The sequence below is a fragment of the Schistocerca serialis genome, chromosome 4 (genome assembly GCF_023864345.2).
Source record: "Schistocerca serialis cubense isolate TAMUIC-IGC-003099 chromosome 4, iqSchSeri2.2, whole genome shotgun sequence".
NCBI classification, from domain to species: Eukaryota; Metazoa; Arthropoda; class Insecta; order Orthoptera; family Acrididae; genus Schistocerca; species Schistocerca serialis.
The window spans coordinates 661843089-662912777 of NC_064641.1; the positions used below are offsets into that span (position 1 = coordinate 661843089).

The 1069689-nt window shown below is 42.3% G+C and overlaps 4 protein-coding genes and 1 pseudogene across 4 annotated transcripts; 3 read left to right on the forward strand and 2 right to left on the reverse strand.

Moving 5' to 3' along the window:
* Positions 1 to 1116: 1116 nt before the first annotated feature.
* LOC126474673 (uncharacterized) lies at positions 1117 to 73212 on the reverse strand. Its single transcript, XM_050102152.1, has 5 exons — positions 73144 to 73212; positions 34678 to 35537; positions 14224 to 14323; positions 1248 to 1349; positions 1117 to 1131 (listed from the first exon to the last, which is right to left on the reverse strand). Exons 1-5 carry the CDS (start codon positions 73210 to 73212, stop codon positions 1117 to 1119), a joined length of 1146 nt encoding a protein of 381 aa, XP_049958109.1.
* A 21967-nt stretch (positions 73213 to 95179) lies between these two features.
* LOC126473131 (vacuolar ATPase assembly integral membrane protein VMA21 homolog) lies at positions 95180 to 100471 on the forward strand. The gene is made up of 3 exons (XM_050099986.1): positions 95180 to 95405; positions 95828 to 95933; positions 100329 to 100471. The coding sequence occupies exons 1-3, from the start codon at positions 95385 to 95387 to the stop codon at positions 100469 to 100471; spliced, it is 270 nt and encodes an 89-aa protein (XP_049955943.1). The 5' UTR covers positions 95180 to 95384.
* Positions 100472 to 160950: 60479 nt separating this feature from the next.
* On the forward strand, positions 160951 to 356280 carry LOC126473133 (WD repeat-containing protein 75). Its single transcript, XM_050099988.1, has 15 exons — positions 160951 to 161098; positions 180709 to 180910; positions 186269 to 186453; positions 186545 to 186661; positions 192970 to 193157; positions 199031 to 199189; positions 199531 to 199742; positions 208525 to 208709; positions 208791 to 208948; positions 225601 to 225787; positions 238638 to 238816; positions 241650 to 241810; positions 251063 to 251260; positions 341024 to 341109; positions 355301 to 356280. The coding sequence occupies exons 1-15, from the start codon at positions 161004 to 161006 to the stop codon at positions 355569 to 355571; spliced, it is 2583 nt and encodes an 860-aa protein (XP_049955945.1). The 5' UTR covers positions 160951 to 161003; the 3' UTR covers positions 355572 to 356280.
* A 56-nt stretch (positions 356281 to 356336) lies between these two features.
* On the reverse strand, positions 356337 to 803599 carry LOC126473132 (integrin alpha-PS2-like). Its single transcript, XM_050099987.1, has 20 exons — positions 803199 to 803599; positions 619887 to 620014; positions 531319 to 531413; positions 445652 to 445778; positions 429304 to 429365; positions 425934 to 425982; positions 421213 to 421388; positions 415585 to 415794; positions 415181 to 415283; positions 409968 to 410202; positions 404417 to 404583; positions 397543 to 397691; positions 397256 to 397455; positions 396580 to 396826; positions 387665 to 387834; positions 371146 to 371321; positions 370959 to 371050; positions 362692 to 364002; positions 358335 to 358565; positions 356337 to 356934 (listed from the first exon to the last, which is right to left on the reverse strand). Exons 1-20 carry the CDS (start codon positions 803411 to 803413, stop codon positions 356860 to 356862), a joined length of 4218 nt encoding a protein of 1405 aa, XP_049955944.1. The 5' UTR covers positions 803414 to 803599; the 3' UTR covers positions 356337 to 356859.
* A 206039-nt stretch (positions 803600 to 1009638) lies between these two features.
* LOC126475882 (5S ribosomal RNA) lies at positions 1009639 to 1009756 on the forward strand (annotated as a pseudogene).
* The last annotated feature ends 59933 nt before the right edge of the window (positions 1009757 to 1069689 follow it).

The following is a 1069689-nucleotide window of genomic DNA, read 5'->3' on the forward strand; positions in this document are numbered from 1 at the left end:
CTAAAAGATGGTTTTACAATGTGAGCCAGCTCAAATGGCAAAACCAAACCCCAAAAATGATTTCCAAACCAGGTTCCAAGCAACAGAACCATGGGAAAGGACTGACATTGATAATGCTGGATCATTATGGAAAGTATCCCGCTTCATACTCATAGTTACAAAATACATTTGACATGACAACAACTACAGAAGCCACAATAAAGACACTCCAAAAAATCTTTGTTGTGGAAGGATTTTCCAAGACCATAGTTTCTAACAATAGGACACAATTTGTATCAAAGCAATTCGAAGATTTCTGTGGCAGGAATGGCATAGAACAATTAACGGCAGCTCCATTTGAGACTGATTCAAATGGTGAAGCAAGAATATTTGTCAGAACATTCAAAGAATCCATGAAAAATGTTAACTGGGTCGCGACAAACAAGCAACATTCTCTCCAGAAAATGGTGATACCTTATTGCACAACTCCAAATCTCGTACCTGGAAAATCACATGCTGATCTACTTCATGGACGTCAGGCAACGATCACATTGTCACAAATGCATCAAAAGAGGGTGCAAATCCAAAGATGAGTTCAGTTCGAAATTGGTGATAAAGTATCCAAATTAGTGATCAAATGTATACCAAAAATTTCTCAAACAGCTTGTCAATCGGATCACCATGGATCATAGGCAGTGTAATGAAACAACTGGGAATATATACTGCACATTGTGAAAATGCCTTATGGAATTGTCAAAAGACATCAGATCCAATTCAGAAAATACAGCATCTTGGAGAATAGTGGGCAACACAGAACTGAAGAACAGCATTTAATCGACTGACCCTTGTATCAGCTTTAGCACAGGATGATAATCAGCGCCAGGGTAATACTTCGGGAACTGAACAAAAAAATTACACATACTGCAGGAGACATAAAGGAACTTATAATATCAACGTGGATTTGCTAAAATGTGGTGTGCTACAGCCTATCGTCGAATTAACTCAGGAGCAGATGTTATATTGCACAATTTTCTACACCTCAATAGAATTTCTGTACAGATACAGAAATGACCAGATTGTTGGTTTTGTGTTCAGTTTTTATTTAGTTACAGTCACATATAATATGATTTTATAGACTTACTGTTTGACATTCTGTGATAAATAAAGATGTGTATTACTACACCAACTGTATTAAGAATTACCACTAACGTGGCCGCTAAACCAAAAAACATGTCAAATTACAAAAATATAAAGTTATTTGGGCCTACCTGTTCCTTTATGCTATGAGCGGCCCAACAGTAGAAAAAGATTTTCATTGTAGGGAACGGTAGATAAAGTATGTATTTTAGCGCTGAAGACAAATCCGGAATCTGTTGAAGAAGTAAAATGACTTTCTTAGTAAACAAAGATGAACAATTATAAAATTCGTGGTCTGTCTAATCATTATCGCTAAAACTACTGTAACAGAGGCCGCTCGATATCACAGAAAGGTCAAACTTGTGTGTTTCTAGCTTTCATAAATGTCTCAGAACGTAACATAATACCTAAAACTACTTACAACATGCCACTTTCATTCTTTTGAGTTTTTGTTGGTTGGCAAAACTAGTTGCTTAAGGTTTCGAGAATCATATTGATATATAATCCTCGCATTATTAATTGACAGAGTGGCACTCGACAGCAATGTCTGCACTTTGCCATATGTTTTATTTTACTCTGAATTCAAAAGAAAATTAAAATATTCATCAGCCTCAGTTTCTACAGATTATCTAAGTATTTCGATTAGACGATTGGTAAGTTCTATTGGTTACAGGGGCAAGTAGCATACTCATTGTAAAGGTGCATTACAAATAACCTGTAAACATGATGTATTTACAAATCTGCTTTCTTTGAAAGATACCAACTTAACCATGTAAATATTAAGCTAAAACAATGGCAGTTTGGTGCAACCGAGAAAGCAGCAACATTTCTTAAAGCAGCAGCTTTCTTTCTACACAGTCCAGTCACATTAATGAGACCACTGCCTGTGTTTCACGTCAGTGTGCAACAACCACTCACAGACAAGCAGGTGACAGTGCTAGCAGTATTAAAGCTTATTGAGGGGATCAGTACAGTTCTTGTTGTAATGCGTAAGTGGAGTGGTTTTTCTAACGCCCAAAAGGGCTTTTGAACCAAGGGTGGAAGCATTTTCGAAACAGCTAAGTTCGTAAACTGTTCGCATGCCGCCGTGGCTAAAGTATAGCGTGCATGGCAAAATGGTGGAAGGAAATAAGACTGGGTTTAACGTTCCGTCAACAACAACGTCATTAGAGACGAATGACAAGCTCGGATTGTGTTAAAGATGGGGAAGGAAATCGGCCATGTCCTTGGCAAAAAGGTGCTACCCAAAAACGGCACTGATGCAACTGTGGTGCACAATGGACCATAAATGTCAGGGCTGAACAATGGCTGTGGAGAGGTGACAGGCAAATAGTCGAGAAGCTGTTAAGCAGCGGACTGTCCAAATGAACCAAAGGACTATCAACTGTATCTCCTCAATGCAGCAGGCACCTGGTTCACGCACCCATGCTGACTACCATTCATCAGCGACAAAAACTGAATGTCCACTGAGTGGCGACAGGTGGTCTTTTCAGATGAACCATGTTTTATGCTCCATGAGACAGATTGCCATTGGCGTGTATGGCGTGAAACGTCTGAAAGCAAACACCCTTCAACAATCGAGGGACCATTCTAATGTGGGGAATGTTTTCGTTGCATTTCCTGGGTGATCTCGTCATTCTGGAAGGTATGAAGGATAAACACATCTATGCATCTGTCCTTGGGGACCATATCCGCCCCTACATACAGTTTGTTTTTCCTCAGCATGGTGGCATGCACCAACAGAAGAAGCAATGTGTCACACAGCTTGCAGTGTTAAGTGCATGGTTCGAAGAGCACTGGGATGAGTTTAACGTGTTCCCACGGCTGATTTAGACCCAATCGAGAGTTGTGGGATAACTTTCATCGGGCTTTTGGCACCATGGATCAACCGAGAAACCTAACACAGCTGTCCATGGTATTAGGGTCAGTATGGCTCCAATTTCTTATTGGTACCTTCCCAGAACCTCACTTCACATCTTGCAGCAGTCCAGGCTCCAAAAGGTGCTTATCCAGGCTTTTGACTGGTTGTCCCAGTAATGTGAGTGGACAGTGTAATTTGCTTGGTTAAATTTAGCTGACGTATGAAACAGCAGAGGATAAAAAAATACAAAAATAAGGCCTAGTAGAAATCCTTGAACATCACAGGAGATATTGAATTTAATCGACGAAAGACGAAAATTTAAAAAAAAGAAAATGTAGCAAATGAAGCAAGCGAGAGGGAATGCATCCATCTGAAAAATGAGATTGACAGTAAGTTCAAAATGGCTAGAAAACAAATATGTCTATAGAACAATGTTTAACCAGCCGGAGTGGGCGAGCGGTTCTAGGCACTTCAGTCTGGAACCACGGGACCTCTACGGTCGCGGGTTCGAATCCTGCCTCGGGCGTGGATGTGAGTGATGTCCTTAGGTTAGTTAGGTTTAAGTAGTTCTAAGTTCTAAGGGACTGATGACCTCAGATGTTAAGTCCCATAGTGCTCAGAGCCGTTTGAACCATTTTTGAACAATGTTTAACAAGGGGAGGCCTACAGGAAAATTAAAGATGTCTTTGGAGAAAAGGGAAGCAGATTTATGAATATCAAGAGCTCAGATGGAAAACCAGTACTAAGCAAGGTCCAAAGTTGGAAGGAATACATAGAGTCGCTATACAAGGGACATGAACCTAAAGGCAATATTATAGAAAAGGAAAGAAGCAGATGATAATGGGATGGGGGATATGACACTGTGAGATGTTGACAAAGCACCGAAAGACCTAAGCTGAAACAAAGCCCTGAAGTAGATGACATTTCCTCATAAATGCTGATACTCTTAGGAATGTCAGGCACTACAAAACTATCCTATTTGGTGTGCAAGATACACTGTCCAGTCATGTTAATGTGAGCACCTATCAAAAGCCTGAATATGGTCCCCAGTGATAGATGTATACTTGTGTTAATCCATTGCGCCTTCCAGAATGACGAGATTACTTAGGGAATGCCAAGAAAACATTGCGCAGCCCATAATACTCCCTCCCCCATTTTGGATCCTTCTGACAACTGTTGCAGGGTGTTTGCTTTCAGTTGTTTCAGGTCATATATGCCAACAGCCATCTGTCAGATGGACCACAAAACGCGATTCATTTAAAAAGGCCACCTGTCACCACGCAGTGGACATCCAGTAGCGGTACAGACGTGCAAATTCCAGCCTTTCTCGCCACTGAACAACAGTCAGGATGGGTGCATGTAGGACGTGCCTGCTGCAGAAACGATTTCTGAACCATCTTTCAGGAGACACTGTTGGTAGCCACTTGGTTCACTTGGCAGGTCAATATCTCAACAATTGCAAGTCTATTTGGCCATACACGTCTCCACAGCCTTCATCCACCCCAGTCATGTGTGGCCTGTAATGTCTTGATAGTGTCATTTTGCCATTAATGGTATACTTTAACCAAAGTGGCCCTGAAACAGTTTAAAAATTTAGCCATTTCGGAAATGCTTCCACCCATGGCTCAAAAGCCAATGATGAAACCCTTTTGGATGTCAGACAAATCACTACGTTTCAGCATTATGAGAAAGACTGTACTGTCTTCCGAACCCCCTCACATGCTTCATACACCCTCCATTGCTTGTGCTGCCACCTGCCATCTGTGAGTGGTTATTGCACACTGGTGTCGAACATGGATGTTGATCATATTAATGTGACTGGACATTGTATTTTAGAATGGGGAAATACCCTCAGACTTCAACAGGAGCATAATAATTCCAATTCTAAAGAAAACGGGTACCAACAAGTACGAATATTACCGACCTATTAGTTTAATAAGCGCCGGTTTCAAAATGATGACACAAATTAGCTACGGAAGAATGGAAAAACTGATAAAAGCCGATCTCAGGGATGATGAGTTTCTTCCATCGACTCCCCCTCCCAGATGTTGTCCTCTCTCCTTCCATTTATCCCTCCTATCAACTCTGATGCTCACCTCCCCCTCCCTCCCTCTATCATTTTCCCAGGCTCCCTCCCACCCCTTTACATCCTGCTTCCTGCTTTTTCCCTGCTCTCTTTGACTCCATTTTCTCCTCTGAGTGCTTTTACTTTCCCCTCCACTGCCTTCCTCACTCCTTCTCAAGTCTGCCCTGCCCCCCTTATCTGTGTCCTCTCCCTCCATCGACCTTCTTTTTCGCTTTTACTCTCCTCCCCCCTTTCTCCCCCTCATTTGTCTGGGTCCTCCCCACGCCCCCCCCCCCCCCCCCCACCCGCCCCCATCTGCCTTCGGGTCTACTCTATAGTGCAGTGTTTATATGAGATGTGAGGGTACAGTGTTGTACATCTCCTTTTTACTTGTTGCGAACAGACACCATAGTGTCGCTAGGTGTGTTTTTTAACTCTAGTGAACAGAAAGCAGACTGTCGCTGTGTTTTTAAATTGTGCCTATCTAATTGGTTCAAATGGTTCAAATGGCTCTGAGCACTATGGGACTTAACATCTGAGGTCATCAGTCCCCTAGAACTTAGAACTACTTAAACCTAACTAACCTAAGCATATCACACACATCCATGCACGAGGCAGGATTCGAACCTACAACCGCCTATTTAATTACTAAGTGTTTTAATCAGCATCACCTACCCACTATTTTTATATTTTCAGTTCACAACTTTTCGCCATGTCACAGTTTTAAACAGTCACCGTTTGATAGCCTGTTTTATTGTTTCGTTATCGCCTCATTATGTTTTTAACTCTTCTGTATACTCCAGAACGCCATATTATGCTGCTGCCAGCCCGCCCCCCCTCCCCCCCTCTCCCTCTGGGGAGAATCGAAATTCAATAAAGAAAAAAAATGATAAATTTAGGTTTCAGAGAAATGTTGGAAAACAGGAGTCAATACTGACCCTACATCTTCTCTTAGATGATAGGTTAAAGAGGTCCAACATAACGTTTTATTTATTTATTTAGTGGAATAGGAAAGGAAATGCCTACTAGTGGCATGGGGTACCTTCTGCCACACACCGTACGATGGTTTCTGGAGTAAACATATAGATGTAAATGTAAATTTAGTCTGCCTATTAATAAGACAAAAGACAGAACTCCTGCTGCTGATTTTCTCTCAGTAAAAATCTTCATACTAGCTCCTCATTTTTTCATTGCTGTCACTTCGAGAGATGACTGTAATAGTAGAACAAGGGCGGCGTCCTCCCACTCTCCATTGTTTCCAAATGTATTCAAGATGGCGGATCCAAGATGGCGGCGATAGATATGGCAATATCACAATGACATCATGGTGGGAAATTCAAATTTTGGCAGGAAGATAGTCTAATTGGGCTACTTCCACTAACCTAACCCCCTCCCATCCCCTCCCTTCCCCTCCCGCAGAAAATGGTGGGATTTTCAAATTCCAGCAGGACAATGCAACACACCACAGCTACCTCCACTAACCTAAGCAAATGGCGGGAAACTAGGTCACTTGGGCTACCTCTACAAATCTAAGTCATCCAACCACCACCTCTTCCTAGGAATTAGCTGGGAAAGGACTCAGCCTGTGCTGGGCTGCTGGATAGGATGGACATAAGTCTTTATTTTGCATGCAGTGTTTATTTAAACAATTTCAGGCAGTAGCTCCATCCAGTGTGTTCACCATGAGGTCTGGAGTGCAACTGAACTAGTACACAGTACCGCCTCCGGAGGGCACTGCCGTCCCTCCCGTAACATAATCCAAGATGGCGGTCTGGGGTGGGAGGGAAATGGCAGGAAAATGACTCAGCCTGTGCTGGGCTGCTGGAGAGAGGAAGTGGTGTACTTGATTTATTTTGGAACAATTAATTTAGGGACGCATTTCACATAGTTTATTTGATATACTGATACAAAACGCTCACCCTAGGGTCCTTAGGGTCTCAGTAAATAGTCTACAGACCTGCACACTACTCGTAAATCACCGAAATAATGAAGTACACTGATGTACAGACATGCAAACAACTCGTAAATTACCGAAATAATGCATGTAAAACGCTCTGCAGACACGCTTGCTAATTGTAAACTGTCGAAATAATGCATCGCACAGCCTACAGACCTTAAAACTACTGGTAAATCACTGAAATAATGCAGTACACTGATGTACAGATCCGAAAACAACTCTTAAACTGTCGAAATAATGCATTGCACAGTCTGCACCCCTGCTCACAAAATAATGCAACAGACACGAAAACAACTCATAAATCCTCAAAAAATAATGCATGTTTAATACTATGCAAACACGGTCACAACACTCAAGCAGCCGAAAATAATGCAGTACAAATACACTCATTGCAAGTAAAATCACCTTACAAGGGAACCTCCCCATCGCACCCCCCTCAGATTTAGTTATAAGTTGGCACAGTGGATAGGCCTTGAGAAACTGAACACAGATCAATCGAGAAAACAGGAAGAAGTTGTGTGGAACTATGAAAAAATAAGTAAAATATACAAACTGAGTAGTCCATGCGCAAGATAGGCAACATCTAGGACAATGTGAGCTAAGGAGCGCTGTGGTCCTGTGGTTAGCGTGAGCAGCTGTGGAACGAGAGGTCCTTGGATCAAGTCTTCCCTAAAGTGAAAAGTTTACTTTCTTTATTTTTCGCAAAGTTATGATCTGTCCGTTCGTTCATTGACGTCTCTGTTCACTGTAATAAGTTTTGTGTCTGTGTTTTGCGACCGCATCGCAAAACCGTGCGATTGTTATTGAAGTCGCAAGCTATATTTGCTGGATTCATATTGCCCACGGAATACATCTCACGTATTTAATTCACTCTCGTCCAAAGTAGCGAACAGTCAACTGCCAGCCAGGGAGCCTCGTTGGAAGGAATACTCTCTCTTCCGTGCGCTATAGTCAACTGACGTCGTGTGTTTCGATGTTTGTTTAGGTGTAGCGTCCCCATACCACGGCGCAGTTACCTCGCATCGGACGGACGGACGGACTGACAGATAATAATTGTCTGAAAATAAAAAATTAAAATTTTCAACGACTTGAACCAAGGACCTCTCGTTCCGCAGCTGCTCACGCTAACACGGGACCACGACGCTCCTTAGCTCAGCCTGTTCTTCATATTGGCTATCTTGCGCATGGACTACTCAGTTTGTATATTTTGGTTCAAATGGTTCAAATGGCTCTGAGCACTATGGGACTTAACATCTATGGTCATCAGTCCCCTAGAACTTAGAACTACTTAAACCTAACTAACGTAAGGACAGCACACAACACCCAGCCATCACGAGGCAGAGAAAATCCCTGACCCCGCCGGGAATCGAACCCGGGAACCCGAGCGTGGGAAGCGAGAACGCTACCGCACGAACACGAGATGCGGGCTGTATATTTTGCTTTTTTTTTTTTTTTCATAGTTCCACACAACTTCTTCCTGTTTTCTCGATTGATCTGTGTTCAGTTTTTCAAGGCCTATCCACTGTGCCAACTTATAACCAAATTTGAGGGGGGTGCGATGGGGAGGTTCCCTTGTTAGAACTATCGTCAGCCACGACATACCAGTGAACTGCACCCCTACAGAACTCCAAGGTGCGCACGCCGAGCGGTGCGCTCATGTCAGTCCTATATGTGAGACGCCTCTAGCCCGCGGACGCATGTTGACATTTGCTGGCGTAATACCTCTCTACCTGTAGATACTGATGTCACTGGTCGCGCTATAGAAATCGGTTCCAATGCTTCCAAGAATAGCACAGGGTGCATTTTTCCTAGCCATCCTAACGGAACATGCAAGCTGCGTCTAGCCATGCAAGCATTCTTACCTGCTCAGCGTGGCGGACACATCACAACAGCGGTACCGACTGGCCGCCATGTCATCCTCAGCCAACAGGCATCACTGGATGCAGATATGGTGGGGCATACAGTCAGCACACCGCTCTCCCAGCCGTATGTCAGTTTCCGAGACTGGAGCCGCTACTTCTCAATGAAGTAGCTCCTCAGTTTTGCCTCACAAGGGCTGAGAGCATCCCGCTTGCCAACAGCACTCAGCAGAAAGAATGGACACCTATCCAAGTGCTAGCCCAGCCCAACAGTGCTTAACTTCGGTGATATGATGGAAACTGGTGTTACCACTGTAGCAAGGCCGTTGGCTATGCATGAGACTGCTTATGAAAAAAAAAATGAAACAAAACACAAGATGCCTCTCCTGTGAGTGATAGTCTGTGGGATATGGTCCTCCTACAGTACAGGGACAAAACCTCAAAGGTCTGTCAAGCAGCTTTGATCACTGACCACCTGCTCAAATGGATCAGTATGTGTATATTTAATGGGATCACCACATATTCTCGATGCCAACACACAGACGGTATTTTTGTCGATATATTGGAAGAGAGAGATGCAATAAAATCTTATAAATTTCTCTATCACATGACATTAGTTAAGTTTTTATAGTTCATAGTTTTACTCCATTGGATGTCATAAAGATAATGAGGAGAGAGAGAGGAAATGACTCTGTGCAGTCAATGAAGACAATGACACCATTACACTGTCGTATTTATAGCGTAGTAATCATTGGAATACGATAAAGGAGATTAGGGCACGCACAGGGAGCAAATTTATTAGACAGTCATTCGATATCAGTGAACTGTATCGTTATACTTCTGAATTTAGTTGTGCAGTCCACATATACTCTACATGATTGTGAATTTCCTCCTGTATGTTAGTGTGCTATTTTTCTCATTGTGTTAGCTCTATACCTAGTCAGTGACAGGAAGAGGACTAGACAGCCTTCTAACTATGGAACACTGTTGGGGGGAATTGATGGAATTTTGAGAGAATTTGCAAGTGTCTGCCACTTGGTGAGGGATATCTCTTACTCATCGAAGTCAGGTGGGTTCTAGCTACATGTCGAAGACTGGTTCAAAATGGTTCAAATGGCTCTGAGCACTATGGGACTTAACATCTATGGTCATCAGTCCCCTAGAACTTAGAACTACTTAAACCTAACTAACCTAAGGACATCACACAACACCCAGCCATCACGAGGCGGAGAAAATCCCTGACCCCGCCGGGGATCGAACCCGGGAACCCGGGCGGGGGAAGCGAGAACGCTACCGCACGACCACGAGATGCGGGCTCGAAGACTGGAAGATACGTGAGCATGAAGCAGGTAAGTGATACTCTGACAAAAGGTGGGTTGAGGGGAGACCTCAAAACCGCTTCTTCTAAGTGTTGCGGCAGACATATTACACCTCCTCACATATGTCTCATGAAGAGGCTGCAAAAACAAAATAAGGGGCTACTATAAAGATTTTTATCGAGAGACAATCAGCAGCAGAAGTCCCGTCTTTTCTTTCTCGATAATAAGAGACAGCATTATTCAGTGAGTTTTGTGTGCCTATAAATGGATAGAGCCACATACTAATAGGCAGACTAAATTTACATTTACATCTATATCCGTACTTCGCAAGCCATCATACAGTGTATTTCCTATTCCACTCGCAAATATACCAAGGGAAAAAGAGTGCCTGTATGGCTCCCTATGAGTGCTAATATCTCGTATCTCTATCTTCATGGCGGTTATGCGAAATGTATGTGGGTGGCGATTGGATCTTTCTGTGGTCAGCATTAAATATCTGTTCTCTTAATTTTATCCTAGTGTTCCTAGAAAAGAACATCGTCTTCCCTCCAAAGATTTCCATTTGGATTACCTGGCGAGTGTAATCCGACTGCTGGGAAAAAATTACACACCATGCAAAGAGACTCTCATGATCAATCTAATTAATTAGCCTATCAAATTGATATCAATGACGTGCCGCCGAGTGGGTGGAAGTATGGGCTATAGTACCACAGATACCCATAATTCAGGAGTTGGAGTGGTAACAAGACGTTTTCTCGTTGCAACTAGATCTTTTAACGAAGCTTCTGTCTCCCACCTACACAGGGAGAAATGACCATCGTAATAAAATCACCTATATTACCGAATTTATAATGTGATATGTAGTATAAACCCAATATTTACAATTTCTCTCTCCTGTTACTTTCAGAGACTTCATATGTGATGAAGCATTTGGTTTCGAAAGTGAGGAAACATCCTGTGTGAGAGATAGAGCATGCTCTTAGCACTCCGCCATGAGACAAAAATGAGTTAAATATTCTACATTTTGTGTAGGAAATTCGAGGTATATGGATGACAACATCCCTACCTCAGATTGGGTAATGTGGGGGGAATCTATGTTGGGGTGGAAGTGCAATTAGAATTACATGTCCAAGCCATGTCTGCTCGTCTCGCATTGCACTGCGACCGGTGGCATGAGTGGGCGTGTGCATTCAGTCAACCAGAAGCCAGTGATAGCCAGTTAATTACAAAGAATGCTCCGACCTGTCGACTCTTGCCTGCAGTTATGAGGACAAGTACAGACGGCGGTATCGTTTAGGTAGGTGAATAGCAAACTAGCCAGTATGCTGGGTGAGCGGAGACAGAAGTACACGCTTGTGCTGTATCAGAAGATTCAATATGACGTGTGTTTGCACTGAATGATTATTCTCCCCATGTACATTGATTGGTTCACTGGATGCTGGTCGTGGTGATAATATGAGCGTTCAGTATGGCGGGTGCATGTATGCCAGGAGACAGGTGTCCAGCTGCTGGTGTGGCCAGCACAGATGCAGGTCTCTCCTGGCCAACGTGGGGGTGGCTACCCAGCACTTGGCAGATGGCACATACTTCATAATGTTGAGTATGTGCGATCACAAGGGTTTTTTCACCAGTGTAAGGTAAAAACATTGTGATGGAGGAGGGTGCTTGTGTTGTCAAATGTCGGTGCATGCACGACCTAGGATATATTTAGCGCTATGTTCCATTATTTGTGGCGAAAATTTCATTACTTGATTTGCAAGATATTTGCATGTGATTCTCACCTACAGTTTCACCGCAGTTCCCTTTCTTGTGCCTACAGTTTTTTGACCTGCTTCTATTTTAACACTTTTTAAGGATGCCCGTTCCTTCTCAATTGCACTACCTAAGGTGATAATCATTTTTCGCACGATCTACAGCCACAGAGAACTTCGATTACTCACGACCATTTCTCAATAAGTCAGTATCGGTCTGCCACTTTCTTGTACGTTGATTGTACCTGGCGATTTCTTTAAACTTGAGCCTACTCATCATAATTACAATTGGTTTGATTGCAAAAGTCCGTAGCGCTATTCCATAATATTAATAAACGCAACAAATACACGTAGGAGGGAATTTAGTCGTCAACATTATATTCTCCTTCACTATTTACAACAGTCTGCCATCGCTAGGGTAACTTTTCAACTCCACGACTGCAGAAATCATATGGTTTTGAGGCAGGGAACTCGTCAAGTCACATTCGATGCGCATTTTCATCTGGAAAGGAAGTCCCTTGAAGGTTTTTCACTGGAGCGTGGAAAAGGTGAAAATCTAAGGGAGGAGATGAGGTGAATAAAGTGGGTGCGGAATGACTTCCCAACCCAACTCCTGTACAGTGTTTTTTGTCAGTTTATCAGAATGTAGCGGTGCTTTATTATGGAGTAGCACCACTATACGCAGTCTTTCTGATCGTATTTCTTGGATTGCATCTGCATGACGTCATAGTTGTTTACAATAAATGTCAGCAGTGATGGCTACACCTTGGGGAAGCAATTCGCAGTACACCACACCATCGCTGTCCCACAACATCCAAAACATTATCTTTTGTGGACGCGCACAATGCTTTGTACGGGGATTTGCTGCCTTTCTTGAGCTCAGCCATCCCTTTTTCACCTTGTTATCATAAAGACACAATTTTTCGGCGTCAGTAATGATACAGGATAGGAATGATTGGTGCTGTTCATTCGCCAATTGATGATGACGAAACAGAGATGGACATATGGCCACCCGCCGATTTTTGTAATTTTGGCTTAGGTTAGATCTTGCGGTGCTCATACACCTGATTTTTCATCCTTTCCCACTGCATGCAAATGCACCACGATGGTGGAATGATCATAGGCCATCACATTTGCCAGTTATCGGGTACCGTGACGTGGATCATTGTGGATTAATGTGTTTAAACGACCTTCATCAAACACCGAAAGTCTTCCTGAATGTGAGAGTCACTAATGTCTAAACGATCCTCCTTAAAACGGGAAACCATTTTGTTCCCATGCTCTGTTCAATAAGATTATCCTCATACATGGCGCAAATGTTTCTGGCTACCACCGCTGATCTCGGCCCTCTATTGACCTCAAACAGATGAATATACCGGAAATGTTCCCATGTCTCCACTTGGCACTCCATTTTCTTGGGTCCACAGCTGCACTCGCCTGTCTCCAAATGACAAAATGACAATATGCCAACTCAAAAGGCAACAGTCAACTACAAATAAAAAAGACAATCGAGAAAAAAAGCATAGCACACCGGAATACCAACATGCAAAACAGAAACGCTACGACCTCATGCACCAACCTAACAAAATGTGATCTGTTTTTGGGTTCGCCCTAAAATCCAATATCTGATGTCGGAATGCTTTTCTCGTGGTGACGTGCCCGTAGCTGACCTCTCCCGTAAATCTGGATGGTGACTAATCCTGGGTCTTTTGCCAATGGAGAGATTGTCATAACACTTTCTCAGTTATAGACCACAGCATCTTTGGATATACATTAAGTGTCTTGCGGTAGTTTTCTTTACATTCTAAGTCCTCATGTTGTTGATCGTTGCTGATTTTTCTGCCTTTAGGGACAGTTTACAAACTGAAGAGTAAGAAACTTCTTCCGATCCTTCACCCACTTTTGACAAGCTTATTGAAGGAATGAGGATGACACGATATGCCGGAAATCTTCGGTCTCACTGTCGATGATTTTGTTATCCAAAACCGAAACAATATGTGTGATCGAAAACTGGTGCCAGCACCTTTTCGATTAGTATTGAAAGATTCTAGCCCTCGACCATTGTACATATACTATTTGAAAAATACTCGAAAATCTGTGAATCTATATTAATTTAAATTTTCCCCAGTTCCTCCTGCAGATAGATTTTCTTCCGCTTTCAGAAATGTCGCTGGTCTCTAAACTTTAGTAAAGCATCTTTCATTACTTAGTAGGAAGTAATTATGCGTTATTGTGTAACTCTTTTGTATTTCCTTTTTAATGTTACGGGGTTATAGCTAAAATAATTGAGCTTACTTTAGTCTGCTGGTACAATGCCATACAAAGATTGAGCATTGAGAAGGAAAGCTGTATAAGCACCATGATGTTCATAGCCTTCTCCAGTCTTTGTAGAAACCTGAAATCAAAGAGCATTGGTTAGTTTTCCAATTCGCCAAAGTATGAAGCACTGATATCGGAATTTAAAAAATTGGAACTTTATCAAAATGCCAAGCAGATACTTTTGGAAAAGGAGAACTTTGGGAAAATAGTTAAATGAATGAATGAGTGTTCCATTGCAACATATTCTAATAAATAATTCTTGAGATAAGCTTCGCTCATAATAATTAGACTTTGCACTAACGTACTTGTGGTCTCCAGGGACAGAGACAATGATGTGTGAGAGGGTACCCAAAACAAACCGAACTGTTTTTTTAAACTTACTAATTAACTTTTTAAGCACAAACTCCCTCAATGTTCTTTCCACTTGCACTAACACACTTGTCCAATCTTTTATTCCATTTTTCAAAACATTGTTTAAATTCATCTCTCGTGATGCTTGACAGCGTCTCCGTCGTTTTTTTCTTCACCTCAACAACGTCAGCAAAATGCTTTCCTTTCATGTTCCTTTTCATTCTATGAGCAACAAAAAGTTGGGCGGTGCAACGTCTGGTGAGTATAGGAGGTGACAGACAGAGGTCATACCGTTTTTGGTCAAGAAATGTTGTGCAGACAAGACTGTGTGAGCAAGGGCATTGTCATGATGAAAAAAATCAATCCTCAATTGCCACAAATCAGTTCGCTTCTACCGTACGTGTTTGCGAAATCTTTTCAAAACTTCCAAATAGAACGCCAGGTTAACTGTCTGACCTGCGGAACAAACCCTGAACAGGCACCTACTCTCACATCGAAAAAACAAATCAAAATTTTTAAACGTTTGATATCACCTGACAAGCTATCTTGGGACGAGGCGAACTTGAAGTCTTCCATTGGCTTGGTTGTTGCTTTGATTCAGTATCGTAAGCATAGCACCAAGTTTCGTCACCTGTGATAATTTTTGAGAAAAAGTGTGGATTACTTCAGGAGTCTTCTTTCAAAGCATAGCATAGCATACTTCCACACGACTTTGCTTTTGTTCAACTGTCAGCAGTCATGGCACGAATTGGCAGCTACCCTTTTCATTCCAAAACCTTCTGTCCCCAATCGCTGCGCTGAACTCCAAGTTCCTGCTGACAACTCCAGAATTTCTTGAATGGTCCGTTGTCGATCTTCCTTGATAACTGCGCTAAAGTTTGTAAAATTTGCATGTGTTCGGGCTATGATAGGACAACCAGAAAGAGGTGTGTCAGCAACTAACATTTCACCATTTCTGAAGCGGGAAAGCCACTCAGACACTTGAGTTTTCCCCATAGCATCGTCCTCGTACGCCGTTTTTAACTTTTATAAGAGTTTCTGCTCCACTTTTTCGGAGCAAAAAGCAGAATTTCATCGTCACACATTGTTCCTGAAAATCAGCCATTGCAAAAACGACAATCAGACAAAACAGTTGTCACTATGAACTGTGCCGAAACTCGTCCTGACCTTCAGCAGTGGCACTCGGCTTACCGATTCTGGAATGCTTGCTCTATACACTCTTAGTGACAAAATGCAGCACTACATCCAAAAGCCCTGCCCACAAAAAAATAGTTCGGTGTCTTTTCGGTACCCCCTCGAATATATGGTGCTGACATGTTTCACCAAACCTCATCCAGTGACCTTTTTCACTTTCAAAGTAAAATAAATTAACACAGTCACGAAATCATTTTGCACTGATGTGTCAGTGTGTAAGTTATCACAAAACTCTTCTTTGTACTGTCAGTTCACTATCTGGCATAGTCTTAGTATCAGTTACATTTCTCTTGTTTTACCTAATTATATAATTAATTTACCTCATACAGATACAAACGCGTTATCAAACTGTTTAAGCGTGCTGCGCGCTAAAATTATGTGCTTGCCCGTATCTTATATGGTTGTTGTGGGACTATCTACGCAAACCAAGTTGGCACTCGGCGTGGTGGCTGAGGGGAGCGACCATAAGTGTGTCAGTTTGGTTTGCGCTGGTGTTTTAAAAAGGTGCATCCAGTTTTGCAATACTATATCTGCCACATATATGGCAACAGAACCTTGGTGTGCATTCTAACATATATAGAGGGCTACAAAATTTTTGTTCCCAATACAACCATCGGAATTGCAATAGTATATTGTTTACGTGCGTCACGTACAACCTTGGGGTACTTTCTACAATTACGTTTAGGATCACCGATTTCATTTACCTTTGACAAATGTTGACTCTGCCCACCACAGGACGCACGACAAACACCAAATCGATGGTCAAACTCATGAGCATGACTGAAGTTATCCGCATTCGTTACTGTTGCTATGGTTCGTCGCATTTAAACCATACTTTGGCTGCGGAGGCACATAGATGGAGCTTTTCAAACACCCTCTCCCCTTCCTTTCCAAAGAAAAAGTCTCCTACCTTCATAGAATGTTGAGTCGATAACTATTAACGTTTGAAATAAGATAAGTTTTGTGTTTTTGTGTACATCCTTTCAAATTCTTGAAGCACTATATATTTTCTCAAACTTAACGTATCAGTTACGTAAAAAATGACAGTTTTAGAATCATCCCTTGTCTTTGGCAAATTTCTGCGTATGCTCATGGACACTGTACATTTCTAAACACCGCTTGTTCCACAGAACTTCAATTGCTACTAAGAGAAGTGCCTTGCAACGTCAATGCCACAAGTGTCTGTGGTAGAGCCATGTTCCTTTGCATGTGACTCAACAGTGCAGTCATCTCCCATGCTACTCGCTTATGTACCCTATACATGTATGAGAGTAAAACACATTAACATGCTACACGAAGAAGCATCTCGACTTACACAATAATGTATTATGTCAACATCACCTAATTACTGCAACACAGTTTACTGCCACCTTCAGACCTGCCGAAATCGTTAAACCGGATATTTGAAGTAATCAGGGAATCTTGACACAACAAATTATTGTATACACATTTATAAGGTCGCCTACTTTCGTCTGTCTTTACGTCAGTTTTTGAAAAAAGCGTGTCGACATTCACGAATACGTATTTACATAGCTTTGAGACATTAAAGCAATTCACTCAGCCCCAAGCTGGTGCACAGACCTCTCGATCCGAACAGACCCAAAGGGCACCGACCGACCGCCGTGTCATCCTCACAAGGGAACATCCCCATCGCACCCCCCTCAGATTTAGTTATAAGTTGGCACAGTGGATAGGCCTTGAAAAACTGAACACAGATCGATCGAGAAAACAGGAAGAAGTTGTGTGGAACTGTGAAAAAATAAGCAAAATATACAAACTGGGTCGTCCATGTGTAATATAGGCAATATTAAGGGCAGTCTAAGACGAGGAGCACCGTGGTCCCGTGGTTAGTGTGAACATCTGCAGAACGAGAGGTCTTCAGTTCAAGTCTTCCCTCGACCGAAAACTTTAACTTTTTATTTTCAGTTTATGTGAAAAACTCTTATGTTTTCATCACTTTTTTTGGAGTGATTATTACATCCACAAGAAAATCTAAATCGGGCAAGGTAGAAGAATCTTTTCATCCATTCGCCAAGTGTACTAGTTAGGTGGGTCGACAACATATTCCTGTCATGTGACGCACATGCTGTCACCAGTGTCGTATACAAAACATCAGACGTGTTTTCCTGTGGAGGAATCGGTTGACCTATGACCTTGTGATCAAATGTTTTCGGTTCCCATTGGAGAGGCACGTCCTTTCGTCAACTAATCACACGGTTTTGCGGTGCGGTCGCAAAACACAGACACTAAACTTATTACAGTGAACAGAGACGTCCATTAACGAACGGACAGATCATAACTTTGCGAAAATAAAGAAAGCAAAATTTTCAATCGTGTGCAGATTTGAACCAAGGACCTCTCGTTCCGCAGCTGTTCACGCTAACCACGGGACCACGGCGCTCCTCGCCTCATATTGCCCTTGATATTGCATATCTTACGCATGGACGACCCAGTTTGTATATTTTGCTTATTTTTTCATAGTTCCACACAACTTCTTCCTGTTTTCTCGATTGATCTGTGTTCAGTTTTTCAAGGCCTATCCACTGTGCCAATTTATAACTAAATCTGAGGGGGGTGCCATGGGGAGGTTCCCTTGTCAGTGATAGGTGTCACTGTATGTGGATACGAGGGGCATGTGGTCAGCACACCGCTCTCCTGGCCGTTGTCAGCTTTCGTGACCGCAGCTGTTACGTCTCAAGCAAATGGCTTCTCAATTGGCCTCACAACGGCTGAGGGCATCCGCTTGGCAACAGCGCTCGCCAGACCCGAATGGTCACCCATCCAAGTGCTAGCCCAGCCCGACAGGGCTTAACTTCGGTCATCTGACGGGAACCGGTGTTACTACTGCGGCAAGACCGTTGCTTGGTGCACAGGTGACAAAGCTTTACTCCGAAATGTGCATTAACCTAAAAAAAAAAAAAAAACATTGACTTGTTGCGCCATAATTTCGATAACGTGTTACACAACTGTGTGAAATCGCCATGTGATGGTCCAAGAATTATGTAAAGAAGGTTTTGTATTATGGCATTTACAGATACCTAAGGCGCATTGCACAATGGAGCAAAATAGCTAGTACATGTATTAATGCGTCTTTATTCTTACAAGGGCTGAATATTAGTAAACGACAAAGAAATGTAGGTGAATTAACTGAAACTCATAAAAAGTAGAACCATAGCAGAGACTATTTCTCATACCTAAGGAATGAAACGGTTACGTTCGCATTTCCTGAAGGGAAACGAAGAACAGCCTCTGAACTAGGCAAAGTGTCGCAGTTCTGAAGAAGATTCATTATTTGGATGCATGGAGGCCAATCCCCATTTTCATTTTTGTCCCCCTCAGGTATTGGCTCCCACTAGTTTGTGAGCGTCCTCTCCCTCTTCCAGGCTAATGATGTTAATCTTCTCTACGCTATGTAGCTAGGTATTGTACTTAAAATCTAAGACAATAAGTCTGCCCTTATAATCAGCATCCTTAACAATCCTTCTTATATACCGCAAATTTTCTTTGTCCCAAGAACTTTTTCTCCTCTGCTGCTCCTTTCAGTTTTAAGTTACCTACTGTTGAATATCTTAATAGGTCCCATTCATCTATTGTAACGTTACAGAGCGAGTGGTCAGCACACTGGAGTCACATTAGGGAGGATGATGGATCAAATCCGTGTCCATCCATCAGGATTTAGATTTTCAATGATTTCCCTAAGTCCCTGAAGGCGAACGCCAGGATTATTCCTTTGAAAAGGGTACGACCAATTGCCTTCCGAATCCTTTCGTCATCTGAGTTTGTGTTCCATCTCTAATGGCCACAATGTCGACGGGACGTTAAACTCTAATCATCACTTTTGCTCTGTTGATAAGGGTTTTTCCCTCTCCTACTCTTTCTATAATCTCTGTATTTCATACTTTATCTAATCACTAATCTGTCAACATTGTTTGGCCGGACCACATTTCACATACGTCTCATTTATTCTTCTCTGTTTTTCGCACAGTCCGTGTTTATTTCGCGTACATATCTGCGATGCAAATCCTTAGTTTCGGCACTCCTTTCTCAATTGAATTTCAGTAACTGCATTTCAATACTGACAACAGTAGATCTCTTTCACTGAAGAAAACTTTCTTCACTTGTGTCAGTATCCTTCTGATGTCTCCCTAGCTTCGATCGATATACTGCCTTTTCTTGATCCCTCTCTCTACTACTAAACGCGTGTTCACAATTGTTCCCGCGGTACTTTAATGGCCTCTGAAACGTACTGATCATCAGAAAAAAGGCTGTTCACAGTGACTTAGGAAAACGGCCTTCAATTATGCCACCTTTTCTGTTACATAAATCTCAGGCCGCCATTGTTTTTTCTGGAGAATATTTGATTTATTTGTGCAATAAATAATAATTTTGCCATGTGATGCAATAACAGTGCGCTTTTAGAAGGTGCAAATGCAATTTCTTATCAAGTCTCAACAAAAAGTAAATCTTCTTCTTTAGAATTTTAAAATATTATCGTTGCTTTCTGTCTTTACATATGCGAAACCAAAAACTGTTGCCAATTTTTAAGATGCTTTAGTATATGCTCTCAAAATGAGAAATAAATTATGCTACTTCAATTTATTAGTTTGATTGTCTCCAGATAGGTAATACACAGCTGTCTTTTATTTTAATCAGAGACTCATATGTATAATTTTCAACAGGTAACGATTACTGTGAACACTGCCGAATTATCAGTTGAATGATTCATTATTGCAAAATACTGACACAAATTATTTACAGAAGACGGAAAAATCTGGTATAAGCCGACCTCGGGGAAGGGCACGATGCTTCCCAGAGAAATGTAGGACCAGCGAAGCACTACTAACCCTACGACTTATCTTCGAAGACAGTTCGAAGAAAGGTAACCTGCGTTTATAGCATTTGTAGATTTGTAGAAAGCTTTTGATAATGTTGCGAGGAATACTCTATTTCAGATTCTGAAGGAAGCAACCATAAAATACAGGGAGCCAAATGTAATCTACAAAACTAGTATAGAAACCGGTCTGCAGTTATAAGGGTCGAAGGACATGAAAGGACAACAGTAGCTGCGAAGAGAGTAAGACAGGGTTTTAGCCTGTCTCCAGTTTTATTCAGTCTTCCACGGTTTTATTCATTCTGTACGTTGAGCAACAAGTAAAGGAAAACAAGGAGAAACCCGGGTTCCCGGGTTCGATTCCCGGCGGGGTCAGGGATTTTCTCTGCCTCGTGATGACTGGGTGTTGTGTGCTGTCCTTAGGTTAGTTAGGTTTAAGTAGTTCTAAGTTCTAGGGGACTGATGACCATAGATGTTAAGTCCCATAGTGCTCAGAGCCAAAACAAGGAGAAACTTGAAAGGTTTGAGGTTTGCCGACGACATTCTAATTTGTCGGAAATGGAAAAAGAACTTGGAACGGCACTTGAATAGGATGAATAGGAGTTTTAAAAGAGACTAAGATTAGTAATAATAAATGTAAAACAACGTTAATAGAATATAGTCAGATCAAATAAATCTACTCTGAGAGTATCAGGTTAGAAAGTCAGACAGTAAAAGTAACTGACAAGTTTTACTGTTTGGGTAGCTAAATAAGATTATAGCAGAAGTGGAGGGGACGTATAACTCAGACTGGCAACAGCAAGAAAAACGTTTCTGAAAAAGAGGAAATTATTAACATCGAATTTCAACTGAAATGTTAGGACGTATTTTCGGTAGGTTTTTTTTATCTGTAGCACAGCGTTGACCAAAAGTGAAACGTGGACAATAACAGTTCAGAAAAAGAAATGACGGAAGCTTCTGAAATGTGCTGTTACAGGAGAATGTTGAAGATCAGATGGTTAAATCGAACAGCTAAGGAGGAGCCACTGAGACGAACTGGGGAAGGAAGAAATTAATAGCACACCTCGAATAAAAGAAGAGATTGTTTGATTTTGTTAATTTTGTGCACTTTACGTTATAACAGATACACCATAATGATGATGATGACGTAATCATCAAAGAGCTCAGTGGATGAAATAGAAAGAAATATGCAGAGTGTTCGTTTTAACTCGAGACAAATAAATATCTCGGAAACGACACATGTACGAAAAGAATGTTCTAGGTTAGATGTTAATGTCAAAAAAGGGGACATCTGTCTGTGCTACAACTGGCCACCCCTGATCGCCGCTTCTGCGTGGGCGGGGTCAGCTTTGTATTATCGATAGGAGGAGGAATTCCGTCTTATGCAAGACTGTCAGAACATAAAATAACTCACTGAAGATAGCACAAAAAGTGCTCAAACATGTCTGGCTAAAACGAAACTGAAAAGGTGTCTTGCATAAGACGGAATTCCTCGTCCTATTTTCATAGCAAGCACGGACATAAGAAGAACTGCAACACCATAAGATGATTATTTGTATTTTCAACAGGGAACCTCTATTGTTATTGCATATTCGGATCCTACGCAAAAAAAAAGAAAAGAAAAATGCGCACGGTTTACTCAAACCATTGTTTTCCATTCGTCGTAGATAGCGCTGTACTCGACAAATATCAAATTTGCCTGTTTTTGCAATTAAAAACAGACGCATTTGATTTGACATTTCATTTACGCTTTAAATGTAAACCTTTGTGTCCGGCACATTCTCCACAAGAGCCAGGGAAGAACTGAATCGCGATTTCAGTGGTCACTGGATCGGTAGAGATGGTCCGCTAACTTGATGTCGACGGATTTGTTCTTGTAGAGTCATCTGAAGGACATAGACTATGTGGAAGTACCAGCCTCTTGACAGAAAATGGAAGAATGTGTCGTAAATGCTTGCACAAACATTCTACCAGGCATGCTTTAGGTTGTGTACATGCATTCTACGCCCAAGTTAATAGCTGTATCGAAATGGAAGGTCGTGAGTTTGAGCATTTTTTGTGAATCACAATTAAAGCGAGAGGAAATGGCACTCACCGATATTAAGCACTCCAGTGGTGAGACGCACCCAATGGTGGAAACACGTTGAAGATGAACCTCGCTCAGGGAGACCTTCAACTTCAAAACCCGACAAAACCGTCAAACGTGCGCGCGCTCTTGTGAGATCGGACCGACGTTTAACAATAAGGATATGGGTGACCTGTTAAACTTAAACGCTTTCACCGTACATCAAATTTTGACCGAAATTCTGCACATGCGAGAGGTTTGTGCCAAATGGTGCCGAAAAACATCACAACTGACCAAGACGCTCGAATAAACGTGTGCATTGATGTTCTTGAGAGGACTGACAATGACCCAGTTGTTTGATCACAGGTGAAGAATCCTAGGTTTTTGAGGACTATCCAGAGACAAAGCGACAATGTGAGGAGTAGCACACTGAGACAACAACTAGACCGAAAAAAGTTCGAATGAGCAAATCAAATATCAAAACAATGCTGATTTGCTTTTTTGACACTAGGAATATCGCGCATAAGGAACTTGATCCTCCAGAACAAACTGGCAACCAAAGTGTTTTACAAAGAGGTCCTTGAAAGTCTCAGGAAAAGGATTAATTGGGTGAGACTGGACTTGACAGACAAGTGGATGCTGCATCATGACAACGCCCCATGTCTCACGCCGACACCCATCAAGGAATTTTTTTTTACCTCAAAAGGCAAGCCTGTCGTTCCACAGCCTCCCTCCCCCTATTCATCTGATATGAGTCCTTGTGACCTTTTTCTTTTCCTAAAACTGAAATATATCTTAAAAGGACGTCATTTTGGGACTCTGAAGAACACTCAAAAGAATGTGGCCGAGTTTCAGCCTTGCAGTGCTGCTACCAAGACGGGGAACAACTACTCCGCCGGAGTTTAGCTGCCCAAGGGACCTACTTTGAAGGGTACAGTATTGTTAGTTGAAGAAAATAAAAACTGTGGTGATTGTTATCTGCCAGAGTCTCAGTTCTTTTCTCATACACTTCGTAATTTATTCAACACCCGATACGTGGCAATCGCCGTAGGGTGCAAGGGCAGCTGCATTGGAACGAGCCCAGCGAAATTTATTTGTCTGTTCCACTCTCACGGCTCCTGAAGTCCACAAACGTCAAGAGATATTGTGTTGTCAAACACACAAAAATACCAGAAATACCAGAAAATTTTATGCTTAATTTTCATCACCCATTTTATTTTCTCACAGAGTTTGCAAGTTATCTCTCGTAATTTTGTTATGTGTCATACGCAAGCCTGCCTTACATGCTGAAAGTGCGAGCTAAATGTGTGACACATAAATGACTACGATCCGTATCTCAATACATATTACGGATTTTGACCAGATTTCAACAACATATTTTATTTGATTCAATCAGAGTAAACTGCACAAATTAGTTTTCACGCATAAGTATGTGATGATACATTGAAATGTAAACTAAATGGAAAGGTAATTCTCTACGCTAACGACACAACTCAGTAGCGTGTAGTGACTCGATAAGGGACCGGGAAAGGAGTGCCAGTGACGAAACGCTAATAGCTGAAGGATGTTTCACAGAAAATAACCCATAGCTAAAAAGGAAAACAACATGCAGAAAATTTCGAAAAAGCAGCGCTAACAACACAAATAATTTTATTCTTAATGTTATGGATGCAGTGAACTGAAATAATCTCAAGAACAGCTGTTGACAAACTTCCGACATGAGAAAACGGTAGTGACGATATCAGTTCAAAGATAATTTCAAAGATATTTTTGATGAAGAAAATGTCCTATACAGTGGACGTAGCAATCCTGCTTAAATGTACGTGAGCTTATCCTCCTATATACACTGGGGTGACAAACGTCACGGGATAGCGATATTAACGTATAAGGATGTCGGTAGTATCGCGTACACAAGGTATAAAAGGGCAGTTCATTGCTTGAGCTCTCACCTGAATTTAGGTGATTCATGTGAAAAGATTCCGACGTGGTTGTGGCCACAAGACGGGAGTTATCAGACTTTGAAAGCGGAATGGTAGTTGGAGCTGCACGCATGGAACATTCCATTTCGGAAATCGTTCGGAAATTCAATATTCCGAGATCCACAGTGTTAAGAGTGTATCGAGAATAACAAATATCAGACATTACCTCACACCAAGGACAACGCAGCGTCCGACGGCCTTTACTTAACAACCGAGAGCAGCGGCGTTTGCATAGAGTTATCAGTGCTAACAGACAAGCCACACTGCGTGAAATAACGTACGGCGAACTTATCCGTTAGGATAGTACGGCGAAATTTGGCATTAATGGGCCATGGTAGTAGACGACGGAGGCCAGTACCTTTGGTAACAGTACGACATTGCCGGAACCCCCTTTCGTGGGCTCTTGACCATATCGGTTGGACCCCAGACGACTGGAAAACCCTTGCCTGGTCAGACGAGTTCCCATTTCAGTTGGTGCGAACTGATGGTAGGGTTCGAGTGTGACGCAGACCCCACGAAGCCATGGGGCAAAGTTGTCAACAATCGTGTGATAGCTCTCGTAGCAGCAGCAGATCATCAGAGGATTATGAGTAGACAAAGTTTCTCCGTTTTCTTTAGCTTCAACTCATATATTTTGCGTGTTCCTATGTATTTATCAGGCCTTCTTTAGTATGGACAGGAACTGTGATTGCTGTGTTCAGAGGAGAGTGAAGCTGGTGACCCTTCGTTCACAATTCCAGGCAGTGTTGAGTTGGGTCATGCAGCTTGAGGCGCCACTGTGGGGGAGCCTGACAAGGCGATCTGAGGGATGTCCAGCATGACCCACGTGTCCCCCAATCAGTCCACTATTACGACTGCCGTGGGTACTTCCCACACTGAGATTGATCTCTCACCCTTGCTCGAGTAGGAGGTTATTCCAAGGTATGGCCAGCAACAAAAGATTTCCCAAGGGGCCGATTAAAGGACCTCCCTGGTTCGTCTGACGAACAGGTTTCGGGTGCTATTTGTGGCTAACAAAGTCTTTGAGCCAGATGAAGTCGCTCGCCTTGTGCCAGAGGAATCCTCTCAGCCTTCAAGAGTTGAGCATTCACAGAGAGTGAGCTTACTGCAGTTGGGGGCCCCAACGTTAGGAGCATAATCGGGCCCCTTAGGGACATGACTGCAAAGGCGGGAAAGTAATCCAGTGTGCACTCTGTGTGCTTACCAGGAGGAGTCATTCGAGATACAGCACGGGTGCCCCTGACTACTATGAAGAGCACAAGGTATAGCCAGCTGCAGATGTTGGCTCATGTTGGTACTGACAACGTGTGTTGCTTTAAATTGTAAGAGATTCTCGCTGTTTTCGGGTGGCTATGTGAAGTAGTGAAGACTGCCAGTCTTGCTTGTAAGATGAAGGCAGAGCTCACAACCTGTAGCATCGTTGACATAGCCTAGTGGAGGGTCTGAATCGGTCACTCAGACGGTTCTGCAGTCGTATAGAATGCTGATTCGTCAACTTCTGTCATAGGGTGGACGTTTCCGGAATCCGCTAAATAGATGAAGAGTCCACTACACGCAGGAAGCGGCTACAGGGGTCATGGGGGCTGTGTGGGGGGATTGGGCGGTTTTATTTCAATTTAGAGGGCCTCTGGAAAGTGCAGAGAGGGCTTCAGTTTCAGAGCGTGCAGGACAAACACAGGAAGAGGGTAGACGTAGGAATAATCAATATTAAAAAAAGGCGTCCAAAAAGTTTTGCACAGTCGTCTCTAATTTCTTTAATTTTTTGCAGAAGGAGAATTAAATGGTTTGTGAACATACTTGGAACATTTAGCTATAAGTTGGTATATAAAAGTATTTTCTTTTACTTACAGGTGAGCCTTAATGGACCGTGAAGTAGATGTCAGGTTGCAACAACGGTCGGTGATGGAGTTCATCTTCAAGACCGGTGATGACTCTGCCACATCTATTCACAGGAAGTTGCTACCTGTTTATGGGGAGTACACAGTGGATCGCAGCAGTATCCAGCGATGGTTGCAGAGGTTTAAAGAAGGTGATTTCTCTCTACTGGACTATCCACGATGCGGTAGACCACCGACGGCAGTGAGCGGTGTGAATAAGGAGACCATTGATCAAATCATCCAAAATGACAGACATGTGACGAGACGACAGCTTGCTGAAATGACTCGTTTGTCATTGGGTAGTGTGGTATCGCTGGTACAGTTACTAGGGTACAGAAAAATCTGTGCACGTTGGGTGCCTTAATTATTGTCAAGAGAAATGAAAACAATGAGGAAGACTGTGTGCGAGAGTCTCATGAAGACCTTTACTGAAGAGTGGAAACAGTGTTTTGATGGCGTCATTACCCAGGATGAAACATGGTTGTTTTTGTCTGAACCTAAAAGCAAAACCCAATTCATGGAGTGGCGTCATCCGGGTTCCCCTCGGAAGAAGAAACCAAGACTTTCACGAACAGCAGGCCGAAAGGTGATGGCCTCCTTCTTCTGGGATCAGTGTGGTATCATTTTCATTGATTTTTTGGAACCTGGCTCCACAATTAACAGGGACCATTACTGTTTGTCCTTGGACAAGCTGCTACGTGCTATCAAGACCCACTGACCACAGCTTCAGGGTCAGCTCATCAGACTACACCATGACAATGCCAAACCCCATACAGCCCTTATGACGCAGGAGAAAATCAGGAATATGGGTTGGAAAACTGTTCCTCATCCTCCTTACAGTCCGGACTTTGCTCCGTCTGAGTTTTGCCTATTTGATCGTCTGAAGGCCCACTTGCTCGGTAAGGCATTTAATAGTGAGAAAGACTTTATTTACTGCGTCAAGCGATGGTGTAAAAAGCAATGGCCAGAATTTTACCAAATTGCATTTATATCATGGAAAGAGCTTTGGGCCAGATGCGTCACGCCTGATGGAAGCTACATTGAGTAGGCTCAATATATAGCTAAATGTTCCAAGTATGTTCACAAAAAATTTCATTCTCCTCCTCAAAAAAATTAAAAAACTAGAGACGACTGAGCAAAACTTTTTGAACGCCCTTTGTAGTTGTCAAATGCCGTAGCCGTGTTGAAAAGAACCAGGGCTCCAAGCACTAGTAGAAAGCACTGCATCTCAAATCGTTACAGGTGCATAAAGCTGGCCAAAATCGGAAGTAAGTTCAGCCGAAAATTTTGCAAACGACCTAACCATGTTCAGAAAGGGTAGATTAAATGCAGTTGGTGATAGAGTTTTTGCTGTCAGAAGCAGTTTACCCTGTAGTGAAATTGAAGTACTGTAGATTGTTTCTGTGAGTTTGTATGGGCAGATATTATATTTGACAACCGACATAAATTAATGATTGGTTCCTTTTACCGACGCCGACCCCTACTCCGATGGTATAGTTGCTGAACAGTTCAAAGAAAACTTGAGTGTCATTTCAGATAGGTACCCTACTCATAAAATTATAACTAGCGGTGAGTTCAAACTACCCTTGGTATGTTGGCGAGGATTCAAGTTTAAATTCAGTGGTAAGCATAAAACGTCGTCCAAAATGGTACTGCATAGCTTCTCAAAAAATTATTTTGAACAACTAGTTCAGGAGCCCACTCGAAGTGTAAATGATTTCGAAAACATGCTTGACTTCTTAGCAACAAATAATCCTAACCAAATCGGGAGCACTGTGACAGCTGCAGGGATTAGTGACCTCCACGTTGTTGTAGCTAGACTAAATACCGTAACATCCAACTCCAGCAAAAAACGCAAACTACATCTATTTAAAAAATCAGACTAAACTTCGCTTGACACCCTTCTAAGAGACAACCTGCACTCCTTCCATTATGACTACGTAAGCATAGTCCAGATGTGGTTTAAATTCAAAGAAATGATGGTAAACAGATGGTAGTTGAGAGATATATACCAAATAAATTAATAATAAATGCTACTGATTCCCCGCGGTACACGAAACAGGTCAGAATACTATTGCAGAAGCAATGAATAAAGCATGCCAAATTTAAAAGAACGCAGAATCTCCAACAATGGCGAAATTTTACAGAAGCTCGAAATTTACCGCGAACTTCAGTGCGAGATGCTTTTAATAGTTTCCACAACGAAACTCTGCCTTGGAATCTGGCAGAAAAACGAGAGTTTTGGTCGTATGTAAAGTACACCCCAATGGCAAAACACAGCCTGTACCTTCACTGCGCGACAACAACAATGATGTTATTGATGACGCTGTCACTAAAGCAGAGTTACTAAACACGGTTTTCCTAAATTCCTTCACAAAGAAGACAAAGTAAAATACAAGGGGAGGTTTTTATAGTCCAACGCCTGGGAACAAGTATCACGAAATGGCGAAGGAATTGGATGTTCGCGTGCTGCTTTCGTGACGTCGTCTATGGAATGTGACTGAAGTGCGCTGCAACCGAGAATAGGAGACAGGGTATTGGACGTCCGTGGCTAATCATAGATTGTCGTGCTCGGGTGCTTGCCTGAACTGTAAAGCAGGATAGGCGGCGATCTATGGCAGATCTGACGATAGAGTACGACGCTGGTGCAGACACAAGCGATTCGGAGCACTCCGTTCAGCACACATAGTTGAACATGGCGACCCCTGCTTACGTTCTCATTTTGACTCAGCGACGTCACCAATTACAGTTTCAGTGGATATGATAGTGAGATAACAGCTCTCATTGAAAAAGTGAAATTAATTTTTATTAAATTAATGAAAGGTATTTCACCGTTAAGACCAAATTATAAAAGAATATTACTATTATCAATGCAATAATGTAGCTACGTAGGTGATTGTACCGTCTCTCTTCGTAGCTTTATTTGTACTGGGCAATATTTATGCATTACTTTTCGATAAGCTATGTGTTTGGTACATGCTGGGAGTGTATTTATATAAGAAGCGAACTTTCGCAAAGCATTAATTCAGTCTGTTTTTACTTACGTAGAGCATTTCATTGCAAACGGCATATAAAACTAGCCGTTCATATGAAAGTGCGAAAACCCATACGAAAAATAATCGACACGCTAAATTAAGGAGAGAGGGACGACATAATATCTAATACTACTCTGCATGTAATGTACTTGCTGTAACTTCCCCCCATGAACCATGGACCTTGCCGTTGGTGGGGAGGCTTGCGTGCCTCAGCGATACAGATGGCCGTACCGTAGGTGCAGCCACAACGGAGGGGTATCTGTTGAGAGGCCAGACAAACATGTGGTTCCTGAAGAGGGGCAGCAGCCTTTTCAGTAGTTGCAGGGGCAACAGTCTGGATGATTGACTGATCTGGCCTTGTAACATTAACCAAAACGGCCTTGCTGTGCTGGTACTGCGAACGGCTGAAAGCAAGGGGAAACTACAGCCGTAATTTTTCCCGAGGACATGCAGCTTTACTGTATGATTAAATGATGATGGCGTCCTCTTGGGTAAAATATTCAGGAGGTAAAATAGTCCCCCATTCGGATCTCCGGGCGGGGACTACTCAAGAGGACGTCGTTATCAGGAGAAAGAAAACTGGCATTCTACGGATCGGAGCGTGGAATGTCAGATCCCTTAATCGGCCAGGTAGGTTAGAAAATTTAAAAAGGGAAATGGATAGGTTAAAGTTAGATATAGTGGGAATTAGTGAAGTTCGGTGGCAGGAGGAACAAGACTTTTGGTCAGGTGATTACGGGGTTATAAATACAAAATCAAATAAGGGTAATGCAGGAGTAGGTTTAATAATGAATAAAAAAATAGGAGTGCGGGTTAGCTACTACAAACAGCATAGTGAACGCATTATTGTGGCCAAGATAGACACAAAGCCCATGCCTACTACAGTAGTACAAGTTTATATGCCAACTAGCTCTGCAGATGATGAAGAAATTGATGAAATTTATGACGAGATAAAAGAAATTATTCAGGTAGTGAAGGGAGACGAAAATTTAATAGTCATGGGTGACTGGAATTCGTCAGTAGGAAAAGGGAGAGAAGGAAACATAGTAGGTGAATATGGATTGGGGGGAAGAAATGAAAGAGGAAGCCGCATTGTAGAATTTTGCACAGAGCATAACTTAATAATAGCTAACACTTGGTTCAAGAATCATGAAAGAAGGTTGTATACCTGGAAGAATCCTGGAGATACTAAAAGGTATCAGATAGATTATATAATGGTAAGACAGAGATTTAGGAACCAGGTTTTAAATTGTAAGACATTTCCAGGAGCAGATGTGGATTCTGACCACAATCTATTGGTTATGAACTGCAGATTGAAACTGAAGAAACTGCAAAAAGGCGGGAATTTAAGGAGATGGGACTTAGATAAACTGAAAGAACCAGAGATTGTACACAGTTTCAGGGAGAGCATAAGGGAGCAATTGACAGGAATGGGGGAAAGAAATACAGTAGAAGAAGAATGGGTAGCTCTGAGGGATGAAGTAGTGAAGGCAGCAGAGGATCAAGTAGGTAAAAAGATGAGGGCTAATTGAAATCAGTGGGTAACAGAAGAAATATTGAATTTAATTGATGAAAGGAGAAAATATAAAAATGCAGTAAATGAAGCAGGCAAAAAGGAATACAAACGTCTCAAAAATGAGAGTGACAGGAAGTGCAGAGTGGCTAAGCAGGGATGGCTAGAGTACAAATGTAAGGATGTAGAGGCTTGTCTCACTAGGGGTAAGATAGATACTGCCTACAGGAAAATTAAAGAGGCCTTTGGAGAGAAGAGAACCACTTGTATGAATATCAAGAGCTCAGATGGCAACCCAGTTCTAAGCAAAGAAAGGAAGGCAGACAGGTGGAAGGAGTGTATAGAGGGTTTATACAAGGGCGATGTACTTGAGGACAATATTATGGAAATGGAAGAGGATGTAGATGAAGATGAAATGGGAGATAAGATACTGCGTGAAGAGTTTGACAGAGCACTGAAAGACCTGAGTCGAAACAAGGCCCCGGGAGTAGACAACATTCCATTAGAACTACTGATAGCCTTGGGAGAGCCAGTCATGACAAAACTCTACCATCTGATGAGCAAGATGTATGACACAGGCGAAATACCCTCAGACTTCAAGAAGAATATAATAATTCCAATCCCAAAGAAAGCAGGTGTTGACAGATGTGAAAATTACAAAACTATCAGTTTAATAAGTCACAGCTGCAAAATACTAACGCGAATTCTTTACAGACGAATGGAAAAACTGGTAGAAGCGGACCTCGGGGAGGATCAGTTTGGATTCCGTCGAAATGTTGGAACACGTGAGGCAATACTAACCATACGACTTATCTTAGAAGAAAGATTAAGAAAAGGCAAACCTACGTTTCTAGCATTTGTAGACTTAGAGAAAGCTTTTGACAACGTTAACTGGAATACTCTCTTTCAAATTCTGAAGGTGGCAGGGGTAAAATACAGGGAGCGAAAGGCTATTTACAATTTGTACAGAAACCAGATGGCAGTTATAAGAGTCGAGGGGCATGAAAGGGAAACAGTGGTTGGGAAAGGTGTGAGACAGGGTTGTAGCCTTTCCCCGATGTTATTCAATCTGTATATTGAGCAAGCAGTAAGGGAAACAAAAGAAAAATTCGGAGTAGGTATTAAAATTCATGGAGAAGAAGTAGAAACTTTGAGGTTTGCCGATGACATTGTAATTCTGTCAGAGACAGCAAAGGACTTGGAAGAGCAGTTGAACGGAATGGACAGTGTCTTGAAAGGAGGATATAAGATGAACATCAACAAAAGCAAAACGAGGATAATGGAATGTAGTCAAATTAAATCGGGTGATGCTGAGGGGATTAGATTAGGAAATGAGACACTTAAAGTAGTAAAGGAGTTTTGCTATTTGGGGAGCAAAATAACTGATGATGGTCGAAGTAGAGAGGATATAAAATGTAGACTGGCAATGGCAAGGAAATCGTTTCTGAAGAAGAGAAATTTGTTAACATCGAGTATAGATTTAAGTGTCAGGAAGTCGTTTCTGAAAGTATTTGTATGGAGTGTAGCAATGTATGGAAGTGAAACATGGACGATAACCAGTTTGGACAAGAAGAGAATAGAAGCTTTCGAAATGTTGTGCTACAGAAGAATGCTGAAGATAAGGTAGGTAGATCACGTAACTAATGAGGAGGTATTGAATAGGATTGGGGAGAAGAGAAGTTTGTGGCACAGCTTGACTAGAAGAAGGGATCGGTTGGTAGGACATGTTTTGAGGCATCAAGGGATCACAAATTTAGCATTGGAGGGCAGCGTGGAGGGTAAAAATCGTAGAGGGAGACCAAGAGATGAATACACTAAGCAGATTCAGGTGGATGTAGGTTGCAGTAGGTACTGGGAGATGAAGAAGCTTGCACAGGATAGAGTAGCATGGAGAGCTGCATCAAGCCAGTCTCAGGACTGAAGACCACAACAACAACAACCATATGATTATTATGTCCAAATAGAGAAATATGTTCTTGTTTCTACGGGATGTTCAAAAAGTCTCTCCGCAGTGCCGTATGATGGTTAGCCGCTCGTGCCGTATGATTGTTCGCCTGCCTGGGTTACTTCACTTCAAGTGGATTCTCCCAACATTCCACTGTTTCGTTTATCTTAGCCAGCGTCAGTAGTATCGTTGGTGTGTGTCATAGAGTAATATTTACTCTATGGTGTGTAGTTAGGTGTTGACGTGAAGGTTTAAGTTTATTTCCTTTGTTCGTTTGTTTCATTTTTGTCACTGTTAAAATGCTAACCATTGAATAACGGGTGTTTTTTGTCAAACAAGTGTTCAAAGCTGGCGGTAAATACACAGTTTCAGTTCGTCAAACATTTAATTCAGTTTTCCCGGAGACAACACTCCCACTTTGCGGTCCTGTGCGAGATTTGATTAACAAATTTCGAAGTACGGGTTCAGTGACAGATGCACCGAGAAGTGGTCGTCCTAGCGTTTTGTCTGAGGATAAACTACTCGATATTTCCGATAAAATGTCCATGAGTCCGGACAAGTCAGTAAGAAAACTCGTCCAGGAAATCGATGTTAGTGTCGGAACGGCCCACACAGCTGTAAGGAAAAAATTAGAACTGTTCCCATACAAAGCGACAGTCGTGCAAGAGCTGAAAAATACTAATCATGGCAAGAGACTGCATTATTGTCAATGGTTCAAAAATTTCGTTCAACATAGTGGAAGGTATATTCTTAATGAAACGTTTGAGGCGTGGTTTCATTTATCCGGGTACATGAACTCGCAAAATTATCGTATGTGGAGTACTGCAAATCCATTGTGTATTCATGAGGAACCACTTCATTCTGTGAAAATAGGAGTTCGGATTGCAATTTCTAGACTTCGGATTGTGGGTCCCATATTTTTCAACGAAACAGTAAATGCACAACGACACTGCAGTGATATTCTGTACCCATTCATAGGAGAACTTGTGTTAAGTGAAATACTGAACGGTTATTTTCAACAAGATGGTGTAACCGCGCATACAGCTCGCGTTTCAATGTCACTGCTTGCTGATGTTTTTGGTGATCGCATAATTTCACAGGGACTTTGGCCTCCACGATCTCCTGACCCAACACCACCTGACTTTTTCTTCTGGGGTGCAGCGAAAGCGACTGTCTATAAAAAACCGTCCAAATTCCATCGATGAATTGAAAACTGCAATATACACTTTCACTGCTTCTGTTACAGAAGAAATGTTACAGCTTGTGTTTGGAAAGATGATTAGACGAATTGAATTGTGTATTCAACAACAGGGGGGACACTTTCAACATTTAATGTGAAAATTTGTAAGTAAAAATGAATTTCAATAAATTAATAACTAGTATTTCACTGAGTTTCATTTCGGTATATTCACTGCGGCATACGGCATGCGCGGCTAAGAATCATACGGCACTGTGGAGAGACTTTTAGAACACCCCGTACCTTTGTACATCACGAAAAATGTAGCTCTTGTATATACAATGGAAGACATTCATACAATCTAAATTGTGCATGAATGAATAAATGAAATGAATTAAATAAACTGAAAAATTTCAGGGGAAAACTGAGGGAACAAGCAAAATCAAAGAGACTTGGTACTTACTCTATGATTTTTTGATAGCACACAATGCACGAACGCAACTCCGCTGTCCAATCTGAGTTGTTTCCAACATCCATTCCGCGTGTTTCCTGCTCCAGACCAGAAAATCGCTGCACCGTGAAGTCTGTATAGGGAAGGTGCCCAAGAGATGCGATGCGCTCCGACACAACTTTGAGGAGAGCTTCGGTGTGTACCATCGAAGACACAAAGAAGCAGTCGAGACCATCCACGACCATAATCAGTGAAAGCGGAACGAAACTCTGAATGGCGTACACGGCGATGTAGAGTAAGAGAGGCTCCTTGTAATATTTTCCTGGTAGCGGTATCAAGGGCAGTAACCTTTCGGAAGGGCAAAGTATCAAAGGGAATGGCAACCACACGAAAACTAGCCCATAAATGTACCCTGTAAGCACGAGCGTCAAGAAATTGGCTTTCTTGTGTGCTGCTTCCAGCATCACCAACAGTTCTTGGCCTTTGCTTACAGTTAAGTACTGACGTTGGGCGGACATGAGTTCGTCCAAGCTGCGTACGATCTCGTAATATTCGTGCCGTTTCAGGTAGAAGATGGCCGCTTTGAGGACGCCACAGACCACCTCGAAGGTGTGCAGCAAGGTGAGCGTAACGTCGTTGATGTCGCCCTCCGCAGAGAATATGCTGACCATGCACATGGCGATGTAGGCGAAGCTGCACATCTGGATGAAGGCGCTGTAAGCCAGGTAGAGTGGACCCCTGGACTTGGACCAGAGGCCCCCCAGGAACAGGCAGCGCACATTCAGCTTGAGAGCGCTGCTCGTTGTCTCCGGGTCCTTCCACAGCGTCAGCCAACCACCTTCAGGCACTCGAGCGACGCCTTCATTGCGTTTCTGGAACACCAGAAACGTACGGTGCATACCACATGTTATCTCAGGGGGGGATTCAAAGGAGGGTGCGGGTGTCGTGATCCATCCCAAACTTATCTAAGAGCGTTATACACTGCCTGACAAAAGAAGTAAAGCACCAATCAAACATGGTGAGATGTCAATTTAATTTCATACAGCTATATATAATTGTCGAGTATGTAAATAACTGGAGTCTCAGTGCACTGCAACAGACAGAATTTCCACGAGAGTGGAGTACTTGTTGTTACTGTTGTTATAAGCCCTGGTGGGGAATATAAGTGGTGCGAATAGCGTCAGATGATGAGTGACCACTGTGAAGGACACAGAGATGCCATATATATATATATATATATATATATATATATATATATATATATATATATATATATAAAAAAGAAGGGTTATTAGTACCCAACAGAGTTTGAGAAGGGCTTCATTATGAATCTCCTTTTGATCAGCTGGTTGATCTTGTAACATCCAGATTTGTTGGGGATTCAGATGTGACAGTGCCCTGATGTTGGACCACATGGGAAAGAGAGGATACACATACTCATCAAGGCTCCGGTCGACCGTGTCTGAATACCACAAAGGAGCATCACCATATTAGGCACTAAATACACCACAAACTCTTCACATCTGCATCTGCCATCCAGGAACAAGCAATGGACTGCTCGCAACATTCTCTGCCATCCTGAATCATAGGTTGTAGGCTACCAGCAAGCAGACTGGGGAATCACCCTGCTTGTGTAGACTGCCGTTAACGCCGCAAACACAAACAGCTGCATTTGGAGTTGTGTCATGGCTCGGAAACATGGACTGCTGATGAATGGCATTTCATTGTTTTCAACGACGAATCGCTTTTCAGCTCTAACCCAGATAACCGAGTATGGTGGCAACATGGGGAGAGGTCCTACTCTTCCAATGTTTTGGCACGGCAGAGCAGTTTACTCCATACTCCATGATACACAGAGCCATCAAATATGATTTCAAGTCACGGTTTGTAGTGACTGATGGTTCAAATGGCTCTAAGCACTATCGGACTTAACATCTGAGGTCATCGTCCCCTACACTTAGAACTACTTAAACCTAAGTAACCTAGGGACATCACACACATGCATGCCCGAGCCAGGCTTCGAACCTGCGACCATAGCAGCAGCGCGCTTCCGGACTGAAACGCCTAGAACCGCTCGGCCACAGCAGCCGGCTTGTAGTGACTGAGGGAACGCTGATGGCGCAATAGTACATCACGGACATCCTGCAACCTAATGTGTTATTTCTCATGCAAGGGTATCGTAATGCCATTTTTCAACAGGACAATGCTTGTCCACACACGAAACGTGTTTCTGTGAACTGTCTGTGTGATGTTGAGGTACTCCTGTGTGCAGCAAGATCATCAGATCTGTCACTGATAGAACATGTCGGACCAGCTGGGACGTCGTCTCCAGTGTTAGTATCCCGGATATCAAGGACCAGTTACAACAGTTGTGGACCAGCTTGCCCCAGCAGAGGATACAAAGGCTTGATGACACCATTCCAACCGAATCAGGGCGTGCACCCATGCCGAGTGGGTGCAAAGTCATACTAACAATTAGGCTCATACTGCCAAGTACTTGGTAAATTTGACTCGATTGTGTAATTACCGAAATAACATCACATACCCTCTCACCCCGTTGAAGTTCCATTTCTTTTCCTCCTCTCCTCCTGGCTGCTTAACATCTTTTGTCGGGCAGAATATTTGCAGATATATTAATTTTCAAAATTTTCTAGCTTTAGGAGAATAAAGTACCATGAAGAGTTTCGAAAGTGGCAAGAAATTCTAAAAAAAATTTACAGTTTTCTTTCGCATTCGCTACTTTTTAGATGCGTGAACTGGTCTGCGGCCTGACTGGCTGCGGAAAACATTCCAGCCAGGGAAATGGACACCTTCACAAAAAAAAAAAAAAAAAAAAGTGTGTGAAATCTTATGGGACTTAACTGCTAAGCTCATAAGTCCCTAAGCTTACACAACACTTAACCTAAATTATCTTAAGGACAAACACACACACCCATGCCCGAAAGTGGACTCGAACCTCTGCCGGGATCAGTAGCACAGTCCATAACTGCAGCGTCCTAGACCGCTCGGCTAATCCCGCGCGGTTCGCACCCTCACAGGCCAACAATAAATCTGACACGGTTCACGAGTCCATAGGCCGTACCAGCAATCCAGAGGAACCTGAAGGAAGGCAAGACAGGAGGACAAGGATGTTCCACAGAGAAAACAAATAAAAGGAAGAATGCCTTTTCTGAACGAGGGTGCAGACGGCAGAAAGATACAGCATTCCCCCCGTTTATATGTTCGCATAGCGGCAGTCTGTAGAGCTGGTTCACAATCTTAGAGATAAGTGAAAAACTGATAATGGTGAGTGTACATTTCGATTTTATTCCGTATACGTTATAAAACTGTAAAAGTGGGACATTTTGTTCTTATTATCGTTCTTAAAACAATTCTATGACACAGGTTCTTCTCAAATGTTTGGATGATTCGTTTCACCTGATGTATTTATCTGAATCGAAATTTCTTGTAAGTTACATTGAAGCAATGAACTTAGCACTGATGTAAACAAATTACACTGACAGCATAGAAAAGATTCCAACACCAAGAATGGGTTCTACAAGATAAACAAAAGTTGGCAGGCGTGTCTCTACATCTGAAAGATGACGACCATTTAGGTTTCGCTCCACTGGTATAAGAGTGGTGTTAGTAGCGCCACGATGAGGATCCAAATCAGGTATGCTTTAAATAAGTGCTGTAAAGGTCGTGAGCGTTAATTACCTTTGAGACTGGACGTAGTGAGAAGATGTTGGTCAGGAATGCCTTTAAGACGACGAATACATCCCACCCAACAGCTCACTTAGTTCGAACTAGGTCATGTAATAAGACTACGAGAGATTGAATGTTCCTTCCGCGATACCGCAGAAAGATTTGGCTGGAAAGTAGGCACTATACAGAATTGCCGACAGCTGTGGTCACAGGAAGGCACAGTCGCAAGAATACCCGGCTCCAGACGGACACCATCTTGTTCGACGTATGTCTGTGGCGCGTCGTCCTGCGTCTGTAGCAGCAATTCGAGCGGCAGTTGGCACCTCAGTGACACAACGAACTGTTACAAATCGGTTTCTTCAAGGATAGCTCCGAGCAAGATGCCCCGTTAGGTGCATTCCACCGACCCCAAACCACCTCCGTTTGTGACTTATTGGAGGGCAGAGTGGAGGTCTGCTGTGTTTTCTGATAAAGACGGTTCGGCGTTGGTATCAATGATGGCCGTGTGTCGGTAATAAGGAGGCCAGGTGAGCGCCTGCAAACAACCTGTCTGGCGCTTAGACGCACTGGACCAACACCTGCAGTTACGTTCTAGGGTGCGATTTTGTATAATACCAGGAGTACCTTCGTGGTTATCCCACGCACCCTGACTGCATATCTGTACGTTATTCTGGTGATTCAACGTGTTGTGCTGCCATTCAAGAACAGCACTGCAGGGGATGTCTTACAACAGGATAACGCTTACCCAAATACGCTGTTGTAATCCAACATGCTCTACAGGGTGTCGGCACGTTTGCTTGGCCCGTTCGGCCACAAGCTCTGTCCCCAATCTAGGACACGTGGGGCATCATCGGACGGCGACTCCAGCGTCATCCACAACCAGCATTAACCGTCCCTGTATGTACCGACCAAGTGCAACAGGTATGGAACTCCATCACACAAACTCGTATCCGACACCCACACGATGTGATCATGCAAGTTTGCATGCTTGCATTCAACATTCTGGCAGTTACACCAGATATTAATGTACCAACATTTGACGTTTGCAATTGCTTTTCTCGCGTTTACATTTACCTGTGAACTTGCAACGTTAACCACTTGAATATGTTACCTAGACAGGTTTATTCCTGAAATTTCATTATTCTACATTAATTATTTCTTGGTGTTAGGATCTTTTCCATCAGGGCATATAAGAACTTTTAATTCAACAATTATAATATGCTGTTGTTATTTGTAAAATCACAGGCTCATGGAGCTCATTAAATGTGAGGATAACGGAAAGTTACAGTGGAGGGTGGGGATGTAACGAACTGTAATCTCCCCGCATACCCCCCCCCCCCCCCCACCCCACACACACACACTCTCTCTCTCTTGGGTCGGACCGGACCCTAGATCATCGCCTTACTTCTACTTCCTTACTTGGACAACATTAGCAAAACACATCAAACTCAAAATTTAGAGTTAAGTTGTCAATGTTCTACTAAATACACTGCCTGACAAACAGAGTGAGAAGCACCCAGAATACATAGTCGGATGATGTTAATGTAATTTCGTATACCTAGACATCAGGGCGTATCTAAATGAATATAGCTGCAATACTTTGTGACTGCTGGGACTGCCACCAGAGTGCATTAGTGTTGTTCGTGTTTAGTGCTGTTACCTGGCCTGTTATATAAGGGTCGTGAACAGCGTCAGATGTTGAGTGATCACTGTGAAAACACAGAGATGCTGCGGATTCGTGTGAGACAGCGTTATCAGCTCCTGAAAGGGTCTGAAAGAGGCGTTATTGTGGACCTTTATTTCGCCAGTGGGTCGAATCGGGCAGTATTCAGATTTGTGAGGCATTCGAACGTGACAGCGGCTCGATGAGAGACTGTGTAAGAACATGAGGGCAGACGTATTCGTCATCGCGGTTCTGACCACCACAAGGGAGGATCACCATACTGCGCATCAAGCACACCGTACCTCCTTCATATCTGTGTAATGAACTCCCTGCAACATTCTTTCATCCCACACCAATTGTCGGAGACTGGCAACAGCTGGACAAGAGAATTACCGTCCCACACATTGGCTGCTCTTTACATCACAACACAAATGGCTGCGTTTGGAGTTGTTACGTGGCCGAGAAGTATGGCCTGCTGACGAATGACATTGCATTGTATTCAGCAATGAATCGCAATGCAGCACTACTCCGGAAATCCGCCTCGGTAGCTGTGCGGTCAGTGCGGGAGATTGCTAAGTGAAGGTGCCTGGATTCAATTCCCGGCTGGGTCTGAGATTTTCTCCGCTCCGGGGCTGAATGATGTGTTGTGCTTACGTTTGTATCGTTATAATTGACATTACACTATTGAGATAGCTGGACGTGCATGGCCCGAGAGCCAAAAAATTGAAAAACAAAAGCTACACCACTCCGGGTTGTCGTTGGCGAGTATCTCTCCGACATGGAGAGAGGTCTCATTCTTCCCATGTTTTGAAGAGGAGGCACAAAAATGTTACTCTTGGCATCACGGTGTGGGGAGCCATCGAGTATAATTTCAGGTTACAGCTGGTAGTGATTGAGGGAACAGGATGGTAGGCCACGGACTTCCTGATTCCTCGTGAGTCACTTCTCATGTGAACAGTACCGTGATGCCATTTTTCAACAGGATGATGTTCATCCACACATGAAACGTATATCTAAGATCTGTCTGTATGATATGGAGATATTCCTGTATCCAGCAAAATCCCCAGGTCTGTCCCTGCGAGAACATGTGTAGGGACAGCACGGACTTCAGCTCCGTGCCATTACCAACATCCAGGATATCAAGGCCAGTTACAACATTTGTGGGCTTGTTCGCCTCAGGAGAGGATACAACCACTTCATAATGGCTTTCCTACCAGTCTTCAAGAAGGGTCGTCGAGCAGATGCGCAAAACTATAGATCTATATCTCTGACGTCGATCTGTTGTAGAATTTTAGAACATGTTTTTTGCTCGCGTATCATGCCGTTTTTGGAAACCCAGAATCTACTCTGTAGGAATCTACATGGATTCCGGAAACAGCGATCGTGTGAGACCCAACTCGCTTTATTTGTTCATGAGACCCAGAAAATATTAGATACAGGCTCCCAGGTAGATGCTATTTTCCTTGACATCCGGAAGGCGTTCGATACAGTTCCGCGCTATCGCCTGATAAACAAAGTAAGACCCTACGGAATATCAGACCAGCTGTGTGGCTGGATTGAAGAGCTTTTAGCAAACAGAACACAGCATGTTGTTATCAATGGAGAGACGTCTACAGACGTTAAAGTAACCTCTGGCGTGCCACAGGGGAGTGTTATGGGACCATTGCTTTTCACAATATATATAAATGACCTAGTAGATAGTATAGGAAGTTCCATGCGGCTTTTCGCGGATGATGCTGTAGTATACAGAGAAGTTGCAGCATTAGAAAATTGTAGCGAAATGCAGGAAGATCTGCAATAGATAGGCACTTGGTGCAGGGAGTGGCAACTGACCCTTAACATAGACAAATGTAATGTATTGCGAATACATAGAAAGAAGGATCCTTTATTGTATGATTATATGGTAGCGGAACAAACACTGGTAGCAGTTACTTCTGTAAAATATCTGGGAGTATGCGTGCGGGACGATTTGAAGTGGAATGATCATATAAAATTAATTGTTGGTAAGGCGGGTACCAGGTTGAGATTCATTGGGAGAGTGCTTAGAAAATGTAGTCCATCAACAAAGGAGGTGACTTACAATACACTCGTTCGACCTATACTTGAGTATTGCTCATCAGTGTGGGATCCGTATCAGATCGGGTTGACGGAGGAGATAGAGAAGATCCAAAGAAGAGCGGCGCCTTTCGTCACAGGGTTATTTGGTAACCGTGATAGCATTACGGAGATGTTTAGCAAACTCATGTGGCAGACTCTGCAAGAGAGGCGCTCTGCATCGCGGTGTAGCTTTCTCGCCAGGTTTCGAGAGGGTGCGTTTCTGGATGAGGTATCGAATATATTGCTTCCCCCTACTTATACCTCCCGAGGAGATCACGAATGTAAAATTAGAGAGATTCGAGCGCGCACGGAGGCTTTCAGACAGTCGTTCTTCCCGCGAACCATACGCGACTGGAATAGAAAAGGGAGGTAATGACAGTGGCACGTAAAGTGCCCTCCGCCACACACCGTTGGGTGGCTTCCGGAGTATAAATGTAGATGTAGATTTGAACATCCCTGTATTTAGCCCAAAGGGGGTGCAACGCCTTACTGATAAGCGGATTCACACAGCCAAGTTCTCTGTACATTTGACTCGATTTTGTAATCACTGAAATAATATCCCAAACATTCTCGACCCATCATGTTTCATTTCAGTTCCTCCTCTCCTTGTGGCTGCCTATTTTTTCAGGCAGTGTACATTATGATAGTGTACCTTGAACCAAGGTAAATTTATTTCTAACTAGGCGGTAGTTGTTGTTATACATACTGATACACCACTACCTATCTACAAATTTGGCGTTTAATAGTGTCACTCAAATGGCTTCAAGATGACCATACTCAACGCCATGCAGGATGACAATGGCTCCTCGCGACTATCGCACAAGAGTACAGACGTACTGATCACTCGGCCAAGTAGGATAGTACAACCGCGTCACATACCTTGTGACAGGAAACAGGCTTGTTCTTAACAAGTATCGAGGCGGACAGTGGGATGACGCCAGGAGCATCAGGAACTGTCTGTGGTGTCACCGCCAGACACCACACTTGCTAGGTGGTAGCCTTTAAAGCGGCCGCGGTCCGTTAGTATACGTCGGACCCATGTGTCGCCACTATCAGTGATTGCAGACCGAGCACAGCCACACGGCAGGTCTAGAGAGACGTCCTAGCACTCGCCCCAGTTGTACAGCCGACTTTGCTAGCGATGGTTCACTGACAAATTACGTTCTCATTCGCCGAGACGATAGTTAGCATAGCCTTCAGCTACGTCATTTGCTACGACCTAGCAAGACGCCATTATCATTTGCTATTTATCTTGTGATGCATGTACCGTCAGACCGATGTTCACCAATTATGGATTAAAGTTAAGTATTCCAGAAGCTACGTACTTTTTTTACTAGACTCAACTCCTTTAACTGTTCCAGACCTCATGCCAGCCTGCGTGAGCTTAAACGCGTGCCTTTCGGCTATCTCATAGTGGCTTGGCTGTCTTGCCAAGTCACAACAGTAATTATCGCATGTCAACGAAGCTTCGTAGGTATGCTAACGCGTTAATGAGGAGCGAATTTACGCTAAAAAAGAAAGTGGTTCCAATTTTGGCCACCACGTGGAAATTTGGCGCTGTTTGTATGACGGTACGACATTCACGCTGCCTTTTTACAAGCCACAACGCGAGTAAACAGTATGGTTATCGAGAAGAGAGACAGCGCGCTGTTAAAGAAACTGTTTTATGTGAACGTCAGCAGTTACAGTGATGTATCCAGAGAGAATCGTCTACCGAAAGGTCTGAGGAGAGGTCCGATTTCATTAAATGGTTTAAAGACGATGATAATGAAATTCGAAAACACGGGTAAGCCTGATGTGGAACATGGAAGAGGAAGGCGTCATATCCGGGTGGAAGCTATTAACGAAGTAACTGATCATGCAGCATTTCTCCAGGTGCTAACGCAGTGTCGCGAGAACTGTCCATCCCATGATCAACACTACGGAAAGTTTAGCGGTCTATATTACACTGTTACCCGTACAAGATACGGAAGTGTAGTGACTGAAAACTCATGATCTGCAGGAACGTTCTATATTTGCTCTTCGGTTTCTGGCATGGATCGAAGTTGATGACATGTGGCCAGGCAATATTCTATGGAGCGACGAGGCACATTTTACAGTAGAGGGTGCAGTGAATACACAGAAATGCCGAATTTGGAGTAATGTTAAACAACGTGTTGTAGTCAAAGAGCCACTGCACTCGCCATATGTGACTCTGTGGTGTGGATTCTCCAGTACCTTTACTCTCGGTCTGTTCTTCTTTGAAGAGAATATACGCAGAGGGCCTGTCAGTTGTACCGTGACAACTGCACGTTATCGAGACCTCCTTGTAAAACGTGATTCGAGCATTGGAAGAGCATAGTTGTGTAGAACCACTGTTTTCAAGCAAGATAGTTAATAATAAATTCAACATTATCCCTTTATGACTTGTTTGACTTTTTCTGCTCATGTCCCGTTCCTAATCCGTTACATATGGAAACATTTCTATACGCCTTTTTTGCAGTCACAACGCCAGATTTGTGGTCGGTGGCCAGAACTGACACTAATTGTTTTCCGGCATAAATCGATTCCGCATTAATGGATTAGCATATCTACTAAGTCTGACTGCCATAGGATAATTACAGCCCACACAAACACCCGGCACGTTGTCAACAATAAGAAACGGTACAAGAATTACCGTCCATGTTAAGTAAAATTTAAGTGTCTATGAAGAAAGAGAGACTAGGGTTTGACGCCTCATCAATAACGGCGTGATTAGAGTCGAAGCATAAGCTCTCAGCAGACAACGACAGGAAGGCAAATCGGTTGTGTCGTTAACAAAGGAATAATCGGTTTTGAGAAAACTGTGGAGAAACTAAATCAGGAGGAGTGGACGGGTATTTGAGACCTGGCACTCCTAATTAAATGAAACATCTTTGAAGTCGTAGCTTTTTTTACAAGAATGCTAAATTTATAGGGTGGCTGCAATTAAACTTCTGTTACTTGACCCAGTGTAGAAGGAAAACTATTTGCTGTTTAGTTACCCAGCTTTATAGGAATCATGTCCAGGCTATGCACTATAGGATTTGCGTCTTTAGTAGTGTTAGTGCCCTGCCTTGCCGTTAGGCGCCGGTTCTGGTGCGGCGGCGTAGGGTCGAAACACAAGCATCAGCGTGCATTTTCCAACTGGTAAAGACGTTTTATAATAACAGCAGCAACAGTGTTGCTCTTCACTAGTATCGACGCTTTAGAAGCATACAGTTATGTCTTCTTTCTGCGCAGGAGTAGAAGAACGTAATTTGGAATATCGAATTTACTGGTTATTTCGGAATTGTTCTTGGGAGAGGCCAACAACCAACTACACCACAAATTGGTGAAGAAGTTACTGTTGCCACCAGTCCCTCCTTCCGGCTCCTTGATTTCTGCCTTACCATCTGCGCCCGTCCTGTCCTCCTCTCCCCCACCCTCACCTACTCGGCCTCATCATTAACCGTCACCTCACCTGGATCCCTCTATCCAATCCAAAGCCCAAACTCGCCTCCGACTCCTCAAACTCCTCTCTGGCTGGACATGAGGGTTGAATCCCACTACCATCCTCCACACCTACAAATCCTTTATCCGTCCTATCCTCTGTTATGCCAGTCCCGCCTGGATTCCCCCCCCCCCCCCCCAAATTCTATAAGTCCCTCCAGATCTTCGAGCTCCATGCACTCCGCCTCGCCTTCCACATATGCCTCCCGTCCCCCACGCGGATCCTATATGACCTGATTCCTTTCCCCCATCTGCTCCTTTTCCTCAAACATATCCACGTCCTCTACACCTCCTGCCGCCTTGATCCCCGTCATCCCCTGGTTTCTCCTCTCCTCTCCAACTCCCACCCTCTGCCTCACCTTCACCATTGTGGCCCCCCTACCCTCCACCTCTACACCCTTCATCTCCTTTCCCAAGGTGGCTTCCATTGATTCCCTCTCCCAGATGATGCCCTCTCTCCCTCCATTTATCCCTCCTATCAACTCTGATCCCCATCTCCCTCTCCCTTCCTCTGTCCTTTTCCCACACTCCCTCTCCCCCCCTTCCATCCTGGTTTTCCCTGCCTACCCTCTCTCTCTGCCTCCCTTCTCCCCCCCCCCCCCCCGAGTCCTTTTTGCTCTCCCCTCCACTGCCTTTCCCATTCCTTCTGGCATCCACCCACCCCCTTTTTCTACGTCCCCTCCCTCCATCAGCTCCCCTCTTCTCTCCTTTCCTTTCCTCCCCCCTTTTTTCCCTTATCGGTCCAGGTCCTCAACCCCCCCCCCCCAACTGCCACCGTATAGTGCTGTTTTAAGTGAGTGTTCAGTGTATTGCATCCCCTGTCAGTGTTGCGAACAGCCACCATACTGTCGCTAGTTGTGGTTTTTTTTAATCTCGTGCAAACAGAAACGAGACTCTCGCCGTGTTTTTTAATTGTGCCTGTCTATTTACTATGTGTTTTAATCTGCATCGCCGACCTTTTTTTTTATATTTTTCTTCGTATCTTTTTCTGTATGTTTCAGTTTTTAACAGTCACCGTTCTATCGCTTGCTTTTGTTTTGTTTTTCGTGTCTCCTAATTCTGCTTTTTAACTTTTCTGTAGGCTGCAGAGCGACGTATTGTGCTGCTGCCAGCCCGACCCCTCTTGGGGGAAGGGGGGGGGGGGGAATCGAGATCCAATAAAGAAAAAAAAAACAACTGTTGCCATGCCTGAGAATGCTGGACGCAATGTGCGATTTTCAAGTAGCGCACGAGCTGTATTACGATAGCTGAAAATTCCGTGGTGCACCTTTGTTTCGGGCAACAGCAGAGCAATCTGTAGCGAGGTTCCAGGCTGTCGTGGAGACAGATAGTCTCCACACTGAGCAATGTTTGTAACCTGGAACGTAAACGTGGTGCGCAGTTAACAAATATTACCCCCTTGTGTGGAAATTAAAACGTGTTTCTTTCAACTCTATATTCGGTATTTCTCTTCACATCCCTACAAATGTTTTCACAAAGCTTCGTTGTCCGACGATAACTCGTTTTTCACGGGGAACCTTTCATGAATCGAAAGCTTAGTCTGTGCGGCTAACGGTCGGTCGACAGGGCTTAATTTTCCCACTGACGTGCCCGTCGACGAATGTACTCAGAAAAATCACAAATAGATTGTCTTGACGATGCTTAATATACATCGTCTGTCACAACCTCAAGCGCAAAACAATTATTTAAACAACAAAACACTTCTGTTTGCAATTGTTTTGTGTAAAAGCCATGTGATCCAACGGCGTATGTCCGAAGTACAGTTGTTTTACTGTTGATTTAGAGTTTTTATCAATTTTTGTCGTTTGTTACACAATGATCAGTTACTGTTTGTCGACTGGAAACTGTCAGAGAACAATACGGAGCCACGGCAACCTTAGAACGTAACGTTTCATGGACATGGCTATTATTAGAGACGGAACACTAGTTCGGCCGGTGTGGCCGAGCGGTTCTAGGCGCTTCAGTCCGGAACCGCGCGACCACTACTGTCGCAGGTTCGAATCCTGCCTCGGGGATGGATGTGTGTGATGTCCTTAGGTTAGAAGGTTTAAGTAGTTCTAAGTTCTAGGGGACTGATGACCTCAGATGTTAAGTCCCATAGTGCTCAAAGCCATTTGAACCATTTTTTTTAACGAAACACTAGCTCAGTTGGATAAAGATGAAGAAGCAACTCGCCCGTGACCTTCTGAAAAGAATTGTCTCGTCATTTACCTAAAGATCTGAAGTGTTTTCGGAAAACAGCACCTAAATCTGGATCTCCTGCCGTGCAAGAGCTCATTATCTTAGCCGTAGTCCCATTTCGCCTGGTTTCAATGAACAATGAATAATCGTAGCATGTATCGACAATAGAGGTTACCTGCACACATGTCATCGTTTAAAAGAAAGTGATTTCACGATTAAAAAATTGCATCCTTTGTGGACTGTTCTTCTCAGTGTTCTGATCTGCCTGTTATTTTCGATTTTGTTAGTGATATACCATACCACTTTTGACTAGCAGAAATCTGTTGTTAACAGATGATACTAAGCTTTTTTCTTATTAATGGACGCAATGAAGCTAGGTTACATTTAAATATCTTTAAAAGCAGAAGAAGCAGACAGATCACTTAGAAACATCTGATAAACGAGGAAAAAAATGTTCATGAGTCACAGGGTTATAACAACAAGATACAGAGGCAATATAATATATGAAATGTATTCGCAGTTGCGAATTTGGACAAATATCATGTGCACAATGGAGTGACGGCAATGAAATTTGTGGCGGACCGGGACTCGAACCTGGATTTCCCGCTTTTCGAGAGCGGTCGCCTTACCATACTTTTTTTTTAATCTCATTTTGTTCGTTTTTGGTCATTACATTTGCTCTGGGCGGGCGTCCCATGACGCTTGTTAACTTTCATAGTTGATCCATTCTCTCAGTTTTTTTTTTTTATTTTTTTATTACAGAGAGCAATTTTGCTTCTGACCGAACACGCTGAGCCACCGTGCCGGCAGCCTTTAGTCTATCCAGCCACTGCTCGGACCCGAGCCAAACTTCCACATGCCATCAATCATGTGACTACAACCTGTACTCGTACATCCATTGTGTATACTCCTGTACAGGGGAAATGTCCAAAGCAACATCGCATCGTTATTCGGAACAATACAGGCACTGCGATATCGAAGGAATATAATGTTTGAAAGAGGAAGCATCAGCACTGAAATAAACACCTTATGTACGAGTAAAATTTCAAGGACTATGGTGAGGCGATAATAAGATGGAAAATATATGTTGAACTATTGAAAGTTGAAGCGATCTGTCGTATTAAAGTAGTGCGCTGGACCGAGCCTTCAACGCAGAACTTTGCCTTTTATGTGGGTTTTTTTTTTTTATCTTTCTTACCTTTCACACGTTAATCATGTAGCTAAATGGACTTTGAGTGCATGAAAGTTTCTAAATATATTCCATGCCATGGCAAAGCTTGTGTGTACATGCTTCCGACACTGAAGGCATGTTGTTTCCAAACGCTTAAAATTAGTGCTTTTGAATTGTGCATGGCTGAGAGTACATGACAGCTTTCGCGTTGGGTACAGGTACGACCTCTCATCTATCCATGAATAAATTTAAAGATTAGTTGCCTTGCCTCTCAACTGAATTTAGTATTACGTTTTCTCTCAACAATTAAGACCATCAACATCTCCTATCTGCATGAACCCCTTGCAGTTTCTGAACTGCATATAGCGAGTTATTTCGAATTATAATGACGGTCAGTTAGCTGGAAACCATTCATTAACATGAAAACATTCTCCATAACTCTACAAAAGACTGACGCCAGCGATATAGGTCTTTATTTCATTGCTAGAAACTGGAATGTCGCGTGCCTTATTCCGCTCTCCCACTGCCTTTTTAGTAACGACCATGACTGCAACATACAGTGTGGGAACGCATAGTGTAAATTACACAGAAATAATTCTCGCACAGATCTCGTTCTCCTCCGTACCAATAGTTCATCAAACAGTATGACGTAATATCTGGTAATATTCAAAATATCGAATGAGAGTAAAGTAAATACTATACACACGTAGCGCTCTAGCAATAGGCTGTGTTACTAAAATAATTATGACGAGATAAAGAAAGTTTTTTGAAGCGTTTTTGGCTAGTTAGGAATTCTGACAACTATCATTAATTGGGTAACAACCAAGGTGGTAAAAGACATTACTCTTCACGGACAAAGTAACTTCATAAGATGGAAGTTAGACCAGAATTCCTTCGATTCCGAGGAATAAAGGCTGTACCCGGCTGCTGAACAGCAAATGTAGGCAAATGCACTACACACCGTCGGGCTTTCCATTCTTCCTGATGTCGTCTTCTCGTTCTCTGGTCGAGCTGTTAGACACTAGTGTCGTGGGAGGTACGTTCTCAGCACTTCTCCCAACGAATCAGCATTTGTCGTAATCTCTGCGTGTCATTAACGTCGCTGTGTAAGTCCTCAGATGCCAGAAATCACGCGCAGCTGAAATGAATTATTAATCCCACGCAGTTGAAAGCGACAAATAGAACTCTAATAACAACTAAGAATCGACACGAGGCAATTAGCGGACGATAGTACAAAAAATCCACAGAAGGAGCTTCTCATTTTTCATTTAACATTAAATAAGGGAGACGTACATGGGCAGGACACCGCTTTAAACGCGACCTAGATTTTCAGGGCATCACCTCTTTGCATGGAGGTAATAGTGAATAATTGATGTTTAATCAATAGCAGTTACGGCAATGTCTACGAAATATGCGGACAACTATCATCAAAAGGCAAGTGACTTCAAAGACTGTATGTACTTCCTCGGAAACTATTACGAAATGAAGCATGAACTGTCACCTGTATATTCACTCTGCACCAACATGAAAAGCGTTGCTCCTTTCCTCATAACTTGAAAGAAACGAAATATTTAACAGAATATCGGGTGATCTGTTTGGGGTACAGTTTCATCTAGTTTAACATTTTTGAAGTTGTAGAGCCACTACGTGTGAATTCATTCTCCTGCACTGCATTTGACGTCCATCTTTTCTGCAGTCCTGAAACTGATATGGTGGTCATGCAGAAGTAAGCCATCTCTAAGACGGTTCATAAAAGTAAGTTATTTCATATTCAAACGCCATATTAACTGATGTGCGCAATGATTTTCTCAGAAATCAACTCTGAAGCTGACGCAAGGGATGGAAATGATGTTAATTTTTTAAATACGTACCAGGGATCATTAAACACGTAATTACCAGTAGTAGTCGTGATTTCAGTGTCGTATTTATTGTTCCTTCACACCATATTCGAAGCCTGTGCCACACTTACTACTGAACTGCTGCTACTCCCGTGCAATGTACATCTTCCAACAAGATACGTGACGCTCACGACACTTGTCCGCCCTAATCGATGGCCAACCGCGAATGGTCGTTGCACTCTCTGACAACACCCAGCAATTAGTTGTTTACATTGTTTAACACAGCCACAGTATATTAACTGTTAGGTTCAACTGCCTCACGTTTAATTTGCAACAACCAGTGTATTATTTTAGAGAGGAGGTGACAACGGGACCACAAAAACTTAAGCAAAATACCACGCAGCACTCCTGGCACCCCTCATTCAAAACTGGAGTTTCCATTAATGTACTTTCAGCTAGGGATGACGGTTACATCTACATCATACTCCGCAAGCCATCTAATAGTGTGTGGCGGAGGCTACTTTTATACCATTAACTGAGCCTTATAAGCCTGTTCCACTCGTGAATAGAGCGTGGGCGGAATGATTGTCGGTAAGCCTCTGTACTGGCTCTAATTTCTCGAATTTTCTCCTCGTGGCCGTTAAGCAAGACGTATGTATGTGTGTGTATTTGGGGGGGGAGAGGGGAGGGGGGAAGTAATATGTTGTCCGACTCTTCCCGGAAAATGCTCACTCGGAATTTCAGTAGTAAATCCCTCCGTGATGCACAACGCCATTCCTGTAACTTCTGCCAATGGAGTTTGTTGAGCATCTCCGTAACGCTCTCGCGGCGGGTAAACGATTCCGTGACGAAACGCCCCGCTCTTCGTTGGATCTTCCCTATCTCTTCTATGAGTCCTACCTGGTAAGGATCACAGACAGAGGAACAGTACTCAAGAATCGGTCGAACGAGCACCTTATAAGCTACTTACTTCGTGAATGAATTACATTTCTTTAAGATTCTTCCTATGAATCTGAGTCAGGCATCTGCTTTTGCCACTATTTGTATTATGTGGTCATTCCACTTAAGGTCATTCTACATAGTTACTCCTAGACATTTTGCGGTGGATTCCGGTTTCCAGCAGTTTGTCATCAACAGTGTAGCCGCACAGTAGTGGATTTCTTTTCCAATGTATGCGTAATATATTACATTTATTTACTTTCCGGATCGACTACCAGAACCTGCACCATCCATCAATTCTCTGACGGTCATTCTGCAAATCGCACTATCTTTTGGTTTTGCTTCTTTGTTATACGCAGCCGCACCATTTGTGACCAGTCTTAAAGAGCATGTTCTGATACTAGATAAGCTCGTTTTTTTTCTGATACTAGATAAGCCCCTTTTTTTTGTTTTTTTTATTACTAAACGCCAGTGCGAGACGGTGTCAAATGCCTACATGATGTCAGTGTAACAACCTGAGCGCCGTTGTCTACGGCACTGTTAAAATGGCTCAAATGGCACTGAGCACTATTGAACTTAACATCTGAGGTCATCAGTCCCATAGACTTAGAACTACGTAAACCTAACTAACCTAAGGACATCACACACATCCATGCCCGAGGCAGGATTCGAACTTGCGACCGTAGCAACAGCGCGGTTCCGGATTAAAGCTCCCAGAACCGCTCGGCCACAGCGGCCGGCTCTCTACGGCGCTGTGGATCACATGGAGGAGCAGAGTGAGATGAGTTCCACAGGATCTCTGTTTGCGGAATCCATGTTGATTTTCATAGAGGAGATTTTCGCTCTCGAAAAACGTCATAATTCTTGAGCATAAAATACGTTCCATAATTCTACAACTGATTGACGTCAACGATATAGATCTACAATTGTGTACATCTGTCCTAAGGCCCTTCTTAAGAAAGGGAATGACCTGCGCTTTCTTCGAGTCGCTAGGCATCCTTCGTTGCTCCAGCGATCAACGAGAAGTTACTGCTAGAAGATGAGAAAATTCTTTCGCATAATCTTTGTAGAATGTTACCGGTATCCCATCTGGTCCTGACGCCTTTCCTCTACTAAGCGATTGTAGTATTTCTATTCTGCAATCGGTTATCTCAATATCTGACATACAGTAGCGGGGACTTATGACCTCAGATGTTAAGTTCCATAGTGCCCAGAGCCATTTGAACCATTTGGTAGCGGGGACCCATTCCTAGTGCCTTCCAAACTTTCATGCCCATATCTAATCTCCCTTGCATGAGCCGTTTCGCTATGACGGATGCTGCTGGTTTCTGTTGCAGGCTTGGAAAGTGGAGAATAGTTGTAGGTTGCATGCAGTGCAGTTGTTCCTCCAGGTTCTTGTCTAAGGCAGTGTGGGATCTATAAGGAAATCGATTACATCGTCCTTTCTGGAAGAAGTCCTTAAAAGTGTGCACCACCTGCTCCACCTCGACATTTAATTGAGGATGAAATGAAACTTTGGAGAGATGGTGTATGGTGTGTTGAGTGCAAAAGTGCACAAAGGGTACAGAGGTGAAATGGGGGTCTGTTATCAGCCACGTTTGCCTTTGGGTGACCTTTAGTCGTGAACAACTGCGCAAGCGCTTAAACGTCACTTGTGTCAATATGGAATGAATGAGTCTTGGTGACATATGAAATCGTTGAGAAAGAGGCCACGGCGATTACCCTAATAGAGCTGCGCAAAGTACCCACAAAGTCTACAAGAACTTGGTCCCAAGTGAGGTGTGGCGCTCGATTCTGTCGCCAGTGGTCCGGTTTGCGACTCTTGCATGCAGAACTGGGTGGCTGGTGGTATGCGGAAAGTCGGAGAGAGGGCGCGAGTGGTACGTCGGCAACGAGTGAGGCCACAGGATATAGAGGGGGTGCCGCTCTGTGAGAAGGAGAGGCAGGGAGGAGCGACAACCTTCAGGTGCTGATTTCCGTCCAGAACTTCTCGGCAACCCATGTGGTCAATTCCACGCGCATGTTTATATGTAAAGGACAACGTCCTGCACTGCTATTGGAGCTTATGGACAAGAATTCTACCATTTGTTGATGCATAATAAGCCGCCCCTTAACACAGTCAATGTTTTTTTTTTATTTTATTTGGCCTTTGAGTGTGTACTCAATTTAGCCATCGGTAACACATAGTGACAATGTACACATAATTGAATAAACAAATACAGAAATGTATATTTACAAGAATAAAAAGCTTAACTGTTACAGTTATGTACATAATGTTTTAAAAATTGAATTGAATTGAATTGGAAAATAATTAAGTGTCTTGGCTTACAATTCACACCACTTCTGAAATATCTTCATCAGCAAGACATATTTATAATTTATGTACACCGTTAAAACCTACAGATTGTAACCAGTACTCTTGATGAAGTTAACTATCACTTTATATAGACGAACGTCTTTAGTACACAAAAGGGAAGAAGCTGATTGAGGTAGATGGTAGCCCATACTCAGCAATGTCTTCAGAAAGACCAACCGTTCACGGTCAAATTTGGGGCACATAAATAAGATGTGGTTGACATCAGCTTCCGACTCAGGATCACACTCGCATGCTGGTGAACTGTAAACGTTGATCCGATGTAGATGTTGTGGGAAAGACACATGATTGAAGCGGAGTCTTATGATGGTAGAAATCGTGGATCGGTCCAGATGTGTCCTCATGAACCACGGCTGTGAAGGAATCCGAGGTTGTAGCACTGCGTAATAACCGCCTTTTGTCTGTTGAGAAACGTTCCACATTTCCTGCCATTGTTGTCTTGTGTGATCCTTGACTTCATGTAAGTAGTCTGTATAAGGAAGGTGCAGATCCAGGACGGTGCCTAAGGTTGCCGCTTGTTTGTCTAATGCACCAACTTCATCATTATAGAGGATACCAGAGTGGGAAGGAACCCACAACAAATGGATCGTCCGGCCCGTGCGTGTGCTGCGAATATATTCAGATATCACATCCAAGATATAACTGTTGGTTGTTTTGTTCCATCGACTATACTGAATGTTTTTAAGAACGCTTTGCGAGTCAGATACTATCAATATCTTGGGGAAGGAAGTGCTAGAGACAAACTTAAGTGCTTCCAAAACTGCCACTGTCTCCGCCGTAAAAATAGAAGTGCTCGTAGGCAGTTTGAAGGTTTTGCGGATCTGGATCTGAGGGCAGAAAAAAGCGCATCCTGTACACTCTTCTTGCGGAATTTTGGAGCCATCGGTATACACACAGAGAAAACCCGGCCATTGTGCTTGAACAAGACGATTGAAGCCAACGTCGACATTAGTACTGTCCAGCCAGGTCGTACTTAAATAATGGACTGGGATCTGGGAACAGAGCATTTGAAAATCATATTCAAAAACAGGTAGATGCGATGAACGCCGTATAGAATGTATGACAGGTGACCAAGTCTCAAAGCTGGCACAAACGGCTGGCACTTTATTCCTTCTGTGGGATGCAATCCACAGTCGATAAATGTAGTCTCTACTTTGATAGACGGAACTGTCCATAATGGCCATGCCTTGAATGTAGAATTTGTCCGATAACATTTGGCGCCTAATGCTCAAGGGCATCTCCCCTGCTTCTATTAAAAGGGCGTTGGTGGGCGTCGATCCCATGGCTGCAAGACAGGTACGAATGGCTCTATATTGAAGAGTATCTAATTTGGAGAGATGAATCTTTGCCGCAGTGTGGTAGAATTGACAGCCATAGTCTAATCGAGATCGAATTATCCCTCGGTACATGGTGAGTAAAACACTCTGGTGCGCTCCCCACCAGACACGAGTGAGTGATCTGATTACATTTAAACCTTCTTCACACTTGGTAACGGTGGATCGGATGTGGGGCGCCCAGCTTAACCGAGAGTCAAAAATCATCCCCAGAAATCGAGCGTGAGATTTTATTTGGAAGGTGTACTTGCCACAGGTAATGTTTAGATTAGATTAGATTTACTTTCATTCCAATTGATCCGTAGTGAGGAGGTCCTCCAGGATGTGGAACATGTCAGAAAAACAACAATACATGACAAATATTTAAACTAAAACAAATAAGCTAATGTACCATTCCACAGGTCCCAAGTGGAATGATCGTCATTTTTTAATGAGCACTAAGAGTCATTTTACAAATACTATTGCACTGAATTTAAAATAAAAAAGTTTTATATTTATTTATAAGGTAAGAAACATGTAATACAACTACTGTAATACTTATTTACAATGAACACATTACTGCACTGAAATGGTGCAGAAGTTAGATTATACTTACACACACACACACACACACACACACACACACACACACACACACACAAATTTTCAGTGAACACATTACTGCACTGAAATTGTGCAGAAGTTATGTTGTACTTATATACAAATCAGTTGGTTTTCCTCAGAAATTCATCAATGGAGTAGAAGGAGTTGGCCACCAATAAATCCTTTAGGCTTCTCTTAAACTGAATTTCATTGGTTGTTAAGCTTTTTATGGCTGCTGGCAAGTTATTGAAAATGTGTGTTCCTGAATAATGCACACCTTTTTGTACAAGACTAAGTGACTTTAAATCCTTGTGAAGATTATTCTTATTTCTAGTATTGATTCCATGAATTGAGCTGTTGGTTTGAAAAAGTGATATATTTTTAATGACAAATTTCATTAAGGAATAAATATATTGGGAAGCTGTAGTTAGTATCCCTAGTTCCCTAAACAGGCTTCTGCAGGATGTTCTTGAGTTCACACCACATATAATTCTTACTGCACGTTTTTGTGCCCGGAAAACTTTAGCTTGGCTTGATGAATTACCCCAGAAAATAATCCCATATGACATTATGGAATGAAAGTAAGCATAGTACGCCAGCTTTTTCATTTTTATATCCCCTATGTCTGACAAAATTCGCATTGCAAACAGAGATTTGTTAAGACGCTTCAGCAGTTCTGTGGTGTGCTCCTCCCAGTTGAATTTATTATCAAGCTGTAATCCCAAGAATTTAACACCGTCCACTTCTTTTATCTTCTTGTCATCATATGTTAGACATATACTCTTGGGACACCCCTTACAAGTTCTGAACTGCATGTAGTGTGTTTTTTCAAAGTTTAGTGACAAAGAATTGGCTAGGAACCAGTGATTAATGTCTACAAATATTTTATTGGCTGATCTTTCTAAGACTACACTTGATTTGCTATTTATTGCAATGTTTGTATCATCAGCAAACAAAACAAACTTGGCATCTGGTAATGTTACTGATGAAAGGTCATTGATATACACAAGAAAAAGTAAGGGCCCCAAAATGGAACCTTGTGGGACCCCACATGTAATTAGTTCCCAGTTGGATGATGCCTGATAGCTTGATACATGTCTCTTTCCTAATAACACCCTTTGTTTCCTGCCAGAGATATAAGATTTGAACCATTTTGCAGCATTTCCTGTTACACTATAATATTCTAGTTTACTTAAAAGGATATTGTGATTTACACAGTCAAATGCCTTTGACAGATCACAAAATATACCAGTTGCCTGCAATTTTTTGTCTAATGAATTAAGTACATTTTCACTGTAAGTGTAGATAGCCTTCTCAATATCAGAACCTTTTAGAAATCCAAACTGTGACTTTGACAGTATGTTATTTGAGATAAGATGGTTATAAAGACGACTGTACATTGCTTTTTCGAAAATTTTTGAGAATGCTGGCAACAGTGAAATTGGACGGAAATTTGATGCTATTTCTTTATCTCCCTTCTTAAACAGTGGCTTAACTTCAGCATATTTCAGCCATTCGGGAAATATTCCACTGATAAACGACTGGTTACACAGATAGCTTAATATGTTACTTAGCTCAGAATCACATTCTTTAATTAACTTTGTTGATATTTCATCATACCCACTAGATGTTTTTGATTTTAAAGATTTTATGATGGACATTATTTCTGTTGGGGTAGTGAGGGTCAAATTCATATTATGGAAGTTACTTGAAATGTCTGGTCTAAGGTAATCCATAGCAGCATCTACCGAACCTGACAACCCCATCTTTTCAGTAACAGTTATAAAATGTTTGTTAAAAAGTTCTGCAACACTATACACATCTGTCACCAATGCATCATTTACTCTTAATGCTATTTGTTCCTCTTCATGTCTGGCTCTACCGGTCTCCTCCTTCACTATATCCCATATTGTCTTTATTTTGTTATCTGATATGACTATCTTTTCCTTGTAATATATTTGCTTTGACATCCGTATTACAGTCTTTAATATTTTGCAGTATTTCTTATAATGTGCTATAGCATCAACATTGGAAATGTTTCGGATTGACAGATACAGTTTTCTTTTTGTTTTACAAGATACCCCTATTCCTCGAGTAATCCATGGCTTCTTTGTAGACTTTGCTCTAACCTTGGTAAGTTTTGGGGGAAAGCAGTGTTCAAATAAGGTAAGCACTTTATTAGCAAAAATGTTATATTTTTCATTCATGCCATGAGCACTGTAAACATCAGTCCAGTGAATGTCTCTGAGGAGTGTCCTAAAATAATCAATTTTTGGCTTACTGATTACCCTCTTGAGCTCAGATTTAACAGATTTTATATCCTGTTCAGTATTAACATTTAACAGAAGGAACTGCATGTCATGGTCTGAGAGGCCATTGACTATTGGTTTTGTAATATAATTTTGTTCATTTGACTTTTCTATAAAGATATTATCAATGGCTGTTTGTGAGCAAGTGGTTATCCTAGTGGGGAACTTTACTGTGGGAATTAAGTTGAATGATAGTGTTACTAACTCAAATAGGTTCTTATTGGGAGAGTCTTTAAGGAAATCTACATTGAAATCACCAGCAACCACTATTTCTTTGTTTTTGGTTGTTAAATGGGCCAGTACAGCTTCAAGGTGGTTTACAAACAGATTAAAGTTACCTGCAGGTGCTCGATATACACTTAATATTATGAAAGATTTTTTGTGAAAATCTAATTCTGTTGCACATGCTTCCATATGCTGTTCTAGGCAAAATTTATGAATGTCTATGTTCTTAAATTTATGACAGTTCCTGATGAATGTGGCAACTCCTCCTTTCTCCATTTCTGATCTACAATAGTGAGATGCTAACCTAAACCCTGTAACACTTAAAAGTTCTATACCAGTGGTCACATGATGTTCAGAGAGGCAGATTATGTCAGCTGGGTTTGAAGACTCTAATTCATCTATGCAGATAGTTAATTCATTAATTTTATTTCTCAGTCCTCGAATATTTTGATGCAATAAAGATAGCTGACATTTCACATTGACTGACTTAAAATTGGATGGAGTTAAAATATCTGCTGACAGTGATCTTCAGTGCGAGCTGTCGTCGACTTGGAGAAGGGAACGACTGCTGATTTCTCAGCCGACATCTCCATCCCATTGATAGAGAGCCACTCATCGATGTGTGTGATGGTTGTGGTTAATGCCGTTTTGGCCCGAAGATATGAAGCAGCAGTAGAATAAACACATATATCATCAACATACTGTAGGATTTTTGTGAGGGGAGTAATTATGCGTTCTAGGTCGTGCGTATATAGAGTATACAGGAGAGGACTTAAAACTGCACCTTGCGGCAAGCCCGGGGAGACATAAAAAGGTCCGATCATGGTGCCTTTGAAACGGACGTAGATCGTTCTTTGAGTAATCAGGGTCTGATACCGTAGGTCATCCGTGAAGGAATTCCGAATCCTGCCAGCTTGTCCAAGAGTATCGGTATTTGTACGTGATCATATGCACCCTTAACGTCAAGAAAAGCTGCCACTACTGTCTCTTTCGTTTGAAAGGCTGACGTGATATCCATATTAAGCAAAAACAGGTTATCCATGGTCCCTTTGCCTTTTCTGAAGCCGTATTGGCTCCGAGGCAACAAATTACTTTTTTCAAGCCACCATTCTAGTCTCCTTTTTACCATTCGTTCCAGTGTTTTTGCAACAAACGACGACAAGGCAATAGGTCTATAATTAGTACCGATATTTGGATCTTTACCACTTTTGAGAATTGGAATTATTACTTGCGTCTACCATGTTGATATGAGGTCTGTCTTCATCCAGTACTGATTAAAAATGTTCAAGAGAAAGTCTTTCGCTTCTATAGGCAGGTGTGCAAGCATAGAGTAGTGTATATGATCAATGCCAGGGCAACTGTCGCTCGATACTTTAATACTTTCGTTGAGTTCTTCTTTAGAGAAAGGACGAAGGAGAACATGATAGCGGTCTTCTTCAGCAGGGAACCGTGGGAGGAGCGATTGTAGCTATGAATTCCTCTAACCAGGCCGTGGTAGCAGGAGGGGAGGAAGACAGTCTTCTTGTTCTAAAAGCTTTTATTTTATGCCAGATGCTTGCCATACTGGTTTCATTATTTATGGACAGGCAAAATTGTTTCCAACTGTCCTTCTTGGTTTTCTTCAGGAATTTGTTAACTCGCACGTTCACTTTTTGCACAGCCAAGAAGTTGTCCAATGAAGGATTCTGACGATAGGTTTTCAAGGCGAGCCGTCGCTTCGCAACTTCCCGAGAGCATTCAGAATTCCACCAAGGAGGAGAACGGTGCTTCATTACTGTAAACTCTTTTTTCTTAGGGATGCTGATGCCAGCTGCGATGTTCATAGCATTGAGTAAAACTGGGTAGGCATCTTCGTCCCGTAAGTCACGTCTCGTATTTGCGAGTGCCCGACGAACCGTTTCCTTATAAGAGGCCCAATTGGCTTCCTTGATTTTCCACGTACTATTAGAGTAACAGATGTGCGAAGTATCGACGTTGATGTTAATGTGAAACTCTATTGGGAGATGATCCAAAACAGTGTCATATGTGATTGTCAAAATGTTATATAGTTGTGACTGTTAGACAGTTAGCCTAATACTCTACCTTGAGTTTGGTGGCCGTTATTGATGTTCCGGGAACAACAGTAAAAGCCTGAGTTGTGGCTGAGTTCTCAGTTTCTTGTACCTTAATTTCAAAGCCATACCTAATATGTATAGACAATGGTTGTGCGGATCAATGTAGGAATATCACTCTCAGTTCCCTTAAGTGGAACTGGTTTGTTCCCCATTTGTAGTCGTTCATCCTTGTGTTTAAGATTGGTTGGTTGGTTGTTTTGGGGAAGGAGACCAGACAGCGAGGTCATCGGTCTCTTCGGATTAGGGAAGGATGGGGAAGACAGTCGGCCGTGCCCTTTGAAAGGAACCATCCCGGCATTTGCCTGGAGCGATTTAGGGAAATCACGGAAAACCTAAATCAGGATGGCCGGACGCGGGATTGAACCGTCGTCCTCCCGAATGCGAGCCCAGTGTCTATGTGTTTAAGAATTTTAGTCTGTTGCAATTCAGTCAAACCGTGGGCCTGTGTCAACTCCCCAGTTGTGCAAGAACTTAGGGCAGGTTTCTGCTGCCCTGGTCGGCCATGGGTCTGGCGCCGCTCTCTTAGCGATCGACCGACCGACGTGCCGGTGTTAGAAAAGGCCGAACCATCTCATGTCGGTCTGCTGACGTTTCGAGGCCGGTGCTGTCAGACAATAACAATTTTATTGTATGTATCTCAATTTCTTAAACGCACCTAGCTTTATTCTGATGGCTGTTAACATTCAAGTTCGGAGCTTAATTCGTACTAACCTGTTATTTAATTACTCATTAGTTGAGCGCTGTGGTGCGTTTTGATCTTAAATACCTTGTAACCTGAACTGCTATCAATTAAAGACTCAGTGAGCGCGATGACGCATACTTCTTAGCTACAGTTGTTAACTGGGAGGTTATTAACAAAGTTTGGTAACCGTCATGCGAGCATTTTTCTAAAACTGGAGATATTATTCAAGTTGTTTTTAAAAGATAAATTATTATTGACAGATGGTTTAGTAAGCGCTAGGTGCATGTTTTCTTAGATCTAAAATTTAATGAAATTGTCAAGAGCATCTGTCTCATTGAGTGTTGTGATTTATTTTTTTAACTACAAATTGTTTACAGTGTAATCAGTATTTCATTCGAGTATTGGATACAGGAAGAAATTTGCTTAATTGTGTCCATGCACTCACTGATTAAACTTGTAAAAATGAACTGTCACCATGCAAACTGTGAATTACCTCGGTGCTGCTGGGCTAACCCTCCCACTCCGCAGCCTTGTGACCTGTCCCTGTGATCGTCATTTCGCGAAGTACCAGCAGGTTGGGGCTAGGAAAAAAATCTTTTCGAAGCAACGGCTGCTGGGGCCACAATCGGGAAATGAGCAGGCGAGTACCTCGAACTGTTTTCAATGGCCAGCAAGTGAGCATGACGACGGGCCAAGGTTTTCATTTGCCTCCCCCCCCCCCCCCCCCCCCAGTGACCCACGTAAAGCAGGACGAAAATGCAAGGACGGAGTGAGGGTGGGATTGCCACTCGGAGAAACTCATTCTCCTTAGTGAGTAGGAAGACACCATTCTGAGCTGAAAACCAAGGTTTCAATGGAAAGTAACATCGTAATGTTAGATCCGATCTTGTAGGGAAATTGTCTGGTCAATCTGACTTCACCCACTTCAAATCTTGGTGCATCATGTTGTCCTTTCGCGATTCTCTTACAATATTGAATGCCATGACTGGAAAATCATTTAAAGGGCAATGATCCTCTGAGAGGACGAGGAAGCACACGACCTCCTGCATCAAGGTCAACTGGAAGATGGGAAAGAGTGCAGAGGTTCGTATGCTGACCTGTTGGTTTTGCATGCACTGGAAGGCCACCACTGCGAGTGTTCTTCCGTTTTGTCAGGAAACTATGAGTGAGGGCCGAATAAACAGCGCAAAGACTTCTGATCGGTCAATAAGTGGAATTACATACCACAGAAGTGCGTGTGAAATTTGCACAGGACCTCTTTCTCTATCTGGATATATTGTTTGGAGCATTATTTAACCTATCAGTGATGAAAGCTATTTTCCCCTACCCATTGCGAAAGGCTGGCGCTGGTACCACGCTAGGAAGTGTCTGTGGCAAGAGTCAAGGGAACTCATATGAATATGGCATTAAACAAGGTGCTACTTGCAGAAACTTTGAAATAAGGGTCCGTTCAGTAATTCGTCGACATTTTAGTTTTTCTTTGAACTATATATAAAGGATCAGGATATGTAATTACCTAAAACCCAGGCTCTGCTGATTAAGTATATGTGCATATCATATTCATGTGCTAATATTTCGTTCTTACAGACTTCCATTAACGAATCAGAAATATATTTCTATTTTGTATATAATTAACCACAGATTAATTTCTTCCAGAATGATATAGAATCTAAAATGTTTCTTAAGAAGTTATTATTCAGTAAATATAATTGTTCCGTCTAGGAGAAATTCATTTCAAAGCTTTTGAGCATATTAGTTCAGACTGCCCTGATAAGTCACATTTTGAGGTTTATTTAATTCACTCCATTGATGGGTAGTTTTATTTTGGGATAGGTAATTCGGAATCTTGTGTGGCGCACACTTGCTATAAGCTAAGCTACCTGGTACTAGAGCGTGAGAGACGGTTCAAGTTCTTGTATGATATCTTCTACTCCAATTACCAAACTTTCCCTGTTTCTATTGAAAAATTGAAAGTCTTGGTGAACTTGTGCTGCACTGAATTCACTAATTCATCTGCATTAATCCTTTCACCTACATAATATGTTAACTCGAATAATTCTATGTGAAAGAAATGTAATTGAGATGGGTTAATGTAGTGGAAGTGATGGTTACTGTATAACACAATGAACTCCACATGGAGGTGTTGTTGATATGTAAAGAGACAGTGAGTAAGTCAATAAAACAATAGCTGCCTGGGAACTGTTGTGAAAATAATATCTGTTTTGAGAGGAATGACAAACCAATCTCCAGTGTACTGTGCAGGAATCCAGCTTGACCATGAACTGCATAGACAATATGGTTGCCACGCCAGTGAACATTTGTGCACCTAACATACTACTTACAGGGATGAATCTGTGTATGTATGGGGACTATATATGACTGTGAAGTGTACATCATGCAGTTCATCATCTCGCACGACTTGAAAGTGCAGTACCATAAAATTCCCTAGAAGCAATATCAGCTTTCAGATTCAGTTTACTATATCGTAAATTACCCAGTTAAAATCAGTCGAACTCATTACAGTTGTGCCATGATTTATTTAGATAATTGGTTTGTACCAACCATTTTCATTTCAGTATTAATTTTTTTGCCTCAGAGAGTTTACATGAAAATGTTTCATATTTTCACCATCTGCACAGGCATGGCAATGTACCAAGTTCTTTGTACCATTAATCCCAATGACCATCCTTGTGCCAGTTATCCCACTCCTTGGCTAGGATCCTTTGGATGGCAATGGCCAGCGCCCCAAGATTCATGACCTCCATCCTCTGGCATGTAGCACTCATCGTGCCAATGTCAGCAGCATTTACATCCACGAGTTTTCATATTGTAAACTATTTTAAATAAAGTCCAGCTCTACTATGAACAACATCCAATATATTTATCAATGACTCTTAGCAGTCAGCATAATCAAATTTACCGAGTGGAAAACCTTACTTACATATGCAGCCAGTACTCAAAAAACATTTAGTTCCAATTAACACTTTTTGTCAGTTATCAATCTCGTCCAATGGCTACAATTTCGATTTTTAAAACAAAGAACATTAATCTCTGAACATTTGAATAGTGTTTACTATGTGCAAATCCCATAAGTTGAGCTGAACAAATATTATTATGTATTGAGTTCCACAAATTAGACGGAACAGATGCATACTTACTAATCAATCTAATCAAACAACCATTTACTGCTGTCTACATAAACTTGATACGTCATTCACTAACAAATTTCTTTCAAAAGCCAAACCAAACGATGATAACAGTAACAAATATGTGATAATGTAATTTCAATTGATGGTTTATCAACGTTTTAACTTCTTTCCTGAAACTATGTCTCTGGAAATCTTGGTTGTAGCAGTTTCGTCACATGCTTCCATGGTTTCTGAATGGAACTTCACCCAGATGGGGAAACTCAACAATAATGTACTAGCGGTCTGATGGAAAGGATAGTATGTTAATCAAGGTAGCCATTAATAATTATAACCAAAAGCCAGAATCCCAATAAATCACCTGCAAGCTTCTACTTGAGCAACAAAATAGAGTCTTTAAATTATTTTGTAAGAACTAAACTTTGAGCCTGAGTTGCTTGTTATATAATTCTACAAGGTCTTCATGAATTTTCAGAGGTTGTAGAAATGAACATTAATCTTTGAGTACCAATTGTGATAAAACTTTTTATTTGTGATTAATCTCAAGTTGATATGCAGATGTACTTCCAATCTTTATGAGAAAAAACTTTAGCTGAGTTTTGTGCATATGTTTAAGAATTAATAGTGTTCCAATGAAAACTTATCACTACAGGTGCTGAAAGTAGTTAAATTAACTGCATCAGATTTTTGCCTCCAGGAGGCCATTGTGCTGCCCCATTCCCTCCCATCAGCGGATTTCAAACTGTCAAATGTCGATTGTCTACAGCGTCAAAGATTAACAGTGTAGTGCAGTAAATCAGGTGGGGAGTTCTCCTTGGAATAGCAACATAATTATTCTTAGGAAATGTGTATACATGCAGAAAGCAATGACTGTATCTACTTTGTAACTAGCTTTACAATTGATCGTTGTAGAAGCGCCATATTGTAAACGTGACTTACGTTATGCAAAAACAAAACGAGGTGGCGCAGTAGTTAGCACACTGGACTCACATTCAAGAGGATGACAGTATAAATGAATTAGGTCCTGTGACTCTGCCATGCCTGCTACAGAAATGATGCCTACACCAGAATACGTTAAACTAAACTATGGAACTTTATTTTTGCGTGCGGCGCTAAAATACAGAGCTCACGATTCTAGTAATGTGCAACAGTCTAGTCAGTGTCAGTGAGATCCTCATTGCTAGCATTACTAAACACATATCAAAGGAACAGACACACTAGAGAAAGAGAGATAAAAAGCATAGAATAATTAACATACAAAAGGTAAGAAAAACAAGGAATAAATGATCCGCACTTCGCGCGAATAAACCCAGCGCCTCTGGCGGCGCGCACGGAACTACTGATACAACTGCGCACACGGAACTACTGCTGCAATCGCGCGCGCGCACACACACACACATACACACACATGGTAGGTGGCTGCGGGTCGCTACATCAGCCTCTCGGTGGGAGCGGAGCGCCATCCAGAAAATGCGCCGGGACGTACATCTCGTGGAGCGGTGTATTGCAGGAGCTGCTGGCGTAGTCGGTGCGAGTGACCAGGTCGTGTCTGTTGCTTGGGTCGGCGCTGTAACAGGCAGTGGTTCAGACATTAGTTGTCTGTTCGATGGGGCGGCTCGTGAAAACATAGGCCAGCTTTACTCTGTCGATAGTGATAGTGGTATGTTTCCCGTTCAGGAGAATGTCCAGTGTGCAGTCTCCTCTACTGACAGCCTGGTGTGGACCCATGTAGGGCGGTTGGAGAGCCGGTTTGGTGCCATCGCTATATTGCATAACGTGAGAACACAAACTGAGGTCCTTGTGCACGAACGTTGGGGCCGGTGCCAGGCCTGGATGGCTGTGGGGGGTGTATCTTCTGGATGTACTCTCTGAGACGCCCAACGAGCATAGAAGGATCCACTTCTTGTCTTGGAGATGTTTCTATGGAATCACAGGGTAGTCTCAGCGTTTTCCCATATACCAGCTCGGCCAAGGAACCACCCAGGTCGGGTGTGCATGTGTTTCGGAGTCTGGTTAGGACAATTGGTAAAGCCTCAGTCCACCCAGTCGCATGGCACATCAGGGCTGCTTTTAGGGTGGGATACCATCGTTCCACCATTCCATTGATTTCCAGGTGGTAACTGGTTGTCTGAAGATGGTTCTTGCTCCAAAGTACTGACAGTTTTGCAAAAAATTAGGACTCGAATTGTCTGCCTATGTTATTGTAAAGTGGACCAGGCAGCCAAACGGCGATATCCAATGTGACACGAAGGCATGCGCCAATATTTCGGCTGAAGATGCTATTTATTGGTACTGCTTCCGGGCAACGAATAAATCTGTCGACGATGGTAAGCAGATAGTATTGGCTGTTTGAAGGGGGCAGTGGACCAACAATGTCAACATGAACATGTGTGAATCGCACTGTGATGTCAGGGAAATTACCTACTGGTGCATGTGCGTGTCTGCCGACTTTACTGCGTTGGCATTGGAGGAAACACTTAGTCCACTCTCTACAATCCTTCTTTGCTCCCAGCCACACGAAGCGATCTAGAACAAGACGGGGCATATATCTCTTACATGGGTGGCTCAGGCCGTGTAGGAATTGGATTGCTTGCCATCGGAAATTCGCAACCAGGTATGGACGTGGCTTGGCCATGGACACATCACAATACAGTTGCACGCTGGCGCCAGGAATGTCTACGGTTTGTAGTTGTAATGAAGTCCGCACATCTTATAACAGGTCTTGCAGCTCTTGGTCTGACGTCTGTGGTTCTGCGAGTGCTGTGTAGTCCAGTGTAGAGAAGCTGCCAACGCAAGAGAGACAGTTTGGCACGATGTTGTCGATCCAGGAAATGTGTTGAATGTTTGTGGTGAATTGGGCAACGTATAGCAGTTGTCCTGTTGACAGAACATCTTGCAACTGAGCATTATAGCAGAGGTTGAAAATACCGCTTCAGTTGTAAATTACTTTATTTTCACACGACCGGTTTTGGACTGTTATAAGCCCATCCTCACGTGTTGTAGCTGTGCTGTGGTCCCCGAGCGTCGCATGCACCACGCGCTCGAGGCCCACAGCACAGCTACGACACTTGAGGATGAACTTCTAACAGTCCGAAATCGGTCGTGTGAAAATAAACTAATTTACTACTGAAGCGGTATTTTCAACCTCTGTATAGCAGTTGATTGCGCTGTCTCGGCGAGCAGTTCAGATTATTTTCCCGGAAGGCGAATTTCAGCGGTTTTTGGGCTGTAAATATTGTGAAGACGCGAGCCTTGACATGGAGATGAAAGTATTTGACAGCCTCGTACATCACCAGCAGTTCACAGTCGTACATAGTCCATTTCTTTAGCGAGGTGGTCAGCCTTTGAGAGCAGAGAGCTAGTGGCTGCCAGACCTCATCAACGCGTCGTTGAAGCACGCTGACTGTCGCTGTCTGGCTCGCATCTATACCACAGCCAACAGTACATTCGGTTCAGAATGTGCCAGCAATGCTGCATCCACCTTCGTTTGCTTTGTTTTCCCAAATGCCGCGATCATGTCGTCCGTCCAGGTAATTATCGAATTGTCTTTAGCCTTCGGGCCCGCCAGTGCGGCTGTCAGCGACTCTTGAACTTAAGCTGCATGCGGCAGATGCTGCCGATAAAAGTTCAGCATGCCTAGGTAGCGTCTTAATTCCTTGCATGTGGCCGGCCAGGGCAGCTGGCAGATAAATTCTATTTTGTCCGGCAATGGTGGGGAGTCTGAAGGAGTAATGAGATGGCCTATGAAGTCAACTTGCGACTGTCCGTAGATACACTTTGCCACGTTCAGCACAGTTCCATAATCAGTCGTTGAAAAACCTCGACGAGATGCTGGCGACGTTCTTCTGGAGAGACTGAGAAGAACAATACATCGTCCAGGCAAGCGAAACAGAGTGACAGGCCTCGCAGCACTGAACCGACGAACCTTTGCAACATTTGCACCGCATTCTGGACGCCGAAAGTCATAAATTTGTTTTCAAATAAGCCAAATGGCGTAATAATGGCTCTCTTCGGTATATCTTCGTCAGTAGCCGGAATCTGTGTGTAGGCGTTGGCGCAATCTATACTCCGCACGTCGAGAGAAGACCTCTAACGGCTGGCAGCGCAGTTGCCAGCATTCGACACGAACGGGCAGCGAACCAGCGGCGGGGGGAGCAGGGTGACAGACCTTCCCGACCAACCCTTCGGCCCACGGCAACACTCGGCTCCTTCAGAACCTAACAATGCTCCGTCATTCATTGGAGCATTCCTGTAGAGGCAGCATTCTGCTGATCGATATATTCCTTGATGGAATATTTTTTCACATGCACTACCAGTGTTTGTCACCTTACACAAACACACACATGAATATTTTCTTTAATGATGTTGCAACCATTTGACTGCAACACCTTTAATTTTATTGTTATACGGTTCAGATTTCGCTGTATTTCATACCAGTCTTATATCTTTTGACATATAAATAAATTACTGTACTTGAAAATGGCCTATGACCGAGCTCTGGATCGTAAAACAATAACATAACAATTAATTACCGTCAAACAACGGTAACATCATTACAAAAATTACCATGACTATAGCTCCAGCCCAAATAAAAATTACACACAATCAGACTTTCAACATTAACAAGGTATAACAAATTGCACAAATGTTACAAGTAAAATACCGAATAAGGACGTTACCTCTATTTTTCGTGCGGGAGAATGGAAACCCCAAGATCATCGTCAACTGATTGGTCATCTCTCTTCACGACCACATAGTCTTTGGTATCTTCACTGCTGCTGTCCTAAGCGTCTGATAAAGAAATTGCACTATTATGAACGGATTCTTCTCTTACACGTACTTCTGTGTTTGACTTTGTAATCTCTTCACACATGTTGTTCACGACGTTCTTCCAATTTCCTGGCGTTATTCGTGTGACAGTCTCATTTACCAGTCTCTCTGTGTCTCACAGAATAAAAAGTTTTGTTTCGCTCCGCAACATCTACTTTTATTTGAGCCCAGATGAGCTCAGTTGCGTTTTAATGGCAGTGGTACGGTGGATGATGTATAACTTCGTGGCCGTGGTTCTTTCCTAATGTATCAATCACATAATGCGTCTCCTGTGGCTTGTATCGTTTCGCTAATTCCAGAAGTTCCGCTTTCCGCACATTCTGTTCAAAGCCTATTTTATTATCTTTCAACCAGCTGACTATTTCGTCTCTCCTTGCAGTAGCCGTTGGTGGCTTACTGAATTCTATAGAATGGTATGGCGCATTGTCCATTACAAAAACACTACCAGAACTGACGTTTGGTAGTAAACGAGTAACGAACCAGTCTTTGAATGTATCTGCATTCATCTCCTCGTGGTAGTCAACAGTTTTTTTTTCTTTTTACTGAAACATCATCATAGCACCGAGCACAAAACCGTTCATAGAGCCAGCAAGGACTACAAGTAATCGCCCTCGCTTACCAGTTGGCACACTCATAGTTACGCGGGGCGTGTCGTCTGTTCATGCGACGGAACGTGCATAACGCACATTGACCTATGTTTCGTCAATCCATATTACTTTTTCTGGGCTCACTGCTGGTAACTCGCGCAGGAAACGACATCTCCATGCTTACCTTTCCATTAATACCTTTCGTCCTGAAAACTTTTTACAACGGAAGCCAATTTTTTTCAAAACAATGGAGAGACATGTCGTTCTGCCTGTGAACAAACCACTGTCCGACAATGATGCCATCAACTTTTTAAGTGTCGGATACTCCTTCCTACTGTAGTACTCGTATTATGCGTTTCCTGACAGCAGTTTCCTCAAAGTTGTCTGTTTCAGTCACACGAGACGATGTCTTCCTTGACTTTCAAGGCATCACAATAACAGGACTCGCAGCTGAATTGGCAGCCTCTTTATCCTTTGTGACTCTCTTCACTGTCGCTGTAGAGATGTTCAATGCTTCTGCCACTTTGTCAACCACGGTACTCACAGATATCAAAGTCTCTTTCCCTTTCAAAGTAAACAAGCAGTCTGTATACAATGTCGCTTGCTTGGGATTTCAGCATAATTACTTTCCCGAAAGCCCTCTTCTCTGCACTACTGGCAGTCATTTTCCACTTATACACACTTTTCCACTTACACACATGACTTGAAACTCACAGAAGTAGCGGGATGCACACGTATACACACAAACCTGAACGTAGCATGTGGCGCAACTGACAGAAAGGAGTGGTCGCCCGGCACTACAGCAACACGGGGACCTTGCCACGGTAACGTAAACGAAAGCTCACGATCTGATTGGCCGTCATGGATGCGCGAAGCACATGCGCTAAAGCCACGTCAACTGTCAGAGCTCTTCTCTCGCCGTATGGAGTATAGTACAGTACACACACAAGCGTCGCTCAACGGAACAGAAGTATTGGGCACCTGTCAGATAGTGTATGGGCATACAGTGCTCTGTGATGCCCGCAAGGCCGCCACACTCCACTCTTTTTGGGTACGAGGTATGAAAATAAAGACCAGTGGCTGTCACACGGACACATGATGCCCTCTTTGGTAATTTCCAAGAATGATTACCTATCGAAGTCGCGGGGACCAAACGACACATAGCGAACGAGCGACTGTAAATCGATCGTGTTAGTCTCATGGCGGGCGTTATGAGTATGTTTACGGTGGTTACTACAGGAACGACAAAAGAAGAGTGTTAAAAAAATACTTGTAATTGCAAAGGACACGACACCTTATTCGTCGTCTGTGTTATCGTCATGTGAAAGTCCATGTGATGTGTACGCTACAGGGACAATTCCCTTTCTCCTATAGCCTGGGTAAACTCTGTCAATATCACGCAAGAATATCGGCAGAGTGTCACATGCGTTAACTTTTCCCTGCAAACCCAAGTTTTGGAAATAGAGGTACTGAAACGAGTGCATTTCGTCTCTTTGTCCTGGGCACTCTTCTCTTTTAATGGAAGACTTCATAGATTTCCGTAGCCACTCAATATTCTGTGTGTGGACACTGGAGCCATCCGAAGACACGAACTCCACAGAGTGGTTCACGAATTCGTGGTCGAATCCTTCAACTTTCAGAGTCTTGTACGACTGAAACCCTTCTGTAATGACTTTAGTACCAAGCAGTATGAAGTGCTTTATCAGATCCACTAAAGTGACGTTGTCTCTGGACAATACTCTCACAACGAAACACTTCTGGAACTCTCTTTCTATTCCACCGAATACCCAAATGTGACCAATTTCACTTTTTGAAGGTCTTCCTCTCTGGTTCTTCCGTCTAGCTATATGAGATTCGTCCACTTCCACAACTTTACTCGCTCCACCAATTCGTGCACCGCCGCTTATCACTACCACATAACAGACTTCTCGACAAAACCCGAAATAGTCACACACGTTATTTGCAGATAACTCAGTTTCTGATGTTGTTGCTTGCAACGTGTAGTCTCTAATCTAGCACGGTAGAAGAATTACGCTTGTCTGGATGGATAACTTGGAAGAGTCGAACCACGTATTCTTCCTGATACTCGTTCGTTTTCCGGACTGTCCGCAATGAAACTGAAACGATATTTCAGCATCGAAACCCCTCTTACGAAGTTTTACACACTTTGCAGCACCACAGTCAACACAGTCCCTCCTTTCGTCGTCCGGTAGAGCTCCATATTTGCGGTAAAAGTCAAACAACTTTCTACGCTGGATATGCATGGAATTAGATTTTTACGTGTGAGAGAATCCGCCGAAGAAACGCCAGGAATACCAAACATCACACTCACTATCCACAGAAATCGTCTGAGTTTCCCAGGCAAGTCACAAGTAATTAGCGGAGAAAAGAGCAAGTAAACGAACGACGGAAAACAGATAAAAATGACGATCACAAATAACTGATCATAACGCCCGCCATGAGCCTCTCATGATCGATTTACAATCGCACACTCGATATGTATCGTTTGGACCCCGCGACTTCGATAGGTACTCATTCTTGGAAATTATGCCCCCTTTGATCATGTTATCAAACTCGGTCTTGGCTGTCTTCAAACGGTTCGGCGTCAGTCGTCACGATCGGCAGGAGATCGGCGGCCTCTCAGTTGTCATAATATAGTGCACAGTGTTGTGCCTGACCTCCTTCGGTATGCCTGGTGGCTTTGTTAATGCTGGGAAGTGCTTCAGTAACGCGGGTTACCCATCGTCAGAGGCGGTAATCAGCGGGACAGACTGAGTGGATGTCTGGCGCCGGGAACCCGCGGCAGTGGTCTGGTCTACAAGGTGGGTGTCGGTCGTAACTGGCACGAATTTATAGCGCGCCAAGAAATCCGCTCCTGTTATTGACTCTGCCACATCTGCCACAGTGAAATTCCAAAGGAACGCGCATCGGAGGCGAAGATCCATCTCTATTCTGTGCAAGCCGTACATTGCAATAGACGAGTTATTCGCGGCCGCCAGGCAGAACGACGTAAGCAGTTGGCACTGATGTAGCAGCGTACCTGGGTAAATACAGAAGTCGGAGCCAGTATAAATCAAGTCCTCACAGCCGTTGTGTCGATCGCTGACGAATAGGCGCTGTGATGTTGGCCGGCAATAGGACGAAGGGGCTATGTTCAGTTGCCGCTGGCATTTGGGAACGTGCACGGTTTGGTGCAGCGGTGCGCATGCTCCTCGAAACGCCGGCGGTACCTGCACGCATCCTTCTGTGAAACAGGTGACGACGCAGGCGAGCGGGATGCGGCCCTGCTGCAGGAGCATCTCGTGTATCTTGGCCGGCTACGATCTCCACCGACGCTGCAACGTGCTACCAGCTGGCTAATCTGTTGCGTCAGTTGATCGACCTTCGCCACTAATGCATTGTACTCAACTCACGCTACTGTGGTGGCTGAACTCGCACACTGTGCGGCTGACACCATAATAGATGCGGGTGAGACGGCATCCAGCACCTTCCAGAATGAGATTTTCACTCTGCAGCGGAGTGTGCGCTGATATGAAACTTCCTGGCAGATTAAAACTGTGTGCACGACCGAGATTCGAACTCGGGACCTTTGCCTTTCGCGGGCAAGTGCTCTACCATCTGAGCTACCGAAGCACGACTCACGCCCGGCCTCACAGCTTTACTTCTGCCAGTATCTCGTCTCCTACCTTCCAAATTTTACAGAAGCTCTCCTGCGAACCTTGCAGAACTAGCACTCCTGAAAGAAAGGATATTGCGGAGACATGGCTTAGCCACAGCCTGGGGGATGTTTCCAGAATGAGATTTTCACTCTGCAGCGGAGTGTGCGCTTCCTGGCAGATTAAAACTTTGCGCCCGACCGAGACTCGAACTCGGGACCTTTGCCTTTCGCGGGCAAGTGCTCTACCATCTGAGCTACCGAAGCACGACTCACGCCCGGCCTCACAGCTTTACTTCTGGAAACATCCCCCAGGCTGTGGCTAAGCCATGTCTCCGCAATATCCTTTCTTTCAGGAGTGCTAGTTCTGCAAGGTTCGCAGGAGAGCTTCTGTAAAGTTTGGAAGGTAGGAGACGAGATACTGGCAGAAGTAAAGCTGTGAGGCCGGGCGTGAGTCGTGCTTCGGTAGCTCAGATGGTAGAGCACTTGCCCGCGAAAGGCAAAGGTCCCGATTTCGAGTCTCGGTCGGGCACACAGTTTTAATCTGCCAGGAAGTTTCATCCAGCACCTTGTTGGCCAATTCTGCCATGGCGTGTAACGACATCTCTGACTGCTTTGCGATAATCGCCTTGATAGATTGAGGTATGTGACTGCTCCAGATTGTATGCAGCAGATGATGAGGTACAGTACCAGCATCAATTTCACTCCTATGATGCCTCAGATACTGTGACGGTCTTCGGTCTCCAATATCTTCTTGAGTTAGTACCTGATGGAAGCGCTCTTCTTGTAATGCAGAAACACGGCGGATCAGTTCCGTCTTTAGGACAATGATATCTTGCACTTCTGTCGCATATTGCTTCTCCAATTGGCTCACCACCAATGCAAAATTACATGGGTCTGCAATAACGCCTGCATAAAAAAAAATTTGCCTCTACCTGGGCAAACCACAGCACCGGATTTCGTGGCCAGAAAGGCAGTAGCCTCACGGCTAGTCTACAGCCGGGTTAACAGCTGCTTGATTCTCATTCATTCTTTACTGGTGTTACATATGTGCAGGCAGGCCAGATCACATTGGGGTCACCACTTTAGCTCCAGTGTAAATGAATTAGGTCCTGGAATTCTACCATGAACCATCAGGGTAGCCAAGAGCCCTAATGCGCTACTTCCTGGACTTGGGTAGGTGCGCTGGCCTCGGATCGAATCAGCCTGGCGGATTAACGACGAGGGCCGGCCTGCCGGCCAGCCTGGATGTGGTTTTTAGGCGGTTTTCTGCATCCCGCTAGGTGAATACTGGGTTTGTCTCAATGTTCTGCCTCAACTACATGGTTCACAGATATTTTCAGCCATTCGCACTATTTCATGGTTTACACTAGACGCAAACAGCTGGGTTGGTTCAAATGGCTCTGAGAACTATGGGACTCAACTGCTGAGGTCATTAGTCCCCTAGAACTTAGAACTAGTTAAACCTAACTAACCTAAGGACATCACAAACATCCATGCCCGAGGCAGGATTCGAACCTGCGACCGTAGCGGTCTTGCGGTTCCAGACTGCAGCGCCTTTAACCGCACGGCCACTTCGGCCGGCCACAAACAGCTGGGGTACACTACTTACGTCGTGGGGGGTTTGGGGTGGTGGCAGGAAGGGCATCCAGCCACCTTCTGCAACTGATACTGCCAAATCTGTAATAACACAGCCGACCCTGTGTGGCGTGGGACAAGGCCCAAAGAAAGAAAGTAAGAAAGAAAATTCTGTCACGCCTGCTACAGAAATGATGTGTAGACCAGAATATGTTAAACTAAACGATGGAACTTCATTTTTGTGTGCGGCCCTATAACACAGAGATCACGATTCTAGTAACGTACAATAGTCTAGTCGAGGTCAGTGCGATCCTCATTGCTAGCATTACTAAACATATATGAAAGAAACACATACACTAGAGAAAGAGAGATAAAAAACATAGAATAATAAACATATGAAAGGTAACAAAAACAGGGAATAGATGATCTGTGCTTCCCACAATTAAACTCAGCACCTCTGGTGGCGCGCACAGAACTACTGGCGCACGTGCGAAAATTTGACACTCACCCACTAACACACACACACTTCAGGCAGCTGTGGGTCACTACACCGTATCCGCCCGCCCTGATTTATGCTTTCCATGGTTTCCCTATATCGCTTCAGGAAACGTCAGGATGGTTCCTTTGAAAGGGCACAGCCGATATCCTTACCCATCCTTCCCCAATCTGATGCGACTGATGACCTCACTGTTTGGTCCTTCCCCTCAAATCAAATAACCAACCAACCATTACAGGAAAAAGAATTAAGGGACTAATGAAAGCAATGTCAGGGATCTGTGCTTGAATTATTGAAGAATATGTCAATACATATTAGAAAAATGAGTGAATGTGTCCATGCATGTGAGTGTGTGTGTGTGTGTGTGTGTGTGTGTGTTATATGTTCTGCATCTCCTAAGCCACTGGACTGATTTCAGACAAACTTCATACACATGTACCTTACTGTCAGGCAACAATTTCTGTGGGGGTAAGAACCACCTTCCTATCAAAGTGGGTGGGAAGGGGGGGGGATGAAGTATAGCTCATCAGACATCAGTTCCCAGATTTTATTGGTCCAATATTTGAGAGTAGGAGAACATAGCCACTTGCAACAAATTTCAAACATAATTTCAGACCTTTACCATTTTTTTTCTCGCAGACAACCCCTACAAATGATGAAGGCAAGAGCGTTTATCACTTACTACTTTTCTGCTGTTCATGCAGTAAAAGTAACACGAGACATAACGTTATAATTTATTACTTCTTTACTACTAACTGTATTCGTGGCGCATTTTACAAATAGTTTGAAGATACACCACTAAATGTAAGTGCAAAATTATATCATTGTATGATATATAGATCAGGAGATAAACAGGGAGATGTGTGAAAAACTACCGCATTGTGCATGGCATTCAAATTTATTACTTCTTTGCTGCTAACTCCATTCACAACACAGTTTGCAGGGAGTATCCACGTATGCCGCAGAATGTACCTACAAAATTATACCATTGTGCGACATATAGTTAAATAGATATGACACAATAAACATTAAGCACAAGGCCAGACGCTGCGTCGTACAGCCACAGACGCACAGCTACAAATAAATACTTGGGCAACGTGGGGTTTCCCCTATAGATGTTATTACAAAAGGTATATGCCTATGTTAATTAACAACACTCTGTATCCCTGAATATTTCACAGTAGCTTGTGTTAAGACTGCAAGGTTCGAAGGATGGTGGATGTAGGTAGAACCTTCAGCATTTTATTAATTCCATTTGGAAGCATAATTCTTTCATTCAGATCTTCTTTTCATTACAATACTACAACGATCGACAGCTTTCATCCACCTTCTGTTGAATATTGTACACTCAATGCAGATATTGCTTGTTATCTTAAGTACAAGAAAAGCGCCTTTCGTCATTGCACAGTTCTACAAGATTAATTTTAGGAAAGCATTTTTTAGCAACCAAAAAAATGGAACTGGAGAACTCAGGTAAGAACTAAATGCATACAAGGACTGCTCATTGAAAACACATGAGCTTAGCTTTCAGAGATCACAAATTCATACATGGTTCTTGTTAAGGTACACTCAACAGATTTGTTTTGATGTGTGCTAGGCTCTCTTAATTGATTTTTAATGTATTCATTTCAATAAATACATATTAGTTCTAAATTAAGCTTCTTATACCTACTTAGTATATAACAGTAGGTTACGAACTCACTTAAATCCTGCTTGGTGTGTGGAAATAAAATAAACAGTATCTAATCTCCTACCTTTCAAACTTCACAAAAGTTCACCTGCAAAGCTTGTGGAACTAGCACTCCTGGAAGAAGCGATGTTGTGGAGAAATGGCTTAGCTGCAGCCTGGGGGATCTTCCCAGAATGAATTTTTCGCTCTGCAGCGGAGTGTGTGCTGATATGAAACTTACTGGAAGATTAAAACTGTGTGCAAGATCGATGCTCTAGCTTGAGACACTTGCCTTTCATGGATAAATGCTCTACTGACTGAGTTACCCAAACCCAACTCCCAGCACGTCCTCACAGTTTTATTTCTACCCATACAAGATAGCCTACCTTCTAAACTCCACCTAAGATCTTTTGCGTAACTTTTGGGACTAGCACTCCTGGAAGAAATGATATTGTGGAGACGTGACTTAGCCACAGTCTGAAGGATGTTTCCAGGATGAGCATTTCACTCTCTAGCAGAGTGTGCACTGATATGTTTGGGCCACGAGTCGTGCTTGGGCAACTCAGTCGTTAGAGTACTAGCCCAACAAAGACAAACATCCTGTGTATGGTTCTCGATCCGGCATACAGTTTAGATCTGCCAGGAAGTTTCATATCAGCACATTCACTGTGGAAACATCCCCCAAAATTGTGGCTGGGCTATGACCCCACAATACCCTTTGTTCCAGAAGTGGTAGTCCTGTAAGTTACATGGATTGAACTTCTGTGAAGTTTAGAGGGTAGAAGATGAGTTAATGGTGGAAATAAAGCTGGAGGATGGGGTCATGGGTCAGGCTTGAGTAGCTCAGTAAGTAGAGCACTTGCCTGTGAAAGGCAGAGCTCTCGAATTCAAGTCTCGATCCAGCACTCAGTTTTCATCTTCCAGAAAGTTTTATATGAGTATGCACTCTACAGCAGCGCGAAAAATTCATTCTGGAATTATTCTTTAAGTTCATTCTAGGAATCACAAGTATGGTCTCTTATCTTATTCCCATGGCCTCTATGTGAGATATGTCAGGGTGGCAGTAGAATTATCACACGATCTACCTCAAATGCTCATCCCCTAAAAAAAAACCAAAAGAGTTTTGTGACAACTACAGTGTCTTTTTCCCATGAAATCCCATTTACTGCAGACGTGTGAAACCATATGCATATGCATATGTCCAAACAATTGTCACACTGAATTGTTACCAGATAAATGGTCGCAAATCCTGGCTTTTTTTTTGTCACCTGTAATTATTTCTGATTTTATATATGGTATGTGATTCAACTGGTGACACCCCTCATATTAATGTTCACTGGTATGTGTTTTATGATCAGATAGTGTACACAGATTGTAGATCCCACATTGCACTACAAGCAACTAGTAGTAAAGCAAGTTCATGCACACACTGCCTAAGTTTTGTGATTATAGATTATTTTGTTAAGTGTTATATACACTCCTGGAAATGGAAAAAAGAACACATTGACACCGGTGTGTCAGACCCACCATACTTGCTCCGGACACTGCGAGAGGGCTGTACAAGCAATGATCACACGCACGGCACAGCGGACACACCAGGAACCGCGGTGTTGGCCGTCGAATGGCGCTAGCTGCGCAGCATTTGTGCACCGCCGCCGTCAGTGTCAGCCAGTTTGCCGTGGCATACGGAGCTCCATCGCAGTCTTTAACACTGGTAGCATGCCGCGACAGCGTGGACGTGAACCGTATGTGCAGTTGACGGACTTTGAGCGAGGGCCTCAACACGTGGGGCGTGAGGTCTCCACAGTACATCGATGTTGTCGCCAGTGGTCGGCGGAAGGTGCACGTGCCCGTCGACCTGGGACCGGACCGCAGCGACGCACGGATGCACGCCAAGACCGTAGGATCCTACGCAGTGCCGTAGGGGACCGCACCGCCACTTCCCAGCAAATTAGGGACACTGTTGCTCCTGGGGTATCGGCGAGGACCATTCGCAACCGTCTCCATGAAGCTGGGCTACGGTCCTGCACACCGTTAGGCCGTCTTCCGCTCACGCCCCGACATCGTGCAGCCCGCCTCCAGTGGTGTCGCGACAGGCGTGAATGGAGGGACGAATGGAGACGTGTCGTCTTCAGCGATGAGAGTCGCTTCTGCCTTGGTGCCAATGATGGTCGTATGCGTGTTTGGCGCCGTGCAGGTGAGCGCCACAATCAGGACTGCATACGACCGAGGCACACAGGGCCAACACCCGGCGTCATGGTGTGGGGAGCGATCTCCTACACTGGCCGTACACCACTGGTGATCGTCGAGGGGACACTGAATAGTGCACGGTACATCCAAACCGTCATCGAACCCATCGTTCTACCATTCCTAGACCGGCAAGGGAACTTGCTGTTCCAACAGGACAATGCACGTCCGCATGTATCCCGTGCCACCCAACGTGCTCTAGAAGGTGTAAGTCAACTACCCTGGCCAGCAAGATCTCCGGATCTGTCCCCCATTGAGCATGTTTGGGACTGGATGAAGCGTCGTCTCACGCGGTCTGCACGTCCAGCACGAACGCTGGTCCAACTGAGGCGCCAGGTGGAAATGGCATGGCAAGCCGTTCCGCAGGACTACATCCAGCATCTCTACGATCGTCTCCATGGGAGAATAGCAGCCTGCATTGCTGCGAAAGGTGGATATACACTGTACTAGTGCCGACATTGTGCATGCTCTGTTGCCTGTGTCTATGTGCCTGTGGTTCTGTAAGTGTGATCATGTGATGTATCTGACCCCAGGAATGTGTCAATAAAGTTTCCCCTTCCTGGGACAATGAATTCACGGTGTTCTTATTTCAATTTCCAGGAGTGTAATTGTTGAAGTATAAGAGTCCTTTTAGATGCTGTCTCTGGTAGGAGGCCCACGGTCTGGAAAGACACCTCTTATCCGCTCCTGGGTGTAAAGTGGTGAGAAATTTGTTCATGCACATATACAGTATGTGATCAAAAATATCCGGACACCAGACTGAAAATGATTAACAAGTTCGTGACGCCCTCCATCGGTAATGCTGGAATCGAATATGGTGTTGGCCCACCCTTAAGCTTGATGACAGCTTCCACTCTCGCAGGCATACGTTCAATCAGGTGCCGAAAGGTTTCATAGGGAGTGGCAGCCCATTCTCCACGGAGTGCTGCACTGAAGAGATTTATCGATGTCGGTCAGTGAGGCCTGGCACGAAGTCGAGGTTCGAAAACATCCCAAAGGTGTTCTGTAGGATTCAGGTCAGGACTCTGTGCTGGCCAGTCCATTACAGGGACGTTATTGTCTTGTGACCACTCCGCCACCGGCCGTGCATTATCAACAGGTGCTTGATCGTGTTGAAAGATGCAGTCCCCATCCCGGAATTGCTCTTCAACAGTGGAAAGCAAGAAGGTGATTGAAACATCAATGTAGGCCTGCACTGTGATAGTGGCAGGCGAAACAACAAGGAGTGCAAGCCCCCTCCATGAAAAACGCAACCAAACCATAGCACCACCACCTCCGAATTTTACTGTTGACACTAAACATATGGCAGATGACGTTCACCAGGCATTCGCCATACTCACACCCCGCCATCGGATCGCCACATTGTGTACCGTGATTCGTCACTCCACACAACCTTTTTTCCACTGTTCAGTCGGCCAATGTTTGTGCTCCTTACATCAAGCGATGCATCGTTTGACATTTACCAGCGTGATGTGTGGCTTACGAGCAGCTGGTCAATCATGAAATCCAAGTTTTCTCACCTACCACCTAACTGTAATAGTACTTGCAGTAGATCCTGATGCAGTTTGGTATTCCTGTGTGATTGTCTGGATAGATATCTGCCTATTACACATTATGACCCTCTTCAACTGTCGGCAGTCTCTGTCAGTGAACAAACGAGGTCGGCCTGTACGCTTTTGTGCTGTACGTGTCCCTTCACGTTTCCACTTCACTATCACATCGGAAACAGTGGACCTAGGGATCTTTAGGAGTGTCGAAACATCGCGTACAGACGTATGACACAAGTGACACCCAATAACCTGAAACTTCCTGGCAGATTAAAACTGTGTGCCGGACCGAGACTCGAACTCGGGACCTTTGCCTTTCGCAGGCAAGTGCTCTACCAACTGAGCTACCCAAGCACGACTCATGCCTCGTCCTCACAGCTTTACTTCTGCCAGTACCTCGTCTCCTACCTTCCAAACTTTACAGAAGCTCTCCTGCGAAGCTTGCAAAACTAGGACTCCTGAAAGAAAGGGTATTGCGGAGACATGGCTTTGCCACAGCCTGGGGGATGTTTCCAGAATGAGATTTCCACTCTGCAGCGGAGTGTGCGCTGATATGAAACTTCCTGGCAGATTAAAACCGTGTGCCAGACCGAGCCTTTAGCGAGCAAGTGCTCTACGAACTGAGCTACCCAAGCACGACTCACGCGCCGTCCTCACAGCTTTACTTCTGCCAGTACCTCGTCTCCTACCTTCCAAACTTATTCCTTTCAGGAGTGCTAGTTCTGCAAGGTTGCAGGAGAGCTTCTATAAAGTTTCGAAGGTAGGAGACGAGGTACTGGCAGAAGTAAAGCTGTGAGGACGGGGCGTGAGTCGTGCTTGGTAGCTCAGTTGGTAGAGCACTTGCCCGCGAAAGGCAAAGGTCCCGATTTCGAGTCTCGGTCGGGCACACAGTTTTAATCTGCCAGGAAGTTTCATATCAGCGCACACTCTGCTGCAGAGTGAAAATCTCATTCTGGACCCAATCACCTGACCACATTCGAAGTCTGTGAGTTCTGCGGACCGCGCCATTCTGTTCTCTCACGATATCTAATGACTACTGAGGTCGCTGATATTGAGTACGTGGCAGTAGGTGGCAGCACAATGCATCTACTGTGAAAAACATGTGTTTTTGGGGGGTCCGGATACTTTTGATCACATTGTGTACATCCATCCATCCCTCTCGTCTTGCACAGTGCTGTTGGCTTCACTTTTCAAGGCCTTCCACATTTCAACTTTAAGCTGGCTGAGGTTGTGGCTGCTGGATGCCACTATAGTAGTCTTAACAAGCACAGTGTGGTGGTGGGCAGTATAAAAAGGCGGCAGTCGGTGCTGTAGCCTGACAACACTCGGTCACCATGGAAATCATCGCCTGCAGCTATATAATACAGAGTATTCCAGACAGCATGATTTAGCATGGGGGGAGGGGGGCACTCCACAATCCAATGTTTGTTTAAATAATAAAGACATAATTGTTCCAATCCTATCCCAGCAGTGGTGGTAACAGCACATGTGATCTGGCAGCTGGTTGGCAGAATTTGTTTGAACTTAGATGAAAAAGGGTGGGGGAATTACACTCAGAGCCATGGGACATAAGTGTAACATGTTATTTATGCAACTCCACAGTGTGATTTAGTTACGTCTTGTGTGGGACACTGTTTTTTTTTAAATGTAATACAGGCATTTATATATCTGGAGAAATATTTCTACTTAGACTTTTTTTAACTTCCAGCGATTTTTACATGTCTAGTTGTAAGGATATGCTTCAGGACTCATCTTGGGCAGGTATGTTTTGAGAATGGCATCCATTTTAGTCATAAATTATGCTGCAGATGACACATTGGAAATCACCCTGTGGCCATATTGCATCATAAATTATAGTCATTAACATAAGGGAACATAAATATAGAGGCAGCCATGTTTTCATAGTGGCATACAAACTGGATCATAAATTGTACTAATTAAGATAAGGTGAAGTACACAGATCACCACCTGCTGGCCAAATTTGGAATATACATCGTCGTTATAAAGAGAAGGATGATATAAATACATAGGCAGCTGTTTTTTTAAAGGCAGATAATAAAATATCACCATGAAGATGATTGGAAAATACACACATCGAAAACGTTTTGCTCACCTCAGTTCCGAGAGTTCCAGAACCTGTACAGAAAACTGTAATACAGATGAACATAAACAACATTTCCGCCCTTTTTATTGCTCATAAAAACCACGCATTGCATGTTGTACCACTATACAGCGAGACTTTCAGAGGTGGTGGTCCAGATTGCTCTACAGTACCTCTAATACCCAGTAGCATGTCCTCTTGCGTTGATACATGTCTGTATTCGTCGTGGCATACTATCCACAGGTTCATTAAGGCACTGTTGATCCAGATTGTCCCACTCCTCAATGGCGATTCGGCGTAGAGCCCACAGAGTGGTTGGTGGGTCATATTGTCCATAAACAGCCCTTTTCAATCTATCCAAGACATGTTCGATAGGCTTCATGTCTGGAGAACATGCTGGCCACTCTAGTCGAGTGATGTCGTTATCCTGAAGGAAGTCACTGACAAGATGTGTACGATAGGGGCGCGAATTGTCTTCCATGAAGACGAATGCCTCGCCAATGTGCTGCCGATATGGTTGCACTATCGGTCAGAGGATGGCATTCACATATCGTACAGCTGTCACAGCGCATTCCATGACCACCAGCGGTGTACGTTGGCCCGAAATAATGCCACCCCAAAACAGCAGGGAATCTACGACTTGCTGCACTCGCTGGACAGTGTGTCTAAGGTGTTCATCCTGACTGGGTTGCCGCCAAACACGTCTCCGACCATTGTCTGCTTGAAGGCATATGTGAAACTCATCAGTGAAGAGAATGTGATGCCAACACTGAGTGGTCCATTCGACATGTTGATGGGCCCATCTGTGGCTCGCTGCGTGATGCTGTGTTTGAAAAGATGGACCTCGCCATGGACGACAGGAGTGAAATTGCGCATCATACAGCCTATTGCACACAGTTTGAGTCGTAACACGACGTCCTACGGCTTCACGAAAAGCATTATTCAACATGGTGGCGTTGCTGTCAGGGTTCCTCCGAGCCATAATCCATAGGTAGCGGTCATCCACTGCAGTAGCAGCCCTTGGGCGGCCTGAGCGAAGCATCGCATCGACGGTTCATGTCTCTCTGTGTCTCCTCCATGCCCGAATAACATCGCTTCAGTTCACTCCGAGATGCCTGGACACTTCCCTTGTCGAGAGCCATTCCAGGCACAAAGTAACAATGCAGACGCGATCGAACCGCGGTATTGACCATCTAGGCATGGTTGAAATACAGACAACACGACCCGTGGAATTCCTGGTGGAATGACTGGAAGTGATCAGTTGTCGGTCCCCCTCCGTCTTATAGGCGCTGCTCATGCATGGTTGTTTACATCTTTGGGCGTGTTTAGTGACGTCCTTGAACAGTCAAAGGGACTGTGTCTGTGATACAATATCCACAGTCAACGTCTATCTTCAAGAGTTCTGGGAAACGGTGTGATGCAAAACTTTTTTGATTTGTTTAAATCAAACCTAAATAAACATAGAAAATCTGGTAACAATACTGTTACGCCACAGCCAATAGAATAACATCACATCCCTCATTTTTTTATTTTCTGCCATTTATGCTCCTCCAAATTGGCGTAGTAAAATGGGCCTTTGGGGAGGATGAGGAGGGGGAGGAGAGGGCTTGGAACTGTTCTAACTAGGCATCTTAATAACTTACTAAAATTCATCTCGTTGATGGCGGGATAACAGTGTCTTCATCGACAAATAGCAGCCAAAAGCAAGCTTTATTATGTGTGCTTGTTCGAATATTTTGTCGGTCTGGAGTTCTGATCTTCCACAGTCTATGATTGCTTGTGATGCCTAGAAGAAGTACCATCCAAAAATAACATCATGACTACTTTCTGTAAACGCGACAAACGATGTATTTGTGACCTTCAGCACAGTTGCTTTCGTATTAGAGAACATGGTCGCCTTTAGCAGGAGGTTATAAGCGTTTCACTTCACAGAAAAAGAAGCCCAGGCTGACTGTCCATCAATAATGCCATCGATAAGATTTCTTGCCATCTCAGTAAGTATTGTCCATAGAGGATTTTCATCTGTGGCAGCATCAACTCGATAGATGGCCTTCTTGCTCCATTTTCCTAAATTTGGAAGTTAGGTAAGTGGCTGGTAACTCTGAATGCCGGTAGGAGATGACTACAGAGTGTTGGCGAGTGACCTCATGCAGGGTATGGAGATAACCTTTTGCCCAGAGGTCGACTATAATCGTCTGCAGTTGACTGATGTGAATGGGACGTATTACCTTGGACACAAAAGCCTCCAATGGGTCTGTCATCAAGTTTGGCTTAGTTAATTTAATCTTGCCTTAGTCACTAGAAATTCTCTTATTTTTACTTCTGACAATTTTTCCTGTACAGAATCCTCAAATCTGTGATACGAGAAATAAGGTAAAAGGCTTGGAAAACAGATTTTGTAGAGTAACAAGACGTAGTGTAAGTTTTCAGGACACTTTAACTCGAATTACTTACCTTTTGGAATGGATACACAGTATCTAGTCAAATTTGAACATCCTAATAGGACTGTTGTGACTGATGACGTCTTGTGGCGTTAACGGTAGTCGAATACCCATCAACTTTCTCTGTAGTGGCACTCGTTGTGTCCAGGATGTCCAAAATGTTAACAGATTGGCGCGCTGTCCTCCATCTCTTCAAGATGGATTCGACAGGTGTTGTACATTGGTGCCAAAGGTCGATACACCTGTTCCTCAACATTTTTTACTATCTCCTTGCACTCCATCTGGCTGCTACTTATCATGATTGATGTACTCAAGATATGGCTGCCACAATACTTACCTGGTAAGTTTCTTTTTGCAGATATTGGTAGTCGGCATTTAGGTTGCTTGTAACAGCAACTTTGCATTGATGTTGGTTTCATTACTTCCATGCCACATCCTGACCGTTTGTAGTCGGTCGACAGATTGAATTATTTTTGTCTATGTGCACATAATTGTTTATGGATTTAGTCCTGTTTTTCGGTCAGGCCCTGTGGTACCCCAACTGGTACAGTTGAAAATCCGACCTGTAAACAATCCTTTGGGTTTTAGTGTTTGCAGAGGCAATGTCTGCATAAACTTATTTGACATTCGATGTGGTGGCTGATGATAGCAATTGTAGTGGGAAATACCTTTACAACCACTCCCATTAGCCACTGTGCTAAGTGTCAATTTAGTTTCCATGGACAGTAATTTCTATTACCTGTCTGCTGTTATGGAGATATCAATAAATCAATTTTTTTCACCATGTCTCCTTTACCAGTAGCTTCAAATTTGTCTAGTAAGATGTCATGTTGGACAGCATCAAATGCTTTGATAAGTCCAAGTTTATTTTTATTATGCTGTTGTTCCTGGTAATCCCATTATGATACTTTCAATGGACTGGGTAACAGCCGACTCTCTACACCCTCCTTTGTGGAAACCATGTCAGTTTACAGACAAGAGATTGGATTTTTCAAGGTTTTTTATAATTCAATATTTCATGACTGTCACTGTTACTTTTGAAAAATACAGATGCCAAAGCTATTGCTCTAAAGTTTACCACTTCATATATACTGCCCCTGTTATACGATGGTTTTTATTTGCTAAGTTTTTAATCTTTGTGGAAACTCTACTTCTGATAACGATGTATTTATCATATATGAGAGAAGTTCTCATGACACTACACATTTGCTTACCATTGTTTTTATTATCCTTAAAATTTCTAATTTATTTGTGGGACATAGCAATCTTGAATTAACATCTTGTTCTTGTGGAACTGAGGTTCTACTGATCCTAAAGCAGTTTTTACTTAGGTTGACTGTAGTATTTATGAAGTAGTCATTTAAGTAATTTTCCAGAGTAAGATTTCTGAGTAAGAGACTGTGATCATCTTTTAAAAAAGATTTGTCACAAAAAGAAAGGAGATAAATAAAGAAAGAAAGATTAAGATGGCATAGAATCACAAAATCCACTACAATAACATGAGTTAGCTTTGCGAAGATAGGTCTCCCGAAAAAGCTTCCCAGCGGCGTTATGTGATAGTCCATTGACAGGCAGTGTAAATGCCCCCATAAGAAGTGCAATGTGGAATATTTTGACATGACGTGTCGTCACAGCACATGTGAATTGGCCTTAATATTCTTAAGGCCTCACCACACGCAACGATCTGTCTGCAGAGATATCTGCACAAATGCCTGTGCACACCATAAATTGCTGCAAATCTGGTGCATTCACAGAGAAAAAGTTTTCGCCTACTGCCCACCCACCGTCTGTCGAACTAGGGCCCAGTTGTACAGTCTCTGGATAAATCCAGGGATATCTAACTGAGGAATAGGCTAACCACAGGTTAACTTGGAGTGCACGTTGTATGACGCCACTTTATCGTCCAGTTAGTTATTCACAGAATGGCGTTCCCGTCCAGTTAAGTTAGTAACAACTGAAAAGCATACTGGGTATTTTCGCATACATCTTTTCTTATTTACTTAGTCATCTTCTGCAGAAATAGTGTGTCTGATATGAGCGATGAGCGTTCCAAATACCAAAACTATTCCCTTGAGGATATTTTGAGAGTGGCAAATACTGTAAATGTGTTCAAGAGTGTAGTAGAAAATCCGAAAACAGCTGGGACTTCATTTAATGAAAATCTTACTGCAAAACATTTAACTGATTTTGTAGGCTTCTTCTACATGTTACAATATGATGATCTGTCTTGAAATTAGATAAACGATCAGATATTTGTTGTTTAAGCAGTAAGAGATCTTTCTAGATTTCCAAGTAAGCATGGAAAAATATGTAATGGTTTCCATTTACAGACAACTTTACATACATCAACAGAGAGCTAAAACAGTCATACTTTTTTTTTCAAGAAAGAAACACGTAAATATTATGCCCATATGAGATAGCAGAGACTACAGACTGGTGGTGCCCCATACGTGAAATTTAAGTTCCAACTTGTGTACAATGAAACACAAGATTTGATTAAGTTGTCTACAAAAGGACGCCACAGTCAGCTCAATTCAGAGCCTACATTTCTAGACACGATAGTATTCCAACAAATTTAGCTGTATGGTACATGATGAATTATAAGTAGGCAAATAATACAGAACCAATTGTTAAGTGTGGTCCGCTTTGGGAAATAGTTGGTCTTTTCACTCTCCAACAAACTGTGACAACAGAAACATCACGGCGATTGATTTGGCTGACAATTCTGAGAGATATTACTAGCTGGTTTGCTGTCTTTTCCACATCTTAGAATGATTAATTCATTACAGCTGCAATGGGTGTTCTGTAGAAACTACCTTTGCTAACTCACTGACCACTATTTGCGCATCCAGTTCTGCTTTTTTGGGGTATATATAAATCGTCTTCCGATGAAGATGTGATTATTACACATGTAGAATACGATGCCAAAATTTACAACAAACAACCATTACCTTTTTCTTAATCCTAGTGTAGAAATGTAGCTGTGGTACATATCAAACTGGAGGCTGTTGTTACTGTAACTCAACCCAAATATTTGAGGAACAGTAACTATTTCATATATAATTTTGGTTTGTGCAATCATCTCTAGCAGCTACATGTAATGTGGGAGGGTAGGGGAAGTAACTGAAGGTGTGACACCTTCACTACGTTCTCCCTTCTTTTCTAGTCATCTCAGCTTAGAAATGTGAATTTTGTTTTCAAAATAAAAATACCTGTTCTCAAATTTGGAGTAATTATCAGAGCTGCAGATGCTGTAGCTTCAAAAGTAGTATGACAAGAACCAGGAAGGGATGAATAACTGTATTTGGTAAAAAAAAGACCATAAGCTCAAAATGAAGATCAGAAAATAAAAACTGAAACAAATTATTTCAGAACAAAAACATATTAATCTATATACATTTGTTGATTTTATTTTCATTTAATTATGTCAGAGAACTGAAATAATTAACAAAACTGTCTCTTGTACATGTTGTTCAGTGTCATACACATCCTTTTAATAATTCTGTTGTCTCTCCTCTTGCCCATCCAAATCAAGTCCCCAGTCAAAAGGAGTAAATCACCAGAGGCAAAATATTTGAGTGTCAGTAGTAGCTGGTTCATTGGTGGACCAGAGCCATTTCTGAAAGAAAGAAAATAACGACAGGAGACAATTTGAGTGACAATTCAAGAGAAATTTTAAAACGTAACTTGGCAGCTACTCTTTCCACTGACATGGCTCTGTGTGTTCAATAACTAAACATTTCTGTTAGCTAAATTACAGGTACCTACATTCTTATAACACACAGACAACAATTACTTTATGATAAATATGGATGCGGATATGTGGACATTACTAATAACTGAGAACAACAGCTATATCCTATATCTTACTTTAAAAACTGACTTTCCTCTCGACTTTACTACTGTGTTAAATTTAGCTTGAATAAGCACAAACAATTTACGTATTTATGGGAATAATGCTAGGTGCTGGACAATTTTGTTGCTCTGAAGCATTCACTAAAAGAAGCAAAGTGTTGTTCCAAAGGGAGATAAGAGTGAATAATATTTTCTGTTATAGGTGTGGCTAAGTGAACTCAGGACATTAGTGCACTATCAAACTTTTTGTTACATTACACATTCATAATGAGCCATCATTTTCAGAAAAAATGGCACTTCACACAAGTACAATATAAGATATTTCAATTTAAGTTATCTTCAGCCAGCTACAATTTGACATAAATAACTTGATATTCAAGGCAAGTTAAAAACATAGCATACCAAGCACATCTTCCACATGCTACAGCTACACAGATTCAATAACTAGATTCCTGTTCCGCCCTCATAACATATATATACAGCTATTTTTTGTGACAGTGTGGGAGGACTTATGTGGATAATACTTATAACTGAGAAATACATCAGCTATGCTCTGTAGCTCGGGAAGCATAACATTAAAAAATGCTACTTTCCTGTTAATCGTATCTTGAGTAAGCACAAATAGTTCACAGAGTGAAGTGAATAGTGGTAGATAGGAGACAATGTTGTTGCTATGGAGCAATAACTTTCTGCTTTTCACTAAAAAGCGGAAAGTCGTTCTCACACTGCTGTGGTGTTTACATAACGAGTCATTCCCAACAGCAAACAGAGTGGAACAAAATTTTCTGCTACTGACATACTGTGACTGAATGAAATTGGGACATTACTGTTGTATCAAATCGTTTTGCGACATGAAAAATCATAAGGTTTTTGCCTAAAACAGAAGAAACTGTTAATTTAGCAATAACTGAGGTAGTTTTTTCAATTTAGTTACGTATATTATGTCACTGGCTGCTAAATAGAACGAAACAGTCCTTTCCACTACTGCAGCAGTTGTAACACACACCAGGTAAATCTATTTTGGCACAAATCGTCATTTTACTGTGCCTGCTTTACACAAATAACATAATGGAATTCACAAAGAACTGAAATCGAATGCATGTTACTATAGTCCTATTTTATAAACAGAGTAATAGTCTTACCTGTCCATCATTCAGCCCAGCTTCTCAGATACAGTGCAAGATTGAAAAGACGAAATATGGCTTCCTTTGATAAACAAACCTAGAATCCGCATCTTACTGTCTTCTTCTTCATTCTCATCAAGAGTACATCCAAAATCTCATCACTGCTCTCTGCTTCCGTCACTATTCCTGCCATCATGGAAACGATTCCCCGGTTAAGCTCGTTAACTGGCCAGAAATCGCTGGTTAAGCCATATCCAGTTTATTCTCCAGTTATGCGTTCTTCTGGATTCGTAAAACGCATTTCTCACGTATTTCCGAGAATAGAGTTTAACTGCTTGCTAATCGAAGATTGTAAAACTGGCTCAAGGAAAGAAAGTTCAACGTCACACCCTTATGTTCTCACGCCATCACAGTTTGAAGCCAAGTTACCACAGGCATCAATTTTTTACACATGCATGCCCCCACCACCACTCGCGTAAGTCAACTTACTTGTGGAAACATACTATCTGCACACTAAGTAAATAAATACTTTCCAAACTGACAAAATGTTCTAAAACTGTGGGATAGGAATGTCATTCTAGAGTTCAGTAAATCATTATAATCACTTAATTGTAACAGAGAAACAAACCATTGCTTGTAGTGGTGAAATAGATTGAAAAGTATTGAAACTGATAGTGTGAGCTGGCTGAGATTCGTATTACTGCAGAACAGTCAATAATATAAAGGCATTTTTTATTTCAGTATAATGATAAAATTTTGCTTTTATTTGATTGTAAATATTACCAGGAAATGGAAATTTATTTATGGTTTTAGGGATTTAGAACTCCTCTTCACCCTCATTAAAATTCTGTGTAAATATAACACTGTTTGTATTGGCGCTATAATTGAGTAATGACTGTATTGCACAGTACTATAGTGTTTGGTTGCAAATTTATACTGTTAAAACAAAAGTATATTTACAGCACTTGTGACCCATTAGAATCGTGACTAAATCTGAAAATTAAAAAAAGGCTGAACTGTTGGGAGAAAAACCTTTACTTTCCGATGTACATTAAGCGTCCTGTAGATAACATAAAAATTTAGAAATAATTCCCTTCAGAATACAATATGTATATTGCAGTGACTCCAGTTTCCAGATATTTCAATAATTTAATGCTAGCTGGAACAGCATCCGGCACTTGCATCAGACTTTTGTACAGAGTGAGAAATATGTGTCAAAAGATTTCAGAATTGATTTTACTCACTTGAAAATCATTTTCGAACGAAACATCGTTCTCATCAGATAACACTCCTATTAGTGTATTTGATGTTTCCAAGCGATTCCTGCGAGATTCCTATTTCCACATCCAACATGTGTGGGTCGGTTTTTTTCGTAAACATCACTATAAGCTCTTCACCTGAAAGCTGCACAGCTCCAGTACATATAATTCCACTTCACAGTCACATAATTGGCGTTTCCAACTCAGGTGTGTGGAAAGGCTAATGTGCATGTCATGGTAGTGGTGTGGGAATGCACTTGTAAGAAATTCATGTCTGTGGGAACCCAACTTAATTCATTGTTCAGAAATTCGTAAGGAAGGAAATTCCATTATGATCTTTGATTACAACTTGTTTTGCAAAAAACAATGCAAACAAAATGGAAGAAACACAAGGTACAGTCAGACTGGTCCAGATAGTGTCTACTTAAGCAAAGGCAGTTTTTGTACATAAATTTACTTCGCATGTTGCAGAGCAAACCTGACGACTGTCGCAGTTATTTGTGGATGTATTTGGAAGCAAATAATTACTTTTTGAAGTTCATAACTCTTTTACATAATATCGACAGCATCTTGTATGAGGAGAGCAATTTTTCCACATGAGTGGCTGGCAGTAATATTAAGATACCTGGCAATAGCAAGAAGCAACAAGGATCTAGAAATTCTCCCTTTCCCTTCCACAAGTAACGATCTGTTTGACCAAATGTCTACGCACATCATGTCTGTACAGATGATGGTTGCATGTAGACAGAAGATTTGTGCAGGTGTGAGAGGTAAGAAAAACTGGAAGTTGGTTTGTTGAACAAAACTGCTCAAATCTGTGGACGCTAACGAGTTTAAATTTAGGTACGTCCACACAATGCCTCATTCTGCATGCACAATCGCAGATACACTGGAATAAAGCACACATCCAAAATTTGTGGAAAGAAGGTAAGTACACATGTGCACTCTTGTGTCCACACGTTGCCTAATTGCACAGTCTGTTATGGATTCCCTTTTGTGCTTGACAAGTCATGCCACATTTATTGTGATGAAAAGGCGACAATAAATGAAAAAGCAAAAGTGACTGTAAGTAAAGAAGTGTCTAAATAACATAGATACGAGAAATACCAAGTGGCAACAATGTTTTTTTGCAAAATTCAGGATGAGGTCACAGTAAGATTTTAAATTTTCTACTTGGAAAACTACAGTGACGAGGAATGTTTGTGCTTTTTATCAGATGACAGGTAGCTGAGGACGGTGTGTGTTTGATTGTGTAGTATGTTGAGGCTATGCTGTGAAGCGAATTATGGGCAATAAAGTCTGTTGACTCCAAAGGAAGCATTTATAGATGATAAATGACGAAGAAGAAGGTTGTCTGCATTGTCCCTTCAGATGATTATTTGAATGAAAATTCGAGATCTATTGCACTGAACATCAAGTAATTTATAAAATGTATTCGATCATATTTTTGTAAAGAATAAGCTACTGTAAGTTTAGAAGTAGAAAAACTGAGAAGAATAAGACAGAAATCTATGAAAAGTGTATTCCTATATGAAAACTGTGGACGAATATTAATGCTGTGGCGACTTAAAAGGAGAACAACTGGGGAGCCTGACATTTGAACAAAGGAAGTGATGGGGTATATTTAGCACCTCAAAAAACTAAGAAAAATTGAAGTGAAGTACACATGTAATGCAAAAAATACTAAATTGAAAAAGACAAACTACATTCTAGTTGATTCCGCCATCTATGAAATTTCCAAATTTGTCGAGAGCGACGATACTAACCACATATCATCTTTCGTGATTAAAGATGTGTAAACAAACTCAATACAAATGACGCACTGAAAGTTAACCTTCACATATCAACTAAGATCTTCATTTCAATATTTACCAGTTACAAGAATAATCACTGAAATGCTTTGTTTTGAAATGAGGAATAAGTAGTTCAAACTGGTGTGTAAGTCGCCATTTACTAGCTAACGAACTTATAGTTACCAGACTTATCGCTGCACTTTACCAAGTAGAAAATCTAAAATCTCACTGTGACCTCCTTTGAAATTTGCAGACAAAATCTTCTTATCACTTTATTTTTCTCGTACCTCTGTTATTTAGATACTTCTCTACCTACAGCAGTTTTTGTGTTTACTTTTCCTGTCGCGTTTTCATCACAAAAAACGCAGCAGAAGCTCCCAAGCAAAGAAGCTTCCACAATGAAGCAACGTGTGGACACGAGAACGCCCATGCGTTCGTCCCACAAATTTTTGTGAATGACGTTTGGTTCCCGTGCGTCTTTGCGCACGACGAAAGAGGCATCGTATGGACATACCTAAGGATGGCCACCGAAGGCGGGAAGGAATGCGCTTGTTCGGCCTCCTTTTCGAGGAAATTACGCTTCCACAAATATGCATGGGTAGTTGCGCTGTTGAAAATTTATGCGCATGCACAAAGTTGAATAGAAAAATGGCATCGTGTGTACGCATATAAAAAAACTTTTTGGGGCACCAACTACATTTGCATAGACAAATCGTAGCGTATGAACCGGAGACCACTGCAGATCTCGCGTGTGAACGTATCTGAGGAAACTGTTGTTTCAGTCTTGTGTTTCTCCTCCATGTGTACAGTGACTTACAGGTGCGAATTTGTGAAATCCTCCATCAGGACAGCGAACATAGCTTTGTGTATGTGGGGTATAATTTCACTCAATGTTTGTTCCGAAACTGCAGTATAATTTTTTAGATCAATGGTGAAAAGTCTTCTTCTTTCTGTTGCCAGGAGTCTCCAGCCACTCATATGGAAGAATTGCTCTCCTCAAATAAGTCTTGTTCCAGGCTATGCGTGGAATTGTGAGCTTCAAAAGATAATTATGCTCACAAATACATAAGCAAGTAACTATGCCAGTTATCAGTTTCGCGTTGCAACTCGCAAAGAAAATTTGTGTGCGAAAATTGTCTTCGCTTAAGCAGCCAACGTCTAAATAACTATGATTGATCTTTCTGTTTACTGCGTCTTTTATTTCAGTATAGTTTGCGATCACAGACCATAACAGAATTTCCTCTATTACGATTCTGTATAAATGAATTAAACTTTAATGTTGCGAGAGCATAGCCACTTGCCGCTGAAATATCTTTTGTAGACCGACAGATGGCGGGTGAGAAGTAGATACTAGATTGGACCAAGTGAGTGTGGACCGACGAGGTGTATTTTATCGTATGAACGCACTGTATTTGCAACGCTTATTTGCGTGCTCAGACATTTGCGCATTTATCTGCGCAGATAGATCGTGGCCTGTGGACGGGCTATTCTTGGAAGGTAGTTGAGGTCTCTGCCGGTGCGCAAACAAAAGTGACAATAGCATCATTGCAGTCGATCATCGCTTGTGTATGTATATTCAAAGCAGCAGATAAACACTGGTTACTTGGTTAGTAAAGACATGTGACTGGCATAGGTGCAGCTGATAAAGCGTGTGAAGCCGTCGGGCATTATTTTCCTATATTCGTGTGTGCACTAACTGTGGTGACATGATTAACAGGATACCAAAAGTAAGTGCGTGTGGAAGTGATTGTATTGAAGATATTTGTGATGATAGTAATTTAGCTTTCTGCTTGTTCCGTAGACCATATCTGCTGACAACACTTTATGAATTGTTGTGTGTTAATAAGCTCACAATTCTAATATATAAACTCAGAGAGTATTCCTCTACATGCGGTCTGTTCCATTATTGGCTTTTGCGGTAATGTTATTCAACATGTAGATTTAGTAACCGGAAATCTACGGAAATTCTTTTGTGGAGTGGTAGTGGTTCTCAAGCAGAAAAAATTTTAATTTCCTCTTAGCAAGTTTCATTATTTTCCGGTACACTTCATTTATAAATGAAGTGGTCAGTGTTTTTTGTTTTTCTTTTAATGTTATCTATATGGCTTAGTCAACATCCCAGAATATTGAGTTTCATGCTTATTTGTAGGGTTCGTCGGACATCGACATAATTAGGACAGTATTTATGTACTGTTTCGGCGTGATGATATTACCCGTGGCGACATTTTTTGGTGTTAAGTATGTGATTTTTAACGGTAAGTGGAAGAGGTGAATCATATATTTCATTTATAATTTTGCTGTTTTCCTCATGCAATTTTATAATCACTGCAATCGAGCCGATTATCATGACGTAGCCATGTAATGCCTATTTAATTAATATTATACATTAGCATGTCACGGCTACAACATGCCACTACAGCGTCGTCCCGAACAATATAGTTGGTTTTCCTGCGAGGAAAAAGTTGTGAAGACTTATCACTTCAAGACCTGTATTCAGAAGGACTGTAATGAAAGTACAGTGAAGACTGAATAGTTACATGTAGTGTATGCAATGTAAACCCATTGGAATGGTGGGAATTTGTTTTCTTTGATTTGATTCATGAAGTTCGTAAGCCCGTGGATAACAATAGGCATATAATGTGTGGCCTAGTATTTATGAATGAGGTATACATTTAGAGAAGAGAGTTGTTTGAACTGTCATTTGTCACAAAGGATGCTCCTTCTCTGTGTCATAGGGGTGATACCAAAGTGATTCTTACTGAAGGACACAATTGTGAATCAGATTCATTGCAGAACACTTTATTCAGCCACTAACCCAAACTTGCACAAAGCTTGATAGGTGGAATGGGCCACAAGATCTCCATACCTCTGTCCTGCTAAGCCCATATGAAATGCTTTCAGTGGAAGCCTAGCATTCATTTCACTTAGGTAAAATATTTGGTTCCCTAAAAACAGTGTTATCAGTACCAGTCATAATCATTTAAACCCTTGTTAACACTATGCACTTGGGAGTGTCACTGTGTTGGTAACAAAATCTGAACTGCAAAATTTGTCAGTGTTCAGAGAAAAAACTGAAGGGTGTTAGTTTCTTGTACTTATCAACAGAACTTATTTAAAAAATGACTTCCATAGAATATGAATGTTTAATACACTGATTGGGTGTAGCAGCAATTATTAGTTAATTTGAAAAAGGAGGCATTTGTGCCCTGTCTGATGCTTTGTACGTTTACTTTCATTTCCACTCGTGGAAATTTTTTTTTTTTTCCCTCCTCTTCGTTTTTGATAAAATTTGGCAAGATGATACAAAATTGTGATTCTTTAGCTTTTCTTCGTTTACTGCATGATGAAATAGTTCATAGGTGAACAACCAGGTGTAAGTGTTCAATGGGCACAATATTTCAGCAGCCAACAGCATTGACATCATCAAGTGCACTGATAAACTGATAACTTAGGAACTGACATGACACTTTCTCCCCTCCTTCTCCTCTTCCTGTACATCTACATAGATACTCAGCAAGCAACGGTACGGTGTGTGGCGGAGGGCACCCTGTACCACTACTTGTCATTTCCTTTGCTGTCGGTACTCGCAAATAGAGTGAGGGAAAAACAACTGTCTGGATGCCTCCTTATGAGCCCTAATTTCTCGTATCTTATCTTCATGGACATGATGCACAATGTATGTTGGAGACAGTAGAAGCATTCAGCAGTCAACTTCTATTGCCGGTTCTCTAAATTTTCTCAGTTGTGTTTCTTAGAAAGAACATTGCCTTCCTTCCAGGGATTCCCAAAGCATCTTTCTACCACTTACGCGTTGTTCGAACGCACCAGTAACAAATCTAGCCATCCCCCTGTAAATTACTTCGATGTCTTCCTTCAATCCTACCCGATATGGATCCCAAACACTCAAGCGATACTCGAAAATAGGTCGCACCAGCAACCTTTAGTCTCCTTTACAGGTGACCCACTCTTCCTTAAAATTCTCCCAGTAAACCGAAGTCAACCATTCACCTTCCGTACCGCAGTTCTCACATAGTCTTTTCACTTTACTGCTTTGCAACGTTATGCCCAGATATTTAAATGACTGGATTGTGTCAAATGGGACACTAGTAATACTGGCAGATTAAAACTGTGTGCCCGACCGAGAGTCGAACTTGGGACCTTTGCCTTTCGCAGAAGTAAAGCTGTGAGTACCGGGCGTGAGTCATGCTTCGGTAGCTCAGATGGTAGAGCACTTGCCCACGAAAGGCAAAGGTCCCGAGTTCGAGTCTCGGTCGGGCACACAGTTTTAATCTGCCAGGAAGTTTCAAATCAGCGCACACTCCGCTGCAGAGTGAAAATCTCATTCTGGACTAGTAATACCATCTCCAAACATTACTCAGCAGGTTAAATTTGCCTCCAACATTACATTATTTACATTATTGACCGTAGACTTTGTTTGAATGGCTCTTTGACTGTCACAACAGAATTGGGTGGCCAGTAAAACATCGAACAATTAACTTGATTTCATCTACACGTGCTACAAGCAACCAGATGACTTCACTGTCACACTCAACTTGGACCTCAACAGAGACAATATTTTTGTGAACTGCATGGACACTCCTCCTCATGTGGCCTCTCATCTGTCTTTCCTATATATGTTCCATGACTGGCTAAATATCTCAGAGCTTTCCTCTTCAGATTTGAACCTGCTCTTGGTTCAGAGAATAATTTGAATGTGAGAACTTTCCTCCTCCTCCCCCCGTCCCTCCCCCCCTCCAGTTTGATGTGCTGTGGTGTCGGAGATCTCCATCAGACATCTCTCCTCCCCCTATCAAGTTGAATCATCCTAGGTTCATGCCCAGGTATGCACATCTGCTGTTCCTGTGCCTGCCATGAAGTCAGTTAGTTCACTGTGCGATATCTCTATCTTCTTCATTGTGTGGCAGATTGAAGGAAGGGATGGAAGAAACAGAAGTTCTGCGATGGCCCCTAAGCGGCCAGTTCATCAGAGCACCTGATGATGGCAACATGGTCACTTGCTGAAATATCGTGCTGTTGGACACTGACATCCGTCTGTTCAACGATGACCTATTTCGTTTGGTAAAAAATAGTGAAGTGAATTTCGTTTCCCCTTCCGAAATAAAGCTTCAACTTTATACAAACATTATGAATTATTGTGTTGGGCTGTATATTAAATTGATAAATGAAATCATTTGTGTAGGTGATAATTTGTTTATGTAAGTTTTACACACAACAGTGTTTGAAATCTTGTGTTTTCAGTACAAAGTTAGTGTTATTTATATGCCAGGTCTGTAAATGTCACAAGGCACACAATCCTTAGGGTACTTAAAAATCAGTTTCAGACAACTGTTAGCAATTATAGTAGTATCTGTGTGTCAAAAATTTTTTGTATTGTTCCTGTATTACTGTGTGACCAGTTTCAAAAGCACGTTTCTCATATTTGAATGCACATTGTTAGAAATGAGAAAAAGTAGCCTTGAGACCAATAATAGAGTATTTAAGTAAATGAGCTAACTATGGAGGAATATATGTAACATTTGTCATCTATGTGAGTATGTATCCAATATGGTATTCATGAAACTGATATACTGTAATTACATTTTTTTAAAAGTAGGGAATTAGGGAAGCGTATGGTGGAAACGCCAACTTCCAGTGTATATGAATGGCGACAATGTTGCCAATACATACATGTGCCAGCAAATGCAAACAGAAATAAAAATTGCACAAGAACCTCTCACTCCAACAATAAAATTAGACTAACAGAACAACTGTGGGAAATAGGGGGTGTAGGGTGGGGACAAGCTAAATATATAATAATACAAAACACTGCACCATCCCAAAACAAATATTATACAAGACATAAAGCTACAGCCACAAAACCAACAGGTGTACACTTCACTTGACTCGTATAGCTCAAATGAGGTCCAAAATACCAAAAACCAAAATCTGCAGTTCCAAAAAGTGGAATCGGACATTTTACTTGACATACATAGTTCAAGCACAACTCTAGATACCTACTGGCAACCCACAAACCACTACATAACTCACAGAACACCACTGAAACCAAAACCCAAACAGCAAAAACAAAAGTTGATTCAATCAATTAAAACACAACCGAAATACCATGAATATAAAACAGACAAAACTTCACAATTTGTCAAAACATAAACAAAGAGAGAAAAAAAACTGTATAACAACTCCCTGATAACAAAGCAAACCCTTCCAAATCCACGTTATAGCACTAACTGCTCAAATCCAAGTAAACCTACATTATCACAGTGATAGCCAAGACTTAAATGAACCCAGTAACACACCTTAAACTCAACTCATCAGCATCCAAGACAATAGAGCACCATCAAGTACAACAACATGGCATCAACAAAGACGTACAAACTCAAAAACACCACACAACAGTGACGTCACACAGCACACCATTCCATCATGGGTCAAAGAAGACAGGTGGAATCAGACACTTCCAATGACCCCAAAGTAGACCTTCAAATTAAAAGTTTAATTCTTTGCAACAGAAACAACATTGCTGAATGTATGTTTTCCACACTGTGTATGTAACAATACAATGTAAAACACTGATATGATGATTATGATAATAGACATAAATTATGCATCCAGTGATATTTATCTCCTTTCAGGTATCCTGTCTGATGACTCTATCAAGGCTAATGTGTATTCAGCGATAACTGCAGTAATAGTACTGCACATTTCATTGGTGTTTTTCATAATTAAAGCGTATTCAGAGACTGAACCTCCTAAGCCTGTTACCAAACGGGATTAAAGGTGATGCCCATTTTTTGTCAATCTTCTGATTCATGTAGAAATTTAAATTATTCATCAAAATTTAATAGTTGAAGGCTTTATCAGTATTTATTTGGTGACAATTGTGTGATTTTCTTACTTGCTGTGTGAATAATTTATGTAATGATTCTTTATTGTCTCTCTAGTTGTGAAGATAATGTAAGATGAGAAAGTGGTAAAATGCATTTTTATATATAGTGCAATATAAACACAATTTGTGATTTGAATAATCATTCCTCTGATGTAATAATTTTTGTTATGAATCAACCTGACTTACATTTTTCAGGTATATCTTTTTCTTACAAGTAATTTATCAGTTCACAATTTTTTATTAGAAGAAAGAAAACTTTACAAAAGTTGTAAATGGGATAAGATGTACTGGTGGGTGAAGACAAAACCATACATTACTTCCTTTTTTCCTTCTGGGAGCCCTCTACTTTTAAACTTGTTAGGTTTTTAATTCTGTGGAATGATTCTGTAAAACTAATTCTGTGCTGAATATAATAGAAGGAAACATTCCACGTGGGAAAAAATATATCTAAAAAACAAAGATGATGTGACTTACCAAACGAAAGCGCTGGCACGTCGATAGACACACAAACATACACACAAAATTCTAGCTTTCGCAACCAACGGTTGCCTCGTCAGGAAAGAGGGAAGGAAAGGGAAAGACAAAAGGATTTGGGTTTTAAGGGAGAGGGTAAGGAGTCATTCCAATCCCAGGAGCGGAAAGACTTTCCTTAGAGGGAAAAAGGACGAGTATACACTCGCTCGCTCGCTCGCTCGCGCGCGCGCGCACACACACACACACACACACACACACACACACACACACACACACACACACACACATCCCTCCACACATATACAGACACATATACAGAGGGCCTCTGTATATGTCTGCTTGTGTCTGTATATGTGTGGATGGATATGTGTGTGTGTGCGCGAGTGTATACCCGTCCCTTTTCCCCCTAAGGTAAGTCTTTCCGCTCCCGGGATTGGAATGACTCCTTACCCTCTCCCTTAAAACCCAAATCCTTTCGTCTTTCCCTCTCCTTCCCTCTTTCCTGACGAGGCAACCGTTGGTTGCGAAAGCTAGAATTTTGTGTGTATGTTTGTGTTTTTTTGTGTGTCTATCGACGTGCCAGTGCTTTCGTTTGGTAAGTCACATCATCTTTGTTTTTTAGATATAATTCTGTGCTGAGATTCATTGCTGATAATAGGATAACATGCTTGTTGAGGTGTCTTTTGCACAGACAAAAATATGGCAATCTCATTGAGGCTGCTGTTTCTAGAATCATTCATTCAAACATGATTAGTTTATGCTTAATGTGCTAATTATTCTGCAATATGAATGCCAGGCTAGTTACTACAAGCCATTTAATATATGCTACAGTGTGCATACAGTCCTGAAATAATGAATGACAGGAAACTGATATGGTAATTTAAGGTAACAGGGAGTGAAACATCATCAGCAAGCATGGACATGTATTGGATCATTGTAATACATAAATAACCATAAAAAGAGTTAAAAACCTTTTACAGTGAGTAATTTATTGACTTAGTGAAAAGAGTTTTGAATGTGTAACATTAAGCCCACATTATACAGCATTACAACTGGAAGACGTGTATCAAAAGATGCCATATTTTATGCACTATAAGATGCACTTTCTTCTTCGAAAAATTGCCTCAAAAATTCAGGTGTATCTTATACTTGAAATTAATATAAAAATGTCCAGAGTTTCATTTACAATTCCCACCAGTCTTAAAAATGGCTGTATGTTCTAAGCCGCAGGAAAACACACTCTATCTGGCAACATTGGATTCAACTGGCAGCAGCAGTGCACTGATGAGAGGAACATGAGTTCCAGGGATTCACAAGCTTGGTAACACTGTCTCCCTCCCACCCTGCCATCACAAACCCAGATCACTGTCTAGCCTAGGTGTCAATGCAGTCTAAGGCGCCAGTGAACTTGAATTGAAAGTGATTTGTGTTATTGGTAACAGTAGAATATTTTTGTTAGTAGCTAATTTCATAATGGAAAACAATAAAAGGTATTCATGTGATGAAAGCTATAAATTAGAAGTAAAAGCATATGCAGAACAACATGGAAACAGGGCAGCTGAGCAGTATTCTGGCCCCCTGGCCAATAGAAAAAGCCATTCGCAATTGGCGGACTAATAAAGAAGAAGGGGGGAAAAAATTAAGACCAAATGTGTAAATACAGGATTGAATGCAAAATGGCCAAAATTAAGAGATGAAATATGGAAATGGATTCAGGGACACTGTCAAAGTGGCATTAGAATTAGTACAAAAATGACTCAAGTACATAGTGTAAAGTAGCACTACAGTGCAGCTTCGAAAGAAAGCCAGTGTGGAACTAAACCAAATAGTGCATATGGATGAAATTCCTCTGACGTTTGATTTGCCGAGTGAAAGAACTGTTGCTATGAAAGGTGCTAAAACTGTAACTATAAAAACAAGTGGACATGAAAAAAGACACTACACTTTTTTCCTTTCATGTTGTGCTGACGGTTCTAAACTTAATCCAATTATCATTTTCAAGTGCAAAACAGTGCCAAAACCTGAAATACTACCAGTTGTTGTTGATGTACAAGACAAGGGCTAGATGGACGAGGCTGCTATGAAATAGTGGATTAACAGTGTGTGAGAAGTAGTAATTGTGCTTTATTGAAGAAGAGTTGTCATCTTGTTTGGTAGTCATTTGAAAAATGCTGTGGAAGAGAAACTGTGACAGGTAAATACAGAGCTTGCGGTTATTCCAGGAGGGCTTACTTCACAATTGCAACCTCTCGATGTCTCTATAAATAAACCATTTAAAATGTATATGACAGAGGAACGGAACAAATGGATGATAGATGAAACCCAACATTAATTCACACTGAAGGGAGCTGTAAAATGACCTACAATCAAACAAGTGTGTCACTGGATAAAACAGTCATGGTCTATAGTGATAGAAGTTATTGCCTAGTTACAAACCCTGTGTTCTCCCGTCTGGCACCTATAGCCCTGTTCTTGTTACCCCTCACTCCATGAAGGACATGGTCACAGCCATGCGACCTACAATTCAACTCTGAGGTTGTGAAATAGCCCAGTGTCAAGGTAGCATGCATCCCCCCATCCAGCTCTGCAACAAGCCATCAAACTCTCTAGCCACTAGCTACACAACCTGTAGTTCAGAAAGGACAGGAGGAGTACTTCTGTGGAGGCTTCCTCTGTGCCTCCAGCCAAACACCACCAGAGTCTTCTTCCAACTGAAAAGCCTCGAAGAGATCCACCAAAGGCAAATGGTCTTCTCCTTTGGTGACTCGAAGATCCTCTTTGATGGAGTCACCGCGTGATACCTTAGCCCGGCTGGCCTCCGTGTCACCGATGCACATCACCAACTGTTTTTCAGCATTGGACTCAAGAAAGCCGATGCTTCTATGGACCCCATGGAGCAGGATCCTCCTGCTTCTGTGCCCTGTAGTAGTGACTCTCCACAGGGTATCACTCGCCAGCCACCGAGATGACACCCCTACATCTCATCATCATGACTCTCCTCCAATGGAACGTTCATGGCCTTCGGTTCCACAAAGAGGATTTATGACTGCTTTTAGCATCGCAGCGTCCCCTTGTACTCTGTCTTCAAGAAACGAAATTGTGCCTTCATGACTGCATTGAGCTTTCACATTTCTTACCGGGTCATTTTGACCTTCCCCCTGAGGATGGCATTCCATCTCATGGGGGCGTCATGCTGCTCAAAAGGGGCCGACATTCATATTTAACCCATCTCCCTGACTATCCATATTCAAGCTGTTGCAGTTCGCCTTTTCCTTCCGCACCTGACTTTTTCCCTATGTTTATGTTCCTCCATCATTTGATGTCGCCATGGCAGACTTCCTTCAGCTTATTGGGCAGGTACCTCCCCTATTTTTGCTAATCGGTGACTTTAATGTGTGACATCCCCTGTGGCATTCTCACAGGACCTGTCAGAGAGGTGCACTCTTGGCTAACCTTCTTACCCAGCTTAACCTCTACTACCTTAACACAGTGCACCCACTTTCCTTTCTGACACCTACTCCCATTTGGACCTATCCTTCTGCACTGCCCAGCTTGCCCATTGTCTTGAGTGGTATGTTCTTTCTGACACCTACTTGAGTGACTGTTTCCTTTGTGCTATCCGTTGGCTGACTCCTCCCCCATCTACGTCCACATCCAAATGGCAGCTTACTGAGGCTGACTGGCAGCTTTACTCCTCCCTGGCAACCTTCGAAGAACAAGATTTCCCCAGTTGTGATAACCAGGTGGAATATCTCACAAATGTTACCAGGTAGGATTGACGGAGGACATCGAAAAAGTGCAAAGGAGGGCAGCTCGTTTCATGTTATCGCGCCATAGGGGTGAGAGTGTCACTTATACGATACACAAGCTGGGGTGGCAGTCACTGAAACAAAGGTGGTTTTCTTTGCAGTGAGATCTATTTACAAAATTTCAATGGCCAACTTTCTCTTCCGAATGTGAAAATACGAGGGTCACTCCGAAAGAAATGCACACTATTTTTGTAAAAATACAGTTTTCATTCTGCAAATGTGAAAGTTTTACAGTGTGTAGATTCATCCTGTTTTACAGTGTGTAGATTCATCCTTCCCACTTGTTTTCAAACTTAGTTCAACCTGTTCTCGTGAGTGGCGCCATCACAGCATGTCTTCAAGATGGTTGCTACGCTTGATGTTTGCCAGAAGCAACGTGCTGTCATAGAATTCCTGTGCTGTGAAAACGAGACAGTGGGAAGCATCCACAAGGGTTCTCAGGATGTTGACATTCGCTCACAAAGAAACAAGAAAAACAGTATGCAGCAAACTTTTGGAACAGTGCGAGAATGGTGGAGATGAATTTCTTGGAAGAATTGTGACAGGTGATGAAACATGGCTCCATCATTTTTCACCAGAGATGAAGAGACAATCAATGGAGTGGCATCATGCAAACTCGCCCAAGAAAAAAAAAAAATTCAAAACCTCACCTTCTGCTGGAAAAGTTATGGCTACAGTGTTTTTCCATCCCGAAGGACTCTTGTTTGTGGACATAATACTAAGTGGAACCACCATAAATTCTGATGCATATGTGACGACACTGAAAAAACTTCAAGCTCGACTGAGTTGTGTTCGACCACATCGGCAAAACAGGATGTTTTGCTGTTGCACGACAATGCACGGCCATATGTCAGCCAAAAAACTATGGAAACGATCACAGAACTTGGATGGACAATGCCTTACAATCCTGACCTGGCTCCATGTGACTATCGTCTCTTTGGGAAACTGAAAGACTCTCTTGATGGAACAAGGTTTGAAGATGATGACTCCTTTGTGCACGCTGCCAAACAGTGGCTCCAACAAGTTGGTCCAGAATTTTACCTTGCGGGTATACAGGTGCTGGTTCCAAGATGGCGTAAGGCAGTTGAGAGGGATGGAAATTATGTGGATAAATGAAAATATTGCTCCTAAAGAATGTATCTACACACTGTAAAACTTTCAAAAATGTAGAATAAAAGATGGATTTAAAAAAAAAAAAAATAGTGTGCATTTCTTTTGGAGTGACCCTCATATTTTGTTGACACCCTTCTACATAGGGAGAAATCATCATCATAATAAAATTAGAGAAATCAGGGCTCGAACGGAAAGATTTAGGTGATCCTTTTTCCCATGCGCCATTCAAGAGTGGAATGGTAGGGAAGTAGTATGAAAATGGTTTGATGAACCCTCTGCCAGGCACTTAAGTGTGAATTTCAGAGTAACCATGTAGATGTACTGCTGCAGAATGTTCCATTCCTTGCATGTCCACTTTACCACGTCGTGTCCCAGTCCCTTGGTGGACTGAGGCATGCCACGATGCAATTTGTGCACGGAGACATGCTCTCCACATTTTTAACAGTCATCCTATGACGGCAAACTGCACTCATAAACAGATGCATTCAAATTGTTGTCGCGTTTTTCAGGATTGCAGAAGGGCTAGCTGGATTTTATGCAGTAGTTCTTTTAGCAGTTCCACCCTTTCCTCTGTTGTGTGGGCCAGCCTCTGACAGCTCTCTGGGACCAAGTTCAATTGCCCAATTTCCAACCTGTGATAGTAGCAGATGATGTCATCGTGGACCCTATTACTATCTCCAACACCATGGGCTGCCATTTTGCGGATATTTCGAGCTCTTTCCACTATCACCCTGCCTTCCTTCTTCGGAAACAAGTGGAGGAGGCTTGGGCGATACCCTTCTTTCCTCCGAAACTTGAGGCTACAATGCCACCTTTATTATGAGGGAGCTAGATCATGCTCTCAGTTCATCCTGATCCTCCACCTCAGGGCCAAACGCCGTCCACTTTCATATGTTTCTCTTGCAGGCAAACACTTCCTGCTTAACGCATACAACCGAATCTGGGCAGATGGCACATTTCCCGGACATTGGTGTGAAGCCACCGACATAACCATACCTAAGCCCAGTAAGGATAGAAACCTTCCTTTCAGCTACCGTCCCATCCCTCTTACCAGCTGCGTTTGCAAGGTGATGGAACGTATGATTCGTGCCCGGCTGGTATGGTGGCTCTAGTCTTGCAGTTTACTGGCGAATGCACAATGTGGATTTAGAGTGCGGCATTCACCAGTTGACCATCATGTTACTTTGTCCACCCATGTCATGAATGGTTTTCTGTGGAAATTCCAGACTCTGACCGTGTATTTCAATGTGGAGAAGGCATACAACACCTGCTGGAGGACTGGTATCCTCTGTACTCTTTACATGTGGGGCTTCCGTGACCGCCTGTCCTGTTTCCTTCAGGAATTTTTAAAAGACAGAGTTTTCAAGTTGCACGTGGGTTCTGCCTTGTCGGACACCTTTATTAATATCGGCTTCCGGCAAACTGCTGAGTATTGACGGCCGAGCTCTTTGCCCTGTATCAGGCCACAGAGTACATCTGGCAACACAGTCTCATCAATTGTGTCATCTGCTGAGGCCCACTCAAAGTCTATGTGCACTGTACACCGCCCATCGCTTAGTGCAGCGGGTCCAGGAAAACTGTCACTTGCTCACTCTCGATACAGCCAGTATGATGTTTCTGTGGGATCCTGGCTATGTCAATCTGCCAGGAAACGAGGCAGCTGATGCTGCTGCCAAGGCTGCAGTCCTTGTACCTCAGCCCTTTAGTGTCTATATTCCCTCCGATGATCTCTATGTTGCCATGTGTCAGGAGATGGTGTCCCTTTGGCAATGCCAATGGTCCTCCTGTCACGGGAATAAGCTCAGGATTAAGCCTCTCCCAGTGGCTTGGACAACCTCCTCTCAGCCCTACCACCGGGAGGAGGTCATTTTAACTAGAATGCGTATTGGGCACTGCCTTTTTAGCCATCGTCATTTGGTATGTGGCACTAACCCACCACTTTGTACACATTGTGCCCAAGTATTAACTGTCTGTCACTTACTGATGGAATGCCCATTTTTTAACTGTTTACATTCCCGCTTGGGTTTGCCATGTGAGTTATCAGTCGTTTTAGCAAATGACGCACGGGCTGTTGACCACGTTTTACTTTTTATCCGCCAAAGCAATGTGGTGAAGGCCATTTAATTTTTAGTTTCGGGCCTCTGTTCTGTATGGTGTTTTTTTGCCCTTTCTCCATGTCTGTTTTTAGGTGTCTTCTCTTATGTCAATTGGGACGGATGTATAGTCATTTTTTAACTCGTCTCTGTCTTCATGGTCTATAGTTTCGATTTGGGTGCATATGACCCCAGTTGTTTTTTGCATCCTAAAGCAAAACAAACCAAACCTCAGTGTCTCTGTGAAGAAATATATTAAAGTGCATATGAAAGAGAAATGGAACAACAAATGGATGATGGGTGAAGCCCAACATGAATTTGTGCCAAAAGGAGATTCAAAACAACCTAAAAAACAAATAAGTGTGTCAGTGGATAAAATAGACGTGGCCTAGAGTGAGAAAAGACATTATTGTTAAATCTTTCAAGAAGTGTGACATAAGTAATCCTCTTAATGACAGTGAAAACCATCTTATATATGAAAAGGACAGCAATGACAATGAGGAAGAAGAGGAAGAAAAAGAAGAAGAAAGTTCAGATGGTGGTTTTCAGGGGTTTTAAAGGCCAGTTTGGTTTTATAAACTATGCATTTTTTTAGTCTTCTTTGCATTGCAATAATAAAAATGGTAAAAAAGTATTGCTTAAAAATTAAGGTGTGTCTTATAGTCCGTAAAATATGGCAGGTGTGCTTGCCTCCAGGGTGTGTTGACCACACACTGTGCAGAAGAGTTGCATCTTGGGACAGTAAAGTGAGGAGCAGCTTCAGCCTCCATCAGGTACTGTAGAGAGTGTTTGGCTGAATGGCAGTTAGTGGCCGTATGCTGATCTTGTGGCAGTGAAGTAAGGAGCAGTAGAAAAGGAAGCAGTGCTTGCATGCTGCTAGCACCTTGCCAACTTTAGTGTCAAGTAGTAGATGCAGTGCCACTGTATTTGTCAATATTAGTACTTCAAGCTTACTGTTTAAGTGCATAATCACTGTACAAATTACAAAATTTGGGTTGGTTTGTTAGTGGGAGGAGACCAGACAGCGAGGTCATCGGTCTCATCAGATTAGGGAAGGATGAGGAAGGAAGTCGGCCATACCCTTTCAAAGGAACCATCCCGGCATTTGCCTAGTGTGATTTAGGGAAATCACGAAAACCTAAATCAGGATGGCCGGACACGGAATTGAACCGTCGTCCTCCTGAATGCGAGTCCAGTGTGCTAGCCACTGCGCCACCTCGCTCGGTCCACAAAATTTGGCATGCTGCTTTACATACTCAGCAAATAAAATCATTAAACCAACACATCACCCATTTTGGAGAGTTGGACTTAGTACGGGATACTCACAGAATGCTGAAGATCAAGAGCTATAGTTTTAGTGGAGATGAAGCAGCAGTGGCAGACAGAACTGATGTTTCAGCACATCTAAAGTTTGTGTGGGTGTCGTAAGAAACTCGTATCTTCATGAAGATCGATGTGAAAGCATCCGAAACCAGTAACTGGTAGTGTTTAATAAAGCTTTTCAAAGCATGAAACAGTGCATGCTTACTGCATGCATCATTCTTAACTGTTATTACCTCAGACTTGCTGTTCAACTGACTCAGATTGTGTTAATTTATGAGAATGCCGATTGCTGTGCAGTGTGATACAAACACTACAGGACAAATGTATTTTGCTAGCATTGCCAGCCAGTGTTAACAGGCAAATTGTATTTTACTCCTCAAAAGAGGTGCTTGTAAAACTGGTATTGCACCAACATTTATTAACAAAAATACGATGATATGGGATCAGACGTAATTTGATAATGGAATTAGGATTTCTTGCATCCTCCCCACCATCATTTTATCATGGCAGTAGAGTTGCCGACAGAAGTACAAGTAACTTTAGTGCACCAGGGAAGTAAGTGTTTTGGAACTAGAGATGGGCAAAACCCTTCTTTTCAGAGATCAGATTGGAACTGCTCATTCACTGCAATGAACTAGCTCTTTTTCATGACTAACCACTCATCATTCACTCACAAAGATACGTAGAAGAAAGTCACCTTGCCTCTTTAATTCAGGCCATTATACCTATAGAAAGAGAAATAATAAGTTTATGTCCCTAGTAGTTTTGAAATTTAAATCATCTGCATTTCATCTGCTGTAAAAATTAAAAATATTACAACAGAATCCTAAATACTTTTATCAAGTGCAAAGATTTTAAAAATAAGACTATTTCTTGTTAGTTTTCATATTTTCATTGCAGATAAAATATAAAATAAGAAGTGTAGCATAATTTTAAGTAATTTATATGCCTGAGATAAATATTCATCTAGTTTGATAATCCCAGTACATGACTTCCTTGGAGTTGAGAACACATTCCAGACAGTTGTTAATATCTTACCCACAACTGCAAAGGGATCTAATCTGTTTATACCTTCAGGGAAAACAGAAGTTACGACTTTCAGGGGTCAGAAGCCAACTCCCAGCAAAATAATAATAAATGATCAGAAAATGGAATGTATAAACTCATTCAGTCTCTTAGGAAATATTATCTCATTTGTGACGGAAATGTGTAGAACCTTCACAATTAAAGTAAGAAAGGAAAATCTAACCAAGTTCTACAAAATGGTGTCAAAACCAACTATGACAAAAAGCTTTCATAAGCAGATGAAGGCATACAGGAACAACTGAATGAACTATGCCAAAACAATGGAAAGCTGATAGAAGACCTGAATTATTGATAAATTATAACACAGTTTGCATAAGATCCGTAGGAAGATGGAGAAAAGGGTGGAAAGATCAATAATTTCAACCAAGAGGGTGTAACAGGCAAGTGCCTAACACTTGCAGGTAAAAGACGATGACATCTTATGTAAAAAATATTAAAATTTTTTAAGTAACTGACCTGATATAAGAATTGATCTGAAAGCATTTATCTGATCAGGTTGAATAAATACAAACAGTATACAGTGCCCTATCATATGTGTAAAAATAATTAAGTGAATACATACAGTTATTATGATAAAGAATAACATCCGGTAAAACCAAACATAGCTGGAGAGGCACTGAGTCAAGGAAGAAAAGTACAAGCTAAATCAGTGGGTTGGCTAACAGCACAGAGAGCAGAATGACTCCAGAGTTGCTTTTTAATACACTCTGTGCAATCGGCTGGTGAATGGAATTGCCCAACATGTGGTTTCACCTGGTGTTAGAGATCACCCAGCACGCAACATCGACTGGTGATCAGGATCTGACCGACCAAGAGGGAGCGGTTGCTAAATGATCCACTCCATGCAAGTGGTGCCTGATGACAGCTGTGCTCATGTGACTTACATGATCGACAACATATTCTGAACATCATGGTAAGTCAAAAGATAAGACGTAACAACTCATTGTATAAGGGGCATTCAAAAAGAAACCAGCTGAAGGCATAATTAAAGAAACCAGTACCCCTGTGTTAGAAGTATTGACCCTGGCTGTTGAGACACTTGTCTCACTGTGACACAATGTGGTGAATGGCTGTCTCATAAAATTCCTGGGGCTGTGATGTTAACCAGTTCCGAACACACAGCTGGACATTGTCGTCCGAGGTGAATAGTTTGCCCCTCAGAGCCTTTTAAAGGGAACCAAAAATGAGATAATCACAGGGAGAGAGGTCCTGACTGTATGGAGGGTGGCCAGGAACCTGCGACTGTGTTGCCATATGAGGCTTTACATTGTCATGGAGCAGAATGACCCCGCAGGTGAGATAGCCTGGTCATTTTGATTTGATCGCTTGGCGAAGGGTGGTCAGAGTATGCGAGTAGTGCTGGGCGTTCACTGTTGTCTTATGCTGTAAGAAGTGAATCAGAAGTGGGCCATCTTGGTCGAAGAAGAATGTCAGCATAACCTTTTCTGCACTCATGTGGATGGCCTTGGCTTTTTTTTGGTGGTTGTGACCCTGGATGCTTCCACTAGAGACTTTTGTCGTTTTTATTCTGGTTTGAAGTGATGACACCATGACGCATCTCCAGCCACCATTTGTGCCAGGAACACATTCCCTTCCCGAGCATAGTGCTGCAGATGAGCAAGACAGTGGGCCATTCGACACGCTTCCGGGTGTGCTTGAAGACTTTGGGACACCCATTGGGCACAAACTTTGTGCATGTGCAGTCATTCCTTCATGATGGTGTGAACACTTCCAACGTTCAATCCGACCAAGGCGGATATGGCTTACACTGTCACTCAGCGGTCCTGGGTGATGAGTGCATCCACCAGCTGGACGATGTCATTGGTAGTGCAGTATGGTGCTCCAGACCGTGCATCATCGGCTAACGTCACCCATCCTTCCCTGAAGTGCTAGTGCCACACCTTGACCCTTGCAAGGGACATGCAGTGTTTGCCGTACACTTGTGACATTCGTTGATGTATGTCTGTTCCTCCTACCCCTTCCGCTGTCAGAAAACGAGTAACACCTCCTTACTAGTCTTCTGACTCCTCTGTCACTGTTGGCAATGCGCCTGGCAGCGTTGGACGATTGATGCATGCTGCTGCTAGCTCTGTATAGTCATGTGACGTGAATGTGTGCCCTCTAGCAACAGGCTGTGAACTTCCACTCTCTGGTCAGAACCACACCTCATTACATATGCTACGATGTTACCCTCCTGTCACCGGTTTGTGCATTCCAGACTACATCTACATTTATACTCCGCAAGCCACCCAACGGTGTGTGGCGGAGGGCACTTTACGTGCCACTGTCATTACCTCCCTTTCCTGTTCCAGTCGCGTATGGTTCGCGGGAAGAACGACTGTCTGAAAGCCTCCGTGCATGCTCTAACCTCTCTAATTTTACATTGGTGATCTCCTCGGGAGGTATAAGTAGGGGGAAGCAATATATTCGATACCTCATCCAGAAACGCACCCTCTCGAAACCTGGCGAGCAATCTACACCGCGATGCAGAGCGCCTCTCTTGCAGAGTCTGCCACTTGAGTTTATTAAACATCTCCGTAACGCTATCACGGTTACCAAATAACCCTGTGACGAAACGCGCCGCTCTTCTTTGGATCTTCTCTATCTCCTCCGTCAAACTGATCTGGTACGGATCCCACACTGATGAGCAATACTCAAGTATAGGTCGAACGAGTGTTTTGTAAGCCACCTCCTTTGTTGATGGACTACATTTTCTAAGCACTCTCCCAATGAATCTCAACCTGGTACCCGCCTTACCAACAATTAATTTTATATGATCATTCCACTTCAAATCGTTCCGCACGCATACTCCCAGATATTTTACAGAAGTAACTGCTACCAGTGTTTGTTCCGCTATCATATAATCATACAATAAAGGATCCTTCTTTCTATGTATTCTCCGGCTCGTTTCTTTATGAATGCCCCTTATATAGTACGTAAACACTTATTTGGCGTCTGAAATTTGAGATTTTCTTTTCAGATCAAAAGCTGAAGTACAGAGTGTAAATGGTAACTGTTTACTCCCCCCTCCCCCTCCCGCCCCCAATACTCATTTCTCATGAGTCAGAATTTCTACTATGTAGTTCATGGCCTTCCCACCTACCACTGTACAAAAACATGTAACTAGGTGAATTATTTTCCATATTCAACGCTTTCTGGTCTTCATTGATGGAGAAAGTTTCTCATTTATTTTTAAAACTTGCTTTTGTAAGTTTCAAGTTGGTATTTGAGAAGTGTGTAAAATTTATTTTGGTATCAAAATATGTAAATCTCAGTCCAGAGTAACAGAACTATGTGTCAATTTGTTTTTGAATGGAAATATGTGAAGCTCTCACTAGTTGATGCGAAACCCAGACTAGTTTGTGCATCAAACAATTTGTCTGCAAGAGAACAAACCATTTTGAGTGAATTTTATGTGTGCCACCTGATTGCAAAACAAAATGACTCAGATTAAAAGGTTGGCCCTTGAATATTGCTTAACTTTATCTTTAGTCTTGCAAACAATCACTGCACCAGAACTGTTATTGCAATTATACAGCAAATGAACATAAATTTTACACATCTGATTTCATGATAAAACTGCTTGAAAATTCACGAGATAGCACTTTACTGACTTTTACTGGTATTAAGCCTCTGAATTGATATATTATTTTCACAAATACACTCTGACAGTCACTGTGCCTTACAGTGGACATGAACTTTGATGGCATTTAAATTTGTTGGCTTATCTATGTATGCGGAATTATCTTCTGCTCTGCAACTTCTTGATATTAGAAATAATCATGTGACTCTCAAAAATCAAATTTAATTTGCTGTGCTTGCAATGTGCAATGCAAGATCGTGTCTTACCACTTTCATAAAATGCTTCTCAGTACACAACTTGCGATGTGCGATGCAAGTGTGCAGACGTTCTTGAAAGTGAATGAAAATGAGGAACTAATCTTAATGACTGGTAAATGAGAAGAAGACCCCTAGTTTAACCATGCTTCATTTTTTTTTATTTTTTTTTTCCGATTTTGGCCGTCTAGGGACCGCGTTAAACAACTATTTTTCAATGTACATTTCTTCTATTGCGCTCCTCCTCTTTTCTCTTCTGCCAATATGTCTTCATCCTCTCTCTGTGCTGCTCCCTTCGGTCTTCTGTCCACACTGATCCTCCAGTTCTTCTCTTCTTCACTTCAAATCCTTCAAAATGTTGAATTTTGTCTCTCATTAAGTCTCTGTTGGTTATATCATCTTCTCCTATACCCATCTCCTTTAAGTCTGCTTTGACTTCTTTGAACCAGGTAATTTGGGTTCTGGGGTTTTTGTCAAAAAACATGAATATTTTCTTTGTCAGCCTTTCATCATTCATTCTTTTCAAATGGGCGTAAAAGCTTACTCCTCTCTTCCTCATAGTATCTCCCACTTTCTCAATTTTGTCATACACTTCTCTATTACTTCTAAGCTTCCAAGTCCCATTCTCAAACCTCGGCCCAAGTACTCTTCTAATGATTTTTCGCTCCTTTTTTGCTATAGCTTCCATTTCCTTGTTAGTGTTCATTGCTAAACATTCAGATCCATACAGACACTCTGGCTTAATCACAGTGTTGTAGTGCCTTATTTTTGCGTTAATTGATACTGACTTCTTGTTGTACACATTCTTTGTTAGCTGGAATGCCATTTCCATTTTTCTTGTTCTTGTTTTATTTCCTTCTTTATCTGAAGCATTGGGCTGGATGATTTCCCCTAAATATTTGAAATTAGAAACCACCTTTATCTGGCCATCCTTTGTAATCATATTGTTCGGTGCCTCTTTTACATTGGTTAGGTACTCTGTCTTTTCAAAGGAGATTTTCAGTCCTGCTTTTTCTGCTGTTTCATTCAGAATATTGATCTGTTCGACTGCTTCTTCCAAACTTCCTGCCAGAATCGCTAAGTCATCAGCAAAAGCGAGGCAATCTACTTCTAATCCATTCTTTATTCTCCCTAATCTGATTTTTTTGTATTCCTTCTTCAGTCGTTTTCTTCCTCCACTCTCTAATAACTTTTTCTAACACACAGTTGAATAGGGTAGGTGACAACCCATCTCCTTGTCTTAATCCTGTTCTGATTTTGAATGGTCTGGATACCTCACCACGGAACTTTACTTTTGCATAGGTATCCGTAAGTGTTTCTTTGACGATTGCGACTGTTTTCTTGTCTGCTCCAAACTCACTAAGGATATTAACCAAGGTTGTTCTGTCAACGGAGTCATATGCCTTCTTGAAGTCAACAAACGTGATAAAGATGTCTTTTCCTCTTAATCGTCTACATTTAATAATTAACTTCAAGTTTAAAATTTGCTCCACACAAGATCTTCCCTTCCTAAAGCCTGCTTGGTATTAACCAATTTTTTGATCAAGTTGTTTCTCCAATCTGTTTTGTAGGGCCTTAGATAGAATTTTATACGTTACCGGAAGTAAAGATATCCCTCTGTAGTTATTTGCATCGGTTTTATCCTCTTTCTTGAAGATGGGGTGGATTAATGCAGTTTTCCATTCTTCCGGTATACGTTCCGTTCTCCAAATCTCATTGATTATTCCCAGTAGTTTTTCTTGAGTTGTATTATCCACACTTTTCCACATTTCTGCAATTACCATGTCTTCCCCTGGTGCTTTATTGTTCTTAAGGTTTTTAATGATTTCTCTGATTTCTATGAGGCATGGGGGTTCAGAATTATTGTTTACTGTGTTTGGGCTGGTAATTTTTCAATAGGTTCCTGACAGTTGAGGAGTTGTTCAAAATATTTTGCTAATATTTCACAATTTTCTTCATTATTCATTGCCAGTTTTCCACTGGTATCTTTAAAACACAGATTTGGTGCTACATATTTTTGTAGTTTCTGTCTGAATGTGCTGTAAAAGGATCTGTTATTGTTTCTCTTAAAATCTTTATCCATTTGTGTAAGTTGGTTCTTTTCAAATAGTCTTTTTACTGATCTAATGAGTTTTGGTGTAGAAGATCTTTGCTGTTTGAACTCCAGGTAGTCCTTATCACTTTTGGTTGAGTGCCATTTCTTCCATGCCTTCATCCTTTGTTCTATTGCTTCCTCACATGTCTCATCCCACCATTCGTGTTTCTTTCTCTTTTTCATTTTTGCGACTTCTTGAGCAGATCTTATTATTCCTTCTTTTATATCTTCCCATTTATCCGAACATATAACTATGTTTTGACAGAATTCTTCTCTTTTCTCTTTCAAGATGTTTGCGTCTATCTTTTGAGTTTTCCTGTTTTGTATTTGTTTCTTTCTTTGTGGTATGAAATTTAATTTGATTGTCGATAAGTAATGGTCAGTTACAATGTTTGCCCCTTTCCGAACTCTCACATTCGTTATTTCTTTTTGATTATAGTGTGTGATGGCTATGTGATCTATCTGGAACTCTCCAATACTTGTGTTTGGTGATTTCCACGTTTTCTGTTTCTTAGGAGGTTTTTTGAAATTTGTAGACATTAATTTTAAGTTATGACCCTTGCATAGTTCTATTAATCTTTCTCCATTTCTGTTTGTCCTTTTGTGAGCCGGGTAGTTTCCTACTGTTTTTTTGTATTTTTTTTCTTGGCCTATTTGTGCATTGAAGTCCCCAAACAGTATTTTCACATTTGATGTTGGGATTTTAGAAAGTTCATGGTCTAGAGATTCCCAATATGTATCTACTTTCTGAGGGTTTTTCTTATTGTCATTGTTGATGGGTGCGTGGCAATTAATAAGTGTATAGGTTTTATTTAGGGCGCGGAATGTGAGAAAAGACAAGCGTTCATTAGATGACTGGAAGTCGGTTATTGAGTTTACCCAGTTTGATTTCACGATGAAGCCTGTTCCAAGGTGGGGAAGGCCTCTTCCACATGGGTTCCAGCCTTTCTTTCCTTTAAATATCCTGTATCCTTCATAATCCATTAAATCTTCATCTGTAAATCTGGTTTCCTGCAGCGCACATATTTGGATTTTATATACCTTCAAGACTTCGGTGAGCTGCTTCAGTTTTCCCGGCTTCAAGAGCGAGTTAATATTTAGGGTTCCAAAGAAATGTACGTTGTTTTTCTTCAGTTTAGAGGATTTTGAATTCCTTGAACGACATGGTGCTTCAGGCTCTCCAGAATCCTTAGGCCTGATTGCGCTGCTGTTAGCGGCGGAGGATTGGTTACCTCCTGGAGTAGTTCTATCTAGAGAAATTGACATCATGCATAGTTGTTTGAAATTCAGGGGGGAGATGGCTTTTTGGGCCATTCCGAGGTTAAAACTGATATAGGTGGTACTGGGGAAATCAAATACCCAGGGCGGACCAAAAACTAACGAAATGTAGCGTCTGAACTCCTAGAGGAGCTGCTACAAACAGCGTCTGTTCTCCATGTTAGGAGCGGCTGAACACGCACTCTGGAACTTACAATCCCAGTTTTAACCTCGGAATGGCCCAAAAAGCCATCTCCCCCCTGAATTTCAAACAACTATGCATGCTTCATTAAGTTATGACAACAATACACCTGTTCATAAAGTTCTCACACCTAGAAAAGTTAGCAAAAATATTTTTTAACAACTCTCCTGTGTACAATTGGTTTCATGGCACTTGTTTCAACTAGAAGACAAAACTGTATGCCACATTATAAAACTTCTGTGGCAAACTTCAAACATGTGCAATGTTTTAATAGTAACACAGTTACCTCGACAATTACAAATATAAAAAATTGTAGTACCTTTTATCTTTCTTCTAATAATATAATCTCTTTTTCTTAGTATCTTTCTTAAAAACATATTATTTACAAAAGCCTTTTTAAATAATGCTGCCTCCACTACATGGCAGGCCAGCTTCCATCCTTTTCCAACCAATTACATTACCAGACTATGCAACACACACTGGCTCTGCTACTTCCTGACACACTCTGACCAACATATCTGGTCTCAAACACAGTGTTACAAGGGATATGATTATATAGATATTACAGAGGTTGAGTACATCTATCAGACTCACAGCTTCACTCTCATTTAGGGTCAAACCCTACTAAAATTGCCATAACAAATGGGGCAGCCCCCTTTCAACTGGGCTATTACATCACAGGATTAGTCGCGTATTTTATTAACATTTAAACTTTCCTTTGAGAGTAATGAAAGGAAAGAAAGACTTTTGCAAATGTTATGCAGAAACTGATTACATTTACAGTTCAGTCTAAACTTATATCCTTACTAGCACATAAGTTTCACAGTAAGAAGGTACCACGAAAACAAAACGATTAAATTGTTAATTTTATGATGTCAGAAGTTCACAAAACTGTGAGGTAAAATTTATACAAATCTCCATTTTACAATTTGAAAGTGCGCAACTAAGCTGGTGGTGTACTAGCACAGTCAGTGAAGACAAAGGTCAAATAAGGGAAATAATATGTCAAGTTGCATGGTTTTGTACAGTGGCAGGAGGAAATGCCCTCAACAACATACTAGAAACACTGACTGCTGAGGGATGGTGGTACATTTGAAAGTAACTATTGTAAGTTTTTCTTGAATGACATGAAACATGCACCCTCTAGAAAAAAGTATCCCAATACAAAATTAAACTATATTAAATTTCCATAAAAAAGGTCCTATTCATTTTTTCTCTAGGCCTAATAGTTTGCAAAAACAGAGCGGGAGAATATTGAAAATCCTGCATGATGTGCATGTGCTGTGCCTTAGGTAATTTTTGTATGTCAATTTGAGGTCATTTCCCAGCTTGATAGACCACAGGGTGTCCTATATGAAATTGTTGCTTCTCAACTTCCTCTACACCACTGTAAATGGTTATCGTTTACACCCATTATAAGATGCAAAGTGTTTCCTGTGTTAAAGCAGTCTTCTGAAAACCATACGTGCACATGCTCTATTGTGCATTTCTCTCTCTCTCTCTCTCTCTCTCTCTCTCTCTCTCTCTCTCTCTCTCTCTCTCTCTCCCCCCCCCCCCCTCCCCCTTTCCCTATCCCTTTTTCCCTTACTTGGAAAATGTTTCCTTCATCATCAGACATGGGGCACTGTTGTAGTGTCCTCTCACGGAACCTTTGTTCTGCTCACAAATGTCTCCAGAGACACTTCAGATCAGAGGAGCTAATGCTCCTTTTTTCCGAGTCATTGATCACTCACTCCTTAGAAGGATTAGCTCTTTGAAGCAGTTCACGAATGATCTTGATAAGATTTCAAAGTAATGCAAAGATTGGCAACTTGTTTTAAATGTAAAACTGTGCATTTCACAGTATATGATTAAAACAGCCAGGAGTCAGAGTTCAACTCATTCAAATACCTGGGTGAAATGAAATGCCTTGTGGCAGACCTGATTACCTAGTGCAAGGGGATGCCACTTCAGTGACTTGCGCGTCAATGAGGATGAAATGATGATGATTACGACGACGACAACACAAACACCTATTCACTGAGCAGAGAAAATCTCCAACCCACTCAGGAATTGAACCCGGTCCCCCCAGCATGACAAGCCAGCACTCTGTCCACTCAGCTGTGGTAGCGGACAATACCTGGGTGTAACAGATTGACAGGATACGAAATGGAATGGGCAAGTAGGCTCAACAGTAGGTAAATCAGATGACAAAATAAGGTACCTCGGCAGGATACTGAGAAATTGCTGCTAGTCTACAAAGAAGACTGCTGTTTTCAGTTCACTTGTGTGTCCCATTTTAGCATACTGCTCAACTGTGTGGAACCTACAGCAGGCAGGATTAACTACAAAGAGGGGTGGCTCAAATGATGACAGGTTTCTTTTAGTCACAGAAGTGTTAAAATCACCTGATTAGAAATAAATTATACTGCAAAGGCCTACTTAAAGTTTCAAAAATTGATATTAAGTGAAGAATGTAGAGATGTTTTCAGCCTGCTGTGTATTGTTCTGATGGAGACTGTGAAGATGAGATTAAGCTAATTACAGCACACGCAGAAGCTTGTAAGCAGTCATTCTTCCTGCACTTTATACATGACTCGAATACATCTGGTACCTTACTAAGCAGCATGTGCTTCAGTGTTTTTCAGAGCATAAATGTAGATTTAGAAAATACACTGGAAAAATATTATAAAAAGCAAATTTAAGAGACTGTGATTCTCCAGTTTCTCCCAGCGTAATTCACAACGAATTAGTTCACAGGCAAACAGCCAGGTGTCAGTGTCCAATGGACACAATATTTTGACAGCTGACAAAATTGTCATCAGGTGTGCTGATAAACTGACTGTGAAGGGGTCAGCAAGGCACTATTTTATCTCTTCCTCCCCCTCCCTTCCACCAATCTGTCACTCTGTCTACCAACCATGCTCATCACTTCCTCTTCCTGCCAGCACATTACTCCATACCCAGTTCACACCCAGGGACACCTCCATGTGCCACTTCAACTGTCGCACTCCCAATCTCTGAAATAAGTTCCTTGTGGGATCCCTCTCCCTCTCCCGCTCCCCCTCCCCCTCCCTTTCTTCTCCATACTGAATGCGGGTTCCTAGGCCTTATTAAGGATGAAACCACTATTGTGCTTGATCAGTGGTTCCCTTATATAAATATTGCTATGATGACACAGTCCTATCAGTTCATCAGCAAACCTGGTAATGGCAGCTTGGCCATTTGCCGAAGTATTGTGCCCAGTGGACACTGACACCCACCCATTCATCAGTGAAATAATTCATCAGTCACAAATCTGAGTGGAAGTTAGGATCCAGACTGCTTCCAAGTTTTTGTTTGAAACAAGTAATTTCTTGATTTGCATTACCATATACTTGTCTTCTCATTAGCAATGAGAAGGGTAGACTGCTACTCACCCCATAGAGGTGGTGTAGAGTTGTAGGTGGCACAATAAAAAATACTGTAATATGTTTAATTTTTCAAACAAACAAAAATCCTTGTTCCAAAATGGAAACATACTTTCAAAACTCGCGTACTCCTGACCACTGTCTTTGGGTGATGGGACCTGACTGCAGATTAAAACTACATCTGGCATGAGCAGCAACCTCCTGAAGTGGGTAGTGAGGATTAGAAGGTGGCATGGAGAGTGGATAGCAGGGTTTAGAAGAAGGCATGGGGTGGGAAGGGATGGCAGGGTAGGAGTGAGGGAAGGTGCTGTGTTGCCTGTAGGAGTGTGCAGGGACATAATGATGGGATCAGGATGGGCTGCTAGGTGCAGTTGGAAGGCTGTGCTGGAGTGGGAGCAGGAGAGAGAGAGGGAAAGACTAGTAGGTGCATCAGTGGGATAGAAGGCATGTGGAGTATTGGAAGGGGATCAGGGAAAGGGTATAGGCATTCCATGGAACAGAAGGCATATGGAGTTTTGGAGGGAGACCAAGGAAAGGGGATAGGTATTCCATCCTGGGCTTTCCATTGTCTGTTTAAGATGGAAACATACATTTTGTGGTGGTCAAAGTCTTTGTGAAAGTGATGATAAAATATGCACTTGGTTTTGTGTTCAGTGTTATTGTAGGTACCAACATCAAGGTATGATTCACTTTTGCTACTTCACTCAACAAATAACCTAAACAGGTAACAATAAAATCAGAAAACTACTTTGTCAAGTGCAGATCATTGCGTCTATAGTTGGAGTGACGAACGATGGAGATAGAGTTTAGGCTTGTTCTGCATACCTACGTCACGTATTCTCCAGCAGCCAGTGAGCGTTTAGCATGTTCTGAGCATTCTGCTGTGAATGCCATGGCTAATACGAGCATTGAACATGATCAGAGCAAGTTGTTTAGTGAGTTTTGATTCAATTTGTTGCGAGTTGTCATCGCTGATTGTGGTGGTAAGTGATATACACTCCTGGAAATGGAAAAAAGAACACATTGACACCGGTGTGTCAGACCCACCATACTTGCTCCGGACACTGCGAGAGGGCTGTACAAGCAATGATCACACGCACGGCACAGCGGACACACCAGGAACCGCGGTGTTGGCCGTCGAATGGCGCTAGCTGCGCAGCATTTGTGCACCGCCGCCGTCAGTGTCAGCCAGTTTGCCGTGGCATACGGAGCTCCATCGCAGTCTTTCACACTGGTAGCATGCCGCGACAGCGTGGACGTGAACCGTATGTGCAGTTGACGGACTTTGAGCGAGGGCGTATAGTGGGCATGCGGGAGGCCGGGTGGACGTACCGCTGAATTGCACAACACGTGGGGCGTGAGGTCTCCACAGTACATCGATGTTGTCGCCAGTGGTCGGCGGAAGGTGCACGTGCCCGTCGACCTGGGACCGGACCGCAGCGACGCACGGATGCACGCCAAGACTGTAGGATCCTACGCAGTGCCGTAGGGGACCGCACCGCCACTTCCCAGCAAATTAGGGACACTGTTGCTCCTGGGGTATCGGCGAGGACCATTCGCAACCGTCTCCATGAAGCTGGGCTACGGTCCCGCACACCGTTAGGCCGTCTTCCGCTCACGCCCCAACATCGTGCAGCCCGCCTCCAGTGGTGTCGTGACAGGCGTGAATGGAGGGACGAATGGAGACGTGTCGTCTTCAGCGATGAGAGTCGCTTCTGCCTTGGTGCCAATGATGGTCGTATGCGTGTTTGGCGCCGTGCAGGTGAGCGCCACAATCAGGACTGCATACGACCGAGGCACACAGGGCCAACACCCGGCATCATGGTGTGGGGAGCGATCTCCTACACTGGCCGTACACCACTGGTGATCGTCGAGGGGACACTGAATAGTGCACAGTACATCCAAACCGTCATCGAACCCATCGTTCTACCATTCCTAGACCGGCAAGGGAACTTGCTGTTCCAACAGGACAATGCACGTCCGCATGTATCCCGTGCCACCCAACGTGCTCTAGAAAGTGTAAGTCAATTACCCTGGCCAGCAAGATCTCCGGAGCTGTCCCCCATTGAGCATGTTTGGGACTGGATGAAGCGTCGTCTCACGCGGTCTGCACGTCCAGCACGAACGCTGGTCCAACTGAGGCGCCAGGTGGAAATGGCATGGCAAGCCGTTCCACAGGACTACATCCAGCATCTCTACGATCGTCTCCATGGGAGAATAGCAGCCTGCATTGCTGCGAAAGGTGGATATACACTGTACTAGTGCCGACATTGTGCATGCTCTGTTGCCTGTGTCTATGTGCCTGTGGTTCTGTCAGTGCGATCATGTGATGTATCTGACCCCTGGAATGTGTCAATAAAGTTTCCCCTTCCTGGGACAATGAATTCACGGTGTTCTTATTTCAATTTCCAGGAGTGTAGTTTGCATAAGCAAGCGAGAGACATAATTTGCAGGACATATGCTTTCTTAAAGTGGAAAGCACATGCACGCACGTACCGCAACTGTCACTTGGAATTGTCAACAAGGCAATTCGTATCCGTGCCTCGTCATGCGCGAACCATTGTCATTCGTGGATCGGACTATAGTAACTATAAAGTATTTCATTTTATCTGTCGTAGCTACCTAGTTATGTCATACCATGCTACATGGACCCAACAAAATACTTCCCATGCATCATTTTTATAGCCTGAATGTGGGAAAACTATGTGACAATCCCGAACACTTCCTATCTTTGCGTACGATTGCTAAAGTGCGTAGCAGTTTGTGATTTTTTGGTGTTGTAGTGATCTTAATTTTTGCTCCTTTTTTGGTGCTTCGTGCTGTTGTATGATCTTGGTAACGGTGTTTGTGCTTTTTCCATATAGATGCTAAAGTCCCACAGAATCATTACAGCAAATGCTCTATATTCGAAATTTTCAGTGTGATTCTCAGATTCTTGAAACATTTATCGAAATAATTGTGTATTTTGTAGTGCAACATTCAGTGTCAGCAGTAACTTAAGACATATTAATATGAAACATGTAAGTAATGCTGTTGTGGAGGTCATGTTCAATATTTGTGGTTATGCCACTTGCAGACATGAAAATTTCAGGCAAGATAACCGCAAACATCAAAATGTCTGTGAAGGCATGACTATTACAAATTGTCTGTAGTTATCACAGATTTATCACCTTAATTGCAGTGTTACAGAAAGTTACTAAAAGCTATGGATAGAGATTTTAAAACTCAGTGTTTAGAAAAAGAATCAGGAAAGGCACTGTTTACATTCCAATAATTATATGCTACTATAATGTTTTACAAATGGTAATGATTCCTTTCCTGAGTACAAGTAAACCTCTCTTTGCTTCAGACAATGGAAAAAGTAACTGAACAGTGGGAATCTGTGGTAAAATTTTTCATTGAGAAAGCTTAAAGTATAAACAGCTCTCACTTAAGTAGAGTACACTCCATTCTAAATGATCCAGTTACTAAACCATGTCTTCTTTTCTTGCATTATACTCTTCCATTATTTACAAAAGCAAATGTATTCCTTCAGAAAGAAGAGCCAGTAACTTGTAAGTTACCTAGCACCCTAAATATCTTATTTAAAGATTTGGTTATGAGATTTATCAAACCTTCTGCAGTATGTGGTTCTTGTTGTCTGCTGGAATCGAAATTTCGAAAAATATAAAAAAAAGGAGATAAAGATATTATTATTGCTGTAAACACTAGAAGCTACTATTCGTCATACCAAGTTTGAAAAGTGTGTTGTAAAATTTTATGAAGATATCAGAAGTTTTTTCATCAACTCATGTAGTTGCACCAAAGAAAAACTTGGACATTATGGATATTGGATTTACGACAGTATATCTTTTACATCAGTTGTGAAGTTCAGTGAGCTCTTTCCCAATGTCCTGAGTGAAAAATATGTGTAAAAAAAAAAAAAAAATTAGAATTGGAGTTTTTAGTATACCAGTTTGATGACTTTCGAAGAGTAGAAGAAATGAAAGCTGATATCGGTTGGCGCAAAATACCTGCTGTCTGTGATGCATCAGGTATTAAAAAGTATCCATTGCTGAGCAAGCTTATGATTGCATTAGTGCTTTTTCATTGCAGTAATACTACCTGTGAGAGAGTTTTCAGTATTGTTTTCCTAACACTACTGAATTTCAATCTTGTATGAATATAGAAACTTCAAGTGCTATGATGATCAGTAAAACGAGCCATTTGTCTTCAGGAAGAGCATGTCACCAAAGTAATTTCACAGTAAATACCGCTCAAGAAAAAATTATCTTCAGTCACCAATGAAAATTAGTATTGTATTTAATAATACAAGTGGATTGTTTCCATGCTTCGTTTTCATTAATAATTTGAGAGATACGTGTGTTGATTTTGCAGTATATGAAAATTACATAAATGTTGCTAAAACAACCTTGAATGTACTTAACTAATTTTTAGCATTTTCCACTTCACCTGAGTTTTTCATTTACAATTGTTTTCATTCCTGAAAAATCTTTATTTAGGGTCGGAAAGTGTCTAAAACAGTGTTGAAGACGTAAATAAGCTTTTCCATATTTGCCACGTGATTACCTATAGCCTTTCCTCAAGGGTGGCAGCTATGTGAAGATTGTGTCCACTATGTAAATATAAATGTGCAGTGTATCAACATTACTCTGTTCATACCAGGATTCCGATAGTTCATGAAATTTTTGTATTCTCCAATGAAGACAAACTTGACTCGCTGAATCATATCGTATGCAGATTGGAACACGACAGTAGAGTTGCAGATAGCAGACTCGAATCACACTTTCTGCAGCCATAATAATGTTTACAAACACAGAGGAACAAACAGGTCTTTTACTTGATGGAGAAATACACCCATGATAGAGGCAGGTGACTATTCAGATTTGGCACAACTTTAAAATATAGAAAGGTCTCGATCGCATGATTCTTTATTAAGCATTAAGCATTTCATCATCAGACTGAAGCTGTGGAATGAAGTGTACAAGAAAATTAACAATAGCAAATACATATGCAATAGCATATGTATGCATCTAAATATTATAACCACTATTTCAGCATTAAGTTTGCCGAGGCATCAGTCCCCCCTCCCCCTACCCCCCTTCATATTTTCAAGTGGGTTTTGATCTTCCTCTTGTGGAAGTATTTTTAACAGTCACAAATGATGCTTTGGGAGATCCCCTTAAGTCAAATGTATTTGTTCGATATGGCAGAGGTATTTCACAGCACCTGATCAAATGTCGTGGAGCTATCGAAACACAAATTATAATGTTCTTGGCAAACTGAATGTGCTTGGAGGAAAAATTTCTCCAAGATCGAATATTACGAGGAGTGACAACTTGATGAAAGCCAGGACTGCTGAGCCAAATGCATCTCTACTACCTGTGATATGAGCGGACTGCCAACTGCCATTTCAGTCATCCGCTCCAAAGAGAATCTGTGGGAGGCTGAAACTGGTGCTCACTGTATTGTTCTGAAACACAGGTGTGCAGGAGCAGGTGGCAGTGAACTTTGGGTGGCCAGGGTGGCTAATGAGGCAACTTGACTCCTCCAAGACTCCAGTAGTACAGTGTAATATGGCAAAATGTTCCACAGTACTTGCTCTAATTTGTCACTCGTTTACTTGCATTATTTCATACACTGTATATTCGACAGCCAGTGAGATTTGCCATCACAAACCTGTGGCTTGGATGGACTGTGTGTTCTTGGTACCAGCTTAGTTCATCTGTCAAACTAGTTCTCACAGTTACAGTGTCATCAAATTTCTGTGCTAACACACATCAAATAGAATTGCCCATATTTAAAATCACTTCACCTGTAATGTGTACTACCACACACACACACACACACACACACACACACACACACACTCACTTCTATTGTGGAAGCATAAAAATGCTACAATTAGAAGAATTCTAGGGAAACATAATTCGGTTGTGAAGGAGCTAGCTTACAGAACTTTAAATTGACCAGTTCTTGATTGCTGGGTGTAATAAGTAGAATTCATAGATGTAAATATGAACAAGAAAAAGCGCAATGGAGTTAGTTAAAAATTAGTTTACACAACATTGTAATGGAGGTGTTAATCCAACTCCAATGGCATATCCAAGAGGAATTTACTCTTAAAATTGTGAGAGTGTTCAGTCTAAGAACAGTCAAGGAACATATTATGTACCCCCTCATACATGTTTCTCCTTGACTGTTGTTATAAAACTGGAGAAAATCAGGCTTATCCAGAGGATTGCAGTCAGTCATTCTTAAAGTGACTCTCTTTTAATGGAGCAAATGGTAGTGGCTCATGAAGTTCCCATTACCAAATACCTTGTGGAGTATAGAATGTATATATTTACACCTGTCAGACTTGTTCAGAGTAAAGCTGCCAAAATCATTACTCCAACAAAGGAAACTGGTTGTCGTAAAGGTAATTATATATATTTGAATGTGGGGTAACATCCAATAGGATTTCTGAAATTATGAAATATTCACCACACTTCAGATTTATCTGTTTCACAGTCTAAGATCATCTCATTAAATATTTTGTGTTCTGATGGCATTGGGAGTGTTTACTTACATTTGAGGATAGATGTGAGAATAGAGTGCAGACCAAAGACTGAAAAGCTCACTTCATTGTCATGGCATAATGCTGTTTGCCTCTTAATTTTATTATTATTTTTGAAGGAAAACAACAACCAGTTTCAGTTGTAACTTAACAACTTAATAAATCTATCAATCAAATCAAACAAAGAAAATCCTGGATGGAATAATGTCTGCGACTCAACATCTCCACTATATGGTGAGTAGCAATCTATCCTGTTCATAATTATCATTTATCTATCAAATCAAGTGTTGTGGGAGCCTCATTAGAATTTCAAGCAGTGCTGGATTTTGTCCAGTGCATCGTGTAACGGACAGACCAGAAGACCTTGCACATATGACAAGGATTGTTACATGATATTATTCATATAGATAGGCAGAAGCTATCATTCCTTCGTCATCTGATGTGCTAGAGAACAGAGGATAGATAAGATAAGTGATGTGTACTCCACTTCTGCTTCCCGTGGGAAATAGTTTCATCATTTGCAACACATGACAGATTACTGGGACCCAATAAGAAGCATCACAGTGTGAATTACTGAAGAAATAATCCTCTAGCTTTTCTAATGTGGAAAACCAGTAAATGTGATAACATGTGGGGAAAAGTAAAGCGTGAAGGATTAAATGAGCCCCAAAAGGTACTGTATTTCTCTTCACTGACCCCGTTGGAGAGGAGGATGACACATCCATTTTTCATCACAGAAAAGTTATCTGGCTGAAATTATTGATGTATTTTGTTGACAACTAGACTGTTTTACAGTTATCAGTATACTTTTATCAGTGCTTCAAGTGTATCTTGTCTTAGTTCAATAAATATGTTACACAGACACCATTACAACATTGAGTATGGATCCTCAGTGGCTGTCTGCCCGTGCAGCTGGAGTGACATGAAATAATTTGAAAGTTTGATTTAGTCTTTTTAAGAAACAAGCGAAATAAATGTCCAATCAGAGCCCCTTTTCCATAGGTAAAACTTATAAAAGAGGGTGATAACTGTTTCTCTTCAGAAGCCGTAGACCCCATCAGAGTGCCACACACTTTGAAGTTGAGGTTGGTCTTACAGAGATTGTCCCATCCTTGAAACCTAAGGAGCTAAGCAAGTAGTTTGTGGCACTCGACATTACATTGTCATGCCTTGTGGTTGCCGAGAGATTCCTGAACTGACAAGTACTAGATAAGATTTATATTTCGTGCTTGAATTTTTGGTTTAATACTATCGGGTATTTTTACAGAAATTGCACTTGAAATTAGCAAATTTGTCTAAAACTTGGGTGTGACAATGCTTTCAATCAAATTTTTATTGTTAATATGGTGCTCTTGTTTAATTCATATTACCTGAGTTCCACTGTTCCACATGAGTTTTGTATGTTTCACTTCCAGTTTATGTGAATAAAATTCCATTTCAACGAGCTTTCATGTCTTACAATGTTTCCTGTGTTAACGACTCAATTGTACAAACAGTAACCTGTCATAGGGCGTCTGTGTACAGTTGTCGTTATAGTAAATATATCTCTCCCTGTCCCTCTGCCTCTGTGTGAATGTGTGTGTGTGTGTGGGGGGGGGGGGGGGGCAATTTGTCTCAATAAATTTAAAGGGATGGAAGGGAGGCTGCTCAGTAAAACAGAGTATGTGGGCAGTCCCAGCGCCATGAGGTTCATATAATAAGAGAAGTTGGGCAAAACAACAGTGCTTGGACAGGCAGATTAGAAGTCAAGAGTAAGAAGTATGAAAAGCTAGAAAACAAACAAAGGGGCGTTACGGACTGCTCTGCCCACTTTGATTTTCTGCATTCTTACAAGATTTGAATATCAGTGCCTGGAGCTCAATTTCCTAATGGAGTATGACGCAAGTCTCAAAAGAATTTTAAAAAAATCGTCATTTGAAGTTGCTAAATGTAAGGAATTTCAAAATAGCAAACATACAAGGGGTAGTCAAATGAAAATGTGACGGATAACAAATAGTAAGCAAACAGTTTGTTATTTCAATTTAAAAAGTATTTGTTATTTCAGTTTAAAAAGTATTTGTTATTTCAGTTTAAAAAGTATTTGTTATTTCAAAAGTGATCACCATAACTGTTAATACATCTATCCCACTGAGTCAAGAGAGTCGGTGCCTGCACCTCTTTATCAGAACTGTATTGATGGCCATGAATGTCTCTTCGAGACTCCAAATATGTGGAAATCGAACAGGGAGAGATCAGGTGGCCCACAAGTTGCCAAGGCTGTTTCAAGTATGCTGCAGAAGTTTTGCTGGAAAGTCCTGACATGTCTTCCAGATAATCCCAATCTCTCCCCATGTGACTTCCACATTTTTGGAGCCCTGAAGAAAGACATTTGTGGTCATAGATATGCTTGAGGCAAAAAGGTACACTCCTGGGTACAATCATGGTTCTGTAGACAACCCTAAACATTTATCCATGAAGGCATTGACCATCTTATCTAGCAATGTGACAAATGTTTTAACAGTTATGGCAATTACATTTGAAATAATGAAAAGTTTACATGCTTTCTTACATCTGTCTCATTTCATTTGGCTGCCCCTTGTAAGTGTCTGTTGTGTGATGTGTAGCATGAAGTCCTAGGTAAAGTCCCTGGCCCAAATCTCAGCCCAATAAATTTTCTTACTTAAATTCCTCATTTATTAATAGATGAAAATTTCATCAACAAATATTGAATCGTAATTTTTAAATAAAAATAACAGTTTTTATTTTTAGTTGCTGGTTGTATGAAAATAAACTATAAGACAGGTGTGAATTTATTAAATGAAAAAATTATATACATCACTAATGCTATTTAATCTGTAGAAATAAAAAAAGTATTTTATTTTGTATTTGATGTTTCACATTTGTTTACTGAATTTTAATTTATTGTGAATACTTCAGGCTATCAGTAATTGCAAAACTGCTATTTTTTATATAATATTCAATATTTGTTATTTACCGTTTCCATTTGTCATTAAATGTGGAATTTAAATAAAAACACAATAAAAGTTACTGTTAGCGGAATTTGAACCAGCAATATTATATACTAGACTTTTACACGATGCAGTCAGCTGGCAAACGTTATGTTAATCAAATTGAAATTTTTTGTACGTAGCAGTGCTCAGAAATCCTCTAAGATTCAAAGTTTATTTTTTTTCACATTTCTTTTTTTTAATTTTTACGATTGGGAGTAGTGCTTTGGGAAATTGGTGTCCAAACACTGACCTTCAAACCCTATAAACCTTAAGGAAATCGAAGGAGGCCAGAATATAAGGTCCTTGTAAGTAAAGTAATTTTTTTTTGAATGTAGTTAATCATTCTAGTAATAATATGAAAAAGGATAAAATGGGTAAAATGCAGGTAAGGCAGTTGGGTAGTATTAGATAAGATAATGCGAGGCATGTTCAGAAAGTAATGTACTATGACCACGAAAGATGGTGGTTTTTTGTTTATTGTGGGTTGGCAACACTGTGTGGTAGAGGGAGGACTCCATGACCAGACCAAGCATCACAGAAACAAAACAAACTCATATTGAAGTGTCCAGTTGTGTGAAAGTTCCCAGTATGAAATCTCGCCAAGTATGAGCCATGTGCTGTGATCCACTTTCTACTCATAGAAGGAATAACTTCTGCCCAAATTTTTCATGAATCAGAGTGGTCTATGGCAAAGGTGCTATGAACAGAATGAGTGTTTAAGTGTTGTAGGTAGTTTGGCAAAGGCAGAGCAAATGTTCATGATGAGCAGAGGGGTGGAAGACATTCCATTTTGACTGTTGAGTTGGTGCAAAAAATGAAGGCGACTGTTTGCAAAGACCACAGATTGACAATGGAGAAAATTTCTGCAAGGTTTCCACATTTCTTCACAAGTCTCTTATACAAAATCCACGAAGAAACTCTGGGATACTGGAAACTGTGTGCAAGATGGATCCCAAAACAGCTGACAACATCACATTAAAAATTGGGTCAGTAGCACCTGTGAGATTCTTGAGCGACCTTAACTTGGAAGGTGAGGATTTTCTGAGTTCTTGTGTAACTGGAGATGAAACTTGGGTGGCTCATTACATGCCTGAAACAAAAAGACCATCATCACAGTGGTGTCACACTATTTACCATCTGCCAAAATATTCAAAACCACAGTTTTGGGTAAAATAATCATGGCCTCATAGTTTTGGGACAGAAAAGGTGTCATTTTGGTCAAATTTCTGCCTCGGGGAGACAATCAATGAACAACAATATTGTGAGATCCTAAAAATCTCGAAAGGAGCATTCAAAACAAAAGTAGGGGAATGCTGGTGAGAGGACTGTGCTTGGTGCAAGACAACGTTCGTCCTCACACAGCCTTTGCCACCAAGGCGCTCCAGGACTTCTTTGGGTGGGGCATTCTGAACCATCCCCTGTATTCCTCTCACTTGGTGCCTTCAGATTATCATCTTCTCTCCTCTCTGAAGGCACTCAATGGAACTGAGTTTTCATTCGTTGAGCAGGTGCACAAAGAGGCTCTGAAGTGGGAGTAGGAGCTAACAGAGTTCTTTGAGGAGGACATAAAGAACTTTGTGCTAAAACTTGCCACATGCATTGAACAGGCTGGTGATTATATGGAAAAATAGTCTGCAAGCATTTTGACAATACTCTGTAATTTTTATTTATTTATTTTATTTTATTTTTTTTCGTTTCAACAGTACTGTGTGTTTTTTGGAAAAATATAGCAATCTAGTACACATACTTTCTGAAAACGCCTCACATTGCTTCAAGGATTGTGTAATTTTATCTTGTGGAACAGACCATACCTCACTTAAAGAGAAGTTGATGTCTTTGCAACAGTGTGCGATTTGCAGGGGGGGTTGGGGGGGGGGGGGATTTCCCCCCTCTGCATCAGACCATCCCCTCTTCTGGTTTTAATTCATGCACCCCAACCTGGGATGTTTATTTCCCATGCATTGTAGTAAAATTTTACATATAATTTAAATCTGTGGAGCCGAACACTGAAAGTTTTTAATAAGTCTTACTATTAATATGTTTCAGTTTTCTATCATCAGAATAAGTACAGCTTTTCACAAATGTGCCTCTACTTTTTGGAGTCCCCTTGTATACCTGTATGTATATGATTTTGTAAATAAGCTTTACCTATAATGTACTTTTAAAGATATAACAAGGGATGGCTTTTCTGATAGTGCATAAGCGTGAATAGTGAGTTTCGGCATTAACATCTATTTATAAACAGCTGTTTAACCATGCGTAATGCCACAGTCCAAGCTAGTAGCATATATAATTCTACTAACCCCCTAAGACATCCCCCCCCCCCCCCCACTGGTTAAAAGCACAAATCGCACTCTGCTTTGCAAATACATCAGATGTGATGAAATATGTTTCACAAACCTGGATGCAAGCATAGAAATTTAAATTTCTTTGATTATGTTAGAAATTTAAATTTTTTTGATTGTGTGATTCAGTACAGTGATGTCAGATATATATTAAGTGATACTTAACTGTCAGTGGTTGGCAGTGGTGTAAAAAAAAAAAAAAGTAGGCAGTTCAAGTGAACCTCCTACCTACAGGATAGAAAAAAGATTTGAAGTCAAGTGCTACTAAATTTGTGGATTCAGTTTCTATGTTTCTGTACTCTTTTGTTATCTTGCTGGTATATTTTCCAAACTATTTCAAGTGTAATTGTTGAATCAAAATAAACTGCAGTGTTTTATCTTCTGTTGCAGGTATCTTCATTGTGTGGATAAAATGAGGAAGCAGGTGCCCATCAGATGATTGGTGATATGATGATAGATGTTTTGCAAGCAATAAAATGTAACTGAGTGGGCATGTGTCATGCTGAACTACATCAGTTTCCATCAACACATTTGAAGTGTTGTGGGTCAGTAAAAACTGTCATGGAACAGTTGTGAGTACCCACTCTTGGAACTTTTAGAGCAAGGGTTTTATGCCTTAAAAAGGAAGGAGATAATGAATAGAAAGTTTTACACACATAGTGATTATTGGAACATCCTGAGCAACTAATTGGACTTTCATAATTTTCTTATAATACCACAGTTTCATTTTAACAACTACTCTGTGACATTGTACACATTTATTTAAGTTGTGTAAGAGAATACTGTGGCTTTTATACTGGCAAATAGTGATTCCTGTTTTCAATTACTGGCACTGTTCTTTGTGCTGCATTGTGTTCCACAACCTGGGGTCCCACACATAGGTCTTAAAAAAGACTATCAAATATGACAATTCTCAAATGTTAATTGTTCAGTTTAGTAGTTCCATACTTAGGATCTGTGAAAATTCATTTATCTGGTGCCTTAATGCTGGATGAGGACTTGCACAGAATAACTATACTCATAACATTCTAATATCAACTTACTAACCAGTCTGCCATTTAGTACTTCAGACATAGCAAATTATTAGGGACACACCAAACTCTGGCTCATTTTGTCTGTTTATTTTGTTTTGGAAAACATCAGTAATGGTACCAACATGTATATTATTCAATTACAGTGTTAGTTCAGTATTTTAGTAGGTGAATATTAACTAATACTGGTTGTACAGAACATTGCAGTGCAGTAAATTTTATTGAATTTTTTTTCCAGTGTAATCTTGTAGTATGTGTAGGATAATATTTCAGTCGCCATACCATGGTCACATGATCTTGAGATGTAAGAATAAAAACAATTTCAATGTCAGTACATTAACATAATATCATTTTGGTGGCAGGATTGCTTACAATGAGCAGTATTAGCTGTACAAAATTTTAATTTTTTCGTGGAGCATTGGAACCAGGGTTTTCTGGAGACTTGTATTTTCATAAGTTTTGGTAATGTTCCAAGGGGAAGGATTTGTTTATGTAGCCTTTGTGCTTCTCTTGTAAAAAAATTGTAGAACTAAAAATATCATTATAATGGCAGTAGTAACCATTGCAATAGAAGAAAGTAACAGAACAGACGTTACATAGGAGTGGACTCCATTTTTTTCCTGTCAGACTTAAGATAAGAACTACCGTGTCGTAAGTGTTTGCAGATTAACCCATATCAGAGGTGTAAATGCAGGAGATAAGTTCAGTTTACCACACTGCAAATGCAATACTTATTTACTGTAGAAACAGTTTAAATACTTTCTTGGCCACATCGGCATTGCTGGCTTTCTAGCCAATTAGTCTCTCTTTGTGATGGTTTTATTTTGTAGTGATGAGTATGTGGTGAGGGGTCACTAGTTTGCAAGAAATGTAGCAGTTTTAATATTTAGATGCTTAAGATATTTAAAATGTGCATTCTACTGTAATATCAGCTCAACTTTACCATAAATTTATTACTTTGCTTTGTTTGTTACTCTTATCCAAAGACCATTGTTCAGAGAAAACAGTGAACACTCAAGAAAAATAACAAGTGTACTGTATTACATTCGCCATCTTATTTTTACCTAAAATTTAGATGAGGGCTTGAGCATTACACAAGTAAAATTAGTGTGCCCTGTATGTTATAGTAATTTTGTATGGTGTTCAGCCTGCTTGTTGGGTAAGTGCATGTTGCACTGCTTCAGATATCTCTTACGGCTATGTTTCTTTTCTGGATTTTGATGAGCATGTGAAATAGTAGCACACAGGGAATTCTGTGAGAAGTCATAAACCACTGATTTTGCATTGTTTAGTGTGCACTCACATTGGCTGAGAAAATTTAATCCATCCTTTCTGGTAGCATTTCGCAGAATTTGTGAAGCCACTATGTAAAAATGACTTTTGTTTATTTATATTGCTATACTATTTTTCTATTGTCATTAAAATTAGTAAAAAAACTCCAGTATTACCAGTAATTGTATTTTTTGTTTGCATGAAACACCACACATTGTTCAAAATATTTTCACAGCAATTAACAAATTACAGTGTAATAAATTTCTAAGATTGTAGAAGTAGAATGTTAGTTTGCCTAATTTTATTTTTTGCATGCATGTACTCAGAAGGTTGTTCATGAATGCACATCATTACTGTGACGAACTGCATTGGGAATTTAGCGATTTATTTCCTCCTTTAGCATGCACTCATTGGTGCAACGAATCCAGATGTGAAGGATCTGCTCTTGAATTTGAAAGTTCTTCTGGTCTGATTGCTTGGCATCAGTGGGCATTGAATAAACTGTGTAAAATGTTCAGAGAATGATTGAATAGTGTAACTGCCATTAGATTTAGTGCACGTTAAGAATTGGATCAGGAATTATATGTAATATAATTCTTGACAGTATTCATCTCGAGAAATATTGCAAATGTCTAGTCCACATGCTGAATTCTCTGCTTCTGAAACTGTGTGTACAGGCACTCAAAACATTTATTTCTATGAGGTTAAAATCAATATTAAACATTGTAACTCATTACAAAGGGACTTCACAGCTGTCTCCTACGAACAGGTGATAAGCACAGGCCTACAAGTACCGAACCTCCTCTCCTCCATCATTACAGGAGAGTTAGGGAGTGGGGAGCTGCGTGAAGATATGTCTCGGGCTTATTCATTTTGCAACAAGAAGTGTGCAAGTTACTGTAAATGAGTTTTCACTGCTTTAAATTAAACAGACTAAAAATGAAATGTTGCCACATTATTACATTATTAAGTAGGTACATATTTCTAATGATCCTTAATCATACCTTATACATGTATTGATTTTAATGAACTCTCACACTCCCTCTTCTTGCTCTTTTTCCCTTTTAGAAGAGGAGCCATTAGTGTAACATGCATGTTATTGTTCCCCATTGTTGAAAACAGTTGTTCACAGACACAGGTGGAATGCAACATTGATATTATGCCTCCAGCCATCTTGTATAATCAGAGAAATCTGTCCTTATATTCCCTGTAGCACTACAGTCAGTTACTGCAAGTTGCAGATCAACTTCAAGTTGTAGATCAAAGCAAATGTCACCAATCTTCACTGAATATGAAGAGAAAAACAGAGGAAAATAACTGTGTAGTGCTGCGACATTGTTAAATCAACACTGGAAATCTTAACTAGAATAGGTGGTTAGCGTTTGAAATCTGTTAAACCCAGAGTCCTTCGGTGAAGACAATTTTGGAAAATGACCTGCATGTACTTTGCCAGTTGATTCTTCCCAAAGTGCCAATTTCATTTTGAATGCATGTATACGGCCAAGGAAATGTTATCAACAGATCCTTATCCTGAAGTGTTAAGTCATTCGGGTAGCTGATTTTATTGGTAAAGAATGCAAGGTCTCTTTTGCATGAAGACTGGTCCAGTTCAGGAACACACACATTACTAACGTCAGCAAACATAACTGGCTCATCTGTATCTTCTCTAAATGGTGCTGTTTCATGCACCCTTATGTTAGTTGTAGGAACTACACTTATTAAATTTTTCAAAGTGACTTTGTTTGCACATAAATTCTCCTGGTGAGTCATGCTTAGAAACCCTCTGATTTCACTAGATATTGGAAGCTCTTTTTCATTTTCTCATACAGTTGCACTAAGCGTCATGATTTATTTACTAAATGGCTGGTACTCTGTCTCCAGGCACAGAAACTAATAAATCTCATGATAAACCTGTATTTTCTACACTTCCTTCTGTGCTGCTAAGAATGTTCATTGCATCTAACAAGTCCAGCAGCTCTTTTTGACCTCAAGTTCACTGTTTACGCATCTGATAAAAATGGCTAGCTGTGCTATAACCAATTTTGTACAAAGATTTATGAGCTAAATGTGAATGTAGTCTGCCATATCATATATGCAGTGTGTGATTGTCATGTTTGACAATGGGACCTTGTGAAACTGTAGATTCTTCCCAGGCAGGTTGAAATGCAAAGACATTGCTGGTGTTACACAATGCATACCTAGCCCTTGTTGCGTTAACAGTTGGCTATATAGTTATCTCACTGTATGCTATATTTGTCATCATCCTGTGATTGCATTCCAGGTTTTTTGGAAATACTGTATAGGAACATCAGGAGATGGAAGTGCTTAATTTGTTGTGGAGTCATGTCACACAAACTGCTCTATTGAGAAATGGTACTTTGTAAAATAAATGTGTTACACAAGACATTATCCATCATGTGTTGGAAGTATTTTGCAGCATATACTGACAGCTTAATGTTGTCAGTAATGTGTGTAAGTGCATAATGGATTCTAGGCAGCCAATGACAGTACATGATTGAAGGTTAAATACTTTCACTACCTCACTAGGAATACATCCAGTTGTGTTGCATTACATGTCTCATTGTCAACAGGCCACTTATGACATATCATTGTTTTTGTGAAGGGATTTGGTGTTATAAGAAGATTGGACATGGTATAATGTTCTTGAGTGTACTATGTGACTGTTGGGAGAGCAGTGTCAAGAAACTGGAAAATTCAAAGAAAAAAGATTAGGGTATGATGTCCTGGTGATGAAGTCATTATATGGAGCACAGGCTTGTATTGGAGAAGGACAGGTAAGAAAATCGGCTGTTCCATTTCTAAAGAACCAACACTGCATAGATCCTAAGTGAATCACAGAAAACCTAAATCTGAATCTGGAGAATGCAGTAGGTGCTGTAGATGTGCGTGAACTGGACTTTAGGGTAATGACATCATCACAGTAAACTGTACTTGTGAAGATATTACAATCTTTTTTTTTCCTTTTTCTTCAATGCAATGCTGCTGAAACAGTGCTGTGTTTTCTAGGTCAGCAGATAGTTCAATGCTGACAGAGGCAGACCAAGCAACAAAGCAAATGTGCAGCCATCAAGAAATGGATTTTTGATGAAATTCAATAATACTAAATGTTTTTTGACAAAGACTGTGTCTGTTGTAACCAACAAAAATAAATAAAAATGTCCAACAAATCAATATTTTCCTCTAGAAATTGCTTCATCACAACTGCAAGCAAGCTGGCTTTTGACCACTGCATCTTTGACAAGTGCCTTAGTCCCAAAAAAAGGGGGGGGGGCAATTTATTACCAATCCCATAGATTTCCTTCCTTGCAATAATAATAATAATAATAATAATAATAATAATAATAATAATTACAATTACATGTGCTTCTTTCTATCCCTCCCACACACACAAAAATAATGATGTACACATACAATAGTGCCACAGATACAGGTAAGTCCAGACTGTCACAGTCAGGAAAAAGTTCCTAAATGCCTCTCTTTTTTGGCAGAAGACCTTCTTAAATTTAGTGAAAAGTCTCTTCAAAATTCATCATTTTGCTTTGTACATAGAGGTTCTCAATGGGAAGTAATTTCACTATAGATTCTGATCATCTGCCTAAGTACTAGTTGATAATGAAAGCTCAGAAAATTGAACGACAGTCTCCCTTTTGATCTTATGACAGTAGTTTGAATATTCGCACGAAACCTTGTACTGTATACAACACACAACAATGGGTTCAGTATGAATTTGAATGCTCAGCTAGATTTTACTGGTAACGTAAGGCTTTTTGACATGTCAAGTTCTTGGCACAGTTTTCTGAAATTGTCATGTAGTGAATGTGTCCTGCACTTTCATTGTTAGCTGGTGGGAAGAGTGCAGAAACACATGCCAGTATCAGCTGTGCACTTCATAGTTCTATACTTCATCATCATCATTTAAGACTGATTATGCCTTTCAGTGTTCAGTCTGGAGCATAGTCCTCCTTATAAAATTCCTCCGTGATCCCCTATTCAGTGCTAACATTGGTGCCTCTTTTGATGTTAAGCCTATTACTTCAATACTTCAAAATCATTCTTAACCGAATCCAGGTACCTTCTCCTTGGTCTACCCCAACTCCTCCTACCCTCTACTGCTGGACCCATGAATCTCTTGGGTAACCTTGCTTCTCCCATGCGTGTAACATGACCCCACCATCTAAGCCTGTTCGCCCTGACTGCTACATCTATAGAGTTCATTCCCAGTTTTTTTTTTTTTTTTATTTTCTCATTGTGCACACCCTCCTGCCATTGTTCCCCTCTACTAAAGTGCGCGTCATTTATGTTGGCGGCAGAGTTTGGGTTGGTTCTGCGCATCTGACGTCACAAAACACAGTCAGCCAATGAACAGAGAACGACGTTGCCATATCTCGACTGCAGTGCAGAGCATGGACGAGTGTCTTCAGTTTTAGAAACGTTCAGTCATAAATAAAGTAATAGAACAAAAGCAATGTCTTGATAGCAGGCATTCTTTTAGAGAAAGTTTGGAAAAAGCATTCTTTATACCAATTGCTTCATATTCTATTAATTAACTAAACCAAACAAGCAATAGGACTCCTAATTCAGGCGATAGCAAGGAAAGGTGTTTGTATCACTATCACGAACATCTTTTTCGCAATAAAGAACAGCGGTAATTGTTTATTTCCTATTGTACTTCGACGAAGCGTGAGTAATTCGTAGTCGTACCAACAGTGTTTGTCAGTATTTTGCGTGACGTGTTGTACTCCTCATGGCGTTATGTAGTCAGAAGAGGTGCGTTAGCGTAACGGTTCAGGTGTTGGGCTGCTACGTGAAAGGTTAAGAGTTCAAACCTTGTGCGATGCTTAATATTTTCATTATTTAAAAACAATATCGAAGTGCCTTACTTCACGAATTATAATCGTTTGAATGCAATTTTTTGAAATTTCTAGTGCTTTGTCTCTTCATTAAACCTTTCCTGCTGCAGACACGTGCTCGCCGCATTCTGCGCTGTGCGCGATTTTGTCATCACTGCACTGCTCGCCTGTGTAGACACATGGTGTTCCCACTGCTTTGACACACTTATCATTCAATTCCACAAAAACTATTTGGCCCAAAAATTTGATTTTTACACGTCTTCTTGACTGATACCTTCCCCCCATAAATGACTTAATTTTGTTTTGATGTTCAACGCAGTTATTGTGCAGCATTAAATATAGTAAACCATTGCACGAAATTTTGAAGAGTTTGCAAAGGTACAAGATCATAGAGTATACTTTCCGTATGGTCGATTTTAGTTGCCACAATGTTGAGAATGAAATGTGGACAAGATACCTAAATTTCATATAAAATTTACTGTATAACAATAGCTCATTTAAGTACCACATAGGTGTCGTATGTAATATTGAGAAATATTCCGTCTTTCGCGACTGTAATAAAAGTATTATTTACACCGGACGCTCACTGCATTAGCTTTGCTACACCTCGCTTCCAGTTCTTTCACTATGTTGCCATCCTGTGAGAATATGCATTCTAAGTACTTGAAACCGTCCACCTGTTCTAACTTTGTTCCTCCAATTTGGCACTCAATCCGTTTATATCTCTTTTCCACTGACATGACTTTTGTTTTGGAGATGCTAATCTTCATACCATAGTCCTTACATTTCTGATCTAGCTCTGAAATATTACTTTGCAAACTTTCAATAGAATCTGCCATCACAACTAAGTCATCCGCATATGCGAGACTGCTTATTTTGTGTTCACCTATCTTAGTCTCACCCAGCCAGTTTATTGTTTTCAACATATGATCCATAAATAATATGAACAATAGTGGAGACAGGTTGCAGCCTTGTCTTATCCCTGAAACTACTCTGAACCATGGACTCAATTTACCGTCAACTCTAACTGCTGCCTGACTATCTATGTAAAGACCTTTAATTGCTTGCAAAAGTTTGCCTCCTATTCTGTAATCACGTAGAACAGACAATAACTTCCTCCTAGGAACCCGGTCATATGCCTTTTCTAGATCTATAAAACATAGATAAAATTCCCTATTCCACTCGTAACACTTCTCCATTATTTGCCATAAGCTAAAGATCTGGTCCTGACAACCTCTAAGGGGCCTAAACCCACACCGATTTTCATCCAATTTGTCCTCAACTAATACTTGCACTTTCCTTTCAACAATACCTGAGAAGATTTTACCCACAACGCTGATCAAAGAGATACCTCTGTAGTTTTTACAATCTTTTCTGTTTCCATGTTTAAAGATTGGTGTGATGACTGCTTTCATCCAGACTGATGGAACTTGTCCCGACTCCCACGCCATTTCAATTATCCTGTGTAGCCATTTAATACCTGACATTCCACTGTATTTGATGAGTTCAGACTTAATTTCAGACACCCCGGCCGCTTTATTGCACTGCAATCTATTGACCATTTTCTCCACTTCCTCAAATGTGATCCTATTTCCATCATCATTCCTGTCCCATTGTACATCAAAATCTGAAACATTACTGATCGTATTTTCACCTACATTGAGCAACTCTTCAAAATATTCCCTCCATCTGCCCAAGGCATCAACAGGATTCACCAGCAGTTTTCATGACCTGTCCAAAATACTTGTCATTTCCTTCTTACCTCCCTTTCGAAGACTGCTAATTACACTCCAGAATGGTTTTCCAGCAGCTTGACCCATAGTCTCCAACCTGTTTCCAAAGTCTTCCCAAGATTTCTTCTTGGATGCTGCAATTATCTGTTTGGCTTTGTTTCTTTCTTCAACATAACTTTCTCTGTCTACCTGAGTTCTAGTATGTAGCCATTTTTGATACGCCTTCTTTTTCCTTTTACAGGCTGCCTTGACTGTGTCATTCCACCAAGCTGTTTGCTTCATCCTACTTTTATCCACTACTGTTCCAAGACATTCTTTAGCCACTTTTAGTACTGTGTCCCTGTACCTTGTCCATTCCTTTTCCAATGACTGTAACTGACTACATTCAACTAACTGGTACCTTTCTGAGATCGCTGTTATGTACTTGTGTCCGATTTCCTTATCCTGAAGTTTCTCCACTCTTATCCTCCTACATATGGACCTGACCTCCTGCACTTTCGGCTTCACAATCCCAATTTCACTGCAGATTAAATAATGATCAGTGTCATCAAAGAATCCCCTGAATACACGTGTCCCCCTCGCAGCCTTCCTGAATTCCTGATCTGTTATTATATAGTCAATGACAGATCTGGTTCCCCTGCCTTCCCAAGTATACCGGTGAATGTTCTTATGTTTAAAAAAGAAGTTTGTGATTACTAAGCCCATACTGGCACAGAAATCCAAGAGTTGTTTCCCGTCCCTATTGGCCTCCATATCCTCTCCAAATTTACCCATAACCTTTTCATACCCTTCTGTTCAATTTCCAATCCCAGCATTAAACTCACCCATGAGCAGAACACTGTCCTTGTCCTTTACTCTAACAACTACATCACTGAGTGCGTCATAAAAACTATCCATCTTATCTTGATCTGTCCCTTCACAATGCGAATATACTGACACAATCCTAATTTTCTTGCTAGACACTGTCAAATCTATCCACATCAGTCGTTCGTTTACGTACCTTATTGCAACTACGCTGGGTTCCATTTCTTTCCTGATGAAAAGCCCTACACCCCACTGTGCTATTCCTGCTTTGACTCCTGACAGGTAGACCTTGCATTCTCCGACTTCCTCTTCTTTCTCACCCCTTACCCGAATGTCACTAACAGCTAAAACGTCCAACCCCATCTTACTTGCAGCCTCTGCCAGCTCTACCTTCTTCCCAGAGTAGCCCCCATTGATATTATAGCTCCCCATCTCGTTACCATTCTTTTGCCGAGTCGTATCTTAGGAGTCCCTGGTTTGTCAATTAGAGGTGGGACTCCGTCACCTCCAAAGGTCCGAGGCATTTTGCTCTGATTGTTGCCAGCATCATATTTATAGTACCAGGGAAGCAGGTTGCTATACTTCACTTTAATATAATTATATAGACTCTCCCCCTCATCATAAAGGTGTTTCTGAACATCAGAGTCCTCTTCATTGGGCTTCAGTAATTGTTTCTCATCTTTTATCACAGTTTAGTGTTCTCTGTGTACAGCGGTCATTTTATAAAAAGGCTTACTGCCCTAATTTGCTAATGGCATCAGCTGGTGTATGAATGTACTCTTATCAATCCCCATTCACTTTGATGCCACTTTCCTGACCACAGTCTGTTTTCCTCAAATTCTGCTTTGAAGTATCACCTTCTGAATGATACTCAGAATTCAAATGTCACAATCATTTGTTTCCTTGCTTTTCTTCCAGTTCAGTGTGTGTTTTCAAGTCTACTATAGTCCTATGCTGTGTCCACATTTCTGCCTACTTATAATTCCTTCAAAATCGTGTTGATTGTTAAAGGAGACAAGTTATCAAAGGTCCCTGTGTTTGCTCAGTGTAAAAAAATGTCCTTGTGTAATTGTGCCCTGTTCCTATAAGGAGTTCCCACGTCTGTAGCAGATTGCTCTATACTGCTAACCTCTTAAGCTCTTGTTGTGTGGATGTTGGAACCTGTACACCTCTTCCACTGAGAGTTAAAGGACAGAATAAAAGTATGTGTTTGATACAGTGAAATTACAGCTAACTCTCATATAGCTTCCAATACCTGATCAAGCCTCTTGCATTTGGGCAGCAACAGTTCCAATCTGAGTCTTTAAGCAGAGTCTCACTCACTGAGTAAACATTCTGCTGTCATGCCCAATGGTGGACACTGAAGTATGCTCAGAAGACTGATGGTATTGATCAGCATCAATTTCCAGACCATCTTGATTGCCAAACTTTTAGCCAGACAGGACTGGCAGAATTTCCTGTGTGAAACAGTAAAAGTAATATGTCAACATTCAGCTCTACGTATTTGGTGCTCGCGAGGCTTGCTATGTGTTACAAAGTATTAATTACTACTATTCACATTATGCAATATATCTAACACACTGTGATTGGTTACTGTATTTTGTGGACTATAAAATGCACTTTTTTCTTCAAAAAAATTATCTCCAAAATTCAGGTGTCTTATACTTGAAATTAATGTCAAATGTTCAGTGTTTGATTTAAAATTTCTGCCAGTCTTACAAATGGCCATATATTTGATGCCACGGGAAACATGTCTCTATCTGGCAATATTGGATTCAACTGACAGCAGCAGTGCAACGTTGCAATGAAAATGAGTTGTGGTGATTCACAACCTTGCTAACAAAGTCTTCCTCCCGCCCCGCCATCACAAACCCAGGACACTGCCTAGCCTATGATGCATCACTGCAGTCTATAGTGCCAGTGAACTTAAACTGAAAGTGATTAGTGTTATAGGTAACAGTACAGTATTTTTCTTAGTAGCTAGTTTCATAATGGAAAAAAGTAAAAGGTATTCATATGATGCAGCCTATAAATTTAAAGTAATAGCTTATGCAGAAAAATGTGGAAACAGAGTAGCTGAGCGGCATTTCGACCTTCCACCAACAGAAGAAAGCATTCGTGACTGGCAGGATAGTAAATAAGAACTGAAAAAATTGAGGAAGACTAAATGTGCAAATGGAGGAAGGAAAGCAAAAGAGCCAATGCTACAAGATGGCGTACTGAAATGAAATGCATTCAGGGACACCATCAAGATAGTACTGGAATTAGTACAAAAATGATGCAAATACCAGGGTGTATACGTGGACGAGGAAAAAGAAATCCCGGATTTTTCCCGGTTAAAAATACACTTTCTCCTGGATGAAAATACACTTTTTCCGTGTTAAGTAACAGTATACTTTTCCTCGGAACTGTAAAACTTATCAATCCTTTCAATGATTATGGTTTTATACACTGGCGTAGAATTTCTCGGCACGTTAGAAAACTAAACTCGGGGGGAAAAAACACATTTTGAAAAGATGTCTGATGTGCAGCAACATGTACACTGCATATTTCGTATTACCAAGGTATAAATTCGAATTCCACCAAAAACGGCATGTTACTTTCCGAAGGATTGAGATTGAGATTGCGTTACGCTTTTGTAAGCCGGTCGTAGCTCATGTCAAGCGATCTCGCCAACCGATGACGGCGGATATTCAGAGTATAGGACATGTGATGTAGTCAGCCAATAGCACATCACTGCTAAGTAGCGCAAACACACAAATAGGGAAAGGTAATGGTTTAAATTAATATACATAGTGTTGCTAAAAGAAAAGAAAAGCTTTCACGTACCCTATAATATTGGCCTCTAAAATTAATAAGCTGCAAAAGAAGCTGGGCTTTCACACGTAATGGTGATCCTTTTGCGCGTGTTACACTTTTAAGATACACCACTGAAATGTGCCAGTAAATTTTTTAACAACGTCATAAATGTCTGATCTTTTGGGCTCGAAAATATTCTAAATGGTCGTTCTCAAAGATTTGAATTTTGAATGACAGTCAAACGCTCAGTGATTTAAGAAATTCATCGGACATTCAAAATCGGGTGATGCTGAGGGTATTAGATTAGGAAATTAGAGGGTATTAGATTAGGAAATGAGACACTTAAAGTAGTAAAGGAGTTTTGCTATTTAGGGAGTAAAATAACTGATGATGGTTGAAGTAGAGAGGATATAAAATGTAGACTGGCAATGGCAAGGAAATCGTTTCTGAAGAAGAGAAATTTGTTAACATAGAGTATAGATTTAAGTGTCAGGAAGTCGTTTCTGAAAGTATTTGTATGGAGTGTAGCCATGTATGGAAGTGAAACATGGACGATAACCAGTTTGGACAAGAAGAGAATAGAAGCTTTTGAAATGTGGTGCTACAGAAGAAAGCTGAAGATTAGATGGGTAGATAACATAACTAATGAGGAAGTATTGAATAGGGTTGGGGAGAAGAGAAGTTTGTGGCACAACTTGACTAGAAGAAGGGATAGGTTGGTAGGACATGTTTTGAGGCATCAAGGGATAACAAATTTAGCATTGGAGGGCAGCGTGGAGGGTAAAAATCGTAGAGGGAGACCAAGAGATCAATACACTAAGCAGATTCAGAAGGATGTAGGTTGCAGTGGGTACTGGGAGATGAAGAGGCTTGCACAGGATAGAGTAGCATGGAGAGCTGCATCAAACCAGTCTCAGGACTGAAGACCACAACAACAACAACATCGGACATTCGCGCACAGAGTTCATCTTGTGTAAAAGGAAATTTACTTGAAAGCAACGCTTTTCAAACAACCATTCTGAATATTTTCCCGAGACCTGTTAGAAATAGATTCGTTTCAGCAGTTGCGCCGGATGACAGGCGTCTTCGTGCTTGCGCAGCTACGATGACACAGGAAGCCCGTACGTTCGTACGTGTAAAAACAAAAATAGATCATACATTATGTCATAAAAGAAACAAGACGTTAGAGGATACTCCAAGAGCCTGGGAATTTTGTGAACCCTACTAAAATGCATAATTCGGCTTAAAGTGCACATTCGTATGTCCAATTCAGATGTACCAGTACCGCATTATCTCATGATTGGTTCTTTATTATGGCATAATGCCATACGTGCTAGACGATGGAAACGTGAACTTGAAATGAAATGTAGCGAACAGTTGAAACTAGGCAATAATGTGGAATTAAACACTCCGTTTCAAATAAATTGACTGACTCGGCAGAAAATATTAAGTCAAATTTCTTTAACAAACCGACGAAGATAACTTCATTGTTCTGCAAGGCGATTAACGCTTGACTGTCAGAAAGGTAGAAACAAAATAAAATCTGAAACTAATAACCTATTTTAGCCTTCCGTATTTATGAGTGTGTATTATAATTCGCTTGATAGCTCCCGACCACAGAAATCCGTTTTGTTTTCATTTTACGTGAGAGCAATAAACGAAGAGGGAACAGCAAAATCACTTAACGTAAACACGGGTCACGTGGAGGCTACCACCTCCCCACTACAACCTAGACTGCTCTGTACATCAGGTCCGGATCTACGATACTTCCGAACCGGGCCAATATTAGACAGTGGCGCTCCCCATCCCTCGAGCGTTTGAGGTAGGACGCCAAAAATTTAAAAAATTGATTTTTCAAAAATATCTTCATATTGTAGCGCGCTTCTTTCTTAAGTGTCTGATACATAAAACATAAATGATCGAGACAACGTAAGACATGTTATTTGGTCTTAAGTGTGCCGAAGTGCAGTGCCACGCCTCTGCACACAGTATTCTTCCATCGCACGTCTCTCTATTTCGCTCTGTGGAATTCAAACGTGTAATATTTTTTAATGGGTGCCATCAAACTACGTTCAGGCCACTGGAAATTAAAATGTCCTGTGGTGCCTCTCCTGCTCCCAGTCGGCCGGTTTGACATCCTGCCCCGCTTTAAAAAAGCTGGCAATTAATAGTGGATGGGATTATTTGGAAAATTTGCAGTCTTTACTGCCTACTAGCTAATAACTTGCTGTTCTGTGTGACATAAAATTACATATAGGATACATAAAACGAGTAAAGACAAGAGACAAGCAAGACAGTACACATTATTTCAATCCTCAAGCCCTAGCTTTTTCTTTCTTTTTTTTTTTTTTTTCTTCTCTGTAATCTTGCCACAGCTTTATGTGGCGTACTTTCCTTTCTGGGAAAGAATCTATTATGCTATCAAAGTTCGGCAACGTTGTGCTACATTACGAAACGAAATGTCGTTGTCTAATACCAGAAAAGCTATTAATACAAATAGTACCCAAGACTGGTGTGGTTTTTCGATCAGATTACGTGTATTTTGTCACTGTGTGCTAGATAAAACGAAATAGATCTGCCTAATATTGCAGCAGTTGTTATACACACCAAATAAACGAAACTGTTTTGGCACAAATGGTCATTTTTATAACACGACAGAATATAATGCACGAAGTACTAATATTAGGCCTACTACAAGCAAAAAGTTTTATGTTAGGAAATAATTTCACATTTCATTCATACTCTAACTTCTGAAGCATGAGATCGAAAAGTGGTAGTACGTAATTTTTATATAAATTTGTAATCGTCACATACTTACCTGAGGCCCCGTTTCTTCTCCTTCCTCGTTCTAACAAACAATCTTGTCATCACTAATTCTGTAACTATTCCTGCCAGTGTCAACATTTATTCTCTGGGTAACTTCACTAACCCTGCCACAATCACCGGTTTGGTTATCCCGCATTTGTTCTCCGATTAGGCGTTATTAAGTGCTCGTACAACGCGTTCTCCGCGGTAGTCCCAGAATAGAACTTTAGCGGTTGCTAGCCGGGGACTGTAGTGTACCGGTCTGGCCAAAAATTTTCTGTCAAAATTTCATTTTTTGGATACACCGAGGAGCCAACACGTAATCTGATTCCTGTTAGTCGTTTATTTCCACTCTGGTAGCCAGAATCTATGGAATTCGCTAGTAATTATAACAACGCTGATGATTTGCAAACCCAGTCAACCACATAAACAGCGACTGTCATTCACCCTTTCGGCTTTATTCGCTCAGCTCGTAAAGACCCGTCCCCTTTTGTCTGCAGAAAAGCATTTTTCTAGATGCGACGGGGATTCCCCTGACAGAGACATCACATACACTATGCACGCATTCAAAAATAAATTTACGATTCATTCAGAAATCAACTTAGAATTTGGTGAAAGAAGTTCAAAAACCAACAGGGATGCGTTCAAAATCATACGAGTAATCGATAGACTAACGTGCGCTGGATACAAGGCGCTTTGTGAAACAAGGTCTTTTTCTCAATATTATGAATTTGGTGCGCCCCTCCCTGAAACTGCCGGCTGGGACAGATAGTTACCCCGGTTTGCCCCCGCTCCCTACTTTCGGGCCTGTTGCGCATACGTGAATCTGCCAGCTTAGGTGCACCAGTAAGATTTTTCCGGATAGCATCTGGCTGCTTGCTGTAGCCAAAAGCGGGAGAAGGTACTCATACGCGACTCAACTGCACGTGCGCATAAACTCGCCCGCAACCGCTGAAACAGTTGTGACGTCACGCTCATCGGAGGCAATTTGTTGTTATAAAAGATTGCATAGTCTTCCTAAAGCCTTGACGCATTTCGCTGTTGGCAGACGCTTGTATGAGCACTGTGTTTTGTTCCTGCATATGGCGCATTTCCTTTTGCAACTTAGGTTTTATTTTCGTTTTTTCTCTCGTTCGTGTTTTGTTGCTGCAGTATTATTCTGGATTAGCGAGATACAGTATTATTCTTTGTTAGAGTATTGGTTCTTACTAGTCAAAGTTATAAAAATGTAACCAAAAACTAAAACAATGAAAACTTCCCGTAATTCTAAAAAATTCCCGGGTTTTTCCCGGACCTCCCGGTTGTCCCGGGTCGTATACACCCTGAAATACAGGCTCATAAGATAGCGCTACAGTGGAACGTAACCGACTGGAGTTGGTTGTTGCTACAGGTTTATGAAGCATCGTGGACTTAGCATACGAACCAAAACCAAAATATCTCAGAAAATGCCGTAATAGTATGAAATGAAAAAATTGTCTTTCCATTGCTTTATTATTCAACATCTAAAGAAAACAAGTGTGGAACTTAGGCAAATAGCAAATATGGAGGAAAACGTCTTTGACATTTGATTGGCTGAGTAACAGAACTGTTGCCTGAAAAGTGATAAAACTGTAATTATAAAAACAAGTAGACAGGGGAAAAATTCACTGCACTGTTTTCTTTTCATGTTGTGCTGATGGAACTAAATCCAATGATTATTTTCAAATGCAAAACCTTCTGAAATACCACCAGGTGGTGCTGTCCATGTACTAGCCAAGGGCTGGATGGAGGATGCTGGTATGACATCATAGATTAGCCGAATGTGGGAAGTGTTTTATTGAAGAAGGGTTCTCTTTAGTAGTCATTTGAAAAATTCTGTGGAAGAGAAATTGAGACGGAAATACAGAGCTTGCTGTTATTCCGGTAGGACTGACTTCACATTGCAAGCTCTTAATGTCTCGATAAATAAGCCATTTAAAGTGTATTTGACAGGAGAATGGAACAAATGGATGATGGATGAAACCCAACATTAATTCACGCTGAAGGGAGCTGTAAAATGACCTATAATAAAACAAGTGTGTCACTGGATAAAACAAGCACGGTCTAGAGAGAGAGAGAAGACATTATTGTTAAATCTTTCAAGAAGTGTGGCATAAGTAATGATCTTGATGGCAGTGAAGACAGTCATATATATGAAGAGGACAATGAAGAAGAAGAAGAGGAGGAGGAGGAGGAAGAAGGAGAAATTTCAGATGATAATTTCCAGGGATTTTAAAGATCCGTTCAGTTTATTTTTAGTCTGGCTTTGTAATCTAATGATGAAAAAGGTAAAAATATTATCTTTTAGAAAACTGCTTAAAAATTAGGGTGCATCTTCTAGTCCACAGCATCTTATAGCTCGTAAAATATGATAGCAGTATGAATACAGGCAGAGTTCAACAACTAAATCGACTAATAAAGGAAGAAAAACTGCTGTTACACTATATTTCAGAACACTGTTTACACCACATTAGTGTGAATCATAGTCCTGAAAAATGTTGCCTCTTTCCTTGCAACATTTTATATTACCTTGATTGGTAGGGAGTTTTAGTGTGTAAGAGCATGGCAGATGCAGTGCATGTGATATAAAACAACTATCATAGTAGTGTAATCTTTTTGGTAGTAAATGCAGTTTTTTAAAATTGTGTTTACACTTTGAATATTGTTGCAGGCTACCCTCTTCACTGATAAAGGTAGAGTTTGCTTCCATTCCTTTCTTGTCAGTAACATTAGATAGAAAATTCTTTAATTTGAATGATAATTACTTTCATAATGAATATAAGATGCCACTAAGTGAAGCGGTTCACTGCTCTCCACCCAATGCATTTAAATTTTTATGTACAAACTCAAAACTTTGTCAATAATGTAAGAATTTCAAACTAATTGATTTCCTTGGCAGTACCATTTGTGAATGTGTCTTTATTCAGTTGTCAGGAAACTGCATGTTGACAAAGAATCCACGGAGTAACAAGACTTAACCTAAGAGCAATAAATTGGAATACATAATCTCGCCTAATTAGCTCAATTGGGCATAAATCGTGTATGAAGAAGGTACTTGGCCCTGTTCTCACAATGTCCAGTAAACTGTTGAAGCGAACATTACCAACAGTTTCATTTTACGATGTCCAGTTGAAGAGACATCTGTCCATAAACTATCCAATAACTAGCAGTTATGTTTACTGTAACGTCTTCTTCCAGTATACTCTTAATGGAGGTATAATTTAAGGTTTGGTGCCAAACATAAAAAATAATTACGGTTAGTTCTTCCAAAGTCACTCTCAAGATATCGATGCCTGTCATATCACTATACACACAAGGAGGTCAAAGTAGTGAAAATAAGAACAAAATATTATGAAACTTTTAAAAAAATCAGGAATTCGTTAAGTGGTTCACCGAACAAAACCAACAGTTTTCTTACTCAGTGGTCTTATGTGTGATCAGATTCAGCATAAAACATGAAGGTACATTCTTGTTTTGTATTATGATTTTAACTGTTCTTCTTGGCTGTTCTATAACATTTCTTTAGAATGTTAATGAATACTATTTAAATCTAAGACTGTGCATTTCATTTCCTTGTCACGAATAATGTTGTATCACCACTGAACCAACTGCTTCTAACCAAATGACTTTTGGCTCTAGAAAGCATGCCAGTTGCACTTGCTGATTTCATAGGGGCCACGGCAACTGCTTCTCCAATAATAAAAACAGAAACCACTGCTATTGTATGATTGGTAAATTACCACATGAAACTTCCAGAATTAAAGATTAAATGAAAAATACTAAATTAAACTTCTGTCACACTGAAAAATTTTATAAAGTTTTGGGTACATTAGATTGTACCAATGTAAGAACTCAGTCACCTGGAGACAACCATCCCAAAACATTTAGGAACAGAAGAAGTTATTTGTCTATAAATATACAAGTAGTGGTCAATGGGGTTCATTGCATCTGCAGAGCTCATCTATGATTCGAGATCAACATTGGCAGATTATCGCAACGAAATGAACAGTGAAAATTACATAAAATGGTTGCAAGAGCACCTAATACCAAATATTCCAGGTGGAAGTATTGTGGTGTTAGACAATGCACCCTATCATGGTGTTCACAAAAATAAAGGGCCCAACATAACTTCTCGTAAAGCAGATATACAGTCGTGCGGATTTAACATGCAATGAGCCCTTGGAAGTTGTGAAAGTTACAAACCCGAGCCAGGAATATACAGTAGATAGAGTACTAAAAGAATCCGGGAAAGGACTTAGTGTTACACCTTCCACCCTACAATTGTGATCTGAACCCCATCGAACTTATCTGGAATTTGAGGAAACAGAAAGTTTTATCGAACAATATCAGCGGCGTTACCCTTTCCCAACTTAAACAAATTATTATGGCTGCAATACAGAGCATTATGAAAGGTGACTGGAAGAAGGTGTGCCATGAAGGGAAACTATTATGGTCGAATATTAACACAGAGACGCACCAATGGACGAAGCTACTGAGAGCACATTTACCAAACATCAACCAGACAGTGACAGTGAAATGTCGTTGCTTGGTTCTGAGGATATATCGGACAAGGCAGGTTCAGACTCAACAGACAGCAGCTTCGGATTCAGCAACAGCTCTATCGAGTCAGTAGATGAGGCAGAATTGTGTGCAGGAGAGCTAGTTGTTCAGCAGTTACATATATGTATTAAAGGCTGCTGAAAACAATGTATTAACTTTTTTCACAATGCCAAATTTTTTGTTCCTGTCTTTCTTTTTTCATTTGGAATCCTTGTGTACATGATTTTAATTATTCTGATTTATCTATGAGAGAATAATGTGTTTCTATTGGTTATGGAATCCAGTCAAAAATGGTTTTTCCCTACAAGGTGTAATAATACATTCATCACAGTCATTTCTATAAAGATTTGAAAATAAAAGAAATCTTAGAGCACCTGGCAAGATTTGGACCCACAATCTCCTGCAGAGTAAACAGATTTGTTTTCCACAGCACTACTTCAGCTGACAGTGTGTGCTCTCTATTTTAAAGCTCTAGATTCTCGTGCGAAATCCCGAAACTTTTTTTCCGTCCGTTACTTGCAAATGTAGACTGGCAATGGCAAGGAAAGCGTTTCTGCAGAAGAGAAATTTGTTAAATCGAGTATAGATATATGTGTCAGGAAGTCGTTTCTGAAAGTATTTGTATGGAGTGTAGCCATGTATGGAAGTGAAACGTGGACGATAAATAGTTTGGACAAGAAGAGAATAGAAGCTTTCGTTATGTGGTGCTACAGAAGAACGCTGAAGATCAGGTGGTACATCACGTAATTAATGAGGAGATATTGAATAGAATTGGAGAGAAGAGAAATTTGTGGTACAACGTGACTAGAAGAAGGGATCGGCTGGTAGGGCATATTCTGAGACATCAAGGGATCACCAATTTCGTACTGGAGGGCAGCTTGGAGGGTAAAAATCGTAGAGGGAGACCAAGAGATGAATACACTAAACAGATTCAGAAGGATGTAGGTTGCAGTAGGTACTGGGAGATGAAGAAGCTTGTACATGATAGAGTAGCATGGAGAGCTGCATCAAACCAGTCTCAGGACTGAAGACCACAACAACAACAACTTGCAAATGAGGGCACACTAAGGTGAATCGCTCCAAGATGTGATACCTGGCACCCTAGCTTACACCACTGTATATATGGTTTCAGAAGTCGATTCAGCAGGAAATGTCGAGAAAGGCAGGTATATGTGCATAGTACAAGGAATATGGAACAAATTTCTCGATTATGTCAGTAGTTAACATCAAACATTCATCTCTGAGACTGAAAATGTTTATTACATACGAAAGTACTGCACAATAGGGTTTAGGCATGCAAGGGCGCCTATACCCTGGGGCAAATGGGTCTGTGCCCTCTCCCTCTCCACCTAACTCTTAAGGGAAAGGAAAGAATATAGTTTAGTCAGGTGATTTTCTGTCAAGAAAATGATTTACAAGTCGGAATTACGCAGGTTTTAACGTGGTGGGAACTGGAACTTTTTATGCCAACTTGCAAGTCGGAGTTCGTCTTTCAATTATAAAAAATACTCCATACCCCCAGCTCTTGACACCCCCCCCCCCCCCACCAACCCCCCTCCCCCCGGCAAACTATCGTATGGGTGGCCTTGGGCAATCACAATATTATAGATGATGAAAATTCATTGTGGATCAACAGCTGTTTTAGAAAGTTTCTCTGAAAGCAGAGAGATTCACTACAAATTTAAATGTAGTCAAGCACTCCATGCTTCCCAGTCATGGCACGTACCACTGTCTTTTAACTTGGTGTCTGTAACCTTTGACCAAGCAAACGGAATAGCTGTTTAGCATTTATCCATCCTCTGCACCTGTAATTGTATAAATCGAAATAATCAGAAACCAGTAGCTGTTGCCGCAGACTGATGCAAAAAGCAATAGAGAAGCTGAACTGACATAATGGAGGCCACTGCTCCAGCGCCAGAGCCGGCTAATTACTCCAGCCTCAGAACAGCTTCCAGGAATGCAATGTACTCAGCACAGTGAAGTGTGCGGCCAGACTGTCGCAGTAGTGTCCTGGATTACCACATGTCCGATTCTGGCACTGTGCTGCTTCCTTGACTTACGTCAGAAAGAATGATGTCCTGTCGTAACAGGTGAGACGAGTAGCCATAAATACCACTCATAAATACCACTATGCAGTGACATCGTCTGCAGCCATCTCCGAGAGGTACTCCATGACAATCATCGATCTGATGTGGGCCATCAATCTACTGTTACTAGGAGCCATCTCCACCAGCTGCGGTACTATAGGTGCACCTAGTCCTGATGGCGCTGGGAGCTGAACTGGTGCAATTCGGCTGGGGGCCATGTTCTGGCTAACTTCTGCCATCTTCAGGGTGCCTACCGGAGGTCAGTCGTTTGCTCCTGGGTCTGACACACTGCCAAGCCACCACCTGCCCTGTGTATGTGCGCTCTGTTACTACAGGCGTGGGTCTATTGCTGCATCCTATATTGAGATCCTCAGTTCACCTGCACACACAGATACCTCTTGAACTGTGATGCACATTTATATCATGCAGCGTAACCGATTGATTGCGGAATGTGTCATCACTATGTGCCAGATTCCTACCTGGACCTAATGTGGCGACACACTCGCCAAGGCACTGGCAACGAAACTTCATCAATGACGCTGCCTAACCGGTGTGCTATCTTTGTATACTGGCAGTCCCCTGAGGCCAAGTGTTGAGATAAGCACACATCATCATGCAGGACTAGCTTGTGTCCCTGGGTGCTGACCACAGTAAGACATTTTGACTGCTCTACTGTAGGCTTTGAGTAAAAGAACTATCGTTTCTCATTGCTCTTATAGCTTGACGACGCTCATCCACCTATTAGTTGACAGATAACGACGAAAAGAATAGGTACCTCGTGCAGGAAGTGCAACAGAGAGCATTAGACACATTTCTAAGGGGACTGCCACCTGATGGGTCAAGAAGGATACATATAAAATTTCCGTAGTATCTGTCTGGCACCATAGGCGTAGCTACAGTACGGGATAAAATGGATGTGGTAATGTGGGTCTGTGGCAAAAGAAATGTCTTTTCTGCAGACGTGAACTGCTGTCGTTGTGGATGTTCGGGTCACATACGGAATGATTGTCTCCACCTACAATGTAAAGGGTGTGGGAAAGTTAAGGCACTGAGGGCGAGGTTGTGGAGGGAAACTGCATAATGGAAAAGGAAGGAATGTAAATAATCAACTGTTAAACGGCAACAGGAGCTCCAAGACTGCCGAGCGGCCCTTTCAGTAAGTTTTAATGCTACAAAAACGTATGTAGAGGCGGAATTTTGCTTGATTGCCGTAATAGACTGAATAGACTCTATGGTACAAGGACTTTTATTAGAGACAGGTGCTGGCTTTGTGATAAGTCTGGATTTCGTGGGAAAGCGCCAGTTAAACCCTCAATGGTATAAGTATGTGGAATGGGGAACAATGATGTAAGATCACTGTTCAGTGATGTTAAATTTTCAGGTTGGATCTGTGTGATAGTGACGTACTGGTAAATGGCACGACTTGTGATATCTCTGGACCGACTTTTCATCTTTCAGCTACCATAACGTGACCTACGATATTAAACAAAACATATCTTCTGATTTATTGACCTGAAAAACCTCTAAACGTACTACCAGTCCAAAACCTGACCTACCTCAACAGTACCTTAGAATTGAACATCGTTAGCTCTCTGGTCAAGTTCATAGACCAGCTGCAATAGAGTCAGGATGGCTAGTGTGTCAATTTATCCCATTGTAAGTTCGTGAAGACAAGCGAGGTTTATTGGTGGGGCAACAGGTACTTAGATGGTGTTTGGTTTGTGAGGCCTCAATGGCACGGTCATCAGTGCCTGTACAAAGTCCCAATTTTTACACAGTCCAATGTTACCACTGTCACGAATGATGATGAAATGATGAGGACAACACAAACACCCAGTCCCCGCACAGAGAAAATCCCCATCCTGGCCGGGAATCGAACCCAGGGCCCCGTGATCCAGAGGCAGCAACACTAGCCACTAGACCACGAGCTGCGAGCACAGGCACTTGGAGCCAGGTGGACTATTATCATCAAGCCATAAGAGGAAGGTAAACCAATAGTTCATTTATTCATGACACACAGCACACCAGTTGAAATACTGTTTTGCTGCAGTCAGCACCCAGATACACAGGCCTGATGATGATCTGTGCTTAGCTCAGCACATGATCTCAGGGGTAGCCAGCACACAGAGTTGCCACACAATGCGGAAGCAGCAGCAACAAAGTTAAGCTGTCGACGCCTTGGCGAGTGTGACCGAGCGAGGTGGCGCAGTGGTTAGACACTGGACTCGCATTCGGGAGGACGACGGTTCAATCCCGCGTCCGGCCATCCTGATTTAGGTTTTCCGTGATTTCCCTAAATCACTCCAGGCAAATGCCGGGATGGTTCCTCTGAAAGGGCACGGCCGACTTCCTTCCCCATCCTTCCCTAATCCGATGAGACCGATGACCACGCTGTCTGGTCTCCTTCCCCAAAACCAACCAACCTTGGCGAGTGTAGCATTCCATCGGGCCAAGAGAAGAGACTGACTTCATGATTGGTTCTGTTGTCAGTCAGTCACATCGTAGGGTGAAAAAGTGCATCTCAATGAACGAGGCACCTGAGTACATGGAGGCAAACCAAGGACCCCGGTGTAGGGTGCAATAACAGGGGCCTGCAGAGATGAACCTGAATAATGGAGTTTTTATGCACGGGGATAGCAGTGGCTTGGTAGCCCTTAACTTTTGTGATCTGATGGGAACCGGTATTAACTTAATAATGTATTCTCAAAACCTTGTAGAAACGTGTAGGTGAAAAACAATTAGATATGGCAAGACGCGAAAGTGTTGTATAGCTACACTACAGTCTGTATCTCAACACACTTAACTCTCGAACGGGCGCGCCGTTTTTCGTAACACGAGCAGGCGACCGAGCGAGATGGCGCACTGGTTAGCGCACTGGACTCGCATTCGGGAGGACGACTGTTGTAACCCGCGTCTGGCGAACCTGATTTAGGTTTTCCGTGATTTCTCCAAAATCCGTTCAGGCAAATGCTGGCATGGTTCCTTTGAAAGGGCACGGCCGACTATCTTCCCCAATCCGATGGCGACCGATGACCTCGCTGTTTGGTCCCCTCCCCCAAATCAACCAACGAACGAGTGGGAGCACAACGCACTCTGTACACATGTAAGGAATAGTTTCTTCATGGTACCAAGGTAAACACGTATGAGCAAAATCACAGTTTAATCTTAATTTAGTTAAGCAACAATAAAAGAAACTGATATTACATGAGCTACATCACTGTTTAATAAAACAATAATAAAATAAACTTTCATTTTATCACTCTTTTTACCACGTACAAGTGTTGCCCCACGTAATGACCACGCAAACCATTAAACAGCGCTTATGCATCGGATCCCTGCCAGCGGGTTATTTGGTAACTAATTGTCTCGTAAATAACTGCTTCATTGTGGAGTTGTGCTGCTAGATGGGACGCTGGGTCATTTTCTCGCATTTGTCATATTTTTTCCTCACTTAGCTAGCCTTTTATTTAATATTACTGCTGCTTACTTGGACGTACAACACAACTTATCACTGTCTTAGTTGAAGCAATAATGAAGGAATAGGTATGGGCTCACAATGGAATAGTGCAAGACAACGTTATTTGCTATTGGCGAACTCCACGTAGGCGCGCCCGTTCGAGGGTTAATCACTACACCACTATAAAATGGCAATTTCAGCAGACGAATTAAAAAAGCAGCTCATTTATCTAATTCCAATGAATAAATGCTGTTTCAAAGGATTGAGTATCTCTCGAAAACGCTTCGGTATTGGTAAAATTTGTTGTAAAAAAGTTACGAAATTGGCGTTGAAGATGTATTTCAATTGAAGAAAGTGTCAATCTGCTGCTCGCGCGCTATCTGTAGAGACAAATTTCAGGGGAAATGGACTGCTGTCTTACAGTAACCTCAAAGCTAATTTAATTTCTTCAGAAATGGAGGAAAATCTGTTGTTGAAAATGATTTAAACAGTGGCTGCTAAAGCAAAGGCAGTTTTTGTACACACGTACTTCACAAGTTGCAGGATGAACTCGATGGCTTGAGTAATTATTTCAGGATGGATTTAGAAACGTTTAATTATCTTTTGACACTCATAACTCCCAGTATAATACGGAAAAACACTTGTATGGGGAGAGAAATTTCTCCACATAAGCGGTGACGTTAAAATTCCTGGAAATAGTAATTACAACGATCTAGAATTTGCCACTGCAATTTCGAAACAAGCATTGCGTGAAATCATACGCAACATACGTGATCTGCCGGCCGGAGTGGCCGTGCGGGTCTAGGCGCTACTGTCTGGAGCCGAGCGACCGGTCCGGTCGCAGGTTCGAATCCTGCCTCAGGCATGGATGTGTGTGATGTCCTTAGGTTAGTTAGGTTTAATTAGTTCTAAGTTCTAGGCGACTGATGACCTCAGAAGTTAAGTCGCATAGTGCTCAGAGCCAAGCCATACGTGATCTATTTATGCCTTCCCGAAGGATGCTTTCGTTAAGGAAAGTAAAGTACTGTATAGTACCTCAATTCTGACAAGTTACAGATCACATTTTTACAGTTTTAGATGTGTTCGAAACCAGTATTTTTTTAGAAGCTATATATGTGGCAATGAGCTGTAGTTCACTTTGTTGTTAAGTCGAGATTTTCAAGCTGGCCCATGTGGGCGAGCGGTTCTAGGCGCTTCAGTCTGGAACGGCGCGACCGCTACGGTCGCAGGTTCCAATCCTGCCTCGGGCATGGATGTGTGTGATGTTCTTAGGTTAGTAGGTTTAAGTAATGCTAAGTTCTAGGGAACTGATGACCTCAGATGTAAAGTCCCATAGTGCTCAGAGCCACACACACATGAGATTTTCAATTCCCTGCCTGAAGTCTACCAGCAACTTTTGCACCAGAAAATAAAATTCCATTCTGAACTCTAGGCAGGGATTCATTGTGTATCTGGAAAGTTTTACTTGTAGTATTCTAGCAGTGAATTCTACAGTTTACCTCTTATTAATTCTTGTTATGAATCACATATTACATTAAGAAATAAAAAGTTGAAATAATGCCTATGTCCGTGAAGGCACTGCTCAAAGATCCACTATCAGCTTAACACAATATTCTGATTGCTCTCTTCCTAACAACAAATAGAGGCTGCTTTGTTTTGCTACGCTGTTACGACTCACATTAGATTACGAGTAGGACCATACCTGTACCAAGTGAAAGTTTCCTAATAATCCCCCAGCACCAAATCGAATAGGTTTGGTTACTTTGTTTGGCTGTTTGCGGTAAATAGTATGCAACGATTCATTTTATTATATACCTTTTTCCTGTTTGCCGTGGGGCTAGCCGTTCGTAATTCCTATGTTAAAGGACAATCAGCAACTGCCTTCTTCTCCCTAACGCTTTATTCTCTGCTTCTGATTTTCCGTAAGCATGAATGACTCCAACACAATACGGTAAATTCGGCAATGAACAATCAACAACACTGACGTTTATCTGCCATTTTAAAATTCAATCTGTACACACAAATGAGAAACAACCAGATACGTTTTATCACCAGACTTGCGGCGATTTCCTGTCCACACGCTCCAAGCAATTTATGCAGATATGATTTGAACCCACACATTTGAACAATTTCGCTCACATCTTCAACTCCATGCATCTCATCTCTGCGCGAATCTCCTGTTCACACGCATCGTTCTGCCTGCGCATTTGTGATGTGAGGATATTCGCGCAAACAGTTTGTTGCGTGTGGACGTGCCTGTAGATAACCGCTTTTCTGCTCATCCCAGAGACAACACACTGCTAATGTACCCAAAGATTGCTGTAGTCACACGTTTTTGTTTGCATCGTTACATCTTTGGTATGTTTACAAACTTATAACACGTGGTTAGTATTGTTGTGGGTGAGAATCGACATGGGCACCATGGAAAAAGAATGTGAATTAATTGTGAGTCGGAAAGGTGGTGGTAGTGTAATCGATCGCCAGCCCGTATTTTCGAAAGATGGACGGTAAGAAATTTGTATGTTTGTTTGATAGGTTACTCGTAACATACCCTGTGCCATCAGTCCTTCGAATGTAACATCGACGGTTTCATACCGAAATTAGATATGTCTCAATCAGTTATCAAGCAGTGTTCACATGCCGCTATAAAGTTATGTATTGGATATGGAACAAATATTGCCAGCGTAGCATGTTGTTGTTGTTGTTGTTTTTGTTGTGGTCTTCAGTCCTGAGACTGGTTTGATGCAGCTCTCCATGCTACTCTATCCTGTGCAAGCTTCTTCATCTCCCAGTACCTACTGCAACCTACATCCTTCTGAATCTGCTTAGTGTATTCATCTCTTGGTCTGTCTCTACGATTTTTACCCTCCACGGTGCCCTCCAATGCTAAATTTGTGATCCCTTGATGCCTCAAAACATGTCCTACCAACCGATCCCTTCTTCTAGTCAAGTTGTGCCACAAACTTCTCTTCTCCCCAATCCTATTCAATACTTCCTCATTAGTTACGTGATCTACCCACCTTATCTTCAGCATTCTTCTGTAGCACCACATTTCGAAAGCTTCTATTCTCTTCTTGTCCAAACTAGTTATCGTCCATGTTTCACATCCATACATGGCTACACTCCATACAAATACTTTCAGAAACGACTTCCTGACACTTAAATCTATACTTGATGTTAACAAATTTCTCTTCTTGAGAAACGCTTTCCTTGCCATTGCCAGTCTACATTTTATATCCTCTCTACTTCGACCATCATCAGTTATTTTACTCCCTAAATAGCAAAACTCCTTTACTACTTTAAGTGTCTCATTTCCTAATCTAATTCCCTCAGCATCACCCGACTTAATTTGATTACATTCCATTATCCTCGTTTTGCTTTTGTTGATGTTCATCTTATATCCTCCTTTCAAGACACTGTCCATTCCTCTGACAGAATTACAATGTCATTGGCGAACCTAAAAGTTTTTACTTCTTGTCCATGAATTTTAATACCTACTCCGAATTTTTCTTTTGTTTCCTTTACTGCTTGCTCAATATACAGATTGAACAACATCGGGGAGAGGCGTAGCATATAGATGTCGATATACAGCAAAGATCAGCCTGTCACCACAACCATGGAAGATAGCTTTCACTATCATACGCTGAGCTACGTTCCGCCCTGTCTTTGCAGAAATTATTGAAATCCTTTTACACGTAGTAGTTGTTACTTTATTAGTGTTCTGTATGCATGAAACTGGCACATCGATCAGAGTGAATGGAATTTATAAATTATGATTCATGTTTGTGATGTCATGATATTCTTGTCGGCCTATTTCCTGCTTACTATTGGAATGTGAAAGGAACGCACACGTTATTATTGTTTCCAGAATGAGTTTTGCACTCTGTATGACAGTGCGCGCTGTTTTGAAATTTCGTGGTGGATTAAACTGTGCTGCACCAGGGTTGGAATCTCGGTCAGGCATACAATTTTAATTTGACAGGAAGTTTCAGTATTGTTGTTGTATTATCATATTTTTCACAATACACATTATAATACTGGGTAGGCCTATAACAAGTCTACTTCAGGTTACTTTCAGCTTCCTGGGAAGTATATTTGGTGACGAAGTGATAAATGTGATTTTTGCAGAAGAATGGGTTGTTATGAACAGCACTATGTTGTATTTTGCAGTTGTTGCTACATTCTAGTCAGAGCAAGTTATGTGGTATAGGCACCAATGACACAGGGATGGTATCAGTTAACATTCCACATTTGTTTTGTGAAATGAAGAAACCACACAACTGTTGATGAATCAATAATCTTTTTTGCATACACATCCAATTTCAGAACACTCGAAATTCCATCATCTGGCGTAAAGCTCTAGTAATGAAAATACTTTGTTACAAGACAATGAGAGTAGATCCTCAAGTTGTTTTAGTGTTCCAAAACCGATCGTCGATCATGTATGCAATAAAAGATTGTTGATTCAGCAACTGTTATGTGCTCTCTTATATTTACAAAATGGACTTACACAGTTGCAGCTGCTCTACAAGAAGAATTCTGTGCATTCCACATTTGACTGACCTTGATGCTCAGATAATTAAAAAGTCTAAAATTTACATTTATTCGGAGCTACTTCCTCATTATTGTTAACATCACTTGGGACTAAGACATCCATTAAGACACATGATCTTTTCCATGGTTGACATTCAATGATCTTAGCTGCTGCCATTCATTCAGTGTGTATTTGTTAATTGTAGAGGATGGTCTTACACCCAGCTGAAAGAACAGCTTTAGGGTTGTATTCTCAGAGAGTACTCCACAAAATCAACATCATCACCTGAGTGGTTTTCATGATAATCTTTTTGTAGTTCAACCAGATACATTCCAACGACTATTAGAGTCCTCATTCTTTCTCTTTTAAGCCATAGATGCTCCTGCCCTCTGCCATATTTGAAGTACTCCAGCTGTCTTGCATATTGACCATGCAGAGATTTCTGTCTCAAGGATTGTTTTATCTTGTTCTGAGTCTTACCATTAGTGTTAAATTCCAGAAGTGAGTAGTACCTCTTTCATCCCCTTATAGTTCTCTTGCAACCATCTTAGCCAGGTTCCATGAACCATCTCAGATTGTATTATTTGACACATCAGCAGACCATCATATGCTCAGTCACATGCCTGCTGAATCCAACGACATTATAATGAGCTGCATCCATTTGTCTCAGACCTCACCCTCCTCCCTCAAGTATTAAGTACAGTGTATTGATGTGAGCTTTGGGGGCAGAATACCATCCCTGGTAAACAACTTCCATGCCTTGTGGTGTTCAGGTAATAAAGTGCCTGATGGAAAGAATGATGCACCCAGAAGGGGAAAAGCAAACAAAATGAAACTTCATGGATTGTGAGGGTAGGCCTGTGTCATGTAATTTGCATGATTACGGTGTAGAATCAGATTTACAAACAGCTTGGCATTATGAGCACCTATCAGTATGACATTGCAACCCCCTGGCCTGGATGCGTGGGCTGATTCTGTTCAGTTGTGAAGGGCGTAATAAAGCTGTGTATTCTCTCTTGAGACAAGCTGGCCCAGATCTATTGTAACTGGCCTTTGATATCCTGGATACTGGCACAGGGAAGGATTTCACATTTGAACTGGTGCCATACATGAGGACGGATTTGGGGATCTTACTGGTCACAGGAATATCTCGACATCACACAAACAGTATGCCATGTATGAAAGAGCATTGTCATGCTAAAGCAGGGTACCACAATTAATTTGCGTGGGAGATTACGCACGAGGACGTAAGATGTCCTTGACATTCCAGTGTGCTGTCAGAGTTCTCTGAATCGCTTCTAGCCATGACCTCAAGTTGTAACTGTCTGTTCCCCACACCACGACGCCAGGAGTAACACTGCTATGCCTGTTCCAAACATTGGCAGAATGAGAGCTCTCCCCAGGTTGCTGCAATACACACCAACAATTTAAATCCACGGCAGTGCAGAAAAATGTGTTTCCATTCATCAGTGGTCCAAGCTGGCCAGTCATGGAACTATTCCAGACCCACACAGCTGTTTGTGTTGTGAGGTTTACGGTAGCCTACATATGTGATGGCAATTCCCTAGTGTGGCTGCTGAGAGTCTTCGACCAGCGACGTGCGATGACATAAAAATTGTTGCCATAAATTGTATAATCTATTGTTTCCATTGTTCCATGCTAGGCTTAGGCCTTTAGAACTAAAACTGTTTTGGAGTGCTTTTTATGGGGTCCATAACTTAATAATAGCCAGTTGTATCATACACTACCACATTATTATTAATTGTGTTGTATTTGTATAATAATTTATCCCCCCCCCCTCTCCCTGCAGGTCCAGGGGTAAGAATAGGCCTGCCGTATTCCTGCCTGTGGTAAGAGGCGACTAAAAGGAGTCTCCAACATTTCGGCTTTTCTGTGATGGTCCCCTCTCGTCTATGACCTCCACATTTCTGTTGATAGTGCATGCCATTTGGTGATGAACGCCTTACATGGTGTTTTTTGTTTGTCCATCATGCACCAAGCTCTTGCATGCTCCTTCTTGTTGTGTCGTGGGCTTTGCACCCAACATCTTATAGGCTGTACTGTCCTTCGTGCCCACTATAATTCTGGACCATTTCGACACCCGAAATCCAGTGTGGTAGCCAGTCCATCACAGTGGGGTTGTCATGTACCCTCTTGGTGGTTGCCCTCTGACAACACAGGGATCACACTGCTGATGCCTGAGCTGAGACCTCCCTGCGTATGCCAATTAGTAGGTGCCCATACTTCTGGGGCACCGGGACACCCGGCGATGGCCATCCTGCCAGGTGGCCCTTGCTGAGGCTGGGTGGCGCTTGTGGACAGAGCCCCTGGTTGGAGTGGGTGGCATCAGGGCAGATGACCTGCAATGAAACAGGTTAAATCGAATCTAGTTGGTATTCGCTCGGCCCCAGCAGTCTTCAAGTGTGTCAGAAATGGTTTTGATGCTGTGATGTATTATTCCCGATTGTTCCCCTCCCTGGGGAGGACTGTAGGGTGACCAGGTCTCAAGTGTCGTATTTGCCTCAGTACCTAGTTTACGGCAGGACTGATGTAGAGACCTTTCAGGCAACAAAGCCCCAGTTTTTCATAGACCACCTTGAAGATAGGTTTGGGGAAGTGGTAGTATTATCTAAAATGCATAGTGGGATGATTTTGATCCAAGTGGCCTCCCCAACCCAGTTGTGGGCATTGCTCACCTGTGAAATGCTGGGTAATATCCCTGTGTCGATTACTCCACATAAAAGTCTTAACTTGGGCCACAGTCTTATTTTCCATTGTGACCTCCTTTGCAGTTGGATAAGGAGCTACGCACCAACTTGGAGTGACGGGGTGTCCACTTCATCTGGCGTGTGCATAGAGGACCCAAAGATAACAGGGTTGCTAAAGATGCCTTCATCTTGGCTTTTGAGGGTGACTCGTTACCTGAAAAGGTCAAGGTGATGGTTTACTGTTGCGACGTGAAACCTTACGTCCCTCCTCCTATGCAGTGCTTCAAGTGCTGGACATTTGGCCACATGTCATCTCGCTGTAACTCCAGTGCCACCTGCAGGGATTGTGGTATTCCTCTGCACTCGGGCGCTCCTCCCACTTGCCACTTGTGTTAACTGTGGGAAGCGCCACTCCCCCTGCTTGCCTGACTGCCCTGTTTTCCATAAGGAGTGGTGAATAATGGAAATCAAAACCCTAGACAGGCTCACCTATTACGATGCAAAGAGAAAATACGAACGCGTTCATCCTGTTCCAATGGCTGCATCCTATGCTGAAACTGCAACTTCGTTGCCCCCGTTGGCAATGGATGTCCCTGCCATTGTCAAACCTCCAGCGGGCCCTCAGGGCCACTCTGACTCTTCCCCCGTGTCGGTGATGGGGGCACTGTTTCTTCCGTTGCTCCCAAGGTACTTCCCTTTGGAGACCAACACCCCCCCCCCCCCCAAATTGACAGGGATATAGGAACCCCCACTCCCACCCGAGGTACACCAGCTTCCTCCAGCTTCTGTCACGCTAAAGGGTCCCTTGGAAGTCTTATCTTCTAAGGCATCCTTCAGCGTGACATCTGACATCAGTCAGTGGCTCAAGGAGCCACGAGCGGCAGACCGAAGAATTTCCCGTTCTTCGTCTGTCCCTGACCCTCCTCCAGAGGCTCCCTCTCAGGTTGCTCCTAAGGAACAACAGATGGAGGGGCAGACAAAGAAGAAGAAGAAAAAACCCTGTGTTGGAAGGGAAAGGTTCAGGTTCCCTCTGTGCCACCTGTTACAACCACCTCTCTGTTTGAGGACGATTTGCAGATTTTGGCGTCCCCCAACGACCTCGATCTCGTCTCTACCTCAGATGCAATGGTTCTCTATTCTGGCTCTCCTTTGGTGGCGGTAGATGACCCAGTGGCGTAAAATGCCTCGTTGGTCCCTTCACGCCGTTTTCGACTGCGGACGATGTCATTCGCCAGTGGAACTGCAGCAGTTTCTTCCACCACCTTACTGAGCTCCGACAACTTTTCAGCCTTCACTCTTTCTTCTGCATTGCTCTCCAGTAAACGTGGCTTCCGGCATTGCGAGTCCCCGCCCTCTGTGGCTATCGGGGTTATTATAAGAATCGGACAGCTTATGAGAGGGTATCTGGTGGAGTCTATGTCTACGTCCTTAACTCTCTTTACAGCGAGTGTGTCCCTCTTCAAACACCGTTAGAGGCTGTTGCTGTTTGGGTGTGAACGCCTCAGGCTGTTACTGTGTGCAGTCTCTATCTTCCGCCGGATGGTGATGTCCCGCAGCATGTATTGGCTGCACTGATAGCCCAACTGCTCCCACCTTTTCTGTTACTGGGTGACTTTAACGCCCATAACCCTTTGTGGGGTGGCTTGGTGGCAACAAGCCGTGGAACTGTCATTAAGCAAGTGTTGGCACAGCTCGACCTTTCTCTTTTAAATAATGGTGCCTCCACACATTTCAGTGTGGCGCATGGCACATACTCAGCCATCAACCTTTCAGTCTGCAGCCCTGGCCTTCTACCGTTTGTCCGATGGAGTGTGCATGACGACTTGTGCGGTAGCGACCACTTGCTGATCTTTCTGTCACTACCACGTGTCACTCTTCTGCGTGCCTCCCCAGATGGGCTTTGACTAAGGGTGACTGGGACTCATTCGCCTCCATTGCCACTATTGAGCCTCTTTCTCATGATGCCATTGATGTGGTGGTTCACATGATAACCACTGGCATCATATCTGCAGCAGAATCTGCATTTCCCTCTTCTTCCGGGTACCCTCGGTGGAGGACTGTGCTTTGGTGGTTGCCGGAGAATGCTGCGGCGATTAGAGATCGCTGGCGGGTCCTTCAACGTCGTAAGTGGCACCCATCACTGGAACACATCCTTACCTTTAAGTGGCTTCATGCCCGTACTCGATGACTTATTCGCCAACGGAAGCAGGAGTGCTGTGAAAGGTATGTCTCCACCATTGGTATCCGTACCTCTCCATTGCAGGTTTGGGCCAGGATTAGGTGACTCTATGGATATCAGACCCCCATCAGCATACCTGGGCTTTCCCTGAATGAAGCAGACTGTACTGACTCCGACACGATTGCGGAACTCTTAGCAGAGCATTATGCTCATAGTTCTGCTTCTATGAATTACCCGCTGGCCTTCCGCTCCCTGAAAGAGCAGTTGGAATGTCAGAGCCTTTCATTCCATATGCGCCACCCCTAATCATACAATGCGCCATTAAGTGAGTGGTAATTCCAAAGTGCGCTTGCCCTGATACGGCTCCCGGGCCGGATCACATCCACTATCAGATGCTCTAACACCTCTCGGTGCACTGCCAGCGACGACACCTAGACCTTTTCAATCATATCTGGGTTGAGGGTGAGTTCTCATCTCAGTGGCGGAAAAGCATTATCATACCAGTGTTGAAGCCTGGCAAGAACCCACTGGAGGTGGACAGCTACCGCCCCATTAGCCTCACCAACGTTCTGTGCAAGTTGGTGGAGTGTATGGTGAGCCAGAGGGTGAGTTGGCTCCTTGAGTCTTGGGGCCATCTGACACTGTCTCAGGGTGGGTTCCGTAAGGGTCGCTCTGCCACCGATAATCTTGTCTGCCTGGAGTCTGTCATCTGTACGGGCTTTGCCCACCATCAGCATCTGGTTGCCATCTTTTTTTGACATGTAGAAGCCATACATTACCACATGGCGACATCACATCCTCACCATGCTTCATGGGTGGGGTCTTAGGGGCCAAAGACTACTGGCCGCTTATGCTGCACATGTTTGTAGCTTTCCTGGGCATCCAAATTACCGTATCCTGTTCCCCAATTCGGTCGTCCATCATCCCGAACAGTGGCCCTGGTGAGGGTGTCCGATTGCGGTTCACGTCCAGTCTCTTCTGTCTGGGCTTGAGGTTTTCCCTCTCCCACCTCTTTTCTGGGCCCATATGTGTCTATCCCCATGTTGTGTGTCCCGCCCATGTCTTCAGCTGGATTTGGCACAAGCCCAAAAGATTCAGTCCTTCCTGAGGCCCTCCACTGATGCTTTCTTTCCATCCTTGCCACGTTTCCCGGCTCTGCTGTACTCTATACTGACGATTTGATGGTTGCTAGTCGAGCTGGGTATGCTTTTACTCTTGGGAACAATCTGAACAATGCTCATTGCTGAATGGCTGCAGTGTTTTCACTGCAGACCTTGTTGCCATTTCTCGCGTCCTAGAGTATATCCACTCCTGCTTAGGTGAGTCCTTCATTATCTGTAGTGATTCCCTGGCTGGTTTACGAGCTATCAACCAGTGTTTTCCTCACTCTCATCTGGTGATGGCTATCCAGGAGTCCCTCCATACTATTCCCTGTTGTGCCCGCTCCGTGGTCCTTGTGTGGACCCCGGGTCATGTCGGCATCCCAGGTAATGAACGTGTTGACATGTTGACAAACAGGCTATCAGCGTACCTGCCCTGGAGATTGGCCTTTCGGAGTGTGATCTCCAGTCAGTTTTGCGGCAGAAGGTTCTTGGCACCTGGGGTGATGAATTGCGCACACTGCCTTCACCCAACAAACTTTGAATCGTCAAGGAGACTCCCGGTGTGTGGCACTCCTCCTTGCAGGCCTCTCGCAAGGACTCCATTGTCCTCTGCCGGCTATGTATTGGCCACACCTGGCTGATGCACGGTTATTTATTGCACCGCAAGGACCCACCTGTCTGTTGCTGTGGTTCAGCGTTGACAGTGGTCCACATTTTGTTGGACTGTCCGCTTTTAACTGCGCTCAGACAGACGTTTGCACTGCCTGATACACTCCCTGCACTTTTAACAGATGACACTGCAATGGCAAGCTTCATTTTGAGTTTTATTAGAGCTGGGGGCTTTTATCACTCGATCTGACGGTTTGTCTCTCTTTTTTATGTTGAATCTGGCCTTTGGCCTACGGTTTTAGATTGGAGTTTTTAGTGTGTCTCTTGGTGGTTGGCTTTTCCTTTTTTTTTCCATGGTCGGCCAACCACTGTAACACTCTGTGTGTTTTTAATTCCTCTTTTCTGGTCTTTGTCTATGTCTGTCTTGTTCTGTGTTGTCCCATGTCATCTCTGTTGCTTGTTTTTGTTCCATGTGGGTGTTTCAGGATCGATGGCCTTTGTAGTCTGATCCCTTCAACCCCCACAAACAAACCAACCAACCAACTTATAATTTATCCCTTTATTTGTAACTCAAGTACTGTTGTATGTAGAATGTTCATTTGGCAGTTTATGGATTACACAGTAACATGTGTAAAAATAGTGGTGTAGACAAGTAATCGCGAATGTAAAACAAGCAATAAATGTCATATAATTCATATCTCTAAATTAATACTGTGGCAGCAAGACACTGTAGACACTGAACATTGCAGAATCTGTGATTTACGTCAGAAGCTACAGTTATTCAATGCTTGATTGTTCTCAGTATTCATGAGCCGCAGTGGTCTGTTCGTATTATTTCTTAGACGTCTAAAAACTATCACTTGATAAATATGTAATTATGAAATATCCGATAAGAAATGCAGTGGGACTGGTGATTTATTACTGGTTAGGTCTTATTCTGGTAGGATGGAGCCTGCCACAGAAAAGTGTTGTAGGACCAATACTGTTGAAAATATGTAATTTAAAGTATTACTATAAGAGACATCAACAGTGTAAAACTTGTGCAAAATAATAGTTTGAGATACACTTCATGTCCAAATCTCTTTTGTTTCACCTGAAACTTTAATCTTAAATACACTGAATAGACAGCATTTACATCACTACAGCTAGGAAGAATATCATGTGTAAGTGTACAATAATTTTGATGGCTAATGGTTAATAACTGCAGTAGTGTAATTTTGCATTAATGATCTTTACCCCAACCAGGGCTTCAGAGTGCAGATTCTCTGTTGCTTTATCACCAACCAACAAATCTTCTGAAACATAAGCTAAATTTAATTTCATATAGAATAAAATAGTGTGAGAAATTTCCTTTTCCATAAACTTCTGACCTAGGCTTTTGTTGTTGCTTAAATACAGCAGTGTGTTTCCTTACGCTTAATGACGCATTGCAGATTAAATCAAATGCCATTTCACATTATTCTTGATAATGCAAGTGTGAATGTCTCTTCTCAATTGATTCTAGCTATGGAGTTTTTTTAATATCATGTGTCCCCTCTCCCCCATGGAATTTCACTATTGAAGCTGGTTTCTTTCTGTTATGAAAGGCACGAAATAAAGAGTAGATGCATATCACAGATAATTCAGAGCACTATACATTTTATGATCATCATCGTCTCTGGCTTATAGTAAATGTGAAAAATACCTACTTATATCCTATAGATTGAAAGCTGTGTTTTAGCTTCTCCTAGGACTGAAATGTCAACTTTTGAGTTCATACTTTGGTAACTCGGAGGGGCCAATTGAACCTGTCGACACCAGATGTTGTTGTGTGTGATGTTGTACATGTACAAACAGAAAGAAAACAAAAACCTGACAACAATTTTGTGTCTCTTTATTATATTTTGGAATGTGGATCATGTATGACAGACTGATCTGTAGCATAATCCAGGGTATAGGTTAGATTGAGATGGGACTGTGTGATTGTGAGTTGACAAAGCAAAGAAGAGTGAATACGAAATCTTAGTTGTAGTGAAATACTGAACAATAGCATAGCCTGTGATCTGGGTTAGGTTGAAGGTTGACCATTTGATAATGAGTTGTCAAAGCAACATTGAAGGTTTCAATTAATATCACAAAGTTAATGTCAATTGAACCTGATAATGTCAGATTCCACTCCTCATAGGTTGGGTGTACTACTTGTTGGTGTAAATAGGAGACAGATAAACAAATAAGCATGGCGAGGGGGGGGGGGCAGTTCTCTTGTCCAGTCAACAACTGAAATGATGGGAAGGTGCTACTTGTGTACACTGACATGATGTTAAACCTGAAGCTTCCTGCCTTCCTTATTTGTGTACACAAATTACAAATATTTGAATGGTTTGTATTGGTTGCAAACCTTCCCCAGGAACTTATGTCACGTTGACAGAACTGTTGAACATTGGTCTGGCGAAGATAAATGATGGGATATTTATGTGTTAAGAGTATGCTGCTGGAAGTGTAGAGGAACGAAATAAGTCTCAGTGTTAGCATACACTTTGCCAATAAGTGTTGTCAACTCTGTTTGTCAGCATTTCCTGGTTGCTTCAATATTATGAAAAAGATAAGAGTACCACCCACTGTTAACATTACACACTGAGTTGCAGACATACACTATAAAGAGACTGTTACATGTAAGCTTTTGGCCAAAGCCTTCTACAGAAAAGGAAAATACACACACACCTTCTCACAAGCAAGTCACACACAAATATGACGTCTGTCCCTGCCAATTCCGGCCAGAATTCAACAGAAACGTGTCAAACTGGAGCAACAATCTGGAATGTGGTGTAAACTGGGAGGGATACCAGGGTATAGGTGGGGCAAGAGGAATCAGCACTGCCTGGCAGAGCATGCAGGGACTAGAAGTGCCAGGCCTCTAGTCACTGCAAGCTCTGCCAGGCAGCACTGATTGCTCTTCCCCACCCATACCCTGGTATCCCTCCCAGTTCCCCACCCCATTCCAGATTGTTGCTCTCATTTGACACATTTCTGTGCGAATGTGTTTGCATTTCTCTTTTTTGAAGATAACTTTGGATAAAAGCTTGTATGTAACAGTCATTTTGTCATGCCTCTCTGCAACTTAAAAGTTTGTCTAACTTTGACTTGTTGCTACGATGTTATGAAAAAGATAAGAGTGCTTTCCTCTGTAAACAGAACCCATTGAGTTGCAGACAGGCACAATGAAGAGGCCGTTACATATAAACTTTCGGCCAAAACCTTCTTCAGAAAAGAAAATCACACACACATTCACACAAGCAAGCACCACCCTCCCCTCTTCATAGACACAGATATGGCTGCTATCTCTACTCTTTACGGTGAGTAGCAATCTATCCTTTTCATAATATTGTTGATATTTCTGAATTGCTAGACAGTGTTGACAAATGGGGTGTTAGAATCTTCTGTGCATATGTATATGAAGTATTTCATGAAACATTTAAGCACAAGTGACCTGTTCTGCATCATAGCGAGAGTTTGCACCTATGATACATTGAACATGCAAATAACTGAACTAACTCTGGTGAGTAATAAAATGTACATTACCTTGTGAATGTTGCAGTTCTTCTTTCTGCATTTGCTAAGAAAATTGGAGAGGAATTCCACCATATGCAAGACCCTTTGTAGTTTTGTTTTCACCCAGACGTGATTCAGCACTTTTTTTACTACCTTCAGTGGGTTTATTTGCTTATTTTTCTCCTGAAAAAATTGTTACTTGTTAACCTTTAAGGAAACTTTTGGTACAAAACATTTACATTTGTGAAATAAGTGATGGACAAATAAATCATTTACTTATTTGTTTATTATTTTTATTATTATTTATTGTTGTCAAATATTTTTACATTGGTTTGCATGCAGTACAGACTTAAGTTGAGGCATTCTCTGGTAATTTACAATATGTCTAAAGTTTCTGGTTTTATAGTACACTGGGAAATAGAGTGTATGTACTCGTTTGTTTGAGCTGTTGATTAGCTATTGGCCATCGCTGCTGACCATAGCATGGTTAAAGCAGGCACAGCATACACGGGACAAAAACATTGTCTTATATGTCAATGGACTGAACGTCAACAGTGTCATAACTAGTACCACAGCATCTATTTCTCAGGCAGGTGTCTTTAGTCAAGGAGCATTCTGATGATAGCTCATTGATGTATAACCAGCTGACATGGCTGGAAACCCAAAAAGATTTTATTCAGTCACATCACGTAGAGACAACTCATTCATACAATGCTGGAGTAGTACATTGGTGACATTCTCCCTGAAACATAATTGCATGGGATTGTCAATATTCTCCATTCTTTGAAAACTGTCTTTGTTGCTGCGTTAGGTGGAAATGAAACTGGTTTCCACATTTGTTTTTCTCATAACTTTAGTGGTGCATAAGTAAGGAGAAGGCTGCATTATGCCTTGTGTGTAGAGTTATGGAGAAGACTTTGCAGTATCACCAGTGTGCTCTTTGTCTTTGTTCCCGTGCCCCACACTCCATGGCCTTTTAACTGCCAAAACTAGGCTGAGTCTCACCATTGGTCACTGTTTGTGCTTCTGACTCTCCTTGGAAAAATTCATAGCTTTGGAAAACTCTCATTGTTTCTTAATGTAATATTTGTCATGATTGCCTTATGTATCTTTGCCATATGTGAACTAACATGAAAAATGATTACTGTTATGTGGGTGGCATCTGTTCGTTTGGACATTCATGATTCCATGGTATGAGATGGAAGACAAATACTGTCACACTATTATGAAAAGGAAAGTTGCTACTCACAATAAAGCTTTCGCCATCAAGGCATTCGTAAAAAATGTTCCCCCCCCCCCCCCCCCCCCCCCCCCACACACACACACTCACGACTGCCGTATCTGACAACTGAAGCCACACTGCCACTGCTGCTGCCATACTGACAGTGTGGCTTTAGTTGCCAGAGACTGCAGTCATGTGTTAGTGAGTTGTGTGGGTGGGTGTGTCATTTAGTTTTGAAGAAGGCTTTGCTGGCCCAAAGCTTACTCGTGACAATCTTTTTGTTGTGCATATCTGTGACTCAACATCTTTCCTGTGTGGTTAGTAGCAACTTTCCTTTTCATAATATTGTTACATTCCATCCCGTATTTTCCATTGTTTGAAATACTGACGTCAGCTGCATGAAGGTATTGGAATAATTCATTAGTGACATGTGAAAATTTGTGCCAGACCAGGACATGAACCTGGATTTTTCACTTTATGAGAATTTGTAGTTGACATGAAGTGTGCTCAGATATCCAAAGTGGTTAAGGTAATCACTCACTTAAAGCAGAAAATTCAGGTTTGAGCCCCAGTCTGCCACAAATTTTCACTTGTGGCCATTAAATTTTTTCTGTGCCCTCATGCGGCTGACATTGGTATTTCTCTTTCATCATGAAAAATGATGCTGAATGTTCCGTGCACACTCAGAAGTGCGTTCTACAAACAGTCACAGCAGAATGATGCCGATTGGTTGTAGCGTTATGTGGTACAGTGCGCCTTGTTACTGCACATCACCTGCCACCTTACACCTTACATTTATACCACTATAATAATCTCTTATGTTTGGCTCCTAGAGAGGAATGCCGTACAAAATGACTGAGTTGACAGCAGAATGCACATTTCTCATTGTTACTATCTGACACCTTTGACTGAGCGCTCTAAATAGCAGAGTCTACATTTTTGCTCAACATTTTCTCTCAGTGGCTATTCAGCTGTGTTGTGCTGTCTATCCACAGTCCAAAAAATGTAGAGAAGGTGAGCATTTCAAGAACACTGCTGACACTTCTCACAAAATTGCATGCTGAGTCACGCCATCATCTAGCACGAAAGAACACTGTATTGTACATTGACATTCCAACCTCTGGTCAACATTCCAGGAAAATGGATACAGTAATAAAAGCCTACTATTAGCTGTAAGGATACTGCAAATACTAAGCACATAAGTGGTGAGAGAACAAGTCTGTGTTACTCACTCACCTTAAGTGGCAGATGTCAGCAAGTTTGTAGACAAGGCACTGTGACATTAATGCAGTATTTAAGAGTAACCACAGGATTTGAGATCTGTTGAAATCCCAACGGATTCTGTAGATGCTCCCCATATTGCAGGCATTTACTAAAATTCATACAGTTATGGCAGTTGATGAAATTGGGAACTTGATGTGTAAATGTTGCACGTGACTGGGACAAAACAGCACATCAGCAATAGCTGAGCACCACCTGGAGTGTGGCTGACCCATCAAGTCTGTGTAGTTGCCCTGCTGCCACAGACACTGCAGCAGAAAATAAGACATATTATTAAAATAATTAAAGTCCTAATGGCATGAACAGATAGAATGGCTACAAATTGCCAATGGCCTGGTTGTTATCAGTCACAGTTCATGAAGCTGTGTGAAGTTCCTCAAGGCCCTGGTACAACAATATAGTTGAGCAGCTACTAGAGAACCACCATCTGGCATCAGCATCTTGATCCAAAAAACAGCAAGCCCTGGATGCAAACTGCCATTTCGCTGTTTCCTGCCAATCGTCTGCTAGAGTAGAACAGACTTCTACTGGTGGCTTAATATTTACATGAAATCTTTGTTATTTTTCAAAGGAAATTGTTACTTACATCTATAACAAAAGAGGGTTATTTACAGTGCATTTCTGTTTGTCATCCAGATTTACAGTGAACTCTGTTACTTGGCGTGCAGCTAACTGGAAATTTCAATCACTGAATCTAAATAATTAGATAATTTGTAAACATGACTAATGTAATTTTTTTGAAATTATCATTTGAATTGAAAGGGAATCCCAGTTTCCTGCTTCATTGAAGCACTTCGGAGTTCAAACTAATCTTCAGATTGAGGAGTTTTTTATGTTAGATGGGAGCCTGGTGAAGACCTTGGCACCAGAATACGTAAGTCGATTCTGAACCTTGCGCATAGAGGCAAAAAATTATTTTTTTTGTCTTGTACTGTGATTGTGCAGGCTTCAATTCAGCTGAAATTTATTGTTATTATTGTTGTTTTCTTCATTCTTGATACTAGTTTGATACAGCAGTCTATGCTAGTCTATCTGGTGCAAATATCTTCATTATTGCATAACTGCTACAATGTACGGCAATTTGTAACTGCTTGATGTGTTGAGCTGTGTTCTCCCTTTACAATTTTTACCTTCCATTACCAAATTGATGATTCGTTGGTGCCTCAGGATGTGTCCTATCAACCAATCCCTTCTTTCAACCAGGTTGTGCCATATATGTATTTTTTCCACAATTTGGTCTTGTATCTTCTCATTAGTTATTCAGTCTACCTCTCTTATTTTTCCTGATGATGATATCACCCTGAGTAGTCCCTGCCTTGAGATCTGAACGGCTTACAGTTTTACCCCTGGAATAATTTACCATCATTATGCCATACAGTAGAACTGCATGGCCTCAGGAGAAATAAAAGCTTTTGTTTCCCCTTGGTTTCAGCCATTCACTAAACCAGCATAAGACAGTCATGTTGACTGTATGTTACAAGGACAGATTAAGCATTCATCCAGGCTGTTGCCTCTGCAACTGTGTACAATACTGATGCCTGTCTTCAGATATCACAGATTTGCCTGGCCTTTGCACAGAAACCCGTCCTTTTGTGCTTACGGGTACTGTACAGCTTGCTGTATTATTGAGGCTCGGAAGTCATCCCACCTCATCAAGGTCTATGGCATATAAGGGTGATTTTTATTATCAGCAACAAATAATGATAAGGAATGAGTTTACAGCAGCTTGAGTGTAATAGTTTTAAGACCCTTAAAGAGGTCATGCAAGATATTTGATTAGTGTTTGATTATCTGCTTTACATAATATTCTGGCTGCTTGCGTCTGCTGAATAAGAACTTTATTAGCTTCACACACATTGCCCCAAAAGATATTCCACGCGACAACTGGGAATGAAAATGTACAAAATAAGCCAATACCTGTATATCTATGTCATGATGATAGGAGATACTTAAAACCCAAAGCATACCAAGCTGTACTTCACATTTATTTTATCTCGTGTGTTGAATCCATTTAACTTATTATCGAACTGGACTACAAGAAAAGTTACTCAGAATGTTTCTCTTAGTGTATGACCATTGATGTCTGCTTCTGACACTAACAGGTCATTTTTGCTTGTTTGAAATTGCATAATACGAGTCATTAGGAGATTAAAGACTTAAACTGTGACCAAGTAGTAGACTGTATCTGGCAAGTTCAGTTTGGGCCCTTTATTTGTAGCTTATGTCACCAGCAAACATTACACGTTTTCAGCCATCATATCAGTTCAGTACACCATTGGGGAAGAACAAGGATATACCAGACATAATAATGGGAGACTTCAACAGTCACAATGTGGTCTGGGGATGTACACAAACTAACAAAGATGGGGAACTAGTGGAACAGTGGGCTGAAAACAACAAGCTCCATTTGATCCACGATTCAAAACAGCCTCCATCATTCAACAGCGGCAGATGGAAAAGAGGCTATAATCCAGATCTATGTTTCACTAGCAATACTCTTGTAAGCATAATCCAAAAACTCGTATTGAATTCCATCCTAAAGTCCCAGCACCGGCCAGTACTCTGCAAAATCAACCCAGTGATACAACCAACAAAGTTTCCAGTTCGAAACAGATTTAATTTCCAAAAAGCTAACTGGGAAGCTTTCTCTAAAGGAGTAGACAACAAACTTTCATTTCTTCAACCTCTACCAGTAAACTACACCAGTTTGTTAAAGCTTTAAAATACTGTGCATGGCAGAGTATACCAAGAGGATGTAGAAAATCACATTCCAGGCTACTGCGGAGAGACAAAAGAGAAATACGAAACGTATTGTGATCTCTATGACGCCAACCCTTTTTCCCCCAGAAACAATGGAGGTGAGCAAAGAAGTCGTAACAACAATGATTGAAAATAGAAGACAGAAGTGGCAACACACTGTATAATATGACCCACGGTAGTCGGAAAGCATGGAGGCTGCTCAAAAAGCTAGATGGTATATTGCAGGTCAGGTACACCAGGCTTTGTTGGTGTTATAGCAAACCAAATAGCCTCCCAGTTGCTGAAAAACGGTAAAGCGGAACACAGACTGAAGAAAGGGCATATGAGAAAACTAAATGCTTCCCAAGAAGAAAATAATGAAACACTCGATCTCACATTTATATTATCAGAACCGAACGAAGCAATCAAAAGTTTAAAGATTGGTTAGGCCGCAGGCATAGATGATATTAAAAATGAACAGCTGATACATCTTGGTGTTTGCTCTAAATTGTGGCTGTTGGAGTTTGTGAACTGCTGTTGGGCAACTCGACGAATCCCTAAAATCTGCAGGCAGGCAAAAATAATTGCAATTCTTAAGCCTGGTAAGGACCTAGAAGATCCTAAGAGTTATCGGTTGATCTCTCTGTTGTGTACAACTTGCAAATCTAAACAGATTCAAAGGGCTGTTTGAGGGCAAGACTAGCTACAGGGGTGGTGTTTATAGATTTGGCGGCAGCATATGATACGATCAACCTCAGAAATCTCATTGCGAAAGAGCAAAAAATAATAAAAAGCCCTCAGTTAACTGCTGTAAGCAAATCATTTATATTTAACAGAAGATATTTTGTTGAATTCCAGGGTAACAAGAGCAGATGGTGACTACAAAAAAATGGGCTTCCCCAGGGCAGTGTTCTTGTCACCATGTTATTCAATATTTATACAAATGACCAGCCTATTAGTCCCTGGTCAAGATCTTTCATTTATGCTGATGATAGGGCAATAGCAGTTCAGGCATCAAAGTATAAGGATATTGAGGAAATACTAGCTGAGACCCTGGAAAATCTCACCAACTGTTACAATAAAAATCAGTTGAAACCCAATCCAAGTAAGACCCAGACTTGCTTATTCCATCTTAACAACAGAGAGGCAAAGCGAGAACTGAATGTTTGGTGGAATGACACAAGATTAACACACTGCCCTTTCCCAGTGTACTTGGGAGTTACTCTTGATAGGACACTGTCATTCAAGCGGCACATTGAGGGGAGCAGGGCAAAAGTCCAGCCACGGAATAACTTACTTGGCAAGATAACAACATCAAAATGGGGAGCTAATCCAAAAGTTTTATGCACCACCGCAATGGCACTCTAGTTACTCTGCTGCTGAGTTTGAAAGTCCTATTTGGGAGCAGTCATGCCACACAAACAAACTGGACACTGTCATGAACCAGACGTGTAGACATATTACTGGCTGTCTTAAGCCAACAAGAGTAGAACACCTATACTCCTTATGAGCAATTGCTCTGCCAAATGTCTGACGTTCAATGCAGAGCAGAACTGAATGAACAAAACAGGTTCAAGATCAATGTCATCTGCTACATGGGTCCCAAATGGTACCAAAGTGCCTTACGTCAAGAAGTATTTTCTCCACTCAGCCGAACAACTCACAGATTTACCAAAAACTTCTAGAAAGAGACTGTGGCATGAACAACGAGAATATCCCCACGATTCTGAGGAAGTGCTGGCACCAGGTGTGGAACTTGAGTGGCAGATAGGGAAATCCCTGAACAGGCTCCATTCAGGAATTGGCAGATGTAACTAAAATCTGCACAAGTGGGGAATTAGTGAAAGTGCTTTATGTCTGTGTGGGAACATCCATACCATGAACCACCTCTTTCAATGTCCGCTAGTAAACCATCCAAGAGCATGCGCGGCACAAGACCTGATGACATGCAGCGAAGTAGCAAGGGCATATGTGGACTTCTGGAAGAATGAGATATGAAGCGAAGACTGTATAATATTTTATTATACTGTATATAATGTTCCATGTATTTTATTTTATAAATTGGCATTGTAATATTGTAAATTTTATAGAGGACAAATTATAGAGAAGTTGTTTCTATTGCTCCCACTACCCCAATACATAAGAGGCAATTCAAAGCCCTCTATGAATTTTTATTGTTGCTTTTTTATGTTAATTTTTTGGTTGCTGTTGCAGGATACTCTTTGTTGTCTGGGGGCCAGTCATCCGCTCATATAGTGTTCAGACGGGTGAACTGATTGACAGCTACGAAGGATTGAAGTCAAGAGCAGTTGGTGTTGTGTTGAATCCAGACAATTCTGATCATATTGTTGCCTGTTCACAAACAGGTGAATTAATTGAATGGAACTGGAGGACTGCTGAACAAAAGCGAAAACTGGTGAGTGAAGAGAAGTCTGTGTGAGCATCACATGCTAGTGTTAAGGTTAATTTGACTAGCAGTGTTGATTCCTCTTAACTTCGAGCTATGTTTATTTATTTATTTTTATTCCAGTAATTGTTATTTTTGTTTATATAACCTGACTTTTATCAAGATGCTGTGCTTTTTATTGTCTCACTTACTTTTGCTGATGTACTAGTGGGACACATCCTCGATTTCAGAACAATAAATGTAAAATTTCTGGCTGGGAGAGGAAGACCAAAGCCAGTTTTAATCAGAATGGCAATTGTGAAGGAAAGTTTCATCCCCCTTAACACCTCTGTTCAGTATGTCTTCATTTTCGTGTGGACAGTGTCAGATGTATGTGAAAAGTTCTTGTGCATAACTTCGGATATTATTGTATAAACTGCACAATAATTCCCTGAGGAAGCTGCTCATCACCTTCAGGTGTGACTGTGTCTAACTGCTATGGCTTTTTGTTAGAGTGGGGCTATAACATCACTGCAGGAGATGTTGACATTTAGAACCTCCTGTTAGAGAAGCAAGTCATGGACTCCAAGTGCATGTCATCAGAAAGCCACAGACCACAGCGAATCTGCATGAGCAAGGTGTTGGTTCTCAGCTTAGCTATTCTGACTTTAATTTCCCATCAGTATTATCCCTCAGAATTCGTTTGTCTGTAGCTGATGTTTCTTTAGTGCCACCAGTGCTGGTTCCAGTGCTTTGCTGAGCTGAAAGCCTGTATTACTGTTAATGAAGTTGGTGGTTTTACATATTTCAGCTGCTTCTTTAGTGACAGACTCCCAATATGTGGAGGTGGACAAGAGGATCTCAGTCTCCCTGTAATTAATGCTGTCTCTAATATCAAATTGGTTGGGTGTGACACCTGCATTTATCGCACCTCTCTTTTGTGGTGCAATATGTCTGACCAGTGTACAATTTTCAACACTGACAAGAGATCTAATATATTCCAAGTCTTCTTAGTCTTAGGTCATCTTTTATAGAACCCAGTACTGTCTGTGCCTGCACTGCTGGATGGAATAGACATTTTATGTGGTGTTTCATGAAGCACCTGGCAGTCTTGAAAGGAACACAGCCAGTATAAGGCCGGAAAACCAGTATACTGGAGTTCTCTATTTCTACATGCTATGTCTCTACATGCTATGTCTCTACAAGCTGTGTCTCTTAAAGCTTGGAGCACTTGTCTCTCCTTAGTGATGGTTGGGTGCGGGCATCACTGATGAGAGAAAAGTGTTCTGATATCTAAGAGCAGACACAGAAACAGTAATTTAACTGCTAACATGGGTAATGCCACTGCTTGCCTGCCTGCAGATCTTATCTTGGCAAGATGATGGATTTAATCCAGGATTCAGCATATTGTCAATCCAGAATGATCCAATGGAAGCAACACAATGAGAGACATCTTCTCTCAAAAGCAACAAGTTTCCTGACCTTCAGAAAAAGAGTTTCATACCACAAGACCAGATTCACCAAAACTTTGTGGCCCACCAAAGAAACGTAAAGCAGGAGTTTTGCTTTCCGCCATTGTGAGCTGTATAGGAGCCCTAAAATACTTCTTAACAAAACATCTGGCTTCTCATTTAAGCTCTAAAGTTGTGAACATCGTATTTTGAAATCCAGAAGATTTTATACAGCAACTTGAGAACTTATATATTGAACCAACCGGCATTTTAGTGAGTTTCCATGTGGTTTTCTTGCTCACACAAGTTCCTCTGGTGAGTTCATTGCAACTTGTAGGAGCTTATCTGCAAGAGCAAATCCAACATCTTTTCAAATATATGTGTACTTTGACTTACTTTTATTTAGTGACAAATATTTCGAGCAAACTGATGATGTTGCTACGAGTTTCTCTTTCAAAGTAGCTAACCTTTTTATGGGAGACTTCAGGACAAAGCACTACGGTCATCAGTTTTGAAACCTAAATGTTTTTGGAGATACGTGTACTATACTTTTGTGGCACAGACATGAGGGGCAGCAATACTTCCTTCATTTTTAGAATGCTTTAACTCCCTTCCTCAAAGCATCTTCTTCATCACGGAAGTGGGAAACATTGGAGATCACCCATTTCTGGATACCATGCTTCACAAAAAAGGTGATGGCTGTCTGGGTCATGAAGTGTTTCATAAACCAATACACACCAACCTGTTTTTACAAGATATGAGCTTTCATCACTCATCCCAACTCAAAAGTATGTTATGGAACCTCGTTCATAGGTCTCAAGTTATCCAGATGTGGAGAACTCGCCAGCATCACTTGGACACCTCTGTTCAGGTACTCTGATAAACAGATTCACAATACATTTTGACCAGCATACATTAGATCTCAAAAACAGCCAGAAGAAACTTAGAAATCCACTGGAATTGTTTTCCTGCCTTGTGCTGGCAGTGAGTTCTTTAAGATCAGCAGGTTGTTCAAGAAACAGTGTGTGAACTCTGTCTTCCACCCTGTGGCTCAAGTGCATGATAACCTAAATCTAAGGAGACCAGTAATACTTGACTTACTTTGTCATTGTGGAAAATCATACATTGGTCAAATGTGTCACACTTTTAAAGACTAAGTCAGGCAGAAAAACCTGCTGTTGCTGAACACTGTCTTGATAAGGAGCATGTAATGATTTAAAGAGAGCCTCATACTGGAACTCTGTCACCATAGAAGCAGCGAAAATATGTATAGCTAACAACTTCATTAACAGAGGCTCCTATTTCCAACTCTGCAAAGCATGGGAACTAGCACTGCTGGCACTAAGGAATCGTCGGCTGCAGACAAATGAATTCAGTGATGTAACACCAGATGGGGAACCAAAGGCAGAACAGTAAAGCCTGACACCAACAGTATGCCTGTGCCATTCACTGAGGCTGCAATTTGAGGTCAAACTTTCCTGCACCACACATGCGGAGTCTGTGATTCACATCTCCGACAGAGGACATTGGGTGTCTCTGTCTCCTGTGATGGCATTATAACCTTGCCTCTTGGCACCTGCACTTTTTTTTAGTGAATCAGTGTCCAAATTAGCCATCCACAACAGCTAGCCACAGTTGCAACCCCCATTGGGAAAGCCTCAAGCAGCACAGTGTCAGATGTCTTTGAAAGGCAAGTCCACTTTCCCCCACCCCAGATTTTTGGATATTTGACAGCTTTACATTTTACAGGCATGCTATCACTCATTCTGTGGGTGTTAGGTAAAAATCATGTGAAGTCTGTCAGTGGTTCTATGAAGTTGTGCTTTACTTGTTTTGGATTAGTTTAATTATATTTCTTTGCCCATTTTTATACTTAATTATTTTTGTTTGACCTGTCAGAATAGTAGTTACTTATAAATGTACCTGAGGTTGAAAGCATAACTATTTATTATTGGTGTGAGAAATTTGTCCATAAACAACTTCCATGGTCACCACATAGTGCAAGAGAGAACTGAAACCAGTGGAACTACTATCTTCCCACAGACTTGCAGGATGCTGACCAATAACAATGTACTAGCTGGACTTGACTATGACTTTTAAATTTCTATGTACTAGGGAATTATCATTTTTATTCTGTTTCAAATTCAGTAGTGTTATTACCTGCCTCTGACATTTTGTGCTCTCTGTCAAAGATTTTTTTCCCTCTCGCTTTCTCATCTTCATCAAATTTACAAGGTCAACTATAATTTACTTACAAGTGAGGATGAGGATCTTCATAAGGATCAGACATTAAAGAGGAAGACTAACTGGAAGGCTGATAACAACTCAGTACATAATGCAATTCTTCACCATTTGGTTTATCTGCAAATGTTTGTTTCCCAGAGTTATGTTGTGTGTTTTCTCTCTAATGCTACCCTTACTTTTCTTTTAGTTCTTGGGTTTTCTCTCCAAAAATGATTAAAATTTGCACACAAGTTCCCATCTTCACCTTTGTTTTTGTCACTCATTTTCTTTTTTTTTCTAAATTAATTGTATTTTTTCAGACCTTTCATTTCCATTCCATAGTGGTGTGTTTTGAGAACTGTTTATAATTTTCCATTCATTGTGTTTATCTCACGCCTTCCATTGCAGCACTTTATTATTCCAACCTCCATTCTAGTTTCATTTTCCTATTTTGTCAAGTTGCTCTTCCTGTTGTAACCTGTGTAGTCACTGTCTGTCTCCATGGAAATGCATGATTGTGATCATCTGAAATATCATGCTTTTTGTTGTAATGCAGATATATGCTTAGTTCTCATCTCTGTTGTTAACCCAGACTCTTTCTCATGTATCCCTATAAGGTCACCTTGTACACTTTCCATTAATGTGGTCAGTCTGGTCCAAAATTTCTCAGATGTTCCCAGTTTGTCCATTTCACAATGTACAAGACTCTTATGTACTACTCATGGCAATCATTGTATACTTGCTGGTTACAAAATCTCTTCTCTCAAGGTCATGTTTAAGCATATTTAATTTGGATTCAGAACTACACTTATTCAAATCGATATCAGGCAATCTAGATTTAAATTTTCTGTAATTTCTCTAAACTGCCCAAGGCGTGTGCTTTTTCCTTTATTTATATTGGATTTTTCTGTGATCAGCCAGTACTTGCTGGTAACTATTAATGTTTTGGTGGCGTCAGATAATCAACTGCTTCAGTTGTAAATAGCTTTATTAGTTCAGCCACCTAATTGGTACTATTTTTCCTGCAAGGAAACTTAACATTGTTATGCTTATTTTATTTTTAACCAGCTTGCTGCTGTTGGTTCATTTGTGGCTTTATTATTTGTAAAATTTTGTATTTTACACCATTTTTAACAGGTGATTGGGCACTCCCACTATTTATGCCCAAGTACATTGATTTTACCTTATTGTATACTGTGACCATGTATGTGTAACCATCTTCTACTCAGTTATGTATTTATGTTGTTTGGTGATATTCTTTTAGTATTTGTCTCCATTTTTCTTCGGGCAGTGAATCCCACTATTATTATAACAAGAAGTCTTAGGGCTTATACAGTTTTTTATTGTAGCTTCTTCACTTTCCCTTTTGCAATCTTTTAGTCTGAAGCTGTCATATAACTGCCTGAAACTGCCGTGATCTGAACCAATAAAAGTATTTACAGCTGAAGTGGTTGATTATCCAACTCCACTATGACACTCAGTTGTGGATGTCCTTCAAACCAAATCTTAGTCATTTTGTGTTCACTATGAAGAAATGACGAAATCTTGAGCAACACTGGAAAGTACACTGCTTACTGATACATGGCTTTTATAAAACTGTAGTGTTCATGTCATTATATATTTATGGTTGTTAGTATTATTGTGAAATTTATTTTTATGCTGTTGTACAAGAACTTTAGTTCAGTTGAACTAATAATTATTTTTGTCCCCGTAGCAACTGGATTTAAATTATAAGAACAACAAACCCAAGTTGATTGTGAATTTTTATGTTGCAAGAACAATAGAAAGGAAGATTAAAGTGTTCTTAGTATGGGGGTATGAAAAGGAGAAAAATGCAATTGTTGACATTTTTAATTTTACAACAGGCAAGATCTCAAAAACAAACTTTGGACAGTGCAGGTAACTTTTTGATTATTGTCTTCTGTACTAATATATGTTTCCATTCCATTAACTGTTGTCTGTATTGGTTATTTTTAAAAATATTTTCTAGAGTTGACAGCCATTCGCACAGCACTGCTATCGGAGGAAGCAATACGGGTATCTGTATTGCTGGCATAAAACAGAATGAGCTATTTGTAATTTCTTCAGAAGATGGTCACCAAATGAGGTCGGTAACATAATTTTCTACCACCATTCTAAAGTAATTATGACTTCATTAAAATTATGGGAATATTGCTGCACAACTTCAGATAATTCTAATAGACATTCATTCATGGACAAAATATCTTTCTGCACCATCCAGAAGGTTGTATTTTTGAGAGTGAATATTTATGTAGTAGCTATAAAAAAATCACAATTCCAACAGACTTTAATTATGATGGATGTTTAAATGTAGTCATTCGAGTGTAATAAGTGATTACTGAACTCTTAGTTTTGTACTGACACCTATACTAATGTATAACTGTAGTTTCTTTTGATGCAGAACTTGCCCAATGAAACTTCCAGCCACAATTCATTCCAGCTTCAATACTGATAAAACAGTAAACTTTTTGTACAAATGAATGGTGCTCTAGGCAGTAAAATGACAAAAAGTGACACTGAAATGATGCTTTCCTAGCATAAACTCCTTTCAGTAATCCCTTGATGTGTACAGCTTTCTCAGTTGTTTGTGTTCTTCAGATGTCGACTGGGCTGCTTATGATGCAATAATGTGAATATACGCAGTTTGACTTGCGTGTAATAATAGATGCTCTGTGGGTACATTTTTTCATTTCTTGAATGGAGCCAGTTGTGGGTATCCACCAGATTTTCGGTCTTATCATGACATTTGCTAAGCTATTATTGGTTTTCCTTGCATGTACAGTGTTAAATTTTCTTAGACTGAAAATTTATCTCCAGTTCAGCAGCATTGATGATCCCTTTTATGCAAAATACTTTAATGACTAAGGTAGGGTTTATGATTGTAGTAGAGAATTTAAAGTGATTTTACAAATTCAAGTAACAAGTAAACCAATTTAATGTTAACCAGCACAAGAAGCTGTATTCTTCTACTGCAAAATTGCAACAGGATGACCCATAATGATAGGCAAATTGGAAATGACTCAGTCAGATGCTGATGGTCTACACTAGCTTCAGGAGCCAAGCTGTTTGCAGTACTTGATCACCTGTCGAAAATGTGTGTGGCAGGAAATTCACACTTCAAACATGACAGTAGAAGTGATGGCACATTTGTTCCATTTAGTTGAAATGAAGGTGGCCACAGAAGTACTTTATATTTCACATTGTGTATTAGTTCTGCATAGTATTATAAAAACATCAAAGTTTATTGTTTATTTGTTGGTAGATGAGAGACAATACTTCTGATCATATTAGATAGGTAATGAGTTGAGGGAAAATGAAACTGCATTTAAGAAAGTATTATGAAAGCAAGAGTAACCCAGTGGAAAAAATGGGCAAGAAGCTCTGGTGAAATATTCTGGTGAAGCTCTCTCATATCCAGATAATATTAGTGAGGCTAATTCTGTGCATAACAGTAAAATGAAAGAAGCTAAGAAGGACAAGGTTGAGGTGGTGTAATGGTGGGTGGGGAAGAAGGAAGGGCACTAAAATGTAGTGAAGAGTGAAGTTTTTTGAATGACTTTCTTCTGCATTTTATCTTTTAATAAGAGTATACTGATAGTACTTAAGGTTAAGTCAGAATCACATTCTTGCATGGTGGTGAAGGAAGTCTTGGTCCTCTTATGTCTCTTTGTTTTCACCATCCTAATGTGAAAACTATGTATCAGCTTACATCAGTTACCTTATTTATTGAATATTGACATAATTGATAGTGAAAATTATGGGATGTAATATGCATAAAAAGTTGGCAGCAGCTTTTTGTGATACAGTCATTGTCTGATGGAATATTATATTATTAGTTATAGTTTTAAAAAAATCCTTCTATCTGTTAAACACATAGACAAAAATCAGCGTCATTATTTACACCAAAGGTCACACACAACTTAAAATGTAACATCACAGATAGCGATTACTTATGCATACCTCAAACTATCACCAATGGCTGTGAGAAAGTACATGGTTTGCCTTCTGTTATCAAACAGTTCCACCAGAATGAAAACTGGAGAGGAAGTGGTTAATTGCTGGCAGTTGCTAAATCAAGTATTGGTGGGTTTCATGTATCACACGTACAATCACTTCAGTTTGTCACATGTTTTAAGACATTGGAGTCCTCATACTATATAATGGGATTCATTGAATGTGAAGAAGTTGTAAAACCCATGATGTAACTTCTATCTTCCACAGATTTATTTTTTGTTTTTTCTCCGTTATGTGCCAATGTGGCCATATCAGTTGAACCACTGCAAGCCTCTTATTTGCCTTTTGTAATATTTTGCTGTGCACCTGCTTTCTTTGATCGGGCCTTTTCTCTGTGGAGATTGCTGAACTTTCCAAATGTTGATCTTCCTGTAAAAGCTCTGTTTTCACCAAATCTGCACTGATTCTTCTTTATTTCTAAACTACAGTTACTGTTGTCTTCTGTGTTTCTGGTAAATCGGCCAACTTGGAGTGTTCAAAGTCACTCCTCCTTCTCCTCCTCCTCCTCCTCCTCCCCATCATCATCATCATCATCATCACCACCACCACCACAACCACCACCACCACCACCACCACCACCATGGATTTTACTCATATTAGCTCTTATTTTAAGAATATTTGACATGATTTTGTTTAAAGCCTTCAATACTTTGACATTTCCAAATTATTGGAAAGGGCGAATTCAGTAAGGCCATTCATCTGTTTAGCATACCGTATTTACTCGAATCTAAGCCGCACTCGAATCTAAGCCACACCTGAAAAATGAGACTCGAAATCAAGGGAAAAAAATTTTCCCGAATCTAAACTGCACCTGAAATTTGAGACTCGAAATTCATGGGGCCACACCTTCAAATCAAAACAAAGTTGGTCCAGTATAATATGAGACACAATTTAGGTCGAATGAATGATGATACAGCTACAGTAGTTTGGTTCGAGTCGTAAGCTCAGCAGTTAAGCTTTACCAGGTAGCCATTGCTACGCGTCAGGCGCTCCGTCCGTATTTATACGGGTACCTTTCCTTTTTCACGGGATTCGTCTGGTTTGAATTGATTGCTCATTTTTCTTTGATCTGATAAGTGCCGTTCTCTTTGTTACAGGTGTTTACGTCACTCTAAGCTGAAAATGCATTACTGTACTGTGTCATGCATTGTTTGTCGCTTTCTGATAATGAGTGTTTACGGCCTGTCGCCGCTCACCGCATCGCATGACTTGCTTTTGTGCACGGTACTACCGCTTAAAAAAGAGAGAGAGAGAGAGAGAGAGAGAGAGAGAGAGAGAGAGAGAGAGAGAGAGAGAGAGAGAGAGAGGGATCGTCTCATTAGCGAAACAATGGCAAGAGACTGCTATTTGTTGTTACTTATGCTGCTGCTTTCTTTGATAATGATCGACAAGAACCAAATAATAGACTGCGTATGATAGAAGATGTTCTGAATGAGAGTTTAGCGAAAATTTTTCTCAGTTTGAAAATCTTTGCAGACACCTCTTTAGTACATTACATTCTGCACAGAAATTAGAGTCATCTTAGATTTAAAAATCCAGTCAATTGTCGTGCTTCATTTCTGACTCTGTCACTATTAGGCATAAGAATAATACGAATATAAACATGACATGATATGTGTATTCTTCCGCGTTTGCTGCTGTCTCACTCTAGTTTCGTGGTTTATTAGGCAGACAGGATTTAAATGAGATAGCTGCAAACACAAAAGAATACATGACAAAATGTTTATATTCATATTATTCTTATGGTGAAGCGAATACTGCATGTGATTCACAATTCATAAAAGTTCCTATTAGCAGCCATCTCTTCTCACAGGTAGGAAAAAATTCAGAACGTAGAGATTTCCCATATTGACAAACATCCCAAACAGTCTTGTCAATCGGATTTTCGTAGTACATTGAAATGCTGCTACATTCGAAGATGAACAATACAAAATTTGTATTTACTTCGTTGGATAATGTATGAAAATGCAGTGGTCGGAACTCGGGGCGGAGAAAAAAAGCTCGTCTTCCAACTTTTTTTAAAATTTATTTACTGATGCAGAGGTTTTGGTGCCAGTATTTATCTTTGTGCCTGCAAAGCATGCCTGTGTAGCGCTACATATATTCGACAGCAGAAGTTAGTTGTGGCGGCACCTACCACCATTTTTCAGAACTTCCACTTACTTTGCACTCGATTCTAAGCCGCAGGTGGTTTTTTGGATTACAGAAACTGGAAAAAAGTGTGGCTTAGATTCGAGTAAATACGGTATACAGTTTCACACAAGGTATTGTGCACACTGACATACTTATTGCCTCTGAATTTTTCTTTTGCCCCAAACCACCCTATTCTTGGCATTTTTATCTCACAGAAAACACAAGTTTTGTTAGCAGCACAATCTGGTGAACAATGAATTAACAAACAGTTTGAAAACCTAGGTGAAACGTAAGAACCATTGCGTAAAATAATAAAAGAAAGGTGCATATCTCATGCGCACAAGCACAAAAACTGAATGGGACAGTTGCATTACCAGCTGCTGCAGAAACGTTTATTACATCTACATGATATATTATATCAACACCAAACAATGGCCAACATATGCAGAAAAGATTGGAAAGCTACCTCCAATTTCTCCCAGATCTCTCTAACTATAGGCATGTGTAACTGACTCCAATTATAAAATCAACTGTGACCTTACATTGACTCCCTTTTTTTAATTAGTTTCACTATCACCTACACATTCCCAACATTCTTCATGTTAAGTAAACATTTGTCCTGAGAACTTACAGCTTGTGTAATTATCACACCCTGTGACCTTCTCACCAGGAAATGAGTCTTGCTTGGAGTTTTTCATCCTCTTGGAAAATACAGGAAAATAAGTAGTTACAATTCAGGTCCATGATTGCTGAAGTAATGTTGTCAACATCAACATAAAAAGACAGTAGTTTAGAGCCTTTTCACTGAATCTTTAATCACATATTGCAATTAGTAACCACAATGCAACTACTACCACAAAGGGATTTTGTATGGTTATTTGCAATTAAAAATAAATAAAAAGAACTTTCTAACTGTCAGATGTGACAGCAGCAAAATGGGCAACATCATTTGCAGTAAAGGTCATGCACAACTCAGAACATAACTTCAATAGGTTAAGGAGGAACACGTCACCATATGGTTGAAGCATTTAGTTGTTGATAAGCACATAACCATGACTGAGACATTGCTTAAATTTGGAAGAATCCTTCTTCAGAGTTTTAAAGCACACATATATACATGCACCTACACCTCTAGCTGACTTCATTGTGCAGCACTTCAGCTTGGCTGGGGTGGTGAAGTGGGCATGAGGAGAAAGGGGAAGGAGCAGGAGGAAAGTCTAGGTAGGGTGGAAGGGAGAGCCAGTAGTCACATGGGATAGACACAGGGGAACTGTGTGCAGCACACAGTGAAATGGAGGAGTGGATGGGGATAGTTAATAAGCAGGGGAAGAGAGAGACTAGAGAGTAAGGTGTGAAAGCAGAATGAGTGAAATTATGATTGTGGCAGGGTGGGTGTGGGACAGAGGCTAGTGGAGGTTGAGGCCAGGAGGATTATGGGATTGCAGATGTGTAACAGGAACAGTTCCCACCAGTGTAACTGAGAGGAGCTAATGTGGGTGGAAAGGATCCAGATGGCACAAGATGTGAAGCAATCATTGCAATAGAGCATGGAGTGCCCAATAGCATCATCTGTCATTAGGTAGTCAAATCTATTCTTGGCCTCAGTTTGGCAATTGCTACTGATTTGTGTGGGCAGCTATTTGGTGGACTTGTTTGTACTAATTCCTGTGTGCAAATTTCAGCAGATCTGGTATACAACATGACTGCTTTCACAAGTGACAGTACCACTGATAGGACAGAACAAGTCTCTGGCAGTGGTGAACTAAGATTTTGTGGTTAGGTGTATCATACAGGTCTTGTAACTGAGTCTTCCACAGGTATCACGCATGTGGCAAGGGTTTGGGAGTGTGTCTATGTAGGGTTGGACTATGATGTTATGTACATTGGGTAGACAGTGAAATAACATTTTGGGAGGTGGTAAGGATTGTGGGTAGCATGTACCTCATTTCTGGACATGTTCATAAGTATTGGAAACCCTGGTGAAAAAACTGTTAAGTTGTCCTGCTCCAAGATGATATTGAATGATGAAGGGGATGCTCCTCTGCAATTGTTTCCTGGGCCTGGTTAGATGACTAGTAGCATGTATGAATAAGAGACAGGAAACCTGTTTACAGACTAGGTAACGGGGGTAATGAACTTTTGATGCTCACTGCCTTTACACCTACCTGTATTATCAATTTGTATGCTATACATAATATTAAATAATGTTTCATTGCTCATATCTTTATTGCATTGTCATATTTGCAGACAATTCCTTGGTGGACAACGTTGGTTCACATGTGTTGCATGCCATCCAACAGAGGCGTGTGTTGCAACTGGTGACAATTCGGGTCGTTTGCTCATATGGAGGGGTTTCAATCCAGGATCCAAACCAGTTTATGGAGTGTATCACTGGCATACACTACCTGTAAGAGATGTAAGATTTTCAAGTGCAGGTATGTTTCACACTATTACCTTGTAATAACAGATTTCTTCATTTGTATTTTATCAGATTCTTGCATTGCCATAAAAGAATGCCTTCTCAGATATGTTTATTTTTCCTTATTCTTTTTGTTTCGTGTTACCTAAGATTTATTTTCTCATACTTAATAGGTAATTTTATTTCATCTTTTCACTCTACATCAGAAAGGAAAATACTGTGGATGATTGTAAATAAAATATAGTCAGATCATCATTACATGTGCCTGCCTGGCTAGCCACTCAGTCTAACACGCTGCTTCCCAAGCAGGAAGGTGTGCTGGTCCCCAGCACGAATCCGCTTGGCAGATTAGTGTCGAGGTCCGGTGCACTGGCCAGCCTGTGGATGGTTTTTTTAGGCGATTTTCCATCTACCTTACCGAATGCGGGCCGGTTCCCCTTATTCCGCCTCAGTTACACTGTGTCAGTGATTGCTGCGCAAACACCGTTTCCAGATACATGTACACCATAATTATTCTACCACGCTAACATTTGGGGTTACATTCGTGTGGTATGAGACGTTCCCAGGGGTGGGGAGGGTGGGGGGGGGGGGGGGAGTCTGCTTGGGCCAAACTACACAATAACCCTGGGTTCAGTGTGGGGCGGCCGTGGGGTGGGTGGACTGCTGTGGCCTGTTGTGGGGTTGTGAACCATTGAGGGTTGCGGCAGGAAGAAGCCTCTGTCGTTTCTAGGTCCCCAATTTAATACATACATACATACATAATTACATGTATTTAGAAAGTGCATTTGTCAGAATTAATGTGTTATTTTTCCCATTACGCTATTTAAAAAGCGATGTACTTAAACTTTCACCAATTTTGAGTGTAACTTAAGATGTGTACAGTAGTTCCATAAGTGCTCAATACAGGATCAGCTCACTATACTATGTGTCAATGAAAATAACCAGTCTTGAAAGTCTCTTCGGGTTTGCTGCCGGATCCTAAAATCAACTTGACTTGATATTTCGGCGATCCAACTGTTCGCCATCTTCAGGAAATGCTGCTTCTGCTGATGAGTCCCGCTGAGAACTGACGCAAGATTGCAATTCGACGTCCTATATAGGCCACCGTTCAGTACACGCATGCGCATGTGCCGCCCATCATGGTTTCTGGCTTCCAAAACAGGGAGGTGGCGCCGCCCTTAGTGAAACACTGCTGGCAACGATATATCGCAATCAAGGCCGCACCGAAGAACGTTCAGTTTTGATGCGAGATAGTACAGGATTCCACGTTTTGCTAAGAGGAAACCCATTGTCTCTCTTGATTAAATTATCAGCCTACCTAATTTCAATCGCCTCTTTATAGACACTATTCCAAAAACCGGAAATGTTGGCAATCACAACAGTTTCCTCAAATTTCATTTTGTGTCCCTCATTTAGGCAGTGTTCTGCTACAGCTGATTTTTCCGGCTGTTGTAGCCTCGTGTGACGGCGATGTTCCACACACCTGTCATTCACTGTGCGAATAGAACGGCCAACGTAAGCTTTCCCACATTGACACGGGATTTTGTACACCCGGGGTTTCCTAAGTCCCAAATCATCCTTCACAGAGCCGAGCAGAGCCCTAATCTTAGAAGGTGGATGGAACACACTCTTAATGTTAAAATTCCTTAAAATTCGTCCAATCTTAAACGATAAGCCTCCAGCATAAGGAAGAAAGGCCACAGATCTATGTCCCTCTTCGTACACCTCCGGAGATGGTCCAAATTCCATAGCCCGACGAATCTGTTTCTCGGTGTATCCATTTTCCTTAAAAACAGTCATCAAATGCTCAAGTTCTTGGGTTAAGCTGCCTGCGTCAGAAATGGCATATGCTCTCCGCACCAAAGTCCTAAGGATGCCACTATGTTGGTGTGGTGGATGACAACTCTTAGGGTGCAGATACCAATCTGTGTGTGTCGGCTTTCGGTGAACACTGTGTCCCAAAGTTCCATCTGATTTTTTATAAACCATTACGTCTAAAAATGGAAGCATCCATCATTTTCAACCTCCATAGTAAATTTGATACGGGTATGAAGACAGTTGAAGTGGTCCAAAAATCTGTTAAGAGCATCACGTCCATGCGGCCATACGAAGAAGGTATCGTCCACGTATCTCCAAAAGCACGTTGGTTGCAAAGCTGAAGTCCTCAGTGCCATGGCCTTGAAGTCCTCCATAAATAAATTGGCGACTATGGGTGACAAAGGACTACCCATAGCCACTCCGTCATTCTGTTCAAAAATGTTACCGTTAAATAAAAAATAAAAAATATGTGGAGGCCAGCACATGACGACAAAGCTTCACCAGCTCTTCATCCAGTTTTTCACTGATCAAACTAAGGGACTCTTCCAGAGGAACTCGTGTAAATAGGGATACCACATTGAAACTCACTAACAGATCTGAAGGACTCAACTTCAAAGATCCCAATCGCCGAATAAAATCCACCGAACTGGATATATGGTGTCCACATTTGCCAACAAGTGGACTGAGAGCAGATGATAAATGCTTTGCCAGGTTATAAGTCGGTGCACCCAAATTACTAACAATAGGGCATAGAGGAACCCCTTCCTTATGCAACTTAGGCAGACCATACAACCTAGGCGGAACGGCAGCACCAGGATGAAGTTTCTTACGTAAATCATATGAAAACGAACTCTTTTTTCAACAGTGAAAGTGTCTTACGTTTGATCCTTTCTGTGGAGTCATTAGATAGTCTTCTGTACGCCGGGTCGTTGAGAAGTAAATCCATTTTTAGGACATAATCATCCCGCGTCATTACAACCATGGCATTCCCCTTGTCAGCTAGTAAAACTGCTACTTCGTCATCATTCTTAAAGGAACGAATGGCTGCTCTCTCTGCGGAAGAGATGTTATCCCGCGGTGGTCGAGCCCGACGTAATGTGTGCAACACTTCTTGCCTTATTTCCTCTGCTTGATCCTCGGGTAGGCTGTGTACTGCTTGTTCTACAGAGCATGTGAACTCTGTGATAGGAAGTCTCTTGGGAGTGGGCGAAAAATTTAAACCTTTCTCCAATATCGATACTGTGGGCCCATCCAACGCCTTGTTAGAGAGATTAATCACAGTACGCCGACGTTTATCCACTTCTGCTGCTGTAGAACGAGAAAGAAGCCGTTCAGATTTTGAGGATTGTCTGGTAATGGCATTACTATGTGTCCAATCTGATAGGAAAATGGATAAACCGAGAAACAGATTCGTCGGGCTATGGAATTTGGACCATCTCCGGCGGTGTACGAAGAGGAACATAGATCTGTTGCCTTTCTTCCTTATGCTGGAGGCTTATCGTTTAAGATTGGACAAATTTTAAGGAACTTTAACATTAAGAGTGTGTTCCGTCCACCTTCTAAGATTAGGGCTCTGCTCGGCTCTGTGAAGGATGATTTGGGACTTGGGAAACCCGGGGTGTACAAAATCCCGTGTCAATGTGGGAAAGCTTACGTTGGCCGTTCTATTCGCACAGTGAATGACAGGTGTGTGGAACATCGCCGTCACACGAGGCTACAACAGCCGGAAAAATCAGCCATAGCAGAACACTGCTTAAATGAGGGACACAAAATGAAATTTGAGGAAACTGTTGTGATTGCCAACATTTCTGGTTTTTGGAATAGTGTGTATAAAGAGGTGATTGAAATTAGGTTGGCTGATAATTTAATCAAGAGAGACAATGGGTTTCCTCTTAGCAAAACGTGGAATCCTGTATTATCTTGCATCAAAACTGAACGTTCTTTGGTGCGGCCTTGATTGCGATATATCGTTGCCAGCAGTGTTTCACTAAGGGCGGCGCCACCTCCCTGTTTTGGAAGCCAGAAACCGTGATGGGTGGCGCATGCGCATGTGTGTACTGAACGGTGGCCTATATAGGATGTTGAATTGCAATCTTGCGTCAGTTCTCAGCGGGACTCATCAGCAGAAGCAGCATTTCCTGAAGATAGTGAACAGTTGGATCGCTGAAATATCGAGTCAAGCTGATCTTAGGATCTGGCAGCAAACCCGAAGAGACTTTCAAGACTTATTATGCTGGGAAAGCCTACGTAATCACAAAATAACCAGTGCTTCAAAATGTGAAAATATGGATAGGTAAAAAGATCTGCTCACCGAGCAGTGGTAGGAGAAAACATGCATTAATGGTATGTGGAAGAGCACAAGTTTTTGAAGCCATGGGTCCTTCTTCTGGCAGAAGGGTTGAAGGGAAAGGAAGAGGGATCAAGGATAAGGACTGGCGAGGTTTAGGAAATGGGAAGAGTTACGGAAGAGTCACCCAGAACCACAAGTCAGGGGAGATTTACTGGATGGGATAAGATAGAATAACCCTGTGGTGGGAGTGGAGCAGGATGTGCTGTGCTGTGATGTGCAGTTCTGTCTTGTGTTTATCCTGTCCTCTCAGGGACAGGGCTACCTGTGAAGGCAGTCATGTCATAGACAAGATCTGCCATAATTTCTGCACAGCACTTTATGGGGGTTTGGCCACTGCCAAACTGTAACCAAGAACTGTTAACCACCCCATGGCAGATCATACTTCTGAGCAAAACTTGCTCAGTTGTAATGAATGCTTCACAACCTATAGCATCAGGATCCTTTCCCCCAAAACCCCAGCTCCTCTGTATTTTATGGATGAGAACTGTCCTTGCAGCCCATCCTTACATCCTTCAGTCCCTTAATCCTCCTGGTCTGTAACTGTGCTAGCTCCTGCATCATACCCACTCCCACCTCTGCATCATGACCTTAATTTCACTCAACCTGCATCCATTCTCTCCTCTTCATAGTCTCCCTCTTCCTCTGGTGCATCTCCTGCTCCTAATCCACTCCTCCACATCTATGTGTGGTGCTCACAACTTCCTCTGCCTGTGGCCAAAACGAGCACACCTGCGCCCCATTCATATTCCATGTGTCTGTTGCTTCTCCCTCCCACCCATTAGCCATCCTTCTCCAATCTTGCATCCAACTCTCTGCCAACTTCCTCCCCTCGCCCAGCTCATTGACACGAGCCCTCTACCCAGTCAAGCTGCAGTGCTGCTGGGTCGCCATGGACATGGGTGTAAGGGTACTCTATCTCTGACGAAGGAATTGTCCGAAATTAGCAAAGTTATGAGACATTTTATGTGTCTATCTACAACTCAGCAATTCAGCTATTCGTTGAGTTGTTACATTTGCTATTTAAATTACTGTATTCATATACCTCCAAGACTTTTCATTGCCTATTCCTATCGAGTTTGGATTTTAAAATTGCCTATCATGAAAGCCTTACTCAAATTTTATAACCTGACAGTGAGATATGGTGCTATGTCTATAATGTTGAAATGTAACTTTAGTTGCTCCTGTGTATGTCAGAGTTTTAACAGTGAGTCATAGAAGGGATTAAATATTAAAATTGTATTATCAGACTCTTTTTTTCCATTAGGATTTTACTGACAATAATCCCTTCAAACAGTGTTTGAAGGGAGAAGTTGAATAATGCTAGTTACAAAAAATTAATGAAAAAAGTACTTCACCGTGAGAGGCATCTTCAATTGTTTGTTTCCTTCTGGCTGTGAGTATTTTTGTGTCACTATAGAAGAGAGAAAAAACATAAATGGTACTTCATGATTTAATTTTCTTTTATTTATTTGATGTTTCCCAATATGCATAAGAGGACAAATGTTTAGTTAAAATGCTTTTGTAATAATTGCTATTTTGAAACCTTTGCAATTATTTTATTCTGAGATTAGGACAGTTTGTCATAGCAAAAGGTTACATTTTCATAGTTTCAAATATGATATTGGAATGTTACATGTATTCTATTGATTTAGTCTTTCATAGCTCATAATATTCCAGATTTTTCTGTTTGTAATTAGCAATATATCTCTTTTATTTTGCAGGAACATATGTCTACACTGGAGGTGGTGAGGGAGTTTTAGTGAAGTGGTCCCTAGATGCCTCACAGCAGCGCAGTTTCTTGCCACGATTACCAGCCTCTATCGCCCACATTTCATTATCTTCAGATAACAGATGTATAGGCATTTCAACAGATGATAATGGTAAAACATTGCAGAGTTGTCAGAATTTATTTACCCTGCTTTGAATTAAAAAGGTTTTATACACAAGAATAAGCTACACACATTTGAATGTTGACTGAATATTTAATTTTGAGGTTTCATGTCATTTATAGATGTACAACTCTACAATTTTGTTCACTATTTTGCTAAGGATTCTTTGAAAAACAATTTAAAGGCCACTTCCGCAAATTCCACATTTAGTACCAAGAAGTTGAATAATAGAATGTGATTGAGCTTCTTACAAAATTTTACGTAAAAATATACTGCAAATGTTTCAATTCTAAAACTGAAATTCAAATTTTGTTATTTCTTTCATTTTCCAGCAATTCAAATAATTGATCCCCAGTTCAAACATTTATCTGTCGTTCAACATTTTACATGGGGAGTTAGGCCTGTGGCTACTGCTCCTGGAAGGCCCGGACCTCTCTTCCCAGCCAGGTTAACAAGGGATCCTCGCACGCAGTCCTTGGTACTTAATGGACGCACAGGACACATACAGTTTTTCTCAGTGCACTCAAAAACACTGCTATACAATGTATGTATGCAAATTATAAATGCAAAATTATTATAATTACTAACCGTATATAACAAGTATACATCTTTTGATACAGCATATTTCGTACATATATAATTTAATAAAACTATTGAGCAAAATTTGTAGTTAATGACACATTTTGAAAAAAGTATTAGCACCTTCAATGCAGAATATAGTTATGTCAGGCAGTTATCAGATTTTGTCTGTCTGCAGATTATGCTAATGTCATAAGTGTTTTGTACAATGTAAATAGTAATGGAAAAACACAGAAACAACTTGCTACTGTGTGTATTTCAAATACTAAAAGTAATGAAACCATTAACAGTGCTACCTTCTTTGTACATTCAATGTATTAAATTTAATGTTTGAGAAGCTTTTTATAGGCAAATGTATGATAGAGCTGAATTCTTCTGCATTTATCAGCAAGGAATCAGGTTTAGCTAGACTGTGCTAAATGGAGAGCTAGTTGAAGGCCCAAGTGACACATGCCGCCAAGCTCAGAGATGCCATATCTGCTAAATTCCTGTGTAGGACATATCACAATTAGTGGTGGCTGTTTGGGTCGCCAGGCTGAGAGGGGAGCCAGAGATGCCCAAATAGAAGATCTATATGCACTGTATATCACAATTAGTAACGGAAACTGACATAGGTGAAAGTGTACAATGGAAAAGAGGGGGGCAAGCCAAGTGATAAGTTGCTTGTATATAAAAATGTTCTCGAACAGGTCCTGGCTAAATGCGTTCCCAAGACACTTCTTAGCACAGCTGGCAGTAGCCTATTTACAGCAAAGTATATCTCTGAATAATTAGAAAAGAACATACTTTGTATCTTTATCCCTAGTGAAATTGATTCCTGTAGCGGTAGCTAGAGCATAGTTATAATGACGACGATGATGATGATGATGATGATTCACAAAAATGTTAATCATTCACAGTGCATTGATTAAATGAAATATAAAGGTCTTTTTCAGATGAGATTTTAGGAATAGCTTGAAAGAATCTTTTCCTACCACTAAAGGAATTTTACTTACTCATGTAAGGTACGGTTTATGTTTGTTATGGAGCCTGTGTGAGAGTGTATAAAATACAAACTGGTAGTTGCAAGATTAGCATTTCTGAAAAAGAGAAATTTTGTAACATCATATATATATTTAAGGCCGAATATTTTTAGCATGGTGCAGCAGAGTCAGGAACTGAAAAACGTAATTATATATAAATTTCAGCCTCCAGTTGCATAAGCAAAGAAACTTTACCTAGGTTTCAGCTATAATAATGTAGCCTTCTTTAGAAATGCCACAATATAAAATTAAAACATGCCAGATGTTGGCTTTATCAAACTTAAATTGTCAGTAACGTGGACAATAAACAGTTCAGACAAGAAAAAAATAACAATTTTGAAAGGTGATGCTACAGAAGAATACTAAGAATTGGATTGAGTAGATCAGGTAACTAATGAAGAGGTACTGAATCTAATTAAAGGGAAAAAAACTTAAGGCACAACTGGACTAAAACAAGGTGATGTTAGGTGATGTTAGGCAGTGAATGTGTGTGTTCTGGGAGGGGTGAGTAAAAGTTGTAGAGGAGATCAAGGCTTGACTACTATAAGTGGCTTCAAATGTATTTAGGTTGTGGGGATTGTCCAGAGATGAAAAGGTTTGCACAGGATAGACTATCATGGAGAATTTCCTTAAGCCAGTCTTTGAATAGAAGATCACATGTGATTGTAAGAAATTAGACATTTACTTTTGTTGACAGAAACTCAACGAAGGATTATGTTCCCATTACAGCATAAATATATAGTGTGTTAACAAAAATTTTTACGTGTTGTTCACTATATTTGTATGAATATGTATTGGAAATGATCTGTGAGGAGACAGTCATTACATTTCAGTATTAGACACAGGATGAGAGAAAGGCAGAGCATATCTTACAGAATAATAAAACGTGGCAAGCTGTGCCATGAGACTATGGTAACATACTGAGTAAAGGGGAATCTGTATGTAACTAGGTGATTATTGGAATCAGCTGAGACTCCCAAGGGAATGGTCCAATCTGACCTGTAGGAAACCACCCTGAAATTTTTTATACAGGTAGAATACAATGAAAGAAACACTCTGGCAAAAATTTAGCTGCTAAGATGCACTGCAAGTATTTTTTAAAAAAATGTTGAAGTTACTTTTTTTATTTGCATGAAGAACCACTTATGAGAGCAGTCTGTACAGCCCTTTGTGCCTAGCACACGATTGGCAATGACAAGACAGCATAGCACTGTGTAGTTCTAAAATCAGGAGTGACGCAATCGAATTTGAAGCAGCTAAACCATACCATAAATGTCACTTATCATTAATGTTTTGAATAGGAGGCATCATTAATGTTTTGAATAGGAGGCAGTTTGTACCAACAGCTAAACTGTTGCATACGTAACTCTTGCAAAGGTGACTGGCATAGGAAAATAAATCAAGGCAGTATTTGATCTTACCTTACAGAAGACTTCCATTAATAGTGACTTTAAATTATTGAAATGAAATATTTCTTACCCACCTATAATTTTATAACAGTTCCTGTAGCGTAGTTCTTTTGATAATTTTTGAATAATGTATATTTTAGTATTAATTTTATGCCTTGTTCATTCTCCATAGTCATCGCAGTAAAGTGAAATGTCATTTGAATGATGAAAGCAAACATTTTCCGTAAACTATGCACATTTGACGAAAGAAAAATTAATGCTTTCAGGTACATCACAGTAATAATTACTGGTTTTGTTTAGACAAATTGCAGTGGAGTAAGAAATTATCCTGGCCATTGCTATACTCGTTGTGTTACATACCAAGCGTACTTAAAGCAGTTAATAAAATGCGCTGATGCAAACTGTTAATTCGCAAATGCTGAAGTTTAAGAATACTATTCTCCTGCTAGACCTCAGATGTCATGGAGCTGTTGAAAATTATATTGCCTGAGAATTTCCTGAAAAATTCTTTCCACAGACAAAAAAATTCTTTATTGAGAATAACATTGGTTGATCCAGGGGGAATCTGAATTACATCAACAGTTTTTCATAGTCCTCCTGAAAGATAGAGTTAGCATTGTTCCAGGCCAGGTGTCCAACAAAAGCAGTTAATTAATTTCTACAACTAGTTAGAAACCATTTTGAATGAAATGTTACAAATTATTCTTTCCTATTTTTCCAGAGTTGGTAGGTTGATTATAAGATTTTTGTCTCTAAAAAGTCCCTGAAGACTGATGTAAAGTTGCAGAAACAATAATCCATTCATATGTGTCACTGTCATTGTTGTATATGAATGTATCATAGCATTAATCAGTAGCAAAACAGACCCTGTCCTCCTTCACTTCAAAATGATAAAGTGCAGTTTGCTTGCAATTCTTTCAAGAAACCTGACTGACCAGCGTTAGACACAGCAGATTAGGGATACAGCAAGCTTCGTCTTCATATAAGCTATGAATTAATGACATCTCCTCTATACTTTTATAAATTATGTTGTTTTGTGACTTCCTGTACTGTATGATTTCTTGAATCTACTTAACCAGGTCAAAAAAGACTTGAAATAGACAGTGTTCATCTCAATTGCAATTCATAGGGCCCAGTCTCGTAGGTCTCCATGAGTAATGGTGCATTGCCCCTCATGAGCAACTTCACGTGGTTCACATCTCTAGAAAACATCTCTAAAGTACTGTTATTCATCCTATTTATTCAAGTTTAAGGGTTTATGTTGGTTATTAACCAGACTCCGTCATGCTTCCCTTAAAACTCCATGTTAATTGTAAAATGCGCAATAGAATTCCTATCTTGAAGCGTCCTAACATTGAATCATAAGGTGGGAAATTGTAATAATCCCAATATATAACTATCCATTAAATCAATTGAATAAATTGAGGAACTGGAAGGAACTATGTGCCCCTTTAAATAAAAATACAAATGAAACATAAACTGATTGTTTATTACATTAAACAATTGCAAAGTGTTGACATCAACATTATACAAAAAACAAAGTTAATTGATGATGACAACTCACAAGTGGAGGTATGACTACCGTATCCTAGCTACACATTAAATCATTTATCCAATACAGCCCAACGATTGATTTGGAGACTCTAGTGGTCGACTAAATGCCACATCAAACGATATTAAGGTATGAATCGGGTTTAGTGGAGCTGTGGCAACAGTATGCTTGTTGTCTAAACGTTAACCCCCATCTAGTGAGCTGTGCTGCTGCGTTGTGTCATCAATCTGCTGTGATGGTTAGTCAGAGGACTTTGATCATAGTAGGGAATCAGATTCTCGCTCATCAGGACTCGGGCTCCTCTAAGCACTACCATGTCTTGAAGCAGTGACCTGTTTCCATCAACCTTTAAACTAAGGATGTCCCTTTTTCTTCCACCAGCTCCCGATTCAGCAGTTTGCGTCAATCTGGCCACATAAGCTAATCAGCTAAAATGTTGCTCTTTTTCATCAATAGCATGTCAGTGCTACATATAACAAATCCACTGACTGGAAAGTTGTCAGTCATGGTCCAATCAGAGCACATGTTTCTCACTAGTTTGTCCTAGAAATTACTGTCTGACATCAGCCAGCGATGGGCGGATCACAGCAATGTCAAACATTTCTGAATTTCCTGAGGCCAAACTAACATGACGTGCCCTCTGCGAGATCTCCGTTCTCACCATGGTTTGCCCCAACATTCCACGACTTGCACTTTTCTGCCATAAATTGTTGTGTCCCAGCAAGCACTTGAGACTGTTGTGTTAGGCCATCTCAAGAAGTGAGCCGTGCCAGAGGCTGCTGACCCTGAGTTAGTGAAAAGGACTGATAGATTCTGTTGTGAGCTTCTGTCGGTGTCCACTTGACATGCCCAAGATAGCACAAAGCTTTAAGTGCCCACAACACACCTGCCGCATTCAGAGCAATGTGTGGGCTGTGCATTCACAGACTGGAAATATTAGCCCCTGTGCCAATGTACACTGAAATTTTATAAAATACACTTTCCTGTGATAAATCAGCTTAATGAGACTTAAAGTAGATGCAACTAAAGTGTCCTGCCTATTACCAGTCATGAGAAGGGTCAGATAAATTTAGTATAAATGGAAGGAGGCAAGCCAGATGGCTTGTAACCTTACAAAGTAACACTGTTTTTGCACACTGCTTAACATTAAGTGCTAAACAGAAAGAATATTAATTCAGTTGTATCTCCATTGTCAACTCTGATGCTGCCTCAGAAGCAACTGACAATTATGATAGATATTAAATGAGTTGTAAATTTGAGTGAACAGTAACTATAGACAATTGTTTCAGAGAAACTATCAACGAAAACTGAAATTCACTTTACAAACTATGATTGCGCTGAGTTGGGTTATCTCTTTACTGATGCATTCTAAACCAAGGATATGCACCTGCCATCAGAGGTGTGCATCAAGCCTGCACAACCTGCCATGGACCGCAGCCATGACTGCCGGGTGAGCCTCGACTTACAGTGCCTGGTCAGCCGGGCGAGCTGCGCAGGGGTCCACCGGGCTGAGCGGTGCCCTGCCAGAACCCGAGTCCACCCAGGCATCAGTGCAGCTAGGCTGCTTGTCAAGTCATGTTCCTGGCAGGCACCACACTGTTGCGGGCACAGAACGAAATCTTTGCGGCCTGTGTGCAGGCAGTTTTTCACTTTGCACAGTATTTACCGAAACCGTACTTATCCTCTGGTGTTACATTAAAATAACTGATGGCTGTAACATCAGGAACAAGATGGATGTTTAAATCTCCACCATTGCCTGTAATTTTTAAATCAACTTATTGCTACGTATGTGTAAAAATCTATAACAAAATCTCGCCTTTATCCCCTACATTGGGCCCCCATCAGCAAAAATTGCAAGAATAATGGGGAAAAACAACATTAAACCAATTTTTCAACCACCTCCAAAAACGAAAGTGTTACTGGGCTCGGTGGAGCACAAATTGCAGCTACAAGTTCCTGGTATATATAGTATACAGTGCGAATGTGGGCTCCAGTAGATTGGTCAAACACAACGCTGCATTTCTGCATTTCGGAACGCTGCCAGGAACACATTAGAAGCGTACGGCTGGGGCACAAGGACAAATCGGCCGTGGCAGAACATAGCCTCAATGAGGGACACACCTTCCAATGTGAAGAAACGAAAATGCTTTGCCAAGTCAGTGGCTTCTGGGAGAGCATCATCAAGGAATCAATCTTGTCAACAGGGACGATGGCTACCATTTAAGTTCGGTGTGGAACGCTGCAATAGCAGCTATAAGCCAGGACCATGCTCAGCTGCTAATGCTTCATGATTCTAAGCTAGACTAACGCAGCAGATGGCCGGTGTCGCCCGGGCGCCACACAGTTGGATAGAACAGTGTAGAAGGAATAGTTGTTGTATATAATGTGACAACAGTTCTCTAGGACTTTTTCACATTTGCCCCCGGACTGGTAATGAATGTAACCTTCAAGAGATGGGTTATAAATATCCCTAATTTGCTTATGTTAGTTACAGTTTCATCCCGTACATTTGTAGCACTTTTATCCAACAAACAGGAACTCTGCAACAAACAGGGTTCAATTTTCACACTGCAGCTCTGACGATACTGAATGTGTAAAAAAAGAGTAAAATAATGCCTTTCATTGTACACGTCTGTCCATGTGCCAGTTGTACATGTGCACGTACCATCTTCCCATATCCTGCACCACTTGGTGGACAACAGCCACCCAGTATTTGTCTGCTATTTCTTTTTCATGGTGAGAAATTGTTGTAGGGTGAGGAAGCACATCTCTTCCACTTGCAGCAGAATACTACGCTTATATTTCTGGCAATGTTTGTGCAAGAAGTAGAAAGCCATTTCCTGCCCCTTTGATGAATGGTCACACATCTCTTGTGCACATTGTTACACACTTCTCCAGGACAATGTATTTAGCTATGCCGGAAGGTTGCCACTACTGTTGATCTGACTATTAGGAGAAGCTTTGCAGTTATTCAAGTGTTGCAACAGGGTCCACAAGTTTTCCTACACGTGACGGCAAGCTCCACTTACTTTCAGTATGACGAAGGATTAGACCACTGACCACATAGAAAACTTATAAAATTGTACTGCAAAAGACCTTGTTTGTGGAAAATCACCAACAAATGTTACATGAAGAATATAAAAAGTTAGGTGTATGAAGAGATTGTTGAAACATTTCCAGACAATTTAAAACTGTGGACCACAGTGTAAGGAAAACTTAACTACAACAGATCAAGTTTCATAAAAGAGCACAGAAAGTTAGAGGCTTTAGACGGAAGTGGAAAAAAGATGTATAAAACAATAAAAAGTTGCTTGTACTATGTTCATTACTGCATTACACATTACTGTGTTGCATTCATTATTTTACATTATGAGTTCCTTTTCTTCACAAAGGCTCCAAGAACAGCATTTTCATAGCATATAAAACCTTCATGATTCTCAGAGGTGTGCAGACGATTCAGAAAGCTATTCTGCTCACGTGTGACCCACCATTCCTGCCTCCCCAGCACTGTCTGTTTCCCTATTGCACCGAGTCCTGTTGACACCGAGGCTCAGCTGGGTACCTGAACAAGCCATGGGCCTCGACGGTGCATCATGGCTCGCGCGCTCTGTTCCTGGTACAGCTGAGCTTGACAGCCCGTGGTGCAGGCAGCAATACGGAGTGGTCAGCCACCTCCGGGCTTGTTGAGAGCTATAAATTTGGCAATTTTACACTTTTTTTAGATACTTGTATTGCATCTTAGCAACTTATGTTTTGATATGGTCTTTCTTTCGGTATATTCTTATAGATAAAAAAATTCAGGGAATGTGTAAAAAAGTCGGATTGGGCCAATCTCTTGTAATACTTTTGTTCACTATTCACAAACATTCAACAAGACGTTGCAAAGTTGAATACTAATTACATATATTTGCTGTTTAACACCAGCAAATTTTTGTGCATATTCCTAACTCCCAGGCTCGCGCGCTCTGTTCCTGGTACAGCTGAGCTTGACAGCCCGTGGTGCAGGCAGCAATACGGAGTGGTCAGCCACCTCCGGGCTTGTTGAGAGCTATAAATTTGGCAATTTTACACTTTTTTTAGATACTTGTATTGCATCTTAGCAACTTATGTTTTGATATGGTCTTTCTTTCGGTATATTCTTATAGATAAAAAAATTCAGGGAATGTGTAAAAAAGTCGGATTGGGCCAATCTCTTGTAATACTTTTGTTCACTATTCACAAACATTCAACAAGACGTTGCAAAGTTGAATACTAATTACATATATTTGCTGTTTAACACCAGCAAATTTTTGTGCATATTCCTAACTCCCAGAAATTATGCTTACCACATTTTCTGCTCAGATAGTGTTGCATACTTCACCCCCCCCCCCCCCCCCCCCCCCCTGCACCCATCTGGATTTTATGTTAATGATTTAAGGCACTAACTTTGTGTCACTGAACTCTTTCTTTCATATCTTTGAAAATGCTATGTGCAGTTTTGACTCAAAAGAAATGTTTATAATTGATATTTATCTTGGAGATATCTTCAGTGGACCATATATGACTTTGTTGGCTACAGCTGCATGTACATACTTACGCAGAAAGACGACCTGTGAAATGCACTTCATTCTATGTGTGTATGAACAGCTGTAGTCTGGGACCTCCAAACAGCTTTATTTTTGCGTTTGATGAGATTTATTTGTAGCATTCCAGTCATTCTGTTAAATTTACATTATTTCAATGTTGCAAATTATCTCATCTGTCCTAATCTCAAAATATTTGTAGCTTGATGTTACAGGACAGAACTATCTAACTCAGGAACGAGGTGAAGTTATAGTTAACACAGAAGTAATTAAGGTTGCCTTCAGTTCTGCTGGAGATTGGCTTGCAACAGTGGAGCAGAGAGACGACAATGAAATCAGCCCTGAGTTGCGCCTAAAATTCTGGATTTATGACAGCACTAAGCAGACGTAAGTTGAGCTTAGTCTTTACAGATCAGTTGTCTGCTATTTATGAGTTGCAGTAATCACCTATATGTGTCTTATTTTCAGGTATTCATTGAACACTGCAATAGAACTGCCTCATAAGAGTACTGTCTATGCCTTAGAATTCCAACCATCTGCAATCTCTAACCACTTGTTGGCTGTTACTACTGGTGATGACCAAAAGTTTCGAATTTGGGGACTTACAGAAAATTCAAGCTTATACAGTAAGTTATTTACAGCAGCTGAGTATTGCATGATTGATAGCGTTTTAGGTCCTCAAATGCATTTAAGAAAACTAAAATAAATTTTTTGTAAAATGAACAACTAAAAGCAATTTTCACATTTGTTTAGGAAGATTGCAGTTGTATGCTTATTATATAACATTAATTTAACCTGTTCTCTGTATTAAAATTAATATAATGTAAGTTAATAAACATTTGTAGTGGAAAATGTTATTGTTAATTCTAATGCTATGTAAAATATGAGGGGGTGGTGGTGACTGGATATCAGTAGATGAACAGTTTACTACAGGTGTGTTCTTCTGCTCCAGTGAATAGGAAATGAAACAGAGGCTGCAAAAAACTATGAAGAATTTGCCAAAATCAACTGTATTATTGAACAGGGTGGTCAAGTTGGCCCTTGGATGCAGTTTTGTAGTGATCATTCTCCTGAATGTGTAGAATCATACTCATGTCGAACTCTGTCTATTGGGTACAGTAAAATTAGGGGCTGGTGAGGCTGTTACTGCAGGATGGAATAGCAAGTGTTAGACAGATGTGTGGCACAGGTTTTGAAACCGTGATTTTTCATGCTAAAGATATGTTCCGTATAAGACAAGTATTGTAAAGACTCCATTGTGACAAGAAAATGAATTGCCCTGCCACTGGGTACATGCCACGTAACTTTCTGAAATGTTATGAAGCATAGCCCTTTCATAGCCAAATGTAAGTTAGGAAGTATGATGACCCAAATATCGCTGAAGTAGATATGCAGATAATTGTATCCATTAACACCCTGTATGTGCCTGCTCTTTTTGTAAGTCATACTATATTCAGTGGGGAATGTCAGCTACGTGCCTCTTTCTTTGACCCTCTTAAACTATCAGGAAATAATTTCTAAGGTATTCTAAGCAAAACACAATAGTGAAGGAAACAAAGAAGAATCAGAAGTAACAAATCTCATTGAGACAGACTTGCCTAATGTGCAACTGAATGTCAAGCACATATTAATAGTTTTAGTGGTCCAAAGTGAGTAGTGGCACTACGGTTAGAGATGGTGGACCAGTGGGTTGTGGAGGTGATGGTGCTGACCAGGGTTGGGTAGAAAAATTATGCTGAAAGATATAACATCTCTTATTCAATCTTGAGCTACAACGTTAAAGTGCGGCAACACCTCCGGATATGCCTTTGGCAAGTGCTTGGTCTACCAGAGGTGCCATTGATGTGAAAAGGTCACGGTGGCGGGTTGCCCATTTGACTTCTGTGTCCTGCTTTTCTGACACTGTTTACCCCACTCGGCAGCATGTGCCTGACTTAGCACAATGTGGCCCTGAGTGAGTAGTGCTGATGACACAAATGTCTGCTGAATTCTCATAAGCGTCCACCACTACCAGGTTAGAAGCTCGTCCTTGTGCAGATGGATGGTGGCAGTACTGCCCTGGCTGCAAACCACTGCCCTCCAAAACAGGAATTTGGTTGCTACTGTGGATCCTGGGAATGGCTCGTCCATAGGTGTGGCCTTAGAAACCTGTATTGGTATAGTGAAAGTGGATACCCAGACCAAAATTGGCTGCTGGGTGGCCCATAACATGAGGGAGACTTGCATGGATCCGATGTCATAGGGGATGCTGCTATAATCAGGGGTATTTATTATGATTAATGGCACACTTGTTGTGTCAATACATAGCTTCCAGTCATATATGGATCAACACCTTTGTGTCGCATTGGTGTGAAAATACTCTGCAGGCCGGTTTGTAGTTGCAATGCCTTTGTGCAATGTCACCACAATGGTGCGGCTCAGCCCTCCCACCTTATGGTGTACAAATAGGTTCGCTTTTGAAATTATGAAATTACGTACCAGTGCCTCTGCGTGTGCCTCCTTGCCTCACATACTGTTGCAATGAAGCTGTGTCTCAGGCGGTAATGCCCAAAATTAGTGACAACATTCCAGTAGCTTAGCAACAGCAAATGTTTATCGCACTTATCCTTTCGAACAATCCAGCTTAACATTGCCTGTTTAAACTGGTGTGCTTCTTAATGCTTCCAGTAGTAACAGACAACTGACACTGTCATTCGAATGTTTTGTTCTACGAAAATATTTTAAGTTTCTTAAAAAGGAAAAAATAATTAAGTGGCAAGGCTCACCAAAATAATTCAGTCCACATATATTATCAAGCGTTGGGTAACACCAGTATTTATTAACAGTGTTAATAACAGGCAAAGGAAGAATTACTTTTCATGTTGCAACCCATTTGCACAGACACGTTCATTGCAAATAGAGAGAAACCTTGCTTTTATGCTTTTCATGGGACTTCAAAAAATGTTGTAAATTGTACGAAAATGTAAATAGTGGAAGACTGTTTTTGAAGCACTTACACAAGTTTTACATTTCGTGAATACCTTGGTAATTCATACTTTTTGAAGAAAAATGCAGAATTATAGTTCTTTTCAGTTTCTTCTTGTCGATGGTGATGTCTTCATTAAAAATTTAGCAGAAGTCTGGAAGTGTTTACAAGACCTGGACATATGTTTCAGACAGTATGTAACATCAAACAGTTGTCAAGAAGTATACCTAACTTTAAATCATAAAACTTGCTGCATCGGATGCTAAAAATATTTTTTATAAGAAAATTCACTACTGTTTGTAAAAAGTGAAACACTCAGAAGCAGTGGTCTGCAGCATACCATGATTAGAGCAAGTGTAGAACAGCAGAATCATAACAAGTTACATAAAAGGCAGGGAGTGGCATGCAGGTAAGCCCAACAGCACCCTATTTTGTGTGACTGGACAGGTCAATGTTACACAGTGCTTAGTCAGTGTTGAACCATCATATGAAATGAAAAAGTATAATCAAGTGCCACTATGCCTCACTGACAACACAGGGTGGAATATCGGCAGGAGAGTGTGTTTGAACGGGGCAGAATGATTGATCTGCAGGAGGTGGGTCTGTCATTTCATGACATTGCAGCTTGCAAAGGCACGCTGCTTCACCAGTGAGATGTATGTGGACCCAGTGGAGGGAAGAAGGCCATACACAGCACTGACAAGGTACTGGATAACGCAGTGTGACCATAGTGCGAGATTACCACCATCTTGTCTGCTTGGCCGTAACGGTCAGAACAGCTTTGTCCATAGTGTTGGTGTGAAGTTGGAGCACCACAGCAGGTGCGGGCAAGCCTGTGTCAACGATTTGATGCTTTCTTCTGCGGGCTGGCTGCCGTTGCTTCTTCTTCAAGTGACCAGAACACACCAGTGTCAAACACTGCAATGGGCATATGAACACCGACACTTACCTACTGAGTGGAAAAATGTAGTGTCTTCGGACGAGTCCCACTTCAACTTGTCTTACAGTTATGGAAACATACATGTTCAACACTGCCATGCTGAACACAGTTGGGTAGACTGTATTGCTGAGTGGCATAGTGGACAAATGACAAGAGTGATTATTTGAGGTACCATTGCCTGTAACTCACAATCTTGCCTCCTGCATCTTGAGGGCAATCTGTGATGATTTGAGGTGCAATTCCCTATCACTCGCCATCTCTCCTCCTACATCTTGAGGGCAATGTGAACAGCTACCTTTACATCAGGGAGGTTTTACAGCCCAAGGCACTGCCCCTCCTGCAGGCCGTTCCACATGCCACATTTCAGCAGAATAACACCCTGCCGCACATGATGAGCAGTGTTCAAGCCTTAGCCTTTTTCAAAGAATGATGGGTATCACTGCTTCCCTGACATGCTTGTTCACCTGACATAATGTCCATTGAACATGTCTGGGCTGTAGTTGGTCATCATCTTGTTCATTCAGGTCCTCCTGCAGGGACAGTTGATGCTTTGTGGACGTGCCTGCAAACCATGTGGCAGAGTATTCCTCATCAGCAAATTCAGGCGCTGTTTGATTCCATACCACAACCTCTAGTGACTGCGATTGCAGCACATGGTGGCACTACACCTGTACTGAATTTTTAGTCACAGTTCATGTACAGGTCTGTAATGCTAATCATTTGTTTAGTGTCATGTCCCTAACCAGTGGAATGAATTTCAGTGTGATCACATCTCTTGGTCTTGGTTTTCACTTCTTCTGAACAGTAGTGTATGTAAAATACAAAATAGCAGCTGACAATACGTGATGTTGGTGGATTAGATAAGGTGGCAGACACAGTGACAGAATATATTCTGCAAACATCATCATGAAGTTAAATATACATGTGTACATAGATATGTGGATGCTCTGGCATAATGAAATACAAGGGGTCATTAAAAAGTTTATGTAGCGTATATGCAATGTAGCATGACTGATACGGGTGTATAAGCACTGATATGTAGGGAAAGGATAAGTGTGGCAATTGTGTATTTCTGACATACGCGGTAACTGTCGAAATGTGAACTATGGCAACATTATTACCAAATGTATCCATGCAGGACAACATGCTGTTATTCTCTTCCTGGGTGCCGAATTACAAACACCATTAGACATCCATCAGAAGATGATGAGTATGTATGGGGGCAGCATGTCTGTCAAAAACGACCATTCCAGAATGGTGCAACATGCTGCTGCTTTATGATAATGCACGTCCCCATATTGCAAATGTCGTAATGCAGAAGTTATGCTAACTCAAGTGGGAGACACTTGAGCACCTGCACTGTAGTCCCATGTGATTATCATACCTTTGGCCCCCTTAAGAAAGGCTGTGGAGGATTGACAATTCCAATTGGATGAGGATTTGTAGCTGGCAGTTACGGACTTCTTTATGCTGTAGGATGTGGTGTTTTACCAAATGGCTATCTTCAACTTGGCTCAGTGGGATGACTGGCCTCAAAGCTTATGGCGGTTTTGCCCGTTTGGCATATCAGCCTTCGAACAGAAACTTTTTGATTACCCCTTGTATGATTCTGTAGGACATGATAACGAGTGAAATGAATAGTTAAGTTGTAACTGGGCTGTCAGGTTCCACACTAAAAAAGACCTCAGAAATTGGGATGTATTAAAAAAAAGTGCCAAAAATGTGTGGCGGCTATGACTGTATTTGAATTGTTTAGGCTTCGCTATTGTTTCCCGATGTAACCAGCATTTCAGAAATTGCAACATGTTCTGAAAATCTGTATACCATACGTCACTGGGTTATATTTCCCTGCAAATCAGAGTGAATACTTTTTTTAATGAAATATTTGCCAACAATTCCCATGTAGTTCAAATTTTTGAAGTCGATAACTCGTGCACCATCAACAGTTTTCTAAGCATTGTTATTGTTGGGTTGGCATTTTTAGGAGACAAAGCACTAGCGGTGCAAATTGTTCCAACTTTTAATGACTTCTACTGATTCGGAACTGTGGAGCCTAGAACTCGAGTCAGTTTATTGTGTAATGTTTGTAAACACTACTAGAAAGCCAACAATAACACTGTTTCATTACATCTAAATATCAGGAAATTTATAATTATGATAACACAAAAGCATGGGGAATTTACCATTCTCAGTGTAGAGTTTTCAAAGGGACCTATAAAAAATGTTCTAAACAGTGAAAAATGTTAATTCTGGGAATATCAAAGCGGACTTATACTGCTGTGATGTATGTACTTTTTGTCACATTTGACTGCATTTGTAACAAAATACTGGCATAATTACCATTCATCACACACAGGATGTAATTTTTTACTGAAGATTGTGCCCAAAAAATATGTTACTGCTATGTTTGGCTATACTTGAGTAATCAAATTGACAGTCAGTTTGGTAGTGGACGAACGACAGACCTGAGCTGAGATAGAGGCAAATACAGACTGATGCAGTCCTCATCAAAGTATCAGAGTTGCTGAGAGTACCACTTTTGTTCCATCTCTCTCTCTCTCTCTCTCTCTCTCTCTCTCTCTCTCTCTCTCTCTCTCTCTCTGTCCCCCCCCTCTCCTTCTTTCTCTCTCTCCCCTTCTTTCTCTCTCTCCCCCCTCCCCCCCTCCTTCTGTAAATATTCAACAATCCCAATCATAAGCACTAACTTACAGAGATTTTTCGTAATACACTGGTGCACTTAATGTCGTTTACAGTCTAAGGAAAGATATCAGTACACAGTTAACTCAGGTAAAACACAAACATTTTGTTAATTAAGGAACAACTTATTTTTCATTGATTGTCACAGATGTGATAGTGCTTGGTTGTTTGATACTTGGTGATTGAATTGTTTAAAGTATGAAGCAGCCAAATAGCATCTGTGATGTGAGGCAATGCTGGTGTGACAAGTCCACCCCAATGTTTCGTATGAATAGGTACACTGTTCAGAGTCAATAAACTTTGAAGACAGTCCTATATTATACAGTTGTCCAGTAAACACTGTTAAATGTGTAGGCTTGTTGTACAACAAGAACTATTCCACTCGCCAGCCCGACAGCAGTGCTGTAAGCTGACTGGACAACACTAACTAAATATAAACACTTGAGGCGCACCGTAGTATCGGATACACAATGATAGCAAGGCGATTGCTGGTATACTAGAATTGCTTGTCTGCAGTGGCCGTTCTTATCTCAAGGCTGTGGGGCGGTGGCACATGGGAACTCCAAGGGTTATGGCCTGAGGCATGCTTGGATTGGCCCCGCCATAGATGCTGCACTGGCTTGCAGCATCTTTGCAGTGGTTGACCTCTTGCTTTGAGTTTTGGTATTTGACAACACAACACTTAATATTAACAGTATTAGGAAAGAGTAGATTGCTACTCAGCTAAAGATGATACATAGAGTTGTTGACTGGCACAATGATAAGACTGTTATACACTTAGCTTGTATTCAAAGCCTTCTTCAGTATAGAAAACACATGCACACTCATTCAGACAAGCAAGCACATGACATGCACACATGGTTGGCATCTCTGGCAGCTCAGATCAGAATATGTTCCAGTCTGAGCTGCTGGAGATGGCAGGCATGTGTGGGAGATGTGATTGCATGTGTTACGTGTATAAGTATTTTCTTTTTTGAAGAAGGCTTTGGCCAAAAGCTAAATGTATTACAGTCTTTTCATTGTGTGTGTCTGCAACTCAACGTGTCATCTTTTACAGCGACCAGCGATCTATTCTTTTCCTAATATTGTTGATATTCCAACCTGGAATTTCCATTGTTTGATTTTTCGCTTAAAATTAAAAGTTCTTTGACTGAAGCATTTGGCATTTGGTAGACAGCTGTCTTTCACCATGGATTCTCCAGAGGCTCATTACGCCACATGGGTACTGCTGGGAACATCATAGCAGTTTCAGCTTCCACCAGTTACATAGGAAATTGGGTTGCTACCTCCATTTGCCTTTAACATAAATGAGAGAGAAAACATATATTAATAAATGATTCTTTATAAACTTGAGAAATAAAAGATATGTTAATATTATTACTAAAATTTATTTTAACAGAGAGTGAATATGATCTATCACTTCTTGGGCAACACACATACTATGTGAACTGGATGTTTGATTGCACAGGCAGTGAAAAGGCATGAGGGTGATTGTGTCTGAAGCACCAACTCACTGTCATGTTTAGTGGTTCTTTACTGGAATGGCTTAGGAGTGAGCAAGGATCTTACATGGGTTGGGTTTGTGTCAGAATATAAACTTTTAAGGGGAGGGAAAGTGAGTGAAAAAGATATTCCTTATTTCAGAGGATGATGTGATTAAAAATTTAATCGACTTTAATGATTGATGATGAGTAGTTTTGATTCTTCTTCCTACCACCATTATGAGATAAGTTTCTAGGTGATCTACAGTAATTGCTTGGATCATGTCTCTCACCTGATCTCAACTGCCACCAATCTCTCTTGTAGTATCTTCTGCAATTCCTATTTCCTTTCATTCCTTTTTTCACATTTCTTGTTTTTTTTCATATTTTCTGTTTCTGTCTGTGCTTGTGTGTTTCCTACCACTGCTTCAGTTTCCCCGATCTCTGCTTCTACTTCCATATATCTGACTCGTCAGCCTTCTCCCTCCCCCCCCCCCCCCCCTTTCATGCCCACTCATACCCCCTTCACCCTCCCCTATCTCTCTCAATTCCAGTCTTCAGAGTTTCAAGTCTCATCCATGTCTGGAATCACCATTAATTTTCCTATGATTTTGGTGCCTTTCACTTCAAATCTATTAATTTCCTATCTAATATGCTATTATTAACGTTTCCTCCAAATCTGTTGTCTTCTTTCTGGTTGAAATCTTGGTTCTGAAAGCCTTTTTTGTCATCTTCTGTTAATTTGTATTGGTCCCATGCTGTTTGAGAAGTGCAAATGCATCTCTCTCACTATAATTGATGATGATCCATTGATGAAGCTCAAGGCAAGAAAATAACAGTTTACTGAGTAACAAATGCTCTCTCTGGTCATGATGCACAGTTAGTTAGGGTAAATAACATAGCACCTTACATTGTGGACACTCCTCGGTGGAGCTCAGTTAGAATAGTTAATGTCTCCAGGATAAATGTTTTTAAGAACAGTTTACAGGACATGACATGGGATGTAATTTACAATGAAACAAATCTAACATAAAATTTAATCTATTCTGTGGTAAATTCGTATCATTATTTGAAAACAGCTTTCCGCATAAGCTAATCAGAGAGGACACTAAACAGGCATGTAAAAAACCATAGATCACTTGAGGGATTAAAATATTTTGTGAAAGGAAAGGGAAATATATCTTTTGTTAAGAACAGCAAGGGATCCTGCATTAGTTGCACACTACAAAATCTACTCAAAATTACTAAGAAAGGTTATTAAAAAATCAGAGAACGTGCATGTATTGTAAGAAATTGGCACTTCCAGCAACAGACTTAAGGCTAAATTGAATTTAGTGAAACTAGAGAGGCAGCAAATGCATTTAATAATCATTTCTTAAATATAGTGGATTGCATAGAGGCAAACAGTTCAATAGCAAAATCATGGCATTGTGTGGAAAATGTAACTTACATAAAATTATTTCATATGAATGTATCATCAACTTCTCCTTCTGAAATTAAGAAAATTACACTTTCTCTAAAAAATAAAAGCTCATCTGGCTTTGGTGGTGTTTGCAATAGAGTATTAAAAATTTGTTCCGATGTAATAACTCCAGTCCTATATGAAATATGTATTTGGTTGGTTGGTTGTGTGGGGGCAGGGGGGGGGGGGGGGTTGAAGAGAAGAGGGACCAGAGAAATATGCCTTTGTTAAAGATAAGAGAGATGTCAGTAACTACTGATCTGTTTCACTTCTGACATCATTCCCAAACTTTTTGAGAAGGTGATGTATTCTAGAAGAGAATCTCACCGTAGCAATAATAGTATCCTTAGCTAATCGCAGTTTGGGTTTCAGAAGGGTTGCTCTACTGATAATGCCATATACATGTACGCTTACCAGATTTTGCAAGCATTAAATAATAAAATAGCGCCAGTTGGATTTTCTGCGACCATTCCAAGGCATTTGACTATGTGGATCATAGTATTCTCCTAGATAAATAGACATTTTGTAGGATTGATGGTATATCCAACCAATTAATAATTTCATATCTAACCAAAAGAATGCAAAAAGTTGTACTTAATAATTCAAGAAATGTAGCACAGAGACATAATTCTGACTGGGGAGAAATCACGTGGGGTTCCCTAAGGTTCAGTCATAGGTCCACTACTGTTCCTCATATATGAGGCGTCCAGAAGCCAAATGCAGTGAGTGCACTATAACATTTTTTTCAGGAAACGCAAAAACTTCTTACTTACTTCATATGGCAGATATTTGAAATTCCTTTTCATCATAGATTTATGCTTAATTAAGGAGTATATTTTTGACAATCCCTGAAACATTCAGCTTTTATTTTGCTAGTTATTACCTAAAATAATTTGGATTCACCGAGTTTTGCCTCTGTTCCCAGGGATCTACAGAGTTATGCTTCTGTAGATATCGATGTGCATATATTATCGTTAACTAAAAAAAGACACCTTAATACTGTTACAAAAGATTTAATGACTAAAACTGAATGTGATTACAATGTATGTGACATTAAACAATAGTTTGAAAGTAGTTAATACAAAGTATGTTACATTAAACAATAGTTTGAAAGTAGTTAATATGTCATAAGCTTTCAAGTCCTGACCCGTCCCCTCTAAATTACACTGGCAACTCATTGTCCTCTGGATGAATTTCAAAGTCTGAACCTTCATCTGCATTGTTCCCAGCCATCTGACAATGGATTACATTCTTGTAGAAAGCAAGATTTTCGTTTTCTTCCCAAATTTGCCCGAAGTGCTTATTGAGAACGAAATCAATATCCCTCACTTTAGCTTCCTTTAAGGCTCTTCCAATTCTGATAACGTTTGGCTCCATGGATGAGTAGGCTTTGCCTCGTCTGCATATCCCTCTTCCTTCACCAGCATCCATTCTATAAGACACTTCACCTCTTACTAGTGCGCTTCTTTGTTTAGTTCTGGTGATCACAACCCATTTTACAGGGGCAAATCTGAAGTGCCATTGACTAGGTGGCTTAGCTTAATGACATCAGCAACTGAATCCTTCCAACACAGATTGTTGACATCTACTCCTAATTGCAAAACTATTCCGTGATCCTCAAACACTTTATTGTAATCACTCGATAATTTTGACTTTAGACCTGAGAACCTTTTCTATTTCACCAAAAATTCTGTCGGGTGGTAGAAACAAATGTCCAACCATTGGATAGAATATCTTAACTCGTTTCATGTTGACAGGAGCTTCTTGTGTTAGCCAATAGCACAGCATACCCAACATCGTCTGGTTTTTTGTTTTGCCCTCCACAACTGTCTGAAATCAGATGGATGGCATGGATGTCAGTTAGGCCTGTAGATGTTAACCTCTGATGTACACAAGGTTCAATTTCGTTGGATCCCTTTACAAAGTCTTTTTCTTTCCATATGTATATAAAAGTGTTCTCCTTGTTTTGCCATGAACGAGATGGTCCTTGACAGATTGTAAAATTGTATGCGTACATTTGACATGTATAATAAGCACTTTGATCTTGCAGTTTAGGCAGTGGAAGGTTTTTCTGGCAGTCAAATGTCAGGGTTATTTCACCGTTGTCCTCAACTTTCAGTATATCATAAAAAGCATTTGCCTTAGCTTTGTGTAAAGCAAGGTGTGTTGTTTCTTCACCTCATCTCCAGTTGTTCGGGTCAATGGCTTCATTTGTTGTTCTAAACTGATGCACACTGAGCAACAGTCGGTTGCTGGGGAAGCGAAGCTGATATTATAATCAGATACAAAAAAAGATCTGAAAAACTCTTACGTAACTTTATCCACAGTATTCTCTGGATCCGCATTAAACATTTTCCAAAGCTTTGCAATCGATAATTCACTGGACGTGAAGAGTCTGCTGATGTTCTTTTCTTTTTTTCCCCACAGCAGTAGTGTGATTGTACTGGTTTCAGCTTCTCAATAAACTCCTTAACCGCATCCTGTTTTCCTTGATAAATATTTGCCATTTGGTCTCCTCCTCATCTTTCAATTGGAGCTTCTCCTGTCTGTAAGTACCGTCTATAGACTCTTTGTATTCTCACTGTTGATATGCCAAGAACGCTAGTAAACATCTTTTGGCACACACACAATTGCTGAGTTTGATTTACCACTTTCAGATGGGGCAAATAGAATCAGATTGAAGTATTTATGTTTTTCCAAGAATCTGCTGCTTCAATCCGACACCTCCTTGGATATTCGACTGATGTGTGTATAATTACAAACTGGTCCTGTTTAATTTTGTCTCCAACTTTATAAAAGGCCTGATGTGATCTCCTTATATTCTGCATTGGTACTCTTGCACACTGATATACTGATGAAGGTGCATGCTTGCACTGGGGATTAACTGGAAACCCACTTGCAGAATATATACCAAAGAACAGTACTAATAAGGAGAAAGTTAGGATAATGTACTAAAAAAAATCATTTACTGTACTACGTTTCCTAAACAAATGATTATAAAATCAATAATGCACTGTTCATTCAAGGAAATCGTTCCTGACTACAGCCATTTGAAATGAGCGTAATTTATATTAACATAAACCTAAAGCATCACAGTGTAACTTACTGTTTACAGAAATATTGGTAATGAAGTTCTTATTATTTTCATGCAGTGAAGTAGCACAAAATACTAGGGTTGAGGAGTAAATCTTTCCTCATGCATTTTGCTTTGTTCCTCTTCCGGTCAGAAGGATTGCCGATTTTTTACGGCCTTTTCCTTTTGGAACTGATTGTACAAGTCTTCCATCAGTAACATCCTTGATTATGGAGGGAATGATAAAGCACTCTTTGTATTTTATCCATCAAAAATATCACAAACACTCTCCATCCACTCACAAACAAGCCAAGCTAGAAAAACGCGTCAATATGGCTAGGTAACAGTTGATGTGCTGCTGTTTTTTGTTTCACATTAGTTTGCAGTAGGTACAACTTGACAAATTGCCACCCACTGGCTCAGAAGTAAAGTTTTTGTAGTAGTAAGCTGGGAAGGCTGTATTATTCCGACAAAATACATAATGTGTACAAAGCGAGTTTTGCATCTTCAAACCTTTTTAATAATGGTGCATGCTAAGGATACACCAAGTTCTGCTTCTTTATCATACAATGGATTCACTCAGTTTTGCTTTGCAACCAGAAGTGGAAAGACAGAGTTTTGCATCTGCAGACGGTTTTCGAGGCACATTTTAGGGCAGAAAAAAAAGGTGTTTTGTTCATGTTTTAAGAGTGTAATCAATAGATGGCAGCACAGAGAACAAAATGATGGTACCAACTCATTTTCGAGAAAAAGTGGATTTACAACAGTTTGCATCTGGACGCCTTGTATGTAAATGTTCTTCTGTCAAGTATACGATAAACAGAATTAGTTCATTTTGCATGTGACATTAGTACTGTAATTAATCCAAGCATACATACAGAAACAGAACAAATGGTAAACAAAGTTTCTAAAAGTATCATTGACTGGTTTTCTGCAAATGGTCTCACCATCAATTTTAAAAAGGCATGACATATTCAGTTATGCACATCTGGAGGTATCATACCAATGATAAATGTAACACATGGTGAGGAAATAATCAAATCAAGGTCACAAGGACTTCAGTCCGAGGTGTACGGTGGATGGTACAGTACTTCCCAGTCCCATCGACCGAACAGAGCAGCCACAGCTTGTGCTGTATACAACATCATCATAATCGTACACGAGATTCACCATAACTTTAGACCGTTCCATTCGTACCATCACCAGAACAGGCTCTGCTGACGATATACTACATCTTCCACGTTGCTGGCAATGGGTTCCACACAATGCTGGTGACTACTTTAAAGGAAAGTTACAGGTGCAAACATGTAACTCTTTTGTATCGGTTGTGAATAAAAGGTTGCCACTATTTATGTTCCAACCCTTGTATGAGACTGTCAAACAGACCTACAAATTGATGGAATGTTCCAATGAAAATATTGAGAGTTGCATGGATATCTGTTCATTGGCAAGACTAATCCCTGAAGAAGTTACTTTACTGAGAGAATTTTGTGAAGTGATGAGTCCACTGGCACAGGCTCTGAAATTACTACAAGGTGAACATAACGTAACTGCTTGGAAACAAAAGCTGAATAATGTATTCACTAAGCTGACACTGCGCAGGCCTAAGCTTGATGCAGTTCTTCTGGGATTGCTAATGAGGCTTGAATGCACATTTGAAAATAAATACCTATTTCTGTCTGCATGCTTCCACCCAAAATTCAGACCACATGCCTTTGCAGCCAATGGTCATGTGCTGGAAACCATTCTGCAAGCAACAGCTGTAAGGGAGACTCTCAGGTAAGAAGCAGCAGCTCTTGAGAAGTAGGAGCAAGAATTTTTTCTGCTTTGAGAGACAAAATACACTTACAGGAACTTGAACAATTTTCACTAGATTCTTCAAAAAATATACAGATGATTAGTACGTTTCCTGCAGTCAAGACAATCTTTGTTATGTTCAGAAGAATTGCAGTAACGTGACTTTGGGCATGTGCCATACTCTATTGGACAATAATTGACTGGGTATGTTACCAAATTATGCCTTTCACAAATTAAGTACATGACAAAACATCATTACAGCCTCAATCTTTTACATAAAAAGAACCGAAATGTCCAACACTTATCAAAAACAAAGTGGAACAGTCATTCATCCTGTCATCATGGGTGCTTTTCATTAGACTTTGAGAGCTTCAGTATCTTGTATACCCTCCATGAGTGTTTGTCACTGCCTTATATGAATGTGATATGCTCTGTGTAGGTCTACGGAGACCACCCTATGGTATCCAGTCCCATTCTTCAGTGAGAGTTCTGGGAGAGTCTGTGATGGAACAGGATGATCACAAACACGTATGTTGAACATGTCCCACATATGCAAGATGGGGTTTAGGTCAGGACTCACTGCCACCCATTCCATTACGTCCATCTCCAAGCGTTGCAAGACATCGCTTCTGATGCCTGCCATATGGTCTCTGGCATTAGAAGGAATTCAGGGCCACCATCGTATGCAGCGGCCACCATGACAGGATCTGTTCGAAGTACTGCCTGGCAGAAAGGCGACCATGGATGATGACAAGATCTGTATGGCTGTTAACAGTGAAGACTTATCACAACATCATTTAACCTTGGGAACCTGTCGATTTATTAAACAATATTTGGCAGGTACCATTTACTATGGGTCACCACACATGAACATGGATATCTCCTTGTGTCAGAGAACATCTGGACTCGTCTGTGTATAATACATTTCACCAGTGACAAAGTTACCAGTGGTAATGGGAATGGGAGAACTGAAGGTGAGGTCCAAGATGTTGTCATATCAAGAGGCGTACTCAAACAGGACATCAGGTTCTTACAGTCTCATAACCTGTTCATTATAGTCTGATCGGATACAGCAACTCCAGTGGACCTTCTGAGATCGTCTTGCAGTATTGTGGCAGTATCTGTACAAGCTGCAATGCAGAGATGGCCAGGTATTAGGCTTCATGTGAGATGGTAATACGCTGGCGACTTTATCCATCTCACCTTGTGTACTGACCTGTCTCCTGAAATGTGTTCACGACCTATGGGTGACACATGGAAAGGCATTGGAATTTGCACCAACATGACCAAAATCTACCTTTTTTGAATCAGACTGCCCTTGCAACTTGCACAGCATTAAGATGTTGCATTGCATGTCCTTGATTGAATACATTGTCTACAAATGCAACTGCCATCTGTGTATCTCAGTAGAATATACTGGGACACTGGTACTCATGTCTTTCCAGGGGTCACCTGGCACTGTAATGCATAAAAAAGCCAATTGATGACAAATAATTTTAATTGTTGCCTAATTGAAAGTGAAGATCTCAAACCATGTGATAAGACCGCAGGTACTGCTTGTATCAGAATAGATTCAATGTACTGGACATTGATGCACATGCTCCACAAGTTCTTTTGAAAACTGGATAATAAAGGCATACCAACTGGTGCAGCTGTAGAGAGAGATTTTGGTACAGGGGGCATTGTGTTGAAGACAATAAGAGGCAAATTAAGAGATGAAAAATTTGAAAAACAACTTTACTTAATCTGAGATTCATTGAGATAGAAGAAGCTGTAGACAATATATTTAATTACTGAGTGACTGATAGCTGGATCTGATACAGTTAGTTTTGATGTATAGTAACTTTAAGTCTAATTTAGTTACTTTTCCTGGGAAGTAACTGTATCTGTAACCAAGTTTCTCTCAATAAGTAACTTTCCCAACACTGCTCATTTGGGATTATGTATAATACTGACAGTCCACCACCTGTTCTCCAGAAATCCATTTCTAACAATTCCAACTTTTGTGCATGTTATTTATTTGTTTTACATTTTACTGATACGTGTAATAATACACATAGTGTTGTATTTAGGTAGGTCTTTTCCTTTTTCTGTCTGTATGTTTATTTTGACCTGGAAATTTAGTTAGGGATAGAAATGCCTTGTTTTGTCTGATTTGTCAAACTTTCAATTTCAGTTTTACTTTGCTGAGTGCTGATCTTTCATTGTTGTCATTCACCCTTTTTTGAATTTTTACACCAATTATTTATGAAGCAGCCTGTACATATACTTTCAACAGATTATTGACTGTATTTCAATTGTTTGGTATATGTGCAAATGGGGGCAGTACACTCTGCTGTGATTCCTGTACATATATTACCTGTTTATATGGGTTGCACAGTTGATGCTATGCAGCTGAAATGAAATGTGTAGTGAAAAATAAAGGAAAATATTCATGTATTCCAAACTACACTATGCCAAACATACAGAATATTCACTTCCAGAAATTAGCTTAATTGTATGTTTTGTACTCCACAGTTATTGAAGTCTTTACTAATAACAAGAGGAAAGAGAGTAATAAAAAAGGATCAAAGAACCTGTGTAAGGAATTGTTCCAGGAACGATTGTAGTCCCATAATGAATAACAACACTAGAAATTATACGTGTGCGTGGTATCTGGAAGACTAACACTTCCTGTAGAGAGACACTTCTAACAGCATAAATTTGATTATGTTATTGATCACACACATCTTGTGTAATATGTTGTGCTGTTAAGTGATGTTTCATTTCATCTATTTTTCATTTTGTATGTCAATAATCAGTACTCTTTTTGCTTATTCATCTACTGAAGGTTTTAAGTTCTATTCTCTATGTTTCATTCTAGGTAAGGGAGTGACATGGATCTGTGAGAGTGTTGGCTTTTACCAGAATTTGCCAGCAGGAGCTGTAAGTTTCTCCACTGACAGCTCTTTGTTGGCAGTCGCTTTTGGATGTTGTGTAACAGTCTGGATTCCTGAAACTAATGAGCTCCAATGTAGCCTTACTCATACTACAAATGACAAAACCATTAGGTAATCTTTGATTCATGTTATTCAGTAGTGTAGTACCTAATGCTGTATATAGCATATCACATTACAGTCAAACATAAAAATGAAACAGTGGAAATTCCAGGTTGGAATATCAACAAGGCAATGAAAAGATAGTTTGCTACTTATTGTAAAGATGACACGTCGAGATGCAGACAGGCACAACTAAGAGACTCTTACATATTCATTCATTCATTCATTCATTCATTCATTCATTCATACAAGCAAGCACAGCTCATACTCACATGACTGCCCTCTCCAGTTCCAGTCCAAGCTGCCTGAGATGGCGTTCATTTGTGCGTGAGGTGTGCTTGCTTTGTGTGTGTGTGTGTGTGTGTGTGTGTGTGTGTGTGTGTGTGTGTGTGTGTGTCCGTCCCTTTTCTGATGAAGACTTTGACCAAAAGCTAATTTGTAAGTGTCTTTAGTTGTGTCTGCCTGCAATGTAAAATGTAAAAATGAGTCTTACAGTTTGTGTGAAAGAATAATGTCACTTATTTACTGAAAGAAGAACAGACACAGTAGGGTTGTTGGCCATGCAAATTGAAAACTGTATTTGCATAACTTCTAGCATTTATATTTCTTACACAGTTCCTTCGTCTGTAAATCTTAAAAGTCAAGCTGTTTCAGAATTTTATGTCTGAGTGTATTAGATTCCATATTCTATTATCTTTATGCAGAGAATTAGTAGACAATAACCTGCTTGATATTTTAGTTTTGTATGTAATCCGATGAACCATGGATCTTGCCGTTGGTGAGGAGGCTTGCGTGCCTCAGCAATACAGATAGTCATACGTAGGTGCAACCATAATGGAGGGGTATCTGTTGAGAGGCCAGACAAACGTGTGGTTCCTGAAGAGGGGCAGCAGCCTTTTCAGTAGTTGCAGAGACAACAATCAACCAAAACAGCCTTGCTGTGCTGGTACTGCGAACAGCTGAAAACAAGAGGAAACTACAGCCGCAATTTTTCCCAAGGGCATGAGGCTCTACTGTATGGTTAAATGATGATGGCATCCACTTGGGTAAAATATTCCGGAGGTAAAATAGTCCCCCCTTTGGATCTCCGGGCAGGGACTACTCAGGCGGATGTCATCATCAGAACAAACAAAATTGGTATTCTGTGGATAGGAGTGTGGAATGTAAGATCCTTTAATCGGTCAAGAAAGTTACAAAATTTAAAAAGGGAAATGGATACATAAAAGTTAGATGTAATGGGAATTAGTGAAATTCAGTGGCAGGAGTTACAGGATTTTTGGTCAGGCGAATAGAGTGCTATAAATACAAAATAAATTAGGGGTAATGCTGGAGTAGGTTTAGTAATGAATAAAAAAAATAGGAAAGCGGATAAGCTACAATGGACAGTACAGTGAACACGTTATTGTAGCCAATTTAGACATGAAGCCCACACCCACCGCAGTAGTACAAGTTTATGTGCCAACTAGTTCCACAGATGATGAAGAGATTGAAGAAATGTATGATGAGATAAAAAAAAAAGAATTATTCAGATAGTTAAGGGAGATGGAAATTTGATAGTCATGGGGACTGGAATTCGATAGTAGGAAAAGGAAAAGTAGTAGGTGAATATGGACTGGGGAAAGGAATAAGCCCCTGGCAGAATTTTGCACAGAACATAATTTATTCATAGACACCAGAAGATTTCAGATTGATTATATAGTGGTAAGACAGAGATTTTGGAACTAGGTTTTAAATTGTAAAACATTTCCAGTGGCAGGTGTGGATGCTGACCACAATTTATTGGTTATGATTGGTTAGATCAGACTGAAGAAAATGCAGAAATGTAGAAATTTAAGGAGATGGGACCTGGTTAAACTGAAAGAACAAGAGGTTGTAGAAAATTTCAGAGGGAGCATTAGGGAACATTTAACAGGGACAGGGGAAAGGAATACAGTATAGAAGAATGAGTAGCTTTGAGAGATGAAATAGTGAAGGCAGCACAGGATCAAGTAGGTCAAAAGACAAGGGCTAGTAGAAATCCATGGGTAACACAAGAGATATTAAATTTAACTGATGAAAGGAGAAAATATAAAAATGCAGTAAATGAAGCAGGTGAAAGAGAATGCAAATGTTTAAAAAATGATATAACAGGAAGTACAAAATGGCTAAGCAGGATTGGCTAGAGGACAAATGTAAGGATGTAGAAATATATCATTAGGGGTAAGAAAGATGCCACCTACAGGAAAACTAAAGAGACCTATGGAGAAAAGAGAAGCAGCTGTATGAATATCAAGAGCTCAGATGGAAAACCAGTCCTAAACAAAGAAGGGAAACAGAAAGGTGGAAGGAGTGTATAGAGGGTCTGGACAAGAGTATGTAGATGAAGATGGAGTGGGACATATGGCACTGCTTGAAGAATTTGACAGAGCTCTGAAAGACTTAAGTTGAAACAAGGCCCTGGGAGTAGACAGCATTCCATTGGAACTACTGATAGCCTTGGTAGAGCCAGCCATGTCAGAACTCATCCATCTGGTGAGCAAGAGGCAGAATTCCATCAAACTTCAAGAAGAATATAATAGTTCCAATTCCAAAGAGAGCAGGTGCTGACAGGTGTGGAAATTACCGAACTATCAGTTTAATAGTCATGGTTACAAAATACTAACATGAATTCTTTACAGAAGAATGGAAAAACAGGTAGAAGCTGTCCTCGGGGAAGACCAGTTTGGATTCTGGAGAAATGTAGGAACACGCGAGGCAATACTGACCCTATGATTTCTCATAGAGGGCAGGTTAAGGAAAGGCAAACCTACATTTATAGTATTTGTAGACTTAGAGAATGCTTTTGATATTGTTGATTCGAATACTCTCTTTCAAATTCTGAAGGTGGCAGGTGTAAAACACAGGGGACAAAAGGCAATTTACAAATTGTACAGAAACCGGGTGGCAGTTAGACAAGTCAAGGGGCATGAAAGGGAAGCAGCGGTTGAGAAGGGAATGAGACAGGGTTGTAGCCTATCCCCAACATTATTAAATCTGTATACTGAGCAAGCAGTAAAGGAGACAAAAGAAAAATTTGGAGTAGGAATTAAAAAGTCCAGAGAGAAGAAATAAAAACCTTGAGGTTTGCAAATGAAATTTTAATTCTGTCAGAGACAGCAAAGAACTTGGAAGAGCAGTTGAACAGAGTGGACAGTGTCTTGAAAGGAGAATACAAGATGAAAATAAACAAAACCAAAATAAGGATAATGGAATGTAGTTGAACTAAATCCGGCGATGCTGAGGGAATTAGATTAGGAAATGAGACACTTAGAGTAGTGGATGAGTTTTGCTATTTAGACAGCAAAATAACTGATGATGGTCAAAGTAGAGAGGATATAAAATGTTGACTGCCAATGGCAAGAAAGCATTTCTGAAGAAGAGAAATTTGTTAACATCGAGTATAGATTTAAGTGTCAGAAAGTATTTCCTGAAAGTATTTGTATGGAGTGTAGCCATGTATGGCAGTGAAACATGGACGGTAAACAGAAGAGAATAGAAGCTTTTGAAATGTGGTGCTACAGAAGATTGTTGATGATAAGGCCAGTATTACACTATCAAATATCTTTGTCAAAGATATTTGATGGTGTAATAGGGAACTTTGTTAAATGTCGTCCAATATTTGATCCAATCTAGGGCCTCGCTGTAGATTTGATCAAAGAAGTCGCTTGTCTTCTGTTCACTGCAATGTGACATGTTACCACATGGAGTGCTAGCATCGCTGCATTCTGTTGTCTGTAGAGTTTTTATAAACAGTACCGGTAAATACAATTGGTGTGTGCCGACAACTACAAAATTAATAGAGATGTATGAAGCTGATGAGGCACTTTACAACGTGAGGCACGCTGAATACAAAAATAGATTACGAAGATTGGAGACCTGAGCTGACCTAACCTAACCTAACCTAACCCTCTCCTGTAATGTGTTGCAGTGAGCCTGTCTTCTGCAGATGTAGCAGTTCTTAAGTAAATATTGTTCTTTGTGATATGAGGATACACTTCATTGAGCACATACAGAAATGTATGCTCATCCATTCTTAAGTAATTGATGTACGACTTGACGTCCGCCACTATAAGCTCACGTAACAAGTTTTGTTGAATGCTTTTATCGTGTCGTCGTAAAACCCACGGCTTCACCCAGGTATGTTTCCTTTTTTTTCCCCGCTTCTCTTCCGCATGTGGACACAGTGCAATTGAGGTACATGCAACTGCTGCGGTTAATAACAAGTTGTTGTTGTCAGCCATCTTGAACTTTGATGAAATATGATGACAGCATAATACCCCTGCTAGCGCTACGTCAAAGATGTTTGTCAAATATATTTGACGGAATATTTGATCACATCTTTGACAAAGAAATTAGATAGTGTAATACCGGCCTGAGATAGGTAGATCATGTAACTAATTAGGAGGTACTGAATAGAATTTGGCAGAAGAGAAATTAGTGGCACAACCTTGTGTTGGGAGGGCGGGGGGTTAAAAATTGAAGAGAGAAACCAAGAGATGAATAAAGAAAGCAGATTCAAAAGGATGTAGGTTGCAGTAGTTACTCGAAGGTGAAGAGGCTTGCACAGGATACAGTAGCATGGAGAGCTGCATCAAACCAGTTTTTGGATGGAAGACAGCGACTTATAATCTTATTTTAGCTTTATTGTTTCATCAGTGTATATCCTGACATTGTAGATGGACATATGTCAACTTTGGGTATACTGTTGCTGCTGTCCTCGGTTGATGGACATAATATTTTTTCAGTAACATTTTTAAAGTTGTTCACTGATTTGATATTGCATGTGTATTATAATAAGTTTTTCATTATTTTGATAGTTGTAGACACTCAAATTTGAAAGCTGGTTCTTTACTCACAGATATTTTTCCAAGACTGTCAAAATAATAAAAAAATTATTGTAATATACAATAAACATCAAATAATTGAACAGTTTTAAAATTTGACTGAAAAACTATTACATACAACGACTATGGGAGCAGTAATAGTTTACTTATAGTTAACATATGTCCATCTACAACATCAGGACATGTGCTGATGAAGGCTGTAAAGCCGAGACAAGCTTATACACAAAAATAAAATATGGAGCAGTATACTGTCTAGTAATTCTCTGCATAATGTCCTATTGTGACATAATATATGCTGCAGGTCACATAATAAAGAAACTTATAGAAATTTTATTACTTTCGTTGTGACCTAAACTTGTTGCCACTCATTTTATGTCTTTAAGATAAATTTCATTCTTTGATGATCATCAATGTATTCAGAATAATTAAATAAACAGCAGTATTGATATTGGTAAGTAGTAGTAGTAGTAGTAGTAGGAGGAGGAGGAGGAGGAGGAGGAGGAGGAGGTGTACAATACATAACTATAATCTGTTTAAAATAATTTGTTACTTGACACTGCATTCTTCCAATCTGATTTCCTCCGATCAGAACTCTCCCCGTCACAATGCAGCAATTTCCCCCATTGCTACTGTGCTCCCAACAGTGATGAATAGTGCATTGTATACTACATGGGTGCTCTGTTTCAGATGTTTTGAATTATAACTTACTGTTTGCTATATTTCAGTTACTATTTTTGGTGTCTTTATCATGTCTGTTGAAATACAAAATAAAAGAGGGCAGACTCAAGCTTCAGGATCCAAACACAATAGCAAAGAAAGGCAGACAAGGAATTGCTTTTAAAGGATAATCATGACAATTCCTGTGTGAATACTTTCAAAAATAAGAGATCGGCAAACTTATCATACCAGCCACATCAGCAAAGCTAGAATGGGTACGGGGTGAATGACAGTTAGTGTGGTATTGGCAGTGAAAATACATGGAAGAGAACACTGAAACAGGGCTTGCAAACCATGATAGGCAAAGTAAGAAGAGAAATGTTTAGAAACACCTAATTGTTCTGGATCCTTTGACACAAGATGCAATTCAGTGTAGCATTGAATGTTGTTATCATCTTGGAATGCATCATACTGTAGATAATCCTCTTACCACACTGTGTGAGTCCAATCTTTTTAAGGGCAGTAAATCATCATTAAGATGTGTCCTCAAGACTTTTGGTTTCAAATGCAGAATAATTTCAGGTCATAAAATGTTGACAGAGTGAGCAGATACAAATTTGGTGATCTGGATTCCTGCGAGAAGTGAAAGATTTCAATTTTGAAATCATGATTTGGATCAGTGAAATATGGGTAACAGGTGGTCATACTTTAACAAAATATTGGAGTGATAACATGGGAGTATGAATTACCACTCTGCCCCCCCCCCCCCCCTCTACCTCCTTCCTTTCACAATGGTGGTAAATATATATATTTTTTTTTTTACGTGTTAGTATGTGCCATCATGTTGTTTCTGGCTGTCAGTTTCTTGTACGATAAAATATTATGGCCAAGTACTATCAAGAAATTAATCATAATATATTTATTTAATTGGTTTGAAAATTCTTTGTTTTCAAATTTGGAAAATCTGCCGATAATTATAGTAATTCTTCATGCCAGTGGTTATTAAAAGCAACCTGAAACATCTTTGTTTGCAATAAATGTGAATACAGATGCAAATTGTGCCTCAGCGTGTGGAAATACAAATTTAGATGTTCCATAATAAATTGTATCCAGATGAACTGTTTTATCAGAGATAGTTTGAAATTGTGTTATTTTGTACATATAAAAATTCAAAAAGTAAACTATTTTTGATTATAGGTATTCATCTGGTGAAGCCCAGATTGAAAAGAGAATGTATGCAAAAACGTGTTTGAAAAGTAGAGTGTACCAATGTGCGAATTCAGCAATGTATCAAAGTGCGTACACTTGTAAGTTATGCTTTGAAACAATGTCCACTGTGGGTGGTTGAAAGCTCTCTATAAGATACATGCCACATATGACAATGTAGGGCACAGCTGTGGAATCTAGCTTCTTGTAATAAAGAATGCATATGTATGTTTGCAAGCTAAAATTGGTGTTATGCAGATACTTTAACATGACAGGTTTAGGTGGGGGATGTTCTGAACTATGGTTGTGTAAGATACCAGTACTGATACATCGTGAGCTACCTTGTTTATGATGCTGCTACCTCATCAAACAATTGTGCGATAGCCGCTACCAAAAGCTTAATGCATTCCACTTTGCTTTGGGTTGTGTGTTGCTCATTGCTTTATTTTCTTATTGTGTAATTAGTGAAGAGAGTAACCCTGGTTCATCATGGTGTTAGAGAATGACTCTCACAACAGTAGAAGGGACTGCCAATCTGTATGACTGTGTGTCAATTCTGTTTTCACAGAAACATAGAACTTGTGTGTAGGCTGGCTGCACTGCTAAAGGGAGATGGAGCCTGTTCCCCTGCACCATTCCTCTGCCGTTCGGCAATCTAAATTCTTGTTTGTTTGTGGTGATGGTGCATGTCTGGAAAACAAAACTGGTCAAAGTATTTCAACCACACTGAGAATCTTCCTGACCACACTGAGAATCTTCCTGTAAAGTGTGAATAGGTGTATTATCAGTTCCATTTCTACTCTTAAATATCTTTCCAGAGCTATGTTGCTTTTTCAAGTATGGATCGCATGGCTATGAATCCCCATGAAATGTTTTTTGCAAAAGCAAACATTCACTCAAAAAGCTCTTACTATAGAGGGTAAAACTATTTCTTCATTGTTATCATTACTTTATTATTGTTATTGTTATTATTATTATTATTATTATTATTATTATTATTATTATTATTGTCATCATCACCATCACCACCACCATCATCATCATCATCATGATAATTTCAGCTCCAATCACCTTCTCTGTCTCTTTTTATGATCAATTTTGTGTTCAGGCATGTAGTGTGGCAAACTTTTAAATTTATGTTTATAATAAAAAAAACCTACTTCACCCAAAATAGGGGCTACATTTTTCAGGTCCCTAGCTAATAAGGATAAGGTTTCAATCTATCTTTCTTGAAAGAAAAACAATGTTTGGTAGTTACCATTGATCTCATACTGAAAAAAGTGCTTACTAGAACTTCTCACTTTATAAGTCACAGTCCCGGATGTATGAGGTCTGTTCAGAAAATTCTGGAACTTAGCCCCAAAATTTTTTACACTTACCTTTTACTTATTGTGAATGGTCTCCTTTTAAATACTCTCCTCCACATTTGATACATCACTCCCAACACTGTTTCCAGAAGCAGCCTTGGCATGCTTCTTCCTGGATTGCGCAAAGTGCCGCCTGCGAATTTGTTTTATCTTGTCTATTTTTGCAAATATTTGTCCTTTAAATGGGGTTTTCAACTTTGGAAATTAAAAAAAAAAAAAAGGTCCTAAGTGGCCAAGTCTGGAGAGTACAGAGGATAGGCAGACAGTGATTTTGTTTTTGTGCACAATAATCACTCATCCACAGGAATGAATGTGCGGGTGCATTATTGTGGTGCAAGAGCCGTGAATTATCTATCCACATTTTATCTCTCCACATTTTATCTCTCTCACATTTTCTTGCAGGTGTTGGAACACGCCCTGATAGTACCATCAATTAACAGTTTGTCCCTGTGGCATGAACTTATGATGAACCAATCCTTCAAAGTCAAAGAAAACTATCGGCATGGCTTTGACATTTGATGTGATCTGACTAGTTTTTCTTGGTCTTGGAGAACCGTTCCTGACCCATTTTGGAGGTTGAACCTTAGTCTCAACTTCGTGACCGTAGACCCATGCCTCATCACCAGCAATGATTCTTTTAAGGAACATCTTGTTCTCATTTGCGAGATCCAAAAGCTCTCCACAGATTGCTTTGCAAAGGTCTTTCTGATCTTGACTCGTGAGCCTTGGGATGAACTTGGTGGCAACATGATGCAGTCCACAATGCTGTGTCAGGATTTCATGGCATGATCGAACTGAAATGTTACATTCTTCTGTAATCTCGTGGATAATCAGTCTTCGGATGGCATGCATAATTTCATTGATGTTCCTGACGAGCATCGTTGGTAGATGTCGTGAATGAGGGTCATCTTTAACTTCTGTCTGGCCATTTTTAAACTGTGTGAACAATTCATAATGCTGAGTATGGCTTAAGCACTCATCACTGTAGGATTCCTGCATCATTTGGTGTGTCTCTGTAAAGGTTTTTGGGAGTTTCATGTATAATTTAATGCAGATGCATTGCTTCTCTAACTGTCATCTCGAAATTCACATACTGTGTGATGCAACTCTCTCCTGAATACAGCACTGAACAATGACAAACAGACATACAACAATGAAACTTCTGCCAATTACACATTAAACAGAGGCATTTTTAGGGATGCCAATCGCATTTTGCTTCAACACACCATTAATGCAAAATTATGAATGTTCCATATTTTTTGAACAGACCTCTTATGTTGTAGATAAGGTAGCTATCTTAAGTCCAGTAATGCCAGCATTGCTCCAGAAAAAAATCTGACGAGTGCTAGTAGATCTTGAACTCTGTTGATTCTTCCCCAACTTAATTACGTATACAGATAATAATAATAATAATAATTTTGTGTGTCTCTATGGCTTGGCACAAGTGTTTCTATTAGACACCACCTTGATGAGTTGCGTGCTCCTATCCTACCCTGTTTATCCAACTGGGGAAAGGGGACCCACAGTTTAATGTGGAATCTAAACCACTTGTTGTTTCACACAATTGCTCACATTGTTGAGATACAAAGGCTAGGTTAAAATGCAGCCTGAAAAACTGTGGTGCATATGAGGTTTGACTCCATGATCTCTCAGTACTTAGGCACATGCTTAACCACTAGACCACTGCGTGTATATTGAGTTGGTGCGTACATTCATAGTGTTTTTCCATAAGTTTAATAAAAACAACAGATACACATAACAGAGACTTTAGTTATCAGTAATTCATCAGTAGTATATTCTCCTTCGTTATTTGCAGTAATCTTCCAATGCTGGGGTAGCTTTTCAATTCCGTGACTGTAGAAATAATTTATTTTTTAAGCGAAGAACTCATCAAGCCATGTTTGGATCTCATTTTCATCCAGAAAGAAACTTCCTTGAAGATTGTTTGATAGAGAGCAGGAAAGGTGAAAATCTGAGGCCACAATATCAGGTGAATAACACTGGTGCGGAATGACTTCCAACCCAACTCCTGTATAGTGTTTTTTGTCAGTCTAACAGAATGCGGGCAGGTGTTATTGTTTAGTAGCACCATTTCATGCACTCTTTGGGTTGTCTTTCTTGGATTGCATCTGCAAGATGTCTCAGTTGACAATGAATGTCAGCAGTGATGGTTACACCTTGTGAAAGCAATTTGTAGTATACCACACCATCTCTGTTTTACCAGATGCATAACATTATCTATTGTGGATGCAAGCAGGTCTTTGTACGGGCAGTTGCTGCTTTGTTTTGGGTCAAATATCCCTTTTTTTTCTTCTTATGTTAGCATAAAGACACCATTTCTTGTCACCAGTAATGGCACAGGATAGGAATGGCCATGTTATTCACAAGCCAACCAGAGAACAACCAGAGATGCACATATGGCCATCCACTGATTTTTATAATTGTGGTTTAGATAATGTGGTACCCATACTCACAATTTTTGAACTTTTCCCATTGCATGCAAATGATGCATGAGGGTGGAATGACCATAATTCATCACATTTGCCAGTTCTTGAGTACACTGATGTGGATCTTTATGGATTAATGTGTCTAAATAATCATCATCAAACTCCGAAGGTCTTCCTGAACGGAGAGAGTCACAAATGTCAAAGCAACGCTTCTTAAAATGAGATAAACCATTTCCTTGCTGTGCTCTGTACAATGGCTTTATCACCATACACAACACAAATGTTTTTGGCTGCCTTCGCTGCTGTCACCCCTCTATTGAACTGACAGAAGAATATATTAGAAATGTTCTGATTTCCCCCACTTGGCATACCATTTCGTAGTATCCACAGCCCCACCATTATCTCAAAATGGCAATATGTAAACTTAAATAGTAACAGCGAACTACAAAAAATATGAAAATCAATAAATAAACCCATAGCAACTGGAATACCAGCTTGCAAAACAAAAATAGTAGGAACTTATTCACCAACCCAATATATAGATTTCTGTGGGAAGTGAGTTTGCATTTATCAAAATAAGTGACATAAATAAGTGTGTATATAGATTTCTTTGACAAATGAGTTTGTGAGCATCAAAATATGTGACATAAATAGATGTATCTGTTGATTACACTGATTTAGAAGCTTAACATTTTTACACTGCCACGGACTGTAGACTTTAGCATCTGATATTAATTTCAACTGGGTGCCATTAGTTGTTTCTGTGTAAAAGGGGCCTGAATAGTCAGACAGACAGACAGGTGAACAGCAAATGGCAAAAATATTTTTTTGTGGTTTTCAGATTCTTTCCTTTATTTGTACTGTGTAGCAGTTCTTGTTGCCAAATTTCATGATTCTAGGTCAAGGAGAAGTAACCTGTAGATTTTGAGGAGTGAGTTTGTGAGAACCAAAATATATGACATAAATGGCTGTATCTCTTCATTATATTGACTTACAAGCTTAAATTTTTTACACTCCCAAGACTGTAGACCCCAGTATGTGATATAAAATTCAACTTGATATCTCTACTTGTTCCTGAGAAAAAGAGGTCTTAACTGTCATACAGACAGACAACAAAGTGATCCTATAAGAGTTATGTTTTTACCATTTGTGGTACAGACCCAAAAAATATAAGTAACATTACTTTTGAAGTGAAGCACTGCATCTGTCACCCATAACCATGCAGGAGTTTCAAGCAGTGGTAATGCTGTCATGCCACATGACAAACATTAATAACAAGCAGTTTTAATTAGAGTATATCTAATACAACATAGGGTGATAGCAGTTTTCCCCTTTTTTCCAAAGTAGGTTTTCCTGCAAATCTCATTATAATCGTTTGCAGTCCATGCAAGCTCAGTTTAAATATAGCAGCTTATGTCTGTCTGTGTTAATTTATTCCTCTTCCCTGAGGGTTTTCCTTCAGGATATGGTGTGTGGAACATGATGTACATGTGTTAGTTGGGGGGGGGGGGAGTGCATGTACATGTGTTTGTGTGCTTGTGTGTGTGCATAGGAGGGAGTCATCACAGTTGAACACTAAAACTGGAAAGAAATATAAAGATGCGGATGAAAATGAAAGATTCTGAATGGCAGAAAGGGACTGAAATACATCAATTTAAAGAAATAGAGAATTTTTGTGTGTGTAGGTGTAGGGGTTAGAAATGTAGATAAAGAAAAACAGTTATCAGAAAGAAAGTCATAAAATGTTAACAAAACCCAGAGAGTAGAGAGGGAACTATGGAAGAGAACTCAGAGTTCGCGGAGAGGGTTAAGAGGTGGAAAGTGATCCAAGTCCGTGCTTCTCTCATTTCTGTTTGGACCGTAGTTCTTCCTCAGTGTTTTATTTTCACCTGCATCTTGTCATTTCTTTCTAGCTATGTCCTTTTTAGTTCTCATCATTGTCCTGTTGGTGCTTGCAGCTTGGTACTGGTACTAATAGTGGTTATTGCAGTCCAGTCTTTAAGATGCTTTTGAAACCTTGTCTTACTGAATTAGAATTCTGAGCTAATTTTCCTGCTCCGAACACCTCTTTAGCTTTCCTTTCCTGTGTGATATTTGTCAGCTTATCCTGTTTGATGAGGGAGCTGTTTTAAAGGTAAAAACTGAAAATTTAACTTTGTTATTACGGTTGTGTGTCCATTAACACTACACTGTTTGTATTCGTGTTGGTAAACTGTTAAACAGACAGCCCTCCATGCCACTTTTAATGCACTATAATTCGTAATATTTATAGTTGCTGGTAATAATTTTTGTTCGTTTTTAATTTGTTGTATTAAACTCCCAGTCAGGTAAACTTTGGGCAACAGGACTGTGTCCATCTCATTGTTAGTGCTTCTCCATGTGGAATATATGTGTGGAACGTAATAACGTTATCATTGATGTGGATGGTGCCTTTCAAGCTCAGCATTCTGGCTGCTGATCCAAAATCAAATTTGATGGCTGCTGTGTCTGCTGAAAATGAATGTAAGTAATTACATACTTATCTTCATAAATTTTTGTTAAGTTCTTAAAGTTACTATGCATTATAGACTGTGAATACAAAGAATTGTTCATCTTTGGCAAAAGTTTTATACTATTTAAGTAGTAGTGTTTCAGTATCTTCCGTAAAAATAAAATTCTGACTGCATGTGTGCGTTAAGGTAGACTCTTTACTGGCAAAAAATTCATAGTGTGATGGAGGACACGGAGAGCTGGTTTTGGGTGATGAGCTGGGCCATGAAAGAGAGAGTGGATGAGATAGGAAGGAATAGAGTGGAATAGAGGTGAAAGACAATTTTCCCAAATGATAGGGATGTGCAGAGGTAGGAAAGGCAGCCCAAAAGAGGGGGATTTTGGGGTAGATGAAAGTCATCTGTGCCCTGTTGGGTAGCAATGTGGTCTGCGGCTCGCCCAGTTGGAGGTTCGAGTCCTCCCTTGGGCGTGGGTGTGTGTTTTGTCCTTAGCGTAAGTTAGGTCAAGTTAGACTGAGTTGTGTGTAAGCCTAGGGGCCGATGATCTCAGCAGTTTGGTCCCATAGAACTTGCCACAAATTTCCAAAGTCATCTGTTATCGACCGTCACCCGTAGTGAGATGATGTGGGCATGGAAGGAATTTAGTGCAATATTTAACAAACTGAAGGGTTTGGTGCATTGCTGTCTGGAAGAGCCTGCTCTGCCGCCGGCCTCATCCGGCCCCCAACTATGGTGACCCCAGCCATGACAGCAGACAACCATGAGAATATGGAAATGTGAGTGCTCTGCCCACATCTCCCTTTGCTGCCGATGCTCAGCAATGGAAAGTGTGTCATCAAAGGCCTCACTGAAGTGAAATGACAGGAGGGGCATTGCATATGCCATCATCATGCAGGGTCACCAGGCAAGACTGCAGCAGTGCAGAGATTGGCAGCTCAAAAAGTTTCAGCTCAATAAAGAGCTACAAGAATGCTGCAGTTTTCAAGCACCTGAAAATGGTGACTGGAGGAAGAAACCGACTGCTAGGAATCCACACGCTAACAAGGTGTGCAATCAGAAAGTAGTGGTTGACAAACGAGGGTGATCTCCATTCGTTGCCAGTCATGAATGTCGGTCACAAGCACCGGGCAAAGAGAGTCATGCATTGTCACAGCTCAGCAGCCTTGGAGGTGCCTTTGTCGTCCTGGAGGAGGAAGGAGATTACTCTGGCACAGCAGCAACCATCACAAAGGACTATCTTGGCCACAGCTCCATTGGCCTACAATCTGCAACAATGAAGGAACTGAGGCCACCACCAGTCATCTTCTGAATAAAAGACAAATATCATAGTGGACCAAATCAGACTTAAATGTGAAATCATCAAGAAAAGGCATTGTGCAAATTAATCTCTGCAACTGTGATGATTACTGCAGCATGACGAGTGGAGTGGCTGCAATCCACTGGCCGTTCTACAGTTATGACATGGAACTGGACAATTTAATCAGTGTTTTATTTCACGGCTTCTCGTGGATGACTCAGCTTGATCACTTGCTTGAAGAGCTTGAGAACCTCGGGTTTGGGGTGTGCACCATGGAGTGTATGAGAGTCCCAGACTTTGAGGAGGGTAGGCCCCTTCTGCTGATTGTCAGTATGGATGATACTGTAAATTGAATGTTGTTCAACATTGCCAGATGTTGGAGATTCTGGTCACAGTAGAAAACTGTAAACCATGATGTGAATCGCCACAACGTGTCAAATGTCAGGGCATCAGGTTTGTGGTATGCCACTGCTCGATAACTGACATCTGCATGAAGCGTGCTGGTGGCCGTCTGAGCTAGCAATGCTGTCTGCACACCAGCCAGGGGTAATATGCCTGCAGTGTGACAAAGTATGCCATCCAAGATCTGCACCCAGGTACACCTGAACAAAATTGCCAGAACGTACCTGCCACAGCTGCCAGCCACTGACACAGCAGCCGTGGCTACCCTACACTCCAGAAGATGGTGCGCATGTGCCACAGAGCGCACTTTGCAGATGCTGGTGAGCAACCTGCATGACCTGGACATGTGGGGCACACAGCAGTGTAAGCAAACTATACCCCCACTGTGCATAAGAAGACCAGGTGGGTTGCTGACACCGTGAAGGCGGTGATGCTGTAGCTGCTGACCATAACATCTTGGCAGTGCATTCCAAAGGCTATGCTGATGCCATGAGAAGTAGCAACATTGGCAGCCTGGTCATCAAGCTCAATTCATATTTGATAACATGATGCAGCAGATGACTGCTTTTATGAAGATAGCTGTAGAAGCATCCAAGCAGTCAGTTGGTCAAGTGAAGGTAGCACATTCAGCTGCTCTGCATACCCATGTGCACAACAGTGCGAGTGGTCAGCTCACTGACCACCACCATGTCACTGCGCTGGTGCAAGATTATGATCCACACCTGAAAAGGGTCTACCAGAGGGCAATCAGAAAGACGAGTCCATGCCACTATACACATTGCATGGGACGCACAGATCCTCAGAGTTCTAGCAGTCCACTGACCCTGGAGACATAAAGGTAGACAGAAGGCAAGATAGGGCAACAGAGTTAACTTGTTTTAGTCATTAATTTGTATTTATACTGCATGTGATGTAGTGTTTATTTATTTGCTTTATCTTTCTGCACCATGGTTGGTTACACAAGACAAAAAGAATTTAATTTGAGATACAGTAGATGTGATTTGAACAGCTGACATAAGTGATGGGATCTGAAGTTTGTGTGGGTGAGGGGGCAGGGGGTGGGGGTGGGGGTGGAGATTGTTGTGGGGCTGTCTGCTATGTAAATGATTAAGTTGTTTTTTCAGTGACAATGCCCTTCTTCTTTCAGTGGTTATATTCCGACCAAACTGCCCACAGCCGATGTTCAGAAAACCAGCTTTGGTTGATTCTGAGATTGTGGCAGCTGCATTTGTTCCACACGCAAGCTATCACACTTCTCTGGTGTCATGGCAACAAACTTCTCAGCTATATTTCTTGGATTCGAATCAAGTAAGTTTTAGTCATATAACATAAATAAGTCTATCCAAAGCACACTGTTAGGAGTGTTACCTATAACTCAAACTTTATAAATAGATGTTGTTATAGTAGTAGAAAAGATACAAATGGAATAAACATCGTGAAAAGCTTCATGTCTAAAAGTAGTAGCAAGCGGTATGTTGCTGTTTCAAGAATATGATTTCAAAGGGCTGCAGCTATGTATTCTTAAAAGAAAGAAAGAACTGGGAGACAAGAGTGAAAGAACAAAATGTCATCTGCTTGTTGAATTGCAGTAAGGGAATGGGATTAGAATATGTGACACCTGTGAGCCTGTCCTGGCACAAGCAGGCTAAGTTGCATGTGACACATGACAAAGTGTAGTGGTGGTTAGTTATTGGAGGAGGGGAAGGGGGGGGGGGATGCATTAGCAAAATATGGAATCAGAGGATACAAAACTGCAAGCTTGTGAAGCAGCCAATGAAGTTCAGCATGTTGAGCAGAACGGAGGGTTCTGTTGCTGAATGGCAAAATTTGCCTTTGGCCACAACTGTTCAGTTGAATGAATTCCCACTGCCAAGCTCTGGCTTGCACTCCGCCATGTAATTTCCTGCTGCATTTTTCTTGTGCAGTACCTCAGTGTTTTTCCTTACACCCTTGTACTGTCATATCTTGTGTTTCTTTGTCCTTTTCCATGTTTGACACATTATCACTTACCTTCATAATGTTTTCCTCTCCAATTATAACTCTCTAGTGTCATTTCCAATCTCGCTTCCCCCCTCTGTAGCTACACTCCATTTTTAATTGTTCCTTTCCCTGAATATCTACATCAATTCAGAAAACTATCCCTCTCCATAGCTAAAATCTAGCCTCACATCCTGTTCCTGAAATGTTACCTAACCTATGGAATTCTCCTCCCCTTTCCCCCCTCAATTGTATAGTCATAAAAATTCCCATCTCTGGATTCCTCCCTTTCTGTCACAGCAACTTCTAAGATTTTGCCATTCCCTGTTCCTTCAGAGCCTTGTATGAAAAAATAATTTCTATGAACAAGTACCCCTGAACTACATATGTTCCCACCATAAGATATGCTTATTATGCAATTCTATTTCTCTACACACATCCCTCAAATTGAAATCCTTGCTATCCAGTAACTGGAAGAAAATGCAAACACGACCTTCAGAAGTTATCCAGTTTATTGTCATGCTACTCCCATTGTAGATTACCTCTGTCATACACTACCCATTGTAAACCCTACACCTACCCCCCCCCCCCCCTCCCCAGTGAAACAGCTCCCCCCACCCCCCACCCCCACAACTGCAAACTTCTGAAAGTTCCCTTATGTTTCCTTACAGACCTTTTCCGACCTGCTGCATCCTAAACTCTCCCTCGATAACCTACGAAATACAGAACTCCAAACACACTGGTTGTTAATCCATCCACCGAGAACCTCAAACCTAAATAAGTGTCGGTCCTTTTCATAGATCTCGTCAGAAACACCACATCCAAATTAAATCGATCAAAGATCGAATCTCCTTCTTGTGATCCTTTAGTAGAAGCAGTTATTTGCCATCAACCCCTTGAACCAAACCAACTACAACCATTGAATCTTACCTCTCTCTGTTCATACCGTCTTACAAAGTAAACCTTTCCCTATGCTACACATCCATCCCCTGGTTACCATCCAGGAATTTCTCATCTCCAACATGGCCTCAACTTTATTTTCTGGGTCAGTTCTCACCTCTGTGAAGGAAGTAGCAGCTGTCCAAAGTCTTAAGACCCCGTTTTGATGATTTTCTTTGAACTTGGGCCAATAGCTGCTGATAATTTTTTTTTTTAGTGATACCATTCTACTTGAAACTGTCAAATTTCGTTGTTTTTTTTTTCTGTAGTATCATACAGCTTTGGCCTTAAGTAATTTTTAAGTACCTAGATACAACTGTTGATATTACGATCGTCAAAAACCTCCAATGGCAGATATTGTCATATTGGTATCTTGCACATATTGTATACGTTGTATGTCAGCCATTTTCTTCTGAATGCAGATATTGTACAGTTAGCTCCATTGATATGGCAGCATGTCAGGAGGTTGAAATCGCACACAGCAAACTCCCAATTATCAGGTTGTGGATTATACTGTTTGTGGATTAGCTATGCATCGTTTGGCAGTTTTTGATAAAATGAAGCATAAAGTATTCTGTTATAATTAGAACCAGTAATCTGGTCAGAGCTGCCAGTGGTAGCGGTCGTGTGTACGTGAGGTGTGGTCACTTTTGTGAATATATATATATATAAAAATGAGGTGACTTACTGAACGAAAGCACTGGCAGGTCGATAGACACACAAACAAACACAAACATACACACAAAATTCAAGCTTTCGCAACAAACTGTTGCCTCATCAGGAAAGAGGGAAGGAGAGGGGAAGACGAAAGGAATATAATTTTTCCCACGTGGAATGTTTCCTTCTATTATATATATATAAAAACAAAGATGATGTGACTTACCAAACGAAAGTGCTGGCAGGTCGATAGACACACAAACAAACACAAACATACACACAAAATTCAAGCTTTCACAACCAACGGTTGCTTCATCAGGAAAGAGGGAAGGAGAGGGAAAGACGAAAGGATGTGGGTTTTAAGGGAGAGGGCAAGGAGTCATTCCAATCCTGGAAGCGGAAAGACTTACCTTAGGGGGAAAAAAGGACAGGTATACATTCGCACACACACACATATCCATCCACACATACACAGACACCAGCAGACATTTGTAAAGGCAAAGAGTTTGGGCAGAGATGTCAGTCGAGGTGGAAGTACAGAGGCAAAGATGTTGAAAGACAGGTGAGGTATGAGCGGCGGCAACTTGAAATTAGCGGAGGTTGAGGCCTGGCGGATAACGAGAGGAGAGGATATACTGAAGGGCAAGTTCCCATCTCCGGAGTTCTGACAGGTTGGTGTTAGTGGGAAGTATCCAGATAACCCGGACGGTGTAACACTGTGCCAAGATGTGCTGGCTGTGCACCAAGGCATGTTTAGCCACAGGGTGATACTCATTACCAACAAACACTGTCTGCCTGTGTCCATTCATGCGAATGGACAGTTTGTTGCTGGTCATTCCCACATAGAAAGCTCCACAGTGTAGGCAGGTCAGTTGGTAAATCACGTGGGTACTTTCACACACGGCTCTGCCTTTAATCGTGTACACCTTCCGGGTTACAGGACTGGAGTAGGTGGTGGTGGGAGGGTGCATGGGACAGGTTTTACACGGGGGGCGGTTACAAGGGTAGGAGCCAGAGGGTAGGGAAGGTGGTTTGGGGATTTTATAGGGATGAACTAAGAGGTTACGAAGGTTAGGTGGATGGCGGAAAGACACTCTTGGTGGAGTGGGGAGGATTTCATGAAGGATGGATCTCATTTCAGGGCAGGATTTGAGGAAGTCGTATCCCTGCTGAAGAGCCACATTCAGAGTCTGATCCAGTCCCGGAAAGTATCCTGTGACAAGTGGGGCACTTTTGTGGTTCTTCTGTGGGAGGTTCTGGGTTTGAGGGGATGAGGAAGTGGCTCTGGTTATTTGCTTCTGTACCAGGTCAGGAGGGTAGTTGCGGGATGCGAAAGCTGTTTTCAGGTTGTTGGTGTAATGGTTCAGGGATTCCGGACTGGAGCAGATTCGTTTGCTACGAAGACCTAGGCTGTAGGGAAGGGACCGTTTGATGTGGAATGGGTGGCAACTGTCATAATGGAGGTACTGTTGCTTGTTGGTGGGTTTGATGTGGACGGACGTGTGAAGCTGGCCATTGGACAGATGGAGGCCAACGTCAAGGAAAGTGGCATGGGATTTGGAGTACGACCAGGTGAATCTGATGGAACCAAAGGAGTTGCGGTTGGAGAGGAAATTCTGGAGTTCTTCTTCACTGTGAGTCCAGATCATGAAGATGTCATCAGTAAATCTGTACCAAACTTTGGGTTTGCAGGCCTGGGTAACCAAGAAGGCTTCCTCTAAGCGACCCATGAATAGGTTGGCGTACGAGGGGGCCATCCTGGTACCCATGGCTGTTCCCTTTAATTGTTGGTATGTCTGGCCTTCAAAAGTGAAGAAGTTGTGGGTCAGGATGAAGCTGGCTAAGGTAATGAGGAAAGAGGTTTTAGGGAGGGTGGCAGGTGATCTGCGTGAAAGGAAGTGCTCCATCGCAGCGAGGCCCTGGATGTGCGGAATATTTGTGTATAAGGAAGTGGCATCAATGGTTACAAGGATGGTTTCCGGGGGTAACAGATTGGGTAAGGATTCCAGGCATTCGAGAAAGTGGAGAGGGAAGTGAATAGATAACATTTTGAACTGGAACACATGTCCAGAATGTACTGCTTCTGTGCTACAACCATTTGAAAACGTGTTGGTATTGTGACCACTTTTACAAGTAATTTATTAGGTATGACCCAGTACATCACTTGTTTTACAGTTCCACTCATTAACAGCTAAAGAAATTTCCCGTTTAATTGTTGATGAATTCTCTTCAACGTGATGCATTACGGCCTCTTCCAATTCGGGTGTGCAGTGTGTCCTTGGAGCACCACGATCACACCTGCTGACAGTGAAGGTACCCTTTCTTGAAGCCATTGCATAATTGTGGCAAAAAGAATATGCGATGGAGTCAGACATTGTGGAGCACAATCTTGATAAAGACGACAAGCAGCTCTTCCATTATTGTGAGCTTTGTCATTCAGGAGGATCATGTTGGTGTATTCTGCAAACATGTACTCTCATCCATGTTGCTCTGACACTCACAGAATGTGAATGAGGCTCGAATCAGGTCAGAGATGTAGAACAGACATCAGCCAATCCAAAGTAACCACCCCCGCCACGACTTCATTGTTGCATACCCATCTAGCAAACATGTTTTTGAATGGCTGTAGACGTTTCCAGACAAGGGTTCCTATTCAAAATATTTTGTACTCATTCCCTTCTACAAGTCCAAGAAGTTCGTAACAGCAATTTCCAAACACCATGTCTGTGTGCCTAGTATTTTTCCTAGTAGCTAAAGGTCTCCAATCCATTTTTTTGTGGCAAATAATGCCTGAGTAATGAAATGTGCTTTCAAAAGTGACATGTAGCATGTTTTACAAATGCAGTAAACTGCAATTTTCACTGAAAACATGTATATTTTGGATTATCCATATTTTTTGATTATCTGTGTAGTCTCTAGTCAGCAAGCAACTAGACTTAAGAGAAAAATATTTCTGTGATCTTTTTGAAGACCTACTATAGAACGTTACTGCTTTTAGTTCCTTTTTATTCTTTTGCTTTTTATGGAATGTCTTCATGATTGTAATAAACTTTCTGCACTTTATTCTAAACTCTTAGACACTTAGGTTTATAACTTTTACTCATGAGTATCTTAATGGTCCCAGTTTGTGGGCAGTGCCTTATTTCATGCAATATGATGATTGTGTCCCATGATAACTAAAGAATGTCATCTTACTTCAGTTCATATTTATTCACCTTTTATTTCTCCAAATAATAGTTATAACTTCATCCTTATTTCTATTTTATGGACTTCTCATGACTGTAAACAACTATAGCCACAGTAGTGTTTAACTTTTGACTACATATGCATTTGTTTTACATTTACGACTATTTGGATGGGCCCAGGATTTATTATATCATAGTATTGTAACCTATATTCCTGTACATCTGGCATTTTGTATGCCTGTATTGTGGAATGACTTTAAACAACTATGTTCACAGTTTTTTAATCTTGTTTTCTTATGCTCATTGTTTTATGTCCTTGATGACCTTGATGGGTCAATGAGATTTTTTGCCATAATTCTTTTGATGTAATTTAATTTTTTCCTTTTTGATGCTTTAGGTATCATACTTTCCAAGTTATCTTGTTAGTTACTTGGTTAATGTCATCTGGCAGATTTGACATATACCACGACAGCCGTCTTACTTGGATGCCAATAGTTGGTAACAAGTAGTCACTGTTGCAGCTTTGAAATTGGGTCCTGTGAAATGTGCACATCATCACCTCCATGCCGCTTTGATGATAAATAACGGCATCAGTCAAGCAGTATTTTCACTGGCATTTCGATCTAAGAGCACTACGCAGTAACTTGCATGCATTTCTACAGCGCCAGTACTTTTTTTACATCCAGCCGCTATTACAGCTGTCAGATCCTCTCCTGCTGGATGGCACATATTGATATAACCATGCCATCTCCATGGGAACCTTCAGTGTTGCCTAGCTGCCATCTTTGCTGCTGTACAATCTATGAGCTTATGAAAAATCCCCACAAATGGCTATTGATGTTCTCGTAACAAATTATATTTCGTTATCTCTTGTATATATATTTTTATCACAGACTGACGTAATGCTGTTTATAGCAGTTACTTTATATAATATAAGGCACCTAGTACTACTTCTGTTGTTAGCTTTCATGTGACCATTTTGTATATACCTCATTGTAACAACCGTTTGATGTCCTGTATGCCTGATTGGTCATTGGTGATGTAAGTCAGTGTGCAGTGGCTGGAGCATCACGTATTTAAGCAACAGCTACATTGCTCTCCTTAGCACTTACTGTTCCCAGAGTCGTAGTGGCTGTTCCATTCACAGCCACCGTCTACCATGATGGGTATAATTTCTTCTTTTATTATTTGTTATGCAAGATGCATTTTATATATTATAACTTTCCTCTAATTCTATCAAATCTACGTACTACAGTGTGAGGTCTGATGGTGGTCTAAAACAGACCAAAACAAAAGGTTCTTGTGGTTGTGACTGTCATGTTCATTTTTAAGTAATAAAAAACGACGATGCTCCAAAAGAAATATTCTCAAAAATTATGGAACTTTTCATTATATCCTGGAATGGAGAACTTCCTCCCACAATCCATCCTGCCTCTCACAGGGTGATAACCTGCTGCCTGCCCAGTCCTCCTAGCCAAACCTACTCCCACCCTCTTAAAGCATATGTTGTATCTCTGTGGAAATCACAAGATCTCTCCTATTTACCCAATTAGCACATTTTATTCCTCTCCTGTCACAGACATATACTACCCAGTCAGAGCCAGTGCCCTGTGTGAAAGCAGTTATTTCATGTACCGATTCAGCTTCTGCACAGCGATTTGTGTTGGCATGAATACCAATCATCTGTCCATTGAAATAAATGGCTACAGCCAAACTGTGGCCAAGAATAAAGTTGTTGACTGCTCAGTGGTAGAACATGCTGTTGAGTACAACATGCTTGACTATTATGGCTGACTCACGACATGTTTCAACTGGCCCCCAAGCCTCCTTCCAAAACTAATTTCTCTGCTCCTCATGCATTCCATTTCACTCCATAAACATTAACATATACTTTTGTGTCTGCAGAATCATTCTTCCTTTGCTACTTTTTGTTAGAAAAATCACCTTACATTCATATATTGGTGAAAATATAACATTTATCATCAATATAACCACTGTTCAATAAACAAAGAAAGGCAAAGCTGTCATTAGCCCAAAGTTTGGTTTGAATATCAGAGCTTTATCATCTGTGGTTATAAATGGAGATGCTATTAACTCACACTTCCTTTATCTGCACAAGAAACGCATTCAGGAAATATAGTAAATTATCACTGCATTGTGCACATACTGCTCAGGCGAGGGAAAGGTTTAGATTCTCCTCTCATGTGACTGGACTGCCTTGAGGGAGCAAGTAGTGGAGGGAATTAGGTCCATCCTGCATCTGACTGTTACAGGGAAAGGAGTGAGGCACGTAGTCTGTTGTTTACCCAAAGACTTAACACTTTCATTGAGTCTTACTAGGAGGCCCATGGATAAGCGAACAGTGAACTTCAGTATATATTATTATCTTCCTTGGACTTATAACTGTGTTCTCCAGCCAGCTATAATGAGGCGAGGGTGAGAACCTAAAACTATATGAAATCCAAACTGAAAGGCAACATAGATTTTTTTCTCATTTATAAAATATTGCTAGAACTGAATATATTGCTAAATATTGCTGAATAGATTGCTAAATAAGAGAGCAAATTTTTGGACTGTGCGGGTTCCAAATTTCGAACATTTATCTTCTTAAGCAGTGATCCACACTTTGATAAACTATGGATGGTGAAATCTTCTGCATTCTCTCAGACTAAAAACCGTTCTGAGGCACAAATCAGTGTGAGATCACTGGCGGATGTGAAGCACTAAATCAATGCTCATGGACAGAAGAAATTTATAATTTTGCTACTGGTCTTTACAATTTAAAAATGATCAGATCTCTGTGACTGAATGAATTTAACGTTTAGGGAGTGAATATTCATAGTATCTACAAATGAAGAAATATTTGAAAAACAGTGGTGATGTGAGATGTAGCTGATGAAGAAATAATTGCTTTGGAGTTGGAGCACGCAGTAAGCTGATGTTCTATGCATGACCTCATGCAATTCTGATGGCAGATTTGACAAATTTAATACTGTGTAAATCTCCACATTTAAATTGTAGTAAATCTGTTTCAGGAGAGATAATAGGACTAATATTCTAACAAGATTTTCACTAATAACTTGCTATTATTGTATGATTGCATTCTGGATGTAAAGAGGCAGTCATCATAGACACTAATAAAGTAGTGTTGATAAACAGAAAAGATTGTGCCATGTCAGTTTCAGAATGAAAATGATATTTATTTCACTATTAACTCTAATTATCTGGAGCACCATGAACTTCAAGCACGCAGGCCATTTGCTACTGTAATTTTCCAAGTGAAAGGTCTTTTGGAAGTTTTGTGGTCTAATATGAAACAGTTGTAAAAACAGAACGACTGCCTTGCAGTCAATAAATTAATACTTCATAACTTTGTGTTTATGATGGTGGTGAGTAGAACTTTTATGTGTTACTATCAGTGCACTTAATATCTAAAGAGAGTCTCATCTGATGAGTGAAACTAGTATAATACCCATTGTATGGCTGTTTATCTAATGTTAAAGAAAGACATTCATTAGATCCACATAACAAAAATAAGTTAGAGCTGCAAACTTGACAGAGATTTAAAAAAGAGAAATGTTGACTCTGCAGTGGGTCACTTAATTCCACTGACGTAAGTTCATATGTTAAAATATGTTCTGCTGTTAATTGGATTAGTAACTGCTCTGTAACACTTAAGATTGTTTTTGTAGATAGGGTTGATGACGGTGTATTACACACAGTTGGGCATTAAAGAAACCTTTTGATAGAAAATAATAAATGGCGTAGAAGTAAAGGACATTGATCTGAAGTAATTTTACAGGAACTACTTGTACTGGAAGAGGAAGGTGCCAATAAGTACATTGACTCGGTGGCATTAGAGACGGTGCCATCATCTCTGAAACTTCCTCAGACACCATTCAGTGCTCTTATAGCAGAACAGACAAAATCATCTGTTTTGGATCCACTTGCAGAGACTCATCTACAGTTAGGAATTCCTGGTGATAAGGCAATACGAGAAGTAAGTAACAACAACATTATTTTAATTTTTTGTAATTCGATATTTATTAGATATCATTTAGCAGAGATACAAAAGAGGGGGGATGTAAATAACATAAGCAAAACTTTAAATTATATATGATTTTTGGTCTGCATAATTGCATCTGTGCACTCACAAAATTTTACTCGAAATTGAAACTTCATTTCTAATATTGCTTTACATTGCAACCCTGACCATTCAGTCTCAGAACTTACAGCACTAATAATAGTATGAAAAACAAATATAAATACTGAAAGATTGATGTTCTGCAGTGTGCTTTATCAAGTATAAAATACGTAGAAAATTTTAAGATATTGACTTATAAAAATACTACCTCTATACACTTTTTCTTTGGTAAGAATCTTGGTAAAATATAATACAAAATAAAGAACAACATGTAAAACTTGTCTGGTAATAATGATACACTATTACAGACAAAATCATTATAAGTTATAAATCAAACATTCAGTATATAACTAACTTTGTCTTAGAAATATCAACTGCTTTCTGTACAAGTTGAACCTAGAAAATAAAATTAATATTTCATGTAGTGCAGGCAGGAAGGAAATGTCCAGTGTTTTCGTCTTTGGAAGACATGCTGGTATATATATCCTGAAAAATAAGAAATATTTGTAAATAACTTTTCCAATTGGTAATAGACTTGTTTTATTGTATAACAATAACAATCTTTATGACCATTGGTCAACCTCTTTTATTTTGTGGTTCATTAGAGAGCTGGGTATAAGTTAGTTTCTCCAATTGGAGAAAACAATGTTGCAAATACTTAAAGCTTATGCAACCAGTCAAAATGTTGAAATGTTGAGTAACATACTAATCAGTATGACTGGTTGCGGGTATTATACATAATTTTCATGAGAACACAGCCATGTAAAATAACACTGCCATTGTGGCAAGCTTTTCATAAAGGTTCTTCTTTCTGCAAGCTCTGCCATTCTTCTGAATTAATCAAAAGTGTGTCTCACATGACATGAACGTCCTTATATTTCAAAGTGAATTCATAACATCAAGACAAGTGTTTTCCTAATTGAAATTGCACAAAAGTGTGTATTATGCCTTTTTTATGTACCAAATTGCTGAAGAAATTTAAGATCTTGTTCAACAGAAAAATGTACTTTTCTAAAAAGACGTTTGATTGTTGTTGTTGTTGTTGTTGTTGTTGTTATGGTCTTCAGACCTGAGACTGGTTTGATGCAGCTCTTCATGCTACTCTATCCTGTGCAAGCTTCTTCATCTCCCAGTACCTACTGCAACCTACATTCTTTTGAATCTGCTTAGTGTATTCATCTCTTGGTCTCCATCTACGATTTTTACCCTCCACACAGCCCTCCAATACGTTTGATTGTTATTGAAAACAAAACTAGAGAGGGATGACATTCTCCAATGTGAAGTCCAGGATTATGCTACTCACAACATAGAGGAGGCACTGAGTCGCAGACAGGTACAGTGAAAATACTGCTAAACATTGAAGGTTTCAGACAAAAAATCCTTCTTTGGAAGTAGAAAATACACACACACACACACACACACACACACACACACACACACACTGCAGCTCACACACAAATGGACACAGTCTCCAGCTGCTGTGGCCATTTGTGTGTGAGTTGTGCTTGCGTGTGTGTGTGTGTGTGTCTTTTCTATTTATGAAGAAGAACCTTTTTTTCAAAAATTGCAGATGTTTAGCAATCTTTTCATTGTGTCTGTAGCCTTCTCTGTGTGTCACGTAGCAATCTATCCTTTTCATAATATTGTTGTTATTCTTCAGTGTGAAGTTCCCACATAAATATCCAGGTAATGAACTGTTGAAATAAAACTTAAGGCTAAAGCTATGTGCACACCCAGCCATTGTCATGAAGACACCATAAAATAATTTCTAAAATAGCAGTTTTTGTGCAGACTTCGACTTCATAGCATATTTGCAGCTAGTTTGCAAAAAGCTTCAGTGCAAAGATAAACAAGCAATATATTAGTGTACTACAGTTTCCAAAATCTATTGAATGCCATTAATAAGAATACAGCTATGGAAAATCTGCAATGGACATATGAATGGGTGTAAGAATTGTATGTGTATTTGTGTGTGTGCTTCTCATCTGTTGAAGAACTTTGCTCAGAAGCTCTTTGCTAACAATCTACTCTTAAATTTGTGTATCCTTTGTCTACTCTTAAATTTGCATATCCTTTGCTGAGTGCCCCTCTGTACAGTGAATAGCACTCTATCGTAATTCATATTATTAATACGCATACTTTGTGCTATATACTAAATCTTCTTGAGTATATTTGTGGATAAAAAAGCTGTGAATATTAAGCATGCACCAAAGTGCCCGACTGTATTTTATCTGTATGAACAGATGTACTCTGCAAGCTCTGTATGGCTCTTTAGGCACTCTAATCTCTTTTCTGTTGGTCTCTTGTACCCTACGTGAGATACACAAGTTTTGCAGCAGATTTGTTGCACAATATGTTTTGATACGAGTTCTCTCAATTTACCCAGCATGGTTTTGCAAGAATAACATTGGCTTCCTCTCACAGATTCTCACTTAACTTCGCTGTGTGTGTCTCTCTTACATTTTTATTTGAGCTATACTCACCTGTTATGGTCCTAGGAGTCTGCCTTTCAATTCATTCAATGTCTTGTACGTTGCTCATCTATTGTACAAAACTGTGTTTTGATATCTTGATCTTTTATGAAATCCCAGGGTTGTCCAAATTGTATATCACAGCTTGTACACTATGTGATCGAAAGTATCCAGACAACCACCAAAGACAAACATTTTTCATGTTAGGTTCATTGTGCTGCCACCTACTGCCAGGTATTCCATATCAGCAACCTCAGTAGTCATTAGACATCATGAGAGAGCAGAACGGGGCACTCCGCGGAACTCACGGACTTTGAATGTGGTCAGGTGATTGGGTGTCACTTGTGTCATACATCCGTACGCAATATTTCCACACTCCTAAACATCCCTAGGTCCACTATTTCCATTGTGATATTGAAGTGGAAGCATGAAGGGACATGTACAGAACAAAAGTGTACAGGTCGACCTTGTCTGTTGATTGACAGAGACCGCCGATAGTTGAAGAGGGTCATAATGTGTAATAGGCAGACATCTATCCAGACTATCACACTGTAATACCAAACTGCATCAGGATCTGCTCCAAGTAGTATGATAGTTAGGTGGGAGGTGAGAAAACTTGGATTTCATGGTCGAACGACTGCTCATAAGCCACGCATCATGCCGGTAAATGCCAAACGATGCCTCACTTGGTGGAAGGAGCATAAACATTGGATGATTGAACAGTGGAAAAATGTTGCGTGGAATGACAAATCACAATACACAATGTGGCGATCCGATGCCAGGGTATGGGTATGGTGAACACCCGGTGAACGTCATCTGCTAGCGTGTGTAGTGCCAACAGTGAAATTCAAAGGCGGTGGTGTTACATTGTGGTTCTGTTTTTCATGGAAGGGGCTTGCACCCCTTGTTGTTTTGCATGGCACTTTCACAGCACAGGCCTACATGATGTTTTAAGCACCTTCTTGCTTCCCACTGTTGAAGAGTAATTCGGGTATCATGATTGCATCGATCGAGGACCTGTTCATAATGCACAGCCTGTGGTGGAGTTGTTACACGACAGGTGGAGTGGTTCCACGACAATAACATCCCTGTAATGGAGTGGCCTGCACAGTGTCCTGACGTGAAACCTATACAACAGCTTTGGGATGTTTTGAAACACCGACTCTGTGCCAGGCCTCACCGACTGACATTGATACCTCTCCTCAGTGCAGCACTCTGCAAAAAATGGGCTGCCATTCCCAAAGAAACCTCCCGATACCTGATTGAACATAAGCTTGTGAGATTAGAAGCTGTCATCAAGGCTAAGGGTGGGTCAACATCATATTGAATTCCTACGAACTTGTATGTAATTTTCAGCCAGGTGCCATACTTTTGATCACATAGTGTATGTACAGCTAAGCTGGGTTATGTCTTGATGTGAATTTTCATGTTCATTGAAGCTACTCACAATAAGCAACACGGCCCCTCCCGGTACCAGTTGTGGAATTTTAGGTTATTTGGGCATGAAAGTTTAAAAGGGACCTGGCAAATTTATAGAGGAAATGAGTTTTGCAGTTTCAGACTCATAAACCTGTACAAAAAAATAATCATCTAAGAATAAGAACCATGTAAAGGGTGCTTATCAGTTAACAAATTACAGGTCTCAGGGCTGTGTTACAGATATATTTTTAAGGCAAATTTATTTGTGGTTAGAACTGACTGTGATCAGAGTTATAATAAATGAAGTTTGAGGCTGTTTAATCAGATGACTTTGGAAAAAAATTCTAAGTGATCTGCATGTCACACATTCTTTAGAATGAAAAACCACATGACACTGATACTGACAAGGATGATCCTGCAAAAGCTACAGGCAGGATTTTTTGAAGAAAGTCTTTTGGAAGAAAGTATAATGTTTAACAACAGTTGCCTATTGTGACTACAGTATATCGTGTTCTGGATTGTTTAAATGATCAAAATATTTAACCCCGGAAACTTGCATAATATGATGTGAAATAGGGGTGTTCTCCAACCAGAGACAAATATGAAATCCAAAAGAATTGTATTTCATTACTATGTTGTTACGAAATTTCACTGTGTGACTCATAGTGCATAACAATGTAAACTGACTGCTGTGTCATTCTGTGCCCATAGTACTGTACATCACCATGAAGTGGCATGTAATTAGTTGACTGCTCTCCTAGATGTTGATGTCCACTTTTCAAAATTGAGGCCTCTGCATCTACATATATATCTATACTCCGGAAATCACTGTGAGGCACATGCCAGAGGTATCTTCTTCATGGAGTTGCTTCGTTTGTTAGAATTTGTGTCTGCACAGTTTCTCATTTTCCTGATGTTGAGGTAGCTTGAAAGTCAGACACAACCTGTGCTATGACATGCGTTTTTAGGAGTTATTGCCATTTGACCCCCCCTACCCCTCCCCAGATTTTATATGTTTCTGGCACATTACAAAAAATACAAGTTTTTGTTAAATTACTCTTCTTACATTCCCACTTACTTCTCTAGAGCTGCTATTTTTAATTGCAGCTGTAGGGGAATGACCTTTGGATACAAAGCTGGAGATTATTTCAGATACCTAAAACTTTTCGCATTTGCTGTATAGCATTGGATATATTTAGCAGTATTCCAAAGTAGTGGATAAGAAGAATGTGAATTGGCTGTAGTACACTATACCCAGTACATATCATTGTGATTCCTCATGAATTAATCATCTTTGTATAATTTCACCTCTAAAAGTAAGAAAAAAGAAATTAAAATATTATGAAAAGTGTAATAGAGCAATACAGACTCCCTCTAAGAAACATCTTTATGAAAGCATGGAATGCCAGCAGATGAAATAGAGCTCAAACATTTGCCATAGTACTGTCGTTTGTGTTATTTTTCTATTTTGTGAAGCTGATCGCAGGGGCAAGAAACCTACTAGAGGTTTGCATATTCATTGACTGTAACCTACAATGAAATCTAGAAACACGGGGAAATAAAAACATCTGTGTGCATAGTTAATCTACGTGTAAGGAAGGTACCCTCAACACCTGTTTCCATGCAACCACTGTTGTCACATTCTTACGCTATTCCTCAGATAACAGGAACTGAATGCCGTTGAGCAGACAGTGTATTTATTTCAGCACCCTCTCTCCCATCTTTGAGATCCAGTAATACTGTAGTGGGATAGCATTTACATGACCGGGCACTGAAACCATATCAGTGATGGGTGTTTGGCATCCATATTTTTAAAGTCATTCTTCTTGTACTGTGGCAGCATTGCAAATGATTCTGTGATAACAGTATGCATTTACAGACCTATCTTAAGGGACAGGCAGTTACAAAAGAAGGCGGAACTGATGTTCCTCTTAGGTCACCATATAATTTGCTCTGCAGTGTAGAGTGCACGAGTTGCATGAATATGCCTCTGCATACTCTTATTTATTTATTGAAGCAATATTGCAGATAACTATTAATGCTTCACTTTATTTACTTCTTGTGCCCTGTATCTTAGATTTGCCATTTTTAGTAAATCCCTTTAAATATTTTTCTCTTTCCTTGCAACTTCACTATAAGACAAGACAGTAACAAAAGAAATAATTTGTACCTGTAGTTAATGTTTGCGTCCAGCCCTGTAATTCCGACAGCGCTTTACTAGGTCGAACCTCCTGTACCTCAAACAGTGCCACTGCGGAATTTGTCGCATTATTTCAATAGCCTGCAGGGAGACAAACAAAAACAATTTTTCAGTTGAAGAACATTAAACATTGTAGTCGGAAGTAATTTTAAAAAGTGTCACATTAATGCTAACCAATATGACAAACAGTTGGTCATTAACTTGTTTTGCAGATTTAATACATATGTTAATGACCTAAAACTATACATATGGCATATGCAGAGTGACATATGGAATATAAACTAATGTTTATATTCCAGGACAAACTGTAAGTAAATAAACATCAAATTGCATAAGGCATGTCATCTCAGCAGTCATTATCTTCAGCACTTAAGTAATTAAAATGAAATATTGATCTCCCGATCTATGTAACTGACTTCATTCAGTGTCTTTTGGTATGTTTGCCATCAAAACAATATTGACTCAAAGAAAAAGACGTGTTGCCTGCATGGTGTGTGCCTTACTTCAGTTCAACATTCTGATAATGAGCATGTTGAAATGTGTAACATAATGTATAATAAATTAATTGTGAGATTAAGACTTTATCATAGTTGTTTAATGTCCAAATAAAAAAAATAACACCAAAACATTACTTATATACTCAGTCTTCAGTTGAATATTGTCATTCAGGCTGCTTAGGGAGCTCAGTTTAATTGTAAACTTGAGAGGACCTTTCCCTCAATAATAATTTATAACTGCTACAGATAGCTAGAGTAGATGAAGGCTGGTAGTAGGTGAACATTATGATCTGCTACAGTTCTTTGTGAGCACTTTTATTCCCACATACATACTCAGCATACCACTGTGAAGAGCATTGCAAGATACCATGTTTGGTTTTCTTCCCATTCCAATCTCATATGGAGTGCAAGAAGAATGATTGCTTGAATGCCTCTGTACATGCTGTAATTAGTCTAATCTTGACTTCACAGTATCTATGGAAGCAATACTTTGGATGGATGGATTACATAGTATCTGTAGATTCTTCAAACAATACTGGTTCTTGAAATTTTGTAAGCAGTTTTTTGTGGGATGATTGGCACCATTCTTAAAGTGTCTGCCTGTTAAAATTTTTCAACATCTCTGTGACATTTTCCCACGAGTCAAACAAGCCTGTGACCAATCTATTAAATTTCGGGCATGATGTAGAGGTGCTACTTCTTCCACTGATGTTTCTGCTGCATATTCTCCAGCCATCCTCAGAGTGAGTCAAAAGGCAGATGACAAGGTGCCTGGCATGGCGTTATATGCTCCACCGTGGCGGTACTGCACATACGGGTTGCAGATGCTGGCTGGCAGCAAAGAGGTACCGTTACACACGCCACCTGTGGTGAAAGCATTAAGATGAGGAAGAGATGGTTTTATGGGTCTACAGTTTGGACAAACTATGACTATGACACCTGAGAACACGGCTATTGAACTCTTTTAGTTTCTTATTGAAGTGCCAGAACTCAGAACTATGGAATGGTTCCAAAATTTGCAAGATTGCCTAACTTTGTCAAGAACCCTGCAGTAAGCAGAATTTTACATAGGGCTGGCTCTGCTATTATTAAAGAAAGGATTTGTTTTATTTGTCAGAAGTAGGACAGTGGTTCTTAACACCTGTATTGTTTGCATTTGAAGATAGCAGCTGGTTTTTCTCATGACTTGTGGAACTGGATTGATGGCACGACATGGACTGTTTCTACCTGGGTTCGTTAAGTGGCTGCAACTAGACATATTGCCAAATATAGCTGATTAGACCAGCATCATCACATGGACTCTCTTGTTTGATGTCCCATTATAAAACTGATGGATGAGGATCTGGATGAAACTACATTTTCTGTTGTAAGTAAGGGTCTAAATTTTGCCCCCACTGTAAAAACCTTGCCGATATTGTCTTTCATCTGTGCCACTGAAGAACCTTTCCGACTGCTATCACCAAGCGAGGTGGCAGAGTGGTTAGCACACTTGACTCTTATTAAGGAGGATGACAGTTCAAACCCACGTCTGGCTATCCCCATTTAGATTTCCCTTGATTTCCATAAGTTGCTTCAGGCAAATGCCAGGATGGTTCCTTTAAAAGGGCGCAGCTGATTTCCCTCCCCATCCATCCCTAACCTAAGTTTGTGCTCCATCTTAATGACCTCATTGTCAATGGGACGTTAAACTCTAATCTCCTCCTCTTCCTCCTCCTCATCCTCCAACCACTAACACAGCATTCAGCTGGAGAAATTAGATGTGAAAGCTTTATGAAACATTGTCCACAAAGAAATAATATTTGTAAGGAAGAGAGATTTACGACACAAAAGTTGTGTGAGAATACTGGCAAGGTTGTCCTGCATGCGGATAAAGGTAATATTACTGTTCTATTGCCTCAGGTAGTCTATAAGGAAAAGATATATGGCCTACTAAATTCTGGTGCATACAGGAAGGTTAACAAAGTGACAATAAGGACTGCTGCCTTACTTAATGCTTCATCGTTACCAGAGGAAGTTATGAAACGTTGAAAAGTGCAAAACGTGGTACCACCTTGATTTTATAGGCTTCCCAAAGTTTATGAGATGGATAAGGATGAGCTGTAGACGATTTGTCTATGCAACCAATAAAGAGCACCATTGGTTCACCTATGTATCTTTCTGCCAAATATTTAGCTTCATTATTAAAGTCATTGGTAGGAAAATTTAGTCACCACATTCATAATTCTATGGATTTTATTCAGAGACTTAGCAACCTCACACTGAATAGTACATATGTGCTAGTTAGTTTTAACATGGAATCATTATTTACTAAGATACCTTAAGAGGATTCTTTGTCTCTTATAGGCCAACGTATTGACAAATACATCACGGCTGTGTTTGAGTGTGTACTCCTATCATCTTATTTTCCGCTTCGAGGACTAGGCACTGGGCTCAGCAGGTTTTAAACCAGCGGTCTTCTGTAGGTACAGGATGACACATTTATAGTATGGTCTCACGGGAAGGATGAATTACATCGATTTCTTGAGCATCTAAACTGTATGCTCATTAGTATAAATTTTCTATGAAAATAAAAAAAAAAGTTGGCTGACTCCCTTTCTTGGATTTTTCCGTTTGTCGTAAAGTTGATGGCACATTGGGACATGCTGTATATCATAAACCAATGCATACGAATCTATATTTACATGTAGTAGCTGCCATCACCCTTCACAAACTGTAGGTATCCTTAAGACCTTAGTGCACATGACACATTGTATATCTGATAATGATAATTTTCAGGAAGAGCTCACACACCTCAAGAGCATTTTAATGTGGGTGGATATTCCGAGTGGCAAAATTCGTAGAGTATTCAATGTGAATCCTACAATGCAAATACGTAATCCAGAAGAAGAAAGTAATGTCTTTAGATCAAGGTTGGTTTTGGCTTAGGTGGGTGCTCTTTCCTTAAAGATAAGCTGTATTCTCGAGAAACGCCATGTTAAGGTGATCTTATGGCTTCCTACCAAGGCTGCAGTCTTACTCGGTTCTGTGAAGAATGATTTATTCCTCAACAAGTGTGTGTATGAGTACATGCGGAAATCGTAATAAGTCACATATGGGTCAGACAACACTCACCATTCACAGAAGCTCAAAATCTAGTATTGGCTTCAATAAAAGATGTTTATAATAGTCTCCACAACGAAACTTTGTTTTGAAACCTGGCAGATAATCCAAAGAGATTCTGGTCATATGTGAAGAATACTAGCGCAAGATGCAATCAATGCCTTCTCTGCACAACAGCAATGGAAATACTATCAACGGCAGTGCTGCCAAAGTAGAGTTACTAAACACAGCCTTCCGAAATTCCTTTGTCAAAGAATTTGAATCAAGAACACTTGCAAACATGAGTAACACAGAAATAGACATCTTTGGAGCAGTGAAGCAACTTAAATCACTTAACAAAGTCAAGTCTTCCACTCCAGACTGTACACCAGTTAAGTTACTTTCAGAGTATGCTGATACAATAGCTCTGTACTAAAAAATCATATACAACCATTTGCTCGATGAAAGATCTATACCGAAAGAGTGGAAAGTAGTATGGGTCACACCAATATTCAAGAAAGGTAGTAGCAGTAATCTACTAAATTACAGGCCAATATCATTAATGTCAATATGTAGCAGGATTTTGGAACATATATTGTATTCGAACATTACGCATTACCTTGAAGAGAACGATCTATTGATACACACAGTCAACATGAATTTAGAAAACATTGTCTTTATGAAACACAACTAGCTCTTTACTCACACAAAATGTTGAGTGTTATTGACAAGGAATTTCAAATTGATTCCATCTTTCTAGATTTCCAGAAGACTTTCGACACTGTACCGTACAAGCGGCTTGTAGTGAAATTGCGTGCTTATGGAATATTGTCTCAGTTATGTGACTAGATGCGCGATTTCCTGTCAGGGAGGTTACAGTTCATTGTAATTGATGGAAAGTCATCGAGTGAAACAGAAGTGATTTCTGGCATTCCCCAAGATAGTATTATAAGGCCTTTGCTGTTCCTTATCTATATAAATGATTTGGTAGATAATCTGAACAGCCGTCTTAGGTTGTTTGCAGATGATGCTCTCGTTTATTGACTAGTAAAGTCATCAGAATATCAAAACAAATTGCAAAACGGTTTAGAAGAGAGATGGTATGGTGCAAAAATTGGTAATTCACCGTAAATAACAAAAAGTGTGAGTTCATTACATGAGTGTAGAAAGGAATCCAGCATACTTCAGCTGCATGCTAGATCAGTCAAATCTAAAGGCTGTAAATTAAATTAAATACCGAGGACTTACAATTATGAACAACTTAAATTGGAAGAAACACACAGAAAATATTTTCGTGGAGGGTAACCAAAGACTGTGTTATTGGCAGGACACTCAGAAAATGTAACAGATCTACTAAAGAGATTGCCTACACTATGCTTGACCGTCCTCTTTTAGAATACTGCTGCGCAGTGTGAGATTCTTACCAGATGGGACTGATGGAGTACATCGAGGAAGTTCAAAGGAGAGCAGCACATCTTGTATTGTTGCAAAATAGGGGAGGGAGAGTCACTGAAATGATACAGGATATGGGGTGGACATCATTAAAACAAAAGCATTTTTTGCTGTGGTGGAATTTTCTCATGAAATTTCAATCACCAACTTTCTTCTCTGAATGCGAAAATATTTTGTTGACACCGACCTATATAGGGTGAAATGATTGTCATAACAAAATAAGGGAAATCGGAGCTTGCACGGAAAGATATAGGTGTTCATTTTTTCTGCGAGCTGTACGAGATTGGAATAATAGAGAATTATTGTGGAGGTGGTTTGATGAACCCTCTGCAAGGCACTTAAATGTGATTTGTAGAGTACATGTAGATGTAGAGGTGCGTGGAACACCAAAGATATACATGCTTAGCACAGCCAGACAAGTTGGCTGTGACAGAACATTGTGTAGATATGGGTCATTTGATGAACTACACTGACTTGAAGATTTTAACATCCATCTCTTCCTTCTGGGATTGCATTTTCAAGTAAGCCATAGAAATTAGATTAATTTAAATAGAGATGAATGTTTTAATTTGGATAAGACATGGGATCTGGCTGTTGGTTTAATTAAATTGCAGAGAAGTAGCCAAGGTGTTACCACCATCAAATATACATTGATAAGTGAATTGAATGTCTGAACACTTTCATCATGGGTGGTGCATGTGTAAGTTTACCTGTTTTCTGTGTCTGTGACACACATGGGCAGTACTGTCGCGGTGTGGCATATAAGGCCACGCTTAGCATATTGTCATCAGTCTAGTGACTCACTCTGAAGATGGTCAGATGATATGCAGCTGAAATATCAGTTGAAGAAGTAGCACTTGCGTGGCTCCATGCCTGAAATTTAATGTATTATTATGTTGCAAGAAGTTAAAAATGTTCATCAAAGCCTGTGACCATTTGTGCTGCCCTTCTTTGTATGTGTTCAATATCCCATGCTAGCCCCATTTGGTATGGGTCCCTCACACTAGAGCTATATTCCAAGATGGGATGTGTAAGTGATCTCTAAGTAGTTTCCTATTTAGACTGACTACATTTTCCCAGTATTCTGCTAGTGACCCGAAGTCTGCCTCCTACTTTACCTATGACTGAACCTAAGTGGTCATTCCATTTTGTATCCCTACAAATTATTACACCCATGTATTTTTATAAGTTTAATGCCTCCAATTGTGCCTCATTGATGTTGTCATTTTCATGAAGTGCACAATTTCATATTTCTGTGCATTTAAAACAAGTCACCAATATTGGCACGACTTTGCAATTTTATCAAGGTCTGACTTGATATCTGTGCAGCAGAGAAAATTTCAAACTTTTTAGGTCTCATGTTTTCATGCGTAATCAAGGGATGACACTTTCAGTATCCTAAATACTGCTCCAGACAGTAATCAGAAAGTGATAACTGAAACATATGCATAAGTTGTCTTTACAGTTTATACAATAGCATACTGGTTGTCTCCATGCATACCATGTGCTCACAGTGAGAGAAAATAATGCTTGAGAATGGGTGTGGGAAACATCAGATTCATCATCAATCATCACTAGCCATTTGACGTACAATGCTGGATGAAGGGCAAACTTATCTTCTCTCTTGGAATCCAGCAAAGAACCTACTTCCTTCATCTACCATCTAGTACCTGACTACATGCTCCACCCACCTTCACTTCAATTTCATTACAGTCATATTTATGTCTTTCAAACCAGTCTGTTCCCTGATCCATTTATTTGTTTTTCCATCTCTCCTAGTAATTCCCAACATACATATCCCATTATACACTGAGCTTACCTTGGGTTTTGAACAGTTTTCACATTAAAAAGTCCATGTTTCACTGCCATTTGTTAAAACTGGTGACACACATGGACTGTTACATCAGAGACTTAGTGAGGAAGATTATTTAGCTTACCTATAGCACTCCAGACCATTTTTACTCTTCTGTTTCTTTCTTTTCATAGTCATTCAGTTATTGTCCTCAATTGACATTAGTTCAGAAACTTTTCAGCTGAATCTTGTACTATTTTCTGTGGTATATTGACTATACATTATTTAATTGTATTGCAGTTGATTATTCATTATTGGGAAATGCTTCAGAAAAGGGGAATTTGAAGGCTGACTGTGGGAAGAATAAAGAAAATGTATTAAAAAAAGTAAAATTAGAGAAGAGAGACTGGTGCAAACAGAAAAATGGGCTAAAGCAAGGAGTGCACTAATCCCTCTACTTTTCTTCACTGTTATGGCTGAGATAATGACAGGGATGGCAGCAAGAATAGAAAATGAAAATATGAAAGCAGTGGTGTTTGCAGATAATTTAATGATGTGGGGAAATGGAGGAGGAGAGGTACAAGAAAGGCTAAATGTATTGGATAAAGTTGTGGGACAGTATGGATTGAAATTTAAAGCAAAGAAGTGTGCAGTGATTGTCACAACAAGGAATAAGATGAGAGTTACAATGGATGTAAGTTCTGTGTTAGAGGGCAAGTACTAAAGAAAGTGAGAAGTTTCCAGTATGTGGAGAGCACAATAGAAAACAGCAACAGGAATGATAAGGAGTTAAATGAAAGGGGAAGGCAGCCACATGGATTCCTGCAGAATGTATGAAGCCTGGTATGGAGGAAGTGTGTACCACTAAAAAGTAAGCAAAAGATCATACCAATCATATTGTGCTCAAGCACTCGTGCATGCATCAGATATATGGGTAATAAAGAAAAGGCATGTGAGCAGCATACACAAATATGAGACGAGAAGCAAGTAAGACTGACTAGAACTGATAGAGTAAGGAATGAGGCAAAGAGAGAAATAGTGAAAGAGAAGCCCATGCAAGAGATCATGGGAAAGACAAAAATTAAGAAGGTATGAGCATGTTAAGAGAATGGGAGTTGGCTGGATATTGATACAGGCTCATGAAATGACAGTAGGAGACACGAGATCTATAGGGAGACCAAGAGACAGGGTGAACTGTTGGAGTGGAGAAATGTGTGATGAAGAGAGGAAAAGACTGGTACAGAGTGGAGAGAGAAATATGGTGGGAAGACAGAAAAAGATGGAGAAGCTTATGTTCTAAACAGACCCAGCCAGGGGCTGGAAACTGTAGATGATGACGACGGTGACGATGATTATTATTATTATTATTATTGATTATCAGCCCTGCTTTCAGACAGTGGTTGATATCAACTCTGCTTCCAAACTTTCTTTGTTAAGTTCTTCCATTAGTTGTTGAGATTTACCTACATTTGAGGCAGACAGCTATACTATTTCATCTCCAGAAATAAAGTTGGTTCCATTAACATGCATTCTTCTTTTTCACCTGATAAGAGATCTCTGTTCTGAATTTCTCACTGTTTCGATGAAGTCTGAAGGAAGCTGCAGCAGTGACTTATATTTCTTAATGCCCTGTTCCATATGGGCTGTTACTACAGATTTTGTTGGAATTGAGTTGTCATCTCTCTCAAAATGTATGAATCTGCTGTAATTTATACTGATTGCTCCCTTCTATAATTTCATTCATGACATGCAAACTGTTTGTTGTGTTATATCTACCAGTAAAGCCAGCTTTTCCATTTACGTCACTAAAATATAATGTTTTTCTTTGCAATAGGTAATAGTTTTAGTGAATATCTTGTACATTACAGACAGACATATGTCTCTAGTTTCTTATGTCTTGTATGTGTCTCTTCTTGTGAAGTAGAACAATTACTACATTATTCCAGTTCTGGGATATTGTCTTCCTCCACAAAATATTCTGCTAACAAGAATGGATTTTTTCACTCTGCATCGGATTGTTTGCTGATATGAAACCTCCTGACAGATTAAAACTGTGTGCCAGGTCGGGGCTGAACCCAGGACCTTCGCCTTTCATGGGCAAGTTTGGAAGGTATGAGATGATGTACTGTCAGAAGTAAAGCTACGAAGGTGAGTCATGAGCTGTGCCCCAGTTGGTAGAGCACTTGCCTGCGAAAGGCAAAGGTCCCTGGCTTCGAGTCCCAGTCTGAACACAGTTTTAATCTGCCTGGAAGTTTCATTGTGTTGGCAATTTCCAGTTTTTTTCTATCAATTTCTTGTTCTTGTTCTTCTTCTTAGTGTTTATCCTACACTATCAGGATCCACTTGTTGACACATCTGCCTCCACTTGGGCCTGTCAGGGGCATCTTCATAGGTGGCATTGATGAATTCCATATTATTCTTGATATGATCCATCCATTGTGTCTTGGGCCTGTCAAGAGGTCACCAGACATTTATGTCCAGGTGCATAGCTGTTCTTACTATCGAGTCTGTTTCACTGCGTGTGATGTGTCCACTCCATCTTAACCTGCTTACCCATAGTTTGTCTGAGATTGTTACAACTCCAGGTTGCCATCGAATGTTAACGTTTGATGCATGGTCAAATCGGGTAAGTCCAAGGGACCACGATAGCATTATCATGTAGTGTATTCATATGGCTAGGAATATTGTGTAAAATTGATTAATAGCATCTAGATTTTGTGAATATAAACAAAAAACTGCCTAACCAGAAAATATTTCATAAAATTGCTTTTGTAAGCTGTATCGGTGGTTCATTCGGTGTAATTATACATAAACCTGGTAAGGTAGTTAGGTTGGTGGGGAAGGATACATGGCAAAAGGTCACATGGCAAAATATTCGCAGTGGATATAAGGTCTCTCTTGGATGGCCGTGGCCTTACTTGTCAACCAGCCAATGTGTACAGAGAGCTCCACTGTATCTTGACAATGGTCCTGCACTACAAGGTGTTCTCATGGCATGTGATTTGACTTCATTGTTACCTGCTGTCAGCATTTGATGGCCAACAGAATTGCCTGTCTGCCTAAAATGGCTCCATATTTAGCAATTATATACAACCACTCGCTCACAGAAAGTTCCGTATCTATAGACCGGAAAATTGCTCAAGTCACACTAATACCCAAAGAGGGAAATAGGAGTAATCTGCTGAAGTACAGGCCCATATAACTAATGTCGATTTGCAGTAGGGTTTTGAAACATATAATGTATTTGAACATTATGAATTACCTTGAAGAAAATCATTTATTGACACATAGTCAGCACGTATTCAGGAAACATCATTTTTGTGAAACACAACTAGCTCTTTATACTCATGAAGTAATGAGTGCTATCAACAGGGGGTGTCAAATTGATTCCAGACTTTTAGATTCCAGAAGGCTTTTGACACCATTCCTCACAATTGTCTTCTAACCAAAGTGCGTGTCTACGGAATATCGCCGACTGGATTCGTGATTTCCTGTCAGAAAGGTCACAGTTCGTAGTAATAGACAGAAAGTCATCGAGTAAAACAGAAGTAATATCCAGTGCTCCCTGAAGATGTGTTATAGGCCATCTATTGTTTCTGATCTATATTAACGACACAGGAGACAATCTGAGTAATGCTCTTAGATTGTTTGCAGATGATGCTGTCATTTACCTGGGGGAAGTCATCAGATGACCAAAATTAACTGCAAAATGATTTAGATAAGATCTCTGTGTGGTGTGAAAAGTGGAAATTGACCCTGAAGAGAGGAAAGTGTGAAGTTATTCACATGAGTACTAAAAGAAATCTGCTAAATTTTGATTATGTGATAAGTCACACAACTCTGAAGGCTGTAAATCCAACTAAATACGTAGGGATTACAATTGCAAGTAATGTAAATTGGAACGATTACATAGATAATGTTGTGGGTAGAGCAAATCAAAGACTGTGTTTCATTGGCAGAACACTTAGAAGGTGCAACAGATCTATTAAAGAGACTGCTTACACCACACTTGTCCACCCTATTCTGGAGTATTGCTGTGCGGTGTGGGATCCGCATCAGGTAGGACTGACGGAGGACATCAAAAAAGTTCAAAGAAGGGCAGCTCATTTTGTATTATCGTGAAATATGGGAGATAGTGCCACAGACATGATATGTGAATTGGAGTGGCAATCATTAAAACAAAGGCCTTTTTGTTGCGATGGGATCTTCTCATAAAATTTCATTCACCAGTTTTCTCCTCCAATTGCGAAAACATTCTGTTGGAACCTATCTGCTTAGGGGGAAATGCGAGGAATCTTGAATTTTTGAATGTGATCCTGAGACAAAGTGGAGAGTAGCACACTGAGACATCACCTCAACCGAAAAACGCTGGAAGAAGCAAATCAGAGATCAGAACAGTGCCGATTTGCTTTTGTGACAGTAGGAGTATTGTACGTAAAGAATGTATTCCTCCAGGACAAACTATCAACCAAGTTTCCACAAAGCAAATATGTCTTTGAAAGGCGCAGGAAAAGGGTGAACTGCATGGGACCGGACATTTCAGACAAGTGAATGCTGCATCATGACCCATGCCCCATGAGACACGGCCACTTCCATCACGGAATTTTTGACATTGGAAGACATACCTATTGTTCCATAGCCCCCTACTCACCTGATCTGAGTCCTTGTGACACTTTTCTTTTCGCGAAATTGAAAAACGTATTAAAAGTGCGTCATTTTACGCTCTGGAGAACATTCACGAGAATGTGACTGACATGTTAAAGGCTTTGCCAGTTAAAGCGTTTCAGTGCTGGTGCCAAGACGGGAAACGACGACTACACCGATGTATAGCTGCCCAAGGGAACTACTTTGAAGGGGACAATATTATTGTCTGAAAAAAAAATTAAAAAGTTTGTTAGATAAAAATCAGTCTCATTACTTTTCTCACACTTCCTTTACGTATTTAAAAGCATTGTAGAGAAAGTCGACTGTAAAAATGCTACAGGTGATACAAACTAGCACTGAAAGAAAATAGGTTGTGAAGACAGTGCGTGTGTAATAGCGGAAAGCAGTATTTTTATCAACAAATATCCGACTCACAGTGTGTATTGTACACACTCTAGCAAACTCGAACCTTGGTACAAGAGCGACCATATGATAATTAGACGGGGAGGAGCCAAGACGCGGGGCATGTGGAGTATTTTTAATATTTTCGAAGACGAATGGCCACTTTAAGTACCCATAAAAAAAGTTCCGACCCCGTTATAAACCGACTTTTTAAGCACTTTCTTGGAAGAACAACATCTGGCAACACTATACTTGTCTTTCCTTGGTACAAGTTTCAGCTGTGCTTGTTTTGTATTATCCTTGCAGGTGGCGGAATGATAGCTGGAAGTAGGTAAGGTAGTTGCAGTAGACGGAACTCATTAATGCGAAGTCGCAGCGGTGACTGCATCATTAGTGCGCGTGACGTCAAACGGGGTCGCGTAGTGCGAGCCAGCTGATTATCGTGGCAATCGATAAATTTCAAAGGGAGCACCGGGCGACACGCTATAAATAACAATAGGCACTGTGGCCCGCCACAGACGAAGTCGGACGATTCCAGGCCAGCTTGTTTCACCCTCACGGTGCTACAGGACGGGTCTAGGCGCGTGTGATGTACGTATATAGGGTCGACTGGAGATGAGATACATTAATCAGGCATTGGGAAATATCTCTTCTTTGTAGCAATTTCTCTCGGCAAAAGTTTATACCGCTTTATTCACGTATTTATTAAGCGGTATTCAACGTGACATATCTGTTGATTGCAGCGGCGGAAAGTAGAAGTAAGTCTGCTTTTCTCCCTGATTATTGGGAATGGCTGTTGGTAACCAATATTCAGATAATGTGCTCGTGTTCAATGCTACGTTTTGCAACTAGACAGAACATTAACGTGTGAGTGCATTGTTGTTTTGAAATAGCTGCATTTTTCTTAGGAACTGTTATTTACAACGTGTGGCGAAACATACAGCTAATTCTACATATGTTTGTATGACGGCCAATGGTCCCTTCAGCGCAATACACACCAAGCCCGAACTCTTACGGGAATCGGCGAGATGCTGCGAGTAACGAGGCTAATGAGCAGGGGCACTACATCTGTAATGTTTGGTATAAGTTGACCGTTTGGAACTGACGGGAGGCGTGCGGTTTAGGTGATCAATGTAACCGGATGGCGTATTGATCAGCGGATCTGCCTGGCAAGCAGGGGACCCGGGTTTGAATCCCGGTCTGGCACAGATTTTCGGCCTGCCCCAATGATACAAATCAGTTCCCACTGGCAGCTAACGTCTGTAGTTCCTTTGTGTCTTGATTCACTAAATTTACGTATAAAGTTAATTTTTTAATGACATTGTGTACTTAACGAGGTAGGTACCATATTCCTTTATTAATGAGTCAGTAAGCAGTTTTTTTCTGTTTGTATTGTAGTTGCTCTCGGCACAAATTAATATAAACCGAATGTTATTTTTTATCATTAGTATATATGTTGTTTGAAACAGTGGAGAGCTGGAAATAACTGTTTTTTTTCCCTGATCTTAAAAATATGCTGCTGCTGCATAGTAATTTAGAGATCAAGTGCTGGTGTTTAGTAAACTAGACCAAAAAAAAAAAGTGTGGCTGATTGTTATTTTCAAACGTCTGGATTCTTGCGAGAAACTATTAAACGTTGCTCTTAAATATATTGTGATAGATTAAATTTGCCGTTATCGGTAGTAAAGACATTATTAGAAGCCAATTAATCGTAACAGAACTGTCTCTCCGTGTCAAATTAAGAATCGCGTTTCCTGAATAATTTAAAGATGTTATCCATTTTTAAATGTGTCCTTTCCTCAGAAAAAGCTTGACGGCGACCAGTCAGGGTGTATTACTGTGTGCCAATCATGCACTGTCTACTCAACCAGTAACATTGTATGCGGTCGGAAGAAGTTCTGACATTACAGACAGACCTCAGATCAGACGCTGGCTATGTGTAGCTTTCATCGGATTGTTTTTATGTGGAACTAAGAACCGTTGGGTATCACCCGCGATGCAGAAGCTACACGTCTCATCAAGCCAATGCTGCTCAGTGTTTATACAAGGCTTTAACTGAGGGTAATCGCCGCAAGTCGTAGACTTGTTACGAATTTTAGTCCGAGACGCCTATCGGTATGACTGCAGACGAAACGCGGTCTCGTATTCCGTTTCTGGATCAAAAATTGCATGGCTGTGGTTACCGATTCCTCGAAAAGACGACGCAACCACGGATACGTCGTGCAACTTTCGGTTGTGTGGGCGTTTTTTGAACCGAGACGCCAGTCTCATCCGCTTCCGATAGCTTCCGCAGCGCATTTGAGTACTTTTTTTTAGATTTTAAATTACATATTTTTGATTGCTCATGTGCTTAACTGAAGAAGTGTCAAACATTATTGATGATTCCGGAATGAGATTTTCACTCTGCAGCGGAGTGTGCGCTGTTATGAAACTTCCTGGCAGATTAAAACTGTGTGCCGGGCCGAGACTCGAACTCGAACTCAGTTGGTAGAGCTCTTGCCCGCGAAAGGTCCCGAGTTCGAGTCTCGCCCGGTACACAGTTTTAATCTGCCTGGAAGTTTCGTAACAGCGCACACTCCTCTGCAGAGTGAAAATCTCATTCTGGAAACATCTCCCAGGCTGTGGCTAAGCCATGTCTCCGCAATATCCTTTCTGTCAGGAGTGCTAGTTCGCAGTAGAGCTTCTGTAAAGTTTGGAAGGTAGGAGACGAGGTACTGGCAGAAGTAAATCTGTGAGGATGGGGCGTGAGTCGTGCTTGGATAGCTCAATTGGTAGAGCTCTTGCCCGCGAAAGGCAAAGGTCCCGAGGTCGAGTCTCGGTCCGGCACACAGTTTTAATCTGCCAGGAAGTTTCATTATTGATGATTATCATGCGGTGGTTTGTCTTTGGAGTGGGGGAGGGGGGTGGAGGAGGGGGCATGATGACTTTTGTCAAGGAAAATTGCAGTCACATTCGTATCACTTGCTTCAAGCCGCAGTGTGACAGTTATAGGTACTGAACAACGAAAAAATTTACATAACTTAAAAAGATTCATTTAACCGGGAACGGAAAAAATACATGCGAGTGGCACTTATTCTAAAAAGCCCAGTTTGATTGCTAAATGAGTACTTTAAGTGAGCAAGTATTGGCCGGAATGAACACTTTAGTTTATTTCGTGTAAACTGTTTACGCCTACAGCAGCTGTTCAAGGTGACAGCTCACACTGTCAGTGCATGCATTACAGCGCCACATAAAATTTGCTGCAATCTCTCAAATATTCTCGAGGTCTGTTTTGTAGGGACAGGTAGCAAACAGTTACTCTTCAGTTCCTGTTCGTATGCCATTGAAATCAGCTGTTTACAAATACGTACTTCATCTCCTAGATGACGATCAGTTTGGCTTTAGGAAAGATAATGGCACCAGATAAGCAGTTCTGACGTTGTGGTTGGTAATGGAAGTCAGACTCAAGAAAAATCGAGACAAGTTTATTGGATTTGTCGATCTGGAAAAAGCGTTCGGCAGTGTAAAGTGGTGCAAGATGTTAGAAATTCTGAGAAAAATAGAAGTAAGCTATAAGGAAAGACGGTAATAGACAATATGTGCAAGGATCAGGAGGGAACAATAAGACTGGAAAACCATGAACTAGGTGCTCACATTAAAACGGGGTGTTGGGAAGGGATGTAGTCTTTCGTCCATACTGTTCAATCTGGAACCGGCCGCGGTGGCCGAGCGGTTCTGCGCGCTTCAGTCTGGAAGCACGCGGCTGCTGCGGTCACCGGTTCGAATCCTGCCTCGGGCATGGATGTGTGTGATGTCTGTAGGTTAGTTAGGTCTAAGTAGTTCTAAGTCTAGGGGACTGATGACCTCAGATGTTAAGTCCCATAGTGCTTAGAGACATTTGAACCATTTTCAATCTGGACATTGGAGAAGCACCGATGGAAATCCCCAAGAAATGTTCAGGGGTGGGATAAACTTCAGGGAGAAAGGATATCAGTGGCAAGATTCCCTGTTGACATTGCTATCCTCAGTTAAAGTGAAGAAGAGTTACAGGATGTGTTGAATGGAATGAACAGTCTAACGAGTACAGAAAATGGATTGAGAATAAGTCGAAGAAAGACGAAAGTAATGAGAAGTAACAGGAATGAGAACAGCGAGAAACTTGGCATCAGAATTGGGAATCACGAGGTAGACGAAGTTAAGGAATTCTGCTACCTAGGCAGCAAAATACCCCGCGGCAGATGGAGCAAGCAGGACATAAAAAGCAGACTAGTATTGGCAAAAAGGGCATTCCTGGCGTTGAGGAAAAAAATTCTGAGAATGTATATTTAAAGCACAGCATTATATGGCAGTAAGCATGGAATGGGGGAAACCCGGAACAGAAGAGAATCGAACCCTTTGAGATGTGGTGCTGCAGAATAAGGTTTAAAATTCGGTGGACTTGTAAGGAATGAGAAAGTTCTCTACAGAATTGGCTAGGAGAGGAACACATGGAGAACACTGACAAGAAGAAGGGACGGGATTATAGGACGTCTGTGAAGACGTCAGAGAATAACTTCTGTGGTACTAGAGGGAGCTGTAGAGGGTAAAAACTGTACAGGACGTCAGAAATTGGAATACATACAGCAAACAATTGACGCCGCAGGTTGCAGTTGCTACTGCTACTCCGTGAGGTGGAAAGGTTGACACAGGAGAGGAATTCTTGGCGGGCCACATCAGACGTGTCAGAAGACTAAATGATTAAAAAAAAGACCATTTACGCGTTGCTCATTCAAGACATCGTACCATCCGAAGTATCCAACTGTTGGCTGCTTATCTCAAAAAGTTGGGGGGCTGTGAAGACACAGTTCTTGGCCACATATGTTGTTTGTCAAACCTACCCTTATTATTACATAGCATGGGGCTAGATGACACGGTTTATGGAGGTACTTTCGTCAGATTGTGGCGCAGTTGCTACTTTTAGGAAGAGAGCTATGTGGTTGTACAGGGTTTCGCCTTTTCGCGGGCCAAGCACGTATTTGCGCGGGCAGGGCAGACAGGAAGAGACAGAAGTGCCTTCTCGGCAGCTGATGACTTCTCTTACATCTAGTCTCTCTCTCCAAGCTCCATGGGAGCGTGTTCCAGGATGTTAAAATCACAGCACTCGCGGCAAAACCTGTAGTAAGAGGACATGTAAATACCATATACGTAGGATAATAACAACAACATTCATGATTAGTCACTTTTCAGTATATTTACCATCTTTGTCCACAGTTACTTTTTCCAGCCTGAATCAAGAGCATGTATATCTGCGTGGTAAAAATCACAGTCCTGCTTCCTCAGTCATCGGAAAAAAGAATTTTTAGAGGCCTCAGAATCTTCAAAGCGATTTCCCCGATGAGCTTCTTTGTGTGGGCCGAACAGATAGAAGGCTGATGGTGCAAGGTCAGGACTAAATGTTGGATGGGAAAAAAGCCAACCATTTTTTGCTGTTTCGGTAGTGGTGAAGTGACTGGTTCGGTAGTCTTGCATTATTGGAGAAAAGAACAGCATACGCAGTAGCTTATGTTGAGCATCCTGTATTCAAAAAATCAACCAGCTTTACACCCCCTGCATCCCAAAACACTATCGCCATAACCTTCCCAGCTGAAAGCTCTGTTTTGAATTATTTCTTTGTGGGTGTTTTGTGTGATGCCATTCCATCGTCTGATTCTTGGACTCAGGTTCGTACAAGTGAACCCAAATCTCGTCTCCCCCCTCCGCAATGAAGCGCTGCAAGAGATCGAATGCAATTGTTTTCCTTGCCTCATTATTCTGGTCGGTCAACACTTTCGGTACCCATAGTGCAAAAATCTTGAAGTAATCCAGTTTTTCAATAATGACCATCACGTTGCCTTCACACTGGGATAACTGGCGACACAGTTCATCTGTTGTTACCCGGCGTTGGTCAGGGATAGTTTCGTCGATACGGTGGATGTTGTGTGACGTCACTGTGGTCGCTGGTCCGCCGCTGCGCGCTGCGTCAGCCAGCTCTGCTTGCCATTCAGCTTCGCTACAGCGAAAAATCCATCGTCTAACGGTGCTGATTTCTACCTTAGTATCTCCAGACATCTACATCTACATCTACATCCGCACTCCATCGTTGTTTGGGAACCTGAAACCCAAGAATGGCTGCAAATGGTCTCCAAGGAGCGCAACATAATCATTTCCAGTTAATGATCCAGTCAATGATCGGTTCATTTGGATCGGAGGACCCAGTACATTCCATGCAACCACAGCTCACACGATTATGGAGCCACCAACAGCTTGCACAGTGTCTTCTTGACAGGTTGGATCTAGGGCTACGTAGGGTCTGCGCCACACTCGAGCCCTACCATCAGTTCTTCCCAGCTGAAAGCGGGACTCATCTGACCAGCCACAATTTCCCTGTCATTTACATCTACATCCATACTCCGCAAGCCACCTGACGGTGTGTGGCGGAGGGTACCTTGAGTATATCTATCGGTTCTCCCTTCTATTCCAATCTCGTATTGTTCGTGAAAAGAAAGATTGTCGGTATGCCTCTGTGTGGGCTCTAACTCTCTGATTTTATCCTCATGGTCCCTTCGCGAGATATACGTAGGAGGGAGCAATATACTGCTTGACTCCTCGGTGAAGGTATGTTCTCGAAACTTCAACAAAAGCCCGTACCGAGCTACTGAGCGTCTCCCCTGCAGAGACTTCCACTGCAGTTTATCTATCATCTCCGTAACGCTTTCGCGATTACTAAATGATCCTGTAACGAAGCGCGCTGCTCTCCGTTGGATCTTCTCTCTCTCTCTTCTACCAACGCTATCTGGTATGGATCCCACACCGCTGAGCAGTATTCAAGCAGTGGACGAACAAGTGTACTGCAACCTACTTCCTTTGTTTTCGGACCGCGTTTCCTTGTGATTCTTCCAATGAATCTCTGTCTGGAATCTGCTTTACTGACGATTAATTTTATATGGTCATTCCATTTTAAATCACTCCTAATGCCTACTCCAAGATAATTTATGGAATTAACTGCTCCCAGTTGCTGACCTGCTATATTGTAGCTAAATGATGAAGGATCTTTCTTTCTATGTATTGGCAGCACATTACACTCGTCTACATTGAGGTTCAGTTGCCATTCCCTGCACCATGCGTCAGTTCGTTGCAGATCCTCCTGCATTTCAGTACAATTTTCCATTGTTGCAATCCCTCGATATACTACAGCATCATCCGCAAAAAGCGCCAGTGAATTTCCGATGTTATGCACAAGGTCATTGATATATGTTGTGAATAGCAACGGTCCTGCGGCACACCTGAAATCACTCTTACTTCGGTAGACTTCTCTCCGTTGAGAATGACATGCTGCGTTCTGTTATTTAGGAACTCTTCAATCCAATCACACAATTGGTGTGATAGTCCATATGCTCTTACTTTGTTTATTAAACGACTTTGGGGAACTGTATCAAGCGCCTTGCGGAAGTCAAGAAACACTGCATCTACCTAGGAACCCATTTCTATGGCCGTCTGAGTCTCGTGGAGGAATAGCGCGAGCTGGGTTTCACACGATCGTCCTTTTTCGAAGCCCATGCTACAGAGTCGATTTCTAGTCTCCAGAAAAGTCATTATACTCGAACGTTATAGGTGTTCCAAAATTCTACAACTGATCGACGTTAGAGAGAGAGATAGGTCTATAGTTCTGCACATCTGTTCGACATCCCTTCTTGAAAACGGGGATGACCTGTGCCCTTTTCCAATCTTTTCGAACGCTACGCTTTTCTAGAGACCTGCAAGAAGGGGGGAAATTCCCTTCGCGTACTCTGTGTAAAATCGAACTGGTATCCCATCAGATCCAGCGGCCTTTCCTCTTTTGAGCGATTTTAATTGTTTTTCTATTCATCTGTCATCTATTTCGATATCTAGCATCAGCCTTTCAGGAATGCAAATGGAAGTTTCATCTTCTGCAGTAGGGAATTCAATCATAGAACGCTGCTTGATGGATACATCAATGTCTGCCATTTTTTAAACTTATACAGTTCTGCCCTCAGTTGATGTAGAATGCTGTTACTGGAATGTATTGTAGAAGAAGATTAGCGAAATTGCGCAAAATTCATGATTACATTGCCAACTTCATGAAGGAGAGAAAAAAAAGGAGACTTTAATTTGTGACTGTCTTTTGTGTATAGGGAAACTTTTACCCCAAAACTGAAAGCGTGCAGTGTTGTAGTCTTCTTCCAACAATCGGATTACGGTATCGCCGGCGTTTCCAGTTTCTGTGGTAGATATCTGTAATTGATATTTCAGCTCGGGGAAAGATTTGCTTAGTATCTTGGTATCTAGTTAGGAAAGAAATATTTCCGCGCGGATAGTTGTGCGCGTTAAATCGTCCACGTCCTGGCCGACGAGGCGCCCAGACCCTGTTTAGAATTCGTCCGACGGATTAACGACGAGGGCCGGTGAGCCGGCCAGCCTAGACGTGGTTTCTACGCGGTTTCCCACATCCCACCGGGTGAATACGGGGCTAGTGCCCACATCCCGCCTCGCACAAACGCCACGCCAACATTTAGAACACTTTCTCATACTTGCACGTAGGATTTACTGTAGGTCCAGACAAATGGGGTACACTGATTCCGTCCTGGGGGTGAATAGGAGACGCATGACCTAAAATGTGTAGCCTCCTGAAACTCATAATCAGCAGGAATAAATACTTGGGTTCGGTCGCTGCTCGTGCTTGGGATTTCCATTCTTTCTTTCTTTTAATATGAGTATGATGTATAAAGTCCCAAATTGCCTCGTAGCTCGGATTGCACTTTACTGAGGCTAGAGGAATCCAGCGGGTATTCCGCACCCAGTAGGATGTGGTTGGTAAAACACTGTGTTGTGCTAATTCATCTTTTGCATGGTGCGTGTTTTATCCGTAATGAATGAAAGTAACATCATTACTCTTTGAGGCTCTATATTGTGATAACAGAGATAGGCCCTCGAAAATACGGGACACTTATTTTAGTATAGACCAGAATCGCAGAAAATATGAAAATAACGTACTTAGGACAGGCCTTATTCGCTAGACCCAAGACGCAACAATTACAGTTTCATTAGCAATAATTGTCGCAATTGATCGCTGTGGAAATCGGAGTGTAAAGGCTTGTCTCATTCAAACGAATCATTGCGACGTAGAACAAGCTAGACGCGTGTCGGTAATTTGTGTGCAGCTCTTGGTTCTGTCTTGCGTGTGCCGCAAAGTTCCTGATTTGCATCTGACGTCGTAGGGTACCCCATATTTTTCGTGCCGCGCACGAATGGCACAGCTAGTTAGTTGTAATGTTTCTTAACCGGGACTATCAAATATGCAGTGAATTTATTTATTCCGCTTTCAGTGTGAATATAGCTTCCCTACTCTTTCAAAACACTGTCTTCTTCAGCACTATTTAACTGTTCTATACTACTGAACTGTTTCGAAAGAGATGGCCAACGTACTTCGGACAGGCCTTATTCGCTAGACCCAAAATGCAACATCTACAGTTTCCTCAGCTTATACAGGGATACCATGGATAATTCACAGGATTCTTGCATTTTCGCATTTTTTGTTATTACAGCATGGCCACTTTTAGCCGCAGTCTTCACTGAACGTTTATTTTGCGGTGTTTTGTCGTTGGGGTTATTAATCCGAGTCCGGGTTCCCGGGTTCGATTCCCGGCGGGGTCAGGGATTTTCTCTGCCTCGTGATGGCTGGGTGTTGTGTGCTGTCCTTAGGTTAGTTAGGTTTAATTAGTTCTAAGTTCTAGGCGACTGATGACCTCAGCAGTTGAGTCGCATAGTGCTCAGAGCCATTTGAACCATTTGAACCATTAATCCGAGTAACTCGTTAGTTTACTGACAAGCATAACAGCACCGTAAATTAGAAACGAATCAATGGAGCAGACAAGTAAATCAAGTGGAACAGAATCCAAACTCCGTTGCTGGAGACTGTACTCGAAAATTTCGCAACAGGTAGCCTCCTCGCAGGGGACAGACGTTGGGAAACACCTACTACTCCTTTTGCGAGACGTCGACGGCGTTTTAATTTCAACGTAGGTTTCAGATTCAGATCATTATTAAAATAATGAAAGCACGAAACACTTTTACTTCGAAACAGGGCATTTTAGTGTTTGAATCAACTTCATCGTGAGTGTAAAAGGGAGTTTACTACGGTTTGGCCAGTAGTTGTCGAGGTAAAGTAGTAGTGAACGCTGGTTCACAGCAGTGAGGCTTTGTTGTAACATGGGTAGTGTGTGTGTGTGTGTGTGTGTGTGTGTGTGTGTGTGTGTGTGTGTGGCCGACCGAAGTGGCCGTGCGGTTAAAGGCGCTGCAGTCTGGAACCGCAGGACCGCTACGGTCGCAGGTTCGAATCCTGCCTCGGGCATGGATGTTTGTGATGTCCTTAGGTTAGTTAGGTTTAAATAGTTCTAAGTTCTAGGGGACTAATGACCTCAGCAGTTGAGTCCCATAGTGCTCAGAGCCCTTTGTGTGTGTGTGTGTGTGTGTGTGTTGCGCTCGCATAGGCCCGCAGTATTTTTGGTGGTGATGTGCACTACTAGTGGCCATACGTTGTCACTGAAGTCAAATAATGTGCGAAAACCTATCTCCAGTTATTGAGAAGATCCAACACTGGGAAGAACAGTCATAAAATGTGTAGAGGTAATGACCTGTAGCTGACTTCAAGGTACTACTCTTCTGTGAATGATACCTCAACTTATTTCCAACACCAGCGGGGAAATACACATTAAGACAAAAAATGACGCACCACGAAGGAATTACCTGAATGGGACGGAAATAAGTAGATGTGATGTGCATGTACAGACACACAAATGATTACTAGTTCAGAAAAAGTATGATTTTTTTTTTCAAGAGAAAGAGCTTCACAAATTGAACAAGTCAATAACGCGTTGGTCCACCTTTGGCCCTTACGCAAGCAGTTATTCGGCTTGGCATTGATTGATAGAGTTTGGCTGTCCTCGTGAGGGGTATCGTGCCTAATTCCGTCCAATTGGCGCATTAGAACGTCAAAATCCCGAGTTGGTTAGGAGGGCCCTGTTCGTAATACTCCAAACATTCCGAATTGGGAAGAGACCCGGCGACCTTGCTGATCAAGGTTGGGTTTGGCAAGCACGAAGAAAAGCAGTAGAAACTCGCGTCGTGTGCGGGCGGGCATTATCTTCCTAAATTGTAAGCCCAGGGTGGCTTGCTTATGAAGGGTAACAAAACGGGGCGTGGAATAGCGTCGACGCACCTCTGTGCTGTAAGATTGCCGCCGATGACAACCAAAGGGGTTCTGCTATGAAATGGAATGGCACCCTAGACCTCCACTTCTCATTCTAGGGCCGTATGGCGGGCCACAGTTAGGTTGGTATCCCACCGCTGTCTGGGGCGTCTCCAGACACGTCTTCGTTGGCCGTCGGGGCTCAGTTCAAGGCGGGACTCATCACTGAAGACAATGCTACTCCAGCCAATGAGATTTCAGACCGAATATGCCCTACAGCACTGGAAACGGTCTTTTTGATGTACAGAATTCAGTGGTAGTCGGCGCAAGGGGCTCCTTGAGCTCTGTCTCCATTCTGTGAACCACCTATTAATGGGTCTTGTTGTCACTGAAGTAGCAATTACACGTCGGATCCATGATGAATCCGGCGCTCTGAGTGCCTTTCTGACGATTGCTCGGTCCTCACGTTCTCTCGTCTCTCTAGGTCGAGCGCCCCATTCTTGATGATGTATTCGGCCTTGGTTCACCCATTACCGCTAACATCGTCGAATAGTGGTCTCTCTTCTATTCAAATGTTGAGTGCTTCGCCGATTACTCCAACTGACATCTTTGAGCCCAGCTTCACGTTCTCTCTCAAATGCGGATAACTGCGTATATTGTTCACGCGTCTGTCTGCGTGGCATATTTACTGTCCAACTGAGTACACAGAATGAAATTCGCAAAGACTTATGCTCTGGTATCGACATGTCCCATATGTACTGTACCTGCCAGCTGCGCAGTGCTCTGGTATCGACATGTCTCATATGTACTGTACCTGCCAGCTGCGCAGTGATGCTATGCTTCAACGTCACACCTTTATCCATCGGCCGCGAAAGTTTACAATTTTACGTTTTCCGTCGGTACCTGTATGAATATCGATTCGTGGCCAATTTGAATAATTCCTTCGTGGTGTGACGTTTTTATTGTCTTGAGAGTGTATGTACGGCGGATCTCTAAAGGTACGTTTACAAGGGCCATAAAAATTGCATTTTGCCGGCAATATATCCCGACAATGTTGTCCAGCAAGACTACGGCCACACAAATTGCAGCCACGTGTAAGACAACATAACGCGCTCTTGTGGAAGAGAGTGCATATCTCCTGCTTTTACATCATACAAGGCGGAAAGTCACAAAGAACAAAAGAAATCGGAATTTGTGGATGCGTCCCTTTTTGCGTAAGCGAAATGCTCCAGAAAATTTAACTCTTGGAGTGTTGTTGGATACAAAGGACACAAACCTTTTATAGAATTTTACCAGAATATCGAAACGCGATTTAGAATATGTCGTAAAAGTAATTGGTCCTAGAATTTCTAAACCCGGCACAAATAGCGGTTAAATCCGGTTAGTATCAACCTTTGTTTTTAGCTACTGGTGATTCGTGCAGAAGTTCAATGTACCACCTTAAAGCTTCTGAGCACCAGAAGTATGCCATGCTTCGGTAGAACAACTGAATGATTTTATTAAGGTAAGTTTGAAATAAAGTTTTTGTTTGTATTTTGTTTTCGTTCACCAGTACACACCGCTGTTTCGGCAGCAATGTCGGTGAGGGAAGTAGGAAACAAAGGTGAGATTGAAACGGAAGCATTTACAGACAAATGACAGAGATAGATATTGCCTTACAATGCGAAATATTCTCCGCCTTTGGTGGACAACACCGACAACCCATCGGCAATACGTCAGCAACTGTCTGCAACATCAGCAATATTACCAGGCCATACGGTAAAATTGCCTCGTACTGCAGTCTCAGTACAGCACTGTTGCTGGCCACGCTTTTGTGGCCAAGTATTGCCGTAAAATATTGCCTGTGTGACGCGCACCATGAGAAGTATCTGGCTGTCCGCCTGCTAGTTTTAAACGTGTTGCGCAACGTCAGAACTGTGATGTCTGTAAACTGTGTTATTACTTTGGAAGAACGAATTACGACCAAGGACTGGGTACACCTGTTGTGGTATGGATCTTATTGCAAGCCAGTATCTAGAACTAGCGAAACTCTTAACTAGTTTGATGAGCACTACGATGAACAACATGCACAGAAGCAAAGGTGATTGGGGTAGCAAACCGATTAGATTAATATGTAAATAAATCTTAGTTATATTATTAATCTATAACGGGTAACCAGAAACCGCGATTCCTATGTTATTATTTTGGTAAAACTATGATAATATCCCTGAACAATGTTCGGAATTTTGTCGTCGCGAATTCGGATTCAACCATATAACGGCGTACCATCAGCACAACATAAGTGATTCTCACTTGAAAATAAAATGTTCGAAGGGTCATGACATTTTGAATAGTTGAAAGGCCGAGAAAATTTTCTTGTTGTTCCCAGCGTACCGTCATCATCGATGCGATTTATAATATAACAAAGAACAATCTATGGCATTCCAACGGCCCTATTATTATTATTGGGAATACTGCATTAATGGTGTTAAAAGCCTTTGCCATGGGCACCTTTCGCAATAGCAAAGAGCAGCCGTGATCCATGTTGACGAAAGTAAAGAAGTAGTCAGGTGCAACGGATTTCGAACGGGCAAGGTGAGTTTGTGGCGACACACTGGGCTCGTGTTCGGAGGAAACGTGGTTCAAATCCCTGTGTGTGTCCGATCCGGATTAAAATTATTCGTGAATTACCGTAGTTGTACACGCATTTTTGGTAAGTTGTTTCCGCACGTAAACGGTAACTCATTTTTTAAATTTGTTTTTCATATGGCACGTTGCAGAGGCTTTGTTCTGTCATTAGGTAGCAGTTCCGAAGTACATTGCTTCCGGAAAACAAACGATGCGATGCGAAGGACAGATATTTTGACGTTGATATTCCGGGAGCACTGCACCTCAGATAAACATCTGATATGCAAAGCCTCAAAAACGTGTCGTAAATAAGAAAACTTAACGTTTAGAGCCTGGCTACGTTGTGTTTTCTATTACTTTGCCGTTAATTGCTTTGAGCTGACCAACGTCGATTTTTATCTCCACATGCCTTCAGTTGTTGTACTGGCCAGTCTGTAATAATCTCAATGTTATACCTCGACCTTACTTCTTCCTCGTTTTCGGAAAGGGGCAGATTCAGATGCTCCTGTGGCGACACTGACTTGGGATTTCCATGGCTTCCCTAAACCACTGCCGGAGAATGTCTTAGGGGGTTCCTTGATCTAAGCATTGACGGAGTTCTGGACTCATTGGACCTCTTAGAGATAGCTAGTGCACCGTGAATCCTTAAAAATGGAAAGTAGCTCTTGAGTTGTATTATAATAGGCGCGCAACAAGATTGTATAACGGAGCCCCCCTCGAGGTCGTCGCACTGAAGCCCTTTAACATGTTAACACCCGTTCGTTTTGCGTCGTGGCTTCAATTCGTCCTCACGGCCTGTCCTTGTGTAGGCCAAATGGAGCGAAGCGATGTCGCAGTTTTGTTGGAGAGATTTTCTGTGTGTTTTTCGAACCAGGCAGCTGTAGTGAATTTTTCGACGAAGCGATCAAGACTTTTGCAGTCTACATCTGCATCCATATTCTGCAAATCGCTGTGAAGTGCATGGCAGGGGATTCTTCCCGTTGTATCTGTTATTAGAGCTTCTTCCCGCCCTAATCTAATATGGAGCGCTGGAAGAATGATTGTTTAAACGCTTCTGTGAGCGCTGTCATTAGTCTAATTTTGTGCTCGCGATCCCAACTGGAGCCATACGTAGTGTGTTGTAGACTATATCCTAGATTCATTATTTAAAGCTCGTTATTGAAGCTTTGTAAGTAAGCTTTCTCATGATAGTTTGCGTTTATCTTAAAAAAAAAAAAAAGTGTTCAAATGTCTCTAAGCACTATGGGACATCATCTGAGGTCATCGGTCCCCTAGACTTAGAAACTACTTAAACGTAACTAACCTAAGGACATCACACACATCTATGCCCGAGGCAGGATTCGAACCTGCGACTGTAGCAGCAGCGCGGTTCCTGACTGAAGCGCCTAGAACCGCTCGGCCACAACGGCCGGCGTTTATCTTCAAGCGTTTGCCAGTTTACTTTTTTCAGCAGGTCTGTGACACACTTCCATGAGTCAGACAAATTTGTGACCACTTGTGCTGCCATTCTTTGTATACGTTCGGTATCCCCTGTTAGTCCAATTTGGCGTGTCACCCACACACCTGAGCATTATTCTACGATGGGTTGCACGAGTGTTTTTTAAGCAATTTCCTTCGTAGACTGATTGCATTTCCATATTATTCTGTCGATTAACCGAAGTCCCACTGGACTCGCATTCGGGAAGACGACGGTTCAATCCCTCGTCCGGCCATCCTGATTTAGGTCTTGCGTGATGGCCCTAAATCGCTCCAGGCAAATGCCAGTATGGTTCCTTTGAAAGGGCACGGCCGACTTCATTCCTCGTCCTCCGATGACTTCGCAGTTTGGTCTCTTCCTCCAAACAACCCAAGAAACCCAACCGAAGTCCGCTAGCCGCTTTATATGCGACTGAGCCCATCTTATCGTTCGATTTCATATCGTGCAAATTGTTACATCCAGATATTTGTATGTGGTGATCGATTCCATTTGCGATTCTCTGATACTATAGTCACAGCATATTACGTTTTTACCTTTTGCGAAGTACAGAATTTTACATTTCTGAACATTTAAAGCAAGTTGGCTGTCTTCGCACTGCTTAGGAATCTTATTAAGGTCTGATTGAATATTTGTGCTGACAGTACTTCGTTATAGACAACTTCTTCATGTGCAAAAAGAATGAAATTACTGTTAATATTGTCTGGAATGTCATTAATGTACAACATGAACAGCAAGGGCCCCTACAAATTTCCCTGGGATATACCCGAAGTTACTTCCACTTCTGTCGAAGACTCTCCATCCAGGATAAAATGGTGCGTCCTCCTTACGAAAATATCCCCAGTTCAGTCACAAATTTCGCTTGATATCCTATACTACAGTACTTCCGATAATAAGTTTAGGTGGGATACTGAGTCAAATGCCTTTCAGTAGTCGATAAATACTGCTTCTACCTGACTGCCTTGATCCATGGCTCCCAGGAAAAGTGAGAGCTGTGTTTGGCTTTATCGGCCCTTTCAGAATCCATGCTCTACCTGCATCTACTGCGCAGGCCTTCTTACAGTGAGTTTTTGCTCTTATTTTATCCTCGTGTTCAGTGAACGAGTAGTATGTTGTGGGACATAGTTTGTTTCGCGAGACATGCTGGAACGATTTCTCCCGGAATTTTAAGCGTAAGGCTCTTCGCCTCTGCGATACACAACGTCCCCCTTGTAGTTTTTCCCGCTGAAGGCTATTAGGCATTTCTGTGACGTTCTCGAGCTGACGAAACAAACCGAAACTGAGTCACACTGCTGTCATTTGAATCGTCTCTATCTGTTCCTGTGAATCAACGTGATAAGAACCGCACACCGTCAAACAGTAATTAGGAACTGGTAGAACGAGGATTTTAGAAGCTGTCTCGTTCGTGATTGACTTCCACTTGCAAGGAATCTTCAGAAAGAATTCAGACTGGCTTCTGTCTTTCCCGGAGCCAAATTTGTTTTGTCGCTCCAGACACGCACTCGTACTACTGGTCGTTTGTAACTTGGTTTTATTTGTTTGTCGTATGATGGTATCAAATAAAAATACCCAACATTTGTGCACAAGTGTGCCCAATCACAAGATCGTACAGCCTTAAACCACCAGATCTAGAGTCTGATCCTGTCGGTCGCTTTACCTGATGCGTGGTGAGTGTCCACTATTGTTCCATTGTACTCTCGAAGGGAACCGTGAGGAACATTATGATGGATTGACAATAAGGACAGACCACAGTCACAGTTTGCGGAACTAGTCCATTCCCACTTGTGCAGTACCTAACCACATCTGCCTTGTCTGGTTTGAATCCGGTTCATGATCCTCCATTGACGTCTGTGGGGACCGAATCCTTGCATCTACATAGAAGGGTTCCCAACTGGATGTTCGTTGACTGCTGATGAATGCTCTCACTGGATCTTCCGTGAATGGTTGACATTGAAAGATGATCCAACAACGTTAATTGCTGTGCACTAAAACAGTTTCCTTCATTTCAACCATTGGTGTCAGGTAGCTGAGGATTCTCTAGAATGTTGACCCAGACCTTCAGGAGAGCATTTGATCTTCTTAGAGTTGGAGATACAATATTACTGAGAATAGGAAGCTTTAGGATGTTTTCGCTCCGAATTCGTCCCGTGACTATAACCATTGGCTGACTGATCCAGGTCGATCAGCAGTATTCAACAACATCGTATGATACGACTAAGGCTGTGGAGATTAAACGTGAGTATTAGCACAACATGCAGTAGTATGGCAAGGCTAAGGCTGTGGTCCGTAAAACATGAGCATTAGCTATCTTTGAGATAACAGCAACTTTTTGAAGAATGTTATTTCTGGTTTTGACTTTAGCAGCTACGTTTGAGAGATGATTGATCATTGATCGCTCAAACGGTGTCCTTTATCTAAAAGCGTTGTTACATTTGTTTACTTTGACAGAAAGCATCGTTTTTTGTACGAAGCGTTTATTGTCTGTAAGTCTTGCAGAAAACCGGTACTGTTTTCTAATGACGTGACCTTCCAGTACAGAATTGCGTCGTCTGCAAACCGCATCAAAGAGAGCTACAAACGTTATCTACGAACACTAACAACTCTGACGCTAATTTTCGCTTCTGGCGATATCACTCCATTAAGAGCGACTCATTGAGTTCAGCTTGTCAGGTCTTTCTCTGTCCAGCTGCATTCCTGTTCCGATATTCGGTAAGCATGTGCTTCGCTTAATAGGAAACGGCGTGGAACTGCATCAAAAGCATTCTAGAAACCAATAAAATAGGTAATCAACCTTAGCCCCAATACGTAAAGCCTTCTCGGCCCCAAGAATGACCGGAGAAAGCTAAGTTCTACATCTAAATATGAAGAGTTGAAATGTCAAACTTTCTAAGTGCCATTTTTTTCAAAAAACGTGTTTTCAGTGTTGTTGTGGCCTCGGTACTCTGCTGCTTGCCCCGGGACTTGTTCCAAGTGTCAAAGCATGGAGAACTTGGTTCAAATGGCTCTGAGCACTATGGGACTCAACTGCTGAGGTCATTAGTCCCCTAGAACTTAGAACTAGTTAAACCTAACTAACCTAAGGACAGCACAAACATCCATGCCCGAGGCAGGATTCGAACCTGCGACCGTAGCGGTCTTGCGGTTCCAGACTGCAGCGCCTTTAACCGCACGGCCACTTCGGCCGGCATGGAGAACTTGGTTCAAACATTCATCACTACATGACGTCTGGTCTTTGTGTCAAGCAGTGCTGCCGTCAGGAGTTCCAAGTGCCATGTGGCAACGTCTCCTCCCTTTAGCCGGGCATGGTTTGAAGAGATAACACACAAGTTTTTGGTACAGCTTTCTGGGCTGTGATAGAGATTTTGCGATTATAGAGAAAAGAAGGAAGGGAAGCATAGCCTTTATTCCACACGATTTGCACATCGTTGAGTAACTAAAGCCACGAACGCATTCTACGTAATTCCACTACTTACAATTTGCCCCTTTGATTTTTTCGATGGTTCTGAAACATTGTTGTCAGTGTATGCATGAGACATACCAGAATGCAGTATGATCAAAGTGTCTGCTATTCATCCTTCTCAAATAGCTATTAAAATTTTTTCAACGACGTTTACGAGGTGTGGCAATTAAATAACGAGACTGCGCACCTCCAGTCGCGGAGCCCCGCGAGGGGAGGTTGGTATTGAGGTGCAGTTGTCCTTGAACCTTCAAGAGCAGCCTCCATTCATTTTAGCTTTGTCTGCGTCAGTTTGTTTCTGAGCATTGGTTGTAGAAGGCGTTTTTCTGTAGAAGGGCCACGAGCAGGGTGGACGTAAATCTCGAGCAAGGTACTAATCTCAAATTCCTCGTGAAATAGAAAAATTCGCCAACCGGATGTGTTCAAGAGGGTATTTGGTGATAATGCTATATCAAGTGCGCGAGTTCGTGAATGACACGAACGGTTTTCCGAAGGTCATGTGGAGGTTGAAGATGATGAACGTCCCGGTCTATCTGTGATTTCAAAAACTGAAGAAAACGTTTAGAAAATTAATGAAGCTGTGCGTAATTATGGACGTCTGAGCATTAGGATGATCGCAGTCATGATGTACGCGAACGAAGAGCCAAAAAGACAATGAACTAATCATGATAAAAGTTGGTGCAGAACTGTTTCTGAAAAACCTCTCACAGGAACAAAAGGACCATCAGATCATCATTTCCTCCGATGTCATGAAACAACTCAACGGGAAACCGGACTTGCTCATTCGTGCTTGTCTTCAGTCTTGGCTACGGGACTGTCTTCTAGTGCATCGGTTGATGATTTGTTTCTGGGAAGAAAAGACCGGGATTGTAGAATACGACGCATGATTTCTGCATCAGGACAGCACGCCAGCCTTTTGCTTCCACATTGAGGTGACAGAAGTCATACGATAGCGACAAGCATACATATCTGCAGATGGCGGTAGTATAGCTCACATAAGATATAAAATGGCAGTACATTGGGGGAGCTGTCATTCGTACTCGGATGATTCATGCGAAGAGGTTACCAACGTGATTAAGGCCCCACGATGGGAATCAACAGATTTTGAACGCGGAATCGTGGTTGGAGCTAAACGCGTGGGAGAGTCCTTTTCCGAAATTGTTACGGAATTCAATATTCCGAAAACCACGGTCTCAAGAGTGTGCCGAGAATACCAGATTTCAGGAAGTACCTCTCATCATGGACATCGCAGTGGCCGAAGGCGTTCTCGTAACGACCGAGAGCAGGAGCATTTGCGCAGAGTTATCAGTACCAACAGACAAGCAACACTGCGTGTAATAATCGCAGAAATCAATGTGGGACGTATGACGGAAGTATCGGTTAGAAATTGCGGCGAAATGTGACATTAATGGACTATGGCAGCAGACGACCGACGCGGGTGCCTTTTGCTAACAGCACGACGTCTCCGGCAGCGCCTCTCCTAGGCTCGTGACCATATCGGTTGGACCCCAGAGGACTAGAAACCATGGCCTGGTCAGATGAGTCCCGATTGCAGTTGGTAAGACGTGATGGTAGAGTTCGAGTGTTGCCCAGACCCTAGGAAGCCATAGAACCAAGATGTCAACAAGGTACTATGCAAGTTGATGGGGGCTCCATAATAGTGTGGACTGTGTCTACACGGAATGGCTTGGGATCTCTGGTTCAAATGAACCGATCATTGACTGGTATCGGTTATGTTCAGCTACTTGGAGGCCATTTGCAGCCATTCATGGAGTTCATGTCCTCAAACAACGTTATCATGTCACCAGGCCACAACTGTTAGCGACTGGTTTTAAGAACATTCTGGACAATTGGAGCGAATGATTTGACTACCCAGATCGCCCGACACGAACCCCATCGAACATTTATGGGACATAATCGAGCGATCAGTTCGTGCACGAAATCCTGCACCGGCAACACTGTCGCAACTTTGGACGGCTGTAGAGGCAGCCTGGATCAGTATTTCTGATGGAGACTTCCAATGACTTGTTGAGTCCATGCCTCGTGGAGTTGTTGCACTATGCCGGGCAAAAGGCGATCCGACACCCTAGCAGGAGGTAACACCTAACTTTTATCATCTCTCTGTATTTCTGCCATGTCTTTGTGCCATTTATTCGTTCAGTGCACCATTTCTGAGCGACGTGATTTAAATTTTGTGTTTAATAATACGTGTTGTAACCTCACTGTTACTTAGAAGAATGCGAATTAGTCAAGTAATGAAGTCAGATAGCAGCACCTACATAAATCTGCCATCGTGGTCTACTCAGAATCGCAAACATGCGTGTTAGTGGCATTTTCATTCAGTTCCCAGTATACGTAATTTTCCGGCGCAGTTTCTATAGCGGCTTATCTGTAGGGTCGTGACATTTGCGTGTTGTGTTTTCCCAAGGCGTTTATGAACTGGAGCGAAAAAATTACTTCGGGAAGGTGCTGCGTGTATAGCTTACAAAATATAAAATGGTGGCTATAAGTAGTTGGTTCTTCTGTCTTTGACACCGCTCAGTGACTACTTAGGAAGCAGCGCATATTGCTTAAAGCATTTAGATGTAATGAATCGAAAGCATGTTGGGGAACTGAATACAGTGGTCTACAGCAATGATGAAAGTTCTGAAAAACGAAACCACTACGCCTAGAGTGTAGATTAAATCGTACTGTTCAGGAATAGCAGTGGCCCATAACGTTATTTTACCTACAGTGAGAAAAATACTTGTCGCTTAATATGTCGATTTGTCGTTGCTTTCTCATTTCATATCAGCAGCTTGAAAAGACTGCGAAAACCGACGTCGCCTCATCGAAATTGTGGTGAAATAATTTATTTCTCGTAGTGAAGGGGACAAATCCTCTTTAAATCACCGCGAGAAGATAGTGGTGCCCAACGAATGATAACGGGTAGGAAACGAGAGGCAAGCCGAGTGTTCGGAATAAGTCCGTGTTGTATGTGTCATTGGCATTTGCCCACGATGGAGGTAACTAGCATGTCCACTGTTCTACCGATCCTTGTTTATTACCCGCCAGTTCAGAATCTTTGCTGATGGTATTGATGGAGGAGATAATAAAAACCCAAAAAAGGGTTGCGCATTTTGTAACGGGTTTGTGTGGTAGGTGCGAGAGCGTCACGGGCATGCTCTGTCAATTCTGGTGGCGGAAGCTACACCAGAGGTATATTTTTAATGAAGAGGTTTGGTGTTAAATTTTTGAGAGCGTACGTTTCAGCAAGGATCAAGCCATGTATTACTTTCTCAAAATACACTGAGGCGACAAAATTCATGGAATAGTGATATACATATATTCAAATGGCGATAGTATCGCAGATGCAAGGTATAAAAGGGCAATGCATTGGCTGAGCTGTCATTTCTACTCAGGTGATTCATAATTATGAAAAGGTTTTAGACGTGGTTATAGCCGCATGAAGGGCAGTAACAGACTCTGAACGCGGAATGGTAGTTAAAGCTAGACGCATGGGACATTCCATTTCGGAAATCATTAGGGAATATTCCGAGATCCGCAGTGTCAAGAGTGCCGAGAATACCAAATTTCAGGCATTACGTCTCACCACGGACAACGCAGTGGCCGGCGCTCTTCACTTAACAACTGAGAGTAGTGGCGTTTGCATAGAGTTGTCATTGTTGGCAGAAAAGCGGCACTGCGTGAAATAACCGTAGAAATCAATGTGGGACATACGACGAACGTATTCGTTAGGACGGCGCGTCGAAATGTGGCGTTCATGGGCTGTGGCAGCAGACGACCGCAGCGAGTGCTTTTGCTAACAGCACGACGTCTCCTGCAGCGCCTTTCCTGGACTCGTGACCATCTCAATATGACCCTAGACGACTGGAAACTATGGCCTGATTAGATGATTCCCGGTTTCAGTTGGCAAGATGTGATGGTAGGGTTCGAGTGTAGCGCAGATTCCGCGAAGCCATAGACCCAAGTTGTCAACAAGTCGCTACGCAAGCTGGTGGTGGCTCCATAATGGTGTGGGCTTTGTTTACATGGAATGTACTGTGTCCTGATTATCTTCGGCTGCTTGGAGACAATTTGCAGCCATTCATTCACTTAATTTTCCCATACAGCGATGCTATTTTTATGGATGAAAGTACGCCGTCACCGAGCCACAGTTGTTCGCGATTTGTTTGAAGAACATTGGTTTGACCATCTAGAGCACCCGACATGAATCGCATTTAACGTTTATGGGGCATAATCGATAGATCAGTTCGTACACAAAATCCTGCTCCGGCAACACTTACGCAGTTATGTACGGCTATAGAGGCAGTATGGATCAGTATTTCTGCAGGGTACTTCCAACGGTTTGTTGAGTCCCTGCCAAGTTGATTTGCTATGCTACTCTGGGCAGAAGGATGTCCGGCACAATATTAGGGGGTACCCCTTGACTTTTGTCACCTCATTGTATATCCCGTACTCTGTATGCAGTTCTCAAAAAATGGTTCAAATGGCTCTGAGCACTATGGGACTTAACAGCTGAGGTCATCAGTCCCCTAGAACGTAGAACTACTTAAACCTAACTAACATCACACACATCCATGCCCGAGGCAGGATTCGAACCTGCGACCGTAGCAGTCGCGTGGTTCCAAACTGAAGCGCCTAGAACCGCTCGGCCACCCCGGCCGGCTATGCAGTTCTCCATAGTACTTAAATGAATCAGGAAAGCCATTTTTGCACTGTACATTCGACACTTATAACTTGTTCAATGATATCATCAAGCTGACCTGTATGTTATGTACTGACGCTTGATATAATGTTGTCTGTACTTATAATGTCAACGACCCGTCGTCCCGTATTCCGTTGACAATGTTTGTCGACTTTATGACGACTTCAGATCGAAACTAGTCGAAAAACATTTGCATGACAGCCTGAGGCGCCTTTTAAGAAGTCCTTTTTTGGATAGTAAATATATTTCGCCTTTTTTACAATGTACTTAGTTAAATGTACGTAAGGCTAACGGATGAGAGTGATTAATCTTCCATACCGAGGCGTTTGATCAAGGACAATTATAACAATTACAAGAATTCACTGTTTTGGAAGGCCTTACGAAATATTTTACCGCATCCATAATACATGTTATCATAAGGCCAACCTGGCGACACGGCCCATACGATTGGATGTTGCTAATCCATATAGCTGTACGGATTGGTATGCAAAAGTTCGTGAAATTTGAATTTTGGAGAGCTTGAGTGGTTTGGAAAGATCGGTGTGTGTGTGTGTGTGTGTGTGTGTGTGTGTGTGTGTGTGTGTGGGTTGTTTTTTTTTTTTTCGGAGTTCGCGGTTATGCGATGGCTGACCTGAAAAAGCATAGTTTCTATACAAAGTTGTGTGTTAAACTCGGGGAAATCCACTGTTGAAACGCACCAAATTTTAAATCGACCTTACGGAGACAATCTTTAGGTCAAACACAGACATAAGACTGGTATAAACGTTTCAAAAATGGTCGTATATCGACTGATGCTGACCTGGCATCATTCAGAAAATGTAGAGTAAGTACAGCATCTGATTCTTCAGTGTCAGAGACAGATCGTGCAAGATCTCTGCAATTCCTTGGGAATAAGTTGTGGTAACAGTGTCACTTATTCTGTCAGAAGAACCGAACGTGAGGAGGACTGCCGTGAAGTTTGTGCCACGACTGCTTCAGGACAACCAGAAACAACATTGCGTGTGTAAGGAACTTATACAACTGCTTCAAGGCGATCCCAACTTTCTTTCTAAGGTTTTCACTGGTGATAGAAGTTGGACTTGACGCTGAAATTAAGCAACAGTTGTCGCATTGGAAGAGTTCTTTTTCCCTCGGCCAAAAAAGTCTCGGCTTACAAGAATAACATTAAGTAATTGCCTACCTGTTTTTATATACGGGATTGTTTGTAAAGATTTCGTCCCTTCTGGTCAGTCAGTCAGTAAAGAGTTATATCACGATGTTCGTAAACGTTTGAAAGAGGACGTGAGGAGAAAACGTACAGAGAAATGGTGCACGAATGACTAGGTGCTCCAACATGACAATGCACTAACGAATACGACCTACATTATTTGCGAATTTTTTTGCTTAAAACAATATGACGGTTTCTCATAGAGTGTAGACTTTCAAGGCCGGTGTTCATTCAGGGTTGCGAGGTCGTGGTCAAAATATAAAACTATTCTCTGACGCGTCGTCTCCAACTGCTGGCCGGCCGGTGTGGCCGAGCGGTTCTAGGCGCTTCAGTCTGGAACCGCGCGACCGATACGGTCGCAGGTTCGAATCCTGCCTCGGGCATGGATGTGTGTGATGTCCTTAGGTTAGTTAGGTTTAAGTAGTTCTAAGTTCTAGGGGACTGATGACCTCAGAAGTTAAGTTTTATAGTGCTCAGAACCATTTATTTTTTCAAATGCGGGAGTCGTATTCGGAGACAAAAGGCAACTGCAACAAGCGCTCGAGGTGTCCCTGAATTTATGTAGTCGCATAAAGAGCTCAAGCACTTGTAACCTGTTGCCGACTGCGTGATTACCTTTGGATGTACCTTGTCTACTGACGCGTGGCGTACACAAAATTCTCTTCAGTTGCACACTGGCGCCACAGAGTGAACTATTAACAAGTGCTTATCATAACACCGAAGAAACTGCGGCTTGGAACATACATCAGCAGTAGCAGAGATGGAAATTACGAAATCAAATTCCGTGCAGCGACCGTTGTAGTAAACACATTATCATTCGCGCATGTGTAGAGAGCCATAGAGATCACGAACACAACAATGATTTTAACCGAAAAGAAAGTGCCACGTTAGATAAAATATGGGTGTCGATTTTTGCTCCAACGGAATGACGATCGATTTCTTTTAATTGAAAATATGGCGCCAGCTATTTATAATCACACTATCGGCATCACGTGACGAATGTTAATGCTCTATATGGGGCGCTTTAAATCCGTGGCACCCTCGAGCCCTTGTTGAAATTGCCGTTTTACATCCGAAGATGTCTTTCACAGTGGAAGACGAAAATCAGGCAATAATGACAATATTATGATAAAATGTAGATTGCTAGTGAAAATATAGAGATGTTGAGTCGCAGGCAGTCACAACAAAAAGATTACTAAACATGCAAACTTTCGGCCAACAGCTTCTTCTAAAGTGGACAACTCATGCACATCCACGTGAGCATGACTTACCCACACATGACCACTGTCCCTGACCACTGTCCGACCTCAGCAGAACACAAACACATACACACACACACATACACATACCCATACCCATACACATGTCCACTGTTTCTGGTAGAAAGCTCACATGTTTAGCAGTCTTTTGTGGCGCCTGCAGCCTGCAAGTCAACATATCCTCTATATGTTGAGTAGCAATCTACTCTTTTCATAATATTGTCGTTTGAAAGTCAGGGAATAGTTTTATACACTGATCACGGTCTCTCTACCCAAACGATTTAACTGAAGTACATGACAATATCGTTCCCTATCTGCTGTACTGACCAGACTCTGTGTGACTTCTTCCCTTTCCCCATGATGTAAATAAAGTTGACAGGGCGAGGAAATGATACAGTGGCGGACATTCAGTCAGAATCGCAGAGGGTACGAAACGACCTGAAAATGAAAGACTTCCAGAATACGTTTAAAAAATGGCAGACATGTTGGGAGCGGTGTATTTGCTGCCAAGGAGACTACTTTAAAAGTGACGGTGCGACATAAAATCTGGGTATTTCGACAACTTTTGGATACTACCACGTAGTTGTTTATAAGCAAATGCCTGACAATGGAAGATGAATGTTTGGAAACAATTAGCGTTTAGTGAAGGACTCTCTGGCAGAGGCGAACTATATTTACATCTGTATCCACATGACTTCTCTGCAATTCACACATAAGTGCATGGCAGAGGGTTTATAGAACCACTTTCAGATTATTTATCTGCCGTTCCACACTCGCATACTACGTGAGAAAGACAAACACTTAAATCTTTCCGTGCGAGTTCTGATTTTTCGTATTTTATTACAGTACTCATTTCTCCCTATACAGATGGGAATCAACGATATATTTTCGGATTCGGAGGAGAAAGTTGGTGATTGAAATTTTGTGAAAAGATCTCGCCTCTGTGAGAAACACCTTTGTTTTAACAGTTGCAAGGTCAACTCGTGTATCATATCCGTGTCACATTCTTTCGCTTTTCGCGATAATGCAAAACGACCTGCCCTTCTCCGAATTTTTTCGACGTCCTCCGTGAATCACGTCTGGTCGGATCTCATACCGCGCAGCAGTACTAAAGGAGAGGACGGATAACCGTAATGTTGACAGTCTCTTCAGTAGATATATTGCACCTTTTTAGTGTCTGCCAGTAAAACGCAGTCCTTGGTTCGCCTTCCCCAAAACGTTTTCTGAGGGTTCTTTACAATTTAGGGTGCTCGTAATGGTATTCCCTAGCCATTCAGCTGAATTGGCAGCCGTTAAATTTGTTGGTTTGTCATTTTACTGTGATTAATAAATGGCGCGATCGAGTCACAAATCGTTGTATCGTTCAGTACCGAGGTGGAGACAAGTTCTGCAGCGGGTTGTCACGGAAGTAATTTACCTCGTGCCACGTGAAACGCAGTGGGCCAGTTAAGAGATGACGGGGCGAGAGTACTCACGTGAGGATTTCCGGCAGGCCGGGCGTCTACGAGCGCCGCGACGGCCAGGAGGCAGCACAGTAGCGCCGTGAGCAGTTTGCAGGCCAGCATCTCTTCTAGTGTAGCCTCGGCACTCGCACTGGGGTCACCACGCTCGGCCGCCGGCCGCCGCTGTATATATACGGGCGCCCGCGCTGCGGCAGGGCGCGTGGGAGTGCCTCGACAGGGGCGGTTGGGGAGGGGAAGTGTCGCCCTCTCATTGGGCGGAAGTGCGCGGCCGTCACTGCTGCAGCGGGGGAGCGCCGCTGCGCACCTGTCGCCGAGCGAGCGCCGCTGCGCGCGCGTCTTCGCTGTCAGCTCTGTCAGGACTCGGGCAGGGTGGCGTTGTTTTCGGTGACGTGTGTGCTCTAAAAAAAGGGGCAGCTTACAATGCCGGCAACCTGCCTCCTGCTACGCGGGACTAGTCGCGGCGACAGTTCCTTGCTTGCTTTGTTTCTATTTCTTCTATTTATGTGACCCCTTACTGCGCATCCAACTACATGGTTATTTAATATTTTTGATCGAATGCTTGTGCAGAGCGAAAACAGCACTTCGTAGAAAGTGCACATTTAATTTTTATCTGGATTTTCGTAGTCAGATGAACAGTGGGAAATGGACAAACGGGTTATGAAATTGCCCAGCAAGAAGTCCAGTTTTGCAACTACAAAAAATTTAATTGCTTGAAAGTAATCCGGGTAATGAAGAATAACTCAGTTAGTGATTTGGGGGAACATTGAAATACACTGCCGGAAAAAAAGAAATGCTGCACTCTCAAGGAATGTGTTCAATGGCTCCAGGCTATAATATGGGAATACTGACGGGTTGTAGTGTTAATGAGTCATTTGTCATGGCTACCGGTGATCAGATGGGCGCAGCAGGCCTCTCTGTGTGCGATCAGTTTTGACGCTACAGGCAGTAACTGTGCTAAGTTTAGAGGTGAACACTGTTTCCAATGGTTCATTCTAGGTTGCAACCGTGGCCAGCCGACGAGTACGTACACATATTGAACAACTTCGGCCATTTGAACGGGTCGCATTGTGAGCCTGCGGGAAGCAGGAAGGACGTTGTAACATATACTGACATGATAAAAGTTATAGGGTACCTGCCAATATCGTGTCGAACCACCTCCTGCCAGGAGTAATGCAGTAAACCGACGTGGCATGGACTCAACAAGTCATTGGAAGTCGCCTGCAGAAATATTGAGCCATGCTGCCGTCCATAATAGCAGAAGTGTTGCCGGTGCAGGATTTTGTGCATGAACTGACCTCTCGAGTATGTCCCATAAATGTTCGATGGGATTCGTGTCGGACGATCTGGGTGGCCAAACCATTCGCTCGAATTGTGCAGAATGTTCTTCGAACCTATCCCAAACAACTGTGGCCCGGCGACATGGCGCATTATCATCCATAACAATTCCATCCTTGTTTGGCGACGTGAGGTCTACGAATGGCTGCAAATGGTGTCCAAGTAGCCAAAAATAATCATTTCCAATCAACGATTGGTTAAGTTTGACCAGGTGACCAAGTTCGTTCCATTCAAACACAGCCCTCACCATTAAGGAGCTGCCACCAGCTTCCACATTGCCCTGTGGACAACTTGGGTCCGTAACTTTGTCAAGTCTGTGCCACACTCGAGCCCTAACATCAGCTCTTACCAACTGAAAGTCCGCCACTGGTAGCTGAGTGGTCAGCGCGACGGAATGTTATACCTAACGGCCCGAGTTCGATTCCCGGCTGGATCGGAGATTTTCTCCGCTCAGAGACTGGGTGTTGTGTTGTCCTTATCATCATTTCATGCCCATCGACACGCAAGTTGCCGAAGTGGCGTCAACTCGAAAGACTTGCACTACCCGACGGGAGGCCCTAGCCACACGACATTTCAATTTACCAACTTAAATCGGGGTTCATCTGACAAGGGCACGTTTTTCCAGTCGTCTAGGGTCCAACCGGTATGGTTACGAGCCTAGGAGATGCGCTGCAGGCTATGTCGTGCTGCTAGCAAAGGCTGACGCGTCAGTCGTCTGCTGTCATAACCCATTAACACCAAATTTCGCTGTACTGTCCCACATTGATTTCTGTGGTTATTTCACGCAGTGTTGCTTGTCTGTTAGCACTGACAACTCTATGCAGGCGCCGCTGCTCTTGGTCGTTAAATGGAGGGCGTCGGCCACTGCGTTGTCCATGGTGAGAGACGATGCCTAGCATTTGGTAATGTTAGCACACTCTTGACACTTGGATCTCAGAATATTGAATTTTCTACCGATTTCCGAAATGCAGTGTCCCTTGCGTTTAGCTCCAACTACATACCGTGCTCAAAGTCTGTTAATTCCTGTCGTGCGGCCGTATCCACGTCTGAAACGTTTTCATAATTGTGAAGCACCGGAGGAGAAATGGTTGGTTGATTGGTTGGCTGATTCGGAAGAGGGGATCAAACGGCGAGGTCATCGGTCCCGAGTAGAAATGGCAGCTCCGCCAACGCTTTGCGCTTTTATGCTAGTGTACGCGATATTACCGCCATGTATACATGCACATCGCTGTCCCTGACTTTTGTCGCCTTAGTGCATCTTTCATTTCTAGCAGATACAAGTGGTTGAAATATTTCAATTTTTATAAAAAATAGGCAGTGCATGAATAAAATGATGTGGTTAGTAACATTACATATATGGAGATACACTCAAGCTTTCTGCCCTACTAATTCACCATCATTTAAATTCCTGACTCATGCACATGATGACCTTTTGACTTATCAGGCCCAGGTGGCTATTGAGCATCATCATTGCCTGAAGGTTTGTTGACACTGTAAAAAGTGACAATGAATATTAATTCGGACTTTGTGAAAAATAGTTCTGCAGGTTCGACTTCCGGAGAATAAAATAAAATATACTTAAACGACACGACGCGATAAGCAATCGACCGTGCCCTTCAAACGATGAGGCACAATTTCCGACAAATATACCTGAAAAAGTATATAAAACAAATTGCGGGGCTTTATCCAAAAATTATAATACTCTGAGTTAAACATTGAGCTTTGCATTCTCAGTTAGCACGGCATTTGCCGTACATGATTGCGAGCATCAGTCAAAGGCGTCTCAAGTGTTTCTCTTATCAGTTTTATTTCTTACTTTTGGAATTTTTTTTAAAATATTATGTACACATAATACATCTACATGCATACTCCGCTAACCACTATGGAGGCATGGCGGGGGTACTCAAGTTAGGGTTTCTTCCCGTTCCAATTGCGTATGGAGCGCGGGAAGAATGAGTATTAGGTCGGTGCAAAAGTTCGTGTTTGCGTGTTGGCATTTCGCTTGTTGTGGGTTTGTTTATCGATTGTCATTTTCTATTTATAGTTCACTGTTGCTATTTGAGATTACGTATTGTCATCTTGTCATTTGGAGATGGAGATAGTGAGTGGAGCTGTGAACGCTACAAAATGGAGTGCCAAGTGGAGTACTCGAAACGCTTCCGACATGTTGTTATGTTTGAGTTCAGTAGAGGAGTGACAGCAGCGGAGTCAGCCAGAAACATTTGCGTTGCTTGTGGGGGTAATACCATTGGACAGAGCAAGCCAAGAAAACGGTTTCCTCGTCAGAGGAGGATCTTTGTGACAGTAGTGACTCTTCACACTTAGGAAGATCTTCGGGATTTTACGAAGATCGTTTAAACGCGTTAATACACATGATCCGCGTTAGTGTACTTGAAAACTGGCAAATATGACGAACAGTGATCATTCCACAATCGTGCGACAATTACATGCAATGGAGAAGTCCAAACACTCAATGCAAATAATATCGTCCGTTGTGAGAACGCATCTCTATCATGAATCTTTCCCCGGCCACTTATACAGAATCGGCGTGTTGGAGACAATCTACTGTCAATATGGAGGCGAAACGATTGATGATGCAAGGCGCATTCTGTTTCAGTGCAGGCGCTATGAGAAAGGCAGTCAAATTTGTAAAGGAACTATCGAGACTTGCTCATTGCCAACGACCTCGTACTCTCCCCGATCTTAGATATGCGACGAGAAGTATATATTAGGATGTATTAGCTCAAGAAGATTATTTATTTATTTATTTTTGAATCATCAGTCTTCTGACTGGTTTTATGCGCCACGTTACGGATTACTTTCCTGTGACAACCTTTTTATCTGGAGCAACACTTGCAACCTACGTTCACGATTATTTGCAACATGTATTCCAATCTCTGTCTTCCTCTGTAGCTCCCTCTTGTACAGTGGTAAGTTACTCCCTGGTGTCTCCACGCGTCCTATCATCCTGTCCCTTCTTCTTGTCAGTGTTTTCCATATATTCGTTTCCTCACAGATTCCGCGCAGAACCTCCTCATTCCTTACCTTATCAGTCCACCTAATTTTCAAAATTCTTCTGTAGCACCACATCTCAAACGCTTCGATTCTCTTCCATTCGCCGGCCGGTGTGGCTCAGCCGTTCTAGACGCTTCAGTCTGGAACCGCGCGACCGCTACGGTCGCAGGTTCGAATCCTGCCTCGGGCATGGATGTGTGTGATGTCCTTAGGTTAGTTAGGTTTAAGTAGTTCTAAGTTCTAGGGGACTGATGACCTCAGATCTTAAGTCCCATAGTGCTCAGAGCCATTTGAACCAATCTCTTCCATTCAGGTTTCCCACACTTCCTGTTTCGTTTCCATACAGTGCTGTGCTCCAAACGTACATTATCAGAAATTTCTTACTCCAGTGAAGGCCTGTTTCATACCAGTAGACATCCGTTGGCCAGGAACGCCGTTTTTCTAGTGCTAGTCTGCTTTTCATGTCCTCCTTCCCCCATCCGTTTTGGGTTCTTTTGATGCTTAGGTAGCGGACTTCCTTAACTTCGTGATCATCAATCATGATGTTAAATTTCTGTCTATTCTCATCTCTGCTGCTTCTCATAACTTTCGTCCTTCTTCGGTTTACTCTCAATCTAGTTTCTGTACTCATTAGGCTGTTCATTCCACTTAACACATCATGTGATTCTTCCTCACTTTCACTGAGGATAGCAATGTCACCAGAAAATCTTATCACTGATACTCTTTCATGTTGAAATTTAACTCCATTCTTATTGTTCCCTCTTGGTTCTTGTGCAGTTGCATATTACCCGTCTCTCGCTATAGCTTGCTCCAATTTTTCTCAGAATTTCTAATATCTTGCAGCATCTGACATTGTCGAACGCTTTTTCCAGGTCGACAAATCCTATGAACGTGTCTTGATTTTTCTTGAGTCTTGCTTCCATTATCAACCGCAACGTCAGAATTGCCTCTTTGGTGCTTTCACCTCTCCTAAAGCCAATCTGATCGTCATCTAACAGATCGTCAGTTTTCTTTTCCATTCTTCTGTATTATATTCTCGTTAGCCACTTGGATGCATGAGCTATTAAGCTGATTGTGCGATGATTCTCGCACTTGTCGGCTCTTGCAGTCTTCGGAACTGTGTGGTGAAGTTTCTCCGAAAGTCTATATCTCCCGTCTGATAGATTCTACACACTAACGTGAATACTCTTTTTCTTTGTCACTTCCTCTCTTGCCTTACTTGATTTTAAGTCTTCCAAAGCTCTTCTGAATTCTTATTCTAATTGTGAATCCTGTATGTTTTCCCTATCGACTGCTGTTTCTTCTTCTATTACGACATCATACATGTCTTCCGCCTCGTAGAGGCCTTCAGTGTACTCTTTCCACCTGTTCTCTCTCTCTCCTCTGCATTTAACAGTGGAAGTTCCATTGCACTCTTAATTGCACCGTCCTTGCTTTTGCTTTCATCGAAGACTGTTTTGACTTTTCTATATACCGAGTCAGTTCTTCCGAAAATCATTTCTTTTTCGATTTCTTCACATTTTTTATTTAACAATGTCGCCGTAGCTATCATTCACTTCCTGTTTATTTCATTCCTAAATGACTTGTACGTCTGTATTCCTGAATTTCCCTGAACATTTTTGTACTTCCTAATTTCGTCGCGTAACTGAAGTATTTCTCTCGTTACCCGTCGTTTCTTCGGAGTTACACTCCTAGTACCTACGTTTTTTCTTTCCAGGCCAACTTTTGTGATTCTCCTTTTCATATATATCCATTCCTCTTCAAGTGAAATGCTCACTGAGCTATTCATTATCCCACTATATATAGTCTTAGAGAGCTTCAAGTGTATTCTTCGTTCCTTGGCGTCTCCGTATCTCATTTCTTTGCACAATGTTTCTTTCTCACTTATCTCTTAATCTTCAGCCTACTCGTCGTCATTACTAAATTGTGGTCTTGAGTCTATATCTTCTCCTGAGTACGCCGTACGGTCCAATATCTGATTTCGGTATCTCTCTTTGACCACAATGTAAACCAGCTGAAATCTTCCCGTATCTCTACTACTAATTGAAATTCATTGCAGAACTTATTTAGTCCTTCTTTTGTCTCATTCTTTCTGCCAAGCCTATATTCTCCCGTAACCATTTCTTCTGCTCCTTCCCCTACAACCGCATTCCAAATGCCCCATGACTATTAGATTTTCATCTCCCTTAATTACCCGCTCAATATCCTTATGTACTTTCTCTATCACTTCATCATCTTCTTGCGACGTCGGCCTGTATACCTAAACTATCGCTGTTGGCGTTGATTTTACTGTCGATTCTGATGAGAACAACCCTGTCACGGAACTGTTCGCAGTACCTGTCTCTCTACTCTATCTTCCTGTTCACAATGGATCCTACTCCAGTTATATTATCTTCTGCTGCTGTTGATATTACCGTATATTCGCATGAACAGAAATCCTTGTATTCTTTCCATTTCATTTCACTTACCTCCTTTGTATCTAGATTGAACGTTAGTATTTCCCTTTCTAGATTTTCTTCCTTTCCTACTACGTTCAAACGACATTCCAAAAGTACAGACACAGAATGTTATCCCGTCGTTCATTCTTCCATCATTTTCTCGCAGTCACCATTCCCTTGGCAGCCCCTCCCAGAGATCCGAATGGAAGACTAATCTCGAATCTCTTTCAGCTACATGTCCTATATCCTGTGGATTCAGATTGTGTCTTTAATGCAGTGGTTTCCATTGTCTTTTGCATCCTCGTGCCGTTGATCAGTGCTGATTCTTCCGCCTTTTAGGGGCAGGTTCTCACCGAGAGGGCAGGAAAGTGCCTTGAACCTCTGTCTGCCCCCCCCTCCCCTCCCCCCGCCCTCATTGAAAAGGCTGTTAACAGAAGAGGATGGTTTCTTATGCCGGAAGTATCAAGAAGATGTAAAGATTTAAATCGAATAATGTCCCTCGATCTTACTTATAGAACTGATTTATCTGCTTTCATACAGACAAGTGGTTTGCTGTCAATTGCTTCTAGTACTCTAATCGAATAGGTGTCACAGTTACAATCTGAAGACACATGTATGAATGCGTCCTGTACAAAGTATGTCTGAAGAAGGTTAAATGTTACCTTGATATATTGGTCAATTTTTTGAAATTATGGTGGCTAAATGGTATAGCTAAAACCCACAAAAAACATGGTTGTGTCTATGGATTTGGTTTTAAAGGTGTCAGAAGTAAACGATCATCGTATACAAATTCTGATCTTGCCATCAGTTTGTTTTCGTCATTTGATATGTTTATTGAGAAGTTCACACATACACATATATCTCTCTCTTAATTACATGTTGTCACTCTAAATAACACAAACTTGTGAACTATCATGTGATATAACTCTGCTGTGCTGACAATTAATAATTGACCCTCGTATTTCACTCTCAATAATTTCTATGGACGTCATTACCTGCAATAAATAAGTAACAGGGTTAGGGATCAACTCTGTGAACAAATAACCAGTTAACGAAAATGAGTACAGACTATTTCCTCTTCTGGTATAAGATGTGCAGTGTGCACCTGTGGAGTCAATCAAGTAAAACATTTACTGTTGGGCAAGGTTCGTGACACTTGCGGCCACGGAAATTCCAACCTGGACCATTACCTTATTTGCCTTATAGAGTTTGGCCTGCTGATTGGCGTAATGGCAACAGCCGAGTAGCATGTAATTTAGATCTGCCGGTTATCGCAGTATGGAGACATTATAACTTTTATTCTGTGGAGATGTCATGGCTAACACTCCAGTCCAATTCGCATTGTTACTTTTGCTGTTATCTTACCTCTTGCACGGCGCAGTGGATTCTCTCTCCAGCTAGCTGATACGATGTCGGAAGGATTCACAAAATGTGAACACTAAGATTTCTTTCCGTGAGTGCGTGCATTTTAGCTCTCGCTGTCGTACGCTGGAATGATGAGACTTGATCTCCAGGAATATCGTGCATCTCTTTCGTGACACATTCATATGAGGATTTGCTGACAAATAATTGTAGAGTACACGCGCAACCTGTTCTGTATTGCCAACCGTCTTTATGTTGTTTTCGAAAGACTCTTGAATACTGAAGGCGATTTTCCAACATCTTAAAAGTACGTTCAGCCATTTGTAATACTGAGAACAATCTATCCTGTTTTAATACTTTTTGCATCAAGATGGTCTGATGGTTTTTAATTAGTAATATGTCGTTTATTACACAACGTTGTAACACAATTATTGATCTACATCTATGCTCTCTCAAGAATAAAAGCTCACATGGAATTGATGGCATTTCCAGCAGGATAATAAAAACTTGTTCCCAAGAAATAAGTGGGATTCTTAGCCACATGTGTAATAGTTCTCTGAAGCATGGTATTTTCCCAGATAGACTGAAGGGTGCCATTGTTAAGCCACTGCATAAAAAAGGGGATACGTCTGATGTCAACAACTACCGCCCAATCTCTCTCCTGACTGCCTTATCCAAAATTCTTGAAAAAGTGATGTAGGGTAGCTTCACACCTTTGTAAAAATAAAGTTTTAACAAAATGTCAGTTTGATTTCCAGAAGAATTTTTCAACAGAACATGCTATATATACTTTCACTGATAAAATATTAAATGCCCTGACTAACCAGCAGTCACCGGTTGGGATTTTTTGTGATCTATCAAAGGCTTTTGATTGTGTAAATCATGGACTACTTCTAGATAAGCTCAAGTACTGTGGTATGAATGGGACAGTGCTCAAATGGTTTAAATCATATCTTAACTGGAAGAGTGCAGAAAGTTGAAATAAACAGTTCACATAATATGCAAAAAACTGGTGATATCTCAAACTGGGGAACAATTAAGAATGGGGTGCCGCAAGGTTCGGTCTTGGGTCCTCTGCTGTTCTTAATCTATATTAATGATTTGCCATTCTATATTCACGAGGATGCAAAGGTGGTACTTTTTGCCGATGATACAAGTATAGCCATCACACCCAACAGACAAGAATTAACTGGGGAAATTGTAAACGATGTTTTTCAGAAAATCATTAAGTGGTTCTCTGCAAATGGGCTTTCATTAAACTTTGACAAAACACAGTATATACAGTTCCACACAGTAAATGGAGTGACACCATTAATAAACATAGACTTCGATCATAAATCGGTAGCTAAGGTAGAATATTCAAAATTTCTAGGTGTATGCATTGATGAGGGCTTGAACTGGAAAAAACACACTGAGGATCTGCTGAATCGTTTGAGTTCAGCTACTTTTGCTATTAGGGTCATTGCAAATTTTGGAGATATACATACGAGTAAATTAGCTTACCACACCTATTTTCATTCTCTGCTTTCGTATGGCATCATATTGTGGTGTAACTCATTGAGTAAATGAGTATTCATTGCACAAAAGCGTGTAATCAGAATAATTGCTGGAGCTCATCCAAGATCATCCTGCAGACACTTATTTAAAGAGCTAGAGATCTTCACTGTAGCCTCACAATATATATATTCACTTATGAAATTTGTTATTAACAATCCGAACGAATTCAAAAGTAATAGCAGTGTACATGGCTACAACACTAGGAGAAAGGAAGATCTTCACTACTCAAGGTTAAATCTAACTTGGCTCAGAAGGGGGTAAATTATGCTGCCACAAAAGTCTTTGGTCACTTACCTAATAGCATCAAAAGTCTGACAGAGAGCCATATAGCATTTAAAAGGAAATTAAAAGAATTTCTGAATGGCAACTCCTTCTACTCATTAGATGAATTTTTGGACATAGGAAGTGGGTAATTTCCCCAACACACAAAAAAGATATTGAGTGTCATGTAATATTTTGTCTAATGTAATATCTTGTATGGACACCTTTTATTAACCTGACACGTTCCACATCACTACGAAGTGTCGTATTCATGATCTATGGAACAAGTACTAATCTAATCTAATCTCAGCAAACAATTGCGAAGTACTTGGCAGATAGTACTTACTGGTAAACTCCTTCCGTTCGCACATCGAGCAACATCTTAGGATCACATGCCATTTACAACCCACAAAAATACAAAGAAAATAAAGTCTTTAGGATTTCAAAATGACGTCACCTAAGTAATGTCCGTTTCTCGCTACGCTCTCTGAAAAGACAGCTCCTGTATTTCCAAAAAAACATTTACCACCGCCTGGTATGGTAAGACAGAAATTTCGGGAAGCATGGCCCTTTTAAGTGTGTACTTGTTTTGTTTCTGATTTCTAAATTTTAATACGCTTTGGAGAGAAATCAAATGGGCTTCGGTCTGTCTTTACCAGCCCTCGATTTTACTATCGTTCAGAGCAACTACTCCCTAGCAAATTCCTGTTGACTGAAACACTGATCTCTTTATCAGTGAAACTGTGTGCAGTGCAGTCGAAAACTGTTTCCATTCGTTTTAGCTGGCAGGACGTGTTCAAAAATCGTTTTCTGGGCGAATCTGCGCCAGTGCTTTGTACCAGATGCATTGTGGTTGAATGGTACACCAATCAGACTCTAAGCAGTGATTTGTGCCATTACTTTTTCGAGTAACTGTGGAGCTTATTCTATGGAGATCGTTTGTCTTTTATCAGAAAAGATCTGCCACACATAGCCTTTATATCATGCCCTGCTCTCTGGGCGATGCGAATACAGTATAACTTCGTTAACACGAATCCGACGGGACCGAAAAATCAAGAGTTCGTGTTAAAAACTTCGTGTTAAGCGGAAAATACAAATTTTAATACATATGCATGTACAGTAGCACCGTAACGCGTAATACACTATAGTATCAATCATTTCACATTATTGTAGACTTTATAACACTATAAAGTGACTGTAAAAGTACAAGTACTCACAAATTACAGTATTTTCTTGGAAAAAATTGAAACATGGTACGGTAACGTTAACGAAGAACGAAAATATCTGGTAATTTCACAACCAGTTGTAACTACAGCGTCCGTGAGCCCAGCAGTGACGTCGGATGTTGAAGCAAATTGTTCTAAACTGTCGAAGGCTGTAAACATCTCCTGCCGGGTAGGGAGAGTGGTATCTGTATTCTCCTGCTCCTCACTTTCTTCCGATGACCTTTGCTGCACCTCGGTCACAGCCTTTGACATACCAGATTCCACAGAAGCACATTCGGCAACAGCGTCATCTGCACTAATGAATTCCTCGAAACTAATCCCAGGGTTTGCAACGTCCTGCAGAACTGTCCATTCATCAGGTGAAGTGGCATCGTCTCACTCTTGAAAATCCTCAGTGTTGCTATGTCTCTAGACTTTGTTGAAGCACTTCTGTATATGATGTGGCGACAAGGAGATCCAGGCTGCTGCGATGGCTTTTATTGTGTCTAGCAGATTCCAGTCTGAGGGTGCAGCACGAATTACAACTCCTCCAAGTCGCATGCGAATAGCTGTCTTCATGAGGGAAATTATGCCTTGGTCCGAGGGCTGAAGGCGGCTTGTCGCGTTAGATGGAAAAAAACTGTTTATTTGGTTCGGATCCTGTACTTTACGGGCAGTACGTCTGACGAATATGAAAACAACATGTCTGTTTTGAGCGCCTATACTTTTCATAAGAAGAAGCCACCTGCGCAATAATATGCCGTTGATCCAAGCTTTCTTAAAGTGAGAGTAGAAGCAAGGTAAAGTGTCCATATTTATGTTTCTAAAATAACACGGTTACTCTAACGTATCGATAATCCAGGGACGAAACTTCTTACTGCCGTCGGCATTACATACAAGGGCAACAGTTATCACGTTTTATCCCCAGCGTGCGATTTGGAAAAGTTTGTAGAAAAGTCCATTTTCGCTCTCATTGAACACATTTCACAAGGCATACTTTTTCCTCACTTGGTCGAATTCATGTAATCGGCTGTTCGCACTTCCTTAATCAGCTTTATTACCTTCACCACAAGTTTGTACAGATGAAATTTGCTGTCTCTTTCGGAACCAATACAACAACGAGCAGAACAACTAAAGTCTTCAATGCGTATATTTTTGGCAGTCTCATTTGCTTTTGACTAAATCACAGCGCCACTTAAAGGTATGTCATATACACGCGTATGACTGAACCATTCCAGCAGTAATGTCTTGTTGTCTTCATACTTAGTGCTACGAAGTCTTTTAGATTTGTTTCCAGAAGCTGATGCAACAGGATTTATCATTTTGTCTCGTTTCTTAATTATCGTAGAATTGGGAATTCCAAACTGTTCTGCAATAGCTGTTTTCTTTGTACCACGATCCACTTCATCTATAATTTTAAGCGTTACCGTACATTTACAGCTGTCTGTTTCCTCTTTGCCATGTTTCGCGTGCTGTTGTTTGTAGATTTTCATTCAGTGTTCTAACTCGATTGGACTACGACTAGAACAACACCTGGTATCGAATACCTTTTTAAATGTTGATGCACACATTACTGAATTTATTTAAATGTACCGTACACACTGATTGTAGAGGTAATAATCGCGGCTACCAATCTACAATAAGTTAGAAACGGGTCAGCAACAGGTAGGTAGCTTTGTAGTTACATTTCTTGCATTCATTTTGGAAAAAAATTAACACAAATATTGTAACGGTGGAAGTTCGTGCTACAATGAAACCTAATTACGCAAGGGACTGCGCTCAAACGATGTTATACTGTAATATAACCTACTTGTATAGAAAAGAGGGTTGGGTTGATTTGGGGGAAGAGACCAAACAGCGAGGTCGTCGGTCTCATCGGATTAGGAAAGGAAGTCGGCCGTGCCCTGTCAAAGTAACCATCCCGGAATTTGCCTGAGGCGATTTAGGGAAATCACGGAAAACCTAAATCAGGATGGCCAGACGTGGGATTGAACCGTCGTCCTCCAGACTGCGAGTCCAGTGTGCTAACCACTACGCCATCTCGCTCTGTATAGAGAAGACTCAGTGTGTATCTAAACGTGTACTGATTATCCTATGTTTTCTTAGAATATGCCCCACCAAAAGCCTTCCTTGCTCTCTAGCAACTGCCGCGAACTGCGCGATGGGCTGAACTCGCGAGACTGTCATAACTGCGTAGAACGTGACTCATTGGTAGTCGTGCCCCTGGCTGCTGCATAGGCTTACCCGCTACACGCGATGGTGTGGCGTGTCTGCCCTCTATCCAGGAGGCCAGCTGGGTGTCACGTTGCGTGCTCCTCTTTCAACAACGAATGCAATGGCTTTTCTTGTTCCTCCGTTTCAGTAGTGCCACTCAAGAGAAAAAAAAGACTGTGACATTCCTGTCATCTGTTGTTATTGTTTGCATCCAAATTAATTACCCATGAAACAACAACTTCAACAAAAAGTAAAACTCCAGTTCGACAAAAAAAGGGTGCGTTTACCAACTCATCTTGCTGTTTTCTTATTGCATACAGTCATCATCATTACTGTCATCAGCTGTTTAACAATGACTGCAGGATAATGGCCGCATCGTCATGCTTTACAGGCGTCAGTTACTTATGCCACTCCGACCTATATTCTAATGTCATCAACTCATTTCCCATTAGTTCTTTGCATCATTTTTTCGTATGCCACATATTCCAGTGTAGAACATCCTTGGTCTCCCCATCACCCTTTCCTCTGGCCCCCATGGCTTGATCACCTCCATTCCGTATTCATTAGATTCATTTTTTCGCCTTTTACTCCAGTCTGTTCCATCATCTACATGTACATGATTACTGTGCACTTCACTCTTGAGTGTTTCTTATTTGGTTCATAGAACCACTTTCAGACTGCTTCTCTACCTTTCTGCTGTCGAATAAACATTGGGAAAAATTTGTTTTCACATTTTCTTGCGAAGTCCGATTTCACTTAGTCCATTGCGATGCTCATTTCTCCCTATGTAGTTGCGAGAGGAGAAAATATATTGGCATTCGGAGGAGAAAGCTAGTGTGTCTAATTTCGTGAATTCGTGAAAGTATCTCTTCGCAATGAAAACCACCTTTGTTTTGAAAAATGGTACCCCGTTTTGCGTATCATATCCGCGACACTCCATACCTTATTGCGTAATAATACAAAAAGAGCCGCACTTCTTTGAACTTTAGCGGTATCCTCCATCGAATCTACCTGGTAATGATCCCTTGCTGTGCAGCAGTAGTTCAAATGACAGCGGACAAGCATACTGTTGCCAGCCTCTGTAAGATATTTGTTGTTCTTTTCAAAGTGTTCTACCAGTAAAACGCGGTGTTGGTTGGCCTTCCACACAACATTTTCTGTGTGTTAGTTCCAGTTTCAGCTGATCTCAACGATAATCTCCAGAGATTTAGTTCAATCGGCAATAGTTAAATTTGTGTGATTTATCGTGCAAGCGAAATTTAACGCAGTTTGTTTGGTACGCACGTCGGAGTAATAAACCTTTTGTTTTTCAGGGTGAATTGATACTTCTCGCATTAAACAGATATCTTGTCTAAATCATTTTTCATTTCGTTTTGATCTTCTGATGACTAACTAGAAGGTAAACGACGGCATAATCTACACTCCTGGAAATGGAAAAAAGAACACATTGACACCGGTGTGTCAGACCCACCATACTTGCTCCGGACACTGCGAGAGGGCTGTACAAGCAATGATCACACGCACGGCACAGCGGACACACCAGGAACCGCGGTGTTGGCCGTCGAATGGCGCTAGCTGCGCAGCATTTGTGCACCGCCGCCGTCAGTGTCAGCCAGTTTGCCGTGGCATACGGAGCTCCATCGCAGTCTTTAACACTGGTAGCATGCCGCGACAGCGTGGACGTGAACCGTATGTGCAGTTGACGGACTTTGAGCGAGGGCGTATAGTGGGCATGCGGAAGGCCGGGTGGACGTACCGCCGAATTGCTCAACACGTGGGGCGTGAGGTCTCCACAGTACATCGATGTTGTCGCCAGTGGTCGGCGGAAGGTGCACGTGCCCGTCGACCTGGGACCGGACCGCAGCGACGCACGGATGCACGCCAAGACCGTAGGATCCTACGCAGTGCCGTAGGGGACCGCACCGCCACTTCCCAGCAAATTAGGGACACTGTTGCTCCTGGGGTATCGGCGAGGACCATTCGCAACCGTCTCCATGAAGCTGGGCTACGGTCCCGCACACCGTTAGGCCGTCTTCCGCTCACGCCCCAACATCGTGCAGCCCGCCTCCAGTGGTGTCGCGACAGGCGTGAATGGAGGGACGAATGGAGACGTGTCATCTTCAGCGATGAGAGTCGCTTCTGCCTTGGTGCAATGATGGTCGTATGCGTGTTTGGCGCCGTGCAGGTGAGCGCCACAATCAGGACTGCATACGACCGAGGCACACAGGGCCAACACCCGGCATCATGGTGTGGGGAGCGATCTCCTACACTGGCCGTACACCACTGGTGATCGTCGAGGGGACACTGAATAGTGCACGGTACATCCAAACCGTCATCGAACCCATCGTTCTACCATTCCTAGACCGGCAAGGGAACTTGCTGTTCCAACAGGACAATGCACGTCCGCATGTATCCCGTGCCACCCAACGTGCTCTAGAAGGTGTAAGTCAACTACCCTGGCCAGCAAGATCTCCGGATCTGTCCCCCATTGAGCATGTTTGGGACTGGATGAAGCGTCGTCTCACGCGGTCTGCACGTCCAGCACGAACGCTGGTCCAACTGAGGCGCCAGGTGGAAATGGCATGGCAAGCCGTTCCACAGGACTACATCCAGCATCTCTACGATCGTCTCCATGGGAGAATAGCAGCCTGCATTGCTGCGAAAGGTGGATATACACTGTACTAGTGCCGACATTGTGCGTGCTCTGTTGCCTGTGTCTATGTGCCTGTGGTTCTGTCAGTGTGATCATGTGATGTGTCTGACCCCAGGAATGTGACAATAAAGTTTCCCCTTCCTGGGACAATGAATTCACGGTGTTCTTATTTCAATTTCCAGGAGTGTATAATCAGTCTAAGAGAGCCGCTCAGATTGTCTCGAAATGATTCATATGATCCGCTTGTTTGTTTTCCTATCTCTCTCCCAGAATGCATCTCTCCATTGTACACTGAGGAGCCTTCAGTTTTCAAAGGATTTAGAACTATCTGCAAGCAGTGCTCCCACAAGTCTTAAATCATCATCAGCTGGATAGATAATATTAGCATACTTTGGAACGATGTTTAACTCACAACAGAGTTATAGGCAGACCACAGCAACACACTGTATCAAGCATTATGGTTTTACAGTACAGTTATGTTGGTTGACATCAGATCAATACACTGGGGTGACAAAAGTCATCGAATACCTCCTAATATCGTGTTGGACCTCCTTTTGCCGGGCATAGTGTAGCAGCTCGACGTGGCATTGACTCAACAAGTTGTTTGGAAGTCCCATGCAGAAATATTGAGCCATGCGGCCTCTATAGCCGCCCATACTTGCGAAAGGGTTGAGCGTTCACGATTTTGTACGCGAACTGACATCTCAATCATTTCATATAAATGTTCTCTGGGATTCATGTCGGGTGATCTGGGTGGCCAAATCATTCACTCAAATTGTGCGGAATGTTCTTCAAACCAATCGCGATCAGTTGTGGCCCAGCGACATGGCACATTGTCGTCCATAAAAATTCCATCGTTGTTTGGGAACATGAGGTCCATGAGTGACTGCGTATGGTCTCCAAGTAGCTGAACATAAACATTTCCAGTTCATAATGGGCTCAGTTTGACGAGAGGCCCCAGTCCATTCTATGTGAACACAGCTCACACCATATGGAGCCACCACCAGCTTGCACAGAGTCGTGTTGACAACTTGACTCCATGGTTTCGTGAGGTCTGCGCCACACTTGAACACTACTGGCAGCTCTTCCTAACTGAAATTGGGACTCATCTGCCCAGGCCACGGTTTTCCAGTCGTCTAGAGTCCAACCGATATGGCCACGAGCCCAGGAGAGGCGCTGCATGCGATTTCGTGCTGTCAGCAAATGCACTCCTTTTGGTCGTCTGCTGCCGTAGCCCATTAACGCTTCGTTTCGCCGCACCGCCTGGATACGTTCGTCGTACGTCCCGTCTCACATTGATTTCTGCTATTATTTCACGCCGTGTAACTTGTCTGCTATCACTGACAACCCTACACAAACGCCACTGTTCTCAGTTGTTAAATGAAGGCCGTCAGCCACTGTGTTGTCCATGGTGTGAGGTGATGCCTCAAATGTAATATTCTCGGCGCCCTTTTGACACTATAGCCTTCGGATTATTGAATTCCCTAAAGATTTCCGAAATGGGATGTCCCATGCTTCTAGCCCCAACTACCATTCCGTCGTGTGGCCATAATCACGTTGGAACCCTTTTCACGTGAATCACTTGAATACAAATCATAGCTCCGGCAATGGTTCAAAAGGCTCTGAGCACTATGGTACTTAACATCTGAGGTCATCAGTCCCCTAGAACTTAGAACTACTTAAACCTAACTAACCTAAGGACATCACACAAATCCATGCCCGAAGCAGGATCCGAACCTGCGACCGTAGCGGTCGCGCGGTGCCAGACTGAAGCGCCTAGAACCGCTCGCTCCAGCAATGCACTGCCCTTTTGTACTTAGCGTACGGGATGCTACCGCATTTGTATATATGCATATCGCTGGCCTATGACTTTTGTCATTTCATTGGAAGTTATGAGCGTACGATACAGCATGCACACGGTTGTTATATAGCCAGAACTGCTGAACTTCCTGATGCCTCTGTAAAACTATCCTTTCATTTTCAACGACTATAAACATGTACTTCAAGGCATTTGGATACCCATTTTCATCTTCACTCTCGCATACGTAAGACCTACTGGACGACTGAAGGTTATCGATGGGAATGCAGAATTGGAGGAGGAAGGAAATTGGTAGTTTTCTTTTCAAAGGAACTATCCCGGCATTTGACTAAGCCTTTTAGGGAACCCATGGAAAACCTAAATTTTCGAGCAATTATTGTAATATATTTATGGAAAACCTAAAACTGAATAGCTGGATAAGTATTTGAACCGCCGATGTCCCGACTGAGATTCCAATGCGTTTACGACTGCGCCGCCTTTCTCGGTAGGTTAGCTTTAAATGTTAGCTGTACGAAATAACGAGAACTGAACCAGAAAATCCTACCGTCGTTGGATTCTACACTACGTTACTTAACGTATGCACATTTCAGTTTTTTGTCCTGTCTGGTTCAGCCTTTGCAAAACTGGAACCGAGTTAGGAAGTAATCTTGATAGCTCCGTTCGACTTTAGGCATGTACTTCTTAAATCTTTTCGTGGTCTTTTCTTTTCTCCCGACTTTCAGAGAAGTGTAGCAGGCACTGGAAGAAGCAAAGGTGTTCACTCCAGTTTTCTCAAGTACTGTTATTAAAAAGACAATTCGGTGTGTGTTTAGTGCTCATTCCAAGCACTTGCAGCTGGCACTGCCATGCAGAGTTAGGAACGTTTAAATGATCGCCATACAATCAAAATTACAAATGCTTCTTCTAATAGTAATCGCCTGTGATACGCTGTAGCGAACAGACTACGTACTTCTCAGTTAAACTTTTTTCCGCACTAAATTTCCTAAACGCAACATACTACTACTACTACTACTACTACTACTACTGCTATTAATAATAATAATAATAATAATAATAATAATAATAATAATCCTTCAGCAACGTTGTCGTGACTACTGCCGTCCCATAGTATTGCTTTCACAGAGACTGACAGACAAACCAATTATGAAGATTCAGAACTAGGGAGCCGATAGGTTGGGGGAAAAAATCAGGCTATTCATTCAGTGCGTGCAGAGTTGTCGATCTTGCAGAAAACGCAATGCAGCCCGTAGTAGCTTTGTGCTGATAAATTTGCAAAATAAGCGGTCGCGGAGAGGAGCTATACTGCTTATTGTATTTTGTTTAGCGCGCACAGTGATGGCGCGGAATTTAATTGTTCGGCTGAAAATGTATTCGCTGCATCAGCACAGTGATACATTCAGCGCTTTCGTATAGCACAACTGCATGGCTTAAGGGGGAACGACAGGATGACGGACCAAAATACTGCTCAAATTCACGACTTTTTTTGTCTCCGTACGGGAATGTATTAGAGAAAATGGGTTTCTTGTAATGAATAAAGCATACATTGAAATTTTTATTGTTTTTTATTGAAAAATATTAATATTTTCACTGTGTAATTGGGCTTTTCCCGAGGCACCTCTGAAAGGAGGTAGGTCGACGGTTTTCACAAAAACAATGGCCATTTTTCGGGACCCCTCTTTTTTGGCAGAAAAAATACTAAATTTCAACATAAAAATATCAGTCACGATGAACTGAAGAGAATTCAGTTTGCTTCAAGAGAGACCAAAAATCATTAAAATCGGATGAAAATTGTAGCTTGGGTAGCGACAACCATGCCGAAAAACATGGTTTTGAGTAAAACGCGTTTAACATTTGACTAGTATTTATCATATAAAAAAAAAAAGAGACAAAGCTTGAAACTTACGGGATATCATCGATGCCTGGTCTATAATAACTATCGCCCTGGCTAGTGGGTGGATCGCCGCTTTCTGTTACCTTGAATCAGTAAGCCCTCACTTTCGTCCTCAAAGCCATTTTCGTCGCTGAGCGCATCGCCACTGGTGTCGCTGTATTCACAGAATCGGCACATTTCGTCACCGATTTTGATTTGAAGGGCATTTGTCACTTGCATTAATGCAGTATGGCTACATTGAATAGACATACGGCCAAATTTGAAGCAATTTTGACAATTTCGCTTGGGCTGGATGTTATTCTTGGAGCGTATCTCCAAATGAGGCTATTTTGAGTAAAACAGCCCAAAAAATGCCCCAGAAAATCAGGTTTACTCAAATCGGTATAAATAGCGAGCGTGAACGAGGAGCCGGTTCTCTAACGCCGCGGCATGCTGCGCACGCTCGGCTTCAAACGCCCACAGAGTCGTTACTTTTGGAGTTCGCGCTTAATATTTTGGGAAATAATTCTTCAGTATATATACATTCGAATTTCGTTATAAAAAAATTTCGAGTTTTTCCGACCGTCACCCTGTTTTGTCCCTCAAGGCTAGGAGCTTAACGGGCCTTGTCACAGAAAGAAAGTGAATGTCAACGTTTTTAACTTCTTTCACGTTAGCGATTTTTAAGCGGAGCTTCTTCGCAGACACGTGTTGCTCTTGCATGGCAACGCGCGTCCTCAAACGACAGCAGGACAAATGAGAGGCTAGAACTTTCAAGTAGGAAGTCGTCAGGCATCCTCCTTATAGCCCCAACCTTGCTCCGAGTGAGTCCCAGTTGTTTGGTTCTCTTGAACATCTTTCGAGCTGCCGTTTTCGCAACAGCGCATGTGCATAGAAGGCGGTGAGTGCCAGATTCTGAAACGCGCGAAACATTCGAAAAAAAGATCTCCTTTTACTTGGAGAGTATAATTAGAAGTACCAGAACTTTATTTTTCCACATCAGAATCAATTTTTTTATTTGATTAACATATATATCCATTAGTTTCTCATTTATCGACATATTGTCTTAAACTCTGTGTTGATTTAGAAACAGTAGATTCATATGGCGACGGGAAATTTTATGACCAGCTTTTTGTGCAGTGAATTTGCCTGCTCGACGCAGGAAGAGAACATGTGGCCCACAGACATACCTGAATGTCAAGAAGTGACCTCTGCCTTATTTCTCATAATAGTTCCGTAGATAATGTTTCCTCTCTTTCAGCATCCTAATCTCAACACTTTTTAATTCACTCTTCTTCAGTTTGTCGTAAAATTATTGCATATACATACTCCAAAAGCCACCATACATTGCGTATCAGAGGGTACCGCTTTAATTTTAGTTTTGTTTTAAAAATGGCCATATGTAGTGAAAGATAGTCAATCAGTTATTTAATCAGTCAGTTGATTAGCTGATTATATGGAGGGCCAAACCGTTGAGATCAAGATTATACATGTAATGGAAGATGCCAAACTAAGTATTTTGACATAAGGAACCAATGATCGAAAATGAATATTTCAGGCGCCACGAGGGCCTGAATGAGCAACATGTGTGAGGTATGTGTTTCTACACTGCTTGCGATTCATAACAAACAATCGCCTGTGATTTGTCCCTAATGAAGTTGGTCACTAGTTAAGGGAACTTGCAGTCATGGACTTCAAATATTATACAGTTGGTTGTAACGCCTGGAAAGCCGAAGAAACTAACAGAGAAAAGCTTTGTATCAGACTTGATTGGACTGCGATGCTAAGTAGCATATAGAGCAACAAGTTTCCTCAAGCGAATTCTTGCACCTGTCACGTTTTCAGCTTTCTCCCAGAGTAATTCACATCAGTGTAACTTTTTATGAGCAAAATGTTTACGTCTTCAAGAGATAAACTATTTGGCACTTCATTTACATAGCTGACAGTAGCTGCTCGTGAAATATTTCAATTTCCTCCAAATTACTAATTTTCTTAATCACCGTGAGTACTTTCAAGTTTTGAAATACTTCTGCAAAACTAGACCTCACGCTTGTCAGTTTGATATCCCATCTGTCCATTGCTTACAACTTTTCTGGGTACGAAGATTGTGATAAAATTTTTCCCTCAAATCTCAAATTAGTTTTGATTTATTACCCTGATTACTTTAAAGCAAATATATATTTTGCAAAACTAAAACTCATGCTGGTCAATTTGCTATCCCATTTGTCCATTTCCCACAGTCCACAGCTCGTGGTCAAGTGGCTAGCATTGCTGCCTCTTGATCACGGGGTCCCGGGTCCGATTCCCGGCCGGGTTGGGGATTTTTCTCTGCTCGGGGACTGGATGTTTGTGTTATCATCATCATCATCATCATCATCATCATTATCATCATTCGTGACAGTGGCTCGACTGGACTGTGTAAAAATTGGGACTTTGTACGGGCACTGATGATCGCGCAGTTGAGGGCCCCATAAACCAAACATCATCATTATTTCCCACCCGTCGTTTGCCCAAATTCGGAAAAAAATTCATTGTGTAATTTATAGACAGTGTTGTTTCCGCTCCTCTCGAAGATTTGACCAATAATAGAAAATTTGATACAAGTAGAGAAAGTAGGGTTCTTTAGTGCTAAAAAGATTTTTAAGTTATCGAGGTACTCTATTATTTTATAGGCTGTTTCAAAAAGATACAACGGTTGTCACAAGATAATATCTACTTCGTAAGTGAAAATGGAAATTTGAGGTCAATTTCAACTTACGTTAGGACTACAAAGCTTTTATTTCCAGCGCGCGGTCGGAGTAGTCTTGTCAAGGTCCGCGCGGCTTCCCCCGTCGGAAGTTCGAGTCCTCCGTCGGGTGTGTGTGTGTGTGTGTGTGTGTGTGTGTGTGTGTGTGTGTGTGTGTGTGTGTGTGTTGTCTTTAGTGTAAGTTAGTTTAAGTTAGATTAAGTAATGCGTAAGCTTAGGGACCGATGACCTCAGCAATTTGGACCCAAAAGACTTTACCACAAATTTCCAAAATTTTATTTCCAAAAGAAACATCCAGTTTTATAAGTGTATATCTTTTACGTGCATGCACGTACAACTCAGGGATATGTTTTAAAATTACGTTTAGGATCAAATCTTTCATTTAGCTTTCACATATGTTCAGTGTGCCCCTCAGTGAACGCAGACGACAGACAGACTCACCTCACACTATTGAGAGCGTGTCTGGAGTTCTGCTGGATTCACTGCTGCTGCTACCAGGCGTCGCATTTCACCTAAGGTTCATGCAAGGGGTGACACATACACAGCGTCTTTTGCAAACCTCCCACAAAAATAGAAAAATTAACGTACCATTAGCTCAGATACAATCAGTGTCTCGAAACGGCTGGTTCCACCATCTATTGCTTTGCTTTGGGGTGTAGGAGCTGCATTTTTGTCCTCTCGACGAAGATTACGCCAAACACGCAATCTCGAATCGACACTTGTTTGGTAATAAACGAACGAGCGAACTAGATTCACCATGGAGAGCCCTATAATCAACTTTCAGCAGTCAGAAACGTAAACTTCTAGTTTCGACGTCTAACTTAAAAGGGACCCCAAATTCTATCTTCATTTATACACGAGCGCCATTTCAAAAGTCCAACATCTGTGCATGCACGACTGTTACGGTGGCGTGATCATGTTGAAATCCATGACTGTTGTGAGCGAGACTTTAGGCGTGGCGTTTGTATATATACCCATCAAAAAACGTTTTGCATCACCCTGGTTCCCAGAACTTCTGAAGATAGTCGTTGACTGTGGACATTGTATCACAGACACAGTCCCATTAACTGTTCAGATACTGTTCAGATATGTCAATAAACCCGCCCAAAGATGTAAACAACCATGCATGAGCAGCGCCTATTAGACGTAGGGTGCTCGACAGACGATCAGTTCCAGTCATTCCACCAGGAAGAAGGTACACGGCTCGTGTTGTCTGTAGTTCAGCCATGCCTAGACGATCAATACCGCGGTTCGATCGCGTCCGCGTTGTTACTTTGTGCAGGTAAGGGTTCTGAACTAGGGAAATGTCCAGGCGTCTCGCAGTGAACCAAATCGATGTTGTTCGGACATGGAGGAGATACAGAAAGACAGGAGCTGTCGATGACATGCCTCGCTCAGGCCGCTCAAGGGCTACTACTGCAATGGATGACCGCTACCTACGGAATATGGCTCGGAGGAACCCTGACAGCAACGCCACCATGTTGAATAATGCTTTTCGTGCAGCCACAGGACGTCGTGTTACGACTCAAACTGTGTGCAGTAGTCTGTATGATGCATAACTTCACTCCCGACGTCCATGTCGAGATCCATCTTCGCAACCACGATACCATGCAGAGCCCTACAGATGGGCCCAACAACATGCCGAATGGACCGCTCAGGATTGGCATTACGTACTCTTCACCGATGAGTGTCGCCTATGCCTTCAACCAGACAATCGTCGGAGACGAGTTTGGAGGCAACCCAGTCAAGCTGTACATCTTAGACACACTGTCCAGCGAGTGCAGCAAGGTGGAGGTGTCTCGCTGTTTTGGGGTGGCATTATGTGGGGCCGACGTACGCCACTGGTGGTCATGGAAGGCGCCGTAACGGCTGTACGATAGGTGAATACCATCCTCCGACCGATAGCGCAAACTTATCGGTAGCATATTGGCGAGGCATTCGTCTTCATGGACGACAATTCGCACCCCACCGTGCACACCTTGTGAATGACTTCCTTCAGGATAACGACATTGCTCCACTGGAGTGGCCGGCATGTTCTCCAGACATGACCCCTATCGAGCATGCCTGGAATAGATTGAAAACGGCTGTTTATGGACGACGTGACCCACCAACCACTCCGAGGGGTCTACGCGGAGTCGCCGTTGAGGAGTGGGACAATCTGGACCAACAGTGCCTTGATGAACTTGTGGATAGTATGCCACGACGAATACAGGCATGCATCAATGCAAGAGGACGTGCTGCTGGATATTAGAGGTACCGTTGTGTACAGCAATCTGTACCGCCACCTCTGAAGGTCTCGCTGTATGGTGGAACAACATGCAATGTGTGGTTTTCATGAGTAATAAAAAGGGCGGAATTGATGTTGATCTCTGTTCCAATTTTCTGTACAGGTTCCGGAACTCTCGGAACCGAGGTAATGCAAAACGTTCTTTAATGTGTGTATGTTTCTGGTTCGCATGGCTGTATCGTCAGTAATTCAGTTTTCAAATGTAAGCTGAAATAGTCAGGTCAGATTACACGTAGTGACCAGCGTTCCTACATCACAATCGAATCCCTATGTGGAAAGAACCCAACGGAAATTTACAACTCTTTGGGAGATGTGTGTGGAATAGTGTAGTGAACAGTAGCACAGTGGTCTGCTCGTTTCCGTGAAGGTCGGCTAAGCACTAAGGACAACCGAAGAAGTGGAATGCCATCAACTGCAACACACTATACCTCTCAGATAATTGTTAATGGGGTTTTCAGAGAGGAGCGACGAAAAACATGTGAGGAAAACGTGTATGAGCCCTGAATATATGTCTCTTCAGTGTACAGAATCACAACTTAAAAGGAAGATGAGTAAAGTTGCTGCTGGTGGGTTCTGCATGGTCTGAGTGAGGAGCAAAAAGCAGGACGTAAAAGATACGCTGAAGAATTGCTTGAACGTTACCGAACAGAACGAGAACAGTTTCTGAAAAGATTTTGAGCCAGAAGTGAGGTCTCAGTCGTTGGAATGGAAAAGTTGCGATTCTCCACGCCCGAAAAGGATCCGCAGCCAACAATCAAAGGTGAAACTGATGATAATGTTTGGGTATTCGTAGCTACGAATAGAATGCCACAGGGGACGTCAGTGACAGGCGCAGACTACAAGCTAGAAATTCATCAAAGAAGCCTTGAAACGCTTGCAGTTGGTGTCCTCATTTTGTATGATAATGCTAGGCCACATATTGCCCTGCCAGTGAGAGAAACGCTCGACAAATATGGATGGGAAATACTCCCCACCATATAGTCTTGATATGAGACCACCAAACTTTGATTTGTTTACCAAATTGAGGGAACGACTCCGTGGAAATTGTTTTGATACAATTCATGGAGCTACCAGTAAAATGACCCGAGTAAACAGACAGCTCAACAAGTAAGGTAACCTATCCGGAATACAGAAGTGGCTAAAACGTTGGGAAGCTGTCGTAAGCAAGAATAGAGTTTATATTGAAGGCCTGTAGAGGTATTGTGTAAAATAAATTATTTGCTTCAGTTCTGTCTTAACTTTAGAAACGACCGTCGTAGAAGCTCTCGTCTTGTCAAATAGGATAGGTCTTTTTTTACACACTAGTCTACACTGATGTGACAAAAGCCATGGAATACCTCTAAATATAATGTGTGACGTCCTTTTGCCTGACGTGGTGCAGTAACTCGACGTGGCGTGGACTCAAGTCTTTGGAAGTCCCACGAAGGAATATTGAGTCTGTTGCCTCTATAGCCATCCGTAACTGCGAAAGTGTTAGCGGTGCACGAACTGGCCTCACGATTATGTCCCATAAATCCTCGATGGAATTCATGTCGGACGATCTCGGAGGCCAAATCATTCACTCCAATTGCCCAGAATGTTCTTCAAACCAATCGCGATTAATTGTGTTACTCATAAAAATTTCATCGTTGTTTGGGAACATGAAGTCCATGAATGGCTGCAAATGGTCTCCAAGGAGCGCAACATAACCATTTCCAGTCAATGATCGGTTCACTTGGATCAGAAGATCCAGTACATTCCATGCAACCGCAGCTCACACCATTATAGAGCCACCACCAGCTTGCACAGTGTCTTCTTGACAGATTGGGTCTAGGGCTGCGTAGGATCTGCGCCACACGCGAGCCCTACGATCAGCTCTCTCCAACTGAAATCGGGACTCATGTGACCAACCACATTTCCCCTGTCATCTAGCGTCTTACCGATGCAGTAACGAGCCCAGGAGAGGCGCTGGAGGCGACGTCGTGCTGTTAGCAAATGCACTCACGTCATTCGTCTGCTGCCACAGCCCATTAACGCCAAATTTTGCCACACTGTCGTAATGGATACGTTCGGCGTACGTCACACATTGATTTTTGTGGGCAGTGTTGCTTGTCTGTTAGTTCTCAAAACTCTACGTCAAAACAGTGCTCTCGGTCGTTAAGTGAAGGCCGTCGGTCAGTGCGTTGTCCGTGGTGAGAGGTAACAGCTGAAATCTGGCACTCTCGGCATACCCTTCACACTGTGGATCTCGGAATACTCAATTCCGTAACGATTTCCGAAATGTAATGTCCCATGCATTTCGCTACAACTACCACTCCGCGTTCCAAATCTGTTAACTCCCGTCGTTCGACCAATTTGACGTCGGAAACCTTTTCACATGAATCACCTCAGTCCAAATGACGGCTCCGCTAATGCACTGCCCCTGTATGCCTTCTGTTGCGCGATACCATCACCATTTGTATATATGTGCATATCGCTATCCCATGACTCTTGTCACTTCTGTGTATGCTAACCGTACCCTCTGGAGACACTCGTATGAATGATCATACGTTCCTTAGCTGCAGTCATGTTCCTAGAACGAACGAACCGCCCATTAGGAACTGTCTGGTACACGTCACTTCCTCGCTTACAGAATAAACTGCTAAGTTCCTGGAGAGTTCGTTACCGCCTCCCTCGTGTAATTACGTCAGCTAGATTTCCTCAGCACTACGAGTTAAAACCGGTTTTATCCCTCCGCTTCTTTTATATCTACGAAAGTATAACAGTGTGAAGTACAGAACACCGAAATATGAGTCTTGAATCTGTTGACAAGTAGGTGATTTTAATGTCCAGTCGACGTAATGATACTGAGTTGGACAAAGACGCGGCAATGAAACGAGCATGGAACCATCAATGTAAACGTTCGCAAGATAACTAAGGAAAAAAGCGAAAAACTTACATGAGGAGGAGGACTTAATGCCCGTTCTTCTCTAACACAAAGAATGCGTCTTAACATTCCCATCTATCGAAGGACGTTGACCGAAATGTCCTCAGTACTTTGAATAAGCTAATGCAATGAGCTTAAGATGTGCAGTGTTAAGAAATAGGAAAAAGTCGCTGCGTGCGAATCCACCGTTTATTAATTCTAACGAAATGATCTCAGTCTTCTAATATGGTATACAGTCTTACGATTGCATTGGCCCAGCTGAAACATTCCGTAGTACAACTTGTTAGATGAAATTGCATATGATCAGACATTTTTCTGTAAGTTCGAGCCCTCGTTGTTAGTTACAGAAAATTTTATTTGATTGGACTACTTATTCCTGAACACCAGAATGACTTTGCCTTCGCAAAAGCAAATGGATTGTAACGGATTGCTGATACCACAACCAGTGCTCGGTACGTACACCACATATTTTGTTTTTGTATCGTCAGGGAGTTTTGGACAGTAAGATTATATATATGGCCTGTACGGCCATGCAGACGTATCTAAATAGTATTTTAAAAAGCTGCTAAGCAAAAATGTAGGGTACATCTGTCAGGATATCAGTGATTTGCTGGTGTGTGCTGTCATCACATGTTGGCCGAATGGTATCAGGAACGTCCCAGATGTGAAAACACTACTGTAATAGTCATCGGACGAGTTAAGATCTTCAGTTTCCGTTTAGTGACAGTCTAGCAGTTTATGTAAACCGACTAATTTTTTCCCTTGCGGTTACCTAATCCATTTGCAGAACAGGAACTGCTTACTAAGTTCCTTTGTAATACACTCTAAGGGGAAAAAAGGACGCGCCACGAGGGAATTATCCGAAAAGTGAGCATATCGGTAGATGTGATGAGCATGTGCAGACAAACAGGTGGTTACAATTTGAAATGGGCTGGATGATTTATTCAAGAGAAGAGGTTCACAAATTGAGCAAACAAATAACGCGTTGATAAACCTCTGGCCCTTATACAAGAAATTATTCGGCTTGGAATTGATTGATAGGGTTGTTGGATGTTCTTCTGAGGCATATCGTGCCAAATTCTATCCAACTGGCGCGTTAGATCGTCAATTTCCCGAGCTTGTTAGAGGGCCCTACCCATAATGCCCCAAACATTCTCAATTGGGGAGAGATCCGGCGACCTTGTTGGCCAAGATAGGATTTGACAAGCACGAAGATAACCAGTAGAAACACTCGCCGTGCGCGGGCGGGCATTATCTTGCTGAAATGTAAGCCCCGGATGGCTTCCCATGAAGGGCAACAAAACGGGATGTAGAATATCGTCAACGTGCCGCTGCGCTGTAAGGGTGCCTCGGATGACAACCAAAGGGGTCCTGCTATGAAATAAAATGGTACACCAGGCCATCACTCTTGGTTGTCGGGCTATATGGCTGGCGACAATCAGGTTGGTATTCCATTGCTGTCCAGGGCGTCTCCAGACACGCCTTCGCTGGTCATCGGGCTGAGTTGAAAACAGGACTCATCAGTGAAGGCAGTTCTACTCCATTCAATGAGTTTCCAAGCCGAAGACGTATCTGCAGACGCCCCAGGCAGCGATGGGATAAACTGCGAGAACTATATGCTGAGTTAAATCAAATAGTGAAAGTGAGGTTGTGAAGGTTCAGCCTTCTTACAAGAAGTCGAAATGCGTTAACAGAATTAACATGCTACCTATGATAGACTTTATTATCAAAGCAAAATTCATAGTGGATGTTTTTGACAAAGGTCGTATGGCAAACCCTCTACACCACTTAGAACTGAAAGTATTTCGCATGACTGTCTTCTGTACCCCGTCACCAGCAGTGAATCCATAGACATCCCAGTCTATACTCAGTAAAGTCGGCTCCAACTAGTATTGCATGATCTGGTTATTTACGCGCTATTGACCGCAGACTTTCTTTGAATCACTGTAGAACTGTTGCAGCAGAGTCAGATTCCCGATAAAAACATCCAGCAATTAACTTGGTTTCACCTACACCTCTTATACGCGACCACATAACTTCACTGTCACACTCAACTTCGCCGGCCGGAGTGGCCGAGCGCTTCTAGGCGCTACAGTCTGGAACCGCGCGACCGCTACGCTCGCAGGTTCGAATCCTGCCTCTGGCATGGATGTGTGTGATGTCCTTAGGTTAGTTAGGTTTAAGTAGTTCTAAGTTCTAGGGGACTGATGACCTCAGAAGTTAAGTCCCATAGTGCCCAGAGCCATTTGAACTACACTCAACTTCGACTTCAATGGGGATAATATTTTTGTCGAGTGCAATGAACACCCACTTCCCCATGGCCTCTAATCTATCTTTCTGATATACGTTCCACGACTTGCTAAATATCTCACTGTCAGAGGTTTCCACTTCAGGTTGCAGACAGCTCTTGGTCTCCCAAGAATAATTTGAGCGCAAGAACGTTCCTGGAGGGCAGTAAATTCGGAAACACTATTACGAATACTTTGTTTACTGATAAAGTTATGACAATCGAATTGTCTTTATACTGAACGCCGTTTGACTTCCCTTGCTGGATATCAACTGACGAGTGTTCATCAGAGCACCTCAAACTACCGCCTGGCCTAAAAATCCTCATGTGCACTCTACAAATACTCTGCTACTTTAGTAGCTGCTTCCTTTTTGTAGTGTACACCTATCTATCAAGTGGAGTCCTACAAATCCCAACACGAGAACGCCGGTCTAGAAATCTGCAGTCAAGACCGTCATCTCGATGAAGCCTTTGGTTTACACCTTCCACTCGGCTCCAAACCAAAGGATTCCGATCAACTTTGGGAACAATGCTGCAAACTGCGAGATCTGCTTGCACCCAATGCGCGAAGTCAGCAGTCTTACAACCCATGCGACAGGCATCAACGTGAACCACAACATGAAGACGACTGCATTCTGCACGCTCGATAGCAACATCTCGGATGAGGCCTCCCGGCAGACTTACCGAGTGCACATTGGCTTTCTTTCCAGCCCTGAGCGCTATTTGCCTAAGGGGCTACGTAACGCGCCTAACATTGGAGCTTCAAATAACTAGTAAACCCCTCCACCCGTGTGCCTGCTCGGACCCTTCTGAAGGAGCGGCCACCTGTCCACTCACAGGGGTAATGGGAGAGGCGAGGTGGCCATTCTCCACATTGGCCCTCCGCCTTGAGCGACGCGAACGCCTTACCACCTACCACTCACCCTGCTGTGAGGGCGAATTCTTGCGTCGGGTGCCTCAGAAGCAGAGCCCTTGGGCAAAACAAGCGACACCTGAGGTGTCCCATGCGACGCGCCAGCTTCGCCGCCGCCATCTAGGGGGCACATCAGTTAATACTCTGTGCTTTTGTGGATTCTTACGCGTAGTCTTCATGGGATTTTTTGCTTTCTATGCTTGACACACTGCAAATGTTGTATGAGAATTTGATAATTTTTTCTGCTAGATAGACTAATTACCTGAAAGCTAAAAGGTATTTGGGTTTTAAGTATGTGGGCAAAGAAAAAACGTACACTGTGCGTTAACGGGAATGTAAATATATGACGAATCTCTTTTAATGAAAACAGTTTCAGCTGTGGAAATGTCAGATCTGCTGAGGGAGAAAAACAGCGTGCAGTTGTTTTCTCGAACAAACAAATGATTTTTTTGAAATGTTCCCGCGACGCTTTTCCTATTCTTTCAGATTAGAGCAGTATGGGGAATTTACCATACGACCTTTCGTGAAGAACATCCGCCATACATTTTGGTTTGGTCGTTAATAACCTCTATTATCATTTTCAGTGTCGAATTTCCGTAAGGGAGACGCTCCCTCATAACCCCCACTTTCACCATCCAGGCGCCAAACAGTTCAGCATGTGGCAGAACAATCGCAGTTTTGGCGCCAACGTTCAAACAAATACGACCAATCGTGCAGACAGGGCTCACAAGAGAAGACGGCAAGTGCCATAACTCGATTTCCTGTGGAACTTCGCTCAGTGTAAGAGGGGTCAAAACAAGCAATCACGTGTCCCTTCTTATCCGCAGATAGTCATCCGTCAAGAGAAAACTATGGCCAAGATTTTCGACGCAACTTAGATGCCTTTTATCGCATGATAAGTCAGCTGAAACGTGGCACATTGGCTAGCGTCGGGGCTTCACATTTTTGCGCCCCGTGTTCGAAACCCGATTATTGTTTTTATTTTCTTTTTCATTTATCTACCCATGTACGTAGAAGGTTACTACGCGAATGTTTCTTGCCTAGGTAGGGGATACAAGGGTGTTATATTATTTTTAAAGTTGAAGCTGGGTTTGTCATGCATTTATTATATAATATATGTTTCTATGGTGTATCGCTGTCTGTTCGCTTTGAGAACTAATTCCCTTCCAGATTTCCTCAAGAGCCGGCCGGAGTGGCCGAACAGTTCTAGGCACTACAGTCTGGAACCGCGCTGCCGCTACGGTCGCAGGTTCGAATCCTGCCTCGGGCATGGATGTGTGTGATGTCCTTAGGTTAGTTAGGTTTAAGTAGTTCTAAGTTCTAGGGGACTGATGACCTCAGAAGTTAAGTCCCATAGTGCTCAGAACCATTTGAACCATTTCCTCAAGAGGAGGAAACCAGCTAAACAGGCCAGAATCGACTGAGTGCAAGACCTCCTTGCAGGGTGCAGAATAAATTATTATAGTTGCTAGCCGACCGAAACCCAATTCATAAGGACAAGTACACAACACCGCCATTGTTATCACCAAGACGCACAATTCCAAATTTTTCTCATTCATTTCTTATTTTGCACAGTCGTGTAGTAATTTTTCTATGGACATGGATGCATAAATGGGAATAAATAATTAAATAAATAAAACGATAATCAGGTTTCGAACACTGGGTGCAGAAGTGTCAATCCGCGACGTAGCCACAACTTTGACTAAACAAGTTACATGTTAAAAGGCACATAAAGTGTCTCGAAAACTTTGACTGTTTTTTCTCAGAAACGCTCAAGTATCTACGGATAAGTGGAGATAAATAGGCTCTTGTTTTGACCACTCTTCTACTGAGCGAAGTTTCTGGGTTCAAATGGCTCTGAGCACTATGCGACTTAACTTGTGAGGTCATCAGTCGCCTAGAACTTAGAACTAATTAATCCTAACCAACCTATGGACATCACACACATCCATGCGTGAGGCAGGTTTCGAACTTGCGACCGTAGCGAAGTTTCTGGGAAATCGGATTATGGCACTTGCCGTGTTCTCGTCAGTACAGGAATAATGTGCCAGGAGCGCTGCAGTAGACTTATTTGCCACAAATAGTCGTTTAAGGGGGGTAGGACGTCAAACGGGCCGACTTGGAGCATGAGAGGCACCACAGGACATTTCAATTTCCACTGTCTATACTTTTACAAATAAATTTATAAAACTTTGTCAGCATGGCCAGGAAGGATTCAGCATTCACACTCTTAGCAGTGGAAGTTGTAAAACATAACGAAATATTTTTTTTTTTTTTTACATGTGAAATTTCATAATTTAATAATGGCAGCATTTGTTGCTATAGGTACACTTTTCTTCATAAATAAGAGAGATTCTTCGAAGAATTTTGCACAGCATACAAAACATACTTAAAGGTGTATGAAACTCTAGAATTTTCCATATGTATTAAAAACTGTGGTAAAAATTGAGGTAATTAACTACAAAATTTGTGTTTTTTCTCTAAAGATGATGTTTAAAATACAACAGCTCATTCGTTTTTTCATAAATTAAATAAATTCTAGAGTTTCATGCACCTGTAATTATGTAATGTATGCTGTGCAAAATTCATCTAAGAATCTCTCTAACTTACGAAGAAAAGTGTACCTATAGCAAAAAAGACAGCCATTAGTAAGTGAAAAAAGATGAGTTTTCATTCGCAAAAAAAAAAAAAAAAAAAAAAAAAAAAAAAAAAAAAATTGTTATGTTTTCGAACTTCCACTGCAATGAGTGTGAATCCTGAATCCTTCCTGGTGATGCTGACAAAGTTTTATGAATTTATTTGTAAAAGTATAGACACTGGAAATTAAAATGCCCCTGTGATGCCTCTCGTGCTCCAAGTCGGGTCGTTTGACGTCCTACTCCCCTTAAGAAAAGAAAATCGCTTATGTAAATAACGCTTTAGCTCACGCGCATGACGGATGTCGATCTGCAAGCGCGCACACCCTCTGTTGCGTCCCGAAAGCGCTTCCCGACCCCGTTGCGCCGGCCTAAATCCCGTCTTGTAGGCCGTCGACCCAGTGCCGAAGACCTAGTTTTTGGCCGCTCCCGGGCGAACGACCCTTTTCCGGCGGCCGCCTCGCCTACGTGCGCAGAGTGGGCAAGGTTCGTTGACACGATCCCGGCCGACCCGTGACCCGCTTGGGCGGCAGCGTGGAGACGCCCGCCCCATTGGTCGCGTTAAGAGGTCGACGCGCTCCTGGGCGGCCGGCACGTGCTGTGCGCGGGTCCTCCCCTGTGGGAAGCGGCGCGGCCGGCGCGTGGCTGAGGCAACCGCCGACGTTGGGCAACGCCGGGGCGCTCACTAGCCGGCGCCCGGCGCCTCCTCCACATCGAGGTCACTGGGAAGCCGGCATTAGGCCACTGATGGAGCTGCCGGGGGCGGCTGCTTGACCCCGTGAGCTCGGCTTGTCAGTGAAGTCTTCAGGGGACGGGAATATGACGTAACAGTGCGCCACGGCAGAATGAAGAAATATATTTCGATTTCTCGGTTATTCTGATTGTGCTCCCTTTGTTAGACAAGTTCCAGGACAGGCTTTTATTTACTTTCTGAGTGTGTAGTACAAAAAGGAAAGAAATGTTGTCTTTATGTTACCTAGTTATGTGTGCGTCGTCGAAATGATCTCAGCCGTGTTTGCGCACAAACTCACTAGGTGTCAGGGCTGTTTAGATTAGATTAGATTAGATTAACTTTCATTCCAATTGATCCGCAGTGAGGAGGTCCTCCAGGATGTGGAACATGTCAGAAAAACAACAATACATGACAAATATTACACCTAAAACAAATAAGCTAATGTACCATTCCACAGGTCCCAAGTGGAATGATCGTCATTTTTTAATGAACACTATAAGAAAGAGTCATTTTACAAATACTAATGCACTGAATTTAAAATTAAAAAGTTTTTTCATTTATTTATAAGGTAATAAACATGTAAACAACTACTATAATACTTATTTACAATGAACACATTACTGCACTGAAATGGTGCAGAAGTTAGATTGTACTTTTACACACACACACACACACACACACACACACACACACACACACACACACACACACACACACTTACAATGAACACATTACTGCACTGAAATTGTGCAGAAGTTTTATATATATATATATATATATATATATATATATATATATATATATATATATACGTTGGTTTTACTGAGAAATTCGAGAAATTCATCAATGGAGTAGAAGGAGTTGGCCACCAATAAATCCTTTAGGCTTCTCTTAAAGTGAATTTCATTGGTTGTTAAGCTTTTTACAGCTGCTGGCAAGTTATTGAAAATGTGTGTTCCTGAATAATGCACACCTTTTTGTACAAGACTAAGTGACTTTAAATCCTTGTGAAGATTATTCTTATTTCTAGTATTGATTCCATGAATTGAGCTGTTGGTTTGAAAAAGTGATATATTTTAATGACAAATTTCATTAAGGAATAAATATATTGGGAAGCAGTAGTTAGTATCCCTAGTTCCCTAAACAGGCTTCTGCAGGATGTTCTTGAGTTCACACCACATATAACTCTTACTGCACACTTTTGTGCCCTGAAAACTTTAGCTTGGCGTGATGAATTATCCAATATGACATTATGGAATGAAAGTAAGCATAGTATTCCAGATTTTTCATTTTTATATCCCCTTTGTCTGACAAAATTCGCATTGCAAACAGAGATTTGTTAAGACGCTTCAGCAGTTCTGTGGTGTGCTCCTCCCAGTTGAATTTATTATAATGCTCCTCCCAGTTGAATTTAGCAACACACTATTTGGGTTCTTGGCGCATTAGTTGCGATGTTACAATGGATGCTGACTGTGAGCAAAGAGTGAACATGAAGTTCTGGATTAAGCCTGGAACAACCCATAGTGAAATGCAAGAATATGCAGGCGAGGCACTTTCAGGTAGTCACCTTTCCGAATGGCACAAAAAGTTTCGTTGAAGGCAGAGATGCAGTGAAAGACGATTCCATAGCCGGTCATCCATGTACAGCACATATGGTGCAAACGTGGAGCATATAGGGTAGTTATTGCAAGAAGACCATCGTGAGATATCAGAAGAACTTAAGGGGGGTAGGACGTCAAACGGGCCGACTTGTAGCAGGAGAGGCACCACAGGACATTTTAATTTCCACTGTCTATACTTTCACAAGTAAATTCATAAAACTATGTGAGCATGACCAGGAAGGATTCAGGATTCATACTCTTAGCAGGGGAAGTTAAAAAACGTAACAAAATAATTTTTCTTACGTGTGAAATTTCATCATTTTTTCAATATTATTGGCTGCATTTGTTGCTGTAGGTACACTTTTCTTCATAAGCAAGAGAGACTGTTCGATGAATTTTGCACAGCATACAAACCATACTTACAGGTGTCTGAAACTCTAGAATCTATTTAATTTATGAAAAAGTGAATGAGCTGTTACGTTTTAAACTTTATCTTTAGAAAAAAAATCATATTTTGTAGTTAATTATCTTAATTTTTACCACAGTTTTTAATAGATTTGGAAAATTCTAGAGTTTCATACACCTGTAAGTATGGTTTGTATGCTGTGCAAAATTCATCAAAGAATCTCTCTTACTTGTGAAGAAAAATGTACCTATAGCAACCAATGCCGCCAATAGTAAGCGAAAAAATGATGAAATTTCACATGTAAAAGAATTTATTTTGTTATGTTTTGGAACTTCCACTGCTATGAGTGTGAATCCCGAATCCTTCCTGGTCATGCTGACAAAGTTTTATGAATTTATTTGTAAAAGTATAGACAGTAGAAAATAAAATGTCCTGTGGTGCCTCTCCTGCTCCAAGTCGGCCCGTTTGATGTCCTACCCCCCTTAATTTGAATTGTGATGTGTGTCATAAGATCTTACGCGAAGATTTAGGGAAATGCAAACTTAATGCAAAACTTGTACCTCACACGCGGACAGAAGGACAGAAAGGGGAAGGATGAAGAATTTCTGCTGAACTGCTGGGTAGAGCCAGAAGTGATTCCACATTTCTGTCAACGGTTATTGCTGGAGATGAAAGTTGGTGCTACCGGTATGACCCTCACATGAAGTGTCAAAGTGCTGGATGGTGGAGTCCTGGATCACCAGCCTCGAAAGAAGTTACATGACAATCTTCAAGAACAAAGACAGTGTTGATCGCATTCTTTGATATTAAAGGAGTAGTTCACCATGAATATATTCCTCCAGTCACACAGTGTCCAGGTCAAACAGTGAATCAAACTCTTTACATCGAAGTCTTGAGACATTTGCAACAATCAATTGGACATCACCACCCTACTTTGTGGCATTCTCAGGACTGGTTCTTACTGCATAACAATGCAAGACCCCCTACTGCATTGTCTGTTACCGAATATCTGGCCAGACATTTTGTTATTGCCATCCCACATCCACCGTACTTGCCCGATCTCTCGCCTTGTGATTTTTTCTTGTTTCCACAAGTGAAAAGGTGACTGAAAGGAAACCTTCGTCAGGATATTGCAGACATCCAATGGGCTGTGACAAATGAGCTTACATGCGTCACAGTTAAAAATTTCCCTGCTTGTTTTCAAGACCTCCAGAAACGTTGCCAGCTGTGTGTAGAGCACCAAGGGCACAACTTCAATAGTAGCTAGGATCATTGCTTGGTTAAGTACAATTTTCGATTTCTTTTAACAAATATGTCCTGGATTTTTTCTAACAAATGGAGTACATTATCTTGAAAGAAGTCTCTTTCCCACCTGAGGCCTTTTTTTATTTGAATTAAACATGCTATGAGTACCTCACTTAATTGGAGTTAGATAATGGAATGGACAACGGCTTAAAATCAAACAGGTTCAAATTCCATGAGGGCTGTTATTATTATTAATTTTTGTGCCATGGTCTCATCAGCTTAACCAAAGCCTGTCTCCACAATATCCTCCTATCTTCCAGGAGAGTTCTTCCTGAAAGTTTCACAGGAAAACTTGTGTGAAGCATGAAGCTTGAAAGGTAGGAGACAAGGTACTGGTGGAAGTAAAGCTGTGAGTGCGGGTCATGAGTCGTGTTTGGATAGCAGTCAGTACAGCACTTGCCTGCGAAAAGGCAAATGTCCCGAGTTCAACTCTTGGTCTGACACACCGTTTTAATCTGCTTGGAAGTTTCATATGAGTGCAAACTTTGCTGCAGAATGAAACATTCTTCTTGCATCTTCTGTAAAGTTTGTAAAGTAGGGGCTGGTCATGCCTGGATAGCACATTTAGTATCATCACTGTCAGCAATAGTCAAGTGCCTGGGTTTGAGTTGTGGTCCAGGACACAATTTTGATGTGTCACTAAGTTTCATGATAGTGCACACATTACTGCAAAGTGGAAGACTCTTTCTGGAAATTGACATATTCTCTTCAGAGATGCAAGTAAAATGGAGAAGACTGTCATGGACAAACTTTTTAAATAATTTTTAGCACTATACCAGAACGTTGCTGTACATTTGAGAGCACCAACTTACAACCACCCATGAAATTGTAATAAATTTTGGTGTTGGGATATGGAGACTGCCCAACTAACCATACAAATCTGGCCACCACAGGTTATTAAACACACATGCTATCCAAACTATTTTTCTATTACTGTTAGTTTCTTTGATAGTATGTAAGCAAATCATCAGTTTATGCTTATCCATTATGGATATTTTAGAACCATGACTGTATATTGAATGTAAATAAAAAAAGTGACTGGTTGCAGTTTTGTTTAACTTATTTACATCATCAGTTAATATGTTTCTGCTGTCCTTGGAACAAAACTGCCTGTGGCTGATATGCAGTTCGTGGTCTAGTGGTTAGGACTGATGCAGCGAGATCCTTGGGTCCTTGGTTCGATTCCCGGCTACATCAGAGATTTCCTCTACTCCGAGATTGGGTGTTATCATCACTTCATTTCATCATCATCATCATCATCAACACAAAATTTGGTGAAGTGGTGTCAAGCAGAAAGGCTTGCACTAAGCACCCAAACTACATCTGTTGGGGTATCTTTGCCAATAACACCATAATGATCATTATCATGATTATTCCTCTAGCTGAGTCATAGATGCTACCATATGCTTGCCCACAGTGTGCAAGAAAAATATGTGGGTCTTCATCATAGTACTTACTGAGGTCTGCAGATTTAGGACTCTGTCACTCTTTCCTGTGTATGACAGCTTGTGCTATCTTCCACCTTAATAATGGCTTTCACTGAAGGTTTTTTTCAACGAATAGGACCATTCTCTTCTAAGTTTATTGATAAATCTTGTCTACAGCAGATTCTCATTTTAATCAAATTTAGTACTTATATACGTGTGAGCTGAGGTGAGAAAAGCCATTGGGGTAGTGATATGCACATATGCAAGTGGCAGTAGTATCACGTACACAAGTTAAAAAAGAGCAGGACATTGATGGAGCTGTCATTTGTACTCAGGTGATTAATGTGAAAAAATTTCCGATGTCGTTATGGCTGCACAATGGGAAGTAACAGACTTTGGCTATGGAATGGTAGTTGGATATAGATGCATGAAATACTCCATTTCGAAAATCATTAGGGAATTCAGTATTCCAAGATCCACAGTGTCAAGAGTGTGGCAAGAATACCAACCTGCAGGCATTACCTCTCACCACAGACAACGCATTGGCTGGCGATCTTCACTTGATGACCGAGAGCAGCGATGATAGTGTAGAGTTGTCAGTACAAACAGACAAGAAAGCCTGCACATAATAACTACAGAAATCAAGGTGCGACATACAACGAATGTATCCATTGGGACAGTGCAGAAAAATTTGCCGTTAATGGGCTATGGGAGCAGACAACTAATGTGAGTGCCTTTGCTAACATCATGAAATCGCCTGCAGCACCTCTCCCGGTGGGACCCTACATGACTGGAAGACAGTGGCTGGTCAGATGAGTCCCTATTTCAGGTGGTGAGAGCTGATCGCAGGGTTAAAGTTTGGCACAGCCACTATGAAGCCATGCACCCAAGTTGTCAACAAGGCACTGTGCAAGCTGGTGGTGGCTCCATAATGGTGTGGGCTGTATTTGCATGGATTGCACTGGGTCCTGTGGTTCAGCTGAACTGATCATTGACATGAAATGCTTAGGTTTGGCGACTTGGAGACCATTTGCAGCCATTCATGAATTTCATGTTCTCAAACAATGATGGAATTTTTATGGATGACTTTGCGCCATGTTGGGCATTGTTCACAACTGGTTTGAAGAACGTTCTGGACAATTTGAGCAAATAATTTGGCCACCCAGATTGCCTGACATGAATCCCATCAAACATTTATGAGACATAATTGAGAGGTTATTCATGCACAAAATCTAGCACCGGCACCATGTTCGAAATTATGGATGGCTATAGAGGCAGCATTGCTCAAGATTTCTGCAGTGGACTTCCAATGACTTGTTGAGTCCATGCCACATGTAGTTGCTGCGCAACACCAGGCAAAAGGAGGTCCCTCACTATATTAGGACATATCACATGATTTTTTTCCATCTGATCATGTAGAATAAATGTTTTTCTGAGATAAACTTAAGAATGTGCAGCAACCTGTATGGCATTTCTATCTTCTGCAAGGTCATTCCGTGGTTATGGATGTGACATTTGTACAGTTGACCCTGAAATATTTTAATAAAGAAGAAGAAGAAGAAGAAGAGGAGGAGGAGAGACCTGACCCTTAACAATATACAGCAAACTTTCATATATCTGTCTTCTATTTCAGTATTATGAAAAGGATAGTTGCTACTCACCATGTAGCGGAGATGCTGAGTCGCAGGTAGGCACAAAAAAAATACTGTCAGAAAATGAGCTTTCACTCAAAAAGGCCTTTGTCAAAAATAGATATCACACACACACACACAAACGCAACTCCTGCTATGCAGTCCCAGATTCCAGGATCCCATAACACACATTGCAACTCTTCCCCTCCAAGAGCTAAAGCAACACCACCTCAAAAAACTCTCCACCCTGCTCACTTCCCACTCCCTACTTGGACTACCATTATCCACCACCTCTACAAAAACCTTCAAACCCCGTCCGCCCTACCCATGTCCTCTCGTAACCAGCAAGCCCTGCCTCACAGATCTGCTACATTTACCCCACCCTCCGAAACTCCCTCCCGCCACCACACAGAGTCTAGAACCTAAACAGACCCTAAATATTGTCATGACACCTTCCTCCAAAAGCCTTAGCCCCACAAAAGTATCAGTCCTTTCCAAAGACCTCACCATTTGCCCCACTCCCAAATTCAATTGTGCAGACCCAGTTAAAGACCTTCTCTCCTTCTCCCAGTCCCTACACTGAGACACTTCTTCGCCACCAACCCTACTAATCAGGCTCAACCAAAGACCAATGTTTAACCCTGCCTGACTCAGTTCACTCCTCCATCCAACTGTGATCCACACCCACCTGCCCCCAAATCAGCTCCTGTTAACTTTCCAGTATTTATTAACCTTGAACCTTGCCTCACCATTTTCCCCAAGTCCCTCAATATCCAAACTAACCTTACATCTGCAGAAAGAACTGTGATCCACCACCTAAATCCTGATCCTGATCTTATAATCCTACCTGCTGAAAAAGGCTCCACCACAGGTGTTTTGAACTGCAAGGATTACCTGACAGAAGGTCTGTGCCAGCTGTCAGATTCATCCACATATAAACCCTGCTACAGTTACTTCACTCCCCCCAGAGTCAATCTCTCTCATCACCCCTACCATTCCTTGCACTTCCTAAAGTCCATAAACCCAACCATCCAGGATGCCCCATTGTTGTCAGTTAATGTGCCCCCAATGAGAGAATCTGTGCTGTCGAAGGCCAACACCTTCAGCCTATTACCCGCAACCTATCCTCCCATATAAAAGATACCAACCATTTCCTCCACTGACTCTCCATAGTTCCTGTTGCTCTACCATATGGTGCCTTGCATGCCACTATTGATGCAATCTCCTTTACCACTATTGAACACTACCTTTTCCAACACCTGATGGATTCCAAACCAACATCCTCCTTCCTAATTGCCATGACCAACTATACCCTCACCCACAATTGCTTCTCCTTTTCCTACAAACAAATCCAGGGTATGGCTAAGGGCACCATCCTATGCCGATCTATTCATGGGCCATCTAGAGGAATCCTTCCTAAACACCCAGAATCCCAAACCCCTCACTTGGTTTAGGGTCATTAATGACATCTTCGTGATCTGGATTGAGGATGAGGACACCGTATCCACATCCCTCCAATCCTTAACACCTCCTCCTCCCTTGGCTTCACCTGGTCCTATTCAGCCCAACAAGCCACCTTCTTCGATGTTGACCTCCACCTCAAAGATGGCTACATCAGTACTTCTGTCCATATCAGACCTCCCAACCACCATACCAGGAAGTCCCTTCCATACAGCACAGCCTGGCCACACATAGCCACCGCATCTATAGTGATGAGCAGTCCCTCTAAAAATATACTGAGGGTTTTGCTGAGGCCTTCGTGGACCATAATTACCTCCCACCCGTGTACAAAAGCAGATTTCCTATGCCCTATCTTCTCAGTCACTCACCACATCCCAAAGTCCCACTGTCTGGCCACAGAGCAGCATTCCCCTCATACTACCCAGGACTGGAGCAACTGAATTACATTCTTGACTACCTCTCATCTTGCACTGAAATGAGAAGTGTCCTACTCACTATCCTTCCCCCTCTCCCACTGTGGTATTCTGCTGCCCACTGAACCTACACAATGTCCAACCCCTTTGCTTCGTGGCTCATATCCCTGTGATAGACCTAGGTAGAAGACCTGTCCCATACATCCTCTCACCATGACCTGCTCCAATCTGGCCTGTCCCATCAAAGGTGGGGCTACCTGTGAAACCAGTCATGTGATCTACAAGCTAAGCAGCAACCATTGTGCTGCATTTTACATTGGTATGACAACAAACACACTGTCTTTCTGCGTGATTTGCCATTGACAAACTGTGGCCAAGAAACAGATAGACCACCCTGTTGCTGAGCACACCACCCAACACTACATTCTTCATTTCAGTGACTCTTTCACAGCTTGTGCCACCTGTATCCTTCCCACCAGCACCAGCTTTTCAGAACTGTGCAGTGGGAATCCTCCCAGCAATATATCCTATGTTCCCTTAACCCTCCTGGCCTCAACCATTGTTAATCATTGACCTTACCCATCTATCCCCTTCTCTGTCCCCATTCCAGCACTGCCCAACCCTGTACTCCACCAACGCACCCAGTCTTTTTACTTCTTTCCTTTTCCACCCCAACCCCCGCTCTCCGTCTACCTCCCAACTGCACCTAGCTGTCCTACCCACTCTCTACCTCATTCCTGCATGCTCCCACTAGCAGCACTTTACCATCCCCACCCCTACCCCGCCCGCTCTCTCCTTACCTCCACCACCCGGTTGCCTCTCCCATCATGTGCTGCTGCTCACAGTCTGGCTTCAGATGCCAGAGACTTTTGTCATGTGTATGTGAGTTCTTTTATGTGAGTATGTATGTATATGTTGTCTGTTTTCGACAAAGACCTTGTTGGCCAAAAGCTCACTTTTCGACAATCTTTTTGTTGTGCCCATCTGTGACTCAGCATCTCTGCTGTATGGGGAGTGGCAACTATCTGTTTCATAATACTGTTACATTCCATCTGGGATTTTCCATTGTTTTATCTTCCATTTCAGATGGAGAGCTGGATGATTGCTGGTCAGTACATGAGGAGTAATGTGATTGAGTCTCTTTATTCAGATGTGATTGGTTTTAGTGACACACTGCACAGTCATGAAGCCCCTCTATTGGCAAAAATTGGATGTATAACCAACTGTCCATACTGACATAATGGGAGATGAAAATCAAACTCGGTGACTGCAGGCCTGCTCATGTATGAAGTGCCTGCTGCACGCATAAAACAAGTAGTTGTTTGGCAGTATGGAAAGTTGGTTACAGGTCCAGTTTGTGCCAAAAAAGGAGCCTGATGACGATGCAGTGACATTGAACATTATTGTGTTTTGATGGATCTCCTGTAATTTCTTAGCTTTGAATATTAACCTGCCACAGATTTTGTGGCAGGGTTGTACCATTGTCATCTGCTAAATAGTAAGAGGTGTGCTCATAATGCAAAAATCTGTTTTGCACTTATAAATTTGCTTATCTGCACAGAGCACACTGCAGTAGACGCATAGCAATAATAGCATGGAAGTTCAGAGAGCACTAAAAAAATTTTGAGAAGATCTGTGAAAATTTTCAGACTTAATTTTATAGTTTTGCAACAAATGTTGTGGCTTAAACCTTCTATTATTTATAATTCAATACAAATGGCATATTATAGTGCAAGTAGTTGTATTTGTAAACTTTTTTTCTTATGAAACTAGTTATGTTTACAGATAATGTCTATTGTGTTCCAGTTGCTGAAGCCACCTGCTCACACCATGCCACCAATCTCTCTGCTGTGTGCTCCATTCTTACGTGCTTTAATAGTAACAAAGTCTAGGTTCGTATCAGTGTTATTATTTTTATCATATAGTGTCTTGCAATCAATTTTAATTATATTATGAACATTTATATAGCAAGATTCATTGATACATCCTTAAACATTTTCCACATTTGTGCCTCATCAGTGTGTCTCTGGCACTGGAAGGCAGTAAGTGTGTGCATAGTCCAGTCAGTGCAGCCCTATCATCAATATCATGTAACCCTGAAGACGGTTTGCCCCCTCCCCTCCCTTCTGTCTTCCCTCTGCAGCTTCCTTCACCCATGTCTTTGTAGCCTCACTCACTTTGTGTCTGTTAGTTTCTGTCTTCTACTGCAAATAGTTCAGTTTTTTTAATCTTTTCCTGATTTTTTATTATGAATTACTTCTTCATTATTTAAGATTATTAGCATTTAACCAGGCCAAATCTATTCTTAGTTTAGCAATAAAGCTTGCCATTACCATTTTACTTCACAAGGTGAGGTCCCCAGGGGTGGGATCGACTTTCTGAAACCGTCTATACGGTGATGTAGGCTAGGATCCTAGGGATCACACACACTGTGACAATTCATCCTGGTGGGCTCTTGTTTGAAGGTAAACCATGCAAGAATATTTCGTAATTTTGTGTGATGTCCTAGACACTTAAAACTGGCAGCTTTAGATTTAGTGGTGTAGTAGCACAGTGGTTATCATACAAGGCTGACATGCAGAAGGTCGAGGGTTCTGTTATTGTCAGGCACGTCAGATTTTGTTATTTTTAAATAGTTATCAAAATGGCTTTGATCATTTTTTGTTCATTAATGAGTTGAAATGTAATTTTTTAAAATTTCTAACTCTTTGTCATGTCATTTTAACCATCGTATTAACTATCACATTTACTCTTATTTTTTTATTACTAGCTTGTTTTCTTTTTTTGCAGTTTCAATATCTGTGCATGTGATATTTATTGTTGTTGTATTAATTTTGATTAAATTTCTTCTCTTTGATCACCTAATATTTTTGTCAGTGTTATTGCAGTCATTATTTTTTCCCTTGTTTGAAGCATATGTTTTTAATCCTATTATCTGTTTGAATCTTCATCTGCATTATTTTGTCCATAGTACAACACGAATTTGTGTTTTAAATATTTGTTTGGTGTCTACCATACAAAATAATGGTGCTTCTTAAAAGAAAAAAATTACACCATTGCACAGCAAACATAACTAGATTACGTCATCTATTGTTTTCTTACCAATAGATTGACATTTCCAAACATTTAAATATTGGGAATGATAAATAAAAATAATTACATTCGCATGGAAAAAGATTCCAAATGAAGACAGAATGATTAGAAGAAAAAAATAAGAGCAAATGAAGAAGTTAGTATGATGATTATAATGACATGTCAAAGGACTAGAAATTTTAAAAATTTTAAACCAATTAATTGAATAAAAATAATGATCAAAATCATTTTTATAACTGTTAAAAAAAGTGAAGCATTAGCATCTGATGGGATCAGACCTTCTGCACCACTAAATACAAAGCTCTCAGTTTTAAGGCTGTAGAATATCACGCAAAATTATGATTTTTTTTTTTTTTTTTTCCTCTGATTACTCGCAAATGAGGGCTCACCAGAGTAAATGGCCACAAAAAAGAGATACCTGGGACCGTAACCTTCATCAGTGTATAGGCTATTTCAAAAGTTGATCCCATGCCTGGGGACTTCTCCTTTTCAGTGTAGTTTTCTTTACCTGTGCGGCTGGTCCTGGTGGAGGTTCGAGTCCTCCCTCGGGCATGTGTGTGTGTGTGTGTGTGTGTGTGTGTGTGTGTGTGTGTGTGTGTGTGTGAGAGAGAGAGAGAGAGAGAACATTTGTTTTCTTTGCCATTTATTGAAATACTTTTCTGTAACTATTTTTCCCTTTGCTCTTGAACTTCCAGATCATGAAATGCAAAGTTTTGTGATGTTTTAATAGTTCTTTCTTTCCTTCCGGGACCTTGTCTTTTGCTCTTGTTAACTGTTGTGAGCTTCTCATATCAAACTCATCAGGAAATAACCCATCACAAATTCTTTATATGTTGCCCAGTAAATATATTTATTTACTTGGTTTAATCATGTTCTTTTCAACATGAACATGTTTATTACTCATGACAAACTAGCATAATTCACCGATGGACTGAAAACATTTATAACTAGTGACCTGCCCGAACTTTGCGCATTGATAGCACAAAATGTCTATGAGTGGCCTGGGATAACAGTAGTAAGTTATAGACACACAATTTCTTCATGAATTAGTCTATCAGTTAATGAAAACCGTATCAAAATCCCTACAATAGTTCCTGAGATAGCCATAACATACAGATAGAAAAAGATGATTTGGGGGGGGGGGGGGGGTTCTTTAATTTATAATACATGGTGAGAAATAATTTACTCGCTAAGTAGCAGCAGATGGAATCATAAGAAACATGATAACTGGTAGCTTTTAGCAACTTGTAGGACTGAAGGGCGCTTGCGAGGACACGTGGAGTCTCAGGCCAACAGGAGAGGTTTTTGTGGTAGAGAGGTTATAAACCAGTAGAAATAAGTCACAAACAAAATGGCAACGGGAGGATGGTAGGCAGAGAGGAGAAAAAAATAATAAAATTAAATGTGTAGGAAAGCTGAGTAAAAAAATTCTAAAACAGGGAAAAAGAGGTTTACTGAAAAAATTTCTGCAAATGAACGCCAGGTGGGTTTCAAATACCGAGACCACCAAACCTCATGAGTCACTGATCTCAGAAGGCTGACTCCACATGTCGTATGTAGCAGCAGCAAAGCATCATCGTTATGACTGTTTGTTGACACTATATACTTAGGGCTGGTTTGAAAATATTTTTCTACAAAAAGACTTATGCCGCCCCCCCCCCCCCCCCCCCCCCGGTCTCTATTTTCCCTTTTATACTTTCACCACTGTTAGTTTCCAATACTATTTGTGATAAGCTCTGTGCAGAAATTTTACTGTTGTGGCACCTGTAGTGCCCCTCTTCTCTTACAGCTGGCGTCACTTGGGCCTTGATATAAGGGTAAATTATTTAACAAGTTGCTCTCCCTTTGATGACAGGTTTTCATTAGTAAATGAGGTGCTATAGTTAGTGGTAGGAGTGTTTAGAACAAAGTGCAGTCACGGGGATAAGAGAAATCAGGTGTGGAAATGGGTATATAAAGAGCTCTGGTTCTGACCAGGACATCTCCAGTATCAGGGGAATGGATGAAAAACTGTTGGAGATGGTTTACAGAGAATATTATATTGGCTGGTCATCATTTCAGGGCATTATTTCAGAAAAATAAAAACCTTGCTACATTACTGGGTCACCCATTTCTCTCACATCCAGTTTCTCCTCTTTTTCCATGCTTTGGAACCCTTGTTACCTAGTGTATTGTCCTTCTTGTTCTCTTGCCACTAATGTGCCCCCCACCCTCCCCCTCCCACCCAATTTTTCTGTATGTAACGTCGATTTTCACCTTCTTTCTCAGAATCTTAATTTTTCATACAATAACCTTTCTCACCATTTGCTCACATGTCTCTCACACACATTCTGACTCAACATGTTTGACTTCCAGTTAATTTTATTCTTAAAGAGTCTGTGTTGTGATCTTCCTAACTCATTCAGTGTGTTCTTATACTCTCTTTCATAAGAAATCTGGAGTATTTACTTAGTTGTGTCAGTAGCTTTAAGCATCTTGTGTCTCTGTACCTATGGTATCTTGCCCAGTCTTAATTTTCCTTTTTTATTACATTCCATTTATAATTTTCAGAACTACATTGGATGATTTTACTAATGCTGACTGCCTTGAAAATTTTCAGTGCTACTCATCCTATGATATACTTCTGACATTTCACTTCATCATTTTTTTATCCGTTTTGAATTTCAGCCTCTTGCATTACCATTAGATTACAATTTGAGTCTTATGTCTTCTGGGTTTGCTTCACAGCCCAGTATTTGTTTTTTAAATCTGCATAAAGCAGAGACTGACTAGAAGAGGTCCCCAGAGGTAGGATTTACTATTTAAAAACAGCTTTACAAGAGTGTAGATTGTTCTAGTGGTTAAGTTACAAGGTGTGATCCAAAAGTTTCAAGACTTAACTTAGAACTAGAAATTTATTGGACATTTAAGTACAGTGGACTAAAACTCTTCAAAATATGATCCTTCAGCATCAACACAGTGCTGCCAGCGCATCTTCCACTGTTCGTAGCCCTTCTGGAAGGCCTCGGGCGTCATGCTGTCGAGGGCTCTCATCGAAGCCTGCTGGATGGCGTCGATGGAGTCGAATTGCTTCCCTTTTAGGCCTGTCTTGATTTGGGGGAAGAGGAAAAAGTCTCTTGGAGCCAAGTTGGGGCTGTAGGGCGGCTGTGGCAGTGTTGTCACATCGAACTTGATCAAAACATAGGCTTGATGATGGCCTTGCAGAGTGGTTGTCGTCTTCAACATTCCCGTGACCATCTTTGAAACGTTTGTGCCACATGAAAACCATCGCATGGGACATGGCATCTTCCTTAAAGCCCTCTTGAATCATACTGAGAGTCTCAGTGACGGTTTTGTTCAGTCACACGCAAAACTTAATCTCATAACGGTACTCCAAGTGCTGTTCCATTATCACCTCTCCCACTTTTCAACTGAGGTCAATGACACGCATTCACACTGCAAGTGATGCGCACTCTCCAGGGTTCCGGAGGCAACTGATGCAGCGTCAGTTCGTTCCCTGAGACCCCCCCCCCCCCACTACTTCCCCCACCCGGCGGAACTGGTCTGCGTGCGCTCCCCTACTCAGAATAGAACCAGTCTTGAAACTTCTGAATCACACCTTGTATTTGGCTGGTGCCACAAGGTCAAGGGTTTCAGTCCTGTCAAGTGCCTTTTTTCCTTCTTATCTTTGTTGAAGCAGCTTTTTATTTGCACTCATTTTTTACTTCCTTTTAGTCTTTCGTCATTTGGAATTTTTGTCCATGTGGTTTTACATATTTTTATTTATTTATTTCCAATTATATTTTTTTCCTTTTCAGCATTTTATATTTTCTTCCATGTTATTTCAATTGTTATTTTGGTACTTATTATGCATGAATTAAATTTAATTTATTAAACTTTCTTTCATTTAAATCTTCATCTGCATTATTTTGCCCATGATTTCAGAAGAATTTGTTTTAAATGTTTGTATGTACATCTTACAGTAAAGAATATATTTTTGACACCTTTGTACAGCTGATATAAATAAATTCTTTCATCTTTTGTTTTTTAAATGAAAGATCAGTATTTTTAAACCTTTAAATATCAGGATGGATAAATAACAATATTTAAAATGACATGGACAAAAATTACAAATAAAAAAGGAGTAAAAACTGAGAGCAAATAAAAATTTCAATGCAATGTTAAAATAATGTGGCAAAGGATAAGAAAAGAAAAGAAAAGAATATACATAAAATAATTAATTAAATTAATATAATGATCAAAGTAATTTTGGTAAAGATAAGAAAACAGACAGCACCCGACACAATTGAAACCACAAGTGAAGGCCCACCAGAACGAATGGCTGCGAGGTGTGATACCTGGGATTAGCCTACAGCACAGTATAAGTGGTTTCAAAAAGTTGATGCCACATCTGGGGAGCTCTCCTTGTTAGTCAAAATTTGATATTTTCTCATACCTTCTAGTCATTTTCATATCTACCTTCTATACTTAGTTAGCCTTTCTAGTTCTTTGTTTTTAATGTATTTTCCTCACTGCGAATGAACTTTCACAGTGATGGTTGATATTGGCTTCAGTTCAATGCATAAAAGTATTAATTGGACCATTCCATTGCTCATAGTTACATATCATATTACATATTTTAGTCATAAGGAGCCAATGCTGTTTATAATCATTTGACCAGAAACCTGTCATCTTTCCACATCGTTTCACTATTCCCCACTAATTCTAACTTTAGGTGCTATTTTCCACCCCAAGGGCACAATTAACATTCTCTATCACTTCTTCGACCCTCTTTTCAGAAGGCCATTGGGTAGATTGAGAGGAGCACCTTACACTATAAGCCTTCAGCTACCATGTTCATGAATTTTCTTTAAAATCAAAGTAGTGAGTTTCTGAATCCAGGAAAGTTGGATCAATAGTTAACCTTAGGCTGCACTGACATTAAGTAAGAGAAATTTTATTTTGTTCTTTGCTTATTGTTTATTGTGTAAAATAAGATTCTTTGGTGGCAGTGTGGTTTACTCAATATTATTGTGGCTGCGCAGTACAAATTGTTGATTCCTGTTAATATCTTCAAAGTATGGAGAAAATATCATTGTGAAACATTTTTGGTGTATGTAACATTTTAATAAGAGATGCCTATAGTCCAAGGTAGTTTAAGTGCACTTTATCACATTTTGAAGAAAGAAATGCAAAGTGGTGAGTCTCTCCTCAACTATGTTTAATCTGATATGTAATGTGGTTTCCACTTTACTTATACATTGTTTGCTTATACCAAAGCGTGAAATGCACTGAGTATGTGCCAGGTGGTTATAATTAAAGTGCAGCTACTTAAGGAGGTATAGTGTGTGTTGTAATTATCTTATAGCAGCAAAACCTGGTGGATTTGCTGCTGCATTAATGTGAAATTGATTTATGCTGAAAAAAAATAGTTTCAGTTGTGACCACCAGGTGCAAATGTGGCACTGTACACTGTTTGTACAATGATATGACATCCAAAGTGTCGTTTGGCAAGCCATAATGTTAGCCATAATGTCGAGAAGAGAGACGACCGTGTGCTGTTAGTGAAACTGTTGTATGTGAATGGCGCAATTACAGTGCTGCATTGAGAGATTACCACCAACTTAAAAGTCTGAGGAGAGGCCTGATGTTAGTAAATGGTTTAAAGAAGATGCTGTACTTTGAAAACCTAGGTGAGCTCAGTGTGGCACCTGGAAGAGGAAGGCATCCTATCCCAATGGAAGTTGCTGACAAGCTTGCTATTGCTGTAGCTGACCATGCAGCATGTGCCCCGGGTAGCACTAGTGCTCATGTGGTGTCACAAGAAGTGTCCTACGGTCAACAGTACAGAATGTTTAGCAGTCTGTTTTACACTCTTACTCATACAGCATCAAGACGGTGCAGCAACTGAAACATCATGATCTGCAGCAACATTTTGAATTTGCTCTTTGGTTCCTGGCGCAAATTGAAGTTGGTGACATGCAGCCAGGTTATATTCTATGGAGTGATGAGGCACATCTTACACTACAGGGTGTAGCGAATACACACAACTGCTGAATTTGGGGCACTTTCTAACCATGTGCTTGCATGAGGAGCCATGATTGCACTTGGCGTAGGTGACTGTGTGAGGTGGATTCACAAGCACCTTAATTCTTGGTCCATTCTCCTTTGAAGAGAACACACTCAGAGGGCATGTGAGATGTACCATGACACCTCCATGTTATTGAGACCTCCTTGTACGGCATGTAATTCCTGCTTTGGAAAAGCACAATTGTGTGGAAATCAATGTTCTCATGCAGGATGAGGCAACACCTCATTTTGCTCGCCAAGTGAAAGATCTGCTTGATGCAACGTTCCATGAATGTGTTATCTCCAGATGTTTTGCAGATGCATGGCCTGCTAGGTCTTCGTATCTGAATCTTTGTGACTTTTGGATCTGGGGATATCTAAAAGGACACTTTTACCAGGGACATATTTGGTCTATACCTGATCTGAATGTCAGTATCCAAGAACACATTGCTCAGATTCCAGTGGAACTGCTGTGAGCAACTGTTGATCATGTCATTTTATGGACGCAGCTCATCGTCAATGCTCCAGTGCTCATACTGAGCAAATTGCAAGCGGCAGTTAATAATAAAATCAACATTATGCCTTTCTCATTTGTTTGCCCTTTCCTCCCTACATCCCCCTCCTAATACATTACATATGGAAGCATTTCCATACATCTTTCTTGCATTCACAACATCAGATTTGCACCTTGTGGCCAAAAGGGGAACTAATTGTTTTTCCAGTGTAAATATGTTCCATGTTAATGCATTAGAATATCTACTACACTACTGCCCATTAAAATTGCTACACCAAGAAGAAATGCAGATGATAAACGGGTATTCATTGGACAAATATATTATACTAGAACTGACATGTGATTACATTTTCACGCAATTTTGGTGCATAGATCCTGAGAAATCAGTACCCATAACAACCACCTCTGGCCGCAATAACGGCCTTGATACGCCTGGGCATTGAGTCAAACAGCTGCCCATGCAGCTTCAACACGATAACACAGTTCGTCAAGAGTAGTGACTGGCGTATTGTGACGAGCCAGTAGCTTGACCACCATTGATCAGACATTTTAAATTGGTGAGAGATCTGGTGAATGTGCTGGCCAGGCAGCAGTCGAACATTTTCTGTATCCAGAAAGACCTGTACAGGACCTGCAACATGCAGTTGTGCATTATCCTGCTGAAATGTAGTGTTTTGCAGGGGTCGAATGAAGGGTAGAGCCACGGGTTGTAACACATCTGAAATGTAACGTGCACTGTTCAAAGTGCCAATGCGAACAAGAGGAGAGACGTGTAACCAATGGCACCCCATACCATCACACCGGGTGATATGCCAGTATGGCGATCACGAATACATGCTTCCAATGTGCATTCACCACGATGTTGCCAAACATGGATGCGACCTTCATGATGCTGTAAACAGAACCTGGATTCATCTGAAAAAAAAAAAAAAATGACATTTTGCCATTTGTGCACCCAGGTTCCTTGTTGAGTACACCATCGCAGGCGCTCCTGTCTGTGATGCAGTGTCAAGAGTAACTGCAGCCATGGTCTCCAAGCTAATAGTCCATACTGCTGCAAACATCGTCGAACTGTTTGGGCAGATGGTTGTTGTCTTACAAATGTCCCCACGATCCATTACAGCCATGTGGATAAGATGCCTGTCATCTCGACTGCTAGTGATATGAGGCCATTGGGATCAAGCACAGCATTCCGTATTACCCTCCTGAATCCACCGATTCCATATTCTGCTAACAGTCATTGGATCTCAACCAACGCGAGCAGCAATGTCGCGATATGATAAACCCAATCGCAGTAGGCTACAATCTGACCTTTATCAAAGTCGGAAACATGATGGCACGCATTTCTCCTCCTTACATGAGGCATCACAACAACGTTTGTAGTATCTATAATATGAATTCTGAGGACTAACTAGTTGATTGACAACAGAAGCACTGTAGTTGAGCTAGACTTCTTATTTTTATTAATACATTTTCATCACACAGTTTCATATAACTAATGAAATTCTTAAGAGCAAGCAACTTTCTTACAAAAAAAGTTTTGCATTGCCTCTGTTCCGAAAGTTCCAGAACCTGTACAGAAAATTCGAATGGAGATCAACATCAACATCATTTCCGCCATTTTTATTGCTAATGAAAACCACACGTTGCATGTTGTACCACCAGACTGCGAGATCTTCAGAGATGGTGGTCCAGATTGCTGTACACACCGATACCTCTAATACCCAGTAGCATTGATGCGTGCCTGTATTCATTGTGGCATACTATCCGCAAGTTCATCAAGGCACTGTTATTCCAGATTGTCCCACTCCTCAACAGTGGCTTGGCGTAGATCCCTCTGAGTGGTTGGTGGGTCATGTCGTCCATGAACAGCCCTTTCCAATCTATCCCAGGCATGTTCAATAGGGTTCATGTCTGGAGAACATGCTGGCCACTCTAGTTGAGCAATGTTGTTAACCTGAAGGAAGTCATTCACAAGATGTGCACAACGGGGGTGCGAATTGTCGTCCATGAAGACAAATGCCTTGCCAATATCCTGCTGATATCGTTGCACTATCAGTCGGAGGATGGCATTCACATATTGTACAGCCATTACGGCACCTTCCATGAAAACCCGTGGCATACATCGGCCTCACCTAATGCCACCCCAAAACAGCAGGGAACCTCCACCTCGCTGCACACTCTGAACAGTGTGTCTAAGGCTTTCAGCATGACCGTGTTGCATGGTGTCGTGGTTGCAAAGACATACCTCGCCATGGACGTCGGGAGTGAAGTTGCGCATCATGCAGCCTATTGCACACGGTTTGAGTTGTAACATGGCGTCCTGTGACTGCACAAAAAGCATTATTCAACATGGTGGCATTGCTGTCAGGGTTCCTCTGAGCAATAATCCGTAGGTAGCGGTCATCCACTGCAGTAGTAGCCCTTGGGCAGCCTGTTGAGGCTTGTCGTCGGCAGTTCCTGCCTGTCTGTATCTCCTCCATGTCCAAACAACATCGCGTTTGTTCACTCCGCATCACCTGGACAGTTCCCTTGTTGAGAGCCCTTCCTGGCACACGATCGAACCGCGATATTGACCGTCTAGTCATGGTTGAACTACAGACAACATGAGCCATGTACATCCTTCTTGTGGAATGACTGGAACTGAATGGCTGTCGGACCCCCTCCGTCTAATAGACGTTGCTCATGCATGGTTGTTTACATCTTTGCGCTGGTTTAGTGACATCTCTGAACAGTCAAAGGGATTGTGTCTGTGATAGAGTATCCACAGTCTTTGTCTATCTTCAGGAGTTCTGGGAACTGGGGTGATGGCAACTTTTTTTGATGTTAGTATTTACAAGGATCATGCTACAGAGAGGGTTTCTAGCATTAAACCAAGAGCATGTCAGGTCAAGACACAGGTTGGAAAAAGTTCACACAAGAAAATAGAAGTAACACTGGCATGCAGCAACAGCTGCTACAAGTATCTTTCTGCATTATTGATGCAGCAACAGTTACTCCCCGTATTATTGATATAAATGAATATCTTCACACCTAAACTTGCCACCCAAGTGGACATAAGTGGGGCCACTATGGTACACATAGTGCACACCAACATTCAAATGGCACACCTGTAACTGCCCGAGGTGGCTGCAGTGGCAGCCAAGCTACTGCCTGCCATCACCTATTCCACTATGCATGCACAGCACTACACCAGTGACATCTGATGCTGATGTTGATGTTGATTGTGTCTTTATAAGGACAAGCATGGACCTCTGGTCCCTCAGTTGTTAATGTGTTTGAGAGTTAACTACTTTAACTGTATTTGTGTTGCTTGCACTTCATGACCCAATAAATTGTATTTATTTTATTGCCATGTGTTTCCTTGCGTTCCTAGTTAGAGCACAAGTGACAACAACAAGGGTTGAATTTTCATGTGTTTCGGTTTCTGCGATTTCCTCCTATTTGGCTTCTCCATATACCAGATGTACAAGTATGAAATATGGATTTTTTGTCTATAAAAACCATGTTAAATTCAGAAGAATGATAAATAGTGCTTTATTCAAAGTATGCTCTATCATTTGTTATACATTTTCCTGGCAATTTTTGAATACCACACCAGTAAAAATTTTCCCCTATTGGTGCGAACCATTCATGGAGCCATTTTTTCACATCTTTGTATGAACCAAAGTGGTGCTCAGAAAGCGTGTGACCCCTTGATGCAAACAAATGGTAATCGGAAGGAGCAGTGTCTGGTGAGTAAGCCACATGGGGTAGAACGTCCCAGCCGAGTGCTTCCAACATGTCATATGTATGTGAAGGAGCATTGTCTCGAAGAAATATGACTTTGTGTTGCTCCTCTTCGATATTGTGGCCTTTCTAAAGCAACCAACAGTTCAAACTGGTCAATTGTTTTCGGTAATGTTTAGGATTAATCGTTTCCCCGGATTTTAACAGCTCATAATAGACCATACCCCTCTGGTCCCACCAAACACGGAGCATCATCTTTCTGCCAAAGCAGTTTGGTCTTACATTCAATGTGAATGGTGTACCTTGGTCTACCCATGATTTTTTGCATTTGGGATTCATGAAATAAATCCACTTTTCATCCCCTACAATTATATGATGCAAAAATGACTTCCTTTTGTACCGAGTGAGCAAACTCTCCCATGTGTTTGCACTTTTCCCCTATCTCTCGTAGCCAACTGGAAACAGCTTATTGACTAACAACCAATTACTCGGCAGGCTATTTTTGTGTTTATGAATAATCTTTGTTCAATAATGCTTCCAATTCCACATGTTCATACTTTTTTTGGCAGTTTTCCACATTCTTTGTCAGCAACATCAAAATCACCATTTTTGAAACCGTCGTTCACATGTATCTTGCGATGGAGCATATTCACCATAAGCTTCTCAAAGTACTCAAAGTAATCAGTACGATTGAGCAGCAGTTTTCTTCAAATGAAAACAAAAAATTAATGCTGTCCGTGAGTGCTCCTTGTTCAGTATAAATTTTCACGTATTTAACACAACACTACAATACTATGCACAGACTTTTCCAATTTATCACTCATGTGCTTCTGACACTTGTTGATGACACAACAAAATGGCACAGTGTCAAATCTTTATAGCACAAACTGCATTGGTGTGACATCTGCTGTCTCAAATCTGCATTTCGTACTTGTACACCTGGTAAGCTTTACTTCAGCCCTTTCTGCAACAACAGCAGTCACATACAGCCATGCTGGAACAGTTGTTGGGCACATTGACCCAAGTTTAGCCTCAGGTTGTTGACGTGGGGACACTTATGATAAGCAGCCTCGCCAACATTTTGTGATTTTCTGGATGGTCAACAAGGAGATCTGTAGGGCTCTTTTCTTATCATGAAAACCCTCTCATATTAATCACTTATTATGCCAGTTAGCTCCTCTGCAAGAACCGGCACTGTTTCTTTTGACAATATGTGACTTTTCTGTCCTCCTATTAGCAGAAGCATACACATGTCACTACATGTGTGGAATTCCACCAATGTCGCAAATACTCGCAGCTGTTGTATCAAGCTCGAGCAGCCAAGCTTCACAGCCTCAGTTGTAAGTATGTGTTTGTCACAGCTAAGTCTCGGGAGTCGGTGGGTCAACACGCTCTTAAGTTTGATGATGCAGCTGCGGTGCATGGAGCCTGGCATGCTGGAGGAAGGGGCAGTAGCTGAAGTACAAACAAGCCATATTGGTCAATTTGGACAAACACATTGTTGGCAGCAGGAGCAGTGAATGCTACCTCCTTTTAACCCCTTTTGTTTTGTACATCACACTTGGATGGCCTGCCCCGAGTGGTTGGCCTCTATAACAGCAGTATGCTATGCTCTGCACCTCCAGGAGCCATTGCAGGAATCAGTGGACATCAATAGGCATACTGTTTCCCCACTGTCTCCAGGTCAGAAGAAATTTTTCATTGAAGTGCAAGTGATGAATCAGCCATTAATCCTACCAGTCGACACAGGGGCCATCGTGACCTTACGGAACTTAAAGATGTGCACCAGGCCTGGGTCCTCACTGTTGGCATGTGTCGATCATCTACTGGTAAGCTATACAATTAGCAGATTCCTGTTTGCAGCCAATTCACAACCTGCAGAGTTTACAAGTCTGTTGTCCATTCCGTTACATACTTGGTGGTTAATGAGGCTAATACTGAAAGTTTGTTTGGGCTGGATGCCTTTGCTGCTTTTGATTTTTCTATTGTGGATGTGGTGCATCTGGTGTCAGATTAAGTGCCTTATCGTAAATTGGATTATGTGTGTTCTGAATTTTCTGCTCTATTTGCCCCAGGATTTTGTGTACATCTGTGGCAATGCCTGTGCTGTTATAGCTCTACAAGCTACTTTTTTTCTCCATCAGCTGTTTGATCTCCACAGCTGAGAGCTAGCAACAGCACTACCTGCCACAAGAGATCATTGCTTACAGACTGGACTACAAACTTATTTCTGCCATTAGGTCTCAGCACATGCTGGACTTGGCTCCCATGGTCTCTCAACTGAAGACACTCAAACCCCATTCAATACTGCACTCAACTCCATAGACCCAATATCTGCAGTTACCTCCATAGACACCTGGACACCATAATTATTGTTTTTCCTAATTGAAATTTGCTCTGTGAAGACCTCCCAAGTACATAAGATAGACACAGAGACAGATTCAGTATGGTAAATTTTGACATTGAAGTGAAATGCCAGTACAGGTTAAGACTACATTTTAGATCCAAATATTACAGCAACAATAATTTTTTTCTTAAATTCATGAAACTTTAAATCTAATTTTTTCGTTGTGCCTCTCTGTGACTCAGCATCTCAGCTACGTGGTGAGCAGCAATTGTCCTTTTCATAATATTGTCATTATTTCATCCTGGATTTTCTATTATTTGAACTTTAAATTAAAAAGACTGTTATCCTGCAGGAAAGAAGATGGTAGCATGGAAAGAAATGATGATGAGATGGAAGCAGAGGACTCAGGAATGGAGACTGATGATAGTGAAACATCTGTAGTGAAACCAGTACCTCCTACAAAAAGTGATAATAAATTGGACCTTCAGCAAAAAACACCTAAAGTCAAATCACAAAAGGTGGCTCTTGCTGATATAGAAGCAAAATTGGAAAGTATTCTCCATGAAAATGTTAACTGGTCTTTTGCACTCTTACCTGAGAAATCCAGCCCAAAAACAGAGTAAATTTACACATCTTTCAATATTTTCTGTAAAAAATTAAAAACTTTCATTGTTTCTGTTGACTTGAGAATTTTAATATCACAAAAAAATAACAGTAACATGGAAACTTGTATGTGCCTGTTGAGTATGCTTTTTGCGAGGGACCAAAACTAAATAGCACTGAGAGACTTTTCTTTCAAAGTTGATTTGAAGATGACATATTTATATATGTATCATAGAAAAGTGAACATAGTTTATATACAGTAACCTGATTAATTTATCTACTGCATTTTGTAAGTACAAAGCTCATGCCATGACTACAGCAGTTATGAAAAGTGCTATACAGGACAGTGTGTTGATGTCAAACTCTCTGAAACCTCTACATGCCTACATTATATTTGACTGTTTCTTACTGCAGGTCATGTGAAATATCTGTTTTCAGAACAACACACTGACCCATTTATATGAGTTTCAAGACACCTTTTTGACTACATAAAAGGGGGTAGTAATTTCATATGGAAAATTATGTGACAGCACTTCCTTTTAGTGGCAGTGAAAGCAAATGTATAGTTTTATAGCTGTACAAATATGTAAAAAAGTTCTTACAATATACATTATGTAAGTCAGAAATTATAAATAAAATTATTACTTTTAAAATAATAAATAACACATGAGAAAAATGTGATACACTCTGTACAAAACTTATTGGTTGTAATAAAATATTTCTTACATACATTTTTACATTATTAAAAAATTATTTGTGACTGACACACACACACACACACACACACACACACACACACACACTTAGTAAAAAATAATTATATGCAAAAATTTTGGCACAAGCAAAAATCATACATCGTGTTTTGTAGATGTCGATAATGTAGCTGCTCACCACACTTAGTTTCATTGTGCTAGAGACAAAGAAACCATCAAGTACATTTCACAAGTACATTTCAATATGATAATCCATATTGGAAATCTGTGACACACCACCTTCCTCATGCATCTCCCCCCCCATTTTCTTCACACACACACACACACACACACACACACACACACACACACACACACACACACACACACACACACACACACACACACTTAACATTGTTATTAGATTCAGTTGTGAAATTTAAGTTTTCATGTAGAGTCCACAAATTTTACATTCAGTCCACAAAATTATACAGATTAAAAGTACAGAGAGAGCTGTATTCCCATTGTTCATGTAATTCATTGAACTATGTGCTAATTATTCAGTCTTAGTGAACTTGCACACAGCAGTTTCCCATTAATCTTCCATTCACAGTCTTCAGTAACTGCCATTGCGATTTAAAGGCTCTTTTTCTGCTGCATCAGATGGTCTGTTCCTCTTGAAGAACCCACACTGGAAGAGAGAGAAAATGCTTTACACTTCGACATCATAACAATTTTGTTGGAAGAATCTATTAAATGAAATGTTCATTGTATACACATTTAAGTGGATAGGCAAATTATTCATCAAAACTGATCATTTAAAAGTCAAAGGAAATTGTTGACAATCATATTAAGTGAACCTTACAAATATGGTAAGATTAATGTTTGACACATGACTGAAAGAACAATACTGTCTGCAGAAAGAGGCTGCAAAGCAAAATTTTTAAAATGTGAATTCTTTCTTTTCTTCACAAATAAATAATACACTTACTGTAGTGGACAGAAATAAGTGTTCAGACAGCAGGTGTACATCACAATATTGTATCACGTTAAAAGTACATCTTAGACTTTTATATAGCATTTGCTGTGGCAAGGTTTATCATTGAGAACAATGTTCTCTGTGTAGTGTAATGACAATCAGAGGAATATATTCCTGTATAAAATGTCAAACCTAATATGACAGCACTGTAATAGAAAATGGATAAGTGGGTGCAGCACCCAGCAACTGTTTGTTTATGTGTTGCTAATATAGAGTTACCTCTAAAAGATTAATACTCTGTATTTGTTGTAATTTTATTTTAAGTAGGTCAGAGTGAGACGGCAAATCCAAAGTTTAGAATTTAATCCCAGCCCTTGCATGTTTTCTGACATTTAACACAGCACCAAACACTAGAAGTTTTGTCTGCCAGCCAGTAGGTTTCTGTTTAACAGGCTGTGTGAAGCAGTTTATGGATTGTTGGAAAGAAATGACATTTCACTTTCAGTGGAGCCACGATAAGTAAAGAATTGTAGCGTTCAAGCCAACCTCTATCTTGATGACACCTTCAGCAATTTTTGGATAATAAAAACAAAGCTCCGCATACTTGCCCTAATAGGCCTTTCAATACTGGTAGCCAGTATCTGTTGCCAATTACATCATTCACCGGCACTATGGAGGGGTATGAGGTCAGACAGTGCTCTCCTGGCCTTCGCCAGTTTCCCAGACTTTGAAACTGCCACTTCTCACTCTAGCATCTCCTTTGTGGCATCACGAGGTTGAGTGTACATCATTACAATCCTCCCACTAATGATAAATCCATGACAGTACTGGAAATCAGATCCTCCGAATGGTGGTCAGGTGCCGTGACAACTTAGCTATGGAGTTGGATCACTACTTACAGCAGGACAGAGTAAGTGTGTGTGTGTGTGTGTGTGTGTGTGTGTGTGTGTGTGTGTGTGTGTGTGTGGCGCGCGCACGTGCCTAGCAGCTTTTCTAAGTGTCTGATGCTGCTCAGAGCCTCTTCCGTTTGGTGAGTAACAATCTGCGCTCTTACAATTAATGATGTAAGTTTTAAAATTCTTCCCATTTCAACTTCTTTTATTGTTACTTACCTTCCACAGCAGCAGTACTAATAACAAAAGTATCAGCACTCCTGCACATGCAGAGAGAACAACAACCCATAAAGGGACAATATCAGGCTTTACAGGCACGTCTGTTGAGATGGCATCTGTGAAAACTTCCTCACTTCTGATCACTGGGTAATAAGGCTTTCCAATATAAGGCAGTTGTGTCACCTGCATTGCCAAGAGTGATGACACCCGAAGTGGCTTATTTGAGGCAACCTATAACCAAAACAAATTACCAACATGTTATTTAAGAATAACAAAAATTAGCTTTCCTGTCAGTCTGGCTCACCCCAATAGCCTTGAAATCATATTGCATTTTCTCCTTGATATAACGAGTCTTAAATTAACTGGCCAAACTTTGTTACATTTTTCAAGCTATTGATTTCATCACCCTACATTCTGCATTGCACAGTTTCTTTCTAGTAATCATAAAGTCCCATGCACTACATGGTACCCTCCACCACAGAACTTACAGTTGCTTGTATGTATATGTAGAATGATGTAAATACCAAAACTAGGATGTAATAAATAGAGAAATATTGTAAAATGGGGATTAACAGTGACAAAAATTCCTAATACTGAAGTGATATGTTTTACTAAAAAGAGATGAAACAACTGTCTGTTCTTAAACTACTACTACTACTACTACTACTACAAGTAGTATTAGCTTTAATTCCTTTTCCAGATTTCTTCGTGGTTTCCTTCTCTGCTGCGTGCTCTATGTACACATTGAATAACAGGAGAATAGGCTACAACCCTGTTTTAGTCCCTTTCATGTCCTTCAACTGCTATAACCAAAGTCTGGTATTGGTACAAATTGCAGACAGTCTTTTGCTCCTTGTATTTTATAAAGGTTGCAAGTTTCCTATTTAAAAATAAAGAAGGAAACACATAGTTATATGTAAACTTTTGTTTCCAACATATGCAAAAATGTTTGAGTTAATTTTTTGACGTAATAACCATCAGAACTGAGACACTTGTCATATCGTGGGCTCAGTTTGTATTCCTGTGCTGGAGTCTTCAGCAGTTCTCCATCGGTGTCAAAATGGTGTCTGGAGGAGAGGAATTTCTTGACGTGCAAGAAAAGATGGAAATTGCTGGGAGCAAGATCAGAACTGTACAGTGGATGTTCAAACCACTCCTTCAGAGCAGTCATTATATGCCGAGCTTTCTGTGGGTGAACAGTGTCATGGGAAAGCACAATTTAGACAAAGATCACCTGCACTGAGCATTCCATACCTCTCGTCTTGAATGCCTTGCCACAATTTTCACTGTGTTTCAAAGTAACAGTCAGTGTTCATTGTTTCAGCCCTGGGCAATAAAGTCAACAAATAGAATGCTATTCCTGTCCCAGAACATCATACACATTACTCTTTGCACAGACACAGTTTGAACTTCATCTTCACCATCACTGTGATGCCAATGTATTGATTGCTGCTTAGTTTTGGGGTATAATGAGCAATCCATATCTCATCGCACATGATGATCTGGCCAAGGCACACATTGCTGTCCTCATGATACTGCTGCAGATATATCAATGCTTCTCTTAAGTAATTCATTTTCTGTTTGGGTCTCAGAGTTTTTGTCACCCACCTGGCACACACTTTCTTAAACTATAGATGCTTAGTTACAGTTTCATGCAACAAGGATCACATTGTCTATGGAAAATAGCTGCTGAAATCCATAATCACACAGTGATGGTTCTCCATAATGTGCTGCCATACCAACTCCATAAGGCTGACATTCATGAGGAATAGTCGTCCATGGCCCTCTTCAAAATGGACACTTCGATGACGTTGGAAAATTGTGGAACCAGCATCACACCATCAGTTTGTTCACGTCCTTTGGCCCATACACCTGACACAGCTGATGGCGAATTTCAATCAGCACTGTATACCGTGCATTAATAACTACCACCAACTAAATGTCAAAAGCCATTGCAGCAGTGCTGCTGACAACAGTCAGACTTGTCTGGCAATCATATGATTGTTACATTATTGTTCTGTTGTGTATATGCTACCTTTGGCTAAATGCAATTACTGTTATAAATAGGGTTTGAATTCCTTCAGTCTGTCATTTAAGATAAGTCATAATGCCAGTATTGCTTCATGTGTTCCTACATTTTTATGGAACCCACACTCATCCGCCATTAGGTAGACTTGTAATGGTTGTGTCTTCTAGTTACTTTCCTTTGTAAATAAAAATCTAAAATATAAGGCACAGGAAATATGAAGAGTCCAGTCCAGTGCAAGAGAATCTAAGCAGGTCAAAATAGTGTAACTGTGCTGTAAGTTGTTACTCTACTTTGTAAAAATTGATAAATTTGCTGCTGAAATTTCATTCTGAAACTCTTTACTGAAAATTGTAGGTACATTATTTAAATTTATTGTGAAATATATGCTGCAAGGTTAGAAGTAGTAAACAATTTTTGTATTGTGTTATGCCATAAATCAGGCTGAATTCTGAATAAAAGCATTCTGAAATAAATGTCACATATTTAGTTGAAGCATTTGTAGTGAAATTTAAAAAGCTGATATCTTAAAATGTTGCAAGGAAGTTAATGGTTTCATTGTAAACTATGATTCTTATTTACAACAGAATCCTCAGTACTACGATCCTTATTTACAAAAGAAACCTTGGTGTTGATATGAGGTTAAGTCCCATCCGGTAATCATAGTTATATACATTAGTTAAAAAATAACAGAGCAATCTGTTATGGGGAAGTAAAGGGGAGCAAAGTACCAACAGAAAGACTGTACCTGTGGAAATGGTTGAGGCTAAAGTGGAATGACATGTAATTAGCTTTTAGCAAGCAGTGATTCATTCTTTATAATTATGATTCTTAAGGTACTGATAGCTTTGATGTTGGGTGCCATATTTATTTCTCACAAGCAGGGTACTTTCTCCATAGGCAATGTTCATGACTGTATTATGATCTTATCTGATAGCCTTTCTTTTTACAGGCTGCTGCCTTATTAAAGCAACTACTAATAATTTTATTGAATTCACTGACATTGCTTGATAGAATAGTTTCATATTTATAGAGTGGAAAAGCTAATTGATCAAAGTAACAAAATTGAGCAATTAGCATTTATATTTATTTATTTATTATTTTAATACATTCTCTGGTAATCACTGTACTGGCATTAATGGGTAACTGCATGCCAAAGAGATCTAAGGGCCACAGCATTACTGCTAACTTGTGTTTGAAACATTTGGATAACTGTAATGTAGTTTTTTGCTCTTTTAGTTTATTGTTCTACTTAGATTTTAGTGTTTTGTGAAATGGATGTCCCAGCTTTCAGTTCAGTGGGAAATGGGAAAGAGAAAATGAATCTGGCTTTATAAGCAACACTCTGCCAGGCAGTGATGTTTAAGTCATTAAGACTTGCAGATGGTTTTTGCACTCCCCAAATTTACAGCAGTATTTATTACAGTTGCCTGTTATCTAGTTATAACTTGTGTGTGTGTGATGTGAGAGGCAATTTGGCTTAGGTGAAAAACAGATGTTCTCCTGCATTTGGGACTCGTCAACAGGTTGATTTTGATTTTATATTTTTATCTTGTTGCTAATGGTGCCTTTTATCCTGCAAGTTTATCAATATCAGGACTAAACTTCTTCGATTTTGACAGAGCCTCAAAAAAACACAAAGACCAATGGGGCTTGCTGTTAGCTAGACTTGATGGCTGTTCATCAAAAAAGAAGATCCTGGAATTGTTTATTTCCAGCTCAGAAAGATATAGTGACGTCCTTCAGTGGATCAAACAGTTTACACTGAACCAAGGGATCAATGTTCATCATATGAGATTAGCAAAATTTTTGTACATTCCTTCTGTACTGCCCTGGAGTGTGAGAGGGAAGGACAAGAATATTCATGATGTACTTTAATTTTTGAGTGGGGGAGAAGGGGAGTAAGGAATTTTATAACAGCATTCTAAGTGCCTAACAATGTATTTAATATCAGATTGGTCAACTCAACATGGACACAGATATTTTCTGACTGAAAAATTGGAAAAAGTGGGTCAGACCAGTGTCATTTTTGCATGAAAATTTTCATCATTTCCAGTGGCTAAGAAAAAAATGAATAATGAATTTGCTTCAATTCTTTCTGCCATATAGTTTTCCTCTCAAATAGGAAATAATGTTTTTTGGCAATTTGATCAATTAGTTTTTCCACCCTACATTTGTGAGTGAAACACACTGATTAATAAGCTAAATAGTTATTCTAGTAATTAATTAACAAGATAACCTAATCTTGTCGAACATTTAGAGTTTGTGGTTGTAGAGTTACAACTAACTGATTATGGTTACAAAGACATAGCAGTTTTATATTATCCTTACCTTTTTAAGTGTTTGCACCCATGCTCGTGAACGTATCTGAATGTTTATTTCCTGATCTTTGATAAATTTCTTAACAACACATCTGAGATGAATACATTTTGTAGAATTGCACTGTATCAGTTGTTGAAAGTCATTGTCGGTTGCAACATCCCTTCTGAATCTATCGTAAAGTTTAAATTTATCTGTTTTTCCTTTGGATTGCTGCAAATTGGCTGAATGCCTAGAATTATCAGCATTCATGCTATCTGTTTCTTCATAGTACTCATCTTCCTCCTCATACTCATATCCTGTTTCTCCATCCACACTTTCATAATGCCTCTCTTCTGTGGCACTGGGATAAGACTGGCTATGACTCCATTGTTGAGAACTATATTTTCTGACACCACTTCCAATATCCTCAGTACTGCTGGCAAGGTGGGAATGTGCACTCTGTGCTGAACCTGATGAATGATGCTGTGAGGCAGTGCCTCTGCTAATGTCGTTCAGTGTCCTGTGTGTTCCTGACTGACTAACAGTGTTTGGTTCGCCTGAAATCCAATAATGTTTCAACTGACCATCAGAAGTGACAGATCCAGGAAAGAGGTGTTCTTCAACATGTAAGGTATCTGAAGTCTCATCACCTCCAAAACCGGGAGCAGGTACAAAGCGAATGCCACCTTCTTTTGCAACGGGCTGCACAATACCATGATCAGTCACCACATGTGCAGTACTACTGAACTGAGATGTATTAGGAGACGTACGATGATGTACTTGGGATGACTCATAACTTTCAACTGATTTATTGATTCCAGCACCCATAGCACCTGTTTCCACAAGACTGAAAGCTCGTTCACTGTCTTCAGAAGTAGAAAAGCTGTAGTTGCTATAATGTCGTGTAGGCTTTCCACTTTCATCCCAAGTAACTGTATAGTTTCGATAAGTATAGATCCTTCTTCCTGTGCTAGTTTCATTGTCTGGTCCATAATAATAAGTAATATTGTATCCTTCACCACCACCGTGTCCCTTTTCGAACTGCTGTTTATATGTTAGATCACCTCCTTCACTTACAGTCGATGACGATTGCCCTGTTGACAATTTATCATCTGAGAAAATTCCACCCTCTGCTTTGTGTTCTACAAGCGTTGTGTCTGCACCTGCTATTTGGTGATATGTAGTGTTACTAGATGTTACACGGTGTGTTTCAGTGATGGTAGATCTGCCGCCAACTGTTACTTCTGATGTGGTTTTTGATACAGAACTTCCTCCTGCACCTATGTTTCCTTGCTGAGTAGAGTAGATTGATCCTTCCAGACCTTTTCCTCTCTGTTCAATCTACACAAACAAACAAAATAAAATGACACATTTTAGTTATTTAACCATATTAAATGCTTTTAGAGAGAACGTTTAAGATCTACATGATACATAATTTGCATATTCGTGATCATAATCTTGGACTTATAAAAATGATAGAAATTTGAAACTGTGTAACTGTGATTTATCTCCCAGTATTCTGAATATTTCAGTTCACCTTCTTAAATCTTTCCTAACTAAGTTTAACTTTAATAAATCATGAGTCAGGATTGTTGACCAGAAGAGAAAAATGCAGTACTGTGATAGACACATACAAAAAGTAAAAATTGGGGGAGGTTAAAAAGGAAGGGCAGGTCACTCAGACCGACAAAAAAAGGGCTATTGAGACTATCCTAGTGATCTACTGCCAAAGCACTCAGAAAAGTTCATTGTTAAGGAGGATTAGAGTTTAATGGTACGTGGATATGGGGAGGGGGGGAATAAAAAGGGATGCCATCTGCTAGAATTCTGCTCAGAATACTACATACAAAAATCTGGCTAAAAAGTGAAACTGACAACAGTGAGGTGTTTTTTTGAGGGGCAGGAGGAGGGAATAAATGGTGCATTCTTCACAGTAGACAATAAACCCAAATCCACTGCAGTAGAAATTGGAGCTCCATGTAAGATTGAGTAGTTGGAAACTTATAATCAACTACCAGACTCGTCCCCAGATGTAACCAAAAGTTTCGGAGAAAACCTCTCTTTGATAATACATATGTTCCCCAGTCATAACTAGAAGAGACTTGAACCTTCCAACAAATGAGTAGGATAATTACAGCAAATAGTTCAGTATCACACTTATGAAGGAAATATAATAGATCTGATGGTAACAAATAGAGCTGTCTTCTTTGAGGATGTCCACCCTGGAACCAGTATCACTGACCATGAGGTTGCTGTAACAACAGTGATTACCATAATACAGAGGGCAACAAATACAAGCAGAAAGATTTACATCTTCAGTTCACAAGGTTGACTGGCAGTAGGATCATATCTCAAGGTAGACAGAAGCATGTAGAGGAACTGTGGCTCAAGATTAAAGATGCTTTATGAATGAAAAATACGTGACACCTGTTTAATATTCCACAATATTTATTATTTAACTAACTGAGTTTTGGCTGTTTGGTCATCATTGGGTAAAAAAATAAATCTGTGTGACTCTGAATTTTAAGAGATCAAAGACTTTAAACTATAACTAAACAAATAAAAGTATTATAGAACATTACACAAGTGTTGTGTGTTTGTTCATAATGTATACAGTACTCTACTGTGAACCAACAGAACAGCTGATGAACACAGTTTAAAAAAAACTGACTGAGGACTATAGAACAGTTCCTTTTGGGAGAAACTCTGCTTGGTAAACAGTCTGTTTCTTTACAAGTTTCTGTACACAGTGGCTACTGCACAGTTATGTAAAACATAACATTGAACTATAGATAGAAAGATGTCAAATGAAATGTGTTTGACAATCAAAAGTCCAATACATGAAACCTTTAATGACTGCCACAGCAAAAGTAAAACGCCTCCTACAAATCACAAAGAAATTGCAATCTTATGTTAAAGCTGATAGTGGCATCATAGTTAGCGTCTAGACATATGTGGATGACACAGAAACCAAAATTGAGGATAGCAAGCACAAACAAATTCTGAACTTCATTTTCAAATTTCCTTTCCAAAAATGATCCAGAGGTACTGCTCCAGTTTAACACTCTCACCTCTGCAAATATCATATAATATGGTTTTTAGCTGAGTTATTTCCTTTTTAAACAATAATATACTGTAGACCCTAGAACAAAAAACTATGCAGTGACTGGAAGAAAGCACAGGTCACAACTGTCTACAAGAATGGTAGCTAGAAGTGATCCAGAAAAACCACTATACAATGTCATTGAGATCTGTTCTTGTAGGACATTAAAACATATTCTGAGATAAAACATAGTGAGTTATCTTGAACACAGTAACCTCCTCCATGACAACAAGTTTATGTTAGGAAAACACTGGTCATAGGAGACCTAACTGTACTTTCGTCAGATGACACCCAAAACACCATGGATCAAGACAGTCATGTAAATCTGGTATTTCTTGACTTTTGAAAAGTTTTTGGCTTTGTATCACATCAACACACACACTAATGAGGGTACAGCCCTGTTATTTCCAAATTAAGTTTGTGATAGGGATGAGGATTTATTGGTAAGGAGGAGACAGCATTTTATCTTGGGTAAAGAATCGGACAGATACAGAGGCAACTTCAGGCACGCCCCTGTGACATAAGTTAGGACTCTACCTGTTCATGTTGTATTAATGACCTGGCCGGCAGTATCAATAGTAACCTCAGACATTTCGCCGATGATGCAGTTATATATGAGTATAATATGACACTATCTGAAAAAAGCTTCACAAGTATTTAATCAGATCTTCTTTAGATTTAATAGTGGTACAAAGATTGACAACTTGCATTAAACATTCAGATGTGTAATGGTGGCCCAGGAGGAATGGTCAGAATTTAGGGACAATGTGAAACACATCTCTTCTAGTGAATAACTGTTCATAGCTCTTAAGGTATGCAGTTTAGAGCCAATGTTTACAAGGATTCTGCTTCGAATGTTCATCCCTGTCATATCCCTGAATACTAACCATTCTTCCTGAGACACACCGTATTGCACACTTCAAAAAAGGTGTGAAACTCGTAGCATTTGAGCTGTGAGTCTCAGTTGGAATCAGTCAACTCATATGAAGATCAGGATATATCAGTTTGTAGGGATATAAAATGAAATGATCACATAGGCTGAGTCATAGATAAAGCAGGTTCAATTCTAGGATAGTGGGAAAATGCAGTCAGCCTACAAATGCAACTGCTATAGAACTCTCTTCTGTTCTACCCTCAAATGTTTCTCAGCCATAGCAAATAGTGCTGACAGCAGCTATTGAACATAAGCAGAGAAGTGCAGCATGAATTTTCATGTAGGAGAGTCCTGGAAATGCTGGCAAAACTGAATTTGCAGGCTCCTGTGGATAGTCATCAACCATGCTGCACCACCTTGCTTACAAAGTTTCAAGTAGCAGTATAAAGTGAATAATCCAAAATTACACCTCATCCCACTAAATATCACACATGTAAGGACCCCAAATATAAAATGAGACTAACAACAGTGTGCACAGTGGATTTTAACAGTAATTTTTTGTGCTCCATATGTGAACAGAGAGGGAAGAAATCGTAATAAGGAAATCACCTTTTGCTATGCACTTTACAATGATTTGCACATTGTAGATATAGATGAGCACCCTGTCTCAAGTAATAAATTTCATATTTTGTTTCCCTACTTTAATTTTAATGTTTAACATATAGTGAAGAATATTTGACTATTTAACTGGCAATTCACAAATAGAGTTTTAATGCTTTGTTGAATTTCTCCATTCAACATTTAAAGCATTGTTATATAACAATTACATTACAATATGGTGTAGTTGGAAATGTCACATTAAAAAGAGGTGCGTTAATTAATGAGATAAAGGTGGTTGTTGTGGTCTTCAGTTCAAAGCAGCTCCCATGCTAATTCTTCCTGAGCAGTCTCTTCATTTCTGCATAATTGCAGCAACTTACATCCATTTGAATCTGCTTACTATGTCCAAGCCTTGGTCTCCCTCTCCAATTTTACTGTCCACACTTACCCATCATCCCCCCCCCCCCCCTCTCTCTCTCTTAAAATAAACCATCCTTGATGCCTCAGGATTTCAAAATTTGTCCTATCACCCAATCCCTTCTTTTGGTCAAGTTGATTTTTTCCCCTATTTGAGTCAGTAATTTATCATTAGTTATTTGATCTAACCATCTAATCTTCAGCATTCTTCAGTGGACTACAATCCAAAATCGTGTGGGAACTGTCTATCATCCACATTTCACTTCCATGCGAGGCTATACCCCTGACAAACAGCTTCAGAAAAGGCTCCCTAACTCTTAAATTTATATTTGATGTTAACATGTTTCAAGCCTGCATTTTATATCCCCTTTACTTCTCCCTTCATCTGTTACTTGTAGGTTCAGTATTGCTTACATTTTCTGACATTTCTGTGGAATCAAGATGATCTCCCCCACCCCGCCACCCTTCCCTCCCCACCCAGATTAGATTCCAGCAGTCATTTCATTCTTTTGTAGATAAGTTGTGTTACTATTTTGCAACCATTAATTGTGGTTTGATAATATACACAGCTGACAGCATATGCCCTCTTTGTCATTGGGATAATTACACTTTTCTTGGAGTATTTTGCCTGTCTTATAGATCCTATTTAGCAGATGGTGTAGTTTTGTGTCAGGTTCTCCCAAGCATTTTAATCATTCCTTTAGGAACGTCAGGCACTCCAGGTATCTTGTTTTGACTAGGAATCCATTTCTTCTTCCATTTCCATTTCCATTACTTCCACCTTTCATATTCCCCTGACTTGCTTTGAACTGTCTTGCCATCTGAGCTCTGAATGTTCATGCAGCTGCTTCTCTTTTCTCCATAGATATTTTCATTGTGTAACTTAAATTTGACATTTCATTTGTTATCCAAGGATGTGTTATTGTCTGCTGTCATCACTCTCTATCCATCGATCTTCCATTGTATTTCTTTTGCCTACTCCAGTCATTTATTGCCTAATGCTCCCTTTTAAACTCTCAACAATCTTTCTATCTTTTACATTATCCAGATCATATATCCTTAATTTCCGATCATTCTGCATTTCCTTCATCTTCAATCAGCATTTCATAACTAATAAATTGTGGTAGATACCACATCTGTTTCTGGAAATACTCTGCAGTTTAAAATCTGGTTGCTAAATTTGTCTAACTATCATTAGTAAATTTTCTGGTGTCTCCAGGTCCTACACATGCACAAGTTTCTTTTACTGTTGTCAAAACAAGGTTTACCAATGATTAAACAGTGGTCTGTGCAGAATTCTACCAGATGGCTTCCTTTTTTGTTCTTTTACCCCATTCCATGTCCACCTACTACTGAATTCCTATTCCCCATCAAAATTATATTTTCAAGACATGGTGAATAATTTACTTTATCTCATCATACATTTTTAGATCTCATTATTTGCAGAGCAAGTAGGCATATATACTTGTACAACTGTTTTTGTTTATCTTGGCTACGATAATGTGATCATCTTACTGTCATAGTACGACAATCACATTACCTTTATTTGGTTTTGTATGATTTCTCTGCACAATCTGTCCATATCTATTTTTAAATTATCTAACCTACCCATCAGATTAAAGAGCTAACAGTCCACACTCCTACTGGTAGAAAGTTACATTTGTTTTTTTCTGATGACAAAATCCTCCCAAGTAGTCCCTGCCCAGAGGTCCAAATGGGGGACTATTTTAACTCCAGAATATTTTGCCCAAGAGGATGCCGTCATCATTTAACCATACAGTAGAGCCACATGACCTCAGGAAGTATAATGTTTGTACTTTCCCCTTGCTTTCATCTGTGACATATTTAAAACACAGCATGGCCAGGTTGGTTGATGATACAAGGTAAGATACAGTTGATCTGGTGACTTCTGAACAGGCTGCTGTCCCTCTTCAGAAACCACAAGTTAGTCTAGCCTCTCCACAGATAACCTTCCAATGTAGTTGTGTCTACATTACAGCTATCTGTTATGGCACATAAGCGATCACATTATGTCAAAGTCCATGGTTTGTGGGAGAAATATGGATGATGACATAACTATAAAAAACATTTTTGCTTGCTGCATATTAATTTCCAAAACTTTTTATGGAGATATTTTTCAGTAAAGAAGACATAATATTGTATGAGTAATCATAGCATATTTATAAATTCATTTTCAGATATGAAGAACTTTATATCATTTTTACATTCAGCATCTGTACATTTTTCATGAAATGATGTACCAGAAATAAACAAGGTACAGAGTATACCACGACTGAATTGATTAAAAGCATCCGTATTTCCATATAGTTTGAAGCTGATACTAATCATCATAAGTAACATTTTGTAATATAGTGTTAACTATAAAAGAATCTAGAGCATGTAGTTTTGATATAATTACTTTTTCTTTTGCTCAGAACTCTGTGGTAATATTCTTTAAATCCCATAGCTATTTTAACAATTCGAACATCATTATCACATATCGTCTTAATATACTAACAAATCAGTTGGTATGATTTAACTGCCCTCAAAGAACAAACAATGTTTCTGTTTGATCTGTTAATTGTTAATACAGCAGTTTTCTTTAAATTTTGACAAGAGGTTTACTCTCTGATATTTTGATTTTCATCCACATAATATGGTACTTGATAGCTAGTGAACAAAAATAGTGCATACAAAAGAACTCATCATGAATGAGATGGAAATATAAATGCAACAAGTATGTACACTGGTGGAAAAAATAAGTATTTGATCAGCAGCTAAATAACCACAGTAAACAAAAATTAAACTATTAGAGTTGTGGTTTCACTCAAATGGATGAGAACTGAAAAATCAGTAAGTAATGATGAAAAAGGTAAGACTTAAAACTGAATCAAACAATTGTAATGAATAGATAAATAAACCGGCATGGATTAGTAGCAAGTAGAAAAATGAACTATGACAACTAACAGGGTCAATGTGGGACACAGAGAGAATGAAGATGAACAAATTAATTAAGATTTAACATTGGTGGTCATGAGAATATACAGTGTGCTAACAGTTAACTCATTGTGGAATTTAGTACTAGAGCATGATGTTGGTAATGAAACAGATATCAAAATCATTTGAACATTGTTAAAGGATAGTTGGGTACTTCTGGAAATGGTAATGTGTAGAAGTCTGAAATGGAACATTAATTTTTCAATAAATGTAGCTTGTACGTTCTGTAAGTCCAAAAAGTTAAATCTTGGTTCTTTGAGAGAACAATAAAACTTGACAACAAACTGACAGTGAAGTTTTCCTTACCTTTAAAGTAAAAGGATTTGCATCTACCAGCTTGTCGCAGACAATAGGACCACTGACGTCAGGTTGTTCCAGTACATAAAAGAAGGGATCACCTTAACATATAAGAGAATTTATTTGATGTTAAATGTTTGATTTTAATACTGCATCATTAAATACAATATTATTTAAAATATGCATCAAATTGTACCTGCAAGTGTGTACATTGGCCAAAGGACATACACTTCAGCTTCCACAATGTCAGATGGTCCTTGATTGACTATTGTGTATGTATGTGTCACCTGGGGTCCAATCTCTGACTCACGAGTTATATTGACAGCACTGTAGGCTGTTGCATTATAATATAATTCTTGTGGATTTGATGCTCTGCAATAGAAGTATCACATCAGTTACAAAGTTTCATATGTTCATTGATGAGTAATTGAATTACAGATAATGTCTGCATTGGAGAGAGTGATAATGTCACTAAAGGAAATGGAATAGTTCAGCACATCACATCACATCACATCACATAACTGGATTGTTGTCAGGCCTTTTACTGGCTGTTTGCTTGAGGGTCCAGCAAAGTATTGACAAGGCCACTGTATTTTTGTGTGTGTGTGTGTGTGTGTGTGTGTGTGTGTGTGTGTCGCTCTAGCCCAAAAGGGAATTCATCTGAAAGCTAGTGGATTTTTCTACCTTTGCTTCCCAATTACTTAGAGTCTACCAGAACTTCCCCTTATAGAGGTTTTATCTGCATAGATGGGCCACAGTAAGCCAGTCATTAAGCCGGTTCAGTGCTGGGCAGCAATAAACAGTGAATACTCATACATTTCAGAACCGCTTTCTCTCTATACGACACCACCTCTTACATGTACCACTGCTAATCATGCATCACAGGGCACATAGATTAGCATAAGTACAGAAACACCATCATTTGATGTTGAAATTGTGGGAACAGTAAACCTGAGCTGTCGAGTTACGATACATGTTATGCTGATGGCAGGGTATGAGTATGTCAAAAACCACATCATATGATGCATCCCAGTTTCCAGAAGGGCACAATTCACACCATTAGTGGTTGCGGTCTTATGTAGGCAATCTTTACAAGGGATGAAATGAGGTTTCTGATTTGTCTGTGACTGTCTGTCACCAGCGAGTAATACAGGAACCTTTAGTCAAATCACATGCATAGTTTCTTTCATCTACAACACGTCACAAGCAATATGCAGCACAACATCGTTTCTGATGAGCATTTGAATGATGTGATGAACACTCCACAGACATGGTCATGTGCTCCCATCCCTCTGAGTCACCTAGTTTTGACACTTGAGGGGTGGCATCAAACAAGATGTGCAGGCCTTGGACCCACCTATGACTAATCTCCAAGAGTTATGAACAATAGTTGAGTGGTAATGAATCGAACAACTCCAAACACTTTGGTGTCTTGTGGAGTCACTGTCACAATTCTTGCCACCATCATCAGGGCAAAAGAGGCTTCAATATTTTAAACAGTGATAATATAAGTAATTCTGAACAAAAAATGTTATATGAACATAGGTCTGCAAATGCTTCATTAGGGAGGTATGGGTACTGAAAGGAACTTTAATTCTGCAAAATTGATGTGCACAACATGAACATATGTGCAATACAACTGGACCATGATGTGATTTTCTTGCAAACAATGCATGAGTACATGCCATGTTTATGCTATACAACCTACGTCATATTATGGTCATGTGACATACGTAGTACAATCACCTGTTGTTTGCACAGTTGTGCCATGTAAGCTGCATTGTGTAGTGTACCAGTGACAGATCGGTTAGCTGTGTAGTGTATGTGTTAACCGAGTTCATACAAGTGCTGCTAACAATGCCATGCATCAACAGTAATGAGGAATACGCAGATATGGTGTATGTTTGTGGCTTCTGCTGTGGTAGTGCTACAGCTGTAAGAGAAGAATGCCACAGACACTTTCTAGCTCCATGATTACCTGATCGCAATGTGTTTATCAAAGTGTTTATTACTTTGCATGCAACAGGCTCTCTTCCAAGTAGACATTTTTCACCTGAGTGCGCATATCAACAAACTTTGCAAGAACAGGAAGAAATTATCGCAAGTGTTGAGCGAAGTCCCAGTACGAGCATACGAAGAATGTCCCCGCGTATGAATGTCCCAGAGACATGCATATGGGAAACGTTACATGTGGAAAACCTGTATCCATTTTACATACAGAGTGCCCAAAATCTCCACATTGGCAACAATGCCCAATGACTTCAATTATGTCACTGGGTAATTGAGAATAGTCATTTGCTTCCATACATACTATTCGTTGACGAAGTCTAGTTTTCACAACATGTAATAAACAGCGCACACAATAGTCATCAATGGTCAGCGGAAAATACATAACGCTTCAGTGGATAGCAATTTCCAAGTTTGTTGTGCCATAAATGTTTGGTACGGCATGATCGGTAACCTTTTGATGGGTCCATTTATTATCAATCAGTGACTTGACAGGAGAGAGGTACCTGCATTTTTTGGAAAATTCATTTGTGGAACTATTGCTAGACGTTCCTTTAGCCAAGTGAATTGAAATGTACTTTCAACATGATGGTGCCCCTCCACACCTTACCTTACATGTGAGGGATCATCTCAACCACACCTACTCTAATCACTGGATTGGCTGTGGTGGTGCTATTAACTGGCCTCCAAGATCACCTGTCCTTACACCTCTAGATTTCTGTGTATGGGGTTGGATGAAATCGGAGGTGCACAAAGTGAAAGTAAATACATGAGATGAACTGCTTCAGCGCATCATGCTGAATTGATTAGGAACCAACCACAGGCAATTGAACAAGCAACACAACATATTATCGCTAGAGCTCAAAAGTGCATTGATGTTCATGGTGGGATATTTGAACCTGTTCTGTGAACTGTGCAACATCTGCACAGTCAGTGTTAAAGCCATTTGTAAAAGATGTGGTTCGTCTTTTTCAACTGAATACATGTAACATGCATGTTGTAATGCATTATGTAATAAATGTAAAATAAATAAACATTATGTAAAACTGTTTAATGTAATTATACTTCTCTTTAACATTGTTTTGAAGAAAATCACGTTACGGTCCAGTTGTGCATATATGTTCATGTTGTGCACATCAGTTTTGCAGAATTAAAGTTCCTTTCAATACCCATACCTCCCTAGCGAAGCATTTGCGGACCTACGTTCATATAACATTTTTTGTTCAGAATTACTTATACTATCACTGTGTAAAATATTGACCTTTCCTTCCCAAACACCCTGTTTATGACTTAGAAGCAAAGGTTCCTATTCTATTTCTCTCTGAGCTATCACTTGGCAGGTAGAATTTTTTTTTATGGCTTTCTACCTTCTTCCGGTAATCTTTTCAGCATTTCATTCCACGGAAATTCCTTACATCCAATTCAACAAGTGTGTGTAGATGGATATTCAACATTCTTAATTACAAATAAAGTGAAACAGCTCAGCAGCTGATTAGAAATGAATGCAGTTAAAGAATTGCTATCATTAAGCTAGAAATATACTGCAGACCTACTAGTTCATCATCCAAAGAGAGGACTAATTAAGCAAGCTTAATGAATCTATAAATAATTTGGCAGAAAAATGTAATAATGCACAAGTCAAACAGCAATAAATGCTTGACACAGTGGCCAACACTGAAGTGATGCTCAGACTATAACTGAAGCATGAGTCACACATATATAACAACACACACACACACACACACACACACACACACACAAACTGCTGTTTCAGGCAACTGAAACCACACTGAGCAGCAGCACCAGTGCATGATGGGAGTGGCGACTGGGTGGGGTAAGGAGGAGACTGGAGTGGGAAGGGGGAGGGATAGTATGGTGGAGGTAGTGGACAGCAAAGTGCTGCAGGTTACACTGAGGGCAGGGGAGAGATGAGAGGTGTGGGTGGGGGGGGGGGGGGGGAGTAGTGGAAAAGGAGGGAAATAAAAATACTGGGTGTGGTGGTGGAATGATGACTGTGTAGTGCTGTAATGGGATGGGAACAGGGTAGGGGCTGGATGGGTGAGGACAGTGACTAATTGACTTTATTAGTCACTGTCCTTACCCATCCTGCCCCTTCCCTGTTCCCATTCCAGCGCTACACAGCCGTCATTCCACCACCACACCCAGTCTTCTTATTTCTCTCCTTTTCCACTACTTCCCCCAACTCTCCATCTCTCTCCTGCCCACAGTCTAACCTGTGGCATTTTGCTGTCTACCACTCCAACTGTACTATCCCTCCCCCCCTTCCTGCTCCAGCCTCCTCCTTACCCCCACCCAGTTGCCACTCCCATCATGGACTGGTGCTGCTGCTCACAGTGTGGCTACAGTTGCCCAAAGACCTTGTAAAAAATAACTAGACTCACTGATGGCGCTGCAGTCACGGGATAATTTGAACCTTCGGCTGGACACCATTATAGTGGTTGTAGTCTGATGCGTTGTGTAGTATTGTTGTTTATGAAGACCCTGATTCAGCGCTGTATATTTGTTGGGGCGTACATACAGTATTTGTTACTCATAATTCTACTGTCTGTACGTTCCAATCAAAAGAAGTACAATGGTGAAGAGTTGTGCAGCGATTAATTGTACAAATAAATTCAAGAAAGGAGCAATTATTACATTTCACAGGCATGTGGATATTTTAAGTTGATTTTTATGTCAGTGCACTTGCTTAATAAATGTTTTTGTACCACGGTATTAGCATAATGTCTGTGCATCTATTTACAGGTCTCCTTTCATCAAAACCACAGCTGTTACAAAAATGGTTACACGCTCTGTCAGGAGGCAGAGTTTCTGACCAACAGAATACCATTTTATATGTTCCAATCATTTTGAAGAAAGTTGTTTCCTTGCAAATTACGGAAATCGCAGAGAGCTGAAAGATGATGCTGCTCCACCCATGTTTCGTTTTCCAAACCACATACAGCAGAAGGTAAATTTTTCTTTGTGAACCATATTTTATTTTAACAATAAAAGTTTTAAAGAGGTTGAGTTGCAAGCAACAAAATTTGAGTTAGCAGGCTTTTTATCATTATACAATGCAACTGAATGTGTGTAATTGTAATCTGATTTCACAACTTCTCTCGATGGAACAGTTGTTGAGTTTTATTTTTTCTTGCATTTTATGGGACAAACAGAAATTCAACACAATAAGGAAAACACAATTTAGGCACAGTATCATCATTTCACTGTCCGAGAAATCTGTAAAATAGTTGGATACAGTATGATCCATAGCCTACTAAGTGTAACAGTGTGCTTCAAATTAATTACCAAATAGCTTATGAAGATAAGCTATTTGGTAATATCTTTAAAGTCTCTGTAGTATAGTTCTGAACAAAAAAGTGTGTGTGTGTGTGTGTGTGTGTGTGTGTGTGTGTGTGTTTTGAAATGTGCTTTTTTTCTGTAAAAACTTGGCATATAGTTGAAGTTATAATCATGTGTGTAGTATAACTCTTATACTGTGCTTATCGTAATGTTTATTGTGTTTAAATCATGAAACAAGCAACTAATTATCATAAGACTGTTTTGTTCTTCACTCTTCTATTTTAGTAATGTTGATAAATATTTCTGTTTTAAACAATTACACCATGTACCTCGAAAACGCCTAGTAAAGCAACTAGTTCCACTGCCACAGCTGAACAAGAAATGGAAGCAGAACCCACAACAAGTACTGGTAGTGTTAACAATGATCGCATTTATTCACTGCAAAAAAGTACAAGGACATGTAAAAGACCGTGTAGTGAAATAATAGAAAAGAAGGATTGTGTGATTAGAAGCATACAAAAACAATTGTATGCAAAGAAAGTGAAGTGTGAAAGACAAGAAGAGAAAATAGAGTGTTTAAAGGAGCTTGTGACTGATTTGCAAGCCAAAAATTTAATCAGTGAGAGAACTGCTGGCCTAATTGAGGAGACTTTTTCCGATGTCCCTGTAGAATTATTTAGGAGAATGTTTTCTGGCAAGAACAATGACTACTCTGAAAAACTGAAGTCGTTTTCATTAACTTTGTATTTCTATTCTCCATGTGCATATGAATACATGCATAACTCATAAGACTTAGCTTTGCCACATCCAAATACACTAAGATGCTGATACAACTCTGTAGATGGAAAGCCAGGGTTTATGGCTGAAGCATTTTCAGCAATTTCAGAAAGAGCAAAGCAGGTAAATGTTGATGTTTATGTTTGTTTAACATTTGATGAAATGTCGATTAAAAAAAGACTAGACTGGGATGGGAATCAGTTCATTGGTTATGTTGACAGAGGTTTTGGGGTTCAGAATGAAGAATTAGTGGAAGCCAAAGATGCATTAGTGCTTCTTTTTGTGGGTGTAAATACTAATTGGAAAATTCCAATTGCGTATTTTTTAGTTAATAGCATGTCCTCTGAAGAAAAGTTTGGTGTGGTGCAGAATGCATTCAGACTCTTGCACGAAGTTAATGTGAAGTGTGTGGGCCTCACATTTGATGGTCTAAACACTAACTTGACACTTGTCTCAAAACTAGGAGCAATTATAAATGTTAACCATTTGCAGCCTTACTTTTTGCATCCCAGTACTGACAAAAAAGTATTTATATTGCTTGATGCCTGTCATATGTTAAAATTAGTAAGAAATTTATTTTCAGATATGAAAGTGATTATAGATGTGCATGGAAATGTCATCAAGTGGGAACACATAGTTGCATTAGAAAAATTACAGTGTCAGGAGGGCCTAGTTTTGGGTAACAGATTGAAATCATGTTACATTTCAGAGACAAAAGATGAAAGTAAAATTAGCTGTACAAGTGCTTAGTTCCTCAGTTTGTACAACCTAAGGTACTTAAGTGAAGACGTACAGCTTGATACCTTTGAAGATGCTAAAGGTACAGCAGATTTTTGTGAAATGTTTGATAGGCTATTTGACATTTGCAATTGCAAATGTCCATTAGCAGTTGGTTACAAATCTGCTTTACAGGTCTCAAACAAACCCATCTGGGAGCCTTTTCTATCAGAGGCAGAATCTTATTTATTGGGTTTGAAAGATATTACTGGAAAAGAGATCTATAAGACACAGTGTAAAACTCCAATAATAGGATTCTTATGCATCATCCACAGTATTATGGGGCTGTTTGTTGATCTTGTTGAGACTGATTACCTCAAATATTTGTTAATGTATAAATTCAGCCAAGATCATATAGAGATGTTTTTCTGCATGATACAAGGTAGGTTTGATTGGAATAATAATCCTTCTGCTTTGCAGTTCCATTCTGCTTACAAGAAACTATTAGTGAGGAATGAGATAAAATGTAAAAACTCTGGGGACTGTTCATCAGAATCTGTAACTCCATTATTGTCTTGGAAAAAGGATATGTTTCAAGAAATGTGGTTTGATCCCGTTATATTTTCAAAAAGTTGAGTGAATGATATTGATATAGGGCTTATATCTGACTTGAATGAAAATTGGTCTCACATACCAGACTATGACAATATTCAGTCACCCTCCATCCTGACAGAATATTCAGAAAATATTGTAGTTTACATAGCTGGCTATGTTGTGCTGCATTTGAAAAATGTTGTAATGTGTTCAACATGTGTTTTTTCCCTATTTGGAACTTACAATGATTTAATGTATAACAAGTTTTTAAGAAGGAAAAATAATGGTGGTTTGACAATACCTTCACATAGTGTTGTAATAGTATGTTCCAAGCCACCTAGAGGCAATATTAAACTTGTAGTGGAAATTGAAGTACTGGAGAAACTACAGCACTTCAGTGTATTTGAAGATTAAATGTCCATACAAGAGACAATTTACTGCCAGAAAATCATATTGTACTACTATTAAGGGCCATAATTTCATGTTATATGAAAATCAGATTGCATCATGTAGCAGGTAGTTACAATTTTACTCTCCTCAAAGAAGTGCTAAGGTAACACTTTAATAAATCTGTTTTGTTCCTTAATCAATAACAACGTGGTTTAAAATTAGAATGCTTTTCATTTGTAAACTTTGAATAAAAAAATCTTGAAGTTTCATGAAACAGCTTGCTGCATTTGTCTGGAATATGTTACAAACTTTTGACTGAAAACTACAATAAAACTTTGCTGGTTATAACTTAGTAGCAATAACAGCAGGGTTAATTTTTTGCTGGTAGAACTTTGATTCATTACTCAGAGCAGTCACTTTTTCTGTAAAACTATCAACTAATGTTTGACTACCACTGTGGATTACCTTTCTTTTACCTAGGTAAGTGTCATGTTATCATGCAGTTAAGAAATGAAAATTTTTCATAAGCTAAAATTGGATAGCCTTCATAGGGAGGTGAGTATTTCTATTCTTCAGGGAGAGTAGAAAGTAAATATTGCTTGTGTGCTGTAAGTCTAACCTTCATAGAGGGGAAAATATGTTCATGAATAACAGAAAGTGTAAATTACTCAACATGCTGTAACTCTAGATTAGATCAGGGACTTACATTTTCAGGAGTGATACGTTACTGCCTTTACATTTTTGAACAGTAACTGTTATTTTTGACAGTACTTGTGCAAATGTTTGTTTATTTCACATGTTTCATTCTGTGGGGCTATGAAGTTGCTCAGAAACTGATGAAAAAACCACACATATAAACTGAAGTGTAGATCTTCGAAAGTAAATATTGTGACTAGTGCGATACTGGATGCCTGCCTGAAGTCTTGTTTGTTGTAGCTGGCTGATTGGTAGTGTTAGGTTAGGTTGAAACTTGATTATTTGGTCATGAGTTGCCAAAGCACTATGCCATATATAACGCACTTCTTGCCATAAAATCTAAAGCAAGGTAGAGTCAGAAAATATCTATTAACATAGTGGGCAAATCTTCGAGTATTTTGATGCATTTTGCGTACATCTATCATAAATGAATTATGAAAAATGCTAGGGGTCCAGTACATGACTTTTAGCCATGGCAGATTCCATGTAGTACATAAGATAAATTCATAAACAGTGACTAGTTGCTGTTTGTTCATAAATCAAAAAGTGTATTGTAGTAACTTATTTAAATGAGGCATTATGTTTGTGACCTAACTCAAGGGAAGGCATTTTATAACCAAAAGCGATGTATAAACATTCGAACTCCGCGCGTAAGTTTGCCACTCTAAAGGCCACCGGCCAGCTATTCAATTTGTCTGCTTTTCACAGTTGACCACTCGTGCAGTTGTGGGGGCATGCAGTTGCCTGAGACTGCAGTCGCGTGCATGAGTTGCGTGTGTGTGTGTGTGTGTGTGTGTGTGTCTATATATATATATATATATATATATATATATATATATATATATATATATATATATATATATATATATATATATATATATATATAATAGAGGGAAACATTCCACGTAGGAAATATGTATCTAAAAACAAAGATGATGTGACTTACCAAATGAAAGCACTGGCAGGTCGACAGACACACAAACAAACACAAACATACACGCAGAATTCAAGCTTTCGCAACAGGAAAGAGGGAAGGAGAGGGAAAGACGAAAGGATGTGGGTTTTAAGGGAGAGGGTAAGGAGTCATTCCAATCCCGGGAGCGGAAAGACTTACCTTATATATATATATATAATAGAGGGAAACATTCCACGTAGGAAAAATATATCTAAAAGCAAAGATGTAGTGACTTACCAAATGAAAGTGCTGGCAGGTCGACAGACACACAAACAAACACAAACATACACACAAAATTCAAGCTTTCACAACAAACTGTTGCCTCATCAGGAAAGAGGGAAGGAGAGGGAAAGACGAAAGGATGTGGGTTTTAAGGGAGAGGGTAAGGAGTCATTCCAATCCCGGGAGCGGAAAGACGTACCTTAGGGGGAAAAAAGGACGGGTATACACTCGCACACACACACATATCCATCCACACATATACAGACACAAGCAGTCTTTGGATAATTATTCAAGAACGGTGATTGTAATGTCATAGACCGGTATAGCGGTGGAGGAGAGAATGTTTTCAAAGATGAAGAATTGGAGACATTGCTGAGTGAAGACTCACATCAAATTCAAGCAGTCTTGCTTGTGTCTGTATATGTGTGGATGGATATGTGTGTGTGTGCGAGTGTATACCCGTCCTTTTTTCCCCCTAAGGTAAGTCTTTCCGCTCCCGGGATTGGAATGACTCCTTACCCTCTCCCTTAAAACCCACATCCTTTCGTCTTTCCCTCTCCTTCCCTCTTTCCTGATGAGGCAACAGTTTGTTGCGAAAGCTTGAATTTTGTGTGTATGTTTGTGTTTTTTTGTGTGTCTGTCGACCTGCCAGCACTTTCATTTGGTAAGTCACAACATCTTTGTTTTTTTTATATATATATTTATATATATCTAAAAAGAAAGATGATGAAACTTACCAAACAAAAGCGCTGGCAGGTCGATAGACACACAAACATACACACAAAATTCTAGCTTTCGCAACCAATGGTTGCCTCGTCAGGAAAGAGGGAAGGAGAAGGAAAGACAAAAGGATATGGGTTTTAAGGGAGAGGGTAAGGAGTCATTCCAATCCCGGGAGCGGAAAGACTTACCTTAGGGGGAAAAAAGGACAGGTATACACTCGCACACACACACATATCCATCCACACATACACAGACACAAGCAGACATTTGTAAAGGCAAAGAGTTTGGGCAGAGGTGTCAGTCGGGGCAGATGTACAGAGGCAAAGATGAAGTTGAAAGACAGGTGAGGTATGAGCGGCGGCAAATTGAAATTAGAAATTAGCGGAGATTGAGGCCTGGCGGATAGCGAGAAGAAAGGATATGCTGAAGGGCAAGTTCCCATCTCCGGAGTTCTGACAGGTTGGTGTTAGTGGGAAGTATCCAGATAACCCGGACGGTGTAACACTGTGCCAAGATGTGCTGGCCGTGCACCAAGGCATGTTTAGCCACAGGGTGATCCTCATTACCAACAAACACTGTCTGCCTGTGTCCATTCATGCGAATGGACAGTTTGTTGCTGGTCATTCCCACATAGAACGCTTCACAGTGTAGGCAGGTCAGTTGGTAAATCACGTGGGTGCTTTCACACGTGGCTCTGCCTTTGATCGTGTACACCTTCCGGGTTACAGGACTGGAATAGGTGGTGGTGGGAGGGTGCATGGGACAGGTTTTACACCGGGGGCGGTTACAGGGGTAGGAGCCAGAGGGTAGGGAAGGTGGTTTGGGGATTTCATAGGGATGAACTAAGAGGTTGCGAAGGTTAGGTGGACGGCGGAAAGACACTCTTGGTGGAGTGGGGAGGATTTCATGAAGGATGGATCTCATTTCAGGGCAGGATTTGAGGAAGTCGTATCCCTGCTGGAGAGCCACATTCAGAATCTGATCCAGTCCCGGAAAGTATCCCGTCACAAGTGGGGCACTTTTGGGGTTCTTCTGTGGAAGGTTCCGGGTTTGAGGAGATGAGGATGTGGCTCTGGTTATTTGCTTCTGTACCAGGTCGGGAGGGTAGTTACGGGATGCAAAAGCTGTTTTCAGGTTGTTGGTGTAATGGTTCAAGGATTCCGGACTGGAGCAGATTCGTTTGCCACGAAGACCAAGGCTGTAGGGAAGGGACCGTTTGATGTGGAATGGGTGGCAGCTGTCATAATGGAGGTACTGTTGCTTGTTGGTGGGTTTCAGATTCTGAATGTGGCTCTCCAGCAGGGATACGACTTCCTCAAATCCTGCCCTGAAATGAGATCCATCCTTCATGAAATCCTCCCCACTCCACCAAGAGTGTCTTTCCGCCGTCCACCTAACCTTCGCAACCTCTTAGTTCATCCCTATGAAATCCCCAAACCACCTTCCCTACCCTCTGGCTCCTACCCCTGTAACCGCCCCCGGTGTAAAACCTGTCCCATGCACCCTCCCACCACCACCTATTCCAGTCCTGTAACCCGGAAGGTGTACACGATCAAAGGCAGAGCCACGTGTGAAAGCACCCACGTGATTTACCAACTGACCTGCCTACACTGTGAAGCGTTCTATGTGGGAATGACCAGCAACAAACTGTCCATTCGCATGAATGGACACAGGCAGACAGTGTTTGTTGGTAATGAGGATCACCCTGTGGCTAAACATGCCTTGGTGCACGGCCAGCACATCTTGGCACAGTGTTACACCGTCCGGGTTATCTGGATACTTCCCACTAACACCAACCTGTCAGAACTCCGGAGATGGGAACTTGCCCTTCAGCATATCCTTTCTTCTCGCTATCCGCCAGGCCTCAATCTCCGCTAATTTCTAATTTCAATTTGCCGCCGCTCATACCTCACCTGTCTTTCAACTTCATCTTTGCCTCTGTACATCTGCCCCGACTGACATCTCTGCCCAAACTCTTTGCCTTTACAAATGTCTGCTTGTGTCTGTGTATGTGTGGATGGATATGTGTGTGTGTGCGAGTGTATACCTGTCCTTTTTTCCCCCTAAGGTAAGTCTTTCCGCTCCCGGGATTGGAATGACTCCTTACCCTCTCCCTTAAAACCCATATCCTTTTGTCTTTCCTTCTCCTTCCCTCTTTCCTGACGAGGCAACCATTGGTTGCGAAAGCTAGAATTTTGTGTGTATGTTTGTGTTTGTTTGTGTGTCTATCGACCTGCCAGCGCTTTTGTTTGGTAAGTTTCATCATCTTTCTTTTTAGATATATTTTTCCCACGTGGAATGTTTCCCTCTATTATATATGTGGGTGTGTGTGTGGGTGTGTGTGTGTGTGTGTGTGTGTGTGTGTGTATTGTTGACGAAGGCCTTAATGGCCAAAAGCTATAATTGTGAGAGTCTTTTTGTTGTGCCTATCTGTGACTCCGCATCTCCATATATGATGAGTAGCAACTTTCCTTCTCATAATATTGTTACATTCCATCCTGGATTTTCCATTGTTTGAAGCATGATAAAGCTGTACCAGTCACAAAATTTACTTACAAGAAATCACTGATAGTACTTGGTACAGAGTGGCAGTAATTATTCTTCAGTTAATATCTCAGATGCTGAAAGTGGTAGTTGGTACTGAACTAACATGTTGCCAAGCTACTGAGGTTACAGTCGAGACAATCCAGGTTTGATTCCGGTGCAGCTATCCTGTTTTGACTTGTCCATGTTTTTCTTAAACATTCAGATTAAATATCTGAATGCTTCTTCAGCAAATCAACAACTGATTCTTTTTCTACCATTGTCAAAACAGAACTCAGGTTTCCTCTCTAATGGCCATTTGAAATTTTGAAATATCCTTCTCATAAACAACTCCTCCCCCCCCCCCCCCCCTCCCTCATCTCCCCCTGTAGTAAAAGACTGAAAGAGGGCACAATTCTGAAGATAAGACATTCTATATAGACAACTATTTGTCAAAAACTTCATCATGATGATGGAATCACTGGAAATAATTCAAATATGATTTCAACAGTTCACTGAACATTGTTAGTGATAAACATTGTTTGACAGAGCATTACACTGCATCCACATCCAAGGGTTCTATGTAATGAAGTTGGAGTAAGAAATGAAATATAATGTGCATGTGACATATAGTAATATACTGAAAAGAATAATTATCCAAAACAATGAAACAATGCCACATACCCAAAGTTAGTACATGTTAAAGTGGCTGTGTGTGCGCTCGACACAAGACACTTCATAACAAAATATAAAATTAAATATAATTTGAGTGAGCCTATGAGGAATATCAATCTGAATAACTTCTAACTGAATGTATATCATAACAGCAACAACTACAAAGTGTACAAATTTGCTTCCACCATTTGCCGATAGGTGGCGACAATGGTAAGTAGTGGACGAAAGAAACAGGTCACAGACATCAGGCAGTTAGCTTGGACCTCAGACAACATAACCTCATTGAAACATTAGTCGATTTGTGTCTGCATCATAAAGTTGTTCTTGATTGAAAATGTCAGTTTACAAGCCTAATTCTTGTCATTTGTGGGAGATGTTACTGTTTTGTTTCAATATGGAGAAAACAGCAGCTGAGTCTCATCAAATGTTCTCAAGTACATGTGATAAGGATGCTATGAGTGAAAGAATGTGTCATGAGTGGTTCAATGCTTCAAGAATGGTGATTGTAATGTCATAGACCGGTATAGCGGTGGAGGAGAGAATGTTTTCAAAGATGAAGAATTGGAGACATTGCTTAGTGAAGACTCACATCAAATTCCAGAAGAATTGGCTCGATTAGTGGGAGTGATGCAGCAAACCATTTCAGAACAAGGCTATGGGCATGGTTCTGAAAGAAGGAACTTGGGTCCCATGTGAGCTGAAACCAAGAGACATTGAATGGCGTTTGTGTGTTTGTGAACAGTTGCTTCAGAGGCAAAAACAGAAGGGATTTCTGCATTGCATTGTGACTGGGGATGAAAAATGGGTTCATTATGATAACCATAAATGCAAATAACCATGGGGATATCCCGGCAATGCTTCCATGTTGACAGCCAAACCGAATATTCATGGCTCCAAGATCATGCTCTGCATTTGGTGGAACTAGCTCGGCATCCTGTACTATGAGGTGTTAAAACCAAGTGAAACGATCACAGGTGCTTGTTATCAAATGCAATTAATGTGTTTGAGCAGAGTATTAGAAGACAAACGGCCGCAATACAGCAAGAGGCATGATAAAGTGATTTTGCAGGATGACAATGATTGACCCCACTTTGCAAAAGAGGTCAAAACGTACTTGGAAACTTTAAAATGGGAAATCCTACCCCACCCACCATATTCTCCAGACATTGCTCCCTCTGACTATTATCTGTTTAGATCAATGGCGCATGTCCTGGCTGACCAACACTCCTCAGCTCATGAAGAAGTCACAAATTGGATCGATTTGTGGATCGCTTCAAAATATGAACAATTTTTTCGTTGCATGATTCATACACTGCCCAAAAGATGGGAGAAAGTAGTGGCCAGCGATGGAAAATACTATGAATGATACATGTGTAACCAATTTGTTTCATTAAAGCCTCAAATATTGGGGAAAAAATGATGGAAGCAAAGTTGTACATGTTGTACTTTGGAATGGTCATGTTTTATTGGAAGAGTAAAATGTACAATGAGCATGTGGGCCAAACAGGGATGAAGTCATATGAACATATGCAGCACACAGTTATATGGTGCAGTATAACATACCAATTTGATAATGTGGTGTGTTTCCTAATGTTTATCTAACCAACAAATGATGTCTGTAACATTTGAAAGTTTTTAGGACCACAAACTGTTTGGAAGTTTTTGCCATTGTTCATGCATTTACATGGCTGTGGATGGATGCCATGCATCTTCAGGAAGTACAACAGTTGCAGCTGTATCATGATTTTCGATACCTGTTGAGCTTTCAGTTATTCCACACTGCATTATCCTGACTTGGTGATGTGGGGCATGCCTTGGAAAAGAGTGCACTGTGACAATAATGATGATCTCGTCAAGAACAGGAGAATCATCTCAGTATATGTCAAATATGTATTAACTCTGTGGTGTGATCATTCTTGAGTTGAGGTTATTGTGGCGTTTCTATACAGAGATGTTAATATGAACAGCTACTGTATTTGAGAGTAAGAATATATGTCACATTAAATTGAGAAGTCTCATATTTATTTTCCAAATTGGGTATTTTGCTGTACTTTTGGCCTCCAGTGATCACTGCAGAATTTGGAAAACAAAGTCCCAGCTGTTCAAAATTGTCAACCATGAAGAAGTAACAAGGTGATTAAATTAATATACTGAAGTTACAGCTCAGAAATAAACTAGTCATCTACAACCAACAGGAACACCGCAATTGATACATCTTACGTTACGAGGGCTATCCACAAAGTACATTATGTTTTGGAATTAAAAATAAATAAAGTGTTAGAAATTTTTTTTATTATATACAGATGAAAGCCACACTTAAAAACTACTTTTCTACATAGTTGCCATTTAAATTTAGGCACTTATCGTAGCGATGGACGAGCTTGGAAATTCCTTCGTTGTAAAATTCGGCCGCCTGCGCCTTCAACCACGTGGTTAGCTCTTCTTGAAGCTGTGCGTCGTCATCAAAATGCAGCATAGCCAACCACATCTTCATTGCTGGGAATAAGTGGAAGTCGCTTGGTGCCAGGTCGGGACTGTACGGCGGATGAGGAAACAACTCCCACTTCAAAATATTCGAGAACTTCACGAGTGGCATTTGCCGTGTGGGCCCGGGCGTTGTCGTGAATCAGCAAGATCTTTGAGCCCAACTTTCCCCTGCACTTGTTTTGTATTGCTCTTCTGAGGTTGTGCAGAGTTTGGCAATACCTTTGAGAGTTTATTGTAGTGCCTCTTTCCAGGAAATCCACAAAAATCACACCTTTTCTGATCCAAAAGACAGTCATTACGTGGTTGAAGGCGCAGGCGGCCGAATTTTACAACGAAGGAATTTCCAAGCTCGTCCATCGCTACGATAAGTGCCTTAATTTAAATGGCAACTATGTAGAAAAGTAGTATTTAAGTGTGGCTCTCATCTGTATATAATAAAAAAAATTTCTAATACTTTATTTATTTTTAATTCCAAAACGTAATGTACTTTGTGGATAGCCCTCGTATTTACTTCTTTTTCCAAGATTTTCAATTGTAAATTTTTGTATGTTTTAAAATGAGCTGGTAAGGAGAAAAAAAATCTGTTCCATATTTAAAAATAGTACTGCATTCATGCTGTAGAATTTATCCCTATGAATCTATTACTCACCCCATGACTGAGATGTCTGTTTTTATGGAGATAGGTACACTGAAACGTTTTACATTGTCTTCCAAGGAACTAGCATTTTCTGGGTTGGTGCTATTTATTTCTGTTACAAATTCATACTGTGGTTTCAAATTCTCTTTGTAGAATGGCTCCAGAACAACTTTGTAGTGCAACTGTAAACATATAATTTAACATTTATGGTAGTTTACATATATCTGACTTATGTTGACTGTAAGATTCTAGAAGTATGGATAACATTCGTCATTCATCTACAACCATCATAATGCGTATTTGAATGAAGATTCCTGTTTAACATACAAATCATCATGACTCCAGAAATAAATTGTCACTTATATGTACAGGGTGTTACAAAAAGATACGGCCAAACTTTCAGGAAACATTCCTCACACACACAGAAAGAAAATATGTTATGTGGGCATGTGTCCGGAAACGCTTACTTTCCATGTTAGAGCTCATTTTATTACTGCTCTTCAAATCACATTAATCATGGTATGGAAACGTACAGCAACAGAACGTACCAGCATAACTTCAAACACTTTGTTACAGGAAATGTTCAAAATGTCCTCCGTTAGCGAGGATACAAGCATCCACCCTCCGTCCCATGGAATCCCTGATGCGCTGATGCAGCCCTGGAGAATGGCGTATTGTATCACAGCCGTTCACAATACGAGCACGAAGAGTCTCTACGTTTGGTGCTGGGGTTGCGTAGACATGAGCTTTCAAATGCCCCCATAAATGAAAGTCAAGAGGATTGAGGTCAGGAGAGCGCGGAGGCCATGGAATTGGTCCGCCTCTACCAATCCATCGGACACCGAATCTGTTGTTGAGAAGCGTACAAACACTTCGACTGAAATGTGCAGGAGCTCCATCGTGCATGAACCACATGTTGTGTCGTACTTGTAAAGGCACATGTTCTAGCAGCACAGGTAGAGTATCCCGTATGAAATCACGGCGGTGAATCGAGGAGGTACAGTACATACTGACAAAACTAAAATGAGCTCTAACGTGGAAATTAAGCGTTTCCGGACACATGTCCACATAACATATTTTCTTTATTTGTGTGTGAGGAATGTTTCCTGAAAGTTTGGCCGTACCTTTTTGTACCACCCTGTATATGGATGTATTTGTAATGCTATGAGATTGAGGTTAAATTATTCATAGCTGATGTAACAGAAAACTTCTAAGTGGATGTGTAATAGATTGTATCAAATAGATACAGCATACACACACAAATGATTATTAAAAATATTGCAGTATACTTTTTTTGTTCATATTCTGTGGCAATTATAGCTTTGTGTAGATGCACATCTAGTTAATCCATGTCTGAGCTATGTTTGTCATCTGTCAATGTCATTATACACATTTTCTTAGAAACTTAATTGTGTTATCCCTACCACATAAGAAACAGAAACGACACACATAATATTCAGTTACAGATCTGTATTAGTCTAATTTTACCAATGACCTGCATAATTTTGAAGGAAAAGTGATAATTTTTCACTTTTACATAGAGATGACAACAATATTAGTAAAATTTTGTTACTGTTCTTTAGGTACACACTATGTAACAAAATGAATCAAGTGTCACAACTTTATCTATGGAAAAGATTTGTTAATGTATTTCTTTGGCTTGGTGATTTCTCAAGAGCAGAAAATCATACAAATTTGGTAACAGTTAATAAAGATTCTACTGCCTCATTTTGAAAAGTCAAGAAAAGGATGGCTAAATTCAAACATGGGCAAAGCTCCGTTGATGATGTTCAAAGTGAAGGACATCTCAAAATGCAACCACAGCAAATCATCAAAAAGGTACAAAATTTGGCATTGGATTATCAACAAATGAAGGTGGATACTTTAGGCATGTTAGAACAAAGTGTATGGTACAGCTCACATGAAGAATTGATGGTGAGAAAACTTAGTAGAAGACTAACACAACAGTTGTTGACTCCAGACTAACAGCAAATACAATCTTCTCGCAATGTTTAACCAATTTTAAAAATAACCTATGGATTTTGTGCACCATGTTCTTACTGTACATGTGAATTTGGTGTGCAAGAAGGTGAAGTCAGTTTCATCTATTGTAAAGCATGGTCACCCACAACTGCATTAAAACTACAGGACATACAGAAAACAAACAAGTCAGTGGATAGAGTATCTCTCCAAGTTTTCAACTAACATTACAGGTGGGCACCATTTATGACATGTCGAATGTCAATACGTGTGTGCAATTCATTGAAGACACTGACACGAATTGACCAGGAAGTTGCAGCAGAGTCTGCTTTGGAAATCTGTTCTCTGAGTTGCCAGTATCCAGGCATGGAGTAATTCGATGTGAAAATATGGAGTGGATGGTCTTTCTGCATGTTCTGATATACCTGTTCCTAGTGGTGCACTCATCAACTAGGCCACGGAGTATATTATGAATCAAAACTTGGAGAGATGCTCTATCCTCTGATATGTGTCATTTTTCTTTATATCTTGTAGTTTTCATGCAATCATCTACTTAAATTTCCACGGGTACTTATAAATAACTCTGTACAAACTAAGTACACCTTTTTATAATAATAATGGTTTTAATCCATTTGTTAAACTTGTACCTTTAGTCAATTGAGCAAATAATGTCAATACAAGTGAATGTGCCATTACAGTCATTTTTTCCTTGATGGGCATTTATTGCTAGAGAGACACTTTCATAGTAAACATTTTATGTATTTGAGACCAGTCTGCATGAGCTTTGCACTTGTAGTGAGTTGCCTGATGAGTGTCCCATTTATCCATGCCAAAAGCCAAAATAATAATTTCTTGAGTAGGCACATATTATTTTTATATATGGATTTGGAATGTTAATAGACAAGAGGCTACATGATTACAACAAAATGTGTTACTAAGCTGCATCAGCTAAGATTTTCTGCTGTTGATCATTGTGTTCCTAAGACAGGATCTGTAGTGCCACAAATGGTGTATTGAGGTACACCAAGATTTGCTTATGCATGTGACCAGAAAGAATGTGTTTCATAGGAGTTGAAGATTTAGATATAAGTGGGGCCCATGAGAAATAGGGGCCTTGCAATGAACTTGTGCTGTCACACTAGTTGCCCTGTGTGACATACACTATGAACACGCGGCGTGGTTCCGGACCCATGGGGAATCAGTATGTCAATGAAAAGGTACCCACTGAGCACCTTAAAGTCATGTATTTAAACATGCAGTTACAAATTATTAAACTCATCTGAAATAGAAACTCGGAATTCGTAAGACCTATAGTCTCATGTGCTGTGATGCACACTACTGGACCAGTATATCTCATTGGTCCCAGGTATAAGCAAATGACACATCATTGCAGGATATGACACATATCATAACATCACATGAATGGTCTTTCATGGGCAGTTCATATATCTGCATCATCTTCAATGTGTGTGGGATCTTTTTCTTGCCAATCATAGGATAACTTTTATCAATGGTTTGTTGCACAAACAATCAATCTGTTGTTTGTAGTTTCAGCTTGTTTTCAGATGGAGTAAGATGTGAAAAAGATACAACAGCAAATTATCACAAATATTTTATATGTGTGTGAATTATGATCCTCAGTGTACCCTAGGCTAGACACCAGTAGCAGTAGCAGGTGACTGTCTGATAGGTCCATAAGTTCTCCAAGCACATCTTTCAGGTGCTGCATGCAAGGGCTCTGCAGTGTAAGACTGAATGTTATCTCAGTGAGCTGGCATAAGTCTAGGCTGTGTATGGATATGTACTATGGTTATTGTCATTTATTTATTTAACATGTTCCATTACATTGTAATATTACATGTGCAAAGGTTAACTTAAAATGTTATATGTTAGCCTTCTTGCATACATCCAGGTTTTTCAGGGTATGTATAAAGTTATAGCTAACACCAAAGGATTGTCTTACAACTGAAAATATTATTGAATTACGAAAGCTGTGAAAATCTGTTATAAACTTATGTCTAAGTCCGATTTATTAATAGGCCATTGTTTTCCTTTCTCTTTTGTTAAATTACTGCAGCCTAAAAGCAGGTAGTCAATATTTGGTCTCCTCCATCAGTTACTGTGTCATCAGTCACTTTGAACTGTTTATCATAGGTTTTCAATTCTCTGCGGCCTGTTAACATAGCTGTAAAGTTCAGTGCTAGCTTTAGCTTAATTATTAAACAGTGGTGGATCTTAGGAAAATATGGTTTGTGTTTGTGGATCGTAGGAAAATATGGTTCATGTTTCCCCCATTTTTAGTTTGTTGCCACTTAATCTCCCATTTGTTTATTTGTCTTTAAACTCTCCCCATAGTTTTTCTCTATTGCACTTACAGGTATTTTGCTGCCGCTTACAGTTTTCCTTGATAAGGCTGCTCTGTTAGCTAGATTATCAGCTAGTTCACTGTCTACACCCCAGTATGAGTTTTAATCCATCCAAAATTTATCTGCCAGTTGTATATGTGGCAATTTTTGATTTTGCCTTGTGTTTCTTCGCTCAAGAAGTTACAATTCTTTGGATTTCATAGCAAAAGGTATGCTATGATGGTAATTTTGTCAGGGTTGGAGGTTTGTGTAGTTGTTGTCTTTATGGGAAATGTTGACAAATGCCAATTAAGTACACTGCAGCCATGTTTTTATGTATTGCTGGTGAGGGGTGAGGAAGGAGATTTAGTGTTCATAAAATTGTCGACGGACACTACATGCTAGGATGTTGGGCCAGTACTTCTCTGCAGAAGATCAATCAAGTCTTGTGCACAAGAAGTGGCACAAAAAAAGTTTGAGAGCTCTATTTACGCACTCTTCTGCAAAGTCTCACATCCATCTTCCTTGAAGAAGTGCCGCAAATTACCACTGGACCATAGCTTATTTTACAATGAACAGCTTGATGACCAGACAAATCCAAATTATATGGTGATTGATAAACTCAGTGTTTCCACTCACTTTCAGCAATATAATGTCAGATCATGCTAAACCTGCAGTTTAGTAGTGCCCTACCTTGTCCCCCTTCCCTCCTTGCTAAAACCTATGATGAGAATGAAAATTGATCTGGCAATAGTGAACTGAGTGCTTTAAAGTAAAAGTTGTTGCAGTACCTACCCTATTCATCAGAGCTGACAGCCCCTGATGCCCAGCTATTCCCATGTTTGGTGAAATTCTTGGAGGGGGAAAAGGTTTTAGTCCAATGATGTATTTGTGGCAGACATAAATATGCATATTATAAAAATCACACGCCATAGGTTCAATCTATTCAAAGTTCGCCTGCTTAGCTGAGTGGTAACATGCTCGCCTACCACGCAAGTGGTCCCGGGTTCGATTCCCGGCCAGGTTGGAGATTTTCTTTGCTCGGGGATTGGGTGTTGTGTTGTCCTCATCGTCATTTCATTCTCATCACTGGCACACAAGTTGCCCAATATGGCATCAAATGAAATAAGACTTTCAATTGGCGGCCGAACTTCCCTGAATAGGGACCTCCCGGCCAACGATTCCATATGGTCATTTCATTTTTTATCTATTCATATTTCACAAAGTCCAATAGCCTAAAATGTTCTCCACTGCTATACTGCAGCATCTGTCCCATTCGCCTGCAACATCGGAATCCCGCAGTTGCCTTTATCGCAGCAAGTGAAACCAAAGCACATGTTTACTGTATGACTGAGGCTGCTTCCAGAGATGAAAACACAGCCTAGTGTATCAGCCAATGGCTGCCAGGGCCCGCTACCTGTGAACCATGGATCAACAGCAGTAACAGATGTCATGATCAACAAGCAGACTATTTTCTTACATCACTTGTGATCAAAAATACTCCCCACAGGTCCATCCACTAACTGGCATTATAAGCTGGTGCACCACTGTCAAGAAGGCAGTTTGGCATGCCTCCTGGACTTGTAAGGATTTGCTGTCCTGGCCGCAACATCCATGTGCCTCGTCTGCTGGTAGCTCTGATTCATCAGGAGTGGCAGCTTCAGACGGTGACCCAAGAATGTGATGTAACAGTGGTCTGGCCTCCCTGGACAGCTTTGTGGTACTGCTGTGCCAATCACTCTCTAATAGCTTTATTTCTGTGGTTTCTTTGGTGGACTTTCTGTAGTGATCAACTTGTGAGGAAAAGAATTTATTTTGTTATTTCTGTGTTATAGGATCCAAAGTGGGATCCATACTTTGTTTTCTGCTTAAATTGTGTTTTATTTTGACTACTTTGTCGACATCAGCAATGTTCTTGTCTGTTCATTTTTACCAATAAAAAGAGATTGAGGAATATCATTTGCATTTTGTCTCTGCTACCGCAGATACAGCACAGTCTGACGGCTTTTCCCTTTTCTCTCAAAATGTAAATGACCCAATATATGACTTGCATGTCACTTTTTTACAGGGACCATTACATTATCTCCTTTTACTGTGAGAATTAAGATTTAGATTTACAATATTAAAAAGGATAACACTTACAGAACATTAGGAAGGGTTCTGCCACGCATCAATGGAAAATTCAGTTAATGTTGTTTAGATTTACTGTTATAAGTTGTTTGGTTTATTCCTTCCAACGTTTCCTTTATAATGAGATTTGAACAATTTACTGATTGTGTATATGTGTGAATTTTTGACATTCATGATACATAAAGTTCAGTTCAAGTGACATGACTGTACGTTGCTTACAAGAAATTGTAGTAAAAGCACTGAGAATTTCATTCAGTTGGCTGGACAGAAGTATGAAAACACCAAAAAAGTGAAAAATTATCATGCCTAATATAGTGTAGGAAACCTGCTGGCATTCAAAAAAGCTCCCAGTCACCTCAGAATGGATAAACAAAGGTGCCGTATGGTTTTCAAGGAAATCTTATAGCACACGTCCGGCAAAATAGTGTCTAGTTCAGTTAATGGTAATGGAGATGGTTAGTAACCACACACTTTTCTCTTCAAAATAGAGCACAATGGTTCAATAATAATGAGACCTAGTGACTGTGTGATCAGGGGAGATGGGACAATTTATCCTCATGCTCATAAAACAAGTCCTGTGTGAGACAAGCTGTGTGAAGCAGGGATTTGTGAAACTTCCTGGCAGATTAAAACGGTGTGCTAGACCGAGACTTGAACTCAGGATGTCTGCTTTTATGGGCAACTGCTCTATCATCTGAGCTACCCAAGCATGACTCACAACCCATCCTCACAGCTTCAATTCCAACAGTACCTCGTCTCCTATCTTCCAAACTTCACAGAAGCTCTCCTGCAGACCTTGCAGAACTAGCACTCCTGGAAGAAAGGATATTGTGGAGACATGGCTTAGCCACAGCCTGGGGATATTTCCAGAATATCCTCCAGGCTGTGCTAGTTCTGCATGGTCTGCAGGAGAGCTTCTGTGAAGCTTGAAAAGTAGGAGATGAGGTACTGGTGGAACTGAAGCCGTGAGGATGGGTTGTGAGTCGTGCTTGGGTTGCTTAGATGTTGGAGTACTTGTTCGCAAATGGAAAAGGTCCGGAGTTCGAGTCTCAGCATGGCATGAAGTTTTAATCTGCCAGGAAGTTTCATGTCACCCCACACATTGCTGCAGAGTGAAAATTTAATTCTGGAAACATCCCCCAGACTGTGGCTAAGCCATGTCTTCACAGTATCCTTTCTTCCAGGAGTGCTAGTTCTGCAAAGTCTGCAGGAGAGCTTCAGTGAAGTTTGGAAGGTAGGAGACAAGGTAGTGGCAGAACTGAAGCTGTGAAGATGGGTCATCAGTCATGCTTCGGTAGTTCAGATTGTAGAGCACTTGCCCATGAAGGGCAGAGGTCCCGAGTTGGAGTCTGAATCCGGCACATAGTTTTAAGCTGCCAGGAAATTTCATACCAGTGCACATTTTGCCGCAGAGTGAAAATTTCATTCAAGGGATTTGTTGTCTTGGATCACAGCATCTCCACAGTGGAACAAACATTGTACCACAAGATGGACCTGGTCAGCCTTGGCAGAAAAGTGACCATACAGAGTAACCATGGGGCCCAGGGAATATCAAGATATAGCTGCACAAATCATCATCAGACCCCTACCATAATTCACTCCTGCAACATAAACTTGACCAGAAGTTTGAAACAGTGTGAAACACGACTCATCTCACCAAATGACAGTTTTCAATTGCTCCATAGCCCATGTTTTATGGCTTTGGCACCAGGTTTTCCTTTTAAGGGCATTTGAAACACAGGTGAATAGTTTTGGAATTCCAGCTAGCCCTGCAGTTTCCTTATTACAGAATCTAGTTATTTTGTTGTGCTGCTGAAAGGGTTTGTGACTGTGTCATTCAGTTTTGCAACGATTTTTGTGGCTGTCGTCCTCTTGTTTTTCATGACAATCATGTTCAGCAATCATGTCATGATCACTCAGCACACACTTTCATCCACTTTGTGACTTAGCAGATAAAGTTTTTCTGCTTTCCCTGCATGTGGTACAAATCTTTGATACAGTGCCTCTTGAAACACCAAACATTTTGGCTACCTCGGTTAAGAAAGTACCCACCATATGAGTACCAACAATGTGCCCACATTCAAATTCACTTAGCTCTGACACAGTGCACTCACTGAGAATGACTGACACCTGCAACATATTGATGATGTTACACTGGTAACGTTTATGGTCAAACACCAGCACACCCTGCAGGCTTGGTAAGCATTTGCATTTATGTAGAAGCTTGCATTTCCTGCAGTGTTGCCATATTTTTGTACAATTCCTGTAGCTTTTGAAGAAGATAGCAAATTGTGGAACTGTTACAGTCATTCAACTTTTATAGTGAACAATGAAAGTATGTTTGGTGGTAAGCAGAAACTGCTTGGAGGAATACTAATAGCGGTCCAGATTTATACATAAACACTTATATCTATATGCACAGCAATTCAAGAGATATCAGCATTTACTTGGAGCAAAATGCATATATCTTACCTGCTTATTTCTTGGCAAAGGATTACCAATATCACACTTTAAGGTATTATTATTTTGTGTGGAAGGGGCAGAACATAGTACTGGAATTTCTTGTTCATTGTCATCCAATCTCTCAATTTTAGTGTAATGTAAACCAGGTGGAATTTTCAAGTTATACATTGTTTCAAATGAATCTTCTCCCATATTTATTACTTTGACTTCTATTTCAAGTTTCTCTCCTGATCCTAGAAAATATCTTGTTACAGCCCTGGAACATGGTGATAAGCAAAAGATTCACATTTATACAAGTGGAAAAAACACCACATATTGAAAACTGTAGTTACGAACTTAGTATATGATTTAAATGCAATGTAAATACAAAAATAAATAATAAGTAAAATAAAATATTGGACATACTAGATTTACTGATATGTGGTTGTTGTATTTATTGGGAGGATTTCTTAGTAACATTCTTCACTGTCTTTGTTAGCAAGCTTAGAATTTCTGTCTACTAAAACTGATTATTTTTCAGCATTATACCAGTAAATCATGTTATTACATGAATATTCAGGAAATGTCGAGTTTTACATAAATATTATGGTTATAAGATATCTTATTCGTAATACTGTCCAGCATAATAATGTTTAAAGTGCGCAACAAAGAAATAAGTTCAGTTAAACAAAGTCACACAACTTACGGATCTGTTTCCAGCACAAGATCAGGTATGCATATATTATCAGCACCACAGTTTTTCTGTATGTTGATTGCATCATGTTCTGATAGTGGCTTTCTCTGGTCGAGAACTGGTGTCAGTGACCGCTGAACTCTCTCTCTGCTATATTTTGTATCATATTTTATCACTGCCTCAAGAGGTGATAATTTATCTCTTATTCCAGGCTTTAAAACAAAATTTAACAATGATTACTACTTAACTTCCACTTAATTATACTACTTTTACAAATTAATTTTAGTTGATCTCTTTACCCGAATGTAGACTGAATGACTTCTGCAGTATTCAGAATTTCTGCTGAGAGTCAGTGTGAAATTCTTTGAATTTATACCTTCATTTCGATGAAAGAACAATCTTGGACTTTTCGGTTTTTTGGCATCCAGTACTAACTGAACTTCAAATTCTGAAAATATATACAAGAAATAAACTTTCAATGAAATGTGATGATAACTACAATTACTAACCAAATCTGATTCTACATTTCTGGTACCAGCAGATTTAGTTGTAACAAAATAACCAAACTGCAATCGATATTAAGAATATGAGACCAACTCTTATGATTAGACTTTATTAGCTGAGACATCCTTTTCCCCACAGATTCATAGTGAAGACAACCTCAGGTATGCAGAATGTATGATAAAACAAGAATACATAAAACACATTTGGAAATACAAGGAGATACAGTAATGTTCCTTTCATAGATCCTAAATAAAATTTTCTTATAAAACATATTTTTATTTCAGAGGTAATACCAAAATTGTCACAAAAATGTAAATCTACGTACACTGAAGTGCACAAGATAATTCTTAGACTACTGTAGCTATACATTATCAAACAGAAAGTTTATACATTTATTTAAATTGATCACATTGCTGCATTGAACATGTGCAGAAGTCAGATTTTACATAATACAAATCTGATATTCTTATTAATATTTATGTTGACTGATTCTACTAAAAAATTGTCAATGGAGTTACATGCCACCAACAAAATCTTTATGCTCCTGTTAAAGTGATCTTTATTATTTCATGAAGTGTTTATTATGAGGGTATTCTCAAAAGTAAGGTCTCCTATTTTTTTTATAAGTGCTTAGACCTGTTTATTTCCACAATGGTTTACATCAGTTTACAGCTTGAACATTTAGCTATTTTTTGACATAATCACCATTTCTGTCGATGCTTTTTTGTAGACGCTTGGCAGTTTTTGTATGCCCATGTCATACCAGCTCACCACCATGCTGTTCAGAAAGTTACGAACCTCTTCTTTCACCTCATCATCGGAGAAACTCAATTTCCAGGAATCATGAAGTGAAAGACATTGCCAATACAAGAAGTATACGCCATTACAACACCCCTCGGAAATCCGTGACAAGAAAAATTGTCATGTTTGTTGGAATCACAGAGAAGCCTGTTATAACTGGTGCCTGAGGAGTTCATGTGGCTGTTAGAAGAAAGGCAGTACTTGCCAGCCACAGATTTAATATACAACAAAATTCTGACAGGGAACGTAAGGCTGATAGCATTAAAACCTGGTAGAATTCCCAATCATTTGGAACTGACTGTGGAAGAAGGATCAATCCTCTCTTATCTGAGTACAATTACTACCAGTTCTGTGACTCTGCCATCAGTAGTGAGCCCTTCTTGCTCAACTTGCACCTAGTAATTTTGTGTCAAGCTTACCACTCTACCCAATGGTTCAGTGTCAAATGATCGAAACACTTCATAAAGAAACTTAAAATTCCTTTGCCTAACATTCTGTCTGCTACTTAATTCAGTCCCTTCAGATATTGGAATACACATGTATAATTCCTCAGTTTACAATAAAACAAGTGTGGCAGTGTTGAAAGTTCTGATGCCAGTCCATGATTTCTGAAATTCCTGGCTTCACTTATGTATCCTAGTTCATGTTTTCTCTGTGTCTTTTTGTCTTCCATAACCAGATCAAAGCATACTACAGTTAATTTTATTGTATCTGACTTCTTGGACACTGAGGTGGCAAGAAATTATATAGTTAATTAGAGCACTCGAAATAAGCAAAACATTATTAATTATAACACTTTTAACTTTGAAACTTCCTGGCAGATTAAAACTGTGTGCCGGACCGAGGCTCGAACTCGGGACCTTTGCCTTTCGCGGGCAAGTGCTCTACCAACTGAGCTACCCAAGCATGACTCACGCCCTGTCCTCACAGCTTTACTTCTGCCAGTACCTCGTCTCCTACCTTCCAAACTTTACAGAAGCTCTCCTGCGAATCTTGATAGTTCTGCAAGGTTCGCAGGAGAGCTTCTGTAAAGTTTGGAAGGTAGGAGACGAGGTACTGGCAGAAGTAAAGTTGTGAGGACGGGGAGTGAGTCATGCTTGGGTAGCCCAGTTGGTAGAGCACTTGCCGGTGAAAGGCAATGGTCCTGAGTTCGAGTCTTGGTTTGGCACACAGTTTCAATCTGCCAGGAAGTTTCATATCAGCACACACTCCGCTGTAGAGTGAAAATCTCATTCTGGAAACATCCCAAAGGCTGTGGCTAAGCCATGTCTCTGCAATATCCTTTCTTTCAGGAGTGCTGGTTCTGCAAGGTTCACAGGAGAGCTTCTGTAAAGTTTGGAAGGTAGGAGACGAGGTACTGGCAGAAGTCAAGCTGTGAGGATGGGGCATGAGTCGTGCTTGGGTAGCTCAGTTGGTAGAGCACTTGCCCGCAAAAGGCAAAGGTCCCGAGTTCGAGTCTCAGTCCGGCACACAGTTTTAATCTGCCAAGAAGTTTCATATCAGCGCACACTCCACTGCAGAGTGAAAATCTCATTCTGGAAACATCCCCCAGGCTGTGGCTAAGCCATGTCTCTGCAATATCCTTTCTTTCGGGAGTGCTAGTTCTGCAAGGTTCGCAGGAGAGCTTCTGTAAAGTTTGGAAGGTAGGAGATGAGGTACTGGCAGAAGTAAAGCTGTGAGGACGGGGCATGAGTCGTGCTTGGGTAGCTCAGTTGGTAGAGCACTTCCCCACGAAAGGCAAAGGTCCCGAGTTCGAGTCTCAGTCCGGCACACAGTTTTAATCTGCCAGGAAGTTTCATATCAGCACACTCTCCGCTGCAGAGTGAAGATCTCATTCTGGAGACTTTTAACTTTGCTTGCCAGGCTTGGCTGTATCTATGAAACGGCACACATGGACTTGCTGTTCACAACACACTACATGATCTACGATTAGTGAGTGGTTAATTGATACAAAATCAGAATGGGCATATTGTGGCTTTACCACAGTCACTAGAAAACACAAGTTCATTGTCACTTGTTGATATAGTACTGATAGTGTTGGCTCATACGCACAGTTCCCAGGAGATGGAAGTTTATTCACTGCCCGTTGGCTGACACAAGCTATGTCATGGTGATCAGGCAGCACAACAATGCTACTCGGACAGGAACTACCTGGAAGTGGACAGAATCCTATCTCAACCATAACTGCTCTCCTGGCCTCTGGCAATGCTAATTCACAGCTTTGCTGTGCAGTATCTCTGTGGTGGTCAATACTTCTTGCACTGCTTTAGATACACCATGACACAGTAGTCATTAAAAAGCCTTAAGGGCATGCAACAATTTGCTTTAAGGATGCATTCAAATACAGCCACCACAAATATTACTTTAAATCACAGAAATGGTGATAGTAATATAAAATAATTTAATTTAATTCAATAACCTTGTAATTTCTGAACCCCATTTTCTTATATCCAACTATCCCTTGTGGGTTTCTGCTTTCTGTTCCAGTGAGGCACGAAAGCCTAAAACTGATGCACAGCATTTTCAGATTTCAAGGAAACTGCTGATCAGCAGCTGGTGATATCCTTCAACACCTGTCCTAAAAAGCACCTACCATCATTCTGCCTTCACACACTACACTGCCACTCAAGAGTGTAACTTCTGTGTGGCGCTTCATAGCCCATATCATGATCCTCAGGATTTAATGTTATATCAGTCAAAACCATATAGTTTTTCATATCTTGACCTGGGCTACTTAGAAAAAATTTCTCCCCATCCAAGCTGCAACATAAAAGCCAAACTCAGGTTCAATTACCTCACACTTGAATGTGTAGCACTGACTCTGCACCCATGCTTGGATGCATGCTTCTCATATTACAGGAACTGATTTTGCATCCTGCACATAACAGAGCTTGGTGCTGTTGTGCTGTTGATGGACACTTCTATGTTCTGCTGAAAGGGTGCATGTCATATGTCATCCTACAGGAGAGTCTCCATCTGATTTGTATCTCTCAGCACTGTCACTTTGGCTCCACGCTCTGCCTCTTCTCTCCTGTCTGCCCCAAAATAGATACAATTGATAATTCAATCACATTTTTCAGAATTCTGGGGATGCAGCTGTGCCATAGCTACACTTACACCTTCTTCCAGAAGCTTTGAAATGCGAAACTAACAGCTCCTTCACTAGTGGTGTGAGTTCAAGGATACTTCCTCTGACAGTCTTAATTGTGTGGGTTTGTAACATTCCAGGCAGACAATTTGGCCACCTGCTACAGCTCAGACAGCCTGCCATGAGCACCACTCCTGATTGATTATACACTGTTGTGTCACTGTTCTTCAGTAGCAAGGATTTCAAATTTTTACACTTACCCTTCAGTATGAGGTGCTGCGTTTTGACTTTCCCATTGACTGGGAGTTCTGCAGTTACACAGACAGCCTTCCAGTTTACATTTATTACTTGAATGGATGAATAATTTATTATATGCATCACAGTAAGTGCCAATTTTTGCAAAATTTAACCTGAAATTTTCCAAAGAGACGAATTTCATCTACAACAAGTGGCCAGGCAGCTGTTTGACTGTTCACTTATTCTGGAATGTTCTGGCCAAGTAGGGACCCTATGTTCCATCTAGGATATTGCTGAAATAATTATCAATATTCAAGAGCAATTACATAGCATCATTGAAGCTGTTCAGGATAGAAGAACCAAGAGAGTTTGGTTCAGAACCAGTGGAATTCTACCAGTGGAGTTGTTTGGAACACCTGACCAGGCTGAAGCCAATTGCTGGAGTAGCACTAGTCAACATGAGACATAACTTGTTGTAAACACTCAATTGCCCTCATCCAGCAGAATGTGTGATTAACACATTTAGAAGACAATTTTATCGCCAATATCTGACAGATCAGGACAGTAGCTGCTGAGTTGGTATTGCCTTACATGCATTTCAAAAACATTGTTAACGGTGATGTGTAGCTAGTGCATGGAGAACTTACCAATATCACCACTATGTTGTAAATGCCAGGGCTTTACAAGTCATCCTTTTTAACATGTATGCTGCTCAGCTATATGTGAATGCTCCTCATACTACCATTCCATTACAGTTACGGCATTAACTCAGCATAGTCTGATGCCTGCCAACATATTTCTGCACTTATTAACCAACATCACCACCCAAGCAAAGGCTCAATTACAAATGGCTTTCCTGTCAGGGAATCTTTCTTTATGCACAACTACACTGCTGATAGCGTGCAGCTGTTTTGGCACAATGATAATCTCACTGTAAAGCATATTTCACTCAGTCAAAAACTGCTCCACTGGTAAGTGACTGGTTACATGACCAACTTAAAGTGTTACTAAATTCTAAAGAACACTCTTTGTTGTGCCTTTCTATGACTCAGCATCTCTTCTATATGGTGACTAGCAACTATCCTTTTCATTACAATGTACCATTCACTTTTAAAGCTAATTGCTCCTCCTCATCTTCGGTTTTACCAGTCTCTTTCTTCCCTATGTCTCATATTGCCTTATTTTGTTACCCAATGTGATTATCTTTATCTTATCATACATTTGGTTCAGTGCCTGTATTATTCTCTTCCATACTTTGCAGTATGGTGGGTAATGAGCTGTGGCATCAACATCAGAGCTAATATAAAGGTCTAGGGTTCAATGATGAGTGAGTTCGTTGAAACAATATGATGTTTTGATGAGTGTCAATCCTGTCATCTTCACCTGAAGGAGATTTATGAGCAGATTAAAATTTCCTGCAGGTGCTCAGCATATATTTACTGTTAAAAAGAATTTGTTATGAAATTCTATTTCTGCCATACATTGTTCCATATGCTGTACTAAGGAAAATTTATTAGTATCTGTGTTCTTAAGTGCATGATAATTCCTGATGATTATGGCAGTTCCTCCTGTCTCCATTTCAGCTCTACAGAAGTAAGATGCTAACCTAAACCCTGTTATACTAGTAGTCACATGATGGCAGAGAGGCGGATTATATCAAATCTAATTTATCAATGTAAATTACTAGTTCATTAATTTTATCGCTCAGGCCTCGAATATTCTCATGCAATTGGGATAGCTGACATTTTACACTGGCCTCAATATAATTAGGTGGAAATAAAATTTCTTGTCATCACCAAAAATTTTCAACTAACAGCTGTTCGTTCAGATATAGTATTCTACAGTTACACTGTTTAATTTCTTCTCAAACAGAATCTTTGTTTCAGTACTAACCTCCCTTAAAACTTGGTTTTATTCTGGCCTCCTAACTCTATAAAAGATGCTCTGGCACCTATAATCCCTCATATTTTTCCACTCATGGTAGTGAGTCCCACTATTAGGTTTTTTGCTACTTGCCAAGCCAGATTTCCTCCCCTAGCCTCTTGAGGGGAAGGTCAAGTCTAATACAATCACGTCTACTGATAGAATCAATAAGAACCACAATGGTGTGTGACCCTGCAACTGAAATAAGCAGCCATTCCAACTCCAAATTAAATTTCCTGACAGAAAATCCAAATCAGTGCAATCACAATGGTTCAGAACACATACAAATTCAACACTTGTCTGTCTCAATGTTAATGTGATCCTTAACACACCACACTCTACATTGCACTCTAGATCTCTGTCAATTTTACTGTCCACCCCAACTATTATGAACATGGTGGCTTATTCGCTAACATCTTTACAGAGTGCTCCTAAATTCTCGTATCACCTTATCCTTTCCCTAAGAATGGTGACAACAATTTCCACTATAGATTCTCAGTTAATCAGTTTAATTTAATTCCCTCTTACCTTTACATCACATTTCACCTCTTCCAGACCCCTCCCCCCTCTCTGACCCATTCCTCTTGCCTACTTTTCATTATTTATGATAAACTACTTACCATGCTGAGGATCAACACCAATGCCACTATATTTAAAGCACATTGTAACAGTTGTGCACGTGGTCATTGTACCATCTCTTAATGTACAATTATTCTCCTCAAGGCTTATAACCTTAGACTCAGGACCAAGCGTTACTCTGGCATCCATCACTATTACTGGTCTTGACCTAAAATTAAATAAATATTAATGAGTAAGTTAAACAGGTCTCAGGACATTTTACTAGGAAACAAGAACAATCATATTACAGCAGTCCCTGCAAACAGTAATCCAGTAAGTAAAAAGTCCACAGCATCTTTATGGAAGACTTTTTCATAAGATAAACTAGCCTTTTCCCAGCAGCTTCTTTTGTGTACATGTTTGACACATACATTGCATGCATCTCTTCCTCCCCCCTCTATGTATCCACCTCCTCCTCACTCTCTGTGTCTCTATCTCCTTCTCCCCCCCCCCCCTCCCCATCTTTACCATCCTCCCTCACCCCCTCTCTCCAACCCTATTTCTCTCCATCTTCACTCTGCCCATACCCAAATCTCCCTCTCTCTGTCAGACTTCTCATGCTCTCCTCTTCCTTTCCCACCTCCCACCTGCCCACTCTATTTATCCTTATCCCCTTTCTTCTACTCTGGCACAATTGTGCTTTTCTTCACTTTCTTTGGAAAAAATCCATCTCTGAAAGACCTGTTTGCTATGTACAGCAATGGTGTCACTATTTGTTCACTTATTAACTTTCTTATGTGATTCAATATTTCATCATTGTCACTTGATTTCTTGGAGTTTATTTAATGTATAATTTTCCTTGGTTCACCTCCTTTGAGTTGTTTCAAGAACTTGTTCCGTATGATTTTTTTATACCTTAGAAACCTTCTTTTTTGGAATTTTCTTCCAAAGTTTAAATTCTCTGCCACATTTATATATTTATCACTGAGTATGTTTGCCACTTCTGTGCCATACCATCTGTAACCATTGTGGTGTCTATTTTCATTGACCTGATCTCTGTTTCTTTGTTTGATCCATATTTTCCTTTCTTTCACCATTAATTACATTCAAAGCTACCTTTATCTTGTTTTTGAATTCATTATGCCAGTGATAATTGCTCTTGCTTTTGCCTCTCATCATTTTTCTGTACTACTTTTGAATATTTTATAGTTTTCAGGTTTGCCCTTTATCTCACTTCCTGCACCTTCCTATGGCATTCTAATATTTCACTGGTAATCCATGGAGTTTGATTCTGCAGGTTTTCTTGTCTCTTTACTATGGGGAATGTGTCATTGAAACGATATTTATTTATTATAATAAATGCATCAGACTTTTTATTTACATACAGGTACAATAACTTTCATTCCAGATCTCCCTATGCAATATTGTCCTAAATATCTTAATATTTCGCTCACTGATGAACCTGATTTGTTCAGTTGTTTGATTGGATTCTGATAATATGTCATTAGTTTGGTAAAAGCACTTCAGCTGTCCATGATGATCAGATACCTCTGTTTGATTCCACATGACTCATGGTCACACCTAATAATATTTGCAATGATTTTGTCAATAATTGTCTGACTTTGAAAGTCTGTCTTGTTGGTACAGATATTATTGCCTCAATGTTATAATGTATTAACAGTGCTTCAGAATCTTGCCTCATTTTGATCATTTTCCTATGTTAAAATAATCTCTCTTTTCATAATCATTCCTAGTAAGTTAGCTTTTTTCAGAAAAGTGCTGGTCTTGCCATCTGGTGACCTTTACACACAGAACACTCTTAAGTCACCTGTCACTACACCAGTAGGTTCAATGTCTTTTTCTTCAGCTATAGTTAATTTCACAATTTACTGTCTTTATGTTTAGTTCTGCAGGAGTAACTGGGTAACACGTAGGCCTTTATTGTCAGATTACCTACCTGATTTCAGTTAGCCCATGTTCAGTGATGCATAATATGCCTGATTTTATTCTATTTTCTAGCTATACTTCTGCTTCTCATTTGTTACCAGTGTATAGGATATTATGGAGTAATACTTTCTTGTAATTTTTCCTTTGGCTGACTTACATGTTGTGGACTGTATTCTGAAAAGATGTTATAAAAGTGTAGAGGATGATGTGGTCATTGGTGGCACCACTTGTAAGGGTTATGGACTGGGTATGGGTATGGGTGTGGGTGAGTGGTTCTCTGGTGAAGGTGGAGAGTAGGTGCAGAAGATGTACACAGTCAGTGGTGACAAATAATTTATTAATTGTTGAGTTCAATAGATGTAGATACAGCATCAGCAGGAGAAGGTGGATGGTGGTGGTCGGTCAGTACATCCAGGCTATGAAGGCAGGCAATGATGCGCCAGTGTCAGCACTTTCATCAGTAAGGCTCAGAGGCAACTTCACCAGCCGCACATTGTTCAGACCCGTGCTGTATCAGTTGGTAGTGCTGTTGCCCTCATAAATGCAGATGGTCTGAGGAAATACTCAGCCCAGCACTAGGTGGCTGTGTTGCCTGGGATTGAGTCCCAGACTAGTGACTGGAGGGTAGAGGCTTGTGCTGACAGGTCCCAGAGGCTCAGCACTGAAAGGACGTTAGCTCAGCCCCTGCTCACACAGGCTGCAGCTGGACTTCCAGTTGGCCATCCCTTCGAGATGGGGGAAGGACGGCGACAGCATTGTGGTGGAAGCCAATACAAAATGGATGCCAATTTGAAGCACAGCTGTGGTAATGTGCTATGCCTGGCCAAATGGCCAGCTTTTATGCATGGCAAGGCAGACCTTGTTGTTGTTGAGGCCACATACACATCCTGGCAAGTATCATCAAAGTATCTCAAAATACTAGCTGTTACCTGGGTCACAGTTGCAGAGACACTGACATGGCGTAAGTGCTGAGCTTGTGGGTGTCAGCAAGCACCCAGGTTTTAGAATCATGAAGTCGACTTGTGCCCACACCTCTATGATATTCTGTAGTGCTTCATTTATTTGGGTGGTGCTTATATTTGGCTTTCTAAGCTCAACCAAATGATTTTTCAACCCCCACCCTCCCTCCAACCAGGACATATGTTTCCTTGGTTTCTAATGGTTTTTCAGACATCTGTAAAACATTCTTCTAAGTGTTACATTTCAGGTACAAATTTGTGTGTGCTCCAAGGTGGTCACAATGTTCTTTAATGGCACAGTTTATTGAGCTGTGCCAGTATGTCTCTGGCAGTTGTGTCAGAAAGGTGTGCCACAAGTGTGCTGTGGTGCTTTTTATCACTGGCTGAGGTGGAAGTGAAGCAGCACTGGCTGGTGTGCACTTTCAGTTGTGAGTCCACCCAGGAATGAGGAGGGGAACACATGGGGGATGAGGTGGGGGTGGGGAAGAAGTATCAGCTGGAGTGTCTTGTGAAGCAGCCAGCCTGTGTATTGGAGTTGTGGCCATGACTACTGAGCTACTGGGGCAGCTCTGAGCTGTGAACTTTGAATTCAAGCTGTTTGTTTGTCTGCAAGTTCTTGGTGTTGTGCATAGAGGTTAGCACCTGCATGAATGTTGTGGAGTAATGGGTATCAGATGCAAGCTATGGTCTTGTCATTACCTCCATGCTGTGTACTGAATATGATGCCCAGGTGGATGATGTGGAGTCACCATCAATGAGTCTAAGCCATCATTTGCCATTTTCTCACTGCTGAGTGTGGAGTACATCAGTATGGTTCTCAGCTGAGGCTACAAGAGGTCGATCATGCATATGAGCAATGTTGTTCTGTCAGTCATTGTGATTTGTAAGGCATTGTCTTCCTTGTTTTTTAGTGTCGCTTGCATCATGTGCATGTCATTCATTGAGTTGTGTTAAGTGTTGCCTACTGTGCATGAGCTGTTTGTCAGTTTTGTGGTCTCCTATAAGTGGTGGGGCCTGTTCTGTCACATCAAGTATCTTTTGTTCATTCCCATTTGTGAAATTAGTATCAAGTTCAGGTTGTTATTTGTTTACCTGTTCTGTAACCATGTGTTTTAAGTGGTGGAAAGGACTGTCATGATTAATTCATATGTTAAATTGCAACACTTCCTGCTGTTCCAGTACTTTTAAATATTGTTGTCTTTCAGACAGCTGGCATATGCTGTTGATTCTGTAAATTTCAGTGTGCTCGTTTGGCCAATGTTATGTAAGTGAATGTAACTCCATCTTCGGTGCAGGAGTGTGGAACAGCAGCTGGTTGATGAAATGTAATAATACTGTACCAACAACTGTTATTTTGATATTGTTTTATTAGGCAACCAGTTTCAACATTCCGGTCATGTCTTCTTCAGGCCTGCCGCGTGAATGACACTAAGTAGCACTCATACACGTAAAACTGTCAAACTGTTTTGACAGACCTAGATGACTCCATATCACTTATGTGCCAGAAATTGTGAAATGACAGATGGAACAGTCATGGGTGTTTCACTCATCAGTTATTATTGATATCTTCAATGAGAGTTTCGAAATATGAATACTGGAAACAGCTCCCTCCTCCTCTGTCCATCCTGCTTCTTCAGTATATAGATTATACAATTTTAATTTGGTCACTTGGCAATGAGGTGTTATGGCAGTTTATCAATCATATGGATAGTATGCATCAAAACATCAGATTTGTAGAGGAATAGGAGGATGATGGGAAGTTTCTTTCTTCAATGTGCTGCATATACAGCAATAGAAATAAAAGAAGGATAAGAATAACCTGGGGTTCTTCTGGACAAACTTAAAAAGTTTTCAAAATAAAGTTTCTAATGTGTCTAGAAAGAAAAGTTTAGTCAGTTTTTACTCAGGGCAAGGAGACATGTACTTTTAATGTGAAAACCATTCAAAAACTGAAGGCTACTCAGTGATGAAGGCAGAGATGCAAGTTGGGAACTACTAGGAGAGAGAGCAACTACTTCATATAACAGGAAATGCAGAGACTGTCATATGAATTTTAGTATATTAAACTTCGTTGCATTAAGCACAAGTAATTCTTAACAAGTCAATGTAGTAGTTTAATAATACAGCTGCTTGACTTAATTAATGTACTCATCACGCAATTCCAGATCCCTAAATATTCTTTTTTGTGGTGGGTATTACAACATTTGATGAATGAGCAGTGTACAAAATGAGCACTGTGTATCCTAATCGTGTAAACACATTTCACACAGAGCAGTTGCGTTGCAACGAACAGCACACAAAGAGAAAAACTAGGTCTGGTAACTATATTACCAGTGCATTTGTATGGTATAACAAATTTAACTGCTCATGCAGTAAGCTGCATATTAGGAAAAATAATATGTATGAGTCTTACTGAAAACATTTCACTTTTTTAGATCTTAGTGATTTACCTGAATTACAGATGCATGGAACCTTATGCTTTCACTGTATTTTCTTGAAAAATAATAAAAATTATAGTACAACACTTTTTTGAGTCTCTGAAGAACAAATGCAATAAATGAAACAAAGTTTTGCTAAATTCAAGTACATAGCTTTCATCAACATTTTCTATGTCTACATAACAATGTTTGTAGACTTCTTTCTTAAAAAGAATGGCAAATATTTTATTCAGAAGAAGGAAAGTCTATAAAAGAAGGGAAAAACTTACTTGAAGAAAAGAGCCACGTCAGCATCATAAGCACCAACAGCAATATCAGGATACTGATTGTTGTCAAGGTCTACCCCACCAGTAACAGAAAACCCAAATGTTGTGATTCCATTGTATATGTTTTCACCATATATCACCTGAGAAGTTTCTTTCATAATGCCAGCATTTGATCCATGATAAATATAAACAGCTCCACCACCTCTGGGACCATCATATGGAGCACCAACAGCAATATCTGTAAATCACCAGAGGGAATAAATCACTATATTGTTATCAGATATTTTGCAATTTTATTGTGAAAAAATTAATAAACTTTATTACTAGAATATTCAGTTGAAGAACTATCTACAGATAAAACTGAAAATATGCCAATGCACAAAATTAAAAGGAAACAATGGGTTTTATGGTTTCAGTTCTCAAAGTTTCTCAAAATAAGTTAATTAGAAGACAGCAGAAAATAAAGGGAAAAAAAGTTAAATGGAGTTAAAAGGAACCATGCGTTGAAACTGTTTTTCATTCTGTGTGGTGGCTCAGCACGTTTAGCACATTTCCCTACTTTTTTTGACATGGCCTAACGGTCAGTCAGTTTCATATTCTATGGATTGTTTATATGTTAAATCACTATTATGAGGAATGAGTCAGTGTACATTCAAATAACAAATTAATTTGTAAGCATGGCTACAAGCTGACTGGTTTTTAATATACAGATGTGAATAAGTAATTTCTTACCAGCATTTTTACATGTTACACTAACAGAAATTCTTCTACAGAATAGGAGGAATTGCGGCATTATAGAAATATTTCGCCATAAATATAGTCTCTACAGATACACAGCTGCATGATACTTGTGTAATTTATCTGCTTGGGTGAGCTGGTGTGGTGGTTAAGGCAGAGTTCAAATCTCTGTCTAACTGTCTTCATTGATAACTTCTTAAATCATGTTATGTGACTGCCAGGATCTTTCCTTCAAGAGGTCATAGCTATCCAGGAACAAAAGTCCTGTTCTACAATTTGCCAAGTCAGGCGATTCAACTTGAATATTCTTAACTAATCATGGTAACCCACTGAAAATATATATTAGCTTAATAAATAAAAACCAATGATCAAAATGATTGTACAGGGGGGGAAATTATTTTTATGTTTAGGAGAAAGAAAAATATAGCTATTTAAATTAAGTAAATATTGTAAGAAATCAGGATTTTATGTAAAAGGCTCTCTAATGAGCTACTGTTTTCAGGAAAAAGATGCAACAAATTCTGTCACAACAATCTGATGACAGAACATGCTGATAACATTCACTTTGCTCAAGGTGGAAGTCAATATTAAACCCTAAAAATTTTGTAGATTTTCATATGATTCTGAGTTTTGCCAGATTTCAAGAAAACTTGGTAATATTTAGGGTTGCACACATTGATAACTTTTATCTCAGTGTAGTGAGATTTCTAGAATTGAGGTGCTTTGCGCTGGTGGGCTTTTGTCTTTTGCAGGTAACTGAACTTCAAAATGGGAACCAAAAGAGGGATTTAGCTGCTAGAAAAGGGCGAGTGGTGAGCTTTCAGGAATGCAGCTCCTTTCAATGGACCAGATGCTTTCAGTTCCTTTTTCCTTACCATCACACAAGAATGAAAGAAACACTTTCAGATGTTGCTAAATCTACCGGTACTAAACTACAGGAAGTGTGGAACAAAGCAAATACCCCTGTTAAGATGGGGGAGAATATCTGCGATGCTGTACAGTAGCTGTACAAAGAAAGCCAAAATCTGGATAAAGAGAGATCAAGAAACATGGATTAATCAAATGTGAAACAGCAGATTTGGAATGGTAATCTCTTTGAATTTTTTGATGTTTCTCAGCAAAATGTGATGGATATGACTACCGTATCACCAGAAAATAAAGAATTTCTTAGGTCACAAAGAGCAGATAGTTCTTATTTTCAAAGCAAAAACCTATGTATATAAAAGAAGGGAAAAAAAGATTCAAATATGAATAAACATTATAAAGCTATCACTGAAATCAGTAAGACAGTTACACTGTAAGACTCATCTCCAATATCATCTAGTGATGAAGAGGCTGAATTTTTGCCTCCAGCAACTAAAAAGTTATGTTCAAATCCTAGGTTAAAACCTACTGATCAGGCACTCATGTCTCCTTTATGGATGATCAAAAGTATTCAGACACCTGGCTGAAAATGACTTAAAAACTCGTGGCACCCTCCATCGGTAATGCTGGAATTCAGTATGGTGTTCGCCCACCCTTAGACTCAATGACAGCTTCCACTCTTGCAGGCATATGTTCAGTCAGGTGCTGAAAGGTTTCTTGGGGAATGGTAGCCCATTCTTCATGGAGTGTTGCACTGAGGAGAGGTATTGATGCCAGTCTGTGGGGTCTGGCATGAAGTTGGTGTTCCAAAACATCCCAAAGGTGCAGAGCACTTGCCCGCGAAAGGCAAAGGTCCCGAGTTCGAGTCTCGGTCCGGCACACAGTTTTAATCTGCCCAGAAGTTTCATCCCAAAGGTGTTCTATAGCATTCAGGTCAGGACTCTGTGCAGGTCAGTCCGTTACAAGGATGTTATTGCCATGTAACCATTCTGCCACAGGCCGTGCATTATGAACAGGTGCTCAGTCTTCTTGAAAGATGCAATCACCATTCCCGAATTGCTCTTCAACAGTGGGAAGCAAGAAAGTGCTTAAAACATCAATGTAGGCCGGTGCTGTGATAGTGCCATGCAAAACAACAAGGGGTGCATGCCCCTTCCATGAAAAACACGACCACACAATAACACCACTGCCTCCAAATTTAACTGTTGGTACTACACACACTGGCAGATGATGTTCACCGGGCATTCGCCATACCCACACCCTGCCATCGGATCGCCACATTGTATACCATGATTCGTCACTCCACACAATGTTTTTCCGCTATTCAATCATCCAATGTTTATGCTTCTTACACCAAGCAGGGTGATGTTTGGCATTTACCAGTGTGATGTGTGGCTTCCCAGCAGCTGCTCAACCATGAAATCCAAGTTTTCTCACCTCCTGCCTAACTGTCATAGTACTTGCAGTGGATCCTGTGTGATGGCTTGGATAGATGTCTGCCTATTGCACATTATGACCCTCTTCAACTGTTGCCTATCTCTGTCAGTCAACAGACGAGGTCAGCCTGTACGCTTTTGTGGTGTATGTGTCCCTTCACATTTCCACTTCACTATCGCATTTGAAACAGTGGACCTAGGGATGTTTAGGAGTGTGGAAATCTTGCATACAGACACCCAATCTCCTGACCACATTCGAATTCTGTGAGTTCTATGTAACAACACATTCTTTTCTCTCAGAATGTCTAATGACTACTGAGGTCGCTGATATGAAGTACCCGGCAGTAGGTGGCAGCAAAATGCACCTAATATGAAAAATGTGTGTTTTGGGGGGTGTCTGGATACTTTTGATGACATAGAGTATTTCAAAAATTTCCATATCTCCAGCTAGTGTTTACCAAGCTTGGGCAATCAATGGAAGTAAAACAACAAAGAAAATCAATTCCTCCTCAATTGGTCCTGCACTGGTATAGTAAGCCGTTGCCCTTAGTTGCCCATGGGAGTGTCAAAATATGGAAGATAAGAGTTTCAGTTCTAGTGAGTGGCACAGATTGTGAACATTTGGTTGGCATACCTGTTGCCTTGAAAGGTATTGATGAATAGCTGGCTGAACTAGTTATTGGGGAAATGGACTGATTTTGTCTATGTGACAATATCATCTATATATCTTCTGATACTATAGTGTCTAGTACAGGACTGATCTAAGGGACATGTACCAGAACTGAAATGGAATTCAGATAAACTTTGATGTTGTTGACTTTGAGTGTTGTGGCATACCATCAAGTAGTCCTGTCATCCACATTTTTCAGAAATTCCAAAGTCTGTAGGGTTCACTTGATAAGAAGTCATATACAGCAATGCCAGATGAGGAAAGTTCTAGTCAAGGCTTTCTAGAAGAACAGTACATGAAGATGGTTAACTACATCCAAATTGTTCTAAAAGATGGAAGTCATCCAAGAAAAGATTACAAAGATCTATCACAACTCTCGCTCCTGTGTGCAGGAGGTTGGTCTAAAAATGACTACAGTTCTAGGATCCCAGTGCTCTGCATCAAGAACAGTGGGTGGCAAAGGCAATACACACACATAAAATTGTCCTCTTCACTAAAAAGTTGAAAATTCCTTAACAAGAATTGAAATGAATGAAACAGGTTGCCCATTTTTTCAGCCACACCTATGTTCACTTTGTTTTGGCATAGGATTATATAGTTTTTATTCACATATTATGTATAAACCTTCTATATCTTTCTATATACATAGAAAATTGATACTTTTCCCTACACTTTTCTCTTCTTACTTTTATGAAAAGAATAATTTTTAAATTTTTGTTGTGTGAAATACTGATACAATTTATTATTTGTGTCATTCAACTGATTCAAATTGCTTGACATATCATCAGCTAAATGTGACATTTTCCAATAAAACAACAGTAATATGCTTTAGGTTTAGTTCAAACATAATTCATTATCTTTGTTTTTCATTCAGGGATTAAGCAGATGTTTTTTATGATTGATTTATTTTGCAATAATAGTATTAGAATGATTGTAATTTTTAACAAGTCAGTATTTAATAAAAGAAGTAGTCTGTCTTTTATCCTAGTTTACAGACATGCTATGTGACTCTTCCTTATAAATCCTAGTTCATTAAAAGCTGCTAAGCTTGCCACTAACTAACCTTTAAATGAATATAAAGAGTTTTCTGTTTTAAAAAATATGTCACTTTATTTTTAGATAATGCAATTACTATTACATGTTCCTAAAAAGTTCAACAGTTTGCTGTAAATATCAGACCATTAAGTAAAAGTTTTGATGTATGCTATTTAGAAGGATAGGAAAGATAGTACAAATGTTTCTCAAACAATATAATGTACATGAGTCCCCGATTACTCCTTTTTTGGAAAAAAAATTCTCACTTTTCATGAAATGAACCTCTTGATTCAAGAATGACATATATTGCCACTACTTTACTGGTTATGTGATTTTTAGTTCTCTTGTTTATCTATTTAAATCAATTAAAGTCATCTATTGGTACCACAGAGTTTGGTTTCTCTTATTTACTATTTTCGTGTATGGATGGAATAAATTATAAGACTGAAATATTGTCTGTAAGTGGCACAAACCTCCATATCCATCTTTATTAATGTCTCCAATTGATGCTAGAGACAAACCAAATCTTGACTTGGAATTCACACCATCACGCCAATGGTTTTTGGTAAATCTGTTCTGCAACATTATATATCAACACAGATTATGAATAATAAAGATATTGTAACCAAATAAGTAAAAAAATCTTTACCTAAAAACTTATTTATGTGTACTGAGACAACAAGTTTCAGTGTAAAATACTGTTTGAAAAAGAAACAACTTTGAAATCAAGTAAGAACTTTAAAATACTGTGGGAGGTTCAATTAACCAAGTGATGATTTATGAAACACTTATTACAGGGATTGAAAAATTACCAAAATAACTGCAAAGGAATCAGTTTACCAGTTTTACACAAGATGAAAAAGAAAGTTCACACTACCATTCCTGCTTCTTGGTAAATAACGTATATGCGTCCTGTTTCATATTTTCCTTCATTGTTAGGAAGAGTGTAAAGTGGTGCTCCAATCACAATATCATCAGTGTTGTCTCCATTCATATCAGCAATGCAAATTGCATATCCAAAATAAGCACCCAATTGCTCTCCAGTAAATTCACCAACAACATCCAGAGTTTCTGTATACAGAATGACCTGTAATCAAAGGAGGTTTATGCAGCTATTCTTAATGTTATGTCTATTTATTTTTATGTATTGACACTGATTGTGTGTTCTGTAGATTCACAACATTAATAAGTCTGGATCTGAAACACGTACGTAAATGTTACAATGAAAGATGATATTATATTGAAATGCAGATCTGCATTACATGGATGTTAGTTTATTAGTGAAGACTAAATTGTCATTATAGATACAGAGTATAAAATTGTAGACAGTATATTGTATACTTCAATATTGAACTGGACCATGTATCAGATAGTAATTACTCTTTGCTGTGGATCAGGTTCTGCACTAAACATTTGCACACTCAATTGTTGGAATATGAAACCCATAGATTAAGAAAATAAACATCATAATACTGCCTTTGAGATCAGTACTTGTGTAATTTTATAATGTTCAGTTTATTTTCTCATGATTAATAAAGAAAAGAATGTTGCTAATGAAATGTAATTAGAACCACGTTTGCAACATGCAAATATCTAAAAAATAATAGGTTGAGGAGTAATTTAACTGTAGATAAAACTCAGTTTACTTTGGTAATGATCACAACTTATATAAAAAACTGAAAAGCCTTCTAAACTATTACAGCACTGGCACAAAATCTAATAAAAGCTGCATAGCTATAAAAAGTAATCACCTTTCAACAATTTATTGTTCATTACAAAGTCTAGAGGATGGAGTACACACTAAAACTTTAAATGATGTTAAACTTGTTGTGTCAGTTTATAATCCAAGTATTAAATATTTAAATTGGGTCTTAAATCAAAATTCCAAAACATTCAAACAATTGAAAATCCAGGATTGATTGTAACAATATTGTGAAAAGGAAAGTTGCTACTCGCCATATAGCAGAGATGCTGAGTCACAGATAGGCACAACAAAAAGACAGTCACAAATAATAGCTTTCAGTGAGTAAGGCCTTCATCAGAATTGGACAGCAATCACACGCGCACACACTGAGGCCTCAGTTGCCTGGGACTGCAGTCATGTGTGTGTGTGTGTGTGTGTGTGTGTGTGTGTGTGTGTGTTTCATTTTCACAATATTGTTCCAAAACATTCTTAATTTTCATTTGATGATGGCATCCTCTTTTAATTTTTATAACATGGAAACAATCACATAAGGCAAGATCTCTGTGATTGCTGGTGTCAGAGAGGTACCTTTTTTATGTTAGAATCATGGTTCTAGTTTTTGTTATCTTTTTGACAAGAGGGTCAGGTTATCGTAGTAGATGGAGCAGGAAGCCTGGCTAAAGACAGAAATTAATGACCTGGTTGAAATAGGAGTAGCAACTACACACATGATTGTGTGTTTTGTGTAGGTCCTACAGCACCGTGATCAGCCCTGATTTTACATCACTATGAGCCATGTAAATACTGAGTTGAGCAGGCTGCTGCTGACTGAGTGCAGTGCTGATACAATTAGCATATGGGGGATGTACTAGACACAGCCTACATCTGAGTAAGAGAGGGAAAAATAAGTTAGCTGAGCTTCTTGGAGAAAATGTACAGAGGGCCACCATCACATAAGGCAAGATCTCTGTGATTGCTGGTGTCAGAGAGGTGCCTTTTTTATGTTAGAATCATGGTTCAAGCACCCTGTTATGAAAGAAGTTAAAATGACAGAACAGCTCACAAAATGCTTAAGAATGAACAGAAAAGTAAAGTTAGCTTATTTCATTGGAATATTAGAGGACTGAGTAATAATGCAGAACAACTTACACTCTAGCGTCTTACTCATGAGAAAAGGAGAATTTTTTACACATATAAGACATAACACAAATTCAAACACTTAGATAAGTGGATTTTGTAGTTATCACCACATAGAAGTGCATGCTTATGAATTAATACTGAAAAATAGTTCTTTTAATTACAACTGTTTATAAGTCCCCACCAAGATATTTTGAACTATTTATATGAGGAATTTGGATTACTTACAATGCTATCTGTTCAACAGCGGCAAGCAGATTATGGCCTGTAGTGATTTCAATGATTTTTTAAAGGATTCTGATAGGGAAAGCAATTTGGAAATCTTATTTGGATCCTAAAATCTGATCTACTGGCTACATTTCCGACACTGGTGGATAAAGACAGTTGGACCCTAACAGATAATAGTTTCTTTGATTGATGATGCTCAAAGCAAGGAAAAACTGTATACCTAGCAACAAATGCTCTGCTGCTCATGAGACACAGTTAGTAATGATAAATAAGATAGTGCCTTATGGTATTGATACTCCTCAGTGGAACTCATTTAAAATAATTAATGACTCCAAAACAAATGTTTTAAAAGTAGTTTACTAGAGATGATCTGGGGTGAAGTTTATTACAGATTAAATGCTGACACAAAATTATATCTATTCCATGATAACATCATATAATTACTTGAAAATAGTTTTGCACATAAGCCACTCAAAAAGAACATTAAACAACCATGTAAAAAAACCATGGTAGAAGAATCAAATATCTGTATACATGGATCCACAGCCACTGCAAATTTCATTGTCGTGAATAGATTAGCAATTATATGAAGAGCAGAAACAGCTGAAATTAAGTGTTTTTAATTTTGAAATAAATCCTTTATTTCACAATTTTTTGCTATTAGCTAATTTTGCCCCCCTGGAGATTTTCAAGGTACGCAAATTTGAGTTACAAGGGTAAAATGATGAATGCAACCCTTATGCATTTCTTTGTCACCATGCCAGTGTTAGCCACACTGAATTTGTTGGTTCACATAAAAAAATGTGAATGACCTGCCACTTTACATTCAACAAGCAGAACTGATGCTTTCTGCAGATGATACTTGTGTTGTGATAAATCTAATTAGAGAGAAAGCAACAGCATATATAATAAATGATATTTTCCAAAGAATTATATAGTGACTCCCAGAAAATGGATTCTCCCTAAAGTTCTGTACAGCAAATAAATTCACACCAACAATTGATGAAGCATATGAACAGGAGTCAGCAAAGAGGATACAATGCTCCAAATTTTTTTGTTGTAAGTATAGATAAAAATATATTTAGATAATAGATAAAAAAACTAGATATAGATAAGGTATGTATAGATAAAAAAAGAAGAAGTATAGTTCCGAGCTTCTCAAACAATTAAGTTCAGCTACTTTTGCTCTTCATAGTGGGGTAACTGCTAATCTTGGAAACAAATCACTCAATCTCATGACATATTTTGCATCTTTACTTTCAATAAGTCTTATGGAATTATTTTCTGGGGTAACACATCACTTAGAAAGAAAGTATTGATTGCACAAAAACAAGCTGTAATAATAATATGTGGTATTCACCCACAGTCACTGTGTAGGTATCTCTACAAGGAAGTAGGCAAAATTTCAACTTGGTGTAATGACTTGCAGGCCTCTATAAACATGTATAAATACAAGACAGTAGCACCTTGTGGTACACTCTGTCTGATTGTTTCTAATTCTGTGAGCCTGTTGTTTTTGTTTGACATGGAACTTGATTGATTCATTGATTGATTTTAACAGGAGAGCTAAAACAGCTTAGGTGTGACCCACCACTGTCCGCACCAAAACTAGGTTTATTGTGCGGTATAGCTCCCTGTATATCTAGCAAAGACAACCAGTGCCCTTAAATAGTGCAAGGAGTCCCTCTACCAGTTTTTTTTGTTAGACACAATTTCTTCAGGTCTAGTTGTCCTGAAGATTCTGTATCTTTTTCTCTCCAATGCCATGCATTTGAAGATTAGGTGTGATGCACTTTCTTCACCCTCATCACAGATCCTACATTTAGGGTCCCCTTCTGTTATACCCATTGTGTGTAGGTGTTTTTTGAAGTTCCCATTGCCAGTCATCAGTCCAGTCATGAGTGTAATCTCTTTCCTGTTCAATCCCAGGATGACAGAGCTTCTTTTAAAACATGGCTTGGGCATCATTACCTTAGCATGTTTTTGTCTATGGACCTTGGTCCAATATCCTACGAGCTGTTTCCTAAGCCAGTTCCATAGTTCTAATTTGATCGTAGCCTTGGTGATTGTCAGGACAGACTCCGGTACAATCAATGGAGTTATTGCCCCCATCCTAGCCAATCTATCAGCTTATTCATTGCCACAGATCCCTGAGGGGCCAGGGACCCACACTAGGTTCACGCTATTGCTTCCCCCTAGCTCCACCAGAGCCCTGTGGCAATCTGCAACAACCTTAGATCTTGTTGCAGGAGCTGCCAATAATTTCAGGGCTGCCTGGCTGTCTGAATAGATGAAGATGCTATGGCCATTGTAGCACCTATGCATATTCTCCTCCACACGTGCCATGATTGCAGTAATTTCAGCTTGGAATACAGAGGCCAGTTTCCCTAGAGATATACTCTCCAGTCTTGGCTAACCCTGTACAACCCTGCCCCAATGCCTTGGTCTGTTATCGATCATCGGTGAACCAGACGATGTCCCCCATACAGTGTCAAACTGTTTTCTCTCACTGCTCCCTACTTCCAATTATTATGTTGTAAGGCTTGTTGAAGCAGTTAGGAATTATTATATAGTTGGCAGGCATTTCCCCGGCCATACCTATATTTACCTCACTCACTATGTTAGTGCGTGATTCTGAATATCCGAATGAGACCCACTTTTGGCCAGTTTTAAGTCTGTGTGCCCCAGCTGCTGCCTCCATCTTAACCCAAAGGTGAAGTGGAGGCATATCCAGCATGGCTTCCATTCCAGCGGTTGGTGTGCTGCTAATTCCACCTGTTACGGCTAAGCAGGCCAATCTCTGCACCTTAGCAAGCTCTTTAGCAGCAACCCGCTTTTCTACCTCCTTCCACCACACTACAGCCCCATAGGAAATCCTAGGTCTAACCACTGTGGTGTATATCCAGTGACATGGAACTTACATACTTTGCTTCCTGTCATTCCAATAAGATAAAAACCATGGACTTGCCATGTCTGCTACTCCACGTATTTGTAAGTATTTTTGTAAGGCTCATAGCAGTTGGAAAAAAGAGCTGTGTGTTTAATCATTTAAAAATTCAATTGTGCGTGCGTGTGTGTGTGTGTGTGTGTGTGTGTGTGTGTGTGTGTGTGTGTGCGTGTGTGTGAGAGAGAGAGAGAGAGAGAGAGAGAGAGAGAGAGAGAAATTGACACATTTATTTCATAATGCTGCATCACAAGGCACATCAGTAGGAGACAGTTAAATAAGAACATGTAACATAGATTGAACACATTGCAATCAGAGATTCACAAACAATTGAAATAAAATCAGCTCATATATTCCCAAATAACAATGGCAACAAAAATAAAAATGAGATAAAAGGATATGAAGAAAAGATTCAATGGAATATGGCAATAAATAAAAACATGGAATCAAGCCAGATTGGAATCTGTTATATGAGACAATACTGAAATCTTCCAAGCACAGTTGTTAAGTACCTTGCCAAAGAGTCTACCACCTCGAGGCATACCAACAGCAGTACCACTGCTGCCATCTCCAGTGAAGTCCCCAGCTGCCATTGAGTATCCAAGGTATGAGTTGTCCAATATCACTGGTCCTTCAGTTGTTTTAGAAATGTCAGGTTTGTCATGCAAACTCTGTGAATACACCTGTCCTAAAAGAGAATGGTTCCTGTAATATATGCTCTGTACCATATACTACCTTTGTTAGGAAACATTCTTCCATCTTTCTGTCTCATCCAATTAAACATAAAAAATTTAGCTTCTACATAAGGACACTACTATAACACATGCTCAGCTGTAATAATACACTATCCAGCAAAGAAATACTTTCTAAAACAGAAAGACTAGTATAAAAATAAGAAATTAATAAACCAACACTAGAATAATGTTGAAAGTGAGGTAAGTATCGAGATGAAGTTGAGAAGGCTCGAGGACCTCTCTGTGATTTGATGAAAACCTATAATTTTCAGGACAAAAACAGTGTATCAAAAAGTTTCACACTGTGCAAAACTTATCCTTCATCTTGAATTGGATATCACAGGACTTCCCACTTGTTATGTTTAGTGAATGGGTCATGGAGAATGTGACTGTTGGCATTGAAATATAGTTGCTTCTTTAGTACAAAAAAAAAAAAAATGGAATCTGTCCAGTTTATTTAGACATGAACTAATAGCTTACAGGTCCCTACACCCCAAATATAAGACAAATTTAGAGAGTAACACTGCTTTTCACTGTCACAGAATCTTTACATTAATTCTTCTTACAACTTCTTTTTTTTCAAAGATAACCAAACAATATTTACTGGAATAGTTCCTCACCACACATCTTAAAGAAATTTATGAAGTGAAAATACAGATCTAAAGGAACTCAAGGGTAGGAACAGCAAACAGAAATGAGGAAACTAACCACTCACTTTTAACTGATTTACATATGGTACATTGACACACTTCACAACACAGAGATGTTATTAGCTGTTGCATTGTCATTCTTTTTATAATGTACATACACATACACAAACACAGCCAAACAGATGCCCAAGTGCACGCACCAGCACCCACATGGCAACACTTAACTCATGCCCCATCTATGATCCATGGTTAGATGTGTCTATCAGTGTGGTTACGTGTGTGTGTGTGTGTGTGTGTGTGTGTACTTACTATAGAAGGAGAGCTGTAACCAGCAACATCTATGCCCTGTTAGTTGTTTTTATGTACTATGCACTAAAACTGAGAAATTGTCTTTCCATATTTTTGTTTATTGTTTGCCAAGTAAGGTTCATTTACATGTAAATAGTTAGTCTAAGACAGAGATGAAATCAGCCATGCTGAATGAGCATCCAGGACAAATTAACAAATGATAAAAACTGTTTTAGTTTCATAGCTTGCAATTCTTTCTTTACTTGTTCTCTGTGGATATATGGAATGGGATAATGTTTGGCTTTGAATGTATCATGCAGTTTAACTTGAAATTCATACATAAAACTGGACATAGCTGTTATCAATCAGTAATTGTGTCATCATATTTACAATGTTTCAGTCTATAGTGAAAGGGACAAAAGTAATTTAATATTAAGCCACAGTGTAGCTAAAAATGTAATCAGCAAGAAGTTCCCTGAATGTAGTCTACTCTGCAAGCCACCCGACGGCGTGTGGCGGAAGGTACTTTGAGTACCTCTACCGGTTCTCCCTTCTATTCTAGTCTTGTATTGTTCGTGGAAAGAAAGATTATTGGTATGCCTCTGTGTGGGCTCTAATCTCTCTGATTTTATCCTCATTGTCTTTTCGCAAGATATACGTAGGAGGGAGCAATATACTGCTTGACTCCTCGGTGAAGGTATGTGAAGGTATGTTCTCGAAACTTCAACAAAAGCATGTACCGAGCTACTGAGTGTCTCTCCTGCAGAGTCTTCCACTGGAGTTTATCTGTCATCTCCGCAACACTCTCGCGATTACCAAACGATCCTGTAACGAAGTGCTGCTCTCCATTGGATCTTCTCTATCTCTTCTATCAACCCTATTTGCTATGGATCCCACACTGGTGAGCAATATTCAAGCAGTGGGCGAACAGGTGTACTTTAACCTACTTCCTTTGTTTTCAGATTGTATTTCCTTAGGATTCTTCCAATGAATCTCAGTCTGGCATCTGCTTTACCGATGATCAACTTTATATGATTATTCCATTTTACTTCAGATAATTGTAGCTACATGATAAAGGAGCTTTCTTTCTTTATATTCGCAGCACATTACATTTGTCTACACTGAGATTCAATTGCCATTCCCTGCACCATGCATCAATTCGTTGTAGATCCTCCTGCATTTCAATACAATTTTCCATTGTTACAACCTCTTGATATACTATAGCATCATCCGAAAAAAGCCTCAGTGAACTTTCAATGTTATCCACAAGGTCATTTATGTATATTGTGAATAGTAATGGTCCTATGACACTCCCCTGCGGCACACCTGAAATCACTCATACTTTGGAAGACTTCTCTCCATTGAGAATGACATGCTGCGTTCCGTTCCCTAGGGACTCTTCAATCCAATCACACAATTGGTCTGATATTCCATATGCTCTTACTTTGTTCATTAAACAACTGTGGGGAACTGTATCGAATGCCTTGCGGAAGTCAAAAAACACAGCATCTACCTAGGACCCCGTGTCTATGGCCCTATGAGTCTCGTGGACGAGTAGCACGAGCTGGGTTTCACACAATCGTCTTTTTCGAAACCCATGCTGATTCCTACAGAGTAGATTTCTAGTCTCCAGAATAGTCACTATACTCGAACATAATATGTGTTCCAAAATTCTACAACTGATCGACGTTAGAGATATAGGTCTATAGTTCTGCACATCGGTTCAATGTCCCTTCTTGAAAACGGGGATGACCTGTGCCCTTTTGCAAACCCTTGGAATGCTACACTCTCCTAGAGACCTACGGTACACCGCTGCAAGAAGGGGGGCAAGTTCCTTCACATACTCTGTGTAAAATCGAACTGGTATCCCATCAGGTCCAGTGGCCTTTCCTCTTTTGAGCAATTTTAAATGTTTTTCTATCCCTCTGTCATCTATTTCAATATCTACCATTTTGTCATCTGTGTGATAATCTAGAGAACGAAGTACAGTGCAGTCTTCCTCTGTGAAATAGCTTTGGAAAAAGACATTTAGTATTTTGGCCTTCAGTCTGTCATCCTCTGTTTCTGTACCATTTTGGTCACAGAGTGTTTGGACATTTTGTTTTGATCCACCTACTGCTTTAACATAAGACCAAAATTTCTTAGGATTTTCTGCCAAGTCAGTACATAGAACTTTACTTCCGAATTCATTGAACGCCTCTCGCATAGCCCTCCTCATTGCCTAGTTATGACATCCACCTCCATAAATATATTTATTAAACATGGCAGTGCTGTTACATTCAGTAAGTAGTCAAGTGTAATCCTGGTGACTGAAGATATGTTCCGCTCCATTCCTCTCACCAGTGGTACTCGACTGGTGAGAGGAGAGGAACTAATGTTTTAAAGCTGGTGTTCTGTGTTAAAGCCCAAACACCTCCACAGTTTTTCGTGGAAGAGTATGGTGCCATGGGATGGTGATTTGTCTGTTGAATATCAGTACTCATGGTATTTTTCAAGAGCGTTTCGCCACCTCCTTTCCTTTCATTCAGTATTAAAAATGCAAGCTTAATATCAAATCATCTCCCATAGGACCAGGGCCGGAATGAATTCTGGGATTGCTGCATTATTTTCAGTGCTCACGTGATGAGTATGGGACCTGCTTTGACTTTTACTTTCAATACTAGTCATAGATATTGCTTTGTTTAACAATGTTCATTAAGAAAACATGATATTACCTCTGAACTCATTATTGTATTACAGTTATGTATTATACTATGTCAAAATAGTTAAATAAACCACAGATTAAATCAGTCATGATGTACATAATACACCAAATAGTACTAAAAAACAAAAAAAAGAGCACTCCGTCCTTCAGGCCATGCGTGGCCTACTGGGACCATCCAACTGCCGTGTCAGTGGAGGATGTGGATAGAAGGAATGTGGGGTCAGCACACCGCTCTCCTGGTCATTATGATGGTATTCTTGACCGAAGCCGCTACTATTCGTTGAGTAGATTGTCAATTGGCATCACGAGGCTGAGTGCACTCCGAAAAATGGCAACAGCGCATGGCGGCCTGGATGATCACCCATCCAAGTGCCAACCACGCCCGACAGCACTTAACTTCGGTGATCTCACGGGAACCGGTGTAGCCACTGTGGCAAAACCATTGCCCAAATAGTCCTAAGCTCATTTAATTTTTGTTCCACTCTATGATGAAGTTAAATGTGTCAGTATGAGTGTTTTATCATGCTAATTACTGTTTCAGTACTTTTATTTGGATAGAAATGATGAGTGTTAAAGCCAGTTTATTGCTATGTTCAGAATGTTATCCATTTTCACTACACTCTCTTTAGTATAATTCTATAAATACAGAGCTATGTACACTATTTGCAGATTATTGCTCAGTGCACTTATGAGCATATGTGATGATTAGTCTACAAGGTGATGAGTGAGTATTCCGCATTACTCACTAGTTAAAAAAGGAAAAAAGAGGCTGAATAAATCTTATGAGTCATAGGAGTACTCAAGTCTCTCCTTATCTTGTGTGAGGTATGCAGTGAGCAATGAATTTTAAAACTCACCTTGCCAGTACCAGCTTCCTGGTGCTCCCATGAACAAGCGGTCTCCTTCCTGTAAATGTTGAAAACTACAGTACTAATTTAAAGATATCTAGCACAAAATATATTTATAAATGAGGTCAATTAGGATTACTAACTTGTCTTTTTGTGAATGAAATCTATTATATTAATGTTTCCAAATCCTTAAGATTATAATTGACAGCATGATATTTTCAGTATAAAAACATCATAATGATGATACTGCCATTTTCATGCTTGGATAAACTTTCATCAAAGCTTTCCATGCAATTCAGGGGTAGAGAGTATGAAGTACTTTCAATATTTTGGAAGGTGAAAGGTGACTTGCAAGTAGCCATAAAAAAGTTTCAGTTTTGATCCTGCTAAAAATTGTCCAATACCGAGTTTGAAGTCATTTTCTTGATAGAAAAACATCTGATCACACTATACTTTTCCCCTTCCCTGAGAGATAGGGGGTGCCATGGATCCTCCTTGCCCTTGGGGTATCGGCACCCTTGGTTTAGATACAACAAGGACAAGGAATTAGAGTAGATCTTGGACAATTACTCTTAACCTATCTGTCTAATGAATCAATGACTCACTCAGAAGACTTAAAAACACTGTTGTAACACTCGACCACAAAATTGGTGAAGAGCAAACAACCCCTAATTGTAGACCTATATCATTCTTTCCAATCTTTTCGAAATTGTTTGAAAAAGTGGCTTATGACAGAATAGCTACTCATTTAACTGAGCAGAACTTGTTAACTGATTCTCAGTTTGGCTTTTGCAAGGTTTTCTCTAGAGTGAGACCTCACAAAAAAGTGCAACTCAGCTGAACAAGAAAAAATTACCCTGTTGGTATAATGTGCGACATTGCTGAAGCCTTTGATTGTGTGTATTACAAAATTCTGTTTGGTAAACTAAAGTGTTACCGCGTTAATGACATCTTTCTTGCAGGGATGGAGCTTTACCTTCATAATAGAAACAGAGGATCTTATTAGCAGACTGTGTCACAGGCATGAAGAAACTAACCTCAGAATAGGGCAACAAACATCTGAAGTGCCTTAAGGATCAGTACTGAGCCCATTCTTGTTTCTAGCGTAGATAAATGATCTTCCAGTGACTAATGGGGCAGTGCAAAAGCTGTAGTGTTTGCTGATAACTCGAGTATACTAAACAATAGTTCCAACTTAATCTTAGCAGACATTTCTCAGATGATAGCTGAAAATACCTACAAGTGGTCTAGTGGTTCACAGCTAACAGTCTTACTCTCACAAAGACTTATATTACATAGTTTCAAATCAGCAACAATGACCTGCTAGAACCAGAGGTAGACATTATCATTCATGCACTAAATGAAACACACTGCATAAAATTCCGAGGAGTTTAGTTGGATAACAAGTTAAAATGGAATTAGCACAATGATAAACATGTAGATAAAGCATCTCTCATCACGTTGACATTAAAATAGGGATGTTGACTTATTTTGAATTTTGTAACCACTTGGAATTATCTTCTGGGGCATTAAGCATAAAATAAATACCAGTTAAGCATTCATTCAGGAAAAGTGAGCAATAAGATACCGTAACCATTTATCATGCATAAAGCTTTTTAAGGAGCTTGCAATTTTTGCACTCACTTCCCTAAACATTTGCTCCTTAACTGTTTTTGTTGCTGATAACACAAATCATTTTCAGTCAAACTATGGTTCACACAGCCACAATATAAGACAAAAAACATTGTTTTTTCATGTACACTTTGCCTCCTTATCAGGGTGCAGAATGGAGTTATATGTATTCCATAAGCTCCCAGCAGTTTGGAAACTGAACCTATTCAAAAGAAAATTAGAAACATTCTTCATTAGCCACTCTTTCTACAAATTATTGGAATATTTAGATTTGGGGATTCAAAAGCAACATAGCAAGTAGCAGTATTACTGTGGGCTTGCATGACAAGTAGTAATGTACTATAAATAGAAATCATTATTTGCAGATATAGGTAAATATTTTCATCGCAAAATACCATTGCTATCAAGTAAATATTAAACTACTAACAGATGAGCAACAGCTATATAATGAAATTGAGGAGGCACCAGCTTTTTCTCAAATAGGCAGCTTTCTGTCTAGTTTACGAGATTAAATTTATAGTATTAAGCAGTATGGTGAAAGCTTATTGTCGGTACAATATACAGACTAAGTTTCTATGATTTCCTTGGCTTTTGTTAATCTATATCTTGACTGGTTCCAAATTCCTGATGATTATTCTCATCTTGATGTGACCTATGGAACACAGTGAATGACTGAATAGGAAACAATGGGTAATATCTCAATGTTTCTGTTTTTTGACATATACTTACTGAAGATGATTTTCTAGTTTTGAGGAATGTTATGTCTTGGAATAACCACCCTATATAGTATAGTCTGAAAATAAAGACTATAATTTTACAAGATATTGAATTTAAATTGGAAAATCTAAAACTGAACTGATTACTGAATTGCAATTTGCTTCAATTCTTTTCATAATTTTTTTGGTTTGCATTAAAGTAAGTCTGATGAGATATTAAATGTTACAGTAGAATGTTAAGGATTTTGCAGTAGAATGTTAAGGATTTTAATAAAAACATCAGCAGTAATAACAATGTTTTAGTGTTTTAAACTTTGAAATGGTGAAGATATAAATTTACCTTGAGAAAGGAAGACAATAATGATTTTAATGATGATAGATTTTTACTGTGATTGCAGTCTCAACTAAGACAAAGAAACGGGATAGACTCCATCATATAAGATTAGCTGTGTTAAGTAAATCAATTATTGGTAAGATAGGATGGATACATTTAAAGGGAAAATAAGAAAATCACGTGCAAGCAGTAAATATATTTTATGTGGGCAATGAGAATGTCATCATTTAGTGAAACTGGAGCAAGATGAATGATAACATAGAATGTACCATTGATTTGTAAACTGTAAGCGCTTAGTTACCATCTTACAAAGATAATCATATTCATCAACTAAATTACTGATGAACGAGTAATTTGGACTGTAACTGATTTCAGCTTGATGACAGATGGCTACAATGGTCTCAGAATTCAATATAAGCACATATAAATGCTTGTAACAAATCTGGTATTAACTTTTAAATATTATATAAGTTTTTTACTTATTCCAGGTCACTGAAGGCCATTCCACTTACGATCTGTGAAAGGAACATTAGCTTCTCTCTTTTTTGTGAATATGTATTTCTTTAATGGCATGTTCCACTTCCTTAACAATCTATTTACTATGTATCCATGGGAAAAACATGTGTTTCCAATTTGACTTAGAGCTGCATCAGTACAACCACATTAAACAATGACAGGAAGTGGCAAGTCATAATACCTTGGAGAGGCAGGCGCTGAATCCAGCTTGACAGGAGCCCAGTTGGTGGTGGCCAGTGGCACCTGCAACAGTTACCTCATTTACCATTCACTCATATACATCACATTCTACAGAACTTACTATGAAGGAGGACAGTTAGGAATCCAGAAAGAAAAAGTAGTAGAGGCGTATATCAATAGAGAGAAATACCTATAAGAAATTAATTATGTAAGCTGTATTAACAATTTTATGAAAAGGAAAGTTGCTACTCACCAGATAGCAGAGATTCTGAGTCACAGATAGACACAACAAAAAGAACAATTAAAGCTTTCAGCCATTAAGGCCTTCGTCAACAAACCACCACTGGCTTCAGTTACTTGAAACTGCAGTCATACGTGCGACTTGCATTTGTGTGTGTGTGTGCGTGTGTGTGTGTGTGTGTGTGTGTGTGTGTGTGTGTGTGTTGTCTATTGTTGATGAAGGACTTAATGGCTGAAAGCTTTAATTGTCAGCATCATTTTGTTATGTCTATCTGCGGCTCAGTGTCTCCAGTTTATGGTGAGTAGCAAATTTCCTTTTCATTTATTTATTTACGTCCTGAATCTTTGAGGTACATATACTATATCCTAGATGTTGGACAAAATGACATTACATTAATATACTGTTACATTGATTGTATACATTACATTTATAAATTGTTACATTGTTATATTGCTATATTGTTACATTACATTTGTATATTGTTACAACAGAAATTAACTTACATTTCAAGATACTGTGTTACTGAGTAAAAACAGTTTTCCAGGAGATATGAAGTTACAGATTTTTTAAAACTATGGATTTTGTTTATGGCCTTTAAGTTACTTGGCAGCTTATTCAACAAATGTGAACCTGAGTGATATACACCTTTCTTGCACAGTGTGGTATAACAATGATGTCTGTGTATGTCACTATTTGCCCTTGTATGGTGTTCATGTACAGATTTATTTTGAATAAATACATTTACATTTTTAGCATGCTTTTTTGTAGGTACATGACAACTTCAAGTATATAGATACATGGTAGGGATAGAATCCCCAGTTCTTTAAAGAATAGTTTGTATGATTTTCAACTGTTAGCATTTTTCATTATCCTCACAACCTTTTTTTGGTTCCGGAATGTTGTTATGCTATGAGGAGAATTTCCCCAGAATATGAAGCTGTATCTCAATAGGGAGTGAATAATATTGTTACATTCCATCCCGAGTTTTCCATTGTTTGATATTAACAATTTTCATTATTAACTTGCATAGGTAATAATATCAGCAGATATTACATACAAAAAGCTGCTGCTTCCCAATATAGGCTACTAGATGCCTACTATTTATGGTCTGCTCGATTACATTTGGACATGAGTACTATCTTAATTGTCAAAGAACACAAACCATATCAAGGCAAAACGAAGAAAGACCTCTTGAATGATTTTTTGTAGCTGAACAATCATGGACTGATCAGCTTAGGCTTCAGGCAATCACATGAAACCTTCAGACTGGACAATCATGAACATAACAAGTGCTTTCTACATTGCTTTTCAGTCTCCTTAACTCACTGGTCACAGTATAAACACTATAAACAACAAAAGGAACATGCATTGAATATAAACAACAAAATTGTAAAACTAATTGATGATGTTAAGTTCCTAGGAATATATCTGCAGAGTGATCTCAAGTGGAATACACACATTAAAGCTCTTACAACCAAGCTATCATCAATCTGTTACATGCTACAGATACTAAGCACAAGATGTAATAGAGAAATAGTAATACAGGCATATCATGCACATTTCCAGTCAGCAAGCCAATATGGAATAATATATTGGGAGAATGCACCATGTAGTCAATTTGTTTTCAAAACTTAGAAACGAGCTATCAGAATCATCTGGAACATAAAGAGACAAGGTTCATGTCACTCCCTTCCATGCATGTATATATTTGAAACAATAGTCTTTGTAAGACAATATTTAAGAACCTCCAATGCCTATCAGCTGAACAGCTCTGTGCACAATTACACAACAAGAAACGGCAATAACATTCATGTCTCATTTGCCAGAATATCAGCCTACCAGAAGAGTGTCCTCCATAGAGGCACACAATTGTATAACCACCTTCCTAACTACATCAAGTTGGTAAAGCAAGACAGCTTGTTCAAAAAAAAAACTGAAATCATTTCTAATGGACCACAGTTTCAACTCTGTAAATGAATACCTCTCACAATGAAACAAAATTTTATAATGTTAAATTAATAAACAATTTTGTGGCAATTATTTGTTTATTAGAGTGTACTAGTTGTACATGTAACATTGTATTAATGTAGATATTTGTAGTCCACAGCATTGTATTGATCTTATTAGATGTGTGTGTGTGTGTGTGTGTGTGTGTGTGTGTGTGTGTGTAATTTTTAACTTTCTTTATCATTTATTGACCTGTCCTATATCTGTATAAGATGTCACAGGACCAAAACTAAATAAATATATAAATTGATATACACTTCAGCAGCACTTGTGGGCAAGGATTGAAAAACACACTATTTGTGTGATCCACAGGTGACTATCACAATACTGTAAAACTTGTGTTTAAAAAATTAGCATCTTTTTGACATGATAATAGTCATCTTTCATGCAGCGTGATTGTCATTTGTTATAGCAGTTCAGAAAGTTAGTCTGTGGTGTGCTAAGCTGCAGAGTATACTTGACAAGAAAATTGATATGCTGAAGATTGACAACACACATAGTTAATTTATCAACATTTCTGCAGCCTCTTCAGGGCCAATGTCACATGACACTCCCTCCCTTTTCCAATAACAAACCAAGTGAGGTGGAGCAGTTGTTAAGACACTTGATACATACTGAAGAGGAGTGGGGCTAACCAATCCCGGGTTAAATTTTCTAAAGTTTCCCTAAATCTCTTAATACAAATGCCAGTGCCAATTTTCTGTGATATCCTTGTCCCATTTAAGCATCTCCGATGACCAGAATGTTAAATCATAATCTTTGTTCATTGCTGCACTGTCTTTCAGTAGCACACATTGGCTTACACTCATGACATAAATGTGTTGAGTTGTGCGGCATCATAATGGAGCAACATGTTTAAAATTTGTGAAAACGGATTTTCGATTTATGTGTGGGGTCCTGGTATCGCTATTTTCGTTTGAGCTATAGGTATAGGCCGAGCGAAATTTGCGGTATGTTATTGGGTTTTCGTGGTTGTGTGGGTTCCTGGCATCGTCTTTGTTTGAGCCATATATGTCAAGCGAAGGTACGATCGATACCAATTGTGGTGTTTTTTGAATTTTTTGGTTGAGTTGATTGTTGATGATTTTGTGTGTGCCATTATTTGGAACTGTGTCGTTATTGTTATTGTCATATATTTATCTTGTCCCCAACAAAATCCCATACTTCCAGCTGCTATCCCGTTAGTTTCGTTTTATTGGTGGAGTTAAATATTTCACGTGTTGGTGATGTTTACTCGTGGGTGTAATGAGTAACATTGTTGTCGCTATACTGAACACGCTTTATGTAGGTGTGTCCACCATCTTGATGACGTCACGGGTTAAAGCCGACTGGTGACAGCCCAACTGTTGGTAAGCCTGTTGCATTATTGGCAACTGTGCACTCCTACACTTATTACAATAAACTAAGCCCACATGGCGTCTTCCGCAACCAGGTAACAACACTGGTTGAAAATTATGAATAAGTGCTCCATCGAAATATTGAAAGGAGAGTGACATATGCAGTAAAATGTGAGACAACGCATGCTTTTTCGCGCACTTTTGACGAGTGTCAACTTTTAAAAAAGTCACAGAAGCCTTACCATTATTGCCTTAACAATTTCCTATGCTCAGCTTAAAGATACAACGATCTCTATCTACACGCAGATTTTTATTATTTTCCGATTACTCGTTTTGTCGCAATAATGGCGGACGTAGATTGCCACAAGTAGCCTAATGGCAATTCTCCTAATGGTGATTCGTATGAATAAGATGCAAAATGTAAATGCAAGCTCTGTTGTCGTCTTTCACAGCTATGTTTTTATGCACAAAAATGTACATAAAACACTAACATCACGTGCGTAATTTGTTTTTGAGTCGTTATGCACCGCGTGCTCGGAGATGCTGTTGTCCGACCTTTCAACAGTATTTCCGTGTCAGTGTTTCAACGGGGCTTCCCGTCTGTTAGGGAACAATTGGGATGCCATTCATTGTAGTGTGCTCGTGTGAGACAGTCCTCGTGATACCATTAGTTGCCTTGTACCTGTGTGAAACCATACACCGTTTAACGAGTTGTCAAAAGTCTATAGTGAACAGTGCATGTAAAGAACAGGGCAGGAGCAGTTCGATGTTACAGTCAGGAAAGAGAACTGAATGTTTTTGGTTTTAGCGACAGTACAGCGAAGCGAATTTCTAGAGAATATAGAGAAACTTAATGTGTTGTATTTTCACAAAAGGGGCCTGGCAGGCGGCAGAGGTTTGCTTTGGATGAATTTACGCGAGAGTCATATGACGCAAAATCCACGACTTCTATGTGGAAAAGCAGTTTCCAACAGTAGCAGTCGTACTGGAAAAGTGGAAGACTGAAGTGGAAGACCTGCCTTATATGAATGAAGCAACACTGTGGCGTGCCATTCGGAAACTGGGCTTCAGATACAAAGAGTTCAACACAAAACCTGTGCTGATAAGGAATAAGTGAATACTGTAGCAGAAGAAAGAGACGAGTTCTTACGGGAAACAAGGCAATTGTGAAACGCTGGCCAGACTGTTTGTTATAATGACGAGAGATGAGGTGCTGCAAATCATTCCAGAAAGTTTGTATGGCAGGAACGGAAAATGCCTTATACATCAGAAAATGTGTACGATTATCGCAATGGAATGATCTCACTAACGACCCAGTCCGGCTTCGCATGGGTAGAATTTAAGTATGTACTGCCGGACAACTTGACTGGCGTAACGTCAGGCCTGGATCTAATGGGGGAAGGGGGGTAAACTGTGGTATCTGCCCCGGGCGGCAAATTCAGGGGGCGCCAAATTTACATTCTTGGAGTAGAAAGGACCTTGTTTCACAAAGCGCCTAGCATTGAGAGGACGTTGGTCCATCGATTATTCATATGATTTTGAAACGCGTCCTGAACATTTTTGAACACATTCAAGTTGATTTCCGAACGAATCATAAGTTGATTTGAATGTGTGCATGGTGTACGTGATGTTTCTGACAGGGGTATCCTAATCGCATCTAGAAATAAAAAACTTCGCTGCAGACAAAAGGGGACGGGGCTATGTGAGCTTAGCCGAATAAAACCGAACGGGTGAATGGCAGTTGCTGTTTGTTTATGTGATTGATTGGGTGTGCGAATGATCAGCGTTGTTATAGTTATTAACGAAATCCGTAGATTCAAACTACCAGAGTGGAAATAAACGACTATCATGAGTAACAGCTAAGAAAGAGTACATATTATCTTCTCGGTGTATCCAAGAAAATGAAATTTTTACAAAAAGTTTTTGCCAGAACGCTACACTACCAGGTAGAGTCAGTTGTACAGCCCCCCGGTTAGCAGGCACCTATGCGTTGTACGAACGCGTAATAACCCCTAACCGAAGAATAAACGCGGAATAACTGAATCGGTGATTCTGGCAGGATTAGTGACGTTAACCGTAGAATAAGTTTTGACAATGCAGGAATAGTTACAGAATTAGTGACGAGAACGAGGAAGGAGAAGAAAAGGGGACATCACACAAATTATACAAAAGATTACGACTATTCCAAATTTATATAAAAATTTCGTACTTCTAGTTTTCGTTGTCTTGCTTGAGAAACTGGAGCGTATAAATAAAATGTGAAACTATTTCCTAACATAAAATTTTTTGCTTGTAGTAGGCCTACCAGGCATTTAATTTGGTACTTCGTGAATTATATTCTGTCGTGTTTTTATGTAAATGGGGTAGATAAAAATGACAACTTAATGTGAAAACAGTCTCGCTTATTTGGCGTGTGCTACACTTGCTGCAATTTTAGAAAAGCCTATTTCGTTTTATCTAGCAGACAGTAACAAAATGGATGAAATCAAATCGAGAAACCACACCAGTCTTGGGCACTATTCGCGTTAACAGCTTTTTCAGTATTAGACAACAACATTTTGAATTTTCATGAAGCAGAACGTTTGACGACCTTTGATGAGGTAATACACTCCTGGAAATAGAAATGAGAACACCGTGAATTCATTGTCCCAGGAAGGGGAAACTTTATTGACACATTCCTGGGGTCTGATACATCACATGATCACACTGACAGAACCACAGGCAGATAGACACAGGCAACAGAGCATGCACAATGTCGGCACTAGTACAGTGTATATCCACCTTTCGCAGCAATGCAGGCTGCTATTCTCCCATGGAGACGATCGTAGAGATGCTGGATGTAGTCCTGTGGAACGGCTTGCCATGCCATTTCCACCTGGCGCCTCAGTTGGACCAGCGTTCGTGCTGGACGTGCAGACCGCGTGAGACGACGCTTCATCCAGTCCCAAACATGCTCAATGGGGGACAGATCCGGAGATCTTGCTGGCCAGGGTAGTTGACTTACACCTTCTAGAGCACGTTGGGTGGCACGGGATACATGCGGACGTGCATTGTCCTGTTGGAACAGCAAGTTCCCTTGCCGGTCTAGGAATGGTAGAACGATGGGTTCGATGACGGTTTGGATGTACCGTGCACTATTCAGTGTCCCCTCGACGATCACCAGTGGTGTACGGCCAGTGTAGGAGATCGCTCCCCACACCATGATGCCGGGTGTTGGCCCTGTGTGCCTCAGTCGTATGCAGTCCTGATTGTGGCGCTCACCTGCACGGCGCCAAACACGCATACGACCATCATTGGCACCAAGGCAGAAGCGACTCTCATCGCTGAAGACGACACGTCTCCATTCGTCCCTCCATTCACGCCTGTCGCGACACCACTGGAGGCGGGCTGCACGATGTTGGGGCGTGAGCGGAAGACGGCCTAACGGTGTGCGGGACCGTAGCCCAGCTTCATGGAGACGGTTGCGAATGGTCCTCGCCGATACCCCAGGAGGAACAGTGTCCCTAATTTGCTGGGAAGTGGCGGTGCGGTCCCCTACGGCACTGCGTAGGATCCTACGGTCTTGGCGTGCATCCGTGCGTCGCTGCGGTCCGGTCCCAGGTCAACGGGCACGTGCACCTTCCGCCGACCACTGGCGACAACATCGATGTACTGTGGAGACCTCACGCCCCACGTGTTGAGCAATTCGGCGGTACGTCCACCCGGTCTCTCGCATGCCCACTATACGCTCTCGCTCAAAGTCCGTCAACTGCACATACGGTTCACGTCTACGCTGTCGCGGCATGCTACCAGTGTTAAAGACTGCGATGGAGCTCCGTTTGCCACGGCAAACTGGCTGACACTGACGGCGGCGGTGCACAAATGCTGTGCAGCTAGCGCCATTCGACGGCCAACACCGCGGTTCCTGGTGTGTCCGCTGTGCCGTGCCTGTGATCATTGCTTGTACAGCCCTCTAGCAGTGTCCGGAGCAAGTATGGTGGGTCTGACACACCGGTGTCAATGTGTTCTTTTTTCCATTTCCAGGAGTGTATATTCTTTTGTAGAAAGGAAAGCACGCCCTGTAGAGCTGTAGCAAGATTACAGAGAAAATGATGCTGGGACCTAAGAATTGAAGAAATGTATACTGTCTAGCTTGTCTCTTGTCTTTACTGGGTATATATTTCCTATATTTAATTTTATGTCACGCTTAAGAAGAAGTTATTAGCTAATAGCCGATAAAGAGTGGAAATTTTCTGAAGAGTTTTCATCCTCCCGGTCACAAATAATCCCTCCCAGTATTAACTGAGAGGTACTTTTTTTTTTTTTTTTTTTAAATAGTGTAGGTTGTCAAACAGCAGACTGAGAGCGAGAGAGGCACCACAGGACGTTTTAATTTCTACTGTCCTGAATATAGGTTTGGTGGCTTCCATTACAAAACATACATGTTTTAACTCTACAGAGAAAAATGACGTTGACTGCGATAGAAGAATGCTGTGTAAAGAGGTGTGGCACTGCATTTTAGCACACTTAAGACCAAATAACATGTCTTACATTTCCTTGAACATATATGGTCTATACATCAACCCCTTCAGAAAGATGTGCGCTACAAAACGAACATATTTTGGAAAAATCGATTTTTTTTTAAATTTTTAATGTCCTGCTTTAAAAGGTCGAGGGGGGGGGGGGGGGGACGCTACTATCAAGTTTTTGCCGCATTTCGGAAACATCGCAGATCCAGCGCTGCGTGGCGTATTTTGTTTTGGGAGCCACGAATATAATGCAAAAAACAGCATTAAATAAGTGAATATCATCACTTTCTTATGAGTTACGCGATGTAAGCAGTGCGTCCCATAAAAGTTGTCTGGATGCATGAATATTGTGCGTTCCATATTTAATTGGCGTTTGGATCTTATGGAAATGATGTAAGCACATCGCATGCGAGATGTTCTGGCGTAACCACAAGCGGCAGAATGAGTACGAAGAACGCAAAACCAGAGAAGGCGGTGAAACGACGTCGGAAGGTGGTGAATGGCTGTCTCATAAGATTCCCGGATCTGCGATGTTAACCAGTTCCGCACGTACAGCTGGACGTCGTCGTTCGAGGTGAATCGTTTGCCCCTCAGAGCATTTTTAAGGGGACCAAAAATGGCGTAATCACAGGGAGAGAGGTCCGGATTGTATGGAGCGTGGCCTAGAACCTCCCATTTGGATTTCTGCAGGAGTGTTGCGACTGTGTTGGCCGTATGAGGCTTTGCATTGTCGTGGAGCTGAATGACCCCACGGGTGAGATTGCCTGGTCATTTTGATTTGATCGCTTGGCGAAGGGTGGTCAAGTAACGCTGGGCATTAACTGTTGTCCCGTGCAGCATGAAGTGAATCAGAAGGGTGCCAAAGAAGAACGTCAGCATAGGGACAAACGATTCACCTCAGATGACAATGTCCATCTGTACGTGCGGAACTTGTTAACATCGCAGCCCCGGGAATTTTATGACGCAGCCATTCACCGCCTTGTGTCGCAGAGGGCCAAGTGTCTCAACAGCCAGGGTCAATACTTCTAACATACAGGTACTGGTTTCTGTAATTTTGCCTCCGGCTCGTTCCTTTCTGAACGCCCTTAAATGTTCATAGCCTCCACCTTATAGGGTTTTTTCAAGAGTAATAATGGGACCAAATGCTAAGCACAAAGAATACACCCATTCCATAACACCTACCCCTCTGCACTTCACTGTTGGGACTCCACATGGCGGTAGATAAAGTTCTCCAGGCATCGGATTGCCACAGGGTATAGAGTGATTGCAAATTGCAAATCACTTGTTTCACCATCCACTGTTAAGTCTTTAAACCACCTCAAGTGTCGCTTAGAAATGACTACAGAAACGTGTGGTACAAGTGGCGCTGCTCGAGCATTGTACCTCATTCTTGTTAACTCCCTGCCCACACTCATTGTACAGGGCGGGGCAAATAAAAGCGACCCGGACGAGTGGATACGATAGGCCGTGAATGTATGCATATAACCACACCAGCTTACTTCCAACAGGATGCGGTTATATTAGTGGAAAGGGGCCAAAATAAGTTACTGTCAGTTGCACTGATGATATAAACTTTATTTCTTAAAACATACAATCACACAAGTAAGGATCAAAACTCTCAGGGTTTTAAAGGAAGACCTCCTTTGATTTAATTTAGATCGGCTGAAGGCCACATCGAAAATCCAAGGCACAAGCCCTAAGCAAGAAATTGAGGTACAGGGGTTCTTCTGTAGGTTTCACTTCTTTAGAAAAAAAAAATTATCTTCAATATACAGGGTTATTACAAATGATTGAAGCGATTTCACAGCTCTACAATAACTTTATTATTTGAGATATTTTCACAATGCTTTGCACACACATACAAAAACTCAAAAAGTTTTTTTAGGCATTCACAAATGTTCGATATGTGCCCCTTTAGTGATTTGGCAGACATGAAGCCGACAATAAAGTTCCTTCCACACTCGGCACAGCATATCCCCATCAATGAGTTCGAAAGCATCGTTGATGCGAGCTCGCAGTTCTGGCACGTTTCTTGGTAGAGGAGGTTTAAACACTGAATCTTTCACATAACCCCACAGAAAGAAATCGCATGGGGTTAAGTCGGGAGAGCGTGGAGGCCATGATCTCCAAGACGACCGATCCATCGGTTTTCCAATCTCCTGTTTAAGAAATGCCGAACATCATGATGGAAGTGCGGTGGAGCACCATCCTGTTGAAAGATGAAGCCGACGCTGTCGGTCTCCAGTTGTGGCATGAGCCAATTTTCCAGCATGTCCAGATACACGTGTCCTGTAACGTTTTCTTCGCAGAAGAAAAAGGGGCCGTAAACTTTAAACCGTGAGATTGCACAAAACACGTTAACTTTTGGTGAATTGCGAATTTGCTGCATGAATGCGTTAGGATTCTCTACCGCCCAGATTTGCACATTGTGTCTGTTCACTTCACCATTAAGAAAAAATGTTGCTTCATCACTGAAAACAAGTTTCGCACTGAACGCATCCTCTTCCATGAGCTGTTGCAACCGCGCCGAAAATTCAAAGCGTTTGACTTTGTCATCGGGTGTCAGGGCTTGTAGCAATTGTAAACGGTAAGGCTTCTGCTTTAGCCTTTTCCGTAAGATTTTCCAAACCGTCGGCTGTGGTACGTTTAGCTCCCTGCTTGCTATATTCGTCGACTTCCGCGGGCTACGCCTGAAACTTGCCCGCACGCGTTCAACCGTTTCTTCGCTCACTGCAGGCCGACCCGTCGATTTCCCCTTACAGAGGCATCCAGAAGCTTTAAACTGCGCATACCATCGCCGAATGGAGTTGGCAGTTGGTGGATCTTTGCTGAACTTCGTCCTGAAGTGTCGTTGCACTGTTATGACTGACTGATGTGAGTGCATTTCAAGCACGACATACGCTTTCTCGGCTCCTGTCGCCATTTTGTCTCACTGCGCTCTCGAGCGCTCTGGCGGCAGAAACCTGAAGTGCGGCTTCAGCCGAACAAAACTTTATGAGTTTTTCTACGTATCTGTAGTGTGTCATGACCATATGTCAATGAATGGAGCTACAGTGAATTTATGAAATCGCTTCAATCATTTGTAATAGCCCTGTACATAGGCTGAAAGCCTCAGCTTAAATTTTTCCCATTGAACTCAGCTGAAGGCCTCACATTAATCAAGAACAGTGTTACGGCTTAAGGCCGAGACAAACATTTTCAAAGTTTAATCTAAATAGGCTGAAAACTCGGCTGAAGGCCTCATATCAACAAAACAATTTAACGGGTTAAGGCCTAGGAAGAAGAGCTTTCAATCTGAAAAGGCTGAAGGCCTCATCTTAAAATATTTCGTGTAAAACTCGGCTGAAGGCCTCATACTAAAGAATAACTATCTTATGACTTAAGGGCAATACAAGGATTTTGAATTTTTAATTTATGAGAGATTACAACTTGGCTGAAGGCCACACATCATGCAGAAAACAATTTTATGGCTTAAGGCCTAAAGGGAAGAGCTTCTAAATTTCAATTAAAATAGGCTAAATGCTTTATTCTAAAATGCTTCACACAACTCTTGGCTGAAGGCTACATACGAAACTCAAACAAGCTCACAGCTTAAAGCCCAGACAAAGAAATTTCCAATTTTTAATTTAAGCTCGGAAACTCGGCTGAAGGCCACATAAAACTAGAAAATATTTCTTATGGCTTAAGGTTTAGACAAATTTTTTTCAACTTTTGATTTGAAAAGGCTGAAAACTCAGCTGAAGGCCACATACCAACTTGAAACCAATTTACGGCTTAAGGCCTAGGAACAAGGAATTTTCAGTTTTAATTTTGAAAGGCTGGAACTCGGCTGATGGCCACATACCAAACAAGAAACAATTTTTTTCTCACGGATATGGCCTAAGAAGAAAAGCCTTGCAATTTTAATTAGCTAAAACTCGGCTGAAGGCCACACAGAGTGCTCAGAACTACAAAGGGAATCACTGTGTAAAACACAGGGAGCGGCGTTCAGAAGGTTCCAAGGATCGGCCTGGGAAGGTAACACCAACGCACGTTTAGGTGAGACAGGCAGCCAGACCGACAACCTCTTAATCGGAAGCCATCCCAACCGAAAGCCAGCCGACGAACCAACCAACAAGATCAGTTCTGTTCCACCCAACCAGCAAAACGACAACAAGATGTCAATAGCACAACATTCTGGACACTGGTGCCCAATCCAGTCAAGTCAGAATAAACGCCCAAAACTACCAACAACACCTCAGCTGTCAAACTACTCGCCGTGCTGCACAGCATCAATACGACGAGGAAAATATACTGCCAAAAACTACGTCAACCCCCAGGTCAGGTAACCGGAACGTCAACGGCCGCAAGACGGAAGATACCGATGGTACATTAATAAGGGAAAGAATTAAGTTTAACGCCACACAGGAAGACGGCTGCAATTCTAGCAGACTTCAATGCACACATGTTGTTGCTTGTGAGAATCTCCCAGAAAGCCATTACCAGGATCAGACGAAGAGATGTGATAGCAGTTGAGGCTTGATAGTAGGTTAAGTGAGCACTCAACTTTAGTGTCGAGGCTCGGTGGGCGACGAAATTCGTAACCCTCGCAAGAAGCGCCTCACAACTCCAACCGCGCTTGCACGCCGCCAGTGGCTCCAGCCTGACTCTGCGCCACGGAGACTTCCTCGCTGCTCTGCCCAACTGACCGACTGCCTAGGCCCGGAAACGGTTAAAGGACCAAATACACGTCGGCCGATGAGACGACCGACAGAATGACCAACCAATGGTCGTTTCCGCTCCAGCCTCCTTCCAACGGACAGTTCAAGTGTGTCGCCAGCGGTCGGCGAGCACTGGCTGTCCGCGCCTCACCGGCGCTCCGTCCCCGACTTCACTGCTGCTGCGTCACGATTGAACTCGAGACACACGATGACCCGTAAATACTATCGGTCGCTCCAGAGATAGTATGATAGTGCACTTATCGATAAGCGCTGCTGCTGCCACTCACGGCAGGTAAGGCTGGAAGTTAGTGACGCCAGTAAATGGAATGAGAAAACGAGGCGGCAGTATCGTAATAGAAGATGACAAACAATAAACGGCATGAACACGAGCCGCGCACGGCTCAACCCTCATAGTCTTCAAGAACTGCAGCAGAACGTTTCGGATGAGGTTGCAGCAATTCCAGCAGTCCAGCGTCGGTGCGTCTACGGCAGCTTGCTGACCAGGGCCCAAAAGTGCCAAGAATTGAATGGTGGTCAATTTCAACATTCTTTGTAGTCAGGCTAGTACCGTATTTCCTTTCCTCGGCTGTGTTTCTGTGTACCCTGGAACTCTATTCTTCGGTCCACTTTTGTTTCCCCCACCCTGTACTTGCTGAATTGCTGGTAGCACTTTGAAACTCACAAGTGATTTCTCCCGCCAATTTAATGAGATTTTTTACGACAGCCCTCCTCGATGCTGCAACGCCTGGTCTTGGTTTAGCAGCTGTTTTTCCTTCTCCTTTCAATCAAGTCCACCACAAAAGCACTGAAATGTCCCAGATGGGTTTATTAAGCAGGTGACATCCAATGACTAGTCCACGTTCGAAGTCACAGAGATCGCCTGATCGTCCCATTGTAATATTTCTGGCTTTGCAGCCGTTATATTCAGATACAAGAAGCTCTTCTTAAAGCAGCTGAGAAGGCAGAAGTGGCAAGATGATGTAATGTGGTGTGAGGTACCGATAACGATGGTTTGTTCGGTACGCGTACCGTGAGAAAGACCGCCTAAATTGTGGCCCTTCTCCGCGATTGGCTGCTGCGTTCAGAAGTTGCGCGCCAAAATGATAATCTTCTATTATTAATATTAGCAAAATTAAACAGCACATTTACTTACATTTCACATTACAGCATCTCTCAGTAGCGTGCTATCATTCTATTACTTCACCGGTATTAATAACCAGTAGAATAATAAACAACTGCTAAGCGAAAAGGCAGACAAAGCACTTCGGTGATCTTCGGACCGCGCCTATCTTGGATGGTGGGCGAAGTGGTTCGGCTGTAGGAGCAGCAGAGCTAGTCTGGCAGCAGTGTAGGAGGACAGACATGTTGTCTGCCGCGATATCAGTTAAGACTTAATTTTCAATGTCTAGTTTGTAAATGTGACAGATGGTTGGGTAGTCTCGGAGGACAGACATGTTGTCTGTCGCAGTCAGTGTCTATATTTTATTAGCAATGCAGTTGAGAACAGCGTGATAGTAATTACGGAAAATACGCAGTTCATTATATTGTTGGAGAGTGGAAATTATTTGTGACTCTAAATTGGATTGTACTTGTGCAGTTTCTTGCGTTCTGCCAATAAAAAGCGCGTGGCATCCCACACAAACGAACTGGAAATTTAATTATTCACATAATATCAGTTTCTCTCTAAAAGTTTCTTACGGCCTCAATATAACAGATTCACGGCCTACGTGCTGTTTCCTGCGCAGGGGAGAACAACTATAGAAGACTGCAGGTTTGTGAACATTAATTAGAACTTATGCATTCGACTCAGTCCAGTGCAAGCAAATAGGCACCTCGCGTGTTGCAATATTAGTACAAATGAGATCAGTGACATGTCTTCTGTGGTGACATGGAAGAGGTATGAAGGAGAGAAGTTTTCGAAGGAAAGGGTTTTTAATACGCACGTATATATCACCCTCTCTCTCTCCCTGCCTCTCTTTTTCAACGTGCTGTACCATTACTCTGTTACTGCTTCTCTACTGACAACACAGTACTGCTTGCCTTCTTTTATATTGGAAGACCTGCCTCTCGTGACATCTAGAGGTCAATTCCACATCGCAAAGGGATGTCCTCGTGCTTTTGATCACAGAGTAAATCGCGAAATAGGGAACTTGAGGGGGGGAAACCACGTTAGCACTTTGGGAGGTTCAAAAAACCCGATATTTATATTGCATAAATCGTTAGTTTAACTATCGAAGAATACGCTGTCAAAATTTCAAAGCGAGATTCGCATTCGTTTACGTTTTATGAGCATTGAACCGAGTGTACATCGGATACGGGCTCGAGCCCAGATAGGGCGACATACTATCATACGATTTCTACGGATGGAAATCCTCGACACCGATACGAGTATTGCCCAGAAGGAGAAGACAGCTGGTGCCAGTGGCAGAAAGGAACAGCCCTTGGAATGGAACATGAACCGCACACTACTCCATTGCACGCCGACGTACAGAAGGAAATTCTTCCAATGTATGAAGCTTTATCAAGGGATGAATTACTGGAGAGATGTTTAGGTAGCCACACACAAAATTCGAATGAAAGTTTTAATTCCACTATTTGGCGATTAGTTCCTAAACACGTGAACTCCGGACTAAAAGTCGTTGAATTGGCATAGTTTCAGCAGCGGGCCTATTCAATGAAGGAAATTCATCCCTTCTGAAGGCCATGAAAGAGGCAGGAATTGTAGTAAGCACGCCAAGCTTCAGTTATGCCGCACAAATGGATAACCAGTGCGTGAGCCGGCAGAATGGACGTAGTTCATTGGAATCGAAGGAAGGTCGGAAATCTCTGCTGCAAGGGCAAAACGAAGCCTATGAGGATGAAGAAGGATTACTACATGGTGCTGGAATCGCAGAGTTATCGGTAAGCATTTTACATTATTTAAAACTTGCTTGAATTTTTAGTTTCCGAGAATTTATTTTTCAAACGCGTTTATCTCGAAATGAATTGTTTCACATTTGCGTGCAGTCTAACTCATAAAGTATAGAACCGGTCATTACGAAAATTGATAGTATGATTCTTTATAAAATTACGTATTATATGAACCAACTTGTGTGATGATATCACGATTTTAAGGGTATTTTTTTGCGCAATTAGAGAAAAAATTATGAAAATCGAAATAAATTGTTCCAGCGCCTTCTAAGTTTTTAATTTTGATTATTTTCACCTGAATTGAGGTTCATATTCTTAGAAAATAGATTATTAATGTAAAATCAAAAAAATTTTGATTTCAGATGAAAATCGGAATGGCTACACAGCACGCAGTTGAAAAACTATACTCGCAACCTTCAGCGGACATCACAGCGTAACTTTGTTATTTTTAGCTGAAATTATTTTTAAAAAATTACAAAAACTTTTCGAAATATGAATGAAATGATGTCAAAATTTGATTAAATTCAAATTAATTCTTCCCACCCAAAAAAACCCAAAAAAATCAGTGTCAAACAGCCTCCTAATGTGGTTTCGCCCCTTAACAGAGAAGCTTGCTGCCACATGCGACTATAGAAGACGTACTCACCACCGCGACAGGGTGCGTACTCGGTGATGCGGCGGAAGTTGTCGCTCGCCACGTAGCAGGTCCCCACTGGGTCCACGCTGGGGCCCACCGACGTCCAGGGCAGGTTCACGTAGCGGGGCGCGCACGCCTGCAACACGGCGAGAGTCCACTCAGCGTCACTGGAACTCCTACAGCCACAGGCGCCGATTACAACTACAAGACTGTGTGTGTTTTACTGCACACTCGTGGACCAATAAGCTGGTGCAACTAAAGAGAGCGAATGACATTTGACATGAGGAAGAATGTATCTATTTTATCAGTACCACACCTACGCTTATTGTCAAAACTACAATCATATTGTGTGTCAAGTGAAATTTGTGACTGTATTGACTAATTTTTGGTAGGAAGGACGCAGCACGTTATCTTGGATGGAGGGTCCTCGTCAGGTGTGGGAGTAACTACAGGTGTGCCCCAGGGAGGTGTGTTGGGACTCTTGCTGTTCATGTTGTCTATTAATGACCTTGCAGGCAATATTAATAGTAACTTCAGACTTTTTGCAGATGATGTAGTTATCTATGATGAAGCACCGTCTGAAAGAATCTGCATAAATATTGAGTAGGATCTCGACAAGATTTCGAAGTGGTGCAAAAATCGGCAATTTGCTTTAAATGTCCAGAAATGTAAAATTCTTCACTTCATTAAACGATAAAAAACGTAGTATGACTATAATATCAATGAATCACTGTTGGAGGCCCGCCCGTTTAGCCGAACGCTCTGACACACGGGTTTCTGGAGTGGGAAGGAGCACCTGTTCCCCGCCACGAATCCGCCCTGCGGACTTGTGTCGAGGTCCGGTGAGCCAGCCAGTCTGTGGATGGTTTTTAGGCGGTTTTCCATCTGCCTCGGCTAATGCGGCCTGGTTTCCCTTATTCTGCCTCAGCTACACTATGTCGGCGATTGCTGCACAAACAAATGCTCCATGTACACGTACACCACTATTACTCTACCACGCAAACATAGGGGTTACACTCGTCTGGGGGGGGGGGGAGACGTTCCCTGGGAGGAGGGGGGGGGGGATCCACCAGAGGCCGAACCGCACAATAACCCTGGGTTCAGTGTGAGGTGGCAGAGGGGTGAAGTGGATTGTGGTAGTCGTCGTGGGGTTGTGGACCACTGCGGCTGCAGTGGGGATGGAGCCACTCCATCGTTTCTAGGTCCCCAGTTAACATACAGTACAATACAATAAAGTCACTGTTGGAATCGGCCAACTCATACAAATACCTGGGTGTAATACGAAATGGAATGATCACATAGGCTCAGTCGTCGGTGAAACAGGTGGTAGACTTCGGTTTATTGGTCGAACACCAGAGAAGTGCAATGACTCTACAAAGGAGATCGCTTATTGACCACTCACATGACCGGTTCTAGAATATTGCTCAAGTGAGTGGGCCCCATATCGAATGGGACTTTGGGACTTACAGGATATACTGAATGTACACAGAGAAGGGCAGCACAAATGTTCACAGGTTTGTTTGATCTGCGGACGAGTGTCACATGTATATTGAAAAAACTGAACTGGTACACTCTTGAAGATAGACATAAACAATCATGAGAAAGTCTTTTAGTAAAGTTTCAAGAACCGGCTTTAAATGATGATTCTAGGAATATTCTACAATCTGCTATGTATTTCTCAAATAGGGATCTTGAAGATAAGATTAGAATAATTACTGCATGCACAGTGGCATTCAGTCATTCTTCCCGTGCTCCATACATGAATGGAACGGAAAGAAATCCTAATAACTGGTACAATGAGATGTAGCCTCTGCCATGCACCTCACGGTGGTTTGTAGAGTATAGATATAGCTGTAGAATACAGTTCAATTAGCTGAGTTCATAACTCCGCTTTCATTACACATTTACCTAGTACTTCAAATGGTGCCTCTAAGTACTATGGGATTTAACACCTGAGGTCATCAGTCCCCTAGACTTAGAACTACTTAAACCTAACTAACCTAAGGGCATCACACACAGCCATACCTGAGGCAGGATTCGAACCTGTGACCATAGCAGTCGCTCGGTTCCGGACTGAAGCCCCTAGAACCGCTCGGCCACTATGGCTGGCAAATTGGAAGGAGCACATAGAAAATGTTGTGGGGAAGTCAACATGAAGACTTAGTGTCAGTTGCTCAGTGTTCTAATGAACACCGGATGCTTAATAACTTTATTTGCATTCTGCAATAAACATTGTCACACAACAGTCTCAAGAATATGTGAATGATCAGTTTAAAAAATTATGGTGATTTGTTTATAAGAGGCAGTAATATTTTCTACATAAGAAATCAGAAGAACAGGATATCACTTGGAATGTACTTCTCTTTGATTTGTCATGAATAAATTTCTTCCCATTTTATATATATACCTACCAAAGCTAAGAGTATGTCCGGACTATTCTCCCAGGCCCTTGGACCCAAGTAGACCAAATGTGGCACACAAATGTCTTGCTGTGAGAGGACCAACATAAGAAGGTTTGTAACCCCCTAGCTCTAATAATTATGGTTATAGATACATGCAACTTTTTTAACATAAAGAAGTTTAAAAAAACTCTAGCTCTAATATTTATGGATAAACAGACATGCAAAGTTTTTAAACCCCTGCCGTATAGGCTGCCCTGCACAGCATATGTGTTGCATGGGAATAGTATCAACCTGCATTATCGACCTGCTCTGCAGGGCAGCCTACACATTAGGCCCCTTAGTGGCAATCGGGTAGGCAACCTACCATACACAGATGTACTGTTTCACTGCCCCCCTCCCCATCCCCTGGCATAAGCCTGTCCATTCCTGTCCTTCTGCAGACAACAATGTGTCATTTTTGAGGTGATGACCATCAGTACATGACAGCAAGTGTGCTTCATGCATTGTGATTACACACCTGGAGTGTGCCCCACGTCGTGAGGTTGCTGGATGTATCCCAGGATCTTAGTGCAGGTATGTGCCACTGTATTCATCCATTGCTACTCATCTAAGCATCCACTTAGAAAATTGTCAATGTGTGTACTTCTCCAGAGATACCGCCCAGCGGGAGGACGACGGTTCAATCCCGCGTCCGGGCATCCTGATTTAGGTTTTCTGTGATTTCCCTAAATTGCTCCAGGCAAATGCTGGGATAGTTCCTCTGAAAGGGCACACCCGACTTCCTTCCCTAATCCGATGAGAGCGATGACCTCGCTGTTTGGTCTCTTCCCCCAAAACAATCTAAATCTAATACCGCCCAGGCTGTGAACACCAGTTCAAAATGGCTCTGAGCACTATGGGACTTAACATCTATGGTCATCAGTCCCCTAGAACTTAGAACTACTTAAACCTAACTAACCTAAGGACATCACACAACACCCAGTCATCACGAGGCAGAGAAAATCCCTGACCCCGCCGGGAATCGAACCCGGGAACCCGGGCGCGGGAAGCGAGAATGCTAGCGCACGACCACGAGCTGCGGACTGTGAACACCAGTCTACTGAAAACAACTTTAACAGCATTCCTCAGTTTACGTCATGGAGTTTCATTTGTGCACACCTTCCTTTGCTTATAGGTGGCCATGTACTGCATCTGGGATGCTTAGCAGAAAATATTCCACTGTTGATGATTGGCTGGCATGACCTGGGTTCTAATGTAGTGAGAAGTGCTGCATTACGGAGAGGATACACAGAACACCTTAACCAATCGGACTATTACTACCTATGCATTTTATTGCACGTGGTTCACAGTCCACTTAGCTACAAGGTCATCGTCACTGTCAACAGAGTGGTATGCACCTCGTTCAGGTATGCATCTTGTACTTTGGAATTACTGGAATTACTTGAGGGTCACCAGCCCCAAAGACGTTATCATACCATGGCAAATGAAAGAGTTATTCGCTATACTTCTCACGACATACGACTTGGGAAATCCCGTATGTCTACAGGAAAACTTTAAAGAACTGCTGACTGTGGATATACGGGCCTCTGTGCAAATGAACTTCCAACCATGGCCGTGCAAATGAGTGACTGTGTTCAACCGTGCATTAACTGCTCTTGGACATCTATGTATGGGCATGCACCTCGATGCAAGAAAGTGCATTGCACCCTGTTGGATGTCATTTGTGAAATAAGTTACGATGTTGATGACCTCCAGGCCTATGTAGATTCACATAAATCTCTTCAGAATGATGACCAATAAGGGCATACAACGAGTTAATGGGGATCCTAAAGACTAAACGTAATGGTCTATTCTTTGTAGAGACATCTGATGATATGGGTAAAATTTTTTAGTAAATCTACTACTGGGAGAAGTAAGATCACAAGTACATACTGCACTTGCTGTTGTCAGCCATTAGATATATCTCGCCATGACATGCTGTTGTGGAATATAAGCAAGTCCAGCATGAGCATGAGTGCGCCATGGCACACAAGAAAACAGTCGAGGCCATCAACACAACACTGCAAGGCTCAGTAGTAACAATACCACTGTGGGTGGCGCAGTGGTGCTAATGTGTGGGAGCTTCCACCAGATGTTGCCAGTGATCGCCAGGGTGACATGTGCAGATACGACTGCTCCTGCTTAAAATATTTCCCGTTGTGGACACATGTGCACACGCTGTCATTGCAGACAGATATCAGAGTGGGCCAAGGAGAAAACTCTTCACATACCTTTTTGGGGGGGAGGACGTCTAAACGTCTATGTAATGTTGTATCAGCACCTACGGAGCTCATATCCTGCGAGTGTCCCAACATATTGACTAATTACCACAATGCCAGTGATTGCATGCAAGGGTCATCCTTGCTCCCAGAAATGACGTAATAGCTACGATAAATAGTGAAATCCTGGACACACTATCTGATGACATAACGTATTACATGTCTGTCTACATGCAGTTGATGGCAACAGTAAGGTTCAATTCCCAACAGAATTCCTGCAGTCGCTGACCCTGCCTGGCAGGTCACCACACCGTTGGCCGCTGAAGACAGGTGTGTGCCTTATGTTACCACAAAATCTGAATGCAGCCCAAACCTGAGAAATGGAACGACTGTATATGATGGACATTACCAAGTATGGTAGAAGCAACTGTCATAACTCGTAGGGATGCTAGTAGACCAGTATACGCACATCACATACCCTTTCCATCAGATGTCCCAGTACCATTTTGTAGACTGCAGATCCCTGTACAACTGGCGTTTGCCAGCAAAATAAATAGAGCACAGGGGGCAAGCCATGGAGGTATGTGGCATCAGTCTTATGACATCTTGTTTTGTGCATGTCCAAGTGTATGTGAGTGAGCTCACTCAGCAAATTATACATAATGGCACCTGGAAACAGTACACCTAATATTGTGTAGAAGAGTGTACTATCATGAATAACTGCATCATTGCGTACCATCTGTTATGTCTGCATTTCATACCATATCGATTTGTGGCAGTTGATGGAGTTTGGGACATGAGGATATGCTGGGGTGGAGTGCCACACACAGGCACAGCTTGGATATTCAGAGGGGGGGGGGAGGGGATTGTTGGATAGGGAGGTTTGGAGGGGATGGACAGAGAGGGAGGAGGAGGATATGGACCAACAGATGTGCACACTATATGTGATAGACATGCATATGTGTGAGCTGTGGGGAAAAGGCTATAAAGCTGAGCATATGTATGTATGCGTAAGGACTCCTCTCAGGCCTGCAGGTCTAAAGCATGCCAAATAAGACACACAAACTCCTTGTCTCAAGAGGACCAATTTAAGGGGGGGGGTTTATAACTCTCTAGCTCTAATATTTGTGAAGATACAGACATGGGTGTTTTTTAAGTCCCTTGCCATGTTGGCTGTCCTACACAACACAGGTGTTGCGTCAGAGCAATATTGGCCTCCATTATAGACCTGCTTTGCATGTCAGCCCATATGTCACGGGAAAAAAGGGTTTCCAAGCTCTCGGCATATAGGCTGTTGTGGGCGTAGTACCAGCCTGCTTTATTGACCTCTTTTGCAGGGACCACATGTGGAGTTGGGGGAAGGTTGAGATGGATAGAAGAGATGATTGAGTGGTTGGGGGGGGGGGAGGAGGAGGCTCGCCGCGCGGGATTAGCCGAGCGGTCTTAGACGCTGCAGTCATGGACTGTGCGGCTGCCCGGCGGAGGTTCGAGTCCTCCCTCGGGCATGGGTGTGTGTGTTTGTCCTTAGGATAATGTAAGTTAAGTAGTTTGTTAGCTTAGGGACTGATGACCTTAGCAGTTCAGTCCCATAAGATTTCACACACTTTTGGGAGGGGAGGGGGGGGGGAGGGGCAGGAGGAGATGGATAGGGAGAGAGGGGGCAGGAGGATATGTGAAAACATAGAGGGGGGAGGTGGACAGAAAGAGGTGGGAGAATGACATGCACAGATAGGGACGCGAGGAGGTGATGGGCAGAGAGAGAGAGGAGAAGAAGAAATAGACCAAGAGATATGCAGTTTATATGTGAAATATATGTACGCAAGAAAGCTGTGGGTAAATGGGTAGTTGTGAAAGAAATTTATACTGTAAAAGAAGGAAAAATATTGGTAATGTGCCCGTCTAGAGATCCAATGGTTATGGGTTCGATCTACGGTCAGTTCTAGAGTTTTTATCTGTCACTTATCACATCTTTCACCTTTGACTTTGTTTATTAATGTGAAAAATGCCGAGTACCACTATGTTTCGGCGTCCACGCTAAACTGATGGTCCCTGTATATGTAAGCCAGTTCCAAGGTCGGAGGAAGGCTTAATGAAACACTGTGCTGTTCAAACTAGCCTTCGAGCTGATGACAGCAGTTAAAAAGATAAAGCTAACGCACGTAGAAAACTATGAAATAAAATTATTTTAATTAAAAATTACAACTATTAAGAGGTAATGATAAGCATTCGTGTGCAAAGTTTTAATTAAACCTCGGAAAAATAAAGTTATGTATTTTTTAAGCAGATGTCTGCAATTCTGGTACACAGTGTCGTAGCTCGCGCTAGAGGAGCCGAAACTAGATGGTGCAGCCCATGTATGCAGAGTTTCTGCAAACAACAGATGCGACTGCTGCCTCTACCACCGTGTAATGATTTTATCTGCCACACTGCGACTTTTTGTTCCCTAAATCCGAAAGTAAGATCAATGGATGTCACATTCCTTCGGGTGAGAAGCAACGAGCATTGCCACGTATCAGTACGTTTAAAGACGTACACGAGATCATTAAGCTTTACTTTATGTAGTAACTGCGCTTAGTACGGGATCCACGGCAGTTGTTTTCGCAAAAGCTGTGTACGTTGATAATTGGAATTACTGGTTTCCGTATGCACCATAGGAAATTTTCACGTACATTTATTGACAGTAACTTGACTTACTTGCGAGGGCTGGAGAGTACATTCGATTCATTTCTTGTGACGACATTATTTCATACTGCTTTTCATCTACATTATACAGGGAGGAGGGGGGTGGGAGTGAAAATTGCCACCCAGATTGCAACAATACGTTCCTTTGCTCCCATTCAAACACACACCAGCAACGTTTGTTCGGTTTTCCGAAACTGTCAAGTACCCATTCCTCATCAGATGGCTTGTAGTGATAAGATCATGTATTTGTGTTCAATGCTGGTGAAAATATAGCCATATGAAATCATCCACTATGGTGTAATCACCTTACATTTCCAGTAGACAGGTGATACTGAGTATCGAGGTATAGTGAGTGTCCAAATCAGTTTTGAAGAAAGAAAGTCTAAGTCGACTAGCATACCCAACGTTACTTACTACGTACCTGGAAATTTTTCTTCCACATTATTTAAATTGCAGATGCATCGTTTCAGATACTTATCGTATACAGGTGACAGAAGTGTGGGGTGAAATATCGTTATTATATCGTGATAAAAGTAACGAGATCATAACGAATCTCAGACGCCCACAATCAATGTTTTGTGGTGTTCGTCGTTCACACGCGCCTGTTTGTTCGTGCGAATTTGCCTGGTTATTTTGCAGTGTTCCATTTTTCAAAGAAGGACGCTATCCCATATATGAGGGACACAACTTTCTTTGTGGTGTCAGGTGCTTTCTTAGTTTCGAGTGTCGTTGAATTTACCTTTCTAATAGTGTCTTCGTTCCAGAGTTGGGACAAGGAGTGAGGAAATCTGATCTACAGGGTCTCCTAGCTAGATGCCATTGTTTGACTGGTTGGTTCCTTGTGGTAGCGACTTGCTTGTCAGCATAATGGCGGAACTTTTTTTTTGTTTGGTTTGTTTCCATTAGGCTACGCTGATGGATCTTCGCTGGTGTTTGTTTCCTGTGAACGTTTGTGATTAGTTGAGCTGTTGGCTTGGCTTATAACCTGAGCAACATTGATAACGAGGTTTTTTGGTCTGTGGGTTGCTGGTCATCTGTAGGACTTCAGCACCTTTCAGTATACGTCATATCATTTACAACTGGAGAGACAGGCGTTCTTTCTGCAGAGGCTGCAATTTCTTTTTTTTTTCACGCAGCTGAAGCGGAAAAAAACTATTGTGTGGTCCCGTGCATTTAGAGCGTCTGAGAGGCTTATGGCAATATTTTCACATATGGTTAAGGTACTGACAGTTTTTGGAATGGGCTGGGGCATGTTTCGATATATACTGTTCGAAGCATGTTCTAGAATACATTAAGTAACGTATTGTTTGATTCTGTTGACTTGGGGAGACAACAGAAATAGGAAGATGAATTAATTGTTTGCTTCCGTTGTAGTTTCTTAAACTGGTTGACATGTCTCGCTTGATACTGGTCCTGAACTGGGATTTCTAATGGAAGTTTTTGATGACTAGTTTTTATTGCTTCTCGTCTGGCATTTGGTGGGTGAGGTACTGTATGTTACTCCTTACCAGGAATCTGTTTGCTTTTCGGTAGCCCTTAACAGTAACAAAGAGATATTTGATTGGTTTTGAAAACGCCCTTCAAGGGTCCGTTGATTACGCCTGTGTTTTATTGAGCTTGGTACATAGCCATAGGAAGAACACTGCTTCTACGAGATGACTGATCATTTTTATTTGCTTTCTGGTTGGGGACATTTCAAAAAGACTGCGTTTCTATAGCATCTTCTATGTTCAGTGCTGCGAAAGCATTTGAAATACTGCTCAACCACGATATTACTGTACTTGGCCGTTATCGGAAGCAAGCGGTGATGCTAAAGTAAACAAGTACAATGGCGACTAAGGAAAATGCATCCTGCTGTCAATGTTTTCATATCAGTTGCACGTACTATCGGCTCTAATTACGCGCTGACTTCCGATAAGCCACCGGAGCGTCCTGCCTTCCATTTGCAATAATAGTGCGGTCGACTGGTACTTTTATAGGCACTATTGGTAATTATTTTGAACATTTTATACAGTGTAGATATTTTTGGGTACTACTAAGAAGGGATATGAAACTGGATGACGACGTAAAATCAGCATCAGGGAAAGTGAGTGGAAGATTTGTTGGTAGGCTTCAGGGAAATGACAGCCGACATCGAGCTCTTCCTATTTTTGTTGTCTCCCAAAGTCAACAGAATCAAACAATGCGTTCAGAAGGACGCAGATCTGTCGAGCCGAGACCTCCTTTTAACACAAATGCTTGGAGAACTGAATTTGGCATATTTGAAAGGTGACGTAATTCTCGTGAAATCTTTTTTAGAGAGACCTGTATTCGAAGAAGATTATGTGCCCATTATGTTGAAACCATCGTTTATCTCAAGTATGGATGACGAGGATAAGACAAAGGAGATTATGGCACAGTCCTTTTTCTCACCCTCGTATGCAATAGCAGGGAAAAGGGATAGCAATGGTTCAAATGGCTCTGAGCACTATGGGACTCAACTGCTGAGGTCATCAGTCCCCTAGAACTTAGAACTACTTAAACCTAACCAACCTAAGGACATCACACACATCCATGCCCGAGGCAGGATTCGAAGCTGCGACCGTAGCAGTCGCACGGTTCCGGACTGCGCGCCTAGAACCGCGAGACCACCGCGGCCGGCAGTGGTACGATGTAACATCCGCCACTGTGTCTATGTAGTTGTTTGTGGATCATAAACGTAGCTGTAGATGTTAATGACGTGGCGTCTTCAGCTGCAGGTGTTCACTGAACTGTCTTCGCTGTCAATGTACATTGGTTAATTAGTTGGTTAGTTTCATGCTCCATGGACCATCTGCACCATAAATCGTAATACTATGGATCTGTCGTCCAAATAACCTACGGAACATGAAGCTAACAACCTAACTAACTAACTAACTAACTAACCAACTAACCCATGAGAATTGACAGCGAAGGCAGTCCAGTGACCACATCTAATTGAAGACACCATGTTCTATAGTCCGCAAACAACTGCACAGTGTGCATGGCTGATGTTATATCGAGCCAGTACTATCTACTTCTACTGCAGTCGAGATTTGACAGAGGGAAAAGGAATTGTCTATATGGATTTCTCCATGTCCTGATATTGATGTAATTTCCTTATTCAGCGTCTGGGTTGCAACATCCTCTATCTCATCGTTTAATTCCGGGGATGATGTTTCATCGTCTCTTACGAATCGGTATGTGCATTTTATGTTTCTTAATCTTCTTAATCGCTTCGGTGTTACTTTGAACTAGCCGGCCGCGGTGGCCGAGCGGTTCTAGGCGCTTCAGTCCGGAACCGCGCGACTGCTACGGTCGCAGGTTCAATTCCTGCATCGGGCATGAATGTGTGTGATGTCCTTAGGTTAGTTAGGTTTAAGTAGTTCTTGGTTTTAGGGGACTGATGACCTCAGAAGTTGAGTCCCATAGTGCTCAGAGCCATTTGAACCATTTTGCTGTCCCCGAGCAGCCTCTCCTAACACGTCCTAGTAAAGTCGCCGGTGAGGATCTGTTAAGGGGAGTTAGAATGGAATTTTTTTTCGGATTTTTTTACCTCATTATAAAATTTGCAATTTCTGAATAAAATGATATATATATATCACTCACATGGGAAGTATTTCATTTTTTTAAATATAATCTACACTGGTTGAAAATGTTAAAATTTTTACGTGCATTACTTCAAGATCTAATACATTCGGTTATTTTTTATATAGAAGGCTGTGGATTGCTGTGTTATGAAGGTCATGTCCAGAAGAGGATGGGCACCAGGTTGAGGAAGTTGAAACAAAGTTAGAGAGACAACGGTAAAACCATAAGAGGCAGGCTTACAGACAAAATGATTGATGATCTACAGCAGTATTATGGGATTGCCACTAGAAATAATACTGACGATTTGTTGAAAATGAAGCAGGCAGAATGGGCTACCTTCTTCCACAGACTGTCAACTTATGAAAAACCAGTACACCACCTTTGCCCTCCTGGATCTGATTCATGGTGCAATTACCGCAATGCCCAGTATTCAAACAGTTCTTAGAGCCATAAACATTCCATTCCAGCAGCAGTCATGGATATCATAAAACCTATTTACAGAGACCTGGCAAATCCTGAATTACTGAAGAACTGTGTGCATGGTCAGACTCAAAATCCCAATGACTCGTTCAGTAATCTTATATGAACTCGCTTACCACAAAATGTTTTTGTTGGAATAAAGACACTAAAGTGGGGGTCAGTGATGCTGTTATTGCTTTTAATGATTGAAACATTGGTAGGGTGAAAGTGCTACAACATATGGGAATCCTGGAGCAAACTGCATCAGAGAACTTGAAAGAATGGACAAGGTTCGCACAGGTAAAACAGAGTATGCAGCACAGTTAGCCATTAAGGAGTCCAGAAAGAACAAAAAAAGAAAAAACTTGGAAAAAGATCAAGAGGATTATATACAGTATGGTGCAGGTTGTTTCTGAGTCACTAAAAATAAAACATTAAGCATTTATGAAGTGAGTTACAGTCTTTTGAAACTGTAGAAGCCATCCCTGAACATTTACATTTTCTGTTGCATTTTCCCCTAAATCTCAGAAGCCACTTCGAGAAGAGTATTCAAATTTACAAAAAAAAAGAAAAAAAAATGGTTTGAATGGCTCTGAACACTATGGGACTTAACATCTATGGTCATCAGTCCCCTAGAACTTAGAACTACTTAAACCTAACTAACCTAAGGACGTCACACAACAACCAGTCATCAAGAGGCAGAGAAAATCCCTGACCACGCCGGGAATCGAACCCGGGAACCCGGGCGCGGGAAGCGAGAACCCTACCGCACGACCACGAGCTGCGGACTTCAAATTTGCAGGGAGTAATAACATACATATCCTCAGTCTACTGAACTAAAAGAGGAACAGAATGTTACGTATAATTAAAATTATTTAGGACAACGTACAAAAAATTTTAATTAAAAAATTTTATTTCCGAAAGCAGTGGCTGAAATGCAATTATTGTAGTTCAGTAGACTCAGAACATACAGTTTAATGTCCTGTAGAAGTTTCGTGTCAATGGCTAGAGTGGTTCCTGAAATACAGGAAAGCCAAGTCTCTAAATTTAACATTTTCGGGATAGGGCGTTCCAGCGCCCCTTAAATGCAGCGTACGGTGTCGTTGTCCATGCACTATCGTAGCATTAGCTCTGACTCTCCTGATCTTCCTGTCGTGGAAATTCGTATCACTTCCCCTTACAGAGATTTTTCTCTTAACAAAGTGTTGTACGGCGTTTTGTCCAATAGCAAACTGTATCGCTGCTTGGCGAATATTTTGTCTCGTCATTGTTTCCTTTTCAGCTACGAAAGGTCTTCGACAGTTGTTGGATACATCAGCCCTCTCTGTAAGTACTCTTGTAAACGGTTAAACGGAAGTGCTGTTGTGGAGATAGAATGTTTCAAGCTAGCGTCTTCTGGGCCAGCCATTGCACGACTGCAGGACGTGAACTGATGAGGACCGGTTTGTTTACAACCGGTATTTACGCTGACGTAACTGTCCGTCCTGCTTTGCATTCCCGTCACACCTATGCATAACGTTTTTCACGTCACTTCGCTTCACGCCTCACGAATTGCGCAGGAGTGTGCGCTCTCAATGAAGGAATGAGGAGGGAAGGGGGAGGGGGAGGGAGGGGAATAAGTCTTGGTCGTGTGCAAGTCGTTCATCACAGGACGCCGTCTGTTATTATATCCCATATCTGCAAGGAACTCACGAAGAAGGCACAAATCATGGTGGTAAACTGTGACACACACTGAGGTGACAGAAATCATGGGAAATCTGATAATATCGTGTCGGACCTCCTTTTGCCCTGTGTAGTGCAGCAACTGGACGTGGCATGGACACAACGAGCCATTGGAAATCCCATACATAAATAATGATAACATGCTGCCTCTATAGCCGTCCATAATTGCGAAAGTGTTTCCAGTGCAAGATTTTGTTCACGACCTGGTCTCTCCATTACATCTCATAAATGTTCGATGCGATTCACGTCGGGCGATCTGGGTGGCCCCATCATTCGCTCGAATCGCCTAGACTGTACTTCAGACCAATCGCGATCAACTGTCGCCCGGTGAAATGGCGCGTTCCCATGAAGTCCGTGAATGGGTGCAAATGATCTCCAAGTAGCCGAAGACAACCGAGGACCCAATCAATTCCATGTAAACACAGCTCACGCCATTATGGAGCCACCATCGATTTGCACACTACTGTATTGACAAACTGAGCCCATGGGTTCGTGGCGTCAGCGGCACACTCGAACCCTGCCATCAGGTCTTTCCAACTGAAATCTGGACTCACTTGACCAGGCCACGGTTTTTCAGAAGTCTAGGGTCCAATCGATATGGTCACGAACCCAGGAGACACGGTGCAGGCGATGTCGCGCTGTTAGAAAAGATAAACGCGTTCGTCTTCTGCTGCCATAGCCCATTAACGCCAACTAACGGATGCGTTCGTCGTACGTCCCACATTGATTTATGATATTATTTCACGCAGTGTTTTTTGTATGTTGCACCGACAACTCTACGCAAACACCACTGCTCTCGGTCGTTAAGTGAAGGAAGGCCGCCGGCCACTGCTTTCTCCGTGGTGAGAGGCAACGTCTGAAATTTGGTATTCTGGGCACAACACTCTTGGCACTGTGGATCTTGGAAAATTGAATTATCTGACTATTTGAATTGGAATTATCCATGCGTCCAGCTCCAGCTACCATTCCGTGTTGTCTGTTAATTCCAGTCGTGTGGCCACAATCACGTCCGAAACCTTTTCACGTGAATCACCTGAGTAAAATTACAGCTCCGTCAATGCACTGCCCTTGTATACCTTTTGTAAGCGATACTACAGCCATTTCTTTATGTGCATATTGCTATCCCATGACTTCAATCGGTTGTCGTAGTGGGTATGGTTACGAGCGCTGGAAATCTTAGTTAACCTCAAAGTATGAAGAAGAAAGGATGATACCTCTACCGCGGGAAGGGTATGAATTCCTCGAAAGGCAGTACTGGATGTCGAACGTAAAATAGACTCGTGTGATATTTCGTTAATCTCCTACCCTACACTGCGTAATTAGAATACAGTTTCTCGTAACTCGCACTGGTTGTAATGCAGGAACAGACGGAACTGAACAGACAGCATATGTGAAGGTGGTATCTGTTCTTTCGGACATGTCCGAAAGAACAGATACCATCTTCATATATATATATATATGTATATATTATTGTCCCGCACTATATTCATAGTGCCCCTGCTCATTATACTCATTACTCGCGGTTTCATTGCCGATTCCCGTAAGAGTTCGGGCACTGTTTGTGCATCTGCACAGAAGAAGATGGTCAATTGGCGGGTGAGCATTAACTGTATACAGCCAACGGCCAATTGACCATCTTCTTCTGTGCAGATGCAGAAACTATATATATACGGCAGTAAAGCTGCGAGTAATGAGTATAATGCTCAGGGGCACTTTGAATATAGTGCGGGACAATAAGTTGCGAATGTGGGTCTTACAGGAGGCGTGCCAGAGATAAGTCCTTGCAGTCGCACTATCCTCTGTGTTCTCGGTGGCTCAGATGGATAGAGCGCCTGTCATGTAAGCAGGAGATCCCGGGTTCGAGTCCCAGTCGGGGCACACATTTGCAACTGTCCCCGTTGACTTACATCAACGCCCGTTTGCAGCTAAGGGTATTCATTTCATTGAAAATTACAGTTCCGGAGGCAAATATCAGCGGATATCACGAAGTGAACGAATAACCAAAAAAAGTCCAGAGTGTAGCAAAGTCGTCTTAAGTGTACACGACAATCCAGACAGCAGTCCAAATCACAAACATAAATCAGGCAAGGTCAAAACTCTACTGTTCAGAGGCTCGTAACTAGAGGCTTCAGTGATTAATGACGGACCGCCTGGCAATAGCGAGGGACTGCCTAGCAATAGCCGGGCTGCGGTGTTTGGCGGTAAACAATCATCTGAGGGCGTCGCCACCTCACGTACTGTATTTGCCGCTGCACCTGTGCCCCGTGCGGACGCGAGCCACGGATCTCATCTGGAGCCCGAGTATCTCTGGCGTGTTCTCCCATCGATAGTTGGCTACTGAAACTGAGTTTAGTTGCAGTTAAGAAAACAAGCCCACAGCTTATAATCATCAATAACAACAACAACAATCTAACATCCACTGCCGTATGCCTCTAGACTTTTCATTGCATTACTGTCTTCAGATAAGCTAGTCTTGCACGTTTTCTAATGACAACTGCGCTCCTTCCATTAGGCAGTGCCCTCGGTCCCTTCCCCTCCTCCCTCACCCCCTTAAACCAACCAACCAACCCTCGGTCTTCCATTATCTGTAACAAACATCTCGATACGCCTGGCTTTCGGATGAGAGCTCACGTCGGCTGGAACTGGCGATGAATGCTTGTGTGCGATGCATTTGTGATGTACGCTATTCGACGACATCACTTCTGCTAATGGACAATTATCATGGCTACGTGCCGATAACCATAGAGAGATTACCGTACACCATGTTTGGTGTATTGTCTTCTCAATCATTGCACTCCTCTCTATTTATCTTCAACCCATTCACTACTTTTCGCACAACATAGTAAAATACTTGTTCCCAACTAAGTAACATCCTTTCTGTATCTATATGTACATTCAGCAAGCAGTGAAGGAAACGAAAGAAAAATTTGGAGTAGGAATTGAAGTTAAGGAGAAGAAATAGAAACTTTGAGGTTTGCCGATGAGATTCTAATTCTGTCAGAGACAGTGAAGGCCTTGGAATAGCAGTTGAACGAAACAGAAAGAGTCTCGAGAGAATGATATAAAATGAACATCAACAACAGCAAGACAAGGATAACGGAATGTTGTCGAATTAAATCAAGTGACGATGAGGGAATTATACTAGGCAATGAGACACTTAAAGTTGTAGATGTGTTTTGTTATTTGAGCAGCAAAATAACTGATGATAGGAAGTCTTTTCTGAAAGTATTTGTATGGATTATAGCCATGTGTGGAAGTGAAACGTGGGCGATGAGCAGTTTAGACACGGAGAGAATAGAAGCTTTGAAATATGGTTGAGGATTAGATGGGTAGATTACATTATTAATGAGGAGGTACTGAATAGAATTGGGAAGAAAAGAAATTTGTGGCGCAACCTGACTAGAAGGAGAGATTAATTGATAGGACACATTCTGAGACATCAACGGATCACTAGTCTAGTATTTGAGGGAAGCGTGTGTGGAGGGGTGGGGGGTAAAATCGCAAAGAGAAGACAATATATGAATAGAGTAAGCAGATTCAGAAGGATGAGGAGGAGATTAGTGTTTAAAGTCCCTTCGACAACGATGTCATTAGAGACGGAGCACAAGCACGGATTAGGGAAGTATTGGGAAGGAAATCGGCCATGCCCTTTCAATGGAACCATCCCGGCATTTGATTGAAACGATTTAGGGAAATCACAGAAAACCTAAATCAGGATGGTTGGAGACGGGTTTTAAACCGTCTTCCTCGCGAGTGCGAGTCCAGTGTGGTAACCACTGCGCCAGCCTGCTCGGTGAGTCAGAAGGATAAAAGTTGCAAACGTTATTCGCAGATGTGCCTTGCACAGGATAGAGTAGCATGGAGAGTTGCAGCAAACCAGTTTTCGGACTGAGTCTACAACAACACATCACTACACAACACTAAATTGTTTTCTGTATCAGGAACCCGACTCTGTAACAACCTTCCTCAAAATGTTGGAGAAATTAAAATCCTTTCAAACTTCAAATGACAGCTAATGGCCTACCTTCTATCACAATAACTATTCTTGCTGCTCACTCTCGTCTACCTTTCCACCCCTACCACTTTTCCCTCCCATTGCCTACACAGTTCTCTGTTTAAATTCTCTTCTTTCCTAGAAGCCATTGTCACCTTCATTTCAAACCTCTTCTCTTTCATTATCCCTTACAGTTATTCTAATACCGAACTAGGCTTCAAAAGTGTTAAAGTAATTAGTATCGCTATAATGCCACCATTATTTTATTATTGTTATTAGTATTAGTGATACTGTTACTATTATTGCAAATTATTAATTTTTATTGATAATGCAAATTATTATTATTATTATTGAGTCTGCTATATAACAACTAATTAATATCACTCTTAATTTCTTCATTATTTTATGATCATTATAAGTGTTACTATTATTATTAATATTATTGTCAGTTATTTTTATTAATAATTCAAATTATTATTGTTATTGTTATGCAACATTTCTGTAAGAGTTGTTCCTGAACAGATGTAAGAGAGGACCTTAAGGCCCTAATCTGGACGGACTAAATAAGTAATAAACATATAAAGAAATAAGTGTTCTGCCAGCCTTCAGATCATTTTCGCTACATTCGTAATTCAGTCTGTTCCCAATTCCATTTCTTTATCTTTCTGTTTCTGCAAGTGATTACCAAAATGCGACTGTCCATTTCATGCCCTCAGTTCTTAAACAGTTTTCGCTTTAAAAGCCCGTTCTTCACTTTAGTAAAAACTCTTAATTCACAATGAAAATTTAGTTTTTTAGACAAACTGGAAGATGCATCTTGGAAACATGGTTCAGTTCATCCATAGAACTCCAGTCCAATTCTAGTCTTCTGTTTACCTCTTTTGCCTGTCAGCGTGTCTGGCTATTATGCAGAGGACCCAGGTTCGATTCCCAGTATTGCCAGATATTTTTCCTTGGAAGGAGGACTGAACCAGAGTGCACTCGTGATGTCAACTGAGAAGCTACTTCAGTGAGACGTAGCTGCTCCAAGCTCATGAAAGCCGATAAGGCCGGAAGAGCAGTGTGCTGACCACATGACCCTCCATGCCACATCCAGCGAGGGCATTGACAGAGGATAACACGATGATTGGTCGGTTCCGATTCGACCAGCAGGCTCAGAACGTGGAGCTATGTGTTCGCTTTTATCTTTTTTCCTGCTGCTACCCATAACTGCTCTAATACAAAAAATCATCATCAGTTTGAACGACCACAAATAGGTGTGCCAAACACTTAAAGTAACTGTCTCTTGATACTGCGCCATACGTGTACCAAGTTACCGTCTCTTGACACTGTGTCATGTGTGTACCAGGCCCGACAGAAATTGCTCAACGGATTCTAGAGCTACGCTGGAAAATGGCCTACTATATGTTGAGCAATTTCTATCAGACTTGGTACGTACATAACGCACACAGTATCATGAGACAGTTATATTATGGGTTCGGCACCCATATTTTTGATCATAGACCCTAATGACTAGTAATTGTGGACACAATAGGAAAAGGAGATAATATCAAAAGCAAAAAATTCTGTCAAATTTGGTACACATATTAAGTACTATCTGTGGAACAAATGCAGTGAGGCTAACAGAGTTAGGGCTGACAGTGAGGGTAGGGTTGGAAAGGGGATAGGTATGTTAGAAACTCTGGGAAGCATGGAGAAATTTCAACCAGCATTAGTATACATACCGCTTATTATATAGGAAAGAGTACCTTGGGGATAATGCATCCCTGCTTCTCTAGTTATGGTCTTGTGGACAGGCACAGTTCCAGGGTTGTGTTCTAGGGAGATCACAGTTTCTAATTTTTCTTCTCTGCCCTCCTCCCCCCCTCTCTTTCAACAGCCAGAGATGCCTACGATTTACTAATAACAAAAGTAATATGTAGATATGTTTTAAAGCAATAATAATAATAATAATAATAACTTGCCATACAACATAAACTAATAAAACAACAGGTTCCCACATACAAGTATGCACCACAAAATGTACTGGAGAATGATGAATACAAATTATACTGGAACAGAACCATTATAACAGATAAAACAACACCACATAACAAACCTGACATCATACTCACCAATAAAAAGAAGAAATTAACACAACTAATCGAAATATCCATACCAAATACAACAAATATACAGAAGAAAACAGGAGAAAAAATTGAAAAATACATCCAACTGGCTGAGGAAGTCAAAGACATGTGGCATCAGGATAAAGTTGACATCATACCAGTTATACTATCGACTACAGGAGTCATACCACACAATATCCACCAGTGCATCAACGCAATACAGCTACATCCAAACGTATATATACAGATACAGAAATCTGTAATTATTGATACATGTTCAATTACCCGAAAGTTCCTAAAGGAAGTCACGCTTGATCAAGGTCTGCGTCACTTTCCATTTTTAACCAGACATAACGTCTGCCACAGGAAAGAGAAATAATAATAATAATAATAATAACAACAACAATAATAATAATTTAGTTGTGCCACAAAATAATGTACTTGGCATAGCCAGGTAAAATTATGATGCCTTCCCTGGTAATACCAGAAGCCCCAGAAGGGGGTCAGGCAACAAAAACCAGGTAGAATTCGAACAGGAAATACTCGCTGATGTAACAAGTGCTAAACTGCGTCATGAAGGCAGTCGCTTCAGTGTCACCAGACCAGGTGGTCTGAGGTGCCAAAGTACAGTCACAGCAGAAAGACAAAGCGACCAAAATGTGAGTGGCCAGATTTCCCCAGTCCCAGGCCGCAGCTCTGTTAAGGGTCGAGTCGAAGAAACCAGTGCGGTAGCACAACAATGTTACGGGACTGTTTTTCAGAATGGACCCAAACACATTACAACACTTACAACCTGATGTTTTCTGCACTGTTGTAATTGCAGCTCTAATAAGTGGAGTAAGCCTGTCAGTATAGACTAACCTTTTTATGTATACTTATCCACACTTCAACGGATTCTGGAGCTACGCTGAAAAATGGCCTACTATATGTTGAGCAAAATTGAAAATTGAAAAATTAGTCTGAAAATGGCGTAAATACTAATTTACTGTTGTTCAATAAACTGCCCTGAGTCACCAATAGAAATATCTGCACTTATACCCGTTTGCACCCTTTATGCAAGCGCAATAACATTTCGTTATTTGCTATTTTTCCTGCTGTTGCAGTTTTAATGGCTAGCAGTGTAGATTAGATGTCCTTCCCCCCACCCCCTCGCCTTCATCCAGTGATTCTCACTGTCCCTTCCCCTGCAGAGCTGTCGGAGCCGTAAGGGCCGTAATGATGGACGAGCGACAAGCGCACCCCCCCCCCCCTCCCCCTCAGAACGTGGTCCCCATTAGGCGGACAGTAGGCGGCTTGCCGGCTGCAAGCCCCTAAAAGGTCGCCCCACTGCTTCTTTGGCGCAGAGTGACAAATGCCTTTCCTCATTAGGGGAGGGCAGCTTTCAACACGACAGGTTTCGCTTGCGAGATGATCGTGTCAGTATTACAGGCGGACCCCGAAGTGGCAAGCTATTTCTGCGAAGTGGTGACGAGTTCTTGAGAAGGTAGTACTGAACGGCGACAAAGAGCACCGAAGAAAATTCTCAAAATAGGCTGTAGCTGCCGCTAGAAACAATTTAGAAATCAGTAGTGTCGATGCTTTTGTTATACGAAGCGAAGTCCTTGCACAGACGATCAAAAAATTTCACGTAAATACTTGTGTGCTAAAAACGTGAGTTGCATTACAACCTCCCAGTCACCTTCACGTATTGGCGCAGCCGCGGAAAGCACTCGTCACAAGTTAGGATCCACAGGGAGTGTCCATGATTCCCTTCCCTTTCCCCTGTTCTCTCATTTTATAGAATATTTTACTAAACGTTTTTATGTTTTATGTAGATCAATTTTTAGCCGCGCGGGGTAGCCATGCAGTCTAGGGCGTCTTGCCACAGTTTGCGCGGCTGCCCCCGTCGGAGGTTCGAATCTTCCCTCGGGCATGGGTGTGTGTGTGTTTTCCTTAGCGTAAGTTAGTTTAAGCTAGATTAAGTAGTGTGTAAGCCTAGGGACCGATGGCCTCAGCAGTTTGGTCCCATAGTCCTTACCACAAAATTCCAAAATTTTCCAATTTTCAAATTTCGCTGTTAACTTTCGGAGAATAAAGTAGTGTGGAACCTAGGAGTCTCGAAAATAGCAACGAATTCTGCAAAATTACAAAACACAGGATAATTTTCAGTTGACAGACTCGCAGCCTGTCCATCCGCAGAAATTATTCAAACGAAGTTTAGGCTCCCATTTACAGGCTGACCGCACCTCCTGCCAGAAACGAATACAACATGGTTTTTGAGTTCACAGGTATAACAGGCAAACCATAGGTACTTGACCAAAGCAACACAGAAACGGAAAAGTGCTCCACTGAGGAAAAAAAAAATCCAGAAAGACTGTCTTTCCCTATCGTAGGTGGAATCCACGTAAACAAACGCCATTATCCCTATTTACACGTCCGCACTGTTACAGTCTGCAGACCTGTGATCACAATCGTAGTACTAATTGAAACACTGATAATGATGAATACATTTTATCGTGTAAATTATGAAAATGTTAAAATGTTTGAAAGGCATTATATTTTACCATTGCTTGTGGAAAGTTTTTAGTTTCACAGCTGCAATGCCGGCCTTAAGGCCACTATCAGTTGGTGTGCTTCCGTGCCTGTGTCTAATCCTCCGACATGTACACATGTCAGCATCATATCTGAGCCTTATAAAAATGATGGAATTCGTAAAACGAATCCCGAAGAACCTCTGAATGTATCTTCTTGCCAACAGCCTTAGTTCATATGTAAACAATGTACAATAACAGTGTTTATTGGGATTCGTCCTAGGTTTGTCAAAATTTTTATTAGGCCCAGTTACGACGATGACCTGTGTACATGTCGGAAGATTTTGATGTTCAACATGTGCTGAACCACAGACCTCTGCAGTACGACAGATGATAATGGCATTAAGACCGAAATTGCAATTGTGAAAATAAAAACTTTTTATAGTCAGTGGCGAACATAATGTATTTTAAAAAGTTCTCCTTTACTATGAACCCCAGCCGCGAGAAGTTAATCATTGTCAAAGTTGTGAGAGTTTGTAGGTATTACAGTGTTTAAATAAGTAGCGTGACGAATATAATACTCAAAGTTTCAGGAGAATGCTTTTCAACTTTGCAATTTTCTGAATTGCAGCTTCATGGAAATTATGCTTCATCGACGTACTAAGCACTTGCGTAAATAAATTATTACGACGTTTATTATATTAAAAATCATTGTTATTATTGTTAAAATACAAGGCGTTCGTAGCCCTTTATCTACAGCAAGTCATACTTTCTTGGAAGAGAGGTGGGATGACTGCCACATCTACAAGAACCGAAACATTGATCCGTGCCTCGTACTACAAACACTGGAATGATATAAACACATCAAAAAAGTTTTGCATCAACTGGGTTCCGAGAGTTCCGGAAAATGCACAGAAAATTGGAATAGAAAACAACATAAACATCATTTCCGCCCTTTTTATTGCTCATGAGAACCACACATTGCATGTTGTATCGCCATACAGTGAGATCTTCAGAGATGTTGGTCCAGATTGATGTACACACCGGCACGTCTAATACCCAGTAGCACGTCCTCTTGCATTGAGCATACTATCCACAAGTTCATCAAGGTACTGTTGGTCCAGATTGTCCCACTCCTCAACGGCGATTCGGCGTAGATCCCTCAGAGTGGTTGGTGGGTCACATCGTCCATAAACAGCCCTTTTCAATCTATCCCAGGAATGTCTGGAGAACATGCTGGCCACTCTAGTCGAGGGATGTCGTTGTCCTGAAAGAAGTCATTCAAAGATGTGCACGATGGGGGCGCGAATTGTCGACCATGAAGACGAATGCCTCGACAATATGCTGCCGATTGATGGACTATCGGTTGCACTATCGGTCGGAGGATGGCATTCTCGTATCGTATAGCCGTTACGTCGCCTTCCATGACCACGAGCGGCGTACGTCGACCCCACATAATGCCACCCCAAAACATCAGGGAACCTTCACTTTGCTGCACACACTGGACAGTGTGTCTAAGGCGCTCAGCCTGACTGGGTTGCTTCCAAACACGTCTCCGTCGATTTTCTGGTTGAAGGCACATGCGACACTCATAGGCGAAGAGAACGTGATGCCAATCCCGAGCGGTCCATTCGGCATGTTGTTGGGCCCATCTGTACCGCGCTGCATGGTGTCGTGGTTGCGAAAATGGACCTCGCCATGGACGTCGGGAGCGAAATTGCGCATCATGCAGCCTATTGCGCACAGTTTGAGTCTTAACAAGACGTCCTGTGGCTGCACTAAACGCTTTGTTCAACATGGTGGCGTTGCTGTCAGGGTTCCTCCCATAATCCGTAGGTAGCGGTCCAGTACTGCAGTAGTAGCCCTTGGGGGGGCCTGAGCGAGGCATGTCATCGACAGTTCCTGTCTCTCTGTATCTCCTCCATGCTCGAACAACATCGCTTTGGTTCAATTCGAGACGCCTGGGCACTTCCCTTGTTGAGAGCCCTTCCTGGCACAAATGCGGACGCGATCGAACCGCAGTATTGACCGTCTAGACATGGCTGAACTGCCGATAACACGAGCCGTGTACCTCCTTCCTGTTGGAATGACTGGAGCTGATCGGCTGTTGGACCCCCTCCGTCTAATAGGCTCTGCTCGTGCATGGTTGTTTACATCTTTGGGCTGGCTTTGTGACATCTCTGAACAGTCAAAGGGACTGTCTGTGATACCATATCCATCTTCTTCAATATCCATCTATCTTCAGGATTTCTGGGAACCGGGGTGATGCAAAACTTTTTTTTATGAGCGTAAAACCCAAATCAGACTACACAAACAACAATATGCTTTTAGTAAATCCATGCACTGAAGACTGCAACTTCATGAAGTTAATTAGTACGGAAAAACAGGAAAAGGGTCAAGTCGATAGTCAGTGTTAGTGAGGAATATGAAATGCGAAAAATCGCTTCCTTAGTACATCTGCCACGCTGTCAGTGGGCGAGAATGGAATCCAAGCGATTATTAAAAGTTGAATATGAAGGAAATTGGGAAACAAAATAAGGGTAAGAAAATCTGGAGATCGAAAAGAAGTGAGTCTGCTAGGTTGCTATTAGCTGGCTGGTCCTGACCGCAAACTATTAGGTTAGTGCGTAATTTCTTTGCGTTTTTGTTTTGCGTGTTGGTTTATCGATTCACATTTTTTTATTTGCACTTCACTGTTGCTATTAGGGTTTACATTTTATCATTTTGCCATCTGGAGATAGCGAGTGGAGTCGTGGACGCTAGAAAATATAGTGTCAAGTGGAGAAATCGTAACATTTCCGACATATTCTTCTGTTTGAGTTCAACAGAGGGGTAACAGCAGCGAAGGCAACCAAAAACATTTGCGCCGTGTATGTGGATACTGTCATTGAACAGAGGATGGAAAAGAAAGGTTTTGTCGCTTTAAGGAGGAACTCTCCACGTTCAGGAAGACCTTCGGGGTTTGCTGGAGATTGATTAAACGCTTTAATCCACAATGATCCATGTCAGTGTACTTGAGAACTGGCAAAAGTGATGAACTGTGATGACTCCACCATCTTGCGGCAATTGCATGTAATAGGGATGGTTCAAAAATCGTATCTGTGGGTACCACATGGTCTGAGCCAAAATCACAAAAATCAGCCGGTAGCCATATGTGCATCTCTGCTTGTTCTTGATCCACTGTCCCGTGAACATCACCGGCCATTTCTATCCTGTGTCGTTATGCTAACATAAGGAAAAGAAAGGAATGGTTGATCCCAAACAAAGCAGCAAGTCCCCGTATAAAGACCTGCGCGCATCCACAAAAGATAATAATATGTATTTGATGGAACAGCGACGACATAGTGCACTACAGACTGGACTGCTTCCGTGATGTGTAACCATCACTGCTGACATTTACTGTCAACAATTTAGACATCTTGCAGACGCAGATCAAGAACAACGACCAGGAAGACTGCGTGAAGTGATGCTACCCCACCATAACGCCCGCCTGCATTCTGCTAGACTGAAAAAACGCACTATACGAGAGATGGGTTGGGAAGTCATTTCGCACGCATATTATTCACCTGATATTGACTCTCAGATATTCACGTTTTCCGATTTCTATCGAACAACATTAAAGACTTTGTTTTCAGGATGAAAATGCATTCCGAACATGGTTCGACGAGTTCTTCGCCTCAAAACAACGTGTTTTCTACAGTCGCCGAATCGAAAAGTTACCGCGACGTTGGCAAACTGTGGTAAATAGTGAAGGAGAGTGTATTATTGATGACTAAAATCTCTGTTACGTGTATCTGTTGTGTTTTTTGAACTTATGGAAGAAAGCTACGAACTTATGCACCAACCTAGTGCTTCCCAGGAAGGTACACCTTATTCCTTGCATCCTATTTTAATTAATAACTTAATTAGCTTACAAAATACGTGTCGCAACTTGTAACAATGGTCGAACAGGTAATCCAAATCAACATAAAAAGTCCTCTAGAAGTGTCTGCCTTTTCTCACTATATTACAAATGCTCATGGTGCTCTCAGTCGGAATGTCTTCGGCTGCAATAAAATCTTTTAATATAATAACAATAACTTGTTTAGATAGCCTTAATACTTCGATGTAGCGTAACTTTCAAGAAATTCCAATTCAGAGGAATACATAATTTGGAAAGGATTCATCTGATAGTTAAGAAGTATGATTTAAGATCTATAAAAGCTAAGGTACCAACTCTTACACCTTTGACGATATCGTAATTTACACGACATAGTATCACTGTGTAGACTCATTATTGTCAGTGCTTCATTTAGTAGGCCTACAAAGATTGTGACCATAGGTGTGCAGACTATGACAGTACGAGCATGTAAATAGGGGAAAACCCTGTTTATTTCAATCGTTTCCGCCTATGCTCAGGAAAATCAGTCTCGTAGTTGCTTTTTCCTTGGTCGAGGGCTTTCTGCCCTGTCTTAGTCAACATCTTTTGGACTGCCGGTCCCACTTGTCGATTGACAAACCGTGCCGGATTCGCTGCTGGCAGCAGGTACGTTCAGCCTCTGACAGGGCTCCTTTATACGGTTTCATTGTTTCTTACAGCTGGTCAGGCCGCAAGCACGTCAACTGGGGTGAGCCTCCCTGCAAGCAACTGACAGGTGTCCTGTCTAAAACATGTCTGGTACTTTGCTAGAATTTCTCACCGGGACTAAGTTTTCATTCTACTATGGTCTCCGAACGTTAGCTGAAAAATTTGAAACCTGAAGTACGCGAAAATAAAAAAGTTATTTGTGTAAAAATATAAACGCTCCAAATTTCAAATGAGTTGATGCATACTATACGGAAGGGACGAGATCAAGATTCGACAACCAACCTTTAATCAACAAATTCGGGAAAATCTCTCAAGTAGACAAATTCGAGTAGCTAGGGGAAATTATTGAGCAAGGGGGCTAAACCTAGAAGCTAACAAAGAAAGAATTACAAAACTAAAAAGAACATGCGACATGACCATATCTTCGGAACTCTCGATGTCACCTTCCATTTGATTAATTACTGACTAATTAAAATTATATCAGCGGAGAGGGTTGTACCTAGAAGATAGTGTACCTAGGGACAGACAATGTTTTCTGATGATACTTTACTCTAGTGACTGATTTTAGAATCACATGAAGACCTGCGCACTAAGAGGCCGCCATAAGTACTTTCCGCCGTTTTCTACAGTTTCTGTTGCTGTCAGACATAAGGTTGGGTGTTGTGCACTATTTGTAAGTATTTTGCGTTTTACAAATTTAAGTGTTTTTTGAATAGTAATAAATGGTTCAAATGGCTCTGAGCACTATGGGACTTAACATCTGAGGTCATCAGTCCCCTAGACCTACTTAAACCTAACTAACCTAAGGACATCACATACATCCATCCCCGAGGCAGGATTCAAACCTGCGACCGTAGCAGCAGCGTGGTCCCGGACTGAAGCGCCTAGAACCGCTCGACCACAGCGGCCGGCTAAAACCGCCAGGTGGGGATGACGAGAGAGAGGTCCCAGGCAGCGTCACAGCAGACCTGAGAGCCGATACGGCTGGACGAGAACAACAACGGCAGCCTCAGACGTCGAAAGCGTCGGACATTCGGGGGAGAATAGCAAAACGACGTAGCAATGCTGAGAAAATTAATTTTAGAAAGGATACGGAGGGCCTAAATAGGATTGACGGGCGACTATGAAAACTAGTTAAGAAGTCTAATTTTTGCAAACTGCTGAACTGGCCCCATATAAATAAGCTCTAAATCGAATAGAAAGAATTTTAGGTCCAATATTTGAGTGAATCACTTACATATAAAAAAAAATGAAGAAAGGATCGAAAGACTCAAGCTGAGCTCACCATCATGTTAAAGGTAATACAGAAGAAGATTTTATGCACTTGTACCAGAGCAATTCTTCGAAGATAAAGACTCCGTAACTTCAGTGATCAGAATGAGTTAGTTTGGAGCATACAATGATTTTTTTTTAAACTCAGATAACATCATAGGAAAATATATGAAAATCCCATTTCACACGGGATTGCAGTCAGATAACATCAAAGGAAAACATATAAAAATCCATTGCACACACAAACAGTAAAGAATTAACACCTAAAAGCGCATAATAAACAATTCAAATGTTCAAATGTGTGTCAATTCCTAAGGGACCAAACTGCTGAAGTCATCGGTCCCTAGACTTACACACTACTTAAACTAACTTATGCTAAGAACAACACACACACACACACACACACACACACACACACATGCCCGAGGGAGGACTCGAACCTCCGGCGGGAGGGGCCGCGCAATCAGTGACATGGCGCCTCTAAGCGCACAGCTTCTCTGCGCGGCAATAAACAATTCATTAAGGTAACGTCACATGGACTCTGGCTGCAGACGTCAGGATTGGAGCAGACAGAAACAATAAAGACTGTTGATGACGTAAAAGTTACTTTATACTTGGTCTCGACCCGCCAGAGCAAGTTAGAAGCAATACTATACTTGGTTCGACTGCCAGCATACGAAGAAAGTTACTTTATAAGCACACAAAGTCACCTGGAACAGATACAAAAAAAATCTATATCTCAGAAGGAAACAATACGACATTATAAAGACAGTTGTTAAAACAGAAGTTCTTTATGCATCTAAAACCATGAGCTTATGGGCAGATCACGAATAAAAAAGATCGAAAAACAAGGAAGTAAAAGTATTATGTCGAAAATACAAAAATTGAGCTTGAAGGAAAAAGACATCCCAGGAGATCTATTAACTAACAGAAAAAAAATAACAAATAGCATCAGGACACAGTGTTGACAATTTTACAGTCACCTATACAGAACTGAGAACAACGTTATCACTACGAAAATTCTAAACTTGGTCTTATCGATTAAAAACCACAGCTACTGGCTACCACGAGTTAATTAACACCTAAAAGTAACTGGCATTCATGGAGCAATCATTCAAGGATAGAACAAATTTGTTGAAAAATTTATCTGTGAACTTCAGGCTGGGCGGAAGATAGTAAAAGAAAAGAAGTTAACGAATGGAGAGGTACTGGAAGCGAAAGAAGCAAAAAAAAACTCTAAATAAGTTAAAACGCACTCCTTATTTGGGCAACACGATTAAAAAGATCGATTCTAGTATAATATTCCCATGACCTCCCCCCCCCCCCCCAACCTTGGATTTACGTCTGCCTAGATGAGGCCTTTATCCAACAGTGGACATCAAATGTCGACCAGCCTACGCGACTGTTCGCAAGCGAGCGCCGTAGAGCTCAGGACAACAGGTGGTGCCGGTTCCCTTTGGCGGTCTGCGCGGCGGGCCGGGCGTGTCCTTGCCGGTGGGGTAAGGTCAGCTCCCCACGTGACCGGCATGCGCCTGCAGCAGCATAGCCCTCCGTGGTGACTCACAGCCGTCTCTACAGGTTTCTGACCACCGCGGACCACCGGCGGTTGCACTCGCCAACATGGAAGCAGAGACATAGCTTAGCTACAGCCTGGGGGGTATCATTTCCAGAATGAATGTCTCCGCAATATCCCTTCTGCCAGGAGTGCTAGTCCCGCAAGATAATACAGGAGAACTTCTGTGAATTTTGCAAGGTAAGAGATGCACTGGCGGAGGTAACACTGTGAGGGCGAGTCGTGAGAATGGAGTGCTCAGTCGGTAGAGCACTTCCACACGAAAGGCAAAGGACTCAAGTTCGATTACTGGTCCCACATGCAGTTTAATCTGCCTGGAAGCTTAGTATTGATTCCTCGCACATAAATCTCGCAAAATGACCACGACGAGGAAACTAAAGAAATTTTACTAACAGAGGCTTACCGAGAGCATTTCCACCCACGCACCATTCACGAGATGCAAAATGGATGGTGGAAAATGGTATTAGTGCCAGAAGTACCCTCCGCCACAGAGCTTATGATGGCTTGCGAATTGTAGACTGAGCCGTGTCGAAGTATCGACTTTGCTAGAACGAGGTTGACTCATAGTTTCTCCGCTAGTTTTCAGTGACACAAGCTGAGCAGCTGGTCTAAGGTGCTATTCAAAATTTTCGGGACTAGTGCTGCCATCTGTCGAAAATCTTACCTTTGAACTAATGGTCACCATCTCACCATCGAAGTAGTTTTCATCCGCACGTACACACCGGTCCCAGCGATTCTGCCACTGGTCAAACGTTTTCTGCAAGTCCTGTTCTTTGAGGGTGTTTATCACCACCTGTGATGCTTCTTGAATCCTCTCTAGAGTGTCGAACCGACGACCTTTCAACTTGAGTTTCAGTTTTGGGAATAGCGCGAAGTTGCAAAGTGTCAAATCTGGCGAGTACTGTGGGCGGGGTACAACCACCATGTTGTTTATTTCCACAAAGGTCCTGGTGAGCAAGGACGTGTGACGGGGCGCGTTGTCGTGATGCAGCAGCCAGTTCCCTTGACGCCAAAGTTCGGGTCGTCGTCACCGCACGTTTTCAAAGAGCCGTAGCAAAACGTCACAATAGTACGCGGAATTCACTGTTTAGTTGGGTGGGATGAATTCTCTGTGCTCAAGTCCCTTGGTATCAACGAAAACGATGATCATGCTCTTCACTTTGCTCTTCACCTGTCTCGCTTTTTTTTGGGGGGTCTTGGAGAGCCCGGGCTCTTCCACTGGGACGATTGTTGCGTTGTCTCGGGTCATAACCGTAAATCCAGCTCTCGTCACCGGTGATAAGCTGTGACAAGAAGGTTGGATCATCAGATGCAGTCTGACGAAGGTCCGCGGATCCGTCGTAAAATCGCCCCACACCAAACACAGATTATTACAGAAATCACTGTGGAGACGCAACACGTTCTCCCACCTGAATGCCACTCTGCACACTGACTCATCAGATATGCAACCCTCGCCACCTAGCGGTGCAAAGATATACTACTTTCCAGATGGCAGCACCAGTCCCGAACATTTTGGATTCCACCTCTGTAATGGATATCTGAGTGTTGTAGAGATGGAGCTGAGTTGGTGAGGAGAGGGAGCTGCGGGCAGAGCGGAGAGCACGAACGGGTCGTGGCTGTCTGCGAGTAGCTGTGGTGACCAAGAGCGGGCGCGCCGAGCCGAGCGGTGCGGTGCGGTGCGGTAAACGCTTGCCGCTGACAACACGCAGCAGGGAGTGCGGCGAACTCTGCAGCTGGTTCAAAATGGCTCTGAGCACTGTGGGACTTAACTTCTGAGGGGTAGAACTTAGAACTACTTAAACCTAACTAACCTAAGGACAGCACACACACCCATGCCCGAGGCAGGATTCAAACCTGTGACCGTAGCGGTTGCACGGTTCCAGACCGCAGCGCCTAGAACCGCTCGGCCACTCCGGCCGGCTCTGCAGCTGGGAATTGGCATATTTACAGTAGAACTTGACTGTTAAGGGACTCTTGCCCAACTGCAGATGACGACTGGTAATCTGACAAACTATGTTAGATTTTGTTGTCTTGTTCATGCGAAATCAGAGAGAAAGAGTAACGTCTGAAGTTTTGACAAACATACCGGCTAAAGGGATGGGAAGTGCTTAAGAAGTAAATGCTTTTAATTATCAGTTAAATGCTGAGTGTATATTTTATGTGGTTTTTAAATGGGCGTATATGCTTGCTAATGAGAAGAAAAACTTTATAAATTTCCTGCCTTATTGTAAAACTAGTGTGCTTAGAACGCAGTTGCTGAAAGCTCAGTGTGATTTATAAAAGCCTAGTAAGACAGTTAACAGCATATAATGTTTTCATTTCATGAAAAGTGTCTTGAAAAGAGGGTATAAGATGAACATCAACAAAAGCAAAACGAGGATAATGGAATGTAGTCGAATTAAGTCGGGTGATGCTGAGGGAATTAGATTAGGAAATGAGACACTTAAGGTAGTAAAGGAGTTTTACTATTTGGGGAGCAAAATAACTCATGATGGTCGAAGTAGAGAGGATATAAAATGTAGACTGGCAATGGGAAGGAAAGCGTTTCTGAAGAAAAAAAAATCGTTAACATCGAGTATAGATTTAAATGTAAGGAAGTCGTTCTGAAAGTATTTGTATGGAGTGTAGCCATGTATGGAAGTGAAACGTGGACGATAAACAGTTTAAACAAGAAGAGAATAGAAGCTTTCGAAATGTGGTGCTGCAGAAGAATGCTGAAGATTAGATGGGTAGATCACATAACTAATGAGGAGGTATTGAATAGAATTGGGGAGAAGAGGAGCTTGTGGCACAACTTGACTAGAAGAAGCGATCGGTTGGTAGGACATGTTCTGAGACATCGAGGGATCACCACTTTAGTATTAGAGGGCAGCGTGGAGGGTAAAAATCGTAGAGGGAGACCAAGAGATGAATACACTAAGCAGATTCAGAAGGATGTAGGCTGCAGTAAGTACTGGGAGATGAAGAAGCTAGCACAGGATAGAGTAGCATGGAGAACTGCATCAAACCAGTCTCAGGACTGAAGACCACAACAACAACAATTTTTGGTAACTTGTGTTCTATATAGAATTGAAAAGAGAATTTACTTGTGTAGACAATACTTTTGATTATTAATCTTTTTGTTAACAATTGAGTAATACGCTAGAACATAGTACACCTGTCCAGCAATGTTTGATTCCTGTTGGAGCTGCTGCTGTCAAATGTTTTCACAAGGTTCTCTTGACTTTCAGTAAACCTTCAGTACGTTCCACGTCCCTAAATCAGTGTCCTGTCATTGTTCGTAGATGTAATTCGCTCATGAAATAGATCACATTCAAAACCCTCATTTGACCAATTACTGAGCATTTTTTGCTCCTCTGTGACTTTAATAACCTGGATAGGCAGAGAGGATGGAAAAAAAATCAAAGGAGATCTGCATGACTTGTTTATTCAGCGTAGGAGAGTCACAGAGGCCAACAAAGGAAACTGGGACTGGTTACAAGCAATATATGAATAACAGAGAGCATTGCTAAAGCTCAGGCGCCCATATTCCAATCAGAGCCGAGAAATATACTTCTTTGTACAACGAAGTCATATCTGCCGTTATGACCACGACGCTAAAAACGTAAAAATTCGGCGTTATACAGAGAAGCATCAACAGCCTTTCTTCCTACGTAGAACTTACGCAAAATAATGTGGCACCGGCGCAGAAACACACACTTACTGTAACTGCTGGGTGATTCCACATTGTTGTTCTGGAGGGGTGGCCATTTCAGATGACCGACCTGTATACTCCGAGCGTTCTCGTTGCTATCGCTTTACTACAGAGCATACCACCGTCAAATTTTTTTTAGAAGACGCAAATGAGGGAGCAAAAATATCATAATAAACTGTACATGTGAGAGTTGCAAGAATCAGTACTCATTCTAATCGCTCAATGAAAATAATGCAGAAAGAGGGGTACAACATAGCTACAAGTCCTTTCCAATGTTTCACTGCTTAGGAAAATGTGGAAGACAGAAGATTCAAATGACTCTGAGCACTATGGGTCTTAACATCAGTCCCCTAGAACTTAGAACTACTTAAACCTAACTAACCTAAGGACAACACACACATCCATGCCCGAGGCAGGATTCGAACCTGCGACTGTAGCAGTCGCGTGGTTCAGGACGGCATCGCCTAGAACCGCTCGGCCAAGGCGGCCGGCTAAGACAGAAGAAAATTTTATATTTAAATAATATTGTTGAACAGGTTATCAGCGGACAGAGCATAATTTCCGCATGGCACAAGTTCTTTATTTTATGTTGTCAGTATTGTAGTAAACGACTTATCCACTATGCTACATTTTTACTCCTTTTTGATTTATGAGATTTCCTTCTCAAAGAGTGTGGTGGATCTTTCTATGCTTTGGTTGATTCTTTGTTTATGTTACTATTTCTTTTTCAGTACTGTAAGGAGAAACTGTTGACTTTGACCGTCTACAAGTTGTGTGGGCTAGAGGTATACACAAACATTTGTTTATATTTCAGTACCTATTAAGGTTTATAACTGTAGTTGTACAACATTGTATACAGGAGCTCAAACATTTTTATGCCTGGGCATCGTTTGTAGCTCTACAGTTATCGAAATGGTACTCCACTTCTCGCCACATCTTCATAAGCATGACAGGTGTCGTGGCCTCTACTGCAGCTTAGATCTTTTGTATCAAATCTACCATCTCGAACCCTTGTTCTGTAAGTAATGTCCTTAATAAACGCCCATGCACTGAATCCAGTGGAGTGAGATCGGGAGACCGACGGTGCCAGGCAACTGGACCCCTCCTTTCCATATAAGGCTCAGAAAACGTCTCGCGGAGAAATGTGGAAACATCCCCATGATAGATGGGGCACTAACCGTTGGAAAATGACTGCTTAGTTCGCCAACATGTCAAGATAGGTGTGGCCTGTCACAGGCGCATATTTGACATGCAACTCAGCGCTGTTAATGATACAGTGAGGATCACATCATGGAGAGTGCCACTGTCGATTCCGTATTTACGTAACAACATAAAACGTCGATTTCTTTCGTTATAAGGATTTTTTATGTGATCTTCTAGCCCAGACGCCCTGCATATTTCTGGAATTATTGGTGCTGCTGACATACGCTGTTAGTACGATTGTTTGCAGTCACGCTAGCTGTAGCTTAAAAGTTATGCGGGATATACTTTTGTGCACACACTTCAGCTGCTGAACTGCACATACCTGCATTGGCCGTTCACAACGGAGCCCCCACCACTACTTCCCTCCTCTACCATGCCATCTGTGCAGTTACACTACGTGATCAAAAGTATCTGGACACCCCTAAAAACATACGTTTTTCACATTAGGTGCATTGCGCTGCCACCTTCTCTCAGGTACTCTACAGCGACCTCAGTAGTTGTTAGACATCGTGAGAGAGCAGAATGGGGCGCTACGCGGAACTCACGGGCTTCGAACGTAGTAACGTGATTGGGTGTCACTTGTGTCATACGTCTGTAAGCGAGATTTTCACACTTCTAAACATCCTTAGGTCCAATGTTTCCGATGTAATAATGAAGTGGAAACGTGAAATGACACGTACAGCACAAAAGCGTACAGGCCGACCTCGTCTGTTGACTGACAGAGACCTCCGACAGTTGAAGAGAGTCGTAATGTGTAATAGGCAGACCATCATACAGGAATTCCAAACTGCATCAGGATCCACTGCAAGTAATATGACAGTTAGGCGGGAGGTGAGAAAACTTGGATTTTTTGGTCGAGCGGCTGCTCATAAGCCACACATCATGCCGGTAAATGCCAAACGACGCCTCGCTTGGAGTAAGGAGCGTAAACATTGGACGATTGAACAGTGGAAAAACGTTGTATGGAGTGACGAATCACGGTACGCAATGTGGCGATCCGATGGCAGGGTGTGGGTACGGTGAATGCCCGGTGAACGTCATCTGCCAGCATGTGCAGTGCCAACAGTAAAATTCGGAGGCGGAAGTGTTATGGTGTGGTCATGTTTTTCATGGAGGGGGCTTGCACCCCTTGTTTTACGTGGCACTATCACAGAACAGGCCTACACTGATGTTTGAAGCACCTTCTGCTTCCCACCGTTGAAGAGCAAATTGGGGATGGCGATTGCATCTTTCAGCACGATAATGCACGGCCTGTGGCAGAGTGATTACACGACAATAACATCCCTGTAAGGGACTGGCCTGCACGGACTCCTGACCTGAATCCTACAGAACACCTTTGGGATGTTTTGTCACGCCGAATTCGTGCCGGGCCTCACCGACCGACATCGATACTTCTCCTCAGTGCAGCACTCCGTGAAGAATGGGCTGCAATTCCCCAAGAAACCTTACCGCACCTAATTGAACGTATGCCTACGAGAGTAGAAGCTGTCATCAAGGCTAAGGGTGGGCCAACACTATATTGAATTCCAGCATTACCAATGGAGGGCGCCACGAACTTGTAAGTCATTTTTTAGCCAAGTGTCCGGATACTTTTGATCACGTAGTGTTTATGCCAAATTATTTTGTACACATTCTACCTCCGCAAACGCAATAGGAAGGGGAGAGGTGAAGTGCAAATTATGTTGGCACACCAAGTACCCTCAGCCACATTCCGTATCGTGATTTGTGGCCACTGAGAATGTCGTGGGATTTAGCTGTGATGTGGAACAGGTGAATACTTTTCGCTCGCTCGCAGTATCGTCATTCTAGCTGTCCACTTGATCCCTTTTTCCTAAGCCCAAATTACGTTTGTTCAAATGGTTCAAATGGCTCTGAGCACTATGGGACTCAACTGCTGCGGTCATCAGTCCCCTAGAACTTAGAACTACTTAAACCTAACTAACCTAATGACATCACACACATCCATGCCCGAGGCAGGATTCGAACCTGCGACCGCAGCAGTCGCACGGTTCCGGACTGCGCGCCTAGAACCGCGAGACCACCGCGGCCGGCCAGTTACGTTTGTGTTGACACTGCATTTAGTATCTGGATTCACCATGCAGCCTGAGAACCGATATGGAGGAAAAGCCAAAACTACAAGGGCTTCATACCACGGCCACAGCTTACTCCCTCAACGGCCGCTGCTGCCACCGTAGGCATGTCAGGTGTTCCCGTCCACTGACGTAACAGTGGCTGTAGACACTGCGGCAGTTCTCGTTATACTCTGAAGGCTTCGACATGTGCCACTGATACTCGGGTTGATTGGCCTTGCCTGTGTTTCCGTTTTTCGATTCTGATCGCTTCCTGCACTGTTTCGATGTGGTCTGGCCTTTGCTTCTGGTTCCGTTCCCTTCCTGAACACCGTCATCGACCACGGGAACCGCCCGTTTGTTTCACTGGTCTCTGCGTCACTGCCAATGCAAATGGTCATAGCCGGCCAGAGTGGCCGAGCGGTTAAAGGCGCTACAGTCTGGAACCGCACGACCGCTACGGTCGCAGGTTCGAATCCTGCCTCGGGCATGGATGTGTGTGACGTCCTTAGGTTAGTTAGGTATAAGTAGTTCTAAGTTCTAGGGGACTTATGACCACAGCAGTTGAGTCCCATAGTGCTCAGAGCCATTTGAACCATTTTTTGAAATGGTCATAAACTGTGTTCAACATATCCCGAGTAGGATAGAAAACTGCAGAACATAACATCAATCTAAATTCGCCAGCCTAGTCTACCGGACGTAATGGGGAAACAGGTGCTGTATTGCTAGTGCGGGCTATTTTCCTTAGTTTGTTGAAATTTCTGTAATGAAGAGCGGCAGAGGCTACCGTCTCAAATCAATCGTTACTTCGTGGCGCGAGGACCTTGTTGCATTGCGGCGAACTGTTGCTGTATAACTCTTTATTTCAGCAGCCATTTCATTGTTTAAATAATTTCGATGAACTCTTGATCGCACAATCGTTTTATGTGACAAAACATCAATCGTTTCGGTGCAGTCACCATTATCAGAAACTGTGGTACTCAGAAACAGCAAAAAATATAATCAAACGAGAATCTAAAATAGTGGAAGAAGTAGTTTGAAGCAAATTGATGCAGATACTTACACTGATTTGAAGAAAGTAAGACCTTAGAAGTCTAGCTTGCATGGGACAAACCCTCAAAGAGTACGATAAGTATTTAGAATGTTCAGACTGCATGGAACACAAGGTCAGGCACTTAACTGTGAATTGCAGAGTATTAATGTAGATGTGGAAATGCCAACTGGCTCGGTGTTCCTACATCTGTTTAGTCGGCGATGTCCTGAAATGCCTTGTGTATGAAATTAACAACGTATAATAAAAACTGCCTGTTAAGAACAGCGTCGTGTAGAGTAATGTGTTTGTGTGTGTGTGTGTGTGTGTGTGTGTGTGTGTGTGCGTGCGTGCGCTGCGGGGCATCATTTTATAGAAATGAGATGCAGATATCATGCAAGAGGAGAGAAAACCACAATTTCGAGAAACTCGGTATTCATGTTGTAACTTAAGTGGTGCTTGCGGCATTGGTGTGCTTGAAAAGAAATAACAGAACAGCAATTCGGCTGGTTGTCTTGCCGGGATCCGATAACTATGGAGGAAGCCACACGAAACTCTTCGTGTTGTGATTGAATGACAGCAGGTGTCTCGCCAAAAAGGCCTCTCAAAGACACATCAGACTTGCGGGTGCTTACACTTAAATCAAATCAAACTCTATTGTAAAGTTCTTTCTTTAAAATAAATGTTCTTATGGGTAAGTGGAAAGCATTAGCGCTTGGTTGACCCAAGGCAGATTGACGCTAAACTGCAACGTAGCAAATTACGTGCAATTTCTGGCGAATAAGTCACGTAGAAGGGAAATTTCATTGTCACAAGTTAATCAAATCACTAAATTCGTACATTTTAAATTCTTAGCTCGAAGATAAATGTAAAGTGCTTTTGGAATTAACGCATTCGGTATCCCATGCAGAAATATAATCGCTATTGTTATTCATTATGGCTGTGGAGCACTTGAGCTGTGATCAATAAATGTTTCCAGAAATATTTGTAATGAGTCGCAATTCGTGATGGTAGAATATTTATTTTCCCATAACCGGTTTCAAGATGCCTAGCTACTCATCAGGAACTCCAGACACCTCGACAGATCCAGCGCTTTATTGTCCCGATCTTTTTCTGTCTTGCCACAACTACACAACGACCTCCACAATTCTATGAGCTACTACTAAGAACCGCACCATCGGATGATGAGCCTCTAGGCGACTTAAAAAAAGTAATGGGAAAATAAAAATATTGCCATCACGAAAGGCAACTCGTTGCGCTCGTTTCAGAAAACTTTTGATATTTACCGTCTCTGAAAGGCGTATGCTTATTTACTTTGTACAGTTTCACTCAAGAGACAATATCCATTCACCCCTTCCAAATTAACAATGTAAGTGTGGACCAGGTGTGTCTTGAATTCAGAGGTATAGTATCGAGAGCAACTGAGATACTTATACAAAATAAATTAACAAACGACGGAGCTCATTCCCCTCGGTACACAAAACTGGTCAGGACACTGTTACAGAAACAACGAAAAAATCATGCGAAATTCAAACGAACGCAAAATCCTCGAGATTGGCGATCTTTTGCAGAAGTTCGAAATTTAGCGCGGGCTTCAATGCGAGATGCTTATAATACTTTTCCACAACGAAACTTCGTCTCGAAACCTGGCGTGAAATCGAAAAAGATTCTGGTCCTATGTAAAGTATGCTAGCGGCAAGACACAATCAATACCTTCTCTTCGCAATAGCAAAGGAAATGCTATCGATGACAATGCTGTTAAAGATGAGTTACTTAGCATAGTCTTCCGAAATTGCTTCACCAAAGAAGACGAAGTAAATATTCCAGAATTCGAATCAAGAACAACTGACAACATGAGTAGTTTAGGAGTAGATAACCTCGGAGTATTGAAGCAACTTAAATCATTTAATAAAAGCAAATCTTCAGGTCCAGACTGTATACCAATTAGGTTCCTTTCAGAGTTTGCTGACGCAATAGTCCAGTACTTAATCATATTCAGCCGCTCGTTCGACGAAAGATCCGCATCCAAAGACTGGAAAGTTGCTCAGGTCACACCAATCTTCAAGAAAAGTCAGTAGGAGTTATACAATAAATTACAGGCCCATATCATTAACGTTGATATCAGCAGGATTTTGGAAGATATACTGAGTTCGAACATTATGAATTATTCGAAGAGAATAGTCTATTGATACACAGTTAACACGGATTAAAAAAAAAAAAAAAAAAAAAAAAAAAAAAGACATCGTTCTTGTGAAACGCAACTAGCTCTTTACTCACGCGAAGTGTTGAGTGCTGTTGACAAGGGATTTCAAACTGATTCCGTATTTCTAGATTTCTAGAAGGCTTTTGACACTGTTACCTCGGAAGCGACTTATAATCACATTTCGCGCTTATGTAATATCGTCTCAGTTAAGCGACTGGGTTCTTGATTTCCAGTCAGAGAGGTCATAGTTCGTAGTAACTGACAGAAAGTCATCGAGTAAAACAAAATAGCGTTAGAGGGCCTCTGCTGTTCCGTATCTATATAAACTATTTAGGAGACAACATTAGCAGCCGTCTTAGGTTGTTTCCAGATGATGCTGTCGTTTATAGTCTAGAAAAGTTAACAGAGGATCAAACAAATTTCAAAACGATTTAGTAAAGATACCTGTACGGTGCGAAAAAAGCCAAATGACTCTAAATAATGAAAAGTCTGAGGTCATCCACATCAATGTTAAAAGGAGTCCGTTAAACTTTGGTTACACGATAAATCAATCAAATCTAAAGGCTGTAAATTTAGCTAAATACCTAGGATTTACAATTACGAACAACTTAAATTGGAAACAACACATAGAAAATGCTGTGGGGAAGGTGAACCAAAGACTGCCATTTATTGGCAGAACACTTAGAAAATGTAACAAATTTACTAAAGAGAGTGCCTACACTACGCTTGTCCGTCCTATTTTGGAGTGCTCTTTTGATGTACATCGAGAAAGTTCAAAGATGAGCACCGCGTTTTGTATTATCGCGAAATAGGGGAGAGAGTGTCACTGTCATGATACAGGATTTGTTGTGAGTGTCATTAAGACACTGGCGTTTTTCATTGTGACGGAATCGTCTCATGAAATTTCAGTCACCAACTTTCTTCTCCGAATGCGAAAATATTTTGTTGATGCCGACGTACATAGGCAGAACCGATCATCATAATATGCGAAATCATAGCTCGCACGGAAAGATATAAGTGTTCGTCCTTTCTGCGCGCTATACAAGATTGGAATAGTAGAGAATTATTGTGAAGGTGGTTCAATGAACCTCCCTGCCAGGTGCTTAAGTGTAAATTGTAGAGTATCCATGTAAATGTAGATGTAGAATAGTATGATATTTTTTGGGGGCAACTCAGTGCTTTCACAAAGAGTAGAGTACAAGAATATTCTTAGTCCAGGAAATATCAGTCAGAACGATAGACTATGCGAAGCCACATCGCGAACTTCATGCAGGCAGTTGTTCACGCTTTTATGACTCAAGAAACTGCCACATTCAGACCGTGAGCACTGAACAGAAAACCGACTTGTTTCTGAATAACATTTCTTTAAGCATTGTACTGGAAGATGTACACTATTCTGCACGTTTCATTTTGGTGTACAGGCTTCCAGTAGCGACAGGTCTGTAGTTAATGAATGAAGTGAACAAAACTGGAGAAACCATTGCCTATCACCATTTCCCTACCAGACAGGTAGTAGCACTCACCTGCTAATTTTCTGTCCCTGGACCGTGAAGATTTCTTGTCATCATGCGTCATAGTCAATTTTGTGATGCGGTATAGGTACATCGATGACATATTAGTATTCCATAACGGTTCGAAGGAGACTTGCTGTGATTTCGTTCGGAAGGTTAAGAGGGTGCACGCAATGTAGCAAGCGAGGGTGGTTACCTTATATGGGTCTTAAGATCTCTCCAGGGATCCCATGCGGCATTCGATACTTTCCGAAAATAATCAACTACAGCACTGAAGAGCCAAAGAAACTGGTACACCTGTTTAATATCGTGTAGAGCCCCCGCGAACACGCAGAAGTGCCGCAACAGGACGTGGCATGGACTCGATTAATGTTTGAAGGAGTGCTAGAGGGAACTGACACCATGAATCCTGCAGCGCTGTCCATAAATTCATAAGAGTACGAGGAGGTGGAGATCTCTTCTGAACAGCACGTTGCATCCTAGATATGCTCAATAATGTTCATGTCTGGGGAGTTTGGTGGCCAGCGGAAGTGTTTAAACTCAGAAGAGTGTTCCTGGGGTCACTCTGTAGCAATTATGGACGTGTGGCGCGTCGCACTGTCCTGATGGAATTGCTCAAGTCCGTCGTAATACACAATGGACATTAATGGATGCAGGTGATCAGACAGGATGCTTATGTACGTGTCATCTGTCAGAGTCGTGTCTGTACATATCAGGGGTCCCATATCACTCCAACTGCACATGCCACACGCCATTACAGAACCTCCACCAGCTTGAACACTCTCCTGCTGACATACGGGGTTCATGGATTCATGAGGTTATCTCCATACCTGCACACGTCCATCCGCTCGATACAATGTGAAACGAGACTCGTCTGATCAGGCAACATGTTTCCAGTCATCAACAGTACAATGTCGGTGTTGACGGGCCCAGGCGAGCCGTAAAGCTATGTGACTTGCAGTCATCATGCGTACACTAGTGGACCTTCGGCTCCGAAAGCCCATTTCCACGGTGTTTCATTGAATGGTTCGCACGCTGACTGTTAATGATGGCCCAGTATTGAAATCTGCAGCAATTTGCGGAAGGGATGCACTTCTGTTCATGTTGAACGATTCTCTTCAGTCGTCGTTGGACCTGTTCTTGCAGGATATTTTTCCGGCCGCAGCGATGTCCGGGATGTTTTACCACATTCCTGATATTTACGGTACACTCGTGAAATGGTCGTACGGGAAAATCCCCACCTGGGAGATGCTGTGTCCTATCGCTCGTGCGCTGTCTATAACACCACGTTCAAACTCACTTAAATCTTGATAACCTGCCATTGTATCTGCAGTAACCGATCTAACAAATGCACCAGACACTTGTCTTATATAGACGTTGCCGACCGCAGCGCCGTATGCTGCCTGTTTACGTATCTCTGTATTTGAATCAGCATTCCCATACCAGTTTCTTTGGCACTTCAGGGTGATATGGCTACTCACCGGAGACCAAACCACCCTCTTGTATATAAGATGGTAGGTTTCCTACATATTGTGCATAAACTCTATGATGTCCCCCTGTCCATGGAGGCCTTTGCTAGTTAGTATCAGGTTATCCTTCACATTTCCCACGTTAATGAACACGACAAGAACTTTGTAAAGAACACTGATAAGGGAATATTACGGAAGAAAGAGGGTTTGGTAGGTGAAGGGCATCTGATGGTAATGTAGTGATGGTATTGCGGTGCGGAGGATGGAGCGACGGAAAAAAGTGTACAATGTTTATCACAGAGTTCCATACTTCGTTAGGACCTCTGGAAAAGTGGGAAACATCCAAAATGTCTAGAACATTCTCTGTGTAAGGTAACGTTCAATTGATTAAGTTTTTCAGCTGTTCTAAAGTTGGCCGGCCAGAGTGGCCGTGCGGTTCTGGGCGCTACAGTCTGGAACCGAGCGACCGCTACGGTTCTAGGCGACTGATGACCTCAGACGTTAAGTCGCATAGTCCTCAGAGCCATTTGAACCATTTTGTTCTAAAGTTGTGGTTTCCAATAAAGGTACGATTTCAGGCGATGAATTCGGAGACATTATATTTCTCATCTTCATGTTGTCGGAAGCTCTTTCTTTCTTGTACTAAACTTAAAAAATTCTCACAGTGCTTGTTTTGTTTGTGGGAATGTCGCCCGAATCGGCAGAAGAAAACAGATTTGAGCTCCAGCGACCGACTTCAGTAGTCTGAACTTTCGGGCGGTGTGGTCGGCTGCACTGAGACACTGGCGCACTGATTTGAAAATAACGGCCGTCTTCTGCTGATGTCGACCGGCGGTAGCAAGTACCGATGCCGGTGCCACTGTGACGGAAGCCTTATTCCCACGTAAATGCCACGAATGTAGTAGAGAGGGACTGGAAATAACACTCCTAATCTACACAGCATCTGTCATACAACATGCGTTGACTTGAGAAGTACAGATGTACGCCGTCTAGTCTGATTAATGTGACCACCGCCCATGTTCGAGAGCAATGTGCAATAACCACTCACAGGCGCCAGGCGGCATCACTAACCACGGAGGGCATATAAAGCGTGTCAGGGGACGCAGAAAACACCGCAATCATTATCGTAATGCAAAAATGGAGCGATTTCGGGCCAAGGGGAGAAGCACTTCCGAAATAGGTAAGCTTCTAAACTGTTCGCGTACCGCCGTTGTTATGGTATATCCTGCATGGTAAAAAGGCGCTATCCAAAATCGGCGTCGTGGCAATCGTGGTATACCATGGGCCCTAGTTGAGAGGGCTGAAAGGCGGCTGTGGAGATGTGTGCGGGCGAGCAGATCTGCAACTGTTGAGCAAGTGACCCCCAGATGAACCACGGGGTATGAAAAACGTCTTCTCAATGTCTGGTCAGCGAACGATGCTGTGTATGGACCTCCGCAGCAGGCATCTGGTGCACGCACCCATGCTGATCGTTGTTGATAGATGACCAAGGCTGGTGGAATTTGCACACCATACCGAAACTGGGCGCGGAGATGGGTGACTTTTCGAGATGAATCAGGTTTTGTGCTCCACAGGACAAATGGTCATTTGTGTGTTTGGCGTGAAACATGTGAAATCAAACACAACACCGTTGCCAGGGTCCAGGCCGGAGGAGGTAGCGTTATGGTCTGGGGAATGTTTTCGCGTTATTTCCTGGGTGATCGCGTCATCCTGGAAGACACAGTGGGTCAACACGCATCCATTCTTGGGGACTATGTCTACGCTACCTGCCGTTTGTTGTTACTCGGCACGATTAGCAGGACAATGCAACGAGTCACACGGCGCATAGTGTACGTGCGCGGTTCCAAGAGCATCTGGAAAAGATTACCGTACTCCCCTGGCCACCAAACTTCCCAGATTCAAGCCCAATTGAGACTCTCTGAATGTCCAACTTTCTAGAGATGGTTACGGGACGCAGCTATTCGATATAGGGTGTCAAATTAAATAGCTTTCAGACGGCTGAATTACCAACCTCATTTTATTTGGCAACCAGTTTCACCGTTTTACTACGCCATCTTCAGGCCCCTAACCGACGTGTAGGGAGATTCTTCCTCAGTTGTGACTGAGTCGGCAGATGACGGTTGAAGTGATGGCTATTGCAAAAATCTACTAATACCAGTAGTGATGGTCCCTGTTTTGATCACAACTAAGGAAGAATCCCCCTACACGTCGGTCAGTGGCCTGAAGATGGCGTAGTAAAACGGTGAAGCTCGTTGGCAAATACACTCCTGGAAATGGAAAAAAGAACACATTGACACCGGTGTGTCAGACCCACCATACTTGCTCCGGACACTGCGAGAGGGCTGTACAAGCAATGATCACACGCACGGCACAGCGGACACACCAGGAACCGCGGTGTTGGCCGTCGAATGGCGCTAGCTGCGCAGCATTTGTGCACCGCCGCCGTCAGTGTCAGCCAGTTTGCCGTGGCATACGGAGCTCCATCGCAGTCTTTAACACTGGTAGCATGCCGCGACAGCGTGGACGTGAACCGTATGTGCAGTTGACGCACTTTGAGCGAGGGCGTATAGTGGGCATGCGGGAGGCCGGGTGGACGTACCGCCGAATTGCTCAACACGTGGGGCGTGAGGTCTCCACAGTACATCGATGTTGTCGCCAGTGGTCGGCGGAAGGTGCACGTGCCCGTCGACCTGGGACCGGTCCGCAGCGACGCACGGATGCACGCCAAGACCGTAGGATCCCACGCAGTGCCGTAGGGGACCGCACCGCCACTTCCCAGCAAATTAGGGACACTGTTGCTCCTGGGGTATCGGCGAGGACCATTCGCAACCGTCTCCATGAAGCTGGGCTACGGTCTCGCACACCGTTAGGCCGTCTTCCGCTCACGCCCCAACATCGTGCAGCCCGCCTCCAGTGGTGTCGCGACAGGCGTGAATGGAGGGACGAATGGAGACGTGTCGTCTTCAGCGATGAGAGTCGCTTCTGCCTTGGTGCCAATAATGGTCGTATGCGTGTTTGGCGCCGTGCAGGTGAGCGCCACAATCAGGACTGCATACGACCGAGGCACACAGGGCCAACACCCGGCATCATGGTGTGGGGAGCGATCTCCTACACTGGCCGTACACCACTGGTGATCGTCGAGGGGACACTGAATAGTGCACGGTACATCCAAACCGTCATCGAACCCATCGTTCTACCATTCCTAGACCGGCAAGGGAACTTGCTGTTCCAACAGGACAATGCACGTCCGCATGTATCCCGTGCCACCCAACGTGCTCTAGAAGGTGTAAGTCAACTACCCTGGCCAGCAAGATCTCCGGATCTGTTCCCCATTGAGCATGTTTGGGACTGGATGAAGCGTCGTCTCACGCGGTCTGCACGTCCAGCACGAACGCTGGTCCAACTGAGGCGCCAGGTGGAAATGGCATGGCAAGCCGTTCCACAGGACTACATCCAGCATCTCTACGATCGTCTCCATGGGAGAATAGCAGCCTGCATTGCTGCGAAAGGTGGATATACACTGTACTAGTGCCGACATTGTGCAATGCTCTGTTGCCTGTGGCTTTGTGCCTGTGGTTCTGTCAGTGTGATCATATGATGTATCTGACTCCAGGAATGTGTCAATAAAGTTTCCCCTTCCTGGGACAATGAATTCACGGTGTTCTTATTTCAATTTCCAGGAGTGTAAAATAAGGTCGGAAACTAAACAGCTGAAAGGTATTTAATTTGAAGTATAATTGAGAATCTCTGAGACCATCTCAGTCGGGCTGTTCGCGCCATTAGTTCTTCACCCGAGAAACCTAGCTCATGTGGCCACGGCAGTGAAGTCGGCAAGCCTCCACATCCCTGTTGGTATCTTCCACAGCTTCAGTGACACTCTTCCTGTACGTCTCGCAGCGGTCCGCACTTCAAAAAGTGGTTATTCGGGCTTCTGACAGGTGGGCACATTAATGTGCCTGGACAGTGGAGATGTAGATGTAGGTACACGACAGCCAAATAATTTCCGCAGAAAAATACGTTCTCGATCGACCGTATCTCAGTGTCTGACGTTTCTTAAGGTCACGAAGAGTTCACCTCGCAGTAGCTGCAGGTCCCGACTGTTTGCGTGCCTCGAGCGTTGACTGACGTGCGGGACTTTTTGCGGCGTGGTGCGACCAGTCGCGGAATGCTGCGCCCCGCCGTCCATGTATGGCGGCCGACAACCCTCAGAGCGCAGGCACGGCAAAACTCTTGCCTGCCCGCCTTCTACACAAGCTCGCGGCTGCTGAGACCTACGGCTAATACAGTTGTCGCTCGTCTCCAGAGCTCTACACTTCTATGAGCAACACACAGTGATATGCAACGATGTCGATAGCCGTCATGATTACTGAGCAATCTACCGTTCAGAGCATGTCGGTGAATATGTCGTATCAATATAATCGATTTTTTTCCTATTGTGTTTACGTACTGAGTGGGAGCAAAATATTTTTATGACGACCTCATCTCTGTTACCTTATTACCATCATCCCCATGCGAAAGAAATACAAAGATGGCAGCAGTATTTCTACAGTCTTCTGGTTCTCTCGATTTACCCAAGAGGTTTTAGCGAAATTAGGGTCCCCCTTTCTTCCGAACATTCCCTCTTAAGATCCCCAAACACCTCTCTTACCCTGTCATACGGACTGCACAGAGATGTTACGATCCTAGCGGCGCTTAGTTCGTCCCTTGACTGTTGTCATGCCTATTTGGTGCTGTTGTTGTGTGGTTTTAAGTCCGACGACTTATTCGATGTAGGTCTCCACGCTTATCTATCACGTGCAAATCTCTCTACTTCTGCATACCTATTGCAATCTACATCCAACTGAACCAACTGATCATAGTTATGCCTTGGTATCCCTCTGCAACTTTTTGACTCCTTCATTCCCACCCCCCCCCCTCACCCCCACACTAAATTCTTAATTCCTTCATGCCTCAGGTTATATCGTATCAATCGATTCCTTCTTTTAGTCAAGTCGTGTCGTAATTTTTTTCCTATTCGATTTAGTACCACCACATTAATCATCCAATCTAGCCAACCATTCAACGTTCTTCTGTAGCATTAGATTTCGAAAGCTTTTCTTCCCTTCTTGTTGAACTTCCAAACAAGCCTGGCTACATTCCGGTCAGACGCCTTCAGAAAAGACTTCCTGATATTTAAAGTTATATTTCATGTTTAAATGTTTCTGGTTTCTGTTCCGTTTAATTCGCTTTGCTTACATTCGCCAGTCTGTATTTTAAGTCATCTCGACTTCGGCTGTCTTCAGTTATTTTGTTGCCTAAATGACAAAAGCCATAAACTACTTTTAATCTCTCATTTCCTAATCTATTACCCTCAACATCTCCTGGTTTAATTCGTCTTCATTCCATTACTTTTATATTTGTTGATTATCTTATAACGTATTTCCAAAACATCTGTTTTCGAAGTCGCCTCTGACAGAATTGCAATGTCATCGGCAAAAGCCCAAGTTTTAACTTTTCTCCCTGAATTTTAATTCCTTTTCCAAATTTCTTTGATTTTCTTCACGGCTTGCTCTACGAACAGGCTGAATAACATCGGGGATACGCTATATCACTCCCTTCTCAACCATTGTCTCTCTTTTCTGTCTTTGGAGTCTTATAATCACAATCAGATTTCCTTTCGCTCATCGTATTTTTTCCCTGCTTTCTTCGGAATACGAAAGAATGCATTCCTGTCAACACGATTATAAACGACGTATACAAAGCCCTATGCTACTATTTTAATATATTGACCTTTTACTTTGAAAGTCCATTGTTTTAAAACGAGAGATCACGTGAAATAATTTCGCTCTCAACTAGTCACAAACTACGTACATCTCAATTGTTCAGAAACCTCTCTCGTGGAATTATTGTACGAAACTACTCGGATATTCACAGCTTTTCGTTGCGCCTGACTGATAGATAATTCATCACACGTTAGTGTACGGCTGGTACAATAATTGGCTGACTCGAGGGTGAGCCAGCTGGCGCGACGTCGGCGTGAACTTGTTAAAGACGCGGTACATTTTTCTTGAGTCCACCAACATATGAAGTCCTCCCTCAAAGAAGTTCGTATATAATATTTTTGGCGAAACTGGTACATCTCGTGAGACATTGACCATAGCAACAGATATACTTTTTTTTCTGTTGAGCTATTTTTAGTTGGAAAGTTGATTGTCCTGGAAGATCATTGAATATCAATGAATCTGGCGGATGTGCTGACACTTGTTTCATTCCTAAGGATATCGTATCGTTAAATAAAAGCATAGAAAGGAAAACAGATCCATCAGATTGGGAGCAGAGTGTCAAGAAAAGTAGGAGAAACAGTGGAAAATCTTATATTACTACAGTAGTAAAGACGTGTCTGAGGAAACTATAACAAAAGTGGCAATATAAGAACGTCGAGTATTATTATAACGTAAAAATTGTTCTCTAGATGAATTTGCTTGGTCTGGCCGATGGTTGTGACCGTACTTTTGCATTAACCGGGTAAAAAGAGGTGTAATGGATGTCGTGATGACCTATAAGTTTGAGTATGTAATATATGAAGCTTGTTTAAGTACATCTTTCACAACAAAGGAAATGAGTCAGAATGATTTTGTTGCCGTACTGTTCTTGAAGTAATTATGAAGTCTGACCCAAACTTTAAAATTACTAGTTACATTGTTGAATATCAATGTAGATGATCCAAATGCAGTGTATCCGCGTCTTAGTCATAATGTTGTTCAAACTTGGGTATGTCATTCTCTGCTAAAAACAAAGGTGGGAATCAACCTCAGATTAATATCCCTACACCTGTGCAAAGCCTTTGCAATATTCTCAATACGTTGATGTAGTCGCGGTCTGAACAGTGATTTGCGCAGTTGTGAGTGCATTATGTCGAAGCTAAGTCAATTCTATCGTGGGAAAATTTTTGATGCTCGTATGAACGGTGCAACCATTGTTTTATAAATATATTCTTTCTCTATCGGCCGGGGTAATGAGAGTTTTGTTGGATATGTGAACCTTGGTGTACAATACAGGGAATTTTATGTGAACTTATATTCCGAGTAAACATTTCAATTTATTTTTATTCTGTTTAACCTTTTTTTGATATTGGTTCTTGTCGTATACAAAACTAGTTTTGGAAGTTAATTAAATAAATGCAATGTATTATTTCAGTATGTCATATAATACATACTACTAATACTTTTTATTATTTTTGCCATTGTAAAAAAATTAATATTTTTGATATACAACGTAATTCCATGATTTACTTTGGCTGGATATGCTACGCTCTTGCACGGAAAGCTACGTACAAATTAAGATAACTTTCTAAATATTGTAAAATACGCTAAATACATGAAGCTATTCTATTATACATACTGTATCACTTGATCACACATAACAAAACTTATAAATAAATAACACCAAAGGTATGTAACAATTATTTTTACTTCCTGAAAAATTATGCAATTGTGATATACAACCTTCTTTGAGAAAAGGTCTTCGAACATAAGTTTTCCTTTCCTCTTCAGTACCACAGGTTTTACATATTCGTCTCATTTCACATCGTTCCTTAGTATTACCCACAAATATATGCTGTGATGGGCTCCAGACGTCCACCGCTAATCTTGTGATTCGGTGCTGTCTGGTTCTTTGTCTTTATTACGAGCACTTTCTCGCAGAGAGCTGCTATTTGTTACATCTGGTGGAAATTTTGCACAAATCTTCCTGCATTTCGCCACGGTTATCCAACTGTTGTATTTAGCTGTACACAACAGCATCGCCAGCAAACAATCTGTTAGTGCTGCTGTCCTATTTGATACATCGTTTATTTATACCAAGAATTATATGATGATATTACGCTTTCTTGGGCACACGCAACCTACCGAGTGTACTAAGACACTGAGGTGCAAAACGGAAGATTAGGGTTTAACGTTCCTAGGATTGTGGAAGCGTGGGAAAGGATGTTGACCGTGTCTTGTCCAAAGGAATTATCCTGCTACTTGCCCTTAGCGACCACGGGAAACCTAAATCGGATGGGCTGACTGGATTTGATCCGCCATCTTCCCGATTGCTCTTCAAAGATCTTAAACACTGATTCACCTCGCTCGTTCATTAAAGCGGAGAAGATTGGAGAAATGACGTGGCGTAACAGCTAAGAAGACCCACACATCACGGATGACGTGTCTATGAGTTCATTCCTAATTAGTGGCTGGTATAACACAATACGTTATGCGAAACATAATATATTGTATTACACATTCAATTATTTCCCAGTTCGGTAGCATGCTTGTACAGGGTTATAAGTCGGCTCAGCTCTTCAACAGTCGATACAGCTCGGATATTTACAGCTAGGTAAAACAACTGCTGAGGCTGTGAAAATATTTTAGACGGCGTTCAAACCGACGTAGTAATACGGGTAGATTGCCGCAGACGTGAGTTTAAAGTTCTTGTCATCAATAAGCTTTCTTAGTTTGGAGTGTTTTCAGATTATTAATCACTAGTAATGTAATACTGTCGCCACACAACTGTGAGGGATATAGTGTCCGACCTATTCCGCGATCTGTTTCGGCATACAGAAGGTTTTACCAGTGGTTTTGAAGCGCTTTAGCTCATCATCACATATACTAGAACAGTATCAAAACCACTTTAAGGTCGCAATAGATCGTGGAATAAATTGACTTATATCAATGGCATTCATCTGGCGTAGTCATCTCATTAATACAATTGAAAAATGATCAAAAATTGGCTTTATTGTGAGAAAATTATCGTGTCGATTTTAGATACTACATCAAAGTAATGACAAACTGAACTAACAGTATGTCAGGTGGAGAGCCTGACTTACGAGCAAAGAACTCAGAGCTGGAGATTGAAGGGTAGTCTAAGTGGGTAGGCGAATCCAGTCGCAACTGTAACGAGCGTAAGGTTAGTATTCATGTACTTGACCCTTTCTTTATTAAAATTCGCTGTGACTGCTGATACCAGATGTGAGTTATCGAGTATTGCGCTCTCATTTAAATATATGGCCGAAAGAGTCAGCCTAAAGGAATTGTGAAACTAACCCTGTCGTCCAGGACCGCGTGCCTCTAAGTGTTCAGATTCACGATGAGACGGGGAAACTCACAGGCGTCTATTGTCTATTGAGGCCTAAGCGCTGTAGTGTGCGAGTGAGACAGACGAGAACCTACGTCATAAGGAAACCCAGCAGAAGGCTTTTGTGGCCAAGGAGACGTTGCAGTGTTAAATATGGCGGACCTAAGATCGGCCGTAAAGGGAAACATTTCTGAAAACTATTCAGTTCTGTAGTAGCGCAGGGAATGAAGTCACAGTAATTTTAATCTGCCATCCTCCATAAAGTTTCATGGTGATTCCAATAAAACTTGAATATTGATCATATCTACAATAGTTTAGGATTTACTGATAAAGTGAAATTAACAAGTTCTGTAACAAAGACCTGAATGCTAAAATCTGAACGCTTTGGTCGATCTTAACGATCGACATTTCATAGAGAAGCGCATCATTAAAATGACAAATGTTGTAAATATGAACTCTGCATTTTTTGTATGTTTAAAAGATATAGCAAATTTAAGTTATCAGTATTTTCAGTTAAGCATCAGATCATCGTTTTCTCCATACAAAACACAGTGAACGATGACAGCATGAGACGATACTGAATCATTAGGTAGTAGAATATTTGTTGTAAAGTTTAGGGCTTAATAGTTATTTTCTTCTTTATTTATTTACCTGAAAGCACATTGGTGCGAGGCTACTGGCCGTGACATTCAAAGTTAAAAAGGAAATTGTATTGGTTTTATGTAAAAGAATGTAACATTTATTATGTAATCGATATTATTATTACTTTATTTAGAACGTGAAAGTGGCCAAGCTTTGATTATTTAAATATGTTAAAATGTAAAATAATGTAGAATAAGCTGTAGCCAATCAGATGGACGGCTTCAAGAAAGGGAACTGCCCTAGTCAGTTGAGCGAGGATATTCGGCGCGCGGGAAACGCGGTCGGAGACGGGCAGAGGAAGAGTTCTGGCCGAGACACCAAAGGGGACAGTTCGGATGGAGACGCGAGAACGGACAGTTCGGCTGGAGACACCAAAGGGTCACAAATGTCTAATATAGGGCGTGTAATGCGACACGTGCGGTTCGACCCCTACACGAGTTTGAGCCAAGACATTTCGACGAAGAGGAACCGCATGTGAACCCGAATATCTTTGGGATGTTAGCTCGCACAGACAAACAGTTCCATACTACAATCACACCAATGACAAGTTCTCCTCGTCGGATGTGGGGCACTGGTCATTGGGGCTCATTTCGATGTGGGACTTATCAGTGAATACAATTCCACTGGTCAATGAGATTCCAGGCCGGAGACGTGTCTGGAGAGGTCCCGGGCGCATTGGGATACCAACCTAATTGTCGTCCACCACACGGCCCGAGAAGCAGAAGTGATGGTCTGGAGTGCCATTTAATTTCATAGCAGGATCCCTTTGGTCGTCATTCGCGGCACGCTTACAACACAGCGGCACGTCGACGATATTCTACGCCCCGTTTTGTTCCCCTTCATAACAAGCTACCCTGGGCTTACATTTCAGCAAGATAATGCTCGCATGCACATGGCGAGACTTTCTTCTGCTTGTCTCCGTGCTTGCCAAACCCTACCTTGGCCACCAAGGTCACCGGATCTCTCCCTAATCGAGAACGTTTGGAATAGTATGGACGGGGGCCTCCAACCATCTCGGGATTTTGACGATATAAAGCATCAATTGCACGGAATTCGACACGATATCCACAGCGGGACATCCAATAACTGTATCAATCAATGGCAAGCCGAATAACTGCTTCCACAAGGCCTGAAGGTGCATAAACGCGTTATTGACTTGCTCAGTTTGTGAAGCTCTTTCTCTTGAACAAATCATCTAATTTTTCTGAAATTGTAATCATTTGTTTGTCTGTACACGTACGTCACATCTACCGATTTCCGTCCCATTCAGATTTTTTTTAATTTTTTTGTTAGAGTATATACACTCCTGGAAATGGAAAAAAGAACACATTGACACCGGTGTGTCAGACCCACCATACTTGCTCCGGACACTGCGAGAGGGCTGTACAAGCAATGATCACACGCACGGCACAGCGGACACACCAGGAACCGCGGTGTTGGCCGTCGAATGGCGCTAGCTGCGCAGCATTTGTGCACCGCCGCCGTCAGTGTCAGCCAGTTTGCCGTGGCATACGGAGCTCCATCGCAGTCTTTAACACTGGTAGCATGCCGCGACAGCGTGGACATGAACCGTATGTGTAGTTGACGGACTTTGAGCGAGGGCGTACAGTGGGCATGCGGGAGGCCGGGTGGACGTACCGCCGAATTGCTCAACACGTGGGGCGTGAGGTCTCCACAGTACATCGATGTTGTCGCCAGTGGTGGGCGGAAGGTGCACGTGCCCGTCGACCTGGGACCGGACCGCAGCGACGCACGGATGCACGCCAAGACCGTAGGATCCTACGCAGTGCCGTAGGGGACCGCACCGCCACTTCCCAGCAAATTAGGGACACTGTTGCTCCTGGGGTATCGGCGAGGACCATTCGGAACCGTCTCCATGAAGCTGGGCTACGGTCCCGCACACCGTTAGGCCGTCTTCCGCTCACGCCCCAACATCGTGCAGCCCGCCTCCAGTGGTGTCGCGACAGGCGTGAATGGAGGGACGAATGGAGACGTGTCGTCTTCAGCGATGAGAGTCGCTTCTGCCTTGGTGCCAATGATGGTCGTATGCGTGTTTGGCGCCGTGCAGGTGAGCGCCACAATCAGGACTGCATACGACCGAGGCACACAGGGCCAACACCCGGAATCATGGTGTGGGGAGCGATCTCCTACACTGGCCGTACACCACTGGTGATCGTCGAGGGGACACTGAATAGTGCACGGTACATCCAAACCGTCATCGAACCCATCGTTCTACCATTCCTAGACCGGCAAGGGAACTTGCTGTTCCAACAGGACAATGCACGTCCGCATGTATCCCGTGCCACCCAACGTGCTCTAGAAGGTGTAAGTCAACTACCCTGGCCAGCAAGATCTCCGGATCTGTCCCCCATTGAGCATGTTTGGGACTGGATGAAGCGTCGTCTCACGCGGTCTGCACGTCCAGCACGAACGCTGGTCCAACTGAGGCGCCAGGTGGAAATGGCATGGCAAGCCGTTCCACAGGACTACATCCAGCATTTCTACGATCGTCTCCATGGGAGAATAGCAGCCTGCATTGCTGCGAAAGGTGGATATACACTGTACTAGTGCCGACATTGTGCATGCTCTGTTGCCTGTGTGTATGTGCCTGTGGTTCTGTCAGTGTGATCATGTGATGTATCTGACCCCAGGTATGTGTCAATAAAGTTTCCCCTTCCTGGGACAATGAATTCACGGTGTTCTTATTTCAATTTCCAGGAGTGTATCATCGTACTATGCAACATCGTCTATAACGAAATCTTGCATGGTTTAGCTTTAATCTACACAGCACCTCCTTTTGTTGCACACATTACTACCTCAGCTATAATTGAGCTTAGTTTGAAATTATAACCACGAGCTATCACAAGTTCCATTTGAATTTTTCCTTCCCAGTGGCTGTTCACTTTCAACTGCTAGTACTATGACCAGGGCGAACCGTATGGTGCTTATTTTCAGAACTGAGATATCAGTCGGTCTCAGATGCTCCATGGAGCTGCTTCGCTCTTTCGAGGATTTTTGACTCTTAACTTAGTATACACATTACTTATTTTGAACGCAGGGCCTAAATTCATTGAGAGGTAATGGCTACTGAACCTGATAAGAAAAGGAAAGAAGATTAAAGTTTAAGGTCCGTCGATACTGCGTTTATTAGAGATGGAGAACAAGACCGGATTACGAAAGGGGGGGGGGGGGCGGAAATAGGTCGCGCCCTTTTCAAAGAAGCCATCCTGGCATTTGTCTCTAGCGATTTAGAGAAATCTCAGGGATTTGAACGGTCGTCCTCCGGTATGCGAATCCAGTGTGCTAACGATTGCGGCACCTCGCTCGGTAACATGGCACGAACCTCTCTGAGGGAAGCATGAAGAGTTCAATGCGAATGAAAAATTTCGGCTACTTTTCTACAGAACCTACCATTGTACTGAATCAGTAGTCAAGTTTTCATCCACCAGATGGAATTATGCCTCGTTCGCTCAGAAGTATAGTTACGGAAGGAGTTCAAACAGTAAGTTACACACATCGCCGCGCGCTAAGATCCTTGCACGTCAGAAGAAAGTACATGTTCTTGGTTTACGGCAGACACATTTCTGATGGGGTACGGATGACAGGTGGATCACAGTCCGGGAGTGAGATCCCGTGGCAACTGCAAAAGTAGTCCAAACACGAAGTGCGAGTGACAGTACGATTCGTGTGGATAAAACGTAAAAACTCTATGCAGATTCACCGTGGAATTAAAATAAGATGTCGCGTCCTGCAGTAGTGAACTAGTGCCAACAATTTGATCAAGGCCGCAGAGACGTGGATGACGCTGCTCGGGAAGGAAGGCCACAGACATCGACCACAGTTGACAATGTCCAGGCAATCGAGGAACTGATTCGCAGCAATCACAGATTTTCCAACGATGGGGAAGTCACACAGCCTTTCTCGAATAGTTCCGTGGCTAAAGAATGGATTTCTACCGTCGAAGAACTGAACGATTGGCTGAAATGTCCGACCTTTGTTTACAGCGACTTGACAACGTTTTTGAAGAATCGTGACATGTATCTGTGTCACTGTAAGGTGTAGAATAGCTTTCAATTGAAGTTACTTGGCCTGCCAAAATAATGTGTAACTTACTTCTTGAAGTTCCATCGTAATTATTTTCAGACTAATAGTGAACCAAGCCCACAAGCGTTCTGGTTTATGACAATTATAGATTCATGGTGTGTCTGTTTCGTTTAAATGTTTTGTAAAGAAACAGCGAAACTTGTCTTTTAGTTTGAATGTTTGATGATCTGGGAGAAGACAGAACAAGATATCGGTTGTATCTTGTATCAATAGGCCTTTAAAGAAAATGCATGAAGCTTCAAACCAATTAGGCTGTATAGAACTGATATAATTAAATTTTACTTTTTTATTTGAGTCTCATCTTTATCTACGATAATAATCTAAGGAGGGGAAAATAAGTTCATGACGTGAATTGAAGTTTTTGTTAGGGAGGGCGTTGTACGAGGTTAGCCCATGCAGCTGTGTTAGCTATGCTGCTGGTGTGGGGTAATGGCTAACACACTCACCCACTAAGCAAGGAGACGTGGGTTCAAGTCCCAGCTGTGTCGCAAATTGTAACTAATTTCTTGCGCTTCTGTCATTATCGAACATTGGACTGTTTTCAGTCTGGTGCACCAGAGAAAAGAGAAATTTGAAATTGACTCTTAACCTGTTAAACTGAACTCAAAATACCGGACAGAAAATAGAAACTATAGATTCGAAGTTCCTAGAGCCTGGGAGATCATTCTTGCCTAACGATGATGACTCCAGTGTAATTGAAAAAGCAGAAAGGAACATCACATGAACGTGCCAGATTGAAGTAATAAAATCAGCAAAGTGTAATAAGCCTAGATTCACCAGTAGTTTAATATTCACAAGTCAGTTTCTAAGCGCTAACTGTGGAAAACCACGTAAATAGAAGGAAGGTTGCCTTACAAGGACAGACTATCAAGTGGATGAAATCTGGAAGAGGCTCGCCCTTAACTACTGAATTCAAAAAAACCTGCAACAAGCTCTGTAATAAACTACAAGGAAGACCCCTGTAAGCTCTAGAAAAGGTGTATCAAGTTTTAGTTTATTGGTCCAAAATACCAAGGAGGATGGAAAAGAAAAACGTTGTGAAATACTTACTGCCATTGTGGCACCAATACACCATGCGCACTTGAAAACCATTCCATCACAGCTGAAATCATGCTACACCAATGTGATTTTGTAGAATGACGACGACGATGATAATGACATTGCTTATGACTAGGCCATTAAGAAATACTTAAATACGTAGCCGTGACAAGTGTAGTAATATTACAGGCTTTGTAAGCACCTCATCAAAGAAACCTGAGGATTTGAAAGGTCTTTATGCTAATACAATAAGAAATAGATTTATATATTTTGTGATATAAAACTAGTATCGCTCATAAATCTTATGTGAAACACTTTCCAAAAATTTTCAGAGCAAAATTTTATCCTTGCAGGCAGTACCTGTAATGAGTTGCTTACTTATTTTCTCTTCCAGAACTAGGCTTTCAGCACGTTCTGATCTCAGTTTGCGTGCCATATCTTCATGGATCGACCAATGTGTCTTCTTCCAGTAGGATGATATCTAAATGCAAACTTCGGAATTTTAATATCAAATGGTTCAAATGGCTCTGAGCACTATGGGACTTAACATCTGAGGTCATCAGTCCCCTAGAACTTAGAACTACTTAAACCTAACTAACCTAAGGACATCACACACATCCATGCCCGAGGCCGGATTCGAACTTGCGACCGTAGCGGTCGCGCGGCTCCAGACTGCAGCGCCTAGAACCGCTCGGCCAACCCGGCCGGCGGAATTTTAATATCCTCCGTTGTAAAAATGTGGTTTTCCCAAAATCTCTTGTTTTGGGTAATTCTGTCATTGAACGATGACGTATTTGATTGTCCCTTATCTTTTCATTCCGTTGTTTTTGTCTTTCAGGGGATTTCCTTTCACTGAGCTGAGAAACAGCATTTCAGAAGATATCAGTTTGTTTCGATAAATTGGTTTTATGCATCTACGTCTCGCTCCTGTACACGAATTTTCTCAGAGCCGTAGTCCTCTAAAATTTGAGGCTCGTCCCTTACCTTACCCTTCGACGTACGTCGAATTGTTCCACAGGCATATTGAAATCGATTAAGTTTTTTCTTTATTTTGTCATCATTGTTAAAAATAAACGTCTACCGAGAAGAGTGAAGCTTGTGACTTCCTTTATTGGTTGATCGTCAATTATCTTGGGCTGAAACAGCGTATTTTCCTTATCACGCCGTAACGTTTGTTTTCGCGGTAGATATATGAAAATTATAATTCCTACAAATGATATTCAGCGTAAGTAATGATTTCTGAAGCTTATCTTCATCTGCAAAAACATAGTATTTACGTACATTCAAGTGTATTGAAAGGTGTACGGGTTCATGCTAATATACATACATATTTTTTATATATATTACGGTCATAAACAGTTGAAAAACTTGTGAGAATGAAGCAGGGTAGGTTGTGCTGAGAAATAACTGTTAAAGAAAATTCGACACTGCCATTTCCGAGTTAATTAGGATTGAAGTTAGCCAATCAGGCCGTTGCGCGCAGCATCAAGCGGCCTGCTAGATACGATTAGTGCCAGTTGCTCTCAAAGCGTAGATGACAGCGCACGATACTGCTCAGCCTTGGGCTCGGGTTCGAACCCTGGTACCGCCCAATGTCCAATTTTTGTATGGCACTCTTGTTCCATTTTAGGAAACCAAACGAAGTACACGTTTGGCAATACCATCTCTGGCGGGTCGCCCTCGCAACGGCGTGATTGGCTAACTTCAGTGCTAATTAACTCGGAAATGTTGCAACGTTCGAATATTTTTCTTAAAAATTACTTCTCAGCACAGCCTACTCTGCAACACCCGTAAAAGCTTTTCAGACTGTGTCTGGCCACCCTGTACATTGCAGAGAATTGGTGAGAAGATGCAAACTTGGCGTTCTACTTGATGAATACGAATTACTTCGGTTAACTTACACGCCAGAACTAAAATAATTGTCTTTGTATAAATATCTCGGATAGCTGGAATTACATGTTTGGAGGTATCGGTTATTTTTTATTATGCTTCGTAACTGTTCCATATTTGCCGTATCAAAAGCTTTAGTGAATACAATAAGACAAAACTGGCCAAGTGCGAGGAAGACTCGCGATCTGATTGTTGCGTCCAAACTTAATTACATTCATAGACAGTTCATCCAATCCGGTGATCGAGAATCTCTATCATTTTTGCCTGTTATTAATACTGGCAAGATGTCTGTCCCAGGGATTTCAAGATTTTCAAGACTGTTTTAATTTCAATAACATAAAAGTGACAAAGTCATACAAGAGGGATGCAACCATTTTTATAATAATCAGTAGTGCTGCATTCAGATTGACTGGGTCGCAATGATAAAAGTCAAACGTCAGGCAAGGAATGACTTCATTTTGCTAGTCAGCGAACGTTTTTTTTTTTTTTTTTTTTTTTCACATGCTACTTGAAACGCCGTATCTTCGTGTTGTGATCGCTCCTGGACATCTGATGATGGATAAATTCTGAAATGAGTCATATGAGCAATAAAGTCATTGCTTGCCTGATGTCCGACTTTTGCCATTGCTACACCGTAGCCTGACTGCAGAATTACTGATTGCTTTAATTTTAAGTTTGACTTCGTATAACAAATTATAAAAGAAATATTTTTTCGTGTGGCATGATTACGTATTAACAATTTTCGAATTTTTTCCTTTACTTGTGCTATAAAACCTTACTTATTGCCAAATTTCATCATTTTAAATCAACGAGCAGTACCCTAAAGGTTTTGATGAGTCAGTTTGCCAGTATCAAAATATGTGACATAGATGGCCGTACCTTTTGACTGCATTGTCTTAGAAGCTAACGTTTATAATACCACCAAGAGACGATAGATCTTAGTATGTGGCAAATTTAAACTTGATGTATCTACCCATTTCTGAAAGAAAGCGGTTTTAACAAAAAAAAAAAAAAAAAAAAAAGTTGTTCAAATGGCTCTGAGCACTATGGGACTTAGCTGCTGAGGACATCAGTCCCCTAGAACTTAGAACTACTTAAACCTAACTAACCTAAGGACATCACATACATCCATGCACGAGGCAGGATTCGAAATTGCGCCCGTAGCGGTCGCGCGCTTCCAGACTGTAGCGCCTAGAACCGCTCGGCCTCTCCGGCCGGCTGGGTCTTAACAGATGGACCAACAGACGGAGAGTCAGATAAGAAATGACAAAACAAATTTGTGTGATATAATTACAAATTTACAGTTTACAGATATTTTCCTTTGGTTGTACTGTGAAACTTTCCTTTTTGCCAAATTTCATGATTCTAGGCCAACAGGAAATACCCTATATGTTTTGATGAATGAGTTTGCAAGCATTAAAATATATGACATAAATGGCCGTATCTTTTGACTGTATTGACATAGAAGTTTCAAGATTTTACACCGCAAAGGGACGATCGTCCTCAGTATGTGACGCAAATTTCAACTTGATGTGTCTACCCGTTGCTGACAAAAAAGCTTTTTAACAGTGGGACAGAAAGACAACAAAGATGTCCTGTAAGGCTTCCGATTTAACGACAAAGGCGCGGATCCCTAATAGTAGTCCATTTTAACAATTATCAAACATATCTAAACCTTAAAAATGATTTACATTAAGTTGTTAATTAATTTAAGTTGTTTACTATTCCAATCGTTTCTCTTGAATTTAACTGACTTACTACACTTTAATTCACAGCCCGAAATTGATTGCGAATAATTTCTGTTAGATGTATGTTTATTATCACAGTAGAAACGTTGCACGTGTTGCCTATTTCATTTGTCCTTTAAAAAGTGAAGGGCAGCCATGAAGATGGACGTGTTGCTATGGCCGCAGCCGGTGCTGACGTATCGAGTGAGACACTCATCTGTGCAGAACGAGTCACAGGCGAGGTCCTGGCACAGGTGTGAGGTTTGAGGTGGGGGTTGGGCTCGTCTATTCCGGAGGCAGACGTCATGGCCGTGTTTTGAGTCAGGCCTCACCCCAGATCTGCCCCCGATGACTCAGAGGCCGCCGTCTCCGCCGCCGTCAGGAATAGCCGCCTCACGGCACAAACGGGGGTCCCATAGCGACGTCTCACGCGAGAAGCGTATCTGATGCCACGGGGCGCTGAGAGTGGAGTGTCAGTGTCGGAGGGAAGCAGTTGCGCAAAGCAAGGGCAGCCGGGTCTCTCTTCCCTTTATTTCTTTTTATTTCAACTTTGTCGTCGGGTGCCCTTCCTGTCGCCACAGTCGTCAGTTAACCTAGGGAAGGGAAGTCGTGTGGTGTCATCTCTGTGAACAAATAAAATCATATTCTGTGTGTTATCGTTATTTAACTGTTTGTGATAATATTTTCTTGCGACAAATTCATTTTAACCAGAGATCTTTTGGAATTTGATTACCTCCGCAGCCGAATGTTTATGGCGATAAACTTTCGGCGTCTTCTTCGGAATACCAGGACGGGCGTTCGAAGTCGGTTATTTCGAGTAATAGACATGTTACAAAAGGTGCAGTTTATTAACATATGTATACAGGGTGGTCCATTGATAGTGATAGGGCCAAATATCTCACGAAATAAGCATCAAACGAAAAAACTACAAAGAACGAAACTCGTCTAGTTTGAAGGGGGAAACCAGATGGCGCTATGGTTGGCCCGCTAGATGGCGCTGCCATAGGTCAAACGGATATCAACTGCGTTTTTTAAAAATAGGTTCAAAAAATGGTTCAAATGGCTCTGAGCACTATGGGACTTAACTTCTGAGGTCATCAGTCCCCTAGAACTTAGAACTACTTAAACCTAACTAACCTAAGGACAGCACACACATCCATGCCCTAGACAGGATTCGAACCTGCGACCGTAGCGGTCGCGCAGTTCCAGACTGTAGCGCCTAGAACCGCTCGGCCACTCCGGCCGGCTTTAAAATAGGAACCCCCATTTTTATTACATATTCATGTAGTACGTAAAGAAATATGAATCTTTTAGCTGGACCACTTTTTTCGCTTTGTGATAGATTCTTTGTAGTTTTTTTCGTTTGACGCTTATTTCGGGAGATATTTGGACCGGTCACGATCAATGGACCACCCTGTATATGTATGGCACCCTGCGTAACACACATCGCACAGATTTTACTTTTCTCTACAGTGATGGCGCATCGGATCCAAGCGGTCTTCGGTATTTTCTCAGTACCTGTCACATATTCAAGCTGAATTATGATACCCTCACACTCTCTAAGAGAAGAGAGGGTTTCGTCCTGGTCAATGTCCTGCGCTACAGTTCTTTACGTACATATAATCTTGAAGTTATGGAATCACAGCCTCAACAGTATCATTGGACTTTTAGTCGACAAACTCGCACCTAGTTCATAGCCTCATAGTAAGGTGCAAGTCAAAGCGAACAATATACACTACTGGTCATTAAAATTGCTGCGCCAAGAAGAAATACAGATGATAAACGGCTATTCATTGGACAAATATATTATACTAGAACTGACATGTGATTACATTTTCACGAAATTTGGGTTCATAGATCCTGAGAAATCAGTACCCAGAACAACCACCTCTGGCCGTAATAACGGCCTTGATACGCCTGGGCATTGAGTCAAACAGAGCTTGGATGGCGTGTACAGGTACAGCTGCCCATGCAGCTTCAACACGATACCACAGTTCATCAAGAGTAGTGACTGGCGTATTGTGACGAGCCAGTAGCTCGGCCACCATTGATCAGACGTTTTCAAATGCTGAGAGGTCTGGTGAATGTGCTGGCCAGGGCAGCAGTCGAACATTTTCTGTATCCAGAAAGGCCCGTACAGGACCTGCAACATGACGTTTTGCCATTCGTGCCACCAAGTTCGTCGTTGAGTACACAATCGCAGGCGCTGCTGTCTGTGACACAGCGTCAAGGGTAACCATGGTCTCCGAGCTGATAGTCCATGCTGCTGCAAACGTCGTCGAACTGTTCGTGGAGATGGTTTTTGTCTTGCAAACATCCCCATCCATTGACTCAGGGATCGAGACGTGGATAGACGATCCGTTACAGCCATGCGGATAAGATGCCTGTCATCTCGAGTGCTAGCGATACGAGGCCGTTGGGATCCAGCAAGGCGTTCCGTATTACCCTCCTGAACCCACCGATTCCACATTCTGCTAACAGTCATTGGATCTCGACCAACGCGAGCAGCAATGTCGCGATACGATAAACCGCAATCGCGATAGGCTACAATCCGACCTTTATCAAAGTCGGAAACGTGATGGTACGCATTTCTCCTCTTTACACGAGGCATCACAGCAACGTTTCACCAGGCAACGCCGGTCAACTGCTGTTTGTGTATGAGAAATCGGTTGGAAACTTTCCTCATGTCAGCACGTTGTAGGTGTCACCACCGGCGCCAACCTTGTATGAATGCTCTGAAAAGCTAATCATTTGCTTATCACAGCATCTTCTTCCTGTCGGTTAAATTTCGCGTCTGTAGCACGTAATCTTCGTGGTGTAGCAATTTTAATGGCCAATAGTGTATTTTTTCCCTTTTTCAAAAAATGTTCAAATGTGTGTGAAATCTTACGGGACTTAACTGCTAAAGCCATCAGTCCCTAAGCTTACACACTACTTAACCTAAATTAACTTAAGGACAAAGCCTCACACCCATGCCCGAGGGAGGACTCGAACCCCCGCTGGGACCGGCCGCACATTTTCCCTTTTTCCCGCGTTAAATAAAAGATTCTTTTTACAGTGTATAATCAAAATGAAAAAAAACTACACAAAAATATTTCCTTAATTATCTGCCTTCTGCAATTTATAGTCAATAGGTAAAAATTTTAGAGAAAGTGCCGTTTCCTTTAAGAAATTTGATTCCCGTATTATGTTCACTTGCACCAGAGTTGCTTGTTATCAGCACTCTTAACTAAAAGAACACTAAAAGAACAAATGGTTAGAATCGCAGCCTTCGGCGCGGCAGGACCCGGCTTCGATTCCGTGTACCTCCTCAGATTTCTTTCTGACGTAAGTAAGTCTGGCACAGTGTCCAAACAGTCTTTGTGAGGGCAAATGAGGAGCTGCTTGGATAAAGTAGCAGCGGAATCATCGGGATTTATCTATTGGCACTATCGGCTGGAGGGATTGGTGACACGCCGACCATACGTCCCACGATCATAGAATACTCGCTCTGCCTTGCACGCAGCAGTCGGCTAGTTGGAACAGGCTTAAGGTCTAATTAGTGAGCAGTAAATACTTACTTACTTACGTAGCATTTTTGGGGATTATGTGGGTGCCTTTGCTTCTCAGCTTTAAGTGCTTGAAGTCCTTCAGCAATAGCTACCCAACACAAAACGCTGAAAACAACTGAAGGAATCCATATTTCCGATCTAGAAATCTTAAACCATGACTTTTGTAAATAGAGGCTGCAACATCACTCAAGTAAAAAAGAAGGTGCATGTTTTCATCTGTCCAATATACTGGCACACAGAACCCTTGACGTCTACGTCGAGGAAGACAAAATGCGCCATAACATGCATCGAAAATACCTTAGTATCAGCTTGGACAGAAGCACATCTGCTACGCTCAAAAGCAGAAATAAAATTGTTCATAAGCTCTGTGGCAATAGATGGGGATCGTCAGCAGGCAATCTTCGAGTATCGGCAGTCGGACTGGTATTTTGAACACTAGAGTAGTGTGTGCCTGGTATTTTGAACACTAAAGTACTGTGTGCCTGCCTAGCTTAATAGTCCATATGTGAAAAAGTTAGCTGTGCTACTCAACGAACCCGTGCAATTTTAATAGGTCAGTACAATCTACTCCCACATACTGGTTACCTATCTTGAGTCACATTCCATCTCCTAATAGACGGAAATGTCACTACTACGTGAATGTGAGAAGATTATTGAGAACAATAGCCTTCCAATATTGACGGATGTATTCTCTGTGGAGAGAAAAAGACTGAGATCAAGACATCCCACACGTTTCACAACCAGGATTCTTGCTGAAGAATGCAGCGCCATCAATGAACAGAAACGCTTCTGACAACAAAACTGCGCTCCACAATGCCTGAACCTACATTGCATTTAGGAGAACCCCCCCCCCCCCCCCACCACCACCCAGATTTGGTCAGCCTCGGGCAATTTCAACTACTCTGAATCGAATCTGAAAAGGCCATGAAACTGATAAGTGAAGTCATAAACTGCGTAAATGACCTTGACATTCGCCTACAGCTACAGTCATTTGTATTATATTATGCTGGGGGCCTATGCTAAAGTGTTTACACGTAGTGGTTTAATAATCTTTGTTTATGTGTAACTACCCTTGTGATTCAAAAACTCTTATTGTATACCATACTATAAGTAATAAATAATAAGACACGTATTTCTGTTTATAATTTGCCTTAATGAGGGTGGAAAGCCGCTAGTGTACCTGACCAACCATGCTCGTTAATCTGCCACGGGGTTCGATCCGGGTGTGGCTTACCTCTGTGTCGCAAGCTAGGGCGCCGTGTGTTGAGCTGTACGAGCTGGTCAAAGACAAGGCAGACGGATAAAATAAAAATTAAAAAAAAAAGAAAAACATATTCTCCGTGATACACAACGCCTCTCTTGCGCCGTCTGCTAATGGAATTTGTTGCGCACTTCCGCAACATTCTCGCACCAAGTGAAAGAGCCCGTGTCGAAACGCACTGCTCTGCGTTGGATCTTCTCCATTTTTGTCTATTATCGTACTTGGAAAAGGTCGCAGACAGTCAACAATAGTCAAGAATCGGTCAGACGAATCTTTCGTAAGAACTCTTCTCTGTGGATGAATTACATTTCCTTAACATTTTTCCTACTGCATCTCAGTCTGGCACCTGCTTTTCCAACTGTTCGTGTTATGTAGTCATTCCACTGTTGGTCGCTCCGGTATTTTACAGTAGCAACTGTTTACAGCGATAATAGTGTAATCGAAGTCACGTGACAACTGGAATGGGATGACGGAAGATCGTGATTTAACGCACCGTCGACGATGAGCCCATTAGAGACAGAACACAAGCCCTGTTTAGATGAGGATTCGAAAGGAAATCGCCGCGTCATCTTTGAAAAAAAAAATCATAACACTCCTCTTAATCGATTTAAGAAACTCAAGGAAATCAGGAATGACTCAAACCAAAATTTGGATGACCGAGTCAACTAGGTCAGAGAGATAGTTTTGTTTATATGGTTTCTTTAAAAGTCGCGCTCCCCTATGTGTGTGTGTGTTTCAATAAACGGGTAAACTAGAAGACGGTGAAATCTACATCTCTATTCTTCAAGCCACATTCCTATTCCGTTACCAGACGCTACGCGGGAAGGAAATTGATAGCCCTCTATATGAGCCCGGATTTCGTGGTTACCACGCGAGATGAATATTTCTTCACTCAGTTTGAAACGTGGAATCCCGGAATTTTGTGGGTAAAGCTCCCCATTATGCGTAACGCATTTCCCGTAACGTCTCACTCCTAAATTTCTACCGCTGACTGAAACTTGTAAAGAATCGCCCCTCTCTCCTTTCAATGTTTTCTACCTTTCCGTCAACGCACTGCCTCAAAAACAAACGAAGCACTCGACAATTTGGAAACAAACAATGCGTAACCCAACATTTTAGTAAATATCAGTGCTGAAAATTGGAGCTGTACGATTGAATGTGTTTTAATAGCATCTTCACAAAAAGCAATTTCGCGTTCGTTGTCAATCAAATATGATGAAGTCTGAATGCGCTTGATGAAATTTATAGCTTGCCTATGGAAATAAAAGTCGCTTAATGTTTGTTGTAGTAATAAAAATTAGTAAACAGCCAAACAACAATGGAAAGTCAATAACCGATCATGAAAATATGCTTGTCTTTTTATCATATACTACGTTTCAAACGTAATATGCACCAAATAATACGAGTAGTGTTGAAAAATATAAATTAAAAAAAGACGATCGGGGCTCTATCCAGCGATCACGGTGCTTGTACGCTAACGACATGACCACCGCCAGCTCATGCTGAGGGTCGCAACGCTCCGATACATCACTCACGCTTGAAACTTCTCTGGCTATTTTCTCACAATTGCCTAAGTAGGAAGCCTTACTACTTGCACGTTATGTTGTCCTAATGAACTATTAAAAGTGTACAAAATTTGAAGTAAATCCGTGATCCGAAAGTCGTGAGACAGTATCTATCTCACAATACATGATATTATCTTAATTGTATTCGACTAATGTTTGTTGAATGTATTTGTAGCACCATCGTAGTTTTCTCGTATGTCAAAGGAGTACTTCTAGAGGCATATATCAGTTGCTCAAAATGCATCGAAAACCGCTACAATGAGAAAGAAGTTAAAGATGAAACATGACGCTCACGCCTAAATCACTTTTTCGGCAGACGTTATGACTGTAATCTAAACAAACGACTTCGTGACTTGAGTGATGATGTCGTCACGGAGCCCGTGAAAATTACACTTGCAAAAACTTTCGACACAGAGTTTCTTGCAGGAGCTGCTTATTACAGTGTTCCTACGCTTGCAGGAACATACATACAGCAAATGAGAAAATCCTGACTTCCCAAATAAGAAGCGTCTTTTGGCTATTTCAAAAACTTGTCGGGGCAGAGTTTACCTCCATAGAGCGATTCTTTTGGGAAACTGACGGTTACTGTCGGAGAAGCTGAGGAACTGCGGTCGTGTCTGCATCTCAGCGTTCGTGGTTTAGCAACATCCACATGCTGAAGCAAGAACCACCGCGCTACGGATACCGTTTCAACTATTACTTCGCCATTCCTTACATTCCTCTGGTTTCCGTGAGACTTCGCAACATATGCGGGAGTAGTCATAAAGTTTTAATTATCACCTGGAAGAAAAACAACTTGCGACCATCAAACCCGGTTATGGTGTTGGAACTATTCTACATATTCACCCTTCAATGTGGAACACTTTTCTCAACAATGGACGACTTGTCAGAGACCCCAGTTGCCGGCCGAAGTGGCCGAGCGTTTCTAGGCGCTTCAGTCTGGAACCGCGCGACCGCTACGGTCGCAGGTTCGAATCCTGCCTCGGGCATGGATGTGTGTGATGTGCTTAGGTTAGTTAGGTTTAAGTACTTCTAAGCTCTAGGGGACTGATGACCTAAGATGTTAAGTCCCATAGTGTTCAGAGCCATTTGAACCAGACCCCAGTTGTAAATGTTATCATTTCGGTTGTTCAGGAAACGAAAACAATCCACCAAGAATATCACCCGTTGTCATCCTGGAAATGCCGGCGAGGCAATGCTTTCTTCATCGAGGGAAAGAAGAAAAAGTGGTTGTACGAGTGGTATTCACTAAGTAAGTTTGGATCGGTTGTGAAATGGAAACCACTGTGAAAATCAAAAATGTTTTATTTGTAATAGTTAGCTACACCTTACAGCTGCCGGCCGCGGTGGCCGAGCGGTTATATGCCCTTCAGTCCGGGACCGCGCTGCTGCTACGGACGCAGGTTCGAATCCTGCCTCGGGTATGGATGTGTGTGATGTCCTTAGGTTAATTAGGTTTAAGTAGTTCTAAGTTCTAGGGGACTGATGACCTCCGATGTTAAGTCCCATAGTGCTCAGAGCTATTTTTGAACATCTTACAGCTGCATTGTCGCCGATCCGACATAGACATTTGTCGTAGCGTTGTACCAACTTTGCAATCCCCTCGTCATAGAAGGCAGCCGCCGGTGCTTTCCGCCAATTCTCTAAGCTCGTTTATAGCTCGTGTCTGTATCAAAATGTCGTCTTCATAGCCAGCGGTTCATGCGAGGAGAGATGAACCTCAGGACGAGCCCATTACGGGCCGTTTTGTGGGTGACCAAACTCTTCCCATCGAAAACGCTGCATGAGCATCTTCATTGCCACTGCATAGTGCAGACGAGTGTTGTCATGAAGAACGAAACGTGTGACAGTTAAGTGGGCTGCACGACATCAGGCAAAATCTGTCACCAGGCTCTCACAATTAGCAGGAAACACTATTTCCTACGCATCTTTATGTGCTCACTGTGTGCTCTGAATTGAAAAGAGCGATGTGCCGTGATCGACAGACATACTGGAGACACTATCCAACACATCTGTGCAAAACTTCATCGGACTTTCACCGTGGATTCCACTTCGCTGCCGATCGGAACTTACTTTCCGAATAGCCCTCGTATTTAAGGAGAACAGTATGGGGAGTTTCGAGAGAGAAAAGATTTGATAGCTCTAAGCAGCAGCATGCCCCCTTATGAGAAAATCTGTTAGCACCACACCGTGGTTGTTCCCAAAAACACTCAGTGTCAGCTAGTCGATGATGGTTTTCGCCTTTTTTCGGTGGTGGTGAGTTTCCACGTTTCCACTGCTGGCTCAGCTCCTTTGTCTCGGGTGACACACCCAGCGCTCATCCACAGTGAATGGGCCTACGTCCAAGGATTTTCCTTGGCCCTTACCTCCGCGGTTTTCTCCTTGCTACCTTAATGAGCAGCAGTATCTCAGGGCAATGGGTGCTCCACTAGTTACATCAGAAGTATCACAGACTCAAACAATCGGCGAAGTGACACATCTAAGAAAGAAATGTTGGGTACGGCCTCTCTGCTATACATTCCCAGAGTGACTGACAGAATCTGACGCATACTGTGCAGACGCGGCGTAAAGATCATTTATTGGCTGGCTCTGAGCACTATGGGACTTAACATCTATGGTCATCAGTCCCCTAGAACTTAGAACTACTTAAACCTAACTAACCTAAGGACAGCACACAACACCCAGCCATCACGAGGCAGAGAAAATCCCTGACCTCGCCGGGAATCGAACCCGGGAACCCGGGCGTGGGAAGCGAGAACGCTACCGCACGACCACGAGATGCGGGCGAGATCATTTATTGACCGACAAAGAATATCGAAGAGTGTCTCAGATCGGCAAAGGTGAAAAGGGACCCACCATTAATGTCGGGAATGTACATGTGGAAAAGTCTATGTTGGAATGATTGGACGATCGCTCATCACCAGGTTCACCGAACATAAGCGGTATTGTAAGTTGGGGCAGGTGGAGAAATCGCCCGTGGCGGAGCAAGCGCCGACTGAGACCGACCACATAGTTAAATTCGCCGACATGGAAGTTCTTGCAGTCGTGTAGAGAAGAGCTATCACACCTACTTGTTCAGGGAAGCTATAGAAATAAACAAACATGACAATAGCTTCAAGAAGACAAAGTGAACGTGTCCTGGATTCCCGTGCTGCAGCGAAAGACCGTTGCAGGTTGCAATGGGAGAACCAAGCCCTTGGACATTGGCGCGCCAATCTGTGGCCGCGTGCCCGACTCCAGGCCACCACCAGCAATGGAGGGTAAAGCTTCGACAATGCCAGCCACTAGTGCTGACGAAACATCAGAAAAATCATAAAACAGAAGTCGGTTGAAGAACCCGAAACAGAAGGCAACAGACAATTTGTCATGGACTAAATGTTTGGAGTGTTCATAGCTGCCGTAACACTTACGAAAGAAGGGGAATGAATCAAACAATTTACATTTCAAATATACTTGAACTAACTAGAAAAATTTTCCATAATGAAGTCAGTGGCATCTCCTAACCACAAATTTGCAATTATCTCGCAGACAGCTCGTTGCGGACCAATGTTTAATGGAGAGTTCTTGTGCTACTAGTATTATGTAATGTCAACCGTGTCAGCCTAGCTAATAGTTAAGATACACCTTCTAATCAGATGATGCAAAGGACTCACCAATTTTGAATTACTTGAGGTACCGCCCGAGCTTGTTTAAATAAGTTGAGGCTCATTCCTCGCTGCTAGGATGGCAAACAAATCCAGTCATTGCTTTTTGTTGTAATGGTCTTCGGTCCGGACACTGGTTTGATGCAACTCTCCATGCTGGTCTACCCTGTGAAAGCCTCTTCATCACCGAATAACTACTGGAACCTACATCCTTCTGAATCTGCTTGTGGTATTCATCTCTCGGGCTCCCTCTACAATTTTTACCCTCTCACTTCCTTCCAGTTCTAAACTGGTGATACCTTGATGTCTCAAAACGTGTCCTACCAGCTGCCCCTTCTCTTAGTCGCGTTGTGCCACAAATTTCTCTTCTCCTAAATCCTGTTATATACCACCTCATTAGTTACATGATCATCCCATCTAATCTTCAGCATTTTTCTGGAGCATCACATTTCATATGCTTCTATTCTTTTCTTATAGGAATTGTTTACCGGCCAATCTTCACTTGCATTCACGGCTATGCTCCAGACAAACAACTATAGAATAGACTTCCTAACATTTATCTCTATATTCGACGCTAACATATTACTCTCGTACAGAAACGATTTTTTTTAGCATTGCCAAACTACCCTTTTAGATCCTCTCTGCTTCGGCCATTATCAGTTATTTTGCTATCCAAAGAGCAAAACTCTTCTGCTGCTTTCACTCTCCAGTTTCTTAATCTAATTCTCTTAGCATTGTCTGGTTTAATTTGACTAGATTCAATAACGCTTGTTTAATCCTACTTTCGAGTCACTGACCGTTCTCTTCAAGTGCCTTTCCAATTCCTTTGCTGTCTCGGATGGATTTACAATGTCATCGGGAAATCTCAAAGGTTTTATTTCTTCTCTCTCAACTTTAATTTCTCCTCCAATTTTTTCTTTGTTTTCCTGCACTGTTTGCACAATGTGCAGATTGAATAACATCGGAGACAGGCTGCAACCCTGTTTCACTCCCTTCTCAGTCACTGCTTCCCTTACGTGCCCCTCGACACTGCCAACTGGTTCCTAGACAAGTTGTAAGTAGCATTTCGTTCCCTCTACGTTATCCCTGCTACCTTCAGAATTACAAAGAATTTATTCCGGTCAACTTATTCAAAAGTTCTCTCTTAGTCTATAAATACTGTAAAAGTAGGTTTGTTTGTCCTTAACTTTATTTATTTTATTTATACGCCCAGTTCCGTAGGACCAAATTGAGGAGCAAATCTCCACAGTCATGGAACGTGTCAGTAAATGAAATTACAACATAGAAGCAATAACAGATAAAATAAAATTTTTATGAACCCGGAAAAGTCAAGCCATAAGTTTAAGTAAACGCAACCAACAGTATCACATAGGAATAAGTTTAATTTTTCAAGGAACTCCTGAACAGAATAGACGGAGTGACCCAAGAGGAAACTCTTCAGTTTCGATTTGAAAGTGCGTGGATAACTGCTAAGATTTTTGAATTCTTGTGGTAGCTTATTGAAAATGGATGCAGCAGTATACTGCACACCTATCTGCACAAGAGTTAAGGAAGTGCAATCCAAATGCAGATTGGATTTCTGCCTAGTATCAACTGAGTGAAAGCTGCCAACTCTTGGGAATAAACTGATATTGTTAACAAGAAATGACAGTAAAGAATATATATATTGAGAGGCCAATGTCAGAATACCGAGACTAGTGAACAGAGGTTGACAAGAGATTCGCGAATTTACACCAGTATTGCCCTAACTGCTTATGTCTGAACTAAAGATATCCTTTGAGAATGGGAAGAGTTATCCAAAAATATAATACCATACGACATAAGCAAATGAAAATAAGCAAAGTAGACTAATTTTCATGTTGAACAATCACTTACTTCAAATACCAATCGAATAGTAAAAACAGGATCATTAAGTCTTTGAACAAGATCCTGAACATGGTCTATCCACAACAGTTTACTATCTATCCGAACACCTACAAATTTGAACTGTTCAGTTTCCCTAATCATGCTCAGTCTGTGAAATTAAATCGCCAGGTATTATTGAATTGTGTGTTATAAACTGTATAAACTGAGTCTTACTGAGATTTAGCGTTAGTTTATTTTCTACAAGCCATGAACTTACGTCATGAACTTCACTATTTGATATAGACCCAATGTTGCTCACAACATCCCTTACTACCAAGCTAGTGTCATCAGGAAACAGAAAGATTTTATAATTACCTGTAATACTAGAGGACATATCATTTACATAAATAAGGAACAGGAGTGGCCCCAACACTGATCCTTGGAGCACCCCCCAATTGACCGTACCCCACTCACACCCCTCTGAATAATGACCTTTTGCTGCCTGTTGTTAAAGTAAGAGATGAACCAATTGTGAGCTGCTCCCCGTATTCCATAATGGTCCAACTTCTGGAGCAATATTTTGTGATAAGCACAATAAAACGCCTTAGTTAAATCAAAAAACATGGCTAACATTCGAGACCTTTTGTTTGATCCATCCAGTACCTCACAGAGAAAAGAGAACATAGCATTTACAGTTGTTAAACGACTTCTTAAGCCGAACTGTACATTTGATAGCAAATTATGTGATATAAAATAATCAATTATCGTCACATGCACAGCCTTTTCAACAACTTCAGCAAACAAGATTAACCTATCTTCTAATATACATCCCAGGGTCAGTATTGTCTCACATATTCTTACATTCTTCCAGAGTCCAAACTGATTTTCCATGAGGTCGAATTTTACTAGTTTTCCATTCTTCTGTAAATAATTCGTGTTAGTGTTTTGCAACCATGACCTATTAAGTTAATAGTTCGGTAATATTCCACAGGTGTCAACACCTTCGCTTTCTGCGGAACCGGAATTATTACGTTGTTCTTGAAGACTGGGGGTATTTCGCCTGTCCTATACGTCTTGCACGTAACAAACTACTGACGTAACGACCTTTTTTTTATCTTCACTATTAAATTCCTCCAGATTTTTCAAAAATGTAGCTTCAGCACAAGGTAATAAACGGCTTGTTGTTGGCGGAAGGCGATTAAGCCCAATTTCAAAATTTATTCGCAAGAGCTTGCATATGTATATGGACAGGTGCTCAACGAGTTATGGGATCAGAGCTGCCAAAACAGAGTTGCTGATATACGAGTAGAGGCACTTCCGCGCCGTCCGACGCAGGATTAACGGTGAGTTAGAAGAACGATTTGCAAGTGCAGCCCGTTAGACGTCGCAGGTCCGTAAATATCACAAAAGATCTCCAGGTGTGACTAACCGCGAAGAATGTCGGAGAACGTCGCTTTCCAAACACGCCGTTATCAGTGCCACAGTTGTGCGAGTATGGCAGCTGCGAGATTAAACGCTACACGCCTTGTTGTCTGCGCCACTACTCCATACTGAACATTGAAATTACAAGGCCAAGGTGAACATAGTTTTCGCTCGGTAGTTTCAGAAGAAATTACACCTACTTTTCCAACGCAGTCCCTTTGATACACTTTATTTGACGTTCTTTCGAATTAGTCCAATTCTCCGAAGAACGCAAAATAGCGGTTATGGTTTACGTAAGCTTTTCATTTGACTCCACGCGTTCTCGAGTTAATAATACTCTTGGGCTTGGGAATATGTTCAAGTCAAAGAGCGCCAAATCTAGAAGCAGGATGTAAGTTAGAACAAAAATTCTCCAGTTCTCGAACTACCGTGCTCATATGTAGGCAGGTATATTTTTTCAGAAGAATGATAATTTTTTTTCTCGTGCCACTGAGATTTCATCCCGTTAACTTTTTTATTCAGTTTTTTGTCCAGGAACACTTGGCTAGTATTCACCGGTTAGTGTTTTTCCCTCTCAAGGAATCACTAAGATAACGGCTTGTGCATCCTAGAAAACACAGTCCAATGCCTTTGCACCGTATGAAAAGTACTTCGCTTTTCATGGTGCAGCGTCACCAACTCCATCACTGCTTCGGTGTTTCGTTTCTTGCCTGAAGTGGCGCACCCAGATATCATTCAAAGTAACAAATGGACGCACAAGTTAGCTGAATGATTTTTGAAAAAGTCCAAACGTTGTAGAGAATATATTTTTACATTTGATTTGGTTTAGAATACAATAAAAGCTGTGTTGATGTCGCACAGCACCATCCTACAGTTAATTCTCCACCCAAAAATATACCACACTCTTTCTTCTGACATGCCTATGAAGTCAGTCAGCTACTTCACACATCTTCAACTGCCGATCGTCAATTATCTAACTGTATTGTTTCAATATGTTTCCATCAGTTATTATTGTTGTGATCTTCAGAGCGTAGGTTGATGAAGTCTCCAAATATCAGCAGATAACATGAAAATGGACAACGTGTTAAGCCAATTTTTAGTTGTATAAGTTCAATTTTTAATTGTAGAAATGCATTTAATCTTTGACTACATTGACATAGGATAGTATTTAGAATTTTTTTTCACTGATGGCACAGTAAAAGTGTCACCAAACAGGTTACTGTAATTATTTTATGTTGCCTGATGATGATACTAGTTTCGGTGAAAAAGATAGATAGTAAATGTTTATTTCATCAGCAACTGTTGGCGGTGTATAAATATGACTTTCTCTAGATTTACTTAACATCAGTGCGGAACAGAAACGTGGGACTTTGAAAATACGGAGAGGAAGCAGTTGGAAGCACTTGAAGCTGTCGACGTTTGTAAAAAAAAAAAAAAAATTGAGACGATAGATAATGTACGGAATGCAGAATTTCAGGAAGAAGAAACGGGTTTGTGGGACGTTTGGTAAGGCATAAAGGATTAATTAAGTTGATACTGAATGTTCAGCAGACAAAAGAAATTGTAGAAACAGACGAAAAAAGTAAGATAATTAATATAAAAGAGAGCAATACAGAGAAAGTTTTCTATTACAAGATTAGTCGAGAATATTTTGAGCACAGCGTAAAAGACTTTTAGGAATGATTTAAGAAGCGATATGAGATTGGACAACAACGTAAAATCAATATTAGGGAAGGCGAACGGAAGAGAGACTTGTTGGAAGGGTTCCGGAAAAGTGTAGAGCATCTGTAAAGGAACTCGCATACAACACGTTAGTGAGATTAAAGCCCGAGTATCTTTCCAGTGTTTGGAGTCCTTACCAATTAGGCTTGATATCAGATATCGAACGAATTCAGAGATACGCTGTTGGTGCGAAGTACCTTCTCTCCGCCATGCACTGCACAGTGTTTTGGTGACTATCTGCGTAGATGTAAAAACAGGTTAGAGGAGATTTAGATTGAAATAATTAACTGGAGATGAAACCAGACAGGAGAAGATGGAGGATAGCATCAAACCACTCATACTACTGATTACTTTAATAAAGTATTTTCTGTTCATAAAATGTGTCGTTTCGATGTACAGCCATATCCTCCTTGCGCAGGGTGTCATATGGTTGTGTGGCAGATGACGCGTAGTGCAGCTATACTATTTTTCGCGCCCTTTTCCTGTATTTATATTCCGTATATGGACAAACGAGCAAACAAATCAGTCGTTCAAGAACTTGGGGTGAAGAAGAAGTTGTCCAGTATCTGTTTCCGGCGAATCCTGCATTCTTTGGTCAAATGTAAAGGGGCAGTCAAATGAAAACCTAACATCCGCCACAAAGGGACCATGGGATGGTTCTCTTCAAAAGTAATCACCACACGCGCTAAGAAATTCATGCCACTGGAGATGAGACGATCAACAATTCCTGTTTCGTAGAAGGCGGTCAGCCGCTGACGGATCCACAACTGCAGCCACTCTTGCACTTCCTCGTCCGACTGCAACCGACGTCCACGCATGTCTTTTCTTCATGTCGCCAGAGATGTATAAATCACACGTTGAAAGATACGAACTGTACGGAGGATGTTTCAGTGTTTCCCAAATGAATCTCTGAAGCGTAGACTTCATTCGATTTGGGCAGTGTGGGGACGGGCATTATCTTGCGCGAAGATGATTCGACCCGGCAGAATTCCTGGTCGTTTCGGCTTGATCGCGCGTCGCAATTTCTGCAAAGGGTTTTCGTTGCACTATTCATTGATTCTGGTTCCACGCTCGAGCATAGGGCACCTGCAGTCGAAAAGGAAGATCGTAATGATCTTACTAGAACTTATACGAACAGCTTACGATTTCTGTGGCGCGTGAGATGTGTGATGTTTCCACTGTTTACTTTGCCGTTTGCTCTCGAACTGTCCCGTTTAGAATTCCGGTGCGGCGCACACGCTTTCTGCTTGTAATTTTTAAAAAACGGTAAACATTCCGCTGCAAATTTTCGGCTTCATTCATGTTTACGGTAGATTGCAATGAATCTAATTTTGGAAGCTGCCTCCCCCACAAATAGGTTTATGGTTTCGTGCTATATTAATTCACTCTGGATTGTATCTACTAGATAGAGATTCGATTGCTTCCAGGGGCTGATTTGCAATTATACAACCCAACAGATTCAGATGTATTAGTCTACTTACATTTGCTTTCGTTCGGACTCAGTTGTCAAAATTTCATTGGGTTATATACTGGAAAACTGTTAACTTCCACACTGCCCTTTATGATATCTCCTATTAATTTCGTTGTTTCCGATGGTGAAAACCACTTTATAGGGCAACATTTCTGAACCATTTACGAAAGATTAAGTACTATAAACGGAATAAACTTACAGAGGTATCTAAAACCTGTATGACAACACCACTAATTACACAAAGAAATATCGGAGACTCTTGGATAAGTATGGCAACAGCAAGGTATATTGGCAAGAGCAAGGTATATCTTGGTCCAAAAATGCCATGTAATTCAAGGCCAGTTTTTACTTGTATTTTTTACAATATGATTCCGTTTGCTAACAGAAGGCGAAAGCCCTGAGGGGGAGTTTATACCTATTACGGGGCTGTCGCCTGTCTGCATGTCCTGATACAGACATAGGGTGAGTTGCATAAAACGGAATGGTAGAGCAGTTGAGCCATCCTGTATATTCACAAAACGCAAAACATCGTTCCCTCTCTTTAGCGCTATGCAGTATGTCTGGCTGGGAAAGCCAGCACGAGATCGTGCCATCAGGCGTTGCATCATGGACTTTGCATGGGGCATCGAAAAAAAAAAAAAAAAGAAAGAATCTTCTGTGTAACAGGGCAGAACCTGTCAGTTAGAGTTTAGTGGCTCGTCGGCTTCATGGTGCTCAGAGACCGTACACTTACTCTGTTTGTACAGCGGTTGGAGAAGGAATTGCTCATGACCGTAAGGGGACCATTCCGGTATTTGTCTGAAATAATTTAGAAATAAAGCAGAAAATTAAAATCTCGATCGCCAGTCGTGCACGTGATCTGAAACATCTCTGCAATCTAAGATCAGTTTTTACACTAGTGCGTCACCTCCTTAAGCACGAAAACTCCACTGCAAGTAAGTAGTTGATTGGTAGCAAGTGACAAATACGTACCAGACAATCTCTACAGGTGACAAGTAGTACTAAAGTATACGATGGTGTGAGTCGTATAATGTTGGGCATTATGCTGATGTAACGTCACACTCAGTAAAAAATTTACAGTACAAGATCATTTGTTTCGTTCGGCAGTGAGAGGGCCGTCAGCATCTAACGCGGGGGAAAGGGAATTTTACCGAATGCAACGTCCGCCCGCGGTAGCTGAGAGGTCAGCGCGACAAAATGTCAATCCTAAGGGCCCGGGTTCGATTCCCGGCTGGGTCGGAGATTTTCTGCTCTCTCGGACCGGGTGTTGTGTTGTCCTAATCATCATCATTTCATCCCTATCGACGCGCAAGTCGCCGAAGTGGCGTCCAATCGAAAGACCCAGCGAACGGTCTACCCGCGGGTGGCCCTAGTCACCGAATGTAACTATAAACCATGATGCAAGTCGAATGTGATGATGTCGAATTTATGTATAGACATCAATTATCACGTAGTGATCAGGTTCTTACACGACCATCATGGCGTGGTAACTTGATACATTGGAAAATAAGCGCTGTTGACAATTACCACACAACTGCGTTCGCTGCTCAACTACATTGGTAATATATCGGTAGACGAAGGCTGCTAATATTCGCAGTATTAGGCAATAATCAGTCGAGTATTTTTCCAGGATACCTGAGCGGATGCTGCTAGCGGACATCCAGCGACTTGTAACTTCATTCCAATTCTGCGCTTGCACAATGGATGTCACTGAGCGATATGTGACAAACCAAGTGGCAGAGGTGGCGTGAATCAAAAAGCGTTGCAACATCGTGGGAACGCAGCTTTCACTTCTTGTAGTTTTCCAGAAAGGCGCTGCTTATTGCCAAATTCAGGCAGTCCAAAGGTTGCTGTTACTCAACACGTTCTATACATCACTCCTACTCCCTGCATACGGAATTCGAGATTTTGGACTTCCCAACGTTTGTAGGGACACACATAAAAGCGTCGGAACGGGTCTAAAACATATCATTATTTTTTTTGCGGGATATGTTGAAACAGTAACACTACTAACCTGCGTACATTATTTTTAACTCTACCTGTTGATAGGTTTAATGTTCTGCGTCATTTTTTACTGTTGGGTGCCAATGTTTTCATTTCTACTTTAGTACTAGAACCGCCAACCTCTAGTATCCATTTTGCATGTTTAAGTCTTTCTATATATACGTATATTAGTTCGGAAACCACTACACAGAACACATAGTAAAGGCTACTTTGTCTCAATAATATTTATTTTCTATCTCACTCCATTCTATATAGAACGAGGCAATGGTATTGTTTTGTTTATCTGTACTCGTTGTAAGCACTTTCTTTACTGTCGCGATATCCAAACGTAATACACGATACAGGCAGCATAATATTCCTACAGTGTTCTTGGAATGCAGGATCTCTAAATTAATCCTATAGGGTTACTGAGATCTGCGTCGCCTATCTTACAAAGATTCCTGTTTAAGTTCCCCAAGCATCTCTGTTACATTTTCATATGGAATATGCCGACCTGTTACGATCCTAGCAACGTGTTTCGGAAACCTTTCAATGTTAATTGTCACGCCTACTTGATAAGGATTCTAAGCGCTGGAGGAATACTGCAGAACTGATCCTACTAACAACTAGTTAGCCATTTCGCCGGCCGCGGTGGTCTCGCGGTTCTAGGCGCTCAGTCCGGAACCGCGTGACTGCTACGGTCGCAGGTTCGAATTCTGCCTCGGGCATGGATGTGTGTGATGTCCTTAGGTTAGTTAGGTTTAAGTAGTTCTAAGTTCTAGGGGACTGATGACCTCAGAAGTTAAGTCCCATAGTGCTCAGAGCCATTTGAACCATTTTTGTTAGCCATTTCCTTTACAGAGGCACTGCACATACATTCACTTTCTCTAATATGTGATCGTCGTATTTCATATCGCTTCCTATTATTACCCCAAAATACTTCAACAACATGTTCCTCACTAAATCTGGTACTCAGACGCTATCGGGTTTTTTTCTTTTTGTGATGCTTGGAAGTCGTCTGCCGTTGACTCTTTTCCTGGTATGTATTCGTATGCGTATCGATTAGCACTTTTAAGCCTGAAAGAATCCTATTCCTGTAGCCGTCTGCCAAATTACTTTATCTTTGGCCGGATTTGTAACGCATGTCTTAAGCAAGTCTCTTAAACGCTGTGGGGAGACTGAGTTAACAATGGCCGCGTGGCCAGTTGACAAAGCAACACACACTGTTCTTCCGCCTGCTGTTGTATGGACGTGCCGACCTCACGTCGAGGCGAGAACGGTCTCCGTTACGCTGAGATGGTCGTCTGTTAGCGCTGCCTTTCCATCATTACACGTTATGTGGCTTTTCAGATTATTTAGGTGAGATACTTTCGTAGTTTTATTTCACTTGGGCAACGCTAATCCTTTGTTAGAATTCATTGCTTGGTTAGAACACGTGGGTATCAATATCCCACCTATTTAATCATCTGGGCCTGCAAGTTGCTTATCTCATTGCTTTTCCACTCATTAAATAATATTATGGCCGTTAATGCGAATAAAAATGTGATTTTTATTTTGTTCTTTGGTGGACTTTAACGCAAGACACGTGATTTTGTATTCATTTTCTGAATGTCAACAATATACTTGTATATTTTCAGTATTTTTTTCCTGTTACGAAGCTATTTTCCACTCTTCTGATCCTCAGATGTGTTCGCGAGCGAATTACCTTTCGTGTACATTATATTTAAAGCATAGAGAGAGAGAGAGAGAGAGAAAGGGGAGGGAGAGAGAGAGAGAGAGAGAGAGAGAGAGAGAGAGAGAGAGAGAGAGAGAGTACAGCGCCTCGACAGTGATGATATTGTCTTATTAACACGGGATTTCGACGATCTAACGCTCCAACTGAACAGAATTTGGCACGATATTCATCAGGAAGACATTCAACAACTCTCGTGGTGAGCAATGGTCATCATGATTTGGACTGTCAGTTTACGTGACGCATCGGTGTTCGCATGTGTCTTTCGCATTTCTCATATGCGGATAGCGAGTAGATACGTCAGGTATGTTGTAGAGATAATGGTTTCACTTTGGTTTTAGCCCTCTTTAACTGTTCCGTTGTTCTATGAGAAAGTCCATATCACTACGTAATATACACATTACGACAAAAAAAAGGACGCACAACGAAGGAATTACCCGAGTGGGACGGAAATCATTAGATATGATGTACATGTACGGATAAACAAATGATTAAAATTTCAAAAAAAACTGGATGATTTAAGCAAGAGAAAGAGCTTCACAAATTGAGCAAGTCAGTAACACGGTGGTTCACCTCTGGCCATTATGCAAGCAGTTATTCAGCTTGGCGTTAATTGACAGAGTTGTTGGATGTCCTGCTGAGGAATATCGTGCCACGTTCTGTCCAATTGTCGCGTTGGATCGTGAAAATCCCAAGATGGTTAGAGGGCCTTTCCCACAATACCTCAAACATTCTCAATTATTCTCAATTGGGAAGAGATCCGGGGAGAGATCTTGCTGGACAAGGTAGGGTTTGGCAAGCACAAAGACAAGCGGTAGAAACTCTCACCGTGTGCGGGCGGGTAGAAACTCTCACTGTGTGTGGGGGCATTGTCATCCATGTACACCATGGATGGCTTGCCATGAAGTGCAACGAACGGGCCATTGAATATCGTCGACGTACCTCTGTGCTGTAAGTTGCCGCATATAACAACCAAAGGGGTCCGGCTATGAAAAAAAAAAAACGGCACTCCAGGCCATCACCCGGCTGTCGGGCCATGAGGTGGGTGAGAGGTAGGTATCTGACAGCTGTCCGGATCGTCTCCAGGAACATCTTCGCTGGTCATCGGAGCTCAGCTCGAAGCGGGATTCATCACTAAAGGTAATTGTACTCCAATCAATGAGGCTCCAGGCGGAATCTGCCCGACGCCACTGCAAACGGGCTTGTTGGTGTGCAGATATCAATGGTGGTCGCCCCCAAGAGATGCCGTGAGCTCAGCACCCTCTCTGGGAGCCGCCTATTAATCGGCCCTGAAGCACCAGTTGCACATCGGGTCAGTGGTAATCTTGACGCTGTGTTCGGCCGTGGTCCACCAATTCCAGCCAACATCGTCGAATCGTCATATTCAAATGTAAAGCGATTCGCCAATTACTTCAACCTGCTTCTTTGTACCCATCTACAGTCCTCTCTCAAACGCTGACATTTGCGTATACTGCTCACGCGCCTGCCTGCGAGGCGTAGTTACTGCCCAACTCAGTACACGGAATGAAACTTGCAAAGACTTTATGCCCTGGTGTTGACTTGTCCCCTGTTTAACATCCTTGCTAGCTGCGTAGTGAAACTGTGCTGCAGTGTCACACACTTATCCACCGGCCGCCAAAGTTGACAAGTTTGCATTGTCCGTCGATACCTCTATGAATGTAAGTTTTTTTTCTTAGATTGTAAAATAATGTTAAGTAGACAGCGTTTTTGTTCACTTACGGGTCAGATATCATGTAAAGGGGTATCCTTCAGAACACTAAAACTGGGGGTCATGGTAACATATGAGCTCATAGCTTAAAAACTAAAGTTGTGAAAGGTTTATTATATGCGTTACATTACATTTTTTGCCTGCCTATATTTCTTTAAAGGCAGTTCCGCCATTTTTTATATACAGTGTTACATTTACACGATCATGATTTCGACTTTACAATGCCGTTATCAAGTGTTTTAATGTTATACAGTGCTTAAGATGGCATACTGTCCTATTTAAAATACACTATTAGACACATTGTCTAAGGGTCAATATTTCTGGTAAAACCCTACTGCTTTGTTTTGTCACTGAGTATACCATCTTGACTTGTTTTTCCTCTCTGCTGCTCCTTCCTGCGCCAGGTTAACTATTCTTTTATGTCGTACCAATGATACACTTACCTGACCCTAATTCTGATAACCATTTCCCACATAACGCTTTTCTAACCCTTTCTCAGCACTTTCTCCCTATTGTATAGGTGACCACCCATTTGAGGAGATTACTGGGAGTAATTTATTGGCAACTGAAAAGTTTATTTCACATTCAGTATTATCGTCCGTACTCGGTACACCTTCCATGGTATGCATTTAAGGCTAGAAGTGGATGGCACCAGCTAGGGATGCTGAGACGCCACACAACGCGGGCGGTGCCAGTGTCAACCAACAGGACGTGCGTAAGAGTTGTCACGTGTGGTGACGGGGTGCGAGCAGAGTGTCGGTCGAAGAGGCTACTGCGCTCTCTCTCTCTCTCTCTCTCTCTCTCTCTCTCTCTCTCTCTCTCTCTATCTTCCGAATCTCCAAACCGACAGCTTTCACTTCTCCTTCACGATTCTTTCTCATTTTTTGGACTTCGGGTCACCTCCTACAGACCGCGATGGCTCCTCCAGGTGGCTTGTGGCATGTACGTCGTCCCGAGAGCAGAGTATATTTTTCCGTTGTAGACCTTTACTTTATTTGGAAACCCTCTGGGCGCCCTTATACTCCGTGTCCAGAAAATCTAAATGGTTCGAATGGCTCTGAGCGCTATGGGACTTAATATCTGGGGTCATCAGTCCCCTATAACTTAGAACTGCTTAAACCTAACTAACCTAAGGACATCAAACGCATCCACGCCCTATCCAGGATTCGAATCTGCGACCGTAGCGGTCGCGCGGTTCCAGACTGAAGCGCCTAGAACCGCTCAGCTACCCCGGCCGGCCCAGAAGATCTCTCAGCACTTGGCGTTCTCCCTTGGTATACTACCCAGTTAATTTTCAGCATTCTTCGATAGCACCAGATGCCAGTTGCTTCCAGTTCCTTCTAATTTCCGAAGTCCATGTTTCATTGCATACGATGCTGTACTCCAGACGTAAGGTTCCAGAACATCTTCCTGATTTCGATGTCAGTATCTGACACCAGTAGGTTTCTTCTACTGAAGAAAGTTTTCTTTATCTTCTTTGCTTCGACTATTTCATGTACTCTTGCTTTATAGATTTCGTTTGCCTCTCCTAATGCTGTGTCATTTCCAGTTTTTATTTTAAACTAGTCGTTAATGTCCTTTGTACCACTCTTCATTAGGTTAGTCTTTCCTTTGTTTATCCTTAAGTCTCATTCTGTGCTAAGTATGTCGTCTATTTCCTTCGACATATCTTGTAAGTCTTCTTTATGTATGGCAAAAGTTTTCCGTTACGAGAAGGCTGCGTGTTAGATAACAGTTGAACCGGATTTTACTTCAGAAAGTAAAAGGAGTAAGAAAATGAGTGAAGTAAGAAAGATTCGCTCCAAAAGATATGGGAAACTTTTCTCAACTCTTTTATATGGAACAGCGTGGAACATACTACCGCTGCAGTTCCTTTCGTTGAAGGCGTATATGTTTACATACTGTGGAAATGGCACTCTCGTTTGCATGAAATGTTTAGGCAACTCTGCAATATGAACGACGCCAGTATGTGCAGACTTTCATAGCTTGTAGTCTTGGCACGAGATCAAAACAAATAGCAATCGGAGTTGGCCCGTCAGCTTGCATAATAAGGTAACACTTCCGTAAATTTGTCCAAGTACAGTGATATGTATTTTCCACTAGAGGTGGATAAGTCGTGTCTGCGTTGATGTAACGTATTTGGGTACCACTAAAAAGACGTGTAGAGCAGGATAACGGAAGAGCTGTGTTGTTTTTCAACTCAGTGTGCACATTTAACGTGACTACTTGTCTATTCCTGTATATCATCAGGCTGTAATTGTAGTCGACGTTAAAGACTGCAGCTACGTGACGTGATCTATTTTTTGGCTTCTTTCATTTACTTCCAAGAGGACAGGGCGGTGGTTGTTCCAGGGAGATGGGAAATAAGGAATATCTGGGAGGGGATACTAAGGTGTCAATGCACTCTGGTTTAGAAATAAATTTAAATGAGATGGACTACCTATGCAGAAATAAGGACCCGGACCTGTATATTGTGCATTTCTTTAAAAACTGCGAGGAATTTTTACGGGGCGTATGTTGAATTTAAAAAAAATCTTTGAGAAGAACGTCGAACACTGAATTTATTGGAAATGTACGATAATGCGCCACTAAATATTATTTGCTGACGCAAGTTAGTCGGGAATGATGTTAAAAAGATAGACACCGCGTCATTATTGACTGACAAAACGAAATGTAAAGTGCGGATTTTAAAGAATGAAGAAAGATAAGGACTGAGCATCCCATCGTCTGTGAAGTCCTTAGAAAAAAAGTATAAACTCAGATTACGAGAAGGTTGGGGGTGACAAGTCGACATTTATCTTAGGCGATTTACTGAAACCACGAAACACTTATACTGGACGGCCAGTAGATACTTGAACCTCTGTCCTCAGGAGAGCAAGTCTGCTGTCTTAACCACTGCAGCACTTCACACGGTATGTTTCAGGATCGTCTGGTGATACTCACAACAACATTGCCGTTCCCTGAAGTCTGCAGCGTGGCACCGAACCACTGGTACGATTTGTTCTCGACGTCATAGCCCGAGTAGTTCCTCTGGTTGCCTGAAATAAAACAGAAACAGCGAATGAAATTTTGCCACTGGAATTCATTTGCAGCTGTAATATCGGTTAGTGACACACTCAATAAGTGGCGTAATAGTGTTTTGTAAAGCAGTTACGGATGATATTGCGCTTACAGAGATGAACTGAAGGGCCGAAGCATTACGACGACCTGCTTAGCAGCGTGGTGGATCTACCTTTAGAACGCAATGCAACAGCGATTATGGGTTACCTGAATTTCACTAGTCCTTGGTAGGTTTCCAGATATACACGCACAGGGCATGCAGTCCCCGCAAATTACGGGATGGTGGTTTGTGTGCGCGGAGCTGGAACACGATGGCATCCCAGGAGAATTACATGGGGCTGAGATCGGCCGAATTTGGTAGCCAAAGCATGAGCAATTCACTGTCATGCACCTCAGTCCAATGTAGCACTATTCCGGCATTGTGACAGGGACAGGTGTCCTGCTGGAAGATGCCATCGTCGTCGGGAAAGCCCCCAAATATTAGGGCGTGTAGGTGGCTCGCATTAGTGTTCACGTAGTACACAGCAGTCGTGGTGACTTCGATTACTATCAGAGGTCACACTCAAACCGAAATGAACGTCTGCCATAGCATGCAACTGCCCCTGCTGGTCTGTATCCGCGGCGCGGTGCACATTTCCAGTATCCCCTCCACTAGGTCACGGTTTCCCAAATTGTGTTCCGCAGAACACTGGTGTTCCGCGGTAGTGGACAAGGGCTACGCGAAAAACTACACTACTGGCCATTAAAATTGCTACACCACGAAGATTACGTGCTACAGACGCGAAATTTAACCGACAGGAAGAAGATGCTGTGGTACGCGTATGATTAGCTTCTCAGAGCATTCACACAAGTATGGCGCCGGTGACGACACCTACAACGTGCTGACATGAGGAAAGTTTCCAACCGATTTCTCATACACTAACAGCAGTTGACCGGCGTTGCCTGGTGAAACGTTGTTGTGATGCCTCGTGTAAGGAGGAGAAATGCGTACCTTCACGTTTCCGACTTTGATAAAGGTCGGATTGTAGCCTATCGCGATTGCGGTTTATCGTATCGTGACATTGCTACTCGCGTTGGTCGAGATCTAATGACTGTTAGCAGAATATGTAATCGGTGGGTTCAGGAGGGTAATACAGAACGCCGTGCTCGATCCCAACGGCCTCGTATCACTAGCAGTCGAGATGACAGGCATCTTATCCGCATGGCTGTAACGGATCGTGCAGCTACGTCTCGATCTCTGAGTCAACAGATGGGGACGTTTGCAAGACAACAACCATCTGCACGAACAGTTCAACGATGTTTGCAGCAGCATGGACTGACAGCTTGGAGACCGTGGCTGCGGTTATCCTTGACGCTGCACCACAAACAGGAGTGCCTGCGATGGTGTACTCAGCTACGAACCTGGGTGCACGAATGGCAAAACGTTATTTTTTCGGATGAATCCAGGTTCTGTTTACAGCATCATGATGGTCGCATCTGTGTTTGGCGACATCGCGGTGAACGCACATTGGAAGCGTGTATTCGTCATCGCCATACTGGCGTATCACCCGGCGTGATGGTTTGGGTTACACGTCTCGGTCACCTCTTGTTCGCGTTGACGGCACTTTGAACAGTGGACGTTACATTTCACATGTGTTACGACCTCTGCGAAACCCTACATTTCAGCAAGATAATGCACGACCGCACGTTGCAGGTTCTGTACGGGCCTTTCTGGATACGGAAAATGTTCGACTACGGCCCCGGCCAGCACATTCTCCAGATCTCTCACCAAATGAAAACGTCTGGTGAATGGTGGCCGAGCAACTGGCTCGTCAGAATACGCCAGTCACTACTCTTGATGAACTGTGGTATCGCGTTGAAGCTGCAGGGGCAGCTGTACCTGTACACGCCATCCAAGCTCTGTTTGACTCAATGCCCAGGCGTACGAAGGCCGTTATTACGGCCAGAGGTGGTTGTTCTGGGTACTGATTTGTCAGGATCAATGCATCAAAACTGCGTGAAAATGTTATCATATGTCAGTTCTAGTATAATATATTTGTCCAATGAATACCCGTTTATCATCTACATTTCTTCTTGGTGTAGCAATTTTAATGGCCAGTAGTCTATGAATAACAAGGGTTTTTTCTGTATTTTAAAGATGGTAATTTTTTAAAAATTTTGTTATGATCTCTGCCTTATTAGTTAACTGAGTAAAACAAGTTTCTCATTTTTTAAAATTTGATTAAACTTAGAATTTTTTTAAGATTTCTGCCAGAGGAAGAGTTTGAGTACCTCTGTACTAACTGATGGCGTATTCGGACTAGTGTAAAAAGAAACATGATTGATTCGACCAAACGACACATTTCCATTGACGCTCGGTCCGATGTAGATGGTCGCGTGCTCAATACCATCGTGAATGACGACTTCGTTAGGCCAACATGGGATTCTGTAGTGGTCGTCTGCGGTGGCGTCCTATGCTCACAAACGTCCGCTGAACAGTGTGCTCCGAAACACTTGTGTCTGCACCAGTACTGCATAGTGTTGGATGACTCGCCATAGATCGCTGCCTTTTCTACTTTATAAAGCGGCAAAGACTCTGACCACCAATTTCCGTGACAGGCCGTGGTCTTTACAGGGATGCTTACGACAGTAACATGCCAACTGCCGTCCAACTTCGCAATTTTCCTATGCTTGATCCCGGGAACCGGAAAATGACAATTTTACCTTCTTAAAGTCACTGATGTCAGTGGATTTCTCCACTTGTGGCCGGATCGCCGCAGGAATGATTTCCCATTCATCTCTGCTTCGCTTATATGCAATGCGCAAAGAAACTGAATGGCCACGTTTTTGAAACACAGTAATTTTTTCTCTCATTGTGACGCAGAGGCGTTAAATCAGGCTTAAAGCTGCCTACAAACTTCCTCTGCAGTGGTGCAAAAGTGTGGCGCCCTGACGCCTCACCGTCGGGCTCGACGACGCATCAGACAGCGAAGTGTCGACACATGCGATAAAAAGGCCAGAATTCATATGAGGTACAACGTGGGTTAATGTCAGACTGGTACCAAATTTCACCACAATTCTGCCCAACGCCATCTGGACGTATTCCACGATGACAATCGTTATCCAGACATCACGCCTCACCTCTTCTCTTGACACCCTTGGGATATATGTCAGAACAGCGATAGCCAGCGTTCAAATCATGCGGTTTTCTTACGGATGGGCGAAGGAAACATTTCAGCCACACCGCCGCTCAAGACTGAGAAGAAAAGGCCTCACGAGGTGGCATGAAGGGCCTAAATGAAACCACCTCTTCCCTTGGGGCGATCATTTAGACACATTTCGCCGTCGCAGTGAGATGCGCAACACAACGACGTTCTTGGCAAACTTTGACACTGCTAGTACCCCCTGACGATCCGAACCTTCTCCAAGACAGTACAGAGCTCCAACACCACGGAACGACCCCTTCAGAGTATAGTAAGACCACAATTTTTGCTCTGGTATAGAGGGTGAATCCACTATGGATCACAACCTCTCAACGAAATATGAACTTGTTTCGAAGCAGCAAACGGCGTTTACAGTTTTTCAGCCTTCCTGTGGTGTGATCACAAGGTGTGGAGGGGGGGGGGGGGGGGAGGTGCAACGTTGAAACGTGCGTGAATAAAATGGCAAACAGTCCCCTATTCTGAGTTGCCACTGCAACCAACGAGCCTCCCACTCTCTCAGCTCAGCAACACTCTCTGTGCCAACTGCGTAACTTTGCTGAGCACTTTAGAAATGCACAGAAGCTCCTGTTGACCGATTCTTATGACTTTGTGGGCTACTGTTCTAGCGCCCTCTGGGCATGCGGAATCTGAGTGACGTCAAGGGGGTTGCCTACCTGCACGTTTACAGGAGTCTGTTTAGGAGCGTGTGTCTTTCCAGGTATGTTTTTAAAGTGCTCAAAAGGAACGTGCAGGTGGTACCGGGAGCGCTGCTGAACAGAGGGATTTCAGACCATTGACGCCCTTTATGCCACCTTCTGTGGCCTTTCAGTGTCGATTCTGGGTTGTGTGTGTCTAAAATGTTTTCCACAGGCATCCATAACGAAACAGCATGATTTCAACGCTGAGTGTCACTGTTTCGACCTCCATCACAGGGGCATCAAGAAAAGGGGTGAGGTGTAGCTAACAGTGGGGTGGGAGGGGGGAGGGGGGAGGGGGGGGAGTGACGATCTTTCCATTGTGTGGTACGTCCGGGGTGGCATTGGACACAATTGTGGAAAAATGTGGTGGCAATGTGGCAGCATTAAACCATGCTACACCTCACATCAACTTTTGAACTCTGGCCTTTCTTTCGCCTGTGTCGACACCTTGTTGTTTGATGGTGAAGTTGAAGGGCGCTAGCTCTGCTACACGATCTCTTCCCACAGAGAATGTACACGCGCACCAAGCTACCACAGGAAACCACTCCCACACTGGTGTGTGGGAGCACGCTTTATCGCTATGAATAACTTGATACTCAAAATCAGCACCGTCCCATAGGCCCCATGACTCTTCTGTTGCCCTCGCGAGGGCTACCAGCCGACTTCCCATTTCGCAAGGTCCATAAACCGTTCTACGAAATTCTTTTAACATTTACACCCTTTAGCTCAATATCTTTGGGAATATTTTCATGGGCCATTTCTTGTCCTATTAACATGACTGTGCTCTGTCAAATCCAAAGTCTTTGCATCAAACGTCTAGGGCTTATCACTTCATGGGGAACAACTTTTATGAGAGACAAAATGTTCGCTGACGCTTCCCGGCGACGCTAGGTATCCTTTTAGTATTCAGCGGCCATGGTTCGACAAGATTTCACCGAACTGGCAGAGTCTACTAACTTGGTGTGCTCTGTACTATCTGCCCCAGTAAACTGAGTGAATTTCAACAAGAAAACCTGAAGAATGAGTGTCTGTAAGTGGAGACGGAGGTATATACACTATTTGACCTGGCTGAAAATGACTTACAAGTTCGTGGCGCCCTCAGTCGGTATTGCTGGAAGTCAATACGCTGTTGGCCCACCCTTAGCCTTGATGACAGCTTCCACTCTCGCAGGCAGTTCAATAAGGTGCTGAAAGATTTTTTTGGGGCATGGCAGCAAATTCCTCTCGGAGTGCTGCACTGAGGAGAGGTATCACTGTCGGTCGGTGAGGCCTGGCACGAAGTCGGCGTTCCAAAACATCCCAAAGGTGTTCTATGGGATGCAGGTCACGACTCTGTGCAGGCCAGTCCATTACAGGGATGTTATTGTCGTGTAACCACTGCGCCATAGGCAGTACATAATGAACAGGCTCGATCGCGTTGAAAGATGCAGTCGCCATCCCCGAATTGCTCTTCAAGAGTGGGAAGCAAGAACGTGCTTAAAACATCGATGTAGGCCTTTGATGTGATATTGGGGGTGCAAGCCCCTGCCATGAAAAACACGACCACACGATAACACCACCGCCTCCGAATTTTACTGTTAGCACTACACACGCTGGCAGATGACGTTCACCGGGCATTCGCCATACTCACACCCTGCCATCGGATCGGCACATTATGTACCGTGATTCTCACTCTACACAACGTTTTTCTATTGTTCAATCGTCCAATGTTTACGCTCCTTGCACCAAGCGAGGCGTAGTTTGGCATTTACCGGCATGATGTGAGGCTTATGAGCAGCCGCTCGACCATGAAATCCAAGTTTTTTCACCTCTCACCTAACAATCATACTACTTGCAGTGGATCCTGATGCAATTTGGAATTCCTGTGTGATGGTATGGATAGATGTCTGCCTATTACACATTACGACTCTCTTCAACTGTCGGCGGTCTCTGTCAGTCAACAGACGAGGTCGGCCTGTACGCTTTTGTGCTGTACGTATCCCTTCACGTTTCCGCTTCACTATTATATCGGAAACAGTGGACCTAGGGATGTTTAGGAGTGTGGAAATCTCGCGTACATACGTATGACACAAGCGGCACTCAATCACCTGACCATGTTCGAAGCCCGTGAGTTGCTCGGAGCGCCCTATTCTACAAAAAAATGGCTCTGAGCACTATGCGACTTAACTTCTGAGGTCATCAGTCGCCTAGAACTTAGAACTAATTAAACCTAACTAACCTAAGGACATCACACACATCCATGCCCGAGGCAGGATTCGAACCTGCCACCGCAGCGGTCACGCGGTTCCAGACTGAAGCGCCTTAACCGCACGGCCACACCGGCCGGCCCTATTCTACAACTCTCACGATGTCTAATAACTACGGAAGTCGCTCATATGGAGTACCTGGCTGTAGGTAGCAGCACAATGCTCATAATATGAAAAACGTATGTTTTTGGGGGTGTCCGGATACTTTTGATCACAGAGTATTTTAAGAGCGAATCAGACGCTTTAATTTTGTCGGCTTGACCCCCTTTCAATGGAGACGATGCCTGGAATACAAGCAACACACTAGGCATAAGCACGCCGCAATGTACCTTCCCCTTGCTGCATGTCGGTATCATAACGAATACAAATGCACGGGAAGCGTGAGCGAACGTTTTGTTTCTAAAAAAAAGTTGTCCGCCGTTACGTGATTTATCACCACTAGATGTGTGATGCAAAGACTCTGAAATACCTTGCGTTTACATTTTGGTACTACATCGTGGAACTTGTATCTCTGAACGAGCACGCGCCGAGGTGATGGGAACATCTATCTTCGCACAGCACTTTGGAGTCACAGGCAGCCGGACGACTGACATGTCACGTGGGAGGCTCGTTGGTTGCCGTGGCAGCTTAGACACTTTGCTGCGAGGCTTCGCTTTTACTACAGCTGCACTTCGGCGTTTTGTGATTCATATGCTATTGTTGCTGCCTTGGCTCTGGTCGGCCAGACAGTCTCGTTGGCTGGTCGCTGTACTTTCTTCGCTTTATACTTCTGCAATTGTTGGTGAGATTGCTACATGCCTCTGGCTTAAGCAACATATTGCAAGTACAGTTGGTTGCATTCATTTAGGATGAACTTATTTTTCCGATATCATATTTATGTACAGTAAATCTTTCACTTTTCTTTGGCTTTCGGATTGAAAGTGAAACTTACTTCTTTGTGGATGGGTCTGACTCATGTGCCCACGTGGAATGAGATATCCATGCATTCTATCGGCATCCATGCAGTCACAAATATTTCGCATATTATGCAGCTTTACGAGTATTATTATATATTACTTGACTTTCATTATTTTAGGCTAAGTAATCATACAGGGGACAGATGGTAAATGCAACAGCAGAGGCAGTACTCGCTGCAGATCAACTATCAAAAAAATGGTTCAAATGGCTCTGAGCACTATGGGACTTAAAATCTGTGGTCATCAGTCCCCTAGAACTTAGAACTACTTAAACCTAACTAACCTAAGGACATCACACACATCCATGCCCGAGGCAGGATCCGAACCTGCGACCGCAGCAGTCGCGCGGTTCCGCACTGAGCGCCTAGAACCGCTAGACCACACTACTCGTTTAGTCTGAGGTACTGATAGTAAAGACGACAGTCAGCCTTCGAGCTAATGATTCTCCTCTACAAAATCCTGCTTCCCGCTAAGGCTTTTCAAAGCCTCTTTTTCAGTAGTTGTTGGAAAGGGAAGTCACACTCCCTTAAGCCGGCTTTACGAAAAGACCAGGCCATCACCTGAATGCTAAAGAATGATAGCCATCCCCCAGACATGGGAAACCAGCCCTGACGTTCGTTCCCACTAGCGACTATCTCGACCAGACGAGTGCTACCTGAAAATGATTTTTTTTTCTTTAGTTCCCAGTCTTCTGACTGCTTTGATGCATCCTGCCACGAGTTGCTGTTTTGTGCCAACCTTTTCATCTCAGAGTATTAACTTCAGCCTTGTCCTCAATTGTTTGCTGGATATACTCCGGTTTCGGTCTTCCTCTACAGTTTTTACCCTTTACAGCTTCCTCTAGTACCATGGAAGTTATTCCTTGATGCCTTACCCATATCCTACAATCCTGTCCCTTCTTCTGCATGTTTCCTTGCCGATTCTGCAGACAATCTCCTCGGTCCATACCTTATCAGTCCACCTAATTATCAGTGTTGATTTGTAGAACAACTTGTCCACTGCTTCGATTCTCTTCTGATTCTCCCACAGTCCTTGTTTCACTGCCATGCAATGGTGTGCTCCAAATATACAGCCTCAGAAATTTCTTCCTCAAATTAAAACCTGTGTTTGATATAGTAGATTTCTCTTGGCCAGGAAGCCCTTTCTACCTGTGATGGTCTGCTGCTTATGTCCTTCTTGCTCCGCCCGTCATGGATTATTTTGCTGCCTAGGTAACAGAATTCCTCAACTTCATATACTTCTTGATCCCAAATTCCGATGTTAAGTTTCTCACTGTTCTCGTTTCTGTTACTTCTCACGTCTTTCTTCGATTTACTGTCAATCCATATTCTGTACTCATTAGACCAGTCCATATAACAGATCCTGTAGCTCTTCTTTAATGTCAGCAGTGAACCTTATCACCGATATCCTTTCACTTGAATTTTAATCTCACTCATGACCCATTCTTTTATTTCTATCACAGTTTCATTTTTTTGTACAGATTGAACAATAGGGCTGAAAGACTACATTTCTGTCTTATACCATTTTTAATGCGAGCAATTCGTTCTTAGACTTCTAGTCTTATTATATATGCTACAAACTGAACGAAATTACGTGCATCCGTCATAGCTATTTACCAAATAAGTGAAACGCCACTTTGAATTCTGTACAGACAAGGAAGTTTTTGAACTCTCGGCTGGAATCACAGAGTCACCTTCCATATTCAGCATGGACAGTGCTGAGGTTGTACGTCATGGGTGTACCTAGCGAGGGGCAGGAGGGGGTGGGGGTGCACCTGCCACCTCACCCCCCCCCCCCTAGAAAATATTTGCAGTTTTTCACTAGTTTACTGTTTTATTGGGGTACACGAAAGGAGCCTCCCCGAAGATCGTGACAACGATCGGGCGTACCCTGGGCAACGTTAGGCCTGTGCCTAACGGCCAATCCTTTCAACACCAAAACACCACAAAAAGGCTTTTATCAAAGCCAGCGCTATATATAATGTCTATAAACATTGAAGGGCTCTCTCATGAGAAAGAAGTGCTGCTTGCTGTAGCATGTAAAACTCACAACTGTGATCTCTTACTAATCCAAGAGACCCACATTGGCCCCACAGATAGGAGACCAAAGATCCACGGAATGAAATTAGTAATTGAAAGACCACACGAGCAATATGGCAGCGCAATCTTCGCCAAAATGGGCTTAGGTATTATATCTGCAGAACTGACATCTCAAGAAGACATCGAAATCTTGACTATAGGGTTACAGTCCTGCACTGTGACGTCTATATATAAGCCACCGAGCAGGGAGTTCAGATTCAGTGAGCCAACCAACTTCAACTCACAACCAACGAAAATAGTAATGGGCGACTTCAACTGTCATGGTTCAGCCTGGGGGCACAGGCACACAGACAAAAGTGGGGACGACCTAGAAACCTGGGCAGACTCAACTGGCCTTAAATTAATACACGACCCCAAACTTCCATATTCCTTCAACAGCAGCAGGTGGAACCGTGGATACAATCCAGATAATATCTTTGTCAGCGAAAACGTAGCACATCAAACCAGGAAGGATGTGGGAGAACCCCTCCCACATACACAGCACCGAGCTACATTATGTCTGGTTGAAGGAGTTGTTAAACCAGCAACCACCCATTTCCAAAGACGTTTTAATTTTAAACGTGTCCTATGGGACAAATTCTCTGAAGAACTTGACAAAGAGGTGCAGAACCTTGATGCTAGCCCGGAAAAATATGACACTTTCATTGAATTAGTTAAAACTGTCTCCCGAAGAAATATCCCCCGAGGCTGCAGAACTAGTTATATCCCTGGACTTGACGGAAACTCAAAGGTTCTTCTGGAACATTACCAACAGCTCTTCGAGGAAAACCCTTTTTCAGAGGAAACAACTATGGCGGGAGAAGAACTCCTCCAGGCCATATCAGCCTCAAGAACAATGAAATAGTGTGATCTAATCACAAACCTAGACATGAAACAGAATAGCCGACAGGCCTGGCAACTTCTTAAAAACATCAATAATGGCCCCTCATCTAATACACAAAATTTGTATAAGGTCACACCAAATCAAATAGCAAATCAACTTCTACTTAATGGTAAAACCAACAGGAAGCACCCAAGAAAGAAACTACAGAGAGGCACTCAAGAAAAAGACCACCTAGGCACCCCCTTTACTCTGAAAGAATTAGAAGATTCCATCTCCACAATGAAAATTAATAAAGCCGCTGGCCTAGATGACCTACGCCCAGAACAAATAAAAATGTTCGGACCTGTTACCAGACGGTGGTTACTAGATATGATGAACAAATGTGTTCTTGAAATGAAAATCCCCAAGACTTGGCGGAAGGCAAATATAGTAGCTATACCAAAACCTGGAAAAAACCCCACAGACCCAAAAAAATTTTCGGCCTATCTCCCTGCTTTGTTAGCTCTATAAAGTCTTAGAAAGAATGATCCTTAACCGCATCTCAGAACATGTAGACAAGAATATAATTAAAGAGCAAGCAGGATTCCGCCCAGGAAGGTCATGCTGTGGACAAATCCTCAACCTTACACAGTACATAGAAGATGGATACGAGCGGAAACAAATTACAGGTGCAGCCTTTATCGACCTTACAGCAGCTTACGACACCATAAATCACAGTAAGTTAATATCAAAAATATATAACACCACAAAAGACTACCGACTGGAGCAATTCATCCAGTGCCTGTTGCAGAATAGACGGTATTTTGTCACGCTGCAGTCGAAGAAGAGCCGATGGCGGACCCAGAAAAACGGCCTACCTCAAGGCAGCGTCCTCGCCCCATTGCTGTATAATATTTATACCAATGACCAACCGATCAGCATGGACGCTCGCTCCTTCATCTATGCAGACGATACAGTCGTTGCCACCCAGGGAAAAACCTTTGAAGAGGTAGAAAGTAAATTAACTTTAGCGATTGAAAAGCTGGGTGACTATTATGATAATAACCACCTCAAGCCAAACCCAGCAAAAACCCAGGTCTGTGCTTTTCACCTACGTAATAAGGAAGCAAGGAGGAAACTCAACATAAGCTGGAAGGGACAACATCTATCTCACTGCGACACACCAAAATATCTTGGGATTAAACTTGACCGTGCTCTCACCTACAAGGAACACTGTCTGGCCACAAAGATGAAAGTAAGTGCCAGGAACAACATCATCCGCAAGCTAACAAATAGCAGATGGGGAGCGCAACCTACAGTTCTCCGCACGTCAGCTTTAGCTTTATGTTTCTCCACTGCGGAGTACTCGGGACCCGTTTGGCAAAATTCCACCCACGCTGAACAAGTAAATATAGCATTGAATGAGACTGGACGCATCGTGACAGGATGCCTCCGCCCAACTCCCACAAAGCAGCTGTACCACCTCATGGGCAAAGCCCCGCCAGACATCAGAAGAAGGACTGCCGCAGAAATCGAGAAACATAAACAGGAGACAGATACCAGGCATCCAATGTTCGGATACAATCTTCAAACTCGCCGACTTAAATCAAGGAATAGTTTCCTACGAACAACTGAAGCAACTCTTTTATCGCCTAGAGCACGACGAGAAGAGCTGTGGTACAATGTGGACCCAGGAAGACCAGGGAATAGCCCCAGGGAAGAACCCACAGCTGGCTCTGAACTCCCATACACGACCTGGAAAGCCCTGAATAGACTACGAACAGGCGTATCAAGATGCAGAGCAAACTTGGAAAAATGGGGCTACATCAGTGCAGATGAGTCCTGCGAGTGTGGAGAACAGCAAGACCCACAACACCTACTGGTCTGCAGGAAACTAAACAACCCGTGTTCGACTCAAGACCTGTTTGAAGCAGATGACAAGGCTATTCAAGCTGTAGTGTATTGGGCTTCACGTGGGATATGAAAATCGCTCTGCTTCGCATCCTTAGCGCTTATCATTATACAGGGTGATTCAAAAAGAATACCACAACTTTAAAAATGTGTATTTAATGAAAGAAGCATAACCTTCTGTTATACATCATTACAAGGAGTATTTAAAAAGGTTTTTTTTCACTCAAAAACAAGTTCAGAGATGTTCAATATGGCCCCCTCCAGACACTCGAGCAATATCAACCCGATACTCCAACTCGTTCCACACTCTCTGTAGCATATCAGGCGTAACAGCTTGGATAGCTGCTGTTATTTCTCGTTTCAAATCATCAATGGTGGCTGGGAGAGGTGGCCGAAACACCATATCCTTAACATACCCCCATAAGAAAAAATTGCAGGGGGTAAGATCAGGGCTTCTTGGAGGCCAGTGATGAAGTGCTCTGTCACGGGCTGCCTGGCGGCCGATCCATCGCCTCGGGTAGTTGACGTTCAGGTAGTTACGGACAGATAAGTGCCAATGTGGTGGCGCTCCATCCTGCTGAAATATGAATTGTTGTGCTTCTTGTTCGAGCTGAGGGAACAGCCAATTCTCTAACATCTCCAGATACTGTAGTCCAGTTACAGTAGCACCTTCGAAGAAAAAGGGACCAAAAACTTTATTGGCTGAAATGGCACAGAAAACGTTCACCTTAGGCGAGTCACATTCATATTGAGTTGTTTCCCGCGGATTCTCAGTGCCCCATCACGCTGAACAACTGTCGTCGATTCACTTCTGCCGTACTCAATAACACAAAAAGCTTTCTGTTGAGCGGTCGCCATCTTAGCATCAACTGACGCTGACGCCTAGTCAACAGCGCCTCAAGCGAACAAATGTACAACTAAATGAAACTTTATAGCTCCCTTAATTCGCCGACAGATAGTGCTTAGCTCTGCCTTTTGTCGTTGCAGAGTTTTAAATTCCTAAAGTTGTGGTATTCTTTTTGAATCACCCTGTATGTTACATACTTTTCTATATTATTGTAGTTAATTTACCTTATAAACATGTATTATTGTATTATAACTGCTTCTCTTGCATTGTAATATAATTTTTTGGTAAAATGGTGATGTCTTGGATACGATAAATAAATAACTGTTTTATTTTATAAGAAATGCTGCACGTTTTGTCGGATTGTACAAGTGCATTCTTGTATTTAAAATGTTTATTAAAAGCAGTTTTTCATTGGTTTACTGCTTTATTTAATAAGAAGTGCTGTATGTTGTCTCGAGTCCTTGTTTCCTGAGACTAGTATGACCTGCCCCCCACCCCCTCCCCCCGAGTTCAGATCCTCGGTACGCCCTTTATGTACGTATTGAAGGAACCCTCTGGCTAAAGCTACACGTTGTGTCGGTGTATCTACCTCTAAAAAGACGAGACGCCGCATAAGAGCAGGCAGTGTGTGATGCACTCTGGCGCGTTCCGGACGCTGCTGATTAGTCGGCCCAGTTGGCGGTGCACCGCCCCGAGCCCGGAGTGCTCGCTATAACGAGTGGTCTGCTCAGCGTCAGCACAAGCAGCTGCTGCTCTGTGACCCACTAAAGCTAAACACTCTGAAGGGGCGTCCCAGTCTGCCAGCGCGTGCCGGCCCACGTGTTCAGTCTGACTTCTGTCTCTACTGCTGCCCTACCAACAGCGGGTCGGCATGTTGAGAGCAAAACTTGACGATTCCAGATGGGAAACCTTGACGTCCACTATCACAGTTTTAAGGAGTATGATTTCCGTCCAATTAATTCAAATTCCAGCGTTTACATGAATCTCTCTTCTACACATTTTGTTCAAGGATTTATTGATGGTTCTCGACGTCGAAATACTTGAGCTGATGTACAGTGAGTCCAAAAAGTATTTGTCTAGTTGTAATTCTTTAAAAAAACTAAGTATATGTCACGTGAAAGGAAGGGAACATAAGATGTGAACATTCGGTCATATGCAAAGAACCTTTGGTGGCCGGCAGGAGTGACCGAGCGGTTCTAGGGGCTACAGTCTGGAACCGCGCGACCGCCACGGTCGCAGGTTCGAATCCTGCCTCGAGCATGGATGTGTGTGATGTCCTTAGGTTAGTTAGGTTTAAGTAGTTGTAAGTTCTAGGGGACTGATGACCTCAGAAGTTAAGTTCCATAGTGCTCAGAGTCATTTGAACCATTTGAACCTTTAGTAAGTAATTTTTTATTGATGGACAAGGAAATAAATACATCCATAGTGATAACAAATTTGACAAAATGGAGAATTTATTCAAGGGCTACTTTAAAAAGTATTGTCCACTCATTTTTTTTAATTTTCAATCTGAAAATATGATTTCAATTGCAAAAGTTGATATTTAGTGGTGTTTCCCTTTGCAGCTATTACTGCTTGTAGTCGTCTGGGCATCGACATGACCAAGTTTGCCGTCAGAGAGACCGTAGTTATGCACCATTCGTCTTGGAAATGCTTCTTTTAGGTCCCTTTTGTTAGAAATGTGTCTTCTCTGATGCTATCTTCCAGTACTTTCCAAAGGTGTTCAATAGGATTAATGTCTGGGCTCTGAGGAGGGGTGTTAAGTTGTTTTGGGGTATTGTACAGGAGCCACAGCCTTGTAGTTAGAGCCGTATGCTTTGGGTCGTTGTCTTGTTGAAAAATGTAATTTCCTTGCAGACCTAATTTTTCGGTGCTAGGATTTAGATTCTCCTTTAAAATGTTTATATACTTAATTATGGTGATCCATTGTATCTCCTATGAAATGTAATTTTCCAACACCTGCAGCACTTATACAGGGCTATTACAAATGATTGAAGCGATTTCATAAATTCACTGTAGCTCCATTCATTGACATATGGTCACGACACACTACAGATACGTAGAAAAACTCATAAAGTTTTGTTCGGCTGAAGCCGCACTTCAGGTTTCTGCCGCCAGAGCGCTCGAGAGCGCAGTGAGACAAAATGGCGACAGGAGTCCAGAAAGCGTATGTCGTGCTTGAAATGCACTCACATCAGTCAGTCATAACAGTGCAACGACACTTCAGGACGAAGTTCAACAAAGATCCACCAACTGCTAACTACATTCGGCGATGGTATGCGCAGTTTAAAGCTTCTGGATGCCTCTGTAAGTGGAAATCAACGGGTCGGCCTGCAGTGAGCGAAGAAACGGTTGAACGCGTGTGGGCAAGTTTCACGCGTAGCCCGCGGAAGTCGACGAATAAAGCAAGCAGGGAGCTAAACGTACCACAGCCGACGGGTTGGAAAATCTTACGGAAAAGGCTAAAGCAGAAGCCTTACCGTTTACAATTGCTACAAACCCTGACACCCGATGACAAAGTCAAACGCTTTGAATTTTCGGCGCGGTTGCAACAACTCATGGAAGAGGATGCGTTCAGTGCGAAACTTGTTTTCAGTGATGAAGCAACATTTTTTCTTAATGGTGAAGTAAACAGACACAATGTGCGAATCTGGGCGGTAGAGAATCCTCACGCATTCATGCAGCAAATTCGCAATTCACCAAAAGTTAACGTGTTTTGTGCAATCTCACGGTTTAAAGTTTACAGCCCCTTTTTCTTCTGCGAAAAAAAACGTTACAGGACACGTGTATCTGGACATGCTGGAAAATTGGCTCGTGCCACAACTGGAGACCGACAGCGCCGACTTCATCTTTCAACAGGATGGTGCTCCACCGCACTTCCATCATGATGTTCGGCATTTCTTAAACAGGAGATTGGAAAACCGATGGATCGGTCGTGGTGGAGATCATGATCAGCAATTCATGTCATGGCCTCCACGCTCTCCCGACTTAACCCCATGCGGTTTCTTTCTGTGGGGTTATGTGAAAGATTCAGTGTTTAAACCTCCTCTACCAAGAAACGTGCCAGAACTGCGAGCTCGCATCAACGATGCTTTCGAACTCATTGATGGGGACATGCTGCGCCGAGTGTGGGAGGAACTTGATTATCGGCTTGATGTCTTCCGAATCACTAAAGGGGCACATATCGAACATTTGTGAATGCCTAAAAGAACTTTTTTGAGTTTTTGTATGTGTGTGCAAAGCATTGTGAAAATATCTCAAATAATAAAGTTATTGTAGAGCTGTGAAATCGCTTCAATCATTTGTAATAACCCTGTACAGCCCCACACCATCAGGGAGCCACCACTGTGTCTAAACTTTGGCGCAAGATTCCGTGACATCATCTCCGCATTCTTCTTACGCCACCCCATTCGCCTGCCGTCCGACCTGAATAAGTTATATTTACTCTCATCAGAAAGTATTACTCTATTCCAGAAGTCTTTCGTTTTGAATCTATGTTCCATCGCAAAATGACGACGTTTCTTTCGATTCTGTTCACTGGCCCAAAATTTCTTGCGTACTACCCTGACCGTGATGTCCATACGTTTTGAAGGTATTTCTGATTGTGTTGGCACATACGTTCTTTTCCCTAGACTAACTCCCCAGCCAACTTAAGAGCGCTGATTTTAGGTTTCTCCTTCATTTCCCTCATGATAAATCTCCCGTCTGCATCAGTCAAAGTGTGAGGGCGTCCGGTACGTGGTTGGTTTCTTAATGATTTTGTTGCGCAAAATCGATCTATTATCAACTGAATCGTCGATCTAGGTCTACAGACTACGTTAGCAATCTCGTAAGAAGATTTCCACTCATTACGTAAGTGCAGAATAAGTTTCCTTTCGATCAGCGTCGTCACACTACCCTTAACTGCTACGGTCGCAGGTTCGAAGCCTACCTCGAGCATGGATGTGTGTGATGTCTTAGGTTAGTTAGGTTTGAGTAGTTCTGAGTTCTAGGGGACTGATGACCACAGATGTTAAGTCCCATAGTGCTCAGAGCCACTTGAACCATTTGAACTACCCTTACGGCCCATGGCACTAATAGTACTGTATCGGCACCGTTCCGAACCACAACAGGTTATAGTGTGGGGCCGCGCACGGTTGACTCTAGTGTGTGCCGTGGGTCAGCGTTATAGTTTAGTTTCTGCGCGTAGAATTTCCGCATGTTCAGATGGTGGACGAATACTTCATGAACTAGCTCTTGTATTACATTTTCTATTTTGTTAACCTTGCTTTCAATTTGGATGTATTTCTATCCTTGCTTTTCAACAAAAATGAGTTACCGAGGTACTCCTTACATGACTGCACCTTTAGATTTTGTATACATTTCTTTTCATGTTACACAGATTTTCTTTTCTTAACGATATGCACGTAGACGAATACTTTTTGGACTCACTGTACATACTTTGGCCCAATAGAAAAATATTTCGAGGGATTTCGATGGTTCTCCCATTGCTCTATTTTTACTGTGGAAGGTTTGATTAGTAGAAGAGGTGTAGAAGATCCAACAGAGATCGACACATCTACACATATACTGTGTGTGTGTGTGTGTGTGAGAGAGAGATAGAGAGAGAGAGAGGGGGGGGGGGGGAGCGGGAGGGAGAGAGTGTGGAGCTTACAGGCACTCAACTGCGAGATTAGCAGCGCCGTTACACACGGTAAAAGAAACGAATGCGGATAAAAATACTAAAATTGTTGTCAAACAGTGAGGCGGAGACTTATGACATGACACTCATGCGCTCACTCCCACCTCACTCACGTTGACCCACACAGCGACTCTCACATGTCTTAAGACACTGAGAAAATGTGAAAGGTGCTATACATGGGATTGAAACAGAACTAAAACGACAGAGGAGCTAAAAGAAAGGCACAGGGAAATGTGACTGGCCGACCACTTACAAAAAACATGGGTGAGCCAGTCACTCTTTCAGCACATTAAGAACATCTCCCTAAAATTTGAGGAAACAAGTAGGACAAATCACACAATTGGAAAACTCTCACCACATTCGTTTGACCGTTCCTTGAAATAGAGGGCTGATCTATCGAAAAATCTGCCGTTGCCCAGTGGTCGGAAAATAAAACACAATCTAGTAAACGTGGCGCACAGTGATCTGCACGCCACAAGCACCACACATTGGAAGGTCTTCTCGCCGGAGTAAGAATCCACGCGTCGTAGGGCTGTGACCTATGCGAGGACGAGTAAGGAGAATCTCGTCCCGTCTCTGTGGCTGGGTGAAGGTACGCCACAGCCGCGTTGTGGGATTTACTAGGTGCAGCTTGTTGGCTCTCACTTCCAGCCATTCCACTTCCCGTCAACGCATGACTGCATATACAACAAAAGGCCAACGTAGTAGTACATGGTGTTTATAAATTAGTCGTATAAAAGTAACCTTTACTTTTCGAAATGGTAAATAACTTACACCACTGAATGCAGTATATCTTTAAGTTTCATTTACTCTTGTTTAATGTGGCTACCTTTTGTAACACGGGAAATGTCTCATGTGTAATCAGTTTCCTGCCAAATCCTATGCAGCAAGTCTTGATGTTTGGTGGCAACTGCTTGTGTTATCCATTGTCGCATTAGGGCGATTCACTTTATCGCAGATATAGAAGATGGCTTCGTCACTGTACACAATTTTATTAAGAAAATCATCTTCAGCCGGCATTTTGTTGAACATTTCTACACAAAATTCAGCTCATTTTTCTTTGTCACTTTTTCTACAGCTTGCAACAGTTCCAATTTGCAGGGTTTCAATGAGAGGCGTTCCCGTAATACCTTCCACACTGTAACACTAAGCATATTCAATTCTAAACTGGCATGGACTACGAACGTAAAACTGCCGAACTTGTCTAATTACTGCACCAAAGACTGGTGGCCGACTCTGACCCCGGCGTCCTACGTGATATACAACCATTTTCGGTGAAACGCTTGTACCAATTAATAACAGCTTATCTTGGAGTTGGTGGCTCACGATATGTACTCCTGAACTGTCTCCGAACTGCAGTAGCGGATTTGGATTCATGAATCCATAAGAAATACTGCACACTCTCTGCGCCATTATACGACTCACATGACGACTGTTGGAATAACTCATTCGCGCATGCCACCTAGTGGGAACGTCTGGAACTAACAGTGTTAGGCGGGGAAAAAAACCTTGAAGAAATATTGCATTCGATTCTGTATCAAACATTTCTGTAAGTTATTTACCCTTTTCACAATTAAACGTTACTTTTTTATAACTAGTTTATAAACACTCTGTATTATTGATTATCTCTCTTATTCCATTCGCTTATTGAGCGGAGGGAACGTGGCCATATGCCACTGTATGTGCCGTCATTTCATTTACCTTATCCCCGTTATCACTGCTAGGCTGTAGTATAATGCTCGCACAGCCATCTTCGAATACAAGTTCTCTACATTTAAATTTAGTGAACGGGGTTTCACAAGAACTGCGTCGCCTTCCTTCAGGGATTGCCACGTAAGTGGGGCCTGTTACTGCTCTACCAGCACGTCTCTGTTCTCGTTCAGTGCCTATTGTCATGGCTACTTGATAATGACTCCAAGCACTGAAATAATACTCTAGAATTGGTCGAATAGCGTCTTGTGCCAGATTTCATTTACAGACACACTGCACTTCTCCAGAAGCCTCCCAATAAATCTACGTATCCCTTTCGTCTTCCCAAATATTGATTTTACGCGATCGTCCCACATCATACCACATGTCATTATTACTTGAAAATTCTTATACGATGTGACGTACTTAAAATAGAGACGGTAAGGGCGGCTATAGGGGCTAGGGCGTTTTATTCTCTGCAGACCAGTGGCGAACTGTTTTAAAACTATTCACAGAGACTTTTTTGGTTTTGAAGCGATTTTTGGAGTGATAGCTGCATGTGGTATCCCAGTGAGGAATATTGCGTGTTTTCAGTGTTAAAATGTCGGCTAAACCATCTCTTTACAGAGTAAAAAACACTAGAATTCACGCGTTCCGAAGGTCAAGACTTCGTCGTAAGAGAATATCTAAAAGCGGAAGACATAAACGAGAGAAACAAAAATAGCGTGGCTACATGCCCTGCAGCCTTGTCTTCTTCCGGAGTACAGCAAGGACGTAGCCAAGATTTTGTCAAAAAGGGGGGGGGGGGGTCCGATTTGTGAAAGAGGTTTTTTACTTATTCCTAAAATTTCAGTGAACAACCATTTTATTCGACAATGATTCCGGAGTTTTCACCAAGCGGAGATATAATCTCCTTACTTAGGAGTGCCGTATTTTGAGAAACCATTAAGAAGCGGTAATGCTCCAATCTCCCCTCACCCTCCCAATCTTCTGCTTAAAGTCTGGATTTGAGCTGAGGAAGTGATTAGTAACAGACGAGCGCCAATATTTGGGACAGCGTGATTGTTACCGACAAGCTTTTGGAACAAAGAGATCTCTGTTCGAGAGAGAAGTTGGAACAATTTTTGATGTAGAAAATGCAAAGGATCCGTGATTAATAAGCCTTATACTTTGCCAAATTTAGTCATTTATGTATGCATCTCTCACTTTGCAATATAAGAGAGATCATTTTCTGCATTAAAGCATGTCCGTGCAGACAAATGCATGAGCCCAAATGAGACTAATTTGGATTATTACTTATTTAGTATATGGCTTTTAGTGCCGGAAGTCTCTAAGGAGATGCTCGGTTCTCCTTCCATACAGCTCTTTTCATTTAAGCAGAAGGGTTGCATCTGTAAGGGAATTAAAATCTTTCAGCAAAGAAAGGTATTCGGTAGGAATTAGCTGTGGCCTATAGTAAGGTATCAACCGCCGCAATTGCGGCCCACTGAAAATATCTTTTACAAACGAACGAACTATAGAATGTACTGTCATGCCGTACCCTATCCGCTCTCCACAAACCGATCCCCATCTTTCGCTATCGGAACTGGTTTTCATAACTGAGTGCCGCCAAAGTGACGCGATTGGACGTTTTGCCATTTGGGCTACTAAGGATAGAATATTCAGCAAATTTTTTTAAAGAAATGCAACCATTGCCGTTTGGGCAATATATTTGTTAAGCAACGCGGTTTTTGGGCAACACAGACAAATTCAAGAGTGTTTTTATGCACTGATTTTAGTTCACTTTATTTTAATTAAATGGTATTTGTAATGATATTCACCACCCAGCTGCCTTGAGAAATAGTGACATATTGCAACCGCAAAGTTCTAACAGCCTCCAAATAACGTATCCAGTGCTGACGTTAAACAGCTACAGATAGGTAATTAGGCTGTTATAGTAGTACATACATTGCTTTAACTTACCATAACGCTAGCAGATGAATTAAAACCGATTTTTCCCTTCTTTCTTGTTACAAATTTATCCATAGTCAGAAACCATCACAAGAGCACAAAGGAGAAAAACAAAAAAGCATAGCAATTACATAAAATTCAGCTGCAAGTAAGAGCAGAACTGATTACCAAAACAAGAGCTGAGCTCAAACGGGACCAGCAATTGGTCTTGGCTAAAATAGGAACGGGCGATAGCCGATAGTGCTATGGATGTACAGACAATTTAGATTTGTTGTTAGCCTTGCTCACTATCAATAGTGCGATCCCTTTTTCGTCGACCGAAAATCAAAATCTCTTTCAATTTTATTACACGTCAGCTTTGTCAGTGTGTAATTTCATTTCGGTGATGGGGGGGGGGGGGGGGTTCCGGAGCCTCTGGACCTCCCCCTTTGGCTACGGTCTTGTGTACACCAACAACAACGTCGACTGATGAAATATGAGGGTGTTTTGATAAGTCTAGTAAAAAAGGAAGAAAAATCTCTTTTTCGAAGACAACACATCTTACTTTTTGACATAGTCTCCTTTGAGGAATATATGCTTGGTCCAGCCATGCTGCACCTTTCTCATCCCATTGGAAAAACATGCACTGTCAAACTCTGCAAGATAGTCGTTGACTGCAACTTTCTTCATTTGATGTTTCTTCCCAGCAAGCCAAAGTTTCATGTTCGGCAGCACAAAGAACTTTCTTGGGCCTAGTGCTGGTGTATATGGTCGATGAGGAACTAATTTAACGCGCAATTCACGTACTTCCGCCGTTGTTATCGCTGAGTGTGGCATGGCTCATCATTTTGGTGAAAGATCACTTTTTTGCATGCCAATATTGGTCCATTTTCAGTCTACACATGTTGCAAACTATCCAATAACTAAGCATAATAGAGTCTAGCTATGGTTCCGCCTATTTCCAGGTAATCTATGAGGATTACTCTCTGGGAATCCCAAGAAACAATGGCCATCACCTTACCAGTTGCCAAAACTGTCTTTACCTTCTTCGTTGCACTTTCACCAGGGTTTGTCCATTGTTTTCACTGCCGTTTCAACTCTAGTGTTTAACGATACATCCAGGTTTCACCAACAGTCGCAAATCTACGTAAATAGTCTTGTGGGTTTCGTTTAAACATCGCCAGACATTGCGTTAAAATGTTTTGCCGGATGCCCTTTTTGTCGGTATTTCGCGGCACCCATCTCGCATACAGCTTTTTCACAGCCAGTTCCCCGTGCAGGATGTTATGCACTCGCGCAGTTGAGATGCCTACATTCTCAGCAATCTCACGAATTTTTATTCGGCTTTCGGCGGTCTCACATTACCGTATTTGTCAGTGGTTTCCTTTGTGTTGACTCGATTGGACGGCCGAAGCGCGCTTCGTCTTCGGTGCTTGCCCATCCAAGTTTAAATTCATTAATCAAAAAGCAAATGGTCTTCAATGATAGTAGAGAGTTGGGGGAACTTCATCCAATTCTGTTTTGATTTGTGTGGCAGTGCAACCCTTCATATGAACATTTTAATAATAACACGAAACTGTTTTCTCCATTTTCTGTATCAGTCGACACACTGTCTAGTTGAGACGGCTGGCAACAATGAACTGTGTGCTGTACATTGTTGAAATTCCTTATAGAATGACACTTCCTGACAGATTAAAACTGTGTGCCGGACCGAGACTTGAACTCGGGACCTTTGCCTTTCGCGGGTAAGTGCTCTACCAACTGAGCTACCCAAGCACGATTCACGCGCCGTCCTCACAGTTTTAATTCCGCCAGTACCTCATCTCCTACCTTCCAAACTTCACAGAAGCTCTCCTGCGAACCATGCAGAACTAGCACTCCTGGAAGAAAGGTTATTGCGGAGACATGGGTTAGGCACAGCCTGGGGGATGTTTCCAGAATGAAATTTTCGCAGGAGAGCTTCCGTGAAGTTTGGAAGGTATTGGCGGAATTAAAGCTGTGAGGACGGGGCGTGAGTCGTGATTGGGTGGCTCAGTTGGTAGAGCACTTTCCCGCGAAAGGCAAAGGTCCCGAGTTCAAGTCTCGGTCCGGCACACAGTTTTAATCTGCCAGCAAGTTTCATATCAGCGCACACTCCGCTGCAGAGTGAAAATTTCATTCTTTATACAATCCCTGGAATTATCAAGGTCACTAACGCTGAAGGCACAACAAAAATCTTCCATTCTTTCAAAGAAATTTGTCAGACTAATCAAAAATGGTTCAAATGGCTCTGACCACTATGGGACTTAACATCTATGGGCATCAGTCCCCTAGAACTTAGAACTACTTAAACCTAACTAACCTAAGGACATCACACAACACCCAGTCATCACTAGGGTTAGACTAATCAAACCACCCCGTATACTTAAATGGAACGGAATATGTGGTCCGTATCACCCAAATAACATCACATACGCTCTCAACCCGTGAGGTTCCATCCAGTTTGTTCCTCCCGTTCTGGGTGCTTCACTTTTTTTGGTGAAACAGTGTAGCTCCGCTCTTGTGCCTAGTGGTTAACGCTAGTGACGGTTGAGAGCAGCGCGCTCCTATTCGCGAGACGGTGAGCCGTTCCCACGCGTAGGCGAATTCCCGGAGAAGGGTGTGCGCGCACGTCGGAAAAACCAAAGAGGATAGCAAAAAAGAGCGTCCTGGCGCTTTGTTATTCAGGCCGGGACGGGCAGCACGAAAAAGGCGCCCGCTCTGCTACCTGCGGGGGAATATATCGTGGCCGAGTGGCCGCGCAGAATTTTAATTCGTCGCGTCGCGCCGCAGGGCTCGGCTGCCGTGGCGAGGCGGCGCGGCGTCTCCCAGCCACCAGCCAAGGGGGCAGGCAGCAGTCTTGCAATTCGCTGCGCCAGCTTCTCTAGCACGTTCAACGTTCATAAAATCGAACAAGACCTCTCCAGTATGGAGAGTGCCATTATACACTATAAACCGCGAAGGGATTATCCGAATAGAACGTAAATCGGTAGATGTGATGTTTATGTACAGACAAACAAACGATTACAATTACAGAAAAAAATGCAATATTTATCAAATAAAAATGGAAATGCCGTGTGGCGAGAACCTCCCGTCGGATAGATCGTTCGCCTGGTGCAAGCCTTTCGAGTTAACGCCCCTTCGGCGACTAGCGTGTCGATGGAGATCAAATGAGGATGATAAGGACAACACAACACACAGTCCCCCCCCCCCTCCCCATGAACCATGGACCTTGCCGTTGGTGGGGAGGCATGCGTGCCTCAACGACACAGATAGCAGTAGCATAGGTGCAATCACAACAGAGGGGTATCTGTTGAGAGGCCAGCCAAAACTACAGCCGTAATTTTTCCCGAGGGCATGCAGCTTTACTGTATGATTAAATGAGACAAGAAGAGAAGCTTTCGAAATGTGGTGCTAAAGAAGAATGCTTAAGATTAGATGGGTAGATCACATAACTAATGAGGAGGTATTGAATAGAATTGGTGAGAAGAGGAGTTTGTGGCACAATTAGACTAGAAGAAGGGATCGGTTGGTAGGACATGTTCTGAGGCATCAAGGGATCACAAATTTCGTACTGGAGGGCAGCGTGGAGGGTAAAAATAGTAGAGGGAGACCAAGAGATGAATACACTAAGCAGATTCAGAAGGATGTAGGCTGCAGTAGGTACTGGGAGATGAAGAAGCTTGCACAGCATAGAGTAACGTGGAGAGCTGCATCAAACCAGTCTCAGAACTGAAGACCACAACAACAACAACAACAACAACAACAACACACAGTTCCTGAGCAGAGAAAATCTCCGACTCAGCCGGGAATCGAACACGGCCCATTAGGTATGACATTCCGTCGCGCTGACCACTCAGCTACGAGGGGCGGACTATTTATGCAAGAGAAAGAGCTTCACAAGTTGAGCAAGTCAATAACGCGTTGGTCCAACTCCGCCCCTTGTGTAAGCAGTTATTCGGCTTGGCGTTGCTCGGCAGAGTTGTTGGATGTCCTCCTGAGGAAAATCGTGCCAGATTCTGTCCACCTGCCAAAACCTACCTTGGTCCCACTGAGAACGTTGGGAGAAGTATGGGCGGGTCTTTGAAAGTAGTTCGCGATTTTGACGATCTAACGCTCCAGTTGGACACAATTTGACACATATTCCTCAGGAGGACATCCAAGAACTCAAGCAGCGACAGGCCGAATGGCTATTTGCAGAAGGGCTAAAGGTGAATCGACGTGATGTTGAGTTGCTCAATTTGTGGCGCTTTTTCTCTTGAATAAATCACCAATTTTCTCTGAAATTGTAATCATGTGTTTGTCTGTACATACACAACACATATACCGATTTCCGTTCCATTCAGATAATCGCTTCGTGGTGCGTCGTTTTTTTCTGTCTTAGGGAGTAATTACGAAACATCGAATATTCCAGAACATACTTCCATTAAATTACTAAGAAAGCTCCAGATACGTTTAGGTAACATAAATATGAATAAAACAATATTTGCGAAACAGCAATCCTTCAGTCCGCAGTCCGCATCTATTGACTATAGCCGCGCGAGATTAGCCGAGCGGTCTAGGGTGCTGCAGTCATGGACTGTGCGTCTGGTCCCGGCGGAGGTTCGAGTCCACCCTCGGGCATAGGTGTATGTGTTTGTCCTTAGGATAATTTAGGTTAAGTAGTGTGTAAGCTTAGGGACTGATGACCTTAGCAGTTAAGTCCCATAAGATTTCACACACATTTGAACATTTTATTGACTATACCGCCCAGTTTGCATTTATGGCGAATCTCTTGCCCAGCACCAAGTCACAAGCAACAGGAACAGAAAAACAGGTGATTCGTTTATATAAGAAGAGTAAAAGAACGGACCCACAAAATTACAGACCTAGATCCCTAACTTCGGTTTGCTGCAGAATCCTTGAACATATTCTAAGTTCGAAAATAATAAATTTCCTTGAGGCGGAGAAGCTTATGTCCACGAATCAGCATGGTTTTGGAAAACCATCGCTCATGTGAAACTCAGCTATCCCTTTTCTCACATGATATACTTACTGAGAACTATGGATGAAGCGCAACAGGCAGATTCTGTATTTCTAGATTTCTGGAAAGCATTTGACACGGTGGACCACTACACGCTGTTAATGAAGGCTCCAGATATGTTTAGGTAACATGAAGATGTATAAAACAATATTTTCGAAACGACAATCCTTCAGTTCGCTGTCCGCATCTATTGACTATACCACATAGCTTGCATTTATGGCGAATGTCTTGTCCAGCACAAAGTCCCAAGCATATGCAGTAAGTTCACAGATACGTGAGTGGCTCGAACACTTCTTAAGTATAACTGTAATTTATTTATTACCTCTTATGTCAATTAATAGATAAAGGTATGCCATTTACCAATGTCTAAGTCATTGTCCATTGCGTGGACTACTTTTTGAATATGACTCCTGTCAAATGATGCCCCCTCTGCACAACACATTCATCCACGCGGCGTTGGAAGCTTTCCATAAATCGGCGTAACGTATTCCCTGGGACACTGCCGACGGCAGTTCTGATGCGATCGTTCAACTCAGGAATGGTGGCACAACGTGTTCGGAACACTTCTTGCATCAGGTAGCCCCAAAGGGAAAAGTCTGAACATGAAAGGTTAGGTGAGAGAGGCGGGCAGGAAATGTAACCAAAACGGGAAATTACTTTACCGGGAAATGTCTGTCGCAAGAAATCCATGCAAATTCTGGCCACCATTCCTGAGTTGAAGAATCGCATCAGAACTGCCATCGTCAATGTCCCAGGGAATACGTTAATAAATGGCATACCTTTAACTATTGACATCAGAGGTAATAAATAATTTACAGTTACTGCCTGATGGTGTGTTTTTAATATCCTACTATGAACGCTGCCGCACCCTGGCTCTCGACGACGAGTGTTCATCAGACACAAGGGTAACTTCAGGAGTGCCCAGGAAAGAGTGATAGCACCGTTATTGTTTTGTAAATACGTAAATGATTTGGCGGACACGATGGGCAGCAATCTGAGGTTGTTTGCTGATGATGCTGTGGTGTACGGCAAGGTGTCGAAGTTGGGTGACTGTAGAAAGATAGAAGATTACTTACACAAAATTTCTAGATGGTGTGATGAATTGCAGCTAGCTCTAAACGTAAGTTAATGCGGATGAGTAGGAAAAGCAAACCTGTAATGTTCGGATATAGCATTAGTAGTGTACTGCTTGACACAGTTACGTCGTTTAAATATCTGGGAGTAACGTTGCAAAGCGTTGTAATTGGAACGGTCATGTGAGGACTGTGTTAGGGAAGACGAATTGTCAACTTCGGTTTATCGGGAGAATTTTAGGAAAGCGTGGTTCATCTGTAGAGAAGACCGCAAAAAGAGCCGACCGCTGTGGCCGAGGGGTTCTAGGTGCTTAAGTCTGGAACCGCTGGACCGCTACGGTCGCAGGCTCGAATTCTGCCTCGGGCATGGATGTGAGTGATGTCATTAGGTTAGTTAGGTTTCAGTAGTTCTAGGGGACTGATGACAGGAGTTAAGTCCCATAGTGCTTAGAGTTATTTGAAATGCAAAAAGGACGCTGGTGCAACCTATTCTTGAATACTGCTCGAGTGCTTCGGATCCGTAGCAGGTCGGATTGAAGGAAGACATCGACGAAATTCAGAGGCGGATCGCTAGATTCGTTACTGGTAGTTTCGAACAACACTTAAGTGTTACGGAGATGCTTGGGGAAACCTGGAGGGAAGGCGACAAAAAAAATGGTTGAAATGGCTCTGAGCACCATGGGACTTAACTTCTGAGGTCATCAGTCCCCTAGAACTTAGAACTACTTAAACCTAACTAACCTAAGGACATCACACACATCCATGCCCGAGGCAGGATTCGAACCTGCGACCGTAGCGGTCGCGCGGTTCCAGACTGTAGTGCCTAGAACCGCTGGGCCACACTGGCCGGCGGGAAGGCGACATTCTTTTCGAAGAACACTGCTCAGAAACATCAGAGAATGACGGGACGATAGGACATGTGTTAAGACATCATGGAATAACTTCCATGGTACTAGAGCAAACTGTACAGGGTAAAAGCTGCAGGGGAAGACAAAGACTGGAATATATTCAACAAACAATGGCGGACGCAGGTTGGAAGTGCTGCTCCTGAGATGACTAGGTTGGCACAACAGAGGAACTTGTGATGAAGAGCATCAAACCAGACTTAAGACTGACATTAGTATTTCCTAAAGACGGCTATTTGAATATAACAAACCGTAAGATGTGTTTTCGAGAGTTACTGATGTGCCGCTGTCTCCAAACAGCATAAACCCTTAGCATGTAAGTACAACGTAAAAACGGGACAAATGCGAGTAGGACTCGCGCTCTGAGGGTTCTGTACAAAATTAATTATGTGTATAGATTAATTCCGTGTGGCTCAGTGGCCTTGTGCAAGCCTTTCTATTGAACACTTCGGCAACTTGCGTCGTCTCTAACCTGTCCCAATTATCCAACGGGGGAAAGGGGACCTACAGTCGGAAACGCGTGTTGTTTCTGGTGACTCCTCACGTCGTTGAGTTTGACTGCTAGTTCAAGGTGAAGACTGAAAAATCAGGGGCCCGACCGACTTTCTAGACCCGATCTCTCTGTTTTCGAACATTCGCTTTACCGCTAGACCACCAAGGTCCAGCATGTATATTGATAGTCCATCTATAGGTTTTGATGAGTGAGTTTGCGAATATTAAAATCTGTCACATATATATGGCCGTATGTTTTGACTGGATTGACCAAGAAGCTTAAATTATTTACACCACCTAGAAAACGTAGAGCTTTGAATTTGACATAAATTTCAACTTGATATCTCTACCCATTCCTTAGAAAAAGGCTTCTTAAAAGACGGACAGACAGAAAGAAAGAGAGAAAACAAAATGTGATATAATTATAAATTAGCAATTTCTAATTTTTCTTTACTTGTACTGTGAAACCTAGCTCCTTGCCAAATTTTATGATTCTAGGTGAACGCAAAGTACTATATAGGAGATGATGAGTGAGTTTCCGAGTATCAAACACTCTCTTCTAAGATAGGAAAATCGTCGCCCGCACAGAAATTGTCCAATTTTGACGGAAATCGATAGAAGTCATTTACATGAACGGACAAACAATGGTTTACAATTTCAGAAAAATTGGGTGGTTGATTCAAAGAGAGAGAGCTTCACACATTGAGCAAGTCAATAAAGCGTTGGTGCACCTCTGACACTTGTGAAAGCGTCTCCAGACACGTCTTCTGCCTGGAATCTCATTGGCTGGATTAGAACTGTCTACAATGAAGAGTTCCACTTCAAAATTAGCTACGATGAGCAGTGAAGACGTATCTGCAGACGCCCCAAAAAGCGGTGGGATAGCAACCTGATGTCGGCCGCCGTACGGCCCGACGACCTGAGTGATAGTCTGGAGCGCGATTTCTTTTGACAACAGGACCCCTTTGGTTGTCATTCGCGACACCCTTACAGCACACCGGTACGTCAACGATATTTTACGCATGCTGGCCTTACATTTCAACAGGATAATGCCCGCCCGGAACGGCGAGAGTTTCTGCTGCTTGTCTTCGTTCGTGCTGAACCGTACCATTGCTAGCAAGGTCGCCGGATCTCTCCCCAACTGAGAACGTTTGGAGCATTGTGGGAACGTGTCTCCAACCAGCTCAGGATTTTGACAATCTAATGCGCCATTTCGACAGAATTCGACACAATATCCCTCAGAAGGACACCCAACAACTCTACCAATCAACGCCAAGTTGAGTAACTGCTTGCATAAGGCCAGAGGTGGACCAACAGGTTATTCAGTTTTTCTGAAATTGTACTCATTTCTTTGTCTGTACATATACATCACAGCTACTGATTTGCGTCCCATTCGGATAATTCCTTCGTGGTGCGTCTTTTTTGCCGTGGAGTGTATTTGACGTAAATGGCCGTATCTTTTGATTTCATTTACTTAGAAGTTTAATTTTTCACGCCAGCCAGGGACGGTAAACTGTAGTATGTGACAAATTTCAACTTAATACCTCTTAACAGTTCATGAGAGAAAGCGGTCTTAACAGTCGAACAGACATACAGATAAACGAACAACAAAGTAATCCTCTAAGGGTTCCGATTTTATCGATTGAGCTACGGAACCCTAAAAACTGCCAGATAATCGACTTCAACTGCAAACGACTTATATGAAGATGGTATCTGTTCTTTCGGACATGTCCGAAAGAACAGATGCCATCGGTGGCCGTGCAGCTCTCTAGAATGAAATGATAATTAAATCAAGACCCTAAGCTGCCGACAGGCATTGATATACATCAACGGGGACAGTCAAAAATGTGTGCTCCGACCATGACTCGAACCCGGGATCTCCTACTTACATGGCAGACGCTCTATCCATCTGAGCCACCGAGGGCACAGAGGACAGTGCGACTGCAGGGATTTATCCCTTGCACGCTCCCCGTGAGACCCACATTCCCAACTTAATGTTCACACACTACATTCGTAGAGCCCCTGCCCATTACACTCATTACTCGCGGCAGACAATCTTACCGAGTCCCGTAAGAGTTCGGGCAATGCGTGTGCATCCAGCACAGGGAGGTCAATGGACGGTTAGCCTTAACTATATGAAGATGGTATCTGTTCTTTCGGACACGTAAGATTGTCTACCGCGAGTAACGAGTGTAATGGGCTGGGGCACTAAGAAATAAGATGGTTCAAATGGTGCAAATGGCTCTGAGCACTATGGGACTTAACATCTATGGTCATCAGTCCCCTAGAACTTAGAACTACTTAAACCTAACTAACCTAAGGACGGCACACAACACCCAGCCATCACGAGGCAGAGAAAATCCCTGACCCCGCCGGGAATCGAACCCGGGAACCCGAGCGTGGGAAGCGAGAACGCTACCGCACGACCACGAGATGCGGGCTGGAAATAAGGTGGTCTCGCGGGGAGCGTGCAAGGGATAAATGCCTGCAGTCGCACTATCCTCTGTGCCCTGGGTGGCTCAGATGGACAGAGCATATGCCATGTAAGTAGGAGGTCCCGGATTCGAGTCCTGGTCGGGGCACACATTTTAAATTATCCCCGTTGATGTATATCAACGCCTTTCGGCAGCTTAGGGTATTGGTTTAATTATCATTTCTTTGCAAACGGCTTAATCGAATATGACGTCTCTTAAGTTTTACTTGTGATGCAGAAAGCGATGTTGCATCTTACTAGCCAAGTTCCTTTCCATGCTGCAAACATTTGACGCGTCTGATTCGTTCACCCTTGGGAATGCTTCTCAACGTGAAATTCCACGTTGTGGCGTCACAAAGCTCGTCCATCTCCACGCCTACGTTTGCTTTCACGCCTCCTGGGAAGGCAGTTTTAGCTCACAGCGAAAACTTGGGTTCTGCCGGCACTTACGGTGTATGTCAACTAGAAAGCATCTTTTATAAGCACTTGCTGACATGTTTACATTAGAACGAAGACTTGCTCAGGTTCACTTCTGTTAGTTACTTGAACAAGTTAATCGCGGGAACTTCCTGCAAGTAATGGCGGAAGTATTTTTACACTGTAGTCGTGTCGTGAGATAGCTGAGTGAAAGTTTACAGTAACGAGCTAAAAACCAAAAGAGCTGTCCCAGTTGTTGCATTATTAATATCGAAAAAATGTAAAGAACAAAAAAACGTTAAGACAAAGAGAAATGTTTAGGGGAAGAAATGTATGTCGTCCTTGTTCATATGTACTGCTTCGGAGATAATGAAATCTCCCCATCCCTACAGGAGTGTCTAGTCCTATTTCAGTAGGTAGCTCTCGGTAATGATAAACAGATGTTATTGAATACAGAAAAATGCGCACATAAAACTGAGTCTGTAGCTTGTGGAGCATGCTGCAGTTATCGTAAGCGTGTATTTGCGAAGAAGTTTCATTGTTTAGTATCATACTGACATCGATAACAATAGACTTACTGGCTTAGTTGGGCACCACGGCGAACAAAGCATTGCCTTAATTTAAAGAATACCCCTGGAATATCTTGAAGTGACTTTGGACAAATACGGAATTCTGAAATCGAAATGCCCAGTTAGGGATTCAAGTCCATCTCCTCCCGAAGACGCGTCCACTGTCTTAACCGCTGCACCATTTAGATTGGTGCATCGGTGTAAACAAATGTGATGTAATGTTCGTGATTAGACGAATAACTTCTGTGGTCACAACAGCAAAATAAGTAATTAGGATCAACAGCATTAATCCAACATCTAGAGTTACCCATCACTCTAAACGAGTCGAGATGAAAGACGTGAATATTTAGTGGGAAAATTCCTGCGCCCCCAGTGAGAGAATTCTGAAGACGCGTAACACTATGAAACATTTTCTTCCAGGAAGTTTTTTGTTCCTGAAAAGCCATTTTTTATCTTTATCAAGACACAATCTCAGAGGAGATAAGACACACGCGATTCGTCACCGGTTTCTGCAGTCAGCGAGGAGCCTCTGCGAATTGCTTAATTCTCTGAAAACGGTCTACAAGAATTCCTTCACGTAACTCGTAACGGGCAAATATTGAAATTCTCAGAACCTGTCCTCGGAGATAAGACGAACAGCATTCGGCTTTCACTGCTGCAAATAGGATGGTAAATTTTGGGATAATTTGGCACAGATGGAAGTTTTTTTTTTTTTTTTGTTTCGAACACCAACCGTAATTTGAATGAACCGTGACTGTAGTGATTAACGAATTAAAAATGTGAATGCAGTAAGCTAAAAATGTTCTCAGCCGCAAGATTGGTTTGAAAAAGTAGTGTTTTTTACTAGGCATGACGCAGGATGCTGTTGGAGATTACATAAGCAGCAGTCAAATACAAGTGAGAGAGTGGCGCAGGATGCTGTTGGAGATTACATAAGCAGCAGTCAAATACAAGTGAGAGAGTGGGAAAAAGTAAGTAAATTGCCTATTATTTCAAAAGCCATATCCGTTAATACATTTAACACACTGTGAGACAAGACCTTCAATGTCTTCACGGTAAAATTGTTCGGAACCGCGATTGTATCTAGGCGTGACCTCTTCATCCTAAGGAAATCGACGGCTTCAGGGCTCCAAAAAATATGTAAATCACATGGTGAGACATCGGGACTGTATGGAGGATGGAGGATGTGCAAGGGCTTCCCGGCGAAACTTGTGTAGCGTAGTCGAAACAACCTTGGCAACATTCCTGGGCGTGTGAACATGATGGCGCACTAATTTTTGCAAAGGCTCCACGTACCACTCTGCGTTAATTGTGACACCGTGTTCCAGAAGGCCCATGAACAGCGGGTTGAGAATGTAATCGCTCCGATGCAGGACAATGCCCGCCCACATGTTGCCAAGGTTGTTTCGACTACGCTGCAGAAATTTCGCTGGGAAGCCCTCACACATTCTCCACACAGTCCCTATCTCTCCCCATATGATTTCCATATTTTTGGAGCCCTGAAGAAAATATCCGTAGCCATCGATTTGTTTCGGATGAAGATGTGGACGCCTGGGTACAATCACGGTTCCGTAGGCAACCGCAAACATTTTTCCATGAACGCACTGACCGTCTTGTCTCACAGTGGGAGAAATACGGCGTGTGATCAAAAAGTAAAGGGAACTTATATATATATATATATATATATATATACTAAGATGGTATCTGTTCTTTCCGACACGTCAACGCCTGTAAGCAGCTAAGGGTGTTCATTTCATTGTAATTTCATTCTCACGAGCTGCATGGTCACCAATGGTATCTATTCTTTCGGACATGTCCGAAAGAACAGATACCATCTTAGTATATAAAGCTCACCGGCCACTTGACCATCTTCTTCTGTGCGAATGCACAAACAGAGCCCGAACTCTTACGGGAATCGGCAACGCGCCGCGAGTAATGAGCATAATGGGCGGGGGCACTACGAATGTAGTACGGGACAATACGTTGAGAATGTGTTTCGCGGGAGGCGTGCCAGAGATAAATCCCTGCATTCACGATATCCTCTGTGTCCTCGGTGGCTCAGATGGGGTCGGCACGGTAGCTCAGCGTCAGAGAGCTCCTTGGCCTCTGTAATAAAAAACTGAGTGGAAGGATCAACAAACGAACTTTGACGGATGTCATGTGACGTCCGCAACGACCAAACACAACGAACAAAATGAAGGAAGAAGAAAAAAAAAAAGGATGGATAGAGCGTCTGCCATGTAAGCAGGAGATCACGGGTTCGAGTCCCGGTCGGGGCACACATTTTCATCTGTCCCGTTGACGTATGTCAACGCCTGTAAGCAGCTAAGGGTGTTCATGTCAAGGGAATTTAATTTCGCGGGCTTTATACATCCGATGTTCAAAACTTTTCATCTTGTTGGTACACTTGTTCCTAACGTACGTTTGCATTTTCTGCTGCTTTGAATATTTAGTTTGTTGTTCACAGTATAACACTATTTGTTTATGGTTCATCTAAATTTTTTATATTTTTTGCTTTAAAGCTTTCGCATATTGGTACTATATTTTCTGTATAAGCCAAGTAAAGTGTGTTATACTGGAGGTTGAAGTTCTTTGCATTATATGTGAGTAATGTCTGTAAAATACTAAGTAAATTGTTTGTTACGTAAAATAATTTTCTCATGATATTTTGTATTTAAAAATATTTGTGTGTATAAACTGTTCATGTTGATGCAAATTTGACAATTGTAAGAAATGATCACGCTTAGGAACAATGTAAGAAATAAGTGTTATGTAAAAGCCAGAGTGCTTTCGTTTGAAACTAAAGTGGCTCTGGGCAGGTGGCAAGAGTGAATTAGCGCGGTGCCTAGAGCAAGCACGGGAAGTGAGTTGATGGCTCTAAGCACTGGAGCAGGAATAGTACCATCATTGGAATGTGATTTGGCAGACAGCAGCGCCATGGTTCAACAAATGGCTCTAAGCTCTATGGGACTTAACATCTGACGTCATCAGAGCTCTCGACTTAGAACCACTTAAACCTAACTAACCTAAGGACATCACACACATCCATGCCCGAGGCAGGATTCGAACCTGCGACCGTAGCAGCAGCGCGGTTCCAGACTGAACCGCCTAGAATCGCTCTGCAACAGAGGCCGGCGGGAAGGAAGTCACACAGTCTGTAGGCAGCAGTCATTGAGGCAACTCCCTTGTGGAGCGGGAGAAGCTTTCCCTGCAGAGTTGCACAAAAATGCCTTGGATGAAGACTGCAAGCGGATTACGGTATAGCTGCGCGTTGTTGGGCTACTGTAGGTGAAATTGAACGACGCCAAGAAGAGAAATTGAGCCCATACAGCAAGATACTTGCAGGCCAGATTGTGGGTGGTGTAACCACCATAATTATTTGCCTAACTCAAGCCTACAGCCACCAGAAAAGATTTTTTTTGGTATTTTACTTTTGTACTGCGTGAACCATTAATTTAAAGTGTGTTGTATTAGTGAATAATCATTCTTGAACTTTAAAGAAACTGGTCCACCCTGTTATTTCATCCTAATCATACACATATATAGGTTTCCTTCCTGGTGTTTGATTAATGCAAATATCCTGGTTTACAGACTTATGAAATGCCAAGTTAATATAAGAGGCAGCATTTAAATTGTTTGTGTGTAAATATTGAGATATGTGTATCAAGGACTAAATCCTGTAGTAATGAAATTACGTCTCAGTAGTGGCAGAGTTTAAACTGAATAGTGTGAATTTAAATGTAATTTTGAATCATAAGGTTAGAGAGTTCATAAATATTTTCACCTTGAGCAATAGTTGAAGAAAAGTTGTCTTAGTTGTTTCACTGAAAGACGTAATGAAAATTTTAGTTAGTAATAATACGTCCACGTTTTTCTGAACTATTGCAAAGTGTTATAGTAAAAGTTTGCTTACGTAAAATTCAGTCAGCGTGAAGTACAGTTACTAGAATCTATTAAATGACTGTACAGAGATAGCTCAAAGAGTAATAGCTTGTGAAAGGAAATTCCAGTAAGAAAGAGGTTTTCTTGAAGTGAAATGTTCAGTATAAAAGGTGTCTGCTTTAGTGTCTAAGTATTTTAATATTTAAGTTTGTTCGTTGTGGAAAGTGTGCTTTTCTAAAGATCCCCCTGGCCAATTTTTTTTAGCTTCCTTGAAGTTATCTACTGGGCTTTTTCTCTTTTAAAACGTAATGTGTAAGTGTTTAGTAGTCAAATAAACAGTGCTTTTCTAAAGGTCCCCCCTGGCCATTTGTTTTAGCTTCCTTTAAGTTATATACTGGCGTTATGTACAAGGGTGTAGTGGTCAAATAATTCCGATGTCTGCACCAACATTGTTTACGTGGAGTAATATTTATTTGAAGAAGCAACTTAAAAATAACAAGAAAGTAGGCAAAATTCATAATTCTGCTTTTCCAATGCTTCACTGTTTCATTGCCTGGATAGGCTGGCGAACGTTAGTAGATATTTTAAACCACTAAATGAACTTGGAACTGAGTTGTCCTAGCTTCAACATAATACTCTTCATACTGCGTTTGTTTCTAAGTGCTGGGTAAGATCTTAGGAAAAGAATTGAATAGTCTGATTTACTTATCCATTAGACACAACACACGGTCAAATCCTGTAAAAAGGGTAGCTCTATTGATTAGCTTTTCCTATTAACAGGACTATCCTCCCGTAGTGTACTTTATTTGGAAACCAAATTTAGTAAGAGGGTTATACATAGAGACAGGTTTTTCTGTTATTTAGGTAAAAGCATGCTAAATTCCAATAGTAGTGGTAGGGTTATAACAATCGGAAAGGTTATACGAAAAAGACGGTTCAAAGAATTTGCATCAAATTTCGCTTGAAAAATGGAATAAAGTGTAGCACAGCATTCGAAATGGTGACTGTGGGTTTTGACGAATCTACTGTGAGCAAGAGAAGAATTTACGAGTAGTACAAACGTTTCAAAGAGGGTCGAGAAAACGTTGAAAACGACGACCGCCATGGACGTCCTGACACATCAATTACTGACGACATTGTGGAAGAAGGTTCTGGAAATCGCCGAATCACCATCAGAGAGGTAGCTTATGATGTCGGCATGTCCTTTGGCTCGTGCCAAGCAATTTTTTCGGGATGTTTTGGGCATGTAACATGTAGCAGCAAGGTTTGTTCCGAAATCGTTGACTTTCGACCAAAAACGGTGTCGCCGAGACATTGATCAAGAATTGCTGAATGAAGTCGACAACGACCCAGAACTTCTAAGGAAGATTATAACAGGTGACTAAACGTGGGTATACGGGTATGACGCCGAAACCAAGGCCCAATCGGCCCAGTGGAAACTGCCTGACAAGTCAAGACCGAAACAAATCCGACAAGTTCGAGCAACGCGAAGACTCTTCAAATACAATGGGAAAGTGCATCACGAGTTCTTGCATTATGATCGTGCGGCCAATAGGGACTACTATCTGGATGTTATGCCCCGTTTGCGTGAAGCAGTCCGAAGAATTGTGGCAAAACCACTCGTGGAAATTGCATCACGATAATTCTCCAGCTCACACCTCAATGCTTGTTCGTGATTTTTGCCAAAAAACAAAACCGTTATGTTGCTTCAGAAAATGTACTCAACGAACAGAGCCCCGTGCGACTTCTTTCTATTCCCAAACTGAAGAGAACCATGAAAGGAGGTCGTTTTGCCACCATTAATGAGATACAAATAGAATCTCTGAAGGAGCTTAACACCAAAAACTAAAAGTGAATTCCAGAAGTATTTCTGTGACTGGAAAAAGCGCTGGCACAAGTGTATTATATCTTAGGGGGATTAAATGGAAGAGGAAAAGTTGATTTTGATGACTAAATAAAGATACCTTAATAAAAACAAAAATTCCCGCCACTTTGTGATCACACCTTGTATAGTAACAGATATGACGATTAATTTTTAAATAATAAACAGTTTACGTACTTTTTTCCATCTGTCTCGGTTTCATTTTACTGCCCCTTGTAAGACAATGTATTTGTCCGACTTTTCTACTGAGTTACCCAGCCATTTAACGGGGTACCTCCAGTTTAATATGACTCCGAAACTTGGTGATACTTGGTATTAGCCATCGTCAGAGGTTGAAGAAGCGACAAAGAAACCGGCTGAGGCGTGGATCCAAAACATTTATATTCGTAGTCTGACACTGGTCCACTAATTATATAAGGTGAAGTAGAAGATTACTGTTCATAATGCTCCCGTCCGTCTCTATGAGTTCATATGTTATGGACATGCCTTAATCACCCCCGCCCCCCCAACCAAGTGACTTATCACAATGATAATGTCTACTGACGGGTCCAGTCAATTTCTTCTTCTGTGGTTCTCTCTTTTGGAGAGCGGTGAAGAATATTTTGAGTCACCTGGTGTATTTGCTGGTGACCTTAGAATCGTCCCATGGCGAAACTGATAACCAAAAAAATCACATAATCGAATCCAGAACGCCTCACATATAGACAGAGTGCGATTCGCAGAAAAAGTAACTTTCAGATTTCAGTGAGATTCTTCTGGGTGTGTCACAGCGTTTTAATATACGAGTTTTATCGTATCATGACGCGGCCATACACCCTGAAAAATCTTACTAAAATGGATTTCGGCCGCGAAAGCCTAAGCTCGGATATAACTTTTCAGAAGAATTTCATGTTACTATCACAAGCCACTTCCAGTGAATAATGCTTTATTGACGAATAATTTGTGTAGAAAGTGTCTCAAGTCGACATAAAAATATCTTGAAAGCTAGGTTAACACGATAAAACGTCATACTCAAGTTAACAGTTGTCTCGGTCAAGAAAAATTACAACTATTTGCACTGCCGTCAAAACATCACGAATGTCTTCAAAGCAGTGGAGCTGTGGAGCACATTTAAAAAAGAGTTCTGTACTTTTCAAAACTTGTCTTACCGCTATGGAAACAGTTCACTTCTATGCTTGCCTCTCTTTTATCGGCTGCGCTTCAGAGAATGCGAGTTTATTATTACGTGTTTTGGCAATATTGTCGACCCAAGGACATTTTTTTTTAATTGCCTGCACCGATGATCCTTTCTTGTTTAATGGGTACCGTGTCGTTTGTCGAAACTGCGAAAAACAAAGTAGTCGCGGAAGACTTCGATTACATCCCATCAAAACTGCTTCACCGTTATCTCATTGTCGCTTGCGCCGTAAAGCTGGTTCGTTGTACTGCGATAGAGCATGTAAGTAGCTCGTGAGATAATTGGTTCTTGGCTACTGATTCTTTGTTGGGGATCCAATTCGTTCAGTTTTAACAGGTATCTCTCCCATCCAAGGTGCTCAGCATTCGGCCGTAATTGCCCCCTGCGACTAACGTCAGTGTACACTACTAAAGAGTCACGTATCTTTAATTTCGGCGAATGTGTGAGGAAGAGCTTTGTTAACGGTGAGTCAGTTTTATTTTTAACTAGTGGCTTTTTTTGCCTGGAAAAAAGGAAGAGGAGAGAAGAGAGAGAGAGAGAGAGAGAGAGAGAGAGAGAGAGAGACGCCTTATCTAGGCGCGTAGCTCGTGGTAGCACTCCCCTTGTAACCATTACTAAACGCTGGTTCACTGATCAGATCCATTGCCGCAATTATTCGTCGCAGACTTTTGCAACCTACATAAACTGATGAAAGCTGCTTCCCTTGCTGAAGTAGTTTTTCAGAAAACCTTTTTACTTTTTTCATAAAAAATTAAGAACCATGAATTTTGGATTTGCATGTTTTTTCTCGCTCTGCAGTTTTTCTCAAATTACTTACGATGATTTGAACTTAAGTAACTCACTACCTGTTGTTCAAAGACTGTGTAGTGAATTATGAGTGTGATAGGGAACTAAATATTGACAATCTCAAATTGTCATCTTTTTCCGTCTGTAGAACTCTTTCGAAATCTTCTGTAGTCATCTTCAAGGAATTTATGAGTCCCATTCCATATTCTGTTTTTAAGGAATCAAGAAGATTATAGCCATGTCTGTTTCCTTCTTTAAGAAGCTCCTGAATGCATCTACATTTATAAGCAGTGCGGTTACTTTTCGGTTGGATATACACGCTGTGCATGAAATTTAGCTAAAAAATCAACATCGTTCACAAAAAATCAACTTCGCTTTCTCATCAGAGGACGGGACGTTAGACACTAACCACCACCACCACCACCACCACCACCACCACCACCACCACCATCAGAGGAGATTCGTTTAACAGTCCTATGTATAATTTCAAAGTGTTCAAACCACTAATATCTGAATATGTTATGTCCACTCTGACTGTGAAGTGTAGAATGCGTTGCACCAGTTGGTGGTATATCAAAGGAAGTGGAGTGTTGATGCCTACTCAATTTTGGCCAGAAGAAAGATAGGTAGATAGATAGATAGACTGAAGGTAGAAGATGTTCTGAAGCATGACACAGAAATCTTAAATCCTCATTAGTGTCCTACATTAAATTGTTAAAATTGTTCTTTGAAGCAAAACAGGGAACATCAGGAATTACATCCTATGTAATTCATCACATGAATTCATTGGAAGGACTCGAAAGTTATTAATACAATTGGGATTAATGTGTCGACCGAATATGCTCAAATTTTTTTATTGATGTAACTCTTTGTAACTCATTTTCGAGCTTCTTCAGACAGTGGTTCAGAGAAGTAATTAGGATATTTGGGTTTTAATTGAAGCAGGAATATTACCTTCACTGGAATGTGATTTGGCAGACAGCAGCGCCGTGGTTCGAAAAATGACTCTAAGCACTATGGGACTTAACATCTGCGGTCATCAGTGCCCTAGACTTAGAACTACTTAAACTTAACTAACTTACGGACATCACACACATCCATTCCCGAGGCAGGATTCGAACCTGCGACCGTAGCAGCAGCGCGGTTCCGGACTGAAGCGCCTAGAACCGCTCGGCCACAAAGACCGGCAGCGCCATGGAACGTGATCTTAGTCGTCAGCAATGTGTAAACGAACACCCACGCAGTTTCCATCCTTAAGATCCAGGTATATTCTCTTATTCTGCACTATGGAACTGGTGGATTGGTTTTCCACATAAAGAGTGCAGTTGAGGAGATCTACAATGTATGCTGAACGCTGTGCTCAGAGTCAGCTCTGTCCATTACTGTGGCAACAAACGGCGTTTCAAGCCATTTCGCTGGCGCATTGGGGCCCATGTACATGACCTACCTTCTAGTGTATAAAAGGTGGCCGTCCAAACAAGCTGGAATGCTGACAGAGCCAGGCTTCGAACCCGCACCTACTGTTTGTTGGCTGCCATTGTGATGCCCCCAACGTTCTTCCTGACATAAGCCACAGCCGTATGGGCTAAGGACCGAGCCGACGCCTTTCAAGTCAGCGAGGCGCTGGAGACCTGCCAGTGCCCAACACTTGCTTCAGCAGGGCGGAACGCAACCGCCATGAAAGCAGCCTAACATAAAGCTACTGCACTGCACAGCACTACCGATGTTTTTCGACCACGCAAGGAGTTGGCACTACTGGGGCAGCAGCTACCGTCGTACCCGTGACACTGCTTCGATGCCTGGCCACCTCCGCGGAACACGAATGTCGTGGGTCGATGCCAGGCGCACCACTAGATGAGTGCGGTCACCTGTAAATGCTGCAGCTTGTTGAAGTAATAAAGGGTGTACATGCACATTTTCCATCTTCAAATCGAAAGACTTGCACCCGGCGAACGGTCTACCCGACGGGAGGCCCTAGTCACATGACATGTATGTAACAAAGTGGTAGAAAGTATCATGGCTGCATTTGGGGATTCAAAGGGTACAAAATTTAGTAGACACAGCTACCGCATCAGGCAGCGAAAACAGCTCTAACTCGACTGGGCTTGGAAAACAGTCATTGATACATCAATTCATGCTGCTTCAGTTCTTCGCCGGAAATCAGCGATCTTAGCAGCTGGCGAGAGACAGAATGCCAGTCTCACGGCAACCTGCTACAAGTTGCTTTTACTGGGAGAGAGACCTGAAGAACCTGCTGGTTAAGATAACAGTCAAACACAAATGGCTCTGAGCACTATGGGACTTAAATTCTTTGGGTTTAAAGACCTTAGCTAATAGTAGCCTGGTAAATATAATTAACATTTAAAATAATAGGGTATCTAATCCTAGTTTATTATTTAAATTTCACAGATTCATAAAAAGAGCTACAAATAAATTTTAACATTTCACCTTACAAATTTATATTTTAACCCTAATAATATAAACAACTGTTTTAACCAATAATATTCACTTGTATCAATTGTATAACCGCGTCTGCTGGTACGAATTATGCCGATACTAAATCAATTGCTAAATCCAAAATCACTTGATAATTAAATCAAATTACTGCATAAAAGAACATTTAGTTTAACAAAACGTACATATAAAACAAAGAAAAAGTGAATAAACAAGCAAGATTAAAACTTTTAAGAAAAAAAAGAAATTTTAAAGTTTATAAAATTAAGAAAAAATAAAAGATTCAAATATTTAAAGAAAAAAAAGAGAAAAATCACAAACATTAACAAAAAAAAAAAAAAAGAAACAAACCCCCATATGACCACAACAACTTCTCTGTTATATATAAATAAAGATTAATATGGAACATGTATACCAATAAATGTATTATATTCTTTCTTATTTAATCTTTCTTTTCACTAATAATAAAGAAAGATTAAATAATATAATAAATATATTTTATACAATTATCTAAATTAATGTAATATGTTATTAATATAAAATTAAGTTTATATTAAGTTAACTTATATATTTATTATTTAAATAATCTAATTATAGATAATTTTTTAATTATATTATTATAATTAATATATCTATTTCTATTAATATAATAGTTTACATATAAAGTTAATAATTTTATTTATTATATCCAATTATAATAATATTTAATATTAATTTACATATTATTATATAATTTATAATATAATAATTTCTTTTAAAACAAAAACATAAGTAGCTATAATCCTAGGTAAATAAATGTATTAAAATAATCATTTAATGATAATAAAACATACTTTATATGTATCTGAGGTCATCAGTCCCCTATAACTTAGAACTACTTAAACCTAACTAACCTAAGGACATCACAAATATCCATGCTCGAGGCAGGATTCGAACCTGCGACCGTAGCGGACCCGCGGTTGCAGACTGAGGCGCCTAGAACCGCTCGGCCACACACGGCCGGCAGTCAAACACACTCTGTATCGATGTAATTAAGGACAGCACAGGCAACATATGGTCTTTCGTTATCTTGTTGTAAGATGCTGTCACAGAGAAGCTGAAGATATAGCACAGCCTTGACACGCCAGAAATGTAACGCCGTGCTGACCTTGGTGTTCCAGACGTAGTTGCGTGTCCGTGTGGCTATCTGTCTTGTTCCATTCTTGACTCAATGAATGTGACGTATCTGTTCGAATCTATATAAACGATCTGGGAGACAACCTGAGCAGTCATCTTCGGTTGTTTTCAGATGAGGCTGTCGTTTATCGACTAATAAAGTAATCAGACGCGCGCGATTAGCCGAGCGGTCTTCGCCGCTGCAGTCATGGACCGTCTGGCTGGGCCCGGCGGAGGTTCGAGTCCTCCCTCGGGCATGTGCGTGTGTGTGTGTGTGTGTGTGTGTGTGTGTGTGTGTGGTGTGTGTGTGGTGTGTGTGTGTCCTTAGGATAATTTAGGTTAAGTAGTGTGTAAGCTTAGGGACTGATGACCTTAGACCTTAGCAGTTAAGTCCCATAAGATTTCACACACATTTGAACTTTTTTTTTTTTTTTTTTTTTTTTTTTACGAAGTCATCAGAAGATCAAAACAAACTGCGAAACGATTTAGAAGAAATATCGGAATGGTGCGAAAAGTGGCAGTTGACCTTAAATAACGAAAAGTGTGAGGTCATCCACATGAGTGCTAAAAGGAACGCGTTAAACTTCGGTTACACGATAAATCAGTGTAATCTAAAAGTCGTAAATTCAACTAAATACCTAGGTATTACAATGACGAACAATCTAAATTGGAAGGAACACACAGAAAATGTTGTGGGGAAGGCTAACCAAAGACTGCGTTTTATTGGCAGGGCACTTAGAAAATATAACAGACCTACTAAGGAGACTGCCTACACTACGCTTGTCCGTCCACATTTAGAATACTGTTGCGCGATGTGGGATCCTTACCAGATAGGACTGACTGAGTACATCGAAAAAGTTCAAAGAAAGGCAACAGGTTTTGTGCTATCGCGAAATATGAGAGAGAGTGTCACAGAAATGATACAGGATTTGGGATGGACATCATTAAAAGAAAGGCGTTTTTCGTTGCGACGGAATCTTCTCACGAAATTCCAATCACCAACTTTCTCCTCCGAATGCAAAAATATTTTGTTGACACCGACTTACATAGGGAGGAACGATCACCAAGATAAAATAAGGGAAATCAGAGCTCGTACGGAAAGATATAGGTATTCATTCTTTCCGCGCGCTATACGAAATTGGAATAATAGAGAATTGTTAAGGATGTTCGATGAGCCCTCTGCCAGGCACTTAAATGTGACTTGCAGAGTATCGATTTAGACGTAGATGTAGATGTAGACGGTCAAGTGAAAAAAATATGCCTTTCCTCTCAGGCACTAGACATGCGGGGCCTTAGAGGCTTGACATTCAGTATAACACTCTTCAACATATCGATTCGATGCTTGCATGGTGTTTGTAAGACCCCTACTAACATGTGCATCAGTATCGTGCAACGATAAACTGCGTTCCCTACAGACCATGATCCTGCAATTGTGTAAGTCTGACACGTACTAGTCGACGTTTCTCCTCCTTAAACGAAGCGTAAAGAAAAAAAAACTTTCAAATATGGTTTATGTATTAGAAACCGGTAGTTCAATCTTACTTTACATATAGGATCCAGATGACGTAACTGCTTTCGCTGAAATGCTATCCTTTTGCACATCCAAGAATGCAGTACACTTCTTACTAGTTTGATATTTCATGATGTTGCAAATTTAATGTCCAACAATCTATTTATCCAGTATCAGAACATGGGAAATAATAATGCGAGAAGTCCTCCCTGACTGCAGCGCTTCCTAGATACTGCTGTCAGTAGGTGAAAGAATTGACCAATTAGAATGCTCGCATTTGATTCCAAAGCCAACCACATTGTATTTCAAGCCTGATTAGTTGAAGGGTTTCAACATTTAAAAAATTATGCGAGCTTCTTGGGCCGGCCTCTGTGGCCGAGCGGTTCTAGGCGCTTCAGTCTGGAACTCGCGTGACCGCTACGGTCGCAGGATCGAATCCTGCCTCGGGCATGGATGTGTGTGATGTCCTTAGGTTAGTTAGGTTTAAGTAGTTCTAAGTTCTAGGGTATTGATGACCTCAGATGTTCAGTCGCATAGTGCTCAGAGCCATTTGAACCATTTTGAAGCTTCTTGGAACGTGCAAAGCTGTTTGAAGGGCGGAAGTCGCGGAAGTCATGGATCATCTGGAGAAGAGGCAATATTTTAAAGTATTTCATTTTTTTTTTTTTTAATTCGGAGGCAGTGAGCCACAGTGATCGCCAAAGTTATTCTTCCATTAAGGTGAACTTACAAGAAGGCGCATGTGTGCTTCCCATGTGGGTGGTATCAAGTGTAAATTAACCATTTCTCATGTTTGCAGGCGTACCGTGCCTTGCGAGTATTTACAAGAATTCGCAAGTACGTTTTCCCACTCGTGTGTGTGGTGTCAAGTGCTAATTAACCAATTCCGACGTTTGTACGTATGCTGTGGCTTAGCGAGTGTGGACATGCTTCATCGCCGATTGTCTTGCAATAGACTGGAAAGCCTTGAACTAGCTGGAGGGGATAAGAGATGGCCTTGGCAAGTTAAAATTAAATACATTATATGAATGAGTGATGTCTGTTACTTTGAACATGCCCAAAAGTACAGACACCATGCGTTCGTATAATTTATTCGACTCAGTGAGCAATGAGCTTACAGCCTTCAGTGCGGATGCACATTTACGTTCGACTTCCAGCAGGAATCTAAAATTGGCGAGCATGGAGGACATGGACCTGAACTGCGGATAGGTGGCGCTAGATGGGAATGTGGGTCAGTTGGGAAGCACGCCCAGATATTCTGCGCGTTAATGGTAAACTGTGTGTCAGGGTGGTACATTGGTTAACGCAACTGCCTACTAAGCAGGAGATCCCGGCTTCGAGTCCTAGGCCGCTGGTTCCGCATAAAGTCCTGATGCAGCTAATATCATTGGTTTCTTCTCTTTCCTTCCTCTTCGCTCCTGTAATTTATATAAATGCAGGTACGTTGTGTTTGTTTGGGTGAAAAGTGTAGTATCGTCCAGAGATTGCGATGCCATAGCAAAGCTGACAATGCGAATCGATACTACAGACATTAGCGAAGGCTCGCTGCAGTCCACTACGGCATGTGGAGGAAACTCCTCAGGAGCACGCTTCCCCTCTCAGAAAAGCAGCGCCCTCACACTGAGGTCGATATAGCGTCGAGCTAGCAAGAACTCTGCCCCAGTTCGTCACCTCAGCTGCAGCTGTCAACATTATCGAGTAGGACAGTGACCGTTAAAGTTTCTGATGAAGTTGTAATTTTGTTACTGCTCAAAACCGTAGTGAAAAAAACTGTTTGTTGATCAGCGCGTCGAGTTATGCATTGCTAGTCAGTGGCAGTTGTAAATCATCCAGTTCTCCCTTAGCAAAGAAGTACGTCAAAGTTAAGTAAATCTTTTATTGGTTTATGTAATAAAGTGAACTAATATTTCATGTGTTCTAGTGCGATGAGCCTTCTCCCAGAGCAATTAAAAAACCGACAGTTGTGGCCAGACGACTGTAGTTCAGTGTGGTCCATGTTATACAACTGCAGCTGTGCCTAGAATGGATCCGAGTTCGCTGATAAACGTTTCCTTTTCTAATGGAGCGTGTACACGTCGCGTATTTGGTTTGCACTCTTCATGCCGCTACGGGTACCTCGATCTGGGCTGGTGACGCTCGTGAGATTTCGCACAACGCTAAAAATCGGAGAACGAGGGAACGTTTCACATTCAAGATGCAAAAAAATTGACTGAATAGGAAGAAAATTATTTTAACAAGGTGGTGCTCTAAGGCTGCGATATGTTTCATGAGATTCGTTCATGGGGACTTCAGAAAGTAAGTAACGTTATATCGTTCCACGCTAAGACCATTGCGCAACAAGAATGGCACGTTGTCAGAAGAGAAAACATGTTCTGGTCTCCCTGAAGACACAGTCCTGCTGCTGTACGGATAACGGGTGCGTCACAGAGGGCGACTGAAATGCTGTGGCAACTGGAAACGTACTCCAAAACTGAAGTAGGTGAGACACGACGATTCTTGTGGGCAAAACTTCTAAATTTCATACAGATTCAAGTGAAATTCTGCTGATATATGGACTAAATGAATTGCTGCGTCCAGCTTAGTGGAATGACACCAGCAATTCGACCGACGACACACAGATCACACAGATGGGGGTGATGCTGATCAGGAAATCCAGAGCCTGCACCATGCCATTTCCATCTTTTCGGCAAGCATCTGTGGGGAGAGACACTCATGTTTGGCGGGAGACGCTATTTTCTAGGCATCTTTACGTGCTCACTGTGAGCCCAGAACTGAAAAGAGCGAAGTGACGCGATTGACGGGTATACAAGAGACACTGTTCAGAAAATCTATCCAAAGTTTCATCCGATTTTCACTGTGGTTTTCATTTCGCAATAGGTCAGACCTTGCTTTCCGAACAGCCCTCGTATCTTTCTTTTGATGTGTCAGGTCCTAGTGGCTATTGTACAACGTCATTGTTTAAAGGCATTTTGACGTGAAAATATTAAACTGACTTCCCGGTAAAAGGCCGTACTAAGAACAAGCTCTGATTTTGTAGAAAAAATACCCAAGTTCATCTTTTTAAGAATGTAGTATTTAAACGACACGACGCGATAAGTTATCTGTAGTCCTGCCTTCAAAAGATGTGTGCATAGTCCCTGACACATTCCTCTGCGACATAAAACTCATACAATAAAATTAGTATGTCATTACTAAAAGGGTTCTACAATGAATTCAAACACGTTTACTGACAATATGACAATCATTACTCAATATGGCTGGCTCTGAGCACTATGGGACTCAACTGCTGAGGTCATTAGTCCCCTAGAACTTAGAACTAGTTAAACCTAACTAACCTAAGGACATCACAAACAACCATGCCCGAGGCAGGATTCGAACCTGCGACCGTAGCGGTCTTGCGGTTCCAGACTGCAGCGCCTTTAACCGCACGGCCACTCATTACTCAATAAAAGAGATAAATTACAGAACTAAGCCGCAGTTATCTCCTATAGGTTCGTAGACAACATCGGAAGTCGGTTACAAGAAGAAGGCCCCGCTCCGAATCTTTTGTTTTACAAAAAAAAGCGAATGGGTTATGCAGGTTTTCTTTAATATTTCTCGTCACTGTTCCCTTATTACAACTAATATTCTTTCTCTAGTCTATGACGTTACATAGATACTAGCAGAGAAACCCGGCGTTGCCCAGATATTTATTTATAGCTGCGTGTTCACGTCCCTTACCATGCAGCGTCTAGCCTGTGCGTAATTTTTATGACGTGAAGTCTTCTGAACTGTGTGTCGTACGATGACATAATATTGTAGGTACATTCAGCGGCGTGCGTGGATACAGTTTACGAAATTTATTGCAAATGGAGTTACTATCAAAAACTAGTAAGTTTAAACGTCATGAATGATGCTGCAGTTTTTCACGCATGTCATTGTTTATGACGGCATATCTCCTGACCTGTGTGTCGTAAAATGATATAATTTTACGCTTACTTTCAGTGATGTATTCGCATACTGTCTGCAAAACGTGTCGCGAATACAGTCAGTAGTAAAAAAGCAATAAATTATACGTCATGCCTCATGCGGTACTTTCACTGCATGAACAACGTAAAACACTTGAGTGACGTTTATGTTTGTCATGTTAAGCGAGAGTAGCGCGAGTGCAATTCGAAATATGAAGTTTATTGCCTTTTCTTCATTACGTTCACTACAGCCTTAAATGAATGCGGCGGTAAACATTTTTCTTATCATAATTTTGCAGAGGTTATTAGCAAGAAAGAGTGCCGTAAGGGTTTGATGTTATGTGAAAAGTTTGTTGCATGTCGCTAAGCGCTCTCATACTCAAATACTGGATGACAGGCAGGTGGTTTTTACCCCCACATCCATTGTATCGTGACAGTGACATAACATACTGATTATCCAGAATACTGTGATCACCTACCTAATCGTCGGTATGTCCACCTTTGGCATGGATAACAGCGGCGATGCGTCGTGGCGTGGAAGCAATAACGCCTTGGTAGGTCGCTGGAGGAAATTGGTACCACATCTACACGCAAAAGTCACCTAATTGGCCTAAATTCGGAGACGGAGCCGATGAGCTCTGATGCCGTTTTCAATCACAATCCAGATGTGTTCGATCGGGTTCAGATCTGGCGTGTTAGGAAGCGACCACATCAATTGGAACTCGCCACTGTGTTCCTCGAATCACTTCATCACACTGCTGGCCATATGACGTGGCGCGTTATCTTTTTGGAAAATGTTTCTCGGGAAACATGATCGTCATGAAGTGCGTACGTTGTCTGCAACCAGTGTACGATATTCCTTGGCCGCCATGGTGCCTTGCACCTGCTCCACTGGACCCACAGATGCCCACGTGAATGTTTCACAGAGCATAATGGAGACGCAGCCTGCTTGTCTCCGCCCCACAGTATAGGTGTCAAGGAGTTGTACGCCTGGAAGACGACGGATTCGCACCCGCCCATCGGCATGATGATGACGGTATCTGGATTCATCAGACCATGCAGCTCTCTGCCACCACGTCAACGTCCAGAGCCGATGGTCAGGTGCCTTGTTTTAGATTAACGCACTGTGAGGATAAAAGTTGTTAGCGTTCAAGCCAGTTATCTGGGACATTGGGCATCAGACTGCTTTGGTGAACACAACGAATACTAAAAAGAAAATGGTTTGGAAAGAGGTGCTATAGAAGGGAGGATATATAAAATGGGAACGTCATAAGATATAACCAAAGACTTTTACAACAAAAAATACCAGTCTAAAGTGCAAAAATATAGCATTACAATAGCGTAGTGAAATTAGAATATCTATATGCAGGTGAGGCGTTAAACTATAATTTAGGTAAATTAGAAATACTAGGAAAGTGAATCATCAGGAAAATATTAGGCCCACGAAAAAGTATGAAAGGTCGGAAACCACGTACTAATGATGAAATTTATCGAAACATAGAAAACGTATCAGAAGTAAGGAAAAAGAGACTGACACGTTTTGGACATTTGTATCGCATGCAAGATAGTAGATTAACCGCAAAGATTTTCAAAATATTCGTGGGATAAAAAGTCAACAAGCTCGACCATGAAGTAAAAAAGGGACCAGAAAAAAAAAATACAAATAATATAATACAAATAATGTACAAACAACTGACAGAAGTGTTTTAGGGAAAAAGTATTGAATACGGAAGGATTGCATGGTTGAAGAGTGAAAGATATTGGTAAGAAGTGGTCAGAAGACAGCGAGATAAAAAGATAGTGAAAAGATGAAACAGTGCTTGTAAAAAAGAAGGAACTGAGTCTGGCACTTGGTCCTTAGGTGGCCCATCTGAGGTGGGAGAAAAAAAACAGGTGAGAACATGAGTTTATTCGAAAAACGAAAACCGTCTTGACATAGGAAGGAGCATTATAAGGGAAAAATGGTAGGAAAAGCCAGAAACTAGAATTTTGAAAATGAGCTGTGGAGGATGTCAAGTAGCTACATAGAGATGAAAGGATTAATATAAAAAAGGAAAAGATGGACATGGTCTATCAAGTCGACAGACTGATGAATCAGAAGAACATAGCTGTCATTAACCAACGTCTGTGTCAGATCTTATTTACCTATCATTAAGACTCACGGCAAGTCACTTATTTCACTAGTGTGATTATAGGACTATGAGCTTGTGTGACAGTTGACAGTTACAGTTCAAACAATGATATTTTCTTCACTACATCGTTTTTTTCTGTTACAGAAGACTACAAACCAACATAATATCCGTAATATGACTTCGGCGTGTAGAAAATTTTAACATCTATACGACTGACCTCTCAATTTATATTTTTTTAAATCTTTCTTCTTCAGTCGTGTAATTTTCTACAGCTTAAAAAGTCTACAATAAACTTCGGCACCAATATTTCGTATCACGGTCTCCAAATACTCTAACTTGAAAAGGCAGTACCAGTATAATGCGATGTATGAAGCTTTTTCTGCGGGCTAGTCAGAAATGAGATGCAGGCCATTAAACAAGAAAATAAGTAAGTTTTGCATGCGTGTCATCGCTTATAATCGTTTGCATAGCTAACGAGCTGACTTCGTTAGCTCGTTTTGAGAAGTGAGTCCCTTCAGATACGGAAACTGCATGCGTTGCTTATTTATGTCTCATCATTATGTTGTGGCATCTCATAATAATTTTTGAATGTACCAACGTTTCTATCATCAATAAACTTCTGGGAAGTTTTTGTGTGAGAACTGCCCTCTGTCCACGGAGGAACTGTCTGACACTAATTATACTAAGGTCGACGTGAGTAGACTTGCTTTATTGTTCTCCGCCTGCAGTTAGCATTTCTCTGCATCAGGTGCTGTATTCTCCTTCCATGTGGTACGTGGCATGTTACTGGCGTTTAATCTATCCTTTGCCAGACACTACTTCGGGAATTATGAAACTCCTTCTTTGTGGACTGAACTGCACTCAGTTGTGAAGACGACATTTTAAATCACACAACAAATTAACTTACAGTGCTTTAGAACTAACTTATCCTGAAATACATTAACGTCGCCCTGACTGTTAAAAATAATTTATTTATGCAATTTCGGCAGTTTAGCGATTTAAAGAATAATTTTATGTCTCAGTACATATTAAAATTTAAAAAAAATCTGACATGTATCTCATCATTATAGCATTAAAATGAGTGTTTAAAGTTGTTGGCATCATTTTCGTAAATAAGGTTGAATCACTACACATGTACACCGGTTTTTTTTTTTTTTGTCATCAGTCTACTGACTGGTTTGATACGGCCCGCCACGAATTCCTTTCCTGTGCTAACCTCTTCATCTCAGAGTAGCACTTGCAACCTACGTCCTCAATTATTTGCTTGAAGTATTCCAATCTCTGTCTTCCTCTACAGTTTTTACCCGCTACAGCCCCCTCTAGTACCATGGAAGTCATTCCCTCATGTCTTAGCAAATGTCCTATCATCCTGCCCCTTCTCCTTATCAGTGTTTTGCTCATATTCCTTTCCTCTCCGATTCTGCGTAGGACCTCCTCATTCCTTACCTTATCAGTCCACCTAATTTTCAACATTCGTCTATAGCACCACATCTCAAATGCTTCGATTCTCTTCTGTTCCGGTTTTCCCACAGTCCATGTTTCACTACCATACAATGCTGTACTCCAGACGTACATCCTCAGAAATTTCTTCCTCAAATTAAGGCCGGTATTTGATATTAGTAGACTTCTCTTGGCAAGAAATGCCTTTTTTGCCATAGCGAGTCTGCTTTTGATGTCCTACTTGCTCCGTCCGTCATTGGTTATTTTACTGCCTAGGTAGCAGAATTCCTTAACTTCGTTGACTTCGTGACCATCAATCCTGATGTTAAGTTTCTCGCTGTTCTCATTTCTACTACTTCTCATTACCTTCGTCTTTCTCCGATTTACTCTCAAACCATACTGTGTACTCATTAGACGGTTCATTCCGTTCAGCAGATCATTTAATTCTTCTTCACTTTCACTCAGGATAGCAATGTCATCAGCGAATCGTATCATTGATATCCTTTCACCTTGTATTTTAATTCCACTCCTGAACCTTTCTTTTATTTCCATCATTGCTTTCTCGATGTACAGATTGAAGAGTAGGGGCGAAAGGCTATAGCCTTGTCTTACACCCTTCTTAATACGAGCACTTCGTTCTTGATCGTCCACTCTTATTATTCCCTCTTGGTTGTTGTACATATTGTATATGACCCGTCTCTCCCTATAGCTTACCCCTACTTTTCAGAATCTCGAACAGCTTGCACCATATTACATTGTCGAACGCTTTTTCCAGGTCGACAAATCCTATGAAAGTGTCTTGATTTTTCTTTAGCCTTGCTTCCATTATTAGCCGTAACGTCAGAATTGCCTCTCTCGTCCCTTTACTTTTCCTAAAGCCAAACTGATCGTCACCTAGCGCATTCTCAATTTTTCTTTTCCATTCTTCTGTATATTATTCTTGTAAGCAGCTTCGATGCATGAGCTGTTAAGCTGATTGTGCGATAATGCTCGCACTTGTCAGATCTTGAGGTCTCAGGAATTGTGTGGATGATGCTTTTCCGAAAGTCAGATGGTATATCGCCAGACTCATATATTCTACACACCAACGTGAATAGTCGTTTTGTTGCCACTTCCCCCAATGATTTTAGAAATTCTGATGGAATGTTATCTATCCCTTCTGCCTTATTTGACCGTAAGTCCTCCAAAGCTCTTTTAAATTTGGATTCTAATACTGGATCCCCTATCTCTTCTAAATCGACTCCTTTTTCTTCTTCTATCACATCAGATAAATCTTCACCCTCATAGAGGCTTTCAATGTATTCTTTCCACCTATCTGCTCTCTCCTCTGCATTTAACAATGGAATTCCCGTTGCACTCTTAATGTTACCACCGCTGCTTTTAAGGTCACCAAAGGTTGTTTTGACTTTCCCGTATGCTGAGTCTGTCCTTCCGACAATCATATCTTTTTCGATGTCTTCACATTTTTCCTGCAGCCATTTCGTCTTAGCTTCCCTGTACTTCCTATTCATTTCATTCCTCAGCGACTTGTATTTCTGTATTCCTGGTTTTCCCGGAACATGTTTGTACTTCCTCCTTTCATCAATCAACTAAAATATTTCTTCTGTTACCCATGGTTTCTTCGCAGCTACCTTCTTTGTACCTATGTTTTCCTTCCCAACTTCTGTGATGGCCCTTTTTAGAGATGTCCATTCCTATTCAACTGTACTGCCTACTGCGGTATTCCTAATTGCTGTATCTATAGCGTTAGAGAACTTCAAACGTATCTCGTCACTCCTTAGTACTTCCGTATCCCACTTCTTTGCGTATTGATTCTTCCTGACTAATGTCTTGAACTTCAGCCTACTCTTCATCACTACTATATTGTGATCTGAGTCTATATCTGCTCCTGTGTACGCCTTACAATCCAATATCTGATTTCGGAATCTCTGTCTGACCATGATGTAATCTAATTGAAATCTTCCCGTATTTCCGGGCCTTTTCCAAGTATACCTCCTCCTCTTGTGATTCCTGAACAGGGTATTCGCTATTACTAGCTGAAACTTGTTACAGAACTCAATTAGTCTTTCTCCTCTTTCATTCCTCGTCCCAAGCCCATATTCTCCTGTAACCTTTTCTTCTACTCCTTCCCCTACAACTGCATTCCAGTCGCCCATGACTATTAGATTTTCGTCCCCCTTTACATACTGCATTACCCTTTCAATATCCTCATACACTTTCTCTATCTGTTCATCTTCAGCTTGCGACGTCGGCATGTATACCTGAACGATCGTTGTCGGTGTTGGTTTGCTGTCGATTCTGATTAGAACAACCCAATCACTGAACTGTTCACAGTAACACACCCTCTGCCCTACCTTCCTATTCATAACGAATCCTACACCTGTTATACCATTTTCTGCTGCTGTTGATACTACCCGATACTCATCTGACCAGAAATCTTTGTCTTCCTTCCACTTCACTTCACTGAGCCCTACTATATCTAGATTGAGCCTTTGCATTTCCCTTTTCATATTTTCTAGTTTCCCTACCACGTTGAAGCTTCTGACATTCCACGCCCCGACTCGTAGAACGTTATCCTTTCGTTGATTATTCAATCTTTTTCTCATGGTAACCTCGCCCTTGGCAGTCCCCTCCCGGAGATCCGAATGGGGGACTATTCCGGAATCTTTTGCCAATGGAGAGATCATGACACTTCTTCAATTACAGGCCACATGTCCTGTGGATACACGTTACGTGTCTTTAATGCAGTGGTTTCCATTGCCTTCTGCATCCTCATGTCGTTGATCATTGCTGATTCTTCCGCCTTTAGGGGCAATTTCCCACCCCTAGGACAAGAGAGTGCCCTGAACCTCTATCCGCTCCTCCGCCCTCATTGACAAGGCCGTTGGCAGAAAGAGGCTGACTTCTTATGCCGGAAGTCTTCGGCCGCCAATGCTGATTATCAAAATTTTGGCAGTGGCTGGGATCGAACCTGGGACCGAAGACGTTTTGATTATGAATCAAAGACGCTACCCCTAGACCACGGGTCTACTGACTTAAAAAGGGGGACTTCATCTCTGGACTTGGCGCTGAATGCCATGGTACGCCACAGGCTGCAGTGTCAACTGAAGGAGCCAACTGTGATCCAATGTTAGAGTCCTAGGCAAGTGATCCTAGTGTCGAGCTTCATGGCAATGAGACAAGGTGTCACCATTCTGATCATATCACACCAAAGATTACGGTGAGCATAGCTGCCAGATCCGACTTATTACGACAACAGAGAGTTTGAAGTTAAGATTTATGATAAGGTTTTCACTGTACCATGTTCGTCAGTGCACCCTCAGGACTTTGGGTTTCTTCGGTTCTCTATTTAGACAAGGAGTTGCTGTAATCGTTACATACTGAAGGACTAAAGAAACTGATACACCTGTCTAATATCGTGTAGGGCCCCCACCGAGAACGCAGGAGTGCCGCAACACGACCTGTCATGGACTCGACTAATGTGTGAAGTTAGTGCTGGAGGGAATTGACACCATGAATCCTGCAGGACTGTCCATAAATCCGTAAGAGTACGAGAGGGTGGGGATCTCTTCCGAACAGCACGTTGCAAGACTCAATAATGTCCATGTCCGGAGATTTTAGTGGCTGTCGGAACTGTTAAAACTGAGAAGAGTGTTCCTTGAGCCACTCTGTAGCAATTCTGGAAATGTGGGACGTCGCGTTGTCCTGCTAGAATTGCCCAAGTCCGTCGGAATGCACAATGGACATGAATGGATGCAGGTGAGCAGATAGGATGCTTACGTACCTGTCACCCGTCAGAGTTTCATCCAGACGTATCAGGAGTCCCATACCACTCCAACTGCACACGCACCACACCATTACTGAGCCTCCACCAGTTTAAACATTCCACTACTGACATGCAGGGTCCATGGTTTCATGAGGTTTTCTCCATACCCGTATACACCCATCCGCTCGATGCAATCTGAAACGAGACTCGTCCGACCAGACAACATGTTTCCAGTCGTCAACAGTCCAATGTCGATGATGACGGGCCCAGGCGAGGCGTAAAGTTTTGTGTCGTGCAGTCATCAAGGGTACACGAGTGGGCCTCCGGCTCCGAAAGCCGTTTTCGATGATGTTTCGTTGAATGGTTCGCACGCTGACACTTGTTGATGTCCCAGCATTGAAATCTGCAGCAATTTGCGGAAGGGTTGCACTTCTGTCACGTTGAACGATTCCCTTTAGTCGTCTTTGGTTCAGTTCTTGTAGGATCTTTTTCCAGTCGCAGCGATGTCGCAAATTTGATACTCCTGATATTCATGAAATGGTCGTACGGGAAAATCCCCGCTTCATCGCTACCTCGGAGATGCTGTGTCCCATCGCTCGTGCGCCGACTATAACACCACGTTCAAACTCGCTTAAGTCTTGTTAACCTGCCATTGTAGCAGCGGTAAGCGATCTAACAACTGCGCCAGACACTTACTTGTTGTCTTATATAGGCGTTGACGACCGCAGCGCCGTATTCTGCCTGTTTACATATCTCTGTATGTGAATACGCATGCCTATACCAGTTTCTTTGTCGCTGCAGTTTATAGTCTGGTTGAGATAAATTTCACAAAATATTTATGAAGCTGAACTATCTTTCGTGAAGATGGTGGTTCATATCTCCGTCCAGGTATCCAGATTTAAGTTTTCCACGGTTTCCCTAAGTCTGTAAGGGAAATGACGGGGGTAGTGATTCTTTTGGAAAGGACTCAGCGATTTTCTTTCCACAGTCAATGTTGTAATCCGTCTTTAATCCTCTCGTTTTCAACGGGACGTTAAACCTTATACTTCCTTTTTTTATCGTGTATCTCTGGATTCCTTAAAAAGTGAAACAGGAGTTCTACTCTTGCTTTGTATTTAGCATTTTTTCTTGAAGCCTCCACAGGTAACAACTCAACGCTCCTTTTTCTTTTAATTCTTGTTTTTATCCAGTGCCCATAAACTAATATGAGGGCACCGTCAGTGGATTCCCTGCTCATTTGATCCTGCCGGCGCGGTATCGTCAAGCGCAGTTTCTGGACGCCAGCTTGGAAGGCGCTACGAAAACCAGAAAGCGAGGTCGTGAATTACGTTCGGGAGACCGGGATATTACTCACGGACAAGCGAACAATATGGCGATTAGTTTCGTAGCGCGTCCTGTTGCCTCGGAGCATTTCGGCTAATCTCTCAAACACATAAGCGTGTTCCGTAAAGCCGGAACCGAAGGAATACTTTGAAGCAATCTGGACGCTGAGGACCTTTCGGCCTGTCACATGCTCAACGCGCGGCAAGCGCCACTAAAGCACTGTCTAGCGGCGCAACGGACGCCGTAGCTTTCAGGATATCACCGGCTCGCAGGGAACACGGCAGAAGGCGCCGGAGCGCTCTGGACTAACGCGGTCGTTTCCTGTGAACTACTGTGTACTTTAGCTGGCGCGAAGATTTATAGCTAGCTTCAGCGAACGGATTCCATTACGCTTTTTCTGTGGAGTGATGGATATACCTAACATACAAAATATTCCAGCTATGCGTTCTTACGTAACTGCGTATACAGTCTCATTTAATGCTTCGTGAATGGCATAACTGAGTAACTAGCAGCAATACTCGGTACAATCGCTTCCCGAGAAAGTTTGCCATCTTCGACATGGACGTATTAAATCATCATCATCATCATCATCATCTTCTTCTTCTTCTTCACTTCATGTATTAGCAAGCTGCCTGTTACAATATTCCATCTGCGATCTTTGTACATTTCTTTTTCCTGTCCGTTTATAACTGAGAGTTTCTACCGGGAGTCTTTCCCCACCCAAACTGTCCACCTGTTCCCTCCATTTTTCACCTCTTTTCCTTTAGGTTTCGTGTACGTTACATATTCTTACGTATTTCCTTATCCCTCATTTTTTTTACAATCTTCTCTTGCACATGCTTCCACTCTCCTTAGAAACCTTATTTCTTGATCTGGCAGTCTGCTTTGTCGGTCTCTTATTGGCGCCCATGCTTCACTTAAATAAGTAAAGGATGGTAATGTTTTGGTTTTTAAGACTTCGACTAGGTTTCTACGCTGGCTTCATTCTGCAACTTTTTTACTCTTTTCCACATATGGAAGTAAATTTATTTATTCGTGGAGGTATGTTCTGTCTATGCAACTAAATGAAGCCAGTTTGTTTGTTGCCATACGCGTTTCGCTTCTTTTATTTGTGAAGTATCTTCCGTGGCCGGTTATACATGTCTCTTTTTACACATATAATAAAAGTATTATGTGGTAGTTACAATATGTTGCTATGTTACATTCTGTCGTCTTTTTCCCCTGTTTCATGTTAGAATCAACTTTTGTAGCACAAATTTCGTGATGTGAAATTATAGTTCTGCGTTACTTGCGATTTCCAGCGCTGTTAACTCATGCATATCGTCCTGGAGATGTATTCGTTAGTTTCCATGCTCCAGTTGGCCAATTTACGGCGTTGTTTCACCTTCATTTGATTCACATATATCACTTGCAGTTTTCATTTTGTGATCAACATGTGTGTGTTTCGGTGTGTACTGTTGCCAACTGTCTTGTCTGTTTGTCTGCCGTCTTTTATATGTTTGTGTGTGTGTGTGTGTGTGTGTGTGTGTGTGTGTGTGTGTGGTTTGATATTTTTCAATCATTTGTGTGTGTGTGTGTGTGTGTGTGTGTGTGTGTGTGTGTGTGTATTATGCTGTGTATGAATGTGTCGTTCTTTCTTGAGAGTGGGATTTTTTTAAATATGGATATTTGTGTGTGTGTGTGTGTGTGTGTGTGTGTGTGTGTGTGTGTGTGTGTGTGTGTGCGTAATTGCGTCTTTTTTCCTTGAGGTTTTTTTTTCTACATTACAAAATGAAAAATACCCCCACAAACAGCATCAATCACCTCTTTTGACATAGACAACATGTACACCTCAATACCCACAACAGACAAAATAAATCCAGTTGAAGAAAACTTACTGACATATAACAAACTACCTGCAGACAGTATTAATGAAATAACTAAAACTCTCAAAGCAATCACATCCCAAAATTACTCCCAATTTTAAAACGAATTTTATTTACAAGTAGATGGCCTTCCAGTGGGACCCCCAGTATCAGGAACACTGGCAAAGATATTCATCAACCACATAGAAAACACAATCTTTGATACAGGCATCACAAAGAAACGAGAGAAAATTTTTTATTGGTACAGATATATGGATGACATAATTTGTATGGTAGATGAACCAATAGAGAAAACTGATAAATTTCATACAGATATAAAAGAACATGCAAAAAATATTCAGTTCACCATGGGAAAAGAAACACAAATGCAAATACATCTCTTGATATAACAACAGAGACAACATTAAAAACGCATTTGACATCTTCAGAAAGCCAACAGCCACAGACGTAATTATACCTGCTTCATCCAACAACCTAAAAAATTAAAAATTAGCGGCCCTGCGACACATGTTACGTAGACTAAATAAAATCCCACTCATCAAAGAAAACTATGAAAAAGAATTACAGACAGTATAACTCATGGCCAAAAACACCCATATAGTACAAAAACTCAACCAAAAAATTAAAACACAACTACAGGAAAATGAAAACAAGCAGAGAACACAAACACCAAAGAACCTCATAGACACCACAGCACTCTCGGAAACACAAAACAGTAACACTCATGACATGACCAACGGAGAAAAATGGTACACTCTTACAGCTTACAGAACAAGAAACACACTCCAATCACACTTACAAACATCAGACAAACCTGATAAACAGCAAGGAGCAGCTATATCAAGCTAGAGTGCCAAGAATGTAAGTCAGTACATCTGGGGATGACAAGCAGGAGCTTCAAAACTAGGTGTAAAGGACATGTAAGAAGTTGGAAATAAGAAACTAGCGACTCTACCTTCGCCGAACATCTGATAAAACATAGACACGAACCATCCGACATGGAACGTGACATGACAGTTCAAAAATGGTTCAAATGGCTCTGAGCACTATGGGACTCAACTTCTGAGGTCATCAGTCCACTAGAACTTAGAACTACTTAAACCTAACTAACCTAAGGACATCACACACGTCCATGTCCGAGGAAGGATTCGAACCTGCGACCGTAACGGCCTCGCGGTTCCAGACTGTAGCCCTAGAACCGCACGGCAGACATGACAGTTAACAAAGTGAATAATCACAACAAAAGCTCCTGACTTTGCAAGAAAACTTTCACATACCAAGAGCCATTGCAATGGAGAAGAAGGTACTCAACGACCAAATGCGTATAGGCAATAACTCTCTGATCATGCTAGCCGCCAAAACAATAACAGAGATCCAAAACGTAACCAGAATAAATAAATAATGAATCTCTCTCCCTCCCCTCGTCTCTCTCTCTCTCTCTCTCTCTCTCTCTCTCTCTCTCTCTCTCTCTCCCTTCCAAACACACACACACACACACACACACACACACACACACACACACAACACACAACACACAACACATCACGAAATTATACGCAATTATTTGTGCTACAAAAGTTGATTCTAACATTAAACAAGAGCAAAACACGACAAAATGTAACATAGCAACATACTGTAACTACTACATAATACGTTTATTTATATGTGTAAAAAGAGACATGTATTGCAGGCGTCTGAAGATGCTTCAGAAATAAAAGAAGCGAAACGCATTTGGCAATAAACAAACTGCTTTCAATTAGCTGCATAGACGGAACATACCTCTATAAATTTTAAAACAACTAAGAAAGGACTGAAAATAGAAAAAAACGACGGTAAATGACGATAAATATATTTAATTTTTTGTTCACGTTATGGTTGATACCGCATCGTACATATGTAAAACATTTAACTTCTCCAAAATTTTACTATTCAAGACTATTTTTCGTTTTATCTATATACAATTTTTAGTTGTAATCTGTGCTATCTACCGCAAGTTATAAACTAACATTTGAAGGTCACCTTCATTCTTTGCAATCAGAGTTAGGTCATCTGCATATAAAATCTGTTTTGGAGAAAGCAATAGATAGCTTGTTAATTGATGCAGATGCCCAATCAGGCTATCTTAAAAGACTTGAAAATTCCTCGTCTTATAATTTTTTTTTTTTCAAATATGAATCTACAAAGGGAGGTATTTTTGGGATCACCACTCTTCCAGCAATCTGTGTAAATTTTTCGTGAAACAATTCTCAGAGTAGAGGAAAATAACTTAATAATAACTGAAACATTTGCTGCTATGTATAAGGTACAGGGATAGAATTGTTAATAGAATTAAAATTTTGTAGGTATGGCACCAGAACTACTGCTTGACAAACTGACGTAAGAAACAGAGCAAAATAACGAGTAATTTCATGAGGTTTTATGAAGCTTATTTGAAATATTGGAAAACTTTTATTTCGGTGGAGCTATCGCATATTCCGATATCTATTTACTTTATTTTATTTACTTATTTACTATGATCTGATTAGGGCCATCAGGCCTTCTCTTACATCGTACAAGGGTTTCACACGTATAGTACCTTTTTTACATCATAGCTACCTAAGAAATGACAATTTTAATATAGCAAATCGTATAAAGAGATCTGAGTGTCTATAGCAATAATGTGAGTAAATAATACTGACTGTGAACTAATAAAGTTAATACTGGGTTAATACTGGCAGTAGTTGTCAACTATTGCTGCTTCCACTAATAATGACAATAATAATAACAACAACAATGGTAGTGTCAGACATGGAAAGAATTTGTACGTACACAAAATAGGTGTTTTCTGATATATCGAGTTATGGAGAAAGAAAATTTAAGGAGAGTGCACCAGTTAAGAATATTGGGAGATGAAGAAGATCTGATTGGAAGGAACGATGTACGAGGGTAACGAGTGCGTACAGGGACAATGGTAATAGTTAATGCCTCTTTAGTAGATATGTCATTAACCGTCTTCTAACACTGGAGATGTTATTCAGTTCTCTAATATGATCTACATGTACATCTCATGGATACTCTGCAAATCACATTTAAGTGCCTGGCAGAGGGCTCGTCTAACCACCTTCACAATTCTGTATTACTCCAATCTCGTATGGTGCGCGAGATAAACGAACACTTATATCTTTCCGTGCGAGCCCTGATTTCCCTTATTTTGTTATGGTGATCGGTTCTCCCTATGTAGGTCGGCGTGAACAAAATATTTTCACATTCCGAGGAGAAAGTTGGTGATTGAAATTTCGTGAGAAAATCCCGCTGTAACGAAAAACGCCTTTGTTTTAATGATGTCCACTCCAAATCCTGTCCATTTCAGGACACTCTCTCCCCTATTTCGCGATGAGACAAAACGTGCTGCCCTTCTTTGAACTTTCTCGATATACTCTGTCATTCCTGTCTGGTTAGGATTGCACAACATGCAACAGTATTCTAAAAGAGGACGGACAAGTCTCTTTAGTAAATGCGTTACATTTTCTAAGTGTGCTGCCAATAAAAATCAGTCTTTGGTTAACGGGAGGTTATTACAGAGTCGTGTTGCTGCTAGTGAGAAAGACTTCGAAAAAATGGGTGAACATAGGAGTGAGACAGACAGGGTTTTACTCTGTTGGGAATGGGTTTTTATGCCGTGTTGTTCAGACAACAGCGTTCAGGTAGAGGAGAGATATGAGAGGTAGTGTACGTTGATAAAACAGCCGAGGATACAGAGGATATGGAAATCTGAGCACTTGTCTGCTCGCCGGCAGGGTAGCCGTATGTATGATGGCGAGGTATGGCCATGGAGCCGAACATCACAGATATAATCAACACAGGCATTCATAACCCGTACCAGTTGCCGTTAGCATTCCTGACAAAGATCTTGCAGGATAACATCGCTGTAATCAATAACTGGTTCTACGTTTGTACTTTTTTCAGGTCAACAGGTAACAGGTTTTTATATTTTAGGGGACGGAGAGATACTGATGCCTTCGTGCACACTTCAGTTGCGTGCTCAGTTCAACTTAGATTTTCATCTGTTATTACTCCTAGACTCTTTGCTGAAGGAGAGAAGTTCATATTTGTCCCATTTGAGGCTAAAGATGGTAGGGATTCCAGATATTTCAGGCTAATGATTTTATTGACTTGGCCTTGTTTAAAAAAACACTGAGGTCTCAACTTCTCTTGTTTCGTGAAAACTTTAATTTTGATTGCTTTTGTGAAGAATTCCATAAACGAAAAGTCTCCCTCTGTGAAAGTTATGATCAGAATTTTGAAAGCATACAATAATAATGGGTTCACCTTTTTAAGGAGGGAGGAAGATTGGAGTTTAACGTCCGTTGACATCAATGTCATTAGAGACGGTGCCCAAGTTGGGGCTAACAGGCCGTTTCAAGCGATGGGAAGGAAATCGGCCGTGCCCTTACAGAGGAAACATCCCGGCATTTGCGTGGAGCGATTTAGAGAAATCACGGAAAACCTAAATCTAGACGGCCAGTGGCGGGTTTGAACCGTCGTCCTCCTGAATGCGAGTCCAGTGTGCTGGCCACAGCGGAACACAGCTCGGTTTCATCTTTTTGCAAGTTTCCTAAGTAAGAAAAAAAATGGTTCAAATGGCTCTGAGCACTATGGGACTTAACATCGGAGGTCATCAGTCCCCTAAAACTTACAATTACTTAAACCTAACTAACCTAAGGACATCACACACATCCATGCCCGAGGCAGGATTCGAACCTGCGACCATAGCGGTCGCGCGGTTCCAGACTGAAGCGCCTAGAACCGCTCTTCTGCACCGGCCGGCCTCCTAAGTAAGAGCTGCAAGTATATACGAGGGGCGTTCAGAAAGTAAGCTCCGATCGGTCGCGAAATGGAAACGACTATGAAAATCCGATAAAGCTTTGCACAGATGTGTTGGGTAGTGTCTCTAGTATAACCCAAGTTAGCATCACGTCGCTCTTCTCATTTCTGAGCTCGCAGTGAGTGCGTAAAGATGTCTAGAAAATAGAGTCTGCCGCCAAGTACGAGGGCCTGGTGAGAAATTTCGCCTGAAGCTATGCAGCAAACATTACATAACTGTTGTGTTGTTTCTTCTTCAAGACAATTCTCAGCCGCATTCTGCAGGGGCAATGAAGATGCTCCTGCATCTTTTTCAAATGGAAATGTGAGATTACCCACAATACAGTCCGCAATTGTCTCCCCCTGAGTTTCATCTCTGGTCACATGAACCGCTGTCTTTGAAGACAACATTTTGACACAGACAACGAGGTGTAGGCCAGCGTGGAGAATTGGCGGAAACAACTGGCGGCTGCCTTCTATGATGAGGCTATTGAAAAGTTGGTACAACGCTATGACAAAAGTCTAAGTCAGAACGGCGACTACGTAGAGAAGTAGCTGAAAGGTGTAGCTAATTGTTACAAGTAAAACATTTCTGATGTTCACTGTGGTTTCAATTTTACAATCAATCGGAGCTTACTTTCTGAACAGGCCTCATATATTATGTAAACTGAAGGTGGAGAGGGGAAAAACGAAATGAACTGGAATATCAGCATCATAAATTTATGAGGAATCAGTGGCGGGGAGTGAAAATGTGTCCCGCTTACTAGGCAGTAGGTTAAGTACTGCATCACTTGGACACAGTGTTTATCGCAAATGCGAGGACTATCTCAGCACGATCCCCAGCTGAGCCACACTCACACATATCCGCGGTTCTCGTCCACGTCCTCAAAATGACTCTGGGCACTATGGGACCTAACATCGGAGGTCATCAGTCCCCTAGAACTTACAATTACTTAAACCTAACTAACCTAAGGACATCACACACATCCATGCCCGAGGAAGGATTCGAACCTGCGACCGTAGCGGTCGCGCGGTTCCAGACTGAAGCGCCTAGAATCGTTCGGACGCAACGGCCGGCCGTCCATGTCCTCCATGCTCACTAATTTTAGATTCCCGCTGGAGATCGAATGTAAATGTGCATCTGCACTGCTGGTTGTGAATTCATTGCCTATCGAGGCGAATCAATTATGTGAGTGCGTCGTGTCTGTTCTTTCGGACATGCCCGAAAGCACAGACATTGTACATTCATATAAAGTATGTATATGTTCACTGTCTGACTCGGCGAACTCTGTTCCGCCATAAAGCCAATAAATAATCAGATTTTGGAGATTAAGTTCAATTTTTTATTATTGTTGTTGTTATGGTCTTCAGTCCTGAGACTGGTTTGCAGCAGCTCTCCATGCTACTCTATCCTGTGCAAGCTTCTTAATCTCCCAGTACCTACTGCTGCCTACATCCTTCTGAATCTGCTTAGTGTATTCATCTCTTGGTCTCCGTCTACGATTTTTACCCTCCACGCTGCCCTCCAATACTAAATTGGTGATCCCTTGCTGCCTCAGAACATGTCCTACCAACCGATCCCTTCTTCTAGTCAAGTTGTGCCACAAACTCCTCTTCTCGCCAATCCTATTCAGTACTTCCTCATTAGTTATGTGATCTACCCACCTAATCTTCAGCATTCTTCTGTAGCACCACATTTCGAAAGCTTCTATTCTCTTCTTGTCCAAACTATTTATCGTCCATGTTTCACTTCCATACATGGCTACACTCCATACAAATACTTTCAGAAACGACTTCCTGACACTTAAATCTATACTCGATGTTAACAAATTTCTCTTCTTCAGAATCGCTTTCCTTGGCATTGCCAGTCTACATTTTATATCCTCTCTACTTCGACCATCATCAGTTATTTTGCTCCCCAAATAGCAAAACTCCTTTACTACCTTAAGTGTCTCATTTCCTAATCTAATTCCCTCAGCATCACCCGACTTAATTAGACTACATTCCATTATCCTTGTTTTGCTTTTGTTGATGTTCATCTTATATCCTCCTTTCAAGACACTGTCCATTCCATTCAACTGCTCTTCCAAGTCCTTTGTTGTCTCTGACGGAATTACAATGTCATCGGCGAACCTCAAAGTTTTTATTTCTTCTCCATGGATTTTAATTCCTACTCCGAATTTTTCTTTTGTTTCCTTTACTGCTTGCTCAATATACAAATTGAACAACATCGGGGAGAGGCTACAACCCTGTCTCACTCCCTTCCCTGCCATTTATTTTTTATTAGGAAATACAAATAAAAAATTTAAGTATTTTAATGATTCTTTATTCTTTATGTTTTTGGTGCATAGCTTCCACTCTTCAATTAAGTACCTTGTGATACACCACATTTTTTGTTTTATTATCAGGCGCAAGAGCAAACAACGCCGATGGCCTTCCGACCCATGAACATGACACATATAATTGACCATGTGAAAAACATGGATATTGCAGATTTAAACCTCAAACTTTCAAGGATGGCAATTTCATTTTCCCACTAAGGCATCACAATCCGTGCGTTTCTCCGGAAAACTTCAATGCGTCACAATACGCTCAAACAACGTCCATCGGCCCAATGCAAACGAAAGGATACAAGCAGTAATCAGTGCCGCACTCGTATCTAAACGCTGCTCGATTCAAATCGTCACGTGATAAATCTCTTCTTGTGCGTCGAAAATTATCTGCATATAAATCTCTCGAAGTGGCCGTGCGGTTCTAGGCGCTACAGTCTGGAACCGAGCGACCGCTACGGTCGCAGATTCGAATCCTGCCTCGGGCATGGATGTGTGTGATGCCCTTAGGTTAGTTAGGTTTAACTAGTTCTAAGTTCTAGGCGACTGATGACCATAGAAGTTAAGTCACATAGTGCTCAGAGCCATTTGAACCATTTTTTGTTCGTCTCTGATGTTCGCTCGACGATTTCGCATTGCCAACCCAGCCGTTTCGCGGGCTGCCTCACTTTGCTCTTGTGATTGAGAAGCACGAAGTCGACCCATACTAACGCGGCGCCCTTCACGGGCAATTTGTTGCTCTTCTTCAGTCCTTTCATTCGCAATGTTTTGTATCCTTCTTGCACTACGGCTTTGTCGAGAAATATTCGATCGTCTTGGTCGCGGCATTGTTAATGATGATTCAATGAAAATACAAATTATTTCTTTAAATTTTTAATTAATGATGTATACTGATATTTAGCCATAGACGTTTAGCTGCCATTTGCGTTTTGTTATTCCATGTCAGATGCGTTTTTGCTATACCACGTTTTATAGTGACGTTTAGCTGACATTTGCGTTTTGTTATTCCATGCCAGATGCGTTTGTGTTATACCACGTTTTATAACGGTCGAACGCGATAAAAAGTATCCTATGACCGTCTCCTGGTTCTAAGCTACCTCTCCACCAATTTTCAGCCACATCGGTCCAGCCGTTCTTGTGTTATAAATAGTGTAACTAACACAATTTTCTTTTATTTATATAGATTTCGCGTAAGGATCAAATTCCTATCTTGAGAGAGCTTTTTCAATAATGAAAAAGGAATAGAGTGATGAAGTAAACATATTATGTTCCTTAAAACTTGTAAAATCTGAAAGGCATGTCACACTGAACTATAGCTACAGTGGTTAGAAATTTTTTGAAATTGTTAAAAATGACAAGAGACTGTGACTAAAGAAAGAAAGAGATAAATTTGATCTTTTCGGAGATCAGCATATATCATTTTCTCATGATATTTATTATTTTGAGTGTTTTGTAAGTGTTTGAACAAGTTCTGCAGTATTTACATTCAAAGCTGTGAATAACGATTACAGTGACTCCTTGCCTAAATAAAGAACCGAAGAAAACCTATGGTTCTGAGGATGCATTGACGAACATGGGACATTGCAAAACCTATCACGAATTTGAACTTCAAACTCTCGGTTGTCCTAAGATGGCGGAGCTGGTAGCTTTGCTCTTATCACACCAGAGATTATGATGAGCAGAGTGTCTCATTGCCATGAAGTTCGACACTAGGAACGCTCTGCCCTTCTTTCCACCAAGAAAACCCGACCACCAATCACCTCCAAAGATACATCTGTCTGCGTAATTGCTTCTTTAAGAAAGTATCCTTCCAACAAGAAGCGAAATGTCAACAAAACATATGATTGCAATTTCCTCCTCTCTTTTGTAAAAAGCTTCCCTCTGTGTGTTACATCCTCCTGGTTTCACAAACACAGCACAATGCGCTCGGTATAAGAATTTATTGCACCAGAACCAGTTACCATGTATAGTTTTTGTAAATTTACTTTGGTGCGATCCTAAAAGGCGCTATCATTCAACTCATTTAGTTATCTACATGTAAATGCTCCCCATGAACCACGGACCTTGCCGTTGGTGGGGAGGCTTGCGTGCCTCAGCGATACAGATAGCCGTACCGTAGGTGCAACCACAACGGAGGGGTATCTGTTGAGAGGCCAGACAAACGTGTGGTTCCTGAAGAGGGGCAGCAGCCTTTTCAGTAGTTGCAAGGGCAACAGTCTGGCTGATTGACTGATCTGGCCTTGTAACAATAACCAAAACGGCCTTGCTGTGCTGGTACTGCGAACGGCTGAAAGCAAGGGGAAACTACAGCCGTAGTTTTTCCCGAGGGCATGCAGCTTTACTGTATGATTAAATGATGATGGCGTCCTCTTGGGTAAAATATTCCGGAGGTAAAATAGTCCCCCATTCGGATCTCCGGGCGGGGACTACTCAAGAGGATGCCGTTATCAGGAGAAAGAAATCTGGCGTTCTACGGATCGGAGCATGGAATGTCAAATACTTAATCGGGCAGGTAGGTTAGAAAATTTAAAAAGGGAAATGGATAGGTTGAAGTCAGATATAGTGGGAATTAGTGAAGTTCGGTGGCAGGAGGAACAAGACTTCTGGTCAGGTGACTACAGGTTTATAAACACAAAATCAAATAGGGGTAATGCAGGAGTAGGTTTAATAATGAATAGGAAAATAGGAATGCGGGTAAGCTACTACAAACAGCATAGTGAACGCATTACTGTGGCCAAGATAGATACGAAGCCCACACCTACTACCATAGTACAAGTTTATATGCCAACTAGCTCTGATGAAGAAATGTATGATGAAATAAAAGAAATTATTCAGATTGTGAGGGAGACGAAAATTTAATAGTCATGGGTGACTGGAATTCGAGTGTAGGAAAAGGGAGAGAAGGAAACATAGTAGGTGAATATGGATTGGGGCTAAGAAATGAAAGAGGAAGCCGCCTGGTGGAATTTTGCACAGAGCACAACATAATCATAGCTAACACTTGATTTAAGAATCATGAAAGAAGGTTGTATACGTGGAAGAACCCTGGAGATACTAAGAGGTATCAGATAGATTATATAATGGTAAGACAGAGATTTTGGAACCAGGTTTTAAATTGTAAGACATTTCCAGGGGCAGATGTGGACTCTGACCACAATCTATTGGTTATGACCTGTAGATTAAAACTGAAGAAACTGCAAAAAGGTGGGAATTTAAGGAGATGGGACCTGGCTAAACTGAAAGAACCAGAGGTTGTACAGAGTTTCAGGGAGAGCATAAGGGAACAATTGACAGGAATGGGGGAAAGAAATACAGTAGAGGAAGAATGGGTAGCTTTGAGGGATGAAGTAGCGAAGGCAGCAGAGGATCAAGTAGGTAAAAAGACGAGGGCTAGTAGAAATCCTTGGGTAACAGAAGAAATATTGAATTTAATTGATGAAAGGAGAAAATATAAAAATGCAGTAAATGAAGAAGGCAAAAAGGAATACAAACGTCTCAAAAGTGAGATCGACAGGAAGTGCAAAATGGCTAAGCAGGGATGGCTAGAGGACAAATGTAAGGATGTAGAGGCCTATCTCACTAGGGGTAAGATAGATACTGCCTATAGGAAAATTAAAGAGACCTTTGGAGATAAGAGAACGACTTGTATGAATATCAAGAGCTCACATGGAAACCCAGTTCTAAGCAAAGAAGGGAAAGCAGAAAGGTGGAAGGAGTATATAGAGGGTCTATACAAGGGCGATGTACTTGAGGACAATATTATGGAAATGGAAGAGGATGTAGATGAAGATGAAATGGGAGATATGATACTGCGTGAAGAGTTTGACAGAGCACTGAAAGACCTGAGTCGAAACAAGGCCCCGGGAATAGACAACATTCCATTGGAGCTACTGACTGCCTTGGGAGAGCCAGTCCTCACAAAACTCTATCATCTGGTGACCAAGATGTATGAAACAGGCGAAATACCCTCAGACTTCAAGAAGAATATAATAATTCCAATTCCAAAGAAGGCGGGTGTTGACAGAGTTGTGAAAATTACCGAACTATCAGTTTAATAAGTCACAGCTGCAAAATACTAACACGAATTCTTTACAGACGAATGGAAAAACTAATAGAATCCAACCTCGTGGAAGATCAGTTTGGATTCCGTAGAAACACTGGAACACGTGAGGCAATACTGACCTTACGACTTATCTTAGAAGGAAGATTAAGGAAACGCAAACCTACGTTTCTAGCATTTGTAGACTTAGAGAAAGCTTTTGAAAATGTTGACTGGAATACTCTCTTTCAAATTCTAAAGGTGGCAGGGGTAAAATACAGGGAGCGAAAGGCTATTTACAATCTGTACAGAAACCAGATGGCAGTTATAAGAGTAGAGGGACATCAAAGGGAAGCAGTGGTTGGGAAGGGAGTGAGACAGGGTTGTAGCCTCTCCCCGATGTTGTTCAATCTGTATATTGAGCAAGCAGTAAAGGAAACAAAAGAAAAATTCGGAGTAGGTATTAAAATTCATGGAGAAGAAATAAAAACTTTGAGGTTCGCCGATGACATTGTAATTCCGTCAGACACAGCAAAGGACTTGGAAGAGCAGTTGAATGGAATGGACAGTGTCTTGAAAGGAGGATATAAGATGAACATCAACAAAAGCAAAACATGGATAATGGAATGTAGTCTAATTAAGTCGGGTGATGCTGCGGTAATTAGATTAGGAAATGAGACACTTAAGGTAGTAAAGGAGTTTTGCTATTTGGGGACCAAAATAACTGATGATGGTCGAAGTAGAGAGGATATAAAATGTAGACTGGCAATGGCAAGGAAAGCGTTTCTGAAGAAGAGAAATTTGTTAACATCGAGTATAGATTTAAGTGTCAGAAAGTCGTTTCTGAAAGTATTTGTATGGAGTGTAGCCATGTATGTAAGTGAAACATGGACGATAACTAGTTTGGACAAGAAGAGAATAGAAGCTTTCGAAATGTGGTGCTACAGAAGAATGCTGAAGATAAGGTGGGAAGATCACGTAACTAATGAGGAGGTATTGAATAGGATTGGGGAGAAGAGAAGTTTGTGGCACAACTTAACCAGAAGAAGGGTTCGGTTGGTAGGACATGTTCTGAGGCAGCAAGGGATCACCAATTTAGTATTGGAGGGCAGCGTGGAGGGTAAAAATCGTAGAGGGAGACCAAGAGATGAGTACACTAAGCAGATTCAGAAGGATGTAGGTTGCAGTAGGTACTGGGAGATGAAAAAGCTTGCACAGGATAGAGTAGCATGGAGAGCTGCATCAAACCAGTCTCAGGACTGAAGACCACAACAACAACAACACATGTAAATGAGAAATATGTACCAAAATTATTCTACAGTTTTCATTTTCCTTGTCAGCCGTTTTTCAATTCACAAGGTATACATAATACAAGTGATTGAACGACTTGGTAAGCTATTTTTACAGCCGAAAGATGCCATGGAAACTTAGAAGAGTAAATTTTGTATGTGATGTCTATTCTTTCGGATATGTTCGAAAGAAGAGACGCCATTTTGATCTCTTGTGGCAGTATTCCAACTAAAACCTAATTACTCCCCAGTCAGATTTTCCTTCATTGCCTTTTTTACGCTTTTATTAATTATTCTTAACATTATATGCTCACTACATTCCTCATTTCTTAGTTTCATGTTTGTTTGGTGTGGAATCACTAGTATCGCCAGAAAGTTCTCTGGCATCCACCACTGTCATTTGTTTTGTTATATTACCTCAACATTCCTCTTGCTCCTTTTGCTTCAAACATTTTAGTATTTCTCCTGGTATCGTATTTGTACCTACTGCATCCCCCTTTTTCATTCCAGCTATTGTACTATTTACTGCATCCATTATGATCGTTGGCCCTTTGTCATAATCATCCACACTGTTCAAGGACTCAAGTTCCAGAGTTTTTGGTTTGTGATATGTGCCATATAAATCTTTTAAATTGTCCCCTCATCTCTGGAGGATGTCCTCGCGATCTTTGCACACTACATTTACGTCTTTACTTGAATTTCCTTCGTTGCACTTCCTGGTCTGTTTTGATTCCATGTTTTAGTCCTTACTCTGTTGTTCACTCAATCATATCTTCCCTTTTTCTCCAGTTGTTCAATCCATCGCCCTTATATTCTGGCCATTTTTCTCCTTACCTGCTCTGTTTCCCTACGCAGTTCGTTATTTAGCCTTCGGTAAATCTTTCTCCCATCTTAATTTGTCTAGTTTCTGAATTTCCTTCTCTTCTTCGTCTTTGAGCTATTTACTGTGTTACCCATTACTTTCTTTCCGTCCTCCAGTTTACATGACCGAATGTCTGAGAGCTGCGGTTATTTCATGGAGGACAATGTAAGAACACAGACCGTCAATGCGTTTATGACGACGAAGGTTCGAGTCCTCCATCGGGCATGAGTGTATGTGTTTGTCCTTAGGATAATTTAGGTTAAGTAGTGTGTAAGCTTGGGGACTGATGACCTTAGCAGTTAAATCCCTCAAGATTTCACACACATTTGAACATTTTTTTATTTATGACGGTATTACGAGGTGTTTTGGACGGCAGGAAAGTTCTGATAACTCTGTCGTAGACACGTTGGCGAAGTATAATTTTGCATCGTCCTGCAAAGTCTTTTCATTAGTTGGAAATTTTCAAAAAAAGATTGTCGGATATTGTGCACATAACTGTCGGAAGTTTTTGTTTGATGGAACGAGATCGGTACGATAATTTCTGTTGCACTAGTTGCATACCACACTCCTATTTTCATTTCATGCAGAGGCTCTTGATATAACTGATTTTTAGATTTATTACGTCTATTATTCTCAGAGCTCATGTACCTCGATAAATGCAGCCAGGTTTCGTCAGAAATAACTTTTCAGGAACAGACTCTCTATCATACACTGACTTCAATAATAGGCTGCACTATCGACGTCGAGCAACAGTATCTGAATTGATCAGTCGATGTACGGCCGTTGCTTTGTAAGGTCCCAGTTTGCGTCTACGCTTATAATTTCAATGAGCCGCTGACACACCAGTCATGGCGCGATTTTCTTCCAAGGCCGCTTCTCTACGTCTAGATTAGCTAAAATCGATACTCCACCTGGCCGAGTCCGAGAAACGGGCCACAGGCTCACCAGCGGTCTAAGCCGCCCCCCTTTGTAATGGTTCCTGCACCATGCCGGTCACAGAGCCTGCCTCCTATGTGAAACACTCTGCATTTACTGTTTTCTTTTAAATAATTAACTATATCAGTCGCAGCAATGTTTTCAAGTTTATGAATTCCTTTCACTGCTGCAAACGACAGCCTGAAGATAATGAAGGAGTCTGTGTGAGGTCCTGATTTGCTTGGACAAGGAATATGGACAATAGATTCGGATGTAAAGAAGAGGGTGTAACTGCTTTAGATACTTTTTTGCGGTTGAAGGTTAGCTGCATGTGCAAGCTTTCCTGTATTTCAATTTTAGCTCTGAAGATGGCATAAACCAGTAATCAAGGTTCCATACATTCCGAAGAACGCATATGATGGCAGGTGTGAATATTTCCGAACTGTCAGTTTAACACTAGGACCGCCGAGTGGTCAATTTGACCACTTTTTATATTTTAACATGTTATTATTCGGTCAATTTCTAATCTACGCTGTTGTGAGTTAATGACTTTTCCTAAATGTTTATGTAGATCATATAAATAGTCCAATATTTATTTTATCTTCATTAGTTTTGTTTGAATGACCACTTATACTTAAAACCGCTGAGTGGTCACTTTGACCACATTACATGTATATTTGAAAACAGATTATTTAAAGATTGTTGTGCGTCACTCCCCGGATTTATTCTTAGCACTCGTCAACAATGTACCAAATATGTTGGTTACTGAAGTTTATTCGCATTGTTTGAATTTAAAAGCTCAACAATGCAATATGTCATTTATTGTTTGCTATTGGGTTTCGCATAAACAAGACTGATTATTTGAATACTGGTCTCAGAGCAATAGACATGGCTCAGATGTCACAGCGATGCAAACCACGGCCACGGCCTCTTTCAGATGAAGAAATTGTCACACTTTTGTATAAATCGGATGCTGAAAATGATCCTGAAGTTGAGGACCTTGTGGAAGATTCTACAGATGAAGATTACCAACCTGTTGCTAATGTGGAGAGTGACAGCTCCGAGACTGAAGATGAGGGTCATTTACATTCACTTATATTATTATTATTGTTGCTATATGAATAATGATCACTATTATAATAGAGCTGACACTTCTACAGCTACTTCTGTTACTGCTATTTTATTGTGTGCTATGTTATCTTTATAATAAGTTGTAGCTTTCTAATTGTCTCTTTCCTCACGCAGTTGCTGAACCAGGACCAAGCAGCAATACAAACAATGCTAGAGAAGGACCTACCCTGGGTAGAAAAAGAATTGCACCTCCTTTAAGTGGATCAATACAGAATGGACGTAGGAGAGGAGAACGAAGTGAGGGTTCACTTCCAGAACCTGGCTCAAAACTCCTGGGGAAGGATGGGATCACAGAGTGGACTGTAGCAGACTTCGGTGTTAGTACTCCAGGTAGGATAGGTCAACAGAACATATTGAAAGAAACACGGAGACCTACTCCACACGCAAAGCGGCACGTCTCAAATGATAATGTTTCGAGTGCCTGGCGCCTTTTAGTTGATCAATCAATGTTGAAACACATAAAGAAATGCACAGAAGCAGAGACACAACGGCTTCTTGGAAATGATTCCTGGAGTTTGCATTTACAAGAATTAGATGCATTTGTTGCTTTATTATATGTTCGTGGTGTACTAGGTGCCAGATGTATTGAAGTAGATGAGTTGTGATCGAAAAAGTGGGGAGCTCCATTTTTCACTGACACAATGAGCAGAAACAGGTTTCGAGAAATTTTGAAATATCTGCGTTTTAATGAAAAAAATACATGGTTGGAACGTTTGAAAAGTGACAAATTTGCACTTATATCAACTACTTGGAACCATTTTATAGAAAACTGTCATTCGAATTACGTACCTGGATCAAATGTCACTGTGGACGAACAACTTTTCCCCAGCAGAACCAGGTGTCCGTATTTGCAATATATCCCGAATAAGCCTGATAAATTCGGAATCAAATTCTGGCTTCTAGCGTATGTAGAAACAAAATATCTTTGCAATGGGTTCCCTTATGTAGGAAAGAACGAACAGAGGGCACCTAATGGGAAACTTCCAGAACAAGTAGTAATGAAGTTGGTAGCTCCATATCGCAATAAGGGGCGAAATGTGACTACTGATAATTTTTTCACTACGGTCACACTTGGGGAGAGACTGGAAAAAGAGAAAACTAGTCTTGTCGACACTATCAACCGTGCAAGAAAAGAAATTCCGAACACTATAAAAAAAAATGAAAACTCCTCTTTATACGTCTGTTCTCTTGAAAAGGGAAGGTGGTACTCTGACTGTTTGCCAAGGGAAAAAGAACAAAAATGTTCTTCTGTATAGCACCATGCACACAGATGTTGAAATACAATAGCACAAAATTTGCTGTAGATGTCTTGGACCAGATGCTGAGGAAATATTCTGTCCGCCCTGGTACTCGTCGATGGCCTGTACACGTATTTCACAATATCCTTGATTTAGCAGCCATCAACGCATGGATCATTTTCAAGCTAGTGACAGGGATCAAAATAAGTAGGAGGAATTTCATACTAAATCTAGCAGAAGAATTACGTAGAGCCTACGTGGAAACCAGAAATCAGCAAAGGGTGCCAAGGGATGGAAAAGAAAAGGAATAAAAGGAGGACGGTAATGAAGAAAGAGAAGAAGCGGAAATTCCTGCGAAAGTAAGAAAACTATGCCAAATGAGGAAATGCAGAAACAAGACAAATGAGTGTGCAGTAAATGCAAGAAATATGTTTGTGGGCCGTGTACATATAAAGTAATAAAGACAGTAGTTTGTAATGCTTGTAAGTAGGATTAGGTACTATACATGGTCGTATTTTATGATAGGTCTTTCTCTTAACATATTCATAGGTACTTAGTTTCTCCACGTAAGATTAATATCTATTAATTTTAAAACTACTGCAATACAATTAGTACGGTTGCAGATAAATATTGTGAACCATGTTCTTTAATATTAGTAATATTATGTTCCCATTGTTGTTGTAAAATACAATGATACTGTTATTAAACGTAATTAAAGTGATACATTGTTATCAAGGTCATTAATATTTACATTAAACAGCACAGCATGTACTTACAAAGAAAGTGGTCACTTTGACCACGTCGGCGGTTCTAAGTATAGTACTAGATCCGGCGAGTCTAGTGTTAATACATCGTGGTTGCAAAATACTAACACCAATTATTTACAGAAGAACGAAGAAAACTCTGATAGCAGTCAACCTCGAGGAAGAGCAGTTTAGTTTGGATTCCGGGGAAATGTAGGAACACAGAAGGCAATACTGTATATACGATTTATCTCAGAATACAGGTTAAGGAAAGGCAAACTTATGTTTACAACATTTGTAGACTTAGAGAAAGTTTTTGACAACACATTAAATGTATTCACAGCTGCGAATACTAACAACCATCACCCGTGTAAGTAAATGATTACAATGAAAGTTTGTCCCGGACCAGAATTTGCACCCAGATTTCCCGCTTTACACCAGCGGTCGCCTTAACCACTTCGCCTATCCGTGCACGACTCACGAGCAGACCCAAACCTGCATATGTTGTCGTTCGTGCGTCACAACCTGTACTCTTATACACATCATCCATTCCCATACAAGGGAGGACGTTTTAATTGAAAGTCGCTGCGCCGGCCGTTGTGGCCGAGCGGTTTTAGGCGCTTCAGTCTGGAGCCGCGCTGCTGCTACGGTCGCAGGTTCGAATGCTGCCTCGGGCACGGATGTGTGTGATGTCCTTAGGTTAGTTAGGATTAAGTAGTTCTAAGTCTAGGGGACTTTGAAAGTCGCTGCGTGGTATCGACGGATAAATACAGTACTGCAGTGGCTGTGTCGTCAAGAAAAACGATACAATGCCCGAAGGAACATTGCGTCGTTTTCCGTAACAACACAAGTATTGTTGTATCGCTTTTGACAATGTTGACTAGAATACTTTCTTTACATTCTGAAGATAGTAGGGGTAAAATACATGGACCTAAAGGCTATTTACAACTTGTATAGAAACCAGACGACAGCTATACGAGTCGAGAGAAGGGGGCATGAAAGGGAAGAAATGGTTGGGAAGAGAGTGAGACAGAATTGCAGCCTGTCCCCGTTGTTATTCAGTCTGCAGGTTGAGGAAGAAGTAAATGAAACCAAAGCTAAATTTGGGTTTGGAATTAAAGTTTAGGGAGAAGAAATAAAAAATTTGAGGTTTGTCGATGACATTGTAATTCCGTTAGAGACAGCAAACGATTAGAAGGACAGTTGAACGGAATGGATAATGCCTTGAAAGGAGGATATAAAATGAACATCAACAATAGCAAAACAAGGATAATTAAAAATAGTCGAATTAAAATAGGCGATGCTGAAAGAATTAGGTTGAGACACTTGAATTAGTAGATGAGTTCTGTTATTTGGGCAGCAAAATGACTGATGATGGTCGAAGTAGGGAGGATATGACATGTAGACTGGCAATGGCAAGAAAAGAGTTAATATCTAATACAGATTCAAGAGTTAGGAAGTCTTTTCTGAATTATTTCTATGAAGTGTAGCCATATATGGAACTGAGAAATGGACGATAAACAGATTAGAAAAGAAGAGAATAGAAGGTTTTGGAATGTGGTGTTAGAGAAGAATGCTCAAGATTAGATGGGTAAATCACGTAACTAACGAGGAGATACTGAACAGAACTGGGAAGAAAAGAAATTTGTGGCGCAACGTGACTAGAAGAAGGGATCAGTTGGTAGGACACATTCTGTGACATCAAGAGATCACCAGTTTAGTATTGGAGGGAATTGTAAGGGGTAAAAATCGTAGAGGGAGACTAAGAGATGAATATAGTAAGAAAATTCAGAAGGATGTAGGTTGCAATAGTTATTCAGAGGTGAAGAGGCTTGCACAGGATAGAGCAGAATGGAGAACTGCATCAAACCAGTCTTCGGTCTGAAGACCACAATAATAACAACAACGAGCAGATTCAAATGAAAACCTTAAAAGTACAATAAAAGTCCTAAAAAGTGTAATATCGATTTGGCAGTTGGCACGAGTTACTCTTATGTTTCGACAAATTACCAACAGTTTGCAGCCTTTTGTTGCATCACGCAAAGGGAAGTCGTGTCAGTGTACAGACGGCCACTCCATTGTCGACTTGCACCGCATTGGAGCAGTGGCCTGTGGTGAAGCTGTTAAAGCTGTGGAAATGCGTCTTAGCATGAAAGCACTGTACGGTAATTTATGAGTGTCCCTGCGGCCAGTGTACGAGTCGTGCAGGAAGTTTAAGAGTCGTAACTTCTGTGAAAGACACTCGCGCCCGGGCCGGGAATACCGCATACTGACGAAAGGAAGCATTGCTGCAACGAAAGAGAAGGGAGGCGTATTACTGTAAATGAACAGCCACTGTTTTGGGTGTTACTGTCCGTGATGTGCTGCGTATCAGTATTGTCTCCTCAAGTGGATGCCACGTTAGATGAATGCTGACTTGAGAGATAGTCGCATTGGTGCCTGTGATAAATATGCAGATCGAGGCCAATGAATCTCTTGACAGAATTGATATGAAAATGAAACCTGAAACGAAGAAATCGATAAAGAGCTGACGCTATAGCTCTTCGCCAAAACAAAAGCAACGACAAAAAAAATCCGCACTCAACCATCGGCAGGTAAATTTATGTTCACTCTCATTTGGAATGCGAAACGGGTCATTTTGGAGTATTACATGGAGAGGGGATTAACAGCGACCCTAGGCGCGCAGTCCGGAACCGCGCGACTGCTACGGTCGCAGGTTCGAATCCTGCCTCGGGCATGGATGTGTGTAATGTCCTTAGGTTAGTTAGGTTTAAGTAGTTCTAAGTTCTAGGGGACTGATGACCACAGTAGTTAAGTCCCATAGTGCTCAGAGCCATTTGAACCATTTTTGAACAGCGACAAGTAATTTACATTAAAATCTGCTACGAAATCACCTCCGCCTCGCAATCAGGAGGAAATGACGAGAAATTTCTGACTGGAGATGTTTTGTTGCAGCAAGACGATGCTCGTAACCATACAGCCCGTCCAACCGTAGCAACAATACATGTTATGAAATATGAATGTCTCAAACATCCACGTCACTGGCCTGACCACGCCCCGAGTGTCTTACGTATGTTCGGATGGCTCAAACAAGAGTTAGGTGGAAAGCATTTCAGAAGTGATGAAGAGGTGAAAACTGCACTAGAGACTGCATCGACAACCGAAAGAGTTGTTCTCAGAGTTATCCACACATTTCCGAAACTGTGGAATGCATCCATTACATGTTATGAGGACTACGTCGAAATGTGACATACCTGTAATTGTTATGTATTACCTCATTTGCATACAAGTAATTAATTAATGTTTTAATTTGAGTTACCCTCTTAAAAAGGAGATTGAGTCTGTATGGTCATGAAATGGAGATAAGAAATTTTGCCAAATGATAATAAGTCAAGACCTTGCACTGTCGACAGGCGTTGATATATACCAACGGGGACATTTGAAAATGTGTGCCCGACCAGGACTCGAACCTGGGATCTCCTGTTTACATGGTAGACACTCTATCCATCTGAGCCACCGAGGGCACAGAGGAGAGTGCGACTGCAGGGACTTATCCCTTGCACGCTCCCCGTGGGACTCACATTCCCAACTTAATGTCCACGCACTACGTTCGTAGTGCCCCTACCCATTACACTAATTACTCCCGGCAGACAATCTTACCGAGTCCCGTAAGAGTTCGGGCGATACGTGTGCATCCGCACAGAAGAAGGAGGTCAATGGCCGGTTAGCCTTAACTATATATGGAGATGGTATCTGTTCTTTCGGACATGTCCGCGGATGCACACGTATTGCCCGAACTCTTACGGGACTCGGTAAGATTGTCTGCCGCGCGTAATGAGTGTAATGGGCAGGGGCACTACGAACGTAGTGCGTGGACATTAAGTTGGGAATGTGAGTCTCACGGGGAGCGTGCAAGGGCTAAGTCCCTGCAGTTGCACTATCCGCTGTGCCCTCGTGGCTCAGATGGATAGAGCGTCTGCCAAGTAAGCAGGAGATCCCAGGTTCGAGTCCCGGTCAGGGCACACATTTTCAACTCACCCCATTGAAGTATATCAACGCTCGTGGCAGCGTAAGGTCTTGATTATTTGATTCTAGAGCGCTGTGTGGTCACCGATGGTATCTGTTCTTCCTGACATATAAAGAAATTTTGCGTTTCGCATGTCACGCGGGTGGAAAGCTGTCTGGTGACAGATCCAGCTGAGGAGAGATCAGCGCAATGGATGCATGTTACCTTACGACAGCTGAACAGACACCAAACAGCGATACTGACGAGTCACCCACCGAAGTAATATTGCAGATGTTTGATTGATTTCAGGTTTCCATTCGATCGATACGTTCAAGTGACTGTATTACGTTTCTCGGAATTATAAATTCATAAATTTCGTAATTTGTATCTGAAAAGACGATAAGAAAACGCCACGTTTAAAAAATGTATTTTTATCTCATGGAGGACGAATCTTTTTTTACACGGATCTGTCACAGGAATTGTTGAAAGAGAACAGTTATTTGACGCGGTATTGATGGCACTAAACTACTGCCCCTAGATATCTTAATTATAGAAGCATTACGAAAGAAATCGTTTGCTTTTAGCAAATTGCTCCACAGTTGGGTAGAGCGCGTTTCGGTTGCCTGAGGCGACGACTAAGTAGCAGCAGCAGGCAGCAGGCTTGTCATTACGGCCGTCCGCCTGACCTTGGTCCCAGCAATGGAGGGACTCGGGACCAGAGACCTCTCAGCGTACCGCAGCAGCAGCCCGCGAGGCTCAGAGCTGCGAATTTGTGTGGTGGTCATGTTGTGTCGAGCGGTGTCGTTATCAGATGGAGCTAATGGGCAACCCGTAAACGATGCGTCTCGAGATGGAAGTGATTGTGGGAGAAGCCGACTCCATAACCCGAGATCGCCAAGCAGGAAGGACTTCAGCCGAATTTTCGTGTGGACTTTGGGAGACTGGCCAAATTTTCGGCAGACAACAGCTGCCCGTCAATCACGTCACCTGACTTTGCTCTGTATGCACTTAAACGAACACACACAATTTAGACTTTCAGATACCCTATTTGATCAAAAGTATCTGGTTACCAATTAGTGGTGTGTCTACCCTTCGCCATTATGGCGGCTTGCAATCTGCTGGAGACACTTTCGATGAGATGCTTGAATGTCTGTGGAGCAATGGCAGCCCATTCTTCCTCATGAGCCGAAACCAGAGAAGATAATGGAGTTCAACGCTGGAGTTCAGGAGCGAAGTCTACGTTCTAACTCATCCAAAAGTGTTCCACTGGGCTCGGTTTGAGGCTTTGGACAGGCCAGTCCATTTCAGGAATGTTACTATCTACAAACCATTATCACCCAGATGCTGCTTTATGACAGATTGCAATGTCGCGTATTGTAAGAACAACGCCTCTATATTTCACTGTTGGCACTATACACGATGGCAGGTAACGTTCTCCAGACAACCACCAAACCCTCTCATCGCATCGCCACAGAGTATAGAGTAATTCATATCTCCAAATCATGCGTTTACAGTTGTCCACTGTCCAGTGGCGGTGCTCTTTACACCACCTAATGCTTCACTTATCACTGACTACAGGAATTATGAGGAGCTGCTCGACCATTGCACCCTATTCTCCTTACCTCCCTACGCCCAGCTATTGAGATAGCTGGACTGCTGAAATCACTTTGGAGCGCACGAGTGATTCCTTCCGCTAGTTTAGTGTGATTTTATACAACAGCCGGCCGGCCGCTGTGGCCGAGAGGTTCTAGGCGCTTCAGTCCGGGACCGCGCGACTGCTACGGTAGCAGGTTCGAATCCTGCCTCGGGCATGGACGTGTGTGATGTCCTTAGGTTTTGCGGTGACTGTTGCTTCGCGTTTCCACTTGACAATAACATCACCAACGCTCGGCTTGGGTAGCTGTAGAAGGGTTCAAATGTTCCTTATGGATTTGTTAGCCACGTTAAATCCAATGACAAGTCTACTTTCGTAGTCCCTGAGCTCTCCAACAGTCCCATTATGCTACCACAACTTCTCTACTTAACAACACAATACTCGCTGCCTCTTTTTATACTAGCGGATACGGCTGTCGCAACATCTACTGGTCAGTTTCGCATTACTTAAGTGGGTCCAGATATTTGTGATCAGCTAGTGTACTTGTCTGGACCATATTGTCCCAATATTAACTTAAACCTGTCCCCCTGTCCCGGTTCTGACCACAGTTTGTGGGATGTCTTCCTTGGTTGTAAGGCAAATGCCAGAACAGAAAATCCCACCAAAATATTCCTAATTGGGACTCCCCCTGCTCCATTATCAGTTCGCCTCTTATTTGGCTCAAATTACGCTCACTTTGCAACGAGTCAGAACTTTAGCAGCCCACTCTCCTTTTCAACTGTGACGTCATGTCTGATCGATAAATCTTACGAATACTGGAGACGGTTATTTTAAGGTTTGTTTCCGACAATCGGACGAGAGTCAGGGGAGGCGTTTACGTCCATATAAGTACACGCGTATTGAATTTTTTATCCTGTGTGTGAATCGACCTACGCACTGCTTCCTACGCTTACAGGGATCTATATTTAACGACAGTACAGGAATTATGAAAGTCACTCAATTGAAGTTTATTTATCTTTGAAAAAGTGTATAGCCTCTGATCTGTCACACCTAGTCCCATAGTACACATTCTGTCTAGCCACAATGAAAAGATTCACCTTGTAAATTACGTTCAGAAATATTTAACTGTCCCTCTAGCCCACTCAATAAATGATATGACTTCTTCCGATACCCAATAATATCGGCGGTTACCTTAACAGTATCCAAATTGCCACGTGGTATCTGTGATTGCTACTCGCGTAATATTCCACGTTTCTTTTTTCCACTTATAACTTCCGCTGTTACACTTATAAACGTACCAAATTTCTCCCACGTTCACATAAAGACTTCCTCTATTCATACCGCTTTTCGAAATCATAAACTAGTATTTCTTTGACGACTTCAACTTTCTCCGACACTTTCGCCGCATCCCGACCGTCGCCCTCGGCCGCTCGTCCAACTCTGTTTCTCCTCCCGTCCCCCAAGCACGCGCAATCTAATAGAGGACTTCCCGCCCGTTGGCGCAAGACTGCTCCATCTTGAATCTTCTAGAAGGCCACCTATATACTAGTTACCAGAAGGAAGTGACTGTGGCCGATTGTTACTCGCAGTAAAGTATCGGTAACTGCACGATTGCAACTTTAGGCAGGCCACTCGCCTACGCCACAGGTTAGTCTTTCACGACGATGAACTGCTTTGTTCCCTCTGATAATTGTACAGTTCGCACAGTCTTGTCGTCGCCGCCAGTCACCTGAAACTCAGCCTGTTCCTATCTTGACCTTCGTGGGAAAACTACTACCGAAAGCCTTCCGAACGTTTTATACAGAATGTGCTTCATATGCCAATCGTGTAAAGGAAAGCGACCGCGTACGATATCTTAGTAGAAAAACCAACTTCCGAAGACTGACGCGACACGTGATACTTTATAGAAGGAAACAAACAGTTCCCAAAGAGTTAAGAAATAAGACAGCTGTAACCCCAGAGCATACTGTATCTGTCCTTTTTCTGTCACTTTATTGTCACGAGCGCTTCGCGAAACACGGAAGTCTGAACATAATTGAGGGTAAAACTGAATGTAGCGTACACTTATTCAGTTCAGGTAACTGTACAGGTCTAGATTTGGACAAATAACTGCACATTTAAAGAGTATATGTGTAAATCCCTTCAAGGGTACGACACTGAAAGTATGGTATATCCTCTGGCGGCCGTCATGTTTTCCGCAGACTTCACGCAATGTGAATAATTAGGTGGCCTCTCAAGAAGACATGCAGTCATCCATCGAGTATAACAGGGGATAGCTTTTGCTAAGTGGCGATAAATCAGCGCTTCTAATATACACTCCTGGAAACTGAAATAAGAACACCGTGAATTCATTGTCCCAGCAAGGGGAAACTTTATTGACACATTCCTGGGGTCAGATACATCACATGATCACACTGACAGAACCTCAGGCACATAGACACAGGCAACAGAGCATGCACAATGTCGGCACTAGTACAGTGTATATCCACCTTTCGCAGCAATGCAGGCTGCTATTCTCCCATGGAGACGATCGTAGAGATGCTGGATGTAGTCCTGTGGAACGGCTTGCCATGCCATTTCCACCTGGCGCCTCAGTTGGACCAGCGTTCGTGCTGGACGTGCAGACCGCGTGAGACGACGCTTCATCCAGTCCCAAACATGCTCAATGGGGGACAGATCCGGAGATCTTGCTGGCCAGGGTAGTTGACTTACACCTTCTAGAGCACGTTGGGTGGCACGGGATACATGCGGACGTGCATTGTCCTGTTGGAACAGCAAGTTCCCTTGCCGGTCTAGGAATGGTAGAACGATGGGTTCGATGACGGTTTGGATGTACCGTGCACTATTCAGTGTCCCCTCGACGATCACCAGTGGTGTACGGCCAGTGTAGGAGATCGCTCCCCACACCATGATGCCGGGTGTTGGCCCTGTGTGCCTCGGTCGTATGCAGTCCTAATTGTGGCGCTCACCTGCACGGCGCCAAACACGCATACGACCATCATTGGCACCAAGGCAGAAGCGACTCTCATCGCTGAAGACGACACGTCTCCATTCGTCCCTCCATTCACGCCTGTCGCGACACCACTGGAGGCGGGCTGCACGATGTTGGGGCGTGAGCGGAAGACGGCCTAACGGTGTGCGGGGCCGTAGCCCAGCTTCATGGAGACGGTTGCGAATAGTCCTCGCCGATACCCCAGGAGCAACAGTGTCCCTAATTTGCTGGGAAGTGGCGGTGCGGTCCCCTACGGCACTGCGTAGGATCCTACGGTCTTGGCGTGCATCCGTGCGTCGCTGCGGTCCGGTCCCAGGTCGACGGGCACGTGCACCTTCCGCCGACCACTGGCGACAACATCGATGTACTGTGGAGACCTCACGCCCCACGTGTTGAGCAATTCGGCGGTACGTCCACCCGGCCTCCACGCAATAGACAATGACTTACACATTAGTAAATGGCATACCTTTAATTATTAATTGACATAAGAAGTAATAAATAAATTACAGTGACAGCCTGATGGTGTGTTTTTAATATCCTACTATGAACGCTGTCGCACCCTGTATAACGACTAATCCCCAATAAAATACCGAACACTGCAATACTGATAAGTTTTTGAACAATTATTACGAAGTAATATTAGTAATACTATGTCACAAGACCAAATATTTACTTCATTCAGAAAGGAATTGTCTGCACGTTTCCATCCAGATTTTTACCGTCTCCCGCTTCTCACGTAACTACTGTTGTCCACTGTCTCCTTCTGTATTTGCTGGAAATATTAGCATCTGTATCATCATCTTCACTCCTACTTTTGCAGCAATATCCAGTGAGAGAAATCGCCGGTAGTTCTGGCTGTGATATTTTAAATCACATAGTTTTCCTACAGTTATAAAGAAAATTTTGAAAGTTGGGTTGGGTTGTTAGGGGAAGGAGACCAGACAGTGAGATCATTGGTCTCATCGGATTAGGGAAGAACTGGGAAGGAAGTCGGCCGTGCCCTTTCAAAGGAACCATCCCGGCATTTGCCTGGAGCGATTCAGGGAAATCACGGAAAACCTAAATCAGGATGGCCGGACGCGGGATTGAACCGTCGTCCTCCCGAATGCGAGTCCAGTGTTTAACCACTGCAAAATTTTGAAAGTGCGGAGACATAATCAGCATTTATAGCCTGTAAGCATTAATGGTAATTTTAGTGTATTATGGGCTTTTTTTTGGATGATTAAATACTTTCTGATATAGCGTTAGTCCAAAATATATTAGTGTTGTAGTAGTATGGATACAGGGGGAGGGGGAGGGGGAGGAGCATATTGATGCGGATGTGGAAGTTTGAGAGACCGAATCAAGGGTAAGTACGTACGTCCAGCGATTACTGACTCCGATTTGTCAGGATTTATTTTGATGTGTCGGAGGTTACACATTGAGATGAATCTGGTGGGACTGTTGAGAAGCTTGGAAGGTTGGCTGGAGGACAAAGAAGGCGGTGTCGGGGGAACATTGGAACAAACTGATGAAGGTAGGTAGCAGGTCCTGTGTACACGAGGTACAGGAGGGGATGCATAACTGATACTCGGAGAATTCCTGCAAAAGGAGGATAGACTGGATAGGCTTTAGAGTGACAGAAGAGGGGTTGTGTTTCAGAAAGAAGCTATGTCAGACGTAATTGACTGGAAGTGCATGTATTTGTAGTCTGAAAAGAAGACCGAACGCCATACCTGGACAGTAGCGTTTTCAAGATACACAGAGACAATAAGCCGGCCGCTGTGTCCGAGCGGTTGTAGGCCCTTCAGTCTGGAACCGCGCGACTGCTACGGTCGCAGGTTCGAATCCTACCTCTGGCATGGATGTGTGTGATGTCCTTAGGTTAGTCAGGTTTAAGTAGTTCTAAGTTCTAGGGGACTGTTGACCTCAGCCGGCCGAAGTGGCCGCGCGGTTCTGGCGCTGCAGTCTGGAACCGCGAGACCGCTACGGTCGCAGGTTCGAATCCTGCCTCGGGCATGGATGTGTGTGATGTCCTTAGGTTAGTTAGGTTTAACTAGTTCTAAGTTCTAGGGGACTAATGACCTCAGCAGTTGAGTCCCATAGTGCTCAGAGCCATTTTTTTGTTGACCTCAGGTGTTAAGCCCCATAGTGCTCTGAGCCATTTGAACCATTTGATTTGGAGACAATGACGTCGGAACAGCGTTTTTCTCAGTTGTAAGGAAAGGCGGTGTGAATAATGTTGGGCTCAACTTTTGCACGGTATTTAAGTGCTGGGGAGGGATAGGAGTGTTGTAGAAGTGTGTGGGAATGGGTGGGTTAGGACGGATTGGGGTGCCTTGCTGAAGACGGAGTAAGGCTACTGAGTCGCTAGGATCAGGTTTTGCTGGGAGGTTTTGTAGGGTTTACGAAACAAAGCGTTTTTGAAAGTCTTTCACCGTTCGCGATAGGAACATTTGTATAGGCTGGCGATGTACAGTGTGGCCAGGATTTGTAGAGAGGAGAAAGGGCTTTTTTTTAGGTGGCAGCAGGCAGTGGATTCATCACCAGGCATTACCCTGTGTTTTCTGGAGAGACTGCACGTAGCGTGAAGACAACTGTCGCTGTTACAATTACTTTATGGCTCTCTATGTACATCAGCGTATAAAATCACCCATCCCAACAGTTGCTCCCAGTCTTCAGTGGCTACACATAACGCCGTAAACAATTTTAAGGGCGCCACTTACAGCACATCTGTTTATGGCTTTATGTGTAGGTACTGAAAACTGGAAGCAATTGAGTGAGATGGGTGAATTGGTACGCTGGTGTACACAGAGGGTCGTGAAATGATAAAAATTTGTAGCACTGCGAATCGTGAGAATGTCTCCACGGTAATGGGCAAAAAGATTGATATTTGTCAAACTGCATTGGTACTGTTAACATTAGTGGAGGGAACAAATTTAGGGGCTGGTATATGATAAAACGCGAAAAACTTTACCAAGACCTTTATATGAAGGATGGGTGTTGACATCACTAGAATACCAATGAAACAGAGTCAATCGAAAGCTTACTCTTTATTGAGAAGAGAAAATGTCAGACTGTTAGGCAGCAATTTCTCTGAAGAGCAGTCACACTTAGTGGCAACTAAGAGCCTGTTGGCTGGATAGGGGCGGGCTGACGTACCGTTCCTGTCGAAGGGCATCTGCTGGCAGTAGTCGTCGGCGCGCACGTCGCAGCGGTAGACGGCGCCACCCCTCACCACCCCCGGCTGGTACCGCGAGGTGTCGTCGGCGGGAGCGCCCACCAGCACCCTGCAACAAGACGCACCACCGTCTACACCCACGCAGCAGCTAATCCTCCTGACCTCCTTCCGTGGGGCTACCAATGCTCGCCGTGTAGCCATCGCACGCATGTTTTATTGTTCTAGTAGCTGAGAAACCTGTCATTTCCCGGGTATTCATTTGTCAGTTTTGTATTAGAAATGAAAACAGAAAATGAACTAGGTTTGTCGTGGACTATTGAAAAAAAAATCATTTTCATGTATCTGTGAAAACATCTTTGAAATTATGAAACAACCATGTTGTTGTTGTGGTCTTCAGTCCTGAGACTGGTTTGATGCAGCTCTCCATGCTACTCTATCCTGTGCAAGCTTCTTCATCTCCCAGTACCTACTGCAACCTACATCCGTCTGAATCTGCTTAGTGTATTCATCTCTTGGTCTCCCTCTACGATTTTTACCCTCCACCCTGCCCTCCAATGCTAAATTTGTGATCCCTTGATGCCTCGGAACATGTCCTACCAATTGGTCGCTTCTTCTTGTCAAGTTGTGCCATAAACTCCTGTTCTCCCCGATTCTATTCAATATCTCCTCATTAGTTATGTGATCTACCCACCTTATCTTCAGCATTCTTCTGTAGCCCTACATTTCGAAAGCTTCTATTCTCTTCTTGTCCAAACTAGTTATCGTCCATGTTTCACTTCCATACATGGCTACACTCCACACAAATACTTTCAGAAACGACTTCCTGACACTTAAATCTATACTCGATGTTAGCAAATTTCTCTTCTTCAGAAACGCTTTCCTTGCCATTGCCAGTCTACATTTTATATCCTCTCTACTTCGACCATCAGCAGTTATTTTACTCCCTAAATAGCAAAACTCCATTACTACTTTGTCTCATTTCCTAATCTAATTACCTCAGCATCACCCGACTTAATTCGACTTCATTCCATTATCCTCGTTTTGCTTTTGTTGATGTTCATCTTATATCCTCCTTTCAAGACACTGTTCATTCCGTTCAGCTGCTCTTCCAAGTCCTTTGCTGTCTCTGACAGAATTACAATGTCATCGGCGAACCTCAAAGTTTTTATTTCTTCTCCATGAATTTTAATACCTACTCCGAATTTTTCTTTTGTTTCCTTTACTACTTGCTCAATATACAGATTGAATAACATCGGGGAGAGGCTACAACCCTGTCTCACTCCTTTCCCAACCACTGCTTCCCTTTCATGCTCCTCGACTCTTATAACTGCCATCTGGTTTTTGTACAAATTGTAAATAGCCTTTCGCTCCCTGTATTTTACCCCTACCACCTTCAGAATTTGAAAGAGAGTATTCCAGTTAACATTGTCAAAGGCTTTCTCTAAGTCTACAAATGCTAGAAACGTAGGTTTGCCTTTTCTTAATCTTTCTTCTAAGATAAGTCGTAAGGTTAGTATTGCCTCACGTGTTCCAACATTTCTACGGAATCCAAACTGATCTTCCCCGAGGTCCGCTTCTACCAGTTTTTCCATTCGTCTGTAAAGAATTCGCGTTAGTATTTTGCAGCTGTGACTTATTAAACTGATAGTTTGGTAATTTTCACATCTGTCAACACCTGCTTTCTTTGGGATTGGAATTATTATATTCTTCTTGAAGTCTGAGGGTATTTCGCCTGTCTCATACATCTTGCTCACCAGATGGTAGAGTTTTGTCATGACTGGCTCTCCCAAGGCCATCAGTAGTTCTAATGGAATGTTGTCTATTCCCGGGGCCTTGTTTCGACTCAGGTCTTTCAGTGCTCTATCAAACTCTTCACGCAGTATCTTATCTCCCATTTCGTCTTCATCTACATCCTCTTCCATTTCCATAATATTGTCCTCAAGTACGTCGCCCTTGTATAAACCCTCTATATACTCCTTCCACTTTTCTGCCTTCCCTTCTTTGCTTAGAACTGGGTTGCCATCTGAGCTCTTGATATTCATGCAAGTGGTTCTCTTATCTCCAAAGGTCTCTTTAATTTTCCTGTAGGCAGTATCTATCTTACCCCTAGTGAGACAAGCCTCTACATCCTTACATTTGTCCTCTAGCCATCCCTGCTTAGCCATTTTGCACTTCCTGTCGATCTCATTTTTGAGACGTTTGTATTCCTTTTTGCCTTCTTCATTTACTGCATTTTTATATTGTCTCCTTTCATCAATTAAATTCAATATTTCTTCTGTTACCCAAGGATTTCTATTAACCTTCGTCTTTTTACCTACTTGATCGTCTGCTGCCTTCACTACTTCATCCCTCAGAGCTACCATAGAAAGAAATAAGCGCAGTATGCAGAGTAAGAAACATGATCTCGGGCAGTTTTTGTACGCTGGGCGCAGCTGCTTCGCGTGTCGAATACACGAATTTGTAAACGTGTTGTAAGGGGTTCATTACTATTCGCTAGCGCACTTGAGCAGATGTAACTTCGATTGGTTGCTCACGCGCTGTCTGCGATATGGAATATCTATGCTGCAATGGAATCGCAGGTCAGAGCAGTGTTGGCAGTAAGTCGAGTTTAGTAGCTCGCAGAGAGCAGTCATGTTTTATAGCTCGCACAGAGCACTTGAGTTCTGGAGTTCGGACAGGGCAGTGCAGCGCTTGACTTGTGTTGGGCCGGTCGTGCAGAACGATGGCAGTGCCTGAGCGGTGATGTATATGGTATTAAAAAAATATTATTGTTCTTCGTTGCCGCGCACATATGTTAATTGCCACAACTGATTTAACCACGATTTTAATGTTAAAGTCCCATGTAATTCCCTGCAAAAAATGTTTCAATAATAACTTTTGTTCTGAAGAAAACTTTTGCCAGTCATTTATCTGAGTTTAAAGATTTTACGAATTTTTCCTGTGCATACTCATGTTGATTAAGCAAAAGAAAATCATTTGTTTCCCTACAAATGGAAATGTAGTGGCCAGCACTGCAATGGATTGGGCCAAAAATTTCTTGTAGGATCAGATATATACGAGTAGATAGCGTTATCCGGCGACATAATTGTGAAGTAAGAATTTTTCATTTTATTCAGTATGATTTCACAGGGCCATGACGCAGCGCTGCTGACGTGAAACTTATTAATTTCGATATGCAGTCAGTCTTTAATGGAAGGTCATATTAAAACTTGAAATTTTTGTTATTGGAAAGAAATTTCTCTATTCGGGACTTAAAAGAGATTTTTCTGTTGGGAGGTTGCACTAGCTGTGGATATTGTAATTATTTTTCTGTTGTGAGGTTGCACTTGATAACATATGCGCGCGGCAACAAAGAACAATAATATTTTTTTATTACCTTATACTACATCGCTCAGGCACTGTCATCGCTCTGCAAGACCAGCCCAACACAAGTCAAGCGCTGGACTGCCCTGCCCGAACTCCAGAACTCAAGTGCTCCGTGCGTGCTACAAAACATGACTGCTCTCTGCGAGCTACTAATCTCGACTTACTGCCAACACTGCTCTGACCTGCGATTCTATTGTAGCATAGATATTGTATATCGCAAGCAAACCGTGAGCAATCCATCGAAATTACATCTGCTCAAGCGCGCTAGCGAATAGTAATGAACCCCTTACAGTATGGCAACGCCTCTTCGTAGCTCTATGCCGTTTGCGCTTCGCAGTTGAAAGCTGTCAAAAGTGCTGCCGGATTCAGAGATTTCCTTAAGCTGACTCGACTGTAGGAGTGTCTTAATAGTAAGGAATAAATGTATTAAAACTTCATGCACTATGTGGCATTTTTTTGAGTATCTCTTTGTTTATTATGACATCATATATTTCTGAACTATGTGTCATAGAATGATATAATTTGTAGGTACATTCAGCGGCTTATGTGAATACTGTCTGCAAAATTTATTGCAAATACTGCTAGTAGTACAGAAGTAACACATTTAAAATCATACCTGACGTGACAGTTTTCCACGCAACTCATTGTACGTGACGTCGTATCTCCTGAACTATATGATATGCAGGTGTTTCTTACCCACAAAGGCAATGCTGCCTGACAGTAAGGGATGTACGTACAGAGTTTGGTTGAAATTGATCCAGTGATTTAGGAGGAGATGTGCTACACACACACACACACACACACACACACACACACACACACACACACACATCCATTTTTATAACATGTATAGACTCATCTACAGACCACGTCTACAAGGATACTGGACATGCCATGGGATTACGATTTAAGATCAACAAAAACAACGTAATTTATGTTTAGAAGGATTTACATACAGGTCTGCCCTGACAAGGATGGGACAGGAGTCGACCGTGGCTTCAACCCCTAGCCGTACTTCCACGAGTCCGATTCGTGGAAACAAATGCGGACCAAACGTAAGCATAACGTATCATACTCGTGGGAACAAAATTCGGACTAGACTCTTTTTTGTGTGTCGAATATGGCTTTATTCTATACGTACGTTATCCAAAATTAACAACAAGTGGTCAGAGAAAGGAAACATATGCTGATTACTGAAAAAATATAGCAGATTTAATGTTAAAAAAATGTCGAGCTGCTGGACTACGAGAAGCGTGGTTTCGTGTACATAGTAAATGCTTCAATGGAGGTAAAACAAGACATTTGTCTAGTTACAACATTAGAACGAAATACAAAAGTTGTTCATAAAACGTTTTTTCACCCATACAAATATACGTTGTGTCCCATTTTTATCTTTGCGGAAGAATATTTCTTCCAGATGCGGGGTCACAGTATGTGTGACAGCCATGCTGAGGACCGGGTCGAATCCTGGGTATTGGTTGAAGGAGTGGAGCAGTTCGTTGGTTGGTTGAGGCTTAAGGGACTGAAGAGCGACCGAGCGAGGTGGCGCAGTGGTTAGCACACTGGACTCGTATCCGGGAGGACGCCGGTTCAAACCCGCGTCCGGCATTCTTGATTTAGGTTTTCCATGATTTCCCTAAATCGCTTCAGGAAAATGCCAGGATGCTTCCTTTGAAAGTACACGACCGATTTCCTTCCCTGTCCTTCCCTAATTCGAGCTTGTGCTCCGTCTTTAATGACCTCGTTGTCGACGGAGCGTTGAACACTTACCTCCTCCTCCACTAAAAAAGGCGGTCATTAGTCTCTTGGTCAAGTGATAGTTCATCGGGAATCAGTGACGTCACCCAGAAATTTTAGGCCGGCAGAAGTGGCCGTGCGGTTAAAGGCGCTGCAGTCTGGAACCGCAAGACCGCTACGGTCGCAGGTTCGAATCCTGCCTCGGGCATGGATGTTTGTGATGTCCTTAGGTTAGTTAGGTTTAACTAGTTCTAAGTTCTAGGGGACTAATGACATCAGCAGTTGAGTCCCACAGTGCTCAGAGCCATTTGAACGAGAAATTTTATCGAATTGTTAAAGAATGTAGGAATGGTAAAATCGAGGCACTGATAGCAATTTTAATGCCAGAGCTGCGAAATAATTTAAATTGGAAATTTGTGGTAAGTTCTATGGGACCAAACTGCTTAGGTCATCGGTCCCTAGGCTTACACACTACTTAATCCAACTTAAACTAACTTAAGCTAAGGACAACACACGCACCCATGCCCAAGGGATAACTCTGACATCCGACGGGGGAGCGGCGCGAACCGTGGCAAGGCGCCTTAGACTGAAATAATTTAAAGAGAAGTAAGTGATGTGTCCAGGAAGTAAGTTCCGATCAGTCGCGAAATGGAAACCACAGTGCAAATCCCATGAAGCTTTGCACAGATGTGTTACGCGGTGTCTCTAGAAAGCCCATCGATCACATCACGTTGCAGTTTCTGAGCACACAGTGAGCACGTACAGATGCCTAGTAAATACACTCCTGGAAATGGAAAAAAGAACACATTGACACCGGTGTGTCAGACCCACCATACTTGCTCCGGACACTGCGAGAGGGCTGTACAAGCAATGATCACACGCACGGCACAGCGGACACACCAGGAACCGCGGTGTTGGCCGTCGAATGGCGCTAGCTGCGCAGCATTTGTGCACCGCCGCCGTCAGTGTCAGCCAGTTTGCCGTGGCATACGGAGCTCCATCGCAGTTTTTAACACTGGTAGCATGCCGCGACAGCGTGGACGTGAACCGTATGTGCAGTTGACGGACTTTGAGCGAGGGCGTATAGTGGGCATGCGGGAGGAAGGGTGGACGTACCGCCGAATTGCTCAACACGTGGGGCGTGAGGTCTCCACAGTACATCGATGTTGTCGCCAGTGGTCGGCGGAAGGTGCACGTGCCCGTCGACCTGGGACCGGACCGCAGCGACGCACGGATGCACGCCAAGACCGTAGGATCCTACGCAGTGCCGTAGGGGACCGCACCGCCACTTCCCAGCAGATTAGGGACACTGTTGCTCCTGGGGTATCGGCGAGGACCATTCGCAACCGTCTCCATGAAGCTGGGCTACGGTCCCGCACACCGTTAGGCCGTCTTCCGCTCACGCCCCAACATCGTGCAGCCCGCCTCCAGTGGTGTCGCGACAGGCGTGAATGGAGGGACGAATGGAGACGTGTCGTCTTCAGCGATGAGAGTCGCTTCTGCCTTGGTGCCAATGATGGTCGTATGCGTGTTTGGCGCCGTGCAGGTGAGTGCCACAATCAGGACTGCATACGACCGAGGCACACAGGGCCAACACCCGGCATCATGGTGTGGGGAGCGATCTCCTACACTGGCCGTACACCACTGGTGATCGTCGAGGGGACACTGAATAGTGCACGGTACATCCAAACCGTCATCGAACCCATCGTTCTACCATTCGTAGACCGGCAAGGGAACTTGCTGTTCCAACAGGACAATGCACGTCCGCATGTATCCCGTGCCACCCAACGTGCTCTAGAAGGTGTAAGTCAACTACCCTGGCCAGCAAGATCTCCGGATCTGTCCCCCATTGAGCATGTTTGGGACTGGATGAAGCGTCGTCTCACGCGGTCTGCACGTCCAGCACGAACGCTGGTCCAACTGAGGCGCCAGGTGGAAATGGCATGGCAAGCCGTTCCACAGGACTACATCCAGCATCTCTACGATCGTCTCCATGGGAGAATAGCAGCCTGCATTGCTGCGAAAGGTGGATATACACTGTACTAGTGCCGACATTGTGCATGCTCTGTTGCCTGTGTATGTGCCTGTGGGTCTGTCAGTGTGATCATGTGATGTATCTGACCCCAGGAATGTGTCAATAAAGTTTCCCCTTCCTGGGACAATGAATTCACGGTGTTCTTATTTCAATTTCCAGGAGTGTAGAATCCCCGCCTGTCGAGAGATTTTGCCTGATTTCTCGCAATCCCACATAATGTAACTGCCATGTACTTCCTTCTTCATGACAAATCACGACCGCACAATCCAGGGGCAATGAAGACGCTCTTGCAGTGTTTTTGATGGGAAGCGTTTCATCACCAACCATACACATACAGCCCCGTATTAGCTCCATCTGATGTTCATCTCTGCTCACATGAACCGCCGTGAACACAAATTTTTGTCACAGACAACGAGCTTAAGACGAGCGTGGAGAATTGGTGGAAAGCACAGGCGGCTGTCTCCTATGACGAGGGCGCAACGCAACAACAGACGTCTAATTAGGAGCGGCGAGTATGTAGAGGAGCAGCTGGTGGGGGTCACTAATTGTTGCAAATAACATATCTGACTTTCACTGTGCTTTCTATTTTGCGACTGATCGGAACTTACTTCCTGAACAAGCCCCGTAAAAGTATATGGTTCGGGTTAATCTCAGTCTGGCAATCCGCTTTTTCCAATATTTGTTTTAGATGGCCATTCAACTTAAGATGGCTTCGGGTGCTTGCTCCTAGATACGAGGTATGTCCACAAAGTAAGTTACGTTTGGTTATATAAAACAAACGTGTACAGATACAGAAGAAAATAAATATTGTACAAAAATCTACAACTGTTAAACTACTTTTCTACATAGCTTCCGAAATTTTGTAGGCACTTGTCATAGCGTGGCACAAGTTTTTGTATGCTTTCTTCATAGAAGGTTGCCGCCTGTGTATCTAACCAAGTGGTAACATGTTCTTTTAGCTCGTCATCATCGTTGAAGTGTTGACCACCAAGGACAGATTTTAGGTGTAAGAAGAGATGAAAATAGAAAATATTCTGGGAGTTCAGGCTAGGGACAGGGAGAGATAAGAAGGAGGGGTGAGGACTTACGGCAGGAATCATGGGAAACGGATGAATCTGGCATAAGAACCTTCAGACTCTTCCCAAATGTTAAAGAAAGGTTAGGCATGAGGTACTTCGAATCAATCCGGGGTCTAATTCATTTTCTCACTGGTCATGGGCCCTACCCGACATATCTATGCCGGTTTGGGAAAAGGGCTACACCTGAGTGTGACTGTGGCGCATCGGAGGGTACTCCCGACCAGGTGGTTTACGAGTGCTCCCTTGTCGATGATGTAGCAGTTACATCAAGACAACAATTACCAATCAATAACACATACGACCTTCTAAGACACGAAGAGACTTGTAAAACTTTGAATAACCTGGTAAATGAGGTATCGCGTAAAGTTCTGACCGCATACCTGAGGGACTTTCGCGATTAGAACCAACTACTGAACGTGTCCTAGTACCCTAATCCTGTACCGCCTGTGCGTGGACAGGTCGATTTGTTAGTTGGAATCCGCCACGTGCAGGGCTAGGTGGACTGGGGTACACCAACTTCACGATTATGACAGCACCGGACTTGACGTAAGTTAGTTAGTAGTTAGTAGGATTAGAAGTAGATACCAAAATAGGACCTTGCAGCGACTAGTAGTTTTGGCCTGCCCAGTGTCAGGGGCACGCTCATCGGGATTAGCTCGATGAGCAAGGCCTTGAAGTACTGACACACCTGTAACTCTGCAGGCAGTTAGGATTACTAACAAGTAGGTAGTAGTGTCTAGTTTAACAAAAACGTAATTTTGCCCATTACCCTGCACTGTTCGCACAGTCTGTAGTTTACAAATTAACTGTAATAACTGCAAATAACATACAACATTGTATTAACATTAGGACTCACTAATCATTAAGGTGGTGGGTTATTGGGTTATTTTGTATAATTATTATTATGTATTGCAATAAAGATTTTTTTAACAAAAAAAGAAGAAATGAAAGGTACTAGGAGCGAGGTCCAAGCTGTACGGAGGATGATCAAACGCGCCCCAGTGAAATTCCCGTAAGAGGTGTTTGGTCACGTCCGCCGTGTGATGCCGGGCATTATCCTTCATTGAACAGTCTGATCCATCTTCTAACCACTGAATCACTCATAAAATTTTGTCCGTAAACGTAGCAGATTTGCCGATGAATTTCCTTTGGTTTAACTTCCTTTGAATTTAGAAAACGAATAACAGATCTGATTCCACACGCGGCGGCATCTTCAATTACGGCTGACGTTATAAAGAATCACTACAAAGCACACGTCGGCAGCAGCGATCTGAAAATGGCGTACATGTCTTCTCCTTGAGTCAGAGTAACTGCCGCGCATGCTCCGAATTGCGATCGTAGCGCTGCCGCGGATACAAATAGAAACGGAACTTACGTTGTGGACGACCCTCGTATGGTAGCTACTGTTTCCAACAATCTGTCACCAGTAGTATAATTGTACAGTAGTGGATTTCGTCTACATTAGCGCAATACGTTACATTTATTTACATTTAGCGTTAAAAGCCAGTAACTGCATCATTCACCGAACCTCAGCAGGTCTTCCTGCAGTTCGATACTGTTTTCGGACGCTGCTACTTTCTTATAGACAGTCGCATCATCTGCAGACAGCCTCGTGGATCTTACGACGTTACCTACTAGATCATTTATCTATATTTATTGTAAACAGTAACGGCCTTATCACACTTCCCTATGGTACTCCTGCAATTTACCTTTACGTTTGCCAATATTGTTCCGTTAAGACAAACTGACAAATAATTACAATGTAAACAATCTGTCAGTGACGCCTGCGTTACGATAAGGCTAGGTAGGACAGACGCCTACCACAGCTGTCGCGTTTGGTACGGTGCTTTCGGACGAGTTGGTGGTGCTATATGGCTAGAGGCAGCAGCCGGCGCAGCTGCACACCGGATCGGTGACCGAGCAGCGCAAGATCTCAGCTTACGGCGCTGCTGCGTGCCTATGTATAGCCCCGCGGTCCAAGGCGTCTCCAGGAAGCCACCGGACAGGCTATCAATAGCAGTCTCCAAACACTGGCCCACACAGCTGGACCGCGCGCAACCTTCAACCTCATGTCGCGACGCGCCACCAGCTCCCTGCAACCGATTGTCTATCCCCTTTCCTGAACCACAGACATCACCTACACCCGGTACAATAGCGAAAGGAACTAGACATTCGTTGGCATCCCTGTCACTAGGCGAATAACATCGGGTTTAGGCGCAGCTCTTTTGGAAGAAACAAGGAGGAAAATTAAAGTCCAGCGTTCCAGCAACGAAGATGCCATTAGAGGTTGAGTTTGTGATGTTCATCAATTCAGACACGATTTTAGGCATATATTTGCTAAACGTCGCAAGTGCATGAAGATCTGCAAAAAAGTTGAAAATATCTTTATAGTCAACTGTGTAGTTCAGTGCGGTATCGTACAAGCCATCATGGCTAATGCCATCGTGCCTAATGAGCTGCCAACCTAAAATTACTTCGAAAAATTATGTAGCAAATGATGACAGCAGATATCTCGTCCATAAGAGAACACAGCAACAATTCCTATTCTATTTGAACCAGTTCTGCGTAGAAACAGCAGTCTATTTCATCATAACGAGTTTGCTGTCCATGGGATACAAATTTTAAAGGTTCCTCTCAGCAATTTTTTTATATGAAATCACTATTTACAACTTATTGAGCTAATTTTTCAAGGAGGATGCAACATAAGCAACATTTAAAAATGAAGGCAAATACTTTTTCCTTAAAATATGAGATTGTAATATTTTAGTGATGCATTTCATTTGTTTTCACGTCGTGTATAAAGTTATTTTGTGGAATAAAAAACCTGTGATGCATGTTGATGACGTAATTAAAACCTTAATATGGCTATATTACTTAATTCAGTATTAATTAAAATGTAACATTTGACTTGCATTGGATTGGCCGTACCGAGGTAGGTAGAGGCCACTTTTCCTTAAAGTAATGTGTTCCCAACAAAGCTCACACAGTAGTTTTAAAAGTAGCATTTCCTGATGCATGTAACTTAGGAAGTGCAATACTGATGATTTAGAGGGACTAAATTGACGTACATATCGAATTTTGTTTTTTCAGTAAAGTATACAAACAACAGCAGCAAACTGTGTATAATTGTTTTTGGGGAATGGAAACTGACTGCATGTTTCTTTCCTGCAGAACTTATATCACTATGCCAGAGTGCACACGGCAGCTTGTGTTCCAGTAGCTGAAGTAATCCTATTCAAGACAGGACGACCAACTTTCAGTGAAACAATTCTTCTTATTCAAAACTAAACTAAACTCCTCCCGAACAGGCCATGAAGGCCCAAAGGTACCGACTGACCGCCGTGTCATCCTCAGACCATAGGCGTCACTGGATGCGGATATGGAGGGGCATGTGATCAGCACACCTCTCTCCCGGCCGTATGTCAGTTTTGCGAGACCGGAGCCGCTACTTCTCAATCGAGTAGCTCCTCAGTTTGCCTCACAAGGGCTGAGTGCACCCCGCTTGCCAACAGCGCTCGACAGACCGGATGGTCACCCATCCATCCAAGTGCTAGCCCAGCCCGACAGTGCTTAACTTCGGTGATATGACGGGAACCGGTGCTACCACTGCGGCAAGGCCGTTGGCACAACTCTTCTTGGCCAACATTAAATAAACTCAATTAATACACAAATGGAAAATTGACATTTCATTAAGATGACCAACCAGTAAGCCCTACTTCCGCTGTTTTCAAAGGCCTGACTCATACTTTTCACGATCAACTGACAGATTACTTCTGTGCCGGGTGGATATAATTAAAGTGCAGTTACAGAGGTCCAGTATGGGCTGCATTTATCGTAAAGGTTATGAAACTTCGTAGATATGCTAATGCAATAATGTGGAACCAATTTACGGTGGAAAAAAAAAAATTAGTTCCAATTTTGGCCACCAGTTGCAAATCAGGCGCTGCACAGCATCTCGTCGACGTCTCTGGTGCTCATACTGAACAAACTGCATAAGCGACAGTTAATAATAAAATCAACATTGTGGCTTTTCTGCCCACATCCCAGTCCTAATCCATTACAAATATCTTTATATATCTTTTCGGATTCACAGCGTCAGAATTGCATCTGGTGGTCAAAATTTGAACTAATTGTTTTCCAGCCTAAATCGGTTCCACATTAATGGTTTAGCATATCTACCAAGTTTCGCTGCCATATGATAACAGTCCACACTGGACCTCTGTGAGAGTCTGCAGTTTGATTATAACCCGACTGTGAGGCCATAATATTGATATCTCTAAGTTTTAATAGGCATGATTTATTTCTTGTGTGATTCCGAGTGTTCGGCCGAGTTGTTAGTTCCATTTCTCTGCACAATATTTCGATGAGCGACTAGCTGCCGTCTTCCACCAACAATGCTTCACACTCGTGGAATCCAATCAGCGATTACGCATAACAACGCAGCTCGCAGCAACTGAAGACGATGACTGGACAGGTCGTCGAAACATCATGGATTAAAATGGAATCAACAACTCGGTTGAACACCAGAAAAGTCGTCAGTAATACTGACGTTACTAGATTTCAATACAGCATCTGACCCCGTCAACTCTGCCATTCTGCACGCTAAAATGGGATGACTAAAATTTTCAGATAGCACACTGATGCGATTCGAATGCTACTAGAGAAACAGGCAACAGTGTTGTGCAAGCAAGTTCTCTCAGCAGTGCCACAGGGGTCAGTCCTGGACCCACTGCTGTTCTCGTAAATACCGCTTATATCACGCTGAAGCACCAAACCTAGAGATACCAGTACTCCATCGTTTACATGAATGAAGATCTCAGAGTTCAGACGTGCCCAGTAGATGAGCCCAGAACTAACTGCGAAGAAGTACCGAGAATGAGCCACGACTGGAGCCAGACGCCCTTGATTACGCCTGCGTGTGGGCCGCCCACTTGCAACAGATAGTGAGGACTGCACTCTGCAGCGGCCGACCTTCGCCCACAGCTGCCAGGTTTGCTTGTCCCTAACTGTCCCCCGAGACTTCCTACAGACGCGCCTTACGTCACCGCTATCTAAGTACGGGGCACAAGCGACCAATTAGCGCTCCCTGCACATCTCATTCGTACTGATGTCTGACCAGTGGGTCAGAACACGTCACTGACTACTTGCGCGTCACACCTACACTGCGCTACAAAATAAAAGTATCACTTTATTGAGCTTATCCATTACGGATATTTTAGAACCAGTGACTGTTAACTGAATGTAAGTACATAAGACTGCAAACAGTCACTTTTTTGAATAGTTAACGTATTTATTGTTCTATGAACCAGTTTTCAGATCTTTTCAGGTTCATCTTCAGATGGTTTTCTGTAAGTTACAGCGCTATTTCTAGCATAATGCTGGGTGCTGGCTCTGTGACAAGAAGATGGAACACACCTCAATGTATCGCCATTAATATTGTTTATCTATCGATATGGATGCAAATTTACTTTTTTACTTACTGAGACAGTATGGGTGGCTTTTTCATTTGTGTCCATCTGTTTGCTTCCATTTTGATGGCTAGTTGGTACACCACTTCACACACTTTTACACAATTTGTATTCATTCACACTGTGATAGTGAAACTTTGCCAGCATTCTCCATGTGCTATACAACTGTTGCTTGTAACAAAGATCTTGACAAAAAGATATGGCATAGGCCTACTTTGCTCAGAGACGTAATTTGTTCTTGTTTATATGTTTTGAAGACTATATAAGAACAAATATTTTAATCAGACTGGAGATAACATTAGAGCACAAAATAAAATAAGTAAATAACTGAATCAGTACAAGAACAAACTTCAAGCCGGCCGGTGTGGCCGAGCGCTTCTGGGCGCTTCAGTCCAGAACCGCGCGACCGCTACGGTCGCAGGTTCGAATCCTGCCTCGGGCATGGATGTGTGTGATGTCCTTAGGTTAGTTAGGTTTAAGTAGTTCTAAGTTCTAGGGGACTGATGATTTCAGCTATTAAGTCCCATAGTGCTCAGAGCCATTTGAACCATTTGAACGAACTTCAGTGTTGTGATGTCTTATTTCTATTCGTATATTAACGTATAATACAGTCAATTTAGGAGCAAATATTTGACAGTATAAGGCATCAGATCACTTGAATTTTGTTCTTGTAGTAATTTATTCCTTTATTTATTTATTTCATTTTTGATTAAAATATTTGCCCTTATATCAGCTTAAATACAAGTAAACAAGAACATCTCTGAGCAGAGTAAGCTTATGCCATATCTTTTTCTCGAGATCTTTGTTACAAACAACAGTTGTACGGCACGTTCTGGATGCTGGCAAAGTTTCGCTGTCACAGTGTAAATGAATACAGATTTGCGCCGTGCGCCCGCGTTTAATTTCGCGTAATTCCTGCGGATTTGGAAGCCCTCTGGCCGCAAAAGCGCATGGGGCGTTACTTTCGCCGATAGAGGGCAGGTCGGAGGAGAAGGTATTTAAGGGCTGCGGCGACCTGGAGAAAAGGAGAGTATTGACCATCTTTGATACTGCTCACATTTCCATAATGTTTCAACCTTTCTCTAAGGTCATCTTAAGCTAGCAACCCCATTGCACGTGATATCTCTCTTTTGGAGAACAGCAAAAGTTCATTATGCTTTTTCAGTGCTTCTGTTTCACGCCCTCCTGCGACGTGCGGCTTTTCGCGGATGATGCTGTAGTATAAAGAGAACTTGCAGTATTAGAAAATTGCAGCGAAATGCAGGAAGATCTGCAGCGGATAGGCACTTGGTGTAGGGAGTGGCAACTGACCCTTAACGTAGACAAATGTGTTGCGAATACATAGAAAGAAGGATCCTTTATTGTATGATTATATGATAGCGGAACAAACACTGGTAGCAGTTAGTTCTGTAAAATATCTGGGAGTATGCGTGCGGAACGATTTGAAAGTGGAATGATCATATAAAATTAACTGTTGGTAAGGCGGGTGCCAGGTTGACATTCATTGGGAGAGTCCTTAGAAAATGTAGTCCATCAACAAAGGAGGTGGCTTACGAAACACTCGTTCGACCTATATTTGAGTATTGCTCATCAATGTGGGATCCGTACCAGATTGGGTTGACAGAGGAGACAGAGAAGATCCGAAGAAGAGCGGCGCGTTTCGTCACAGGGTTATTTGGTAAGCGTGATAGCGTTACAGAGATGTTTAGCAAACTCAAGTGGCAGACTCTGCAAGAGAGGCGCTCTGCATCGTGGTGTAGCTTGCTGTCCAGGTTTCTAGAGGGTGCGTTTCTGGATGAGATATCGAATATATTGCTTCCCCCTACTTATACCTCCCGAGGAGATCACGAATGTAAAATTAGAGAGATTCGAGCGCGTACCGAGGCTTTCCGGCAGTCGTTCTTCCTGCGAACCGTACGCGACTGGAACAGGAAAGGGAGGTAATGACAGAGGCACGTGAAGTGCCCTCCGCCACACACCGTTGGGTGGCTTGCGGAGCATAAACGTAGATGTAGATGACCACGGAGGGATGCGACAGCGACACATGCTTGAATAAACCGGCAAAGGATTCCTCTAAGACTTCCCAGTTCGGTAACACCTTCAGTATTCTACCATCAGTGTGTAACAGCCACTGTCTTTTAGTTACATATTATTTATATGTTCTCTCAATTCTGGGGAAAATTGTCTTCCTGCTGCTCATCGCACTGCAAACTGTCGTTTTCGACCACGAAATGTGTGAGAATCAAGCCACCTGAGGCCTTTTCATGTCGATTCTGAGCAGCGGTGTGTCTGACATGTTTTCCTCGGCAGCTCAAAAGAAAACCACGTGATTTCAAAGCTTGGCATTGCAGTTCTGCCCTCAATCACAGAGGCGTCAAAACAAGGGTCCAATGTGGGTGAGAGGAGCTGTGACGGTTTTCCTATCGCGCGACACGTGCCCGGTGGGGTTGGCCAGAATTTTAATGAAATTTGTGCCAACGTGACATCATTAACCAACTTTACGCGCCGCACGAGCTTCTGACTTCCGGCCTTTTTTTCGCATGTGTCAACACCTTGGTGTTTGAAGCGTCGTCGAGCCAGAGGCTGACGTCACAGGGCGCCAAGCTTTAACACCTTCGCAGAGGAAGGTTGTAGGCACTTTTGGGCCAAATTTGAATTTAAAACGGAGACAGTTACGGAATTTCGAAAAATGAATTGCGCTGTGCATATCAGTAAGGGACTGTGTAAGATGGCAAGAACTATGCCCCTTACATGAAGTCATTAAAGATCACCTAACTCACGTTGAGCGAACAGTAGGGCTGAACAAATTGACTGACAAGGCACAATGCATCTTGTAGAGGGTATAGTATGGACGTATTGAAATAATTAATGTCGGGTGATGGTTTTAAAGTAATTCACACGACATGAAAACTTTGTGGAAATGCGTCGATTTACTGGAGGCTAGTTTATCCCAGGGAAGTACTCAGAATTGACCGTGGCCACCGGGGGAGTGGCGAAGGGAAGCGACAATAGGCAGCTTAGGGCGGCTCAAACTCTTGAGAAAGTGGTAATGGGGCGCGGCCTCCAGCTGCCTTAAGATCAGTGACAGTGAGGGGGGGTGGTTGACCCCATGCTGGTGTACTGGAAAGCAGATGGAGAACTTGTACACCTGTTGATAAATGTCCGTCGTCCCGTTTTCAGTGAAACATGCGAGAAAGCCATGCAAAGCTACGGTGGAGCGGTCAACAGAGGTCAAAATATGCGTGTTTGTGACTATAGCATCTTCACGCTGAATTCATGGTCCGCAGAGTCTGAAGTAAATCAGGTGAAGAGCGACAGAATGAAATACGCCAGCCTCTGATGGGAACATAGGACCAAGGAATTTGAAGTACTTTCCTGGGAGTCAGAATTCCGGAAAACTTCGTGTTTGTGTGGACGCTAACCTTGATTGGTGGCCTGGGAGGAGCTAAATAGCAGAAGTTGAGAGGAAGGGAAATTTTGTGGGAATTTGTTCACTTCCCAGAGCAGGCATTGGTCGGCGCTGGGAATTGACGCATAATTAACGCGACTTGCGCTGCAATTGGCGTAAGTGATTTTGCTGGAGGGGAAACCGAGGCGAAGAGCGGACTGTGAGAAGTCTCCATAGGGGTCTTCCGTTCGCAGCTTGCCTAGAGTGTGGACGTGGCGTTCTTTATTCAGCTTGCCTGAGAAAGAGTGAGCATCTCTGCAGTTTAGGACTTAGCAAATGGAACGATTGAGCTTGGAGATAGGAAGTTTTGGTTCAGCTATGTACTGAGCAAGATAGCTAGGAGTGAACAGACGAGCGCAGCCTTGCAGTACCACGAGGTCGGGCGACGTCCGCACAACGACACCGCTCCGCCACGCTCAATTCGGTGATATTGCGCCCACTCTGGCCACTGATTAATTTGTTGGGTCACATCGGCAAACTTTCCACGAGGGTTTCATGGGCTGTGTATTGTAGAATTCTTCTCGCACTTCGCATTACGCCTGGGTCAGTCGATAGGAATTACTTTTGATTTATCGCGCTTTACTCCACGCAAACGCAATTTATTACCACTGCCTGTTAGGAGAGTCATGTAATGTGATGATTGAAGGTCGTGAGTTAAAATAAATCTGTGCTAATCGACTGCATCTGTTTTCAATCAAGTAGTTGAAACCCCAAGTCACTTTCTTAATTAATTTTATGTTCAACATCTGCATCTGGTGTTCAATAGCTGAATATAATATCAATGTGCACCCCTTTTTAATTAAAAGAGATCAGTTCTGAATCAATTAATGTCAACACTGCCACCACAGTTCAATCAGGAGTCACAGGGCCTTATTACTTTCTTTGCATTATCCGACACTGCGGTAGTTTTGCACTCTGTTGATCTGTTAGTCAATTACGTGGGGTGAACACACACCAAAACCAGATAAGTGACGGGTGGGGTGTTTCAACTGTTCCGGAACTCAGAACAAACTATGAGCTGCAGGTTGCCCTTCCAGGGGCAACAAAATTTTATTCTCAATATTTCATGTGATTATTGAATATCTTGGTTATTTCAAGAGTTTAGCACAATAAGACAAGTATTAAAGTTAGAAAGTTTGGGTGCCGTCAGTTGAGCTGCATCAAGGGAAATACACCGACTTTATTCATTCACTATCTGAGACTGAGGGTACTTAGTCACTTCCAACAAACTTTACACATAATTCTGAATTATGAAACTTTTACTCGCAGACATCGCCACAAAATGATTAAATGAAAGAAGTTTATCGCTTACTACATTTTCTACACTACACTACACTTCAGCATCAGACATGATGTTTTAATTTATCACATCTTTAAACGGATTCTGTTTCCACACACTTTTCTGACAGTATCTACATATATCACTGAATGTACGTGCAGAATTACACCATTGTACGACACACAGTTCAGGAGATATGACTCCATAAACAATGAGAAGCATGAAAAAAACTTGCTTGAAATGGAGAGCAAATTACCCGGACCTTACTCGTCCAGCGTTTCAGGACGACTCACTTAACGTCTTTCGACAAACTTTAACCATAATTTCAAACATTTCTTAATCTTTTTCTCGCTTACACGCTTAACGTCAAATATTTAGTACATTAAATCATTCGTAAAGTAATCAGATATTTCAAGCTGTTTTTTTTATACGCTGACTTTTGATTTTCTAAAGACTCAGTGCTATACTAGTTGTTAATAAATGTCACCCTTGTTTTAAGAGCCGACCCGACAGCCGTGCGTGTTAAAGCGCCGTTTCCGAGACGGTGAGATACGCTGACCCAGATAGAAGCCGCACGGCATATTAGCGACGAAAGTCGGTGTGCAGGCCAGCCTCAATATGGTTTTTAGATGGTTTCCATCACCTTACGGGCTGAATGCAGGGCTGTTAACAAAGACCCGTGTCCGTTAAACGAATCGCAAAATTTAGAAAACTTTTGCATGAATCCACTACACACATACGGATGGGGAACACATATTCCGTCCCGGGGGTAACGAGGTGGCGACAGGGAGGGCATCCGGCCAGCCTTTACATTAACCACTCAGATCCTTTAATAACCGTGCAGATGCTGCGCTGATGCGGGACAAAGGCACAAGAAAAAAAGATATCCTTGTCTTAACAAGACGGCAGAAGGCCATAGACAGTTTCTTTTGTGAACATTATATCGAAAGATCGGACGAATTCTGAAGAGATACCAAATTAAGGCTGCTTTCCGCACACCTCACAGATAACACTGCTGACCACTAGAACTGTTAACTCCATAGAGACGACATGCAACAAACATCAACTTGACATGTAGTTTAATACTTGTTTGGATATATAAATAAGTAGTGTGTCCAGTAATGCTTCGCCATTGCTAAATATGTTTGGGAACTGGATATACATTCTAAACTCCTCTCCCTTTCTCTCTTTTCATTTCCTCTCCCTCTCCTCAACCTCCTCACTTGCTCTCTCTCTCTCAATTTTCATCTCCACCTCTCTGTGTATTCCTACCCCTCTGTCTGACCTTCAGCCTTGTCACTGCAAACGATGCCTTGATTGGGACTTGAAATCGCCTAAAATGAAGGGGTAAATTGATTTAGGTCATTTTTGTACTACATATGACAGAAATCTGTCCAGCTGCTGGATCTGGGGGGACAGTAGCTTCAATGACAGAATTTCACATAGTTTTAAGCTATGAATGAGTAGGATTACCAGGTTTCGGGCGAATCAGGTTTTGTACCAGTGCTCTAATCGTGAGCCGATAACCCATGAATAAAACTTTCCTCTTTTCTGTGAAACTGACATGGAGAAAAAAAACCAGAAAACTGTCTAGTAAACAATTTTTGTTTGAAAATATATGTAAGGAGGAAGAAAATAAGCGGGAGAAACATTTTGTCTAATGGCTTGCATGCTCTCCTACTGCTGTTGTTACTACTGCCAGAAAGAAATATAAACCGCATATTTTCACAGCACAGCACAGCATTTTATTCCTCGCAGTCGGTTTTGAAAGAAAACCTGTACATTGTCGTTTAAAAAATATATCCGTCCGAATGTTCATTAGAGTATCGGGTAAGATTCTGAAGTAAAGTGATCAAGAACTTTTCTAGCTTTTCAGAAACAACGTTTACTCTTTATATATTTCATACATGTTTATACAGGGCGTAACTGGTATAAGTGTAGATATTTTTATAAGTGTTATCGTAATGTGTACATACAACTGTGTGTTGGTTATTTTTACTGTGCGTTGGACAGTCTTCCCACAAGCCGGTCACATGATGTTTTCCGCATGGCCGTAGCTGCACCACTAAGTTAACTACTCCTGTCAGTATAGACTACCCATTTTGCGTCCACGCGTCCGCACATTGATACCTGACCGACTGCTCACAGGGGAAAATAAGCATTAATGACTTGCTCTTGCCACTCATATATGGAGGTACTACCCAACCTAAAAACATATTGCTTATAATAGCTATATTTATTAGTCTGCAGATGACGTAAACGGCCTCTGTCACCAATAGAAATATCTTATATCTCCTGTTACACCCTATGTAGTATATACAGTGGTAGGATTGGGATTGTCGAGATTGAGGTTTATTGCCTAGCAGCGTTGCTGCTCCCGTTGGTCAGAGTCCCACGATTTTCATCAGAATGTGGTATCATAGCTAACACTTGGTTCAAGAATCATGAAAGAAGGTTGTATACATGGAAGAAACCTGGAGATACTAGAAGGTTTCAGAAACATTATATAATGCTTAGACAGAGATTTAGGAACCAGGTTTTAAATTGTAAGACATTTCCAGGGGCAGATGTGGACTCTGACCACAATCTATTGGTTATGACCTGTAGATTAAAACTGAAGAAACTACCAAAAGGTGAAAATTTAAGGAGATGGGACCTGGATAAACTGAAAGAACCAGAGGTTGTACAGAGTTTCAGGGAGAGCATAAGAGAACAATTGACAGGAATGGGAGAAAGAAATACAGTAGAAGAAGAATGGGTCGCTTTGAGGGATGAAGTGGTGAAGGTAGCAAAGGATCAAGTAGGTAAAAAGAGGGCTAGTAGAAATCCTTGGGTAACAGAAGAAATATTGAATTTAATTGAGGAAAGGAGAAAATATAAAAATGCAGTAAGTGAAGCAAGCAAAAAGGAATACAAACGTCTCAAAAATGAGATCGACAGGAAGTGCAAAGTGGCTAAGCAGGGATGGCTAGAGGACAAATGTAAGGATGTAGAGGCTTATCTCACTAGGGGTAAGACAGATACTGCCTACAGGAAAATTAAAGAGACCTTTGGAGAAAGGAGAACCACTTGCATGAATATTAAGAGCTTTGATGGAAACCCAGTTCTAAGCGAAGAAGGGAAAGCAGAAAGGTGGAAGGAGTATATAGAGGGCCTATACAAGGGCGAGGTAATTGAGGACAATATTATGGAAATGGAAGAGAATGTAGATGAAGATCAAATGGGAGATACGATACTGCGTGAAGAGTTTGACAGATCACTGAAAGACCTGAGTCGAAACAAGGCCCCGGGAGTAGACAACATTCCATTAGAACTACTGAGAGCCTTGGGAGAGCTAGTCCTGACTAAACTCTACCATCTGGTAAGCAAGATGTATGGAACAGGCGAAATACCCTCAGACTTCAAGAAGAATATAATAATTCCATTCCCAAAGAAAGCAGGTGTTGACAGATATTAAACTGATAGTTCGGTAATTTTCATAAGTCACAGCTGCAAAATACTAACGCGAATTCCTTACAGACGAATGGAAAAACTGGTAGAAGCCAACCTCGGGGAAGATCAGTTTGGATTCCGTAGAAATGTTGCAAAACGTGAGGCAATACTGACCTTACGACTTATCTTAGAAGAAAGATTAAGGAAAGGCAAACCTACGTTTCTAGCATTTGTAGACTTAGAGAAAGCTTTTGACAATGGTGACTGGAATACTCTCTTTCAAATTCTAAAGCTGGCAGGGGTAAAATACAAGGAGCGAAAGACTATTTACAATTCGTACAGAAACCAGATGGCAGTTATAAAGAGTCGAGGGGCATGAAAGGGAAGCAGTGGTTGAGAAGGGAGTGAGGCAGGGTTGTAGCCTCTCCCCGATGTTATTCAGTCTGTATATTGAGCAAGCAGTAAAGGAAACAAAAGAAAAATTCGGAGTAGGTATTAAAATCCATGGAGAAGAAATAAAAACTTTGAGGTTCGCCGATGACATCGTAATTCTGTCAGAGACAGCAAAGGACTTGGAAGAGCAGTTGAACGGAATGAACAGTGTCTTGAAAGGAGGATATAAGATAAACATCAACAAAAGCAAAACGAGGATAATGGAATGTAGTCGAATTAAGTCGGGTGATGCTGAGGGAATTAGATTAAGAAATGAGACACTTAAAGTAGTATAAGAGTTTTACTATTTGGGGAGCAAAATAACTGATGATAGTCGAAGTAGAGAGGATATAAAATGTAGACTGGCAATGGCAAGGAAAGCGTTTCTGAAGAAGAGAAATTTGTTAACATCGAGTATAGATTTAAGCGTCAAGAAGTTGTTTCTGAAAGTATTTGTAAGGAGTGTAGCCATCTATGGAAGTGAAACATGGACGATAAATAGTTTGGACAAGAAGAGAATAGAAGCTTTCGAAATGTGGTGCAGCAGAAGCATGCTGAAGATTAGATGGGTAGATCACATAACTAATGAGGAGGTATTGAATAGAATCGGGGAGAACAGGAGTTTATGGCACAACTTGACAAGAAGAAGCGACCGGTTGGTAGCACATGTTCCGAAGCATCAAGGGATCGCAAATTTAGCATTGGAGGGCAGCGTGGAGGGTAAAAATCGTAGAGGGAGACCAAGAGATGAATACACTAAGCAGATTCAGAAGGATGTAGGTTGCAGTAAGTACTGGGAGATGAAGAAGCTTGCACAGGATAGAGTAGCATGGAGAGCTGCATCAAACCAGTCTCAGGACTGAAGACCACAACAACAACAACAACAACATGGTATCAACGGGTTCAGGGCCGTACTGAACGACATCCAGGATTGCAAGGGTTCCACGCGACTGGCGCCCAAGAGGGGTAATACACTACTGGCCATTAAAATTGCTGCATCACGACGATAACGTGCCATAGACGCGAAATTTAATCGACAGGAAGAATATGCTGTGATATGCAAATGATTAGCTTTTCAGAGCATTCACACAAGGTTAGCACCGGTGGTGACACCTACAACGTGCTGACATGAGGAAAGTTTCCAACCGATTTCTCATACACAAGCAGCAGTTGACCGGCATTGCCTGGTGAAAAGTTGTTGTGATGCCTCTGTAAGGAGGAGAAATGCTTATCATCACGTTACCGACTTTGATAAAGGTCGGATTGTAACCTATGGCGAATGCGTTTTATCTTAACGCGACACTGCTGCTCGCATAGGTCGAGGTCCAATGACTGTTAGCAGAATATGGAATCGGTGGGTTCAGGAGGGTAATACGGAAGGCCGTGCTGGATCCCAACGGCCTCGTATCACTAGCAGCCGAGATGACAGGCATCTTATCCGCATGGCTGTAATGGATCGTGCAGCCATGTCTCGATTCCTGAGTCAACACATGGGGACTTTTGCTAGACAACAACCATCTGCACGAACTGTTCGACGACGTTTGCAGCAGCATGTACTATCAGCTCGGAGACCATGGCTGCGGTTAACCTTGACGCTGCATCACAGACAGGAGCGCCTGCGATGGTGTACTCAACAACGAACCTGGGTGCACGAATGGCAAAACGTAATTTTTTGGATGAATCCAGGTTCTGTTTACAGCATCATGATAGTCGCATCCGTGTTTAGCGATATCGCGGTGAACCCACAATGGAAAGCGTGTATTCGTCATCGCCATACTGGCGTGTCACCCGGTGTGATGGTATGGGGTGCCATTGGTTACACGTGTCGCTCACCTCTTGTTCGCATTGACGGCACTTTGAACAGTGGACGTTACACTTCAGATGCGTTACGACCCGTGGCTCCACCTTTCAAATGTTCAATGGTGTGTGAAATCATATGGGACTTAACTGCTAAGGTCATCAGTCCCTAAGCTTACACACTACTTACCCTAAATTATCCTAAGGACGAACACACACACCCATGCCCGAGGGAGGACGCGAACCTCCGCCGGGACCAGCCGCACAGTCCATGAGCTCTACCCTTCATTCGATCCCTGCGAAACCCTACGTTTGAGCAAGATAATGCAGGACCGCATGTTGCAGGTCCTGTACGGGCCTTTCTGGATGCAGAAAATGTTCGACTGTTTCCCTGGCCAGCACATTCTCCAGATCTATCGCCAACTGAAAACGTCTGGTCAATGGTGGCCGAGCAACTGGCTCATCACAATACGCCAATCACTACTCTTGATGAACTGTGGTGTCGTGTTGAAGCTGCATGGGCAGCTGTACCTGTAAATGCCATCCAAGCTCTGTTTGACTCAATGCCCAGGCTGTCAAGGCCGTTATTACGGCCAGAGGTGGTTGTTCTGGGTACTGATTTCTCAGGATCTATGAACCCAAATTTCGTGAAAATGTAACACATGTCAGTTCTAGTATAATACATTTGTCCAATGAATAGCCGTTTATCATCTGTATTTCTTCTTTGTGTAGCAATTTTAATGGCCAGTTGTGTATATTGTTCGCTTTGACTTGCACCTTACTGAGAGGGCTTTTATGCGCGCGTGGTACCGCTCTACTGGTCGACATTGTAGTAAAGATCTTGCTGCATCAATAACCTCCTCATCATTTTACTATTTTACTGCTTCGCGTGGAGTGCAACCTTCACTGGACCAGACGGAACTTGGAGGGTGCGAGATCTAGGCTGCAGGGTGGATGGGGAAGTACAGTCCAATGAAGTTTTGTGAGCTCCGCTCAGTTCCTCACACTTGTGTGAGGCCTTGCGTTATCACGGAGAAGACGTTCGTTTTCATATTTGTGGTAACTAACAGGCTTCAGTTTCACGAGGGGAGTACAATACACTTCCGAGTTGTTCGTCGGACGTTGAGGGAGGACATCAAACAGAACATCCACTTCAGAGCTCTAGATGACCGTCGCCATGAGTTTACCGGCTCACGGTGCGGCATTGATCTTTTTCTTCGGAGGAGAGGTGGTGTGGCACCTCTCTAGGAATTGGCGTTTTGTTTCCGGTTCGAAGTGATGAAGCCATGTTTCATCGCCTGTAACGATGTTTGACTAAAACTTGTCACGAGTCACCACGTAATGCCCAAGCCATTCCGTTGCTCTTTATGGTCTTCTGTTAAGAGGCGAGGAACCCAGCTGTCACACACCTTTGAGAACTTCATATAGTGGACAAGTGTGTCAACACTACCAACAGAGACCTCCAGTTGTGCAGCGAGTGTATGTGATCCGTTGATCACCTCGAATGAGAGTGTCTACACTTTTCAACATTGCAGGAGTCACTGCCGTGTGGGGCCGGATGGCATGCGGTATATCGGACAGGATTGCGCTACCTTGTTGCAATGATGACAGACGCCACGCCCAACGACTCACCGTGCTTTTGTTCACTGCCAGCTCTCTGTAGACAACATGCAAGCGTGTACGAATATTTGCGATTCTCTGGTTTTCCGCCAAAAGAAACACAATGACAGCTCTCTGCTTGGAACACACCTCCGTTGCAGACGTCGTTTTGAATTCTACATTTAGCGCCGCCACCTAGCGGAACTTCATGAAACTATAGGGACTGATGCGGGAATACTCCACTATACTCCACAACTAATTCCACAATTCTTCAAGTGAAACTGGCCGAGAAAAGAATGTGTTGCATTATTTATTGAATGCTCCTAGCGTTTCCGGCGTGTTGAACCCAGTGGCTGCTCCTCGCCTTCTATGTCTGAATGACGTTATTTTCAACACTGTTGCTCGTGCTGTCCTGACCTACCTCGATACAGAGGACGTTGTGCCCTGAAGGCACATTATACAGTTTCTCTCACACACTTAAAATTTATGGCTGAGGGATAACTAGAGCTTGCAACGCCACCACTCGCCAGGCATAGTGCTAAGGGTTGTGTTGGGAGATGTGCCTTAATTCGATCGTATGCCCAGCTGCGTTAGAGGTAGTGTTGACGCCAGAGAGGCATCTCATTGTAACAAATTTCACACTCCGTTCATTATTATATTTCTATTCAAAATAAGAAATTAATGTCTTTCAAGCTGGTAATATTAAAGTAGTTCTTATTGAACTAGTGCCTGCAGTGTCTCTGTATGTCTGTGAAGGAAACTATCGGCGTCGACTACTCCCACAGCATACGTAATTTCGTAAAGGTAGACAAGTTAATCTCGTGGTGGAGAAGCAGCTCTGGACTCCGATGGTTGCCAATAAAATTCTTGAAATGTAAGTGAAAGAAAACTTCTATAGAATCTTCTCGAATTCGAACACTGCCATTTGCATTTGGTCATTCGATGACAGTCTGCGAATGAAATGAGTTCTTTTTAGCAGAGAAAACTTTCTCTATTCTTTTGAGCGTGTTATTGAAGCAGGTTCTACAGCAAGCTTCGACCACCAAATGTTCGAAATCCTATACAAGCTTGTAGTACATAATAGTTTATCACAGAATCCTTTGATCAAAATTAAATATGCGCAATTACCTTTTGAAATGCTACAGACTGTATTATGAACGTTACTAAACTCCACATTAACATTATGTTGCTAGGTGGTAGCCTTTAAATCGGCCGCGGTCCATTAGTATACGTCGGCCCCACGTGTCGCCACTATCAGTGATTGCAGACCGAGCAGGTGTAGTCTGGAGAGACTCCCTAGCACTCGCCCCTGTTGTACAGCCGACTTTGCTAGCGATGGTTCACTGACTACATACGCTCTCATTTGCCGAGACGACAGTTTAGCATAGCCTCCAGCTACGTCATTTGCTAAGGCCTAGTAAGGCGCCATATTCAGTTACTGTGTCTTCTGAACAGATAATATTTTGACTCATGTACCGTCAAGAGCGACGTTAATCATTAATGGATTAAAGTTAAGTATCAAACTAATGACGTCCGCTTTCTGAATGCTAGTTCCTTGTCTTGTTCCAGACCTCACGTCAGTATAGTTCTTCCCTCCTCACGCCAGCCTGCGTGAGCTAAAACGCGTGCATTTCGGCCTACTCCAGTAACACGGTGTTGGCTCTCCTGCCAACACAACACATTACATATCGGTTGTGAATCTCTAAAAAACATAAATTATCCAGTATGATGGCTAACAATGACTGTTTCATTGCACACACTTCCTACACGTCCTCTCGTTATCCTGTCTCGTAACAAAGTCCAGACACATTGCGATTTTCTTACTTTTCTTCACTCGCCATGGAGCAATGCGGTGTCAAGGAAAAAACATTTCGCTCGCGCAAGCGAAACGCGCCACCTCGCGATATATCTTAACTTTAAACTGATTACAATTGGAAGTTCGTTGAACGGATCACTCCCTTCCGGTGGGTAGTATGGGCCAAGGGATATTATACCATTCCAAAATCTACTACAGATTCAACCACGTAATTCCTTGTCATACTGTATACAAGCAGTAAGTGAAATTCAGTTACTTGGGACCCTTTCTGCTGTGGCCAACGGCGTTGCCGCAGTGGCAAGACTGGCTCCCGTCAGATCACTGAATTAAGCGCTGTCGGAATTGGTTAGTACTTGGATGGCTCACCGACCGGGGCTGCCGAGCGCGGTTGGCAAGTGGGTACACTCAGTCCTTGTAAGGTCAATAGAGGAGCTATTTGACTGAGAAGTGGCGGCTACGGTCACGAAAACTAGCAGCGGCCGTGAGAGCGATGTGGTGACCGCATGCTCCTCCATATCCGCATCAAGTGACGTGATTGGCTAAGGATGACAGGGCGGTCAGTTGGTACCGTTGGGCCTTCCGAGGCCTATTTGGACTCTTTTTTTGAGAGAGAGTTTTCTAGTGTTGCAATTTTAATTGCTAGCAGTGTAATTACATACAGCGTTTGGTCTCTTGGCATAACCAGAGTGGCTGCAACCAGAAAACTTACCCTTAACAGGAAAAGGGAATTCCGGGTGTCTTGCCCTGAATATGCCACTTTCAGTATCTTACCACTGAGTCACTTCACTCGTTCTAAATATTACGAAGTGAAGCAGTAGGAGATGGCCGTTGCAAGAGAGATCGCCTATACCAACACGTTTATGGCACTTGCCGACAGATGGGGGCCGTGTTTGTTGCGCTCCGCTGTCAGACATCTGTCGGCATCGGCGGCGATGCAGCGTCGTGTTTGGCTCCTGCCCGCAGATGCATTGCAGCCTCCGCTCCGAAATAGACGCCGGCGTGCGCTCAGCGCTGGCTTCGAACAACTGGCAGCTGTTGCAACTTGCCGCCAGCTCTTGCGGCACTGGGTCAGCAGCGAGTCAGGTGCAGCGGCTGTTGGGTACCTCTTCGCGGAGCCTTCAGGGGCAGTACGCTGGCGGAAGTACGAATACCTCAGCTCACTGATTTGATGAAACACAAATTATTTGCGTTCAATTCACATGTATTTATACGCGTCGTGTGATTAATTAAATGCGTCCCCATCGATGTATTCATTCCTTTTCATTGCGTTTCACTTATTCCATACATATCCCCAGCGACAAGGTACGCCAGTCTTCCACACACTGCGTCCCCTTTATGGCAGAGCCTCAGATTGTAGTGTTCGAAAATTATAGATGGGAACATCAGTGCAACGGAGATAGTCCTGGAAGAGTCCTCTGTTAGCCTAATAGTTACAGCTATTGATCACGATAAATAGGAAATCGGAGTCTTGATCTAGCAGAGGTTTTCGGTTGCCATTATGAGCTTTGGTTTTAAACACTATCGATTTGGAAGGTAGGTATCATCTTCAGACGCCTTAAAAGGACGCCTGGATCAGCGACTCGCACTTACTTTGTCTCGTACAAACCGCGAGAATACACTCTAATCTTCACATATTAATGTTACTTGGGAAACAATGTAACTATAAAACTGCTGGAGAGCCTTCAGACAAATTGTTTATTCCTGGGTGATGGGGGAGGGAAGACATTTCTTCAGATCTCGAGATCAGTAATGTCACTTCATCACGTCATCAATAATGTCATTTCCATCTTCCAGTGAATATTGAGGGGAAAAAAACAAGATTCACGTTAAATGCGGACATTTTATGTTAGACTTTGCCGCGACAATTATTGATATCAATTGAAACATCACATTTACTGTTACCAGTCACAATGTTTTTTACTTCCACTACGCGTTTCAAAGATATAAATCTCTGTCATCAGTTGGATTTACGTGAATTAGTATGACATGTACGTGTTGTTTTTATGAGTCTGGCGTAAACTGTAACACTTTCTGAAGTGGTCACAGGCTCCTGTACCTGTGGTATTACATCTCATACAACACTTGCCTTTTGTAAACACTGAAATCAATCGAGATTCTCTCACTGTGGTTCACGTGTTTACTGACCCTGTGACGTACTGTGAGATATTCAGTTATATATCCTAAGGTCTTGCGGTACTGTGTCTCTTCACAATTGATCTCGACACCTCTCTCTTGGCATTCCAAAAAACCTTTTTCTCCTCTTTGATTAATTATTTTTCCATGTACGCTCTCCGATTTACGTATTCTTATGATACTATCTGGTGGTACTTTTTTATAAAGGGCAGTCAAATGGAAAAGTGACTGGTGGAAAAGTAAGTGAACTGTTTAATATTTCAAAAGTAAGCGCCATAACTATTAATAAATTTATCCCACTGTGACACAAGAACGTCAATGCTCTTATGGGAATATGTCTGCAATTGCATACGTAACCATTATTGCACCCAGGCATACAACTCTTCGTCTGAAGCAAATCGACGGTGACGAATGTCTTTCATCGGGGCTTCGAAAGTATGGAAACTGCATGGGGAGCGATCGGGACTGTATACAGCATGTGTAAGGGCTTCCCAGCGAAACTTCTGCTGTGTAGTCGGAATAACAAGCATGCCAAAAAATGGTTCAAATGTCTCTGAGCACTATGGGACTTAACTTCTGAGGTTATCAGTCCCCTAGAACTTAGAACTACTTAAACCTAACTAACCTAAGGACATCACACACATCCATGCCCGAGGCAGGATTCGAAGCTGCACCGTAGCAGCAGCGCGGTTCCGGACTGCACGCCAGATTCGGGAAAGTAAGCCTTTTTCTTTGACTGCAAGAGGCCGCTGCACGTTGATTTTCTGTAACACAGCGGCACAATTAACGCACAGCACTGGACACTGAGCAGAAACTAAAGCATGCCAACAAGTTCAAACGCCTGGGAGTGTTGACGGACGCCATCATTCTGTCGCAGGATAACGCCCGCCCACATGCTGCGGTGGTTGTTTCGATCACACTGTAGGAGTTCCGCTGGGAAGCCCTTACACACCTTCCATACAGTCCCGATCTCTTCCCATGAGATTTACTTATTCCAGAATGAGATTTTCACTCTGCAGCGGAGTGTGCGCTGATATGAAACTTCCTGGCAGATTAAAACTGTGTGCCCGACCGAGACTCGAACTCGGGACCTTTGCCTTTCGCGGGCAAGTGCACTACCAACTGAGCTACCGAAGCACGACTCACGCCCGGTACTCACAGCTTTACTTCTGCCAGTACCTCGTCTCCTACCTTCCAAACTTTACAGAAGCTCTCCTTTCTTTCAGGAGTGCTAGTTCTGCTAGGTTCGCAGGAGAGCTTCTGTAAAAATTTGGAAGGTAGGAGACGAGGTACTGGCAGAAGTAAAGCTGTGAGTACCGGGCGTGAGTCGTGCTTCGGTAGCTCAGTTGGTAGAGCACTTGCCCGCGAAAGGCAAAGGTCCCGAATTCGAGTCTCGGTCGGGCACACAGTTTTAATCTGCCAGGAAGTTTCAGATTTACTTATTGTTGGAAACCTGAAGAGAAATTTGAGGCCGCCGATTTGCCTCGGACGAACAACTGCACGTCTGAGTGCAATCATGGTTCCGTAGGAAATCGCAAACATTTTTCCATTAAGGCACTGACCGTCTTGTTTCACCGTGGCATAAGCATATAAACAGTTACGGGGGTCAATTTTGATATAATTTTTCCATTTGTTTTCATTTGACTGTCCCCTTATATTTCACTGAAATTTCGAATTTTTTATTATATACAAATATCTTCATTTTTTCCATAGCCACCATAACTTATTCGCCCAGACATCTCAGAAATGTCATTTCACTAGCTACTATTCTTTGTTCATCTTAATAAACGGATGCCTTTATAACTTTGAGATTTATGTCCATCGCCTCTTTTACAAACTGAACAAACTGGGGCTGAGTTCAAGTCTTCTGGTTTATAACAATTCGGGCAGAATATGCTGAGGACGTGCTGTATTGGGTAGCCTTAGGCATACTGTTGTAGAAAATATTTACTGTAGCCTTCGTACAAGCTGCTAGTGCTATTGGGTGCTGATGTTCTTACCGATGAGCTGGGCCGATACATTACACGGTGCCTACAGACTAGGCAACCCGCCACATACCGTTGGGTGGCTTGCGGAGTATAAATGTAGATGTAGATGTAGAAAAACGTGCGAATACCAATTCAAAATTTAACTACTACGAATACTTCCCGCTGAATTACAGAAACGGACGCTATTCGACCTTTCAACAGTCTCAAAGTGTTAGTGGTGAGTTGAGAGGTTGGTGGGGGGCGACGGGGGAAGGAGTGTAATCCTATCGAACTCCTTCCATTTACAGTCGTTACTACACTTCACTAAATGCTTAAGTTTTTATTAAAAATGAAACTCCTCCAGCTGTACTTAAGATTTAATATTTATTTTGGCAAATAAATATGAAATCTTAAGTAAAGCTTGAGGAGTTTAATTTTTAATAAAAATTATACCAGCAGATGTCCCACCATCATCCAATTTAAAAATGGATGTACGAAGAAATGGTTAAGTGGCCACGCGGTTTGAGGCATCATGTCACGGATTGCACGGCCCCTCCCGCCGGAGGTCTGAGTCCTCCCTCGTGCGTGCGTGCGTGTGTGTGTGTGTGTGTGTGTGTGTGTGTGTGTTGTTCTTAGCATAAGTTACTTTAAGTAGTGTGTAAGTCTAGAGACCAATGACCTCCGCAGTTTGGTCCCTTAAGAATTCACACACACACACACACACACACACACACACACACACACAAGGCAACGTGATCGATGTAAAATTTCTTTTTTTCCTAAAAGCATTTGACTCATTGACACACGATCAAAATTACTGACTAGATTCAGGATTTCTTGGTAGGGGTAACGCAGCTCGTTATCTTGGGAGCGCATTATCAACAGCTATAGAAGTAACTTATGGCGTGCCGCAGAGAAGTGTTTTGTGACTTTTGTTATCCACAATTTATATTAATGACCTGGCAGACGTTTTGACGAAAATATTTTATATGAATATGCAAGGTAACTGCTGACCACTACTTTTGCAACACTCGGAAGAAAAGAATGCGAATGTGTGATGAAAAGCAATACCCCCGAATGCTTTATGTGAACACTCTTAAGGATTTTTAAATAAAAGAAACGTTTTTAACAATCTTCATATTTAATCTTCCTGTCTACCTATTTGCAGCCCTCTGCCGCTAGAGGGCTCCTCATTGTAGGTCATAATTGTAGCGTGTAACATGTGATTCCGTCAACAGTGCGAAACATTCTACAGTGACGGTATCAACAAACTGGTCTCTCGTTGGGAAAAATATGTTCGTCGCCAGGGTTACTAAGGTGAAAAATAAGTATGTAGACGTGAACAATAAACAACAATAAAGTTTTTTTTAAAAAAAATCTTCAACGGCTTTTACATTAAAAATTCAGAGGCATTATTCTTCACCACTCCTAATATTTTGCTAACTGTGGGTACATTGATCTACATCTACATATATACTCCGCTAGCCACAAAGCGGTGTGTGGCGGAGGGCACTATTCCCCCCCTCCCCTTTGTTCCACTCGCGAATCGCGCGAGGGAAACACGGCTGTCTGAACGTCTCAATAAGAGCTCACGAGCTCTAATTTCCCTTATTTTTGAATGGTGATCACTGCGCGATATGAAAGTTGGTGGTAATAATATATACTTTACATCCTCGGCGAAGATCGGATTTTGGAATTTGGGGAGCAGCCCCTTCCGTTTAGCGCGTCGTCCATCTGCAAGTGTGTCCCACTTCAAACTTTCTATGAGTTTTGTAACGCTCTCGAGATGGCTAAATGTACCAGTGACGAATCTTGCCGCTCTTCTTTGGACCTTCTCCATGTCTTAAATCAGACCCAACTGGTGAGGGTCCCATACAGACGAACAGTACTTCAAGACTGGACGAACTAAAGCATTGTAAGCAATTTCCTTTACTGAAGGACTGCATCGCTTCACGATTCTACCAAGAAACCGCAATCTAGAGTTCGCCTTACCTGTTACTTGTGTAATCTGATCGTTCCATTTGAGATCATTTCGAACAGTGACACCGAGATACTTGACGGATGTTACCGCTTCCAAAGACTGGGCATTTATTTTGTACTCTTACATTAATGGGGATTTTCGCTTTGTTATACGCAGTAGATTACACTTGCTAATATTGAGAGATAACTGCCAGTCATTACACCACGCATTTATTCTCTGCAAATCCTCATTGATTTGTTCAAAACTATCGTGTGCTACTACTTTCCTGTAGACTACAGCATCATCGGAAAACAGTCTAATGCCGCAGTCAATACCATCAACCAGATCGTTTATGTAAATCGTAAAAAGCAGAGGACCTATTACGCTGCTCTGGGGCACACCTGAAGCTACGCCTGTTTCCGTTGAAGTCTCCCCCATTCAGGACGACATACTGTTCTTTGTCTGTTAGAAAATTTTCTATCCAACCGCATAGGTCATCGGATAGACCGTAAGCGCGCACTTTTTGGAGCAAGTGACGGTGCGGAACTGAGTCGAACGCCTTTCGAAAGTCGAGGAGTATGGCATCAACCTGGGAGTCGGTATCTAGAGCCTGTTGTATGTCATGCACAAAGAGGGCCAGCTGTGTCTCGCATGACCTCTGTTTCCTAAAACCGTGCTGGTTTCTGCAGATGAGTTTCTCAGAGTCTAGAAAGATCAATATGTCTGAACACAAAATGAGCCAAAACATTATGCCCACTGCCCACCGCAAGGTTGTGTGGTTCCTTGTGGCCCTGAGGTCGCTGACGCGGTAAGGGAAGTATATGAGAGGAGCAGAGATGACTGGGGAATCATTCTAGCAACGACAAGTGGTGCAAATGCGGAAATCCGCCGACTTAAGCTACTTTTACAAAGGCCTGATTGTTGTGGCCCAGTACCTGGGCGCCAGCATCTTGGAAAGCATCTGTCGTAAGCATCTATGGAAAGTGGTTGAAGAATCCTAAAACCACTTGTTCGCAACAAGGAGCTGGGCATCCATAACTCATCACAGAATATAGGGATCGGAGGCTTGCCCGCTCTCTAAAGCAAGATAGGGCGCCATCTGTGGCAGATCTGACGACAGTGCTGGAGCAGGCACAAATCTTTTGGAGCACACCATTCAGTGCACAGTGTTGAACATGATTTTCCACAATAGAGGATCGCTACGTGTTCCCCTGTTGATCCAATAACATCGTCAATTATGATTACAATGGGCACAGGATCATCGAGATTGGAACGCGGATCATTGGAATCCTGTCACCTGGTCGGATGAATCCTGTTGGTTGTTATACTAGGTCGATGGTTGTGTCCAGATAACCCGTCATCCAGGAGAACGCCTGTTCGAAAATGTTCTGGCGGACATTCACCTGGGCTTCCAGGGGACCTGCGGTAGCAATCGAAGGTACCATGACAGCTGTGGACTACCTGAACATTATTAGGGACCACCCGTGAGCCCTTATGCTTGACATATTCCCAAATAGCGATGGCATCTTCCAGCAATATAACTGTTGGCGCCACAAGGCCAGAACCGTGTTGCAGTGGTTTGATGAGCATGACAGTGAACTCAAGTGGATGTCTCCGCCATCAAATTTGGCTTGTCTGAAACTGATGAAACCCAGTTGGGACGCTATGGGGCGACAATTCCTCGCCCACAAACCAACCGCCCGTAAATTACGGGAAGTGTGTGACCTGCGAGTAGGCAACTGGTGCCACAAACCTGTGGAAACCTATAAAGTACTTGTCGAATCCATGGAATGCAGAATCACTGCTGAACTGCGTTCCAGAAAGGGACCAACACGTTTTTAAGTACTTGGTCATAATGTTTTGGGGCGTCAGTGTGTACTGAATGTAGAATGATATATTCTTAAGTTTTTAGGTGATCTGGGGGATGACAAGATGCGGAATTTAGTAGACAGAGCTGCCACATCTGGCTCGAACCCAATGGGCAACGAGTCGAACTGAGCTTCTGTGATAGATATGGGCACGCTATTCCATGCTATTCAAACTCTTTGCCACAGATGACCAATCGTAGTGGCTGGCCAACGGTGGTGTGCCACTCTCTCCGCAACCCATGACCAGAGATATTTTATCCATGACATACGAGGTGCGACAACAAAGTAATGAGACTGATGTAAAAAATATGTTGTTTACTGTTTTAGTCAAGTTTAGTGTTGTCTCCATCAAAGTAGTTCCCTTCTGATTGCACACACTCTCCAGCGCTTCTGCCATTGATGGTAACATTTCTGGAACTCATCTTCTATAATATCCTCCAAGACCCTCGTCACAGCTTTTTGGACATCTTGTGTTGTTTGACCCTTGGAAATAGGAAAAAATCGCATGGAGCGATATCTGATGAATAAGGTGGCTGTGGTAGTACTGAAATTTGTTTTGAAGTTAAAAATTGCTGTACTGACAGAGCAGTATGGAATGGCGCATTATCGTGATGCAGAATCCAATTATCAGCAATGTTGGCACAAACACAAAGAACTCTTTTACAAAGTCTTTCTAAAATTTCTTTGTAGTAATTTTGGTTAACTGTTTGCCCAGGAGGCACCCACTGTGTATGAACAATTCGCTTGGAATCAAAGAAGCACACAAGTATGCATTTCACTTTTGACTTTGAAATGCGAGCTTTTTTTGGTCTGGGTGATCCCTTTGAGCACCATTGCGAACTTTGGCGTTTTGTCTCTGGATCGTCTCCAAAAGCCTTCTGAAGCTTACTGTAAGTGTTTTCACACAATTTAACGAAAAAAGAAATGGCATACCATTACACAATATTATGCGGTTCCATTTCCGTGACAAGAGACACAAACACATGTTAACTTATTACAGCACAACTCACGACTGAGCAGTTGCATCGGTGTGCCGCTTGGACTAGAAGCAGCTTATAGACCAAGGTCAAAGATATTGTGCCTACGCAAGCCCGCAGGGTTGCCACATCTTGCAAAGAAATTCAGTCTCATTACTTTATTGTCCCACCTCGTATGTGGGGAAGAAGTCAGTCATAGCATCAGCTGAGCGCCCTGTGTATCGAAGTAGGTTAGGACAGCACGGGAAACATACGGTCTCGCGAATCTTGTTTAAAGATAACGTGAATTTGATCTCGAGAGTAGGGTACAGCCAGCACCCTTAACATGTCAGAAATGTAATGCCTGCTGTTCAAATTACTACTTAAGCTAACCAGAGGTGACCGTCTTGTGTACACAATGACACCCTACACCATTGCGTCAGGTGCTGGGTATGTATGGGGATGACAAATGCAGACTGGCAATGTCCGTTCTTCTTGGAGCCTCCACACGCGGGTACACCCATTGTCATGCCGCACAAGGCACCAGAACTCATCTCATTATGCTTGCCACTGTCGGCGCCTCACTCCGCTGCCGCGTCAAAGGTAGCCGCCAACGGTGGTGGCCATACTGGCAGTCTGTGATGCTCCAGACGTCGTCATGCTGAACTTGTGGATACTCGCCTTGCTGCAAACGAGCTCATTTCCTCACTCAAGGAGCGTGACCTGGCTGTTCTACCCTGCGCAGCAGAGCGAATAAGATGTATACCCATTCGGGCGCTAATCGCGTGCGGCCGTTGAGATCCTGCACGACGTTGAATATCGTCCTCTTGAACTCATCCAGTCCATATTCGCTTGACAGTCGTGATATCCCGATCTTCGCGAGCAGCTACGTCACGAAACACTGAACAGCAATCTCAACAGGCCGCTGGAGTTCCCACTCTTGCTGGAAGACGTGTTTCCTACACTACGTACAACACGATCTTTTCACAAATATCCAACATCCAGTTACTACTTTTGAATAAGAAACCAACTACGTAAGCTTTCCTTATACAGTGTGATTCAGTTGCCCCTAACGAAGTTATTTTACGAAATCTGCAATGTTATATCTGGCGTTCATAAACTACGCTCGAGATTTTCGTATTCTTTTGCTCGCTAAGCGCGAACTATTAGTCCTAAAGAAAATATGAGTAGTACCTTTTTGTAGAAAATTTAATGTAGTTTCTCTGGCGGCCACGGTTTTCAAATGTCCAAATGTGTGTGAACTCCTACGCGGCCGTTGTGACCGGTCGGTTCTAGGAACTTCAGTCCGGGACCGCGCGCCTGCTGCGGTGGCAGGTTCGAATCCTGCCTCGGGCATGGATGTTTGTGCTGTCCTTAGGTTAGTTAGGTTTAAGTAGTTCTAAGTTCTAGACGACTGATGACCTCAGATGTTAAGTCCCATAGTGCTTAGAGCCAATTGAACTATTTGTGAACTCCTAAGGGACAAAACTGCTGAGATATCGGTCTCTAGAATTAACACACTGCTTAAACTAACTTAAAATAACTTATGCTAAAAATAACACACACCCGTGCCCGAGCGAGGAATCGAACCTCTGGTGGCAGGTGCAGCGCAATCCGTGACATGGCGCCTCAAACCACGCGGCTACACCGCGCGGCCCGCAGTTTTCGAGTTATTCAAGAAATACGTACAAAGGTGAACTTAAACGCATCTCCACCCCCACGGTCATCCCTCACAAATCAGGATTTCTAATATGTTGTTCGTAGTAATCCCCCATACCACAGTGCAAAAATTTCCGACTACACTAACTATTTTTTGGTCTCTGTTGATTGGGCTATTACGCCACCTGCACAGTCGACTATTTCGTTATCATTATTATTTAAGTGTCCCTGTGAGGGTAATGAAAGAAAAACGACTTTGGTAAATATTACGCTAAAAGTAATTGTTTTGACAATCCGATCAAAACTTATCTCTTACAAGCACAGTAGTTTTGCAGCCAGAAGGCCTCACCAATACAGCAATGTAACTGTTTATTTTATGTTGTTAAAATTGACAAAACTGTTAGGTAAAAATTTACACAAACGCCAATTTTACAATTTTTAAGTGTTTGATCAAGCCGGTGGCGTAACAAGGCCAGGCGATGAAGAACAAAAAAAGTTCGAATGTAGGGAATAATTCGTGCAGTCGCAAAGTTTGATACAGTGATAGGGAGGAGGGCCATGAAAACATACAAAAAATACTAACTCGGGGTGGAGGTGCATTTTTTTTAATACCTCGAAAACTACGGCCTCTAGCGAAAACATATCCCAGTAAAAAAATTAACTATATCAAATTTCGTACGAAAAGGATTAACAGTTTGTGCATAGCGGTCGAGAGAATATGAAAATCTCGCGCGTTATTTGTGAATACCAGGTAAAACACTGCGGTTTGCATAAAACGACTTCGGCAGGGGTAGGTGAATCAGCCTGTATAGAGAATGTAAGATGCGGACATTTTTTTGTAGATACTGAGTGGGGTTGAAGTGTTAATCATTTGCATATCCAAGCGTGTGTACCAAATTGGACGTTCGTTGCATTCTGCCTTTATTCTATTGCAATTTTACTGTCGAGCAGAGTACATAAACATTGAAAAGAAATGGTAAGAAGCACTGGTGACTATAGACTGTACTCCATCCATACAGGCCCAACTTTATCGACCAATCTCCGTGTCATCTTCAGCCGATAGGCGTCATCAGATGTGGGTTGGAGGGGATTCAGCGTATCACACTCCGGGCCGTTGTCAGTTTTCGTGACCTGAAACTGCTACTACTCGCTGAAGTAGCTCCTCAACTGGCATCACAAGGTTGAGAGCACTCCGATAGGTCAACAGCGCATGCCTGTCCGGATGGTTACCCACCCAAGTGTCAACCACGCTTAACGGTGCTTGACATCGGTGATCTAACGAGAATGTATTCACCGCGGGGCGGCCGTTGATCTATTGATGACTAAGAGAGGAAAAGAGAGGAACAGTAGAGTATATACCTTCATCGCCGACGAAGTCAGTAGAGTACAAGCTCAAATTAGAGAATGGAAAGAAAACCTTTCCAGAGGGATCATCTGTGGATGCTTTAGACAATTTCTCCATCTCCATCTATATCTGCAGCGCAATCACTGTACAATGGATGGAAGAAGGTACTTCCAATTGTACCAGTTATTAGGGCTTCTTCTTGTCCATTCAGAGGAACGGCTGTTTAAATGCCTCTATGCACGCTGTAATTAATCTAACGTTGTCCTCACGATTTCTATGGGAAGGCTACATAGGGGTTTTAGTATATTCCTAGTTTCAGCATTTAAAGTTGGTTATTGAAACTTTGTAAGAAGGCTTTCTCAGTATAGCTTATGCCAGTCTTCAAGAATCAGCCAGTTCGGTTTCTTTAGCATCCCAGTGATACTCACCTACGGGACAAAGAAGCCTGTGACCATTCGTGCTACCCTTCTCTGTATACGCTCAACATCGTCTGTTAACGCCTTGTTTGGTGGGAGTTCCACAAACTTCAGTAATATTCAAGGATGGGTTGTACGAGTACTGGAATGATTGCATTTTCCCAGTATTCTACCGATAACCCGAAGTTCGCCAACTTTTTTACCTACGACTGAGCATATGTGATAGTTCCATTCCGTACTCTCTCAGAGAGTTACATATATTTATGTGAGTTGACGGATTCCAGTTGTGTCTCATTGGTACTGTAGTTACAGAAAGCTACGTTTCACATTTCTGAACATTCAAAGCAAGTCGACAGTCTTTGCACCACTTTGAAATTTTATCAAGATTTGACTGAATAATTATGCAGCTTCTTTCAGACAGTACTTCATTATAGATAACTACATCATCTACGAAACGAGCATTAACATCGTCCGCACGGTCATTGCATACATCACGAACAGCAAGGGTCCTAACACTTCCCTGTGGCACAACAGAAGTTACTTCTACATATGTCAATGACACTCCATCCAAGATAGTATGCCGCGTCCTCCCTACCCAGAAATCATCAATCCACTCACAAATTTCTCTTGATACCCCAGAATCGTACTTTTGATTATAAACGTATGAGCGGTGCTGAGTCAAATGCTCTTCGGAAACTGAGAAGTATTGCATGTACCCGACTGGCTTGATCCATGGCGTTCAGGATGCCATGAGAGAAAAGTGTGAGGTGGGTTTCAAATGACCGATGTTTTCAGAATACGTGTTGGCATGTGTAGAACAGGTCATACTGATTTGATGCTTCATTATGTTTGAGCTCAGAGTATATTCTAAGATTCTACAACAAATGAATCTTAAGAATATCGGACGGTAGTTTTGGGGATTTTTTCTGCTACTCTTTTATAGATTAGTATGACCTGTGGTGTGAGACGGGGTATAACAGAGGGATGCAGCCTTTCGGCCCTAATGTTCACTCTACACATCGAAGAAGCAATGACAGCAATAAAATTAAGGTTCAAGACTGGGATTAAAATTCAAAGTGAAAGGATATCAATGATAAGATTCGCTGATGACGTTGCTACCCTTAGTGACACTGAATAATTACGTGATCTGTTGAGTGGATTGGTCTAATGAGTGCAGAATATGGATTGGGAGTAAATCGAAGCGAGGCATAAGTAATGAGAAGTACAGAAACGAAAAGAGTGAGAAACTTAACATTAGAATTGATGATCAAGAAGCGGACGAAGTTACGGAATTCTGGTACCTGGGGACAAAACAGCCCACAATCGACGGAGTGAGAAGGACATAAAAACAGACTGGCGCTGGAGAAATGGCATTACTAGCCAAAAGAAAGCTACTAGTATCAAACATAAATCTTAATTTGAAGAAGAAATTTCTGAGAATGTACGTTTGGATCACAGAATTGTATGGTAGTGAAAAATGGCCTGTGGAAAAACCGAAACAGAATAGCATCGAAGCATTTGAGATGTGGTGCTACAGAAGAATGTTAAAAATTAGGTGGACTGATAAGGGCCGGCCGGGGTGGCCGAGCGGTTCTAGGCGCTACAGTCTGGAACCGGGCGAACACTACGGTCGCAGATTCGAATGCTGCCTCGGGCATGGATGTGTGTGATGTCCTTAGGTTAATTAGGTTTAAGTAGTTCTAAGTTCTAGGGGACTGATGACCTCAGAAGTTAAGTCCCATAGTGCTCAGAGCCATTTGAACCATTTTTGACTGATAAGGTAAGGAATGGAGAGGTACCCGGAGAATCGGTGAGGAAAGCGATATATGGAAGACACAGACAAGAAAATGGGTACAGGGTGGTAGGACTTCTGTTAAGACATCAGGGAATAACTTCCTTGACACTAGAAGGTGCTGGACTCGCATTCGGGAGGACGACGGTTCAATCCCGCGTCCGGCCATCCTGATTTAGGTTTTCCGTGATTTCCCTAAATCACTCCAGGCAAATGCCGGGATGGTTCCTCTGAAAGGGCACGGCCGACTTCCTTCCCCATCCTTCTCTAATCCGATGAGACCGATGACCACGCTGTCTGGTCTCCTTCCCCAAAACCAACCAACCAACCAACTAGAAGGTGCTGTAGAGGGTAAAAACTATAGAATAAGACAGAGACTGGAATACAAGCAATATAAAAGTAAGGACTTGAGGACTTAGGTTGCTAGTGCTACTTTGTGATGAAAAGTTTGGTATAGGAGAGGAACTTATGACAGGGCGCATCAAACCAGTCAGAAGACTTAAAAAAAATTAAAAAAAAAAACAGACCTGTGCTATCTTCCAACTACCGCGCACGACTTTTTGTTCGAAGGATCTACGGTTGGCTGGTGACTGGAAAAACCACGGAAAACCTAAGCCTTGATAGCTGATAGGAGATGTGTACAGCGTCTTCGCGAGTGCGAGGATAATGCCTCGACGCTGCGCCTCCTCGCAGTTCGCTGACAGGGCAATTTAATAACGTTCCACGCGAGCGCGGCCCGATTTCCCCTGCCTCAGGTCACGAACGTGGAGTAGACGTAGTTGAGTCAATATATCTTCGGTTGGGCTTATCAGCGGAGAGCCGTCCGAGCGCGCACACAGAGTAGGTTGCCCGCGGCTGCGATGTGCGCGGCGCGGAGAATTTAGTGTGGGTGTGGCCTCAATTGCTGCAGATGGTTATTTACGGCAGGCGGCCGGCGAACTCTGTGACCCGGAATCAGCTTCCTGGGTACACGCTGCTCCACGTCTGTCGAATTGGGCTGAACGGAACTCTGTGTTCAGCCGACGGCATGCACAGTACACAGGGGAGACGGCGCCTGGGCACGTGAGCGGCGCCGGGCGTTGGGAAACGGCGGTGACGTCACACGCCGGCTGGGTGCCAGCAGCAGCCAGTCTGCCTACATTCGCTCTCGTTCGTTTCTTACTGCCGCACGTGGGAGATTGTACAGCGCCTGTTGTGAAGCTGCAAGGTGATCTGCGCAGATATCTTAAACGAAAGCAAAGCAATGGGCATAAAACAAGTATAGCCAAACTTCCGGGACACATTACTAACAACATTGGATGATTGTACTGCAATTCTTCGTTTCAACGGTTTTTCGAACAATAACACAGATTTCGAAATAAGTGACTGCAGATCTGCCAATCAACTAAATTTGCTCAACAGAGAAAAGTCAGATGGACCTTGTAATGGTACTTGAATTACGTAACCATTATGGCAGCTCACCTGAACCTCTCGATACCAGCAATACTCTACTGTGTTTTTGTAAAGTAGTTAACATGCTTCTGAGACAACATTCAGATTTGATTTCATTAATGTAGAGATACTTTGATACATCGATATGTTTATGTTGCAATGATATTATTCTTATGTGTATTCTTTCTTTTGTCACTATGATCTTTGTCGTACTTGTAACACTGATTTTTGGGCGCGTAAGCGATTATCAGAGTTAGAGAGTCGGACCTTAAAAAAGTCAAGTCTTGATCGTCATGTTGAAAAGACGCATTTTGTAGCCAGTTTATAAAATGTGAACTTTAACAGTGAGAAAGATGATTTCAAGTATGTTTTGTATTGTGAAGTGATGTTTTGTGTGTTACGTGATATTGCAGCAAAAGTAATAGAAAAGAAGTGTAACTTAAATTCGGAGTGCTGATTACTTTTTTACATCACAATTGTCCTGCAAAAGTGTAATCTTCAAGAATGGTTTGTGAAGCGCATCTACAAAACTTTTGAATATCGCAGAATAAAACCTAGGCCTCTTTGCATCCGAGCTTGGAATGATCACTACCTAGATTTTCGACGATTGAGCCATGATTTTACAACGAGACCAGCGTGGGAAACACGAAAAGATGAGTGCCTAGTTTATTCATTATTACACGAAATGACTTTATTAGCTGTGCTCTAATGACACCTGCCACATAATAACTTTGTTGTTGCCCGAAAATGCAGCATTTAGCAGCGTGAGCAACACCACAGTCATTATTAAATTATGACCTTTGTTGTGGTAGCGTTTTTAGAACCTACACCGATAGAAAAAAAATCGCAACACCAAGATGGAGTTGTGCACCATAAACGAAAGTTGGTAGGCATGTTTATTCAAGATGATGTTTATTCAAATTTCGCGCTAGTCGCATAAAAGTGGCGATAGTAGCGTAACTATGAAGTTGCAAATCAGGTTAGCATGAAATACGGTGCAACGGTCGTGATGGTTTAAGGCGACAAAGACGCCGTTACCAACATCTCACTGAGTTTGAAGGAGGTCGTGTAATAGAGCTACGAGAAGCTGATGTTCCTTCTGCGATATTACAGAAAGCAGTTTGGGCGGCACCTGGCACCACAGAGACACAACGAACTGTTACACATCGGTCACTTCAAGGCCAGCCCCAGGCTTGACGCCCAGTGACGTCCATTCCAATGCCATTCGCGGCGTCAGTGGTGTCAAGTGAGAGCTCATCGGAGGACAGTGCGGAATCTGTTGTATTATCCGAGGGAAGATGGTGATGCCTCGGTGCCAGTGATGGCCGTGCGTTAGTTAGGATGAGGTCAGTTGAGGAGCTGCACTCAACCTGTCTGCGTGCGAGACACACTGGACCTATACCTGGAATTACGGGCTGCGGTGCGGTTTCGTATGACAACAGAAGCACCCTCGTGCATATCCCATGCACTACGACTGCAAATTTCTATGTCGATCTTGTTATTCGACCTGTTGTGCTGCCATTCATAAAGAGCATTCCAGGGATGTTTTCCAACAGGTTAAAGCTCGCTCACATAGCGTTGTTGTAACCGAACATACTCTATAGAGTGTCGACATACTGCTTTGCCCTGCTCGATCACCACATCTGTCTCCAATTGAGCATATATGGGACTCATCGGACAATATGTCCAGCATCACCCACAACGGCCCCTGTACTGGCCAACCAAGTGCAACAAGCGTGGAACTCTATCCCACAAACTAACATCCGGCACCTGTACAACACTATCCATGCACTTTTGCATGTTTGCATTCAACATTATAGCAGTTATGATGGTTATTATTGTACCACTATATCATATTTATAATGGTTTATCTCGCGCTTACATTAACCTGAGAGCTTGCAGTGTTAATCACTTAAATGTGTTACCTAGATAAATTTATTTCCGGAATTTCAATACTCTACATTAATTATTTTTTGGTCTTGCGATTTTTCCGTCAGTGTATATGACTCTACATAGGTCTTGAGAAAAAACTTGCTCCTCTTTCACCTGTAGTGACTACGTCGCTGGAGGAGCGAAGCGTTCGAAGCGATTACAAACATGCGCAGGTTATTCCCGTTTTTAAGAAGATTCTTCGAACAGACACACCACTGTACAGCTACATCATTGACATCAGACTGGTGTAAAGGTCTGAAATATGTCATATCATTGCGTATTATGGCATTTCTAGAGGACGAAAATCTCCTCTGTAAGAATCAATACGGATTTCGTAAACAACAAACGCGACTCACTCTGTTGGTCCACACGATTCACAATGCAGTAGATACCGGCACAAAAACTGATTACGTGTTTCTTAATCTCCAGATGCGTTCGATGCAGATCGCATTGTTGCTTAGTCAACAAAATATCAGCGTTCGGAATATCAGATCAGTTACAGGACCATTATTTTACATCTACATCAAAATCTACACAGATACTCTGCAAATCACATTTAACTGCATGGGAGAGGGTTCATCGAACCACCTTCACAATTCTCTATTATTCCAATCTCGTATAGCGCGCGGAAAGAACGAACACCTTTATCTTTCCGTACAAGCTCTGATTCCCTTATTTTATCGAGGTGATCGTTTCACCCTACGTAGGTCGGTGTCAACAAATTATTTTCGCATTCGGAGGAGAAAGTTGGTGATCGGCATTTCGTGAGAAGATTCCGTCGCAACGAAAAACGCCTTTCTTTTAATATGTCCAGCCCAAATCCTGTATCATTTCTGTGACACTCCCGAATATTTCGCGATGGTACTTTTCCGATGTATTCATTCAGTTCTATCTGGTAAGGATCCCACACCGCGCTGCAGTATTCTAAGAGGACGGACAAGCGTAGCGTAGGCAGTATCCTTAGTAGATCTAGTACATTTTTTAAGTGTCCTGCCAATAAAACGCAGTCATTGGTTAGCCTTCCTCACAACATTTCCTATGTGTTCCTTCCAATTTAAGTTGTTCGTAATTGTAGTTCCTAGGTATTTAGTTGAATTAACGGCACTTAGATTAGACTGATTTATCGTGTAACCGAAATTTAACGAATTCCTTTTAGCACTCATGTGAATGACCTCACACTTTTCGTTATTTACGGTCAGTTGCCAATTCTCGCACCATTCAGATATCTTTTCTAAATGGTTTGTTTTGATCTTCTGCGACAGCGTGATCTGCAAACAACCTAAGACGGCTGGTCAGATTGTCTCCCAAATCGTTTATATAGATAAGAAATAGCAAAGGCCCTATAACACTACCTTGGGGAACGCCATAAATCACATCTGTTTTGTTGTTCATTGCTTATTGTTCACAGTAAACACAGAGGGTGAACAAAAATATGGAAACAGAAAAAACACAAAACAGTATAACGCTAATAGGGTGTAGGAAAAACGATGGGATTCAGAACAGCTTCCTGTCGTCTTGGAATGGATAGATACAGTTGCTGTATGGTTCTCAAGGGATCTTATATAGTTTTCCTGCAAAATGGTGGGAAGTTTAGGTAACGATGATGGAGATGGATAGCGCTCAGGCACTCTTCTCTCCAAAGCAGACCACAAAGGTTCAATAACATTTAGATATGGTGACAGGTGGCCAGGGAAGATGCGACAGGTCAACCTCGTGCTCACAAAACAACTCCTGGGCTTTGGCAGCTGTGTAAACAGTGGCCCTATCGTCTTGGGACGCAGCACCAACACTGAGGAACAAACACTGTACCATGGGGTGGACTTGGTCAGCCAAAATGGTCACTTACTCCTTGGCAGTAATGGGACGCTGCAGAGTAACCACAGGACTCATGAAATGCCACGATATGGCTGCCCAAATCATCGCCGAACTCCCACGAAGTTTCACTCTTGGAAAGTAATCTCGGCCATAAGTTGGGAACAGTACGCGACAAGATTCGTTCCATCAAATGACGTGCTTCCAGGAATAGTATTGGAATTCCAGCTTGCCTTGCAATTCCCTGCTTATCGAGCCCTCTTCGTGTTGTTTTGGTACTGACAGGGTTCGTGAGTGCGACATTCATTTCGGCAGTGACTTCTGCAGCAGTCATCCCCTTATTTTTCCTCGCAGTCATCTTCAATGACGGTCTGTCACGATCACTCTGCACATACTTTCCCTGTTTGCTGTGTAAATCTTCGATACGGTGTCTCCTGAAACACCTAACACTTTGTCTACGTTGGTTACGGAAGCACCAACCACACGAGCAATAAAACTTTTCCCACGTTCAGATTCTCTTAGCTGCGACATAATGATCTCAGAACTACACAGAACATGCTCTGACGACGCCTGACCTTTGCAACGCACTGAGGACATTGCACAGTTGTTGTTCGTGGTCAAATATAACAACGAAACCTGGAAACTTGGGTCCGCCGCTCGTGGTCTCGCGGTTGCGTTCTCGCTTCCCGAGCACGGGGTCCCGGGTTCGATTCCCGGCGGGGTCAGGAATTTTCACCTGCCTCGAGATGACTGGGTGTTTGTGTTGTCCTCATCATTTCATCATCATCCAGGAAAGTGGCGAAATTGGGCTGAGCAAAGGTTGGGACATTGTACGGGCGCTGATAACCGCGCCGTTGAGCGCCCTACAAACCAAACATCATCATCATCTGGAAACTTGGCTAACATCTGCATTTATGTTCAGGCATGCATTTCTCTTGGTGCTTCCATATTCTTGTCCAACCTCTGTGCAAGTGATCAAGTGAATAATGTCGGAAGCTCCTTAAGAGGCTGTCGCTTTGTACATAGAGAAGTCTCAGCGCTTGAAAATTGTTGTGATTTGATGGAAGGCCTACAAACCATCGACGCTTGATGCAGGGGTTGGTAGTTATACCTCTACATAATAAACGTAACGTGGTACGCAAACATGAATGTAAATTCCCATAACTGTATGATTAAATGATTGCCGAATACTCACTGGAAGTAGTCAGATCCATTAAATACCTGACTTATACTTACGAAACGGTTTAAAGTGGATCAACAGCGTTACATAGGGAAGACAACATATTTGTTGGCAGTTCGCAGGAAGTGTAGTCCACCAACGAAGAAAGTACGAGCTTAAAAAACATTTTACCTTTACTTGAGTACTGTTCGTCACTCTGGGACCGTTATCAGACAGGACTGATAGAGGAAATAGAGAAGATCCAAAGAAGAGCAGTACTTTTACGTCACCGGTTCGTCTAATAAGCGTGAAAGCGTCACAGAGGTGCTCCACTAGCAGACGCTACAAGAGAGGCGATGTGCATCATGGTGCGATTTATTTTCAAAATTCATAGAGCATACTTTCGTAGAACGTGCAACCAATATGCTGTTCTTCTCAAGTACATCTCACGATAAGACTATGAAGACAAGATAATAGAGATTCGAGATCAATGTGCAACATTGAAAAGTCTTTGCTACAACGACAGCTTATATCACTCTCTTCGTATTGTTTATATCCTGAAACCACGTGTAAGCTGTTCAGATGGTTCAAATGGCTCTGAGCACTATGGGACTTAACATCTGAGGTCATCAGTCCCCTAGAACTTAGAACTACTTAAACCTAACTAACCTAAGGACATCATCACACACATCCATGCCCGAGACAGGATTCGAACCTGTGACCGTAGCGGTCGCGAGGTTCCAGACTGAAGCCCCTACAACAGGTCGGCCACAACGACCGGCCGTGTAACCTGTTATCTGTGGTAAAGTGTGTATAGTGTTGTGCAGTTAACGTAACTGGAGAATTTAAACAATTTTTCTAAAATGATTTGTGCAACAGGAGTAATCCTATGGCATCAATTAACTACATGTAATACCATGAAGACGACCTTTTGATTTTATAACGTAAGTAACTCCAGACACCTCGCCACATTCAGTGCTCACTTGTTCCTATCTTTTTCAGTCTTGCAACAGCTACACAACCACCCGCCACAATGCTGCGAACTACTAATAAGAACTGTACCATCTGATGTTGAATCGCTGGATGTTTTGAAACCACTAATGGGAGAATGAAAGCTCTACCCTCACGGACGGTGACTGGTTGTAGTCATTTCTGAAAATCTACTGTTACTTTATTTTACTCGTAAACGCTTTTGGTACTAGTTTTTGTCTTTGTCAGAGAATTTTTTGTCTCTGAAAATATCGGAAATTGAGTAAGACGTGCAGTAATAATACAGTGAATTATGACGTTTGTCGTAATAGATTATCTGGTGAAGTAATTCGTTCACATCTTTTCCTCATATTGTGTCACTTTTGGGTTTTCAACTCAGACATGTATCGAAGTTTTCTCTAATGACCTTATACAAATTTCTTGTGTCATGAAGTTTAAATACACTGGCGATGACTACGGTAGAAATCGTCGTAAGCGCGAGCTTTTACTCAAGTCATATGCTCGTCTAATGGCAGAGAGGGCACTGGCAGTTGGAGGGCGGAGTTCAATTCCTTCTTACAGAGAAGCCAAGAGGCGGCGCCAAAGAGATTCCACTCTGATTATGCCATCGACTATGGAGATTTTAATTATAATTATCTTACATTTACTGTGATGCTTAATTGCTTGTAACGCTGAAATGTTTCGCTTTATGATGCTACTTTTAAAAATTTTATTCTATTTTTTTTTTTACACAATTATTTGTTATTTACTTTGCCAAAAATGGTTCAAATGGCTCTGAGCACTATGGGACTCAACTGCTGTGGTCATAAGTCCCCTAGAACTTAGAACTACTTAAACCTAACTAACCTAAGGACATCACACACATCCATGCCCGAGGCAGGATTCGAACCTGCGACCGTAGCGGTCGTGCGGTTCCAGACTGAAGCGCCTTTACTTTGCCAGGCTAATAGCTTTACTCCACACAAGTTTTATGTGAATTTTACGTTGTTGTTGTGGTCTTCAGTTCAGAGACTGGTTTGATGCAGCTCTCCATGCTACTTTATCCTGTGCAAGCTTCTTCATCTCCCAGTACTTACTGCAGCCTACATCCTTCTGAACCGGTTTAGTGTATTCATCTCTCGGTCTGCCTCTACGATTTTTACCCTCCACGATGCCCTCCAATACTAAATTGGTGATCCCTTGATGCCACAGTATATGCCCTACGAACGGATCCCTTCTTCTAGTCAAGATGCGCCACAAATTTTTCTTCTCTCCAATTCTATTCAATACCTCCTCATTATTTATGTGATCTACCCATCTAATCTTCAGCATTCTTCCGTAGCACCACATTTCAAAAGCCTCTATTCTCTTCTTGTCTAAACTATTTATTGTCCACGTTTCACTTCCATAGATGGCTACACTCCATACAAATACTTTCAGAAAAAGACTTCCTGACACTTAAATCTATACTCGATGTTAACAAATTTCATTACAGTAAAGCTGCATGCCCTCAGGAAAAATTACGGCTGTAGTTTCTCCTTGCTTTCAGCCGTTCGCAGTACTAGCACAGCAAGGCCGTTTTGGTTAGTGTTACAAGGCCAGATCAGTCAATCATCCAGACTGTTGCCCCTGCAACTACTGAAAAGGCTGCTGCCCCTCTTAAGGAACCACACGTTTGTCTGGCCTCTCAACAGATACCCCTCCGTTGCGGTTGCACCCACGGTACGGCTATCTGTATCGCTGAGGCACGCAAGCCTCCCCACCAACGGCAAGGTCCATGGTTCATGGGGGGGAGGGGGGAATTTTACGTATGGGGCTTATTTACAGATATTTTATGTGAGTCGATGTTTTATTGTCAGACGCTCATTTTGCCATATGAAGTAATTTTAATTAATGACTGCACATACTGCATTTCAATACTGAATTTAAGATGCTGGTTACCCATGCACCCTAGCATTAATGCCTTCTGCTAGTGTCAGTTACTTGTATAAAAACTGGGTGTATCCAGGCCACCACTAACACTTATTATGTACTTAATATATAGATTTTGGCGATGATACCTACATCAGAATGTTTTTTTGGTATGTATGGCTGGTATGCATGGCTGTTAATTACCATAACATTTTTATTTTTTATGCATCTCTAGAACTGTAGCAGATTTTGCTTCAGGTGATTGAACTTAGTTACTCCACTGTTTTTCTACTTGTTACAGATCTGAAGATCTACACCTACCTACATCTGCATGGATACTCTGCAAATCACATTTAAGTGCCTGGCAGAGGGTTCATCGAACGACCTTCACAATTCTCTATTATTCCAATCTCGTATAGCGCGCGGAAAGAACGAACACCTTTATCTTTCCGTACAAGCTCTGATTCCCTTATTTTATCGAGGTGATCGTTTCACCCTACGTAGGTCGGTGTCAACAAATTATTTTCGCATTCGGAGGAGAAAGTTGGTGATCGGCATTTCGTGAGAAGATTCCGTCGCAACGAAAAACGCCTTTCTTTTAATATGTCCAGCCCAAATCCTGTATCATTTCTGTGACACTCCCGAATATTTCGCGATGGTACTTTTCCGATGTATTCATTCAGTTCTATCTGGTAAGGATCCCACACCGCGCTGCAGTATTCTAAGAGGACGGACAAGCGTAGCGTAGGCAGTATCCTTAGTAGATCTAGTACATTTTTTAAGTGTCCTGCCAATAAAACGCAGTCATTGGTTAGCCTTCCTCACAACATTTCCTATGTGTTCCTTCCAATTTAAGTTGTTCGTAATTGTAGTTCCTAGGTATTTAGTTGAATTAACGGCACTTAGATTAGACTGATTTATCGTGTAACCGAAATTTAACGAATTCCTTTTAGCACTCATGTGAATGACCTCACACTTTTCGTTATTTACGGTCAGTTGCCAATTCTCGCACCATTCAGATATCTTTTCTAAATGGTTTGTTTTGATCTTCTGCGACAGCGTGATCTGCAAACAACCTAAGACGGCTGGTCAGATTGTCTCCCAAATCGTTTATATAGATAAGAAATAGCAAAGGCCCTATAACACTACCTTGGGGAACGCCATAAATCACATCTGTTTTGTTGTTCATTGCTTATTGTTCACAGTAAACACAGAGGGTGAACAAAAATATGGAAACAGAAAAAACACAAAACAGTATAACGCTAATAGGGTGTAGGAAAAACGATGGGATTCAGAACAGCTTCCTGTCGTCTTGGAATGGATAGATACAGTTGCTGTATGGTTCTCAAGGGATCTTATATAGTTTTCCTGCAAAATGGTGGGAAGTTTAGGTAACGATGATGGAGATGGATAGCGCTCAGGCACTCTTCTCTCCAAAGCAGACCACAAAGGTTCAATAACATTTAGATATGGTGACAGGTGGCCAGGGAAGATGCGACAGGTCAACCTCGTGCTCACAAAACAACTCCTGGGCTTTGGCAGCTGTGTAAACAGTGGCCCTATCGTCTTGGGACGCAGCACCAACACTGAGGAACAAACACTGTACCATGGGGTGGACTTGGTCAGCCAAAATGGTCACTTACTCCTTGGCAGTAATGGGACGCTGCAGAGTAACCACAGGACTCATGAAATGCCACGATATGGCTGCCCAAATCATCGCCGAACTCCCACGAAGTTTCACTCTTGGAAAGTAATCTCGGCCATAAGTTGGGAACAGTACGCGACAAGATTCGTTCCATCAAATGACGTGCTTCCAGGAATAGTATTGGAATTCCAGCTTGCCTTGCAATTCCCTGCTTATCGAGCCCTCTTCGTGTTGTTTTGGTACTGACAGGGTTCGTGAGTGCGACATTCATTTCGGCAGTGACTTCTGCAGCAGTCATCCCCTTATTTTTCCTCGCAGTCATCTTCAATGACGGTCTGTCACGATCACTCTGCACATACTTTCCCTGTTTGCTGTGTAAATCTTCGATACGGTGTCTCCTGAAACACCTAACACTTTGTCTACGTTGGTTACGGAAGCACCAACCACACGAGCAATAAAACTTTTCCCACGTTCAGATTCTCTTAGCTGCGACATAATGATCTCAGAACTACACAGAACATGCTCTGACGACGCCTGACCTTTGCAACGCACTGAGGACATTGCACAGTTGTTGTTCGTGGTCAAATATAACAACGAAACCTGGAAACTTGGGTCCGCCGCTCGTGGTCTCGCGGTTGCGTTCTCGCTTCCCGAGCACGGGGTCCCGGGTTCGATTCCCGGCGGGGTCAGGAATTTTCACCTGCCTCGAGATGACTGGGTGTTTGTGTTGTCCTCATCATTTCATCATCATCCAGGAAAGTGGCGAAATTGGGCTGAGCAAAGGTTGGGACATTGTACGGGCGCTGATAACCGCGCCGTTGAGCGCCCTACAAACCAAACATCATCATCATCTGGAAACTTGGCTAACATCTGCATTTATGTTCAGGCATGCATTTCTCTTGGTGCTTCCATATTCTTGTCCAACCTCTGTGCAAGTGATCAAGTGAATAATGTCGGAAGCTCCTTAAGAGGCTGTCGCTTTGTACATAGAGAAGTCTCAGCGCTTGAAAATTGTTGTGATTTGATGGAAGGCCTACAAACCATCGACGCTTGATGCAGGGGTTGGTAGTTATACCTCTACATAATAAACGTAACGTGGTACGCAAACATGAATGTAAATTCCCATAACTGTATGATTAAATGATTGCCGAATACTCACTGGAAGTAGTCAGATCCATTAAATACCTGACTTATACTTACGAAACGGTTTAAAGTGGATCAACAGCGTTACATAGGGAAGACAACATATTTGTTGGCAGTTCGCAGGAAGTGTAGTCCACCAACGAAGAAAGTACGAGCTTAAAAAACATTTTACCTTTACTTGAGTACTGTTCGTCACTCTGGGACCGTTATCAGACAGGACTGATAGAGGAAATAGAGAAGATCCAAAGAAGAGCAGTACTTTTACGTCACCGGTTCGTCTAATAAGCGTGAAAGCGTCACAGAGGTGCTCCACTAGCAGACGCTACAAGAGAGGCGATGTGCATCATGGTGCGATTTATTTTCAAAATTCATAGAGCATACTTTCGTAGAACGTGCAACCAATATGCTGTTCTTCTCAAGTACATCTCACGATAAGACTATGAAGACAAGATAATAGAGATTCGAGATCAATGTGCAACATTGAAAAGTCTTTGCTACAACGACAGCTTATATCACTCTCTTCGTATTGTTTATATCCTGAAACCACGTGTAAGCTGTTCAGATGGTTCAAATGGCTCTGAGCACTATGGGACTTAACATCTGAGGTCATCAGTCCCCTAGAACTTAGAACTACTTAAACCTAACTAACCTAAGGACATCATCACACACATCCATGCCCGAGACAGGATTCGAACCTGTGACCGTAGCGGTCGCGAGGTTCCAGACTGAAGCCCCTACAACAGGTCGGCCACAACGACCGGCCGTGTAACCTGTTATCTGTGGTAAAGTGTGTATAGTGTTGTGCAGTTAACGTAACTGGAGAATTTAAACAATTTTTCTAAAATGATTTGTGCAACAGGAGTAATCCTATGGCATCAATTAACTACATGTAATACCATGAAGACGACCTTTTGATTTTATAACGTAAGTAACTCCAGACACCTCGCCACATTCAGTGCTCACTTGTTCCTATCTTTTTCAGTCTTGCAACAGCTACACAACCACCCGCCACAATGCTGCGAACTACTAATAAGAACTGTACCATCTGATGTTGAATCGCTGGATGTTTTGAAACCACTAATGGGAGAATGAAAGCTCTACCCTCACGGACGGTGACTGGTTGTAGTCATTTCTGAAAATCTACTGTTACTTTATTTTACTCGTAAACGCTTTTGGTACTAGTTTTTGTCTTTGTCAGAGAATTTTTTGTCTCTGAAAATATCGGAAATTGAGTAAGACGTGCAGTAATAATACAGTGAATTATGACGTTTGTCGTAATAGATTATCTGGTGAAGTAATTCGTTCACATCTTTTCCTCATATTGTGTCACTTTTGGGTTTTCAACTCAGACATGTATCGAAGTTTTCTCTAATGACCTTATACAAATTTCTTGTGTCATGAAGTTTAAATACACTGGCGATGACTACGGTAGAAATCGTCGTAAGCGCGAGCTTTTACTCAAGTCATATGCTCGTCTAATGGCAGAGAGGGCACTGGCAGTTGGAGGGCGGAGTTCAATTCCTTCTTACAGAGAAGCCAAGAGGCGGCGCCAAAGAGATTCCACTCTGATTATGCCATCGACTATGGAGATTTTAATTATAATTATCTTACATTTACTGTGATGCTTAATTGCTTGTAACGCTGAAATGTTTCGCTTTATGATGCTACTTTTAAAAATTTTATTCTATTTTTTTTTTTACACAATTATTTGTTATTTACTTTGCCAAAAATGGTTCAAATGGCTCTGAGCACTATGGGACTCAACTGCTGTGGTCATAAGTCCCCTAGAACTTAGAACTACTTAAACCTAACTAACCTAAGGACATCACACACATCCATGCCCGAGGCAGGATTCGAACCTGCGACCGTAGCGGTCGTGCGGTTCCAGACTGAAGCGCCTTTACTTTGCCAGGCTAATAGCTTTACTCCACACAAGTTTTATGTGAATTTTACGTTGTTGTTGTGGTCTTCAGTTCAGAGACTGGTTTGATGCAGCTCTCCATGCTACTTTATCCTGTGCAAGCTTCTTCATCTCCCAGTACTTACTGCAGCCTACATCCTTCTGAACCGGTTTAGTGTATTCATCTCTCGGTCTGCCTCTACGATTTTTACCCTCCACGATGCCCTCCAATACTAAATTGGTGATCCCTTGATGCCACAGTATATGCCCTACGAACGGATCCCTTCTTCTAGTCAAGATGCGCCACAAATTTTTCTTCTCTCCAATTCTATTCAATACCTCCTCATTATTTATGTGATCTACCCATCTAATCTTCAGCATTCTTCCGTAGCACCACATTTCAAAAGCCTCTATTCTCTTCTTGTCTAAACTATTTATTGTCCACGTTTCACTTCCATAGATGGCTACACTCCATACAAATACTTTCAGAAAAAGACTTCCTGACACTTAAATCTATACTCGATGTTAACAAATTTCATTACAGTAAAGCTGCATGCCCTCAGGAAAAATTACGGCTGTAGTTTCTCCTTGCTTTCAGCCGTTCGCAGTACTAGCACAGCAAGGCCGTTTTGGTTAGTGTTACAAGGCCAGATCAGTCAATCATCCAGACTGTTGCCCCTGCAACTACTGAAAAGGCTGCTGCCCCTCTTAAGGAACCACACGTTTGTCTGGCCTCTCAACAGATACCCCTCCGTTGCGGTTGCACCCACGGTACGGCTATCTGTATCGCTGAGGCACGCAAGCCTCCCCACCAACGGCAAGGTCCATGGTTCATGGGGGGGAGGGGGGAATTTTACGTATGGGGCTTATTTACAGATATTTTATGTGAGTCGATGTTTTATTGTCAGACGCTCATTTTGCCATATGAAGTAATTTTAATTAATGACTGCACATACTGCATTTCAATACTGAATTTAAGATGCTGGTTACCCATGCACCCTAGCATTAATGCCTTCTGCTAGTGTCAGTTACTTGTATAAAAACTGGGTGTATCCAGGCCACCACTAACACTTATTATGTACTTAATATATAGATTTTGGCGATGATACCTACATCAGAATGTTTTTTTGGTATGTATGGCTGGTATGCATGGCTGTTAATTACCATAACATTTTTATTTTTTATGCATCTCTAGAACTGTAGCAGATTTTGCTTCAGGTGATTGAACTTAGTTACTCCACTGTTTTTCTACTTGTTACAGATCTGAAGATCTACACCTACCTACATCTGCATGGATACTCTGCAAATCACATTTAAGTGCCTGGCAGAGGGTTCATCGAACGACCTTCACAATTCTCTATTATTCCAATCTCGTATAGCGCGCGGAAAGAACGAACACCTATATCTTTCCGTACGAGCTCTGATTTCCCTTATTTTATCGTGGTGATCGTTTACTCGTATCTAGGTCGGTGTCAACAAAATATTTTCGCATTCGGAGGAGAAAGTTGGTGATTGGAATTTCGTGAGAAGATTCCGTCGCAACGAAAAACGCCTTTCTTTTAATGATGTCCATCCCAAATCCTGTATCATTTCTGTGACACTCCCGAATATTTCGCGATGGTACGTTTCCGATGTACTCATTCAGTTCTATCTGGTAAGGATCCCACACCGCGCTGCAGTATTCTAAGAGGACGGACAAGCGTAGTGTAGGCAGTATCCTTAGTAGATCTATTACATTTTCTAAGTATCCTGCCAATAAAACGCAGTCTTTGGTTAGCCTTCCCCACTACATTTTGTGTGTGTTCCTTCCAATTTTCTGGCCGCGGTGGCCGAGCGGTTCTAGGGGTTTCATTCCGGATCCGCGCGACTGCTACGGTCGCAGGTTCGAATCCTGTCTCGGGCATGGATATGTGTGATATCCTTAGGTTAATTAGGTTTAAGTAGTTCTAAGTTCTAGGGGGCTGATGACGTCAGATGTTAAGTCCCATAGTACTCAGAGCCATTTTTGAACCTTACAATTTAAGTTGTTCGTAATTGTAATACCTAGGTATTTAGTTGAATTTACGGCTTTTAGATTAGACTGGTTTATCGTGTAACTGAAGTTTAACGAATCCCTTTTACCACTCATGTGGATGGCCTCACACTTTTCGTTATTTAGGGTCAACTGCCAATTTTCGCACCATTGAGATATCTTTTATAAATCGTTTTACAATCTGTTTTGATCTTCTGATGACTTTATTAGTCGATAAACGAGAGTGTCATCTGCGAACAACCTAAGACGGCTGCTCAGATTGTCTCCCAAATCGTTTATCTAGGTAAGGAACAGCAAAGGCCCTATAACAGTACCTTGGGGAACGCCAGAAATCACTTCTGTTTTACTCGATGACTTTCCGTCAATTACTACGAACTGTGATCTCTCCGACAGGAAATCACAAATCCAGTCACATAACTTAGACGATATCCCATAAGCATGCAAATTTCACTACGAGCCGCTTGTATGGTACAGTGTCAAAAGCCTTCCGGAAATCCAGAAATACGGAATTGATCTGAAATCCCTTGTCAACTTCATGTGAATAAAGAGCTAGTTGTGTTTCACAGGAATGATGTTTTCTAAACCCATGTTGATTGTGTGTCAATAGACAGTTTTTTTCGAGGTAATTCATAATGTTTGAACGCAATATATGTTTCAAAATCCTGCTGCATATCGACGTTAACGATATGGGCGTGTAATTTAGTGGATTACTCTTACTACCTTGATGGCAATGGCCGAAGCTGGCAACTGTGAAATGTATAGTTTACGTGGTCAAGACAGAGCTGTACAAATAAAGTGCTGTAACATGATAGCGGACTGCTTTACAGTCTTTGTGTTTCCAGTTGATCAATCATTCTATTGGCAAAAGCTGCATCACACGGAGAGACAGTGCACGTCCTCATACCGTTGCTGGCAGCCAATTCCTTGTTCGCGCGCTACAGTCGCACGTTCGAATCCTGCCTCGGGCATGGATGTGTGTGATATCCTTAGGTTAATTAGGTTTAAGTAGTTCTAAGTTCTAGGGGACTGATGACCTCAGGAGTTAAGTCTCATAGTGCTCAGAGCTATTTGAATTTGAACCTTGTTCGCGTATCGTCCTTGAAGCGGGGTGAAACCTTATCTACTGGACCATTAAACCATACAATTTCCAGAAATAAATGGCGCTGATGTCTGATACTGTGTATTTTTTTTTTAATTACAATATTGTCCCTGCGAATCCCATCCAAGCTATTGTGAAAATTAACGAACCTTACATTATTTTATTTGTTTTTTTGTGTTCTACTGTGAGTCTAACGTAACGTGACAGACTTATTCAGACAGGTGTCTCACACTACATCGGTCTCATTACCTGCCGCGTGCGCTGTGTACAAAGCTAGCCGCCCAGTTAGGCAGAAATACCGTTTCCCAAACGTGCAGACTCGCCTTGTTCTCAGATCCTCAATAGCCGCGGCGCACTGGTCGCGATTTATTCCGACGGTACTGATAAGACAATTGCAGCGGGAGGGAGGCGCGCCGGCTGGTGGGCACGCCGGATAAGGGGCACGTTTGTTTATCTGGGGAATGCATCGGCCAGCCAGCGCCGGTGACAGACGGCGTCTCGCCATTGTGTGCGCTGCCAGCAATCACGGCCGTGATGCGCCTAATGGCCTACATTGTCTCCGGCCACAATAAATTAGCCAGCCCGGCGCTCGGCTCGTTACGGTAAAAAAGCGCCGCTCGGGTCTCCGAAGTAGTGGGGTCAGGCAGAGCAAGCAGGCGGCTGACCGCCGACTGGCAACTCACGTTATGTGCAGCAGCGATATGTTGAGGACAGCGCGTATTAATCTATGATTCAACAAAAGCGCTTGATTGCATGGAACACGCAGTACTCGTGCATTAGTAGCAACGCTACCGGATTACGGAAAACGTTCAACAATGTTTCCACTTCCTACCTGGAGAGTCGGTAGGAAGTGGAAAGGGAACTTCCTGCAGAACAAGGATAAACTTTGAGTTCTGAGGTTGACATTGTCTTGTTATAATATCAATTTTGTGGGATTCACTGGTTTGGTGCAAGTCTTTCAATTGGACGCCATTTCGGCAACTTGCGTGTCCCTAATCTACCCCATTTATTCAAGCGTGGAAAGGGGACTTACAGTTTAATGTGGAATCCGAATCACATGTGGTTTCTGGCAGCTCCTTAGATCGTTGAGAGGTAAATTCTGGATTAAACTCAAACTGAAAACTCTTAAGTTGCGACCGGGATTCGATCCCACGCCTTCTTGGTTTCTAATCAGACGCTTTACAGATTTTTTTTCCTTCTGTTTGCGCCGGACCGAGGCTCGAATCCATATTTTCTGTTTATCGCGAGCGGTCGCCTTAGCATTTTTTTTATTTTCCCCTAGCAGAATCTTCCCAGCGCGCAAAGTGGGAGGGGGTGAGAGGGTCAAAATAGGAAGGGATCGAGACTCGATGACTAGCCACCATGTCCCATTTCCTTCTACAGGGACCAAGCAAAGCGTAGGGAGCTAGGGAGTGGTAAGAGTACAAAGCATAGCAACGAGACAAGTATTTTTTACATCATTACTCATAGAAGAGCCGGCCGGTGTAGCCGTGCGGTTCTAGGCGCTTCAGTGTGGAACCGCGTGACCGCTACGGTCGCAGGTTCGAATCCTGCCTCGGGCATGGATGTGTGTGATGTCCTTAGGTTAGTTAGGTTTAAGCAGTTCTAAGCTCTAGGGGACTGATGACCACAGATGTTAAGTCCCATAGTGCTCAGAGCCATTTGAACGATTTTGAACCACAGCAGGAAACCGCGAGGAGAAGGGGCATTAATTCGCACACTCGGTGGGACTGTCGACGCATATTTTCTCTGAGAAGAACGTATCATTGGCTAGAGAGTAATAGGTGCTGAGAGTGGAAAACGCATGGATCAACTGTTCATTGCAACAACAATCCAACTCCGCGTTGGGTTGCGCTAGGTCACCAGGCCCGACAGAGACCAGTTGAACAGAACGGATAATATCTTGAAAAGAAGTAAGACGAACCCCCTATATGAAATTAAAGTGAGGGTAATGGAATGTAGAGCATTTAAGTCATGCGTAGCTGAGGGCATTAGATTAAGAAATGATACATTTAAGGTTGTAAATCAGGTTAGTTATCTGGCCAGCGAAATAAGAGAAAATTTCTGTTGATTCTTGATTACTCTGTGCGTACTTCCCGAAACATTGGAAAATGGAAAAGCATACACATTTGTCATTTAAATTACTAATTATGTTTTGATTATAGGCCCATTGTCTAGCATTATTGACAAATGCCTGGTGGTTATAATTGAAGTGCAGCTACTCAAAGAGGTCCAGTGTGGGCTGTAATTACCGTATGGCATCGGAACTTTTTAGGTATGATAATGCATTAATACAGAACCGATTTACGCTGAGAAAAAATTACTTCCAATTTCGGACGCCAGTTGCATGTCTGGCGCTGTGAATGCAAGAAAGACAAACAAAAATATTTCTGTCTGTAATACACTCCTGGAAATGGAAAAAAGAACACATTGACACCGGTGTGTCAGACCCACCATACTTGCTCCGGACACTGCGAGAGGGCTGTACAAGCAATGATCACACGCACGTCACAGCGGACACACCAGGAACCGCGGTGTTGGCCGTCGAATGGCGCTAGCTGCGCAGCATTTGTGCACCGCCGCCGTCAGTGTCAGCCAGTTTGCCGTGGCATACGGAGCTCCATCGCAGTCTTTAACACTGGTAGCATGCCGCGACAGCGTGGACGTGAACCGTATGTGCAGTTGACGGACTTTGAGCGTGGGCGTATAGTGGGCATGCGGGAGGCCGGGTGGACGTACCGCCGAATTGCTCAACACGTGGGGCGTGAGGTCTCCACAGTACATCGATGTTGTCGCCAGTGGTCGGCGGAAGGTGCACGTGCCCGTCGACCTGGGACGGGACCGCAGCGACGCACGGATGCACGCCAAGACCGTAGGATCCTACGCAGTGCCGTAGGGGACCGCACCGCCACTTCCCAGCAAATTAGGGACACTGTTGCTCCTGGGGTATCGGCGAGGACCATTCGCAACCGTCTCCATGAAGCTGGGCTACGGTCCCGCACACCGTTAGGCCGTCTTCCGCTCACGCCCCAACATCGTGCAGCCCGCCTCCAGTGGTGTCGCGACAAGCGTGAATGGAGGGACGAATGGAGACGTGTCGTCTTCAGCGATGAGAGTCGCTTCTGCCTTGGTGCCAATGATGGTCGTATGCGTGTTTGGCGCCGTGCAGGTGAGCGCCACAATCAGGACTGCATACGACCGAGGCACACAGGGCCAACACCCGGCATCATGGTGTGGGGAGCGATCTACACTGGCCGTACACCACTGGTGATCGTCGAGGGGACACTGAATAGTGCACGGTACATCCAAACCGTCATCGAACCCATCGTTCTACCATTCCTAGACCGGCAAGGGAACTAGCTGTTCCAACAGGACAATGCACGTCCGCATGTATCCCGTGCCACCCAACGTGCTCTAGAAGGTGTAAGTCAACTACCCTGGCCAGCAAGATCTCCGGATCTGTCCCCCATTGAGCATGTTTGGGACTGGATGAAGCGTCGTCTCACGCGGTCTGCACGTCCAGCACGAACGCTGGTCCAACTGAGGCGCCAGGTGGAATTGGCATGGCAAGCCGTTCCACAGGACTACATCCAGCCTGCATTGCTGCGAAAGGTGGATATACACTGTACTAGTGCCGACATTGTGCATGCTCTGTTGCCTGTGTCTATGTGCCTGTGGTTCTGTCAGTGTGATCATGTGATGTATCTGACCCCAGGAATGTGTCAATAAAGTTTCCCCTTCCTGGGACAATGAATTCACGGTGTTCTTATTTCAATTTCCAGGAGTGTATATTAGAAACGGGATATGGGCAAAAAGTCAAACAAGTGAGAATGGTTAAGCCTATTGTTGATCTTATTAACAACCACTTACACAATTTGTTCAATATGAGCACCAGAGACATCGACGACACGCTGTGCAGCGCCAGATTCACACCCGGTGGTCAAAATTGGAACTAATGATTTCCATCGTAAATCGATTACCCATTAACGCATTCGCATGTCTACCAAGTTTTGCTGCTCTACGGTAATTACACCCCACACTGAACGTCCTTACGTAACTGCAGTTCAATCGTAACCACCTGGTTTGTTGTGCATAATGGTTGAAGCGTAAACAGCAAATAATTTACAATCATCAAAAATTAATAGCTACTACCTCAAGAAATAATAGGTTTTGAATCATAGAACACTGAAATTAACAAGTGCCACATCAGTTTATTGCGGGGCTCAGTTTAGCAAAATTTGAATTGGCAGTCGGTTACGTTTAGTAATATCAGGAAGTGGAGAGTAACTGAAAGTATGTTCATTCAGTAAGTGTTCTACATGAACCATCCTTAGCAACTAATTCCTTTTAAGACTTAATTCTGTGATGTTCACCTTTGTGCCATTACGCACAACAACGTATTTGTCAGTAATGATAGACACAGGGTCAATAACGAAACTTACGCCGCAAAAATAAATATCGATGAGTCAAGTGACAAATAAGTTCGTTTTTTTCCCTAAAGTAAGTGACGACGTCCGACGAACATACAGAGGCTGTGTAATGTGGAATGGCAATAGCAACTCTGAATGCAAATTACACTCTTACGAAGTCCTTTGCGAAGGTACTTATCTGGAGTGTTCAAATGGCTCTGAGCACTATGGGACTTAACATCTATGGTCATCAGTCCCCTAGAACTTAGAACTACTTAAACCTAACTAACCTAAGGACATCACACAACACCCAGTCATCACGAGGCAGAGAAAATCCCTGACCCCGCCGGGAATCGAATCCGGGCGTGGGAAGCGAGAACGCTACCGCACGACCACGAGCTGCGGACTATCTGGAGTGTAACCTTGTTTGGAAGTGTAACGTGGATGATAAGCAATTCATAAAAGAAGAGCACAGAAGTGTTTTAAATGTGGTGCTACAGAAGAACGCTGAAGACTACATGGGCAGATCAATTACTAATGAATCAGTTACTAATGAATAGTATTCGGGAGAAATGAAATTTATGGCACAACTTAATTAAAAAAAGAAGGGATCGGTTGATAGAACACATTCTCTTCGACTCTAGACCGTAGAGGTTATCGTGTTTTAACCCAAGTGCGAGAGTTGCACAATTTTAATATTTTTCCTTTATAACCTCTGCTATGCATCATTTATGGAGTCACATTGTAATATGCTCCTGAAGATGAGACTAAGATCCTCAAACCGGGTTGTGTTTTCCTTTTTAGATATAAATAATTTTATAACTGTGGCGGATTTTGTCAAGGATGGTAAGTAACACTTGTGGTTGTCCCGTCAAGAGAAACGTGGTTCAGATCCAAGTTGAAAGGTTTCCTCTTGCCACACTACCCCCACTCTGCGGAGTAATTCCTTACAGTAGTTCAGGAATTTTTTGTGTAAGTGATATTTCTTCGTATACTTTCTCACAATTTTTGTGTGTTTTTTTTAAATCTTTAGTGTCGCCTGTTTATAAATATTCTGATCACCATTAAAAATTGAATTTTGCGCCACTGACCAACCTAACATTTGACCGAGATTGCATTAGGCTTGGAAGATGCCATGTTATGATATTTTGCTACGATAGGTATTGAAGGCTTCACGTTTTTCCTGCTGACACCCTAGCACATTTCAGTTAACAGATGCCTACCTGCAGGTCTGTGCATTGCTTTGTACACATTTTGCTGCAGAAACTGTTTATTAAGAGGCACTCTGTGTACCTAAGTGATTATCTTCTTCAGTTACTCCGTGAAATACGTATTAAATGGTTCAAATGCCTCTGAGCACTAACTTCTGAGGTCATCAGTCGCCTAGAACTTACAAGGGAACCTCCCCATCGCACCCCCCTCAGATTTAGTTATAAGTTGGCACAATGGATAGGCCTTGAAAAACTGAACACAGATCAATCGAGAAAACAGGAAGAAGTTGTGTGGAACTATGAAAAAACTAAGCAAAATATACAAACTGAGTAGTCCATGTGCAAGATAGGCAACATCTAGGAGAGTCCGAGTTCAGGAGCGCCGTGGTCCCGTGGTTAGCGTGAGCAACTGGGGAACGAGAGGTTCTTGGTTCAAATCTTCCCGAGAGTGACAAGTTTACTTTCTTTATTTTTGCAAAGTTATGATCTGTCCGTTCGTTCATTGACGTCTCTGTTCAGTGTAATAAGTTTAGTGTCTGTGTTTTACGACCGCACCGCAAAACCGTGCGATTAGTAGCCGAAAGGACGTGCCTGTCCAATGGAAACCGAAAACATCTGATTGCAAGGTCATAGGTCAACCGATTCCTCCAGAGGAAAGCACGTCTGATACATTCTATACGACACTGGTGACGGCATGTGCGTCACATGACAGGAATATGTTGTCGACCCACCTAACTTGTACACTTGGTGAATGGGTAAAAAGATTCTTCTACTTGCCCAATTTAGGTTTTCTTGTGGATGTGATTATCACTCCCAAAAAAGTGTAAAAACATAAGAGTTTGTCACATAAACTGCAACAAACGAATGCAACAGTTTCACAGTCGCACAGTTTTGTCTGTGCTCTGTCGAATCATATGTTTTTAACGTTTTCAAATTTTTCCGTGTGTAGACCGTCAAATCCTGCATATGTCCAAGCAAATCTGAACATGTCCTGGAATTTTGGAGAGCGAAGTTGATTATATGTGAGTGCCTGAACTTTGATAATTGTCTGAAAATAAAAAATTAAAATTTTCTCCCGAGGGAGGACTTGAACCATGGACCTACCGTTCCACTGCCGCACACGCTAACCACGTGACCACGGCACTCATGGGTTTACACGCATCTAGTTGTTGCATATCTTACACATGGACTACTCAGTTTGTATATTTTGCTTATTTTTTCATAGTTCCATACAACTTCTTCCTGTTTTCTCGATTGATCTGTGTTCAGTTTTTCAAGGCCTATCCACTGTACCAACTTATAACTTATTCTAAGGGGGGTGCGATGGGGAGGTTCCCTTGTTAGAACTACTTAAACCTAACCAACCTAAGGACATCACACACATCCATGCCCGAGGCAGGATTCGAACCAGCAACCGTAGCGGTCGCGCGGTTCCAGTCTGTAGCGCCTAGAACCGCTCGGCCACTCCGGCCGGCAATACGTATTATTCTAGAGTTTAGTCCACAGTTCTCTTGAATTTGATCTACGTTGCCACCTAGATGAGTCAAATGACTCCAGCTCCTATCATAGGATTATTTATTCTACTGCTTATGTAAGCTTGTATGATTACTTCTTTAGCCGTTTGTACATTGGTGCTGCTACAACTGCACCGTGACCGCTGATCCCGACCACTTATTGTCAAGCGAGAAGTCGCAATTACACATATTGTAAGTTTTACTTTGATAAAATATTTCATATGCAGAATAGGGCGTGTTTGTCAGAAATCAAGTATTCAAGTCTCTCCTGTCAGGAATAGTTTAAAATCCCTTCAGACGCCTAGTTTTGATTCCACTGTAGTGAACCGCCCAATGGTCTGGAAAAATGGAACGTGCGTGCGCCGTACACTTCCATACCCATATCACAAGGTGTGGCACAGAAAAATCGCTGTGCTTATTGGCCAGTTGACGTTCTGGACGTAGTACGTTATTACGAGGACAGGACCCCCGTTCACTCGTTAATAAGTCTCGTGAAAACCGGCTTGATGTCGTTGCGGCCTACGCTACCGCCCAACGCTGTCCCCAGTTATTAGACCTCATGGCATCTTGCCCGCACGGGCACTGGCTTTGTTCACTTCGTGCGGCTACTAGCTGCGGCAACAAGCAGCACGTCTACCAAGAGACGAGGACTCTACTTACGACTCTATCATCGTGGTTTAGCTTTCGCGAGTTTCTCTCAACCGCTGCAGGCCAGTGGTGAGAAGGTTCCTTCAAGAAGATTGCTTTTGAATTCCTGTATCATGTCCCACAACATTAATACGAACCTCTATGTCTCTAGGACAAATTCTTATTACCTAGTTTTAATTCTAGTTTTATTAAGATAAAAAAATGATCGTTATAAGCTAGTCACTTTTTTTTTGCTACAGTAACTTCGATTCGGAGAAGAAGAAAAAGAAGAAGGATGACAGTAATTCAGTGCAGTTCTCAGTGAATAACAGAAGACAATTAACCGAGAGCAGTTATCTCCCTGAGAGAAAGTCTCAGAAAGAAAATGGAGCGGCCACCTCAGTATTAGCTAACACCCGAGACGAACCTATGGTCAATCTAGGACAGCAGTTAGCAATTTATGTCTAAATACAATTGATCACATTTTCCCGTTCTTGGGTAACTACCATTAAAAGTCATGTTGCTTGTATTGCAATCCACTCTACAGGACAATAGTTCATCAGATATAGAGGCGGATCGTTCTCGAACGATCAGGTCCAAAGGAACGGTTCACTGAAGTGAACGGAAAGTCTGAGGAACGACTTCTACGGAATGTTTCCTCATTTCAGTTCTATTTTCTTATAATTATATGAAATTACTAGCACTGAAAGACCTGAGTCGAAACAAGGCCCCGGAGTAGACAATATTCCATTGGAACTACTGACGGCCGTGGGAGAGCCAGTCCTGACAAAACTCTACGATCTGGTGAGCAAGATGTATGAAACAGGCGAAATACCCTCAGACTTCAAGAAGAATATAATAATTCCAATCCCAAAGAAAGCAGGTGTTGACAGATGTGAAAATTACCGAACTATCAGCTTAATAAGTCACAGCTGCAAAATACTAACACGAATTCTTTACAGACGAATGGAAAAACTAGTAGAAGCCAACCTCGGGGAAGATCAGTTTGGATTCCGTAGAAACACTGGAATACGTGAGGCAATACTGACCTTACGACTTATCTTAGAAGAAAGATTAAGGAAACGCAAACCTACGTTTCTAGCATTTGTAGACTTAGAGAAAGCTTTTGACAATGTTGACTGGAATACTCTCTTTCAAATTCTAAAGGTGGCAGGGGTAAAATACAGGGAGCGAAAGGCTATTTACAATTTGTACAGAAACCAGATGGCAGTTATAAGAGTCGAGGGACATGAAAGGGAAGCAGTGGTTGGGAAGGGAGTAAGACAGGGTTGTAGCCTCTCCCCGATGTTGTTCAATCTGTATATTGAGCAAGCAGTAAAGGAAACAAAAGAAAAATTCGGAGTAGGTATTAAATTTCATGGAGAAGAAATAAAAACTTTGAGGTTCGCCGATGACATTGTAATTCTGTCAGAGACAGCAAAGGACTTGGAAGAGCAGTTGAATGGAATGGACAGTGTCTTGAAAGGAGGATATAAGATGATTATCAACAAAAGCAAAACAAGGATAATGGAATGTAGTCTAATTACGTCGGGTGATGCTGAGTGAATTAGTTTAGGAAATGAGGCACTTAAAGTAGTAAAGGAGTTTTGCTATTTGGGGAGCAAAATAACTGATGATGGTCGAAGTAGAGAGGATATAAAATGTAGGCTGGCAATGGCAAGGAAAGCGTTTCTGAAGAAGAGAAATTTGTTAACATCCAGTATTGATTTAAGTGTCAGGAAGTCATTTCTGAAAGTATTCGTATGGAGTGTAGCCATGTATGGAAGTGAAACATGGACGATAAATAGTTTGGACAAGAAGAGAATAGAAGCTTTCGAAATGTGGTGCTACAGAAGAATGCTGAAGATTAGATGGGTAGATCACATAACTAATGAGGAAGTGTTGAATAGGATTGGGGAGAAGAGAAGTTTGTGGCACAACTTGACCAGAAGAAGGGAGCGGTTGGTAGGACATGTTCTGAGGCATCAAGGGATCACCAATTTAGTATTGGAGGGCAGCGTGGAGGGTAAAAATCGTAGAGGGAGACCAAGAGATGAATACACAAAGCAGATTCAGAAGGATGTAGGTTGCAGTAAGTATTGGGAGATGAAAAAGCTTGCACAGGATAGAGTAGCATGGAGAGCTGCATCAAACCAGTCTCAGGACTGAAGACCACAACAACAACAACAAGCTGTGTGTAATAAATACATATTTTTAAGACAACGAGCAAGGAAATCTGCTTATATCTTCATCGTTTTGACCCATGTACTTATCACAAGGCAAACTGTCTTTTTGTTTGACCAAGCGAAAGGTCCAGCTATTTATTTATTTGTAGACGTTTTAAGTTTCGTCTGCTTGTTTTGACGACTAGTTTTAAGACAACTTTTAAGAATTTTTGAATTGTAGTGTAAGAAAGTTTACATAAAAGTTGCCATTTTCGCATTTCTTCCTAAAATTAAACATGACACTGAGGAAGATTACTATTTTTATTTGAGATACCACCTAGTTTGGTTTCTTTGCACAAAAAATGAGTTGTGCGGGATTTCGGTTCATAAGGCCTCTCCGTTTGAAAAATTATAAAATCGTTCAGAAAGAGCTTTTTAACGAAATACTTTTTGAATTTCAACTAAATTGTTAATACGGTACTCTTTCATTTACTTTAATAATAAATCCTATTAATCTCATATTTACTGAGCGTGTAAGATAAAAATGACCAGAAAATTACACTTTATTTTAACCATACTTGTTGTTCGTTGAAGTCTCCTTCTTTTGTCCTGGAACTTTACGGAATTGCCCAGACACAACCTGAAGTATACATAGCTTCCGTTCCTTTTTTAAAAAATTATTTAACCTATTGCAGTGTTCCATGAGCTTGATGTCTATCTCGGACGAATTATTTACGACTTTTAATTTAATAACTTGAAGCAGATCGTTGATGGCATCTTCATTTGCTTGCCACTGTGAAAAATCTGTCTCAATGAACTTATCACTCAAATGAAATCGCATTAGTCATAATTTTTAGGATTTGATCGAGTCCTATTAGAATGCTTATGTATTTTCGTCTGTTGGTTCTGCTTCATGATTCAGTGTAGTAACTGTTTTCATTTTTGATGCAAAAGATATAGACGACAGAACAGGGGACAGGAAGCATAAACGATTTCTCACTTTTTGTAAAGCCACTTGCGGGGTCATAATATTGGCTAACTGATACACGTATATCATGTTTTGGAAGAATTCTGTAATACAAATACGGTGCTTTGGTTTCTGAAGCTGTACAGTAGCATGCTTCGACTTACAGACTGGCAAGGAAAATATAAACGGAATTGCAGTCTTCTTCGCTGCAATTCAGCGTGATAACGGAACGTAAACATTTACTATAAAAATGGCTTCGGCCATCCACTTTTCATGAGGGATCCCCTTGGACAACACAAAGATATTCCATGACATGATTTTCTGGGAAGAGAATTCACAGTTAATCCAAAAAGCTATTTATATAATCCTCTCGTATATCTCATGCCTACAAGATAAATACAAAAGATATTTTTTTCCAAAATATTTTCACTCAAAACACACGAAGCTCTAAAAGTGGTCGTGTTTTGTGTTGTTGTGACAGAAACTGATGATTTAACTAAAAAACCGTTCAGCGCAAATTTCATGGACAACCTTTTCCTGCCCTTTTCTGCAGCAAGTTAAAAGACCGAAACATGCTGAAAATTATCGGTATGGAAGTAGTAGTGAATTTATTTTATTTTCAGAGACATTTGTGTGTAAAATTTATATATGAAGTATATTAATATGTTCACAATAAAGGATGGCAGCCAAAAACAGTTGCAGGATAGAATTTTTGGCTGCCATCCTTTATTGTGAAGAATTTTAACAGTTGCTGCTGCAGCCATGTTTAAAATCTTGAAATATTAATATGTATTTACTGAACTGTTAAATTTCATATTCGTTTCACTTTCGTCTCTTAATGGCTGCATGTACTCACTTTGCCGGCCGCGGTGGCCGTGCGGTTCTGGCGCTGCAGTCCGGAACCGCAGGACTGCTACGGTCGCAGGTTCGAATCCTGCCTCGGGCATGGGTGTGTGTGATGTCCTTAGGTTAGTTAGGCTTAAGTAGTTCTAAGTTCTAGGGGACTTATGACCTTAGATGTCGAGTCCCATAGTGCTCAGAGCCATTTGAACCATTTTGTACTCACTTTGAAGTTCTCTTTCTCAAATAACTAATGGCTGATCCCATGCACGAGTCTTGGGGCCCCTTCCATCTGATAACTGAACGAGAACTGATCATCTTTTTCGACTGTAAAGATCTTCAAGCAATGATGTGTGTTATGTTGTCATGGCTTTGGAAAAAAAAAACCTTGTTTCTTTGCAGTTTCGTAGTTCCGATAATCTCTCAGCGTATTTATGTAATTGCCCTCGCTGCTGCTACAAAACTTGCAATTTTAGTACGCAATTTCTCAGTTCCTGTGTCTGAAGTCGTGATTTTTTTTTTTCAAATAAATTTTCACTTCTCACACAGATGGCATAGTACTTTTATGCGCAGTTAATTCATACACCTTCGCATGGGAAGATCTGTTGATTTTGGTGTGTCAGATGACAGTTTACTTCCAGTTAGTCCGCGCTAGACATTGTACTTCCTACAATTACGAGCTTGAATGGCGTCTGAGGCGCCAAGCGCTGGCTTGTGAACAGGTTCCGTAGTCCGCGTGTCTGTCCAGCCTGTTATGGCTCTGAGCACTATGCGACCTAACTTCTCAGGTCATCAGTCGCCTAGAACTTAGAACTAATTAAACGTAACTAACCTAAGGACATCACACACATCCATGCCCGAGGCAGGATTCGAACCTGCGACCGTAGCGGTCGCTCGGCTCCAGACTGTAGCGCCTAGAACCGCAAGGCCACTCCGGCCGGCAGCCTGTTATGGCATGTCTCTACGTTGCTTGCGGACGCTCTCTCGTCACGTCAGCCGAGTAATGTAATGATTTTCCGAGGATGCATTCAGCTAAGGAAATCGAAGTAAACAAGGTGTCTACATAATGTAATCAACAAATTTATCATGTAGAAGCAATACTCGTGCGCACTAGATATTTTTCTGGAAACTTATCTAAAATCCATGTAGCAAGCTCAATTAGATAATAAAGGAACGGTGAACGAGTAAAAATGAAAATTGAATGGCTCCAAGCACAATGGCACTTTAGGGCTCCAAAAATACGAAAATCTCATGTGGAGAGATCACGACTGTAGTGTGTAAGGCCTTTCCAGCGAAACCTCTGCAACGTAGTCGAAGTAACTTTGGCAACATGTAGGGTGGGGGTATTATTCTGCAACAGAATGACGCCGTCCCTCAGTATTTTTGGGCTTTTGGACTTTACGGCGTGTTTCAACTTTTGCAGTGTGTCCACGTACCGATGCGCGTTAAATGTTGCGCCGTGTCCCAGAAAGTCAATGAGCAGCGGGCCCTTGCAGTAGAAGAAAAAGGTCACGTTCACATTCCCGGAGCAGATGTGCCTGTTATTTTGACTGCTTTGCAGAAATTTCGCAGGGAAGCCCTTACACATCCTCCATAAAGTCCCGAATCTCTCCCTACGCGAATTCCATATTTTTGGAGTCCTGAAGAAGGACATTCGTGGCAACTGATTTGTTTCGGACGCAGAGGTGCACGCCTGGGTACAATCACAGTTCCGTAGGTCCGTAGGCATCCGCAAACGTTTTCCATGAACGCATTGACCGTCTTGTCTCACAGTGGGGTAAGTACGTTTACTTACTTTTTTCCATCTGTATCGTTTTCATTAGACTGGCTCTTGCACATCTACATCAATACATACATACATACACATACACTTAAATACATACACACATACATACCCAGCAAGACGCCGTATGGTGACTACTAGCCACTTCTCTTTCTTTTCCAATGGCAAATGGAACGGGGGAAAATACCAACTGTGTTTCGCAAAGGTAGACGGAATGACCCATTAGTTGTCGATTTAACGATTGCAGACTCAGCAGCGGAAACACAAAAATGGAAAAATATCTTGGAATATGCGGCCGAAACATTATGAAGTGGAACAGTCACATAGAACTAGTCGTAGGAAAAGCGAGCGCCAGGCTGAGGAATCATGCGAAGACTCCCAAGAAAGTGTAATCCATCTGTGAGAAAAAGTGGCTCATTAGTTCGACCGATTCTTGAGTATTATGGGAGACTTATCAAGTAACTTTAATGGGTGCAATAGCGGAGAGGGAGAGAGGGAGAGAGAGAGAGAGAGAGAGAGAGAGAGAGAGAGAGAGAGAGAGAGAGAGAGAAAGTTAAGAAGAGCTGCGCATTTTCTGACTGGTGGCAGAGATGCTTAGCAAACTCCAGTGGTTGACGATAGAGGGGAGGCGTTGTGCATCACAGAGAAGGTGACTCTTAAAATCACTTCTTCCCACATACATCTCGCAAAACAGTCACGACGAGAAATTAGAGCCTATACGTAGGTTTAGCGACAGCGCCTCCCACGCACTGTCTGCAAATGCAACAGGAAAGAGGAGAATAATAGCGGTGCAAGACGTTCCTCCACCTAATTCGGCTCGCGTAATATGAATGCAGATGAACAATGGTAGCAGTTATTTCTAATTGTACTTTCTCGAATCTAATGTTCAGCGAATGATGTACACATATAGTGTACTAGCATTTTCTTTTATGTCGCTCCACATTTGAACTTTTAACAGGAATCCAGTGACATATGATCCCGTGGGGTAACTTAAATAGGACTGCCGACTTCCTGTTATTGCTCTACGTACGGGAGATTGTGGTGTTGTTTATATTTGTACGTTCAGAAGTGGAGTTAGGGGTCATATACGTCATTTTGTAATCGGAAGGTCTTCGTAATGCCCGAGTTGATTGGTAACTATCCGATCTACCTACACTGTGGGTTTCATGAGAAGTGGTGTAAATAGTTCATAGTTCATATCAATTGATGTCTTTCCCTAAGTATTCTATTCTGACGCTTATAATCTGAACTTTTACGCTACGTTTGTATACAATCTTTTAACAATTACCTACAGCTATTGCGTCGGATCTCCTTTTGCCCAGCGTGGTGCTGCGACTCACGTGCCATTGACTCAACAAGTCTTTGGAAGTCCCCTGAAGAAATATTAAGCCATGCCGCTGTAAGTAGGCTGTTTAGGTTTTTATGTTGGTAACGCCACGTAGCGCTCTGTATGAAAGTCACTGACTGTGCTGTGTGCAATCTGGTTGGCATTGTTGGAATATTCGCTATTGTAGTGTTGGGCAGCTGGATGTGAACAGCATGTAGCGTTGTGCAGTTGGAGGTGAGCTGCCAGCAGTGGTGGATGTGGAGAGAGAGATGCCAGAGTTTTGAGAGATTATTATGTGAGCACCATCTGGACGTGTTTCCGCCAGAAAAAGGAAATTTGTACAGATGGATGTCATGAATTGTTTGTTCTCTATCAAAACTTTCATTTGCTAACTATGCCATTCAGTAGTTAGTGCCTTCAGTTGTTAGAATCTTTTATTTAGCTGGCAGTATTGGCGCTCGCTGTATTGCAGTAGCTCGAGTAAATAAGATTTTAGTGAGGTAAGTGATTCATGAAACGTACAGGTTATTGTTAGTCAGGGCCATTCTTTTGTAGGGATTATTGAAAGATTGCGTTGCACTAAAAAATATTGTGTGTCAGTTTAGTGATGATCAGAATAAGTAAAGAGAGAAATGTCTGAGTACATTCAGTTTTGCTCAGCTGTTTGAAAATCAAATAACGTAAGAGGTTTACTAGCACAGTCATTTATAATTTTTCTAAGGGGACGTTTCACCGCCTCTATAGTCGTCCACCATTGCTCGAAAGTGTTGACAGTGCACGATTTTATGCCCGAACTGACCTCTCGATTATGTCCCATGAATGTTCGATGGGATTTATATCGGGCGATCGGGGTGGCCAAATCATTAGCTCAAACAGTTGTGACCTGGTCACATGGCTGATTATTATCCAAAAAATCCCATCATAGTTTGGGAACATGAAGTCGATGGATGAGTGAAAATGGTCCCCATGTAGCCGAACGTAATTGTTTCCAGCCAATGATCGGTTCAGTTGGACCAGAGGACCCAGCTCACTCCATGTACTCACAGCCCAGGCCATTACGAAGCCAGCACCAGCATGCACAGTATCTTATCTCGACAACTTGGGTCCATGGCTTCGTGGGATCTGCAACACACTGGAACCCTACTATCAGCTCTTACCAACTGAAATCGGCACTCATCTGACCAGGCCAGGGTTTTCCAGGAGTCTAAGGTCCAACCGATACGGTTCGAATGGGCCTGAGCACCATGGGACTTAACATCTGAGGTCATCAGTCCCCCTTTTTTTTTGGTCATCAGTCTACTGACTGGTTTGATGCGGCCCACCACGAATTCCTTTCCTGTGCCAACCTCCATCTCAGAGTAGCACTTGCAACCTACGTCCTCAATTATTTGCTTGACGTATTCCAATCTCTGTCTTCCTCTACAGTTTTTGCCCTCTACAGCTCCCTCTAGTACCATGGAAGTCATTCCCTCATGTCTTAGCAGATGTCGTATCATCCTGTCCCTTCTCCTTATCAGTGTTTTCCACATATTCCTTTCCTCTCCACTTCTGCGTAGAACCTCCTCATTTCTTACCTTATCAGTCCACCTAATTTTCAACATTCGTCTATAGCACCACATCTCAAATGCTTCGATTCTCTTCTGTTCCGGTTTTCCCACAGTCCATGTTTCACTACCATACAATGCTGTATTCCAGACGTACATCCTCAGAAATTTCTTCCTCAAATTAAGGCCGGTATTTGATACTGGTAGACTTCTCTTGGCCAGAAATGCCTTTTTGCGATAGCGAGTCTGCTTTTGATGTCCTCCTTGCTCCGTCCGTCATTGTTTATTTTACTGCCTAGGTAGCAGAATTCCTTAACTTCATTGACTTCGTGACCATCAATCCGGATGTTAAGTTTCTCGCTGTTCTCATTTCTACTACTTCTCATTACCTTCGTCTTTCTCCGATTTACTCTCAAACCATACTGTGTACTCATTAGACAGTTCATTCCGTTCAGCAGATCATTTAATTCTTCTTCGCTTTCACTCAGGATAGCAATGTCATCAGCGAATCGTATCATTGATATCCTTTCACCTTGTATATTAATTCCACTCCTGAACCTTTCTTTTATTTCCATCATTGCTTCCTCGTTGTACAGATTGAAGAGTAGGGGCGAAAGGCTACAGCCTTGTCTTACACCCTTCTTAATACGAGCACTTCGTTCTTGATCGTCCATTGTTGTACATATTGTATATGACCCGTCTCTCCTTATAGCTTACCCCTACTTTTTTCAGAATCTCGAACAGCTTGCACCCCTAGAACTTAGAATTACTTAAACCTAACTAACCTAAGGACATCATACCCCTCATTCCCCACGCAGGATTCGAACCTGCGACCGTAGCGGTCGCGCGGTTTCAGACTGAAGCACCTAGAACCGCTCGGCCACACCGACCGGCCCCAACCGATACGGTTACGAGCCCAGGAGAGGCACTGCAGGCGATTTCGTGCCGTTAGCAAAGACACTCGCGTTGCTCGTCTGCTGCCAAATTTCGTCGCACTGTCCTAACGGATACGTTCGTCCAAAACCCCACACTGATTTCTGCGGTTAGTTCGCACAGTGTTAATTGTGTCTTAGGAAGGACCACTCTACACAAACGGCACTGCTTTCGGTTGCTACGTGAAGGCCATCAGCCTCTGCGTTGTCCGTGTTGAAGGGTAATGCCTGAAATTTGGTATTCTTGGCACATAGTTGACACTGTGGATCTCTGAGGTCTGAATTCTCTAACGATTTCTGAAATGGAATGTCCCATGCATCTAGCTCCAAGTACCATTGTAAAGTTGATGACAATAATTTTGATAATTAAAATAAATTACATCGAAACGCAATTTACAAAAGAAAAACCTCGAACTGTTTACTATCGTCATACTATTAACCTGATGGGTCAAACAATTATATATGCACGTGGTACTGGTCTCACAAAGTACACTCCACGTGGGTTGAACATAAAGAAAAGTTGCTGTATTGAAAAATATTGTCAAGACAAGACATTACAATCTCACGCACATTCGCATTTAAGATTGATGATCTTAGAGTTACGGATCATCAACACATGGTTCCACTTTGCTCACAAAGTAGTGACAAAGCAACTACTGGAAGATATTCTGAACTTCACACTCGAATTACACTGCGTTGCAATTTAAGATAACATAAGATATTTTAGATATAATCCTGAAACAAAGGTTTTTAAATTTTCAGTAAGGCTGAACTTAAGAAATCCATTGTCCTACGGACTTAGCAGAGACGCACTTAGCCGGAGATCTTGCCACTTCAGACGCTCGCCGCAGACCCACTGGCCTGGAACCCTACCGAGGGTGCCTGACAGATGCAATCGGAAGTGACCAGAGAGGCAGCTTCCTGTACCAACATGACAGGGGACGGACATGATCATACCAAGAATAGAAACCTCTTTGCTTTTAGAAAGCGTAGCTACCTGTTCCGACATTGGTCCTACTGTTCTCTAGCAGACAGGCTTCTCTGCTACCATCAAGCATGCAACTAGAAATACATTTGCTCATTCGCCCTTTCACACAGAAGGGAAGGGGTTCAAAATGGTTCTGAGCACTATGGGACTTAACATCTGAGGTCATCAGTCCCCTAGAACTTAGAACTACTTAAACTTAACTAACCTAAGGACGCGGATGTAGGTTCCATATGACACTGTGAGACATGAATTACATATAAACTGTGTTTTAAAGTGTAGTAATCTGACAGATCGTTCTTGTTAATGTGTAAAAGTAACACGTTCCACTGATCAGTCTCTCCCCGATAGAGTCAGAAACACAACAGTACACTTAGAAGTGGAATGTATGCCGTAAATGACAACAGATTTAAGAAATTAACATGAACGGAATCCAACAGAGACCTTTCACCATTCCGCGTTCGAAGTCTGCTAATTCCCGTCGTGGGGCCATAACCATGTCGGACATCTTTCCACATAAACTGACAGCTACGCCATTGCACTGCCCTTTTATACCTTGTGAACACAATTCTACCGCCATCTGTCTTCGTGCATATCGCTATCCCATGACTTGTCACCTCAGTGTGCAGTCCTATCAAGATAAATGAATTAATGAGTGAACTCGCGTGGCTTACTGCCTGGTGCCAGTAATTTGTAATTTACGGCACTTGGGCGGCAACAATTTCACTGGACTTAAGCGTAACTCTTTTGCGTGCACATATCCTACTTCACTGGAACAGCGGCTCAGATGACAATGGACGGCTATTGTAAATTTAACTCGCGTTAACAGAATATTGCTAGTGTGTTTCCGACGAGCACGTTCTCAGAGAAACAAAGCGAAACTTCGACTACTTCGCACTGCTATGTGAAACGTCTTTGTGTAAAAATAAATGACTAGCGTGTGGCCTCGCGATTTTTACGACGCACACCGCACGTGGCCTACAATAAGTGCTCAGTCACGGCATATCGGCGCGACACATAGTTGTGCAAGGTTCGCGTCACGTCTACAACCCACGCCCAGCTCCAACGTCAGGTCCTCGGGCTGTGTTTACTGCCGCTGATTCAGAGGCTCTTCAAAGTGCTGACGCGCGCCTCAGAGTGGCGGAATTTGGTCTTACGACAAGAAAGACAGCGTGTCACCTGATAACCAGTACAAACACCGAGTTAATGGTTCAAAAATGGCTCTGAGCACTATGGGACTCAACTGCTGAGGTCATTAGTCCCCTAGAACTTAGAACTAGTTAAAACTAACTAACCTAAGGACATCACAAACATCCATGCCCGAGGCAGGATTCGAACCTGCGACCGTAGCGGTCCTGCGGTTCCAGACTGCAGCGCCTTTAACCGCACGGCCACTTCGGCCGGCACCGAGTTAATGCCTGTAGTGTTTCTGGTAAGAGTTAGGATTCGCAGCCCAGTATATGAGCTCTGATGGTGCTAATGAGCTGATAATATGGTAATGAGGAGAAGGTGATTCCGCTGCTGCTGATGAAAAGGGTTGATGATGATGTCAGTGATAAAGAGTTGGTCATGATTATGATGAGTAGGTGATACATATGATAACGAATGGATAATGATTATGATAACGAGCTGATGATGATTATGGTGGTGGTGGTGGTGGTGGTGGCGACGAGCTGATGATGACAATAACGAACTGATTATGATAATAACGAACTGATTATGATAATAACGAATTCATAATGATCATAATAAGCAGATGCTAAGTCAAAAATGGTTCAAATGGCTCTGAGCACTACGGGACTCAACATCTTAGGTCATAAGTCCCCAGAACTTAGAACTACTTAAACCTAACTAACCTAAGGACATTACACACACCAATGCCCGAGGCAGGATTCGAACCTGCGAAAGTAGCAGTCCCGCGGTTCCGGACTGCAGCGCCAGAACCGCACGGCCACCGCGGCCGGCAGATGCTAAGTCAATGATGATACAAATTGATGACAATAATAATGAAGGTAAGTAGGACGATCTCATTAAGTAAAAGCTCAGATAGCATAAGGATGACTAAGGAAATTCGCGTGTTCTTAAGTTTTCACATTAAGCGATTTATGGAAACAAAACAACTGGATGGTCGGACAGAGATTTGATTCTTGCTCTCTCTGAAAGCGAGAATGATAATAATTAGATGGGTATGATGGAGTAGTGATGGTGGTGGAGGTACTTTTGGTGTATGGCAGTGGGTTTTGGCTGAATTCGTCTCCTTATAGGGTCACAGGATGAAATCCAGGTGGAACATACGAAAGCGCCCGTATTCCAGCAACGGCAAAGCTATATTGACCATTTATAATCTAGTTTTTTTCGTTATTGCCATTTTCATTGTTACATGAAACGACTGTAGTATCGAAATGAGAGATGATGATGATTATGATGATTATGATGATGATGATGATGACTATGATGATGTTTGGTTTGTGGGACACTCAACTGCGCGGTCATCAGCGCCCGTACAAAGTTCCAGTTTTTACACAGTCTATTTTCTTTTCACAGTCCAATCTAGTCTCTCTCACAAATGATGATGAAATGATGAGGACAACACAAATACCCGGTCCCTGGGCAGAAAAAACATCCTACCCGGCAGGGAATCGAACCCGGTACCCCGTGATGCAAAGGTAGCAAAGCTCGCCCCTAGACCACGAGCTGCGGACGAAATGAGAGAAGATGGATTTTCTTGTGAATGTCACTGTGCACGTGAAAGTAGTCGCAGATGATCGTGTATTCAAAGCTTGCTGTGGCATGTTACATGAGTACTAAATTAAGTATGATTCTTTCTTATACAACCAGTATGAAGTTTTCGTAAATTTTGCATCGCTCTGCGCAATTACTTCAGAAGTTAATAAACACGTTTTAAGCTCTTATTCACGCTCAATTTTTTCCCCTTGTACTGCAGCTTCTAGCTTTCGGATAAGAAGTCTCTAAACATTCCTATCTAAACAGTTCCCTCCCCCTTCGAGATAGTGGTCGAAGAATCTGTATAAAATGCTTCAGTCATATGAAATTGTACCAGTCCCGTCATTACGTCTCGAAATATATGTTTGTTATGTGCTATCAAAGGAGAAGTTGCTTTTATTCTCCCACATTTCCGTGTGTGGACTATCTCCAAAACGTGGATATGAGAATACGAAATCTGACCTCTTTTCTACTAGATAATGACGAAAAAAACCTGATTAAAGGAGAGGGTTTTATGAGATGTCTCAAGTCGCAGTGTCGGAAGCCGAACTCGTTTAGCTGTTTCTAACTCCTCATATAAATTTTGTTTATTTGCATCTATAATTAAGTTTTTTTCCCTAATTTCAGTTGCAGTCTTTGTTTCCGTGTCTCTTCTGACTCATTTGTTTTTCTGTGCCTCATATGCTTACCTTTCCTCTCTGTTACTCTCTCTTTTGTTCTCGCTCTCCTCCCCTATTTTATTTTCCTTTCGCCTCCTAGGCCTTCACTTTTTCTCTTTTCGCTCTTCATTCGTTTCTTCTCTTCCTGCTCCATTTCTCTTTCTCTCACTTTCCCCGTCTTTTCCTTTCTGTTTTCCCACTTCCTTATCTTTCTTTTTCGTTCCTCCTTGTTTCCTGTTTACTCTTTCTCTCTCTGTCTCTACTGTTATCAATTTCTCTCTATTGTTTTCACTTTTTTTTCTGTGTGGTCCTTCCAGTTTTTCTTTCACTCATCATCCTCTCTTTTGAACTTCAATTCGTCTTTCCCTTGACCATTTCTCAACCCCTTCGCCGGCCGTTGTAGCCGAGCGGTTCTAGGCGCTTCAGCCCGAAAACGCGCTGCTGCTACGGTCGCAGGTTCGAATCCTGCCTCGGGCATGGCTGTGTGTGATGTCCTTAGGTTAGTTAGGTTTAAGTATTTCTAAGTCTAGGGGACTGATGACCTCAGATGTTAAGTCCCATAGTGCTCAGAGCCATTTGAACCATTTTTTGAACTCCTTCATTCTTTCTGCAAGCGACCTTCTCTCTCTCTCTCTCCTGTCCCACTTTCACCCTCATTCTGTCTCACTCGTTCGCACGTTTACATACGTGCTTGAGAGTACATCTTCGTTTAATGAAAAGCTTAAGGCTGTTATGATGCATCACGATAGTGGACTGGATGAATGGTACGTGCAGCGTGAGTAGGCGCTAAATTCCTCAGAAGACGTGGGCCAGAGCGCCGCAAACAGCTGTTCGGCGTCAGGTAGGAGCGCCGGGCAACGTGACATCACGCGCCGACCTGCGCGCTGAGTGAAACACGCAGTGACGTCACACGCAGTAGGCTGCGAGTGGGCGGCGCCACTTTCCCTGCAGGCGCCGCCGCGAACTGCGCGGCTCTGCCGGGCCGCACGCAGCCAGCCGGGTTACAGATTGCCGTCTGCCGACCACACGACATCACAATGTAGAATGGTCTCTGGCAAGCACCTGTCGTCGTATAGTGGGAAATAAACACAGCGGTAGTGAAAATGAGGGAAAAAGGGAACTGGCACGAAATGTGTGCATACTGACGCATTAGCAGTGCTGCATAAGACTACCACTTCCAAATTAGTGGCACGGGAATCTATTTCCACCATATACATTATCTGATCAAAAGTATCCGACACCTATTAGCCGACATTAATATGGCCTGTGTCCATCCGCTTTATGGCGACTTGAACCCTGCTGGAGGCATTTTCAATAAGTTGTCTGAATGTCTGGAGAAATAGCGGCCCATTCTTCCTCAAGAGCCAAAACCATAGAGGGTAGTGATATTGGAGAGGTCTGTGATATTGGGCACTGGAGTCTGGAGCAAAGTAGACATTCTAATTCATTCCAAAGGTGGAATGGGTTCAGTTCAGGAGTATGGGTAGGTCAGACCATTACATGGATGTTATTTTCCACAAGCCATTATCTCAGAGATGCTATTTTACGAGAGGACGCATTGTCATGTTGATACTGAACTATTCCCTACTGTACACAGTACACAAACTGTAAAATATTTTCATATCCGTCCAGTGTATGAGTTCTGGTGATGTTAATGAGCTGATAATATGATAATGAGGTGAAGGTGATTCCGCTGTTGATGATGAAAAGGGTTGATGATTATGTCAATGATAAAGAGTTGGTCTTGATTATGATAGCGAGTTGGTGATAAGTATGACAGCGAGTTGGTGATAAGTATGACAGCGAGTTGGTGATAAGTATGACAGCGAGTTGGTAATAAGTATGACAGCGAGTTGGTAATAAGTATGACAGCGAGTTGGTAATAAGTATGACAGCGAGTTGGTAATAAGTATGACAGCGAGTTGGTAATAAGTATGACAGCGAGTTGGTAATAAGTATGACAGCGAGTTGGTAATAAGTATGACAGCGAGTTGGTGATTGTTATGACAGGGAGTGGATGACGATTATGATAACGAGTGGGTCATGATTATGATAACGAGTGGGTGATGATTATGATAACGAGTGGGTCATGATTATGATAACGAGTAGATCATGATTATGATAACGAGTGGGTCATGATTATGATAACGAGTGGGTCATGATTATGATAACGAGTGGGTCATGATTATGATAACGAGTGGGTCATGATTATGATAACGAGTGGGTCATGATTTTGATAACGAGTGGGTCATGATTTTGATAACGAGTGGGTCATGATTTTGATAACGAGTGGGTCATGATTTTGATAACGAGTGGGTCATGATTTTGATAACGAGTGGGTGATCATTTTGATAACGAGTGGGTGATCATTATGATAACGAGTGGGTGATCATTATGATAACGAGTGGGTGATCATTATGATAACGAGTGGGTGATCATTATGATAACGAGTGGGTGATCATTATGATAACGAGTGGGTGATCATTATGATAACGAGTGGGTGATCATTATGATAACGAGTGGGTGATCATTATGATAACGAGTGGGTCATCATTATGATAACGAGTGGGTGATCATTATGATAACGAGTGGGTGATCATTATGATAACGAGTGGGTGATCATTATGATAACGAGTGGGTGATCATTATGATAACGAGTGGGTGATCATTATGATAACGAGTGGGTGATCATTATGATAACGAGTGGGTGATCATTATGATAACGAGTGAGTGATCATTATGATAACGAGTGGGTGATCATTATGATAACGAGTGGGTGATCATTATGATAACGAGTAGGTGATCATTATGATAACGAGTGGGTGATCATTATGATAACGAGTGGGTGATCATTATGATAACGAGTGGGTGATTGGTTGGTTGGTTGGTTGGTTGAGGTTTAAGGGACCAAACAGCAAGGTCATCAGTCCCTTGTTTCAAATATGCGCCATTCTGCTAATGGGACAACTCAGTAAAGTCAGAACAATAAAACGGAAAAAGGGAAAAAACGTAAAAAGGCAGTCATATTGTCACTGGTAAAAAACAAAATGAGGGAAGTCGGCAAGAGAACGAACCCAACACTATGCTGAAGCAGCATAGGCAAGACCACCTGTGACTTAAAAGGTACTACTGCTATAATGTAGAAAGTACGTATGGGAATAGAAAGACTAACCAAGCCTTAAAAAAAGGGTAAAAACAGAGTAAAAGGGGAAGAAAAGAGGAATTCGGCCAGGGAGGTGAATCAGGAATCTCCGAACACTGCTTACAGTGGAAGACACCCAAACACTCACCGCCCTGCCCCAACACCAGAGAGAGATTAAAAACCTTAAAACTGAGAATAAAAACCACTTTCCCGGAAGAAACCGAGAACCAGAGAGACCATCTGGGAATTGTCAGCCAACATCAAAGGTAAAGTGTGGGGGAGCCGGTACTTAGCACGCAGAGCCAAAAGAAGGGGGCATTCAACCAAAATGTGGGCTACTGACTGGAAGGCTCCACAACCACGTAGTGGGGGTGGCTCATCACGCAAAAGAAAACCATGAGTCAACCGAGTATGGCCAATTCGGAGAAGAACACAGTGTGGTCGAGTCCTTTCGGGAGATGCAAAAAGAAGAACGCCACGGGCCTGGTGTCACCTTAATTGCACGAAGTTTATTAGACAGGGGAGTAGCCTCCCAAGAATTGGCCCATGACTGTACGAAGTGGGATTTGATGTGAAGCCGTAAATCCGCTGCAGGAGGGGCTACAGAAAACGGGGGGTAGGTAACTGCTCCCCCAGCCAAACGATCAGCGAGCTCATTACCTGGGACACCCACATGGCCAGGGACCCAAAGGAAGTCAATAGAACAAGCAGCACGGTGAATATCAGCGAGATGGTCATGGATGGCAGAGACCAAGGGATGGCGCGAAAAACACCGGTCAATAGCAAGAAGGCCACTCATCGAGTCCGTGCATAACAAAACGCGGTTGTGTTGGGACTGTTTAATAAAGGTAAGGGCCTGGGAAATTGCCGTCAATTCCGCAGTAAACACCCTACATGTAGGTGGCAGCAGATGACTTTCCGTTCCAACAGAGGACGTGAAGGCATACCCAACACGATCAGCAGATTTAGAGCCATCAGTGTAAAAAACAACAGCATCCCGAAACTCCCATAAAATTTGGCGGAAAAAGGAACGGAACACCACCGGGGGGATGGAATCTTTCGGACTGCGGCGAAGATCCATCCGAAGTCGAGGCCGAAGAACTAACCAAGGAGGGGTGGAGGGGAGGGAGCGAGGAAGACAGGACAAAGAAGGAATCTGAAAATCACGGCAAAGAGACGCAAGGCGCAGCCCAACCGTTAAACCCACCCGAGGGCGGGAGTCGGGTGGGTGACGTCCATGGCCTGGGAACAGGATAGAATAGGAAGGATGAGTGGGAGAGGAATGGATAGTGAGTGCATAAGACACCAGAAGCTGGGACCGCCGAACAGAAAGGGGGGGGGGGGATCTCAGCTTCAACCAGGAGACTATCAACAGGGCTAGTAGGGAAGGCACCGGTGGCCAAACGGATACCACGATGGTGGACTGGATCCAGCACGTGCAGTGTGGAAGGAGCAGCTGAACCATAAACTTGACAACCATAGTCCAAGCGAGACAGAACTAGAGCACGATAAAGACGGAGGAGGAGGGAATGGTCCGCACCCCAAGAGGAGTGGGCAAGGAAGCGAAGGACATTGAGTTTACGGAAACATCCTACCTTCAGGAGTCTGATATGGGGCAGCCAAGTGAGCTTGTTGTCGAAAAGAAGACCCAGGAAACGAAACTGTGTGACCACAGGAAATCGTTGTGCAGCGAGATAGAGCTCTGGATTAGGGTGGATCGTACTACAGCGACAGAAGTGGACCACTCGCGATTTTAAAGGAGAGAATTGAAACCCGTGTGAGAGGGTCCATGCAGAGGCACGCCGTATAGCTACCTGGAGCTGACGCTCTGCAGATGCCATCGAGGAGGAACTAACCTAAATGCACAAATCATCCACATACAGGGCAGGGGCGATCAAGGGACCGACAGAGGCTACAAGTCCATCGATAGCAATGAGGAAAAGAAGGACACTCAAGACAGAACCCTGTGGGATGCCCGTCTCCTGGGTCCGTGGAGAACTAAAAGCAGTACCAACTCGAACTCTGAATGACCGATGGATCAGGAACTGGCGGATAAAAATCGGGAGTGGGCCCCGAAGACCCCACTGATGAAAGGTAAGTAAGATGTGATGGCGCCAGGCTGTGTCATAGGCCTTGCAAAGGTCAAAAAACACTGCAACCAAATGGCGGCGCTGGGAAAAAGCCTGCCGAACTGCGGATTCCAAGCGAAGTAAATGATCGATTGAAGACCGTCCCTCTCGGAAGCCACACTGGTAAGGCGTCAATAGATCCCGAGATTCGAGGACCCAATTGAGCCGACAGGCTACCATCCGTTCAAGTAACTTACAAACAACATTGGTCAAACTAATTGGCTGATAGCTGTCAACAGATAGGGGGTTTTTACCAGGCTTAAGGACAGGAACCACAATGCTATCCCTCCACTGAGAAGGGAAGTCACCCTGGAGCCAGATACGGTTAAACACCCGAAGAAGATGTTGCCGTTGTGGAGCACTGAGATGTTGAAGCAGTTGGTTATGAATGGAATCTGGGCCAGGGGCCTTATCATGAGAAGAAGATAGAGCAGAAAGAAATTCCCATTCAGTAAAAGGTTCGTTGTAAGATTCTGACTCACAAGGGGTGAAACGTAAGGTGGAAGCTTCAGCCAGCTGTTTTTGATTAAGGAAAGCAGCTGGATAGGAGGCTGACGCTGAGGCTGACGCCACTGCAAAATGGGTCGCAAGATGTTCTGCAAGAACTAATGGGTACGTACAAATGCCATCTGGGAGGTGAAGGCTGGGAGGGTGGACTGCCGATGGCAACCTTGGAGAGAACGAAGTGTAGCCCATACCCGTGACAGAGGGACAGTAGAACCAAGGGAAGAAACGAATCGTTCCCAACATATCCGCTTACCCTGTTTGATTAAATAACGGGCTTTAGCACGGAGGCGTTTAAAGGTAGTAAGGCTGGCTACGGATGGGTGCCTCTTAAAGTGTTGCAAAGCTCGACGGCGATCACGGATGGCAATGGCAATGGCCGTACACCACCACGGGACTTGCCGGCGACGAAATGGTCCAGATGAGCGCGGGACAGCAAGCCTAGCAGCGCAAACAATCTCGTCAGACACGCCACGTAGGACGTCATCAATACAACCCGACAAAGAGGGAGAAAACTCGACCTGTGCAGTGTATAGAGGCCAATCGGCGCGGTGGAAAGACCAACGAGGTAACCTGTCCATCGGGGAGCGGGAAGGGAGCGTGATAATCAACGGGAAATGGTCACTATCACAAAGGTCGTCGTGTGGCGACCAGTGTAATGAAGGGAGGAGAGAGGGAGAAGAAAGAGAAAGATCAATGGCAGAAAAGGTACCATGAACAGCACTGAAATGAGTAGGGGAGCCATCATTAAGAAGGCACAGGTCGTGTTTTGCAATAAATTGGTCTATAAGAAGACCTCGTCTAGATGGAAAGGCACTGTCCCACAAGGGATGATGAGCATTAAAATCCCCAAGGAGGAGGAAGGGAGGAGGAAGTTGCTGAAGAAGGGTGGTTAAGGCAGCAGGTGTAAGAGTCCTGTCAGGAGGGAGATAAAGATTGCAAACTGTGACTGCAGAGTCTAAGTGGACCCTAACAGCAACCGCTTCCAATGTAGTTTGGAGAGGAATCCACGTGCTAGCAATGTCTGTACGGACCAACGTACAAACGCCACCAGAAGCCCACGGAGGGTCGGTGAGTGAGCATCAGTAAAATGAGATTCCTGGAGAACCACACAAGCTGCAGAGTAGGACGAAAAAAGGGATTTAAATTCCGGAAGGTGACGATAGTATCCATTACAATTCCATTGGAGAACCACAGAACGATGGTTTAAATGAGGACTGAACACGCTAAATCCAGTCATACCGCCGGGTCCCCACCCATCACCGACAAGGAGGGGGCGACATCCATGAACGACAGGTCAGAATCTGGTTGTGAAGTCGGGGAAGGGACCTCTGGTGACACCAGAGGCTCTTTGTCCCGGGACTTGTTTCTTCTTCTTTTCAGCCGGCCGAAGTGGCCGTGCGGTTAAAGGCGCTGCAGTCTGGAACCGCAAGACCGCTACGGTCGCAGGTTCGAATCCTGCCTCGGGCATGGATGTTTGTGATGTCCTTAGGTTAGTTAGGTTTAACTAGTTCTAAGTTCTAGGGGACTAATGACCTCAGCAGTTGAGTCCCATAGTGCTCAGAGCCATTTGAACCATTTTTTTCTTCTTTTCAGGCTGAGATCGAGGAGGGCTGTGTGGCATAAAGGAGCCAGCTGCAGCAAGATCAGGAACAGAAAGAGACCGGGCGACCTGGGGGCTGACAGACCGCGGCTCTCGCGGTCGTCGCGCGCAGCCGACCTTTGACCTGGAAGGTGCTGGGAAGGGGCATCCCGGGAGAGGCGCCCTTGACCGGCAGACGCCGAAGGAGTGGGACACTTCTCCGGCTGGGGAGGGGGAGCAGCGCCCATAGGAGAAGGTGTTGGAGCCACAGGGGAGGGGGGCAGGAGAGGGGTCCGGGATGGGGGTAAGGAAGGGGGAAGAGGGGGTGAAGATGTAACCAAGGCGTAACTAGATTTCATGGACACAGGGTGTAGCCGTGCATATTTCTTACGGGCCTCCGTGTAGGTTAAATGATCGAGGGACTTATACTCCTGTAACTTTTTTTCTTTCTTATATACTGGGCAATCTCGTGAACGTGGAGAATGACTACCATGACAATTGACACATACAGGAGGCGGAACACAGGGACTCCCCTCATGGAGTGGACGTCCACAGCCACCACAGAGAGGGGCCTGGGAACAGCGAGAAGACATGTGGCCAAAACGCAAGCACTTAAAACACCTCATAGGAGGTGGGATGTACGGCTTCACATCACAGTGATAGACCATAATCTTAACTTTCTCAGGGAGGGTATCCTCTTCAAAGGCCAGGATAAAGGCACCAGTATCAATACGATTATCTTTAGGACCCTTCTGAACACGCCGAACAAAGTGAACACCCCGCCGCCCGAGATTGTCCCGAAGTTCATCAGTTTGAAGGATGAGGTCCCTGTGAAAAATCACACCTTGTACCATATTTAGAGACTGGTGAGGGGTAAGGGACACAGGAATTGTGCCAAGATGGGTACAGGCACGAAGGGCCGCAGATTGGGCAGCTGAAGCAATTTTTATCAGCAACGAACCCGACCACATCTTGCTCAGAGAGTTCACTTTGCCAAACTTGTCTTTGTGTTCCACAAAGAATAAAGGTTTGACACTGGTGAAAGTATCTCCATCAGTCCTGGTGCAAACTAGATAATGGAGGAAAGGTTTTGCCCCTAGACGACAGGCCTGACCCTCTTCCCAGGGGGTAGCCATGGAAGGGATGGCCGAAGGGGCAAGAGAAGCAGCACTTGAGGAATCAGTTCCACGCAGAGACGGCCGCAGAAGAATGGCCAGAGTCTTGGACCCGTATGCGTTTCATCTGCATAGCGTCCGCCCTGATACCACCCACTCCGATCAGGGGCTCTCCTCACGGGCGCCACCCAGCCACAGCAAGGGCCGTCTGGCACGGCGGCCATTGCCGGGAGTTCTGATGCTCCAGGATGACGAGCAACCACTCCAACACATGCATGAGGTGGTCACAGCTCAGGTATCAGAAGTGTGATCCCTGTGTGTTCAGGGGGCTCAACCAAAAGGGTACATGGCGACCCCACCACAGGGGCTGGCTACCATGCTGGCTATGCACCCTAGCATCAGACAACGACGTGAAAGAAAAGGTGGAATGTACTAGGAGGTCAGACGTCGGAGACACTAGGTAAGGTGCTCTTCCCCAAATGGCTCACACTATGGAGGAGAAATTTTGTAATGGAGGTCTAACCCCAGAGGGGGACGAAGGAATGCCAAAAGGAGGAGATGATTACGCAACAAAGCCAGAGTGTAAAACCAACAGAACCAGGAGGATAGCGGGGGCCAACATAAGCAAGGACACAAATAGAGGGAGAGGAGAGGGCGAGGGGAAAGGAGCATGGAGGGGAAAGGAGGGGAAGGGAAAGGAAATGCAGCCCGGGAGAGCAAGAAGGCTGCAATGGCTCGGGGCCCTGTGCTCGCCACGCACGTATCCACAAAAGAGTTGTGGACCCCCAGGGGGGGCGAGTGGGTGACTACTATGATAACGAGTGGGTGACGATTATGATAACGAGTGGGTGACGATTATGATAACGAGTGGGTGACGATTATGATAACGAGTGGGTGACGATTATGATAACGAGTGGGTGACGATTATGGTAACGAGTGGGTGACGATTATGGTAACGAGTGGGTGACGATTATGGTAACGAGTGGGTGACGATTATGGTAACGAGTGGGTGACGATTATGGTAACGAGTGGGTGACGATTATGGTAACGAGTGGGTGACGATTATGGTAACGAGTGGGTGACGATTATGGTAACGAGTGGGTGACTATTATGGTAACGAGTGGGTGACGATTGTGGTAACGAGTGGGTGACGATTGTGGTAACGAGTAGGTGACGATTGTGGTAACGAGTGGGTGACGATTGTGGTAACGAGTGGGTGACGATTGTGGTAACGAGTGGGTGACGATTGTGGTAACGAGTGGGTGACGATTGTGGTAACGAGTGGGTGACGATTATGGTAACGAGTGGGTGACGATTATGGTAACGAGTGGGTGACGATTATGGTAACGAGTGGGTGACGATTATGATAACGAGTGGGTGACGATTATGATAACGAGTGGGTGACTACTATGATAACGAGTGGGTGACTACTATGATAACGAGTGGGTGACTACTATGATAACGAGTGGGTGACTACTATGATAACGAGTGGGTGACTACTATGATAACGAGTGGGTGACTACTATGATAACGAGTGGGTGACTACTATGATAACGAGTGGGTGACTACTATGATAACGAGTGGGTGACTACTATGATAACGAGTGGGTGACTACTATGATAACGAGTGGGTGACTACTATGATAACGAGTGGGTGACTACTATGATAACGAGTGGGTGACTACTATGATAACGAGTGGGTGACTACTATGATAACGAGTGGGTGACTACTATGATAACGAGTGGGTGACTACTATGATAACGAGTGGGTGACTACTATGATAACGAGTGGGTGACTACTATGATAACGAGTGGGTGACGATTATGATAACGAGTGGGTGACGATTATGATAACGAGTGGGTGACGGTTATGATAACGAGTGGGTGACGGTTATGATAACGAGTGGGTGACGGTTATGATAACGAGTGGGTGACGGTTATGATAACGAGTGGGTGACGGTTATGATAACGAGTGGGTGACGATTATGGTAACGAGTGTGTGACGATTATGGTAACGAGTGTGTGACGATTATGGTAACGAGTGGGTGACGATTATGGTAACGAGTGGGTGACGATTATGGTAACGAGTGTGTGACGATTATGGTAACGAGTGTGTGACGATTATGGTAACGAGTGTGTGACGATTATGGTAACGAGTGGGTGACGATTATGGTAACGAGTGGGTGACGATTATGGTAACGAGTGGGTGACGATTATGGTAACGAGTGGGTGACGATTATGGTAACGAGTGGGTGACGATTATGGTAACGAGTGGGTGACGATTATGGTAACGAGTGGGTGACGATTATGGTAACGAGTGGGTGACGATTATGGTAACGAGTGGGTGACGATTATGGTAACGAGTGGGTGACGATTATGGTAACGAGTGGGTGACGATTATGGTAACGAGTGGGTGACGATTATGGTAACGAGTGGGTGACGATTATGGTAACGAGTGGGTGACGATTATGGTAACGAGTGGGTGACGATTATGGTAACGAGTGGGTGACGATTATGATAACGAGTGGGTGACGATTATGGTACCGAGTGGGTGACGATTATGGTACCGAGTGGGTGACGATTATGGTAACGAGTGGGTGACGATTATGGTAACGAGTGGGTGACGATTATGGTAACGAGTGGGTGACGATTATGGTAACGAGTGGGTGACGATTATGGTAACGAGTGGGTGACGATTATGGTAACGAGTGGGTGATGATTATGGTAACGAGTGGGTGATGATTATGGTAACGAGTGGGTGATGATTATGGTAACGAGTGGGTGATGATTATGGTAACGAGTGGGTGATGATTATGGTAACGAGTGGGTGATGATTATGGTAACGAGTGGGTGATGATTATGGTAACGAGTGGGTGATGATTATGGTAACGAGTGGGTGATGATTATGGTAACGAGTGGGTGATGATTATGGTAACGAGTGGGTGATGATTATGGTAACGAGTGGGTGATGATTATGGTAACGAGTGGGTGATGATTATGGTAACGAGTGGGTGATGATTATGGTAACGAGTGGGTGATGATTATGGTAACGAGTGGGTGATGATTATGGTAACGAGTGGGTGATGATTATGGTAACGAGTGGGTCATGATTATGGTAACGAGTGGGTCATGATTATGGTAACGAGTGGGTGATGATTATGGTAACGAGTGGGTGATGATTATGGTAACGAGTGGGTGATGATTATGGTAACGAGTGGGTGATGATTATGGTAACGAGTGGGTGATGATTATGGTAACGAGTGGGTGATGATTATGGTAACGAGTGGGTGATGATTATGGTAACGAGTGGGTGATGATTATGGTAACGAGTGGGTGATGATTATGGTAACGAGTGGGTGATGATTATGGTAACGAGTGGGTGATGATTATGGTAACGAGTGGGTGACGATTATGGTAACGAGTGGGTGACGATTATGATAACGAGTGGGTGACGATTATGATAACGAGTGGGTGACGATTATGGTAACGAGTGGGTGACGATTATGATAACGAGTGGGTGACGATTATGATAACGAGTGGGTGACGATTATGATAACGAGTGGGTGACGATTATGGTAACGAGTGGGTGACGATTATGGTAACGAGTGGGTGACGATTATGGTAACGAGTGGGTGACGATTATGGTAACGAGTGGGTGACGATTATGGTAACGAGTGGGTGACGATTATGGTAACGAGTGGGTGACGATTATGGTAACGAGTGGGTGACGATTATGGTAACGAGTGGGTGACTATTATGATAACGAGTGGGTGACGATTGTGGTAACGAGTGGGTGACGATTGTGGTAACGAGTGGGTGACGATTATGATAACGAGTGGGTGACGATTATGGTAACGAGTGGGTGACGATTATGGTAACGAGTGGGTGACGATTATGGTAACGAGTGGGTGACGATTATGGTAACGAGTGGGTGACTATTATGATAACGAGTGGGTGACGATTGTGGTAACGAGTGGGTAACGATTGTGGTAACGAGTAGGTGACGATTGTGGTAACGAGTGGGTGACGATTGTGGTAACGAGTGGGTGACGATTGTGGTAACGAGTGGGTGACGATTATGGTAACGAGTGGGTGACGATTATGGTAACGAGTGGGTGACGATTATGGTAACGAGTGGGTGACTATTATGATAACGAGTGGGTGACGATTGTGGTAACGAGTGGGTGACGATTGTGGTAACGAGTGGGTGACGATTATGATAACGAGTGGGTGACGATTATGATAACGAGTGGGTGACGATTATGGTAACGAGTGGGTGACGATTATGGTAACGAGTGGGTGACGATTATGGTAACGAGTGGGTGACTATTATGATAACGAGTGGGTGACGATTGTGGTAACGAGTGGGTAACGATTGTGGTAACGAGTAGGTGACGATTGTGGTAACGAGTGGGTGACGATTGTGGTAACGAGTGGGTGACGATTGTGGTAACGAGTGGGTGACGATTATGGTAACGAGTGGGTGACGATTATGGTAACGAGTGGGTGACGATTATGATAACGAGTGGGTGACGATTATGATAACGAGTGGGTGACTACTATGATAACGAGTGGGTGACTACTATGATAACGAGTGGGTGACTACTATGATAACGAGTGGGTGACTACTATGATAACGAGTGGGTGACTACTATGATAACGAGTGGGTGACTACTATGATAACGAGTGGGTGACTACTATGATAACGAGTGGGTGACTACTATGATAACGAGTGGGTGACTACTATGATAACGAGTGGCTGACTACTATGATAACGAGTGGGTGACTACTATGATAACGAGTGGGTGACTACTATGATAACGAGTGGGTGACTACTATGATAACGAGTGGGTGACTACTATGATAACGAGTGGGTGACTACTATGATAACGAGTGGGTGACTACTATGATAACGAGTGGGTGACTACTATGATAACGAGTGGGTGACTACTATGATAACGAGTGGGTGACTACTATGATAACGAGTGGGTGACTACTATGATAACGAGTGGGTGACGATTATGATAACGAGTGGGTGACGATTATGATAACGAGTGGGTGACGGTTATGATAACGAGTGGGTGACGGTTATGATAACGAGTGGGTGACGGTTATGATAACGAGTGGGTGACGGTTATGATAACGAGTGGGTGACGATTATGGTAACGAGTGGGTGACGATTATGGTAACGAGTGGGTGACGATTATGGTAACGAGTGTGTGACGATTATGGTAACGAGTGGGTGACGATTATGGTAACGAGTGGGTGACGATTATGGTAACGAGTGGGTGACGATTATGGTAACGAGTGGGTGACGATTATGGTAACGAGTGGGTGACGATTATGGTAACGAGTGGGTGACGATTATGGTAACGAGTGGGTGACGATTATGGTAACGAGTGGGTGACGATTATGGTAACGAGTGGGTGACGATTATGGTAACGAGTGGGTGACGATTATGGTAACGAGTGGGTGACGATTATGGTAACGAGTGGGTGACGATTATGGTAACGAGTGGGTGACGATTATGGTAACGAGTGGGTGACGATTATGGTAACGAGTGGGTGACGATTATGGTAACGAGTGGGTGACGATTATGATAACGAGTGGGTGACGATTATGGTACCGAGTGGGTGATGATTATGGTAACGAGTGGGTGATGATTATGGTAACGAGTGGGTGATGATTATGGTAACGAGTGGGTGATGATTATGGTAACGAGTGGGTGATGATTATGGTAACGAGTGGGTGATGATTATGGTAACGAGTGGGTGATGATTATGGTAACGAGTGGGTGATGATTATGGTAACGAGTGGGTGATGATTATGGTAACGAGTGGGTGATGATTATGGTAACGAGTGGGTGATGATTATGGTAACGAGTGGGTGATGATTATGGTAACGAGTGGGTGATGATTATGGTAACGAGTGGGTGATGATTATGGTAACGAGTGGGTGATGATTATGGTAACGAATGGGTGATGATTATGGTAACGAGTGGGTGATGATTATGGTAACGAGTGGGTGATGATTATGGTAACGAGTGGGTGATGATTATGGTAACGAGTGGGTGATGATTATGGTAACGAGTGGGTGATGATTATGGTAACGAGTGGGTGATGATTATGGTAACGAGTGGGTGATGATTATGGTAACGAGTGGGTCATGATTATGGTAACGAGTGGGTCATGATTATGGTAACGAGTGGGTGATGATTATGGTAACGAGTGGGTGATGATTATGGTAACGAGTGGGTGATGATTATGGTAACGAGTGGGTGATGATTATGGTAACGAGTGGGTGATGATTATGGTAACGAGTGGGTGATGATTATGGTAACGAGTGGGTGATGATTATGGTAATGAGTGGGTCATGATTTTGATAACGAGTGGGTCATGATTTTGATAACGAGTGGGTCATGATTTTGATAACGAGTGGGTCATGATTTTGATAACGAGTGGGTGATCATTATGATAACGAGTGGGTTATCATTATGATTACGAGTGGGTGGTGATTATGATAGCGAGCGGATAATGATTATGATAACGAGCTGTTGGTGACGATGATTATGATTATGGTGATGGTTGTGGTGGAGGTGATAACGAGCTGATGATGACAATAACGAATTGATTATAATAATAACGAATTGATAATGATAATAATGAGCAGACTGTTGACGCTAAGTCAATGATGATATGAATTGATGATTATGACAATGAAAATAAGTAGGACGATCGTAGTATAGTCTCTGAACTATTCCCAACTGTACACAGTACACAAACTGCAAAATATCTTCATATCCTTCCACATTTACCATTTTCTTAAGTGCAGTACGAGGAACCACTTAAAACACCCCTATACCGTAAACCACCTCCATCCTACTTCAATATTGGCAATACACAAGGTAAGTAATGTTATCTAGGTATTCGCCAAACCCACACCTTTCCATGGATATAGCGTGACATCACTCTAAATCATTCGTTTCCAGTCATCCAGTGTCCACTGGGGTTGGTCTTTCCACCACCTCAAGAGCCACTCAGTGTTGATTTCAGAAATGTGTGCGCTTCTCGACGGTTGCGCCCATTTCTTCTTAATTCCCTACGCACAGCCATTGTGCTAACTGCACTGCTGGCGATTTCTTTCGCTGTTTTTATGCGATTTTTTACAACCACCTCCCGCAGTACTCGACGGTCCCTGTCTGTCATGCTGTCTGCTTAATCTTGGTTTAGCGGTGGTTGTTCGCTCACGTTTTCACTTCACAAGCACAAGTCCACTTGGGAAGGTTCAGAGGGGTAGTGTTATCCCTGATGGACTTATTACTCTGGTGGCACCGAACGATAGGTCCCCATCCCCATTCGAAGTCACTGGGCTCCGCTGACTGACTCATTTTGTTGTTACTGTTGCTTCACTGACAACATGCCAGTTCCCCTCTCTTGACATGTGGCGGTAATTCTCCATTACATAGTGGTGTGAGGATACTTTTGACGAGATATTCATACATTAGAGGTAAGTGCAGGTGTAAACCAGACGAAAACTTTTGCTGACAAAATAGCAGGTATTGTCTCTTCTCCCTCGGCTTAACTCCGCTAAAAGTACGAATTTAAGATTTGTCCTTTATTTTACAGTCTCATTGCACATGTAGTTGTGATATGCCAAGATTCAATCAACATTTGATTAAGCTTAGATCTATGTAGCTGTCCAAGCAACCTGGCGTATCGATATGGAACTATACATCAGAATATTCTGCTGTGAACTTTCTGTAAGAATCCGACAGGTTGCTTACGCAACTGCATATATGTGAAAATGATCAAATTTTGATAGCACCTGGTCATATTACAAAAAACAGTGTTCAAATGAGGAGGTAAAATACACAATAAATTTTAAATTTCAACACAATTGCGGTATCTCTCGCGAAGAACATGTCGTCAATACTGAAAAGTAGGAATCGCGCTTCCCTGACTATGACAGCAAGCACCGATTTCATTTCCTACCGGCAGAGTGAAATTTAGCCCGAGCTTTCAGTTCAGTCACATTTGACACGATTATAGTGCCACACATAAAATCATACAGCAGGTTGGGAGCTTATGAACATTTGTCAAATGAGAGTCGTACTTAGATTAGAATGAAACCAGCTAACAGCAGTGAAATAAGTGAAACGATCCTTAGATCATAGAAACCTAAATACAAAAATAAATCCCGTAGAAATTGCGCAGATATTTGGATGATGGAAATTAGGTAATAAAGATACTTCTACGCTGAGATGACCTAGAGGAAGATTCTGTCAAGTAATGATACAAAGGCAACACAACATTTGGCGTAACCTGTGTGGCAACGTGAATGATCTCCTAGCTGGATGACTATCACACATTAATTTTATCATACTTAACTAACCGATGAGATATCGCGACTCCAGAGTAATAATACAATAACATCCACTGCTCGTCAAAACAGTTGCCTCCTTTAAGCATCTGTGTGTTTAGCTCTCAGGAAAACGTCCATCGACATGGCGCCTAAAGTGCTCGTTCTACGAGTCGTTTGCTAAGTATACCCATTGGAGAGGAGCGCGTTGTCTAAAGTTCTGCCAGTCAACTAAAAGTTGAGGGTAGCTGCTCTTGCAGAGTCGTAGTTAAAAACTTCGATCGACTCGGATATGGGAACACACTTTCGAATACTTGTACTCTTCAATATTGAAAAGTAACTTTGTTAATCACGAAAGATAAATCCCAACTACAGAAATGTTCAAGGCTTTAAAACACTATCTCTGCCTTAGAGGACACACAAATTGTCTCCTACAAGACGACTCTGCAATTGTGATAACTGCTCACATCTCCGCAAAAATGTTTAAACATGTGCTGGAAGACACGTGCCATCATGGGGAAAGTCACTAGACCTTAAGTCAGCGTAGTAGACTTTGACCAAAAACCACCTAGATGGATTACGTAAACTCCAGTCCACTATCCACGGGCTGGACAAGCCCCCCTCCCTCCACATAATGGAAACTTGATGTGACATCTACATTAGTCAAGAAGATGGGTCGATGGACACGGCCAGAGACGTTATATTACAAAACAGTCCTGCGGATCGAGTTGTTGCTATATCATTTGCCAATGAGAGACTGAATGAGGTATATGACTGCTCCATGTCCAGAGTTCTTACCCCCTACGCAGAATGCCTACACCACCACAAGAACGGTGGCCGTTTCTACAGCTACATACACAGTCCAGTCACATTAATGTGACTACCACTTATGTTCGATGTCAGCGTGCAGTCAACAGTCCTAGATGGCAGGTGGCTGCACTAGCATTGGTGGGTAATAATGCTTGTCGTGGGGAACAATGAAGGCAGTGTCGTAATACAGAAATGGAGCGATTTATCTGACGTCCAAAAGGGCATGATCATTACTTTTTGCCCAAGGGTTGAAGCATTTCCGAAACAACTAAGCTTGTAAACTGTTCGCCGTGGTTAATGGTTACCCCATGAATGGCAAAATGGAGCCATGTATAGTAGGTGCCAAGGCAACTGTGATGACAGGGGATGAATTTTGGCTGAAGAAATGCATACGGGAGAATGAACGTGAAACTGTTGAGCAAATGACTGCCCACGTGAACCAAGGGGCAACTGTGACTCCTCAACGACAGTTCAATGAACGTTGCTGTGTACGGGCCTTCGCAGCAGACGCCTGGTTCATGCACCCATGCTGATCGCTGTTCTTCAAAGACGAAGGCTGCAATTTGCACGTCACTTCCACAGCTGGACGTCCAGCGAGTGGCGACAGATGGTGTTTTCAGATGAATCACGTTCCACGCTCAATTGGAATGGTGTGTATAGCGTGAAAAGTCTGAAAGCAAAATGTCCAGGCCGGAGGAGGGAGCGTTATGATCTGGGGAATATGAGGCATTTCCTCTGTGATCTCGTCATTCTGGAAGGCACAACGTGTCAACACTAGTACGGGGACCTTGTCCACCCGTACATGAAGTTTGTTTCCTCTCGACACGAATACATCTACCAGCAGGGCGTTGCAACGTGCTACACAGCTCACAGTGTACGTGCATTGTTCAAAGAGCACCACGGTGAGTTTACTGTACTCCCCTGACCTCCGCGGATTGAAACACAATCGAGAATTTGTGGGACCACCTCGATCGGGCTGTTGGCGGCATGATTCTCAACCGAGAAAGCTATCGCTGCTGGCCACAGCACTGGAGTCGGCATAGCTCCACATCCCAATTGGTACCTTCCAGAAATTCAATGACTCTTCCTGCACGTCTCGGAGCAGTCCGTGCTGCAAGAGCTGGCAGTCAGGGTTTTGACACAGACACATTAACGTAACTGGAAGTGCATAAACCGATAAACTGTACAAGTCACTGTACAGTGGGGGAGTCGCACTCCATACCCATATTAGCGATTTGTTGCTAAGTGGGATTCGTTGTGCCATTAGGTTTTCATCACACTCGTATCCTGCCAACGTGTGCCACGACCCATCAATTTAGGTGACATTGTTCCACGTTTCGAGGGTCCACTGGCACTGTTTTTGCATCTGTGGTGATTTATGTGCCTACACGCAGAAGTAAAAGGCTATAGACATGATTTACATAGAACACATGCAAGAAGCTAGCAATGGATTGTACCAGTCCATTATTCTCCACTATCCTCGCCTATGCAAGTGATGCGTGGGTATCCGCTCACTCCCAGACAAAGAAATCCACTCTGCATATATACCCATCCAATCGACTATAACGCTACGCTACGTATCTCACATCGGGACTCTTCTTTCCCTCTTCCATCTTTCCCTATCCCTTCACCTCTTCATATATTGGCCATTTTCCCAGACCAAATTCTTTCTCCCTTTCTGCCTATCTACTATCCATTTAAATAACTACCTTCATCTCCATAGATACAACCAAATGGACCCCTATGCTTATACCCACACACTTCAACCCTCCGGAACACCCAAAATTTAACCACCCCAAAAAATTTCGTCCAGTGCAGGTTCTTCAACGTTTTGGTGAAATTTAGTGATCCTCTCAAGGAACGTCATCGCTTTCTGCGATTTTGAAATAGATACTTTCATTGTTTTTATTTTACCGTTTATTTTTTATTTTGTTAGAAAACGATGACATCAACAATTTAAACTTACTTACACCGGTCAGCCAGAACATTATGAAGACTTACCTATTAGGCGGTGTGTCCACCTTTGGCACGGATAAGAGCGGCAACGCATAGTGGCATGGGAGCAATGAGGTCTTGGTAGGTCGCTGGAGAGCGTTAGCAGCACATCTGCACATACAGGTCACCCATTTCTCGTAAATCCTGGGGGGGGGGGGGGCAATGAACTCCGACGCCACGTTCAATCACTTCCCAGATGTGTTCGATCGGGTTCAGATCTGTTGAATTGTGGGGAGAGCACATCAATTGTTCCTAGAAACACTCCATCACACTCCTGGTCTTGTGACATGGCGCATTATCTTGCTGAAAAGTGCCACTACCGTCGCGAAACTGGATTGTCATGAAAGGGTGCGCGTGGTCTGCAACAAGTGTACGAAACTCCTTGGCCATCGCTGTGCCTTGGACCAATAGTTGCTCACGTGAATGTGAGCATAGTGAAGCCACCGCATTATTGTCTCCGTCCCGCTGTACGCATGTTTAGGAGCAGTTTGCCCTGGAAGATGACGGATTTGCGCCTTCCCATCGGCATTATGAAGAAGGTATCCGGATTCCTTAGACCGTGCAACGCTCTGCCACTTCACCAACGTCCATTGCCGACAATCAAGTGCCCATTTCAGTCGTGGTGTTAACACTGGGACATGCATGGGTCATCGGCTGTGGTGGCCCATCGATAGTAGTCTGCGGTGCACTGTGTGTTCAGACACACTTGTACTCTTCCCAGCATTGAAGTCTGATGTTAGTTCCGCCACAGTACACCGCCTGTCCTGTTTTACCAGTTCGGCATCGGTAATGAGGGGTGTCCGCCCAACCTCACGACGTCTCGACGTGGTTTCACCTTGGTTTCGCCACGTGTTGAAGACACCGCAGCACTCCTCGAACACCCGACATGATGTGCAGTTTCTGAGTTTCCGAAATGCTCGTGCCGAGCCTGCTGACCATCACAATCTGCCCTCGGTCAGTCAGATTGATTGTGCGCCTTCCCCCGTTCTACACACGGACAGCGCGCGCACCGATACTACATGCACCGTGCATGCGTCTGACTAGCAGTCATTCCTCGCCAGGTGACACACTATCGCCTGGACTGGTTTACATCGATAGTAGGTCGGTGGCCGGCCGTTGTGGCCGAGCGGTTCTAGGCGCTTCAGTCGGGAACCGCGCTGCTGCTACGGTTGCACGTTCGAATCCTGCCTCGGGCATGGATGTATGTCGTGTCCTTAGTTATTTAGATTTAAGTAGTTCTAAGTCTAGGGGACTGATGACCTCAGATGTTAAGTCCCCTAGTGCTTAGAGCCATTTGAACCATTTAGTATGTCGATGGTTATATTGTTCTGCATGATCAGCGTAAATACCTTAAACAAAATTCATGTTTTTGTAACTTTTAAAAATATTTGTAAATTTATAATCATTTAAATATATTCTTTCGTGTTGATGTATATTTTAAACCATTCGGCCGAACAGTGGGATTTATGTACCAATGGAAGTCTCCCTATCGCGAGAGCGATGAAACAAGAAAGAAAAGGAACCAGCATGGCAACATTTACCACAGCAGATTTTGATGAACATACAAATGTATTTAGTAAGTTTTTGCACCTTTGCATTTCTGTGTTTTGCTTTTAACCTACTTTACAGTTTATGTGTTCTACTGAAAAGCTAATATTATACCTATAAAAAGCTTTTTAATGGGGTGCTTGAAAATGGCCTAAGGCCTAAATTATACAATAGTACAGAAAATGAACAAAAAATGACAGGTGCTGACGAGATGGAGTTATTAAAAAAAAGGTTTCTCCATTTTCGGAGAAATGTTTCGTTCTGAGAACAAGTCTACTTTATTCAAATATGCGCTCACTGCTAGACGCACAAAATTCTGCTTCCTGTACTGCAGCACACTCTTTTGCAAGCCCGTGACAGCGAATGTACCGCACGCATTGTGCTTGCTTGTTAGGAGCACGCGTGTCCACGAGAAGACGCTCTGCATTTTCAAAAGCTTCCGCTATTGACAGTAGACAGCTAGGCGTTTTTCTAGTTCGACTATTGCCAGTACCTGTCTCCCCACATCCTAGCTCTACTCCAGTTTATCCAAGAAGGTTGCACAGTGATTAAAACTTTACCTTCACCATTATATCTGTATCATCATTTCGCAAGCCCTCTTACGTTGTTCGGCGGAAGGTCTTTTGCGGTACCACCTCCCTGTTCTACCAGTGAACAATGCGTGTGTAGAATGTCCATCAGTAAACCTCTGAATGAGTAAATTTCTGTAATTTTCCTGTCATCGTCATTTCACAAGATGTATATGGGAGGAAGCAGTAAATGATCTTCGTTTCTTGGAACGTACGCTCTCGGCATAACTGTAAATATCTCGGTGAAGCACAATTCCTCCTTTGTATCGTCTGCCACTGTATTTTGATGAAGCTGTCAGTATCGCTGCGATGTTTGCCAAACAAGCCCGAAACGATACACGTAGCTATTCTTCGAATCTTCTATCTCCTCTGTTAGCCCGACTAGATAAGGGTTCCACCCTGACGACCAGTGCAGAAGAATCGCTCGAACGAAAGTTTTGTAAGTTACCTCTTCCGTGTGCGACTTCAGTTTCTGTAGAATAATTACAATGAATCTCAGCCTGGCATCTGCTTTTTTACAACTACTTTAAGAGATCATTCCTCCATCTGGAGATACCGGCATTGTCCACCGGATAATTAGTGTGTGTCTTGAACAGTAATGAGCCAATAACATTACTGTCCGTAATTGGTAAATTACTTTTACAGCTGGCATTTTCATCCGTAAGAAAGTAAAATGCAATTTAACCTGAAATATGATTCCTTTCTCGTGTATTTTTTCCCGGCCTAAGAAATTCTAACACTTATCTTTGGGCTCGACAATTCTACTTAATTGCCGGCCGCGGTGGTCTCGCGGTTCTAGGCGCGCAGTCCGGAACCGTGTGACCGCTACGGTCGCAGGTTCGAATCCTGCCTCGGGCATGGATGTGTGTGATGTCCTTAGGTTAGTTAGGTTTAAGTAGTTCTAAGTTCTAGGGGACTTATGACCACAGCAGTTGAGTCCCATAGTGCTCAGAGCCATTTGAACCATTTTTTCTACTTAAATATTCTCTTGCCTCTAAAATTCCATCGACGGCGAAATATTCAGGGACAGTAGAATGGTTCACACTGCATTTGGAGAAGCGGGGTGGTACAGGAAATCTGCCTGCGTCGCAATATAGATAGTGGCAATTGCAGAAAACATATCCTGACTTTGCTCGGCTGTTAGCAAGTCGCGGCTGGATAGCTCTGTCGGTAGGAGTATTACGCACGAAAGGCAATGATCTGAGTTGATGGTTCAAATGGCTCTAAGCACTATGGGACTTAACATCTGAGGTCATCAGTACCCTAGACTTAGAACTACTTAATCCTAACAAACCTAAGGACATCACACACATCCATGCCCGAGCCAGGATGCGAACCTGCGACCGTAGCAGCAGTGCGGTTCCGGACTGAAACGCCTAGAACCACTCGGTAACAGTGGCCGGCGTTCTGGGTTGAAATATCGGTCTGGCCCACAGATTTAATCCGCCAGTGTGTTTCAGTATTGTGTAATGATAACCTGTAATCAGTTTAGGTATTACATTATCAGTATCTCAAGCAGTCATGTACTTTGTTTGTTTCGTATTTTAAGGGCTGGAACTTAAATAGTGGCAACAATTAATTAAAAACCGATACAAAAGAGTAACATGTTTGCACCTGTTACTCTCCTTCAAAATAGTCACCAGCGTTGTGTAGAACGCGTTGCCAGCGATGTGGAAGGCATAGTATACCGTTAGCAGAGCCTGTTCTGTTGATGGTGCGAAATGAACGGTCTAATGTTATGGTGATTCTCGTGTACGACTGTGATGGTGTTATCCTAACGCATTACGTTCCTCCACGGCAGACCGCAATGCGCATTATTATTGTTTGTTTTTGGAGCATCACCTGCGACCAGCTTTGCGAAAGAAGCGGCGACACTTTTGCGCAACCCACCCATCATTTTGCACGACCATGCGCGGACTCATATAGCTCAAGCTGTGGCTCTTCTGTTCGGTCGATGGAACTGGGAAGTACTGTACCATCCACCATACTCCCCGGACTTAAGGCTTTGTGGCTTTGATTTCATTCCGAAGATGAAGGAACCACTTCGTGGACTTCGCTTCAGAACTTCAAAAAAAATGGCTCTGAGCACTATGGGACTCAACTGCTGAGGTCATTAGTCCCCTAGAACTTAGAACTAGTTGAACCTAACTAACCTAAGGACATCACACACATCCATGCCCGAGGTAGGATTCGAACCTGTGGCCGTAGCAGCAGCGCGGTTCCGGACTGAAGGGGATACGGAATCACCTATCCCCGCAATGTTAATATATGCCTACTATAGGGAACATTTTCTCACAAACTACTGGAGACAGAGAGGTAAAAATTTTACTGTATGTGCATTCATATGTTACAACAATACTGAAACAACAGTTTATTGTCAAAGTGTTTTCTTACAGAGATATTGTACATTTATTTTTAAGTAAATTTTTTCCATCGCTTTTTACTAGACTATCACCCCTAAGTCTTTTGTAAATCAAGTAATTACAAAATCGTTGTTTCAGTATGTAATAGGGACCTATGTCACTACGTCATAAAAATTTCAGACTTCTAGGTTGACCAGTACCTGAGATAATGTTCCTAGATGAAGTAAAAAGTAAACTTACGGGAAACGGAGAAAGAAGATTAAAACATTCCTGATCCGTAGCTAATACCCCCTTCACAGTCTTCATAATCATCTTCAAGTCTTCTTTTGGCACCCCTCTGCACCTGTCTTGCTTTTTTCACTAATGTCTTGATTATATTATCAGCATGCCTTAGTCTGTGCTGATCTAAAAAGAACATAGCACGTACCGTACGGGAACCAACACACATACCCAACTTTTGAAGGACCTGGCATTTAGTTATATTTCCAAGATTGAAGGTTGCCACGGCATCATACACACCAAAATGTAGTGTATTAATTCCGACAAACACTGTTTTTGGGAGACGATGCCATATCACACTATTCAAGCACTCGTTGGGGTTCTGCGTTTTTCCGTGAAGACATTTCATCAGAAGACTTCTGTCAGCCAGATCTCTGAAAATGGGCTTTATTTCTGCCATGATGGCTGATGGTAGACTGTGGTGGTGAATGTATTTCTCTCCTGTTGTTAGTCCCCTATTGTATTTACACCAGCTGTTTTCACCTTTGGGGCACAAACCATGTTGTGGATGCTCATCCGTGGATGCGGTGTGGAAATATAAAGCCCATATAGCTCTCCTCATTTCTTCAAGATTGCCTGTATTCTGCCTGATTGCAAGGCCATAGCAGTTCTGAATGTGGTCTATTATGGAATCAGTCAATCTTCCTCTGCCATCCAAGGTTTTCCCATCATCTAGTTTTTTCCCTTTCATAACTGATTTTAACCTTCTCAGCCTGGCACCCATTCTCTTCTGCACATGTCCTATACATTCAAGTTTGCTTATATTTACACTGTTCCCATATGGTTTGCTTTCCAAAACTTCTTTGAATGCTTTAGAGTCACCATCTCCCAGATATTTGACATAGCGAACATTATACCACTGTGAAGAGCGATGAAAAATTTTCTTCACCCCAGCAACCTCCATGCCACCACTACTACCACAATAATTAGCAATACAGTCATCACTGTGTTCATTTTTCAGCCTGCCTGTGCACCTACAGTATTTAGACATTATTGCAACATCAATAACCTTGCCAGTATCAACACTAGTTGCTGTTACAACACCATTGTTGGAGGTGTGGCCCCTTTTCTGCCACGTGCCATCAAACGCCACTGTGAGGTCACGACTGCCGTCATTTTCTTCCACTGCTTCTTCCACAGCAACCTGCATTGACTTCTGTGCTACATCTTCAACTGCAGATCCTAGTACATAATTGTAAGCTTCAAACTTTGAAGGTGCACTTGGAAGATTTAGAACACCACATAGCATATCACCAGCTGCTTTGCCCTTACCAATTGCTCGCAATCCATAAACTAACCTAATATTTACACTATAAAGTTCAGTTTTCTTGTATCCATTATTTACAGTTACTGAAACCGAACTTGGAAACTTACAGCTGTATTTACAAACACTGCATATTAAATTAAACTGGGCAGCCAGGCCAACATGGGATTCTACTTTCAGAGAAACGTTTCCATGACATTTTTTGCAGCACAAACTGTTTTCAAGAGCTTCACACAATATATTCGTATCAATGAGTTCAAAAACTTCATTCCCTCTATCAAGTAAATTATATTTCTCTTCCAAATCTCTTAGTTTTTTATGAGAAGCACTGTTTTCATTTGGTGTAAGTTCGTTCGGCAAATCAGTAATAAGTGGATTCACATTTTCCAACAGTGATGATGATGAACTGCTTTGCTTTGCTAATGAATCATTATTTCTTTTCTTTTGCCAGTTCGCACGCTTTTTAAATACTTTTGCTTTAGCTCTAGGCATTTTCACTGCGAAAAATGAAGCACTAAATACGAAATAACTCAACAACAACTACTTTCTTATATCACACTGTTTACAAAACAGTCCCGCCACAAAGTCAAAGAGTAACTTGAGGAAACCAGAGAGAAACATTTTCGGGCAACTAGTGTATAAATAGTCGCTGGAAACCGGGATATTTGAATTCATGTCACTTTAAAGGTACTGCCAAAAAGTTCATGGTCAGCCACGAGAGACGTGTATAACTAAAGCGCAATACCCGATCTCACAAATATATAAAAATAAAATAGTTATAATTGTAGTAGAGCTATGTATGATACGTCATTTTAAAGAGGAAACATGGCAGAATATAATACGCCAATAAAAAAAAATTCGATTTTTTAACCCAAAATCCGATTCCGTATCCCCTGAAGCTCCTAGAACCGGTCAGCCACAGCGGCCGGCGCTTCAGAATTGTTCCAGAGATTCGACAGGCAGTAGAGCGCTCCATTCGCACCATCAGCAGAACAGGCTCTGCTAACGGTATACTACGCCTTCCACATCGCTGGCAACGGGTTCTACACAACTTTGAAGGACAGTAACAGGTGCAAACATGTAACTGTTTTGTATCGATGGTGAATCAATAGTTGCCAACGTTGCCAACCCACGTATTTTGAATCATCTTTTACTTCATTTGGTGGTTGTAGATTCTTTGTCCTTCATACATCAGAGGACAAATAATATATTCCGAAATAGTAGAGAAGAGGCTTGTAACCCGAATCCTAAGTCTTGTTAACACGAAGTGCATAGTTCTCAGAGTACCCACAGTCATTTAAATTGAAAAGTCTTCCGCTATAATTTTCGACTCGAACCAATTTCAACTGTAATAATGAAAGCAGTAGGTGATAGCATGAAGAGCAGTTTGTGTGTTCACTAAAGAACCTTGCTTAGAAGGTACTGTGGAGAACGGCATCTAGCAGTGAACGATGGACGGCAACAGCTGGCATTGGATAATGAGAGTAGCGGCCCACGCCCACTTCCTGCTGTTTCAGCGCCGGCGCCCCACCTTCGGAAATGTGCTGCCGCCGAAGCTCATTTAGACCCAGCCTTCTGTAACGGGACCGACGGTACGTAGTCATCTACCGCATCGGTTCTGACTGCAGCAGTAAAGAAGTGATAGTCAATGTTGCAACACATTGGAATAACGTAAGCCAGACGAAGGTAACATTTCACAGTCAAACGTTATTTAACTTTTCCACGGAGAGACCTGCATCCCTCTGTGGCTGAATTATAAGGGGAGATTGGAGGGGAAAAATGTTTGACTAAGAGGGGAAATCAAAACCTACAAAAATCAGTGTAGAGGGTTCAATCCTCGGCAGATCCTAGGAATTTTTTTTCTGTTATTTATAGTTCCTTCACCACTGACTACCATTTGAACTTGTGAAAAAGGCTGTGTTGCAGCTATAACTGGCTAGATAAGTAGTTCCCAAGGTCATAGGAAGGCAGGGACATATCACTTCCAGTAGGGACATGTTTACTAAAGGACTGCAGTGTTCAAAACAACCTTCAACTTACGGACAGTATCTTTATTGCACCATCGATTCCGGGGCGATCAATCTCATCTTCAGCTGCACCTTTTATACACTTAAAAAAATTGGGGAAAAAACGTCGGAAGTATCAGAATTGGATGGAAATCTGTGGATGTGACGTACATGTACAACAAGGAAATGATCATAACTTCTGAAAAATTGGATGATTTATTCAAGAGAAAGAACCTCTTAAATTGAGCTACCCATCGCTGATCTACCTCTAGTCCTCATGCAAGCAGTTATTCGGCTTGGAATTGACTGATAGAGTTGTTAGACAACCTCCTGAGGTAAATAGTCCCAAATTCTGTCCAACTGGCGCGTCAAATCGTCAAAATACCGAGCTTGTTGAACGGCTCTGCCCATAAGATTCTAAGCGCTCTCAGTTGGGGATTCAGCGACTTTCGTGCCCAAGACAGGATGTGACAAGGACAGGATCTGAGCCGGCCGAAGTGGCCGGGCGGTTCTAGGCGCTTCAGTCTGGAACCGCGCGACTGCTACGGTCGCAGGTTCGAATCCTGCCTAGGGCGTGGATGTGTGTGATGTCCTTAGGTTGGTTAAGTTTAAGTAGTTCTAAGTTCTAGGGGACTCATGACCTCAGGTGTTAAGTCCCAGAGTGCTCAGAGCCATTTGAACCAGGATCTGACAAGCACGGAGACAAGCAGTACAAACTCTCGCCGTGGGGCTTTTTCTTTATGTTCAGGATGGCTTGCCATGGAGGGCAACAAAACGGGACGTAGAATATCGTAGACGTATCGCTGTGCTGCAAGAGTGCCACAGATGATAATCAAAGGGGTCCTGCTGTGAAACGAAATGACACCCCAGACCTACAATCCTGGCTGTCAGGCCTTAGGGCTGATGACAGGCTGGTGTCCCACTGCTGTCTGGGGCGTCTGCAAGCGCCACTTCGCTGATCATCGGGGCTTGATTCGAAGCGGAACTCGTCGCTGAAGACAATTCTACTTCAGTCAATGACATTCCAGTCCCCGATAACCAGTGAAGATGTGTCTGGAGACGTTCTGGACAGCGATGGGATACCATCCTGAATGTCACCGGCCATACGGCCCGACAACATGAGTTCATTTCATAGCAGGACCCTTTTGATTGTCATCCGCGACAACCTTGCAGCACAGCGGTAGGTCGACGATATTCTACGTTCCATTTTGGTGCCCTACACGGCAAGTCATCCTGGGTTAACATTTCAGCAAGATAACGGCTCCCCGCACAAGGCGATAACTTCTAGAACTTGTCTTTGTGTTTGCCAAACCCTACCTTGGCCGGCAAGGCCGCCGGATCTCTCCCCAGTTGAGAACGTTTGGAGCATTATGGGGAGGGCCTTCCAACCAGTTCGGTAAACTGACAATCTAACGCGTCAATTGGACAAAATTTTGTTCGATATCCTTCAGGAGGACATCCAAAAAGTCTTTCAATGCCAAGTCAAATAACTGCTTGTATAACGAACTGAGGTGGCCCAACGCTTTATTGACTTGCGCAGTTTGAGAAGTTCTTTCTCTTGAACAAATCATCCAATTTTTCTGAAAATGTACTCATTCGTTGGTCTGTGCATTTACGTCACATCTACCAATTTCCTTCCCAGTCGGATAATTCTTTAGTGATGCGTCGTCTTTTTTTTTTTTTGTCTTAGTGTGTATATGCATCCAGTCGATATTAAGTATAATTTCTCTGTAGTCTGCTTCCGACCGCTGAGATGAGATTTCCCGCGTGTCGCTGCGGAATCAGTGCATGTATTGCTGGTCGGCGATGACAGCGAGCTGCAATCGCGGGGAAATCTTACCTGACATCGATTAGGTGTATGTATACAGGGTGCAGCTGAAGATGAGGGCCGGCCGGTGTGGCCAAGCGGTTAAAGGCGCGTCAGTCTGGAACCGCGCGACCGCTACGGTCGCAGGTTCGAATCCTGCCTCGGGCATGGATGTGTGTGATGTCCTTAGGTTAGTTAGGTTTAAGTAGTTCTAAGTTCTAGGGGACTGATGACCTTAGATGTTAAGTCCCATAGTGCTCAGAGCCATTTGAACCATTTTGAAGATGAGGCTGATAGCCCCGGAATCGAGAGCGCAATAAAGAAACTGAAGACAACATGTGCAGCCAGAGGCTAATTAATTTTTAATTTCAACTTATCACTCGACTGTGTTCCCGCCTCCTATCACAATGGAAAGTCGAAAATTTATTTCCCTCGCGCAGTTCTTTCATTTGGAGTGAGAAACAGGAAATAAAGTCATATGGGGCCAGATATGTTGAATAAGCTAACAAGGGGAGGCCGCCAATTGTGAAATTCAGATTCGATTCATACTGCGCATAATAAAAGCTCATGGCTAGAGGTGTAATGTGGCAAAGCACCAAGATGCACTTCTCAGCCGTTGTCGAGAAAATCGACAGTTAAAAGAAACCGTTGCGGTGAAATACTCTCTACGATTAATAGTTCTCTACAGCGTCGTGGCGCAGAGGTAAGCGCTCGGGTTCGTAATCCGACGGTCGCCGGATCGAATCTCGCGCTATGCAACCTTTTTTTTTTTTTAGTATTTGTTTTTTATAATTCAAATATATATATAATTCCCGGCAATCAGTTGCAACAATTATGTATATAATAAGTTGTTGAAAGTCGTTTGTCGTGGAAAAACTGGCGACATCATTATGTTTTCCGCAAACAAAGTTGTATTTCACAAATGTTATTAATTGTCTTCATATGTTAACCACGTATAGTTAACGGAAGACGTAGAAACGATATTCCGAAACGAATACGTATAGCGTAAGTCAAACGTTCGAATTAGAATAGAGACCCCACGAACACAAATTTACTGAGGCAGGTACGAAATATAAACTCCGTTACTCGCTCGTTACACTTGAATGACAGATGTTGAATGGACCGAAACGAGCCCCCGCATAACAGCGTAGTTGCCTGCTAACTTCGAAAGAAGGTAGATGCGGTCCCTAGCGCAACTTATAACATTGTCGAAAATCAGTGCGGACGGGAGAGCTTTGGTACACCCTGTTAAAAAAAAAAAAAACCGGAAAAATGGAGGCGGTACAATTGGAGAGCGATCCGCCTTCACCAACATGCATAAGCAATTCATTAATACTTTATATATATATATATATTTGAATTACAAAAAACTAATAATAAAAAAAATTGCATGGCGCGAGATTCGATCCGGCGACCTTCGGATTACGAACCCGAGCGCTTACCGCTGCACCACGACGCTGTAGAAAATTATTAATCGTCGAGAGTATTTCACCGCAACGGTTTATTTTAACTGTCGATTTTCTCGACAACGACTGAGAAGTGCATCTTGGTGCTTTTCCACATTACACCTCTGGCCATGAGCTTTTATTATGCGCAGTATGAATCGAATCTGAATTTCACAATTGGCGGCCTCCCCTTGTAAGCAGTAACTATTTTTAAGTTCAGCTCCTAGATTTCTGCCTTCGCAAAATATGTTCGTATCTGAGGATGCCTGTTGTTCTGCTGTAAGTAAGCAGTCTTTTTCACTGTTGATGCTGGTTTCTTCTGTTTCAACTCACTATGCCAACAGTTGAATAACGATGCATAATATCAGATTACCATTAGTTACTTATTTCATGCTCTATGGATAACTTGTGCGATTAATCGTAATGATGTGGGACCAGTCATTTTACAGTAACATTACACATGCTTTTCTAAATACGGCTGCATGCTGGTCATCTACAACCTCTTTTTCGCTACTGTTGTGAGTTAATAATTCCTACCCACCACCTTTTTACACATTAGAAAACTAGAAACTCTTAAGAGCAGTAGGAGTTGTCAGGGAGAAACTTTTACAGTTTGTTTTCAGATTTAACTTGGCTGTCTGATCAGACATTTCATATCATTGAGTTAGTGATCAAAACTTTTGGTGGCAGCATTGTGCACCCCTTTTCGCGCTACAGACAACCTTAATACGGTATAACGAATGTAATTTTTTTGTGGTATTATAATTATGTACATCACTCTTCCTTTTGAACTGCAGTGGGTTATTTACAACAAGCTTCATAGATTTCTACAAGGTCATCATGTGTTAGTACAACATTTTATTCTTACTTCACTTTCTTTTAGCGATGAACGCTTTCTTTCTTAAGGGGAGGTTTACTATCTTTGGCCCGAAAAAAGCATGTTTTTTGAGAATTTTTTTCTCAGGATATGTCATAGATATCAATGTCAAATTTGATCAAAATGTTTATTGATATTTCCTCTACAAACTGGATTTTTTTCGAGCGGAAATGTCTAAGAGCAAAGGCGTAAGTGCCGTCGGAACGAAACAAAATTTCGATGTAGACCTCCACGCACGGTATGTCACAGGCCAGCCGGCTCGTCTGAAATCAAAATTGAGTTGACGTTAGCGAAGTATGTAAGACTCTTTAGGAATTGTACCTCGCTTAGATTATTTAGACCATAGGAAACAAAATGGCGGCCATTTGAAAAAAAAGGTTTTTTTCATCGATTTTTCGACTTCGTCGGCCAAGTAAAAATATTTATAGTTGATGGGTCGGAATTAAAGTCGTACAACTCCTAGACAATTTATTTAGCTTCGTCGGAAACAAAGAATCATGGCAGTCGGTTCAGTAGATTTGAAGTTACCATACCGTGCGATAAAAAAAAACGTCATTTCAAGAAAAACGCTTTTGAAGTTTTGACTACAAATAAATGTAATATTATGCAACGTACGTTCAATTTGCTATTCCGGCTCCATAAACCAGTCCTTCCTCTTCCTCATAGAGGGCGTTCTGCTCGATCTAGGCCATCCTGCGCTGCTCCAGAGCCGCTTGTACATCCGGTGACAAGCGGTTTTCGGCTGCTTGAATCCGGTGGTAGTCCGAATGTCTGGCGAACTGCGTGGAATAGAGTCCCCGGGTGACGTCCATCGTTGTCATGGTATTCAGAATTGCAGAATACCCTTCGTTGAAGCTGCTCACTACCAGGAAAGTCGCAATCTCCACAGTCTTTGCACCAGAATGCAAACACACGCGTTCAAACTTTCAACTGAATTTTGTGTGTTTCCTCCCAAGCACCGGTACAACAACTCATCCTCCGAAAGAAAAAAAGCTGGTGCGTGAAAAAGGCCAATTTCAGGCAGGTGCATTTTTTTGTCCAACTGCGAATAACAAACATTTCCGTTCCGTATTCGGAAAAACCGTTTCAGGGGTTGATTCTAAACACTTATGATTCCAAAAATGCAATTAAAAAAACAATTTTTTGAACCAGAAAATAGTAAACCTACTAATAAGGACGAGTTACGCCAGGACATTACTGCATATGACATTATTGAATAAGAATACACAATATGCGTGAACTTCCTGATTTGCTCTTCCCTAGATTTGCGATGATTCGAAGTTCAAATGTGTGCGAAATAAATTGTTTTAAAAGTTAAAGTTCACCTTATTTCAAGTGTATGGTACAGATAGCCTCGGATTCCTACAAAAATGATTGCCATCATTTACCTCGCTGAATTTTTTCCCCACATTTATTTGGCAGCTTTTCCACCTTCGCGCACTTCCTGCAAGTGTGCCGTCTGCCACGTTTCACCGCCGTGACGGCACGCGAGTGACTGTCGCCATGCCATCAGCGGAAGATGACACGACGGGAGAAAATCACCGCCCTGAAGCGGTAGCCAACAAAACCCAAACGCATGCGAGAAGCTGTCATTTCCTTTGACAGCTGAGTGCTACTGAAATGCTGCCTTGGGCTACACCGGTTTGCGACAGCTGTCAAATTATGCGAATATGGCAGTTTCGTTTGCGAAAGAGTTAGTCCAATTTCGTTTAATGAGACGACGTCTCGCACGTTAAGAGCTGACATGGCCTAATAGCGCTCGGTACGTCACAGTAGCTATCAGTTGACGATAATGAAGCTTTTCCAGAACTTGTACCAGAAAACTAGATTTCTGTCTGACATTATCTCTATATTTGGCTTTTCGGAAGCAATATAGCCTTCACAGAATATACCGAGTGATCAAAAAGTCAGTATATATTTGAAAACTGAATAAATCACGGAATAATGTAGATAGAGAGGTACAAATTGACACACATGATTGGAATGACATGGGGTTTTGTTAGAACCAAAAAAATACAAAAGTTCAAAAAATGTCCGACAGATGGTGCTTCATCTGATCATAATAGCAATAATTAGCATAACAAAGTAAGACAAAGCAAAGATGATGTTCTTTACAGGAAATGCTCAATATGCCCACCATCATTCCTCAACAATAGATGTAGTCGAGGAATAATGTTGTGAACAGCACCGTAAAGCATGTCCGGAGTTATGGTGAGGCATTGGTGTCGGATGTTGTCTTTCAGCATTCCTAGAGATGTCGGTCGATCACGATACACTTGCGACTTCAGGTAACCCCAAAGCCAATTATCGTACGGACTGAGGTCTGGGGACCTGGGAGGCCAAGCATGACGAAAGTCGCGGCTGAGCACACGATCATCACTAAACGACGCGCGCAAGAGTCTTTCACGCGTCTAGCAATATGGGGTGAAGCGCCATCCTGCATGAACATCGTACTTTCCAGCAGGTGTTTACAAGCAAGGCTGGGAATGCTGCGATTCTGTAACATGTCGGCGTACCTCTCACCCGTCAAGGTAGCAATTACAAAACCAGAATCACGCATTTCCTCGAAGAAAAAAGGCCCGATAACGGTAGATGTGGTAAATCCAACCCATACCGTGACTTTATCGTCGTGCAATGGAGTTTACACGACAGTTCTAGGATTTTCGGTAGCCCAAATTCTGCAGTTGTGGGCGTTGACAGACCCTCGGAGCGTGAAATGAGTTTCGTCGGTCCACAACACGTTACTCAACCAATCGTCATCTTCCGCCATCTTTTGAAACGCCCACACCGCAAATGCCCTCCGCTTCACTAAATCGCCAGGTAACAGTTCATGATGCCGATGGATTTTGTACCGATAGCATCGGAGGGTGCGCCTCATTGCCAACCAAACAGTAGTATATGGAATGCCAGTGCGACGTGCGACTGCACGAGCGCTGACTTCCCCGTCCACAGACGAACCCGCTACAGTCTCTATTTCTTCCTTAACTGTCTCAGCAGCATTACGCCTAGTGCTCCGTCGGCCACTACGGGGTCTATCGTCTAAACAACCCGTGGCTTCGAACTTCGAAATCATTCTCGCCACAGCTGCATTTGTCAACGGACCTTTACCCATTCGCCTCTCCTTCCTATGACGATAGGATCGTAACGATGAACTAGCACATTCCCCATTCTGATAATACAGCTTCACTAAAAGCGCCTTTTCAGATAACGTCAACATGCTGCGTCTGCTTGCGCATCTGATTCTCTCTCTCATTACATCTCCTTTTATACACGATTGTCATGCGCAATCACTGACGTTTTGCTGTCCAGCGTCATCTGTCGGACATTTTGTGAACTTTGTTTTTTTTTTTTTTGTTCTAATAAAACCCAATGTCATTCCAAGCATGTGTTTATTTTTACCTCTCTATCTACATTATTCCGTGGTTTATTAAGTTTTCAAATTTATACTGACTTTTTGATCACCCGGTATTTATCCATGGCTTCTTTGACTGACAAAGTGAACGTAGATGTTTTAAAGTCATTGAGACACTAAATTTGTGAAAAACCGGGAATTTGCACAGTATCTGTATGTCACTTGTTTATTAAATCTTCCAGTTTCGGTCAAACAGCAGACCATGCTTGCGCATTTACGACATGTATTACAGATCATGCACCCAAACATGAAACTTGAATCTAGCTCGTCGTGAAATCAGTCTGCTATCCGCATCGCCTCGTTTCGTATGTACGCAACGTGTCACTCAGTTGTTTTCCAACGAGGCAGATACTTCCATATCAGCGATCGTCAAACGGTGACCCGAATCAAATATTCGTGTGGCACCGCAGTTCTTGCCGTACTCCGTAATAATATGCGTGTAGTAACCAACAGTTGTAAAAATATCAAATAACGTTAAGAGCTTCTTAAGAGTAACAAACAAACCTACTTACAGAGACATTAATATTTTAATATGTGCTTAATTTCACCTGGAGTTAGTGAATTCGGTCGTGAGTTAAAAAGGAGATCAGAGGCAATCGGATTTTTGTAATTGTGTATATTTATGAGGTGAGAAGTTCACAACTCAAATATCACTAGGCCAAATCAGTTCGATATAACTCTCAAACATTCTCGAGAGAATCGAGTTTGAGATTTTCAGGGAACAGTTATTTACCGCAGTTAGACGGTTTTTGCAATGGGCCTGCGTGGTTCACTCGGTAGCGTTGAAGAATGGTAACTGGGTAATTAATCGTCTTTTTTTCGTTCATTTCGAATATCTACTTCATTTATATTTAAACTTCATCAAACATTTTTGAAAAAGCCGCGCGCTCTAGGGGCCATGTCACGGACTGTGCGGCCTCTCCCGCCGGAGGTTCGAGTCCTCCCTCGGACATGGGTGTGAGTTAAAAAGGAGATTGACTAATAACACTAGTAGTACTTACATTTAAATGCATTGTGCAATATGAAAATTTCATTTTTCTTCTGCTCATTGCACTGTACTACACTACCCTTAATTAATTTAATGTTCCTTGCTACAAATAAATATCACATTTAAAGATAACCGTCTCTGCAATGCGGATTCGCGGACTCAGTTTTACTTCCGTATCAAAATTTATACCATAGCAACTGATCGGTAGGAGTCGTGTACGCCCATGTGTTACCAGTACTGGAATACAGGGAGCAGGGGTGAAATACAGGGAGCGAAAGGCTATTAACAGTTTGTACAGAAAACAGATGGCAGTTTTTAGAGTCGAGAGGCATGAAAGAGAAGCAGTGGCTGGGACGGGAGTGAGACAGGGTTATTCAGATGTTATTCAAGCTGTACATCGAGCAAACAGTAAAGGAAACAAAAGAAAAATTTGTGGTAGGAATTCAAATCCATGGAGAAAAAATTAAAACTTTGAGGTTTGCCTGTGACACTGTAATTCCGTCAGAGACAGCAAAGCACCTGGAAGAGCAGCTGAACGGGATTGACAGTGTCTTGAAAGGAGGTTATAAGATGAACATCAACAAAAGCAAAACGAGGATAATGGAATGTAGTCAAATCAGGTGGTACTAAGGAAATTAGATTAGGAAATGAGACATTTAAAGTAGTAGATGAGTTTTGCTATTTGGGGAGCAAAATAACTGATGATGGTCGAAGTAGGGAGGATATAAAATGTAGACTGGCAAAGGCAAGAAAAGCGTTTCTGAAGAAGTGAAATTTGTTAACATCTAGTATAGATTTGTCAGGAAGTCTTTTCTGAAAGTATTTGTATGGAGTGTAGCCATGTATGGATGTGAAACGTGGACGATGAATATCTTAGACAATAAGAGAATAGAATCTATCGAAATATGGTGCTACACAAAAATGCTGAAGATTAAATGGGTAGATCAGATAACTAATGAGGAGATACTGAATAGAATGGGAGAAGAAGAGGAATTTGTGGCACAACATGTCTAGAAAAAGGGATCGATTGGTAGGACATGTTCTGTGGCATCAAGGGATCACCAGTTTAGTATTGGAGGGCAGAGCTGAGGGTAAAGATCGTAGAGGGAGAGCAAGAGGTGACTACACTAAGCAGCTTCAGAAGGATGTAGGGTGCTGTAGTTACTTGGAAATCAAGAAGCTTGTACAGAATATGGTAACATGGAGAGCTGTATCAAACCAGTCTCTGGACTGAAGACCACAACAACACAACAATATATAGCATCTCACTTGAAAGACTTGTATAAAACTGACATTTAAATATAAAACGTGGCATCAGATCCTATAGAGCGTCAATATTTCACGTTCAGAGTTAGTGACATGCGCCGTCTGCTTGATGTAAGAAGGCACAAGCCTTAAGTTAGCCCTGATAAGTGGCGCTTCTGGGCTTCATATATGCGCCTACTTGCAATGAGCGGCATGTGTCATTTCACTAGTACATATTATTAACAGAATTAAGATATTAGCCAAATAGTTGAAAAGAGGAAGAGGAAAGGGATGTATAAAGAGTGTCACTGAAGTCATATGGATTATAAAAAGCCCGGAGGCTCAGGTAAACATAGCAGACTCTTTACAAAACGTGCAGGCCTCATGAGAAGCACTTGTGCGTGAATACGCAACCATAAAAGTATCACGCTAAGGGGAGTGGTCGTACTGATAAAGCACGCCGTATGAACAAATGTACTAGAGACGAAGAGTAGTGAAATAAACAGAAAATAGTAAACGAAGCCGCGCTAACCAGTTTATAAGCGTAGAAATAACGACGTTGAAGGTAGAATAAAAACACACAAAAAATAGAGAGGAGGGAATAGATCTAAAATGGTACATTACTAAAATGTTGAACAGCAATCAACTGTCGATGACAAAGTAGTATAAGAAGAGACGTATTCTTACTAAACACGGAATTTTGAGGAAATCAACACTATGCGGAGGTCAGCACAGAGCGGCAACCGTGGCTACTCGACCAGAAACAGAGGCTTAAAGCCTCCCAGGAAATATCTACTTGCAAGTTAAGGCAGATCGTTTAAAGTTTTTCTATAAGTGTTTGAAAATTTCAGGCTCTTCCCATAAATCTAATCTACGCCCATTTACTTCTTTATGTAAGATTACGGTATCCTCTAAATCCTTAGGAAAATGTCCGCCATAAATAAATGTTCTGCGAAGGTGGAGTTGTGTACATTACCATCTTTCTTTCCCAACAGATGTTCTTTATATCCCGCCTTGATTGCTCTACCAGTTTGTCCAATACAGTAACTGGGACAATTACTGCAGATCGTTTTGTAAATACCAGCATTTGAGAACAGATCCTCAGCATTTTTATAGTATGCACAAGATGTTTCTTTAGGTTATTATTAATAGGAAAAGCTACCTTGCAATTTCATTTATTCACCAAAAGACGTTTAATCCTGTATGACACATTGCCTAAAAAACGGGTAGGATATGAATTTAATATTGTCCTCTTTACTGTAAGCGGATCTGTTACCTTGCAGTGTTGATTTTTTTTTTCAGTTTTGGTACTGAGGGTACGAATTACTACATCTTTCTTGTATCCACTGTAAGTAGTAATGAATTTCATTACACTAATTTCATTTTGTAGGTCACTAGGAGACAAGAGCGTTGTTATGGCACGGTTGATATTGGAATGAAAAAATGAAAATTTGTGTGCTCGTGGATGAGAAGAATCATTCGGGATAACATTATCCGATTAATCTGAATTACGAAAAATATTGAAGCTGATGGTATTATCTACTATAGATATTTTAAGAGCAGGGAAGATTATCTTTGCATTTTCACTCTTTTGTGAAGCATATTTTCTCGTGGAAACTGGACGTGCTGAACAGCTGCTCTAATTATTGGTCATTGCCTTCAAAGGTAAATAATTCTATCGTCTACATAACGAGCATAAAAGCGTATTTCCCTTTGTGGTTCTGTGTTAGAATTGAAGAAAGCACTTTCCAGAGAATTCACGAATGTGTCCACTAGGATTCCGGCGAGAGTGCTGCCCATTGCTAGGCCATTACCAATTAATGAGTTCGGTGATTTGCATCTCAGTCAATTTTTCACACTGTAATAAATTCTTCGCAAATCAGTAGGTACATTAATGTAAAGACTTACTATGTCAAATCAGACCAACCTAGTGTCCGGCGTACATTTTATCGTTTTTATTTGTGGACTAAGTCAGCACTATTTTTACCTGAAAAGTTGCGTTCGAAAACGTATGAGTGATTTTGTAATGAAGCTGCCTAGCTAAACTCTAATGTACACTTCCTGTGCCGTTGACAAAAGGACGGATCCGGTGGTTTTGTTTATGAAACATAAACTGACTCATAGAAACTGGTGGTTCAAATGGCTCCAAGCACTATGGGGCTTAACATCTGAGGTCATCAGTCCCCTAGACCTAGAACTACTTAAACCTAACTAACCTAACGGCTTCACACACATCCATGCCCGAGGCAGGATTCGAATCTGTGACCGTAGCAGCAGCGCGGTTCCGGACTGAAGCGCCTAGAACCTCTCGGCCACAGCGGTCGGCTAAGAACTGGTGGCTTCGGATTCATGTTGAGAAGCCATTTCTTTTGAAACTTCTCGTCGAACAAGTTATTAGTATCAGCAAACTTTTTTTTTCACGATATAACTATTGCTTTGACGGCAATGACCAAGAATTAGAACAGTGATTGAGCATGCTCAGTACTTTCCACGAGGAACAATGTTCACAAAAAAAATTCAGAATGAAAACGCGAAGCTAAGTATCTTCGATCTAAAATGCTACAGTAGATAACAGTATCAGATTTAACGTTTTCCGTAAGCCATTTTCCTCGGATAATATTATCCCAGATGATTCTTCCCATCCACGAGCAATTGCATGGTTCAAATGGTTCAAATGGCTCTGAGCACTATGGGACTTAACATCTGAGGTCATCAGTCCCCTAGAACTTAGAACTACTTAAACCTAACTAACCTAAGAACATCACACACATCCATGCCCGAGGCAGGATTCGAACCTGCGACCGTAGCGGTCGCGCGGTTCCAGGCTGAGGCGCCTAGAACCGCTCGGCCACACTGGCCGGCAACTGCATGGTGATTAAGTGCATAACATTTAGTAGACAGTCAATGACTCCCAGTAGATAATGCGATTTTACATGAGTATGCTTCTCTAAAAGTTTCTTGTAACATTTCCGGTAATTTTGCTTATCGTAATGTTACATCTTTTTTACAATACATAATGTCGTAATCTTGTTTATATTTCCTACATCTTCTGAAGAAGATGTTTTAAAACGGCCGAAACCGTGGTCAAGGTTTAATAAAGATTTTGAAACTGGCTGGCTGTTATTTCTAAAGCGTTAAAGTAATCATTAGGAGTATAACGATTATAAGGAAAGATAATGACTGAACAAGATTACATAGATAAATGTAAATGTCGTGTGACTACGGCTTCCCGCCGGGTAGGCCGTTCGCCGAGTGCGTCTTTCGATTTGACGCCACTTCGGCGACTTGCGCGTCGATGGGGACAAAATGATGATTAGGACAACACAACACCCAGTCCCTGAGCAGAGAAAATCTGCGACCCAGCCGGGAAACGAACCCGGGCCCTTAGGATTGACATTCCGTCACGCTGAGCACTCAGGTACCGGGGGCGGACATTACATCGCTTACTGTTGATGATGGTTGTAGTAGGTATTAGTCACGAAGAGGAACGTTTAAAATAAGAAATTAAAAAAGGATATTACAATTTCGAAAACGCTGAAGTCATCATTAGGAGTATAAAAATTATAAGGAAAGAATGACTGGGCAAGATTACATAGATTACTGTTGATGGTGGTTGTCGTAGGTATTAGTCACGAAGAGGAAGGTATAAAATAAGAAATAAAAAAAATGAAAGATATTACAATGTGTATTCAACCGAGGGCAAAAGATATATCTATAGGGTGTGTTCTCAGTGTTCATTTACGAAGAGAGACGCACAAGATAGAAAAGAAAATAAGAGAAAAGGAGAACACAGAGAGAAAAAAAGATAGATAAAAAATTAAGAGAGAAAAACAGAGAAAGATAAAGAGTACATAGACTGATGACACACAGACAAAGACAGGCAGAGAGAGAGAGAGAGAGAGAGAGAGAGAGAGAGAGAGAGTGAGACAGACAGACAGACAGACAGAGGCATGAGAATCGCTTCAAACACGGGCGAAGCTGTAACCACATATTGAGAAGGTTGCGCCACCGTCGTTCACTATGCACCCAGGAACATTGTGTAACGGTTAAATAGTTAAATGAGACCTTATTTGGGTAGAAGATCATTGAAGTAAGGCACGTGTAACGAAATGAGTAAAAAAGGTGCCCCGGAAGCTACAGACGTCGCTCAGTGGACGTGGTTGTGCTACCATTGTGAAATACAGACAGTATGCCTCTCTGTCTTCGCGATCCATCGAATTCAGCTTAGCGTCAGAGGAAAAGCGAAGTACTTTTTCTGTTATAAATTTCGAGGAAAGCATGATGAACTGTAATCCAAGAGGCCACACAGATACCCGAAGCCTGTTTCTACTTTGTCCGACAAGTCGAATCTATGAAGTCACACGTCAATCAGACCATAACCACTGCAACTCACTTTGGAATGGACCAGGATTTAACACCGCATCGGCCTATAAGATCGTAATTTTTTACGTCTACTGTCGCTACTTAGTCGCTAACTTCATAATGTTTACCTTCTCCTTATTTTAAATTCGGGTAAAAGAGAGTATAAAGCGTCTAGACGAAGGTTAGCAGGGAGCAGACAGCAGCGGATCGTTTGTTTATACGAATACAGTTTTAGCAGGACGTGCTTACGTGCCAGCAAGGCAGAGCTGGAGCAGCCGTGTGGGTGGGATTACCGGTCGGCAGACGCCGCCAAGTTTACGTGTGTCTGTGTGTGTCTGTCTGTGTGTGTGTGTGTGTGTGTGTGTGTGTGTGTGTGTGTGTGTGTGTCTCGCCTGAGTAACAGGGAGCTAGTGGCGCTGAAACACGATGCCCGCCCACGGAGTCGTCACCTCCTCGTTACATGAGGCCGCTCCATACGTCTGGTGAAGCTGCGCGTGCGCGCGCGCGCGCGCGATTGTGTGTGTGTGTGTGTGTGTGTGTGTGTGTGTGTGTGTGTGTGTGTGTGCGCGCGCGCGCTGATGCATGCATTTCAGGCTTATGACTGGAGCTATGAGGGTCCTGCTATGAAACGAACTGGCAATCCAGACTATCACTCCTGGATATCGGGCGGTATGGCGGAAGACAGTCAGGCTTCTATCCCACCGCTGTCCGTGGCGACTCCAAACACGTCGTCGCTGCCATCGGGGATACAGTTCGAAGCAGGTTTCATCACTGTAAACAATTCTACTCCTGACAACGTCCGCCCCCGGCAGCTGAGTGGTCAGTTCGGCGCTAGCGGCCGTGCGAAGCGGAGGTCCGATACTTCCGCCTGTGCGGCGTGTGCGAGTGTTTGTTTACTTGTGGACGTAGTCTGTGCGCGGGCTAGTAACTACGATCGTGGCGAACAAGTACAGGAAAACTACATTAAGATTCAAAGACTACGAACGACCAAAGGCTTTAGCAGTGGAACGATTCATTCGAGAGGAAGTCAAGATACCGCCAAACGATATTGTCGGAATTCACCTGTCCATCATTAGTCCCACGATGTATGTTAAGATGGTAAACGATGCGGCGTGTGAGAGAATTCTACAGGCGACAAAAGCAGGTCTCCGATTTTGCCATGGTGACGGGAATGTCGGCACGGTTACTGTAGAACATGCTGGTCTGGGTGTACGGACAATACGTGTTTTTGAGCTGCCATTTGAGCTCCCGGCTGACGAAGTTATCGAGGCTTTCAAGCCATACGGCACGGTACATGGTCACACGGTAGAACGCTGGACACAATTCGCCACGTACCCCGTTCTTAACGGAGTGCGACAGATCACTATTTATCTTCAGAAGCATGTACCGTCCTATCTGACAATTGGTGGTTGTCGGGCGGTGGTGATTTACGATGGTCAACCATGTACATGTTCTGTCTATGGCCAGGAGGGACACCTCAGGTCGAACTGTATGCAACGGCGGATTACGCAACTGCCTTCAGATGTGCGGGACCCATCGCCGGCGATGACAGTACTACGGAGCACCTATGCCAAAGCCCTCACTGCGTCCGCTGATGACCGAAAGGACACAGCCCCGATGGAAGATCAAGATGGCACTCTCCGAAACCTTGTAGCAGACGTCGGGATGACAGAGGATGCTGCTCCAACGAGCGTACAATCTACGGCGACAACATCAGCTGAGACCGAACTCCCACCAAGCACAACGATAGTAAACGACGCAGTTCCATCTCCTACGGATGCTGTTCCGTCTGGAACGCACTCCGTGACGACATCATCAGTTTCGTTCGACCGAACTCCTACCAAGTACAACGACGGGACTCTAAACACTTCCAGTTCCTACGGATACTTTTCTGTCGCGCAGACGTGATTCCCTACAATCTGAGGACACGGAAGGAAGGTCACGCAAACAACGTTCCCCGAAAAGGAGGAAACGGCGGCGTCGCACAACATCCCCTCGGGATGACTCCCCTTGCCCCGACGACGATGTGCCTGTGGACCAAGACGACAGGATGAGGCAATGGAAACTGTTCGATCAGACCGGCAGCGGTCTGTCACACTAACGGTACAGGGCCGCGGTGATGCTGACGAGGAATCACAGCCAGTTGGCTCTCCAGACGCAGATTCTGTGGCTATGGACACGAATATATCACTGCCTGAAAAGACGTGGTATGACGATATTGAGGGGGCGCCGGACGTCATACAGAGGCAGCCGGCACTCACGAAGACGGCCTAATAATTGCTGAAGGTGATGGGAGAGGTGCGGGAGAACGTCTTCTGACTCAGCCCTCAGCGCCGATGCAGGGAGATGTTGTTGCGCCTCGACAGAGTGGGATTCAACGCCATGCAAACCGTATTGCAACATTAAATATAAATGACGTGAGTTCACCGGCCAAAATACACCTACTGAAGGAAACGATTTGGGCATGTGACGTGGATTTTGCTTTGCTGCAGGAAGTCCACATAGCTGCATTCCCATACATCGTGGGCTACCAATCCTATTCGTCACATGGAGATCACAATGGGAGTGGTGTGGCAGTTTACGTGCGAGATGGATTCCCAGTGGAAAACGTGTGTTATCTTCCGTCGCCCAGGGGAATGGCTTTCACGACGTTTGGGACACGAATCATCAATCTTTGTGCACCGTCGGGAAATAATCGACGGCGGGAAAGGGCGCGATTTTAAGCAGAAGACATTGCCCCACTATTCCGTGGACGTTATGAATGTGTAATAACTGGTGGATATTTCAACTGCGTTCTCAGCCAGAAAGACCAATGGCCGCAAGCAAACATCAGTCAGGAGTTGCGAATCGTTGTCAACGACCTTTTACTTAGTGACACGTGGGAATTACGACATGGAGATGCACCGGGATACACCTATGTGACAAGTCATTCGGCGAGCAGATTAGATCGCATTTATATCTCACGGGCTAATGCAAATGATGTCCAGGACGCGGAACGCTGGCCATTGGCATTTTGAGATCACAGCGCTTACATATGTACGGTGCTTCTACCCCGTAGAGAGGTGTGGCAAAGTAAGGCCTCGTGGAAACTAAACGTTCAACATCTACATGATCCTGAATGCCGTCAACGGATCCTTGAGACATGGACGACGTGTGAGCGAAATGGCTAAATGGCTCTGAGCACTATGGGACTCAACTGCTGAGGTCATTAGTCCCCTAGAACTTAGAATTAGTTAAACCTAACTAACCTAAGGACATCACAAACATCCATGCCCGAGGCAGGATTCGAACCTGCGACCGTAGCGGTCTTGCGGTTCCAGACTGCAGCGCCTTTAACCGCACGGCCACTTCGGCCGGCTGTGAGCGAAAGGTTGGAAGGTATGCGACAATGCTTGATTGGTGGCTGACTTGTGCTAAACCGGCGCTTCGCCGTACGTTCATCTCATATAGCAGGTAGATGGCAGAATGGCGCCGCTGTACGACCGACTTTTATTTTGCAGCGCTGCGCGACCTGGATGATGGTCCGCCGGGACAGGACATCTGGATCGAACGCAAAAGCATAAAAGCTAAACCAGCGGCTTTAGCTCGGAAACATCTTCAGGGAACCATGGTGCGTGCCAGATGTCACGGTACGATAAGGCACGAGATTCTTTCCATGTACCACGTCGTGAATGAACGAAAGCACCGACGACGCGTTTTGGTACGGGAATTAATTACCCGCGAAGAACGAAGAGTGACGCGTCAAGCGGACATTGTCTCAGCATATGTCGACCATTACCAACACATCTATCGGGAAGAAGCAGCCCCTGTCGGTGACCTCGACCGTATAGCCACTTTTGTCACTCCAAGGTGGTTAATCAGTTTCTGTTTTCTGTAGACGTTCGAGATGGTGCAGTAGTAAGACACTGGACTTTTATACCGGTGTACAGCGGTTCAAATCACCGTCCTGCCATCCAATTTAGGTTTTCCATTATTTCTTTCAACTGATTAACCCTTTCACTACCACTGGGACGTATGCGACCCACGATAGGTTATTATAGAACCAATGACAATTTGCTGCATATTATTGCTATGTAACAATGCCCTACTGGTAAGGAAAGTCCGCTAGTGGTTTGTAGAATTATTATAATTACAGATTACGGCTGTAGGTTGTGCTGTATTCCAGGTCCGTTGTTAATGCGATGCCCGTCTCGTTCCGTACTGTCGTAACGATTTAAGTCACGCCTGCAGATAGGCAACCCATCGAACAGATGTGCAAAGCGGGATGCTGTCGCTCCTTCCCGGATAATTCGTGTTAGTTGAATGCTGGGACGTATTGACGACTGCCGCGTCATAAACGGTGCCCATATTGAGGACGTCGAGAAATATTCTGTCCACTGATGTGCGTCCCTCCTTTGTACGTATTTTAGTTTTGCGCAGTCATCTTCAGAAATTTTAGAGGTGCTTATGAATAACCCTCTCCTCGTGTTGGAAAACGGGAAGGCGGAAAATAAGTTTTCATATTACTATTTCTGACTGTGACATTAATTAATGGCTTTCACTGCGAAAAAAACTGGTAGTGAAAGAATTAAGGCGACTTCCGCAATGGTTGCTTTGGAAGGACACAGTTGGTTCCCTTCCCTGCTCGTTAGCCATCATCAGAATTCTGGTTCAAATAAAAACGAAAGGATCCCGGAGCTACATGGTTGACTTGCAACAACGAACATCAGCACACTGCTCGTAAGTCTGCTCATTCGAGAACCGCTGTCTGAAAGTCATCGTTACAAAAATCTTTCCTCCGATATATTCCTTCAACTTGTAAAAAAAGGTGGAACTCGCTTCCAGTCTTCCGACCAGCACCACCCATGTCTATGAGGTTGGTTGAATTGCTGGAACCATTTCACTACGGCTGGACGCAACATTGCATTTGGCCCATATACCATATGGATTCTGCTTGAATCTGCGTTCATTTCAGACGTTTTGCCCGCAAGAATCGTATTATTCTGCGCGCTTCTACTCTGGAGTAAGTTTCCAATTGGCGCGCCATTGCAAAAAAAATGTGTGTGAATTCCTAAGGGACCAAACAGCTGAGATCATCGGTCCGCAGATTTACACACTACTTAAACTAACTTACGATAAGAAGAACACGCATACCCATGACGGAGGGAGGACTGAAACCTCCGGCGGGAGTGGCCGCGCAATCCGTGGCATGGCGCCTCAAACTCTGCGGCCACTCCGCGCGGCGAGCGCCATTTCAGTCACAAACATCACCCGTTATCGGCACCACAGCAGAAATGTATCTACAGGAAATCTGGAATATGTGCTCCCTCTCCCGACAATGGACTTCTCTTGTTGCGCAATGGTCTTGCATGGGATGACGTGTGTAACTTACTTCTTCAAGTCCCTACGTAGGAGATTTGATCCGGAACCATTGAAGATTGCACGAGCCCTTAAAATGAGCCGTGGGAAAGGCAGAAGTCTCACAAGGGGACGCCACGACGTTGGGATCACCGATTTTCTTCAAACTTTTGTACACCTTTAATAGGCAAGTAAACAACATAATATGCCAGTAGTAAGGTGCACTACTCTGGCAATTCCGAGAAAATCGCAAGAGGTTTTACACGACTACTACGTACCCGATGTATCCGTGAAAGGGAATACTTGTAAAAGGTGATTGTAGTCAAGTCAGAGGGTTAGTTTCATTTGATAATAAAAAATAAAATTTAAAAAAAACTGAGTGAATAGATCAACAATGAACTTTAACGGGTGTCGTGGGACGTTCGCCGCATGCATATACAGTGATAAATGACGATCGGAAAATGAGACAAAAGAAGGGTGGTTAACGTTCGCCCGTTGCGAAAAGGTCATGTAGGAAGCGACGGTTCGAATCCTGTTGACACTTTTTAATCTGTATTTTTTGCATCACTCGTCATATTATTTAATTTACATGACATTTGAGAGTTAATGCAATGAAAATAAAACCCACGCACAGTATTTTTGATATAATTATCAAGGGCGAGGGACAGGCTTGGAAAGTCCTAATGAAGATGCGAATGACGTTATTCAGTAATATAGTAAGTCACAATGAGCCATACCACAAGAGCAATGTACAATTACTCGTCGGAAGTGCTTTCGACATCACACGTTGCAGGATGGTATTTCCCATACAGACATGAAAAACAAATTGAAACGGCATCTACTACACAGAATGAATGCAGTTTTCGTTCATTTACAGGGAATGTACAGAGTTTCTAAGGGAAAACACACTTCGCTGGTATTGTAAAAAAGTATACATTAAAAATTAAGATTGAGCGGTAGCCGAACCGTCGCCTCAAACATTCGTCTTACGAAGCTCGAAAGCTAACCTTTTTTTTTTCCTTTTGTTCTACATCTACATCTACATCTATACTCCGCGAGCCACCTTACGGTGTGTGGCGGAGGGTACTTATTGTACCACTATCTGATCCCCCCTTCCCTGTTCCATTCACGAATTGTGCGTGGGAAGAACGACTGCTTGTAAGTCTCCGTATTTGCTCTAATTTCTCGGATCTTTTCGTTGTGATCATTACGCGAGATATATGTGGGCGGTAGTAATATGTTGCCCATCTCTTCCCGGAATGTGCTCTCTCGTAATTTCGATAATAAACCTCTCCGTATTGCGTAACGCCTTTCTTGAAGTGTCCGCCACTGGAGCTTGTTCAGCATCTCCGTAACGCTCTCGCGCTGACTAAATGTCCCCATGACGAATCGCGCTGCTTTTCGCTGGATCATGTCTATCTCTTCTATTAATCCAACCTGGTAAGGGTCCCATACTGATGAGCAATACTCAAGAATCGGACGAACAAGCGTTTTGTAAGCTACTTCTTTCGTCGATGAGTCACATTTTCTTAGAATTCTTCCTATGAATCTCAACCTGGCGCCTGCTTTTCCCACTATTTGTTTTATGTGATCATTCCACTTCAGATCGCTCCGGATAGTAACTCCTAAGTATTTTACGGTCGTTACCGCTTCCAATGATTTACCACCTATGGCATAATCGTACTGGAATGGATTTCTGCCCCTATGTATGCGCATTATATTACATTTATCTACGTTTAGGGAAAGCTGCCAGCTGTCGCACCATGCATTAATCCTCTGCAGGTCCTCCTGGAGTACGTACGAGTCTTCTGATGTTGCTACTTTCTTGTAGACAACCGTGTCATCTGCAAATAGCCTCACGGAGCTACCGATGTTGTCAACTAAGTCATTTATGTATATTGTAAACAATAAAGGTCCTATCACGCTTCCCTGCGGTACTCCCGAAATTACCTCTACATCTGCAGATTTTGAACCGTTAAGAATGACATGTTGTGTTCTTTCTTCCTTTCTTCTAGGAAATCCTGAATCCAATCACAAACCTGGTCCGATATTCCGTAAGCTCGTATTTTTTTCACTAAACGTAAGTGCGGAACCGTATCAAATGCCTTCCTGAAGTCCAGGAATACGGCATCAATCTGCTCGCCAGTGTCTACGGCACTGTGAATTTCTTGGGCAAATAGGGCGAGCTGAGTTTCACATGATCTCTGTTTGCGGAATCCATGTTGGTTATGATGAAGGAGATTTGTATTATCTAAGAACGTCATAATACGAGAACACAAAACATGTTCCATTATTCTACAACAGATTGACGTAAGCGAAATAGGCCTATAATTATTCGCATCTGATTTATGACCCTTCTTGAAAATGGGAACGACCTGCGCTTTCTTCCAGTCGCTAGGTACTTTACGTTCTTCCAGCGATCTACGATAAATTGCTGATAGAAAGGGGGCAAGTTCTTTAGCATAATCGCTGTAGAATCTTAAGGGTATCTCGTCTGGTCCGGATGCTTTTCCGCTACTAAGTGATAGCAGTTGTTTTTCAATTCCGATATCGTTTATTTCAATATTTTCCATTTTGGCGTCCGTACGACGGCTGAAGTCAGGGACCGTGTTACGATTTTCCGCAGTGAAACAGTTTCGGAACACTGAATTCAGTATTTCTGCCTTTCTTCGGTCGTCCTCTGTTTCGGTGCCATCGTGGTCAACGAGTGACTGAATAGGGGATTTAGATCCGCTTACCGATTTTACATATGACCAAAACTTTTTAGGGTTCTTGTTTAGATTGTTTGCCAATGTTTTATGTTCGAATTCGTTGAATGCTTCTCTCATTGCTCTCTTTACGCTCTTTTTCGCTTCGTTCAGCTTTTCCTTATCAGCTATGGATAAGCTATCGATACTGTTCGCTGGATTTGGTCGGGGTAGACATCACTGACATTCCTTCTCACTGATCGTTGATTACTTTTCTCAGTTTTCATTACAGAAGGCAATCATCCCTCTGACTGATCACGCTGAGCTACCGTGCCGGCGTCCACCTGACCACCATGAACTTCCGGCCGCTACGCACAGATACAGAAGTCACACAATAGATGCGTAAGACTTATCTTGAGATTTCCTCGGAACTGAACAAAGTAGTGCAAGTTACTACTTGCACATTATGTTGTTCCAATGGCCTACTAAAGGCTTGAAAAGTTTGAAGTAAATCTTGATTCCAACATCGTGGCCTCCCCTTGTCAGAATTCTACGGACGTGTCAATTCTACACGAAACAGGTCGCCTACAAAACACCCGTTCGACCCATCCTGAGTACTTATTCGGATATGCAGGAGAGAGGTACTGGGAAAAGAAAGTTGTAAGGGTGGGTCGTCAGTCGTTGCTGAATAGCTCAATCGGTAAGACCATTGCCCGCGAAAGGCAAAGTTCCATGCTCGTGAGTAGATCCAGCAAACACACTTAGTCTGACAGGAACTTTCGGTATCTGTTCATCGGCCTGGGATCAATGGAAGAGAAGCATGATTCTTGAAGTTCATTAATTGGGGTTCCTTACGTCGATTGGTAAAATGCGGAACCGTTATAGTATTTCTTTGTTGACCGTTTGTCTGTCTGGCCGACTGTTAAAAACCCTTCTTCTCAGGAACGAATAGACGTATCAATTTGAAATTTATGTCGCATACCGAGGCCTATAGTCCCTTGGCAGTGTAATAAATGTAAGCTTCTAAGTCAATGCAGTCAAAAGATACGGCCGTTTATGTCACATATTTTGATACTCTCAAACTCACTGATAAAAATTCAGAGGATACTTCTCGTTGACTTACAATCACGGAATTTGGCAAGAAGCAAGCTTTTACAAGCAAAGGAAAAAAATCTGAAAACTGTTAATTCGTAATTATATCACATGAAAATGTATTTGTTTTGCCATTTGTTTTCCGATGTCAAAATTGAAATTAAAACTGTAGTTCTGTATTAGCAATGATAAAATTCAAATATCAAGCAAAGCATGTATGAACAATAAAGTCATTCCTTGCCTGACGTTTGACTTCCGCCATTGCGACACAGCTACTGATTATTATAGTAACGGTCGACTGCCTCCTGCATTACTCTGTCACAGTTATATTGTTGAAACTGAATGATTCCCAGGACCTATTCTTGCCAGTATCAATGTCGATAACAGGCAAAAATGGTAGAGATTCTCGATTCCCGGAATAGATCAACTGTCTAGATAATTGAGTTTGTATAGGGCCCTGAATGTGCGATCCCTACTTGCACCTGCCCAATTTTTTATTATTAGTATTATAAATGTCAGACAGAGACTATGAACAAACTGCAGTGGGAGAGGTTATTAGAAAGACGTTTTGCATCGCCAAGAGCCGAGATTCCAAGGTCCCATGTTACAAGAGGATTCAAGAAACTTAATGCTTCCTCCAAAACACACCTATTACGATGACTATGGCACTAAAATTACAGAAATTTAGGTTCATACAGATGGGTACCGACAGTGTTCTTACCCTCCTTCCACAACTGGTAAAAATGAGCTTGGTACAATTTCGGCCCTTCTAGTACACAGTACGGTGGTTCGCTGAATACAGATACAGACATAGCTTTTGATTTCTCCCATGGTCCATTTCAATGTCCTTGATCTTACCTCACGAACATAGCTACTACCTTAACATATCTGCGTTTCTTTATGGTACACATCTGCAAGTCTTTTATAGAAGAATAACATTAAAGTCGGGAAAAACGAGCTTATGTAAGCGCTCCGTAGAAGACGAGGTGATTAAAAAACCTGGAGTAGCATTCGGAAGGATTCAAGTTCAAATCCCTATCCAGCCACTCCAATGTGTTCACGTAGTTTTCATAAACTGCTTAAGGCAGCTGATACTTTGAAAATGACAAGGCCAATTTTCGTCGCCACCTATCCCGTAATGCCAGCTCGTACGCCGTCCGTTATGAAATACATCGCCCCTTCTTCCTATGACTCCTTGTGCTTTGTAGTGTTACATTCCTGTTGATAAGGATGAGTAGGGAACGAAAGGAAAAAGAGAAGGTTGCTTCTCTGAAATGGTACCGAGGCAGTAAGCGAGCTTAACCTCTCAATTTAACGGGCGTCTCACAGTTCACAAGTTCACGTGCCCTCACACCGTCAGACACTGTGGATCTTTTGTGATTTAACCACTAAAATTGGCGCTAGGCCTATGTTAACGAAGCACTATGATAGAAAGGTCAACCACTATCCAGTTTCAGAACTAATACCTCCTCGTTGAGCGCCACTATCATGTTTTAGCAACCTCGCCTACGGGGAGATATCAGCTTCGCACTGGAAAGGCTAAATCATGACAGAAGAAGATCGTTTCGACAAGGCTGTCGTTTCAAGTCATTACTTTATTCAGAACCGCTCGCTAGTTTCGAGGGTGCGCTGATTTTAAAGTGCAGAATTACATGAAAGTCAAAATATAAAAGTATATACGACTGCACTGAATGTAGCATTTTTTTTTTTTTTTTTCAAAAACGTAGTGCGAGTACTTACAATGGTTGCAGACACATTATACTCTTAACTAGCGAGAAAAAAGAATCACATGTCATGCAACATTATGCTTTGTGTACCCACTCAGAAAAGTCTGTCAAATAATGTGAGAGTAAGACCTGAAGTAATGCTGCAAAAGGGGACAGAGGCAGGTTTCTTCCCGAGGGGAGGGGGATGAGCGGAAGATACAGAGGCATCGCGTCACTATCGAGGTGATTAGAGATTGAGCACATCATTCGTGGCCTTTTCAAAGGCAATATTCCGGCATTTGTTTTAATAATTTTGCCACCTTGCTCCGTTTTCAAAAATGGTTCAAATGGCTCTGAGCACTATGGGACTCAACTGCTGAGGTCATTAGTCCCCTAGAACTTAGAACTAGTTAAACCTAACTAACCTAAGGACATCACAAACATCCATGCCCAAGGCAGGATTCGAACCTGCGACCGTAGCGGTCTTGCGGTTCCAGACTGCAGCGCCTTTAACCGCACGGCCACTTCGGCCGGCACTCCGTTTTCCTTCTTCCACTAGTTACTGAGCTGAAGGTTGGTTATTATGTGATGATCATAAGTGTCAGTAAGAAGAAAAGCTGTAGCTGCTAGATGAGTACATCGAAAATTCTGTGTAGCTCTCGCTAAGTGCAAAATGTGAGAGGTCTTGTTACCCAGTCGTTAGTTAGCTACAAGGTCACAAGCGGAGCTGAAGGAAGCTGTGTTGTACAGTAGGCGGAAATAAATGGGACGACTGCCAAGATTCGCCGGTAATCAGAACTATCATTCGTTATCGCAGAACACCTGCGGCCTTGCCCACGCGCCCGCTGCATTTACTACAGTGTTTTTTAAAAGGTTCATATTGTTCCACAAGACTATATCTTCGAAACGAATGGTGGCAGAAACTTGGGATGAATTTTAACTTCCGCATAGACTACAATGTCATTTTCAAAAGAACCATCCGACTTTAAAAGGGTGTATCTTTCACATGAGTGCACGTAAGACCTGATGGTTCTTTATACAATTGCGTTTAGGATGAGTTTTTCATTTACTTTTTATGTGCCCTCCACCAGACTGATGACAAACATCCAGACGATAGCCAAACTAGTCTCGTGCATCCGCAGTTCGTGAATTCTCTGTTATTTCTATACGAGTGGTGTTGCAGTTTATGCGAAGTTTTTGGAAGCGGAGGAACAAAATTCCCACAAAAAAAAAACACCTACCTTAAGATCAGGCGGCTTTGGAGGTCGGTGATTCAATGCGTGAATCGCACTCCTCTTAATGTCGGTCCATCGTCGAAGCAAATCAGGCGGCACAGTTACATGTAAGGGCGTCAGAAAGTGAATTACGCACGTTGCTCCACGCGAAGATAATTGCGCAACGAGTGTCGCATTGTCTGAAGAGAGTACATGTTCCGAGGTTTCCTACACACACAGTTCCGCTGCGGCACAGATAACAGGTGCATCACATTGTGCTACTGAAATGGCGCGGCAACTGGAAACATGCCAGGGACAGAAACAGTCTTGTGCGAAAAACGTTTCAGTTGCGCACCGATTGACTGTGATCTTCAAGCTACGACTCTTGTCGGTAAAATGTCTACATTGCATACATATTCAGCGTGAAATTCTAGTGGTATCTAGACCAAATGCATTTTCTCATCAATCTGTAGTGAAATGGTGCCAGCAAGTTGACCAAAGCCACGCTGACGTAGGTGATGCTGAGCGGCAGGTATAGACGTTGCACCACGCGATTTCCATCTTTTCGGCAATCTGAAAGCACATCGGAACGAAAGGGATTTTCCAATGACGTGGACGTTCATACAGCGGTTGTCGAATGGCTCTGTGATCAAGAAACTTGGCTGCAGAGACTTCGTGGCTATGTTGAAAAACAATGTCGAATATGTGTGTCACTTTCAAGTCTAGTGCAACATTCAATAAATTTTACTTGACTTTCCGTAATAACTTGTAACTTAGTTTTTGGGGCCCCCTAGAAACTGAATTGTGTATGATGAATCTGAGAACGCAAAACGTCTTTTATTGGTGTGGTATATCCATTTCGACCCGACGCACATGAGTCAGTGAGTGAGCGATGTAGCTACACTATGATCAAAAGTATCCGGACACCTGGCTGAAAATGACTTGCAAGTAATGCTGGAATTCAATATGGTCTAGGCCCACCCTTAGCCTTGATGACAGCTTCCACTCTCGCAGACATACGTTCAGTCAGATGCTGGAAGGTTTTTTGGTCAATGGCAGCCCATTCTTCACGGAATGCTGCACTGAGGAGAGGTATCGATGTCGGTCGGTGAGGCCTGGCACGCAGTCGACGTTCCAAAACATCCCAAAAGCGTTCTATAGGATTCAGGTCAGGACTCTGTGCAGGCCAGTCCATTAAACGGATGTTATTGTCGTCTAACCATTCCGAACGGGCCGTGCATTGTGAACAGGTGCTCGATCGTGTTGAAAGATGCAATCGCCAACCCCGAATTGCTCTTCAACAGATGGAAGTAAAAGAGTGCTTATAACATCAGTGTAGGCATGTGTTGTGATAGTGCCACGCAAAACAAGGGGTGCAAGCCCCCTACATGAAAAACACGACCACACCGTAACACCACCGCCTCCGAATTTTACTGTTGGCACTACACACGCTGGCAGATGACATTCACCGGGCATTCGCCATACCCACACCCTGCCATCTGATCGCCATATTGTGTACCGTGATTCGTCACTTCACACAACGTTTTTCCACCGTTCAATCGTCCAATTTTTACGCTCCTTACATCAAGCGAGGCGTCGTTTGGCATTTACCAGCGTGGTAAGTGGCTTATGAGCATCCGCCCGACCACGAAATCCTAGTTTTCTCACCTCCCGCATAACTGTCATAGTACTTGCAGTGAACCCTGATGCAGTTTGGAATTCCTGTGTAATGGTCTGGATAGATGTCTGCCTATTACACATTACGACCCTCTTCAACTGTTGGCGGTTTCTGTCAGACAACAGACGAGGTTGGCCTGTATGCATTTGTGCTGTATATGTCCCTTCACGTTTCCACTTCACTATGACATTGGAAATAGTGGACTTACGGATGTTTAGCAGTGTGGAAATCTTGCGTACAGAAGTATGACACAAGTGACACCCAATCATCTGACCACGTTCGAAGACCGTGAGTTGCGCGGAGCGCCCCATTCTGCTCTCTCACGATGTCTAATGACTACCTGGCAGTAGGTGGCAGCACGATGTACCTAATATGAAAAACGTGTGTTTTTGGGGGGTGTCTGAATACTTTTGATCACATAGTGTAGATGTAGAAGAGGGATTCATACCGGTAGTAACGCGAGTCAGGAGTTTACAACGTTTAAATCCATCTGAAACTTGTGCCTTCATTTACGAGTATGTGAAAGATATTTTTCTTTGTCTATGTCCCACATCGGCGTAGAGTCGACATGGTTAGGAACGGGTCTGGCTTGGTTCGCTTAAGTGGTGGCCGCATGCCCTTCGTGTAGCCATGACATTACCACACCTCCATCCCCGTGCTGTCTGCGTGTAATGTTACGCTTGTGAAAGTGAGCGAAAGTTTTCCAAATGTTTGTGAATGGTGTAACTGATGCGGGATTTGCATACCAGCCCGGTATTCACTTAGAGGAATGTTGGAAACCGACTAAAACCCACATCCAAGCTTGCCGCCACAGTGACTTTCGTCGTTAAACCACAGGGCGGATTTGAGCCGGGACCGGCACATCACTCCGTCCCTACAGTAGCGCTTTAACACGGACAACTATCCGGGCGGGTTTATGTGGAAGGTATGGTCTGGTGAAATCGAAAAATGGTTCAAATGGCTCTGAGCACTATGGGACTTAACATCTCAGGTCATCAGTCCCCTAGAACTTAGAACTACTTAAACCTAAGTAACCTAAGGACATCACACACATCCATGCCCGAGGAAGGATTCGAACCTGCGACCGTAGCGGTCGCGCGGTTCCAGACTGAAGCGCCTAGAACCGCTCGGCCACCAGCGGCCGGCCTCTGGTGAAATCGGATGAATCGTTTGAAACACCCTGCATCACCTTTAGTGCTTTAGTGCGGTTGTTTCTGGAACTCCACTCAATGAGAGTTCGTCATAGAGGCCAAGGATCTTCGACTTCGCATCCAATGACCCTGCTCTCAAACCAGCTCACAGCATGACACCGAAAATGTTTATCGAAGCCTTTCGATTTCGAGAGCACTCGCCGTTTGTCAATAAACTGTCAAAAAAAATCGATGATGAAGACAAAATGGGAGCTTACCGAGAATCGGACCATCTTTGTGACTCTGTTCAGGATTTCCTAACAGGTACCACTCAACACGTACGCACCAACGATGCATGTGTAAATGATTAGACTACCAATTCACTAGGACAGGTAGAAGGTTCACGATAGTGCATCAGTGTTGTGCGTGTTTAGTGTTTTTACAAGGACTAGTTGGGTACATAATGGGCCTGAACACCGTCAGATGTTGAGTGATGACTGAAGTACTGGGAGATGCCGCTTGCTCGTGTCAGACAGCGTTATCAGCACCTGACAGAGCCATGAAGAATCTCATTGTGGGTCTCCATTTGGTCGGTTGGTCAAAACGTGCATTATCCACATTTATGAGGCATTCTGATGTGACTAGAGACCTGCGTTGGGCTAGATGAGAAAGTGGTGGCACACATACTCGTCATCAAGTTGCAGGTCAACCGTATCTGACCACATCGAGGGAGCATCGCCGCACGGTGTACCAGGCATATCGTAACCCCATGCTACAACAAGAAGTGGAGGCCCTGCAACATTCTGAGTCAGTCCACTTCACCGAACGGAAATCAGCAGTAGCTGGTTTAGGGATTTACCGTCCCGTGAGTAGGCTGCGTTTAACATCACAGCACAAAGAGCTGCATTTTGAATGGTTAGTAATCGGGAATGATAGACTGCAGATGAAAGGCGCCATGTTGCATTCAGTGATGAATCGTGGTTCTGTACTACTCCGGATGACCGGAGTATGGGCGAGTATGGAGGCGGCTCGCCGGTATGGAGGCGGCTCGCCGGCCGCTGTGGCCGAGTGGTTCTAGGCGCTTCAGTCTGGAACCGCGCTGCTGCTACGGTCGCAGGTTCGAATCCTGCCTCGGGCATGGATGTGTGTGAGGTCCTTTAGTTAGGTTTAAGTAGTTCTAAGCCTAGGGGACTGATGACCTCAGATGTCAAGTCCCATAGTGCTTAGAGCCATTTGAACCGTTTGAAGGCGGCCTGAGGAGAAGGCCCATTCTTCCAATGTTTTGCAGACACACAGCAGTGTTACACCTACTGTCATGGTGTCGGGTATGACTTCTGGTCACGCCTGGTTGTGACTGAGGGAAATGGCGGCACAATTTTGTCTCGCTGAAGCCCCACCCAGAAAAACAATAAAAAACGAAAAAGATTTATCGCTTACATTTTCGCTAATCATGCAGTAAAACTTCCGTATTCGGACGACGTTTTAATTTATTACTTCCTTACTGCCAACTCTATTCGCAATACATTTTACAGACTGTACGCAGACATGACATTGAATTTATCTACAAAATTATTCATTGTACAACACACATTCCAGGAGACATGACGTCGCAATCATTGAGAAGCGTGAGAAGCCAGTTTCTTTGCGTCCTCAACCATAAAAGTTTTACGTATATCACCTCAAATATCTAAAACATTAAATCATTTGTAAAGTAATCATCCGTTTGAAGTAGTTTTATACAGTATATGAGTGTCCGGGTCTTTAAAGAAGCAGTAGGCGGGAAGGGCAAACCGTCACCGGTACGCCATAACAGTCCGCGACGCACTTTCGAATGCTGTAACAATGTCTGTTCGCTTCACAAAGGGCAGTGGTGCAATTTCGCCTGCACTCTTTCTCAGCCCGTTCTGGTGATAAATTAATTTAGTTTTGCTGCCTGGCTGCCGTCCAGAAGTGGTAGGCTATATTTATGCCCAGGTGGAAGGGCAATGTTGTCTGGTGTCACCTGATACGGTGTAGCTCATGCAGTGGAGAGAACCATTGTCCCGCTTTTGGACGCTTCTGCATTGTCTGTTGTTTATTGTTCTTGTGCGGTTATTTACAAGGAAGAATGAAAAATGAGGTACCTCCGACGACAAATGCTCTTCAGTAGGAAGATGTGTAATATGTAAATAACAAAAAACAAGGGCTACTTGTATCCATAACCGCATCGAAATGATTTTCTCATTGGTGGGAAACCGGCGCTATGAAGTAAATTTATGAAAGATTCTTCAGAAAATTATACCTGACAGTGGATATTAAATAGTAGTAAATCCACACAACAAAGAATCTTAAAAAAATAAGTCGATTATCTTAACCAAAGCTTTAAAGGTTGCACAATTTCGCGTCGTCATCGTCATGTACTTGCAACGTAGCTACTGTAAAGGAACGAGTGTAAAGCTTCTTGTGTTTTAAGAAGAAATTTTTGAATTATCCTGCCACATCAATGACTGAGTTACTTTTTTTTTTTTTTGCAATGATGGGGATGTACTGAGAAACACTTTGTACTGAACCCAACCATGTTAAAGAAAGTGTGTCTTCCACAGACCACTGGTTTCACACTGGTGACACCCGACATTCCAGATGGGACATTTTCTGTGTTACAAAAGGTAGCCACACTGAACATTTGTACATGTAACTTGGATATACTGTATTCAGTGCTGTATCAAACATTTCTGTAAGTTGTTTATCTTTTTCACAATTAAAAGTTACTTTCGTATAAGTATTTATAAACAGCGTGTAGTACATGATAGACGATGTAAGGAGGTGCTCCATGTTTTAAAAAGGTACACATGTATCAAAAACAGAACTTGATTTGAGAAATAATATTTTTGAGAATGTACGTTCTGTATATTGCAGACTGTGAGGAAACTAAAAAGAGCAGAGAAACGAAACATTTGAGATACGATACAAATGGATGTCTCAGACTGTGTGAACGCATAAAATAAAACAAAATGAGAATATCTCGGAGAATCGGAAAGGAAAGGAATGTATGAAAAAGACCAACTATGAGAAATAATAGGATAATAAAGGATGTGAGTTAAGACACCAGGGTAGAACTTCAGTTGTTCTTGTGCGAGCAGTAAAGGGCAAAGTTGCTGAGGAAGACCGAGAATGAATGTGTAGGACAAACAATGCAATTATGAGATGAAGAGGTTGTTACAAGTTAATAAATCGTGAAGGACCTCATCAAACCAGTCATAAGACTGACAAAACTGATTAAGAAAATTTAAAAATCTGCAAATGACAAACTAGCATCAACTCCCGATAGTGGTATGGCAAAGTCCACACATTCATGGCCCCGCAGCTTGGTGATCTGCTCAAATAACTGTTGACAGACCGTCTGCAGGGTGGCTCCGGAGCGGAATTTAAAGAACAATAGAGTCAACGCAGTGCCTCATGCAGCATTCTCGAGAGGTGATCACTTCCTCCATGTGTTACGCTCAGCATTTTGAGACAGCTGAATTAACGCTGTAGCTCCTGTGTCCCGCAAACCAGCTTTCAGGCTTGCGGCATCGGAACTATTCGTAACTGTTACTATAGAATAGCTGGGTAATAGCAACGAAGGTTGACAGAATGAAGAAGGCTTGCGGGGGATCGATTGAAAGGTGCCTAGTATAGACGCAGTGGAGTGAAGATTTCTGAGTAATTACTTTAACGACGATAACGGAGTGTGTTAGAATCAAATCAGGCGATGGTGAGGGAATTAGGAAATGAGACGCGAAAACTAGCAACAAGTTATGGGGCAGCAAAACAGATGACGGCATCAGAAGGGGATCTAAAATATAGGGTGTCCACTCAAACCTCCCTGATTTCAAGGACCCAGGAGAGAAAAACCACAGTAGATACGACAATGAAAAATGCGCCAGAATGTAGAGCATCCCAAAGAATTTATATTTCCGCATCATAAGTGCCACAGTGCAGCATGGTCGCATGAAATGAAAATGGCGACTCCACAGCAACTCGCACAAGCAGTAGTGTGGTTTGCAGAAAGAAAATCGCCGATTACTGTGCAAAGAAATTATCGTCGTATTTATGAATGTGATCCATCTGATGTGAAATCAATTAAGGAATGGTATAGGAAGTTTCTGGCAACAGGAAGTGTTCTTAAATATTCTGGCGGTGCACGTTAGAGAGTTTCGGAAGAGACCGTGGAGGACATCAGACAAACGTTTCTCAAAAGCCCACCTAAGTCAATTCGTCAAGCATCTAGGCAACTTGATATACCTCGATCAACATTGCATCGTGTAGTTCACCAGCGTCTTCGTATGTGTGTTTACAAAGTGCAAATTCTGCAACATCTGACGCCAAACGACAAACCACGCCGACAACAATTTGCTGTGGATATGCTGCAGCGTATTGATATGGATACCAGCTTCCTGGAAAGATGTTTATTCTCAGATGAGGCAACCTTTCATCTATCAGGAATGGTTAATAGGCACAATTTTCGCATTTGGGGTTCGCAAAATCCGCACGTTGTCACTGAACACATTCGTGATAGCCCTAAACTAAACGTCTGGTGAGGGCTAATGCACGACAGGATTGTTGGACCGTTCTTTTCGGAACAAACAGTGAATGGGTCAGTGTATCTGGACACGTTGAAGCAGTTTCTGTACCCGTCGAAGCAGTTTCTGTACCCTCAGATACAAGACTTGCAACCCAACATCGTTTTTCAACAAGATGGAGCTCTGCCGCATTGGTCAACGGCCGTTCGCAAGTTCTTGGATAGGAAATTTCCCAATCGTTGGATCGGATGCGGAGGACTCATATGCTGGCCACCACGTTCTCCCTACATTACGCTACTTGATTTCTTCATGTTGGGATTCGTGAATGACCGCGTGTATGTGACCAAAGTGGACGATATTCCTACGTTGCGACATCATATCACTAATGCGATTGCAACAATAACATCTACATCTACATTCATACTCCGCAATTCACCATACGGTGCGTGGCAGAGGGTACCTCGTACCACAACTAGCATCTTCTCTCCCTGTTCCAGTCCCAAACAGAACGAGGGAAAAATGACTGCCTATATGCCTCTGTACGAGTCCTAATCTCTCTTATCTTATCTTTGTGGTCTTTCCGCGAAATATAAGTTGGCAGCAGTAAAATTATACTGCAGTCAGCCTCAAATGCTGGTTCTCTAAATTTCCTCTGTAGCGATTCACGAAAAGAACTCCTCCTTTCCTCTAGAGACTCCCACCCGAGCTCCTGAAGCATTTACGTAACACTCGCGTGATGATCAAACCTACCAGTAACAAATCTAGCAGCCCGCCTCTGAATTGCTTCTATGTCCTCCCTCAATCCGACCTGACAGGGATCCCAAACGCTCGAGCAGTACTCAAGAATAGGTCGTATTGATGTTTATAACAGAGGAAATGTTACAAAGAACTTGGCAAGAAATTGAATATAGACTCGATATTCATCGTGCCACAAATGGTTCACATGTAGGGGTGTATTGATGATAAATAAATAAATTCTTTGAGGTGCTCTACAATGTGGTGCATTTTTCATTGTCATATCTGTTGTGGATTTTCTTCCCTGGGCCTTTCAGATCAGGGAGGTTTGAGTGGGACACCCTGTATATTCTACATCTACATCTACATGACTACTCTGCAATTCACATTTAAGTGCTTGGCAGAGGGTTCGTCGAACCACAATCATACTATCTCTCTACCATTCCACTCCCGAACAGCGCGCGGGAAAAACGAACACCTAAACCTTTCTGTTCGAGCTCTGATTTCTCTTATTTTATTTTGATGATCATTCCTATGTAGGTTGGGCTCAACAAAATACTTTCGCATTCGGAAGAGAAAGTTGGTGACTGAAATTTCGTAAATAGATCTCGCCGCGACGAAAAACGTCTTTGCTGTAATGACTTCGATCCCAATTCGCGTATCATATCTGCCACATTATCTCCCCTACTACGTGATAATAAAAAACGAGCTGCCCTTTTCTGCACCCTTTTGATGTCCTCCGTCAATCCCACCTGGTAAGGATCCCACACCGCGCAGCAATATTCTAACAGAGGACGAACGAGTGTAGTGTAAGCTGTCTCTTTAGTGGACTTGTTGCATCTTCTGTGTCCTGCCAATGAAACGCAACCTTTGGCTCGCCTTCCCCACAATATTATCTATGTGGTCTTTCCAACTGAAGTTGTTCGTAATTTTAACACCCAGGTACTTAGTTGAATTGACAGCCTTGAGAATTGTACTATTTATCGAGTAATCGAATTCCAAAGGATTTCTTTTGGAACTCATGTGGATCACCTCACACTTTTCGTTATTTAGCGTCAACTGCCACCTGCCGCACCATACAGCAATCTTTTGTAAATCGCTTTGCAACTGATACTGGTCTTCGGATGACCTTACTAGACGGTAAATTACACCATCATCTGCGAACAACCTAAGAGAGAACTGCTCAGATTGTCACCCAGGTCATTTATATAGATCAGGAACAGCAGAGGTCCCAGGACGCTTCCCTGGGGAACACCTAATATCACTTCAGTTTTACTCGATGATTTGCCGTCTATTACTACGAAGTGCGACCTTCCTGACAGGAAATCACGAATCCAGTCTCACAACTGAGACGATACCCCATAGGCCCGCAGCTTGATTAGAAGTCGCTTGTGCGCAACGGTGTCAAAAGCTTTCCGGAAATCTAGAAGTACGGAATCAACTTGAGATCCCTTGTCGATAGCGGCCATTACTTCGTGCGAATAAAGAGCTAGCTGCGTTGCACAAGAACGATGTTTTCTGAAACCTTGCTGATTACGTATCAATAGATCGTTCCCTTTGAGGTGATTCATAATGTTTGAATACAGTATATGCTCCAAAACCCTACTGCAAATCGACGTCAATGATATAGGTCTGTAGTTAGATGGATTACTCCTACTACCCTTCTTAAACACTGGTGCGACCTGCGCTATTTTCCAATCTGTAGGTACAGATCTATCGGTGAGCGAGCGGTTGTATATGAGTGCTAAGTAGGGAGCTATTGTATCAGCGCAATCTGAAAGGAACCTAATCGGTATACAATCTGGACCTGAAGACTTGCCCGTATCAAGCGATTTGAGTTGCTTCGCAACCCCTAAGGTATCTACTTCTAAGAAACTCATGCTAGCAGCTGTTCGTGTTTCAAATTCTGATATATTCCATTCATCTTCCCTGGTGAAGGAATTTCGGAAAACTGCGTTCAACAACTCCGCTTTAGCGGCACAGTCGTCGGTAACAGTACCACCGGCACTGCGCAGCGAAGGTACTGACTGAGTCTTGCCGCTTGTGTACTTTACATACGACCAGAATTTCTTCGGATTTTCTACCAAATTTCGAGACAATGTTTCGTTGTGGAACCTGTTAAAGGCATCTCGCATTGAAGTCCGTGCCAAATTTCGCGTGTCTGTAAATTCTAGCCAATCTTCGGGATTTCGCGTACTTTTGAACTTCGCATGCTTTTTCCGTTGCCTCTGCAACAGAGTTCGGACCTGTTTTGTGTACCAAGGGGGATCAGTGCCATCTCTCACCAATTTATAAGGTATGAATCTCTCAATTGCTGCTGCTACTATATCTTTGAATTTGAGCCACATCTCGTTTACATTTGCATAGTCAGTTCGGAAGGAATGGAGATTGTCTCTTAGGAAGGGTTCTAGTGACACTTTATCCGCTTTTTTAAATAAAATTATTTTGCGTTTGTTTCTGGTGGATTTGGAAGAAACGGTATTGAGCCTAGCTACAACGACCTTGTGATCACTAATCCCTGTATCAGTCATGATGCTCTCTATCAGCTCTGGATTGTTTGTGGCTAAGAGGTCAAGTGTGTTTTCCCAACCATTTACAGTTCGCGTGGGTTCGTGGACTAACTGCTCGAAATAATTTTCGGAGAAAGCATTTAGGACAATCTCGGAAGATGTTTTCTGCCTACCACCGGTTTTGAACAAGTATTTTTGCCAACATATCGAGGGAAGGTTGAAGTCCCCACCAACTATAAACGTATGAGTGAGGTATTTATTTGTTACGAGACTCAAATTTTCTCTGAACTGTTCCGCAACTATATCATCGGAGTCTGGGGGTCTGTAGAAGGAGCCAATTATTAACTTATTTCGGCTGTTAAGTATAACCTCCACCCATACCAATTCGCACGGAGTATCTACTTCGACTTCACTACAAGATAAACCACTACTGACAGACAAAAACACTGCAGCACCAATTCTGCCTAATCTATCTTTCCTGAACACCGTCTGAGACTTCGTAAAAATTTCTGCAGAACTTATTTCAGGGTTTAGCCAGCTTTCAGTTCCTATAACGATTTCAGCTTCTGTGCTTTCTATTAGCGCTTGAAGCTCAGGGACTTTCCCAGCACAACTACAACAATTTACAATTCCGACTGTTTCTTGATCCAAGCACGTCCTGTATTTGCCATGCACCCTTTGAGATTGCAGCCAACCCCGTACTTTCCCGAGGCCTTCTAACCTAAAAAAAAAAAAAAAAACCGCCCAGTCCACGCCACACAGCCTCCGCTACCCGTGTAGCCGCCAGCTGAGTGTAGTGAACTCCTGACCTATTCAGCGGAACCCGATATCCCACCACCCTATGGCGCAAATCAAGGAATCTGCAGCCAACACGGTCGCAAAACCGTCTGAGCCTCTGATTCAGACCCTCCACCCGGCTCTGCACAAAAGGTCCGCAGTCGGTTCTGTCAACGATGCTGCAGATGGTGAGCTCTGCCTTCATCTCTTAAGCAAGACCGGCAGCCTTCACCAAATCAGATAGCCGCTGGAATCCAGAGAGAATTTCCTCAGATCCAAAGCGACACACGGCAATAATGCCGACATGTGCCACCACCTGCAGCTGGCTGCACCCTGTGCTCTTCATGGCATCCGGAAGGACCATTTCCACATCAGGAATGACTCCACCCGGAATGCACACGGAGTGGACACTGGATTTCTTCCCCTCCTTAGCCGCCATATCCCTAAGGGGCCCCGTTAAGCGCCTAACATTGGAGCTCCCAACTACCAATAAGCCCACCCCTCTGTGATTGCCCGGACCTTGAAGACTGAGAATCATCCTCTGAAACAGGGCAGGCAGCTGCATCTGGCTCAGCCAGAGACAGTGCCCGAAACCTGTTTGTCAGACGCACCGGGGAGGCTTTCTGATCAGCCTCCGAGGACCTTTCGCTGCCTGCCACGCCTTGGAACGACCTCCCAATCAACCACAGGCGAGGGCTCAGCCCCACTGCGGGCAGCAACCGGGGCAACCACAGCGGCAGATCGATTTGTGGACAGACGGGACGAGGTTGATATCCCCGTGATACCCAAGTCCGGCTTCCCACAGTGGTGCCCATAGGCAACAGCCTCAAGCTGCGCGACCGAAGTCAGCGCCGCTTGCAGCTGTGAGCAAAGGGATGCCAACACAGCCCTCATCCAAACACGGCAATCACAGTCCCTGTCCATTCTAATCGATGTTGAACAACAGTTACTGAAACACGAGTCAGTGCCTAGATAACGCAAGGGAAACACGCAAAGAATGTATTAACTAACCTGTACAAATGCCTAACGACTGCGCTACAATCTGCCTGAATTTACGATTACAGTAACTAAAACTCGAAATTACACCTCCTATACGAAACTCACACGCAATTTAAGTAAGAATCTACGAAGTAAACACTAAAGCGCGATGCTACAACTCTCAAATACTATAATACGCCCGAAATTTATGAATTAAACAATGCAAGTACCCAAAAACACGCAAAGAAATTAAGAATTAAACTATGTAACAAATAAGTAAGCTAGGGGTATACGAGTTGCTGCTGAAGCTGCTTATCCAACGGCAGCAGGGAGCACACTGGCTGTGACCAACCGACACTGACCGTTCAAAACAAAACCAGAAGACAGAAGACAGACGACTACGCGAATTTACACTATTCAGGTACTAAAGCGCGATGCTACAACTCTCAAATACTATAATACGCCCGAAATTTATGAATTAAACAATGCAAGTACCCAAAAACACGCAAAGAAATTAAGAATTAAACTGTGTAACAAATAAGTAAGCTAGGGGTATACGACTTGCTGCTGCAGCTGCTTATCCAACGGCGGCAGGGAGAAGGCTTTTTTTGAAAAATATATTCGATGTCAAGAAATTTCTGTAACTACTACAAACTATCTGCAAGTATTTGTTTGATTTTTTTGTCATTAGGCTTCTGACTGCTTTGATGTGGCCCGCCGCGAATTCCTCTCCTGTGCCAAGCTCTTCATCTCAGAGTAACACTTGTAACCTACTACCTCAATTATTTGCCACGTGTATTCCAATCTCTGCTTCCCCTACAGCTTTAACCCTTTACAGCTCCCTCTTGTACCATGGAAGTTATTCCGTGATGTCTTAATGGGTGTTCTAACATCCTGTCCCTTCTTCCTTTTAGTGTTTTCCATATAGTCCTTTTCTCGCTGATTCTCTGGAGAACTTCCTCATTACATATCATATCAATCCAATTTTCAACATTCTTCTGCAGCATGTTGCCTTGTATTTAAATGAAATGTCGACTGTAAATAGCTCAAGGTTATAGAATTTTTAAAATTTTGAGTGTGTGCCTGTTGGCCCAAATCTCAAATGCGTTATGTTTTATTTCTGTCCAATCCCCACACGTCTACCCTGAATAGATGGGCCGATAAAATACAGCAGACAAGTAATGGTAGTTTAGGTTGAACGCTCTACTTTTTTGAGCACAGAAGGCCAGGTTTTGAACATTGCACGTACCCATTCAGTACGACATTTAATTTTCATTCACTGCCCCACCCTGAAGCAACATTGGTCCCCAGGTATATTATTTCGAACAATACTTGCGCCATTCAGAACTCTCCTGCTCTGAGAGATGTCATGTCTGCTTACAGCCGTAACTTACGTTTCTATAATACTACAATACAAACTGCAAGTTTCGTATATAGTTACCCTGTTCTTAAAGAACTTCCAATGAATCTGAAACGGCAGGACTGCTTGCCTGATACGAGACCTATGCGATACTGCCGACCGGAGTGGCCGAGCGGTTCTAGGCGTTTCAGTCTCGAACCGCGCGACAGGTTCGAATCCTGCCTCGGGCATGGATGTGTGTGATGTCCTTAGGTTAGTTAGGTTTAAGTAGTTCTAAGTTCTAGGGGACTGATGACCTCAAATTTTAAGTCCCATAGTTCGCAGAGCTATTTGAACCATTTGAACCTATGCGATATTACAGTGCCCGCGTTGTTCAGAAGTACTATGCAATGTTCCCTGAACGGGAATATACATAATTAACGTAAGAGTGCTGGCTGTAGACATGTTGTTGACGACATATGAAAGTTTGGTTCTGGCTGTGAGTCGTCCTTAGATAGCCTAATGGCAAGGCGAACGCTCGCAATAAGCGGGAAATCCGGGTTCGACTCCCGAATCGGCACAAATTTTCATTGTCATTTTCTAGCCGACGATTGTCCATACTCACAAATGCAAATACATTTCATTTGCATGCTTGATATACCAGACAGATTAACGACATACGAAATAATATCAATTAGCTCGAGTTGACTCGCTTAGTTCTCTTCAATTTTGGGAACCCATCAGCGGAAACCATTCGCATAATCGCATGAACTGTTTCTCGTACAAACGGTTTCTTCAAATTTTTTCTGACACTTTATCTGCAATACAGAAAAAGATGTATCTATGTTAATTTTTCCACACTGTGTGTCGCTCTTCCTCTCTCGCATTTATTGATAACATTACCGTTCCAAAACGTGTGGTCATTACGTTCTTCATTTGTTTCATTTCCAAGTGTCGTCTTGTATTTTAGTGTTTTCACTTCAGACTGCGTTCATACTTTTCCTTTTAGGCACCGAAGACTGGAAGGGTACAATTCACTAAATATCTTTTTGTAGTTCTCCCTTCAATATTGTTGTTGTTGTTGTTGTTGTGGTCTTCAGTCTTGAGACTGGTTTGATGCAGCTCTCCATGCTACTCTATCCTGTGCAAGCTTCTTCATCTCCCAGTACCTACTGCAACCTACATCCTTCTGAATCTGTTTAGTGTATTCATCTCTTGGTCTCCCTTTACAATTTTTACCCTCCACGCTGCCCTCCAATACTAAATTGGTGATCCCTTGATGCCTCAGAACATGTCCTACCAACCAATCCCTTCTTCTAGTCAAGTTGTGCCAAAAATTTCTCTTCTCCCCAATTCTGTTCAATACCTCATCATTAGTAATGTGATCTACCCATCTACCTTCAGCATTCTTCTGTAGCCCCACATTTCGAAAGCTTCTATTCTCTTTTTGTCTAAACTATTTATCGTCCACGTTTCAATTCCATACATGGCTACACTCCATACAAATACTTTCAGAAAAGGCTTCCTGACACTTAAATCTATATTCGATGTTAACAAATTTCTCTTCTTCAGAAAAGCTTTCCTTGCCATTGCAAGTCTACATTTTATATCCTCTCTACTTCAACCATCATCAGTTATTTTACTCCCTAAATAGCAAAACTCCTTTACTACTTTAAGTGTCTCATTTCCTAATCTAATACCCTCAGCACCACCCGATTTAATTCGACTGTATTCCATTATCCTCGTTTTGCTTTTGTTGATGTTCATCTTATATCCTCCTTTCAAGACACTGTCCATTCCGTTCAGCTGCTCTTCCAGGTCCTTTGCTGTCTCTGACAGAATTACAATGTCATCGGCGATCCTCAAAGTTTTTATTTCTTCTCCATGGATTTTAATTTCTACTCCGAATTTTTCTTTTGTTCCCTTTACTGCTTGTTCAATATATAGATTGAATAACATCGGGGATAGGCTACAACCCTGTCTCACTCCCTTCCCAACCACTACTTCCCTTTATGTCACCTCGACTCTTGTAACTGCGGTGGTGGTGGTGGTTAGAGTTTAACGTCCCGTCGACAACGAGGTCATTAGAGACGGAGCTCATGCTCGGGTCAGGGAAGGATTGGGAAGGAAATCGGCCGTGCCCTTTCAAAGGAACCATCCCGGCATTTGCCTGAAGCGATTTAGGGAAATCACGGAAAACCTAAATCAGGATGGCTGGAGACGGGATTGAACCGTCGTCCTCCCGAATGCGAGTCCAGTGTGGTAACCACTGCGCCACCTCGCTCGGTCTTGTAACTGCCATCTGGTTTCTGTACAAATTGTAAATAGCCTTTCGTTCCCTGTATTTTACTCCTGCCACCTTCAGAATTTGAAAGAGAGTATTCCAGTCAACATTGTCAAAAGCTTTCTCTAAGTCTACAAATGCTAGAAACGTAGGTTTGCCTTTCCTTAATCTATTTTCTAAGATAAGTCGTAGGGTCAGGGTATAGTTCACTAAATATCCTTTTGTAGATCTCCCTTCAATATTTGTTGGCTTTTCATTATCATTAACACAATCGAGCTGAAATTCTCACAAACGCAAATTACAAGGACAACATTCTTCATTTTCGTTCTTTCATAGATTATAATCACGTGATTTCCTTATGTTCGGATTCAGAAATTACGATCCTACGATTTCCATTCTGCAGGAGTCTAAAACCTCACACCCATAACACCCAGACCTACCCCAGCGTATCTCCGCTGTATGAACAGACCAACGGCGACGGAAGTTTGAGGCAGATCTGGAGGTTTACTCAAAGTGTCTAATGGTTAAAGCGATGGCTCACTATAAGCGCAGGAAATACTGATACTGGTGTGGCACAAATTTTCAATCCGCATTACATATGCAAACTCCGTTACAGAAGCAGGGTTGTAGACACGGACACGCAGTATAGAGGTGTCTGAGAAAAGTAATGAGATTGACAACACACCGAGCGATCTGGCAGCGCTGTGCTGTTCTAGTTGTGTAGACCGGTGTGTCCATCCCTTCCAGATGCACACTGTCAGCGCGAGTTTCAGATTTGCAGAGCAGTCACGTGGTTTTTGAGAGCGCCATCAGTGAAGTTGTGTTTTTGTTGTGTGTTACGAAAGTGGAACAGAGGAATTTGGAGCAACGTTATGCCATCAAGTATTGTGTTGTGGAATCCACAAGCGTGACCCTTGAAAAGCTGAAACAGGCCTATGGGGAACATTGCTTATCAAGAGCACAAGTTTTTCGCTGGAAGGCCGGGAACACAATGAAGATGAACGTCGCTAAGAGAGACCTTTTGTGAAATTGTTCCTTCAGGACAAACTGTCATCTAAGTGTTTTACAAAGATGTCCTTGAATGGCTTAAAAAAAGGCTGAATCGAGTCAACCGGACATTTCGGACAAGAGGATCATGACGACGCTCCATGCCATAAGGTCACTTCGATCAAGGAATTTTTGACCTCAAAAGGCATTCCTGTTGTTCCACAGCCCACCTATCCACCTGATATGAGTCCTTGTGATGCTTTTCTTTTCCTGAAATCGAAAAATGTCTTGAAAGGACGTCATTTTGGGACTCTGGAGAACATTCAAAAAAACGTGGCCGACATGAAGGGGACCATTAATGGGACACGAAGGGGACCATGTTATTGTTTGAAAAAAAAAAAAAAAACTATAGTAGAAAGTCAGTCTCATTACTCTTCTCACACAAATGTCACACACTTCTATTTCGGAATTGCAGATAATGTGTCAGAAAAAATTTAATGTCTCTGTCTGTACGAGAAACAATTTACGTGATGATGCGAACGGTTTCCTTTGTGGGCTTCCCATAATACGGCAAAACTGAAGAGATCTAAGCGAGGCAACATGAGTTAATTGATATTATTTGGTGTGTCAATATCTCTGGTACATGAGGCAAGCAGTCCTGCCGGTTTGCTGATTTGTTAGAAGTATTTCAAGAACACTAAACAGAGAAACTATAGTCTACGAAACTTACGGTTTGCACCTCAGTATCAGTGAAACAAAAATTATGGGAAGCACAACATTCAGGGCAAGCGAGTTGTGAACGACGCAGGAACTGATCGAAATAATATAGGCCTGTCTGAAAGCAAACATTACTTCGAAGTGGGACTCTGTACTCAAAAATAAATGTCGTATTTAATGGGTACGAGCAATGTTCAAAAAACGGCCTTCTGTGCTGAAAACTATATAAGCGTAAAAATTAAACTACTACTACTTGTCTGCTATATTTTCACGGCGCTCCTAGACGAGGTAGACGTGTGGAGACTGAATGACGCCATAGCAGAAATAAAAGAACACCTTTGAGATATAGACCGACAGACAGACACTCTGAATTTCAAATTAAGATATCCCGGTAAAATTTGGAGAAGTCCTAGAGAAGTTAACGACATCAACAAAAGAGAACTTGTAAAAGTCGGCCATGGCGGCTATAGAGTCTTAAAGCCAACAGTTCAAGGTAAAACTGTAGGCAGACTTGGACGTGGGAGGAGAAGGATATGACAGCACAAAATAAAATTATGGTGCATTCCGGCGATGCACAAAGACAAAGTTAACGGATTGACACTTTAGAGAAAGTCACTGAGCATCTGTATGAGATAGACTGTTTGACAGAGGATTCAGCCACAAAGCCGAAGTGCACACCTGGAAGTCACTCTGCCCCTGTTGATTTCACTCAGTTCGGCAAGATTTTCTCAATGTCTCCAGCTTCAGTATAGTAGTAGTCGTAGTAGTAGTAATAATAGTAGTAGTAGTGCTGGTATCTACAGCCTGAAGACTGGTGTTAGTTCATCTGCCAGTACAAGTCCATCCTGTGCAAATCTCTTCGGCTGCGCGTAACTACTATAACGTACTTTCACTTGAACCTGCTTACTCTAGCCTTGGCCACCCTCCATTAACTACTCCTTGATGTGTCACATAAACTTTAGTCTTTTTTTATATCGTCCACAAATTTCTTTGCTCCCTGATTCGATACAGTACCTCTTCGTTAGTTATCCGATCTAGTCGTTGCTTTAATTTATATACGGATTACATCCCCATTCTGTTCCACACGATGCAGCTGTAGCAAGTAGATACAGCACTGAAAAAAAAATTGCTGCAAATCTGTATAACTAAGCGGCTGACCCCAGTGCAAGGAGCACAGCCCCAGTTGCGCGTTGTCTGTCTAACGGCTTTCGGGGGCGACAAAAATTTAATTTTGAGAAATATTTATTATAAAACAGTCTTGATCACGATTTATTTATTGAGGTGACCGGTTTAGACCACTACTGTGGTCATCTTCAGACCATTGAGCAGGAACCTCTTTCTGCTGGAGAATCACTACTAATTCTCCAGCAGAAAGAGGTTCCTGCTCAATGGTCTGAAGATGACCACAGTAGTGGTCTAAACCGGTCACCTCAATAAATAAATCGTGATCAAGACTGTTTTATAGTAAATATTTGTAACACATTGATCACTGTCACTCCCATAATGTATTCAAAAGTAATTAATTTTTAGAATTTAATATAATTATTGATGGAATTCAAAAATTTAAAATGTTGTCTTAGTCTACTCATTAAGAGACGTAAACTTACGATAAAAGTTTAACACAATAACAGAAGTAATAAAGTTAGAAAGTGTGCAATGCCCGGAAGCAGCCTAACTCACGGCGCGCAAATTGCGCAGACTGTATTCAATAATTATTTGAGAGTGAGAGCACTTAGCGACTTCCAACAAACTTTACACACAATTTCAAGCCTTTTCTAAACTTTTTCCCGCTATGTCCCACAAAATAATGAAAGAAAACTGTGCGGCTGATCCCGGCGGAGGTTCGAGTCCTCCCTCGGGCATGGGTGTGTGTGTGTGTGTTTGTCCTTAGGATAATGTAGCTTAAGTAGTGTGTAAGCTGAGGGACTGATGACCTTAGCAGTTAAGTCCCACACGATTTCACACACATTTGAACATTTTGAATGAAAGAAAAAATTTTTCTCGCTAACCTCACTTTCGCTGTCCATGCAGTAAAACTTCAGCAACAGGATGCCTTTTTAATTTCTAACTTCTTTCTTTTTAACTCTATTCACAACACATTTCGCAGGCAGTATCCGCATACGGCACTGAATGTATCCGCAAAATCATATAATTTACTTCACATAGTTCACGAGATATGACGTTATAAACATCGAGATGCGTGAAAAACTAGACTATACCAGTATTTGATCATGAGAGCATTAAACGACTTACAAACTAAGTTTAAATATAATTTAAAACCTTTTCTCGCTTACATCCTTAACCTCAAATATTTAACACAGTATTTAACCAGACATCTGAAACTGTTTTGTACACGGGAGGTCGATCCTTTAAAAAGATCAGGGTGGAGGGGGGTTTACTGGTTGAATACAAAAATATGTACCGAACGCTGCCTCTCATTTTACAGGGCGCGTAATGTACAGTGCAAGAGACAGAAGTTCTTAGAATTGAAGCTGTTGTCTTTTTGAGTAGCGGGCAGCGAACTCCGCGACCTGGAAGTGGTCCATCAGGGCACGAGCAGCCCCCACGCCTGGCGTCCAAATGCCTAAAGGCCTGCCCATCCAACGCCGACAGCGGCGGACGGCGTGTTATATCTGGACATTATCCGCCGCCGCGGCCAGCTCTTCCACAGTCTGGAGTCAGCCTTCTGTTGCGTCTCTAAACGATCTCGCGTCACGAACATCGCATCAAAGTCACAACATTCCTGGTATTTTATATTCGATGTAAGGTATCGGAGCCAGCCGTTCTGGTTGAGCGGTTCTAGGCGCTTCAGTCTGGAACCGCGCTACCGCTACGGTCGCAGGTTCGAATCCTGCCTCGGGCATGGATGTGTGTTATGTCAAGTTAGTTAGGTTTAAGTAGTTCTAAGTTCTAGGGGACTGATGACCTTATATGTCAAGTCCCATAGTGCTCAGAGCCATTTTTGAAGGAAGGTATCGGAACGAGATATTTGACCAGATGATATTGCGCAGAGAGATTATTATTTTGTCGTCGCGGAAAATAGTGAGAATATCTGTATCGATCGAGATACTACAGAGTTTTTCAACAAAACGGTGTACTTTTTTCATTGTCAACCGATTGCTCGCAAACAGCGTTACTTCCCGCAGTGAAGCCGGAAACTACAAGTCCTTTTGTGCGTATATAAGAAATCTTTATATGCTGCCAATGTAGTTCCATTGTTGTCGTTATTCATCGTATGTATATAGCGGATTTCGATGTTTAGTTTCCGAGCCATTTGGGAAAGAATTTAGGGAGCGCGGTCTATCTGACCGCAATAGGTTTCGTGCTTTGCTCGCAGTCCTGAGCTCGTGGAGAGTGGTTCCCCTTGTTCGTGGTAAAGGAAACTTCCTGCGCTCACTGAGTGTCCTGGGCAGCCCGTATGGGTTGAGACTTTCCAGTGACGTCAGTGAGGTTCCTGTGAATGTTAGCGCTGTGTCGTCCGAACAAAGCACAGCCAGGGAAAAAGCACCACAGGCGCAAAGGTGCGAGCTGGTGCCAGTGCCATATGGAACCAGCACTTGAGCGAGTTCCACCAGCGCCAAGGGCGCCGGTGAGGGTGAAGGTATAGGCTTCGCCTCGGCCAATTGCCGGCCTAGTACAATCCGCCAATGACTGGACGACAACGGTCACAAGCCTACTCGGAAGATAGAAGAGCAGCTCTCGCCCAGTTGGTTGTAGATTATCGTCCAGGGCTGATTTAGACAGGGAACGTAGTTTAGTGAACTCTTAAATGCGAACAGACGATTGTTGTAAATGGCAATTGGTATGTACTGTGAAGTTGACCTACGATTATTTGTACTTTGTCATGCAATGTTGCAGGCTTCATTATTCAACAAGTCACAAGGATACGTAAACCTTTTTATCTCATCTCTGTGCCTTTGTTACTAATTTGTAGGAGTGTTGTAGAACCTGAAGTAGGCGGCCGTCAGCCACGCAAAACGACATCGTCTGTCTAGCACAGTGCTTCCCAGCGAGGTAATCACTCCTGAGGGGTAAAATGTAATTTTCTGAGGGGTAAAAATTAAAAGGGTTTCTGGTGTTTGTCACGAAACTATATTATTTTTAAAAGATCTTTATTTAGTAAGACTGTAATACTGATTAAGTATGATACCAATACTAACTCCGTTTTTTTAAATTTCAAATACTAGTATTAACACGTTAGACAATGTGGTGGAGGCTACAGTTTGTGAAAGGAATGTATGAACATCTACCTCACTACACACATCCTTTGAAGTTGTTACTGCGCATTTATGACACCGATATTGAGACATACATATCAGATATGTTTAAATATCTCAGAAAATGTCTCCTCCGAGTTTTTCTCACAACAGACCATAAATCACTATTCACTTCGCAACAATAAACGAACTAATTGAAAACACAATAATAATCATGGAATGACTACTACACTGCTGTAGGATCCACACAGGATTATTACTACTATTATTATTGTTATCGGTAGTGGTCAGAAACAAAGCATTGACAGTCTAAAGTTTTCCAAGGTCTAGCATCTCAGAAGTAAGAATACCAACAATCAAGTGACTATACAGTAAGTGTCGTGCACACATTGTAGCTTGGTTGATTTTAAGTGGTGGTGCAGGGTGCGAGTGAAACAAGTGTCGCTAGAGAGAGGGGTGCTGCAGAGAAAGAATATTTTGTAAGCCGTGTCTACCCTCAATATGGATAGTTAGCTTTCTTTCCTGAGTAGAGATTATAGCAAGCACTTGTGATGCACAGAGAATTGCTTCATCATTTTATATAATAAAAATGTTGTTAGAAATAAGCAATACCAAATGATTCATTGACTCATTAGTTCGTGGTTTAATATAACACTTACAAAAACATAATACTAGTAAGATTTACCTTTCATGAATCTCAAATTAAGTGTTCAAAGAAAATTAGTTTTCACACTAAACTTTAGTTAGGGTCTAATGTAGATGATGGTGTGGATGCGGGAGGGATGCTAGTTAATATCTGATGGCACTAAGGGGTAATGGTCTCATAAAAGTTGGGAACCACTGGACTAGCCAAGCCTTAACGAATCTCTGCTACGATTTCTTTGTAATTCACTCAGTTTCCTCCACGAGCACAGGAGTCATCCTATGCTAAATCAGACGGAACTAGTGCCATAGGGACTCAGCAGATTATAATGAATCTTGGCAGTGGAGTGAGTGCCCTCCTGAAACCACTCGATAGATTAAAACTGCTGGACTTCAATGCAGCGAAGTTTGGCCTTCCATGGGCGGGGAAATGAGGGCTGCCAAGCAATAGTCGCAGGGGGACGCCCGGTCTCCGTGGATATGAGGCAGTTAGATGTCCTGGGTGAAGAGCTGTAACGGGTAAGCACAGCTAGGTATTTAGCTGTCTCTCTCAACAGCTGTCTAACACAGCACCAACACGTCAAGAGCTGAGTAGGAAAGCTGTAGTGAGGCTGCGCTAGCCTTACCCGCTGCTAAACCCGACGGCCACTCTCCCATAGGACGTTGTAGTTGTTCCGTTCAAGACTATAGTGCGCCCCGTTTTGGAGTACGTAAGTATCGTCTGAGGAAACGTGGCCATAGTTCTTACCGATCGCATGCAGAGGGTGCAAAATCGAGCTATCAAACTTCCTTTGCATCTACCTCGGCGGAACACATCGGATAGCCGGAATAGTTACGCTTCCTCCGGGACAGGTTTAGGTGTTCGGCCAGTGACTGCTACGAGAAATACTAAACATCACAGAACCGACACATCCGCAATTTGGACATCATAGTGCAGGGCCCCAACTGCTGGCGGAACAGCGTGTTGTTCTTTTTTTCGTGTACATCATAACGACCAGAATGGATAGACAAACAAGAAAAGAACACAGAAACGTACAGCGAAAGACTGGAGAAAGAGCCAGCGGGGCTAGGCCTTCACGGAAGATAGGGGAGATTGAGGCTGAAAGTAGAGGCTGTCAGCCGCAGTGACAGACCACGTTCCGTTTAATCAGTCCTTAAGCAAGCTGTCCTGAACTACACTAATTCTGGACCATCTCCCCACAAGCAGTTATAATCTGGATCCGTTTCTTCTAACTCCCGGCGTATTACAGCTAATGTGAAGTCCATCACTCAGATTGTTCTTAATGGTTTGCCACAAACTAGTTTTACCCGAATGAAACGGTCACTAAAAATGTATCGTTATGGCAGTTCACTCAATAGGTGTTTGTTTGCCACATGAAAAGACATTTCTGCGCTACTGGTTGTAAGTGCACAAGATCGTGTAGTAGGTAGTCAACAACAATTTCTGGATGCTTATCTGGAGCTAAGAGTGACCGCGCGCAGGACACCTTTTCGGGGCCCTTTTCAGCTGCTTCCAAGCGTCTTTTGAGTCGTGCACAATCTGGTGTTTGGCTTGTGCGCAATATGAGGGAATTTCTGCGGCTTATCTGCAATGGACGGCAATCCACGTAAGACTGCCCCACACATACCACGGCCTAGAGCACCTCCTGCAGTTTTATCTGCCTTAGGAACGAACTGCGCCGTTGCGATAACAGAGACATGCGGCTACGAGCTTCTCCACGCGATGCCAACGAGATTCGCTACCCTAGAAAATGCTGATACTAACTTGCTGAGAGGTAGTGGAAAGTGGCTGTAAGGAAAGGTTTCTCATTTTTTGAAACGCAGTAGTGCGCATCGAAATAAGAAACAAACGTATATGAGTCAGGTTCTAAGCGATGTGAACGTGACTAAAATAGCTGGTGATTCAAAAAGAGAGAACGGATTTCATTTATTTATTACAAACAAACTACAAAAGATAGAAACACATTGGGCAGGTCACTGGATAGAGGAAGGTTCAAAGTTTTGACACAGCTGCGCTATTGTTTGCCTGTAGCAACCTGGCAACTACACCACAAGTGAAATAATTTCGTGTGTTGGAATTTGCGCGAAGTCAATCCATTGTTTAAGTGCAATGTTTATTGGGAAGGTGTTGTTCATTCCGAGGAGCACTACTGATAAAATTTAGAGAATCGGCATTTGAGGCTGACTGCAGAACGATTCTACTTCCCTTGACGTACATTTCGCGTGAGGAACGTGAAGATAAGTTTAAAGAGATTAGGGTTCGTACGGAGGCAATGTATTTGCGAGTGGAAATGACTAGTATCGGTACAGGGTACCCTCCGCCACGCAGTGTACAGTGGCTTTCGGAGTATATATGTAGATGTAATCTTGACAACTTCCATTGATTTTTCTATTTTTGGCGGGAAATTTACAACATGTCATTCCAGCTATTTGGCTTTACAGCGTGACTCTAACCTGCGCAGCCTTCACATCATGTTTTAGATATGTGCAGCGAAAACTAAAAACCGTAGATCTGCATCACGAACAGTTCACGCTTCCGGGTTTTCTGAAGACCAAAGTTTTGAATTTGCTGATCTAGCCTTGTTAATCATACAGGCACAAATATCTCACGAAATAAGCGTCAAGCGAAAAAACTACAAAGAACGAAACTTGTCTGGCTTGAAGGGGGAAACCAGATGGCGCTATGGTTGGCCCACTATATGGCGCTGCCATAGGTCAAACGGACATCAACTGCGTTTTTGTAAATAGGAACCCTCATTTTTATTACATATTCGTGTAGTACGTAAAGAAATATGAATGTCTTAGTTGGACCACTTTTTTAGCTTTGTGATAGATGGCGCTGTAATAGTCACAAATATATGGCTCACAGTTTTAGACGAACAGTTGGTAACAGGTAGGTTTCTTAAATTAAAATACAGAACGTAGGTACGTTTGAACATTTTATTTCGGTTGTTCCAATGCGACACATGTACCTTTGTGAACTTATTTCTAAGAATGCATGCTGTTACAGCGTGATTACCTGTAAATACCACATTAATGCAATAAATGCTCAAAATGATATCCGTCAACCTCAATGCATTTGGCAATACGTGTAACGACATTCCTCTCAACAGCGAGTAGTTCGCCTTCCGTAATGTTCGCACATGTATTGACAATGCGCTGACGCATGTTGTCAGGCGTTGTCGGTGGATCACGATAGCAAATATCTTTCAACTTTCCCCACAGAAAGAAATCCGGGAACGAAGATCCGGTGAACGTGGTATGGTGCTTCGACAACCAATCAACCAGTCATGAAATATGCTATTCAATACCGCTTCAACCGCACGCGAGCTATGTGCCGGACATCCATCATGTTGGGAGTACATCGCCATTCTGTCATGCAGTGAAACATTTTGTAGTAACATCGGTAGAACATTACGTAGGAAATCAGCATACATTGCACAATTGATTTTTTTTTTTTTTTTTTTTTTTGTTTGTGGTTTTTAGGGCGCAAAACTTCTATGGTCATTAGCGCCCAGCCCGTGACGTAGAAAACAGGAAAAAAACCAAATTTAAAATCAGCAGCAATGGAAACAAAGTCAGAAAATTTGAGAAACTAAAGGCAGAAGGAATGCTTAAAAGTCCACTATAGAAAGGGGTTGGTTGTCCCCCAAAAAAAAGGCTTCAAATGACTGACGTCATTTCACTGTCTCTAATAAACTGTAGAACGCGGTCAGCTGAGCGCGTGTCATCTGCTAAAATCGACGATAGATCAGGCGATAGCTGTAGACGGGAGCGTAACGGATTAAAATAGGGGCATTCAATTAAAAGGTGTCTGACCGTCCACAGCTGAGAGCAGTGGGGACAGAGTGGGGGAGGATCACCGCTTAAAAGATGTCGATGACTAAAAAGACAGTGCCCTATCCGGAGTCGGGCTAAAATTACCTCCTCCCGACGACGCGTTCGGGAGGAAGAGGTCCAAGCGCAAGGAACGGCTTTCACTTCCCGCAATTTATTGTGGGGAAGTGTTGACCAATGCGCATGCCATAAATGAGTAACTTGGCGACATAAACCGCTCCGTAGATCGGTAAACGGAAGAGACTGAAGAGCTGGCCGAGGAAGAGAGACTGCAGCCTTGGCCGCTATATCGGCCGCCTCATTTCCACAGATACCAGCGTGTCCCGGGAGCCACAGGAACGCCACTGAGACGCCCCCCAGGTGGAGCAAGCGCAGACAGTCCTGAATCCGGTGGACCAGAGGGTGCACAGGGTAAAGAGCTTGGAGACTGAGGAGAGAGCTGAGAGAATCTGAGCAGATTACGTACTGTATCCGCTGATGGCGGCGGATGTAGTGGACAGCCTGGAGAACAGCGTAAAGCTCCGCAGTATAAACCGAACACTGGTCGGGAAGCCGAAAGTGATTTGGGGTGTCGCCAACAATATAGGCACTCCCTACACCTAACGATGTTTTCGAGCCATCGGTGTAAATAAATGTGGCTTCCGTCATTTGTGCACATAGAGCAGCAAATGCCCGACGGTAAACAAGTGTAGGGGTACCATCCTTGGGAAATTCACATAGGTCTCTGAGCAAGTCGATCCGGGGACGGTGCCAAGGCGGTGCTGTACCCCAAGTTGTCAAGAAGGTTTTAGGAAAGCGGAAGGAAAGAGAATGGAGCAGTTGACGGAAGCGAACTCCCGGGGGTAGTAGGGAGGAGGAGCGGCCTGCATACCCGACATCAAAGGACTCGTCGAAAAAAAGGTTATAGGCTGGATTAGCAGGCATGGAAGACAGATGGCTAGCATAACGACTCAGAAGGACTGCCCGCCGATTGGACAGCGGAGGTTCAGCAGTCTCAGCATAAAGGCTTTCCACAGGGCTGGTGTAAAAAGCTCCAGACACTAAACGTAATCCACGGTGGTGGATAGAGTCGAGACGCCGAAGAATAGACGGCCGAGCAGAGGAGTAGACTATGCTTCCATAATCCAATTTCGAGCGCACTAAGGCGCGATAGAGGCGGAGAAGGACCACCCGGTCCGCTCCCCAAGAGGTACCATTCAGGACACGAAGGGTGTTAAGGGAACGCAGACAGCGAGCCGAAAGATAGGAAACGTGGGAGGACCAGCACAGTTTTCTGTCAAACATAAGACCCAAGAATTTTGCGACGTCGGAAAACGGAAGGTTGACAGGACCTAGATGTAAAGAGGGCGGAAGAAACTCCTTACGTCGCCAAAAATTAACACAAACGGTCTTACTGGGTGAGAAACGGAAGCCGGTTTCGATGCTCCACGAGTGGAGGCGATCGAGACATCCTTGAAGACGTCTTTCAAGAAGGCTGGTCCGTTGAGAGCTGTAGTAGATCGCAAAATCGTCCACAAAGAGGGAGCCCGAGACATCAGGAAGGAGACAATCCATAATTGGATTAATGGCGATGGCAAACAGTACAACACTCAGCACGGAGCCCTGGGGTACCCCGTTTTCTTGGGAGAAGGTACGGGAGAGAGTAGTGTTCACCCGCACCCTAAATGTGCGCTCTGCCATAAATTCGCGAAGAAAAAGGGGCAGCCGGCCTCGAAAGCCCCAAGAGAACAGTGTGCGGAGGATGCCTGTCCTCCAACAGGTATCGTACGCTCTCTCCAGATCAAAAAATATTGCTACCGTTTGGCGTTTCCGGAGAAAATTGTTCATGATATAAGTGGAGAGAGCAACAAGATGGTCAACAGCAGAACGATGCTTTCGGAATCCGCATTGGGCTGGTGTTAAAAGACTGCGGGACTCCAGCCACCAAGCTAAACGGTAATTCACCATACGCTCCAAAACCTTACAGACACTACTCGTGAGAGAAATGGGGCGATAGCTAGACGGGAGATGTTTGTCCTTTCCAGGTTTCGGAACGGGAACGACAATAGCTTCCCGCCATCGCCTGGGAAAGGTACTGTCGGTCCAAATTCGATTATAAAGGCGAAGGAGGTAACGCAGGCTATGGGTTGATAAATGCAGCAACATTTGGACATGGATACCATCCGATCCTGGGGCGGAGGAGCGAGAAGAAGAGAGTGCATGTTGGAGTTCGCGCATGGAGAAAACAGTATTGTAGCTTTCGCGATTTTGAGAGGAGAAAGCAAGATGTCGCACTTCCGCTGCACGTTTCTTCGGGAGAAACGCTGGCGGGTAATTTGAAGAGCTCGAAATCTCAGCAAAGTGCTGACCCAATGAGTTAGAAATTGCGACGGGGTCCACTAAGGTAGCATGCGCGACAGTGAGCCCAGAGACCGGGGAGAAACTAGGCGCGCCTGAGAACCGTCGAAGCCGACTCCAAACTTCCGAGGAGGGAGAGAAGGTGTTAAATGAGCTAATAAAGAATTTCCAGCTTGCCTTCTTGCTATCGCGGATGACGCGACGGCATCGCGCACGGAGCTGCTTATATCGGATACAGTTGGACAAAGTTGGATGGTGACGGAAAATGCGAAGAGCACGTCGCCGCTCACGTATTGCGTCACGGCATGCCTCGTTCCACCAAGGAACTGGGGGGCGCCGGGGCAATTCGGAGGTGCGTGGTATTGAACGTTCCGCAGCTGTGAGAATAACGTCGGTAAAATGTGTGACCTCATCGTCGACGCTGGGAAAGCGACGGTCATCGAATGTCGCTAGAGACGAAAAAAGTGTCCAATCGGCTTGGGCAAACTTCCAGCGTCGCGAGCGCATATATGGCAGTTGAGGCTGCAGTCGAAGAACACATGGAAAGTGGTCACTCGAGTGTGTATCATCAAGGGCGAACCATTCGAAGCGCCGAGCTAGCGGAACAGTACCGACCGCATGGTCCAAATGGGATAAATTTGCCGTGGAGGCAGACAAAAATGTAGGGACCCCAGTGTTGAGGCAGACTAGATCCGCTTGGTGGAAGACGTCTAGCAATAGTGAGCCACGTGGACAAGGATGTGGAGATCCCCAAAGCGGGTGGTGGGCATTGAAGTCCCCAACCAGCAAATAGGGGGGTGGAAGCTGATCAAGAAGATGAAGGAGATCAGCTCGTGCCATTGGTGTAGACGATGGAATGTATACTGTACAAAGAGAGAACGTGTATCCAGAAAGGGAAAGACGGACGGCGACAGCTTGGAACGAAGTGTTTAAGGGGATTGGGTGATAATGGAGAGTATCATGGAGCAGAATCATGAGTCCTCCATGGGCTGGAGTGCCTTCAACAGAGGGGAGGTCATATCGGACGGACTGAAAATGAGGGAGAACAAAGCGGTCATGGGGACGCAGCTTTGTTTCCTGAAGACAGAAGATGACCGGCGAGTAGGATCGTAAGAGGATCGACAATTCCTCCCGATTGGCGCGAATGCCGCGGATATTCCAGTGGATAATGGACATAGGGTGAACAGAAAATGGAGGAACGTCACCAAGGGTGCTGTCAACTCAACGACTGCTCAGAGCTTGCGACCGACAGGATGGAATGGCATTCAGTCGAAGGCAGAAGATCCTGATCCATAGGTTGGTCAGGAGCAGCTCCTGCCACCAACGATCGGCCAGTTGACCGGCCACCAACAGTGCGCCTCGGCGACACAGAAGATGGCCGAGGGCGATTTCCGCCAGGTGGTGCTGTAGATGGGACACGCCTTGGCGGAGAAGGAGAGGAACTGTGTTTCTTCGTAGCCTTCTTGGAGGTATGTTTAGATGAAGGAGGAACCGATGGTTGTGAAGTTGCAGTACGTAAAAACTCTTCACGAGAATGCTCTTTTTTGGAAGACTTGGCGTCTGACTTTTGGGCTCGAGATTTATCAGAACCCGACGAAGGGTGAGCCATAGAGTGGGCAGGCGAAAGAGGTGAGGTTGAACGGGCGATCTTTGCGCTGGCCGATCTGACGACCGTGGTACTAAATGTGAGATCGCAAGTCTGCGTGGCCGCCTACTTTGTTGGCCGAGGAGAAGCAAGGACAGCGCTGTATTTTCCTTTCTGAGGCACGGTGGGCTGTCGACTGGCGAGTAACTTTCGAGCAGCAAAGGTCGACACCTTTTCCTTCACTCTTATTTCCTGGATCAGCTTTTCGTCCTTAAAAACAGGGCAATCTCGAGAGGAAGCAGCGTGGTCACCCATACAGTTGATGCAGCGAGGGGATGGAGGTGGACAAGCACCCTCATGGGCATCCCGGCCACACGTAACACATTTGGCCGGATTGGAACAGGACTGGCTGGTGTGATTGAACCGCTGACATCGATAGCAACGCGTAGGGTTCGGGACATAAGGGCGAACGGAAATTATCTCATAGCCTGCTTTGATTTTTGATGGGAGTTGAACTTTGTCAAATGTCAAGAAGACAGTGCGGGTTGGAATGATGTTCGAGTCAACCCTTTTCATAACCCGATGAACAGCGGTGACGCCCTGGTCAGACAGGTAGTGCTGAATTTCTTCGTCAGACAATCCATCGAGGGAGCGTGTATAAACGACTCCACGCGAGGAATTTAAGGTACGGTGCGGTTCCACCCGGACAGGGAAGGTGTGGAGCAGAGAAGTACGCAGCAATTTTTGAGCCTGGAGGGCACTGTGTGTTTCCAACAACAGGGTGCCATTCCGTAGTCTGGAACAAGACTTTACAGGACCCGCAATTGCGTCGACACCTTTCTGAATAATGAAAGGGTTGACCGTGGAAAAGTCGTGACCTTCGTCAGACCGAGAAACAACAAGGAACTGTGGCAACGATGGAAGAACCGTCTGTGGCTGAGACTCAGTGAACTTACGTTTGTGAGCAGACATAGTGGAAGGTGAGGAAACCATTGCGGAAGAATCCCCCATGATTACCGGCGTCTCCGATGGCGCGCTCCTCCCTTGTGGGGGCCCTCACCGAGGGCACACCCGCCTTAGGTGATTGTTCACACCTCAGGTCACACCTCCCGACAAACGGACGGAGGGACCAATCGGCACTTTCGGAAGGTATCAGCTCGGGTAATCACCCCTCCCTGGGCCTGGCCTTTACCAGGGGGTACGTACGTGTCCTACCTGTCTACCCGGGGCGGGGAATTACGCGTTACCCCGTCACCGGCTACGCATGGAAGTGCGTGGGTCGGCCTTCAGACACGCACAGGGAGGAAGAAAGAGAAAGGGAAAGGAAAGAAGAGGGGGTCTCAAACGCCGCAGCGGAGAAAAGGGTAAAGAGAAGAGGTAAGGAAAGGAGAAGGACAAAGGAAGGAAGAAGACATACAAGCAAGGAAGAAGAAGAATGCGGTACATTTACAAGCGTCCGTCTCCGGACGTAGGCGCAAACCATACTCCCAGAGGGGGAGAAAGTGAAGGAAACAGCCAGAGGTGAGGGGTGGGGGTGAAGACAGGGGATGGGGAAGGATGCGGAAAGGGAAGGTATGCAGCCCGGAAAGGAAGGAAGGCCACATTGCACAATTGAGATTGCCATCGATAAAATGGGGGCCAATTATCCATCCTCCCTTAATGCCGCACCATAAATTAACCCGCAAAGGTCGCTGATGTTCCACTTGTCGCAGCCATCGTGGATTTTCCGTAACGCAATAGTGCATATTATGCCGGTTTACGTTACCGCTGTTGGTGAATGACGCTTCGTCGCTAAATAGAACACGTGCAAAAAGTCTGTCATCATCTCCTAATTTCTCTTGTGCCCAGTGGCAGAACTGTACACGACGTTCAAAGTCGTCGCCTTGCAATTCCTGGTGCATAGAAATATGGTACGGATGCTATCGATGTTGATGTAGCATTCTCAACACCGACGTTTTTGAGATTCCCGATTCTCGCGCAACTTATACGTTTGTGACTATTACAGCGCCATCTATCACAAAGCGAAAAAAGTGGTCCAACTAAAACATTCATATTTCTTTACGTACTACACGAATATGTAATAAAAATGTGGGTTCCTATTTTTAAAAAAACGCAGTTGATATCCGTTTGACCTATGGCAGCGCCATCTAGCGGGCCAGCCTTAGCGCCATCTGGTTTCCCCCTTCAGGCTAGACGAGTTTCGTTGTTTGCAGTTTTTTCGTTTGATGCTTATTTCGTGAGATATTTGGCCCGGTCACTATCAATGGACCACCCTGTATATCCAAGCAGGTCCTGAAAAGGTTTCTTGGATTCTTTTAGTCTTGAAAGTTCTGAAGAGCAAATTTCGCGGAAGTATCAGATTCCTTCACGGAAAGCGATCCTTTCGAGGTTAAAGTTAACTTCAAAGAAGTAATGGATATAAATGACGCCGTAACTGCCACATGAGTGGCTAAAAGCGCGGCCTGGACTGCAGAGTGGTACTTCAGAAGGCGCTGTTAGCACTTGACGGCGCTAACGACCACTTAGTCGGAGTAGGAGGACTTCCTCGGCGATAAAGACCTTGCATCACGTTAATGCGACCTCCTGGAATGTAGGAAGAACTTAGTTCCACTTTAACCCACTTCACCAGACTTTACATTTTGCTTTCCTCAATTACATCGCAGCTGATAATTTTCTTATACAATCTTGTGCGATATTGAATTACTATAACCACCTCAAGAAAAAAAGCAGTAGCTGAAGTTCAGTAATTTCTGAAGGGAAATGTTGCTATCATGAGGAGATTTCAAAAAGCAAATTACATACACGATAATGACAGCTGCTCAAGCAATAAATTAAAATTTTTGCCACTTACTAGGCAGGTATCTTAGCAATTACACCACCGTAGCAGTATAGCTAACATACAAGTAGACAGCTACATGGACTACCCCAGTCCAACGCCCTCTCTAGCAAAAACTTCAGTTCACGTCTTCCCCTGCTTAGATTGTCACTATTGAATTCATATGTCGTCCCACTCTACAACGATCACGCAACAGTAGTGAAGCATTGTCGGAAGAGAGTAAGCTTTCTCGCTTTATTACCAAGACAGTTTTTCTGCATTACGAAAAAGAGGTGCATCACAGTATGGGGGAGGGGAATGGCGTGGCAATGGGAAACGTAAACCAAGTTGAAATTCAAGTGACAGTACGAATCCTGTGCGCAAAATATCTGAATTTCCCACAGACTGATCGCGAAATTCTGGTGCCGTGTGGACAGAATACAATGCCGCGTCCAACAATTTGACCAAGGCCTCACAAATACGGGTGACGCTGCCCGGGAAGAGAGGCCATCGACATCGACCACAGACGACAGCGTCCAGGCAATCGAGGAACTGATTCGCAGCAGCCGCAAATTTACCGACGGCGAGGACGTTCACCAAGTGGTTCTCGAATGGCTTCATGACAAAGAAGTGGATTCCTGTCGTTGAGAAACTGAACGATAGGTACAACGTTCCGACTGTAGTTTACAGAGACATGGTGACTCTATTAAAAAACAGTGTCATATATTTGTGTCACTTTGAAGCGTAATGCAACATTCTATAAAAGTAGCTTGCCCTTCCATAATAACGTGCAAACCACTTTCTGAAATCCACTCATCAACCCACAATAAAATACCAACGCTTAAGACCAGGCACTGAGCACGCACTGTAGCTTCCTAATTGCCTACTCTTCCTATCACAATATGGTACGTTAATTTTTTGCTGAGAAGCGTACTCTTCGCGTCTTTTGCGGAAAGAAGTGGGGAACATTTTGCAAGGATCTATTCGCCAACGATGATGATATACAGGGTGTTCTAAGATTCCCGTTACAAACTTAGAGGATTACTAGAAGGGACTGAGTAGACAATATTTTCGCTGCTGCTCCGGTCGCATGTTCGAATCCTGCCTCGCGCATGGATGTGAGTGATGTCCTTAGGTTAGTTAGGTTTAAGTAGTTGTAAGTCTAGGGAACTGATGACCTCAGATGTTAAGTCCCACAGTGCTTAGAGCCACTTGAACCACTTAGACAATATTTTGAACAGGAACCTACGGCCGGAAACTTAGAGTTTCCGTGCTGCAGACGTTTGAAATTTTCCACGACATTTTCACTGAAGTCATACTAGTTATGTGGTCAGTTTAGTTTGAAATAAAGTACGAGGCTTTAACATTAAAAATGTCATAATAACCAATAATTTAGAAAAATAAACATTGCAGTTTTGACTTTGATAAAGAGACAGTGTCGTTTAATGTGGAAACTATTAAAAAATCTTGGGTTGCATGCCAAACACTGACGGGATGTACATTATCTGATTAAACGTATCCGAACCCCTATGGGTGGCCATTAAGATGGGATATGTCCACCTATCACCTTTAAGATGGCTTGAACATACACTACCGGCCATTAAAATGTAATCACATGTCAGTTCTAGTATAATATATTTGTCCAATGAATACCCGTTTATAATCTGCATTTCTTCTTGGTGTAGCAATTTTAATGGCCAGTAGTGCAGTACTCCCCGACTCCTTTTATACAGCCGGGCCCGTCTCTCGTGATATCTAGTGATTAGTTGTATTTTACATAGAGGTGTATGGATCATACAGGAACTACGTATATTCGCAATTTATGGAACAGAGGTGAAGACAAACAGTTGAATCAGGGAACAGACTGAAGAGGAAGACGAAACTATGGCTGTAGTGAAAATAGAAAGAAGGTGCGCGTGATATGTAGTGAGGACAATGCGTGGGTGATCGATTGAAAAAGTACTTTGCTAGATTCAAAAAGATAGAAAAACGCCTAAAAATTCCTTCCTGGAAGATTCGTAGATGACACATGTACGAAGGGTACTTACCTCCTGGAACACATTGAAATCGTTGCGCCACTCTAAACTCGTCGTTAGAGGAAACGGGAAAAAATTAATAAATAAAACAAAAAAATTGTGTAGTCGGTTGAGAAAGTGGAGTATTGTGCGGTAATAAGTCTTTTGCAATTATCCATGCTGAGCTGCATTAAGTATACGGTGAAAAAGCATCATCGAATGAAATAGTGGTCAGGCGACGCAGACGCTTGGAGTGTTGTCCCACAGCTGGCCGAAGTGGCCGAGCGGTTCTAGGCGCTACAGTCTGGAGCCGCGAGACCGCTACGGTCGCAGGTTCGAATCCTGCCGCGGGCATGGATGTGTGTGATGTCCTTAGGTTAGTTAGGTTTAAGTAGTTCTAAGTTCTAGGGGACTGATGACCTCAGAAATTAAGTCCCATGGTGCTCAGATCCATTTGAACATTTAACAGAATTAGCTTCGTAGTTAGTGGCGCATCTGCGTTGATGTTCTTAATTTTCTGAGTCACGTCGTAACGTAACCGCTTTGTACGTGTGATACATTTGATTTCAAGTGTCTTTCCTTGTGAAATCTGTTTTGTGCTACTTAACTTACTTTTTACGGTTGACTAAAATGGAAATTGCAAGAAAATATTTGTATTAAAAACCTGTTAAGGAAAATACTGCAGAATAATAATAATTTCGTGTGGCTCAGTGGCCTGGTGCAATTCTTTTTGTCGATCGCCACATCGGCGACCTGCGCGTTCTTGACACACCCTAGTTACAAAACTGGGGAAAGGGAACCCACAGTTCAACGTGGAATGCGAACGAAGTGTCGTTTCTGGCAACTACTGGCATCAGTGAGAGGTGAAGGCTGAATTAAAACGCAGACTGAAAAGTCCAAGGTCCGACCAGGATTCCATCCCACAACCCCTTGGTTTCCAGTCAAGCCCTTTACCGCTAGATCACCAGGCCCGACTACTGGTAGAAAAATAATGACATTTAAAAGTTTTGTGTACGGATAGCTAGGTTAGTTGTGAGACTCGCAGTAATTTATGAGCAACATCATTCAATTATGTAAACTTTTTAGTTGTTATGTGTTTGAAAATTTTCTAATTTCTCGCTCAGTGAAATTCCTCTATTTGCATTGGTAAAACTTTAAAATAACTTTCGAATAAATTTGAACTTGTGTTTTATGATCAGTTACCCAGAAAAGTAGCATTAGTTTTCCAAAGTACAGGGTGTACCAAAAAGAATCATCCGACTTGGCGCCTTATACTTCTGAAACTAATAAACATATACAATGAATTTTATTTTTTGATGAACGGGAAATTCAAGAAGTTTTTTTCATACCTTTTCATAGGTGTTCAATATGGCTCCCTTGAGAAGCACGGCAATTTGTTCCCACATTGCAGCGAGCATGTCTTCAGTTACAGCTTCCACAGCTGCTGTTATGCGATGTCTCAGTCCATTCATTGTTACTGGTAACGGACGCACACAAAAACAGAGTCTTTTACAAAGCCCCACAAGAAATAATCACATACAGTCAGGTCCGGTGACCTTGGAGACCAGTAATATAAGGCTGAATGATTTACTCCAATACGACCGATCCATCGTTAAGTAATCCTTTGATTTAAAAATTCCCCCACTTCCAGATGCCAGAGTGGCGGTGCCCAACCTGTTAGTAAATGGAGTCGTTCCAATCAGTCTCCAACTGTGGGAAAAGAAAGTTCTCAAGGATATCGAAATATGTGCTTCCTGTAACAGTGTTCTCGGCAAAGAAAAATGGACCATACACCTTTTCCCGCGAGACTACAAAAAAACACATTAAATTTTGGAGAGTCCCTTTCATGTTGTAAAACTTCATATAGTTGTTCCGTACCCCATATTCTCACATTTATGGCGGTTCACCTTTCCATTTAAATGTAATGTTGCTGAAAGAAAACTGTCATCCTCCATCTTGCCAAGAACGAAAGTACAGAACTCCACACATTGTTGTTTGTCACCTTCTCGAAGAGCTTGCAGTAGCTGAATTTTGTATAGTTTCATGTGTGAACGTCGACGCAACGCATGCCGCGCAGACATCGGGGGCATGCTGAGCTGTCGAGCTGCACGGCGAGCGGATTTCTGCGGACTCCTTGTGAAACTGTGGCGGATGCGTTTGACGTCTGTGTCTGTCACTCGGGGATGGCCCGGCAATTTGCCTTTACACAAACAACCTGTTTCTCGGAATTTTTCATGCCATCGTCTAATGCTTTGCGCTATAGAAGGATTCACACCATATCTAGTACGAAAGTCACGCCGAACAGTTATCACTGACTCGCTTTGAGCAAAACGTAGAAAATAAGACGCTTTATGTTGTCCCGATACCATTTTTACTAGAACTGAGGTTGGCGCACACTGTTTCTACATAGCGGGAACCATGTAAAACTCGAGAGTTTACTCTTTCCAATAGGACGTTGTTCACGCACATATTTCAAATAACATAACAGTTATATTTTTTTAATGGGATGATTCTTTCTGATACACTGTATTGCAATTTGAAGGGTACGTTAACTGAAGCGATTATTATTGCTCCCATGGATACAGAACGACGTAACTTTTAAATAAGCGCTGAACTGAAGCCGATTTCTTCTCGTGTCCCTGTTCTTTGCACAAACCTTTGTATGTGAATCTGATTCTAGTCTAGCAGCAGTTTATCACAGGTCACTGGAGCACCGAAGGTTTTCCTGCGATTAGAAAAAAAAGCGCAGATCATTACTTGGGTTGGGTTGTTTGGGGAAGGAGACCAGACAGCGAGGTCATCGGTCTCATCGGATTAGGGAAAGACGGGGAAAGAAGTCGGCCGTGCCCTTTGAAAGGAACCATCCAGGCATTTGCCTGGAGCGATTTAGGGAAATCACGGAAAACCTAAATCAAGATGGCCGGACGCGGGATTGAACCGTCGTCCTCCCGAATGCGTGTCCAGTGTTTAAGCAGATCATTACTGTTTAAATATTGGGCATAACGTTCAAAGCGGTATGAGGTGGAACGAGCAATTGAGAACTGTGGTAGGGAAGGCGAATGGTCGTCTTCGGTTTATTCGGAGAATTTTGGGAAAGAGTGGTTCACCCGTAAAGGAGACCGCATATAGGTCGCCAATGCGCCCTACTCTTGAGTACTGTTCGAGTGCTTGGGATCTGTACCAGGTCGGATTGAAGGAAGACATCGAAGCAATTCAGAGGCGAGCTACTAGATGTTACCGGTAGGTTCGAACAACATGTAAAAGATGCTTCGGGAACTCAAATGGGAATGGCTGGAGGGAAGGCGAATTATTTTTTTTTCTTCGAGAAATACTATTGAGAAAATTTAGAGAAATTATTTGAAGCTGACTACCGAACGACTGTACTGCCGCCACCATACATTGTGCCAAAGGACCACGAAGATCAGATACGAGATATTAAGGCTCATACGGAGGCATATAGACAGTCTTAATTTCCCTCGCTCTATTTGCTAGTGGAACAGGACAGGAAATGACAATTAGTGGTGCAGGGTACCCTCCGCCGCGCACCGTGCGGTTGCTTGCGGAGTACCTATGCAAATGTAGATGTTTTCAAGGAGGGTTTTCGGACAGATGATCATATTTGTGGATCTAAATCACAGGCGTCAGTCTGTTGTAGGATTGTGGAACACGTTTTACTCTCGCGTACCGTTTGCGGGTAATGAAAATCACGTTTACAGGGATCAATCTAGATCAAAAATGTTGACATTGTCAACTAGGAGATACGCGATCTATTGTAATTTTTTTATTTATATTATGGATTGAAAACGTGTGAAGTAAAGACTGCACATAAAATATTCTTTATTTGGTTGGATTACTGGTGTCGGTCAACAATCTAGCGATCTTCAGATCTAAGATATAAAACATACTTTCCTCATGTTAGTCACATACAATACATTACAGAACTGCACATAATATACTCTTGAACCCTGCTTCACCATTGAGTGCAGTTCTGTAAGCTGTTTTATGTGCCAACATGACACAAAATCTATTTTATATCTTATCTCTGAAGATGGCTAGATTGTTAGCCGAAACTAGTAGACCATTCAGATAAAGAAGAATTTATATGGTATCTTGACTTCATGGGTTTCCAACCCTAACAAAAACAAAAAAATTAAAAAATCAACCTGGATTCCGCATACAGCGATCTAATGTTGAGCTCGCTCTGTCAGACCATGAAGTCCCGAGGGCCGTAGATGATGTCGCGGAAGATGAGGTGGTGGTCTTATATTGCTGGAAGGCGTTCCACATAGCTCCGCACGGTCGCTTAGGGAAATACGAGCTTAACCGAATCCTGGATCAACATTGCATTCAGAACTTCGAGGGATAGGTCGCAACATCTCACTTGTAATCAGACGCAAACGTGATGAGTTGTAGCGCCGTCACTAATCATGACATTCGACAGGCGTTTATGTCGGGCGAGGCGCCTATCATCATGGCAACACGGTCGCGGAAACCTGTCCGATTTCCCGCATGCCGGCCGACAGCGCACAGCAGTGACTCTGCAATATTGAAACGTGCGGACACTCTCATTCGAGGTGACCGATGGATCACAATTAAACACATCACTGCTTAACTGAACGTCTTTGTTGATAGTGCTCACACACTCGTCCACCAGTTAGCGTACTCAAATGTGTGTGCCCGCATGGTTCCTCGCCGCCTAACGGAAGACCATAAAGAGCAACAAAAGACCATCTGAGCGGAATTCCTCGCGCATTACGAGGCTGCTTGTGACAATTTTTTGACGAACATCGTCACAGGCGATGAAACATAGGTTCATTACATCAAACCGGGAACAAAACGGTCATCCATGCCCCACACAGCCTTTAGCCCGAAGAAAGAGTTTAAAACCGCACCTGCAGCCGGTAAGGTCATTGCGACGGTCTTCTGATCTACATATATATTCTGCTAGCCACCACGCGGTGTGTGGCGGAGGGCACAATTCGCGCCAAAGTCATATTTCCCGCCCCTCTGTTCCGCTCGCGGATCCCACGAGGGAAAAACGACTGTCTGAACGCCTCAGTACGAGCTCTAATTTCCCTAATCTTTGATTGGTGATCATTCCGCGATTTGAAAGTTGGTGGAAATAATATATGCTCGACATCCTCGGTGATGATCGGATTTCGGAATTTAGTGAGCAGCCCCTTCTATTTGGCGCGCCGTCTGTCTGCAAGCGTGTCCCAGTTCAAACTTTCTATGAGATTTGTAACGCTCTCGCGATGGCTAAATGTACCAGTCTCGAATCTTGCCGCTCTTCTTTGGACCTTCTCAATCTCTTGAATCAGACCCAACTGGTAAGGGTCCTACACAGACGAACAGTACTCCAAGACTGGACGAACTATCGTATTGTAAGCTATTTCCTTTGTTGAAGGACTGCATCGTTTCAGGATTCTACCAATAAACTGCAATCGAGAGTTCGCCTTACTCGTTACTGTATAATCTGATCGTTCCATTTGAGATCATTTCGAATAGGGACACCGAGATACTTGACGGATGTTACCGTATCCAAAGACTGGGCATTTATTTTGTACTCCTACATTAATGAGGATTTTCGCCTTGTTATACGCAGTTGGTTACACTTACTAATATTGAGAGATAACCGCCAATCATTACACCACGCATTTATTTTCTGCAAATCCTCGTTGATTTGTTCTCAACTATCGTGTGATACTACTTTCCTGTAGACTACAGCATCATCGGCAAACAGTCTAATGCCGCTGTCAATACCATCAACCAGATCGTTTATGTAAATCGTAAAAAGCAGATGACCTATTACGTTGCTCTGGGGCACACCTGAAGTTACGCTTGTTTCTGCTGGAGTCACCCCGTTCAGGACGACATACTGCTCCCTGTCTGTTAGGAAACTTTCTATCCAATCGCATATGTCATCAGATAGACCGTAAGCGCGCACTTTTGTAGCAAGCGACAGTGCGGAACTGAGTCGAACGCCTTTCGAAAGTCGAGAAATATTGCATCAACCTGGGAGCCGGTATCTAGAGCCTGAGACTCTGAAGGAGTTATTCTGTTGGATGTCCTCCTTCATTATGTAACAATCATCTCGAAAGCGTAATGTGATAACCTCAGGAAATTAAAATACCTACTTAAGCGTGTTCGTTGCTACAAAAATGCGAACGAATATCTCCTTCACTGTCACAACGCAAGGCCTTGCACGTCTGCGCACCAGAGAGGAGTTCGCAAAACTTCGTGGGACTGTTATTCGTCATCCACCCTACAGCCTGGATCTCGCACCTTCCGACTTCGACCTGTTTGGCCCAATGAAGGATGCACTCCGCGGGAAGCAGTACGTGGATGATAGGGAGGTTACTGTTGCAGAGAGACGTTGGCTCCGACGTCGACCCCGTAGAGTGGTACCTTGCGGTCATAGAGGCCCTCTCAGTAAGGTGGCGTTACACCGTCTCATTGAACGGAAATGATGATGAAAAGTAAGGCTTTGTAGCCAAAAGAGTGGGAAATAATATGGTGTGTAGGAATCCTGAATAAAACCAACTTGTTTTCAGAAAAAATGTGTTACATTACTCATTGAACGCCCTTCGTATATAAAAGAACTGAGGATGTAGGAAGCTTTGTTAGGCTGTCCTAGGACGATGGCGTTCTCTGAACGGTGGCCGCAACGCCGGAAGTACGCAGCGAAATGCAGGGGATCTAAGATTGGTGCACCATAGACAAATATACTACAGGCCATTAAAATTGCTACATCAAGAAGAAATGCAGATGATAAACGGGTATTCATTGGACTAATATATTATACTAGAACTGACATGTGATCACATTTTCACGCAATTTGGGTGCATAGATCAAGAGAAATCAGTACCCAGAACAACCGCCTCTGGCCGTAATAACGGACTTGATACGCCTGGGCATTGAGTCAAACAGAGCTTGGATGGCGTGTACAGGTACAGCTGCCCATGCAGCTTCAACACGACACCACAGTTCATCAAGAGTATGAGTGACGAGCCAGCTGCTCGGCCACCATTGACCAAACTGTTGTGGATTGGCAAGACAGCCAACCCACTAATAGGAAGCCGAAAGGCACGCGTTTAAGCTCACGCAGGCTGGCGTGAGGTCTGGAACAGGTCAGGGATATGAGACTAGCAAAAATAGTACGTATCTGTTGGAATACTTAACTTTAATCCATAATTGGTGAACATCGCTCATGACGGTACATGTTTTACAGCATCAATAGTAACTGGTATTGGCGCCTTGCTAGGTCGTAGCAAATGACGTAGCTGAAGGCTATGCTAACTATCGTCTCGGCAAATGAGAGCGTAATTTGTCAGTGAACCATCGCTAGCAAAGTCGACTGTCTAACTGGGGCGAGTGCTAGGAAATCTCTCTAGACCTGCCGTGTGGCGGCGCTCGGTCTGCAATCACTGATAGTGGCGACACGCGGGTCCGACGTATACTAACGGACCGCGGCCGATTTAAAGGCTACCACCTAGCAAGTGTGGTGTCTGGCGGTGACACCACACAGACGTTTTCAATTGATGAGAAATCTGGAGAATGTGCTGGCCAGGGCAGCAGTCGAACATTTTCTGTAACCAGAAAGGCCCGAACAGGACCTGCAACATGCGGTCGTGCATTATCCTGCTGAAATGTAGGGTTTCGCAGGGATCGAATGAAGGGTAGAGCCACGGGTCGTAACACATCTGATATGTAACTTCCACTGTTCGAAGTGCCCTCAATGCGAACAAGAGGTGACCGAGACGTGTAACCAATGGCACCCCATATCATCACAACAGGTGATACGCCAGTATGGCGATGACGAATACACGCTTCCAATGTGCGTCCACCGCGATGTCGCCAAACACGGATGTTACCATCATGATGCTGTAAACAGAACCTGGATTCATCCGAAAAAAATGACGTTTTGCCATTCGTGCACCCAGGTTCGACGTTGAGTACACCATCGCAGACGCTCCTGTCTGTGATGCAGCGTCAAGGGTAACCGCAGCCATGGTCTCCGAGCTGATAGTCCATGCTGCTGCAAACGTCGTCGAACTGTTCGTGCAGATGGTTGTTGTCCTGCAAACGTCCCCATCTGTTGACTCAGGGATCGAGACGTGGCTGCACGATCCGTTAGAGCCATGCGGATAAAATGCCTGTCATTTCGACCGCTAGTGATACGAGGCTGTTGGGATCCAGCACGGCGTTCCGTATTACCCTCCTGAACCCACCGATTCCATATTCCGCTAACAGTCATTGGATCTCGACGAACGCGAGCAGCAATGTCGCGATACGATAAACTGCAATCGCGATTGGCTAGAATCCGACCATTATCAAAGTCGGAAACGTGATGGTACGCATTTCTTCTCCTTACACGAGGCATCACAACAACGTTTCACCAGGCAACGCCGGTCAACTGCTGTTTGTGTATGAGAAATCGGTTGGAAAGTTTCCGCACGTCAGCACGTTGTAGGTGTCGCCACCGGCGCCAACATTGTGTGAATGCTCTGAAAGGCTAATCATTTGCATAACACAGCATCTTCTTCATGTAGGTTAAATTTCGTGTCTGTAGCACGTCATATTCGTGGTGTAGCAATTTTAATGGCCAGTAGTGTACAACGTGTCGCGCATAAATAGTTGTAAAGGATCATTGTTATTTTTTATTTTTGACCTTTATCCATGTCTTTATTGGATCTTTACTAGATTTGGTATTGTCAGTATCACAGGGTGGCCAAATGCCCTTGCCGTCGCCACCCTTCCATCCACGGGACGGAATTTCTGTGTTCCCCATCTGTCTGCGTCTAGTGTTATCCCATGTGAAACTACGAGATCGTTTTCGAAATGATAGCGAATCCTGCAACTGATAAGGGACTTCTGTACCACCTGAATGTGACGAATCCACCTAAAAGCACTGAAACTGCTGTCGATGATCTGTCAGTACTCAATAACGATACTGACGACAAAACGTGACTGAACCAAGAATTCGTGTGGTTGCCAGTAGAGAAAGCACCAGTGCACGTTTAGCAATCTCTTTGGTATCGATTTCTTCCTACACTACGTTTACACTCCGCAAACCATATCGAGGTGTGCAGCGTACGATACTTCAGGTGTTATTATCGTTACTCCACTTTCTTGTTTCGTTAGCGAAATATTCGGAAGGGATGACTGTCGGAAAGCCTACGCATGATCTCTGATTCGTCATATTTTGTAGTCTTTTGTGTGGAAGGGAGTAATACGTTCCCTGACTCTACTTGGAGCTTACATTCTCGTAATTTGACATGTAGCCCTTTCCACGTTGCACAACGCCTCTCTTGCAGAATCTGTACATTAGTTTGATGACCACCTCCTTGACGCTCTCACGCCTGGTAAACGGACAAGTGACAAAACGTGGCGTTAATGCCAGAATGTCGGATTGAGGGTCAGTTTTCAAGAATAGGTGGAGCAAATGTTTGTAAGTTACCTTCTTCGTAATGAATTATTTTTTCCTCGGTATTCGTCCTATGAATCTCAGTGTGGTGTGTCTACCTTCCCTATTACTACTTGATCGTTCCATTTTAGTTCACTTCTAACGGATAATCCTAGACATTTTACGGTTGTTGCCGATTCCAGTGACTGATCACTAGTTGTGTAAAGAGTCAATACTACATCTTTCGAATATTTGTGAACAGTACGCTACATTATGTTCAGCTTCCATTCCCTTCATGAATGACAGTGGTAGTAGTAATATTTTCATTCATTCATGGATCACTTTTACAGTGACAGACATACTATGGTATTAAAGATTAGGAACAGGAAATATAATTCATATATATACGGGCATTCGCATTTTTTGCAGGTATAGGCTGACAAGAACAGAACAGTTAGTCTGCTATGGCCTTATAATAGAACCGGCCCTGGCATTTACCTGCAGTTACTTACGGAAACTACGGAAAACATCTACACTCAGCAGGTACTCACGCATTTCGCTACAATCTTTTGGCGTTTCGTAGCTACTGTACATGGAAGCATCGCAGAAGTTCTGACGTTATGCCTCATTCATTCATTTAGTCATAACGCACCCTTGCGGAATCCCCGGCGTTACCTGTACGTCTCACAATTTCTCTCAGAACGATGTGAGGAAGTCCTAAAGTTGTCTCATATTCCGTTACATTGTGATTTGTTCACTAGGCCACAGTGCGAATGGTTTGTGGAATTTGAGGAGCAAGCAGCGACCTCTGACCGTCTTCACTCCCTGCCAGCTGGATATACTGAAGGAACAGGGAAAGCTGCTTTCCACAAGGGCCGTATTCGAGCAATATCTGTTAATTCTCGGTATAAAAAAAAAGTTGCGAAATGGAATCCGGTCGTGCTTTGTGTTGTTGATGAAGGGACGGGAGGAAATCAGTACAGGAATTACGGTCAATTTTGCCAAGCATAATGAACTGTAGCTCCTTCACCACCCTACTACGACAAATATCATGATAATATATCCAAATAATGTGACTGGGTATATCATTCCCCAGCATGAAATCGCTCTGAGAGATCTTTTGGCAAAAAGGATCCATTTCGTTAACCTGTCCGTTTCAATACCAGATCAGTTGGACGACAGTTACATTAATTCTATACAGGAAGTTACAGTAGGTGGCCAGATTACATGCCGCACAGATTGCCACTATCTTCGGTACGCTACACAAGGCTGGGTTCACTTTGAAATAATTCCTGTGAGGGTCGCTGCACTTCCGTTTTAGAAAGAAATCGAGGTCAAGGGTCATGCTGCAAAATCAGTTTCCAAAGAGATGGAATCGTCAAAACACTTGAACATAAGGAAATTTTATTTGCATCATGCCCGCAACTTGTTATTTATACCATTAGCATCAGCCTGTAGTCTTTGGCAAAGCAACTGTGATTCCCTATTGAGTAGACTTTCACAAAGGGAAGGAACATTACAGCCAAGAAACACGGAACAGCAACTGCGTTAAGCTCAAAGCAAAAATTTATTCGACCACTCAGAGGCGATAACGTTTGATTTTTCCTGATGATGTAAGCATATTCGAAATCGTGTTTTACGAGCGTTTCTGGAAAAAGTATACACTGTACTGTGTACAAAGCTGGACGTTTAATTCTGTGCAACGCACTTAATAGTTGCTCAGTGTTAAAATAAATCGTTCAAAACCAATCAACATTGCTAAATAAACGCCGAATTTTCAATGTAGGTAACATAAACTAACACAGCTTTTATCTTAGAAAATTGTTTACGTTGTATTTATTCCTTTTTACGTTCAGTTACACTTAAGTAGTCCTTTTTCTTACTCTTTTTTGTCCTATAGGTCACCACCACACTAAGCAACGAACTTACGTCACCACGAAAAGCAGCCGAAATCGCAAGAACGGCGTAACGTGAACAGCCATCTGACGCAGAACTTGTCGTTTATAAACAGTTAACGGCGCAATGTGTTATTAATAAATAACATTATCAACAATGGTTGGTTGATATTTCTACTTTACTGTAAGAATAAACTTTTATTTTTACACACCCACGCTCACCAAGTCATTTGTGGGGAAAATATGATGTCGTTGAAGGGTCTAGCGTCTGAGGTTATTTCTGAGAGAAATACAGACGTGTCACAATTACGAGCAGATAACCACATCAGCTTGTACCGCAGTTTTCTTTTTCTACCTGCCTCTGGCCTTCAGCATTGTGGTCTCCTTCGCATCTTGGCACAGCAAGTCACAGTCTAACATCATCGCTTTATATTGCCCAGTACCAGATGTGGAGGCTGGGATAGAAACTATTTCACACAAACGCAGAATAATCTGTAAACAGTAAATATTTGGCGGACACTATCGAATACGATTATATATCACACTTCATGTTTTAGCTTACGGACACTAAAAGTTGCAGCACAAAAAACACTCCAGAAAACTGTTCAGGAGATAGTAATTCCTAAAAACAGCATGACGTAACTTAAGATGATTTCCTGCGCGTCAGCAGTCCCTAACTCATTACAAAGTTGCACTACAATTCTGTTGTCAAAGCGTTGGTATTTTCATCTCGTAATTGTACAAACAACTTTTTTATTTAATAATCTCGAATATTAAAAGTTCTTCAGCTATTACCGGTTTCTGATTAAATACAGTCCATCTTTAGACCCATCCTTGCTGCTCCAGTTTAGCAGTTGAGTAGCCTGGATTTGTCAAAGAAACTTATTTCCTAGACCTGAATATGAGCTTATCTCAATATTTAAACAAACTGCTACGTAAAAAACATGTAATTCTGTTAGCCAAATTCGAAGTTAGTGAAACTGCCGCTCTGCTCGTAACGTTAAATCTTAGAAGACCTGCTTTCGGCCATTCTTAGCAGAGCAATAGCTGAAATCTGCTGCGAGCTTGCGATTGCCAACACAGTGAACGTTCGTAAGGACTTGCTCATAGTAATCGAGAGAAAGGTGTTTCTGCGCGTGCGCTGAATGTCTGCCCCGTGCTCGCCACTCGCCTGACGTCTTGATGTAAACAGAGAATGTAGTACACGGTGGGGGCGCACCTGTGCTGCAGGATCAGCCAACAAATTACAACGATAATTAGTGGCTACCGCTCGTCTTAGCTCGGAAATTCTTTAGATTGTGTTCACCTGTACCGTATCAAAACTATCACAGGCAGCTGTGTAACAGGGTGTGAAAGCTGGAAGGAATCTTTCGTGAAGAATTCAACTATAAATAACACTACTGTATCATTTGCACATGTATAATTTCTGTAGACAGAGAATGGGTTATTCAAATAGTTGCCCTCATCCTGAATACTTGGCGTAAACAGAACTGACTACTTTCATTATTAGAGGATCTCAATCCACACAAAAAAAAGAAATAGGTGAATTTGTTTGTCTTCAGCAATCCAATGTACTGTGTAATTTTAGAAATATTTTCTCTACTTTCTTGTTGGTATTTTATTTGACAAAGCCACATGAAGGTTTTCGCGAGGTATAATTTCTTGAACCACTTCTGTTTGTAAACAAAAACATACTGATCGCGCCATGATTCAAAAGCTTTCGCATGCCTTGTCTCCTGAAAACGCCCACAATAGGCACTACTGGTAATGTTGTCATTCCAGTAACCATAAGCAGTTGATCTCTTATCCGACCTTCCGCTTTATAAAAGCACTATTCTGCGACCTGCGTATCTGTGACCAACGGACTTAAAAGAACTGCCTCGCCCAGCTAGTCAACGCGCGACCCACAGTTTAACTTTTTCTCCATTTTTCACACACATTTCGTTGCCGAAGCTGTAAAAAACGATAAGACACGCGAACAATTGCAAGTAACATACACTCATAAATGTGAGTGAACAGCTAAAAAAACAGTCGCGTTGCGCTAAAAAAATTGTTTTCCTCGAAACATCTGCAACATAGTATCTATTAACAACAGTTATTTCATTTTAGGCTTATAAGTGTATTATAAGTGTATAACAATTTTTCCCTGTTCACACGAAATTGTAGTTGTCACTCCCTTATCTTAGGCACATAGGGAACATAATGAAGTATGCATGTAATTATCACATATTACACTACAATCTTAGGAATGTATTTCATGCTACATTAAGTAGACCTTGTCAAAGATTATGCCAGCGTCCTAGGTGCCTTTGTAAGCGCCTAGAAACACAACAGTTGTGATACTCCAATAGAAAGGGGTTCCTACTCAATGGTCTGAAGATGACCACAGTAGTGGTCGAAACCGGTCACCTTGTTAAATATATCGTGATCAAGACTGTTTTTAATAGTAATTATTCTCATTTAAGATCATGGAAACATTGCACAGTTTGTATTAACGTCGTTACAGAACTCGACTATGCACTCGACGATATGAAATGTAAAATTCTGTCCGCTTTTGCTAAGAGTCACGTCTGTCACAAACAGCTGATTGGTAAGGTTTCCCTCTGCGAGGTGATGGTATTGTTTTCCCAAAGTGCGCAAAAGGTGAAGAAACATGATCTGTGATCGTAAACACAATGGAGGTCGGTCTTATTATCTACTCACTGCAATCTAGAGGTAAATTTACTTACGCGTTGCCTTGGATGTCTTGGTGCTCGGCGACGGTGAATCCGAACATGGAGCCGCGACTTCCGCGGAAGCGCACCATGTGCTCGGTGTCAACATTGAAGGCAGAAGAGTATCCCACGAATCCCAGTAAACACGTAAGAACTGACAGTAAGCGCAGCGAATTCGGTACCCGCTGTCTGCATTGCCTTACCACGCAATTATTACTCGACGAACACATGGTTGACCAATGTACCGAGACAAAGGGAAAGAAAGGAGCACTTCACGTAGCGCACGTAGTCCTAAGTCGCATCACCAGTTCCGAGATGGGTTCTGTCGTCAGCAGAAGAACCGCCGTTGATAGCCGTCGCTGCCCGGTGGGCGAGCAGTTGGTAATGCTCGCGAGAGCGGCCAAGTCGAACTAAGCGCCAACTGCTGCCTTCACTAGCGCCTTGCGATTCGCGCGCCCTCTGTTGGCGGCTGCGCGAAGTACAGTCCTTGCGTGTACCAACAGCAGCGCCGGTTCGCGGTAATACAGTTTTGTCTGTTCTCGTTCACAACACAGCAGTGTGACACAAGAGCTGAACTGCCTTTGGGTTGGGTGCGTTCAAAGAATCTCCTACTTCGAACTCGGATCTTCTTGGGTCGAAGCATAGAGTATAAATATCTGTCTATGGCTTGAACGTTCAGATGCACAAAACGAGTATTATGTCCACAACATCTCCTTGCAGGTCAACTCAGGCGATTTTGGGGCGGCTAGCCCGTATTGCGCTTAACGTATTTTGAATGTTATTACTTCGCTACTACAGATAGACCATCTTCGGAAGTACCACGAAACGTTGCATACGCGTTTTACAGACAGCGTAACAATTTGATACAGGAACTGAAGTTTTCTTGAAGATGTGAAGAGCAATGTTATTGTGCTTTTTCGCCACAGTATTATACCTCAGATTCCACTCCATTTACCTTTTTTCGGCAACAGTGTAAGAAGTGACAGCCAACAATATTTTTTTACATTCTCTATTGCAGAGATTCAAATTGTGTAATCTCTGTTGTAATTAATTACGTTTCAGTGACACTATATACGAAACTGTCTCATGCAGAAGTACTTACATACACACAGTGGTTTTAAAACCTGCATAAATATCAGGAACTTAATCAGACTGTCACATAAATTTTATCTCCATATGAGCACAACACCTATATGTATACATTTACAGGTAATTTACTCAAACACACTTGCAACTTTATCCAGCACTTGTCTCGAAAACATATGGCCATAAAATAGAAGAAGTTATCTCTACAATACAAGACTTTATAATTCTGTGTCTCGATATTTTTCAATATATGAAGTGCCTCATATCAATTTAACATTTGCAGTTATACATTTGTTGTACATAGCTATGAAAAATAACTGGTCCTCCTTTCACGTTTCTCTTTCCATCGGTAACAACGACAATACTACACCATAGCTGTTACTAAAACTCAAACGTGCAGAAAGGTATATTAAACAAGACGAAAGTATGTATTATTCACGTTCCACTACTCCCACAAATCGCAGAGAAGTAGCGTCGTCCAAAACCACGTGACTAGCCTGGTTTGATATTGAGAACATGCGCAGTAGACTATGCTCATCCCATAGATATACATACTCTATGGGTTGGAGGCATGATTGTTGCGAACAACTGATAGCAAAATTCCTCCATACTGTGTATCCGTAGATCCTACGAGGGAGATGCCTCAGGAAAGATTAAGCACGTAAAAAAAAACACTACCATAAAATGCAGCCATGATTAACAGTTTCTGTAGTGTACGCGACAATTGTTGTATGTTAAGAGTGAAAGGCGCCTGTCATTGTCTATTTCACAAATGAAATAAAGCACCAAATGAAGTGTATAGTGTCAGTTTCAGTGTCAAAATATAATTCTCAAAACATCCACAACTGGAATCCATTTATAACATAGCCCTCAAATACGCACACACACACACACACACACACACACACACACACACACACACACACACATAAATCACAATGTCTGCACACAACCTGGTCATTCACCACCAATACCACCATTTTAAATTCCTCACACAAACATGGGAAATCATCGATGAAACGAGTTAGAAGTAGCGAAACAGTTGCGTTGGTCAACGTTTTCAGTATTTTCTTGGTGTATACTGGTGATACTAGGGTACAGTGGCGAGTAAAAAGGCACAAGAAACAGTTTCACATAAAAAAATAAATTAACAAAATAAAAAAAGAAGGAAAGAAAGATGCAAACATCCTACAACGGAAAGTTGGAATGATAAGGAAATGAAAATAGAGGCTGTTGCCCACTGAGAGACTTCCTTATTTAGGAAATAAAAAATTACTATTACCAAGCTGTAATAAAGACAGGTGCTTTCAGTCCTTAAAAATATCATCCATTTAGTTAACACGTAAGAAATAATATGATAAAAGCGTGCTGTATGCACGAAAATAATAATGGATGACAACAACCAAAATTTCAGTTATGTTTTCAGAAATAAATATCAAACACAGAAGATGACATATAAGTGCATATACGTCTGCGGAACACAAAAAGCCATTCTCTGTTTTATAGAATCCGGATTTTAAAAACCAAACATTAATTTCTCAAACATTGTTTAAAACTAGGACAACAAATTTCACGAAGAAGATCTACTGGCATGAAAGTATAAGAACTCTAAAGTTTTTAAAGAGGTTCTACTAGATTCTACTGTTAGCTACACATAATACCATCATTGCTTCTTCTTGCATAATAAATACTGTGTTGACCTTGACTCACTGCTCACAAGATAATCCCATAAGATAAAGAGTGAAAGTATGACAAGTATGCTTGTATTTTTATTTGAAGATTAAGTGAATTCGAGAGGTGTCGAAGTTAAAAGCAAACTGCGCTGAGTTAATTGATTGGTTTATCAGGGTGTTAATATCATCTGGTAGGCACCACGTACTTTCCACATGAAGTTTAATTTACTAGGGTAATAAGAGAATATCTTGACAGAAGGCTGTAAATAAAAAAGGAATGATTACTGATGACCTGAAACAGTCTATGGCATAAACAGCCGAGACACCACTTTATTGACAACACTAAAGATAAACAAAGCCTTTGATACTTCAACTCTGACGTACTGCTCACAAAAATGAAACAGCTAAATTTTCCAGATAGTTTGCTGAAGTTATTTTGAAAACTAATTCGAAAATAGACAGTAGAGTATGAGAACAGAGAGTGGTCTTGAAAGCAGTTTCCGTCAGGGGTACTGCAGGGCCAGCCGTTGACCACCTATAACATCTCGTTGAGACTTCCCTCCTGTAAATGCCATTTCTATGCTGACGATCTGCATGCAGCTTTACTTAGGTTTCAGACCTGAAAATACTGTCATCTTCCTAATGTATGATGACCTGTTTCCTGTGTTCAGAGGTACGCAAAACTTGGTCCTAATAGTAATGTTAACAAGTCTCAAGTAATTTTAAACTGTCATCAGATCAGCCGTTAATTCTGCATAACTTTCTCTCTATCCTTCCCGATAATAACGCAGTATCGCATCAGAAATGTGGGTATAATTTTCTGTGAGCCCATAAACTGAACATAAAACACTATCGTCATGTGCAGAAGGTCTTTCGCTTGTCTCTATGCTCTCCAGAAGTTTCGGGGTGAATTTTTACAGGATGTAAAACTGAAATTGTGCAGTCACTCGTTCTGCCAAACAAGCATTTTTGCGATGTAATCCAGAACGGCACGAGTATTGTAAACTTGAGACGGCCAGAGCTGACTCAGAATACCTCTCTGCGTTACACGTGCCACATCCGCCTGTTTGAACGTGTCACTGCATCATGCGCCCAATTAGGAAGACTGCGCATAGACAAGTTACGTGACTGCCATATCTGTGTCTGCTTCATCTGCCTCTTAGAGCGCACGCCTCTCACACCATGTATCACAGATCATGTACACAGCATATCATCATATTCGCCTCACAAGATCGCACTTATCTATATTCCAGGCATACTTGTCCATACAACAACAAAAAAGTCAAGTTACTTTCTTTTGCTGCTGTTCGCCTCTGCTAGAAGATACCCTGGGCTCTGCGCATTTCTCAATGCCTTGTTCTACTTAAGAAAAGATTGTGTAACGCCCCAACGACCACCTTAAAGTCAATTAAGAAAGAACATGAAGTAGGGAAAGTTATCTTGGCAGTTACGACATCTTTGCCGATGGGCTAACACGAAAGAATTTTGTCAACAACTACATTGTACACCACTGAGCATATTTGTTAGCGAAAAAGAAAGAAGAAACATCGAATTCCAGCAATGGACAAATATCCACGTTACAAATGTGAAATTAATATCTCAAAAGTTAAGTCCAAAGCAATGTCATCAGAGATAACTTTTATGTGGAAGAGAGTTGTAAGCGCAACGAAGAAATTCAATGCGCCTACAATGCTCTTCCACAGAAGAAGTCGCTGGCTAGAACTCATCAAGTGCAGACGTACGAGAGCAGTTCTGATCTGAATTAATGAGATTGCGAATCGTGACGAGATTGTTTTCGAGTTTAGAAGTGTTTGTTGCGTGACGGGATTCACGGCTTAAGAAACTGATTTTATGAACTGAGACAGGAACAGATAGACTCATTTAACCGTGCATTACGGGTTAATTGAAATCTAATAACGAAACTAGTGAACATTGGGCTTGACTTTAAATTAGTTGGACCTTAAGGAGAAGTGAACATTCTATGAAAGAATACACGCAATTAGTCTTGAGTAGGACCCAAGTATACGACATCATGAAGATAAAACAATTACGCTAAAGTGTTGAGTTGTGGTAATTGCCAAGAAACTATAACTCAATCGGACTGACTTAACTATTCCGTGTGCGTGTGGTGCGTGAGTTATAAGTATTTAGTGGCAAAATAACAATAAACTGTTCGTTACCAGTTAAATACCCGCTGTGAACTACATCATTAAATAGTTTGGTTCAAATGGCTCTGAGCACTATGGGACTTAACATCTTAGGTCATCAGTCCCCTAGAACTTAGAACTACTTAAACCTAACTAACCTAAGGACATCACACAACACCCAGCCATCACGAGGCAGAGAAAATCCCTGACCCCGCCGGGAATCGAACCCAGGAACCCGGGCGTGGGAAGCGAGAACGCTACCGCACGACCACGAGATGCGGGCTTAAATAGTTTGATTAATGACTAAATCACCGACTATTCATGAAAGACTAAAGTGCAAATATTCACTACATTAGTTGAGAAGTGAACTTTAAAATATTTTCGCATTGCGTCGCAATCTTACAAAGACTGAATCAAAGAGTATCTCTGGATCTCGCTACATACCAGCGCAATTCCATAGCAACGAGACAACAGAACAAGAAAAAACTGTTAACTAAAATATTTCCTCACAATCAGTGGTGTGTGCTATGCGAACGAGAGAAGAATTAATAACTACTCCAAATCCGGGCAATTAACAATACAATATTAATAATAAAAAGCATCAATTATACGAGTTCGCATAAGTGGAAACGCTGCGGACTTGTAATTGAGATACAACGACTACGCGAGGAACGCCTTTTCGGAAGTTTTTCAGGTTTTTTTCTCCCGTTAATCTACGGGGACAGACGTTATATGGCATCGTGTCTCTGCTCTTCCGCGAGAGCTGTGGCAGAAGCAGCTCTACGGCGTCGACTACATCAGCACGCGGTAGGAGTCCGGGGTCACGCGCCACAATTGCTGCCAGTCTTACACTTTTTCTCTCGAAAATTAACAATCATAAGCTCTGCTCTCGGTCAGACAGGGAAGACAAGGCTCACTTCATCATTCAGCTATGTTCCTTTTCTGTTGGTTCTCCTGTTTCTTCCTGGCCTCTCCTCATTTCTGCAATTCCACCACATACCCAAGATCCCTCTCTCTTTCCTCTTTCATCTCTTCTTCACATCCACGATTGCCATGGCTCACAATCTGAATCTGCTTGCTTGTAAATTATTTCTATTGTTGTACCCTTGGCAAACAAATACAAAGTCTGGCTTTTTGATGCTGTGTTTCTTATATCTGGCATAACAACACTGAGGTAACAGCCATGGAAAGTCAGTGGATAGTGATATGCACATAAACAGATGGCGGTAGTATCGCATACACAAGGTATAAAAGGCCAGTCCATTGTCGCAGCTGCATTTTTACTCAGGTAATTCATGCAAAAAGGTTTACGACGCGCTTGCGAGCGCACGACGGGAAGTGACAGACTTTGAAGGCGGAATGGTGGCTGGAGCTAGAAGCATGGGGCATTCCATTTCGGAAATCGTCAGGAACAAATATTCCGAGATACAATGTGTCAAGACTGAGCCGTGAGTACCAAAATTCAGGCATTACGGCTTTCACTTAACGACCGAGAACAGTAGCGTTTGCGTAAGGTTGTCAGTGCTAACAGACAAGCAATTCTACTTGAAATAATCGCAGAAATCAATGTGTGATGTACGACGAACGTATCTGTTAGGCCACTGATGCGAAATTTGACGTTAGTGGGCTATGGCAGCAGACGACCGACGCGAGTACCTTTTCTAACAGCACGACATCGCCTGTAGCGCCTCTCCTGGTCTCTTGACCATATTGGCTGCTCGGATGGGCCTCGATTTCAGTTGGTAAGAGCTGATGGTAGGTTTCGAGCATGGCGCAGACCCCACGAAGTCATGGACTGTGTCTTCGTTGTGTTCGGCTACCTGGTGGAGCCATCCATGTTCCCAAACAACGATGGAATTTTTATGGAAGACACTGCGCCATGTCAACGGGCCACAGTTGTTCGCGATTGGTTTGAAGAACATTCTGCACAGTACGAGCGAATGATTCGGCCACTCGGATCACCCGACATGAATACCTATGAACATTGAATGTGCATAATAGAGAGGTCACTTCGTACACAAAATTCTGCACCAGCAACACCTTCGCATTTATGGGCGTCTGTAGTGGCAGAATGACTTAATATTCTTGCAGGCGACTTCTAACGACTGAGTGAGTCCATGCCATGTCAAGTTGCTGCACTACGCCGAGCAAAAGGAGATCCGACGCGATATTAGGAGGTATCCGGTGGCCTCTGTCACCTCAGTGTATTTGTAAATGTAAGACCTTATCTAATACGTAGTGAATGTCCTAGAAAATAATGAAGAATGCCTGGTTAGATTAAGAAAGATCCCCACGACACTAATACTGCCACCACAAATAACTAAATTAAAATAAATAAATAGTAATCTAGAAACACTAATTGGAACAGATATAAGTTGAGCAATTTGTCAACAAATTCGCTACTGTAAATAAGACACGTACTGTAGCACCAGTTTCTATATTTTAGTGTGACATACGTCTACACCTGAGGTTAGAAGTAGTGTATGACAGCCATGTGCACATCTTTGCCACTATGTAAATGCTTACACGGTGAAGAATAAGAGCAGGACAGTCGTATCAATCGCTTCTTCTTTATGAATTATTTAACATTATATAAAAGTTTCATCTACATGTACAACTATATACTGCAAACCACTGTGAAGTGCGTGTCGGAGACTACTTCCCATTGTCCCTGTTCCATCCGCGTATAGTGTGTCGGAAGAATGACCGCTTAAATGCCTCTTTGTGTGCTGTAACTCTAATCTTACCTTCACGGTCCCTACGGCAGCGACACATAGAACGCATTGGTATATTACTAAATCGCTCACTTAATACTGGTTCTTGAAACTTCACAAGTAGCCTACCTCCGGGTAGTTTGCATCTATCCTGAAGCATTTACCAACTCATGTTTTTCAGGATTTCCGTAACATTCGCCCTTGGGTCATATAAACGTCTCACTATTCGTGCTGCCCCTGTTTGTGTAAGCTCAATATCTGCTGTTAGACCTTGCTGCTATCGATCCCATAAACCTGAGCAATATTGTAGGTTGGGTCGCGCGAGTATTTTGTTAACACTCTCTATTTTAGACTGAGTGCATTGTTGCAATATTCTAACAACGAACCTAGAAATAGTACCTGCATTACCTACGTCTAGACCTGTGGCATCATTCGATTTCATAGGGACACAAACTGTTACATCACCTTATTTACATGAATTGAGTGATACCACTTATGGCTCATTGGTATGTAGTCATATGATACTACGTTTTTGTGAATTTTCCAATGTACAGTTTTTACGTTTCTGACCTTTGAATTCAAGTTGCAAATCTTAGCAGCACTTGGAAATCTTATTATGATCTACCAGATAATGTTTGAGTATCTTTTTCAAGTAGTACTTAATTGTAGGTAGCTGTATTTTGCTGTATGATCTGTAAGAAATGTGATGTTACTATTGATATATGTCTGCGAAGTCACTAAGATACAACAAGAACAGCAAGGGTCCTAACAATCTTTCCTGGGTTACGCCTGATGTTACTTCTACATCTTTCGGTGATTCTCCATCCAAGATAGCAACCTGCTTCCTCCCTGTGAGGACGTTGTTAATCAACTTACAAAGTTTCGTCTGATAATCGATATGATCGTATTGTCTTTAGTAAACTTTGTTGTAGTACTGACAGTGAGTGAAGTACGTTGTAAGGAGACCGTCATCGATCCCGCCGGACCAGTGGTTCCCAAACTTTCAGGGACCATTGCCCCACAACAATACGATTCTTTCTGCCAATTTATATCTCTGTTATATTCGGTTTGACATCGGCCAATTCACATCTGAAGTACTGCTCCAAGTTCACTGCATATATCGCCTTTGTTATTAACGTACAAGAAAAATCAACTTCCAGAGCTGCATGTAGTGACGAATGAAACAGATATACTTATGGCTTTTCCTATAATAATGTATATTCGAAAACATCCTTTGGCCAAAATGCTAAGAGTTCTGTTTCAACAACAAAAATTATTTTCAGTTGATTGTCTCCGCAGGCAACAAGAAAGCGCTCTTAGAAACTAATTATTTACTTGCCGGTTATCCATATCAGGGAAATAACGGCTAACAAAATTTATTACTGATGGCAGATGCTGACTATTTAGACTGTATGGACAGCAAGAGAAATACGAGAGGCACTCAGAAAGTTTTAATTACTTTCTCGAACAGAATCAGGCTGCGACCGTGAAACATGGTTACGGCGTCAGTCCTTCTCTACACATCCTCCCTTCTGTCGACCCATTTGGCCCATCAATGGATGACTGACCGGAGACTTTAGTTGTAGAAGCCTGCATTTTGCCTGTTCAGCATAGCTCCAACTCGAAAGTCACATCGTGGTCATTCTGGAAATGCCGGCCGTGCAATGATTTTTTCATCTGAGGAAAGAGGAAGAAGTCACTGGGTGACCTATCAGAGGCATTTCAGGAGAATAAGAGGGGTAAGGGCAAAATCTGATTGACCAAAGAAGGCGTAGTGCGTGATTTGATACTGTGCAGAAAGAGATGAGGAATCGCTGTGGGGCAGAAAGGCCCCTTGTACCGTTTCCGACGAAGCTTCCTCTTGACCTCATCGGGATTTCTCTTGTGACGATCACAATCTGTTACCATCACACCGTGGCGGTTCAAAACAACACTTGTGATCGCCTTGCCCGCTAATGGTTGGGCCTTCGCCTTTTCGGTGGTGGTGAATGTACGTACTTGCACTGTTTCCGTTGCTCCTTTGTCTCGGTGTCTTCACGATACACGCAACACAGAATGGTTTCAGAATTTCAGTTAAAACAAAAATTCAGCAAAATATTAAAAAAGTACGTCACAGTGAACAGGAGTAGGCAAAACATAGCGAGCAGAATGAACTAGAAAAAATTGGACTGGATATAAGACTTAATAAAATGCAAATAGCATATGGTTTTACTGAAAATATTTACAACAAGGGATGCATATCTACACCTAAAGAATTAAATCACTATTTTAAAGTGCTAATAGCAGAATATTTACATGCATGGGGTTGCTTAGCGATTAACAATAAGCTGAACAGAATAGAGATACTTGAAAGATGACTTATTAGAAAAATAATGGTTACAATGCAAACTACTGATGGTTGGAAAGTGAGAAATAATGAAGAGATCTACCAAATATTCAGATTGTATCAGAAATAATGGAAAGCTAAGGTTAATTTTCTTTGGACACCTCTAGCGAATGAATTATAATTGACTAACGAAACAAATAATCCTCTCTTTCTGATAAAAGAAGTCAACAATAGCATGAATTACGGAAATAAGAAAAGAACTAGAAAGAATTAATATCAAAATCCGGAAATAATAGAAAGAAACATTTTTAAGGATCCCACACTAAATGTAGAAAGATCTCGAGGCAGAACGGGTGGATTTAAAATCGTTGGGTGCTAAACAGCTAGGTCTTCAGAGCCTTTTCTCAGTATAGTGGTGCGGTGGTATGAGTAGTCATTCTTGCTGAAATGAAAATTGATATCCACAATCAAAATTATAAAAAAAGTTTCGCATACATTCACTAATATATCTCTTCATATTGTTGTCATATATAACAGTACTGATGAAACAGTTGATTGCATAAATATGACTGATGGAGCGCGTAATTAATAGAATGAAACAGCTACTCAGAAGGATATTAAAATCTCCGATCAATCAGACTGGGCAGGAGCTCTGACGCCACACAAAATTTCAGCAGTTTTCTTGCAGCTGTCTCGTTACAGTCTAAAACTGAGGGTAAGCCCCTTGGCAGGACAAAGTCTCCCTTGGTAGGACAAAGGCTCCCCTCCTCTCACCAAATAAAACAGATGACGTTAATGCACTGGGTTACACAACAAACAATGGATTCCTATGGATCTTCGTGCCGCCAGAGAGATGCATGGGTTATCGTGCAGTCTCCAATACGAAGGCGAACGAGGTCTACTTCGTCCTCCCTTTGGGTTTGGAAGCTAGTGCGTCATAGTCGAGTAGTCGATTTGACCACCGCAGCTTGTTGGTGGTCACTTCCAGCCAATATCTTTCCCACTCAGCCACCACCCTCTGAAGCAGCATTGCATTCTGAACTACGCACCGAAAAATATTAACTTCTGAATTTTAGTGATTCGTCGACAAACTTATTAAGAAAACTGATGCGACGGAACTGTATTCATAAACAAAATGCGACACAAATACTTACCGTAAAGCTGAAATATTACACAAAAAATGAGAATTATGTGTCTTGCTATGACTTGAGTGCATTACTGATTCAAGTGAAGTCGTTAAATAGGACAAGAAATTACGATATTATCAATGCAGGACTTAAATATGCCTAGCCACGTAGTACCAAGACCAAACAAAGGAAGTGTTAACACAATAAGCAGACGAATGCGGATTCTGATTACAAACGTAATCTAATATTCTCTATTTTAGACACATCATAGGCGGTCGTGTATAGGCAACTGCAAACAAACTAAGGCATTACATAAAGGACCATGATACGCCACAAAAACAATTTTACTAAAGCAGTTTGCTGACTTGTTGAATGAGACGGGTGTGTGAATACTATGAATGCTTATAGATGCATAAAGCACGAGTAGATATTGCTATCTACGTGGACACTCGATTCTGAACTGATCGCAAAGAAAAACTAAGTTCCGTTTCTACTGGAACAACCAAACTTAACACAAAAAACAAACATGTTCTACAGGAAAGTAGCTCAGCACGCGTGAAAATCGTTGCTTAAGCCAACAGCACCCAACAAGAGTGAAGCGGAGTGATGAAATTGCAACTGACGATCACGCCCGAAGAGTACAAGGTATAGCCCCAGAGTGACTTCCGGCTCATGCTGATCAAAGGGCCTGACCCGAGCAAGGTATGTCACGTGCGTGTCATCTAGAGATGTGAGAGGCTGTCAGAGAATGGGAGCGTGTCTAAAAGTAAGTGCCCCTTTAGAAAACAGAGGAATGGCTAGTTGTGCACTGATGAAACGATTCGATGAGAACAGATGCGTTTCACCCTTTTTACTATAACAATCAGTAGCACCTCATCCATAATAAAGAGCCTAATTAAAGACTACTTATTTGTGGACGATTTTTTGGTATTCTCTTCTTCCTTCAGTTTCACAAATACAGCTTGTTAAGTACAGCTGACGCTTAAGAAGCTAGAGGATTGGGCTGATATGACAGTTTTTAAATTACTTATAGAAAAATGTTTGTTAGTATTTTAACCTTCACGTCACTGTTTTGCCTTGCGAAAACTTAGGATGGGGAGCACCGTCCTGGATTTTAAAACCCCGGTAGGTTCTTAGGCTTCATGTTTGACCAGAGGTTAGCATGATCTGAAATGTAGATATCTGAAGGCACTAAACATCTTAAAAATATCTTAGCTATAAGAAATGGGGGACACTTTGGTCCCGTCCGCTCACATTTTATAAAAAAATTGTTGGCATGTGACTTGACTATGGTAGCATAATGTTTGGATCACGCTAGAGCCTCCTATTTAGAGATATTGTTTGCTGTCAAGCATCCAGGCACCAGGATGGCATCATGATCCTGCCGAACCAGTCTCTGTGCAGAAGATAGTGAGCCGCCTCTCACCATCGGGCGAGGACTCCTCGTGGTGCGCTGTGCGTACAAAGTGAGGTCCATTGACCTTGGGCTGGACAATTCATAATACAACGATTTAACAACCGCTGAGCAACTAAGCCTTTTTCCGACCGAACGAAGGAATTTCTCGAGCAAGAGACATACCAGTTCCCAAACAGGTATGGAACAAATATCGTTCCTGGGTGATTTCCAGGCTCACTTTCAGCTTGGAAATAACGGCGCACAGCAAGATGAACACTCCGCCTACATTTTAAACACGACATTTTATTGGAGTATAGCGAGCACACAGTGGTTTTTACCGATGGATCGAAGTAAGGGGATAATGGCTGCTCTGTTATCTTCCCTCACTGTACCATCAGAACCTGCCTACCAACTCACTTCTCAGTGTCTTATTCAGAGCTGTGGGCGATTAACAAGTTATCTTGGTAGACAGATGTTTCTTGCCTTCATGGGCTTTTGTGGTGTTCTACAGGCTATTCAGCAATTGTACCCAGCAGATAAGATATTTCAGATGGTCCTGGACTTATGCAGCTCCCACAAAGACAGAAGAAAAGAGGTGGAGTTCTGTTGGATATCTGTACACATTGCAATCAAGGGGAATGACGAAGCTATCACAGTAGGGAAAGCAGCCTGCCAGGAAAACACCACAGTTCACCCTACAGTCTCCGCACAGCCTATAGTTTGAGTCCACACTAGCCCATGGTTTATCACCGCTGAAGGGTCTTTCCTACTCAGCTAGTGAGCGCATTACTAATACAGCTGTCTAGAGACAATTTGTACTTCCCTGCATTGAGAGGTGATGTCATAATCGCTTCCTACCATGGATCCATAAGCAGCTTTTAGCCAATATTTTACTCCAAAGGCATGGGAAGGCTTCTTTCGCCTCATAAGGAAAAGGAAATCGGGAGCAATATGTACAGAAGAAAGAGAGCATGAGGAGAAAATGGAAGAGCAATGGAAAAGTGGGAAACAAAAGAGAACGAATAGGAATTGAAGTTGTTACACTATCTCACTTGGTCAATACGAAGATAATAAAAATTATAAGCTGCGTTTCGCACGAGTCGTTTTTCCTAAATCATCCATGAACCATGGACCTTGCCGTTGGTGGGGAGGCTTGCGTGCCTCAGCGATACAGATAGCCGTACCGTAGGTGCAACCACAACGGAGGGGTATCTGTTGAGAGGCCAGACAAACGTGTGGTTCCTGAAGAGGGGCAGCAGCCTTTTCAGTAGTTGCAAGGGCAACAGTCTGGATGATTGACTGATCTGGCCTTGTAACAATAACCAAAACGGCATTGCCGTGCCGGTACTGCGAACGGCTGAAAGCAAGGGGAAACTACAGCCGTAATTTTGCCCGAGGACATGCAGCTTTACTGTATGATTACATGATGATGGCGTCCTCTTGGGTAAAATATTCCGGAGGTAAAATAGTCCCCCATTCGGATCTCCGGGCGGGGACTACTCAAGAGGATGTCGTTATCAGGAGAAAGAAAACTGGCGTTCTACGGATCGGAGCGTGGAATGTCAGATCCCTTAATCTGGCAGGTAGGTTAGAAAATTTAAAAAGGGAAATGGATAGGTTGAAGTTAGATATAGTGGGAATTAGTGAAGTTCGGTGGCAGGAGGAACAAGACTTCTGGTCAGGTGACTACAGGGTTATAAACACAAAATCAAATAGGGGTAATGCAGGAGTAGGTTTAATAATGAATAGGAAAATAGGAATGCGGGTAAGCTACTACAAACAGCATAGTGAACGCATTATTGTGGCCAAGATAGATACGAAGCCCACACCTACTACAGTAATACAAGTTTATATGCCAACTAGCTCTGCAGATGACGAAGAAATTGAAGAAATGTATGATGAAATAAAAGAAATTATTCAGATTGTGAAGGGAGACGAAAATTTAATAGTCATGGGTGACTGGAATTCGAGTGTAGGAAAAGGGAGAGAAGGAAACATAGTAGGTGAATATGGATTGGGGGACAGAAATGAAAGAGGAAGCCGCCTGGTAGAATTTTGCACAGAGCACAACATAATCATAACTAACACTTGGTTTAAGAATCATGAAAGAAGGTTGTATACATGGAAGAACCCTGGAGATACTAAAAGGTATCAGATAGATTATATAATGGTAAGACAGAGATTTAGGAACCAGGTTATAAATTGTAAGACATTTCCAGGGGCAGATGTGGACTCTGACCACAATCTATTGGTTATGAACTGTAGATTAAAACTGAAGAAACTGCAAAAAGGTGGGAATTTAAGGAGATGGGACCTGGATAAACTGAAAGGACCAGAGGTTGTACAGAGATTCAGGGAGAGCATAAGGGAGCAATTGGCAGGAATGGGGGAAATAAATACAGTAGAAGAAGAATGGGTAGCTTTGAGGGATGAAGTAGTGAAGGCAGCAGAGGATCAAGTAGGTAAAAAGACGAGGGCTAGTAGAAATCCTTGGGTAACAGAAGAAATATTGAATTTAATTGATGAAAGGAGAAAATACAAAAATGCAGTAAGTGAAACAGGCAAAAAGGAATACAAACGTCTCAAAAATGAGATTGACAGGAAGTGCAAAATGGCTAAGCAGGGATGGCTAGAGGACAAATGTAAGGATGTAGAGGCCTATCTCACTAGGGGTAAGATAGATACCGCTTACAGGAAAATTAAAGAGACCTTTGGAGATAAGAGAACGACTTGTATGAATATCAAGAGCTCAGATGGAAACCCAGTTCTAAGCAAAGAAGGGAAAGCAGAAAGGTGGAAGGAGTATATAGAGGGTCTATACAAGGGCGATGTACTTGAGGACAATATTATGGAAATGGAAGAGGATGTAGATGAAGATGAAATGGGAGATATGATACTGCGTGAAGAGTTTCACAGAGCACTGAAAGACCTGAGTCGAAACAAAGCCCCCGGAGTAGACAATATTCCATTGGAACTACTGACGGCCGTGGGAGAGCCAGTCCTGACAAAACTCTACCATCTGGTGAGCAAGACGTATGAAACAGGCGAAATACCCTCAGACTTCAAGAAGAATATAATAATTCCAATCCCAAAGAAAGCAGGTGTTGACAGATGTGAAAATTACCGAACTATCAGCTTAATAAGTCACAGCTGCAAAATACTAACACGAATTCTTTACAGACGAATGGAAAAACTAGTAGAAGCCAACCTCGGGGAAGATCAGTTTGGATTCCGTAGAAACACTGGAACACGTGAGGCAATACTGACCTTACGACTTATCTTAGAAGAAAGATTAAGGATAGGCAAACCTACGTTTCTATCATTTGTAGACTTAGAGAAAGCTTTTGACAATGTTGACTGGAATACTATCTTTCAAATTCTGAAGGTGGCAGGAGTAAAATACAGGGAACGAAAGGCTATTTACAATTTGTACAGAAACCAGATGGCAGTTAAAAGAGTCGAGGTGGCATGAAAGGGAAGTAGTGGTTGGGAAGGGAGTAAGACAGGGTTGTAGCCTCTCCCCGATGTTGTTCAATCTGTATATTGAGCAAGCAGTAAAGGAAACAAAAGAAAAATTCGGAGTAGGTATTAAAATCCATGGAGAAGAAATAAAAACTTTGAGGTTCGCCGATGACATTGTAATTCTGTCAGAGACAGCAAAGGACTTGGAAGAGCAGTTGAATGGAATGGACAGTGTCTTGAAAGGAGGATATAAGATGAACATCAACAAAAGCAAAACAAGGATAATGGAATGTAGTCTAATTAAGTCGGGTGATGCTGAGGGAATTAGATTAGGAAATGAGGCACTTAAAGTACGAGTAGTAAAGGAGTTTTGCTATTTGGGGAGCAAAATAACTGATGATGGTCGAAGTAGAGAGGATATAAAATGTAGGCTGGCAATGGCAAGGAAAGCGTTTCTGAAGAAGAGAAATTTGTTAACATCCAGTATTGATTTAAGTGTCAGGAAATCATTTCTGAAAGTATTCGTATGGAGTGTAGCCATGTATGGAAGTGAAACATGGACAGTAAATAGTTTGGACAAGAAGAGAATAGAAGCTTTCGAAATGTGGTGCTACAGAAGAATGCTGAAGATTAGATGGGTAGATCACATAACTAATGAGGAAGTATTGAATAGGATTGGGGAGAAGAGAAGTTTGTGGCACAACTTGACCAGAAGAAGGGATCGGTTGGTAGGACATGTTCTGAGGCATCAAGGGATCACCAATTTAGTATTGGAGGGCAGCGTGGAGGGTAAAAATCGTAGAGGGAGACCAAGAGATGAATACACTAAGCAGATTCAGAAGGATGTAGGTTGCAGTAGGTACTGGGAGATGAAAAAGCTTGCACAGGATAGAGTAGCATGGAGAGCTGCATCAAACCAGTCTCAGGACTGAAGACCACAACAACAACAACAGGTGATTCTATGGGAAAGCTTGTTTTCCTCCAGGAATGTAACAATGTTTAACAGACTTATGCCAGCGATATTGGTCAGTAATTCTGTGCACCCGATTTTTTACCATTTTTGCGAACTAGGATGACCTGCGCACTTTTCCAGTCACAAAGAACACTTCGCTCCACAGAGGTTCTCGAAAAATTCGAGCTAGGAAAGCTAATAATGCCGCAGCGTAAAATGTAAATGGAATTCCGTCAGTGAAAAGTGTCTTGTTCAATTTAAGTAGCATGGTTTTTTTTTTTTTTAACCGGAAGTGCAAATTCAAAACTTTTCCTTTATGAGCTTGTGCGGCGATCAAATTTTGCTGCGGAGTTATCCTCCTCGTAAATATGATTTTCAGTGTGAAATTTGAAATTCGAATTTTCATTTTTCTGTCTGTTGTCTGAAGTTTCAGTAACAGACGAATCTGCGAGACATTAAAGGAATGGTTTCAACGCATGACAGAATTTCTCAGGACTTTGTGTTGGATCTCTCCCTATTATCTGACTACAAAAACTGTGGGTGCACGAGTTGCTATTAAGTTTTTTCCACCCTTCTCCCTGCAGATGCTCTTGTAGGTAGAGCGACTTAGTCTCCGGTTTCGTAACATTCTCCGGATGGTACTATTATACCAACGTGGCTTCTTGCTGTCTTTTAAACTCTGGTTGAAGGAGGGTTAAATTTTGTCGCTATTCACGTGCTTCAATATGTTTTGATAATCGCTCTACAACTTTCTGATGAAGCACAGCCATAAAGTTGGCAACATTTATTCGAAAGTTTCAGTCAAAAATAATACCCTATTCTGGAGCAATAAATTATTGCAAAAGAGTATTGAAAAATGTTGCCCTTTACCATAGCTAAACACACCGCTAAACAGAATGTGAGGTTGAGCTACTCATCGACAAAATATGTTGAGCTACTCATCGACAATACCCTAGACATACACAAATAGACATACGCGCACTGATGAAATGATGATGATTAGGACAACACAACACCCAGTCCCTGAGCGGAGAAAATCTCCGACCCAGCCGGGAATCGAACCCGGGCCCTTAGGATTGACAGTCTGTCACGCTGACCACTCAGCTACCGGGGCGGACATACGCGCACTTGATAGCTTTAGTATTTTTCACTGGAACATGATTGGCTCAACTTTAAATCAGTGCCAATAACCCGTACACAACAAAAATTTCCGTGGTTATGAAACAAAGTTCTGAATTGTAAATTCTCCCTTCCGCCCAAGAATCCCTAATCAGGATTCTTCTTGTTCCATTTGGATAGGTAACGGAACAGAGGGAACCTAATCCACATCTGTTCGAAACAAGTATTTATGACTGCCAGTAACAAAGATGTACGCATGTTATATTGTGTGGAAACCAAGTAGACGTGATTTCTAAGGAACACACAAATAACTAAACATATACTGCTATTCTTAGTTTCTCATCTTCTCTCTCATTTTTTTATTTTAATTAGAAAATTTTATAAAGTTTTTCAATAGAGTATTGGTCCTGCTTTGAAAGGCAACACAGCACCGATTCTGCATGGCATGACTTCGACAACTCCCAGGTAGGTTTCCGGAGATACACGGCAGCCGTAAATTACGGGCTGGCAGTTCATTGGCGCAGAGCTGGTGTTACAAAGCATCCCAGATGTGTTCAGTCGGATTCAAACGAGCCACATTTTGTGGCTAAGACACCAACGAATTTTGTGGCTAAGACACCAACGTGAGTTCACTATCATGCTCTTCACTGCACCACGATTCTAGATCTGTGACCAGGACAGTTTTGTTGGGAAGACGTCTGCCATGAAGAGATTCAGCTGGTACACAATAATGTTCGTGTATCTGATGAAATTACATATTCCTGGAGACGTATTGAGTCTCAGCTTATTTTCGATAAGGATAGAAGCTGAAGTAATGAATTAAAATTTGCCCAACAGGCAGCACTTGAACAACGGTCTCCTGCGTGTTAGGCAGATGTGTTACCCAGTACAGCTAACACAGGTGCACGGATTGCCATAGTCCAGCGCCCTCCCTGACACGAACTTCAGTTCGCACCTCAGCCCATCTTGATTTTCCTGTTCTTAAATCCTTTGTGTCGCCAAGACTCTCCAATATTCGAATAGCGCTCCAGCTTTGTACGTAATGGGGAAATCGTGCCTGTACCTCAGGCGTAGATGACCTATTGATCAGGTGTAACTAATTTTTCCAAGAGACATAGCATATATATACAGTGTTAGCCACAATGCCAGAGTGATGTGGTGGATAACATATCTGCCTACAAAGCGGGCTACTCAGGTTCAAGTCCCGAACTTGGCACAAATTTTAATTCACTACTTCAATCTCTATCCTTATCGAAGATATTCACGTACTCCACAGCTGTCAAGATACGTTCGATCGCTACTCGTAGGTTCCATGGAAACCAAGGTAAGTCCTCCATACCGTAGCCCTGTCCCCACCGACCTGCGGCTGTGGTGCAGTGCGTGTCTTGAACACCCGTTCGTATGGATAACAGCGTATCCAGACACAACCATCAACCTGGTGTAACAAAAAAATGTGATTCATCCAACCAGACGACACGTTTCCAATGATCCATGGTCTAATTTCGATGATCTCGTACCAATTGCAAATGTTACTGAAGACGACGTTGGGTCAACCTCGGAACTCGTTGGGGTCTCCTGCTATGGAGCTCTATGTTCAACAATGTGCACTGAACAGTCTGCTCCAAAACACTTTTATACCTGCACCAGTATTGTGCTGTGTTCTCTGATACACCGCAGATCACAGCCTACACTGCTTTAATCAACGAATGAGACTCCGACCTCCACGTTCTGTGATGAAATATACAGAATTTTGAGGCGGCAAAGGAGATAAAAAAAACTTTTATGTGTGACAAAAATTCCATAGGTGCACCGTTTCATCTCTAGTCGTCCATGAAAGTTTCGAAGCTATTTATCTTCAGTTATAGCGTTAATGCTATCTTCTGCTGAATATTGTTTTAGAAATGGTGCCGAAAATATGGCCCCATTTACATTAGTGCACAACTGCATCACGAATAATGGCTGAATCTTCAATCAAACAGGCGACCAACTGTCCTGGAGTGTCTATCGACGTCTTGTAGACCAAATGCTTCATTTGCTCCCACAAAAAGAGTTCTGTAGAGTGAGTTCGGGAGAACATGGTGGCCACGGTACTGCACCACCCGTCCTGATTCTAAAATTGGGGAACTCATTATCTAAATGTTCTCTGGCATCATTGGCAAAGTTTGATGGCGCATCACATTATGGTTACTTGTCTGCTAGCGAGACATTCATTTTTTTGTAGTACCGAGCGTGTTAGGCGGAAGATGAGACCCAATCAGAGTGTCACGGACAACACTATCCCACACATTTATGGTAAATCTCTGTTGATGGTGTAGCGCAAGATATGGATGGAGTGTGGTGTGGACAGGCGGGGGGGGGGGGGGGGGGCGTGCAGGAGTAGACCTCTTTTATAAAATCATTTATTAACAACATAAGTATATTCACACACAGAAACATCAACATAATGTTATCCAGTCAATAGTAAATCAACAACATTCTTTCCAGAGTTAATACTTACGTGGAAATGGGCATAATACAAGAACTCCCTAGTCAATACTGTATACAGGGGGAGAACAAAAATAGGGAAACACCAAAAATACAACACATTATCAAGCTTGATACGACGCAGGAAACCCGTTGCTATTTAAACAGCTTCCAATCATCTTGGAATGGAGAAGCATAGGTCCTCTCTGGTTTTCAAGGGAATCTTATACCATTCTTCCTGCAGAATAGAGGCAACTTCATAAAGACGCTGATGGAGGTGGATAGAGATCAAGCGCTCTTCTCTCCAAATTACATCACAACGGCTCAATAACATTGAGATTTAGTCACTGTGGTAGATGCGACAATTCAACCTCGTGCACACAAAACCTGGATGATGCGAGCTGTATGAGCAGGGGCCTTGTCATCAAGGAACACAGTGTCAGCATTGAGGAACGAACATTGTACCATGGTATGGACCTCATCAGCCAAAATGGTCACGTTGTCCTTGGCAGTAATCTGACTTTGCAGAGTAACCATGGGGCTCGTGAAATAGCAAGATATGGCTGCTCAAATCATCACCACACCCCAACACGTTTCATAATTGGGACGTAAACTCGACTCGTCTGCAAGCTGTAAACGTATTTTAGAAAGTGTTTGTATAGGCGCTGCAGCGTACTAGGATCGGATGGGGAGGGCAGCGATACTAGAGGGAGGCTGGTGTCAAGTTTGTTGGTATCACACAATATATGGAGGTGTTCAGTATGAAAGAGAAAGGTGGGGCATTTTACAAAAATGGTTCAAATGGCTCTGAGCACTATGCGACTTAACTTCTGAGGTCTTCAGACCCCTAGAAATTAGAACTACTTAAACATAACTAACCTAAGGACACCACACACATCCATGCCCAAGGCAGGATTCGAACCTGCGACCGTAGTGGTCGCGCGGTTCCAGACTGTAGCGCCTAGAACCACTCGGGCATTTTGCAAGTTGATAGAGGATTCGAAAGAGGGAGGAATCTGAAAGGCTAGATAAAGTGTGTGGCGTCCTATCTTCTGTAGGACGTGATAGGAATTTGGAACAGCGAATATCCGCGCTACATTTTCATAGCATAGGATGGGTTAGATCACGGATTTATAGGCTTGGAGGACGCTGGTAAAGGCAAATGATGTGAAGGAGGAAGCTACGAGTGGTTCGGCCTGTAATTATTGTCTGGGTTTCGGAGAGGTTTGTTTTGGGGTGCCATTGGTTACACCACAAGTGAATTGATTGAGTTGGTTATGAAGGACTGTCAGCATTTTTGGAGGGTTCTGTGTGGCTAGAAAGGTAGCGTCATCGGCATACTAGAGGAGTTGGCTTGGTCATGTCGGCTTTCTACATTACACATAGGATTGGAAAGAAGACAGGTCATTGGGTCACAATTGTAGTTGGATTGAAAATAAGAGAATTGATGTTGTTGATGGTGATGTAGGAAAGGCGTTTCCATAGTAAGGCCGCAGTAAGACATATGATTAACGGGAAGTGAATAGGTCTGGACCTTAAAGAGGAGATAAGAATGCCATACATAGTCATATGGTTATTCTACATCAAGGGATACAATGATGAATTTGCGGTTGCTTATTTCGTGGGATAGTAGAGTTGGTCGTCAGAAGAAAAGTTGGGACAGAAGCCTCCCTGGCTGACAGGAATTGACAGACATTGGTTTAGGTGTTCATAAATGCACCAGGAAAGGAAGAACTCTAAGACCTTGCTAAACTGAGGTGAGTCTAGTGGGACGGTAAGAGAAATTGTCACTAGCAGGTTCGTTAGGTTTGAGGAAAATGAAGGTCCGACAAGTTTTTCCGAAGCTCAGTGTAAAAACCTTTGTGGATGCTTACCTTGTAAAGGATGACTAAGATTTATAGGAAGAAGAGGGGGCATTTCTTCAGGTATCTGTAGTTAATTCAGTCGTGACTGGGAATGGTGTTGCGTTTTTTATGGAGTTTTTTTGAATGTCTGTGTTATAACTGTAGAGTTAAGCTCTGCCTGTGGTATGTTATCTAGGTACTGGAAGCTAGGAGCAAGATGTGGAAGAAAGGTATTGGCTCATTCAGGAATTACGAAGGGGACAGATAGGATGCAAAATGATTCTCATTGCTTAGGTTGTTGGGTAAGCGAGATTATAGTGCAGGAGAAGGGAGAAGGGAGCAGGGCTGTTGCCGGTGAACGACTTTCCAATACTTGGAAAGTTTATGGTTTGAGGTTGGTGTATGTTTGGGGCCGAACCTAGCGTTTCTGTGTGTCTAGCAGATTTTGATGAGTCTTTTTAACTTTCGGTGACGTATAAGGGTGTCTCTGTCACAGGTCTACAGGAAATAACGTTATAAGCGACGGGCTTCTTGCAGGAGGAGTGTGCGTCAGTGGGAATAGACGGGTTTTGTGATTTGGTGAGTGATGGCATTTCTCAAGATCTGTTGGAGATAGGAGGCTGCAGTGTGGATGTCACTTGGTTATTGGAAGGAGAACTGATAACATCCGGTTTGGGAATCAATAGATTCTCTATAGGCATTCCAGCTGGTACAGGATTAGTTATGCATGTGGCTGGGATAAGCTTTAGGAGTGAGTGAACAAGTGCGTATGTAGGGGATAGTGAGTGGTCACTTTCAGTCGGGTCGTGGGCTTTTGCAGTAATACGACCAAGAAGGTTAGAAAATGTAAGGGTGATATCTTGAGTGGAACTGCTTTCAGGATGCGGATACTGTGAGATAGGGATGATATCACCCTGGAAAGAGTCAGTATGTTGACTCCACCAGTGAATTTCTGTCCAGGATCTGCTGTGGATCCAATGTTCAGCAGCAATAACATGGATCAAAAAGGTGTGAGACACATGAGTGAGGAAATCGTAAGGGATGGGATGATGGGGTTGGAATAGATAGTGACGCAGGTATTAGCTGTGATTTTGAGGCAGAGAGTAGCGCTGAGGTTAAAGTAGAAGAATTTTAAAGGGGTTTCGTCTGGACAGGATATTGTTTGGTGGCTGATAGGAACTCCATCCGTTGCGATGGGTAAGTGGGTTACTTGTGGCGTGCAGGATGTAGGGAGCAGTTCGGATAGTATGATGGATTTTTGGAAAGTTTCATTCAGGATTAAAATACCGATATTGTGTAGTGGGAGAGTCTGTATGAACGGGGTTTATTGGCTGACGAGGAGAGGACCTTGTGAAATAAGGTATTGCACTGTTCTCGTGTCATGATTTAGGAACAGAGATAGTTTGGGGTGGACGAATGCCTGTTGTGTGTTTAACTAAAGTTTTGAGGTGGGCGAAAAAAAAATGGACATGGTTGCAGAATAATCGGTGTATGTTTTTAGATGGAAGTACATTTATTGTTGGATGCCTGGTCTTTAGAATGGGTGGATGTTTCGAAGGATTGTGGTCATGAATCTGATGATGTCTTCAGCTGTGGGAGGTGGGTGGAGGGAGTTACTATGTGGATTGTCAGTAGATTTGATGGAAAGTGGTTTGGTTTATGGGTGTTGAGCTTTGCACTTTCAGGTGGGGTGGTGCAGGTTACAGGTATTATATGTGTGAAAGAAAGTGAGATTTGGACATAGCTTGAGTAAATGGTTGTATTTGTAATGGGGGAAGGTGGGAGGGTTTCTAAATTTTTACTTGGGCTTCACTGTTGAGAAGCTTGTCGACTTTGGATGATCATTCAGTAAATGTACGCACTGTGAGGTTGGGTTGAAGTCTTCACACGTACAGAATTATTTGAAGTCGGGATTGTAATTGAGATTGGACTCCACCTCCTCCGCTGTGGTGTCCAGGTATACCCTTTTGATCACAACAGTAAGGGTGAGAGGACGATGAGGAGGTTGGGACTGCTTGGTTCAGGTGGTTGTGGATTTTCCAGATAAGTTTTGCTTGGGAGTCAGGAGTAGGGGATTTTTATCAGTTTGTAGTATCCTCGGGGCATAGTCTGAGTAATGAGTAAGGAAAAGACGTACTTGCGGATTTTGAGTAGGAGGGTTTTGAGCTTGAGAAAATTAGGGTCTGGTTAGGAGCAAGATGAGATGCTCTGCTGATGTGTGTCCTCCTTGGGTGGCCTGGCAGTTCATATATTCTGTGCTTTCGGCTAGTTTTTGGTTCTTGTAGGCTCTCTGGTGGGAGCAATGTTCGTATTGATGCATTTCATGGTATTTTGTATGACTGTATGTATGGACTTAGTGGTTGACACAATTGTGGGTAGCCAGTAATGGATTTATTTAGAGCTGCTGCTGGATATTGACGAAGAGATGACCACAGTCCACGCTCCTGACACTGAGTCTTTTGCCAGTGTTGATGGATTTGACGTAGATGAGTCGACTTAAGATGGTAATCTGATTGTGGCTGCTGCTCTTGATGACCCTATTCTGTGAACACGCTGAATGTGCTTGATCCGATATAAGTGCTCATATGGGTCTCACATGACGTGGAGTTTAACTTTATGTGATAACAGGAATATCCAAATAGATAGAACAACCAATACTCGAGCAGCTACAGACTAGTTTCGCTGTAACGCTATAGTAGACAGACAGCGTAGCGTGGGTCGTTGTAACAGATGGGGCTCGTAGGCAAAGGCAGACGAGGCGAACAAATTTATATCGTTCTTTCGGTGTTTGTTGTTATTATCGACTGAATAACAGACTGATCGAGAGTCACGTTCAAGACATTCTCGCAGAACTGCAGGATAATTATTTGGGGTGTTTTCTATAATATGTCACATCAGCAAACATTTTTTCGATCTGTCTTCCTTGCGTGACGCCACATCTCGTGTGCAGATCTACGTTGTCTGGTAGGGCGTCATTACCGACGGCAACTACGACGCGACTACTGCTTCTGGCAACTTGGGGAGCATGGCAATCAACTTGTAAAAAGACAATTTTCACTTTGCAAGACGACTGCTGGAGTGGAAGTTATTCTTCATGTTTTGTTTTGATTCAGTGTCCGACATAGAAACTGAGGCTGCATGTGAGATTATCTGGGCAAGACTCAATATCAGGCGTGGACACAAAATGATAGCTGGATCCTCCTGTCACCCACCAAACTCATCTCCTGATGTAACCGAAAACTTTAGAGGAAACCTCAGTTAACTTGTACACAAATTCCCCAATCATACTGTAATGATCGGTGGAGACTTTAATCATTCAACAGTCAACTGGAAAAATTGCAGTTTGGCTGATCAGACATCCTGTGAAACAACACTAAATACCTTCTCATAAAACTACCTAGAACAGTTCGGAAACCCATTCACGACGGCAGTATATTGGATCTAATGGCAACAAATAGACCTGAACTCTTTGAGAGAAAATGTTATAAGAGACCAATAATGACAATAATGATTACCAAAGTACAAAGGACAACTAAAACAACAGAAAGATATACATGTTCAATAAATTAGATAAAAAATCGGTCGTGTCATGTTTCAATCAGGAATTTGAAACTTTCAGCACAGGGCAGGAGCATGTAGAGGAACTGTGGCTCAAGTTTAAAAGAATAATTGCCCATGCACTCAACAGGTACAGGTATGTACCCAGTAGAAAAATTCATCCCCATGAAAAACAGTCACTGCAAAGAAACTTCTAGAGAAACAGAGACTACTGCAGAGTAGGTGTAAAACAAAGCATACGGCTATAGATGGAGAGATGCTGAATGAAAAGCGTTTGGTCGTCAGGAGAGTAATTGTGAAGCCTTCAATGACTACCGTAGTAGAATATTGCCAAATGATCTTTCACGAAACCCAAAGAAATTCGCGTCGTACGTAAAGGCTGTTTGTGCTACCAAAGTTAGTGTACAGTCCTTAGCGAATGAGTTAGGAACTGAAATTGAGGGTAGCAAAGGAAAAGCTGAAATGCTTAACCGCGTTTTCAATTGTTTCTTCACAAAGGAAAACCAAGGAGAATTGCCCCAATTTAATCCTCTTACCACTGAAAAGATGACTGAAATAAGTACGTGTGTAGTTAGTGTTGAGAAACAGCTGAAATCGTTAAAGGTGAACAAAGCTCTAGGGCCAGATGGAATCCCTACCATATTCTATACTGAATTTGTGGCTGAGATAGCCGCTCTTCTAATTATAGTCTCTCGAACAATAGACCGTGCCCAGTTCTTGAAAAAAAAAAAAAAGTCACCTCCGCCTACATGAAGGGTAGCAGAAGTGGCCCACAAAACTACCGTCCAGTATCCCATCAATATGTTGTAGAATCTTAGAACTCAAATATAATGAGGTATCTCGAACAAAATGACCTCCTCCATGCAAACCAGCCTGGATTCCGAAACCATTGATCATTTATAACCCAACTCACACTTTTCTCACGTGACATACTGAAAGCTATGGGTCGAGGCAGGCGGGGAAACGCAGTACTTCTTGATTTCCGAAAAGCATTTGACTCAGTACCACATCTACGTCATTATCAAAAGTAGGATCGTATGGGGTATCAAGTGAAATTTGTGACTGGAGTGCGGACTTTTTGTTAGGGAGAACGCGGCATGTTATCTTGTATGGAGAGTCATCGTCATATGTAGAAGTAACTGCTGGTGTGCTCCAGGGAAGTGTGTTTGGAACGATGCTGTTCATGTTGTATATTAATGACCTTGCAGACAATGTTACTAGTAACCCCAAGCTTTTTGTAGATGATGCAGTTATCTATAATGAAGTACTGTTTGAAAGAACCTGCATGAATATTCTGTCAGATGTTGATAATATTTAAAAGTGGTGCGAAGATTAGCAACTTGCTTTTAATGCTCAAAATGTGCATTTCAGAAAACGAAAAAAACATAATACCCTTTGACTATAATATTGAGTCACTGTTGAAATCGGCTAATTCATACAAATACGTGAGTGTATCACTTTGTAGGGGTATGAAATGGAATGATCACATAGGCTCAGTTGTGGGTAAAGCATGTGGTAGACTTCGGTTTGTGGTAAAATACTGGGTGAGTGCAATCAGTCAACAAAGTCGATCGCTTACAAGTCACTCGTGCAACTGGTCCTAGAACATTGCTCAAGTGTGTGGTACCTGTACCTGTGGTATCGATAGTTCCAATGCCACAGCGTAGGTACACGCTCGTAGATTGGCAGTACGAGAGCGGACCAACTATGCCGACCACAGCGCCCTCTAGCCGACGCTGTGGAGCTCAACGAGCGCCGCTCTATTTTCTCCCCAGCTGATCAAGAGCAGACGACCTAGCAACTTAGCTTTGACTTGTAGGGGCGGGGCTTGCTATTACAGACTTTGCCTTTGTAACTCCTGGTAACTGTTAGGTTTGATACATGAACGACTTCGCACCTACGTGCTCATCTGAACCAAAATTTAAGTAATATGTTTGTATATGTTTATACACCAGTAAAGGTGCTTCAACTTTACTTGCAGTACCGAAGTGCTATACCTTACCTGCTCGTACTCCCTTCCTTCATTCGGCCTATATTGCAGATTACTGGAGCAGACCCAAGCGCCGCCTTCCAGGCGGGATACAAAAGTACCAAAAAGGACTAATAGGAGACATTGAATGTATACGGAGAAGGATAGCACGAATGATCACGAGCGATAAAGTGTCACAGAGATAGTGAAGAAACGTAACTGGCAGACCCTTGAAGATAGATGTAAACTATTCCGAAAAAGTTTCAAGAACCGGCTTCAAATGATGATTCTAGGAATACACCACAACATCCTACGTATCGCTCACATAGAATAATTACCGTACGCACAGAGGTATTCAAACAACTGTTCTTCCCGCGCTCCATACGTGAATGGAATTAGGAGAAATCCTAATAAATGGCACAGTGGGACGTACCCTCTGCCATGCACTTCACGATGATTTGCAGAGTATAGATGTAGTTGTACCATATATCATTAAATCGAATCTCGCACTTTATCGAATGGGGGCTCAAAATTCTTTAAAAAAACATTTTATTTTTAATAACAAACAAATCGACGTTCCACATAGAAAAAAAGACTTCCTTGAAATATATGATAATCAGTATTTGTTTGGGGAGATTGTCCAAACACTGCAAAAGCAAGATAGCATCACCAGGAAAATTGCCGCTTACGACTCGTAGGGAAGCCCCCCAGTAAAATTCTCTCCTTCCATATTACATGCCTTCTACAACGTGCAGCCCAATTTTAATGGCCGCGCAATACATTTGAAAATTACTGAGTTATCTTTCCGATCTTAAGGGATTAGACATGGGCTTGAGAACGTGTATGGCAAGACACAGTGGAGAATCAAAACGTTTTCACCACTACCTGTCGCGAGACTCCTAAGTGTTGACGTAACACCATGGTCATTTACGATTGTAGTGGCAGAGGATCATCGAGATTGGACCACGCCACAGACACAGGCCGGTGGGGGTAGTGTTATACTATGGGGGGCTTCCACGGGACCTGTGGATGTATTTGAAGACACCTGACAGCTGTGAACTACGTGAACAGTACTGAGAATCACCTGCGCCCTTTCGTGCTTTATGTCTTCCCAACGGCAATAGCATTTTCCAGCAGCATAACTGTGATTGTTACAATGTCGGAATCGCACTGCGCTGGTTTTGAGGAGCATGACTGTGAACTCACATTGATGTCTTGGCCACCAAATTAACGCCGGCCGCTGTGGACGAGCGGTTCTAGACGCTTCAGTCCCAAACTGCGCTGCTGCTACGGTCGCAGGTTCGAATCCTGCCTCGGGCATGGATGTCTGTGATGTCCTCAGGTTGGTCAGGTTTAAGTAGTTCTAAGTTCTAGGGGACTGATGACCTCAGATGTTAAGTCCCAGAGTGCTTAGAGCCATTTGAACCACCAAATTAGCCTGATCTGAACCCAGTGGATCACATGTGGATGTTATCAGGTGCCAATTTCTAGTCCATCGACCACCCGTCCGTAATTTAGGGCAATTGCATGACCTGTGCGTTGACATCTGGTGCCACACGCCTCCCCAAATCTACGAATGACTTGTCACATCCATGCCACACTGACTAAAGAGAATAGATTCTTTTGAAATGTGTTGCCACATAGAATACTGTAGATTAGATGGGGAGCTTGAGTAACTAATGATGAGGTACTAAATCGAACTGGAGAGAAAAGAAACTAAAAGAAGGAATTGCCTGATAGGACACATCCTAATAAATCAAGGAATCGATATTTTGGTGTGCAAGGAAGTGTGGGGCTGTTAGCTATCGTAGGAGACCAAGGCTTACGCAAATGGACGTAGATTCAGTAGTTATGCATAGAATAGACTAGCTGCACTCGCGGTATACGGATAGCGTCTTTGATTAGTAATCAAAACGTCCTCGGTACCGGGTTCGAAACCCGCCGATTAAAAATTGGTCAATAATCTACATTGGCGGCCGAAAACTTCCGGCATAAGAAGTCACCCTCATTCTACCAACGGCCTTGTCAGAGATGGCAAAGGAGGGGGCAGAGGTTCAAGGCACTCTCTTGGGGTGGGAAAATGCCCCTAAAGGCGGAAGAATCAGCAATGATCAACAGCATGAGCAGGCAGAAGGCAATGGAAACCACTGTATTAAAGACACACAACGTGTATCCACAGGACCTGTGGCCTGTAATTGATAAAGTTGCCCATTGGCAAAAGATTCCGGAAGGGAGGGGATTGCCGCAGGGGAGATGACCATGAGAAAAAGAGTAAACAACCAATGGAAGGATAACGTTCTACGGGGCAGAGCGTGGGATGTTAAAACTTGATACTGGTAGGGAAGCTAGAAAATCTGAAAATGGAAATGCAAAGGTTCAATCTAGATATAGTACGGGTCAGTGAAGTGAAGTGAGGTGGAAAGAAGACAAGGATTTCTGGTCAGAAGACCATAGGACAATATCAACAAGAATAGAAAATGGTATTACGGGACTAGGATTCGTTATGAATAGAAAGATAGGGGAGGAAAAAATTGGAAATTTGTGATAAGTTCCTATGGGACCAAACTGCCGAGGCCATCGGTCCTTAGGCTTACACACTACTTAATCTAACTTGAATTAACTTACGCTAAGGACAACACACACACGCACACACCCATGCCCAAGGGAGGACTCGAACTTCCGAGGGGGTAGCCGCGCGAACCGTGGCAAGGCGCCTGAGACCACGCGGCTACCCCCCGCGGTAAGGTAGGGCAGGCAGTGTGTCACTGTGAACAGTTCAGTGATAGGGGGTTTTCTTATCAGAATCGACACGAACCAACACCGACAACGATAGTTCACGTATACATGCCAACGAAGCTGAACACGAAGAGATAGAGAAAGTGTATAAGGATATTGAAAGGGTAATACAGTACGTGAAGGGAGAAGAAAATCTGATACTCATGGGGGATTGGAATGCAGTTGTAGGGGAAGGAGTAGAAGAAAAGGTTACGGAAGAATGTGGACTTGGCACTAGGAATGAGAGAGGAGAAAGACTAATTGAGTTCTGTAATAAATTTCAGCTAGTACTAGCGAATACTCTTTTCAAGAATCGGAAAAGGAGGAGGTAAACTCTGAAAAGGCTGGATCATACGGGAAGGTTTCAGTTTTATTACCTCATTGTCAGACAGAGATTCCGAATTCAGATACTGGATTGTAAGGCCTACCCAGGAGCGGAAATAGACTCATTTAACAATGTAGTAGTGATGAAGATTAGGCTGAAGTTTACCACATTAGTCAGGAAGAATAAATACGCAAAGAAGTGGGATACGGAAGTACTAAGGAATGAAGAGATACGCTTGAAGTTCTCTAAGGCTATAGATACGGCAATAAGGAAGAGCTCAGTAGGCAGTACAATTGAAGAGGAATGGACTAAAAAGTACAATCACAGAAGTTGGAAAGAGAAACACAGGGACGAGGAGGATAACTGCAAAGAAAACACTGGTAACAGAAGAAAAATTTCAGTTAATCGATGAAAGAAGGTAGTATAAAAATGTTCAGGAAATACAAGCAGCTGAGGAATGAGATAAATAGGTAGTGCAGGGAAGCTAAGACGAAGTGGCTGCGTGAAAATGTGAAGAAATCGAAAAAGAAATGATTGTCGAAGTCAGCATACAGGAAAGACAAAATAACCTTCGGTGAGCGTGGTAACATTAAAAGCGCAACGGGGTTTCCATGTCAGATGCAGAGGAGAGAGCGGATAGGAGGAAAGAGTGCATTGAAGGCCTCTATGAGGGGGAATATTAATATGATGTGATAGAAGAAGAAACAGGAGTCGATTTATAAGAGACAGGGGACCCAGTATTAGAATCACAATTTAAGAGAACTTTGGAGGGCCTAAGATCAAATAAAACAGAAGGGATAGATAACACTCCATAAAAATTTCTAAAATCATTTGGGGAAGTGGCAACAAAACGACTATTCCCGTTGGTGTGTAGAATGTATGAATCTGGCGACATACTATGTGACCTTCGGAAAAATATCGTCTACACCATTCCGAAGACTGCAAGGGCTGACAAGTGCGAAAACTATCGCACAATCAGCTTAACAGCTCACGCATCCAAGTTGATGACAAGAATAATATACAGAAGAATGGAAAGTAAAAATGGTCAAATGGCTCTAAGCACTATGGGACTTAACATCTGAGGTCATCAGTCCCCTAGACTTAGAACTAAACCTAATTAACCTAAGGACACCACACACATCCATGCCCGAGGCAGGATTCGAACCTGCGACCGTAGCAGCAGGAAAGAAAGTTTAGGATGTGTTATATGACGATCAGTATGTCTTTAGGAAAGGTAAAGGCACCAGAGAGGCAATTCTGACGTTGCAGTTGATAATGGAAGCAAGACTAAAGAAAAATGAAGACACGTTCATAGGATCTGTCGAGCTGGAAAAAGCGTTCGACAATGTAAAATGGTGCAACATGTTCGAAATTCTGAAAAAAAGGGATAAGCTATAGGGAAAGACGGGTAATATACAATATGTACAAGAGCCAAAAGGGAATAATAAGAGTGGACAAACAAGAACGAAGTGCTCGGATTAAAAAAAGTGTAAGACGGAGATATAGTCCTTCGTCCCTAGTATTCAATCTGTACATCGAAGAAGCAATGATGGAAACGAAAGAAAGGTTCAGAAAGGGAATTAAAATTCAAGGTGAAAGGATATCAATGATACCATTCGCTGATGACATAGCTATCCTGAGAGAACGTAAAGAAGAATTACAATGATCTACTGAATAGAATGAACAGTCTAATGAGTACAGAATACGGATTGAGAGTAAATCGAAGAATGACGAAAGTAATGATACGTAGCAGAAATGAGAACAGCGAGAAACTTTACCTCAGGACTGATGGTCACGAAGCAGAGGAAGTTAAGGAATTCTACTAGCCAGGCAACAGAATACCCAATAACGGATGGAACAAGGAGGACATTAAAAGTATACATGCAATGGCAAAAAGGGCATTCATGGCCAAGAGAAGTCTACTAGTATCAAACATAGGCCTTAATTTGAGGAAGAAATTTCTGAGAATGAACGTTTGGAACACAGCATTGTATTGTAGTGAAACGTGGACTGTGGGAAAACCGGAACAGAAGACAATCTACGATGTATTCTCAAGCATGATTCGTATGTTTACTATTGTGTCACATCGAGTGCTCAAAATGTCAACTTCGAGCAATGCTATAAAACTGTTCCGGATAGATGATACTGCACACTGAATCGCATTTGGCCTTATCGAAGTACAGACCAGTGTTTCTACGGCATTTCACGTTTTTCCACCTCCGCCTCCGTTGCTGAGTCGACAAAACAAACGCTCGGCTACCAACTCCGACTCCGGTTCCATAAAACAATCTTCATTACATAATTATTGCGAAGCCATAATTGTGGCCCGAATGAAGGCCTCAGTGTTTCACTCAGTTGATTTTCGGTGCAATATTCACTGATATTTGACGCCACGAAACCGCGCTGCCAGCCGCTGCGCGCCGCGAATTGCGTCACGGACTGCACGAGCGACCAGCGCGTGGGGGCGGATGTGACGTCGCTCCGGCGCAGGACCAGTGGGCTTGGCGTTTCCTGCGGCAACCGCCGCTTTTGACACCGTTTTCTCGGGCATACTTGCAGTTCCACGGAATTCGTTGCGCCTTGATGCGCTACTCAGTGTGTCGAGTAGTGACGTCACTGGCACTAGTGGGCGTGCGCTGCCTACGGAAACGCGGTTTTAGGTAGTCGGGGACGTCGCTAATACACTCACCCAGTTACGGTGTACGCAGCGAGAACTGCTTACCTCACATTAATGTCATGTCCCAAATAAAGCTTCCCGTCACAACTCTTTCGTACTCAGTGATGCGGGGAATTACGGTGCTATGTAGGATGACCTAATTTCAACTTCTTGACCACAAACAACAGTCCATACGCTTTTCCGAAACCTAACTCAGAAATAGAAATATTATAATCATTCTTTTTAAATTTTTATTTGGCGTAATGAGCGAGAATAACTGCTAAAACATTTCTCTATATTTATTAGCAAATATTTGCAAAAAACATATAAAAATTTGTTTTAAGTCTGTTTCCCTCAAACCCTGCTAATATCTACGTATTTTCCTATTTTCCGTTGCAAACATTGAAGGAACATATTAGCCCCTTCATAATGTTTAAATAAATTTTAAGGTCATTTCCCGTGTCCTTTAGCACCTTACACTTACGGTGCATTCAATAAATATGCCACGAGAAGCAGTCGACAAATGAGCATGCTCCAATCAGTGACCTCTGTATACAATCGCTGAATTCCTTTTTTATTATATGTCTATTTTATATCCATATATTAACTTATTACGCATATGTGCTTCCTATGCCTTCTCAACAATTACTTACAATGTATTTACAATATACTGCTATCCGCATTTCCCACTCGTACCATCTTAAAATGAGAGAGTGAGCGAATGCATATGTATGTTGACTTTTAATATCTGGTGCCGGGTAAACTTCTTGTCTGCTACTGAGACTGTTTAGCCAACTTTAGTGTAAGATTAGAGAGTGGCAAAGAGGTTTCGTTCCCTTCTAGTCAGAGTACTGTTGTGCTAAGATTGCAAGGTGCGGTAAGGGTGTTCTCTGACAAAGGCCGCCACCTCTGTGTGAACCCCGATTTGTTCAGGGTGCTGGTCACTCAGTCTTGGGATTCTGAAGAGAGAGGTACTCGTGATAGCTTGTTTGCAGTAGTAACTGTGGTAATTGAGTCTGTGCAAATTTCACCCTAGTCGAAGTTTTAATCCATTTTTTTCTAGCTTTTCACCTTTATAATCATGCAGAATGTTTTGTTCGGAATGGGAGATGGAAGGGTTTTCTGTAATTGTTCGGTTTTACTAGTAGTTTCTTTGTCCAATCCAGAACTTAGAAATATGGGAGCGTGGTGTGCTTGTCTCAGTTAGAATTTGTGTTCCCCAATGTGACTGTGCATGTGTTTCTGTTTGTATTTCTTATATTATTTCTTCTTCTGGTTCGTTAGTTTCGTCGGTACTCCGTAATTTCCATCCGTTAGGAGGAATGTCTTTGTTTGCTCAATTCCACGAATTCGTCGTTGCTTTGGAAAATCTTCAGTTCTCGAAATCTGTTTCATGTTGCACTTATTATTCGATAATTTACTTATATAGTGTAGTTTCTGCCACGGATGAACCGACTTTTCGGAATTTTTATATATTTTTTTTCTTGTTCTGGCTTTGTGTGGCTACGGCCACGTGTTTGAAAAAGGACGAGCCCTCAGCTCTTGGGTTTTCCGTTGTTATTCTATACTTGTAGGGCTTAAATTACATTTCCTTCACGTTTTTCCTGTGTTTTACAGGGAGTCCCCATAGTCCCGATCTGATCTACGTTTTGGATCGTAATTATCGTTCAGTTCCACGACTTGAATTTTCCGTATCTTGCGTTGGGCCGGTGGAGCAAACCTTTTGCCGACTACATTTGTTTATGGTGCATGCTGTAGTTCTCCTAGTTCCTTTCTTATCTACTGTGTAGTGTTAGTACTAATTTGAAGTGCATGCGTGATTCTTGGTCATTAAGTGATTCCTATTTTATGAGACTCTAATGATTTACAAACCCATCAGGTAAGGTATCTGATTATTTGTTGCACTCACTTATTATTTAAAGCAGTCGTCAACAACTGTTTTTTTTTTCAAGTAAATGTGTAGTGCTTTTCTAATTAGGTTATGTAAAATAAAAGTTAAATCTAATTCAGATTAAATTTCACTGTTAACGTTTCATCCCACATATCCCAAACTCTGTTTCATAGGATAAATTGTACAGCGTTTGTCCCCTATGCAATTCATTGTGTAAAGAACATTCCCTATGAACAGATCGATTGCCTGACTGAGAACACAATGCACACTCTCGTTTGATGAGAGAGCCTTAGCCTTCTTGTAGTAAATTAAAATCATTTATTGTTCGCAGAATTTTAATAGATACAGTTCATGATTTCCACAGATACCCTTTGTAATCTATACATATACTTTTCCTATGGTGACCCCTGTACCCCTCATACTCTAAACAGTCATATTGTAATATGTTTACAGGAACAGAACGATCAATAAAGACGGCAGCTAGCCACAATTTATTTGTTGTGACAATTTCACCATCCATATCTCCAAACCTCCGCACAACTTAAGGTCGCAGCGAGAGCTAGTGATAATTATACAATATAAATGAAATCAACAAAAAATATTCCTGACCGTACGAAAATCGTACTATTATGCCTTTAAATTTGTTATTTACTTAATAATTAGTTTTGATTCGAACATACTGGTTCACTTCAATCGGCATGTATGAAATAAACGGAAATAAAACGAAAATTATTGGTTGTTCTCCGATATTGGCCTACCACTTAAAAAAAACACACGGTTCATTCGAATGTTTTTAGGTAGAAAAGTAATCGACACGACACTTATAATAATGAACATACGAGTCCTACCTGAGAACTGTCTTCTTACATTTGGTACGGCAACGCGGATATTTGTGCGGCCTTCCCTCCTGACGGCGGGACAGTAGTGTGTGGTGCTGTTATCTTTGTTCCATCAAGTTCCACTCATGTTACATGTTAAGTCACTGAAGTCCTCTTCGACGGCTTTTTTCCAGTTTTGTGAATGAAAACGTTGCCCCCTATTCGTTGTGCGACTGACCAATTCTGGTCCTAAGTCATTTTCAAGCTTCTGCAAAAGAATACATGGTATACATTTAGTATTTGATAATGTTGGTGTAATTCTGCATCAATGGTATAAGCAGTGCTTGAGTTGTAAAACAAGAAGTTCTGGTACTGTGACATTTCAGGTGGTGTTTTCGAAACTTAGACTTCTTAAACCGTTAATTTAACGCTTTTATGAGCATTTTAGGAACGTAAATATTGCATTTGTTTTACATCACTTCAACAGCAGCAAAAGCTCTATCGTACCACATCTCAAAATCAGCGGTCCTGATATGTTTTTCGTCAGAGGTACCGATAGGGTGTACCGGTAAGTACCGCCAGAAATTAAGCACTGAGTACATGTATTGCATTTTAGAAAAATAATGTGACATGTAATACGAAAAGATGTAAGTTATCGACAGTTGTTAGTGTTATCTTTGACTGCACCTTTGGTAGAAATTAGAACAACTAACTTCAACCTCTGTCTGTATCTGGAAGTGTTGTGGCTTACGCATGACATGGCGTCGTTATATGGTTCTAGGATGACGCTGTCACTCTTAGATTAAAATGTAGATGGATTATTTCACGTATAGCTTCATATATGGAACAACTTTTCGATTTATTTATTTATTTATACGTGTCCTGAAAATAAAATATTAAATATGATTTATCATACATAGGATATCATACATATATATTACATGTTGGCTCTGAGCACTATGGGACTTAACATCTTAGGTCATCAGTCCCCTATATTACAAGTATTACAGAGAATATGTGCATACTTATGTTCCATGTGCTGCCCAGAACTCCGCTGCGCAGACTGCCTTATCATTGGCTATAACCAGATAGAGCATGGACACAGGTTCCGACAGTTTCCTGGAGTTGAGTAGGTGCTGATGGTCTTGTGGTTCACCACACTATAACAATTCGTCCCCTGAGATGTATCCAAATTTCTTCATGTTCTCCGTACACCGAGATACTCCAGTTCTCAGTCTGTTGAGTACCTTCCATGTCGTGTATGGTAGATGATGGCCTGTAGCAATTTCTTCCTTGGGGTTGTCCCAATATTTCTCTGATGATGAGCTACGCCAGAGTTGTATCCTATGGTCTGAACCGCTGAGAAGAGCGCAGTGACTTTGAACGTGGACTAGTCATTGGATGTCAGTTGAGTAACATGTCCATCAGGGAGGTATCGACCCTTCTAAAGGCGTTAAGTCGATGTTGGCTATGTGACTGTGAAGTGGAAACGCTAGTGAACAGCCGCAGCAAGACCAGGTAGCATTTCTGGGGGTGGTCGTAAAAAAATCGCATGAAATTATTGGAAGCATTCACTCGTGTGTTCCTGCTGCCAGCAGTCCAGCTAGCACGATGACTGTGCATAGGGAGTTAAAAAGAGTAGGGCCTCACGAGCAACACATTTCTGTAGTCAATGCTGAGCAAGGCTGGAGGTGGTGAAAAGAGAGACGCCACTGCACAGTCGAAGACTGGAAACGAGTGATTTGCAGTAATGGATCACGCTATACTACACTCGTGCTCCTAAATTAAAAATAATGCTGATACATGGTGAAATAACGCTCTGGTGGGCGGTTTGAGGGTTTAAATCACCTCAGGGTATGACCATGCGGTGCAGTTGACTTGCGGTCATCGCACGGTGGCACTGGCAGCAGTCTACATATGCAGAGGTGTGTTGGTGTATGTCAGAGAACGGTGCAGCGAGTAAGAGTACAGACGTTTTCAGACGTGCTAATGGTGACTGTGTGGAAAATGGCTCAAAGAACACATATTGATGACGTTATGAGGGGTAGAATACTAAGGCCACTGAAGGCTGGTCAAACACAGCAGGTCGTAGCACGGGCCCTCCGTGGGCCACAAAGTGTGATCTCAAGATTATGACAACGATTCCAGCAGACAGGAAACGTGTCCAGGCGCTACAGTACGGGACGTCCACAGTGTACAACATCACAAGAAGACTGATATCTCACCATCAGTGCCCGCAGACGGCCACGACGTATTGCAGGTAGCCTTGCTCGGGACCTTACCGCAGCCACTGGAACAGTTGTCTCCAGACACACAGTCTACAGACGACTAAATAGACATGGTTTATTCGCCCGGAGACCTGCAAGGTGCATTCCACTGACCCCTGGTCGCAGGAGAGCCCATAAAGCCTGGTGTCAAGAACATGGACATTGGAACAGTGGTCCCAAGTTATGTTCACAGGCGAGTCCAGTATAGTCTGAACAGTGATTCTCTCGGGGTTTTCATCTGGCGTGAACCAGGAACCAGACACCAACCCCTTGAAAGGGACCTGTATGGAGGTTGTGGTTTGATAGTGTGGGGTAGGATTATGAATGATGCACGTACACTCCTGCATGTCTTTGACCGAGGAACTGTAACAGGTCAGGTGTATCGGAACGTAATTTTGCACCAGTACGTCCGCCTTTTCAGGGATGCTGTGGGTCCCATCTTTTCCCTGATGGATGATAACGCACGGCCCCACCGAGCTGCCATCGTGGAGGAGTACCTTGAAACAGAAGATATCAGTCGAATAGAGTAACCTGCCTGTTATCCAGACCTAAACCCCATCGAGCACGTCTCGGATGCTCTCGGTCGACGTATCGCTGCACGTCTTCAAACCCCTAGGACACTTCAGGAGCTCCGACAGCCCAATTTTAAGAACTTTATATTCTAGAGAAGTATACTAAACCTATGTTAACAACTCACTCAAACCATCCACTGGTGCAACAATGGGAGGCTAAATCCCAGCAGCTGCTCGACCACCTGATCCAGAGTATGGCAACCCGTTGTGCGGCCTGTGTACGTGTGCATGGTGATCACATCCCATGTCGATGCCGGGGTACATGCGCAGAAAACAGTGGCGTTTTGTAGCACATGTTTCGGGACGGTTTTCTCAACTTTTCACCAATACCGTGGACTTACAGATCTGTGTCGTGTGTGTGCCCTATGTGCCTATGCTATTAGCGCCAGTTTTGTGTAGTGACACGTTGTGTGGCACCACATCCTGCAGTTATCCTTAATTTATGAGCATGAGTGTATGTGGCAGTCCGATGGAAGGCCGCGCAGGGTAACCGCTGTTCCCGCGGTCGGAGGTTCGAGTCCTCCCTCGGGCATTGCTGTGTGTGTTGTCCTTAGCGTAAGTTAGTTTAAGTTAGATTAAATAGCATGTAAGCTTAGAGACCGATGACCTCAGCAGTTTGGTCCCGTAAGACCTTTCCACAAATTTCCAAATTCCCTATGAAAGGGTTTTGGCTTTGGCGAATGCCTGGAGACGTTACCTACCTGTGTAGTGCCAACAGTGAAGTACAGAGTAAGTGGTGTTACGGTATGGAGTTGTTTTTCAAGTGATGTGTTACCTTGATTGTACTTAAGAAAACGAAATTTGCAGAAAGACACATTTTAGACCACTGTGTACTGCGCTCAGTAGAGGAAAGCTAGGAGACGATGACTGTTTGTATTGTCATGACAATGCTATCTGTCACACAGAAGCATCCGTGAGGGAATGGTTTGTGGACAATAACATTCTATGGACTGATCTATCCAGAGTTCCAACATTAACTCAGTGGCACACCTTTGGGATGAGTTGGAACGTTTACTTCTGTCCAGTCTTCAGCGCCCAACGTCAGTACCTTCTTTGGTTTCGGCTCTTGCGTTCTCTAGGAGACTTTTACGAATACTTTTGTTTCGTTCAATATATTCTGTCATATTTCTATCACGGTTACTCTAAACGCTGACCTTTTTTTAATCGGTGCCTTGCTTCATTTGAGGTTTGCGCTTCCTTCGCACGTGGAACATCTTTTGCTGTTTGCCCACTAAGGTTTGTTGTTCAATAATTAGCTCTTTCGTCTATGCCAGCATAATATTAATTTTCTAAGATTTTAAATTCAATGCTTAATTGGACCTGATACATCTCCCTAGCCTTAAATTCTAATGATCTACATTTATGATGAATTTCTTTGTTTCTAGTTTTGTGGATATGTATACTCTGGATCAACAATAGAAATTTTAAAGTGGATGAAGACTGTCACATCCTGTACAATTTATCCGCGGAGCGGTTGTTTCAAAATACTGCATTTCTGACGACGTCATAAGACCACCGACGGAGAGTTTAATAGTTACTATTAAAATCAGTCTTGAACACAAATTTATTTATTCTGGTAACCGGTTTCGACCACGCCTATGGTCATCTTCAGACCAAAATGCTCCTTCTGGTGTGAGCGGTGATTTACCACCAGAAGGAGGCTCCTGCTCATGCAGCATTTTGGTCTGAAGATGACCACAGTCGTGGTCGAAACCGGTTACCAGAATAAATAAATTTGTGTTCAAGACTGATTTTAATAGCAACTATTAGTAATAACATTGATCACTGTTTGCTCCCACGATGGTTTCAAAAGTAATTCTTAAATCTTATTGGCTCTAAAATACCAATGGTCAGTGTTAGAGTTGAGGAGGGAGGAAGGGAGGAGAGACGGAGTAGAGAGAGAGAGAGAGATAGAGAGAGAGAGAGAGAGAGAGTGAGAGAGCGGATGCTGGTAATTGGTAGTCCACTGCGAAACGGCGACAGGTTTGTGGGGCCCTGGATTTCCTGCCGTTAATTGCGGAGAAACGACACCAGTTGCGCATGCGCCGTTTGTTCAACCGGTCACTGCAGTGTCCGGTGAGGCACTTGTGCTATCACACGCGGCCTGTCGAACCCGGATTGCTGGCGGTCAGGAAACCGGAAACCTGTAGCTGTTCTTTCTGCCGATATTCCAGAAACGCACCCTGTCGAAACCTGGACAGCAAGCTACACCGCGATGCAGAGCGCCTCTCTTGCAGAGTCTGCCACTTGAGTTTGCTAAACATCTCCGTAGCGCTATCACGCTTACCAAACAACCCTGTGACGAAACGCGCCGCTCTTCTTTGGATCTTCTCTATCTCCTCTGTCAACCCGACCTGGTACGGATCCCACACTGATGAGCAATACTCAAGTACAGGTCGAACGAGTGTTTTGTAAGCCACCTCCTTTGTTGATGGACTACATTTTCTAAGGACTCTCCCAATGAATCTCAACCTGGCACCCCCCTCACCAACAATTAATTTTATATGATCATTCTACTTGAAATCGTTCCGTACGCATACCCCCAGATATTTTACAGAAGTAACTGCTAATAGTGTTTGTTCCGGTATCATATAATCATACAATAAATAATAATCATATTGTTAGGCTGTCTGGATTTCAGTTGCATCTCTTGCTTTGCTTTTGCGTATCCATGGCTGTTTTGTAACTATTTTGGTTTGTGAAACTTAATAGGCTGCCCATAATCGCAATGCTCTCCCGCTTGTGCTGATCTGTTCTACTGCACTAGTCGAACATAGCAGCCATGCTCCGCTATACGAGTGATAACAGGCCTTTCCAATTTACCCAATGTAAGCGGCATTGCATATACGATCTGCCTCGTGTACACTTGCGTTGTAGAGGGCTTTTTCTTACAGTTAGTGGACCCTGACCAAATTCTGCATCCTGCAGCCAGTCCAGAAAACTGGTTTGATGCCACTTCCACGAGGCATCTTGCGAAGTCGATCACTGACACCCTTGACCTAACATAAGTGCATTTATCGTGTGTAGCTTCCTGCTGAACTTTATAGCTCTTCATATTGTTTTACTGCCGTATTCGTTGGTTCTGAATGTGTCATGCAGCTCTTCTGTTTGACATTATTTATATTGATGATGTGGTGAGTTCAGGCAGTCAGCATGTGGGTTACCGAACACTCCTGATGAGATTCTGCATGTAGATATCGGATGGTGTGGGTTAGGTTCCGACAGGTCCCACAAGTTGAAGACACAAAACAGAACCAATAAAGAAGATCAAGAATGATGAGGTCCTCTGGAAAACACTGACCAGAAGAAGGGAACGGTAGATAGAACATGTGTTAGGGCATCAGGCAATAACGTCCAGGGTATTAGAGGAGACCTTGGAGGGAAAAAATACTGTGGGAGATGACAGAGACTGGAATGCATCCGTGTACACTATCTGAAGAAAAATAACCAGACACGCTTATCTAATGTGGGTTTGACCACTAGATGTTACGAGAGGCGGACACGACAATATCAGATCAGATGAGATGTGTTGTCACTAGAGAAACAGTAGCAGCAGAATAACTTCACCAAGAGAGCTCAATGACTACGACCGTCTAGTCATTCGGTGTCACCTGAGTAACAAATCTATCAGGTACGAGGGTCACTCTAAAAGAAATGCACACTATTTTTTTTAAATCTATCTTTTATTCTACACGTTTGAAAGTTTTACAGTGTGTAGATACATACTTCAGGAACAATATTTTCATTTCTCCACATAATTCCCATCCTTATCAACTGCCTTACGCCATCTTTGAACCAGCGCCTATATACACACACGTAAAATTCTGGGCCAACCTGTTGGAGCCTGTTTAGCAGTGAGCACAAGGGAGTCATCATCTTCAAATCTTGTTCCACGAAGAGAGTCTTTCAGTTTCCCAAAGAGATGATAGTCACATGGAGTCAGGTCAGGACTGTAAGGCGGGTGTTTCAGTGTTGTCCATCCGAGTTTTGTGATCGCTTCCATAGTTTTTTGACTGCCATGTGGCCGTGCATTATCGTGCAACAGCAAAACCTCCTGCTTTTTCCGATGTGGTCGAACACGACTCAGTCGAGCTTGAAGTTTCTTCAGTGTCGTCACATATGCATCAGAATTTATGGTGGTTCCAATTGGCATGATGTACACAACCAAGAGTCCTTCGGAATCGAAAAACACCGTAGCCATAACTTTTCCGGGATAAGGTGTTGTTTTGAATTTTTTTTCGTGGGTGAATTTGCATGATGCCACTCCACTGATTGCCTCTTCGTCTCTGGAGAAAATGATGGAGCCATGTTTCATTACCTGTCACAATTCTTCCAAGAACTTCATGTCCACCATTCTCGTACTGTTCCAAAAGTTCGCTGCATACCGTTTTTCTTGTTTCTTTGTGAGCCACTGTCAACATCCTGGGAACCCACATAGCAGAAACCTTTTTTAACCCCAACACTTTCAGTATTCTGCAAACACTTCCCTCCCCTATCCCAACGTAGCGTGACAATTCGTTCACTGCGATGCGTCTGTCAGCAGTCACCAATTCGTTACCTCTCTGCACATTGTCTGGAGTGTGTGCAGTACGAGTCCTGCCGTTGCCAGGACAATCCTCAATATTGCCGTGCCCACTTTCATCACGTAACCTGCTTGCGCACCGACTAACTGAACTGCGATCGACAGCAGCATCTCCATACACCTTTTCCAACCTATTGTGGATGTTTCCCACTGTCTCGTTTTCACAGCACAGGAATTCTATGACAGCACGTTGCTTCTGACGAACGTCAAGTGTAGCAGCCAACTTGAAGACATGCTGTGACGGAGCCACTCACGGGAACAGGTTGAACTAAGTTTGAAAACAAGCGGGAAGGATGTATCTACACACTGTAAAACTTTCACACATGCAGAATGAAAACTGTATATTTACAAAAATAGTGAGCGTTTCTTTTGGAGTGACCCTTGTACATTTCAACTCTTCGAAAACTGCCCTAGTCAGGTGCTGGTGATGTGATTGTTAAATGGAAAGACACCTGAACCAAGACCAGGCAAACCTCATGTACTGACGGACAGGGGTCGTCTAGAATTCGGGAGACTGGCTGTAAAAAAATCACATAAAATCAGCAGAAGGACTCACATGCGGGTTCCAAAGCGCTGGCACCAGTACAGCCAGCACAATGACTTTGCGTAAGAAGTTCAAAAGAATGAAGTGCAATGGTCGCACCGCTCCCCGTAAGTCGCACAAACCTGTAGTTAATGTTAAGCGACGCCTGAGTGAATGTAAAATGCGATGCCGCTGATCAGCGGATGACAGGAAACGACTGATTTAGGGCTATCAATCAGCTATGCCCTATGGCAATTCCATGGAAGGCTTTGGATTTGGCGACTACCTGGTGAATGTTACCTACATCATGTTTAGTACCACGAAGGAAGTGGTGTTGCAGTATAATCTAGTTCCACGTGGTTCGGGTATGATCCCTTATTGAGCTTAAGAGGGCTAAATGCGGGAGGATATGAGCACATCTTACAGCACTGTGGACTGCATAAAGTGGAGTAACAGACGGGAGACGGTGAACTTGGACCTTGTCTAACTGAAGAACTAAACCAGCTCATGACTCGCAGAGACGCTGCATATCGGACACACAAACTGTGCCCCAAACCTGAAAATCCCATTGCAGTAGTGGAACAGCCAATCAAGCTGCGAGAAATGCAAACCTCAGGCATGGCCACACATTAACTGACAGCAAATAGATAACTGCCGTATGGAAGAACGTGCGTGGTCTTGGTACATCAAAGTAAAAACTGCAGCTTAGCCTTTTGTTCCAGTCAAAGAACTGATCCAGAACTTCACATTACCTACAACTACAACTGAACCACAAACGAAACAGATATATATTGATTATTTCGTGCGGATAAACGACTGTAGCCACGAAAAACTCTGTCTAAAGCATTTTACTTGCAATACCGTCAAAACGGCCATCATGGCATATCAGATCAGCATCTACTGGACACGATGGCATCACAGCCCAAATGGTGAAGTTCATCATTGACCCACAACTGCCCACTATAACAGATATCTTCAACCACTGCTTAAACACAAGTATTTTCCGTGAGGCCTGGGTACAGGGCCTAGTTGTACCACTAACCACAACACCCTCTCTGATTACCGACCTATTTGCTTTCTTCCTGCACTATACGAGGTCTTGGAATATATAGTCCACGACCAACGAACAAACTATCTAACTACAAACAACTTATTAGACAAATACCAATTAGGTTTCCCTGAACAATGTAGCACATAACTTCCCTTAATAATGGTAACAGATGACCTGAAGCTTGCCACGGATGCACAAGAGGCGAGTACCATGTGCTTCTTATACTTCGACAAAGCCTCTGGCTCTTTCGACCTCAGCAGTCTAAATTTCTCGCGAAGTACAGTAAAATGGGTTCGCTCATACTTGACGTCTCGCCAGTAATGCGTCATGTCCGACACCATGAAGTCGCAACGGAGACAGGTAGCGTGAGGCGTCCCCCAGGGTTCAGTGATGGGTCCTAAGCTGTTTTCATTGTATTTCAACGATGTGTCATCAGTTCTATCCTGCTGCAATTACCAAATGTACGCTGATGTCCTCCGGTTGTATCTAAATGCAAAACCAATAATCGTGAAGACATTTTTGTAGAATCTCAATACCAGTCGGCGTGCACTATCAAAATGGGCGCAGGATATAAGGTTAAAGCTCCCCAAGCGGTATCGGTTGGTCGTTCTAGACTCATTAGCCCGAAGTATCGGGAATCGATATCATCTTTAATCCTAAATGGGACAAATATCAACTTTTCTTCCTCGGCAAAGAATCTAGGAGCAATAATAGATTAAAACTTGATTTGACTGAGCACGTAACTGCAACGAGCAAGAGGGCATCAGGAGCTACCCATGCCCTAAAAAAATATAAGCATCTCTTCCTTTTTGGCCTGAAAAAGAAACTCGTACAAACGCTTACACTTCCAATAACTGATTGCAGCGATGATAGCCTGCAAGGTCTTGCTCAGGAAAGCTCATGGCGCCTGGAAGTGGTTACGAATGCCTGTGTTCGTTGTATCCGTGAATTTCCACTGCGATCATGTTTCACCATCATATGGATATCTTGACTGTGTAGACACAAGCGCTGAGATTTGCATATCTTCTGTCCTCTCTACTGTCTTCTCCACGTATGCTGTTCCCCATCTGTCTCCTCGACCCTAACGCTCTTGTCTCAACAACATGGCAGAAATACCCGCTCCTATTAGAGCAAACACCTTTCTGTCCGATTCCGATGTTCGGCCACTTTCTCAAAGTCCTTCTCAGGAGAAGGACCCGACCCTGTTATAACCTCCCGCATTATATTAGAGAAATGAATAACATCTCTAGCTTCAGAAGAGAATCAATGACATATCTACTAAATCAACTATGGTGATTACCACTGTCCCTGTACGCTTCTTTTTACTCTTGTATATCCATCTTTCTAAGCAGATCTTCCTCATTTAGCTGTTACAGTCTTCTTAAATTTTCTTTTCCCGGAACTAGTAAACATGTATTTTGTATACCTAAAAATTCTTTTTATATCTGCCACCATCATTATTGTCATTATTATTACAATTATTGTTATTATTATTATTATTATTATTATTATTATTACTATTATTATTATCTGTATTAGTGGCAGTGGCAGCAGTAGTAGAAGTACTGCCACTATTAACTTTATTAATTCATAGTCAGTATTATTTATTCACATTTTCGCTGTCGACATTCAAATAATATATTACTGTTTTCCGTAGTAAGACTTATTTCTTGGGTAACTATGATGTGGAAAAGTTACTGTCTGTGTGGAACCCTGGTCCAGTGTAAGAAACGGCGTGAAGGCCGTAACCAGATCAGGTTAAATAAATAAATAAATAAGAAAAATAATTGTTTGGGTGTGTCAGCATGACAGCCCAACCTCTCATAAGGCAGCTTCTGTGAGGTAATGGTTTATGGACAATGACATTACTGAAATGGATTGATCTACCCATAGTTGCGACTTTAACTCAATAGCGCGCCTTTGGGATGAGTTAGAATGTGGACTTCGTTCCAAACCCCAGTGTCCAACTTCAGTACCTTTTCTTGTTTCGGCTCTTGAAGAAGAATGGGCTGCCATTCCTCGAGGCACATTCAGACACGTGATTAAAAGCGTCCGCAGCAGTGTCCAAGCAGTCATAAGGGCCAAAGGTGGACACAAGGCATATTAATGTCCTGCAATAATTGTCCAGATACTTTTCGATCAAACAGCATAGTAATCGAGGACGTTACGTGTGCTAATCTGATGTTCGCACAAAAGAGGGAGTTGTGCCGGGCTCAATGAAACCATGACAATAAACTACAAAACAGAGCTTACTTTTCAGATATGTCTGGTATAAACTGCCTCTCCATCTTTCCTTGGCAAACCTTCTGTAGGCCTACGCTACGGCTGGTGATGGCAGCGACGGTCTTTTAATTCCTTTACAGCCGCGGAGGCGACTAGTTGACAGGAGGTGGGTGCCGTACCCACTGTCAGACTACGGAGACGCAGCAGCGAGCGAGGCCAAGGTCGCCGGGCTGCAGTGGGCAGGCAGGCCCGCGGGGCATCACGTGCTGAGGTGTCGGCGCCGCCCACATGGGCTGTGCGGCGGGGCGGCGGCTACCAGTGCAGTGGACACTGTAGGGGCACACTGCAGCGCTGGTCGCCACCCCGTCTGCAGGCAGCCTTATAGCCTTGGTTAGAACCAGTAAATGCGCGATCAACACACACAGGACTTCAAAAAAAAAAAAAAAAAGGCTCTGAGCACTATGGGACTTCTGAGGTCATCAGTCTCCTAGAACTTAGAACTACTTAAACCTAGCTAACCTAAGGACATCACACACATCCATGCCCGAGGCAGGATTCGAACCTGCGACCGTTGGGGTCTCGCGGTTCCAGACTGTGGCGCCTTGAACCGCTCGGTCACACCGGCCGGCACACACAGGACTTGCTACCGCGCAGTACTCCGATACAATAGTGCAGGAACATACTGTTCAAGTTTTCCAGGGTACTGTATTAAGAAAATCAGCTAAAAAGTAGAGACACAGGTCTGACGTGTGACACATGTCACGACAAATCTACCACAAACTATTAGATGAAACATTGCCAAGTCTGTTGCTAACCGCAGTGAATCACTCGTAAAAGTGAAAGTGTCATGGAGATACTGATCCAACTCCAGAGATAGAAGCTGTAAGACAGGAGTTCTGCATCACTTTGTGGCCCACTGTTACGAGGAGCATTCAATAAGTAATGCATCACATTTTATTCCTCAGCTAGTTTCGGCTGAAAAAATGCATAATTTATCGAGGCACTTCGTGGATTGTTCCTGCTTCAGCCCATATTGTTTCATGAAGTTCCGACAGGTGGCGGAGATGTAGGCTTCAAAATGGTGTCCCAAGCAGAGTTTCTTTTAAATGAAAACCAGAGCATTGGAATTATTCGTAGGCGCTTCCAGAGTGTATAATGAGATCTGGCAGTGAACAAACGCACGGTGAGTCGTTGGGCGAGGAGTCTGTCACCAGAGCAACAAGGTGGCGCAAACCTGTGCGATCTCCCGGGTGTCGGTAGGCGGTAACGCAACTGTGACCCCTGCAGAGTTGAAACGTGCGTACGCTCTCTTTCGAGCTGATCGACATCTCAGTCGTGTCCCTCTCTGATCAGTTGGACGTCTCTATTGGTAGTGCTGACATACTCGTTTCAAAGGTGCTTGCCCGCTGGGTTCCTCCCGCCTAACAGACAACTACAAAGAGCAACGAAACACAATTCTGCTGAATTGCTTGGGCGTTACGTCCCTGATAGTGACAATTTTTGCCGAAAACGAAGTAAATATTCCAGAATTTGAATCGAGAACAGCTGCCAACATGAGTAACGTAGAAGTAAATATCCTCGAAGTAGTGAAGCAACTTAAATCACTTAATAAAAGCAAGTCTTCTGGTCCAGACTGTATACCAATTAGGTTCGTTTCGGAGTATGCTGATGCATTAGCTGCACACTTAACAATCATATACAACCGTTCGCTCGACGAAAGATTCGTACCGGTACCCAAAGACTGGAAAGTTGCACAGGTCACACCAATATTCAAGAAAGGTAGTAGGAGTAATCCACTAAATTACAGGCCCATATCGTTAACGTCGATATACAGCAGGATTTTAGAAAATATATTGTGTTCGAAAATTATGAATTACCTTGAAGAAAACAGTCTATTGACACACAGTCAACATGGGTTTAGAAAACATCGTTTCTGTGAAACACAACTAGCTCTTTATTCACACGAAGTGTTGAGTGCTATTGAGAAGGAATTTCACATCGATTCCGTGTTTCTGGATTTCCGCGGATGGCTTTTGACATTGTACCACACAAGCGGCTCGTAGTCAAACTGCATGATTATGGAATCTCGTCTCAGTTATCTGACTGGATTTGTGATTTCCTGTTAGAGAGGTCGCAGTTCGTAGTAACTGACGCAAAGTCATCGAGTAAAACAGAAGTGATTTCTGGCGTTCCCCAAGGTAGTGTTATAGGCCCTTTGCTGTTCCTTGTCTATAAAAACGATTTGGGAGACAATCTGACCAGCCGTCTTCGGTTGTTTGCAGATGACACTGTCGTTTATCGACTAATAAAGTCATCAGAAAATCAAAACAAACTGCAAAACAATTTAGAAGAAATGTCGGAATGGTGCGAAAAGTGGCAGTTGACCCTAAATAACGAAAAGTGTGAGGTCATCCACATGAGTGCTAAAAGGAATTCGTTAAACTTCGGTTACACGCTGAATCAGTCTAATCTAAAATCCGTAATTTCAACTAAATACCTAGGTATTACAATTAGGAACAACTTACATTGCAAGGAACACTGAAAATGTGGGGAAGGCTAACCAAAGACTGCGTTTTATTGGCGGGACACTTAGAAAATGTAACAGACCTACTAAGGAGACTGCCTACACTACACTTGTCCGTCCTCTTTTAGAATACTGCTGGGCGGTGTGGGATCCTTACCAGATAAGACTGACGGAGTACACAGAAAAAGTTCAAAGAAAGGCAGCACGTTTTGTATTATCGCCAAATATGGGAGAGGGTGTCACAGAAATGATACAGGACTTGGGCTGCAAATCATTAAAAGAAATTAAAAGAAAGGCCTTTTTCGTTGCGACGGAATCCTCTCAAGAAATTCCAATCATCAACTTTCTCCTCCGAATGCGAAAATATTTTGTTGACATCGACCTACATAAAGAGGAACGATCACCACGATAAAATAAAGGAAATCAGAGCTCGTACGGAAAGATATAGGTGTCTATTCTTTCCGCTAGCTATACGAGATTGGAATAATAGAGAATTGTGAGGGTGGTTCGATGGACCCTCTACCAGGCACTTAAATGTGATTTACAGAGTATCGATGTAGATGTAATTGTAGATGAACGCCGTCACAGGCGATGAAACGTGATTATCAGTTCGAACTGGAAACAAAGCAGGAATCCACGGAGTGGAGCCACTTCTCCGAAGAAAAAGTTCAAAGCCGCACCCTCCGTCGGTAAAGTCATGAAACCGTCATCTGGGACTCTTAAGAGGTTTCTCTGTTTGATGTCCTTCCTCTTGGCGCAACGACCAAAAGGAAGTGCGTTATGCTACCCTCAGGAAATTGAAGGAACGATTTCAGTGTTCTGGTCACCACTAAAATGGAATCAAACTTGTTCTCCATCACAGCGCATGGCCTCACACAAGTCGGCGCACTAGAAAGGAGCTCACAAAACGTCACTGGACTGTTCTTCCTCATCCAGCCTATAGCTCGGATCTCGCACCTTCCGAATTCCATGTATTTGGCGCAATTTAAGTATCCACTCCACGGGAATCAGTACATGGATGCTGGGAAGGTTAGTAATGTAGCAAGGATTTGGATACGATGCCGACCAGTAGAGTGGTACCATGCAGGCATACAGGCCCTCCCAGTAAGGTGGCGTAAGGGCGTCGGATTCGCGGCAGATTTTGTTGTAAAATTGGATTTTGCAGCCAAAAGATTGGGAAATAATATGGTTGTTGTGACTGACAATTTGCAATTTTTCACAAACACAACTTTTATTCATGTAAGTTCACAAGATTGATGACTGAACATACAAACGAAAGGTAACAATAACGAAAAAAGTCTCCTAATTGAGGCAAACAAAAGTTCACTTCTAATTTTCCACAAAGGTTCGTGGTAACACACACACTAGTAACAGTCCAATTCCGAGACGAAGACGTAATCTTCAACGGTCGCAGTACTCGAGGTCAGCATCCTGCATGAACTGAACTTCGGGCCTGGTTCTAGCCCATAAATAGCTGTCTCCAGCCAATCAGGTTTCGGCGTAATGACACTTCCTGCAGGCCGTGGCTCGAACTCCCCGTGCAGGAAGGAGTACTCGGAATGTCTGTTTCCATTATCTTGTATGTACACTCTTTGACATAAAACTCGACCGGCGGCCGGCCGCTTCAGAGGCTAAGTCCGCGCCGATCGCGACATGGGACAATAAAACTGGCCAACTCGCTAATTCTCTAAGTCCGGTTATCTGCACAATCTGGCAACACTGTAGACTGCGGCACTTCCTGGAGGAAAACTTGTCCCATGATAGAGAAACACTAGACTGATTACGCCTGTGGTCTAGCGGTAGCGTACGTTGTTTCTGTTCGTACTGTCAGTGGATCGAGAGCAGCTGGCATGAAATATTTTTATAGCCTCTTCTGTCTGAATGCTGAAGACGTGAATGTAATGGTAGCGCAGATTCAATCTATTTCGCTTTCTGACACACCGATATCAAAATTTTATCCAGTAACGATTTTGCGGAAGATTTCCTGCAGACTGTCCTCCTCTGGACGCCGTATGCGGCAAAGCTCCGGGATCCATTTGCTGGCTACCGGCAGCGGCCGTGGCGACAGCAGCGGCGCTGCACTCCCCCGTTCTTTATCGAAAGCGCCTGCTCCCGCTCATCGCTTTTGATGATTTAAAACGCTTTATTATTAAATGTTGCTCCACAGAAAATTTCTGCGATTTCCATTCACGCTCAAAAGCAACGGAGACAGACGCCCTGATTAGTAGGCGGGTATTATATTACATTAATCGGCAAGAGCTGAGTATGGCCCGAAATTAATTTTATAGACTGGGACGAAATTAAACCACCTCGCTACATTCGATGAATTTATAAATGCTTCCTACCTCCTTTCTTTTCCTTTCAAACTCAATTATTTGTGCAACTTTTGGTCAATGTTCGGATGTTTTCGTCAAGCTGGGGTGAGCGTCTGTGGTGTAAAGTGTATTACAGTTCTTGTTTCATTCCTTATGGTAACTCTATGCGATAAACTGTGTGAATACCTTGCAATGCATGCTCTGTAGCAGTTCAGGAACACTGCACATTTGGAGTTCCATGAATGGGTTCATGATGTATTTAATGTTGATCGGAAGTGATAGTTAAGGTCATCAGATTTAGACCAGAAAAATTTGTCGTTTTGGAGGTTTCAGAGAACGGAAAGGAATTGCTAACGCCGGTGTTAGAAAACGTCTACAGTTAAATGCTATTGCAAAAATTTAGAAGAGGGGAATTATATTAATCAACATGTGCACTTCATAAACAACCTTCTGACATGTTAGACCTATATGACGAACAAAGCTCAAATTTATATCGTTGACAGTCGCTTTGAATCTTTTCAGGATCTATTTTACAGTGAAGCACCTTGGCATTTGCAAAGCAGACATCCATGATATTAACTTAATTTACTAAGACGAATCGGTCGAAGATTCATGTTTAAAGGCATTCTTCAGATTTCGTATAAAGAATTTTTACTAGCCGTTTGCAACTCCATTAATTAAAATGAAAATACAAGGTAGTAGTCAGCGGCTTCCACCGTGATTGGAACTGCTATGTCATACAGTACGACCACCGCAACGCACAAGGGAACCTCTTTTTTTTAATTTTGCTTTTTTTCTTTTACTTTTTTGACGATTACCCCTTTTTTTCTCTTATTTTAAAGCCCCTTAGGAAAATGATAATAAAAGAAGAAACTAAGTGTCACCGCCACTTTTCATCCTATAACAAAAAAAAAAAAATCTGGTCCACTTCAGGCGTTGGCTCCTGACTAAACTTACCCCAAGAGCTGCCTATATACCAGGGGAAATATGGGAATTCAAGGTTAGGGCTGTCATTACAAACAAAACAAAATCTTCCTTTACTGAATTTTATTTTAGTTTTGATTTTTGTTTTGTTTATCTTTGTTGTGTAATTGATCAGACGCCTTCTGCGCCCCGCTGGTAATATGTTGAGTCACGTCTTCTCGAAATTGGTGTGTTCCGTTCAGTAGTTCAGAAATGTTCATTGGTTCAAACTGGAAACCTTCTTCACTCTTGGCTTAACACATTCCAGCTGCGAGGCGGGTCGTGGAAAGCACTCCCAAGGAAGTTCGAGAAAAATTGTCTGTATTTTGGGTGGCGGACAACGACATAATGACGGTCGTTGAGGTATGTCCAAAAATCGAGTACAGAGTCTACAGTTTGTCCAACTAGATAGTGAATGGCATGTCCGCGAATCCAATTCACAGCATTGGTCTTTCTCCGAGGAAAATAGTCACGTCCCGGAACTAATAATGAAGGGGAGTATTCCGATTCAGAATGTCCCGCGTTAGAAAAGCCACAATATGACGAATAACCTCTGAGCTAACGACACACTGGCGACCACAGACGGACTATAGTCACTGCGATGTTGCCTGAGCCTCAAAACGCAACCTTAAAACACACAAACAGGTGTTACTTATGTGAAGAACGCTGTTCTTGGAGTCCAGAAATTAATTATACTTTCTAAGTGTCTCATCTTACAGTGGATTCAATCGTACGAGTCTTCGATGTGGAAAACGAATGACAAGTGAATTTAGCGAGGTAACGCCGGCCTACACCCGGAAGTAAATGCACTATCAGAGTGTTGACAAATACTTGCTACGACGCTGCCATTTCTCGGTTCTCTTACGAGGCAGCTCTTCAGCGAAATGCTTGCCGTGATTCTCCGATACAGTCCTTCAGAGTGGAGACGCGCGGGCACGTTTGGTTTTTATGCGGCGTGCTCCCCTGATACGTAGTTTCTGACGTCGCCTTGTGGGCTATGTCTACATTTGAGACGTTCAATTATCATTAATCCAGAATGATACAAGTTTCAGCTTCCGGCGTGGAAGAAGGCTGTTGACGCCGACATTATATCATTTCAACTTAGGGAAAGCAAAACGGGTCATCCAATGTTTCTCATTCAACATAAAGCATGTGAGATAATTTTCCGTAACGTTCATAATCATCTAAAAATACAAACGAAGTAAAAATACATCTGAAGCTTATTCGAATTGAATATAATGTAAGATACCAAACGCTTTGCACCTCGATGTCGAATTTGTCCACGTGCAATATTTTGCAGCATACAAAAAGAATGTAATGATTACCACGAGAATGAAGAAATATGTTGGTACGGATGGAAGCAAGGAGAGACGCAGTCAACAAATATTCGATTCATCATGACATTCATTTCATTTGAGACGTAAGAAGAGTTAAAGCGGGATATTACTTTCGTTAACACGAAAGATATGCCGCACATATTGATAACGAGGAAGTCTGCGTCTTCATACGTTTCCTCCTTGAAATCTGTATGCTCTCTTATATACTAAGTAGCCTGATCATTGTTTCAATAATGTTACCCTCTTGTTTGACCCCGTAACGATGAACAGATTCCAAGTGCATGTCTCTGCATGAAAGTAGCTGTTCGAACCCTTCCTGGGGTGCCTTTTGTGTTTTATTGCTTAGAATTCCTGAAGCAGACCACTGTGCCTTCTCCCCTTGTGGGTTAGGTCTCAAAACTAAACCGCTTTTTATCCAATGGCATAATTTATTCAGACAGCATCAGCACAAGACTGTCAAACAAAGCCTTCCATTTACAGTTGCAACACTCTAACCAGCACTGACCGAAGTGTAATCCATGGTCATGGTCCGAAATTAGCAGCTGTCTGCTACTGTGGCAAAGTCCGTACTACACTTTCGACTCCGCAGCACCATTTTATCTGGTAACACTGTGTAGTTGCAGAGTTGTGCCAGCATGTCTGTCCTCACACTGTCAACTTTATGTATCTCACTTCTCCTGCAGCGTTGATCACGAGGAGCAGAAGTAAATGAGTGTATTCTGCATGACGTAACATTCAGTATTCCCTTCTTTCATAGCCACTCTTCATGTGCATCGATACCAAATAGGAATGTGAAAACTCTTGCGAGTGAGAGAATGACAATAACAATCGTAACAAGAACAATCAAATAATGAATAATGTTTATTCCAACGCAGAACGAGAATGGCTTTAAAAATAAAAATCTATTTCTATATCCATATCTATTGATCTTTGAGTTGGCACAATGCAAATTTATTCTTAGCATTTAGTTACTGAACTTAGTTCGGGATGTTTGCAGAGAAAAGGAAAAGTCGGTACTTCTCGCTAGTGTAATATAATGTGAACCAGCATCTACCCTTCGCTTAGAACACGACTCAAACAGGTCCCCAAGTAGGTACCAAGGCATTGCTGCATTCTGTTCCCTGACATTGCTCTGATGACGGTTAATGCAGATAGTTCCGATTATGAAATACAAAACGAATTGCAGGTTAGTTCCTAGGATAGTAACATAAAATTTGGGTTGTAGACGGCACATGAACGTGACGACTATCCATATTACTCATCAATATAAAAAGACAATATTATGGGAATTTAGCAGGATTACTCAACATGAATTCGGAAATTGGTTGACTGACCGCACAGGTGCTAAGCGTCGTCAAGAGTATACGATGGCCTAATCGCATTAGGAATATGAAGATCGTCTTCGACAGCTCGCAACTTTCACATTGCTATCTTCACCCTACTCCAGACAGCCCTCGGTGGAGTTGCACTAAGTTGCCGTTGCAATGTAAGGCCTTCAAACCGACAACAGGCCACATATTGAAAAATACAAGCGAGTTCTCTTGCAGCGTAAGCTTATTGTAACTAATCTAAAAATGATTGGACAGGAACATTGTCCTATTCAAAAAAAAGCTGTCTAGCAGGTCCTCTAATCGCTCCTTGGTACAGTCGTTTGACTTTTGAAAATGGTTCCAACAAGTCACCACTAGAAAACACTGCTCTGTACCGCAATAACTCAAGATGTGAAGTAGTACCACGGTACTGCAAATATTTGGGAACACCTCATCACAGAGAAGACTGTGCTTAAGGCTTGTAAGCTCACATTTATTACAATAAATGACATACCTGAAATGTTACCACTCTCATTATTACGTCAGATTGGTAATGCACGCAGTAAGTTCGTCGTATTCATGATTTCCTCTTCAAAGTAACATACCCTACTTATTATTTAACACAAAATGAAATTAAAAATTTAAGTTATTCACGAGCAGCTAGTTGAGAATATGTATGAACTTCACATGACACGACGAACCGTCTTGTTCCGCATATGGATTCAAATCCACTGATGCAGACTAAGCAAAGATTTCGTTACTGACGGAAACTAACAGACATTCATGATTAAGCATACAGAGAGTGATATACCTCGATTTTAGACAGTATCAGTTAGCAAATATCAACTTTAAATTGCATAACGCAAACATGTTCAACAGACGCGAATTCCTACCCATCATCTATTGTCCCTGTTAACGAACTACGAGAGATGTTAAATATTGCTTCTTACCAAGTAATTTACTTGAAATGCCGTGAGGTAAAGCTTTGTGTTGGACACGGATTCGAACCCAGAACCTAATCGGATTGCTATCGAAGCACAGTCAAATGCGACATATCGGATTTTCGCGGCAGTAGCTAGATGTTTTAACTGAAATGACGAGACGAAACATTAATCTTTTCCTTCCCAGGACTCCTGCCCGACACCTATCGCATGTTATATTCTAGAGAAAACGAACGTTAAATATGGGTTTGTTGCGCCAGCAGTGATATTTGAGCATGTTTGATCTAGAAATAATATGACGAAGAGTTCAGCGCTCACTGGGAATAGAGCCCCACACATATCGTTGTTGACTACACACAAAGAGACGTCAGTTACCGAATTTTTCTCCACCAGCTGCTCAGAATAACATCTTGAACTTACAGTCTTCTCGCAAATAGTTCTGTGTCTCACTGGGAGTTAAAAACGTCAGATATCGTTAGTGTTGACAACGAATGAAAATACATTAAAAATCAAAATCCTTATCCACCAGCAGATAGGTGTTCTCATGCTAGAGCTTGATAATACATAATTAAATCTTTAGTGCTGGGCCAGGATTCGATCCCATTCACGCGTAATATGTGGAGATGTTAAGGAATCTGCAGTTTCGAACAAACAACAAATTGTACCCGAGCTGTATTGTCACGAAAGGATCAAATTCCGCATTAAGGGCGGTCTGAGTTGCATTCCCAGTTCAGAACCAATCTTATCGACACACAGAAGCTCAGATAAAAGATGGAATAAGTGTCCTGTGACCATACATAGTATTTGTTTCGTCACTTGAAATAAATAACTAGTATAAGAAAGGTTACTGGTGATAGAGTTTCTACATGTCGCCACTCCAGACTTTATTGTGGTTCAACCTACCGTCTACTTGGTAGAGAAGGAAAAGCATCTTCAATGTCAATTTTCAGACCACACTGCCATTACACCTTCTTCACTTGGTGTAGCCAGGAGAGAATGGACTCTGTCTCTCCCTATCTAAAATCATTGACAGAAGTGGGAATCCATCCCAGACCATAGGTATAACGACCTACCATCCGTCCAACAGACCACGAAATCCTCTTCTCTCATTTTTCTATCGTAACGCCGTTGCGCCACACTGGATGAGAATTCTGACACACAGGCGTCCTGTAGTAATTTGCACCATGTTCAGTAAATTCATTTACTTGGTTGACCGAATCACCATGAACTAGCTGCCTCGGCTACCCAGTGCATACATTCCACTCTATATTTTGTAATCACCGAAATAAAATCACGTAACAGCCACCTACACAGAACTGCCAGCAGTGTAGGATGCAGAAGTTTAAATAGGAAGTGTCCCTTTCCACTTGAGCTATTCTATTGCGCTATCTGTTTGTAGAAAACGTCGTTCAGTAAAAAAAAAAAAGAAAAGCTGTAACTGTTTGTCTCTCAGAAGTCAAGACCTGGCCATATGCATAATCTCACAGTGCTGTGGAATCAAAAAGTTCTGGAGGAATAGTTGTCGAGCTCTGGAGCTGTTGTAGCTACGTGTCAGCTAGTAGCGTAGATAAGATGTCGCGAGTTCGAATACATTCAGTGCTACATTATTTGAAACGCAATTCTTCAGTCTGCTGAAGTTGTCAATCTAATGGAACTTTGAACATACTTCCCTTCACTTCTCAACCCAAAGTAGTCGCATGTGGAAAAAGGGTTAACTACTGTGACATTTTGTTCTGTTCAGGTTTAATAGACAGCAGGCAGCAGATGCATCTCGAAGATGTGTAGGGAGAGCGCATCGTGCCATAATATGTCAGAAAAGTATTTTCTACATTAGCTGTCGTGTGGTAGCGAGATTTTATTCTTCTTCAAACTTTGTTTGACAGCTTTAACTCAGAACAAGTTTTCTACATGCATGTAATCAATAAACTGCACGTGCATTGTCATACTGTCATAGATAACATTAGAGAATTCGCATATATCGTTGGTGCTTAATTTCTCTCTCATGTTTACTATTGTTTTAACAACACTAAAGGAAACCTTACGAAAATTGTGCACTGTATTATAAGAAATGAAATAAAAGTAACCACGATAACCTTACGAGGAAAGTGTGTTTTAATAAAACCGAGTATCTGTGCACAAATGTGCCTCTATCGACACGAATTAGTAAAATACTACTCACTTAGATTTTGATTTTGATTGGGTCTGTGTTTCATTGGTATGTTGTGTCGTAATCAAGAGGTATGCAAATGTGGCATTTCATAAATATAGTTACGTATTCCTAGAAACCCAAAATTCGCTTGTCAGCAGCGGAAAGAGGCGTTACCTGTTGTGCAGCATTGTAAGTTTTTCAACATTGCACTATGAGCCGAAAGTATTTTCTTGCGATTTCCTTATTGATGTTTGATCTGACTCCTTGTAGCTCTTTCACAGAAGGGATAAAAACGTTGCAGTCAGTGAGACTGGAACTGCAAACCATAACAGACGCTTTTCCACAGGTCAGCACGTTGCCACAGAGCTGGCGAAGACGTATGGGTCCTAGCGTCCTCTTACGACGGCAATAGTGCCTAGAACTCGTAAACCGCTATTTAAAGGTCGAGATTAGTTGTGATTTCCACCTGCAACGACTTTCCTGGGCTGAAAACCGTAAATTTACATTCTTTTGTTACTCTTCAAGCGATAATAACTCAGATTATTCTATGGAAATGACAGGTAAAATCAAGTGAACTTTGAGGCTTAATTCCGTGCACACCAGGAAGTAACTCGTCGATCACAGAGTTGCCAAACATACGTAGCCTTGTTGCCAAATCTCAGTTACAGTACCAGCAGGTAGAGGACGAACCGATGTGATCCTACAGCGGGCTGGGAAGTGACAATAGCTGGTGTCTCCAAGTCGCGGCTGCTACGGCCTGGAATACGTAATGCGACTGACTCGCTTACTGTAACTAGGTTTAGGAACTGGAGCGTAGTTACTAATAATACTCAGAACTGACTGCAAACTAAGCATCATAAATCAGTAACTCTCATTGTTGTTTTTATATTTCTTTATAAGTGTACTCAAAACTAAGAAACACATTCACAGGCGTTTTCGTGCCTCGCCGATAGTCGAGCACAACAAACAAATAAAAATAAAAAAGAATGTTTATATATATATATATATATATATATATATATATATATATATGTGTGTGTGTGTGTGTGTGTGTGTGTGTGTGTGTGTGAGTGTGTGTGAGTGTTTGTGTGTGAGTGTGAGTGAGTGTGTGTGTGTGTGTGAGAGAGAGAGAGAGAGAGATAAAAAAGAATGAGAGTGTAAAAAATTGTTGTAAAGAAAATGAATCATGCTATTTAAAGAAATCTTTCATTGTAATGACACGTTCCACATCATTACGAAATGTCGTATTCATGATCTACGGAACAAGAAGTAATCTAATGTAATGTAATCTAATCTAATCACATCATATTGATGACTAGCCATAAAGAGTCAGAATTACCGAAATTTTTGCCAATACCAGTAACCAAATCTAAACTTGAAAATAAAAGACGACAAGTTTTGTAATAAACCGTGACTCCTATCAAGACCCTTTCGTCCCTGTTATCTAACCACGAAAGACGTCTGATATACCTCCATTCTGAAGTAACAAAGTGTGCATGCATTTAAAGATGAAGTGCATGATGTGAAGTTCTGTGACGGAGATACAAACCCAACACGTAATCGGATTGTTAACTAAGAAAAATCAAATGTTACGTATCGGTTTTTCTTACGAGCAGCTAGGTGTCTGAATCTAAAATAAGGATACAAACTTTTGTGCCTAAGAGACAATCTAACTGCACACCTACCGTGCATCCACGAACGTAGCCTAAGTATCAGTTTCTTACTCACGAACAGTAAGATGTGTGCGTATTTGACCAGAAATAACGACACCTATTGCGATTGTTGGCAACACATGAACAGACATTAAAAATGCGCGTTAATTTTCACTAGCAGGTGGGTGTGCACTTGATAGAGCTGGAAATGAAATTATGAATATTTTTGTACTGGATCAGGATTCGGACCCACATATTTACCTTTGGAGGAGACCTACAGAAGACTGCAGTCTTGGGAAAAGGAACGAAATGATTGAACTATACTGTTCCGAGAGATTCTGATCCTCGAAAGAGGAGATACGAATGCGAATCACAGTCCAGCACCAAATTTTTCAACGTCTCTAGTTCAACCAAGTACAAGTAAACTAAGAGCCCTGTCCCTTTAAATGGCTATCGGTTCATCAAATAAAATAAAATTTGCTAATGTAAGTAAGCTTACCGGCGACTGTATTTCTGTTTACAATGACTTCCGCTTTGTCATTTCCCAACGTAAACTGGCTCTGCCCAGTTGGTAATGAAGGAACGTGATGCTTAATGCGGATTCTGGATTATAACGTCTTTCTCTTGAGGTTACCAGAGGTAAAATACATCTGTTTGTGCCTCTTAAAAGCAAATGCCTGAACCCACGCATTGCACCTGTGATAGTTCGTTACACCAGAGCATTGTGGCCACATTTCACAGCCCCTGGAGTTTGCTGTAACGGATGATGTGCTTAGCTTACAAAATTAATCACGGTGGAAAAAATGGGAGTCTATTAAATGGTTAAGTAGAAGCAAGCTTCTGACGCAGAGATTATGCTATTCTCACGTCAGCAGGATGTAAAGACTCTTCTAGGCATCATAGGCTGGATGTGAAGCCATTTTGATTTTTCACAAATTCAGCAAATTTCTTAGTTCGAGAAAATCCACTGTGAAGTGCCGGATAATTCGATTATTCCTGTTATTATTACTATCATTTTATTCATACCGCTGCTGGAACACGATCGTAGTCTTGAGGTAAAACGCGAGACCAGCTAATACGACGTCTGGCGACCGAAAGCACATATCGACAAAATTTTTATCGCCCCTTTCCTCTCTGTGCTGAAGCTATGAGTGTAATTCAAGCGAATCTACTATATAATATTATCTGGTCTCGCGTTTTACCTCAAGACTACGGGGTCGCAGTGAAGAGTAATGTACTAAGACTGGAGTCAAGACTTCGTCTGGGAAGTGCCGCAGTCTACATATTGCCAGATCGAGCATGTTGCCAGACATAGAATTCTGAGAGGAGCACGACTTTATTGTCCACCTTACGTGAACGACTCGGCGGTCAATTTTTTGGTCTAAGACTGTATCTACAACACATATTGCACGCTGAAGGCCCAGAAGAATTAAAAAAAACAAAAGTAGTTTATGAGAGCAACGTTAACCATAGCGTTCGAAGTATTCATAGTATTGTATACGTGTGTGTAAACGCCTTCCAATGACCACTCAAGGAAGACAAGGATACACAGTCCAGCTTCAATATTATAAATACGCCTCAGTTTGTGGATGAACTCAGACTTAGGTTGATAATAATTTTGAATATTTAGCAGCACTGTACCAATTGGTGTTAAACTCGTTTTCAACCAATGATTCCCATAGCTACAGGAACACTACTTGTGATACCTCTTAGACAAAATACTTAAGCAGTGTTATCAGACGAAAAGATCAACCTGACACAAACTGTGGGAAGTTTGTTTCACAACCTTCGTACCTGGATAATGAGCTTTTTCCTATTTGAGATATCTGTGAACGTTGCTGCTTAAGACGACTTAAGCAGAAACTAAATTCCCTCAGCTTCGATAATGTTGAAAGAAATCGTCTTATCGGCACTAACTCGTGATTTGTGAATTGTTTACCGGCCGCACTCTGCCGTATTTCGCCGGTTGGAAGGCAAAAGCTTACTGACAAATTTCAGACAGAAATTACTGTTACAGTGTACTTATGGAGCAAAATGAGTGGATTGCGTATTTTCCGGTGAGAAAGAGCACTGGCAAACAGTCTTCGCTACATGAGGTTATTTAAACTGGTGTCACTCTGAGCTATAATTTATGGTCAGGTCAATGTTTCGGATGCGAGTTTTGCAACTGTGAAATACTTTCCTACATTATAGAAGCGAATATTAAATTTGAACTAATATTGCGAAAATTTTGTACTTGGGCAGCTTAGAATGAATATACTTCTGTTTATTTCAAAGGGAAACAATAGATTTTCTAAAACATTGTCTGTCATACACAACTTGAAACAGGACATATCGACCAAATCATGTGGAAGAACTGACAGCGACGTATATCGGAAGGCAGTAAGATCTCTTGCCTTTTGGTTTGTCAGTACTCGATAGCCATTTCTAGGTGCAAGTAAATGACGAAAAGCAGCGCGTTTTTGTCATCAAGTAAAGTCTTCGTCAATTACTTTAGTTTTAATGTAATCTAAGAGTAATTGCTGATGTTTGATATTAACATGAAAAGGACTCCGTAAACAGGGAAAGAACCTGTTCTTGGGAAACTACTTCTACATTAAAGGCATTAAATGATCTTCAAGCACTTGTGTTCCAGCAGCGGTATGAATAAAATGATATTAATAATAACAGTAATAATCGAATTATCCGGCAACTTCACACTTCACAGTGGATTTTCTCGAACTAAGGAATTTGCTGAATTTGTGAAAAATCAAAATGGCTTCACATCCAGCCTATGATGCATAGAAGAGTATCTACATCCTGCTGACATGAGAATAGCATAATTTCTGCGTCAGAAGCATGCTTCTACTTAACTATTTAATAGACTCGCATTTTTTCCACCGTGATTAGTTTTGTAAGCTAAGGGCAGCATCCGTTACAGCACACTCCAGGGGCTGGGAAATGTGGCCACAATGGTCTGGTGGAACAAACTATCACAGGTGCAATGCGTGGGTTCAGGCATTTGCTTTTAAGAGGCACAAACAGATTTATTTTACCTCTGGTAACCTCAAGAGAAAGACGTTATAATCCAGAATCCGCATTAAGCATCACGTTCCTTCATTACCAACTGGGCAGAGCCAGTTTACGTTGGGAAATGACATAGCGGAAGTCATTGTAAACAGAAATACAGTCGCCAGTAAGCTTACTTACATTAGCAAATTTTACTTTATTTGATGAACCGATAGCCGTTTAAAAGGACAGGGCTCTTAGTTTACTTGTACTTGGTTGAACTAGAGACGTTGAAAAATTTGGTGCTGGACTGTGATTCGCATTCGTATCTCCTCTTTCGAGGATCAGAATCTCTCGGAACAGTATAGTTCAATCATTTCGTTCCTTTTCCCAAGACTGCAGTCTTCTGTAGGTCTCCTCCAAAGGTAAATATGTGGGTCCTAATCCTGATCCAGTACAAAAATATTCATAATTTCATTTCCAGCTCTATCAAGTGCACACCCACCTGCTAGTGAAAATTAACGCGCATTTTTAATGTCTGTTCATTTGTTGCCAACAATCGCAATAGGTGTCGTTATTTCTGGTCAAATACGCACACATCTTACTGTTCGTGAGTAAGAAACTGATACTTAGGCTACGTTCGTGGATGCACGGTAGGTGTGCAGTTAGATTGTCTCTTAGGCACAAAAGTTTGTATCCTTATTTTAGATTCAGACACCTAGCTGCTCGTAAGAAAAACCGATACGTAACATTTGATTTTTCTTAGTTAACAATCCGATTACGTGTTGGGTTTGTATCTCCGTCACAGAACTTCACATCATGCACTTCATCTTTAAATGCATGCACACTTTGTTACTTCAGAATGGAGGTATATCAGACATCTTTCGTGGTTAGATAACAGGGACGAAAGGGTCTTGATAGGAGTCACGGTTTATTACAAAACTTGTCGACTTTTATTTTCAAGTTTAGATTTGGTTACTGGTATTGGCAAAAATTTCGGTAATTCTGATTCTTTATGGCTAGTCATCAATATGATGTGATTAGATTAGATTACATTACATTAGATTACTTCTTGTTCCGTAGATCATGAATACGACATTTCGTAATGATGTGGAACGTGTCATTACAATGAAAGATTTCTTTAAATAGCATGATTCATTTTCTTTACAACAATTTTTTACACTCTCATTCTTTTTTATCTCTCTCTCTCTCTCTCTCACACACACACATACTCACACACACTCACATACACTCACACACACTCACTCACACTCACACACACTCACTCACACTCACACACAAACACTCACACTCACACACACACACTCACACACACTCACACACAACAACTCACACACACTCACACACACACACACACACACACACACACACATGTATATATAAACATTCTTTTTTATTTTTATTTGTTTGTTGTGCTCGACTATCGGCGAGGCACGAAAACGCCTGTGAATGTGTTTCTTAGTTTTGAGTACACTTATAAAGAAATATAAAAACAACAATGAGAGTTACTGATTTATGATGCTTAGTTTGCAGTCAGTTCTGAGTATTATTAGTAACTACGCTCCAGTCCCTAAACCTAGTTACAGTAAGCGAGTCAGTCGCATTACGTATTCCAGGCCGTAGCAGCCGCGACTTGGAGACACCAGCTATTGTCACTTCCCAGCCCGCTGTAGGATCACATCGGTTCGTCCTCTACCTGCTGGTACTGTAACTGAGATTTGGCAACAAGGCTACGTATGTTTGGCAACTCTGTGATCGACGAGTTACTTCCTGGTGTGCACGGAATTAAGCCTCAAAGTTCACTTGATTTTACCTGTCATTTCCATAGAATAATCTGAGTTATTATCGATTGAAGAGTAACAAAAGAATGTAAATTTACGGTTTTCAGCCCAGGAAAGTCGTTGCAGGTGGAAATCGCAACTAATCTCGACCTTTAAATAGCGGTTTACGAGTTCTAGGCACTATTGCCGTCGTAAGAGGACGCTCAGACCCATACCTCTTCGCAGCTCTGTGGCAACGTGCTGACCTGTGGAAAAGCGTCTGTTATGGTTTGCAGTTCCAGTCTCACTGACTGCAACGTTTTTATCCCTTCTGTGAAAGAGCTACAAGGAGTCAGATCAAACATCAATAAGGAAATCGCAAGAAAATACTTTCGGCTCATAGTGCAATGTTGAAAAACTTACAATGCTGCACAACAGGTAACGCCTCTTTCCGCTGCTGACAAGCGAATTTTGGGTTTCTAGGAATACGTAACTATATTTATGAAATGCCACATTTGCATACCTCTTGAGTACGACACAGCATACCAATGAAACACAGACCCAATCAAAATCAAAATCTAAGTGAGTAGTATTTTACTAATTCGTGTCGATAGAGGCACATTTGTGTACAGATACTCGGTTTTATTAAAACATACTTTCGTCGTAAGGTTATCGTGGTTACTTTTATTTCATTTCTTATAATACAGTGCACAATTTTCGTAAGGTTTCCTTTAGTGTTGTTAAAACAATAGTAAACATGAGAGAGAAATTAAGCACCAACGATATATGCGAATTCTCTAATGTTATCTATGACAGTATGACAATGCACGTGCAGTTTATTGATTACATGCATGTAGAAAACTTGTTCTGAGTTAAAGCTGTCAAACAAAGTTTGAAGAAGAATAAAATCTCACTACCACACGACAGCTAATGTAGAAAATACTTTTCTGACATATTATGGCACGATGCGCTCTCCCTACACATCTTCGAGATGCATCTGCTGCCTGCTGTCTATTAAACCTGAACAGAACAAAATGTCACAGTAGTTAACCCTTTTTCCACATGCGACTACTTTGGGTTGAGAAGTGAAGGGAAGTATGTTCAAAGTTCCATTAGATTGACAACTTCAGCAGACAGAAGAATTGCGTTTCAAAAAATGTAGCACTGAATGTATTCGAACTCGCGACATCTTATCTACGCTACTAGCTGACACGTAGCTACAACAGCTCCAGAGCTCGACAACTATTCCTCCAGAACTTTTTGATTCCACAGCACTGTGAGATTATGCATATGGCCAGGTCTTGACTTCTGAGAGACAAACAGTTACAGCTTTTCTTTTTTTTTTTTTTTACTGAACGACGTTTTCTACAAACAGATAGCGCAATAGAATAGCTCAAGTGGAAAGGAACACTTCCTATTTAAACTTCTGCATCCTACACTGCTGGCAGTTCTGTGTAGGTGGCTGTTACGTGATTTTATTTCGGTGATTACAAAATATAGAGTGGAATGTATGCACTGGGTAGCCGAGGCAGCTAGTTCATGGTGATTCGGTCAACCAAGTAAATGAATTTACTGAACATGGTGCAAATTACTACAGGACGCCTGTGTGTCAGAATTCTCATCCAGTGTGGCGCAACGGCGTTACGATAGAAAAAAGAGAGAAGAGGATTTCGTGGTCTGTTGGACGGATGGTAGGTTGTTATACCTATGGTCTGGGTTGGATTCCCACTTCTGTCAATGATTTTAGATAGGGAGAGACAGAGTCCATTCTCTCCTGGCTACACCAAGTGAAGAAGGTGTAATGGCAGTGTGGTCTGAAAATTGACATTGAAGATGCTTTTCCTTCTCTACCAAGTAGACGGTAGGTTGAACCACAATAAAGTCTGGAGTGGCGACATGTAAAAAACTCTATCACCAGTAACCTTTCTTATACTAGTTATTTATTTCAAGTGACGAAACAAACGCTATGTATGGTCACAGGACACTTATTCCATCTTTTATCTGAGCTTCTGTGTGTCGATAAGATTGGTTCTGAACTGGGAATGCAACTCAGACCGCCCTTAACGCGGAATTTCATCATTTCGTGACAATTCAGCTCGGGTACAATTTGTTGTTTGTTCGAAACTGCAGATTCCTTAACATCTCCACATATTACGCGTGAATGGGATCGAATCCTGGCCCGGCACTAAAGATTTAATTATGTATTATCAAGCTCTAGCATGAGAACACCTATCTGCTGGTGGATAAGAATTTTGATTTTTAATGTATTTTCATTCGTTGTCAACACTAACGATATCTGACGTTTTTAACTCCCAGTGAGACACAGAACTATTTGCGAGAAGACTGTAAGTTCAAGATGTTATTCTGAGCAGCTGGTGGAGAAAAATTCGGTAACTGACGTCTCTTTGTGTGTAGTCAACAACGATATGTGTGGGGCTCTATTCCCAGTGAGCGCTGAACTCTTCGTCATATTATTTCTAGTTCAAACATGCTCACATATCACTGCTGGCGCAACAAACCCATATTTAACATCCCTCGTAGTTCGTTAACAGGGACAATAGACGATGGGTAGTAATTCGCGTCTGATAAACATGTTTGCGTTATGCAATTTAAAGTTGATATTTGCTAACTGATACTGACTAAAACCGAGGTATATCACTCTCTGTATGCTTAATCAGGAATGACTGTTAGTTTCCGTCACTAACGAAATCTTTGCTTAGCCTGCATGAGCTGGGTTTGAATCCATATGCGGAACAAGACGGTTCGTCGTGTCATTTGAAGTTCATACATATTCTCAACTAGCTGCTCGTGAATAACTTAAATTTTTAATGTCATTTTGTGTTAAATACTAAGTAGGGTATGTTACTTTGAAGAGAAAATCATGAATACGACGAACTTACTACGTGAATTACCAATCTGACGTAATAATGAGAGTGGTAACATTTCAGGTATGTCATTTATTGTAATAAATGTGAGCTTACAAACCTTAAGGACAATCTTATAGTGATAAGGTGTTGTCTGATATTTGTAGTATCGTGGTATTACTTTACATCTTGAGTTATTGCGATACGGAGTAGTGTTTTCTAGTGGTGACTTGTTGGAACCATTTTCAATAGTCAAACGACTGTACCAAGGAGCGATTAGAGGACCTGCTGGACAGCTTTTTTTTGAATAGGACAATGTTCCTGTCCAATCATTTTTAGATTAGTTACAATAAGCTTACGCTGCAAGAGAACTCGCTTGTATTTTTCAATATGTGGTCTGTTTTCGGTTTGAAGGCCTTACACTGCATCGGCAACTTAGTGCAACTCCACCGAGGGTTGTCTGGAGTAGGGTGGAGATAGCAATGTGAAAGTTGCGAGCTGTCGAAGACGATCTTCATATTCCTAATGCGATTAGGACACCGTATACTCTTGACGACGTTTAGCACCTGTGCGGTCAGTCAACCAATTTCCGAATTCATGTTGAGTAATCCTGCTAAATTCCCATAATATTGTCTTTTTATATTGATGAGTAATATGGATAGTCGTCACGTTCATGTGTTGTCTACAACGCAAATTTTATGTTACTATCCTACGTTTTGTATTTCATAATCGGAACTATCTGCATTAACCGTCATCAGAGCAATGTCAGGGAACAGAATGCAGCAGTGCCTTGGTACCTACTTGGAGACCTGCTTGAGTCGTCTTCTAAGGGAAGGGTAGTTGCTGGTTCACATTATATTACACTAGCGAGAAGTACCGACTTTTCCTTTTCTCTGCAAACATCCCGAACTAAGTTCAGTAACTAAATGCTAAGAATATATTTGCATTGTGCCAACTCCAAGATCAATAGATATGGATATAGAAATAGATTTTTATATTTAAAGCCATTCTCGTTCTGCGTTGGAATAAACATTATTCATTATTTGATTGTTCTTGTTACGATTGTTATTGTCATTCTCTCACTCGTAAGAGTTTTCACATCCCTATTTGGTATCGATGCACATGAAGAGTGGCTATGAATGAAGGGAATACTGAATGTTACGTCATGCAGAATACACTCATTTACTTCTGCTCCTCGTGATCAACGCTGCAGGAGAAGTGAGACACATAATGTTGACAGTGTGAGGACAGACATGCTGTCACAACTCTGCAACTACACAGTGTTACCAGACAAGAAGGTGCTGCGGAATCAAAAGTGTAGTACGGACTTTGCCTCAGTAGCAGACAGCTGCTAATTTTGGACCATGACCGTGGATTACACTTCGGTCAGTGCTTGTTAGAGTGTTGCAACTGTAAATGGAAGGCTTTGTTTGACAGTCTTGTGCTGATGCTGTCTGAATAAATTATGCCATTGGATAAAAAGCGGTTTAGTTTTGAGACCTAACCCACAAGGGGAGAAGGCACAGTGGTCTGCTTCAGGAAATCCAAGCAATAAAACACAAAAAGCAACCCAGGAAGGGTTCGAACATCTACTTTCATGCAGAGACATGCACTTGGAATCTGTTCATCGTTACGGGGTCAAACAAGAGGGTAACATTACTGAAACAATGATCAGGTTACTTAGTATATAAGAGAGCATACAGATTTCAGGGAGGAAACGTATGAAGACGCAGACTTCCTCGTTATCAATATGTGCGGCATATCTTTCGTGTTAACGAAAGTAATATCCCGCTTTAACTCTTCTTACGTCTCAAATGAAATGAATGTCATGATGAATCGAATATTTGTTGACTGCGTCTCTCCTTGCTTCCATCCGTACCAACATATTTCTTCATTCTCGTGGTAATCATTACATTCTTTTTGTATGCTGCAAAATATTGCACGTGGACAAATTCGACATCGAGGTGCAAAGTGTTTGGTATCTTACATTATATTCAATTCGAATAAGCTTCAGATGTATTTTTACTTCGTTTGTATTTTTAGATGATTATGAACGTTACGGAAAATTATCTCACATGCTTTATGTTGAATGAGAAACATTGGATGACCCGTTTTGCTTTCCCTAAGTTGAAATGATATAATGTCGGCGTCAACAGCCTTCTTCCACGCCGGAAGCTGAAACTTGTATCATTCTGGATTAATGATAATTGAACGTCTCAAATGTAGACGTAGCCCACAAGGCGACGTCAGAAACTACGTATCAGGGGAGCACGCCGCATAAAAACCAAACGTGCCCGCGCGTCTCCACTCTGAAGGACTGTATCGGAGAATCACGGCAAGCATTTCGCTGAAGAGCTGCCTCGTAAGAGAACCGAGAAATGGCAGCGTCGTAGCAAGTATTTGTCAACACTCTGATAGTGCATTTACTTCCGGGTGTAGGCCGGCGTTACCTCGATAAATTCACTTGTCATTCGTTTTCCACATCGAAGACTCGTACGATAGAATCCACTGTAAGATGAGACACTTAGAAAGCATAATTAATTTCTGGACTCCAAGAACGGCGTTCTTCACATAAGTAACACCTGTTTGTGTGTTTTAAGGTTGCGTTTTGAGGCTCAGGCAACATCGCAGTGACTATAGTCCGTCTGTGGTCGCCAGTGTGTCGTTAGCTCAGAGGTTATTCGTCATATTGTGGCTTTTCTAACGCGGGACATTCTGAATCGGAATACTCCCCTTTCATTATTAGTTCCGAGACGTGACTATTTTCCTCGGACAAAGGCCAATGTTGTGAATTGAATTCGCGGACATGCCATTCACTATCTAGTTGGACAAACTGTAGACTCTGTACTCGATTTTTGGACATACCTCAACAACCGTCATTATGTCGTTGTCCGCCACCCAAAATACAGACAATTTTTCTCGAACTTCCTTGGGAGTGCTTTCCACGACCCGCCTCGCAGCTGGAATGTATTAAGCCAAGAGTGAAGAAGGTTTCCAGTTTGAACCAATGAACATTTCTGAACTACTGAACGGAACACACCAATTTCGAGAAGACGTGACTCAACATATTACCAGCGGGGCGCAGAAGGCGTCTGATCAATTACACAACAAAGATAAACAAAACAAAAATCAAAACTAAAATAAAATTCAGAAAAGGAAGATTTTGTTTTGTTTGTAATGATAGCCCTAACCTTGAATTCCCACATTTCCCCTGGTATATAGGCAGCTCTTGGGGTAAGTTTAATCAGTAGCCAACGCCTGAAATGGACCAGTTTTTTTTTTTTTTTGCTATAGGATGAAAAGTGGCGGTGACACTTAGTTTCTTCTTTTATTGCCATTTTCCTAAGGGGCTTTAAAATAAGAGAGAAAAAAAGGGGTAATCGTCAAAAAAGTAAAAGAAAGACAAGCAAAAGTTAAAAAAAAGAGGAAGATTTTGTTTTGTTTGTAATGATAGCCCTAACCTTGAATTCCCATATTTCCCCTGGTATATAGGCAGCTCTTGGGGTAAGTTTAGTCAGGAGCCAACGCCTGAAGTGGACCAGATTTTTTTTTTTTTTTTGTTATAGGATGAAAAGTGGCGGTGGCACTTAGTTTCTTCTTTTATTGCCATTTTCCTAAGGGGCTTTAAAATAAGAGAGAAAAAAAGGGGTAATCGTCAAAAAAGTAAAAGAAAAAAAGCAAAATTAAAAAAAAAAGAGGTTCCCTTGTGCGTTGCGGTGGTTCTACTGTATGACATGGCAGTTCCAATCTCGGTGGAAGCCGCTGACTACTACCTTGTATTTTCCATTTTAATTAATGGAGTTGCAAACGGCTAGTAAAAGTTCTTTATACGAATTCTGAAGAATGTCTTTAAACATCAATCTTCGTCCGATTCGACTTAGTAAATTAAGTAAATATCATGGATGTCTGCTTTGCAAATGCCAAGGTGCTTCGCTGTAAAATAGATCCTGAAAAGATTCAAAGCGACTGTCAACGATATAAATTTGTGTTTTGTTCGTCATATAGGTCTAACATGTCAGAAGGTTGTTTATGAAGTGCACATGTTGATTAATATAGTTCCCCTCTTCTAAATTTTTGCAATAGCATTTAACTGTAGACGTTTTCTAACACCGGCGTTAGCAATTCCTTTCCGTTCTCTGAAACCTCCAAAACGACAAATTTTTCTGGTCTAAATCTGATGACCTTAACTATCACTTCCGATCAACATTAAATACTTCATGAACCCATTCATGGAACTCCAAATGTGCAGTGTTCCTGAACTGCTACAGAGCATGCATTGCAAGGTATTCACACAGTTTATCGCATAGAGTTACCATAAGGAATGAAACAAGAACTGTAATACACTTTATACCACAGACGCTCAACCCAGCTTGACGAAAACATCCGAACATTGACCAAAAGTTGCACAAATAATTGAGTTTGAAAGGAAAAGAAAGGAGGTAGGAAGCATTTATAAATTCATCGAATGTAGCGAGGTGGTTTAATTTCGTCCCAGTCTATAAAATTAATTTCGGGCCATACTCAGCTCTTGCCGATTAATGTAATATAATACCCGCCTACTAATCAGGGCGTCTGTCTCCGTTGCTTTTGAGCGTGAATGGAAATCGCAGAAATTTTCTGTGGAGCAACATTTAATAATAAAGCGTTTTAAATCATCAAAAGCGATGAGCGGGAGCAGGCGCTTTCGATAAAGAACGGGGGAGTGCAGCGCCGCTGCTGTCGCCACGGCCGCTGCCGGTAGCCAGCAAATGGATCCCGGAGCTTTGCCGCATACGGCGTCCAGAGGAGGACAGTCTGCAGGAAATCTTCCGCAAAATCGTTACTGGATAAAATTTTGATATCGGTGTGTCAGAAAGCGAAATAGATTGAATCTGCGCTACCATTACATTCACGTCTTCAGCATTCAGACAGAAGAGGCTATAAAAATATTTCATGCCAGCTGCTCTCGATCCACTGACAGTACGAACAGAAACAACGTACGCTACCGCTAGACCACAGGCGTAATCAGTCTAGTGTTTCTCTATCATGGGACAAGTTTTCCTCCAGGAAGTGCCGCAGTCTACAGTGTTGCCAGATTGTGCAGATAACCGGACTTAGAGAATTAGCGAGTTGGCCAGTTTTATTGTCCCATGTCGCGATCGGCGCGGACTTAGCCTCTGAAGCGGCCGGCCGCCGGTCGAGTTTTATGGCAAAGAGTGTACAGTAAATAGCCGGTGTTTACCATGGTGCTTTTGGGTACGCCTTGGGCATAGACAACCTCGTCCTCTGTGATGTTATACGGGTTGCTGGCCCTCAGCGGCTACCTTGGCTCTGGTATAACAATGGTGTTTTAGAACCCTGAATAAAATCAACTTGCTTTCAGAAAAACATGAGTTACATTACTTCTGAACGCCCCTCGTACATAATCACTTTATTTTTTTAAAAAAAGCTAAATTAGACATCAGATACAGATTCGACATGAGACGTGCTAGAACAAGTCTGTCACAAATCATTTCGTGAAAAGTTGCCAAGTCTGTCGCTAGCCAAAGTGAATCACTCATAAAAGCGAAAGTACCACAGAGATACCTATCCAATTCCACAGGCAGACGTGGCGAGAGAGGAGTTCTGCATCACTGTTAGCGTCACTGTTACATTTCCTGGAGTAACGTTTCTAGAAGAGGCACACTCTTTCCTTCTAGGTATTTCTCGCGAAAACGCCGTTTGGGTAAAATTAAAGAGTCTCGAGCTCACACAGAGGCTTACCAACAATCGTTCATACCGCACTTCTCGAGAATGTAACAGGAAAGAGAAATGTGACAGTGTTAGACAAAGTACCCTCTGCCACGCGTAGGGTTATGTAAATTGAGGGTGGAGGGGGGAGAAAGGAAAGGGAAGGAAAGGAACTTCGGATGTCAGCTGGATCGGGACTCTATACAGAATCAGGGCAACGAGTGAAAACATGGGCTGAACAAGGATTCGAACCAGGGATCTCCTGCTTCCTAGGCAGGTGCGTCAACCACTGCGACACTCGGACACAGTGTTTATCGCTATTAAACGAACTATCTCAGCACGTCTCCTTGCCGATCCACAGTCCCACCTAGCGCCACCTATGTCCAGAAGATCAGAGGCCACGCATTCATGAATTGGTTCGCCTCGATGGGCAATGAATCTACAATCTTCAGTGCAGATACAAATCTAAAATTAGCGGTCATGGAGGACATGGACATGGACTACATCTGTGGTGGTGCTAGGTGGGAATGTGCGTCGGCCGGGGAGCGTGCCGAGACAGTTCACGGGTGTGCGATAAACACCGTGTCCTGTTTAACGTAACTGCCTAGGAAGTAGGAGGTCCAGGGTTCGTATCCCGGTCGGGCACATATTATCATTCCTCGCCGCTGATTCCATATATAGTCCCGATGTAGCTGACGTCAATAGTTTCTTTCCTTTCCTTTCTCCCCCCATCAGTTTCAATTTACATAATATCTATAACAGCTGTGGATTCCATGTGATGTACGTTCTTCCGTATGTGTCCGAAAGAACAGCCATCACGTATTCATACAACACATAAGGTTATAATACATCCGCATTTGTGCGGAAATGTCCTCATTTTCGACGTTTAATACAGCGTCCGCATATACACTACAGGCCATTAAAATTGATACGCCACGAAGATGACGTGCTACAGACGCGAAATTTAACCGACAGGAGGAAGATGCTGTGATATGCAAATGATTAGCTTTTCAGAGCATTCACACAAGGTTGGCGCCGGCGGCGACACCTACAACGATTTCTCATACACAAACAGCAGTTGACCGGCGTTGCCTGGTGAAACGTTGTGATGCCTCGTGTAAGGAGAAGAAATGCGTACCATCACATTTCCGACTTTGATAAAGGTCGGATTGTAGCCTATTGCGATTGCGGTATCGCAACATTGCTGCTCGCGTTGGTTGAGATCCAATGACTGTTAGCAGAATATGGAATCGGTGGGTTCCGGAGGGTAATACGGAACGCCGTGCTGGATCCCAACGGCCTCCTACCACTAGCAGTCAAGATGACAGGCATCTTATCCGCATGGCTGTAACGGATCGTGCAGCCACGTCTCGATCCCTGAGTCAAAAGATGTGGACGTTTGCAAGACAGCAACCATCTGCACGAACAGTTCGACGACGTTTGCAGCAGCATGGACTATCAGCTCGGAGACCATGGCTGCGGTTACCCTTGACGCTGCATCACAGACAGGAGCGCCTGCGATGGTGTACTCAACGACGAACCTGGGTGCACGAATGGCAAAACGTCACATTTTCGGATGAATCCAGGTTCTGTTTACAGCATCATGATGGTCGCATCCGTGTTTGGAGACATCGCGGTGAACGCACATTGGAAGCGTGTATTCGTCATCGCCATACTGGCGTATCACCCGGCGTGATGGTATGGGGTACCTTTGGTTACACGTCTCGGTCACCACTTGCTCGCATTGACGGCACTTGGAACAGTGGACGTTACATTTCAGATGAGTTACGGCCCGTGGCTCTGTCCTTCATTCGATCCCTGCGAAACCCTACATTTCAGCAGAATAATGCACGACCGCATGTTGCAGGTCCTGTACGCGTCTTTCTGGATACAGAAAATGTTCTACTGCTGCCCTGGCCAGCTCATTCTCCAGATCTCTTACCACTTGAAAACGTCTGGTCAATGGTGGCCGAGCAACTGGCTCCTAACGATACGCCTTTCACTACTCTTGATGAAGTGTGGTATCGTGTTGAAGCTGCATGGGCAGCTGTACCCGTACACGCCGTCCATGCTATGTTTGACTCAACGCCCAGGCGTATCAAGGCCGTTATCACGGCCAGGGGTGTTTGTTCTGGGTACTGATTTCTCAGGATCTATGCACCCAAATTGCGTGAAAATGTAATCACATATCAGTTTTAGTATAATGTATTTGTCCAATGAATACCCGTTTGTCATCCGCATTTCTTCTTGGTGTAGCAATTTTAATGGCCAGTAGAGTATTTTTGCGATTTCCGCTAATGTTCGATTTTCTTAGTCTTATGCGATACACGTATTTCTAGCGAACTAGTGTATTCATCCAGCTGCATCTTCTTTAAATTACGTATACCTCACCCAATAAATCAACTTACTACATAAGTTGAAACAATAGTTTCACGATTTTCAGAACACAGCCTACTGTACAGAAACATTGTTGCAGTTTATAAGATGCACTATAATCATTCTTTGTCCTAAAGCATTAGTCTGGATTTCGATAGGAACATGGCATGTTTTACGACAATCGTACTTTCGTATTTTAAAATCAAAAGATCCCAACCTAATACCGATTAGGTTTCATGCACTACGCTACAACGTAAGAGGTCAAGCACTCTGCATGGATACTCTGACCGTCGTCACCATCTTGTAACTCATCTCACCATAACCAGTTTTATTACAATACTCTGCAAATGCGCCTGACAGAGAATTCATCGAACCACTCTCACAATAATTCTCTATTATTCCAATCTCGAACAGCACGCGGAAAAAACGAACATCTACATCTTTCCGCGCGAGCTCTGATTTCCCTTATTTTATTATTGTTATCGTTTCTTCCGATGTAGGTCGGTGTCAACTAAATATTTTGGCATTCAGAGGAGAAACGTGGTGTTTGAAATGTCGTGAGAAGATTCCGTCGCAACGAAAATCTTATTTGTTTTAATGACGTCTACCCCAAATCCCGTATCATGTCAGTGACACTCTCTCCCATATTTCTCGATAATACATACGTGCTGCTCTTCTTTGAACATTCTCAATGTACTCCGTTTATCCTGTCTGGTACGGATCACAGACTGCGCAGCAGTACGCCAAAAGAGGACGGACAAGTGTAGTGTAGAAAGTCTCTTTACTAGATCTGTTGCATCTTCTAAGTCTTCAGCCAGTAAAACGCAGTTTTTGGTTTGCCTTCCCCATAATATTTTCCATGTGATCTATCCAATTTAAGTTGTTTGTAATTGTAATACCTAGGTATGTAGTTCAATTTACGGTCTTTAGATTTGATTGATTTATAGTATAACCGAAGTTGACCAGGTTCCGTTTAGCACTCACGAATCCAGTCACGTAACTGAGACAATAGTCGATAATCACACATTTTGTATACAAGCCGCTTGTGAGGTACAGTGTCTAAAACCTTCTGGAAATCTAGAAATACTGAATCAGTTTGAAATCCTTTGTAATAGCACTCAACAGTTCGTGTGAATAAAAAGCTAGTTGCGTTCGTAATTCATAATGTTCGAACACAACATATGTTCCAAAATCCTGCTGCATATTGACGTTAATTATATGGGCCTGTAATTTAGTGGATTAGTCCTACTACCTTTTTGCATACTGGTGTGACATGCGCAAATTTCGGACTTTGGGTATGGATCTTTCGTCTAGCGAGCGGTTGTATATGATTGTATGCGTCACCATACTTTGAAAGGAACCTAATTGGTATACAGTCTGAACCCGAAGACTTATTAAGTGATTGAAGTTGATTCATTACTCCGAGGGTATCTACTTCTAAGTTATTCATGTTGACAGGCGTTCTTTATTAGAAATCTGGAATATTTACTTCGTCTTCTTTAGCGATGGAATTTCGGAAGGCTGTGTTTAGTGACTGCTTTAGCGGCACTGTCATCGATAGTATTTCTATTGTTATCGCGCAGAGAGGGCATTGATTGTGTCTTGCCGCTAGCTTACTTTACATACGTCCACAATGTCTTTGAATTTTCTGCCAGGTATCAAGACAAACTATTATAAGCCTAAATTTGGCATGTTTTCTTCGTTTTTTCTTCAACAGTGTTCTGACCCGTTTTGTGTACCAAGGGGTATCAGCTCTGTCGTTTATTAACTTACTTGGTATAAATCTCTCAATTGCTGTCGATACTATTTCTTTGAATTCAAGCCACATCTGGTCTACACCTACCAGTACATTGTTAATTTGGAAGGAGTGGACACTGTCTCTCAGGAAGGCATCAAGAGATTTTTATCTGATTTTTTGAATAGGTGTATTTTTCAATTAGTTTTTGTTATCCATTTTCAGCTCACTGAAATTTAATTACAGAGAATTACACGGACGCTTTTCGCTTTTATTCATAAAGCAACTTCCGTGGTTATTCTGCAAATTGGATTCATACGTTCATACATCTTTTGTTGTTTTAGGTTAAAAACAGAGTTTTGTTTATAAAGTTGGTGTGCAAGTTACGGTGTTTCTTTACGCATTCTGCTTCTTTCCTCCTTGCTAGCAGCGGTTGATGTCGAAGGACTTCGATTCACATATGAACGTAGTTTTTCCCATTCTGCAATATTGCTAGCCCTGCATTATGTACACTTCACTTTTGTAAACTGTTTCTCACACTCCACAGTAACAGTGTTTACGTCTGTTCGTTTGTTTTCATTCACGTTGTGAGTGTTGCCAACCTGTGAAACTACGTTGTGTGTGTGTGTGTGTGTGTGTGTGTGTGTGTGTGTGTGTGTGTGTGTGTGTGTGTGTTTGTTTGTTTGTTTGTGTGTGTGTGTGTGTTAGTGGAAATTAGTGAAATTGTCTTGTATAGGACAGAATCTGGAAGGAGACGGTAGTGGTAAATGGAGCCTGTGGTTATATGTGTATATTTAATGCTATATTAAAGCCGGACGATGTGGCAAGCGGTTCTAGGCGCTATAGTCTGGAACCGCGCGACCGCTACGGTCGCAGGTTCGAATCCTGCCTCGGGCATGGATGTGTGTGATGTCCTTAGGTTAGTTAGGTTTAAGTAGTTCTAAGTTCTAGGGGACTGATGACCTCAGCAATTAAGTCCCATAGTGCTCAGAGCCATTTGAACCATTTGTCCGTTTACAAATTAAAGTTAAAGCAATTACAGCCATCAGTCGCAAAATTTAAATCTTTTGACCAGGTTTCAACACTTCTATGAGTGTCTTCATCAAAAATTAAACATTCAAATTGGCATGTCACGTATAAGCCAACAGACTTGCCGCAATGGTAACACCGGTTCCCGTCAGATCACCGAAGCGCTGTCGGACTGGGCTAACACTTGGATGGGTGACCATCCGGTCTGCCGAGCGCTGTTGTTGGCAAGCGGCGTGCACTCAGCCCTTGTGAGGCAAATTGAGGAGCTACTTGACTGAGAAGTAGCGGCTCCGGTCTCGGACAATGACATACGGCCGGGAGAGCGGTGTGTTGACCACATGCCCCTCCGTATCCGCATCCAGTGACGCCTATGAGCTGAGGATGACACGGCGGCCGTCAGTACCGTTGCGTTTCATGGCCTATTCGGGAGGAGTTTAGTTTATTTTATATCACGTATAAGATAAATATCAAGCGAGAAAGGCTCTGTTGCCACCTGTGGCTTTATAAGTATGAGCAGCCCATAGTGGCTCGCCTTCCGTGAACTCTTTTTAAATTTTTGTGATTAAAGCATTTTTCGGTTGATATTTATGTCATACGTGACATACCAGTTTGAATATTTAATTTCTGATGAAGGCACTCATAGAAGTGTTGAAATCCGGTCAAAAGACTTAAATTTTGTGACCGATGGCTGTAATTGCTTTAACTTTTATTTTGGAAAACTGTCAAGACCAGGCGTTGCAGAAAGCTGACCGATGGGGCGCTTTCACTCCGTGCCAACGATCCAGTCCACTCTGCACAAGTCATAGTAACACATGTTGTTGTTTTGACTATCAAAATTTGTCTCACTCCCCCTCAGCTGTCCCCCCCCCCCCCCCTTCCCAACTACCACACTCCGTATTTTCCTGAAATTGCACCTAGTGATTTGTTCTTCTTTCCTTGTATGAAGGAACCATTGCATGACAGGATATTTGGAGAATAATGACGATGGAAGTTTCGATGCAGACGTCTAAATCTAAGATTACCGGCAAGTCATCCATCGTTGGGAAAAATGTGTCACATTGAAGGGTGAATATGTAGAAAACAAATGACACCATCGCTAATGTTTATGGAAGCAGAATGATTTTTTGCGAGGTGATAATTAAACCTTGATGAGTACCCCTAACACGCTAACGCTGAGAAGGATGAGAAAATGAACCTATACTTGTATGATGCGTAGAACAGTTTTCCGACAATAACTAATTAAGACTCGAAACGTTAGTGAAGCACCGCGCGAAGTAGCCGCGTGGTTTAGGGCGCCGCGTCACGGATTCCGCGGCCACTCCCGGCCGGCAGTTCGAGTCCTCCCTCGGGCATGGGTGTGTGTGTTGTTCTTAGTAGAAGTATTGTGAAGTCTAGGGACCGATGACCTCAGCAGTTTGGTCCCTTAGAAATCCACACACATTTGAACATTTTTCGTTAGTGAAGCACCTTGAAAAGAAGTGCGCCGTCGAAGCAAGCGCCAGTATACCTGTAAGACGTCAAAGAAAGCGACATCGTCACGTGTAGAAGGCTGACCTGGACAGAATGTTCGCCTTCCTGGGGATAAGTTTACCGCGCCGAACCTCTGTTACGGTACTGGCTCGACGCTGGAACACTGTCATGGATGTCTATCTCAACGTTGCGGCGCGATGCCTTGTGTGACGGACTGGTGAAACGTATACAGTATTCGGCTGTCATTCACGAGAAACCACAAACGCATCAGTTTGCAATGCTAATTGGGAAAATTCAATATTTCCGGATAATTTCAGTTTAAGCCTATGTTATGATTATGACATCACTCATGATAAGCCTAGTTCCCTCAAGTACACGTATTGCGAGATTTGTCTCCAGAAGGTCCATTAGAACGTACACAGACACTGTGTACAGAAAAACTATTATGTAGGTATTCTATCTGATCAAAAGTATCCGAACACCGCTATGTAACGTGGAACTGACAAGTAGGTGTCACGAGAGGCGGACGAGCCAGTATAAAAGGAGGCGAGGAAGTACTGTCAGTAGAGAAGCAATAACAGCAGCCGATCATCAGTGACTTCGTATGTGGACTAGTCAGTGGATGTCACTTGAATAACAGATCCATCAGGGACATTTGAACCCTTGTAAATCTACCCTAGTCGACTGTTGGTGATGAGATTATGAAGCAAAAACGCGGAGGAACAGCCAACACCAGGAAGACCTCCTATAGGGGCGACAGTGACTGTAGAGCGCCGGCCGGAGTGGCCGTGCGGTTCTGGGCGCTACAGTCTGGAGCCGAGCGACCGCTACGGTCGCAGGTTCGAATCCTGCCTCGGGCATGGATGTGTGTGATGTCCTTAGGTTAGTTAGGTTTAATTAGTTCTAAGTTCTAGGCGACTGATGACCTCAGAAGTTAAGTCGCATAGTGCTCAGAGCCATTTGAACCATTTGACTGTAGAGCATTGCGCAAAGTGGTTGCAAAGAATCGCACGAAATCAGCGAAAGGAGTTCCAAAGTTCTACCAGCAGTCTGGATAGCACAATTACTGTCCGTAGGGAGTTAAAAATAATGGAGTACAATGATGGAACTGCTCCTTATAAGTCACACATTTTTAGTTATTGCTGAGTGACGCTGGAGGTGATGGAAAGAACGACGCCACTAAACAGTGGATGACTGTGAACTAGTGATTTGGAGTGATGAATCACTCTATAACTCGTGGCAATCCGATTGAAGTGTTTGGGTTTGGCGAATATCTGGGCGACGTTACCAGCTATAATGTGTCGTGTAATCTATGAAGTAGAGAAGAGATGGTAGTAAGGTATGGGGATTTTTTTCATAGTGTGATCCATTTATCGTGCTTAAGGGAACTGTGGAAGGATATGAATACATATTACAGCACTACGTACTGCCTACAGTAAAGTTTGGAGACTATGAGTATGACAATGCACCCAGTCACAAAGCAACATTCGTGAGGCAATTTTATGGACAGTAACCTTCCTTAAATGGACTCTCCTGCCAAGAGCCGATGCGTAAACTCAGTGGAAGATCTTTGGGACGTGTTACAACATCGACTTCACTCGAGACCCTAGTGTCCAACATCCTGCCTTCTTTTATTTCGGCTTTAGAGAAAGAATAGGCTGCTGTACCTCTACAGACATTAACTCATTGAAAATGCTGCCAGCAAAGTTCAAGCCATCATAAAGGCGAAGGGTGGACACATCCCAATGAAAAACTTGATTGGTTAGGGCAAAGAGACTGCAGGGAATCGGCTAGTACCCTTTCAAAGGAACCATCTCGATATCGCCTTAATGGATTTGGTAGCGAAAGCATGAAACGTTTTAATTAGATGGGCATACGGGGTATGAACCCAGCTACGGCCGAGTGCACCTCGAAAGTCCAGTGTGCTAACCGGTGCGCCACTTCACCCAACGAGCCATAAACCGAACGGGATGTAAATAGTTGCGTGGCGCAACTTCGCCGTGATCGCCTAGGGGGAGAAGGCGCCACGCAAGTCGCTAGCCGTCCCACTTACGAGTCGTCGTTGACCCGCCGACCTGATACAGCTTTCACTGGCGCCAGTAGCCATTGGCTGCCTCGCGACCTTGCTGTGCGAGCACTGACCACGATCACTGAGTCCGCAGCAGGGAGCCCACTGCACGACACACAAACCGCAGGCGGCTTCTGCCTCAATCAAGCGATTGTCTTGTCGACTGAGCAGTTACGAATACGAACATTCTTTATGCGCTATAGGGGCAGATGTTTTCAATATCGACATGTTATGCAGGTAGTTCTAAAATATGCCGACTACATCCACCCGAACGCCAAAATATACCGACAGTTCAAATCGTTACTGTATTCGATCATGCAAGTTAATGTATCTCATCATAAACTTTTAATATGAGTAAATTTTGGGTTAGAAAACTCGGGAAGCTTTTTGTATGAAGTAGACGCTCATTTATCTGTACAGTTCTTGCCATCGAACTTTGAATATAGTAAATGGTAGATTCACAAGAATTATATCACATTGTAATGTAGCACCACGGTTCCACAGAGGTTTCTGGGAACGTGTGTATATTTTTTAAGTTTATCAGTCGTATTGTTTCTGTGAAACAGGTAGTTAAAATGGATAACCGTAGACTCATTGGTCCCAGAATATTTCTTCATCTTCTTCTTCTTCTTTTTGGTTCATCAAGCATTAGGAAATTGCCTCTTACGTCATCTTCTTCAAGGCCTCTATTGTCTGTGCTTGGTTCCTATTTCATCACCTTTTTCTCGGTATACGTTTTGACCTTTACCTTATTGGTTGATAATTTATTATTATTTTACGTTTTGCATTTTCATTCACTATTGTGACACGATATCGGTACTTGTCTCTATAATCCTTGACCATTTTATTTGCGTTTTTTAGCTCTTAGGACTTGTTCATTGTTTTTTTCCTTATATCAGATATCCTATAACCAGCTGTTGTTGTACGTTTCTCGCTGTTGTAATGGTATTGTTATTGTTTTGTAAAACTTTATGAGGCTTTCTTTCCTCAACATTTTATTCTGTGTTGTGTATATAGTTCCATTAATATAACTAAATCGCTCAATATTTTCGGTATGTCTTTCTCGTTTGCGAATCATTATAATGGCTCTATATGGAGGCACCACAGGATGTCAGAAAGGAACTGTCGTGTTTGGAAGTGCTCAGGACAACACTGTGAACGAAGTTGTCCGATTTGTTGATGTATCAGTGCGGGTTGTCCAACATGTCTACAAGGAAGGGAGCACAACGCGTAGTCATGTTCACGACGTATGAGCAGTAGTCGTGAAAGAGATCCTAACAGACAGGAAATCGAGACGCTCAAGCCTCATCAATACAGTTGGCTTCGCAACTGACAGGAAAGCAGATCCATCACAATCAGTTTTCGAGCCAACATTGAGATGGGAATAGGCATTTGGAGTCGAGTACCTCTCAAAAGGTTATTGTCCATAAAGCTGCACGTCTTAGTGGGCAAAAAAAAAAAAAACACAAACACAGAGCATTAGTTGACTGTAGGCATGTAGCGCGGTCCGACGACTTGCGATATATTCTGTTTTCTAACGATGCAAGGCGTTGAGTGCACCTATGGCATAATGAGGCCTTTAACCCGCAGTGTGTGGAGTTTGCACGAGGGGCGTTCCGAGAGTATGTTTCGTCTTCTTTATGAAAGAGAAGACGGTGCACCAGGTGACACAAACAAACGCCATATGAATCCACACCCGTTACCGGTTAAACGATGGAAGGGGTGTAAGCGGAGGAGGAATGACGCATGCGCAGAGTGCTGAAGATGAGAGAGTACTAGCAGACCGACATACTCGTGGTTATTCGAGTACATACACTGATAATTCAAAACATTATGTCCACTGCCCACCATGATGCTGGATTCTTTCAGGTGGCGTTGTGGGCAAGTGACACGGTAAGAAGAGTATACAAGCGAAGCAAACACAGACGAGGTGTCACCCAAGCGAAGATATAGGCTGAAAATGGGGAAATACATTGAGATAAGTGACTTTGACAAATGGCAGATTATTATTGTTACGGAGAGCCTGTGAACAAGTATCTCGAAAACGGCGAAGTTGGTCGAATGTTCACGTGCTACTGTCGTGAACATCTACAGAAACAGGTAGGACAGTGAAACTACCACTAGGCGCTAAACGGTAGGACGTCTTCGACTCTCCGTAGAACGTCGGATTCGGAGGCTTGTATACTCTGTAAAGCCGGATAGATGGTGATCTGTGGCATCTATGCCGAAAGAGCACAATACTTGACAAACAAAAGTTTTACGGAGCACACGCTTCTTCGTGCATTGTCGAACGTAGAGCTCCACAGCGGACCGCACCTATGTGTTCTAATGTTGACCCAACGACATCGTCAATTACGATTGCAGTGGGCACGGGACCATCAGGATTCGACCGTCGATCAATGGAAAGGTGTCGTCTCTTCGCGTGAATCAAATTTCTGCTGCACTAGGTCGATGGTCGTCTCCCAAATGCCGCCAACGAGGTGAACGGCAGCTCGAAATGTGCAGCGCGCCACGGACGAAGGCTGGTTGGAGCAGTATTGTGCAATGGGAGTCATTCACCTGCGCCTGCATGGGACCTGTGGTAGTAATCGAAGACACTCTGACAGCTGCGAACCACCTGCATCCCTTTATGCTTGATGTGTCTCGGAGCCAGAACCGTGCTACAGTGGTTTGGGGAGCGTTATAGTGAACTCACATTGATGTCTCGGCGACCAAAGCGGCCTGATGTAAATTCTATGGGACCCATCTGGGTCACTATCGAGCATCGCCACCACATACGCCAATCGGCGGCCTGTCATTTACCTAAAATAGATGTGTTGTGCGTAGACTCTAATGCCACATGCCTCCACAGAACTACCAAAAAGCTGTCAGATTCCTAATACGCAGAATCAGTGATGTATTTCGCCCCTAAGACAGACAAACAAGCTGTTAAGCAAGTGGTTCAAATGACTCTGAGCACTATGGGCCTTAACATCTATGGTCATCAATCCCCTAGAACTTAGAACTACTTACACCTAACTAACTAACCTAAGCAAGTGGTCATAGTGTTTTGGCTCATCAGTGTATCACGAGGACAAAAGGGCGTGTAATGACAGCGTGGTCGCCAGTGGAAGTGCGTGCTGTTATCCGGTATCAATGGGCACGAGGGAATTGTCTGTCATCCGTGAACGCTTGCAGACTGTATATGGTGAAGAGGTCATGCCTCGTCAGATGCTTAGTCCCTGGTGTTGCTTGTTAGGAGAAGGAAGGCTGAGTGCAGAGAATGAAGGTCGAAGTGGGCATCGCTCCGCATCCCCGAATGAAAACCAACGCTGAGGTTGAGCAGGCTGTGTTAAAATTTCTTTCAACGTAGTAGTTTTTTTCAAACTGATTGCACGCTATGGCAAATGTCTCAGTGTCAGTGCGTATTACGAGGGCTGATCAACATAGACTGATTCTTTTCACAGATGTTTATTACATCATTTCAATGTTCAGATGATCTTTTTAAAGGTATTCCCCTCCTACTTGAATGCAGTTTTTATAGCCTCTTTGCCAATCTTCGAACACATCGTGCAAGCCATTCTTTGTCAGGCCCTTGAGAATCGCCTCACTCTTCTTGAGTACTTCTTCAGAGTTCTCAAATCAAATACCCTGAAGCCTTGCTCTTACTGATGGAAAATCACAGAGATCGGAGCTATAATTCGGTTGCGGTACACAGGTAATGTAGAAATAAGCCAGAAACTGCAAGACTTCAAAATGGTTCAAATGGCTCTGAGCACTATGGGACTTAACTTCTGAGGTCATCAGTCCCCTAGAACTTAGAACTACGTAAACCTAACTAACCTAAGGACATCACACACATCCATGTCCGAGGCAGGATTCGAACCTGCGAGAGTAGCGGTCGCGCGGTTCCAGATTATAGCGCCTAGAACCGCTCGGCCACTCCGGCCGGCTGCAAGACTTGATTTGCGACATGAGGCTGTGCATTCTCATGATGAAGTCGCCACCCAGTCTGAGAAATGTCTGGTCGTTTCCATGCGGTGTGCTTCTTGAATTTAGCCAATACTAGCGTCTAGTACGTTGCTGTAATAATGTCTAAGGGACAACTGTGTGCTGGTAAATCATTCCATGCGAGTCAAAAAATGTGATCACCATCACTTACAACTTTCGCCTTTTTTGGTTTTGTACACCCCGTCGATTTCCACATTGTGTTGGCTCGTTTTCTTTGAGGATCATAGTGATGCAGCCATGACTCATCGCCGGTAAAAATGCGGGAAATGCTTCCTCTCCATCAGCAGAGAGACGCAGCACGTCATGGTTTCCAGTCAACAGTCGTGGAACCCAACTGGCACAAACACAGGCCATACGGAAATGATCATGCATAATCGTGAAGACCCTGCCATGTGAAATTCTCAACACTTCACTGACATATATTTTTCTTCAGTCATCAGTCTTCTAACTGATTTTATGCGGCGCTCCACGAATTCCTCTCCTGTGCCAACCTCTTCATCTCAGAGTAGCACTTGCAACCTACGTCCTTAATTATTTGCTGGAATTATTCCAATTTCTGTCTTCCTCTGCAGTTTTTGCCTCTACAGCTCCCTCTAGTAACATGGAAGTCATTCCCTGATGTCTTAATAGATGCCCTATCATCCTGTCCGTTGTCCACATAGTCCTTTCCCCTCCAATTCTGAGAAGAACCTCCTCTTTCCTCACCTTACCAGTCTACCTAATTTTCAACATTCGTGTATAGCACATACTTCTCAAATGCTTCGATTCTCTTCTGTTTCGGTTTTCCGACAGTCCATGTTTCAGTACCATACAATGTTGTGTTCCAAACGTACAGTCTCGGAAATTTCTTCCTTAAATTAATTCATATGTTTGCTACTAATAGACTTCTCTTGGCCAGGAATCCCTTTTTTTCCAGTGCTTCTCCTTGCTCCGTCCGTCATTGGTTATTTAACTGCCTAAGTAATAGAATTCCTTAATTTCATCCACTTCGTAACCATCAATCCTGATGTTACGTTTCTCGCAGTTCTCATTTCTGCTACTTCTCATTACTTTCGTCTTTCTTCGATTAACTCTCAGTCCATATCTGTTAATAATTAGACAGTTTATTCCATTCAGCATATAATGTAAGTCTTGTTCATTTTGACTCAGGAGAGCAACGTCATCAGTGAATCGTATCATCAGTATTCTTTCACCTTGAATTTTAATCCCACTCCTGAAACTTTCGTTTATTTCCACCATTGCTTTGTAACCGCACTGTTAAATTGTTAAAAATTTATTCAGCCGGTGTCGTAATTTTGAAATGAGAGTTAGTATGAATGTCGCGTAATTAATATTTCACGTGAAACGCCGTTGAGACAGAGGCAAATGTCAATTGTGGAAACTAAGCCACTGAATATAAAAATTAATGTTATTATGGAGTACACACGACTGACTACACAAAATAAGAGGGCACGTACATTCGCGAGCTATAGAGGCTGAAATGGGAATATTCCACGATGCCCGATAACAAATGAATCATTTTTTAAATCGAAACTGGCCGCGAAAAAACATGTGTTGCATTGCTTACTGAATGCCCCTCGTATTCCAAATCGGTTGTTGTAAATTGTCATGCTCATAATAACCTAAATTCTACGTAACGGAAGTTGGTTCTGATGTAACATAACACACGTATTCGTCCACTACACAAAATTGCTTAAATTACCCGTCTTTTTTCATACTGATCCTTTTACTTGTATTTAATCTATCTCATTCCTTCGAATAGTTAAAGTTTTTTTCATATATTGTTTCTCTTTTAGAAATTATCCGCGGCTTTAAAAATATGTGTTGCAAGTCATTACACCTGTTAGTGGCAGCAACAAAACAGGTTTTGTGGGGCATTGTTTCCATCAGCCGGCCGCGGTGGCCGAGCGGTTCTGGCGCTTCAGTCCGGAACCGCGCGACTGCTACGGTCACAGGTTCGAATCCTGCCTCGGGCATGGATGTGTGTGATGTCCTTAGGTTAGTTACGTTTAAGTAGTTCTAAGTTCTAGGGGACTGATGACCTCAGATGTTAAGTCCCTTAGTGCTCAGAGCCATTTGAACCATTTGTTTCCATCAAATAATGCTGAAAACCCTGATATGAGAGCAGTGCTCATCTTAATTTTCACACTTCTGTAGAAAAACTTTTTGAAACGATTGATGTACAGGGTAGTTATAATTAAACTTTCGCTACTTGAGCTAGTGTAGACGGAAAACGATTTGCGTATGGGTACCCAACTTTATAGGGATGGCGCGGAGCGGGGTTTGCGTTTTTAGTGCCATGACGTATCGTTAGGAGCCGGTATTCGTACGGTGACGTTGGATTGAAACACAAGTATCAGCGTACATTACAATTGCAGATGGTCAACACGGTTAGGACAACGAGAGCAGGGCTTTAGTCGTTAAGCACTTATGTACGCAGCTCCCGTACTTCGCGAAGGAAAGGTGCCTGAGAGCGAAAAGGATACAAAAAAACCTTTCCAGTTAAGGCGGTTGAACCTGCCCTTCGGGCTCTCCCATTTTATTATTAGTGGGAGCTCGCGTGAACGCCAGTTACAATAAAAAATGGGTAGATCCCAATGTCTTTGGCGGGGTGTCTAATATTTTGCTTATTAACAAGAAAGGGCTGGAGGCAGTTCGCTTGCTGAATAGTGAGAAGGTGACGCTTGTGCTGCTCTTCACCTCGGCGACGCCAGCCACGTCTGCTGCTGGCTGAGGGCCGTGGCTTATCGCCCACGTCGATGTTGCAGCTGCCGTCATCTGCTCCATCCGCTAGGGCGCAGACAGCTCACGTACGATCCAAGAATGGCTCACTACTCATCGGTCACCCTACTCAACTTTCAAAAACCCCACGAAACTAGGTCACTTGGACACTTGGCGGATGCCTGTATGTAAATAAACTGAAGATTTCACAGGCTTGGCCATATTTTTTGATTCATTCATAAGAGACAATCACTACGATCACACATCCCGTGAGTTGCAGCTCTTTTTAAGAACTGATGATGCTGGCAACGTCGAAACAAACAAAAAAAAAAGTTCAAATGGCTCTAAGCACTGTGGGACTTAACATCTGAGGTCATCCGCCCCTTAGACTTAGAACTACTTAAACCTAACTAACCTAAGGCCATCACACACATCCATGTCCGAGGCAGGATTCGAACCTGCGACCGTAGCAGCATCGTGGTTCCGGACTAAAGCGTCTAGAACCGCTCGGCCATAGCGGCCGGCTAACGCCGAAACCTTCGAAATTATTATACGTTTAGGGTATCGGACGTTTAAGGGAGACGACTTTCAACAGACCACGCCCAAATAGAAACTAAACCGTGGGCTGACTGTGCGTGGCGTGTCTGTAATTATCTGCCACACTATATTAATTATAAATTATGATAAAGATCTTCTGTCAAGAGAGATAATGTGCATTTATTTAGTTTATTGAACTTCCAACAATACGACGTTGGTTTGACGAGTCTGGTAAATTTCCACGAAACAATGGAACAATATTGTTGCGCCTTCATGGTCGGTAAGTCTGCATATTCCAAGTATCGTATAAAGAAATTCAATAATGTGCAGCGTACAGTTCATTGTTAACAGCCGTCTGAATTGGTCAGTGTGTCGACTGCGATTGAAATAAAACGAGTTTCGTGCTGATATTAAACATTATAATTTGAAGAGTTGGACTGCCGCAGAATCAAAACAAAATTGAAGATCAAGCGGACTCTGCACCATCATTTTAAGACCATTTACTTTTGGATTAACTAATTTACACGTGGTCGGACAAGCACCGAGTAGACTGTAGGCATCTCAGCTGAGAGATGCATAAATCCTGCACAGAGAATTGGCTATGAAGAAACTGAGTGTGACGTGGATGCTGCGATTGCTCACAGTAGACCAAAAATGGATCCAGCACACATTTCATCACAATGTCGCAATCCGCAAGACTTTTTCCGGCGATTTGTGACTGTTGATTAAGCTTGGATCCATCATCACACACCAGAATCAAAATGGCAGTCAAAACAATGGACAAAGGCTGGTGAGAGTGCACCGAAGAAGGCAATGATATTTTTTCAGCTGGTAAGGTGATGGACACTGTTTTTTGGGATGTCAAAGGTAGAACCTTCATAGATTACATGGAAAAAGGCATAGCTGGACCCCATTACGTTTCACTAACGGATCGTTTTAAACTTGCGTTGGCTGAAAAAGGCCAAGGCTGACACGCAGGAAAGGGCTCCTTCACAGGGATAACGCACTACCCCACACATTAGCGATAACAATGGCGAAAGTGCATGAACTGGGCTTTGAATTACTTCATCATCCACCCCATTCACCAGGCCTAGCCCCAAGCGTCTTCTTCCTGTTACCTAACTTGAAACTTTGGCTTCTTAGCTAGAAAGTTTCGTCAAATGAAGTGATACTTGCAGAGTTCGACAGGAGCCGTTTTTCCGACGGGACGAAAAAGCTGGAGGATCGCTGGACCAAGCTTATATCCCTCAGAGGGGACTGTGTCGAGAAGTATCGTGTGTTTTTTTAGAAACAAATCTTTTTTCTTATCAAACCACCCACGTAGAACATCTCTAACTATATCTCATTCACCTCCGTTGACGAAATTTAGGACACTCCGGAAAACCACAGCTCGTTTATGTTCTTACATCAATTAAATGTGCCCCTCAGTACATCTACTAAATATTTTGCACTTTTATTTTACGTATTCCTGTCCTCAAACACTTTCGCCTTATAATCACTTGACCGACACCAAACTAATGTGATAGGACTGCTGTTCTGTATATATATATATATATATATATATATATATATATATATATATATATATATATATATAAATGATTTGGCGGACAGTATGGGCAGCAAACTGGGGTTGTTTTCTGATGATGCTGTGGTGTGCGGTAAGGTGTTGAAGTTGAGTGACTGTAGGAAGATACAAGACGACTTAGGCCAAATCTCCAGTTGGTGTGACGAACTGCAGCTAGCTCTAAATGTGGAAAAATGTAGGCTAATGCACATGAGTAGGAAGAGCAATCCTGTAATGGTGTCCTTCTTGACACAGTCAAATCGTTCAAATGTTTGACCGCAACATTGCAAAGCGTTATGAAATGGTACGAGCATGTCGAAACTGTGCTAGGTAAAGCGAATGGTCGACTTCGGTTTATTGGGAGACTTTAAGGCTCAAATGGCTCTGAGCACTATGCGACTTAACTTCTGAGGTCATCAGTCGCCTAGAACTTAGAACTAATTAAACCTAACTAACCTAAGGACATCACACACATCCATGCCCGAGGCAGGATTCGAACCTGCGACCGTAGCGGTCGCCCGGTTCCAGACTATACCGCCTAAAACCGCACGGCCACTCCGGCCGGCAGACTTTAAGGGAAGAGTGGTTTACCTGTAAAGTGGACCACATATAGGACGCTGGTGCGATCTGTTTTGAGTACATTTCGAGTTTTTAGGATCCGTACCAGGTCGGACTGAAGGAGGACGTCAAAGCAATTCAGAGATGGGCTGCTAGATTTGTTACTGGTAGGTTCGAACAACACGTGAGTGTCACGGAGATGCTTTGGGAACTCGAATGGGTATCCTTGGAGGGAAGGCGATGTTCTCTCCAAGGAACACTATTGAGAAAATTTTGATAATCAGTATTTGAAACCGACTCCCAAACGATTCTACTGCCGCCAACATACACTCCTGGAAATGGAAAAAAGAACACATTGACACCGGTGTGTCAGACCCACCATACTTGCTCCGGACACTGCGAGAGGGCTGTACAAGCAATGATCACACGCACGGCACAGCGGACACACCAGGAACCGCGGTGTTGGCCGTCGAATGGCGCTAGCTGCGCAGCATTTGTGCACCGCCGCCGTCAGTGTCAGCCAGTTTGCCGTGGCATACGGAGCTCCATCGCAGTCTTTAACACTGGTAGCATGCCGCGACAGCGTGGACGTGAACCGTATGTGCAGTTGACGGACTTTGAGCGAGGGCGTATAGTGGGCATGCGGGAGGCCGGGTGGACGTACCGCCGAATTGCTCAACACGTGGGGCGTGAGGTCTCCACAGTACATCGATGTTGTCGCCAGTGGTCGGCGGAAGGTGCACGTGCCCGTCGACCTGGGACCGGACCGCAGCGACGCACGGATGCACGCCAAGACCGTAGGATCCTACGCAGTGCCGTAGGGGACCGCACCGCCACTTCCCAGCAAATTAGGGACACTGTTGCTCCTGGGGTATCGGCGAGGACCATTCGCAACCGTCTCCATGAAGCTGGGCTACGGTCCCGCACACCGTTAGGCCGTCTTCCGCTCACGCCCCAACATCGTGCAGCCCGCCTCCAGTGGTGTCGCGACAGGCGTGAATGGAGGGACGAATGGAGACGTGTCGTCTTCAGCGACGAGAGTCGCTTCTGCCTTGGTGCCAATGATGGTCGTATGCGCGTTTGGCGCCGTGCAGGTGAGCGCCACAATCAGGACTGCATACGACCGAGGCACACAGGGCCAACACCCGGCATCATGGTGTGGGGAGCGATCTCCTACACTGGCCGTACACCACTGGTGATCGTCGAGGGGACACTGAATAGTGCACGGTACATCCAAACCGTCATCGAACCCATCGTTCTACCATTCCTAGACCGGCAAGGGAACTTGCTGTTCCAACAGGACAATGCACGTCCGCATGTATCCCGTGCCACCCAACGTGCTCTAGAAGGTGTAAGTCAACTACCCTGGCCAGCAAGATCTCCGGATCTGTCCCCCATTGAGCATGTTTGGGACTGGATGAAGCGTCGTCTCACGTGGTCTGCACCTCCAGCACGAACGCTGGTCCAACTGAGGCGCCAGGTGGAAATGGCATGGCAAGCCGTTCCACAGGACTACATCCAGCATCTCTACGATCGTCTCCATGGGAGAATAGCAGCCTGCATTGCTGCGAAAGGTGGATATACACTGTACTAGTGCCGACATTGTGCATGCTCTGTTGCCTGTGTCTATGTGCCTGTGGTTCTGTCAGTGTGATCATGTGATGTATCTGACCCCAGGAATGTGTCAATAAAGTTTCCCCATCCTGGGACAATGAATTCACGGTGTTCTTATTTCAATTTCCAGGAGTGTAGATTGCGCGTAAGGATCACGAACATAAGACATGAGACATTAGGGCTCGTATGGAGGCATATAGGTAGTCGTTTTTCCGTCGCTCTGTTTGCGAGTGGAACAGGAAAGGAAATGACTAGTACTGGTACAGGGCACCCTCCGCCACCCACCGTACGATCGCTTGCGGAGCATCTAAGCAGATGTAGATGTAATGGATTCGCGCACTCGTCACTAACGGCGCTGTAGCCGCGAGACGACAACGCCGTACCCACCAGAAAAGAAGCGAAACAACATAAAATACGACACTGTGGGTAGTTCATGCTGCTAGGTAGATCGTTTGCAAGGATATCGAATGTGACCAAGAGTGAGTTGTTTAGTTGAAATTGAGTGACCAAAGGTCACGGGAATGGTTTTAGCATTGGAGATGTACCGTGTGACACCCAAAATGTTACAGGTAGAGGCAATACATGGTGCAGGTGTAACTACGATACAGTCTGTTACAGACGAATGTGTAGTGGTCATGACAGAACTTCGGAAGTTAACCGACTTTGAATGTGAGATGATAATCGTTGCAAGTCCACGCCAGATGCACGAAGTCGAGGAGCGCCGCGCCGCGTACAAAAGCGCGGCGCAGAGCAGCTCGGAACGGCGCAGAATAGAGCAGAGGTGTTCGTAGGTGCTCGGCAATGTTGCAGTTTGTACGAGCGCGCGTGCGCGCCAGTAACAATGGAAATAGAGAAACGCTGTCCAAATCGAGCTGCTGCGGGACTATATCGACACAACCCGGAACTTGTTCCTTATTGCTCAGCGTGATGCGGTTTGTCGTCTTCACAGGCCCCGCCGCACCACCAAGTGCGAAACGACTTTCCTTGGTTTTGCGCGGCGCGGCGCAGTGCGGCCCGTGGGGACAGGGCCTTAGAGATTACATAATAATTTGAATTTTCGAGGTCAACAGTGTCTAGGGTGGATATTCATTATCGGAGAGACAATGTTACGACGACGACAAGGGTTTGAAGATCGGATGTCACGACGCATCAGCATAACCATTATGAGTCAGATTGTCATCTGAATGTGGGACGCCTGGAACCCATTTCTGGCAGGAGTTTACGGAAACTAATTCTCCACATAGACTTCAGAGTCGACGACTTTCATCTCGTCCAGCGCCCATGGTTGACATCTCGCCATTCATTGTACTTTTCCAGAAGCTACTGGAGACAGGCATAAAAGGTTTCTAAACTGAGGTTCCCATTTTAGTGTCCAAGCATTAGACGAGATGGGCTCAACATATATATGGAGATATTATCAAAAGGGTTTAATTACAAAATTGAACTGTTAGAATATGTAAATTTTTTCATTGCTAGTCCTGAAATTACACAGACAAAGGCTACAACCTTCCACATGCTAGCATGAAGAGTGTCATTTCCAAAGGCTGGATTCCGAAATGAGTCTTTGTGACACGAATAGCATGTCATGTTTTCTTCTCCTGCGATTACAGACTTCACTGTAAAAGAGGAACACTACTTTGTGCCATGTTTCGGGTTGTCATTTGCCTGGATGACGGCGTAATCGGACACGATCAGCGATCTGGTGTAACAAGAAACGCGATTCATCCGCCCAGGAACACACACTTCCATTGACCATGGTCCAGTCTCCATGATCCCCTGACCCCTACGAACGTAACTGGCGATGTCGTCGGCTCAACATGGAAACATGTGAGAATCTTCTGCTGCGGATCTCCATGTTCAACAACGTGCGCTGGACAGTGTGATCCGAAACACTTGTGCCTGCATCAGCATTGAATTCGTCAGATCTGTCATAGACTGCCTATCCTGGTTTACAGAGAGGGCAAGTCTGTGACCTCCACCTTGTGTGTTGAGGCACTGACGTCCGACACCCTGCCGCCTACTAGTGGTTTCGTCTTTCAACCACATTCCGAACAAAGACCAGCTTAGCTGTTTTCGAGATGCTCATTCCTAGTCGCTGGAGCATAGCTAGCTGCTCTTTCCAAAGTCGATTATGGCAGTGCATTTCTTCAATTGCTATCCGTATAGCCGTTAGAAAGGTACCTCATTCGTTTCTTATACATGGTGGACAAAATGAAAAAGAACCGGAAATTATTTTAAGATTGATGCAGGACAGACCCATGTTGACGAACTGAGAGAAGTATCCATCCAAAATGCTGGAAACGTTGATTTCGGTGCACCAATCGTTTGCTGACATATGTGTGCGCATGCGCATCTCCCGCATGCTCAGTCCCGAGTACTTCGCTCCGTCATTGCATTTGAGTGAGTGAAAGGAGCAGACATGTTTATTGACTCACAACGAACTTCTTGAGTGCGAGGTCACAAGATCAGTTTTAAGTAAGGCACATTTGAAGGTTTTGTGTTAACGATTATGATAGGACAAACGTTAGTTGCTAATGACTCGCCATGTGCATCAGGAAGAACACAGCAAAGGAGTGTCTGGGAGGTGCAGAGATCAGCCTTCTATGGGATGTATGTATTGTAGTTGAAGTGGAAGATTTGGGAAGGTAAACCTTCCCTAGTGGATGTACACCATCACTAAAATGATCAGTGAGAGCTTACCATAAACTGATAAAAAGAACGCATTCACTAGTGAAGGTAAAACGTCACTGTACTCTGCTACGGAAAGTGTACAGTAGCTTATTGTCCACTAGTGAAGGTGTACCATCGCTGCTCCTGGATTATTAAGGGTGCGTCCAACAATGCTACTACGCATCAGCATGAATGTAATTGTCGTCAGCTCGTTATTGTTATGTTACACAGCAGTGCAGTTATGGTTGACAGTAATGCAGTTACGATTTACAGTAGTGCAGCTGTCGTTGACAGTGGTCCAGTTACGGTTCATATCAGTGCAGCTATGGTTGAATCAGTGAAGTTCTACGAACATCTTAGAGTGGAGTGGAAAAATCTCAGTTATAGTTCAGTATTCATGGACAGAGAAAAGTACGAATCACTTATCAGCAAGACTAAATCGCTAAAATCTGGACGAAACGACTATAGGTTTTTTGAAGAGATATGAAGTGTTGGAAATGAATGGAGTAACGAAATCAATACAACGTGTAACTGAAGAAGGTAAGATTAAATACAATTTTATGATGAAGAACTATATGATATTCTGCATCATGCTCATGTAGCGACTAGCCACGGTGGACGCAACCGAATTATGAAATGCTTGAAGTCAAAGTTCTGTAACATAACATACAGAGATGTCCAAATTTATCTTAGTCTGTGTAAGCCTTGTTTATAAAAGCAAAAAGGTCAGAAAAAAGGAACAGTAGTGAAGTCAATGGTGTTTAAGGAGCTAAATTCCATATGTCAAGTTGATCTCATAGACCGCAACCAGATGGATATTACAAATACATAATGGTTTATCAGGACCACCTCACTAAATTCGTTTTCTCTGGCCACTGACGTCCAAAATAGCTGAAGAGGTATGCGATAACGTTATTGACATTTTTACGTTGTGGGAAGTCCGAAATAGCTGAACAGGTATGTGATAACGTTATTGACATTTTTACGTTGTTAGGCGCTCCTTCAGCATTGCTGTCTGACAATGGTAGAGAGAACGTTAGCAAAATAATGAGCAGCTTAACTGAACTACGACCCGATTTTAAGAATGTCCATAGTAAACCTAGACGCAGTCAGAGTCAAGACAGCGTAGAGAGAGAAAATCAAAACATAGAAAATATGCTAACCACTTGGACGCAGGAGCACAACACAGCGGAGTGGAACCGTGCATTAATATTTGTGCAGCTAATTAAGAATAGAGCTGTACATTTTGGAATTAAAAGATCTCCATACGAAGCGATGTTTGGCTGCCCCCCAAAACATTGTCTTCAACAAGTTAACCTCCTGAAGCATTGATGAACGTTCACTCTGAGGATGACCTTGAAAATATAATTAATCAAGTGAGTGTTAGCAGTGAGACATGGACAGAAATATTGCAGGATAATGATCACACCAAATCTCCATTGCAAGAGAATAACACCAACAGGAACAGAGGTTGAGAACAGAGAGAAAGAAAGTATTCCTAAGAATAATGACCACTGCCTGAATGATTTAGACGAGTCAGCTCGTGCTATTAAAAAACACAGAACTGAAGCGTACAACTGACTGGAAGAACAAGCGCAAAGAATGCGGCAGTGTTCAGATTCCTACTTTCCAACAGTGGAAAAGGGCTGTACTGTAAGAGTTCCGACTTCGACAGAGGAAGAGGAGATATTAGGTCGATCTTAGGTGTTGTCCTCGGGACAACGGCCGATGGCTTCTACCGAATCGGGAGGAAAGATGGTATGCTGAGCCAACTATACGCACGGTAATAAATTATTTGTTTTTAAATAATTAAGGAAGGGACAATACGATATGCCACAGCGGCTACAACTACAACATATTGTTTCAGGTCCCAGTTCAGTACTTGCCCTCTAAGAATAATCTCGGAGGAGGAAATTCCAGCAGCGAAAACTGTTGCCCTGAGGACAGTTGCGACGTCTCAGTCGATGGGAAACAGCCAGTGATTCTTCAAATGCAACTGCCGGCAAAAATGTCGTACTCTGAGATGCTTTTGCAAAAACGAAAATGTGTTGTGCAACTCAAAGTGCTGCAATGAATGGATTTTACATAATATGACTATGTTCTCAAACTACAGGTCATAAATGCAACTTTCGAAGTACGATTGTTTTGTTGTTACAGCCATCGTTCATATTCCTTACCTCTTGGCAGTGAAGGTATACATTCACTAGTGATAGTGCACTATCCCTAGTCAATGTGTATTATTGGAAAGAGCTGGAATCAGTAATCAATTTTCACTAAATGGGCCAGTGACGGTGCTCTAGCACCAGTGATGGTATACTTTCCCTGAAACTTCCACTTCCTCTATAACATATGTATTACGCTTCACAAAATCGACATCGTAAACATTCAACAAATGTTCAAAACAAATCTTTACCTTGCACCACTAACACTGAAAGAAACGATGTAGAACGTTCAGTTAGGCATCCACTCTTAAAGAAGGGATGGTGATAACCAATGGAATATGATGGCATCCAGCCAGCCAGCGAGACCGAGCGGTTCTAGGCGGTTCAGTCTGGAACCGCGCGACCGCTACGGTCGCAGGTTCGAATCCTGCCTCGGGCATGGATGTGTGTGGTGTCCTTAGGTTACATGGGTTTAAGTAGTTCTAAGTTCTAGGGGACTGATGACCTCAGCTGTTAAGTCCCATAGTGCTCAGAGCCATTTGAACCATTTGATGGCATGCAACCGAATACGAAACAGTCTGTCGTGTAGCTTGTGGTGAAACCGGCTGACCTTTAAGTTGTAGCTGCAATAGTGCAATAATATATTTTACAGGCACGGAAAAAACAAATATCCAGAGGCTGAATTCCTCCAGTGGTTCCAGGTGGTGTGAACTGCAATGTCTCACACTCCTCAGGAGGGATAGTTTGCTCTAAAGGAGAATGATTTTTATACACAGACCGGGAATCAAGGAACAGCAGGTTATTTTGACCAGTTATTGGCGAAAAACAGTGCTTATGCCATAGTTGTATTTCTCTTACCTCCAATTTCTCATTCTTGCTTGTTGTGACGTAAATATTCCCCACTGCCCTCGCAATATCACGCACACGAGAAAGAACCGCAGGGAACAGAGCACCTCCAACTTCTCGCAACACAGTAAATAACTTTCCAGATAATTGACCATCCAGATTAATAGTCGGCATAAATGTATGCGAATGCGTTAAGATATTGATGTTGGTTGCCCTGATGCAACTCTCCTGACACCTCTAATTTCCAGGGTTCCTTTCATGTGCATTTCCTCTTCAAATCCCGACTGGTCGGAGTTGAAAATAAATTCCTTTCTGAACGACACGATGAGCTACTTTATCTCGTCCACAAATTTTCGAGCCGATTCCTCAGTTTGCTGTGCATCGTCAAGTTGTCGCTTTGTTTGAAATTTCGTTAACTTACTCCTCCGAATTCTGTAGCGCTATTTGAAGTTAAGCAACCATCCACTGCTCCCTTTGAAATCGCTGTAATCTGTGTCGCGCTCAATTTGATGTGCATAACGTAGCGGGCCGCTACCACGTACAGCCTGTAAACAGTATGGAGCGTTCCTGAAACGCACAAACACTAGTTTTTGTAAAAAGTGCATGCTATCCTCCCTTGAATACCCCTAGATTTTCATATGCACTACAAGGTCATATTACTGTGGACTATTTATTCGAAACCTGTTGGTAATTGTATTTTTACTATACTGTGGATGATCTTCCATGAACGTAATTGCTGCCCACTCCTTGGACAACGATTGTCCTTTACTACGTTTTAGTAGAGACGGGATACGTGGCTCCCTGTCCGACAGGATGATGAACTACATTTCTCGACGCCTGTTACAGTATCGCTTTCAGTTGTTCAGCACGTATCGTCAACGTTGTACTACTCATGAACACTGCCTGCACAATGGAACATATGCGATACCACAAGTTCCACTGATTCACTGTGTGAAATGTCTCGAGTTCGTTTCTGAAGAAATGTCAACTTCGGAAACTGTTGTTGTTGATATAATGCAACGTTTGCTTTTTTTATAGTTGCCATTATTGCTCTGCTTTGTATCAACGCCACTAACACTGCAACACTGTTGTGACTAAGCAGTTCAACTAAGCTCCGTAGCCTCGTCGAGTGTTGTACGAAGCATATACGTGGTAAACGTGTGCGGAACTGTTTGCGCTAGAGTTTATGAATGGAAGTGCTTTGGCAAACATCCAGAAGGTTCGGGATTGCAAATCTTAGCGGCAAAATGGCACGATACGTGCTCTGTTGAGAGAAAAACCGTAACTATCCGAAAAAACTTCCAACACCAGAAAACATTTATCGAGTGAATGAAAGCATGGAACAAAGTTCGAGGGTGCTAGTGGTGTGTATTGATGCAGACATTGTAATAGGTACCTTAATATGTATCCACTTCACTGCATTAATTATTTTCTCTCTGCTTCTAACAGTCTTCCTGAGAATACGTCACATAATTTATTACCTGATGTCTTCTGCATGGTCATAATTGCACCACTAAGTGGATTATGCCTGTTAGTATAGACTGAACATTTTACCTCCACGTGTCCACACTTCAACATCTGATCTGCTGCCCAGGGGAAAATAAGCGTTAATGGCTTGATCTTTCGACATGTACGTCGAATTACTAACTAACCTAGAAACATATTACATCTAATACCTATAATTATTTGTCAAAAAATGAAGTAAATACTGATGCAATGTTGAGTTCACCAACCTCAGTCACCAGCAAAAATATTTGCACTTATACTCCCAACATCCTGTATATGCAAGAGGAGATAAAGAGATCGTCGTGCGGAAACAATATCAAAAAGATCTGCATCTGTAGCCTCTTAAATTTACTGCTGCGCATGAGTTGAAGAGTCCAGAGGGACTCCTGCACAACAGTGTTGAACTGTGTCAGTGGTCTCTGAGTGAAGAGGAGTCTGGAATTTTGAGTCCTTAGTTTTTCATTTCTTCTTTTTTCATTTCTACTTTGAAGAGCTGCTGGCTAACTCAAGACTGGTGTATGATGTGCATTGTCTGGTATCCTCATCGTAGTACGATTCTTTTACCAACACGTTAATGCTAACCGTCATGTCCAGAAAGTGTTTAATCAACGTTTGGATCAACTCACAGAAGATGAACGACTTTGTGGATATTTTCATCAAAACGAAGCAACTGCACACATCGCCATGACAGCTTTGTCACGAGCACATGAGGTGAGTTGTCTGGTGAGAAGAGGGCAATCAGCATAGGGAGAGCAATCTCCTGGCCACCTCTATCGCCTGATGTCTTTCTCTGAGATGATTACCTATGGGGCACAGTCACATACCGGTACCGCATACACTGGATAGGCACCAGAAGCCGGTAAGGTCGACAGGTGCCGGCTCTTTGAAGTAGCACACGACAGTTCGCTTGATTATATCACTCACAAGTAAACCTAATCAAGGGATACACTTCGATTTAGATCGGCTTTGATATGTTGTAGTGTAGAGCAAAATAAGAGACATTTTTTTATTCGTGTCCATACGGCGTTATGGGGGTGAAACACCCGCCTGCAAAAATTTGAGTGTAATGTTTCAGAATGAATATTGTTGAAACGGTAACAGACATTTAAAAAAAAACTTCAAATAAAAGTTCTACTGCTTTTATGTACGGTACAACTGTTCACCTTGTCATTTTTTTCGAAATTCTCCTCCCTCCAATTATTTTATTTTTCGTTTGACTAGTAGTGAAACGTATAGCACCGTTAATACCACATTCATTCGTGTGTGATGAAGTGGTTTCAATTATGTTATACATTTCAAAATGTTTTGTATATTATTGTTGTAACGTTATTCTAAATCTGTACAACAGTGAGGATATGTACAATTGTTCGTATAACGTGCCTTAAAAACCATAGAAGATTTTTTTTATGTTTGCTACAATTTCAATTGTGTTCAATCAGAAATTTTTAACACAGTTATTCCTTGATAACTTGGCATACAGTCGTTGTGCATGACATACGGGGTTTTTATTCGAGCGTGCATGTGTTTTTATACAGGTAGCTTTTGGAATCGAGTGAGGGCAGTAAGAATTGAGAAGAATGGTGTCACATGGAATAATAAGGAATATACACTGAAGCGCCAAAGAAATTGGTTCAGGCATGCTTATTCAAATACAGAGAAACATAAACAGGCAGAATACGGAGCTGCGGTCGCCAACGCCTATATAAGACAATAAGTATCTGGCGCAATTGTTAGAGCGGTTACCGCTGCTACAATGGCAGCTGATCAAGATTTAATGAGTTTGAACGTGGTGTTACAGTCGGCACACGAGCGATGGATAGAGATGAAGTGGGGATTTTCCCGTACGATCATTTCACGAATGTTAATTTTAATAATCAACAGCCTCAGTTACACCGTTTACCTAGGATTTACCTAGGTTTCAGTCGGAATAACCCAACCTTCTTCAGAATAGCAGTAACCACCGTTCGTCCATAGTGGACATCGTCAAGCTAAAACTACAATCCAATACAGCTGTATCCAATACAGCACTCGTGGCTGCCGCATCGCGGTCGCGAAGGGGGGCCGAGGCAATTTCAGATAAGTTCTTACAGTCTGATGATAATTTATGGATTTGTTATTTTACCTTGACGATGTCCACTATGGACGAACGGTAGTTACTGTTATTCTGAAGAAGGTTGGTTCAAAATAGCTCTGAGCACTATGGGACATAACTGCTGAAGTCATCAGTCCCCTAGAACTTAGAACTACTTAAACCTAACTAACCTAAGGACACCACACACATCCATGCCCGAGGCAGGATTCGAACCTGCAACCGCAGCGGTCGCGCGGTTCCAGACTGTAGCGCCTAGAACCGCTCGGCCACTTCGGCCGGCAAGAAGGTTGGGTTATCCCGACTGAAACCTAGGTAAATTCTAGGTAAACGGTGCAACTCAGGCTGTTGATAATTAAAATTAATATTTATACAGTTGCTGACAGGGCCGCGAAATGTTGAAGATATTTAATTTCACGGGTGTATTGTGAATATCAGGAATCTGGTAAAACATCAAATCTCCGACATCGCTGCGCCGGGAAAACTGCTGCAAGAATGCGGCCAGCGACGACTGAAGAGAAACGTTCAATGTGACAGAAGTGCAACCCTTCCGCAAATCGCTGCTGATTCCAATGTTATTCCATCAACAAGTGTCAGCGTGCGAACCTTCAACGAAACGTCATCGATGTGGGGTTTCGGAGCCGAAGGCCCACTCGTGTACCCTTGACGACTGCACGTCACAAAGCCTTACGCCTTACGCCTCGCCAGGGTCCGTCAACACCGACCGACATTGGACTGCTTATGATTAGAAACATGTTGCCTCGTCGGACGAGTCTCGTTTCAAATTGCATCGAGCAGATGGACGCGTACGGTTATGGAGGCAACCTCATGAACCCATGGACCCTGCATGTCATCAGTGGGCTATTAAAGCTGGTGGAGGCTCTGTAATGATGTGGGGCGTTTTCAGTAGGAGTGATATGGAAACCTGGTACGTCTAGATACAACTCTGACAGGTGACACGTACGTAAGCATACTGTTTGATCACCTGTGTCCATTCATGTGCACTGTGCATTCCGACGGACTTGGGCAATTCCGATAGGGCAATGCGACGCCCCACACGTCCAGAATTGCTACAGAGTGGCTTCAGGAACACTCTTATGAGTTTAAACACATCTGCTGGCCGCCAGACTCCCCAGACATGAACATTATTGAGCTTATCTGGGGTGACATGCAATGTGCTGTACCATTTTGTTTGGCTCTTCAGTATAAAATGCTTGCTTAATGTAGATAATGAGTGAAGTAAGGAAAACACGATAAGGAAAGGAGTATCAAATAGTAATGCGGATGAAAATTATCTATTTCGATTCAAATGAAAAATTATCAGACTGTATTTCAGCCGTGACAGGGGCATGATGTGTATGCTGGCACATCGTCAGAGTTCTTAACACTACCGGAATTAACTGTATGTGCGTTCGACTTGCTCCCCTTTCTATCCCCCTACCCCTAGCTAAATAGATGCTCATTGCCTTAAACCAAACTTGCGAGTGCTGAAGTCCATGAAATATGGGAAGACGTGGGGGCTATATCGTAGTGCATGTCGTTTGCCATTGCTTTTGTCCGAACCATTAAGAAGTGTCAAGCCTGAGTCTGTGCCGTGTGGACGTTGTGATGAGTTTTGGTACGGTATAGTGGTATGTTTGCGCCGTTCTGAATGAGGGGCAGAGAGGGAGCGGAACCTTACCCGAAGAGAAGAGCAGCAAAGGCTGACGCGCTTTACGCCTCCTTCCGACGGACGGATCGGCATCGACAGTGCCACATGCCCTCGCGGTGTGAGTCACACAAGACGTATGGAATTTAATCCAGGGCATTGGTGCGAAGCCTACCACCTCTCCTTCCCTTGTGGGCCACAATGGATGCGAAAATTTCTTCCAGCATCAGGATTCAAGCTGCCTATCTTCGAGTTAAATGCTACTGCGTAAACGTGAGTTGGCGATCTAAATAGCACAGGTGGGTGGTTATGTATCTAATAACCGGAAAATAAACGACAGTTGACTACTTGCTGCATTCCCTACGAATATCCACCGATCGAGGTGAACAGAAATCGTAGCTATCGTTAAGCTATCGCAAGCTAAAAGATCGCCTTTTTCTTGAAGAGGATAACACGTTTTCTGCAAATACGGGCCGCGAGTCCGGTAAGCAGTTGTACTGAAGCACAGTGTCTGGTTGAATGATGTGTGGCTGACAAGTTGCCATGTAGTGGCCGGGACAGGTGAGTCAGCAGGAACTGGGCATCGTACCCGGGTTATTGCAGCTAGCTGTGAACAGAGGTGCGAAGCCGCTTGGCAGGCCGCAACTTCCTACTGACATGGTAAACCGCAGTGTGATACGAGCAGAGCAGGACGCGCCGTCAGGTGCTTAAGGAAGTGACGAAATATGGCCAGGAACCTACTACGTTACAGCTGAAACGTATAATATTCACTGAAAACACTAAAACTACTTCCAGACATACTAAGAGCAATCTAAGGACAATCTCGAACTCGTTATAGTGAGACAGTGTGTTAAGTAATTATTAACAAAATAATTTTATATATATATTTCCGAGAAAAATAGGAGTAAGCCCTAGGAAACGACGAGTAATACATATTTTGTACAAGAACCAAGAGGGAACAGTAGGATTAGACGACCAAGAAAGAAGTGCTCGGATTAAAAAGGGTGTGGGACAGGAATGTAGTCCTTCCCCTTACTGTTCACTCTATACATCGAAGAAGCAATGACAGATAAAATAAAAGTTCAAGAGTGGAATTAAAATTCACAGTGAAAGGATATCACTGATAAGATTTGCTGTTGACACTGCTATTACTACCGCATATCAAGAAGAATTATAGAATCTGTTCAGTGGAATGAATAGTCCAATGAGTACAGAATAAGGAGCGAGAGTAAACCGAATGAAGACGAAAGTAATGAGAAGTAGCAGAAACGAGAACAGCGAGAAACTTAACATCAAAATTGATGACCACAAACTAGACGAAGCAAAGGAATTCTTCAACCTTTGAAACAAAATATGAAGCAAGGAGGACACAACAGACTAGCACGGCCAAAAAGGGCATTCCTGGGCGAAAGAAGCTTGCAAGAATCAAACATCGGCCTTAATTTGAGGAAGAACTTTCTCAGAATGTACGTTTGGAGTACAGCATTGTATGACAGTGAATCATGGACAGTGGGAAAAACGCAAAAGAAGAAAATAGAAGAATGTTAAATATTAGTTGGATTGATATGGTAAGGAATGAGAAGATTCTCCGCAGAATCGGCGGAGAAAGGATCAAATGGGAAACACTGAAAAGAAGAAGGGTGAGACTGATAGGACCTGTGTTAAGGCATCAAGGAATAATTTCTGTGATACTAGAGGCAGTTATATAGCGCAAAAACTGTAGAGGAAGACAAAGATTGAAATATATCCAACAAATAATTGAGGACGTAGGCTGCAAGTGCTACTCTGAGATGAAGTGGTCGGTACAGGAGAGGAATTCGTGGTGACTCCCGTCAAACCAGTCAGCAGACGATGACAAAAAAGAATCATATTAACAGAATCTTCCGTCGGTTCTTGGTAGAACAACATTATAATAATAAATGAAAAGCACCAGTTTGCTTTTGTTCTACAATATTGTAGAACAAAAGCAAACTGGTGCTTTTCACTTATTATTACAAAAAAGAATTAATAATTATTTATAAAATGAATAACTAACGACACAGACACGAAATATAGGTTTTTTTTTTTTTTTTTTTTTTTTTGGGTCGTCAGTCTTCTGACTGGTCTGATGATGCTACGACCCGCCATGAATTCCTCTCCTCTTCATCTCAGAGTAGCATTCGCAACATACGTCCTCAATTATTTGCTGATATGCTGGATGTATTCAAATCTCTGTCTTCCTCTATAGTTTTGGCCCTCTACAGCTTCCTCCAGTACCATGGAAGTCATTCCTTCATGTCTTAACAGATGTCCTATCATCCGATCCCTTCTCCTTATCAGTATTTTCCACATGTTCCTTTCCTCTCCGGATCTGCATAGAACCTCCTCATTCCTTACCTTATCAGTCTGCCTAATTTTCAACATTCGTCTGTAGCACCACATCTCTAATGCTTCGATTCTCTTCTGTTTCTGTTTTCCCACAGTCCATGTTTCACTACCATACAATGCCGTACTCCAGACGTACATCCTCAGAAATTTCTCCCTCAAATTAAGGCCGATATTTGATATTAGTAGACTTCTCTTGGCCAGGAGTGTCCTTTTTGCCATAGCGAGTCTGTTTGAGATGTCCTCCTTGCTCCATCCATCATTGGCTATTTTACTGACTAGGTAGCAAAATTCCTTAACTTCATCTATTCCGTGACCATCAATCCTGAAATTAAGTTTCTCGCTGTTCTCATTTCTACTACTTCTGATTACCTTCGTCTTTCTTCGATTTACTCTCAATCCATACGCTGTACTTATTAGACTGTTCATTCCATTCAGCAGATCATGTAATTCTTCTTCACTTTCACTCAAGACAGCAATTATATCAGCAAATCGTATGATTGATATCCTTTCACCCTGATTTTAATTCCACTCCTGAACATTTCTTTTATTTCCATCATTGCTTCCTCAATGTACAGATAGAACAGTAGGGGCGAAAGGCTACATCCTTGACTTACACCCTTTTTAATACGAGCACTTCGTTCTTGGTCCCCAACTCTTATCATTCCCTCACGGCTGTTGTACATATTGCATATGACTCGTCTCTCCCTATAGCTTGTAAGAGGTCCATGATTAAGGAATTTGTTGTTAGTGCATTCGAGCAGATGTAACTTTGATGGATTGCTTACGCGCTGCCTGCGATATGTAAGATATAAGAGAATCTGAGACCAAAGAGCAGTGTTGACTGCAGTAGGAACTGTGTGTTAGTAGCAGTAAGTAGTTGCTAGCGGGCAGTCTGGTGTATGGTGTTGGCTGGGCCGGTCGTGGTGGAGCGATGGCGGAGCCTCAGCGTTGTAGCATAAGATAAAAGCAGCCTCGCGCATATGTGGTATTGTTATATCAAGTTCCATGTAAATGTTTTTTTTAAAAAAAATCTCTTAATAATAATCTTTCTCAAAAAAAATTAACTTTTGATAATCATTCATCGCAATTTAAAGAATTTACTAATTTCTCCAATCCATGGTCATCCCGATTATGGTAAAGAAAAATCAGTTGTTTCCTTTTATAAGAATTTTCTCTTTTTATTCAGAATGATCTTTCAGGGCCATGACGCAGCACTGCTGACATCCAAAATTCACCAGTTTACATTCACAGTCAATTATTGAAAGGTTATAAGTGAGCCACAATTTTATTGAGAGATTAGTCGCATTGTATTATTGATAGGTTTCGGAACTTTTACTGTTGAGAGGTTACACTAAATGTGAATATTATTCATATTATGTTTTTATTTTGTGGGGAGGTTACACTTGGCGACAACCGGCCAGGATCGTATTTTTGTTAATTTCTGAGAGGTAGTCAGTTGTATATCTGCTCTTATTTACTTCATTTTAAATGTGGTTTTCATCTGGCGCAACGCATTTGCTAACTTGTCACTCTTTCTTTCACAGGTCATCGGCAATTTATTGCTCTTTGTTGTAATTGTATTTGTTCCATTTTTGCTTTGACTTTGATTGATTTTGTGCTTAATTTTGATTTGTGAAAATGCCGCGAAAAACTGTTAACAGTACATCGCGATGTGCAATGAGTGAAATAGCCGACTCGAATAATTTGACCGATAATACTAGCGACACTCAGTGCAATAGTGTAATCCTCTAATTACAGATAATCAGTGCGTAACGACCACTAGTAATGACTTTAATCCTAATGATGAGCAAACACATTCAATTATGTCCACACTTAATTTAACGATAATTGATGACGCGGCACGTTCCGTTACAATGAACGCTGCCCAATTTGGCACACCTGACTTGCAAAATTTACGCAGTGAACAGATAAATGTTTCTAACGAAGGTGAACAATGAACTCAAAATATGTCAGATTTATTTGATTCCGGTGTAGTGACCAACAGTGCACATCCAATTGGCGAACCTTTTCAAGAATCAGAGAATGACCAAATGGTTACACAAAACGTGACAATTGCAGATACGCCATCAAACAGCACAGAGAATAGAGTAGGTAATATTGGCATGGATCAAGTTATGGCATTATTGCTACAAGTTCATGAATCAAACAAACAACTTAATGAAAATCTCAAACACTCGAAGAAAGAACAAGACGGCAATTTCAAACGACTTAATGAATCGAAAAAACCACTTAATGAAAATCTCAAACAGATTAATGAAAAACTTGACACCTCTACCAAACAGCTTACTGAACAGATTACAGCAGTTGCCGAGCAATGTAACGAAACTAAAAAACAGTTACGTGAGGAAATTAAGGCTAGTGCTAAGAATAGTAGTGAAGAAATTAGATCCGTTGCACAAGAAATATGTAACACACATGCAGCAACAACAAAATTACTTAGAGATGAAATTAGTGCAGTTGCTAAACAATGTTCAGAAAACGCAACACAGTTTCGCGACGAGTTTAAGTTAATGTCAGCAGAACTTTAACGCACACTAGATGCGAAAGTAGAGAAGAACAACAGAACAGCCAAATTAACGTACGTTTTAATCACCACCTACAAAACAGTGAAACACGTTACCGTATATTTGTACAGGAACAGAACAAAGTAAACAAACAAGTCATGGAAACAATTACTGCACAGAGACAGAAAGATAAGCGTAAATTGTTTACGAAAGCAAAAACATACGTAGACAACAACATTGCTACAGTATCAGACGAAATTAATACTATCAAACAGTTGAACACTGAATTGCATGATGAAATCTCCACTCTTAAACCAAAAGCAGACACTCACATGGCAGACTTTCAGTCAATGACCAGCAGACTTGAACAGTTGGAATTAATGCAGGATCCTGATGCTATTAAAGCAGACGTTAAGAAATTGAACAAAACCACCCGTAAAATCAAAAAACAAATTAATGCTTGTGACACTAAAAATGATGATCAGGTTAAAGCATTGACTGAAAAATTTGATGAATTGGCCACTCGTATTGAGGTTATCGAAAATAACAACGACATCAAATCAGACGATACTTCACCAGTTTCATTTAATCAGACACCCGAATTCCAAAATTTACAGCAGACAATTAGTGAGATAGGTTCGTCCAATAATACATTACGTAGAAAATGATCATCTTTACAGCAAGAAGTGACAGAAATAAAAAATGTTTCGGCCTCTAACACGGCACAGCACACGCCACATTCCGAACATTTCTCTCACTCACACAGCCAGTATAATTTAGGTAATTTTAATTTAGGTAATTTGCAGAGAATATGTGACTTAGATCCCGAACAGTCACAGACAAACAGATTATCATTCAATCCTGAGCCTGTTCAGACATACAGAAACGATAATTTTGATTATAAGCACTTTCTATCTGTGAGAAAATTTAAGGTATTTAAGAATGACAGAACACAGATTCACCCTTTTGACTGGATACAACAATTTGCTTTTGAATTTTCATCGGCATTGCCTATAATGCAGAAAATAAAAATTATTTGCAGCGCATAAGAGACCTCAGGGGATTCATTACACTTCGATGAATATGTGCCGTAGCGTGCACAGGGCCCCGAGCCGTAGTAGTGCTGTTTCATCTTTAGTTTTCTGCACTGCTGCCTTCTCTTCTACTATCCTTTATATCTATCAAAACAACTCTTTAACTATCGGATCTATCTAGAATTAGAAATGTGTAAAGAAAACGTGATACGACAAGTTTTACCTGAAAGTGACAGATTTCATTAGACACTCCAGGAATGACAATTACCAGCATTTCAATAACAGACAAAATTTTAATCAGCAGTTCCCTCATAATTATCAGCAACAGGAAACACATTTCGGCAATAGAGGTTTTTCCCCACAACGGCAACAAAACCAGCCGGTTAGCATACCTGAGCAACAATGTAGTCTGCAAGGTCAGCCAAGCTTTAATGTTTCGGCGCCTACACGCATAGCGTCGGCTCCACCAAATAGTAATCCACAGCAACAAGGAAATCACTACATACAGAAAGCACACCATTTCAACTCATATCGCAATTCGCCGTATAGCAACGATTATTATGACAGACGTAAAAGAAAAGAGCACAGTTTTCAACGTACGTTTAGTAACAGTCGATCTTACCAGCAGCAGAATCATCCGCAACAACAGATTATCATGAATGAACCAGACAGTCGGTATCATCCCGAACCTAATACGTCAGGAAGAAATAACAGAACAGTACAAATAGTTGAAATGCCACAGCATCCTCCCGCAAATAACAGCACGTCAGAAAGAATTTGACTAGATACAGTACAGGTTGCATCCTCCAGCAACGTAAGCACTACTTTTGACACACAGAATCTTGTTCACGAAAATGTTATTAGTTTTGACGACATCCGATACACACTTTTGCATGAAAGACAGAATCACAACGTATGTAGACGACATTCTTATTGCAGAAGCTAACTGGTCTGAACATAATCTGATTCTGGAACAACTGTTGCAAACTTTTCGTGCACAAGGACTCACAGTTAATCTTAACAAATCGCACTTTGGCAAAACTTCTATAAAATTTCTTGGACATGTAATTTCAACAGAAGGCATTGGGCCTGACCCGGAAAAACTTCAAGCTTTACGTGACATTACTGTTCCAACGACGAAGAAACAAGTACGCAGCTTTTTGGGATTAATTAACTTTTTCCGTAAATTTATTCATTACTCTGCTTTAGACACCCCTAGATTATGCCAATTAATGGGTAAAAACACTATTTGGTCCTGGGATAGTCAAGCACACTCTGAATTTGCTAATCTGAAACATGCTTTGTTGAATGCACCACTTTATCACACCCAGATCCTACCAGAAATTTTTCCATTGCCACCGACAGTTCTAACACCGCTTTAGGCGTACACATTTTTCAGGAAATTGAAGAAGATGGTACTACAGTAATTAAAAACATCGCCTTTGCAAGTCGCATTCTGTCACCTGCTGAACGCAATTATTCTGTTACAGAACTTGAAACATTATGTGTTTTATGGGCTTTTACCAGATTTAGGCATTTTCTTTATGGAAGACATACCACCGTTTACACAGATCATAGAGCTATACAGTTTTTACTTTCCGCAAAATTTACACACGATAGGTTAAGCAGATGGAAACTTTATTTACAGGAATTTAATTTTACAATTGTTCACATTCCCGGTACACAAAATATTGTAGCAGATGCACTATCCCGTTCTCTCAGCAACAATCAGCAAGACATCGCAACCAACTTCTGCCAAGCAAATTTTAGCGTCATGTACATTCAGCAAGTTGCGTTTGAAAATTTCATTTCATCGTCATTACGAGACATAGCACAAGAGCAGAGCAAAGACAACGTGTGGAAAGAAATTAAACACCTTTGGCAAGATAAAAATAATGTTACCATCAGAAACCATTACACTGTACGCAATAACATTCTGTTTCGCCGCTCTCACCCTGACAGCAACAATTGGTTACTATGCATTCCTGACGAACTTGTTAACAAATTAATTTGGTATACTCATTTAAGTTACGCACATTATGGAGCCAGAAAATGTTTTCTTATACTGAGACAGAACTGTTATTTTGCGAACTTGGAGAAACGTATTCTACGAGTTTTAACGTCATGTAAAATCTGCCAGAAAGCTAAATCAGACACGACTTCACATATTCCTCCGTTACATCCCATTGTACCCGTTAAATTGAGACACATGGCCGCTGTAGACATTTTTGGTCCGATTCCCAGATCTAATAGAGGTTTTTGTTACATCTTTGTCGCTGTTGAACTCACTTCGAAATTTGTTACCTTCACTCCGTTACGCAAAGCTACTGCTAAATCTGTTTCGAATGCATTTGTAAAACATTTTTTATTTCATGTAGGGCATGTATTGAAAGTAATTTCCGACAATGGTTCACAATTTCGATCTGCATTATGAACCCGTACGTTACGAGCTAGAAACATTTCTCCGATCTATATATCCAAGTATCACGCTTCTTCGAACCCTTGTGAACAACTAATGAAAGAAACTGGTAAACTATGTAGAATATACTGCCATAAAAGACATATTGATTGGGATACACACATACTCTCATTCCAGGATATAATTAACTCCATACCAAATGAATCTGCTATGCTATACCAAATGAATCTACTATGCTATCTCCGACTGTTATATTGAAAAATGTTGAACCACCTAACAAAATTAAAGAACTAGTATCCTTTCCTACATCTCGTCGACTACGCCACCATGAAATAATTGACATTGCGCTCAACAACATCAAACGTGCCGCAGAGCGCCGGAGAAGACAGCAAAAACAGGTTTGTACACGCCGTGACTTTCACACTGGACAGAAGATATTAGTACGCACGCATTATTTATCCAACAGAGGAAAGAGTAGATGCAGTAAATTTGAGCTTCTATACGCAGGTCCATACAGAATTCGCAGCATTCCTCACCCCAATGTAGTACACGTCGAAACTTTGAGAACCAGAAAAAGCAAGGGCAATCACCATATTTCCAATATTAAACCCTTTATTGAATGAACATACTTTATGATTTATCACAGTGTAATGCCATTTACTGATATATATATGACCACTTATGCAATTATATTTATGTGACTACTTACTGATGATGATCATATTTTTTCTTGGCAAGTGCCCGGCAAGGTAAGGTTAGCAGGTCGCTTTTCTTGTCTTTATATATCAGACCGTGCACATTTTCGATTTTTTGTGTATGAATGATTGTTTTCCTATCGAAAGTAGAATTTTGTCTGTATGCACTATGTAATCTTTAAGATATAACAAACACCTGTTGACTTTGACATTTTGCCTTATGACATCTCAATATCTTGACTATTCTACATTTTTTGCTACTACATTATGATACTGTGTGTACATTTTTGCACTTGAAAATTGTCAATGTTTTTGACATAATACGCTTTCTGTCATGCTATGCTGTATGCCTAGGTATATCACTATAAACAAGTTTTTATTTAATGAGTATATGATTTAAATGCAAGATATTAATCCTTATTCATCATTTTCAGAAAGCAATACTGCGTAAAAGAAATAAATTAAACAACCACAGTGGTTCACTATGAAATGGAAATTTTACCATCAGAATGAAGGAAAGAAAATGCAATATCTTGTCATGAAGAGTAAATGGATCAGAATTAACAAGCATTAACCAGAATACACTATACACATCGTATGGTAGCAGTCTTGACTAATTATTTTTCTTTCAGAATACGAGGGGATTGATGCAGGCTGTCAGACAGAACTACAGATGTTAATTTTAGTGATGATATATGCTAGAAGTAAGAAACTGTATACTATATGAAGTAATGAATGATAATGAATAGTTGTATGAAGTAAATGGTAATATGAACAATGAATAATGAAGTGTCTATTTTTTTGCAGATGATAATAAATGACAATGAATAGTTTTATGAAGTAAATGGTAATTTGAATAATGAATAATGAAGTGTCTATTTTTTTGCAGGTGATAATAAATGTTGATGAATGGTTGTATGAAGAATATGGTAATATGAATAATGAAGTTTTTCTTTGCAGATGATGGTAATGATGAAGTTATATGAATAATGAAGTTTTTCTTTGCAGATGATGATAATGATGAAGTTTATATATATACTATTAGTTAAGAGATGCTATGTAGTTATTTAAGTATTTGTTGCAGTTCCTTTTGACAGTATGTCTTATGTCGCATAGTATAATTACTGAATGTTTTGGGAAAGACAGTTGGAGTACATACATATTAAGTACACGTTTCATTACGTGTTAATTCGAAGTTCACTACTTTTCAGCATAACATGTATTTCTTGTTTCAGCTCAATAATCCATTTTGTATTTTTTCCAGAAGAAGCTTTTCATGCTATTAATATGCCATAAACACTTTGTTATGAAACCTGTTCTAATACTTGCATTTTTTTTACCCATTTGTGCTGACGTCCAAAATTCACCAGTTTACATCCACAGTCAATTATTGAAAGGTTATAAGTGAGCCACAATTTTATTGAGAGATTAGTCGCATTGTATTATTTACAGGTTTCGGAGCTTTTACTGTTGAGAGGTTACACTAAATGTGAATATTATTCATATTATTTTTTTATTTTGTGGGGAGGTTACAAGCTTACCCCAATTTTTTTGGGAATTTCGAACATCGTGCACGATTTCACATCGTCGAACGCTTTTTCCAGGTCAAAAAATCCTAAGAACGTGTCTTGATTTTTCTTTAGTCTTGCTTCCATTATTAACCGCAACGCCAGAATTACGTCTCTCGTGCATTTACCTTTCCTAAGCCAAACTGATCGTCATCTAGCGCATCCTCAATTATCTTTTCCATTCCTCTGTATATTATTCTCGTAAGCAGCTTCGATGCATGAGCTGTTCAGCTGATTGTGCGATAATTTTCGCGCTTGTCAGCTCTTGCAGTCTTCGTAATTGTGTGGATGATGCTTTTCCGAGAGTCAGATGATATTTCACCACACTCATACATTCTAGACACCAACGTGAATAATCGTTTTGTTGCCACTCCCCCCAACGATTTTAGGAATTCTGGTGGAATATTATCTATCCCATCTGCCTTATTTGATCTTAAGTCCTCCAAAGCACCCTTAAATTCTGATTCTAATACTGGATCCCCTATCTCTTCTAAATCGACTCCTGTTATTTCTTCTATTACACAGACAAATCTTTCCCCTCATAGGGGCCTTTAGTGTACACTTTCCACCTATCCGCTCTCTCCTTTGCATTTAACAGTGAAATTCCCGTTGCATTCTTAATGTTACCACCCTTGCTTTTAATTTCACCAAAGGTTGTTTTGACTTTCGTATATGCTGAGTCAGTCTTTCCGACAATCATTTCTTTTTCGATTTCTTCGCATTTTTTTATGCAGCCATTTCGTCTTAGCTTCCCTGTGCTCCCTGTTTATTTCATTTCTCAGCGACTAATATTTCTGTATTCCTGAATTTCGCTTAATATTTTTGTACTTTCTTCTTTCAGAGCTCAGTTTAAGTATTTCTTCTGTTACCCATGGCGCGAGTGCTACGGTCGCAGGTTCGAATCCTGCCTCGGGCACGGATGTGTGTGATGTCCTTAAGTTAGTTAGGTTTAAGTAGTTCTAAGTTCTAGGGGACTGATGACCTCAGATGTTAAGTTCCATAGTGCTCAGAGCCATTTGAACCATTTTTTGTTACCCATGGTTTCTTCGCAGTTACGTTCTTTGTACCTACGTTTTCCTTTCCAACTTCTGTGACTGCCCTTTTTAGAGATGTCCTTTCCTCTTCAACTGTACTGCCTACTGAGCTACTATTTATTGCTGCATCTATAGCCTTAGAGAACTTCAACCGTATCTCGTCATTCCTCAGCACTTCCGTGTCCCACTTATTTGCGTATTGATTCTTCCTGACTAATGTCTTAAACTTCAGCCTACCCTTCATAACTACTATATTGTGATCTGAGTCTATATCTTCTGCTGCATACACCTTACAATCCAGTAGCTGAATTTGGAATCTCTGTCTGACCATGATGTAATCTAACTGAAATCTTCTCGTATCACCCGGCCTTTTCCAAGCATACCTCCTCCTCCTTTGATTCTTGAGCAGAGTATTCGCTATTACTTGCTGAAACTTGTTACACAACTCAATTAGTCTTTCTCCTCTCTCATTCCTTGTCCCAAGCCCATATTCTCCTGTAACCTTTTCTTCTACTCCTTCCCCTACAATTGCATTCCAGTCCCCCATGACTATTAGATTTTCATCCCCCTTTACATACTGTATTACCCTTTCAAAATCCTCATACACTTTCTTTATCTCTTCATGTTCAGCTTGCGACGTCGGCATGTATACCTGAACTATCGTTGTCGCTGTTGGTTTACTGTCGATTCTGATAAGAACAACCCTGTCTGAACTGTCCACAGTAACACACTCTACGCTCTACATTCCTATTCATAACGGATCCTACTCCCGTTATACCATTTTCTGCTGCCGTTGATATTACCCTGTACTCCTTGTCTTCTTTCCACTTCACTTCACTGACTCCTGCTATATCTAGATTGAGCCTAGTTTCCCTACCACGTTCAAGTTCCTGACATTCCACGCCCCGACTCGTAGAACATTATCCTTTCGTTGATTATTCAGTCTTTTTCTCATGGTAACCTCCCCCTTGGCAGTCCCCTTATGGAGATCCGTATGGGGGACTATTTTGGAATCTTTTGCCATGGAGAGACCATCATGACACTTCTTCAGGTCACATGTCCTATGGATACACGTTATGTGTCTTTAATGCAGTGGTTTCCATTGCCTTCTGAATCCTCATGCCGTTGATCATAGCTGATTCTCCGGCCTTTAGGGGCAGTTTCCCACCCCTAGGACAAGAGAGTGCCCTGGACCTCTGTCCGCTCCTGTGCCATCTTTGAGAAGGCCGTTGGCAGAATGAGAGTGAATTCTTATGCCAGAAGTCTTCGGCCCCCAATTCTGATTATTAATCATAATATAAGCAGTGGAGGGATTCGAACCCGGGAGTGAATATGTTTTGATTATGAATCAATGACGCTACCCTTAGACCACGAGTACTTGACACAAATTGTTATAAGTTATTTATTGAATAATTCATAGAATAAAGTCAAACAAAGATTTCTTCATGTGTACGCTAATCAGTACGAGTGGTTTTATGATTATTCCGCTACTCTAATGTTATTTAATAAGAATTTTGGCAACATAATGTAAGATGGCGATTTGAATAATGTGAGACCGCTGTGCCAGGCAGAGTAAAGTCGTTAGCTAAGCTATGCTCCTGCAGTTTCGTTTTTGCTGCATAAAATTTAAATAAAGGCAGCTATTTAGCTATGTACAAAATTGGGTAATGCAATATCAGACTGGTAATCAATCAAACATATGTGTAATACACGAATACAAAAAAAGTTACATTGTGTGTAATCTTACGATTAGTGGTCAAGATGTAAGTCGCTACAGTGAGCCAAACAGTGGGTCACGTGACCAAATTTTTAAATAGGCAGGCAGACCAGGGTTTGTGGTCTTTAATCTTTGTCTCTTTGCTCGGTGAGGTGGATTTTGATAATGTTTGCGTGGCTAGAGAGACGCTTAGGCTTATATATTTCTCGGATCTTAGAAATATGTCGACGTGCACCAGTCTGGGACTTAGAAATACTTGCATATGTACCAGCTCAGGACTTAGGAATATTTGGGCCTTGAGTGCCAGTGGGCTGTCATTGATAACTTTTCAGCTGAGATGTGTTTTGTTACTGTACAAGAACCTGTGTGCATTTTGTTGTAGTTTAGGATTTGACATAGTTGAGCTGATTTGGTACTCGGCTCAATGCCTTTACTTTATATTCGTTACTGCATGTGAATGCGTTGATTACTCTGCAAAGTCAATCTCTTTGGTATCTTGTTTCCTGTGTGAGCTCACCATTCGGAATAAATTTGTGTGTAATTTGAATAAACGAATAGACAAGATTGTCCTTTGGTTGTAGCCCTCATAATTATGCTACAAGATAATATTCTTCATGTTTTTCCTTTAATATTCTCAGTCCACTTATTAATTTTTTTGTTTAATTCCCTGACACGACTATGCTAAGTTAGGGCGCTCATGATTGTACAGTGGTTCTACAATGGGTTAATTAACAGTGAACGGCTGAACCGTCCTTCATCAGATCAGTCACATACAAATTTAAGATTGTGTACTCGCCATCTGGTGGATAGATACCAACAAAATAATGCTGACTGGCAATTACTTTATCACCTTAAATTGCTACCGAGCCCACAGTAGTGTTGCACTCTGACCATCGTTACTCTCAATAAGCAGTGAATCGTAAACACTATGTTACACACAGTGTACGCCAATCCATGGTTCCTTGAACTTTCAGGCAGCCAAAGTGAAAGAAAATCTTTCCCATTTACATCACGAAAACCTGAGAGATTGCAGGGCACTCACTTCTGATTCGGTGTTATGCCACTTCGTGTTCGTAGGGAATACGATCTTTACTGCGATTTGACTTCATACATTATGATGAAATGGTGGGCAGTAGATTATGGTCTTGTTTGTGTGCTCTAGGTAAGGAAATATGGAAAACTTTACCTACGTTCAAAGGAACAGGGTGCCCGCTTAAGCGACTGCAGTAAAAGCACGGCGTTGGTGGGCCAACAAAGCGCGTTATTCTGGGGAATGGTGAGGTGACATTTCCAGGCAGCCGCTTGCCACGGTCGCATTGTGCAAAACACATTAAGTTGGTGCCAGACGGGATGCAGATGTCCAGGTATACGGCTCGGCGCCGAGAAGTCGCCGACAGCGCATTGTAGGCGAGGAATAAAGCAGAGGATGGGCCCTTGTTAGGGAGCAAGCAGCCAAAAGAAATGTAAACGTTCTGCAAATGTCCGTGGGACAGGGAAACTGGCGTCCAGACGTCCAGACTCTGTTTCAAAAGATGTTTGTGAGAGCACGAAGCTTTTTGCAGGTTTATGACCATTCTTTGGAAACTTCGAGATGGACGCAACAGGGGAAATAACAAGCTGTTTATGAAGGGCTGTGCTTCCACCCTGTATTTTGTTAGCAAAAGACACAGCAAACGCAGGGGAAAGAGGCTGCGGAGCTGAACCTTTTTTCCGTTTTCTGCCAGTTAACTTTAAAGTCTCTGATTGCTCAAATCGGTTTGCAGTGCAAAGACCATTCTCTGAGCTTAGAATGCCGGGCTCCAGCTCATGATTGGCTTGTGCGAAAGTGGGAGAAGTCAAAAAAGAGAAATGTGCATTTGGAACCGAGCTGAGGAGGAAGGGGAGAAAGGAAGAAGGATCACTCTAGTGCAAGTCTCTTGTACTGGCACTTCACTAGTAAAGAACTGCAGATCTCTACCTAAATGTGAGAACTGTGTCCTTTACAAGAGTGCGACTTAGAACCTGTGCCAGTCATCTTCTGAACTGTCAGAGGTGTTGCTTATATCATCACAGTCACAACGAGTGACGCGTGCGTGTACTTATTTGTCTTGAGTCGGCCACCTAAACATTTGACGTATTCCGACACACAGAGTCGTAGAACGGAGTCAAATTGGTTTGGCAGACCAGCAAGCAGGTCCACCTGCACACTGAAATCCATCGGGGTTTCAGAGGCTCATAGGGAAGTACCTGCATTCTGAATTAACCGAACGCGAGACCACGTGCTTGCATTTTTCAGGAATACGCATTTAATAACAGACTGCCGCTGTCCATGACTTCAGTCGCCGAACGCATCGTGGTGTGCCGCCTTGACCAGCACGAGGGTAAAGTATTCGCTGCTACAACGTCGTAGGGCTATAATATATATTTCTCAGCATCCCATTCTTTCGAACCTTATTTTCCTTTTTTTGTATGGTAGAATATAGATACTTGGTGGTGGCGTAGTTTGGTGCCATAACCTGGATTCACGTGTATGAAGTCAGATAGAGCGATTAGTGTTCTGCTTAGTGTCGTGTGTCGATCCCCAGCAGATCACTTTGTCCACCATAGATCCCATGTTAGAAAGGCATTTGTTAAATAAAACTGTTTGTGTGATGTTTCTTTAACAATTTTGCTGCCTCGTCATGTTTAAGATGAATAAATAGAATGGCAATTAGACTACAACTTCTCCCTGAGTTCTAATTAACAGTTCCTTCCCATTTTATTATTGCAGTCTAGATCGGAAACATAAGAAGTAGCTTTTCACTTGGTGTCCACTGCGTGAATCTTTTACTTCATTAGCGATAATCCTCTTTCAAACCCATCAGCTTATACAGCAGTGGGAGATCGAGACAGTTGGCACATCGGTTAAGGCAAGGGCCACACGTCAGGGAGGGGGTTCAAATACCCGACCGTCCATTCAGCCTGAAATTTTCTGTATTTTTCATTATGTCTCTTAAGACACATTTTAGAATGGTACTTTCGACGAAGACATATTATGGGCATCCATGTTGCTCTTGCATGTTCCGTAATGTCATACAACTAATCTCCATTAGATCGTCATCTCGGTCTTTTTTATCTCTTAATGCAGCAGAGAACTTACGTGGACCACCTGCTACCCATTCGCCTCGCTAAAAGTTCCGCGAAGCTCCATTTCATTTTCATTTCAGCCATAATCACGTCCTCTACCCAGTTTCTCTACTATCATCCACCTGTTTTCCTACAGGGTGCGGCGCTTAAACCCGGACAAATGGAACTTTTTATTAAAAGCAAATTTATTAAAACGAAATACAAATGAAAATGAAAATCCTGTCACATATAAATAGTGGTATCTTTCAAAAGTAACATTACTCGATGTAACCCCCTTCCCATCTTGCTCTGAAGCGATCGCACGCACTCTTTAAAACAGCGCTGCCTATATTCGCGAATGCTGCTTCTAGAGCGGTGTGTAGAATTGAGACATTAGGGTACCTCGTCTTATTGGTAACTCTTTTGACTACGCTCCAAACATGGTAGTTGAGGGGGCTCAAATCCGGGCTATTCGGGAGCCAGAACTCCTTTGACAAGAACATATCAACGCCATCCGCGAGCCAGCTTTGGACTAAATAGCTCGTATGAAGTCCTTCTCTGCCATCCAACGAATTGTTCGCTCGCTGATATTCAACACTGACGCCAATTTCTTCAGCGATTGCCCCAGGTCCTCCGAAATCAGCGCCTGAGCCTTTTCGATGGCTGCCGCAGTTCGTGACAAGCGTTTTCTTGAATGAGGTTTCCTCGCTGAGTTAGCGGAGCCTTTCCGGACTTCTCCGCAGCATTATACGGTACTTGGCCAGAACGTCGTAAGCAGTTGACCTCGGGTACCCGAAGAATCGAACTATTTCAGTGGGCGAAGGCCCAGCGCGAAGACTTTCGATAATGGCGGCTCTTCGGTTGTACTCCGCACATGTCCGTAACATGTCGTCAATTTTGAGGTTCTGACTGTTTACTAGGTTCCTATGGCTTTCAAGAACGTACTTCGCGACCTCCAGCGGAACTACAATATGGCGGGAAATTCAAACTGAAATTTGTGCGGATTCAAGGGTCGTACCATGTACATCCCCAAGTAATTCCCAACACGCATTAATGCTCGTTTTCGCAATAAAACTAAATGTCTCATTGCTGCAAATGATTTCTGGTAATAACCGGTGACTGTAAACGTTCCTTTTCAGGCACAGTGAATGTATAGATTTCAAAGTCCTATTTAGTCTAACAAAAACATTCCAGACTAACTTTATTATTCTATTAATTCCTTTGCTGTCCATCCCATTATTGTCTGGTACTACCCTAATCACAAAAACTCATTAACTTGTTCTAGGACTTAATTCGTAATTTGTAGTAGTTTTTTTACCTGTTTGTTATACACTAATTTAGTCTTACTGCAACAGTTCTTTAAGCCATCTTGGAAACGTGTTCCACTACGCCCTTCCATTTGTTGTTCAAATTTATCTACAATATCGGCAAAGAGCACAATGTATTCAGTGAAACGATATGTTACATGATTACATAGGCCCGGCTCCGCAGTGATCTAAAGCATTTCAAAATAAGCTGTTAATAATAACCAAAAAAAAATATGGCATTGAAAAATAGACTACAACACCGGAACTGCCAAATACTAATGAAGAAACAACATTCAGTACAAAACTGGTTGAGAACACATCTCTGAAGTACAGGGCGTTTCAAAAGGAATATACGTATTAAAAGCCGGCCGAAGTGGCCGTGCGGTTCTAGGCGCTGCAGTCTGGAACCGCGAGACCGCTACGGTCGCAGGTTCGAATCCTGCCTCGGGCATGGATGTGTGTGATGTCCTTAGGTTAGTTAGGTTTAACTCGTTCTAAGTTCTAGGGGACTAATGACCTCAGAAGTGGAGTCCCATAGTGCTCAGAGCCATTTGAACGTATTAAAAAGTATTATTTAGTCCAAACTGTTGATCGCTGCGCATCGGCTCGGCTATTGGAGAAACGAATACATAGTATGCAATCATGCTCATAAATTAAGGATAACGCTGATACATGGTAAAACAACGCTCTGATGAGCGGTTTATGGGTTCAAATCACCTCGGGATATGACCATGGGGTGCATTTGACCTGCGATCGTCGCACGGTGGCGCTGGCAGCAGTCCACATACGCAGAGGTGTGTTGGTGCATGTCAGAGTACGCTGCAGCGAGTAAGAGTGCAGACGTTTCCAGACGCGTTAATGGTGACTGCGTGTTGAAAATGACTCAAAGAACACATATTGATGACGTTATGAGGGGTAGAATACTAGGACGACTGGAGGCTGATCAAACACAGAAGGTGGTAGCATGGACCCTCCATGTGCCACAAATTGTGAGCTCAAGATTATGGCAACGATTCCAGCAGACAGGAAACGTGTCCAGGCGCTACAGTATGGGACGTCCAGAGTGTACAACATCACAAGAAGACTGATATCTCACCATCAGTGCCCGCAGACGGCCACGGAGTACCGCAAAAAAATGGTTCAAATGGCTCTGAGCACTATGGGACTCAACATCTTAGGTCATAAGTCCCCTAGAACTTAGAACTACTTAAACCTAACTAACCTAAGGACATCACACACACCCATGCCCGAAGCAGGATTCGAACCTGCGACCGTAGCAGTCCCGCGATTCCGAACTGCAGCACCAGAACCGCACGGCCACCGCGGCCGGCGGAGTACTGCAGGTAGCCTAGCTTGGGACCTTACCGCAGCCACTGTAACAGTTGTCTCCAGACACACAGTTTACAGACGACTGAACAGACATGGTTTATTCGCCCAGAGACTTGCAAGGTGCATTCCACTGACCCTGATCACAGGAGAGCCTGTAAAGCCTGGTGCCAAGAACACAGTACATGGTCATTGGAACAGTGTTCCCAGGTTATGTTCACGGATGAGTCCAGGTATAGTCTGAACAGTGATTCTCGCTGGGTTGGCATGTGGCGTGAACCAGGAACTAGATACCAACCCCTTAATGTCCTTGAAAGGGACCTGTATGGAGGTCGTGGTTTGATGGTGGGGGGAAGGATTATGATTGGTGCACATACACCCCTGCATGTCTTTGACAGAGGAACTGTAACAGGTCAGGTGTATCGGGACGTAATTTTGCACCAGTATGTCCGCCTTTTCAGGGGTCCAGTGGGTCCTACCTGCCTCCTGATGGATGATAACGCACGGCCCCACCGAGCTGCCATCGTGGAGGACTACCTTGAAACTGAATGGAGTGGCCCGCCTGTTCTCCAGACCTAAACCCCATCGAGCACGTCTGGGATGCTCTCGGTCGACGTATCTCTGCACGTCTTCAAACCCCTAGGACACTTCAGGAGCTCCGACATGCACTGGCGCAAGAAGGGAAGGCTATACCCCAGCAGCTGCTCGACCACCTGATCCAGAGTATGCCAACCCGTTGTGCGGCCTGTGTATGTGTGCATGGTGATCATATCCCATATTGATGTCGGGGCACATGAGCAGGAAACAGAGGCGTTTTGTAGCATGTGTTTCGGGACAGTTCTCTCAACTTATCATCAATACCGTGGACACACAGATCTGCGTCGTGTGTGTTCCCTATGTGCCGACGCTGTTAGCGCCAGTTTTGTGTAGTGCCACGTTGTGTCACCACATTCTGCAATTATCCATAATTTATGAGCATGAGTGTAGTTTATATTAATAGCTGCTAGATGTCAGTTGTCTTCTACTTTGCTTGGTAACCGTCATATGTTTCAAATGGCTACTCCGCAGCAGAAATCATTTTGTGTTCTCGAGTTTTCGGGGTCCAATTCCGTGATTATAGTGCAAAGACATTTCAGGTTGAGGTACCAAATTGATTCCCCTAATGGGTGGAACATTCATAGATGGTATCTACAGTTTCTAGATACAAGATGTGTATGTAAAGGAAAGAGTCCTGGTTGCCCTCGTGTTCCTGAAGAAAATGTTGACGAATTCAAACTGCTTTACAACGTAGTCCAAAATCAACTAGTCGTGCCAGTTGGGAGTTAAAACTGCCTACAACAACAATTTGGCGTGTTTTGAGACATCGGTTGGTTATGAAGCCGTACAAGTTACAGCTGTTACAAGCTCTGCGTCCTGATGACAAACGCAAACGTGTGGCATTTTGTAACGAGATTCTTGATGCTATTGACAATGACAACACTTTCGCACAACGCATTGTGTCCAGTGATGAAGCGACTTCCCATGTTAGTGGTCAGGTAAACAAACACAATGTTCGAATTTGGGGCCTACAGAGCCCACATGCAGCCATTGAACATGTACGAGATTCGCCCAAAGTCAAAGTGTTTTGTGCGATATCCCGATCATCTGTTTACCGCCCATTCTTTTTTGATGGAAACAGTTGACGGTCAGCAGTATCTCGCTATGTTACAAAACTGGTTGTTTCCGTGTCTGCACGAAGACAACTTCATTTTTCAACAAGACGGGGCACCCCCTCACTGAAGTCGTCAAGTGCGTGAATATCTGAATGAAACTCTACCGACCCGTTCGTTTGGTCGTCAAGAATCTGGCGACTTAGCATGTCTCAGATGGGCTCCACGGTCACCGGATTTGACACCCTCTGACTTCTTTCTGTGGGGTTTCGTTAAAGACAACGTTTATGTACCACCACTCCCACAGAACCTTGAGGAGTTAAAGAACCGGGTCCGTACTCCCATAACATCAGTGATGAAGGACACGCTTTTCCGAGTATGGGAGGAATTTGAGTATCGATGTGATATTGTTCGTGTCGCTGATGGCAGACATATTGAACATCTGTAATCTGAACGTGAGAGGTTCGTAAATATGTGTGTAAAGTTTCATATTTGTATGTCTTAAAGTTTAATAAATATATGCATTCGAAATATTCTTTTTAAAACACCCTGTATTGATGAACCTTTTGAATGCTATAACTCTCCAAAAGAGGTTACTTAATGTCAAATTCGCCGACTCCAGCACAGCATGAGGCTAGGTGTGACGAAGAAATGTCGCTTCACAATGGAGGTCAGATACATTCATCGCCATACTTGCAGGCATGGTAATACTTAACCATGGTCCATCGCTGAAAATAATGAGGTACCAGTCGTCACCTGCCTATGCCACGTTGTTAGGGCAAGGCTTCAAACGTTATCCTTGTGCTCTGGTGTTCGTCCTGCACAACAGATAACTAATTTTTTCTTTGCAATTACTACTATATATCTAAAAATTCTTTTATTGGGCAAAAGAAATTGTCATTCAGAAATTCTTTTAATTTGTTTTAAATTCTGGTTGGGCATCTGCCAGACATTTAACTCTATTTAGTAAATGACCAAAAGCTTTTATGGCAGCATAATGCGCCCCTTTCTGTGCAAAAGACAGATTTAACCCAGAGTGCTGAATATCATCCTTTCGAAAAGTAATGTAGCATATCTACAACTGCTGTATACAGTTCACACCTTGGATCCAGAAGACATGCTCAGAACGGTAGCTTGTGTGCTTGACTGGTAATACTATTAGCACACAACAAGTTGTTTGACTATATAGGGTGATTCAGCTGCCACTATCATTGCTCTTATGCAACCTGCAGCTCCTTCAAATATCACATGCAAGATTTTCATACTCTCTTGCTCGCTATGTGCAAACTATTAGGCCTACAGAGGAAAATGAACAGGACCTTTATGTACGAAATTTAATGCAATTAAATTTTGTAAAGGGATATGTTTCTGCTGGAGGCCACAGTTTTCGAGTTATTCAAGGAAAACGCGTTTGAAGGTCACTTTTTTACGTTGTTCTTGAATAATCCCAAAACTACTGCCCCCAGCGAAAATGTATTGCAGTACAAAATTTAACAACATTAAATTTCCTACAAAAAGTTCTTGTTCGTTCTCTCCTGTTTGCAACAGTGGCAGATACAGAACACACTCAAGGAGGGGGCGCTAAAGATATCTTGAGCTACCTTTACTTTCACCGTAATAAAAAATAATCAAGTCACATGCAAAGTTTAAGAAAGTTTTATTTAAACTGATTACAAACATACACAAGACAATGCTATCTTATGGTGTAAAAATGTTACAATTGTGGTTCTCTTCCTTAAATGATGAATTCTAATGGCCTATTCTTCCTGGCAAATTGGTTAATTACATCGTCAATAGAACAATCAATGTCAGGGTGAGTGTTCAACAGACCTAAGCCATTAAGTCGATCCTCCTTCATTGTTGACCTCAACCATGACTTTGTACGCCACAATGTTGAAAAATTTCTTTGTACTGTAGCAATAGATGCAAGTATACAAGAAAATATTTTGTACAGCGTGTGCAAAATAGGATAGTCAGGTCTAGGACAAACAGAAAACGCTTGCATAGCGTAATAGCCAATAATCGCAGTTGTTCACTCTTTATCACTTCCAAGCTATCGCGACGATTGCAGCTTTCAAACTGCCTACCTGGCAGCGACTCTGCTTCCCTTATATATGTGGCTCGGTTGTTTCGAGAACATTCGTTGTCAGAATGTTCGCTTCCAGACTTTTATGGAGTGTGAACAAATACCTACTGTGAAAGCGGCAAGCCAATATGTACCTTACGACGTATAATGGGTATAAGGGCGAGTTCCCAATGATGACGTCATCTGGCAATTTATGTGTGTGGAACTTTTATTGTAGATTCCATTCCTTCTAGTGCATTAGATAGGGGGCCTATATAGTAACAAAGCGTTTTTAGGGATCTCCTCGAAAGTCATTGTTACCAGAGATATACGCGTCAATATTTCCCCGTACCTATCTCATAATACGGGTTACGTTATTAGTTAGTCTCGTAACAATATTTTTATTGAGAATTTATTGTGAATTACGATTATTAATACTTCACAATCAACTGATCACTCTCACTCTTGACAAATCTTCACACTTGCACTTGCCACAACTAGGACTTTTTACTTATTCATTCTTCAGTCTTAATAGTTCTGCTTCTGAATGTAAACTATCTCTCTATTCAGCGAATGGTCCGTATTTACAACGCTACGTATCGAAGGTTCTCTGTACAAGAAAACAGTAGAATATTCGCGATTTTTCTCGAACAAGTGCCAGACGGAATAACATATCGAGACCACTAGAATGGCCGCTACTTTTCTCGTAGGTATGTGTTAGCTATCTATGTGCCAGACACAAACGTATAATATACGATGACGCGGACGCGCGTGCTACATAGTAAAGTGCAACTACTCGAGAACACGATTCACACGAGTCGACTGACGAAAGAAACGAACGAAAAGCAAGATGGCTGACCGGCAGGGGCGGCATTGGTGGGGGTGGTGGGCGCTTCCCACATACGTACCGCCACTGTGACTATGGCACATTATTGTGCTGCGTCACTATCTGTATCGTCACTAATTTAAAATTTACCTGTCTTTCATGATGTGAAATGCGTCTCAGGTCTTATTGCATGTAAACCTCGAGTAGTTGTTGACTTTTAGTTAGCACGTTTTAAATTGACCCCACTTTTAATGTATCCTTTTAGTGCTGTTGCTGCTAGCTATTAATTGGCATAATAGTTTCTGACAGTGTGGACTGTAAGGCTTCGACCGGCCGGGGTGGCCGAGCGGTTCTAGGCGCTACAGTCTGGAACCGCGCGACCGCTACGGTCGCAGGTTCGTATCCTGCCTCGGGCATGGATGTGTGTGATGTCCTTAGGTTAGTTAGGTTTAAGTAGCTCTAAGTTCTAGGGGACTGATGACCTTAGAAGTTAAGTCCCATAGTGCTCAGAGCCATTTGAACCATTTTTGTAAGGCTTCGCTACTTTCTCTTTCTCGTCAGTAGCGGGCTGCTTGTAAACAGAAGTGGCCCATGTGCATGTTCTTTTAACTGATGACTATGGCGTTTGTTCCGCGTTGCCGCATATACATTCCCACTAAATTAAAAACTTGCATGCCACTCGTGTTAAGGGAAAAGTTTCATTGCGTTTTGTGGTTTATACATAAATTTTATGCTACAGCTTCCACTCAGTTCTATTACAGTTTTGTACTGCCCTGCTCAACATGTTTCTTTACCATGCATAATACACTTTTAACGTTTTTCATAAAACTTTCTATATAATGTTTCTTTTTTTTTTCATTCTTCATTTTAAATGTAAATCACTAATTCAAACTGGAACGGCCCTGCGTTCTTCTTCCCGTCAACAGATGGCAGTACTTTTGCCACTCTGGTTTACCAGTTTGCTTCTGCCTTCGCGTCCGCTACTGCATGCTCCGCGCTTGTTGGTGGCACACCATGTCTTGTCTACCGCGGCGCTCGTGGTCACAGCACCAAGTGTAACTGTCCTGGTATTCTTTGCATATTTCTTTATCCAGGCAGTCTTCCGTAGTACTGTCTGGTGTCACTTTGGCATTGACTTAGGTTTCGCAGCACCTAGCCCGACCGACAGTTTTTAAAAGTTTTTAAGTTCATAGATTTTTTGTTTTGTTTTTTGTGTGTGTTGCTGCGTGTAAAAATTATCTCCCGTCTCTTGCTATTTTCCGCACGACACCTGAAGATGGGCGTAGAAGAGCCGAAATCGGTCTTGTGTTACATAATTAACCTTACAATTATAGTGGTATTTTCAACCTCTGGTATAATGCTCCGTTGCGGATGTTCCTCCGTCAAGATTGTTTGACGATGGACTGAAATTTTCAGGTTGAAATAAATTCTTTTATGTTTTGTAGTGAGGGTATCAATTCTCCAGAGACTGATGGAGCGATTGCCCACAGTATGGCCCGCATCTCGTGGTCGTGCGGTAGCATTCTCGCTTCCCACGCCCGGGTTCCCGGGTTCGATTCCCGGCGGGGTCAGGGATTTTCTCTGCCTCGTGATGGCTGGGTGTTGTGTGATGTCCTTAGGTTAGTTAGGTTTAAGTAGTTCTAAGTTCTAGGGGACTGATGACCATAGATGTTAAGTCCCATAGTGCTCAGAGCCATTTGAACCATTTGAACCCACAGTATGGGAGCTCATTACGTCAGAGTAGATTTGACGATTCCCATGGTGATTCTCACTGACTGAATAGCAGGTCAACCAGTCTGGTGTGGTAGCTTTGTAACCGGACGGGAGCATAGAATGCAGCACATGAGTAGACTGCAGCAAGAAGGCTGGTTTGTAGAGTATGGGTTGCGGGCTTCCAGGTAGAGCCATACTGCTTCTGTTTAATGTTATTTCTAGTCCTGAGTTTCCCAGGAATATTGGTTAGGTGCCTTCTGAGGGAATTATGTGATCTAGGGTAGCTCAGAGATAGTTTGGAAAATGCTTATAAAGCAATGGCAGATTGTGAATGACGTCTAAAGTTCATGGTAAACCGATCTATTTTGAAGATGAAAACAGGAGCTTTCAGTTTTGTTGGCACGGGACAGTAAGTAATTTTAGTGCAGTAATGGAAGTTCCAACTTTTCAGAGGAACGGCTTTGTTTTTATCCTTTTAAAAAGAAGTTGTGTTTTGTGTTTGATTCATATGGACAAACTGGAGTAGCCACGGGAAGACCCACAACATGATGCTGAACGATCGACGATTACAAGAGTGTTATGACTTACACTACGGTAAGTATGGTACAGCGTACACGACAAATGATGTGAGAAAGCGTTATGCAGTATGGGCGTGGCATTTTTTGATGTCACGAAAAAGCAGATGCAAAAATGACTTTCTCATCCATAATCTGGACCAACTAAAAATACAACTGATATGTGCATTTATTACTTGCAATGGCTGAAATATGGGTTCACGATTTAAAGCCACAAACGAAACAGCAGTCAAAAGAGTGGATGGAAATAAATGGTCTTCCACCAGGCGAGATTTCCGAGTTATAGCGGATTTTCAATGCGTAAAAAGGGTACTTTTCGTTAATTACCTTTCAATGGTTAAAAATGAGTATACAGTAACTGACGGGTACCATCCAAGATTTCTGGACCAGCTGATTGAAAAAAAGTGACGAGAGACCTAGATTACAGAGGCAAAACGTCATGCACACAATGCATCTACAAAACTGCTTCATCTTAGCAAAAAGGGAAGGATTTGAACCAAATGTTCATCAAATTTATCACTCCTTGATTCTGCATTTTCCTAAAAGAAAATGGTACTGGAAAACATTTGGAATCTTGTGAAGAAACTGTAGCAAAATGGTTCAAATGGCTCTGAGCACTATGGGACTTAACATCTGAGGTCATCAGTCCCCTAGAACTTAGAACTACTTAAACCTAACTAACCTAAGGGCATGACACACACACACATGCTCGAGGCAGGATTCGAAGCAGTCGCGCGGTTCCGGACTGAAGCGCCTAGAACCGCTCGGCCACCGCGGTTGGCGAAACTGTAGCAGCTGTAGGCAGATGTTTTACATGACCTACAGAATCTCACTTCATGGTAGAGAAGATCTGACCGTCTTTTACACCAGAAAAATGTTAGGAAAAATGGACTGGCCTAAACAAGGACTATATCGAAAAATAATTTAATTTTTGATGACAAACACACAGTCTGTTAATGGCAAGTTGTTTTACGTGGTTCCCTAAATTGCAAAAGGGAGATATTTTTTGTGCATTGGAAATTTCAGCGTGACAGATGGTGTCCGTCGTGTAAGTAGTTTCATTTGCTTTGTAATGCATAAAACACAGAATGATTATAACATATACGTTTTCCAGCGTACGTTAATGCCAATTATTATAATGATTACATATTGTCTTTCAAACTTTTTAGGAAATCAACAGTGTCGTCAGGAGGGTTACCAGTTCACAATTCAATCTCATGAAAGTTCTTGGGATTTCTGTTAACATTTTATTACAGTCAAAGAAGAAGTGATTTGTATCTTCTTGTTCTTCATCGCACGAGTAATTTGGCGTACCCACCATGCCTCTTCCAAGCAAACGATTTTTTAATATTCAATGAATCTGTATGGTTCCAGCGATCTTTCTTAAATCTCAAACATCTTTTTATAGCATGTGTAATTAAACTTGTCTCCTTTGAAAAGTGCATCTTGCCCATCCTTGAGCATCACTAGGTTGAGCTCTGTCTCTAACAGTTTCGTCGTCGACGAGACATTAAACTCTAATCTTCCTGTCTCTCGTGTTTGATGGAATAATTTATCCTCGTACAGGGACACAACCTCGCTTTTGCCAGAATTGTATTCGTAAGACGTTACTCAGGACGAAGTGGACCGAGATTTGAACCCGTATACTCCAGAGCACGAGTCCTGCGTCGTTTATTGCTTCTTCACTCCAGTCGGTGTGTAAGTCTCAGTTTCACACAAATTACTGAATTATCTCCTGCAATTGTCCTGCCATGGCAACCACTCGTGTTCTCAGCAATCGCTTTCTGCTGTTACTGTAACTATTTGTAACGAATGCGGAAAATTTATTTCTAGTAGCAGTCTAACATTAAAAGTGACAAAAAAAGCAAAGTTCTTTCCATGGTACCCGATTCAGTACATAGTTCGTACTATAGATGTACAGATGATTTAACAGCACTTGTTGGCACCGCAGGTTCACTTTAAAAATGTCGATTCTGAGAAATGCTAAGTTCAAATGTCGGAAAGTGACGACACAGAGTATGTGTTGGCTGTTTTACTGTCCTCGAAGAAGCGGTCTGAAGTAGGTCAGAAGCTGTTAACGTCTGGAAATAGCACGCCGAGTGAGTTACTCGTTTCGTCACTGACGGAGACGTGCATGTGGCCTCGTGTGCTAACGAGAACCCTTTAAACGTGTGTTTTTTCACGTCTACTCGCTTTTCTTGTAGAACGCCACACAATCGATTAGCTGGAAACAGGGTCGACAATGATTTAGCGTATTTAAAAGATTTGTTTTTTTGAACATCCGTCTTCTGACTGGTTTGATGCCGTAAGACACGTCTTCCTATCCCGTACAAACCTCTTGATCTCAGAGAATCACTTACATCCAACATCCTCAACTATTTTTTTTTATATATTCCAATCACTATCTTTCCCTATAGTCTTTACTCTCTACATCTCTCTCCAGAACCATGAAATTTATTTCCTAATGTAGTTGGCTGTTAACAGCGCGTAGCGTTGCGCAGTTGGAGGTGAGCCGCCAGCAGTGGTGGATGTGGGGAGAGAGATGGCAGAATTTTGAGAGCGGATGATCTGGACGTGTGTCCATCAGAGACGGTAAATTTGTAAGACTGGATATCATGAACTGATATATTTGTATGATGACTTTTGAATATTATTAAGGTAAATACATTGTTTGTTCTCTATCAAAATCTTTCATTTGCTAAGTATGCCTATCAGTAGTTGGTGCCTTCAGTAGTTACGTGATGACTGGGTGTTGAGTGATGTCCTTACGTTAGTTAGGTTTAAGTAGTTCTAAGTTTTAGGGGACTGATGACCATAACTGTTAAGTCCCATAGTGCTCAGAACCATTTGAACCTTCAGTAGTTAGAATCTTTTATTTAGCTGTCAGTATTGGCGCTCGCTGTATTTCAGTAGTTCTAATAACGAAGATTTTTGTGAGATAAGTGATTCATGAAAGGTATAGGTTATTGTTAGTCAGGACCATTCTTTTGTAGGGATTATTGAAAGTCAGATTGCGTTGTGCTAAAAATGTTGTGTGTCATTTTATTGATGATCAGAATAAGTAAAGAGAGAAATGTCTAAGCACGTTCAGTTTTGTTCAGCTGTTTAAAAATCAAATAATGTAAGAGGTTTATCAGCACAGTAATCCATAAATTTTTCTAAGGGGACGTTTCAGTGTCTTCATATACGTGCTGGCTTGCTGTCCTTCATTCATGGCAATGTTTTACGCATATTCCTTTCTCGCCGATTCTCCACAGAACTTCCTCATTCCTTATCTCATCGGTTCTAAAGGTTTGCAACATCCTTGTACGCTAGCAAATCTCAAACGTTTCTGTTCCAGTTTTCACTTCCATACAGTAATTTGTTCCAGACATATAGTCTCAGAAATTTTTTCCTCAAGTTAAGGCCTAAGTTGGATACTAATAGACTCTTTTTATCGAGAAATGCTCGCTTTACCTGTTCTAGTTTGCTTCTTATACCTTCCTTACTTCGTTCGTCGGTAATACAATTCTTTCACTTCGGCGGTTTTCGTGGTCCCAAATTTTGATGTTAAGTTTCTTGCAAATATCATTTCTGCTACAACTCGTTACTTCCGTATTTCTTACGCTAGCGGCAAGATATAATCAGTGCTTCATCTGAGTGACAGCGATGGAAAAGCAGAGTTACTAAACACAGCATTCCGAAATTCTTTCACCACAGAAGCCGAAGGAAATATTTCAGCATTCGAATCAAGAACAGTCGCCAACATAAGTTCAAATGGCTCTGAGCACTATGGAACTCAGCATCTGAGGTCATTAGTCCCCTAGAACTTAGAACTTGAAACGTCCCCTTTGAACAATTATACAAGACTGTGCTTAACCTGACACACAATATTTTGTTAGCGCAACGCAATCTGACTTTCAAAATTCCCTACAAAAGAATGGCCCTGACTAACATTAAACTATACCTTTCACAATTCACTTACCTCACAAAAATCTTCGCTGCTCAAGCTACTGCAATACAGCGAGCGCCACTACTGCCAGCTAAATAAAAGATTCAAACTATGGAAGGCACTAACTACTGATAGGGATAGTTAGCAAATGAAAGATATTAATAGAGAACAAACAATGTATTTACCTTAATATCATCACAAGTCATAATATATATATCAGTTCATGACAAATTACAAAACTCCGCCATCTCTCTCCCCACATCCACCACTGCTGGCGGCTCACCTCCAACTGCGCAACGCTACGCGCTGTTCACAGCCAGCTGCCTAACACTACAATGGCGAGTATTACAACAATGCAAAGCACCCACAGACTGCACACAGCACAGCCAGTGATTTTCATACAGAGGTGGCGTTACCAATAAAAAAACCTAAACATCCTACTTACATAGAGAAAACATAAACAGCCTACTTACATAGCCCCCATGCTCCCCACAAAAAATTTTACAAATTTTTTTTGGGCACTGGCCAATACATATTTGTTAAAATTTTTTTCACAATTACAATAACAAAGAAATCAAAGGCACACACTTATTGATACAATGTTGGTCAAAAGCTAAAATTTTCTCACTGTCCATAAAGACAGTCCTCATCATTCGTCACAGTAAAATTGCAGTGTTTTTCTCAAAGTCTGAGCAGTAAAAGACAATGCACACAGACGTAGTGGATTTCCATGCAGTCTTGAAGAAGTAGTGTTGTCCTTCCAACGGAAAGACAGTGCTGACTCGACATGCAGACAGGTAATGGGCCACAACAGAGTAAACCCACAGCAGAGTCAGTCGACGTTTTGAAGAATATTGGTAGGTAGGTCATCACAGAGCAGACCCACTATAGTCCTGGTAGAGAGTATGGTATTGGTGGGCCACCAGAGGTGCAGACCCACTGTAGTCCTTGTAGAGATAATGGTAATGGTGGGCCATCAAAGATGCAGACCCACTGTAGTCCTTGTAGAGATAGCCAGCAGCCATCTGTTGCGATTGTGCAGGTGCACATTCACCATCGAAGAGTCCATAAACCACCACTTGTGCACTCACAAAGTTTTTGGAATTGTCCTTAGAATAAGCAATGCTGTTAACCAGTCCCTTGCTCAGTTGTTAACACACGTGCAAACACTAACAGTCCCTACTTCTCACATATTGTCCATATACTATGACCAACAGAAACGTGTGCAGTGAAACGTTACTTAATTTGAAGAACTGGTAACAATTACAATTTGGTAACATGAGAATACAATTACAAAGGTACAAAATACATCATTAAAAGAACATAACAATACAGATAACATTTGTAGTAAAACAGGCGTTACAAAAGAATAGAAATAGACATATACATCAGTGGAATTATGACATGAGTACATACATAAAGGATCACAATAACTTTTGAAACATCAACTTCACACATGAGCATTGAACAGAACAGAATTAATAATGTCTAACATCTTTACAAAGTAAATAACATATTATTAATGCCAATTATATTCGAGGATAACAGTATTCCTCATCATAGTGAATGTAGCTTAATATTAAAAGAAGAAAAAATTCTATGAAACTACACAGAGACAGCAAGAAAACAAATACACAAGGGTACACAAACATATAGTGGGATAACACCAATAGGAAAGGACAGGGTTCGTTTTCAGTGTAACATGTGGTACTGCAGTCCAACCCAAAACTTCATATATCTTTCCTCTTATTTCATCCTTTGTTTCCACCAAAAAAATTCTATCTAAGCATGCTTTCTGTATTTATATGTTCACACATTTCTTACCTCAACATTTATTTCCAAGAAAATCCTACCTAAACCTGTTTTCTCAATGCATTTCTCCCAATTCATCGCAACTCATTCTCTTAGAGGCTACCCCCTCTTAAGCTAACTTAAATCTACTGAGCTCAGACGCTAAACTAAGGGACGAGGCAATGCAGCATCACATAACAATTAACACAAACAGCAATGAGAAAAAAAATGGAAATTTGCAAAGCAAGCTACAGTAAATCTAAATTACCAAGCAATTCAACATTACAACTAATATAAGCCAATGTGCAGCAACAATAAAAATAAATGAGTAGTAAAACTGGCTTAGCAGAGTAACCCAAATTAAAGTTCAGTAGCACTATGCCTGGCAAACAGCAGCTTATATCTAAACATGACATAGCTCAAGCAGAAAAAATATTACAGTAAAAACAACAATGCAGATAAGGGAAATGTATATTCACATCTTAATATCTATGTAATTAAAGTGGTGCACCACAAGAAGTTATTCTACCAAAAAGTTACCAATTACTTGAAAAGAAAATTATGAATGCAGTTCCTGTGAAGGTAAATGTCATTTTATGCTCCCTCATTTTTTTAAAAAATTATTATTTACTCGATCTGTAGACAGAAAATATTTATATTAGTACATCTATAAAATTTTATTTTAACCAATGCTGCAGTGCAGCTAGAAACTAGATATCAAATGAAATAAGCAACTATGAAAAGCAAAGCATAAAAATATCATTCAGTAGTCATGTGACATTTCATAAGTTAGTAGAAATTCTCTCAACTCTCATAGAAAGACGCTTGTCATAATCAGGTGTGCAGATGTAAAAATATTTCTTGTCATTTTATTAGGCATTTCAGTAAACATCAGAAAGTACGATATGTTTCCAAGTAATCAGCGTGTCAGATTTGCGATGCTTTCTCTAAAGGAATGACAATGGCCAGGATAATGGCCTCCCTTTTTTTTTTCCTTCCTGTGCTCTGAAAGGCACGCGCCAATGGCCCTCTCTCCAGGCGTCCGACACAGCTGAGTGCCCACGACGCATTACGTGCAGGTGGTCACTTAACTTTCTTACGGAAATATTTACGACAGCAGTTTCCGCTACAGTGACAGTCTCACATAAAAATATTTCACAGGTCAAGAATTAGCGTTGCAAATCTGTAGAAAGAAAATCCTATAAATATAAGTGTCCAATAAAATTTTCGCCGGCATTGTGATACATTCACGCATTTACACACATTTCATAACTCTTAAAGTACGATTCTTGGTTTCCCACATCCTGTTTCACAAGTCAAGAGTCCCTACCCACTATTCATTACTCCTTACCTTATGACACATATACGTATCCATCGACACTCGTCAATATTTCGTCATTATAAATTGCTCTTCAAATTGTGCTTTTCTGTGTTATCGTGTGAAATATTGTGAAAAACGTAATACTAGGCTCCAAAGTAAACTGAGAAATGACAGTGAAGACGAAGGCAGTGTGTTAGCGCCGCAGAGTAATGAATTAACTAATGTTCAAAGTAGTAATTTGGTAATTGCGCATAGGGAAATGGAGCGGGCGGCAAACAATGGTGTAGACAGTGAAACAGGTAGTGAACAGGGAAGCGTTATAGATCGATTGGTCGGCAACAGCTCGCCTCAGGAATCGGGAATGAGAGAACACAATATTGCAAATACTGCAGACTCAGGTTTTGGGTTCTCACCGTTTTCTCAAATGAGTCAAGACACATTTTCCGCTTGTCAAAATGTGAATGTTGCCGGTGCAACTTCACTGCCGAAAAGCATTGAGGAACATGTTTCAGACACCAGTGCATTGTTATTACAATTAATGCAACAAATGGGACAAAAGCTTGAAAAGTTAGACACAATGGAACAATACCAGAGACAAACACAGCAACAGTTAGACACAGTGGAACAAAATCTCAAAAAGTTAGACACAATGGAACAAAATCAGAGACAAACACAGCAACAGCTTCAAAAGTTAGACACCACACTTGAACAAACACGTGAAGATTTAACTACTGAGTTACATAACATTGAATCGAAATGTCAAAAAGTCTGTAATGACGTAAAAACACAAATTTGTGAGCATTTTCAACCTATTTTTTCGCGGCATGAAAATGCATTACAGAATCACGAAGCAGCCATAAAAGAGCTGCAAACCATTGTTCATGAAAATCATGAGACCTTGTGGGCTAAAATTGACTCAATTGCATCTACCGATTCGGTTACGCAACTTGCAAAAACTCAGGAAAACTTAAAGAACACAGTAGATTCGATTTCAACACAAATGGACACTCTGAAACTTGGTTCAGAAAAACACACTGAGGAAATGTGTTCACTATCGGAGAAAGTAGCCGCAGCCACAGACTGCACACAGCACAGCCAGTGATTTTCATACAGAGGTGGCGTTACCAATAAAAAAACCTAAACATCCTACTTACATAGAGAAAACATAAACAGCCTACTTACAAACTACTTAAACCTAACTAACCTAAGGACAGCACACACATCCGTGCCCGAGGCAGGATTCGAACCTCCGACCGTAGCGGTCACGCGGCTCCAGGCTGTAGCGCCTAGAACCGCACGGCCACTCCGGCCGGCGGAAAGTTGAACATGTGACACCAATATTCAAGGGATTAATACGAGTAATCCACTAATTTACAGGTTCCTGTCATTAACGTCGATATGCAGCACGATTTTGAAACACACATATTGTGCCTGAACATTATGAATTACCTCGAAGAAAACGGTCTATTGACACATAGTCACCACGGATTTAGAAAACATCGTTCTTGTGAAACACTACTAGCTCTTCATACACACGGTGTTAAGTGCTATTGGCAAGCGATTTCAGATTGATTCTGCATTTCTAGATTTTCAGAAAGCATTTGACACTCTACCTCACAAGTAGCTTGTAGTCAAATTGCGTGCTGGTGGAGTATCGTGACTACATTTATTATTTCCTCTCAGAGAGGTCACAGTTCGCAGTAATTGACGGAAAGACATCGATTAAAACAGAAGTGATTTCTGGCGTCCCCCAAGGTAGTGTTATAGGTCCTCTGCTGTTCCTGATCTACACAAACGATTTAGGAGATAATCCGAGCAACCATCTTAGGTTGTTTGCAGATGATGCTGTCGTTTATCGTCTAGTTAAAGTCATCAGAAGATCAACACGAATTGAAAACAACTTAGCAAAGACATCTGTTTGGTCCGAAATTAGCAATTGGCCCTAAATAATGAAAGCGTTAGGTTGTCCACAGGAGTGCTGAAAGGAACCCCTTTAAATTTCAGTTTCACGATAAATCAGTCAAATCTAAAGGCATAAATTCAACTAAATACCTAGGAAATACAATTACGAGCAACTTAAATGGGAAATAAGTTGGAGTACTGCTACGCGGTGTGGGATCCTTACCAGACAGGATTAACGGAATATATCGAGAAAGTTCAAAGAAGGGCAGCACGTTTTGTATTATCAAGAAATAAGGGCGTCAAGTGTTATGGACATGAAACAGGATTTGGGATGGAAATAATTAAAACGAAGGCGTTTCTCGTTGCGGCGGGATCTTCTCGCGGAATTTGAATCACAAACTTTCTCCTCCGGATACGAAAATACTTTGTTGGCGCCGACCTGCATAGGGAGAAACGATCATCATAATAAAATAAGGAAATCAGAGCTCGCACGGAAAGATACAGGTGTTGGTTTTCTCTGCGCGCTGTTCGGGAGTGGAATACGGAGAATTATCGTGAAATTGATTAGATGAAACCTCTGTTAGGCAGTTAAGTATCATTTGTAGAGTAGCCATGTAGATGAAGTCTTAGACGATGGACATATTTAGAGCCAGAGGTACTGTCGCTCCTTCAGGCAGCTCCACTAACCATGTATCAGTGGCCGAGCGGTTCTAGGCGCTTCAGTCCGGAACCGCGCTGCTGCTACGGCCGCAGGTTCGCATCCTGCCTCGGGCATGGAAATGTGTGACGTCCGTAGGTTAGTTAGATTTAAGTAGTTCTAAGTCTAGGGGACTGATGACCTCAGATGTTAAGTCCCATAGTGCTTAGAGCCATTTGAACCATATATCAGACAATGGCCGGCCACGTGTGGTGAGAAATGTGTCAGCGCATAGCGCCACTCCTCTGGTCAGTACTTTTGTCTGATGTGTCGCCAGTTTGGAGGTATGATCGTTTGTCTTCTTGCTTGTCAGGACCCAACAGACGTCATTGCCTATGCCTAGCGGACTTACAATCGAGTTTCGTAGAAGGTTTAACATTACGTCGACGATAAGGTCATTACAGAAAGGGAAGGATGGGGAAGTAAATTAGCGGTATCCTTTTCAAATCTAGAAACCAAGCGAAAACCGTATCTGGATGACCGCACGAGGATATGGACCGCCGTGCTCCAAAAGGCGCGTTCAGTGTGATAACCACTGTGCCACCTCGCTGGGTCGTGGAGGGGATACCATAAAAACGAGTCAAGGCCATAACCACTTTACAACTTCTGTTGGTTCTGAATGCAGCACGCGAAGTCCTCACACCATACTGAATTTTCGACGTGTAGTTCTGTGATCCTAAAGCACAACATCTACAAAACCTAAGTGTCTACGAGGTCTGTCTAGAAAGTATCCGACCTTTGATTTTTATGCGCAAAATAGAGACGATAGCGAGGCGCCGCTACACACAGAAAAGGTAGAGACCTTCATGCGCACGCGTCAGTTTTGTCCCCGCCTTCCAGCGCGTCAGTCGCTGCCTGTCGGTCGCTGAGTGAGGTGCTACACAACGTGTTCGTCGGATTACCGCTTCTCTCAAGATGTGAGCAAAGATACTGCATCAAATTTTGTCAAAATCTTGGTGATTCTCAAAACGAAACAATTCGTAAGATTCAGCAGGTGTTTGGAGAAGATGCGATGGGTGTAACACAAATTAAGAAGTAGTTCAACTGTTTCAAAAATGGCCACACGTCAGCGGAGAGTGACCAGCGTTCTGGCAGGCCCCAAACTGCTCAGAGTGCAGCTGTTGTTGAGAGGGTGCAAAATTTGGTGATGGCAGATCGTCGTTTGACCGTGCAGGAAATTGCCCAAGAGGTTGGAGTGAGTAAAGAATCTGCACATACAATTTTGCGTGATAATTTGAACATGCACCGAGTGGCTCCGATACTCGTGCCCAAGTTGTTGTCGTTGGAACAAAAAGACCTCCATTTTGACGTTGAACAGGACCTTCTGGACAGCACCAACACTGATCCTAGGTTTCCGAACACCGTGATAACTGGATATGAGTCATGGGTGTACGGGGACGACCCAGAAACAAAAAGGCAGTCGTCGCAATGGAAGCATCCCGAGTCTCCAAGGCCGAAGAAAGTGCGGCAGGTGCGAAGCTAAATCAAGGTGATGCTGACTGTCTTCTTTGATGTCCGTGGAACTCTGCATCACGAATACGTACCGGAAGGACGAACAGTGACAAAGGAGTACTATCTAGATGTTCTCTGGCGACTCCGTGACGCAGTTCGGCGCAAAAGACCAGGCATGTGGACGGCGAAAACCTGGCAATTGCATCACGACAATGCCCCCGCACATTCATCCCACTTGATACAAAATTTCTTGGCCAAACATGGAATTACAGGCATTCGCCAACCTCCCTATTCTCCAGACATGGCTCCTTGCGACTCCTGATTGTTTCCAAAATTGAAGATGCCACTGAAAGGATCCCGTTTTGAAAGTAGAGAAGAGATAATGCGGAACACGACGATGGAGTTGAACACCATTCCAAAAGAAGACTTCCAGAGGTGTTTCCAGCAATGGAAAGATTGGCGGGCTAAGTGTGTGCAAACACAAGGGCCCTACTTTGAAGGGGATTAGGGTCCCAACCCCGTCAGGCATTTATTCTGGCCAAAGGTCGGATACTTTTTAGACAGGCCTCGTGTAATAAAGCTTAAGGATCAATGAAGATAAGTTCATATTAAGGAGAGCGTAAGGCGGGGTTGCAGCTTATCTCCAGTGCTCTTCACCTTTTACTTCGAAGCAGAAATAAAGAAATGCCTTCAGTAGACGCATAAAAGAGCAAGAGGAATGCTAAACTTTTCTCAAAAACAGTGAAACATGAGGACAATAAATAGTCGCTATAACAAGGAGTTTACATCTGTATATGCAGGGTGTTCGGAAATTCCCTTTACATACTTCTGGGACTTGTAGAGTGAGTACATAATATTTTAAGTAACAATCCATGTCCAGAAACGGTCAGTTTCCTTTCTAAGACGGTTTAAGTTCAGATGTTTAACTTATCTACTTCTGCTTGAGGAACTGATTTAGGCGTGACATAGTACAATTATTAGGTAGCAATTCGAAAGGAAACATAACGAAACACCCATTTATCAATTAAGCACATTTTTTGTAATAACGATTAAACATGATGCACTTATATTATTCCAAAACAAAGTAAGTACAGAACAGTACTGATGCATTACAACAGCGACTCGATGTAGCGACTACCAACATCGTTACATTGTACCTCCGAAGCGTATTCTGGTACACACTCTCCATCCTACTCGGTGTCTCTTCGTTTTCTAGTGCAGCGGCCAGAACTCGTTCCAGCACATCTTCCTCTGTCTCTATAGAAGTTTCGTGAGTTAAACTTGACATAAACCCCACAAGAAGCAGTCCATACAGGCGAACGTCTGACGCTGTATACGTCATCCTGTTTCCCCTACTGCATACCAGGACCAACAACTCTGAGACTTTTCTCTTTCCCTCAGCAGACGTAGACGCGTTACACAGCCGAACTGAAAACGTCGTAGAACGGACACGGTACGTTTCTGGACATGGGTTCCTACTCAAAATATTATGTACTCACTCTCCTCTACATTTTCTAGAATTTGTAACGAGTATTTCCGAACACCCTGTATAAGGAAGAGTGTCCGTTTTTTGTTTGTAATTCATACAGATCTATAGTTTTTTTCCTATCTTTACGAAATTTTGCATTCTTTACCTTCAAGACAAGAGGAAGATCATTGTCTCCATAATATTTCATAATCTGACTGGAGACATATGTGTGTAAATATAAAGGGAAAAGGTTATTACCAAAAAGGAGAAACATTCTTAGCAAACATCTCAAAAAGCACGTGACCGATTTACTTCAAAGTTCTTGAAAATTTAAATGCCTAAGAAACGAAATATAGCCTACTAAAATCTCTGCTAATTCCTATTGCGAGAATAAATTGCAGCGGCAGTCTCTGTGTTGGAGATAGAGCCATCAGAGGTCACTAGATAGCAGGACGATCGGATCTCGAGAATTTGACAGGAACATAATAGCAAACTTTTATTTACTGATTAGGTGCCCGTTGTTGCATATGACATATACCTGAGAAGATATTTTAGTTGGTGACTCACAATTATGTTTGTTATTAAGATCCACAGGGCCATACAAACGCTAAGGCAGTTCGTGGATATATTACTGACGAAAGTCAATAGATCGTGGATCGCTCAGAAGATCAAACAGAACACGAAATTTCCCGAACTGTGCGCAAACCGTTCAAACAATTCGAGTCGTGCTCAATCGCAGCCTCACTTGAAACACTGAAAACACGAGAATAATTGTCCAAAAACACAATGGATGTCGTAACTAATCATTTTTCCATACACAACATTTTTAGAGTCAAAATATTTCTTGCAGAAAATCAAGAAAAATGGAACGATAAAAGTATGTATTTTACATTTAGATTTTTGGTACATTATGCATTACAGATGTATTACTTTAATTTGTAATTTAAAAAAAGAATCAAAGCATAATCTATGATGTAAGCGTTTATACTAAACTTTTGGTTTCAGATTGGTGTATATTTGCAAAAGGCAGAACCGGAAGCATATATCCTGATTTTTATTAATGCTGCAAGTGAAGGCGTATTCATTCGTCGCATTCCGTTGACACCCAGTGAATCAAATATGCCCTTCGTTTTAAAGCGATTGCAATGTCCCAAGCGGCTTGCATTCGCTATGGGCATCAACGAGACGCAGTGCCAGGCACATTGTGTGGCAGGTATTAAACATGGCGGGCAACGCCGGGTACTGCTGCTAGTTAGTACATAAGGAGACACATACCTGCCTACATATGTATTCATCATGTTAGCAGAGCACTTAAAATGCCTTGTAAGTTACGTGGGGGAATTTAAGACTAAATTAAAGAACTTTCTGTTCAGCAATACTCTATTGGAAGTATCTTCACAGAAACTTTTAAAATTAACATTTTATGCTATTTTATAGTTAACATTAACACCGTAATATAAGAACGGTAATATAATAATTTTTATGGTCTTATCTCATTGTTTACCTTGGGGGTCTTCAGTCTTCTGACTGGTGTGATGCGGTCCACCACAAATTCCACTCCTGCGTCAACCTTTTCTTCTCAGAGTAGCACTTACAACCCACGTCTTCAATTTCTTGTTGGATGTATTCCAATCTCTGTCTTCCTCTACGGCTCCCTCTAGTATCATGGAAGTTATTCCCTGGAGTTTTAACAGATGTCCTACAATCATGTCCCTTCTTGTCAGTATTTTGCATAGACTCCTCTCCTCGGTGGTGTTGCCGAGAACCTCCTCATTTATTGTCTCATCAGTCCACCTGATTTTCAGCATCCTCCTGTAGCACCACATCTCAAATTTTTCGATACTCTTCCTTCCTGGCTGTCCCACAGTCCATGATTCACTAACATACAGGGCCGCGTTCCAAGTGTACATTCCTCAGAAATTGATTCCTCAGATTAAGGCCGATGTTTGATACTAGCAGAATTTTCTTGGCCAGGAATGCTCTCCCTGCCTGAACCAATCTGTTATTAAGTCCTCCTAGCTTCGTTCGCCATAGCTAATTTTGCTTCCAAGGTAGCAGAATTCCTTCTCTTCTTCTACTTTGTGATCCCCAATGTTGATGTTATCTTTATCGCCAAACTCATATCAGCTGTCCGCCCACGGCAGCTGCGAGGTCAGTCTGCCTTTGGCATGGCAACGGAGCGGACGCATCCGTGTTTACCGCGCGCGGAACGCGAGCTCTCCTTGTTTACGTTCTGACGGCCGTTCCTAAAGTGCCGGCTTACCGTATAGGATCCATGGCGAACCGCTACCGAAAATCTGCACTCCGATTTACTTTCTGCAACGATTATGCCCGACACAAAGCACTCGAGGTGGAGCGTTTTCTACGAGAGGAAGTGAAGATCCCGGCGACCGATATTATCGGCATACATTTGTCTATCGTGAGCAGCACGGTCTATGTTAAAATCATTAACGACGCGGCGTGTGAACGCATCCTACGTGACACCAAACAGGGGCTCCGCTTCTTTCATGCTGATGCAAATATGGGGGTGGTAACCGTAGACCACTCAGGCTTATATATGCGCACGATACGCATTTTCGAATTGCCATTCGAACTTCCTGATGAGGAAGCTGTCGAGGCACTCCGACCATACGGCACAGTTCATGGCCACACAGCGGAGAAGTGGACACAGTTTCAGACATATCCTCCTAAACGGGGTCCGTCAGGTCACCATTGATCTCCGAAGCCAAGCCCCGTCCTACTTACAGATTGGCGGATGCCGTGCAATAATTATATACGACGGCCAGCCTCGGACCTGTTTCGGGTGTGGCAAAGAGGGCCACCTTAGATCCGAATGCCTACAACGGCGTATTACGCAACTTCCAGCTGCCGAAGGACCACCCACGTCGCAACCTACACTGCTACCGGAGACCTACGCCGCTGCTCTAGCTTCTTCTACCGCTTCGCATCGCCGCCCGGGCGCCACCAACGACGCCACCAACGAGCCCGACCAGACACCGACGGAGAGCGCCTCGGACGGCCCGCCGCCTCGGCCGGCCAACGACGCCGCTCCGACGATGCCGACCCAACCAGATGCTAACCCTACCCTCGGCAACGCGATGGGGATCGACTCGCTCATCGTCCCTATGGCGGCCTTCCTGCCAGAGCCATGGAGGGTCGCATAAGGAAACAACGTTTTCCGAAACGTCGCAAGCGAAGGCGCCGCACCGGCCAAGAGGAGACGTTGCAAGTCGAGGATGACGCAACCGTCGACCAGTACGACGTCCCAGAACCCGCTACTGCTGACTAAGACGTTATGAGCGCGGAGACATCCACCGGTGTGCCTGCCCCCCTCTTCCCGACGCCCCACGCGGATACTGATCTAATTCAAGGACATATCACGGGCGACACTACACCACGTACCATTACATCATCTTCTGCATACAAAATGGACGAGGTACCCCGGTGCCAGCTTCCACGGCGTGGCACGAGGAGGAGGTCGAGGAGCAGGACCCGTTACGGGACCCTGCGCCGTCGGGGCCGAACCACTAATCATACTCTCCCTAGAATCCCCTGCAGCCGAGTAGGATAACGTTGCACTGGGACGCCCACGCCCTTGCGCTGACGGCAGAGTGGACCAGCCTCCAGCAGTCTGCCACCAGACCTACCGGATAGCAACCATCAACACCAACAACATCCGTTCCCGGGTAAACATCCGCCTTATGCAGGAGATGTTCTGGGCTTCTGATATTGATTTTGCCCTTCTGCAGGAAGTTGACTTGCCCAGTCTCCCGGATATCAATGGCTACACCGCCCACGCCTCTGCGAGTGATCCTGTGGGCCGCGGAGTGGCCATCTACTTCCGCCATGGGATTTCTGTGACCGACTTCGCCTTCCTTCCATCAGCTCGGGGCATGGCACTCACTGGGATGGGGACACACATCATTCATGTCTACGCTCCCTCAAGCACCGACCAACATGAAATGGCCCAGTTTTATTCTGAGGAAATGCCCCCCCCTCCCTCCCCCCGCCACCTATGTTTCGGGCGATATGACCACTGCCTACTAGGAGGTGGTTTTAACTGCGTTCTGTACCCCAAAGATCAGATTCCACACTATATTACAAGCCAGGAATTATGTATAGTGGTGCGGGACCTCCTGCTTCACGATACCTGGGAAGTTCAACACAGCGACCGTTCTGGCCATACCTTTCTCACCAGTCATTCCGCAAGCCGACTAGACGGGATATATGCCTCAAAAACTCTTAGATCTGCGATATGTGGCGCCAAACGCTGGCCACTGGCCTCTTCCGACCATTGCGCTTACATCTGTACGGCCCTCCTTCCGCCGCAATCTGTATGGCGCAGCCGTGCGCCATGGAAACTCTATACTTCTCATCTGCATGACCTGCATGTCGCCAACAAGTCACTGACACGTGGACAGCCTCCGAACGACGCCTTCCCCGCTACCGCTCGACATTGACATGGTGGATGGACTGCGCCAAACCGGCGATCTAGAGGACACTGATGAGATACGGGAAGGACATGGCCGACTGACATCGCAACATTGTTGACTTGTATTATGTGATTCTCCGAGATCTGGATACTCAGCCGCCAACCCCAGACAACCTGTTGGAATGGCAAAGAACTAAGGCGAGAATAATAGCGTTGGCACGCCGGAAATTGCAGTGGGTGGTGACACGGACGCAGCGCCACGGGTTTAGAAATTCCATCCATGCATCATATAGTGTCCGACGAACGACGGCGTCGTCGGAAGATCATCAGCACTCTGACCACGCCTCATGGCACGCAGGTGATAAATCAGATTGCCACCGACCACGCATTCGTCGAACACTACCGTCGTACTTATATTGGCGAAGATGCTGATACTGCAGTAGACGACTCCATTTTGCATTACATCACGCGCACCCTCCCTCACAGGAATGCGGATGCTTTGACAGTGGCGGTCACGCGAGATGAAGTCGACAACGCTATCGACAAGGGTGCACTCAACAGATCGCCCGGCATTGACAGCTTACCGACTGAGTTTTACCGTACCTTCCGGGACCTCATGGCATCGCGGTGGACGACTATGTATCAAGAACTGATGACATCTGACCAAGCAATCCCACCCACCTTTGCTGAGGGCATCATCATACCAGTCCACAAACCAGCCCGTGGTTCGATGGTCACGAGTTACAGACCATTCACCTTACTCAATGCCGATCACAAGATTTTCGCTCGCTTACTGGCAATGCGGCTCTGAACAATACTCCCTCTATCCACTCCCCAGAGCAAATGAAGCCTGGGGGATAGGTTAACATACAGACTGCCACAGGGGAATGCCGCGACTCAATTGCGATGGCGGCGGTCTGCAGACTCCGTGCAGCGATCGTCGCTATAGACCTCGACAGCGCCTTCAATAAAGTGCGCCGTCGTTCCTTGTTTTCGGTGGCGGCCCGAAATGGCATCCCCCCTCCTTTCCTCGACGTCCTCCGGCGTCTTTACAACAGTGCCAGTTCACGTGTTCAAGTCAATGGACGTTTAGCAGGGCCGGTACTCATCTGCCGTTCCACACGACAAGAGTGCCGCCACTCTACCCTCCTGTATGCCATTGCCCTTGAGCCCCTCATTGGGGGCTTGGCAATCAAATTCTCTGGCCTCACCCAACGCCAACACACCTTTCGCTGTCGGGCATATGCTGATGACTTCCTCATTCACTCCGGCTCTGAGATTCGAGCAGTCATTGAATTGATTACCCGTTATGGGAATGTCGCTGGCAGGGCCATCAATCTCTCCAAATATTCTGCAATGGACATTGGACGAGGTCTCTAGGAAGGTGAAGTGGCACCCCTGCCACTTGTGCGGCCTTTCCGGTACCTGAGCATTACCTTTACCCGCACGGTCTCATGCACGGTGGCAACGAATTTCCGCCGCCTGTTACAGGTTATCCGCAACGACGTCCGCCAGAACCTCTTGCTCCACAAGGACACACTTCAACACGTTGAGTTTCTTAATCTTTATGTGGCATCAAAATTGGTCCACATCGCCCAAGTATTCCCTCTGCCGACTGCGACTGGACGCAACCTTCAGGCGGCTTTTGGCTGTTATCTCACGGCTGGTTCCATGTTTAAAGTTCGTTATGAGGCACTTACCCTGCCCCCACTGGATGGTGGCCTCGGGCTCGTCAATGTCCGTATGCGATCTGCAGCCTTGTATATGCGTACCATGAGAAAACAGTGGAACATCCGAGGTACATCCCTAACACGCAGCTTGCTTGAGGTTCTCCTGCCTACTTCCACCTCACCATCGGTATCTGTCGGCCATATCGTGCCTCATTTGTCTCATATGTCGACCTTTTAGTCGACTACAGTTACATACATACCAGTCTCCCAGATATGCGCCCAGCCTGTTACCGCGCTATGTTCCCCGGAATGTGATGGAGACCAAACATCCCTCCATCCAGTGGTCCATAGTGTGGACTACCGTCCACCAGCCATTCCTCCCTACGAACGTCGGGGCACTGTTGTGTCACTTAGCCAACATGAAATTTGCCACGAAACTGCGACTGGACAACATTGGCTTGCCAGCAACTGGACACTGATGACCACCGTCTGACATGCGCCTCTTCATAAGATGTCTGGCGCTTCGTGCAGCAAATCATTGCCTACTATCTCCGAATGCCACCAGACGCAATCGAACCTCGGATGTTTCTATATCCGGAGAACAAACATTTTCCCGACGCCAAATGTCGTGCTATTACGTGGGTCAAAGGGTGGGCGGTCGCTTATCTCTTTCATGAGGGACCTAAGTCCCGCCTCGACTTCTGCACCTATTTACGAACAGCCCATGCAGCTCTCGAAAACACGCCACGTTACCGAACATTATTTGCTAACTATCTTCTAGGGGTCTTTGTTAGACCTCCACTAAGTTAGGTGGTGCCTGGAGCAGAGGGCACATACCCCTCCTCCCTCCTTCCCCCCCCCCCACCCCCACCCCGCCGGCGGTGTCTGAGCTTAAGCCGCCTATGATCGACTCTACCACTGACCTCCGTGGATGGGAGAGCGCGTCGCACATCGCACGGATTTTATTTCTTTTTTTCTTTTTCTTTACCCAGCATATATATATTTTTTCTCTGTCGCCTATGTTTCCACAAAATTTCATGATACTTGTGAATATTACAAAAACGCAATGCAAATAAATAAACAACAACAACGCCTTCCACTTCTGTTGATTCCTGTGTCTCCCATTTCCCTATGTCCCTCAGGCTCGGTGGTGGTGAGGCGGACATTCTGGCCAGGCCTTGGGTTTCGACCCCTGCCCACTTTGCTCCCCGAGCGCCCATCGATCCACTGACCCTTAGGGGAAAAAAAAAAAACGAAAAAAAGTGGTCAGCGCGACAGAAAGTCAATCCTAAGGGCCCGGGTTCAATTCCCGGCTGGGTCGAAGATTTTCTCCGCTCAAGGACTGGGTGTTGTGTTATCCTAATCATCATCATTTCATCCTCATCGACACGCAAGTTGCCGAAGTGGCGTCAAATCGAAAGACTTGCACCCGGCGAACGGTCTACCCGACGGGAGGCCAGTCACATGACATTTACATTTACATTGCAGCTAATCGTCGTTAATTTCCTCTGTCTTCGGTTTACTTTCGATCCATATTCCGTAATCATTAAACCGTTCATTTCACACGACTGATCCTGTAGTTATTTCCCACTTCCGTTGAGGACAGCAATGTCAGCAGCGAACCATTGATATCCTTTCACCCTGAACTCTACTTCCACTCTTGAATCTTTCTTTTATTTCTGTCATTACTTCTTCGATGTGCAGGTTGATCAGTGTTTTGCACCCTTTTTAATCTCAGTCTTGTTGTTCGCTCTAGCTATTCTTCTCAGAATTGCGAACAACGTGCACCATTTTATATTGTCAAACGCTTCTTCCTGATTGACAAAATCTATGAATGGGTCTTGAGTTTTCTTAAGTCATGATTCCATTATCAATCACAAAGTCATAACAGCCTTGCTAATGCCCTTACCTTTCCGAAAGGTCATCTAACAGACCCTCAGTTTTCTTTTCCATTCTTCTTCTCAGCAGTTTGGGTGCATGATTCGAGAAGTTGATTGTGCAATAGGTTTCCCACTTGTTATCATCGAGATTTTCGGATGACCTTTATCCGAAAATCTGATGGTCTCTCTCGAGACTCGCAGGTTCCAAACAATTTGAATAGTCGTTTGGTTACCACTTCCCTCAACGATTTCAGGAGTTACGAAGGAATCTTAGCTACCCCTTGTGCCTTGTTTTATCACTAGCCTTCCAAATATCTATTAAGTTCATTATATTAAAAATGTACAGCTTTGTCTCCTTTCTACATCTCATAGCCGCCTCTCCAAGGAATTTCTTAGTTTTTTGTCTTTTATATTATTCTGAATTATTTTAATATTTTGTCTACTTCACGTGTCTCTAATAAACTATACACGCTGGACGTTCAATATGTAATGCAACACATTTTTTTCTCGGACAGTTTCGGTTGAAAAAATGCGGAATTTACTATGGGGCATCGTGGAATATTCCCTCTTCAGCCCCTATAATCGAGCGAGGTGGCGCAGTGGTCAGCACACTGGACTCGCATTCGGGAGGAGGACGGTTCAAACCCGCGTCCGGCCATCATGATTTAGGTTTTCAGTGATTTCCCTAAATCGCTTCAGGAAAGTGGCAGGAAGGTACCTTTGAAATGGCACGGACGACTTCCTTCCCTGTCCTTCCCTAATCCTATGGGGCCGATGACTCCGCTGCTTTGTCCTCTCCCCCAGATCAACCAACCCTTTACTTTCATGAAGTTCGGATAGGTGGCGTAGCTATACGTAGCCTTCAACATGGCGATTGAAAAGAAGCGCGTTCCAAGCAGAGTTATCACCGTGTTTCTTTAGGCGGAAAACCAGACCGTTCCTCCCCGACGGTGGAGGGGGTAACGGCTAGTACATATAAGGCGCCGAGAGGAACAGCCCAGCATTCGTCAGGAACCACCTGAAGATGGCAGTGTGTACGTCTGCCGAAATATTGTGGAGAAATTACGACGCTACCCGGTCGGATTCCCGAGAACTGTTCAAAAAGGAAATGTTGCATTGTTTATTAAAAACTCCTTCTAGTTATGTATTGTATAACCTCTTGAGACTGAGAAAACAATAACAATAAAATACTTCGTTAATTTTCTGCGGATATGAATCTGGGAACATAGAATTATTTTTGTTTTAATATCACACAGAAAACACATCATAACTTTTCGAATGACCTTGGTGTTCTTATTTTCTGTGGTCCATAACTTTACTCCGAGTGTGCACTTGCATTAAAATACATTACTTGTCTTATGATAGCGTTAAATAAGCCGGATTGTAATAATGTTAATTACACAACATTGTAATGGCAGGTATATGACAATGACGGGCCATTTAACAAAAACGTCTTGTTTCTTTCATTGACGAACTAGATCTAACTTCTGCGTCTTTGAAAACAGGAAGGACAAAGAAGGAGCAGAAACTAATATGAATCATTGTCCCACTGCATCGTAGGTGGTCAAATTTAATAAATATTTAGATACCGATCAGATATGTGGCTACGTTGTACGCAGAAAAAACAGAGATAATGCAGTACAGACAACGTAAAGTAATGAAATGAACAGATACCAAAGTTCAGATAATTCTTTGATGTAAAGAAGACGTGTTGAAAGAAACAGGCAGCATACTAAGCATAGAATATGGTTTAAGCATTAATCAAAGATATTGGTAATGAAAAGTAATAGAAAGAAGAATAACTAATTGCTTAACACTGAAACTGGAAACGAGAGAGTAATGGAAGCGTGAAAGATTTCTCCTATCTAGGAAGCATGATTACTCATGACGGCTGAAGCAAGGAAGATATCAGAAGTACGCTGTGTGATCAGATGTATCCGGACACCTATTAGTAGACTCTACGGCTTTACGACTGCTTAAACTCTGCTGTGGACACTTTCAACGAGGTATCTGAATGTGCGTGCAGGAATGGCAGTCCATTCTTCGTAAAGAGCGGAAACCAGAGAAGGTAGTGATGATGGACAGTGGGCCTGGAGCGAAGGTGACGTTCTGACTCTTCCAATAGGTATTCCATTGGGTTCAGGTAGGCACTCTGAACAGACCAGTCCATTTCAGGAAGCTTATTATCCACAAGCCATTGCCTCAAAGATGCTGCTTTATGACGGGATGCATTGTCACTCTGATACACTGTCCCCGAACTGTTCCTTTATTGTATGCAGTACGTAATTTCGTAAAACGTGTTCATATCTTTCCGCATTCCTCCACAATGCTCCACTGACCCTGTTCGTGAGTGCATGAGATCTTCCTGGTGTTGGTTTAGCTATGGTTGTTCTTTCGCGTTTCCATGTCATAGTAGGATGTCTAGTTGTCGAGTTGGGCAGCTTTAGAAGGGTTGACATCTCCCTGATGTATTTCTTATGCAGGTAACATCCAATGACTGTTCTACGTTCGAAGTCAGTGAGCTCTACTGACTAACCTGTTCTACCGTTATTGCTTTACTGCTGACAACAGGGCACTACCCGCCTCCTTTCATATTAGCGGGCCCGCCTCTCGAGACATCTAGTGGTCGATTTGGTGAAACTTGGGGTGTCCAGATACTTTTGATCAGACATTGTAGTTCCTGAAAGTGTACGTTGAGGAAATATCAATGTACGGAAGTGGACCATCGGATCCGAAAATAAGAAACTAGGAGTGTCTGAAAGGCTATCGAATAACGAAAAAATACTAACAAGAATACATGAGGGCAGAAGTCTATGGAGGAACTTTACCAGAAGAAGGAAAAGGTTCGTGGGACATCTGCTGTCTCACTGCTGGTGAAGGCACAGTGAAAATGAATTGCAGAGATGAAACGAATCTGGTAGTAATTATTACTTGCTTCTTTCTTTTATATAAATGACGGAAGCTTCTGTCTTTTTATTCATATGGAATATGTGAACGTAGTTGACACTAAAAATGATCTATGCAAAATGGTTTAGATACGATATCTGTACGGGATGAAAAGTGACAAATGCTTCTAAATCAGAGGTTCCCAAACTTTTTTTCTCGTAAACCACTTAGTTTTACAATTTTGCGATAGACCCCCTGCTGCTACACTTCTAGTATATTCCCAAAACTGCTAAAAAATGTCACGGTCGAGTGCCAACCCTAAATTCGGAGAGGTAAAAATAAAAAGAAAAGTAGCACATTCTCTTGTGTCCTATTTATTAAAATAATACTTATGATTATATACTTGATATGATTAAAAATAAACATTGATAACGTACTAATCAACAACCGACAAAACATCAACAATCAGCTCTAAAATGCAAATAAACAAGTTTAAAAAAGCAGTCATAATTTTAATTAGACAGATGTACTTGATGAATTGACAGCAAATTATCAATATTAGGCTTCAGTTTTGTAAGGAATAACCTCGAATCTCCCCGTTCTGTGATGTTCAATCTGCTCTTTCTTTTTTTTGTTATAGGTTGGTAACGACACTAAAACTTTTTTCGACAGGATATGACGAGGGGAACACTATCAAAAATTTTCTCGCAATTTCCCACATACCAGGATATTTTTCGGGTAATTCTGCCTGCGGCCAAAATGTGTGATAGCCTTTTTTAAATTTCACCTTCAGCTCTTCATTGGTGCTAAGCTCAAGTAGCTCATCTAGTAATAAAACATTCGCCACATCCGTTTCATCAAATGGATTTATGATCCATGGTGGTATTTCCATCGTCAGAATATCTTCAAATCTATTTCTGAAGTGATGATGCAGAGTAATCAAATGTTGAGCATAAGACTGAATATCCTCATCAAGACATTCTGCCTGGGACGACTTTGGATACTGGGAGAATTCGCGCCGACTAATATTTTGCTTCATAAATTTCAATTTACCAAGAACAGCCGAAATTATACCCTTTGTTTTTATTAAATTTAGGCTGTCCCCTTGTAACTGCAAGTTAACGTCATTAAATTTGTTGAACAAATCTGTCAAGTACGCAATGTCTGCTTTAAATTTGATCAGACTTTCTTTTAAATCTGGATCTTTAGTTTCCAGAAATTCTATAACAGATTCGAAAAGTGAGTAAAATCTTGATAAATATGCACCTTTTGACGGCGAGCGTACTTTAGTATGTAAGAGCAATCGTTGGAAATCTTTGCCGTTGTCATTGCGCAATAGTGCAAATAAACAGGTATTCAACGCATTGCTTCTTATTTTGTTAGCTGCGTTAATCACAAATTGAAGCGACTGGTGCAATTTATCACTCAGATTTTTCGCTATATAATGTTGTCGGTGGGTGACAGTGAACTGCAGCTAGTACTGGTATCATTCTTTTAAGATGTCTTATAAACCCACGATATCATCCGATTATGGTAGAAGCTACGTCTGCTGCCACAGAAATAATGTTTGTAAATGGAATCGATTTTTCCTTAAAAACTCACTCAGGACTTTAAATATTGATTCGCCTTTAGTGCCCGTTTTCCAAGTTTTCACGAATAGCAACTCTTCATGGATTTCTTCGTCCATAACAAATCGAACATATGCCTGTAATAATGCTTCGTTATCAGGCAAAGTCGACTCGTCCAGTTGAATAGAAAAATGAATGGTTTGCAGATACACAAGGAGCTTTCAATATCAAAGCTCATTTCATCAATACGTCTTTGTAAAGCGTTGTTGCTTAAAGGAATTCTTTTGAGTACGGTACGCCAAATGGAGGCTTGTGCGCAACAGTTTTTTTAAGACCTCTTCAATACAGGTAAAATTAACTGTTCTCCGATGCTGTGCGGTTTTCCAGATTTCGCTATAAGCAATGAGATATTGCAAGATATCCGCAAGCCATCATCATTATTTTGAGATGTTGAAGCGAACATACTGTCCACGGTGGGTCTCTTTTCGTATTTTTCCTTCAATGTTTGAAAGAATTTCAAATCTTCACCTATTTCATCAGGATGACACCTTCTTAGATGATCTTCGAGCTTCAATGGTGTCATACAGTCATTGCTCAAAATTTTGTTGCGTAAAAGATATATGGGCAATCGTTTGTCTGCCTTTGATGGAAGAAAACCACATTTCAAATAATCAACAGCGTATTGTCGACATTTCTTCTTAGATTCAGCCATTTTTCGTATCAGTTGTAGCCTGTAAAGAAAAAAAAGTTTGTTTTAGTAATCATGAGCCGATTTTAACAGGATATAGCTATTTTAACAGAATAGAATAGAATTAATTATTGCAATGAAAAAACCAAAATGCCAGAGGAAAAACTGTTTTTAATTATTAAAAGAAATAAATTGCTAAGACCCATTGTTTAATCATCGAAGCTTTAGCAACTACGAGATTAAATAGCTGGTTCTTAATCAATGATTAAAGAAAATATATACCTAATTCACGAGAGCAATGCCTCGTTTCATAAGCATAGTTTCTCTTTATTAGTGGACTGTATTATTATTTAGTTGTAGTGATAATATTTTGAGCAGTACTACGCCTTGACCTGTATTAGGGAACACGCACTGAAACATAAAGGATCTAGGACTGCGAAATGAGGATAACGTTTTCTCTGTTGAAGACCTCAATGAACTGTTTACTCTGCGTTAACACACTTAAGCCTGGCCTCATACGTCACAACGTCGTTTTTTCCTCTTTTTTTTTTTTTTTTTTTTTTTTTTTTTTTTTAAGAGGAGAACTAAAGCCTATTTTGCCTTTTTCTCCTTTCATTCTCACACTAAGCTGGATATAGAGGATGTGGTCAGCAAGATTCGATAGCGTATTTCACATTTACGTGGTTCATGCGGTATGCGACGATACAGCATACTTAATTTAGACACGATACTGCAATGTAATTGGTAAATAATTCTTGTCGTTAATCATGTTACATGCTCTTAGAGGTAATTTTATGAACTGTACAACGAATTATTTCTTTCATGCTGCATTATACCGAATGATCAGTCGGAGATTTCTATTAGACGTTTCGAAATTTGATTACAGCAGTCAGTGAAATCGCAATTTTGAAATTTTGCCAGTGAGCCTATTAATTAGTCTCATAGCTAGAATGATTAATTCGTGTTTCTCTCGTCGTTTTTACGTTACGTTTTTAGCATAATCTGTGAAGCGTATACACAAAATATTTACCTTTTTATAGGTCTATTAATCCCCCCCATGAACCATGGACCTTGCCGTTGGTGGGGAGGCTTGCGTGCCTCAGCGATACAGATAGCCGTACCGTAGGTGCAACCACAACGGAGGGGTATCTGTTGAGAGGCCAGACAAACGTGTGGTTCCTGAAGAGGGACAGCAGCCTTTTCAGTAGTTGCAAGGGCAACAGTCTGGATGATTGACTGATCTGGCCTTGTAACAATAACCAAAACGGCCTTGCTGTGCTGGTACTGCGAACGGCTGAAAGCAAGGGGAAACTACAGCCGTAATTTTTCCCGAGGGCATGCAGCTTTACTGTATGATTACATGATGATGGCGTCCTCTTGGGTAAAATATTCCGGAGGTAAAATAGTCCCCCATTCGGATCTCCGGGCGGGGACTACTCAAGAGGATGTCGTTATCAGGAGAAAGAAAACTGGCGTTCTACGGATCGGAGCGTGGAATGTCAGATCCCTTAATCGGACAGGTAGGTTAGAAAATTTAAAAAGGGAAATGGATAGGTTTAAGTTAGATATAGTGGGAATTAGTGAAGTTCGGTGGCAGGAGGAACAAGACTTCTGGTCAGGTGACTACAGGGTTATAAACACAAAATCAAATAGGGGTAATGCAGGAGTAGGTTTAATAATGAATAGGAAAATAGGAATGCGGGTAAGCTACTACAAACAGCATAGTGAACGCATTATTGTGGCCAAGATAGATACGAAGCCCACACCTACTACAGTAGTACAAGTTTATATGCCAACTAGCTCTGCAGATGACGAAGAAATTGAAGAAATGTGTGATGAAATAAAAGAAATTATTCAGATTGTGAAGGGAGACGAAAATTTAATAGTCATGGGTGACTGGAATTCGAATGTAGGAAAAGGGAGATAAGGAAACATAGTAGGTGAATATGGATTGGGGGACAGAAATGAAAGAGGAAGCCGCCTGGTAGAATTTTGCACAGAGCACAACATAATCATAACTAACACTTGGTTTAAGAATCATGAAAGAAGGTTGTATACATGGAAGAACCCTGGAGATACTAAAAGGTATCAGATAGATTATATAATGGTAAGACAGAGATTTAGGAACCAGGTTTTAAATTGTAAGACATTTCCAGGGGCAGATGTGGACTCTGACCACAATCTATTGGTTATGACCTGTAGATTAAAACTGAAGAAACTGCAAAAAGGTGGGAATTTAAGGAGATGGGACCTGGATAAACTAAAAGAACCAGAGGTTGTACAGAGATTCAGGGAGAGCATAAGGGAGCAATTGACAGGAATGGGGGAAATAAATACAGTAGAAGACGAATGGGTAGCTTTGAGGGATGAAGTAGTGAAGGCAGCAGAGGATCAAGTAGGTAAAAAGACGAGGGCTAGTAGAAATCCTTGGGTAACAGAAGAAATATTGAATTTAATTGACGAAAGGAGAAAATATAAAAATGCAGTAAGTGAAACAGGCAAAAAGGAATACAAACGTCTCAAAAATGAGATCGACAGGAAGTGCAAAATGGCTAAGCAGGGATGGCTAGAGGACAAATGTAAGGATGTAGAGGCATATCTCACTAGGGGTAAGATAGATACCACCTACAGGAAAATTAAAGAGACCTTTGGAGATAAGAGAACGACTTGTATGAATATCAAGAGCTCAGATGGAAACCCAGTTCTAAGCAAAGAAGGGAAAGCAGAAAGGTGGAAGGAGTATATAGAGGGTCTATACAAGGGCGATGTACTTGAGGACAATATTATGGAAATGGAAGAGGATGTAGATGAAGATGAAATGGGAGATATGATACTGCGTGAAGAGTTTGACAGAGCACTGAAAGACCTGAGTCGAAACAAGGCCCCCGGAGTAGACAATATTCCATTGGAACTACTGACGGCAGTGGGAGAGCCAGTCCTGACAAAACTCTACCATCTGGTGAGCAAGATGTATGAAACAGGCGAAATACCCTCAGACTTCAAGAAGAATATAATAATTCCAATCCCAAAGAAAGCAGGTGTTGACAGATGTGAAAATTACCAAACTATCAGTTTAATAAGTCACAGCTGCAAAATACTAACACGAATTCTTTACAGACGAATGGAAAAACTAGTAGAAGCCAACCTCGGGGAAGATCAGTTTGGATTTCGTAGAAACACTGGAACACGTGAGGCAATACTGACCTTACGACTTATCTTAGAAGAAAGATTAAGGAAAGGCAAACCTACGTTTCTAGCATTTGTAGACTTAGAGAAAGCTTTTGACAATGTTGACTGGAATACTCTCTTTCAAATTCTAAAGGTGGCAGGGGTAAAATACAGGTAGCGAAAGGCTATTTACAATTTGTACAGAAACCAGATGGCAGTTATAAGAGTCGAGGGACATGAAAGGGAAGCAGTGGTTGGGAAGGGAGTAAGACAGGGTTGTAGCCTCTCCCCGATGTTGTTCAATCTGTATATTGAGCAAGCAGTAAAGGAAACAAAAGAAAAATTCGGAGTAGGTATTAAAATTCATGGAGAAGAAATTAAAACTTTGAGGTTCGCCGATGACATTGTAATTCTGTCAGAGACAGCAAAGGACTTGGAAGAGCAGTTGAATGGAATGGACAGTGTCTTGAAAGGAGGATATAAGATGAACATCAACAAAAGCAAAACAAGGATAATGGAATGTAGTCTAATTAAGTCGGGTGATGCTGAGGGAATTAGATTAGGAAATGAGGCACTTAAAGTAGTAAAGGAGTTTTGCTATTTGGGGAGCAAAATAACTGATGATGGTCGAAGTAGAGAGGATATAAAATGTAGGCTGGCAATGGCAAGGAAAGCGTTTCTGAAGAAGAGAAATTTGTTAACATTCAGTATTGATTTAAGTGTCAGGAAGTCATTTCTGAAAGTATTCGTATGGAGTGCAGCCATGTATGAAAGTGAAACATGGACGATAAATAGTTTGGACAAGAAGAGAATAGAAGCTTTCGAAATGTGGTGCCACAGAAGAATGCTGAAGATTAGATGGGTAGATCACATAACTAATGAGGAAGTATTGAATAGGATTGGGGAGAAGAGAAGTTTGTGGCACAACTTGACCAGAAGAAGGGAGTGGTTGGTAGGACATGTTCTGAGGCATCAAGGGATCACCAATTTAGTATTGGAGGGCAGCGTGGAGGGTAAAAATCGTAGAGGGAGACGAAGAGATGAATACACTAAGCAGATTCAGAAGGATGTAGGTTGCAGTAGGTACTGGGAGATGAAAAAGCTTGCACAGGATAGAGTAGCATGGAGAGCTGCATCAAACCAGTCTCAGGACTGAAGACCACAACAACACAACAACAACAACAGGTCTATTAATTTAGTTTATTCAACTCTCCTACAACATATTTAATTCAAGTTAATAAATCAACCATATTTCTTTCTTCTCAGTGTTATACACGCTCAGTATACCAGTATGGACTACCGAACAGTGGTCCAGAGCGTACAGTAAATTTGGGCTCGACACATGACGGCAAAGAAAATAATGGATTCTGCACCATTAAGAATCAGTAAATCTGTAATTTCGCTAAAAGATATAAAATGAGCAGTTATTTTGAAATAGTGTTTTTCTTTCAGGCAACGTGTTTGTTTATATTTATTACAATAGGGGATATCTATGTGGCATCTCTTCTCCTGAAGGCGGGACAGGTGCGTACCGGTATCTCATACATTTTACCACATTGTCCACTAAAACATAGTGGAAACCGCACATCAGCATATACTGCATGCAGTGACGGCTGTAGAAAAACCTCAAGGAGGAGACGCTAAGGATATCTTGTATTTTTACCGTAATAAAAGATAATCAAGTTACATGCAAAGTTTAAGGAAGTTTTATTTAAACTGATTATACACACATACAAGCCAATGCCATCTTAGACATAGAAAAGCTACAGTTATGGTTCTCTTCCTTAAATGATGAATTTTATGCGCCTATTCTTCCTCGCAAATTGGTTAATTACGCCGTCAATAGGACAATCAATATCAGGGTGAGTGTTCAATAGAGCTAAGCCATTAAGTCGATCCTCCTTCATTGTCGACCTCAGCCATGTCTTTGTACGCCGCAGTGTTGAAAAACTTCTTTCTACTGTAGCAATAGATACAGGTAGACAAGCAAATATTTTGTACAGCGTGTGCAAAGTGGGATAGTCTGATCTCTCTCTCGAACAAATGCTTCTCTCGTGGGTATATGTTAGCTATCTAAGTGCCAGACAGAAAGGAAAGTACAACTACTCGATAACTCGATTCAGTGGAGTCGACTGCCGCGCGGGGTAGCCGCGCGGTCTAGGGCATATTTTCACGGTTCGCGCGGCTTCCCCCGTCGGAGGTTCGAGTTCTCCCTCGGGCATGGGTGTGTGTGTTGTTCATAGCGTAAGTTAGTTTAAGTTAGATTAAGTAGTGTGTAAGCTTCGGGACCGATGAACTAAGCTGTTTGGTCCCATAAGATCTTACCATAAATTTACAAATTTCTCTAGTCGACTGACGAAAGAAACGAACGAATAGAGTGGGGGCTGACTGGCGGGGGCGGCGCGGGTGGCAATGCGGGCGGCCCCGCGAGGGGAAAAACATGCAAACTTCTATTAAAAGAGAGCATCTTACAGCTACGTAAAATGAACTGGGTGGACCTTGCAGGCCTCGCTATAGGAAACAGCTGTGCATTCGTTAAGCCAGATTCAGGGCCACAAGAATAATGGCGAAGTTAAGAAATACGCATGCATGGTGTACAATAATCAGAAAGCAGAAAGAGAAGGGAATGACGCTGGACGCTGCTTCAAGAAAGAAAAGTTATTCAGGAGGACTGCGTGCATAAGCGCAGTTTGCTCGTTCAAAATGCCAGACGGATCACGGCAAATTTTGCGGATGATTTTTATTATTTCTAAAATGTTTAAAACCGGGCCCTTACGTTGACTATGTAGTATGCTGCAATTTGTGTTTATATTTGAAATGGAATGGTTATGATCCTTCAGGTAGTTAGTGAGATCGGATTTGGAATTGCTAAGATCCTGATGCTCTCGGAACCGTATGTTAAAGGAGCGGCCACTCTGGGCTGTGTATGCGTAAGCGCACTCACTACACTGGATGCGGTAGACGTCCGAGTGTGCGTAGCGATTGTCTTCTCTGGTTTCGTCGTGCTTCAACAAGTGCCCGACCTTATGTGGAGTGTAGAAGGCGGGTATAGACCCGTTTCTTCTAAGCCATTTGCCAATCCTATCAGATATAACACCTACATATGGTATACTGCAAAAAAAAAAAATTAGAGTCATCATTACTCGTAAATGATAGGTTAGTCCGGTACCGATCGTTGGAAGCGGCTTTCGATTGCATGTCCTGGTGAAGAACGTCAACAACATTTGTCTGGTAGCCATTAGCATGTGCTTTGAAATTAATGGTATCCAACTCACGCTGGTAGTTTTGTTTTGAGTGATGGACTCTAACGGTAAAGCATTCACGAAGAGCTGCCTCTTTTTTTTCTGCTTTGGATGAACTGAAGAGCAATGAATAATAGAACCAATCGTAGTTGGTTTCCTGAATGTGTTAAAGTTATCTTTATTGTCCTCTCCTGTCCAGATCATCCAAAAATGAGAATTAAAGCCAGAGTGGTATTATACCGTACACTGAGTCTTGGGGTGTATTTTGTTAAAGTCGTGTTGAAAAAGTTGCAGCTGGGCGTCGGTCCCGTTATACAAAAGTATGACGTCATCGACGTATCTTTTGTAACATACTACTCTTTGAAGGTGTTGTGGGTGGATTTAAAAAAACTGATGTTCAATGTGATTGATATAAATATTAGCTATTCTACTGGCAATGGGGGATCCCATGGCTAACCATCAGTTTACCCATATATGGTGTCTCTGAAGGCAAAGTAATTATAGTCCAGAACAATTCGGAGCAAATGAAGGAATTCATTAATTTTTTGTAAATCTAGACAAGGGAACAGCCGTAACCACCACCCAGAAGCGACAGGCACTGACCCTGACAACGTACTGTCAGAGAAGCAGAAACCAGAATGGCCACTCAGTACTGCAAAGACGGAACTCTCCCGACAGGGTCATAAGCAGCGGGCTGCTGGGTTGTACTGAACAGAATCCGGACTGGGCACGGAGAATATGCGAATTCTCTTCACAAACGGGGCTCTGTTCCGACTGCTTTATGTAACTGCGACGTGCCTTAAAAATCTGTTGGCTATATTGTGAGGAAATTTTCTCTTCTAGGGTACCAGGGGGAATGGAACGACTTTATAGAAGGCACCCCAGCTGCTGAGAGCTGCACTCGCCACTTAAGACTTCAGTTTGTGACCACTTCAAACGTTTATTCATCGTTTGCCCATGATGTTCCAGTCTTAAACATTCCCTTTGTACTTACTTATTTGTATTGCCATTTTCTCAGGTATATCACTGGATAAATAATAACTTGTTATTCCATGCTACAACTACATCATTGTCATAAGATTGTGGAACATGTCATTACATTGCACCAATAATATTTACAATGAAAACAATAATAATACTGATAATTTTGTGTCATAAGGACTTAATTTCAGATTATTGGTAAATGGCAAAAATTAGGAAAAGCGGCGTATGTGGCCCATTGTCATGTACCAAGGCCTGGAATGATTTTGGAAGCCACGACAATCCCAATCAGGATGGGTTACAAAAACAAAATTTCTTAACAGCAATTCATTTTGATACCAGGAGAATAGCATTATACTTTGATCTGAAAATATGTAGCTTGTCGCTTACTGCCTTGTGGAAACCTGTTGAAAATTTATGCTGCTGATTATTTACGCTGAACAACTGGGTAGCACGAGCTCCCCACATTTGGATTGTTTCACTCTCCTGCGCTACCAGGAATATTATCCACATCCTCACAATCTATTTATTAGATTAGATTAATACTTGTTCCATAGATCATGAATACGACACTTCGTAATGATGTGGAACGTGTCAGGTTAATAAAAGATGTCTGTACAAGATATTACATTATACAAAATATTGCATGACACTAATGTTTAAGTTGGTTTTTTCCCCTCCCTTAATTTATATCTAAAAATTCAGCCAATGAGTAGAAGGAGTTGTCATCTAGAAATTCTTTTAATTTATTTTTAAATGTTGGTTGGCTATCTGTCAGGCTTTTGATGCTGTTTGGTAGGTGACCAAAGACTTTTGTGGCAGCATAATTTACCCCTTTCTGTGCCAAAGTCAGATTTAACCCTGCATAGTGAAAATCATCCATTCTCCTGGTGTTATAGCTACGCACACTGCTATTACTTTTGAGGTTACTGTGAGGATCCCTAGATCCTTAAATAGAAGTCTGCAGGATGACCGTGGGTGGGCACCAGCAATTATTCTAATTACACGTTTTTGAGCAATGAATACTTTTCTGCTCAACGATGAATTATCCCAGAATATGATGCCATACGAAAGCAGTGAATGAAAGTAGGCATAGTAAGCTAATTTACTGAGATTTTTATCACTAAAATTTGCAATAACCCTAATAGCATACGTAGCTGAACTCAGACGTTTCAGCAGACCATCAATGTGTTGCTTCCAGTTTAACCTCTCATCAATGGACACACCTAAAAATTTTGAAAATTCTACTTTAGCTACAGACTTCTGATCAAAGGCTATATTTATTACTGGAGTTGTGCCATTTACTGTGCGGAGCTGTATATACTGTGTTTTATCAAAATTTAAAGGGAGTCCATTTGCTGAGACCCACTTAATAATTTTGTGAAAAACATCATTTACAATTACATCACTTAGTTCTTGATTTTTGGATGTTATTACTATACTTGTATCATCAGCAAAAAGAACTAACTTTGCATCTTCATCAGTGTGGAATGGTAAGTCATTAATGTATATCATGAACAGTAAAGGACCTAAGACTGAACCCTGTAGGACCCCGTACCTGATAGCTCCCCAGTTTGAGGAATCAGCTGTTGTTTTAACATTACATGAACCACTTATTTCAACTTTCTGCATTCTTCCAGTTAAGCATGAATTAAACCATTTGCGCACTGCCCCCCTCAAACCATAATGATTTACCTTATCTAAAAGAATTCCATGATTTACACAATCAAAGGCCTTTGAGAGATCACAAAAAATACCAATGGGTGGCGTCCAGTTATTCAGAGCATTTAATATTTGATCAGTGAAAGCGTATTTAGCATTTTCTGTTGAAAAGCCTTTCTGAAAACCAAACTGACATTTTGTTAGTGCTTTGTTTTTACAAATATGGGAGGCTCCTCTTGAATACATTAGTTTCTCAAAAATTTTTGATAGAGCTGTCAGAAGAGAGATTGGGCGGTAGTTTTTGACATCCAACGTATCCCCCTTTTTATGCAATGGTTTTACAATGGCGTATTTCAGTCTATTGGGGAAAACACCTTGCTGCAAAGAGCTATTACATACGTGGCTGAGAATCCAAATTGCTTTAATTTTATTATCAGAGTCACTGATCTCAGACATGATACACATGCTTCTGGACTTTTTAATAACTTTTCTTAGTAGCGCACAATAGTTTTTATAATATTGAACAATTTCGGGGTGAGTACTCCCTCTTGCTTTTACGGTTGCAAGATATTCTTATTCCTTTAGTTAGCCAAGGTTTTTTATATGTTTTCTTGGAATTATGTTTAACTATTTTCTTGGGAAAACAATTTTCAAATACCCTTAAAAATGTATCGTGAAATAAGTTATATTTCAAGTTTGCATCGGGTTCCTTATACACTTCATCCCAGTCTAGCTGCTGTAGGCTTTCCCTAAAGTTTGCAATATTTATATTGTTAATTGAACGCACTGCTTTGAAATTCTGATTTGATATACTGCATGGAGCTATGTCATGTATTGTAACTAGCTGTGCACCATGATCTGAAAGACCATTCTCAACAGGATAAGCATTTATGTCCTTAAACTTATCTTGGTCTATAAAAAAGTTATCTATCAATGTCCTGCTGTTCTTTGTTATCCGAGTAGGAAAATCAATGACGGAGCTCAAATTGAAAGAACTGAGAAATACTACAAGGTCATTCTTCCTATTACACTCTTTCAGGGAATCAACATTGAAATCCCCACAAATGATAATTTGCTTCCCCCTGTCTGACAGATAGCACAACAAAGCATCCAAGTTTTCTAGAAATAGGTGGAAATTCGCTGAGGGGGACCTATACACTGTTACAATTATGAAAGTGCCATCATTTAGTTTTAGTTCAGTGGCACATGCTTCCATATGTTGCTCTACACAAAATTTTTTAATTTCTAAATTTTTTACACTGTGGAAGCTTTTGACATATGTGGCAACTCCTCCTCTCATCATATTATCTCTACTTACATGTGCAGCTAATTTGTACCCATTGATGCTAACCTTTTGCATACCAGTGACAATGTGATGCTCAGACAGGCATAGTACATCTATTACATTCTCAGTTTCTATATCTTCTAAACAAAGCAGAAGCTCATCAATTTTATTCTTCAATCCCCCAATATTTTGATGAAATATACTAACATTATTTTTCGCTTTACTTTTGTGAGTATCTTGAACTTTTTTAACATCTTTAGTATTTGCCTGGCTGAGTTTCCCACTGGACACTGATCTTACACTAAAAAAGAGTTTCCACCATGAGATGTAGTTCCTCCCCCCTTTAAATATCCTGCTATCAGCCCAGCCAGTTTACCCTTCCCTTTCTTGTTGAGGTGAAGGCCATGTCTAATATAGTCTCACATACAGAGTGAATCAACAGGAACCACACCAATGTGTGACCCTGCACCAGATCCAAGGAGCCATTCCAACTCCAAATTAACTCTCCTGACAGAAGAGCTCAAATGAGGTCGGTTGTGCCGCTCCAGAACCGACACAAACCCAACACTGGTATGACTCGATGTTGATGCAATCTTTGCCAGGTCACACTCTATGCTGTACCCCGGATCTCTGTCAATACTGTTTCCCGGCCCACCCACAATAACAACGGTATCTTCCTTAGTAAAGTCTCTACATAGTGAACCTAAATCCTTTGTAACCTGCCCCAGTCCAGCACTAGGTTTGAAAAAACTTGTGACCTGGTATTCTGACCCTAATTCATCCTGCAGAAGTTGGCCCACACCCCTAGCATGCGAACTACCTAGCAACAAGACTTTCTTTCTCTTTGCAGACTTCCCTACATTCTTATTCAATTTGCTTCTGAAAGCTTGTCGAGCCCTGTCTACATCTACTTCTGTGAGAGGATCATCAGTTTCTGACTGAGGCAACAGGTCAAACCTATTTTTTACATTAATAACAAAACTGTCAGAAGAATTTCTTGGCCTGTTCCTTATGCCTGTTGCCACTTCCCACCCCCGTTTACCCTTCTCCCCCCTTAACATTCCCAGTTCTCGCCAAGCCTCATCTAACTCAGCCTGAAGGGCAGCAATTTTCCCCTCCTGTTCCACAATCTTTCTATCTCTACTGCATAGCCTACAGAACCACTGATGAGTCTCGCTCATTTTCCAATTCCCACGCCACTACAATCGCCCCAATGAAAAAAGTTACTACATCAATCACACCAGACCCCGGAGCTAACGATTCTACGGCACGTCAGGCACTTTACACTCATGATACAAATCGATCTTAGTGACAGAAAGACAATTAAGTTACCGGAAAACAAAGAAAATACGTGTACGAAAAATTAGGCCTACTCGCGACAATGTAAACAGTGGTTCAGAAGTTTATTACTGGAAATTACTTACGAGATGACGATACTCTACAGATATAAAGGGGCAGCAAACGTATTTAGCACACTAAACTATCAGTAAATGCACTTAAAATTGCGGTATGAAGCTTAATCTGAAAGCTCAAAAGTTCGGCCTGGCCGCGATATGTAAACAAAACGAAATTTACGTGATTACTTTGAAAATACGCGAGTAAGACAAAAACCTTTAATGGTTCGCTTGAAGAGCACTATAATTAACGTAATAAATTAGTTTAAAGTGTTAAAAACACTTTATTACTACTTAAATTACTCATCTTGTACGAGAGCTGTGACTCGGACGTCCGTATAGCAGACGCAGGGCTACCAATCTTATGGAATTTATTGTCTACAATCAGTTTAAGATTGAGAGTAACAGACATATTCACAACACCAGAAGGAAAAATGATCTGCGTTACCCTTTAACGAATCTAACTTTGGTTATAAAAGCCTTAGACAGTCTACCACCGAAATGAAATGACTGACAGATAGCGGAAGTGTTTTCGAATGTCGATTAAAGAGGTTCTTCGTTAACAACTCATTTTATAGAGGAATACTTGAATAGAGATAATTATAATCAAACAACTGTAATTGACCAGCATATAGCCATGAAAATTTTATTTTTTTATTTAGTTGTATAAAAGTGTTCTGTGTTCTATTGACGCGTTCGACAGCATAACGCATATCGTGAATGTGATCTATGGAACTGTTAACTAACTAAACCTGCAATGAACAAATGCAGTTGTTAATTTCTATTAAGTTGTTGTTGCCAACAACAGATATAATGAGAGAGCAAAATCAGTGCAAGGATCTTCGGCTTGTTACATCATTACCTACGCGAGATTCGTGAATCAACATTGCATGTAGTGCGGGTGACATCAAAGAATGAAAGTATGCGAACTACACCAGGCTACGCGACTCATAGATTATAGTGATAAAGATTTCTCTGGTCGTAATGGTAGCGTCTGTCAGAGGCCTCTCATGAGTGTTGGTTCCTATTCTCGGTCCCTGAAATCTGATGTATTCCGCTTCATTTACTGGCCACCTCTCTGCGAGAGTAGAATATCGCCTCTAACAGAGTCACATGAGAGAAACGATGTTTTACATTTTACTGCAAGTAAGAGTCAACCTATTAACTACAAACGAGAAACTGATTCCCTCTGATACATTACTGCCCACGTTGCTTGTAGCCTGATCTCAAGCTGTAGCAGTTAAGCTCACGTCATTGGCAAATAAACCTTTGGAGCTGTTTGGTACACTCACTGGCAAGTCAGTGAAGCATATTAGGAAAAGATTATGTGAACCTCTCCTTTGGAATTTTGACAGGTGTCAGACAAGGATGCATTTTGTCACCATTCTTTTTCAACTCCAATGTGGGCATACCTTGGAATGAGTAATCTGGGCTTAGGGATCAGGATTTTGCTGATGACATCTTTACTTTCGCAGAAGCAACAACGAAGTTTACAACTAATGAATACGAAGCTGGATGAAATGTCCGGTGCTGTATGGCTAAAAATAAATAGCGATAATCAAATCCAGTGTCCATAAGAAGTGGAAATGTATCTACTCAAATTATGATGAAATAGAAGGTACTAAAAGAATTTCGGCAGCTTTATCTTTAATAAAGGGTTCGAAGAAGCAGACTTCAGCACCAGAACTGGGGAAAAATTCTGTAGTTTTCCAACGAATGCGATCCATAAGGCAATTGGGCTCTATAGGTATGTTCACAAAGCTTCGGTTGTACTCCTCTACCATCCCACCGATGTTCATATACGCGCTTCAGACCTGGAGAACGTCAATAGCAGCAACACACAAGCTCAGTGTTTTTCACCAACGACGCTTGAGACAAGTTTTGAAAATTAGTTAACGTGACCACATTTCAGACGACGAAGTGATCTATGCAGCCTGCACAGAATAGTTGCTGAAAGAAGATGGAAGCTTGTGAGGGATGTCCTACACATGAAATATGGATGAATCCCGAAATCAGCACTATTACAGAATTAACAAATGGTTAAAGAAGTAGAAGAAGAACGCTTAATAACTGGAAATGAATGTTTTGCAAAGGACCTACAATGCATCGACATGAACAGGGAAGGAGCTGAATCCTGGGGGCTGATCAAGTTCACTAAAGGAAGCTTGTTACCCTGTAAGCTCATTAGCATTGGAGGAATTAAGTAAGAAATCAGATAAAAGTTCATTTCCTTCTATGTAAGAATGTAAAGCGACTTCCTCCTTAGTCAGACGTACACAAGCGTGAATCTAATTGAATGATTGTCCACTAATTCCATAATGAAAGGTAACTACCGAAAATTTCGGGAAGGACTGGACCAAGGGTTTACAAACTTCATTCACCATTCATTACACAGTTTTATTGACCGTTAAATTTAACAATTTATTCCGTGATTAAATATATTTGGCAAAATGGTCACCAAACAATATTACAATATTAATTAACGCGAACAGAGATTTTACGTGCCGTATGTTAAGAAACAATAAATTAACGTGGAAAGCACTTAAATCCCAATGAAAACAAACCCAATGAGTTTACTATAATTATAATATTAATTTAACCTTTCGTGAGAACCTGGAACATAATTTTATCATAAAAAACAGACCTTTAGGCTTCATCTCCTTTACAGGTCAAAGCAAGGCGGCACAATTTCCCGTGTGCAAACACTCAGCAGTACATGAATATTATATTGCCATTATGAACAAGATAATAAGATCGCCAGTATAGCTCCCCGAAAGGGAATTTTAACATACAGGAAGAGCAAGGTAGATAGTGGCCCCTATAAAGGTATACAAACTAATGGCCAAGTTATTAATTGATCTCTTGATACATTAGGACTAGCGGACTCTTGGGGTGCTTCGATTCTAGTAGCTAATGCCAAAATATCTCAAAAATATTGGGTGAGTAACTTAACTTCTATCCCGGGACTGCCGGACGATATGGAGTGGCTTAGTCCCAACTTCCGCGACCGAACACAGGACCACGGAACGTCTAGCGCGGACACAACTTGTCCGCGTAGTTGTCAGTTCCCTTCGGTCGGCCACGAAATACCGAACAGGAAAGGAAATGAGCACAGAAAGTTGGTCATGCGATGCGCTACAGCTAGTCCGGGCTAGGACTTATATAATTGTGAGGCGGCTACCTGGCGTACAAATTACGCAGCAGTACATTAAAATAAAAGGTGCAGATAGCATTCAAAGATCAGATGTAACAAACAAAGTCCGATTGTACACTTTATCATAGGATTCAGCAGTTTCGGCCACCCTGACCCACTGACTTATAGCCCATCACAAATTCAAACCGAAACCTGAGAAGCAATACATGCTTACACATGAACACACTAGAACCACATTGTAATTAATAACAAGGCCTACTTCCGCGGTAAGGCGAAGGGAATAAAACAGTAAATATAACCCCAGGTGAAGCTACTTGACCTATTACAGTACAAGTTCAGCCGGTCGAAGTGGCCGTGCGGTTAAAGGCGCTGCAGTCTGGAACCGCAAGACCGCTACGGTCGCAGGTTCGAATCCTGCCTCGGGCATGGATGTTTGTGATGTCCTTAGGTTAGTTAGGTTTAACTAGTTCTAAGTTCTAGAGGACTAATGACCTCAGCAGTCTAGTCCCATAGTGCTCAGAGCCATTTTTTTTTAGTACAAATTAGCAATCATTTAAATATACAAATATAAGTTCAAAACCAAACTTTAAAAACACTTAAATGGCCAGATTTGATTATTATCCTGGCGTATTGCAGAGCCACACGAATGACAAGATTCGTGAACTTGAAGTAACTGAATGCATACAGCACTTAATCAGTCGTATTAAATGTCACATACGATGGTTGTCCACAAGAGGAGAGACCATAGGCCAATATTTTTTCTGAGCAGGAGAAACAGATTAACAAATACACTGAAGCGCCAAAGAAACTGGTATAGGCATGCCTATTCAAATACAGAGATATGTAACCAGGCAGAATACGGTGATGCGGTCGGCAACGCCTATGAAAAACAAGTGTCTGGCGCAGTTGTTAGATCGGCTACTGCTGCTACAATGGCAAGTTATCAAGATTTAAGCGAGATGGGACGTGGTGTTATACTCGGTGCAAGAGCGAAGGCACACAGCATCTCCGAGGTAGCAATGAAGTGGGGATTTTCCTGTTCGACCACTTCACGAGTGTACCGTGAACGTCAGGAATCCGGTAAGACATAAAATCTCTAACATCGCTGCGGCCGGAAAAATATCCTGCAAGAACGGGACAAACGACGACTGAGGAGAATCGTTCAACGTGACAGAAGTGCAACCCTTCCACGGACTGTTGCAGATTTCAATGCTGCGCCATCAACAAGTGTCAGCGTGCAACCCATTCAACGAAACATCATCGATATGGGCTTTCGGAGCCGAAAGCCCACTCGCGTACCCTTCATGACTGCACAACACAAAGCTTTAAACTTCGCCTAAGTCCGTCAACACCGACATTGGACTGTTGATGACTGTAAACGTATTGCCTGGTTGGACGAGTCTCGTTACGAATTGTATCGAACGGATCGACATGTACGGGTACGGAGACGACCTCATGAATCCATGTACCCTCCACATCAGCAGGGAACTGTTCAAGCTGGTGGGAGCTCTGTTATGGTGTGGAGCGTGTGCAGTTGAAATTATGTGGCCCCCTGATACGTCGAGATACGACTCTGACACGTACGGAAGCATCCTGTCTGATCACCTGCATCCATTTATGTCCATTGTGCATTCCGGCGGACTTGGACAATTCCAGCAGGACAATGCGACACCCCAAACGTCCATAACTCCTACAGATTTGCTCCAGGATGACTCTTTTCAGTTTAAACAATTCCGATGGCCACCAAACTCCCCAGACATGAACATTATTGAGCATATCTGGGATGCCTTGCAACGTGCTGTTTAGAAGAGATCTCCACCCCTTCGTACTCTTACGGACTTATGGACAGCCACTGGAGGATTCATGGTGTCAATTCCCTCCAGCACTACTTCAGACAATAGTCGAGTCCATGACACGTCGTGTTGCGGCGATTCTGCGCGCTTGCGGAGGCCCTAAATGATATTGCGTGGGTCGTGCCAGTTTCTTTGGCTCTTCAGTGAATATCATCTGCTTCCCGGTACGCAAAATAACCTACAACAGACTAAATCAAGACTTCAGAAAAAAAACAAATTCGTAAAATAAACATACAAACGGCAGGCAGAAATTTAACAGCGTGACAAATCACTTGACGTCACTGCTCGGGAACAGGCAAACGGCCCAAACACTTTCTTTGCCCGTTGCAACATACAACTAACTGTCTATTCAAAGTGTTAGAGACAAGTCCACTACGATTTTGAGCACGGAGGCGAGAGCATACGTCACTAGAAACAAAAGCAATCAGCATCGCCTAAACGTGTGACTTCGGCTCCGCATGTGGCAATCTCATTGAAATCAACAGCAATACTTCGGTGACATAAGGTGCCAACCGCACAAGCTATCCTGCCGGAATCTACAAACAAGCAGCTCCCCTGTCTCTCTCTTTCATCTCTCAACCACAGAGCGACCCGTTTCCACTCCGTGCCGACTGCTAACTCTCGCCTTCATCGCGAGGGGGCCTAACTTTCAGCTTCCTCCAATCGCCGTCAGAGCGCGCCAAGAGCCGTCTACCATGCCCTCGTGGACAACACTTAGGTGATGAATCGATAACGAGACAGCCGCAATAGCTCAAATGGTGTTGTAATTTTGTTTGACATAATACCAGAATCTGCATACACTAAAGCACCCAGAGTTAGATATAAACTTCTTTCCTTACTTTTCGTGCGTATGTAAACGCAAAGAAGTTGCATTACTGTTTCGTTTCCGAATGAGAGTTGGGGTAAACGCTAACGCAGCGTAAAGAAACTCATACAGAATAATGAAAGTACGCCGGCACAAAAGAAGCTCGTCCTGTTTTGCAAATGTTGCAGGCTGGTAACAAACTGTGATTTACAAAAGCTGTCTTCGTTCGTTTCATCCAGATTTCCTTAATTAGAATAATTATGTAATTATGCCATTAGCGTGTCACACGCTATATAGTATAGGTGTCCAGTTGAAGGACAAGTGTGTCGTGAGATCCCACTTCAATTGCTGGACACCTTCGTGCTTAATTCAGGGTTGCGTGACATACAGTAAACCAAAAGTGGGTCACAAATAAAAGTGAAATCGGGCCGGTTAAAATCTGACAGGTAACGACAGCAAACGGTCTGTATTGTGCGTAATATTCATACTGGCATAAAGTACGGATACACACAAAGTGCAATCACTGCTGTCGTATAAAAATAACCTAATCGTACAGCTACAAGAATACTGGGTGATCCACTTGGTGTAATACAGTTTTAGAGTGTTAAATTTAGGTAACATTTTTACTTAAGATCAGAAATAAAGCTTCTTATAAGCGTTTGTTAAAGGCACAAACACTTTGGAATTATTTTTTTCCTGTATTTCCATGAAACATCTGAAGCGTATATGTTATGTAGCTTCGCAGTAAAGAAGCATTAAAACTCATATCTGTTACGGCACATCGAACTAAGAGTAAATTTACTACTGTAATCGCAGGAGAATTTCTAAATCCGACTTCTCTTTTATTAAATGATGTGAGATACTTCAATATTATCGACAGATTGTATAATAGATGTCTTCTCGGCTGTTTCCAACAACGTACCACGCGTTTCAGATCCACTGCTTTTAATTTCTGCACATCATCATTCGGAAAACTTAAAATAACAGCGTTATCAATGTAGTTGACGTCATTTTATGTGTTTCAGTCTGTTAACCATCGTCAAAATTTCTAAATTTCTAGTACATTTAAACAACAAGAGATAGATACGAAATAATTCAGTAACAACAGAAAATCATAAAAGAAAAATTATAAAAGTTAACGTAAATGAACACAGAAACTTATGTCGATTTGAAGGAAATAAGCTACTAAGAGGTGCAGCTTGCATGAGACACATAATTAAAAACGCAAGCTTGGATCACTAACCACCACTTAAGAAAAAAAAGGTAGGGGAAAGTTTTGTGCGTTGAGGATACCTGGGAACACGTGGTATTTCCTGCAGATGTTTCAATTTTGTGGCCGATTTTAGTCATATGAAGGAATGCGACTTCGACACAGCCATTGACAGATTCCGGCATTTTCTGCTATTTCATTGTTGTGAGACAAGAATTGATTTTTGTGCAACATCTGTAAATATGTTAAGTTCTACACATTTCAGTGCTGCATAATAAATTACATCCATTTGGAAGATGTTGTTAATTCTTCATTTACAGAATTTTGCAGTGAGTAAAATTCTATATATTTTTAAAACTAGTTTTATAACGTGTGGACACTGAAGGCATACTTGGTCGGTCGTGCACCATTTTGTTTCTTGAAACGGAAGAAAGTCTTCTACCATGGAACATGTGATATTTGCAGCTGAAATGAGTTTCTTTAATGTGTTAACAATTGCACCTGTCCTAAAATAGAAATTTGTGTTAGTTTTCAATAGTTTATATTTAACTTGTAATTCTCCGTTGATAATATTTCTACGTAATTTGATATCACTTACTGATCATTTGTGTGTAGTAGAGTAATAACGTGACAGATGGACTATTAAATACAGTGTTGATAAGTATTTCTCGACAGAAATACTTTTAAATTTCAGTATTGGAACCTTTTTTTCTCACAGATGGAAAATCTTACTTTTTCTAAGCCTCCATGGTTCCTCTGAAATGGCACAGCCGATTTCCTTCCCCATCCCTGACACGATCCGAACTTGTGCTCCATCTCTAACGACCTTGACGTCGGGGGGACGTTAAACCCAATCTTCCTTCTTTGCCAGGTAGTCCCACATCTGCAATTCTGTAGGGAGCACATTGTGCTCATGTGGGAGCGATCTAGATGCTTGTAAAGCAATAAACTGGTAACCAAGATCGCAGGAATTCTTTTTATTCTGTGATTACCGGTTTCGGTGAAACTAAAACCGCCAATATGATACGGAGAAGACGCCTACCAGACTCTCTACGGTGGATGGTCATAGGGAGGGTGGAAATAGAACAGCCGTAGATTGATGTGCCCGATGGCTTAACGTGAATCGTTCTGTTGTTTCTCGGATGTGGCGACATTTTATAATGACCGAAGCTACATCCCGAAGACCAACGCAGGACCGACCACGTGTAACATCAGAAAGAGAGGACCATTCTTTGGCCGTAAGGGCACGACTGTACCGCCTTAGTACTGCAAAGCAACTGGCATCTGACCGCAGTATTCACTGGATGGGTTGTATCGAGGCAAATGGCGTACAGAAGGCTTCGGCAGAGCGGCCTTTATTGTGGGAGACCTGCTGTACGTGTACCTCTGACGCATCTTCGCAGAAGGGAACGTCTAGAGTGGATTCGTCAATATGCCACTTGGACAATCGAACAATGGGCCAATGTTCTTTTCACAGATGAGTTCCGATTTCGTCTGGAGAGTGATTCTAGACGGATTCACATCTGAAGAAATACGATTTAGGGACCCAAACATTGAGGAAAGAGACCGGTACCGAGGAGGATCCCTAATGGTGTGGGCAAGGATTATGTTGACGGCTCGAACACATCTTCGTAAAATTGTAAGGATAAATTGGCACGGTTTAACTGCCGTCAGGTATTGTGACGAGATCTTCGGACATCATCTGTGGTTGTTACGAGGTACTGTGAGCCCAGACGTCGTATTGATGGACGATAACTCTCGACATCATAGAGCACGGGTGGTTGATGTTTTCTTACAAACGGATGTTGTTGCACTCATGGCGCGGCCTGCTCGCTCCCCCAATGTAACTCTCATAGACAATGTCACAGAATGCACTTGGGAGACGGGTTCCATCACGTCATTAGTCACCAACCATTCTCTAAGATTTACGAGCAGTTCTGCAGGAATAATGGGCCTTATTGCCTGTGTGAGATTGATGACATCATTCACAGTATGCCCCGTCGTTGTCAAGCCTGTACTGCTGCCAGAGCTGGTCACAACCCAGACTGAGCACATTAACTAGTTGTTAGAATCCGTGTGCAAATGCGTTAAGTTGAAGAAAAACAAAGAATGTTTTTGTTTGCCGTTATGCATGTTGCAGTTGCTTACATTCTGTATTATTTACATTGTTTATGCTTTATTGTCATATGTTTATACTGTTTTATGGCAAAGTAAACGCAGCCTTCCAAAATTTCCGGTTGTTTAACTTTGGACAACAGTGTACGTGGACGAGATATTCACTTGGCGTAATGATTAAATGTGGATAAATGCATGATAATGGCCATAAGAGACAGAATGAATCTGATAGTATCCAATTACAAGATTAGTAACGAACGTTTTGGAGTACTTCATATCGCTCGAATAATTAGGCGTAACACTAAGAAAAGTTGGAAATTTGTGGTAAGGACTATGGGACTAAACTACTGAGGTCATCGGTCCCTAGGCTTGACACTACTTAATTTAACATAAACTAATTAATGCTAAGGACAATACACACACCCATGCCCGAGGGAGGACTCGAACCTCCGACAGGTGCAGCCGCGCGAACCGTGACAAGACGCCCTAGACCGCACGGCTATCCCTCGCAGCTAACACTAAGATGTGATATGAAATGGGAGGAGCACGTAACATCAGTATTAGGAAAGGGTAATGGCAGAGTTAGCTGCTATATTTGTTGGAGGGCTTCTGCGAAAGTGCATGGCATATGTAAATGAAATCGCACACAAGACGATAGTGCAACCGATTCTAGAGTATTGCTGCAGCGTTTGGAGTCCTTATCACGTTGGATTGACAGCAGGCAATGAACCAATCCAGGGGCGCGCCAGAGGGCGTGCTGAAAAGTAATGTCTCTGAATTTTTTATGCGAAAACTCTCAAAGCTTTTCAAATAAAACATATGTTAACACTCTACAGCTTTATTTTTCATGTCTATGTATTTGCAACCCTCGGCCGCTAGAGGACTCCGAATTGTAGCGTATAACATGGCGGTGTGTAGCGTAACAACGTGAGTGCGTGAGAAACAGCGTGCTGCAATCGAGTTTAGAATTCGAAGAGTTCATCCACACATGGAACATTCTTTCCTTCTGCATAACAATGCCAGACCACACTCGAGTGCTGTAACATCTGCAACAATTTGAGACCTTGGGTTCACTGCATTCGATCAATCTCGATATAATCGGAGTTGGCCCCATCCGATTTTAATTTGTTTGCAAAAATTAAGGAATACTTTCGAGGAGTTCACTTTGATAGTGATGAAGCGGTGCAAGCAAAGGTTAGGTTGTGGCTCCATCAACAAAGTCAAACATTATACAGTGACAGTACCAACCAACTGGTCCATCGTTGGAAGAATTTTTTTCGTCGTCAGGGTGATTGAGTTGAGAGATAAATATGTAGACGTGAACAATAAAAATGTAGAATGTTAAGAAAGTCTGTTTTATTGAAAAGCATCACTTTTCAGCACGCCCTCGTTCTATCATCGTAACAGTGTACTCCAGCCCATGAAAAGTAACAGACAGCCTCGGGGACCTGGAATGGGAATCTTTGGAAGAAAAACTCTGTATTTCTGGAGAAAGAGTAGAGCAAATTAGAGAATCAGTATTCACCATCGCTGTGTGAAAATCTGTTATTATGAAAATAAAGAGATTAGGGCTGGGGAAAAGGAAACCCAGGAGGTATTTGCATACCAGCAACACCACTCACGTATAAGACCTCAGGTCTCTTCCACTGCTGCCGCCAAGGTTGTACAAAGAGCAATCTGTGATAGTGGAACGTGATCAGCATGTCACCAGTCCCACCAGCCGTTATTGCCGATAATGAATCCTGATGATGGCGCTTCTTCTTTATTCAAGCAGTTCCTCCTTTGGCCTCACGAGACTAAGTGGACCCCGTGACAGCAATCCTCTAGCAGTCAAGGCAGCCACGCTAACCATTCGGCTACGGAGGCAGTAGCAGATTTTTGGAAAGGGAGGAAGAGATAAAAACTTTGGGGCTTGCCGACGACATTGTAAATCAGTCAGAGACGGCAAAACAGTTGCAAGTGCCGACGACATTGTAAATCAGTCAGAGACGGCAAAACAGTTGCAAGAACACTTTAATAGAATAAACACTATCTTGCAAAGAAGTTGTAAGATGAACACTGACACAGGTATTAGACTGTAGCCGAGTTAAAACCGGCGATGCCGAGAGAACTGATTAGGAAATGAGACACTGTACGTAGCAGATGAATCATGCTATTTAGGCAGAAAAATAAAGGACGATGGCCGAAGCGGAGAGAAAACAAAATGCGAATTGGCAGCAGCAGAAAAGAGTTTCTGAAAAAGAGAAATTTGATAGCAACGAATATAAACGTAAACGTTAAAAAGTGTTTCCTGGAAGGTGTTTCTGTGTTGCCTTGTGCGGTTGTAAAATGTGGACTACAAATACTTCAGATAATTAGAGAATGGAAACTTTTGAAGTGTTGTGCTACAGAAGAATGCTGAAGATTAGATGGGTATATAGAATAACTAATGAGGAGGTACTGAATCGAACTTGGGAAAAATAAATTATGACGAAGCTTGACTAAAATAAGAGATGGGGTGATATGAATCTTCAGTTTGGTAATAGAGATCAAATCAGTCCTCGAAGCAAAGACCACAAGATCAGGAATGCGAGTAGAACAGGACAGAACTCATAAGCGGTACGAAGTATCCCACCGTCAGGCACTGTACGGCTGTTTTCGGTGTAGATGTGCGTTGGTGTAGACCTAGAAGACACAATTCTGTGATCATTCAGATTAATATGGTCCACCTGCAAGCAGCCTTACGAGTTCGCGTGACGCATCTCAAGCCTGGATGACGTAACGTGCATGCGAGACGGCGCTTCGCCCGACACGCTGCACGCAAGCGATACGCTCAGTTGGTGCTGGGTCTGCCCACTGTTGTGGGTCGCCGCGATTGAAACGCGAGACGCTGAAATGTGAGACGTGCGTGCCGTCGTCTCCCACGAAGTACACGCACGCACGCACACACACACACACACACACACACACACACACACACAGGACCGAAGACGAAGAGGGAGAGGAAAACCCTGCGGCTGCAACGCGATATGAGGCGCTAGGACCGCCGCAACAGCTCTTTGCCTCGTCATCTCTCAAGGTAAAGGAGGGTAGTTCACTGCGACCAAATATTATTAAAACTACTGTGCTACACTAAGAAATGTCATTAAAAAGTCCAGAAGCATGTGCATCATGTCTGAGATTAATACCTCTGATAACAAAATCAAAACAATTTGGAATATTATTACCAGGGAGACAGGGCAACCAAGAGTACAGGATGACGGCATCACCATCAAAGCGAATGGAAACTTGATAAACAACAAGCCGGAAGCCGAAAACATTTTGAATAATCATTTTTTAAAAGTTGTAGAGAAAATAGGATCTAAATGTTCATTAGAAGAAGCAAGGTAGTTAATGGAAGAGGCCTTACCCACACCATTTGATACAATTGAAATTCCACCCACCTCTCCTTCTGAAATTAGGAAGATAATAAACTCTCTTAAGAATAAAAGCTCACATGGAATTGATGGCATTTCCAGCAGGATAATAAAATCTTGTTCCCAAGAAATAAGGGGGATTCTTAGCCACATATGTAATAGCTCTCTGAAGCAGCGTATTTTCCCAGATAGACTGAAGTATGCCATTGTTAAACCACTTCATAAAAAAGGGGATACGGCTGATGTCAACATCTACCGCCCAATCTCTCTTCTGACTGCCTTATCCAAAATTCTTGAAAAAGTAATGTATTGTAGAGTAGCTTCACACCTTTGTAAAAATAAAGTTTTAACAAAATGTCAGTTTGGTTTCCAGAAGGGTTTTTCAACGTAAAATGCTATATATACTTTCACTAATGAAATATTAAATGCTCTGAGTAACCGGAAGTCTCCCGTTGGGATTTTTTGTGATCTATCAAAGGCTTTTGATTGTGTAAATCATGGAATACTTCTAGATAAACTCAAGTACTGTGGTATGAATGGGGCAGTGGTCAAATGGTTTAAATCATACCTAACTGGAAGAGCGCAGAAAGTTGAAATAAGCAGCTCACATAATATGCAAAAAACTGGTGATTTCTCAAACTGGGGAACAATCAAGAATAGGGTGCCGCAAGGTTCGGTCTTGGGTCCTCTGCTGTTCTTAATATATATTAATGAGTTGCCATTCTATATTCACGAAGATGCAAAGCTGGTACTTTTTGCCTATGATAAAAGTATAACTATCACACCCAACAGACAAGAATTAACTGGTGAAATTGTAAACGATGTTTTTCAGAAAGTCATTAAGTGGTTCTCTGCAAATGGGCTCTCATTAAACTTTGACAAAACACAGTACATACAGTTCCACACAGTAAATCACTGAGGATCTGCTGAATTGTTTGAGTTCAGCTACTTTTGATATTAGAGTCATTGCAAATTTTGGAGATATACATCTCAGTAAATTAGCTTACCACGCCTATTTTCATTCTCTGCTTTCGTATGGCGTCATATTCTGGGGTAACTCTAACTCATCATTGAGTAAAAGAGTGTTCATTGCACAAAAGCGTGTAATCAGAATAATTGCTGGAGCTCATCCCAGATCATCCCGCAGACACTTATTTAAAGAGCTAGAGATCTTCACTGTAGCCTCACAATATATATATATTCACTTATGAAATTTGTTATTAACAGTCCGAACGAATTCAAAAGTAATAGCAGTGTACATGGCTACAGCACTAGGAGAAAGGATGATCTTCACTTCTCAAGGTTAAATCTAAATTTGGCTCAGAAGGAGGTAAATTATGCTGCCACAAAAGTCTTTGGTCACTTACCTAATAGCATCAAAAGTCTGACAGATAGCCATATAGAATTTAAAAGGAAATTAAAAATTTCTTAATGGCAACTCCTTCTACTCATTAGATGAATTTTTTGATATAGTAAGTGGGTTCTTTCCCCAATACCAAAAAAAAGTAAGTGTCGTGTAATATTTTGTGTAATGTAATATCTTGTATAGACACCTTTTATTAACCTGACACGTTCCACATCATTATGAAGTGTCGTATTCATGATCTATGGGACAAGTACTAATCTAATCTCTAAATCTTAACCATCTAAACCGTCGTGCCTAAGATATCTTCTCCCAGTTTTAGTGCATTATTTGGATTACAGCGATACGGAATACCTAGCACACGAATCTTTACATCTCCCAACTTTTTCTTTCCATTACGATTGGAACTGCTTACATCCGCTAGAATATACGCAACAAAACGGCATCAATCAGTGATTAAGACTGTTGATGCGCACGAAGATATTAATTAACACATCAACAAAAAAAATTGGCTTATTGTCGGTTTTAGCCGGTCTCTAAACATTCACACTTCAAAATAAAACTTTATCCCAACATGGACGGCTTGACGGAGTGCTTGGTTGTGGAAGTCTGCATTTTGGCTCTTTTCAAAATGTTCCACATCGCAAATCACACCGAGAGAGGAGGTGCAGTGGCTAGCGCACTGACTCGCATTCGGGAGATTGACGATTCCAGTCCACGTCCAGCCATCCGGATTTAGGATTTCCGTCATTTCCCTAAATCGCTCCAGGTCTGTCTCTAATAACGTCGTTGTGGAGAGGACGTTAAACCCTATTCTTACGCCTTCCTTCGAAAATCACTTCAGTGCCAACCAATAAATACCTGCCACGCAATGATTTCTTTATCTGAGGAAAGAGGAAGAAGTCACTGGGAACCGTATTGGGAGGATACTGAGGGTGAGACAACACTTGACAGCCTAAAGAAGAAGAATGGGTGACTGTTATGTGCAGGGTGAGCTGGGTGATTTTGTGGAGCAAACTTTTTACCATGTGACGATACGATGTACATTCACTGACGTACATACTAAGAAAAAAAATGACGCAGCACGAAGAAATTAAACGAAGGGTATGTAAAAGGATAGATATAATGAACATGTACAGATAAGCAAATGATAACAATTTCAGAAAAATCAGATTTATTTATTTTTTTCAAGAGAAAGGGCTTCATAAGTTTACCAAGCCAATAATGCGTTGGTCCACCTCTGGTCCTTATGCAAGCCGTTATTCGGCTTGACATTGTCTGATAGAGATACTGGATGTCCTCTTGAGGGCTACCGTCCCAGATTCTGTCCAATTAGAGCATTAGATCGTTAAAATCCCGAGTTGGTTGGAGGGCCTTGCCCATAACGCTCCAAACGTTCTCAACTTGGGAGGGATCCAGCGACGTTGTTGGTCGAGTTATGATGCCATTTCATTTCATAGCAGGACCACTTTGGTTGTCATCCACGGCAGCCTTAGAGCACACCGGTACGTCGACGATATTCTACGCCCCGTTTTGTTGCTCTTCATGTCAAGCCATCCTGGGCTTACATTTCAGCAGGTTGATGGTTGCCCGTACAAGGCGAGAGTTTATGCTGCTTGTCTTCGTGCTTGCTAAACGTATCTTGTCCAGCAAGGTCGCCGGATCCCTTTGCAATTGAGAACGTTTGGAGCATTATGGGCCGGACCCTCCAACCAGCCCTGCGGCTTGGCGATCTAACCTGCCAATTGGACAGAATTTGGCACGGTATCATCAGAAGTGCATCCAGAAATTCTACTTATCGACACCAAGCCGAATAACAGTACACGTAATGGCCAAAGGTGGCGCATCGCGTTACTGACTTGCTCAATTTGTGAACCTCTTTCTCTTGACTGAATCATTCAAATTTTCTGAAATTGTAGCCATTTGTTTGTTTGTACACTAACATCACGTCTACCGATTTCCACCCCATTTGGATAATTCATTCGTGGTGTGTCGTTCGTTTCTCTTAGATCATATTTTAGATTTCATGTACTTCAAAGAGCGTAAACGTAATTTTTTACGTATCTTGAAAATGAATTTTAGTGGATAAATCACATTTGAAGAAGGCAACTTGGTGACGTAACTTGTACTGTGACTATTACATATTTTTCAGCGATCGTTACGTAATATATCATTATTGTAACTTTATGTTGCTGAATGAGTGGACTACTGTTTCGATGATCGTATGGAGTTAGCATAAACTTCAATCATACCATTAACTGTGAAATTCACTGGCGTCGTAAAATGTTCCTGCCGAGTGGTGGATGATACTTTAGAAGAACTGGTCGACATATGGCCTGGGTTGTGTGGCCAGGGTCTTAAAACTGGTGCCGTAGGTTCAAGGAAGGGACACTTCGGTGTCATCCTGCTTCAAGGTAGCAACGTATTGGCTCTGAGCACTATGGGACTTAACATCTATGGTCATCAGTCCCCTAGAACTTAGAACTACTTAAACCTAACTAACCTAAGGACAGCACACAACACCCAGCCATCACGAGGCAGAGAAAATCCCTGACCCCGCCGGGAATCGAACCCAGGAACCCGGGCGTGGGAGCAACGTATTCACTGTCACTTCAAAATGGCAGTCATTGCCCGTCATATCGTGAGCGCAGCACAAATTAAGACGAGAGTGTCAGCTTGCGCCATCTGGAAATATTTGCCGAAAGCTTGGCCACAAGTAATTATGCCGTTTGGCAGACTTCCTCCCGCACATCACCGTGTAGACCAGCTCCAATGCTGCAGAGAAAGGCGCGACTGGAGAGACGAAGGGCACAAAGTAATGTTTATACGTGAGGCCAGACTCTGCCTTGACGTCACCGAATTTATTTCGAGTATAGCATAGACCCTAGACACCTAAGCTTGTACATCATGCAGTGATATCCGGGTATTGTGCTGCAGCCATAGCCTCCAGTGACCTCAGACTTCGTGAAATCTGTGGTGTTTGTTGAGCAAACATCGAATAGTTAAAAATACACGTAAAATATCATATTAATTTACATCGGTATCCTCATCAGCAAGCCACTGTCCAGTGTGACTAACTATACTTCGTAGCAGTTTTTAGCGACTTTTTTTGCTATTCCATTCGTATATGAGAAAGGAGGAAATAACGACTGCCTATACATCTCTGTATGCGTCCTAATCTCTCTTATCCTAATCTCAGCGTCACTAAGCCAGAAATGCGGCAGAGACATCAGAATTACTTCTCTTTTCTCCCAAATATTTCATTTTTCCACTTTCGTATGGACTGTACAAACCTGATTCGATCATATACTGGCAGAAAAAAATTACAGCACTAAGAAGGAGTTGCGTGACGTAAACGAACGTTGGAAGGCGTGTTTGTACGTGTGAAAGAAAATGTCTCTACAAGTTTCGCGGCAGTGGCATAAAAGCGACGCTAGCAGAGCCACTATGAGGTGGCAATTCAGGTTTGCTTTAAGTAAACATTGGTTCAAATGGCTCTGAGCACTATACGACTTAACTTCTGAGGTCATCAGTCGCCTAGAACTTAGAACTAAGTAAACCTAACTAACCTAAGGACACCACACACAGCCATGCCCGAGGCAGGATTGGAACCTGCGACCGTAGTGGTCGCTTGACTCCAGACTGTAGCGCCTAGAACCGCACTGCCACTCCGGCCGGCAAGTAAACATTGTAATGATCGTGAACTTTAGTTACTTCTGAGATTGAACGTGGTGAGTTCATATTAGTGAAGAGCGTCTTTAAGGCGACAAAGACGCTATTATGAATACCTCACTGAGTTTAAACCTCTGCCGGCGGGGGTGGCCGTGCGGTTCAAGGCGCTTCAGTCTGGAACCGCGCGACTGCTGCGGTCGCAGGTTCGAATCCTGCCTCGGGCATGGATGTGTGTGATGTCCTTAGGTTAGTTAGGTTTAAGTAGTTCTAAGTTCTATGGGACTGATGACCTCAGAAGTTAAGTCCCATAGTGCTCAGAGCCATTTGAACCATATTATTGAGTTTAACCGAGGTCGTGCAATAGGCCTACGAGAAGCTGCAATACTGCAAAAAGACTTGGCAGCAATGAAGCCACTGTACATGATTGCTGGCAGCTGGTCGCGGGAATGTTCGATCGCAAGAAGACCGGGCTCTGGACAGCCAAGTGTCACTGCAGAGGGGGAAGACCATCGTGTTCGGCTTATGGTTCTGCCTATCGCACTGCATCTGCAGCAGCAATTTGAGCAGCATTTGGCACCACAGTGACACAACGTACTGTTACAAAATCAGTTACTTGAAGGACAGCTCCGAGCCACAAGCTTTCTAGCATTAATACCACTGATTCCATACCACCCCTGTCTGCGACTTCAGTGATGTCAGGTGAGAGCTCATTGAAGTACAGGGTGGTGGTCGTGTTTTCCAGTGAAAACTGGTTCTGCCTCGGTACCAGTGATGGCTGTGTAGTAGAAGTAGAAGGAGGCCATTGAGCGCCTACAACCAGCCTGTCTGTGTGCTACACACCGGACCTACATCAGGAGCGATTTCGTACGATACTGGGAACACTTCATGGTTATTCCAGTCAATCTGGTGATTCAACCTGTTGTGCTGAGACTCATGTACACCATTCCAGGGGAGTTTCCAACAGGATAACGCTAGCCCACATGTTGCTATCTTAACCCAACGTGCTCTACATCTACATCTACATCTACATACATACTCCGCAATCCACCATACGGTGCGTGGCGGAGGGTACCTCGTACCACATCTAGCGTCTTCTCTCCCTGTTCCACTCCCAAACAGAACGAGGGAAAAATGACTGCCTATATGCCTACGTACGAGCCCTAATCTCTCTTATCTTATCTTTGTGGTCTTTCCGCGAAATGTAAGTTGGCGGCAGTAAAACTGTACTGTAGTCAGCCTCAAATGCTGGTTCTCTAAATTTCCTCAGTAGCGATTCACGAAAAGAACAGCTCCTTTCCTCTAGAGACTCCCACCCGAGTTCCTGAAGCATTTCCGTAACACTCACATGATAATCAAACCTACGAGTAACAAATCTTCCAGCCCGCCTCTGAATTGCTTCTGTCCTCCCTCAATCCGACCTGACAGGGATCCCAAACGCTCGAGCAGTACTCAAGAATAGGTCGTATTAGTGTTTTATAAGCGGTCTCCTTTACAGATGAACCACATCTTCCTAAAATTCTACCAATGAACCGAAGACGACTATCCGCCTTCCCCACAACTGCAGTTACATGCTTTTCCCACTTCATATCGCTCTGCAATGTTACGCCCAAATATTTAATCAACATGACTGTGTCAAGCGGTACACTACTACTGCAGTATTCAAACATTACGGGATTCTTTTTCCTATTCATCTGCATTAATTTACATGTATCTATATTTAGAGTTAGCTGCCATTCTTTACACCAATCACAAATCCTGTCCAAGTCATCTTGTATCCTCCTACAGTCACTCAACGACGACACCTTCCCGTACACCACATCATCATCAGCAAACACCCGCACATTGCTATCCATCCTGTCCAAAAGATCATTTATGTAGATAGAAAACAACAGCGGGCCTACCACACTTCCCTGGGGCACTCCAGATGATACCCTAACCTCCGATGAACACTCACCATCGAGGGCAATGTAGTGGGTTCTACTACTTAAGAAGTCTAAGAGGGTGTCTATATGTTGACTTGGCGTGCTCGAAGACCAGATCTGTCTCATTTGGGACGTCATCGGACGATAACACCAGTGACGTCCACAAACAGTATTAACCGTCCCTGTATAGACAGTCCAAGTGCAACAGGCGTGGAACTTCATTCCACAAACTGACATCCGGCAGCTGTACATCACAGTACCTGTACGTTTGCATGTTTGCATTCAATATTCTGGCGCTTACACCGGTTACTAATGTACCAGCATTTCACATTTGCAGTGGCTTGTCTCGCGCTTACATTAACGTGTGAGCTTCCAATGAGTGGTCGAGGAAAACATTTCAGACACACCACCGTTCACAATCGACACAAAAATCCCTCAGGAGGTGGCATAAAAGGCGTTGAATCCCACACAGTTCGCGATCGAAAACGACAGTTCGCAGTGCGACGTGCAACAGGACGACGTTGTCGGCAGCCTCTGACATTTCAGCCCTTCTCTAAGGAACTGTACGGCTCTTTTCCAATTGAATATGATCCAATGCCTTTGGAGTGTAGCACGACAGCAGTTTTTACTCCGGCACACAGGTTGGAACCACTAGGATCGGATCAAAACCATTCGCCGAAATTTGAACGCAATGCAAAGTAGCAAGTGGATGCGGACCTAGATGAACGTTACAGAACATAGTATCGCCGCAGAGCTATACTCGCGTAGTGAGCGCACCGCCCTTCACGCTAAGTGAATACGCCGGCAAACAGCGTTCCTCGCGGCCGTTATAAATACGGGGCCACCCAGCAAATGATCAATCAGTGCTGTACTCGCGTCTGATAGTGTTGTTTACTATTATTGGGCTATTCAATAACAACTTCGCTTGGCGCTTGGTCTTTCTCTCTGGTAGCGATTCGGATTGCATCTTTTTTGCTCTTGGCCTGTTGACATCGTTTTGGCGTAGGTTCCTGCTTTTCAACTCGTTGCTCCATAGGTCTCGTTGCGCTTGTCCTCGTCTGTGTTCCATTCGCCGTCTGTCATCCGTGTTTAGCTCGACAACCGCTTGGTATCGTGTTCTGTTCTGCAGGCAGCACTTCTGCCTTGCGGTTTCACCCATTTCTGGCCTGGTTCTGACACGTGCCTTGATAACTGGCTCTTCGTGCTTCGACACCACTTGGATTCCGCATCCCCTTAAGAAAGTTGCTAGAGCAGCAGTGAGCGGAGTTTCAGATGAATGCGTGTCGAATGCTATCTACAGGTACATTTTTAAAGCGCTCAACAGAGGTGCGCAGGTGACACAAAGGGTGATGGCCAATTGGAAGTCTTAGGCGGACCGTTTGTCGTTGTATTCATGCACGTGTCAATGTTGCACCCCCCGTGATCACGTCTAAGAAGGGTGCGAAACAGGAGGGCTGAAAAAGCGTTAACACCCTTTGCAGCTTCAGATCACCTTCAGATTACGTCGAATGGTTTTGAACGGTCCCTAGTGGTTCCACACTATATACCAGAGCAAACATTGCGGTCACGCTATCCTCCAAACAGTTCCGATCGTTTTCTATGGTATTGCAGCCTTGCAGTTCCTTGGAGAAGGGTTGACTCGCCAGGGGATGTCAGCATTCTCAAAGGACGGCGAGGACGCCGACCTGTTGTACACTGCACAGCAAACTGTCGTTTTTGACCGAAAATGTGTGAAAATGAACGCTCCAAGGGAAGGGGAGGTTTCATTGACGCCATTTCTGCCACCTTCTGAGGCCTTGTCCCGTGGATTGTGAGCGGCGGTGTGTCTGAAATGTTTTCCTCTGCCACTCGTAAGAAAACAGCATGATTTGAACGCTGAGCGTCGCGGTTCAGGCCTCCATCGCAGAGGCATCAAGAGAAAAGGTAAAATTTGGATAAGACGGGGTATGGCGACCTTCTCATCGTGTTTGAACTGTCATCTTTTTCCGCCTGTGTCGACACCGTGCTGTTAGAAGCACCGCTGAACCAGAGGGAGGCGTCGCAGAGTAATGTTGTAGGCACGTTTGAGCCAAATTTCAAATGTCTGCGTTGCAACGGAAGACAATTACGTGGTTTCAAAATAGCGACCCTTTTAATTGTGTTGTGCAATGTACATTCTGTATGTAACGTAGGATTACATAGTGGTATTCTCAGTGAGAGATCGCATTTGGATGTTTGTTTGTGATGAGATGTTATGTTTGCTGAAAGAATGAGAAATGTCTACCTGCACGTACCGGAATTCGAAAACTGCAGGACTGTGGACATTTGAGGCTGTCGTTTATCGTTTCGCGATATCGCCACTTGCGTTTTGCGGGATCACACGACTGTCATGTAAATAGGGGATCGACGGGGTCGGGTGCACTGCCGTCAACGCAATGCAAGATCCTCTGCGCGTTAGGCCCTTAGTGGACATATACACTGACGAAAAAAAAATCGCAACACTGAGTTGTCTAGCTTCTTTTACCAAATTCTTTTGCGATGGTTTTGCTGGTAATTGTAACTCCTTGTACAATTCAATTGTTCTCTCGAGCCGGCTGGTGTGGCCGAGCGGTTCTAGGCGCTTCAGTCTGGAGCCGCGCGACCGCTACGGTCGCAGGTTCGAATCCTGCCTCGGGCATGGATGTGTGTGATGTCCTTAGGTTAGTTAGGATTAAGCAGTTCTGAGTTCTAGGGGACTGATGACCACAGAAGTCCCATAGTGCTCAGAGCCATTTGAACCATTTGTTCTCTCGAAATACTCTCGTCAGAGGGTTTCTTGTGCAGCGAGCGCGAAGCTGTTTGGACTCGTGCGCGTTGCCGTGGGGTTGTCTTCGACAGTAGCGCCGTGAGTTACGTGGTGGCCCTCCACGAGGTGGCGCGAGTGACGCGGACGGCGACGTCAGGCTCCGGGGAAGTCATCTGTAGCTGTTACTTGTGTAGCGCCTTGGTCCAGCTTGCCATTGCTGGAGGCATGTGTGTCTCGAAGGGCTCCATTAGAATCCTGAAAAGCAGATCGGGACGTCTGTGCTACACTACAGGCCATTACAATTGCTACACCAAGAAGATGACGTGCTACAGACGCGAAATTTAACCGACAGGAAGAAGATGCTGTGGTAAGCAAATGATTAGCTTTTCAAAGCATTCACACAAGGTTGACGCCGGTGGCGACACCTACAACGTGATGACATGAGGAAAGCTTCCAACCGATTTGTCATACACAAACTGCAGTCGACCGGCGTTGCCTGGTGAAACGTTGTTGTGATGCCTCGTGTAAGGAGGAGAAATGCGTACCATCACGTTTCCGACTTTGATAAAGGTCGGATTGTACCCTATCGCGATTGTAGTTTATCGTATCGCAACATTTCTGCTCGCGTTGGTCGACATCCAATGACAGTTAGCAGAATATGGAATCGGTGGGTTCAGGAGGGTAATACGGAATGCCGTCCTGGATCCCAACGGCCTCGTATCACTAGCAGTCAAGATGACAGGCATCTTATCAGCATGGCTGTAACGGATCATGCAGCCACGTCTCGATCCCTGAGTCAACAGATGGGGACCTTTGCAAGACAACAACCATCTGCACGAACAGTTCGACGACGTTTGCAGCAGCATCGACTATCAGCTCGGAGACCAAGGCTGCGGTTACCCTTGACGCTGCATCACAGACAGGAGCGCCTGCGATGGTATACTCAACGACGAACCTGGGTGCACGAATGGCAAAACGTCATTTTTTCGGATGAATCCAGGTTCTGTTTCCAGCATCATGATGGTCGCATCCGTGTTTGGCGACATCGCGCTGAACGCACATTGGAAGGGTATATTCGTCATCGCCATACTGGCGTATCACCCGGCGTGATGGTATGGGGTGCCATTGGTTACAAGTCTCGGTCACCTCTTGTTCACATTGACGCCACTTTGAACAGTGGACGTTACATTTCAGATGTGTTACGACCATGGTTCTCCCCTTCATTCGATCCCTGCGAAACCCTACATTTCAGCAGGGTAATGCACGTTGCAGGTCCTGTACGGGCCTTTCTGGATACAGAAAATGTTCGTCATGCTGCCCTGGTCAGCACATTCTCCAGATCTTTCACCAATTGAAAACGTCTGTTCAATGGTGGCCGAGCACCTGGCTCGTCACAATACGCCAGTGACTACTCTTGATGAACTGTGGTATCGTGTCGAAGCTGCATGGGCAGCTGTACCTGTACACGCCATCCAAGCTCTGTTTGACTCAATTCCCAGGCGTATCAAGGCCGTTATTACGGCTGAAAGCAAGGGGAAACTACGGCCGTAATTTTTCCCGAGGGCATGCAGATTTACTGTATGATTAAATGATAATGGCGTCCTCTTGGGTAAAATATTCCGGAGGTAAAATAGTCCCCCATTCGGATCTCCGGGCGGGGACTACTCAAGAGGATGTCGTTAGCAGGAGAAAGAAAACTGAGGTTCTACGGATCGGAGCGTAGAATGTCAGATCCCTTAATGGGGCAGGTAGGTTAGAAAATTTAAAAAGGGAAATGGATAGGTTAAAGTTAGATATAGTGGGAATTAGTGAAGTTCGGTGGCAGGAGGAACAAGACTTCTGGTCAGATAGGGGTCATGCAGGAGTAGGTTTAATAATGAATAGGAAAATAGGAATGCGGGTAAGCTACAACAAACAGCACAGTGAACGCGTTATTGTGGTTCAAATGGCTCTGAGCACTATGGGACTTAACATCTTTGGTCATCAGTCCCCTAGAACTTAGAACTACTTAAACCTAACTAACTTAAGGACATCACACACATCCATGTCCGAGGCAGGATTCGAACCTGCGACCGTAGCAGTCGCGCGGTTCCGGACTGCGCGCCTAGAACCGCGAGACCACCGCGGCCGGCCGCATTATTGTGGCCAAGATAGATACGAAGCCCACACCTGCTACAGTAGTACAAGTTTATATGCCAACTAGCTCTGCAGATGACGAAGAAATTGAAGAAATATATGATGAAATAAAAGAAATTATTCAGATAGTGAAGGGTGATGAAAATTTAATAGTCATGGGTGACTGGAATTCGATAGTAGGAAAAGGGAGAGAAGAAAACGTAGTAGGTGAATATGGATTGAATGTAAGAAATGAAAGAGGAAGCCGCCTGGTAGAATTTTGCACGGAGTACAACTTAATCATAGCTAACACTTGGTTTAAGAATCATGAAAGAAGGTTGTATACATGGAAGAACCCTGGAGATACTAAAAGGTATCAGATAGATTATAAAATGGTAAGACAGAGATTTAGGAACCAGGTTTTAAATTGTAAGACATTTCCAGGGGCAGATGTGGACTCTGACCACAATCTATTGGTTATGACCTGTATATTAAAACTGAAAAAACTGCAAAAAAGTGGGAATTTAAGGAGATGGGACCTGGATAAACTGAAAGAACCAGAGGTTGTACAGAGTTTCAGGGAGAGCATGAGGGAACAATTGACAAGAATGGGGGAAAGAAATACAGTAGAAGATGAATGGGTAGCTTTGAGGGATGAAGTAGTGAAGGCAGCAGGGGATCAAGTAGGTAAACAGACGAGGGCTAGTAGAAATCCTTGGGTAACAGAAGAAATATTGAATTTAATTGATGAAAGTAGAAAATATAAAAATGCAGTATATGAAGCAGGCAAAAAGGAATACAAACGTCTCAAAAATGAGATCGACAGGAAGTGCAAAATGGCTAAGCAGGGATGGCTAGAGGACACATGTAAGGATGTAGAGGATTATCTCACTAGGGGTAAGATAGATAATGCCTACAGGAAAATTAAAGAGACCTTTGGAGAGAAGAGAACCACTTGCATGAACATCAAGAGTTCAGATGGAAACCCAGTTCTAAGCAAAGAAGGGATAGCAGAAAGGTGGAAGGAGTATATAGAGGGTCTATACAAGGGCGATGTTCTTGAGGACAATGTTATGGAAATGGAAGAGGATGTAAATGAAGATGAAATGGGAGATACGATACTGCGTGAAGAGTTTGACAGAGCACTGAAAGACCTGAGTCGAAACAAGGCCCCCGGAGTAGACAACATTCCATTGGAATTACTGACGGCCTTGGGAGAGCCAGTCCTGACATAGCTCTACTATCTGGTGAGCAAGATGTATGAAACAGGCGAAATACCCTCAGACTTCAAGAAGAATATAATAATTCCAATCCCAAAGAAAGCAGGTGTTGGCAGATCTGAAAATTACCGAACAATCATTTTAATAAGCCACAGCTGCAAAATACTAACACGAATTCTTTACAGACGAATGGAAAAACTAGTAGAAGCCGACCTCGGGGAAGATCAGTTTGGATTCCATAGAAATACTAGAACACGTGAGGCAATACTGACCTTACGACTTATCTTAGAAGAAAGATTAAGGAAAGGCAAACCTACGTTTCTAGCATTTGTAGACTTAGCGAAAGCTTTTGACAATGTTGACTGGAGTACTCTCTTTCAAATTCTGAAGGTGGCAGGGGTAAAATACAGGGAGCGAAAGGCTATTTACAATTTGTACAGAAACCAGATGGCAGTTATACGAGTCGAGGGACACGAAAGGGAAGCAATGGTTGGGAAGGGAGTAAGACAGGGTTGTAGCCTCTCCCCGATGTTGTTCATCTGTATATTGAGCAAGCAGTAAAGGAAACAAAAGAAAAATTCGAAGTAGGTATTAAAATCCATGGAGAAGAAATAAAAACTTCGAGGTTCGCCGATGACATTGTAATTCTGTCAGAGACAGCAAAGGACTTGGAAGAGCAGTTGAATGGAATGGACAGTGTCTTGAAATGAGGATGTAAGATGAACATCAACAAAAGCAAAACGAGGATAATGAAATGTAGTCGAATTAAGTCGGGTGATGCTGAGGGAATTAGATTAGGAAATGAGACACTTAAAGTAGTAAAGGAGTTTTGCTGTTTGGGGAGCAAAATAACTGATGATGGTCGAAGTAGAGAGGATATAAAATGTAGACTGGCAACGGCAAGGAAAGCGTTTCTGAAGAAGAGAAATTTGTTTACATCGAGTATAGATTTAAGTGTGAGAAAGTCATTTCTGAAAGTATTTGTATGGAGTGTAGCCATGTATGGAAGTGAAACATGGACGATAAATAGTTTGGACAAGAAGAGAATAGAAGCTTTTGAAATGTGGTGCTACAGAAGAATGCTGAAGATTAGATGGGTAGATCACATAACTAATGAGGAAGTATTGAATAGGATTGGGGAGAAGAGGAGTTTGTGGCACAACTTGACGAGAAGAAGGGATCGGTTGGTAGGATATGTTCTGAGGCATCAAGGGATAACCGATTTAGTATTGGAGGGCAGCGTAGAGGGTAAAAATCGTAGAGGGAGACCAAGAGATGAATACACTAAGCAGATTCAGAAGGATGTAGGTTGCAGTAGGTACTGGGAGATGAAGAAGCTTGCACAGGATAGAGTAGCATGGAGAGCTGCATCAAACTAGTCTCAGGACTGAAGACCAAAACAACAACAACAACAACAACTGTAGATATGCTCATTATTACGGTTTCATACACTTGGCGTCGGAATGTCGTGGAATACAATAATTGTACTACTTCGTACTGCCTTTTCTAGTCATAATATTGTGTTACGATGGCCATATACATTAATGAGCCAGAAGATTATGACCACCGACCTACTATCAACGTAAACCCGTCCAGGCGATAGCAGCGTCACCTGGCGAGGAATGAATGTTAGTCAGACACACGCTTGTTGCATGGAGTATCAGAGACCATGCTGTCCATGTGTAGAAAAGGGAAGGAGCGCGATCTGTCTGAGTTTGACGAAGGACAGATTGTGGTGCCACAGAAGCTCTGCACGTGCATTTCGGAAACTGCTCAATTCGTAGGGTGTTGTGTCGAGTGTCTTCAACACGCTGGGAAACCGAAGCGAAACAACGTCCAGACATCGCGCGGTTGGGCAGCCACCCCTCATTAAGATGTCGGACGTCGTAGGCTGAGCAGACTGGTAAAACAGGACTGCCTGCGAACTGTGTCGGAACTAAATCAGACTTTTACCGCCGGACAGAGTACAAGTGTGCCTCAACACACACTGCACCGAACACTCCTAACGAAGGACCTCCGCAATCGACGACCCCATACATGTGCCTATGTTAACATCACGACATTGACAACTACGACTGAAATGGGCACGGGACCATTATCACTGGGCGTTGGCGCAGTGGCAGAGCATTGAGTGGCCTGATAAATCCCGATACCTTCTCACCATGTCGATGGGTGGGCGTGAATCTGTCGTCTTACTGGGGAATAGCTCCTTGATACCAGGACGAAAACAAGCTGACGTTGGTTTCATTATGTTCTGGGGAACATTCACGTGGGCATTCTTGGGTCCAGCAGAGCTCTTCCAAGACACAGTGGCGACCAAACTGTATCGTACACTGGTTGAAGACTACGTACACCCCTTCATGACGTTCATGTTTGCCGATGGCAGCAGCATTATTCACCAAGATCATGCGTCATGTCAGAAGGCCGAGAGTACGTGGGAGTGATTCAAGAAATACAGTGGCGAGTTCCAAATGATGTGCTGGCATCAACTCGCCAGATTTGAACCCAATCGAATACATCTGGGATGTGAGTGAACGTTGTGTCAGATCTTGTCGCCCCCCTCCCCAGAATTTATGAGAATTAGGTGATTTTATTGTGCCGATGTGGTGCCATCTCCCTCCGGCGACATGCCAAGGCATCACTGCTTCCATGCCTCGACGCGTCGCCGCTGCTATCAGTGCCAAAGGCTGACATACCGGCTATTAGGTAGGTGGTCATAATACAGGGTGATTCAAAAAGAATACCACAACTTTAAAAATGTGTATTTAATGAAAGAAACGTAATATAACCTTCTGTTATACATCATTACAAAGAGTATTTAAAAAGATTTTTTTTCACTCAAAAACAAGTTCAGAGATGTTCAATATGGCCCCCTCCAGACACTCGAGCAATATCAACCCGATACTCCAACTCGTTCCACACTCTCTGTAGCATATCAGGCGTAACAGTTTGGATAGCTGCTGTTATTTCTCGTTTCAAATCATCAATGGTGGCTGGGAGAGGTGGCCGAAACACCATATCCTTAACATACCCCCATAAGAAAAAATCGCAGGGGGTAAGATCAGGGCTTCTTGGAGGCCAGTGATGAAGTGCTCTGTCACGGACTGCCTGGCGGCCGATCCATCGCCTCGGGTAGTTGACGTTCAGGTAGTTACGGACAGATAAGTGCCAATGTGGTGGCGCTCCATCCTGCTGAAATATGAATTGTTGTGCTTCTTGTTCGAGCTGCGAACAAATGCTTGCTGGATGCATGCTACATTTTCATCACTCGTTCTCGGCCGTCCAGAACTTTTCCCTTTGCACAAACACCCATTCTCTGTAAACTGTTTATACCAACGTTTAATACACCACCTATCAGGAGGTTTAACATCATACTTCGTTCGAAATGCACGCTGAACAACTGTCGTCGATTCACTTCTGCCGTACTCAATAACCCAAAAAGCTTTCTGTTGAGCGGTCGCAATCTTAGCATCAACTGACGCTGACGCCTAGTCAACAGCGCCTCAAGCGAACAAATGTACAACTAAATGAAACTTTATAGCTCCCTTAATTCGCCGACAGATAGTGCTTAGCTCTGCCTTTTGTCGTTGCAGAGTTTTAAATTCCTAAAGTTGTGGTATTCTTTTTGAATCACCCTGTATTCTGGCTGATCAGTGTATATGCCGAACGTCATCTCGAGAGACAGGTGCCACACTACTTACATCTGTTGTCGGAATTGGTAAACTGATGTTGCACTAATGCCGACCAGGAGAAAAGTTGCATACAGTGCCCCGTGCACTTTCAATGAGGACGCATCTGCTAGTCGTGCTGGCCAGTGCAGTCGAGGGAAATGTGGGTAATGCAGAGGGCTCTGTGTACGGCCATCGTCCTACTGTAACGTCCCATTTCTCGTATGAATAACAAGAGAATCGGCCACGTCATACATATTACGTATGAATTAATCAAGCTGTCTTGCAGATACACTTCTAGCCATTAAAATCGCAGTACTATGAAGAATAGTAGTAAGTGACTCCATAGTGCTTCAACTCCATGCCAGAGTTCATCAATGGAAGTGGATGGTGAGTGGTGTCGTGTCACTCTCGACATTACGAGACCAGATGTTTTCGTAGGGGGAAACATCTAGAGAACGTTTTGGCCAGGTCACTCTCCTCTAGTCAGGGCAGCAGGGGCCACATGCAGTCTTACGTTATTTTGTTGAGTCCTCGGAGATATGGCACAGCCACCGGCCTTAACACTTCGAAGACTGAACGATTGTTGTCCAAATTAACGGCTATAGGAACCAGAGGTGAAGTGCACGCTATGGCAGACCATACCATAAGGCCTTGCGCTGGGCCTGTACAACTATGACGAATACAGTCTGGCAACGTTCGCTCTCCTCGCAGCACGCATAGACGGATACACCCACGGTGATGCCGTATGCAGAACCAGGACTCGTTTTAAAAGACAACATAGTCCTCCTACTATGTTCAGTGATGTCAATGGGTGCATCATTGTCAGTGAACGTCAAGGGAAGCTGCTACAAATGGTCGCAATGCTGATAGTCGTGATGTACCAAAAGATGTCGCACTGTCTGTGTGGATATTTGTCTTGCTGCGAAGAAGCCCATTTCTTGAGTCAAGATATGGCTGTACGAACCTCCACCGTTTAGGGAACAATATACACTGTGGAAAAAGAGTCGCAACACCAAGAAAGAGTTCTGCAACATAAACAACTGTTGGTAAGTGTGTTTCTACATCTGAAAAATGACGTCTTATCAGATTTCGCGGCAGTCGCATAAGAGTGCCGCTCGTAGCACCACTGTGAGGATGCAAATCAGGTTTTCTTTAAACATACGTTGTAACGGTCGTGAGCGTTAGTTACTTTTGAGACTGGACATGGTGAGTTGATGTTGGTCAAGAATGCCTTTAAGACGACGAAGACGCTATTACCAGCACCTCACTAAATTTGAACGAAAACACGCAATAGGACTACATGTAGCTGCATTTTCCTTCTGCAATATTGCGAAAAGACTTGGCTGGAATGTAGCCACTGTACACGATTGCTGGCATCGGTGGAGACGAGAATGTACGGTCACAAGAAGATCGGGCCCCAGACGGCCAGGCGGAACTACCGAGATGGAAGACCATCGTGTTCGGCGTATAGTTCTGGCTATCGTACTGCATCTGCATCTGTAGCAGCAATTAGAGCATCAGTTGGCACCACAGTGACACAACGAACTGTTACAAATCTGTTATTGAAGGACAGCTCCGAGCCAGACGCCCTGTAGCGTGCATTCCACTGATGTCAAACCACCGCCATTTACGACTTCAGTGGTGTCAAGTGAGATCTCCCTGGAAGGCAGCGTGGAGACCTGTTGTTTCCTAATGAAAGCTGGTTCTGTCTCGGGGCCCTGTCTTGGCTGGAAGGAGGCCAATTGAGGGCCTAAAACCAACCTGTCTGGGTGCTAGACACACTGGACCTACATCTGGCCTAGCGATCTGGGTGCGATTTGCCATGACAGCAGTAGCTCTCTCGTCGTCATCCCACGCACCCTGACTGCAATTTTGTATGTGAATCTGGTGATTCGACCTGTTGTGCTGCCGTTCATGAACAGCTTTCCAAGAAATGTTTTCGAACACGAAAACGCTCGTCCACATACTGCTGTTGTACCCTAACATATTTTACAGGGTGTCGACACGTTGCCTTGACCTACTCGATCACCAGAACTGTCTCCAATCGAGCAGATATGCAATATTATCGGACGACAGCTATAGCCTCATCCACAACACTAGAAACTGTCCCTGTATTGACCCAACAAGTGGAACAGCCATGGAACTTCATCCCAGATACTGACCTCCGGCATCTGTTCAACACAAGGCATGCACGTTCGCGTGTTTGCATTCAACATTAACCTGTGACTTTGCAATGTTAATCACTTGAAAATCCATGCCTACGTTAGCTATTTTTGCTGTTTGTTGGTAGGAGCGAGAAGGAAGTGGTAAGGTGTTGAGCAGAAATTGCATTACACATTCTGCTTGATTAAATTCAAACTTCAGTATTTAAACCCAAAAACGTTGCTTTAACTTTGACAGGATGAACGAAACATGCTATGTACTCCATATTACAATTTATGATGACAGTGTGATACAAGAAATGAGAGTCTAACAGTGCGATGGTGATCCACACGAAACCTTGCTGAAACGCTATAGCTCTGGGAAAGGTTTCAAAAAACTTGGATAAATTTGATAGAGTTTAGGTAACAACAATACAAGTTAAAGCCTGAGTTAGAAAAGTAGCTGGGCTTTCGCGAATTTTGACTTAATTTAATTCCAGACTTGGAAAAGACGTTATAGAAAAGGTTCACTGCAGTGAAGGAGCGACAATAATTACATAACTTCAGCTAGAGAACACTTTAATATTTAAAGATTAAATACAAAAATACTAAATAACGTAAATCTCAGGCTTACAGCCTTTTCAAACAGTATCTTAGAGGAGCTAATGAATATCATTAGAAACAGAGGTAGTTCCAAGAAAAACACTAACTTACAACATGACAAATTAAGGCCCAGATTACTTAAGAGGCTGGCTTCAAGTAATAACACGCAATACAACACCCCCGGCCGAATGGCTTTTTACTGGGTTTTTAATAAAACATCGGTCGTCAATGTGGCCTTTACAATGCGTTAAAAAACAAGAACATTTCGGTAGAAATATCTGTGACATAGAATTATAACCACAAGCAACCAACGTAAATAAAACATAAGGTGTGGCATTGTACACTTGTTACAGGCAATAACGAACGATTAAAATGTTAGCAGAATATGATCAACTTGAGGTCACAGCACTGTTCAAATTTTGAAGTCATAATAAACATACTCGTCTTCCAGATGTAACCAGGGCAAGGGAACAATGTAAATAGACCACAATTCACACGGCTTTCTGGAGAACTTGGTAGAAAGAAACCACCATTACATGGCTTACCAGCTGGAATTAACTTAATGGCGACAGGGCACTTGAGTAAGAATAACTGAAAAGATTCCCACAATAGTCTGCCATAGTGTCACCTGTTCGTTGAAGACTTCACAGGAGTTTGCTCCACGGAATTTCAAAATACGCTACTGGCCATTAAAACTGCTACACCAGGAAAAAATGCAGATGATAAACGGGTATTCATTGGACAAATATATTATACTAGAACTGACATGTGATTACATTTTCACGCAATTTGGGTGCATAGATCCTGAGAAATCAGTACCTAGAACAACCTCCTCTGGCCGTAATAACGGCCTTGATACGCCTGGGCATTCAGTCAAACAGAGCTTGGATGGCGTGTACAGGTACAGTTGCCCAAGCAGCTTCAACACGATAGCACAGTTCATCAAGAGTAGTGACTGGAGTATTGTGACGAGCCAGTTGCTCAGCCACCATTGACCAGACTTTTTCAGTTGGTGAGAGATCTGAAGAATGTGCTGGCCAGGGCAACAGTCGAACATTTTCTGTATCTAGAAAGGCCCGCACAGGACCTGCATCATGCGGTCGTCCATTATCCTGCTGAAATGTAGGGTTTCGCAGGGATCGAATGAAGGATAGAGCCACGGGTTGCAACACATCTGAAATGTAACGTCCACTGTTCAAAGTGCCGTCAATGCGAACAACAGGTGACCGAGAAGTGTAACCAATGGCACCCCATACCATCAGGCCGGGTGATACGCCAGTATGGCGATGCCGAATAGACGCTTCCAATGTGCGATCACCGCGATGTCGCCAAACACCGATGCGACCATCATGATGCTGTTAACAGAACCTGGATTCATCCGAAAAAATGACGTTTAGCCATTCGTGCACCCAGGTTCGTCCATGAGTACACCATCGCAGGCGCTCCTGTCTGTGATGCAGCGTCAAGGGTAACCGCAGCCATGGTCTTCGAGCTGACTGTCCATACTGCTGCAAACGTCGTCGAACTGTTCGTGCAGATGGTTGTTGTCTTGCAAAGGTCCCCATCTGTTGACTAAGGGATCGAGACGTGGCTGCACGATCCGTTACAGCCATGCGGATAAGATGCCTGTCATCTCGAAGCTAGTGATACGGCGTTGCCTGGCGTTGCCTGGTGAAACGTTGTTGTGATGCCTCGTGTAAGGAGGAGAAATGCGTACCATCACGTTTCCGACTTTGATAAAGGTCGGATTGTAGCCTATCGCGATTGCGGTTTATCGTATCGCGACATTGCTGCTCGCGTTGATCGAGATACAATGACTGTTAGCAGAATATGGAATCGGTGGGTTCAGGAGGGTAATACGGAACGCCGTGCTGGATCCCAACGGCCTCGTATCACTAGCTTCGAGATGACAGGCATCTTATCCGCATGGCTGTAACGGATCGTGCAGCCACGTCTCGATCCCTTAGTCAACAGATGGGGACCTTTGCAAGACAACAACCATCTGCGCGAACAGTTCGACGACGTTTGCAGCAGTATGGACAGTCAGCTCGAAGACCATGGCTGCGGTTACCCTTGACGCTGCATCACAGACAGGAGCGCCTGCGATGGTGTACTCAACGATGAACCTGGGTGCACGAATGGCCAAACGTCATTTTTTCGGATGAATCCAGGTTCTGTTTACAGCATCCCATCCGTGTTTGGCGACATCGCCATGAGCGCACATTGGAAGCGTGCATTCGTCATCTCCATACTGGCGTATCACCCGGCGCGATGGTATGGGGTGCCATTGGTTACAAGTCTCGGTCACCTCTTGTTCGCATTGACGGCACTTTGAACAGTGGACGTTACATTTCAGATGTGTTGCAACCCGTGGCTCTATGCTTCATTCGATTCCTGTGAAACCTTACATTTCTTCAGGATAATGCACGACCGCATGTTGCAGGTCCTGTACGGGCCTTTCTGGATACAGAAAATGTTCGACTGTTGCCCTGGCCAGCACATTCTCCAGATCTCTCACCAATTGAAAACGTCTGGTCAATGGTGGCCGAGCAACTGGCTCGTCACAATACTCCAGTCACTACTCTTGATGAACTGTGGTACCGTGTTGAAGCTGCATGGGCAACTGTACCTGTACACGCCATCCAAGCTCTGTTTGACTGAGTGCCCAGGCGTATCAAGGCCGTTTTTACGGCCAGAGGAGGTTATTCTAGGTACTGATTTCTCAGGATCTATGCACCCAAATTGCGTGAAAATGTAATCACATGTCAGTTCTAGTATAATGTATTTGTCCAATGAATACCCGTTTATCATCTGCATTTCTTCTTGGTGTAGCAATTTTAATGGCCAGAGTGTACTTCAACAGGTTGGTTTACAAATTTACAGCAGATGTAAAAAATATTTTAATTAACTAATACGTTGTATGCTTTACTTGACAGGTGTGAATAATGAAGAAACAGTCGAAACACATGAACCTTCCATTCAGACAGCACTTACATATAGCTGCCAAGCTTGAGAAGAGGCTGTCTGTAATCACAAGGCAAATGTGGAGGGGGTCTGTCAACGAATTTTGGAAACAAAAATGCACGGTCTCTCCGGGAAGCCAATATACAGTATCTACCTGGAGTCAATGTAGCTGTGTATACGAATTACACACAAGCACTGAAATATGTTTGTCAATTTGATTCACATAGTATGCCAGGTAAGTCACCTTGTGTATCAGTTTGATAACATGCCAGCCAATGTGTTAAACAAAGCCATGTATTCCGTACTTTCATACTCACAAGGAGAACGCGCCTACTTGCCATCTCTGACTTCGTCCAGATTTGTGACATACGCAAGGTTTCGCAAGAAATGAAAGTGACGGAAGGGGGAACACCATATGGCCAACTGTGTAGGAAAAATAATTTTCTTGGCGAGGGTTGGGCGGGCATGAGCCACTTATGTTAGCATTGTTTTCAGGCAGCGATTGGCTCTGCGGAAAGAATACAGAGCGATATTCGGATGGTCGTGGTGTCGCGTTCCAATGTGGAAACCTCTTATTTCAAGTTTTTACTTTATTTATTCCGCAAATAAACCGAAATAATGCTAGTTACTCGAGCTACACATCTAACCTCCAGAATTATCCCGTAGCACCATATTTCGAAAGCTTTTGCTCTCTTCTTGTCTGCGCTGCTTATCGCCCAAGTTTCACTTCCGTACAAGGCAGACTCCCACAGAACACATCCTAACTCTTAAATTTATATTAGATGTTTACTGCGCAAATAGCAAAAATTATCTACTGATTATAGTGTTTGATATCCTAAATCAATTCACTCAGCATAGCGTGATTAAATTCCATTACTTTCCATTATCCTTACTTTACTTTTGTTGATATTCAAACAATGGAAAGGCTAGGGTGGAATAACGACAACGTTGTCAAAAGTATAGACTGCTACTCACCATACAGAGGAGACGCTCAGTCGCAGAGAGGTACAACAACAAGACTGCTATACTTTTGAACTTTCGGCCAAAGGGCCTTCTTCTAAAGTGGAAAACACACAAACATTCACACAACCACAACTCACACACAGATGACGACTGTTTTTAGCCGCTGAGACCGCGCTGTGTTCATCTTCTTCCTATAAACACTTTTCATTCGAACCCAGCGGAACACCTCTGGGCTGAGATAGAATGTCAATTTTGCTCCAGAACCAAACGTCTAACTACTTTCTCTGGTTTTGGCTCTCGAGGAAGAATGTGCTGCCATTCCTCCACGCCGGCCGCGGTGGTCTAGTGGTTTTAGGCGCGCAGTCCGGAACCGCGGGACTGCTACGGTCGCAGGTTCGAATCCTGCCTCGGGCATGGATGTGTGTGATGTCCTTAGGTTAGTTAGGTTTAATTAGTTCTAAGTTCTAGGCGACTAATGACCTCAGAAGTTAAGTCGCATAGTGCTCAGAGCCATTTGAACCATTTGAACCATTCCTCCACAGGCATTGAGGCACCTCACTTAAAATGTCCCCAGCAGAGTTCAGTACGGATACTTACGATTAGATAGTGTACATAGACACACATATTAGGCAAGCCACTGTATAGTAAATATCGGAGGGTACTTTAAGCATTGCTATTCTACTCGCGAAAGCGTCGAAAAACATATTATTTCCTGTATGCCTTCCTGAGTTGTTGAGAAGTATTAGTTGTAAACATGAGGGGAAAAGTAAAGACGTCAGTGACCCTAAAAGCAGGAAAATCATAGCTGAGAGAAACGTGGCATTTCATCTCAGGAGTGACGTAAGCACTAATCCTTTGAACTGCACTGTATGAGAGGTGTATATCAGTTCGAGTGAAATTGTTGCCGACAGCGTCAATCGCCGTTGTCGATAACCCTATGTGTGTCACAGTTCACTGTCGACTGACGCTGACTGTCACCGGGCACATGAGTCACGGTGGAGAATCTCACTCGACAGCTGAGTGGGCGAGCAGTGTCATCTCCGCAGCCACACTGTGGGGAACCGTTCGCCTCGATGTGGCGTACACAAGCTAGCTAGGCGCGAAGGGAGCTACTGTGCTGCGCACCCTTCCAGCCACACGTTTCGATTTGTGCAGGAAAATCAGTGATTCATCATTACCACTCGCTGCTCTCATTTACAGGGCTGCTGCACGTGTACGGTACAGCGCAGTCTCATTCGAGAGGAGAGGTTTCCAAATCGCCTCTCGGTTGGCGTCAACATAGTGCCACCCACGCTGAGTTCGGAACGACTCGCGTAGTGTTGCTCTTTCATTTTCTTATAATTTTATGACACAATCAGATGAGAATTTTACAGTGAAATATAAGAGTAGGACGTCTGACAAAATCGAACATACATTTGGAAAGAATAATTTAAAAATCGTATCCAGAACGACAAACAGTAATAAAACATACAGTATACAGACATAAATTACCGAAGTTTATAGTATTTCAAGCCACGACTGTGGTGCGCAATATACAGGGTGATTCAAAAAGAATACCACAACTTTAGGAATTTAAAACTCTGCAACGACAAAAGGCAGAGCTATGCACTATCTGTCGGCGAATTAAGGGAGCTATAAAGTTTCATTTAGTTGTACATTTGTTCGCTTGAGGCGCTGTTGACTAGGCGTCAGCGTCAGTTGATGCTAAGATGGCGACCGCTAAACAGAAAGCTTTTTGTGTTATTGAGTACGGCAGAAGTGAATCGACGACAGTTGTTCAGCGTGCATTTCGAACGAAGTATGGTGTTAAACCTCCTGATAGGTGGTGTATTAAACGTTGGTATAAACAGTTTACAGAGAATTGGTGTTTGTGCAAAGGGAAAAGTTCTGGACGGCCGAGAACGAGTGATGAAAATGTAGCACGCATCCAGGAAGCATTTGTTCGCAGCCCAGGAAAATCGACTCGCAGAACTAGCAGAGAGCTGCAAATTCCACAATCAACTGGATGGAACGCCATCACATTGGCACTTATCTGTCCGTAACTACCCGAGGCGATGGATCGGCCGCCAGGCAGCCCGTGACAGAGCACTTCATCACTGGCCTCCAAGAAGCCCTGATCTTACCCCCTGCAATTTTTTCTTATGGGGGTATGTTAAGGATATGGTGTTTCAGCCACCTCTCCCAGCCACCATTGATGATTTGAAACGAGAAATAACAGCAGCTATCCAAACTGTTACGCCTGATATGCTACAGAGAGTGTGGAAAGAGTTGGAGTATCGGGTTGATATTGCTCGAGTGTCTGGAGGGGGCCATATTGAACATCTCTGAACTTGTTTTTGAGTGAAAAAAACCCTTTTTAAATACTCTTTGTAATGATGTATAACAGAAGGTTATATTATGTTTCTTTCATTAAATACACATTTTTAAAGATGTGGTATTCTTTTTGAATCACCCTGTATAAGCAAGACATTATATATGTTGAACCTGGACGATAGTGTACAGAAAAAACACTTGAACACTTGATGATTCCTGGTCGGTGTTTCAATCTAGTGAGTGATGTTAGAGGCCAACGGCCTTGCCGCAGTGGTAACAGCGGTTCCCGTCAGATCACCGAAGTTAAGCGCTGTCGGGCTGGGCGAGCACTTGGATGGGTGACCATCCGGGCTGCCGAGCGCTGTTGGCAAGCGTGGCGCACTCAGCTCTTGTGAGGCACACTGAGGAGCTACTTGATTGATACGTAGCGGCTCCGGTCTCGGAAACTCACATACGGCCGGCGGCTGCTCGGTACCGTTGGATCTTCATGGCCTGTTCGGGAGAAGTTCGGTTTAGTTTAGTTAGAGTGATGTTAGAGTGACATGAAGGAACGCGCAAGAGTGAATGCCATAAGCATTTACCGGCACTTTCTACTATTTTTGTTGTGAGACAAGAGGTTGTGTTTTATGCAGTGATTCTAAATATTACGAATTCTACATATTTAAGTGTTGTATAATATATTACAACTATTTGGAGAAAATTGTTAAATCTTCAGTTACAGAGTTTTGCGGTGAGTAAAATTCCGTATACTCGTCTTTTGAAAACTAGTTACATAAGACGTGGATACTAAAACCATAATTCGTCGGTTGTACGCCATCTTACACCCTGAGCAGAAAGTCCTTCATCATGGAAAATATACGTGCAGATAAACTGAGTTTCTTGATGTCTAAACACCTACCCTGAAAATGGAAATATGTATTAGTTTCCAGTAGTTTCTATTTCACAATGTATTTAGCTTGTAACTGGTTTTTGAAAATACTTAGGCTTAATTTGATTTTACTTGCTGAACATTGGCGTGTAGGGGACGAATTCAAATTTGGACAAAACATTTGTTCCTATGTAATGACCACGTAGTGCCTTGGAACATGTTTTCACATTTGGAAAAAACCTTACCTATATGGAGGAAATTTTGTAATTCCAGAAAAAAAACCGTAACACTTGCAGAGTAAATGCTGTCGTTTCAAAATGGACTAAGAAAATATATGAAACTTCAACTACAGAGCTGATAGAGGCGGAAGTCTGAAAATTATTTTCCCCTACTCCTTACTGCGTAAAAACACTGTTTTAAGCGCACGTTTTGCAAAGGATGATGATGTTTTGTTTGTGGGGCGCTTAACCGCGCGGTCATCACCGACCGTACAAAGTCCCTATTTTCACACAGTCCAATTTTTTTTACACAATACAATTTAGCGAATGTCACGAATCATGATGATGCTGATGATGATGATGACAACACAAACACCCTGTCATCCGGCAAAGAAAAATCCTCAACCCGGACGGTAATCGAAGCCAGGACCCCGTGATCCCGCGGCAGCAATGCTAGCCAGTAGACCAAGAGCTGCGAAAATCTGGCAAACGAGAATCATGATATTGAATGCATTCAAAAACATTCAAAAATACGTGTTTTTAAAATATCGCCTACTGCAAACCATGATGTATTTCGTTTTGTTATTCTTTACTCAAACATGTTCCGACACCCATGTGTCATTTTCAGCGGCTCCCGATTAAGTTCTGTAAAATTTTTGTAAATAGTTCATGGTTGTTTTTCTATTTTAGATCTAAAAGATACAGCAAGGACATTCTTATTTTGTTTTGATTATTCACTTGAAACTACATTAATTGCGAAGATTGGTTTGTACCGGCTGGCTTGCTTTTACGCCTTGTTGTGTTTTGACAGTATATCATTCGTAAAGTAGTCGGAAAAAATTGCTAAAAGAGGTATTTTTGGATGCATTTTCGAAAGTAGGAGCGGCGAATGTTCTTCACTTACCTTTTCCGTCGTATTGTTAAGAATATGCACCACTGCTCTTCTATAAAAAGTATTCAAAAACAACTCTTTTAGAAATTTCTTTAGACTATTGTGCAAATGGCATGTTCTCAACCCAAAAAACGGCAGACCTGTACAAATCTATTTTGCCAATTAATCTAGTTTCAGTGATGAATTAAACAAATAAAGCTGCATATTTTGTAATCTTCTGGGCATGCTGCATAACAAATGTCTTTCAAGGACAACATATGTTTATATAACCAGTTAAGCAGGTATGAATATTATTTTTATTTAAACTCCAGCCTTATTTCGGCTATACAGCCGTTCCTGACTTCCATGGAATATCATCGTTTCTGTTTCTGTCTATTTGTTACCGATTATATTTTACGTAAGCTTACCAATAAAAATCGGTTTCGTAGTATGTTCTGACTTTGGTCACAAATAAATCTAAGTCTGTAGTTGACATTTAAGTGACAGCAGTTGTGACAGATGATCAGCGATTTTGTTCTACATCTACATCTACATCTACATGACTACTCTGCAATTCACATTTAAGTGCTTGGCAGAGGGTTCATCGAACCACAATCATACTATATCTCTACCATTCCACTCCCGAACAGCGCGCGGGAAAAACGAACACCTAAACATTTCTGTTCGAGCTCTGATTTCTCTTATTTTATTTTGATGATCATTCCTACCTATGTAGGTTGGTAGGTTGCTGTTGCTGTCTATTTGTTTACTGATTATATTATTTCATTGTTATTCTGTTAGTAATGAGTTGTGTGTCACTTTCTGTCATTTCGTTAATAATGATCAGCAATAAACTTAATTTCATTTGAAAGTTTGTGACAGCAATTATGTAAGATGACTGGCAATATTGTATGGCCACGTCTGAACAAAATCCGCGTTACCAAAGTCAGCAGCATCTAAGTGGATCTCCACTATCATAGAGGTGAGGTACGCATAATCCGCCAGACAGGACGACCGCAGGTGTTTGACGAACGGACATCATGACGCCTCTACAGAGCCTTGTGGAACAAAGACGATTTGCTGTTAAGTCAGCTCACCTCCGATTTGAATGGGCGGCGTAAAGAACCCATATCTACCAGCTCTGTATGGAGACAAACGTACCGCGCAGACTTGAGCACTGACTCGTGTCGTTTTGCTGACACCTCGATACAGATCTCGAAAACTGACTTGACCTTACGAACACCGTCACTGGCCTACTGAACAGCGGTCCGCAGTTTCAGTTGCGTCGAGCTTATGGGAGAGTGAGAGTGTGAAGCTGTGGGTCCAGCGTCTCAACTAGGATGTTTCCAGGCACGAGATTGCCCAGTTACGGTCTGGGCCGAGCTATGTTGACATCGTCGCAATAGGACTAAAAACAGGTGCACGTTATGTTGACATTCCTGCAAACCATCTGTGTCCTCTCCTGGCATTAGAGTACCATTCATGGTGATATATTTCAACAGAATAGTCCGACGCGTCATCGCTCCTTGGTTACGCACAAATGGCTTCATGAACGTTCCAGTGAATTCACGGCTATGATTTGGCGACCGCGTCATTCGATCTTAACCCATCGAGAATTTGCGGGATGTTGCTAATACCCATGTACGCTCTAAGAACACAGCACACATGCGAACAGTTGTAGATAGCACTGAAAGGTACTTGGGTCAACATCTCTCGATAATGATTCCAGCTCCTCGTAGTAACCACGTAGAGACAGCATTTTGGATTGTAGAAGGTGGAGTAATTTTGATTTTCAGGTGTGTTGTGTGTGTTACCCCTCTCCTGAAAAATCCAATTTTTAGACCTTCTCTCCCTTAGGCGTTATCCGCCATCTTGGAAAGCCGCTAAGAGCGGGTAACGCACGAAGGGGAGAAAGTCTAAAACTTGGATTTTTCACAAGAGGGGTAATACATACAACATACCTGAAAATCAGAATTATCCACCTTCTGCGTCACAGTTCCTTTTTCAAAGCTGTCTCTAGTGGGCCCTAGAGCCCACGCCCCGATGTGTTACGGCAGTAACGAGGGCTCGCCCCGGAGTGACACGGTATTACGTTCGCATTCAGTGCTCCTCGATGACTTTTGGCCACTAAATGAATTTTTGGATCGCTGGATATACAGGGTGATTATAATTAAAGTTAAACTTTCAAACCGCTGTAGAAATAACACCACTGGTCAGTATGAGGTCAAATTGCAACGGAATATTATCGGAGAAGAAAAATAAATAGTTACAAAATGTAGCAACAGATGGCGCTGTAAGCATCATACTCTAATAGTGGTCGACTACAAATGACAAATGAATAATACAACAATGCCTAAGGTGTACGTTTGACGTTAAACAAACTGCACTACTCAGTGTGCGTGGGTATACAGGTGTGATACTGTTAGTTATGTAAGACCATTCATCACGGCAAGGTCATATCACATCGGATGGGAAAAATCGGTTTTTGTCATGAGGCCAAAAATCGCATAAAAAGCATCACTCACATCAGTTTTTAATTGTCCTGAGGCGAAAAACCGCATCAGTCACATCGATTTTTAACTGTTCCACAACTGATCAAAGTGTTTCTGGGTTCACGTTCAGAATGTATTGCGCAATGCGTGCCTTCAGTGCAGCTAAGTTTGCAATCGGAACACTGAACACAACATCTTTCTGATAACCCCACAGCCAGAAGTCACACGGATTAAGATCAGGTGATCGGGACGGCCAGGCTGTAGGGAAATGGCAGCTGATAATTGTAGCATTTCCGTAATAGCATTTCAGCAGCTGCTTAACTGGATTTACAACATGCGGAGGTGCGCCATCTTGCATAAAAATGATCCCCTCCACACTCCCATGCTGTTGGAGAGCTGGAATGACGTGGTTGCGCAAAAGACACTCATAGCGCTTACCAGTGACGGTAAAGTTAACAGGACCGGAAGCACCTGTCTCTTCGAAAAAAATACGGCTCTATGATGAATGATGCCGTAAACTCACACCACACAGTGGCATCTTCAGGATGAAGTGGTACTGGTTGATTTGCGTGTGGATTTTCCGTTGCCCATATTCCACAATTCTGTATATTGACAAATCCTGTCAGATGGAAGACCGGCCGCGGTGGTCTAGTGGTTTTAGGCGCTCAGTCCGGAACCGCGCGGCTGCTACGGTCGCAGGTTCGAATCCTGCCTCGGGCATGGATGTGTGTGATGTTCGTAGGTTAGTTAGGTTTAAGTCGTTCTAAGTTCTAGGGGACTGATGACCACAGATGTTAAGTCCCATAGTGCTTCAGAGCCATTTGAACCATTTGAACCATCAGATGGAAGTGGGCTTTGTCTGTCCACAAAATCTGCCACGGCCAATCATTGCCCACTTCCATGCGAGAAAGAAATTCTAAAGCAAAGGTCTCTCTTACTGGCTGGTCAACAGGAAGCAACTCGTGCACATGCGTAATTTTGAATGGATAGCAAAGAAGGATGTTTCGTAGGATTTTACGCACCGTGCTCAGGGTTATGTCATATGTTCGGGCAATTCTGCGTGCACTACACCAGTGCACACCACAACTCGTCTCCTCCTGCATTGCTGTGGCCACTGCTTCAACTGAAGTCGAATCAATTCGTTTTCTTCCTCTACCAGGTTGCACACCAAAAGAACCCGTTTTTTCGAATTTCCGAATCATTTTCTCCAGACCACGGCAGTCATCGGACCAACGCCGTTTTTTCAAACCCTTCAGTGTCCGGAACTTCTGTAGAGTGACGTGTGCACAGTCAGCATTCTTGTAATACAGCTTTACAAGCAGAGCGCTATCCTTCATTGAGACAGTCATGGCGAACGTCGCAGACACGAAAGAATGAAAACCCGTGTACCCGGCGTGTTTATACCAACTTCAGTGGGTCGCGCACATGACAGTTGTTTTCAAAAAAATGGCTCTGAGCACTATGGGACTTAACAGCTGTGGTCATCAGTCCCCTAGAACTTAGAACTACCTAAACCTAACTAACCTAAGGACATCACACACATCCATGCCCGAGGCAGGATTCGAACCTGCGACCGTAGCAGTCGCGCGGTTCCGGACTGCGCGCCTAGAACCGCGAGACCACCGCGGCCGGCAACAGGTGTTTTCATTTACGTATTCTGACACAAACAGCGCCATCTATTGATCAATTTTCACACTACGATATTCTGCCCACTGGTGTTATTTCTACAGCGTTTCGAAAATTTAACTTGAATTATAGTCACCCTGTACATTTAAGTACCGCACCTCCGAAATGTACGTCCAGTATCTTAATCACTGCGTCATCTCGGTCAGTCCCTCCTCAAGTTAGCTATCTCATTCAAGATTCGCTCTGCCTAAACATGAGATGAACGGTATTCTCGTGTGTGTTAGCCCAAGGGCTTATCCTACCTTTGGAGTATTCTGCAAAAAAAGACATTCGAACTCCTCTCAGGTTCAACCGATCAGTATCAGCAATGGTGGCCGAAAACTTTCGGCATAGGAAGTCACCCTCGTTCTGCCAACGGCCATGTCAAAGAGGCCGAAGGAGTAGACAGAGGACCAGGGCACTCTATTGTCCTTAGGGTGGGAAATTGCCTCAAAAGGCGGAAGAAACAGCAATGATCAACGGCATGAGAAACGGCAGTAGGAACCACTTCATTAAAGACACATAATGTTTAGTTTTTACAGAACACCCAAAAGACAGGATAAGCCCTTGGGTCAACACACAAGAGAATACCGTTGACCTAACGTTTAGGCAGAGCGAACCTTGAATGAGATAGCTAACTCGGGAAGGGACTGACCGAGGTGGCGCAGTGATTAAGGCCTGTAATTAAAAAAAACGTCACGATGATCTCTCCATTGGCAAAGGATTCTGAAATAGTCCCCCATTCGGATCTCCTGGATGGGACTGCTAAGGGGGAGGTGACCATGTCAAAAAGATTGGTCAACGAAAGGACAACGTTCTACAAGCCGGGGCGTGAAATGTCAGAAATTTGAAAGCGATAGGGAAGCTATAAAATCTGAAACGAGAAATGCAAAGGCTCAATCTAGATATTGTAGGGGTCAGTGGAGCGAAGTGGAAAAAAGACAAGGATTTCTGGCCAGATGAGTATAGGGTAAAATCAACAGCAGCAGAAAATGGTATAACAGGTGTAGGATTCGTTATGAATAGGAAGGTAGGGTAGAGGGTGTGTTACTGTGAACAGTTCAGTGACAGGGTTGTTCTTATCAGAATTGACAGCAAACCAACACCGACAACAATAGTTCAGGTATACACGCCGACGTCGCAAGCTGAAGACGAAGAGATAGAGAAAGTGTATGGGGCTATTGAAAGGGTTACTATCTAATAGTCATGGGGGACTAGAATGCAGTTGTAAGGGAAGGAGTAGAAGAAAAGGTTACAGGAGAATATGGGCTTGGGACAAGGAATGAGAGAGGAGAAAGACTGAGTTCTGTAACAAGTTTCAGCTAGTGATAGCTGATAACCTGTTCAAGAATCACAAGCGGAGGAGGTATACTTGGAAAAGGCCGGGTGATCCGGGAAGATTTCAGTTAGATCACGTCATGGTCAGACAGAGATTCCGAAATCAGATACTGGATTGTAAGTTGTTCCCAGGAGCAGATATAGACTGAGACCACAATATAGTAGTGACGAAGACTAGGCTGAAGTTTAAGACATTATTCAGAAAGAATCAATACGCAAAGAAGTGGAATACGGAAGTACTAAGGAATGACGAAATACGGTTGAAGTTCTTTAAGGCTATAGATACAGCAATAAGGAATAGGTCAGTAGGCAATACAGTTGAAGAGAAATGGACATCTGTAAAAAGGGCCATCACAGATGTTCATAAGGAAGACATAGGTACAAAGAAAGTAACTGCGAAGTAACCATGGGTCACAGAAGAAATACTTCAATTGATTGATGAAAGCAGGAAGTACAAAAATGTTCCGGGAAACTCACGGATACAGAAATACAAGTCGCTGCGGAATGAAATAAATAGGAAGTGCAGGGAAGCTAAGACGAAATGGCTGTAGGAAAAATGTGAAGACATCGAAAACGAAATAATTGTCGGAAGGACAGACTCAGCATACAGGAAAGTCGAAACAACCTTTGGTGACATTAAAAGCAACGGTGGTAACATTAAGAGAGCAACGGGAATTCCACTGTTATGTGCAGAGGAGAGACCGGATAGGTGGAAGGAATAAATTGAAAGCTTTTAGAAGAGATAGGGGACCCAGTATTAGAATCAGAATTTAAAAGAGTTTTGGACGACTTAAGGGCAAATAAGGCAGAAGGGATAGATAAAATTCCATCAGAATTTGTAAAATCATTGCGGGAAGTGGCAAAAAAACGACGATTCACCTTGGCGTGTAGTCTGTACGAGTCTGGAGACATACCATCTGACTTTCGTAAAAGCATCATCCACACAATTCCGAAGACGGCAAGAGCTGATAAGTGCGAAGATTATCGCACAATCAGCTTAACAGCTCATGCATCCAAGTAGCTTACAAGAATAATATACAGAAGAGTTGAAAAAAAAATTGTGCTAGATGACGATCAGTTTGGGTTTAGAAAAGGTAAAGGCACGAGAGAGGCAATTCTGACGTTGCGGTTGATAATGGAAGCAAAACTAATGAAAAATCAAGACACGTTCATAGCATTTGTCGACCTGGAAAAAGCCTTCGATGATGTAAAATGGTGCAAGATGTTCGAAATTCTGAGAAAAATAGGGGTAAGCTATAGGGAGAGACGGGTAATATACATGCAAGACCCAAGAGGGAACAGTAAGAGTGGACAACCAAGAACGAAGTGCTCAGATTAAAAAGGGTGTAGGACGCGGATGTAGTCTTTCACCCGCACTGTTCAATCAGTACATCGAAGAAGCAATGATCCAAATAAAAGAAAGGTTCAGGAGTGGAATTGAAATTCAAGGTGAAAGGGTATTAATGATACGATTCGCCGATGACATTGCTATCCTGAGTGATAGTGAAGAAGAATTACATGATCTGCTGAACGGAATGAACAATCTAATGAGTACAGAATATGGATTGAGAGTAAATCGGAAAAATACGAAGGTAATAAGAAGCAGTAGAAATGAGAGCAACGAGAAACTTAATATGAGGATCGATTGTCACGAAGTAGATGAAGTTAAGGAATTGTGCTACCTAGGCAGTAAAATAACGAGTGACGGACGGAGCAAGGAGGACATCAAAAGCAGACTAGCAATGGCAAAAAGGGCATTCCTGGTCAAGAGAAGTCTACTACCATCAAATATTGGCCTTAATTTGAGGAAGAAATTTCTGAGAATGTACGTCTGGAGTTCAGCATTGTATGGTTGTGAAACATGGACCGTGGGAAAACCGAAAGAGAAGCGAATCGAAGCATCTGAGATGTGGTGCTACAGACGAATGTTGAAAGTTTGGTGGACCGATAAGGTAAGGAATGAGGAGGTTCTGGGCAGAATCGGAGAGGAAAGGAATATGTGGAAAACACTGATAAGGAGAAGAGACAGGATGATAGTGAAACCTCCCCTTATAAAAATTAGTGAATTACTGTGCTGGTAAACCTCTTACGTTATTTGATTTTCAAACAGCTGAGAAGAACTGAACGTACTCAGACATTTCTCTCTTTACTTATTCTGATCAACACTAAACTGACACACAATATTTTTAGCGCAACGCAATCTTACTTTCAATAATCCCTACAAAAGAATGGCCCTGACTAATCATAACCTATACCTTTCATGAATCACTTACATCACAAAAATCTTCGTTACTCAAACTACTGCAATACAGCGTGCGCCAAAAATTCTAACTACTGATAGGCATAGTTAGCAAATGAAAGATTTTGATAGAGAACAAACAATGTATTTACCTTAATAATGTTCAAAAGTGATCTCATATATATATATATATATATATATACGAGGGCAGTTCAATAAGTAATGCAACACATTTTTTTCTGAAACAGGGGTTGTTTTATTCAGCATTGAAATACACCAGGTTATTCCCCAATCTTTTAGCTACACAACACTATTTTTCAACGTAATCTCCATTCAATGCTACAGCCTTACGCCACCTTGAAATGAGGGCCTGTATGCCTGCACGGTACCACTCCACTGGTCGATGTCGGAGCCAACGTCGTACTGCATCAATAACTTCTTCATCATCCGCGTAGTGCCTCCCACGGATTGCGTCCTTCATTGGGCCAAACATATGGAAATCCGACGGTGCGAGATCGGGGCTGTAGGGTGCATGAGGAAGAATAGTCCACTGAAGTTTTGTGAGCTCCTCTCGGGTGCGAAGACTTGTGTGAGGTCTTGCGTTGTCATGAAGAAGGAGAAGTTCGTTCAGATTTTTGTGCCTACGAACACGCTGAAGTCGTTTCTTCAATTTCTGAAGAGTAGCACAATACACTTCAGAGTTGATCGTTTGACCATGAGGAAGGACATCGAACAGAATAACCCCTTCAGCGTCCCAGAAGACTGTAACCATGACTTTACCGGCTGAGGGTATGGCTTTAAACTTTTTCTTGGTAGGGGAGTGGTTGTGGCGCCACTCCATTGATTGCCATTTTGTTTCAGGTTCGAAGCGATGAACCCATGTTTCATCGCCTGTAACAATCTTTGACAAGAAATTGTCACCCTCAGCCACATGACGAGCAAGCAATTCCGCACAGATGGTTCTCCTTTGCTCTTTATGGTGTTCGGTTAGACAACGAGGGACCCAGCGGGAACAAACCTTTGAATATCCCAACTGGTGAACAATTGTGACAGCACTACCAACAGAGATGTCAAGTTGAGCACTTAGTTGTTTGATTGTGATCCGTCGATCATCTCGAACGAGTGTGTTCGCACGCTCCGCCATTGCAGGAGTCACAGCTGTGCACGGCCGGCCCGCACGCGGGAGATCAGACAGTCTTGCTTGACCTTGCGGCGATGATGACACACGCTTTGCCCAACGACTCACCGTGCTTTTGCCCACTGCCAGATCACCGTAGACATTCTGCAAGAGCCTATGAATATCTGAGATGCCCTGGTTTTCCGCCAAAAGAAACTCGATCACTGCCCGTTACAGACGCCATTTTAACAGCTCCGTACAGCGCTGCCACCTGTCGGAAGTCAATGAAACTATATGAGACGAAGCAGGAATGTTTGAAAATATTCCACAAGAAATTTCCGGTTTTTTCAACCAAAATTGGCCGAGAAAAAAAAGTGTTGCATTACTTATTGAACTGCCCTCGTATATATATATCTCAGTTCATGATATCCAGTACTACAAATTTACTCTTTCTGATGGACACACGTCCAGATCGTCCGCTCTCAAAATTATGCCATCTCTCTTCCCACATCCACCACTGCTGGCGGCTCACCTCCAATTGCGCAACGCTATGCGCTGTTCACATCCAACTGCCCAACACTACAATAGCTAAAATTCCAACAATGCAAACCAGCCACAGACTGCACACAGCACAGTCAGTGACTTTCATACAGAGCGCTACGTGGCGTTACCAACATAGAAACCTAAACAGCCTACTTATAATAGGACATCTGTTAAGGCACGAGGGAATGACTTCCATGGTACTAGAGGGAACGGTAGAGGACAAAAACTATAGAGGAAGACAGAGATTGGAATACATCCAGCAAATAAATGAGGACGTAGGTTGTAAGTGCTACCCTAAGAGATGAGATTGGCACAAGAGAGGAATTCGTGGTGGTCCGCATCAAACCATCCAGAAGACTAATGACTCAAAAAAAATCTAATTCCCGTCAAATTTTCGTTCTCTTTTATATTTCCTATCGTATTTTCAGTTTTCATCCCTTCCGATCATTGCTGTTGCGTTACTGATGGCAGATACGTCTTCATTCTAGGGTCATCGCAAGCTTAGTCAGAACAGGACAACCACACAATTCATTGATGTGACAGAAGACACGGGACAGCGATATGCACATATACGCAAGGCGGTAGTGTCGCGTACACGAGGTATAAAAGGGCAGTGCATGGGCGGGGCTGTTATTTGCACTCAGGTGATTCGTGTGAAAAGGTTTCCGACGAGATTATGGCCGCACGACGGGAATTAACAGACTTTGAACGCAGAATGGTAGTTGGAGCTAGACACCTCAGATATTCCATCTCGGAAATCGTCATGGAATTCAACATTCCGAGATCCACAGTGTCAAGAGTGTGCTGAGAATAACAAATTTCAGGCGTTACCCCTCACGAGGTACATCACAGTGGCCGGCGGTCTTCACTTAACGACCGAGAGCTGCGGCGTTTGCATATATTTGTTAGTGCTGACCCACAAGCAACACTCCGTGAAATAACCGCAGAAATGAATGTGGAACGTACGACGAATGTATCCGTTAGGACAGCGCGGCGAAATTAGGCATTAATGGGCTACGGCAGCAGACGACCGACGCGAGTGCCTATGCTAACAGAACGACGTCGTCTGCGGCTGCTCTCCTGGGCTCGTCACCATGTCGGCTGGACCCTAGACGACTGGAAAACCGTGGCTTGGTCAGATGAGTCCCGATTTCAGTTGGTAAGAGATAATGACAAGATTAGAGTGTGGCGCAGACCCCACGGGGCCATGGACCCAAGTTATCAACTAGGCACTGTGCAAGCTGGTGGTGGTTCCATAATGGTGTGCGCTGTGTTTATTTGGAATGGATTGGGTCCTCTGGTTGAACTGAACCGGACTGGAAAAGGTTATATTCGAGTACCTGGAGACCTGGATTTCATGTTCCCAAACAACAATGCAATATTTATGGATGTCAATGCGCCATGTCACTGGGTCACAATTGTTCGCGATTTGTTTGAAGAACATTCTGGATAATTCGAGCACATGATTTGACCACCTAGATCGCCCGACATCATTCCCATAGAACATTTCAGGGACGTAATCGAGATGTAACTTCGTGCACAAAATACTGCAACGGCAATACTTTCGCAGTTATGGGCGGTTGTAGAGGCTCAGTATTTCTGCAGAGGACTTAAAACTACTTTTTGAGTCCCTGCCACGTCGAGCTGATGCACAAAGTCGGGAAAAGGGATTTCCGACATGATATTAGGAGGCATCTCATGGCATTTGTAACCTCAGTGAAATACTCCTGAAACAGAAGAAATTTCGTCCATACATTTGAACTAAACGAAACTGGAGATAAATGATCAGATTTATGGGAGAAGTTCATCCACAGAGCCCCAAAACATGTTGTTTCTCTCTGTATTTTGGCAGGAGGCAGTATGGCATGGCACGAAACAAGAATAAATTGTGAAGTAAATATGAGCTCTAATATGGATATCTTAAGAGCGGTGAACACTTGTTCTGTAGAAGAGGTGTGTTACAGGAGCGAAGATGGACAACATCTACATCTACATGGATACTCTGCAAATCACATTTAAGTGCCTGGCAGAGGGTTCATCGAACCACCGTCACAATTCTCTATTATTTCAATCTCGTATAGCGCGCGGAAAGAATGAAGACCTATATACACTCCTGGAAATTGAAATAAGAACACCGTGAATTCATTGTCCCAGGAAGGGGAAACTTTATTGACACATTCCTGGGGTCAGATACATCACATGATCACACTGACAGAACCACAGGCACATAGACACAGGCAACAGAGCATGCACAATGTCGGCACTAGTACAGTGTATATCCACCTTTCGCAGCAATGCAGGCTGCTATTCCCATGGAGACGATCGTAGAGATGCTGGATGTAGTCCTGTGGAACGGCTTGCCATGCCATTTCCACCTGGCGCCTCAGTTGGACCAGCGTTCGTGCTGGACGTGCAGACCGCGTGAGACGACGCTTCATCCAGTCCCAAACATGCTCAATGGGGGACAGATCCGGAGATCTTGCTGGCCAGGGTAGTTGACTTACACCTTCTAGAGCACGTTGGGTGGCACAGGATACATGCGGACGTGCATTGTCCTGTTGGAACAGCAAGTTCCCTTGCCGGTCTAGGAATGGTAGAACGATGGGTTCGATGACGGTTTGGATGTACCGTGCACTATTCAGTGTCCCTTCGACGATCACCTGTGGTGTACGGCCAGTGTAGGAGATCGCTCCCCACACCATGATGCCGGGTGTTGGCCCTGTGTGCCTCGGTCGTATGCAGTCCTGATTGTGGCGCTCACCTGCACGGCGCCAAACACGCATACGACCATCATTGGCACCAAGGCAGAAGCGACTCTCATCGCTGAAGACGACACGTCTCCATTCGTCCCTCCATTTACGCCTGTCGCGACACCACTGGAGGCGGGCTGCACGATGTTGGGGCGTGAGCGGAAGACGGCCTAACGGTGTGCGGGACCGTAGCCCAGCTTCATGGAGACGGTTGCGAATGGTCCTCGCCGATACCCCAGGAGCAACAGTGTCCCTAATTTGCTGGGAAGTGGCGGTGCGGTCCCCTACAGCACTGTGTAGGATCCTACGGTCTTGGCGTGCATCCGTGCGTCGCTGCGGTCCGGTCCCAGGTCGACGGGCACGTGCACCTTCCGTCGACCACTGGCGACAACATCGATGTACTGTGGAGACCTCACGCCCCACGTGTTGAGCAATTCGGCGGTACGTCCACCCGGCCTCCCGCATGCCCACTATACGCCCTCGCTCAAAGTCCGTCAACTGCACATACGGTTCACGTCCACGCTGTCGCGGCATGCTACCAGTGTTAAAGACTGCGATGGAGCTCCGTATGCCACGGCAAACTGGCTGACACTGACGGCGGCGGTGCACAAATGCTGCGCAGCTAGCGCCATTCGACGGCCAACACCGCGGTTCCTGGTGTGTCCGCTGTGCCGTGCGTGTGATCATTGCTTGTACAGCCCTCTCGCAGTGTCCGGAGCAAGTATGGTGGGTCTGACACACTGGTGTCAATGTGTTCTTTTTTCCATTTCCAGGAGTGTATTTCCGTACGAGCTCTAATTTCCCTTATTTTATCTTTGTGATCGTTCCTCCCTATGTAGGCCGGTGTCAACAAAATATTTTCGCATTCGGTGGAGAAAGTTGGTGATTGGAATTTCGTGAGAAGATACCGTCGCAACGAAAAACGCCTTTCTTTTAATGATTTCCAGCCCAAATCCTGTATCATTTCTGTGACACTCTCTCCCATATTTCGCGATAGTACAAAACGTGCTGCCTTCCTTTGAACTGTTTCAATATAGTCCGTCAGTCCTATCTGGTAAGGATCCCGCACCGCGCAGCAGTATTCTAAGATGGTTCAAATGGCTCTGAGCACTATAGGACTCAACTGCTGTCGTCATTAGTCCCCTAGAACTTAGAACTACTTAAACCTAACTAACGTAAGGACATCACACACACCCATGCCCGAGGCAGGATTCGAACCTGCGACCGTAGCAGCAGCGCGGCTCCGGACTGGAGCGCCTAGAACCGCACGGCCACCGCGGCCGGCAGTATTCTAAGAGGACGGACAATCGAAGTGTAGGCAGTCTCCTTAGTAGGTCTGTTACATTTCTTAAGTGTCCTGCCAATAAAACGCAGTCTTTGGTTAGCCTTCCCCACAACATTTTCTATGTGTTCCTTCGAGTTTATGTTGTTCGTAATTGTAATACCTAGGTATTTAGTTGAATTTACGGCTTTTAGATTAAACTGATTTATCGTGTAACCGAAGTTTAATGAGTTCCTTTTAGCACGCATGTGGATGACCTCACACTTTTCGTTATTCTGGGCCAACTACCACTTTTCGCACCATTCAGATATTTTTTCTAATTCGTTTTGCAGTTTGTTTTGATCTTCTGATGACTTTATTAGTCGATAAACGACAGCGTCATCTGCAAACAACGGAAGACGGATGCTCAGATTATCTCCCAAATCGTTTATATAAATAAGAAACAGCAAAGGGCCTATAATACTACCTTGGGGAACACCAGAAATCACTTCTGTTTTGCTCGATGACTTTCCGTCAGTTACTATGAACTCTGACCTCTCTGACAGGAAATCACAAATCCAGTCACATAACTGAGACGATATTCCATAAGCACGCAATTTCACTACAAGTCGCGTTTGTGGTACAGTGTCAAAAGCTTTCCGGAAATCCAGAAATACGGAATCGATCTGAAATTCCTTGTCAATACCACTCAACACTTCATGTGAATAAAGAGATAGTTGTGTTTCATAGGATCGATGTTTTCTAAACCCATGTTGACTAGTGATGCTGATAGTTTTTTTTTTTTTTTTTTTTTTTTTTTTTTTTTTACTGCCCCTCAAAATGTGGAATGTGTAAAGCAAAGACTTTGCTGCAGAAGAGATCTGTTTCCCATTATTGAAACTAATGGAATGGTCACAGCTCTTAAGGAGTGCATTTCAAACCCCAAGTTTACCAAAGTTTTTCGAATGATCGTTCCCGCCATATCCCTGAATATTGACCATTCGTCTTCAAGGACATCCTGTACAGAAGCATGGGAAAGAATACTGAGGATCGCTTGGATAATGATCAATTTGGCTTTTGGAAAGGTAAAGGCACCAGAGAGGCAATTCTAACGTTGCGACTGTTAATGGGAACAAGACTAAAGAAAAGTCAATACGCGTTCGAAGGTTTTTTCGAGCTGAAAAACAGTTCGAAAATGTAAAATAGTGCAGAATGTTCGAAATTCTGAGAAAAATAGGAGTAACATATAGGGAAAGACGGATAATTCAATCTGTACTAGAACCAAGAGCGAAAATTCTGAATAAAAAAACAGGGGTATGCTATAGGGAGAGACGGGTAATATACAATATGTACAAGAGCCAAGAGGGAATAACAAGAGTGAACTACCAAGAACGAACTGCTCGGATTAAAAAGGATGTAAGACAAGGCTGTTGTCTTTCGTCCCTGCTGTTAAATCTGTACGTCGAAGAAGCAATGAGAGAAATAAAAGAAAGGCTCAGGTGTGGCATTAAAATTCAAGGTGAAAGGATGCCAATGGAAAGAATCGCAGATGACGTTGGTATCCTGTATGATAGTGAAGAAGAATTATATCATCTGCTGAATGGAATGAACTTTTTAATGAGTACAGAATATGGAATGATAGTGCGAGGTGCCGGGGCTAGCAGTGTACTTAACACTAAATTCTTCTAGAATCTACATATATAAATGATGCTCTAAGCCCCCCTATTCTAACTCCGACTTTTGCTGTTGCACATGGATTAAAAAATATACGCGAACTGACTGTAATCAACCCTGCAAGTGGAGTAGAAAAGAGTTTGGCACCTGCAATAACTTAATTTGATAAATAAGTTAAATAAAGGAAGGTTTCATTAACGTAGTGGAAATGATAGGGTTGCTCTACTGATTAACAGAATGAAAGTTCTGTCCAAAATAACAATATGATTTATTAAGACTAAACACAAAATAATATACAAAAACACATGAAACATTTATAATACATCAAATTGGCTCAAATTGGATACTCAAACAAACGCTGTGAAGGTGAAGTTGTCCCTAAACTAGATTGTGAGGTTTATGACGAAGTGGTATGTGGAGCCAATTCCTTGCCACTCAAATCTTAAGAGAGACACACAGCTATCCCAACATTAATTGCTGCTACCCAAGACAGAACAAAGTTAGAAAAAGACGAACAGGCGCGCTCTGCTGAGCTCTGATTATCACCTGGGAAAATCCCTATCTGCCGGTGCTGCGGACATACATTACCAAACTGTCTTCTTAACTGCCAGAACACGATCTGGCGTACCGGAGGCGATGGCTGGTTGCTTCGACGTCCTGTCATGGTGATGACAATGTCGCGAGTATAGCCTGAAACGAATTATCCTGGTTTGGTTGTTCCAGACTTCCTAGCAATACAAATGCGCCTCTGAGGGAGACGAAGAAGGCTCCCCACACAATCACTGATGGTACAGTGATTGATTTTAACAAGCGAAGTCACACTGTAACTACGATACAGTCAACTTTAGCCAAAACTGCTCAAGACAGACAACTTAGGCCGCTTGTACGCAGAACGCTCAATTGCCAACTGTATTCGGAAAGTTACATTGAAGTCGAAACTTCAGCAACTTCGTCAAACAGTTACAATTAAATAAAAGTACATTAGACAGCCAACAGAAAGCAGGCTGTCCAGAGCAGCGAGAGCTCAGTCTTGTAACCTACTCAGACCGACAGGCGAGAGCCGACTACCCCTGAGCACCCGTACAGGCCGAACCCAGAACATTCCCGCCCCCACGACAGTGGCCGTCGTTAAACGTTCCAATCAGCAACTCGAAAACCGGCGAAAAATTCCACTCTATTGCCGGAGCACTACCATTCCACCAATGGAGATTCTTGGCGCCAATTTCTGCGCTGAGTTTGCTACGTCACTGAGCTATGCCCTGAGCAAGCCAATCACAGTTACTATTTTGCAGAAAGCGCGGGAATTTTCCCGCCACAACTGCCTGGGTAGACAAGTCATTCCCACGCCTCGCTGGTAGCCCGCCAGAAAGTGTTTTCGTTAAGTTTCTGCGAAGTAACGGAACCTCTAGCCCAGACGCTACTTCAGGCCCCTCCACGCGAGTCTTTTGACAATGTCGGCGTCTGGAAAGCATTCACTCGACTCCCTCACACCCGTCGGCTTACCCTTTCAAAATCAGCAGAGCCCGCCTGTCACCGGACCACCCAGGTGATGAGAGACGCTGCGTGGGAAGTCCGCATGTGAAGGAATAGCAACTTTCCACCGCATGCAATTAGAGAGGAGAATCGTAAGATAGAAATATGAAAGGGGGCTCATGCCACCTCTCATTGCCCCTACGCCATTTTAGATTGTAATTGGTGAGCGGTTGGCTCACTTAGGAGCAAGATAGTGAGTCAATCGCCCAAGAACAATCTTGCAAACTGACTCCACATGCCGCACTCTATAAAGAAAATCACTGCAACTGAAAAATGCAGCTCATAGAGGGATGATTATTTATGATGTAGCCAACTTCACCTTCTTAATATGGAACTCTAACACTCACATCACACATCCATACCCAGGGAGCCCCTTCCAAACACCGATTCACACAGACATTCACGCTCTAAATATGGCCCGGGCATGTGAGCCAAATATGGAGCAGTTTATTCTTTACAATCAGAGTTGGAGTGCTCCACAATTAAATGCCCAAGATGTTACAACAATTTGTATCATTAAACTAACCTGAACTCACTCACACATGATACTATTTAAGTTAACAATCTCTTTGTGAGCTTTCAGAATCTAATTACAACCTCCCATTCATTCTGTCTCCCTGCAGCAAGAATAACCTTTACAAAATGTTCCCTGAACTGATGGTCCATTCACAATGACAGTGGTGGTATCTGCTTCAGTTTATGGGGACTTCAGGCACACTGTTTGCATACACACAACAATAAATACAAAATACAAAAAAAAACAACATGGTGTGGAGAACAATACAGTTATTTGTAATTTGTGCGCCCTACTCTATCACTTACATAAGAATTACAGTGTAAAACACAAACACATATAAGGTATAACATACATTACAAAAACAACACTAGAGAAAGAAATTTAAGAAAAAAAAACAAGGTTCATGAGGCATCAAATTGTGCGTGCACATTGCACAATGTTCACGACTGTGCTGAGAAAGAGGCACTAAATCACATTGTTAGAAATATTCGAAGCACTTCACAAATTTCACAGTACTGACATCACATTGTTGCAACAGCAATAGGGTGTGCTGGAGCATCTGCAGTACTCTGTTGAGATTGCAGCAAGACCCACGGATATGATCACGGCAGTACGGTAGGAAGACACAGTGATAGGCTCTCCTCACGTCGATTAATTGTCTCTGAGGTCTACTTGTTGGGATACATCACTAGTCTAGGTCTCTTCTCTCGCTGGACAGTACTTTACGTTTCCCAATATTGCAGTTCGACGAGGGATGATGGCACGTGGAGTGACTCCACAGGTGTGTGAGGTCATCCATACAGGATCGAACTAGCAGCGACGATTGCTACAACTGCTCTCTAATAGAGAGGAGAAGTTAGAAATGAGACAATTCATTTGTTAGAGTTTGTGGCACGATACTGCTTTGTGTATGCAGATCGGCCAATGCTAGTGAGTTGTATAAACCCAAACAGGTGAGTATATAGGGTCCCTTTCTGTCCTGAGGCACATGAGACGCCGGTTATGACGCCATATATGATCTTCGTGTACTCACGACAACGTGGTCTGCCGCAGGGAATCCCTCCAAACGGCTGCCGTGTCCGGAGAGCTAGCTGGCTGTCGTGTGTGGGTCACATGTCTGAGTCAACGGCCAGCCTCACTTTCGCTTGTGGCCCGGCAAGGGCTGTCTGCCGCCTAATCCCTCAGGTATACGGCCCGGTGACTGTCAGCTTGTAGGATCGGATGCTCTCGTGCCCTTCACGTCAGGTGGCGCGCTGACGCTCTCCTTCTTGCAGGTAGCCGATGACCTCTTGTTTTTGCTCCGGCTGGCCTCTGCATTGCCACGATACCCATCATCTGCACAATTCTGACAAAAATCTTATGCCTAACTTTTTCCCATGACCTTCTATGTTATAATAAATTTACATAACGACACATTGATGGTCTGTCTTTTCAGACACTCTTATTTTACTTTTATAGTTATTAATCTATGGCTATCATTATAACAAAATCTTGGTGTATCTAATCTAGACATGGAAATGATTTATCTTGATATTTATGTAGAGACCGATCTCACTATTGTATATGGTGTGTGACAACTGATGCTATGTATTGGATGAACAACTAAATGTGCGGGCCCGCACTAATATTACTATTAATTATATAGATCGACAGTAGACATGCTCAAGAATTAACTACCATTTGCCAACGATCTACATTCTATGTCTTTTAATTAAATTATGTTGTTATGGAGGTCTAAGTTTTACTGTGCTATAAAGAACATGCAACTTCTACTTTCGCTCGCCCGTCGTCCCTCCATCTCGGGTCTGTGGTTTGGTGACCTGAAAAATAGCATCCCAACAGGCGCGCGCCAAACACTTATGGTAGAAAACCGCCACAATATTAAGGATCTAGTTATTGTAAAATCCTAAAGTTTAATTTATCCTAGTATATGGTACTCTCTCTATTTTTTATTTTTTTTATTTTTTTTTTTTTACCTTATACAACACTCATACATAATTCCGGTTCCGCTGAGATATCTCGCTGCTCGCCGCTATTGACGATAGTGATGTGCGCGCCGTACGACATGGCCTCCGAGTTCTCACTACGCCTCACTGAAACTCCAGAGACTGGGTTAGCCATGGCTATACAAGACAATAAATTTATAGTTGCAACTTCTTTTTCTATGTTATGCAGTATTCGCGATCAAAGCACACCTTTCCAGAGGCAATGTAATATGACCAAGCCAGGACTGGTTCCTGTTGAGGATTCCGTCGCCCACCAGACACCAGCTACACAGTATGTCGCGAATTTCCAAGTATAATTCCTTGGTTATTCATCTGTGACAGTCACAAGCAGCACGCTAAATCCCCAACCAGCACATTGGCATGGTAGGCTTTACGCCCGCATTTCTACCGTCTAGGCCCTAGGGCACCATTGGAGTCAAACGCTCACAGGTTCACCCTGACTTGCAAGACAACGATGCTGGCGCATCACTGTAAAAACTATACTGCCCATGTTCATCCTCGAAATCACGCAATATACCACAATCTTGCAGTGCACTGACGCGTGCCTGCAAGCATTGGTATGAACGTCTCACGAACTGGTTGTGGCCGCTATGGAGCGTATCACGACTTCTCAGAACGCTTCTAAGAGCACGTTCTTGTATGCGCCCGTTTGTGCGACATCTCCTCACTCATCATTATCCCTCAACATGGACACCAGACAGGAAAGGACTAAAACATTGCTCATGGAAAGATAGTGTCTCCTACTCCACCGACATTGGAAATCGCGAACAGAAACAAAAAATGGATAGCAGCAGTAAATTCTTATGCGAGACAACGCAGCGTGTTAATACTTTAGCAATCTTAATCTATTAATGCAACGATTATCGTTCCCCGAAGAAAGGTTCATATATTTGCCTATTCTACTGTGTACACCACTTACACTACTACTATAGCAAGGTTCATGTATTTGCCCATTCTACTATGTACACCACTTACACTACTACTATTCCACGAACTCCTTTATGTGAGAGATGTGGTGGAGTCCTATGGACTTCTTTCCTTTCAGCGTCTCCAATTCATAAGCATTGTGGTGAGCTGCTCTCCTTATACGGTACGGGCCGTTGTAAACAGAATAGAATTTTTGGCATTTCATTTTTTGTTTGTTCGAAAGTCGGAAAGACTTCACGAGCACCTTTTGTCCAATTTGGAAGTGTCGTAGACGAGCTCCCCTGTCGGCACGTCTCTTCCTGACCTCTGCTGCAGCCCGTATCCTCTTGAGAGCCAAATCCACTATGGCTTGGTGCTGCGTTCGCGCCCTTGGTGGGAAGTTTACGACCTCGGTTATCAAGTCCTTAGGAATCCGGTTTTTCAGTACTGTAATGGGTGCCAATTTTGTTATTCCATGGGGTGCCTCATTGATCACCTCCTGGAAGTCTTTAAGGAAAACGTCCCATGCCGTGTGCTGTTTGTTACAGTACAACTTACACAAGTTTCCGAGTTCCTTAATAACCTGTCCTGCAGCATTCGAGCTCGGATGGTGTGAAGATATAAAAATGGGATTAATTTTACATCCACGCAACGTCTCCTTTCCATGTTTTTGACTTAAACTGTGGCCCGTTATCAGAAATAATTTTACTCACATGACCAACCTGTGGTAGGAAATCACGGATTAGGGCTCGTGATACAGTTCGTCCTGTCGCCCTCTTCAGTGGCGTAAAGGTAACGTATTTGGACGTTAGTTCAACAAACACTAATACGTATGTATATCCTCTTCTTGTTCTTGGCAAAGGTCTCATCAAATCTGTTGCTGCTAATTGTCTTAATTTGGCCGGTACGATTGGGTATAATGGTGCCTGCAAGCTCACAGTGGTGTGCTTAGCCTTTTGGCAGTCTTTACACACCGACAGTACCCTCGGAATTCGATGCTCCATGTTTCGAAAGTAACACATGGTCCTTAGCTTGAGATTGCACTTGCGTGGTCCGAAGTGTCCATAGCTGAGGTGAGTATGCCATATAACCTTGTTTATTAGGTGTTCAGGGATGCATACCCCCCATTCAGTGTCACTGGCATAATTTCGGTGGAAAATTATGCCTTTCCGCAAGAGGTAGAACTGCCTGATGGTGGCGTGTCTTCTGTCTATCCATTTCTGTTTCAATAACACTAGGGCAGGGTCCTTGTATTGCTCCTTCTTGATGTCCTGCATACTACAGGTAACAAAATTTTCAAAGGCTACTTTCTGCATATAGAAAAGGCAGTAGTGATTTTCCTCCAGATCTTCTTCCACGTTGTTCTCAAATCCGATCGGTGACCGTGATAAGGCGTCTGCAATAATGTTCTGACTGCCGGGAATATATTCTATCGAAAAGTTGTACTGCTGCAGATATGATGCCCACCTAATGAGCCGCCTGTGATTAAGCTTTGCAGTCATCAGGAACTCGAGTGCCTTGTGGTCTGTCTAGACCCTCGTCTTGCGACCAAACAGAAGGTATCTGAATTTTTCAAACGCCCATACAATAGCCAGCGCCTCTAACTCGGTTACTGAGTAATTCCTCTCACTCTTGGCTAGTACTCTGCTACCAAACGCAATTGTCTTCCACACCCTGTTTCCTTCATGTACATAGTCTTGGAACACCATGACACCCAGACCTGAGTATGAACTGTCCGTTACTATGCAAAGCTCTTCTGCTAAATTAGGATGTGAGAGGATCGGTGCTTGTAATAATGCGAATTTTAATGCTTTCCATTCGGATTCAGCCGCCTCATCCTATTCCCAAGGAATCTTCTTTCCTGTAAGTTGATGCAACCTAGGACTGCTCTGAGTTTTGACATGTATAAAGCGGTTGTAGAAATTTATGATCCCCAAGAACCCCCTTAACTGCTTCTTTGTCGTAGGAATGGGAAACTTTTCAATCGCTTCGATCTTTTCGGGATTTGGCGCAATGCCCTCACCCGTGATGATATGTCCTAGAAATTTGACAGAGGACGTCCCAAAATTCGATTTTTCGATATTGATAGTCACTCTGCATTCCTTGAATGTCGCAAGGAGTTCACCGAGGACCGCATTGTGCTCTCCCCAAGATTTCTCCGCGATCAGCAAATCGTCCACATAGCTGGTGACATGACATTTCAAATTATCACTTAGTATGCCGTCCAGCCCCCGAATGAATGCGGCAGACGAAATGTTCAAACCAAATGGGAGACGACGAAACCGGTAACATCTTCCAAATGCTAAAAAGGCTGTGTACTGTCTGCAATTTGGATGGAGCTCGATCCGCCAGAAACTCGATTTTAGATCAACTGATGAGAAGATTGATATTCCATGGAAGTTTTGTAAGAGTTCCTCTAATCGTTCCGGTCTGCCTGTTTCGGGTTCTATTATGGTATTAATTTGTCGCGAGTCCAAGACTAAACGAATACTACCATCTGCCTTCTCGACTACTCTTAACGGGTTATTATAGGCTGAAGCCGTAGGTTCTATTATTCCTTCACTCAGCATTCGCGTAATTTCAGCTGCTACTTTCTGTCGATATGCCAAGGGGATTGGATAGGGTGGCACACGAAACTGGTTGTGCGGTCGTACACGAAATTCATGTTGGAAGTTCTTTATTGATCCTGTCTTGGGAAGGAAGACCTCCGCATGTTCTACTAGTAATTTATGAAGTTCTTTGCGGTGGTCGCACCTTATATTCTTTATTGCTTCCACTTTTTCTCCTATTTTCTCCTTTATTTCTCCCATTATTCCGACTTCATTCTCATCCGTGTCCTCTCCCCTACCCGCAACGTCGACCTGTTCTTCCTTTCTGTCTTTCAGACACGCATAGTTTATCCGTACACAGTTAGACGGTAGTTGAGCTGGGATCAGCTGGTCGTCGAACTTAATGTGGACGGGATTCCCTTTCCTCAAAACCACTTCACCTCGTCCTAGATCAACTATCGCTTCATGTTCATTTAGGAAGTCCGTTCCTATTATCATGTCGATCGCCAGATTTGGCACGATCCAGAAGTTAGACTCTATTTTGTGTCCTTGGCAGGAGAATTCCAGTCTTGTTTGTTGGGTGACCTCCGTGCATTTACCCGCTAATGCCCCTTTTATTTTGGTTTTCTTAACCGATAGGACAGGCCAGTCCATCTCCTGAGAGCACCTCTTGTATGCTGCCTCAGATATTGCTGTTATGTAGCTTCCACTATCTATTATTGCATTCATACTCTTTTCAGCTATTGCTACTGTGATAAGAGGCTGCCGATCTTGTCGAGGAGTTGTTTTATGTTCCTCGAGCAGGATTTCTGATAAATCTTCGTAATGTATCATCAGTAGTTGGCCAGGTCCGAGATTACGTGCGAAATTCCGGCGGCCTGTGTTCGCACTAGTCTGGCGTCAATTCCTTGTTAAGCTCCCCCTCCTCTGACGTGCATTAGGATTTGCGGGTCTAGTTTCAATCTCCTGGTTCCACTGTTGTCCTTGGTTTCGCTCTCTCCAATTACGGTCGCTTTGCCGTTCGTTATTCCTCCTATCCCAGATTCCTTGTCTAGATTGACCCTGCTCCCTGACGTTCTGGTTTCCGTGTCTTTGGTTTCCATAACCTTGAATAGCGTAACCTTGACTTCCGTAACCCTGGTTTCCTAACTGACCAGTGCGATTATGCGATCTGTTGTCGTCTTCCCTTCCTGGCCCGTGGTATTTGTTACTTTGCCCCTTCTTCCTGTCCTTTGCGTCTTGTTTATCAAAGACTACTTCGAGTTCGCGCAATAGACTCTTGAATGCTTCTATGTCAGATCCACACTTCCCGACAAGTGTCTGTTGGTACCTAACTGGCAATTTGGAAAAGCAAAATTTAATGATTTCTCCGTTGCTATATGGACTATCTAAAAATTGATTCTTCTTGAGTAAATCATCAAGAAATTTGGTTGCGCTCCTATGCCCGGACACTTCCAGTTCTGGACAAAATATTATTTCCTCTTTAATCCTGTCTTGCGTTTCCTTTGACCAGTAGGTCCGCAGGAATGCACCAACATATTCCTGATAAGTCCGACACGTCACTGCCACACCCCGCACCTTTTCCGCGGCTTGGCCTTCGATGTGTCCACACATGAATTCTAATTTTGCCTGGGTTGGCCATGATGCCGGTAATGAATTTGTAAACTGCATCACCCAGCTCTTCGGATGCATCGACCCTCCATTTTCTTTGAACTTCTGGAATTTTAGTATCGACAGGAAGTGATTCTGATCAAAATCCTGTCTGATCTTCGCACTGGTGTTGTCACTCGTTTCCGATACTTGCACGTCTGCTGAGTGTCCTGTTCTATCTTGCTGATAACTGTGATGTGCTACCTCTGTATCACAGTGGAAGTGGCACTCAGAATTCACTCTCCTAAGTGGGCTATAATTATTGGAGCTATTACTCGCTGTTTCTGCGTGTGCATTGTTAGTTCAGCACTCGGTCATTGGGCTAGAGCACGGCGGGCTTTTCCTCGGAGACACAATTCTGTGTATTCCATCATTGGTATCCGAACGCGCAGTGCTCGTGTGCCCGTTTTGCTCTAGTTTTGCTATCCGACTCTCTACTTCTTCCATTCGTTTCGTGGTGTTCGCAATCGCGATATTACCTTGAGTTTTTAAGAATGCTAGGGATTTTGAGTGGGATTGTGTTGTACATCGCAAGCGCCCTGCGAGTTTAGAAGCTGCTTCCGCGACTTTTATTGCCCCTATTGCTGCCGTTTTGGCCAGGCCTGCTACTTTTTGTGCAGCCATTGACATTTGTTTTACTTCTCCACATTCTTTGTTTATTGTTAGTAATTCCCCACGAATTTCCCCTATATGCGAAATTATTGCCTCAGTGTCCTTCTTACGCTGTTCGTCAGCTTCTTCCTTCTCCTTCTTACGTTGTTTCTCATCTTCTTCCTTCTCCTTCTTACGTTGTTTCTCATTTTCTTCCTTCTCCTTCTTACGTTGTTCGTCAGCTTCTTCTTTCATTGATCGTAGGAAGCTCAGTATTGGGTTTACATCATCTTTTTGATCCTCTTCAAACGTGGGAGATGTAACTCTGGACACCTGGGCGCTAGAGCTCTGACGTGGCCGAGTTAGCCCCTGTCTGCTCTCGTTCGTTTGATTATAAACTTCTGCTACCGTCTCGACCTGTGTGCCTGTCTCTGTTTCATCCTCTACTTCACTATCATAATCACGGCCGCAACGCTGCTCTGAGATCGCGTCCAAATCACCTTCCTCATCAATGACCCTGGCGTCCTGTCCTGCTAAAAATGTGCCCCTCTCATCTCCGAACCTATTCCCGTCAGTAAACTGCCCCTTATCCATTATGCTACCCTCTTTTGTTTTAGCTTCGCTCGATAATAGTCGTGCCTTACTTCTCGTTATCATTCATGAAAAACAAATTTATCTAAAATGCACAATAAAATTAACCTACTCCATATAGTTTTACATATAGACATAAAATTTCAACAACGCCTCTCCAACGCTGTAATTATACGCACGATTTGTTGTGGTACAGAAACCGCACACAAACTCGACAAGGTGTGATGTGATACGGACACACCATCAAAGGAACACAAAAACAATGAACAAAAGAATATATACACTGAAAACAAAAGCTGTAATCATGCGCCGCTACTTTAAACTAAACGCGGAACTACCAGAAAAAAAACTTCGGTATTAATCAATAAAAAATTAAGCAAAAAAAATTCTGAGTGTCCCTACTACTAATAATACTTGCTTATCAGCGATTCACAGGAAAGATCCGAGGCTAAGGGTCGCCATTTTCTGCGAGGTGCCGGGGCTAGCAGTGTATTTAACACTAAATTCTTCTAGAATCTACATATGTAAATGATGCCGTAAGCCCCCCCTATTCTAACTCCGACTTTTGCTGTTGCACATGGATTAAAAAATATACGCGAACTGACTGTAATCAACCCTGCAAGTGGAGTAGAAAAGAGTTTGGCACCTGCAATAATTTAATTTGATAAATAAGTTAAATAAAGGAAGGTTTCATTAACATAATGGAAATGATAGGGCTGCTCTACCGATTAACAGAATGAAAGTTCTGTCCAAAATAACAATATGATTTATTAAGACTAAACACAAAATAATATACAAAAACACATGAAACATTTATAATACATCAAATTGGCTCAAATTGGATACTCAAACAAACGCTGTGAAGGTGAAGTTGTCCCTAAACTAGATTGTGAGGTTTATGACGAAGTGGTATGTGGAGCCAATTCCTTGCCACTCAAATCTTAAGAGAGGCACACAGCTATCCCAACATTAATTGCTGCTACCCAAGACAGAACAAAGTTAGAAAAAGACGAACAGGCGCGCTCTGCTGAGCTCTGATTATCACCTGGGAAAATCCCTATCTGCCAGTGCTGCGGACATACATTACCAAACTGTCTTCTTAACTGCCAGAACACGATCTGGCGTACCGGAGGCGATGGCTGGTTGCTTCGACGTCCTGTCGTGGTGATGACAATGTTGTGAGTATAGCCCAAAACGAATTATCCTGGTTTGGTTGTTCCAGACTTCCTAGCAATACAAATGCGCCTCTGAGGGAGACGAAGAAGGCTCCCCACACGATCACTGATGGTACAGTGATTGATTTTAACAAGCAAAGTCACACTGTAACTACGATACAGTCAACTTTAGCCAAAACTGCTCAAGACAGACAACTTAGGCCGCTTGTACGCAGAACGCTCAATTGCCAACTGTATTCGGAAAGTTACATTGAAATCGAAACTTCAGCAACTTCGTCAAACAGTTACAATTAAATAAAAGTATATTAGACAGCCATCAGAAAGCAGGCTGTCCAGGGCAGCGAGAGCTCAGTCTTGTAACCTACTCAGACCGACAGGCGAGAGCCGACTACCCCTGAGCACCCGTACAGGCCGAACACAGAACATTCCCGCCCCCACGACAGTGGCCGTGGTTAAACGTTCCAATCAGCAACTCGAAAACCGGCGGAAAATTCCACTCTATTGCCGGAGCACTACCATTCCACCAATGGAGATTCTTGGCGCCAATTTCTGCGCTGATTTTGCTACGTCACTGAGCTATGCCCTGAGCAAGCCAATCACAGTTACTATTTTGCAGAAAGCGCGGGAATTTTCCCGCCACAACTGCCTGGGTACACAAGTCATTCCCACGCCTCGCTGGTAGCCCGCCAGAAAGTGTTTTCGCTAAGTTTCTGCGAAGTAACGGAACCTCTAGCCCAGCCGCTACTTCGGGCCCCTCCAGGCGTGTCTTTTGACAATGTCGGCGTCTGGAAAGCATTCACTCGACTCCCTCACAACCGTCGGCTTACCCTTTCAAAATCAGCAGAGCCCACCTGTCACCGGACCACCCGGGTGACGAGAGACGCTGCGTGGGAAGTCCGTGTGTGAAGGAATAGCAACTTTCCACCGCATGCAATTAGAGAGAAGAATCGTAAGATAGAAATATGGGAGGGGGCTCATGCCACCTCTCAATAGTAAATCGATGACAAACGAAAGTAATGAGAAGTAGCAGAAATGATAACAGCGAGAAACTGAACATGAGGATTGATGGTCACGAAGTAGATGAAGTTAGGGAATTCTGCAACCTAGGCAGCAAAATAACCAATGACGGATGGAACAAGGTGGGCATCAAAAACACTGGGAAAAAGGAATTCATGGCCAAGAGAAGTCTATCAGTATCAAACATAGGTCCTGATTTGAGGAAGAAATTTCTGACAATGTACGTTTGGAGGACAGCATTGTACGATAGTGAAACGCGGACTTTGGGAAAGTCGGACAAGAGGGGAATAAAAAGTTTGAGATGTCGTGTTACAGAAGTAGTTGGAAATTAGGTTGACTAATAGGATAAGCAAAGAGGAGGTTCTCCAAAGAATTGGCGAAGAGAGGAACATATGATACATATAGAGAAGAAGAAGGGGCAAGATGAGAGTACATATGTTAAGACATTAGGGAACGTTAAAGGGTAAAATCAAGTCAGTTAACTGATATCTAAAAAAAAAAAAAAAAAAAAAAGGAAAACATTAGAATTAACATAAGCCATGCAATCATACAACATTTAAGCAGTGGAAGAACCGTTGTGTGCAAACTTCGAGATGTCATTATCAAATTAAAAATACTTGTAACTGCCAGACAATGCAAGACTTCGAGTGCCACAGTGATCGACTACGTCAAATGGTGTGCTTCACTCGAAGTACTTTATCTGTTGATTCAAAGGCAGCACAAAGATAACACCTTCCCCCTTCCCCGGCCTCATCCACAGAGCACCGACGAATGTGAACAAAGGAATCGTACCTGAATCACTGAAGACTCGCCATTACGAGTGCAGAATTTATCTGACGTTTAACGATCATCATAAGGTAGCGGCCAGATACCAATGCTGGTATTAGGCATATAGTACCACAGGTTCATCAGGAAGGCGGAAGATGTCGTAGGCCTGTTAACGCAGTGGAGAGCTAATTTGAAGCCCTTTGTGTTGCGGTGTTAACGACAGCATACGCGGCGCATGGTAATTACGTAATACGACTGCTGATAGTCCCCGAATAATGGTACGGGATGACAGAGTGTGTTGCAAGGAGGGCATTTCTTGTTCTCGAATGGCAGCAGAAATGTGAAGGGGCTACAATGTGCCTGGCACACAATACGGCGGTCTTCCCTTGTGGTGGTCAGACATGGTCGGCTGACATCTTGATGACAAGTATGCATAATTGTTGTTCCCATGCTGTCCAACATAAGGCGAGTCACATTTGAGTGCCCTACATATCTTGATATTGTACGATTCGGCCTGCCAGACAAATGAAGGCTCACAATGGGGCCCCTATCAAAATACTGACAGCTGCTGATAACGCTGTCTCATACGAGTACGCAGCATTACGGTGTCCTTCAGTGATCAATCAATACCTGATAATGATCTCGCACCTTCTATGTCTTACAGGCCTGATAACAAAACTGAACATGGAAAACAGTAATGCACAGGTGTGTGAAGCTGACTTCCGACCATGTATTCTGGGTGATTTACCTGTTTTGTCAGCAGTGTAATTACACTACTGGCCATTAAAATTGCTACACCACGAAGATGACGTGCTACAGACGCGAAATTTAACCGACAGGAAGAAGATGCTGTGATATGCAAATGATTATCTTTTCAGAGCATTCACACAAGACTGGCGCCAGTGGCGACACCTGCAACGTGCTGACATGAGGAAAGTTTCCAACCGATTTCTCTTACACAAACAGCAGTTGATCGGCGTTGCCTGGTGAAACGTTGTTGTGATACCCTGTGTGAGGAGGAGAAATGCGTACCATCACGTTTCCGACTTTGATAGAGGTCGGTTGCAGCCTACCGCGATTGCGGTTTATCGTATCGCGACATTACTGCTCGCGTTGGTCGAGATACAATGACTGTTAGCAGAATATGGAATCGATGGGTTCAGGAGGGTAATTCAGAACGCCGTGCTGGATCCCAACGGCCTCGTATCACTAGCAGTCGAGATGACAGGCATCTTATCCGCATGGCTGTAACGGATCGTGCAGCCACGTCTCGATCCCTTAGTCAACAGATGGGGACGTTTGCAAGACAACAACCATCTGCACGAACAATTCGACGACGTTTGCAGCAGCATGGACAATCAGCTCGGAGACCATGGCTGCGGTTACCCTTGATGCTGCATCACAGACAGGACCGCCTGCGATGGTGTACTCAACGACAACCCTGGGTGCACGAATGGCAAAACGTCATTTTTTCGGATGAATCCAGGTTGTGTTTACAGCATCATGATGGTCGCATCCGTGTTTGGCGACATTGCAGTGAACGCACACTGGAAGCGTGTATTCGTCATCGCCATACTGGCGTATTACCCGGCGTGATGGTATGGGGTGCCATTGGTTACACGTCTCGGTCACCTCTTGTTCGCGTTGATGGCACTTTGAACAGTGGACGTTACATTTCAGATGTGTTACGACCCGTGGCTCTACCTTTCATTCGATCCCTACATTTCAGCAGGATAACGCACGACCGCACGTTGCACGTCCTGTACGGGCCTTTCTGGATACAGAAAATGTTCGACTGCTGCCCTGGCCAGCACATTCTCCAGATCTCTCACCAATTGAAAACGTCTGGTCAATGGTGGCCGAGCAACTGGCCTGTCACAATACGCTAGTCACTACTCTTGATGAACTGTGCTATCGTGTTGAAGCTGCATGGCAGCTGTACCTGTACACGCCATCCAAGCTCTGTTTGACTCAATGCCCAGGCGTATCAAGGCCGTTATTACGGCCAGAGGTGGTTGTTCTGGGTACTGATTTCTCAGGATCAATGCACCCAAATTGCGTGAAAATTTAATCACATGTCAGTTCTAGAATAATATATTTGTCCAATGCATACCCGTTTATTATCTGCATTTCTTCTTGGTGTAGCAATTTCAATGGCCAGTAGTGTAATAATAAAGATCTGTCATTCGACATCTTAATGCCACAATGAACACTCACACAGTGAATGAAAAGTGAAACGGCAGTGAAACACGATATAAGAGTCTGTTGCGATGTAAATCATAATAGGCAACAACCCGAGCCATGATACGCTCAAATGCGACGAGACAATGAGTTTGATAATCGCATGCTGTAATTTGAGTCCTCCAGTCTATGCACGAAATCGGATGAAGGAAAACCACCGAAGCGAAGATATTGGTCAAAGAGTCGGCGTCTCCAGTTTCCCTTTCGGCGGACGAGACAGCGAACGCAGGAAGAGGTGGGTGTCGGCCTGAGCAGCAGGAGCACATCTCCTTGGTCAACAGGCGGACGCGCTGCGGGTATTTCGAGCCAGGCGGCACGTGCCCGCTTACGCAATCCGACACGCAGCCCTCTTTCCCTTCCCCACACCACACTGCCGCCTGCTCACCACTTCCTCGATCTTCTGCTTCCGCAACCGCTACATCCGACTGCCATCCCAGACGAAACATCTACTACCCTGCATCTACACCTACGTCTGTACTCCGCAAGCCACCTTGCGGTGTGTGGCGGAGGGTGCTTTGGGTATCTCAATCACTTCACCCAAATCCTGTTCCAACCACGAATAATTCGCGAGAAGAACAATTGCCGGTACGCCTCTCGTCTTTAATCTTATCTTCATGGTATTTTTGCAATATACACTTAGGAGGAAGCAATATTTGTTGACTCTTCTAGGAACTTCTCGCAACTTTAACAATAAATCGTACAGCGATGCCGAACGCCTGTCTTACAGTGTCTGCTGCTGGAGTTCGTTGGTCATCTCTATGACGCTTTCGTGCTTACTAAATAAACCTGCAACGAAACGCGCTGCTCTTCCTGGGATCTTCTCTGTTTCCTCTAAGTCTTATTTGGTGCGGATCCCAGACTGACGAGCAATATCCAAGTATTGGTGGAATGAGTGTTTTATAAGCTACCTCCTTTGTTGACAGACTACATTTCCTGAGGGTTCTTTCAATGAATTTCAGTCTGGCATCTGTCTTAACCGCAGTTAATGTTATTTGATCATTCCACATCAAAATACTCTGTATGTGTTCACCACGATAAACGACGGAAAACATCGAAACATCGACGAGCCGTGCGACATAAGGGAAATTTGGTAGACGTATTTCTACATCTGAAAGATGATGTCTATTGAGATTTCGCGGCGCACGTAGCGCCACTATGTGGATGCAAATCAAATTTGCTTTAATAAACGCTGTGACGGTCGTAAGCGTTAGGTACCTTTGCGCTTAGACGTGGTGAGTTGATCTTCGACAATAACGCTTTTAAGGCAAGAAAGGCACCATTATCGACATCACGCAGAGCTTGAACAAGGTCGTGTAACATGGCTACTACACTACTGGCAATTAAAATTGCTACACCAAGAAGAAATGACGATGATAAACGGGTATTCATTGTACAAATATATTATACTATAACTGACATGTGATTACATTTTCACGCAATTTGAGTGCATAGATCCTGAGAAATCAGTACCCAGAACAACCACCTCTGGCCGTAATAACGGCCTTGATACGCCTGGGCATTGAGTCAAAAAGAGCTTGGGTGGCGAGTACAGGTACAGCTGCCCATGCAGCTTCAACACGATACCACAGTTCATCAAGAGTAGTGACTAGCGTATTGTGACACCATCGCAGGCGCTCCTGTCTGTGATGCAGCGTCAAGGGTAACCGCAGCCATGGTCTCCGAGCTGATAGTCCATGCTGTTGCAAAGTCGTCGAACTGTTCGTGCAGATGGTTGTTGTCTTGCAAACGTCCCCATCTGTCGACTCAGGGATCGAGACGTGGCTGCACGATCCGTTACAGCCATGCGGATAAGATGCCTGTCATCTCGACTGCTAGTGATACGAGGCCGTTGGGATCCAGCACGGCGTTGCGTATTACGCTCCTGAACCCAACCGATTCCATATTCTGCTAACCGTCATTGGATCTCGACCAACGCGAGCAGCAATGTCGCAATACGATAAACCGCAATCGCGATAGGCTACAATCCGACCTTTACGAAAGTAGGAAACGTGATGGTACGCATTTCTCCTCCTCACACGGGGTATCACAACAATGTTTCACCAGGCAACGCCGATCAACTGCTGTTTGTGTATGAGAAATTGGTTGGAAACTTTCCTCATGTCAGCACGTTGTAGGTGTCGCCACCGGCGCCAACTTTGTGTGAATGCTCTGAAAAGCTAATCATTTGCATATCACAGCATCTTCTTCCTGTCGGTTAAATTTCGCGTCTGTAGCACGTCATCTTCGTGGTGTAGCAATTTTAACGGCCAGTAGTGTGTAAGTTGGATTTCCTTCTGCGATACTGCATAAATAGTTGGCAGGAATGTAGCCACTGTACATGACTGCTGGCAGCGGTGGTCACGAGAGTGCACGGTCGTAAGAAGACCGGGTTCTGGAAGGCACGTGACACTCCTGCGAGGGAAGGCCATTGTGTTCGGCGTATGGCTGTGGCGCATTGTACTGCATCTGCAGCAGCAACCTGAGGAGCAGTTGGCAACACAGTGACAGAACGCACTGTTACAAATCCGTCACTTCAAGGACAGCTTCTAGCCAGAAGCCCTTTGGCCTGCATGTCACTGACCACAAACCACCGCCATTCGCGACTTCGGTGTTGTCAAGCGAGAGCTCATTGGAGGGCATGGTGGAGATCGTTTGGTTTCTGATGAAAGCTGGTTCTGCCTCGAAGCCAGTGATGGCCATGTATTGTTTCGAAGGAGGCCAGATGAGGACCCGCAACCAACCTGTCTCTGGAGCTATGGTCTGGCGTGCGATTTCGTATGAGAGCACGACGAATCTCGTGGTTATTCCACACACCCTGACTGCAAAATAGTTCGTCAGTCTGATGATTCGACCTGTTGTGCTCCCATTCATTAATAACTTTCCAAGAAACGTTTTCCAACAGAATAACGCTCGCCCACATAGAGCTGTTCACAAACGGCATTAATTGTCCCTGTATTGACAGACCAAGAGCGGTAGGCATCGATCTCCATCCCACAAATTGACATCCGGCACCTGTACAACGTCCGCAGCTCGTGGTCTTGCGGTAGCGTCCTCGCTTCCCGCGCACGGGGTTCGATTCCTGGTGGAGTCAGGGATTTTTCCTGCCTCGAGGTGACAGTGTTGTTGTGTCGTCTTCATCATTCATCCCCATTACGGTCGGAGAAAGGCAATGGAAAACCACCTCCACTAAGACCTTGCGTAGTACATCGGTGCGGATCTCCCACATCGTCCCCTACACTCCTCGGAGTATGGGACCTCATCATCATCATCACCTGTACAACACAATGCATGCACGTTTATATGCTTGCATTCTACACCGATTATTAATGAACCAGCATTTGCAAAGGCTTATCTCGCTCTTACATTGTCCTGTGATCTTGTCATGTTAACCACTTAAATATGTTATCCACGCAAACGTACTCCTGAAATTTCATTATTCTACATTAATTATTTTTTTGGTGTTGCGATTTTTTACCGTCAGTGTATTGCATGGAAGTAACTGCTTCCAGGGTTTGTTCTGCAATCGCGTAGTCATACAATAATGGGTCTTTCCGTCTATGTATTGGTAATACGTTACATTTGTTTATATTGCCATTCCCTGCAGCAAGCGCCGATCCTCTGCAGGTATTCCTGCATTTCGCTACAGTTTTCTAGCGTCGCGACTTCTCTGTATACAACAGAATAATCTCTGAAATACGCATGGAACTTCCAATGTTATCTTCTTAGCTATTTATATATACGAGTACTGTAAAAAGTTATGGTCCTACAACACCCCCCTGCGCCACGCCCGAAGTTACATTCATGTCTGAAGACATCTCTCTGTTCTAAATGACATTCTGTGTTCTGTTTGCTAGAAACTCTTCAATCCAGTCACACAGGTGATCTGATATCCGCAATGCTCGTATTTTGTTCATTAGGCGGCAGTGTGGAACTGTATCGAATGCCCCTCGGAAGTAAAGTAACTGGTAGCCCTCAAGCAACTGTCGATTCCAGTCTATCCATCTTCAACATTTACATCTACATCTATACTTTGCAACCCATTGTGAAGTGCATTGCAGAGGGTGCATCTCATTGTACCACTTATTACGTTCCCTTCCTCTCCCATTCACGTACAGAGCGCGGTAAAAACTACTTAAACGCCCTGTGCACGATATAATTAGCCTTATCTTCTCTGATACACGTATCAGCACAACTTTAAACATAGCTGTGTGCAGCAACCGTGAAAATATTTTTTATGGTAAAGACAGCCCACTGGTTGCAATGGATTTTATAGTCGAATTGAACATGGTTTCGTTTCCTAAACTAAGGGAGTCTTCATCAGAATTTATATTACCTAAATCAGGGGGATACAAAGTTAGTCACAAATAAGAAAAATACAAGACAGTAATTTTTTTTTTCATTTATTGAATTTCAATTCCCCCCGAAGGGGGCGGGCTGGTAGCAGCTTAGTATGCCGCTCTTCAGCCGACAGATTTTGTGACAAAGATCAAGAGAACAAATAATAAAAAACAGGCTATAAAATCGGAGACTTAGAGAGTAACAAGGCGAAAAGAAATCGTGGAACTTAAACAACAACACAGGGATGATGACGCTAATAAAAATACATACGAAACAGACAGGGAAAACAATAGACAATTAAAAAAAAACACGGCGACAGTCTGGATTCTGTTCGCAAAGGACATAAAATTCATACCTAGCGACAGCATGGTTTCTGTTCGCAACACGAGAAAGACAAACAACACTGAATAGTCACTGGAACACTGCACAAAAAAGTTGGCAAATGTGACACCACAGTCGAGAGCAGGTGGGGGGAAACTGGACAGAAGATGGGAAAACAAAAAAGGGGGGAAAGGTGAGTAAAAGCGAAGGGGGGAACCGGGAAAGGAGCTGAAGGAGGATGAGGACCCATAAGAGGGGTGGGGGGCAGACGCGACAGGGAGTGGGGTAGGCAGAGGAGGGGAATACAAAAGGACTGGGGGGGAGAAGAGAGGGAAGACAGTAATAATTAATATTTGTATATAAAGATGTACTTACATACGTAAAAAGTTGAGCATAACAGCTCTCGTCATACAATTAGACACCAAAAAGGCCACGTCACATAATAAAACATCCAACGTAAAAGTTTTACTGTCATTTCCAGTTAAAAATTGGAGACTGCCGCTAAGGGCTGCTTGTGTATACTGAAACAGTTGGCATCAGACTGGGTGGCGCGTGCGCCGGCTATACTGCGATGTGGACATGAGGTGTCACGCCATCTAGTGATGAAAATTGGTAACATCTGCTTTACGTGATAGAAAGGTTACAGCAGTTTGCACAGCAGACGTGTCTACAACTTTTAAACGTTTTATAGTATGAAGACATATTATAATTTAAAAGCAGTAAGAAATTATAAAAAAAATTCAATAATTTGTTACAGTAAAATACAGTAAGTGATTAAACTGCAATAAGAGTATGGGGAGGAAAACAACATTTCAGAAAAAACACAAGGAAAAATTGACACAGATGAAAAATATCTTTTAAGGATCCTTCAGTAAAGGTTTGAAGCTATTGAAAAAATTCTTGTTACGTAACTGTAACTGTTCATTAAGAATAAGGTTATCATTGAGAGAGAAGTGTTTGAATATTTCCATTTCCTCAAGAACATCAAGTCTACGACCTTTTTTCTCTGTGTGCAGAATATTAATTTCATTAATTTCCTTAGGTTTGTAGCCTGTGATCAGCAAATGATCAGCGAAAGAAGAATTATGAATGGTAGTGCTTTTTTTCCCCAATAGATGCTCTTTATATCTAACTGAAAAAGCTCGCCCTGTTTGTCCTATATAATATGAAGGACATGTGTCGCAAATAATTTTATAGATTCCAGAATGTAACAAAGGGAAACGTACTGATTTTAAATTGTGAAGGAGATTGGTTTTCAGGTTATTATTAGTGGAGAATGTAACATTGCAGTTATATCTGACAGTAAAACTTCTACGTAGGATGTTTTATTACGTGACGCGGCCTTTTTGGTGTTAAAATTGTATGACGAGAGCTGTTATACTCAACTTTTTATGTATGTAAGTACATTTTTATATACGAATATTAATTATTACTGTCTTGTACTTTTCTTATTAATGACTAACTTTGTATCCCCCTTATTTAGGTAATATAAATTCTGATGAAGACTCCCTTAGTTTAGGAGTCGAAACCATGGTCAATTCGACTATAAAATTCATTGCAACAGTGGGCTGTCTTTACTATAAAAAAATCATATCAACATTACCTAAGAAACAACTAAAAGATCTGAAATATTAAAAAAATTAACGATGTTACAAAATTGAATGTAAGTGAATATTAAAGTTATAGTCATTTATCATTCTACCACGTTACCCTACTAACCATTGTTGTTATTTTGTATTGTTACGTTGGAAAGAATTAAGTACGCGAGTTTTTAACAGCGGGTTCAAATGGCTCTGAGCACTATGGGACTTAACATCTATGGTCATCAGTCCCCTTTTTAACAGCGGGCATTAAGTAACTAATAACTGTGTAAAATCTTAATAAACAGTTATGAATAGATTTAATGATGGAAGAACATGGTAACGAAATGTCTAAGGCGATTGGAGTAATTGAAAATGGCGGAAAACAAGCTGATGCTTCAAGTGCTCCGAATACTGAAACAGATGTAATTTCAATAATGTTGACTTGTTATCAACAATTTGGCAGTCAAGAAGAAAGCAGCCGAGGAAAATCAAGGGCTACAACTGCAGGGCATGGCAATTTCTGACCCTGAGAGCCCTGAGAAAAAGAACTTGAACTGCCAGAATGGTAATAAATGCCTTGCTAAATGTAACGTAACTGTTTTCACCCAAACTATCAGAAATAGAGTCGACTTTTAAGGTTTACAGCTGTTTGCCGTGGATATCAAGGACAATAAATCATTGAGTACAAGTCCTCTTTACAGATGAATCACCCTTCGGTTTGAGCCCAGATTCAAGAAGAGTTCTCATATGGAAACGACCAATTGACACAGAAAGGCTTAGGAACTCACAGGAGACCCTCTAATTTAGAGCAGCTTCTATCATTGTCTGGGGGCGAATAATGACCAATACAAGAACGGACCTCGTTTCTCTAAGAGGAATCAATGTTCCATACTGCAACCTTTAGTACTTCCGATCTCTGAAAAATATGGGCCTGAATTCCTCTTCATGCATGATAATGCCAGACCACATGTTGCCGGAACGGTGTCTGAAAGGTCTGAAAGACACAATACGCTATTAAAGTGCTGCAGGGACCTGTTCAGTCTTCTGATTTAAACCCCATAAAGCACCTTTGGCATAAACTTCTAAACGAAAAATTTGAAGGAGGTATACAGCACGCTTTGTCCGCATTAGCTGCAAGTTCGTCTTAGAAATTACTGTCAGAACATTTCTCAAGGTGAGATCTCGCATTTCATTTCGTCAATGTCAATGAGGTGTCGAGCTGTCTAGAGGAGTTGCTATCGCTTGCTGAAGGCAAAAAAGTGCTGACAGTTGTGAACATCACAATTCTATGGTTGTTCTTTACAATTTTCATGCTGCGTTATTTATTCTGAAAAGATGGTTGAATAATGTTAAAAAATTGTACTGTATACTGAAATGGTTGCATATTGTAACAAAATTATGTAATTGTATATACTTATGATTGGTTGGATGTATATGATACGTACAGTGTGTTCCACCTAAGAGTCGTCAGGGGCATTTTCTCTGGTGTATCGGCAGATATTTGCAGTTTAACTGGAGTCAATCCAAACGCTACTCGTTACGTCTTTCGTGCGGCGCCCAACGTCAACGGGAATCATCGGTTGTTTCCCGTTACAAATAAAATAATTTTTAAACAGGAATTTTACGTGTCATTCGATTCTGTATGGCGATAGCAGTCAGCGCGGACCAGAGCGAAGATGTCGCTCCTCGAGCTCTGGTTATTTTTCTTCTTTTTTTACTATCCCTGTAAATACGTGACGATAGATTAATTTGGGACCGTTCTGTCCCCTGTTAGTCCAGTCTGATACAGATCCCACAAACATGAGCAATATTCTAGAACGGGGACGAGTGTTTTATAACAAACCTCATCCGTAGACACTCAGCATTTGCTCTCTATCTTACCAAGGAGGCGAAGTCTGACACCTGCTTATCTACAACTGAGCCTACGTGATCGTTCCATTTCGTATCCCTGCGGATAGTGACACCCAGCTGACTGATTCAAGTTGTTGTCACTGATACTGAAATCATAGGATACTAAGTTTTTTTCGTTTTGTGAAGTCCACAATTTCACATTTCTGAACATTTAATACAACTTGCCAGTCTTTGCAACATTTTGAAATCATATCAAGCTCTGACAGATTATAAGTGCACTTTTTTTTCATACAGCACAACATTATAGATAGCTTCCCTGCTGCACACCTGAATTACTTCTATATCGGTCAATGTCTCTTCACTCAAGATAAAATGCTGCGTCCTCCCTACCATGAAAACCCCCAATCCAGTCAAAAATTACATTTTGATATCCCCATACTATCACAGTTTCTTTTATAAACGTTGGTGTCGTACAGAGTTAAATGCTTTATAGAAGTCAAGAAATACTGTCCATACTTGGATGCCTTCACCCTTGGATTCCGGACAGGATATATATTTGAGAAAAGGGCAAATTGTGTTTCACATAATCGATATTTTCGAGATACATGTTGCGTGGCATGAAGAAGGTCATTCTGTTCCACATATGTCATTAAGCTTGAACTCAGAATATGTTCTAAGATTCTACAAACGATAGATGTTAAAGATATTTGACGGTAGTTTTCTGGGTCGCTTTTGATATCCTTCTTGTAGACAGATGTGACCAGTGCTTTGTTCCAACTTTTGTGCACAGTATTTAGTTCTAGGAATCTACCGTATACTATTGTTAACAAGGGGATAACTCAGCTATAAATTCTGTATGGGATATAACAGGGACTCCAACGTGCTCTAGAGCTTTTTTAAATTTTAGTGATTTCATCTGTTTTTCAACGACATTGACATTAATATCTACAATACTCATATTTGTAAGGTGCTCGAATCCATTTGGGAAAATACATATGGATTTTCTGTAGTAAAGAAATATTTGATAACATTCACAATTTCTGCCCTTGCTTTGCTACCCTCGGGTTCAGTTCTCGTGTCATCCACGAGTGGAGACTAACCTTGCTGCCTCTGACACCCATTACGAATGACCAAAATTTCTTTGGGTTTTTTGTAAGGTCTATTTAATAAGATTTTCCTCCAGTACTTTTTGAAGGCTTCCTGAGAGCCAAACACATTTCTTACATTCACTCAATTATCGCAGTATCGAAAGGAAAATTGTTTCTACTGTTCTGATAGAAGACAACCTGAAAGATTAAGTGATTAGCTCAAAAATGAAAAAATAAAAAACAACAAAAGTCAGCCTATACAAGATGAAACCCGGGAGACTTCGCTGTCTGCAAACAGGGTTTAAAGACACTAGGTCATTTCTTAAAAATAGGGACTGTCCCGGAAAAATCGAACCGAATGGAAATTCTACAATAACATCGCCATGAAATCCAGAGAGCCGGTTGGCATTATTGATAAAAAATGTTTAGCACAGAAACAACAAAAGGGCTACAATATTATGTGGTGCTAGGGCATCTGCTGTTCTTGTGTTGGGCTCTTCCACGTGATCTGTCTTGGCACACAATAGGAATCACCTTAGAGGTTCACCCTACTGCCATCTGTACATTCACCCCAACTGCGTGAGGTTATCTTTTCATGAATGATACTAACTTGATAGGTGAAGATCCTCCATTTCTTCATTAATCCAACATCTGTTGAAATGCTGATGCAAGCTATCATACATATATGTTTGTTTGTTATACAGCTTCGACAAAATCTTTTAAGCAAGATGTTGATTGGTTGCTTATCACCGACTCATCGATTTTTAATTAATTATGTCCATAATGACATTTACGTTTTATTAACTGGGTTATCTTGCTTGCCAGTTTAAAGATGTAGGTGCAGCAAGCAGACCCGGAAAAACTGTGATTCTGAAAGTCAATGATAATCCTAGGAGGACATCAAGGATAGGGGAATGGTTTTTTAAAGTCGAGAGCTTGGCAGCTCCATGGAGCACCACAGTCAGGCTTTCTAGCTGTGACCTTACCAGTTTCTTGCAACTGTTGTTGTAGTGTGAAAAAAATTGTACATGATGTCATAATTACAACAGGGAATGACAATAGCTCCCTCTTCTCAGTTTGCGTGCACACCGTGAAATGGGAGATTTGGAAGGTTCATCGTGGTGCAGCACACTCTTACTCTTTTACTGAGTACAAAATCAGTTTTACTAAGGGATTTTTAGTGAGGGCTTGGAATTGACTGGTTGAGTCTTTTTCTATGCGGGTAATGTTGTTTTTGTTAAAAAAATTCTAAGGTTTTATTTATGTAGTCTGTTTGGAACATGATCACTCTTCTTTGGAATCAGTTTGTTTGTACTTTTCACACTCTGTATGGATATTTTCGTTTTCTTTCTTGTAGACTTTATTATTTATACTGTCATTATTGCGTCTGCTAATCACTTTGGATATTTTGCCAGCAATGTAGTTTTGTTCTGCAATAGAATGCTCAGCTGCATCAGTGGCTGTTTTCATACACGTGATAACGTTTTCTGCATTAGTACCAGTTGATTTATTTAGTAAATTGTATGCTAGGCCTTTCTGTAACAAATCTATTTCCTTATTATTAAATTCTATTTCTGTCAAATTATTATTCTGTCAAAAATTTAAATTTTGCATCACATTCTATTTCTGTTACATTTTAATTATTATTTTGGGTTAATGCTGTAAGTTTTTTTCTTACAAATGCCTAAGTTTAATTTTTTTATGTTCATTTTCTTCATATTCATTTACCAGTTACATAATTATGTCAAACATAGGATTTTTTAATAGACTTCCTATTCCTAGATGTGCTAAATATATGTGTTCTCTCTATATTTGTCTCGATTTTTGTACTCACATGTGCGTATTTTGGTGTAACTTAATTGAAGTGACATTTGTTATTGAAATGTATACCTTTAGTGTTCCTTGTTATCTTCAACTGTTTCGTTTGGTATCAGGGAACAGCTCCATTAATCCTGTCTGGGAGCAATAGGAATGTCTGGTACATTTGGTGTTATGTACAATTGTACACATGGTATATTCACAAGTAATTGATTGGTGTAAGCTGATTGTTGGTACTGTAGTTCAGTTTATCGGACTAGCTTCTGGTATTTCCCATCATCAGAAGTATCTGCATTACAAAATACATTTATTTTAGTATTGTACTGGCAATATACGTAGTAGAGTTTTTGAGTGTATGTGACTTTTCATATCATTATAATGTGACTTACTTTATATGTAACAGAGATAAGATGAATTAAAAGTCACATTATGTAATTATATGTATGGAATAAAACAATTGCATGTACGGCAATTGCCAATGATAAATGTGTACAATTTCGTCAAAAATACCTTACGCTGATTGTATATGTGTACATATAAAGCATATAATCGAATATTTACATGATTATTACAAAATATCATCATTGGTATATGTTAAAAAGCATTATGAATATGGCAAGTCACATTTCATTGATGTGAAAATTCACGTATGTACTACATATACTGTAAGTAACGTATTAAAACTAATATGTGTCTTTTGCTATACAGATACCAACTATGATGGGCAACGCTAAAAACTTATCACGTACAATATACTGCCACCAACAAGCGGCTTAAGTCAAACAATTAATTATTAATATGATACATTTATGATTTGTACAAGCTACAAAGTATGAAGCGTACAAGACGGTCTTATTACCTGCAAATAGAATAAAAGGGGCTGTTCTCTATGACCAGAAGACATGACTGAAGATAACAAGAACCACTGAAGGTATATGTTTCAATAATAAATTTCTCTCCAATCGAGTTATGCCAAAATCCGCATGTGTGAAGATAAAAACAACGATTAAGATAACCAGGCAAATAAAAAAAAAGTGAAGCGATGTGGGTAAAAGAAGTGATTCGAGACAAAGGAAAGCTATTACTAAATCCTATGATCCTATGTTTGATATAATTATCAAATCTAGTAACGAGTATAACAGAAATGAACATAAAAAGTTAAACTTAGGCATAAAAAAACTTAATGCAGTAATGCAAAATTATAAGTACGACAAAACAGAAGCAGAATGAGACACAAAATTTAACTCTGCGATAGAGTAAAAAATCTGATAAATATAATTTAATAGTAAGAAAATCGATTTATTACAGAAAGGTGTAGCATACAATTTGCCAATAAACCAGCTCATACAAAAGTAGGAAACCAAAAATTACCACAGCTTAGAATGTTTCAGCGAAAGCAACATACTTGCTTAGAAAAAGACCCATCCAATCGATTCCAAGCACCAGCTAAAAAATATCTGGGTGATGTCCGATCTTCAAACTTATTTTATAACCAAGCGTTACATTTCCAGATATTGGTTCCTTAGGAAAGCTTTACTTTCTAAGTCCACTCTACGATTTCTAGAAGCCTGTAATAGGATGACTTTTTCCACCGTGTACAAACTCAATGGATTGATCGGTAAGAGGATACGGAACAGAAGAGGTCTAATGAACTTATGTCTGGGAATGCAAGGTTTCCATGATAGAGACCATTTATTCAGTCATACATTGTTACAGAGACTGCGGTTCTAATACACGCTGTATCATGCAGCCACAGTTACAGTGTGTACTGAAAATGGTTACCATGTTCCTCGACGCATGCGTGCAAGTGCCGTAGCATGTTCTGTCTCACACGTTCACATCGGCCCGGCTGCATCCGAACAGTGTCAAAGGCAGCATGGATGCGCTGCTCCAATGTCTCCACATCTGGAATGGGCTCTGTATACATAATACTTTCAGGATGACCCGTAAACCAGAAATTGCGCGGGTTGAGATCCGGTGAACGAGCGGGCCATGCAACTGAATCCTCTCGTCCGATCCATCGGCCAGGAAAGATACGATTGAGATGTGTCTGGACGCTAACGACGAAGTGGGCTGGACCGCCATAATGTAGCATCCAACCCTTCGAATCAATGGCAGTTCTTCCAGCACGGGAGGCAAAGTTCAAAATGTTCAAATGTGTGTGAAATCTGATGGGACTTAACTGCTAAGGTCATCAGTCCCTAAGCTTACACACTACTTAACCTAAATTATCCTAAGGACAAACACACACACCCATGCCTGAGGGAGGACTCGAACCTCCGCCGGGAGGCAAAGTCACCCGCAAGAAACGCCGATAGTTCTGGCGTGTTAGGCGACATGGAAGGAAGACTGGTCCCAAAATACGGCCGCCAATTATCTCAGCCCACACATTCAGGTTATACCGATGCTAATGATTTGCTGTCACTATACCATGGGGGTTCTGCATACTATCCCACAGATGACTGTTATGAAAATTGAAGATACCACTCCATGTAAAGGTGGCCCCGTCTGTGAATACAGTGGATGACACAAATCCCGGGATCATGGTTGCCTGGTGAAGAAACCAGTGACAAAACTGCTCCAGATGTGGAAAGTCTGTCTTTCGTAAGCTTTGCACACGCTCTAAGTGATAACGGTAGTAGCAGTTGCCATGGAGAATGTTCCATACAGTCGTCTGGCTTACCCCGTACTGAAAGGGTACCACCCTTTAGGAGGAAACCATGCATACTGTAACTATGTCTTCATGGTACAGCCGGTATTAGACTGCAGTCTCTGTAAATGATTGAATAAATGGTCTCTAGCATGGAAACCATGCATTTCCGGACATAGTTCATTCGATTTGTATGTTCCGTATCCTCTCATCGATCAATCCCTAGAGTTTGTATAGGTGGAAAAAATCACCCTGTATATTCTTTCTGCCTGCATTAACACTTATGGGCATTACAATTGAAATAATAAACAGCCTGCCTACTTTTGTCCATTTGACTGCCCCTTATAAATTCAGTATATCCTGAATTATACACTCCTGGAAATTGAAATAAGAACACCGTGAATTCATTGTCCCAGGAAGGGGAAACTTTATTGACACATTCCTGGGGTCAGATACATCACATGATCACACTGACAGAACCACAGGCACATAGACACAGGCAACAGAGCATGCACAATGTCGGCACTAGTACAGTGTATATCCACCTTTCGCAGCAATGCAGGCTGCTATTCTCCCATGGAGACGATCGTAGAGATGCTGGATGTAGTCCTGTGGAACGGCTTGCCATGCCATTTCCACCTGGCGCCTCAGTTGGACCAGCGTTCGTGCTGGACGTGCAGACCGCGTGAGACGACGCTTCATCCAGTCCCAAACATGCTCAATGGGGGACAGATCCGGAGATCTTGCTGGCCAGGGTAGTTGACTTACACCTTCTAGAGCACGTTGGGTGGCACGGGATACATGCGGACGTGCATTGTCCTGTTGGAACAGCAAGTTCCCTTGCCGGTCTAGGAATGGTAGAACGATGGGTTCGATGACGGTTTGGATGTACCGTGCAATATTCAGTGTCCCCTCGACGATCACCAGTGGTGTACGGCCAGTGTAGGAGATCGCTCCCCACACCATGATGCCGGGTGTTGGCCCTGTGTGCCTCGGTCGTATGCAGTCCTGATTGTGGCGCTCACCTGCACGGCGCCAAACACGCATACGACCATCATTGGCACCAAGGCAGAAGCGACTCTCATCGCTGAAGACGACACGTCTTCATTCGTCCCTCCATTCACGCCTGTCGCGACACCACTGGAGGCGGGCTGCACGATGTTGGGGCGTGAGCGGAAGACGGCCTAACGGTGTGCGGGACCGTAGCCCAGCTTCATGGAGACGGTTGCGAATGGTCCTCGCCGATACCCCAGGAGCAACAGTGTCCCTAATTTGCTGGGAAGTGGCGGTGCGGTCCCCTACGGCACTGCGTAGGATCCTACGGTCTTGGCGTGCATCCGTGCTTCGCTGCGGTCCGCTCCCAGGTCGACGGGCATGTGCACCTTCCGCCGACCACTGGCGACAACATCGATGTACTGTGGAGACCTCACGCCCCACGTGTTGAGCAATTCGGCGGTACGTCCACCCAGCCTCCCGCATGCCCACTATACGCCCTCGCTCAAAGTCCGTCAACTGCACATACGGTTCACGTCCACGCTGTCGCGGCATGCTACCAGTGTTAAAGACTGCGATGGAGCTCCGTATGCCACGGCAAACTGGCTGACACTGACGGCGGCGGTGCACAAATGCTGCGCAGCTAGCGCCATTCGACGGCCAACACCGCGGTTCCTGGTGTGTCCGCTGTGCCGTGCGTGTGATCGTTGCTTGTACAGCCCTCTCGCAGTGTCCGGAGCAAGTATGGTGGGTCTGACACACCGGTGCCAATGTGTTCTTTTTTCCATTTCCAGGAGTGTACATAGATTTTTACTAGGCCTCGTCTTTTTACCTATGCCATCTCTTGGAGCTACCCCTACATCTTATGCTGTATTCCTTCTGGTTCCTCTGATTTATTCAGGTCCTCAATTCCGTAATTTCCTTCCTTTTTGCAATTTCCTGTTTTGTAGTCTGCACTTCACAACCGATAAATTACGGTCATAGCCAACTTCTGCCTCTATAAATGTCTTAGAGTTTAAAATCTGGTTTCAAAAGTTCTGTCTTACCATTATATAGTCGAGCAAAAACCTTCGACCATCTTCAGGGCTCTTCCAGATATAAAACCTTCTTTCATAACTTTTAAACCACGTGTTCGTGATGACTAAATTACCCCACCAATGCAGAAGAGGAGACTGGATGAATAAAAGATAGAGAAACATTAAGACGATGGTTTTAATGCTTCAGGTGTTCTGCATAGCCTCCCCTCGCTTCAGAACAACGCACGGAATGTTCATACAATCATAAGAAACTGCCATAAAAAGCCTTCTCTTGGATGTTCTTCGACTCGCATGCCACACTGGCCTGAATGTCCGTTATATCGTCAAAGAGGTGAACCTTCATGTGAATTTCTGCACTTTGTAGTTTTGTGGTAGGTTTGTATTGATAATACTGTCTTGTCACCCATAATTTTCTGCAGGACTGAACTGTACATGTTTCGCTTTTTTAATCAAGTTGCGGCAGGTGTTTTTTTCGTGATTCAAGGAGTGCGGGACACCTTTGCACATACTTTCTTTCAAAACATCAAAACATTCTAGAGAATGTCTTGAATACTTAATTTAGACATGTTGCTCCATTGTGATTTGTGACACAACAGCGTTGGCCCCACGTCCACCACCTAACATTGCTTGCTCACAACGACTGGTCGAACGAACATCTGTTGCTCACATTTATTAGTTCAAGCCGCCACCATAGTTAACTATGTTGACGTTGCTTATATGGCACGAATAAAATCAGTATCGGAATTTTTGGACGGACTGGCGACTATCTTTCATTCCTTTCTCCGCAGTCAATGTTCTGTTACCATTTTTGTTTTTATTTTTACCGAAATCTAGTCACCCATCACAGTTGAATGCTCTTCTCCTTTAACTATCTGATGATGATGATGATGTCGTGCGACTAGGGCCTCCCGTCAGGTAGACCTTTCGCCTGATGCAAGCCTTTCGATTTGACGCCACTTCGGCGACTTGTGCGTCGATTAACTATCTGAATAAACGGGAATCGAATTACTAGCGTGCTTGTATGAGAATTTGTGCTCTCCTTCCGGAAAAGGCCGCTTCCCCCCTCCACCAGCGCCGCTCGCTTTTCGTTTTAGAGACAGACTGTATAACCTGTGGGGTAAATCCGTCTGCCGTCCCAGTCGGTCTCGTGCGACAGCCAGCCGTGTGCCAAGAAGTGACGTCAGCGGGCTGTTCCCGAGGGAAGCCGCTGACTCAGGCTGGGATCGGAGTCTCTGCCAATGTGTTCTCTCCTCCCAGAGTCCAGCTTACGCAGTTATTATTAGTTTTGCTTTTCCACCTGTTTATGCCTACTGTCATCGTCATAACAACGTTTACAAATGCTCTCAGGCTGTCTGATTGTTTGCCTCTCCCCTTCACGATAGTGTTTCGTAGTATCCTGATGAAATGAAAAAAGAAAATTTTGCTAGGGAGGCACACACGTAAGCCCCAAGGGGATATCGATTTTGCTCGTCTTTCGCAAGGTGGTCTTTGCACACAATATTGAAACTTAAGGGTGGTAGCGACTGATAACATGTGAATATGTCCGAATTCATAACAGACTTTCGACTTCTGGCGAAAAAGCTACTTCCATCAGGTACCGACAATCTTCTCGGACCAAACAATTGACTCTTGTGTCGGACCAGGCGGTACACAACGGCGTAAAAGGTATTGTACAAATGATACTCGGCGTTATAAATCATTTTTAACCGAAATGAAACACAGCATTAAACAATGACGACTATAGTGTTAGACCTATGGCGCACAGTGTCGTTTGATCGATGAAGCAAGAAGAATCAACATTAACAAATCGAATTCCAGCGACCACTGCCGATTCAATACTAGGCATTCAAGAAGCCAAGAAAATGTGGGTGTGTTTACTGGAATTGAGAATAGGAGAGCTGCTCTCGCACAAAGATGAAAGCTCGTCCACCATTTCAATTATACGCAACTGGAAACAACCATTTCAAACGGCATTTCATTCCGTTTATACACTACTGGAAACTAAAATTGCTACACCAAGAAGAAATGCAGACAAATATATTATACTAGAACTGACATGTGATTACATTTTCACAAAATTTGGGTGCATAGATCCTGAGAAATCAGTACCCAGAACAACCACCTCTGGCCGTAATAACGGCCTTGATACGTCTGGGCATTGAGTCAAACAGAGCTTGTATGGCGTGTACAGGTACAGCTGCCCATGCAGCTTCAATACGGTACCATAGTTCATTAAGAGTAGTGGCTGGCGTATTGTGACGAGCCAGTTGCTCGGCCACCATTGACCAGACGTTTTCAATTGGTTAGAGTCTAAACATTCTGCGTGGTGTCTGTTTGTTCTATATCGTGTCTCCCTACCACTTTCGCGCAACGACGCTCTGAGCGTGTTTTTTAGGGAATTGACTAGTTTGAACCTGGGACCTGTTGCTGGTAAGGAGACGCCAGACCACACATGACATGTAGAATTCAGAAGAGTTCAGTGAGACTAGCGATGATATAACCAAATACTTAACGATTTCAGCGTCAGCTCCACTGCACTCCCTGTAAAAGAATCTTAATACTAACTAAATTTAGTGGAAGGGGTTCAAGGCCTTCCTATTTTTAGTTAGCTGGTAAAATAACGTCGAAAAAGCAGTTAAGTTTACCATTGGAAATTTTATTCTACTCACAAAACATTGTTTATAAATTGCACTATTGATAAAAGGAAATGTTTTAATACAGGATGGTAAAAACCAACTGCGTTCAACAAAAATGTGAACGAATATTCCCTGAGTGGGTTTCCAAGTTCTACAATGGATCAAAGGATGACCTATGCCATATCACATCTATTATCTAGGTTTAAATTAAGTTTCACATGAGAGAAAACTATCAAAATGGTCTACAGTGACCCTCAATTATCTTTAATTACTTATCTAACTTGTCGTAAATTACAGTGGCTGATATGGCTTCTCAATAACTACACAACAGAGAAATCATTGCGTTTCAGATTTTTACTTCAAGTGGCAAATGTGAACACCATGAGCTTTAATTGACGATCGACACTAGTATTACGTAAAGGGGATGTAACAGATGAGACTTCTGCAGTTCTGAGTGAAGCCTTATGCGCTCAAAAATGTGACATCGCGTGCGTTCATTACCTTGTCGGTGTTCGTCAGGGGGCAGCGGCCGGCGCAGCTCCGTCCAGCTCGCCCTCTCGGAAGCAACTCTGTTCTTAACTTCTCCTTACTACCATTTACCGAAGTTGGTTTAAAAAAAACTATCTGGCTGTGTTTTCATCTGACCAATCAGGGTCTCAATGTTAACCTTAAGCTCCGCCTACAAAAATTCTGTCTATCCAATGAGAAACGTTATACTTTTCGTGGTGGAACAATGTTTTTAAAGTTTGCAACGTAACAGAGACGCGAAAAAGTCTCACGCTAAAACTTGCAGCTGGTGTGGTCCTTTTAGCGTTATCGTAAGATCTATACTGTTCTTCTGGTGGGCTCTATCTTTTAACATTGGCTGGGGTGGGGGGTCCTAACGTAACAGAGACGCGAAAAAGTCTCACGCTAAAACTTGCGGGTGGTGTGGCCCTTTTTGTGTTATCGTAAGATCTATACTGTTCTTCTGGAGGGCTCTAGCTTTTAACATGGGCTTGGGGGTGGTCCTAACGTAACAGAGACGCGAAAAAGTCTCACGCTAAAAACTTGCGGGTGGTGTGGTCGTAGCGGTTAGCTGGCGACGTGGGTGTCCGTCCCTTATCGTAGGACCTTCTCGCTTAACACGGTTCTGCTCTCGGCTTCTCGTTTCTCCCCTCGGAACTGCGTCTGTCTCACAGTGGGAAGGTATGACATGCATTTAGGCATTCTTGTGTTAGTCTGTGGTATTCCATTTGCTCACTCGTTACTCGTATTACTTTGGTTAATTTAATGTCACGATTTATTCGGAGCTATGTGACATACTACTGGATTTGCTTATCATGTCAGGGTTTTCATGGAAGGTGTTGGATTTGCCTGACACCTTACAAGAGACCTTGAGAATGGGCTGGCCAGGGCAGCAGTCGAACATTTTCTGTATTCAGAAAGGCCCGTACAGGACCTGAAACATGCGATCGTGCATTATCCTGCTGAAATGTAGGGTTTTGCAGGGATCGAATGAAGGGCAGAGCCACGGGTCGTAACACATCTGAAATGTAACGTCCACTATTCAAAGTGCCGCCAATGCGAACAAGAAGTGACCGAGACGTGTAACCAATGGCACCCCATACCATCACGCCGAGTGATACGCCAGTATGGCGATGACGAATACACGCTTCCAATGTGCGTTCACCGCTATATCGCCAAATACGGATGCGACCATCAGGATGCTGTAAACAGAACCTGGATTCATCCGAAAAAATGGCGTTTTGCCATTCGTGCACCCAGTTTGGTAGTTGAGTACACCATCGCAGGCGCTCCTGTCTGTGATGCAGCGTCAAGGGTAACCGCAGCCATGGTCTCCGAGCTGATAGTCCATGCTGCTGCAAACGTCGTCGAACTGTTCGTACAGACGGTTGTTGTCTTGCAAACGTCCCCATCTGTTGACTCAGGGATCGAGACGTGACTACACGATCCGTTACAGCCATGCCGAAAGATGCCTGTCAACTCGACTGCTAGTGATACGAAGCCTTTGGGATCCAGCACGGCGTTCCGTATTACGCTCCTAAGCCCACCGATCCCATATTCTGCTAACAATCATTGGATCTCGACCAACGCGAACAGCAATGTCGCGATACGATAAACCGCAATCGCGATAGGCTACAATCCGACCTTTATCAAAGTCGGAAGCGTGATGGTACGCATTTCTCCTCCTTACACGAGGCATCACAACAACTTTTCACCAAGCAACGCCGGTCATCTACTGTTTGTGTATGAGAAATCGGTTGGAAACTCTCCTCATGTCAGCATGTTGTAGGTGTCGCCATCGGCGCCAACCTTGTGTGAATGCTCTGAGAAGCTAATCATTTGCATATCACAGCATCTTCTTCCTGTCGGTTTAATTTCGCGTCTGCAGCCCATCATCTTCGTGGTGTAGCAATTTTAATGGTTAGTAGTGTAAAAACCTATGATTTAAAAGACAAATTATATGCTGACAGAAATACAGATTAATATTTGAAATTCGTTTATTATCGTTAGAATTTCTTATAAAATGCGTATTTCTTACGATATGCTCGTGGAAATTTGTGTGTCAAGACACCGCTTTCACACACTCGTCTCGTCCAATAATGTCTATACGAGTGAAAGTAGAAATTATTTGGGACGAAAATTTCTTATGAGAATGAGCAACCTGTACAAGGGGGCGTTCAATAATTAATTCAGTACTGTTTTTCTGAAAGCATGTTGGTTTTATTCAGGATCCCAAAACACCATTTTATGCCCCACACTTCTGTCTAAAGGAGCCTATTTTTCAACATGATCCTCGTTCAATGCGACGGTTTGACGCCAACTTACTGTGAGGACCTGTATGCTCACATAGCACCACTCTACTGGTCGACGTCAGAGCCAAAGCCTTGCTGCATCAATACCCTCCTGACCACCCACGTACTGCTTCCCGCAGAGTGCATCTTTCATTGGCCCAAACGGATGGAAGTCGGAAGGTGCGAGATGCGGGCTATAGGGTAGATAAGGAAGGAAAAGTGGAAAATTAAGTAAAAACAGCCATTCAATACAAGTCTGTTGCTATGTTAAAATAATTAGAGTCTGTTTTGGAAATCATTCTGATCTAAAACGAATGGTATCATTTACTTCTTTTCCCAAGTCAAAGATCAAACTGCATTAGGATAGTAACATCAGTTAACTGAATACATAAAATGAAAGGGATTAGATATAAGGAAGGCTCTGACGGAACATTCGCCACGAGGGGCGTCTGTAATAGTGTGTAAAAGGAATCAAGTCAAAATTTCAATTTAGTCTTTAAAGGCACAGTAAGGGTCAAGAGACTGATCAAGAAAGAGCCCTGTATTTCGAAATAGTTGACTATATATATACAGAGTGGTCCATTGACAGTGACTGGGCCAAATATATCACGAAATAAGCATCAAACGAAAAAACTACAAATATCGAAACTCGTCTAACTTGAAGGGGGAAACCAGATGGCGCTATGGTTGGCCCGCTAGATGACGCTGCCATAGGTCAAACGGGTATCAACTGCGTTTTTTTAAATAGGAACCCCCATTTTTTATTACATATTCGTGTAGTACGTAAAGAAATGTTTTAGTTGGGCCACTTTTTTCGCTTTGTGATATATGGCGCTGTAATAGTCACAAACGTATAAGTACGTGGTATCACGTAACATTCCGCCAGTGCGGACGGTATTTGCTTCGCGATACATTACCTGTGTTAAAATGGACCATTTACCAATTGCGGAAAAGTTGATATCGTGTTGATGTATGGCTATTGTGATCAAAATGCCCAACCGGCGTGTACTATGTATGCTCCTCGGTATCCTGGACGACATCATCCAAGTGTCCGGACCGTTCGCCACATAGTTACGTTATTTAAGGAAACAGGAAGTGTTCAGCCACATGTGAAACGTCAACCACGACCTGCAACAAATGATGATGCCCAAGTAGGTGTTTTAGCTGCTGTTGCGGCTAATCCGCACACCAGTAGCAGACAAACTGCGGGAGGATCGGGAATCTCAAAAACGTCGGTGTTGAGAATGCTACATCAACATCGAATGCACCCGTACCATATTTCTATGCACCAGAAATTGCGCGGCGACAACTTTGAACGTCGTGTTACAGTTCTGCCACTGGGCACAAGAGAAATGGCTCTGAGCATTATGGGACTTAACATCTATGGTCATCAGTCCCCTAGAACTTAGAACTACTTAAACCTAACTAACCTAAGGACAGCACACAACACCCAGCCATCACGAGGCAGAGAAAATCCCTGACCCCGCCGGGAATCGAACCCGGGCGTGGGAAGCGAGAACGCTATCGCACGACCACGAGATGCGGGCGGCACAAGAGAAATTACGGGACGATGACAGATTTTTTGCACGCGTTCTATTTAGCGACGAAGCGTCATTCACCAACAGCGTAACGTAAACCGGCATAATATGCACTATTGGGTACGGAAAATCCACGATGCCTGCGACAAGTTGAACATCAGCGACCTTGGCGGGTTAATGTATGGTGCGGCATTATGGGACGAAGGATAATTGGCCCCCGTTTTATCGACGGCAATCTAAATGGTGCAATGTATGCTGATTTCCTACGTAATATTCTACCGATGTTACTACAAGATGTTTCACTGCATGACAGAATGACGATGTACTTCCAACATGATGGATGTCCGGCACATAGCCTGCGTGCGGTTGAAGCGGTATTGAAAAGCATATTTAATGACAGGTGGATTGGTCGTCGAAGCACCATACCATGGCCCGCACGTTCACCGGACCTGACGTCCCCGGATTTCTTTCTGTGGGGAAAGTTGAAGGATATTTGCTATCGTGATCCACCGACAACGCCTGACAACATGCGTCAGCGCATTGTCAGTGCATGTGCGAACATTACGGAAAGCGAACTACTCGCTGTTGAGAGGAATGTCGTTACACGTATTTCCAAATGCATTGAGGTTGACGGACATCATTTTGAGTATTTATTGCATTAATGTGGTACTTACAGGTAATCACGCTGTAACAGCATGCGTTCTCAGAAATGATAAGTTCACAAAGGTACATGTATCACATTGGAACAACCGAAATAAAATGTTCCCCTGCGTTCTGTATTTTAATTTAAAAAACCTACCTGTCACCAACTGTTCATCTAAAATTGTGAGCCATATGTTTGTGACCATTACAGTTCCATCTATCACAAAGCGAAAAAAGTGGTCCAACTAAAACATTCATATTTCTTTACGTACTACACGAATATGTAATAAAAAATGGGGGTTCCTACTAAAAAAAAAACGCAGTTGATATGTGTTTGACCTCTGGCAGCGCTATCTAGCGAGCCAACCATAGCACCATCTGGTTTTCCCCTTCAAGCTAGACAAGTTTCGTTTTTTTAGTTTTTTCGTGAGATATTTGGCCCGGTCACGATCAATGGACCACCCTGTATACAAGTGTACACAAATAAGGAGTATTTCCTAAAATGTTTACATATTGAAAGTCCTTTTAAAAAACAGATTGAAAATTAACGAGATTTCATCACTGTACATGGTACTTAAAAATATTTAATTAAAACAACTTGCATACTATTATAGCACTATTCACATTTACCGTAATATTTAATTGCAGCAATCTTCATAGCATCATAGCACTATTCATATTTACCAGAATATTCAATTACAACAACTTTCATAGGATCATGGCTCTGGTCGTATTTACCATTTGCTTTGCACTGTTTCAAAAATGTGAAATCAGCTGTTACATAACTGAAAAACTCTCTAGAAGAAAAGCTGAAATTTGAAACAATTTGTAATTCAGCCTTAACAAGTTCAACAGAACTTCTGTTTCTTACATCAGACCATTTGTCAGTCATCAGTGGAAACATGCTTTCAGTATGGGCATTGGATCCGGAAATTCTCACTGTAAAACACAACAAAATAACCGTTTTCGAGTGACCCTCGCCGTCACATTCCCCACTCATAGCTACCCAGATGTACTAAACACAATAAAAACTGCGCACTGAACTGATACAGAGCTGCACGTCTACACATGACCGAAGCACAAGACGAAAGTTTCGTGACGGAAGCTTCAAGCTTGCCGACATGAAAAAGAGAGAATACAAGCATGGTAAACTGAGAGTACGATTGTTGATTTGGGAACGATAACCTTACAATGACACGGAAATGTTAGCATACTTAAATAAATAAAACTTCATAAAACACCAGAAAACGTTATAAAATACGTCAAGTACGTGAGATGCGTAAAATACGGGAAAACCCGTAAAATACGGGAGACTTGTCGAAAGACAGGAGAATATTTGGGTAAAATACGGGAGACTGCGAAGGATTTGGGAGACCTGCCAACCCTCGGTGGGAAAGAAAATGAAATTGCGTATGGCATATATGGCCGAAGTCCGTGCTGGGGAGTTTCTACCGCCTAAGGCAAATCGTTCTATTTGTCACCACCTCGACGACTTGTGCGTATATGATGACGAAATCGTGATGAGAGCAACACACACATCCAGGCCCGAGTGGAAGAAATACGCGACCTAACCGGGAATCTGTGATATTCGCTATTTTTGGCTTAATTAAAACAGCAAATTCAGCCAGAAGGCAAATACTTGTTTATAAAGAATGATTAATATATAATAAGGCGTCGCATAGCGACGGTGGAATTTTCTAGTGATGTAATTTGTCGTCTTTGGGCGGCAATAAAAACAGAAAAATACGGATAGATATACGATCCTTCACTATTTTGTTCGCTGGAGAACAAATGAAGCCTTCAGCGCTAAGAAGACTTGTACTGTTTTTCTGAAGTAAGACGGACGCAGATTTGTGGCAGTCTGATCTAATTTTTTACTAAATGTATAAAAACGTGTATGTCTGAGTTGAGTGAAGTGTAAAGAACTGTTATAACTTACCGTGACGAAGCACGAGCGACTCAAGAGGACAATGGCTATATAAAAGAGCGCTCAATGGACATGATATGGACATAAAAAATCTACCGTCATTGTAGTATTAAGCTTAAGGTACGATATATGTTTAGTTATAATAAATATTTGTTCTGGGAATACTGAATCATTTAGCAGTGCTCATTCCTATTATCTCCTCAGTATTATTTTCATTTTAATTATGCATTTTGCTAATATTACAGACTCCAAGATCAGCAGTCCAATGTGCGTGTTACATTGATAAAAAGAAAACTGTTTTATCGTCTTCTTGCATCAGCTTTAATATTGAATTTCTCTTTTGTGTGATGTTACAGTTGTTTTTGCGCCCTTAAGAACTTTCTGGTCCCTTAGGAAATTTTTTTTGTCATAACAATAACTTCACAACCGGGTATGATCGCATCTACGATCATGAAGTAATTAGAAAGACGATAACGCAATTTCTTATTCAACAGCACGCTAGTTGTGACTGCCTCAAGCCACGCGAAACCGCAAGTAAAAACTATTCACATCTCATAATGCAATATTTTATGACAATGGTCAATCCATGATTCTTACGCCAATTGTGATTGATAAAACAGTTAGTTAAATCTCAATTTCCAACTTTCCATTGAATAGCAACATCACTTCTATTTTGTAACATCACACTTGGCGCCCGAACAGGGACTTGACCAAAAATTAGTTCAAATTCTTGGAAAATTTTCTATGTGCTTGTGTTAATAAATGTTCTGTCGTTTCATGTACACATCGTATCTCTGTGAGAATAACGGTCAATAATGCAGTTTAATTACCGAGAGAAAAGAAAAGAAAAGAGACGTGAATTTGCTGAGACAACATAGCGGTATTCAAGCCATCAAAAAGTAAGTCAGAATTTTGCATACGCAGTGTAGTGCTTCAGTAGCAACGTTGCTTTTCCAAGTCGATCCACATCCTTTCTATCTCCTTCCCGCTATAGAAAATCTGCTTTATTTTATCTTTCAAAGTAAAATTCTTCGTAGTCTGATAATAGAAATTATTTCTCCCCATTGTTAGTATACCTGTATTGCATTTTCAACATGGTGGATAGTGTGCGCAATTTGCAGTGAAGAGCATCTTCATTCATTTGTCTGAAACGGTTAGGTTCCATCTTGTCTTCTTGCCAGATAGAATTTCATTTGTTGCTCACGCGAGAGTGGTGCTCTTAGCGGACTCACCACGTCACTGACAAACGACGAAAGCCTTACGTAGCACGTGATTTACTAACGAAAATGGCAGATAGTAAACAGAGACAGGTGACAACAGGAGACGGGAGTGAAGACGTTAATAGTATTCCATACCCTTTACGATCGCGAACGGTAGGTTCCCGTGTGGAAACTGAACTAACCATGTCTGTAACAGGGGAAAGTGACCCTAAAGTCCAAATTCTTCCCGCTGCAGCTACAAATGACCTCGGTGCGTTAATGGAAATGCTGAAACAACAGTTTGACGCAGTAAATGAGACTATAAAAACACAAAATGAGACTGTTAACGCCCGATTAGATGCTGTAAGCGAATCAGTAAAAACACAAAATGAGACTGTTAACGCCCGATTAGATGCTGTATGCGAATCAGTAAAAACACAAAATGAGACTATAAAAACACAAAATGAGACTGTTAACGCCCGATTAGATGCTGTAAGCGAATCATTAAAAACACAGCTAGGCACAATCAAAACAGATCTGCATAAAGAAATTACGGCTGAATTAAATACCCATTTGGGTGAGGTGCAAACTAAGATCAGTGATCAAATTCAGAAAATGCAGAAACAGGTGAAAAGTGAAATAGCTGAAGTATCTGGAACATTAAACACAAAAATTCAGGCAGCTACCAAAGAAATAAACTCAGTTAGAAATGCAGTATCTGACATTGAAGGTGTAGTGGAGGATCTGTCGAGGCAGATAGACTCAATCAATATTGAAGAACAGGTTAAGAGCACCGTGAAAGCACATGCGGAGGCATTGTCGGAACACTACAGTGAATGGATAAAGGGTAAAGATATTTTTATCGAAAAGAAGGTCAGGGAGGAGCTTAGGGAGACTGTCAAGGATGTAACTTACGAAATCTTAGCTGCTCCTGGTAAGTCGGGAGACACAGTAGTTTCTGAATTGGGACAAATTCGGAGGACACTCACCCGGGATCTTCCCGAGTGGAAGCAGCAAGTAGTGGACGAAGTCAGAATGCTGAGAAACTGGGTAGAAAATCCGCACACGCATACGCAAACTATAGGGAACAACTCTTTAGACGGTGACGAATGTCAGTCAACTCCTTATTGTTCACCGCCTGATTACATGCAAAACGACAGTCCTGTTGAGTCCCGAGTAGGGAAAATAAATGATCCGCCCACAATTGTGAGTTTAATGCAAGAGGAAAGTGTGATTAAGCATCGCACTTTTCCTGTTTTTCATCCGCAGAAGCGAGAAATACACCCCATCGTGTTCCTAAAGAA

Bases quoted from the DNA above. Each gene is read 5' to 3' on its own strand.
- LOC126473132 (XM_050099987.1), bottom strand. From the start codon at position 803,413: ATGTGTTCGTCGAGTAATAATTGCGTGGTAAGGCAATGCAGACAGCGG. The intron at 445,779-531,318 runs GTGAGTATCACC...GCCGTGTTGCAG, and splicing joins CAGGGAACGGCAATGTTGTT to GCGTGCGCGCCCCGCTACGT. The intron at 356,935-358,334 runs GTAAGTAACAAT...TCTCTCTTCCAG, and splicing joins TAGTACTGCTGCTGTGGAAG to TGTGGGTTCTTCAAGAGGAA.
- LOC126474673 (XM_050102152.1), bottom strand. From the start codon at position 73,212: ATGCTCCTGCAGCAGGGCCGCATCCCGCTCGCCTGCGTCGTCACCTGT. The intron at 35,538-73,143 runs GTACCGCCGGCG...CTGGTGTTCCAG, and splicing joins TCACAGAAGGATGCGTGCAG to AAACGCAATGAAGGCGTCGC. The intron at 14,324-34,677 runs GTAAGTACCAAG...CTTTGATTTCAG, and splicing joins TGCTATCAAAAAATCATAGA to GTTTCTACAAAGACTGGAGA.
- LOC126473131 (XM_050099986.1), top strand. From the start codon at position 95,385: ATGATTAACAGGATACCAAAA. The intron at 95,406-95,827 runs GTAAGTGCGTGT...GCTTATTTGTAG, and splicing joins TGATTAACAGGATACCAAAA to GGTTCGTCGGACATCGACAT. The intron at 95,934-100,328 runs GTAAGTGGAAGA...ATCTCCTTTCAG, and splicing joins TAAGTATGTGATTTTTAACG to GTATCCTGTCTGATGACTCT.
- LOC126473133 (XM_050099988.1), top strand. From the start codon at position 161,004: ATGGGCACCATGGAAAAAGAATGTGAATTAATTGTGAGTCGGAAAGGT. The intron at 180,911-186,268 runs GTGAGTGAAGAG...TTGTCCCCGTAG, and splicing joins CTGAACAAAAGCGAAAACTG to CAACTGGATTTAAATTATAA. The intron at 241,811-251,062 runs GTAAGTTTTAGT...GTAATTTTACAG, and splicing joins ATTTCTTGGATTCGAATCAA to GAACTACTTGTACTGGAAGA.